The sequence below is a fragment of the Phyllostomus hastatus genome, unplaced genomic scaffold, assembly GCF_019186645.2.
Source record: "Phyllostomus hastatus isolate PE091 unplaced genomic scaffold, TTU_PhHast_1.1 phas_contig_209, whole genome shotgun sequence".
In the NCBI taxonomy this organism is placed as follows: domain Eukaryota; kingdom Metazoa; phylum Chordata; class Mammalia; order Chiroptera; family Phyllostomidae; genus Phyllostomus; species Phyllostomus hastatus.
Genome location: NW_025333735.1, coordinates 14105707 through 15253568, shown reverse-complemented (window position 1 = coordinate 15253568; position 1147862 = coordinate 14105707). Strand labels below are relative to the sequence as shown.

General features: G+C 35.1%; 1 protein-coding gene, 2 non-coding genes and 1 pseudogene across 3 annotated transcripts; 1 reads left to right on the top strand and 3 right to left on the bottom strand.

Annotated features, from left to right (window-relative positions):
* Nucleotides 1–40534: 40534 nt before the first annotated feature.
* On the bottom strand, nt 40535–40675 carry LOC123816609. The gene has a single exon (XR_006785313.1). It is a non-coding gene; the product is annotated as a small nucleolar RNA SNORA42/SNORA80 family (small nucleolar RNA).
* A 48053-nt stretch (nt 40676–88728) lies between these two features.
* LOC123816581 lies at nt 88729–88873 on the bottom strand (annotated as a pseudogene).
* A 133467-nt stretch (nt 88874–222340) lies between these two features.
* Nucleotides 222341–1054375, bottom strand: NEGR1 (neuronal growth regulator 1). Its single transcript, XM_045835545.1, has 7 exons — nt 1054009–1054375; nt 732057–732289; nt 598646–598771; nt 530154–530285; nt 435136–435256; nt 418065–418216; nt 222341–226863 (listed from the first exon to the last, which is right to left on the bottom strand). The coding sequence occupies exons 1-7, from the start codon at nt 1054182–1054184 to the stop codon at nt 226739–226741; spliced, it is 1065 nt and encodes a 354-aa protein (XP_045691501.1). The 5' UTR covers nt 1054185–1054375; the 3' UTR covers nt 222341–226738.
* LOC123816595 lies at nt 927338–927444 on the top strand. The gene has a single exon (XR_006785301.1). It is a non-coding gene; the product is annotated as a U6 spliceosomal RNA (small nuclear RNA).
* Nucleotides 1054376–1147862: the final 93487 nt, after the last annotated feature.

The following is a 1147862-nucleotide window of genomic DNA, read 5'->3' as shown; positions in this document are numbered from 1 at the left end:
AACTAGGCAGGTCTTGGTGGGTAGTTATGCCCCAGGCATTTAACTTTTAGTAAAATGTTTATCTTTGCCTTAAACAAGCCCTGTCCATTGTTTCTGTGCACCTATGTTAACACACCTTTGAAATAAACTACCCTTAAGACAGCACATGATCTTGTTACCTATCCTGTAATCCAATCCCCTCCTTGCTTTTTCCCACTTCCACATAATATTCCTTCCATTCCCTCTTTAATTTCAAATGTAAAAAGAAGCTGCAAAATCATTATTCTCTGGAGCATTTGAGATTTAAAAAATTATTTATTTATTTTTATAGATAGGAGAAGGGAGGTTAAAAAAAGAGGAATACATTGATTGGTTACCTCTTGCATGTCCCCATCTGAGGACCTGGCCCACGATCCAGGCACATGTCCTGACTAGGAATCAAACTGGTGATCTTTAAGGGACGATGCCCACCCCACTGAGTTACTCCAGTCAGGGCAGCACTTGAGGTCTTGCTCCCTGACATATGTTTTCAGTCTGGCTCAAACAAACTTATAAAAACTCTCTACAGTTTTGGACATTTCTTTAAATACCTCTTTTATTCTTTTCCTTATTTTTGGTTTTTATGCCAATGAGGAACAGTTGAGAAATTCATTCATACCAGTGTAAATAACTAAAAACAACTTAAAGTATTCATTCTTTTAGAGAAATTTTCAGTTTATCAGAAATCAAGTAATGGCTTAAACAATGGTTAAACACTGAAATGTTTACGGGGACCACCAGGCAGCAGCATGCATGAAGGAAGAAGGCCTGTTGAAGCACCAGGCAATGAGGGAGATTGTGATCAGCTGTTCAAAGACCTTCACAGTCAACCTAAAAATAAATACTGCTTTGGCCAAACAAAAGGTGCCTGCTGGATTACACAGTCAATAGGATAGCTGTTTGTGCCCTTTCTTAGGGCTAAAGAATTCAGTAGCTATGTTAGAATTTCTGTATGCAAATAGATGTGAGGACATGAGAATAGGATAGAAAACACCTACTTGGGATATTATCCTCCACTTTAAAGTTTCTTTGTGGCCTTGTTAAGCATTCCTTTGGATTTGTTTATATAAACCCCAAGATCTGGTCAAGTTATTCCCATTCTTTGATGTCATTACTTCTTTTGCCTGTATTCCTAGAAATGAGCCATAAGACATAAACTGGAGAGTCTTTTACAGCTTGAAATTAGAGGGAAGTAGACAAAGTTTAGGAACAGGAAAGTTATAACAATTGTTAAAACTCTCTTGTCTAGACATAGAGTGATAGGCAAGAGCAGTCAAAGTTCATACTTACTTTCCTGTTGGCAGGAAACTCCAGGTGCTTCCCAGAGGATGGTCAGTCCTGGTGTTCCCTTTCACCCCAAGCAGTCTGGGACTCTTAGGCTTTCCAGTCAGAATTTCCAGTCCCCTGAAGGGTAGGAGGGAGGAAGCAGCTGGCCTAAGATCTACTCACTTCCTTTACTTGAGGGACACATCTAAGGCGGGCAAAAATGAACAGAGGAGGAGGAGATCTAGCTAATTTCCTTGTCAGCTGGGCTTCCAAGTAAATGGAATGATTGACTTTAGGCAGGAGGAGGAGGCCTTATCTCTCAGTCCTTAGCAGCATCTCACCTGGTAGGGATTACTTGCAGTAAATAAACCTGGAATCTATTGATTTATGGAACATGCATCCCAGAAAAATGTCATGTAAGCCACACAATTCTCTGGGGTATAAAATGGAGATGTTTCATAAATTACATGCTTTACTCAATGAGGTAAAAGTCTGCAAAACCTGAAATTGAAACCAGTATGTAGGAACAATCTGGCAAGAATGTCCCAGACCTTTCTCTGCTTTACTTTTCAATTTCCTGTGCTCTTGAAACTTTATTAAAGCTTGATACTAGGTAAAGTCTCTGATTTGTGTGAGTCTGATTTGATAATGTAATCCTGTGTGTTAGCTTGCCTAGGCATGGATTGTTTGAAGAATTAATACCTAAAACAGTAAAACTCAATGAGAATATTCCATAGGATTCATGTAGGAATGTTGGGAGAAAGAAGTTCTCTCTCCATTAGGCTCCCTAAGCCGGTTAAATGCAAATGCGAGACCCAATATGTAGAGGGAGCCCACCCACAAAAAGAAGTTAAGTAGAGACAATGAATGCTGATCGATGAAGAGAATTAGAGAGAGACATTGAGAGAGGCGGGATAAGGGGTTGGAAGAGAAAGTCAGTTCTGAAGATAGCATTTAAATTCCTGAATTTTACTCTGCCTGAAGCCATGTCTATTCCCTGGACTTCCCTATTACATCTGCCAAGTCAACACATTCTCTTTGTAAGTTATGTTGAATTTGACTCATTGCTGGAATTTGGTATGGGCCAGACTGGGAGGAGGGCCTGAGCGCACAGGAACAACAAGCCCGCTAAAAGAGTTCTCAGAGATAAAAATTAGATGAGAAACAAAGAAAATACTTATGAAGCTTTTTGATTTGTTTGTGATGAATGCTATTATAGTTAAGGCATGTGGCTAACATTTGCTGCAATAAACAAAGAATAGCTACTTTAAAGTGTTCCATGGTTTAGAGTAGTGGTTAACATCATGGGCTTTGGAACTAGAATTCCTGCTCTGTGCCTGCTAGCTGTGTAACACTGGTTAGAGTGCTACCTCTCAGTTTTCTCATCTGTATCACATGAATAATAATACATTGTATTGGTTTTGTCAGTATTAAATGAATACCACATTTAAAACTCTTTGTAAGTAGAACATCTAGCAAGAGAAAGCGCTATGTGTTTGCTGTGGTTATTGCTATTATTCTCCAAGCTTTAGCTTTATCACAGTAAAATGGGAGTATCATTATACACATGTATGAATTTCAAATGAGATAATATATGTAAATGCTTGATGATAAATGCACAATAAAAAGCAAGTGTTAATAGCTATTAGTGGGGAGTTAGAGCAAGTGGAAGTTATGTGTACCAAATATATATTTTCAATTTTCAAAAACAAAGTTATGTAACTAATTTAACAATAAAGTACACAGACACACTCCTAAGAAGTATAGTGCTAGAGTTAAGAGTATAGGCATTGGAACCAATTTGCCTGGGTCCGGTCTTGGCCACCCCCAGTAAGACGAGAATAATGATAGTATCTACTCCATAACGTGGTTTTTAGGATTAATTGAAGCAATTCCTCTAAAGTAATGTACAACATGCCAGGAAAATAGTAAGCAGTCAATAAATGTCAGTTTGTATTATGTAAGTCTGGGTCTCAATCACTTTCAATGGTGAAAATGAGGATAACATCACCCACCTGAGTAGGCTGTTATGTGGATAAAAGGTGATAGTGCCAGTGAAAACATGTAGTAAATAGTAAGTATTTGATAAAGGCCAGTTTTCTTACTCATTTTTATGATTCAGGAGACAACTTTGAATTGTATAATGCCTTCAGGTTATCAGTATAAATATCAATTGGATTTCTATGTGTGCGGATAAAAGACAGAGAGGATTAGGTAGAATTTGATCAGTGACACATATTAAATGTTGTTTATTGAATAAATATCATTCAGTTGGCTTATTAGCTGTTCTTTTCTTATAAAAGTAGATTGTGCCAGAAATATCCCTTTTTTTTAATGTCCTTTTGATTTGGGTCTCAGATAAATGGCAATTTGCTCAATTGAGGGAAGGATAGAAAAGTAGGCTGGTATTTTAGGTTTGTTGCAGTGAATATTGGTGTGCAATCTGCTAGAACTGAAGGAGGATGTTATTAATCAAAAAGTGCACAAGGAGGCAAAGAACTTCATTATGCTGTTTTGCTCCCACAAATTGCACCTGGAGCTTTTTAATGAATGTGCCCTTTGGAGACAGGTGGCACTCTGCAAAGTGTAAACCTCTCTAAACCTCTTCTTATTTCAAACTGACACGTCTTCATGGCACTGTGAATAATCAATCTAAGTCTTAAATGATGTGAAAGGCTTTGATAGGACTATAATTAGTTGAAACATTTTTTTCCCTAGTCTTTAGGAGTACATGTGGCTAGAACAAGGGAGAGAAAGAATGTCAAGAAACAGCTGGGGGGGGGGGGGGTGGCGGCAGGAATTCACTTATTCATTGAAAAAGGCAAGCAAGCCTGTAAGAGATGATATTGTGTACTGGGTGAATGAATACAGTAGATGGCAGTTTAGTAACATACAATAATCATTTTGTCATATTCAGAAGTTATTTTTAAAAGAATATATAGGAAAATATGTGTCTTTATTGTCACCTCTTTTGAGGAAGAGTTGTGTGCATGATCTCTTGGCTTAGAGAAATAAAATTGTTACAAATTTGTCAAATAGCACACATTATGAAAGGGACATTGGGGCACTTGAGATTTTTTCCACCCTATTTTATTAATATCTAAATCGTTTTCAGCACATATAGAACTTTTTTGATATTTGAAGAGATAAAGCACTTGGGAATGACTTTCAAGTAAAATAACACTGCAAGGAACAGTTGATTCCTCTGAAAAAGCTAGGTGTAATTTTAGCATTTCACACATGTTTTCTTTAATTGTAAGTTAAAACATTTAGCAACCTAAGAGAGTTATGGAAAGGTGCAGAGATAGAGAAGAGAAAGAAAAATTTCCACAAATTTTTTAGTGTTAAGAGAAGAAAAAAAATAAGAGCTCAGCCTTCCCTGAAACACAAACTCAAGATTGCATCTCTCGTTACATGAGATTCACCCAAAAGTCTAGGCGTTAGGAGAATTTTGATCCCAGAAAAGAAATCTGACAGTTCTTCCTGAGATGGAATTAGACCATTACACATGCTGTATCGGTTTAATTGAGCATACCTTATATCCCTCAGCAAGAAATCTGCTGCTGCGGTACCCTATTTTCTTGGACACCAGGGCTTGACAGATTTCTCACACAAGTAGGCATTCGAGAGTGATACAATTTTGACATAAAATGTGCTTATACTTTGAAAGCCGTTAAACAAGACTTGTTTGCTTATAATTTTCTAATAAAATAAAAGGCCTTCTGTGGAAAGCAGTTTTAAAAACACATCATAACATTTTAAGTGTGTAGGTCTTGCAACGTTTGTTCCAATTTTCTAGTGACAGACACAGAGTAATAAGATTTCCCTAACAGATGCTTAGTGCTGGGTACTCACACGTCACTCAGGCTGACAAGGATTTAGAAAAAACACTTTCTTCACCATGTTACCATTTTAAAGATCAACTATTACACATAATTCAGTTTTGCCTGATTGAAATGTATAAACTTTATAAAATATAATTTGTTAAAGTTCATAGGATAGAATTAATTGAATATGTACCCTAAACAACCCACTAGATCCCACTCTGTGAATTTGCCTGTCCCATGTGGGATTCTAATCCTACATGCCTGGAGAAAAGCTTGAGCTCAGTTTACAGTATAATCCTAGAATTTTGGAGCTGGGAAAGACACTTAGAAATCATGTATTTTATTTTTCCTTTTTTACTGAATTTATTGGGGTGATATTGGTTAATAAAATTATATAGGTTTCAGGTGTACAATTCTATAATACATCATCTGTGATACAATATACATTGCATTGTGTGTTCACCAGCCCAAGTCAAGTATCTTTCTATCATTATTTATACCCATTATACCCTCTTCTACCCCCTACCTCAGAGGTCATATATTTTAAATTTATGCCTACTTTTAAGGATTTTCTTTTTTTTTTGTACCTGGAGGATTTGGATTTAATGAATATTTACAAAATATATAGCAAGCACCATCCAATTTACATAATTCAATCACTCATTCACTCATTCACTTGTTCTCTCAACAGATGTTTATTGAGCATTTCACATGTACTGGCATATTCCAGGAAATACGGTAGGGACTATTGCTGCAAGAATAAATATTTCACCATCCTTGCCTCTGTGCAGGGGCTCAGAGTATAGCTGGGAAGATGGACAAGTAACTTAATAACTATACTGTAATGTGATAAAGGCTGTGACAAGTTTGTGTACAGTCCTGTGGGAAAACAGATGAGGGAGCAATCTATGTCACTTGGGGGTCCTGCGAAGACAACAGAGAGGAAATCACATTTGAGCTGGAGCAGGAATTCTCAGAGAAGTGGGGGCTGAGGATGAAGGAAAAGAGATAGATAAGGAAGCAGAGGAGTATGTTTGGACAATGACAGTGTAACATATAGGGATGGGTGGGAAAAGATGGAGAGTCAGATTGGAAAAGTAATTTAGAGACAGACTGCAAATATCAGATTGTAAAGAGTTTGACATTACTTTCTGTAAGAAATAGAAGACAGCTTAGAAAACATGAACTCGAAGACAGGGATGTGATCTGATTTATTGACTTATTTATGTATTTAAAATTTATTAAGGTGACATTAACGACCTGATTTATTTTTGAAAAGCTATCTCTGGCAATGGTGTGAAAGATGGTTTAGACTAGTTCATAATAGGCATGCTGAAGTGTGCTCTGGTGTTATATTAGGGCAGTGGAAGTGACATGGACAAAGGCATACATTAAGATACATTTTAGAAACTGAATTGACAGACCCTGGTGGTCAGTTGCGTGGAAGGAGCAGGTGTTAAGGGAAAGGGATAAGTTAAGGATGTCTTTGAGAGGTCAACTTTGCATGATTCATTTTAAGGGTTTTTTAAAAAAATTTTTTTATTTGTCTTCCCAGAATCAACAGCTTTAAATAGAGTAACAACTTGAGTGTACAGGAACGGGCTGAAAATTGGCAGCCATTTTTTTCCAGACAAATTACAGAAGATTTTAGAAAGGAAGAGATGCTTGAGATGAATCTTGAGGGCTGAAAAGTTCATCAGGTGAGTGGGGATTGAGGAAAAGAGGAAGAGCTCTTCAGGAAGAAGAGCAGTGACATGAAGGCACAGTCATTTGTGTTGTGGACTCTGACCAGCAGTGTCCGTGGTGTTGTGGATGCAACAAACAAATTCACATGGACTGCAGAAGTCCTGTAGAGAAAAAGGGATGGCACGGCCACTCTCTGAGTGAGAGAGCACCCCAACCCTTGCCTGGACAAGCTTTTATTGCTTTTCTGGGAGCATTACCTGAAGGAAGGTCTTCATTCATCCTTGCCAGGCACTAATGATCAAACAATAGATAACATTCAAAGAACTATGAGGGCTTATTCTGAGTCAGGGTCAGTTAGCTAAAGGGCCATAAAACTTTGGGAAACAAACTCATTTCATGCTTGGACCCTTATCAGAAAATTGAGGACATTCTCAGCAAAGCAGATTTCCTAGGATTTTATGCATTCTTTCTTAGGCCTGATGGCCCATTCCTGTCCAGGGCTGCACCACCCTCTGACATTGTTTCAGGTTTAAGTCAGGCAGGGGAAGTAAGGCAGTCAAGAGATTAGCAGACTTTTTGAAGACAGAATGAGAACTCAGGTTATGCCAAAGCTGAGGGAAAAGGGTCCATCTCTCCCCTTTTCTATAGCCCCCCAAGTCCTTTTCTGAGGGCCCCTTTGAGACCCTGCCTGTCTTAGGTCATCCCTCTCTTGAGGAATCTTACCCATCATTGGCTAACCAGTCATCTGCCTGGGGCCAAGGAGGGGGAAGTAAATTCGGCAGAGGAGGCACTCCTGCCGGGAAGATAAGCTTTGTCTCCTTAGTGGCTTATGGTCCCAAGGTCTCTTTACTCAGCCTTAGCCATGGGGGTTTAAAGCTTCTGAAACCATGCAGGGAGGTTCCCAACAATTCTGTGTTCCAGGACATGCTGTAGGCCTGGGGACATTTGAGGGAAGGAGTGAGAAGTGAACTTATGGAAAACCCTGTTATAAGCAGTCAATTAAACTTTATTTTCCAGGCTGCAGAATGCCCTGAAAGAGTTTTATTCAGGGGAGTGGCTGCTCTTCACTTTCATTGATTCTTCTACTTTGCTGGCTTTATATGTTCTCAGTTAATAAGGCTTTGACTTCATTTCCTCATTCAATCAAACTGATAACCCATGATCATTCAGTTAAATCTCTCACCAGCACCCTTAATTTCCAACACTCTTATGAACTTCTTTCCATTCCATTATCCTAATAAATTCTAGAATAACCTAGCTAACTTTGATCTGATTCTGGAGCCAGGCATGGAATAATACTGAAGAAAATCACATACCATATTGTTTGCTTTATACATTTATGATTTCCAACTGCTATTGGACTTTCAATATGATCTAGCAAACATTTACATGTCTTTGTCCATTTCCTATACTAGTAAGTTTTTACCACTAGTTTCAAGCTTTGTACTTAATGCTACACTACTTTTGTTTAGCTGAATACCTTGACTGCTTTGCAGAGAAAACAGCTGTTACATCTGTGAAAAGCTTTCTTCACATTCCCTTCTTAAAGTTCATTTATTCTTTCTTATTTTGGGTCATTCCTTTCTTTTACTCCCAAATTCCTATCATCATCCTAAGACTAATTTTACTTTTATGCCTCTGCATTGATTTACAGTTCTCATCCATACTTGTCTTCTCCCATCTTTCCACAGAAAAAACGAGTCATCCTTCTTTCTTTCACGTGTGATCATGGCCCCATACCTTCTACCTCTTGCAAGTTCTTGCTAAATAATTATGCCTATTCTTACTTGTTTTTTTCAATCTATATTTTCTCACAACTTTCTCTCCAGCCTAAAACATGCAAAAATATTCTCTATCCTATATACATTGTCCTCAGTCTGGTTTTTACCACAACCAATATTCTAACACTGTACCTTTGGCTTATTCTTCCTTATTTCATATTTACTCATTAGCGTTCTACAACTTGTCTTGAGCAAATTCCAAGCACAGTTTCTGACACATGCTATATGAGGTCTGTCTGGAAAAAGTCCAGCCATTGTTAATATAACGAGAACAGTTTGTGCAACATCAATGTAACCTGGCAAACAAGGAGAGTGGACTGCAATGAACAAGTGTGAACAATGACTACTTCACTGTACTAGTCAGTGGTGTTGGCAGACACTGTTGATTGAGTGAGCATGTGTACTGTGTGGCCATCCCATTCAAAATGACTGAACAAGTAAAGCAATGAATCTGCATCCAAATTTGCATTAAGCTTGAGTGTTCCTCTATGGAAATGTTTTGGATGATTCAGAAGGCTTTCAAGGGGGATACAATGAGTATAGTACAAATAAAAGTGTGGCACAAATGCTTCAAAGATGGTTGAGAATCAGTTGAAAGCGATCCATGTTCTGGAAAACCTGCAACAAGCAGAACACCTGAGAATGTGGAATGCGTACAGGCTGAAATCAACAAAGATCAATGACCGACAGTGTGGGAACTAGAAGCTGATCCAGGGATTCCAAAACTACTGTGTCTGAGACTTTGGTGCAGAATCTTGGCATGAAACATATCATGGCAAAATTTGTTCCATGGCTTCTGCTACCAGAGTAGAAGGAATATTATGCTGCAGTTACTAAAGACTTGATTCAAACTGCTACCAATGAACCAGATTGCCTCAAGAAGGTTATAACTTTGAAGGAGACTGAGGCACCACTGCCTTATTGGCAATGTTTATTGTATCTGGTATCTTCTTCACTAAATGTCTCTATTTTTCATAGTACGTTGATGGGTACTTTCTAGACAGACCTAGTGCCTATAATAAATATGTGTTAATGATTGATTTCTAATTGCCAATATTATGATCTCTTCTTAAGCCTCATTTTATATACTTATGGTGGGGGTGACAGATAGGTTCCGTTTTTAGATTCTGCCCCTGGCTCAGTGGAAATTTGAAAACCAAACAAATACGTGAATATAAGTGCTGAGATTCTATACTGCATTGATTTCTTCCAAAATAAATCTTATTCTATTTCTATTTGCATTTTGGTTTATTGGGGCCTGTACTCTACCAATTGGTAAATATATTGAATATTGAATACTGCCATTGATTATATATGAATGCTTTTTGGTAATTATATCACTATGTAAAGTGATGTTTATTTTTATTATGTATCTTTAGAAGTGTGGTACCCGTTTAACACATGATAATGATAGACGTTTGGAGCAATAAAACTTTCTCACATGCTAGACAGATTCATGAAGGCAGGAACCATAGTGTCCTGGTATGTGATAGATAATAAATTTTTGTGACATGAATGGATTAATGTTCCTTATATGCAATATAGCCAAAATTTTCTAAATGAACATCTAATATGTTTCTGATATTTCAAATAAAAAATACCATCAATTGTTAAGGCTTAGAGTTTTCACACACTCTAAGGTGAAAGTTGTACTGTTGTTGTTGAAAAGAAAAAAAAATTTCACCAATCAGCACAGCAATTCACAGGTAAATTTTGTTTTCTCTGGTAAATTTTATCCGTTAGAATGTTGTTTCAGATGTAGTCTTTTCATAGACGCACACATAAACTCATGTGTTTATGAGTTTGAACTTAAACTACTGCTATAAAACCAGGTACTTATTGGCCTCCAATTTATCTAACTTTTATCTTACAGACTGTGAGTTCATTTAATAACATCAAGTGAAGAAAGCTGGAATAGCATTCTGTGCTGCATACCTTTGGGACCTTCCTGTATAATGTTGACATACAGTCTCCACCAACCTGACAATAAAATGACCCATTTATCCAGCACAACCAGGCAGAGGAGGAGGTACTGCCTCTTCGCACTGTGCCTCCCACTCCCAGAGCCAGCCCGATGTTTCCTTTGGGCCGAACGCATGCACACACAAAACACTTCATCAACAATTTTCAGGGTTTTTTTGTTAAATTGGGTTTACTTCTCTTATGTGAATTTTCCCCTAGATATTTTTCCAAATAGCAGAGAAAGTATGTGAGGTGAACTAAAACTTTTTAACAATAAATTTTGCGGTTATAAAACCCTGGGACTAAAAAACACTTATAAACAAATGACAGTGACCAGCTTTACTGTTATCTAGACAAGACTACTGAGGAGTTTAGAAGAAATCACTGACAGTTAAAAAAAAGTATATTAGTTTTAATCTTAAACTTTTCAACTGGGCAATGTTATTTAAGGACTTTCATAAATTCCTTGGAGTCTACAACACAAAGTAATTAATTTGATCACCAAGAGCATTGACTAAAATTTTTCTCTTTTTTAAACAAAGCACAAAAAACTATGGTCTTTTTACTCAAATAGTCTATGACTGTTATGGTTTTTATTTAAATTTCTTTTTTTTACTGAAAATAAATTGTTTGTTATTGGGCCATGCTTTGTTGCCACTGTAGAATTAAAGAAAGACCAGTCAGATTTGAGAACCTGGACAGTCCTGACTGTATTATATTATTATAGACATAATGTAATTATTTGAGGGAAACCCAAAGTGCCAGTGTCCCTTAAATATCTGTCTATCAATGTTCCAGGGTACCTTAAAAATCTATCATCCTTTTCTTTTAAAGTCTTCATTATATGAAGGACCCACAGACAAAGACAGCAACTGGGGATTGAAAGTGGAAGGTTGGGGGTGGGTAGGGCAGAGGAGAGTAACAGAGGGAAATTTGGACAGCTGTAATTGAACAATAAAATAATAAATAAAAAAGCCTTCATTCTTGAACACTATTATTAAAATAAAAACATGGTAATGATAGGCTGTGAACATAAATATCAATGACAATTAGTGGGATTCTAACTAAATAAAAGACCCAGGCAGAAAGATTTTAGATGGAAACTGGCAGCAGAAGGTCTGGCAGATAACTACACAATGCTCAATGAAAAACCCTGCTGGTATGAGGGCAGGGTCCTATCAATCTTTCAATTGTAATATTCAGAAAATCCAGCAGAAAATGTCTAAAACCAGAAGGGAGTTTATTGGCTTTCATGGCTGATACTCACAGACTGTATGCCACTTGTCAATTTATTGCCTTTCAGCTCCAAATTCACCCTTCAACTTATGCTCTATGATAACAGATTATCTCTTTTAGTGTTCCTCCTTGAAAGTGAGACCTATGCTAAGCATTTTCAGTGGAGGTCTCTGGAGGGACTTTGCTAGAGGAAGGAGGTCTCCTGCCTTGTCTGGTGCTGCTTGCTGAGCCAATAGAGTAGGTATACGGACATCTGGTGAAGCCCTGTCCTATCCTGTGTCTGAAATGTGGTCCTTCAGCAACTTTGCAGCCTGGCAATTACCTTCTTGCTACACAATTGACATGGAAATTAGCACTCCCAAATCTTCGCCTTTTCATCAGTGCCTTACTTCCCTTTGCAGGTCTGTGTGCAACCTGCCTGTATCTCAGAGGTTCCCATCAAGCTAGCTTTCTAGTCCTTCTGAAAGCCCTGCATGTTTTGCCTGCTGCCCTGGTTTCTACCTGCTACCAGCTGGTGGTTGTCTGCTCACCACCTGCACTCCCACAGAATTGCTTCCTGATTGCCCAGCAACTACAGAACAGTTTCAGTATTAGAAAGCCAGTTAAATTCTGGGCTATCCAGTGGTGGGGCCAAACTAACCTTCCCCTATAATATCTTTTTCTGACTTTGAAATTGCACATATTGGGACTTGTTAGCCTATATAATTACATGAGCCAATTCCTTATAGTAAATTCTGACTCTATCACACACACACACACACACACACACACACACACACACACACACACCCTATTGGTATTGTGTCAGCACTGACCCCTAAAAGGGAAAGAAAGAGAGGAAGGAGAGAGGGTGGGTTTGGGAGAATGGATAAAATTGAGGATTAGAGGAAAGTTGGGAAAGAAACAACTTCCCTTTCTGCAATTTTGTCTTGGGCTGGTAGTATTACCAATATCAGGCTTTTAGTCTGTTCATCTCTCATATTTGGGGCTCAGTAAGATACAAAACACTGTAACATTAATCTACTGGATTGTTTCTGAGAAACAAGAGGACACTGGTAGACTTACCTGTATTCTTAGGCTGGGATAAAACTTGATCCATAGGGTCCTCTTGGAGGCTTACAAATGTTTTATAGGGAACTGATTCAATGGTTTATTTGCTTGTTCATTTAATCATACGCTTGACAACACATATTGGCAGTATGTGAAGTAATGCAAAGGATTCCAAGACACAAAAGGCAAAGTTCCTGGCTCTCCAGTAATTTATACACTTGTTAAAGAATAAAAGAAATTTTAAAATGCCTGATATACGGGGATTTATAGGATCAATTTCATAAGAGAGGTTCAAATCATAGAAGTTCATGACGGAGGTTATTGTTGCAACTCAGAGAGAGAGAGAGAAAATCTACTGAAATCAGGAAAGACTTCATAAAATGGTATATTTGATCTTTGAAAAACACATAGGATTTTGAGATGAAAGTATGTACAAGATAATTCCTAGTGAGAAACAGGATGAGCAAAAGAAGAGGATTAAAAAAAAATAGAACCAGTTCTGGGATGAGTGAATAAACCCATAGAGTTTGTTATAGACTACATGTTTGTATCTACCCAAAATTTATATGTTGAAACCCTAACTGCCAATGGAATTATATTTGGAGGTGTAGACTTTGGGAGTTAATTAGGTCATGTGGATGGAGGCCTCATGATGGGATTAGTGCCCTTTTAAGAAAATAACATGAATGGCAGTAAAGGACAGAAAACTGTACTTGAACAATGATTAAAGTAAAAAAAAAGAAATCTAAAAAAAAAATAACATGAGAGAGCTTGCTCTGTCCTCTACCACATGAGAAGACAACAAAGAGGTGACTGTCTGCAAACCAAGAAGGGAGACTTCCCCAAACACTGAATCTGTTGGCACTTTAATATTGGAGTTCCCAGCCTCCATAACTGAAAAGTAAATGTTGTTTTTTTTTAAGTCTCCCAGTCTATGGTTATTTGTATAGCAGCCGAAATGGACTAAGACATAGCTGAAGCATAGCTTTCAGTGAGAAGCAGCTTGAGAGAGAGTGAGGTTGAAGAAACTGGTAGGGAAATGATTCTGGCCGAACTTAAGAGCCAAGCTAAGAACTTACATTAAAGAAAAGTTGTAAAGAAATGTGCACAAAACATGAGTGTGCAGATCAGCAGATTATTACAAAGTTAACATACTTATGAAACCAGCACAAGGTAGTAAAATAGAACATTATTAACACATCTGAAGCCCTACTCATGCCCTTTCTCAAATACGACACTTTTCTTTCTCCCTGAAGGAAACTACATTGATTTTTAACACTGTGGCTTGGTGCTGCCTATTTTTGAATTCTACATAAATGTTATTAGATAGTATATATTATTTTGTGTCAAACATTTTTCAGTCAATATTGTTGATGAGATTTATACATTCTGTTCAACATATCTATAGTTCATTTATTTTCAGTTTCATAAGTATTCCAGGATTTGCATATATCACAGTTTATCAAAGTCACTGTTGTTTCTGTGGAATTTGGACATTATAGGATATCACTTGTTCAGCTTTAGTAGTTTCTGAAAATCTACTTTCCAAAACAGTCCTACCCATACACTTCTACCAGCAGAACATAAAATTTCTTGTGGCTCCATAATCTCTATGACATTTGGTATTTTCAGATTTTTAAATTTTAGCCCATGAAACATGAACTTAATTTTGTTTGCACTGGTGAGCCACTGAGGGATTTTGAGTTGGAAAGTGGTGTGCACCTGGCAGGACTGCACAGATTAGGGTGCGAGAAAGATCTGAGGAAGGTGGCCAGTCAAGATGCCATTTTAATGATTTCAAAAAATATGAGAAAACAAACTAGATTATTGACAGAGGAGCTAAAAGGAAGAGACAAGAAATATTACTCCTGTAGTGAGTGCCTATAACTAACAATTGTCAATTAATAAATTGTGGGGATAACAGTAGCAGGGGTGATTAAAAATGAGCACATGTTTGAGCTTAAGTGACTGGCAATGGTAGAATCTTAACCAATTTAAGAAGGTGTGGGAAAAATTTCTGGTTTTGGGGAAATGCTTTTTTTACCCAAATTATATAATTTAATTTTAGTTCTTTCACCAGACCCTTAGTTTGAATTTGTGACAATCTTTTTCTCCAACTGTCTAGTCATTGCTATGGAAGATCATTCTCAATAGAAGTAAGATTTGTCAGGCAAGAAGGAACCAGGGCTATGGTAGGATAAATTGCCTCTGTCTCGTTTAACTCAGTGCCCAGAGAAAGCAGCAGAAGATTTTCTATTATTCAAAGCTGACAGCTTTGGTGTAAGGAGTGATAGTAGCTAGGAGAATGACAGGCCTGGGACTTCTGTGAAGCATAAGTCCACACAGGATTGTGAGAACTGAGACAACAGTTTTCTCCTGCCCTTGAACTGGGACTCACACACACGGGACCTATTCTGTGTACGCTCACTTCTATTACTAATTCTTTTTCTCTTGATATTTTGTTCTGTCATTGGTGTAAGCAATGGCTTCTTTCATTTTTGAAATAAATCCTTTATTTAATTGGGTATTCCCAAGAGTATAGAAAACATGTAGACATTCCTAGACCTTCACCTATACTGGTGTTGAGAGAGTAACTCCAATTGATTACTATTATTTTTAAGACAATTTTCTTGGACACACAGTTAAGACATTGGGACTCTTAAGGCATACATGAGTTCCTATTGAATAGATCTCTTGGGCTCTGTCTGTTTTAGCATAGCTTTTTTTTGTGGAGGCTTTTGTTTAAAATCTTTGGTAATATTTTACCTTTTGTGTCCAAAAACATAAGTCCACTTATTTAGCTTATTTATTCCAAAGAAATATGATGTGGACTCCAACCAGCAGTGTCTGTGGTGTTGTGGATGCAATGAACAAATTCACACGAACTGCAGAAGTCCTGTGGAGAAAAAGAGATGGCACGGCCACTCTCTGAGTGAGAGAGCACCCCAACCCTTGCCTGGACAAGCTTTTATTGCTTTTCTGGGAGCATTACCTGAAGGAAGGTCTTCATTCATCCTTGCCAGGCACTAATGATCAAACAATAGATAACATTCAAAGAACTGTGAGGGCTTATTCTGAGTCAGGGTCAGTTAGCTAAAGGGCCATAAAACTTTGGGCCTTTAGGAAACAAACTCATTTCATGCTTAGACCCTTATCAGAAAATTGAGGACATTCTCAGCAAAGCAGATTTCCTAGGATTTTATGCATTCTTTCTTAGGCCTGATGGCCCATTCCTGTCCAGGGCTGCACCACCCTCTGACATTGTTTCAGGTTTAAGTCAGGCAGGGGAAGTAAGGCAGCCAAAAGATTAGGAGACTTCTTACAGACAGAATGAGGACTCAGGCTATGCCAAAGCCGAGGAGCAAGGGTCCATCACCCCTTTTTCTATAGCCCCTCAAATCCTTCCCTGCCTGTCTTAGGTGGTCCTTCCCTTGAGGAATCTTACCCATCATTGGCTAACCAGTCATCTGCCTGGGGCCAAGGAGGGGGTAGTAAATTCGGCAGAGGAGGCACCCCTGCCGGGAAGATAAGCTTTGTCTCCTTAGTGGCTTATGGTCCCAAGGTCGTTTTACTCAGCCTTAGCCATGGGGGTTAAAGCTTCTGAAATCTGGCAGGGTGGTTCTCAACAGAAATCACTTTAACAAAAGTTTTTTGTAAATTTGCACTTCCAGGCCTGTTACTCTGTTGTGATAAAGTACAGAGTGTCACTAACAGGAAATAGAAGAAATAGTACCTTATATTTCTAGGCCAGTTAAAATTTACAAGGCACACTTACATTTATTTTTAATCCCTTTACTCTCCCCTTCACCCTGTAAGGCTTAATTATTTTCATTGTTTTAGATGAGGAAACATAGGTCAAAGACATAGGTAGTGTAGTTAGCCAGGACTTCAAATCAGATCTTCTAATGCTGGTATCACTGCCTGTGATGTTAATTTTATGTATCAACCTAACTGGGCCACAGTATGCTCAGATTAAACATTAGTTCTGGGTGTGTCTGGGAGGGTGTTTCCAGAAGAGATTAACATTTGAATTGGTGAACTGAGCAAAACAGATGGTCCTCTTCCAATTTGGGTGAGCATCATCCAACCGTTGGGGGCCTAAATGGAACAAAATGCTGGAGGAAGAGAGAATTCTCTCTGCCTGACTGTGAGAGCTGAGACAGTAGTCTTTACCTGCCCTTGGACTGAGGCTTACACCATTAGTGCTCTTGGTTCTTAGGCCTTTAGACTCAGACTGGAATTTGTACCACCAACTTTCCTGAGTCTCCAGTTGCAGACTACAGATGGTGGGACTTCTCAGCTTCCATAATCATAAGCCTATTCCTTATAATAATACATCTCATTCTGCTATTGGTTCAGTTTCTCCTGAGAATGCTGACTAATACAGTGACCTTTTGCAATGCTTCTGCCCTGATTACATTTTGCATCTAGCTATAGATTTTCCTGTTTTCCCTCAACTGTTAATCAAGAACTATAGATTTGCCAGGTGAGGATTATCTATATATTGAGTTCATATACTTTAGCATTAGACAAAAATCAACAGTTCTCAAAATTATCAGGTTTATTTAGTATCTGAAGCCAGCCTGTAGTCAGGAGTTAATAGTATGACATAAGGTCTACCTTTCATCTTTTTTTCATTTGCTTTAACCAGTATCACCTTTTCTGTGAGGAAGGTTGAAGTGAATAGCCAGTAAATGTTTATTACAGGCCTGTTTTACATTTGATCCTTTTCTGGCACTAGTAAAAGCTGTCAACTACAGCATGATTATATTGTCAAAAAGTTGCTTTTCATAGTCTAAGAACTAAGTCATTGTATATGAAATGTTTCTCTTGAGAAAAATAAAATTATTTTCCTGAATATGTTATATAGGTCATCAGAATATATGAATTTTTGAAGAGACTGGTCACTGGTAAATATTTTAAAGGAAATAACTCAAAACAAACCAAAGAGAGAGAAGGCAACACTTGTATTAGCTTAGCATTAAATCACTCAGCACACAGATGAAAGACTAAAATTCAGGTGAGAAGAGATGTAATGTTTGTTGATTTACTAGTACATACAGCCCAATCACTGGAGTGTACTGACTAAGATCAATGTCATGGAAAAGACAACTCTTTCTTGAGTACTGTTCTTCTAAGCTCTTCTAGTGAAGTGATAGTGTTAGGCAACACTATGAAATTCAAAGAACTGTGAATGAAAGGCAATGAGGTGTTCTTTATAGAGCAGCGTACCATGTCCATTCTATCACTGAAAGAATAATGACATGAGTCAGAAAACTCGAACACATATACATTTTTATTCCCTAAAATGATATGGGTGTGCAGGCATTTTATTATTCACATGTTTTGTCAGTGTTTACTTCCTGGCTAAACAGTGAGCATCTCCATGCTCAACCATGCCACACATTTATGAACATAGTTCAACTTCTCTGCTTCAACAGAGATTAGAGAATGATCCAGCCAATGTGAACCAAGTTGGAGAAAATGAGTTATGAATTAGATTCCAGGATGAGGAGGAGTAGAAGTTCTTACTCCAAACTTTGAGGATCCTTTGAGCCAAAGGGATTGGCAAATATGAAAGTCAGATTGTAGAGGTCAGAAAAAAAGACATTATATTTGCAGAGCCACACGTTAGACCAAAATTTTTTTAAGAAAAAAAAAAAGATTGGAAAAGAGCAAAAGCCATTTGGGAGTGAATGCGCTGTTGTTTAACAATTTCCTCATTTGACAAAGCTAGTGGATAAGATGACAGGTTTTCCTTTGTGGAACTGTGGGCACATGATAAGTGGATGAAGTCATGCTGGATAAAAAGGTGGAGAGCTGAGCAGATGATTATTGATTATTCTGCCCTACAATAGACATTTCCTAGTGTTCTGTCATTAGACAGAACTTAAAATTTTTTTACCAGCACCAAAGTTACAAATGTAGTTAGTTATTTAGTTTTTCTAAAGGATTCTAAACAATGTTAGACTAATTTTTAAAAACTGAATTGGATGACTTTGGAATTTAATTAGTTTTATAGAGCCGCAGACTCAAAATGAGATAAAGTTTTCAAGGTTATCCAATTGCTCTTGATATGGGAATTCTTTCTATAGTGTTCAGGTTGAGTGATAGTGTTTGGTTCTCTATTGACAAGGTCATACCTCTTTATGAGGCACCCCATTCCATTGTGCATAGCCTTGTATCTGTAATTATTTTGGCTGCCTAGAGAACTTTACTGATTTCTAGTGCATGTTAATATATATATATTTATGAAAAACACTCTTCTCTATTGGATACTGTACCGCAGGGCTACTAATCATGGTTACCAACATGACCAAGGTACATCAGCCGTCACTCTCTTTTTCAAATCTGAATCTTGCGCACAGCGACAGATGTTTGCTGTTGTGTCGTTACCGGCAGTGGTGCCTTGACCAGATGTTTGTTTTCCCCTGAGACTCTGTAGTTCCTGCATTTTCATTCTCTGAATGAATCTGCCTAGCTTTTCCTGTTTCCCAAATTGATTCTCCAGCTTCCTGTCAATTCTGTGTATAACAATCACCAGGGGAGCCTATTAAAAATGAAGATTCCCAGACCTTGCACCCCTGAAGTATGTAATTGAGTAATATGGGGTGGGAGTACAGGAAATTAAATTTATAACACCCACTTTGGGTGACACTGATACCATCAGAATAACGAGCTGACTTTTAGGAACCACTGTTTAGATGATATAACTCCAATGTAAATTTGAGCTTCAGTAGAAAGTTTCTGAAAGTGTAACAGGCTTACTGACTAATTCACTAAGTGAAGAATTCCGGTTCTTTTATTCAGTCAATAATTCAACAAACAGATATGGAGCATCTATAGAGCACCAGGCACTATGGTGTGTGTGCCCTGGGACACATAATGTCATTAAGGTTAGTTGAGACTGGGTGTACCAGCTTGTTATTGGTGGGCACTGAGGCGCTGAGAGAGCAAGGAGTACATATCTGGATTTGCAGGTCTTACATTCAGTAAATATAATTAATAATAGGCATAACAAATAAAAAAGTATTTATTTTTGTATTTATTTTTATCCCATACTCCTCACAAATGTACCAATGCAGATTTTTAATTCTAGGTCTATTGCTTCATGTAAAAAACAAAATCTAGGTAAAACCTGAAATCTCAGCTCTAATTAGTTAGTATTAGATACAATAATAAAATTCAACCATATCAATTTTCTGCCTTAATAAAATTTAATAAAAATGTTGTTTTGTTAAATTTAAGTTTTAATAAAACAAGATTTTTTTTTATTGTGCAACTAAATTGACTCACAGTTACATATATAATATATAATAAAAACAACTATATAGTTGAACAGGATGTGGAAATGTTTAGAAGCTCTTTTGGCTAACAAAAAATAACTCTTATGTAAAATACTAGCTCTTAACTAATATTTTATGTTATTTTGGAGGGCATTAGAAGATTTCAAATCAATAGTCCTAAGTAAATTTTTGAAGCTTATACCCCTTCTCAAAAATTTTAAGCTGAAATTTTAGAGATTAAAAATCTCTAAATTTTCTCATCATAAGTTTAAATACAGTTAACCCTTGAGTAACTTGGGGGTTAGCAACACTGCTCCTCTTCACAGTAAAAAATCTGGACATAACTTTTGACTCTCCCCAAACTAAACTTATAGCCTGCTATTGACCAGAGGCCTTATTAACATAACAGTCAATTAACACTATTTTGTATATTATATGTATTGTATAATGTTGATGTGTGGGTCACCAGCCAGCAGTGATCACAGAACGCTGCGGATGGCTCATTGAATCGCGAGAAAAACATACACAGAGACAACCAGGTCCTGCGGGGGAATAGGAACAGCAGGGCCACTCCTCACGTGGGGAGTGCCTTGGACACCCTCTCTCCTGGAGGGCGCCGCTTGGCCACCCTCCCTGGTGGGGAGAGAGCTCCGTTCCCCCTCCTGAGAGGCTTTTTATTGGTTTCATTTTGCATAAGAATTCAGTATAGGCTCATTACTCATTGCTAGGAAGTAAGGATCAAATAATAGATAACAAGGAAGTCTGAGGGCCTATTCTGAGTCAGGGTCAAACTAAGGAACAAACTAACTTCCTCCCTGGACCCTTCTCATTCAACTGAGAGCATTCTAAACAAAGCAGGTGTCACAGGATTTTACACATTCTTTCTTAGGCCTGATCACCCGGGGAACCTGCCCTTCTCGGCACAGAGTTGCACCACCCTGTCATTGTTTCAGGCTTAGGTGGAGCAAGGGAACTAAGGCAACCAAGAAATAAGGAGATTTTCTCCCAGATGATGAGGACTCAGGCTATGTCAAAGCTGAGGAGTGAGGGTCCATCACCTCCTTTTGCTGTAGCCCCCAAAGTCCTTCTTTTGGGGGCCTCCCACGTGATCATGCCTGTCTTAGATCGTTCCCCCCTTGGGAAATCTTCCCTGTCTTTGGCTAACCGACCAAGCTTTGGGGTTCAGTTATGAATAAAGCAGCAGAAGCAGCGCTCCTGCCAGGGAGATAAGCTTTTGTCTCCTTGCTGGCTTACAGTCCCAAGGGCGTTCCCTTAGCCTTAGCCTAGGCGGGGGTTACAGCTTCTGATACCAGGCAGGGCAGTTCCCAACATAATGTATTCTTCCAATAAGGTAAATTTTAAAAAATGTTATTAAGAAAATCGTAAGGAAGAGAAAATACATTTACAGTATTTATTGAACAAAAATCCACAAGTGAGTGAACTCACATAGTTTAAATACATGTTGATCAAAGGTCACAAAGTGAGTGAACTCACATAGTTTAAATACATGTTGATCAACTGTAGTTGTAAAATATATTCTTCACAGAAAACTGTCAACATTGACATAGAGTTTCATCAGTCTTTAAAAAGTGTCCATTTGATTCCTTCCATAATCCATATTACATTGCACAAACTCATTTTAACAACCAGAAATTATTCATTTTTTTTCTGTTCTGAACCTCTGTTTCCAAACCACTTTTCCAATAGAACTTTATTCTGGTTAAATATATTCCTTATGCCTCAAAGTCTTTTAGTGATCACCTTTTTTTCTGCCATAAAAATATGCATGTACATTGAAAAAATAATTTGTGACCCTGAGACTCCAGCTGTTAAAATATCTTCTGAGTTAAATTTTTATTACATTTATTAGTACAAAATTAAGCTAAACTACATAAATAATTGTATATTTAGATAATATACATAAAGATAACATTTATTAGAAATGTATCCATTATTGCAAAGTTTGGGCTATTTTTGTTTAATAGGTGTATGTATATGTGGATGCATATTATTTATTGCTAGAATGAGACAAAGCTCAGCATAACCTATTCTATTTTTTGCTTTCATGGATGTGAGATCTGAGAAAACATATTCTAATACATAAGTACATGAGAATGAAAAGAGTTTTGTTTTAGCAATGTCACTCAAATATTTGAATTCCTTCCAAGTTCTATTCTTTCCAATTTTTGATGATAGTTATCTATCATAAAAAATTATTTTTAATGATCTACCAGCTGTCATCTTAATTAGTTTTTTTTTCAATTTTGTTAAAGGCAAAGTATCAAAACCAATTCCAGATTTTATGACTTAGTTATTAGTCATTTACTTTCTCAATACCAACACCAATGTTTTGAATTGTCCTGTTCTTTGGAGATCTGAAGATTTTTACACTCAGGGTCAATGTATCATAGTAAGATGATAAAATGGATGGAAGGCATGTTTCTTTTTAAAAATGACTGACTGGTGTGAATATTCTTAGGAAGGCAAATTTTGGAAAAAGTATATGTGAAACTTAGAATCCTGGAAATTATTTGTTTAAAATTATTCATGCCTCCAGAGTACATACATCCCAGTTGAAACCTGCTGGTCTAAGCATGTCTCCTTTGGAAGAGAGTTACTGGTTATTCAAATCTATGTGAATATAGATTTTTCAACATTGTGACAAAGAGAACTATGGCAGATTGTATATTCCACAATAGCCTCAAAAAAGATCCCCTGTCCTACATGCTCTTCTCACAATGTGTCATTGACAGTCCTCCCAATGAGAAGTGGGAATCTATTTTCTTTCCCTTTGGTTTTTGTGGAGACTATGACTATGGAGGAAGTAATCCTGTGTGATTTTGGAGGCTAGGTTATAAAAGGTGATAAAGCTTCCTCCTGTCCACTTGGGATGCTCACTTTTAAAAACCAGCTGCTGTCCTGTGAGGAAGCCAGACTACATGGATAGGTGACGAGTAGCTACTTCATGCCACAGCCTCATTTGAGGTCCGAGACAATAGCCAGCCTCAGCTGCTACATGTGTGTGAGGAAGTTTATGACATTAACTTCAGCTTCCCTATTCATCTGGATAGACTACAAGAGGGATTCCAAGCAAGAACCCCAGAACTAAGAAAGATAATAAAATTATTACTATTGCTTTAAGTCATCATGTTTTAAGAATATTCAGTATGAGTGTCGCAGGTTCGATTCCCAGCGAGGGTACATGTCTGGGTTGCAGGCCATAACCCCCAGCAACCGCACATTGATGTTTCTCTCTCTCTCTCTCTCTCTCCCTCCCTTCCCTCTCTAAAAATAAATAAATAAAATATTTTTAAAAAAGAATATTCAGTATGTAGTAATAGTAATCAGAACAGGACCTAACAGATGTCTCAGTAATCAAAATAATTTGACATCTATTCAATTCAAAATTTATAGAAGTTTCACTTGATCTGGGCTTAAGTGCATCTTTGTATATTATTAAAATTGCTAAGTGCATTAGTAGTGCATAAAGATTTCAGGGAATATATTAAACACTTAATGTTTAATATCATTAAAGAAAATATAGCTTGACTTTCATGTTCCAATTTATTATTAATTAGAAATTACCCAAACTCCCTATCTTTCATTTAATTTATGTTAAACATTTTAATTATTATTCTCAGAGTAATACTTATACTTAAATTTAAAAGCCAAACAGTACTGCAAGTCTAAAACAAACAAAAAATATATGTGTGTGTGGAGACAAACTCCTGTCCTCATTCTGTTCACACATTAATATTCAATTTCTTTTTAACTCTTTAATCTGGTATTTGCCTCCTGATTTCTAATACCATACTTTATTGCTAGTTCTGTGCATTTTTGTTTTTAATTATCTATTAGCTTCCTTCTATGGAAAATTAGAATGATCTCTTTTACTCTCCTCTCCTCAACCCTAATTTCAATGGACACACCTATTTTTCCTCCTGTTCTTCCACTATAGTGCTTTTCTGATATATCAATATGTATAGTTTAAATTTGTACTATACTTTGATTACATTTCTCCTTTCCTCCTCTTCACAAGTTTTTATTATGTTATAGGTCCCTGTGATTATCTTAGTCCCAAACTTTCTCACAAAACTGTAAAACAGCTTCTGTAAAGTTCATGCCTTTGAACGTATGATTTCTTTCTTCTTTCCTCCCTTCCTCTTTTGCTCCCTCTCTCTCTTCTTCCTTTCTTCCCTTCCTCCCTCCATAAGAGAGAGGGAATTTTCTTTATTTTTTCTCTTTTCTCCTGCATTAAATTCCTTATTTCTTGCATTTTATGTTTTCCTCTTAGTTGGTCTGTTTCTTTGTCTTGATGGAGCACATCTTCTAGAATTTGTTTTACAAAGGCTACAAGATAAAATGTCTGGAGATATTTCATGCTGAAAATATTCTCATTCTAACTCTGCATTAGATTAAAGTATAGGTGAGGATAGGATTTTAGGTTAGAAATAACTTGCCATTAGAATGTAAAAAGCATTGCTTTATTAATCTCTGCTGATTAGTTGTTATAATTTGTAAGTATGAAGCAACTTAAATGTCTGATTTTTAAAAATATTCCTGAGCCTTTTTGATGATTTTCTACCTGAATCATCACTTTAACTTTCTGAGCTCTGCTAGCCAGATTCCACTAGTCCAAGGGTGTCAGACTCATTTTCACCGGGGGCCACGTCACACTCATGGTTGCCTTCAAAGGGCCTAATGCAATTTCAATTCCTTAGCAGTTAAGGAGTAGTTACATTTATACAGTCCTACAATTATTTCAGCCCTTTGAAGGCTGATGTGGCCCCTGGTGAAAATGAGTTTGACACCCCTGCATTAGTCCATGTCCTTTCTGTCTTTCAAAATTGTGGTTTCATTTCTTGTCTACTGTCTCTGTTCTCCCATTCCCTCTTCCATTTTCTTTGTTCTTGTGCTTTTATACATTTTTTTCTTTCTTTTGCTCTTATTTTAGTTTGAATTGTATGTGTTTAATTCATCATGTTTAACATGAATTCTGTAAATTTTTCATGTTTTTCACTTCAGAGTGAGTAATACTGCCCTCTGTACGTTACTTTGAAATCGTAAGATTTTTGCAGCATTTATCAAATATGTATACCAATATAGAAATCAACAAAATATATATTTTTATTGTTTTTTCTTGACCCATTAGTATTAAGAGAGATCGAGTAGGTATATTATTAAGTGTTAATTCAGGAAAACTAGGAAAAATATAAGGGATTGGTCATAAAATTGTTGGAAAGACTAAGGAAGTGAAGAGGGGAAGGTGAAGTTACCCACCTGCCACCTGTCTGGTTGGAGGAACAGCAGGGAAAATAGTGTTATCGAGAACTAGGATTGCTGTGCTGAGTATCCTGTTGAGGTTCTATTGCTGCTCTTCTGCTGTAGCAACTATCACTAACCTTTGTAGGCAGGTAGGAGCCTACACCCACACTTATGGCTTCAGGAACCCAGTAGCCCACAGTCTCCTGCTACCAAGGCTTCAACTGCTGCGGCTGGTTTTAGCCAGAGCCCATTAGCACTGTGTTGCTGAGCACCACCTCTGCCATTGCTGTGGAAGAGCACGGCCTGCGCAGGACCCCACAGCCCACACTTCCCTGGCCCTCTGGCTGATGCTTCTATGTACCACCAGAAGCAGGAAAAAAAAAAAAAATCCACACAGCTTTTTTTCCTCCCTCCTGCCTTTCAATTCCCTAATAGTGCTTCCCATTGGCAGAACCTCACTAGAAAGCAGCTGGCAAGGAAGTCTGCGGGATGTAGTTTGCAGGCTCCCAGCCATCCTGTGATACAGAGGAGATTCCAGAAGGCTGGGAACAGCGTTGAGAGCCAAATGACAAATAGCCAGCCCAGAAGGTTTAAAGGGAAAACCAGTAACTGACTTGTGAATATTTTTGTTTTTCTGGGTAGGAGTATCTATCTGGCATATACTCTGAGTTTGATATACACCTCTAAATATATACATTTAATGGTCGAGGCTTTGAGAATAAAATGAGAACTACTTGTGGCAAAGAGGTTTGATCATTTTCCAATTGTGAAGAAAACCATAATAATTATGATATTTCTTGATTATTTTGGCATTTCCAGAGTTTATCTTATAAATTGCTGGTTTTATTTTGCTGACATTTTAGAGAATTTGGAGCAAGTAAACACATTTAATAGGTTGTTCAGTGACACTTTTTCCCATTGTCTCAGATTTTTGATTAAGGCCAAAAAGCTGAGCACAAAAGATGTTAACTTTCTCTAAAGGCTGCTGTGAAGACAGCCAAACGTAGGCTGAGAAACTACCCTGAAGTCCAGCTCAGAAAGCAGGACCAGACCTACTGCCACCAATTGGCACCTTTCCTCCTTTCTTTACCCCTGCCCCATATGTACCTGACTAGAATGAACGATGGGATAATATTTTTTTGCATGTATATTAAAGTGAGTATGATCTTTCAAGTGAATCTGGCTATTCTGGCTGCTAAAATTGAACATGTAGAAAGTCCTGTTTATCTGGTCACTGTGTAATTGTAGAAAATAAAATGGTGTCTGTCTTTCATGTTCCTGTGCTCCTCTCATCAGACAGACTAGAAGTTCAGCTCTGCTCCCAAACTATTTGCTCATGTTTTGAAAAAGTCAAAGAGAGAACACATTCACTATAGAATATAACAGTCTCATTTACTTTTCTTATGTTTTTTTTTGGCAGAACTTCTCCAAATAAAGGAATGGGTGCTATTAAGAGTAGATGGCAATGTGATAGTTGGATGGCATGTGTCTAGAAGACTCACAAATGTCCAAATCCTTTGCTGCCTTGGCCATTCTTCCCTAAGTGTCTGAGCAGGTCATAATGACCTACAGAGCACAGTGACATACTGTAACAGCTATTGGGACTTCTCTCCCAAACTCCAAAGCAGAACAAGAGGGAACTAACCAGGACTTCATGGAAAATCCCTGACCTATATATAATAGAACTCCTGACATGTATATAAATGGCCTGGAAGAAAATGGTCAAGAGACTTGGCCATTTATGAAAATGGCATTCAGGCCAATTGAAAGTTTTGGACTGACACCTTTACTGAGAAGTTCAGAAGTAACTGAGAGACACTTTAGGTTGGACTTTAAGATTGACATGTTTTGCTTACTGTTTTGCATGATAAGCAGTCATTCTTTTCTGAAATAAATGATTCACTTGTATAGAAGAATGACTTGTGATTGGCTTATTGTCAGAAACAAATAAAAAAGTTATAGTAAACCAAAGCAGGTTATTTTGAAGATGGTAAAACCTGGCATCAGTTGCAGTATTAGCTTTTATATTCATGTATACAATTTCATTTACTTTGTCTAGAGCAAGTATATGTGTGTGTTTTATAATGAATGGAGTTATTTTAACTGAGTGCTAATGTGGTGAATGCCAGGTGAAAAATTCAATTGAAATGCTGTCACAAGATTCTTTTGTTTTACTGACAAGATGTGTCATGTTCTCTTGATTCCCAATATATGGAGAGTGAACTGATAAATAGTTTGGAGATGAAATTGTCAGTCACCATTATCACACTCAAGCAATTATCTCTTCAGGTGGCTTGCACTGCCATTAAAATTCGTATTCTGGAGTTTAGAAGCAAAGAAAGGGAAAAAAATAATATGGATGTGACTGTATAGTGGAAAAGTGCTTAAGTTAGAAAAGTAAGATTCCAAAGGGGCTTGAATATAGGGGGACCATTTGTTACTACTTCTGAGACTGAGAGAGGAAAGGAAGCCAGGAAGAGGTGGAAGATCAGAGGTGGATATACCCTCAAGCTAATGAAGCTTAAGTTTTAGGTTCCCTTCCATGATGGAGATTATTCCAAGGCCTTAATAGGGACCCTCACAGTGTGTTCACACAACCAAGTACTTTTGTAAAGTTTATGCAAGATATTTATTTAACTGCATCAATTAAGTATTCTGCCTTTTCCCGCTCTGTCTTCTCTTCCATTATATTTCTCCTTCTTTGGGATGGTTTTGGAGTGACCCCAGACATTATTTGAGTTCTAGCCAAGACAATTTGAGTGCAGAATATATTTTTAATTGAGTGAATATGTTTATGTGACTCACATCATTACTTCCTACATATTTAAGTTACTACTTTCTCATTCTGACAAAGGAATAGCTTCCAGGAATACTTCTGTTGCCCATTCTGCCAAACTGATTGATGTTATGACTCACAGGTATGTGACCCAAGTGCTATGAATATGTCTTAAGGTGTTGAGCACCTAAAGTATGTGTGTAGTGAAACAAAAACAAGATTTGAAATATATGGAGCCAGAAGCTGGTCTAGGGAAAACGTTTCCATTCATTAGGTGTTTAAAACTGTAATTGGAGGATTTGGTTCCTATCAATAGTCTCACCTGTCAGGAATATACTAAATGAATCATGTTTGGGTTTGTTTGTGGTGGTGGTGGGAACTGTGCGAAAGAAAATTTGTCAAAACTCCTGTGTTTGTAGGGCAAATCCATCATATTTCTACAAATAGTGATCATATCTATAATAGCCAGATAGAAAACAAAATTTAGAAATGTTCTATCAGTTTTTTATTGTTGCATAAGTAACCTCACCAAAACTTGTTGACTTAAACCAAAAACAATTATTTTGTAGTTGGGGATTTGGCCTGGACTTTTCTAAGATGGCTCATCTCTCTCCACATGGTGTTTTTCTGGGCATGCACATCATTGTAGGATCTCAACAGGGTGGCTGTGCTTTTCCTTCTCCCCTGAAGACACTGTATCCTTTACAAAGCAGCCATGGTTTGTTTACCTTCACAGGGTAATAGCAAAGGCAAGGTCTCTTAAGGCCTAGGCTCATGATTCATACAATGTCACCTTGCTGCATTATTTTAAACAAAGAAAGTCAAAAGGCCATGTTGGAGGAGGTCATCAGGAGGATGTGACCATACTGGACAATAAGAGGCTTCTGACTCCCTCTTCTGTCTTCTTCTGTCCTTGGAATGTACATTCCACCCACTGTTCCCACACTAAGAGCTCTTTTTAGCCTTGAGAGAGTAATGTGTTGCGGAGACCTTCTGGACTGAACATATGACTGAACCCAGGTAAGTTCTCTATACGAAGTTTGAAGATTCTGGTGATAAGGTGATCTACTGGTCTTGTGGTGGATCAAGATAATCCTGGTATATAAGTTCTCTTGCTTTTTAAATCTGCCAACTCCCAATCTGGCATGGTCTGCTTCTTTCTTTGGTCTCTCCTTGTCTGCTATATGGGGGCTAGCTTCAAATTCCACCTGAGAGCTCCTGACGTTGTGAACTGATGGTTGGTGACCCAGCCAGGAGACTGAAGAAATGTGCTGGAGAAAGCAGCATCTGCCAGGAATATTTCCAGATGGCCGTCAACCTCTTTGTGGGGAGGGGTAGCCCATATGTTAGATGCTTGTGGACCACTGTTTGAGTCTTGGAGTGCTTGGAAAATGCCAGCAGCTTTAATGCATTTATTTGAAGAACTGCACAGTATGCATTGCACAGCAAAGATGGGAAACAAAAGGCTGCTGAAATGTGTGGACCTCTACTCTGAGCAGTTCAGCACTGATGTACAACTGGAGACTGAAACTCAAGTTAGAAAGTTAGAAGAAGAGCTGAGGTTAGAGAATGACATGAAGTTGTCTATTACTTTGTTAGCTTCAGGGCTGGGGACATAGCAGGAGAGTAGATAAATTGGAGACCTTACCATGTCTTTTGCAAAACTGGAAGGCACCAGCTGCTATGGATTAAGGTTGAAGTCCTTGTGACAAAACCTGATTGGTATACTAAGAGGTGGAATCCCTGAGAAAGTGAGGAGAGTGAACAGGACACTGTGGTGATTGACAAAGAAATGGACAAATGTTCTGTGCTATCTGATCGCTAATGCAAAAGAAAGCAAAAGCAGAGCAAGAACAACCTCAGCCAGTGGGGCAGCCCTCAATTCGGAGAATACTCCATGATAAGGGAATATATTCATTCTGTGTTATTGATACATCTGCTAAATTCCAAAGAAAGGCTGGGGAAGGTATCCAGGCATGATTAGTGTGGCTATGGAATAATAGGGGTGATGGCATTTTTCTGACTGGGTAAGAGGCAGAGGAAATGAACAACATCACCACACACTCTGTCCTCCCTTGGCACCTGCATGACACTTAGTGGGAGGGAAGGCATTCAAGGCATGCACTTACTTGTATATTGGATCCTTCTAGCCTGCAGGGAGGCTTAGGCCAATGAAATATTTGTCCTTGGGCATGTGGGTGCCTGGGAATTTATAGAGGCGTACAACAAATTCTTAGGGAGCTGGGAATGAGACAGACAATCTATGCCCCTGTATTTGGAAGCCCTGATAGGGCCACATTCTCTTCAGGAATGAAAGTGAAGCTACTCTAGTCCTCCCCAAGTGCCTGCTATGGGACATGATGTCCAAGCTGAGCCTGGTCATGGGATAAGACATTTATGGTATTGGGCAAGCTGTTGCTGATCTGGGAGAAATGAACAAATTCTGGGAATGGGTATGTGCTGTAGAAAAGACCTCAGATTAAAAACTTGGAAAGCCAACAGTTTATCTTACTCTGCTGTAAAGGGTCTAATAAAAGTAACCTGGAAGCAAAAGTGATTTGATCACATTGTTGCTGAGACCACCCCCTGCAAAGAGAGACCAGCAACCCAACACGGTGTTGGTCAGCCTGTGGGAAACCTTAAAACCTGAACAGTAATTCAGACCTGCCCCAGCTGCCCCTACCATTAGTCCTTCATTGGATGCCTCACCTGACCCAATGAAGGCCTCAGGGATACAGCTGTGTTTTGGGTGGGTGCTTCCATGTATCAGGGCCAATGTCAGATTTCACTCAGGAAGCTCCTGAGGTCTTGACCAACCCAGTTTCAAGGAGTGGAGAGATGAGTTGCTGCAAAGAATTTGTGGTCACTCTTTGCACTCTACCCAGAAGGATCCTTCAGTTTGACAAAAATCTTGAATATGACCAATATCAAGTTTTGTGTCTGGAAGAAATCACTACACTATCAATAATAAAAATATTAAGTCAATTATGCTAGAGGCAAAGCTGAATTATCATTATATTCTCTCTATAAAATGATATTAGAAAATTGTTGTTTTATGGAGAGGAGGTCAAAGAGTCTGAAACCAAAAATAAAGTGGCATGGAGAGAAGGATCAATGAAACGTGTCTTTGAGATCCAGCTGAACCTATATTTGGTTTACATAACCCAAATGTGAGCCCCATGCTTGGGAGCTCAAAGGCCTGGGTTTGATTAAATTAACATTACCTAATAGTTGAAAGGTGTTTGGAAAATTATGTGTTTATTTGAGAGTCAATTTTTCATCTGAGAAAAGGAGTGCTACCTATTTTTTAATGTTTTTGTGTGTGTGTGTGTGGATATTAGTATATTAAGTGATATATTAAAGAGCTTAACATTATTTTGGTATATAGTAGGCAGAAAGAGATGCATTTTTGTTTAACGTGCCTACTGTGTCCCAGGTTCTGTGCTAGGAACTGGGATACAGTGGTGAGCAAGACAAAATTCACAAAATTCTCATAATCATGCAGGTTCCACTCTAGTTGGAGGCTTATATCTAGTTAGAAACTTATTCTTGAGGAGCTTATATTTCCGCCTTCAGCACATTTTAGTTCCCTTTCTTAGTTAGCATAAAGACATGAGTAAAATTAAAAAACACTTGAAGTAATAGTCTATGGAGATTTTGTACATTTTCTGCTTAAAAGTGTACATTAATTGATCAAAAAGAGTTTAAGGAGAGGAGATGCTGGGAGCTCACATATAATGAACTTGCTCAAACCATAAATGGAGGCTAAATTATTTAGGATTACTCTAATACAGTTAGCTACAAAAATTGGATCTCTTTCTGTCACATTTGAAAGAAAAATTCTTATCAAAGGCAAGCTGTTCCCTTGTTTCCCTAGTATCCTGAAGAATTTAAAGAGAATCTAATTTAGGAAAGATTTTCTGTCTTTAAAAAATCTCAATATGTTGAAAAGACAGCATTAAAAATGCATTCCCTAACTGAATCACAATTATATTGAAAAATATCAAACACTGAGTTTGTACACATTTTCTTTTACCATCTACTCTTTTTATACAAATAACATTACAATATGCATTAAGCCTATTAATTTAGTTTTCTCCTAGAGAAGAAGAAATTATCCTTATGTAGTTGCCTTGTTGGGAGGGGGAAAGAGCCCTAATTTTTTTTTAAATTAAAATTACAATTTCAAGGGAGGGCTCTTTTTAATTCTTGTCTATCTTTAAACTTTGACAAATAGTTTTGTGCTTGTAATTATATACAGTGTTTCTGAAAATACCGGGAATACTAGGAAAACAGATCAAATTCTTATTTTATTTTTAATTAGATATGAAGTTTATTAATGTTCTAAGGTTTTAAAAATATTTCCTTGGGTTTTACAACATGAATTAAACGTGATGAAGGGAGTCCTGCCCAGACAGGTCAGGTGGATAGAACATTGTTCTGACACACCAAAGTTGTAGGTTTGATTCCCTGGTCAGGGCATGTAAAAGAATGAACCAATAAATGCATAAATAAGTGTAACAACAAATTGATCTCTCTTCCTCTTTCCCTTTTCCTTCTCTCTCTAAAACCCATCAATAAAAAATGTTTAATAAATATGGTGAAGGGCACAGTTATTGTCTACACATGCTAGTGAGGACATGGAATGTTGGCTTATTGACTGATATGAAGTACTAAAAAAATACAAGTTGTAGTTAGAAAAACTCATTTTCAAAAGGTGTCCCCTCTAATAGTAGTTAGGTATTTTGCTTATTTCACATGTAGTCCAAACTTAATTGTGTACTGGAATTAAATTTGTGTTTTCATTTAAAAAACAGACACCCTCTGTCTTTTCCATCTGGAATATGGTTTAATATTTCAGCTAAGACATACTCCAAACTCCCCTTTCCATTAGTTTCCCTGAGTTTTTCTTTACAAAAGAGAGTTTTTCTCCCTTTACTATTCTTAATTTAATGAGAGATGATTCCTTCTTTTTTTGGACTTTATTCTGAAGAAGGATTTAAACAGTGATAAGTATGCTTAGCTTCACTTCTCTAAACTAAGACTAAACTGTCTTAGAATAGTAACCTCTTTTATAGAATTGATCTTTTTCTTTTCTTTTACCCCAAATCAAATACCTTCTCAGTCATTATGAGCAAGGTTGTGAAACATTCTTTGCATTCACACTACCCTTTTTGCAAACAGTCCATTTCAGCCAAGCAAATAGATGGTTTAAATCTCTGAATTACAATTGCCCAAGTTAGACTGATCAATCTATCTACTTAATCTTTTAGTCATTGTTGGATGCTTTCTTTATAACATGCTTTTCTATAAAGGGAAATTTCACAAACAGCACAGACAATTAAAAATAAATAAATTGGACTTCCAGTCAAGATGGAGGTGTGGGTAAACACGTTTTGCCTCCTTGTGCAACCACAGACAGAATTACAACTAGACCTCGAAATATAACACCCAGAAGAGTCAGAAAATCGAGCTGTGTGGAAGTCCAACAACTAAAGATTTTTTTTTAAGATTTTTCATTTATTCACTTTTAGAGAGGGAAGGGAGGGAGAGAGAGAGAGAGAGAGAGAGAGAGAGAGAGAGAGAGAGAGAGAGAGAGAGGGAGAAAGAAACATCAATGTGTGGTTGCTGGGGGTTATGGCCTGCAACCCAAACCCAAGCATGTACCCTGGCTGGGAATCGAACCTGCAAAACAGCCCGTGCTCAATCCACTGAGCTATGCCAGCCAGGGGCAACAACTAAAGATTTAAAGAAGCAATGTTCATCCAGATGGGTAGGAGAAGTCAGAGACGCAGAGATGGGTAGAGAAGTGTGAGATGTGGTGTGGCATGGAGAAGCAGTGACAATAGAGTGGCGGTCCCACATACAAGTGTGGAGGATAAAAATCAGGAGGGATACCTTGGGAGTGAGTGATCCAGCCCCAGGCCAAACCGCATACCCCAGGGTTCCAGCATCAGGAAGATAAATACCCATAATTTCTGGCTGTAAACAACCAATGGGGGTTGACGTAGTGAAAAAAACTGCTGAATTTTCAGGAAACTCTGCTTAAAGAGCCACGCAAACTTAAAGCATATGCAGACCCACCCACTCTGGGATTCAGCACCAGGGCCAAAGCTGGAAGGACAGCAGTTGCATAGGGCAAATGCTGGGCAAACATCCAGAAGCCAGGCAGTGGCATTGTCTCATTTCCAAGTCTTCCCCCAACAAAGGGCCACAAAGTGTGAAGTGGGTTGCCCCACCCTGGCAAGTACCTAAGGCTCAACCCTACACAATATACAGGTGCTTCTTCTACAATAAGCCACATTATTAAGACAGGAAGGCAAAGCAGCTCTATCTACTACACAGAAACAAACACAGGGAGGCTGCCGAATTGGGGAGACAAAGAAATATGGCCCAAATGAAAGTATAGAACAAAATCCCAGAAAGAGAACTAAACAAAATGGAGATAACCAACCTTATCAGATGCAGAGTTCGAAACACTGGTGATTGGGATGCTCAAAGAACTCATTGAATATGGCAACAACCTAAAAAAGACCCAGAAAGAAATGAAGTTTACACTAAGTGAAATAAAGAAAAATCTACAGGGAACCAACAGTGGAGGGGATGAAGCCAGGATTCAAATTAGTGATTTGGAACATAAGGAAGAAATAAGCATTAAACAAGAACAGCGAAAAGAAAAAAAGAGTTTTTTCTTTTTTTTTTTTTAAACAAGGAGGTATAAGGTGCTTCTGGGATATTTCCAGACAAACCAACATCTGAATCACAGGGATACCAAAAGGAGAAGAGGAAGAGCAAGAAATTGAAAACTTATTTGAAAAAAAATAATGAAAGAAACTTCCCTAATTTGGTAAAGGAAATATCTATACAAGTTAAGGGACTCACAGAGAGTCCCAAACAAGTTGGACCTAAAGAAGACCACACCAAGACACATAATTAAATGCCAATGGTTAAAGATAAAGAAAGAATCTTAAAAGCAACAAGAGAGTTGCCTACAAAGGAGTTCCCATAAGACTGTCAGCTGATTTATCAAAAGAAAGTTTGTAGGCAAGAAGAGACTGGCAATAAGTATTCAAAGTGATAAAAAGTGGACTTACAACCTGGATTACTCTTTCCAGCAAAGCTATCATTTAGAGTGGAAGGGCAGATAAAGGGCTTCCCACACAAGGTAAAGCAAAAGGAATTCATCATCACCAAGCCATTATTACATGAAATGTTAAAAGGACTTATTTGAGAAAAAAAGAAGATAAAAAATATGAAAATTAAAATGGAAACATAGAACTATCAACAACTGACTCTAAAAATAACAGACAAAAACAAAGTAAACAAACAATCAGAACAGGAACAGAATCATAGATATGGATATCATTTGGAGGGTTATCATCTGGGAAGGAGGAGGGAGAGAATGGGGGGAAACATGCAGGGATTAAGAAGAGCAATTGGTAGGTACAAAATAGACAGGGAATGTTAAGAATAGTATAGGAAATGGAGAAGCCAAAGAACTTATATGCACGAAACATAGATATGAACTAAGGGGAGGGATTGCTAGAGGGAACCAGTGTACTGGTCAGAGGGTGGGGAAAAAAGGAAATTTTGGCCAACTGTAATAGCATAATCAATAAAATATATTTAAAAATAAAAATAAATAGGGACTTCCGGCAAGATGGAGGCATAGGTGGATGCACCATACCTCCATGCACAACCAATAGTAGAACAACAACAATTTAGAGGCAGAATAACACCCAGAACTGATAGAGAATTTATCTGAATGGAAGTCAGACAGCCAAGAATTTGAAGTAGACCCGTTCATCCAGACGAGTAGGAGGGGCAGAGAGGAGGAGCCAGGCGAGGGTCAAGGCGCGCAGAGATGGGGACAACTGGGTGCACAAGGCAACCGGGAGCGCGTAAGCCTTCCGGTATGGGCAAGATTGCAGCGGTGGACCCTGAGTACACAAGCGGCAGCTGGCGGACCCAGTGAGGTGGCATTGTGGGCCAGGACAGAGCGCGTAACCCAGGATCCCGGGGGGGGGGGAGGGTACTGAGGTCCCAGGAGAGTGGACCTACTGCCATTGTTCCCTCCCGCCCCCGCCCCCACATACAACGTCACAATCTAGCCACTGGGGTGCCCAGCCCCAGTGAACATCTAAGGCTCCGCCCCTTACGGTAACAAGAGTGACCAGACCCCCCCCCTCAAAAAAAATGGAGAGAGAGAGAGAGACATGTCTCCAACAGAAGAACAGATCAATGTCCCAGGACTCATCCTTTTGAGCGACCGAGAGATAGCCAATCTATCAGATGCACAGTTCAAAACACTGGTGATCAGGAAGCTCACGGAATTGGTTGATTTTGGGCGCAAATTAGATGAAAAAATGCAGGTTACCATAAAAGAGATGAAGGAAGATGCACGGAGAACCAATAGTGAAGGGAAGGAAACTGGGACTCAAAACAATAGAGTGGACCAGAAGGAAGAAAAAAAACAACCAAACAGGAAAGAATGAAGAAATAAGAATTCAAAAAAAAATGAGGAGAAGCTTAGGAACCTCCAGGACATCTTTAAACATTCCAACATCCGAATTATAGGGGTACCAGAAGGGGAAGAGGAAAAGCAACAGATTGAGCACGTATTTGAACAAATAATAAAGGAGAACTTCCTCATTCTGGCAAAGGAAATAGACTTCCAGGAAATCCAGGAAGCTCAGAGAGCCCCAAAGAAGTTGGACCCAAGAAGAAACACACCAAGGCACATCATAATTACATTAGCCAAGGTAAAAATGAAGGAGAGAATCCTAGAAGCAGAAAGAGATAAGGGGACAGTCACCTACAAAGGAGTTCCCATCAGACTGTCAGCTGATTCCTCAAAAGAGACCTTACAGGCAAGAAGGGGCTGGAAAGAAATATTCCAAGTCATGAAAGACAAGGACCTACATCCCAGATTGCTCTATCCAGCAAAGCTCTCATTTAGAATGGAAGGGCAGATAAAGTGCTTCTCAGATAAGGTCAAGTTAAAGGAGTTCATCACCACCAAGCCCTTATTTTATGAAATGTTAAAGGGACTTATCTAAGAAAAGAAGATAAAGAAAAAATATGTACAGTAAAAGGACAGCAAACTCACAATTATTAACAACCACACCTAAAACAAAACCAAAAGAAACTAAGTAAACAACTAGAACAGGAACAGAACCACACAAATGGAGATCACATGGAGGGTTAGCAACAGGGGAGTGGGAGGAGGAGAGCGGGGCAAAAGGTACAGAGAATAAGTAGCATAGAATGTAGGTTGAAAATAGATAGGGGGAGGGTAAGAATAGTATGGGAAATGTAGAAGCTAAAGAACTTATAAGTATGACACATGGACATGACTAAAGGGGGGGATATGGGTGGGAGAGGGTGTACAGGGTGGAGGGGAGTGAAGGGGGAAAATGGGACAACTGTAATAGCATAATCAATAAAATATATTAAAAAATAAATTAAACTTCATCAAAATTAAAACTTTTGCCCTTTGAAAGACATTATTAAAAAAATAAAAAGACAATTCATATATATCTGACAAAGGACTTGTATCGAGAATATATAAGTAGTTTTAAAATCTCAATAATAAAAAGACAAATAAAAATGGACAAAATTTTTGATCAGATACTTCACAGAAAAGATATACAAATGATATCACTAGTCATTAGGTTGAATATAATCAACAACTCTAGGTATTGGTGAGGAGGTGGAGTACCTACTGCTGGCAACACAAAATGGCACATTTAGGGGACATATCTGTGAAGATGTTGCTGCGTAGAATGTCTGAGATTTTCCTGCCAATGTTTTCCTCTAGGACTTTTATGGTGTTATAACTTATATTTAAATCTTTTATCTACCTTGAATTTATTTTTGTGTACAGTGTAAATTGGTGATCAAGTTTCATTTTTTTGCATGTAGCTGTCCAGATCTCCCAACACCATTTTTTGAAGAGGCTATTTTTCTCCATTTTATGCTTCTCCTCCAATTAATATTTGTTAAATATTAATTCACCATAGAGACTTAGGTTTATTTCTGGGCTTTCTGTTCTGTTCCATTGGTCTATGTGCCTGTTTTTATGCTAGTACCAGGCTGTTTTGATTATAGTAGCTTTGTAATACAGTTTGATATCAGGTATTGTGATCCCTCCTGCTTTGTTCTTCTTTCTCAAAATTGCTGCAGCTATTTGGCATCATTTATGGTTCCATATAAATTTCCAAAATGTTTGTTCTGTATCTGTGAAATATGTCATGGGTACTTTAATATAGATTGCATTGAATCTTTAAATTGCTCTGGACAGAAAAAAGCAAACAATATATAACCAGAATCATTGAAATTAAGAACAATCTAACAATAAGCAGAGGGGAAGAGGGAGGGGACAGTGGGGAGAAGGATTTTCAGGAATCCTATAATGGACATGTGGACAAAACCAAAGCGGAGGGGTGGAAGCAAGGAAGGGAGGTGGGTTTGGAGGGGTGGGGGGAGGGGTGGAGAGAAAATACAGACAACTGTAATTGAATAACAATAAAATAAATTTAAAAAATGGCACATTTATTTTGGAAAACAGTTTGACAATTTTTGATAAAATTAAATATATACTGACCATAAAGCTGAGAAATTCCATTCCTAGTTCTTTACTCAAGATAAAGAGAAATTTATTTAAATGTTCATAGCCACTTTATTCATAATATGAAGAAAGAAAACTCAAATGTCTATTAGGTGTTGAACAGATAAACAAGTTGTACTGTGTTCATACGAGGGAATCCTACCCAGCAATAGAAAAGAAAGAACCACTGGTACACACAATAACATAGATCCATCTTAAAAATATCACCAGCTGAGAGAAGCCAATCACAAAAAACTTCATACCATATGGTCTCATTTATATGCAATTTTTAGAAAAGTCAAAACTAAAGCAACAGAAAGCAGGCTAGAGATCACATCCGGTGGACAAGGGAATTTATTTCAAAATGGTATTAGGGAACTCTCAGGGATATGGAAATATTTTGTATCTTCACTATGGTGGTGGTTACCCAGCTTTATACATTTGCCAAATTTCACTGAACTGTACTCTTAAAATGAGCTAATTTTATCTATATAAATTATGTTTCAATAAAGCTTTTAAAAAGGAATACATATTTATCATAATTTATCAAATAGAAAATACAAAAAGCTATATAGACAGCCATAAAAACAAATGAAAAATTTCTCATCATATAATATAACTACTATTAACATTTTTAGTAATCTTTTAATTGAAGAATTAAATACTACATTAGTTGTACAACTCAACAAATTTTCAAAAAGTGAATATTCCCATATAATTGACTGAGCTAAACAAATAGAACATTATTTAGCTCTCCATAGTTTAGTTTTGTCTGTTTTTGAAATATATACATATGTATATGTGAAATTATTTACTTTATGTCTAATTCCTTTAGCTCAAAAATACCTTTGCAAGATTTATCCATGTTGTGTGCAGTTATAGTTCATTTACTGTCATTATTTTATAGTTTTCTATTACATAAATATGCCAGAATTTATTTCTACATTCTACTGCATATGATTATTGAGCTATTCCCATCACTGGATTATTAAAAATAGGATAAGAATATGAATTTTCTTGCATATAATTTTGATGAACAGAAGATATATCTGTTAGTTACAGAGCTAGGAATGGAATTTCTTGACTTTAAAATATGCATTTTACAAATTTAGTAAATGCTTTCAAGTTGTTTACCAATGTCGCTATACCAATTGTACTCTCACCAGCAGTGTATGAGCATTCCAGCTGATCCATGTATTAATGTTTTGATGTATTTTTCAGAGAATTATAGAGCAATGTCTTCAAGTTTATTTTTAAGTTTTTATAACTTTTAATAAAATTGGTCTCATATGGTATACAGAGATTTGAATACTGCTCTTTGAACTTCTTTTTAATTAACTTCATAACATGACCGTGTTATTAAATATTTTCCAAAAGGATGTTTGTTAATGGCTGCATAATATTTTATCATAAGATTTTTACCATCCCTTGCAGCTATTATCTAAGCTTCAGTTTCCTCAACTGCACAACAATATTCATATTTGTCATTATACAACAATAATATTCACATTTGTATCTTATTCATAGGGTATTTTATAATTATGAAGGAAATACTCTAAGTACTGCTTTACATAGTAACGGGCATATAATAGATGTTCAACTAATTCGTTTCTTCCTCTTCCAGCACTGTATTTATTTTCTATAGTGGAGAAAAATTATTCAAATATAGTAAGTGATCTTCTTTAATTTCTTTCATGAGAGCTTTATATTTATCTGCATATAGATCCTGTATATATTTTGTTAGATTTATGATAAAATATATCATTCTTCCCCACTGTGCAACCTGTTTCAGTGCCTGCAACCCACAGATAGAGGCTAAGCAATGGTTCAAGGCCACAGTTTGCTCTGGCTTTGGAAACTATGCCTCATGAAAGACACAGGGGGGTGGGCCTGCCTTAAATCCAAACACATGCATAATAAAATATATCATTTTAGGGGATATTATTGTAAATGCATTGTGTTTTTAGTTTTAAATTCCAATTGTTCTTTGCCTGTATGTAGGAAAACAGTTGATTTTTGTATATTAACCTTGTATCCTGCAGCCTTGCTATAATCATCACTTATTAGTTTCAAGAGACTTTTTTCATTGTTGTTGATTCTTTGTCCTTTTCTTACATAAGTAATTACCTCAGCTGTGAACAAAGTCAATTATATTCCTTCATTTACAATATGTATATCTTTTATTTCTTTTTCTTGTCTTATTGCACTAGCTGTGTATTCAAGTATGATAGTGATGGGAATAGTGGGAAGGAATATAAAGTGCCTCCAAGACTCCTCCAAGTCACCAACAATGCAGTTCATGTAGGGGAAGGCAAAAATCAAGAAACTACTGAAACTAGGTGGTATAGTGTGAAGGAGTAATTTTGTTTTGCAAATTGTTATCATCAGCTCCCTGAAGACCTTTTAATAAAATGAATTGTGACAGTAACTAATTTAGTGGCTTTGTCTTTGGTTTTGGATGCTGCAGGGCAGAAGAACATGTTTGGGTTGGTAGAGTTCCCTACCAAACAATCACAGATGGCTACACATAATGCAGACACACAGGAGGTTATTCCTGGAGAAACAGCCTGGTGACCTGGATAAAAGCCACCTTCAGATCTATTTACACTGGTAAGGAGGACTGCCCAATTCCTTCTATAAATGCTAATGGAATGTCTTAGATGAAGTGACTGGTATGCCTCATAAACAAGCCATGTAGGACAGGCTTACAATGACCTGGAAATTCACCTGCTGAATATGCCCTTTGCTGGATTATGGTTAATGGTTAACACTGTGATTAAAGGCAGCCCTTTATCATGGATACACCATATATTTTTACTGCTGCAAAATCAAGCAATAGTATGAGAATCCTTTTAGAATTTGGTATCTCAGGTTCTCCTTATGGGTCTTAGAGTAATAAAAAAACTTTCAGTTAACTAATAAGAATGCAGGGGGGAGCAGCGGGAAGGAGCCTGCAGTGCTACTGGTCATGGGCATGAACGGCTCAGGAAACTAGGATGGAAATTCTATGATGCGGATGACTATCACCCAGAAGAAAATTGACTAAAGATGGGAAAAGGGATTCCACTGAATGGCCAGGACAGGATTTCATGGCTGTGCAACTTGCATGAAATGTTACTGAGAGATGTAGCCTCAGGACAGCATGTGATTTTAGCCTGTTCAGCTCTGAAGAAAGTATATAGAGACATCTTACTCCAGAGAAAAGATGGTGCACTTGTGAAGCATGATGAGCCGAGGAAGGAAGGGAAGCTGGCTGAGGTGAAGTTCCTTGTGGTCCATCTGAGCAGGTTATTTGAGGTCATCTCTGAACGCTTATTCAAAAGAAAAGGACATTTTATGCCCCTTGAGTTATTGCAATTCCAGTTTGATACTCTGGAGCCTCCATCAGCTCCAGAAAAATTCATTCAAATCAGTGTGGACAAAACTCTTAAAAAAAAAAAGAAGAAGAATGCAGGGAGGCAGAGGAGAAAGTCAATGTATTCTTTCTAGAAAGGTGGAAAAATTTTAACCAATATTAAGAAGAAGGAAACAAAGCAAATATTGATAGGAGTGAAATTAAGATTAAAAAGGGGAAACAGTCACAGGACTCATTCCAGCAAGGTGGAAATCTTTAGATGGTTTTTAAGAATGGGTTAAATAAAGTGGATATTGATGGTGCTAAAAGATAAACTGAGGCATATTAAAATTTTTTAAAGAGTTTATGTGAGCAAGAATCTACTTGAATTGGGCAGCACCAAACCAGAAATTGTTACGAACACTCTGCCAACAGGAGCTAGGGGAAATAGTTTTATAGATAAGATGCAGAAACAAAGCAAGGAAACTATTTGATTGGCTATAGCTTAAGTGGTTGCCTTTTTTTGCAGGGAGCTCCATTATTTGCATGTGGTTAGTGGGCAGGTTTTGATTTCTTAACCTTATGGTATTACAGACTTAAGTTTTGGTTTACTTAGACTAATAAGGCAATAAAGCCACCTCAACATAAAGGCCTCCTTACTTAATTAATTTAAAAATGTCATTAAAATGAAGCTCTCCTTCACCTGAATGTTTTATGACAATGATATTACATTTGAAGAACATGGCCTGTACCTAGTATTGTAAAACCAGAATCTGTTGATGCAGTCCTATTGGAAGCTAGGAATGTAAGGGTTGATGGAACAAAGGTAAAGGTTTGAAGAATTGGTATGTTGAACAGTCTCTATGTGAAGTGGTTGCATCATTTTTACCTGATGGTATTATGGAGATAGACATTGTTTGTTACTGAGGAATGTTTCCCCTACTTAGCCTTATAAAATAGAAGGCATGTAAATCTGATCTTCAAGCAATATCAGTTGGACATGCTAAATGGAAACCAGTAAGATTGCATGAGCCCACTTAGTGTGGAATAAAAGCTGGTGGGCTGACAGGGACAACTTCTCAGTGATAGCCCCATGTGGATCGTAGATGGGGGCTTATGGAAAAGACCTGAGAGTAGCTTCTCACAATGACTACTGGGACTTTGGACTAGAGAATTTTCATCTGAGGAGCCATTACTAGTTTACTATTGGACATTAATTAAAACTGTCCCTATGACTAAAGGACATAAAATAATCTTGAAACTGGAAATACCGTGATGTCACAGGCAATGTTGGAGAAACTCTCTAATGTGGATTGCAGCTGCAAGAAGAATTCCATAATAAAGGGGAAACAATTTACACAAGACTGTGGCACATAAGGAGAACACGGTGAGCCTCTTTTCCCCTAAGACTGACTCTGTGAAGAGCATTGGAGTCTACCGTCTTTTGGTCAGTATCTTATAAACAGCTCCTGACAGTCCAACAAAGAGTTGCTTGCTTTGTGGATGGCAGTTCCAAGGTGGACAGAAAACACCTGCTTGGGAGGCTGCCACACTGGTCAAAGAAGATAAAAACAGATCAGCTTGGTGACCTAAACTGCATACTGTTTTCCTAGCAGTGGTGGAATGATTGAGTATTGGCAAAAGTCCCTATGTTTGGGTTTTTACTGACTTATAGGCAGTGACCAATGGACTGGCCATCCAATGGAAACCTGGCCTATTGTAAGGATGCCTATACAGATCACATCCCTGTGGATATCACTATGGGAATTTGAGAAGTGCATTAAAGTAGGATGTGTTGATGCCCATCAGAATTTCCACCCAGGTTCAGAAGGTGATTAAATGAACAAGCAGACATTCCCATGCATTTGCTTAAGGTAGCCACCGAGGTCCATGAAATGAGTGGATATGGAGGTGCTACAACAATGAAGAGATGGGTTAAATTTTGATATATTTCTCTTGCACTCTTTGAGGCACAAAATGCCAATAAAAACTTCTGTCTGCCAGCAAAAGAGACAGAGACTGCAGATGGCGATGTGGAAAATTCTCTGGGGGTAAAGCCATGAACATAGCTGGTAATTCAGACTGATACGTGTAGCCTTAGGGAGCTATAAATGGGTTCTGACAGGAATAGACACTAACTCTGGATTGGGCTTTGTTTATCAGGTGGTAGATGCAAATGCTAAGAATGCCATAAAAGAGTTGGAAGGTATTATACCACTTTGGACCTCTGAGTCCTATGTCTTCAGGTAATGAACATACTTGACAGTTTATAATGTCTAACAGTGGGCAGAGAGATATCCTCTTCAGAGTAATAGTTTGATAGGAAATGGGAATGAACAGCTAAAACATTGGTTGTCTAAAATGGGGAAGAGATATAAACATGGAGTGTTGGCTTACACACCTTCATGAGTGTGTGCTCATACTCAGGAGGAGTGGAGCTCAAGAGGTGTCCAAACTGGATGGATCCCTCTATTTTTTTCTGATGAATCTGGGGAAGAGTAAGTCGAGGAGGATACCTGTATGACTATGCAATTCTTTTTGAGCAGGGAGGACACTGATATAACAACTAGACTTATTTTTTCCCCTCATATCATCTCAATTTTGTTGTTTTCCCTACTCAGTGCAGTGGTTGCAGGACCAGGGCTGAAATGACAAATGTTGGAAGCAGGGATAATTACCAAGCAAAAACTATATATATTTAAATCTTTATGTCAGAATTCCTAAGGGCCTGATGGAGTGAGTTGTGCCTTCATACTATCTGTTAAAATTGGCGTTAACAGTGAATGTGGCTATATTTCCTGGTGATGAAAATAGACATCTGGTTTCATACCTGTGTACCCTTATCTATATGATGGGAGTAGAGTGGGGTGGGGAGGTGGGGGCTTGCTAGACTATAATTAGTATTGCTGCCTATAATTAAACCAGCACAGTGACCAAATCTAATGTTCTTCTCAAAGGTAGAAAAGTTTCAGTATAAATGAAAAGAGGGATAAAAAGGTGAATAAGTGGGTTATTTAACTAGGCAAATCCAATATTATATTAACAATTTAAAAGAGATCTTGTGAAAGAGATGATATTGTCAATTACATCAGTTGTCTGAAAGGGTGAAGTCTTACATTGCCAGATTGCTCCAGCTTTTGGAACCGGACAGGATTTCATAGAAACTTGAAAGCCTGAGTAGCCTTGCCCTGGGAGATATTTTCATAAAATGTGATGATTTATGAGACTAATTATCAATGACTGAGTAGAATTTTAGTGATGTGCCATTATCTTTGGACTTTTATGATTGATCATTTTGCCATACAAAGTTCATAACCAGAGATTGGGATGACTGTGACATAAAAAGAAATCTATATTTGGTCTCTGCCCCTGTTCTTGACACAGAGCTTCTAAGACCCCTGGAATCTGTAGTGTGCTGAGAGTATCTTTTTGTATATTAATAAGGTGACTGGTAGCTAGGGGCCACTAGACAGCCTCAGGAAAGGGGTTGGTTGCCAGAAACACCAAGATATGGTTAGAGGGTTGGAGCTTTCAGCCCACTCCCATCCTTCAGAGAGGAAGGAGGGGCCAGAGGTTGAGTTAATAATCAGCCATGCCTATGTGATGGAGTCTCCATAAAAAAACTCTTAACTGAAGGGATTCAGAGAGCTTCTGGGTTGGTGAATGCATCATATTTTGGGAGCCTGGCATAGTTCAACCAATGAGGACAGAAGCTCCTGCATTCAGGACTCTTCCAGATGTCACCCTAGGTACGTCTTCATCTAGCTGTTTGTTTCCTTTATCAACCCTTTGTTATATAATAGACTGGTAAATGTGTTTTTCTGAGTTGTATGAGCCATTTTTTCTAGCAAATTATTGAACCTGAGGAGGAGGTCATGGGAACCCTCAATTTATGAGCCAACTGGTCAGAAATGTGGGAGGCCCAGATTTGTGATTGGCCTCTGAAGTGTGGGGCAGTCTTGTAGAATTGAACTTTTAAGAGATCTGATGCTAACTCCTGGTATATGTTGTCAGAATTCAATGGAATTGTTGGATACCCAGCTGGTGCTGGAGAACTGGGTGTTGTGGGAAAAACCCCCACACAACTGTGATTCCTTTTATTCTACTGTCTTTCCAGATTTTACAGTGGTGGTTGGCCCATAGCTATCAATTCTATGAAAAGGAAATCCCAGAAAAGTTGTTGATTTTTAATTTGTTCAGCTTTTTTTTTCTTTTAAGAATGGGAGTGACTTTTAAGCTCTTTATGTGTCAGAGATGAAACTGAAGTCTACAGATAGTAATTACATTTATTGTTTCTTCTAAATTTTATACTAGAGCTTGCTTATTTAGGCTGTAATGTGGATGGCCAAAGATTTGCCTGGGATTCTGGTTATAACAACCGTAAATAAGTTAAAGCCTGTAGCTTATTTTAGCATCCCTTTTCAGTCTTAAATGTTGTTTGGTGTGGATGTAAATCATACAGTAACCCTTGTTATAATGCCCCTGGGAATAAGCAAATACTTCTTTGACAAAGGCAATTGTGCTTGGCTTTGACACCCATAAAGTTTGTTACTGGAAAACCATATACTACTTTTTCCTTTCTTTCTTTCCTTGGTATCTCTCTTTTTTCAGCATTTGTGTTTATTTTTGTTGTTTTCATAGAGGCTCCTGTTGAAGAAACTAGACTACTTTGTACTGTGACAATTAAGATCTGTGTGACCACAGAGCTTAACTATCAGGACCAAGATTTGAGAATGTCCATCTTAACATGACCATCTTAGTCTGTTCAGGCTGCTCTAACAATACCATACAGTGGGTGCTTTATAAACAACAGAAATTTATTTCTCACATTTCTGGAGGCTGGGAATCTAAGATCAAGCTGCCAGTAGATTCAGTGCCTGGTGTGGACCTGGTTCCTGCTTCACAGATGACTGTCTTTTCTATGCGTCCTTTCATGGTAAAAAGGCCATGGGAACTCTCTGGAGTCTCATTGATAAGGGCACTAATCCTATCCATGAAACCTCTGCTATCCAGAGCTAATCACCTGCAAAGGCCTGCCTTCAAATAACACCACAGTGGGGATTAGGTTTTCACACATGAATTTTGAGAAGAATACAAATATTTAGTATATAGCATTTTGCCCCCCAGCCCCCTCCCCAAATCTATGCCCTTCTTACATGAAAATTCATTTATTACATCCCAATGGCCCCCAAAGTCTTAACTTATTCCAGCACAATTTTAATGTCTAAAATTTAAAGTGTCTCCTAAATATCTAAGTCAGATACAGATAGTACCAGTACAATTCATCCTGGGGGAAATTCCTGTGTAACTGTGAATCTGAAAAATCAAACAGGTGGTATGTGTCTAAAATATAATAATGCAACAAGCATAAGATAGACCTTCCATTTAAAAAGATAGAAATATAAAAGAAGAAAGGAGTAACAAGTCCCAAGTAGTCCAAACTAAAAGGCAAACTCCACGAGATTTTAGGGCTCATGAATAATCCTTTTTGGTTTAATGTTCTGCATCTTAAGATTATTTTCTCAGTCTACAAGTTATTCTAATGGTCTTGAACTCCTTGTAGTATTAGAACTTCTAATGCAAACACATGGATTAGACTCACTATAATCCTTAAAACACTGAATTCTCCTGAAGAATTAAAGCAGACAGAAAAGACGGGCAATTTTTTCCTTTGGGTTTCATTGCATGTCTCTTATTCTACCAATTCCTGTAATAATAAACCATTAATTCTGACACAGTTCTGTGAATTAAGAATATTTTTAAGAATACTCTTACCTCAGCTCTACAAGTAGGGAACTGGGGGCAGAGGCTAATCGACTTGCTGCAGGTCACTATGTGAACCAGTAGCCTGGCTGAGATACAGCCCAAGTCTCCTGACTGTCAGGCCCATGCTCTGTGCACCAGATGTGCTCTGCCATCAGCCTGATCTGCCATCAATAAGCTACTGACCTTGGATCCTTCTTTGTTGGCAGAAGTCTACCATATGTGCGAATATTTCTCCAGTTCACACCTGAATTACTTTTCTGCCTGGCCAATTTTGCAGTGTTCCAGCATTTTCAGAGTATGTCAAACATACTGTAAAATAATATAAAAAATTATATTAGATATAGAAGTTGGAGAATACATAAAATATACTGAGTCTTACAATATATAGCTTCATACTAATAGAAAAAACTCAAATAGGTTTTAAAATTGAGCTTTTCTTGTAGGTAAGATCTATGTAGCCAACTATACACTGTATCCTTCAAAAGGAAAATGGGTGAACAAATGTTTCTTTGTAGCACCTATGATAGCTAACAAATCATAAGCTATACTGTAAATACAGTGCCCCTTATGAAAACTCCTTTGATTTAGGCAGGACGTCCTTGAGTTATAGCCTTCTATCCATCTCCATCTTCACAATGTGGCTCCCAAAATGTCATAAATTGAAATGGTTTGTCTTTCAATGAATTTCACTTTCTTTTGTTTTATATCTCCTTTCTTCATTCATTAGAATTGTATTTACTATAAAGCTGCCTCCTTGATTTGTTTCTTTGGAGGCCAAGCCTGATCAAATTGACTGTTATAGTAAGGTCTGCTGAGGGCTTGATCATTCCTACTCACCTCAGAAGGCATAAAGAGGTAATAAATCTCATTTTAAAGAAGTTTCTGAAGCTTTGTGAGGGATGATTAGAAAGAACTTTCAGGGAGCAAGAAGTGAGTTTACTTGCCAAAAAAGAGAAGCTCCTAAGAATCCTGAGTAACTGCTCCCGGCTAAAACAAGTCCGTGGTGGCCTCTTTGCCCAGAACTTAAGTAGGACACATGACTTATTGCAGAATTCCTGGAATCTCAAAAGCTTGACCTCTACTATTTTAAAAGGGAAGGTCAATTTTTCTGCAGTCTCTTTCCTCACCATTGCATAGAAAACTTTCATTTTGAAAACTTGTTACTGCTTATTTTGAGAGGATAGATAAAATTCTTGGACTGTATACCTGTGAATCAGAGATAATCTCTGGATGAAAGCATTTTAAGTGTCAGCTGTAGGAGTAGGGGATTGAAAAGAATTGGTCTTGAAAATAAATCCACAGTAAAGATGGTAATATTAGTCACCAAGTAAGAAAAAGTGAACACAGAGTCTATGTTGATCCAGGCACCTATGTGCCTTGTAGGGACGGAAAGATGGTAAACAGTTCCCGCCTGGACCTAGCTCGATAGGGAACACGTTTCTATAAAGAGGCCACCATAAGAAGTGCTAGGGTAAAAACAGGATTCAGCTAAGCTAAGGAGGATTTCCTAGATGAAATAATGTCTGAGAATGTTTTTTAATAACTCACCTCTGGTATTTAAAATGTGTGTTAGCTTGCTAGGGCTGCCATAACAAAATACTTTAGGCTGAGCGGATTCAACAACAAAAATTAATTTTTATAGACTTCTGGAGCCTAGACTCCAAGATCAAGGTGTCTGAGAGGTTTGGTTTTCTTCAGAGGCTGTTTCCTTGATGTGCAGACGGCTGCCTTTTTGCTCCGTCCCTGTGTGGCTTCTCCTCAGTATGCTCACTCCCATCCCTGGTATCTCTGTGTGTCTAAATTTCCTCTTCTTATAAGGACACTTGTCATATATGGTTAGGGTCCACCCATATGACCTCATTTAAAACCGTAATTACCTTTTTAAAGGCTTCATCTCCAATACGGTCACATTCTGAGGTACTGGGGGTTAAATGGGCATCAACATATGAACTTGGAGGGAACACAATTCAATCTATAACAAAATGTTACAGGTCTTGGAAAGAAAGGGTAGGCTTTTCCTTTCCATCTTCTTTATTTTTATTGCCTCCTTCTTCATCGAAAAATAATGTAGCATAACAGCTAAGAGCTTTTGTTCTGGAGCCAGTCTACTTGAATTCAGCCTTTGCTGTGCCATTTACTAGACTGATGTAGACTCTGGCCAGTGATGTCTGCGGTGTCCGCAGTGTTGTGGAAGCAATGAACAAATTCATACGAACTGCAGAAGTCCTGTGGAGAAAAAGGGATGGCACGGCCACTCTCTGAGTGAGAGAGCACCCCAACCCTTGCCTGGACAAGCTTTTATTGCTTTTCTGGGAGCATTACCTGAAGGAAGGTCTTCATTCATCCTTGCCAGGCACTAATGATCAAACAATAGATAACATTCAAAGAACTATGAGGGCTTATTCTGAGTCAGGGTCAGTTAGCTAAAGGGCCATAAAACTTTGGGAAACAAACTCATTTCATGCTTGGACCCTTATCAGAAAATTGAGGACATTCTCAGCAAAGCAGATTTCCTAGGATTTTATGCATTCTTTCTTAGGCCTGATGGCCCATTCCTGTCCAGGGCTGCACCACCCTCTGACATTGTTTCAGGTTTAAGTCAGGCAGGGGAAGTAAGGCAGCCATAAGATTAGGAGACTTCTTACAGACAGAACGAGGACTCAGGCTATGTCAAAGCTGAGGGGTGAGGGTCCCTCACCCCCTTTTTCTATAGCACCCCAAGCCCTTTCCCGAGGACCCCTTTGAGACCCTGCCTGTCTTAGGCGGTCCTTCCCTTGAGGAATCTTACCCATCATTGGCTAACCAGGCATCTGCCTGGGGCCAAGCAGAGTGAAGTAAAGGGGGCAGAGGGTGCCCCTGCTAGGAAGATAAGCTTTGTCTCCTTAGTGGCTTATGGTCCCAAGGTCTCTCACTCAGCCTTAGCCCTGGGAAGTTACAGATTCTGAAACCAGGCAGGACAGTTCCCAACACTAGAGGAAAAAGAAAAGGTAAGTTGCTTGACTTCTCTGTATATCAGTTTCCTTGCATGTGAAATGAAGATGTTAATAACTGCCTATTAGGTTGCTGTGAAATTTAATTGAGTGAATACATAACATAATATATAATATACCATAACATATAACATAATAGTGTCTGGCATATAATAAACACTGTATAAGTATAAAGTATAAAGGATAGTAATGATCTCTGAGCATAAAATTGTACAATATGGTACACATCCTAGTGCTCATAAAGCAAGATTTGTGTTCTTTGAAGCTGTATCTTCTTTTTCAGCAAATATCATAATCAGAAAGAAAGATACATAAGTTTAAGGTGAGTAGACTATCCCAGCTACGATTTGCATCATCTACTCTCCTCGTATTCACACTCATATATCCACAGAGTATGCATCTGTCTGTTCATCTGTGTTTCTAAAGTAATTCCAGTGAAATTTCAGACATCTAATATTGCTGATAACAAAAACTCCATGTGTCTTTTTCATTTGTGTGGGTGATAATTTTATACTTTGGTGTGCTGTGCTAAATTTACCTCTAATCTTCAGTAGATTTCTCTTTTATCTGGTCTTTATAAAGACATTATCATTCTTTCCTCTCTTGTGTTCATAAACTCTAAATAATAAGCAAGTTGGAACATTTTTTAAAATAATAACTATGTGTGCTTTCCCAGACAGTACCTATACAGGACCAATGACAATGACTTTCTAATAATCAAATCCAATTATCATGTTTTTAGGCATCAACCACCTTAATAAAAGTGATGTCTCTGCAGTACTTCTTTTTTTTTTTTTTAGTCCTTGTATAGCATCTGCTGTCTGCCTGGCCTGCTCTGAGCTCTTTCCAATCATTGGTCCGCACAACTCTATCAAGTGGATGCTATTATCCTCATTTTACAGATGAGGAAGCTGAGGTACAAAGAGTTTAAGTTATTTGCCCTTCACACAGTGAGAACTAGTGGATCTGTCAATTAGGCCCAGGCAGACATACTTGGATTTTCATTCTGGGCTCTCTTTCCGCTTTTAGAGAATACTACTTAGTTTCATTCTTTCTGGGCCATTCTTTTAAAACATCTTTTATTAGATCTTCTTTAGATGCGACAGATCTCGAATACTGGAATTTCCCAGGGCTGTACACTTGGAATGCCTGTTTTCTCCCTCTAAAGACTTTTCCACTAATATCCAGGGCTCATCTGCAGTCTAAATAGAAATGTATCTTACATCTGTATCTCCAGAGCCATCTTTTCCCTGAATTGAATATATAGTTATAGCCACCCACCAGGTACCTCCAACTTGGGTGCTGAGCACACACACTATTGAATTCTCCGTTTGCCTCACTATCCCAGATTGCTCCTTTTCCTTCAGTCCCAAACCCTCAGCCTAATAGTAGACTGTACAGTCTGCCTCATTTAAAACGCACAATTTGGTACCAAGTTGTACTGAATCTAGCCCCACATGCTCTCTTCTTTTGTACCTGATGTCTAATCTTACTAACATTGCTTTAGTTTGGCATCTGTACGTAGGTGTGAATTTTCTATTGTCTTGCCATCTGTTAATAATTTTCGCTTGCTAAAAGTTAGTTTCAATGTTATACAGTTAGCTTATACCAGCATTCTCCATAGTTTGAGATGTTTCAATCACTTTCATTAGTGTTATTTTTCTAAGATCCCTGCCCTGAGCCAGGATTTTATGTCATGAGTTGGTCTTCTATTTGTTAGGGAAGAGTCCAGTTCCTGTTTCACCTCAGTAATGCTGTTCTGCAGGAGCAAGATACTTTCAAGATCAAGATACTTTGAGGATCGAGCCTTTTTTAGAATTTAAAAAAATAGATGAATTTTTTTTTCTTTCCTTCCTTCGCAGTTACCAATGTGCAAACAGAATGCAAAGATTTAAAGATCTTTTAAGAACAATCTGTTATTTTTTTCTTTTGGCTAGTTCCCTGATCCACAAAAATCTCTTTGGGGAGGCTATTAATTACATTGTACATTATCTCTTAACCGGAGTTTGCAGCCCTCAAACTTCTCTCTTTCTCCCTAATTTATCCTCCATATGATCTTCTTATAAATGGGGAAAAAAGATATATTGGCCACTGGGCTAAGTAAACACTTTTTCAGAATGGCTTGCAGGGCTTTTGACAAGGTGGCTAAAAATTACTTCTCCAGCCTTGTCTTTCTCTCCTAACCATGCCCTTTAAATTCAAGTTACAGCAACTTCTGGCCTCCACGCCTCTGCACAACTTTTCTCTCTTTCTCTAATGCCATTTGTTCCTGTTGTATCTAAAACCCCACACTTCCATCGGGACCTGAGCCTGGTGTCACTCTGGCACTTTTATTCAGCATCTCTAACCACTGCGATACCCAGGACGACGCTGCCCTGTCCTGCCCTGCACATGCTTAAAAGCCAGGGTCCTTGTGCCTAATTTTCATCTGGCTCCTGGATGCTGACACTCTTTTTGTACTTGTTCAACTCACAGTCTTTCATTTCTAAAAATTGTCTTAGGGTCTATGACTTGTTCCTTATCACTAATTTGTAGATAGGGCTTTACTTCTGACTTTGTCCCCAGGCTTGCAAGGCAAGCACACACAGGATCAAGTCTCAACTCAGTCTGCTTTCAGGAAACTCCAAAAAACTTGATGGCCCCTCAAAGGAGGGATCATACAGTCTGTTAAAAATATTCCCATTTTTTCTCAGATAGAATTGGTCACTGCTTCCTTGGGGTTTTCATGGTCATCCTCTATTATAATACCTCTGTATTGCAGTTACAGTTACGATAGTACACATTCTCAGCTATGAAATGTGTAACCTGGCACTTCTGTAACTCATCTTCTATTGGACACTGTCAGTATTGCTCCCAGAGCCTTGTATGTCCCTTTAACTATGTCTGTGTACTCTGCCCCTGATGTCAGTGTCCCTTCGCTTTCCCCACCTGCACCTGCAATTCTTCAGAGGACCGATTTTGGACTGCTGCGGCTGTTTCTCAAAGACGCATGTGCAGAGAGCTGGAGGTGCCTGGGAGTTACATCCCTCCAAGGGGACTGGGAGCCAATGATACAACAATGGCAAGGGAATCCCATTCAAGGGACAGGGGCACTATCCACCCTGAGACATAGACTAAAGCCATTTCTAAGGGACTTTGCCTGAACCCTTACTTGACTTCTTTGTCCTCCACATTCTGCTTCCCCCTTTCTCTTACTTGTTTCTCTCAGGAATACTTCCCTGATAATTTACTCATGTAGGACTCTTTGCCTCAGGGTCTACTTCTGAGGATCTTGACCAAAAATGCCATTTAATCTCCCTTTCAATCCCATTGTGTTTGCTTACAGAAAAATTTATCTAAATAAATTCTGAGTAAATTTAGTCACTTCAAATTTAATTTTAACCATTTCGGAGTTTTTACCATCAAATCTCCTCTCTCTTTTCTACAAGTTTTGGTTGAGTAGTCATGGTGGTGTTGATGAGGTGTCATGAGGGATTGTATCCATCTGGTCCCTGTTGTCAGATCTGTCAGAGTGACAGATTATCTTGCTACCCAATTATCTGTTTCCATGTTTGTTCTCATTACTGTGGTTAAAGCAGTTAAAACAGTGCCTAGTTCCCTTTCATTTTAAAAAAATTCCCAGCACTTAGAGACACTAACTGATGATAGAAAAAAATAACAAATAAACCTTTGTAAGCTAGACATTATCATCCTAGCTTTATAGAGATTTAAATGAGGCTTATCTATATTAAATAGTTAAGGCAAAATAAAAAGAAGATAATTGATTATAGCAGAAGTCATATGCAGCTCTTCTGAGTCAGTATAAATTTTTCCACACCACTCATCCTTGCCTTCCTTGGATCTCATGGCTGTGCCATGGTGCCTGGTGCTCAAGGGAAGGTCCAGAAAACCAGTCACAAACATCTTTCTGTAGCCCTGTTAGATAAAAGAAGGGTCATTTTAAAGCCATTGTCACGACTAGAGATGACACTCAGAATGTTTCAGAGTGGGCTTCCTCCCTGAATATGAATATTAATTAGCACCTTTTTTTTTTCTCATTGAAAACACACTTGTAAATAATCAGATCAAACATCAGTTTTGATATTGTTTTTACCTGTTTGGTAAGGCTTCTGTAGGGGAGGGGGAGAGGTTGTCCTTCTGCTGAAGGGGAGGTATTGGGTCTTTTGGGGAGGTATGTGTTTTGTGTCTGAAGACACAAATCAGAAAGAAGACCAAGTAACAATGGAAATATTCCATGATGGCAATGGAAAAAAAGTGCACCCTAGGAATCTTTGAGGCAAGGACAATGGTCTTTTCTGGGGGTGGTGGTGGCTGGAACGATGGTCTTAAATGACTGATGTTACATTCAGCAAGGAGTCTCAGCACTGCACCCTTTTTTAATCCCATCAGTTCTCAAGGCCTTAGACCAAGCTGTATTGTGTAAGGTTTAAAAAGTGTCTCTGATGTCTTCACAGGAGCAGAGGCGGCATGACCTGTTGTTTTTGTGTACCTGTGCAGGCTTCTGGACCCTCCTATTGTAGCACTGTACCTGTGCTGAGCCGCGTGAGGTCAGGAACTGCGTGGAGCTATGTTGTTAACATATGCTGCCAGTAGGAGGGAGGTGCAGTGCAGTTTGAAAGACGTGACTTAGTTAATATGCTACGCTCTGCCTCTCAGGCACTTGGGGGCACATCTTTTGTTATTCTGTTTATTTCTTCTGACAAGGGCATGATTTGGTAGTTTGTTAGGGAACAACATTACCATTTAGTGGAAGAGCACTTTTCATTTTAAAACTTTTAACTTGAATTAATGTCATGTAGAGTATATTTGTTTTAACCTATTGATTTGTAGCACTTAAACACCTTAGGCGAGATCCATCTATATGTACAGAACCTGATATCATTTGCAATTTGGTAATGTTTCTGATTGTATCATTTTTGAATGCTTTTATGGATTAAATACAGTAGTATCATCTTATATTCCATTTTAAGATCTTGAAGTTGACATTTACTTTTTGCAAATAAATTCCAAGCAAAAATTGGCATAGTATTCTCTCCAGCTTGCACATTTATGATATTTTAATCTTTTCATTTAAAACCCTGAATAATAATTTGAGAACTATTTTTTATTCCTGGAGATATATTAGGAATGAAACGCTGCCTATATTAAGAGGTATATTAAAAAGCTAAATAATGATCAATACATTCAGGATAGTCTCCAAATAAAATATCAAGCTTAATGATATTTGACCTCAGCTAATGCTTCCTACTGTGTGTCTCTTCCCTTTGGTGTCCACTGTCTTCAGGATGGCTTTTACCTGAACTGTCTTCTATATGCTTTTTGGGCCTGCAGGAGTATGGGTCTCTTTTGTAACATCAAAAGCCTTGACAACTCCTTCTTCTGAAAAGGTTAAGCACTCCTTCTTGATGGAGTCCAGCAGGGGCTGAGAGCAAAGATACTTCAGGCTCATGGCAGATCCTCCCAAAACCATTACTTTTACATTGACACAATGCAATTTAAACTTATATTGAAGGAAAAAGTGTTTCTTTATTAGTATGTCTCTGGCCTTGCCTTTTTAGAAACACTGGATACCCATAATTAGCCTGAAGATGAATAAGATATGTTTATGTTTGAAAACTTGATAGTAAACTCCACTTTAGGTTTTTTTTTTTAGATTTTATTTATTTTTATAGACAGAGGGGAAGGGAGGGAGAAAGAGAGGGAGAGAAACATCAATGTGCAGTTGCCTCTCATCTGCCCCCTTACAGGGGACCTGGCCTGCAACCTAGGAATGTGCCCTGATTGGGAATTGAACCGGCAACCCTTTGGTTTGCAGGCCCATGTTCAATCCACTGGGCTACACCATCCAAGGCTCCACTTTACAGGCTATTTTCTTTGTTGTTTGGGAAATGACTCTGGGAACCAGCTTCAGCCTCCTATATACAGAGACCAGTTTTGATTCATTCATCTAAGTGCCAGCTATGTGATAGGAATTGTTGATACACCCAGCAACTGGGGAGACAATGATGAATAAGACAGGCAAAATCCAAACTCTCTTGAAGCATATGTTCTCATGCGGGTGGTGAGACAAACAGAAACTTTGTAAGCAAAGAACAAAAACATGAGGCTAAGTGTTATTATTCACAGTGTTAACGTGGAGTGGTGTGATAGGGAGTGATGGGAGCTCTTTTAGATGATCAGGGAAGGCTTCTTGGAGGAGGCAATGTTTAGGTGCTAGCTGAATAACAAACAGCAGTGAGCAATCTGTGATTTAAGATTTTTGCCAGGGCAAAGGACATAAGGCTAGGATGAATATGTGTTGTTAGATTACCAGCAATTTTCAACCTATTTCATCTCATGGCACACAAAGACTAATTACTAAAATTCTGCAGCACACCAAAATATATGGTTTGCCAATCAGACAAAAAGTAAGTATAATTTTGATTGATTTCCAAAAAATAGTAATGACCAACCCTTTTTGCTGCAAAGTTACTTTTTAAAAAATCAGGTGCCTATACTTCTATATAAGAATTTTTGGTACCAAGAACTAACTAATCAGATGCAATCTTATTATGCTACATGACCAATAAGTTGCAACTCTATTAAATGACATATATTCATGGTTCAAGACAGGGCATTCACACTGGACAGCTATTATTGTGTTGGCTGTTGTGATTATTTAATTTGACAGTCTAAGGGAAAAGAGGTCAGTGGCCCTGACTAAACAGTCAGATACTGCATATCTTAAAAAATTTCTTGTGGCACATACGTTGAAATTTCTGGATATGTTATTCTGAAATAACGTGGATTAGAGGATTTCCACAATGGCTGAAGAGAAAGAATGGTAGGAAATGATACAAGAGAAGTAGGCAGAGGTCACATGTAGGGCATATTAAGAAGTTTGGATTTTATTGTAAATCCATGGAAAGTCACTGGAGATTTTTTGTAGGGTAGTGCTATTTTAAAATGATCATATTGGCTGCTTATGGCAGGTCAAAAGATGCTAAAAACTCACAAGAAGACAAAGGAAGAGAGCTGGCTAATAAGCAAATTCTTTCCCTTGGACTCCCCTTTTTCCTTCTTCTTGAGAGTTCAGGATCTTTTAACTTTTTATACCCTTTTATGATTGTTGAGGCTTTACTTGAAATCTTGCCTCAAAGATATTGCTTGTTTACCAGCATTAGTACCCACATTTTATATCCTTTATATCAGCTAAGGGAACTATGAAGAAAGCACATTTTAAGATAGCCAAGTGACTACATTTATTTAATACACATACAAATTTGAGATGATAGAGAGTTATGACATTGCTTAGTTTTGGATGAAAATAAGTAATTGGAAGTTCAACTGGAGTGAGTTGGCTGTCAAAACCCTGTGTCTTAAGTAAGAAGTTCTAAATAACTCCCCCACTGACCAATTCTGATTAAAGTTTCTCATAAGGATGTTGATGAGGACCATTAAACTTTTGTTTGTGATGTTTTCATTTCACATTTTAATTTCCTTCCTTCCTTCCTTCCTTCCTTCCTTCCTTCCTTCCTTCCTTCCCTCCTTCCCTCCTTCCCTCCTTCCTTTCCTTTTTTAGTAGCTACTTACTATGTGTCAGTTACAATGCTAGACTGAGATATTGCTGAGAACAAGATTCAGGGTCCCAGGTCTCATGGAACTTGAAGTCTAGAAAGAACGAGAGCAATTAAGCACTTCATTGACTGTGAATATAAGTGCTTATCATGCCCAACATGAGTTGTTCTACATGTTTCTCTGCATTTGAAAAATTACTGATGTCTAGGCCTTAAAGCCAAGTGGAATCTCTGGGTAAGGCCACAGGCATAGTATTTCTAAAACTCTCCAGATGATTCTATTGTGCATGCAGGATTGATGATCATTGTCCTATATCAGGGATTCTCAGTCTCAGCACCATTAACATTTTAAGTAGGATAATTTGTCATGGGGGGCTGTCCTGTGCAACGTCGGATGTTTAGCAGCATTCTGGGCCTCTATTCACTAGATGCCACCAGCAGTCCCTGCAAGTTTTAACAAGCAAAAATGTCTCCACACACTGCCCAAGGTCCTGGGAGTTTAGGGAGGGGCCAATCTCTTTTTCCTCCTTGTTCAGAACCACTGCTCATGAGAAGTAGTTCCCTGACTATCTCTTTGGCCTACTCTTTGGCCACTTTCTCCCTAGATGATCTGCTCCAGCAATGACAGCTCCTAAGTACTTCTCAAACCCCAGCTCCCAGTTCAGGCTTTTGATTACCTCTGGCAAAGTTAGAATCTGGCTAACCTCTGAATTAATCATTTACTCCTGCCATTGTCATGAACAGAGAATTTCCAAGGGAATCAAATGTAGTAAATTGCTTTGGAGAGGAGAAGCATTCAGTCAGAAGTAGGAGTATGGACTTGTCTGGAGACAAGGTACCACATCTGTGGGTACTGGGCAGTCAGGAGCACTATATGCTTGGATGTGGGGGCAGAGTGTAAAGTAGGAGGGAAGTTACCAGTGTGTACTTCTTGCCTTTTATTTTTCAAGGACTTTACACTCATTATCCTTTTTAAACTTTACAATGACCCTACTAGGCAGATGTTATCAATCTTATTTTTACAGAAAAGAAAATCAAAGTTCAGAGAGATAAAGTAACTTGCTAATATTTTATAGTTAATAACTCATAAAAGTAGGATTTGAATCATGTTCTAGAAGACTCAAAATAAGTGCCATTTTATCTCCTTTGCAGTGTTCCCATACCTTCTAAGACTCATGTTTTTATTGGTATATCATGTTGCCAAGAAAAAGAAAAAGGTGATACAGACAAACTTTGGCACAATTTTTTGTCATTAATACTGGCCAACACTATATCCTTTTATTAGGTGGAATGTGATGTAATAGAGTAAAATGACATAACATTAGATATATTTTGGATTCGACAAGGAAAGCCCCACTATCATAACCCTGGAAGTCCCTGGAGTAGGGTTGTACAAATTTTCATAGAAGCCTCAAGTGCTTTTTGGGAAAGAAAACATTACAAATCCTCAAACTAGCTTTAAGCACCAGACTCAAGTAGATGCACAAGTGTATTTATTACACTGGTAAAATTAGAAGAACCAAACCTTACATACAAACCCTGAACAAGTGTGCCAGGGAGTGTTTTAGGACATCTCTGCATTGGGGAGTTGGAGGTTCAGAATTACAGTCACCTGAATGTTAAAAGAAATATGATCTGAAATGTACTCACAAGGTGCAAACACGTCATCACTTGGAATGGCCTGTGGATTTGGCTTTCCCCTCTAGCATGTTATAGTTTCTCTTGAGAAATTTTTTCCTCTTTAGTTTACTTCTGAGGGAATTTCAAAGCCCTTTAATCCTAAATTTAATATGTTGTAGCTAATGCCAACCCTCACACTGAGATGCCTCCCTTGAAACTTTTAATTCCCTCCCACGTGTTTGGGATTGGCCAGGGAGGAGAACCCCAAGACTGGATCAGTACCCATCGGACCTGGTGCTATTTTATCTCCTTTGCAGTGTTCCCATACCTTCTTCGGTGATGCCCTTCACATGGTCAACCAGATGCCTTGAGGAGTTCTAATGAAATCATCCAGCCAGATGCCTTGAGGAATGTTACAAGATCATCCAGCATTCTGGATGGGGGCAGAGCCAGGAGAGTGGCTTGCTGAGAAGATTGTTTTAGCTGGCCTGCATGGTATATTTTTACACGACCACATGAGATTTTGGATGATCCTCACTTACATAGAATGCAGGATGAGTTAGGATGAGTTTAGGGTTCTGGTTATGGACAGTTCAACTCCAGCCCTTGGCCTTGTGCTGCATATATAGGTCCAAGTGTCAGCTCTTGCCTGTGCCCAGCTGTGGTGTCACATTCAGTGCACAGCAGCGAAGGGCTGGGGAGGTGGCAGCAGATATCTTTAACTCTGTCTGTGCCTCACCACTGATGACCAGCGTAGTCTTCTGATCCCTCTGCAGTCTCTATACCAGGTAGCAGGCAGTCTTTCTGGGTCACTTCTACTACCTCCTCTGAGGGCTTTTGAGGCCATTGTTCTACAACAACAATTGGCCATTCTAATCAATGTCTTCTCCTGCCTCTGATAGATATGATAATGCTATGCTATCCCTGGAGAACCTTAGTTGTGCCTGGCAAAGTATGACAATTCTTTCAACAAATGAAACCACTTTTCCCATTCTGCCTATGGGTCCTTCTTGTATTCTCCTAGCTGGTGGTTGTACATGGAGTTGGGATGCTCAAGATCACAAGAGGTCACATTTTAGAAATGCAATTAAAATTGTTTACAGAGTGTTCTATAGACTGAATATGCCCCTGTCCCATTTATATGTTGAAACTGAATCCCCTCTATAATGGTATTTTAAAGTGGGGGTTTTGGGAAGTAATTGGGGTGGAGCCCTCATGAACTAAATTAGTTTCTTATAAAAGAGACCACAGAGAGCTCCTTGGGCCCTTCACCAAGTGAGGACAGAGTAATGAGGCAGGAGGTCATCCCTCACCAGATACCAAATCTCTTAGCATTCTGACCTTGGACTTGCCAGCCTCCATAAATGTGAGAAATAAGCTTTTCTTATTTATGAACCACCCACTCTGTGTGTTCTGTAATGGCAGCCTAAATGTACTAAGACAGAGTTCCAAGAGAAGATATGATTGGAAGAAGTATTTCCCTATGCTTATTTTATAAAATCCTAAATGCCAGATTTAACAATCAGAAAATTAACTGTCATTCAGTTTCCTCAATACTCTGGATAAGACCTGCATTTAGGATCATCAATGAAACCAAGCAACAACCTTAGAAACTGTTATCAGAAACCAGTATTCATGACAGCACAATGAATGATTACATTATTATGTAAATAATGATGTAACCAGCATTAAATAAATAGTATTTGGGATCTACAAAAGTGAGAAAATCTATCATGCTTCAATATGAAAGTTTTCAAAGAACCATAGCATTGTGAGTAATAACAGCATTGCTACATTTGTCTTTTAGCAAGATATATGAAATTACCTAGGAATAGAGCTTTTTACAGTAAAGAACAAAAAGACAGTTGCTGAACCTGAACAGAAAAAGATGGTAGCTAGACACTGTAGAGAATCTTCACTTGCATTGATTGGATGATAAAATATATAAGGTTTTTTTCTCTACTCGCTATTCTAAATCTTTATTCAGACAACCTACTACACCTCACATGGGCTTGTGAATTTTCAAATAAATTGTAAGCTCAAATTGTTTATAGTGTATACAAAAGGTATTTTCCCAGGGTCCTGGAAAACCTAGACATTTTGTGGTGTTAACGGAGGAAACTAAAAGCATCATAGGATGTCTCCATGTAAAGAACCTGAATGTATCCATTAAGTTATGAAACACATCCTTTCAGAGAAAACCAATGTGCATCTAAATGCAGGCTGAGGAAGCAGTCTTGAAAAGGGTAAACGCCCCAAAACATTAATCAGGGAAAAACGAATAGACTCCACTTTGTGCCATAAGAAAAGTGTGGCATCAACATGAACATTAGATACACCAAGTGCTGAGCTTTAATAACAGGGCCACAGTATAATAACAGGTCCAGCTCTTGATTACTTCTCCTAATGAGATTGAAGCACAGCATAGAAAAGTGACAACTTGAGATAACTCAAAATGTCACATTAGCTTTGAGTTTCAATCTTTCCTATAATCAGTCTTCATAAAAACTGCTAATGAGTAGTAAATTGGGCTCATTTGAGTTTTTCTTCAATTTGCTTCTGTGCTAATCTTTACAGAAGGGGTGTTAAGGCAGTGGGATGTCATGGATAGCACATCAGAGCAGAAGTCAAGCGACCTGGGATAGAGTCTGCACTCTGCAATCAACAGTCTGTGTGGCCCTGGGCAGGGAAGTGGGGGAGATTCACTGTTCATGAGCATCTGTCAGGTGCCATGCACTGCGTGAGGTTTAGAGGAGACAGGTGAATAAGGCTGGGGCCTGGTCCTGGAGCCTCTCACAGTCATGGTGGAAACTGACATAGAAAAATAAAATTGGAGGATCTTGTTACAAGTCTCGTATAGAATTATGAGCAATGGACTGTGGGAGCCCAGAATATAGTGCAATTAACAAAGAGTGGGAAATCAAGAGTGTTACGTGCTAGTCGGTGCTGCCCAATGGTAAATAATGCAAGTAATAATTAAAATGTATAATTTTATTATTTCTAGAAAGTACATTGAAAAGAGTAGATACCTGGCTGAGTAGCTCAGTTGGTTAGAGCATCATCCTGATATACCAAGGTTGCAGGTTTGATCCCCAGTCAGAAGGACCCCTCAAAAACCAGGAAGTTAGGTTTCAGGAAGTTAGGTCCCTTATAGTACAGGCTTCCCCTGCTATGTGAGCATTCTAGGAACCCATCTGTATCAGTGTACCAGCTGGTGGTGTTGTGAGAGACTGCATTTGGCTTCAGTGACTTTTTTTGAAGATTCTTTCAACACATTGGCCCATTTCATGATGGGTGATTTATGAGCACAGCCGCCCACACAGTGCTGAGTGTTCAGCAGTTTTTCACCAAAAACAGCATGACTCCTGTACCCCACCCTCCTTATTCACCTGATCTCTCGATTTCTTTGTTTGTTTCCTGGATGAATAAAGTCCTCAAAGGGAAATGTTTTTCCAATGTGGAAGAGGTGAAACAAAAAATGGCAGGAGAACTAGAAGGTGTCAAAATTGACGAGTTTGAATAGTATTTTGATCAGTGGAAAAAAATGTCCCAATAGGTGTACTACATCAAATGGAAAGTACTTTTAAGGTGACTGAAGTTTAAACATGTAAGAATAAATACACAATTTTTTGTAAATGAATTCTGTTTTGGGGGGGCATCCCTCCTTGAAAAGAGTAAACCTATATATACATAAATAAATGGGACAAGTTGATGTTTCTCTCTTCCTATCTCTCTTGCTACCCCCGCCTTCCTCTCTCAAAACAAAAGTAAAAAATTTAAAATATAAAAAATGTAGAAACAGGTAAAATTAATATATCATATTTAACTCAAATATCTAAAATATTATTTCAACATACAATAAAGTTGTTAATAAAATAGTTTACTTTCTTTTTTAAAACTAAGTCTTTAAAATTCTGTGTGGGGGGGTGGGAGAAGGTAGAAGAGGGCAAAGGGGAGATAAATGGTGATGGAAGGAGACGACTTGGGGTGGTGAACACATAATACAGTGTATAGATGATGTATTATTATATTGTATACCTGAAACCTATATAATTTTATTAAACAATGTCATCCAATAAATTCAATAAAAAGAAAAATTCTGTGTGTATTTCACACTTACAGCACATATCAATTTGAAATAGTCACATTTTAAGTGCTTCGTGGCTATATATGACCACTGGCTGCCATCTTGGCTGGTATAGTAAATCTGCATTTATGTTCAAAATAGCTTAAAGTATGCACACACCATTTAGTGAGGGATTCCTAGCTTAACAAGAGGACATGTGAAAAAGACCTAGGGTCTTTAATTCTCCACAAAAATGATTTGAATATGGGTTCACAGATTGATAGATACTGAACTGGGTGTATAAGTATCCCCTGGGGAGCTTGTTAAAAGACACACTCCCAGATCTCTGAGGTTCTGAATCATCAGGTCTAGGTTGAACTTACATTTTACAAAAGAATTCTGATTGTTCCTGGGTGCAACTCAGGTTGGGGTCAACTACTGGCCAATAGTCTCAACTGGTGGCTCCTGTGGCAATGAAAAGGCAATTTACTTTTAGGGAGCATTAGTTGAAGGATCTTCCTCTGTGTGAATGAGCCACAAGCAAGTGTTTTCTGAGAACCTACGTCCCTTCCCTTGTTGGACTGGTACAGTGTCTAGAGCTAGTCCTGCCTTCCCATCCTCTGTGTCTACTTGCTCAGCCTAGAGCTGATGGTGTCTCAACACTAAGCTTCAGGAAAGTGTGCAGGTTTTATTTTACTCTTTGGTTTACACTTTCAGTCTGATGTCTTTCAGATGAGTTGCCCCAATTCTAGCTATGAAATCATTTTATGTAACACACACACACACACACACACACACACACACACACTCATAGACACCTCCACAGATATACCAAATCAGAAGCCTAGGGAAAGAGGCCTCAAACTCATTTTTATTCATTCTCCAGGGAATGCTTGGTGTGTGGAAGGCATTTGGGATGCAGTGACCTAGAAAATCACTTGGGAATGTTTTGCTAGGGTTGGTACTTTCATTGCCAGACTTCAAATCTGTTTGCCATCATACACAGTGTGGTATAATAATCCTTGCTCAATATTCGACTCTGCATCTTACTAATTGTATGATCTTGTTAGATTATTTACCATTTCTGAACCTCTGTTTCCTCATCAGCAAAATGGGGCTAATAATCAATGTATAGGCTGTTGTTATTGCTCCAGAGCTCACTTCTTGGTCCTTTTCTTCATGTTCCATCGCTGTGTGATCTCATCTGGTCTTTTGTTTTTAAATAGCCTCAAGCTGATGACTTTCTAGTTAATATCTCTATCCTGCTCTTTTCTGCTAAATGGTGTCTAACTGCCTACACAATATCTTTACTTGAATAAGTTTATTACAGGGAACCTATTCGAGTGGCATGGTGAATGTAGCCCAGCCCCTGATTTGGAAAACTGGTGGGGAGTGAGTTGACCACAGGAACTGAGCCCATGGATTGGTTTTCCCATGAGGAATCAGACCTGCATTGTACCTAGGCTGCTATAAGGCTTGCTTTTTGCTAAAACACCCTCACCCTGAATTTAGGCAGCAAATGTTTACTGCATATCTTCAAAGTAACTTCCTAAAATCTGTGCTAAACCTCCCAAGGATGGAGAGTAACCAGTTCAACACCTTTCCCCTTGATCTGCAAAAACATCCTTCTCTTTGAAGTAATTAGCAACATTCTTTCCTTTGTTATCTGTAAAAGGTAATCACCTAAAGCAAACCTTTGCATAGTAAATTGTTGGGAACTGCCCTGCCTGGTATCAGAAGCTGTAACTCCTACCAAGGCTAAGGCTGAGGGAGTGGCCTTGGACCATAAGCCAGCAAGGAGACAAAAGCTTATCTCCCTGGCAGGAGTGCTGCTTCTGCTGCTTCATTCATAACTGAACCCCAAAGCTTGGTTGGTTAGCCAATGATGGGTAAGATTCCCCAAGGGGGGAATGACCTAAGACAGGCACGATCACGTGGAAGGCCCCCCAAAAGAAGGACTTTGGGGGCTACAGCAAAAGGGGGTGATGGACCCTTGCTCCTCGGCTTTGACATAGCCTGAGTCCTCATCATCTGGGAGAAAATCTCCTTATCTCTTGGTTGCTCCACCTAAGCCTGAAACAATGACAGGGTGGTGCAGCTCTGTGCTGAAAGGGCGGGTTCCCTGGGTGATTACACCTAAGAAAGAATATGTAAAATCCTGTGAAACCTGCTTTGTTTAGAATGCTCTCAGTTGAATGAGAAGGGTCCAAGGAAGAAGTAAGTTTGTTCCTCAAAGTTTTATAGCTGTTTGACCCTAACTCAAAATAGGCCCTCAGACTTCCTTGTTATCTATTGTTTGATCCTTACTTTCTAGCAATGAGTAATGAGCTTTTACCTGAATTCTTATGCAAACGAAACCAATAAAAAGCCTCTCCAGAGGGGGAATGGAGTGCGCCCCCCACCAGGGAGGGTGGCCAAGTGGTGAGCTTCCCACCTGAGGAGTGGCCCTGATGTTCCTATTCCCCCACAGGACCTGGTTGTCTCTGTGTATGTTTTTCTCGAGTTTTGATGAGCCATTCGCAGCGTTCCATGATCACTGCTGGCCGGTGACCCATGCATTAGTAAATGAGGACCATCCTCCATATAATGTGCCCAGAAAAGCAATAAAAGCTTGCCCAGGCAGGGGTCGGGGCCCTTTCTTACTTAGAGAGTGGTTATGCTGTCCCTTTTTCTCCACAGGACTTCTGTAGTCCGTGTGCATTTGTTTGTCGCAGCCACAACATGTGGACCCTGCTGGCCAGAGTCCGCATCCAATAGTAGATGTCTTAAATCTAACATCCCTAAAACATCACTGCTTAATCGGTTACTAAAATCGGTTTTAGCTATAATGTAACTCATTTCAGTAAATGGTAATTCCAAACATCTAGTTACATAGGTAAAAAACCTTGGATTCATCTTTTATTCTTCTTTGTTTCATACATCAAACGAGCAAAACTTGTAAGCTCTGCCTTTAAAATATATCCAGAATTTAGTCACTTTCTACTAACTCCACCACTATTACTCCAATTATTTTTTGCCTAGGTTACTTCAATAGCTTTTATACTTTTTGCTTCTGCTTCTTTTCTTCTGTTATTTGTTCTCAACAGAGTGGCCAGAGTGACCCTTTAAAAACATAAGTCAAAATCACATTATTGATGCACTCTAAATTAGATGATTTTCCTCCTTAAAGTCTTTAAAATTGCCTACAAAACCACTTTTGGATCTGTAACTCTGCATCCTTTACAATTTCAACTTCTTCCTATTTTTTCCTTATATCTTCTGTTCCATGTGCTTACAATTTCTCAAATACAACAAAGATCATCTTGTTTCTGGGAGACAAAGGGAAAGCCCTTTGTACAAATCACTCCATTCAGAGATTCTGAGTGGCCCATCTCATGCTGTCCACAGGCAGACTTGCTGCTGAAGTCCTGAGGCAGGCCGGCTGGTACCTGCATTGGCAGGTGAGCAGGCCTGGTGCTTGGGTCTGCAGTGGTGGGCTTGTGACCTGGGTCTGTGTGGGTAGGCCCTGATCCTGGGTCCTTTGGGGCTGATTGTCAGGAACTTCTGAGCTGGGCCCGAACACTGGGGCTGTGGGGGCTTGCCTGGAGCTGGGTGGGCTTGCTACAGGGGTCCACGGTAAAGTGGGGTACTCACTTCACTCTGCTTCACTTATAGGAAGAGCATCTTTCATGGAACTGGATTGCCTGGGCTTGAGGAAGGGGTGACAGGGGTAATGTGAAACTGTCTTTCCTACCCTCTTCAATGGGTCTTTGCTTATTTCTGTATCCTCCCAACTGCTGTAATCCCTCACTGGAAATCCTTAGCTTTTGTGAAGGTATTTTCTTTCATGGTTAGTTGTTCAAATTGATGTTTTTGTAAGGGGATGAGTGTTGGAAACTCTTATACTGCCATCTTACTAACATCACTCTATCCTCATGCTCTTTTAACAATGCCATTTAAACTTTTGCAAAACATTTCACAGTCTTGGAAAAATGAAACTCTAATGGTAGAATAGGAGTTGGATGTGGTTGATATTCTGAGAAAATGTTCCTTACTTTAGTTTATATCTCACCCCATAGATGCCTGTTTAAAAGCTGGTGGAGTAAAGACATTACCTTCTGTTCACATTTCTGGTCCCTCCAACTAGTCCTCCCTTAGAATCTTGCTTATTTCTCAGTCTTAGTTGTTTCCTACCAGCAGACAGCCCTGGCTCTTCAAACTACAAGTTATCCAATTAATTAAAAAAAAAAAAAGAAAGAGAAGGAAAAAACCCCAAGGTTATTAATTAGACATGGTTTTAGTGTCATGAATTTAAATGAGTTAGATGATTTCAAAAAAGTTTGACAATAAAACACATTTCTTATTAAAAAAATTATCTCTTTGTCAGCTGTAAAAGTTTTCTCAAGTCTCTTAAAAGGGGTTGGGGTGAATGTTAACATTTAGTGCATCATATGCAGTTAAACCAGACAAAAATTTCATGGCTTGATAATACTTACTATCTGAGAGTCTCTCTTGCTAAATAATGGATTAATGTTACTTTAACTTGACCCATTCTTTGACTATGAAATGCAGAAGTTTCCCTTCATCTTTTGACTCAGTGTGGACTATGCTGTCCCCACATGACAGTTGTGTTCTGAGCTAGAGAATGAAGAGCAAATGAGGAAAGGCCAAGAGTCATGAAAGAGGCCTCTTCTTTTTCCTTTGGCTCATCCATTGCAGAGGTTTCATAGGAATGTAATCTCCTGCCTTTTCTGCCTACTGTCATTTATCTGTATGGCCTTCGCTTGCAGGTCAGCCCCACTGAATTTCCAATCTCATTCTGACTGGAAAATAAATATTAACACCCATAGTCTTACTGACAGGTAGGATCCAGAATTAATCATTGTGTTGGTCCCTTTGCGTAGGTACAGGTGATTGACCTCTAGAGCCTCTGACAAATCCAATTTAGAGGAGTGGGAAGGAGAAGTCTGAATTTGAGTGTGGTCAACTTAAGCTCTTCAAAGAAGGAATCTTATTAAGGGATTTCTTTCCTAAAAAATTATTAGATTGACTCCTTGGCTCTTTCTATATAGGAGTACAAGCTGGGTGGGGCTTTCAAGGAATTAAGTTTTACTCCTATCCCCTATTTAAATTGCACCATTCCTTCCAGGATTATGTAGACAAAAGTTTCATTTAATGACTAAAATCAAAACCATCTCAATCTCTTGGGAGAGCAAAGGTTTTCCTCCGGTAATGGGCATATCATTTGAAAACTCTTCCCTATGTGTTCTTTGTCTTTGGTACAATGGCTTCTTTGTCTACAAACTTTCAGTTTTAAGACCCTTAGGAAAGGGAACAGAAAGGGACACTATGATTTAGAGGAAGTCTCTGCCAGAAAGGAATTGTAAGAAAAATAAAAACCTTTCAGTTGTCAGAGGGGGAGAAGGATGGATGGGAGATGAGAGGAGATAGATCAGATATTAATAAATTTTATCCATGTGCTCTGCCTGCCTTCCCCAAGTCATCCTCGAAAGGAGGAAACAGAATATATGAACATAAAATGCAGAACCTGTGGAGGAAGTTGAAATAAGAAGAGTTTGTGCTCCACTCATTTGGGTTTGAGGGAGGACACTACCTACCAGAATAACACACGTCTACATTGTATGGGTGCTGTAGGGTGATGGTGTGATGTGTTTAAGCCCAGAGAAGGCTGGATATCCTAGAAGGGATACAGAACGTTCTTGTTCAATCAAAAGAGGTGATAACTAAGAGCAGAGAACCAGAAAGGCAGGGGCCACATGGCAAACGTAGCCGACGTTTCAGATAATCTATAACATGAGTGGAGACCAGGATGGACCAAGACTTCAGAGTGGGCATGGACATTACCAATTATGTTAAGAAAATATCAAAGTTTTACCAGCCATGAATTTCAGTAGTACATATAGAGGGATAAAAAGAATCATGAGGGTCAAGGGACATTTTTAAGGTGGCCAACAGGGTTCTAGAAGAAAGAACAAGGAATAACACTGATTTAGTGATCCTTCTTCCCTGTAGATTAGGATAATTAAGATATTACTGAGATCCAGAGTCTATGCTGGCTTGGAGAAGGACAGATGGGAGAAACTTTGAGTTTCTTCAGGTTATGTTAATCTGATCCTTTCAGGTAAACACCTGTGTTACTTGACTTGTTAAGCTTGAATTTTCTCACTGCCCAGTAAAACAGGGGACTTGAGAACAAGATAAGATCAGTCATAGAAAATAACCCATATTTTTCATGCAGCTGAGTTTGTAATGTTAAATTATTAGCCCTTACAATGCAATTAAACAGAAAGCCTGTAATGCATGACATGTGACTGGGTGCCTCTCCTTGGAGATCCTTCCTCCACTGAATTCCACCCAGTATCTCTGGGTTGTGATATATGTGCTTTGTGTATCTCACCTGGGAAAATTGCCCCAATTTTGGGGCTCTCAGCTTTATTTGTAGGGCTCAGTTTTACAATTAAATTTATAAGTTTTATTGGCTAGAATATTGATCAGGGCTCAAATAGGAGACAGTTTGTGATTAGTGGCAGGGAGAACCTTGAATAGAAAACCATGCAGGGCAAAGATCATAGAACTGTAAATGTGCTTTGTGAAGAGGCAGTTCTGTATCTGGGTCAGTCTCTTTGTTTCTGAACAGTAGAATCTTCTTTTCCTGCACCAACCTTCCTGCCATGAAATCGACTAGGTTAATAACACATCAAAATACCATGAGTGCAAGCCCTCCTTTGATACGATGAAGACAGTGGGTTATTATGGTATTAACTCTATGAACTGACAGTAGTGAGCTAGTCATCCTGTTTTCTCCATTTAGTACTGTTTCTTGTTTGTGATATTTCTTAACCAGGAGAATAGCCATATGTTTCAGCCCTGTGCAATCTCTGTAGAATGTAAGGTAGATTCCTGATATCACCCATGTCAGAAAGAGAGCTCAGATTAGCAGGCATTTATTGAACATCTACTTGTGTCAGGTATTATATTAAGTGCAAGAGATAAAAACATAAATAAGCCATGGCCCCTGCCTTTGAAGACTGCACAGCAGTAAAATTTGAGTTTGGGGTATTCTACAGATTTAGCTGAAAATAATGATGATGATGACAACGATGATAATAATAATAACCACTATTTAGTTAGCACCTACTTTTTAGACAATGTTGCGTGTTTTACATTTATTGCCATAAATTCTTTTGATGATAGTGTAATAACATGTAATTTATTTGCATTGTAATTAAATAACTTCTCTACTTCACTCAGATACTTACATAAAAGGCTGAGTTAGAAATTGAACCCAATGCTGTGTGACTTTCCATTGTAACAGCTTATCTGGCAATTAAATATACTGTGGCAAAAGAAATATATAATTCATAATAGGTTCATAGAAGCCAAGGAAAAATCTGTCAAAGAAACCATGTTGGTGTGGAAAAGAACAGTTAGAACAGGACTCACACAATTTCTCAAGACCAAGGCAGGATGGAGTGAGAGCTCTGCTTTCTGTTTACACACAGGGAGGGAAGCGGCTTTCACCAAAAAGAATGGGGTGGTGGCTGAAGGGCATTATTTCCGAGTTCACCTCCATTCAGAATACCAGTTTCTTGTTTTCTGGGTCCAATTGTGTCTAAATTCCCCAAATTAGCCATTTGAAATATCACTATATTTCATATATAGCCTTTGTTTAGTTATGAATAGGGATTTATACAGAACCAGTAGATGTGTTTATTAAGTAAGCCAAGTAAGTTTGCGTTATGTTTCTTACACCTTTACTTTATGAAGTGGGCTATGGGGATTCTTTCCATAGTCAAATGCATCCATTTATGTATCCAGTAGATGTCAGCATTGGGCTATTTCTGATAATTTAGTTTCGCCATATTAATTTGAAAGAAACATAAATATTCAGTATGAAATATACTGAGATGTAAAATAGCAGGTGCAGCAAATCTGTGGTGAGCATACATTTAATGGGTGAAAGATTCAATATTCCATCTACTGAGCAAACAACTGTATATAAAAACCCCATCTGTAGCTTTTTTATCCATGTCCATTTAAAAAAATCAATTTATTTCAAAATACCAGTCTACTATTTTTGTAGAAGATAGCTTTATACAATTAAGTGACAAAATGGATTAGAGTCATTGACATAAATGTAAATATTTGAGTAATTTCAGGTTGCATCTGCTTAAAATCAGAAAGGGATACTGAAGGGCTTAAAAAAATCTCATTAGGATATAATTTCAGCCACAAGTTTTTGGCAAAGAGGATTTTGAGTTACTCTCTTTTCTCTTCAGTATTAAGATTTTGGCTCCTTTGGAGCACATCAAAGCTCCTTCTGCTAATCTGCACTCCAATGGAATCAAATGGATGGTTGATCAACATTAAGTGAATGATATGTATAATTCATGCCTCCACTAGATTCTAAAGATGGCACATATTTTAGATTCTTGGCATAAAAAGCACAATTTTCCTAGGAAATTCCTCAGTTCTATGGCTGAGCTAAGTAGATCAAGGCTGTGTCAAACAAAAATTGATTAAGAAGAAGTCAATACCTTTTTATATCCTGGAGAGTAGAGTCTTATTCTCCCAGTCTTTGTCAATTCATTATATGTAAATATACAGTAGCAGAGAGATGAAAGATGAAAAAAAAAAACAGGTGGAAACATTTAGTACAGTATCTTCATGAGGAACTGAAGATGAAGAGATTTTGCTTGAGATATAAAATCTAATGTGTGAGCATGGGTCTTCTTTCAGTGTTCTAGTTTATTTAGCAACAAAAAAGTATATATTTTGAGAACACATGCAAAATTCTCCAGTAGACACCAAGAGGAATTAAAATTTTTCTTGCTCTCAAGAACTTTGGGATAAGGAATTGGACACATTACTAGAATATCAAAATACATTTTAGCAACTTTGAAGATGGGGTACCAATAAGGGCCACTTAGCTTAGTTAGGCGGGGTCTTCATGATTTCTAGACAATAATCTATTTCTTGCCTAAAAACTCTTCCACGAGTTATGTTACCCAACTAGGAATAGATGGCATCATTATTTGATTGGGTAGCGTGTGGGGCCTGGAGACAGCTTGATTGACCCACTGCATTTTTGGTGTTAAGGTTTTTTCTCCCTTAGATGAGGATTAGTCTAGTGCACTATTTCGCAAGTGATCGTAAGTGCCTGTACAATAATCATCTCAAAGATTAGGATTCAGAAGATCAGGTGGCCTAAAGAACAACAACAACAACAACAACAACAACAACAACAACAACAACAACAACAAAAACAAAATAAAAATAAAAATAATATTAATTATGAGACACAGCCAAATAAAGGAACCACTGCTCAGCTCATGTACTGAGCTGCCCATAATGTTTCATACTGAGACCAGCAAAGAAATTGGTCACTATAAGAAATAGTCTTTGTTCCTATAAGAGAATCAAATTAGATGGTTCATATAGAAATCAAACTCTAAGTGTACCCTCATTTATAATCTGTTCTTATCCACGAAACTCCTAGGTGACCAGTGTGATGGATGACTACATCCAAAGCAAGTGAGTAGCTTGAGGCTTTGATAACATGTGTAGCTGATCATTTCAATAAGTTATAATTCAAAGTATGATGTATTTCAAAATAATTTAGGTGTATTTCAATGGTCACACAATAGACTGTTCTCTGGAAATGAGTTTAGCAAATCTTTTCCATTTTTTTTTCCTGAACGATGGGAAAGAACACCTCTTTTATGAACACTATATAATATTTCAAGCGTTCTTTTCTCATCTCTTTGGGACAGTGCAGGGAAACACATTAGGTCGTAACTCAGTACTGGAGAAAAATTCTGATGATGAAACTAGCTTGTTCAAAGCCTCCTTGACATTAATCTGCCATATGCAATAACTGTGTGTGAGACTGAAGATCGTATTTCAGTTCTGTGTACCAGAACACAAAACCTTACCATACAGTTCATCCAAATTGTTGGAGGGATATTCCTCTGTAGGTAACAAGTGTAGCACTAGAAATCTGGACAGATTCCAGGGAATACACTTACCTAGTTTCTCAACTCATAGATTACTTGATTAGTGACAAATGTTATTGTGCATTTCCTTGGGTTTCTGTGAACTGGAATTATTTATACCAGTGGGAAGGAAATGTGCTTTAATATTCAAGTAACTTTCCCTTTGGATTGAGTACCAAACATTCTAAATAATACCTTTGGTATACATTGAACACTCACTGTCTCTCTGCATAGGAGAAAGGGGGGTTAGGGGTAGGGGAGATGGTTATGAGAGGGTGCAGTTCTTCAGAGATTGTGCATAGCAGTTGTTATGCTTTGTTCATGCAATTGTTTTTAAAATAAAAGTCAACTTTGCATTTCATTTTGCTCTTAAGTATATTTAATTTTTTTCAAATTTAATTCATAGGTTTAAACATTTTATTATAAGATTTTATTTCTTTATTTTTAGAGAGGGAAGGGAGGGAGAAGAGAGAGAGAAACATCAATGTGCGGTTGCTGGGGGTCATGGCCTGCAACCCAGGCATGTACCCTGACTGGGAATCAAACCTGTGACAATTTGGTTCACAGCCCACACTCAATCCACTGAGCTACGCCAGCCAGGATGCAGGTTTGAACATTTAAAGCCTAGGTTTTCTCCCTCAAGATTTTCACTTACCTCTTTCCAAGATTAAATTATTTTAGCATGCTTATCAATCTTGTTTCATTACTCTTGATACTTTAACTTGTTTTATCAATCGCCATTGGTCCGCACTCCTTTCTGCCAGGTAAGTAAGGCACTTTCTTTGGGGTTGGTGACCCAAGAAATGGGGTGAGGTATTTGGAGGAGTATTTGTTTTTTCTCCATGAGTATCCTGGAAATTTAATCTTTCTTATTTAAGGCCATGTATTTTGATTTCAGTGGCTAACCTTTGACCAGTGTTTAATGTACTATCTCACTTATAGACATTGATTATGAGGTTGATTAAAATGATTGTCTCTAATGAACCACAACCTCATGAGGAAATGCAGATTTAGGGTTTAGCTCACTCTTTGCCATTCAGAGAAATAAGTACCTTGGTGCTGTGCTGCTGTTGTATAATCTCCAGGGCCAGTCTACCAATTTTTGCCAGCGTACCAATCTAGTCTCAGAGGATTTTAGTGTACTTTTGTTGGTATTAACTGAGAAGTGTGTGTGTATGTGTGTGTTATTTGAATTTTACTCACCATAAAAATAAGGATAATCTGCATAGCTTTTAATTCAGGGTTAGCTTTTCTACTTAATTTCCCCTGCAGAATGCCTGTCAATGCTTCAGAAACACCAACAGCAGATAGATTTCTATACATCTGCCCAGGCAGCTGTGGTAATGAAATGTGAATGTGTTTTCACAATATCTGAAGAAGTCTGCTTGGGATTATAAGCAGAAAAAAAGAACAGTATTTTAAGAAGACGTTGGCATATTCTTCCAGTGTTGTTCTGAATATGATGAAACAAAATAATTTATCATTCTAGGGCTGCTTTAGCTTCATTGGTTCTAATAAGATTACCCTTCCATTAAAATCTTATGTGTCTCTCTCTTTGTTTCTCTCTTTAGGGCTCATTATAACAGAATTCTGGAGATCTGGCTTTCAAAGATGGCATAGAAACAAGTACCAAAGGGTTGGTCTCAAAGAAATAAGTTGTAGTCCTGCTTGGGTGAAACAGCAGAGAAAAGAAAAAGGCTTTTTCAGTGTGCATGCATATCTTTTTATGATAGTTGGTGATTTAGAAATTATTTTCTATAATTTGAATGGGACAGGTCATGTTTCCACTGAATACGAGTATTATAATTTTTTGCATTATATTAATATAAGATGAAATAATTTTTCCTAGAAAAAGACTTCAGAGTCAACATAAAATCAGTATGTTCAGATGGTGTTTTTATTGTTTTCCTTAAATACATAGAACAGATGATTTTACTTTATAATTTCTAAAATTTAAATGAACAATTCCTGGTCATCCAAAGGGAATCAGTGATAAATAATGCTTAGAAGTACAAACTCAACATGCAGACTCTGTCTCAGGCCCAAGGCAACCCTGTGTGTGTCTTGCTCTCACATCCCAGCCAGGGAACAAACTAGAGGCCCAAATGTCACTGCTGGAAAAATACAGTGTATTCCAGAGTCATTTATTTCAAGTCCTGAGGCTGCTAAGAACACTCCACATAAGTTGGCACGTAGAACTTTTCAGCAAGGGGGAGGGGTAAAACAAGAGCCCTTCCACCCCACCAGGAACAAAAGGAGATAGCTTGTATTAAAATATATTGTGTAGATTTCAGAGACTATAACTGGGATGTTTAGTTAATGAGATATCTGTTAAAAACCATAATGAGAAGCAACTAATAATACTTCATCTCAAGTCACTATAACTCATTGAAGTGAACATCTATGCAACATCTTAAAATCTTAAACTTCCAGAAGATTACAACTTAGGGGGAAATGTGGTGAAAACATTACTGAGACATACACTTTTTGAATCTTTTTCCTTTATCCACAATCTCTCAAAGAACATTTAAGATGATAAGAGAGTATCATATTTTTGTTTTCCCTAGAATGTAATACATTTCTTGTGTGTTTTTGCCTCAACATTTTAGCTACAAGCTTTATTCCTGGAAGGTAGGTATGAATATACCTATGTTTTGGAAAGTAAAATTTGATGGAATGCTGGATTTTTTCTTATCCAGGAATAACGTAAATAACTTTCCTCATTAAATGTGGAGTTTTAATCATTTATCTATTTATCCCAATGGAAATTATGACACAGAGCTCCAAGCCTTACATGAAATGGTTCAGCAGAAAGTTGTCACTTTGCTAAGTGACCCTGAAAATATTGTGAAACAAACCCTAATGGAAAATGGAATTTTGGTTTATGTGAGTATGTGAGGTCTATCCAGAAAAAGTCCAGTCATTGCTAATATAAGAACAGTTTGTGCAATGTTGATGTAACCTGGCAGCCAAGGAGAGTGGACTGGCGTGCACACATGTAAATAACGACAACTTCACTGGACTAGTCAGTGGGGGCAGTAGATGTCACTGAGTGAGTATGTATACTGTGTGGCCATTGCATTCAAAATGACTGAACGAGTAAGAGCAATGAATCTACATCCCATTTTGCATTAAGCTTGAACATTCCTCTGCAGAAACTATTTGGATGATTCAGAAGGCTTTCAGGGATGATGCAATGAGTGCAGCACAAATAAAAATGTGGCACAATTGCTTCAAATACGGTCGAGAATCAGTTGAAAGTGATCCATGTTCTGGAAGACCTACAATAAGCAGAACACCTGAGAATGTTGAAGGTGTACAGGCTGCAATCAACAAAAATCAGTGACTGACAGTGCGAGAACTAGAAGCTGATCCCAGGACTCCAAAAACTACTGTGTCCAAGATTTTGATGCAGGATCTTGGTGTGAAATGTGTCGTGACAAAATTCGTTCTGTGGCTTCTGCTACCAGGGCAGAAGCAACATTGCACTGCAGTTGCTAATGACTGGATTCAAACCACTACCAATGAGCCAGATTTCCTCAAGAAGGTCATAACCAGGGATGAATCATGGGTCTATGGCTAATCTGGAAATGAAGGCCCAGTCATCCCAATGGAATTCATGTGGTTCTCCATGTCTAAAGAAGGCACAGCAAAATTTCAGCAAGATCAAGACCATGTTCACTGTGTTTTTGGATTGGAAATGTGTTGTCCGTCATGAGTATGCCCCTCCAGGCCAAAACAATTAATAAAGAGCACTACCTCTATGTTCTTGTGGGTCGAGATGCAATACAACAAAAAGGGCTGCAGCTAAGGGCAACTGGTGATGGGCAGCTTCATCACAGCAACATGCCAGCTCATGCATCACATCTCATGCACAGGTTTTTGGTGAAACATCAAATCACCCAGGCGACTCAGCCCCTTACAGCCCAGATTTGGTGCCCTGTGATTTCTGGCTTTTCCCAAAACTAAAGTTACCTTTGAAAAGGAAGAGATTTCAGATTTGATGAGATTCAGGAAAATACAGTGGGGTAGCTGATGGCAATTCCAATAAAGGATTTTGCAGAGTGTTTTGAACAGTGGAAGAAACACTGGGGGAACTGTGTGAAGTCCCAAGGTGCCTACTTGGAAGGAGACTGAGGCGTGACTGTGCTATGTACAATGCTTCTTGTATCTTGTATCTTCTTCAATAAATGCCTCTATTTTTCATATTACATGGCTGGATACTCAAGTTTAAAGGTTCCTAGCCCCAAGGAAAGTCCTTAGTATATAACTTAAGTAATTTAGTTCATGCAAATGAACTTCATCAGCAGTTATTCAAAATCAATACCAGTGGATCAACATACTTCAAATGTAAATTTTTTAACTTTTGGATACAGGTCAGAATAGATCATAATAGTCTTGCTGAAAAGTCTAATTATCTTCTAAGCACAGAAAATATAGTTGTGTAAACTCCAGGATTTTATCTTTGTATGGGTAAATGATATCAGGTATTAAATTAGAATTGGTTTCATTTAGTTCAGCTCAAATTTTGTATCACTACCATATGATCGGTGTTTTTCTAGGCATAGGGGTTGGGAAATGTCACAAAGATTATATAAAACCAGGAACTTGTTTTCAAAGAGCTGATGATGGTTGGGGATGTTTAGGAATAAGATCCACACACAACCAACATGTTTTAGGCTGCGTTCACTGGACCAGAGCCTAGCTCAAGCTGCATGTGTGAGATGGCATGAAATATGTCTTCAAGGACTGGACACACTTCTCCCATTGTTAAGTTTGATGATTTTGGGGTCTGATACTGAAGGCAAGGATTCTGGGTGTCACCAACCCAGAGACAAGAATTTAAGGTCAACTGGTTTCTCAGGATGGGGTGTCACGAAATACCTGTAGGAGAGTGGGGAAGAAAGACAGGGAATGAAAGAAAGCCATTAGAGGCTTAAATGTTTGCCTGTTATACTCATATCTCCCCAGTCTTTAGAACAATGCCTGGCACACAGCTAGTGGTTAATAAATAACTATTGAAAGGATGAATGGTGGGTGGTTTAAGGTGATTTCCTTCCTGGTATTGAGCCAAGTTGTCTGATTTCCAAGTTCTGGGAATCCCATGGGAAGGCCCTTGAAACTCTTCCATAGGAAATGGGTTTCAGAGATATTTAACCCAGTGGGGTGACAGGTGCAAGGGAAGCTTATAGGAAGCTAGATACAGGGTCGTGAAGAGAAGAATTTCTATGAATCAAAAGTGACATAATTTTCCATGATACATATCTTTTGTCCTCTTCTATCTCATCAGTGGGGATAAGCAGTAGATAGACAATGGCCTGTGGGCACCTGGAATCCCACGGTGCTGCCATAATTAGTTTGTTCTCAGAGATACATAGTGGCTTTCACGGTCTCCAACTCCTTTGCTATAAGTCCCCAAGGACAGGCACTGGAGAGTTTCACTTTTATAACCCTGGTTCCCAGGGATTTATTAGCTGAGTGAGTGGAGGAGACTATGAAGTTGGTTGAAGATTTCCTTACTACGCTTCTAAAATTTGAACTTCTAAAATTTGAATGTGAACTACCTCACACTGAAGGATGATTAAATCTTCGCATCCATGTTCAGTTTCTGACCCAGCTAACATCTAGAAGATAGGAAACATTAATTCTATCCTTTCTCAGCCAGTATTTGGATTTATGGCCAGGGAAAAAAGTACTTTAGTTCCTTGAAGCATTTACCTCATCTAAAATAAGAACTATGGCTTCCTATCACTTGAAACTGGAGGGATTTACTGACCTTAACCAAATGGTTATCTAGAATTAGTCTTGTATGATACTTTGCATTCCTAGGATGTCCTATTCTTTTGGAAACATGATCAGTCACCATTTGTTATTTGATCTTTTTAGCAAGTTAATGAAGAAAGTGAGGCAGCTATTATAAACTCAAGTGGTAGGCTAAACAAAAAAGGCACAGGAAAGCCCTTTGAATTAATTTACTCTTATAGCTGGTTAATGACAAAGGTAAATTATTTTAATATATAGACAGAACATTCAGAATATTTATTCAGCTCTTAACGTGTGCCAGGCTCTGTTCTGTGTATGACACATTGAACTTACTACAGTCTCACAATAGCCCTTAGAGCTAGGGTGGTATGCTGAATTGTGGCCTGATTATTAATTCCTCCTTGTCTGATTCTTCACATCTTTAACATGGTCTTATTGTGGGACAATTATATTTCTCTACCCCTTGATTTGGCCTTGTGAACTGCTTTGCTCAATTACATGTGAGCCCACATGCTGGCCAGAGCATAGGCTGTAAGAGGTCTTGTGTGTTTTCACTCTTCCTCCTGCAAATCACCACAAGAGAAACCTGCTGGGTGAGGAGGAAGGATGCTCCATGCAGAGCCACCGCAGTTGACCCACAGACTGGTAATAAGAAGCAGAGCTTCCTCAGTTGCTGTAAACAAAATCTGAAAAGCACTCCTACCCTCAACCCAAATCCTGTCTAGATCAGCCAGATGTTAGTCTATCTGCAGATTGGTGAGAATGATTTTTGTTTAAGCCTCTACACTTAAAAGTGGCCTTTTAGACAGCATTATTGTATCAATGAGTTACTGATAATGCATAGGTGATATTATATGTCACTTCTATTTTGTGGAGAAGGAAACTGAGGCACAGAGAGGCCAGGTAATTGCTTAAACTTGCTTAGTATGCAGAGGATCTAGGATTCAAACTCTGCCAGTCTGTCCCCACCGCCTAAGTTCTTTAACGCTATACCCTACCTCTCTGCTGTTCTAATGGAAATAATTCTCAAAGTAAATTTAATTGTTCAGGAATTCTTTTTTGAAAAGGGAAGTAGAAAGCAGTGCAGGATAGAAAAATCTGCAAGGATTTTGATGCTAGATGTTCCCAGGTTCAAATCTCATCTCTACCAGTTACTAGCTGTAGGGGGAAGTCAGAGTTGTAATACGGCTCCAGCAGTAAATGCATCTGGGAAAGGCTGGACTCTCTGTTGAACCTTCTGTGGTCTTAATGCTTTGCAGCCTGAGGCTTGGCTGACTACCCAGAAAGCTGGAATGCTGCCTGAAGATAACCATCATGCCCCCAGAAAGGATGCGTTAATGAATATATAGAGTGGGATAACTGCCCAATGTTCTGTGTTCACGTAGAAATGCACTGTTCTCTCTGGTGATCTGCATGATTACCCACCTTATGGTTTCACTATCAACCTCTTGTAAAAAAGGAACCCTATCCTGGGAGGCAGTGGACACCATTGGGTAAATGCTGTGATGACTGTATTTTAGTTTCTTCAGAAAAATAATAATAGTATTGACTGTAATATGAATATTCATTACTTAACTGGTTCCATTCGTTGAGCACCAATTATGGGCTAGATACTGCTCTAGGCACTTGCAATACTGAAATGAACGAGACTCACCCAAATAGCTACAGTGTAGAAGTAAAAGTAGGCCATACCCAGCAAGATAAGAAAGAACGGTAACTATGTGGCACAGGGCCAATAAAGAATGCAGATAATGAGGTCCTAACCCTGTGCATTAGTTAGGGTTCTTCATAGCACCGCTAGGATATATCTTGTCTATTTAAGGAATTGGCTCACATGATTATGGAGGCTGAGATATCTAAGACCATGCAGTCACTGAGCTGGAGACCCAACAGAGTCAGTGGTATAGTTCTGTTACCAAGCAGCAAGTGGGGTCCTGCTGCCTGCCTCCATTCTCTAGACAAAACTACAGGGGCAGAGGTTTGGTGAAAAGGAAAGGAGTCTTTATTCAAAAGCTACACAATTTTGGAATAACAGCTTTCCACGTGTATTAGTCACTTAAGCCATATTAGCTAAGACTGAAATCTTTTTAATTCTTGAGTTCAGCTTTCATCATTTAAGCCTATTCACTAAGGCTAAACTCTTTTAACTCTTGAGTTTCCCTATCATTCCCCGTTAGTTTTTAATTATCTTATTTCTATAAGGTTAGTTTATAAACTAAAACAACATAAGATACAAAAGCTAACAGTTTTGGAAGAATGTCAGGCTTCTGCCTCAGAGCCTGTCCCCTCCAGAAGAATAACCCTGCCACCCTCTGCCAGGCCAGCCTGATCCTAGGCTGCACCTGGATGGAGTTCCTTCTACCATTAAAATACTGTCCTTTGGGAAACACAGGGGGCACGATCATTTAAGGATTCAGGGAGAGAAAGAGTGAGCCAGTCTCTGCCTCCTTTCTGTTTAAATCTTCTGGCCCAGAATTCCAAGCACACCAGACGTGATCAGCTTCTCAGACAATCCCCTGTCCTAGACTATGTACCATTGTCTTGGGCAACCTCCTTCTACGGTCCCTCCCTACTCCTCCCTAGTGCTCTGATCAAATCTCTCTGTATCAGTTCCAGTCTGAGTCTGTAGGCCTGGGAATCGGGAGAGTCAAGATAAGTTTCATTCTGAGTCTAATTCTGAAGGCAGGAGAAGACCAATGTCCCAACTCGAAAACAGGCAGAGAGAGTGATTCTCCCTTACTGAGCTTTTTTTAAAAACTAATTAATTTTTTTATTGTTCAAGTACAGTTGTTTCCATTTTCCCACCACCACTTTCCCCTCCCCACTCACCCTCACCTCCCATCCTCAATCCTTTCCCCATTTTGGCTTTGTCCATGGGTGCTTTATATGTGTTCCTTGATGAACATGTATATCTATGCATTAGCTAGGGTTGTCTCCCCTGTTACCCACTCCGCTCTCCTCTCTGGTCACTGTCAATTTCTTCTTTACTTCAATGTCTCTGGTTATATTTTGCTTGTTTTGTTGATTAAGTTCCACTTATAGGTGAGATCATATGGTATTTGTCTTTCACTGCCTGGCTTTCCCTTAGTACAGTGTTCTCAAGTTCCACCCATGGTGTCACAAACTGAGCTTTTTTGTTTTATTCATGCCCTTAGCAGATTGGATGAGGCCCACCCATGCTGGGGAGGGTAACCTGCTTTACTCAGTCTACTAATGCAAAATGAATCTCATCCAGAAACACCCTCAATAATGTATATAGAATAATGTTTAACTAAGTATCTGGGTACCCCTTAGCCCAAATTGACACATAAATTTAACATACTTGGATTGGGGAGGTGATCAAGAAGACCTCCTGGAGGAGGTGGTGCTTATACTGAGTCTTATATAAGAGAGTATGTATGTGTACAGCATTAGTCTAGCATGTATTAGATGCTCATTAAATGCTAAGGTTTTTTTCTTAATCTCCTTCAAAGGTCATAAGAACAAATATCTCTTTCTTGGGCCAGTGGAACTTGAGGCCATACAGCATGGAAGATTTTTTCTTATGTGCTGAAATAAAGAAATTCTGACTCTTTTGCTGATGAGGAGGGTCACTGGCATGGTTCACTTGTAATTGCGCAACATTATTCTACCCCCAAATAGAATGCTTTCTGATGGTGTTTTAAAATCTCCAGCTGTTTTGTACTTATGAGGTGAATTTGCCATGAGTTATGTTACAAGGTAATTTAACCTGACAAGACACACCATACTGAACATTCACAGACACAGTTTTGTTTCTCCCTCGAGAAGAAGCTGTTAGGATGAAGTGGTAATCGCTGTAACATGATCAGCATGGGGGAGATTGATCACACCTACGCAAGTGACCTCTTGAAGTTTCTTTGCAAAAGGCACACCTTTCCTGTTGATTGATTACACATCAGGGTGACCATTCCTGGGTGGGAAAACCCAGTGTGGTCCGTACCTTCTGCTGGCACACACACTTTTTTTGTTAAGAGTTCATGCAAGATTGATGTGCAGCAGCTGTAACTGTAAGGTCCCAAATATTCATGCCATGGAAATCCAGCTAGTTTTGGAAAGAGAGAAAAGTCTTCACTATTCACAAATATAAATAAAATAAGCCCCATTCAAGATGGTGATTAAATTTGAATAAACCCACAGAGGGTGGTCTTCTTCAGAATTGCTGAGGAGGGGATTGAGATGGATTCAAGGATGAAAAGGCCACAGCTCTCCACTCTTTGTCTCCCACATGCCTCCGGGTTGGGGGCATGTCAGCGGTTTCCACTTTCATTCCAGCTCATTGCTCTTTCTCTTTCATACAAAAATCTCTCTTCACGAAGGCTCACTCCACCCTCCACACAAAGTTGTTGGTGTCATCACTTGACTAACTGGTTATTGCCCCCTCATTCCTCGAAGAAATTGGCACTGGCTTTAGAGTCCTTTTCATCCCATTTCCCTCCACCTTATTGACTACTTCAGAGATAGTACATCGTTCCAGTCTCTGTGCTTTTACTTCCTCATTTTTTAGTGGCCCTGACCTTTATTTACTCACTCCCTAGAGCATGTCAGCACCAGCTGTCATCGTCTGAAACTGCTTCAGTTCTGTAATATTAATTTAAAACATTGTATTCTCTGACCACATCTATCTTCCCTTTTCCTATCTTAGCCTCTTCCTCTGTTATTGTTACTAGATTTTTTCCTCAGGCTCTTAGGATTTCTAATGCCTTGATTCTTTTACTTATCCTGTGTGTGTCCCACCTCCCCATTGTCACTTTCTTACCCAGCCTAAACTCTATTATCTGTTACTTCAAACAATTTTTACTTTTGCTGTTACCCTCAAGTCCCTAGTCTTTTTTTTTTTTTAAATGTCTCAGCCATCTGGAAAAATCCTAAACTTTAGATCAATCTGATTTTTTACTTTTGCCTCTTCTTTTTATCTAGGATGATGGATGTTACTTTTAAAAAAATCGCTTAACTCTGAAAAGTAATGCCATTTAAGTGGTATTAATTCCAATTAATGTAATGATCTCCAACCTCAAATGGATCAATACTACTTAAAATTCCTCCTATAGGTCTTTCATCACTTTTTCTCCCATTCTGAATATTAGCTTTCTAAAATTTCTCCACTCTCTTCAAACATTCATGCTTCCTGTCTCCCTTCATCTCAGCAGATGGCTTTGCCTCTCACTTCATAAACAAAAAAGAAATCACTAGATTGAAACTCTTTCAACTTCTGCCACTTCACCTACAAACTTACTATGTTCCACCAGTTCTTCTATTTCCCAGTGAATGTGGAAATGGACATTTTATTTTAAAGCTAATCCTCTATGACCTCATAACTTTTCTTTCACTTGTTTGCTTATCCAATCATCCAATTTCTCTTGCTAGAAACTCGCTTCTGATTTTTAACTCTGTTCTTCCTCATTTTCATAATAGACAATCACTAAGAAACTGCCAAAAGTATCTCTTAAGTATTTCTCAGCTCCATCTCCTTTTCTTCATCCTACAGCCACTGGGTTGCTGCAATAGCCTTTTTACGACCTGCCATTTGGCCTCCTGTTGTACTTCAGTCCAGTCTGTTCTTTGTATCTGAGCCAGAGTGGTTTTTCCAGAAGCCAACAGAACCCTGTGACTTCCCAGCTTAAAATCTTTTTGTGCTCCGCATTGCCTTTAAAATAAAGTTCAAAGTCTGTAAGGCAGTTTTCAAGCCTTCATTTCCTTGTAAACTCACCTTTCCTACTTTATTTCTCACCAATGCTTCCCACCTCACTGTGGGGCTGGGGGCTCTGTCTGCAGGGCCCTCACCCCCACCCCCAGCTGCCATGGATGTGAATAAGTCTACCAAGACATGATCTGCTTGGGGAGGAAAGGTGGCCGATCTCTCAAAGGAGAAGGGCCAAGAGCCTTTTCCTCAGTGGGCTTTTATTAAGTTCATTTTGCACAGGAATACAGGTAAAGCTCATTAATCATGGTTAGGCAGTAAGAATCAAACAATAGATAACAAAGAACTCTGAGGGCCCATTCAGATTGCTAAAGAGCCATAAAACTTTGAGGAATGAACTCACTTCTCGCTTGGACATTATTCATTTAATTGAGAACATTCTAAACAAAACAGGTTTCACAGGATTTTACATATTCTTTCTTAGGCCTGATTGCCCCAAGGAACCCACCCTTTCCAGCACAGGGCTGTACCACCCTCCATCATTGTTTCAGGCTTAAGTCAGGCAGGGGAAGTAAGGCAGCCAAGAGATTAGGATACTTCTCGTAGACAGAATGAGGCCTCAGGCTCTGTCAAAGCCGAGGGGCATGGGTCCGTCACCCCCTTTCCCCACAGCCTACCAAGTCCTTTCCTGGGGGCCTCCCACGTGATCGTGTCTGTCTTAAGTTGTTTTCCCCTTGGGGAATCTTACCCATCATTGGTTAAGTGATCAAGCTTGGGGGCCAGGCAGGGTGAAGAAGAAGGAGCAGAAGCGGAGCCACTGTGAGGAAGATATGCCTTGTCTCCTTAGTGGCTTACGCGGTCTGAAAGTGGCTCTCTCAGCCTTAGCCATGGGGGATGGGTTACAGCTTCTGAAACTGGGAAGGGCGGTTTCCAACGCCTCACCTAAATTAAAGTAAGCTGTAAATCAATGGAATTTTCACAAATTTGAAACACTTGTTCTTATGGTTATCACCTTTTTTGTAGCTTTTACCTTTTCTAAATCCTGTTTTTTATTCCACTTCAAGTTTCAACTTAGAACCTTCTCTATGATCTTTTAATTTGACCCTCTTTTCAAGACTAAGTTAGACATCCCTCTTATGTCTTTCCATTGTTCTTTGTATTTTCACCATTTTAGTTCTTATCACACTGCATTGCAATTGTGTGTTTTTCTGTGCTCTCCCACATTAGCCAATGAGTTCCTGAAGGGGAGGGGTTGTCTTTTTTACTGGGCTTTCCCCAGGTGACCTGACACAAAACAGAAACTCAATAAATGTCTGTTGGCAGAAAGAATTCCAGTAGCAGAGTGAAAGGTGCTATGGTATTTCTCCTTCCTGAGTATAGAGAGGTATAGATGGTTGAAACCATTGGTATTTGCCTTGCAGAAATAATGAGAAAATGTGGGCAGTTCATTCAGCAAAGCATGGAAGAGAATCTACAAATGTAATCATGGAAAAGTCTGAATTCATGTTCATTTGAGTATTATTTTATTTTGGGGAGTTTCAAGGGCTTTTGATATTCTATGACATTCATTTTTGTACATCGGTCTTTGATATGAATGAGATGATCCTTCACAGAGTTGTTTCTTTTTTTTTTTTCTTTTTGAGGGGGGAGGCAGGTGGGTAGGGAAAGACAATTTCTTGGCTTTGTAACCATTTTATTCTAGAAAAACCTTCAATCATTATGTTAAGATGTAGTATCTTGTTTTCATGCCAGGTGGTAGGCTTCATTTAAGTGGCAATTTATTAGAAATGTACTCTCACAGATAATTTCCAGGAGGACATGTGAAATGGACTACTATATGGAAAAGGAATTTTCAAATACCCAGCTTAAAAGTTAAAACTCTTGGATAAAATAGCTAAAGTGTGTTTGGTCTAATGGAACCAGTTGAAATTCTTTGCTGCAAATAGTATTGCTTAAGACAACTTTTAGGTCTCTCATAATTGTGAGTTGCACCCACTTACTGCTAGTTTTAGTCATGTTTCAGGGAGGGTATTTGACAATTGACTACTAATGAGGTTTGGTGTACATTTTATTTAACCTTCTATCAGGTAGGCCAATTAAAATGTTACATCTGAAAAAGCACATAACCGATTTCTGCCTAGGGATGTACTACATTAACTTACACTCGGACATGCTTTTGCTTTATCCACTTCAATTAATGACATCTCCCAATGTACTCTCTTGGGTTGGTTAGCGCTCCTGCTCAAGGCCCAATGATAATAAAGCCCAGACCATGGATTCGATCCCATAAAAGATGGTTGGTATTCCCTGAGAGGGACATAAAAGACATGCCTTGTTCGTGTCCACACTTCAGCTAGCCCTTTTTCAATTGTGGTTAAAAAAAAGCAAAAGTGAGATTGGATGGAATTTTTTCAAGGGCATCATTTTCCTTCTGAAAAAATAAATCAAAGCAGCCTGTCAAGAGGAAAATATTACTGTTACTGGAACCCTTTCTTGATAACTATAGTTTCTTAGAATCCCAGGGTAAGAAAAGAAAAATGGACCAGTCTAGCCATAAACCGTAAGGAACTTGATTGTCTTCATGGTAACTCCAGGATCATAAAAACAAGCAAAGTAACAAATTCAGCCCAATTCTAAGGCACAAACTTTTTTCCATCATGTATTTCAATGATTTATTTAAACGTTAAAAATTTAAAATTAAACAGTGATAATTAAATACAAAAGTAGGGACAGAACAACCATGGGAGTATTTAGGGACACAGAGAAAGTGAGAGGAAGCTGAACGGGATATGTCTTCTCTACATCACAGATTCTTATTATTAGAATTCAATTATGCCATGCATGAAATTATGTCAGTGTAAGAACTGTAAATTACATAGTCTCATTATTTGGCAGGTTTTGGATCTGACCTTCAATTTTGATCCTGTCTTAGTCTGCTTGGGCTGCCATAAAAATATACTACAGACTACATGGCTTAAACAACAAAAATTTATTTTTCTACAGTTCTAAAGGCTGGAAAATTCAAGATCGAGGTTCCAGTAGGATTGGGTTTCTGGTGAAAGCTGTTTTTTCTGACTTGCAGACTGCTGCTTTTATGCTCACGTGGTCTTTATTTGAAAGCACCCAGAGTGAGGGAGATTTCTCTCTTTTCTTCTTATAAGGCCCACTAGCCCTATAGGATTAAGAGTCCAATCTTTTTTTTTTTTTTTTGTCCCAGGGGAGGGTGTAAATGCAATCCTCTGCTACCACAATTTATGTAGTTGAGTTTCCCTCATTTGGGGAAACCACAGTGGGCAGCAGTCCTCAGGTGAGCCTCATCCTGGGAAAACCACCTTCAGGACCCTGGTATCTCCCCTAAGGCTCCACTCATATGACCTCATTTAACCTTACCTATCTCCTAAAGACACAATCTCCAGATACAGTCATACTAAGAATTAGGGCCTCAAAGTGTAGATTGGGGGACGGGGTGGGGCACAAATCAGTCCATAGCAAGCCCTGAGAAAGACTAAGAGAGATTATTAGGATTTAAGAACAAATGCACAGCTCATATGCAGTGACAGGGTTATGAATGAAGAGGATAGAGCTTATATAAATCCACTGATTTTTGTTACTGAGCAGTTGAAATTAGAATCCCCAATTCAACTAAACCAAATTTTTAAAAAGCAATACATAACTGCTAAAGTAAAAGGAGATAAATTATGTGATAGAAATGAGATGCACCATCTGTTCCCCTTTCAAGGAAGGACTTATTACCAAGCTACTGGGAATGCTGTTTGCAGACAGATTTCAGTGGTCAGCTCCTGCAATTTAGAGAGCCCCTGCCCAAGGTTATGACTTTGACAGCACAACCAATATCCAAAGACTGATCAAGGTAAGGCTATCAGGAGGCTGCTATTTTGACACAGCAAGTGACAGCTTTTATGGGCTATTTTCACTCCAGAGCTTCCCATAAGGTTGACTGAAGCTATCATCCATCTACAGCCTACTTCTGTTCTCTTGGTTCTATGGGCGTTAATCCCACTGGGCATTAATCCCATGGCACATCCTAAGGAGTACCCCCCACACCATAGCTCATCCCATAATTTGCTTCCCGAAGACCCTAAACTGAAACAGATTGTGATTCAGTTCCATGCTCATCTGTTTAGAACCATCATAAATTATGATCAGAAAGCAAAAGAATAAGATACCTTTACGTATAAAGACAATAAACTTTCTAGCCTGATGCATTTAACCCTGTACCCAGGGTTTCTGTTGTTTGTTTGTGTTCAGTGCACAAATGTGTGTATATACAACTCCTATGAAATTGGATCACTATACATATTTGTTTATATTGTTTTTACTAAATTGTGGTCTTTCTGCCATGTCAGTACCTAGACACTTTCACAATACATAGACAGTTTTAATTTTCCCCAAAACCTTTTTAATTTGAAATATTTCAATCCTTTAGAAAAGTTGTGAGAATATTCTTTATCTAAATAACCAATTGCAAATAGATTGCCATATTTTCTCTTCTCTCTGTGTGTATATAGACATATATATATTTAACTATATCATTTGAGAGTGAGTTGTAAACCTTGAGACAGTTCACCCTTAAACACTTTAGTATGTATTTCTTAAGCACAAGAATTTTTACTTAATAAAACCAAGGCACAAATAATTACCATACTTCAAATATTTATCATTGTTATAGTATTTCTAATGTATAATTCATCTTCAAATTTAGCCAATATCTCAAAGTGTCCCTTTTTTTTGATTTGAGGTCTAATCAAAAGTGATACACTAAATTTAGTTGCATGTCTTGTATTCAATTTTTCTTTTGCCCCCCCCCCTTTTTTTTTTGTCTTATATAGCATTGCCATTTTTGAATTCAGGCTGGATATTCTGTAGAATGATCTTCAATTTAGATTTGCTTGAATGTTTCCTCATAATTAATTAATATTACACAGATAATGTACCCTTCAAGGTATTTATATAAAAGCTGTATTATGTCAATTTGTCCCATTGGTAATATTAGCATCCATCAGATTCCTTCATGGTAAAGGTCTTTTTTGAAGATGCAAATTTTAATAAAGATTTATATAGACTGAAACTTCTTTCCCATCTAAATAATTTTTTTAACTTCTATACTTTATTTCCCCAAAACATACTAATTCCCTATCTAATGACAAATGATGGGGACATTATTAAAATATCTTGGGCAGAGGGATATCAGAGGAATGGCAGTGTGAGAGATCCCCTTGGTCTCTCCCCTTGAAATTTCAACAATTTGAACAGTTATAATTGGACAAAAGATTTCCTGCTCAATGCAGAAACATGTCTGAGTAATCCACGCATTACAACCTCTACAAGTGGGCAAATGGAAGGAAACCAGGGAGGTAAAAAATGGAGAAAGCCGAGATGAGCCGTGGACACAGCCCTGCAGCCTGGAACTCACTGTGGGGCTTGGCCCAGTGGGGGCTGGAATCAGGCTGTGGCTAGCACTCTCTTCGGCAGGACGAGCAAAGAGATTCAGTGAGCACACCTTCAAGAGTGAGCATTACTGGCTGCAGCTGAACCCAGGGACTCAGGCAGGCATGAAGCACAGAGGTGCGGCCACAGTTGTCTAGGAAATGGCATTTCAGACAGAGAAACGAAGCCACAGAGCTTGGCCGCCTTTCCTGAATGTCCCAGAGCTCATCTCCTCTCACCCATTCTTGGGTTGAGGAGCAGATTATTCATGAACCTCAGAACTGGTACTACAGGAACACTTTTTCCCTGAGTCCATGGCATACTCTATGACTAATCCAAGGGTTAAGTTGAGGCACAGGGGGAACTCTGCTGAGGCCCAAGGTTGCCAACACTGGGAGGGCAAAGCAATGAAGGCGGGAGCTGAGTTCCCCTAGCTTACCCCACCACGACACATCATTTTACACCACCAGTGGTGTCTGGCTGCGGGGTATAGCACTGGCATTTTACGGTTTGGAGCCCTATTGCCCATTGCATTCCCCTGCTGGGTTGGATCCCTGGGACTGGGGCAGCCAGATCACTGGGGAGACACTGCCCTTGCCAGGAAACACAGGCCATTTTCCACCATCCCACAGAGACCTGAAAAGCCAGAGAAGTGCAAAAGAACTAAGAAAGTTGTCATCCAGTGTCACCTACTGGGAAAGAATAGAAAGACTTCTTATCAATTTGCTAGAGAAGTGCCACTCATACAATTATGCCTAGATAAAGAGAAAGAACAAAGTAACTCAGAAAAAAATGAAAAAATCCAGAAAATAAACTTAAAGACATGAAAATATGTGATTTAAATCACAGAGAATTCAAGATTTCACTTTTGAAAACGCTCAACGAGATGCAAACAAACTCAAGGCAATTTTGAACTCAGAAACAAAATCAATGAACAAAACAAGTACTTGACCAAAGAGTGAAATTTTTAAAAAGAAGCAAATAGAAATTATGGATACAAAGAACTCAATAAAAGGATAAAGAATGAACTAGCAGCCCTGGCTGGCGTAGCTCAGTGGATTGAGCGCAGGCTGCGAACCAAAGTGTCGCAGGTTCGAATCCCAGTCAGGGTACCTGTCTGGGTTGCAGGCCATGACGCCCAGCAACCGCACATTGATGTTTCTCTCTCTCTCTCTTTGTCCCTCCCTTCCCTCTCTAAAAATAAATAAATAAAATCTTAAAAAAAAAAGAATGAACTAGCAAGCACAGAAAATAGAGCTGACTAGATGAAGGAAAGAATTAGTGATAGTGAAGATAGAAATCTAGAAATGATGCAGAAGGAAAAAGAGATCTCTGAGAGAACTAACTGACTGTGTCAGAAAGAGCAATACAGGAATAATAGGCATATCAGAAGGAGAAGAGAGGGAGGAGGGGATGGAGAGCCTATTCAAACAAATAGCTGATGAGAACTTCCCAAATCCATGGAAAGACCTGGATTCTTGAATCAAAAAGCAAACAGAACACTAATTACCTCAATCCAAAAAGCCTTCTCCAGGCACATTTTAGTAAAACAGTAAAAAATTAATGACAAAGAATTCTCCAAGCAGCCAGGAGAAAAGAAGAAGGTAACCTGTAAAGGAAAGGATTAAGTTATAGTTGGATTTCTCAGCAGAAACTTTACAAGCTAGAAGAGAGTAAAAGGAAATATTCAAACTATGGAAAAATAAATTACCAGCCAAAATTATCCTTTAGAAATGTAGAAGAAATAAAAAGCTATTCCAGACCACAGAAGCTGAGAGAGTTTATTACCAGAAAACCTCCATTGCAGGAAATACTCAAAAGGGTTATTCTACCTGAAACAAAGAACAAAAGGTCACAAAACAATGAGTAAAATCACCAACAAACTCACAGGGTAAATAGGAATAATTTGTGACCTTTTGTGAAAAAAAGATATAAGGGCAGGGAGTAAAAGTCTAGTCTGAATTTGCAAAGAGGGCTGGAGATTAGATGCATTCAAAATAAAAAGGGTTGCTCTCTATATGAAACTTTCTTTTTTATAAACCTAATGGTAATCACACACAAAACCCCCAAACTGAGACACATAACTTAAAAAAAAAGAAGAAAAATGTATGGAATACCACCAAACCAAATACAATAGACAGAAAGACACAGGAAAAGAATCAGTAGAGGCACAAAGCTATGAGAAAACAGAAGATAAAATGGCTATAGGAAGTCCACATACATCAATAATTACCTTAAGTGCAAATGAATTGAATTCACCAATTAAAAGTCACAGAGTAACAGTTTAGATAAAAAAAACAAAACCTGACCGTTCACTGCCTTCGGGAGACACATCTAAGCTACGAATACAGACTCACGTGAAAGAGTAGAAATCGACTCTCCAATCAAATAACATCCACAGACTAGCAGGTGTAGACATACTTATATCTGAAAAAATAGATTTCAAGATAACAAAGGTAACAAGAGACAAAGATGGACACTTTATAGTGATAAAGGAGACATTACATCAAGAAGACAAAACACTTCTCTGTATCTCTGTGTGTGTATATGTGTGTATGTGTGTGTGTGTGCGCATGCACACACAAGGAAATGGTGTATATAAGCAAATGGTATCTGTTAAATTATAGCCCTGTTAAATTATAGGCATAGGCATAGTAAGGGGGACTGATTATTTTGAGGAGGCACCAAGTTTTTTGATTCTACTGGGTTGCTTTTCTCACAGAAGAGAGTTAGAGTAGGAGTGAAGATGCACATAGACTTAGGGTTAGGTGCAGAAGCCATCAAGATGTGTTCCGATATTTGGACACAGTGATCCCTTCAGTATGACTTTTTCCCTGACCATTAGATTTGTTAGACAGTCAGAATCATAGGAGTCCAATATCACAGTTCTTTAAGGTTTACAAAAGATCTTCATGGGTCCCCTCATTGTGCAAGAACCCCACGAAATAACATAGGCAGTGTTTTATCCTCCTCTGTCAGATCGGAAAGTGAGAGGCAGCAAGTTTATTTAGTTTGTTCGACATCACATAAAGAATGAAAGTCGAGGTGAATGTAAAACTCAGTTATTCAGGCTCCAAAATCTTTGCTCTTTTTACTCCATCACACCCACTTCATGTTGTGTGAACATTATGGTGCCTAAACATTATGGTGCCTTATACTTTGCTCTCCTTTTCTTCTCCTCTCCTTTTGTTCCCTTTATCTCGTCTCTTCATGGCCCTTCTTCTTCCTTGCTCCATTCTCCACTTTTCATTCTTTGCCTTCCCTTCTCCTTTCCTTCACTTCTCCTCTTCTCTCTTTTGTATTCTGTGGTATTTTATAACTAACTAGACTGACATTGGCTAGCTGAGGGAAGACCTCCTTTATCAAACTTTAACTACCTGCTTTAGTGGTTTGAATCAACAGGGTTATCAATTTCAAAGGAGTATTTAGGAAGGAATATACTTATGAATTATAAATAAGCCAGGATATGTAGAATATCTGGGTTGGAATGGATTTCCAGTTATCTCTGGTTCTTCCACTGAGCAGGTGATTTCCCTTTGTCTTAATATTTGAACCTATGAGTGGCAGAGGTCTGGCAGCCAAGGCAGCAAAGAGCACTTCGCACGCGAAAAGAGCAAGAGAGAAGTAATATGGGATTTTGTAAATGGACAGCTCTTGCAAATGGTCCTGATGTTGTTTTCTGTCTGCTTCTGCCCATTTGTGTGAGAGTCAGAGCAAAACAAGACCCATTAGGAACATCTGCATATGAAGCATAACACAAAGTATATATATAAATATGTGACACAGAAGAGGCAAGAATGACTTTATTGCTGGTGCTCTGCAATTACAGGGATAGTTAGGAAGTGGGAGATTGAACAGAAAAGTACAGTATTTCCATTCTTCTTTTCTAAAAATGAAATAATGAACCTCCCATTTCCTTTGCCTATTTTGTTAATGCCTCTTTAAAATAAAGCACTGGTTGAGATTTGTATTTGAAACTATTTTTGGAAATAATTGGAACTTGCAAGCATTTGCGTAACATACTGAACACTTAGGTCTCATCTCTCCAGAGCTCTGAAAGTGTCCGTTTTGGAATTTGTAACATTATCTACCCATCTATGCGTTTGTTCCCAAAGACCAATGCAAAGTCAAAAAAGGTAAAAGTCCTCGGGAGTTTTTAGGCTTTTGAACATTAAGACTACTAGATCTGGGGTCAGGACAATTCTAGAGTGTGGGTCCAAGATTTGCCTTTAGTACTCTGTGGCCTTTGGAGGTGGGTACTTGATTTTTCTGCAGTTTTCTTACCTGCAAAGTAAAAAGAGTGAACTAGGAAAAAATCCTATGATTTTATGGTACTGTAGGAGTAGTCTGTCTTTCCAAAGCCCTGAAGTGCCGAAAAAAATGTGGAAGCCACTTGGGTAGATGGAAATCACTTTCTGGTTTATCTTTCATTGACTTCATTGACTTTTACAATAACACTCTAATTGAACAGATGTTTTTGATGTTTAATGAATGATTGATATAAATTGCCATAATAATATTGCTTTACTGTTTTCATCCTGGTTCATTAACTGTCATTAAAGATACCATGTGACTTGTATTTTGCATGTCATCATCCAGAAGCTGTATTCTTTCCTCGGCCAAAGGATCCCCAAGTCTACCATTTGAATCTATGAAGGTGTGAAATTCATTTCCAGATTGTCTCTTTAGGAGACCACAAGGTCATTGGTTCTCATCAAGAACATGGATGAGGAAAATAAGATACTGGAATAGAGCAAGAAAGAGAGAAGCCAATTCCCATTGCTCTTTGAAGTTTAAATAGTTCCCCTGTGGTTTTAAGTTCACTTCTGTTCTGCTTTTAATTTAAAACCATTCTCTACCAGGCAACTGATTTTTGCTAGTCTCTTGGGTGATTTTCTAAGACAGATTTCACTGTATTCTACCCTTGTGTGAGCACTTAGCTCCCATTAGCAGTAATGGGTGTTATGCATGTATAGCTCCCATTAACAATAATGGAAATTATGCGTGTGCATCCAGAGGAAAGTATGCTCCCCAATGTTGGAATTTTTTTTTTTTCAGGAGAAAAGTACTCCTTGTGCAGCATTTGGCTTTTGTTTTAGGCTCTCTATTGTGGTGACAATTTGCGCTGCAGAGAACGAGCACCATCTGAAAGACTGCCAGCCTCCCCACGTGCAATCTGTACAATATTTTTAAAAAATCTTGAGTTATAATTTTTTGCATGACTGAAACAAGAGTCAGGTAAAACATGATAAATAAGTAAAACAGATCCAGATCATAAAATAAAGGGTCAGAGTGGGGGTTCGATAAGTTTTTTAAATCCAAGAATTCTGGTAGGTAATGTTACCTGTTTCAGGGTAACACATGTAGAGTACACTTGAACAGACGGAGAAATAACTCTTCAAAAATAACTGAGTGCTACTTATGTGGATCATAATAAAATTCCTCCAGAAGAACATTCTTTAACCAAAAGACACAATTTTTATTATAATACAGTGATGAAAGATGGTAAGCTGAAGGTGATATTACAAGAGGATGTGAATCATCAGCACATTAATTTTAGAACAAATCATGGTAAGCAGGATATTTAACTTCAATACAGTATCAGGACTATGATTCACCTTCATTGTTATGATTGGCAGAAAGCATTTGGCACTAAAAATGTGTTTGGTTTTTCAAAGTGATGGTCTAAGCATTTATCTCTTCTAAGAGTGCCTGTTGTTGAATGGTCAATATTATTGTTCATTTGTAGCAGAAACTGCTCTGTGTTTGTTCTTGAATACTCCCTGGTGCTGCTTGGAGGTGTATAAAGTTAGATCCTGTGTAATACTTGGGCTTTGGTTATGAGAGTGAGGCACATAAAACGCCCTGGAGTGTTTAAGAGCACAAACCTTGGGGAGAGATCCATGAAGTCCAAATGATGACTTTGTCACTTGGGAATTTATTTTACTTCTCTGAGCTCAAGTAAAATGAGGATCATAATTCTCATCTTGTAGTTGTTGTAAGGATTAAATGAGGTCTAAAATTGCATTAGCTGGAGTATTATTAAACTGCTTAGGGAGATTTCTAGACAATACTGGAAATCAAAACATTTCTGTAGCCAGATCATGCTGACTAGCTTCTAATCATCTCTTACCTGTTGTGTATTTTAAATACAAACTTTTTTTTTCATTATTTAAGGAAAAACATGCCTGTACTTCTATGTTTAGGGAAATGATAAATATAACTATACTCTCAAAAAAAGAATCCCAAATGACACCTCCTTTTTTCTTCATACTAACTAAAGTTAAAAAGTTATAAGCTTTAAAATTTTAAAGTCTATATAAAGGACACATGGACAAAACCAAAGGGGGTAGGATCAAGAGTGGTTGGGAGAAAATGGAGACAACTGTACTTGAACAACAATAAAAAATGTGAAAAAATTAAAATAAATAAAATAAGCCCCACCAATAAAATTTCAAAGACTATACACAGGAAACTAAATTTCTTTTTGAGGATGGTGAGGGTTCCTATTTCCTGTACCTTGTTGGTTCATCACTGTGATATTGAATGTGCGAGAAATTTGTAAACAATGAAATTCTTTGCAATGCTTATAATAAATACATTCGAGCTATTGCTGTCTTAAAGGTACTGAAACATTATGTAAAAATCTAGATCTTACCATTCACTTTGTACTTTAGCCAGTCACATAGTATACTACATTGGAAGGAGAAGGAGACTACATGAGTGGCCACAGGCGTGATATGTGATCTTCATAAACATCAGTTTCTTCACCTGCAAAATGAAACTACCTGTGCTTACTTCATCAGGTTACATTGAAGAGTAAACAACATAACATACTACATGTATAAAGCCCTTAATGTGGTGCTCAGTAAGTGTTGTTTCATTGAGCAAGCTTTTGAGAACGGAGTGAGCAGCCTTAGAAGATGTCACAGGCTATGGGCAGCAAGCACAGCATGAGGTACTTTGGCCCCTGGAGAAATATGCAATGGAAAGAGTAAATGCTCATGTGAATGAGGAAGGCTCTAGAAGGTGGTAAATGGTATACATATTTTGCTGAATATTCAGATATATCCCAGGCCAGCATGGCCAGCTATAATAAGGACACACCTAGGTTTCTTTCAGAGCAATCTGCCCTGAGGCCGAAAGGGCACAGCTTATCTCCTAGAAATACCAGGGCAGAGATCCCCTCTTTGCCTTAGGATGCATGGTGAATTCTGACCATACCAGGGCCAAGGGCTAGTTTGTATAATCCCTAATTTTTGGAAGGGTTCCTTTTTTTCCTCCCAGACAAATGTCATGTATTAAATAGTGACTCAGATCCTCATGTATGACATGTTTATCTGAGTTAGGATTCAAAATTGTCTAAGTAGTGTGTGCTTCCACAGAGTTGATGTAATCTATAAGTGAAAAAAGTTCCCACAGTTTTCTCTTAGTAAATATTCATCTTATGCTTTTATTGTTTATTTAGACCCCTAGGGATCTAGGAACTTGAGGTTGTTAGTATTGCTTACAGGTCATGGTAGATGCGACCTGTGTATGCTGATTTGCTGAGGTTGGGACAGAGACACTGGTGACTATTAATTGCTATCTCTAATACCCTCTCTCTCTGTATATATACTCTTACCTTACTTTATATTTTCTCTTATACTTTATTTTTCCACCTGCATGTGCATGTTATGTTTTTGTTTATTGTTTATCTCCATGAAAGTGGTGACTTTGTCTATTGGTTTTACTGCTATATCTTTGTGACCTAGATAATTGCCTAATATGCAGTAGGTACTCAAAACCTATGTGCTGAATGAAGTGATTAATGAACAATTGCCTCCTTTTAATAGATACATTCTTCTGTAAAGCTGCAATGGGGAAATGGAGGGGATGTTTCTGTGGCCTTTTAGCTGCAACGCAGGCAGCACAGAACTAGGAACTGACTCAGCCTCTTGGGCAGAAGATATGAGTGTGAGCCCTACCTTTTCCATGAGCTCTTCAGAGATGTCAGTTGATTTTTTTTGAGTCTCAAGTTTTGAATCTGTGAAAAGGGATGATAATACTACCCTCACAGAGTTGCAGTGAAGATCAAGCGTATATGTCCTGTCATTTTGTGGACTGCAAATCTTTGCTGTGAGACATTTGGGACATTGTCCAAATAGTTGTGCTCTGCCTCTAAAAGCTACATGAGTGTGGGTCAAATCTCTTAACCTTGCTAGCTCTCAGTTTCTTCACCTGGAAAGGGAATTGTTATTACAATGATCCCGAACATCCCAGTCAGCTATGTTAGTCCACACCACTAAGGACTATATTTTTCTTTTTACGTTCCTTTCTGAGGTTAGAGATTATGTAGGTGTCCTCCAATTTCTATGAAAATACCATAAAAGAGATTTAATGTCAGGTGTTTGCTTCATTTTCTTTATCAGTATTAGGAATTGTCCTACTTAGAGTGACAAATTCACCAACTAACAGTGCTCAAGTTTCCAGTATCTTTTGCTATGACAACCCACAGTGGCTACAAGGAGCACCTTTTCCCACATAATTACTACTGTTGACGTGAGACTCTGCACATTTGACAGAGGTGGCTTGCTGTGATAGCAGAAAGGGTACCAAGTTATACCGGCATCCAGCTTTCACGTTCACATCATTATGTCTTTGGGAAACATGCCCTCTACTCCCTACTAAATGGGAGAGAGAAAACTGCTCTGCCTGTATAAGACACTCCATTTATGCAGACTCTGAGAAGATCAGGACAGCCATAGGCTGGATTTGTGGGTGAACTGTACTTACCAGGTCATACCTCATAATCTAGGCTGATGAAACCCAGGGTTCAAGTTATGGAGTCTGGGCTTTCTCCAAGCAGAGCACATGTGTTCTCCTAGGGCACAGGCATGGAGGCCAGGGAAGCTGCTTCAGGGCATGGAAGGGCAAGTCAGCATGCAGAGGGATGCTGCTATTAGGAAAAGAAACCTCTTTTAGGACATTGACTTTTTTTGTCCACCTAAGGGATACGGTAACTGCTCGGCACTCGTCCCACATCCTAGTCAGGTTTGGTAAACAGCTACAGTGCATGAAGCTATTGGGAACTGGGAGTGAATGGAGGTAGAAAGCTACTGAATCAGTGTCAGGATAGGCGGTTACACACTTGGGTTTGGTGCGATAGGAGAAGTGGCAGGGCAACCCCGTAGATTAACTGGTATTCAAGTACCTTATATTTTAATTAATTAAAATATTTAAGGCTTGCCATAATTTTATTCCAATTCACAGGTATAACCCTTTCCCATTTATCTCCAGAACCTGTCCCTAATCCCAAGCAGGCAAATCTTATGGCTTGAATAACTTACATTGGACTTCATCTGTGTTGCTTTGCTCACGTGATACCTTTGGTGTAGAGGTCTCTCTCCTTTGCCAGTATTCATCTAATGCCTGTGCTATCCTTAAGGTATAAATTAGGTCCTGCCTGCCTCATTTGACCCTAAGAGCCATATAAATTTATTCTTTTTCTGAACTATTAGTATATTGTATGTTCATTTGTCAGATTTAACTCCTTCATAGATTATGTGGCCCTCTGTTGTCAGAGCATATTTTATTTAAACTTCTCCTGATCTTGAGTGAGGTATTGGAGATATAATAAGTCCACACCAATTTCTTATTTATTGGTTGCAAAGGTCTAAGTAATTTTTAACAATTTTTTTTTAATTCAAATGAAAACATCTTTGATCCCCTAAAGTCTTTTATTTCTTTTTCAAGTACCTTCTTTTTAAATCTGTAGAGCCATGTAAGGAGTCTAACGTGGATCCTGGCATATACTAAATGCTCAGTAAATGTTAGCTTTATCAATGTCACCTTCACTGGTTTTGTTTCTCATGGCTTAGGTTGTTATGTCAATATAGAGTGTGTTTCATGCTTTGCCCTTTCCAAATACGCATACCCTTATGTTCTTCTCCAAGTTCTCAAGGAGGAAGAGATATCCTAATTCATTTTTGCGGGGAGATAGTCACATCTTTTCCGTCTCCACTCCACTGTCAAAATACTTCTTTCTGCCTGTCAGTACTAATTTCAACAGCTTCTAAATTTATTTTCCACTTTAACCAATATGCTTAACTCCCTATAGAATCTCTCATAATTCATGAATGGTTTGTGCTTAACCATGGCAGTAAAAATTCTTTAATGAAACTATAATGAATAATAATAATTTGGGCAATTTTTGTGTATTTCTTTCTAAAATACTCGCAAGATCCTTCAGTGATTCCATTTCATATACTTAATAGAAAGTATTTGAAATCTTTGCTTAGATTTTTTTCTGAATGCTTCCAAATCATTTTGAACTAATTTTAGGTGTAAACATAAAGAGATATCTTTTTTGTTTAAAGACATATTATTTACTACAGCATGCAATAGCTGTTTGAAAATATTCCAAAATGAAGAATTCTAACATCATAAACAGAAAGATTAATTTTTTCTTATTAACTTGTTTTGGTTTTTGATCTAGCTTCATGTCTTCTAACAGTTGACTGCAGGGGGTGCCGGAGTGGGACAACATAAGCTATATGTCTGTGTACTGGAATCAGATAGATTCAACCAGCAAGAATTCTGGCTACCTACCTGGATGACCTTGGACAATTTATTTATATTCTCTGGACTTCAGTCTTCTCATATGCACACACAAATAATGCCCCTATTTATTACAAAATCAAAAATGTGTAATTGTGTAACATAACAATATCACACTCAAGCATAGCATATGATATTTTAGGTGAAATGTTCAAATTAAAGCTATAAATTATTATACTCATATTATTACCCTACCAACCACACTCAGGCAACCCTCACTTTTGCCAGACCCTATAGAATGGGTATAGTATAGTTGCACCTACTTTGTAAGGCTTTCATGTTTTTTAAATTAAATAATGTTTATGAAAAGTAATGCAATGTCTTGGCATATAGTATGTGAGGCAACTTGAGTGACTGAGTCAGCCAAGAGAAAACTTTATTTCCTAGTCCATCAATAATTGCCCAGGTAACTACCTTGGCCTGACAGTCTCTATGGCTTTGAATTCACTGGAGCCACCCTAGCTATAGTCCATTGGGGGTTGCCAAGCTGGGGCTTCATTAATTCCACCACATGCAAAGAACTGGAGGTTTCCCTATAAAACTGGGAGAAATGTGAGAAGGTTGTTAGAAACAAAATTATGTAGGAGACAGTTCTGGCTGTTCAGTGTGTCAACATTTACTTTTCCTATATCCATTGTTTAAAGCTGTCATGTGCCTGGGTATGTGCGGCAGAAGCTGTAGTTAATTCTAGGTGTCATTCATTCAGTTCATGGACAAAGCTTCACATAGAATATGGTAACTGGAGGCCATGGTGGTAAATGACAGGGGCATTTCAGGCAAGGAATCCGGGGGTTCTAACATGGAGTACTCCTTTACTCATGGATTTATTAATTTATATGTTCATTTATTCATTGTTTATTGGGGCTCTCGATGTTGTAGGCACTGGTCTAGGTGCTTGGGATATACAAGTTAACAAAACAAAGTCAGTGTGTCTTGTCTCACAGGCTTAAGGTCTAGAAGAACAGATACTTAAAATAGAATGGATATACAATAAAATGTTAAGAGAAGTAAGGGAAGATAGAAGAGTGTAAAGAGGGCCCTTCCTTAGACTATGGGCCAGGCAAAGCCTCCTTAAAGGAGTGTTATTTAAGCTGAGTAGACAACAGCTTGGAGGCATGAAGTTTATTTCAGGGAGAGGAGATACCATAAGAAAAAGCACAGGCCCTTGCAGGAATATGCTGAAAATCAGGGCCTGTCAGGCAGGCTGACATTTTGTGAAATCTTACAATGGATGTTTAAAAAACTCTTTGTTCAGTATTTATTTCTTGGGGCCAAGGAGAAATTGATTTTTTATTACAAAAATTATATGCAAAACACACTCACTTAGTAATTCACTTCGGCTGGGCCAAGGCAGGGTCAATATCATGAAATTATTCAGTGGAATGTTCCCTATTTTTCCTTTTTCTTCAGTTTGTGTATTTTGAACCAGAGAACTTCTTGGGAGCTATATTAAAAGTGAAAAAATTAGATAACAAAATAAAGTATACATCCCTAATAAATAGCATGCCACATATTATTTGGTTTTATAAATTCAACTTGCTGCCAACTTTCAGCTGTTACTCTAAATACGTTTTGCAGAAATACTTATCAAGTATTTGCTTATTTATGTCTGGAGGACAAGGAGATATTTTTATTTGCCAGAAGCAACACCAGGATAAATTTTGTAAGCTAAACAAAGAGGCAGAGACCTAAGGTAGCAAGCACAATATTTCTAATGTGCTCCAGTGAGGTGAGCACCCCAGCTGGTCCAACCCCTAATAAAACTATTAAATCGTCTGGGTGACTAGTGCATAAAGTACAAAGGAGAGGGTGTGTGAGGCAAGGCTCAAAAGGTAAGTGGGGAGTTGGCAGTTTGTCTATAAGAAATGTGAAACACTTGGAGGGCTTTAAGCAGGAAATGGCCCAGCAAATTTTTTTGGTTCACAAAGCTCTTTCTTGTTGCAATGTGATCCAAGGCATTGGAGGGAAGCATGGGTTGATAACAGATAATGTCAGTAGAATGTTTAAAATATTGAGGTAAAAAAATCATAATAGCTTGAAGTAGGAGGGTGGTAGTAAGAATGGTGAGAAGTAGAGTTAGGCTGTGTCTTGCAAGAGGGTAATTGGAAATATTACAGAAGGCATTATTGGCAGCAAAGCCGCATCCCCTAGACTGGAGTTCAGTCTGAAGGGCTGTAATAGTCTCACTCTTGTAGCAACGGTTCCTTGGAAAGAATTTGAGAGGCTAGAATGCTAACTGCTGATAATGGCATAATGTTTTACATATTCTGTCCTTGCCTCCCTCCAATTCATTTTCTGAACAGCAGCTAGAATTCTTAAATAGAAATCTGATCATTCATTGCTTTGCTTAAAACACTTCAGGGTATTTTTGATAAAGATCAAGATCTTTGTTATTCCTTACACAGCTCTGCAGACTTAGCCCCTCCTCACCTTCTAGTGGTCTCACTTTGAGGCACTCTCTCCCACACCTTCAGTTCATCCACCATAGTCTTATTTTACATTCTAAATAATATTCTTCCTACTTTAAGGCCTGCAGACATGCTGTGTCCAATGCTTTGCATTAGAACCCTTTTCTCCTCTTCACTTACTTTTTAAGTTTTGGCCTAAATGCTGGTTCATCAGGAACGTTCTTTGTTTACATACTCTCACAGATACTACATTTCCTTTTGTAGCCCATTTGTTGAATGGATAGTTGATCAATGGGTTATTTTTAGGTACCCTACAGCTCTGCCTTAATCCAAAGCATTGATTTCTTTAGAGGTAGCATCTAAGTGATGGGTAAAAGAGAAACAAGCATCTTTGAGTAGGGTTTTACCTTCCTAGTATCCTTTAAACTACCTTGCTTAGATGTTTATACTTTACTTAAATAGAATGTTTGTTCGGCGAAGAGCAAGTAGATAGAACAGAAATGTCCCTAAGCTAGCATTTTGAGGAAAGAGAGTGAATGGTAGGAGTGAATAAATGAAATCCTAAAATATAGATATTCCTAAGCAGAAGGAAGATGTTTGATAGGTATTTTGCTAGCATGAATTTTTTGGAGATATTAATTGAAATTTTGAAATGTTTGTTTTTCTCCTGGAATTTCTCCCCTTTTCCGTCCTCCATTTGAGCAGATAACAAGTTCTGTACTTCCTTGCCACATGAAAGGTTTTTGGCAGGGTTTCCTGGCTTCTGTTTGCTCTCTGAGGATAATAGAATTTGAAGAGAGGAAATTGGTATCCCTGTGTGAAACCAAGAAAGACAAAAGGTTCCCTAAGCAGGGGGGAAAAAGAAGCTTTCTCTAGATATGAAGGAGGAGAGAGGTCTGCTGGTTCTTGAAGAGAGGGGGCATTCATTTCCTACCTGAAAGCAGGACTTCAGGGGAAATCGCCAGGTGATGAACTAGGTAGGCAAGTTACCAAACTCAGGGTCCTAACCTTGTTAAGGACTCCCTCTTCTACACATGGCACTGAAATGGCACACTGGCAGATTTGATGGGGTCATGTGGTTGTAGCAAAATCCAGCTGTTACCATGTGGACAGAAGCCTAGTGATCCATGTTCTAAAGTTTGGACCTGGAGTAAGATGTTAGATCCTCAACACAAAGTGGGGGTGGAAAGTCTGGAAATAACTGAGGTTGAATTTCTCACTAACACTATGGGACTTGGTTCTCAGAATAGAAATTAAATGACTTACAGATAATAATATAATGTGATTTTTCTCACTCTCCTTGTTAAGGTTTATATCTACTACATTAAGCAAGTGAACAATGAAAATTTAAAAAGAAACTATACTATTCTTTTTCTATTTTGAGGGGATAGTTCATTTTTACTTAACAAATTTTAAGTTTCTGATTTTAATGCACAGAGTATTTCAAAGAGCTAAGCACTGAGCTATCTGCACTGAACTAACTGATGCTATCATCAGTAGACAGCGTTTAATGGTACTTTGATGATAAGAGTACAGCAATCCCTCTTATCCACAATTTTACTTCCTATGGTTTCAATTACCTGCAATCAATCATGGTCCAAAAATATTAAATAGAAAATTTCAGAAATAGACAATTGGTAAGTTATAAGTTGCATGCCATTTTGAGTGACATGATGAAATCTCTCAACATTGAGCTTGTCCCATCCTGGATATGAATCATCCCTTTGTCTGACATTATATCTGTGTTGTATGTTAGTCACTTAGCGGCCTTGTTTATCAGATCAGTTGTCTCAGTATTGTGGTGCTTGTGTTCATGTAACCTTTATGATACTTAATAATGGCTCCAAGTGCAAGAATAGTGATGATGGCAATTCAGATATGCCAAAGAGAAATTACAAAGTGCTTCTTTTAAGTAAAAAGGTGAGTATAGTACACTAAAGTTATTTTGAGAGATAGAGACCACATTCACATGACTTTTATTACAGTAAATTATTATAATCATTCTATTTTATTATTAGTTATTATGTTAATCTCTCACTGTCCCAAATTTATAAATTAAACTTTATCATAAGTATGTATAGGAAAAAACATAGGATATATGGGTTTTGGCATTAACTACATTTTCGAGCATCCTCTGGGGGTCTTAAAATGTATCCCCTGAGGATAAGAGGAAACTACAGCAATATATGAAATCTAATTTTGTAATCCATTCTGATAGTGATATCATGCTGAACAAGTCTGTGGGGCTGCCCTCTTCATTTGGAAGAAAAGAGTAACACTGAATACCATTCTTCCCTTCAGAGCTGATCTGTAATAAAGATTGATTATCTCAGTGAAGCACAAAAAAATGATCTTAAATAGAAGGTTAGGTGTTCCCCATGATGGGAAGAAGATGCACAGACAATAGGCAGGCCCACTGTAGGATCATGTTGGTGGCGAGCTGGCAATACCAACTTGACGGTGGTGAATTGATGGCAAACAAAAGGAAATTCTGAAACCAGAATGGTGACTACTTCTTTATGTGGCTTGATATCAAAACAAGCTTTTCCTAGTTAATAATTTTCTTGTTAATTGTTTTACTCATTTATTCCACTGTTTGTCTCAACAAATATTTATTGAAGGCTCATTGTGAGCTAGGCATTGAGCTGGATGTTATGGGAGACACTGGAATAAAAGGTGAAGTATTTAAGGTGCTTTAAACTTGGGAAAATAATAGTACAAGTGCAAGAATGACTATAATACAAGGCAAACAATAGGTTTGTAAGACAGGGGAGAATAATACTTCCTTTTTTCTCTTCTGTCCTTTTCCTTTGTCTTCTTTGATGCATGGGTTACCAGCCAGCAGTGACCATGGAATGCTGCGGATGGCTCGACAATAAACACGCGAGAAAAAACATGCACAGAGACAAACTAGTTTCTGTGGAGAAGTAGGGACGAAATGGCCACCCCCCCAGTGGGGAGCGCGCCGATTTACCGTCCATACCTGCTTTTATTGGACTTGTTTTGCATAGTAATTCAGGTAAAGTACCGTACTCATTAAGGGGAAGTAAGGAACTATAGAAAACAAGGAACTCTGCTGGTCTATTTTGAGTCGGGGTCAAAGAGCTGTAAGACTTTGAGGAACAAACTAACTTCCTCCTTGGACCCCTCTCATTCAACTGAGAGCATTCTAAACAAAGCAGGTTTCACAGTAATTTACATGTTCTTTCTTAGGCCTGATCACCCAGGGAATCCTCCCTTTTCAGCACAGAGCTGCACCACCCTGTCATTGTTTCAGGCTTAGGTGGAGCAAGGGAACTAAGGCAACCAAGAGATAAGGAGATTTCCTCCCAGGCGATGAGAACTCAGGCTATGTCAAAGCCGAGGAGCGAGGGTCCATCACCCCCTTTTGCTGCAGCCCCCCAAGTCCTTCTTCTGGGGGGCCTCCCAAAGTGATCGTGCCTGTCTTAAGTTATTCTCCCCTTGGGGAATCTCACCCGTCTTTGGCTAACCGACCAAGCTTTTTGGGGTTCAGTCATGAATAAAGCAGCAGAAGCAGCATTCCTGCCAGGGAGATAAGCTTTTGTCTCCTTGCTGGCTTACGGTTCCAAGGGCGTTCCCTTAGCCTTAGCCTAGGCGGGGGTTTCAGCTTCTGATACCAGTCAGGGTGGTTCCCAACACTTCTTTTCTATTCTTTTCACTTCCTTTCTATCAATACTTGCATACATAATGTGTAAAGATTTTATAAGCAAGTAGGATATACCAGGTTGATGATTTCAGTCTTTGTTACCAATACCAGGTGTGGGCACAAACAATAGAATTTAGGGAGTGGCAAAGAGAGTGGGACCTGTCAATTTACAGTGATTGTTTCCCAAGGCAACCATACGTGACTTTCATTTTTTGATGGTAAACATCCATACAGAAAGGCTGGAATAAGGCAAAATGAAGAAAGCAGGGCCAGTGCAGTGTTGAAGTTAGCTCACATTCATGAGAGACGCTTGTCGATTGTTTACAAATTTTGTGAGCCAGATGTTAAGCTGTTGGTAGCTTGAAATTAGTCATGGTGGAAACATTTACATCACATAATGCTACAAATGCTGGCAAACCCACCCTGGTAAGTGTGGCTCAGGATGAGCTGTTGGATGGACTGTTGTCTCATGGACTAAGAGTTGGGGGTTCAATTTCCGGTCTAGGCATGTATGATCCCTGGTCTGGGCACATATAGGAGACAACCAATCAATGTTTTTCTCTCTCCTTTCTTCCCTCTTTAAAAGCAATAAAAAAAATGTCCTCAGGTGAGAATTAAAAATAATAATACGAATTAAAGAAAATAATGAAACTCCCTTAAAAAAAGACAACCCAGAAAGCTGCTTTATCAGCCCACCATGGAAATAATAACTTCAAGAGTTTTTCACTTTTCTAGTGCGTGGATATATGGGTAAGTTGTGTGAGCTTAAGGGCATCTAAGGGAGGTAATACCATTCCTGAGGACAAACCAGAGACCAAAAAATTGTGCATGGGTCCCAGAAAAGCAGAAAATGTGTGGAGCTCAAAAGAATAGAGAAGAAGGGTATGCTGATGATGTCCAGAGAGCACACCCTCTGCTTCTTTGATTATTAGTAATAAGCCAAAGGACAATTAGACAAGTAGATATTAGTCACTGGGGGAAAGAGAATTTTCAGTCCATATGCCAACCACTAATGATACTTGCCATGGTGTTTTCTGTTAAATAAGATCCTTACTGGAGGTCTCTGAGAAGGCATGGTACCTGACAATACCCATGCTTCCCCCATTATCATATAAGGTGGACTTGACTTATATAATGAATAATAGTTATGTTTTGTTTTATTTATTTATTTGTAATTATACACTTGTATATGCAAATCAGTAATAGACATCTAAATAGCACAGGATGATACAAAAGCAAACAAAAAAAGTCCTTGCTTTCTAATTTCAGTAAGATGTTTCAGTCTCATCCCAGATGATACTATTTTTAATATGCCACACTACCCAAAGGGTTCTAGTTCCTTTCATTAAAAATAGTAATAAAGATAAAATCTAGGGGCTAAAAGTAGAGATTTTAGTGTTTTATATGAGAATCGGGGATGCAGCATGCCAGTGAAGCCACTTGAGTTACATAGAAGAAAATATAATTTCTTTTTGTTTTAAAGAAAAGATAATTTTATGATGTTATAATTAAATTTCTATTTTAGCTTAAGATGAGACTTTTTAATCTAATTTCTTCTTTTCCCAGTAGTTTTGATATAACCTATTTATTGTTATGCCAAGTAACATTTTGTCATCTATATTTAGAAGTCTTATTTTATTTTTGTCCCTTTCCTCAAGTACCACAGAATTGACTACTCAAATAAGTCCTTTTATTAACATCTTAGAGGACAAACTGAGAGGTAAAGGAATTTCCACCCTCTTTCCTAAGAATTGATAACATACAAGCAGAAAACATCTAATATTTCAAGTGGAATACACAATTAGAAGAAACTAGCAATAGAAGGATGCCTTTGAAGTTTTTGCCTAAAAATAACCTTTAACTTTTTATTTCCATGGGCATTTCAGTCAGTACATAACTTACATTTACATACTTTCATTATTGAAATACAGTAGATATATACAAACAGTTATTAGCTCACTTGTATCAGTTTAATTATTCAGTTAGAGAGTATCAGATACTATATATAAATAAAAGCCAAGAATTAGAATATTTTCAAACCTCAAGAGTTCAGTGTCAATTTCTGCAGGTACATTGCCTGGTTCCATAACACTCAACTCAAAATAGACAAGAACACTTTGCATTATAACCTATTTCATATTATATTTAAATTTATTTAAATATCTGTAATTGCTTTACTAATAATTCCATAAATTTTTGGACCACTTCTAATATTTTTCATTTTCACATAAGATAACAACAGAATTTATCAACTTTTAGCAACAGGAAGTTTCGGTTCATATATATGAACTATGAATATATGGAATATATATATACTTTAAATATAGATCAATGCACAGTATGGCTGCATTCCCAAATTGGTAATTTGCATTTATCAAATGATCCTCTCAAGATAAATACCCATACCTTATTTTTACAATTTGGTAAATTTAGCCTTATCCACAAATGTAGAAAACAGTTTGCCAAAATCTTGACAGGCTGACAAGGCACTGAGCTTCCTGTTTTTGGCTATGATCAGAAATTTGTTCTTAAAATTCTGTGGCTTATTTTAGATTCTTCACCACAAAAAAATTCTTAGGAAATTAAATGCTTCCAGTTGACTATCATCCCCCAGAGACCCTGGAAAACTAGAATCTCTCGTTTTGTGTGCTCAGTTAGCGTTAGAACTCCCTTTAGGACATCCTGCTTCTTGAGGGCCCTGTGAGGTTCTACACTCAGTTCACTCAAATGCCATTTCCATAGAAGACTCCTGGCCTTACTTCCAGTCCTCAGGGGCGACTTGTGCTGTTCTGCTGTACCAGTTCTCAGCATGTGGTTGTGCCCTCTGCTCCCTCTTCTCCCACATTCCTAATGCTAGAATTCCTGATATTTTATTGCCTTTGGTCCATTTTTAAATTCCTTTGTATAGTTTCCTCTGCTCAATATTATCCATTTGATAAGCCTACCAGTCAGTCTAAGTAGGACAATACTTAGATAGATATCTCTGAAAAAGTGGCATCTATAAGTTCATTCCTGGGATGATACATGGTTTCTAACAATACTGAATTGTAACATTAACATAATTTATCAAAGGGGATACATAATTTATTCTCACAGACTTAATTTTGTTAAAAAGAGATGACTTAGGCTGGGTCCTACTTGCGTAAGGAGGGGAGGACACTGACATTGCACTTGCATTCTCTAAGTTTACAAATTTGGAGGAAATAATTTTTCTTTAGCTTTTCATCCATTTTTAAATAGGTGATTTAGAATCTTAAGGTTGCTATTTCTTAAGAGAAAAGAGGTGGGTATTCATTCCTATAAGAGAAGGTAAAAGAATGTTTTAAAAAAGAAATTAGTGTTTTGAAACCTGGATGGTGTGGCTCGGTGGACTGAGTCCTGGCCTGCTAGCCAAAGGGTCACTGGTTCAATTCCCAGTCAGGGCACATGCCTGGGTTGTGGGCCAGGTCCCCAGTAGGGGGTGCATGGGAGGCAACCACATATTGATCTTTCTTTCTCTCTCTTTCTCCCTCCCTTCCCCTCTCTCTAAAAATAAATAAACAAAATCTTAAAAAACAAACAAAAAGCAGAGGTTAGCAAATTACAGATAGTGAGCCAAATTTGGCATGCAACCTAGTTTTGTATGGCCTGTGAGCTAAACATGGTTTTCACATTTTTAGAGATATAAACACCCATACTCACAGAAAACTATACAACAGGGATCATATTTGGCTTCAAATATGTAATATCTAGCCTTTTACAGAAAAAGTTCACAGGTCTTGTTTTAAAATAGCTTTAATAAAATGATAATTTAAAATATTTTTATGACAGGTATATGTAGTTTTATATGTATTAACTCATCAAAATTTCCTAAGGACCTTAAATGGATTTAGAATTAAATATTGTCACTATTTTGGAGATGAGAAAACTGAGGTGTGAAAGGTTAATACCACATATCTTGTAAATGTAAGAGATAAGATTTTTTTTTAAGAGATAAGATTTGTACTAAGGCATTTGGAGACTGGAGCTTGTTCTTATAATCACTGTACATACTGTCTCTGAATATGATCTCATATAGATATATTTATATGATCTCATATATATATATATTATTTATTTTAGGGGCATGTATGTGTGTGTGTATGTGTGACTCCCACTCTTGATACCAATCTACATTAGCCAAAAGAAGGTAGTGATGTGATTGACAAAACAATGTTCACACACAAGTCAAAATATAAAATTCCTTTAAGCATGTAAAGGCCACAGCTCCTGCCCACAAACTGGCTGTACAGTGCCACAAACACAGCAACACTGGGATGGAGAAGAAGGTCTTCTTCAAGACCCTCTTAATCTTAAAGCCCCAAGAAGTTGCCGGACTAGTAACACTACTACTTGGCTTGGGCGATGACTCTTCAGGGCACTATTCTTGACATCCTCAGTGGTTTTATACCTTGTGGGTCCCGTATGACCCTCTCTTCAGAGATTTGTGCTGTATGCCTTCTGCCCAACATTTGAAATTACTGTAGTTAGTACATTCCCAAAGCATCCCTAAGCGCCATTGCAAGACTGGAGAGATTAAAAGTAAAATTTAGGCTTGCCACCCTGTTGGCAGGTTATGGCTTCAGGCCTTCCTGAAGCATATCTCTTGCATTAGCCAGTTCGTCGCTTTTTTTCTGATAGCTTTTTTTTCCCTTATTGTTGGAATCTCTACATATAAATTCAGAGGTTTTAGTTTGTGGTGAGAAGAGTTCTTAGCTCTGCTGTAGTTTCCTCCTGTGCACATCCTGAGTTCTGGATCCTTCAATTATGGTTTCTTTAATGATTTAATTTTACTTCCCTTTTTTTGCAGGTATCTGTTAAATTGTTTAGCTTACCATCATATTTTCAGTGCCTATAAATATTTGTTCCTTTTATAATTTTATGGCATTATTTCCAGAGGATTTGGGGGAGGAAAGAAGTAAACATATGTACTGGCTTCGCCAATCTGAAATAGAACCTTTAACATCTATGTGACAAGAAAATGAATTCAGGGATGTACTGATAGGTTTCCTTTAATTTTTATGTATTATTACATTTCTTCTTCTATATTTTGGGATCCTACCCATCAGTCCTGGATGATGAAAATAAGAGGATCTAAGAAGCAATTCTTATTTTAAGATAAAAATATCCTTTGCATAAACAGAAAACATTTGGACAGATATATTACTTTCCTGTCCCTAAACTACATAGGATTCCATGCAATGGGGAAAGATGAGGAGAAACTATGTGGATTGGTGTGATGGCAGCTAGAAGAAATGACCAAGCTCTTTGCAAATCACTCTTTGTTACTATTTCCTGGGAGATGCCAAGAATTGAGGCTATTTCTGGACATTATCCAGTCTCATCCCAATGCAGAGTGTAACACTGCTTGGATTGAGAAGCTGTTAGGAGTTCTTTTCTTCCCATTGACAAAGATCAGTTATTAACAGCAGTCATCAGCTTGCTTGTTTATCTTCCAGAAGGGCTGAAGCCTTGAGATTTTATTTAACCTTTAAATTATCCAGTGTATTAGCCTCACTTTCTTTGTCTAGGGTAGTTTTTAGCCAAAAAGTAAAGAGTGTGGCTCCATGTACCTTGTGAGGAAATGGTGAAGTTGTGTCCATCAATCAGGGGCCTTGCAGAAAAAAGTTGATACACTTAACTGGGTCACTTTAGAAGAGTTTAATTACCTTTATGAAGGTTGTGACAGCTTTAGGAGCATCGATAAAGGTAGTACAATACCACATGGCTAGCTACGACTGGGTTTTTTCTTCCTGAGACCTAGAGGATCAAGGGGAAAGAGTGGCTCCCCTCCAAAAATACAGCCTTTTTGACTAATCCTTTTTTCATGTAATATTTATTTCCATCTCGTGGAACTCTGGGAAATGCTAGTATAGATGTATTCCTGCCTAATGAGGTAAACTAAATGATTCCTCCTGACAGTATTCCTAATTTTATGGTTCTATGAAACTTTCAGAATTGGACCTGTCATCCAATGAGGCCAATTTAAAAAACAACCTTAGCTAAAATTACAGTTTCAGACTTGTTATTTTATGCTTTGTAGCTACTCTTTATTGGAGAATAAGGAACTGTGTCAAAGAATTACTCTTAATGAAGCAATTTTCTAATTTTATATTATCTTTTGCTTTTGATATTTACCTGTGGTTTACCGGGAACTTGTGATTTATAAGAAAACAAATATATTACTAAATACTTGGCTGTTGCAATATTTCATATATATCAAGCCCTTAAAATTTATAATAATTTCATAAATATCTTTAAACAACAATACTGTGTAGCATTAGTAGGAAAAGATAACTCATTTTTATTTCATGAGGCACATATTAGCGTGACTTAATGATGCAAAGTAAATTCTGTTAAGTTCAAATGGGAATTGAGAATAAAGATTTTGGCTCTTCAGACTTTTATGACTAGATTTAAAATTCTACTAGTTACTTCTTAACTTAAAATCTAAATTTTCTGCAGGCAGAGAATTGATTTAAAATTCTTTTATGTCTCTTTTGCTGTCTGTAGTCTAAACAAGAAGTTCTATCTTTTGTATTTTTCATTTTCTTTTCCAAATATTAGATTTCTTCCTTGCTCAGAAAGGTCATTTAAGAGGGACAACAATCTATCATTTCACTGATATTTGTTAAATTAGTGATACATTTAATGTATTGGGCATCTAGAAGTCTGAGGATATTGGATTTTCCCTTTTTCCATTATTGTGGGATGTAGAATGTTTATTTATCTACCCAGGTCCACAATGTGTGGAATATTTAAGGATATGTGACATCTTTAGGCAAAAGGGATACAGAATTACATGGCAGTGAAAAGACCAGTTCTCTGACACATAGATTGTATTGAAACATTTTCTTAGAGAAAAATAATCACTGTTTAAGAGTGGAATAATGTAACAATTAAGATAATAGTGGAATGGTTAATACTAACAACCAGCCCTGGTGGGGTTGGGGTGTGGAGGGAAGCCCTGATTTGAATTGTGCTACTTTCCATGGTGTAAATACTTCCAGGGGTGTACATACTTCCATCATGGCCACTTTCAAATTAGGAGCATGACTTGATTGAATGCAGAGTTGGAAAAAGATGTGCAGCAGTCCACCATTGTACAGTGTTTCTAGCATGTAGATACAACGAGACACACATAAACTCAACAGCATTGATAATAAAGTAGGTGTTCTGACTACTTTTACCTTTGCTTTTAGATAATTTATTTAAGTGTACATTTATATAATTTGTTTTTACTAATGGGTATATTTAACGACCAACTCAAAAAAGTTCTAATAATTTAACATGAGTTAGTACAAAGTATCCCTCATAGGTAACTGGATAAAAATATAAAGTTAAAGTTAGATAGTTATGAATTTTATTCCTAGCTCTACTACTTATAAGCTGTATGGTCATGAAAAGTTCATATTTGTTCTTTAAGACTTAGTTTTTTCAAGTAAAAGGTAAAGATAAAAATTATACATGCTTTGAATAGCTGTGATGATTAAATAAGATGATAGCTCCCTTTCTTCTGAAGAGTAGGAATCCCATAGCTAAAAATCTCACAAGGTTCTTATTAGAAATTGTGACCCCAAAGCATTTCTTTTAACTAAGAGAGCCTTTAAGAGGAATGTGCTCAGCTCCACATATTTGCGTAATTTGCATAATTCAAGGGAAGATAAGTGGTCTTCTTTAAGGGTTTACACTGTACTATCACTGAGAATGAATTCTTTTTCTTGTAATAGGTATAGTTGGTTCTAACAAGTATTCTTCCTGCCTTTACTTCATGGAGTTTTCACATGCTCTGGAATGTTTTTTGAGACCTGTAGGCCAAAGCATCCTCCTTGGTTCATCCTTTACAGGGGCAGTGGAAGATGGTGAAAATGACTGGAGACTTACATGTGTTACCTTAGAAGAGGAAGAGAGTGATTTAGGAGACTGGCATAAATCTCAGGGTAGAAAATGAGACTAAGAACTAAGCGTTTTATGATCACAAAGGCCAGCAGTAATTTATCTTGATAAAGCCATTGAGTTCAATAAATATTGTGATCTTTCATTATGGACTGCTTCACTGAAAAATAATTTTATTCAACATTTTAATAAGAATTATTTGTTTTGAAATTGTTTCAAGTAATTTTACAAATAATTAAACAGAACATAAAATAGAAAATAATGTGAGTCGAGCAGATATTCAGAAAATACAATAAAGTGATTAAACTATTTTAGATCCTGGCATGTCTATTCCAAGATTAAAAGGTTGTATCTACTGTTTTGTTAAGCTGTTTTTAACAAGACAGTCATTACTTACAACAGATGAGCTTCCAGACCAGATATGTATAATGAGAACCCTTGAAAGCCATAAAGACTCTCAGAGAACAAGAAATCTGTATTTACTTGGATTGTAAGTAAATTAGTTACAAATGTCTCTACACTAATATCTTGAATAAGAGATGAGGAAGAAAGAACATTTGGTATTATTTTAAAGAGCATAACAGAGGTAATTAGGAGTATTAAATTTTTAAGTGAAAGGCATTTGCCCTTCAGAGATTATAGTAAAGACTGTGATTCATATATTTGATCCATTTTTACATGAAGAGTTAGGAAAAACGTCAAAACAAAAAAAGTAAATGTAACATATCTGAAACATTTTAAGAACTAACTGTAATAATAGGAAAACATGTACAAAATGAAGTGGCAAGCAAAACAAACAAAAAAAGAGACACCAAATAATAATTGTTCTAACTTCTAAACTGGAAAAACACCAATTAATTAGTGATTGTTTTGCCTTACTGTTTTAACAATAACAAAAAAGCCCTATGAGTAATTTTTATTTATTTATTTTTTTGCCCACTGGAAATCTTCTAGATATTGTGCCTTTAAATTAAAAAAAAATGAAACAAGTTTGGAAAATGGGAACTAACAACTGAAAAAACATTAACAGCAAATTATATGATGATGCAGCTACTATGAAAGGTGAAGACAAAAGGTGCAGACACTCTTTAAAAACTTTAATAAGTAAGCAGAACATTTGCCATGCTAGCTCTTTTCTTGATCTTGTTAGAGGAAAAGCTGCTGTCACAGTGACTGAAGTTGTTGACCACTTTAGTATCTTCTAACAGCGATGTTTTCTTTCTAAATTTCTCATAGATAATTTTCAATGATGTTTTAAAAGCACATGCAACTTAGATTTTCATTAAAACATATCAATCCTACCTAGACCACCAATCCAAGTATTCCTTATAATGATTTGCAGCAACCTTCTGTGCTAAGGGCTTGGCTTCCGGAATCAAACCGCCTGAATCTGTGGCTCTTCCACTTAGGAATTATGCCATCTTGAGCAACTCTAAGCCTCTCCGTTACTTCTGCGAATAAGGATGGTAATATATTTACCTCTTTTAGTTGTGAGGATTAAATACAGTGACGACCAACACACACACACACACACACACACACACACACACACACACACATATATGACTGAAAGACAAATAAATACAAACATCAGGGTGTAGAATGTAGCAAAAATTCAGGCAGGCAGAACTGTAGGAGTAATGTGAACCAAAGGAGATGTCATGATAAGAGAGCAATAAAAAATGCAGGAATAATTGTTCTTAAACTGAAACCCCATATTTATGGAATTCCTCATTGAAATTCAGTCTTGAGAACATTGATCACTCCTGGTCTGACAAAGACCCTAAGACTCAGATGGTGGTGAGTACTGTAATTTATGTATCTCAGTCTTTTGATTTTTGAATTTTTTATAACATAGCTGCCCTTTTCATGTGAATTCTCCCCTTTGGGAGAATTTGGGTGCCAGAATGACTATGCAGTGATAAACCTTCTTCATTATTCTCAGAAGAGAGCCAGACCTTCCTCCACACTCCATCAGATGTGGGAGGGGGCATTGGTAGTCAGTCATCAGTCTGGAGGGTACCCAGTGACCTTTTGGAAATAGGATACTGCACTGGGAGCACATTAAGGAGGCCACAGGACTAGCCCTGTTATGAACTGAATGTTTGTGTGTCCCCCCTCAATTCATGTGTTGAAATCTTAATCTTCAATATGATATTATTTGGGGATGGAGCCCTTAGGAGTTACGGTAATTAAATCATTAGGCTAAAGCCCTCCTGATGGCATTAGTGTCTCTAGAAGAGACAGGAAGGAGCTTTCTTCCTCGGCCACCATGTGAGGATACAAGGAGAAAGTAGCCATCTGTAAACCAGGAAGTGGCTCTCACCAGACACTTGATCTGCTAGCACGTTGGCCTTGGGCTTCTCAGCCTTCAGAATTGTGAGAAACAAACTCTGGTTTAAGCCATACAGTCTGTGGTATCTTGTTATAACCTCTGGAATGGATGTGCCCCTTTCTTGGCCTTTTAGCTGCCCTTTGGCTAGGAGAGTATCTCCTCACCAGGAATGACTTGTCCTCAAGCTACTCCCACTAATAAAATGAAAATGATAACCAGTATCATTGAGCCTTGATTATGGGCCAATGGGTCCATAATCCCATTGGGTCAACTGTCTTGGATGCATCATCTGATTCCATGCATGTGGTACCCTCCTGTTCTCTGGGAAGCCTCCTCTGGCACGGAATGGGAAAGTGGAAACTTGTGATACCTCTCTGAGTTGTTCGCTTGGGAGATCTTCCTCAGCAGCATATGCTCCTTCCCAAAACTCTCACTTCTTATGAGCTGCCAGCACCATGTTTTTGTTAAACGTTTGAACATTTATTATGTGCCAGACATAGTTCTAGGTGACTGAGGCATAGTCCTAGGTGACAAAATTTACACTTATTTTGAAGCAAAACAAAATAGCGTAAATGTAGTTTTTATTTGGTACATATTTGGTTAATGTAAGTACTTTTATTCTTAAATGAAAATATATTTATTAATTTTCAGAGAGAGAGAGAGAAAGAGAAGAAAAAGTTGAAGGAGAAGGAGAAGGAGAAGGAGAAGAAGGAGAAATAACCCCAAAGTGGTAGAGAAACATTGATTGGTTGCCTCCTATATGCACCCCAACTGGGGAATCAAACCTGCAACTTAGGTGTGTGCCCTGACCAGGAATTGGACATGCAACCTTTTGGTGTAGGGGACTACACTCCAATGAACTAAGCCACCAAGCCAGGGCTGTTTTAAGTACTTTTAAAAATCTTTGCCACATTTGTAATTCCTTGCATTTACATTCTTACTACCTTGGTATTAAATACCTTAATACCTTGGTATTAAAACATGCATTGATGTTAATTCTCATATTCACTTTTAAAACATTTCTAGTGTGAGTAGATACAGGGTAGTCAGCAGTAACTTCTATGTTTGAGGCCAGTTTTCAGGAATGGATATACTTTAAATTTTTCTAGATTTCATAAACATTTTTGTCTAATGCTCTCTTTTTTATCAGTGACCATTACTTTCAGGCTAGTCGATTATCGCCCTCCAGGCAAAACTTCTAAAAAAACTGTTGGTTCACACATTGCTTCAGGCTGCTAACAGAGCAGTCTGTAAAATGGCAATTTTCCAAATCAGGTTAAAAAATATATAAGCAGAAGTAACATGGCTATGGCCAATTATAAAATTTATATTGACGTTAAGAAAACCGTTTTCTTCAGATTTTTAGAAACCAGGGCATGCATCTGAGAGAAGGAAAAATACAGGGACTACTGTGAAATTAACAAAATAGACAATTTTGCAACTGAGATAATTCTGCTAATTTCTTTGTATTGTGGGTGTACTCAGGTATGAGAAGTAATGAGGATTTTATATGTGAAACTTCTGCAGACTCTTAGAATCCACATGGGAGAGCCTGGCTACAGAACTATAGATCAGGGGAAATATGTACACATATTTTGTCTTGAATTCAGCAAAAGATTTGATAAAGTGCTTCCATATTGTTGTCACTAAGCTGGAAAAATGTGAGTGGAATGAGTCGTAGTTAAGTGAATCTGCACAACTGTACTCAGCTAGTCTATTTGACTTATAGATGTTCCGTGAATGTTTGTGGAGCTAAATTGAAATGAATTGATCTATGTTAGTCTGTACAGAGTGTCACAGCAGTGCGCATTGCATCGTTCTGAAGCCTGCTCAGCATGCTGATCAAAGATGTGTGAAGATTTCCAGGACCAACTTGTCGACTTACACGCCTTCAGTCAAATTTCTTTAGCAAGTGCTTCCTAATAGTTAAATCTAACATGGTGTTTTCAACTCTATCCTATCTACTGCCTCTGTGGCGTGTAATGCTGACTTCCACCTGTTTCTTCCTTTGACTTCCAGCATATCATTATTCTAGTTTCCCTCTCAATTATGTGAACAGTCCTTCTTCTTTGATTTCACTCCTGTTGACCCCTTAAATATTCATTCTACATCTTCTTCACAGTTTTACTCTTCTGAGTGATTTAATTCATGCTCTTGGCTTAATATAACCATTCAAAACAGAAACTCCCAAATCTGTATCTTCTGTATCCGGACAATCATATGTGCGTCCATATCACTCACGGCATGTTGACTCCCCTTTCAATTTAATTAGTGCCTTTAAACCAGTCAGCATGAGCTAGCTTAACCTCCCTTCTCTCAAAGTTAAAGTTTCTGACAATTGAAAAAGTACTGGCATTGGAAACAGAACTGTGTTTGATTTTTTACATCCATCACTTAGTACTTGTACAAATTAGAGAAATTACTTAACCTATCTGTGTTAGTGTTCTCTTGCTGCATAACAAATTGCTACAAACTTAGTGGCTTCAAAACACACTCATTTATTATTGCTTGCTTTTGTGGGTCCAGGATCTTGGCATGGCATTGTTGGATCTTCTGGTTAGGATGTCTCATAAGGCTATAAATTAAGGTTTCAGCCAGGCCTGAGTCAGCAGATATGTGACTGGGGAAGAATCCTTCTAAGATCCCTTAGATTATACTAAAACTGTGTACAACTTACTTGTGTTTGTTTGTAAAATGAAGTTTGGCATAAAACTCATAATTATATGTGATGTGTCATGCAGAAATCCTGTGGGATGTGGATCAGCTCTATATTACACAAGATGATCCTATGCATTTTTAGTCTCTGTACATTAAATACCATTAGTGTCTCTTATTTGTTATGGTTACCAAAAACACTTCCACAATTTTTAAAACACTCCTTGTGAGTGATACTGACCTCTTGAGAATCACACTTGGTGAGGGGGTAAAAATGTCATTTCTAACAACCAAACAAACATAAATTTTATGGCAGAAATAAATTCTTATTGAGTACCTCCATGTGGAAGGCACTGTTCCAAGTGCTATATTATTCACATGGTAAATAAGATATTATCTCTCCTTCTTTCTTGGAGCTAATGTAAAACAGAAGGAAATCTTGAACACTTAATACTCTTCTTTGCTTCAAAAATAAACCTCTTAAAAATGTAGAACTTACGAGATACTTGAACTCTCTTATTATTTAATTCTTTGCTCAAAGTTCAACTGAAGTTTATCAGGCAACGGTCTACAAAGAACAGATATGCTTACTACACAACATATTTTTTCAAAATGTAGTTGCAAAACTTTTCCCCAGGATTTTTGTCTTTTCTTCCCACATGAATTTTCTTTTTTTAAAAAATCAAATGGACTATTTTGATTTATTTTGACAATTTTGTGAACCATGCTTACACTCTCCCACTTCTGTGCCTCCTTTACACTATTATTGTCTAGATTGTTCCTTCTCAATGTCAAAATTCCAGTACAATGTCTAGATGATGAGGGAGATGGGGAGCAGAGGGCAACTTTAGATAAGGTTTTCGGTAAAGACTCAAATATTTTCAAAAAAGGCTCTCAAAATTTTTATCTGTCAAAATTCTTTTCTGTTTTCATGGCCCTTCCATGAAGCCTTTTTGAGTTACCAAAGCAGATGTGATATGTGATATTTTAAAAAATATTCAATTCCTTTAGGTTTGCTATAGGGACAGAAATATCAGGAGAAAAATACATATGTGCTAAAAATAAAATTCTGCTTTTTAGTGTGGCTACCTGTGCATTTGACTAATCTGTAATCCCTAATTACTTTATATTAATTTTTAAACACTTTAAAGATAAAGTCTTCTGTCTTACTAATTTTTTAGTTTCCTTTTATAACCAAATACAGTATTATATGCTTATTGGTTTATTTATGTATCAGAAAATAGTATAGGTTTTGGAGTCAAACACCTTGGTGTTAGAATTAGAGAACCTGGGTTCAAACACTACCTCTTCCTTTTATTGGCTGTGACATTAGCAAGTTCCTTAGAATCTGCATGTTCCTTGGCCGCCGTTTCTCTTCTTTCCCCCATTATCTCCCTCCCCCCATCCCTCTGGTCACTGTCAGTCTGTTCCTCATTTCCATGTTTCTGGTTATATTTTGCTTGCTTATTTGTTTTGTCACTTAGGTTCCACCTATAGGTGAGATTATATGGTATTTGTCTTTCACCACCTGTCTTACTTCACTTGGCACAATGCTCTCCAGTTCCATCCATGCTGTTGCAAAGGTGAGGAGCTCCTTCTTTGTTTCTACTGGGAAGTATTCCATTATGTCAACGTATCATCGTTTTCTGATCCACTCATTTACTGATGGGAACTTAAGTTCCTTCCAGCACTTGGATATTGTAAATTGCGCTGCTATGAACATTGGGATGCATAGGTTCTTTTGAATTAGTGTTTCAGGATTCTTAGGGTATAATCCCATCAATGAAATTGCTGAGTCAAAAGGCAGTTCCATTTTTACTCTTTTGAGGAAATTACATATCTTTAAAATAATGATGACAGAGGTAATTATCATGGTGGTGATAGTGATGATGATGATGATGGATAATGTACAATGTAATGGACACTCTATTAAGAATTAGGGTCAAGAACTAATGTCTCTGGAATCAGACTGATGGGGGTTCACACCCCAGCTTCATTGTCTACTAGTTGGGTAGTAGTTGGCTACTAGTTAGTAGACTAAACATCTTAATTAGCATCACTGAGCCTCAGTTTTTTTCCAATTATTAATTGGTTAAATGAAGATATACATGTCACTGCCTTTTATTGTCCATAGAATAAAAGTCAAGCTACTTACAATGGTCTAAAGCCAATACCTAAATTACCTGACTCCTCTTTTTCCATCTAGTCATTTGTTTACTTCAGGGTGGTTCATTTTTCTGATTTTCAAACAAGCCAAGCATTTTTCCACGCTAGTCCTTCATACTGTCACATGACAGCCTTGTATTCATATTTAGTCAAACATCACCTCTTCATAGAGTCCTTTACTGACCATCTTATCTTAAGTAGCACTCTGTTCCCATCTCCCTTATCAGCCATATATTCTCTCTGAACTTACTTACCCTGACAAATACATTATTTGTTCTAATTATTTTATTTATTTATTTTGTTTTTTCAAGGTATGATTGGTTGTGTGTAACCTTTACTAGAAGGCAAGATTTGTTGAGGCCAGATCAGTGTGTGTGTTGTTTGCTGACCTAGCTCCAATGTTTGGCACACTGCTCAATCCAACTGAATGCTCAAAATATAAAATTGTATGTATCTCTGAAAGAATAAACATTTTATATGTTCTTGAGAAGATTAAATGCATGTAGTACCTGTCAAAAAATAAGTGAGGAATTAATGTTAGTTATTACTATTATTACTAATTATATGAAGATAGGAAAACAGCCCATGCTTTTGTAAAGTTTGTTATCTCTACAGGAAGATATAGGTATATAAGAGGCCAATTATAATTATACTAAGTGCTGCATGAATGGGGCTTTTGTGATAATGGGAACTTGTAGATTTGTTCAGGAAATATTTATGAACTACTATTTTTACTTGAATGTTCTGAAAGAACACTGGCTAAGTGTACATACACCTTGAGAATGAAAGGTGGATCCTTCCTTCCAACCCTTCTAAGTAGATTTAATGTTCAGTTATCTTTATAGGTAATGGCCTGATATCCATTCTGGGCAGTGGCCTTGTTTTATATTTGTTGACTATCATCTATTCCATCACAGCTACTGAACTTATAACATGTCTTGGTGTAGATCCTATTTATGCTTTCATGCCCTTTCCCCTTCATCCCAAGTGCTGACATCAAAAAGGATTTTATGAGGTTTAGCTTTTCCATAATCTCCTGAAAGCCTCTCCAGTATTGCCCCAAATTAAATTCGTTTTAAGTGAAGACATGTCCCTGCTATATAATTGTAGCTTCAAGACCAGTCCTCTAACATTTCCTTTTCCAGCTGGTTTGCTGCTCCTAATTCTCTCCAATGTAGCCATGTTGGGGCTTCCACCGCCCTCTTTACTTCTTCCTCTGCCCATGCCCTGTAATTGCTCTTCTCAACTCTATAGGTTTTTCATTTATCTTCACAGAATGTTCTATATCAGCATCTTCTCTCCCCTCACCAACTTTCAGTAATTGCAGTTTTATTCTTAGGAAACATATTCCCTCCTATTAGAAAATTTGCAGAGCACAGTTGTGGAGATAAGACTGGCCTCTCAAAGTTTATGATTAGAACCATAATGTTTCCATGTTGATAAATTATAGATACAGCAAGGCAGTTACTTTTCCCACCAGAATATCTGCTTGGGCAGACTACAACTGCCAAAGAGTAAGAAAGAGACATGATCATTTTTTCTTGTTGGTTCATTTCCCACAACAGGGATATGCACTAGCAGAGGTTGAAATAAGGACATTAATTTTATTTAAAAATAAAGAAATACATAAAGCAAGATCTTAGTGTTATATAGAAATAGGTACTTCTAGGAATGTTTCTGGTATAGCATCTCTAAGTATTTTTAGCTTGTTGATTTTGTAGACACACAGTTCAAAGATCAAATAATGCCCATGGAGTTTGATAAGATGCTAATGACAGTTAGCCTTCTGGCAATACTATCACTAAACTTGTTGAAAGTAGCAAAGAATTCACCACTGAACCTCTCTGAGAACATAACAGGCCCCTTGTAGGAAAGTAGAGAGGAAGGACTGTGTCTGGGCGGACAGGTATTGGTTACAATGGACAAACTTTCAAAAAGAACAAGATTAATTTAACACTACTTTGCCTCTTTATGTTATCAGGCAATAGACTTCCTATGAGAAACATTTTTAGAGAATCTCCCTGCCTTAGAACTTTAACAAGAAGCTTTAAATAAAATCATACAAAAGTAAATGTGTGCTGTTAGAAAAAGACATATTAGGGTGGTAGTAGTAGTTGTTATAATAAAAAGTAATAATAATTATTATTACAATAATATACAGGCCAGACAACATACATGTGTAGCAGTATAAAAACAGATAATATCAGAGAAAATGAAGAGCAGAGAAAATGAAGAGCTGAGAAAATGGTAGCTATGAATTATGCAGCACATAATGAATGCTTTTATGTTCATTATTTTATTTATTCACACAACCAACTGAAAAGATAAACAAATACATAGTGGAGTTGAGGTTTAAACAAAGGCAATCTGATTCTGGCTTCTAGGCTCTTAACTTTACTATACTGTACTGTACTGTACTCTACTATTCTGTACTATATAATATAATATTGTCTCTCCTGCACATGGCATTATAGTTTTCTGTGAGTCTATTTTTGCATGTGTTCATCCTTCAGCCATTTGCAAGCTCCATGAGAATAGTGACTGCATCTGTCTAGTTTACCATGGAGTTCCCAGAATCTAGCCCGGTGCTTTTCACATAGGTGTTCAAGAAATATTTACTGAATGACTAATGGAAACTAGCAAAACTGAAGCAAATTAAACATTATTGGACTTAAATACTGAAGGAGGAAAGGAATATAATATTGTGCATTATTGCTTTGAAAAACTCAAAATCTCATTCATTTTTTACTATTGTATGCCACACCTAAGTAGATCAACAAGGGCATTGCCAAATAGCAGGCAGAAGACAATGGGCTCAGAAAAGAAAAAAGAGAGGAATTTTCTCAAAGGCTTTACTTGCATGTGCCTGTCAGTTTCTTAAAAGGCTCAGCAGACAGCTATGCGTGTGGCAAAAGTGAAATCTGAGGAAAGGCTCCCTGAATCCTGAACATGTGTTCTTTTTTAATTACAGTTTTATCTATGAGAGTATAGTCAGCTAGACAAAGACATGAAGTAGAATTCCTCTTGGATCTTAGTCCCTCATACTCCTATCTTAAAGGTGGTAACAAAAACCTATGTTACCTATAGGCTTTGTGTCTAGGTCACCACTTTGAGAAGTCTAAGAGTAGCAAACATTGCCCAAACATTCTAAAATCTCACCAGCCTATGGATTTGAATGAGGTCAATTATATCAATACTCAAGCTTTTCATTTCTAGGCTAATGCAGGAGTTTTAGTACTGTTTAAAGTCCCACCTATCCACAGGTATTTTGGGAAATCCTGAAGTTTCTTTCAGAAGTTTATAAATTCACATAAGCTTCTATCATGTTATCTCATTTGCATTTTGGCTATAATCACTCAGGCATCTGCTGATTCACCCCAGTTTTGATGCTTTTAATTTTCATAGTTCTATAAAATTTGGCAGTCATCAATGAGGGTAAAATATGAATCTATAATGCTCAGTTGTATGGTGTGGTTGTTGTTTGGGCCCTTAAATATTAAGCTCTTGGCGGTATCACTTTCTGTTCACACTGGTGATCCTTTTTGTCCTTGGAGTATATACAGCCACTAGGAAGCCAAGCGAGGATGAGATTTCAGTATCTGCCATCTCACTATATCTTTGCTGTCATCTAATCCTCAAACCCTGTTGTAAAATCGTCATTTCAAATTCCTTCTTCTTTTGGTATAAATTCTGTCTTAGGAGCTTTGCCATCTTTCTGTGCCATCTGGCAACCTTACTCTCTCTCTCCCAATTCAGTCCAAAAACATATGTATATGGAACTGAATTCCTCTCACCATGTTGTGAATTGACTCCTACATAAATTAGTACATACAAATAATGTGTAAGATGCCATTGAACGCCATATGATAGTCTTGCCTGACTCTGAGCCTTGGCCCAGCTGTGATCTCATCATGTAACATACTGTGATCTATTTGGTTCCCAAATCCCAAGATATGTCTGTTAATAGCCAAGACTTCCCTGAAGGTTATACATACTCGTTCATTGGAATCTTTCTTCTCTTTGGAAGTGGGAAAAAATATTTGTGGATTGTATTAGACAGGGTTCTCCAGAGAAAGAGAACTAATAAGGTGTGTGTGTGTGTGTGTGTGTATACACACATGATATAATAAATATATATGAATATACAATTTCTTATAAGAAATTGGTTCATGCAATTATGGAGGCCAAGATATCCCAAGATTGACAGTACAGTCAGTAAGCTGGAGACCCAGGAGAGGTAATGGTGTTGTTCCAGTTCAAATCTCAGCAGACTCAAGATGCAAGAAGAGTCAATGTTTCAGTTCAAGTCTGAAGACAGAAAAAAAACTGATTTCCCAGCTTGAAGGCAGTCAGGCAGGAGGAATTATCCCCTACTCAAAAGAAATTTAGACTTTTTATTCTATTCAGTACTTCAACTGATTGGATCAGGCCTACCCACATTAGAGTGGGCTATCTTCTTTACTCAGTCTACAGATTCAAATGTTAATGTCACCCCAAAATACCCTCACCAAAAACCAAACCAAAACAAAACACAACAAAAAAACAAGAACAAAAAATCCCTTACTGTCACACCAAAATAATAGATGTAATAATAACCAAATATCTGGGTACCCCATGGTTGCACCAAGTTGATACTTAAAATGAACCATTACAGCAATCATATGTCCTGATTCCCAGCCTCAAAGTTACTCCTCTTCAGGTCTAGAGCTATTTAGTAGGTAAATAAGGAGACATATACAAGTCCCACCAATATTAGAAAAATCAAATCTTGTTCTTTGCATTAAAAATGCAAAATAAGCTCACGTTGTAGAATCTCTAATACAATAAATCAAAAAAGGAAAAGAAACATAAACAAAGACTCAGATGAAAAATATAGCCACCAACAAAAACTAATAAGAAGAGAACAAAACACTATCAAACACTTCAGAACAGGCAGCACCTATGGAAAGAAAGTGAAGTTTCTGGAGTGGATCAATACTGTTCTCATTACTGAAAAGCTACTTGAGAATGTTTTAACAAAGCCCTGAGAATTCTCATTAATTCTTTCCAATCTAGAGAGAATCAAATGAGGAACACACACTTATGTTTTTCTTACTCAAACTGGTTGGTTGGCAATATGAAACAATAGAAATGAACAAGTGCTAATTTTCTCTGAAAGAAGTTGTATTATTTAGGTCAAAATTAGGTTGTAAATGACAGAAAACTGAAAATAGTAGCTAATTAAGACATGCATTACTTCTTTCTCCCATAAATGTCCCAGAAGGTAGCTCTGGGCTGGGTTGTGATGCTGTGTATTATGCGTGACCTGAGGCATCGTCTCCCTTGGTGCTGCAACTCTTCGTTGTTTTGATCTCATGTGAAAGATGATGACATTTGCATTCCAAGCAGTGGGGGATAGGAAAGGACAAGCATGCTTTCTTTTAAGGAAGGATCCTCAAAGCTTTCATACATTTTCCTTGCATCACATTAGTCTGAAATTAATGACTTCACTCAATTCCAAGGGAGTTTTTATTTTGATTAGCAGTAAGCATAGCTTAATATCAGGAGTTCTATCACATGAAAAAGAAAATTGATATTGGAGACTGGCAATCCTAACCCTGATTTTAAGGAACAACTTGAGGTCTTAGACTGTTACTTAGGTGCAATGGTATACTTTCACAATTAGAGGAATTTAGCTTCAGTATAAAGCATTTAACAAATTCTAGAAGAGCAGGACTCGGGGATTATATAAGACTGAAGTTAGTTCATTATGCCAACTTTGATCTCTTCACCTCACCCTTTCTTCCATACCCTGAAGTTACAGAAAATGTGCACAGAACATGAAAAACTATAACATCTCAAACTTTAGGTAGCTCGGAAGAGAACATAAAGTTGCTTCTGATATTAAATGAAGGAATCAGGAAGTCTGATAAGGATGAAAATAATATCATTTGGAACTACCAAAGTTTCTGAACTAAACCTTAGAAAGTATCAGTTGTTATGATGTATTTGCATTACTATAAATAGATGCAAATAATTCAGGGTTGAACCTCTAATTTTATTTCCATTTCAAACATGGCAAAATAGTTTTGGGGCTTAAACATCGTATATATCATTTGATTGAGGAGATTATTACAGTTATCCAAAACAAATTTTTTTCAGTAGGTTAAATTCCTTTTTTTAAACCACCTAAGAATGAAGAAACAATTGTGGATTGTGAAAATGACACGTAACATTTGATGTTTTGAAATTTGTTTTGTTCTATACAAAGAACAGCCTACTACAATGCTGGTCTGAGATTTGGACCACAAGCAAAAGATAGCATAATGAGGTTAATACCCAGTACAGACTAGACAGGTAGCAATTTATTCTCTCTTCTTGGTATCATTTGTTCCACTCACTTTCATCTTTGTTGGTTTTCTTGGGATTGCTACAAAAGTCAGGGAATACACACATGTATAGCTTTGAGAAATGGCTTGTTCAATTTTTTCTACTTGCATGAACTAGATTTATCTAGAGCAAGACTTGGCTTGAAAAGTTATTTGTATTATGGTTAGGTCTGTACATTTACATACCTATAATTTATTCAGGGTATGTTAATTACCTTTTTAATGTGAAAATAGTTTGACATTGCCTTTTCTCATTTCTTTGACTTCTTGGAGAATTTTATTATGAGACTGGCTCTAAATTACAAGTGCTCTCTGGGCTTCTAGCCTTTTATATACTCTTCAGTACTGGTGCTCATATGTTTTTTTTTTTGTTTGTTCATTTTTTGTTCCTGGAATCTTAGAAGATTTTTAGCAAAGTGTAATATCTTTATGGAGGTGACTTTAGTCAGTCTAATTTTTGATGGCTACCTTTGGATAATCACCCCACCTAGATATTCAAAAAAGTAAAGATACACATTAAGACTAATTAAATTTAGGCTTATTCATGTTCCAAGAGCAAAACAAGATACTTGCTTTTGAGCTGAGTCAGGTTATTTAAGAAAATTGGAACTACGTGACTCTCTCAGAGCTATATAATGCTTTATCTGTTACTAAAAGATTATCAAAGATATAATTTTTCTTTATATGAAGAGAAGCATCATGTGAATTCAGAGATAATATTTCTTACTTGCTCATCACTCTTAAAAGCTACCTAAAAAATGCACACAAGGAAGAAGACATGTATTTGTGAACTCGAGAAATGGATTTTGGAAAGTTTTATCTCAATTTAATACATTTATAAGTTCTGTAAAATCAAATGCCAAAACTATCAGTAAGGAGTGCCCACCTTAGAGATGAGTCCCTTTTCTTGTCAAAGGACATCATGTTCTTTATCACCTTCCTTTTCTGACAAAGCATAATTCTAATAGGCCATTTAAATGATTGACATGTAGTCAGAAAGGCTCTTGTTGACTAATCACTTTTGCACACAGTTGATAAGTATTCATGGTTTTTGAGTTGGTATTCCGGAAGCATCTTATTAACAGTTATCATAAGGAAATATTCACAGGTACAGTGGGAATATGTGTTATACTTCTTGCTGTTACAAGCTTCATATCTGGCATATTAGAAATTTAGGAAAAAAGTGGAACTGCAGTGCAGATTTTTCTCAGGGTATGTTGAAGCAGCCTTTGCTATAGCTGTGAGATTTTTAAAAGTATTTTCCAAGACATCTATCTTATACAGACAACACCATTTTAAATTGGACTCATTAAATCATTTGTTGTCACAGCCAACAGCCTTGTGGAGGCTAGTTAACAAATGAAAAATGAGTCTTTCTAACTTGTTTACTTTATATGGATGCTTTCTTTATTTAAGTTTTCTCCCCCTCTGGTCGCACATTGACTTAGGGGATCTTGTTATAGTGCTGCCTGACAAAAATTAAAAATGTGAAGGCTGAAAATACTACAGATGTAATGCCCAAGTTTACATAAAATACTGGTAAAGATGTTCCCACTAAGTGATACTTGGGCATATCGTTTAGTTTAAGAAAGGGAACTAATTGAAACCACATTCACTTTGTTGAAAAGGTTACAAAGAATCACTGGAGAACTTGAGAAACACAAAATTTTTGGCACAGAAAGCAGAAAACTGATGATACTAAATTCATCTCTGAATTTTCCCTCTCAGCCCCTAGTCCACCAGTTGAAGATTGTTCCAACAATATAGGCTAAAATATCTGTGCTCATTTACTCATTCATTTACTCACTCATTCATTCAACTGTTCTTTGATCTGCTACTAAAAATCACAATGGATGGAAGCCACCCTTTACAAGTTTATGGGCAAGTGGTGTATTTCTTTCCCATTTGGTATCAATTAATCATTAACCTCAGATGATAAGTATTCTCTTCAGCTGTAGGCCAATATTTTTGGATTTTTGACATACTATTGCCTTCTTAGCTATGGTCTAGAAAAACACTTTTTTTTAAATGCAGATTTTTTTAAGTTTTTTTTTTTTTACTTTACTTCCTAATAGCTTTCACTGAATGTGTTGGCAAATCTTAAGTGAACTGAAATGGTTGGTGTTTTTTGATCAGCTACATGCAATGCAGAGTATCTCAGAGATTGCAATAGGAAAGTGTTAATGATGAAAAAGAACTTTAGAAATAGATATAGCAAGGTTTGAATCTCTTACCAATTTTCTTATATAGGAGTGGGCAAAAGTAGGTCTTCAGTACAAATAAATAATATAAAAATCAATAAACAATAATACAAGAATAAATTGGTTTGCATACTCACAACTGTAAATGTACTTTTGCCCACCCTGTATATAAAATAGAGATGATAAACTCTTTAGGAATTAGGCTGAAGATAAATAAAATATAGATAAAGTCCCTTGCACATAGTGGAAAATAGATTTCTCATCTATCCACAAGACTAAAAAAACAAACAAAAACTATTCTTTTGAATTGTCAAGTGGTATCTAATTTTCTACCTGGTATCTAACACTGGTTCTTTTTAGTTCCTCAGTTTTCTCCTATCTGGTGACTGATAAGAATTAGATTCAGGTGAATTTTACACAAATATTTGTATTTTTAAAAGTGTTCAATTCTCAACTTAGTTTTTTGAGGTAATTGGTAGAGTAATTCTCTACTTGAGAATTGGGTCCTTACTAGTATTTGCGACAAAACTCGATTTAGGATTAGCTACAGTTCCATTAACACAATGCATAGTTTTTTCTCCAACTCATTAATAACGATGTTAAATAAGCACAAACATCACAACAAACCTAGAAATAGTACTTAGGACATTCTTACAATTAACATATTCCTATTCATCATTGCTCTACTCTGTGGTCTGCTAGTCAGTGTGCTTTGTAGACTAATATAGCATAAAGTGCATTTGAAATAATTCCTCAAGTTATTGTACTTTCTTTAAATTTCCCATTAACTCATATATTCCATATTGTATTGATTCAGTAGTTCCCCATTTATCTAAAATTTTATCTTCCCTAACTTTCTCTTTTGTTTCCCTGGTTTTCCAGTTTGAGTTAGATGTATCTCATATGTATTGTTGTATTTACTTAGTCAGTAAAGGTGTACTGAATGCCTAATATATGCCAGGCATTCTTGGCACAGAGGAGAAAGCAATGAATAAAACATAGTCCCCTGACTTCTTGGAAGTTACATTTTAGTGGAGGGTGGAGAAAGGCCAATGATTATCGCGTAAGCAAATAGACAATATGATTTAAAATAGTGATGCATGCTGTGGAGAAAACAAAATATGACAGTGGGATAAGGACTTGGTGGAGTGGTGATACAGTGCAATTATTTCAGCCAAGATAGTCGAGGAAGGCTTGCCAGAAGAGGTGAGACCTAAATGAGGAGAAAGAATATTATAGGAGGAAGAGCAGTGAGTTGAAAGGCCCTGAGATGGGAATGGGTTTGGCATCTCAGGCATGAAATGAAGCTGGTGTAGCTGGGGTGAGGTGGACAAGGTTGGACATGGTGGGACCTGATGTTGAAGAAGTAGATAGGAGTCAGTACATGTAAGGACTGGTTGGTGTGGAAAGACATTTAGACTTATTTTCTAAATGTGGTGAAAAGTCATGGAAGTTTTTGAACAGCAGAGTGAATTGATCTGATTGGTACTTTCAGAAGATCATTTTAGCTGTTGAATAGAGAACAGACTGGACGTGGTGAAGCTGAAGAGTTGAGTCAAGGAGATTCGTTGGAGACTCGTTGCAGTAGCTGAAGTGAGAAATAATGGTGACTTGGATGAGGGTTTTAAGTAATGGAGCTATGAGAAATGGCTGGATTTGGGGGGCAGTATCAATACAACTTACTGAGAGGTTGGATGTGGGAAGCAAAAAAAATGGCACCTTGTTAGATTTAGTACTTGAGAGATTGAAATGTACATAGCAATTGTCATGCACTATTTAGTCATTTCTTTAAATCACTTTATGCTCTCTTAAAGAGCCTGGAAACTCCTTGACCCTTATTTCCCTTTGGGTCACCTATACCATTACATAGTTATTGCTCAGTAAGTATTTGTGGAATGAATAGGAGACATGGAGATAACCCTAAAATTATTCAACTTGATAGAATAATAGCTGCTGAGTTAAAAAAAGACTTACAGGACATATAATATGCTATACAAATAAAGGATACAATTTCCTAGAACACTCTTTATACAATGATATGATTCACCAGATCCACACAAGCAAATTTGTGGTCTAGAAAAAAACCAGGCCCTGTCCAGTGTGGTTCAGTTGGTTAGAACATCATCTTGTAGACTAAAAGGTTGCAGGTTCAATTCCTGGTCAAGGCACATACCCAGGTTATGGGTTAGATCCCCAGTATGTAATGGGGTATTGAGCTGAAGGCCCCCCAAAAGAAGAAAATCCTCATAGTTATCACTGGGGAGATGAGGGCAGTGGAGCAGGGTCATTGAGAGCTACTTTTCATAGCTGAAGAACTTGGCCAGTGTTTTAATAACGTTAAACACTGTGCCTTTCTGTGCTCAAAGTCAGGGAGATGGGCATGACTGTAACTTGTGATGTGATATAGATGGAGGGGCTTCCTGTGCCTGTGAGAGCAGCTTGGAGGTGGCTTCTGCTTCACGGCCCTGCTTGCCGGGACTAACAATGGGAGCTGAGAAAGGCAGAAGAAACCAGACTACTGGTAGGTGTAACCAAGGCTGGGAGGAGTCAAAAGTAAGGTTACAGAGGAATATCCGTGCCAGGATTTAAATGTAGGTGTGACAGCCTTGCTGGGGCTTAACCACATGGGTTTGGGAGTGGAGAGGGGGTTCTCTTGACTGCGAAGCTTAGGAAGCAGAAAAGCAAGATGTAGCAGCTGTGTGGAGCTCTCTCTCTGTCACACAGTTTGAAAGAATGCAGAAGGATCCCCACCGGCTCACTTTGAGAATGAAGTTTTGGATTAAGAATGGGAGTCTAGCAGAGCTATGGACTTCTGTTTTCTTTTCCTGAGATATGGTACCACTAACTGGCCTGGTTTGACAAGAGGAGGCAGGACTGTGTGTATGTGTTTGTAGGTGTTTTAAAGGGACTTTGCAATTACAGCAATACCCTGCCATTACCCTAAATATATACAACTTAATTAAAAAATTCCTTTCCTTTCTACCAAACTCTTGCAGTGAGAGCCACAATTCCTACTGGCAGGGGGCAAAGAAAAGCCTTAAAACAAAAAGACTGCTGGGTGTGGGGGGGGGGGTTCTGTAACAGGTAGGGGCACATATGAGAGGCAACCAATCACTGTTTATCTCACACTGATGTTGCTCTCTCTGTCTCTTTCCTTCTCTTCTCTCTCTCTCCCTCCCTTTCTTTCTCCCTTCCTCTCTAAAAGCAATGGGAAAATGTTCTCAATTAAGGAGAAAAAAGAGAAACTTGAATGTTTACAGGTGAAAAGCAAGTGTAAAACATACATATGGGTAGATCATAGATATCTTCTTAAATGAATGCTTTAAGTTCAAAAACAGATAACATGCAGGTCTTTCAACTTCTGGTAAGGTGTCAGCATAGATAAACACGGCTCATCTCCTTGCACAGCCACATCAAAATTACAACTAAATATTATTTGTAGAACAGCCATCACTCAGAACACTCGGAAATTGAGTTGAATGGAAGTCTGCCAACTACGGAAGTAAAGAAACACACTCATCCAGTGTGGTAGGAGGGGCACAGACACAGAACAGTATGGTTCCACACTCATGTGTGGCAGATAAAATTTGGGACTGATATTTCAGGAGCAAGGAGTCCCAGCCCCAGGTCCCCAAGACCAGGGTTCCAGTGACAGGAAGATTAAGTCCCCATAACTTCTGGCTGCAAAAACAGTGGGGGCTCAGTCAGTGGAAGAAAATTCTAGAGCCGCAATCAGATCCTTGTAAAGAACCCACACATGGACTCATCTACTCAGAATCACTCCATCTGAGCTCCATCACAAAGGTAGAAGCTTGAAGGGTATAGAGGCATACAGGGAGGAAGTGAAGGGTCTAGCATCAAGGCAAAAGCTGGCAGACAGCTTTCTCCGACATAAAAAGGCCATTGTCCGTTTTCTGTATTCTCTTCCCACAGATCCACAGAGCTGACAGGCCGGTGCCATCTCTGAGATTCCATCAACCTGGCTAACACTGTTGCCCCACCCTGGAGATCCCCTGAGACTCTGCCACAGCCAACATACAGGCCCATCCAAGCTGTTAACAGAGACCTTTTCATATCAATGGCTAATCTTGGCTCATGCTTCACAACTTCCTAAATCCTCTCAAACAGGCAACAGCTAACCTCAGTGAGCCCATAGCACCCTATACCTCTTGCTAAGTGGCACCAGGCATGACACTCACAGCAAACAGCCGTTTGGCTGTCACAGTTTGGCTCTTCCTGGGAATCTCCAAACCCAGCATAAGTAGGAGCCATTGCAGATCACTTTATAGCCCAGGCAGAGTGGTGCCAGGCAAAACACAGGTGGGGGCTGACCTTGGCCTAAACCACAGAGGAAACCAAAGAGCCTGAGAACCCATACACAACTACAGATGGTGTCAGAGCACCGCCACCCTGTCCCTGCAAAGCTGATCCTCCAAGAGAGTGAAGGATGCTGGTCAGTGGTCACAGCCAGTCCTTTCAACTGACTGGCCTGGTAAATCCCTCCCCTTGACCTGCCAACAGCAACCAAGGCTCAACCACAAGAGGAGGGTGTACACATCTCACATGAAGGGCACACCTCAAGTACTCAGCTTGGGTGAGAGAGTAGGATGTGCCACTGGACCCTACAGTATACCTACTACATTAGGCCACACTACCAAGACAGGCAGTCATAACACCTCTACCTAATATATAGAAACAAACACAGGGAGGTAGAGAAAATGAGGAGTCAAAGAAACATTACCTAAATGAAAGAACAGATCAAAACTCCAGCAAAGAGCTAAAACATACAGTGATAAGGAACCTTTAGATAAGAGTTCAAAACGCTGTTTATAAGTATACTCAAGGAACTTAGTGAGGCCCTCAAAAGCATAAAAGAGATTCAGTCAGAAACAAAGGATTCATTAGTTTAGATAAAGAACATTTATAGGGAAATAACAGTAGAATGGATAAAGATGACAATCAAATCAATGATTTGAAACATAAGGAAGCAAAAAACAACTAATCAGAACAACAAGAAGAAAGAACCCTCCCCCCACCCCCAAAATGAGGGTAGTGTAAGCAGCCTCTGAAACAACATCAAAAGATTAAAAATTCTCATCATAGGGTTTCCAGAAGAAGGAGAGAAAGAGCAAACTGGAAATCTATCTGAAAACATAATGAAAGAAAACTTCTCTAATTTGGTTAAAGAAATAGACATGCAAATCCAGGAGGCACAGGGAGTCCCAAACAAGATGGATATGAAGGGGCCCACTCCGAGATACAGCATTATTAAAATGCCAAAGGTTAAAGATAAACAGAGAATCTTAAAAGCAACAAGAGAAAAGAAGTTACTTATCTACAGGGGAGTTCCCTTTTAAGACTGTCAGCTGATTTATCAGAAGAAACTTTCCAGAGCAGGAGAAATTGGCAAGTCAAGAAATATTCAAAGTCATGAAAAGCAGGGAACTACAGCCAAGATTGCTCTACCCAGCAAACCTATTGTTCAGAATTAGAGGGCAGGTAAAGAGCTTCCCAGATAAGTAAAAAATAAAGGAGTTCATCATCACCAAACCATTATTATATGAAATGTTAAAGGGGCTTATTTAAGAAAAAGAAGATCCAAACTGTGAACAATAAAATGGCAGAAACTCATATCTGTCCACAATTGAATCTAATAAACAAATGAAGCAAACAAGAAGAACAGAGACAGAATCATGGTTATGGAGAGAGTTTTGATGGTTGCCAGATGGGAGGGTGATGAGGGGATTAAGAAGTACAAATATGTAGTTACAGAATAGCTAGGGGATATAAAGTACAGTATAGGACATGGAGTAGCTGAAGAACTCATATGCATAATCCATGGACATGAGCAATGGTGGGGAGATTGCCTGAGGGAGTGGGGGGGTGTTAGGTGGAGGGGACAAAGGGTTTTCAGGATAACTGTAAGAGCATAATCAATAACATATAATTTTAAAAAATGATGTCGGTCTTTCTTTAATTGCCTATAAGAAAATATAACTATCTTAAATCTTAAGCTCTTATTTGTAATATTACAGAGACATCTCTATTAATTAGGACACTTTTGGGTATAGTTGACTTCCCAAACCCAAACTGTTTAGATAAAAAGAATATTGACTCATGTAACAAAATTCCAGAATAAGGACTAGCTTAGGAATGGTTTAAACAGGGTTTAAATGATGTTACCAGGGGTTAATTTCCCTTATTTGTCCTTTACTTCTTGCTTTAACTTTATTCTCAAATGATTAGAAAATGGCAGCATCAACTCAAGAAAGCAAATCCTGTGATTTCCAGTGCGACAGGGAGCGCTTCAACAGTGAAACAAACGTCCTGAACAGGGCTCCTGTTCAAGGATCATGTGTCTATCCCTAAACAGTTTGTGTGGCATAAGAGAGTGGCTCCTCAAAGCAACTTGGGGTGTTACTGGGAAGAAGGAATAGAAAATGTTAAGCTAAAATACAACAAACATCCAGTATATAAAGAAACATTTTCTTCCATATTTTAAAGCATATGTGTGTGGGTTCAATACATTTAAAAAATAGATTATATATTTGAGGTACATTCTACTTTCCACTTCAAGAATACAAGAACTTTTGATTATTCCTGTGTCCTTAGGGCTTAACAAGTACATGATATGAAATAGGGACTCCATAATACTTGTTGAATGATGAGTAAACATGAGATATCACTTAACCTTATACAAATCTTTGCTGAATTTTTCTATTGACTTGTATGACAAAGCAACATAAGAATTCCTGTGCATGTGTCTAAATAGTTTGAAAAGATTAGTGTCCTGAAAAGAGTTTACGAATGGAGATATTGGACTGCATTTTAAAATTTGATTTCTTTCTTTATCTCTCTCACCTTTTGGATATAAAATAAACACCAAGTTCAGAGAACTGAACTTCATAATTCTGGCAGTGCTATTTTGCTCTTTCCAGACATTCAACAACAAGGACATGTGTGTCTGACTTAATGTCACTGTGCTTAAGAATCCTGTAATTTGGATTTGGAAGCTGACAAAGGGAGAAGGAAGACAAAACTTTTTAGTTTCTTATCAACCTGTCCCACAATGTTTCTTTGTTCATTTGATTCTGATGATTCCAGCAGGAGTTGAAACAAAAGCTGGAGGATTGGCCTACCACGGGTTAATTACTTAGTGCAAGGACTATGGTAGGGAATGGGTCAGAAAAGACCAATTAGACAAGCTTCAAGTTCCAGGGAAATAGTAGTGGAACAGGTGAAAATAAATGGTGATAATTGAGGGGCTAATTATCCTCCACCTAGCAATTGGCCACCAGGTGTTCTGGAGCACATAAAAGAAGGGACTGACAGATCAACAGAGGCTGTTTTGTTCAGAGACAGAAGGAGAGTTGCTGGGGGCGGGGCAGCAAGAAAACACCAGAAGGTTTAAAATCCATAAAATGGTGTTTCTTATATTTTTCACTTGTTTTTTCCTATTGCATTGGGTAGAAACTGCACCAAGCATATATGCTGGTGTTTTGTTTTTTTTTCTCTCTTTTGAAAGAATCTGTATTCCTTTTTAGTCTGTATAATCATGATTTTTTTTTTGTAATTGAACTTATCAATTACAGGCTTCTAATTTAACATTCTGTATGGTTTCATTTGTTAGATAGAGAGTGTATTGGCATTTAGAAGGGCCAGGATTAATAACAGAATGGAAACCAACCAGTCTGAATTGTTAAGAGCAATGGTTTCATAATGACCAAACTTTCTCTTATTCATGCTATATCAGAATATAATGAGTTATTGGAATATCCTTAGTGGTATCAAGATATCTCATAAAGGATTCTACCTTTCTATACTACTGAACTCCTTGGAATTTATCTCTTTTTCTCCATTTTTCTGAGAGAAAATAATTTGTTTTTCAGATGACTATATGGAGTAAGAACTTTTTAAAAGACCACTCACCTCTTTCCCCTCAAAGGAACCTTCTAGATTCACAATTTGTCATCCTAAATCCAGGAAACTTGATTTACTTTACAAACACACATACAAATCATTTAATCATATTAGGTGCTAGAAAACCCTACATAATTGACTTTGATGAATGTTACTCTTCAGGACAGTGCTCATGCCTGATTAAGGGAAGACCAATTTTTAAATAGCTGCTTAAAAAATTAAGGGGCTTGGCTACATTTATTATAGAATTTTTAACAAGCTGGTGTATCTGACTTTCCTACCCTTAGGAGGTCATCATAACTGAGAGCATTGTAGGGGAATGAAGGGGATGGGAACTATACAAAAATATGCACAACCTTACAGATAAGCCTGGATTTGGGGGGGAAATATCAAGGAAGAGAGAGATCCAAAATGAACCAAGCTATATTCCCCTGCTGGCCTTGATGTGTATTATTATCTTGAATAAAGGAATATTGAGTTGTTTTCAACATCTTCTGGATAAGGAGGCTGGATACTTCCTAAAAGATTTTGAACAAAAAGAACTGTTAAAAACTTGACTTAGTAAGAGGTAAGCCTCAGCTGTGTGAATAATTATCTACTCTGGGTCACTTTGGCCTTCTTTTATACCATTCAAAGGAGGTATTACTATATAGAAAAGCCTGCCTTTTCTTTTAAATAAGTTGCCCCACATAGAATCATCAAAGGTTTATCACTTTCTAAAAGCTGAATGAAGAGCCAGATAACATTTTTATTGTAAAATAGATTACTTTTTCATTTTTCTGTGTTTAATATGTATGTAGAAATTAGACATTAAAGATCAGAGACAGACCACAATCTTCTTTTTCTTTTATGGTTGTGCAAGTACTCATCTAATAAGTCCCCATACTTAGAACTAGGCATTAGGAGAGGCATCTGTGGAGCAGGGAGTCACGGGGATAAAAGGTTAAAGATAAGAGAACTCTGGGTGTGGATTTTAATCCACTGGGGAAGCCGTCAGCAGCATAATTAGAAGAATAAGCTGTGTAGGGACCATTCAGAATACTGCTGCTAAACCACAGCCTATGACAATTTAGGGAGTTCATCTCTTTTAGTCTTAAAATAAAAGCTTTTCCCACATCAAGGACTGTCTGGAGAATATGTCTTCTGTAAACTCTGCATGAAGACCTATTTATGATTATTGAAAGAAGAATGCAACATATTTCATGGGGGAAGCATTTCCAAATTTGAATAGTTTTCAGTTTTCTTTTGCATTGTTCTAGCCTGTTAACTCTTCAGTGGTTTGAAGTTCTTGATTTTGTACAGCTCATGTGTTCTACTTTTTGAAAAGGTAGTTGGCAAAACTCTAAAATATTTGGGAAGAGTCAGCAATGGTTTGATTTAGTCAGCTCCAATAGCTTCCAATTCCCAAGGGAAAGGCTAGGTGAATAAATCAGCTGAGTACTATACTAAAACATCTAGACAGGCCAAAAGATGTATTACCAGGAAAACCAGCACATGCCAGAGCAGAGGAATGGTGAGAAAGAAGTGATTATAGATGTTAAGCCAAAGTAGTAAATTTTATAAACACTATAAGCTTTCGGGAGAATGCTTTATGTTTCCATTTGTTAAGTATTATTATTGTTGTTTGCAAGTAATAAAAATTTATGGAAGTTAGCAAAACAAAATAATTTATTGTGATATTAATTTTTGGGTGTTCTTCTCTGACTCCTTTCTTTCCTCATTTCAAATAGGTAGCCAGGTTCTTTTTATTTCACATCTTCAGGGTCATTTGCAGGACCTAAATTAGAAGCTGCTTGAAAGCAACATTTCTTTCTGTCTTTTCTGAAAGCCTAACCTCTTTGAAGAGAGTATGCAAGGAGAAGGGGGAAGGGAGATGGTGAGGGTGAGTGCTAGAGCAAGAGCTCTTTTCCTCCCTCAATATGGTGAGAGGTGTGGGTACTATTTGTAGTAGGGACTTCTTCAATGCCCATGACAGTGACATCAGAAGAGGCAAAACTTCAGAAAGGATGTAATTGTGGTCATTGCTGGAGCCTACGAGCTCCTTTAGCTTCACTAATGTTTCATATACTCGAAGCTCAGCATAAAAATAGCCAAGCCTCCAAATCCTAAGAAACCCTAAGGACTGAGCTAATGTGTCTCAGGAGTGACCCCTCATGACAATGACCAATCACTGAAAGAGAATTACTGAGCCATTGATGTTGCCCAAGACACTAGAACTTTTACATAATACCTGTGGTGGATGTGAGAGTGGGAACAAAAACAAACAAGATAAAATTCTGGTCAGCGTGGTAGTATTAGAGCTGGGAAGTGGATTTAAGTGTACTTAGAGATAGAAATAAAATTTGATGTTTCTCATAGCTTACTGGCTAAGAAGATTTATACTCATATTGAGTATAAATCTAAGTATAAATCTAAGTATATTACTTAGGCAGATGAAAAATTTATCATAAGGATAAAATGATAGTTTTTCTCTTATTTACATCTCTAAATCTACCTTATTCTACCACCTTGCTTCCTTCCTCAGTGTACTTTAGCCATGCTGATTAGTCCCCAACCTGCCATTCTTTGTACAATACCTTAGTATCTTCCTGCTTAAACTTCCTTTTGTCTGAAAAATACTCCTCCAAATATTTGCCTGACTGGTTTCTGTGGAGGATACCGGCCAGCAGTATCCATCTCGGCTGCGGATGTTCGTTAACACGCGAGAAAAACATACACAGAGACAACCAGGTCCTGTGGGGGAATGGGAACAGCGGGACACTCCTCACGTGGGGAGCATGCCACTTGGCCACCCTCCCTGGTGGGGGGCGCACTCCATTCCCGCTCTGGAGAGGCTTTTTATTGGGTTTGTTTGAATAAGAGTTCAGGTAAAAGCTCATTACTCATTGCTAGGAAGTAAGGATCAAACAATAGATAACAAGGAAGTCTGAGGGCCTATTTTGAGTCAGGGTCAAAGAGCTGTAAAACTTTAAAGAACAACTTACTTCTTCCTTGGACCCTTATCATTCAACTGAGAGCATTCTAAACAAAGCAGTTTTCACAGGATTTTACATATTCTTTCTTAGGCCTGATCACCCAGGGGACCCGCCCTTTCCAGCACAGAGCTGCACTACTCTGTCATTGTTTCAGGCTTAGGTGGAGCAAGGGAACTAAGGCAGCCAAGAGATAAGGAGATTTTCTCCCCGATGATGAGGACTCAGGCTATGTCAAAGCCGAGGAGCAAGGGTCCATCACCCCCTTTTGCTGTAGCCCCCAAAGTCCTTCTTTTGGGGGGCCTTCCATGTGATCATGCCTGTCTTAGATCATTCCCCCCTTGGGGAATCTTACCCATCATTGGCTAACCCACCAAGGTTTGGGGTTCAGTTATGAATGAAGCAGCAGAAGCAGCACTCCTGCCAGGGAAATAAGCTTTTGTCTCCTTGCTGGCTTATGGTCCAAGGCCACTCCCTCAGCCTTAGCCTTGGTAGGGGTTACAGCTTCTGATACCAGGCAGGGAAGTTCCCAATAGGTTTCTTCTCACTTTCGGATCCTACTTTAAGTGTCATTTCCTAGATGAGGTTATCCCTGATCACCCTAACAAAAGGAATCTTCTCTCATACCCACTTCTATGATAAAGCAATTATTCTTGATTACATGTTTTATAGTACTTCTTGGGAGTCAGAATAAACCAGATAGACAGCCAGATAGAAAGATAATGTATTAGTCTTCTAGGGCTGTTACAGAAAATACCAAAGACTGAGTGGCTTAAACAACATAAATTTATTTTCTCATTGTTCTAGAGGCTAGAAGTTCAAAATCAAGGTGTTGGCAGGTTTAGTTTCTTTGGAGGCTTCTCTTTTTGACTTGCAGACAGCTGCCTTCTCACTACATCCTCAGATGGTCTTTCCTCAGTTTGTGTCTATGTCCTAAGTTCTTCACATGAGTCATATTGGGTTAGCCATATTGGCCCACCAATAGGACCTCACTTTACCTTAATTACTTCTTTAAAGACGTTCAAATACAGACACATTATGAGGGATTGAGAGTTAGGACTTCAACATATAGACTTTTAAGGAGATGCAATGTAGCCCATAACAATTGGTTAGATGGATGGATGGATGATGAATAGACAGATAGATAAGATAGAAGATGAATGGATGCATGGATGGATGGATGGATGGATGGATTCTCCCTAATTTATTCTGCTGGGTAGAAACCCTGGTCTGGCTGTGGGTCTAAGGAAAAAGTTCTGGGTCCTATACTTGACCTAACCCTTGCTCTTCCACCTTCAGAGATGCCTAGCATCTCTAATTCCTAAGCCTTATGGTGCTAGTGGCATGAAATAGCTTTCTGGTTCTGATTTCTTGTACCCACCTTTATTGCTCTCCTCTATCAGTCACTCAACAAACCATAGAAAACTCAAATCATATTCAGTGACTAGCCATCTAGCTGTGTCCTTTCTTCTGAAATATTTTTGACATTTCTTACTGGTTATTGTCTTTTCTCTTATATACTTTATCATGTTGATTTTATGCTTTTTTCTTCTTTTACAATAATTTTATTAGTGTTCCTGGATCTGTACTAAATGTACAGATTCAATGTTTCATGTTTAATTTAAAGCCTGCTATGTTACCTTAAGCTTTTATAAATATGACTTCAAGGTCCTAAACCCTGGAGAATTTCTTATTATTAATTGTGCAAAACTTCATCCTTAATGTATCAGTACATATATTTTTAGAATTAATTATATAAGAAGGAGTATTATCCAGAAAATTATAAATAGTATATCTAACATTGGCTCATGTTACTATGGACCTGGTAAAATTTTTAAGAATAAACCTGTGTCAATATATAACAAAATAATATTACATAACATAATAACATTTACATCATTAAGAAAGGATATTTGTCTCAATGTAACTTATAGTTTTAGTTCCCATTACTTTTCTAGACAAACACTGTGTGTAGTCCAACCAAATTATCAGCTTGTTGTTCTCCAAACGTGCTTTACACATTTTAGCCTTTGTGCTTCTGTTTTGTGTATTTCCTCCTCTTAGAACGATTCATTCTCACTTGTTATAATCCCTTTCATGTTTCAAAGCCAACCTTAAAAGCCAGATTTCCTGAGGCTCTTAACTTCCTGAGACTCTTTCCTGAAGTTCTGTCTCTCCTTTGAACTTAGTATTTGTACTTATGGTCCTTTCTTGACTCTAGTCAAGTTGTGCATGAACTTGGTTTGTTTTTCCCACTAGACTATAGGAGTCTAGAAAACAGAGAAAGTTCTAGTCAATTCTTCAGGAGAACCTTTACATTTATTAAGAGCTCAATAAATCTGTTGATTTTAATTCAATTCCCAAGTCACAGAAACAGTAACTTCTAGTTTGTAAGTATTGAGAAATATAAACTTAGCTAAATACTAGTCTCTACAAAATAGAAAGCTATCTGTTGTTAATGCTATCATGCACACCCTTGCCAAATTAAAACCCAAACCAAAATGCTATAAATCCAAAATTATACTTAATTTTCTCACTACATAGGTAACCTGGGTATTTGTTTTCATTTTTTACATTTTTTAAAATTAGGGCAGTATCTTAAAGACTGATTCTATAGCCTCATAAGGAAAGGTTTTAGAACAAATTTAATGTAGGCTTAAAGACTTGCCAGTCTGTTAAGTGCAAAACACGTAGGGAGTGTCTTTGGTTATTATTAGAATAACAGAAAATGAAGAAGACATCTGTTTAAAAGATATTCCTGCTGATGCAAAATTGGGAGCAGAGATCAGTAGTTTTAGAAGGGAAGAGAGCAGAACTAAGCAGATGATACACGTAGCAGTTTTTCCCCAAGAGGTTTAGAGTACAGAAAAGTGACATTACCAATGCACAAAAACCCTTCAGGGAATCACGAAGCTTCAGTGCATCAATCTGTGTCACCCGATTGGTTATTCAGAGGAGTGAAGGTAGGCCGGCCTCAATAATTTCAAAAGAGTTTGACTTCTTGGAAAACCACTCACATTTCAATATAACAAATACTATAATTTTTCAACATTGTACAGCATTACGGGTTGATGACCAATGATTTCTTCATTTTATTTTTTCAATGGCTACGTCATCAGGGCCAAAAACAAAGCACATTTTCTTTTTCTGCATACTGTACATGTGACCAAGCAGTGTTATGGCGTAAGAAAATGAAAACATAGGACGACACAGGGCTAGACATGTTTACACATTAAGCCAAAGAGGTAGCTAACAGGCCAGTACTTTGTCACATTATAGGTAGTAATAAATATCTGCTAAATAAATAATAGGTTAATGCCTCAAATCTGGTCAATGATGACTAAGTATTAATTGATTGTTTTAAGCTGATGTGAAAGGAGTAACAAGAACTAATCAAATATCTTTTTCTATATTGTGACAATTAGTAAATCACGCTCCCTACATAAACCTGTGGCATGATAGAAGAGATTATAATATCAAATAACTCATAGTTCCTCATTATGCATAGGGGAGCCTAGTACATAGATTGCTGAATTCTTTTGTCCAATGCCCAAAGCTAACAGTGGAAAAGCTAGGACTTGAATTCCAGCCTCCTCCTGCTTTGGTTACTTACCATGGTTTTTCTACTCACTACACTGCCAAAAACATGCCAGGCTGATTGAACAATAAATGTAACAGCTATTCTGATAATTTACCAAAATAGCACTTTAAAGCCTTAAATTTTTTATTGTGACAATTTATATAGTTCTTCACTTATCTTTGTGTGTAGTGGTATATATATATATTTGTCTCCAGCTAGAAGGAATGTCACAACTTTATGCTTCTTTCATTCACTTGACCAACATTTAGTATATTCTTACTAGTAAGACTCAAAGTAAAGACTGCATTAGTCTCAAAAAAATTATTGTTTCAGTTCACTGATGATGTCCTCAGCAATGATGAGTTTTGGATATAAAAAGGTGTGTCTATATGTTTTAAGGGGAAACAGGCGTTATAAACCATGTGCCATTGTTTTGCTGAAGATCCTTGCATTTGGTACCCAATCTGTTTTATTTTTGTCTATAAACAGTTCCTTTAACCTCTGGCAGTCCTTTGTATCCCAAGGCCCTTAATCCCAGAACTATATAGAATATGGATGAACCATTGCACATTCAGTCTTTTACGTGGTAAGCATCTAGCAGGATCATATTATTGTGGACAGGGCTACAGGGAGACAGAACTGGTCTATTATTATAGATGAAATTTTCTTTTTTTAAGGATATAGTACTGAATATAATGTTATATAAAAAGAAAGTAATCTTAATAGCTATTTAACCCTCTGCCTAGAAATTGGTTGTTGGGTGGTTGTAAGGAGCTTTTTGAGAGCATTTGAAGAGGATTTCCTTTTATATCTTTTATGATTATTAGGCAAAAGCATGTCATGAGAATAGTGAAGCCATGTCTTTTGCTTTCTGAGCAGGTCTCTGTAAGCGATTTAATATGGTTCACCGAGAGAGGGTATGGTAGCTAGTCCATGTTAAGCCTAAACAAACTGCAGTAGAAATTGAAACGGTTGTTGCTGGCTCAATTCATGCCACTGGATTAAACTGAAATATTACCCATGTCATGTAGGGATATTGAAGAGAGTTGTAATTCTGTTGGTTTCAACTAGGTACTGCCAGCAGTAACTGCTATATGAAAAACAGTGAAAATACATTTCCTGAAGAATTATTAGTAACAGGTGAAACTCCAACAAGGAATGCAATTCAAAATAGTAATAAAATAAAGAATAAAAAATTATTTGCTATCTAGAAGAGTAAAATTATGGAAAGCTGTCATCAGTGAAATTACCCTCCTCATAGAATTACAGAATTGTTGGATTTCTTTTACTGCTTCTGTTGAATAAGCCGAGTTTACATTGTTTCACGAGATACACACGTTATATTATTTATTTCCATAAGTGGTAAAATTCCAGCATCATAAATAAGTTTTCCTACAGCATGTATGGTTTTATTTAGTGTGTACATATTAATGCCTTAAATTACATTTCTATAGTACATCCAATGAGCAGACTAATAAAATCCCAGCTGCTTCAATGACCTTGAGACTGAACCCCAGTTTTTCACCTACAGAATTTTAAAAATACAGACATAGAAGAGGCACAGGGAAGACACACAACTAATTGTGGATTCAAAGCATATGTTTATCTCTGGGAGTATTTTCTCCCCAAGTGTTATTAATATTTAAATATACTTTTCTGAAAGCAGCCATTCCCTAATAATGAGAACTCTTGCCACCAACCTAAAATTATGTAGGTGCCAATCTTTCAATTAGATGCCTTAACTGTTTGGTCTCTATGCTACTAATTGTCAGTTTGACAGTTTCTTTAATCACAAAAGTACTTTACACATATTAACCAGGAAATCTCACATAACTCCTCTGAGATGTAGTTATCTTCTTTCTTCTAGAAGGGACAGCTAAGCATAAGAGACCTGTCCTACAACTGCAAAGGAGAGTAAGGGACAAGACTGGAATAAAATTCTGGGGCCAGCAGCTACTAAAACTAACAATCTCGTATTAGCAAAGCCATTTTGGATTTTGATTCCCTAATGAGGAGTGGAATATAGAGACATGAAGATTTTAAAGACTATTTAGTTAAGTGTATTCATACTTTGCTTCTGCCATGTAGGTTTATGTTTCCCTAATTCCTAAGAGGAAGGTTACAATAAAAAGTAATGAGTCTAACAAAAAATCTGAAGTAATGATAAGCCTTTTAAATATTATTATAATCCAGAGTGATCCCAAAGCTCACTACTACTCAACCCTCAGAAAACACTTGAAAAGAAGCTCCTCCCTGAGAATATTACTACTGAGGACATTCCAGGGAAGGGAAATACAGATTTTGTTGTTATCAAATGAGCTAAGTATTATCTGTGTTACTCCTTGTACGTTTTTAGCTCTAACATTACCATAGTATTTAAAAAAGTAGTTAAAAAAGCACTTCTTGGATGGTTGGTTTTGTACCAGATGCTGTTTTGAGAAAAAAGTTAGAACATGAAAAGTATTTTTCAAATTATTTACATTCCACAGAATATATCTGTTTTACATTATAATTGCTATTAAAATTAGATCAATATATTTTTACTATGATTATAGTATATATTCATAAAACATTTAGGTGGAAATATAGCCCTGGCTAATGTGGCTCAGTTGGTTGGAACATCATCCCTTAGACCAACGGTCACAGGATTGATTCCTGGTCTGGGCACATACAGAGGTTGTAGGTTTGATCCCAGTCAGCGTGTATATGAGAAGGCAACCAATCAATGTTTCTCTCTTACATCTCTCTCTCTCTCTGTCTCTGTTTCTCTCTTTTTCTACCTTTCTCTCTCTCTAAAAGCAATAAAAACCTGTCTTTGGGTGAGAATTTTTTTAAAAAGAGTAAAAAGAGATAGAAATATAAGGACACAAAATCTATCAGTTAGGATAACAATGTAGGAAGAAGGCAGAAGAAAAGCAAGAGACATGACTAGTTTATATTCTGGGCAATTATTAATGTGTTCTACTTTTTATAAAATTCTAAACCATAAGCTCACTGAATATTTTAGGCCTAGAAGGATAGGAAAAGATATTATCTTTTAATATGATGTCTTTATTTAATACTCTAATATCAATTTTTCCACATGTTAATATCACTACAATTGATATATATCTTATAATCAAATTATTTTATTATTGCTTTTGGCTAATGTTTCCAAAATTTAATAAATATTCATCTTTGGAATTCATGATTTAAAAAATCAGAATTTCTTGGAAATTTTAGGAATTGCCTTAATTATGTTATTCTGCATTTTTATAACATATTATGTGTTTTAAATAATTATCAGTGACCATATTAATAAACAGTGAACCCTCTGTGATAAGATTATATTGAGCATTTCAGAGATTTCTTACTTGAAGGCAAATAGTAAAGTGCATGGTTTATTGACATTATGAATCAACATATTGTAATAATCAATAAATCTCTACCTGATATAGACATTTTATAACAGGACACTTATGAAGCTAAATAAATATTGTTTAAGATATAAAAATATTATACTAAATATTTAATATTGAAGTTACTATTCTTAAAGTAAAATTTTAAAACACAAAGCATTAATTGCCCAATATGATAATCTTGTCTTTGTTTCTTTTAACAAATATTCTAGAGATAAAATAATTTCATTTTGCATTGATAATGATTTAAGAGATAATGAATTAAGAGTATGCTTAAAGCAACTTCAACTTTGTCAAATTTGTATTAAGGTATATGCTGTTTCTCATAAGCTCTTTTAAAAAAGGTAAAGCTAATTTTTTAGTTGGCCTTGAATTTGGTGTTGAAATTAATACTGCTTTTGCATTTATAATTTTATATCACTTTTAATTTCATATTGTAGTGTTCCACAACAATGTCTCAATCTTTATTTGTTGCATTTCTTTTGTTAAACTATTTACAGGATAGTGTACTTACAGCAAACATCCAAACGCTACAGAATGTCAGTGAGTATTACAGAGTAGTAGTTTGACATTTGGATCTCCTAATGAGGTTAGCAGTACTACATAGATTTGCATGTCAAAATCACTGATTTAAGGATTCAAAATTTGTTAATTCTTGGAACAGCACTTACAGGATTTGTATGAACATACTATGCTTATACACTTCCTAATAATTATTTTATTTGCAAGAATAGCTCACTGTTAGCTGCAGAAAGGACAACAAACTCACATATGGATGATTGATTAGTAATGGCTCGCCATCAATTGTTAAGCTTTAATTTTCACTGCAGAATTATAATACTTTTCCTGTTTTCTCTATTGATTTTCCACAAGATTTGGATATAAATAATTTCCTAAAGAATTTCCACATGGAAATACTACTGTCTGTCAGCAGCTGTGACATAGCTATTGCCTGTGCAGTTGTAAATATCAGAAGAACCAGCATCAAAATGTACAGAATGAGTGTCATCAGCTTAGCAGATAATTCCAGAGATACCAGTAGAGCACTCTTTTAATCCTTACTCTAAATAAGATGGTTGTGAGGAAAGGTAGAGGAAGGGATGTATCAGAAATGGTAACAAACATTCCTGAACAGAGTTTCCCAGGTAAGATATAAGTATAAAGTCTGCTTAAGGGCCCAACACTGAAAGCTTTAGTTCTCAGCATTTTCTTCCTCTGAGTGCTGCACCAGTAATGCTTTGATGGCACACGACATGCAACAGTGTGGGAAAAAATGGACATCAAATGACTTTGAGTCAAAAGATGAATCAGAAAAGTTACAGTATGAAGGTAAAGATAATTTAGAGGGACTTTAACCAATTTTTGATTGCTTAAAATTTCCTTTTTATGTAGACATATGATAAATGATAAAAAGTTATGCATAATTAAGTCTGACAACACTTTCCATCATATTAAAATTTTTTTAAGGTGATGGCAATATTTTCTCATAGTTTAATTGGTAGTGTTTTTATTTTCTTACTGGTACATAAAATAACAATACATTTTATAATCAATGATATCTCAGATTTGATAAAATACTATAGATGCTGAAACTGAGATAGAATATTAGGTGACTTCCCCCAAATATTTGATGTTTTGATATATGTGCATACATAATATAAAACTACATTTTAAATTAATGCTAACATTAAGGTCTATCTATTTTGATATGCATGGATAAGTACATTAATTTAACTCTCAAATAGTATTACATCCCACATGATAATGTGAATATCTCACAATTTACCAGATCTCAACTGATGAGCTTTTCCAAAATTTCTTATTAACAGTGGTATAGGATATACATTATACTGTATATATACTGTAATATATGTTATGTATTACTTAATAGCATCTATATTAGTTAAGAAACATGAGCAATTCTGATTATAAATCCCCACATGTATCATGGCTTAAACATGAAAGAACATTGTTCCTAGGTCACATAAAGAACAAAATGCATATTGGGTATTGGTGGAGGCTTTCCTCCAAGTTAAAAGGGCTCAGGTGTTCCCACTAGTTTCATCATAAAGCTCTCAGAATCTCTGCTTGTTTGCTTCAAGGAAGTGGGCAGGAAAGAGTATGGGGATTATGTATAGCTGGCTGGTGCTTTATGAGGCATGTCTGGACATGCTGCACATTAATGCCACTCACTTATTATTTATTAGAGGTTAGTTGTAGGGCCACATCTAATGATAAGGAGGTAAGGGAATTTAGTCTACCTGTCTGCCAAGAAAAAGGAGGAAATAGGGTTAGTGGAGCACTAATCAGTCTCTGACCTAATATTCTTACACGTCTCCTTGTGCCCACTTATGAGCATCTATGTAGAGTATGTACCTACATGTGGAACTATTGAGTCTTCGAGAACAGATCTGCAACTTGTTTTGCATCAGTCATAGTGGAAGTGCTCTGCTATTCTTACATCCTTGTCAGCTCTTGACTTTATCAGTTTTTTTTTACATTTATGTCAATTTTATAACTAAAACAATAATAACTATGGCTTTAACTTGCCTTCCTTTAATTAACAGGAATGTTGAGGACTTTCTTGATTATTGGTCACTCAAATGACTTCTATAAATTCCCTGTTTTTATTATTTTCTCACTATTCTTTTGTGTTTTCTTTTATTTTTGATTATTATTTGTTCTTTATGTATTCCACACAATCCTCTGATGGTAATTTCCATTGCAAACTATTCTCCGATTGTGGCATATATATTTATTTTGCTTATGTCTCTTGATATATGGATTTATCTTTGTCTCTGTTGTGCTTTTTTTGTGCCTTGATTAGAAAATTCTTCTCTGATATCATGAACATATTTGCCTACATGTTCTTTTAAATGTTTAAAGCTTTGATTTTTTACATTTAGCTTTTAAATCAACATAAAATTTATTTTTAGGTAAGCATAAGATGGTAATCTAATTTTCTTCCATATGTATAGCCAGTTGTCTCAGCATCACTTATTGAATTATCTTTTCTTTCCCAAGTCATCAGTAATTATACTCTATAATATGACTTCCCATATGTACCAATCTGTTTCTAAGTTCTGTTCCATTGAACCTACCATGTAGCCTTCAATATTTTTCACAAAATTATATACTGATGTACATGCATCCTTACAATGGAGTTTATGTTATTTTTTAATAATTGTAAAATATGACATAGATCTTTTTATTTGTATTGCTCTTTTCTTCCATAATTCTTTTCTGGGCATTTGTTTGAATCACAGTAATTCATTCTCTTGGATTGCTACCTAATAGTTTCTGGTATTAATATAGGGTACTACACTATTAATATGTTAATTAGAATTTATTTATGTCAAAATGTAACCTCTAAAAATAATGCTGAGCTAAACAGTCTTGTATATATAGGTTAAGATGTGCTCTCCTTACCACCCAGTTGAAGTAGCACGTCTGGTTTATATGGGACCTAAATGGAATATTTTAGTATATTTTTATAAATTGTTCTCCAGAAAAACTCTTACAGCTCCCATTTCTATCAACTACACCTGCCAGCACTCTTCCCTCCCCTTCTCTTTGTCATGCCCAGCAATAGGCATCATTGCTCTTTTGAATGTTTGGCAGCCAGGTGTATGTAACTTGTTATTATGCTTTGCATTCCTCTGAATAATAATGAATTAGAATATCTTGTCATAGTTTTGAGTATTTTTAATTATACATTCATATTAATTATTGAATTGCTTTTTGGATTATTGTCATTTCTTGTCATTTTGAAGTGGTTCCTTTTATAGTATAGATATTAGCCTTTGTTGTCATCATCCCACATTATGAATTTTTCTTAAGTTAACATAATTTTTTTTACTTTGTTTGCAGTATCTTGTCAACAATATTTTTATTTTTAAATTAAATTTATTGGGTGACATTGGTCAATAGGCTCATATTGGATTTCTATAATACACGATCTATATCCTGCATTGTGTTCCCACCACCCAAAGTCAAATCAAGTCACCATAAATTTGGCCCCCTCCACCCTGTACCACCCCCAAATCCTTTCCTTCTGGTAACCAAATTTTTACCACAATAATTTAAATGTGAATATAGTCATATTTTTTCTTATTAAGATAGCCATCCCATTCTAAATTATATGTGTTACCACATACCTAGGATGTCTATAGTTGAAAACAAGCAAACAAACAAGTGTTGCTGAGGGTGTGGAGAAGTTGGAACCACATACATTGCTGGTGAAAATATAAAATGCTGCAGCTACTATGGAAAATAGTTTGGTGGTTCCTGGAAGCATTGAATGTAAAACAAAAGGTCAGTGGGCTCTGCAGCATTATTCACAATAACCAAAAGGGTGGTCCTGGGCCAAAAGTGCTTTGCTGACCCCTGCTTTAAGGTTCTGAGTTTTATGGTCTTGCCTAAAATTTTCTTCACACCCAATGGTGAATAATCTATAGCCCATCACAGCAAATATTCCTAAAAATCCTTTATAAACAGCTCCCATTTGCCAAAGCCACACTTGTAGTAGCTGTTCAAGCTTCATCCTCCCTTTCTACTCCTTCTCTCTGTACCAGACCCTAGGTTCTTTTATTCCCATCAAAGTACCTTCAAGTTATTTGTTTTGTGAAACTATTTAATCCCTTATTATGTTTTCTTCCACTTTTTATTTTATTCTTCATCTCTTAGTGATAAAGGGACCCGCCCTTTTAGAAGGTCAGATCCATGGGAAATGTATATATTTATCATCTACTCAGAGTACATCAGTTACTCGTGCCAATAACGTGACCACTTGATGCTCTAAGAAAATTCTTAAAAGCAATATTGTGTATTAAAACTAAATTGTTTAAAAAAGTAATGTTTCCTACAGATAGGAATAAACAGAAACCTGAACTGAGTCCCCACCATCATGGAGACAAGAAGAAACGACCCACTAATGGATGTATTACAGTTAAATGCAACCACAAACCCAGAAATTTTTTAAGTGTGATTCAGCACTGCAAATATTTTCAACTCCATTTCAGTAGTTACTGACATTTAAACTGGAAGTTCAGTGTGACAACTTCAGCAAAACACTGTTAGGTTACACACATCTGCACTTGTTCAGATAAACATACTCACCAAACTCTGTAGTTCCCTTTAGAGGGATAAGGAAGCCTATTAACTGAATCTCATCACTGACCAGGATGGAATTGGTTATCATTTGTCAGGGACAGTTTATAACATATCCCTTGGTACCTAGAGCTACTTTATGTGCTTGTGGTGTTTCAGACTGTGGAATAAATTTTCCAGTCTAAAATCAGAATAAAATGAACAAGGATAAAATCAGGTTCTCCTTTCACTGTTTTCGTTTACTCCTAATTTCCCCCATAAAATATTAATCTGAAATTATTTTTTCAGAGTATTTTCTAGGACAAAGATATGGATCAAGATGTCAACCCCACAATGGGCAAGTTTGATAAATTTTGACCAAAACTACAAATGGAGAGAGAAAAAAGGAAAGGAGAACAAATGAGAGGGAGAGGGGAGAAAGAGGTGATGAGGTCTGGGAGAGGGCAAGATACACAAGGGGAGGGAAGAAGGAGGGGGAAGGGAAACGGTGAGGAGGGAGAGGTCAGGAGCAAGAAAAGAGAGAGTAGAACTTGCATTAGAGAACAAGAGTTAATTTCTCCTAAAATCTCTTGGATACAGAGGAAAGAGGAGCTGTTTTAGATCCTACCTGGTAAAAAAGAATTAAAAAATTTAAAACTGCTGAAACTGCTGCTTTGTTGGCAGAGGAGCTGTTTGAAAGTTAACAGCACTTTAGAATTTTAAATACAGTCATTTTGTCCAGAGTTCAAAAACTTTGGAAAAGGGATACATTTTTTAAAGTTCATGTGGGAAAATACCCCAGAGATTGGTGTCTACAATTCTGAGGGAGGGATGTAGCATAATGATTTTATTTTCCTGCCAACTCTCATTACTTGCTCTAGTCAGAGTGCCGCGCAGAGAAAAAGCCCAATGCCACTTCTGGGTGTGATCTTGGCAAGATGCACCATCCAGATAATTCTTTAAGGAAGGACTTTTTTTTTGCCCCAGATTCTGGAGAACAGTCAGCTGACAGCCTCCAGCATTTAGCTGCTTCAGACTCTGTCTCAGCTGCAGAGAGAATCATTTCAAACAAGGTCATGCCCTTCCCAAGGCAGCCTACATTCAATGATTAATTCTGGTGAGGATAGGAGGGCCAGGCATTTTTGTCCTACAGCAGAACAACTCTGATGGGCTTTTGCTCAGAGTTTGCCAGGGTGCTGTCTGAGGCTTTGTCAGGCCTGCATCACATTCCATTTCTCCCTCTGCCTAATCCTGTTTGCTCCGCCTACCTTCCACAGTGTTACTCCCTTTTGGATGAAGTGTGGGAATACCCTGTACCCACACTTCATCTGTCTCAGTGTCTGCTTCCAGAGAGCCCAGCCCACACACAACACTTGGTTCAGGAAATGAACGTTGTAACTGATTTGTGATGTTTGCCATGGGCCAGGGTAAGAACACTTTTTGCCAGGCTTTTACCATTCCTATTCTTTAAGCCTCAAACCATCAGGACAGAATAACCAGCAACTTTCTGGGTTATAGAGTTAACATCAAAGGAAATATTGGAATCTTGTGGAGAAGACACGAGAAAGATTCAATCATTCACAAAACACTTAGTGATGTCAGCTCCATACCAGGTAGAATTTAGTAATACATACTAACAATTAAAACTTATTTTAATAGATACTACCTGGGACTCCTTAAAGGGGTGTGGAAGCTGAGAAAACTTTGTCAAGAAAAGTTCAAGAAATGTCACTTATTTTCCCATCGTAGGAAGAATTTTCCCATCGCAGGGCTCCTCAAGTAACACAGGTGGCATGAACACAGGTGGCAAGTCAGAAAGCCTGTGTGCTTGGTGTTCAGCAGGATGCAGGATGCAGGATGTAAAGTGGGGAAACCTGGAGAGAGTATCAGGTGGGGAGGTGAGTATGAGACCAGGACATCTGGTTATTGTCAATAGGAAAAGGCCTTCTCTTGTCTTACTTGGGAATTTGGACTTTATCCAGTAGCCAGTGGGCTCTTTTGGAGGAAAACTGTGATTATGTTATATGTTAATGTCTTAAAGAGATGTTAGGCTTTTCTTGAGTTGTTCTGTATTTGAATATGGTTGTCCTTGGGGTTAGTTTATGCCTCTGTGGGTCCTTTATCCCCTAAAGAGGGCAGGGATTTCAGGGACCACCAACTAAAGATGAGTCAAATGTGACCTGTGAATCAGATTTCTAAATTAACATTCTTTTTGTTATCCCAGAGCTTTGGGGAATTTGTGTTTGACGAGGTGTATCTGGGCAGGACCAGAGGTACCTTCGTGGTGTGCCAGCAAGTGCAATTAGGAAACACCCCTCTGGAAAGCCTCTAACCACCCTGAGCAGACTGTCTCCTTCCTTAACTGTGGTAGGATGCTTAGGGACACAAACAGATGTCCAGCCACATCCTTGATTTGTCTGGATCTCAGGAGCTGCATGAGAAAGTCCATAGACTCATTCACAATTAGAATTCATAACATAGATAGCTGATAGACCCAGAGATGGCATGGAAATTCAGCGTGGTGGGAGGGAGAGGGGATGACTCATGCCTGGGGGAGCAGTAGATCACCAGGATCCTTGGCAGAAACAACTCATAATTGTAAGCTGAAGGGCAGGTTCAGCAGCAGGCCTAAAGGTGAAGTCATTCTGGTGGAACAAGAAGCTGTACTTGAAACTGTTCTCACAACACTGCCTCCTACAGAAACATACACTTCCTAGGAAGGAGGGAGCAAGGTAATCCTAGGAAGGATGGATAGGATTATTGCACAAATAATTCTGCCATAAAACCTCATCAAAAAGAGCTGATTAGAGAAGGCATAGATATCAACATTAGTCAGAGAGACAAGTGTAGCCCACAGATTGAGAGACAGGGGGTAAAGGAACTCACTGGTGTTACTAGAGAGAGGATAAAATTCTAATCTATGAATGGAACTTGACAGTGAAGAGTGAGGAAAATTAGGTAACATTCATAGAACACTGTGGCATTAAATGTGAGGACTGAGTGAGGCAGAGGATCTGACACTGTGTCTGTGACTCTAGGTAGACACTGATATGAAAATTTAGTGAGAAATGCAGGTAAAAGAACAAGAATAAGAAAATTGAGAAAAAGAAGGAGTGATTTGGGGGAAGTTTTCATATATTAGAACATGTTGTCTTATTGTCTGGTATAGTATTTGGGTTACTAATATGCTAGGCAATTGGGTAACTTGAATTAAGACCTCTTAAGAGAGTGTCAGATGAAGAATTAATATTTGAGATGACTAAGAATTTAAGGAACAATCAGAGACAGTGGGATGAAAAGGATGCAGAGAACACATAACAAAAATATAGGGGAAAACGGGAGATCCAGGGATGAGTATTGTGTGGATGTTTTAGGGATTACTGCTATCCTAGAGATATGCCACATTGGAAAGAAGAAATAGTAAGGGTAAGGTCACTACTGTGAGACCAGGTGGCTATTCAGTAAGAACGAAAGAGGATGTGGCCTGTGAAACTGTTGATCTGTGCTTAGAGAGTTAGGGAAAGTCCCTCTGATCACTAAGACTACAGCATGTGAGGGTACTGACTCTGTAGCATGTGACCTACTGTATTATACCATAAAGAAAAGATGCTGAGGATTTGCTCTTAGGAACCAAAGGCAAAGTCCAACCATAAGAAGTAAATGCAATTATTAAGAAATAGCCAACTAGCTGGATAGCTCAGTTAGTTAGTGTCCTCCCAATATGCCAAGGTTGAGGATTCAATCCCCAGTCAAGGCACATACAATAACCAACCAGTGAATGCATCAATAAGTGGAATAACAAATCTCTTTCTCTCCCCGCTCCCTGTCTTTTCTTTCTAAAAATTTATAAACAAAAATTTTTTTAAAAAGGGAGGAATATAATTACCAGTGCCACTAGGTTACCTACTTCCCCCTTGTCTATTCTCTGCATGAGACTCACAACCACTCCCAATGGAGCTGCCTCAGAATCTTGAGGTGGTATACATAGCATCGGGCAAGTATGTGCAATTTGACAAAATGCTTCTCAGGAAATTTTACATGTTCCCACTGTTGAGAAACTCCTGCTATAGGCCTGCAGTTCAACAGTTTCGAAAGTACCAGGGTTAAGAAATGTTCCAACAGTGAGGGAACCCAGGTGGCCACTAAGTAAAGATTGTAGTACCTAGGGAAGAACTACCTTCAAGTGGTCATCAGTGCTTCAACTACCCAGCACTATTTCGGAAGGGCTGACAACTTGGACAAGCTGGTTTTCCAAGATTAGTCTCGAATTCACAAGTATTTCTAGTAGAAGAGAAAAATCAGTTACCTCTCCTTTGTCACCCTTTCCAAACCCTACCTTGGATATGCTGTGCTTCAGGGGAATACTTGGAAGACTCACCTCCTGCTGTGTTCTCTCTACACCCCCTATCCCACCCTATTCCTCCTTTCTGGGTTTGCTACAGGATCTAGTTACTCCACAAAAAATACCACAACTGGGTGTAACATTGAAGAATCACATTCGGCCTCTCTCCAAAGAAGGATAGATTTTTCACTTTTCTTCAGACAGAAGAAAATAAACCAATGCCGTATTTTTCTTGTTTTATCATGCACAGGATAAGGAAGACCACAGCAGGTTTTACTGAAGAAAAACACACAAATATTTGTTGTTTGAAATGAAGAAAACTAAGTTAAACCCATAGAAGCAATTTTGGCTCTGAATAATGTTCACTTTTCTTACAAATGATGTTTAACCGAAATCTTGTTTTCAAACTGCACAAAAGCAGAATTAATTAATATTTCCTCTCTTTAAAAATTATGGCTTTGTTTTCAAACATGAATGAGACATGAATCTATTAATAACTAAAATTTACATGTTATTATTAGCATAAACTAAGCAAAACTGAAACCCCATTATAACATGATCCTTAAAGATGCAAGAGAGCTGCGTGATAAAAATCAATCAAAATATGTCCAGAAGTGTTTCTTCTTCTTGAGGAAAAAAAATGAAGTTGGTAATTACAAAGCCAGAAATGAAGAGAATAGTTACTCTAAATAATTGATTAAGGTTCAATGAGTTTCTTTATAGAGTTTTGAAAAAAGTGACTGTTCAGGAGGTAAAGAAGACCTTCTGAGATAAATAAGTGGAATTAGTTAAAGATATTTTCTTATTTATGTTATGGGGAGAGAATCTCATATTCCCAGACACTCACATATAAATCAGTTGTATTAAAAAAAGCTGAAGTAAATTTACTGTCTGTGAAGATTTCATGTTACAGATAAGTATTTTCTTTACCAAAGATCATATATTTTTAATTCAAATGAAGCATAATGAAATGAATTCTGAGAAATTCTGTTATAATTTCTTATGATATTTTAAGGCCCAAGTCAATATGTTTTCCTGACTTTTCAAATTTATTTATTTGTTTTAAAAATGTATACTGAGCACCCACAATGCTCTAGGCACTATGCTCAGAACTCTTAGCAAAACCCCCACAATTTAATTTTGCTTTAGGCATAGTTAAGAGTGAAAACAGTTTTCCTTTTATGATCATGCCAGGATGCAACTTCCTTTTATCTCCTTTTATGCTGAAATTTTTTTTGGCATAAACATTACTTTCACTTTTGACAAAAGAAAATAAGTTTAATTCTCACCACTGACAACAAATCTGAACACAGCTTTTTAAGTTCTTAACTTTGATTATCATTTGCTTTGTCTTTCAGGGTGCTCAGCACTACAAGGGAATGTACTTACTTCCTTTCTTTTCACTGGCCTTACATTATTCCTACTACTCTCCCTAGAACCTTTGCTAAGAATTCTTATCTGGCTAAATACAAGGAAGCAACCTTACTGGAAAACATAAATAGCGTGTAGTTAAATATGTTAATATCTCAGTCTTTTTTTTTTTTTTTTTTTGTAGAAACTGAAACTGACAGCAGCTATGGCAGAGTTCACCTTAACCATGTCCTTCTTAGGCCACTGGAGGCCACCAAATGCCTATTTCAGTTTTAGTTAATGGAGACAAAAGTTAAATTAACCAATCACATTTAGAAAGCAAATCAACAAACAAATTAATTTAAAAGAGTCTAGAGACCAAACTGGAGATGACAACATGGTTAATGCGTGGAAGGGGCCTGAGGAGAGAGTGGGTTGGAGAAGATAGATAGCAAAGCCCTTCTTATAATCAGATTTTGCAGATTAGTAATGAGAAATTTGATAATTCCTTAATATATTGACAAATGAATGAGGCTGAAATTTCATATGAACGGAAGTACATGGGGATGTGAACTTCTAGTGGTCTTTGCAGAGAACCTCTGACCTTCACTTCCTTATATCCTTTTCCTCCCTCCATCTCTCCCTTCCTTCCTTCCTTCTTCCTTCCTTCCTTCCTTCCTTCCTTCCTTCCTTCCTTCCTTCCTCTAATTTACTAATAAAACAATATTATTCCTACTTTATGAAGATGAAGTATGAAACATGAGTTTTGAAGTCAGATGAGCCTAGGTTCAAGACTATATTCTATCCCTTGCTGTCTGTGTGACCTTTACCAATGTACTTATCATCTATAAATCTCAGTTCCCTTCTTCGTAACATACAGATAAAAATAATAATTACCTTATATGATTGTTATAAGAAATAATACAAAGCAGCACTGAACAAGTTTTAAGACAGATAAATATGTTTTAAAATATTTTTGAATGAAGAGCTATGACACATGGCACGTGAGTATTTAAAAAAAAGTGTCCTTGAAATAGAGACCAGGCAAGTGTGAAGAAGTTCTTCTGCCACTTACTGTGTTCAGGGTACATGACTTATTCATTATTGTATTTCCAATATCAAGCACTATTGTCAAAATGATAGTGGATATTTAGTGTTTGCTCAATAAATGAGCACATGAATGAATGAATGATCTAGAAGGCCAAGTAAATGTCACCTTCTGTACCAAGTCTCATTAGTAGGGTTCAGGAAGAAGTATTAGGATACATATGTGCTTGCTGCACCGATCTACCTGCCATGTCTGTGGCCAGGGCATAGGCACAGGGAGTAGCAGCCTGAGTGTTACTGATGCATTGACCCAGGACTTGGCCCTTAATCTAGCCAATGGAAGGAATCAGAAGTTGAACTTAAGGCGATAGTATTTCCTTGTGCACCACTTGCTCTGAATTAGAGAACACAAGTACCACATTCATCTCGGAAGGACTGGAATCGGAGAAAGTTGTATTGGTCACAATCTAAAGCCCAATTATGCAAACCACGAGGAGTACTTCTCTCATTATTTCTTTTGGACTCAGAAAAACAAATGTTTCTTCCACTTGACCTCTTGCCATTATTTTTTAGCTTCCATTTCAATTCAGATACTGGAGCACCTTGAATTTAATTTGCTTTTTGACAGGCTTTACTCCACTAAGCTAGGTCAGATTTACCAGTAGAGATTTTAAAATATAGCAATGGAGACTCCATCACAGAAACTCTGGTTCACAGTTCTCAGCATGGCACTGGGTATTTGTACTTTTGGAAAGTCCACAGTTGATTCTGAAGCATAGCTTGAATTGAGAGTTATGAATATACAAAATGCTTCTCATTAACTTTATTTGAATTATGGTTTTAGATATCTTTACTTATGAATCATCAGTTTCCTTATCTTTAAATTGCAAATAATATTCTTTACTATGATAATGATAGAAAATACCAAATATTCATTATTAATATTTGTTCCCCTAAAGAGATGTCATAAGAAAGATATTCTAAACCTGAAAGGATCTGAGGGATTTGGAAAAATATAGTATTATTACCAATATTAAAAATCTTTTAAATTTATAAAATGCTACTGGTTTACCCAGAATGATCATAAAATTATGTATTCTAATTAACACACTTCCCTGGACTAGCCAGAAAATAAATTTCTATTTAATTCTCATCACTGAAAATATTATTAGAATCTGACAGTCTTTTCTGCCTTAAAAAATCCAGTATGGTGCATATAAGTCTATTTTGATCATTTCAGTACCACAGTATTATCATTCAGAACCAAAACTTTTCATTGTATTGCAATATAAGCATTACTTATTGAAAACCAAAGTAGTCAGACCCTCAGGATTTATCTGGGAGTTTGTTTTCCTGCTTTCTGTTAGTTCTTGCTTTTAATGGAAACCACTGTTAAATCTATTCCTGGTTTACTCAATCATCTTGAGTATATAGTGTTGTGGAATAGTCCTATGCAATAACATCTGATATCAGCCCTAGAGAACTCCCTCCTTGACTGCGAGCTTTTAAATTCTATCCCCAGCCAAAAAGTTGAAATGAATAGGGCTGGTCCTTTGATATATGTTAGCGCTTTGGGCTACATTCTAGGGAGGGTGGGAGTAGGGAGACTGAATTTCCTGCTATTCTAAGCCCTGGGCTTTCAATACTTCTGGGGGGGGCCATTATTTATACTCCAAACATTAAAACAGCCATCCCTTTTAAATAATACTTGCCTTACCAAGTTCTCATGAATATAAAGTCTGTGAACATTTGTAAAAACACAGAAGGGCTTGGTCCTTGTTTATATTATTTACTAATCTATCCCCAATGTGTAGAAGAATCCTGGAAAACATTTGTTGAATTAATGAACAAACATTTAGCATTTGTTGAGTTAATAAATAAATCCTTTCCTCATTATCTTTTATTATATCTTTCTAATGACATTTGTCATATTTTATATTGTAGTCTTGTTAGTCATATAATCTCTTGTATTATACAATCAGCTACCTTAATACAGGGCTCATGACTTTCACAACTTCATTCCTCTACAGAACATAGCATAGTATCTGATGTAGGAATTCAATGTATGTACATTGAATGAGTGTTTGTTGTAAGTAAACCCAACTACATAAATAGTATATATAATGAGTGCTTATCATGTTATTTTCACAAATAGTGATGACAAGTAATAGAAATACTCCATTCCAAATCTTCCAAGTGAATTTAGCAGAAAGAGAATTATTTACAATATATTTTTTTCTTTCAACATTGTTGGCTAACATTGTATAGTTTTTAAAGTCTAAATACATATAATGACTATTTCAATGATATTTAAAGTCACACAGACATTTATGACCTATTATAGTAGAATTTTTTGTGAACTGAAAGATATTCTAAGAAGTGCAGTTCTTTTCTTTTTTTTCAGAATGCTGTCAGCTTTAGGATCAATGGGAAAGAAGAGGAAACTGGGTTGATTCTTTATTTTTACCCTTCATTAGATGATTGTAATTCATTATTTGCTAGGTTACCCAAGGTGGACTCCATCAGTTTTGATGCATTTAGCATGCTGCTTTGTGTCTCCTGATATCTAGGCTTTCTCAGCATACCACTCCTCCTGATATCTCCTCACTGGCTTCCAAAGAAGTGGTATGTCAATATTATGCTTTTATTGATAGCAACACAATTCACATTCCACTTCTTTCCCTAAACTTTTTTCATTATGTGATTGTATCTGCTGGCTTAGCCTTTTCATGCTAGCTATTTGTTTTGCCCCCAAGCATCTGGCCTTTAAAACTATAATGCATCTTCCCTGGCTTATTGAATAAGAGATGTATGACTCTGTAGTCAGGCATGACTGTGCTCACACACTTAGTCTTACTGAAGTACTCAGCTTCTTCAACACTGTGTTAATTCTCATAATGGTCTGCCAAATTTCCTAGTTGTTACGTGATTATTAATGTTATACTGCATAAAAAGAAGTTAGGCTTGATGTTGGTTCTAAGAATAAAGACTTTCATCCCCCTACTACAATATACTACTCAAACCATCAAATGCATATGCAAAGTTATTTTGTATAGTGATGAAGTGATAATCCTTATAAACAAAGAGGAAACAATAGATGTAAAATATATGGTTTTCAGGAACATTGAATTCTGCTTCATATCATATTTTCATTCGAAAACTAAAGATTAACGGCTTAGGAAACAGTATTCTAAAATGTGAGTTCACTGTTTACAAGATAATTATAGATAAAGAGAAGGCAATTATTTTTAGCTAATCTAGAGGACTTATTTAAATGCAATCAATGAGTAGAAAATAGATAATGTTTGATAATTATCAATGATAATGATAATTTAAAATATTTTATTTATTTATTTTTAGAGAGAGGGGAAATAAGGGAGAAAGAAAGAGAGAGAAACATTGATGTGAGAGAGAAACAGATTGGTTGCTTCTCACATGTGCCCTGACTTGGCACCAAACCCACAACCCAAGCATGTGTCCTAACCAGGAATCGAACCAGAGACTTTTTGCTTTGTGGAACAATTCCCAACCAACTGAGTCACACTGGTCAGCACTCAATGTATATTTTTAAATGTTATTTTACCTAGATATTAGAGACAAGCTTTCACATGATTAAAAATCTAAGGAAAAGTAGAAATAGAATTTATAACTTTGATATTTTAAAAACATTAGAAATTATTCATCAAAAAATGGTAGCATATATAGAGATCAGTACCAGCCTATATATAGTTATGGGGGAAATAGATAGGCATGAATTTAAGAAATTTTTAAAAAGTCCTGAAAGTCAGAATGAAAGAAAGCACTGGAAGTTCATAAGCTATTAACAGACTGTGATTCCTCACTCAGTACTTTAATACCTTAATAATAGCATATAATAACAATGTATGCTAAAGGTTTATGTGCCCATCTTCCCCCATTAAACTGTGAGCTTATTCTGTAGAATTGGACTATAGTATTCATCATTGTATCTGCAGCAACTTACCCAGTGCCTAGCTCAGGGAAAATTTGCATAAATATTTAAAATTAACTAATTATAATTAATGATTTAATGATTTAAATAAATATCATAACTAAAATATAATAATAAAAATAAATTTGTAGCTGTATTACAAAGAAGGTAAAATTAAGAACTAAAAACTAATCTGTGTACCATAGTTCACATTTGATAGGCTCCTTTAAATTATGGAATTAGTTTTAGAATAGAATTTATAAAAATAGAGTTGAGAAACTTGATAGGTTAGAAGGAAGATAACATACTTGTATGGAGAAGTGGAGCTTGTATTTTGATCAACTCCTCCAAAAGATTAGGCAAATTCCCATGAAATTTCACTATTGGGCTTTTAAAAATTAATTAATTCATTTTTATTGTTGTTCAGGTACAGTTGTTTTCATTTTCCCACCACCTCCTTCCCCTGCCCCACCCACCCCCACCTCCCTCTCTCAATTCTTCCCCCTTTTGGCTTTGTCTGTGGGTCCTTCGTATATGTTCCTTGATGACCCTTCCCCTCCATTATCTCCCTATCACCACCCCTCTGGTTACTGTCAGTTTGTTCTTTATTTTCAATGTCTCTGTTTATATTTTGCTTGCTTGTTGATTAGGTTCCACTTATAGTTGAGATCATATGGTATTTATCTTTCATTGCCTGTATTATTTCACTATGGGGCTTAATAAAAGGGCAAGACCCTTAATCCCAAGATTTCAAATATCTGTTCAGTTATCCTCAAGGTTAAATTTTAAGTAGATATTAAAATACTACTACTACTATGTATCATATTAGTTAAGACCAGTTTAGGCTGCCAGCAACAAATAATGAACCACTTACCACAACCTCAAAAGTGGCTTAAATAAGATAGATATTTATTTTTCTCTCATTCAAACACGTTTACGGTGCATTAGTCCAAAGTTGAGCTGTGCTTTCAAAAGAAATTTATATTCTTTCTCTCTCGTGTTTTACCATCTTTACCACATTGACTATGATTTAAAGTGGCTGATCAAATCAGTCATCATATTCCCAGTAAATGGGAACAAGAAATGAAAGACCAATTCTTTTCCTTTAAGGTGACCTCTTGGAATTTGCACACAGAAGTTCTGCATATAATTTTCATTGGCTAGGTTCTCTTTGTGTTACAAAGGATGCTCAGTACATATTGAAAGGCCATCAGCAGTTCCTGTGATGTGATAAGCAAATATGCCTATGGTGAAAAATAACCCCAGAAATAAAAAACAAAAAACATACAAAACAATAGTCTAGAAAGATACAGGTGCAAAGTTGATATTTCCCTGTTGCTGACTAATGGAATCTGTTATTGTAGTTTGTTTAAACTTTTTTGAACACCCTCTCATTACAGGTGTTCCTCAATATTATCATTATTTTCAAAAGAAGAGAAAAACAGACCTATATTTTGTAGTTTTTCTTCCAGCCAGGATACAGACATAGGATTTTGGTTGCACCGACTGAAAGCCTCTGTATGAAGCTTTGATTTAGAAATATGTTATGTGGGGGAAAGAAGTGGAGTGCAGGGCACCCATTTGCTGGAGCAGATTGTGGCAGAGGCTTCATGGTTGTGGAGTCAGTGGCTGTGGTGATAGCTTCCCGATCCAGTGCTCCATGACTGGGGCACTGTGTTTCTGGCAGGGAGATTCTGGAGCTGGCTGCCAGGGAGGCAGCTTTCTGAGGGGGCAGCTCCTTGATTGTGGCAGATGCCGCAGCTCCATTAGTTGGTCATTCCAGCAGTGTGGCATGTCTGGGAGCCTCTTATCAGTCTTTAGCCTCGGGGCTCTATCTTTGGCTTCTGCACAGATTCTCTCAGCCTAAGAAATGAAACATTCCTATGGAGTCGAAGCTCCCTGTGCAGACCCTTCCTGATCAGAAATTTCCTTTATCTTCTTTAACATCCATTTCCTCCTCTGATCAAGATAATCACCGACCTGAATTTGGTGTTTATCATACCATGCACTTACATTTTTTAACGTACATATATCTTCTTATATCTGTAGCGCATATATAATATTGGTTTATATGGACTTACTTACAGAGTAACATGATTTTTCAAGTATTCTGTAGCTTTGTCCACCACACATTATATTCATGAGATCCATACATTATTGATTCATGTAATTTTGGTTCATTCATTTTCACTGTAGCATCACATTATATAAAGCACATATCTATCACAACTCATCACATATCTATCACAAGTCATCACATATCTATCTCCTGCTAATGGAAAATTAGTTTTTGCTATTATAAATAAACCTGCTGAAAATTCACTTTCAAGCAAGAGTTTATTTAGGGTATATACCTAAATTATTCTTTTAATAAAAATAAGTTACAATAAATATATTTATGTTATATAATATGTTAGATAGATAAATATAAATAAAATAAACATTATTCTCATCTTTATACATATCCTGAACCTCCAGGGTAATGTTAAATAGAAGTTTTGATATTTACATCAAAGTTTGACAAAACTGGCTTTGTATATACACTGAATACACCTGTAGTTCTGATTGAAAAATTGTACTTGTAATTTATTTACGTAATTGCTTAATGTTTTTAAAAATGTGATATTTTAAACAAATACAGCTATCATTTTTTGTGAAAGATAAATTTTTAGAAACCACAGGTATTTGTACTTTGAATACTTGTCATTTTTTACACTTATATAACTTTAAATTTACAAAATGTATTTTCTATCATAATAAATATAATTTAATAGATTTTAAATCAAATATGTCTGTGAGATAAGAAACATTTTATAATATAGTCCATTTCTACTATGCCTATCACAAATATTACATTGATGGGAAAACCAGTAATATTTTGCTAGTTTGCAAAAGTTATATTATTTGCTTCTAAAGATACTATATGATTTATAATAAAGTATATGTTGTTTGAAGTTTGGGCTTGTTAAATTGTTTATGGTTTACACAGTGTTTCCTTTTAAGTTCTAAGCTTCACTTTGAAAATGTGGCATGCTGACCCTCTTTGTATCTAGAGATGCAATTAAAAATAATGGCCTAAATATTCAAGTAGTAGAGAACGTTGGCAATATGACACTGAGACTATTCATTTGACCTTCTTTTGTGGCTTGCAGGCGTGAAGTTTGTTTTTAAATGGATGGCACATTAAAGATCTGCAGTCACGTCATTTTTTCCCTTCACAATTAGTAAGATATAGAAGGAGAAAACTTTTATAGAGATTCCAACTTGGCTACTACCCACAGATCAATAACATCGAGTTTTTCCATAATGTAAATATACTCTAAACCCATCTCTAGGGATAAGAGAGATAAGCTTTGTATAAACAAATTTTTTTTTTTATTTGATGAGTAGACAATAGATAAAGAAAAGAACATGTTGTTCTTCACGAAGTGTTTCTGGGATTTGAAAGTGATTCACAGATATAATACACTGAAAGATAAGTTATGTGAGTTAAGTATCCCATAATCTGTAACTATAGAAAAAATTATGATTTTAAACATTCACGGGTTTCAACATAAAAGTCAGAGAAATGCCCTATTTTTATTCTTATAATTTTTTGTCTTTTATAGAGTTCACCATGTGTTTAATTGAAAAGAAGTATAATGTTTGTTTAATTTCTGATCATCTTGGTAATTGTTAGTTCTATGAGAGCAAAGATACATCTATCTTTTTAACCAATATAATCCCAGAAACGAATACAGTGGTTACTTGATAAATATAACAAATTAATGAACATATGATGAAATAACCACTGTTATTTCTTAAGAAATAAATATTATCTAATTGCTTTTAGTTACAACAACACAAATTATTGGGCTAACAAGCATAAAAGGAATTTCTTGGATAGATATTGGGCAGCTCACAGAATCCAAGGAAATTCTGAAGCAACAAACATCATGGTTTTAGGAAGGAGTCTGGGATATGCAAATGCCCATTCTCCAAAAGGCACTGCTGTAAAAATAAATGAAACATTTTTAGTTTTCACATCACTTTGAACAAGACTGAAATTCTAGGAAAAGAATAGGAAAAATCATTGTCTTTGAGAAATTCAAAGGATAAAAGAGGAATTCAAATTTCTTTGTCTTTGTTTCTCTCTCTCTACCTCTCTCCTTCTATTCTTCCTTCATGTCTTTTATAGTTGCCAACATACTTATGATTTCCCTTGATTTTTATTCCTTCTTTTCAATTCAAGCTGTTGTCTGCTGAACTTTTCTTTCAGTCTGAAGTACTTCCTTTAATTTTTCTTTTAGATGAAGCTTGCCAGTAACAAAATGTTTTGTTTTTATGGGAATGGTCATTGTTTTAGTTTTATTTTGTAACACTAGTTTTGCTAGCTCTAGAATTCTTGATTGAACATTTTTCCCCAAGTACTTAAAATATACCATTCCACTGCCTTCAGACTCCATTGTTTCTGAGGAAGAATGAGTCTTTAATTATGTTGTTGTCGTCCTGAACATGAGTTGTTTTTCTCTTCTTGCTTCCAAGATTTTTTCTTTGTCTTTGTTTTTAAGCAGTTTGACTATGATGTGTCCAGTGTGTATCTTTGTATTTATTAAACTTGGGATTCTCAGTATTTCTAGAACCAGTTAGTGATTATAGCAAGATTGAAAGATACAAAGTTAATGTACAAAATTTAATCACTTTCTTATATGTCAGCAATGAGCAAGTGGGATTTTGAATTAAAAACACAATATCTTTTACATTAGCACCCCCCTAAAATGAAACAAGTATAAATCTCACAAAATAGGTATGAGGTCTAAATGTAGAAAACTATAAAACTCTGATAAAAGAAATCAAAGAACTAAATAAATGGAAAAATAATCCATATTTATGGATAGGATTACTCAACATTGTTAATGTCAGATCTTTCTGACTTGATCTAGCTATTCAATGCAATATCAGTCAAAATCCAATCAGGTTATTTTGTGGATATCTATAAACTGATTTTAAAGTTTATATGGAGAAGCAAAAGTCCCAGGATAACCAACACCTTGTTGAAGATGATCAAAATTGGAGAGTGACACTACCTAATTTTGAGACTAAAAAAAGAATATCTCTTTCTGTACTTTCTTTTTAACTTCAGTTGCCAATTATAAGTCCATGTTATCACTTTTTCTTCTTGCTGAGTGGCTATCAATCAGAGGCTCCCATTGTGGCAGGCAGTTAGGTGTGAGCAGAGCAAGGACAATGGGCATGTCCTTCATTACATAGTCATGATTGATTACAGGTCACCAGGGCAGAAAGCCCCAGGTGCCTAGCAATGGGCAAAACTGGGAAAACAAGAACCTCACACCTGGGATGATCTTTTCTTCCCTAGCATATTTTTGGTCATGCTGTTTAGACACACTGACTTTTCATAATGCTTGTCATGTGGCTTGGAGCCTCCCCTGACCTTTCTTCCCCTGACGCGTCATTAGTCATGCATTAGATCCCTCAGGGTGAAAACATGGGGGCTGGAGAACAGCCCTTAAGCCCCCAGGACAGTGAGGCTCTAACAAACATCAAATACATCTAGGCCTCAGTTGTGTTCTAACTCCAGGCCCAGAAAAGCAACAAAACCAGACAAGTGATGTCATGACTGACATCAGGACTGCAATGACCAATGACCCCCTGTTTTGGTACCAACCAATCAGTAGAAACCATGACCCTGAAAGGGCAGACCTGGAAAACTGATGAATATTCTATTGATTCTTCCCTGGGACCTCCTCTAAAAATCTCCACCCTTAAAAGTCCTTAAAACAGAGGACCCAATGTGATTCTTCCTCCTAGCTCTCCCTCCCAGGAGCATGCCCGTGCTTTCCCCCTCCCCTTCATCCCCTTCATCTTCCCCCCAGGCACATTACCATTACCTTTTTCTCCCCTAAGCTCCTAGGGCCCTTCTTTAACTTGTTTCCTGAGCCTATTTCTTCTACCACTCACTTCTTCTACCTCTGTGACTTACTCAGTAAAATTTCTCTTATAGATTGAGGCTTGACTCTAAATTCTTTCTTAGCAAGAACTCCAGTACTGTGGCTGTTGAACCAAGGTCCAGTCTGACTCTACCACCAGCTATTTCACCACCAACATCATAATTTGCTAAATGGCTTATAGAACACAGGAAAACAGTTGACATATTAGATTACTGGTTTGTTACAAAAGATACAACTCAGGAACAGCCAGACGGAAGCGAGACACAGGACAAGGTGTGTGGAAAGGAGCCCAGAGTTCCCATGCCCTCTCCAAGCATACTGCCCTTTCAGCACCTCCCCATGTTCAAAACCTGAAATCTCTCTGAACCCTCTACTTCGGAGATTTTTATGGAGGCTTCATTACATAGGCATGATTGATTAAATCATTGGCCTTTGGTGGTAAGTTCAACCTCCACCCTCTCTCCCTTTCTTGAAGGTTGGGAGTTGGGGTTAAAAGTTCCAATTTTCAAATCACATGGTTTGTTTCCCTGAAAACTAGCCCTTTTCTCCATCCTCAGGGTCTTTCCAAAAGTTACCTCATTAACATACACCCAGGTATGGTTGAAAGGGACTTCTTTTGAAGAAAGAAACAGTTTTTTTCACTTTTATTGCTCTTATCACTTAGGAAATTCCAATAATTTTATGAGCTTTGGTCATTAATGGGAAAAAAGACCAAATATGCACTTGCTATTATAAATCATGATATCACAAAGATTTACTGTAAAACTACAGTTACCATGACAGTGTGGTATTGGTGAAAACATAGACAAATTAGTGAACAGAATAGGGAACCAAGAAATGGACCTATGTAAGCATAGCCAACTGAATTTTGACACAGATGATGCATTGGAGAAAGGATAGTCTTTTTAACAAATGGTGCGGGAGCAACTGGACATCACATACAAAAAATGAATTGAGACACCTTTCACAAAAATTCATTAAAAAATTGACCATAGACTTAAATGTAAAACAGAAAACTATAAAACTCCTAGAAGACAATATAGAAAAAAATCTAGGTGATCTTGGAATGGTGATGTAACACTTTTAGACACAACACCAAAGTCATAATCAATGAGAGAAATAATTGATAATCTGGACTTCATTAAAATTAAAAATGTGTGCTTTGCAAAAGACACTGTTAAAAGAATGAGAAGACAAGTGATGGACCAGTAGAAAATATTTGCAGAAATGTATTTGATAAAGGGCCTTCATTCAAAATATAAACAGTAAAAAATGAGCAATCTGATTCAAAATGAGCAAAAGACCTAAACAGATAGCTTACTAAAGAAGATGTACAAATGGCAAATAAACATATGAAAAAATACTCCACATCATATGCCATTAGGAAAGTGCAAAATACAACAAAACTGAGATATCACTACATACATGTTAGAATGATCCAAATCTGGGACACCAATGACATCAAAGGCTGGTGAGGATTAGTATTTATCCAAAGGAATTAAAAACTTACATCCATACAACACCCTGCACACAGATGTTTATAGCAGTTTTGCTTATTAATTGCCAAAACAGTAAGGTCCTCTGCTTATTCTTTTTTGGGGGGTTGGTTAAATATAACAATCTGTTTCAATTACAGTTGACATTCAATATTGTTGGGAACCGCCCTGACTGGTATTAGAAGCTGAGACCCCCGCCTAGGCTAGGCTAAGGGAACGCCCTTGGAACCGTGAGCCGGCAAGGAGAAAAAAGCTTATCTCCCTGGCAGTAATGCTGTTTCTGCTGCTGAACCCCAAAAAAGCTTGGTCGGTTAGCCAAAGACGGGTAAGATTCCCCACGGGGGAACAACCCAAGCCAGGCACGATCACTTTTGGGAGGCCCCCCAAAAGAAGGACTTGGGGGGGGGGCTGCAGCAAAAGGGGGGTGATGGACCCTCACTCCTCGGCTTTGACAAAGTCTGAGTTCTCAGCGTCCGGAAGAAAATCTCCTTATCTCTCGGTGGCTTTAGTTCCCGCGCTCCACCTAAGCCTGAAACAATGACGGGGAAGTACAGCTCGGTACTGGGAAGTGCGGATTTCCCGGGGTGATCGGGCCTAAGAAAGAACATGTAAATTACTGTGAAACCTTCTTTGTCCAAGAATGCTCTTAGTTGAATGAGGAGGGTCTTAGGAGGAAGCTAGTTTGTTCCTCAGCCTTACAGCTCTTTGACCCCCAACTCAATAGACCGGCAGAGTTCTTTGTTTTATATGTTCCTTACTTCCCCTAATGAGTATTGTACGTTACCTGAGTTATTATGCAAAATGAGCCTAATAAAAGCAGGTATGGACGGTAAATCAGCGCGCTCCCCACTAGGGGGGGTGGCCATTCTGTCCCTACTTCCCCACAGAAACTGGTTTGTCTCTGTGCATGTGTGTTTTTTCTCGCGTATTGTCGAGCCATCCACAGTGTGCCGTGGTCACTGCTGGCCGGAGACCCACGCGCAACACAATATTACTTTATATTAGTTCCAGGTGTACCATATAATGGTTAGACATTTATGTAATTTATGAAGTGATCCCTCAGATAATTCTAGTATCTGCCTGGTACCGTACGTAGTTATTACAACATTATTGACTATATTCCCTGTGCTGTACTTTACATCCCTTTGACTATTTTGTAACTGCCAATTTGTACTTCTTAGTCCCTTTACCTTTTCCACTCAGCCCCCTTCCATCTGGCAACCATCGGCTTCTTCTCTCTACCTATGAGACAGTTTCCGCTTTGTTTGTTTGTTTATATTTTAGATTCCACATATAAGTGAAATCATATAGTTTTTTTCTCTCTCTCTGTTTGATTTATTTCACTTCTTTAAATTGTTCTTTCCCAAGAAATTAGGAGCCATTCTCTCTCTCTTTAAAAAATAAATAAAAATTATTGTTGTTCAATTACAGTTGTCTGCATTTACCCCCTCTCCACCCTAGCCATCCCTACCTCCTGCCCTTGCTTCCACCCCCTCCATTGGTTTTGTCCATGTGTCCTTTATAGATGTTCCTGAAAACCCTTCCCCCGCATTATCCCCTCCCACCTCCCCTCTGGTTACTGTCAGATTGTTCTTAATCTCTTAATTTTAGTATTCTTTGCCATCTGAAGATACTAAAATTTCAAAACTAGTAAGTCTTGGATATTATTTTTAAACAATTCTGATACCTTTTTCTTTCATGTTTTACTATAAGAAACTTGAAACCAGGTAGTATCTTCTGCATTCTACCTCGAATCTTTTTCTAGCCAAATTACCTGGCAAATCAGATACATTTTCTTTTCTACATTAGCATAGACAACAGCATGGCTAACTTTCTACCACTGCATACAGAAACCCCTTTCCTCTGATGTCCAATAAGAGTTTTCTTACTATCCTCTAAGCTCTCACTACCACCTCCTCATAGACACCATCCTTGCACAAATAATGTCTTTAAGGGATTTGCATTTGTATTAAAACTTTCCTCAAAGTCCCCCAGCTTCTACTCTGCCCAAGTGCCCAAACCAGTATTTGCTATCTAGTGCTGTGTTACACGTTGCTCCATAATTTAGCTTTAAAAACTAAAGGAAATACATTAACATTGTAACATTTTTTTCAGCCAACACCTACATAGAGATACACTACATTGGACTCTTGAGATAGTGTTGCCCTACAGCTAAAAGATAATATTTAAATAGCTCTGCGGCAGCTAGATCAACTTTTAGTCATAGAAATATATGTATAATGAATTACTTCTAGATCTATTTTGTCCATCTCTATTTATAGGATGCAAGTCAGAAAAAATGTGCAAAATATAATGTGTATCTGAAAAATACAGAAGCCATAGAGAAATGAGGGATTATTCATTATTGAAATTCATAACTGCAAATGGACTTTTTAAAAACTGGTGAGCTGTCTTTTCTGTTAACATGGACATTAAGTGATTTGTTGATTGAGTCTTATTTATATTTGCTGGACAGCTGAAAAAAGAGAAAGACAATTTTATGAGAAATATTCTGTTGTTCCCTAAAAGAAATAACTCCTTTCAACATAGCTTTTGTAATTTTGAACAGGGCATGATGGATGAGGGTAAGGATGGAACAGGAAGAGGGGGAATCTCTTAGAAACTGCTGGAGGTTTTTAGTAATATAAATGATGTACAACTAATCTAATTTAATTAAATTTAGAATCATAACAGACCCCTTTGAAGAGTAGTGAAGTGCTTTTCTTTTGTATGTCTCCTGACTGCTGAAATGCAGTACATCAGAATGAATAAGAACAATAGATAGTTTCTACTAATCTCATCTGCAGCTCCATCTGATCAAATAGGAAGATTTTAATTAAAGTTGGACTTTGTGTAAGAGGAACTATTGTAACAAACCATAATTAAGTTGATTTTTTTCATAGTATATAGGTCATACATTCACTTTTTATTATATTTGGTTCTCCTAGTGCCTTTAATTTTTCTTTGTATATTAATAACAAATTATGATTTTTTAATAGCAGGCATTATTTTTAAAAATATTTTATTTATTTATTTTTAGAGAAAGGTGAGAGGAGGGAGAAAGAGAGGGAAACATCCCTGTGTAGTTGCCTCTCACGCACCACCTCCTGGGAACCTGATCTGTAACCCAGATGTGCTCTGACTGGGAATCGAACTGGGGACTTTTTGGTTCACAGGCCAGTGCTAAACCCACACTAGCCAGGGCTATAACAGGCATTATTTATTCACCTCAGTGATAATATTTCTAGTGATAATCTATCTTTAGAAACTTTTAGGGAACTTTTCTTCCCTTGTCATTCTAATTTTTAGTCATGCAAAGGTCCTCTGTTATACAATTTCACACGTGGATATAAAACAAATATTAATTCATTATGTTTCTGTGTTCTATGAAAGTTAAAGATAATGAATTATGACTATAGCTTATTAACCTAATTCACTAGAAAATGCACAGTCCACACACATACACAAACGCATAAAACACAATATATACTGTAATTAGAGCTGCTTGAAGGTCTGTAGTATAAATATGGAGGAAAATATCTGATATCTATGCATTAATTGCATATATTTATGCCTAGATGTCCTAGAAAATCCACATAGACTAACGATACAATTGATTCAGACAATGAGGAATGCAGATTAAAACAGCTGTCCAAAGACATGTCTATGACATAAAAATATCTATGACATAACAATAGCGCCTAGTGATTGAAGTGACTGTGCTCTCCATAGTTACTTGGCTAGGTAGAAAGTCAGTACTTCATGGCCTCAGAAAGGCAAATTTCCAGTTCTTTACCCTTTTCTTTTTTCTCTTCTCATGCTTGTATTAATAGCCTCAAACTCCAAGACATTTTAATAATGTTTTTTTATTTCCAGAACTAAAATTTTTAATTATTTAAATTAAATTTTGTCTATAAAATAATATTCATTAAAATATGTATAAAAGACCATCTATAGGTACCTATCACATAGTTTTCAGAAAAATAAAATATTGCCCTTTACTTGGCAATCTCTTGTATAATCTCTTAAATCCTAATCTTTCGCCCCTACCCTCTTTCAGATTTTTGAATTTGCAATTCTTTTCCTTTCCTTTAGTGTTACCAAATAGTTGTATTCATATATCATACACAATATGTTTACTTTTGCCTTTTATAGCTTTTTATTATGACTCAGTCATACTTTGTAAATTTGTCTACAACTGGCTTTTTTCTGCTCCACTGTGTGTTGGGGAAGCTTTTATTTGTGTTTGGGGTTGGGGTAAGGATTTCTGTGTTCTGGCCAGGTGTTTGTGATTTGAACTTCCTGCCAGTGATAAGGGCAGTAGGAGAAAGGAGAGTGTGGGCATTGTAAGCCGTCAGCAGTCAGCATCAAAAAATGGAGCAATAGTCTTTGTTACAATTTATTCCTGATATTTGAATGATAACCAAAATGTGCCATGTTTCATTTAATTGAATTTGATCTTGTTTAAATAAGATGTTGCGATTTATGAGGCCTACGGCCTGCAACTGGTAAGGGTGTTAAAAGTTCTATGGAATATTTTGTTCAAGAACCCAATATTGTATATTTTAAGAAATAAAATGAGGGGCTTGGCCACTATCAATAATGTCTGGAACTCCGTGGCTTTGCACTATTTGTGGCTTCAGCATGTGCAGGAACATTTGGGGTACACCTGGAATTCTTCATTCAAAGGGAAAATTTTGGAGGAGGAATTGTTGCTTCCATTAGACTAGACCATACTCAAGAGTCAGTAAAAACACACAGATGAGGCTGATCATCGGCCAGTGTACTCTGTGCTAAGATGGCTGAATGACATTCAGCCAATTCTGCTGACTCTTGGGTTCCATTATTGATCTGGAACATGCAGTTAAAGGATGAAAGGCAGAAAAATCTCCAGTGAGCTTCATCTTATGTAATGGTGGCTTTGCTATCCTTCCTTCAAACTCCCTTTGATGCTCACTCATTTGTTATCAAGAGGTTCCTCAGGAATCTAAGGGATACAGCACAGGATTACCCCCATTGTCACTGTGGCATTCGGCAAGGGAATGAAGGTAGGACACTATCTCCCTACACTTCGCCCCTCCCTATTCTTGCAGGGTAGAGGTCCCAATTCTGGTTCCATGTTGCAGCAAGGAGACTTCAGTGACCAAGCTGAGCTCATGGGGTGCTGATTTCATTACCCAAGGCATAATGGACAACTTGGTAGGAAGGGCCATAAGCTCATGACCCGTAATGCTGCCTTTTCAGAAAAGCTCAATAGCAACAATTGCTACCTTAATGAATAATATAGTGTGGGGCCAAGGAGGGAAATTTCTTGTACCAGAAGCCCACAGGCAACTTATGGCCATTATGGGTGGACAATGGTCTCCAGGAGGAATGAGAAAGGGTTGCGAAATCCTCTAGAGTAAGGAAGTCTTTAGACTACATGAACAGAAGTGTGCCTTGTATTGCAATATGGACAGATTCTAGAGCTTTGTGTTATAGAAGGTTCCATTGGTAGCAGATTGATATGCATGTAACAGCATAAGTGGACTTAAGTAAGATTTCTAAAGGAGGAGTATGTTGCCTACAGATCCCAAATCCTAAAAGATCTTGAGTTCATGTTGGATGTCCTAACTGGAAGCTCTCTTTTCTCTACTCCCACACCCAAGCCATGTGCCATGCACAGCTGCAAGAACCTGTACTGGCTTCTCATGCTCCCTGTGAGCCTGGGTTCCTTGCACAGCAAGGGTCTGCTCACTGATAACATGGCCTCGCACTGAGGAATAAGGGTCTGGGACTACACGCAGGTGAAGGAGCTTCAGTAGTTCCTAGGCTGGCCTGGATGACTTCCTGTGCAGGCAGTTCTGGCATTAGGAGAACACCAAAAAGAAAGAGATCCTGAATTTTAAACCAGTGACATGGAGCTCTATATGGAAGCTCTACTGTCCCAAAGGCCCAGCTGTGCCAAGGCCACCCCCCATACCCCTGTTGTTTGGCCATTGCTTTCTGGAGGTGGGAGGTATTTCCTCTATGATGGTGTTCCTTCTAAATCTGCATGGAGGAATACCTGATGACCAGGAAAATCTACGCAGATGGGTCCTGGTGCTATACGGCCTGGCCTTCCTTTCCCAAGCCAAAGCTTCTCAGTAATAGAGTGCCTAGTGTCAATAAAAGAAAATAAAATGTTGTGCTTCTTTTAACATTGTGGGTGCTGAGAAAGATCAATAGCTGTTGACAGTGTCAGTGATGTAGCAGCTCTCAGCTTCTCAATAATTTTCAGGATTTTAACTGAAGTGGTGGGGCCTTGTACTATGTGTGGGCCAATGGCCCATTCATTGCCTTTTTATGAACCCTTTTGTGAGTATTGGTAGGTCCTGAATAAGTGTACCAAATGGATCTCATTGGAGGATGTCACCAGTGTGATGTCATGCTTGTGCTCCTGGAGGAAGATGGATGCAGTTCAGATTGTTCCTGCAAAGATTATGTATGATCACAGGGGTGTTGAGGTAGCCTAAGGGTAGCCAGGTGAGCATGTATTATTGTGTCCCTTAGCAGATGAAGGCAAACTGCCTCTGAAAGGCTACTGAAATAGACACTGAATGTATTAGCCAAATCCATAAATGCAGAGCATTTACCAGTTGCTGGTGGAATGGAGTCAGTAATTTTTGTAAGATTGGAATGGGGGTCTTAACAGGTATGACTGTAGTCCACAACATGACAGTAATCCACTATGAGGTACCGTTCACTCTTTTCAGGTTAAAACCAGGTCTGTTACTTAGAGAAGCAGTGGGGATGATCTCCTCTTCTTTAAAAAGGTCTTTTTTAAAAAAAAATTTTTATTTATTTATTTTTAGACCGAGGGGAAGGGAGGGAGAAAGAGAGGGAGAGAAACATCATTGTGTGGTTGCCTCCCACATGCCCCTACTGGGGACCTGGCCCACAACCCAGGCATGTGCCCTGACTGAGAACCAAACCATTGACCCTTTGCTTCACAGTCCAGCACTCAATCCACTGAACCACACCAGCCAGGGCTAAATAGATCTTATATAATGGATTTCAATCCTTGAAGGCCCTGTTTGAATTTATAGCCATACCTCATTTTATTGCACTTCACTTTCTTGTGTATCACAGATAATGCCTTTTTTACAAATTGGAAATTAGATGCCCCCTACCAGCAAAAAGATTATGACCCGCTAAAGGCTGAATTTATGGTTATCATTTTTTAGAAATGAAGTATTTTTTAGTTAAAGTATATGCATTGTTCTTTCAGACATAATGCTATCGCACAATTAATACACAGTATAGTGTGAACAAAATTTTATGTGAACTGGGGACCCCGAAAATTCCATGTGACTCACTTTATTGCCATAGTTGCCTTATTTAGCAGTCCATACCAAACCTGTGCTACCTTTGAGGTATGCCTGTATATTGGGTGGTATGAACTTTTTTATCTAGGGGAAGGTCTACAAGGTCTTTTTCATCAAGCCAATTATTAAGTGCCAAAGACAGAATTTAATTTTAATTTATTGCTCATTAATTCAGACCAGCCATGACCACTATGGGATATTTTAGAAAATTGGGCACTATGACCAGAGAAATCAGGCAAGGTGGTAATAGTTCCAAAGGCTAACATAAGGCATACCTGTTTATCTCCTATTTTATGTTTAGTAACTCCCCTGATGTTAGAAAGGTACTGTTTGAATTGAGTGGGATCTCCAGGAATAAGTAAAATTGCAGCCCCTATCGTGATAAAGGCCATGAAGCTTTGCTAATTGGTACATTGCAGCAGCTGTTAAAGTTAATTCAGAACGTATTGTGTAGAGGTAAAATGCCAGTCTGTACCTTTTATTTTTTGTTGTGTAAATCATTTTAGTGAATTTTGGGTTTTCAGCTGGGTCAAATTTTAGACCCCTGTTTTGTTCCCCTATGTTGAGGGTTTTTTGTTTGTTTGTTTGTTTGTCTTTTTGTGTAGTTAGTAGATATATTTCAGCAGGGGAGGATATCCTCTCTACTCTGCTCATATTTATAAGTTTCTCCTTCTAGAAAGCCTCAGATCAGTATTGTTAGTGGTAGGGGCCTACCTCAGTGTTAAGTCAGCGACTGTCCCACTGGGATGGTTTAGGTGTGTCGCCTGTAACCCCAGAGATCAGGATCCTTGCTTTGATGGTGGAGCTAATAGCAACAATGATATTTTGGAGAGCCCTAGGAAACCATTTGTTTTTAGTAGTATCACCTCAGCATGCCACATTGTAATTTTTCTTCCCTCACATGTCATCTCCCAATGGGCCCACATATTGTGCAGAGTATCAGTCTTTCACCTGAAAGACACACTATAGAATGGGATGCTTTCTTGAGACACATACTCGGTGGCCACAGGGAAGTGTTATTTCCCTGGTCCTAGTATCAGTCATGGCTTGTGGTGGAATCAAGACAAATACATTGACCTTAAAAGACAAAGAGCCAGTTATTTTACCAGCAAAATAGATTTATTTGGGAATAGCAGAGAAACTGCAGTTCAGGACAGATAAGCTATGGCAAACCAGATATAAATTCAAACAACGGAGGAAAGGGGCTTGCTTTTATAGGAAAAAAAGAGGAAATTCGGAGGGATTGTTTCAGAGTTCAGGGTGCTAATAGTTTCTCATTGGCTGAATGTGACAGTTTCTCATTGGCTGGGCTGTGACCAGGAGACTGGACCTGAAGGCAACCAATTAAAAAAGGTTCAGGTGACAAAACTGGCAAAGGTGGAGGTGTTTTGCTGGGGAAGTAGAAGTTCTTTCTTCTTCCTGCTGTGGTTTGTCCTCCTGTTTGGGGCCTGAGTAGCAGTGTGAGAAAGCTCCTCTCTCAGGGCTTCCCAACTCTATTTTAAACGAAGTTTATTTTATTCTATCACACGATTCAGTCTGAGACTCAGACCCAGGCTGAGATGTATCACACATGTCATACATGTCTGTTTAGGAAGGCCCCAGTCCCATAGTCCTTTTCCTAAACACTAATTCCCAAAACTTCCAACTTAGGTTGATATTATAAAGTAAATATTTGTGTTTCCCTCATATCTGTATGTTAAACTGGGTTGGGGGTTCTTCTGTATAACATATCTGTGTATTAAACTGGGCTACGACTTGCATAGTCTGAGCTTCTTGCTGATACCAAAGGAGAGAGCAGCTGTCCTTTCTTATCAGTTTATGCAGAAGTGGACGAGTCTATTCAGTACACCTGAAACTAATAAAATACTGAACGTCAACTGAAATTGAAAAATAAAAAACAAAACAAAAAAAGACAAAAAAAGCCCCAATCAAAAAATGGAGTTAGTACAGGTTCTTTAACAATCTAATTATCAATCACTTTGTTAGAATAACGTGTATTTTATATCTAGCCTTTTTCTCTTTGGGTTTGAGTCTGTTTTTATTTCTCTTGCTCAGGATTCATAGTTTCTTGGATCTGTATATTTGATATTTCATCAGGTCAGGAATATTTTCAGTCATTATCTCTTCAAAAATTGTTGCTACCCTTCTCTTTCCCCTCATTTTGAAAAGCAAGTTTGCCATGTATTAGACTCTTGTCTTCTAACCTCTCCTTCATATTTTTAATTATGTTACCTATGCGTTATTCAAGTTCACCTCTACGACCTCTATTCAAGTTCAGTAATCTATTCTCCAGTTATACATCCTTTCCTGTATGCACATTGATAGGTTTTTAAAATTTTAATAAATACAGTTTCTATTTGTAATGTTTAAGTTATTACTTTTAATATAATTGTTCATATTTTATTTTATTTTTATTTTATTGAATGATTAGAGAGAGAGGGAGAGAGACATCAATTTGTTGTTCCACTTATCTATGCATTCATTGGTTGATGCTTGTATGTGCCCTGCCTGACAGGGCCTGAACCCACAATTGTGGTGTAACAGGCCAGCACTCTAACCCATTATCAGCCAGGGCCCGTGATTAGTCATATTTTGAAGTTTGATTGTCAATCTTTGCATTTCAATTCATTTTATTTCTTCAGCATTTGATAATTATAGTATCAAAACTCTGAATATTCTGCTGTGTGACTTTGCCATCTGCCTCTCATAGTACTTTGTTTTCCTTTCATGTTTGACTGTGAAATTATATTTTTTAGATTAACTGTAAAAAATTCTTTACATTCAGAAGGAAGACGGATTACTCTAGAGTATATTTGATTTGCTTCTTCCAGGATCCCCAGGCATCAGTCTAGGGTTACTACATTTTTAATTCTTTACATAAAGTTTTTTGGACCACCCATGTAATATTTATTTCCATCCTAAAGCTGCTTTGAGGAAATGTTCTGGGTTAGAAAGGAAGATATTTCCTCCTCACTATTTAGCCTCAAAATTCAAGAAATGCAATTTTTCTTGTAGTATTCTTGAGGAGGGGTTGGTTTATTTTTAATTCACCCCTGTAATGAGGTTGTAGACCCACAGACTTTGTATGCAGTCCTCAATGCCCCTGTAGACTTAAATGTCAAAGTTCAAGTTCACCTTGTTCATCAAGAGAAAAGCCAAATAAAGTGCTGGGCAACTTATCTTAGATTCTTTCTTCACTTAATTTTTCATCTAATTATACCTAATGTTACTGGAAGTTTATCAGTACATTGGAGCAAATGATGGCTTTGCAGATGTTTGGTTGTTTTCAGGGGGAGCATCAGTCTATGATTAGTTCACTTTTTATTTTTATATACATTATCATTATTATTTGCTGTTCTCATAACTGAACAACAAGAAATGTTTTTGAATAAATGAGGTTTTTAAGAACCTGGCTATGTAAATTTGGGCTTTCCTTTTGTTTAAGAACTATTTCTTTGAAAAGGAAAGCTATAACTCCATCTGGAAAAATGATTTTTACAAAATGCACATATGGTAAATGGTTTGGTTATTTTTTAAAAATTTACTTTACTAGTTAACGTTAGATACTTTCTCCTGAATTTATTATAAAGTTAAAATTGTTTCTTTAAAAATGAAGTACTATGAACATAGAATACCTTATTAAACCATATACAAGAATAAACTCAAAATGGATTAAAGACTTAAATGTAAGACTCAAAACCATAAAACTCCTAGAAGAAACAGATAATAAAATCTTAGTAATATTTTTCTGATATATCTCCTTAGGCAAGGTAAATAAAATTAAAAAATAAGCAAATAGGACTATATCACACTAAGAAGTTTTTGCACAGCAAAGAAAATCAACAAGATAAAAAGACAACCCACTAGGTGAGAGAACATTTTTTGCAATGATACATTTGATAAAGAGTAACATCCGAAATTTAAAAAGAAGTCAAAAACTCAACACAAAAAAATTAATTAAAAAATGGTCAAAGGATCTGAATAGACACTTCTCTAAAGAGGACATATACAAATGGCTGATAAACATATAAAAAGATGCTCAATGCTACTAATCATCAGAGAAGTACAAGTTAAAACCACTATGAAATATCACCTCACACCTGCCAGAGTGGTCAACATCAATAAATCCATGAACAATTGGTGACAGTGTAGATGGACCTAGACGGTATCATGCAAAGTGAAATAAGTCAGTCAGAGAAAGACAGATACCACATGATTTCATTTACATGTGGAATCTAAAGAACAGTATACATAAAGAAACAAAACAAGCAGGCTCACAGACACAGAGAACAGGGGCAGGGGGCACTGGGTGAAAATGATGTGAGTGTTGAGAAGTGCAGACTGGTAGTTATGAAACAGTTGTGAAGATGTGCAGTACAGCATAGGAAATATAATCGATACTGTTGTAATAATTGTGTATGGTGCCCAGTGGGTATTAAAAGTATCAGGGGGGACACTTTGTAAAGCGTATGACTGTCTAACCACTATGTTGTACCACTGAAACTAATACAAAATCATATTGAATACAAACTATAATTAAAAAAAATAAAGTACTTCTTATTTGTAATATTTCTTACTCATAACATTGTTTTTGTTGGAGATATAAATGGATAACATTTTTTTCTTAACACAGAGTGAAGCAGAAAAATGAAAATTTGATCTGATAGATTCTATGTGAATTTAGGAAACTATCTCACTGGTGGTAATCCATCATACTGAGAAAGAGCAATGGATATGCTCCTCCCACTTTATTTCTATCTTCTCTGGTCCTCGTACACAATTTTGTGGGTTTGGTCATACAAAAGTTTCGATCAATGAGACATTAGCAAATCGATGCAAGCAGAGATTTGACATATACTTTCACCCTGAAGTTTACCTTTTCAGAATTCTCCCCCAGGGAGCTCAGGAACCATGCTGTAAGTCTGTCCTAGCTCTCTTCCTGGAGAGAGGTCCTGCGGAGAGGCCCTGGAGGACTACATTGCTCGAGAGCAAGTAGCAAAGAAGACAGTGAGGCCCCTCCGATGACAGTCAGTTCCAAGGCCTTCTTGAACCTTCCAGCTCGGCCTTTTCTTTCAAGCTGGTTAATTATTTTAATTGATATAAAATTGCATAACTAGCTCAGCCTATCTGGATATGCGCAGTCTCAGACAGAACTGTGGACCCAATAAGAAGCAGAAAGAAGAGCCCAGTCGACTACAGAAACGTGAAAAGTAGTAACACATCCCTATTGTTTTAAGGCACTGAGTTTTGGAATGATTTATTGTTCGGCAATAGAGAAGAAACGTCATGTAACATTTGGTAAACTTTACTTCTTTTACATAAAACCATTACACTAAAAGCCAAAATAAGTACACATTCCCTTTATTTCATATTGTGCTGTTAATTTCCATAGTACTTTGAAATCTTTATTAAAGTACACATTTGAGAACTTTTTCACACCCTCCTTGTTTTGCAAGATCTTATAGATATCTTATTTTTAATGAAGTCATTTGGTAGAACTCAAACAACTTTTTGTTACTATTTTGATTTATTTTGAGTAAAATGTTATGCAAATGTTCGCTTTAACTTCGAAGAGCTGTCACTAAAAGATTTATATTCTATAATGATTAATAATTCCAGGCTGTGTTTCATGCCCTTTAATGAAATTTTGACCTTAGTTGCTCTTTAAAAAAAATCTCTGCTCTCGAAAGCTGTAATTTTGTTGAATGATTTCTCAAATGCTTGAGGAGTCGTACTGTGTAATATTGGCTACTCTTCACAGTGTGCAACATTATATTGCATGTGTGTTTTATTGCTGAGTGATTTTATTTTGTAGTCTTGCTAGTACCATCATATAATTACCTTGTAAACTCATGTGGTGTAAAGGTCGAACACTTTAAGTATACAAAAGCAAATGCTAGGTGTATTTAGGATTCTACTCTTTGCACACTGCACTGCATTTCATAAGGAATGAAAAATTATGTTTGTTTCAATTGAGTTTTCTAATCTCTGGGACAAGGTTTTGCAACAATCTGTTACTATACAAGAATTTTACAGAAATTCTCTTAAAAATATGCCTCCATTTTTTAAAAGAATACTCATGGAAGAAACATATTCCTGGTAGATATTTTTATTCTTCTGGAAAATCAGAGAGACTTTAAGATGGATTTTATATATGTATGTATGTATATATGTTTGTAAGTATGTATTTAGAGATAGTGAAGGCCTGTTGTAACTGCCAGAAAATATCTGAAGTAACCGTCAGGAAATACCTGAATAATCACTAATATATGCACAAGAGTTATTTACAAATAATTAAAATTTTAAAAATACTAGAACTGTTGGAATTGTAAGGACATATTCTGCAAAAAAATTGATTTATATGTTGTGACATATATCTTTCTCATTAGGTGCTTTTGTTCTTGTTACTGATTTTTGTTGTCTTTTTATGTGCAGATAGTCAAAATGTCTCTTGTATCTGTTCATACAGAGAACACAAGAATGTCTTCATTCTGGGTCATTGTTCTAACTACATATCATAAAAAGGAAGAAAAAGATGAATATATCAATTTAAGGGCATCAGGATGTATGTGAAGAGCTGACAGAAAATCTGCTCTTATGAAGATTATGTTTCCTATAAAATTGAAGTCAAGACCATTACATAGACATAATTCTTTCTAAATTTTAATTTTTAATAAAAATTATTAAAATTTATTAAAATTTTAATAAAAAATTTTAATTCTTTCTAATTTTAAATTTTTGTGTAAATTCTTTACACAAAATTTTAACTTCAGCATTTAATTAGAAGAAAGTTGTATCTATTTTTGGCACTGAAATATATGAAGTATTTCTGAGGAACAGACAACATGTTTCCTCATGTTGTTGATCATTTCATCCTGTATCTGGCTAAGTGTAAACAGCTTTGTTATATTATGGACACTAATTTTTGTAGAAAGAAAAAAATTACTTTGAGAATTTGCCATGATAATGTATAATAATTAGACATACCTAACTTGATTTTGGGGAGAGTATATTTAGAGAAGTATAAAATAGTAAGTATGATAAAGTCCATTTTCTGATAATAATTTAGGTTGCAACCATTTAATATCAACAGAAGAGTGCTCCAGAACTACAATATTTTATACATGAGAAGAAGATATCTTTCACAATTACATAAAATGGTTTTCCATGCCTTATAGACTTTCCATGCTTATAGACTTCATTTTTAAATCATTTTTAATTTTTGTTTGAATACAGTTGTCTCCATTTTCTCACCTCCACTTTCCCCTGCCCCACCCACCCCTACCTCCCATCCTCAGTCCTTCCCCCCTTTAGCTTTGTCTATGGGTCCTTTATACATGTTCTTTGATGATCCTTTCCCTTCTTTCCCCATTATCTTCCTCCCCCTTCTCCTCTGTTTACTGTCAGTTTGTTCTTTATTTCAGTGTCTCTGGGTATATTCTGCTTGCTTGTTTGTATCATTCATTAGGTTCCACTTAGGGTTGATATCATATGATATTTGTCTTTCACCACCTGGCTTATTTCACTTAGCATAATGCTCTCCAGTTCTATCCATGCTGTTGCAAAAGCTCCTTCTTTCTTTCTGCTGTGTCGTACTCCATTGCGTAAATCTACCACAGTTTTTTTATCCACTCATTTACTAATGGGCACTTAGGTTGCTTCCAATACTTGGCTATTGTAAATTGTGCTGCTATGAACATTGGAGTGTATAGGTTTTTTTGAATTAGTGTTTAAGGATTCTTAGGATATAATCTCAGCAGTGCAACTGCTGGGTCAAAAGGCAGTTCCATTTTTTAGTTTTTTTGAGGAAATTCCATACTGTTTCCCACAGTGGTTACACCAGTCTGCATTCCCACCAACAGTGTCCTAGGGTTCCCTTTTCTCCACAACCTGGCCAGCACTTATTGTTTGTTGATTTGTTTATGATGGCTATTCTAACTGGTGTAAAGTGGTATCTAATTGTCCTTTTAATTTGCATTTCTGATGGCCAGTGATGTTGAGCATCCTTTCATATGTCTCTAGGCCTTCTGCATGTCCTTCTTGGAGAAGTGTCTCTTCAGGTCCTTTGCTCATTTTTAATTGGATTATTTGTGTTCCTGGAGTGGAGTTGTGTGAGTTCTTTATATATTTTGGAGATCAAACCCTTGTCCGAGATATCATTGGAAAATATAATTTCACACACAGTTGGTTCATTTTAATTTTTCTGATGTTTTCTTTAGCCATGCAGAAACTTTTTATTTTGATGAAGTTCCATTTGTTTTTTTTTTTCTTTATGTTCCTTACTCTAGGGGGCATATTGGTGAAAATATTGCTGCATGGAATATCTGAGATTTTCCTGCCTATGTTCTCTGCTAGGAATTTTTATTTAAGTCTTTTATCCATCTTGAATTTATTTTTGCGCATGGTGTAAGTTGGTGGTCAAGTTTCATTTTTTTTTTTTTTTTGCATGTAGCTGTCCAGATCTCCCAACACTACTTGTTGAAGAGGCTATTTTTACTCCATTTTATGCTTCTGCCCTCTTTGTTGAATATTAATTGACCATAGAGACTTGGGTTTATTTCTGGGCTCTCTATTTTGTTCAATTGATGTATGTGTCTGTTCTTATGCCAGTACCAGACTATTTTGATTATTGTAGCCTTGTAATATAGTTTGATGTCAGGTATGGTGATCCCTCCTACTTTGTTCTTCTTTTTCAAAATTGTTGTGACCTTCAGGGTCATTTATGGTTCCATATAAATTTTTGAAATGTTTTTTCTATATCTGTGAAATATGTCATTGGTATTTTAATAGGGATTGTGTTGAATCCTTATAAATTGCTTTGGGTAATATGGACAGTTTGATTATGTTAATTCTTCCAATCCATGAACATGATATATGCTTCCATTTATTTGTGTCTTCCTTAATTTCTTTCTTCAGTGTTGGCTAGTTTTCTTAGTAGAGGACTTCTGACATCTTTTAAAAAATCTTTTCATTATTCTTGTTTATCACAGTTGTCCCAATTTTTCTACCTTTTCCTTTCTCTGCTGAGCCCACCCCCAGCTGCCGAGCTCATTCTCCACACTGTTATCCATGTCCATGGGTCATTCATACATGTTCTTTGACTAATCCCTTCCCCTTCTTTTTACCATTCTTCCCTCTCCCCTCTCTTCTGGCAGCTATCAGTCTGCTCCATGTTTTCATATCTCTGGTTCTGTTTTGCTCATTATTTTATTTTGTTCATAGATTATTCTTATAAGTGAGATCATATGGTATTTGTCTTTTACTGACTGGTTTATTTTGCTTAGCATAATATTCTCAAGTTCCATTCCTGCTGTCACGAAAAGTTGGAATTCTTTCTTTCAGCTGTGTAGTATTTCATTGTGTAATGAAATTACACATAGTTTTTTAATCCATTCATCTACTGATGGGGACTTAAGCTCTTTCTAACACTCGGCTGTTGTAGATAGTGCTGCTATGAACATAGGAGTGCCTAAGTTCTTTTGAATTGGTGCTTTGGGATTCTTAGTACATACTCCTAGCAATGGAATTTCTGTACACAAACTATGAACTATATCAGAAAGGGAAACTAAGAAAAAAATCCCATTTACTATAGCAACAAGAAAAATAAGTACATAGGAATAAATTTAACCAAGGAAGTAAAAGATCAGTGCTCAGAAAACTAGAAAACACTGAATTAAAAAAAATTGAGGAAGATACAAATAAATAGAAGCACACACCATGTTCATGGATAGGAAGAATTAACATTATTAAAATGTCCATAATACCCAAAGTGATCTATAGATTCAACACTTCTTTTATTTTTCTTGTGAATCTGGAAAGCAGACAGAAGTTTCTTGATCTGAATAGTGCCAGAAAATGTGTTAATTTATGTACTTGCCAATATTTGGCTCAAAGTTTTTGTTGTCATGTAAAAAATTTTATCCAAACAGCTAACAGCTTTAAAGGTTATAGTTAAAAATAAAACTAAAAAGATCACTAAGATATTATTTTTATGAGCCATTTCTAATAGCTTTCTAAATAGATTTAGCCTCGCATATTCATCACTGAGCTTCGGCAATTTTGCCAATTTTTTTCTATTTATTCTCTCACTTTTTTTCTAAAGAAAAAAGAAGTATTTTAAAGAAAAATATCAGAAGATGTTATGCTATTTTATTTTAAACAATTCAGTGTGCATCTTAAGTTAATAAGAACATTTATTTTTAACTATCATTCAATTTTTATAGTTTACACATTAAAATAATTATTTTTCAATGTTTAGCTGTTGAAACATTGAAAATCCAAAATTTGAAAATTCAAATTTTCTAAAAAATTTTTAGAAAAGTGAAATGATACCTACATACCCTTCTTCACTTAGATTTAGCAATTGTTAAAATTTGGCCATGTTGGTTCTTTCTTTTTTTTTTAAAAGATTTTATTTATTTATTTTTAGAGAGGGAAGGGAGGGAGATAGAGAGAGAGAGAGAGAGAGAGAGGGGGGAACATCAATGTGCGGTTGCTGGGGGTTATGGCCTGTAACCCAGGCATGTACCCTGGCTGGGAATCGAACCTGAGACACTTTGGTTCCCAGCCCGCGCTCAATCCACTGAGCTACAGCCAGGGCTGTATCCAACAGCCAGGGCTGTTTGTTCTTTCTTTTTCTCTTGCTCAGGCATCCTTGCACACATACTCTCTCTCTTGCTTTATCTTTAGAAAGGATCTAAAGCACGAATTATTCAAGAATTAGCTGCAGATATCACAAATATTTCATCCCAGAATACTTCAGCATGTATCTCCTAAGAAACTGCCATCAGACACTCTCCCACGTAACCACAATACAATGACCACCACACAGGAAATTTAATATTAATATGATACAATTGGGTAGTATGCAATTTATATTCAGTGTCTTTCAATTGTCCAAAGACTACCTATTATAGCTGTTTATTTTATTCTAAATGTAGGGGTCAATCAGAGTTCATGTTTTGAACCTAACCTCTCTTAATCTACAATGTTCCAAGCTTTTTTGTTTGTTTTTTATGATATTGAAGTTTTAAAATAGTCCACGGCAATTGTTTTGCAAAATGGCCTTCAATTTGCATTTGTCTGATTGTTGCCTTATGATTAGATTTCAGTTAATATTTTATTATTTTCTCAGGAATATTGCATGGTATAATATTCAAGAGATACATGGTATATGTTTGTTCTATTATTGATGACATTATATTGTTCATTTAACTTAGCTTATAAGGTTATATTAGGTTATATCTACCAGACTCCTCCACTGTAATTTTTCTCATTATAATTAATAAGTAATGTGAGGAATAAAGTTTCATACATATGTAAATATCTTGTCCCCCAAAAATTTTAGCTCAAAAGTTTGTCTTTTATTGTGTTATCTTATATACAATCTTCATGTAAAACTTCCTCTTTGCCTATAAGTATTTTGAGTTTAATTTGAATCATTATCCAAAGGTTATATATTTTACTTCATTTGGGTTTAAAAAAATTATTCTCTAACAATACCCTTTCCCACTGTCCTTACTTTCTCCTTTCAAGTTCTTCATTATTTTTTTTTAGTTAAATTGGACCAATTATCTCGTAGAATAATCCTTTCCCTGTGTTGCATTCAACTTGAACTTTTATTTCCTTATTTTGTATAGACTGGTATTGATGTGTAGAGACCCGGTTAAATTTAATTTCAGATTTTTAAAGGCACATACTCTTTGTGTTGCTGAGATCTTTCTCTTTGTGTCTTGAAGATACAATCTTGATTGCTTTTATTTTGTAATGGTCTAACTACAAACAGCACAATCCTATCCAGTGAAGATGGGTTCACTGTTTGTGTAGCAAGTGTCATCACTATCAGGCTTCATTCACCATCTGAGTAGGGACCAATTTTCAAATCATAAGCATCTTACTGTAGCTATAACCATAAGATAAAGAGGAGACTAACAGAAAATGTACCTATGTATGCAAGTTTAAGACTAAACATGGGACAAATTGATTAACTAGTCCTGTAAAAGTCATATTTCTCTTCTCTAGATGGCACCTGAAAGATGGAGAGGATTTTAAAGGAGAGCAAGAAGAATCTTCCAGTTGAGTGGCTATGTAACAACTGATGTGTACTATTTTTATATACACAGATACAATGCAATGGCTTTTTAACAGAATCATTAATTTTCAAAACTTAGGAGTACAATGCTATTAGTCACCCAACTTTTACCTGAATATCTCCAATGAAAGGAGGCACTCTTCTTTCTGAAAAAGTCAACACTATTGTTTAATTATATTTCAAACAATACAACTTTTCTTACATTCTCTTAAAAGCTGTCTCCCTATAAACTCCACATTTAAGTACTACTTACGCTTTCTGTGAAAACTTCGAGTAAATTCATCTTCACATCTATGTGACAACCTGTAAATGATTGGAAAGCATAGCTATTGCTCCTTTTCTCTTTTTAGTCCACATATAACCAAAGCTGCACCCAGGGACCTGAATGGTCACAAACTGACACCTATAGTGGCTGGCCTGGTGACATTAATGTGCAAAGATGGCTGGGCTAGGATAGAGAATTCATACTTACCTAAGGAAGGTAAGCAGCAGCTTCCCAGCTTAAGTCAATCATCACCCATAGGAAATGTAGGGTTTATGCTGACAGATCTTTTAATTTCCAAGAAAACCTAGATACCTGGCTTGTATGAGGAATGTCCTGATTTCTAAATATTTCTGTACATTCTAAACTTCAAAGTACTTTGTAGGTCAGCACTGACCTACAGTGCTTTGGCTTATAGGTCCAAGCCAAACAGAACTCATTTGAATATTTGGATTCTACTTGTTAACTTCCAGTTGTGAATTCTGTTTCAATCATTCTAACAGTGACAAATATCTAGACTCCTGGTCTTCTTCCTTTGGAGGTCTTCTAATTTATCCATCACTTCCTTTAAATATAGTTCATGGAGTTGAAACCAATTCCCTTATGGTACTAAGATTATAAGACTGTCACTTCTATTAATTCAGTGTAGGTATTACTCTCTCTTGACACATTGTCTTTATTACCTTATTTCAGTGTGGTCTACTAGAATATACACATTTTTTACATGGCTTGCAGTTAAGCCATGCAGTACCTCTGCAACAGATTTTCTTTCCATTTATCTAACACTGCACCTGTTTTTTAAAATTTATCTGTTCTATGTCATTTTAAAACTTTTACATGACAGTTGTGTGTTTTTCTTTAAATAAATATGTTTAACTTTGATGGAATAAGAGTTTGTGATGGGTAAAATCTAAATAATTTTTTGTGTGTAACTTAAAAAGTTGTGTGGATGATAGAAATATGACAAAGATATTTGTTACATAAATGTATAATTGGTAGGAAGCAATGCTTTCTTTTTCAGCTATTTAAAGAAGTTGAATAAATATTTTCATAGGATAGAAACGTGTTTAATTTTGTATTTGGCAAGACAGACTGAATCTCAGTCTGATTATCTGATATAAACTATTTCAATATCCATTAAAAAGTCATTCTGTTAATGGCAACAAATGTGCAAATGTTGCTTCCTTTACAAATGATAATATACTACTATAATATTTATTATCTCATTACCCAAGATAGCAAACAGTTTTTGTTTTGTATTTAAAAAAATTGTTCCTAATTTAAGATTGTTTTCCCCTGGATGCCAGTGGAAATGTTAAAAAATAAGTGCTTTTATTCTTTTACATGGTTACAATTGATGAAAAATTTTTAAAGATTTTATGTATTTATTTATTTTTAGAGAGGGAAGGGAGGGAGAAAGAGAGAGAGAGAAACATCAATGTGTGTTTGCTGGGGGCCATGGCCTGGTATGTGCCCTGACTGGGAATTGAACCTGCAACAACAATTGATGAATTTGTTTAAAGTCTTCAATACAAATAGGATTTTTAAGATGGAATTAATGAAAAAAGTTATCATACATTTAAATATAAATACTTGATTGATGCACTGCCACTTTCTAGATTTGTTAGTAATGCTTACTCTGTAATAAGTCCATTAAAAAAAAAGAGAAATAGGCAGAAGACATGAAAAGACATTTCTTCAAAGAAGACATATAGATGGCCAACCGACATATGAAATGATGCTCAACATCACTAATCATCAGGGACATACAAATAAAAACCATAATGAGAAACCACCTTACAACAGTCAGAATGGCTATTGTCAAAAACTCAGCAAATAACGTGTTGGTGAGGACGAGGAGAAAAGGGAATTCTTCTGCACTGCTAGTGGGACTGCAAACTGGTGCAGCCCTTATGAATAACAATATGGTGATTCCTTCAAAAACTAAAAATAGATACACTATTGGACCCAACAATTTCACTTCTGGGTATTTATCCTAAGAAGCTGAAAACATTAACTCAAAAAGATACATGCACCTCTATGTACATTGCAGCATTATCTACAATAGCAAAGATATGAAAATAACCTGGTGTGCATCAATAGATGAATGTATGAAGAAGATGTAATATATATTTATACACAAAGGAATATTATACAACAATTAAAAAATAAAATCTTACCATTTGTGACAGCATGGATAGAGAAACCAGGCAGAGAAAGATAAATGCTGTATTATTTCACTTATATATGGAATCTAAAACCAAACCAAACCAAACCAAACAAACAAAACAAAAACAGTCATAGAAACAAAAAGACTCATAGAAATAGACAACAAAGGGGTGGTTACCAGAAATGTGGGGGTGAGGAAATGGCTGGAAAGGGGAAGGTGACTGTAGTCAATAATATTATGACAAGTTTACATGGTGACAGATGATTACTAGAATTGGTGTGATCACATCACAAAGTATAAAAAATTGAATCACTATACTATACACCTGAAACTAATATAACCAATATAAGATTGTATTCCAACTATATTGAAATAAAAATAAATTAAAATTTAAAAAAAGAAAAGAAAAGAAAGTATGAAGCTTGAGTTCTACACTCTAATTCCATGTTTCAAAGTTCAAATTTATTTTTAATTATTATTATGGCATATATGGTCACATATGTTATTGCAAAGTAAAATCATAACATTATTTCACATATTTTCCTTTCCTTTCTTAAGTTCACTGCTATTTGATATTGGGACTTTGGAGGATGAAAATATGATTATCTGGAGTAACGAAAGAGTGATAATAAAATTGGGCCATTGAAATTCTAATTAAGTTCTGAAATTTAAATTTTACTGCCATTTGTAACACAACTACAAACACAACAAAAGGAGAAAGGACAGCACTCTGAAAGGAGCATCGTCAGCCCTAAAATATTCACTTGAGGAAGGAGGTCACATGAACGTTGACTACACTTTTACCTTATAGTTCTTTGTTTATGAAGTCATTTTGTTGTAAATCTAAATTTTAAGTCAAGTAGCAGTCACGTTTGTACAAGAAGACTATGGATTTTAAAAGGATGTATATAATGTTAAAATTGATGTGGGTTTATTCCTATTACCTATTCATTATGTTAGTTTTTAAAATTATATTTTATTGATTATGCTATTACAGTTGTTCCAATTTTTCTCCCTTTGTTCCCCTCCATCCAGCACCACCTACTTTCTCAGGCCATCCCCATACCATTCTTCATGTCCATGGGTCACCAGTATAAGTTCTTTGGCTATTCCATTTCCTATACTGTACTCTACATCCCCATGGCTATTCTGTAACTACCTGTTTGTACTTCTTAATCCCCTCACCTCTTCACCTATTTTTCCACTACTCCTTCCCATCTGGCAGCCATTTGGTAACTAACTTCCTTTCTCTTGCTGCTTTTAAAAGTCTCTCTTTAGATTTAACCTTTGGTATTTTAATTATGATGTGTCTTAGAGTGGGCCTCTTTGCATCCATCTTGTTTGGGACTCTCTGTGCTTCCTGGACTTGCATGTCTATTTCCTTCTCCAAATTAGGGAAGTTTTCTTTCTTTATTTTTACAAATAGATTTCCAATTTCTTGCTCTTTCTTTTCTCCTCCTGGCACCCCTGTAATGCAAATGTTGGACCTCTTGAAGTTGTCCCAGAGGCTGCTTATACTATCCTCAATTTTTAGTATTCTTTGTTCTTATTGTTCTGATTTGTTGTTTTTTGCTTCCTTATGTTTCAAATCATTGATTTTATCGTCATCTTCATCGTTCTACTGTTGTTTCTTCGTAAGTTGTTCTTTTTTTCAGTTGGTGTATCCTTATTTCTGACTAAACCTTTTTTTATGCTGCTGAGGTCCTCACTGAGTTCTTTGAGTATCCTTATAAATTGTTTTGAACTCTGTGTCTGATAAGCTGCTTACCTCCATTTCAGTTAGCTCTTTTTCTGGAGTTTTGATCTGTTCTTTCATTTTGGCCATGTTTCTTTGTCTCCTCATTTTGGCAGCATCCCCGGGTTTGTTTTTATGTATTAGGTGCCTTGACCCTATGTCTTTGTAGTGTGGCCTAGTGTAGTAGGTGTCCTGTAGAGTCCAATGGCACATCCTCCCCTATCATCCAAGCTGGGTACTCGAGGTATATATACCCTTTGTGTGGGCTGAGTATACCCTCCTCTTGTATTTGAGCCTTGGTTTCTATTGGCAGGTCAATGGGATTCACCCATGCCAGTCAGCTGCAAGGACTAACTGTAACCACTGACCACAAACTTCCATGGAGGATCAGCTGGCAGGGGCAGGGTGGGGGTGTTCTAACATGGTCTGTAGCTGTCCACTGGGTGCCTGGCCCTGGGGTTTTTCTGGTGGTGCAGGCCAAGATCAGCACCCACCTTTTTGCCCAGGGTAACCTACCTGAGCAATCTGAGATGGCTGCTACTCATGCTGAGCGTAGAGACTTCCAGGCAAAGCAGAGCTGTGAATCTAGGCTGGCTGCTGCTATGCCAGGTCTGTGGCTCACTGAGGCCAGATGTTCCTTATGAGAGGATTTAGGAAGTTGTTCAGCATGAGCCAAGACCAGCCATTTATATGGAAAAGCAGCTTGGGTGGACCCATAAATTGGGTGTGATGGAGTCTCTAGTGAACTCCAAGGTGGGTCAGTGTTAGCCAGGTTGATGGAGTCTCAGATATGGCACCAGCTTGCTGGCTTTGTGGCTCTGTGGGGAGAGTGTTTAGAAAAGGTACAATGGCCTCTGCTAGCCTTGATGCCAGATACTTCAGTTTCTCCCTCTATGTCACTGGTGCCTTTCAAGCTGCTAACTTGGTGCTGGAGCTCAGATGGAGGGAGTCTGAGTAGGTGAGTCCTTGTGTGGGTTCATTAAGAGGATCTGCTTGTAGCTCTAGAAGTTTCTTTCACTGACTCAATCCCTGCTGGTTTTTGTAGCCAGAAGTTGTGGGGACTTATCTTCCTGGTAGTGTAACCCTGGCCTGGGAGCCTGGTGTGGGGCTGGAATTCCTTGCTCCCAAGATCCCTCCCAGTTTTTTATTCACCATACGTGGGTGTTGGAGCAGCCTGTTCCATGTCTGCACCCTTCCTACCAGTCTGGATGGATGTGCTTTCTTTAAGTCCGAAGTTGTCAGGCTTGTATTCAACTCGATTTCTGATGGTTGTGAGTGATGGTCGTTCTATATTTTAGTTGTAATTTTGATGTAGTTGCGAGAGGAGACAAGTCCTGTCTGCCTAAGCTTCCATCGTGACTGGCAGTCAGGTTTTTTAAAAATTGCTAATAGGAAAGTGCTAACTGAATAGACTTTGTTAGTGTGTGACCAGAACAAGGTCTGCATATGTGCATTGCTAGTATATCTTTCTACACATAATTCATTGTCAGTCTTTTTACCCCACTATATTGAACTACTTTGTTGGTGATTAGAATTGAAAACTGTTAATGGCATAATGAATTCAAATGCCAACTCCAAGTAACAAGATCATAGGACACATTTAAAAATCTTGATTTCTAAGCATTAATTTTAAGACAAAGAATCATTCATTGGTTTCATTTAAACTTAAAAAACATAGGGAGTAGATTGTCTACTACTCAAATCAAAGAAATTTTTTTTCTGAAGAATTGTTTAATGGCATATTGGTGGAGGAGGTACACAAACTAGAGTATGTCAGCAATTCCATCATCCCAATGGCTGTATTATAAAATGACTAAAAAGTTCCGAATGTTTCCATTTACTTTCAATCAGCAATGCTTGTTCAGATTGGTAAATTTCCATAAGTCTCCAAGTATAATGATCCAGATCTCTGAAATATGAGCTACTGGCTGAGTATGCATTCAGATAGAGGAGAAAAAAATGGCAGAACCTCTACCAAGTTCTTTAGTTCAGTGCTACTCACTGTGCGGGCTGTGGAGCCATCCACACTAAGAAAATATCGTAAGTGTGTGAGCGATTGGAAACTTTTAGAGTACTTTGACATTGCTGCTATTTTTAAGCATATGATCAGTGGGGTCATCTGTTAAATCTAATCATAAGTAATTGAGCTTAGTTTCTGTATATCTCCCTTCATATTTTCACTTCATTTTTGAAATTTATTTTATTGCACTTCACAAATTAATGTGGTGCAATGGACAGGAAATTAAAACAAAACAAAACAAAACAAAAAGATTTTTCACCATAGTCTGAATAGGACTGATCTAAATGTTAACCTCCTGGATCCCTGAGTGGTCTGTTAACCTCTTACAGAATCCACCGTGGAAGTGTCAGGGGATGACACTGAACTACTAGATGTCTGGCTTCATAGATGTCAGCACTATGTAAAAATACTAGTTAGGAATTTTTAAATTCACCCTTCCTTCCCATATTCATTAAGGTATATTACTTTAGGAAAGATGATGCAAAGTGAAATCTGGAACCATATTGAGTTAGGTTCAATTCTTCATTGTTCATGGTCAATTCTTCATGGTCATTCTTCAATTCTAGGTCTCCATTCTTCATTGCTGGGGCTCACTATATTATCTCTGTAATGTCAGTGGTCTCCCTGGCACAGTTGCTGTGAAGACCAAAAAGGGTAGGTTATGCAGAGTACCTAAAATATAGTAGGTGCTCAACAAACACAAAAAGGTTGTCCTTTTACCTTTCTTTCTCCTCTGAACACAACATATAAAGCTCAAAGTGTTAAATGCAGGCTAAATCTGACTCAGGTAATCCTGATCAACAGTTTTGACAAATACATATTGATCTCTTAATGACATCTTTTGGGGGAGACCTATATATTTTTTGCTTTTGTAAAACTTTTTATGAGTACAGATTGCTATGAATACATGCTTTGTAAAGCATTTTATAACCAAGGAAAGATATAAATCAGTTAGGTATTTTTCTCTACCTGCTGATCCATACAAGAGAGTTGTGACAATGGACAATGGGATAATATCATAAGCCATTATTATTATCTCTATCAATGAAATGATTTATAATAATCATGGGGCAAACTGTGTGCTAATAATGCAGTCATCCTGTGTAATTTGTAAAAGTGGCATATGGTGATACACTACTTCCTACTGTTTTACATTTATTTATAGCTCAATTTTCTGTTGTTATTGTTAAAGGAGTTGTTTTGAGATCAAACAGTAACTGAACTAAGCTGATGGTAAAAAAAAATACCTGTAAAAATGCTTTGAGCTTATTTTGTTATGTATCTCATTGAAAACCAAATCTCTGATTTGCACAAGTAGTTTGTGTTTGGTTTATAGATTAAATACAGCATTTACTTCCATTTTCTATTTGCATATAGAAAAGTTTTATATCTGGTGCCATTAGCAACATGATTGCATTGTTAGATCTAGTCAAGGAATAAATTAGGCTTGTTTGAGAACATTTCTTGTCTGCCGCTAAAATACTGTTTCTGAAATTATTATGGTGGGTAATGACTACAAAAGTGTTAATGCCCTCACAATGTACCTCACTCGCTTCCTCAATGACTCATTGGAAATCTAAATAGTCATATTTTCAATTTTTCCCTTGAATTCCCTTTAGTTTGAACACTATAATAAATACTAGTTTTTCTTTAGTTTTTGGAGTATGTGTTTTCATGTGTATGATGCAATTAGGTTTCATACTTTTTAATAGTAGTTTAATGATAGTTACTTTGAGAATTAGAGAATTGATTTTGTTTTTCCTAATTTGCCTTTGTTTGTAGTTATTTGATAGTCTATCAACTTATTTGCTTTTAAAGCGAAAACAACTAATAGCATAGGGTTTGAATGATGTGGAAAGGCACTGGATAAATTCTCCTTTGAAGAACAATTTGGCAGACTGAGAATGATCCACACTAAATACTGGTGTCCTACATTCATATAACTGTTAGAAAATTACTCTTCATAGTAATATGTTTCGCTGTTTTAGCTTCCATACAAGTTGACTTCAGGAGATGCAACCAAGTTTGCTATAAAAGGACACATCGTTGAATATACTACTGTCTGAGCAGAAAAGAAAAATGCCTTAGCGGGGCGTTGCAGTTTTAACAAAACTAGCTAATGAATGACAAAATTACCATTCTTTACATTAAAATGCATTTAATAATTTTGTGTTGTGGAAGTATTTAATATATTAGGTAAGTGATCTATAAAAACCTCAAAGTTTATATAGCACCCTCCAAAGCATAAGGGGGTTTTGTTAAATAAGCAACAGAATCAGTGATCCATACACATTATTAAAATAAATACATAAGCAAATTAGTTAAATTTTGTAAGGCATTTAATAAAAATATATGTTATTTATTTAAGCCATATGCTGTCAGAAACAAAGCAGTGGTCATCATTTGATGTAAATAAAGAACATTTAAAGTCCCACACACTTTTTTGGTTCGTGTGCAGACTAGTGGCCCGAACCACAGCTACAGCCTATAGCGCCTTGGTAGTAGTCCAGCTTCTCTTTAGTCATCTTCATAGGCAGCTGGAAGCCAATTCACCTGAAGTTTATAGAGTATAGTATGTGTGGTTACCTTCTCCCTGGGGAAAGGGCTTGGGCCTGATGTGGATATAGGAGTAGGCAATAAACTTGGGTCTCACGCTCTTCTCTCTGTGACCTCAGGAAGGTGTTTAGCATACTTCCACCAGGGGAAACGTGACTGAGTAGGTGAGAACCTTCTACCTGTGAGCTGAACTCTCCTCACTCTGGATGCCAATCATCATAAGTCAAACCAGCTGTGGCTAGGACCAAGCTAGCAGCCTAGAAATCTAAGTTGGCTGCTGCCACTTTTGACTGAGGCAGCCACAGTGTTGCTTAAGGTATTTTAAAAAAACTAATAAATAACATTTAATTTTTAGAGCAGTTTTAGATTCACAAGAAAATTGAGCTGAAAGTACACAGTTCTATAAACCCCATCTACCCCACTGAATACCCACAACCTATTCCATTATAAATATCCTATTCCACAGTGGTACATTTATTATAATAAATGAACTACATTGACCAGCATTCAGTGTTCACAGTTTACATTAAGGTGTTGTACATTCTATAGATTTGGACAAATGTACAATAACATGTATTCACCACTATAGTATCATATAGAATAGTTTTTTGTGTCCTAAAAATCCTCTGTGTTCTGCCTACTCACTCCTCCCTCCCCCTCAACCCTTGACAACAACCAATTCTTTAATCATTGTAAACATTTTAATATCGGTTCCTTTCATTAAGTAAGATGCATTTAGGTTTCCGTATTTTTTCATGGCTTGGTAGCTTATTTCTTTTTAGTGCTGCATAATATTCCATTGTCTGGATGTACCACCATTTATTTATCCACCCACCAACTGAAGGGCACCTTGGTTGCTTCCAAGTTTTAGCAAAAATGAATACAGCTGCTACAAACATTGGTGAAAAGGGCTTTGTGTGGATATAAGTTTCGAATTCTTTTGGCTGAATACCAAGGAGTACAACTGGTAGATTGTTATGTTAAAAGTATGTTTAATTTTGTATGAAACTGCCAAACTGTCTTCCAAAGTGGCTGTACCATTTTGTACTTCTATATTATTAAATTAGAATTCCTGTTGTTCCACATTATCACTAACATTTGATATTGTTAGTGTTTTTGCTTTTGGCCCTAATAGGCATGTGGTGGTATTATTTTAATGCTTAAGACATTTTCAAAGGTTATTTCAAAGGCAATTTCAAAGGTTTCAATAATATTCTAAAAAGTTAAGACTTCCATAAAAGAATGAACATCTGCTAAAAGATTCCTAAGTCTAGAAAAGAAAGTCTTTCTTACAATAAGATTTAATCATTGTAAGGGAAATTGCCCTAACTATAGAGTGGTTGAAAAATTAGTAGGAGAAAAGGAGACTGAAAAGTCTCACAACTTATTATTATCAACCTAACTTCTTTTCCAATGCTCAGTCCTAGAAAGAGACATTTATTTTTATTTTTTGAAATTAATTATTTTATTGTTGTTCAATTATATTTGTCTGCATTTTCCCCCCACCCCTCCCTGCCACCCCAGCCAAACCCACCTCCCTCCCTTGCTTCCACCCCCAGCCCTTGACCTTGGTTTTGTTCATGAATCCTTTATAGTTGTTTGTGAAAACCCTTTCCCCCATTATCCCCTCCCACCTCGCCTCTAGTTACTGTTAGATTGTTCTTGATTTCAATGTCTCTGGTTATATTTTGCTTGCTTTTTTCTTTTGTCAATTAGGTTCCAGTTAAAGGTGAGATCATGTGGTATTCGTCCCTCACCGCCTGGTTTATTTCACTTAGCATAATGCTCTCTTGGCTTTCATTTTTCTGGTTGTGGACATTAGTTACCTAAATGTATTTGTCAAAAAATCCACCATAGGCAATGACTATGTAGAGAATAAACTCATAGAGGGTAAAAGGTTAAACCTTATGGAAATACTTTCTAGTCTATATGGAGCTATATTTTATCTTTTTCTTAAGATGCTTGCAACCCCATTGAAATGATAATTTAGCAATGGAATTTTACAAATGCTAATTAGCTAACTGGACTATTTATGAATATGACATACATGATAACTACTATTTAATTGCTATAGGTTTGACTTCAAAAGTACTACACATAAAGACTAAATATGCAAATTATAGTAACACTATAGGACATTTTATACCTCATAGTCTTATTAAACAAACTTGCCATGGGTAATCAAAGTATTAATACAGGAATTAAAAAACATGTAAGATAGATTTTTAATCAAGCAATACATACTTATTAATTATTTAGTCCTTTGGCTAGGAGCAAAACAAGGAAACTGACATCCTGGACTTTTCATTTGAGAAGAAGGTACATACTGGGTTAACAAAATGCAATTACATTTTGTAGCTATAAAATTATTTCAATAGGGCCATTAATTGCCCTCATAATATAACAGGTGAAGTTTAGTGCTAGCAAAAGCTTATTTTGTGATAATCACATGGGAGCATTTTGCCTAAATTCTAATTTCAATAGATATTGGTTCAATTTATCAGAATTTCCCATTATTGTGTTTTTAAGTAAGGCATTAAGTTATTACTCAAACACAATGGTGTCTGAATCATATGTATTACAAACTGAGAAAGCAAACAGAAAGCAAATTATATCTCATTCTAGTGAAAATGACAGCAACATTTTTTTCAATGATGGCATCCTACAGGAGGTCTGAGCTGATTTGCACTCTGCTCTCTATTTGTATAGTTAATTAATCCAAAAGGAGCATTTATTAGTTTGATTTTTAAAAGTTTGCTTAACTTTAAATTTTTAAGTCCCCTCTTAACATTGCATTATTTACCAGACAAAAGCAAAGGATTTTGATGTAGGACTCAAAATATATTAATAAGAACATGTGCTTCCAGTCGTGGGAAAAAACCCTATAGTTTTTTTCTCTCTCTCTCCTATTCTTTTTATCTCCCTTTCTCTTTATAGATATGTAAGGGATAGTGTAGTGTAGTAGAAAGGAAATTAAATTGGATGTTGTATTAGTTTTTTGTTGTGTCTGTATTACCATAAATGTAATTATTTAAAACAACACAAATTTATTTTCTTACATTTCTGTAGGTCAGAAGTCCAAAATGGGCCTCACTGGGCTAAACTTAGGGTGTTGTCAGGGTTGCTTTTCTTTCTGGAGTCTCTAGGGAAAAATCTGTTTTGTTTTTTTTAATTATTATTATTTTTAGAGTTTTATTTATTTATTTTTAGAGAGGAAGGGAGGGAGAAAGAGAGGAGAGAAACATCAAGGTGTGGTTGCCTCTTGTATGCCACCTACTGGGGACCTGGCCTGCAACCCAAGCATGTGCCCTGACTGGGAATTGAACCGGCGACTTTCTGGTTCACAGGCTGGCACTCAATTCACTGAGCCACACCAGCCAGGGTTATTTTCTTGACTTTTTAAATACTATTAAGATGAGAATATAAAAATAGAGGAAATATTTGAATAATAGTTTAATACAATATCATATCTTAAAATTATATTTCCAAAAGTCATAATTAGGTAAGAGTTAATGTGATTCAGAGGGTAGCCATTTGTATTATGGCTTCAAATTGAAAATCTTTTAAGATTAAATCCCTTAATAAAGGTTAAAATACAAGTTCTTCTATCTCACATAATTGGTATGAGATAGAGACTCAATGTCTCTACTGAACAATGTTCTTCCTGCAATCTGAAATCTGGTAATAAAAGTTCCTTGTTGTTTGCATTCTCTATAGATGTTGACCTGAAAAGTCACATGTAATGATAGCATTGCTGAAGTAGTAACCCTGCGATTTTTATAAAGTTTCAGGCAACAGTTTCCTGATATCAGCAATAGATTCAGTAGATTCAATAGATAGAAGAGCAAGTGATTCTCCTGAAGTCCTTTGACCTCAATAGAATGTGAAAGTAATGAATGCATTCCATGAAGGAGATGGTATGGTTGAAACAGGTGATATTTACAACTTGTCTGACAGTTCTCAATAATAGGAAATTACACAGATGCAATACCTAAGTGAAATTAATTCTATGTTTGTCAAATATAGTAAATGTAATGAGTTATATGTAAGTGACAATTCGTACATAGATTTGATACAGATGCTTCATGGTCTGTTATATTTTGGTGAATCATATCAATCACTCTAAAGCCCTAGAATTTTTAAGATTTGCAAATGTGTCATTTTAAATATGACAGAAAGGTAGTATAGAATGATGGTTAAAAAACTAACCCTAGAATTATATCATCTTGTTTGAAACGTAATTCAATCCAGCACTTATTGATAGGTTATTTCACCTGTCTGCACTATGGGCAAAATAATAGTTTAGCGAATAGCCTGAGATTGTTAAATATTCAAAACTTTTAACTGCTGTGACTCTATATAAGTTGACTTTATTGTAGATGTTTTTAGAGTTATATGACACTCAGATTCATGCTCAAGAAAAAAATTCATAGACTTTACTTGCGATAAAAGAAGTCCAAAAAAGTAGATTTTATGTCCTTGTTTTAAACCAACATCAACTTTTAGTTTTAAAGCTTACAGAAAAAAATAGTCATATTTTGTTAATTGAAAATTTTATGTAAAAATATTCAAAGATGCCAGCAAAGAGACTTAAGGTATTTTAAATTTTTGTTAACTAAATATGTACATTATAGACTTTGAAAATTTTGTTTTGTTAAGCTTTTACTTTTATGTTGCATTTAGCTTTTATTTTTATGGAATGAAAATTTAAAGAAATATTTGCTTCTGTAAATGGACTTCAAGTAGTGCTGTGTGTATATTTCTTCTGATGCCAGGCATAAATATATTTAACATCCAACAATGTATCCAAGTAGGAGGTAAGATTCACAGTTTCTAGTGTGAAAACTTTTCCAAGTGTATGTCCATTGCCAATTCATCACATCAGGCTGTCAGTGAAAGGAGCCATATGATAGTAGGGATTAGACATCAATATCTAGGGACTTCATCAGAATATTAAGATTTGAAGTGGAGAAAAGGGTTATTTTAGTGTGACTTATTCTCAGTTATCAAATTAGGTACCTGGATATTATCTCCCCTACACATCCTTTGCATGTCTTTTTGATCAGGCTATAAATCTCACTCTCTTATCTATTACTAATATTGATTTTCTTTTATCGTTTTGTCAGTTTATGCTTTATCCATCTTCTTAATATGATAATTCTATAAAGACACATATGATTAATTCCATTGTTGTTAAAGAGTTATTTTCTTTAAACATAGGGTAAATTTGCATTTAGGAGAGGATAAAATTGCAGAGCTAATGGAATGAAGTTTGTAGAGGGAGCTCTGTTTTGTTTTTGTTTTTGTTTTTAGCTCTTTTAGTATGTGATAACCTTGAATTAGGCTGGGCTTCTCAGATTCTGCTCCCCATATGATATATAGCAGTGGGGCTTAATGTTCAGTTGGAGAAAAATGAATGAAATAAAGAACATGGGAGAGAAACTATGACAGAAATTCTTCTTCCTTATTATTAGTAAGCCACTTCACAGAGTTGCACCCATCTAAACACCAAAGAGAAAGGGTGCATTATGGAATTATCATGATACCTCATGGGGTTACCCATGAGTTTTTACTGTAGGTTGCAAGAGCATATAAGCATGCTTTTTCTTAGAGCATAGCTATTATTTCTTGTCTTTGTAGGGTACAAAATGTTGCTTTTATCTGTCAAGGTACATCTTAAACTTTGAGCTGGAAGAAGAAAATATGTTTTCTGAACTGTGCATCCTCCTGATGAAATTGTGGCTATAAACTTAAAGTTTATGTTGTCATTATTGGTCATTTTTAGTGACAAATGAAACCTTTCTATGGAAAATCAATAGTGCTTTGGGTCTAACCAGAGAATGTAATTGCAGAATGCTGAGATTGGAACAGGTGTCTTATACATTATGTTGATTATTGTAAAATCAAAGTTGGATTAATTATGCACTTTGGGATGAAAATATTCTTGATGTATGAGACTTCTAAAAAGGCTTGCTTTCTGATATTTATTTTTATGAATATAGTCCACTTTTATACTCATTTAACTCATGCAATGAAATTCAGCCCAAATTTTTGTTGTGCTTAGCTTACCATGTCAGGTTTCACCTTATCTGAAGTGGTGTTTTCAGATATTAATCAGGACTACTTGACCTGTGCCAAAACATGGTATTTCACAAATAATATTCTGTCCACATAAAAACTGAAGGCTGGCTCAGTTTATGGTTCATTTCTCCTGATTCTTCTGAGTAACCCCTAGATCATTTCAGACAAACCTAATTATTATCTGTTGTATGTACTTTCACAAGCTGTGGGTTCTTTCTTTAGCTCATGAACACTTTTCTTAATTTATTCAATTATGCCTTCAAATGTACACTATGTAAGTCAGATAACATACAGCACTTACATTCAATAATGCTAATATATTATAAAATTTATAATATAAATTTATATACATTTATAAATTTTTTAATAAAGAATTTCTGGTGTAAAGCTGGATTTATCACATGTTTTCTGTTTTTTTTTATTTGTTTTGATGCATTTTCATCATAGCTAGGCTGACTGCATATTTTTTGTCCACAACAAAATACTTTGGATTGAAAGGGGAAGCTATGAATAATTAAGTCAGGTCAATAGACACAAGTTGGACCTGTCTTGGGAAAACCATACCCCACAGACCAAATCCGGGCCAACACCTGCTTTTGAATAGCAGACTAAGAATAATTTTTACATTTTTCAATGGTTGGAATAAATCAAGAGAATAGTTTCTCGTGATGTGATAATTATATAAGGTAATTTGAGTGTTCATAAACAAAGTTTTACTGGCACACAGTTACATCGAATCAGTTACAAATGGTTCTATGGCTGTTTTTATACTGCAATGGCAGTTGAATGGCTGCAACTCACCATAATGCCTAGAATATTGACAGTTTGAGTCTCTAGAAAAAAGATATGCTGATCCCTAAACTTAGCTCAATTTAGATAATTCATTTCAATAGGACAGTATCCTTGTTTTCTCATAGTGCCCATTAAATGGCATATCTACAAATAATACTTATGTGTGTTACTATATATAATAATGCTGATGTTGATGATGATGTTTCTGGAGATATGAGGGGGGACCAAACCCCCCGCAGAATTTATTTATGAAAAAAATTATATTTATTCTTACATGTTTTAGCTTCAGTCACCTTCAAAATACTCTTCATTTGATGCAGTACACCTATTGAGACTTTTTTCACACTGCTCAAAAGGGTTTTTGAACTCATTGATTTTGATGCCTTTTAGTGCTTCTGCCATTTTTTGTTTCTCCTCTTCTATTTTGGCAAAGTACTTCCTTTTGAGGACTTTCATCATCAGGGAAACCAAAAAAAAGTAACTTGGATGTGAGACTAGGTGAATAGGGAGGGTGGGGCACCGGGGGCCATGATGTTTTTGGTCAAAAACTGCTGAACACTCAGTATGGTGGGCAGGTGCACTTGTAAATCACCCATCATGAAATGGGAAAAAACAATGAAGGAGTCTTCAAAAAATTCGCTGAAGCTGAATGCAGCCTCTCACAACAATGTCAGCTGATACACTGATAGAGATGGGGTCCTAGAACACTCACCTAGTGGGGGAAGCCTGTACAACAAGGGTCCTGGCCTCCGGAAGATGATTCCTGTTTTTTGGACAGTCTTCCCTCATATATTTACCCACTCTGTAGTTTCCTACTGACTAAACTCTTCAGGTCACATTTTTAGCTCCATCATAAAGTCTGCTGGAAGTTCTTTACTCCTTCAATGATATATTTTAACATGTAATTATTTAGGTTGTTAATTTTGATATGAATTAAAAATAAGTTTTTCTTCAAGAACCAAACTGCTTCCATTTTCTCTGACAAAAATTAGTAGGCAACCTTGAAAGCAGTTTTGGGTTTTTGTCTAAATGCTTTTAAAAGGTGGGAGAGGGTAATATTTTAAAGTAACCCCATATTGTCTCTTTGGTAGTGAATCAAAGGAGTTATAGGAATTCAACCTCATTGTCCAATAGGCCAGAAAGCTTCTTTTTAAAAGTGAGTCATTTCTTTGTTGGATGATTAAAATACCATGGGCCCTCATAAAAGTGGGCACAATTGGAGTATGCCCAACACCCTTGTCTGCAAAGCTAAGCTGAGCTGTGTCTTATTGAGACTCTTCACCATTTTTAGGGTTAGGTTGGCTTTGCCAGTAAGCACATATCGAATACTTTAAAGAGCTACACAAAATACAAAAATCATGTAGATCTAGAAATTAAGTTAATTGGAATTTAAATTACCAGTAGGATAACAACAGATATATTGTCCTTGTACCTTTTATTTACCAATTAGATGTCCAAATGTTGACTTTTGTGAAATGTGTCACAGTTAGCAAACAGCAGCCAGGATAATAAGCTGGATACCTTAACGAATGAGGTCTGAATTAGTATTCTCTTGGCACCAAATATGTGCCATTCATATCATCTCTTTTGTAACACTAATTATATATAATAGTGCTGGATTTTAGTTTTAAAAAGAGCCCTTCATGTATGGAGTACTGTAAAACTATTCAGTTCATATGTCAATGCTAATTAAAACCTATCTAGAATTCATTAAAATCTGGATCAACTGTTTCACATCCCGTACAGTAGTGAACCTTACATGAAAAACACTGCATTCTCCATTTTTTCCCTTTTCCATTTTTGTTGTCTAATTAACAGAAACCATCAATTTGGAGGGACAGATTAAAAATGGAATGAATGCTATAGTCTTTGTGTAATTCTCTAAAGCTTTTCTATGCCATAATCAAGGTGAGAAAAAAAATGCTTATTGCAAATGTCCTGAGCTAACAGAGCTATTGGAATCATTAAGTGTGTGGTAACTGGTGAAAATAAAATGTATAATGAGGATAAAATAAAATGGATGATAGAATCTAAGCTTTAATGACTTAAAAGGAAAAAAAAAACAAACCTAACTCCAGTTCATAAGTCCATGCTAGTCAAAGGGAAATACAAGTCATTACTTTAAAAAATTAGCAAGGGAAATTACTAAATAAGATGCTTTAAGATTTTATCCAATTTGTAGTGTGGTGATAGAAATTTGTCAAAGAAATTCTAGTAGACGTTATAGATATGTATGTTAAAGAATATTAAGTCTTTTGCTATTCAGAGAAAATCAAACAAAAAATGTGATAACCTGAGTAATTAAGAACATATATGCTTTCCGGGAGGGCAGAAGTGTGACAAGTAGTGTGTCTTTACATCAATGCAAAAGTAGAAGTTGTCCTTGAGTTTCAAAAGAAAACTTTGAGAAGATGTCTGTAGACAAAAGCCTGACTCCTATGGATATGTCTTGGTTCATGCAGGCAAATTACCATAGACTGGATCTTAAACAAAAAAAAAATCTATATTTTTACAGTTCCAGAGGCTGGGAAGTCTGACAACCATCAAGTTGTTGACATAATCACTGTCTGATGAGAACTGCTTCTTGGTTCACAGATGGCAGTCTTCTTGTTGTGTCCTCATGTGTTGACAAGGGAGAGAGCTAGCTCTCTGTGGTCTCTTTTATAAGGCACTCATCTCATTCATGAGGCTTCTGCCTAAGAACCTTCACCTCCTAATACCATCACATAGGGAGTTAAGATTTTAACATTTGAATTCGGGAAAGACAAACTTTCGTTACATACTAGAGTGATAACTCTGAAAGTGATTCGCAATGAAACCATAGCCTTAGCTTTGCACGAGTTATTTATTAGAAATTGTCTACAGGGGAGAGTAGAAGGAATTTCAGGGGACATTGGGAAGGGTTCACGGGAACAAACTTAAAGGACACATGGTCAAAAACTAAGGGGAGGGGGGTAATGGGAGAGAAGTGGGGAGTGTTGGGAGGGGAGGCTGGATTGAGAGTAAAAAGGAGGAAACTGTATTTGAACAATGATTAAAATAAAAAAAGAAATTAAACCTAATACTAAAGAGGTTAAAATAATAATTAGAGGCTAAAACTAGAGGTAATGGTCTGATTATTCCTTTAAGGGATTTGTCCTGAGAAGCCTCCATCAAAATTTTTTATGATATTTAAGCTAGTGATATTTTAGTTTCTACTCCTGGTTCTGTCTTTAGCCCTAAGGAATAAATTATTTGTATGTATAATCTCCTAGTAAGCTCACATTTTTCCTGGTCTTGAATCCTCTTCACAGTTGAAATATTACTGGGAACTTGAATTTGTTTTGCTTTAATGGGAAAAACCATTTCGGAACTTGATGCAATGAACAACACCCTGAAATTTCTGTTTGCATCCTAGGATCGCTCCTGGGACTTCTGCATGAAAAGAATACACATGCTCATCATTCATATACAAATTAAAAACATACCTTAACTCAATCATTTTGTACTTTCACCAAAGCAAAACTCAAATTGTCTTAGGAAACATGTTTCTTCTGATGCTTAAATATTTCATTAGGACACATAGTTGATCTCAGTGATATTGTGGATTGTTAGTTAATTTCTTTAAAGTTTGTAAGAATGCATTCATATCTTCATCTACTTCCCTGAGTCTTGACATCCCCCTGGTATGTAACAGTGCAAACTGCTGTTCAAGAGCTAAAATGAGAAGCATGCTCAAAGGACATGGTTCTAAACCCATGCCAAAAAAGACCTGAATGAATTTTGTATTTCTTCAAATGATACTATTTGTTGCTTATTTTTCACTTTTGGAAACCAAGCTTCTAATATTAGAGCAAGAGTTCTCAGAAAAAGGAATTCTCATAGCCATTATATATTTCATAAAAGTTCTACAACTTTTTTGTCATGATCATCATCTCTATCACATAACCTGAAAACAAGACAAAGTGAAAGTCCGCTCTCCAGATAGTAACAATTCTTCAAACTTAATAGTTATGGCATCAATTGGCTGCTAACCAAACTGGTTTTCCTTTCTGCTGAATCCACGCTAGACATCATTTCTAAGTCTTTCTTCAAGTTGGGCATGGTCACATGACTGATGTCTGGCTCACTAAGCCCATAGATTATGACTAGAAGTGGTGTATCCTACATCCAGCCTGGCTCAAAAATCAAAGTAAACAAAGTACAGGAATTTTGAAGTTGAAAGGGATGGAAAATGGCTGTCACTACACTTCTAAAACTGGGAATAAAATTTAAATAGCTTTGGAGAATCCAGTGGCCTATGACAAATATCAGATCAAGGGTGCAGCATTCTTACTGAAACAGGAATCAGACTTCCAAAGCCTCTACAGCCCCAAAGGAGGTCCTGGTCTCCCACATCAACTATAGGTGTGGTGATAGAGATCACAGGTCTCTACAGAGTAAAGCAAATGTCCAGGGAATAAATGGATAAGGAATATGTTCTCAGAAATTAAACTCAGAGGCTAGTGAAGAAGTATCTCCCTCCTCATGTAAAAGGATCCTATAAAATGTCTGCCTTGCAGGATTTCATAAATTCTTACCATAATCACTTTATACGTTTTTTTCTGAATGAAGCTTTTATTATAGTTATTTTTTATGATTTTTGTAAATTGCGTATGTGTATGTTTTGAGAGTAAAGAATGAAAATATGTTGATTTCTACTCATAGGGTTATCAATTCAAAAGGACCCACATTTAGATTTAGTGGACAATTTTTCCACCACCAGAAGATAACTGAACTTCTAGCTAGATACAGTGACTGGACAGGACTCTAGGGAAGTGGAAGAATGGGTTCTGCATGTGAGAACAAAATTAAGGTGAACATTTAGTGACTACAATAAAAGACTGTAGCAGAAACTGACTAAATTTAACACAAATCATTTCCTCTTTCTCTTTGGTACTTGTTTTCTAACTTTTCTTGACATAGTTTGGGGCTGGAAGTCTGACTGCCAGCTGATGAGTGTGTATATGGTATATGCCATGTCTAGGCCTAGCTCATCAAATTTTCCCAGATGTTTTCCTATTCTTTCTCTTCTTTTGCCCTGCAGGGGGTATTGAATGCCTATAGACTGTAGAAGCCTTGTTTTGAAGATGACAGAAGCTTTGTCAGCTTTCGTCCTTGAATACCTGTATGGAGGAAAGTACCCCTCTCCTCAACCATGCTGGTATTTGGCTTTTGCATGTGAGAAATAAAGTTTAATTGAGATAAGCACCGAGATTTCAGTATCTATCTGTTACATAAGTTTGGATAGCTAACAAAATACTAGTGAAATTATATAGCCTTTAAAAGTCTCACTGAAAATAGTTTTTTTTTTTAAGTTAAGAAACACAACATGGCATATTGGTGATTTTAATTGAGACTGTTTGAAATTGTAAAAGTTTGCATTATGTTATCATCTCAGCAAATAATTAACTGTTCTGTTTTCAATAGCATCACTTTTATAGACATGCAAGTCCAAGACAGTCATTTTTAAATATTCCAATGAAAATATTTTGTATCACTTTTTGGAAGAAAATAGGACATGAAGTCACAAAAATCACAATATTACATACAACATCAACCATTTGTGTATTAGCAAGTTCTTCAGTAGAGTGAATAATCTCAATTAGAAACATCAAGACAAATAAAATAAGTCTGTGACCAAGATTAAAATTGGCTTTGTTTTTAGGGAAAATAGAAGAAAAATTGGGAAACACATTCTTTTGTGGCAACATGCTGGCATCCATTAAGGTCAGCTTCAAAACTGCCACCACCTCAAAAATGCAGCTGGAATTCTAATCTGGGAAGAAATCAGTGGAGATTTTGGGACAGGGATCCATGCATTGATTTATTGCTCCTTTCCTCCTCTCGGTTGAAAGGGCCTCTGATTTGGCAAGATTCACACTGCCTTATTAGTAATTTCCTCAGAACACAGGAGTAAATACTCAGTATTGATATTGATCTCTATAATCCTGAATCCCTACATTGTATATTATTCATTTATTTAACAACTATTATGTGTCAGGTACAGCTTCTAAATACTAAAGATATAGCAGTGAACAAAATATTTTAAAAAATCTCTACTATTGCCCTGGCCAGTGTGGCTCAGTGGGTTGAGCACTGGCCTTTGAACTCAAGAATCACAGGTTTGATTGCCAGTCAGGCCACATGCCTGGATTTTGGGCCAGGTCCCCAGTAGAGGGCATTCAAGAGGCAACCACACATTGATGTTTCTCTCCCTCTCTTTCTCTCTCCCTTCCCCCTGTCTAAAAATAAAAAAAATAATAAAAATAAATAAAAACTCTACTATCATGGAACACATTCTGATGGGAAAGACAGAAATTATAAGAGAAATGGTTAAATAACAATGTTAGTGAAAAATGCTAATGAGAAAAGAAAGAGAAAGAGAGAGATGAAATACAAATGATTGGGATAGAAATTAAAATTTTAAAAAGAGGAAGATTTTAATGAAAAGGTAAAATCTCAGGAAAGACCTAAAGGAAGATATAGACCTTTCCACATTGATATGCAGGCAATTTCATTTCAAGCAGAAGGAAGAGCAAGCATGAATGCCTGAGTTGGGAACATACTTGACATATGTGAAGAGTAGTAAGGAGGCTCATGAGACTGGAGTCAAATGAATGTAGAGGATGAATTGTAGGGGGATATTTATTGCAATTTACAATCAGCCTGAAATTCATATTGCAAGAACAAGCTGTAGTGTCACCTTTTCTGTGAAGCCTTTTTTGCCTTCATACAATTAATTGCTGTGTTCTGTGCACCACAAACACTTCATAAATATACTTGCGATATTTGCTTTGTAATATTATATTGCAATATTTGCGTAATTTGTGTTATAACCACTTATGTTTCCAATTCTTTCCTTACATTGTGAGTCCCTCATTCTTATGTAACAACTTGGAGTTTTAGTAAAAGTGTGCACTCAATAAATGTATGGTGAGTGAATGAATATCAAATTATAAGTCAGTCTAAATGATATAGGGCAATGCAAAAAGGATTAAGGATTACCAACAAATATAGGATTCTCATTAGTTTTTTTAAAGATCTAAAGCCTGGTAGGTTAAGGAAATAATGACATCTATTTCTCTGATTGTAGTCATACATTGCCATTTTTATTATGAAATAACGGACCTACAGAATAATTGATAGTGAATGTGCCATGGAACTAATTATAATGCTTTTATATTTTTACATTTTTAGATTACCAAATTTAACATTTTTCTTATTTTTTAAAAAGGTTTTATTTATTTATTTTTATGGAGAGGGGGAGGGAGAGAGAAAGAGAGGGAAGGAAACATTCATGTGAGAGAGAAACATTATCAGTTGCCTCTCAAATGCGTCCTGACGTGGGACCAACCTGCAACTTGGGCATGTGCCCTGAGCTGGAATCGAACCAGTGGCCTTTTGCTTCATGGGATGATGCCCAACCAACTGAGCCACACAGGTCAGGGCTCTTTTTCTCATTATTAATATTATTCAAATTATTGAATTAGTACCTTCAAAGGTAACATAAGTAAAATTTTCATCTGAGACAGAAACCTGGAATTTGGTTCAAAGACTTTTTTAAAATGTCCCTGTCATGAGAGCTTTATCAGTGTTCAAACTTATATTACTATAATTTCAATTTAAAAGAGAGACAGTTGATTTAATTTGGAATTCTAGGCTGTTCTGTGAAGCTGCTTTCCTAAGGGTGATTAGTTTTGATATACATTTTTAATACAACTCTTTTACAGCTTGCTCTCTCACACAATCCTGGTTGAAGCTTTGAATTAGAATACAAGAAAAAATACCTATTAAAACTAAAATATTAAATGTGTGTAATAAGTCTTCTGTGCTTCTTTACACTTTGAACATATAATTTTCATAAAAGGCAAACAACTCCTAAGAAACCTGCCACTTGAACTGTGCACTGAAACTGTACTTATTTAAAATAATATTGTAATTCTTTTCTAAATACATTAGTCAAATATTTTGAGTGAGGAAGACTTTATGTCTGTTTGTTTTGATTGTTGTTTTTTTTTGAAGATTTTACTTATTTATTTTTAGAGAGGGAAGGGAGGGAGAAAGAGAGAGAGAGAGAAACATCAATGTGTGGTTGCTGGGGGCTCCGGCCTGCAACCCTGGCATGTGCCCTGACTGGGAATCGAACCTGCGACACTTTGGTTCACAGCCCGTGCTCAATCTCAGCTCAGTGGATTGGATTGAGTGCAGGCTGTGAACCAAAGTGTCGCAGGTTTGATTCCCAGTCAGGGCACATGCCAGGGTTGCAGGCCACAGCCCCAGCAACCGCACATTGATGTTTCTCTCTCTCTCTCTATCTCCCCTCCCTTCCTTCTCTTAAATAAATAAATAAATAAATAAATAAATAAATAAATAAATAAATAAAATCTTAAAAAAATACTTGAACTGCATTAAAAAAAAAGAATGGCAAAAAGTAAAATTAAGCAAAGAAATTGCTTGCTCATTTTTTCCCTGTTAGGAAATCTCCATCTTGAGGAAATGAAAGTTACACTTTTGATCTATCTATCATCTATCTATCTATCTATCTATCTATCTATCTATCTATTATCTATCTATCTATCTGTTTATCTATCATCTATCTATCCATTTATACATCTAAATCTATTTCCCCAAACTGAACTTTTAGTTTTTATGAAATATTAACTTTAGAATTTATATCAACTCCCTTGTACTTTTCAAGACTACATCAAATAAAATATAAAATTCTGATGAATTTTTAAATACATTCATTTTAATGAGCAGCTGAAGAACTTTGGTGTAGAAGACCCTAAATATGCAGGCATAATTGAATCTTTCTCTCAAATTATAGTTAAATAGAGAATCTTTGATAAACTAATATGACAGCAAATGAGTAATGGCTTTCCAGGTATGATTTTTTTTATCGTCACCTGTTTTCAGGCATGTGTAATAGATAATTTTCATATTTTAACTGACTTACATCTAAACACCACACCTCCTTGGAAATGTCTCCTGTGAATGGATTTTAGTGGAATCTCTAAGATCTCCTATCTCTTGAGTGTAAAACTAAGGTGGGGTAGATGTTTCATGCATCTGGCAGCTAAGATTTTGAGTATATAAGCTTAGGTATGGCCAACTGCTTGGGGCTTTGGATCGTGGGCAAGTGAAGCAGACATGGGAACAGTTAGATAGTAGCAAGGGTAGCAGCAGTAGAGCTGAGATTCTAACGGAGGTGACAGAGGTCCTGAAGGTAGGGTCTTTACCTGTGGCATGACCTTATCTGTGCATCTGGCTGCTTATTGGCTGAATTTCCTGTTTTGGTGTCCCCTGTTCTCCAGGTTTTCTATCATTCTGAGAGCTACCCAGAATTCTTCCAATGAATTCCTTTTCTCCTCAAGATGGAAAAGTTAGCCAGTTTGTATCTGTTGTCTACAATCAAAACTGAGAGTATAACATGTGAATAGACTGATATCATAGATTTATGAAACACTGAATCCCCTTATAATAAAGTTGTATTTTAATTTGCTTTTGAAAAGAACTTTTCAAGTTTTCTGGTAGCCTGGCATTAAGAGTTAAATTATCAAAGCTTTGAGGATTTCTTTTATACAGACATCACCAAAAGTTTATACCTGACAGTTACAGATCTGAATTTATTTCACTGTGCATATGTATAAAGTGATGACCTATTCAAATTCAGATGTTATTTTCTTACTAAACAGTTTTAGCAATTGCCTAAGAGAATTCATTATTAACAAAGTCACAGAGAAATGGAAGTTTTATCTCTTTTATTATGTTATGTGATGAAATGGAATATTGTCATGTTTGCTTGAGAAAGGTGTTTGATACATTGCTGTCAAAATGTAGTTTTAGATGAATAACAAACTAAGCAAGAGGAATGACAACTTGGAAAATATAGAATACTAACTTTTATTCACATCACTGTATTTACTAATTATAAATGTGGAAACTGAAGTCACATTGCAAAAAGAGGACTATATTTCATAATAGAGCTAGGCAGCAGGGAGTCATACACATACACACATGAAGGAAGTCTTTCTTTGGTAACATTAATTTATTTTTTAAATTAAATTCATTGTGGTGACATTGGTTAATAGGATTAAGTAGGTTTCAAGTGTACATTTCCATGATACATAGTCTGTATATTGCATTATATGACCACCATCCAAAGTGAAATCAACTTCTGTCACCATATATTGGACCCCCTTTACCCTTTACTACCCTCACCCCGTTCCCTCTGGTACCACCATACTGTTGTCTTTGTCTGAATTTCAGTTTTATATCCTACATATGAGTGAACTCATATAGTTCTTAGCTTTTTCTGATTGACTTATTTTGTTTAGCATAATATTTTCAAGGTCCATCCATAATGTCATAAATGGCAGTATTTCATCTTTTCTTCTAGCTGAGCAGTATTCCATAAGTATCACATGTTCTTTATCTAGTCATCTACTGAAGGATGCTTTGGTGGTTTCCATGTCTTGGCCACTGTGAATAGTGCTGTAATGCACATAGGGGTGCATATATCTTTGTGAATAAATGTTTTCACGTTTTTCAGGTGGATACCCAGAAGATAGATTGCTGGGTCATATGGTAACCTTATTCTTAATTTTTTGAGGAACCTCCATACTGTTTTCCATAGTGGTTGTATCAGTTTACATTCCTACTATTTTTCCAGGAGAAAATATACACACAGTATTAATATCTCTCTCATTTTCTCTCTCTCTTCCTCTCAATCTCTGTCCTCTACCCCCTCCCTCCCTCTCTCTCTTCTTCTCCATCTTTTTTCCTTTTCCCTTTCTCTCTTTTTTAGATTTAAGGTGAAGCTGGCTTTGTATAGAAAAGATTAGGGAAACAGATGCCTTTTTATTCCAGTTTGATGATAGTCTTTTAAACTTCAGGTTAATGTCACCAGGCAATTCCTTTCAGATGGCTCTTTGAAAGTTGCCTAATTATACCTAACTGTTTGAGTGACTAAATGAATGAATAAACATCACATAAACTTTTCAAGTTACCTAACAATGGATAAAGTAAATGTCTTTGTAGTTTAAACTAAATTTAATTTTTAAAATATCCCAAATCAGCAGATGACAGTTTTTTTGAAAGGATACTAGCCTGAGAATGTGCTTCAACATAAGAATAGATGATGATGTAAGTTCCTGTGTTACTTGATAAACAAAGACATATATTTGTCATATGTTAAACCATAAAGACATTGTTAATATATTGTTAAAATTGTATTATGAGAGAAGTTTCTAAATATACACACTAGTTTATCAATAAATTAAAAATGTACATTTCCAGAAATAAAATTCTAAATTAAAAATACCAGTCTTTCTCTTTGTCAACATTTAAAGTTATTAAACAATGAGATTTGCAGAAGCATAAATTAGTTATTTCTCAATAGGAAAAATATATTTCCAGAAATAAATTTTATTCTAATTTTTAAATAAAATCTGCTTCTCTCCATGTCAGCATTTATTATAGTTTCTGTCCTCTGATTAATTAAACACAAGGTGTTACTTATGCTAAAATCTTAGTAAATAAATCTTAAAAAGAAACTTTTGGCTGCACTGTTGTTGCTGTTGTTATTCTTCTTCTTCCTCTTTCTCCTCCTCCTTCTTCTTCATTTTTTTTTTGAATTATCCAGAACACCACATGGCTGGTTTGCAAGCTTATTTTCCAGTTCACAAATAAAAATGCGATTTTGTGTTTGTGTGAGTTTGGGTTTTGTTTTAAAAGATATCAGCTTGAAGAGTTTCAAATTTCTAGCAATAATTTCTTAAGGAGTATGTCATAAATGAGTTATTGACCACATTGTTGTTTCATCACTTGTCAAAACTTTGGTGGCAGAGGTCAGGTTTTGGGGCAACCACAGTCAACATTTATAAAACTATTTAGAAAAATATATAAGAGTTCTGTGCATCCTATCAGGTGCTTTGGAACGATCAAGAAATGTTTGTTCTCTATTATCAGCATATTATAGTCTCCAAAGACTATTTTATAAGTCCATTAAAAAATTAGGTCCTCAAATTTTCTCAGAATATCCCACGTGCTTGTAGTACTTGTTTAAACACAATTCAAAACTTCAGGAGGTATAAGTCTTCTGTGGTTAAGTGTAAAGTTAACTTTTTTTTAATGTGAAAAGGTCAAAATTAATGAAGAAACTAGCAAATTTAAAGTTCCACTGAGGAATATAACAATGCTTTTAGCAATTCATTTGAAATGAATGAGGAAAACCACCCCTTTAACATTTTAAAGCTTTGAAAGCCTGATGAACCATGGTACCTCCTGCAGTTTGTACCAAACCAAAATTTGTGCAAGGACTGGACTCATCAGCATTAAGTGGAAACAGACCATTCGGCTCTTGTAAAAGCCTCTTGCAGTGTTTTTACCATTACCCTTATATTCGGTCGATGAAATATTGCTCTTTCAACTGTTACTTTATGTTTCTTATTGTTGTTAATGTAAATGTTAACTTAAAATCCCATAAGTAAAATGCCCATCTCGCCAAATGACAAAAACATTTTTTCTAACATATCTAAATATATTAATTTTTCAGTGAAGTAGATTCTTGAAGCAAGTTGGTTCTTGTGTGTTTTAATTGTTTACTTTCCCTTTGACATGTCCCAAACTAAATAAGGAAGAAAATTACTAATTAGAATATACAGAATGTAGACTATTAGGTATATAGATAACTTGGGTTTGTTTTTCTGAGTCATTACAATAGAGGTTACTATATTATTAAAATATCAGTAATTCATTTAATTCAACCGCTTTTAAGAATGTTATGCCTCATAATTTAAGGGGAACATTTGTGTTACAGTAAAAAATCCATGAATTATTTAGATCACAATATTTCAGGTTACCTGATTCTAATTCTATGAGGGTTTTACCTTTCACTGCATTTGAGCTATTTTATAAGTTGTAGATAAGTGATACTAAGGCAAAATGTACTGGAAAGAGGGGCACAAAAGTAGATTTACAGTTGTTTATATGGAAAATAATACAAGAATTAATAAATAATAATACCAGAATAAATTCCATTTTCTCCACTCACAACTGTAAACCTACTTTACTCCACCCTGCATTTTGTCTAGAGGCATGTAAATAAATTCTGTTGGTTACAGATTCAGTTGACCTCTTCCTTCTTTAGAAAAAAGCCTGTTTTCCCCATTAGCATACTAATGTCAATATTCTAAATCTATAAATATGTCTGTAATTTGGATTGCGCTTTTATCTAGTTGTAACATCTACTCTTCACTGGGGAATTGTGTTTCTTTTATATGTATATGAAAGTCACACTTCCATTTTTTTCAAACTAAAGAATTATGTCCATAAGATTTGTATTATATTTGTATTTTGACAACAAAAAATGAATGTATTTTCTTAGTTTGTATATAATTTAATTCCTAAAGTTAGAATCTCCTCTTGTTCTACTGCCCAACACAAGCAGATGTGCATTTCATTAGTATTTTGACATAAATTATATCAAACATCACTCAAGATTTAAAATCAGTATTCTATTGTGAATTTAAAAAAAAAATGTGTGCATGTATTCTGATCTCCATTTCCCTAAGAATTCTGTTGATTGCAGATGCCTGGCAAATAATCTTAGTGGAGTATCCGAAAGCTGGTAGGTCTTTTGCAAAATGCTCTGTTAGAAAGATAGATATGATTATGACAAGACCCTCCATTTGGTGTAATGGGTCTAACGTTACAAGGGCTGTATGTCCAAAGGCAATTGCATTATATGTTTCATGCCCCAAAAGTTTTAGATGAGATGTATAACATGATTTGCCTTTAAACCACACACCTTCTGGAGACACTGGAAAATGAAGGGATGGCATTAAAGAAAAAATATATATGTATAAATGAAGTTACTTATATCTAAGTATAAATATGCTCATTGTTGTCTGTGAAGCTACAGGTGTAATTGCATCCTTTTTTCTGTTCCTCAGGAGGCTAATGGAAATAGAAACACATTGGTAGTATTTTGCATTGCACGGTTGTCTCAGATGTGCCACTCAATAAAGTATAATCTTCAGCAAGTGACTTCAAATTTCTGAATCTCATTCCCATCATCAAGATGTGGCAATAGTAATGTTTTAACAGACTGTGAAAGTCAAAGTAGCAATGTCTGCTAAAGTGCTTTGCCACTGTAAAATGTGAGGCAGAGATAGATGTGATCCATCAGGAGTATTTCCAGCTGCCACATGTGCCTCTGAGGTAAAGCATGTTTCTTGGATTGAAGATGGGAGAGCTGTGCTAGCCTTGATAGGATTGTGGGCAGAGTTTTTAGGGAGAAGACGGAAAAGTGTTCCTCCTTTCTTTCTCTCCAGGAAGACTGAAAATTATTTATTTGACTCATTTGCCAATTGTTTTACTTTCCACTAGAGATGTGAATTCCAAAATATTTTCAGTAAACTTGGAATTATTAGAAAAAAGCGTGTGTGAATGTGAAAGCACGTGCATCTTGGAGAGTTTGTGGGGGGGATACATTCACTGGTGTTTGGATCAAATTCCACTAACTTAAATGAATTATTTTTGGAAAACTTTCCCTTAAAATTCTTAAATTTTTGCCTGACAGGAGAAAGCAAATAACTATTTTCCAAATACCTGATTGTCATTTTGAAGTATCTGTGTTCTGACCTTCTGTGTTCAGAGAAAAAACAGCTCTGCCCCCACATACTAATCTGCAGGGACTGAGACTCGATGCTTCTGCTTCCATGCCGATGAATGAATGCAGGGGAAAGGTTACAAAGAGAGAAATAAAGAGTCAGTGGGAAAGGCAGTTTATTAGTGTGTTTTCATTTTTGTGGGAGTGGAGGGGTTTGGTAGATATGGTTTTCCGAGAAAAGCAAGGATGCCCGTATTTCAAAATAGCTTATTTCACCAAGTATGGACTTTTTCATGGTTTGCTAATTTGTTTACAAGCCACATCATTCATTTTACTTGGTTGACCAATCGAAGATGGACAGATTTGGAGAAGAGAGCTTAAATCACTCATTTGTGGTGGCTCTGCAAATGTGAGCCATCGCAAATGAATGATTTAAAATCACAATCTAACAGCTCTCAGACAAAGTAAATTTTGCTTAGAAAGCAAAGATTTTAGGAAAACTGTATGAATGCTTTGAGGTGGAGTATATGCTCCCTGTTTTATACCCAGGTGTCTTATAAAATTATGCTATCTGTGTGAATCCTATAGGCATTTGAGTTTCCAGACACTTTGCCCATAAAACCAAGAGGATTTTATTATCACTTTCTGTCACTAACTTTGCTGCATTCAGCAGGTAAAAGTTCTAAATAGTTAATAACAAAATCTTGCCAGAAAACTTCTTCTTTAGGCTAGATGCAGTTCAGTTTGTCAACCTTTGGGAAATCAACAACAGAAAGGCTACCATATGGCGCCCTTTCGTTCTTTGATGCCCCATGTTTTCACCTTGTATTGCTGCAGAGTACCTGAACGGTGTAAGTGTGGTACAGTGGGGAAACACAAAATAAAAAAGGGAATAGCAGAAATATCTTTAAACTATTACTTCTTCATTTTTCTCTTCGACTGATAGAGTTTCAAAATAAATCAAATACATGTTTTAATTGATAAACTGACTTTATATTCACCTATTGGAAACAGTACAACATATTTTACATCAGATTATGAAATATGGATGTTTTACTAAAAGACAGGAAGAGCTTTTTCCAGTCTTTAAAGTAAATACATATTCAAAGGATCTTAAGGCATACCATTTATTCATATTCATATCTATTGAAATACTGTACATCCACATACTTCAATAAATAGTTAAAAACCTGACCTCTTTTTAAATCATTTCTGAATTCCAAAAAACAATTTTTATTGAAAAGATTAAATAGATAACTTTTGGCTGTGTCACAAAGCTAAGCACAATGGATAAATTAACAATTCAATAAATTTGATCAATATAGATGATTGGCTTTGATAAATTTCTCAGAGTTTTCTGAGTAGACACATTGGGGTAGTTATATATATATATATTTATCTTTTTTTCTCCTGAATTATCTGGGTGATTTTCTCAGTTCTCCAGTCTACTTTCTAGATATAGTTTAAATGTTATGATGAAGCATTAAAATTTCAGTTGTTTTAAACCCCCCAAAATAGCTTTAAGTTTGAGATTCACTCTCTCAAATCTTTTAAAGTCCTCCCAAATACAGAATACTATAATTTGGGTAGTACTTATCTTTATATAATTGCTGCATAATAGGAACTTCATGGTGTAACAGGACTTATGTTTTGAATGGGATCACTGTAAAACATACACCACTTGCAGTTAAACCAAGAATGCAAATTAATTAACTACCCTAATATTCTAGTTCTTCCTCCCTCCCTCCCCCATTTTTCTTTATTTCCTTCCTTCCTCCTTCCTTCCTTTCTTCCTCCCTCCCTCTTTCTAATTCTTCATCTCTCCCTCCCTCCCTTCTTTATCTTTCCTTCTCCCCCATCTTTACCTCTTCCCTGTTCTGCTTTTTTCTTTTCTTTCTCCTCTCCTTTTTGAATTGCTTATTTTTCTTTCTTCTTTCTTTGAAAAACAATTTAGGGGCAACAAAAGGAATTCCACAATTGTAACTTGTGGAAATATAATGCTGAAATGAATAGCTAGAAAAAATTATTATACATTAAAAGATAAATCAATTTCATAAAACTACTATTCTGAAATTGCAACAACCTTGTACAGTCAGGACTGATAAAATGAAGTAATCAGACGTTTCATATGTCCATAAATGTAAAATCATCTACTTGAACATTATATGCAATACATTCACACAAAAAAGCAAATACTGTAGCCTTATTTGAACAATATTGAACTCATAAATACTCATGATTTCACTCTGTCCAGGGGCCTAAGGACTAGGAATGCTGCTGTGGTACAGAAAAACACAGTGAATACCTCCTCTATTTAAAAATGTCACTCAAGAACGTCTCTTCTAACATAAAGGCAAATACATATAGCTACTGAGCTATGACTGTACTTCTGTCACATTCTATGGTAATAACACCAGACTCCACAAATTCGGAATCATGACAACACTTTGAACTAATTATTTGGTTCATCCATAGTTTATATCTCAATTTACCTCACATTTACCCTACAAACCTTACAAAGAGGAGGTATTTTTAACTCTAGGAAAGCGGTCACTGTATAATATGCATTCTTGATCTGTTTCTCCCAGTCAATGGTACTGATGGTTAACACTTTTGTGGTAGCACCACTATTTCTAGTAAGTAGAGTATTATGGAGTGTGCCACTTTAAAGCTGCAATACAAAATAATATTTTCTAATTTACTCACAAATTCCACAAAGAATATTTTTAAAAAGCAATCGATACTAAAGTTAAAATGCCATATGTATTAAAAACATTTTAATATATCAGTCAAAATAATGTAATAAATTATTACAGTGAGTGAATTTAATAGCATCATGCCATATTATTGCCATTTTTTGAAAACATTTCTATATTTATGCCTCCTCATTTTAGGATTCCTTTTTTTAATTAAAATACATTTATAGTATGCTTTGGGATTAAGTTTTACTTGAAAGAAATTGCAATTTTCAAGTTACAGTATCTCTTTCCAAGCAAAATTTTAGGTATCTTAAATATGTATAATTTCTGTGAAATTTCTTGTATCTAACTTGATTAGTAAGTTTTTGCAGAAGGGCTCGATTATTTGTGGAAATCTCTGGAAGTATAGTGAAATCATGAACTTTGTCTAAATTGTATAATGACCTTCAAGGCTATGGTCTTTCTTTAGTAAATAGTAAAACCATCAAACTATTCCTGTAATATAATAGTTCCTAAAGTAACAGAACTTTTCTTTAAAAATGTAGTTTTCACTCTTTATATAGAAATTTAATATTCATGAGCATTTAATAGTCAATATATCTTAACATATTCTCATCACTGGTCTTGTCTTCATTTTATCATATCTTATACATACCATGCAAGAAGAAATAAGGCATGGTAATTTTCTTTTGGCCTTACTTGTTTGAATGGACATGGCCCTAAGAGAAAGATTTTATTATAGAATTAGTTATTTCAGGGATTTATCTACTGCACACCAGCATGAAATATTTGTTACAATATATTTTTGAAAAAAAAAAGTCATATAACATGTATTCCAAATTAACAACTGAGTGATGTTTTCAGATGGAAAATGTGCAAACTGCCCCTGTCCTCAGGAGCACCTTATCATACCAACTTACCTGCCACAGAACCAAATTAATTTGGAGTGCTCAACAACTCATGTAACATCAGTTGATTAGACTTTTTTCTTTTTTGAAAAACTGTCTTAAAATTTTTGGCCTGGAAATAGCAAAAGGAAAAGATCCTGGATTGCTAGGCAATCTCTTTGCTGGACTTGTCATTTTAAAAGGAATTATTTCCCAAAGTGGATCTCACATTCAGCTACAAGTAAAGAAATCACATGGTAAATTTACCTGTACTGTGTTAAATTGTTTTTCTTCACAAAATTGAGTTATTGTGGGGGAAGAGTCTCAAACCCCACTCATAATGCAGAGGATTTTCAATCCTATAGGTACTTTGCTCTTTAGAGATAGGATACAGTGCACTTTATCATTGTAGTTTACTTTTGATCTCAATTGTAGGGTTTGGCAAGATGTCTTTATTAGTTGAAGACGAAGAGGGAAATATTATGTCATGAAGGCACACCCATGCTGAACTTACAGGAAAGAGAAGCAGAGCTGCACAGCCAGTTATATTACAAGGCTCATTCCTGAAACCTGAATATCATGCGAGCAGAAAAATCTAGATATGTGTTTACCTTGAAGAAATGATCTGAAGGCAATATTATTTGCTTTTTTATCAAAAGAGAAAAATGCATCTTTGTAAATATGGGTTGATTCGTGTTGAAACAGGGAAATGAGTGCTTGTATTGCAGCCTTAAAGAATCACATATTCACTGCAATATTCGTTTTGTAAACTACAGCCTGCAACCTAGCAGACCATGACTGAATGCTTTTGAAAAGTTGTAGATTACAAACATGAAATCACAATTAATATCCTCTAAAAGTAATTTCAGAGCCTTCACATCTTAAAAAAGGACAATGTGTACTGCTTCACAAGGTAATGTAGCTAATCAGAAAAAGAGTAGAATTAAAGTATTTACATAATGAGCAATTCTACAGAAGGCGATCATCCCCATGTAAGCACTGCTGATTATATCCCACGCTGCTTTTAACAAACTGTACCAGATTGGATCCAGCCATCAGCACTTTCAGAGAATTCTTAAAAGCCTTTTATGGGTCTTTAGATTCATTGCAGAATGGCATTCTTCAGGTAGAATATGCTGGTGAAAGAGGACAGTGTCAACACAAGGGACCAGCAGGAGAAAAGAATGTCGGCGCTCCCGGTAATTCCATATTGGGCTGTACTTGGAGCTGAAAAGAAAAGGAAAAGACTAAATCAAAATCTAATTTGTGTCTTTCAGGATGTTAAGGATAATCAAAAGGCAGCTGGGTATATTGGGGAGAGCCCTGGCATTGGAGTCGGGCAGGTTTAGGTTCACATCTGGTTCTGCTCTATGACAATGTGGGCCTATTTGATTAACATTGCTGAGCTTCATTTCTCTTAAGGGAAAAACAGAGATAACATAATCCCCTTGGCAGGGCTGCAGTGAGAATTAGAGATGAAGCACATACAACACGTTGCACTGGGCTGAGCACAGACTAAGTACTTAAATATATTGCAGCTAACATTGTTTCTCTTATATGCATTGTACATATTTGTATTAGTGAACAGTATTCATCCATGCATATTTTTTAAAAAATTATTTTTATTTACATAAAATTGATGTATGACACTGTGTAAGTTTAAGATGTACAATGATGTTGATTCACACATTTATATATTGCAATATTATTACCACCATAGTGTTAACTAGCACCTCTATTACATCATGTAATTATCATTTCTTTCCTGTGATGGGAATACTTAAGATCTAGCCTCTTAGCAATTTTGAAGTCTATAATACAGTATTATTGACTACTATGCCTTCATTAAATATCCAGGACTTATTTATCTACTAGTTCCAAGTTTGTATCCTTAAACAATAATTCCCAATTCCCCCACCCTCCAGGATCTAGTAAACATTCCACTCCCTCTTTTTCCAAGTTCAGCTTTTTTGGATTGAACATATAAATGACATTATACATATACACATGCATATATTTGTGAATCTTTTTTATTGGAAAAACACTGTGCTAAATGCTGTAAAAGAAAACAAAAATCCTCTTTTCCAACAGTATTTTTTGGAAGTGAGGAAAGATATTCAAAAAAAGTAATACAATCCTAGAAACACCAGAGGTGCATGCACAAATTGCAGTGACACAGAAAACTGAGTATTTAAATCTGCCCCACCAAGGGAGGAATGATTTAACAGAGAGCTTTACTAAAGTAGACTGTCATTTGGTTGGAGGAAAGAATGTATTCAAAGGCATGAGGAGAGGAGAGAGCACAACATATATTCTAGGATCTAATAGTAAATTAGTCTTGCTGGACCATGAAGATTGAGACCTGAAGTAGTGGAAATTTTAAATGGGATTCTTGGCAGATAGAATTATCTTGCTTATTATAAAAAAGAGCTTAGTTTTTATGATAAAAGAGACTTTAAAGGATTTGGAGCTGGTGAGTTGTATGATTGCACTTACACATTAGAAAGATCACAGTTTTATACATGAGAAGCTCATGTGTAAACAGACAAGTATGTTAGCCAAACATACTTGGCTAACAGACATGTTGAATTTTCACTGAGAGATTTCACCTAGAAACTCACAAAGCTTGGAGTATTGTGGGAGTTTACTCAATGAATTCCACTTAATTTCACAAGAGGATGGTTGCCTCTTTGAATGTGAATTATATGCTCTTTTCCAGAAATTGAATGTCACAGACATGCTCAGCCTTGCCTCAGACTGATTCTCTTTTACCATAATAATTATAACAGTAACAATAAAAAACCCCACCAACATACTTTTAACTACTTTTTCTTAATGAAACCTTGATTGCAAGCATGGTTTTCTAATATAAAATAAATAATGTAGTATAAAAATGTGTTATTTCACCCTCAAACCCATAACTCAAATCCAGAAGCAGTTTTAGTCACTGAATTTGAATTACCAGCAGGTAGTTTTTAATGGAACTTTCACCAATAACTATATATCCATGTTACAAGAAGAATAAATTGCCTCGTTTATACTTCTAAGAAATTAGAGGGGGATGAAAGGTGCATTGGCCACTTCCAGTGGGAAATTTTCTTAACAGTACAATCATTGGTTCCAGGTGAGTGAGATTCAAGGGCTGAGACTGCTACTCTTTAGTAAACACAGAGAAAAATCAACTATGTACTGCTTCTATTTGTATCAAAATGAGTCCTAAAGAATGAAAAGATTAGGAAGAAAACAAGTGTATATCGTTGAACAGCTTTTCAAGTTTTGATATATAAAAAGTCTAATATAAAACCACAAACCTCAAATTATTTTCTCTCGTCCAAGACCTAGGAAGAGGCATTTTTAAAAATATAAATAAATATTTAATTGGTCCATTGACTTCTCAGTTTCAGCTATTTCAGAATTATTTCTGCTATCATTTTAAAAGAATCTTGAGTTCAATAAAACCAGTATAATAAAGAACTAATAATAAACAGAGCATATACAATGATTTCATAAGTAAGAAATATATCTTAAAAGCCAAGCACACAAAGCAAAGATAAAATTTTATTGTCTTGACTAATTAAATAGTACAGTAAGTGAGTAGAGTATAAAGGACCCTCAAAACTCCATATCCATAATTTAAAATGCATTTTGGGGACAATCTTTCCTAAATTTCCTTCAACAAGCTAAGCAGATTACTCTAGTGTGTCATTAGGCTACCATTATATATTACTTTTTATACAACTATAATACTGCATTGCAAATATTTATATACATATCTGTTTACCAGATTGTTAACTCTCCTAGTTCATGTTTTATTTATCTTGGTGTTTCTAAGCATGAAGTCTGGTGAAGTCTGGCAAAATCTGGCAAAAAGTAGATGCTTAGGAAATGTCTGTTGAATGAACAATTCAAGTAAGTAAATAAGTAGGTCAGAATTAAAAGGGGCACTCCTCTCTTATGAAAAAAATTTCTTTTGAAGCAAGCCACTTGCTTATTGGCTAGAGAATCAATATACCCTTTTCATTCATTCAGCAAATGTGTACTGAACTAGGTACCAGACACTATACTAAGTACTAGGAAATAATAGTACAATAGTTACTATGATAAATATGGTCCTTTTGTTACTTAATTCCATATATGGCCATATATACGCTTTTTTGTTGTATGTCACATACCTCAATACCTTCTTTTTTCCCTGAGTGCTTTTATCTTCTACTCAGCCCCCTATTGTCTTAGATATAACAAAGACATATCAATAATATGTTTAAAACTACTACTTTACAATTAACATTACATATATTTGTCCATTGATGTCTCAAACTGATGTACATTTAGTTTTGTGAATGCAGTATTTCCATTAGTCCTAAAATAAAGTAGGAGCTGTTTCTGCATTGTTAGGATGTAATTACTATAAGAAATGGATTGTAGAACAGGTATTGACAACTAATAGGCCAAAAAAAAAACAAACCAAAGAATAAATATAGTCAAGGAAATGTGAGGCCAATATCTAATACTAAGTCATATATGATGATTTACACTTTTTAAGTATATACTGAAGGTCTTTTATGTGCTGGGGATTGAACACAGGTAAAGGTGAATAAAACTTCTCTCTTAGGAAAGTTTCATTCTAGTTGGATATATAAATAAAAAGGCAAATGTAGAACATTAGAACATACTCTAATGTATGTTAGACTGAACATGAGAGGGCACTCTAAAGAGTCATGGTAGGTAAGTAGCCCAGGCAGTAGATACAAATACAATTATTATTATTATGGTCATTATCATTATTTTACAAAATGCAATGATAGATACATTTTAGTACATATACATCTCACTTTTTAAAATGGTGGCATTGTGGTCCATTGGCTTGGAGTATCCTATTACTCCAATGAGACCTTAGTCTCATTGACTGATATGTATTTATTTATTTTGCTGTGACTTGTTAACTCAGTGACTTACAGCACAAGCCTAATTGTACTAAATTTAAGAATCTCAGTACTATTTGGACTAATTAGATTTGCTTGGCAAGTTAAATGCTAATCAGCTATATAAGAAATTATAGAAACTCTTATGAAATTACAGAAAATAACTGTTAGCTATTAGTAATTAGCTATTGGAAATTACCTTCAAGACTCAGTTCAAGTATCATCTCCTTTAAAAGAGAAAACTCTTTATAAAATTCCACTTGCCAAATCAATTTGGCATCACATTTGATATCTAATTTATATATCTATCACATCATATTTGCATACTAATTTTGCTCATTAGACCAAGAATGTCTACAAGTGAAGATTTATTATATGTATCTTTATTATTGGTATAGGAAAATGTCTGTTACTTAGTAAATGTTCAATAATATTTGTTGAATGATGATAAATTTTATATCCATTTCCTATACTGTCACCATAAACCCATAAGGGGACACAATGCCTTGAGTACTTTTTCTCAGAAGAATCATGTCTTTTACCATTTATATTTTACCTTTTAAGACCTATACAGAGTTAGAATACTTCCCTTCAGCATTTGAGCAAGAAGCTATATCATGGAGCAGCCTATATAAGGGAAGAGCATGCACCAACCTTTGTAGCATCATCCTCTTGCAGCAAAACACAGGGAGTGTAGATGAACCCATGGCCCGAGATATACTTCTGAGTTTTATAAGAGATATTCAGCTGTGCCTTTTGGATGGTCACATCTTTTGTATGTTCTCTGCCATGTGTTTAGTTGCCTGTAAATATCATACTGCTTCTCATCTGAAGTTAAATTAGGAGGGATAGGATATGTGAGTGTTTCAGATTCATTCTGAGTGATATTGGAAGACAGAAGAATTTTGGGCAGAGGAGTTTAGCTGACATTTAAAAGTGATTGAGTATTTTGTGATCAATAGATTGTACTAGCAGCAAGAGTAGAAGCCTATGTTAGCCTGAAATGTCAGGATCTCCACTGACTATTGAGAGAAGCTAAGGATCTCTAGCTCAGCATTCAGGACCTCTACTATGTGACTCTACTCAACTTATCCACACTTATACACACTCTTAGCTCCAGTCACAGGAATCATTTTCTGAATGGATAGAGAGTTTTTATTACTCCTTGTCATGTGCACATTCTATATCCTTAAGCCGAAATGATTTTTCTTCCTATTTTCCTTCCCCACATACCAAAGTCTTAGTCATCCTTAAAGAAACACCACTTCAAAAGAACCTATGCATCCCAAAGTTCATAGCAGCACAATTCACAATAGATAAGTGTTGGAAGCAACCTAAGTGCCCATCAGTAAATGAATGGATCAAAAAACTATGGTACATTTACACAATGGGATACTACACAGCAGAAAGAAAGAAGGAGCTCCTGCCCTTCGAGACAGCATGGATAGATCTGGATGGCATTATGCTAAGAGAAATAAGCCAGGCAGTGAAAGACAAACACCATATGATCTCACCTATTAGTGGAACCTAATCAACAAAACAAACAAGCAAGCAAAATATAACCAGGGTCATTGAAATAAAGAACAAACTGACAGGAACCAGAGGGGATTGGGAAGAGGGATAATAGGGGAAAATAGGGGAAGGATCATCAAGGAACATGTATAAAGGACACATAGACAAAGCCAAAGGTGGTAGGATGAAAAAGTGGGAAGTGGGGATGGATGGGGTGGAGGGGAGTGGTGGGGGAAAATGGAGACAACTGTACTTGAACAATATAAAAAATAACAAAATACATTTTTTTTTAAAAAAAGATGTAACACACTACCTCCATGAGCCCCCTTGCCCAATCTCCCTAATAAGAAGTATTATTTTCCTGCTTATTCCTGATTTCATAAATAGTTTCTTTTGAATTTATAATAAATTATATATATATATAATTATATATGTATATCTTTCTTCTTGACTGGTTTATAAGCATATGGAAGTTATGGAACATTTCTCCTTATAATGTGTGCATTTGTAGCTTACATAATTCTGTTCAACAGGTGAGTGTGGAATTGATTATGAAAAATATTCTTAAGTATGCATTTGTCTAACTGAAGACAACTTTGATCAAATATCGTATTTCAGTAGTTGTTCCTATGATTTTTGCTCTGAAGGCAAAACAAGTGTGTGCAAGGGAAACTGTTCCACTTCTTTTCTACTACCTATTTAATTGTGTTTGGTTTTGAGAAGAATGAAGAAAGGAGAGGAAGTTTAAATTATGTGGGAAAGGAGAAAGAAAAAGAAAGAGAAAGACAAAGGAGCCAGAATGCAAAAGGCTGATTTTAAATGGAGAGAGAGAGAAAGAGAGAGAATATCCTGCTCTTAAGCAATGTGCTAGATACTTTCATGTTTATCATTTTAAGAAAAAGAAAGAGAAAGAAGGAATGAAATAGAGTATGTCAGGGAAGCTACTTTCAAACAACAGAAAAGGCTGGTTTTTATTCTTCCCACTTTCTTACTAAAGCTTAAGGCTTTAGTGAGATTTTAAATATAATCTGCATAATATATGGGCTATATATGGAGATGACATTGGTTCAAAGTCCAACTACACCTCTTTCTAACTGCACTAACTTAAGCACATTTCCTAACTGTGCTTACTTCAGTATCTTCATCTGCATATGAAGACTGGTAGTATCTCAGAGGTTATCATGACAATTAAACGTGTTGATTCATTTAAAGTACTGAATACAGCATCTAGCACAGAATAAACCATCCTCACTTGCTCATTCATTTAGCAAACTCAGTGTGTGCTATGTGCTAGGCATTCTCTGAACAAGATAGAAATGACCCCATCCTACTTTCTCTTCAGCTTAAGGTTTTTCATGGAACAAGCATATTTTACCTCATTCATAATCTACACTTGGTTAAGAAATCAATGTTTCTAGGGTAGTACAAAGCTGTCCTCCATGCTATCTTTCAGAAAGATCTATTCTCTTTGTTATCTGGGCTTCTTTTATTTAATGCTATTTACTGATAGATAATTGGCCAGTCTCCTGTTTTACAGGCTCCTTGAAGGCAGGGTGTATGACTTCTTCCTTTTTTCCTTTCCTCCCTCTTTTCCTTTGGGGAACAGTGCAGAGCGTGGCCTTTAGACAGTGGTTTTATGGCAGGTCTAGTGCCGAGTTTGGTTTTGGCAGGGCTCCCAGGCCTGGAGCAGAAGCACCTGGGCTAGGTGTGAAGTCCAGTCCTTTGGGATTTCTCCCAGTTGTCAACAGGAAGATCCAATCTGGGCTTTAACACATATCTTACATCTTGTCTAATTATGATTATCACTCCCAATTACTTACAGCTGCTGCATATTATTTTCAGTGTTGGCAGTTTGCCCTTGTATTGCTCCAGTTTTTATTTTTAGGCAAAAGCAAATGTAACTGTGAAATATTTAGTTTGGGTATAATACCAATTACTTGCCTAGGCAATTTCCTTAAATTACTCAAGCTTTAACTAAACTAGCCTTGAGTCATAGTTTGAAGATTCTTGTTGCAATCTTAGGTAGAGCTTTTGAAGCTACATAAACTCTACTTCCATAAGAAAAAAAAACTGGCCTCGACTTACATTTTACTGAGGAAGCTTATGCCTTAATGGAAAGTGAGTGATTTACACCTAAATTAGATTAGATCATATAAAAGAGAGTGATTAATGTGGATCCAAAATAGAATGCACATTAGTTTACTCAGAAATTTTGCACCATTGATTCAATTAAAAAACAGTGTAACTCTGTTTAATTACACACTGTGGAAAAAGTTGGTTTAATAGATATTTTAGTTTTCTCTTTAGCAATATCTACACCTTAAAACCGTCAGTATGTGGAGCAGCTATTCAGAAGCTCAGATCATGCCCAGAATTTTTGTATCACTTAATTCTGCCTAAATGCCAGGTGGAGATTAGGGGACTTGAAGAGTACTAGAATGATATATGCTTTATTACTGGATGTACAATACTTAATCATGGTGCCTGGAAGAATCAGGCAAGTCTCAGCACAGATGACATCATCTCATTATTCCATTTTGTACTATTTCTTGGGCAATCAGATGGCCCAGGCCCTAAGATGGGATGTGTTGTGCTAAAAACACAGCACAGACAAACCATGTCTTCTCATGTACATTTCACACCTAGGGCACCATGACTTCCAAGGGAAGGGCTTTGTTTGTGTGGACATTGCATACTCCTGTACTTAGACCCTCAAGATCATCTTCTTTCCTTTGACATTGGGGCTGAGGAATGCCCGAGTAGCACAGTTATCATGTGGTTGGGGCACCAATGTATATGTTTGCAGTCTATTTTACACAAGACACCTTTATTGTACTATAATACTGTTTCCTCAGATACAGAGGTAACCATAGCATGATCCGCTTTGCAAGCAGTTCTCAGTCTGGTAGAAGAAGGTTTATGAACCCCTATCATAGCTTGCTCTACTCATATATAGGGAGAGAAAGTAAGAATTGTATAAAGGGCTTTGACTTCCTGCCAGTCAGCCTTCATTTTTATGATCTTTAGGAGAAATCAGGCTAACCAGTGCATATTGGTGCACTTCTCTCAAGTTAGAAGCCTAAGGTTATAGAAAATCTGTATTTAGTACTTATTCTAATATTTTAATTTTTTTATTTTACTTAGTCAAAAATGAATGCTTATTTTTTGTTGCAACATCTTCTACAGATTAAACTTTCACCAACATAAAAACATAATGTGGTCATTTTCACAGACAGTATCTCCATTTTGTGTTACGAACAATGAGGAGAATGGCTAGAGATACCACCCTATTCCTTTCCCTTTATGACTTGTGGAATTTCCCTGTCAGCTTGTTCTTAGCCACTACCAAGTTACTTCTCTGGAAGACCATCATCCTTGAATCCTTTTCTGTTTGCTGAATAGCCATTTCACCCACGTTCATGCTACACAATCCTATTTACTCAGTATCAACTATATTAGGAATATTAAACATATGTTGCCTCTGTTTTTACCCATATTCATATTCATATTCATACTCATATAGGCAGATTCCAAATCTGCCTATTTGTGGATACTTTTATCTGCAAATAGCCAGATAAAACTCTCCAAGACTATTACATCTAATTTGAACTAAAGTGAGTAAGTATGCAATCACACAAATAAGAACAAATTTGCTGCCCCTTTCTATCCTTCATAGTCATTGGAAAAGTTTCAAAGCCGGAATTGTTCATTGATATCTTCTAAGTGTGTTGGATTTTTTGTTTACTTATTTAGCAAATCAGAAGTTATTTACATGAATCAATAGCAGGTCTTCAAAAGAAGTATATTGCCAAAAGGAGTAATTTTATGTAACCCTGACTGGTTCTATGAACTTGGGCAAAGTACAGTTATTCAGTCTAGGTGGTTTGCAAATAGGCTTCTATATATTTGTTGTTATAATATATGTCTATGTGTGTGCAAGTGTGTGTGTATATCTTTAAAGTTGGCTTTGTTGTGTGAAATATATATATACAAACATACAACACAAACTGCCTTGACTGCATAGATTTTAGTTTGGGCCTTTAAGGCATCATCTAGCTGAAGAAAAGAGGTTTTCACGGAAATAAAAATAGAAACCCAGCTGTGTTCTTAAGGTCACTAATAGTCACTGCCATCAGCTGTATCATCAATGTGACATTGCTAGTGTGGTAAAAACTAGGAGAAGTTGCAAACCGGTAAACATTTTTGCAAGTTGAAGGCATTTTTAACATTGTATGTGTGTGGCTATATGAGTGTGAAATTATTTTCTTCCTAGTGTTTAGAGTTGTAATGATCAAATCGTCTTATTTATTAAGTTTCATTCTTTATCTCTATTGTTAGGAAAGTTATCATAAATGAGCTTTTTTCCCTGTCATTTTACAACATTTTTCTTTTAGTATTAAACACCAAGAACTTCAGAAGTTTTATCTCTTCCATTTTTCTTTGAATTTCCATTTACCTTCAAATTTTTTTTCTTAGCTTTTCAAATGCAATAATGGCCAGTGATTATCTGGCCTTGCAGTTCTGATTCACTTAAATTGTTGCACTTATTATACTCCAGGCTGATTTTCAGTTACTCTCAATGCTTTAATCATTTCCATTATATTTTAGCTATTTAAAAAATCCCTAATAAAATCTCAATGACCTTGAATGGAATTCAAGACTCTCTGTTAACTTCTCCAAGGCTCTCTTTCCAGCCCTCTTGCTGACTGCCCTCTCGGAGGGTCTGCTCTAGCCCCGGGAGGCAGGAAGACTCTCCATTCTCAGGAATGCCCAGGCATTGGTGTGTTCACTCACATTCTGTCTTCATCTGGGGTGGATTTCTTCACACTATATGTTTCAGTGCCCATCTCAAATGCAAACTGCTCACAAAAGTACAATCTATCAGATTGTACTTCAAGGATTATCAAAGAGAGTTTAGTGCAACCCTTCCATTTTATAGATGAGGAGATAAGACTGGTGGAGATTGAATGATGTGCTTAAGATAGAGGCTAAAATAAGACTGGAACTCAAGTATGCTGATTTTCTGTGTAGCCCCCCTACCTCTACCTGTCTCTAGCAGGAATTAATCTACCATTTCCTCTTTTCTCTTATAGCCATTTGCTTTTACTTATACTTTATTATTCCTACATTTACCTCTTTTATTAGAGTCTAAGTTTCTTGAAAATAAAAATCACAATTAATTTAATTTCCTTTCTCTTACTCATAGATTTGACCAAGTGACTGCCACTGCAAAATATTTATTTCACAGAACTATAGATAAATTGTTTTAATTTCTACAGTTTAATGAGATTTTAATATAAAGTTCAAGAAAAAGAAAGGCATGCTATAAGGAAGGTAATATCATCAATCAAGAACTCAGGATTTGCAAACATTGACAAGCATTGTAGAGGTAGATTGGTTTTGTTTTACAGAAAAGAAGAATCTTGTATTATTAAATGTCTGTGCAGACATCATACCAAAAACATAGTTACACACACACACACTGAGAGAACTGTTGAAGAATTGCTCTTGTCTGTGACTTTTATTTGAACACATTAGTTATAGATGCAGACTATGTTTGTATCAAGCACATCATGTACTGGCTTAGCACCTCTAAGCCTCAGCTTTCTGAGCTGAAGAAAAGGGATAAAAGTATCTCCCTGACAGTGTTGCTTAGTGAGTGCTTAGCTAGTGTTCATTTAAGTGCTTATTAGATAGCAGCTAAGATGCATTAGTATTTATAGAAGACCCATGTAGGCCCCTACTTTGGCCCAAGAAAAAAATATTTGGTTGCTGGAATGAAGTCCATGTACCTCAAAATCCTATATTTGAAACAATAACAATCACACCAACAATACATTCTTTCTAAGGCACAGCTCTAAAGATGAAGATCACAAACCTCATTCATTAAAAAAATAATGCTTGAGTACCTAAAAATATTTTTGAGTACTTATTGTGCTGCAAATACTGTTCCGTGTACTGGGATACCGTGTTCACATAGAATTCTTCTTAGTAGACACAATGCTCTGAGAAAACCATGCCCATTAACCCTGTGGGTTGCAATCCATGTTTATTCTCCTTGGAATCACCTGTTGCTTCCTCCCAAAGTTACAGCCTCCACATGGCATACTTTTACTTCGCCTTAAGGGCTTAATTCAAGGGTTATCATGTGATTACTTACTTTCCCCTTTAACCATTGTTTGTTCCCTCCCTTGAGGCCTCACTGCAATTCAAACTCCTCTCTTATGGTCTTGCTCACCGACTTGCTTCCTCATCTAGACACTGAGTTCTTAAAGGGTAGGGACCTTGACTTTTTCATCTCTCTTTTCTTTTTCTTCTTCCCTAGTGGCTATATAGTGATGCACATGATAATAGTTTAATAAATAGCTGCTTATTTTACTTCCCTGAGATAAATTTATAAAATATGTTTGTTTCATAGACCTCTGTTGTCTTGCCTTACATCCTCTTACCACCATTTTACTTTAACAACTGCTATGACAATTTGCTGTTTTCAAGGCAATCAATTCTGAGATATCTTCAGCATGGCTCCTCAGAGGGTCCCCAAGAGGATGGGGCCAAGTGACCCACAGCAGAAACCCGCTCAATAATATGTTCTTGGACTGGCTTTTCCTCCTTCTCTGTGCTACTTGTTCCAGTCTCCCAACAGTGTCCCTTGAAATTCCTTTCCAAAATAATCACCTAGAAGTGATCCACTCCTTTTGGGAGGACCCAGACAAAGATGACAGTCTGAATAAAGCAGATAAGAACAACACATTATAAGTACCGTGTCTGGTGCAACCTCATGTTCCCACACAGTGCACTGTACTTTGCATGTAGTAGATGCACATAGTAGATGTCCAATAAATTAATTCTGGATAAATTGATTGAGAGTAAACAGTTATCCTTTCTCTTCATCCCAGTTCTTTTTGGCTTATGGTAATTCATTTGATTTGATTTTATGAGGTCTGTAATAATTATAGTGTTAGCAGGCACATAACCTTAATAATGTAATAGGGGTCTTAAAATCTTAATTAAATCCATTATTTTTTTCCTTGTAGATTTTATCCTGGAAATATTACCCACTGTTTTACACCATCATCATTTTGGTTTCTGCTATACCAGCAACATTTCCTAATGAAATTTCTGTCTCCTTTTGTATTTCTTAAATATTTAAAAGCACTCATGGCTCTTATATTTCTATTATGATTTCAACTATAAAATACTCAATTCCCTACAACCTTGAAATTCTCCTTTTTAAAGCTTCAGCCTGCCTTACAGTTTCTGCCTAAGATGGTCCCATTTATAAAATGGAAAGTACAACTACTATGAAAGAAACAGGACTGTGTACACAAAAATTAGACGTTAGGGAAGTCTTCCCCAGAGATGGTCTATATCACCAGTCAAAATATTTTTTAAAAGAAGTGGAAAGTTTTCAAACCATTACATTAGAAAAACCTTACTACTGCTTCATTTTTTATACAGATTGCAAATTTGGTCACTTACATTATTGTTTGGAAGAGTCTTTGAGTATAACTGAAGAAGGCTTCCTGGAACTGTACTAGTAAGTTTTTCAGTCTATCAGCTGATATATCCACAGTTCCTCTGATCACAAATCATGAGGAGAAGTCTTGCCATTTTATAAGACAAAGCCCTTAATTTACTAATAGATGCTATTATTTTAGCGGTATTCCCAATTATCCTTAAGCAAAGCACGGCTGACCCTTGAACAACACAGGTTTGAACTGCATAGGTCCACTTACACTTTTATACAGGTTTTTTTTTTCAGTAAATACTGTAAGTGTATTTTTAAAAATTATTTTCTTAACATTTTTCTTTTGTCTAGCTTACTTTATTATAAGGATACAGTATATCATATAACATATAAAATGTGCTTTAACTGACTGATCATGTTATTGGTAAGAATTAGGAAAGCAGTAGAATATTAGTAGTTGGGTTTTGGCAGAGTTGAAAGTTATGCGTGGACTTTTGACTGCATGGGGTATTGGTGCCCCTAACCCCACTGTTGTTCAAGGGTCAATTCTATGTTCACTCAAACTAAAACATTAATCTTAGACTTAGATAAGTCAGAAAGTCAGTGACTTAGGAATGACTGATTTTTATAATAGTAATCACATGATTTATTAAACAAATGCTTACTGAGCACCTGCTTTGGGTTAGACATTGTGCTCAGTGCTGAATATACAAAGATGAACAAAGCCTAATCCCTGGCTTTGAGGATCTTTTATAGTCAAGTAGAAACAAAATATACTACTCTAGAAGAAAAGTGATATTTTTTTTATCAAATCATGTATTGTTAAAATTCTAGGGTTTAAGAATATATTGACAAACTCTATTCCCCTTTGTCAAGGATAATCAAATCAGGAATCTAGTTAGAAGAAGGTATTTTAGGGTTAGGCCATTATAAAGCCAGTGGACTGAAGCCTTGAGAGGGAAGAGCTACACAGAGAATTAACCCATTTCTCCAGACTTTGAGATTTGTGTCCTTTCCAAAGCACTGCACTGCCCACATTAATTTATTTAGTATCTTGTTTCAGGTTTTTATAACTCTTATAGCTTATTAATATTGAATGAGGCAAATACAATTTTAAAATGTTTTTAAATAAAATATGATCAAAATAATTTTCTAATCTAATAAATTATTACACATTGATTTAATTATTTATTTCAAACAAAAAACACAAAATGAATTTGTTCTATATACATGGTAGAAGTGATAGGTATTTTTTGAAATATCAAATGTTTGAAATAATTTCTAAGATCTATAGTCAATGTGTGTTTTTACATCTCTCATAATGTGTTCAACTTGAAGCTCATGATACTTCTTGATGAAATAAATATTAGTGGTATCTGAACAACTGTTATATTAGAAATATAGAATATTTAGAAATACAGAATATATATAGAAATATAGAATAACTGGTATATTAGAAATCTAATGTGAATGGTTAATTTACTTATATAAAGAAAAAGAACATTGCCTAGATTCAAAAGAATAGATACCTATAAAATTGTGCATATATGTCTAGATTATGAGTTGATTCTTCAGTTTCTGAACGGTACACATGAAATCAGAAAATTATCATTCAGAATATCTCTGCATAAAATGGAATTTTGTTCTCAAAGTGAAGAACCAGCTTTCGTTTATTATTCATGCTTGAGGTCAAGACTTGAAAACTTGAAACATGGAAAAAGAATTAAGGGAACCATAGATCCCTAGACAGCAAAGTCTACTTTAAGAACAATAAATTTGTCAACTTGGTTTTATTGCATTATCAGTTCTTACCTTTCTGGTACACCAATTTCTAAGTAAGTCATTGGTAATAAAATAAAAAAGTGACATTTATATATGTGTACTCTAATATACATTTCTTGTTTTATACTAAATTTAATTATAATCACAATTAATAAGAAAATTTAATATCATTCTAATGGCTAAAAAGACTTTCTAAAGTTCTGTGTAATTTTATGTGCAAGATTTGAGGAAAGTAACTATGAAACCATTTCCTTTCTTGTTTATTCTTAGAGATATGTCTTAATTATAAAAAGGTTTGGGCTTTGTAACTGAATTTGGTTGTACTTTTTTAAAATATTAAAATTAGGAAAAGAAGATGATTATTTTCTCCCTTCACCAAAAATGGAAAAGATATTAAATGTTAATATCACATTGTTATACTTCTTTTTTCCCTGAAGAAATGAGATATGAAAAGGTTACTATAGTACTTCTGGTTAAGATGGAGGCATAGGTAAACACACCTGGGCCTCTATGCACAACTATAGCACAAAATACAACTACACTACAAAACAAACATCACCCAGAATTGTCAGAAAACTGAGCTGTGTGGAAGTCCAGCAGCCAGGGATTTAAAGAAGCCATATTCATCCAGATAGGTAGTAGGGGCAGAGGTGCAGACAGGTATGGAGTGGTGTGGAGAGTTGTGGACACAGGAACAAGCAGTCTCACATCTATGTGTGGTGAGTAAAAAAAATGGGAGGGATACCTTGGGAGTGAGGGATCCCAGCTCCAGTCCAGACTACCCAACTCAAAGTTCCAATGCCAGGAAGATAAGTCCCCATAACTTCTGGCTGTAAAATCCAGTGGGGGTTGAGTCTGTGGAAGAAACTGCAGGATTCTCAACAGACTCCTCTTAAAGGGCCTGCAGTGGACTTAGGACTGGTGCAGATCCAACCACTCTGGGATTCAGTACCAGGGCAACAGCTGGAAGGACATCAGTGATGTTTGGGAAGAAAGTGCCTGGAGATAGTTTCCTCCCAGGCAGAACTTTGGAAACCAGGCAGCAGCACTGTCCTCTCCGAATTCCTCCCTCACACACAGCAACAGAGTGGTGACATAGATTGCCCTACTCTGGCAGTTACCTAAGTCTTTGCCACATACAACTTAACAGGTACACTTTTCTATAACAGGCCACACTACTAAGACAGGGAGTCAAAGCAGCTCTGCCTAATACACAGAAGTACACAAGGAGGCTGCCAAAATAAGGAAACACAGAAATGTGGTCCAAATTAAAGAACAGAACAAAACTCCAGAAAAAAAAAAAAACTAAACAAAAGGGAGATATGCAACATATTAGATGCACAGTTCAAAACACTGTTTATCAGTATGCTCCAGGAACTCATTAGGTACTTCAACAGCATAAAAAAGACCCATGTAGCAAAGAAGGATGCATTAAGCAAAATAAAGAAAAATCTACAGGAACCAATAGTGGAGGGGATGAAGCTGAGAATCAAATCAATGATTTGGAACACAAAGAAGGAGAAAGCATTCAATCAGAACAGCAAGGAATAAAAAAGAATTCAAAAAAATGAAGGCAGGCTTAGGAACCTCCAGACATTTTTAAACATACCGACATGCAAATCATTGGAATGCCAGAAGGAGAAGAGGAAGAACAAGAAATTGAAAACTTATTTGAAAAAATAATGAAAGGAAACTTCCTTAATTTGGTGAAGGAAATAGACATACAAGTCCAGGAAGCACAGAGAGTCCCAAACAAGATGGACCCAAAGAGGACCACACCAAGACACATCATAATTAAAATGCCAAAGGTTAAAGATAAAGAGGAAATCTTAAAAGCAGCAAGAGAAAAGCAGACAGTTACTTACAAAGGAGTAAGGCTATCAGCTGGTTTCTCAAAAGAAAATTTACAGGCCAGAAGGGACTGGCAAGAATGATTCAAAGTGATGAAAAGCAAAGACCTACAGCCTAGGTTACTCTATCTAGCAAAGTTATCATTTAGAATGGAAGGACAGATGAAGTACTTCCCAGACAAGGTAAAACTAAAGGAGTTCATCATCACCAAGCCATTATTATATAAAATGCTAAAGGGGATTACATAAGAAAAAGAAGATCAAAATTATGAACATTAAAATGGCAATACATTCACAACTATCAATAATGAACCCGAATAACAAGCTAAGCAAACAAGCAGAACAGGAACAGCATCATAGATATGGAGATTATTTGGAGTGTTATCACTTGGGAGTGGTAAGGAGGAAAATTGGGGGAAAGGTGCAGGGATTAAGAAGCACAAATTGGTAGGTACAAAACAGACAGGGGCATGTTAAGAATAGTGTAGGAAGTGGAGAAGCCAAAGAACTAATATGCATGATCCATGGACATGAACTGGTACGGGGGGAACTGCTGGAGGGAATGGAGTTACAGGGTGGAGGGAGCCAAAGGGAAAAATTGAGACAACTGTAATAGCACAGATAATAAAATATATTTCAAAGGGAAAAGGTTATAATAAGCACTGTGCATGTTTCTACTAATCTTACCAGAATTCCCTTCTATGTTAAACTAATTCTTGTCTACCCTATTTAAAATATTCTGATATTCTTCTCATATGAACAAGATGATTCATTGTTTAAACATTATGGCAGACACCACATTATAAAAAATAATAGAGTAGCTTTATCTATGTGCTTGAATTAGGAACAAGAAACTCACCATAGTATATGTAGAATTTTTCATTAAGCAGCATTCCTGTTTATTACAGAGCAACAATAACATTTTTTTAAAGATCTCAATTTAACATTGAAAACAAATCCCAATTCCCCAACTCTTTGATGCAGCTGGCTGCACTGTGCATAATGTCTACTATACAATGGCAATGTCTATTGTTACAGAACTGGCTTATTTGTGTATTGAAAGCTTCATTCAAATCTGTATTGTTCAGAATGTTCAATAAAATGCACAAAATGACTAGTTCAGTATTCCCCAATTTGTCATAATGCTTATTGGGTGAGGTTTTTTCTTTAAGATAGCCATATTGTCATTTTTGTTCCATAAGGAACATGGTGACGATTCCTGTGAAATCTCACAGTCCAATGCAAGAGGTAGGGTCCTAGGGTAAGCTCAAAGTCACTTACAGGACTATAAAAACTACCTCAGACTAGATCTGGACTTACTAGCTACAGAAAAATAATGCATGGGGAGCCTTAGTTCGTTATTTGCTGACAATGAAATAAAACAAAATATAATGTGGATATTTTATGAAAAGGATTTTTAAGTGAAAGGGAGTGGCTGAGAAGAAGCAAAGTGAGTGTTAAAGAAATCTTAAGTCAGTAAATATAATTTGATCTCCACATCACTGAATTATGAAAACAGATTAAAAAAGCTATTTTATAAAAAGAGAAAACCACAAAATCCTGGATACAAAATGCAATACTAATATTTCTTAGGTGTCAATTAAAGGCATATTTAATTGCCTGCTGTTCATTTGAAGAGATTAACTTTTCATCACTTCATCAGTAGATAAAGATCAGAGGTCCTTTTTCACCTAGTAAGACCTAGTGCAGGAAAAAAAAAACTAGACTCTTCTACTTGACATAGGTAACTTATTCTTTTAATTCCAGAGGAGGTACATTTCCAGAGTTAAATACAAAGTGGAGCCTTGGCTGGTGTAGCTCAGTGGATTGAGTGCGGGCTGTGAACCAAAGCATCACAGGTTCGATTCCCAGTCAGGGCACATCCCTGAATTGTAGGCTAGTGGGGGTCATGCGAGAGGCAACCACATGTTGATGTTTCTCTCTCTCTCTTTCTCCCTCCCTTCCCCTCTCTAAAAAAATAAATAAAACCTTTAAAAAAATACAAAGTGGAATAACAATGTTATTATATTTATTAAACATTTGGGAGAGGATGAAAAGGACTGCCTAGAGTGGTTTTTAAGTCTTCATTTAGTTCTTTGATCACATCGTATGATTCTCCCCTCTATTTTTTTAAATAGTTAACTGTTTTTAGAATTTTTTTTAGTATGAAGAATTAAGACTTTAAGCAAAATACTGTAGTACTGCAAACCTTGATTTTTCTGCCTGTAGGATGGCGTAGCTCAGTGCATTGAGTGCGGTCTGTGAACCAAAGAATCACAGGTTCGATTCCCAGTCAGGGCATTATTAATAACTGTAGGTTACTGTGAGCATTGAAGGAGGTAATATATATGACTATGCTTTGTAGTATATAAATCAGTTTATAAAACCACTCTGGTTCCAGGTCATAATTTTCAGGATCAATTTACAAGGCCATAAGGTGAACTATAATAACCATCAATTTTTTTTTTTTTTACCTAAAGGTTCATTTTAATCGGTTAGTAATTGGTGTGAAGAGGTATCTGACTTCCGAAAGTGTCTTTTTTATTGTTTACTTGTTCATGCATTTGTGGATTCATTTAGGAAATATCTATTTAGTATCTGCTCTGTATAGAATTGTTTGGGTGTGACAGGTAAACCCTATCTCCCAACATTCCCATTCCCTGGTTGATGAAACAAACACTACTCAAGGTACTGCTGTGAAAAGATTTTACAAATGTAATTAAAGTCCAAAGTCAGCTGATTTTAAATATAGAATGATCCAGGGCCTATTTTAATATCGTGATCCCCTTTAAAAGTAGGCATTTTTCTCCACTGGTGGCAGAAGAGGAAGTCAGAGACTAAAACCCAGAGGGAGATTCACTGTGCTGTTGCTGGCTTGAGGACAGAGAGGCCCTGATGTTCAGGAATGCAGAGGACTTTCAGAAACAGTGGGTAGCCTCAGTCTCACAGCTACAAAGGAAATGAGGATGTGGACCCCATAACCTAAAGGAACTGGAGCCTGACAATAATCTGAATGAACTTGCAAATGGATTCTCTCCTAAAGGCTGTGGATACCTTGCAAAATTATGCATAGAGAACCCAGTTGAGTCATATTGTACTTTAGGCCTACAGAACTGAGAGCCTATAAATTTGTATTGTTTTAAACAACTACATCCATGGTAATTATTTCCTAGCCATAGAAAACCAATGCAACCAATGAATGATCTTCCATACCGGGACACTTCACATAAACTGTTGAAAGCAATGCAAGGGTTAAGGAAACAAAAGTTAGAAATAGAAAACCAAAAGACATGTCATGGTGAAATGATTGAGCATAAAAGCATATGAGCAACACATATAATATAATAAGTGTTCTCAGTTCCAAGAAAGCTGTTTCAGAGTGGGCTGGACTGTTTTGAGTTCTTTCTAACCAGGGTGGGGGTATAAACCATGGGAATGTTAAACAGGGAAGGATTTCTCTTATTACTTCAAATAAATCTCCCTTTGAAACTATTGGTCTATCTTTAATTCAAGTTTTTGTTTAGATGACATATAATCCTGTGCTATACCTATTGTCTGTGTTTTCTACACAACTTTCCTCAGTTTTGTGAACAATAAAAACAAAGGTTCCAATCCGAGACTCCAGAGGTCAGCACTATTGTTCCACTGAGTTGAAAGGAAATTGTTATAAATAATCATGAGCCACTTATAAATTCAAGATGACTCCACTTCCACATTAAGCTCTGAAAGAGATAGTATTTATGTTCATGTAATCTATACCCAGAGTATTTCCAGAAAGCTTGACCAGAACCTGTGTATGCATTTCACTCACACCTTTTAAATGTAAAATGCCTGCAACTGAACAGTTATCAATGAATAACTAATCCTAGTAAGCACATAACCATGCTCATTTTCTAACTCCTTTATGGTCAAATAATAAATAGAGATTCTACAGAAATAAGCATCATGGCAAATTTGGACAAATAGAATTTAGACGCAGTGACAGAAAGCTTAGTCAAGCATAATGCTAACAAAACATACAGCAAAAATCAGTACAAAAAACATCAAACAGTCCCCAGAGGCTCATGATTGCATGAGTGAGTCTGCCTCTGGAGTCCTTTGGTTTAGAGTGGCACCCTCTTTTCTCTAGAAATCACAGTCTTACAGCTAAACGATGTTTGGAGTATGACACTCATTATTTACAGTAGCTACTGAAGCTGCAAGAATAAATGAATGAATGAATGAGTGAGTGAATGAATAAAACACAAAGAGTAAAACTCTGGGCTCATCTTATTTTCCCAAGGTGACGATCTAATTTCGTTTCCACTGGGAAAAAGGCACATACACACTCCTCTGAAAAAAACACTTTGTAATATACAAAAAGCAAAGCTGAGATTTTTCACTTGTGCAATTTTTCCATTTAAGCTGCTTTTTGTTACTTATCATGCATGAATAGAAGAATGGATGGAATGAACAAAGCATGGATTTTTGTTCCTACCATGTAAAGTTACAACAAATAAATTGCACAGAGAAAAGAATACATGTAGAAACAGCCTAAATCTTTTTATGTAGATGAGGTGAAAAGCAGTCTCCTTTTGAATTACTTCTTTAGGTTATAATAGCAATTTATGTTAAAAGTCACTATGACAAATCAGCCCATAATTTATTTTAAGAAGTCAAACTAGCAAGATCAAGTGTACTGTAGGTGGTATTTTATCTTATCATATTAAAACAGTCTTCCCAAATGTAAAAGATAATCTCAACTGCAGTGTTCTGTAAGCAAGCAGAAAATTATGTAAATCTGATTTCCTTACTGTGCATTTGCTATCTCTTTAAAGCTTACTAAATCATATCCAGATTTGTAAACACAAAAGCACTGGATCCAAGATACATTTGCTTTTCAAACACTCAGAATGAAAAAAAAAGCTATTTTTGCAGGGTGTAATTGAAATTTTCCTATCTGTTTTCAAAAGCTAACAAATCAATGGTTGTGTGAAATTAAAACAAAAACTACCAAACATCACCTCTTTACTTATTATGAGCTTAATTGCTTCCTCATAATGGAGTGTGACAATGTGATTGCAATAAAATAGCACCTGCTTTGAAAATCACATATCAAAGAAATGCCAGTGAAGAGCAGGGAGACTACCTGGGAGCCATGTTGCAGTTATTCTGTTTCGTAGTTTGCACTAATTCTTACCCCATCTCCTCTTGGCCTATTTACGTTGATTGTCTGAATAACTAGTGTCTACTTGGTAAACTGACCTAAAAATATCTATACCTGTATGCCCAAGCTTTTAAACTTCAAGCGCATGGAGGCACATGCAAGTAGTTGGGTATTTATCTGAGCCCAAACTCCGAATGTCTTCTTCATAGACACACAAGCCCCTGCATGGCCTAGACTACAGTATGCTTTGTCTACATGAGGGAAGATAAACCCTTGTGAGCAAGATTGCACAAAGATCTCAAGTCAATAATCATGCCAATAGGATGAACTGTCATTTTTCCTTTGTTCTGAAAAAGAAAATCTTTTGATATTAAGGTTAATTAGTTAAGTTCATTCCTAATATGGATTTACATTTATTTGTGTTAACATAGCTTAACCTTTTTGTAAGTATTTATCTACTCTACAATATTTGTCTACTCTTATACGTTCTTTCACCAATAATTTCTTATTTTGCACTTAGAGTAAGAGAGGAAATGCTGTCCTGGCTGATGTGGCTCCATGAATTAAGTGCGGGGCTATGAATCAAAGAGTCGCCAGTTCGATTCCCAGTCAGAGCAAATGCCTGGGTTGCAGGTCAGGCCCCCAGTGGGGGCACGTAAGAGGCAACAACACACTGATGTTTCTCCCCCTCTCTTTCTCCCTCCCTTCCCCTCTCTCTAAAAATAAATAAATAAAATCTTTAAAAAAGAGAGAGAAATGCTTTACTTATTCTATGAAGAGTTGACCAAGGGAAATAAATGAATAGGTTAGAAAATATTTAAATTACTAGCTATGTTTTAGTTAATAGAAATGTATATATTTCATGTACCTTTTAAAAATGAGAATTTTAAAAACAAACTTTATTTCTAGATCCTGGCATATAATAGTGTGACTGTTTGTTGAATAAATGAGTTGTATTCAATAAATTCAGTAAGCAATAAAATATATATTTTAGTTCTATATTAAGGAATTGTGTTAATTGTAAAATAGATCAATAATCCACTCTAACTGCCTAGAATTTTAAATGGCAGACCAATACGACATGAAGAGAGTAATGCTGCACTCGAGAATGGTATGAGCCACACAAAAAGAATACTCAACAAAAAGTGTAGGAAAAGCAATAATGAGAGATGTGCTCAAAAGGGACTATGTAGACGTCTATGTAGTCGTCAAGAATACACAGATTGACAACACACACACACACCCTCCTCATACATATGACTATTTCAGAGACTCACATAGACACAACAAAAGGGCAAAGGAAGACTGAGAATTATAATTATGTAGTGGTGGGGGGCTGCAGCATATGTGTTTTTGGATAATGCTCTAAAAGACTTCTAGTGTCCTCTTGCATTTTCACAGCAGAAAATACAAATGGCAACGCCAGCTCTTGGTGCTTGCCCTTCTGGTGAGATGACATTAAGCTGAGGTTCATGTTTAGCCTTTCGGCTAAATGTTTTCACACCTGCTGTAAAGGCAGTGTGTGTTAAGTAGCATCCTAAATAGCACAAATATAGTAAGCAAACCAGAGCTGCACAAAAATAAAAATGACTTGTCTTTGTGTTTATAAGACAGCTATAGAGTTAAGGCACTGAATATAAGCCCTACTAATTTAAAATGCTGGGGACATAATGTCAGTGAAATACGGAGCTAAGAAAAAAAAAAACAATTTGCATGTTTGGGAACCTCTGGGACCTAAAACAAAGTAAGGATAGCTGATTCTTACATTGACCTACTATGTTTAATTATTGTTCCCCCAAATTTGCATTTACAATTTATTTATCTCTCACAACAGTCTATTATTTTCCCCATTTAAAAGATGAGGTACACTGATATCTGTAATACTGGAGAGTTTTAACCCAGTGTATGTGGTTTTGAGATTTTTGCTTTAACCATTTTATTACGCTACCCTGCAGAGATAAACAAAAAATGTAAAGGTTAAAAAAATAGAATAAGATCTATCACTAAAAGAAAACAAACAAACAAGCAAAACTACTTTTGGAGATTTCCAAATAAAGAAAAAGTAAAGGGCCCTTTAAAAATTTTTAGCACCTACAGCCTAGGTGATAAAGCCTTTTTAAGACTTCTCTTTTATAACAAACCAGTATGACTGAAGTAAGGAGAAACCTTGGCATAATCAACATATAATTTTTTGGTCTTATGATTAAGAAGTAACATCTGGGTAATTTCAGGATATTTTTTATAAACCGCATTGACTAGAACTGCTGATACTGGCAAGCATAGCCATGTTATTTTCAATGAACTTCCATTCAGTGAACAATCTATTTCTAAAGAAGGAACTAACTACCACCCAGTATTTAAATGAATTGTTCTACAAGTCAGGAATATACATCGCTCTGTACCACAACAGTGTTTATTTTTAAGGTAAAATGAATACAAAAAAACCTGAAAGACTAAGCAAGTCTAAACTGCATTTCATTTTTAATTCAACTGCTCAGTGGATTGCATAATAAAATCCTTACTGATGAAAAACTGGCTGAGTAAAACTTCCTTTTGTTAATAAGCCCGAGCCAAATCACCCAGAGCCAGTGGCCTCTGAGGCAGTCTGAACAGAAAGCCGTCCATCAGAGGCTTTCTCCATCTGTTAGATCCACTGTATAGTACATGCCATTTTGTTCTCACCCTGGGAGCTCTCTAGCCTGTCCCAGATCTGTCCATACCTCATCATTCTGCACCCAGACAAATGGCAGCAATTATAACGTTGCGGTAGGGATGACATACTATGGTATGGTTGAGAAGGACCTTCCATTAAAAACATACAAACAAACAAACAAACACATTTCTTTGTGATACTTAAAACTTTCCCCAAGTAGTCTTCAGATGGAAATTTTGTGTTTGCTTTCAGTTTAGCGATTCTGCAAGAGAGATATTTAAGAGATATATTTTGTTTTAATGTAAAAAATACATTTTGTGGGCTACCTGTGCTGATTTATGAAGGATTCACTGGTGTGTTTGTGTGTGTTTGTGTGTGTGTGTTTGTGTGTATGTGTGTGTGTGTGTGTGTGTGTGTGTGTGTGTGTGTGTGGTGTCTTTCTTCTCAAAATGCCAACTGTCTGGTAAGGCAGGTAAAGCAAATGCCCAAGAAAATGTTACAAGACTGCCAAGTCCCACTACCTACCATTGGTGGGCCACTATTCATGGTCTTGTGCTATAGCATCAAAAGAGGAAAATGTCCCTTTAAACTACTTTGGCAACTCAGCTCTGATTTTAGGGGTTTTTTTGGCACCTTTTGGCAAACTTTGGCCTTTAGTTGGAAGATACCTTTTCTCTCTGTTAGATAATAGAAAGATACCTATTAGTCCTTTGGTTTCCTTTGGACCTCAGTTGCTTTCTTGATCTGACCTTGTCTCCTGGGCTTTGCTCTAATACACCCTTTATCTGCAACTCTTTACTGTTTTATCTTGAGGCTCAATTAGGTAACTGGGAGTTATAATGTGCCCTTTTTCCTCTTTTTACTAAAAGTTTTATGTTTTAGATTTTTAAAAATGAAATTAAATATTTCATAGTTAAAGCAATCTTACTGTATTTTCTTTCACTCTAAAACTCTTAGAATATCCAGATGTGCCAAAGCCCTTATAGCACAGAATTGCTTATAAAACACTTAAATTTTAGGTTGGTAACACCGAAAGTGTATAATTCATACATATTACTAAATTTTCAGAATTTGTATGTCTTATAGCTTTTTTATAGCTGTGACTCTCCACGTAAGAATAAAGCTGGAGCAATTATTTTTGTTTTCAAGCAATAAACACATATTCCCTGGCATTGTTTAGATTTATTCAAAACTGACAAATACCGACTTAAAGCAAAAATATCTAGAAATATGATGCAGCTATAAATCATGCATTCAGTATTTACTATTAAAATACACAAAAAGTACAGTTTAGATGAAGTAAAAATGGTTATAAGCTTCCAATTTTTCTAGTAACACATGCAATAATAAGAGGAGAAGTGATGAGTGATGTCTATGCAGCACCTTACTGAAGAATGTGAATGATCAAGCCTCCTCATTGCTTCTAATATTTCATCCACTGACCATAAAATGTCAGCTCTAAAAAGAGGTTTACAGTCAGCTTGTGTGATTAGAAAATTCTCTTATCTTTTGACTCTTTCAATGTCTTCTTCAGGTTAAAATCAGATCAAGAATCCCTTTTACTTAACTGAATTCATCTAGGATTTCACATATATTATACAATATCAGAAGTAATTTTAGGACAAAAAGCTAACTTGTAGCCCTAAAAGCAGAGCTAATCATTATGATTTATATTCAGAAAAAAATGTTCTATAGAAATTCCACACTTCTATATTGGAGATTTTATATCTGAGGGTAAAAGGATCATTATTTTTTTTCTTTCATTTCTTCACCCATTGGTCCAATTATTCATCTATACATTCACTAAACAGAAATTTATTAAACACCTACTATTATCCAGGTACTACATATGCACTAGAGATACAGCAGGAAACAAACAATTTTTTGTAATCAGGGAAATTCTGTTTAGGCAGGGAAAGGAACAAAAATCAATTAATCAATCATTAGGTGGTGATGTGTTAAGGAAATACAGCATAAGGGAATAGAAACTGAATGGAAGGGTCAGGTGCTGTTTTATGTGTGGTCAGAAACTTGGAGACTTGACTGGAGATTTGAATAAAGTAAAAACATGAGCCATAAAAATATTTGAAACAAAATTGTATTAAGCAGAGGGATGGGTTAGCATTAAGTCCACAAGACAGGAGCAGGCTAGGTGTGTTTAAAAACAAAAATAAGTGTAAAACCCAGTCATCTGCAAATAAAGACAGTTTTACTTCTTCCTTTCCAATTAGGATGCTTTTTATTTCTTTTTCTTGTCTGATTGCTATGGCTAGAACTTGCAGTACTATGTTGAACAGGAGAGGTGAAAGTGGATATCCCTGACTCGTTATCTATCTTAAGGGGAACACTTGTAGGTTTTGACTGTTGAATATGATGCTGGCAGTGAGTTTGTTGGATATTGTCTTTATTATGTTTAGGTATGTTCCCTCTAGTCCCACATTGCTGAGAATTTTTATCATAAATGGTTGCTGAATTTTATCAAATGCTTTTTCTGCATCAATTGATAGGATCATGTGGTTTTTATTCTTTATTTTTATGTGGTATATCACATTTATTGATTTGTGAATGTTGTACCAACCTTGTATTTCTGGAATAAATCCCACTTGATAATGGTGTATGATCTTTTTGATGCATTGATATATTTCATTTGTTAATATTTTGTTGAGTATTTTAGCATCTATATTCATCAGGGATATTGGTCTATAATTTTCTTTTTGGTAGAATTTTATTCTAATTTTGAAATTAGGATAATACTAGAGTAGTAAAATGAGCTTAGGAGTCTTCTCTTCTCTTGAATTTCTTGAAATAGTTTGAGAATGAACCCTAAAGATTCTACCAAGAAACTAGTAGAACTGATGAATAAATTTAGCAAAGTAGCAGGATACAAAATTAATATTCAGAATCAGTTGCATTTTTATATGCCAATAATGAATATAGAAAGGGAAATTGAGAAAAGAATCCCATTTACAATTACTTCAAAAAGAATAAAATACCTAGGAAACATCTAACCAAGGATTTAAAAAACTTGTACTTGGAAACTGATAAGACACAGAAGAAAAATTTTAAGAAGGCACAAATAAGTGGAAGCACATACCGTATTCATGGATAGGAAGAATTAACATCATTAAAATGTCCATTCTCCCCAAAGCAGTCTATAGATTCAATGCAATTCCTATCAAAATTTCAATGGCTTATGTCACAGCAATGGAAAAAATATTTCAGAATTTTATATGGAACCATAAAAGATCCTGAATAACAATAGCAACCTTGAGAAAGAAGAACAAAGTTGGAGGAATCATAGTTCCTAATATCAAACTATACCATAAGGCCATAGTAACCAAAACAGCATAGTATTGGCATAAAACTATGATCCACATAAATCAATGGAATGGAATAGAGAGCCCAGAAATAAACCTATACCTTATAGTTAACTAATATTTGACAGATAAAGCAAGCACATACAATGGGCTAAAAATAATTTATTTAATAAATGATGTTGGGAATAGTGAGCTGATACATGCAGAAAAGTGAAACTAGACCACTTTCTCATGCCACACAAAAAATATATTCAAAATGGATTAAAGACTTAAATGTTAGACCCAAAACCATAAAAAACAAAGAAGAAAACAGGGGCAGTAAAGTCTTGGACATTAAATCATAAAGTACTTCTCTTCAGGATGGTGGCATAGGTAAACATCACTTGCCATCTTGCATAACCACATCAAAATTACAACTAAATTATAGAACAATCATCAGTCAGAACCATCAGAAATTGTACTGAATAGGGAAGCCTGACAACTATAGTATTAAAGAAACAACATCCATCCAGACTGCTAGGAAGGGAGGAGACATAGAATGGGTTGGTCCCACATCCACATGTGGTGGATAAAAATTCAGGAGTGATACCTTGGGAGTAAGGAGTCCCAGCCTAACACCAGGTCCCCCAGCCCAGGGTTCCAGTACCAGAAAGATAAGTCCTCCTAATTGCTGGCTGCAAAACTTGTGGGTATTGAGTCAGTAGAAGAATCTTCTGGTATCCCAAACAGTTCCCCTTAAAGACCCACACACAGACTTACTCAGATTTTCTCCCTCTGAGTACCAGCACTAAAATAACAGCTTGAAATGTACTAGTGGCATATAGGGAGGAAGTGAAGTGTCTGGCATTGTAGTGTCACACCTTGAGTACCCAGTTTGGGTGATAGGGGAGGCTGTGCCACTAGACTCCACAGGATACGTACTACATTAGGCCATACTACCAAGACAGGGAGTGACAAGACAAGGAGGACATACAGATGGCCAATAGACATATAAAAAAGGTGCTCAATGTCACTAACCATCAAAGAAATGCAAAATAAAACTACCATGAGATATCACCTCACACCTGTCAGAATGGCTATCATCAATAAATCCACAAACAACAAGCTCTGGCGAGGATGTGGAGAAATTCACCCTTCTGTACTGTTGGTGTGAATGCAGATTGGTGCAGCCACTGTGGAAATCAATATGGAGATACCTCAAAAAATTAAAAAGGAAACTGCCTTTTGACCCAGTGATTCCACTTCTGGGAATTTATGTGAAGAAACTCAAAACACTAATTCGAAAAAAACATACGCACCACTAAGTTTATTGCAGCATTATTTACAATCACCAAGATATGGAAGCAGTTCAAGTGTCCATAAGTAGATGAATAGATAAAACAATTATGGGACATTTACACAATGGAATACTACTTGGCCATTAAAAAGAAGAAAATTTTATCATTTGCAACAGCATGGGTGGACCTGGAGAACATTATGCTAAGTGAAATACGCCAGTCAGAGAAAGACAAATCCCATATAGTCTCACTCATATGTGGAATGTAATGAACAAACTGAACTAAAAGGCAAAATAGAGACAGATTCATAGATAGAGATCGGTCTGACAGCTATGCAGGGGGAGCTTAAAGGGTGAAGGGATTGAGCAAAAAGGAAAAAAGAGCTTGTGGACATGACTACAGTGTGGTGATTGGGGGAAGGGAGGTATAGTGGGGATAAATGGTAATGGAAAAAATACAATAAAAATAATAAAACAGGATTGGGTAAAAACTTCAATAAAGTAAAATAAAACAAAACCAGAAATGAAATGAAAATTGTTGGAACACAGTAGGAGAGACCAATGAGAGTGTGATTTGTGAGAGATGAGGTGATAGAATCATACAGGCTACAGTGAAGACTTTGGATTTTACTTTCAGTGAGACAGGAAGCTATTGAATGGTTTTAGGCAGAAGAGTGACAAATTTTAAATATGTCACTTGGGCTATTTTTGTTAAAGAGTAAATTAAGCTGAAGCAATGTGGGAAGCTGGGGAGAAATTTTAGGAGTCCAGAAGCATAGTCCAAGTAATACATATGTTTTAGCAATTCCTTTTAAGGAGTCTTCCAAGTAGATGCCAATCACTCTGCTCCACACTGACCATAACTTCCCTGGAGCTGTGAGACAGAGAGCCTGTCCTTCTCTGCAAGCTTAAAGTTTCCTTGTTACTGAAAATAAACATGGTTGTTTTCTAGATTTCAAAATAACTTCATAAGCAAATAGAAATGACTAAAAATGTATTTTTAAATATGAAATATAAAAATATATTTTTAAATGTAAAAATGTAAACTGTATTTTTAGTCAAATATATTTTTAAAAGTTTAAACTATATTGAGGTTGTTGAATCACTAGTGAGCTAATAAGTTGGAAATAAGTCTTGTTTCAAAGTATATTTTTATACATTCTCAACTATATGTTCATTTTTAGAGCTTTAAATATAAGCTATAATAGTAATCCTACAAACAATGTAAGTATATGACATTATAAATATATGGCTCAAAAAACATAATATTTTTAACAATATGAAATACATTTATCTACATAAAGATAATTAGTAAACCCTCATTAGTAATGATTTAGTCATTACTAAATCATTTATGATTTAATCATTAACTAATGATTAACTAAATCATTACTAATCCCTATGATTCCATTTATATGAAATGTTTAGAATATGCAAATATATAGAGACAGAAAGATTAGTCCTTACTTAGGGTTGAGAGGGATGGGAAGTTTGGTGGGGGTAATCACTAGAGGGTACAAGGTTCCTTTTATAGGTGATAAAAATGTTCTGAAATTGATTGTGACTATGGTTTCACAACTCTGAAGAGACTACAAACCATTGAATTGTAGGGCTTATATGGTTGAATTGTGTGGTATGTAAATTATATCTCAATAAAGCTGTTACCCCCCCAGATGATGACAAAACTGATGGATGAAGCCTTACACATAGAAAACTTACACAAAGTTTTTAGAGATCTAATGTATCAGTGAGTCAATTAAATTGCGTCTTTGTTAAAGTGCGTCTATGTTAAATTTTTTATGAGAGTGTTTACAAACTTTTTGTCCACTTTGCATTTATGAATGGTTATATTTGTGTATGTATTTTATATTTTCTATTTGGGAAAATTGGGGAGAGGGGAAGTCAGGTTGAGCAAGAACTCAAAGAGAAAAAGTACATTAATCATCAATTGACTATCATTTATCATTAATTAACAGCTCCATAGAAATTAAGTGCCTGAATTTGTGTTTGTCTAATAAATGTCTAGAAGATTTGTTTGAAGTATCCTTCATGCTTACGGTAAACTTCAGGCCAGGAGAGTTCATTGCGTCAGGCATGAACAAAAAGAAGTATACCTTTCTTTAAGTCAAAAGAAGGGGATTTATAGTGAAGATGTTCTTCCTAAAGCAACACTGCTTCCAGAGGCTTCTTAAGAATTTTCTTTTTTTTAAAGATCTTATTTATTTATTTTTAGAGAGGGAAGGGAGGGAGAAAGAGAGAGAGAGAGAAACATCAATGGGCAATTGCTGGGGGCCGTGGCCTGTAACCCAGGCATGTGCTCTGACTGGGAATCGAACCTGTGATGCTTTGGTTCACAGCCTACACTCAATCCACTGAGCTACGCCAGCCAGGGCTTAGAATTTTCATCATTAGCAATATTTTCTGTCTGGAGACACTTTCTCACAGGGTCTGCAAGCCCTAATGAACATGAGTCTTACATCTATTTCTATTAGCAATAGCTGCCAATGGTGGTTCAAACCAGCTACCTCTCAAATTACAATGCTCGTTGAGAGTTTCTATTGTGATGAGATCAATCCATGTAAACTGTTTGAGTAGATTTGAGGATGCATAATTATAACTTATGAGCCCTTAGTCAAAGATTGCTGAGGCTGGTGGTGTGCAAATGACAAAATAACACGTGATCTTATATCTGGGTTGTGCTTGAATTTTGTACTCAGAATTAAAGAATCTTATGAAGAGCTATTTAGAACAGCTTTTTATAAAGATATATAGCTGTACTTTTATCCAGCTATTTCACTATTATAAAGCATTTCTTTTGTTTAATCTTTATTTTTTAAAAAAGATTTTATGTATTTATTTTTAGAGAGAGGGGAAGGGAAGGAGAAAGAGAGGTAGAGAAACATCAGTGTGTGGTTGCTCTCATGTGCCCCCAACCTGGGACCAGGCCCGCAACCCTGGCATGTGCCCTGACTGGGAATCGAACCAGCAACCCTTTGGTTTGTAGGCCCACGCTCAATCCACAGAGCCACACCAGCCAGGGTATTGTAAAGCATTTCTATCAGATTATACTGATACTGCTAATGTGATGAATCTGAGCACTTTATTTTCTGTCATGCTGAAAAATTACTTTGCATAATAATAAACTATTCAAACAAACATAATTACCTTCTTGTCCCACTAAAAAGAGTGATGAAGAACCACTTCCAGAGCAATTAGAAAAGATTTTTTTTCTCTTAGTATTATTTTTCTTAGGTTGAAAAAGTACCTAGGAACAATAGAATTTTGTACTAGTTTGCAGCACCACACAAAGGGTGGTGTGCTGTGATGAACTGGTTTCATTCCAAGCTCATAATTCTGGCTGTCAAAGGAACATAAACATCTCACACAGAATATCACAAGTAAAGTGAGGCCAGACACTCTTAAGAGAGCACCTGGCCCTATTTGGTGTTATTATGGACAGAACTTGAATGTGCTGTTCTGAAAGATTGGCAAGTGTCCCTGGCCAGTGACAGATCAGTGGAAACCTGCCCAGTCTTGGTAGCTCACGGAAAGAGCAGGTTGCGTGGGTCAGGAAGAGAAGGGGTGCTTGCTTATATATCTAGCTGTATTATATTTCTTTTTGTCTTGCCTTGACCAGCAAGCAGATAGCTGTTCCCCTACAGATTTTTCCAAAGGAACAAATCCCCAAATCCCATTTTCTTTCATCTTAACTCTTGATTTCATTTTCTATCACTGTTCTTATTCTTCTCCAAACTACCCTAATTAATCATGCCTTTCAAGCACTATACAGCAAGTCTTTACTTAATTTGTTGAGGTTCTTAGAACTGCAACTTTAATCAACACCATGCATAAGGAAGCCAATTTTATAATAAGCTAACTGATATAAACAAGAGTCAAGTTCCTATTGCATATTTCTGGTCACAAATACATCACCAAACTCTTAATAAAGACTCAAAACACTTCTAATATAAAACATTGAAATAAATGTGAGCTATTTAAACATTTAAGATCACTAAAAACAAGTAAGAGAATTCTTTCTCAACCTGCCTATTCCAGTTCATGGGCATGGTTGGCTAGAGCCTGTCCCAGCAGCTCAGGATACGTGGAGGGAAAATGTCCTGGACAGGATGCCTTTCCATCACAGGGCACACTCATACTCACACCCAAACTCACTCAGACTAGGATAATGTACACACACTAAGTCACCTCATGTGCACATCTTTGGGGTGTGGGAGGAAACCAGAGCACCTGGAAAAATTGCATACAAACATGGGGAGAATGTGCAAACTCCGCATAGACAGTGACCTCTGCCAGGAACTGATTTATTTTTTTCTCACCAATGTTATAATGAAATGACTGAACTAAATGACAGTTATTTGAGAAACCACTCACTGTACAGCTCTGTAATCAATTTTGAGTAGAGCTCTGTGGATTAGAAGATCAACTCATTTTACAAAAGCAAAAACTGAGAAAGGTGGGCGAGAAATGCAAATGTTCGGATAGGAGCAAAAGTGTAAAGTCTGACTATAATTTATTGGTTGGGTTTCTAGGTTTGAATAGAATTTTACCATATTACCTTTCCTTCAGTATATTTTAAAATATACTGGATACTTCTACGGATGCCATATGTTCTTACCTCACTATGGTTCTTTAAAGATCCCAAACAGGACTCTGGCTGAGAGATTCGTATTTTTCCCTTTGTAGACTTCCTTATGACTTCTCTTTGATTGTTACTCAACTATCCATTTGTGTTCCCTGTTTTGTAAGCCCACTGAGAATAGGTGTCATGTGTCATCTATCATGGTTTCACAACAGTACCTCTGTCATGTTCTAGTCGGTACTAAATATTTCTTAGTAAATAAAATGTTTCTTCATCCAAAGTATATTGCACCCTATCTTACAAGCAGATCAATACATTTGTTAGCTGATGAACACGACAACTGATGGTTTACTCTGAAGTGAGAAATACTGAATTATCAGTAAATTCTCATGAGCATTGATCTAATTTACTCGTCCAGGTGTAATTCTGCATTCATTGCCAACAATCAGAGTCAGCAGTAGAGCATAAAGTAGTTGTTATTTCTATTCATTTTCAGCATACAAAAGTACAGCCGATCTCTGATACATGAAAAAAATCCTACAATAGTTTACATGTTGAGTTATTTTAAATGCAGTTGTTACAAGACTCATGGGTAAGAATTTTATTCAGAAACAGACACCACTGAATCCTTTCCAGGGCGTCCAACCTGTGGCCCAGGATGGCTATGAATGTGGCCCAGCAAAAAAATGATAAATTTACTTAAAACATTATGAGATCTTTTTGTGATTATGTATCACAATGTATTTAATGTGTGGCCCAAAATGACCCTTCTTTTTCCAGTGTGGGTGAGAGATGCCAAAAGATAGGACACCCCTGTTGTAGACCCTTTACTGTTCCAGTGCGGTGTGAGCACCAACAGCATCGACATCAGCTGGAGCTTGTTAGAAATAAGAATATTGGACATCAGTACAGACTACTGAATTATGCTGTGCATTTTAACAAGATCCCCAGGTGATTCAAATGCACATTAAAGTTTGAGAGGCATGACATTAGGTCTTCATGTCTATCAAGGAAATTAGAAATATCATATTTATAGAATTGAGAGAATAAGGTCTTGTTGTGTCTGTTTTTGATTGGTCCTACAACCTCAATCAGCTTGGTTGACACAGGTGAAAAACTTAGTAAGGTTTTGAGTATTTATGTTTCCATATGATCAGAATCACAGAAACACAGTGGTCACCTATATTTTGAAATGGGATAATCAGTCAGTTAAAATGTTGCATTTATAGGGTGCTCACTGTGTGCAGGAATTTAGGTGAGCCTCTCCAGGTCATTACAAGTTAATATATGCATTTCTTGGATGACATGTTTGTTTCAAGATCTGTACAGTCCCATCTAGGAGACATATGTCCAAAATCATTCTTATATAAATTAGTCCAAAATACATTTCTCCAAACAAAATCCATGTTTAAGACTGTGGTCAACCATGTGACCAATGTGCCATGCGATCAACAATCACTCAGAAGTAAAGTGAGGATATCAACTACTTTAAAGTCAGTGTGATTGGGTACAAAAAAAGAGTAAGAAGTCAGAAAAACACAAATCATGTACATTTTCAGATAACTAGGTGTGGTAGGTTGTATAATTGACCCTAATCCATTAGCCTTCCCTGCCCTTTGCCAAGCACTTTTCAGAGCCTCCCATTGTAGGTAATATGTTCTTCAGCCATGAGACTTGCTGTAGAAGATGAAATGAGATAGAAATGACACTGTGCCAGGTCTGACCCTAGGCATCAAAAGAACTTGGTGAACTATGAAGAGCAAGAGTGCAATACGTGAAGCTGGTGGGGAGGAGCAGAAGTCAGAGCACTCAGAGTCCTGTAGAAAATAGTAATCAAATTTGATTTTATTTTTAGTGATGGTGAGTTTTCAAGAAATCCTGTCCTGCTCTGTAGCATAGCTATCTGCATACCTTTACTAGATTTTCAACCCCTTGGTGATGGACATCTATATTATCTATCCTTGAGTTCTTTCATATAATCACAAGGTGGGTGTTTTGTAAGTGTGTCAAGTGGTAATTAAAATGGTTAGGTGTATTAAAATGGTTAGTTGTATTAATATGTTACCAAGAACACCATTAGACAAGCATTTACAAAAAAACAATGGGGAGAAATCCTGAAAAATTATAAAAATATTGTTTTATATTGCCCTCCTTGTTAGTATATTTTGGTCCTTGACGATGGAAATCTAAATGATCTAGCACTGAATACTCTCTATGCTCAGCACAAGGTTGATATGTGGTAAATATGTCAAGTGGTAATTTAAATAGGTCCCTAACATTTGTAAGGCAACACACACACATATATATATATATGTATATATGTATATATATATGTATGTATGTATGTATATATATATATAAATGTATATATATAAATGTATATATTTATATATATATAAATATATATATATATTTTTAAGATTTTATTCATTTATTTTTAGAGAGGGAAGGGAGGGAGATAGGGAGAGAGAGAGAAACATCAACGTGCAGTTGCTGGGGATCATGACCTGCAACCCAGGCATGTACCCTGACTGGGAATCGAACCTGCGACACTTTGGTTCACAGCCCTCGCTCAATCCACTGAGCTATGCCAGCCAGGGCTAATATATATATTTTTTAAATTGCTGATGCTGATGCTCTATAAAAGAAACTGAAACACAGAAAGTATAGGTGTTCAGTTACCATGTTCACATTTATATGAGTGTTTACCAAATAGTAACTCCACATGTTACATAAGCATTCAAATATGGAGCACTGGAAAATACTTTAAGATAATTTTAAATTACTTTTAAAAACACATAAATAGTTTGCTGTTATTAAATAAACATTTTACACTTTTATTTTATTACTTTTTAATATATTTTATTGATTGTGCTATTACAGTTGACCCATTTCCCCCCCTTTACTCCCCTCTACCCTGCACACCCTCTCCCACCCACCTTCCCCTCCTTTAGTTCATGTCCATGTGTCATACTTATAAGTGCTTGGCTGCTACATTTCCCATACTATTCTTACCCTCCCCCTGTCTGTTTTCTACCTACCATCTATGCTACTTATTCTCTGTACCTTTTCCCCCTCTCCCCTCCTCCCACTCCCCTGTTGCTAACCCTCCATGTGCTCTCCATTTGTGTGGTACCGTCCCTGTCCTAGTTGTTTGCTTAGTTTCTTTTTGTTTTTGTTTTGGGTGTGGTTGTTAATAATTGTGAGTTTGCTGTCCTTTTACTATACATGTTTTTTATCTTCTTTTTCTCAGATAAGTCCCTTTAACATTTCATAAAATAAGGGCTTGGTGATGATGAATTCCTTTAACTTGACCTTATCTGGGAAACACTTTATCTGTCCTTCCATTCTAAATGAAAGCTTTGCTGAATAGAACAATCTTGGATGTAGTCCTTGCCTTTCATGACTTGGAATACTTCTTTCCAGCCCCTTCTTGCCTGTAAGGTCTCTTTTGAGAAATCAGCTGACTATCTGATGGGAACTCCTTTGTAGGTAACTCTGATTTGTCTTGCTACTTCTAGGATTCTCTCCTTCATTTTTACCTTGGCTAATGTAATTCTGATGTGCCTTGGTGTGTTGCTCCTCGGGCCCAACTTCTCTGGGACTCTCTGAGCTTCCTGGACTTCCTGGAAGTCTATTTCTTTTGCCAGATTGGGGAAGTTCTTCTTTATTATTTGTTAAAATAACTCTCTACTTGTTACTTTTCCTCCTCTCTTTCTGATACCCCTATAATACAGATGCTGAAATGTTTAAAGATGTCCTGGAGGTTCCTAAGCCTCTCCTAATTTTTTTGAATTCTTGTCTCTTCATTCTTTTCTGATTGGATATTTCTTTCTTCTTCCTGGTCCACTCTATTGATTTGAGTCCCAGTTTCCTTCCCATCACTATTGGTTCCCTGTTCATTTTCCTTCATTTCACTTAGCGTAGCCTTCATTTTTTTATCTAATTTGCGACCAAACTCAACCAATTCTGTGAGCATCTTGATTACCAGTGTTTTGAACTGTGCATGTATCTGATAGGTTGGCTATCTCTTCTTCGCTTAGCTGTATTTGTTCTGGAGTTTTGATATGTTCTTTCATTTGGGCCATTTTTTTTTTGTCTTGACACACCTGTTACATATGAGGGGCAGAGCCTTAGGTGTTCACCAGGGTGGGGCAACCCAGTAGCTGGGTTGTGACACTGTATGGAGGGGTGGAGTCTGAGAGGGAACAATGGTGCTTGCTCTGCTCTCTGCTGGATTTCAGTCACTTCCCCCACTACTCACAAGCAAACTGGGCCCTTCTGGTGCTGATTCCCATGGGGGTGGGTTTGTGTACATCCTAGGAACCTGTGGGTCTCTTCAATGAACTCTCCTGTGATGCTGAGAGTCTCTCCCGGCACTTCAACCCTCACAGGTGTTTTCAATTGGTGTTTCTAGGCTTGATTTCCCGGGGCTGGGACCGTGGGTTGTGAGGTCTGTCTCGCTCCCCAGTTTCACCTGGTTTATCCGTGCACAAATGTGGGACTGTCCGGTTCCACAAGCCTCCTTGTGCACTGTGCCCCTGCACAATCCGCCACCTTGCTGGGTCTGCCCGCTGCCGCTTTACGCTTCCCAGGTCCACCTGCCACCCTGCCCTGAGCCCTCTCAATCCCAGCTCCCCGACTCCGCCCCTCCTACCAGTCTGGATGAATGTGTTTACTTTAACTCCTTGGTTGTCAGAGTTGCATACAGTTCAATTTTCTGTCAGTACTCGTTTTTTTTTTGTTTGTTTTTAAATTGTTGTTGTCCTTATTTTGGTTGTGTGAGGAGGCATGGTGTGTCTACCTACACCTCCATCTTGGCTGGAAGTCTCCTCCATTTTAAACTTTTAAAACTGCAGTGACAGTAGGCTGGGGTAATGGGAATTAGTCATGGTTGGAAAAGCTTAAGACAAATATTTGGGACAGTTCTGAGACAACACTAGGAATCCATCTGCTGGGCCTTTTTTTTTTTTTAAGATTTTATTTATTTTATTTTTAGAGAGGGGAGGGCGGGAGAGGGGGGAGAGAGAGAGAGAGAGAGAGAGAAACATCAGTGTGCGGTTGCTGGGGGTTATGGCCTGCAACCCAGGAATGTACCCTGGCTGGGAATTGAACCTGGGACACTTTGGTTCCCAGCCCGCGCTCAATCCACTGAGCTACGCCAGCCAGGGCAGAAAGATTTATTTATTTATATTTATTTTTAGAGAGGGAAGGGAGGGAGAAAGAGAGAGAAAGAGAAACATCAATGTGTGGTTGCTGGGGGCCGTGGTCTGCAACCCAGGCATGTGCCCTGGCTGGGAATTGAACCTGAGATACTTTGGTTTGCACGTGCACTCAATCCACAGAGCTATGCCAGCCAGGGCTTAGGCCTTGTTTTGATAGAAGGTTACGGCTGACTCTGACCTTTTGTCAGAAAGGGTTGAAGGTTATTGTAGATAATCATGTTCCTTGATGTTAAAGGGTCTTTAACAGAAACAATTCTCTGTTCCTTCCCACCCCTCCCCCCATGCATGATCGTACAGCATATAAATTAACCTGTTATCTGTATACTGAAATGCTCAGACAGCAGGTGGGAAAAGGGCAGAATCAAGGATTTCCACCACTGGGTGGATATTTGTTTACCTTGAATCCCCTGATGAATTTAGGATCAGGGTCTAGAGCTGAAAATTTTACCTACTGGTCCTTCTTTCTCTTTAGCTATGTAAACCTTAGATATTTATTTATACATCAAATATTTGCTGAGTGTTTATTCACCCTTGAAATTCCTTTGTAAGTCTCTCCTCTACCAGGGAGCTTTTGCTGGTCATTCTAGATATTAATGATTCATTCCTCCTCACAACTGTTCTAGCCTGCATTTCTTGCATTAATTATTTGGTACTTAAAAAGACATTGCCTTCAACTGACTTTTATCTTAAAATTATATTAAAACCTTTCATTAGGTCCATTTTTATTAGTTGTTTGTTATCTCCTCAAGTAAAGCATTGTTGAGGGGCAGAGGGAGTGCCTCATACATCTTTGTGTCCCTACAGCACTTAGAACAGACATAGATATACAGTTGTTGATCAAATGTATGAATGGATAAGTGGCTTTGTGAGCATCATTCATTAATTTTTAATACAATTATATAGTGCCTATTCTTACGGAGCTTATATTTTAATTGGAAAAAGATCACATGCTTGTATTTTTATCAATTAGATATATTTCATCTAATGCTGATGGTTTTTTATAATTTGTGAGAAATATACATTAGGTTATTTTTTCTAATAGATATAAATAATGTTCATTTGATGTTTGTTTAGTTTATAGAATCTGGTAATCTATACCAACTCTTGATTATCTGATGTACAGATTTTCTAAATTTTTCATTAGCACATTCAACTGTGTTAGGGGTTAAAATGACAAGTTAGTGTCAGTTTTTATTAGAAAAAATTGTAAATTTGTAGAGAGATGAGAGGCTTAGCACTATTGATTTCTGTGACTCTTTAACATCAGCTGTGGACATCATTTATGCATTTGATTCTTGAATCAATAGTTATCAGTAACTGAGAATTGTGTTCTGTATTTACAGATTCTCACCAGCAGGTGTGGAGATACATTTCACTCTTTTTCCTTGTGTCATTACTAAGTTGTAGTAATCCCAGCCCTCCAAACCTAAAGTTTTTAACTTTTCTACATGTCTTGAAGATATGGAAATTATAATCAGAGAATAAAGACAACTGCTCTACCATTTTAGTCCCCCTCTTTAAAGGTTCTGCTGTATAGTCTATTTAATAGCTACAACTCCTCAGCTCTACCATTAGAACACAAATGCCTTCATAAATAGCATGAAATCAGTGGGTTTGGCTGTGATCAATAAAACTTTATTTCTGAACACTGAAGTTTTAATCTTATATAATTTTAAAATGTCACAACTTTTGATTTTTAAAATTTTTTAAAAAATCTAAAAACCATTTTAGGCTGAAGGGCCATACAAAAACAGGAGGTGAGTAGATTGGCTGACTATTTATTCATTTACATGTTGCCTGTAACTACTTTTACATTGCTACTTTAACTCTGCTACTGCAGAGTTAAATCCTTCTAGCAGAGTTGAGTACTTGTGAAAAAGAACATAAACCCACAAGGATAAACCTATTCATCATCTGGCCCTTCAAAAAAAAGTTGTCAATACTTGGTTTAGGTAGTAATATATTTCTGTCAAAAAGCAGTAAGTATTCAAGTGACATGCTATACAAAGCACAATATAAGATATGGTATTTGTCCCCAAAGCAACACATATGTTAGCACAATAATACTGATGAACTCATATAATGTATTTTGAATAACTACTATGTGCTGAGCAGTGTTCTAGGTACCAGTTATCACAGCCCAAAGATATAAATGGGCATAATGTCTGCCCTCATGGAGTCCACATTTCTGGATGAGAGCCACATAATAACAAACAACCATATACAAGCACAATGCATAAAAGTAATGCACCGTCCAAAATGATTTCCACAAATACTGGCTTCTGAGCAAAACTGGAAATGACAGAAGCAGTCCCAACAATCTTCTTTTGGGATTGTCCAACCTTGATGCTAACAGCTTCCCATTTAAATTGTAGTTGGGGTTAATGACTTATCATGAGGAAAAGCTTAAACTTTGTCTTCTCAGAAACTGCAATAAATTAAGGAGAAAATACAAGCTCAAGGTTAAGACAGAGTCTCAGTGTATTTTTTTTAATGAGCTTAGGCTATCAAAACTGTCTTAAAGCAAAGATTTTTAGATAATAAAACAAAATTATTAGAGAAATTTGAAATTCTCTATGGAGCCCTAAAAACAAATATCTCTAAATATTGTTGCACTTGAAGTTAGTTGAGGATGTATGGTTATAGAGGAGCAGGTTGATGGACTATAAAAATTAATTAGAAATTATGACTGGACAGGGTAAGTGATCTGCTTGGAGTCTGACACACTGACTCCTGAGTGTTCTGACTTGGTAAAGTTCTCAAAGCAAGAAACTTCTATCTGAACTGTGAACACCTGAGAAGAATTTGATTTATGATACTAGAAGAATAAGACAGGAAGTATACATGGCTTCAAATAAAAATAGAGTGCTTCCTGTTTGTTCTTTAAGAACATGTTTGTTCTTATGTCTCAGCAAGTATCTGGCTTCCTAATGGAAGCCTGCATGTGAGAAGTCCAATGATCAAGTACAATGTGTCAGTCATACTTATATGACCTACTGGATATCCCCAAGGACTTTTAGTAAATACTCTATGCCATGTGATTCTATGGGGCAAAACCTCTGTCACTGAATTTCCTAGCTTTCTGTTATAAGAATTAAAAAGGAAAAAAAAGGAAGAGACTATATTGTATATTCATTTTCAAATCCTCACTCATATTTTTCATTACTTATTACATTATCTTTTTGTTAGGAATTGTCAAAATAGCACTAACATTAACACTACTATTGCTTGTAAAATAGTCAAGACAGCTCAGATTATAAAATTCAAATAATATTGCTGTAAAGAATTGTAAATACGGAGGACCTTCTGTGGCCCAGAGCATCCACGACTATATTAGAAGACACTTTCCTTCTGCTAGAAGCCATGCTGTCTCACTTAAGATGAACTCATTGGAAATCATTCCACAGAAAACTGTGAGGAAGAGGAAATAGAAAGCATTTCAAATCAGTTGTGTTCCAAATAGATTTCTATTTAGTTTGTCCAGAGACAACCATCTCAGAAAACAAAGCTGGGGAGGTTTCTTAAATGCCATCAAATAGTGATTGTTTCATAAAATCAGGAAGCAAGCCTCTGCAATGTGCTCATTATTTTGAGAAGGTAAAATAAATTATTTTTGACAAGATTGACTTTTAAGAATTGTACACAACACTATTGAGAAGGGGAAATAATTCAAAACTGACATGTTTTACAGGATTGTGTCTTTATGATCCATTTCAGCAATTATAAATTTAGTTGGCATGTATTGATTTTAATTAAAGATGACAATATTAGGTTGTTGTTTGTTCATAATAGAAGCTGGTTATTCATATTAATTTTATTTTCTTTTTAATATGAGTTTTTAATTGAAATACAACAGAAATGTGCCTAAATTGTAATTGTATAGCTTGATAATTTTTTACAAAGGAAATACATCCATGCAACCAGCATCCAGATCAAGAAGCACCCCCAAAGTCACTGTGTCTGTCTGCCTTCTGGTAACCATACTGATTTCTAGGAGTAATTATTATATTTACTTCTAATTGTGGCAATATTTTAACTTTACATAAGCAGAATCAAGCAATATCTATGCTTTTATGTTTGGATTATTTTCATTCACTATTATGTTTGCAAAATTTACACAATATCTTATGTGTAATTTAGTTCATTCATATTCATTTGAGTATAAGATTCCATTGAATAAAGATAATACAGAATTTGTTTATCTAGTCTGTTGATGGACTTTTATGTTCTTTCAAGATTTCTTGTGACAGGAGAGCTATAATGAATAACACTATTCTGCACATTCTTGTATATAACTTTTGGTGAATGTATGTCTTTTATTTCTATAGATATATCTGCAAGCAGAATTACTAGGTTAAAGGGTAGGAATATGCTCAGTTTAAGCTGATATTTTCTAACAGTTTTCCTAAATGGCTGTGCCAGTTTACACTCTTGCTTAGTGTTTAAGAGTCCTGTTTGTTTGATCTAGCCAACCACTTACTTTTTCTCTTTTTCATTTTAGTAATTCTGTTGGATCTGGAGAGGTTTCAAATTGTGGTTTTAATTTTTATTGCCTAATGACTAATGACATTAAGTGCCTTTTGATACATTTATTGATTATTTAGATGTACCCTTTCTCAAGTACTTATTCACATTTTTTTAACCATTTTCTTCTTATATGGTCATCTATAATCTTATTATTTATAGGGATTTTAAAAAAATATATTTGAAATATAAGTCCTTTGTTGGATATATGTATTACAAATATCTTCTTCAAAGTGTGGTTTGCCTTTTCCCTTTTCATTATATTACATCACATTATTAAATAGAAACATTTTCACTTTTTAATATTATATTTATTTATTTACCTACCTATCATAGTAAAATATGTTATGTGTCTGAGTCTTACAAAGTCCCAAATACAAGAATCTATTTAATTGGCATATTCAAGCTTGGCCCATATTGCAGAATTCCATTTAGAAATTATGTTCTAAAAATATGGCTATATAATGTGTTTTACATTTTTTAATTATCAAATTAATTAGGTCCTAGAGTTTCTGTTTGTAATTAATTATTTAAATTCATGTATTTCAAATATGTTTTCCAATTTTGAATATAAATCAGTGCTCAAAGATCTGAACTGAAGATCATTGAAAATAAAAATGATCTCACTGATCTTACATTTTACTGACTTTATGAGTTTGAGTGTTTCATATCCAGTATTTCTATGCCACAACTTCTTCTTCCACTGCATGTGACTCCTTGGAGTCTGTTTTATATTGCATTATCCTCTTGACTAATACCTCTGCTTCACGACCATGAAATATGCCCTCTTCCCTGTTACCAGCAGTATCTTTACAAATGTACATTGACATTTCCCAGGCAGAAACATTCCAAGGTCTTAGGATAAAATTCAAACCCCTTGGTTCAACGTAAACCGCCATGAATAAATATGGTTGCTGTTTTCTCCAATCACTGGCATTACTTGCAGTTCCTTGAACAGCCAGGGTGTAGCACCCTTCTGTACTTAGAATGACTTACCTCCATTTTTTTCTTCCAGTCTAACTCCGATTTCTATAAATTTCTGTTCATACACCTTTGAAAAGCTTTCCCTGACTTTCCTAAACACAGTCCATTCCACCATTTGGGCTCCCCAGATATCTGAACAGAAGTCATACTTATCTATATTTTTCTCCTTAATTGACTGAAATTTCAGGCAGAGACTAATGTCTTACTCATTTTTCTGTTCACAATGCCTAGAATGGGCCCAACAAAGTGTCTGGTATGAGTTTATCAAATGAGTGAGTGAATGAACCATTCTTTTCTGTAAGGTTTTTTCCTTTTGAAAATACTACCAAAAAAAAAATCAGTAAAATTTGATCACAGAACTGATGTCTCCTATCACAAGAAAATTATTACAAATAAAGGTAAAGGCATATATGTACATGAGGGCTAACAGAGGAAATTCTTTAATAAACCTCCAATTTGATACTTTCATAGTGCTGAACAAGAACCCTATGGGAAAGAAAAATAAGACCCTAGTGAAGGACGCTATAAATGTTTTATTTTTGTCTACCTGGACCTGTTTACTGGTCATTGAAAGGTTATTTAGAAATGTTAGTATTTGGTGCCTTTAGTCAATGCTGAAAGATAGAAGTGTTGAAAAGATAGAAGTGAGGCTTAACGGAGCATGGGAAGAAGAAAGAGACGCCTGCAGTGCTCGCTGAGAAAAAAAAAGCCATTGTTCCTTATACCCTGTCAGATAAGAGAATTCCTTGGTAAGAAGAGGCTGAGAGAGATTAAAGAAGATGATGCAACATTCCAGAAACAGAAAACTTTGAAAGCAAGTGGTAGGGCAGGAGCTCACAATGAATGCGGGGCAGGCTCATGACAAAAACAGTCTGACAAAAACACAAAGAAGGTTGAGGTGCTCCCCAACTTGGATGTGATTTATACACTTGGCTCCAACTGTATCATAGTAAACTTTGTAAGCTACATCATGAAGAGCTTTAAAAAATCTTTGATTACAGTGACAACTGCACAATAAAAGAGCATATGATAAAAATCGCATTACTGTTTTTTCCTTTTCAAGAGGCTTATGTTTTGATGCTATGTCTTTGTCAGATTTATTTGAGTTGTCAAAGAGTAATGTGAGATTGTCACAGAGTTAGCCCCAAAGCATAATGCTCTCAGACCTAGTCCATGTACTATTTAGGGAGACATTGTGCCATGATGCACACTATCCATGAGATGTAGGTGTTAGATACTTCATACAGTCAGTAATGCCCTCGACTCTAACCCGAGCATAACAGAATTCATTTTGACTATTGCAATCTCAAGGCTGGGAGAGGTATGACAAGGAGTAAGTGCAAAAATTCAATCATCCATAAGGAAATTTTATTATTTTGCAATATAAGCTAGACTGGTTAGAATTTGCTAGCATTTATTACTTTGCCACTATTTACATTGACTAAAATTATATTCAATGGAAAGTACATTTAAAGTTTTGTAAATTTTGAACAATCACTTTGTGGAAAAAATAAAAAAAACTGCATTTAAAGCAGTTATTTGGATAAAAGAATCACGCTACTGATGTTCAAATCCAAGCATCAAAATCACCTCTGAATTTTTTAACTTGGAAGATAGACCCTGTCAATAGTATGAATTTTAAGTTAGATTCTGTGAACCATTATGAAATGATAGATATAAAGAACTATGATTCAATTTTAGGAATTGAATTTAAGAGCTAAATTTTATGTTTACATAACTAAATGGTATGCCAGCATTATTTGAGTAGCAACTTTAAGTTTATAACACAATTCCATGTACATTATATCACATAATGCTCATAAGTTTTAGGCAAGTTTTATTTTCCCCCTCTTTGTAGATGGTAGAACTGAGAGGTTCAAGGGGTTTCATTGATGTGCTCAGGATTAGATAGTCATTAAATAGACTCAGGACTCAAAACTATGTCTCAGAGCTCTGAATCCTAAAAATACATTGTTGATTTGTTGATTCGGTTCCAGTTAAATGTGAGATCATATGATATTTGTCCCTCATTGCCTGGTTTATTTCACTTAGCATAATACTCTCCAGTTCCATCCATGCTGTCGCAAAGAGTAGGAGCTCCTTCTTTCTTTCTGCTGCACAGTATTCCATTGTGTAAATGTATTATAGTGTTTTGATCCATTCATTTACTGATGGGCACTTAGGTTGCTTCCAGCACTTGGCTGTTGTAAATTGCGCTGCTATGAACTAAACAAATAAGTAAGCAAAATATAAACAGGGACACTGAAATTAAGAACAATCTAACAGTAACCAGAGGGGAGTTGGGAGGGGATAATTGGAGGAAGGGAGGAAGGGTTTTCAGGAACACTATAAAGGACACATGGACAAAACCAATGGGGGGGATGGAAGCAGCGGAGGGAGATATGGATGGCTGGGGTTGGGGGAACAGTGGTAGGAGGTAAGACAACTGTAACTGAGCAACAATAAAATAATTTAAAAAATACATTGTTGAATACAGTCATCTCAGCCAGGACTGTCTTTTTTTTTCTTTGTATTTCTATTGAGTAATATATGCCTGGAATATAATGTGTTTTTTAATGAATAAACTTATTTTTATATTTGGTGTTTATTTTTAAAAATTTTAAGAACTTAGAATTTTATATACATTATTATTTTTTTAACAACAAGACATCTTTCTGTCATTAGTTCAGTGCATATCAAGGAAGGATGTGATGTAGCATTTAAATTATAAATACTGTACTAAATTAAAATATGAGAATCCTTTTCTCAAGAGGGACAGTTATATTATGTTAAAAAGTGTGTATAATGGTCATCTTCTCGTGTGGAAAATATGGGTGACTTTTTTCTTTTATGTCTCTATACTTTCCAGATAATCTTTACTGACTCTGTAACAGTGTAGCACTGAAAAAACATGTTTTAAAAGAACATGTATGGTTTCTTTGTGGTCTTCAATGTTTTATAAATTTGATCTAGTCTGACTTCTAGTGTATTTGAATTCAGAGAGCAGTCTAGTTCTTACTTCTCCTCCATACCAGGAATTACCTTTCACATCTAATCAATTACACCAGTTGGGCATTTGGAAGATGCTCCTTTCAACCCCAGAGTCCCTCAGAGCTCCCTCAGGTAGGTCAGACCTGCTCCTTCAAGATAAGTTTTAAATAGAAGTTCTTAAATTGTTTCAGGACTGTTCTAACAAAAGTCTGAATTTCTTTTCTTTATCCTATTCTACAGTGAAAAAACAATTTTAGGAAAGAACCAGTGGAACCAACAGGTGTTCAGTATGGGTGCTACAGATTTCGTAGGAAATAGAATCACTGCTCACTCACTTTGCAGCTTGACTATTCGTGTCGGGGCCAATATTGTGCTCTGTCTTTGTCTTTAGGAGGCTGTGTGAAAACCATGTTACTAGGTTTATAAAAGCAAGTACCTAAAGTTTCATCAAAATGGATACTTTAAAATTTGATTATGCCCATAATATTCAACAATCCTATTCTATATTCTAGTATATCATCCTTAAACTGTAAATTCTTTCAGGGCAGGGTCCATATCTTATATACATGTTTATACCCACACCCTATTCCTCAGCATCAGTAGTGGCTGAAAAATATCAGCTGAATGTGATGAATAAATTTCATTCAAACACTATGAGGCATCTTTCACAATAAACTGAAAATAATTGTAATTTTATTGTGGGGGAAAAAAGTAGTTCCTGATAACTGATAAATTGTGCCAATTTATAAACCACTCCCAATACAAATACACACACTCACACACATACAGTCATGATTACCACGCGCCTTCTTTTATTTTATTTTATTCTTTTAAGTATGTATTTGGGAGGCTAATTCTCATTCCATTAGATTTTTCTAGTGCAGAGATCTGAAGATAATTCACAATGATTTCACTACATATAAAATGCCACAAATGTTTTAATCTTTAAATTTTCATAAGATTTCCTGTTAAAGAAGTAATCTACATTACTACAAGTTTTGAAAATAATTTCCGTCTTTTATAAATGAGGTGTTGAAATTTCTCATTTCATGTTTCAGATCCATCAAAGCTTTCCACCAAAGCTTTTTTCCTTGCCCAAAGGGCAAGGTAAAAAGATTGCTTTTAGACATGCTCAGTGTAGGAGAAGTGCTTTGTAATGACACAGTTTGTTGGTGGAACTATGGACTTGAGTAGTCATTAAATCCATGTGCCCTGTCTCATAATAGGGTTCATGCAATCTCTTCAGTTAGAGACTTTAAAGCCCATCTTGACTGACATCCTCCCATGCCTCTTTCCAGGCTACCAGATCTCGTTAACACTCCCTACCATCTATTGAGTTACAAAGTTTCAGATAAATGAAAGTAGTTATTAATGAGGAAAAGTTGAAGCCTATTTTTTAAAAACAGCTAAGAAAGGTAAGTAAAAAAATAATTGCAAGAAATATACAACAGATAATAGCTCTGGCTCCAGCAATGCCACTTGTATTAACAACCTTTATGAAAGTGCCTAGAGCAGATTTATCTCAGTAGCATAAACACTGGAAGAGTCCTTTGACTTCCAAGAAGATGAAATAATTCGGAGGTCATGAATACATGTTTTATTTCTGTAACTGAAAGTATTTCACCACTTTGAGAAGTATTTATGAGGCAAATTACTGGAATAGTACAGGATTAAATTTGGTTTTATATAGCATCTTTCATACCCCAAGTATCTCAATAGCTGTTTTAAAGTACAGAAATACAGTCACAATTGGAAACTGAAGAAGCTATTATGCATTTAAGGACAGATGAGACAGGCTTAGATTCAGAGATTCACTTTATGGATTTAGGGAACAGGATGTTCTCCCACTCATCCTTTACAAGTTTGCTGTCATCTTTATGTTCCACCTGAACTGCAACCAAGGACATTCAGTGGGGCCTTAGTGCAGTGGCTCTTTTAATCAGAGTGACCTGTTGCTGGGTTGCAGGGCTGAGGTTGCAATATTAGATAAACTTCAGTTGTAGGATTTGAAATCCTGAAATCTTTGGCCCTGTGATGAGTGAATTATCATATGTGGTATATCATATTTAGTGCAAAATGCCAGTCAATGCTCAAAATACAAATACACTTGCATTTAGTTTCATGGGAAGACAGTAGTGACGGACCAAGATTTATCAAGAAATGCTAAAAATGAGGAGATATATCAGCTTATTTTGTGGTGGTATTGTAATTGTTGCCAGGCTGGAGAAAGATCTGAAATAACTCCAGCAGCTGTTTCAATAAGATGTGGGGAAAGAAGTGCAAACAAGTGCTATTGCCCTTCATGGTATTTTATATGGCAGAACTGTTTGTAACTGGAAAGCATTGTTCATGTCAGAGAGGAACTCCCAGGGAAATGAAAAACTAATAAGGATCAACATGAAATCTGAACTGGTTCTGAGCAGATTGTTCACTGACAGGGAGCAGGATTAAGTGGAAAAACTCAGTGGTTGATGGGTCAGAACTCAGAATTGTACACAAAAGAAATAACCTTTGCTCTTTAAACTAGACCACAATTATGCTGCAAATGTGAGTCTCACAATTACCCACAAAAACTGATGGCTAACTGCCCCACTTTTTTTCACTTCTTTTTATTTTTTTTAATTTATTTTAATTGCAGTTGCAGTACAATTTTCTATCTTTTACTCCCATCCCAACCCACCCACCCAGCCCTCCCCTCCCCCCTCCCATTTCCACCTGCCCCTAGTTTTTATCCATGTGTCCTTTATACTTGTTCCTGTAAACCTTTCCCCTTTTCCCCTGAAATTCCCTCTGCTCTCCCCTCTGAACTCTGTCAGTCTGTTTATTTCAGTGTCTTTGGTGATATTTTGCTTGTTTCTTTGTTTTGTTGTTTAGTTAACTGTTAATGGTGAGATCATATGGTATTTGTCTTTCACTGCCTGGCTTATTTCGCTTAGCATAATACTTTCCAGTTGCATCCATTCTGTTGCAAAGGGTAGGAGCTCCTTCTTTCTTTCTGCTGCATAGAATTCCATTGTGTAAATGTACCATAGTTTTTTGATCCATTCATTTACTGATGGGCATCTAGGTTGCTTCCAACACTTGGCTATTGTAAATTGTGCTGCTATGAACATTGGGGTGCACAGGTATTTTTTTCAGCCTTAATTCAATAGCTCACTTTCTTATTTTTGAACTTACATCACATTCTCTAGACTTGATATGTGCATTCTGGCGAATATCCATAGTCTTAATTTATTCTCCACCCACCCCCTAGCAGCAACTCTGCCAATTTGTCTCAAATGACAATTTAGATTATTCATTTTTCACCAAATTTAAGCACTTCCTGTACATTTTATGTTTAAGAAATTCTCACTAAAATGATTGCCTTCTTTTCTTTTTTGTTTTATTTAATTTCTTCTCTTATAATACTATCTATTGTCATTAATTCTAAAGCCAACTGTTTTTTTTGTTTGTTTGATACAGTTTGTTACCCCATAACTTGATAGGAAAAGTCTTAGACATTTATAATACCTTCCACACAGATACTTTTCACAACTATTACCTCTACTCTGACATAGTCTCATCTTTTAGCATCTTAATCACATTATTTCTTTGAATAAGTTTTTAGTTTGTTTGGGGGGCATGGACTTTTACAGTTTGTTAAAATATCTGGCTTTCCTTGGGAAATTTATTTTATTTATCTTTAATTCTTACCATGTGGATCCTAAAGCCCTGAGTTGGGTAGAAACTTCTCAAGAGGAGCATGGGAAAACAGAATAGCATTTGTGACCAGAAGAGCCACCTTCAAATTTCACCTGTCGCCTACTATGTAAGCTTGAAAAAATCCTTTCTAGCACCTTGTCTCAAAAATTAAGATACTTATAATATCTTCCTATCTATATCACAGAGTGAATTAGGTTTTTGTGAGCTACTATGGAGGGTATAGGATGTTTTATCTTACTCAGAAGCTTTTCTTAGGACACATTCCTTCCCTCTCACAATTTGTGGTTGGATGGGGGTGGCTCTAGCCTCCTTCACCTTTACCTTACGAGTAAGCAAACTATCTAAGCTTGGCCAGTGAGGTCCCATGTCAATCATTTAGAACACAAGTGAGCCAATAAAACTGTCTACCAGGGGCATAAATATTGAATAACATTTGGGCAATTTATTGAGCCCAATGATGGTATTCTAAAGAAGCTATCCATTATTTTCTATGATGTAAATTCCAAGAACTAATTTTTGTCATTTTTCAGTATTTCCTACAATATAAATTCATTCAATGCATTAACCATGCTGAGGTTAAGAAATATGGCCTTAGAACTTAAAATAGTTCTGGGTACATAATACATTTATTTTGTCATTATTTTGTCAATCCTAACTCTCTCAATAAGTATTGAATGACTAGATGACTGTGGATGTAGGTAATCAGAAGTCTATTATCATTAAACAGCTTGGTCAAGTTCATCCAGTTAGTTTTTATTTATTTTAAAAAACATTTTATTTATTTATTTTTAGACAGAGGGGAAGGGAGGGAGAAAGAGATGGAAGGAACCATCAATGTGAGAGAGAAACACTGATCAGTACATGCCCCTACCAAAAACCAAACCTGCCATCCAGGCAGGTGCCCTGACTAGAAATTGAACCGGTGACTTTTCACTTTGTGGGTCAACACCCAACCAACCGAGTTACACTATTCAGGGTTATACAGTTAGCTTTTAGCCAAAGTGGGACTTCAGTTAAGATTTTTTGACTAAGAGGCTGGTACATTTAATTGCAATTTGTTTGTTATCTTTTCATGTTTCAAAGTTAAAGTTTTAGTTCTTATTATTGTCAAATCATAAATTTATTTTCCTATTTTTTTCAATTTCCTGTGACTCATAAGCTCAAAGACATGAAACTTGAGGGTATGGTATGTGCATGTATCATCACCACTGGATGGTAAAGTATCATGTATTGTTCCTCAAAAACCATGGTTGACTCAGAATTTCAAAATATGGGAAAGCTCCCTTAATCATAACAGGAACTTTTTCAACAAAGGCATATAGTTTTCAATAATGGAAATAAAAAATCACAAAGCAATATAAAAGAAATTAAAAACTGTATTCAACTTAGAATATTTCTATTTTTTTAAAGGTTTAAAGACATATTTAAAAACTTGTTTAAGTACAATATCTTGAGGAACTCTAAGCGGAGCACTTGTGAAAAACCTGACCCACAGAAAGGAGTCATTGCTAGGTTTCAGTAAGGGCATTTTTAGTAGAGTGGAAGATCTCACTGCTCTGGCCCTTTTTGTTCATAAGCAGGTAGAGAATATGTTGTCCAGTGTAATGAGGCATGCACAGATCTGCTCATACTATAAGGGCTTTAATTGTTTTGGAAGGTAGTAAATGTGCCTTAATCATTTTTTTTCATCCTCATGATGGCTGGCTCAAGGCAAGATATCTGTAAGAATTATGTAGACTGTTATTACATAAAACTCTGTAGAAAGTTGAGAGACAAAGGGAATTTGAAAGATTTCTTAGAAGATGTACAAATACCTACAACAAGCACCAGTGAACATGTCATGATGATTTTGCTTTATATCTGTGTACAGATGAATTTCATTCCTTTCTTCTTTTCTCATAGTTCTCCCTCATTCTATGCCTACTTTTACCAAATTTAAAATGTTTCAGTTTAGCATTCCAGCAATTTGTACCTCTATGAAATGGAATAGATGACCAACTCATCCCAATTTAGCTGGGACTGTATTTCTTTTAACGCTGAACTTGCCTCCCCTCAGAAGCTCCTTGACTTAGACAAAGTAGGTGGTTGGTTACCACATCTTCTTCCCTGATTGGTTCCTATTGAAATCACTACCATCTTCTTCTCATTCCTGAGAGTCCTCATATCTCTTCCTTCCTTCTCTCTCTCTTCATTTGGTCACTAGGTCCTAGTATTCTTTCACAAGGCCTCACATCTACCTGTTTCCCTCCTCCACTCTCATGGTCTAAGCCCTCCTTATTTCTCCCCACTACCAGACACCAGGACAATATTTGTATTGTACCATCTCATCACATCACTCCTCTTCTCAAGGCCTTTTAACAATGCTTCACTGCCTGAAGGATAAAGCTACGATCCAAAGATCAGGATCAGCTTCCTACTTCAAATTCTAATATTTTCTTTTCTTTCTTTTTTTCTGGGGGGGGGGGCAAAGCAGACTTTTTTTTTAAGATTTTATTTGTTTATTTATTTTTTAGAGAGGGAAGGGAGGGAGGGAGGGAGAGAGAGAGAGAGGGAGAGAGAGAGAGAGAGAGAGAGAGAGAGAGAGAGAGAGAGAAACATCAATGTGCGGGGCCGTGGCCTGCAACCCAGGTATGTGGCCTGACTGGGAATCAAACCTGCGACACTTTGGTTTGCAGCCCACACTCAATCCACTGAGCTACACCAGCCAGGGCTAATATTTTGTTTCAGTTCTTCCCAGCATGGACTCTGCAACACAGATATGCCCGTGACATCAAAATCCACTTTTACTTTTTTTCAGTCATTCGCCACATGTTTATAGTCCCTGAACAACCCAGAAATTGTGCTATGTCCTAGGACATGGATTTTCAACCCTTTTCATCTTGTGGCACCCATAAACTAATTACTAAAATTTTGTGACACACCAAAAAATATGTATATTTTGCTGATCTGACAAAAATAGGTGCAGTTTTGATTCATTCACACCTGACGGTCATTATTGTATTGGTTGTTGTCACTTTTTTATTTGGCAATCTAAGGTAAAAAAGGTCAGTGCCCCTGACTAAATAATCAGGTATTGCATGTTTTAAACATTCTTGCAGAACACTGATTGAAAATTTCTGTCCTAGATGAAAAGAATGAGAAGATCTCTGTCATTATACAGATTGTTGTCTAGCAAGGTTTTCTTATTGTAGATTTAGTGAGAAACTAACATTGGAGACATATATACTTAAAAACCTGAATTTACATATATTATTCCCTTTAGTTATATGTGAGATAAGACCTCTTATTATTTTTCATATTTTTTAAGAACAGTAAATAAGAGAACTATATTACTTTGGAAAATCACATATTACCAGATAAAAAATGTTTCATCCTAGATCTAGTTAATTGCAATGCTTGTGCTCTTTCCTTGGGTCACATTGCTATTCTGAGGAACTCATTTATTCATTCCTAGATTATGTGAAACTCTTGACTAGGCTGCATGAAAATCCACCTGATCCATCAACACTGAGCTTAAGACCTAACTGCTCTATCAAGTCCTCTCTTACTGTCATCACAGTCTCTAAACCCACAAACTCTTATCTGTGCTAATCCTTTGCCATTAGATTAAACATTGTCTTGTGTTAATGCATTGTGTATTTGTGTCTGCAAACCCAGATATATTGTGAGCTCTTTGATGACAGGGATTGAGTTATACATTTTAAAATAACCACTGGTATGCCCACCAAAGTAGTGCTTTACACATGGTAGGTTCTCATTACACATTTATTTTTGATTGTCAGATTGCATTGCCATGTTTTTGATAATTCATTCAGATAGTTTCTTTACTGCTTAATATTTATATGGCTTTAATTGCACCAGTAGGCCATAAGTATCTTGAAAGTTGGAACTCTGCCTTACTTTTGAGAACCCAATTCTTATCACGGGGTCCAGTGCATGTGACACAACACATGCTCCCTAATAAATGAATGGCTGAATTAGGATTCTGATTTCCTCATGGTAACAAGGGACACATTTTCTAGGTCCTTCTATAAATGTTAATCAAATATGTTTTTGACACAGAATTATATTGGGTGCAGAACTTGGTTATTTGTTACCTAAATGACTTTAACTTTCTCTTTAGCAGCTCTCATGCTTCAGTATCTCCCAGTTTCCATCAGTCTCATATGTCTCTGACAGAGTTATCTCCCCGCTGCCTCTTGGATCATGTTATCCCATTCCTCAAAACCCTCCCCTGACACACAAACCAAACCAACGTACAGACTGCGAGCTTCAAGTTCCTTGTCAGTCTTGGGTATTTTTTTTTCTTGTCTCGTTTATCTCTTTTCATTGCTTTAAGAATCTTCTTTCTTTAAGTAAAAATTAAATTCTCCCCCTTCTATCTTTTAGTCAATATTTTGAAAAATACTATTCCAACTTGGGGATGGGATACCTCTTCTTCCAATTACAGCCATTCTTAACTTTAGAAATATCAGCTCTGAGATTTTCTTTTTCAGAAAGTTTTCTCTGACCCTCTTCTAAGGAAAAAAAAAACAGAAACAAAATTAAAAAGCAAAAAAAAACCCCCAAAAATCTCCCTGTAGGGACCAAACTTATCTCCCAAATGGCTTACAAATCTGAGATTAGAGCATCTATATCTCCATTTTCATTTTTTCTGTAATATGAGGCTGTATGATTAAACTTATACATTTAAATATGTAACTGTCTTAATAACCTTCAAAGACTTTCTGTTACCCATTAAATTTGGCTTGCATTTAAAGTCCCTGATGGTTGATTTAAAATCCTGATTTGCTCTCTACCATACCTACCATTCTACTATTCTAGCAGACTTTTCTTTGAACCCCTTCTAAGTTTCCCTACCTTGGTTCCTTTGTTGTTAATAAATCCCTTAGCCTAGCATTCTCCCCTTACCCCATGTTGCATGTCCAAATCCTTCCAATCCACTAACAAGCAGGCTAAGTGCCAATTCTTCCATGGGGCTTCTCTACTAATTACCTTAGCTAGAACCCCCACCTGAGCACTCATTATGATTTCTTCACATAATCGATTATGTTCTGCATTGTATCTGAATTATGCATGCATGTATAATTCCCTACATGCTACCATGCTCAAATTGCCTTACCCTCCTCTTCATGTAGTAATTTCTTAAACTTTTGGATATCAGCTCAATTATCATTTTCTTAAAATTTGTCTAAGAATTACTTGAAGAGGTCAAATATCAGTGTTATTGTCAGTCATAGCATTATGTACTTGTTCATGATACTTGTCAGAGTTGCAATTTACTTCCCCTGAATGGTTATTTTATTAATGTCTGTGTCTCCCTCTAGACCTCTTAGTGCCATTAAAGCAAGCCACCATGTCTCTTTTTCCCTGTCAATGTGCATATTCCTAACTAGACACAGGATTTGGATTATAACAGGTACTTAACATTAGTTGAATAAATGAATAAGTGAAACACAGTTTTAGTCTGGGGATAATGTTTCCTAGAAAAGATCACATATTAAAGTGATTCATCAATTTTGTTAATACCAGCAGTGTTTCTGAATTAGGGAGTGTTGTTGAAGGCACAGGCTGTGAGTTAGATTGCTTCAGTTCTTCTGAGTATTTGTATGATCATGGGCAACAAGGCCTGGGCTACAGTGGGACAAGCAAGGCACCCAGAGCTAGGGCATAAAATTTAAGTTGGTTCTTACATTTCAGAGAGTGGATACCACACTAAATTTTGCATCCTGAGTACCTCACTTCCTTCACCCCAGCCTCTAAGTCCTGATAGACATATTCCTTAACTCCTGTCAACCGTGATTTCCTCAGTTATAAAATGAGGCTTTAAAAAAACTGCATCTACCATATAAAGATGTTTTTAATATATTATGAGATAAAATTATAGTGTACCTGGTGTACAGGACTTGTCAATAGATATTAGCTTCATTACCTATTGTCACCAAGACTAAAGTCAGGCCTTGAGGCAATGGGCCCAAAGTAGGTTTAGATGACATGAAAAAGTAGAGAAAAATGTGAAGCTCTCTGGGAAAACAAGTCAGAAAGTACTCCAGATAGTTAGAAGAAATATATAAACAGCAAGTATAAAAGAAAGAGTAGTAGAAAAGTGCTAAAAACAACTTCATTCCTTACCTCACAAATCTCCTAAGCCTAAACAATTTTATACTAACAGTAAAAACAAGTATTGAGGGTTTTGTTTTTGGTTTAATTTCAGTTGTAAAATTAAAAAAATTATTCCACATTATTGCCAAATAAAATATTTATTGAGGCTGACTGGTTTCTGAAGCTGACATTGTCTTCTCTTGTCTTTGTCATGGATGATGAACTTTCTACTCAGTGCTTACTTGTCTTTTTTTTTTAATTTTTATTGTTTTATCATCACTCGAGGACATGCTCACTGATTTTAAAGAAAGGGGAAGAGAGAGACAAAGTAACATCAGAGTAAGAAACATCAATGTGAGAAGCATTGATTGGTTGCCTCTTGTACTCATCCCGACTGGGGACTGAACCCGTGACCTGCACATGGGCCCTGACCAGGAGTCAAAACTGCGATTCTTTGGTTTAGGGGATGACACTCCAACCAACTGAACCACACCCACCAGGGCCTTCCTTGTTTTCTTTAGGATAGAAAAATTGCTTCTTTATTTTCAATCGATAGATGTCCATCCAATGTTACCTATTTATATCAACCATAAAATTTCTTAATGTATAAAAACATTATGGTCCTTTGTTATTCTCAAAAAAGGTAGCTGTTTCATGTCTGTGGCTAAATTAGAAAAAAATATAATAAACTTTTTTCTTGACAATCAATCATGTTACAAAGTTTCCCCCCCAAAATTGTACATTATACTAATACATGCTTTTTAAAATAAGACAGATCACTTCGAAATGATTGTCTTAAAAATTTGCATAATTAGCTAAACTAAATTAATGTCCTGAACTTGGCCATGATTGCCAAATTTGAAGGTCTTACACCACTTTTGATGAAGAATTTTGAGTTAATTTATTCTCTCATAAAGTTTAAAGGCATAATCACTTTCCAATTTGAAAAAGCAAACTGGTCCAGGAAATTTTGCAAACTACTCTAATAAGTTCTCTTGGTATTTCCCACAGAAGGCTGAACAAATGTTGATAGAGGGACACACTGTTTACTTATGTCTAATCTTCTCATCTGACTTATATAAATGTCACAAATGAATCTCAGATACATGCCCAGTGCCAAATATCCATAAGATGTCCCTGAGAAATGACAATTTACATTTAAAGACTGATTAGAGAAGAGGCATTTTTAGCTGGAAAGAAACTGATAATTGAGGTGTGGAGGTCCTGGAGGGGGTGGGGCAGGCAGAAAAGTATGGAGAGAGCTTTAAGGGAGGGAGCGCATTCGGGAATATATTGAGTAAAGATATTGTTGAGAAAGTAGTCAATGGCATTTTCTCTCTGAATGCCACGTGCTAGCCATTGTTTTAAAAGCTTTATAACTCTTCTTATATATCTTTATAGTCTTTTTAGCTTGGGAAATGGGATCTTAAATAGGTCAAATAACAGCCCAAGTTGCTAGTGTCAGAACGAATGGCAAAAGAAGATTCAAATCCTGGTCTATCTCATTCCCGAGTTTATGATTTTAATCACCAAATCATACATGGTTTTGGCTACATTAACCTATTAACCTTCATTCTTTAAAACCAGGTCTTATAGAACAGGTTAGCATTATTGGACTAATAGACAATTATAAATGAAATTCACTTGTCATTAAAATCAATTATGTAATGTAATGCACTGAAGGGAAGAATACTCAGCAGCTTTAGCCTGGAACCCATAGTTGTTCCTTAAGTAGGAATGGCCTAATTTTGCTAGGATGTCTTTTATCCTTCTTTCAAGATAGGAAAAGTCTTTTAAGATCAAGTAAAGATTTAATAGCTGGTATTTGGGAAATTCAACAGACTCTTTTACAAAAAAAGCCCTTCCGTGCTAATGTGCCAGTTAGAGAGAAATGCAAAGAGGAAAATCAAGCACTAATAGGCCCTCTCAAGCTGGTTTCTTTTTGTAGTGCAAAACAGACCTTAGAGAGCAAGGCTGTGCCCAGCAGGATGACCCCCTAACTGTCTCTGACTGTGAGCATCAGGCCAATCATAGAAGACACTTCAAATTATTTTTACCGTGGGAGTGTAGTGAGGGAGGTTTTTGTGTTAAAAGCCAGAGATTGGTGAAATCTGATGAACAAAGTAAACTAATAAAATAGAAATGGACTCATAGATACAAAGAACAGACTGAGGGCTGTTGGAAGGGACAGGGGTTGGGGGACTGGGTGAGAAAAGTGAAGGAATTAAGCAACAACAACAACTCATAGACACAGACAATAGTATGTAATTACCAGAAAGAAAGGGGGTGGAGGGAGGTAGAAGAGAACAGAAAGGGCAGATAAGTAGTGAAGGAAGGAGAGTTGACTTGGAGTGTTGAACACACAACACAATATACATTTGGTATAGTACAGAATTGTACACTTGAAGCCTATATAATTGTATTAGCCAATGCCACCCCAATGCATTTTTTATGTGCGAGATTGCAGTAGAGAAGTAGTTAGAGGAGACATTCAACTATGATGAAAACCAACCCCCCAACAATTCTTTTATAAGAAAATATAAGGACCATATTTATTTTCATTTTTTCAGTACAACTTATTTTCAAAAGTCAGTCAATGGATTAATTGATAAGTTTTGGTAGCAAATTTTATTTATCATTGTGATTTTCAAAAGAAGTAATTCATTCACAGTGCCCAACTTGAGAAGACTTACAAAGATGTGTGTTTGTGTGTGTGTTTATAGTCACACGAGATAATATACACGATGAAATATGGGAAAACATTGGTGAGAAAATAAGATGAAGCTAGGTGTAGGCATGCTGTAAGGACTTATGTAGCTCTTTCTCTTTATTGGATTGTTCATTTACTTAACAAATATTTATTGAGTGCCCCTTGTGTGCCTGACCTTCTCCAGACACAGGGTATTTGCAGTGAACAAAGAAGGTAAACATTTCTGCCCTCATGTAAATTACAGTGCAGACAGGATGGGAGTGAGGAAATGGATAAGCATAATACCTCCATCAGTAAAAAAGTTACAAAAGCTATGAAACAAAAGCTATGTTTGTTCATAAAAAGTTACATGTCTTGTTCATAAAAAAGTTACAAAAGCTATGAAACAAAATTAAGCAGTGGAAGGAGACAGTTGGGGACCATTGGGAGAGGGGCATAAAATTTTAAGCAGAGTGGTGTTTTAGTCATTAGGGAGATGCACTGTGTTCTTGTTCATCTGCTTCCAGAAATATGACGGGACTGCACTTCTTTGCCCCATTGAATTTTGGTATGGTCATGTGACTACTTTGTCCAACAGAATAGGAACAGAAATTATGTGTGTCACATTTGAACAGAAATCTTTAAGAGAATTTCATGATTCTCTAAGTTTTCTTTCTCCTCCTGTGGCAATCAATCACTAACGGGATGGTAGCCGTTTCTGAGGCCCCAGGTAAGGACGACAGAACACTGCTCCCTGCTGGACCTGATGGCCATGCAATGTGAGCAAGAAACAAGCAAACTTGACGGTTGTCTGTTATTTCACCATGACACCCATCCTGAGCAGTGCAGATGGTCTGAGTTCATTTTAAATAGTTGCTGCCAGTTTGTGTCTTAGGCTACCAGCAGACAGAGTGCTAAACAATGGGATGCCTTTTATAGCAGGTGGTTGGTAACCTTCAAGTCAAGTCTGACCCTCCTCTTGTCTTGTATGGTCTGCAAATTAAAACTAATTTTCACATTTTTAAGTGATTAAAAAATAAAAGATAAATTTTATTTGCAATACATAAAAATTACATAGACTTCTAATTTTATGCCAATGAATAAAATTTTATTGGAACACAGCCATCATTCATGATCATTCAACTCATGGCTGCTTTCCTGCTACAACAGCAGAATTCGTAGTTGAATTGAGATTGCAAACCCTCAAAGGCAATTAGCCCCACCGGAGAAAAACCTGGCTGAATCTTCCATTACAGCAGTCACATGGCTCATATCATTGCTTAGAAAATGTGGAGTAACTCTTCCTGGGTGTGAGAAGTCTAGTGTGTAAACGTTTTCCATAGCTCCTCTAACAGAAGAACTGGGAAATGTAGTGAACGAATTCACTAGCAGAGTTTCTTATTTGCATTTCTTATTGTGGGCATGTTGAAAGTAAATTTATAGTTCATTAAAAGCAGTTCTACACTGGGACAAAATGTTGCAGCTATGTGTTTTGTACAAGGCTCTTGGTAGACTTCTGCCTTAACTCTCAAGGAATTTATGTTCTAATTAGAGAGAAAAGGCCCCCAAGAATACTAAAATTAAATAGATGGAGCTTATGCTAGATGAATTGTATAGCCAGGAACCCAAGGGAGAACTCATCACTCAGAGAAGGGCATGTCCTCTTGGAGAAGGTCAAAGTTTAGACTCATCTCTTTTCTGGGCTGCTGTTGTTGCTTTTAACCCCAGTTGGATTTTGAAACATCTGCAAAGGCTCCATGTAGTTAATAAAAGTAGATTAAAGTCAAGTTTTCATCCTCTGTCAACAGCTTGCTTATGTAGCCTTTTCATTAAAAACAAACAAAACAGTTCACAACAAAACAGATTAGCAGGTTAAAGTTGGCCCAGTATTTTATCATCAAGTCAGGGTTGCAAAACTACTACATATTCCTATTACTAAGCTACATATTACTGTACCCAGTAAACATACTATACCATACACTACACTGATTTTGTATGAGTTTGCCCGAGAATGATTAAGGAATATAGCAAATCTGTTGGATTGGGGAAGATTCGATGGCTTTTTCTTATCACTAGCACATGGTTAAGTTTAAAAGGATGAGCAAAACGAACTAAAAAGCAATATAACTAAAGAGCATGAACCAAAAGAAAGGGTTGAGGAAAAGATAAAGAAAAGGCAATGAATGATATCTAATCAAATTAGGGTCCAGGACCCCCAACAATGCAAATACGAAAATCAGTGGATGCTCAAGTCCCTTATATAAAATGGTGTAATATTTGTATGCAACCTACCACATCCTGCTGTATACTTTAAATCACTTTTAGATTACTTATAATACCTAACACAATGTAAAAGTTATGTAAACAGTTGTGAAAGTCTATTGTTTAGGGAATAATGACAAGAAAAATAGTCTGCACATATCCATTGTAGGCTTAACTATATAGTACATGTCCACAATAATGAAACAATTTTTTTTCTGAATGTGTTTGATCCTCAGTTGGTTAAATACACAGATGTGAGCCCGTGGATACCCAAGGCTGACTTTGGTTTATCCATGTTAACACCACTTCCATGTTAACTTTGCCAAATTAACTAAGCTAGTATTTTTTTAAATTGTCCAAAATGGAAGACTAAAGACAGAGTTTTTATTATGGAGTTCCAAATCTTCCCAAGAATACAGTTGTATTGCAGATTTAAGTCCGTATAAAACCTAAATGTAATATAAATTAAAGAGCTTTTACCACAGAATACAGAAAATGAAGCACATTCATTTTCTGAATTGCAAGCCAATTTGTCTGGGAAAATATGCTTTCTATAATTAAATAAAATCATGCTGCCTCCAATGGTTTGTATGTTGTTGACTAGACAGAGCACTTTGCTCTGGGAACTTGTTGAGGGCCTGCACTGTGGAATCTAAGGTAATAATAAACTGAAACTTTATCTCTAATGTTTGAAACACCACCTAAGGCAGTGTGGTGGTGTACAGTTCAGCAGGAGTGAAGGGAGCTTGCTTGTTCATTCCCTTGAGGCTATCCAAATCAATTATCTTCAGGAGAGGATTAAGGTTTCAAGGCAGAGAAAGACACTTCTTGTCTTTCCTTCATTGGGGAAAGATCAGTCTGGGAATGCTTTGATGCTGTTTCAGACTTTAGATTGAATTTGTGCCATTTATTTCATTCAAGATTACCAATTCCTGCACCTCCTGCAAGGTTACTGCATTATAGTACAAATAATAAAAAAAATTTACAAATTAGAGCTTTGATGAGAACAACAGGAACAAAAGCAATGAACTCAAGTTCTTTATTGTTTTATATTGTGCCAGCCAGTGCAATAGATGCTGAGACAGCAATGAATAGGACAGTTTTGCACTCCTGGGGCTTGCAGTTCTTCACCCGTGGCAGCCAACACAATCCTTAAACGATTTATTTAATTATTTCAGGAGCTGAGTGGTGCTGCAACCTTCTGACAGCTGGGCCCCTGTCTTTGTGATCACTATTAAGGTGGTTATAGTTTGGGTGCTGGACCTACCACTAGTCCTCTTCAACTTGTTGGAATAACATGTACACGTGCTGACTTGGAGGAAAGGAGCAAAGATCTTTTCTAGGACAATGATCATACCAGGGTTGCAATTATTTAAATGTGTGTATTTATGAACTATTAAGATATATATAGAACTCAATTTTGTAGAGCTTTCTGATTCATGTTATCACTACTTTCTTTCAGTCTACCCTTCTTACTGGAGTGAGTATTGGAGAGAAACAGCTGCATCAGTGGGTAACTAAGCTGGAGTCATGTAATAAAGAAAAATGCACTTAATGGGGATGTATTGGAAGCCTCTGATCAGATTAATGGCATTATTATAGTTATACTTTAAGCAGAGTAAACTAGCACTAGGTTGTAGAATGGGTAGGAATAGAAAAGAATATTAGTTGGGAAATTATCTTAGTTTATGTGACAAATAATATGTCCTTGAAATAGTATGTATGAGGGGGAACCACAGAAAGTCCAGAATTTATTTATAAAAATGTGTGTATTTATTCTTACATGTTTCAACTTCAGTTGTCTTCAAAGTACTCTCTATTTGATGCAATACACCTATTGAGACCTTTTCCACTGCTCAAAACAGTTTTTAAATTCATCAATTTTGATGGTTTTTAGTGTTTCTGCTGTTTTTTTGGTTCACCTCTTCCCTATAGGCAAAACATTTCCCTTTGCGGATTTTTTTTTTCACCCAGGTAAACAAACAAACAAAAGGTCACTTGGGATGAGATCAGGTGAACAAGGAAGGTGGGGCCCCCAGTGTCATTGCTGTTTTCGGTCAAAAACTGCTGAACACTCAGCACAATGTAGGGAGGTGCGCTCATAAATCCCCCATCATGAAATGGGCTAGCACATTGAACGAGTGTTCAAAAAAAATTTCACTGAAGCCAACACAGTTTTTTACAACAATGTCAGCTGGGACACTGATACAGATGGGTTCCTAGAACACTCACTCAGTGGGGGAAGCCTGTACTAAAAGGGCCCACCTTCCAGAATATAATTAATTTGGGGGGTCACCTTCATGTATATAAAGGACATTGAGGAAAAATGATTATGACTACCTTTTGCCAAGTTGATGTCAGAGATGAGCATTTTCTGTGTTGTCTAATGGTTAATAGTAAAATTTTTGGAGATCAACAGACCTATGTTTTATGCCCAATTCTTCCATTTTCTAGCTGTGCAATAACTTAAACTTTTTGAATCTCAACCTTCTTATCTGTACAGTGGTGATAATAATATGCAAGTAAAAGGGCATTGAAAAAAAATGTGATGATTTGTGTATAACAGTTAATGGTGCTTCACATACTTTGTATGGACACCAAATGAGAGCCTTTAATGAAATAAGTGATAGCAGTAGTTGTAGTAATAGTACTACTAAAGTGCTAGATACCTACATATAATCAATCAATGTCCAGGGTTTCAAGTATGTGTTCACTATTTTCAATCCATTGATTCAAAAGATATTTATTGATCAATTACTTTCTGATAGGTTTTTCCTGCTCTGGGACCTGGGGACACATTTACCTAACAAAATGCTCCCAAATTTCTGCCTTCTTGGAGTTAACATTCTAGTAGGGGCAGGTAGATTATAAAATATAAACATCATAGTTAAATTATAAATAGAATGTGACATGTACTATAAACGAAATAGAGCATGGGAAAAGAGATGGAACGTTCTAGGAAGTCCAGCCAATATACATGTATGGTCAGAATTGACCCCATTGAGAAGGTGATATTTGCAGAAAGATTTGAAAGGAATTGAGGAGGCAGTCACATGATATCTGGGGGAAGAATGTTGCAAACAGAGGGAATATGAAGTCCTGGGGTGGGGCATGTCTGGTGCACAGTAAGGACAGCAGGGAGGTCAGTGCACATGGAATAAAGTGAGCAAGGGTATAGGGGTAAGAGGTAAATTACCGAGATAACAGCATGGATGGGAAACCACGAGAATCTGAGGACCACACTTCATCTACTGGTGATGTAGCTTACTAAGTGGAGGAGAGGAAAATCTGAATCCATTTCTGAGGAGTGATATAGTTTCAGATAGCCTTTCACACAAGATGGTGAACAGACACCTTTCCAAGGAGGATGTACAGATGGCTCAAAGACATATGAAAGGATGCTCAGCATCACTAGTCATCAGAGAGATGCAAATTAAAACCATAATTGCCCTGGCTGGCATAGCTCAGTGGATTGAGCGCGGGCTGGGAACCAAAGTGTCTCAGGTTCGATTCCCAGCTAGGGTACATTACTGGGTTGCTGGCCATAACCCCCAGCAACCGCACATTGATGTCTCTCTCTCTCTCTTTCCCCCTACTCCCTTCCTTCCCTAAAAATAAATAAATAAAAATCTTAAAAAAAAAAAAAGAGAGCATGTTTCTAAAAAAAAAAAAACAAACCATAATGAGATACCACTTCACACCAGTCAAAATGGCCATCATCAAAAAATCAACAATAAGTGCTGGTGAGGTTGCAGAGAAAAGGGAACCCTAGTGCGTTGTTGGTGGGAATGCAGGCTGGTTCAGGCACTGTGGAAAACAGTATGGAATTTCATTAAAAAACTGAAAATGGAACTGCTTTTTGACCCGGCAATTCCACTGCTGGGATTATACCTTATGAATCCCAAAACACCAATTTAAAAGAACCTATGCACCCCAATGTTCATAGCAGCATTATAAACAATAGCCTAGTGCTGGAAACAGCCTAAGTGCCAATTAGTAAATGAGTGGATGAAAAAACTGGTACATTTACACAATGGAATACTACACAGTAGAAAGAAAGAGGGAACCCCTACCCTTTGTGACAGCTTAGATGGAACTGGAGAATATTATGCTAAATAAAATAAGCCAGTCAGTGAAAGGCAAATACCATGTGATCTCACCTATAACAGGAACCAAATGAACAAAACAAACAAACAAGCAAAACAGAACAAGAGGCATGGAAACAAGGAACAGACTGACAGTGACTGGGGTTGGGGGGAGGATAAGGGGGCTAAGGGGGGAAAGAAGGGGTAGGGTCTAGTCAAGGAACATGTATAAAGGACCCATGGACGTGGACAACAGCGTGGGGAATGACTATGGGAGTGGATGTGGGAGAGGCAGTGGAGAACAATAGGAGGAAAATTGGGACAACTGTAACAGAAGAATGGTAAAAAAAAACAAAAGATGGTCCACTCTGCATAACAATTTATGAGTTGCCCTTGAGCCAGCTCTTAAACAACTCTGGAAAAGTCTTTTTCACAGCTTTAGTAATTTTTGTTTTAGAAGTCGTAGCCAGAAAATTTAGTCCCTGTCCACAGTCAATGTTTATGCAATAATACTAAGAACCTGTCTTGATAAAATATAACTTATGAAATTAATGAATAAAAGGAAAATAAGATAAAATTGGCCCATGTCTTCTCAGAAGTCATGCATTTTGGCACAAAACTTGAAGTTGAAAAATTGCCTTAGGTTAGTCAGTGGGTTAAATTTAGAACTGGAATTATATGAATGGATCCTGAGTGTGTGTTGGTGTTTAAGGCAGTTTGTTAGAGTAGGCGTCATAGTGTAAAAATAGAGAATGACAGTAAATGAATGCCCAGAGGATTATATGATCTGCACTGCTCTTGTTACCTGTCACTTGGGCTTGTAGAGCTGAGTCAAATTTCAATAATCTCAGTACCAGTATGCTAAAGGAGTCCTTCATTTTTTATTGCCATATTTTAAAAAGTAAAAGGTTTTTAATAGGAGAGAAAATTTTAACTAGTGGACTAATTATTTTGATTTGATAAAATTTTTCTCATGTTCACTTTGACAATTATTTGTGACTACAATAGATAATTAGGGGTTGTGTATTTTTTTAGAATACTGTAAACAGCATGGAAAACATTAGCTGAACCATTAATTTAAATGAAGTATGAAACATTTTATACTTTTGACCTTTAACATTCCCTATTTGAAAAATTGTTTGTCAAATTATAGCTATCTTTCCAATTGATATCTGGCATTGTAAACATGCTCCTGATTTACATATAACACATTTAAATCTAAATATTTGGTGGTAACCATTGACAATTGTCCTCATAAACCAAACTTCATTGCATTTGAATATTTCAAATGGAGTCAAATATTGCAAATAATAAATTTGCATCATCTAATAAAAATTTTGTTCTTTTCAACATGCTTAATTATTACTCCTCAATATATCTAAGGGTGAAAAACTTTCACCTTAAGATAATGCTCTTTGGTAGGAAAAACTTGTCCTATAGACAAGAAAACAAAATAGATTACACATATACAAATATAATAGTAACAACTGAAAATGACCCAGCAGTATCATTTGTCTTTTTCTTATAATCAAATTGATGACTTGGCAGTAAGAAATGGTGTATGTATTTTAGATGGACACTTTCATGTTTCATTGATTATTTCTATTTATTATATTAGTTTAGACAGTATATGGACTATGTCTAACCCTGACTATTAATGAATTTTCTTATTCACAAATGAATCTTTCACAAAAGATGAATCCATCAATGTTAAAAGTTTTACTTCCAAAACTGAGCAAACACATTTCCTAAGACCTTATCAACCTTGCCATGGAACAGGCAAGCAAAACCCTGAGTTGAACTGATGAAAAGTATCCCAAGTCATTAACTACTAATGGTGGAACTTGTAAAGTACAACATCTCTGGAGAAAGGAACTGGCTTGCCTTTTATGCATCATATTTTTATCTGCATTTCAATACTGCTTAAATATGTACTTCATTAAAGGGCACAACTAAAATAGAAGGGTACCTGCTAAGTCAGAGCCATAAAACAGATCTACAGCCTGCTGGCATGTGAAATTTCTCTAATTTATATTTTTTATGAAACTATCCTCACATTATGTGGTTGGCAGCATAAATAATAAAGCATGTTACTTAAGCAATTTTACATTTACTGTACTAGTAAGTAAATGCAATGGCCACCCTTATTCTCAAACAATAAAAACTACCCAGCCTTTTCATGAAAGATGATTGCAATTTCCATTGGCCTATATGTGCAATGAAAAACCATAACTCATCAAAATTTTAGCTATTTTCTCTTAAGAAAGAAGAGCATTTTGCTTAAACATTGAACGTGATATTAAATATTCATGAAACCGAATAGAGTTTAAGTACTAAGTAAAACTCAGATTCTCTTCAACTAGATTGAAATCCTTTTTGAACTAGGTAAAAACTGCCACCAACTTGGAGAGGTGTTCAAAAACACCATAAAGTGATTGTACAATATGTTCAAAGTGCTATAGTTATTTGGAATTGATTTTTCTGAAAAGTGTGTTCCTCCTCTGAAATTGATTCATGATAACAGCCTCCACTTGGGTCAAACAGTATTTAACCGCTTGTAAATTTTAATTAAATGATTTGTCACTTTGAACACATAGTTTGTCATCTTGCAACTAAACGATGTGTCTTTATCAGAAAATGACTCAGGGGGAAGACATTCATCTAATTTGTCACTTGGACACCCATTAAGATAATTTGGCTGTTGCACAGGAATAAAGTTGAAAATTTGTAAAGTAGAGTGCACTGCTTTTAGTAAGCAGGATCACACTGTAAACTTACACAACATAATTTGCTCTATAATTAATTTCTAATAAGTACTTTACTTCTGGTCATTTTTCATTAGCAGATGTTTAACTTTCTGAGAAGAGAAAATTCTCCAGCGGAATTTAGTATCTACATGAAAATATGGGGCTGCAAATGAAAAACTGTAAGCTGAATTAAAATTATCTGAGGAGAAAAAACGCATTCGTCAGCAGCACTGATATCACTGCAGACCCAGCTGAGACCTGGTTAATATGATCTGAGGCAGCCTGGGACAGAGTGAAAGGGGCAAATGACTAGTTATTGAGGTAGCGGAGGTCATAAAACCTTTCCCTTAAAACAGAGTATACATGGCAGAAAGGAAGTTATCCAATATATTAATTTAGTGTCCCAAGAGTTATTAAACGGTTTGTGTATGCATGTTTAAGTCATCAAGTCGAATAAGCTTAAAGCCCATAATCGCTGTAGTCATTTCTTTTCCACACTGATGCAGTGGTGACATACCCAACAGGAAACAGATATGTCAGCTGAAATTACAAAACATGTTCACAGGTACATTTATCTTGAAAATGAAGAGTAAAGTCTCTTCAGTCATATTACACTCAGAAAGTCCTGAAATGTTTGGCGGTGACACAAGCTACAAGCTTGTGGGAACTGAACTGGACCTTACTTGTAATATCTTTTTCCAGCTAAAGTCCAGAGAGTCCCTTGAAGTTAAGGACCAAGCATTAGATGTAAATATTTCCCTTCAGGGTCTATAGATTCACAGTGCATCAGAATCTTCTAGGGTTTTTTTTTTTTTAATTCCAGTGCCTAGACTCTATTTCCATATATGCAGGTTCAATTGTACTGGACAGGGGACTGAGCACTGGTACTCTTACATTCCAATGTGCAGCCAGGGTTAAGGAGCCCTGAGCTGACATAGCTGGTGCTCAAATAATGTGCAACGAATGGGGCAATCTCCATCATGATGTGAGAGAGGCCTATTTCCATTAGCAGGATAAGAGATCCCATAGTAATTTACATTTAAAATTTAGCACTGTCTTGAATTTCTATTTCTTCCTAACATCTTTTAATTTTCCCTCATCCAACAACCGCCAGGCTATCAACTGTTGATTCTTCTTTGATTTCCATTTTTTTCTCACTCCTCATGTTGTTTCATATATTCAGACACATTTACTCTTTGGTTCTGCAAAACTCTTTCCCAGCTAATACTGTTTTCTGTCTATCACATATCTTATAACATGATATAATGTGACCATTATAAATGCTCAAAAAATCTTTGTAAAATACAATGCTCATTAAGTTATACCTCCACTTGGAAACTTCTGAAAGCTTTGAGAACTGAAACCATCTATCTCTACTTAGTTTACTAGTGACATTAATGTGGCATTACTATTCCATTGTCTTTATTATCAAAGGAGATTCTTGCTTACTAAATAAATAAAATTGTTCATTATAGAGGCTTTCTGAGAGACACATCAATCCTTTGATAAAAAGCATCAATACTTTATACAGTAAGAATTTTTGGAGCCCTTGAATTCAAAAATTCAAACATTTTTGAATTTTTTAAGCTTATTTTACCTCAAAATTCTCAAAATATTCTCCTTACTGTGTCTAGCAATTCTGTTGTGATCCTTACCTAGTCCTAACCAAGTCTCTATGCTGAAAGACCTGCCTTAAACTAACATTAAGTTCTCAATAACGTCTAACTTTGGCTTCTGCCTCTGGGGCACTACCAAATTTTTCAAGGTCATCTTCTCAGTTACGAATATGAACAACACACTCATCACTGTCTTATCAGCATGTTGTGTTAATGACATTTTGAAAGCGGTGTTTTCTACACTTCCCCAATCTTAACAGAAGGGTGTCCCAGTATTCCTTCTCAGCTTGGCATTCCAGTCCTTCTTGAAAATCCAGTCCTTCAGTGATTTTTCTTACCTTATTGCATACATTTCTCCTTTACCTAGTCTGTGTTCCAGACCTTCTGGGTGAGCTTCCACTCTCCACAAACATCTCAACCCTTTTAATTACATGCTGTCCCTTCACTAAAATCTCTCTTCAGTTTAGTTTTCACCTGAGCTAACATTTGTGGGAAATTTATAATACAATTAAACAATTGAGATTAGGTGATCTTTAAGTTCCTTTAAGTTCCCTTAATTCAAAAAAGATCTTTGAATATTTTTGCATTAAGATCTGCCCTTGAGTCTGTACCAGCAATGTTATTAGGAGTGAGAGACAGGGAGGTATTGGCAAAAATGATGGAAAGATGTTGATTAATGGCATATCTACCACAAAATCCAGGCTGGCTACTATCTTTTTCTAATTTAGAGATATTTATAAACTTGGCTTTCACTTTACCTTCTTCCACCCTTTGTTGGTGTCACCCTAATATAGCATTAGTGAAATCTCAATAGATGAAGTTTTTGATTCTTGATCCTCCGGGATCATGGTTGTGGTGTAAAAAAAAAAAAAAGATTCAATTGGTTTAGTGAGATGTTTGATTTTTAGTACTCTAATATTTTTTAGGGACTTGAAAATTGGGTGTACCTTGATTTATCTATAGTTCCATTATCATCCCAGTTAGTAGATCCAAGCTGACTGATATGAAGTTCTTTTGGTTTCTATTTGTTTAGAAAGAGTGGTACATTGGAAAACTTCCCTTAGATTAGAAGTTGGTGATGGAGAAAAGATATTTTTGTTTCACTCTGAGTCATGAAAGGCAGACAGTACATTTATATTCGCTAAGTGAGAATTCAGAAGACATTTGGGAAATATCACTTAGACACTTAGACATCCACTCAAAAATTATAAAACAAAAAGAGGTAGAAATGAAATAAAAGTATAAATATGGAAAACTATATTAGATCTTCTAAAAATAATCATAATGAAATATTAAAGATATAGTAGGCTTTACTTTGAGATAGTGGAATAGAGAAAACCATAAAAGAAATTCACAGGAAGAGTGATAAAAATTATTTAAAAATGTGTGTACCTAAATATATGTTTAGATTAAAAAACCAGAAGGTAGATTTAAAGACTTCATGTGTCTGAAATGAATTTTTGAAGAAGAAAACAGGGAATAATAAGAACGCAATACTTGATAGGAAAATAGATGAGAATTTTCCAGAATTAAATACACATATGATTCCTAAGATTAAAGTTGCTGATTGAACAAGGTAAATGAAATTAAATATATACTTAAAGACCTGCAAAAGACAATAATAGGAAGAGTATCACAAAAGTTAGCAGATAGAGGGGATAGATTATCTACAAAGGAGCAACAATTAAACTGATAGAAAATTTCTCATTACAGTAAGACATCAAAAGATAAGGAATGATAGCTTCAAAGAGTACTGAGGGCTAAAACGACATTAAAAAGCCTGTCATCCTAGAATTAGACATCCTATAAAACAACTGGGAGGAAACATGTTAACAATGGGCCTGCGATTCCCTTATTCTCTACTGGGGACCTGGTTGGCACGATTAGGGAGAATGAATGACCTTCAGCTTACTCCCTCGTAAAATGCCAGTGACCTTGAATAGACCTCTTTGCAGTATGATAATGGTATTTACTACAGAAAGGGAGTTTGTATCTAGAAAAATCTTTTAAAAATCCTCTCCTGAGGATATGTTTATTGACTTTTTTTTTGAGAGAGAGAGAGATGTGAGAGAGAAACATTGATCAGTTGCCTCCCACATGTGCCCAAACTGGGGGGATCTTACCTTAACCCAGGTGTGTGCCCTGATTAGAGAGCAAACCCACAACCTTTTTGGTGTATGAGATGATGCTCCAAACAACTGAGCCACCCAGTCAGTGCTATCTAGAAAATATTTTTCATAGGATATATTTGGTGTAACTATGTTGTTTCTTGTAAATCACAGGTGGCAAACACAAGGCTCGCAGGCTGAATCCGGCCCTCTACCTCATTTTATATGGCCCAGCACCTTGTCTCTACCTTGCAGCAGTGCTGAGCTCTTTGTCTCTAGCTAAGGAGTAGTTACATTTATATAGTCCTAAAATTACATTTGGCCCTTTGAAGGCAACTGCGAGGCTGATGTGACCCCTGGTGAATGAGTTTGACACCCCTGTTGTAAATGAACCTGGACTTTATGGGTGTATGGGAAATGGCTTGCTGGAGAATGAGGGGTAGTCGTCTAAGCACTCTCTTACTTATCATGGGTAATTATCAGAATATAAAATGAAAGATCTCAAAATCCCTAATGGCTTATTTTATGAAAATTTAGCATACGGGTGAGGGCAAAAATAGGTTTACAGTTGTGTGTGAAACATGTAATTCATTCTTGTATCATTATTTGTTAATTATTACATTATTTATTTGTGTTACCACTGTAAACCTACTTTTGCACACCCTTGTATATTGCTCAACATTATTCTGTTTATATGAAATAGAAACATATCCTAATATAAGAAAGAAACATTTTTAGAAGCTGCATATGTTCATTTTGAGTTCTTGCAGGAAATGAATATTTTGCCTGAACTTATTTCTTGCCTGTTTCCATTGAATAATTAATCAAATTTGGTACTGGGTAAAATTTATAATGTGTGTGAATGTTCTTTGGTGATTTAACCCTTTGGGTTAACACTCCTATTATTCAAAAATCTTGAACAAATTCTCAAGCATATCAACAGTAAGAAAGCTTGCCACCCACAGACTCACTCAGGAAGAACTAAAAAAATGTACTTGAACAAAAAGAAGAGTTAACCCAGAGGAAAAGAAAATATAAAAGAAACAATGGTGAATATAGAAAGCGGTATATTTTGGTAAAGTTAATCAACTGTTGAAAAAAGGAAACAACAAAATTAGTGAATGTATACAGACATGCATCACTTTTCAGTGAGGATGCATTCTGAGAAATGCATCATTAATCAACTTGCCATTATGCAAACATCAGAGAGTTCACTTACACAAATGTAGGTGGTATAGGCTACCACACTATAAGGCATACCACTGTCATATATGAAGTCCCTCATTGATTAAACACTGAGCATGACTGTGTATGTCATATTTTGTATAATCTCTCATGGATTTTTCTTTATATTAACCTGATTTGTCTAAAGATAATGTGAGCTACTTGATTGGTTTATAATTGAATGGCAGGAAAGAAAAAAAAGACAGGAAGATCATGCAGGTCTTTAAGAGCTTTAACTGATTGTAGAGTCCGTTCTTGACTCAAATCCCTTTTCTACCATTTAATTGTCATTTTTAACAATATAAATCAAAATAAAATAAATTTGAAAAACAATAAATGGCTACTCATATTTTATCAGGTGTGTCTGGGAGTTTAACCTTGCCTGAAGAGAAGTCGGTCTTTCGGTCCTGGCTTCTGAGAAGTAGCATTTAAGACCTTGGAATATTATACTTGATAAGAAGGTCTTTGTTTGCTTGGGGGTCATGGGTAATGTATCAATGTGACCTGGAGCCTTTGTGCCATATCAGAAATCTGATTGAGGGTCGGGGCTTTGGGTTACATGGTATCAGCTGTATTTTCTGAAGGGCTGGAAACTGACATCTGTCCTGAGAGCAGTCAACAGAGTTCATGTGATAGAACAGCAGCAAAAGCTTTGGACACCCAGGTTCAGATGAGCTCCCCTGCTGTCAATGCTCTGTGCCTGTCTCACATATCAATGCCAGGAAAGTTAAGTCCTGAGTCTGTGGGGAAAGAACAATGGAGACTCCATGTATGGAACTTTTCCTGGACTCTGCCCCATACTCCTCCCTTGGCTGATTTTAATGTGCATTCTTCAGCTGTAATGTAGAGTAATCACAAGTACAACAGCTTTCAGTGAATTTTGTGAGTCCTTCGTTTGGGGAACCCACCAAAATAATACTAGGTAAAATAGAAATACTCAGTGCATGAGAAGTTTATTTCCTTCACCATGGCTTGTCAATAATAAGCATACAGTATTGTCGACTATCAGCTTGATGGGCACAGGAAGAATACTGTCTATGAATCCATTCTAACCAAGGCTATTTGGTAGCATCCTTACATTAAAAATTTCTTAATACCTGCAGTTATAAGGTGTTAAAAACAACAATCAGGCAGCTTTGCTTTGAATATTGATTATATGAGGCAGATATTTCAAAGACTGTGTGTTTTAGCAGTAAATTTTGTTGACTTTCACTGCAAGCCCATCTTTAGGGCAGAAAATTTGGCAGATGTTTTTGTTCAGCAAGTTTCTTGACAACTGTGTATGAAAAGCTATTTTTGCCTTTCATAGGGACTGGTCAAAGGCTGAGGTTTGCTTTTGGTGACACTGTGTTAATTGTCTCCCTTGGGGCTGCCAGAGTGCTGAAGGCAAGTTAGCCTTTCCTGACTTTTGCCTCTTTGGAGTCCATGCTTCTTGCCTCTAATAGCACTGTTTATGCCTGCAGCGTAGTGGCTGCCACCCTCCCTGCTTTGCTGGGGACTCCTCTTTTACCTTTTACTTATGCCTGTCTACTGAATTTATGGGAGAAAGTGTCTAGCTACTTTACTTAGCTGGAGCTGATGCTAGATGGGCAGAGGGGTGGTTTTAAAAAGAAGCAGGGTTAGTGGAAGGTGAAGCCCTTGCTTGAAACGCCATGGCCCTTCTAATGGAGGCATCTTGTCCATTTTAGATTACAGGGCTTCGTTACACTTATTTTCGGTATACATTTTGGGTTTTGATTTCAGATGTCTCACAGAGAGAATGAGGAGATAGCCCAATAAACAGATGATATTTCACTCTGGAATTTTTAAAAAATCACAATGATCTTGTACTTGTATCACTTTACCAGTGCTTTCAAATAAGCCAAAGACTGTTTCTGTTGATTTGGGGTGCTTTTTCACAGGTTCCTCATAAGATGAATATAAGCCTTTATCCTTTTTTTACTCTATTTGTTTCTCTAGGAACTGACCCTCTCTTACACTGCTGATTTATTTTGCTACTAAAAGACACAATGATAGTGGCAAATCAAGATGTGTGTGTGTGTGTGTGTGTGTGTGTGTGTGTGTGCACATGTGTGTCTATGGCATACCCTGGCCACCCTAAAAAGGTACAGGCTGAATATGTTAATTCCCTTATTAAAATCCTTCAAAGTCTTTGATAGCAAGGGAAAAAAATCTCACATTCCTTAGCATGGCATTTAAAGCATTTCATGATCTGGCCCATAGATACTTTTTCCAGCTTTATGAAAAATAATTCACAGTGACAATGATTATGTGTGAACATGACACCCCTCACTTTCATAAACATTTTTCATAGTAAATAGGCTGAACCTCTGAAAGGATTTTTTATTGCCTTCCCAGTGTCTGTATCCCTCTCCTTTGCCCATAGTAAGTTGACATTCATTCGGAAATGCACTCCTTCTAGTCTCAATTTGAGTAGGATTAATCCTCTAAGTGACTCAACACCTTAGCATATCCTATTCCTCTGGATATAGTAAATAGTTAGTAAGTCAAATTGGGCCACAGAGTGAAAGCAAGTCACAGAATATATGTGGGAGCAACTAGAAGAAATAACTTTTTCACTATATGTCTCCCACCATCCACTCCCCACCCACCCCTACCGGACAATGGTATTGTGTGAGAATCGGAGGACTGAAACTTGTCTATCATTTTGCTACTGCAGAGAGAGAATTTGATTTGTTGGGTGTTAGTGGAGGCTGTGAGGATAAACCTGATATCATGGATGATTAATAGACAAAGGAGAGAGATAATTTCTCAGTGACACTCTGAGCAGCTAGGTCAAACTGTACCCGAGTCTGCACTTATTTTTTCCTTAGTTTTATTGAGATATCTTGACCTACAACATTGTGTAAAGTTTAAGGTGTATAATCTGTTGATGTGATGAAGTTACATGTTGAAAAATGTTTACACTATAGATTGAACTTTATCTGAAGCCAGCACCTCTTATATTTTTAGTAATATGAAGCCATTTTAAGTTTTTGTCTGACACTTTAAAACATAGCCAATAGTCATATAAATGACTGCTTAAAACATACAAAAAGTATAATCTAAGTATATAAGTTTCTTTGTTGATAAAATATTCTCCATATGAACTAGGCAGAACTAATCATTTTACTTTACTAATATAAAAATAATATAGATCAAGAAACCCGACTGGGCTTTATAAGTTTTCAAATCTTAATGTTCCTTAACATAGGTTCTGATTAGCTGTACCCGTCAATTGAATCTGCTGTAATGGTATTCACTGTGCTTACTCGGCTTGGATTTGCTTCCTACTGTCTTGTTTTTGCTTGCTTCCCAATTTACCTGCTTCATCTCTCTGATGCACTTATACAATACAGCAATGCCCTGACATAGAGTGAAAAACCAATCAGAAAACCAGCCTCCCATTTTAGCTGGTTGGATGTAATCCAAATAAATTCACTATTTAGTAGAATCAATCAGTAGAAAAAAAATCATTATAAAAGTATGTCTTACTTGCTTGTTTTCTCTTCTAGACAGGCTAAATATTTAATAGGAATCCAGGTGTTATTTATTCATTTTTATTAGGTTCTTCTGACACCCAATCCTACATTGTGATGGGCAATTAAGGTAAATATATGTTTATGGAGAGAATTTTGCTTCTGGGAAACTATTTTTACACCAATCCCAATCCAATTGAGTTATGGTTTAAATATCTCTTGCTTAAAATCTTTATTTATAGGTAGTAGACATATTTTAAACTATTTGTATTCTTTTATTCATGAGAAAAATCAGAGACTCTGATTGGTAGCAAATAGTTTTTCTCTGCCAATATGTAATTAATATTGTCATTGATTTTGTCATCTGCAATGGTGTTGTTGCTTATTAAAGATTCTTTGTAGCTATGTGATTACCTGCATGTAAATAAATTACAACTGCAATTATTCAGTATGCTTTGAGTATTTATACGTTTTAACATAGTTTATCTAAATTTTACTTGGTTATGAAGTTTTGAAGGATGGCTCACTGAATATTTTCAGGTTTTTAAAACATTGAAAATAGGATAATTAGAATAGCTTGAAACAATAAAATTAATAGACTAAATTTCAGTTAACCCACATAATTACAGTGGCCGTATATTTCTAATCCTATTAATAATAATAAATAATACTAAGAATAATAATCGCCAATACCTATAGAAACTTTATTATGTACCAGTCATTCTTCTAAGTTCTTTATAGGGAATGATTCATTTAAGCATCATGACAATCCTATTAATGGCAATATTATTTTCCTCAATTTATAGATAAAGAAACTAAGGCCAGAAAGATTAGGTAACTTGTTTAAAGCTTTAAGATGATAATTAACTAGTGACTAAAACTGCCAATCTCTGTCCTCCCTTCCTCTCTCTTTCTCTCTTTCTTTCTTCTCACCCTTCTTCCCTTGCTCCCCTCTCTTTCTTAGCTAACATTTATCTAGTATACTGTACAGTTCACTGATTTATTCTGTTCATTGTTTGTCTCCCCCAGTTAGAAGGACAGCTCCATGAAGGCATGGATCTTTGTTTACTGCGGTGCCCCAGGTGTGGAACGGTGAGGGCACACAGAGGGTGGGTGATGCCTGTTTGAGGAATGCATGAAGTGTAGCACCTTCATTAAACACAGGGTGTCTGGCATCAGAGGCCTTGCTTCTAGCCACAGCACAATCCTGCCTCAGAACCAAGTGGCAACAAGTAGAACTGCGCCCTATGGAAAAATAAGAAATATTTGAAGTAGTAACTTATGGATTGGGGCCACACCAGAAACTGGGCCTCTTACATCCCTCACCTCTAATTCTTTCGAAGAACACGAAAGGTAGGAATACTTATTTCCAGTTTAGAATTGGACTCAGAGAGGTCAAATGACTTATTTAAAAATTACATGAGTAAAGATTGAAGTCTGAGCTTCATTTGCTCTTTTTACACCAAATATTAGGTTCCTTCTATTAAACTCTAATTCCTTTATTTTAAAAAATAAATGTAGCTAATCCTTATTAACAGATAAACATCATTATAACTGTTTTGCATGCTTATTTCATGTAATAAATGTTTTTCCAAAGCTTCATAATTCAGGCACTATTATTAAGCTTTCAGCAGGCAAGGAAGAGGATGCAGCATTTGATTGAGGTCATGCAGCTGGTCAGTGAGAAAAGCACTTCAGAAAGCCCAAACCCAGGCCTTCTTCCCACAGGCCTTCTTCCCTGTCCTGTGCTTCCTTCCTCTGAAAGTCCCTGTGAGAGCCCAGTGTGATGGGTGCTCAGCCCACACTCACGCACTTGAGGGAATTGAAAAAATATATGTAATCGAAAGGAATAAAAAAAGACAGAATTGAAAAATTGGAGCATGTTTTTTTTTATGAGTGATCCTTAGCTATTTCTATCAATGAAGACTTTAGACACTATTGCAATTATTCACTGTATGTTCCTTTAAAATAAAACCACTTTGTAAACTGTATTGATAGAATAATGTATAATCTTAGACACTGATTTTCTTGACCCTCGTTTCCCTGACCTTTTCCCATTTAACTGTTTATTTGAGAGACTGCTTTTATAAGTATAAAATTTTACTTAAATTGTTTGCCTCTTTTATTTATTTGTTTGCCTGGTGAAGAAATGTTTTTCAGTCATGCTGTAAAAGTTATATTCATGCCTTTGGTTTAACATTTATTAATTTGCCTTTCATATCTTTCTTTTTCTTCCTCCGAACTTCATTTTCCCTGTACCCTTTTTGTTTTCCTGGACACTGGCCCAATTCTGAAGACCAGAAGCCCAATTTCTGGAGCGAATTATAAGCAATTGAGCTTTGGGACTAATGTACCATCTCATTTCAAGCACTAGGTATTTTGATATTGATGAAACACTGAATCAGGAGCAATGAAGATTAAATCCCTGCTTATTTTTTTAAAGTGCCATTAGCTCTTTTTAATGATACCTCTACACAAAGACAAAAACAAATCCACCCCACAAATAGGTGTTCATTTTCACTGTTGCCAAAGCATAAACACATTAATATTAAATAACTAGTTTTTGAAACAGTAGCAAAAAAAGGTATTTTGGCCAGAGTTGCTGAGAAACATCTTGCATTTACAGAATTTTCTTTTAACATGGGAGAAAAAAATACTTGCCACAGCTTATCTTTCTAAACAAAATAGAACAAACTGTTAGGTGGTAGGAAACAGTGAGAAATATAGTTGCCTGATTCACAAAATCATTTCTGATTTAGAAATCTTTATAGCTATACTTATCAAGAAAGCAATCACTACTTTAAACAAACTCTGGTATCAAAGGACATAACTAAGACATTTTTATTCTGCCCTTCCATTTTCAATTCTTATATCTTAAGTTTCTCATAAGAATTCATGCCAGTAGAGGATTTGAGATTGTTTATTATGAAATAAAATTGCTTTGATATCTAACATTTTTAAGCCACAAGTAACAAGTCTCTAAACTGGACATGGCAAATAGAAGTAGTGTTTGGAGAATTATCTCAATGCTTACTTAGTTCTTATGGGTGGGCTAACTTATTAATTCATTGAGTCATGCGGGCACTAATTCAACAAATAACTGGCAGATGACTCCATGCCATCGGCAAATAGGGTGCTGGGGTAAAGTCACCAGTAAAGCACAGCCCTGATGAAATTTACATTCCAGCGGAGTAGGGGAAACACAAATTTGAAGTGTAGAAATTGTAATGTAGATAAAGAAATAAATGAATCAGGGAAGACAAATTGAGAATGGTTGTGTGGGGTGCATTTAGAAAGGGCCTGGCCAGGGTAGGGCACACCCAGGGGTGACAACTGAGTAAAGATGTGAAGAAGTCATTGAAAGGGCATGTGGATACCTGCAAGAAGTGTATTCCAGGTAGAGCACCAGTGTAATGACCACAAAACAGAGTCCATTTGGTATGGCATATTCTAGGAATAGCACAGAGGTTAGTTTGATTCCCCTAGATGGGCTGAAGGAGAGAGATTCAGGAAATAAAATCGAGTAATGGCAGAGTGCCAGATGTTGTAGGTTTATGCAAACTGTTACATGGTCCTGGGCTTTTACTCTAAGTGGAAGGGGAAACTGTGGAGAGTTTTGAGGACAGAAATGAGATGATATGACCTTTTTTAAAAGTTGGAAATAGATTAGAAGTGAGAAACAGCAGTAGCATGGGGACCATTTAGAAAGTTTTGCAATAATCCATGATAGAGGTGATGATATCAGCATTTTATAGCTTCACCTCCAGAGATGATTAGACTCCAATGAGGCATTTGTGTGCGTGTGTGTATGTGTGTAGAATTATACATACAAATGTATGAAACCTTTAAGGTGGCATGGCCCATAGGTTTCATCTTGAATGCTAACTCCTATCCCCTGGTAGTGACTGCCAGGTGTGCTTTGATGAGAAAGAGTTTAAGGCCAGGTTTAGGTTCAGGGGGAAAGAGTCTCATAATTGTGGGAGATGGCATGGCAGTAATGTCAAGTGTGTTCAGTCTCTGCTCAAAATAAATTGTCACAAGTAGATTTTAAATAGCGAAGACTTTCTTTCTTTTGGTTTAAAACATAAAAGAAATGAAAGTGGCTAGCATTTAACTATAATTTCTACAATAGCAATATCTAAAATGGCTTTGAAAATGGCACTTTCACTAAGAAATTTCTTCATCAAGATATCTGTTCCTTAGCATTAAAAGGCAAACATGTATCTCATTTTCTATACTCTCTGGAAAATAACTGATGTGTTCTTACAGTATAAACTTGAAATGTGTTCTTACAAGTATAAACTTGAAAGCCATATAGGTTATTTTTTAAGGTAAACTGATTATTATCATATTCTCCTTGATATGACTATGGACTTTGAGCCTTGACTGATAACTAGCTTTGCTAATATGAGCTTTCCATTCTATTTCAGTTTTTGAAATAGGCTTCATGTATACCAATTTTCATGGCAATTTGAGAATTCTTAAAGTGACTCCATTAGGGCACATGCATAAAACACAAGGTAGATGTTACCCTTTAGTACTATTGGGATAATATTCCCCTTCACATAATGTTATATTTTTCATCCCCAGGGCCAACTAATTTTATTTATTGCTACTGCCTGTAACCCTTAAAGAATACACATGAATCTCCATATACATGTGTATAAAATAAAGCCTTGAAATGATTTCTTCAAAATAGCAATCATTTGCATTTAGCAGGCAGTACAAATTTATCTTTCCGTATAATGCTGCTACATCTTAAAAAGGCAATATCATAAATGAGATTATCCTTTCAGAAAGCAATCCCAGACTAAAATAAATCAAGATATGGAGACTTTACAAATGGCCTTTAATATATTGAATATTACCAGAAAGTGTGTGCAACTCAAATGTTCTAAGACAACAATTTATTGTGGAATTCTCAGTGAAGTTTTTCCTCTAGAAATATATTATCAGCCTCAGTCTAATAGTATTAGTAATCTCCTTTCTTTTCAGAGCTGAGAAAATGGACATAGGGTTGTACAAATTGAAGTCTTCCAGTCCAACACCCTCTTTTTAGGGACAGAGGAACTGAGGTCCAGAAAGCAAACAAGAGTGAGCACCAAAGACAAGAAACTGCTTATCTTAACTCACGAAGACCTCTTTATGACACTACATGAACTTGACCCAGATTTTTCGTATATAAAACTCTATCTCCAATTTCCTTGTTATCAAATAGAACACAATAAACCTCTAATATTTGGAGATGATAAGTTCATTATAATATTTTTTGGTTAATGGAAATATTTACAGACTGTTTTCTAGTATCAGCCAAAAATTACTAATTAAATAACCATCACCAGATTGAAGTTATTTTAGTGAAATGAGGAAAAGGATTCTGTGCTTGGTCATTTCAGTCTTTGTTTAATTAGTAGAAAAAATGTGGGGGTCGATGGAGAAAGGAGAGAAGGCAAAGCAGGAGGTGTGGGTAGGGGGAGAGGGAGAAAGAAAGGCAAATTTACACCATCTCTCACCCCCTCCCCTTTGGCCATATGTTATACCCTAAAATTTCCATGGGAAATAAAAGACGACAAAATTCAACTTATCTGTCTAGGCTTGAGAAAAATATAAAAGGATTGGGAGGAACCTTCCTAATAACTCAGCTGGTGCTTCAACTCTCATTAGCACATCCCCAAACAAAAGGATATTCAGACTGAAATATAACATCATTGGCACAAAGCGGGTCTTGCCCTTTTAGTCTCTGGAAGCTTTCTATTGCTAGTTTAGCTTTTCCACTGTTAGAAAGTTGTTTTTTTTTAGAATATTTTCTTAAGGGTATGTTATATGAGTCTTACACTGACATTTCAGTATCTTTTTTCTCCCCTGAATTCAAACCAAGTTTAAGAGCTGGAGATAAAAACATATATGCTGAATTAGCACAGTTCCTGACAACACTAACAAGTCAATAAATACTATTAGTAATATTATTAGCAATACTTTATAAACGAAAACAATCCTATTGTTTCTCTTTGCATTATGTAAAATCATACAGTCTCTAACATCACTAGTTATTTGTTCCCCGCACTGTTCCATGCAATAGTCTTGAGACATCGGTCAGGGGAAGGAAAGTATATACTTGACTGTGCAAAACAGCAAGGTTATAGAGCAGCTGGAAGGGGCTTGACCCCTTCTACACCATATAGACATAGAAAAACACTAAGAGAAAGAGACAGAATACATAGATTTCAACACTTCTAAGTTATTTATAAACAAAAGAAAATCTATTCTAAACTCAGATAGTTTTTCTTTCATAAGACTATGCCACATTTTTAGGAAGCAATCCTAGCAATTATTGTGAGAGTCCAGCAGACAAGAATCAAAAATGTTCTTGATAGTACAGTCCTACCTACTAATGCTTTGTCTAATGTCACAATAGCATCTGAAGATTCATTCTCCTCTCCAGCTATTGAGGGCTGCTTTCTTTCCTCTTTTCCTCACTGCTGCCTCCCAGGCGGATGGATGATTTTAGTGTAATATCTGTAACTACTCAAGAGCTCTCTCCTCAGATGTGCTTTGTTCTCCAAATCTTTTTTACCTGCAGCCTCTCTGATTATTTTGGTCCCAGTTTCATGGCTTTTGCACTTTGTTATTCTAAATTCCACAAGTCACTTATCTGCTCATAATACAGGCATTTCAAACCCTTCTGAGTTTGCACACTTTGTTCCACACCATTTGCCCCTATTTTCGTAACATTAGACAAATTTACTAATAGGAAAGCTGCCAAGATGGTTCAAAATGAAAATAATAAGCCAGCTGAGAAGTAAATAGTACTGATTTATAAAATGACAAAGTTTTGCTCAAAAACTTTGCTTATAGTATAAGTGGTGTGTGTTGCCTAGATACCCTCACATCCAGTAGCACAAAAACAAAAATATCATGTTAAAAAATAAGCAAGTTTCTTTTTATAAGAAAATGTACTTTTCCTTGAAATTTCAAAATTTTTATTTTTTCATTAATTTTCTCTATAGTGTAGTAAATCCTATGTTCTTTGTATTTGATATACACACTCTGTAAAACATGTTAATGATGTGGTAAACAGAACAGTTTAGCTTACTTGGCATTTTTTCCAGCATCCCTCAGTTGGGTCTTCTTGTACCACAGAGGCTGAAAAGCTAAAAGTGGCATTCACTGACTCCCTTGGAGTTAGGATTCCAGATGTGATTTATAATTCACAAATCAGATGTATATAAGACTTAAATTCAGAACTTAGTTTAACAGACAGGGAGGCAGTAGTATGTGGGTCCCCTTTGCTCCCAATTAAGGCAGGGTTTTTCCAGAGGCAATAGTTTTTGTGATGGATTTCCTGAATTCTTCAGCTTTCTGACATTGGCTAATATAGTAGTTTCCTTGTTGGGAAGGTATGAAATGTTGTTCTAAAGCCAATCCTGGAAGCCAGCCTAGAGCCTGCTACTGCAATTTTGTCAGCATAATTCCCCATAAAAAGTCACTTTCTGCTTATGATTCTACAGAGGTTTTTGCAACTGAACTCTCACTGACTCAAGTTTGAGGTCCTGAAAATAGAAATTGGGGAGCTGAATGGTTTTGAATCTTCTCCAAAGTTACTATTCCACTCCCCAGAGTCCACTCTTTTCCCAATGCATGCCATAATTTTCTGCCCATGTTGTTATTCAGTAATCACAGAAGCAGACACTTCATCCAATTTTTGGCTAAATTAACCATATATATTTGCCACTTTTGCCACCATGTACCATGAACTACTTATAATCTTTTTTGTATTATATACAAAATTTTCTGTGACTTCAGACAGAAACCATTTAGATAAGCTATCCCAAATTCCTCTATCTTTGAGTGTCTATTGCCTGCAGCCACCAATGTACCAGAAAGATGATATCATTCAAGATTCAATAAAATTAGACATATTTTCCCCCAGAAAAATGGTGTTGTATAATGAAATGACTGTGAAATTTGGAAACAAAAAAATCTGGACTTGAAACCTGGCTTTACCATTTTACTTACTATTGGTATGACTTTGGAATAATTATTTAACCTTTCTGAATCTGTTTCTGAAGATTTAAATACCTTATAGAGCTCTTATAAAGATTGAACGAGATAATATATTCACACGAATATAGCCCGTGTTTTCCCTATTGGAGAATTACATTTTCTCCATTGTATGAAGATGTGGTAATGGTAAACAGGCTCTACAATGGAAACCGAAGGAGGTAAGCACTTCCTTGTCTGTGTCAGGCCACAGAGATGACAGGAACAATGACCTGAATATAGTGGATTGGGAGGTCTTTCCTGAGATGTGAAATCTTCCAGCTAAAATTGATTGGAGTTCATTCATTACAGGTAGCAAGAGAGTAGCACTGGAGTCCTGCCCAGGCAATTTCATGCTGAGTGTCCAGTTTTCTAATTCTTGTCCTTTGAGTATTCCCTTGCTCCTTGTCCATTCTCAGGACTGGTTCCCCTGACTCTTGCTGATGTTGTTAGCTCCTAACCTATCTTTCCAATAAATTATTTTTTATTTAAGTTCATCATAGTTGGTTTCTGTTGTTTCCTATAAAGAACACTGATTGATATTCATTTTTCTACTCCATGAAAGAGGAAATTAAGCCACAGAAAGGTTTTGTTAGTAATCCAAGGTCACATAGCTACTGAGTAGGAAAGCCAGGATTTAAAGTTGGGTCTTCCTGATGGCAAAATCCCAGAAAAAGCTGTTTTTCTGCTTAAAGGGAGCTATCTCACTAAGCCCAAATTTGTCTAACCAGCCTCATTTCCCTGGAGTATGCTCAGGAAGCTTCTGTTCAAGCCAGTCTGAGTTACTGTGGAATAAGTAGGACAGAAAACAAAAGCCCATGCACTTGTGAAGGAGGAGGATTTGCTACATTGCTTTCAATTCATCACACCTGGGCTCGAAAATGGGCTAAAAATATAAATGACTGAACTTACTGGAGAGAAAAAAAGAGCCCTTCACCCCCAAATGAAGCAATGACCTCATGTTAATCACTTTGGTACTAATCTAACTCACTTGATATTCAAATGTCTGACTTATAATTTGAATAGATTCATTCTATGTATTGTTCTTTACCTTATAAAATAATCTTTAAACTGTCCTTGTGATGTTTATAGCAGACACACATTTTTTGTTCTTAAATAAAAAAGTGTTATTTTCTAAATTATTCTTTTGTAAGACTGTGTTTTTGTTTGTTTGTTTACCAAGATTGTATGAAATTCAGCCAAAGGTGACAATAACTATTATATATGTTTCAATTTTGAAATACAAATTTAGAACTAATATACATTTTTACCCTCTTAAATAATATGAAACTTCAAGTAGTGCTTATGACAATAGGATACAATGTTCATGGCTAAGGACGTTATTTTAAAAAGCAACATGTGAGACACAGTGTGACCTAAGTGAGTATTGTTTCTCCAACTTTTCATTGTTTTTTTATTTCATATTTCATATTTCATTTATCTTCTAACACAATATTTATAGATACATAACATAGCAGGTATATTCTTGCTAGTTGCCGTGTTGGCAGAGTCTAGAGGCTCTGGGGTAAAACCCCATTAGTCTAAACGAGTCTAGGTCATTCTTCCCTCCCTCCACTCTCTCATTGCTTGAAGAAAGAAAATGTGACTCAGTCTCCACAATGAGTCACATCTTAGTAATACCATGTGAAGGGAATATTGCTGAGGGATTTGGGGGAATGTTTCTTAAAGGATAAAAACAAATACAGAAGAAGAAATGGCTCCTTTCCTTTCTTTGGACATTGATGTGTCTGCAGGGAAAGCCTATAACTGTAGCTATAGGGAACTGGTCCACATGGCAGCGGTGAACGTAGCTGGGCCCTGGCTTGGAAAACCAAAAGGTGCTAGGTGGCACATAGGAGCCAGGCCCACAGATCGGCTTTCTAATGGAGAGCTAGGTTGCATTGTACCTAGGCTGCTTTATGGCTTGCTTTTGCTAAAACTCCAACACCCTGAATTGAGGCAGAAAATGTTTATTGCATATCTTTAAAGTAACTTCTTCAACTCTGTGCTAATCCTTCCAAGGATAGGGAGTAACCAGTTCCATGCTTACATGTAAGGGAGATATAATTCCCTTACATTTGCAACATCTTTTTCTTTGTTATCCCTAAGAAGTAAACAGCAACATCCTTTCCTGTGCATAATAAGTGAGCACTTTCCTTGATTTAAGGCTCCCAGAAAAGCAATAAAGGCCTGTGTAGGCAAGGGTTGGGGCACTCTCACTCAGAGAGTGTCCCTTTCATTAACGCAGTACTTCAGTCCGTGTGAATTGGTTCATTGCATCCACAACACCACAGACACCGCTGTTTGGAGTCTGCATCATGTAGCAGTCAATTTGCGATTTTAAAGGCCAGTAGCAGGACACAGAGCTAAATGAAAGAGCTGACTTCTTGAGTTACTTCCTGGTTATGTGAAATAATGTTTCCTTATTGTTTAAGAAATGTTTTTTTTTTTCAGATTGTCTATTATGTGCAGCCCAAAGTATCTCAATACATAGCACAAGTATTCACAGAAGATCTTAGTACAATGCCTGGTCCATAGTGAATGTTCAAGTAGTATTTCTTAAATAAATAATGAATGCCAGGAAGTTAACATTATTTGGGTCTTACAGACCCAGGAAACACATTTATTTGGGCTAAGGATGACAATAAATGAAGGTGACTACAAGGAAATAATGGATATAATTCAAAGAATACAATGAGGGAAAATGTAGGAAAATGCACATTTTAGAACCTCTAGTGACCACCTCTGGGCTTGATCCCCGCCCCCCACTTTTTTCTTCAAGTGAAAACATGAACTCACAGCAGAATGTTTTCTTTTTCTCACCAGTCAAGCTAGTGTGAATGTCATTCAACCCTGTCATGGGGAAGCCTGGCCCCTCCATGTTTTCAGCCTATAGGCACTACACTAGCAAACACTCTCCCATTCCCAAAAGACCACGTTTTCAAAATGGAAAATAAGACAGCCACCAAATGTGTAAAATATAAAACAAAACAGAAGAGTGTGCTTATTGGCTTTCCTATCAGCATTCTAGGAGACAGAAACTCATCTTTTGAAGGCTCATTTAATTAGGCAAGGGGAAATTAGAAACTAAAATGAAAGAAAGAGTCTCATTTGAGGGAGAAAAGTAGAAACAACACTGGAGATAATACCTGACTCACAGGGAGAGAGGCTGCCGACATCTGTAAGTGTCCCTGAAGCATAGATATCTTCCTTCTAATGAGAAGTTCTAAACCATTTACAATAGTGTCAGTACCTCTTAAAAACTATCAATTGAACCTTAATTGGGTAAACATTAAGGCTTTTTCTCCATCCTCATTATCAAAATCGCACAGCTAGCCAAGCCTTTGATCTTGCAGCTCTAGCCTTCAAGTATCCATGCATTGTATCATTCTGATCTTTCTTCCAACTACAGGGCTCGCACTTCAGCAACTTCCCCTCCCTCTCCACACAGTCAGTACCCCTTTTCTATTTTTCTTTATGCTCATTTATAGTTTTTATATTTATGGATTTCTCTCAGCATTGTATCCAAGTAATTTAATACAGAAATATTTACTGGAAATATGCAAGACAGAAAACTGGTTTGGTAAAATAAAAAAAATGCATAAAACTTTGACCTTGCTTGCAAGAAGTGCAGAATCAAGTTTAGGAGAAAGATACTTATATAGTGCTAATAAAAAATACTGTGATAAATGTCATAACCAAAAAATCTTTAAGCAGTGAAAATTGAAGTGACTGGCCTCCCACTGGAGTCTAAATGTAAACTGTTTCCTGCTTACTGCTTATTGAACCTCTTTCTTCATTTCAAATTCATGTGTAAGGAAAAAATTTACCATCTTTCCTCCAAAAATTGTTCTCCATTGTGATGACTGTTTCTACTAGCGGTTTCACACTTAGCCTAGTCACTCAGGCTTGAAAGATGGGCATTCTTTGCATTTTCCTCAGATTCATGCACTCCATCTAGCCATTCACCAAGTTGTGCTCATTTTTCTTTGAAATGTCTCTTTTATCCTCTGTTCTATAGTCATTACCACCTCCCTACTCCAAAATTGAATCACTTTATACCTATTTTCCTGCAATTTCCTAGCAGATGTCTATGGATCCACACCTTCCCTCACCTAAATCATCTTGTATACTTCAAAAAACCAAAGAATTCTAAAATAGGAAGAGACATTGCCCTCCAAAGCAAAAATCTCTACAAATTAATTTGGAAATGTGGGTAAATAGTCATTTACTACCTGAATATTTATTGATAGAAACCCAATTCCTCCAATGTTTTAAATTTATAGATTATTTTAATGAATAAAAAGTTTCTTATATTGCTAAGTTTATACCTTCCTTGCTCTATTTTTCTTCATTGAATCTTATTTTTGCTCATTTGACATATGAAATTCCATCAAAAGCATGTAAAGAAAAATATTTTGTCTGTTTGAAGACCTATTAAAAAAAAACTGTCTAAATGTACACTGTAATTGTAATTACAATTAATTGTAATTATACAGTAATTGGGCCTGATATAAATGTTAGGCCACCTCATTTTGATTGTCCACGTGTTAGTACTTTACAATGACCAGCATTATTTAAAATGTGGTGTCCAGAAATAAAATATTGTGAAATTCTTCTACATAGGTTTGTTCATCATTGCATTCCCACAAACTCAAGAATCTTAAATATTCTCAATTTTTATAGGTCCAAAGCACAACTCCTGAATTAACATCCTCTATTCTAGCCCAAGTTATTTATTTTGGCTTCCTAAAGTGCCTTCTGCCTTAGCTGGATGAGCTTCTCACTTTAGCATTCCCTTTCATTCACTCACTTACAATTCTAAGCCTTTCTTTCTGTTTACCTTTCTACCTGAAATGACTTATTTCCTATCTATCTATCTTGATCTTCTCTTTCCTTTAACATTCAGTTCTAGATTCTGTTGCAAGGAACCCAATTTTGCCAAAAGAGAAGTTTGTTTTTCACCCTGGACTTTTGGAGACCTCTAAGCTTTAGGAATATCCTGCCTGATAGGTGTGTGTTTGCTGGCCTGGGGGTTTTGGCCACTACCAGACAATCTAGTAATGTCATGTCTGACCAGGGCTTTGAGGCCATGCTATTTCAGTTCTGACCTCTGGAAGAACTGATGAATAAAGGTAGCCTGACTTCTGTGAAGGGCTTGGGACTAAAGGGCAGCCACACAAACAGTCTGTGATTGAGCCCTAGAAAACACTGGACACCAAAGACTCCAGTGAACTTCCCTGGTTGGCAGTATACTGTGTGCATTGTCACACAGTGTGTTCAGGAGAAGGTAATGTCATTCAAGTCTCCACAGGGAGAGGATGGCCAGAAGCTCTGATTTGGACCCCTCCCAGACTCTGCTGTATGCATTTCTTCCTTTGGCTAACTTTTTGTATTCCTTTCCTTATTGATTGACTTTAGAGAGAATGAGGGAACGAGACAGAGAGGAAGAGAGAGAGGGAAATATCGATTTTGTTATACACCTATTTATGCATTCATTGGTTAATTCTTAAGCGTGCCCTGATTGGAGGTGGAACCCACAACCTTGGTGTACTGGGACAGAGTTCTAACCAAGTGAGCTACCCTGGCCATGGCTCTGCATTCTTTTTCTTATTGACAATAAGTACAACAGCTTTCAATGAGTTCTTGAGGCCTCTAGTGAATTTCAAACCTGAGGATGATTGTGGGGATCCCTGAATTTGTAGCTGTCTCGTCCAAAGTGTGGAGGGTCCTAGGAACCCACAAACTTACATCTTATGCCTAAAGTGAGGGCAGTTTTTCAGGGACTGTTCCTTCAAACCATACAGCTGGTTAAATACATTGCAAAAATCCACTTACTTCTTGAAGAATCCTGCAATTATTATCTTCCTCACTGATATCCTCTTCCTCTAAAGAGCTATAGCATTTAAATTGAGTATTAAAAAATCTTTCATGAATATATATCATTGCAGGTAAATTATTAAACAGATACTATGATAAGTACCAGCAAACATTTGGATTTTGTTAACCACAAAATTTAGTAGCTTGGTAACTTCTAAGATCAGGAGGAAATGAAGAAGGAAGAAAGGAAAGAAAAGGACTACATATACTGCTATGAAAAAGTGGAAAAAAAAGAGAAGATGGTACTAATACTGGCAAGAAAGTGTTTCCTAAGGAACCATTGCATTAAAGAAATAGTTTAACAATTCTATCAACATTTATTGAGCACATAGTAGGCACTGAAAATGTGCCACCAATATTTGATGAAGGTATCTGATAATTATTATAAATTTTTGACACAAAATTATTTTTGAGGCTTCAGGCTTTGGGAATCAATCTAGATCTGCTTTTCCTACATCTTAAATTTCAGCTGAGTAAGACTGTCTTCATGCTCACTCCCAGTGACTGGTGGTTTACCTCTTAATTATAACTTTTTTCTACTTCCTTTTCACATAAAAATACCAATGGTCAGTGTGGGGCTCTTGTCCCACTTAACAGAAAGGGAAAATTTTAAGTGATACTCCAAAATTGAAAGAGTAGCAATGAGCAGTACGTAAGTAGAGCTCATAAGTAAATACACAGATGGAAATAGGGCATAAGAAACCAGGAGGAATAAAGGAATTGAAGGGTCAGGAGTGGGCTCACATTGGCATCTGCATCTGATTTGGGCAAGATATCCATGGAAACTTTGAAAAGTTCTGAAAGTAGAAGTGGTGATCGATTGATTCTCAGTTTGGGTACAGGCAGCAGGTGGTGGAAGAGGGGATGGGAAGAATGAAAGTACTCATTGACCAGAAGTTTGATATGCATTTTTTGTATAATACACCTTGTTTTCATGGTATTATTTTTTACTTTTCTTAGAAATATAAGGGGACCAGGATTTACATTTCCTTGGGCTAAGATTATGACAGAATACATTCTTTTTTTTTATTCCAAGATAATGCTTTTCAGAAAAAAAGTCATTCCAAATAGGTATCCTGGTGGATCCTAAAGCACCCTAAATTGGAACAATTTTGTAAAAACAGAATGTTTAATTATCTGTGTGTTCTATTCAAATAGCATTACAGACCCTGGCTGAGCTAAGGGGATGTGCAGGAGATTGGTAACAAGGCAAGTTAAGGTAAATTCATTATTTACCTACTAAAGTCCTATGATAAACTGTCAATGGAATAAACGTGTAAATCCCTTCTCTTAGGCAGTCTCCACATTTCTAGACCTCTTCATAGGCAGGGAAACCACCTGCAGCTCTGCTTACACCCATCCTCAGCACTGGAAGATTGATCAATCAAAATAATGCATTAGATTTTGACATGCTTCATCTGGTTTTTGTACGAAATGCTAGCTTTATGAATTGGATAAGCAAGGCATACTGTGTCTAGTTTCTATAATGCCATCTGATTCCAATATAGTAGAAACAGTTGGGAGACAAACTTATTAATATTGAAATTTTCAATAAGAAATGCATATTCAACTAAGTGATACTAGCTGGTACTTTACATGTTGGGCCAGTAAGTACTGATCAATTAACACAGAATGCTGTTTCTTATGTAAAAAGAAATTTCTTTCTGATTGAAAGATATGAGAGATGCCTTTATCCAGCAAACAATAAATATTTTTATGATTGTGTTCAAACAGTCTTCTGAAATACTATATGTGTATGTATATTATAAACACATATGGAAGTATTGGTCTACCCTGAAAATTGTTTAAAGTGTGTATATTTCTTTAAACAGAAACATTTACTTTTATCTATAGTTTAAAAATAATTCTCAATATGTTTTTCTCAAGACAATTTGAGAACCTTTGTAAAACTGAGGGTTTTCAATCTCTTTTATGAAATCAGATGAATAAATTACTTTCAAGGTAGCTGATTCCCCAGGGTAGAGTGAGTTTGTTGTTTCTCTAAATTGCGGTGGTTTAAGAACTCATTTTTTTTCAATATATAATCTCTACTTCTTTAAGAAGCTAAATAAAAAGGATGAAGAAAAATGTAATTGCAAAATATAGATATAAATATGTGCGACATAGTAAAAGATGAAGATAGAGAGATTGAATAAAAATCCCAGGTAAATAAAACCTAACTCTAATGTTTTCTATGATTAGGAGTTCATTTTGCATTTGTTAATATCTGTTTCAATCAGGAAAGATGTTAAATTACATAATTTCTATGTTTCAGTCAGGACAGGATACTAAATGAAATAAGTCATCTGTATCGTTTTCCATCAGAAACAAATGTATGCTGAATTAAAACTTATGAGCTAATAACCCCCATGATCCCTAGCAGAACACTAAAAACTCAACATGAGCTCATTAATAATTATTGAAATAGATATGGTTTCTAATAAATCTGGGCCTCGGGCTGTCTAAAAAATATATAAAAACAGAAAACATGAGCTGTTCTCACAGTTGAGAGGTAGTGGGGTCATCTGGGATCCCGTTTTCTTGGAATGTCTTAGCATTTCTCTTTATATATTAAGATGAAGTTTGCTGCAATCAAAATCATAGCACCGTAAAACATGCCTTTATCTCTCTCAAACACTTCCTTCTGGGTTAGGAAGTATACCGCAATAAGATAGTGTGATGGACTAGTTGACTTCCCAAGGTCTCTTAATCTATGAAGTGAAAATTAATATCCTTTCATCAGACAAGGCTGGTATCCAATTATCAGTAGAGCAGATGTTGTGCTTTTCTGCTGGGTATAAAGAAAAGGGATGTGCTTATCGTGCTCCAAGAGCTGTACCAATATAAGTAGGACATTCTCACTCTGCCTTACTACCAACCTGAAGATAAATTGCTTGAGTGTACAGCAACCTCCCTGCAATCCCTCCAAAAAGCAGAAATGAAAAGCAGAGCTTTGAAAGGTCCGGCTTGGCTCCTTCATCAGTAAATTATGGGAATGTAATTCATACAGCTGCTATGAGCACCTCCTGTCTGCCAGATCCCCTTGCTTCCATTTCTTCTGCCCACTGGGTATAGCCAGTCACTTCCAGAAGCTAATTTGCAGTTGATTATGCAATCTGCCAGACTCAATCAATGTGCATACTCAGGACCACTCATAAGATTATTTGCCTTAATCATAGGAGGCTCTAGATCATTACTCCACCATAGGGAATATATTCAGTGGAGATAGTTGTGAGGGTGCCCATTACACAGCTGCCTGCCAGATCTCCTGACTTACGTTATTTTTATCTCTAGGATGCAGCCAATTCTATCCAAAGTTGCTTTAAAGGCAAATAGTCCCTATCAGTGAGAAACCATATGCTGTCAACTGACTTCTGAGGCAGCAGGGTAAATACAAAGACTTCAAGGACACTTGAGAATTCTGGCTTCTTTTGTCTTACTTTTAAATAATAGTAATGTTAGTTTTGAGCAAGAGTTTTATTTTCTCCAATGTAGCAAAATAAATTAACAGAATAACTGCAAACAGGTGTCTTCACAGAATGGTCTTCTCAAAATCAGACTTTTGTTGGGATTTATTGGGCCATGCTACTTCTCAAATCACTATTAGACATTTTTACATTTAAATATTTATTTTAAAAATGGGTTAGATTATCATATTTTGACAATATATTAATGTATATATTGTAATACATACGTTACATGTGTGTCCTTTTTATGTTGGCTACTGTTAAGGGCACTCGGGATGCAAAAAAGAACAAAAAATGAAAATGTTCCCACCCTCATGGTGCTTACATTCTAGTGGATGGAAACATTATTACATTTGTTACAGCATCATTTCTTCCTGAGCCCTGACAGAGCCATGGCACCCTTCTCAACCTTTGCTCTGGGTACTCACTATTCAGCAATAAGAGCAAGCATGTAATAGAATGCGACTATTGGGCATCTCTGATATAGTGCAATCTATCAGTGACACAGAAATAGCTCAGTCACAAAACAAAGTCCACTCCACATTATACTGAAATACCTGAATCAAAATATTTACACCATAATAAATACTAGATCAATGTATGGGCCCTTTACTATTTAAGCTACACCTTTTCTTAACACTGAGTCTTACTGAATAGCCAAAAAATGTCATTCTGTCTATTGAGTGAAATTTTAATTTTAGAAACACATCCTAAAAAGCTTATTTGTTAACAAATTGTTAACAGAGGAATTTTTATCAACCCCAAAACCAAACATAATACAAAAAATATAATTGTATTTCTTCACAGTTCTTCTGTAAATATAAACATATTTCAAGAAAATAATCTGTAGTCAAATTTTGCTCAACTCACTACATCATAGGTTAATATGGCTGAAATTGTGTTGAATATATTATTTTCAATGACATTTTGGTTTGAGCAAGTTCTAGTCTCAGTTATTAGGGTCAGGTCAGACTGAGAATAAACAAAACCACAAATGGACAAATTAATGACTTGTAGAATTGAATGACAATAACCACCTTTTTCATTTTATCCTACTCTGAACTTTCCACTAGGCCCAATTTTACTTTTAAATCTGATTTTTAAAGTGAAAACTTAATATTTGAGAAGGGTAATGTCTTGCTTTTGGAATTGATCAATTGTGTCTCATCTGGTACATGAAGCAGTCTTATTTTCTTTGCCTGTGTAAATCTTTTTTAACTTCCAAAGAACAGATAAAGTGCCATCTTATTCTCAAAGTTTACCTTTATCATTTCAGCCTACTACAATAAACTCTTCTCTAATATCTCTCAGCATTTAATATTTGTAAGAATAATAGCATATTTAATTATGCTAATTTGAAATATTATGTTGTAGCTTTCTTCTGTGGTCTTTGAAAATTGTCACAGATTTTGTTTTGCACAATAGAAAGGATTTTAGTATGGAAATGGTACCAAAGAATGAATATTAGATTTTCTAGGTTTTTATTATTGGCTTACATATTTATTATGTATTTACTCTATACACACATGCAAGCAGGTACATACACACTCCTATTTGGGACCTAATGAGTTGATATCTGATAAAGATGCAATATTTAATCACTTGACATATATACACAATTGATTTATATTCCTAAGAAAACAATGGTACATTTTCTTTAAAATTAGTATAACATTTGTGATACACTAATGACGATTCAATGAATAAAATGAACATTAATCTTAGGATGAAGAAAAGATTTTCATCATAATTTTTAATGTAATTTTGAATCTAAAGGGTCCCACAGTTTGTAATGTTGCCAAATGCCTCAACTATCAGTTTTCTGTGCTGTAAAATGAATGTACCCTGAATTTAAGAAATATTGAAATAAGATTTATCATCTGACTTTGATTAAAAAAGTTGTATGACTCTAGAAAAGACTTCTAGGGACCTTTTACAAATAAAAAACTAATGTTCTATGTCAATCCAAATATGTGCACTCCCTGGTAACATGACAAAGAATGCCCAAATATACCACATGAGAGTAAAGAGACAATGATTATAAAAATACAAATAGTAAGACATTTCATAAATATAGATGAAAAGAAAAATATATTAGGGATATTTATATGTCTGCCATCCAAAGTGTTTATTATAGCTCCTGAAAATTATATAAAAATGTTTTGTTAATATAAAACATATTTGTTCTTTATTTGTATATTCAAAAATTAAACATTGGTCAGATTCTTGCTGTGTGTGTGGAATTCTATTGACTGTTTCCTTGAATTTCAGAAGGCAAAATGCATCAACATATTCAAGGTTGAAATTAAAGTAATTCTATCTAAACTTCAGATTTTTAAAAATTTAAATATGTGATTAGGTATTACCTGTGGCTATTTGCTCAAAGACAAATCTTATGGAAAAGGAAGATACACTCATACCTGAAGGTTGGTACATTGAGTGTCTCAAAATTCTTTCAGGCTGTGAAATGCTTCCTAAGGCATAATTTAGTCTGTAAAACTCTTTGTGATCTGAAGCATTGTTAAAATGCTTCCCAGATCTAGGGCTGAATTCTGGGATTGGCTTGATGATTTCGCAGGTGCAGTCTATATAGAAGTTTTGGAGTGTGACTTGCGAAGATGGAGTGAAATGAGAACAAAGCATTTTGTCTGTTCTCCAGGTACCTGAACTGCAATTGACACCAAGCCTTGCAAAGCTAGGTGCTGGTTAACAAAAAAGGAGTAGTATTCCAGTAGTTTCCCAGGTTTCTTTATTGCAAGATTTCTCAGAATCTCTAGTGTGTTTAAAGTATAAGTTGATTCTTCAAGATAATGGTATGATATGCGGAGTCTCCCATTCAACTTGACCAACATAATTTTGTCTTAAAACATGCTGCAAGACTAGTACTTGTGGTCAAGTATATAAATCCCCTTCTGTTTTCAAAAGCCTTTGTTTCACTATTAAACATCACATGTACTACATTTAATTGTTCATCAGAGACTTAACTAAAGTGGAAAGTGTTCAGTTCCTGACAGCCCCAAGACTTCCACAGGAGTTCCACAGAGGTGCAGTATGATTTTTCACTGATTGAGTCTGTGCAGATCAACATTAGGATGTTGTAAAATAAATCATCTGATAAAAAATGCTCTTTTGGTTCTGTTGAGATAAGCTGAATTAAAAAAAGATGTGTTCTTTTATTAACATTCTTAAGGCCACAACTATCAGCATTTGTATTTGCATTACAATGATTGGCCAAAAAAACACAGAATCAATATTAAATATAACTAAAGTGAATAGCCTTGTAGGTTAAACACTAATAAGGTACATCTTGTTTAACACCTAAACTTAAAACAGACAAATTTTACATCAGGGTTTTAGAAAAATTAACCTTCAAGTGATGCATCTAATTTAAGGTTGATATTATAACATCAGTGATTATATTCTGTCACACAACTGGACTCATTGAAATGTTTAAAAGTTAGAATTACTGGTGTTTTAGATGCAAGTAAATGATAAAATATGATGCATGAGGAAAGTGATAATAGTTTGCTTAATTTGAATACCATCATTGTTCCTTACTCTAAAGTCAAAACTGATATTTTGTTCTTGAAATAGAAATACTAATCCTGCCCTGGCCGGTGTGGCTCAATGGATTGAGCTCCAGACTGCAAACCAAAGGGTCACTGGTTTGATTCCCAGTCAGAGCACATGCCTGGGTTGTGGGTCATGTCCCCAGTAGGGGGTGCATGAGAGGCAGCCACACATTGATGTTTCGCTCCCTCTCTTTCTCCTTCCCTTCCTCTCTATCTAAAAACAAACAAATAAATAAATAAATACTTTAAAAAAAAAGACTCTTCCTTTTTTGTAGATCAAGTATTACATTTTGAATATTACATGTCAATCTAAAATTTTCTAATATTAAAATGTTTTCTGTTGTAATTATTAAATGTAAAAATAGTTCTCCCCCTCCTTATATTTATAAAGCACAGGTGGCAATCACAAGGCACATGGGCTGAATCCAGCCCTCTATCTTGTTTTATTCAGCCCAGCACCTTGTCTCTACCCAGTGGCAGTGCTGAGTTCTCCCTTAATTCTTAAGGAGTAGTTACATTTATACAGTCCTAAAATTGCTTTTGGCGGAAGGCAACCGCAAGGCTGATGTGGCCCCCGGTTAAAATGAGTTTGACACCTCTGTAATAGAAAGTGTATTACATGCAAGGACTGTCAGTGAGACACAACACTTGTGGAATATCTGTTCACAGGAAAACTGTGTGTGAGTTTCTTAAGTTATACATGGAAGGAAACAAATACTAACAAAATTTTAGGAATCATGTAAGTAAAATAAATTATAGGCATTAGATGCAATAAAATCTATGATTATCAAGAAACTAACAGTTTTGCTATATGTTACATAGACCAGAAATAAAATATACACATAGTAAACTAACAAATATGACAGATTAAATAATTTCCTGATAGAAGAGTTATAGATACAATTACATATTTGTGATTGAAAAAGGCTGAATTCAGGCAAATCTTGTTGAAATCCATTTTATTACTTTGTAAGTTGACTATATAAAACTCACAAAGTTAAGTCTGGGGCATTTAAAATGGTAATTCAGCATATTTAGTTTACTACATTGTTGAATATATTTCCCTTCCTATTTTCTTCCTGATACAGTAATCTCTCCTTACCTCTACCTCTCGACAAAGTGAGCTGTGAGGAAAAGTACGGATTTTATCTTTGCAAATCTACCATTATTTAGGGTCTGGCTTTCAGTTCTGTGAGAACAGAAACCTGTTTCTTCTATGTTCTTTAGTTAATAACACAGGTCAAGGGCTCTTGCAGCATAAATTTAGAAAAATCTGAAGAAGAATTTCTAAATATAATAAAAACTTTGGTTGATCAGCATCTTTCTTCTGAAGGCAAAGCTAACATTACACTGATATCTACCTTTATTAAATACATTAGAGTTTATGGATATTTTCTTAAAATAGCCCTAATAGGTACATGTTTTCACCTTCTGAAACTGAAGCTCAGGGAAGTTAAGTAGCCTTTTTAGTATCATACAGCTAATAATTCAACAAATCAAATCCAAACCAAGGTCTCAAGCAGTTTATTTTGATGCAGTGTTTCCAACTGAGATGCATATGAAATCCTTTTAAAGAGATAGTATGTTCTTGTGGACCTGAGACTATATGTGTGGACCTGAGATTTGTAAACGTTGATTATTATTCACTTTTTAGGGGAACGCCTTTTTTTTATATCTGGCAAAATGATTCTCTAAGGGCTGTTGTTAAAATGAAAATAAACAAATTATCAAATCTATGAACAGTAAAATGACAACAAACTCATAACTATCAACAACTGAACTTAAAAAAAAACTAAGCAAACAACTAGAACAGGAACAGAATCACAGAAATGGAGATCACATGTAGAGTTAGCAGTGGGAAAGAGGAAGGGGAGAATAGGGGAAAAGGTACAGGGAATAAGAAGAGTAATTGGTAGGCACAAAATAGGCAGGGGTAGGTTAAGAATAGTATAGGAAATGCAGAAGCCAAAGAACTTATATGCACAGCCCATGGACATGAACTAAGGTGGGGGGAATGCTGGAGGGTGGGGGGTGCAGGGCAGAGGGGGTAAAGGAGAGAAAAATTGGGACAACTGTAATAGCATAATTAACAAAATAGACAAAAAAGAAAATAAAAATTTAAAGTTCTCATAAAATTTGTGGGCCTTTAAGGGTATGGATGGGAATCTCAGCTGAGAAACAGGATGATTTTTTTAAGAGTGCAGAATTTGGAGTCAGATAAACCCTAACTACAATGACTCACTTATTAGCTCTTCTGGCTTCAGTTTCTTCTATAAATTGGGATAAACATATCTATTCTTAGGGTTGTCATAAAGGGCAACTGAGTTGATGTACTTAACATTATTTAACAGTGTTGGCTACAAAGTAACTGCTTAATCAATGGTAATGCCTGTGATTTGGATTTCCCCTCCAGTGCTGTCTACTAACACCTACTGACATCCCTCCCAGTTATTAGAATGTCGTTCATTAAGCCTGGAATCAGATTCAGCCCCAAGCATCCATGGGTCCCTGCTAGACAGATCCAGTTGCATTTGTCTGCCAGAGAAATCTTTTCTGCACAGGGCTTAGAGAGACAATGTTTAGTCTCAATAATTCCCTTGGCAGGTTACAAACACACCCCCTACATTCTGTTAAGATCTGTAAACTCTGTACAAGGCAGTCAAAGACCTGAACCCTTTTTTTGTTTGTTTGCTTATTCATGGTAATGTTTAAGCTTCAGTTCTTTACTTTTGGTAAGCAGACTTATTTCCAAGTTCTTGAAGTAGCATTTCATTTTGGTTCTTGTGCACTACCTACTTTGAACAACATCTTACATGTAAACTACGTAAAATCAGCTAACTCACAGCTCTTCTCTAGTGTCACAGGCATGGCTGGGACAGGGAAAGGCAAGAGGGGAGAGCAGGTGGAGAAAATGGGCAGGTAATTTCAAATGTGTCCTAAGAAGGTACAGGGTACCCTGCCTTTATTTGCCACTATGAGCCTTCTGTCACTCTATTGCAGTGAAGCAGCTTTTGACAGATTCATTGATGACAGATTCACCTGTGGTTAGAGGTGCCCACTGGTAATTTTTGCATTTGCACAAGATCCACAGCTTTTACATCTTGCCAGGGTAAAGGACAAGTTAGCTGTCCTTTGCCATTCTTGGGAATTTTAATCAGTAATCTAATAATTCAAGAATTTGTAAAGTTTTTTTTTTATCTCACTTGAGGTTAGTTCCATGGGCTCTAACCTAGGGCAGAGATTTATGTCTGATTTGCATCTTACTCATTCTAAATTCCCAGATTTAATTCAGATATTTCAGAATAAACTATATTCTCAAAAGTGCTATGACCCTCTGACTGGGAAACAATCAATTTAATGAAGCTCATAAGAAACACCTTAGCAATTTCACAGCTGATTTAGACCTTTTAGACCCTTTTTGTAGGAAAGCCATAGAACTTAAAAGTTGGAAGGATACTTTAAGATCACCTCGCTGAATCACTCCGTTTGTACAGCATCTGTATCCCAGGGGAATGAGAGTTCTGTGAGGACAAGTGCCACACCTTAATCATCAATGTCTGTGAATAAATTGACATATGCCTGAAACCCTAAACTAGCCATTGACTTGATTTTATGTGCCTTAGATAACCGTGTTCTAATCATTGTAATGTATTGCCTCAATAGATTTTCCTGTAATATTCAGTCCCAAACAAAGGAAATATTAAATGCAGATGGACAGTGTGGTCTAGTACACTTTAACAACCAGGAAGCAGGATTGAATTTTTAATGTTTCAATTGGCAGTGGGTATGAACAATTACAATATGTTACTATTATGTCTATAGGATCAATCCTTGCTCAAGGGATTAGCGCAAATCATGCTCTGAGGAATATTGCTGTGAGAAGAAAGATGTTACAAAATTCCAACAGAAGTCAGCATATGGAAAGGACACTTGTGAGTCTTCAGTAGAGAATGCAGCAAAGAGGTGCCACCTAGTGACTGCACTTTTCTGGCCGTGAAAAGCCCAGGCTTGTTAGCATGCAGAATAAGGCTTGAATATATTTCAGACCATCTTTAAATACATTATAATATGAAATGTCTATTCATAATTTGTTCTGCTCTGTCAAATGCAGTAGATAAGCTGAGTAATGTTCTGTGAGCCTTTAAAAGTCACAAGGACAAGCCAGTGTAAGATATCCGAGTGTTTTACTCCTTATGGGTATACATAGTCCCATTCATAAATAAATCCAATAAACAGAATTTAAGGGCCAAAAAATACTATGAATGAAATGTGATTTGAGAATTGCTGAGATATGAAAGCAGAAATCACTTCTAATAGAATGTACTCATTTATGTTGTGGGCAACTTAGTCAAGTTGTCACTATCAATTGTAAGATGTGTATATAAGATGTGTCTCCCTCTTCCCCCTCCTCTTCTTCCTCCTCCTCCTCTTCCTCCTCTTTCTCCCCGCCTTCTTCTTCTCCCACCTCTCTCTCTCACACGCACTGCTTTTTAAAAATCAATTTTAAAAGTAAAGGTGCAGGTTTATATGCTTACATGTATGGTTTCCTAACAATTATACAAACTGTTCACTTTGCTGAATTGATTAGTACTGCTCTGATACAATAAAAAGCAATAAATAAATGTAATGGATATAATGGGAAGTTCATAAATGGATAATATTTTGATTGCCAAGCTGCACCATCAGAAGCAGAAAATCCATGTGCCCATGAGCCAATCAATGGTTTTTTATAAAAATCACTAACATCATCTCTCTTCAAAACCTCTAAGACAGGATGTGATGTTAAAGGGTGGCATTTTTTTGTTAGTTCAGATGAGCCCAAGATATCTGATTCACTTTAAGAATAAAACTAGTTGGCATATTATTAGGAAAAACTGTCCAAACAGTGAGCTCCCGGTCTGTAATGGCTCAGATCTGTGATCATCATCAAGGAGCCAATCAGCAGTTGAGTTTGGGTTACTAGACTTGCGACATGGGGATGAGAATAAATAGAACCCTGAAAACAATGCAGGAAACCCCCCTCAGAGAAAGTATTTGCTGAGTCTGTGGGCCCTTCCTTGGGTAAGTACTTTAACTTCTCTGAACTTTAAATTCCTTAATCTGTAACATGCTGATATAAATAATTCACACATCACAAGACTAGCTTGAAAAGTAGGTGTTTGTTGAAAATCATTTTTAAAACTGTAATTCACATTGGAATTTGAGTTATGTATATCTCCATCTTCAAACAAAGCACAGAGCAGCCTTGTCCATTTGTACTTGTGAAGTCTCTATTTAGTCTGATTAAAAGTAAGCAATTGGAGAAAGGTGCAAAGTTGGCTACTACAGCTGACTGGATGATCAGGTGGAGACCTACGACCTGTGCTCCTGGTGGTTCATATGGCAACAGAAAGGCTCTTCTGCCTAAAGCAGTGCTTCAGCGGGCATGGTTAACTTTGAAATTTGCAACATCAAAAATAAATTATTTAGAGTTAAATAGGTAGCTTCTTTGAAAACACAAATACCCCTAGCAAGGCGAATAATTGAGATTGTCATTATTCTAATCACAACAGCATACACTAGTTTATTAACTTATATACTAATAATAACTGGCTGAAATTTGTTCATTTTGGACTGTAGGCATTTTCCTGGATTTCTAGTAAAGCGGGAAGTTCTGCCTGTGAAGACCAACTGAGGATATAGATGTTATACGGAGGCAAGGGACCTCCCATTCTCCAGAGGTGGTTGAGAACTGCAGAAATCAGAGAGCTTACTTCTCAGCAATTTTACTGTATGCTCCTAAGCACAAAATCTTCATCAAAACACATCTTTTCCTTTTCAGTTTGATTTTTAGTATTTCAGGATGAAAGCTAAATTAAAATATATATACTCCCACTTAGAATAACTACAAACAAGCATTTGCTTTTTGGCTTTCACAGAATGCTGCATCTCAGAACAAGAGAACTGTTTCCTGTATTCTTGAAAGACTAATCACTTAATTACACCAAAAGTCATTAGCTCCAATTGTTTCAAGATTTACTAGCATTTCTGATTCTTTCCTGTATAGATTCTTTCTCTAATTGACCAGTGGGCCAGTTGGGATTTATCTTTAACATTAAAATCTTTTAGTCTTCTTTGAGCATGTGTGATATATAACATCAGCTCATTTGTTTTATAAAGTATTGTAATATTGTTGGCAATAATGTGGCCTGGCAAATATGATCTCTTTAATAAGATATTTTTACCTTTTCTACAATGAAATAGATGATTATAAATTTTAAGATTAAAAACCAATGTTCAAATAGATTGTATTTGCAAAAACTCATTACCTGCATATTGGAAAAATCCAAATAGGTTTGGATTCTGAGGGAAAATATTAGATCTAGAGAAAAGGAGTTATTTAATCAACTGATGTGTAAGCAGAATAATGGTCTCCCAAATATGTCCATTTACTAATTACTACAAATTACTGGAAGCTGTGAATTTATTATATTACATGGCAAAAGGAAATTAAGGTAGCAGATTGAATTATGGCTACTAATCAACTGATCTTGAAATAGGGAGATTTTTGTTTTATTATCAGGGTGGGTCAAATGTAATTGCAAGGGTCTCTAAATGTGGCAGTGGGAGACAGAAGACTCAGTGTCATAGTGATGTAACATGAGAAAGACTTGCCCAATCCAAGACAATGTTGGAGTAGGTGGAAGTTTCATTCATCTCCTTCCAAGACCTAACTGGAATTACAACTAATTTACAGAGCAATCATCCTGAATAACCAACTGAAGACTAGCTGAAGGGAAATCTTATAACCAAGAATTTACAGAAGAAACCACATCGAGGCTGGTAGTAAGGGCAGAGACGTGTAAGAAGCTAACACCACCCCTGCTGACAGAGGCTGACATTCTGGAAAGATATCTGAACCCTGAGGGATTCTCCCTGAGAAGTTTTGGGTCTAAACCTCAAGCTAGGCTCTTTAGCCCAGAGTACTAGAGGTGGGAAGAGGTGCCCACATAACATTTGGCTGTGAAAAGAAGCATTCTATCTGTCAGCAAGAAGCAGCAGTTTGCTAGAGACACAGGTTCCCTCTTAAAGGGCCAACATTCAGAATTTCATTTGTAGCCACTCACCCTGGGCTCTGGCAGAAGAAAGGCAGAACAGGCTAGAGTTGTATGAGGAAAGTCTTGGGTTTGTGGCTCTGGAAGACAGCTGAAAAGTCAGTCATTAGGATCTCTGCACTGACTCATTCTCCCAAATTACAGATGCATTCTTGCTTGGGTGGAGCACTTTCCTCTATGTAGCATCAGCCAGGTGGAAAGCAATAGCCCCACCCTATGGACTCCCTCTCACTATACCTTGTGGAGTTTATGCACTGCTGAGGAGTACAACCAGATGGTCTTTCAGTGACAGCCCACCAGGTAGCTGGCAGCCAAAGGCAGATCTCATTGGGGCACCTTGAGACTTTTGTTGACCTGCCCCTGGGTCCAGTGTTGATTCAGAGCTTGGTCCTTCCAGCAGACACCCAGGCTCAGCAGAAGCAGTTACAAAATGTGTGTTACTTATAGCACCAAACAGGTTGCCTGAGGCCAATCACAGGCAGAACCTTACATGGGACTGCAGAAAAGTCCCTCCCAAGAGGCCCAGAACCAACAAAACTAGTGGCTGGGCTCAGACAACATCAGAGCAAGATTCATTAAGCTTCACAAGAAGCAAATCCAAAAGGAGATCATGGTGGGCACAAAATCCTGCTGAAGCAAATTCTTCTTGTGGTTAGCACCGAAACAGCAGCTCACATGCCATGGTTGGAGTTGAGCCTCATGTGCAGCCAGTCTGAGGGTCAATCCCACGCTCAAGTAAGTCAACAGCAATGAAGACTCAATTACAAAAGGAGGACCTACATAACATAAACAAGGAATATTCCTGGAGCACCTGGCTCAGGGAATCAGGAAGACTGCATCACTGGACCCCAGAGGACACTTCTCACATAAAGCCACCCCCACAAAGACTAGGATTCATAGAATATCTTTCTAATACACAGAAAAAAAAAAACAGAAAGAGGCAGCCACAGTGGGTAGACAAAGAAACAGGCTACAAATGAAAGAAAAGGAGAAATCTCCAGAAAAAGAGCTAAATGAAATGGAGACAAGAAACTTATCAGATACAGAGTTAAAAGTAATGGTTATAAGAATGCTCAATAGCATGAAAAAGAACATAGAAACCATAAGAAAAGGTCAATCAAAAGTGAAGAATACACTGGAAGGAATGAATAGTAGGTTGGATGGAGCAGAGGAGTCAATCAGCAATTTGAAAGACAGGATTAAAAACATGCAATTTAAGCAGCAAAAGGAAAAATAAAATAAAAATGAAGATGATTTATGGATAGTTGGGACACTATGAAGTATAAAACATCTGCATCTTAAGGGTACCAGAAAAAGAAAAGAGAAAGCAAGGTACAGAGAACCTATTTGAAATAATAATGACTGAATTGGTGAAGGAAAAAGACACACAAGTACAGAAAATGAAGAAAGTCCCAAATGAGATGGGCCCAAAGGGTCTTATGATGTATAAGATACATCATAATTAAAATGGCAAAGATTAATGACAAAAAGAGAATGTTAAAAGCCTTAAGAGAAAGACAGTTAACAAAAAGGAAGCTCCCATAAGACTGTCAGCTGATTTCCTAACAGAAGCATTGCAGGCCGGAAGGGATTGGTATAAAATAACCAATGAGGTGAAAAGGACATACAATCAAGACTACTTTATCCAGCTGGGTTATTATTTAAAATTGAAGGAGAAATAAAGAGCTTTCCAGACAATGAAAAACTAAAGGAGTCTGTTACCACCAAACCAGTATTACAAGAAATATTGAATGTCTGCCAGAGAAGTAGAAGAGGAAGGAAGGAAGGAAGGAAGGAAGGAAGGAAGGAGGGAGGGAGGGAGGGAGGGAAGGAAGGAGGGGGAGGGAGGGAAGGAAGGAAGGAAGAAGAAGAAGAAGAAGAAGAACATGACAACAACAGCGAGGAACATATTTAATGAATAAAGTGGAAATGAATATGTACCTATCAATAATTATTTCAAATACAAATAGCTTAAATGCTCTAATCAAAAGACATAGGGTAGCTGAAGAGATAAAAAAACAAAACCCATATATACTCTCTCTACAAGGGACCCACCTCAGAATGAAAGATATATAGAGACTAAAAGGAAATTAATGGAAAAAGATATTACATGAAAATGAAAAAAAAAGCTGGAGTAGCAATACTTGTATCTGACAAAACAGACTTTCAAACAAAGGCTGTAGTGAAAGACAAGGAAGGACACTGCATAATGTTAAAGGGAGCAATCAGAAAAAAAAAAGAATATAACCCTTGTAAACATATATACATTCAAAAGAGGAACGTGTATATGTAAAGCTAATCTTGATTGTCATAAAAAGAGAGATTGATACTAATACAGTAATAGGAGGGGATTTAAACACCCCATTGACATCAATGGCTAGATATTCCAGACAAAAAATCAACAAGTAAATAGTGGCCTTAAATGATACACTAGTTCAGATAGATTTATTTGGTATCTTCTGAAGATTTCACCCTAACCAGTAGAACATACATTCTTTTCAAGTGCACATGGAACACTTTCTCTGATAGATGATATGTTAGGACAAAGATAAATCTAAGTATTTTAGGAAGATTGAAATCATATCAAGCATCTTCTCATACCACAGTGTCGTGGAACTAGATATCAATCACAAAAAGCCTGAAAAACACACATGTGGAGGCTAAATAACATGTTAATAAACAACGAATGGTTTAACAATGAGGTCAAAGAAGACAGAAAAATAGCTTAAAGCAAATAAAAATCAAAACACAATAACCCCAAATTTATGTGACACAGCAAAAGCAGCCCCAAGAGGTAAATTCATAGCACTGCATGCCTACTTCAAGCAACAAAAAGTCTCAAATAAACAACCTAACATTACACTTAAAGCAACTTGAAAAAGAAAAACAACCAAAGCCAAAAGGGATTAGATGCAAGTAAATAATAAAGATTTGAGTGTAAATAAGTGATATAGAGACTAAAAAGATACAAAAGATCAATGAAATCAAGATCTGGTTCTTTGAAATGACAAGATTGACAAATCTTTGAACAGACTCATCAAGATAAAATGAGATTGGACCCAAATAAATAAAATTAGAAATGAAGAGGAGAAGTAACAGACACCAAAGAAATAGAAAGGACTGTAAAAAAATTATGAACAACTATATGCCAACAAATTGGACAATCTGGGGAAATAGATAATTCCTACATACAATCTTCCAAAACTGAATCAGGAAAAATAAGAATCTGAATAGATAGTTTATAACTAGTGAAAGTGAAGCAGTAATAAAACAAAAATTCCAAACATTCAAAAGTCCTGGACCAGACAGCTTCACAGGTGAATTTTACCAAATATTCAAAGAACTAGCATCTCTTCTCAAATTATTCCAAAAGTTTCAAAAGGATGGAGGACTCCTAAGCTCATTTTATGAGGCTAGCATTATCCTAATTCTAAAACCAGATAAAGACACTACAAAGAAAGACAATTATGGGCCAATATCCTTGATGAATATAGATGCTAAAATCCTCAACAAAATATTAGTACACTAGATCCAGCAATACATTAAAAATGTCACACACTGTGATCAAGTGAGATTTATAGTTAGGATGAAAGGTTGGTACAGCATTCACAAATTAATTAATGTGGTACAACACATAAACAAAATAAAGGATAAAAGTTACATCATCATATCAACAGATGCAGAAAAAGCATTTAAAAATTCAGCACCCATTTATGATAAAACTCTCAGCAAAGTAATAATAGAGAGAACATGCCTCAACATAATAAAGACCATCAATGACAAACCTAAGGCCAGCATCATACTCAATGAACCAAAACTATAGCATTTGCCTTATGATCTACAACAACAAAGTGACATCCACTTTCACCATTCTTATTCACCAAAGTATTGAATGTCTGAGCCACACCTATCAGACAAGAAGAAACAAATGCCATCAAAATTGGAAGGGAAGAAGTAAAACTGTCATTATTTGCAGATGATATTATACTATATATAGAGAACCCTGAAGACTGATGCACTAGAAACTACTAGAAACGATAAATGAATTCAGTAAAGTAGCAGGATACAAAATGCATATTCTGATATTAGTTGAATTTTTATACACCAGTAATTAAATATCTTAAAAGGAAACTAAGAGAACAATACCATTCACAGTTCCTTCAAAAAGAATAAAATACCTAGGAATAAATTTAACCAAGGATCTGAAAGATTTGTACTCAGAAAATTATAAAACACTGGAGAAAAAAACTGAAGAAGATACAAATGAGTGGAAGCATATATCACATTCACGGAGAGAGAATTGACATTATTAAAATATCCATTCTACAGATTTAATGCAATTCCTATCAAAATACCAGAAGCATATTTCACAGAACCAGAACAAATATTCCAAAAGTTTATGTGAAACAACAAAAGACTCTAAATAACAACAGCAATATTGGGAAAGAAGAGCAATGTTGGAGAAAACATGTATCCTGATATTAAACTATACTACAAAGCCATAGTAATTAAAACAGCATGGTATTGGGGGAAAAAAACATGAGTGGACTATAGATCAATGGATAGAAAGTGCAGAAATAAATCCATGTCTTTATAATTAATTAATATTTGTTGGGAACCACCCTGCCTGGTATCAGAAGCTGTAACCCCCTCTAAGGCTAAGGCTGAGGGAATGACCTTGGACCGTAAGCCAGCAAGGAGACAAAAGCTTATATCTCTGGCAGGAGCACCGCTTCTGCTCCTTTTACTTCACCATGCCTGGCCCCCAATGCTTGGTCGGTTAGCCAATGACGGGTAAGATTCCCCAAGGGGGAAACGACATAAGACAGGCATGATCACGTGGGAGGCCCCCAAGGAAGGACTTTGGGGGCTACAGCAAAAGGGGGTGATGGACCCTCATCCCTCGGTTTTGACAAAGCCTGAGTCCTCATTGTCTGTGAGAAAATCTCCTTATCTCTTGGTTGCCTTAGTTCCCGTGCTCCATCTAAGCCTGAAACAATGACAGAGGGTGGTGCAGCCCTGTGCTGAAAAGGGTGGGTTCCCCAGGTGATCGGGCCTAAGAAAGAATGTATAAAATCCTGTGAAACCTGCTTTGTTTAGAATGCTCTCAGTTGAATGATAAGGGTCCAGGGAAGAAGTAAGTTTGTTCCTTAAAGTTTTACAGCTCTTTGACCCTGACTCAAAATAGGCCCTCAGAGTTCCTTGTTATCTATTGTTTGATCCTTACCTCCTGGCAATGAGTAATGAGCTTTACCTGAATTCTTATGCAAATGAACCCAATAAAAAGTCTGGTAGGAGAACGGGCGCTCTCCCTTAGGGGCTCTCTCCCTTAGGGGTGCTCTCCCCTAGGGAGGGTGGCCATGGCACTTGCCACCAGAGAGAGTGGCCATTCTGTTCCTACTTCCCCACAGGACCTGGTTGTCTCTGTGTATGTTTTTCTCATGTGTTGACAAGCCACCCGCAGCGATCTGCGGTCCCTGCCGGTCGGAGATTGCGTCAAATATTTGACAATGATAGCAAAAACATACAACGTGGTAAAGATATTCTATTTAATAAATGATGTTGGGAATATTGGACAGATATGTATAAAAATTAAACTAGACCACATCCTTATATGGTATACAAGGATGAACTCAAAATAGATTAAAGACTTATTATATGTTAGACTCAAAACCATATAATTCTTTGGGGGGGGGATTTTATTTATTTATTTTTAGAGAGAGGGGAAGGGAAGGAGAAAGAGAGGGAGAGAAACATTAATGTGTGGTTGCTTCTCATGCACCCCCTACTGGGGACCTGGCCTGCAACTCAGGCATGTGCCCTAACTGGGAATCAAATCAGCGACTCTTTGGTTCACAGGCCAGCACTCAATCTACAGAGGTACACCAGCTAGAGCTCAAAACCATATAATTCTTGAAGAAAACACAGGCCATAAATTCTCAAACATTTCTAGTAGCAATATTTTTTTGATATATCTTCTCGGGCAAGGAAAATAAATGGAAAAATAAACAAATGGGACTACATCAAGTTAAAAAGTTTTTGCATAGCAAAGAAAACCATCTAAAAATGAAAAAAATAACCCACTGAATGGAAGAACATATTTGCTGATACACTTAATAAGGAGTTAATATTCAAAATTTATAAAGAACATATAAAACTCAACACCAAACCCCCCGCCCCTCCCAAAAAATCCAACTTAAAAATGGGCAAAGGATCAGAATAGAAACTTCTCCAAAGAGGACATAAAGATGCCCACTAGACATATGAAAAGATATTTAGCATCACTACTCATCAGAAACATGCAAATTAAAATCACAGTGAGATATCACCTCACAACTGTCAGAATGGCTATCACCAATAAATCAACAAAGAACAAGTACTGGTGAGGATGTGGAGAAAAGGGAACCCTTGTGCACTGTTGGTGGGAATGAGGACTAGTGCAGCCACTGTGGAAAACAGTATGAAGATTCCTCAAAAAATTAAAAATTGAACTGCCTTATCATCCAGTGATTCCACTTCTGGGATTTATCTGAAGAAACCTGAAACAGTAATTCAAAAGAATATATTCATTCCTAGGTTCATTGCAGTGTTATTTACAATAGTCAAAATTTGGAAGGAGCCGAGTGTCCATCAGCAGATAAGTAGATAAAGATGCTACGGTATATTTACACAATAGAGTACTACTTGGCTATAAAAAGCAAAAAATCTTACCCTTTGCAACAGCACCGACGGACCTTGAGAGAGCATTATGCTAAGTGAAATAAGCCAATCAGAGACAAGTACTATATGATTTCACTTATATGTGGAATCTGATGAACAAAATGAACTAATAGGCACAATAGTGACAGACTCATAGATATAGAGCAGGCTAACAGCTATCGGTGGGGGTGGGGTAGTTGGGTGGGGTGGGGCAGAGGGATTGATCCAAAGACGAAAAAAAGAGAGAGGAAAACTCATGGACACATGCAACAGTTTGGTGATTGCTGGGGTAAGATATGTTGAGGGGAGGTGTAGGGGGTGAAGGGGGATACATTGTGATGGATGGAGACTAGACTTGGGGTGGTGAACACATAGTACACTGCACAGATGATATGCTGTAGAATTGTGCACTGGAAACCTGTATAATATTGTTCATCAGTGTCACCCCAATAAATTTTTTGAAAAAGGAAAAAATTAACTTTCATCAAAATCATTTTTAACTATGCAGTGGTGCTATTTTGCCAGAGAGACAAATATGTGAAAACATGCCTTCACTCTTCTTCTTTATCATGATGAACACTTGTATCAGGCCTAGCCAGTGTCCTTAACCACAGCACCATGGCAGACAATGCGGTAATGAAACCTATTTATCCCCTGTAGCCTAAGTAGGGGCTCAGTAGTGTCTGAATTAATAAATGAATATGTGGTTTTCAAAAATAAAATAATTAAAAAATTTAAAAAATTAAATGAAAATTGTTAAGTTGCTTTTATAGGAAGCTGTTCTTAGTGGCCTAAAGATAGGCATTTTAAGACCATTACCCAGAATAGTGTATACAGGATGGCAATTATCATAAAAGTAGTCTAAATTTTCAAATTCACTGCATACCTTATTCACTGTAAAAAATGACCTGTACATTTCAAACTTTGAGACTCTGAGACCGATCAAAAAAGAGTTTTCTTTTGTTCTTGTTACTTAATATATTTCATGGTCTTTTCTTGAATAATGATTTTAATAATTTAATTTTCATTCCCATCAATTGGAACAGATTCTGACTTGTCAAGAATATACAAAAATATAAGTTATGACTTCAGGACTCTCATTTCTTTAGAACTTATGGAGATAAATGATATAAATCTACTTTCTTTAATATATTTTCAATGTGTTCCATATTTTTATAACTATATCTCCTTTATCTCTGCTTTAACTCTTGGGCAGTAATATTACAAAATATGATCTGTCTTGAGTCATTTTACATTCTTTTTTCCCACTTATGTAAAAGTAGTAAATGAACTAGTTTAAGAATCAGATATTTCTTATCCCCTGAATACTTCTGTGAGAATTTTCATTTACCATTTCTATTTTGATAAAATGTTTTTAAAGCTTTGTTCTAAATGACTGGACCTTTTAACAGGTTGGTTTTATTCACAGAATAAATTATTTTCCTATCTACCTGTAATGATCTTTTGCTTAGAGTTATATACTGCCAAATTCTTCTTTTTTGTATCTTGCACAGCAGACTGCACATATTTTAAAAAGCTTTTGCTTATCATTTATACCACTTTGTAAATCTTGCTCTAACCACATGCTCTTCAAATCCCTGATGAAGCCAACCAAACTCTGGAGACCTTTCCAAATTTGCAATTAATGAAGGATGAGTTTCACTGAAAGCTGTGTTTGTTTTTCCATCCTTCAATTCATTTCAGCTCAACATATATTTATTAATCTTTCTACAATAATCTTTTTTAAAGCTTACATTGTCTTCTTCAAAGATTGCAGTGCTAAGGAGTTCAGTTTTACACTATTTTCATGTGTTCATAGTTTTGAAACATTGACTCTTAGCAATGAATTGGCCAATTTGAGGTCAATGGCTACCTGACGATTTGAATGCCTGTTGCTTTAGGCACTCTATATGCAGTGGCAATAGTTTTAAAGTCTTAGAGTGCCTGAGAGACTATATAGTCCTGTTTATACTTAATCCAGTATATCTATATGTATATATTATGTAAACAAATATATATATATTATATATGCATATTTTATATGCTAATGTTATATATATTTTATATATCTATTCTATATTTTTTCTGAAATTTAATTTATACTTTTATCATACTTCTTATGTACTAGGCACTTTTATAGACATTTTACCAATATTGACACACTCAATTTTCATTATAGCTCTATATGGCAGGTTATTACCTACCATCCTCTCCCATTTTACAAATGAAGAATCTGAGGCATAAGAGGTTAAATAACTTGATTAAGTTTGTACCACTGAATGGCTGCAAACCTAGAAGTCAAACCCAGACAGCTGACTCCAAAGTCCATGTTCTTAACTCTCATGCTGTGGATTGTTTGAGGAAATATGAATCTTTGCAGAGGCAAGAACAATTTTTTGTTTGCTTTATGATGTGATTTTTGTAAGAGTCCCTACTATTGCAAGAACATTTGGTATAGATGGCCTACTGAAAAAGTCCTTTTAAACTTATCTTCAATAAAACTTTCACAAAAATCACCAACTCAGCACATACTATATTACTAAATGACTCCAAACACCACCCCTTAAAATATTTTGCATTTCACTTTTTTTACTTGAATAAATAAAGAAGATAATCTATCCTTTTAATTTATCAGGACTCCCTTAATAATTAGGGCAATGGCTTAAGAAGGAAACTATCTAATCTTTACTTCAATGTACAAGATGACATGGTGATATGGAATTTACTCAATATCCCCTTTAAAATTGATGGAGAAAAAGACATCAAATGTTTACTAGCAAGAGTAACAACTCTATGATCTTACATGAATCTAAAATTATATAATTCTGTGGGAGCCATAGGTATTAATAGTGATCAGACTTAGTGAATCTTTTTATAAATTAAAAGAAAAATCAGATTCAAATAATTAATAGTTCTAATTATATTAATAGGCACTCAAACTCAGGAAGCTATTAACCCTACCTGTAAAACAGAAAAACTTTATTAATTATATAATGTAAACCTTGTATGTGTCAACTATAAAGTCATTTAAAATAAGCTATTCAAATATGCTTCAGTTTGAGGGATTATGAAATGTATTCTATAATTTGACCAGAAAGTGTTATATTATGAGATTCTTTAAATACATAATCATAGACTTACTCAAACTTGTTTCACTTGGTGGGGGGGTAATTCATAATCATCTAAAGTAATTTTAAGCATTTTTGATTGATTACAATTTGAGAACTTATTTTTTCATGTCTAAAACACTCAGTTTCTCAGATCAGCAAATCTTGTTTTAGACTAAAATTTGGAGCCATTTCTGGAATGAGAGTAGAAACAACTATTTAACCAACTTTTACCTCTTTGTGGATTGGCAGCATCAACAAATTCTTTTACTCAGCAGTTACAAGAAATTCCTATGAACTTTCCAAAGTTAAATAACTTCAGCAGTTCCACTTCCTTTTTTAAAGAGCCAGCAGCCAACATTCAAAATGAGCTGCTAAATTCCTATATAACAAGATAAAGGTTGTTTCTAATATCAATAGCTTTTATCTTGATTTCATGTCACCCAGAAATGTTCACTATCAAAACAACGCTTAAAAACACACTTACACCGATGGCCTATCTTTTCAGACTGAGTATTTCTGTTGAGTTAAGAACAATCTGAAAATAAAACACAACTGAAATAAGTCCTTTGACTTGTCAGTTGCAAGAGACCAAAATCTCCCACTATACTCCAAGAGTAGAAGCATAGGTTTTCCCCAGCTATTGTTCCCTTTAGAAGCCCTAAATGCTGCTCTGTTTTGTAATGATTTTATAATAATGAAATACTAAACCAAAGTAAATAGTTTTTTAATAGCTACTCAGGAAACATTGTAAACTCTCTACAGATCTGTTTGCAAAGATATTGCAGAAGCTAATCACCTTACAACTCTTACACAATGTGACACAGATTTACTGCAAAAACCCTAAAGAATAAAGTAAAAGGTATTAGTCTCAAATTAGAGTCTGATGACAAAATCCAAAGGGAGGACAAATCACAGATAGACAAGGACAAGTAACAGACACGAGAGCAGCACCGCAAGCATGCGGCCCATATTCAACTGAATTCCTCTCTATAACAATGAAGAGGTCTTGTTTAATGGAGAAAGTACCCAGACATACTTTGTAAATGTATGTGGATACTGACCTGGACTTGTGACAGGACTAGAGGTAGTAGGCTCAATAATTTCTACAAAAAGGGAAAAGGAAAGAAAAGAAAAACATTTTGTGTATTAATCATACATAAAAGACAAACACTCAGACAATCAACAATCATGCAACATATACACAGGTGGTCTTTCATTTGAAGAAGGCTTGCCTGACCTTGGAAACCACTGAGCACAATTCAGTTTCTGAGGTTACACAAAACCCCAATCAGCGTGTTTGATATAAATCATCTCTCACACTGAGCCAACATTTAGGAGTCCTTCCCACATTCCAATCCACAGCATCATGTTATGCTGTGCTAAGGTTAAGGGCTGACCCTTAGAGTTCTCAAGCAACAGTTTTCAAAACTTCCTTGTAGAAAACCACTAAAACCTTTACGTACGATGCCTTATCTGAGAGAGCCGATGCCAGTTTCTATAAAGTCATTCGATCAGTTGTTGCTTCTTAATATGTACTAAAAATAAAAAAGGGTAAAATTCAAATGAACTTAAAATGTCTTTTTGAAGGTAAATTTCATATTTTGTAAGCACAGTGACAGAATTTGGCCATTTAGAAGACTAATTATGTCTGCAAGACTAGTTGTGTCTTCAAGTTCCTGTGTAAAAAGCAAACACTATCCCCACCACACGTGTACAGAAACATGCACACATTTTGAGTTACCTGAAACACATTTATGACTACAAGGTACTATTGGCTGTAGTCTAGACATAACTAAAAGGTAAGTATGCCACTGGTGTATCAATTTAATTTTCCAGCAAATATCTAACAAATAATAAACCTTACGGCATTTTAAATCAAGTATGTACTTCTATTTAAGATTTACCATTTAACTTTTTAATAGGATGGTTTCTTTTCAAGTGTTAAATGCTGATTATCATGAAAATAACAACAATACAAAGACTAAACATCATTGTTGGCAGTCTTAAAGGGTACGCACAATTTTTATTGAGAGAGAATACAAATATCAGGAAAATGTGGCATTTTTCGATACACTCTAATAATGCATTGTCCAGAAAGACTTACTTCAGTACAAATTACACACAGGTAACCCACTCCTTTTTTAACCCAGTCAGTCAGCATGTCCTATAATAGCAAAGAACCAGTCTAGATGCTTAGAAAAAACAGAGTGAGTATGGCTATGAGAGGTACAAGCAGAGATGTGCAGGAAAATTTTACTTGTGAACAAGGTTTGCCTCCTTGCTCAGCTATGTTCCTTGTAGAGCAAAAAAAAAAAAATAAAAATAAAAAAATAAAAAAAGAAAAGAAAAGAAAAAGAAAAAAACAACTAAAAAACAAAACCCTTTCTTTAAAGTTTGCTAACTTCTTTGGGGCTTTCACTGATTCTTCCACTGACAAGGCCATAATATTCCATAATGAACTCAAACCCCTTCTCTAATAGGCTAGTTTAACTACTGGTTTGAATGATAAAAGCCTAGTTTAAGCAAGACTTATAAAATGGAGCTTCCAAAAACTTTTCTGGGGGTAAGCTTTAGGGGGAACTTAATCTGTGTGTGCCTGTCTATAGGACCACTTCTGTGGGTCATTTCCTGACTGCTTGGGATCAACAGATCCAGTCAGATGTTTGTGGACAGCTGACTAGGATCAGGCTTAAGTTTCCATAAATTTGGGAAGGGGGGATGTAACTCTTGAAGAGAGATATCACTGCATAATTAGATAACAAACTACAATTAAAAATTCAAAAGTCTTGTCATCCATCTGGTGGTGTGATTTGATGTCTTTAGGAAGTGACAACTTACTAAGACAACTCTGCATTAGATACTTAAAAAAGTGAAAATGTGTCTAATTTCTTTTTCCAGGGACAGCTATATGTATTAATATATCACAATTAATATTTCAATTCTTTCTAGGTATTAAGCAATATTCTAAGTGCTAGGATTATAGCAGCTAAAATTATCTGCTCTTGTGGGGTTTATGGATTGTATAATGTAGGGTTTTAATACATTAGGACATTTAATTCTTATGTCAAAATTCCATTCTTTATAAAAAATCAAAATTAAAAATAAAATACCATAGAGAAATGTTGTTCTAATTTAAAAAATATCCTTTTGTTAGGTTGACATAAACCCTCACATATTTTTATGCATTTATGGTTTTAATTTTTCTTTAAAAAGCTCCTTCAAGCCCTGGCTGGCGTAGCTCAGTGGATAGAGCGCGGGCTGGGAACCATAGTGTCCCAGGTTCGATTCCCAGCCAGGGTACATGCCTCGGTTGCAGGCCATAACCCCCAGCAACCGCACATTGATGTTTCTCTCTCTCTCTCTAGCTTTCTCCCTTCCCTCTCTAAAAAAAAAAAAAAACTAAATAAATAAAATCTTAAAAAAAAAAAAGCTCCTTCAAAAATTAAAATTTATGTTAAACTTTGTTTAATGCTACATAGTGAATCTCATTAATATACATTAAGAGTGTGTATACTCAAATGAAAAGATTTTAGAATTCCAAAGAGAAATGAAATCATGTAATGTCTTAAACAGTAGAAACTTATTCAGAAAATTTATTCAGGGTAAAATAAAATTCAGTGATAGTGAACAGTTTTCTATGTTCTGTAATTTGGACATTTGCACTTTAATTTCTCCAACTGTTTTGTTTCCATTGTTTTGAATCTCTAATGCTTATAGAGTGTTCATTGAAAAAGACAGTGTGCATACAACTACACCTTCATCTCAATGTAAGGATGGTAGAAACAAACAGCTCTCTCTTTGAACCAAGCTCTTCATTGTTCTTGCTTATGTAGAGCTAAATTGCTTATGTAAAACCACATCATTTCACAGAAAGGCCTTTCAAAAGAATACAAAAAGTTAGGGCATAAAAATTATGTTGTGTATACCATCCATTTCATAATTTAGTTTCATACTCAACAAGTAATTTAGTTTCATAGTCAATCCAAGATATTTTCTTCCCGTGTAGGCCAAGATACAGTAGAATCTCTAGTAAGGTAATTGTATATAAAAGTAGGATTGTGACCAGATAAGCTGGTTGAGTTGAAGATTCATACAGTAAAAAACTAGAGGTCACACATAGGGCTGGATAGGCAATGAGCGGAAGAGAAACCAGAGAAAGTGAGGTCAGAGCACCAAGATTAGGAATAGCTGGTGCTGAGGTTTGGTGAGTTAGAAAGGACCCAGGTAACACTGGGATTAACTCTCCAACCTGCCATTCCTCAGGTATGAGTGAGCAACCTAACAAACCTTTCCAAACCTCTGGTGTCCTCCTTTATGGAATTTAGATAATAACCCCTACTTTGAAGGGTTGTTGATAGGATTACAGATACTTTATGTAAAAAGTCAAGTGTGAGTGAGTAGCAGAAGTACTCTTGGTTATTAGTTATAGAAGTGAATGGGAAAATTAATATCTGAATCAATGACAAGGAATGTAAAGTGTTAGGATTTGAGGGAGGCTTAGCTTTACTAAGTAGAGGAAGACAGACAACATCATGACTGGGTGAAATTATGTAAATAACACAATTCCACCTAGAATGTGAACATTGATTTTTCCCAATTAAAAAACTTAATATATTATGCTTTCAGTTAATTATTTAGGAGTTATATTGGCTCTTGGAAAATAAGTATAGAATTCAGGGTATTTAACAGTTCTGATTTAAGTATGAGTAGGAAATTATAGATCAAGTTCTTACAAGTTTTGTGAGAGAGAAATGCACTTTAATTTTAGAACGAGGCTTTTGTACCAAATTGTAGGCATGCATTATTAAGATATACAGAGGTATTTTAACATAATTTCCCCCTTATATCTTCAAACAAAGTATAATGATCCTACTAAGTCAATATGGCCAGTCCTTTTTAATAAAATCTTTTATTACTCTGAAAATACAGTTTGGGTGATAGTCAAAGGTGACTAGGTCCAATAAATCTGCTATAAGTTTCCTTATACTTTTCAGGTATTGATTCAATTTTTCAGGAACTACTTTTTGAACAGCTGTTATAACAACAGCAATTATTATTATATTAATTAAAGTTATTGACATTTATTAAACTCTTAATATTTGCCAGGTAGAGTTATACATGTTAACTCTACATTAACTCATTTCTTTACCCCAAAGATTCTATGAGATACACACCAATATTAATTACCTCTTCATAGGTGATATAATGGAGCACAGAGATATTAACTTTCTTACTCCTAGTCACACAGCTAGATAAGGTTTAGAAATGGGGGAGATCTGTAATAGAATGTCTTAGCATTCCACTTTCTCACCTCCCAGAAGAAATACCCTGATGACTTTTGTCATCCCTATAATTACTTAAATGGGACATTTCTATACAAGGGCTCTTACAATGCTTCACTACTAGCTTTCCCAATAATAGGATCAGTAATTCTTTTAGAGGCAGCTAATATATGAGTGGTTTCTGTCACCAAAATTGGAAAAGAGACAAATACAAAGTTAATTTGGAGGCTTCTATATGAGAGGAATTTGCATGGAGAAAACAGTTTGTAACATGATTTTCAAATCTTATTTTCATATTCCAAGTCAACACTAAATATAGTTGTTTGCTTCTGTATAAACCTGAATGCTAATGAAGGACAATTCTCCAAATACCTCAGAGGACATTATCATAACAGGATTACACAATCAAATAAGAATCTTGAACTTGTAAACTCCCACTGTGTTAGTAGGGTAGTTTGACCAGATATTGCTTAGCTTTCAAGAACATTGGTTGTTTTTATAGGGATCAGATCTGAGATGTTGTTTCATCTAGTAATCAACTTGTAAGCACTGAAATATTCTTCAGGAGGTGCTGAGTGGGCTCTCCTGACAAACAACAGTAACTGTTCTCAGTGAGACTTTCTCGTGTGCCTCATTATGTGGAGGAACAGAGTGAATGCTCCAGGGTTAACGGCAGAATTATATCACTGTGGGCAATTGTATTACTGTAGGGAATGGCCTCAGCAAAGAGATGGCTTTAATTGTACATAAGGGGTGAAGTGAAGTTCACCAAGACAGACATTTTCTACAGTTGTGTGGAAAGTGAGGTTATGTGAAAATCAAGGTTTTACTTTGTTAGTAAACGTGGTTTTGACCAGGACAGGAGGAGATGCTATTAAAACAAGATGTCGAGGACACAGAGTGCATTGTAAGAAGAAGCCATGTCTAGTGAGCCTTTCTATGGGCTTCAATAAATATTGCTTAAACAATTTTTAATCTTTAACACCCAATAGAGTGTTACAATTGCCCATTGTCAAATCCCTTTATTTCTATGTATTTTGGAAAATCATATTGGGTTTCTATGTTGTTATTTTATTTTACGTTATTACACAGCTGTGATGTGTGTGACTTATCTTTTAGACTGTTGAGAGATAGCATGATTGTGTATTGAGACATTGCAGAAATTAATCCTTTTGGTTGCCATGGTTTCAACTGAAAGCTCTGACTCCCAATATTTGTGGAGTGAAAGCAATGTCATTTCACAGCAAATAAAGAGGACGTTGCCCTGGGAATGACCAAGGTCAATGCTGATGGAAGCCACAGAAGACAGACTGAGCTAGGTTGGACACAGATGGCAGAAAAGGCGACCCTGCCTTTTACCTTTATGGGGAGGCCAATACAGTGTGCCAGGCCTCACAGGGCACTGGAGTAGCAGAAACTTTATGCAGAGAGGGCAACTTAAACATCACACTTTTGATCAGGGGGTTGTAGCTGACATCAGTGGCCAAACAGTATTAGTCTCAGACAGACAGCACTGTCCTGGCAATCAGGAGACTTAGGTGCCACTCCATCTACTAACCTTAAGTGTGTAATTCTAACCCAAGCTCCCCTTTCTGCTGTATAATTAAGAAGTTATAAGAGTCAGCCCATGTACTTCACTGAGTTATTTTTGTTTCCATCACAAGGTTGTTGGTTAAGAGATGGTTTCGTACAGTGCTTAATAACACTGCGTCTAAAGGAGATTTACCTAAGTTAGGACCAAGCCCTCGATGCAAAACTTACAAGCTACTCACCCTTCCTAAGTTTGTGCATTTAATAAAATGAAGATAATGATAATATCTACCATTCAACACTACAGTGAGGGTAGATGAGATAATGCATATAAATCACTTCTCACAGTGACTGCCTGGCAAATAATTAACCATAGCTCTATAAAAGAACTTATTTTTAAATTGAAATGATGATAAGTGACCTTTAAAACCATTACAGCACTATCAACACTTATTATAAGTAACTATCATATAACTCAACCTTCAAAGTAAATAATTTTTCTCAAGAAAATTTCTATTAATAAAAATTTGCAAAAGTGCTTCCACATTTTTATGGAGGAGAGCCTATGTGTCAACATTAGCTGCACTTACCCACCCAAAATTCACTGTAACTGTAAAAATGCACGAGATTTTTCTGCATTTATTTTGAAGACGTTTCCATGCCTAGTGGAAGGAATGTGCTACATGTAGCTATTATTTGCAGATGTTTGAGTGTGTATGTGATAGGGTAAAGAAGAATTCACAGAGGCATAAGAATTGGAGTGTTCCATTAAATATCTCTACATGTGTGTATATCTCCAGCATCCATTTGAAGAAAAAGCCCTGTGTCAAAACTAAAATAACATGTCTATTATCATCCTGATAAATATCCTGAGGCATTATAAATGTTGCTATACTTAATCTTGGTCAAAACTTATGTGAATATAAAATATCTTCTCAGTCCATCCAAAATTAATCCTGAGTGAGGAAAACAGTTTCTATAGTGACAAAGGAACATTAATAACAAATGGTATGCTCATATGTATAACCATATTAATAAAATAACTTTATTGACATATTATAGTTGTTTCAATATATTTCTTTACTGGGTCAGATTTTGAGAGAAAAATTTTGGCTGAATTTTGGTCTATGCCATGGATTACTATGGATTGAATGTTTATTTCAATGTTTATTTATCCCAGACTTCTAAATAAACTACAGGTTTCAATAAACATAATATTGACTGAAAAGGCCACTGAAGACCTTTAGATTTTAGTGGATATTTCAATAGCACTCTGATGCCATTCTATAAATAATCTCTAGAAAGGATCTGACCATGGTGTTATTTCTGAAAAATATCTTTCAATGTTGCAAAACAAAAAATGTCTCAGCCTTTAGCAAACACACTTATCTTTCTCTCTAATACCAATTAGAATAAACAATGAAGTCAAAAGAATGTAGTTAAGGATACAACATGATTTCAAAGGAGGACTATTAACCACTGATATATTTTGAATGTCCATTGTATTGATGTCATGCAGGGAAATGCAGAGCCTAGACAGCTTGTAATTAATACTTGGACTATTTATTGTCTTACACCTACAAAATCCTAATTACTTTCAAGGACTGTATTGCAACATGCGGGTCCTTTCCAATGTTTCCCCACGTGTGACTGTGCGGAGTAATGGCTTTTTGTGATTGCCTCTGGGTTTTTGTTGGCACAGAGATCCCCAAGGAGCTGGCAAATGGCCAGATGCTTTTTGATACCCATTTCACTGCATTAGCATATTACTTATCCATTTGACACATTGTATCTAAAAGGTAGTTTGGAGAATTTAAATCAACACTATTACTAAGACTTAGCCATGTGGGGTATGCTTTCAATATGGTTGGAGTCAGACAGAAGCGGGTTTAAATCTCTGCTACATAGCAGCTGTGAGATTTTTGTAAGTAAATGATGATAGGTAAGATGGGTCTTTCAAGATAGATAACGAAGATGAGACACATAACATAGTGACTGGCATGTAGTATGTCTCTCTCCTTTCTGATTAAGAACCAACATTTCTAATATCATGGAAGAAGGCTTTTAATCTGTGGCTTTTCCAGGCCCTATTTGGGCAAAATATTTGTAAACACTGGGCAATAAAGAAAAATGGAAAATTAGTAATAAAATGGTGGTTTGAGAATGGTGACAAATGTCCCTGGAATATTGGCTTCCCCAAAGATGGGTTAAATGAGCCCACCTATTGGCCAGTGTGAACTGGACTACAAGGCAAACTATTTGACAAAGGAGGCGGCTGTGGAATATCTGTAACAGGCACTGAAGTGAGTCACACTCACGTGCAGCTTCTGTGAACCATGTAAGGACAGGCTCAACAAGTGTGAGCAGGAACAGGAAAGGCTGGCAGAACATGTGTTCCTAGAGGCATCCCATTGCTCTGTTTAAAGTCATGTGTCTCTGATACAACTTTTTGGGTACCAATGCCTGCAGAAAATGATGCCTGTTAAGGGACAGCTATGATATTGGCTCAGCTAAGAAAAAAAAAATACCAAAGGCCAAGGGCAAAGCCTTGAGAGATGATTGGAGGGTTCCCTAGAGAAGAAGTGCCTAATCACTGTTACACTGACAAATCAGATTATCTTGATGTTATTAATTCTTGTTATAACAAACCTTTTGTATATATTCTACTTTCCTAACATTATGTTAGGCATGTGAATGCAATAGTGATAAGACAAATTCCTTCCTATTTAAGATATATGAGAGATTCGCAATAAATAAAGTAACAAAATAATTACATGATTTTCACTGTGGTGAGAACTATGGGAAATAAGCACAGGGTACTTTAGGAGCTTGTAACAAGGGAATCTATCATATAACCATGATGCATGATTTGGGAAAGCTCTCTAAGAGCCAATACACTAAACTTTAGCTTCCATATTTGAATTATGTGCTTGTCCAGGCTGGTGACAAACAACTACAGAAAGGGTTGTGGGATGGATTCATTGCTGGTGTGAGCCCACTAAGATGAGCTACCATGTAGTCTCTCCTGGATACTGCTCTTGAGACTATGGGGTGCTGAGAGGGCATGACATAGGACATGTGCTCTCTGAATAACAAGGGACTGAGTAAATAATCCCAGTTAGCAGCAGATGTTGCAGCCTGAAGAAGTCTCTGAGGCCATCCTGATCCCACCAGTTCATTTAACAGATGAGAAAAATGAGCCCCAGGCAGAGATGTGCCCAAATTGTACAACCAGTAAATTACAGCAATGACATTAGAAGCTCTTTTCACTCCAGAACCAGTGATGATGAAGGAGACAGAAACGTTTGCAATGCTCTACCCAACAGCAGCAGTCTAAAAATGTCAATCAAAGACAGACAAGTTTCCTTAGTAAAGTGCCAGGGTAGGTGGTATCATCATTTTACTCCTGTCATACATATGTTCCTCATAACTCCATGAGGCAAATGGAGCAAGTGAATGAAGATCAAGAACTCTACATGCAATTTTACTTGGCATCAAAGTCTGACCCAACCAATTCTGGGGCACATTCAAATCGGAAAGTTTTCTGCTTTGTCTCAAATTGACTTGAAATAGTGCAAATGTGCATATGTGTATATAATAGGTAAGGTAAGTGTAATGGAGAGTAATGTGACAGTGCATGTGATGTTACACACACATTCATACATATATGTGTATGTATATGCATGTATATCTGTTACATTATATGAATATACATACCGTGATAAACCTTTTTGTTTATTTTCCATCTTTGTAATTATAACCATCATAAAGTCAGGGACTCTGTATTGTTATTGCATTCTCAATGCCTGAAGCACTGCCTGGCCTGTAGTGGGTACTCAGTAAAATATATTCTAGATGAGTGAAAGGACATATGTGTAATTGCAAGTACACATGTGGGTGCACCTGCTCATGTGTGAATATTATGATGTGGACATTTATTCATGCATGCATGCTATGCATATGTGACAACTCTACAAAATCTACTGAAACAGGAGGGTTCATGACTCACAGAATCCAACCAAACATCTTAAGAACACTGTTTAAATAGAGTGCCAAGAGGAGAAGAATTCTATTACTGAGTCCAAGTGGAAGTTTTAGCATTACCTTCATATAGAGCTTTTTTTTTTTAACAAAAGGATTTTTCTCCTTAATTAGGCAGGACTGAAGCAGTTACTACTATGCAAAATGAAATAATAAAGTCTGACCAAGATACTTGCTACACTGACCATATAATTTCTTTTCTATATTTTAGTCTCCTTCCATTTAAGTCAAAGTGTTTCATTATCACAAAGGAAGAAAAGATAGGAAATGCAGGAGGGCGTAATGTATTAGACTTAATTGTGTCTTAACTGCACAATATACTGTACATACAGAAGAGAGACATATGATTTCAGTCAAGTTAGGTTTTAGGGAGCAAGCTTTTTTCAAGCTTAATACATCTAGTTATAACTTGCTCTGCATCTTCTAGAAGGTATTGTTAATACCAAGACCTTGAACAAACTCAGAAACAATTTGTTTAAAATTTGAGCAGAATATCCATTATGACTGATTTTTACTCTAAATTACGTATTTCAGTGAAGCAAGTTATTTTTAGGTACACAGAATTAGACTCTTAGGAAATGAATCCGGGGTATAACATCAGTTGGTTAAGGTGGTTAAAATGTTTATCTATTAAAATCATATTAGGTTTTAGGCCTTATATGAATTCAAAACAGTTGTTTTAAGCATTGTTTGTTTGACTTCCTTTCTTTGCCAAAGCTATTTGAAGAAGATGCACTCATTGACACAATTGTCAGGAAACAACCTTGTCGTCCTGGTTGGTGTGGCTTAGTTGGTTGGGGAGTCATCCTGCACACCAAAATGCTGGGGGTTTGATTCCCTGTCAGGGCACAGGCCTAGCTTGCAGGTTCAATCCCTAGTTGGGGGATGTATGGGAGTAAACCAATAGATGTTTTTATCTTTCTCTGTCTCCCTCCCTCTCTCTCTAAAATCAATAAAATTTTAAAAAATGAAATCTTATCTATATAGTAGTCCCCTATCTGCATAGGATACATTTCAAGCCCAGCTCTGGATGCCCAGAACCACAGACAAAACCAAACTGTTTGTGTGTGTGTGTGTGTGTGTGTGTGTGTGTGTGTGTGTGTGTATACAAGGTCTGTCCAGAAAAAGTCCAGCCATTGTTAATATAAGGAGAATGGTTTGCATGACATTGATATAGCCTGGCATCCAAGGAGAGTAGACTGGAATTCACATGAAAGAACAATGATGACTTCCCTGTACTAGTCAGTGTGGAGATATACACCATTGAGTGAGCATGTGTACTGTGTGGTCATTGAATATAAAATGAGTAAGTGAGTAGAGCAATGAATCTGAATCAAATTTTGTGTTAAGCTTGAGCACTCCTCCGTGGAAACTATTCAGATGACTCAGAGGGCTACAGTTATGAGCAATGGATGATTGGCAGCTTCATTACCACAACACACTCACTCATGCATCACATCTCATGCAAAGTTTTTTTTTTTTTTTTGTGAAACATCAAATCACCCAGGTGACTCAGCCCCGCTACAGCCCAGATTTGGCACTCTGTGACTTCTGGCTTTTTCCAAAACTAAAATCACCTTTGAATGTGATGAGATTCAGGAAAATATGATGGGGCTGCTGATGATTGGGAAAACTGTGTGAGGTCCCAAGCCTACTTTGAGACTGAGGCATCATAGTCCTAGGTACAATGTTTTTTGTATCTTGTATTTTCTCCAGTAAATGTCTTTATTTTTCATTTTATATGGCTTGAAACTTTCTGGACATACCTCAGTATATACCTGTATTTATATACCTGTATTTTGTTGTATATAATGCACAATTTTTGCCCAAATTTTTGAGGGAAAAATAAGGATGCACATTATACATGGACAGTACTAATTTTGTATCTATACAAATGTTTTAAATTCTTTTATTTATGATTATGCATTAAAAGTGTAACTCTAGAGATCCATAATAATATCTATAAGCAAAATAATACCCTGGAAAATGATAATCAGTTTTGTTTTTAAATGTAAAAAAATAAAATATTGAATTAAAAATTAAAACAAATTATTTTTTCCCTTAAAGTTTGGGTAAAAAATGTGGGTGCACATTACACACTGCAAAATACAGTATGTATATGTACCAAAAAACTCTGCACAAGATGTGATGCATGAACAGGCTTCTTGTCCTGGTGAAGCTGCCAATCACCAGTTTCCCATAGCTGTGGCCTTCTGAATCATCCCAATAGTTTCTGTGGAGGAATGTTCAGGCTTAACACAAAACATGATGCAGATTTGTTGCTCTACTTGCTCAATTGTTTTGAATTCAATGGCCACACAACATACATCCTCACTCAACACCATCTATTGCCTTCACTGACTAATACAGTAAAATCATAATTATTCACACATGAGCATTTTAGTCCACTCTCCCTGGCTGCCAGGTTACATTGATGCTACACAAACCATCCTCATTATGTTAACAATGGCTGGACTTTTTCCAGACAGAACTCCTATAATTACACATACATATATATAATATATAATTATACATCTATATATTATATTTTCTCTCTACATCTACACACACATACCTGATGGTAGCACTTTATGGCTTCTCTTTGACATACTCAAATTGCCAGCATTACTACTTTTGTGCTTTGGGATCATTACTGAGTAAAATAAGGGTTACTTCAACACAGCACTGAGACACCCCAACAGTCATTTTGATACCCAAGACAGCTATTAAGGGACTCAAAGGTGGGCAGGGAGCATATACAGTCTGGAGGCACTGGACAAAGGGATATTTCACATCCTGGGTGGCACGGAGCCAGAAGGTGTGAGATTTCACAACACTACTCAGAATGGTGTGTAATCGAAAACAGATCACTTGTTTATTGCTGGAAATTTCCATTTAATATTTTCAGACCCCAGTTGACAGTGAGTAACTGAAACCACAGAAAGTGCAATTGTGACTAAGGAAGGACTGCAGCATGTTGCCTTGCCACATTGAGAAACCCCTCAACCTTCCTCCAATGTGTAGGCCCTCCTTTCCCTTCTTGCTTACTAAATACGGACTTCAGGTAGTGCCGTTTACTAGTTTAGTAGTTTTGGAGTAAGTTATAAATGCTTTGAACCCCACTTTGTTACCTGGAAAAATAACTTTCTCTAGGCTTCAGTCTACCCAGCTGTAGAATAGGGAAAATAATAACTTGCCTCATAAGGTAATTGTAAAATTAAATAATTTCTGTAAAGACTTTAGCATAGTGTCTGGTACATAAAAGTTAGTAATTATTATTAAGATAATGTAAACATGCATAATCTATGTAAACATAGATTACATGCATGCTATGTATTAATTATTACAATTATTTTTATTTTCCATCTAGTGATAGCCCAGGATGGAGGATTGCTGGGGTAGTGGATAGAAGGCAGTCTGAGTTGCTGTGTTTGGCATCAGTGAATTAGTTTACAATACTACTGAGACTCAATTCTTTATAGGAACACAGTAGCTACAGCAGAAAGAAGGTAGACTTGAGACTCTCTCTTGGCTCTGTGATTAACTCTGAAGCCCTGGGCAACTTATCATACTCTCTAGGGCTATCTCCTTAATCAAAAAGTAGAGCAGAGAGTAAAGAGAGAAAATAACTTATCAGTTGCTACAACACTAGTTGCACTCAGAATTGAGATGAGAATTCTGGTTTTCTGACTGTAGGTCAAGTCTCCTGCGTTAACACCTAATTGACTGCTGGCTCCATCTGAAGCACTTCATTTATTAGTTCATGCTACAAAGATTATCAATTATCATATGCCAAAAATTATGTTAGATGTCAGAGATATAACAGAGTGCAGGAAGTGGCAGTATCTCTGCCCCATGAAGCCTAGCCTAATAGCGGGAAATGGTTTGGGGTATGTGGGTCCCATGTTGGATTTAGAGAACTTCAGCTGAGCTCAAAACCACAGATCAGAACCTATCTGCCTTTCATCTGTCTCCAGAAGGAACAAGGAAGGGGTGCTTTATACTCATCAGGCAGAGGAATACTACACATGTGCCTTACCTTTTAGAGTTTCACTTTGAGTTTTGCTGACTTCCATGGCAACTCCCAAACAAATTTTGTGGAAAAGAAAATCTTTCCTGAACCATCCCAGCTTGCAGGTGATTAGACTCCTTTGGAAGCCAGTGCCTTGTGTTGATTTCATGTTTCATATAGTCCTTTTAATACTGATTTTGTGGAGAGTCACCTGTCTTCCATATCTTCTTTCCTCTTCTTTCTTTCTTTCTCTTGACATATTCTTGACTTAACTTTTTCCCTTCCTATTTTAATGCAGCAGTCTCCAACCTTTTTGGCACCAGGGACAGGTTTCATGGAAGACATTTTTTCCACAGAGCAGTGGGGTGGAGGGTGTGGATGGTTTCAAGTGCGTTACATTTAAGCTCACCTCCAATTGTGTGGCCCAGTTCATAACAGGCCCAGACTGGTACCAATACATAGCCCAAAGGTTGGAGACCCCTATTTTAATGACATGTGGGCTGTGGCAATTTTGTGCATGATTCATTTTGTGATACATCTCCCAATACTTTCATTTCCTGTGGATTTGATGAGCAACACAGAGCAGGCAGCCCTGGTATCTGCCTTCACAGGAAGAATCAGACTTGTTGGGAGACACTCAGGCTATGTGTGCAGCGGCCTGTAAGACATAGCTTTAATGTGAATAAGGATAGACTCTAGTGATAAGCACATGAGAGGGGCCCTAGCAAAAGAAAACAGTAATCTTTTATGTGAGATTTAAGATAAGTTAACACAACAGCTCTTCAGTCACTGGTGTCTCTACCAAGTTACTTAACCAGGGTTTGTCATAGTTAGAATAATGATGAATTGACCAAACTTTTTTTTTTAATCCAAGTCAGTAAAGAATGCCCATGGCATACACAATTTTTTTAAATGCTCATTTATTCAATAGATGGCAAAATCAATATTTAACAGTGAAAAATAAAATCACTTGATTTATCTATTAACTAATTAATCTATTCAGAAGTTCACTGAGTACCTCCTGTGTGTCAAGTACTGTGCTATGTGTTGACGGTACAAGGACAAACAAGACAACACTAATTTTCAAGTGGGGGCAAAATAATAAAAAAATATATAACAAAACATATCGCTATGAAATAATAGAGAAGGCAAATATATTTTTAAAGGTGGTGATTTTAGTAGTATATATATATATACTGAGTATATTCTGGGCAATGTTCTAAATGTTTTAAACACATTACCATTTTAATCATCACAATAATTCAGGGAAGTAGACATTATTATTATCCAATTATTAAATAGAAAAAAAACTATGCATAAATAAATTGAGTCACCTGTCCACGGTGACAAACAAAGTAAGTGGCCTAGATAGAATTCAAGTTCAGAAGGTCTGGATTCAGCATAGCCTGTGTGTTTAACATTTAAGCTTTAGAAGGTATCATGGTTCTTTGAAGGTATTGGGGAAAGGGGACCCCTCAGTATATCTGGGTGGAAAAGATAGCCTACAGGACTTACAGAAGAAGAGTCAAAGTCTGCATTACCAGTTATTAGTTTTATATATAAAGAAATGATTTATTGGTTGATGCCTCTGTAAATCAGTTCTAACTACTAGCTGACCAAGCCACAAATTCAGATGGTAAATAATAAAGTAAAAAAAAAACAACCCAAAAACCAAAAAGTAGACGGAAGCTTGCAAGTTGGTTTAACACCCTAATCACTGTAAAAGTTGCTTTTATTTTCCTTTTAAAATATCTTTTCTGACTATTACAGCTAATGACTATGCCTACTAACTTCCTTTTCTTCCATAATGTTTTGATGTATTTGATGTTTTCATATAGTTAAAGTAAGAGGTGGAAAAATCCTTTATGAATAGCTCTTCTGTTTTTCTTCTTGAAGTTTCTTTGTTTGAATCCCCATTTTGCTGCCAGCGCAAAGCAACGGTCCCTTCCCTTTTTGTCTGCAACTGCCCATCTAAATTGTTCATTTGTTAAGAGACAGAGACAATAGACTGAAGAGTATTGGTTTAGAGATAATTAATCAGAAGTGTGAGAATGTGTATTTTGCCATTTTGCATTCACTGGAGTAGAAAGAGGATAGGCTGTTTCTGCCACTCATAGTCTATCAATTCTTGTCTTTCCTATTTGGGGAGAGGTCTTCTAAAACCTGGACTCATAGCTCTGCAATTTAATATCTCTTTGAGATAAATCAAACAAGAATGGTCCACCATAGAAAGAAAATGCAAAGTGAAAGATACTTAGAGCTGTATAGAAATTTAAAAATAAACACGAAACATTAAAAAAAGAACATTCTTCCATATTTGTGTGGTCCCCAACAGAAATGAGAATTGCATTCTTGTCTTAGAAAACTGATCCAGCAAAGAAAAAGAGAATAAGAACATTGCTTTCCTGGTTCTGTTACAACCAGCCTTCGAGATCACTTGTGATGACCCTGGCCTTGTGCTGTTCACATCTTTGTACCAAAGTTGGTGTGTTTGACCGATAGCACGTGTCAGAAGTGATGGTAAGTCACTTTGGTCTAGATTAAAAGAGCTAATGCAGATTCTGTCTTGAGTTTTCCACCTACTGCCCACCCCTTTTGATCAGTAGCTTGGGAAAAGGCAGCTGTGAGCAGCTCTATGGAAAAGTTCACATAGAAGTGATTGAGATCTCCTGCCAGCAACCACTCTGAGTGATCTTGGAATCAAATCCATTAGACTCATCAAACTTTTGATGACTACAGCTTCAGCTGTCACTTCTTAAACATATTTTATTTATTTATTTTTAGAGAGAGGGGAAGGGAGGGAGAAAGAGGAGAGAAACACTGATATGAGAGAGAAACATCAATTGGTTCACTCCCCAATCCAGGACTGAACCCACAACCCAAGCATGTGCCCTGACTGAGAATGGAACCAGCAACCTTTTGCTTTGCAGGATAATGCCCAACCAACTAAGCCACACCAGTCAGGGCTCAGCTGTCACTTTGACTGCAGTCTTACGAGAGACCCTGAGCTAGGACCACCTAGCTAAACCAGAGCTGAAATCCCGGTCCACAGACAATGAGATAACAAATGTTTGTTGTTTCAAGCTAATAAGTTTGGGGTAATTTATTATGTAACAAAACATAACCAGAACAGTCCCACTACCTCTCTTTGTGAGATGAGACTGGTTCTGCGTTCACAGTGAGCCTTTCCATAGCTGGTGGCTTTTCTCAGCAGCAGTCTTCCTGCTGATTTGGGAATAACACTTTTCTGAGATACCCTCACAATAAGTGAGGTACACTCCATGCAGTCACCCAATGCAAGGCTTTGTAATAATGGATTTCACAGGGCTTCAGTTCTCAAGGCCAAAACAGTGCCCTCCAAATTTCTCAGCTTCCAGAAAAGGGGAAACAAGACACTATTAGGCATTGGGTGCCAGTCTAGACTTGACTTCAGCTTCTCATTGCTGTTTCAAAGACATCTTAGTGTCTTAGATATTCTTGACGTTTGAATCATGTGTCAAGATGTTGTTGATTCTAGCGATGGCAACATTTCATCTCATATGCAGAGCAGATTGTTAAAACATGCCGAGGCTGTGGTGCTCCTTTCCATTCTGCCGTTCCCAATTTTATTGTCACTTCAGAAATAAACTACAACACAGAAAGGAGCATGCAGGAGGCGGCTGTGAGAGCCCTGGGGTAGAGCTAAAAGCAGCTCCCTTGATTTTATGTTTGAGCCATCTGGTGCTTACATCAGCTACCACTTGTTTTCAAATATATATTATTTGTGACTTTGTAAAGCTGAATAACATGAGCCCCTTTGGTACAGCAAATATTGTCAACGTATAGTGATGTAAATAAAAGAAGGAGTTAGTCATTTCACAGAAGTCTGTGTGTGAAGAGAGGTTGATAGCTTCTGTCTACTGAGGAAAAGGAAGTTTTAATACTAAAAAATAACTAAAACTTCAAATTCCTGGACACCAGGAAAATAAACATTTTCAGGGAAAACATCTGTGTCTTGAATAAGGCTAGCATTTATGAAGTTCTTACTAAATCCCAGGCATTGTACTAAACTACATCAAATGCTTTATTTGGTCCAGAATAAATTAGAAAATTCAGTAGTAGTAAGCAACTTTAAAATATCAAGGAATTAGTTTTAAAAATATTTACTTGTTGTCTTGTCACATGCATATCTATGTATCCCACAGAGGTCATGTTAATTGTCTTAATATTGTACATTTTGGGAAGAATAGAAATTCTCCTGGATTGGTTTGAGAGGGAGAGACAGTGTTATGCACTGGCTCTGCTACACATTGGTATGGAAGCCCCACCTGTCATGAGTGCTCAAAACCTCATTGATTGGAACAAGTCACATGATCGTGCCTAAAGTCTTCCTAACTGCCTGGAAGGAGAGGGGAGCCAGATCTAGGTTCTCCTACTAGACATCTCTAAAATACTTTCTTTAAACAGACATATTTTATATGTGGAGAAATCATAATACAAAGAGACAAAGTAATTTTTAAAAGCCATTTATCTAATAAGTGATGGATCTGAGTACACTTAGACCTGGGTCTATAAAAACCGAAAGCTCATGGTCTTCAGCAGTACATACTGTAATGGTGATTGAAGTAAACATCATATACTGATCAGGTGGTAATTATAGAATAGGCTATGTTAACAAACTCATAGAAGATTCATGTATTAAAATTTTCTTACAAGAGTTTTGTAGACATCAGCAGTTGCAGCTCCTGCTTGACTAAGAAATGACCTTGACCACAAGAAAATGGGCAAGTGTCAGTGACCCAGGTCAAAACCAGCAGAAACACTACCTGCATGTCCTGTTCCCAGATATCAGCAGTGTAAGTGCAGATAGAAGGATGAAAACACATGGTGATGCATGCAGGAGATAGCATTGAAACTGCCTAAGAGCTGAACTGAGATACTGCATATCACCAGAAATTCTTTAGTTCCCCTCTTCTCACAGTTCCCCTGTATAAAGTAGCCATGATGCCTGAGATGCTAAGATGGACTTTGAGACAAGAGTCCCCCATCGTTCAGGTTGCTGGCACCTGAATAAAACTGCTTTCCTTTATATCAGCACCTGCATCTTACATATTGACTTTCAAGGCAGCAGGCAGCCAGAACTGTGTTCTGCTACAATATGGAGGAAAGAATTCCTGGCCTATTGCAGCACTAACTGCAGGGAGAGGGAGGGCCATAATGTATCTATTCTGCCTGCACAACATTCTTTCTTGGATTTTTTTCAGGTGTTTATTTCATATCCCCTAAGTAAGGGCAGGGACCACATCAACATTTGACCACCACTGGAAGCTCAAGTTTCTGGTACAGTGCCAGGCACTATACTGAATAGTGATTGAGTTCAGTGATTTTTGGTTGAAATTTATTGAATGGATACCTAATTTGTGACAATACAGTATATAGTACTATATATACCAGCACCTGAAGAGCACACTCAGTGCTGCTTTAGGAAGAATAAGAACGTTTCCAATGATCTATACTTCCTTCCTCATTTATATAGTAAAGCAGCAAAATTAAATTACATTATAAATTTCTCATTCCTCCATGAATACAAAAGTACTATGGACAAACATTTCTACTCTCTTACGCCAAGTGGTGAAACAGTCGGTTTGTCTTCGAGTTCTTTTGGCTGCTTCTTTCTTTGCCTCACATGTCTTGCTTGGAGCTCCAAAGTTCAGCACATATTAACTTCTCCATCTCTGATCATTTTCATTCTCCTTTTTATGGTCATATTGCCTTCCAAGCCCCTCACAGGTTATTTTTTTTCATTATTGTTAATCTATAAATGGCATTTTAAAGTTAAAACTGCCTGGACTTTGCTACACTATTTCTACAGAGCTCCTTCCTTAGGTCCTGGAGTTGCCATTTCTTAAAAGCATAATTGTTTAAAAAAGACCATTCAGGCTCAACCTCACTTGCTCCTGTCAGAATCCTGAAGCTGAATCTTTTGTTACTTACCCAATTTCCCTGTCTATTGCAGTGAACATGACTCTTCTTGAATCCAGCCCTTCAGTCCAGAACACTGTGACCATAGATGTAGGGCATGCATACTCTTGCCAACCCTAAGACACCTGGCTAACAAATTCTTATTCCCTTCTCTGTAATGCCCTGCATCCATGGTCAGCCTCTGCTTTCGCTCCTGAGACCATAGCCTGAGCTAATGTCTGAGTGCTGCCCTCTACCATTCACTTCTGCTCCTTATCAAAATCACTTGGCAGGAGAACTTGGACCATACCTTTTGATGGCACAGGAAAAATCTACTTTTACTCAGGGCGGGCAACAATCAGTTTGTGGGAAGGGATTTAGAAAATTTTATTCCCTCTCCTCTTCCATGAAATATACCACCTAGGCAAACTATGAAATCAGTCCTACCTATATACTCACTGTTTTAAGTATATAATACATCTCTCTGAGTATAACTTAGAACTCCTACATCATGGACATTATGTTGTCAAAGAGACCAGCATTATAAAAGGAATTTACTAGGCCACAGTGTGGTACTCTACATTTTATGCCTTTATGAAGAATTTTTATGGATATTGTTTATAAGTCCTTAATTAAATGATACTGCATACTCCATCAGGATTTCCAAGTAATGTCTTCTACTTTAATAGCAAATATTACTATTTGTTTATAATATATAAACATTACTCTTTCATGGTGATTTTTACTTCTTCAAAAATATAAATACTGAAAGTTTTTGGTAATAGATCACATTCCATTATAGACAATCATGATGAAAAATAAATCATAATTTAATTTGAGGAAATTAAAATTTTTGAATAAATAATGAGAAAGAGGAGTTGAAAAATATATTGCCTGATGGACCACTCATATAATTAAGTGCATCAGAGGCATTTCAGGTAGCCATGCCTATATGTATACACACATGCATGTTTACAGCATGTATGTACACAGAGAATATATTTGGCTATATTTAGAGCAATATATTAAAAAAACCCCTCAAAAACTAGAAACCAGGACCTAAGGTCTTGTTCTTCTCTGCACTTATTTATGTTTTGGATCTTAGGTAAATTACTTAACTTTGTTTAGCCAGCTATAGAAAGAAAAACTTACATCAGAGTAAAGAACACGTTTGCTGGTTTCCCCTCTCTCATATGTTGTAGACATTGCTACTCCATCAGGGCACTCACTTCTGCTGGCCAGGATGGCAGTCTCAACCCCTTTTTAGTGCCAGACTGCATGCAGCTCTTCCAACTGATTCACTTTTACTCCGATGGATATAAAGTACATTGGTCAACCTGAGCAGATGACTTTAAATGTTTCGTTAAAAAAATACATACCTTCTTTCAATAGGGGAAAAATGGGGACAACTGTAGTTGAACAACAATAAAAAAATGCCTACCTTTTTTCATATTGAAAGAATTTGGATCCTGGAAATAACTCACTCATAGTCATGTGGATAATAATAGTAAATAAAACAAGTGTTAAGAGTATAAAAGTTTCCATATCTTTAATTACAGGTACTATTTTCTTTTTCTCATTCTTGAAATACATTGTGTATAAATAAGCAAAAATACATTTTACTGTACTACATATTCTCAGAAGAATTCAACAATTGAGACACCCCAATTCTTTGACAATACAAAAAGTTGGCATTCAGAAAAAGATGTTTCTTTGCATTTGACCTACATATAGGGACACACACCACTATGTTTATTCTTACCTTTTTGCAACACAGGATTAATTTATTTACATCCTGAACTCCTCCACAAAAGAATTGAGTCAGCTTGTAAAAATTACATATACTTATAGTTCAATTTCCTGCTTCTTTCTTTTTTTCTCCTAATATTAAAAATTCTACCGCATACATACTTAGTAGAAATAAGGTTACATTTTGAACTATATTGTTTCCATAGATATGTTTCTTAACAGCATATATTATAGTACTTTATATTTTATATTTACCTTCATTTTGAGTGACAAACCTTATATCTAAATTTTCTTGTATCTTTAAATAACAAGGCTATTTTAAGCATTTTAGAATAAGTAATTAATCCCTTAGCTTGGAATCTGTCTGCTATCAAAATATTAATGCCTGAATTAATTTTCAGCCTATAACTGTTTTCATTTATGCCTACTTCCTTGGTAGTTATTTAAGGCAATTTCATCTTCCTTGTCTGTGGCTTATATGTTAATGTATTTTACTTTAATGAACATTCATTGAACTGTAGAAGTAGGCCAGACACTATCAGAATGTGTCATAAGCAGAGAAATCTGACCCAAAGATAAACCTTTCAGATGAAAATGTTTAAAAGTGGTACAATGGAGATATTTTTAAGTCAGAATTGAGGCGTAAGTCATCTGAAATATATTTCTATAACAGGTTCCATCTTTTTGTGGGAACTAAACACAGATGAGGATTCACATCAGTTTGTGTGCAGTTTTTTAAAATTTGACCGAAGACTATGATTGTATACACAAGGCAATCTGAAAAAAATTTATGCTGATAGCTTTCAAAATAACCTGTTATTTGACAACTCAAATTTGAGTGTGTAGATATAGCTCAAGTGTCTTTACACTAGTAACATACTCCTAATAATTACATATAATTAAGGTACAAAGTTCCTTTCCTTTTTAACATATTTCCTTTTGTTACTATTGAGCATTCTTGTCATAGAACATTTTAAAAGTAAAATTTAATAGTAAATTGGGCTTTCAGAGAAGAACTTTTTACTGTAATAACTGTCAGCATTCTGAAGATTTATTGTTTTAATTAATATATCTGAGAATTAATAAAATTAATTTTGGCATTTGGCTTTCATCTTTATGCATTTCAGATATAGTAGATACTAGAATAGGCAAATAAAAATGATTTATCATTATGTAAATATATTTACTTAATTTTTTCTGTCCTAAAATACTTTTTAGAAGATTGGCATTTTTCTATTATTGAAAAATGGGGCATTGGAGAAGGAAGATGGTGGCTTTGTTGGAGGGAGCGTGGTCCCCTTCGTCTATGCAGGGGAGAGAAACTCATGGATCCATGGAGGAACAGAACAAGGGGCCTAGGTTATCGCAACATTTATGAAAACAGGACATCAAAAATTATAGTGGACATTGAAAAACCAGATGGTAAGGAGACTGCTTCAGGATAATAAGGACCCAGGGATCAGTGTGGGGACCAGGGAGATTGCAGCCCCCAGGCCTGGTGCTCCCGAGTCTGCCTCAGGGCACCCAGGAGAGCGGAGTCACCGCTCCCTCCCTGGACAACAAGGATTGAGCAGCACCAGGAGAGACCTTTTTGTTTGAAGGCACAGAGAGGGGAGATGGACTGGGAGACAGTCACACAGGGGCTTTGAGCACTCACACATAGCCCTGGGAGAGGTGAGTGCCTCAGCCTGCACGACCAAGGGCGGCCTGGCCATGTGCCCACGCCCCCAACCCGGTGAGAATGTGGTTCTGTGGAAGACCCAGACCCCACAGCCCTGAACAAGGAAAGGACACGGGGGTTCTTGGGTTTCTGGAGCCTGCAGTGGTGAACTAGGGGGGAGCACACGCCCCTTTGGGATTCCTGACTTTCGTGCTGTGAACCCGGAAAGAACACAGTGCTTCAGGGGTTCCTGGAGCCCACAGTGGAGAAATTGGGGGAAGGGCACAACCCCTCTTGATCCCCAGAGCTTACACCATGAATCTGGAAAAGACTCGGGTGCTTCCTGAGAACTTAGAGCTCACCATGGTGAAATTTGAGGGACAGGTGTGACCCCTTGTGATCCTTGGAACTTGCACCATGTACCCAGAAAAGATGTGGGTGCTCTGCAGGGCCTCGGAGACTGGGAGACCTCGGCAGTGAGATCTGGAGAGTGTGCTTGGGAGCACCCATACCCACACCCAGGGTCCTGCGGGAAGGCATCGTATGGGCTCTAGGGAGAGCACGCTGCTAGCCTTGGGGACAGTACTCGAGTGACTGACTGAGTTCTGACTGGGAAGAGTGAAAAGCATTGCAAACACCCTTCAGCCTGCTGAAGCCAGCAAGACCAGAAAAACTGGTTTGGCCAGTTAGAAACCAACAAGAGGTTTTTTTGTTTGTTTGTTTTGTTTTGTTTTTGTTTTTTGGCTGTTGTTGTTTGTTTCATTTTATCTTGTTTTTTAAGTGACTTTTTATGTTTTAATTCTTATTATTTTTATATCTCTCAATTCCTTATGTTTCTCTTCTTTTCATCCTGTTATTATTCCTTCCACTCCAAATTTATCTCTCCTGCATTCCATCTTCTGCTTTTTTCCCCCTTTTTTTTGAGCCTGCAACTTACTGCAAATTTGTATTATCTTTTTCTCACTTTTCTGACATTTTTTATTTTAATAATATTTTGGTATTCTTTTTCTTTCTGTATAATCTTCTTTGCTTGGCTGGTTATACTTTCATTTGATAGGTTCCTCCTGTTATCTCATTCACAGGATGTTGATAATTTACTGTCCTTCATTTGTGTTCATTAGTACACAACTCAAGGTTCTATACTCCTTATTCTTGTTATTTAGATCCTATAGATTCTGCCACATGATTGTTGCTTTAATATTACTGTAAATAAGACCTAGTTCATACAATTGTAAATACTACACAACACCCCTCCAAGATCTCAGCCCACTTTGCAATTTCCTGAACTCTACTATTGTGGAGGTTGTCTCTATTCTTTTATACACTACTCCAATTTACTATTCTTTATTCCCACCCTACCTCAGAATCTGACCTCCCACAGCCTCACAGCTTTCTAGATCCAACTAATAATCCTTTCCTCCCCAATAAGAGTCTTATCTTCTTTCCATCCTTTTTAAAACATTGCTAGTGGGGTGGAAGGTCCCCTACACTATACACTATACATAGCCAAAGGATCTCCCATCTCTTCTCTACTGGCTGCTACTATGAATATCATAGAATACTGTCTTGCTGTCTTAAACCATTTTGCCTTACTCCTCCAACTGATCACAAAAAAGAGTAGGGGGAAGCTGTGAACACCAGGATACCTGAAGGAGACTGCACCACTGAATCTCACAGGTATTCTACCACAGAAGTTCACACTATAATCACAGGGAACCAGAACAGATCAATTTAAGAAACAGAGGCTAACAAGAAGAGTCTCATGAACAATGAGAAGATAAAGAACAATCCCCAAATGAAGGGAAAGGAGAAAGCCTCAGAAAGAATGCTAAATGAAATAGAGGCAACTCAACTATCAGATACTGAGTTCAAAACAATGATTATCAGGAAGCTCAATGAACTCACAATGAGCTACCAGAAACTACAGAGAAGCTACAATGATCTCACTGCAAACTATATAAAAGAAAAAGGAAATACAAACTATCAACAAGGACCAAGAGGAAATGAAGAATACAATTTCTGAACTGAAGAACATAGTAGAAGGAATGAAAAGCAGGATCAATGAAGCAGAAGGCCGGATTAGTGGATTGGAGGACAAAGTAGAAAAAAATAACCCAGAAAGAGAAAGAAAAAGAAAAGAGGCTCAGAAAGAATGAAGAGGGATTAAGAGAAATGCAAGACAATATGAAATGTAATAATATCCATATAATAGGGATACCAGAAAGAGAAGAAGAAGAGAAAGGGATAGAAAGCCTATTTGAAAAAAGTAATGATGGAAAACTTCCCTAATTTGATGAGAGAAAAAGTCACACAAATCCAGGAAACACAGAGAGTCCCAATCAAGAGGAACCCAAAGAGGCCCATCTCAAGACACATCGTAATTAAAATGGCAAAATTTCAAGACAAAGGGAGAATCTTAAAGGCAGCAAGGGAGAAACAGGAAGTAACATACAAGGGAGCCCCAATAAGGCTAACAGCTGACTTCTCAATGGAAACACTCCAAGCTAGAAGAGAATGGCGAGAAATATTCCAACTAATGAGAACCAGAGGTCTGCAACCAAGGCTACTTTATCCAGCAAGGCTCTCAATCAAGATAGAAGGCCAAATAAGAAGCTTCCCAGAACAAATAAGTCTAAAAGATTACACCTCCACCAAACAAGCTCTGCAAGACATGCTAAAGGGACTGCTTTAAGGAAAGAAAGGAAAAGAGAGAGAGAGGGGAACACACGTACATAAATGGCAATGAATAAATACCTATCAATAATAACCTTAAATGTAAATGGATTAAATGCTCCAATCAAAAGACATAGAATAGCTGAATGGATAAAAAAACATGACCCACATATATGCTGCCTACAAGAGACCCACCTCAGGATAAAAGACCTGCACAGGCTGAAAGTGAGGGGCTGGAAACAAATTTTCCAAGAAAATGGACAGGAAAAAAAAAAGCCGGGATAGCAATACTCATATCAGACAAAATAGACTCCAAAAAAGGGCCATAAAGAGAGACCTAGAAGGTCACTTCATAATATAAAGGAAGAATCCACCAAGAAGACATAAATAATGCAAATATATATGCACCCAACATATGAGCACCCAAATACATAAAGAAAATCTTAGAGGACTCCAAGAAAGATATTGACAGCAACACAATTATAGTGGGGGATTTTAACACCCCACTGTCAAAAATGGACAGATCTTCCAAACAAAATATCAACAAAGATATCATGGCATTGAATAATACCCTAGATAAAATGGACTTAACTGATATATATAGAGCCCTCCATCCCAAAGAAGCTAAATATACATTCTTTTCAAATGTACATGGAACATTTTCAAAGATAGACCACATGATAAGACACAAAACAAGCCTCAACACAGAACATTTTCAAAGATAGACCACATGATAGGACACAAAACAAGCTTCAACAATTTCAAGAAAATTGAAATCATACCAAGCATTTTCTCAGATCACAAGGGACTGAAGCTAGAAACCAACCCCAAGGAAAAAAAACCCAAACACTCAACAGCATGGAGATTAAATAGCATGCTATTAAACAATGAATGAGTCAAGAATGAAATTAGGGAAGAAATCAAAAGGTTTCTGGAAACAAATGAAAATGAACTCACAACAACCCAAAACTTATGGGACACAGCCAAGGCAGTCCTGAGAGGGAAGTTCATAGCGATACAGGCCCACCTAAAAAGGTTAGAAACATTCCAAACAAACAACCTAACCCTATGTCTACAAGAACTCGAGGAACAACAACAAAGACAGCCCAGAGCAAGCAGAAGGAAGGAAATAACCAAGATCAGAGCAGAATTAAATGACATAGAGACTAAAAGCACAATTCTAAGGATCAACGAATCCAAGAGCTGGTTCTTTGAAAAGATAAACAAAATCGACAAGCCTTTAAGCAGATTCATCAAGAAAAAAAGAGAGAAAACCCAAATAAACACAATCAGAAATGAAAGAGGAGAGATTACAACAGATACCACAGAAATACAAAGGATTGTAAGAAATTACTACAAAGAACTGTATGCCAAGAAATTTGAAAACCTAGATGAAATGGACAAATTTCTAGAAAAATATAATCTTCCAAAACTCAATGTAAAAGAAGCACAAAGCCTGAACAAACCAATAACAGCAAAAGAAATTGAAGCAGTAATCAAAAAACTCCCAACACACAAAAGCCCTGGACCAGATGGTTTCACGGGAGAATTCTACAAAGCATTTAAGGAAGAGCTAAACCCTATTTTTCACAGACTATTTCAAAAAATCCAAAAAGATGGAAGACTCCCAAACTCTTTTTATGAGGCCAACATCATCCTAATTCCAAAACCAGATAAAGACACAACAAAGAAAGAAAACTTCAGGCCAATACCGCTGATGAACATTGACACTAAAATCCTCAACAAAATACTGGCAAACTGCATCCACAGTACATTAAAAAGATCATACACCATGACCAAGTGGGATTCATTCCAGGGATGCAAGGATGGTACAATATTCGCAAATCAGTAAATGTAATACATCACATAAACAAAAGCAAAGACAAAAACCACATGATCATATCAACAGACACAGAAAAAGCATTTGATAAGGTACCTATTTATGATAAAAACACTCAGCAAAGTGGGAATAGAGGGAGCATTCCTCAACATAATAAAGGCCATATATGAGAGACCTACAGCCAACATCATACTCAATGGCCAAAAATTAAAATCTTTTCCACTAAGATCAAGAACAAGACAAGGCTGTCCACTTTCACCACTTCTATTCAATATAGTATTGGAAGTTTTAGCCACAGTGATCGGACAAGAAAAAGAAATAAAAAGAATCCAAATCAGAAAGGAGGAAGCAAAACTGTCACTGTTTGCAGATGACATGATAGTGTATATAGAAAATCCTATAGACTCCACCAAAAAACTGCTTGACCTAATAAATGAATTTGGCAAAACAGTGGGATACAAAGTCAATATCCAGAAATCAAAGGCCTTTCTGTACACCAACAATGAAACAGCAGAAGCAGAAATTAAGAAAAAAATCCCGTTTGAAATAGCAAAAAAGAAAAATAAAATACCTAGGAATAAACATAACCAAAGAGGTAAAAGACCTGTATTCAGAAAACTACATAACACTGAGGAGAGAAATCAAGGAAGATACAAACAAATGAATACATATACCATATTCATGGATTGGAAGAATTAATATCATCAAAATGTCCATACTACCCAAAGCAATTTACACATTCAGTGCAATACCTATTAAAGTACCAATGGCTTCTTTCACAGACATAGAACAAACACTTCAAAAATTTATATGGAACCATAAACGACCCCAAATAGCTGCTGCAATTTTGAGAAAGAAGAGTAAAGTAGGGGGGATCACAACACCTGACACTAAACTATACTACAAGTCCACTGTAATCAAAACAGCCTGGTACTGGCATAAAAACAGGCACATGGACCAATGGAACAGAACAGAGAGCCCAAAAATAAACCCAAGTCTCTATGGTCAATTAATATTTGACAAAGGAGGCAGCAACATAAAATGGAGTAAAAATAGCCTCTTCAACAAATGGTGTTGGGAGAACTGGACAGCTATGTGCAAAAAAAAAAAAAAATGAAATTAGAGCACCAACTTACACCTTACATAAAAAGAAATTCAAGGTGGATAAAAGACTTAAATATAAAACGTGACACCATTAAAGTCCTAGAGGAGAACGTAGGTAGGAAAATCTCAGATATTTCACACAGAAACTTTTTTACTGACATGTCCCCTAGAGCAAGGGACATAAAGGAAAGAATAAACAAATGGGGCCTTGTCAAAATAAAAAGCTTCTGCACAGCTAAAGAAAACAGTATCAAAATAAAAAGAGAACCAACTGTATGGGAAAACATATTTGCCAATGATACCTCAGACAGGGTTTAATCTCCAAAATATATAAAGAACTTACACGACTGCACTCTAAGATGACAAGCAACCCAATTAAAAAATGGGCAAAGGACTTGAACAGACACTTCTCCAAGGAGGACATACAGAGGATCCAAAGACACATGAAACAATGTTCAATATCACTAGCTGTCAGAGAGATGCAAATTAAAACCACAATGAGATACCACTTCACACCAGTCAGAATGGCTATCATAAACAAAGCAACAAACAACAAGTGTTGGAGAGGTTGTGGAGAAAAGGGGACCCTAGTGCACTGTTGGTGGGACTGCAGACTGGTACAACCACTATGGAAAACAGTGTCGAACTTCCTCAGAAAACTAAAAATGGATCTGCCTTTTGACCCAGCAATTCCACTGCTGGGACTATATCCTAAGATCCCTAAAACACCAATATAAAAGAACCTTTTCACCCCGATGTTCATAGCAGCACAATTTACAATAGCTAAGTGCTGGATGCAACCTAGGTGCCCATCAGTAAATGAATGGATCAAAAAACTATGGTACATTTACACAATGGAATACTATGCAGCAGAAAGAAAGAAGGAGCTCCTACCCTTTGCAACAACATGGATGGAGCTGGAAAGCATTATGCTAAGCAAAATAAGCCAGGCAGTGAAAGATAAATACCATATGATCTCACCTTTAACAAGAGCCTAAACAACAAAACAAAAAGAAACAAGCAAAATATAACCAAAGACACTGAAATAGAGGACAGGCTGACAGTGACCAGAGGGGAGAGAAGAGGGAATTTCAGGAGAGAATGGGAAGTGTTTACAGGAACAAATTTAAAGGACACATGGACAAAAACTAGGGGGAGGGTGGTAATGGGAGGGTAGTAGGGAGGATGGGCTGGAATGGGAGTAAAAGGGAGAAAACTGTACTTGAATAATGATTAAAATAATTTAAAAAAGAAAAAAGAAAAATGGTGCATTAATCAATTATAAATGAAACAGTTGTCAATAGAGTGCTAATTATAGATCATATTAGTTTGCTAATTCATCAACATTGTATTGCTAAGTAGGAACAATATTTTAAAGAATTTAATACTAAGTAAAAATCAAACAATTGTATTATTCTCTTAATAGTTCAGTTAGAAGAGATATTGGGGTTTCTCATCCTTCTGATTCTTATTATTGTCCTCAAGGTCCAAAATGTACAACATAGGGTATTAAATCTCTATTTTTGGATAGGAATTCTTTACAGAACTCTACTTTCCTCCTTTACCTGATAAAAAAGATTTGGATAATCTTGAAGAAAAACTTGAGGTTCATTTTATCATTTCTCTTAATTAGAGAATAAATTTTGAGCATGAACTCCTGGAACTTTTCTTCTCTAGATTTCACCAATTAGGTTGCCAGAATCAAAGATGTCTGCTTGTAGAGTTGGCTTGAAGGTTGAAATTAAAGCATTGAAGTATTTAAAATGGAAGGTTCAGACAGAGCACCAAAGTCCCAGGAAATCTAAAACATTGAACTCAAGGTCTTTCCAGTATCTCAGGTTAAAGACACCAATATGTACCCTAAGTACTCAATAGTTTTGTGTTTTACATCCCTCCTGAAAGTACATTCTTTCAAAGAATCATTTTTTTCTCCAAAACCTGGATGGCAGCCACTTGGAATTCAATGTGAGACAAGGTATGCTAGCCTCTCGAGTACTAAATTGAGAAGCCCTAGTTGGGTATTGCTGCCCTGCGCCTTCCTCACTCCCAGATTACACATATTATATATTTTACATCATACCCAGTTTAAACAGCTAGTCATTTTATTTGACACAGTTTATGATTTTATTATTGTTGTTTTGTTTTGCACATGTCTTAAGCCAGACTTCCAAGGAGAATTAGAATTTTTTACTTATTTTTATTGTTTAAATGGTTACAGATGTCCTCATTTCCCTCTCCCTTTGCCCACCTTCCTTCTGCCCTCGTCTCCCACTTCCCTTTGGCCTTAATCACACTGTTGCCTGTGTCTAGGAGTTATGTACACATGTTTTTACACAGCTAGTCATTTGCAAATATCTTTTAGCCAATGAGTATTTCTTGCATGCTGACTCTGATTACTGATAGTGCATGTTTGGAAGCTGCACATGGATAAGGCTGATTAGCAATGTCTGCAGGAGAAGAAGATAAGAAGAATTCTGCATGCCATGTTACCCTCCCCACATTAGAGAGAGATTATTTCCTTTCTGAATCTTGGTTTATAAAATCTTGCCATATAAAAATAGAATGTTTACTACTTGGAAATGATATGTAGGTAAAGGTAACCTATATGTGTTCTCCACACACAAGGAAGGAGAAAATGAACCTGTTATTCTAAAAAGTTATTTAATAAGAATACTTCTGAGTGTGCACAGAGCAGAAGACTAAGCAGTCTCAACCTTCAAAGTTTAATATTTTGCCACATTTTTCCATTTGTAGGTAACTTTAAAAAACAAGGCAAACAAAAATTCATTAAAATAAAATAAATATTCTCCAGCATGATGACATACACTCTACCTTTGAATGGATAACAGTCACTTTCTGGTACTCCTTTGTTGCTTCTATAGCCCTAGGAGCTGAGAATATTTTCAAATGTCCTTCACTCTCACTGGGGTATTAGTAATATACAGGTTTGGGCAAAGGATCCTTGGGGAATTCTTTCAGATTTTTGTTGAGTTTCTATTCAATAACATTCTAACATACCAGGCTATAAACTTACTAAAAGGTATTTTTTATAATGTTATATAATCAAAGAAAATATGATTATAGATCTCCTCATACTTGATAGTACTAGATCATAAAAGATGATACAACATTTTGAACTTGACATACCTACTTAGAGAATATTATTTAATGTACTATAAAGTATCATTTACCAGACTTCTCTTGAAATGAAAATCAAACAATCTTTAGATGAATTCTGATAGCCCAGATTCATCAAAATGTAGTGCACAATAGTAGTCTCTATATTGCATTGAAACCTAGGGTTTTCCTGCTGGATTTTAGCATTTGAAGCACGGGACTCACATTTCCATGTAATATGTATGAAAAATCTCTTTGTCTTATATGCTGAAGCAGTCTTCTCATTACCTAGTCAAGAGATTGGCTAAACAGAAAGTGGGAAGTGTTTGCTGAAGAGAGGTGCATGTAGCTCTATTAGTTAATGGGGAAGAACTTCTCGACTGTCTGAGGAATTAATGCAATATGGCCACTATGTAAAATTTAATGTTATGGTTTACTCAGCAATTCCAGAAGCATTTACTATGATAATGTATAAATCCTTGTGCACACATTATCTTAGATACACATAAAATTCTAAGAAAAATCATCAATGTGCTACATTTTATCATTTTACCTTTTTAGTGTTTTAAAATGCATTTTCCTATTTCATAATTATACACACAGGTGAATACCCACACCCATAAATTCACATATACAACCATGCTCAGGGAAAATAAAACACAAAGAGAGGGAGAGGTATAGTTCCAAAGTGCAAACGAGAAGGGTGGAGGAATATATATTCTGTTTTGAAAGTAGACATAAAGGTTTAATTAACCAATTTCTCATGTCTTTTTTATGACTACATATGGTGACAAACATTCCTAATAAGAAGAGTCACAGAACAATAGGTGTGTAAAATAGCAACATGAAAACACTTCAACAGATGTATAATTTTTATTTTGCATGAAAAAAATAGAAATGTGGGGAACACACTTTGCAAAGTGTGAAAAGTCCTTAAATTAGGAAGGCTCTGAGTTGGAATGGCTTTAGAAGCATTCTATGGATATATTTAAAGACCTTTTTCACTGCATACACCCAAATATTGTGAAACTTGATGGTCTGTAGTTAAAGAATTAGTCTTTTGAGGTATAGGTAGCTCATCTCCCACATTTCTTTCTGGAAAACACAAATACCTTTGGGGGGCACATTGGAGAAACAACCATCTTGTGTGCTGCACAAAATAATGGGAAAAGATAGTGGAGAGGTAGGAAGGAGTAGAGTCTTAAATACTGAGTCAGCATGTGAAGTCTTGGAATTGCTGACTTTACGTATAGTGAAGTCTGAAAAATCTGGCTGTGTTCCGGACAAGTGTTAGCTGGAAGTGATATGGGATCAGGGGAATGTCATGTTCAAAATGCTTTACCAGTTACATCAAATATTTGGAGGAAATACATCAAAATGAGGGAACAGGCAAATATTGATAAAATATTTCTAGTTTTTCTAATTGTTTGATTCCATTAGACTAACTTAAGTAGCTCATCATTTTAATTAAGCAAAGTCTTTATTTTGATATAATTTTTCTTTAACTTTTTATTTTGAAGAAATTTTAAGCTTATAAAAGAGTTTCAATAGACAGAACAGAGTCCACCTATACCCTTTGCCCAGCTTCCCCTAAGGTAAAATCTTATGTAGCCATGAGACAGTTACCAAATATCAGCCATCAATAATCAATATAATTATCAATACCAAGAAATTAACATTGGTACCATATCAGTAGCTAAACTATATAGTTTATTCACATTCCCCTTGATTTTCCACTGAGCTTCTATTCCAGGATCCAATCCAGGAAACCATGTTGCATTCAGCAATCATGTCTCTTCAGTCTCTTTCTAAAGACCATTGATGATATCTCTTTGGTGTTTTTCATTACCTTGACACTTTGAAGAGTGCTGGTTGGCATTTTATAGACTGTTACTCACTTTGAATTTCTCTGATGTTTTCTCATAATTAAACTAAAATTATATTTTGAGGAAAGATGCCACAGAGCTGATGTGTAGCACTTGCCTGTACTTTTCTGCCATGTCAGGATATATTATTTTAGTGTGTCTATTATTGGTGATGTTACCCTTAATTGTTTGGTTACAATAGTAATTTTTGTTAAGTTTTTCCACTGTAAATTTACTTTTTTCTTTTTTAATACTCTATTTATTAGCTATGAGTCACTTAGTCCACTCCATACCAAAGGAGAGAAGAATTAAACCCCACCTCTAAACATAGAATATTGGAGAATTTGTGGACATATGTTAATTCACTGCAAATTAATACATATTTTGGGGGTGATACTTTGAGGATATGCAAATATCCTGTTTCTATTTAAAGTTTTCCACTTATTTTAATAGACATCAGGTCTTACCTGCAGCATTTATTACTACTGTTTTTTGTATTTCCCGCATTCCTACATTTATTAATTAGAATTTTTCAGTAAGGAGGAATTGCTCCTCCCCCTTTGTATAGGTATTACATATTTATTTACATCAGTATGGACTCAAAGATGTTTATTTTATTCTTTGAGTTATAATCCAATACTACCAATATTTATTTTGTAGCTTAAATTGTTCCAGTTCTGGTCATTTTGAGCTCTTTTGGGTAGTTTCTGTGTCCTTTTTACTGCTCCTCAAGTATTTTTTTTAGCACTTTCTTATCTGTTGTGACTACAAAATGTTCTAGGTTCACCTTGTATTTTCCTTGCCCAGTCTTAGAATCAGCCATTTCCCCAAGAAAATGTCATTTCTATGATTAGAGAATGGTATTAAAACAAAGATCTGGGGTGAGATGTGCTCACCATTACTTCGGTATATGGCTGTCTGTATCTGTATTAAAGTCGACGACATGAGTACAGATTGATATTTCCAACCCTAATAGTTAATTCTAGCATTTCATCTTTGCTCATGTGTACTTTCTTTCTTAGACAGTGGGAGAGCAGACTCATTATCTTTAAAATATTTACTTATTTGTTCAACCCAGTACGCATATAATATTGATTTCAGAACTGCTAACCATAGTTCTATGAGAATTAAATGCACTAACTAGAGTACAGTTTACTTTTATCTTTAGCCTTACATTATCAAATCAAAAGACAATTTTACAAATTTCCTTAAATCAGCTCTATTTTTCCAAACTAATTTCAGTGTACTTATATGATTTATTTGTTAGACAGTTAGATTCATTTGTCATAGTATGCATTCCACCTTGGGTTTCCATGATATCCTGTTTAATTTTTTTTAATTTTCATAAAATAAAGTGCATTTTATATGATGTACATTTCTATGGGTTTTGACAAAGGTGTAGTGTCATTTATTTACTATCATAGTACCAAGCAGAATACATTCATCATCCCAAAAGTTCCTACCAAAGTATTTTGAAATAAACAAACAACGACAATAACAGTACTTTGAGCTTTAAATAAAATTCTTCAAATTGGTTTGTGATATGCCTCCCAAGTTGGACTCTGGGCTCTGGCCAGATCCTACTATTTGCAGGGACCTTAATACTCAGCCAGACACCATTAAGTGTAGCTCTTAAATCACAAAATAGATCAGGTTATCATTCTGGCAAACAATCTCCAGGAATTGCAAATGGTGTGCACATTTCATGGTCATTAAAAGACCAACAGGCCCGGGCTGGCGTAACTCAGTGGATTGAGCACGGGCTGCGAACCAAAGCATCGCAGGCTCGATTCTCAGCCAGGGCACATGCCTAGGTTGCAGGCCATGGCCCCCAGCAACCACACATTGATGTTTCTCTCTTCTCTCTCTCTCTCTCCCTTTCTCTCTCCCCCCTCCCTTCCCTCTCTAAAAATAAATAAATTAAAAAAAAAAAAAGACTAACAGGATCTCAGCTTGGGCCTGCTTTTTCAACCTTCTATTCTACCATTCCACATTTGCTGACTTTCTTTTACCCAATGTTCTCCAGGCATTGTCTGAAGATCAGCTGCCTTACCTTAACTTGAAGTCTAGCATCCATGGTTATCTCATAGATGTTGCCCTAGTTACAAAAAGGCTGTACTGATGATAATGATGAATGTGATGATGATGATGATGATAACTATATATGTCATTTATACATAATGTTTATATGAACTTTTATAAAGACTTTTTAATACAACTTACAGTTGTCCAGAAAGATATCAAGGGCACCTATTATTACAATATCTATTTTGAGATGAGGAAATTGAGCCTCAGAGATGATCTCCAGGTTAAGAAACTAATAAATAGCCGATCTAGGAATTAAACCCCAATCTTCTTTTTCAAATCCCTTCAGTGCTATGAGGGGTGGGGTGAGGGGGAGGGAAGAAGTAATAAAGTCAACTTTCATTACATATGATCTTAATATGTACCAGACATTGTATAGTTTTCCATCATATATTTTATTCAATTTACGGTCACTCTTCAGTTCTGTAAGGTAAATATCACCAGATGAGGTCATTAGGACTATAAGAGGCAGAACAACTTCCCAAGTTGCCCACTGGATAGCAAACTGAGCACAAATTTCATTTTCTCTACACTGGATCACACTAGAGTTTTGTTAAGGTCATTTGAGTTACCCTTACTCCGAAACCCAGCATTCTGTGTCTCATGAAGGTGAACATTGTGGATCTCATGAAGGACCAGACAAGGCTCTGAGAGTCATGGAACAACACAGGATTTGATGCTATAAAAAAGAGTGAGCTTTATATCCATTCTCTTCTCTGAGCTAAAAAAGATTCTCTTGACTTTTGTCTTCTAGTCCTCTGAAGGCTGCACCTCAGGGAAAAGTTCTCAAGGGCTTTAAAAAATAATGTAACTTTTGCTAGCTAGCTAGAACTGATTTTGAATCAGGTTTCACTATTCACTAGCTATATGGAGTAGCTCCAGTTATTTAATGTCTTTGAGACTCAGTTTTATGTTCTGTAAAATTGGGAAACTATGTCATAGTGTTGCAGTGACAACTAAGTAATATGCTGTATATAAAGCTCTCAGCACATCCTGTCAGTGATCATGAGAGTAGGTCTCTGGGCAGACTGCTCTTCATCTCACTGTGTCATTTCCACAGCCCCACCTTCCTTTCAGCCAACAAAGTGACTGAGCAAATTTAAAGAGTTTACCAGGAATATAATTAAAGCTAGACTCTAACAAAGATCAATGGTCCTATTAATTTTGATTTAGCATTTAGATTCCAAATGTTCCCACAGCCAGTGTGATTATATGTCATAGGTTGCCTGAGATGATCCTTAGATAGTTTTTAATAGGTCCCTCCTTTACTCTCAAAAGTTTTCCATTTTGGATAATAAACTGGAATATCACACTACTTAAGAGACTTTTTATTCTGCATTCACTAGTTCCATTGTCTTTTACTCCTTAAAGATAAACAAAAGAGGTTTACTGAACTGGATAAAATTATGTACTCATTTGAATTTATAAAATACCAATCTCAAACCAAATCTGAATTGATAGCCCCAAACATTTTGGAGAATGAAAATAAAGCACCTACTAAATCAAACAGTCATATGACATAGAAGTGTTTAGGGTCCCAAGTTTTCAATATCATTGTTCTCCACACACTTTGGTGTCCAAATAGCTGAAGGTAAGCATTAACCATGAACACACAGACACTCAAAACCCTGTGTGGCCAAGCATGTTGAGTTCTAAAGTTTTAAGAGTTGAACAGATGGCTTAGATGTCATTTTAGTGTCTTCTCTCCCTACATCAAAAAGGGAAAAAAGTGACAAAGTATTCTTTTTAGGTCTTTCTTTCATGAATATGCATAAAGATAGCATTCATGAATCATTGAGATGTAAGACTGTTAAATTGCACTTTTGCTAGAGTTGAAAAAAAAACATATGATTAACCATACTTTTGACTCTGAGTAATTACATTTCCTTATTTAGAGGTCATTTTTTTAAAAAAATCTGTTCCAGTGCTGGGCTTTGGGCTGAAATGAAATGGAGACACAAAATATGGTGATGATGAATTATTAAAGTTCTTATTATTCTCTTATGGCTAAAAGCTTTTTTAGTTTCAATGTAGGTACCAAATATTTGATTCAGATTATTATGAATAAATCATATAGCTTATTTAGCAAATAAAATTTTATTTTATTTTTTATTATTTAATCATTTTTATTGTTATTCTATTATATTGTCCCAGTTTACCTTCCTTTGCCCTTCTCTACTCATTCCTGTTCCAACAGTAGATCCCCACCCTGTTGTCCGTGTCCATGGGTCATTCATACATGTTCTTTGACTAGTCCCTTCTTCTTTCCACCATTATCTACCTCCTCCCTCCCCTCTGGTCACTTTCAGTCTGTTCCATGTTTCCTTGCCTGTGGTTCTATTTTGTTCATTAGTTTACTTTGTTCATTAGACTCCTCTTATAGGTGAGATCATATTGTATTTGTCTTTCACCAAGTGGCCTATTTCATTTAGCATAATGCTCTCCAGTTTTAAAATGATGATGTTGAGAGTGAAGAGAGTAAACTTTCTTAATAGAACTTACTCTACATTGTTATCTTTTCTGTCACTATCTTACACTTATTTAAAAGCATAAAATTTCCCTAGAACCTAGAAAAGTATTATTTCCTTTTTAAAAATACTGCATATAAATCTGCAGGTTTATCTTGGTATTTTTCCTGGTTTTAGAAGAAGGTTAGCAAATAGATTGCTGTGCTTACCATAACTCCCATCACATGCCTGCAAATATTAATGGTCTGATTTTTTTCACGCATACCTCAAAGTCATCTTTATCCCAGCATTTAAGGCAGGCACTTCCAAGTAAGCAGCACTAGAATCCACAGGAAATCTATATACCTTTCCTAGTAAAGATTTACTAAGGCATAAGGCATAATGTGACCTTTTAATTCTCACTTACCTTTTAAAACTTTTGTAGAAAACTACTGGGCTATTTAGGTTCTAGCTTACTCAGTAGTTGAGGGGCTTCATTCTCCTTTTCTTTAAATCATTGGCATAGGTCATCTTTTGCTGGGTTATGTTGTGGTAACAGTCCTAAATGCTCAGTGACTGCAATACAAAAATGGATTTCTTGCCCAAGTAAGTTGTTGGCAGTAGGTGAAACATAGTTCCACTGCTTCTCCATGTGTCTTCTTCCTGCTAGGGTCAGTTTCAAGGCATATGTCTTACCCAGCTAATACCCTTCTCATGACGGGAAAAGTTGGAGACGGACTACTAATAGTTCTCAGGACTTCTTTTCAGATGTGGTGAACACTGATATCGAGGGGAGGGAGGACTTAAACATTATTTAGAGGTCGGTAAAGATGAATAATCCTCTTATAGGGAGGGAAGTATTTATGAAAAACAATAGAATCTCCCAGAGGCATATACTTCCCTGTTTGTTGTTTTTTTAGAACGGTATTGCTCCATGCAACATATTGGAACAGAAAGAAATTGAACTACATTTTATTTAAATGCAGCAAGAGAAGATTCCAGGTTTTTTGCTGACTCTGGGAAATACTTAATCTCCTGGAAATACGTATCTATAGCTTTTGCCTGGGAAGTGGTAGATAAATGGACAGTGTATGAACCCAAGATATGGCTGATTTTTCCCTCACAGAGTTTATGCTGCTTTGCACCTGGACTTTAAGAGCTAGTTCAGAGAAAGTCACAGAGCATTTTTGGAGAATAAGTCCTAAATGTCCACATAATTTTAATTACAGACCATGCTTAAGTGGATACTTTAAAATATGCTACAATCATACAAAAGGAGAGTAAATTACCTTTTATTATTTATAGAAAACTAGTAGAAAGACAACTAAATGGTTTCTAGGTCTTTTGCTATCATTGAAGAAGTAGAAGACTATCAAAAATGGTAAAACCATGAGAATGGAGGAATGTAGGTACAAGATTTATTTATTTTTGTGTTACATTTGCTTAATGCAGGTAAGTCTAAAACAAGCAAAAGAATAAAATTTTACTGGGAACACTGCCTTGTCAATGTAAAGGAGGGTGACAATTTTAATCAATATTTTTTAGTATTTGAGAACTGACAGTGGTGGCTTCAAAAGAAAAGGAATCACAGTGGTGAAAGTTTGAGGACTTGTCCCAGCAGGTTGACATAAGATGACTTGAAAATAATGCACTGTTGGTGTGCTTTGTCCTCACTGTAGGTGATAGATGACTTTGATACAGAACAGGCATACTGATCAGAATAAAACAAAACAAAACAAAAAAACAACTTTCCAATCTATCATTTCAGAGTAAACATACTTATGCTTGTATGGGGATGGAAGAAGGGCAAAGGCACTACATTTATTAAATACCTGTTCCCTTGCTACTCAACGCTTCGGTATTAATCACCTAGGAGCTTGTTCAAAATGCAGAATCTTAAGCCCCAACTCAGATCTACAGAATCCAAATCTGCATTTTAACAAGATCCCCAGGTGTTTTGCATGAACTCTACAGTTAGAGAAACACTTATTTAGGATGACCAGCTCCTTGCTAGGGAATGTATGGTCATCATCTTACATAATAATCACCACAGAGTCCTAACTTTGGCAAGATCATATACATGGTAACCAGTGAATCCACTAGTTTTCATTTCTCTCACTTTTATTTTTTTGCTCTGAATACAGAGAGATAAAAGCTCTGTTTCTTTAACACCTCCATTTGTATTCAATTCAAAACCCAGTGCCCCTTCTATTCATATTTTCTCTCTTATCTCTCTCCCCTTCCTTTAGTGCTCACAAGTACAAAGATGTACAGTAGGCACTAAAAAATGCCCTCAAAAAACATAATTTCCTTTTGTAGTTCAGAGAAATAATTTTTTGTCAATATTGGTGTTTTCTCATTTCTGGATACCAATAGTTTTCATAAAATTGGCAAGGCAACAAGAACTATGTGGCTGTGATTGACTAGTTATGACTCACCAATCATATTGGTGAGTCAAAGATCATATAATCATGGAGATCATGGAACTCAAAGATCATATAATTATTGACTCAGAGCTAGAAAGACATTTGGAGAGAATCTTATCTCATGTCCTGAGACCTTAGGTGACTTTCAAAGCTCACCTTTTGCAGAGCTGTGTTTTAAATCCAGGTGTTCTGATCCCCCGCTTGGGGTTCATCTATTTCTACTACACATCATTCTACCTCCAAAAGGACCCTAAGAGTAACTGTCGATTAGAAATTATTTAAAAAGCAAACAAATTTTGCATGGTATTTTCAGGTAAATAACCAGTGCTGAGATCCCCTCCTCACACCAGCTGATGACCCATGTACTGAGAAGTAACCACATAGAATAAACTGGTACTAAAGAAAACACTCTCTGATGGTTCCTGGGAGGAAGCCATCCTTTCAATGCTTTGAGCCTTTCAATGAATTCTACGCAGAAACAGCGCTGGATCTGATTCCCCCTGAGATCTTACTTGACTTAATCTTTGGCTTGGGGTTACTAGAGAATTAAGGCATATTCAAAAGAAAAGAAAAGGAAAAAAATAAACAGCTGGAGTTTGTGTGCTTATGCATGCTTCTATGTATACATTCACAATGGTTTAAGCCTGACTAAGACTTTTATGATTCATGTCATTTCTTGTACACAGACTTCATCTCAGTTCTTGTGGTTTTCAGTAATAAGCTATTTGCTTAGCAGGGAAAATAAGTGCCTCTCCATATGATTGCCCACATTGTACTGGTCTCTGTGTAGAGCATATTTTCTCATCAAGAACTCAGGCCTGTTAAATAGGGCAGAGCAACAAGTATTGGCATGCAGACAGGAACACACAGAGCACCAGCTGACTATTCCGTTTCTTCACCAGGTACATAGAGACATAGAAAAAAGAAACAGCAAATAAACTGAGGGAAGAAAAAGGATGTGGACTAAATATAATGGATAAAGTGAAAGTTGTAGATGCTTAAAAAGAGAAAATACTGTTGGTGGCAGTAAGGGAGAAGATAATATTCTTAGAAACACTTCAGGTAGGAATGTCTTCTTTAATAGACTTATGTAATAATTTAAAATTTTATAAATTTATGTTTTTATTGTGCATATTTGATAATAATTTCCTACTGATCTATGTCTACAGTTAAGTCAAATCATAAAAATATATGTCATGATTTAACACACTATCTGGCACACAGGTAAGAGGCCATTAAGGTCAGGGAGAGATGGAATTATATGCTGCCACTAGCCAGAGGACATCAAAGATGGCTAGCAATAACCAGAAGCTAGTAGTGAGGCATGGAGCACATTATCCCCCAGAGCCTCCAGAAATAACCAACCCTGCTAACATTTTGATTTTGGACCTATGGCCTCCAGAATTGTGAGAGAATACATTTTTGTTGGTTCAAGTCAACCAATTTGTGGGAATTTGTGACGACAGCCCTAGAAACTAATAGAGACTTAGGAAAATAAATTTTAGATAACACCTTTAACTTTCAAAGTGACTGAATTTTTAATGTTATATTGTCATTAGAAAACTATGTCAACAGGTAGGACAAAATGTACTCTTTTCTGTATTTTATTTTATTTTAAGATTTTATTTATTGATTTTTAGAGAGGGGAAAGGAGGGAGAGAGAGGGAGAGAAACAACAATGTGTGGTTGCCTCTAAAGCACCCCCTACTGGGGACCTGGCCCACAACCCAGGCATGTGCCCTAACTGGGAATTGAACCAGTGGCCCTTTGTTTTGCAGGCCAGCACTCAATCCACTGAGTCACACTAGCCAGGGCAGCATTTTCTGTATTTTACACATAGGAAACTGAGGCACAGAGAAAGCAACAAGTAATAATAAAAATTTTAGGCAACTTTTTAAAAAAGAACTATTTAACATTATTCTTCATCAGATAAATTGCTGTGGTGGTCTTTGTGCATCTTCTCATTTATTCCTAGAAACCATACTCTCTGTGAAATGGTTCCAGATAAAGTAACATGTTAGTAAATAACAGAGTTGGATTTAAACTTGGGTCTCTTTACTCTAAGTTCATGTTTTTAAACAGGGGTCAGCAAACTTTGTAAAGAATGGATAGCAAACATTCTTGGCTACACAGGCTAAATGACCCTCTTAGCAACTTCTCAACTCTGGTCTTAGTAGCTACAGACAATACATAAGGAAATGGACAAGGCTGTGTGCCAAAACAAAAAAAAATCTATTTTATTTATTGACTTTGAAATTTGAATTTCATGTAATTTTTCACTTGCCATGATTTATTACTCTGTTGACTTCTCCAATGATTAATAAATGCAAAAATCATTTTTAATTCATGGGCCATACAAAAATAGGTAGTGGATGAATTTGTTCTGTGGTAGTAGTTTGCAGACCTCTCCTTAAGCTACAACAGGACAGAAAGTCGAGGTGTGAAAAAGTCCTGAGAAGTAAAAGTACAATTATACTCTAATAGGACACAAAGATTTTACTTCATTGAATTTAAAAACAAATATTTTATTTGAATGTTTTTCTTTGCTGCATTTCAAGAATTCAAAAAAAAAGTTTTTTAAAAAACCCCAAAAAGTGGTTGATTGCAGTTGTGTGGTGGTTAAAGACCATTTTGGCAGAGTCTCAGGCAAAGGGTCTTACAGAGGAAATGAAAAAATAAACTTGGCTCTTGTTTCTCAAAAAAAACCCCACAAAATTTAAGTAGGGCACCTCTTTTATAGCACAGAATGCAAAGGTTTCCCCTGTTGTCCATACTAATGTTAGAGTCAGGTTTAATTGGCCAGTGAGGTCTTCTGTGAAAGAAAAGTTAATAAAAGTTTTGCATAGAAACATAAGCAGGTGTGGCAGAAGCCAGAATGAAGGAGGATTTGCTCATATTGAGGAGAAACAAGGGAGAATGTTACACTAAGTCCTGTGTTACCTGGGCCCTAATCTGAAGGGAGTTGTTAAAGGATGGCCATGGAGAATGAAGAGGAAGTGGCTTAAAAAATGAATGAGCCCTGGAAAAAACTGTAAAGGACAATTTTAGAAGGACAAGAAACCATCCTGCCTCTTGCCTTTTTGTCTTCAAAATACTTTCAGTCCACGTACAACCTAGTTTTTCCTGCAGGAGGAAACTCCACAATTTTCTTTTCAGAGACTCATCAGTGCAGTTGACTGCACTGACAACTGATGCTAGATGAGTAAGAGTTGTCCAAGTCCCTTCTCGACTCCTTTCACCCATGTGGATACCACATCACCATGCTGACAGGCCATCTGGTAGGATCACCGGAGACCATGGCCTCAGCCTCCCACATCTGATGTTATGGGAGGCAGAATGCACAAACCTGACACCCCGAGCTGAGAAAATAAGTGATGCATCTTATTAATATTCTAAGTCGGTGGTTTTGCCTTCATTGCTCTCTCTCTTGTTGATCATATTTAAAATTTTAAATGTAAGATAACCTACTACCACTGAAAAGCTCTATAATTGATACTGGTTCAGAAATACAGAATACAGTGATGTATGGAATCAAAAGATTAAGCATTAAAAGTCAAAAAGCAGTGTTCTGAGTCCCTCAGGACAATTAGAGAGTGAACAGAGAAAAGAGAGAGTTCTCAATATATTTTACAGAAGTGCAAACATACCAAAATGATTTTCTCTGTTTTTGGTTGTGCTTTCCTTCTTTTATCCTTATTTATATCATATTTCCAAACTATCTACTTGAGATAAAATTTATTAAATATTGCAGATTTTGGTGAAGTTTCAAAAAAGCATTTTTAATATAGATTCTGCTATGAATATAGCAGCTGAGTATTAGAAAAATGACTTGAGGGAAGAGTGTTCTAAAAATAACATTTCTGGCAAAAGGCAGATATGATACAGAATTGATAAGCATTTGCTATTGTCTATACTTTAATCATCTATGCTTTTTAAAATAGTTACTTATACTTTCTAGTAATGATTATTTACACATAGCTGCTTTTCTACTTTCCTGATACTTAGAATAAAACTCAGGCAAACTGCGCAACTGCTCTACTATTGCTTGATTTCCACATAATACAGACATGTAGAATTTCACAGTTCTCTGTGTTATTCATTCTGGATTTCACATTGTAATTGATTTGTCATTGTTCATCTCACAATAAAGTATATCAGCATATGCGATGTGTAAGTTCAAAGATTCATAAAATGATAGCATTTCCATTCTACCCACTCAATCACACTGTGTGTCAACGGAAAAGGGACTTTTATTTGTTGTCAGATGGATTGTTACTTTCCTTCACTATTCTAGGGAAGTGATTTCATTAACCCGATTATGAAGTGGGCAGATTAGAGGCATTTTCTAACATCCTTCAAGGGAATACATACTCTACACCTGAGAGTTATAGGATCTCAGAGTATGATGAGCTTTAGAAAAGAATAATTTCTGCCAAATGTTTAGTCCTTGTGTCACTAATTCTATTTTTTTATCCCTGAGACATAATCTAGAGACCTAGGGAGAAAACTTGGAAGCCCAAGAACAAGTCCAGGTTTCCAGGATTCCCCAAGGAACTTAGAGGTTATATGCTGATGAACAAACTAAAAAATAAGTAATTTGTTAATTATTAGCCACTCAAATATTTATTGAAATTACTATGTTATGAGTTCTATATTGGAAATTGGTTTTAAATAAAAAACATATTTGTGGAGCCCTTGCCAGAAGGCTCAGTTAGTTGGAGCATCTCCCCATACACCAAAATTTTGTGGGTTTGATTTCTGGTCAGGGCACATATCTAGGTTGTGGGTTCAATCCCCTGTCAGGGCACATATGGGAGGCAATTGATCTATGTTTCTCTCTCATGTAGATGTTCCTCTCTCTCTCTCTCTCTCACTCCCCCTTCCTCTCTCTCTAGAATCAATAAAAAACATCCTCAGGTAAGGATAAAAATATTTATGTTAGTGAGGATGTTAATAAATACACCAAAATAAAATTATAAGACTTTGCTTATATATATTTATATGTAGTTTGTATATACACTGTATATGCTATACACCTATATGTGAACATATGTATATACATAGTAATTATAAAATAAAAGAATTACATATTTCATGTATGTATGCATAGCATATATGTATATATGTGTTGTGTGTGTGCGTATATGCATATACACACATAATGCTTCTTGTGGGTAAGGATCTTTTGTTATTTGTTGTTAGGGGTATGTAATGTATGAATTCTAGAATCTTAGATAAATAGTAAGTCACTTCACATAAGAAATAAACTGAGGAAAAATTAATAATTAGGGTGTGGGAGGAGAGGTTGAGAGGAAGGAAAGGAGAAAGAGAAAGTGAGCCGACACACAGTCTGCTATACCAGCTTCAGTCCAGATGGCAGCTACTTAAATGCAGTATTTAGAACCTCCCACAAAGACATCAAAATTACAACTAAACTACAGAATAATCAGCATTTAGAACCACCTGAATCTAGCTGAACAAAAGTCCTACAACTATGGGCATAAAGAAGGCACATTGAGACTGGGGCCAAGATGCTAAATTGACTGGTCCCACACTCACATGTGGAGGGTGAAAGTCAGGAGGGATATCTTGACTGCAGATGTTCCCCCAGAAGAGTGAGGGGACCCAGCCCCATACCAGGCCCCAGAGCCCAGGGTTCCAGTGCCAAGAGGAGGTGTCCCCATAACTTCTGGCTGCAAAACCAGAAGGGCTTGTGGCTGAGTGAGACAGTTTCCTGGAGTCCCAGGCAGCTCTTAAAGGCCCATGTGCAGATTTACTCAGACTCACTCTGAGCTCCAGCTCTGTGGCAGCAGCTCCAAAGTCACCAGGAACATACATGGATGAGCTGAATTGTTTGGCATCAGGGTAAGAGCTGTAGGTGCATCTTTCTCCCATACAGAAGTGCTGGTAGAGGACATTGTTCCTTTTCTGGGCACTCCCTCACAGAGCCAGCTGTTGGGAAGCATATCTGAGTCTCCATCAAGCTGGATAACATTGTTTGCCCCACCCAGGTGATTCCCTGAGAAACCACCCCACTCAACTTGCAAGTCCAATCAAATCTTTTCAACTCTTTAATTTTTAAAAAATTTTATACAAATTCTCTATCTTGGCTCATGCTGCAGACTTTCCTAAAAATCTCTCAAACAAGCAGCATCTGGCCTCTGTATCCCTCATACCTCTTGTTAAGTGGCCCAAGACTTGGCACTAGCAGCAGCTGTCCTTGTTTTGTAGCTTGGACTCTCTGGGGCACCTCCAAGCCTAACACTAGTGGCAGCCATCTGAAGATCACTTGTAGCTCATGCTGGGTGGCCCCAGGCAGAACACAGGTTGACCTGGTTGACCTTGGCCTGCACCTCCCAGGAAGCCCCAGAGTCAGTGCACCTAACAGACATCTTCAGACCTTGCTGAAGCACCACCTCGCCACATCCATAAGCAACACACTCAAGGGATGCACTCAGCAGGTACCTGAACATCATTGATGAGAATTCTCTTCTGGGTGGTGGGCCCCTGCACAGCAAATCCTTCATGGTGGTTGCAGCCAATACTCAAAGCCATTTGGCCTAGGGATCAATCCCTCACAATGATGTGCCAAAAGCAATTAAGGCTCAACTGCAATAGCAAAGTGCACACAGCCTACTTGGTTGAGGTGGTGTACCTGGAGCACCCAGCTCAAGTGACTGGGGAAACTGCACTCTTGGGCCCTATGGGACACCTACTACATCAGATCACTTTACCAAGACCAGGAGACATAGCAGCTGTGCTCAAAACATGGAAACAAAATGAGGATACAAAGAAACAGGCCTCAAATGAAGAACAGAACAAAACTCCAGAAAAAGAACTAAATAAAATGGAGGAGACAAGCAATCTACCAGATGCAGAGTCAAAACACTGATTATAAGGATATTTCATAACATAGAAGAGTAGAGGAACATAATGAGAACTTCAGCAAAGAGATAGGAAATGTAAAAATAGAGATAGAAAACAAAAAAAGAAACAGAAATGAAGAATACATTATAGGGAATCAACTGTAGAGTAGATGAAACAGAGGATTAAATGAGCAATTTGGAAGATAAGAAAGCAAAAAGCACCCAATCAGAATAATCCAAAAAAATAAGAATAGTGTACGGAATCTCTGGGACAACTTCAAGCATATCGACATTTGCATCATGGGAGTGCTGGAAGGATAGGAGAAAAAGCAAGAAATTGCTAGCCTATTTGAAAAAAATAAAAATAAAAAACTATCCTAACCTAGGTAAAGGCAATAGACATACAAGTCCAGGAAGCTATACAAGTCCAGGAAGAGCCCTAAACAAGATGAACCCAAAGAGGCCCACACCAAGACACATTATAGTTAAACAGCCAAAAGTTAAAGACAAAGAGAGAAACTTAAAAGCAGCAAGAGACGAGTAGTTACTTACCTACAAGGGAGCTCCCGTTTAAGACTGTCAGCTGATTTCTCAACAGAAACACTTCAGGTCAGAAGGGATTGGCAAGAAATATTGAAAGTATAAAAAGCAAGGACCTACAACCGAGATTACTCATTCTACCCAGGTAAGCTATCATTTAGAATCAAAGGACAGATAAGGATCTTCCCATACAAGAAAAACCTAAAGGAATTTATCACCCCCAAACCTGTATTATAAGAAATGTTAAAGGATATCCTTTAAGAAAAAAAAAGTAGAAAATATGAATAATAAAATGGCAATAAATACATATATTAACAATTACTTTAAATGCTCCAATCAAGACATAATGTGACTGAATAACAAAACAAGACCCTTACATATGCTGTCTACAAGAGACCCAATGCAGATGGAAAAACACATACAGACAGAAAATAAAGGGATGGAAAAAGGTATTTCATGAAAATGGAAACAAACAAAAAAAGCTTAGATAGCAACACTTATATCTGAAAAATAGATTTTAAAACAAATTTTTAACAACAGACAAAGAAAGACCCAGTAAGTACACTTCTGGGTATTTATCTGAAGAAATCCAAAACACTACATTGAAAAGACTTATACATCCATTGTTTATTGCAGCATTATTTACAATGGCCGAGATATGAAAGCAACTATCAACTATGAGTGGATAAAGAAGTGGTGTATACATACAATGGAATGCACCTCAGACAAAAAAGAATGAAATGTTATCATCTACAAAAACATGGATGAACCTAGTGGGTATTGTGCTGAGAGAAATAAGTCAGAGAGAGAAAGATAAATACCAGATGATTTCACTTTTACCTGGAATCTAGAAGACAAAATAAATGAACAAGCAGAACAGAAACAGGCTCATAGATACAGAGAACACTTTGACAGTTGCCAGATGGAAGGGGGACTAGGGTGATGGGTGAAAAAGGTTGAAGGGATTAAAAAGTACAAACCGGTAGAGTCAAGTGCATGTAATGTACAGCATAGGAAATACAGTCAACAATATTGTAATAACTATATATGATGTCAGATGGGTACTAGATTTATGAGGGCAATCACTTTGTAAGTTATATAACTGTCTCATCATGGGGTTGTACACCTGAAACTAACATAACTATTGTATGTCAACAGTAATTTAAAAATTAAAAAAAATTTAAAGAAGACCCTTAGTCTTCTCAAACTTGAAAGAAAGAAAGAAAGAAAGAAAGAAAGAAAGAAAGAAAGAAAGAAAGAGGAAAAGAGAAAAGGAAAGGAAAGAAAGCACAGCTTGAATTTGGAAGAGAGACAAAAAAACTGTATCTAGGCAGTTAAGGTAAAGTTTAGTGTATTTTAGAGAGAAATAAAGAAATTTATTATTATTTCTCTTGCCATACTTGGTAACTCAGAGGCAAAATTTTCAATAATGTTCTAGATTGCTATTTTGAGGTTGTTGAAGTCTTATTTATTTATTTATTATTGTTGACACTATTGCAGATGTTCTTCATTTTTCCCAACAAGATAACATGGCTTTGTTGAAGTTACCCATGGTTCTTGTCCTTACTAAGCACACAGTGGAGATACTAAATATCTGGTGCTTGGATTTTATTTGGGGTACTCTGGGAGAGAGCTGTGATGTGTCTCCTGGGTGAAAGGAAAACGGAAAACATCATTATACATGAAGTCATTGAGGGATTTTCTTCCCCATTGAACTATAAATTGATGACTTGAACTGTGTTTCAGGTGACCCTCAAAATAGTTGGGACAGGTATGACTCACCAGTGGGGTCATTCCTTGTCCTCCATTCTTGCTTAAGCACGATTTTTTTTTTTTTCCGATGGTGCAGGTTACAGTGTGACAAGTACTAGATTTTACAAAACAGGGTTCTAGCTTCATTATGTCCCCTGAACTGTTTCTGTGACTTTGGACTACTTAAATCTCTTGAGGACTCAGTTTCTTGAAAAACAGGAAAAAAAGTTTTTATGCAAGATAATTTTGAGGACCAGATAAAATGTTTTTAAGTTGTTAGTGTAATCTGGGCAGTGTTATCTACTGTTGTTTTTCACAATCTGTTGACACACAGAGGAGTTTTCCAGGGGGAGCCCATGTGTTAAGATTCTGGGAGGGAATAGCTTAGTAATGTTTATGTCTTTTATAGCAAGAAGCTGTTTTAATTTGTTATTATGGGCTGAAAGTTTTTATGCATGGTCTTTTCTTTGGCAAGTGGGACATAGTTACATTTGTATCCCAATGGCACAGACACTCACACAAAACTTTTTATTTGCCTACCCTGCCTACAACTAAGTTGCTCATTGGGGGCTTGAGTATATACTATTTTTACCCCACTAGCTCTGATACATTAATTTGAGAAATATGCTGGGACTGTATGGCTTTACAAGTACTAAAATTACCTACACTTACAAATTGGAAAGTGATGTATAACTACTACCCAGTATTTTTTTTGGTAAAAGATATAATATGCAATCTGTGTATTATAAAAACATTTCTTAGTTGTAAATGCATACCTCCAGTGGTCAAATTATCTTATGCTGTGTGATTAAATTGTTCCGTAATAATACTGATAAGCTTTGTTTATACTGGGCACATTATTATTATTATTACTTTTAAAGAAAAATGTGCTGAAATATTATTGTTTGACTCTAGATGCCTGTTTTTATTTAATACATGAAGGGATAATGAACAAATTTTATAGAACAAATCATCACAGTCCTCAGAGGAAAACTAGCTGAAGTGTTTATAAGCTTTAACCAAATTGGAAAGTTAGAGAGTTAATAAAAGATTTTATTTGTAGCTGATACCTTAGTCCAAAGCCTTTGCAATTGTTTGTTGGCATTATTTTGTTTGTGTTTTTTTGTTTGGTTTGTTTTACATTCATGAAAAAAGACAGTTTATTGATGTCTCTTTTTGATTCTAAAATTACCTACACTTAAAAATTGGACAGTGATGTACAACATATAAGATATATTAGCTAATTATGAAATTAACTGATGATGTGTGAAGAAGTAAAATGTGTTCAGAAAACTAATACATTAATGAGTGAAGAGCTCATATACCATGTGAGAAAATCCTTATTAGTAAGTGGTACACATTTTAGTCAAAGATAGCATTTTATAATGACTTCCTTCTTAGTGATGAATATATTCAGGGACAGATTTATCTAAAGTTTTCTGAAAGTTAAGGTGGCAGAGTCACAGATGTTTAGTTGCCTCACAAAGCATATTTAAGAGAGATGTCATCACATTATTTAATCAATACAGGATTATTCCCTTAATTACCTGGAGCACAGAAGCATCTACTATAATCATAGTCTGAGTCAGCATCACAGATTTACCATTTTAACAAATAAGTAGTAGTTTTCTGTGTGATTGACCAAATTGATTTTGCCATGATCCAGGTCAAACAAAAAAATTATTGGCCAAAAATTTGCAAAACTAGGAGTAACAAAAACAATAAAAAGCTTAGAATCTGAAATGTGAGATGATTATACAGACAGCTGATGTCTTCAAAGTACACTTTCATAACACACATTTTTCAAGAGTCAATAGTGTAAAACCAGCACAAACAAATACACCTTGCTTGCATCCTAGCTAATTTTCATACAATATCCAGTATAAGCCTGGAATGGGGCAAACTTTTATACTGTAAAATTATAACTTGTTCAAGCCATATTTTTGAGCTTTAATTTTTCAAATTAACTTCAAGAATTAGCCTTTCTCTCTTATATTAAAACATGGATGATTTCTGGGTTTAAATTGGCTTTATTTGGTTTCGTTGCAAGTTCTTCATTAGAGTTTAAAATTCTGACAAGCCATTTAAACATTTGTGACTTTTCAGATCTCTTCCATTCCTTATTCTTACTCACAGCTACTGAAAGTGCCCATTAGGCTTGCAGATGTGTAGTGTATTAACCTCCTCAAAGTTAGAGTCACTGCCATGGAAACAACATTAGGTATTAAATGCCTGACTGCACATGTCATTGTGCTGGACACCAATAAATAAATAGACACGTACCTTGGCTTTTAGTTTGTCACACCCTCAAAGGGACCCCTGGAGGAATAATCAATGAACAGTTGGAAAGGATGGTTATTTTAGATTGGTTTGCTAATATCATCTTTAAAGCAATGTTCCTTTCCTGAGAGGACTGGCAAAGGAAGTGTCCCTAGAGGAGCCCAGGGCTAAACAAAACTTCCAGAGGCTGAGATCTTGTAGCAAATAAGTGTTTTGAGGAGAATCCTCATTGCTGGAGGCCTTCCTCTCCCACATATGAAATCACGTGGTATCACTACCTTTGGTTTAAGAACAGCTGTGAGTTTGTTTAATATACAAATGAGTTGCTGTGTGCTAGGAATATAAGTAGTTTGAAACTGAACAAGGAAGTTTGTTTTACTAAGGCATGTATAAGAAGTAAAATATGAGTTTAATCTTCACATGCCACCTAAGAAGACTGTAAAGACAGCTTTATCTAGAAATAAACAATGGTCCTTATTAAAATGAGACCCAAATAGATTACAATGAAGTGAAGAGATAGAAGCACTGCCTGAAGGGAAAAGAGCTTGGACATTGTAATATTCATGCTCCTTATTTTCCTGATAGCGATTTGAAAGCTTAAAAGATTTCTTTAAGGCCTTTATAGCTATCTGTTCACCAGCCAATGACATCCAGAGCTGTGAGATGCACTGTGTAAACCGGCAAGCTTGCCAGACCAATCTGTTTTTATCTGACTCTGTGTCGGGGAACTCTGTCTCACAGTCTCTCCTGGGTGAAGGCGTACGCATTACAGGAAAGCATACGTAGAGCCAACTATCTACGTAGGGGCCTGAGCCTACTTTTTGTTTTTGTTTCTTCCTCGCAAACCTATGGGAAAAATGGTTAGCCACAATAAAGACCGAGGAACCTATTTAGTTTATTGAAATTTTCAAAACTAAATATATTTATTTAATCCCACTCCAGTTGAAAAATGAGGGAAACAAATTAATGGACATGGCACGACCTGCTCACATATTAAGAAAATGGTTAAACTAGGGGAAAAATGCAACATTTGAGTCCCTGGCCAGATGTCCAATTTAGATCTTATCAGTTAATTCTGTCAGGGCAACAATGCACCCAGTTGAATAAACACTGTATTTTCTAGCTTTTCTTACAAAAAAAGTGGTATATGACACAGTTCAGGTAGAGAAGTGTAAGTAAAGGTCGCTAGGGTAGAGAAGTATAAGTAAAGGTCACTAGGTGGAGCTTCTGGGAAAGTTCTTAAAAAGAGAGCAGATTTACCCAGCCTGTGCCCTTTCCTTCTTCTTACTCGGGACACTGTTGTGATGTTGGAGTACAGTCTGCCATCTTTGCAAATGAGACAACCAACACATGCTAAGGTTGGAAGGATAGATGTTTTGGTCTTTGTTAAAACTGTGATGCCAACATGACAATTTTTTTTAATTTCTAGATTTTAGTTGCACAAGGAAAACAAAACCACGAATATTTTAAGACACCACATATGAGACATCTTTTACTAGCAATGAAACTTAACCCCTAACTGATAGCTCTCTCTCTCTATATATATATATATATCTATATCTATATATATATATATATAGATATAGATATAGATATAAACATACATGTTCATCTAAGAACATGTTAATTAAAGTCTCTGAGTCTAATGTGTAACAGTCAGAATGTATATTATCTTAACTTGGAACTCTGAATACAGTTGAACAGTTGTAGGCATATTCCATTGTACAAATATGTCTATCACTGAGGCCAGGTTTGCCAGGAGAATCTGGTGACTTGGCTTCTAGTCTGCGCTCTGATGTGAACTCTCATGATATATTGGACTTGTCATCGTGCTTCAGTCTCCCCATCCTGAATATTAAGGGCTAGATAAGATGGCCTCTTTAGGACTCTTACAGACTTTAGACCTAAGATCTAACAACTAGACACTTTTTCTTTCCTTATCTTAATCAATTTGTGATTTCATTTTTTCTGTATTTTGGATTAAACAGAGTTTTATGAACCTGTCTGAGAAGCAGTCTCTTTTTATCTTGGGGATTTAAACATGCTTCATCTCCCTGAAGTTCTCTAGCCAGCCTCTCCTTTTGCCTAACACTCATTCATTCTTAAGGTCTCAGACTAGATATCAATTTCTTTGGAAAGTCATACCTGACCCTTGAGTATTGTATTCTTTGAGAGCATGTTAATACCTTCCACAGATTATATATTTCTTGAGGATTAGGGCTATGGCTGCCTTATTGACATTGAATTTCCAACAACTGACATGGATCCTAGGACAGAGTCCATATTTGGTAATGAAACTATGAATAAATGCATGTTTCTGTGAAGAAAAGATATTCCATTTTTTCAGATGGTGGGCTAATAAGCCGATAGTTTCCAATAGAATATGGTTTATTTATGTGTAGAGAAGTTTGGTTATAGCATGTATGTATTTATTTACATATGTACCAATATCTGTCCAGAAAAAAGTCCAGCCATTGTTAATATAACTACAACAGTTTGTGCAACATCGATGTAACCTGGCAGCTCAGGAGAGTAAACTAGAATGGGTATGTGTGAACAATGATGACTTCATTGTACTAGCCAGTGGGGAGGTATACATGGCTGAATAAGCATGTGTACTGTGTGGCTTTCACATTCAAAATGACCGGGCGAGTAGAGCAACAAATCTGCATCAAATTTTGCATTAAGCTTGAACATTACTCTGAAGAAACTATTCAGATTATTCAAAAGGTCACAGCTATGGGCAACTGGTGACTGACAGCTTCATCATGACAATGTGCCCCCTCATGCATCACTTCTTGTGCAGAATGTTTTTTGCAAAACATCAAATCACCCAGATGACTCAGCTGCCCTACAGCCAGATTTGGTACCTTGTGACTTCTGGTTTTTCTCTAAACTAAAATCACCTTTGAAATGGGGAGAGATTCCACACCATCTATGAGATTCAGGAAAATATGATGGGGTAGCTGGTGGCGATTGGGAGAACTGTGTGAGGTCCCAAGGTGCCTACTTTGAAGGGATCTGAGCTGTCACTGTCCTATGTACAATGTTTCTTTTATCTTCTTCAATAAATGTCTCTATTTTTGATATTACATAGCTGGATACCTTCTGGACAGAACTCGTATGTTTATATACACACACACATATAAATATATATAAATATATTTATATAAAATCAATATATACTATATATAATTAATATATAAGATTATATATAAATATATTTTATATGTTTATATGCATATAAACATATAATTATTATATAATACATAAACATATACATTTAATACATTAATCTATATTAACATATTAGTTATATACATAATTAATGCCTTTTCATAATATTTAGAGACATTTTCTAAATACATACAGGTTCTGACCACATTAGTCATGGAGATTAATGGAAACACTGCAGATACTTGATGTGGTTTGAACAGCACTAGTGTAATTCATAAACATAGCCCTCAATGGCAACTTTCCTAAAATGATTTCAAGGAAAATAAAAGCTCATTTTAAAATTTTTACTTGAGAGTATTTTTTAATTTTATTTTTACAGAGAACCCAAATGGTCAGTTGGAGAAATGAGCAATGAAATAACTAGTGGGCATTTGACTGAATGCCCTTTGGATAGGTTATGTCCCACCTAACCTGCAGAATTGAAAATGAGCTTGCCCTTTGAAAGTAAATTATGAAAGCAACTGATCAGAACAAATATATGCAAAATTACCTTTTAAGGACAAAAAAGATTATATAGCAAACAGAACTTGACAGAAATCAGTTTGACTATATGAACACATTTAAACAAAGAGTATGTTACCTCTAAGGGTAAAGAAACAGAGATCTAGGATCTGGTTGGCTGCATACATAGATAAAGAAATGTCACAGAGGTAAATCTGGGAAGAGGAGAGAATTAGAGATGGATGTCAGGTATATACCACTCAGAGAAAAGAGAGCCGGGGTTACTGAAGTTTGTGCATATTTTGTCCTACTGGTAAAACTGCCATTTTTTGAGAAGAATGAAACAATGTTGATTTTACACTGATGCCATTAAATATTTGATTTACTTATATCTCCTTGTTCTGATTCCATGCTCATCAAGCAACCTGCTGATTATGACTTGGTGTCCTATGCAGGGCTGTCTCCAGAGAGTGAGTGGCTAATCCTACAGATTTCAAGTGTTTTCTCTCCTCACACAGTGATATCTCATGATGAATTAATAAAATGACTTCTGATTATAGAATAGCTTCTCCTGTAGCTTCATTTTAGGAGCAGAAGGAGCTGATTATGATAATATGAACGTTATAATCCAAGTCACTCTCTTACTGTAAATCAATGAAGCAGTATTCTGAGGTCTACTCAGATATATGTTTTGGACTCCTATATTTTTATTCAGTATCAGTTTCTCATAGTCTGCTAAATCCTAGCCAGTGAACTAGAGAGACTCTCTTGGCTTTCAAGATAGAGGTCCAGAATCTAGAATACAGTGCCCGAAATAACCCATTTTCAAATCTAATCAAACTCCCCTTAGAGTCTTATTAGTTAATGAAGGGTGTTCCTTGGACTCACGACATTACCACCCTTGGGAAGTTGAGGAAATTTAGAATCTCAGCGTATGCTTCGGAAGTATTGAATCTGTGCATTTACCCAGGTCCTCAGTATATTATTGTGCCTAGTGCAGTTTGGGAGTTGCTACTTCAGAACATAATCCACTGTGTTTATCTCCCCATCTCTCAGGTTGTGGGAAAACACTCCCTTACCAGTCTTTCACACTGCTGCATGTTTTGTTGGGAATGCCAAGGCCTCAGTAAAGAATAAAGAGTAAATGCTCTTTGTTCAAGCTCTTGTAGGATGAGGTAATGTCTCCCTCTGAGCAGGCTTGCTTACTAGCTGCTATAAAACCCTGAGTTACCAAAGCTCAGTGATCTTCTCCTTTAACAGAACCCGAGGCATCTATGCATCCATGCAGCCCATTCATGTTGCTTCTGTAGGAATCTTGGGCTCAGGGGACAGATGCAAACTTGGTGACTCTCTGGCTACTGTGAATAATAAAGTCTTACATCTCTGACCCAGAAGTTTTGCATTTCCTACCAACATCCATGAAACTGTGCTAACATTAGCCTATAAGTAGAGTAAAATCTCAGATACTTCGTAGACATTGACATAAGATTTTCTTAACCCCCCCCCTTTTTTTAGCATAGTTGCCAAAAGCAAAGTGTTGGGAGATCTGATTTCTTACCTAGGTTCTACCATTAACTAGTTATGCCAGAAAATACTTTTTATCTCTTCTCTGTGGAAGGATTTCTGCATGTATAAAATGAGGAGTGGCAGAGAAGCATGAAAGAGTTGATGAGAATTTATAGATGCTTAGTTCCTTAAGAACAGGGTCAATGTCTTAAGAACTCTTTGTTATTGTGCTCCCCCCTAAGGCTCAGCACATTTTTTCAATGTTGGAAATATCAATAAATACATGCCCTATTTTGGCCCGAGGGGTTTGTGACTCTTTCAGAAAACAAAAACCTTATTATTTTCCTTACTCATACTTGGGAAAGCAACAGGAAGATATTGGTCAAGGTTGAAGTTATGTAAAGCAATTAAGTCTAGGGATCTAATGTACATCATGATAACTATAGGTAATAACACTGTATTAAATGCTGGAAATTTGCTAGAAGGGAGTTCAGATGCTCTCACCCCACACACACAAACTATAACTATGTGGGCGATATAATTGGCTTGACTATAGTAATCATCTCACTATGTGTGTACATACGAAAATCATCATGCTGTGCCTTTTAATAATTTTTATTAAAAATGATTTAAAACACAATTTTACTTGAAAAAAGAAGGGTAAGTGTTGTACAGATTTTGGGAAGTGTTTATTAAAAAAAAATGGTGAGATCTTCTCCTTTTCTCTGTTCTTCTTCCTGCAGCCTGAAGTATAAATATGATGCTTTGAACTGGCATACCTTTGACCACAAAGGAACTTGGGAACAGATGCTACAAAATAAAACAAACTCATTCAAGGAGACTGTGTCCTTGATATTATGTGGCTATTTCAGCTCCAGATGTTGTTTCAGGCTTACACGTGGGAGAAAAATAGTTGTATTTTGTTTAAGTCATTATTTTGGGTTTTGTCACTCACCACTATTCCTGATCCCAAAATTGATGCTTTAGAAACATTATCTAGAAAGTTATCCACAGGATTTCAATACTAATGAATAAAATTGATAAATTGGTACATAGAGTACTTCTTCCTGTCTGGTGGCGGGTCTCTAAGCACTTCAGTTTCATAGATAGTTAATGGTGAAGTGGAATGTAGATAAAATTACTTGCTTTTGTTTCTAGACATTTGTTTTAGACATTTAGTTTCAAAGGTCATTTTACATAAGACAAATGTTAGAATTTTACAGCTTTAAAGGATCAGCTGTGATCCTCTGAAGCCTGTGACAAGGCCGGAACCATCAACAAGCCATTGACAGTTTGGAGGGAACAACCAAGCTCCTATAAGTGACAAACATAAATATGTACTTAAATGACCACGTATCTGATCGTGTTTTAGAAGGGATTGCAACAATTATAAACTGTACACTTAATGATGGTCATGAAGAACTGAAATCGATATTAGCTGATTTTTAATCTAGCTTTATAGACTCACACACACATTGTTGAATTAATCATCTCCAAACATCATAATAAAAGGTTCCAGTTTATTGTTTTCCATCTACGTAGTAATAAACCCAATTTTTAGTCTGAAATTGTTCTGCATAAAGTTGTCGGTTTGCTGCATTTTCCTCTATAAACAACAACAATAATAACAACATAGCATAGTATGTTTCAAAATTGTTAAAATTTAGGCCTACCTGACATTGAACTCAACTATTATAAATCACAAAGGATAATAATAATGTCCTTTGTATTTGAAGAGAATGATTCTGAATCACTATCAGCAGAATACTGGCTAGGAGCTAATATCTTTCTTTTTTGTTTCCTTTCTTCCTTTTATTTTTTTTTCAGTACCAATACTCTCTCTAAACTCCTGAAGTGGTGATTATCTTATCTAGATAGAACACTGTGTTACATTTTGCCTTTCTTCATTCTCTAATTGAGCCTAGATACTAAGTCTGATCTCACAACCTGCCATACTGATCAGAGGCTGCTATATGTTTCTCCTAATACTTCCCTTTCCCCACATTACCGCACAGACATTAACAGAATGTGCTATGCACAGCAGTTTATATTACTTGCAGATTAATAGAGGGGCTGAGTTTGTGCTCAACCATTTTATTTTTCTCACCTGAAGAAAATACATACTAAGCCAGATATTTCACTGGAAAGAAGATGCCATAACTAAGTTGGTAGAACTATTTCTATGGCCTGTTTTCCAAGAAATAAAAATAATTTTTAAGGTTAGCTATTAGCTGTTACTGTGACATTACTAATCACAAGTTTCTCTAATTAGAAAACAATGTGTTATAAATGTATTTGGGCAAGTTTTCTATGGGTTCATTCAATGGCTAGAGTATTTAACTTTATTATGGTATGCAGATATTAAATATTTTGCTCTCAAGTGTCTTTAGAGAGCTTCTTTTAGCATCCTGTGTAATTTGAAGGAAAAGAGACTAGACGTAACAATGATAGTGTGCGTTAGTGGATAGATTAACAGATTAACAGTGTACTAGAAAAAAAAATAGGGGGGTGGTTTTAAAAATTTCATTAAATAGTTCAGTAGTAATTGTTTTACTACTTGATCAGCACAATAGATCAACAGAGTGAACTAAGTGCTCTTCCTTTAAGTAAAATTGGCACAAGCATTTGTGGTTTTCTGGAAACATATAAGGAGGGAAGTTATAGGTGTATGTATCTGAGTAGTGCCAAAGTGGCAGAGGGATTAAGGCTCAGACCAAAAGCAGTCTTTATCCTAGCAACTGGGGTTGCTTTTGAGACAATTTACCTGAGACAACTTAAGAACCGGAGTATATTGCAATATTCCAAATATACTTATTGGAAATACATACTTATATACTTATACTTTGTCTTTTCTGTCACTAACATTTTAAAGCTTATTAGTAGTACATAAAAATAGCTTTTTAGCTGAAAACACTTCTAGAACATGCTAAAATGGAGACAGTTGTACTTGAACAACAATAAAAAAAGTTCTTTTTTAAAAAGAAGGTAACATTTGCTTATAAGGCTTTTCATGAACCATCATCTGCTTTTCTCCCCATCCACATCTTTTCATGATCCTTTAGTTGTCTTCAGTGCTTTGTCCATATGGATGTTCTTTTATTCATTAACAATTTCTCCCTCTCTCTCTCCCCTCTACAAATTCTCCACACTTTGCGGTAACTATTTGTGTCCCAACCCTCCCCTTCAAACACAGCAGTCTTCAAAGGTTAGGAATCAAGTCTTCTTAGCTCACCTTTATATTTCAAACATAGCACAGGACTAGGCATTTAAATGGTCAATAAACTAAGTGAACAAATACTAAAGTTTAAAAATTATGACATTAATTCTCAAAGTATGCAGCCTATAAAATGTAGTTTTCTTATTGTAAACATGTAAGAAGAATGTGAAAATGATTTAATTTGGGGGGCAGCTGATATAAAAAAATTGATTCCATCTATGTTGAAAAGCAACTTCAAATGTGTTCCTCCTCCCCTGACTCCGGGCAGATTAGGGGGAGATAACACTGGATCTGAAATACATTGTGCTGTTAATGTGAGACTTTGAGCACATTTAATGACCAGGTATTATATTTTTTTCTCTCTGGTTCCATAGGATTAAAACATTATAAGGTAAACATCCCTCCAGGTTTCAGTTTTAATGTAAAATGTTGCTTAAAAGTGAATGTGGAGTAGGAATGAGGCATAGTGGTAGATTCTATTTTAAGGGAACAGTATTTTAAGTTGTAGCAAATGTAAACAAGAAATTCTGTGCGCTTGTGTGGACACTTGGGTATGCATGAGTTTATCATGAAGACAGAACAAAATCCCAAGTGTATCAGGAGCCATTATATGGGTTTGAAGGGACTAATCGAAATCATCCCTACTGTACAATAAAGTTCAAGAAAGTATAGATATAACATGGGGGATTGAAGTTATGTAAGAAAGGAAAGACAACTAATTAATCTCTACTAGGCACCAGGTGCTTCACATATTCTGTTTAGTATATGCTACTAATTACACTAATATACTAATTAATACACTGTTTAATATAATCACTCAAAACTTTCTTATAATTATATAATCTTATAGTTAATCTTAATTATGAGAATGTAAAATAAGGACATAAAGAAAGTAAGTTCTGTGTGAAAAGTAGTTTTGTGAGGAGGGTAGATGCTTTAGAATTCACATGTAGAACAGAGAGGTAAACATGAAAAATAGAAATGCAGAACGAAAGCCTATTAGGACCTGGAAGAGCATTTGTAATGTTTCTTCGTGCCAGTCTTACAAAATGTTTTGGAAGGACAGGGAGGGAGGTGTGTCATAGAATGCAATGACATGAAGACCTATAGAAAGTTCAGTAAACATATTGTTTTTTAAAATAGTGCTTTCAGAACTATAAAATTCAATGTGCCTCTGAGCTTTTTATCTATCTAATAGCATGATATTACATTGCCTTATTTTTCCCTCATCAGTTTTAATTTTCCCTAAATTTTAGTATATATATCAAAGGATTAGAATCAGATAAGATTCTGTGAGAGAAGCTACATTTTCTCAAATCTAAATAAACAACAATAAACCAAATACCCTTAAGCAGCCAGTTCTGTGACTAAGAGAATATTTTTTAAAAGTAAGCCTGATTTTTCCCCAGGAATGTATGAGAAAATCTTCCTGCAAATTTCAAGCACAACCAAGTTGCTTCCCAAATTGGCCATTTGCACTCCAGGGCTGAAGCTGAAAGTGCACAGAATTGTCTGAGTAATTCAATTGCAGGCAGAATCAATGCTAGTGTGAACGCTGCCCTGGTCAAAGGTTGGCCCTTGGGCTGCAGCTTCAATCAATTTTGGGTAAGCTAAGTTTGATTACATTTTCAGTGATGAAGCTTTCAAAAGCAATTTTGAACTTGCCTATTCAGGAACTGTTTAGTTCCATCTCAAATCTATACTCCTGGTTAGAGAAGCATCTACCTATGTCATTTGGTAGTAATTAAGTTCTGGAGTTGAGGAAAAATGAGAGAAAGAAGGGGAAAAAAAGGGGATAATTCAGAAAGTAGAATATAAATAGCAGATGAGAGTGCCCATCTCTAATAGTATGTGAGTCAGTAATGGTTTTTGTCTTTTTGAAATATGTATAATGATGACAAGAATGAGAGGGAAAAAAGAGTCAGGGAGTATGGTAACAAGGAAAAGTAAACAATGGAAGATTATTATGATAGTGGTGTGCGGCGGTCTAAGACTATTTTGACATATAAGGCCCATGCTTTCAGGTGTTACTGGCAGGAGGGATGTTGGGGAAATACAGGGGGTTCTGAAGTGGGAAGCAAAATGGGTGTAACAAAGAATGTCAAATACAAACTCCAACAGGCGGTACACTAGCTTGAGAGCAATAAACCCTTTCAATTAATCTTCTTCCAGCAGAGTCAGGCCTGCAGAGTTGTTGTGCCACCACAGCTCATGCAAGTCTCCTCAAAAATGACTTTACTCAGTGAAATGGTTTGATTATAGATATTATCTACATTTGGGTAAGTATATTATTATATCATAAACTACAGTGCTCCCAAGATGTTATGATTTTTTTGGAGAAAATATAAAGTTCCCTATAGGTACAGCCACTAGCTCTTAAAATACAAGCTATTATTCTTCCAGTTTTAGGAAAATATATTGTTATAACTTGTCTTAGGAAGTACTTTGGAAAACCTGTGATTCCTTGTAAATGGACCGAATGGTACTCTAATGGTTGTTTGACAAGAAATCTTGTCTGCCTCACTAATCAGGCTGCCCCACAGATACACTAATTTGATTGATTAAAAAATTAAAGGAAACTGAAGAGTACGTGACTGTCTAATAACACAGTTTAGAGCTGAGTAACCAAGGTTACCTCTTTTCCTTAAAACTGTTGGAAGAGAAAACTTGTAAAAAAAGTATAGAATTGGAAAAACTCGACTTACTAAAAATGTCTGGTCATGCCATAGGTGAAATAACATTTTTATGCAAGCAAATCTTACTTGATTTGTTCAAATCTTACTTAAGTATAAATTGGGCCAGATCTAGTTTGTGTCTCTGGAGAGAGATCCTAATGGATTGTATGTATAAGTAAGGAAATCCATCTCGTGCTGCATGGACACACTCGGTAAGGGCCTGGACTCTTCAGTCTTTTCCCCTCAGTGTAATGGCCACTGAAACAGAATTGACAGCGCTTCAGAGAAAACATGGCCTATTGAAATATCATTCCTTTCGCAATTAATTCCTTCTCTTTTCTTAAATCTGGAACACCAAACCAGTCCTGTTTTTGTTTTTTAGAAAAAGAATCACAGCACGGAAGTGGAGGTGGGAGAGTAGCTCAGACATTATCATATGATCAAACCATTAGATCATACTTCACATCTAGTCACAGCTGCAGAGAAAACAGTGCATGCTGGGTAAATATTCTTTAAGAGACTTCTTAGAAATAATGGGAGGGGGCTCTCTCAACAATGTCTAATATGGTTCTGTCAGAGTAAAGACTAGGAAAGCCAGTATTGAAATAGAAGGTGGTAATATGCTTTTTTTTAAGGCTGGACACATTGGCATATTTTATTTTTTCAAAGTCTTAACAGCCACAACTCCCATATGTATAGGGTCACGTTTTGGTCTAATTTGTTATAGGGTTAGCGTTTTGTGAAATAAAACAGCAAGCAAAAAGCTCTATTCTAGTGCCTTTTCATAGGTTATTGGCCAATGGAATTGAAACTGTGAACATAAAGGAAATTTCCCTGAAGAGTAAAATTCTTTGCAGAGATGACAACATGATTAGGCTAGCAGTGCTATTGAGCTAAACTTTATGGAAACTCACCACAGAGCAAAACACATTAAAATGCAATTTTTTCTGTCAATAAAAAATAATTTTGAGTTGAACAACAAAAATGTACAGAAGGGAAAATATTGGCAGCATTTCTACTTTGTTAAGGAGTAAATGTAACTTATTTAATAACAATTAATCAATAAATGCTATTTTAAAAGATACAGATTTCTTAGAACCTTAAAGCATTATAGTGAAAGAGAACTTGGAGATTCATTATTCTACTCTCCTGTTTTATGGATGAGAAAACCGAGGCCAGAGAGTGTTTTACCTAAGTATCCTCAAGCAAAGGCTAGAATTTAAAACTGACTCTTAAGCTAGGGCTCCCAATAAAATTTGAAACTCTTTTTAATTTTTTAATATCTTTTTTGACACTTAATTTCCACAAAGCTGATACATTGCAAGGCTGATCAATGACAGGGGCAAATACCAAAGCTCCCTTCTCTCTTTGGCATTTACTGAGTCTTTGTCAGCTATAGGGACATATGTACAGTCTCAGTAGCTTGAGGATGCAGCTGTCAAATTGCCTCTTAACCTGAGAGAAATACATTAGTAGAGTAATTAATCTTGTACAACCCTCTCTATCAACCTGACTGCTTTTTTCCATCAGTGCAAGTGAATGCTTGTGTGCATGGATGATTTAATTAATAATTCTAACAAATAAGACAATATCATAGTGATATACATAAGTGCATTAATAAATGAATCAAAGAACCAGTGCTGTTCTGGGATATTCAGTTAAATAAAGTTACACAGTTATTAAGGGGATGTAGATCTAAGTCTCTTTTGGTTTACCCTTCAATGTTTGATTATACGTAACAGAAAGGAAAGAAAAAGAAACGTGCTAACAACTAAATAGCACTTGCTTTGGATTAGGCACTATGTATTAGTCATCTTATATACCCTATCTTATTTAATGTTCACAAACAAATTCTATAAAATAAGTGTTTTTCCCTACTTTATAGATGAGATAGCTGAGGCTTGAAAGTTGGGGTCGAGAGAACTGTTAACATCCTGCAGTGTGGGGGATTGTTGTTTCAATCAGGTCGGTGTGAGTCCGAAGCTCTTGTGGGGGAGGGTGGAGAAAGCACCGGAAGTGGGCAGAACTGAGCTCTAGCCCCAACGCAGCTTTGAGTTCTGATTCACCTTCTTCAGGCTTCAGATACCTCAGCTACAAAGTAAACAGATTGGTCTAGACCAAAAATGTTAAAACCAAATTTTCTGGAACTTGATGACTTCTCGACAGGCCTTAGGGTCACTGTGTCAATTGATATAAAAGGAAACAGAGGGAATTTTCCAGGTTTGTCTTTAAATCACCCAAAGTAACTTCAATTTTATATTTGGTATATAGAAAGGTTTGCATAAGGTTTTATTTAAGGAAAGAAAGAAATCCACTGCTTTAAAAAGTTTGAAAAACATTGAGTAGGTGATATCTGAGACCACTCTAGCTCTAACGTCCTGACAGTTGACATGGGCAACTAAAGCTCTGTTAGTGTTTGTATTTGGTTCTCACTGGTGGCAATTTGGAGAGCTGGGCCACCACAGGTCCCAGCAGCTCCTCTGTATCAGTCTGTTGGATTACTCAGAAATGGCACTTAATGACCATCTTGTATCTGGCTTCTCAAGAATACACACAGGTTTTAGGTAAGGTTGGGGAAAAAATGAAATCCTCTTGTTTTACCCATACTCCAGCAAATGTGTCTGCATTGGCTGGCTATTGTTTGGTCTTACAATTATGTCAGTGCCTGTGTATTGCTGGTGAGTAGAGAGTAATTCGACAAGCCAATTTAATTAACTATACCAAAATCTACCTGCAACTGTAAACCTAATTTTTGACAAATATTTTCGCTAAAACTCCAACAGAAGTCTTCCCATTAATATAAACCTGTAAGGATAAAGAAAGTTACCTCACACAGCATGCTGTCTTCAACAATCACCAAGTCCAAATTTATTACTGCTATCTCTTTTAAGTTGCAGGAGGGGAGATCAAGTTCATTCTAAAACATGAATCATTCAGATTTGTGATATCAACTTTCACATGAAATCAAGGTTCATCATAATAGTCAAAAATAACAGAGCCCATGCAATTGCTAACTGGCATGTGGGACATTTGAAGCAAACAGAGAGATGAAATATTACTTGCAAGGGCGCAGCTGGTTCTATATTCAACAAATCAGTGAAAAAATAATGTTTTCCTGCATCAGTCAGATCTAGAGGGAAACATTGTTATGCTACCCACATTCTTACTTTCTCTAATAGTCTCTTCCATTTCTTTTTGGATACTAGCTACTGACTATATATATATACATATATATATATATATATACACATATATATATACACACACACATATATATATCAAAGAGGAAGTATCCATCAAATTAAGCACACTGGGAAGAAATATTCTCTAACATGAGAGATTTTCCAGAAAGTTAAATAGCACAAATTGTATAAAGAATTTAAAATTTGAACTTCATTATTGTCTCCACAGGTTGCTAAGGCAGGGAAAAGACAGTTTTGATGGGTCCTTTGAATATTTTATGTGTAATATATCTGAGACAAATGGTTTCTTATTGGGATAAAAATGTGTGTGCATGTGCACACATAGTCACTCAAGAGAAGAAGTCCCTATATCATCACTAAGACTTATCTTCAGTCCTGGATGGTGTGGCTCTGTTGATTGAGTGTGGGCCTGTGAACCAAAGGCTTGCCATTCAATTCCCAGTCAGGGCACATGCCTAGGTTGTGGGCTAGGTCCCCAGTAGGGGGCGTGTGAGAGGCAACCACACACTGATGTTTCTCTCCTTCTCTTTCTCCTTCTCTTCCTCTCTCTCTAAAAATAAATGAATACAATCTTTAAAAAAAAGACTTATCTTCTAGGAAAATATTTGACACCACACTTTTGAGAATATATTAAAGAGGGGTTTGGCATCCACACATTGTAATAATATTATTGTTATCTATTTGGGACTGTAAACAAAGACTCTGTTAATATTAAAGCTTGAATTGTCCCAAATATTTTCATATATTGGGTCTCAGGAGAAGGCTGTATTAAAACTAAAGCTATGCAAGCTTTAAGCACTTGGTTTATGTAGCTTTCTTCCTTCTAATTGTTTTTCCTTATTTCCCTTTAGCTTATGAGTCTTTTAATACATGTTCTATAATAAGTATCTGTTCTTTTGTGAAAGTGGGAAATGAAACATATATAAAATGTCTTACTTACATATGTGACTTTTATTGGTTATTATATTACTGATCAAAAGGTGCTGTACATTTGATGGATTGGACCCATAGATGGCAGAATGGGACCATTCAGTTCACATTCTTTAAGGAGAACACTTAGACGAATCACTTCTTTTAGTTGCTTAGCTTCAGGAAGCAAAAAACACAGTTGAAAATTATAAGAAAATACCAAATAATTATGAATCCCAATTTTTTACTTAATAAACTTTTTCTATGAATAGCTGGCACATCATATCCATTACTAATTTTGTTAAAACACTTGCTCCCTGAGGCTGATCTACAGTTACTGCAAAATATTCTTATTCTCTCTCTCTTTCACACACACACACACACACACACACACACACACACACACAAAGAGACTTTTTAAATGCAGACATATTTTAGAAATTTCTGGACAGACAATCTAGAGGATAAGGGGTTCATTGTATACTAACTTTGCTGTGGTTTTTTCACTATACAGTTTGTTTTCCCCTAACTTGACGAAGTATATTCTCTACCTGAAGTAATTATATAGATGAAATTACTAGCTTCTGTACTTGTAACTGCAGTCCCTCTTATAGTTACAGTCTGAGGCTTATAGGCCATGGAAGGCAAAGGCCTTGAAGGTAACTTCATATTAAATCAAACCCTTCCTTGTTTCTCTAGGACCCAAGAAAGATGTGAGAAAAGAGGCAAACTGGAATGAGGGAGACTTGAAAAAAAAAAAAGCAAGTATGGTGAGTTTTGTTCACCAAAGACTGGAATTTCTGCATCTTTGTAGGCTGGGATTGATAGACCCACAGTGGTTGGGCCTTAACAAGCCCGATTCTTACCAGCTGCTGGGGCATCAAGGCAAATCTTCAGCCTGTGTTCTTCCTTTCCTGGCCTATCCTGTGGAAAGAGGAGTTTACTGTCTGTGTCTCTGCTTCCTTGTCTACTTATTTAACCTTAGTCCATAGCAATGTGGTATCAAGTCTACAGAAACTGGTCTGGTGAAGATCACCAATAAGTGCCAATTATCAGAGACAGTGGTTGATGTTCAGACTTTCTCTGATTTGATGTAGCATTGACATTGCTGACCTTCCCTCTTCTCCCCCTGGTCTCCTTCCATGGGTTCCCACGGGTACTGATCTTGTGCCTCTCCATCAACACGTGCTTCTACAGGATGTTTCTCTTCCTCTGCTCTCTCCTCCTCAATGTTCTTGATGTTGATTTTGCTTGGATTTTGGTCCTTGCCCACCTCTTCACTCTACATGGCCTTTATGAGAAATATTATTTATTCTCATAACTGAAACTGTTATTCTCATAACTCAATTGTAATAACTTCCAAATCACATCTCCATTCTGGACTTCATATCCAGCTATCTTACTGAACATCACTTCCAACTGAATATGTCTAAAATTAAACTTATATCTCTTTCAATCTCTACCTTCTTCCCAAATCTAAAAATGCAAATCTTCCTATGTTCTATCCTGGTAAATGTCATCCAAACCAAATGTTGGGAGTTATCTAAATTCCTACAATTGTGTTTTATTCTCTCTAGATGTGGGGAGATGTGATTCTAGAGTCCTACAATTCCTTTCCTAGTCTCTATTCATTAACTCCTCTCTCCTAATTATCTTTCAACTTTCTCATCCCTGCTGTTCTTTTTGTGAAATTATCTTCTTTTGCCTTTATTATTGCAAATCTAATAAGCTGGGTCTAGCCCTCTACATTACTTAAGAACACCTTTCAGAAACTAAATCTGTTTATATCCTTTTCTTTTTGCTTTCCAAAACCAGAAGAATAAAGCCCAAATTCATTTGTACCCCTTCCTGTCCTAATCCCACCCATGTGTCCAACCTCAGCCTTTAACACTCTCTTCTTTTACCTTTCACTCTAATCACATCTTCAAATGTGTCAGATAGTTTCATACTGCCATGTCAGAGCTGTTCCTTACTAGAGAATTTCTCTTATTCTCTCTCTCTTTTTCTCCCTCTCTCATTATCATTCTCACATCCAGGCTCAACTCAATCACATTCTTAGTTCAAGGGTCACCTCCTCTATACCTTGCCCTGAGTCTCTGAGACTGACTTGATCATTCTCTAATTGTGCTCATGATAGTTGTTGAATAAATTCTGCAAAGCTCTGCCTCTAAAAATGAGAAAATGTTGGCTAAAATGGTATTTGAGTTGTCTTGGTTATAAATGCATATAGTCATGTTACCCACTTTAGAGGACAGTTCTTTCATAACACCTGAGACTGAATTATCAGTCTCCTCTCTGCCTCATACGGCACCATTGACTATACTGCATTATATTACCTGTGTTCTTGTCCCCATTAACTCATTTGTCTAACCATTGTTTGAGGATGGAGTTCCAGTTCTATTAATCTAACACAGTGCTTTGCACATTGTAGGCAACCAATATGTATATTTAAAAAAATGAACGCTACTATGGAATGAATTGTCTAAGCCTCAGAATAGAACAATTGTTTCAGTTCTATCTTTACTCTTTGCATCCCCTAGATGTCTAAAATTATAGGCTGAAAACAGCACATTTAATCTGGAATTAGTGCCACAAAATCTGGTTCATGTGCTGAGCAAAGGATGAGGTTATAAGCTAGAGTTGGGATATTATTTCAAATGTGCATGCCTTCTTGCTGGCTTGCCAGTAAGTGTGTACCATGTAAACAATAAAGTACTGGCAACCAGTCATAACATAAAATCAGCCATCTATATGCAACTTTTTGAAAAAAGTGAGTGATGCTGGGGGATATGATATAATGACAATGGTTAACATTTATTGAATGTTTACTTTGACACAAGATGAGTGATAAATGCTTTATGTGTATCATTTCATTTAACTTTTATCCTGGTGGGAGCTATCATTGCCTTCATTTTACAAATGAATTAACTGAGGCTTTGGCATTTAGGTAACTTACTCAAAGTCACACATAACAGATCCAGTTCAAAACTATGGTTCAAACAAAGACTTTCTTGACTCCCTTTATGTGAAGTGTACACACTAATATATTTACACAACAAAAATTTCTACATTCCATTTTGGATGGTGTTAGCTAAGGCAAAAGCTAAAAATTACAGTTTATTATCATTTATCTTCTTGCTGATCTGGAAAATGTAGGTTATTAAAAACTAGGAGTAGATTGTGAACAGCCTCAGGATTTACCCTAAATAACGATGGATGGGGAGCTGATCCCCAGTGGCTAAGGCACTGTTGAAATGCTATTATCAACTAGTTTGAGGGTTTGCTACACATAAGCACTATGCTAGGTGACTCCCATTTTTTATTACCCTGTCTTTGAGCTTATTAACTACTCAGAAATACAAACCTCGAAAGCATGAAGATTTACTTGTTCATAGTATGTTCCAAGTATTACCACATATACTGGTGCAGACTCTGGAGCCTCCTTTCTTTCTCCTGGGTAAGATGGGAAAATTTGCTCCACACACTATAGAAAGGGTTGATCTTCAGTAACAGTTTAAAAAATATATATAATATTACACACACACACACACACACACACATATATATATATACAGGTCATGGGCCAATATTAGATCATCTTAGACTGGCTTCTAGTCTTGATCCATTCAAAGTTGAAGGCCCTCCCATTCATAGATCTTGTGAAGATGTGATGGACACACTGCTTTCGGTCCAGCTAGCACTGCAAGCATTTCAGGAAAGCTGCCTTTCCCCACATATGGTTTTCAGATTTGCTATGCCTGTATTCGGTGCCTGTACCACTCCAAGGAGATTTAGAATACCATAAAAATGTGTTTAATGGCCCAAAGTCTCATTTTTGCATATGTTTTCAGTTAAACATTGATCCCCTTCACCTTTTATGTACTTAAATTTGATATCTCATACATATTGTTTGTATGTCTTCTTAGCAAACATAATTTGGTGAATGGATGAAAAATATATAAAAACAATTATTGTACACAGAAAGGTTTAGTTCAATAAAATCTTCAGATGAGGTCATACAAGAGCTCTTACATATGGATATTTCTTCAAATTTCCAGGGATATATTAATACTTATAGACAATATTTACACATTATGTCTTTATTAACAAGTAAATCAAATTGCACTGGCATTTCACAGCACCTCTACAAACAGGAAACCAGTGGCAAAAACAGAGAAACCATCGAAGTCCATTCTGAAGATACCATGTTTAGAAGCCTTCTGAGCAGTGCTTCACTTCCGGACGATGGTGTAAAGGTTGCTAGAGTATTACACACACTTAGATAAGTGACATTTGTTCCCCATTTGTTACATTCATTAATGCTTCAGTTTTGAATATTAGAATGTTACTTAGAAGTTTAAAAAGAAAAAACTTAATGTGTTATTAACTCTTAAATTTCTCTTTACCTTTTTAATTCAGTTATCCTTCTAGATTCTTGAATATTTAAACCATTTAAGATATTAATAACATACTAAAGAAGTATCAATATTTACATTAAATTAGAATTCATACTGCTCTATAATATTTTCAATGGTTTATAATTATACTAAATAAATCATCCTCATGGCAGAAACTGAAATAAGTATATATGCCTATTGTGTGGTAAGTAATGTTTTTCTTTCAATGTGGAGATACTAAAAAAAATAAGTACACAAATAGGGGACTCATGGGCACAGACAATGGGGTGGATTGACTATGAGTTGCAGGGATGGGGCAGGGGAGAATATGGGGAAGAAAGTGGGACAACTATAACTGAACAATAATACATAAAAAAGAAAAAAATTAAGTAACATTAAGCTGAAAAAACAAATTAGGTGATGTTTGAAGAGCTTATATAGAACAAATAATCTTCAAATGTATTTTTATTAACAACAAATTGTTAGCTTTTATTTAACATCAGAGGTTTTTAAATCATGATGATTCAAAGTGTACAAATCACAAACCTTCTTATTATAGTATACTTTAAGTAGTAGGACTATTATATATCCCATCCTCATTTCTGCAAAATGGAAATGATCATGTCTGTGATTAACTCCACAATATTTGTGTTCTTCAGAGACAGCTTATGATCTTAGGATGATAGCATAAATATATATATATATATATATACCAGGTTTCTATAAAAATATATGAGATAAGGATGATTCAGTTAACTTTGTAAAACTGAGAAGACAGTGTATTCTGTCATGAACATGTTGAGAAACACTCCATTTCTAAATCAGGACTTTTTAATGGTTATAACACTTTACTGGTGATTCAGCTTCTAAAAAGCACTAAAATAATTGATGGAAGAAACATTACAATAGGTTGTTTTCCCCTCAACTCATCCTTATTTTGGATCTCCTTTTTTTATTTCTAGTCCTTAGGAAATAATGTACATTGTAAATATATTCTTTATTTTAGTAAAAAGTTGTATTCTAAAATATAGTTTTGAGCAAAAACTTTCTCTATATAGATAAAATACTTTTGTACATGACCATTTACTTACTAACTTACTATTTCCTTTTATTTATGGCATGTGAAATTCTGGCTATTCCAAGATGCATGTCTAAAGAAAATAAATCAAGAATAAATTCAACCCAAATTAATTCATGTTTCAGGATAATATAACACACTTTTAGAACTTGTGACCAAGATGAAGGTATAGGTAGATAAACTCTGCCTTCTCACACAACCAAAAGAAAGATACCTACAAATTCAAAACCAAAAAATAACCAGAACTGCCAGAAAATCGAACTGTATGGAGGTCCAACAACCAAGGAGTTTAAGAAGAAACATTCATTCAGATTGGTAGGAGGGGCAGAGATGGGCAGCTGGGGAGGAGAGGACACCCTGCAAGGCAGTGGCTGGTGGACCAGGTGGTTCCACATTTGCATGAAGATAAACCAGGAGGAATAATTAGGGAGCAAGATAGACCACATAACCTAGGGTTCTAGCCTGGGGAAATAAAGCCTCAAAACCTCTGGCTGTATAAACTTGTGGGGGTTGTGGTGGTGGGAGAAACTCCTAGCCTCACAGGAGAGTTCATTGGAGAGACCCACAGGGTCCTAGAATATACACAAACCCACCCACCTGGGAATCAGCACAAGGGCCCACTTTGTGACTAAAAAGCCAGCCAAGAGCCAAGCAAGTGGGATTGTTTCCTCTCTAACCCCTCCCCCACATACAGTGCCACAATGCAGTGATGTATGTTCTCCGCCCTGGTGAATATGTAAGGCTCTGCCACTTACTATGTAACAGGTGCACTGAGACAAAAAAAAAATGTGACCCAAATGAAAGAACAGATCAAAGCTCCAAAAATGGAACTAAGCAATGAGGAGATAGCCAACCTATCAAATGCAGAGTTCAAAATACTGGTAAGCAGGATGCTCACAGAAATGGTCGAGTATGGTTGCAAAACAGAAGAAAAAGTAAAGTCTATGAAAAGTGAAGTAAATAAAAATATACATGGAACCAACAGTGAAGGGAAGGAAACTGGGACTCAAATCAATGATTTGGATCAGAAGGAAGAAATAAACATTCAACCAGAACAGAATGAAGAAATAAGAATTCAAAAACATGAGAAGAGGCTTAGGAAGATCTGTGCAACTTTAAACATTTCAACATCTGAATCATAGGGATGCCAAAAAGGGAAGAGGAAGAGCAAGAAATTGAAAACTTATTTGAAGACATGATGAAGGAGAAATTTCCTAATTTGATAAAGGAAATGGACTTCCAGGAAGTCCAGGAAGCTCAGAGAGTCCCAAAGAAATGGGACACAAGGAAGCACACACCAAGACACATCATAATTATATTACCCAAGATTAAAGATAAGGAGATAATTTTAAAAAAGCAGCAAGAGAAAAGGAGAGAGTTACCTACAAGGGACTTCCCATAGGACTCTCAGCTGATTTCCCAAAAGAAATCTTACAGGCAAGAAGGGGCTGGAATGAAGTATTCAAAGTTATGAAAGGCAAGGACCTACACCCAAGATTACTCTATCCAGCAAAGCTATCATTTAGGATGGAAAGGCAGATAAAATTCTTCCCAGGTAAGGTAAAGTTAAAGGAGTTCATGATCTCCAAGCCCTTAGTATATGAAATGTTAAAGAGACTTATCTAAGAAAAAAAATCAAAACTATGAACAGTAAAATGACAATAAACTCACAACTATCAACAACTAAACACACACACACACACACACACACACACACACAAACAACTAAGCAAACAACTACAACAAGAACAGAATCACAGAAATCACAGAAATAGAGATCACATGGGGGTTTGGAAGATTATCAGCAGGGAGGGGAAGTGGGGAGAATGGGAGAAAAAGTACAGGGAATAAGAAACATAAATGGTAGGTACAAAATAGATAGGGGGAGGTTAATAATAGTATAGGAAATAGAGAAGCCAAAGAACTTTTATGCACAACCCATGGACATGAACTAAGGGAGGGGGGATGCTGGTGGGAGGGGGGTGCAGGGCAGAAAGGAATAAAGGTGAGAAAAAATTGGATAACTATAATCACATAATCAGCAAAATGTATTAAAAAATAAACTTACCAAATATTTGCTTGACAAAAAAAGATAATATAGTACATTTTAAAAAATAAATCAAAACAAAACAAACCCTCACCAAATCAATGGTCTTTATCCAGAAGATGTTTTTCAGTGGGGTGTATTATATGTACATTTTTTTCTTTTCTCAGCTTTAAGACTTTTTTCTAATATCATGTATACTTCTATACAGATTGTAAAATTCTAAACACCCATATCATTTGTGGCCAAGTTCCTCTGTGTAAGGAACATGTCTCATCAGGCTGAATACTGAAATGAATACATATTCTGTTATGTTTTATCTCTACTGATGGAGAGGAGCCAAGGGGCCCATGAGGGCATTTTGGCAACACGGTGTTACTTACGGTTGAGAGGCAGGCTCGCATTGGTTGTGCCTAACTTGTTGGCAGCCACACAGGTATAGTTGCCGAAGTGCTCCTGTGTCACATTGGTAACCGTGAGAATGGATCTTGTGCTAAAATTTTGAATAATAATTCCTTGTTGGCCATTGAAGAGCCTAGAAAATAAAATAAATTCTAGGTAAATATGTATTATAAATATGATTTCCATTTTTATCTTAGATGGGATTGTAATGGCAACTTATAGACAGTTTTGACCACTGGTGTTAGTATATAAGTATGATAATGTTGCAGTTATATTTTGCTTTTATTAGTAGATATTGGCAGGAGAGGGTATATGACAGCTGTAGACTGTTCTTATGGGATTATTTGCACTATTTAAGAAACTGAACTTATATATACTTGCCCTATTTACACATTGTTTTGCATGCTAGAAAATTAAACACACCACAACAATGGCATCTCATCTGTTAGAGTCAAAAGAGAGCAAAATAAATAAAGTATAAAGAGCTTATTAAAAGCACCGACTGATGGTTTCTAGATAAACTGCCTGGGATATGTCTAGGCCATTGCAGATGATATTACTGAGTAACTTCTGTTAAAGTTACCCCTACAACTGGGAGAAGGTGGTTCTGAGTTCAGGGTCAACACTGCTCTACTGCTGCCCTGTATAACCCAGCCAGCATACGGTATTGAGGATAGTATTTGAAGTTGTGTCTTAGCTCTGCCATATTTTAAGCATGTGCCTGGGAAAGTCTTTTTAACTTTTCTGGGCCTTAATATAGGGTTGAATTTTGCCAGATTCTGCCCAGACTACCCAATAATCTCCCTCCAGCCCTCCAGCAGAGGCCCTCACTCTCAGGTCAGCTGGTAGGGCTTTGCTGTGCCCAGGGTTCACCACGCCCACGCCTGCTTCACTCTTCTCCTGAACTGACACTCAGTTGTCAACATCCGCTTTTATTTCTGCCACCCAGGGCCTTTCCTCCTCATTTAAGTCTTACCCAGTTCTACCTCTCTCTCTCTCTGATGCTCCTACATGACTCTCCTCTCTTTCTCTCTGTATGTTTCTTTCCAAATTGCTGTGGGATTATAAAGCCAAAAAACATTCTTGAATGGTTCTCTCTAGTAGTTTTGATGCACACAAGTCTTTTCAATCCAAATAAATTAAATTGCCTTAAATTCCTCAAAAAGCACACCTATATAGACATACTTTATTTTATATTTGAATCCTATATTACACTTCATAGTGGTATCCTAAGTAAATAAATAGTTCACAGGTCAATGGATCTGGGTCAGTGGATCTGCGGCCCCCAGTGGTGGGGATCACAGAAGGGTTAGTAAACTCCTTTGAGTGGCCCCTTCAAGAAAATTTCTCTGTCATTATGAATTCTGCTATAATGAGGATATTAAACAGGTAATAACTTCTCCTTAAATAACTCCTATGTTTATTGTAAAAAAGATGTGCCGATCACACTTTCAACATGCCAAAAGGCATGTTAGTTTTACCTCTTTAATGTGTTCAAGTTGTCATATTATATATTTCTTTAATTTCAAAGATGCTGATAAATGGTATTCCCCTGAGAGTTTAGGCTGAAATCCTTTGCATTATGTTATGTGCCTTGCATCTGAATTTAGGTAACATATACTGCAGTTAAATGCAGACTAAAATAAGTAGCCATGCTTGATTACTCTGGGAATAACTTATATTTCATGTACTAGCTGGATTTGGCTTATCTAAAACTAAATCTTTAATCAGATTAATAAAACTTTGGGTTGAAAAGTGTTGAGAAACTTAAATGTGAGCAATAAACCTAATGATCTCAAACTGTTTCATTAGAAACAGAAATTAGGGCATAAAATATTAGGACTATGGCCGCTTCTACCCGTCTATCTCAAATTGCAAATCTATCAAAATTTATGGTGAATTCCCACAGTGATTATTGAATATTTTTGTGTATTATATCAATAACTTGATTTAAAACCAATTAGTTTGTTATATATTTTAAAATCACAGTCTTAGTGTCCTGACAGCATAAGCATTATGGCTCAAATCAATGTGTTCACATACATACTAGGCACACATGCTCCAGAGGACTTAGCAACTGCCCAGACCATTGCTTTCCTATTGTGCCTCGTCTTCCACACCAAGACTCCTTTTGCTGCTAGAGACTTGAGAGAAAAGTCAACGTCTTCCATTTGGCTAGACTCTGGGGACAAAATCTCAAGGGAGGATATTCAGTTACTTCATGGCACCGTGTGCTTGTGTTCCTTATGGCTGTCTTTCTAAGCTGGCTTCCAATTCTCTCCCCTTTATTGTATCTGATGTCTAAACCACAGATGTTGCTAAATCATGCATTGTATTCCTGTTCTGCATGTCTAGGCCCATTTTTGGCTTCTGGCCAGCAGTGCACATTAGTGCTCTAACCCCTGCTGCTCTGATCAGCCTAGCAGGTGATTATGGCCAATAAAAAAGAAAAGTATCTTCCCCAGGGTTATTTTCTTCCCTCTAGGGAAAGCTAGCTCTCTGTGATTACTGGAGAAACCAAAGCTCCCATTCGGATATCTTTGGGAGTTTCAGAAATGTTGGCTCCTCAGACACTACTTCAGAATCTATCTTTGCCTGGTAGATGGCTGCGACAGCCTTTGCAAAGCTGACCTTGAGGGAGAGTGACTTCTGAGGTGGAATGCAGCTCTTAAGAGTGTATTTCTGTGTTTTTCCTACAGGTATCCTGGGAGAATGAAGGACTTTCTCAGCTATATCAATTCTGAAAATAGTTATTTAAATTGCTACAAAGATGAGTTCTGTGCTATGTGATTAGGGTCTAGGCTGGGCAATGCATGATCTTTGGAGTTCTGAAGGCCCTTGAGAAGGTCAAAGTTAAAGATAAGAATCAGACGTATAAACACATGCTTAAAACAAAGGGTATTTTAGTTACAATGAAGACCCTGTTAAGATGAACATGTCTACACTTTGTTACTTGATACAGAAATTTGAGCCACACCAAGAAGTCCTATCAGTATGGCCCTAATGTAATTTTACTCCTTGACTAAAAACAAATAATAAAAGAGCTCTTTAATTGATGGCATGTTATTCCTTAGGTAACGGATTTATTCCAATATGGTTAGATATAATTATATTTTCTGTAAATATAATCATTTCTGTAATCATTCTTTGTATTAATAAAAACATATAGTTGGCAAATTGAATTGTTATTCTGGGTAAAAAAAATCCTTGATCGGTTCCAGGCTTGCACACACAAGCCGGTTCACAGATGATCCTAGCCCCACAGATTTTCATCTCTATTTCAGACCTCTTTGAAACCAGACTTCCTTGCATCAGTGATGTGACATCTAAAGTGACAACTCGAGCAGTAGTTCTAATGCATCCTTCAATAAAGCCAGAGAACTAAGTTCAGAATATTGCCTTTTTTGGAGTTCTGTGTCTTTATTTCCTAAACACTTAATTCTTTTGAGTTCTAAGGGAGTCATTCTTGTATTGACTTAGATTATAAAATGAGAGTTTTTTTCTTATATTCTTCCTCCCCCACAAAAGAGACAGGAACTAATTTTGTTGAGCTAAGGGTTAAATATGGCATTTCATCCCTCTGCAATAGATCGGCAGCCTATGGAACTTGCTAAGAAATGTGTGGCCATTTTTGTTTTTTCACTGGTTTACCATTCAGGGGACCTCATAGCTATAAGATTCTCCTATTGTTCTGGTCTCCTATCCTCTGCCACCTATAGGAGTTTGTTCTATATCTCTATAATATGACTGTTTGTGTCCTCCAAGAACCATATGTCAAAATCCTAACCCCCAGAGATGATAGTATTAGAAGGTGGGGTCTTTGAGGGGTGCTTAAAAGTGGGGGAGGTAAAGCGCTCATGAATAGGACTAATGCCTTATAAAAGAGGCTCCAGAGGGATCTCTAGACATTTTTGCTCTGTAAGGATATAGCCAGAAGTTTGTGACCCAGAAGAGGACCCTCACCAGGTATGCTGACACCTCGATCTCAGACTTCCAGTCTCCAGAACTGTGAAATAATTTTCTGCTGTTTCTAAGCTACCCAATCTGTGGTATTATGTTATAGCAGCCCAGATGGACTAAGACACATACTGAAGACCATTGCCCTTGATCTTCTTCCTCTGCCTTTTGCTAATGTCTCAACAGGACATTTGTTTTGCCAGCTCATAAGTGACACAGACTGACCAACTTACTAGTTCTGAGTTAGAGTAGCTGCTTAGGTTTTCAAGTATCATGGAAAGTATGCTAATAACTAGTAATATATTTCTGACTGATGCAATGTTTGCTAACTTTACAGTCATAACCTCTCTCAGTCAGTAGCTGCTGAGGATGGCCAGGAGAGCACACAGCAACATCACAACAGCAAAATTGACCACACAGCCATCGGCACTGATTGCTAAGACTGTGGAAATAAATGGAACAGTTACACCAAATCTCATCCTTTTTATTTTTATAAATTCAGCCTCCCTGCACATTTTGGGACTTTTATTTATTACTTGCTTTTCCATGTCAGCAGTAATAATTTCTAGAGATCAAAATTTCAAGTGCAAATAGCTACAGAAAAACTTCATTGCTAATATAAGAAACATATATGAGAATATCAGACAACAACATTCACGATATTAAAATAACTTGGAATAGAAGTGGTAGAAGTATCCTTAAAAAATAGACCTTTCATAAGCCTAGAATTTCAAGGGAATATGATAATAGCATATCATGTTATATAACTGGATAAAATTAATATGGTCTTATTAATTAATCTTTGGATGTTAGTATAGCATAGAAGAAAGATAGTACAAGAAGGGAGGTAGTTCGTGAATCATATGAGTCATTTTTTACAGAAAGGAATGTACTTCCAGCAAAGGAGTATAGTCTGTGGAGTTCTAAGAGTTAATATGAACTAAAGATATAACCAAAAGAGGTTTAGAAAAATCATGGGTGATGGTGAGGTAGGTTAGTAAAAAAGTAGGAAAATTTCCTAGAAAGTACAGTGAGGAAACAGATAAATTGCTGAATAAACAGCTGGAACAGCTAAGCAATAGCCACCTGATAAATCACAAGACTCTATCCTCCCTAACCAAAGATACCTAAGAACAGGTGGCATAAATCACCTTAGACAAGGAGATAGAAAACAACAACAAAAATTATAGACAGACTAATCCAAGAAAGAGGTGAAACTAACCAGAGATTGACTCTAAACTCCCTTATACCCTTATTTTAATACATCAGCATACTAAATGACACACCAAGACATCTAGTGAATGTTCTGGTGAGATTCTCCCTGGGACCTCACCTAAAATTCCCGTCTACAGAAAATAGACAAAACCCTCAAGACAAGGGATGCCAGTGCACACTCTTCTTTGAGCATGCCCTTGCTCCTCCTCAGGCCTGTGCTTTGCTCCTCTCCTCCTTCTCCTCAGGCCTGTACTTTGCTTCTTCTATCTCAAGCTCTAAGAATCTCAACAAGACCTGCGCCCAGGGGAAGGGCAGTGGTAGTTGGTCCTGGACTTACCCCTGATCCTGTCTCCAGGGGCTCTTCCTTTGCCTCACTGTCCCAAGCTTTAATAAACTCACTCTTACTTTCACCTGGGCTTGTGTCTTAAAATTTTCTGGCACGATTCAAGAACCTGGAGGTCACCTGGCGTGGGAAAGGGTCAGACTATGCAGGAGCAGGGCTGGCCCACAGTGTCGAAGCAGTCTGGTAACAATGGTAGAACTCTGGCAAGGTCTTAATGGAAATGATGTTTAATTTGGTCATCAAATGATGATTAATTGCCTTCTATGCTTGAGACACTGATTCAGAAACCAGAGGAGAAAAAGACACATGACAGATTAACTATCTAAATGACCTTAGCTCCATCCGTAGATCTGAAGATGAGATTGAGATGGCATGTGGGTCCTTGCATGACACATCTCATAATGCCTCTCTCAATGACAGAGTTTTCACTTACATATATTCTAGTTCTAGATCATGGCTGTACTTTCACTCTTTTTATTATGAGTATGAATGCTTTTTAAGTGTGGAAAACATTAGCTATTCTTAACACATTTATGACTACAGTAATCTAACAGAAAAATCTTAACATCGTATAAAACAGGTTAATGTTAAGAGTTATAGGATACTGAAATTCAGAAAACATTTCAGCATTTTCAAATGTGTATCAACTACTCTTTATAACAAGCCTGGTTGGTAAGCATTTTTAGACCATTTCAGAGATGAGGGAAAAGAGGTTTTAAAAGATTAAGTTAATTCATCTTGTACCATATGATAAGTGGCATAACTAAAATTCAAATCTACAACTTCTTACTATTAGTATTCTCCCAAAATACCTATTGGTATTCAAATTACTAAGTACAAAAGAAAATATTGTATTTGCCTTTGGAGAGTCAGAAATCATCTTTGTTCAAGGAAATCAAGTAAAACCAGTGAAAAATACAAATAGAGCTAAATAGTGTTATGTGGCATCCATTCCAGGAAAAGCCAAGTTCAATCAATGAGGTGAATCTAATGGGGTAGAAAGTCAAAGAAAAATGTAAGGTTCAGTTCAGGGAGCTATCTGGAGATTCCCCTGAACTCTTAACTATCTATTTGGGACTCATTATGCCCGTCAGTGTAGCTTCTTACAGAAGCTGTCTTCAGCCTCCCGTGTAGTCAACTGTTCAGGCTCCTCGCCATCAGTCCCCAAACGAGAAGCAAGAAATGAGCTGTCACCTTCTTCCCTCCCCATACTACCTCTCCAACACACAACACTTAAGCAGCAATTATTGTTTGCTTTCTTCCCCTGGGTTCACTAAATATTTGGGTGGTAATAAATCTCTCCCTATAATATACATACAATATGCAACAAGAATGGCAGAAAATTACAACCTAGACAAGTGGCAAGAATGCAATATTTTTAGGTAATTCCAAAAGTATTTGTAAAGTTCAAGTGCTAATCATGCTACAAAATTATTGTGGTCTCAATGATTTGGCCAAATCATCATCATAATATAAAATGCTTCCCTCGGTGACAGCACTTCATTTGTAAGTTTTCATATTGACTGCTGTCCATATTCCCCATTGGAATGCAACCCTACTAGGGCAAGGTTTCTGGTTGGTATTGTTATTCATTGTATTCCAAGTATGTAGCTAGTGCTGGGTACTTAGTAGGTGCACAGTAAGTAATTGTTATATGCTTGACTGAATAAATTATGTTTTCACATATTAATAATTTTTAGTTATTTAATCTGGGAAGTGGGAAAAATAAAGCCAGTCTCAAAGTATTGATGTAATAGTGTTTTAAAATATATAAAATGTAATATCTATGCACATATATATCAAATGAAATAGGCACTAGATATATGATAGGTGTTATTATTGTTTAATGATAGAGTCTGTTTCTTAGACAGAACAGATACATTTTCTCTCAGATGGCAGCAAAGTATTAAATATTGAGCACACAGGAAATTATTTTTAAAGAGAAGATGTAGGAGAGTGACTGAAAAGATCACGGCATCATGATTTTAAGATGTGCCAAACTCAGTATCAATTACTTGTGCATTATCAGCTTCATCTAGGCTTTTCACAGATGTGCAGGGAAGATAAAAAAAAGTTAAAGGAAGAGTAAGAAACTACAGAGAAATGAAAATTTATGTGAACATGCTGCTATAGCAACCTATTGGTTTTTCGTGTTGCTTGGTACTCGAAGGCTCAAAAACAATATATCAGTTATTGCTACAAACAGACTGAAGGAGATCATGCATCACTGTCTTAGCCCCAAGGGGTATCTATCTTTAGTTGCACATTTGAATAAATTAATGTTATTACAATATATTAGGACACTTTAATGATTTAGACTTTATGAGGCTATTTAAAATGCATGTGTTATTTACTTTATCAATTCTAATGAAATCAATAATTTTAGATTAGAGATCTTTGGGCTGCGTTTCCTGTGACAGTTTGAATCAGAACAGGAAAGATACTGCCTTTTCACCCTACATCAAATACACAAAGTCTATAGCGCAGGTGTCAGTCCTCTCCTGTCTGCAGTGAATCTTGTATCCCTGACAACCTGGCCTCTGACAGGATTTCTCCCCTCTGCTTGAACTGCTTTTCTAACATCAAGTTGTCTGTGATTTTAATGTCAGATTTCACCCTGAAATATACTAACACAGCCATTTTCACAGAGACCACATTCACAAAAAAGAAATGCTGAGAGTCCAACTTGAGCCATAGAAACCAGCTTCCAACATCTCTCAACTTAGGGTAGTAGGATGCATTTGTGCTTATATCCTCTAATGGATTTGAAAGTGTATTAAAATAAGAATGGCTCTACTTTATTATTATTACAAGGCTACACAATGCCTTCTTACAACAGAATGCATTCACACAATGGTGAACAGGGCAGAATCCTCACTCTCAGGTAGATTCTAGTTTACAAGGAGTGATGGAAGGGTAAAAAAGGTGAGTATAGTTTAATAAGTGCTTTGATAGAGTTAAGTTCATGGGGGTATTTTTGGAGAAGTTCCTCCAATAGCAAAAAAACAAAACAAAACAGTTTTCCTGGAGAAGGTGGCATCTCAGTTGAGACTTACGACTAGTGGACTAAAGCCAGCCAAAGGCAACCAGGCATAAGTGTGTGTGTGGAAGGGGCTTATTAGAAAATGGATCAACATATGAAAAGGCCTGAAAGACAAAGATCATGTCACAATTTTGGAATTAAAATATTTTAGGTGTCTATTGTCCCTCTTGTGAGAGGGTAGAATGTCAAGATTCAGAGCCAGAGAGGTAAACAGGGGCCAGAACATGAAGGCAGGCCTACCATGCCATAATGTGGTGTTAGGGACTTTATTTAGGGACAGTGAAGAAACACTGAAGGGATTTAACTATAGAGAGATAAGATCAGATATTTATTTAAAACTGTATCAATTTAAGGACACAACCATATTCCATCTGTACCAGAGGGGCTATGTATACAGTATTGTATAGAGCAGCAAGAGCAGAATGGGCGTTTTGGAAGCCATTGACAATCCAATTTGGAGCCCTGTCAGCCATGACAGTTATGTCAGGACTGAGCTTAATGGGGTGTAATAAGAATGCCCTTGGGAAGGGTCTGGAATGTCCTGAACCACAAGTCGGGATAAGGACTCCATCTGGACACTGACATGAGGGGGACTTTCACCTCTGGTGGACCATAAGAACTCAGAGCACCGGCCACTCAATGCTCCAGGTAGGCTGTACCAAGGATATCACTCATACCCCTGCCAGATTCCACTCTACCACTTGTGTGCTGCCTCTGTAGCCACCTAGTTTGAGACTGAGGCCTGCCTCTGCACCTGCAGATATGGCCAGTGACTGGGACTTGGCCCTATGCTCACTCTGCTCATTTCTTTTTTCTTTTTTTACTTTTTTAAAAAAGATTTTATTTATTTATTTTAAGAGAGAAGAAGGGAGGGGGAAAAGAAGGGAAGAAACATCAATGTGTGGTTGCCTCTCCTGTGCCCTCTACTGGGGACCTGGCCTGTAACCTAGGCATATACCCTGACTGTGAATTGAACCAATGACCCTTTGGTTCCCAGGTTGTCACTCAATCCACTGAGCCACCAGCCAGGGCTCATTCTGCTCATTTCTATTATATAAGCTCCCCCTCCCTGTGTGTAACTAATGTGTAACACTACTGGCTTATTGGAAAGTCTCCCCTAATAAACCTGCCACTGTGGAAAGACACAAACGTGTGTGCATATGACTCCTTTTGAAGATGCTCCCTTGCTCACGATAAATGTTAACATCTCTGTTTCATTGTGTCACACAACAAACTCAGCCTGTTCCCTCCTAAATCTCTTTTTCTGTGTTCCCAGTCTCAGCTAATGGCTTGGTCATTCACCTTGTTATTGAGATAGAAAACTTGGAATCACTTTCAAACTCTCATTTTTTGGTATCACTGAAATATACAAATACCACCTTTTCTCTCCTTGTTTTTTTTCCTCTTAAACTGCATGACCAATACCCTAGTTTCAGCCAATTACATATCTTTCCCTTCTATTTTTCCCAACTGCTCCAAGAAACATTTTGTAAGACAGGAAGGGGATCATTTTATTACTTGTGAAAAGGTCTTCAATGCCTTCCCAATGCCTTTGGAATCAAGTCCAAATGTCTTTCCATGACATTTAAGACCTTCCAATTCTTGCCCTAAGTGCCTTTCTAACCTGACTTCTTTTCATATCCTGTACCACAAGGCATTAAAAACACTCCAAATAATGTTTACATGATAGTGCCCACATTCTTTCCTTTCCTGTGATTATTTCTGACCCCTCACAATGTTTGGAAGGCTGTTCACCATTTGGTGTCCGGCACAAAATCTCCCTTTCCCTGAAGCATTTGTTAATGCTCTGATCTGAGTTGAACAGACCCTTGCTGCACACTTTTACCAGACTCGATTTAGAGTTCCCTTAGGATTTTCTGACTTACTACTTAGTTTGCTTACTACTTACTACTACTTAGTGGTGATTTTTATGACAAATCATAAACTCTAAGTCAGAGGATGCATAGTAGAGATGGCCCGCTTTCAGCATTGTCTGACTAGCTCCAAGTTTTAGATATAACAGCATGAATTTGTCTTACAGAGACAAGTGCTCTCCAGTTCTTGTAGTTGAAATGCTCCCACTTGTTTCACGTATTTCCCTTTACCTTCCTGACCACAGAGGACAAAGTCATCACAGGAGTGATAGAATTATACTGACAAGACTCTGGTTATTTAAAAAAATCTTTTATTATTATTGACACTATTACAGATGCCCCATTAAAGAAATAAAAATCAACAGAAAGGAATTAATAAAATAAAAATAAATAAATAAACAATAAATAATAATGAGATAACATTAGAAATTCAAATTTCGTCAATGGAGGAATTTACTGCCTTTCAAAATTTTCAAATTATTTCACATATGGTGCCCAATGTATATTGTTGAATGAAGAATAAAATCTGAGCTCAGCAAGGAAAACCATCTTTAACATAGGGTGGTAATAACTTATTTCTAGTTCTATTCTTTATAAAAACATGTATCTACTCACTCTTGTGAGAATGGCTTTGCAAATGAGAGTATGAGAGAGAGAGAGAAGAGAGGAGATTCATATCTAGTCTTTCCTGCTCTACTGAGTAATCAACATTGTGGTGTAAAATCCAGATGAGGGATGTTCTGATATGAGTCAGAAAATTAAGAGTTTTTCTTGTTTCTTATTGTTTTAAAAAGAATTGCTTTATTGAGGTATGACTGACATATGCAAAGCTATACATGTTTATGCAGGGTTTGGCAAATGTAGGTTTATAATTGTATGAAAAATAATATAACCTTTAGTAAATAAGAATATGAGAATGAACTCTGTTTCATGTAATCACAACTGTAAACATACTGTTACCCAAACCTGTATTGTTCATATGATATATACAAAGCTATGTGTGTGTGTGTGTGTGTGTGTGTATACATACATATATATGGCATACACATACATCTGTGAAACCATTACCACCAAGGCCAGAAACATAGTCATCACCTCCCAAGGTTTCCTAGAAATTAGATTTTACTCCTCATCATGTACTTTCCTTCAACAAGTTGTTTAATCTTATGAGATACAGGTTTTCTCCTCCCTCAGGTGTAATCCAGTTGAAATGATGCAAGGAATAGGTATGATTGCATAGAGTGAGTTATGCAACATGTGAAGTAAGATTGCAAAGTCAGCATATGGGGTAAAAGCTTCATGTTGCATGTCATGAAGATTGGCCTTGAAAATTCCTTAAACTTCCTTGCTTTAAACTGCCATACCTTACAAAGTCTCCCAAATGGAAGGCAAATACCTCAAGGTGGGTACAAAGTAACCTGTTAGAGTGTGGGGAGAAAATGATAGGAAGTTCCTCTAATAATGTCCATTTATGTCCATTAGTATTTCATATTTTAAATGTTATCTATTGTACCTCATTTATTGTATGCAATATACTAATTCCAGTATTAATTTATATAATTTGTAAGTAAGTATGCATATATTGGTAGTTTTGCTAAGGCTTACATTTTGCTCATAAGAATATATGTTCCATAAGTGTTGTAGAGTATTGTTTTTATATCACTACCCATGGCTGAGCACCACATAGAGTAGTAGTTTTAGAACCATGTTATGTTAAATACTCATCTTTAACATGAGACTATCACTTAGAATGGAGAGGGACACTGTCAGAAGTATATGGGAATGAAAAGCAATTGAAAGAACAAAGTATACCATATTATGTCTTTCTGAAATTTGTAGGTTGAGTAATATACAGATCTACACCATTTGAATCATTATTATTATATGTTTATATCTTTCTTTTTTCTCTCTCTCTCATGTACCACTCCAAATTTGAAGAGCTGACTATGAAATGTAAAAATGTGCAAATTTTGTGAAACTCCCATATATGAAAATGCTTTGAATATCACAATGTGTTATACAAATGTAATGTATGCCTACCTTTGACATAAATAAATTACACAAAATACAGGAAGGAAAGAGGAACACTGTAGATATAGAGAAATATTTTAACTTATCTTCTGGTTTCCTTGAAAATAAAAGAAAGGAAAAAGCTCTCTCTCTCATATTCCTTTATTACAGTGAATACTCAGATGAAATTTATGGCCTGTCTAGGTGCTGGGGTACGATATATTTAGAATAAGAAAAAGCAGAGGAAAGGTCACTTCACTTCATTATGATTTCTCAAGTTCATCTCACTTCTGTAAAAGCAAGAATGAAAAATTGTCATTCCCAGAAGCGCAAACCTAACCTGACTGAGAAACGTCATCCTACCTCCGTGTACTCTGCAATCCACATGGTCGATTTTGACATTTTCCTATCTATTCAATGGTACCTGAATACATTTTGTAAATATCTGGGCATGCATGTTTTAGGCACATAGATAACTAATCCAAAGCAAAATGGTAATGCTTATCACATTTCCTCCAAAGCCACAGCATAAGCTAAACAATTAACAGGATTCTAAAAGGAGATATATACTGACATGATATTGTTTGTAAAGATGATTTAAAAATGCATAGATTTAATTTAAAATTTAGTGCTTAAAATGTCAAAATATTATAGGTACTCATCATCAAATACAAAATATTCAATCTTTTAGGTACATCAAGAAAACATGCATCTGCTCATATTTTTAACTGATATGTTGATAATTTTTCATGTTTTACTATATACTACTTGCTTTTCATTCATGGAGGTAATTTGTATTTACCTAATTTGTAACTTTTGTATCCCTATCTTAAATTATGATAGAAGGTTAAGAAAGAAATATCATTGTTATTAAAGAATTTAAAAAAGAACTGTTACTATTGGTCATTTGCCTGAAAATAAGCAAAGCAAATAAAATACTATTTAAAAAGCCTGGGACAGTCAAATGTCATTAGAAATCAGTAGGCATATCTTTCTAGGCCTCAGGCTGGGATTGAAGATATTTTTAAAAGAAGAAGGGAATTCAAACAAGGAGCAAATTGCAAAATTCTGATCTAAGATAGAGGATAATGACATCTTCACAGAGTGATACAGATCCCATGTTTTTCCAATACCTATTTAAACATTAGTCCATTAAAATTTAATTTATGTTTATAGTCTTAATCATAAGTGAATGTACAATTCTTAAACCAGGGATTAACTTAATTTCATGTCATCAAAAATATGATTTGCTTAATAGTACTTTGACTGTTCCAAAAGTGTCTTTTCACAGCAGGAATGCATATTTTTCTCTTATCAGTCTTCTCTATTTTAGGTAAAAAAATAATAAAATTGTGCTTCTCTCTATGTAATTGAACATACATCTCTAATTTCCCCAATACTTAAATGTATATGAAGTAAAATTAAGTCTAATCGAACTGTCCCTGCCAGGTATGCTGAAAGAGACCATAGAATTAAAAAAATGACCATTTTATAGCAAGAGATAATATTCTGACTATTAAAACAAGTCATTCTCATGATGCTTATTTAAACAATGCAATAAATTAAGGTCAAATGGCTAATATTTCTAATAAAAATAATTATACATGAGGGAGCCCGGGGGAGCCATCTTTGAAGATGGCATCTGATGATTCTAACCTCCTGACACTTATGCCCCTGTGTTGCTCCTAAACACACACACACACACACACTCTCTCTCTCTCTCACACACACACACACACACACACACACACACACACACACTGATTAGGATCACCCTGTGTCATCAATCAAATATTGCAGAAATGACAGAGCATGACATCTGAGACTTGGTCATAAAAGATATGGCAGCTTCCAACTTGCTTTCTCTTGGATCACTAGTTCTGGGTCAACTGCCACACCATGTTGAGTCAATCCGTCCTCTAGTGATTGTGGAAGAAGTCCACATGGTGATTAACGGAGCCTTCGGTCCATTACCAGCACTGACATGCTGGCACATGAGTGAGCTATTGTGGAAGCAGATCCTCCAGCCCTCCTCGAGCCTTCAGAAGACCAGGCCCAGGAGACATCTTGACTGCAACCTGATGAGATATCCTGCACCACCAACATAAAGCTAAGCTGCCCCTGATTGCCTGACTCAAGAAACTGTTTCAGATAAGGAATGCTTACTATTTTAAGTTGCTAAATTTTGGGTTAACTTGTTACTTGGACTCCGCTTGAAGATTTGCAAGACTTCTTGGGTTCAAAGCCCAGCTCTGCCACTAACTGTATCAACTTGTACAAATTATTTAAAAATACTATTTTTGCTTTTCCTAAGCAAGATGAAGAAAATGATAGTGTCTCTCTTATCAGTTCATTATACAAATAAACTGGTTAATATTTATTAACAATTTAGAACACTGCTTGTCACATAGCAGGTGCTTGTTAGTTTTTCATTTCAATGAGGTAAAGAGTTGAAAGGCCTGGCTCTGGAGCCAGCATGCTAGACCCACTTAGTGAGTCTACCAACAACTACTCAGCAACCTGAATCCTTCTTTCTACTAATTCCTACAAATGTTCAAATATGCTTTACTATAATATTGAGAAGAATTTATATAGTCTAGTGGTGCTTGAGAACTTTAAGATATACTCAACCATAACCCTAACAAATGATAAATGTATACTTTTCTCTGAAATGAAAATATATTTGCCTTTTATAAGTGCATTTGATTTTCACAGCTCCTAGATTCTCTCTAGGCGTGTAAGTGTATTGCCGAGGGACATTGGGGAAAATCAATCTACCTTTTATAGAAGTGATTTTGAACTTCTTTGAAAATCTAATAAAAACTATAGTCCATCTCAGTTGGAAGAAAATCACTGAAGTTATGACTTGAGCATCAATTGGCATTTTGCTATATTTTTTATGGGCCAAAAAGTGAAGTAAGGATTGTTGTAGACTTTTTTTTTTTAATGATTGCTGTATTTAGGAAAGGAAGAGCAAGAGAGAGAGAGCACATGGGCAAAGAAGAAAAACCCAAAAACCGACCAAACAAAAAAAATCAGGACATTATCTCATAAAATTTTGGAAGCAAAATGGACTTTAACAAATGAGCTCTCACTTGCATCACTGGGAATAACCATGTGTTAGCTTTTAAGAAAGGAATGATACAAACTTAAAAGTTACTTGGAAAGATCATAAAATAGTTTCTCACTGTTTAAACTTTTTAACACATTTTCTTGTGGAGAACCAGGGACGGTCAAGGAGGGGGTGTGGAGCTGCAAGGATGTCCTATAGAAAGGGAGACTTCTAAACAGGCGGAAATGAGGTTCCACTCACCCACCCCATATCCACCATAACATTTTCACTACTGAAAGTGTTCGGTACTGAAAGTAACACTATGAAAGTGTTACTTGCATAGATATTACTTTTGAGGACTCCATGTAACATTACATTTGAATAAAGGATGTCATAACTTTCAAAGGATTGCAAACCACTTTTCTAGATGCTGTCCATAAAGATAATCACAAACTAAAAATATCTCAACCTGGATAAGCAGAATTTGAGAAAGTTTGTCTTAGCAGATACGTAATCTTCTATGGTGTGACAAGGCGACCCAAGAGAGTTGTACCATTTATCTTATTCCAAATACATAAAAATATCGGGGTTTCCATGAAGCCACAAATAGTTAGATTTAGAATTAGTAACAGCATTAATGAATTAGTAAAAAGAATGAAAAATCTGCATATCCTAAATTGTAGAAGAGGTTTCATACAAAATAGATGCAAAAAATTAAGGTAAAACCACAGTCATAGTTCAGCCTAACATTTTCTTAAATACATCCCTCCCTAGTTTTAAAGAAAATATATATAGTATAGATAATACCTTTCTGCATTCTGTCCCCCAGTTGTCCACAGGGATACCACTCTTACTTGATGGCTGATAAGACCAGCTAAAGAGGTTTGAATGAGCTTACTGGTTGAAAATAAAGGGAAAGTAGTTGAGTCCTGACTTCTCTTGTTCAACAACCCTTGCCAAAGCCTTCTGAGGTTTCTCAAGGGGGCAATCACAGAAAGCTGAAGTTAGAGTAGCCTTAAAATTATGGTGGATAGTCCTTTAACCATGTATTTTATTTCCTCTACAGCCCCTTTAGTGACAAAATATCTAAAACACAGTGAGCTATAAAACAACATGTTAGAAAGTCTTGAGGGAGAGTGAGACAGGTAAAAGGGCTGAAGCTTATCGAGGAAGCCAGGCAGAGACAGCAGCTCCAATTGTTTTTGGAGTGCTCTCAAGGAATCTGTGCCCAAGTCCTTCAAGAGCTGGTTTACTTCCCAATTAACCATGGTTGCCAGCAAGAGCAATGGTGTGCCGGTTCAGAAGGGAGGAGAAGAAATAAAACAATGAGTGATGAGGGATTTGCAGGCATTTCTGAGATCATATAAACCAAAGTGGACATTTCTTGTAGATGCTATTAGAAACTCTTACTTCCCATGTGGGCCCCTTCAGCTTGCTTGCCCGCGAGGAGGCTGTTGAGAATCATTCAAGCCAGTTAAAGAAATTGCTTAAGGTAAGTATCTGAAACAAACACTCGCTCCAAGTGCTTGGAACACAATAACCATCACAAAGTCCTTACTTCTTTTCTCCTTTGTACCATTCAAAGGCCGGAGGCGGCACACCTGCACCTTCACATCTTATCAGCCCACTGCGTCCGGTGGTCACGGTGCCGGATTTAATTTCCTGAATCGTAGGAGCAACTGAAAAAGAAAAAAAAAACAAATAAACTGTGGGTAAATTAAAATAATCTTCAGCAGAAATATAACACATGTATATTTCCATTCCTTTTATATTCAAAGTAATCTTATGCCTGGTGGGCCAATGCATCACATTTTCAGTGTTTCATCCTTCTAATAAAAGACTAGTCAGTCACTTTCAGCCTCATTTTTCAAGTTGGACAATAGATGAATGTTCCCAGGAAGTGTAGAGTAAATGCAATACATTTTGGCCTTGCTTCCTATTGGAAAATGGCATTGATGAGAGAAACACTTCATCTGTTCTCTAGTGAAATTACACTCCAATAATAGCTCTCATTTACAGAGTGATCACTGGGAGCCAGTCACTGGGCTAGGTGATTCTTGTTCATGATTTCCTCACAGTAATAGTCTAAACTACATGGCGCTATCCCAATTTTACAAATATTAAAAACTGAAACTCAGAGAGGTTAATTAATCTTCCTCAGGTCACACAGCTGCTTGGTTGTGGAATTTGGGTTTGAAATCAGGCAGGTTGACTCAAAGCCTGAGCTCTTTCAGTATTTTGTGGGTTTTTTTTTTCTGTGTACTCCCCATGTGTTAGCTCTTTAGAGATTTTTTTTTTAATGTGGTTTCTTCTACTTGGAATATTATTCTTCCTCATTCCACAGCTCAAGTGCTAACTTAGGTGTCACCATCTCCAACCTCTTCCCTGTTGCTCTGGCTGGAAAGAGTTATCCCTTCTCTGAGTAGTTTTTACAAATCTCTCATAACAAACTACTTATATCTTGTAATTATTTATGAGTAGCTCAGGCTTCCTTGTTAACTTCCTGAAGGCAGGTACATAGCTGATTCAATTTCTATATTCAGAGATCAGAGCTCAAAGCATGGCACAAACTGATGCTTGAAAAGTTTTTTATAGTATAGCCATTCCATTATTTATCAAATAATTATTGAGCCATCAATAACTGTCAGGTTTTTCTCATGGTCCAAAGCAGTTAAACTTTCTGATGTGATAAAGTTTATAGTCTAGACAGGGTGGCAGATGGGAAGGCAGTATAAGCAGTACATAGTCTAAATAAGTAATTTATTTTTTAAAAGATTTTATTTATTTATTTTTAGAGAGAGGGGAAGGGAGAGAGGAGAGGGAGAGAACATCAATGTATGGTTGCCTCTCATGTGGCCCTCACTGAGGACTTTACCTGAAACCCAGGCATGTGCCCTGACTGGGAATCAAACTGGTGACTCTTCGGTTCGCAGCCTGCACTCAATCCACTGAGCTACACCAGCCAAGGCTAAATAAGTAATTTACTCATGGTAAAAATACAGCAAGGTAAGAGAAAATAGAGCAAAGAATGGATTACAACCTTATGTAGGGTAATTTTATTAGGACTCATTGAGAAGGTAAGATTTAAGAAAAAGAGATATAAATGAGTGACTTCACAATGTGGGTGTCTAAAGTTTTCCAGGAAGAAGGAAACAGTTTGCAGTAAGGCCCTGAGACTGAAGCAAGCCTGATTTTTTTGAGAAATACCAAGGGGATCAGTGTGGCCAAAGCAAAGAGAAACAGAGTAGCAGGAGATGACATAGGGTGGGTAATTCTGTGTCAAGTGGACTGGGTCACAGAGTGTCCACTTATTTGTTAAACAAGATTTCTTGGTGTTCCCATAAAATATTAGCATTTGAATCAGTGCACTTAGTAATGCATATTGCCCTCTCCAATGTGGATTCACATCATGTGATTCTTTAGTCAACTGAAGAGAACAAAAGGCAGAGGAAGGGAGAAATCACCCTTTATCCACCTGACTGCTTAGCTAAGACCTCCTCCGGAAAGCTAGTACCCCATTGACTCCCCCAGTTCTCAGACTTTCAGACTGGGACTGAACCATACCACTGACTTTCCTGGGTCTCCAGTTTATACACATCAGATTGTGGGACTTCTCAGCCTGTATAATCACATGAGTCAATTCCTCATAACATAATCTCTTTACCTATATCTAGATATACATACATATGTGTATGTGTATATTTGACCTTTGGACAATACAGGTATGAACTGTATGGGTCCACTTACACATAGATTTTGTTCAATAAATATATTGGAAAATTTTTGGAGGTTTCCTTAGTACTGTGAAATAAACATATCTTACACTAGGCTACCATCAGGCAATCATACTCCTGCTTCTTTATTGTGAATGCATGAATCACTATACCTGTAAATATGAATTTCTTTTTCACATTATTTGTTCATTTTTGATGAAAGTAAGTAATATGTACACCATCTATAGTGTTTTCTATCATATAAGACAGTATTGATATCAGTCCTGACAGCAGATTCATCTTATAAACAAATGATATAAACTTATGATATCAATAGAGTATGGTAGTATAAATGTATTTGCTTTCTTAAGATTTTTTACATCCATACATTTTTTCTCTTTTTTAATTGAGTATATTGGGGTGACATTATTTAATAAAAATGTAGAGATTTCAGGTGTACAATTCTATAATCCATTATTCGTATACTGCATTGTATGCTCACCACCCAAAGTCAAGTTTCTTTCTGCCACCATTTATCCCACTTTTGTCCTCTTCGACCTCCCCCCACTCACCCCACTTTCCCTCTGGCAATCACAATACTGGTTTTTATTTTTGCTTACTCCCTTCACCTTTCTCACCCAGCCCCCCCAACTTGCATCCCCTCTGACAGCTGTCAGTCTGTTCTCTGTATCTACAAGTCTGTTTCTATTTCGTTTGTTAGTTTTTGTCTATTAGATTCCATTTTGTCCATTAGATTCCATATATGGGTAAAAACATATTGTGCTTGTCTTTCTCTGAATGGCTTATTTCACTTAGCATAATACAGTACAGGTCCATCCATACTGTCACCAAGGGTAAGATTTCCTTCTGTTTACAGCCAAGTAGTATTCCATTGTGTAAATGTATCACAGATTTTTTTATACACTCATCTACTGATGGGCACTTGGGCAAATCTGAGATCTTGGCTTTTGAAAATAATGCTGCAATGAGAAGTATATATATGAATCATATTTTCTTATATATGAGTCATATGTTCAGCTACCCTATGTCTTTTGATTGGAGAATTTATGGTATTTACATTTAAAGTGATTTTTTATAGGTGTGCATTCATTGCCATTTTATTTTTTTAACTATGCCTATTCTTCCTTCCTTCCTTCCTTCTTCCTTCCTTCCTTCCTTCCCTCCTTTCCCTCCTTTCCTTCCTTTCCTTCCTTTCCTTCCTTTATTTCTTTTCTTTCTTTTCTTCTTCTTACAAAAGGCCCTTTAACATTTCTTGCAATACTGGTTTGGTGGTAATGAACTCATTTACTTTTTGTTTTTGTTTTCATTTTCCTGGAAAGTTCTTTATTTTGCCTTCAATTTTAAAGGATATCCTTGCTGGTAGAGTAGTCTTGGTCATAGATCCTTGATTTTTATCACTTGGGATGTTTCATGCCAATCCCTTCTGGCCTGAAGTGTTTCTGTTGAGAAATCATCTGACAGCCTTGTAGGAACTCCCTTAAAGGTAACTGTCTCTTGCTGCTTTTAAGATTCTCTATTTTTCTTTCACCTTTGGCATTTTAATTATTATGTATCTTGGAGTGGGCCTCATGGTATTCATCTTGTTTGGGACTCTCTGTGCTTCCTGAACTTCTGTGTCTTTTTCCTTTGTCAGGTTAAGGAAGTTTTCAGCCATTATTTTTTCAAAGAGATTCTTGACCCCTTGCTCTCTCCTTCTTCCAGTACCCTTAGGATGCAAATATTTTTATGCTTGATGTTGTTCCAGAGATCCCTTAGATTTTCCTCATTTTAATTTTTTTCTTTTTGCTGTTCTGCTTGGGTGTTTTCTATTATTTTGTCCTTAAATTGCTGATTCACTCCTCTGCTTCTTATAACTTGATGTTTATTACTTATAGCATATTCTTCATTTCAGGTATTGTGTTCTTCCTTTATGACTGGTTCTTATGGTGTCTATATCCTTTTTCATTTTTACTATCTCTTTAAGTTCTCACTTGGATCATCCACTCTTCCCCTAAGGTCCTTGAATATCTTTATAACCATTGTTTTGAACTCTGCATCTGGTATCTTTGTTACTTCCATTGCATTTATTTATATTTCTTGGGATTTCTCTTATTTTTCTTTTCATTTGGGGCATGTTTTTTCATCTCCCTATTTGTCCACATTCTTGTGTTTATCACTGTGCATTTGGTAAATCTGCTATGACTCCTTGTTATGATGGCTTTACTATGTAGGTGTCTTAAGGGGGTCAGTGATGAAGTCTCCCAGATCACCTGAACTATGTACTCCAGGAATGTCTTTTGTGTGAGTTATGTCTACTCTCCTGTTGTAGAGTCTTGAATGCTGCTGGCCCATATCTGGGTGGGGTTAACCTTCAAGCTGGCTGACTATAAGGATAGACCTTCATCACACTGTATGAGTTGTAGTGTGGGGACCATTCTATGAGATAGAGCTGTTTCCAGCAGATTCTAGTGCCTGCCAAGATCTCTCTTCGGGTGTTCCATGTAGGTGGTTAGTTGAGGTCAGCTCTGTTGTGTTCTAAATCCCTCTACTAGTTGTTTTGTTTCTGGGTCCACTTGGGGGTGGGCTTCCAGTACAGGTTGATGTCAGACACTACCTGTGTCTAGACTTGGGCTACCTGTCTGGGCTACCACACAATTCAGTTTCTGGCTGTCTCTACTACTGCTACTGAGTATGCATGGAAAGGAACCAGTTGTGTACAAGGTTTAGTTTCTTCCACCTCTAAGCCTGGGACAAATCAGTAAAAATTCCAAGTATCCTGAGCTCCCTCTTCTTTTATTGGCCACAGAAGCACCCCTTGAGGTTGCCTGATCTTCCTCAAGAACCTTTTGTAGAAAGACTGTAGAGTGGACCCAGGCTGTCCACAACCCACAGACCTTTCCACAAGGTGCTGCTTAATAGGGCAGAGTGACCAGGGTTGGGAGGACAAGGCTATTGGGTTTCTTGCTTGTGGGCAGCATGTTCAGGAACTCAAGGGGGGGAAAGTGGCTCCTACTCCATAGCCATGCTGCTCAGTCTCTGCCATAATCTCCAATCTTAGCTCTTCCAGTAGTGCACTGTATGTTCAGGTTGGGTGAAGCCAACCAGCCCCTCTATAAGGAGCAAGCTTAGCAGGACAGGGTCACTAGGACTTGGGAGATCAAATCAAAAGAGTCTTCTATCAAGAAACTGGTGCCAGTCAAGCCTACAGTGAATACAAAAAATGTCTCCTCTCTCCAAAGCTCAACTGTATAACCAAGAACCCATTTGAATACCAGACAAGAGCCTTCCATGGAGACACACTCCAAGGTCCCAGGTCTGTGCAGCACTCTGATTCACCTGCAGGACTGAGCTCAGCAGGATGGGACCACAGAGAGTAGAAGGACAGGTAAAGTGATTTAACAGGTATGGGGCGGGTAGTGTATACAAGGTTGGGAAGAATGACCCCTGTTCTAAAGCTAAACAGTTCAATCATTGTCTGGGTCTCCACCAAGAGCTTCTCCAGAAAAAGAGCACCCAAAGTTGCAGCCAGCAGACCTTTCTGCAGGACTCGAGCTCAGCAGGGTGCTGTCACTGGTAGTTGGAGGATGTGCACTCACCAAGCTTCTCCTGAAACAATAGGAGTGCTCAACCCTGGGAAGATGGTTTCTGGGTCTCTAGCAGACTCTCTTCTTTCCCAGGTGAACTCAGTCCCCACTGATTTTCATCTCCAGATGCTTTGCAGACTCCTCTTACATCCCTGGTACTCTAGGCTGGGGATGCTGACATGACCTTGAGACTCCACAATCTGTGGATTTTTGCAGATGAACTATCCTTTTGGCTTCTTAACCACCACACATGTGTGTGGGGCCAACCATTTCCATGTATCTACCCTTCTTTCTAGTCTTTATGTAGCTTCTTCTGTAAATCCTTGGTGATAATACTTTCATTTAGCTAGCCTTCAGTTGGTTATTCAGGTTGATTGCTCTATAATTTAGCTGTAAATCCAGTTTGGTGTCTGAATGTGAGTGTATCCATAACTACTCCATAGTTATCTTAGAATCTCTGTTATGATTTTTCAATAACATTTTCTTTTCTCTAGCTTACTTGATCATAAGAATACAGTATATAATACATATAACTTGTGAAACATATGTTAAAGACAATGTTATCAGTAAGAAAATTCTGGTCAACAGTATGCTATTAGTAGTTAAGTTTTTGGGAAGTCAAAAGTTATACGTGGATTTTCAACTGCATGGCTGGGTCAGTGCCCCTAAACCTGACATAGTTCAAGGGTTAACTGTATATATTTTATTGGTTTTGTTTCTCTTGAAAACCCTTACTAATACATGTGGCCAAAGGATGGAAGATCAGACAGGAGCATGAGGGGCAATTTAATGACTTAGCTTTTACTCTTAGCAAAATGGTGAACCACTACAGAAGAGGGATAATGTGATGTTTGTTTTAAAGGTATCACTCTGGCCCATGTGTTAAGAAAAGATCACATTGAGGCCAGGTTGAAAGCTGAGGAGTAGTACAGTAAACAAGGCAAAGTTAGGTTGGCAGCTTTGACTAGGGTGGTAGCACTGGAGGTCATGGAAAGTGATTGGCTTTGGACTCTGTTGTAAAGTTGGAGCCAACAGGATTTCTTGACAGATGTGAAACAAAGAGAGGAATTCAAGTGACTTCATTTGGCTTATGTGGAAACTAAGAATACTGACATAGAGAAGACTATATAAGAGTTTAAATGGAATTATTTAGAGTTTAAAACGTGTCATTTTTAATAGAATTTTTAGGAGCAGTTTTAAGTTCACAGAAAATTGAGCAGAAGGTACAGAAATTTTCCATCTATTCTTTGCACAAACACATGTATATCCTCTCCAATATCCACATACCCTACCAGAGGAGTACATTTACTATAATTGAGGAACCTACATTGATGCATCATTATAACCAAAACCCACAGTTTACATTGGGGGTCACTCTTGGTGTGGTACCTTCTAAAAGTTTGGAAAAAAGCATAATGACATATATCCATCATTAAAATACCATACAAAGTATTTTCACAGCCTTAAAATTTCTTTGTTTACTGCTTATTTATCTCTACAACTCCTCCATAGATCTTTTTACCGTCTTCATAGTTTTGCCTATTCCAGAATGTTATACAGTTTAAATCATATAATATGTAACCCTTTTAGACTGGCTTCTTCACTTAGTAACATGCATTTAAATCTCCTCCATGTCTTTTCATGGCTTGATAGCTCCTTTCTTCTTAGCACTGGGTAATATTGCATTGTCTAGATGTGCCACAGTTTATCCATTCTCCTACTGAATAACTTCTTGATTGCTTCCAAGTATTTGTAATTATAACTAAAGTTTCTATAAACATCTGTGTGAAGGTTTTGGTGTAGACATAGTTTTAAGATCCTTTGGGTAAATACCAAGCAGGGCAATTGCTGGATCATGCAGTAAGTGTACGTTTCCTTTTGTAAGAAACTACGTATCTGTCTTTGTAAGTGGTTGTACAATTACGAATTACCACCAACAATGTATGAGAGTTCTTATTGCCCCACATCTTTGCCATCAATTGGAGTTATCCATGTTTCAGATTTTAGTCATTCTAATAGGTGTTTAGTGGTATCTCATTTTTAAAATTTGCCTTTCACTAATGACATATAATATGAAGTCATTTTTAAATATGTTTATTTGTCATATGTTTATATATCTTCTTTGGTGAGGTGTCTGTGAAGGTCTTTGGCTCATTTTTTAAATTGAGTTGTTTATATTCTTATTGTTGAGTTTTAAGAGTTCTTTCTATATTTTAGATAACAGCCCTTTATCAGATGTGCCTTTTAAAAATGTCTCCTATCAGTTTTTGGTTTGTCTTTTCATTTTATTGATAGTGTGTTCTACAAAGTCTGATTTCTAATTTTAATAAAGTCCAGCTTATCAATGATTTATTCCAGGGATCATGCCTTTGGGTGGTATATCTAAAAAGTCATCACCAATCCCAAGGTCATCTATATTTTCTTCTATATTATCCTCTAGAAATTTTGTATGGATATCTCTTTTCATAAACATTTTTTTTCTGTCAAACTTTTTGACATAGTACGTATTTTAAATAACACTATGAGAAAAGTTCAATACAATAGGAACCTTGAAGAAGCAAGTGCTAATTCATTCAGACAAATGACCTGAGTAAATGTGCACTTTGCATATATTTCAGGTTTCCCTAGAAAGCAATAAAAAGTACAGAGTTTAATGATTTTTCAGTTTGTGGTGAACATAAAAACTATAAATAATCTTACAACAGAATATTGTTTTTCCTCTTAAAAATACCCTTACAAATTCATTATTTTCTGTTCAGGGTGATGTTTCACTTTGTAATTATAGCATCTCTATATGTCTGTAGTATTGTTATTGTTAATAGTAAAGGTTTAACTTATATTTCTGGAGAAATATTTCCAAAGAAATATTTTAATTAAAGTGTTTGGTAATAATAGTAAAAAAATGAAAAAGTTTACACAAAAAGTTTGAATAGAAAATGTTGTGAAGTAATATACCTACATACAATTTTGTGTATCAATATATATATAAATATTTGCCATACATACATATGCATACATAAATACACACACACTCAACCATACTATGAGGCATTTAATAATGAATTCTGTGTTAAACAAAGGTTCATATTCCCCTTTAAAAGGCAATAAAATATACAGAAGACATGTATAAATAAGACCCCACCTATGGAAAACAGTATGGAATTTTGTCAGAAAACTAAAAATGGATCTGCCTTTTGACCCAGCAATTCCACTGCTAGGATTATGTCCTAAGAATCCTGAAACACCAATCAAAAAAACCCTATGCACCCCAATGTTCATAGCAGCACAATTTACAATAGCCAAGTGCTGGATGCAACCTAGGTGCCCATCAGTAAATGAATGAATCAAAAAACTATGGTACATTTACACAATGGAATTCTATGCAGCAGAAAGAAAGAAGGAACTCCTACCCTTTGCAACAGCATGGATGGAAATAGAAAGCATTATGCTAAGTGAAATAAGCCAGGCAGTGAAAGACAAATACCATATGATCTCACCTTTAACAAGAACCTAATCAACAAAACAAAGAAACAAGCAAAATATAGCCAAAGACACTGAAATAGAGAACAGACTGATAGTGACCAGAGGGGAAAGGGGAGGGGATTTAGAGGAAAGGGGAAGTGTTTGCAGTTACAAGTATAAAGGACACATGGACAAAAACTGGGGGGTAGAAATGGAAGGAGGTGGGGAGGGTTGGGGGGGTGGGCTGGGATGAGAGTAAAAGACAGAAAACTGTATTTGAATAACAATTAAAATAAAATATTTTTTTTAAAAAAAGACCCCACCTATTTGTCTATTATTATAACAGTGTTCTGCCTGTGAGAGGTATAGATAAGATTGTATGTTCACTCTTGTTCTCATAAGTTTTCACCTCTCTTTCTCCCTGTCACACTAACAGACCATACTCTTTTATGATATCCAACTGTTATAGAAGATGAAATAACCATATGCAGTAAGAGACCCATCACAGGCTTCTATTGATAAACTGGTTAGTTTAATTAGTCTCTTGTTTGTCAAGGGGGCCATGACTCATTACAAACAAAACCATGAAATCTGGAACATTGCCTGAAAACCCAGGTGTAATAAACTGAAATGAAAATCTAATTTGTCATTAAAAGGCCTTCATGCAGTACAGTGTGCATATGGCTGAGCACTGGGTACTTAAACACACAAGTTAAAGGAACATGATTCTGTTGTCTAAAGCTCATGAGCTGCTGTGATGAACACCATAAATGGAAAGATACCCAAAGTGTCATTTGGAAGCACATACAAATGAATGAAAAATTAAAATTGAGCATAGTAAAAAGTCCCAAGAGTAATTTTTGTGTTACAGAGTTAAAGGATTAAGAGCTATAAGTAATCAATATGGAGGGGAGAGTCTCAGGTGGATTTCATTTTGAGGCTAAATTTCTAAACTCAAACTTGAAGGTTCTATTGATTTTTCTTGGGAGCATGAATAAGCCCTTATTCATATCATTCTGCCTCTTTTGAAAATGACTGTTTAAGAGGAAGAGGATTAACCCAATTATTTGTTTTTAATACCTAAATCAATTCCACAAACACATTTATTAGGAATGACATTAATGACAAAATAATATCCCTGGACTCATAGGGCTAATATTTTTTATTTTTTTTTTTTTGTTATTTTGGGGGGAGTGTACGTGCATGAGAAAACAGCAAATAAAAAATAAATTGAAATAAATAGTCAGGGATTGATATGAACTAAAATAAAAATTGAGCAGAAAGAAAAGCCTCTCAATGATAAAGCAATAATTGAGTAGAGAATTGAATGACATGAGAAAAAAGAATCATATGGTTATCTGTAGGAAATTATTTTTTTATTTTTTATTTTTTGTAGGAAATTATTAAAATAAGATGTATCAGAGAAGTCAAGGCCTGACTTGGGAGGGAGCATGCTGGAGGTGGAAATATGCATAAGAGATTAAAGGAGGAACAAGGTGGTCTTTGAATTTTACTCTAAGGAGATGGAGTTTTAGAGGTTTGTAGTAGAGCAGTGATATTGTTTGATAAACATTTTATAAAGATTCTTTAGCTATTGTATTAAACATGATCTGCAGAGAGACAGGTGAGGAGGCAGGCAGAGCAGCCAGGAGACTATTATAGTAATCTTTAGGATGATGAGGAAGTCATTGGCCAACCCCAAGGAAAGGCAAGAATTGAGATAAATTTTAATTAATTAGATCATTAGTCAATGATCTAATGCCCAATATGAATTGGGCTTGAGTCAACTTACTTTAGTTAACTGGCAGTGATATGCATTTATAGTGAAACTTCCAAGTCTACTCCATTCTGAATCCTCTTACTTTGTATAAATAAAAGTTCTGTGATCACAGAAATGTCAGATTATATCCTGTAAGTTTCTTCTCTAGAGCACATCTCAGAAACTATGATGTCCATGTATGCCTTATGAATTTCTTATCATAGGGAACTTTTTCCAAGCTTATGGGATCACAAAATTGCAGAAGTTTTATATTGGAGTTATTGTGGGGCTATATTTCTTGGGATATATTCTTGGCATACTGGACAATGGGACTAGTAGATGTCTAAGGTTTATTCCATGTGCTATGCTGTGTAATCCATGACTTTTCAGGTCAAAAGTCATCACTGATTCAAAAGTATAATATATATAATATTATATTATATATAATATAATACAATATAAAAGTATAATATAAAAGTATTATATAAAAGTATTATAATGTATATTATATATATATATATATATATATATATATATATATATATATATATATATATATAACCTATGATATATTCATTAGCTTTATGTGCGGAAAAAGCCTCAATTATTTGCATCATAAGGATATGGTCATTTACTTGCCAGAAATATATAGCTCACAACACTTGCAACTAATTGATTCTACAAGTGGAGCTATAATAGTGAATTATAAGCATCTTTGTCTAAATTGTGCAAAATACTCATTTTCCACTGAGATGTCCCATGTCTTCAGAAATCACATCAGGCCCTTCCTAGAAAAGACCATTAAGTAGTACAACCTGAGTGGTTCCTCCTGGAGCTGGTTTCTTTTACCATCACACTCCATCACTCTGGGGTGTTGGCCCTGGCCCAGCAATGTAAGCTGTGTTTACAGGGACTGGGGGTGCAAATGTGTGTCTCTACATGGGTCTGGGTTTCTTGAACTGTGTCTCTTTCATGGAGATAGTTTTTCATTCTGGTCAGATGTAATATCTTTCAATAACACCAAAGTTGCAAAGAAGGCCCCTCCAATTCAGGAGTACAAATGGCATCCTTTGGAACAAACTGATTTCATGTGCATTGCTGAAATGTACACATATTGCTCTTATGTCAAATTGTGTATGACTGTGAGCTGAAGAAATTGAACAGTGAAAAAATAATGTTTAAAAGAATGTTATTAGACAGATGTGGGGACCAGCAAAGAACAGATATTAGGAAAAGCCAGCAGTGAAAGGGTAAGGAAGGAATGTTTAACACCTATGTGATTAGTTGCTCATGAAAAAGCATTCTTCCTTTTTTCTTTACTTAGTGGGATAATTTCCTTTCATTGTTTAGCCAATCATTTCAGGATGAAAATAATTGAAGGTTCTTCATCCAAAACTCCAGGCTTTGCAGGTGCAAGCAACAGAACCTCAGCACTTGGCACCCAACAAGCCTTATTGAGGTTCAAATTTTCTTAGTTACATGACAATAGCCACAAAGACCTTCTTCTTTTCTTGCTATCCTCAATGGAAGCTTTATCATTAAAAAAAGTGAGTCCAAATATTACTTTAATAGCCTTAGTGAACTGAGGTTGTTGAAATGAAACTTTAGAGTTTCAATTGCAAAATAATTTGAACACCATCATGCCCTCTCAAAATAATGAACAATGATTAAAGTGCCATGTTAAGTAATTACAATAAAGAAGAATGAGAAACAATAAAGAAAAATAAGTCATGAAGAAATTCATCAAATAGAAGCTACATAAGGAAACACTGTAGTAAATAAGCATGTTGACCTTGGTCTAGGTCTTAGAACTTGTGAGCCACACCAAAGCAGCCTGGATCAAATGGACAGTCTTAGAAAAAAAATTAAGATTTCCAGTACCTACCAGAAAACACACAATATAGGACATGTTCAATAAACTACTGTTACAGATGAGATTAATGATAGAAAATTTGACAATCTTTCAAAGGTTATCATAGATCCCACAGAAATGATTACAAGGTCAATAAACATTTCCTATGAAGGAAATATATCTTTGCATTATGGAACAATTTGCCCTTACAAATAACTCCATGTTATTGCTAAGAGAAAATTAAAATAAAAATTTAGTGAGATATTTTTAAAATCACACTACTGAAACACATTAGAATTATAATCTTCATGACATAAAAGACATTCACATTGAATTACACCCCTGGTCTGCTTTCACAGGGTTTGAAAACAATCCAGTTGGTAATGTAGCTCCAGCTTCCCCCAAACCTTACACATTTACACAGTAACAAAATAGTGGAGTAACAAGGCTCTGCTTTGCAGTCAAACAAAAGTGGTTCTATCATTCACTAAGTTTACTTCACCCTTCTAAGCCTTAGTTTTTTTTCACCTGTAAAATAAATAATGTCTACTTCACAGGATTGCTGTATAGACAATATAAAACACTTCATGAAAAGTGCTTATCCAACAGCACTATTCACTCAGAAGCAAACATTAGCTATTATTAAATAAGAATTATTATAAGTGAATAGGATATCACAGCTATTCCTCCTTTAAAATCATGGAATCATAAAAAAATATAGATAGAAAAGGAAACCAATTTTTTTTAATTCATTGTCTTCTTGGCTGGGTAGCTCGGTTGGTTAGAGCATCATCCCAATTTGCCAAGGTTGTGGGTTAGAACCCCAGCCACTGTACATACAAGAATCAACTAATGAGTGCATAAACAAGAGGAACAACAAATCGACATTTTTCCTATCTCCTTTTCTCTCTAAAAAAAAAAAATTTAAAAAACCATTAAAAATTCATTGTCTAGGTACATCAAGCATGTGATTAATTTAATTAAAACCTAGACTAGTATATATATCACTTTTACTCTCCCCAAATTCTATTTATATTTTGCTTTATTTAGTGTAGTTAACCAAGAAAAATTCTAAGAGGGTCGGGTTCATAAATGTGATACAAAATAAAAATTGTATAGGACACAAAGGTGTTTATTCATGAAAAACATGCAATTGTGGAGGTTCATTATGTGTCAGTACATATAAAAAGATCAGTGTATTGATTCAGTTAAGCATGTGATAAGATCATTTTCTCTTTCAGGAGAAAGACAATAATCAGTGGAATTTCACATATAAACTTGACTTCAATGGTTTTATTAAACATTGGTATCCAATATGACAGTGTATTAAGCTGTGATCTCTGATTCCTTTATGTTTGCTCAGGTATATAGAAAGCAAAATGTTTTATAAAACACTTCAGAGCTAAGATATGTAACTGCATATTAAGTCTGATTTTAGGGGTATTGTTGAAGGCCCTTGCACTGGTCCCCTAAATATGCAAATAAAAAATTGGTGCATTTTTAAAACTATAACATAAGTGACTCTTTCCCTAAATTCATGATTTAATGCTCTTAGAATAATTAACCCTTTCAAATATACTTAAGCTCTCATTAGTCATTTGTATTATGGTGTGAATGGATCTGATAGTGTGGTGATTATTAACGTGTATCTGCTAGCGTTGAATGATGAAATGGTTAGGTTATCTGTGATGCATGAAGAAGCTGATAAAAGAACAGTAAGGTGAGAAATAAAAGAACAGTAAGGTGAGAAAGGACTATATAATGATGATTTTGTTGGTGTTTAGGCAGAATTCATTCCTATGCTTTTGGCAAGGGTCAGCACTACTGAAATTACATACAGCTTGAAGTAGCTGTCCTCTTATCGTCAGCAATGCTCGTACCAGTGATGCATCCACTGTAAAATGTCTCAAATTTATTGGGCCACCAGTTTTATCAATAGGAATTAAATGGTTCACTGTTTTCCTAGCTGGTGAACCCAAACTTTCTTTCTTTAGACTTGACTTATGATTTGATCTCTTCTCTGTTATCAGTCATGCTGAAATTATAGCTGTATATGATTGAGTTGGATACACTGGACATATTTTCAGGAATTGTGAAGTTGGAATTCTCTAAGGGCATCTATTCTCTCAGCATGTGCTACCTTGACTTGTAACAAAAGTTGTCTGAATCCTAAAACATTTGAATGTATTTTTTTCATATTAAAGCTATTATACATTTCCTGATATAAATTATTTTTTCACGAATCCCAAAAATAAAGATTAAAAGAGTTCAAATGCTTTCTCTAAATTATCTATAAAACATAAAATATTTAGGGGGATTTTTTTCTCATGGAGAAAATTTTCTAGTTGTATTAATCAGCTCAGATATGTTATTTAAGTTTCATTTCTTAAAGAATACTTAAATTTTTTTATTATTGTTCAAGTACAGTCATGTCCATTTTCTTACCACCTCTTCCCCCCTCCCCATCCAACCCCTCCTCTCAGCCTCAATCCTTTCCCGCTTTGGCTTTGTCCATGGGTCCTTTATACATGTTCTTTGATAACTCTTCCCCTTTTTATTTAAGCTTCTATTCTGTTTACTATTATGTTTTAAGTCATGATATATTTTCAAATGTCAAAATGAATTTGTCTTATGTAGAAATTTAGGACTTTCACAGTCAATCCATATAAAAATGATAGCTGTAAAGATGCACCTAGTAATAGAAGGGGATAACACTAGTGGGATCTTTCCTTAGGCTAATTTCTCACCAGATCATGTTTCTCTCTTGCCTCAGAGTCAGCTTCTCCAAGGACCTAATGGTAAATCTGAAGGCACAGGGAGCCTTGAGCTGGTATGACTTCTGCCCTATTCAGAATATTCAGTGGATCAGATTTTTTAGTTGACTGAATGGCTTATCATTTCTTTTTGCAGCTGTGGTGTTCAATAGTCTTAAAATAGGACATTTAAAAAATGATTAAAATTTAGTTACTAAAATTGTTTAATTCTTAAAAAATGAATAATTCACATTGCTAATATATTCTGAAGAGTTACTTTGCAAACAGTCTTGAACAAAATAACGCCTTTGAATAGATAGAAAAATAAACAGAAAAAGAAAAAAAGAAGATTTATATTGTAGAAATACTGTTGTAAACTACTCTTTTCTCCCTGTTCTCCAACCTGAAATACATGAAGGAGAATGTTAGAAGTCTAGCAAGAATATAGGAATGTGTTAAATGAATGACATTTTTCAAAACGATAGGCACAGACTTCCTAGTAAGAAATGAACACTGAACTAAATCACTTCTACCTCTTCATTTATTTTGATATGGCAATCAGCTGTGACCTTAGACCTGCATCATGGAAGTTGCTTTGTCATAATATTTCTATATAATTTAAAGAGTAAAGCAACTGAGATCATGACTGTGAAACTTGCCATGAACTTATGAACAAGGAGAAAAATAACAGAAAGTGGTACCAGATGTAGAACTGAGAGGTAATTTTTATTTGCATTTATAAAACACAGTTTTGGACACTTCTATTTATGGAGAGAGCTCAATCACAGCAAACATAGTAAGTAGTAACTAAGAGCAAATGAGTAAGAAGACAAATTAGAAGAGGCATTTTACCTACAAATAGTGTATCTTTTTTAAAAGATTTTATTTATTTATTTTTAGCGAGGGAAGGGAGGGAGAAAGAGAGAGAGAGAGAAACATCAATGTGCGGTTGTTGGGGGTTATGGCCTGCAGCTCAGGCAATGTACCCCGTCTGGGAATTGAACCTGCAATACTTTGGTTCACAGCCTGCGCTCAATCCACTGAGCTACGCCAGCCAGGGCCAAATAGTGTATCTTAAAGAAATCACAAGATGTGGAAGGAAGCGTGGTAGAAAGACTGTAATTTTGATAAACAGTATGGATTTATTTGGGACTAAGTGTGATTTACAAGGGAAAAATGCTACTTTCCTAAAAAGATTAAGTGAAATACAGTATGAGAAAACTCTGCTTAATAACCAAGGTAATTTGACAACTAAAGGGTGTGTCAAGAAAGGAAAAGTCTGACTGGCAAATAAGAAATTCCATGTCAGCAACAACAGCAGATAAATAAATTATTAAAGAAAATATTTGGGCTTTTCCCTCTTCTGCTCAGAAAGTGTGTGTGTGTGTGTGTGTGTGTGTGTGTGTGTGTATCTCCCCCTCAAAAAAATTGGAATTATCTTCTGAAGGAAGTAGTACAGGCTTTCCCTGCTAGGCGAGTGTTCTAGGAACCCATCTGTATCAGTGTACCAACTGGTATTGTAGTGACAGACTGAATTTGGCTTCAGTGATTTTTTTTTTTAAGACTCTTTCAACACATTTGCCTATTTCATGATGGGTGATTTCTGAGCACACCTGCCCACAGAACGCTGAGTGTTCAGCAGCTTTTCACCAAAAATGGCATGACCCCCATGCTCTATCTACCGTCTCTATTCACCCAATCTCATCCTGAGCAACAATTGTTTTTTATTTCCCTGGATGAAAAAATTCCTCAAAGGGAAATGTTTTGCTGATATGGAAGAAGTGAAACAAAAAATGGCAGAAACACAAAAAGGCATCAAAATTGGTGAGTTCTACTGTTTTGAGCAGTAGGGAAAAAATCTTGATAGATGTATTGTATCAAATGGAGAGTACTTGGAAAGTGATTGAAGTTTAAATATGTAAGAATAAATACACAATTTTTATAAATAAATTCCATTTTTTATATATATACCTAAACTTTATATATATATATACCTAAATTTTAGCTGATACCCTCCTTATAATGTCAGTGTTGTTTGGTGCCCCTTAAGTCAAAATCATGAGATTCCTCTTTATTTGCTGCACTCAGCCTGCAAAGCTCATCTGTGAATTTGATGAATGGTTGCTATTACTAGTTCATAAATGTCCTTACAAAATATTTCCAAGCCTTGAGAAACTCTATATTTTGTAGGTTTTGCCTTTAAAATACATCTTCTCACCCCTGAACACCCCATAACTATTATGCTGTTGCAAGCCAACATTATCTCTTGCTTGCCAGTCTCCTAACTGGTAACCCCTGGTTTTTGCCTTTGCTTACTCTGTAGGCCATTTTCAATATAGCAGTCATAGTGTTTCTGTTAAATCAAATCCTCCATCCATACTACTACACACAGCCACGCTCTGGCTTCCTCTGTCACTCAGAATACAAGTCAAATTCATGACAGTGATCCCAAGTCCCCTAAGTAATCTGACTTCCCTGCTCTCTGACCACACTTCTGTTCATGTTCTCTTTTGCCCAGTCAGCTCTGGTCACACTGGACTACTAGATATTCATGGAACATATAACAAGAATATTTCTACTTGAGGTCTTTTATACTTGGTAATTCCTCAGTCTGTAATATTCACCCGTCAGATATACTTATGTCTTGCTTGCATCCTGATTTCCTTTCAGGCTCTACCCCAATTCCACCTTCCTGAAGAGGACTACACAAGTCCTTTATGTAAAATAATAATCCTACCCTTTTACACACAACCCCCTCTTTCTTAACCTTCCTTGTTCTTCATAATAATAATCTCCACTTGACACAGTATAAATTTACTTCTTTTAATGATTGTATCTTTCCCCTCATTGCAACATACAATCCATACAGGAATTGTGTGCCTATAAAATGACTAATGCAATGTCAGCAAATATGTGCCCTTCATGTTCTTGATATTTTGCCACATAATAGCTTGTTTTTCATCCCTTTATACTTAGATGAATATATAAAATATATATTATCAATATATAATACATAATTTTGTTTTCTTTAATTGTTAACACTATTACAAATATCCCTCTTTTTCTCCCCTTTGCCCACCTCCATCCATCCCCCACCCTCCGTTCCCTCTGGCCATCACCACACTATTGTCTGTGTCCATGGGCTATTTGCATATATGTTCTTCACCTCCTTTCATCTAGTGCCCCCACTTCTGACAGCTGTCAGTCTATTCCATGTGTCCATACCTCTGTTTCTATTTTGTTCATTTAGATGCCACATATAAGTGGCATCTTGTTCTCTGCCTGGCTTGTTTCACTTAGCATAATTATCTCCAGGTCTGTCCACGATGTTACAAAAGGTAAGATTTCCTTCTTTTTTTGGGGTCATGTACTATTCCATTGTTTAAATGTACCACAGTTTTTAATCTACTCACCAACTGATGATGTTTTATATATTAACTGCCAGTACATATTATATATAAATATATTATACCTATTTATATTTATACATATAGTTAAATTTAATATATTCTTTTGAGTAGTTAAATATTATTTGGAACAAGTTATCTAAAAGTAAGTTCACATCAGCATTTTATTTTTATATATAATACAATATCAAATGTAACACTTTATGACTTGGCATTAAAATACTATATATGTGGACAGCAGAATTCTAGAAAAATTCAAGCAGTGTTTGTCTATGGCTTCCTCTAATGTATTGTGACTCAGAAAGCAATCACAGATAACCTTTGGGCTTATGACCTGTTTTAGTCAACTATTGCTATAATAGTACTGGGTAACACACAACCACTGTTTCTTAGGGACATATGACTGTCAGCATCTATTTCTCACTCAAGTATCTGCTCTCTGTCATATCTGTAATGCCGATACATTATTACTGAAGTAAATCTTTTGAGATGACCTAGTAATAACATCAAAATAAATCATTCCAATGTGGTTGTGTGTGTATGTGGTATGTGTGTGTGTGTGTTTTGGCTCTGTTACTTCTAAACTGAAAATACACCTGTAGTTGGTAACTAAACCAAATGCTTTCAGAGCCTTTTAAATACATAATTCATAAAACCAAAAAATGGTAAAACAGTAGACAGACTTTGTTGGCATTCATTTAGCTATAGAAAATATGCACAGACACTAGGTAGAACAGGTTTTGTCTTTTAACATTTTAATGAGCTTTGGGAATTTCATGCCTATTAGTTATGTTGCCCTGATTACTCATTATAATTCTAATATGCATTTTATATTTAATTACAATGCTTATAAAGATTTGGTATGGACACTAAATTATTATAACTAGCATGTGCATAATGATTATGAACTGAATTTATTAACTTTTATACCAGCATTCAGTTTTGGTAACTTTCAGTTTCACCTTGGTGATTAACCACATTGTCTAATTAAACAAATATTTGCAAGGAATTAATTGCAAATCTCAAAAGCAGTGTCCTCTTTTCATTGTTGTTGTTATTTTGCCAATTTTCATCATATTTTATTTTTCATTTCCTTAACTTGTTCGTTAAGAGACAAGCTCATTTTAAAATGATTAAAGTATTATTAATTTTTATTAATTGTTTAAAGATTGCAAGCTTATTAAGACATTTTAACAGGGAGTCTAATGTCAGGTTATTGGAAGCTTTCTGCTGGGGGAGGTAATGCTCTGCTGAGATGTCAGCTTATTTCCACACCAAACACAGGGGTATGCAATTAATAATGATAATTCTCACATTTTACAACTAATAAGAATACTTGACTTTTATTAACAGAATTTCTCTTCTCATTTCCCACAATGCATTTCCACAAGCCTTTAACAACTTGTTCATATTAAAAAAAAAAAAACCAGTAATAGCTCCAGATTCATCTGCTTTCTTGAAATTTATTTCAGAGTCTGCATCAAGTGGGTAATCAATACATGTTAATTATTTGATTATTAGGATGGTAATAAGATTTTCTTGTAAAAGTTCACATTCACATAGAAATAAAAATAACCAGAACTTGAATGCTAATGAAACCATAACTTTGTCAGATAAGATCTATATTTTTGGACTCCAGACAATCTTATTCCTGATCTGGGTAATATTTACCTTCAGTGAACAGGGGAGGGTATGAAAGAGAAAGGTCATACAAGAATTAGCAAGGAGTTTTTTATCTGAAAAATTCTTAGATATAAATACCTATATACTCTAGCATTTAAGAGCTCTGCATTAAGAACTCAATCAGTTACTAGCTGTGGACTATCACACCAATATATTAACATTTAAAAAATTTTAATGTTTTTAAGGTTTTTAGATAAAGAATGAGTACATAAAGTATATACAAAATGAGTACAAGGAAGGCATGTAATGAACATGTGAAACTGAGGTGCTATCATGCAACTACTACTGCCACCCTGAATGGGTGTGATTGTTTGTTTATTTGGCAAAGCAATGTAGGTAGTTAACATTCATCTTCCTTAAATCCTCTAGTATCATTTATCCATTGATGAATTTGATATGTATGTATGTATGCATGTATGTATTTATATGTTTGTGTGTATACATACATAAATATATAGGTATATATGTATGTGCATATTTTTCAAATCACTAGCTTGCCATTAGTTGACCATTTAGGATATAGATATAATAATCTCAAATATCATTCCATTTGTTTGCTATTTACTTAAATTTTGAGTTTACCTTTTGCATTACTTTTATGAAAACAATCATCTATAGACATGTGATATTTATATATGTAAACTGATATTGTTTAATTTCTATAAAACAGTATATTAACAATAAAACCACTGTATATAACCATTGTATTATTTTATGCAAATTATAATATTTAATTATACACAGAAAATGCATATAGCTGTATACTAATATAGCATATTACTATTAGAGCTCAGTATTAATAATAATGTTATTATCTCCTTTAGTATATCATAGTCTTTAAGGTAGGGTTTATTTCTTAGTTATCATTTTTTTCCTGTAAATAACAAACATTTATTGAGCATTTACTACTTCTAGGTTACTATGGTGTTAGCACTAGAATAATGCTTTGCACATAATAAATTTTATAATTTGAGTGAATAAATGAATGAAGTTTTTCTATTGTATAGTCTGTTGACTTTTGTGAAAGCTTTGTCAAGGTTATTTTTCTGTGTGTGTAATAGCCTGAGTCTATGAGTGAAGGGGAAATAACCAAGTGACAGACAAAACTTCTCCCCAATCCAGTAAGTGTCTTCATGGCAAGAGTCTCTGAATATTTTTTTTAATTTGATGAATTAATGAGTGTCTTGTTAAGAAATATACATAACTGAATATGTTTTTTAAAGTATTTCTAAAGAGATTTAAATCTAAAAGCTTAACTTACTTTGAAACTGAGTTTGTGCCAAATTGTATACCTTTTGTGGTAATTTAATATAGAATAATACTAGAACAAATAAAAATGTTTTCTGTTTTTCTACCTATTTTTCTGTCATCTATGCATTTGATTGAAAATGCCCAATCTATGGCCCTGGCTGGTGTAGCTCAGTGGATTGAGCGTGGGCTGCGAACCAAAGCATCGCAGGTTCAATTCCTAGTCAGGGTACATGCCTGGGTTGCAGGCCATGATCCCCAGCAACTGCACATTGATGTTTCTCTCTCTCTCTCTCTCTCTCTATCTCCCTCCCTTCCCTCTCTAAAAATAAATAAATAAATCTTTAAAAAAAAAAGAAAAAAAAAGAAAATTCCCAATCTCACTACTTTCATAACTAAACAGTCCATACCTTTTCTATGCCTGGAGATCTTGTCAGCAGGAATTCTTTGTCCTCTCTTCTGTGATTACATATTATAGTCCCTTGGCAGTGATTCTAATGTTTACACTACTGAAATTTCCCTTAGTGATTTCAAAGACTCATTACTTGTACTGTTGGTATTTTCCTGTGTTGCAAAGTTGAATCTTTTATAATTGTTGGTGAGATGGACTGGAGTAGTTTGAGTCTCAAAGGGTGAAAATTGGCTCAGTTGAGTTCATCAAGAGCTGAACTAGGGAAGTTTCAACAGGATTGGAAAGTCTTGGGGGAAAGGATTAACTGAATGTGGGAGCTGGGCAGAAACGTCTGTTCTCATGGAAAGTCAAGGATAGAGGAGGGATTTTAATTTAATGTATTTGACTTCTCTCTACTCACTTGTTCACTTCCATCCAAAGAAGGGAGAAAGACTAATATTTCCAAGTGGAGAGGCATGGTCATTCACAAATTGACCACATCTATCTTTTTCTCTTACATCGCTAGCTTTCATCAATAGATGGAGGAATTTTACAAAATGGGCCAGCTCATGAGAGGAGGAGGCCTGTGATTTCCCAGTATGTCTCTGAATGGAAGATCAGTTACACTCTGGTGCTCTGGGGCAGAAACCTTGAGTAATAGACAGAGGGATTTTAGAAGCAAAATAAGCATTAAAGATAGAGGTTTTGGGAAAGGCTAGTTTCTCTTGGGGTTATAAAGTCCTCTAAGAGTAAGTTTTACAATTGTATAACTGTCTTGAACTGTTGTGACCAGGATTGCAGCTTTAGGTCTTAGGTATGCACACCATATGGGTTTTTCACACTAGCTTATGGGTTTTTGTCCTAAGAGAATGACTTTTATGATACAGATAAGCAGACACATTATATACAAAAAGTCCATTTAATGGGTGTGGCCTTAGCAAGCCGGTAGGCCATGTCTGACTTTAAGCAAATAGCAGTTGGGCCCAGTGGGTGACCTCAGCAAAATGCTGGAATAATAAACCAGCATAACCATAGAAAACAGGCAGTGGTAGGGGACTTGGCAGGCAACAGCAACACCAACTTTAAAGTGCAGATGGCTGAAGAGTAATGCTACATGCTACAGTCGCATGTAGCTGGGTCAGGTAGATGAGGTAGGAATCTTTCATACTTTCACAGTGTTTTTCAGAGATGTATGGAGGATAGAAAGCCAGACCCGGTAAACTGCCGAGATCCTGAGTCCCCAAATAGGTGGTAGGAACTGCTATTTTAGTGACTAAAATGCTATTTCTCTGTTATGTTTTGAATTTATATCAGGACTGAAAAAGGAGACTCTGAAAGAGCTAACCTTAGAAACATGAGGCTCCTAAGAATCATTCCCCACTATTGTGATGTCAAGTTGGGCCTGAATTGACTAGTTCCACAGACTCAAGAAATGGCTTTTGATTGCTGAGATCCAAAGCTTTATTCATAGAAGGAGTCTTAGACTTTATTAATAAGTAAAAAGGAGCCAGGACCTTTATTATAAAATGAATGTTCCATCTTCTTTGATGAAATTAGAAAAATAATTTAATAATATTGCTGCAGATTCAAACCATAAAAAGTATATGAAAAGCTTGGTCAAAAATAAGAAATCATATTTTCTCAGGAAGTTAGGGAAGAAATGGAGGGATATAAGCACTTGTTTTAGTGATAATTGAGGGGCAAGAAATTAATGGAAATAGAAAAAATGAATCCAGACTAATTAAATGGTAAAAGAAGGATTCTCAGCAAAATAGTTGAACTTGTAGCAGCCAGTCCAGATAGATATTAAGGGGAACATGGCATAATAATAACCTAAAGATATAGGAGAAAAAATTTGGTTTTGACTGGTCCTTTAGAGTATCAAAAAAGGAAGGTATGCATTATTACTGGCTCAAAACAAACATCCCCCCAACAAATAAACAAGAAAAAACAAACTATTACTGTGGCTGTGGGGTGAATCTAATTTGGGGGAGAGTCAGACAGGATAAATCAGTCAGGAACATATTGCAGCCATCAAGGCTGACGTACAGATGTAGAGTGGTAGAGATGCAAGATGAGAAAGGATTTGAGATAATTATTTAAGAGGCAAAATAGATAGAATTGCTTACAGATTGGATATGAGTGAGGAGGAAGAATGGGATGTTAAAAATACCCCTGAGATTTTGGTTAGCACAGTAAGAGGTATGATCACAACAGTGGAGAACAATGTAAATGGCTGACCACAGAAAGGTGTTGAGAATCCTAAATTCGATTTGGGAATTTAGAGAGTTTAAAATATCTGTGAGGTAACCAAGAGTCAGTATTAGATGAAGACATGGGTAGAAAGGTCTAGTGGCCAGAGTCTGGTGTGGGTTAGGAAGGTTTGAATAATTTGTGTGAAGATGTTAGTTGATGCTATGGATAGGCATGAGATTGAAGGATTGAGAGAAAGCTTTTCAAAAACTAGGGTCTTCTATTTTATTACCATGCACTTTAAGAATCCTTCATATTGTCTATACCATGCTATATATATAGGGTCTTTATATATAAACTTCTTGTTCTGGGAGAAAGGACATTTTATACAAGTAGAGAATATTAAACACAAAACAAACATTCAAAGAGAAAGTAAATCAAAGATAGAATTGGTTATTTTTAAAGTGCTTTTAATCTTATGCACATATAATGGTCTGTACAATACAAATATAGATTAATTTTTCATATCTTTTAAATATTTTCTGAATAGAACTTCTCAGAATGGTAATGTTATGGTAGACACAGAAATAGCTAAATATTTTGTTTGAAAATGTATTACAGTAAGTTCTGAGAAAAAAATATTGTTTGCCTTGTTAAAGAGAAAGTAAATAAAAAAAGAAATACAAAAATTCAAGAGACATAAAAAATGATTTCTATTTATACTTAGTTTCAGGGAAATTAATAATCTAGAAGTTCTATGTGTATTTCATACCTTCCTAGTTTTTGTTAAACCATTTCATTTTTATATCTTTTTGTTTGTATTTTTATTATCAAAATAGTGGAAATATTTTTCTGAAAGGCAAAGGTAAATAGACTTTCATGTGACAAGTAAAACTGTGAAAGATTAGAATTACTATCGGGGCAAGGTTTATCATGGAATGATGGCATTACAGGAAAGAGCACTGAATCACTGCCATAAAAGGCAAGCTTCTCCATTTTCAAGAGAATATTCCATAAGATTTTATCAGATTCTAATATTTTCTAAGAGAATTTTCAAGTAATATTTTCCAGACATTCATGGGATATTAAACTTTGGTTTTATAGGATGTCTGTACTATTTTGGGTTGGTTATCATATTGTCATTTTCAAAAATTTGCTAAAACAACTATTTTCATAATTGAATGTTATTCAATGGAAACTTTAGTTATAACCATAAAACATATGTGTTCCATTAAGCTATAACCTAGATAGTATTTATAAACCTACTTGGAGTTCTTTAGAGGAATCTTTTGCTATAAATCTCAGGTCCTGTTCCTGTAATAGTAGCCCAGGCCTTCAAAGTCAGGGAGATGACTAAAAGAAATGTTATGCACATGCTTACAAGTATTTATGTGGGGACCAGGGTAAGTAAGGAGAAATTTATTGTATGCAATGTATGGTATGAGACTACCAACAGAGATTAGTTCTATGTTTCCTGTTTTATGACAGAGAGGAAAAAAATGGTTTTAACAACATCTCCCAGAGTTATGGGGTTTTAATAATATAGTGTATGTATCTCAATACATACCATCAATCTGAACTGCTTTGATATCCCCTCCCTTCATATACATAGGTCTAAAGAAACCAAATAAGCCAGAACACTGTTACATATTGCCAAGCTCCAAGATTTTTAGAAACAAATATTTAAGCAAGTAACTTATATGTCCTAGAAATTTAGGGTGTTTACAGATGAATAAAACAAATTCCTCTCAGTTCAAAGAGTTTTGCTTTTCCCACATCACTATTTTATTATATGTTCAATTGTACAGGAGAAAAGACTAAAGGAGTGCTTGGATTAACTGAGATGGAGTTGACAGTGATGATTATTCTTAGGTGTATATTTTGGTATTGGGCAATCTAATTTCTATAGCTAGCAAGGTAGTAATGATAGAGAAATGTCTAAATGCTCTCTACTTACAGAAATTATATAAATATATATAATATAATAAAACTTTCATATGCTATGTAATTATAATTATAATGAAGGTAGAATAGGAAAGCAGCCACATTGATGTTATGTTGGTTAATCAATATTTACTGAGTTTATCTCTAGGAGGAAAAGGAGAAGAAAATAAGGAAAGGAGGAAAAGAAGAAGATGAAGGGGAAGAAACAGAAGAGGAAGAATCATCTGGATAACAGGGCTAGTAAACACTTACATAAATCACTTAACCATGTTGCCTTCTCCAGGCTTCATAAACCCAATCTATCTTCACTCATTGAGTCCCTAGCTATGCAGTTATAATGAGGATTAATCTAAATTAGTAATGGACTAGGTGTTGGAAACAGCAAAACTCTTTAAATGCATTACCTTAACAACACATGTGTCTGAAGTTATTTTATTTTTATCTTAAGGATGAAAAAATTGAAATTAAAGAGGTCAAATTACCTCTCAAGTTTACTTAGCTGACACATCAGATTCAAGTCCAGATCTTGCTCACTTGGAAATTTTCATTATACAGGTAAACATAGGATATTCAACAAGCAGTTTGGATATGGCTAACTGTTCAATTAATTTTGCCATGAGAGAATATTCTTCTCATCTGAATTAAGATACTGCCTCTTCTTTGAAGCCAAGGTAAATCCTTGCAGACAGGCATTATCTCTCCCTCCAATTGGTTCTCATGTTGTAGAACATTTGCACCTGTTTGCATGGCAGCACAGTACAGCTTCAGAATGGATTTCAATTCTGTATGAGTCTTTGAGCAAGCTCTCTAACCTCATAATCCTGTTTACTCCTTGGTAAAATTGGAAAACTCTACACATCTTCATTGTGGAGTTTTGTAAAAATTAGATTATAAAAATAAAGCACTTAACAGGCATCTGGCTCAAGAAAGGAACTCAAAAACAATTAATTTTTGTTTCATATTTGGTTTTCCAAGTAGGATGTGATAAGGACATAGTCATTCTGCACATCATTAAAATTAACCAGAGGACTCTGCAGATGAGTACAGAAAATTAAACTGTAGCCCATTATATCCCATCCCACTCTAGAACAAGGTACATGACAAAAGGTAGCATCGATTGAGCACTGATTTTATGCCAGGAACTACTCTAAGCACACACAGTTCATGTGCCAACTCATTTAACTTTCACAACATTTCTATAAGTATATTATGATTTCCATTTCACAGCTGAGACGAAGAGAAGCAAAGTGTCTGAGATCACACTCTTAACTACTACTGTCTTATGGGTAGTAAACCTTTGCATTTAAAAACTCTTTATATTCTCAGAGAGGACCATTATTAATAGACTATGACATTTCCCATAACCTTTCCACATGTGGCCATAATGCTGTTAGTATTTTCTGAATCCTATAAAACCCTATGTTCCACACATTCAGAGTCTGTCCATGGATAATACCACAGTGTTTGAATACTGAGGGAAACATGGCTGGTAGATTTTAATAGCTATACTCATATTCATTTCACCTGTTACCAGGGGAAGGAATGAAATAGAGATATAATGGTGAGAATAAGTTTACACCTCAAATCCATACCCTCACATAAAAGCTGAAGCTTCTCATGTGCAGGTACCACTGTGTCAAAGGGAACACACATTAGTTTTCTCTGCCACATGCACCAGTGCTCAGAGTACTGTGAGTAAATGGAAAAATAGATGCTCTTTGCATGGAATGTTTCCTCATATTTGAGGATAAATACAGGTGTGGGGGAAGAAAATGGGGGACAAATCAAGTGGCTTTGTCAATGAGGTGAGTTTGTGCTTTATAATTTTCATGGGCAGAAAAAGAGGAATTGCAATTACTGAGCATTTTCTCAACTCAATATGTGGCTACAAAGAGCTAGTTCAACAAAGTCCCTTTCCATCACAAAGGCTTATGCTCCTATTTCTTTTCTTGCTCCTGCTGAAGACATTTTGTCAATATTTCCTCAGTCTCTATGATTCAGGTGGTATGAAGGTTAAAGTGTATGATGATCTGGCAGTATGGTAGAAGAATGTGTGTTTGTGTAGGAAGATGGAAGGTGAGTGCAGTCCTTTGACACTGTTATTTTAAAGACTGTTCTCAGAGCAAATACTGCATTGCTGGGGAAGAGGGAAATCATAGTCATGAACCATCACTCACTTGTGTTTGGGTTCCAGGCATTTGTGACCTGCCAAGTAATGCAGGGTGGGCCCAACAAGCATGTGTCATTCATGCACTTGGGTACCAGAGGCAGCATGAATAGAGGTGTGCATTTCATCTCCAGTGTCTCCATGATGTATTAGCAGAGGGGATGAGGGAGAGGAGGTTAGAACATGAAACCAATCAGGACTCTCCAAGGGGAATAATTAGGTCACTCAGCACACACGTCCTACTTCAGTTCTAAGGATGATTTCTACTTTTGTTGTTTTTGTTTTCAAACATCCATGGATCAAAACAGAATTGCTCTACTTCTTTTCTGAAATGCTCGATTCCAGTCTTATGTGTTGCCTGCCCTTACAAGTCATAGTTTCATTTACACAATTATGGGGCAACAATGTGGCCTCTATTACTTTTCTCTAAGAGCAAATAATGCTTGTAATGTGAATGAACTGCTGTCTAGTCAACAGTTTCCATTTTGGGTTACCTCATGCAGTAACAGACTATGTGCTAAATGCAAGTCAACATGGCATTCTCTCTTGGTTGATTTTCGGCCACAGCTATCACAAAGGGAGCAGAAACCTTGGTGGTGGAGAGAGCTGTGTGTATGCAAAGTTGGTTCTGGAAAGACTCATGAAGTTCAGGCCTCTGATATTCCTGGAATATAGAGCTTCCCTGAAACTAAAATATTCTTGGCTTCAAAAGATAGATTGCAGAGGAAAAGATGTCTCAGAGTGTCGGAGTGAATTATTCCCCTTCACACTGTTCCCTAGTCACCCCTAGTGATTCAAACCAGGAAACAACATAAATGGAAGATCCTGGCTCCTTCTAATGGTAGGAAGTTCCTGTTTTAACAAAAGTGATAGAGCATGAGAAATGGTTGGTAAATTTAATTCTTTGGAATTTAATATTCCCACCAATCTAAATCTCTCCCAAGGAGACAATTACTTGAAAAATAAAGTTCTTCATTAATAATTCAGTATCAACTAGAGGAAATTATTTCAAGAGCTGAATAAATAAGAGCTTAAATATTCAAACTCAGTTTGGAAAATTAAGAAGTCATTTATTATTTACTAAATTTGAGAGCTTCTGACTACAACACAAAGTCTAACCACTTTAACTTGTAGTGAAAAGACATCTGCTTTATTAATAGATTGAAATGAATTGGTAAAATACAGACATTATTCTTGTTTTTGTGTGTACCACCATTACTTAAGAGTGTTGGACACATAGTAAAAACTCAATAGGTACTTACAGAATGGATGGTGGATGACTCCTCACCATTGGGAAATTAACCAAAACTTCTGAAATAAAAAAGCTCCTTCAAAATCTTTGTAGAAAACCAGATGCTAATTCTGCTGGTATTGATTTTGCAGAACCCACACAACAAAGTATGTAAATCCACTAACTCAGATGGTGTTTCTGAGGACACTGCTCATTATGACTGTATAATAAATGGGAGTGCACAAGTCACCATTAGCACAGAACAGATTGTTTGGGTAGCAAAGACAGCAGCTGTCACAGCTTGACAGCTTTCTTGTTAGTGAATCAGCTTTACTGACAGCCTATTTGATTGAAAATCACTGTTCACTGACAGTGTGTTATAGCTGATACACATATGTATCTCACGAAAATGGGACAGTCGCTGAATACTCATAAAAGGTTGAGAGGCTACAGCTCTATGAACTACATTAAAAAAGAATAAAGTTCTTACAAAGCAAGTCTATTAGTGTATAAACTGTGATTGAAAAACCATAAAAATTAAAAAAAAAAATAAAAACATTTTGCTTACTAAAAAATGGATACTAGCAAAAATGCACATGAAAGCAATGATGGGTGACCTGGTGGTATCTTTGCTGTGCATTGTCTAAATTGCCTGTTATAAGAATTTTATTTGCAACCAAATGAGGCCAAAGTGAAAACAGGACCTTGGGGAGAAGCCCATTCTGTCTACTTGTTAAATCTTGGGACTGTCACAGGATAAATATTGGGGGCAGAGATCCCTTTTCAGGTTTGAACTTGGTATGGAAGAATTATCATGAGCAGAGTGGGGATGACTTCAGTAAGCAGAACCAGTCATGAATAAAGCAGGTAGGTGTGGTGTACTCTACCAAGCACAGACTTGACAGTGTACTTCAGTGCTGAAAGGCTTCTGTTTCAACAGCACAGGATGTCTGCCAGAGTAGAGATGTAGGGATAAAAATAGTTCATATATTCTGGGATTACTTGAAAAGTGACAAGGATGACATCTCGCTGAAACAGGAAGTACCAGATTCATTCATTTGAACTCTGTAAGGTTCACTAATTTATGTCCCTAAGCTCTTCCTTAGAATGATCCATATGCTTGGGGCCTTAGGAAGTATGGTGAGTTAATGCATTTACCTGATCACTTTGTCCCAGTTCCCATTTGTCATCATCACATAATTTGGCAGAGTTTCTGGCCTCTATACAAATGAGAGACAGGATCAGAATAACCAACATGCCTGCAGGTCAGGGGAGCACAGCAGCTACACTCAGACATTGATTAGGGTAGGCTGCCAGGGCTGTAACTCTCACTACTGGCAAATCCAACTGCTCCTGGTGCAGGTGCTGTTAATAATGAGTGGAAACATGGCTAGAAAATAAGTGTTTGAACCAATTATAAATGTTTAAACTGTAGAATACAAATAAATTATAAAGCAGATCATGTTTAAAAATAAAAGAGAGGGACACATAATTGTAATTTGGTGACTGCTGAAAGAAAGAGAGAGAGAGAAGGAATGAAGGAGGGGAAGGAAGGAAGGAGGGGAAAAAGGGAGGGAGGGGAAGAGGGAGGGAGAAAGGAAGAAAGGGAAAGAAGGAAGGGGAAAAGGGAGAGAGAAGAGAGAGAGAATGAGAAAAAAGAGGGGAGAAAGAATAAGAAAGAGATCATGAGTATATTGATAAAACATTTTTAAATGATTAAGGAGAATGCAAATAAATTAAGGCAGCAGTGTTTTTGTTTTGTTTAATTTGTTCATTCATTCATTTGCTAGATTCACTAGCATTAATAAAGTGGACTGTTTTTGCTTTAGTATTTAGTATGCAGTAGGAAATCTATAAATATTTATTCTATCTTACAGTAGGCGATATATAAATATCTCTTCTATAAAAGTTGAAGATATTTCTTCTTCATTTCTTTTGATGTTTCTTTTTCCTGTAGTGGCATGAGTTCCAGGCAGATAAATAGTTGCTGTTATATCTAGGATTGGGCTTGTGAGTATTACTGGGACTTTTAGGCAGAGATAAATATACTCAGAAGTGAATAAGGAAAATTAAAAATTAAAAAAAGAGAGAAGTAAAAGAGACCAGATAAAGTAGTAAAATCATAAACTTGGTGTCGTCAATTCCTTTAAATGAAGATGATTGCTATTTTATTTTGGGCAACCAGGTCAGCCTGATGAAGTAGGCAGCCTATTCTTTAGTGTGATATGAGGTGATATGAAACCACATATACCCCCAAATATTTTCCTTTGGTCTCCTTTGACCTGACTTGATGTTTCCCCAATTCTTCCCATGATGTTAGGCTTGCCAACAAGTCTGTAGAATACAATTTCCAATGTAAATTAGTGCAACCTTTTGGATAGAAGAGACTTTATGTTTCAAGCAACATGTATTTTGAGTGGTCATGGTGGTGGTGGTGGTACAGTGATTGTAGGAGTACTTACACCAGAGAAAAATGGACCACTGGAAAAGTGGTGGTTAAATTTTAGAATCCATTTCAGTCAAGTAGCAAAGGTTGTATTTGTGGAGAACAAGACCAATAAAATGGCATTGGTCAGATCAAGTTAGCATAAAACATATAAAACAAAGGGGAGTCACTTATGTCAACCAAAATGACTGTCATGACACTTTGGTTCAAGAGGGAAACTACCTAAGTTGGAGCAGACACATCTGGCAAGGAGACACACCTAAGACATCTTCACATGTGATCAGAATAGCCACATATGCAGAGCAGGACCATCCATAGATAGGCTCCTGGGGCAATTCCACACTTGCCAACAGCAGTGCCAGACATTTATTGAAAAGACCCAGATGGATGGTAGATGGAATGCACCATTTTCAAGGTATAACTGATGCAGGTTCCAGGCCATTGCTGACAGAGTTAAACTCCACACACCAGAATGCTGCTCCATGCCATGCTGTTATCCCTTGGTATCAGCCGCTGGACTGAGGACTTTGCCTGCCCTGCTGACTACCTGGCTCCGGAGATCCTCCCTTGCAAGACGCTGACAACTCCCTTGCCCACTTTGCTATTTCCGGGACCTGACACTCTGGGACTCGGGTTCATTATATCCCATTGATTGCTCTGTGTGTGTGTTATATTTCTTTTAGATTGTTAGAGTGTGAGTAGCATGTTAATGTATGTAGATGTCCTACTTTGAGCAAACCTGTATTCAATGAAAGCTGAATGAATGGCATAGTTATTGTGTGTGACTTGTCTATTTGATGGTGCTGGGCTGCTCAGCAGGCAGCTAGCCAAGCAGTTGCCTGGCTGACTTATAGGAAAAACTATAATACAAACATACACTTGTGACAGCATTGAAAACATATTTCATTGACTTTTCAATTGTACTGGGCTAAACTTACTACAAAGAAATACATTAGCCTATTCTGTTGCCTCTGTAATGTCCTAAGACCCACTCTTAGGAAACTAGATAGATGAGGAAAGAATCAGTGTTTAGGAAAGAGAGTGGAGGATATTGCTATTCCTTAAACTGACATGACTCCAAGCATAATTCAAACACAAATGTATATGTTTGTGGGTGGTTGCTACAATTTGCAAACTTCAAGCTTCTTTGGATTCTGGCTCAGAAATATTGTAATTTTCCTAAATCCAATAGGACCTCAGAAACAATCCAGACTTATTTAGTGGAAAATAGAATGCCTTCAGAACGGGTATTTGATATGATTTGAAATAATAAACACTCAATAGAAATTATTAATTAGCATTTCTCATGGATTTTGTAAAAACTGAGTCATTTAAACGAACAATAAAAAATCTATGGCAGTTTTTATTACTTATAGCAAGTGTTGGCTGTGGAAAAACATTAAACTGCCAAAGGGAAATGAACACAAAGGAACAGAGCATTCTTTTCCTGTCCAGTCAGAGCTTCTTCCATAGAGCTAACAGTGACAGAGACCTCAGCAGCCCAAGGGAGCTACTTAGTCTTCTGGGAGCAAAAGCCAAAACCACGACCATGGACTTCATTCTCCCCTATTTCGACCCTTGTGACTCTGACTGCTTCTTCTTTTCTTCATCTGATTTCATTTCTCTCCAACTGCATTAGTCTCACCTTCAGGCCTCAGCACTAGTTTTCCCTGGAGCTGAAAGCATTCTTCCCTAGATAGCCACCTAGCCAGCTCCCTCATTTCCTTTAAGTCCCTACTCAAACGTCATCTTCCCAAAGAGGCCTACAGGAAGAACTCCATTAAAAATATATTTCCCAACCCTTGTACTTTCTTAATCTTCTCTACTTTTTTTTTGCATAGTACTATTGCATTCAAATATTTAATTTACTTTTTCTGTTGTTTTGTTTTTGATGCCAGTTGTATATTGTCTGCCTTTTTTTTTTTGCTAAAGTGAAAGTTCCATGAAGCCAGCTTCTATTTTATTTACCCATATATCCCAAGACTCTTAAGAGAGTGTCTGGCATGTGATAAATACTTAATAAATAGTTGTTGAATAAATATAATAGGTGTGAGATCTTGGGAAAGGTACTTAAAACACATACATCAATTTTAGCTTTTAAATAGAAATGATATTGATGTAGTGAGGATTAAGTAGGACAGATATCAAGATGTTCAACATCAAGCCTGGCACGACATCCATAACATTCTTATTATTAACATTGATAGGGTTGCTGGTTTAATTCCCAGTCAGAGCACATGCTTGGGTTGTGGGCCAGGTCCCCAGGAGGGGGCACATGAGAGGCAACCACACAGTGATGTTTCTCTCCCTCACTTTCTTCCTTCCTTCCCCTCTCTATAAAAATAAATAAATAAAATCTTGAAAGAAAAAAACATTGACAGGATCTGCTAATATCCTCTTGTGTTAACTTCCAGTACCAGAGTGATCCTTATCCAGAGGCTTAGTCTGATAATTTTCACAGACTAGTCTCTGTTCATATATTGTTGAAACATTTTGAAGTTTGCTAGAAAGAACTAATTTTCTACCATAACACAATTAATTTATCTCTTCAGTTGTTTTTCTACTGGCTTTTCCTACAGGCTGTTCTCATACCATTTATAGAAGTCTGTACCTTATTGCTACCTTGACAAACTATACTAAGACGGTCTCTTATGCACTCCACCCCTCAAACCCAAATCAGGAACCAACTCATGTAATAAGTCAGGTTTACATCGTGCCCTTTCAGTTTTACATTTTTGAAATTTGAGCAGATCCTAGATTATGTTTTTAGAGTTATTTTTAGAACAGCCTCACATTTTCTGACTTTTGAAAAATGCAAGCACTTTTAAAGTGCTTTGCACCTAGCATGCATGGAATACACATTTGTTTAACAGTAGGTAAATCAAGCACTGTGATACATTTTGAGCATAACAGCTCAGTATACTAAATATTCAGGACAGCAGTGTCTCCACAAACAGTTTTATCCTTGAATGCAGAAAGTAGTATGAGAGCTTAATAAAAGTGCTATTTATCACATATTAAGTGTTATTTACATAACATAGTTTTAGGAACACAACATATTCCTGAATTAGGTATTTTCAAATTCCCACAGCAGGAAACAATAGTAGTCTCTCAATAATTTTTTTTTGATAAAGTAACAAATGAGTGAAATAGATCATTGCCTTAGGACTTTTTATGCTTATTAAATATTCAGTAGAACCATTTTTTGAAGCCTATGGTAAGATTTAATTTCTTTTACAGAAAATGACTAAACCTGAAGTTTCTAGACATTTGAAAAATATACCAGAAGTAAGGTGTTAACATTTATCTCCACATTGTCTGTAGTTATTTGACAGATTAGGTAGAATAGGAAAAATGGGTATTAAATTTCAATCAGGGTTCATCAGTGGATACATAGTGGGCTGGTGAGATGTTGAGTAATGATGGGGAGTTCCATATTTAATCACTGGTTGCCTGACTTGTCCGGCATAGGTCATGAACTCCAGACAGGTATTTTTGGATCCTAACATTCTCAGCAAAGAAAAATCACTTCTCGGAATGCCATCCTGTTCTTTTAATGTTCCCATTATCTCACAGAAGTAGAAATAGTATTGGCACTTAGCCCAAATTGTGAAAGTTTAGCATTGTAATATTTTTGTCTTTTCAGACATGGATTGTTTGCCCTTTCCAATGATGTGTACATGTTCACATTTGTATATATACATTTTATGTATATATATGTGCACATATACACATTAATATGTATATGTAAGTGTGTATATATACATATATTCTATATATGACTCATATACATTAATATTTTCAGCAGCATTTCAGTTTTTTCTCTGTGGTTTCCTAAGAGATAATGAACCTACATTGGTAGATCACCCTGTGGTGGCACAGTATCTCTTGTAGAAAAACAGCATAGCCTTGGAATTTAACTATAATATAACTGACCTGAACCCTCATTACAAAGGAAAATATGCCAACAATATACAGAAATTAACTGACTTTTTCCCTTGAGAGCTATACAGTACATGACAATTAAGAGAAAGCTTGATCTCGGGGCAGACCTAACACAGTGGCTCGTCCTGGCGCTCAGACGCAGAATGTGCAGAAGAGAGTGAGGCAATCTGTTCATGTACGAGAGAATTATTAATGAGCACTATGCATTTGAAAAACGGCTTCTCTCTTCATGTTTAAAAATACATATATTATTTCAAAGTACAGCATAAAGGAGTCTGTTTGTCCTTGAGCAGAAATAATATCTAAGTCTCAGAGAGAAAACTAATCTGCTATGCTTCTGCATTACTAAGAGAGATCTTCAAGACTTTCCAACAGAAATACTGAAATGTTGTGAATGAGACTGAAACAGAGCAATTTGCATTTAATTGAATTAATATTTATAACTTAAAATATTGTCCCTCTATATTTATATTTACTAATTATCATTACAGATACTATGAGTAAATATGTTAAGGAACAAGTTAGCTATGGATATGGTATTTCACTATAAGGAAATAAGGAAAAATAATCTTTATGTTTACAATATGTTGACTGTAGCCATGTCACATTTATTTAAAAGTTATGCCAACAGAGTAACTTCTTTATTCAATAAGAGAAAAGCTGACAGAATTCTTTACATTGTGCCAATGTGTTCAGGACTCCGGTCATTCTTCATATGCTCTTTCCAGTCCCAAGTCTAAGCTGTAGGAACTTTCCCCCTCCCATTTCATCTTTGGAAACCACCTGGGAATGTCAACTCACTTGGTAGGGTTTCTAAATGCTTGCATGCAGTAATTTCTTCTTTAATCTAGGGGTCCACTAACCTAGACCTAAGAACAACTTTCAGAAATTTGAGCAGCTAAAATTCCACTGAATGTACAGAATTTACATTGGCTTCATCCCTGGTATGGAAGGAGAGTCATATATTTTTTTCAAAATCTTATTTACATCCTTATTGGTGAAGAAATGGTCATTTGCTTATAACAAACATTTGAGGCCACACATAAGTATTACTTTGGTTTTGTGCTAATAGATGAACTACCCATAAGCTATTTTTCTTTTCTCTTCCCCCTCCCTCCTGACAGGCTCCAATGAACCCTCAGTTATGCAGGAGCGAGCTTTAGTTTATTTGTTACTTTCCCTCTGATAGTGATATATTTATAGTGATTCTTGTACACCTTTTCCTTTGTTTAGTGTTACAAATAATGCTTCTTCTTGTAGCTAGAAGGGAAGGACAACCAAAGAACAGGAATTCAATGTAGGACCCCAGCCTTATGAGCACCATACACTGATACCTACAAATGTCAAACAATCTGCCTTGTGACAGTGTCAACACTTAGTACACTATGCATATGACTGTGACACTAATGCATTTATAAAATCAAATCATGTCATGACTACTTCAAATATTATTCATAAAAGCATATGCAGTAAGAAAAGAAGGTAAATATATATTTTAGTATATATTTAATATACATATATATTTAGTATATGTATGTAATATTAGTGTAATATTTAGTGTAATTCTCCTTGCATATATATATATATATGCATTGCATATATATATATGCAATGGAGGATTCCTTCATTTCCAATAGAAAAGAATGTTTAATGTATTCTACTAGTTTTTCTTGAGCCAGAAAAAATATGTAGTCAACTGGCACTGTCCCCCATTCACAGTTGTTTATAACTTTTTTAAAATAATGCTTTGGGGCTCAAATACCTTATAAATCATCTTGGGCAAGAAACAATTTTGTTCAGAAAATTCAATTTAAAACAAAAACCAGAACAGTTCCTGAATGACCTGACCACAGGGAAGAAAGCAGTTCAGCTATCTAAAGGTGTATATGCAGAGAAACACAATTTTGTGTGTGTATAAGATTAGCATGGCCCAGAAAAGGAAGAATTTGAGTGTCAGCTATAAGCAGATGAAATACAATAATTTTGCTAAAAGTAAATAAATATTCACGTCTATTTGTTTCTGTCTTCTCATTTTAAAGATGAGGAAACTAAGTTTCAGGGAACTTAATTAATTCAAGGCCTAAACATAACATTACAGCTATTTGCTTGAAGAGGTTTTGGTGCTATAAAACTGTGCAGAGATCATTCAACTGGGAATTAGAAGGCCTGGATTCTATTTCTGGCTCTTCTAACAAGAAGAGGCCCTAAGCAAATCACACAACAGCTCCGTTTCCTCATGTGGAAATGGAACAGTTGAGCTAGAACATCTCCAGAGGACTCTTCCAACTCTGAAGAGCCAGGATTCAGTCACAGAACTTGTTAGATTGTTTCTCTTTGAGTTTGTTTTCCTATGAGCAACTGTGCTCTGACCACAAACCCTTCCTGTTAATATCTCACAGTACTGGAAATGGAAACTCTCACTTGCCTCTCTCTGACTTCTTCATTATGTATCTTCACCACGTTTTGTTTCATTGTCACCATTCCCAAATGTGACCCAAATCTTCCATTTACTTCTTCACTTTATTTTTTTCTGTTCAGTTCCACAACTCAGATGATTTTCCAATGACTCTTTTTAGACTATAGCTAAAGGCTTCCTCTGATTCTCTCAGCTGAAATTCGACTATTCCTTGTCCACAGTTTCTTAATTTCACCACTTTCTAGTTACTTAGATATGTGTAGTAATGCCCAAGAATCATGTGGAAAATGTCCTATTTTACTCTTAATTAATGTAAATTGAAACGGGATGTTATATTTTACATATCAAACATGAAATGTTATGCAATGATAACATTCAGTGTTAGTTGTATGTACAGAAAAACAAAAGTTTCATAATCCAAGATTATAATTTTAAACTGCCACAGTCTTTTCAGAAGGATAACTTGACAACATATAGCAGAAGGCTTAAAAAGCATTCCTTATGACCTAAGAATTCCAATGCAAAGAATCTATCTTAATAAAATAAGAAAAGATGTTCACAAGGGAAAGTATAGGGGTTATCATCATACTATCATCATATAACCAAGTTGAAAACAACCTATCAAACAACAAGAATGCTGTTTTAAATTGTGATATACCAGTATAAGATACCCTTTAGCCATTAGAAAGCATTTTCATGAACAAAAGCTAATTACCCGAGGACAGGAGAAAATATATTAAAATGGGAAGACAAAAAACTATACACACAGAATGTATGGAAGCATAAAATTCAAAATTTTAACAGTAATTGTTTTGGGATGAATATTCCTTTTCTCTTCATTCTCTGATTTATAAAACCTATGATGCACTATTATTACATAAGAAGAAACCAAATTATAAATTTTCCTGGCAGGGTGTTCTAGTCTGGTCAGTGTGAACACTGAGATGAATGCTAGGAGGGCAGTCAGAAGTCTGTGGCTTTACTCTTATGTCTGGTTAAGTGTGAAGACAAATTGGACAACTATTTTTGACCTTCAGTATCCACCTTTTCTGATATGATCAGAAAAATATGGTCTTTTTCATATTCCTAATATTTGTTTATTCTATAAGCCCATTATATAGTCAATTTATAAACCAAGGAGAGAGAAAATGTTGTGTTATATTCTTGTATACATAACATACAACAAAAATGAATGCATATGAAAGTATATGATAAGGAGTTGTTGCTGATACTAGAGAATATTTTGTTACTAAGTCTGACACTTCAGATTTTTAAGTACCCCCATATAGAAATAAATGAATAAATGTATGACAGAAAAACTCTTCTCTTTTATCCACTTATTGGTGGGAAAGTTCTAAATGATCGAGTCAGCCTATATGGAAATGCTGTGATGTTCAATAGACATTTCAGTGACCCTTGCACAATAATAGCAGTGATTGCCAGTTTCTTTCTGGCTTGAACTGGAAGTTACAGTTGACACTATTTATGGTGCACTGATTCCATACAGATGGGGAAATCAGATCAAGTGGAATCAGAACTTTGGGTTCTAATTAGATCCAGCTGTTCCCTGGAAGTTGACTCTTTAAGCCTTAAAACCAGAAAGTACAAGTTTCACATTTTCAAGAGCATTTGGAACCTGTGAAGATATAAATGCAGAAAGAGCACATTTTGAAATGTAGACCTGTGTCTTTCTTATTATAAATAAATCCTGTGTTTTTATACTGTTATTGAGAAAAGATCATACAAGCTTTCTACCTGCAGCTTCCTTATGAGAACTTTCTATTCCTTTTGGTCTTGTATATTTTCCCAAAAAGAAAATATTCTTCCAATGAAGCTACATTTTCAGTTGTGTTTTTAATAGTTTTGATGAAGATAAGTATAATTTCATCATCATATTAATTAAAAGTGATTTTTAGCATAAAAAATTAAAAGTAAATATCAGCTACTATCAACTATATGGAAACATCATTTTGCTTTCCAATGACTTTGAGGCATCAGCTTCTTTAATTCCTGTATTTAGGAGAGTAGAATGATAGATAAAAAATAGCTTTGTGCTCTTCCCTGGGGGAAATATTAACAGTATTTTGATAATACCTTCTTACCTCAGTCTTAAAATAATTTTCAAAAACTAAAAAAATAAAACAATCCCCCCCCCAAAAAAAAACCATTACTACGTGGGAAATACCTTTGTCCGTTTTCTTTCCTGATGTACGTCATTTGCTAGAATAGTGCCTGGCACATGGGAAGCATTCAAAAATATTTTTTGAATAAGTAAGAAAATGAAATTCAAGGATATAGATATTTTTGATTAGTGACTAAAGTGTGTAATGTAAAACTATTTACATCAAAGAATAAGAATTGACCTACATATGTGGGATTAAGTTTCCACTAAGCTCCATTTGCTTTAGAGAGTTTGCACAGCAGAGTGGTAATAACACTGACTTGGTTGGGGGGCATGACATGAGTTCAATTCCAGGATGAGCCTGTACAACCTCAGGAAAGTCATTAAATCTTTTGAATCCAGATTCCTGTTCTACAAAGTAGGTATAATAATGTCCAGCACATAGGGTTGCTTTGAGGTTTGAATAAGAAAATGTGTAGGTTCTATAAATAGTATCATATTAAGTTACTGCTCACTGAACATGCCTGTCAAATCCCTGCTTCTTGTTTTTGCTCTCATCCTTTGTTTTATTTTTAATAACTTTCAGCTCCACTAATTGAAATATAATTCACTCTACCCAGACATTTCACATGTAATTTCTCTATGTATCCTTCTCTGATTCCTTAATCAAATTTAATTTTTATATCTTTGTCATAGCACTTATCACATTCTATCCTGCACATTTGAACTCACTTTTAAAAGCATATATATTGTACATTACTGTATTTAGTAGTAAGAGTAACAACAACAGCAGCAACTCATATCCACTGAACATTTACTAGGTGCCAATCACTGTACTGTTTACATATTTTCATAAATTTTTATTTAATACTCAAACTTTACATAAGGTGCTTTCATTACTTTTCTTCTGTGTTCTGTGTTGAAGTTACTTTACATGTAAATAATTACCTGTAAATTCCTCAAGTGTACCCACTCCATTCTAAGAATTACAGTATGTGCTTTATAAAAGCTCATTTGCTTATCATATAAAACAATTATTTGATGTAGGATACATCCTTATTTTACAGGTAGGGAAATTAAAGCACAAAAAGTTAAGTAACATAAAAGTTAAGTTAAAATTATATAAACACAAATGACAGTGGAGATTAAAAATTAAGTATGTCCAACTCAAAATCCAAAAGCTTCATCTTTCACTGTTCAACAAACAAGAGTGTATTATCTCTACCAAGTGCTCAAGAAATACTTCTTTATTTTTTAAGGGCATTAATGGTTGTTTTTGTAAAGATTTTACTTATTTATTCTTAGACAGAGAGGAAGGGAGGGAGAAAAAGAAGGAGAGAAATATTAATGTGTGGTTGCCTCTCACATGTCCCACACTGGGGACCTGGTCCACAACCCAGGCATGTGCCCTGACTAGGAATCAAACCAGCGACCCTTTGGTTCTCAGGCTGGAGCTCAATCCACTGAGCCACACCAGCCAGGTCTCAAGAAATACTTCTTTAGAAAAAAAAAACTATGTATTTTCTGACACATATAATTATTCATTATTTACAATGTGTCATAATATGAATCTATATCATTCCTTACACAGTTTGTCAGTCTTTGTTGTTTTTATTTAAGATTTTTATTTATGTATGTTTAGAGAGGGAAGGGAGGGAGAAAGAGAGAGAGAGAGAAATATAAATGTGCGGTTGCTGGGGGTCATGGCCTGCAACCCAGGCATGTACCCTGACTGGGAATTGAACCTGCGATGTTTTGGTTCACAGCCCGTGCTCAATCCACTGAGCTACGCCAGCCAGGGCTTTTCTTTTTTTTAAAAGATTTTTAACAATTTGTCAGTCTTTAGTAAAAAAATAGTTTCATTAGTCATGTTAGTTTGTAATATGAATAAAATGTTTTCAGGTTGTTTTCACTCTTTTTCTCATTTTTTAACCCTGAAGTGAGCAAACTGTGGTCAAACCCAGCCATCTGACTATGTTTATAAATAAAGTTTTATTAGGCCATAAGATAACTGTTTATTCACATATTGTCTGTGGCTACTTATGCATTACAATAGCAGAGTTGAATAGTTGCCAAACATACCATAGTACCCACAAAACCTAAAATGTTTACTATTTAGCCTTTGCAGAAACAATTTGCCAGGCCCTGTTCTAAATCATTATGTGTTCTATATTATAGACTTATCTCATTTTCTTTAACTCAGTCTTTTAAACCACCTTGGCGCATGCAAGAATTCACTGAGTCCTTGACCCTCACTCCCCCCAACACGAAGTAAATTTATTGATGCCAGATCAAGGCTCTGTATTCAGTACTTCAAATACAAAGTTTAACCAATATCAATGCTAAAAACAATCTGCTTTCCTCAACTTTTCTGTTTTAAAGTCTCAAATATTTCCAGGGTCATAAATTTTTATAATCTCAATAATAGGCTGAAAGTATAAAAAGTGGCTATGGTGACTGTAAACACAATCTATGAATCTGCAACTCTGACTCTCCTTTTATTCCACTGTCTTTGATCTCACTAAAACATTCCTTAGAGTATACTTAGTAAATATGAAGTAGATTTACGTATTCCAGAAATGCCTAATATCCACGTGCTGCTCCAACTCTTCTTTCCTGAAACTTAAAATACATTAAGAACTGAAAAAGCTTTCTATTCAGAAATTTTCACCCAATTAGGTGTATTAAAAAGGAATTCTTTTCCCACATCATTCACCTTCCATTTTGCTTTCAACTTTATTTGTATTAATTAGCTTAACGCTTTTTATTTTTTAATTTATTTTACTTTTGGTCAGTGGACTGCAGAGCATTATCTGCTTGCTAATAATTAACTATACTCATCTATTTGTGTTTACAAGGTAAGTGATATTTATTAAAAGCACATATTACTCCCAAAGAGACCATGTACTGTATGCCAGGCATGTTACTACTACCTCCGTGGCCATCACAGCTGCTGCCACTGTTGTGGTCGATGTGATCAGGCCCCAGGCCAAGGCTTTACGTGGGATTTGCTAAACATGAACTGTTCAAGGTGGACAATGTTTTCATTTGAGTGATGACAAAACTGCAACTCTAAGGTCTTCAGCAAATTGCCAAAGCTCACAGCTGAGACATGGCAAAGCTATTTTTAAAACCCGTGGTTGTAAGATTCCAAAGTCCTATTCTTTACACCACATGACACCTCAGATAACCTAACCCCCTTTGTTACTGAAAAACAATCATTATACAGATGTCTGTGAATTACTTAGCATTTAAAAGAGATAAGATGTCAAGACATGACATGGAGGAAACAAACATATATGGCTAAGTGAAAAAAGCCATTTCGAAAAGACTACATACTGTATGATTTTAACTATATGACATTTTTCAGAAAGCAGAACTACCAAGACAGTAAAGAGATCAGTAGTTGGCAGGGTTTCTGGAGAAAGGGCAAGGGATGGACAGATAGATCACGGTACATTTTTAGGTCAGGGAAAACTATTCTCTGATGGTAGATAAATGACATTATGCATTTCTGAAAACCCCAAATATGTATAATATCAAGTAAACCCCACTCTAAACTGTAGACCTAGTTAATAATATGTCAAGATTGGTTAATCAATTGTAACAAATATGCCACACGAATGCAAGACAATAATAGGGGAAACTGGTGGTAGTATTAGGATAGGCAGCTCTTTAGGTACTAACAAAAGAGAAGGAAGAAAGCTGGTTCAGCTTAATTAAGTCGGGCAAAGACAATTTCCCAGACACTCCAGGGGATAGCTGCATTGCCTGGCCAAGGGGATTAACATCTTTCCATCCCTCTGAGCAGGGAAGAAGGACTAGCTTTCCAATCACCCCAGGGAATAACTGGTACATTCACCCATATTACAGAGGGGGTCATAAATAGTAAGGGGGAAATTCCTCTCCTGAGACATGCACAGTAGAAGCCAGATGACAAGCAGAACTAGGAGGCATGCACAGGTAGGAGTCAAAATGGTGACCACAAAGGCAAGGAGACCAACCTGGGAAGGAGGGATTGGATAAGGGGAGGGCCCAGCACAGCCCTGGGAAGAGCCAGGAAAGAGGATGGGTAGTTTGAAAGAAAGCCTGCTCTCTCCCAAGCCCAAGGAAATATCATCAAAGCAAAGAAAGGGCTAAGGTGCTCTCTCTCTTTAGCAGCTGCAAGGGCCCAAACACAGCGTGGATCATGGGCCAAATGAGATCAGAGACTGTGCAGGACTACTAAAGCCTTGGTTACCCGGCTAAAGGCACAGCAGCTCTGGGTCCTGGCCATCCTCCAGCGCTTGGTGGGGACAAGTGTGGGTCTGTGGCTCCCAAGGTTGGACTTCTGTAGTGAGACAAAGCTGAGCTACCTGGTCGTGGATGAGACATTGCTAAAGCCCTTCCTTGTTTTTTACTCCAATAAACCTTGCCACTATACTGCAAAGTCTCCTATGCATGTATCCCTGAAAAGCATTTTGTACATAGCATAGAAAAATTCTATTTGCCCAGCTAGCAAGGGCAAAGGAACCATTTTGAAATGCACCAGGACACTCATTTTTAACACAGTCTATCTTCCCTCAGGTGAAACTAGTTAAGCAAAGCCTAGACCTCCTGGGTATTTTCAGAGTCTAACTGACTTGGAGGGAAAAAAATACTCAACTCCAGACCACTCTAGCCATCCTGTCCCTGCAAAGGTAAGAAACACTTGGGAAGTTCATGGTGTAGAGGCATAGGCACCCTAAAAGAGGCCTAATCTTAGGACTATAGGCCATTGCCCCTCCTCCACACCTCACCACCATATTACTAAAGGCCTATTAAAAGCAGTTCATTTTATCCAGTATGTTATAGTCAGCTAGCAAGAAAAAATTACAAGTCATAACAGAAAATAAAACGAAACAAAACAAACAATTTAAAGAAATGGAGCAAGCATCAGAACCAGGTGTGGCGAGGATGTCGGAATCATCAGAGCAGTATAAAACAACTATGATTAATATGCTAAGAACTCTAATGGATAAAGAAGACAGTATGCGAGAACAGAAGGGCAATGTAATCAGAGAGATAAAAATTCTAACAAAGTACCAAAAGAAGTGCTAAAGGTAAAAAAAATTGTAATAGAAGTAAAGAATGCTTTTGATGGACTTATTAGTAGACTGGATACAGCTAAAGAAAGAAGCTTTCACCTAGAGGATATATCAATAGCATTTTTGAAAATTTAAAAGCAAAAAGAATGACTGAAAATGACAGAAAAGAATATCGAAGGATACAGTACTACAAAAGGTATTATATATACATAGCAGAAACATCAGAAGTAGAAGAGAAAAAAGAGAAGAAATATTTAAAACAATGATAACAAAGAATTCCTTATATTAATGTCAGATATCAAATGACAGATCCAGAAAGTTCAGTTCAAAAAACATCAAACATTAGAAATGTAAAAAGAAAAAAAGAAAGAAAAAATACATCTCATTATATCATTTTCAAATTACAAAAAATTAAATATAGAAAAAATGTTGGAAAATGCAGATGGGTACAGCTGCTGTGGAAAACAGTATGGAGATCCCACCCCCCCCCCCCCAATTAAAAATGGATCTGCCTTTCAACCTAGCTCTCTCACTTCTGGGATTATATCCAAAGGAACCCAAAACACTAATTGGAAAGAACATAAGCACCCTATGTTCACTGCAGCATTATTTACAATCATCAAGGTACGGAAGCAGCCTAAGTGTCCATTGGTAGATGGGTGAATAAAACAACTATGGGACATTTATACAATGGAACACTACTTGGCCATAAAAAAGACAATTTTACTCTTTGTGACAGCATGGATAGACCTGAAGATATGTCAAATGAAATAAGCCAATAAGAGAAAGACAAATACCATATAATTTCACTCATATGTGGAATCTAATGAACAAACTGAACTAACAAGGGGAATGGGGGCAAACTCAAAAATGGAGAGCAGGATGACGACTGTGGGGGGATGTTAGGGGTGAAGGCATTAAAAAAAAGGGAAAAGGACTCATTGTCATGGACAACAGTGTGGTGATATTGCTTGGGGGGAATATAAGAGGACTAAATGGTAATAGAAAAAATACAATAAAGATTAAGTACAAAAAATACCATAAGGAGAAAAAACATGACTTATAGAAAAACAAAGATAAAAATTATTTCTGACTTCTCCTAATAAACCATGCAAGCAAGAGAGCAGAGTAAAATATTAAAGTGTTATGAAAAAAAAGGCAACCTAGAATGGTGAGCTCTCTGAACTTATTCTTACAAAACTGAAAGAGAAAATAAAAGACTTTTTCAAACAAATAAAAATTGAGAGAATTTGATGTCAGTAGATATGCTTTTCAATAAGTGTTAAAATAAATAATTAGGGAGAAGGAAAATAGTACAGGTTAGAAACTTAGGTCTACATTAAAAAATAAGTGAAAGTATAATGGTGACTTTTACTTAGTTTTTAATTGATATAACGGTTTGTTCAAAAATAACATCAACAATGTATTTGATTAATTAAGCTTTGTATGATGTATGTATATAAATGTTTGTATATACATTTATGCTTATATATAAGTAAAATGGATGGCAGCAATAATACAAGAAATAAAAAAGAGGAATTATAATTATTCTGTTGTTATACTACTACCCTTGAAATGAAGTGACAATGTTATTTAAATGTTGATTTGGATTAGATGAAAATGTATATTGCAACTCTAGGGCAGCCACATAAAGTAGTAAAAAAGAAAAAAGAAGTATAACTGATATACTAGAAAGAAAGAAAATGCAATCATATGAAATGCTCAACTGAAATCTAAAAGAGAAAAAAGTGGAAGATAATAATAGAAAAAAATTGGCCCTGGCTGGCTTTGCTCAGTGGATTGAGCGCGGGCTGCAAACCAAAGTGTTGCAGGTTCGATTCCCAGTCAGGGTACATGCCTGGGTTTCAGGCCATGACCCCCAGCAACTGCACATTAATGTTTCTCTCTCTCTCTCTTTCTCCCTCCTTTCCCTCTCTAAAAATAAATAAATAAAATCTTTAAAAAATAATAGAAAAAATAAGCAATAAATTGAAAATAATTATAAACATGATAGACATTAATTTAACTATATAAAATCACTCTGGAAATCAATGATCTAAAAGCAGCAATTAAAACACATAGATTGTCAGAATAGATCACAAAACAATTCTCTTTGTAATATAAAAGAAACCACTTTTAAATATAAAGAACAGAGATTAAAAGTAAATAGATATAGAAAACTATATCATGCTAACACTAATAAAAAGAAAGCAGAAAAAGGTCTGTTAATTTCAGACAAAATAAACTTCAAAATAAGAGTTATTAGGAATAAATGAAGATATTGAATGATAAAGGAATCAATTCTCCAAGAATACATGTAATCCTTAAAGCTTATGCACCTAACAACAGACCATGAAACTACATGAGGCAAAAACTGGTAAAACTGCAAGGAGCAACAGACAAATCCAGTATCATAGTGGAAGATTTCAACACAACCCTCACAGAAATGGACAAATCCAGCAGTCAGAAAACCAGTAAGGATATAGTTGAACTCAACAGCACTATCAATCCATCTCATATAACTGAATTTAAGACTACTCTATTTAACAATAGCAAAAATTACATTTTTTCTCAAGATCACATTGAAACTTCACCAAGATGTGCCATATTTGGGACCATAAAATACACCTTAATGAACTTAAAAACACAGAAATTATACAATGTTTGCTCTCATACAACAATTAAGTTAAATTAGAAATCAATAACAGAAAGATAAATGAACAGTCCCTAAATACATATAAATTAAACAACACACTTCTAAATAACACATGGATCAAAAGAAAATCTTGAGAAATTTTAAAATATTTTGAATTGAATGAAAATGAAAACACAATTTATTAAGATTTGTGAGAAGCAGATTTTAGAGGGAAATTTACAGTATTGAATATATATATATATATATATATATATGTATATATATATATTAGAAAAGAAGAAAGATCTAAATTCAATAATCAAAGTTTCCACTTTAGGAAACTAGAAAAAGAAGAGTAAATCAAAGTAAAAGTCAGTAAAAAAAAAGAAAAGGTAAAGAAAAAAAATAATTGCAACATAAACCAATGAAATTGAAAGCAGAGCATAAATAGAGAAAATCAATAAAATCAAAAGTTGGTTCTTTAAAAAAATCCACAAAATCAGTAGGTCTCCAGCCAGAATACCAGAAAAAAGAGATAAGACACAGATTATTAACATCAGAAATGAGAAAAGGAATATCACTACACCAATTTTTAATTTCTACCCATGGAAATTAAAAGTATTATAAAGCAATACTATGAACAATTCAATGCCTACAAATTTGATAACCGAGATAAAATAGACCAATTTCTTGTAAAAACAAAACCTGACAAAACACACACAAAAAATAAAAAAACAATCTGAATAGATTTATATCTATTAAAGCAGTTGAATCAATAAATAAGCACCTTCCAAAAAATAGTGCTTCAGGTCCAGATGAGTTCACTGGCGAATCTACCAAACATTTAAGGAAAAAAATGTATCAATTTCTGCAATCACTTTTAGAGGATAGAAGCATAAGTAATACTTAATTCATTCCAAAACCAGACAAGGACATTATAAGAAAAAACATTACACACTAATATCTCTCAAGAACACTGATGCAAAAATTCTCAACAAAATATTGGTGAATTAAGCCTAAAATGTATAAAAAGAAGTGTACATCATGACCAAGTGGGCTTTATGCCAGGTATTCCAGGCTGGTGCAACATGAGAAAGTCAATCAGTGCAATGCACGACATCAATGGACTCAAAAAGAAAAATCACATGATTATATCAGTAGATAGAGAAAAAAATCCTTTGACAAAATCTAATACCAAGTCATATAAAAGCCCTTAGTAAACTAGAAAGAGGGAAAAATCCTTAACTTGGTGAAGACTATCCACAAATATTCTACAGCTAGCATCATAATAAATGGTGAGAGACTCAAAGCTTTCCCAGTAAGATCAGGTACAAGGTAAAGATATTCTTTCACAGAACCCCTTCCAATATCACACTGGAGGCCCTTGCTAATGCAATAAGGCCAGTGCACTGATCAAGAAGAAAGACACAAAACTGCCTTCATTCACAAGAGACAGTTATCTATGTAGAAAAAGCAAAAGAATTGATTTAAAAAACTACTGGAACTAATAAGCAATTATAGCAAGATTGTAGGAAAGTCAATATAGAAAAGTCAATTGTTTTTCTACATACCAACAATGAGCAGTTGGAATTTAAAATTAAAAACACAGTACTATTTATAAAAATTAAAGTTATTAATCTAATAAAAATATATAATGTCTATATGAATAAAACTACCAAAAATCTCTGATGAATAAAATCAAAGAACTAAATATGTGGAAAGATATTTCATATTTATGAATACAAAGACACCATGTTTTCAAGATGTCAGTTCTCAAATTTATCTTGATGTTTAATTCAATCCCAATCAACATCCAAGCTGGTTATTTTATTGAAATCAATAAAAAAACTCAGTATAGACAACACAATATTGCAGAAGAAGAGTAAAGCTGGAAGACTAACACTACCTCACTTCAAGACTTGCTGTAAGATGGCAGTAATCAAGACAGTGTAATGCTGGTGAAAGAATAAACAAATAGATTAATGTAATAGATAGAGAACCCAGAAACAGATCCCATAAATATAGTCAACTGATCTTTGACAAAGAAGCAGAGGCAATGAAATGGAACAGATATAGTCTTTTCAACAAATGGTATAGGAACAACTGGACATTCTCATGTAATAAAGACACAGACCTCACACCTGTCACAAAAATTAACTCAAAACAGATCACAGACCTAAATGTAAATTGTAGAACTACAAATCTCTTAGAAGATAACACAGGAATAAACCTAAGCTATCTTACCTATGGTGATGTCTTTTTAGACGCAACACCAAAGACACAACCTATGCAAGAAAGAACTGGTAAACTGGATTTACTAAAATTTAAAAAAAATTAAGTTCTGAAAGACAGTGTCAAGAGAAAAAGCAAACAAGCAACAGACTGGGAGAAAATATTTGCAAAAGGCATATCTGATAAAGAATTATTATTCAAACACAAAGAACTCTTACATTAAACAATAAGAAAACAACCTAATAAAAATGGACAAAAAAGCCTTAGGGGAGACCTCACTAAAGAAGATATACAGTTAGGAAATAAGCATATGAAAAAGATTTTCTACATCATATGTGTCAGGGAAATACAAATTTAAACAGGAGATACCATTACATATCTATTAGAATGGCCAATATCCAGTGCACTGACAACTTCAAATGCTGGTGAGGATGTAGAGCAAAGGGAACTCTCATTCATCATTGGTGGGAATGTATAATCATACAGCCACTTTGGAAGGCAGTCTGACAGTTTCTTACAAAACTAAGCATACTCTTACTGTAAGATCCAGCACTCATGTTCCTTGGTACTTACCTAAAGTAACTGAAAACTTATGTCCTCACAAAAACCTACACATAGACATTTGTAGCAGCTTTATTCATAATTGCTAATAATTGGAAGCAACCAAGTTCTTTAATAGGTAAATGAATAAAAAATGGGTGCACCCAGACAATGGAATATTATTCAATGCTGAAAAGAAATGAACTATCAAGCCATAAAAGACGTGGAGAAACCTTAAATACATATTTCACTAAGTGATAGAAGCTAATCTAAAAAGGCTGTATGATTTCAACTACAGTTGACCTTTGAACAACCTGAGGATATGGTTAGGGGCACCAATCCACCAACACCCATGTTTGGTTGAATCTGAATATTCAAAACTAGGGATACAGAGAGCTCACTATATATTTATTGGGGGTGGAGGAGAAACTCATGCAGTTCAAACTGTGTTGTTCAAGAGTGAACTCTATACATCATTTAGAAAGAGGCAAAACCAAACAGGTAGCAGCTAGGAATTAGCAGCCAGAACGGAAATAAACCAGGGCTTCCATCATTACAATCTAATAAAGAACTTAAAACAGGAGCTAGAAACCAAAGAAACGCATGTGTCATCTGTTGACCCAGCAGTCCTGAGCCTGGTCCAATAAGATTGCCAGGCACTCTGAACATCATTAACAAAACTATAATAGCAGGAGGAGGGGAGCCCTTGAGAGTCTGTGTGTGTTGTCTCCATCAGCTGGGAAAGAAAACCTCTGGAACTGTGCATTAATTCCAAGGTCCAGAGGAGGTGCAGAGGAGGGGGAATCTAGGAGCTGACTGTAGTATACCTCTGAACCCCCAAAATCAGGGCACTCAGATTACCTGAGTGCCCACTTGAAGCCTTGGCTCAAGTGTACAGACCAAACTTACTAACAAACTCACTATCTTATTTCCTCTAAATATTTCATAAGTAAACTTGCTATCTCATACCACTGTATGTGTTTGTTCTCTCGACTGAATTATTCTCTTGTCAGCAAGACAAGAATTGAGGAGAGGCAGCCTCCTGACTCCTGTCTCCCTGGTAACAAAGCCGTGGAGACAATAGAAAGATCAGTGGTTTCCCTGGGGCGGTGAGGGCAGGGAAGTGTAAAGATGAATAGGCAGAGCACAGAGCATTTTTAGAGCAGTGAAAGTACTTCGTATGATATTATAACAATGGATATATGTCCTTATACTTTTGTCCAGACCCATAAAATACATAACACCAAAAGTAAATCTTAAGGTAAACTATGAGGTTTTGCTGATTTTGATGTGTCATTGTAAAAAATCTGCCATTCTGGTGAGTGATATTGGTAATATACAGTGAGATACATGTGTTGAGACAAGTGTAAGAGAAATCTCTGTACCTTTCTCTGTTATTTTGTAAACCTAAAACTGTTCTCAAAAGTCTTTAAAATTAAACTCCACTAAGAAATGAAATAAAAAACTCATGAATACAGTTGTGACTTCTCTCATAATTAACTCCTTTTCTTCCTCCATGACCTGTTTTTTGAAAGTGCATATTCTGTACTCAGAGCACATTCAGTAGGGTGTGGAAAGGCAGTGCCAGCCGAGAAATAGGATGTAAGATTTATTATCGGTTAATATCAAATAGGTCAAGTGATAGATAATTTCCGAACTCATTCTGACAGAAATGACAAGTGATACTACTAATGTAAGTGAATACATTCTAAACATAAATAAAGTTTTGACATTATGGGGTTCTGGTTTTCAATGAATACATAAATTTGGGAGAAGTTTTTTAACACATGAGTTCAGTAATGGAATACTAAGTACTTTCTCAGTGACAAAAAAATTCCCAAGATAAATGGTGGTGACAAAAATATAACATATTTTATATGGTGAGATTTACTGTTGAAGTTGTACCTAGTCTATATACATTTGAAGTTGCATGTTTGTCGATGGAATTTTCAGTTTTGCATTTGGCTTCATCCAATTGAAACTCTTCCTATGGAGTCAAAACTATACAGTTTTAATGCCATTCAGAAGAGAAATTATCATGTGTACTTGTATTCATTTATTCAATAAGTTTTTATTAAGCGTCTTCATTTTGACTGAGTCCAGGAGTAATTACTGAGGTAGGAGGTTTAAAAAATTATAGTGATTTTCTGCACACTAGTGATCTTACAAAATGTTGAAGAATAGCTTAAACAAAGGAATTAATAGCATGCAATAGGTCCAGCTGCCTGCTGCTACAGAAGCCAATACTCAAGAGGCAGGTGTTGATGTAAAAGGAGGAGTTATGTCACCAAGCCCATCTCCTGGGAAGATGGGGGATTCATGTCTCAAAACTCATCTCTACTTCTCAGTGGAAGCAGAGGTTTTTACAAGGAGGGAGAGGGGAATAGAACAATTTGATCAAGGGAGGGGGTTGCAAAGTTCTCTATGTGCATCAGCACAGTCCATTCCAATAAAGCAAATAGTGGTCTGGTGTGCCTCATCCTGGCTTCACATCATCCCTGCTTTATGTCATTCTGGCTCCATGGGTGAAGGTCAGCATACCTCTGGGAGCTGGGATGCTTAAAGGCCAGAGTCCAGATCTTTTGAAGTCAATTCCTAGGATTCTTATATGAACATGCTGTTCATTGACAAGCTACATATTAGAGTCAGCACTTACAGAAATAATGTCAAAAGAATGATGAGGTGGATTGCAATTTCCTGCCATTACAATGTTGCACTGTTACAATACTGGAAAGATGAATTTTGAGACCCTGTGTATTGACATGTATGAAGAACAGAGTGATCAAACCAAATGTAATAAACAGGCAAGAATAAAAATGAAAATGATGCCATTTGTAACCTAAAGCCTTATGATAGTCTCAAAAAATAGGGTTCTTGAATAAAAATTGCATTGAAACATTCACAAAAATACATTTGCATCCAAATTCAGGAAATCTGCAAACTCCCATTCTTTCTGCAATGAATGATTCTTTAGTATTTGGAATCTCCTGACATTAATGTATACCGACACAGAATATACATTTTGCAGAAATAGCAAGCAGAATATTTGTATCACAAAGCAATCTTGCAACCCTAAAGGATAAGGGTATCTGCTGAAGTACCAATTACTGCTTTTTCAGGGGCTTGGGAAGGTCTCACAAAATCTGATTCAAATCCCTCTCCTCTACTTACCTTGGGAATAATCCATGGCTTTTCACTGGTCCAGAGTATGGATTTCTGAACACCCATTTCCCTCCATTATCCTTCCCCACTCCACACTTCCTCCGCAATTTCAAAGTTAGAAAACAGGATAGTAATGCTACATGTATTGCTTGTCTGTCTGGCACTGTGCTACTTGAGGAGTAGGCTAGTAAGCAAAACAGACAAGTCCTTGTCCATCTATAGGTGTAGAAAGCACTGAGGAAATCATTACACAAATGATAGTTTAATTAGAGTTGTAAAAGGCACCACAAAAGAAAAGGATAAAATGCCATAATAGTCTGTTACAAAGCATTGTCACAATTCTTATCCCAAGATTTCCTGAGCAGTTAGTTACCCAGCAAGCTTCAGTTTATCAACATTAAGTATCATTATTATTACACATACTGGCATTATTATCTTTTTGAATTGCATATTTTATGCAGAATCCTAAGCTAGAAGTATACACTTCTAGCTTATTCTTAAATAGGAGTACACACTTCTGTTTAATTTTTTACCATTTTAAAAGTGAACAAAGTGAATAAAGCATGCACAACTTTCGAGTATTTAAGAATCAGAATTGAGTTCTCACTGAGCATGATTGACTCAAAAATCAATCTCAGTGCTCCCTCCATACCCCCAATCAAGTGGGTATAGCCCCAGTCAAGTGCTCCCTCCATACCCCCAGGCATTGCCTGTCTCAAAAATCCAGTACATTGATTTGAAAATTAAGTAATTATCATTAACCCTTCATGCTCTAGTGAAAAGGCAGGATTTCCTATTAGAAGGCAAATTGGTTCTTCAGGTCCCTCTGCCCTTTCTGCCATTGGAGAGAATCTGTTAACATCTCTGAGCCTTTGTTTACCTATAAAATGAGACATTGGACTAGATATCTCTTAGGCAGTTTCTGTCATTGAAATTATGAAAGCTTTTGTTAATTAGCATCGACAGCCCTGGGAGAGAATTTGGTAATTTATCTCTATTGACAATTTAAGTAAAACCTGATTCTCAGTTATTTGGATATATCTTGTTCGGTTCTTGGACAAGCTTTTGATTTTCCAAACAGTTGCAGCATGTCTCTAATTCACTTATTAACACATGAAATGGTTGTCCCCAAAACTGGCTCCAAGGCCATAATATTGAAACATAGATGTCTAATAGCATTGTTCACTTCAAACATAATAACTAGGAATTGTCACACGAAGTATAGAAAGATGCAAGAGTATTGAGCAAGGAACCCCGTGGGCCACTGTAGTTTGATAAGAAGTTGTGACACAGTAGTCCACAAAGACATGTCTTGAAATAGCTTTACACTCAGGCAGTGAAGCACAATAGTATAAAGACCTAGCAAATTCTTTAAAAGGCAAACAAAACATTGTGCTTCTTCACAGGAACCATCCCCAGGAATGGGCTCTAACAATGGTTCAAAGGGATTCTAGCTCGACCTTTATAAAAACTGCAGTAAATATTGGGAAGTGTCTGAAGATCAGGAATAAAATGGAATACTCTGCCAAACATCAGTTCTTAGCGAATTAAATACTCATATTAGCTGTAAACATCACACCAGTAAACATCACATGTACCATGATTTATTTATTGCTTTATATTACTATCAAACCAAATCATGAGTTACAAAAGATGTCCCAACATTTTGTTATTGTATTCAGAAAGAGATGTTCAGTTTCATTCAGTTTCTTTCTAAATGTCCAACATGAAGAAACTACTTCATTTAAACAAGATCTTTCTAGAATGAGGATTTTAATAGAGGCAAGGATAAAAAAGGAAAGCAAACTTGAGGTCTGGCAGGAGAGGGGAGCAGATGCCAACAACTGAGAAAACAAGCTTACAAAGAGCAGTCTGGGGAGCAAGGGTGTGAACTTTACATATGCCAACTTCTACAGTTTTTCCCTGGTGGCTTGCCTCCTTTGGTAATAGATAATAAGGAGAAAGCTTGTAACAATGAACTGTTGGGAATACTTAATAAGTGCTTTTGCAATAGACAAAAGAAATGTTTTCAAAATCTGTAGTTAGATTTATAACTATGTAAATTAATAACTACAACAACATGGCTGAAAACCAACATTTTTGTATTCTTGCTAAGTAACATTAACCCAAACAGGTGCAGTGACTTGTCCAAAGTCCCTTGACTAGACATTCTTTCTTTCCTACCAAATGACTAATCTTTTTGGTCACATTTCAAACTGCATGTCTACCCCATCCAAAGCATAATTTATTACTCAGTGCATCCATAGTATCAATGCATACTCCTATGTGTGTTTTATGTTCAAAACTGAGCTCCTTAGGAGCAAAAATTGTTCATTTATCATTAGATAGATCCACAATATTTAGCGTAGCGTTTGATGCATAGAGATCACCATGCTAAGTTTTTTTTGTTTTTATTATTTTTAGGGGTAAACAGTTATATAACTAAATCCTTAATTAAATGAACATTTTTGTTGCCTACATGCTTTATGATTTATTCATTAATTTGGCAATAATTGCAATTTTATGTGGGCAGGGATTGCTGTATTTTTTTATTTGTAACAAGATTCAGAAGGCTGATTTTCAAGTCTGTGCCAAATGGCTTGTAAATGTGCCAAACTTCTCAGTCATTCATTATGAACCACGTGTTAAAGAGCTGCAGAATTGTTTATTATGGCAAATGGTAGGTATGACACCTCTGTCTCACACATGTAATCTTTTTTTCTTCTGGGCAAAGCCTTTTTAAGACAAGAACTCTGATTATATCTGGTTTATACAATACATAAAATAATAATAAACAGAAAAGAGTAAAATGAACTTAACCAGGGTTTCTAAAAACATATACATTTTAGCCACTTAAAAAAACTCTGGAAGGCCAAAAACTTTAAAGAATTACAGCTTTCTGGATATATTCTACTTTGATAAGTTTTATAATTGACAGTTAACGTGAAAATACTATTGTAGGCCAAAAAATTATTACTCAAAATCTTTGGTAAAACCAAAATGTAAGGTAGGAAGTCTCACTTAATGAGAGATTTAAAAGTTTAGATGATTATTTTTATATCACAACTGTACAAACTATTAAATCTTCAAATTTCTGTAACAGGTTTGACCCAATCTCATGAATTGGAGATAGTGACTTCATGGAAAGAACATTGAACTTGAAGGTAAAGAGCCTATACTGACATTTGACTTTTTACTGGCTAGTCATTTGATCCTATTCAAATACTTCTCTGAGTTCAGTTTCTAAACAGCCACAGAAGATTTCTAATCCTCAGTTATTTGAGCAGGGCAACCAGAAACCATTGAGTAGTTTGCATGGTGCACAAAGGCACCCACAAGGGAGAACAAGTGGGCTTAATATCCAGTCTGTTCTTCAACAACCAAACTGTGAGTCCTGGAGTTGGGCTCTATCAAGAGGAGAGAGGTTATTATCTTTTCCAAAGTTCCTTCTGCTTACAGAAGCTTAAATGCTTCAGGGCTCCATCTGCCCAGAGAAGTTGTTTTTTTCTAGTTCACTCAAGGTTGCTGTATAGGCTCCCAAGGTCCTGATTATGAAAAAACAAGTTGGAAACAGAATTTATAGAATTCTACACATATTAAAATTATTATTAATTTAAACATCTTTGGTTTGTTTATGTGGTCTTTTATAATGCATTATAGGAGCTGGATTAACAAACGATGAGCCAATTAATTATGCTTTAAATTTATATCATTTAATGCAAATGATGAGTATTCTATGACTAGTATAAATTTTATATTTCATTATGTAAATCACTGAATAAATTCTAGTGGAGATATTTATCCAAAGGATGGATCAGTGAAAACATAATAGAAATTGTTATCATTTATTGCCCATATATAACATGTCATATATATTACAAATAGAATCTCTAATCCTCATGACACTTCTGCATATACCCATTATTATGCCCATTTCAGAAGAGAACTGAACTTGGAAGAAAGAAATGTACAAAGTCAGACAGCCAATTTGTGAAAAAATAAGAATTAGAACACAAATCTACCTAATGTTAAGTTCTATGTCCTTTCTTTCCATTCTACCATCTTGCCCAAATTAATAGAGTTAAAATATTTCTTTTTTTATTCAATAAATCTTATTAGTTCTCTGGCTTCAGGTTAATGGCTTAAAAGAAATTTTTCATAGAAATTAATATTTTTAGGTTCAGGCATCAGAGACCTGGACTTACAACCCAACTCAGTCACTAACCAACTGTGTTACATTGGAAGAACTATTTAACATTCCTTGTAGAATATGGATAACAATAGTACTTCTTAGAGTTAAGGATTAAATGAAGTAATATAAGTAGAGTTGTTAACATCATGCCTGACATAATAGTTGATAATGTTTTTTACAAGAAGCAGGATAGTATAGTGGTTAAGCGGATTTTGGATTCTGAAAGAATTTTTGGTTTAAATCTAAGCTCTACCAGTAACTGGGTACAAGGCACTGAACATGTTGTTTAACCACTCTCAGTCTCAGTTTCCTTCATCAATAAAATTGAACCAATTGCCATTATTTACCTCATAATGATGAGGGAAGAATTAAATAGTCAAATATAATTAACACGGTGTCAGCATCATTCTAGTCCATTGATAAAGGCTAGAATTTTTGCTATTATCATTCCCAAATCCAATGGTTTTTAAAGGATTTAGAGACAATTATGTGTGGATCATGGAACTGAAAGGCAGCTGTTGAATACTGATAGATCCCTTCTTTTATTTCAAAGCAGCATATATTGAGAGATATTAGGTACTTCCATACTCTGTAGATTTACAGACTGAATCTTGGTTATGTCATTCACTGACAAAACATTTAAGATTTTATCTCAGTTTTTTCAACTGCAAAATTAGGAAATAATGGATATATCACATAGTTACTATGGGTATCAATACCTTACATACAGTAAATTATAACATAAATGTGATTAGCTTTATAACCTCAAAAATAGGAATTCATAATAAATAGCTATTATAAAGTGGCAGTGAAAATACAAGGTCAGTCTGGAGAAAACCCAACCATTGTTAATATAATGAAAGTGTTAGCATGACATGGATGTAACCTGGCAGCCAAGGAGAATGGATTGGAGTGCACATGAATGAACAATGATGACTTCACTGTACTAGTCAGTGGGGGCGGTAGACACCACTGAGTAAGCAGCTGTACTGTGTGGCCATTGCATTCAAAGTGACTGAGTGAGTAAGCAATGAATCTACATCAAATTTTTGGTGAAGCATGAATATTCCTCAGCAGAAACTATTCAGATGATTCAGAAGGCTGCAGCTATGGGCTACTGGTGACTAGAAGCTTCATCATGACAATGTACATACTCATGAATTACCTCTCATGCAGAGTTTTGGCAAAACATCAAATCACCCATGTGACTTGTCCCTTTATTTCCCAGATTTTGTGTCTTATGATTTCTGGCTTTCCCCAAAACTAAAATTACCTTTGAAAGAGAAGATATTTCAGACCATTAATGAGATTCAGAAAAAGATGATGAGGCAACTGATAGCAATTGGGAGAACTGTGTGAGGTCCCTAGGTGCCTACTTTGAAGGGGACCAAGGTATCATTGACTTATGTACAATGTTTCTTTTATCTTGTATCTTCTTCAATAAATGTCTATATTTTTCATATTACATGGCTGCATATATTTTGGAAAGACCGTGTATACATCTAAATAATTTCTATAAGAATTGTATTCATCTGAAATTCCTCAGTATCTATAAATTAATTAAAAATATAATTAAAATTAGTTCAGGTTTATTAAAATAATATCTGTACATGAAAACATAAAAACACCTCCAAAATATCAGTTTTGTTATTTACCAACTTTCTGGAAATAATTACTTTTAGTTGTTTTGAGTTTTAGTATTTATAATTGTTACTTATATCACTTAAAATGGGACATTATTTCCACTGATCATATTTAAATTATATATATTCACTCCTGGGGAAGAAAGATGAGTAGATTAAGAATTAACACTTCTTCTCACTTTCCTACATCTTAATTTGTGTCACGTTATTTTATATCAGCAATATTTGCAACATACTTATTCTATTATTATCTATAATTGTCTTCTTTGCCTATATCTTGAACCTAGTAATTTAAACTCAACAAAATCCATCTTTGCAATTTATGAATAGATAAATATTCTTAATTACAAAAGGTACCCATATTTTGCTTTGTAGATTGGGCACTTTTTGCTCAAATTTTGGGGGAAAAAATAAGGATGCACATTATACACAGGTAGTACTAATGATGTGTAAATATAGTAAATTTGGTACTGGTACATAAAATTTCTTATACCTCGTATTTGTTATTGTGTTTTATAATTATTTGTTACACAAAATTTCTTGTACCAAAATATGTTAAAAATAAATGCTAAAATTCCTTTATAATACAAAAAGGAAGTGCCTAAATATAAATAAATAAAACATTAAATTAAAAATTAAAATGGTTTTCTTCCTGAAAGTTTGGGCCAAAAATGTGGGTGTACATTATACACAGCAAAATATGGTAATTGTGATTTGTTTTGTCATTAAACTCTTATTCCTAAAAGAAGAAATTCTAAAATGCCAATCTTCTGGAATCCTATTTAATTACTCTTGCATTTTCTTTGCTTCTGCCACTTCAATCAACTGTCACTTTTTAATTTGTCCTATGCCATCTTATTTCTTGTAGCATTTTAAAATTTTACTGGCATTCCTTATTGAGAAATTGAGCTACACTCTGTCTTTCCCTACTTGAGAATGTCTTTATTTTGCCTTCCCACATGATTGATAGTGTGGCTTGTGAGGAATTCTAGGGCCGAAGTACTGCTTTCATTTCTATATACATATTATTAAAGTACTAGGTTCGTTTACCTGGGTAGCAGTCCTAGGTTTTCTCTGAAGTTAAGTCATCTGTTTCCCTATCAGACTTCTATGTTAAAAAGGTAAGTAACTCTCTTGAGAGATAATTATGTTGTCTATAAAGTGAGTATACTGACTTTATACTGACTGACCACTTCCTTTTTAGAATGCATGAGGGGGAAGCTTTTATACATGCTGAGACCTTTAGTTGTTAAAATAAAAGTCCATTTTAGTTCAGCAATGAACTCTGGTTCGTTTCCCTCTGAAGTACAATTGACTTCTTTTTTTTCTTTTTAAACTTGTGCTTTTCATGTCTTTGGCTACTATCTAGCATTTTCAAAAACTATTCCTGTTTTCTTAGATCTCCACATCCATATCACATATTCAAAATATGCAAACAATTCTCTTCCTAGGATACAATACTTGGATTTTATTTATATGCCAAGTGAAAACAGGTGGGATGAAAGAAGAGTCCTACTATCCCAGCTCTTCTAGAGGTAGTCTTTTCATTAATTACCTTGATGAAATTGGCACATGATGTTTCTGAACTTGAGAAGATGGCTCCTATCCTTGTATTTGTTATTTCATTGTTTTCTACTTCAATTTTCTTTTGTTTAATATTTTATCTTATAAGATTTCCTCAGAATTTCCAGTTTGCAATTTTCTTAACTTCTTACAGACACACACACACACACACACACACTGCTTTATATATTTTTTGTAATTTCAGTGGAAATTTGGAAGATAAGGAAGATAGATGTGTATATAAAGTCTGTTATTTTAATAGCACTAAAATAAGTAATATCAAATCTATTAATTTTCTTTTTGAACATAATTTAAAAAGAAAACTTGTGGGATTTCAACAACTTTCTTTTTTCACTCTCAATCAAAACCCTGCCTTGTGTTATTTGGCCTCTTAGAGGGAAGAAAGATCATATCTCTCTGGCAAGGTTAGGGTACATTGTACAAAATATTTCTTTGTGTTCCTGACACTCCTTTTCCCTTGATCTGTTTAAGTTGATCCTATTATTGCAGTAGAATAGCAGCAGAATAGTAGCCTGCCATTTGGACTTTATCTAGAAAAATGTAAGTTTCTAGGATAGATAACCTTTAATAAGAAGGTATAAACATACATTTTCTATCAAATCTTTCTTTGGAATGACTATCCAAATGTGGAAATGACTTAAATCCGACAAGATCAGGCCACAGTAAAATAACTGTCAAAAGGTTAGGTCAGCAAAAGAAAATTTAATAACAGCATATCAAATATTTACCAAAGCTATTTGCAAAGTTAAATCATTCATGAAAATATATTAAGCACTTTGAAATCAGCTAACTTTCATGTGACAAATGAGAAATACTTAGGAAGCAAAAGTACAGTATTCTGTAATGATGAAACTAATTTTTCTAAAACTATAGTTTCCTTTACACTCAATTTTCATTCATCCTGGGGTTCTGGGGACAAAATACATATTACTTTAGTTCAATTTTTAAGTTCAATGTACTTTTTATTGACTTTAAATTGTCAAGAGCTAGAGGGGCTTTTACAAATAAAACGGACATGTAGGTTAAACAGGGGGACATGAGCAGGACTCCTATAAACATGTATTGAATCTTACCACGTGGTGGGTAAGATTATAGAAGCAAGGGATAAACACGGTCCCTACCTTTCAGGAATTCACATTCAACTTTGCTTGAGTGCTTGCCATGCTGTAGCACACAGGGATGGTGTGCAGTTCGTTTCCATGTCAATTATTTGTTTCCCTTAAATTGAGTCCCGTTGTCCTTCATTGAACTCTCAACCATCAGTTCTGATTCTGTTTTTTGGAACTATGCACATATTTATTCTACTTTTCATTGAATAGAACATTATATATTTTGAGAGTAATTATAGCTTCCTAATCTTTGTTTTCTGGGTGACATAGTACCAGCTATTTCAGTTGTCTATAAAACATATGTTCCAGAGCTTTAAACAACCTAGTTACCCTCCTTTCAGATATGTATTTTATTTTTATTTTTTGAAACTTGATGGTCTCTCTGGTACCTATATGGTAGAGTCCAAGTTCTAATACAGGCTGCACACATCCATAAAATATTAAATATGTTTGTTTGACAGATTCTTTGCCAGGCATTTGGGACACAATGGTAAACTACAGATAGCCCCTGCCTTCAAGAAGTTAACAGTTTAGTTATCAGTCTCATTTCATCTTATTCTCTGCTCATATTCAACACAGACTGACACTGCTCTGCAATGTGAATGCACTAATGAACCCAAATGCTTCAGGGAACTTGGTTAGCTAAACCTCTTAGTCACTCAAGTACATTATTTATGATCTACTTCTAAAATGGTCTTATCTGTTACACCATTTCACTGTTCTGAAAATCGTTAAAAAACTTTAGGATATTCAAGACCACTCCTGACAATACTCATTTGCATTAAAAAGCATGGGTCTCAAAGCAGGAATAATTTCTTTATGGAAGCCACATGCTAAGAAAGCCCTTGAGGGGGTTTCATTTGTCTACCTTTGATCACAAAGTGTGGAAAAAAGACCCACCATGGAACAGAACACTCAGTTCTTTTAGAAGCCAAAGCATGGGCACTCAGTCAGCATTAAAAATGAAACATACTAACATCCATTCTGGATCTGTTACTGCAGAATTTTTATTTCACTTGGGGCACAGAATAGGCAGTGTTTATCTTTGGAAATGCCATTCAAGCCTTTCACAGGAAAAAGAACCACATTCATGGTGAAATATTTCAAGCCCAAACTGCAATTATGTTGGGATTTACTACAAATTCTCCATCTAGCAGTATACCTACTCAGTAGTAAAAGCCTGCTCTCCTTTTGTTCAGTAAATTTATGTCAAAGTATAGATCTTGTTATTATTTTAAAGGTTTTACATACCAGAGAAAGTTCTGCAGACAGGGCTGAATAACTTCTGCATTTCATCATTCCTTAAAATGTAATTTTGAACAATGATTTTTAAGTTGCATTGTAAACCTCATTCCAAGCCAAGATTTATTTTGCTACCAAGGCCATTCTATTATTTCCCAACTACAGGAGTCTGTAGAAAAAAATATCTCATGACCTCATATTTAACAAACCAATTACCAGTATTCTGAAAGCATCTGTCTCTAGGCATTAACAAATATTTGGTTAGGTATTAACATATCTAATATTATTATAGTGTACCTTCCTATAGAAAAATATTCATTATTATGTCTGGTTGTAAGCGGAAGTCCATAAAGCAAAAGAAAACACAGCAGGCTATACAGAGAAGGCAGTGCATTTGACCAACGCTGGACTCCTTAGGTAGGTGGGAACCATATGTCCAATAAATAAAATCTCACCTAATGCCAAAATAGAATAATTTATTCCTTGGCAAGTTTAAAGCTAAAATTACACAGGTTTAGCTTTCAATGTGAGTGCTGTCAGTTGAAAAGTAAATTCAGAATGTTTTGAGCAATCAATGCAAATTGCCACAGTGACAGTAAAAGCTGGTTTCTAAGACATTGTAATGAATTAAGCTTTTCTGTGTAACTATGTAATAAAACCAAAGTCTGTGAAATACACACATGTGAGAATATGAATAATAATTCCAGAAATATGGTGCCAGATGGAAAAATTAGTGTTGCAATCTGGTGACATGGTGGACAGAGGTCCAGATGGGGTCAGGAGATGTGGGTTCTAGCTGTAATTTTATGCCTGGGCGTCTGATGAAGAGAGCAATCTAAATGTGAAGAAATACAGCACAGAAGAATTATGGGAAGGTTTTAAAGAAAATTTTTACCTCATAATTTTGTTGAGAGAAGCTTGTTTGATGAAGGTTTTACTAAAACTCAGCTTTATCTTTAAATTCATTATAACAAAATGATGAAGGGCACAGCCTGTTAAACCAGACTGGGTTCAAATTCCTCTTGATACCCTACTTGTAATTTACTACCAGACATCTACTTCAGATGCAATAAAATAGTTTCTGTGGCCAGCTGGGAACCAAACCTTCACGTGGCACATAGTACAAAGAACACAGGTTCCTGTGCAAAACAGCATTTTGGTCTTTATACTGGTAATGTGCTGGTTTGATTTCCAGCACATTACTAAACATTTATAAAAGTCAGCTATTCTATCTATAATATAGGAAAATTCTATTTGTAATATAGTATAGTTGTGAGTGTTAAAAAGAGATAGTTTATTTGAAAATGGCTTCTAAGGTCTAAATTGTAATTACTCTTATTTTTTACTTGGGAAAAGTGTTTCATGTGACTAAAGGTATTTGGGGAAAACACATTGTAAATTGTGGCCCATCATCCTTCTGTGAGTTACTGTTAAGAATAATTTTCTTTCCCTATGCCTTAAAGGTATTGTGGCTTAATAATGAAAATAAGGGTGGTCAATGTCTTCTAAATTTTATCTCTCAACTAAAAGATTATTAGCAGCTGGTAAGAAAAATATGATCTTTTAGCCCTCTACCATATTTTCTCTGAGCCCCAAGTTTTAATGAGCTGCAATCAATGCAAATAAAAGTGACCTTACAATGAAAAGATTGTTGGAAGACAAGGAAAAACAATAACAACAAACTGTGAGTGACCTCACATGAAGTAGGATATTTCTTCTCCAACAGCACTTTCTTCAACCCTTGTTGGTGCCTTGCTCAATACAAATATTCCAGCCAGAGGTCTCCAGTGCCTTGCTAACCACTATCTCTTTTAACTGTAACCCAAAGGGTGCATCACAGGACTTTTCTTTTCTTTTTTTCTTGTGAGATAGAGCCATCTGACAAAATAGATGAAAAATAAAACAGTTTACTCACTAAGTTCCCCCTAAAATCATGAAATAAAGAAGGGGGGAAGAGAGACTTAAAAGAATGTGGAAGGAAAAAGAACATGCCAAGTGAACAGCCCTGAGAATGTAAATTATAAATAACATGACTGGCAAACACCAAGCACATTGAGAGCACAGGTAGCTCACTTTGCAGATTTTCACTGGGCAGAGTGTAAGTAGCAGTTCAAAGCGTGAGCTTTCCAATCAGATAGATCATTGTGCAGTGTATGGCTGTGTGTGGGTTACTTTGACTCTCAGAATTTCATTTCCTTCATTTGTAAAACGGAGATGGCATTATCTATCCCCTTGGATTGTTGTAAAGATTAAATGAGATAATGTGTGCAGAGTGCTTAGTTAGCTACAGGCTGGCACATTGTTAGCGCTCTGATGATGGTGGTCATTATTCTGCCCCGCATGCTCACAGACAGCCCTCTGCTTCAATCTCCGTCCTCCGTGATTCATTGATGGTGACAGGAGCCATTTGTTCCCGCAATCTGGTCCCTGAATAGGATAAACTCTTAACTTGCCTCCACCCAGGCAGCATTATCATTACTGCATGCTTTCTAATGATTAACAATCAATTACAATAGCATCATTTAAATCCAATCCGTAGCACTGTCAAATAATCATGTAGTATAATTAAATTAACGATATTGAACTTTAATTTTCATTGCATGGCTGCTTTTATTTGAAGTCCGCTGTACTGTCATAGAGTGAGCACTGGGTTTTGGTGTGAAATTATTACATTTATTTTACCGCCACAAAAGAGCAAACCCTTAATATACTTTAAAAAGATAGCCACAAACAGAAATATTTCCACGTGAGCCCTTTTAGAGGTTCATATTTGCTACTCATTAATTTAGGATTTGGAAACTTAACATAAATTAAAATAAAAGCCTGCTTCATAGATCATGTGTCTCATTCTTCACTGTCCCAGAATGACTGCACTGTTTCTGGTGTTTAGAAATGTCCTTAAACATAATTTACAAACGAGAAAGTTAGTGGGGCTCGAGTAGCGCACGGATAACTTACAGTCTAGCTTCCCAGTACATTAAAATCTTGTAAATGTGAGATTCAAGTTGTAAAGAAAGAATCAAGATTATCAAGCATAAATCAGAATTTGCCTTATAAAATGTAATGGAAAATGCTAATAAGATTTATTGGTAACAGGAAATTGGATTATAACTTATCTATTTTAAGTCAATTTGAAAATTAGCCTCAAAACTTATGTCCTGATATGGATTGAGCCTCAGAATCTATTAACTTTTCTTTTCTTTTCTCTCTGCAGAGTATATGCAGACACAGAGTGATAAATTTATAAAGTACAGTAATAAAAGGAAAAGAATGTACACACCTCCAAAACAAGTTATGTGAACAAGAAATGAAAAAAGTGTATGTGTTCTTATATTTATACTATGAGGTAAGATAGGGACCTAGCTATATATGTCTAGTTGGAAGTAATCAAAAGGAGATAAAGGTAATTTAAGTTAGATAGTTTTCTGATGTGTATTTGAAACACTGAACAGCTATGATATATGGTAAAATGAATATTCATATTAAAAGCTTTCCCTTTACTCTGTTACATTAAAGCTTAACATCTATTTCATCAGTCAATTACATGGCATAGTTAGAATGTAATTTATTTTATAACAAAATTGATATAATGTAGGAACTAATGAAGTATTTATTCAAAATTTATCTTAAATGGACACATTCTGAGTGATTGACCATCAACAAATATAGTAACATCCCCTTACAAACTGCTTTTCAGATTGGTTCAGAGCAAGTCTAATGTAATAGCCACATTAAAGAATTCAATCATACGTGCATATGACATCTGTGTGTGGAAATTTCCTTCCACTGAGAACAGGCTTCCAGGAATGCGCTATTCTTTGTCTTATTTTTTGAACATTTCATTCAGTAGATATTGGGTGCCAGGCACAGAATTTAGGGCAGTGTAAAATTAACCCATCATTAGGATGACAGGAAAAGAAGTCTTCAGGATGGTGTGTTCAAACACTCAGAATTAAGAAACCATGATGAATTCAGGAAACTGTGGGTGCCACTGAATGGATGGGACACAATACTAAACATAACTAAAAGGGGAGTCTGGAAAAACACCCAGCAAACCGGCAGAGGCCAGAAGAAGCTAGCATGCCATGCAAAAGATTGATATAATCCTGAAAGATGGAAAGCCACAGTTTTTTTTTAAGATTTTATTTATTTATTTATTTATTTATTTATTTATTTATTTATTTATTTATTTATGTATTTATGTACGTATTTATTTATTTATGAGAGAGGGGAAGGGAGGGAGAGAGGGAGAAAAACATCCATCAATGGTTGTCTCTCTCATGACCACAACCAGGAGCCAGCCTGTAGTCCAGGCATGTGCCTCAATCGGGGATTTAACCAGCAAACTCTGGTTCACAGGCTGGCACTCAATCCACTGAGCCATGCCAGCCAGAGCAGAAAGCCACAGATTTTTAAGCAGGATAGTAACAGTAATAGATTTGTATTTTGTAAATATTACTCTGGAAGTAACATGGAGGAACTTGGAAATCGGATAAACCTGGATTTGAATTTCAGCTGTAGTTTTTGTCCATTACTTTGTTTTAGGTCTCTCTAATCTATTTAGTGTTCTATTTATGGTTCCTTACAACAACACCACACTATCAAACTTATGCTGTATGTATCCTCTCAATGTTTCCTTTTTCTTTAGGACTGTCTTCAGTTGTCTTAGCTTCTTTCTTCAGCTCAGTTTTAGAATTAGTTTATCAAGTTTGACAATAGCATTTGTTGGAATCTCAATTGAAATTGCATTTGATTTATAGATCAATTTGGAAGATCGGATAGATCTGATTTATAGATCAGATTTATATGGCAATCACCATATTGTTGTCTGTGTCTAGCAATTTTTTTCCTAATCCTTTCAACTTTTTCACTAAGCCCTGAATGCCTTTGTCTCCTGAGAGCTGTTGTCTGAGGGGAGCGCCCCATCCAAAAAGAAAATTTATTTATAAAAAATTGTGCATTTATTCTTACATATTTAAACTTCACGGACCTTCAAAAAATTCTCCATTTGATACAATACACCTATCAAGACTTTTTTCTGTTTCTCAAAACAGTTTTTGAACTAATTGATTTTAATGCCTTTTAGTACTTCTGACTTTTTTTTGTTTTACCTCTTTCACATTGGCAAAATGTTTCCCTTTGAAGACTTTTTTTTTTTCATCTGGAAACAAAAAGAGTCTCTTGGGGAAATATTGGGTGAATAAAGAGGGTGGGACATGGGGGCCATGTCATTTTTTATCCAAAACTGCTGAACATTCAGTACGGGGTGGTCAGGTACACTTGTGAATCACTTATCATGAAAAACTCTTCAAAAAAAGTTCACTGAAGCCAAACTCAGCCTCTCACAATGCTGCCAGATGGTATGCTGATACAGATGTGTTCCTAGAACATTCACCTCGTGGGCGAATCCTGTACTGCAAGAGCACCACCCGCCAGAATATAATTCCATTTTTGGGGGGGTCTCCCCTCATATGTTCTCTGTATCTATGAATCTCTTTCTATTTTGTTCATTAGTTTATTTTGTCCATTAGATTCCACATAAAAGTGAAATCATATGATACTTGTCTTTCTCTGACAGGCTTATTTCACTTACAACAATACTCTCCAAGTCCATCCATACTGTTGTAACAAGTGGCATTTTCTTCTTAGGGCTGTGTACTATTCCATTGTGTAAATATGCCCCAGCTTTATTGTTCACTCACCTAACAATGAGCATTTGGGCTGCTTCAAAATCTTTCCTATTATAAATAATGCTTCTTGCCCTGGCTGGTGTGGCTCAGGGGATTGAGTGCCAGCTGGTGAACCAAAAAGTTGCTGGTTTGATTCCCAGTCCAGACACATGCCTCAGTTGTGGGCCAGGTCACTAGTAGAGGGTGCATGAGAAGCAACCACACATTGATGGTTCTGTCTCTGTCTTTGATTTTCCCTTCTCCTCTCTCAATAATAAATAAATAATAAATAATGAAACAAATAAATAATGCTCCAATAAACAAAGGTGCATATATTCCTTTGTTTATTTTGTTATTAATGTTCAAATACAGTTGCCTCCATTTTCTTACTACCATTTTCTTACTACCATTAATCCTATGTGTATTAGGCTTTGGCTTTGTGTATGAGTCCTTTATACATGTTCATTGATGACCCTTTTCCTTCTTTCCCCATTTATTTCCCTCTACCTTCCCCTCTGGTTACTGTCAATTTGTTCTTAATTTCAATGTCTCTGGTTATATTTTGCTATGCAGCAGAAAGAAAGAAGGAGCTTCTACCCTTTGCAACAGCATGGATGGAACCGGAAAGCATTATGCTAAGGGAAATAAGCCAGGCTGTGAAAGACAAATACCATATGATCTCACCTATAATTGGAATCTAATTAACAAAACAAACAAGCAAGCAAAATATAACTAGAGGTGCATATATTCTTTTGAACTGATGTCTTGGATTTCATTAAATATATTCCCAGAAATGAAATTGCTGGATCATAAGGCAGTCCATTGTTAATTTTTTGAGGTAACAACATACTGCTTTCCTCAACAGCTACACCAGTCTGCATTTTCACTCACAGTGCATGAGAGTGCTCCTTTCTCCATATCCTTGCCTGCACTTGTTTGCTCCTTTGTTGATGATAGTCATTCTGACAGGTGTGAGGGGATATCTCACTGTGGTTTTAATTTACATTTCTCTGATGATTAGTCATGTTGAACATCTTTTCATACGTATAGGCCATTTCTCTTTGGAGAAATATCTATTCAGGTCCTTTATCCATTTTTTAATTGGATTTTTTTAGGGTGTTGACTTTAATAATTTCTTTATAAATTTTGGTTGCTAACCTTTATCAGATGTATATATGTCATATCAGAGGCAAATGTGTTCTTCTATTTATTGGGTTGTCTTTTCATATTGCCAATGGTTTCCTTTTCTGTGAAAAATCATCTCAGTTTCACACAATCCCATTTGTTTTTTTCTTTTGTTTCCCTTGCCTGAGATGTATCAGAAAAAAAAATATATTGCTACTAGAAATGTCCAAGATTTTAATTATTATGTTTTCTTTTAGGATAGTTATGATCTTGGGTCTAATACTTAAGTCTTTCAATCATTTTGCATTTATCTTGTATGTGGTGTAAGAAGGTGGTCTAGTTTATTTGTTTTGCATGTATCTGTCCAATTTCCCCAACACCATTTATTGAATATACTATCTTTACTCCACTGAATGCTTTTTCCCTTCTTTATCAAGTATTAATTGATTGTAAAGGTACAGGTTTATTTCTGGGTTCTCTATTCTCTCCCTCTATCTCTGTCTATCTATTATCTATCTATCTATCTATCTATCTATCTGTCTATCTATCTATCTATCTATCTAATCTGTTTCACTAACCTATATGTCTGTTTTTATGCCAGTAACATTCTTTTTTGATTACTGTGGTCTTGTAGTATAGTTTAGTATCAGGTACATGATTCCTCCAACTTTGTTCTTCTTTCTCAAGACTGCTGTTGATATTCTTCTGTGGTTTTATATATATTTTTGGAATAATTGTTCTAGTTCTGTGAAATATGTCATTGGTTTCTTGATAGGAATTGCATTGAATCTATAGATTGTTTTGATAGTATAGCTCTTGTAATGATGTTAATTTCTTCATTTCCATATACAGGGTATATGGTTGCACTTATTTGTATCTCCTTCATTTTCTTTCTTCAGTGTCTTATAATGTTCTGAGTACAGGTTCTTTACATGCTTGGTTAAATTTATTGCTAGGTATTTAAGTTTTTAATGCAATTATAAATGGGATTGTTGCCTTAGTTTCCCTCTTTGAGAGTGATGATTAGTGTATAAAAATGCAACTTATTTGTGGATATTTATTTTGTGTTCTGTTACTTTAATTAATTCACTTACCAGGTTTAGTGTATTTTGGTGGAATTTTTAGGGTTCTTTATATACAGTATCATGTCATTCTTCTTTTTGCCTGATAGTTGTGGTTAGAATTTTAGTACTATGTTGAAAAGAGTGGTGGAAGTGGACATCCTGTCTTGTTCCTGATCTTTAAAGAAATGCTTTTAGTTTTTGCCCATTGAGTATGATGCTCATTGTGGTTTTGTAATATAAGGCCTTTATTATGTTGACCTATGTTCCCTTGATTCCCAGTTTGCTGAGTTTTTATTATAAATGAGCCCTGAATTTTATCAGATGCTTTTTCTGCATCTATTGATATAATCATGTGATTCTTATCTTTCACTTTATGTGGTGTATCACATTATTAATTTATGAATATGGTACCAACCTTGCATCCCCAGAATGAATCCCACTCGATCATGGTGTATGATCCCTTCAATGTACTGCTGGATCTGCTTTGCTAATATTTTGTTGAGACTTTTAGCAGCTATTTTCTTAAAAAATATTAGCCTATAATTATCTTACTTTGCAGTGTCTTTATTTTGTTTTAGAGCTAGGATAATGCATGTAAAATGATCTTGGGAGTCTTCTATCAAATTTTTGGAATAGTTTGAGTAGGATAAGTATTAGTTCCTTTTTGAATATTTGTTAAAATTCATCTGTGAAGCCATGTGGTCTAGGACTTTTGTTTGTTGGGAGTTTTTTGGTTAGTACTTCAATTTCACTAACTGTAACCTGTCTGTTCAGATTCTCTGATTCTTCCTGATTCAGTTTAGCATATTGTATATTTCTAGAAATGTATCCATTTCACCTTGATTGTCCAATTTGTTGGCATATAGTTGTTTATAATATATTCCTACAATACTTTGTACTTTGTAGTGTTAGTAGTTATTATTTCTTTGCTCTCATTTCTGATTTTATTTATTTCGGTCTTCTTTTTCTTTTCTTTTTTTTCTGATGAGTGTGGTTAAAGGTTTGTCAATCTTGTTTATCTTCAAAGTACCAGCTGTTTGTTTTAATGACCTTAGCTGTTTTTTATTAAGACTCTATTTTGTTTATTTCTGTTCTGATCTTTATTTTTTTTTCTTCTACTCACTTTGTGGTTTGTTTTCTCTTAATTTTCTAGTTACTTTCAGTGTAAAGTTAAATAGTTTATTTGAGGTTTTTTTGTTTGTTTCTTGAGGTAGGCTATAGTGCTATGAATTTCCCTCTTCTGACTGCTTTTACTGGGTACTATAGATTTTGGGTTGTTGTATTTATATTTTCATTTGTTTCAAGACATCTTTTGATTTTTTCCTTGAGCTGATTATTAAACCCATTCATTGTTTAAAAACATGTTATTTAACTTCCATGTCTTCATGTGTTTTAAAGATTTTTTCCTGTGATTGATTTCCTGGTTCATGCCATTATTATCAGAGAAGATGCTTGATATGAATTTAATTTTCTTAAATTTATTGAGAATGGCTTTTTGATCTAATATATAATTTATCTTAGATACTGTTTTATTTGCAGTCAAAAATAATGTATATTCTACTACTTTGGGATGAAATGCTTTGATGATATCAATTAAATCTATCTAATGCATCACTTAAGGCCACCATTTTCTTTTTGATTTTCTGTCTGGAAGATCTATCCATTGATGTCAATAGGGTGTTAAAATTTCCCTTCTTTGTCTGTACTACTGTTGATCTCTTTTTTAATGTCCACCAAAATTTTCCTTATATATTTAGGTACTCTTATGTTAGGCATATAAAGGTTTACAAGATTTATAGCCTCTTATTAGATTGATCTTGTTATCATTATGTAGTGCCTTTTTTGTCTATTAGTATAGCCTTTGTTTTAAAATCTATTTTTTCAGATTTATGTGTTACTACCCCAGATATTTTTTCTTTCCATTTGTCTTAAATATTGTTTTTTCCATTCTTTTTCTTTCTTTTTTTTCCGTGTATATTTTATTCTGAGGTAGGTCTCTTGTAGACAGCATGAATACGAGTCTTGTTATCTTATCCATTCAGCTACTTACGTCTTTTGATTCAAACTTTGAAGCCATTGACATTTAAAGTGATTATTGATAGGTACATATTTATTTATCTTTTATTCTTTTAACTATGCTTTTCTGTTTCTTTTCTTTTTAAAAAAGATTCTTTAACATTTTTTGCAATACTAGTTTGGTGGTAACAAACCTCTTTATTGTTATTTTTAATCTGGGAAACTCTTTATTTCTTTTTCAATTTTAAATGAGAGCCTTGTTGGGTAAAGTAATCTTGGTTATAGGCCCTTGCCCTTCATCACTTTGAATTTTTCATGCCAATTATTTTTGACCTGAAACATTTCTGTTGAAAAATCAGCTTATGTTCTTATAGGAGACCCCTTGTAGGTAACCAACTGTTTTTCTCTTGCTGATTTTAAGATTCTCTCCTTTTCTTTAACCTTTATCATTTTAATTATGATGTGTCTTGATGTGGGCCTCTTGGGATTCATCTTGGTTGGGACTCTCTGTGCTTCCTGGACTTGTATATTTTTTTCCTTCACCAGTTTGTAGAAGCTTTCTCCTCTCTTTCTGGTACATGTATGATGTGAATGTTGTTATCCTGTGTGTTGTTCCAAAGGTCCCTTAAACTGTCCTCATTTTTTAATATTCCTTTTTCTTTTTGCTTCCCTCATTTGTAGTTTTCTGCTATCTTGTCCTCCAAATTGCTGATTCAGGTCCTCTGCTTCCTCCAACCTACTGTTTATTCTTTCGAGTGTATTCTTCATTTCAGATATTGTATTTCTCATTTCTAATGGTTCATTTTTTTATGGTTTCTATGTCCCTTTCCATGCTGTTGCAGTTCTCACTAAGTTTCTTGAGCATCCTTATAAAAACTTTTTTGAATTCTATATGTGATAAATTGATTGCCTTCATTTCATTTAGCTCTTTTTCTGGATATTTTTCTTGTTATTTCATTTGGGGCTTGTTTCATTCTCTCCCTATTTTGGATGCCTTTTTGGATTTGTTTTATGTATTAGATAGATCTGCTATGACTTCCAGTCTTGGTAAGGTATCCTTTTGGTAAGCTGCTGAATGCTTGCACACCTTTATGGTGGGGCAGAAACTCAGGGAGGCATCAGGTGAGGCAGCAGATTTTATCAGGCCAAAACAGACTGAGATTTCACCATAAGGGAGGACTCTGCACTGGTAGGATGTATGAGGGGAAAATTGGCCTCCATCCTAGATCTATACAATTCAGTCCATCCCAGATTCTACCAGGAGTTTGATCTCAGCAGGGCAGGGCCACTGGGAGTTGAGAGAGTGGGGCTAGTGGGTCTTTCATGACAGGGAGGTGCTGGTCAGGCTTGGGTGAAGGTGAGAGGAATGTACCCTGCCCCAGAGCCACACAATTCAGTCTGTCCTGGTATTTTCCCAGGTCTGGCAGGGCAGAGTCTCCAAGAGTTGGGAGAATGAGGCTTATGGGAGCCCTGAGAGTGGGGCTAGCAGATCTCCCATGAGGGGGAGGCAGCAGTCATATTCCCAGAAAAGCGGGAGGAATGACCACCTCCATGAAACCACATGTCAGCCACTGGCACTCCCTGAATCTTCCAGACTTCGACATCCCCAGCTGAGGTGCCTGATTCTTCAGCAGAGTGCAGGCTCCACAATGTGGGGTTATGAGAAACCCAGAGGGTGGGGCTATTGCATTCCCCCAGTTTGGTGCCATACTGAGGGGAAAGATCCACCCAAGAAAGATGGTGTTTGTGGTTTAGCAGAGTGACTCAGAACAAGGATCTTGGCAGCCATCCTTTCAATTCTCTCTTCAGAGTTACAAAATCCAGTCTATCTTCACACAACTCTAGTCCACTCTGCCCTCCCTTTGCCAGAGCTTATGGTGATTGACTGCAAACAAGACTGTTTGTTGGCCTTTAAAAAGGCACTTGGGTCTCTCAAAGACTCTTGTCTCTCCCTGGCAGACAGAATTTCTACTGGTTTTCATAGTCATTTGTTATATGGGTACTTTTCTAGGCTTTGGTGTTCTCAGCTGGGGAATCTTGGCTTAGAGTCGAGACCCCACTCTTCTCAGGGGGAAATTTTGCAACTGATATATTCCTCCAGGATCTTGCCTGCTGCCCGTAGGAGCAGGGCCAGCCCTTTTCAAGTTTCTGCACTTCCTAACAGTCTCAATATGGCATCTTCTGTGAATCCTCTGCAGCCAGTCTTCAGTTGGTTATTCAGGATGATTGTTCTATAATTCAGTTGTAATTTCAGTTTGGCCCTGTGAGGAAGTTAACGTAGCTTCCACCTACCCACTTGCCATCTTGGATTTCCTACAGTGATGCATTTTAAAATATACCTTTCTAATTTTATCCAGCACTATAAGTTGTTGTGCTCTAGAGGGATGCTCCTGGCTAACCCGATATGCTTCTAACAGGAAAAATCTCCCTCAGGTTTTGTTTTTTACTTCTCATGGTGATTACTTACTTAATTTCTAGTATTCTTTTCCTTTTCTTAATAAAACACAATTAAACTTAAAAAGTTACTCTTGAGCATAGTTTTCCCTAGATCTGGTCTGTTTTGTTATATAGTGTACTTGCTCCTGCTATTTCTCCCTCATGGGAGATCTGCTAGCCCCACTCTGGGGCTCCCAGATGCCTCACCCTCCCAACTCCTGAAGGCTCTTCCCTGCCAGGTCTGCACCCAATAAGATACATACGATTTTTTTTCAGAGGTTTGTAATCTTGTCATTGTGCTTTGGGGAATTAAACATCTGTTATTAAAGTTGGATCAGAAAATACGACTCATACAATTTCTGCTTTGAGGAATGTTTTAAGATATTTTTGTGGTCTTCTAGATAAACACCATTTATAAAAATTTTGTGGCTGTACTGAAACTTATTTTGTTCTTTAAGGGTGAAAAATCATATATATGAATATATATTTTCACATCATTAATATTATAAAAAAAATCTTTATTTTCTTATTCACCTCTACTTGCTATGGTAAAGGATGAGGGCTTTTTCTTTTTTTTAATAAGGCTAATATTTTTAGGTCAAGTTTTTTTTTAAGATTTTATTTATTTATTTTTAGAGAGGGATGGGAGGGAGAAAGAGAGAGAGAGAGAAACATCAATGTGCAGTTGCTGGGGGCTGTGGCCTGCAACCCATACATGTGCCCTGACTGGGAGTCGAACCTGCAACACTTTGGTTCACAGCCCATGTTCAATCCACTGAGCTACACCAGCCAGGGCTGGATCAGGGCTTTAAATAAAACTTTCTCCAAGCATTTGTAAATTTGTAAGTAATTCCTATGTCTTCTTTTCTAAGAAGACTTTATTCAGATGATTCCCAACTTAATGGTAGTTTGACTTTTAATGTTTCAACTTTATGATGGTGCAAAGGAATATTCAGTCATACTTTGAATTTTAAATTTTGATATTTTCCTGGACTAGCAATATGCAGTACAATACTCTCTCAAATTCTGGGTGGCAGCAGTGAGATCATTTTCCCCAACTGTAGGGTTTCAAGCCCATTTAAGGTAGCACATTTCAAGTTCTTCTTCCTTCCTACAAACACATATGTATTAGACAGGAGTTTAGTGCCCTCCAAATAACTCATCATCTCTTTCATAGTTTGCATTTCTTTGACATTTTCATCTATATTCTGGAGGCATTCCTTCTTAGTTTTACCACCTCTGCAGTCATTCCTAAACAGTATATTGTTTTGCTTATTTTTGAACTTTATATAAACAACATCATGTTATATGTATTTTTTCTATTTTCTCTTTAGTTTAATATTATAGTTTTGAGATTCACCCACACTGATTCATGTAAGATATTATATATGTGCTTTCATTTCTTATAGAAGTCTATTATACCCAGATGAGTGTTGATGAAAAATTGGGTTGTTTTTAATTTTGTTACACTATAAAAAATCTCTCTAGAAACATTCTTGTATATGCCCTCTGGTTGATACATATACCTTGGAAAGAAATTGCCAGGTTGTAGGTATGCACATGTTCAACTTTACTAGGTGAAATAAAATTCTCCCCTAAGTTATTGTTTCAATTGACATTCTCCTCAAATTTATATGAGGGTTCTTTTTGTACTACATTCTCACAAAAATGTGATATTTTAAGATTTACAGTGTTTTTATGCTGTTCATGTGAAATTATATGTGTTATAGTTTTAATTTGTATTTTCATATCAAAAATGAGATTGGTCATGTTCATATATGATCCACCAGACTTTCCTCTGCAATACATTATGGGTTTCCATGACTCTTAAAAAAATAGATGTTCTTTATATTTTCTGTATATTTAATCTTTGTTGGTTTTTATATATTTCAATATCTTTCCCTATTTGTGTTTTTTCTTTTTGCTTTCTTTCATAAAAGAAGTTGTGAATTTTATTGTGGTGTAATATATGTCATTGTTTTAATAGTTTTCATTTTCCTGTTAGTTTAAAGAAATTTTCCCTATCAAGTATTGGAAAGATAATCTCTTATATTGCTTTTTAGAGGTTTTTAGTAATTTGCCTTCCACAATTACATCCTCAATTTATCTGGAACTGATTTTGTTTATGTTGTGAAGTAGAGTTTTATTTCTTTTTCTTTTTTATTTATGAAAACTAATTGTTTCCAAACCATTTATTTAATGGCTTCTTTTTATTCCCCACTGATCTATAATATCTTTTCTTTCATGTGTTAGAATTCAGTGTGTGCATGGCTTTGTTTAGGTGCTCTCTGTTCTGTCTGGTTGTATATTTATCTGTTGTGCTGAGATCATGCTTTTAAATCACCATAGAATTATAATGAATTTTGATATTGTTTGGGCAACTTGCTCATCTGAGTTTTCTTTAGACACTTCTTATATTATTAATACAAATTTTAGAAGTAACTTGTCAAGTTTCATGAAAAACTGAGTTTGACTTGTTAATTTGAATTCTAGTGAATCTGTATTTTGTTTTGAGGTTAATGGCATCTCCAAAACATCTCTGAGTATGTTATACTTCTCCATTTAATTAGGTCTGGCTTAAGGTATTTAAATAATTATATATATGTGTGTATATATACACAGTTATACATATATAGAGTTATATATAATATATAGTTATATATGTATATATACATGCATACATGTATATTTGTTAAGTTTACCATAAATACATTTATATTTTGTTGATATTCTAAGTATTATTATTTTTCTCAATTGGACTTGTTCTTTTTCTTGGCTTATAACAATATAATTTAATTTGGTATATTGTTTTTATATTTATTAATTATCATACTAAACTCATTTACTTCTTAATTCAGCAGTACATCCTTCTGGGTTTTATATAAAGAAAATCGCTTTATCTTGGAACAATGTCAGTTTTAATTTTATTTTCAAATACTTTTCCTTCCATTTTTTCCTTATTGGTCTAGCCTGACTAGAAAAAGTATTGAAAGGGGTCATTTTTGTTTTAGTTAATTTTAAAGGAAATATATTTATATTTCATCCATGTGTGTGATACTTGTTATTTACTTGTTATAGCTTTTTACTTTGCACAGAGATTGTGTAAAACACTGATCAATTTACATAGCATCATATTCTTGCATAATACTTTAATTCCCTTTTTATATCCTTAAGCACATTAACATCTTATTAATATTCTATGTGGAATATTTCCAATAATTATCTTATTTTGATGTTTGTTTATATTTCTGTTTGTGTACTCGATTTTTGTTTGAGAATTCATTTTTCTTAAACATCACATGGAAAATTGAGGCTTGTGTTTAAATATTTTCCACAGAAACTACTGTTTTTTCTTCTGTAGGTTTCTAAAGGGCCAGAAACCATAACATCACTTAAACTAAATTTTCTTCTTGGTGTTTTTCAGGCTCTAGAGTGTGAATCCAGCCCCAAAGTTATATTAGTGAACCTTGTGACCTGAAATTCTCAGAGCATAATTTTCTTCCTTACAATCTTCTTCTCTTGCCCCTTCATCCTGTGTCAAGATGGGGATAAACAAGTTGAGCATTTTTTGTCCTTATCTATTTCTTTTTCTTATTTATGGTTTTGTGATACCATTTTTTTTGTAGCAGAAATGTCTTCTGGTTTCATATTAAGTAAATTTAAAATATTTTCTCTCTTTTGCTATAGCCAATCATTTAAATACTACATTTTCAAGTTTTAAAAATATGCTCTTTTTCTCTTGTTCCAGTGAATATTTGCATATTTTCTTAGGGTTCCCCCACCCCTACCTCTTACTGTGCAGAGTTCTAATTTAAACTGATGCTTCACAGCACACAAGTATTTAGTTGTGAACACCCCATGCACTGTCTTCTTGATTTCTGGATGCATTTCCCAGGCCAAAGTGCAGAGTGTACTGATGGTCACACCTCTTCTCTCCTTTCCAGTGTCACCCAGGATGATTCAAATACAATTTTCAGGATCAACTTGAGTTCCTTTTCTTTTCTTTTTTCTTTTAATCATTGTTCAAGTACAGTTTTCTCCCTTTTACTCCCATTCCAGCCCACCCACCTAACCCTCCCCACTTCCCTCCCCTTACTACCCTCCCCCTAGTTTTTGTCCATGTGTCCTTTAAATTTGTTCCTGTAAACCCTACCCATTCTCTCGATATTCCCTCTTCTCTCCCCTCTGGTCACTGTCAGTCTGTCCTCTATTTCAGTGTCTTTGGTTATATTTTGCTTGTTTCTTTGTTTTGTTGTTTAGGTTCCTGTTAAAGGTGAGATCATATGGTATTTGTCTTTCACTGCCTGGCTTATTTTGCTTAGCATAATGCTTTCCAGCTCCATCCAAGCTGTTGCAAAGGGTAGGAGCTCCTTCTTTCTTTCTGCTGCATAGAATTCCATTGTGTAAATGTACCATAGTTTTTGGATCCATTCATTTACTGATGGGCATCTAGGTTGATTCCAGCACCTAGCTATTGTAAATTGGGCTGCTATGAACATCGGGGTGCAAAGGTTCTTTTGTATTGGTGTTTTAGTGTTCTCAGGATATAGTCCCAGCAGTGGAATTGCTGGGTCAAAAGGCAGATCCATTTTTAATTTCTTGGGAGCCACCATACTGTTTTCCATAGTGGCTGCACCAACGTGCATTCCCACCAACAGTGTTGAGGGTTCCCTTTCTCCACAACCCCGTCAGCACCTGGTTGTTGATTTATTGATGATAGCCATTCCGACCAATGTGAGGAAATGTCTTATTGTGGGTTTTATTTGTTTGCCATAACAAATGGGGTTCATTAACACTGAAGCATGTTCCTCATGGCTGATGCCTGATCTAGGACTTGGCTTTTCAAATTATTGTTGATCAAACTGTGGTGTGCTTCTGTTAAATCTGTTCTCTGGTGCTTTTCATATTTTTAATTGAATTTATCAGGGTAAAATTGATTAATAAAATTATATAGGTTTCAGTTACACAATTATATAATATGTCATCTGTATATTGTATTGTGTTTACCACCCCAAAACAAGTGTCCTTCCATCATCATTAATCCCTACTCGTTGTAGTTTTATTTGCATTTCTCTGATGATAAGTGACATTGGGCCTTTTTTCATATGCCTACTGGCCATTTACATGTAATCTTTGGAGAAGTGTCTGTTCACATCCTCTGCTTACTGTTCAATTGGATTATTTTTTTGTTTGTTTGTTTTAGTGTTGAGCCCATACTAACTCTTAAGGAGGCAAAAAGGAGATAAAAATAGATTTTAATAAATAACTTAAAATTTCTACCACACAGAATAATCTAAAAAAGTCTATCAGGACACTTAAGTCTTAGTCAAAGTTATGTAGCTTAACTCTTAAAGAATTCAAAAATCATCAGACTCAGCTATTTCTTGTTGGGTTGTGCAGAGCAGCTCATGACAGGCTTTACCAAAGACTGCATATGCATGTCAGTTGCACTGCATTCAAAGTCCTTCTGACATCCACAGAGGAAAATAGAAGGGTTTGCAAAACCAACATGCTCACAAATATGAAACAGCATTAACAAATGTAGCATTTGTGAACTCATTACTGATACACCTCATCCATCGAATAATGTAAATGTATTCTAGCTAGTTGCACTAAATGCAGAAACATCCTCATTTGTTCTAGGCTACAGAATGCTAATTTATTTAGAATAGAAAAAAAGTTTAATTTACTGCAGAAAATATTTATGTACATTAAGCTTATATGTCCCATTATTTTATTTAAACATTTGAAATTTTATCAAATTCCAAACTCTAACTCTGAAACAACTGTGGTTGGATGTAAGATATAAATTGCTACCAAAATGATTTCAGTTTTTGATAAACTGAATAGACCATGAACTCATGAAAATATGAGCAGAGTAGTGAATCTTTTTGTTCTGTTTTGTTTGTTTTATTCTGGTTAAAATTAAGTTTTATTAGATATTGTTTTTAGGATATATTTTTAATTATATATGGTTAGTCTTATCAATATTATTATCAACATCAATATTAGTGTTATATAGTATTATTTAGTGTATAGTATTATTGCCAACATTTCAGAGATAATTTTACACTTATTTTTCCTCAGTTGAACTTTCAAGCTTACACACACAAGATTTTCAATTTTGGGGTGTTGACAAAAGGCTTTATCAAAGATAAAATACCACAAAAGTATTAATTTAAATAAACTTTCCAAGAAATTCTTCTTATATGTAAGTTACCATTAATTAGATAGAACTAAGGATGTCATTTGCAGATGCCAGTTATTTATTAATTTTTCTGTTGCTACTGTTATTGAGCACATATATAAAAACAAGAGAGAGCATGTATGGATGGAACTGGAGAGCATTATGCTAAGTGAAATAAAACCAGATGGCAAAAGACAAATACCATATGATCTCACCTTTAACAGGAACCTAATCAACAAAACAAACTAACAAGCAAAGTATAACCAAAGACACTGAAATTGAGAACAGGCTGACAGTGACCAGAGAGGGAAGGGGAGGGAATTTCAGGGGAGAATTTCAGGGAAAGGTTCCCAGGAGCAAGTATAAAGGACACATGGACAATGACAAGGGGGGGGGGTGGAAATGGGAGGGAGGTGGGGAGGGCTGGGAGGTGGGCTGGGATGGGGTTAAAAGACAGAAAACTGTACTTGAACAACAATTAAAATAAAACATATTTAATAAAAAACAAGAGAGAGTATATGAAAAATACTTTAGAGATCCTACAGTAGCAACATTATTTTTAATATAATTGTCATTATTATCTCTAGATAAATACCACTTGAATGAATGTTATTTGGTATAATACTTATGTACACAGAAGATGGATTCTGAATGCAGATTAATCTGGGTTTGAACTCTTTTTTTCCTTATAACTAAACTTACCACAGACAAATGACTTTTAACTCATTAAATCTCAACTGTCTATGTGTTATATGAACATAATTCTTGAAAGTCTAATATATACAATATATGTGTACATTATAGCATTTTCTGGCATATAGCAGGTGTTCAATAAATATCGTTAATTTAGTGAATACGATAGCAGTTCTCAAAGGGTCATGTGAGGATGCCTCATGGTTCTTGACATCCTTTAAGAAAACTATTTTTCACTTATTTAGAGAACTATTTTCATTCCAAGTTGCCATTTGAATTTTCATTCTCTCTCACACATGTACAGAGAAGTTTCTCAGACATTAGCTACATGATGTGTGAAGACCTCCTGACTGAAAAACATAATCTGATTTTGCATTTTTTTACATATATATGCTTAAATATCTTATTTATTTATTTATTTTTAGAAAGAGGGGAAGGGAGGGAGAGGAGAGAAACATCAATGTGTGGTTTCCTCTCATGTGTCCCCCCTACTGGAAGCTTGGCCCACAACACAGGCATGTTCCCTGACTGGAAATTGAACCAGGAACCCCTTGGTTCACAGGCCGGCTCTCAAACCACTCCACCAGCTGGGGCTTATTTTATATTTTTCTTTTTTTTTTTTTTTAAGATTTTATTTATTTATTTTTAGAGAGGGAAGGGGGGAGGAAGGGGGGAGAGAGAGAGAGAGAGAGAGAGAGAAACATCAATGTGCGGTTGCTGGGGTTATGGCCTGCAACCCAGGAATGTACTCTGGCTGGGAATCGAACCTGGGACACTTTGGTTCCCAGCCCATGCTCAATCCACTGAGCTACACCAGCCAGGGCTTTTATTTTATATTTTTCAAGTTTTAATTTCACATATGGGAAATATGATGTAATAGATTTTGTATTTTTTTATATTTTAATTTTTAATTTTAAACATAAGAAATATCAATAGATATAATCTATACAATCCAAAGGTCTTTAGGACTCTCAATCAGTTTTAGAAATGTACAGGGTAGTAAGATTAACAGTGTGAGAAAACCGTGCTGCAGTCTGGAACACAGGGTCTTGCAAGTATAGTGATGTAGCTCCAAGTGGTGGACACTAAGTGTGAGTGCATGTTTCATTAGAGTGTCTATGACCTCATAACAGTGAGAACAGAGTAGTGAATCCTAAACAGGAAGCAAACACAGAGTGTTCTAAACAAAACTTTATCATTTTTCATTTTACCTATAAAAAGTTGACTGTTGAATGTCCACAGCAGAATGGGCTCTTTGTTTGTTTCAATTTGCTTTTTTTTTCTTTCTTTTTTTGCACTGCTGTAAACTTCACTGTGTAGTAGTGAGCAGGCAGGCTGCCTAACTTTTAGGTTCACTATTAAACAAAAGCTCTTATTTCACACAATATGTGAACAAACTAATTTTCAGTAGAGCATTATTGCCAAGGAATACGTATTGTGATTGTTTTACCTATTCACTTAGAATCTTAATTTCCCTGGTTCTTCACTTTATTTCAGTGTCAGCATACTGACAGCTAGCACTTATATGTATTCTGGTTACTCAATTTTTTCTTCATCACACAAAATGATCCTGTCCTGTTACTCTTCAGACCAAGTACTCTCTTTTATAAAGAGAGTACAGAGTTTACTGAATATAATTACATTCCATTTTTGACTTACATGGAGGCAGGCTGGTGTAATGAAATAGATTTCACCCAAGAATCAGGATTTCAGGATTCCATTCTGAGTACATCTGTGAATTCTATGAATTCTGTGATCTAATTTTCAAAACTATTTGAAGAACCCAAATGCCTATGTTCATAAGATGATGAAATTTTGGTGATTTTACAATCATTAACTATAGAATTCTGTGTCTTATTTTATATTCATTCATTCATTCATTCATTCATCATTCATTCAACCCATAGACATTCATTACCAGGCACAGTGCTAGGTATTGGGGGTAATAATAATCTGCACCAAAGCTTTTCATGTAATAACTTAGTGAATCCTCATACTCTCCAACTAATCATTGAAGGAATTGACACACAAAAAGCTTGATAATTTGGCCAAGCTCTCGCAGTAGCAAGTAGCAGGGCTAGGATTCAAAGCCAGAGTGACCAGTTCCAGACCCTGGCCTTTGTAACCACTGTGCACACTGCCTGAAGCAAAAAGGCAAGTAAGAAGAGTCACCTTCTTGAAAAACCATATGGGCCCCAAAGAAGGCAGATATGTAACCAAATAGGGCAAAATGACAAATGCTACACACTAATACATTATACAAAGTCATTTGCCTTTCTTGTGCCAATCACTCAGTTGTTTTACATATATTATAACACTTAATCCTCAGAACAAATTTTCAAAGTGAGTATAATTATCTCCAGGTTTTTTTTTATGTAAGGAAATCAAGCCCTTAAGAAGTTAACTAGTGTTCCCAACACTCTGTAGTTAATAAAGGACTGAGCTGGGATTAGAAATCATGTTTGTCTGATTCCAGTCTGTTCTGTTACCCGCTGTCACACTCCATTACGCACGCAGCATTCCTACTCTGAAATTCTCTGAAATATATTTCTCCATTGTTGTGCTTATTCTATGATATTAAAATTTTAAAGTAAAAAAAATTGCCAGTTTTTCAACAATGCATGAGAGAACAAAATTATCATTCTTAAGAATGTCTGAACGAATTCACAAAGCAAGAATTAGATTACCTAGAACCAGTAGACACTGAAGCCAAACAGTTGTTTTGAACTTTTGTTTCTTGTCTTCTGGGAGTTGAATTCATGCAATCCCTAAAAAAACTTGAAACTTTGGATCAGGGAAACACATCAGATCTCAGAATTAGGGGATAACTTAAAGATGCTTTTCTCATTTTACAAATAAAGGAATTCACACCTAGAAGTTTAAATTCTTTGCCCCAAATTTTATAATTAAGTTAAAAATAGAATTCAGCTCTTCTTTCTCATACTTATTATCCAGTAATCTACAAACATAAATGTTTATTATTATTACCTAGAACATATTAAAAATGTTTTATCCATTTGTTTATAAGTAAATATAATACAGACTGATTCAGCACAATGAGAATTATTCTACAATCTGTATATTTAAAATGATTCCAAGATGACAATAAAAATCATTGTTAATTCTCATTATATGCATACCTTTAAAAATTGGATTAGTATTATTATACATGTGTGTAGAAATAAGGGGAAGAGAAGGGGGAAAATATAATGAAGAATACTAATGGGTAAGAGCATAAACACATAAAGGAAAGAGGGAATAAATGGGGAGAGTCAAAGCGAGCTTGAATGTGCAAATGGAATCACCCAAAATCGGGCCTTTTGTTCCAAATTTATCTACCACAACTCTTTTACATACTACCTTTATTTATACCATTTCTACCATACTTTTTCCTGAATCACTTCACCTTCATCGGCTCCCTTCACACACACACGCCTGGACACAACACACACAAATACATGCAGTGGTAGAGCTAAAAACACTTGACAGTTCCTGTGAAGTCTAATCTTCACTATATGGAAAACACCCCAGATTAATTCAGTGTTGCTTCCCTTCTGTGAATAGTTCTTAAATGTTCAGTTAAAATGAATTCAGTTCTATAAATTATCTTGCTTAATATACATGCTCACTGAGGAAATATGCTGATAAAGTTGGATTTAAGTAAATAGAAGTTTATGAACTGTATGTTTGTGCGAGGTTTGAACTTTCAATCAGCTTGAAGAATATATTCGTAAGAAGACACCCTGAAGTTTTCAGCCTGAAAACTTTGACATCTTACTGGAGTGTGAATCTAGACACGTACACCATCAGAGAAGCTATATAAATGGGTGACTATATACTTGTTCTTTCTTTCCTAACTTTACCCTTTTTCTTTAGCTTGGCATGAAGTAATTTTTAGCCCAGAGCATTTCACCCTGTTAGAAATTGCTTTCTTAGTGCCAGCTAGTGGTCAGACTCTATTATATTATTAATTTTTATATATTACATATACTTTATATAAATATATGTATATTTTCTAAGTGATAAATGCCAACCTAAAAAGAATTATAAACAAAACAAAATAAAAAGACTTACCTAGCAAACTGATTTTTGTTCTCACCCAAGGACATTTTTTCATTGCTTTGAGAGAGAGAGATGGCTTGTCTGCCTTCTCCCATGTGCCCTAACGAAGGATAGAGCACACAGTCTTTTGGTGCACAGGATGATGCTCCAACCAACTGAGCCACACCTGTCAGGGCTCTAGCAAAGAGTTTTGATCATATATTAAAGCATGAATACTGTTTCATGTTCTAATTTTAAAAAAGAGGAATAATAAAATTATGCACATAAAGTAACTACAGATGCATTTTAATTTTCCATGAACAAAAGGGTGAAAAATTATTCAAAGACCTTTAACTCTGAAACTCTTCTCAAAACCCAGATCAAAGTATGGGAGAATACATTTAAGTTAAATTGGGTAGCAGACTCAAGTAAAAATAGCCTTGGCACATTAGTCATTAATTGAAGTATGTGTCTAAGATTTAAAACAGCAGACCAATTATGTCTCCCTCAATGGAAGAAATCACGTATTCTTTCACTGTGTGTTTAGTAACACAGGTTTACTTCAGCTGAGGGATTGTGTGAACCATAGAATTAAATCTGAACTTTTTATACCATGAAGTATCAAGGTGAAAAAGGTTTAACTCTTAGATTTTTATGTTGTTCTCTTGAAAAAAAAAAGTTTTATTAAAAACTATATTTTCTGATTAATTACCCATATGTTTGTAATACTTAATGTTCAATACCTATAGGGATTTCCCTTCAAATTTCTTAGCTCCTTATATTTCTTTTAGCTGGATTAATTGTTCTTAATATTGTCACTTTTTTCCTTTCCTGTGTCCTTGTCATGACAAAACAGAAATCTTTTAGTATGCTCTGTGAGGAGAGAAAGTAAAAATATTTAAATACCTTTCTTAATATGCAGATATATCTTGAATAGTTCTATCATCTCAGTCTTAGGCTGAGAAGCACTGGATCTATGTCTGCCTAAGAAAACACATGAACCCCCATCTAGTCTGGCCCCACCTTCCTCTATAGAACCCATCTTTCTTTTTGTTTCCCTTTTCGGTCTCCTCCAGCTGAGTGCAGTCCCACAGACCAAGCAGTGCTTTGTTCCCTGATTTCTATGGTGCTAAGTAAATGCTGCTGCTTCTTTCTGGAATTCTGCTCTTTCTTTCCCCACCCCAACACTTTTAAAAATAAAAATATATGTCAAATTAAATTTTGTCCTTCAGAAACCATCAGGTTCAAGGCCTGAAGCTTTCCTCAATACCCCAGGGCTGTGTTTGGTGCCTTTCTGTTAGTCTGAGCAGCACCTCATTATTGGTGTATCAAAGAACATGCGTGCCACATTATAACTATGCGTTTCTTTTGCCTTTTCCTTTTTATGATGGTGCACTTGAAGACCAGGGTCCCAGGCCCTAAGACCTTGATGGTATCATGATAAACAATATGTAAATAGGTAAATAAATGCATATACAAAATATAGATTTACGGAAGTGCTTCATTATTACTCTACAAATGGCGTATAAGTAGTTTTTTATTTAGAAGACAGTAATATGCATTATTTGTGGCCCGAGTTGTTTTAAAGAAGTGTCAATTAGCTTGTAAATAAATATAAAATACAGGAGAAGAGGCTAAATTTTAAGCAGATAGGAAAGATGAGGTAAATGGAAAGAGGCAGTGGAGGCATAAAATGAAACCAGGAATACAAACTAAGGTGATAATTGGAATTCACATAAAACCATTTTTTTCTGGTCCCATGATAGTATCTTTGCCCCATTCAAACTCTGACTGCAGAGATTTTCTCTTTATTTAAAGGATCTCTATTTGTCATCTGCAATTTCTTATAGCCTTAAGTCTGATAGGTCTCCCTAACTTGCTCAGGGTTTTGGAGAAAACTTTACGAAAAATCCTAAAATAACTGGTCATTTCCCTAGAAGCCTCGTCCTCCTCCTTCTTCTCCCTGGTGGCCCTTATTTTTGGGCTTTCATACAATTGTATAAGTTATACTAATTTGTACATTCTATTCTACATGTTTGGATCCAATCATATTGAGGGATGAAGTGGATGCTTGCATAAACAAATACATGTGAGATGTAAAATAATGCACACATATACACCTGTGATTTATTGTATAGAATCTTAGTTCACATTGCACCCAGATGTATCTTCACTGCGTAATGAGAGGAAGAATTACTCAATTCTATTTTACTGGGAATTGTGTGTACAAAAAATTTCTCATACTAAATAAAATTATCAATACATAAATCTGTCATGAGCGTAAACTGAAATAATGTCTAGACCTATTTTTCTCAATCTGGTTGGCTCTCTATGTTTTTCTTCTTAATTAATTTTTTCATTTTTCATGTCTATTTTGTTCTAAAAAATCAAGGAGGTTATTAAATGTTTTAATCTCCCTGAACCTCAATTTCTTATCTATAAAAACCATGGAATTAGTGCTTCCTGTCTTTGGGTAAAAACACTATATAAACGTTATGTTATCTTTGTTGAATCCACCTGAACAATTTGGTTAAAAAAATGATATCAGAAGAACATTAGTCAACATACCATTTGCATATTATTTTGGGAGAAAAACAAGAAATTGTGGAGCAAATGTAATATTCTCTTCATGTTCAGTCTAGTGGAATGATTTACTTAAAGAATGCTAATCTTTTTAATAATTAATTCATTCAGTGAGTATTTGTGGGGTGACTTCTCTGGACCAGGTGCTTTTCTATGTGACAAGAAAATGTCATTGTACAAAAGAAAGTAAAGTCCCTTACTGCATAGAGCTCACATTCTAGAGTAAATATATATAGGGTCAGTGGAGGGGGGAGAGAGAGAAAGAGAGAGAGAGAGAGAGAGAGATTGATTTTACTCAGTTGCCTCCAGAGAGTCAAGTGCTACAGGTGTTGTATGTACATCATCTCATTTAATCATACGCAAAACCTGAAATTTATGTAAGATTGCCCTCAGTGTACAGAATGGGAAAATTGAGGCTCAGAAAGGTGAAGTGCTGTCCCAAGGTCTCAAAGCCCAATAAATTACAGAACAGGGGTTCAAATAAGTTATTTCTGACTGTAAGGCCCACATTTCTAAAACAGCTACCCTTAACTGGAAGAAGACACACAAATAAGGTGGAAAGCATCCTCTGTCCCAAGATCAAAGCACCCTGCGCCTTTCACTAGTGGACTTCACTTTGAAGGCCTAGGTCTTCCAGGACCTTCCTGATGTCTACTGTATGGGATTCTGCTTCCTGTAGAGATCTGTATCACTTGATTAATTTATTGTGCTTTCTAAAATTTCCAGATTCTAGATTTAGCTTCAAATGAGTTGACTTTGCTGCTTTTGTAGACTCTGGTCTCTCCTTCCTTAACCAGTCTTAAATGGTTCCTATTTTTCCCATTTCAATTGAACTTACAGGTTTTCTGGAAATCATTCATTCTTCTGTTTTTTAAAAAATTAACAGTAAAATATATGAAACTAGTGTTCTCTAGGCTGCTTCTAGGGATGAAATACAAATGCAAATAAAACAGAGAATTTGTCCAACTCTAATCTACCAGCTCTCTCCGGCTTAGCTGATCAGCTGGTCCTGTTATTTTCCCTCTCCTGTCATGTGCATGAATCTCTGAAGGTCTGATTATAATAACTGTCATCATTCCTTTTTATTCTTTCAGTTTTTTCAATTTGACATGAAATATATACACATGTATTTCCACATTTAGTTTAAGTGTGTGTATGTACATATATGAAGAAATTTATATATTTACAATTTTGTATGTAAATTAATGAAAGAAAATACAGATAAAGACAAAGAGAATAGTCACATATAAAATCTGTAAACAACTCAAAATAAACTGATTTATTAAATCAACCAACCAGTCTAATCTATGTAAAATAAGTTAATAATACCAATCATTTCATTACAAAGCTATTTGATTAAATTGAATAGAAATTCACATAATAGTGTTATGAATATAAAGTATATGGTGAATATGATGTTATTTTAATTGCATGTGTGTGTTTTATACATATACTTTATATATATATAGTAAATGTGACAGGTGTATTATATAAATAGTAAATGTTAAATATTTCTAACTTGCAGGAAACCCAAATTTCTTTCTCATATCAACTTGCAACATGACTAAATCTATTAGAGCTTATAAAATTTATTACATTTTTTCCTTGAACACCATTTGCAAAAAAGGATAGAGTTTCACTTTAAGTTATAAGTCACAAAGCTACTGCAGTTCTATAAGCACAATTAATAATGATTAATAACAATGAAATGGAGGGCTGCCTTGAACTGGCATGATTCTGTCATCAGAGAACCTTCAGGTTGCCAAGGGACGTGCAGTTCTCTGCTGGTATCATAGACCACTGTGCTCAATTTTGAGGTTTGACAAAATAAAGTATGCTCAGAAGGGTTTGGGTAATTTCCTTTGGGAAATCAGCTCAGTAAAATCCAAGGTAATGCTCATATTTTAACTTATAAATTCACAAAATTAATGCTCCTCAAAACTCCTCATAACTAGGAACAGTATCCACATATGTGCACACACCCACATGACTTAGACCTCATTGGTATATGTGTGACATGAGTATTTTAAGCAAACACAAAACTTAGATCTTGACCAGAATTCTAAATAGAACTCATCTCTTACATGAAATACTAATTCAAGAGATGTGAATGCAATGGAGTAATTAGTATTAAATACAATTCTTCATGGCACATTTAAGAAAAGTTAAGTTATCTTAGTGTAATTTGGGAAGGAGGAGAAGACAAACTGTTCGGAATCATTAAAACTTCTATTGTGCCCATATTTTAGTGAGAGCTGTGTTAATATTATATGTGTGTCACAGCTTGTACCTATGACTGTACTTTAATTGAAATTAGTTGTTAAAAAAAGGTTTTCTGTGCTCCGATTAAAAAACAGCAACCTCCTTAGCCCTAAAAAACCTTTTCCCTTTATTTCTTTTGTTTCCCTTTTTAAGTCAAAGTTGATTAATAAAATCTTTTGCCCTACCCTACAAAAGCCACTGAAGCACACTTTTCAGCGGATGAAATGCTTGCAGGCCGTTTCAAACTTCCCTGCTCCCATCCTGTGCTGGAGAACAATTCCCCACGGGTCTCCTGTGTTTCTGCACATCTGTGAGCAGAGACACTGACAGCTTGCGTTCCCGACTATCTTTTTAAGAATGTGTGTATGGTGAGCAGTCTTGAAAGATAGAAGTAGTGTTCCCTGTGGAGCAAAGGGCAGGTTTGTTTACAGTCCAGTATAATAAAGATAATTTCTCCCTCTGTGGTAAAGGGCAGGTCTGCTTGCTGCCATTATTTTTTTTTAAATTGAATTTTCTAAGCTCAGGGAGCCTCAGCTATGACATAAACACACTGGGCATGTAGGTGTCACCCAGCTCACACCCTCTCACCCTGCAGTAATTGGGGGTTGGGGGACTGCTGCCGGAACATGACTATGCTCTGGCTAGTTCTATTGCTGTGAGTACTGCATGGTCCTTTGCCTCTGTCTCCCACCAGCACATGTGAAACTAGCAGATCTTTCAAAGTTCTTGCTATGATGTTTCTCCAGATTCTGTCCTGTTTTATATGTCTAAGGATTCTCTTCTCCACCCTCACCCAAAAATGGTGACTCATTGGCTGGTCATCTAAATCTTTTGGTTCAATTTCTCTCCACATTTCTGTCTTCTTAGTGTAAAGTCTCCACTTGTCCAGGAAAAAAAAAATTCAGGTTAAGTAATGTGACAATCAACTACAGTCAGAGGGATAAAAAAGGATAAGGAAGAAAGTGTGGATACAAAGGGAGTCTGGATTATACATGGAGTAGGGGCCTGTGAGAATCCTTACAGCAGCTGGATTTTCCATTTCATCCCACTGGAGATGGCAGTCCTGGGTGTGGGGTTCATTGTGGGCTGCATTGCTGGGCTGGGTGCCTTGCTGATTTGACAGTGAGACGTCACCTTTTCACTTCTTTGTGCTCACTGCTAAAATATGACTTCCTTAGTAGTTCTATTTTTTATCTCCCTTGCCACAGCTTCACCAATAAAATCAGTGAACTCATACATGGTTAGTGATAAAATAATCACATTTTCTACTTTCTTTTTTTTATCTCTAATTTCAGACAGTTCTAGGAGGATGAGTAATAGCCCTCTGCAACAGGAGTCCTGAGACTCAACAGCTACTTATTATAAATGCAGACTATTACTAGTCCACAAACTCCAAAGATTTTGATTCAGTAGGGTTCATGTGGGATGCATAATTTCTTTTTATTTTTAATGAGCTTCTTGGGTGAACCTAAAGTTTGTCTGCAGACTTTATGAGGTATCCTGCCTCTTGATCTTGTAGTAGGTGCATTTGCTCATTCTCACAGAGATAGTTCAATACTAAATGTATAGATTAGTCACAGACAAATCTCAGTTGATGGCAGAGATTTGCCCTGGAAGACTCAACTTCCAAGGATATTTAGATAGTTATCTTTGGCCCATGAAACTGAAAGATTCATATCAATATTTTTTTTAAAACTGCTTTGTTTTAGAATTTTGGCATATGTGTGGGACAATTTCTTCTGATCTATAGAGTGATACTATGTATGAATTATTATAAATGGAATAAAAAATCAAAAGCTATAGCTTGTAAATACTTGGTAAAACACTATTACCCCAAGAGTACTTTATTTGAATAAATTAAAGAATATAAAAACTTTGAGAGAAAGACTATGGGGATATTTTTGAAAAGTAAATACTATTGCAGTCGTGGCTATTGACATCATAAGAGACAAAACAGGATGTTAATGAAAAAAGGTCTTGAATCAGTGTTTTGGACACATTGAAACAAAGGGTGTAACAGGATGATATTGACAGTTCTGCAGATCTCTTATTGTTTTGACTTCCTAATAATTACATTTATGAGAAAATTTATTTTTATCAATATTTTTCAAACTAAATATAGTTAAATAACCTAAGTAATAAGAACAGTACAGTATTATTTTTTTGAGTACAAATAATACAGCTCATTTCTACCAGGTTTGATTAGGAGATTCATACTTATATTGAGACAAAATACACTACAAGTGAAACCTATGAGAATGAAGGAAACACCACATGTCTGTGATGCTTTAGAGATGAGGATACCACAGTTTAGAATGCCTGAGACTAGGATGATATTGGAAACATTTCCATCTGCACATGAAACTGAAGTATGATGGGATATTTGGAATAATTGATGTTACATAAAAGAACCTGACCAATATTTTAACATACCATATTTTTCAGACTATAAGATGCACCCCTCCAAATTTGGGAGGAATAATGGTTGTTAATGCTGCTGTTGAGTTCTGTTTACATTTACATTGGTGAAATATTATGTTATTTATGTTATTAAATATTTTGCCACATTTTTTGCTTCACAATTTTTTTCCTATTTTCCTTCTCTAAAACCTAGGTGTGTCTTATGGTCTGGAAAATACTGTATATACATCTTCATAGTAAATAGGTGATCTTTATCAATAAACGACCTATTAAAAACAGCAACATAAACTTCAGACAGCATTTTTAAGTGGTTTATTTTTTCTCTGAGATTATTCTGATAAAAGGTGATGGGACTTACAGTTTACGACAACTTTTACTTTCTTCACATCTGGGAATGACACATCATTTTCTGCACTGCATTCATATTCTCCAGCCTGGTCCCTGGTAATTCCATAAATGTCCAAATACTGTCCATTTTCAAAAGGTTTTGCTACAAGAAAAAAAATACAGCATGTAATTGCCTGAAGCTTCATACAAGTAAAACAACAATTTTATGTCTTCCTAGTAGATATTGCTGACAAAACAATTCCAAATGAAACTGGGGAATTATTAGAATCTTTGTTCTCCTATGTTGAGAGGGAAAGTCAGAGAAAAAAGCAGAAACTGAACAAGAGATACTATAAAACTGTCTCCCCAAAATAGGATATACATGTGTACTTTTTAATTGATTGTGGTCTCCTAACCTTGTCACACATCAAATAGAGCTCTGCGCATTTCTGTAATTGAGTTCAACAACCTCCTAGCAGTGTAGAAGAAATTCACTAATATCACCTGGTACATATTGACTTTTACACACTGTATGCTAGCAACTTGACACTTAACCTAACTAAATGTTGCTTTTCTTTTGGGGAAATCTCATACTCATTCTGAAGATTTCAAGCCAGATGGTTTGGTAAGAGGATAGAAGTATAATAAACTGTTGTGATGTTTCAGTTTCCAAAATTATTAACTTTTCCAAGAGAGGTACACTTTATGTATTATATATAACCCACACAATAAACCTAAAAAAATCTTTACAGCTCTCAAACTAAAAATTAAGTTATCATAAAAACACACAAAATTATCATTATTTTTAATATTTCAGGGAAAACATACTGTTTGACTAAAAATGGCAGTAGGTTAAAAATATAAAGATATAATCACAATGAAAGAATATCTTCAAATGAGTTTGATTTGGGGAAAAAGTGTACTTTTGCAATAATGGAATTTTTATTTACTTGAAAGCAGAGAATCATGGCAAAGGAAGAATGGACCTATGTGAATTTCAAGAGGCGGGACTCATCTCCCTGCCTTGCACAAATTTTTAAAACTCACATTTCAGAGCATACAAGAGAGAACTGAAAAATGAAACAATGATGCCATTAAATGTTCTGTTTTCTAAGTCAATCTTATTTTTGTTTTCATCTTACACTGCCACCAAAACTATTATACTAGAGCATAGCTTATAAAGTAGTAAGAAAGCTTAAATTCATATGAGTAAAAATTTTAGTTATGGTAATTCAAATCTCAATTTAATTTTTTTGTCAATTAAATTTAAAAAAATTTCTGTGGGCTCTGTTACCTGGATCAGAATAAATTGCTGCTCTGTCTGCCTTCCACATAATTATGACTTTGCTAGTTACAACCTGGAGTGTTAAAATGTATATGATTAATTCATTTCTCACTTTCTTTTCTGGCTAATCACAACTTGTGGATAGGGGAGAGTTACACTTCTCAAATGGTGGTTGGTGGATTAAGCTATTTCAGGTATAAGAAATAAACTTTAAAAAGCTGCAGTTGTCTTCAACGCCCATCTTCTTAAAATCTGACTTTATAATCATTTTCTTAGTTCAACTCAGTGGCCTTATCTGACTCCAATATACAAAGAAAACTTTGGTTTTCTCTTGTTCCCTTCTATTTCTCTTATTTTCATCCTTATAATAAAGATAATCTTGTCTTAAATGTGTCTATAAAAACTACTAAAATGTAGGGAGGAGAGAATCCCTATTCACATTCTAGAATTTTTAAAGATAACTGGAATTGTAAAATAAGGGCACTATTAAGTGGAAATATGCTGTATCAGTATATCAATTAACTAACCTAGCTGAGTAGTTCAAAATGAAGCCAATCACAAGTTAAAGTGTATACTATTGTGAAACTTCGTAAAATCAAAGTTATTATGGCTTAACTTACTTTTAATATTAAAATTTTACTTGGATTTTCCTACTTTTGTGTACTGAAATAATTTTTAAAATTGTGTCCCCCCAAATGCATTTAAATAAAAAGCATGCATTATACCTGTTTGAATAATCAACTATTATCTAATTCTTAATGAATCATTAAATATGGTGTGTGTGACTTTATGTGTTAGTGTTTTTGTTGTTTAAACATTGAAGACATATGAGCAATTGTTCTTAAAGTATGGAAGGATGGGAAGAAGCACATTAGATATGAATGTCCACTGGGAACCACAGTATAATGACAAGAGAGAAACTGCTTCCCTTTTTCTTAAAGGGCTAAATGGCAGACTTTGATGAATTGGGAGCAACCTCAATAAGCCGTATGACAAAAACATCACCAACATCAGAACCACTTCATGAGTTAACTGCGGAGAACACCATTTATAGCTACTGAATATGCTTATTCCTGGGGTTCACTATACAATCTACCTAACAATATTTCAGGATCCTTCTCAACTCCACCATAGAACAATGTTCCTCTTTCCAACTACCAGAATTAGTTGTAAGTGTTAATGCATTTCATAACTCAATTGCTGTACAACCAGTGAATGAATGGTCTTGCCAACACTATCATTGATGTAATACTAATACAAAAACACTTATGAAAAATGCCTTGGCTGGTGTGGCTCAGTGGATTGAGCACCAGTTTGTGAAACAAAGGGTCACTGGTTCAATTCCCAGTCAGGACATATGCCTGGGTTGTGGGCCAGGTCCCCAGTGGGGGGCATACAAGAGGCAATCACACATTGATGTTTCTCTCTGTCTCTCTCCCTCTCTGTCTAAAAAACAAATAAATAAAAATCTTTAAAAACCACTTAGGAAAAGAAAGCATAAATTCATAGCTAACTTCATTTTCCCCACTGGGTCCCGGCTGCTTTAAGCCACCCTGTTGCTTACATTCACCATGCATCAGATATCCCAAAACACATGCTCTGAGTATTCTCTTGTTTTTACACACATAGCTCTGTAGCCATCCTGAACTCATCCTCGTTCTCTTTTCAGGCTGATCTCACCAGGCTTTTAAACTCTGAAATTCACTAATTGTCCACAGTTGGCTTGGCTGCCTCTTTTTTTGTTGTCCTCTGTTTCCCTAATAGTAATTCTTCACCTGGGTTTTGGAACCAAGGAAACCAATCCTCTTTAATACTTGGATGGGTTGCCCTAGTTTCCTATCGCTCCCTCACCAGGGGAGAGGATTTGAGCATAGCACATCAAAATGCAAAGGACATGTCAGTTTATGCAATATAACCCAGCTAATCTCCCCAGCTGGAGGGGAAAGGCCAAGGTGGAATGGATATTGGAAGCAAAAGACATGAGGACCATCACCAAAGCTGAGCCTTTATGTTTAGGAGGATATATACTACTGTAGGCTGCTCCTTACAAATCTGGATGAAAAAGAAAAACATTGTGAACATTGTGCAACATGTCTATCTTTCAGGGTACCAATATAAGTATATGTTGATGAAATAGAAATGCATCGTGATACGGCCATCCTCTTCCGGTCTCAATGTTATCATTCTCTATGAGTGCAACAATAGCTCCTGTGTCCTCAGCTCTAGTGTATGTCTAAAATGCCATACTCTTGGTAAATATTTATTAAATAAATATATAAAAGTACATTTATAAATGAATTAATAAGACCCTGTAAAGACAGAGCACAGAGAATCCAAACACTTAGATTCAAAGAAGTTACTACTTCTCTTTAGGAGTTGTGAAGAGGGAAAAGAAATTATAAAAGAATTGTCATCTTTGCTGACATCCTAAAGTAATAGGTGATGGCAGTGGTGAGAGCAGACTACAGTTTTCATAGATCCTTTCTCAGATCACAAAGACTAAGAAACTTTCAATATGATTTGAAGAAAAAAAAGATAAGTACTCCCTATATTCTAAACAATGGCTTCCTTATGTGTTTAGTCTCTTCTAGACACAGGTATACTTTTCTTAAAAAACGAAGAACTGAAGAGATACCATAGGCTTTCAATAATGCCACTATTATCACCATCTTCAAAAAGAAAGATGAAAAAAAAATAAGATGTAGCCATGCTTTCTACGCTTTCATAAGAACCCTGGCCAGAAAGATTTATGTGGTGGCCACTAAAATGATATCTAGATTTGGCTTCATGATTGATCAGGCATATGAACCATACTTTCTGCAAAGTAAAAATACATTTCAGAAAAAATATTTGGCAAAATAAATCTTGCTTTTATTATTTCCTCAACTAGTTTTTCTCTCGCCTTCCTGGCCATTTCCTTTCATGTTTTCATATCCATCAAATATTGTTTCTGTCTTATGACCTCTATTTTTCTCACTGAGGACACTATTTCAGGGCATCCTGTTCATTCATTAGCATTTTATTCCTATTTGTATATTGATACCTCCATGATTGATGTACTTAGTCCATATCTATATCTTGAAACTTAAACACATATTGAACTGGACATCTCCATATGGAAGACTCCCAGACATCTCAAAGTCAACACACCAAAAACAAAAGTACCTTCCTTGCCTCAGCTGCAGCTCCTTCTGTGTTCCAAGACTCCAAGGGCTTTCATTATCACCCAAGTTCTCAAGCCAGAAACCTTATTACTAACTTTGACAATACATTTTATCTCAGTGCATTCAACCATCAGTCACTGCATCCTGTCAATTTTGTCTCCTCAGTCATTCTCAAACCTCTTCTAGGAGCCCCTGTGTCTCACTTACTGATCTCTGAATGCATGTATTCAGATGACATACCAATGATTGCATACTGATTTGCAGAGTCATTTCATCCATTTTCTAAAACCCTTGCTCAAAAGAGTCACCCACTTCTCAAGGTTTCACTGCAGTGTATTTCATTAGGGTCTCATAGCTGTCTATTACTAGATAGTGCTTTGCAAGTTACCTTTCAAAATATCCTTGGAATGGTGTATTTACATTCATGATTGTAATTATTTCCTGTCAGCTTACTGTCCACCAGCATATTTAGTTTCCTGCAAGTATCTCCTCTATGGACTGTATCATAATAAGTAGTTAAGGATGTGGGTTCTAGAATTAGTCTATCTGGCTTCAAATCCCATCTCTGCTGTATATATATATATGACTTTATACCAGGAATTTAACACTTGCTTTACTCATCTATTATGTGTGAGAATAACAGAACCTGCCTCATATAGATGTTGTGACGCTTAAGTGGGTTAACACAAGTAAAGAATTACTATGATATGACTTAGAACACATCACAAGAATTAAAAAATACATTAGCTGTTATTACAATGCACAGGTTTAGCTATGCCAGGAAGGTCAATTTAGATAAATAGGTTAATATATTTGAGAATTAGTTCTTCTATCTTAACATGATATTCAAATGGAACCAGAAGTGAACACAGGTGAGTTGCTCAAGAAGCATAAATAGAAGTTACAAGTTCTGTTCTCATACCACTGTAGGAGATCAGTACACACATCTGGCATGGAGACCTGTCAATGGAATAGACACTTGGTCTCATGTTGGGTCACTTTGTCTCCAATAAATTCCCAAGGGCAATTTAACCTTCCTGATTCACTTCTCTTCTTTTGTAAAGTGTTTATATGTGTGTATATATGTATATACATGTGTACATGTATATGTATATATGCACACACATATATTTTACATATATATATGTAAAACCATTCCCAAATAGTCTCTGACCTAAAAACAGCATTCAAAGATGGTTGTCAACTTTGATTTTCTCATAGGAATTGTCAGCTGAGTGACATATTATTCTTTTGGCCTTCTTTGCCTTTATGTAGACGATTCCTGCTGCCTGGAACACCTTGTCTTCCCATTCACCCTCATATCTACTTCTCATCCTCAGGTCCCTGCTTAAGCAATACCTCCTCAAAGAAAACTTTCCTGACTTAATCACTGTTCAGTCTAGTGGCTCCATGTTACATATTTCAAAAAATAATCTTGCACTTAAATATCATGTTTCTTATTAATAATTTAATTATTAACAACTTTTAAAATATTTATCTCTCTTGTTGCACTGTAAGTTCTGTGATATAGAAAGCTACCTCATTTCATATTTAATATGGGCTCTATACATATTTGTTGACTATATGATTAAAGAAAGATACATAGTAGAAAGTTCAGAAAATGTAATATTTCATTAGAGGAAGTAGATTAATCTTCTTATTTAAATAATGTTAACTACATCACCATAAATAAACATATTTACCTTTTATTAATTCTTTATTGTGTGTAAGATACCATGCTAAATGCTTTTATTATGAATACTTCAGTTAAATTTAAGTAAACAAATGAGGTAGATTTCATTATATATAAGACTTCTAGCATTTAAAGAAGTTACATTTCTTGCCAATGAACCATTGACAGATATGGTACTCAGAACTAATTCCGAAATTTATATACCTCACCTGTATACCACTGATGTGTTGCATTAGAACTCTCTTTGTAAATGGTGCTATTAAACACATTTGCTTCCTATAAGAATTACAGTAGGTTTTGTGTAACCCTTGCTCTTAGAACTATAAAGCACTATGTAGACATTAAGTTAATCTCTGAAAGATGTTATTGATTCTTATATTATAGTTTTGCATGGCTGTTATAACAAATTGCCACACACTGACTGGTTTAAAGTTATATACATTTATTATCTATGTCAGAAGTCCAGCACAGGTCTATAGTAACAAGAATAATGGATCTCCCATAGATACCCATATCCTAATCAGTGGGGTCTCCAACTCTACTAGCTTATATGGCAAAGAAGACTGTATATGTGATTAGTGGTAAGTGCCTTGAGATAGGCAGTTGAATATATTGAAGATTCCAATCTATCATACGGATCCTTAAGGGTAGAATAGGAAGGAAAAAGAGTGGGTCAGAGAGATATGACATGATAAGTCACTGCGGCTGACTTTGAACATGAAGAAAGGGAGGCTCAAGCCAAGGGAAACTGTGGCTTCTAAACAATGGAAATGACCCTCAGCTGACAGGAAGTAATTGGTTGTCTTCTAGAACTTACAAAGGAACACAGCCTGTCAACACTTTGCTTTTAATCTAGTGAGACCAGCACTGGACCTTTGACCTACAGAAATGTAAAATAATAAATTTGTGCTGTTTTAGTCAATGACTTTGTGGTAATTGTTACAGCAACAACATGAAACTAATACAGGGTCTCATGAACTAAAATAAAAGTGTTAGTAGTACCAGGTTCCTTTCAGGAGGTATGTTTTCTCCTTTAGGTTGTTGGGAGAATTCAGATTCTTGCTGTCATAGTACCGGGATCCCCATTTCCTTGGTGGAGGGTTGTTCCCAACTTCTAGAGGCCACCCTCATTCCTTCGGTCATTGCCTTCTTCCTCCATCTTCCAAGCCAGATGGTGGGCCAAATCTCTCTCCTACTTTGAATCTCTGTGGCCTCTTCTCCATTCTCACCTCTCTGAACCACTCTTCTGCTTTCCTCTTCTACTTTTAAGGACTCATGTGTTAAATTGAGTCCACCTGTCTGATCCAAGATATCTACGTAATTATACCTGCAAATTCCCCTTACCATATCAAGTAACATAGTAATGGGTTCAATGGACTGGGGCATGGACATCTTTGGGTGTCATTATTCTGCCTATGACAGTTCTTCACCAGACTTGGCAGTTTTACTTGCATATACAAAGTGTCACTTGTCTATAATTTTAGAAGACAGTAGAAAGAAGCAAGTGGTCTAAATAATAAAGTTGCTGAGTTCATTAATTCCTCTGAAAATATGAGTGAAGTTAGGTAATATAAATCTAATAAGACATTCCTTTGGAAGCAAATGATTTTCATGAGAATGTACCACAAATTGAACAGGTAATAAAATCGTGGGAAGTTCTGCTAGCACACAGAAATAGTAGGGTTTGAAGGAGCAATAAGAGGAGGGTGTATGGTCAGATGAAATTATGAAAATTACCTACTAAATGACTGAAACAGAGGTCTCAGAAGTAAACAAAAGCAATCAGTGATTAAAAAGCTTGAAGTTTTTATTTGTTTTGTTATAATTTATCACAGTACATAAGATAGCACTGAAGGAAAGTTCTCAAATCAGCTCACAAAGAATGCCTGTATTCTATCTTTCTATTAAACAGATGTTGATTATGTGAGGATCTCTGACCAGTGAACAAGTTTGTTTCCATTTCAAAAAGCTTAGTCCTTATGGGGAAACAAAAGTATAAGAAGTCAATGTTCGATAAACTGTAATAGTTTTTATATTTGAGGTAAATATAGAATGCTATGCCATCATAATTTGAAGAAAATTTCTAAACGCTTGGTTAGGTCAGAGCATTGATTTAGCAAGAATGGGTAGAGGTAAAGCTGAAGTTTTAAGCAGAGATCAATGCCTAGAAGGCCTTGTATGCTCTCGGTGAGTTTTGTTTGAATTTTAACTTGAAGAATAACAACAGTACCATAAGTAAAAGAGTATGACAAATTTTAGTATTTTAAAATAATATGTTTTTAAAAGATAACTATGGAATTCTGCTTCCAGTTACATTTAGGAACAAAGACCAGACTTACCTTTTTTGCTATAAACCACTAAAGAAGTGGATAAATTATATGAAAGAAGTCTTTGCAGACATTGGATAAGAGGTGACATGTGGTTGCGACCCATTTATACAAAATCTATAAGCAAATGTTTATATTCACTTTATTGAGAAGAACTAAAACTGGAAACATTCAAATATCCTTTAATCATTGGATGGTTAGACAAATTGTGGTACATCAATACAATGAAATAACACTGGCCAATAAAATTATACATATAGGCATAACACAAGTGAATCTCAAATACATTTTACTAAATGAAAGAAAGTAGCCCAAAGGGTTACTTATATGACATTCTGGAAAGAGCAAAACTACACAGGTAAAGAAGGGATTCATTTTTGGTCCAAGGCTGGTGAGGGAAGGTGGGCTGACTGTGAAAGGGCAGAGTGAGGGAACTTCTTCGCGTGATGGAATTGTTCTGTACATCAAATGTGGTGGTGGCCACATGAGGGTGTGCTTGTCAAAATCCATAGACCATTACACTACAAATAGGGATTATTTACTTCACAGAAATGTAAAGACAAAACATATATGTATACTAAAACACAGCCACCAAAATGGCCAAGATTTAAAAGATTTATAATAACTAATGTAAGATAGAAGATGGAGCACTCAACACAGCTTTCCCCTAAGAAAGCACAATCCTTTCCCAATCCTTTCAGCTCTATCGGGAAGAAGTTTAGGAGTATTCTAATTGGTTCTTAGTCAATCACATTTTAACAGTTCCATGGAGGTGATGTGAATTACAATGCAGTTTTATGTATGTTGCCTTAGGATTTCAGCTGAAAGCTCCACTTTAGCGTCCTATTACATACATCAGCTTTGTGAGCCAGGGTTCTCTGTGAATCATGCACGCTGTGCTCCGGGGCCTAGCCAGATGGTAGAACTTTGACTTCCCTGGTTTTAAAGTATTATCATAAGTTCATGTAAAGAAATGGAATTTATATAGAATTTCATGAAGAAAATTCATTTATTTCTTTAGCTATTTAAATTTTTAAATTTCAGAATAATCCAGACAACTGTACCCTTTCATGATCATATTTTGATTCGTATTAAAATTTTCTGTACTGAGCTTTCATTGAGGAGCATAATAAGAAAGACCATATGGAATTTTTCATTATATTTGTATCACAAAAGTTATTCATGTCCCATTGCTGTAATTAGTGTGTCTACTTACAATGGACCCAAGGGAGAAATTCTTCGTGCATCTTAGGACCAGGACAGCTTCTACTTCTGACATGTTAATTTGCTTTGCTAGTATGAACCATGATCTTGTAAATTGTATCTCTTTTTTCTAGGCCAGTAGAAAATTTAAAACCAAGATAAAGAAAAATATACTTTTGATGTTTCTATATCTAGTGGTGTTTTGAACATCACTAAGGAATATGTGGATAGATGAGGACATCACGAATAAGAATATAAGGCAAAGAAATTTGGAAAACAGCTGTATTACATGTAGTGGTAATGGAGCAGAAATGTGTTAAAATCAAATAGATCAGATAAATTCCTATTGGTTATTACAATGGAGACTTTGGATCATATTTTGTTTATCAGCAGAAATATTTGCTGAGCAGACAAAAAGGAAGCGTGGTGTCTAATATAAGGGGGATGCCCAAAGTGGAATTTATTTATTTAAAAGTTTGTATTTATTCTTACATTTTTAAACTTCAGTCACCTGCAAAGCACTCTCCTTTTGATGCAATACACCTATCGAGACTTTTCCCCCACTGCTTCAAACAGTTTTTTAACTCATCGATTTTTGATGGCTTCTAGTGTTTTTGCTGTTTTTTGTTTCAACTCTTCCACATGGGCAAAATGATTCCCTTTGAGGATGTTTTTCATCTGGTGAAACAAAAATAGTCTCCGGGTGAGAGATCTGGTGAACAGGGAGGGTGGAACAGTGGAGTCTTGCCATTTTGGGCCAAAAACTGCTGAACACACAAGCACAGTGTGGGCAGGTGCGCTGGTAGATCACCCGTCATGAATGTGTGAATGCACTGAGAGAGTGTGCAAAAAAACTTCACAGCAGCTGAACACAGCCTCTCGCAATGCCAGCTGCTACAGTGATGCGGATGGCTTCCTAGAACACTCACCTAGTGGAAGAACCCTGTACGACAAGAAGCCTGTCCTCCAGATGGTAATTCAGGGTTTTGGGGGGTTCCTCTTTGTAGAAATGCTATATAATGCTGACACCACCTTGAGATTATCAAATAACGTTCATGTAACTAACCATAATAAGGCTTCCAAAAGTCATTTAGCATGCTGAGGGAGTAGAAAAATACAAACAGTTAACTTAAAATGTGTGCATATGAATGCCTATATAAAAAGAAGAAAAGAGATAGATTATTTTAGAACAATAATAGAGAAAGTGAAATTAGAAATATGGGTTTCAGCTTTGATTCTTGGGTTTCATGTGATTTGTGGTAACATTTTAAATTTCTCTTGGGATCAGTCTTCTCATATGAACAGAGAAAACAACAGCGCTGTTGTAGGACTATTATGAGTGTTAACTGTGAAAATATATAGAGAGCCATATATAAAACCCCAATAAAATTAAAATAAAAAATGTATTGATAAAAATTCATTAATAAAAATATAATTGAAACTATGACATGTTGTTTACTGCTTATGTTATTTATAATTAACAGGTAAGAATTGTGTTGTAGGATCTCATAATATAATTTGATTTTGTTAACTAAAGCCTACAGAGCTAGGGGAGCAGATTAATAGTTTAACGTGGAAGAAACAACACATATGCCTATTCCTATCAGGTAGGGATCATGTTCACTCAATATTGCACTAACAGACTCTTCGGGGATTTTCGTGGCTGATTTTCTGGTCTCTCTACATTTGGCAGCCTGAGACTCATTTTCTCTAGAAAATTAGTGACTTAATCTGTAATGGCAAGTTTAGTTATTTAAATAACACATTGTACATTATACTGGGGAAGAACTCCCCCCTCCTCCTCCCTTCCTACTCTGCCCCTAACACACACACATCTTGTTCAAGAGGGATAAATTATGAAAAGAAAGTCCCTGCAGAGAGAGAAACCGGCTGTTACTGTTTATCTGCTTGTTTGCAGCTAAGTTCTGTTCAGACCAGGTTGAATCCATTACTAGCAATATAATATTTACTGTCTCTCTGAATGAAGCCATATGTTATTGGTCTGCACTATGTGAAACTTCTATTATGCTCTATTTGAAAGTATTATAACTTATCTGAATGCACTAGTCTGCATTTGCTCCAGTCTAATAAAGCTATCTCTCCAAGTAACAGTAGTTTCAGTTATAGAAGGTTCAACTGGGTATCAGAAAATATTATTTATACTTCCACTATGCCTATAACTCACTTGATGGCTTTATATGTCTCTTGGCATATTTGTTTCTTATTTTTGCATATGCAAAATGGAAATTATTTTGTTCTCAGTGTTATTTTTGCTGATTGAACCCCAGTCACAGACGCCCATCTTCATCGTCATGGGACATAGCCCAGTGCTGATGTAGATCTGTAGAACTCATCTTAATCATGTGCCATAACTCTCTTATGTGTTTATACAATTTCTATAAGTTTCATCGAGGTCAAAGCTTTATATACAAATATTTTAAAGCTATACTTAATATCTAATAGTGCTTTGGTTCAAGAAACAGATACAATTCTTCAATAAGTGCTTTTTGACTAACATTGCTGAATGTTATGTGCTGAATTAGGCAATTCCTAAAATTCGTATGTGGAAGTTGTAACATCTGGTATTATAGAACATGATCATATTTTCAGATAAGGTCTTTAAAGTAGGTCATTAATTAAGTTAAACTGAGGTCATCAGAGTGGGCCTTAACCAGTTTGACTGGTATCCTTACAAAAAGAGACACAAACTTGCAGAAAGGAAAGACTATGTGAAGACACAGGGAAAGGATGACAATCTACAAGTCAAGGACAGAGGCTTGGAATGTATCCATTTCTTGTGGCCTACAGAGGGATCCAACTCATCAACATCTTGATCTTGGATTTTTAGCCTCTAGAGCTGTTAGAATATACATTTCTATTATTTAAGCCACCCAGTCAGAGGTACATTGTTATGGTAGTCCTAGTAAACTACCGTATTTTTCGGACTATAAGACGCATCATTCCCCCCCAAATTTGGGAGGAATAATGGTTGTTAATGCTGCTGTTGAGTTCTGTTTACATTTATATTGGTGAAATAGTATGTTATTTATGTTATTAAATATTTTGCCACATTTTTTGCTTCAAAATTTTTTTTCCTATTTTCCTCTAAAACCTAGGTGTGTCTTATGGTCCAAAAATATGGGTAATACAGATGTCATATGAAGGCAGTAAAGGTAAATCCTGTCTTTTAGGACACATTCTTTCCATTTAAAACACCTGAAATTTGATATATTGCCTCATTATCAGTTGACTTTGTATTCTATGTTATTGAAAGAACAACAGAATAAAGCAAGAATGAATTTACAAAGTAATGAGTTGCCTAGTCTTTCCAAAGTTTCACTATTAATGCACCTGATCCACCCCATCCCCATATATTCAATATATTATTACCTCTTTTTGGTGGGACTGGAAGTGATATAAAAAATGGAGCCAACACAACTGTTATAATCATCTTCTGGTGACCTCATGTTAACAGTAATAAAAAATCTTCCATTATCGCTACATTCTCAGATCTTTCAAACATTTCTGGACAGACTAGATAGATCCCATTATTTTTGAAATGTCAAGAGTAAAGTGAGAGAGAAACTTTAGCATACTTTGAATAAAAAACAATCACATTTACAAAATATAATTTCATGAAGTAACTCAGAAGCATGCATCCCTAATGGCAGCTATTTCTCATATAGTGCCCATTCACTAAGAAAAAGAAAGCTAACATGGTAAAAGTACACATTGAATACAATCATTCTTTTTTGGCCATTTTTAATATTACTTTATTATTATGAGAGGAAATAAAATGACAATGATATTGAAAAACCATTAATACAGAGATGATAGATATTCAACAGCAATTAAAATTTTAAATAAATAAAGCAAGTATTTCAATTTACAGTATTGTGACAATAAATGAAGAAATATACTATGATATAAAATAGATGATAGGAATATGCTGGTTCAATAAAATGATACAATCTATTGACTCTGTCAATGCCAACTCTGTGCAACAGCAGGAAAAAACAAAATCGTTTGAAGCCATAATTGTCATTCTCGTATAGCTGAATCAGAAGCAGTGTACAAACAATCCGCACATATGCATGGCTGATGTGACATAATGTGCATCAGAAGCTTTGCCAACTATCAACTATCTCCAATGGTGGCTTTTCTTGTGTCTAAAATTCCTGTCATCATTAATTATTCTTTTAGATAAAGGCACTTTCCTCAAGAAACTCTCACTGAACATGTAAATGCATCATCTAAAACATAAGATATATAAACCTACTGGTACCTACTGAAAGCCTAGTCCCACCACTCTGTGAGCTACAGTGACTTACTAGGTCTTATTTCAACAACCACAACTTCTTTCTTTCATAAATTTGTCATACCAAAGTGGCTACTAAGGAGAAAAAAATATTGGACAAAAGAGTAGACCTAAATTTTTACTATGGTGTTTTAGAGAAGTACTTTGATGACCTCTGAACTTCCAGTTTCATCATAATCTACCCAAATGTGAGCACCATTATTCACATTTATTCATATCCACCATTATTCATATTATCTTAGGCCATATTTCTTAACCACTCTGGATCTGGGATGATCCTTTTGAAACAGGCTTTGTCTACCTCCCTCACAGGGGTTGTTATGCACATTACAAAGATAATATATGCAAAGTGCCTGGAATGAACAGGTTCTTGGTAAATATTAACTACTGCTTCCTCTGTATTATTTCCCTGCAGGAAATCAACAGTTAAAACTATTACTTTTACTTGGAACAAGGAGGGCAATGGTTATTTCTCCAGGGAAAACATCAGCTAGCACTGCAATATCCTTTCAAATATAACAGGTGGAAGCAAGTCAGATTAGATAAGTGTTAATTTATTTATAGCAAGGCAGAGAGAAAATCAGAGATGCAACGAGTTTGCACATTTAAACACAAATCATTGACCCTGCCAGAGATTTAGGCAAGTCAATTTATTTCAAAAGCTATGAAAAGAACTTCACTCAAAAATGGTGTGAGTTTGGCAATTTTCCTTCCCAGAAGATTTCTGTATTCACACCACTTTCTTCAAACTTGTTGAGAGTTGATTCCCCTGTCCTTTCATTGCAAATCACACTGTGGGAAAACATTTCTTTAGCTGATGATGTTGGTCAGTTACAGACATGTTCAACAAATAGTTATATAATAAATATATCTTGCTTTTAAGGAAAATGTGTGTGGTATTCAGTCATTCGGTAAATATTATTGACAAAACATTCTGTGCCAGTGATTACTTTAAGAGCTGGGAATATAAGGGGATACAACACACATAATGTCTTTATTCCCATTGGACTTTCAGTCTGTCAAGGAATAAAAAAAATGAATGGGAAAAAGTAAACACAAAAGGGAATATCAGATAATTTTACACAGTGGGCAGGCGATTAAAATAGAGCAAGTTTTCTGAAATTTGGCAGTACTGATACTTTAGCCATATGATTTGTGTGTGGGTGCTGTTCTGCACACTAGACAATGTTGAGCATCTCCCTAGCCTCTACCCACTAGGTGCTGATATAGTCATCCCCCTCTCAAAGCTTTTCCCACACATTTTCACATGTCCCTTGAGGAGCCATAATAGTGTCTCCAGTTGAGAACCACTTAAGCAATGTGATATGAAGAAGAGTGACTGCCCAGTCACTGTATGAGTAGGATCTGATGATCACAAAAGGCTGCTTTAGCTGAGCCCCTAGTGCCATGGAAGAGCCATCATGTAAAGACTTGGGAGAGAATGATCCAGTCACAGGAAACAGCACAAGGACTCCAAGGCAGGGGCAAGAGAGGCAGGTTTGAGGGACAGAAAGAAGACCCCTAAGAGGAATAGAAGTGTGACAGGAGAGTGAAGAATATAAGTAAGGTCCTATGTCATTTTCCACCAGGTAAGGGATTTTTGTTTTATTCTAAGTGTAATGAGATGTTATTGAGAGTTCTCATCAATGAAGTGATATCACCTAGCTTATGTTTTGAAATAATCCTTCTGGGTTCTGTCTGGAGAATGAACTGAGGAGGCATAAATAGAACATGGAAGACTAATTTGGGGGCAGTAAGTATAGAAAGATGGTGGTGGTCTCAATGATCTGCAACTATATGTTCACTCTCAGGAAGCATAATTGGCATTTACACATTACACATGTTTCTTTTTTCTCAAACCCTGCTCTGTGCATAGGCCGCTTCCTCTCTTTCCTGTCCACAGAAATACCATACACATACCTATCTCACCAAAACAATAGACCATGATTGTTTCATTAACTCATCTATACATTTACTTAATAAATCAATTTATTTATTGAATAAAATTAAGCTGCATTAATTGATATAAGAAATAAAATATGATCCCTGTCATTAGAAGTGAACTTTTCACTGAGCATTTTCTTTCATATGATAATACAACATGGTCACAATTTTTGTTTTTTACAGTCAGAATGAGCAATTAGATTTTTATCATTTTTGTCTGTATGACATCAAGGAAAAATGGTAATAAATAAATAGTCATTAAAGTTAGACATGTTTTGTTTTGTTTTAACCCAGAGTCAAGCCCTTTTAACATTCCTTCAATCATTTAATTATCTATAAAACACAAAACCTATATATTTTGCAATGTTTTATATAGGTTAGAAGAAAATATTTTTTTTGCCATTTAATGCATATTTTGATTTTCTTTTTAATAGTTTCATTCAGATAATACTGTTATACAATAACATGTACCTATTTAAATACAATGTTATATTTTATCATATGAATACAACCACTAAACCACAGGTAGCAAACACAAGGCCTGTGGGCTGAATCTGGTCTTCCACCTTGTTTTATTCAGCCTGGCACCTTGTTTCTACCCAGTGGAGGCATCAGCTCCTGGCCCTAGTTAAGGAGTTGTTACATTTATACAGTCCTAAAATTACATTAGGCCCTTTGAAGTCAACCACTAGGCTGATGTGGCCTCCAGTGAAAATGAGTTTGACACCCCTGCACTAAACTATAACCACAACCAATATAATGAGCACATCCATTGCCCTCCAGAGTTGCCTCATCCTTCCTTCCTGCTCTGCCCTGTATGGTCACATCCAGGCAGCACTGCTGCTCCTCTCATCATACATTAGTTTGTATTTCCTAGCGTTTTTATATAATACGCTAGAATAATACTTAGAATAATACTTGTGCTTGCATAGTTTCTGGCGTAAAATCTGTTGTCATTCCTACATTTGTTCCTCTATACTGTGTCCACTTTCTCTGGCTGCTCTTAAGATTGTTCCCAATTTTCACTGTTTTTTTTTTTTGCCAATTAGATTATGATGTGCCTTGTTGTAGTGGTTTTTTTTTTAACCTTTTCATCTATCTTGGGCTTGGATTTCACTGAACATCTTTCATCTCCGTGTGGCATGTAGAAAGATATTTGGTCTTTGTCTTTAGTTCCTGGCCCAGAGTTTCTAAAATGCTTGGTATTGTTTGAGTGATAAGAAAGATAGAAAAGCTTTTGTTCAAGTGCCTTTGATGGGCTCTTGAATCTCTTCAGGACACAAGTTGGTCACCAGAATGTCTAAACACGGATAAGAGTTTGGAACCTTCAGACTCTCCTCACCCAACCTCAAAAGAGGAAATAGAGGCCAAAGAATGAGTTAATCACTAGTGGCCAATGATTTAATCAACCATGCCTGTATAATGAAACTTTCATTAAAACAACCCAAACGATGGGGTTCAGAGAGCTTCTGGGTCAGTGAATGCATCCACATGCTGGGAGGGTTGCGCTTTGCAACTCTTCGGGGACAGAAGCTCTTGTGTTCAGGACCTTCTGGACTTTACCACATATCTCTCTTCATCTGGCTATTTATTTGTACCTTATATAGTAAACCAATAAACAGAAGTAAAGTTCCTTTCAGAATTTTATTAACTGTTCAAGAAAATTATTGAACCTGAGGGAATCACAGGAATCCTCCATTTATAGCATGTCATTCAGAAGCACTGGTGGCCTCAAATTTGTAATTGGCATCTGCAGTGAGGGGTAGTCTTATGAGCCTGAGCCCTTATATTGTGGGTATGATGCTAATTTCAGGCAAATAAAACTTCAGGTAGATAACGTCAGAATTGATTTGAATATTTGGGCACCAGTCACAGCACTGGAGAAGTTGTGTTGGAAAAGATGCCACTTATTTGGTATCAGGAGGGAAAAAATTCTCATTAGGTTTATAGTTTTCACTAAATTTGGAAAATATTTCATTATAAGGTCCTCAATCTCTTAAAAATTATCCCTCTCTCCTATTATTTGGAGACCCCTGTTACATAAAGATTAAGCTGTTTGAAGCTGTTTCACTGTTTACTGATCTTATGTTCACTTAAAATTATTTTATTTGTTTGATCTTGGATAGTTTCTATGGCTATATATGAAAGTTTATTAGTATTTCCTTGTGAAGTCTAATTCATCTTGAATTGCATCCAGTGGATTTTTCACATCCCACATTGTAGTTTTCATCTTTAAAATTTCATTTAGGGTCTTTCAGAGAGAAATAAAGAAAGAAAGATAGAAATATAGATAGATAAGTACATACAGACAAATAGATATTTCATGTCTCTACTTTTCATATATACATAGATATATATGAAAACTGTTCTATATAGAGGTATGAAACTGTTTTATTTTTTATTTTATTTTATTTTATTTATTTTATTGTTGTTCAAGTACAGTTTTCTGTCTTTTTTCCCCATCCCAGCCCACCCCCCAGTCCTCCCCACCTCCCTCCCATTTCCACCCCACTTTGTTATTGTCCATGTGTCCTTTATACTTGTTCCTGCAAACCCTTACTCTTTTCCCCTGAAATTCCCTCCCCTCTCCCCTCTGGTCACTGTCAGCCTGTTCTCAATTTCAGTGTCTTTGGTTATATTTTTAGTACCTCATCTATTAATTCTAATACCTGTGTCAGTTTGGAATAAGTTTTTATAATTTCATGAAATTAATAATTTTATTATGGGTCATATTTTTCTGCTTAATTTTCATTGGATAGCATACATTGCCAATTTTATTTGATCATTGGATACTTTTGTATTCCTATATATGTTCTTGAGCCTAGCTCTTGGGTGCATTTAAGTTACTTGAAAACAATTGAATCTTTCCCAGTTTTGCTTTCAATATTTTCAAGGTAGGACCAGCATAGTACTCAATCTAGGACTAGTTATTTCCCACTATTCCAGACACTCAACTGCTTCCTCACTCTGCAGTTTCTTCACACATATGTGCTCAAATGTGCCAATATTCAAGCCAAGACACTGCAGGTCTCCAGGATGTTTGTCCTCTTTCTTCTCCCTCTCCCTGTCTCTTTCCCTCTTCTCTTCTCCCTCCCTCCCTTTCTTTCCATGTTTTTACATTGTGGGTCTCTGTTGTGTGGGGTCTCAGCACATGTTGCCTTCCCTGGACTCAAGCCTCCCACTGATTGGGCTAGGCTCTGCTTGGGTTTCACCTCCCTGGAACATAGCCTGGTTACCCTCTGAAAGCAGTAGGCTGGGGCAACTTTACATCTTTCCTTCTTTATTTTCTGTCTCTGAGAATTCATCATTCTCTATTACTCCATGTCCATTATCTTCTCAGCAATTTTTTCATATATTTTGTCAATTTTTTAGTGTGCAATCAGGGAGAGTAAATCTGGTCTCTATTACTTCTTGGTTGAAAAAATGAAAGTCAAGATGTTTACAAAATATATCACAAAAAGATCTCAACAATAATAGCTAAAATTCAATATACTTGGTATTGTAGGTGTGTAAGAACTTATATAGGTCCTTTATGTACATGATATTTTCTTTCCATGAACCTCTTCCTAGCACTTATTCATTGGGAAGTTTTATGGTTATACTCCACTCACTTTGATACTTGTTTGAGTATAGCCTTGGGATTTAAATCTCATGCATGCTGATGAAGGTTAAGAAAATGGGTTAACTACATTATCATCAGTTAATTATGTGGTCCTTTTTAGTTTTCTATGTGATCTTTTGTTAGGAGCATGTAGTTGCATCATAAGTGAGGGGAACTTTAAGATGAGTCATTTTCTATTTTAAATAGCTATATCTTCAAACTGAAAAATAAAAACTGTTCAAGATACAATGTTAGCTTTTTGCTCTAGCAAATTTATTTCCAGCATATACTCAGAAAAAAATTTCTGCAGACGGGGTTTTTGTTGTTATTGTTATTATTCTCTTTGAGAACACTCTGAGAGTTCTAAATCTGCCTTCCTTTTCTCCTTTTTTTCTTCTTTGATACACTTCTTTATACACCTTGGATTATGGCACAATTCATAGTATTTATTCTGAAGCCTGATTAGGATAATATCCTGTGTCAAATAAGGTCACTATCACTGCTGCTCCTCAGTGATGGAAGAATTGACTTTATCTGCTCACATCTCTCTCCTTCCATATTTGTCTTTGCATCTGTCACAAGTTGGCTGGGGAAAAAACATTAATGAATATGCTATCATCAGGAAACTAGCATGTGCCGAAGAACTGATCAAAGATAGCTTCTTACTACTGATGCCTGTAAAAGACATTGAATGACAAATTACTGCTCTTGTGCGTTATTGGAGTTAGTGTTTAGAAAACTTTAAAAGAATTTACATGATCGTTAGCTGAGGTACAACTGTTACTGTCAAGTATTAGCTGGAATCTTTTTTGTTTATGAAATCAAAACTGGATGTTGCCTTCATACTTTTGCAAGTACAATAAAGTTCGAATGTTTACCATATCAAGTAATGGAGTAGAAAAAAAAAGAGAAATTGTGAGAAATTTTTCTGATTTTGCTATTTAGAGTAGTGCAGGAGCACTGCATTAGTCGTGATTCTTTTCTTTTGAAATGACAGAAATTCAGTTTAAGCTAGTTAAACAGAGCAAAGAATGAACTGTCTCAGGTAATTGAAGAGTCCAAAGTTAAGGTTAGTTGATCACACTCAAACATTCCTCTTCAGAATTGACAAGATCTACTGTTCTTGGTAGTGCTTCCTTTTCTGTTATTTTTATTCTCAGGTAGGTTTCTCTGTATGACAGGACAGATAGATCCTCATATTCCCAGGTTTATATTGTCCTTAATCTCAGAAGTATTGAGTCCCTTTCTTTCCAGTATCCAATCACGTCAACCCTAAAATCTCTGATAAGCCCCGGTGTGGTCATGTGCTCATTTCCAGAGCAATTGTTATGGCGAAGGGAATGACGGAATAGGACTGTTGAGACTTCCACTCCACCATCATTCTGGAGGTGATATAGTGAACCAATATATCATACCACCTAGAGCAGATTCTACCCCAAAATATTGTCTTCCATCACTAGAGGAGATATGAGAAATGCTGGGCACACAAATGTCACATATACCTACTATTAACACCTTGGGTATTCTGTGATCCATCTCACTGTTTACCATCTGTGATTCTAGTGCATAGCTGAGTCACTCCTCTTAGGTTCAGAAAACCTGACTCCTTTACTATGGTCAGCCTTAGACATCTTGTTATTGAAGCCTTTGACATCTGCAAGATGCTGGACTTTCTGCCATCCTATTTATTTCTGTTCCTTATTAATCACCAGTGATCTAATTCAGCACCATTTCTTAGATGAACTTTAATTTTAGTTTCTGTAACACTATGGTAAACCTTTGTTATTTGTTCCTATATATTTCTATCCTCTTCCTTTCAGTTTCTTATCTAAATGCTCTCTATCTCTTATAACTTATTTTTGTTTTGCTGGTAAAATTTTAAGGAAATTTCTAAGGCAACCTCACCTTTCTTCAAACATGAGATTATCCTGCATCAGGGGCTTAGCGGTGGCTGCTGCCAGGCTGGGATGCTTTTCCTCCAGTGGCTGTGAGGATAACTTCCCTTCTGCCCCAAATGTCACCTTCTCAGCAGGCTGCACTTGGAACCAAATTCAAATTGCAGCATCTTCCTGCCTGCTCCAGCATTCCTGATCCACCTTATCAGGCTTATTCCCCACAACCCCATCTAACTAATCACCATCTAACATACTACATTGATTCAATATTTATTATTTATTGTCCAAATTCCTTACTGAAATGAAGGCTCTACAAAGAAAGAAGCTTTTGTCTATTCAGTGCACTACTCTCTCCCAAGTTCTGGCACATGGTGAAATCTTAATAAATACTTGTTGAATTAATAAATGTTGTATTTTACAAGATAAATCTGAGTGATTTACATTAGTAGCTTAACAAAACTCATTAAGAGATATGGCTGAATAGTTTTAATGAGAAAATAATTAATTAAGATTTTTTTCTTTGATCAGGAGACAATACTCATGAGAGAGAGAGTCCAAAAGTAACTATGAAATAAAATCGGATAAAAGTCAACCAAAGTAATTTGAAAACAGGAAAATTTCCATTCAGTCTGGTAATTGGAATGGGGATCAGGAAGATGAATTCTGGGACCAACACAAATTCTAATGCCAAGGGGTATGGGAGGCTTCCTAAAGGAAGTTTTTTTTTTTCTTTAACAATAACAAGATACAGGCAGCCCAGAACGGAGAAATAACAAGCAATTGTACAGATTTCTTTGGAATAAATAGTCCAGTAAGTAGGTGGTGACAATCAGAGAGTTAGAGGCTGCATCTAAAGTCCTTATTTTTCATTCTGATAAAGAAGAATATTGATAACAGCAATAGTGAAGAACCAGGAAATAATTTAGAGAAACTGATAAAATTCAGAAAGTTTAGAAATAGGTCTAATGTCTAACTACAATTCATGCTGAGTTGATAATAATGATGCCCATGATTTTTTACAAAAGTATTGTTTTGGTAAAACTTATATATCTTGCTTAACCAAGGTTTGTAAAAGATAGTTTTCAAAAGGAAGTCATGTTATGAGTTACACTATCATATAATTTCCTTATATATATAATTTCCTTGCACCACACTGTTATATAATTTCCTTGCATATATATAAATTTTATCTGGAGACTTTATATGACTTTCCAAACTCTGAAAATACATTCCTAAAAAGTGGTTTCATTCATTGCTTAGTTTTCAAAAATATTATCAAATAGCTTATGAAGATGAATAATTATAATGAAAAGTTACAAAATGTAAATAAAAAGATGTTTTCATTATTTACAAACATTTTCTTTCACTTAGCTTTAATAGCCAAAATGCTTGGCATTTGAATCTTCCTGATCCATCCACACCAACAGATTTCATATGTACAAATCTGCTGGTGCAGAGAAGCACTGGTCTGTCTCTTTCTGTCTTTGTGTGTGAATGCATCTCTGTTCACATGTGTATGTGTATATATTTGCTTTTATAGAGAAATAACCACAGGAGAGAAAGTGATCCAACAACCAAACAAAAAGGCAACCAATGGGAGATGATATTTGTAAACAACAGCTCTGACAAAGGGTTAAGGTCTCAACTATATAAAGAACACATCCAACTTAACACAAACCAAACAATCCAATTATAAACTGTGCAGAAGACCTGAACAGACACTACTCCCAAGAAGATTTGAAATGGCACACAGATACATGAAAAGATGCTCAATTTAGGAAAATGCAAATGAAAACTACAATGAGATACCATCACATACCTAATAGAATGGTTATCATCAACAAGACATGTAATACAGGTGTTGGAGAAGTTGTGGGAAAAAAAAGTAACCTTCATTCACTGCTAGTGGGAATGTAAACTGGTATAGCCACTATGGAAAATACTATGACATCTCAAACTATTAAAATAGAATTACTATATAACTCAACAATCCTTCTTATGAGTATCTACCCAAAAATCTCAAAAACATTGATTTACAAAAATATATGCATCCCTATTTTACTGCAACATTATTCATGGAAACCAAGACATGGAGACAATGAAGTGTCCTTTGATAGAGAACTGGATAAAGAAGATGTGCTACAGCCCTGCTGCTGTGGCTCAGTGGATTGAGCACCGGCCTCTGAACCAAAGGGTTGCCAGTTCAATTCCCAGTCAAGACACATTCCTGGGTTGTGGGCCAGGTCCCCAGTGGGGGGCATGCCAGAAGCAACCACATACTGATGTTTCTCTTCCTCTCTTTCCCCTTTCCTTCCCCTCTGTCTACAAATAAATAAAACCTTTAAAAAAACATGTGGTACATATATATAATATGGAATACTGCTCAGCCATAGGAAAGGATGAAATACTTCCATTCATGACAACAGGAATGGACCTTGGGAATAATGTGCTAAGTGAAATAAGTCAGAAAAAGTTAAGAACCATATTTCATTCATATGTGGGATATAAAACTGAAACTTATAGACACAGACAGCAGCATGGTGGTTACAGAGGGAAGGGGGTGAGGGTAGTAAAGGGTAAAGGGGGACAAATATATGGTTTTGGAAGATGGTTTGACTCTGAGTGGTGGGCACAGAATGCAACACACAGACCATGCATCACAGAAATGTACACTTAAGACCTCTATGATCTCACTAACCTATGCCACCCCAATAAATTTAATTTAAAAAGTGAAAGCATACTGACAAGTAAAATGATTTGATTTTGTCATTATTAGGCTTTTTACTTTTTTATTCTAGTAAGCATTGAAGCTCAGACAGCAAGAAATGAAAGTTGTTGGATTTTGTTCTTACATGGATTAGTGATTTCAACAATTTAATGAAGATAAGACCAAGGAGATGATTCTTATTAACAAGACAATAGAAGTCAGGAGGGTAGATATTATATGATAAATTTTATGCAGTATGTATTCTACAGCCTCTGTGCTCTTTTTATTAAACCAACATATTACATTTTGTAGAATAAAATCCACAGAACTCAACTCTCAGCATTGCCCTTGGAGAAGCTCCCTCCACTCTGGATGGCACTGTTGTCAAATGGCCATCACTGTGTGATTACATGATGGTGTTCAGCTTTTGTGATTAGCCCTTTGGGTGAGGGCCACTCACTCCGATATCTCAATCATACGTGGGATTATTATTTTTTAAAATGTTAACAGAATTGTTGCTAGCAGGAATTTTTTGATAGAAGCAATAATACAAGTGGAAAAAAATTTCTTCATTATAGACTACAGAGACAGAGTTCCCTTTTTGTTGTGCAAATATCATTTAAAATGCACATTGCTTCTTTCTTGACTCCCCACCAGTGGAGCAGGCAAAATTGGGTTTGCATAAAATGATGGTTACTATTATATTCCACTGCAGGAGAAGATACAAAAGTGACATATTGTTTTCATATATAGCATCTTCTGAAGACTAGTGCTTTACTAGCACATAACCATTACATGCAACTGGTACAAAACGGTTGAAATTTAATTTTAAGATAACTTGAAGTTTTGGAGTAGTGCTTCTATGAAAACCTGGTATCTACTCCCATTCACAAGTGAACAAAGGGAAGTAAATGAAGAGAATAAGCACAGTTACTCATTAGGCTTCTATTTATATTTTTATTGTAACATTAATTGATTTGGAATTGATGCTTCTAGTTTTTATAAGATGTAGGTGCTTATCTACAATGAACAATAGAATATTACATTTCACGAGTACATATGAGTTGCAGATATCTTGATTTTTTTATCAGGAACCAAGGCTCAGCCAATGTGTTCAATTTTATACTCATCAGTTATTATCTTTAAATCATTAGTGGCACACCTAACATATTATTGAGGGCCTCCCCCTTTTTTTGCCAGCTTCTATGTTTTATTCTGGAAACATAAAGCATGGTTAAACGGCTTAATTAACATAGTTGTTCTTCCATAGTGCAGATATTGTTTTGTTGTTAGCCTAATATTTGGTAATTTTAGAGATATCTGGGGGTAATATGTAATGCAACATTCTTCCATCAAAATATGAAAATTTAGGACCAATTGCCTAACATTGCATTTCACAGTTCTTCTTAAAGGCATTTACATTTGTGATGGTAAAATCTAATATCTTCTGCTGGTTAGCTTCAAAGCTTTATGAACAATGGATATTACATTTCACAAGTATATATGACTCTGTGCCTTTAGAAGAAATCCCATTTACTTTTCTTACATTTTCCAATATTTGCCAATTTTATATTGCTAAAAATATAAATGTATGTGACTACTACACAAATACTCAATAATCCTGAACCCTCTCTATATTTTTATTGTCTGAGACAGCATGAGACAAAGCAGAGACCACATTGTGGCACAAAATATGTTTGGGGGGCTGGGGAAAGACCACAAAAATCACCTTCATTTAAAAAAAACATTTTATAGGATATTCTTTTGATAGGATTATGGAGAAAAAACTTTTCCATTTTTAAATAAGCTTGGGAAATATTTCATTAAACAGAAGAAACACATTTCCATAATCTTGGTTTCTTAGGGTCTTTAATATGCTAATGTGCACTGTAACTCTTCAAGACAGGTGTGCTCAGCTTTCCTTAAGTCCATTTGGTCATAAGACAGTTTTTTTTAATTTTTCTTTTCTGTATATTATCTTCTAGAATTATTATTTCAAAGAAAAATCTTTGGGAAAGCTTTACTGTTTGCTGATTAGTTTCAGAGATTAGACTGAGATTTAAAAGAGCAATGTATCTATATTTTAATACTGAAATGTCTGATACATCTATTGCTGTTTGGAAGAAAGTACATTGTCTTTGTAGAAAATGATGAGAATAAGTGAGGATTCTGAGCATGAGAATCACTCAGATGTTTTGTGGGGACAGTTTGCATGTGTGCATTTTAGCATTTGAGTTCACTGGCAACATTCCTCCAGTGAACTTGAATTCTATATGAGGGGGAACCCCCCCAAAAGAAATTATCTTCTGGAGGGTGGGCGCACTGCAGTATAGCCTTCCCCTACTAAGCGAGTGTTCTAGGAACACATCTGTACCGGTGTGCCAGCTGGAGTTGTTGTGAGAGGCTGCACTCAGCTTCAGCGAATTTTTTTTTTTTGATGACTCTTTCAACGTGTTTGTCCATTTCATGGTGGGTGATTTATGAGCACATCTCCCCACACTGTGCTGGTGTTCAGCAGTTTTTGACCAAAAAATGGCATGACTCCTACACGCCACCCTCTTTATTCACTTGATCTTACCCAAGCAACTTTTTTGGTTGTTTGTTTCCTTGGGAGAAAAAAAAATTCCTCAAAGGGAAATGTGTTGCTGATGTGGAAGACATGAAACAAAAAACAATGGAAGCACTAAAAGGCAATGAAATTGATTAGTTTAAAAGCTGTTTTGAGCAGTGGAAAGAATATTTCAATAGGAGTATTGCATCAAATGGAGAATATTCTGAGAAGGACTAAAGTGTAAATACACATATGTAAGAATAAATACACATTTTTTTTATAAATAAATTCCATTTTGGGGGGTCCTCTCAAATTAGTTGAAAAACCTTCTTAGGAATTTTGGTCTATTTTCTAACTGCAGGTTAACCTGTTCCAAATATTCTTTTATTCACCACCATGCCTTCAGTTTGTTAAAATTGTAAATGTCACTTGCCCGCCCAGACTGAGTGGAAGTTAATAAAGTAGATTTGATGCATTATTTATATTTCAGCTTCATATCATGCTTTGGCTGAAGAGCCCAAGGCTATAAGAACTTTTCAATAAAGCAAAAATAATAGAAGTTAGTAGGAAAATGGAGAAGCTAGGATAAGGGGAGTGAGAATGAGGGACCTAGGAAAAGTGAGTAAATCCTGGCAAATAATTCAAAGTTCATTTATTAAAATGGCAGAGTATAAACCAATAGCAATATAATATTCAAAAATTAAGTGTCACAGGGTTAGATGTATCTTTTAATTGTGTGTATAGTATCAATTCCTAAAGGATAGAATGCGCCAATGACAGACTCTTACAAACAAGAAACAATGAGTCATATGTTGTGTGCGTCCACCATGGACAATTTATTCATTCATTTTCAACTGTTATGTTGAAACTTTCTAAATTGGAAAGTATTAAGTCTTCAAAACCATTGACAACCAGAAAATCTAGTTCATTTTCATATTTTTTATACTTTTATGAAATTCTCATAAAAGATCCTAGGGTTTCTCACAGTACTGTGAGCCATGGAGTTCCTTATTGTAGTGTTGGATCGACACATTCCAAACCTGACCTGGGACCCTAAAGGAGGGGCCCAGTGCAGAAGGAATAAACATAGGCTTCATTCGCAGAGCTAGGGATCTGAATCCTGATGGCCTCGGTTCATGTTATATCTCTCTATTCCTTCCTATCAGAGTGACTTCAACAAGTTTGTTGACCAATCTTAGTCAAGCATCCATGTCTTCACATGTAAAAATGGGTATAATAATAGTAAATATACCTCGTAAAATTTTTGAAGGATATACTAATTTATTTTACACATAGTGCTTTGAAAACTGTCTAGAATTAGTAATAGCTCAATAAATAATTATTTGCATCATTATTTTGATTATAAGTAATGTTTCTCCATTAATTATCCCTTTTCTTTTATGTCAATCTCTCTTCACTGCCTTCCCCCTTTTTAGTCTGGTTTCCCCAAAATAAAAATAAATGTTGCTTGAGCTATGCTTCTAACTTAATCTACCATCCCATCTTTCTCCATGTCTTATGGCCACACTTCATTAAAGTTTTATTCCCCCCAAACATAATCTGTCCTTGAACCTCAGTCATCTTATCACTTGTACACCACTGAAACAGTCTTCACCACATTCACCAGTGGCCTCTTAGTTTTAAATGCACTGAGCCCATGCATAGTGTTGCCATCATTGTCTTCATTAGGTTTAAATGCCTTCTTATCCTCTTTGTGGGTGTCTGTTCCTCTTCAGTCACTTAAGTGGTTCTTCCCTTTCCTTGCCACCAAATTGTAGTCATCCTACTAAGCCCATTTCCTCAGCATCTTTAAGTTCAATCTACACATTTTCTACCTGGGAATCCCTTTACTCTCTCAGTCATATGTTGCTAACTTACAAATTTGCTTCACTAGATGTGGCCTATTTCTTGATTTTCAGTTATTAGTTACATTGACATTTTCACATGGTTGTCCCATCTGTACCCCTAACTCAGTGAGTTTTGACATTTTTTGATCCTCTGATTCATCCATTGTAATGCTGCCAAATTTAGTAGCCATTTTTCAATGCATACTTCAAATAGAACTTCCTATACAGAGCCTTCTAAGAGCTTCAAGTTAAATTTTTTCAGAACTCTGTTGGAATCTCTTTCCTAGTTATGGTTATTTGTTATATATCTATCAATTTTTTAACCCATTACTGACTATAAGCTGCTGCGAGACCAAAATATCACTACAATTTTCAAAACTTCAAAAAGTGACAGAATGAACAAAGATCTTGTCTGTAATGAATGGTTGCTGAATTCAACTGCTGAATGTAAAGGGAGGTGTCTGTTAAAGTGGTAAATGGGACAGAGCAATTACATGGGTTGTATAAAACATACCGGAGCATAACACAGTCACAGACATTGGGGTAAGGAAGTAAACAAGATTTGAATGACTATGATAAGAACAGCCAAAATGAACTTTTAGCTATACATTTTTATATATGATGTGTATGCATATAATTAATATATAAAATTTTGAAAGCATAAAATTAATTATACACATACATTCATGCAGCGTATAAAATACTTCTACATGGTACCTCAGATATGCCATTACTTGTGCTATTTTTGTGATGATAGGTATGAAAGGGCAATAACTGAAGAGGATTCCTCCTAGAATAATATTAGGTGCTCAAGGGCATCTGAGAAAAATTGTATTTAAATTGTTACATATGAATCAAAAGGCTAGAAAGGACTGAGAAAGTCATCTATTTTATAGTCCTGCCTCAGGAGTATAAAGGGTTTAAAGTTTTTACATTCTATTGAAATGATCAATTAATATTCAGTGAAGGAAAATATTCGTAGAGTTCCTAACAATGTGATTCATGATCTCCCTCGATTGTTATTGTTTCAGTATCTTCATCATTCTCTGTAAGAAAAAGCTCGAAATTATTTGGGATGTTGACCACAGTCAGATTAGCTAATGATAAAATATCTCATTGTTACAAAAGGCAATACTACCTTCTGAAATTAAGCTAAAATTTGCTTATTAATTATTTTATGTTATTATACATAATACTTTGTATTACAGCATTAAACTTCTACACTTTAAATATTTTCAAAAAATATGTTGATGGATTTTATGTCCAAAACAGAATCTGGGTTTTGACATTTAAGAATTTGTCAAATAATATATACACATATATGTATCTTTATAAAAACTGTATTTCCCTTCTTTTGTATGTATACAACCAGAGATTATGAAAATATAAGCAATACATTTGGTTTTAAATATTCAGTTTTACAGTTCACTATTAAATTACCATTTAAAATGAACACTGCCTTTCTAAGATTGGGCAGCAACATTGCAGAAAATCACACTGCCTTTAAATAATCAGTAATTGGTATGTGGTTTTATAGTTGACATGGAGAACAGTTTCTAGGAAAGGTAGTTTTTATTTAAGCCTCTCAGAGTTGCTAGATGGTTGCCTCTTGGACAGTTTGAATGGAATTGTCCAGACTTTCCCCAACCAGGAACCTCTAATGTAATCATGTCTTCTACTATCTGTACTAAAGGAACTAAATATTTGCTAAAGAATTGAATGCATTTTTAGAAATGAAGGAGAAAAAATGTGGATAGCTATCTGCCTCTCTCAAAAGTCAGAAAAGCAAAACTCTGCAATTCTATTCCAAGCAAACTGAAAATGCCAAGTGGTATTTAACATTGTGAAGGCACATTATGGACGGGTGCTGTAAGAGGAGACAGGAAGGAATGCTTGAGAATGCAGTGCAATAAAGTTGGGTGCTTCCTAAAATTGTTCTCCAGTATTGGCATGAGAAGAAATCAGAAGCCATTCATGCATGTCTTAAGCAAATACACACACACACACACACACACACACACACACACACGGAAAAACCCACCAATATTCCAACTATAATAAACTCCAAGCAAAAGTAGAGATGAAACCTGAATTTTAAAATAAATCCTTCTGATTTTTCAACTTATGAAAAAGGAAATGAAACAGGCTCGATCATATTATATCTCAAATGTCTGTTAAAATGAGTCAACTGATTTTTCAATAGTTGTGAAGTTACAAATTCTGGCCCTGATTTTTCTATATATTTCCCATCCAATCACTTCTAGGGTGGAGGTAAGAAAATAACCTTTTCTCTTGTAGAGGAATGCTAATGCTAGCTGAAAGCTGAGGCCTTAGTTTCTTCCATTTCTCAAAATGAAGACAAAGGTGGAGAAATGTTATCGTTACAGTAACATAGATAAGGAGAAAGTAATAAGTTGGATGAGAAAACGCTCTCACAATGTAAGTTGGTCATTTATCTTACCATTAGTTTTAAGATTTTTTGAGTATAAACATGACAATCAAAGTGGAGAGTAAAATACATTTTATACTTTTTCATTCTTTCTTCAGACAAAAAAAGCCCCCCCCAATGTATGATAGCTAATTTTCCTACAGTGCCATTTACTAAAATTAAAAGTTGGATCTAATAGCTGACTTCTTAAAAAGATTTATTTATTTATTTTTAGAGAAAGGGGAAGGGAGAAGGGAAGAGAGGAGGGACACATTGATGTGGGAGAGAATCCTTGATCATTTGCCCCTCACATACCCAGTGGGGACCTGGTCTGCAACCCAGGCATGTGCCGTGATCAGTAATTGAACTCGCAACCTTTTGATTTGCAGGACAATATCCAACCTACTGAGTCATACCAGTCAGGACTCTGATATCTGATTTTTAATCAACAGGTAATAACAGCAGGTAATAAATAGCCCCACCTCCTTCCTGACCCATTTTTGTGACTGCTCAGATCAGACAGCCTCCATGGCTGGCACAGGCAATAATCCTTTTAGGCAACTGTGCCTCTGCCAGAGTCGGCGCTGGCTGCTTACATCAGATGGCTTCCATCCACCAACTAGGGGAAGGGGGCAGGCTGCACTGGAGTTATAAAGTTTATTATCCTTCTTTTCTCTCCCTTCCAGGTTACTATTATCTCATCTATTTCCCCTGAAGTAGAACTCTAAAAAATCTGCAGATTTTATTTGTCCTCTGTGAAAAACCTTTTATGAACCTCAGGGTCTTTTTTTCAGTTATGGAGGATACCTAGAATTGCATGATATGAGCTCCCTGCTTTCCTTATTTAATTCATATTATGACCTCTGTGTTATTACAGACTAAACAGAGGTCAAGGACAACATAATAAAAGCAAACAGATCAAGACAAAATTAAACCAAATAAAATAAAATCAAACAAAATTAAAAACCAAAACCAAAAACCCTCTTAAATTGTTCTTACTCTTTAAAAGAAAACTAGGTTTTTCCCTCGTATTCTACCTCTTGCAATTGCAGTTTTGTTCCAATGAATTCTGGGAGTATTTAAGATAAAATTTGGTTTTCTTTCATGACCTTCGGAAAACCAGGAAATTGATTCACTCATTCAATACAAATTTTATTGAACACATATTAAGATCTAGGTGATGGGAATATAGTAGCAAACCAAAAGAATAAAAATCATTACCTTCATGGAGTCAACAGATTTCTGTTTTCCTACTTCTACATCCCTATTGATTACATCTTTATAAGGCGTGATTCAACTTATTTGATTTCACTTCTCAAAAATACTTAATGACCCTCAATTTTTACCAAATAAAAAATAAAGTCTAAGATCCCCACCATTTGTCCACAGTGTCCTTATGCCATTCCCAGACACTCCTGGTATATGACCATTTCATGAGTCCCTACTCCTGACATGCTCCCTATCCTATGATTTCTACTATTGGGAGGTTATTATTAAATTCAAATTCCTTGTAATGTCAAAATTATATGTGTCCTATCTGGATATGGTGTATTCCACTCTGTCTTCCCTAGAATTTTATTAATTATCCCTCTTAGGAAATTTATATCACTCATTCCTATAATATAGCTATGTATACCTGTGTCTTCTTAATATACCATAAAATTTAAAGGCAATCCACCTGATTTGTTCAAAATTTTAGCCATTTTTCATAATTTGGGCCTCTAATAAAGCATAACATATGGGTAGTTCTCATCAAATTGTGAATGAATTATTCCATTATTGCTATATAATATTAGTGTTAATCTTTAGGCTGGCTACTCTGTACCATATGTGGATTCTAGATATAGTGATTTAAAAAAGTATGATTTAAGAGAGAAACATATAAAGCAATAGAATTAAATATCTAGTTCACCTAAAAGACATGAAGCCTAATTCTCCTCGTGGATAACCCACAGCTGAGGAACAATCTTGGGACTCTGAGGAAATAAAATTATTCATGCCATAAAGATGCTTCTTGGGTCAATAATGGAAGGGTTTCTCTGCTACATGCAGGAAAATAATGTAAAATAAAATAAGAAAATAAATGTTTGACCAACTGAGATTTAGATTTAGTGAAAATAAAATTTACAAGCTATATCACTAAAATATCACCCTTGGAAAATTTTAAGGGCTTATATCTTTGGTGTTTTTTGGAACTAGAAGGCAGATATATTTTATTATTATCCTTTCATTACCTTCATAAACAAATGATGAGGATGTTTTAAAAAATAATTCAATAGTCAAGTTAGGCCATTGGATGTTTCAGAGTTGACAAGTGAAAATTTATTTTCAAGAATTATTTTGTGAGCCTACTGCTTTCCTCCAGTGTGACTCAGTGTATTGAAAACCCCACAGAAGTTTCCTCAAATGCCCCAATAACCATCAGAAAGTGGGAACTAAATTACTCACAAAAAGAACCTGACCTAATGATTTCTCCCATTTACTGTGTCCCAGTTAGGCAGTCGACCACTTGATTTCATTGTATACTAGATTTCAACACATTCATTATTCCTCTAAAGAGGAGACACCCAGAGAAATCCGTTAATTATTTCTGTGAATCCCTTTTGGGCTGGAGGTTCCACAACTATAGCTGTGGAACACAATGCAAAGTTGCACTAAAATTGGGACACAGAAAGTATCTTCAAACCTCTCCAATCATATGGTTCTCTGCACATCTATGAACATTGTAAATATAGCAATGTATATACAATCACCATGAATATCACATTTGTTTACCACCTTTTGCCACTACTGATAAATTTATTTTTAAGTCATGTGATAGTTGCTTTCACATATAATCCTACCTCTCCCATTCCTTTCTATTTTAAAAGTAACCAGAGGGGAGGCGGGTGGGGATAATCAGAGTAAAGGGGAAGGGTTTTCAGGAACATGTATAAAGGACACATGGACAAAACCAAAGGCGGGTAGGATCAAGGGTGGGAAATGGGGATGGCTGGGGTAGAGGGAAGTGGTGATGGGAAGATGGAGACAGCTGTACTTGAACAACAATAACAAATGTGAAAAAAATTACAAAAAATAAAAATAAAAAAATAAAAGTAGACAAATATGCTTTAGTTCCTCCAGACTCATCTTCCTGGGAAAACTCATTCATCTTCCCAAATACCCATCATTCTTCCCATAAGTATTTGCCAAGTACCTACCATATGCATTGCTTCTTAAGTGAGGAACTATGGAGGATCAAACATATGTAATACAGAATTATCTTTCTAAAGGAAAGTAAGATGCCATTGTATATACAAACAAAATAACTTTTACAGATGTTCAGATAGTACAGAATTGCAGTTCTCTGGTTTTGTCAGTAAGATTTTGATTTGAAAAATTTATAATTCAGCTACTGATTTCTTCAGTCTGAGAACAATCTCATAACTGGATCAGTCTCTCTGTTAACAATGAATTTTAATTTTAATTAATGTTTAATATATTGAATCTGAAAATGTCTTTTAGTGTGATATTATTAAAAATAATCTCATTCATGTTCAAAATGAAACCTCACTTATAGACTCCATTTAAATGTAATTGTTTTCTTAGGCTCCTTACTCAGGCCCTAATAACTTGCAAAATGATCTTCAATGAGGTGTTTGTGTGGTTAAAGATCAGACTGCACTGCAGAGCTCTGTTGCCTTCCTGAGCATCTTTCTACCCTAAAGCTGGTATCATGCCTGAGTTTCTCATTTATTTAACTGGCACTTAGGGCTTATGAATTGAATTGTCCTTTCTCAGATGATTGAAGCAGTAGACTCTGCTTTTAGCTTCTCTTCATTCAAGCATCATCTCAACACTGACAACTGCATATGAAATAACTATCTCCTCTGTCAAGAATTGGAAATAGGATCTGTCTTGTAATTACATATCCTTCCTTTCTGGTTAATCCTGAAATCCTCTTCCACTTGTGGTTTAGATGACCCTGAAATTAACTATCAAAAAAGTGATGCTGATGTAGTTCTATATCTGGGGAGCAAAAGTTGTCAACTAAGCCTGGGAAGATGACATTTGGATGTTATTATTATTATTTGTTAGTTCAAGCCTCAAAATATTACATAAAGAATAAGAGCATGGGTTTTATAGTTATATATCTAACTGCCCTTCAGCCTTAACTTTTCCTCAGTAAAGGAAGGATGATAATAGAATGTTTATGATAATTAAATAAAAGTAAGATATAAGTGCTTGTCAAGTATAATGCAATAAGTGTTCCATAAATAGTACCAATCATAATAATAGGCTATGTAAGGTTAAAAACATATGAATAAACATGAACCACATACCACTATCCATGACCTGCAGTTTTAATTATTGCATGGATGTTCATCTATCGTCTCCTTTTTTCATAATGCAAGTCAGGAAAACTTTACTACATAGATAGGGATAATAATTATGTTGTTTCCTGGGACATACTGTCTCTCTTGCTACCACTCAACTGTGTTGCTGTATCACGAAAGTAGCTAAAAACAATATGTAGACAATAGTCGTGACTGTGTTTCAATGATGCATTATATACAAAAAGAGTTAGCAGGTTGGATTTGGTCACAAAGCTGAAGCTGAGTTGGTTCAATGCTGTGGACTGAATGGTTGTGTCCTCCACAAATTCCAATGTAAAACCTAATTACCAGTTTGATTATATCTGAAAGTGGGGCCTTTGTAAGGTCATTAGGTTATAAAGGTGAAGTTCCAATAAGTTGAATTTGTGCCCTTATAAGAGAGACCCTCATATAACACCAAAAACATGATTCTTGAAAAAGTAGACTTAATTAAATTAAAAGCCTCTCTCTTGTGAAAAACAATGTCAAAAAAATGGGAAGACAAGCCATAGACAGGGAGAAAATATTTTCAAAAGACCTCGGATAAAGGATTGTTATCTGAAATATATAAAGAATGCTAAAAGCTCAACAGTAAAAGACCGAACAACTCATGGGCCAAACATCTGAACATACACTTCACCAAAGAACATATAAGAATGGCAAATAAACATATGAAATGATTCTCCCATCATATATCATCAGGAGAATGTAACTTAAAAATAATGAAACCATTACATATCCAGTAAAATGGCCAAAACAGGAACATTGACATTACTAAATGCAGGAGAGGAGAGGCAGAATAGAGGAGCTCTCATACACTGCTGGTGGAAGGCAAAATTGTATACATCCACTTTTGATGTGCACTTGTCTGTTTTCTTTTAAAAAACAAAGTAGACTCTTACCTTATGATCTAGCTATCATGCTCCTTGGCATTTACCCCAAAGAACTGAAAACTCATGTCCATACAAAACCTACACACAAATATTTATTATAGTTTTATTCATAATTGTCAAAACTTGGAAGCAGCTCAGATATTCGTTAGTAAATAAATGGGTGAATTAACTGTGGTACCTCCAGATGATGAAATACTATTTAGTGCTAAAAAAGAATGAGTTATCAAGTTATGAAAATAAGTGAAGGAACATTAAATGAATATTACTAAGTGAAAAAAGGAAATCTGAAAGGCTAATACATGTCATTATGTATTTGTCCAGACCCATAAAATGTGGACAACACCAAGAATGAACTCTAAGGTACACTATGGAGTTTGGGTGATTATGATGGATCAGTGTAGGTTTGGTTTCGGTAGCAAATGTACCACTCTGGTGAGTGATATTAATAGTGCATGAGGTTATGCATGTGGGGAGCCAGGAGGTATATGGGAAATCTCTGTATCTTGCTCTTTATTTTGTTGTAAAACTAATACTGCTATAGAACAATACATTATTTAAATAAAGTGAAAGAAAAGAAACATCAGAGAGCTCTTTCATTCTCTTTCCACCATGTTAGGAGATAGTGAAGAGACAGTTGTTTACAGATCTAAAAGTTTGCTCTCACCCAACACTGAATCTGTCAGTGCCTTGGTCTTGGACTTTGTACCCTTCCAAACTGTGCAAAATAAGTGTTTGTTGTTTAAGCAGTGCAGTCTATGGTATTTTTGTTGTAGCAGCCTGGGCAGACTAAGACACTGTCTATTCCAAATCACAAGATTTTTTTCACAAAAAATCTTCAGTCCACATTTCTTTAACATAATGTTCTTAAATCCAAATGGCACGATGACCAATGCATGTCCATGATGAAGTGTTAGTAGAGAAATGACGGTACATAATGAGTATTTCAAAAGACAAGTAAAGATTGAGTGAAAGCAATTTCCTTTATTTTTTACTATCTCCCTTCTCTTTATTAAAACATGTAATTGAGGACTTGAGTGTGACAGATGATATCCAAGTTATTTTTTAATGATTTTATTTGATTACATAAAATGCTGGCTTTATCTACAATATCACCACTGTTGATGAAACAATAGAAATTGCATGCCTCAAAGGTAATACAAAATTGTTTTAATTTATGAAAAATATACTTCATTATTAGTTTGTAAAATTATATTTCTAAGTTGAGCAGGAATTTTAAGGATTTTTTATTTTTAATCCAATCCTTAGCCTGCACAAAAATCCTGCGACTCTGGCATATCCTGCGTATTCCAAGCAAGTGAAATGCCCCTTTTGAACACTTCTAATCTCACTATCTAAATGGCAACTTGCTTTATTTTTACAGCTCTACTGAAGAATATTCTCTTTTACATAAAAGTGAAAATCTCTCTTCCTATAACTTTCAGAGTATAGATGGACTTTTGTCCACCTTCCAAAATCTCACATAAACAATTGAAAGTTGTATTATATAGTACCTTTTGATATTTGCAAACAACTCTCATCCACAAAATAAAATATAACAAAACAAAACAAAATCAAAAACCCTTTCCTCTACTTACAAAGATAAAATTTTTTCCAGTTCTTTTAATTTTTTTAAATCTCCAGTATTAATTTCTTATTCTCATTCTTAGTTGATGGTTTTGCTTTGCAATTTCACTGACAAAATACAAGGAATCATAGAAGAAACACCAGCTCCGATCCTCAAGTACACATCCTTATCAACATTTGTATCTCAATAATCATCATATTGAAAGTTTTAACATTTCATTAAAAATGACAAATTGTTATAAAAGAAGATACATATCATATTCATAGATAAATGACTTAATATTGAAAACATGCCAATTCTCCTTACTGGATACTTAAATTCCTCTGGATTATTTGTTACTGTTTTTGCTATATTCAAAGATCTTGGTGGGTTAAACACCTAAATATTATATATAAAATATGATGTTAATAGGAAAATATATAGCAGATAATATTTATTATGTAAGAATAAGAAAACTGTAAGATAAGGAATCTTATGGTTTCTGGTTTAGTCAAATCAGAATTAAGAGTTTTTGTTCAATATAAGAAAATTTAAACAAAATTAAGATACAGGTAACAGACTGGGAAGATTATTTCAAATGCCTCAGACAGCCCTGACCGGTGAGGCAGGTGTGGCTCAGTTGGTTGGGCATGATCCCACAAAGCAAAAGGCTGACAGTTTGATTCCTGGTTAGGGCACATGCCTGGGTTGGTGGTCAGTGTCCTGTTGGGGTGCATATGAGAGTCAACCAATCAATTTTTCTTTCTTAATTGATGTTCTTCTCCCTCTCTTTTCCCTCCCTTCCTCCACTCTCTAAAAATAAATACATAAAATCTTTACAAATAAGATAAAAGAAATAAAATAAAATGCCCAACACAAAGGATTTTTAAATGAAGAAATGTTCAAGCAAAATTAACAAAAACTGGGAGAAAGTTTTTAAAGTGTCTAAGACACACAAGGAATTAATATCAATAGTCTACAAAGAATATCATTAAATCATTAATTAAAAATACTAAAATTAAAAATAGAAAAATCATTAAATATTTTAAAAGAAAATCTTCAAAATATCAAATATGAATAATCAATTCTATATATGAATAGATGCTCAAAATCACTGGTAATCAGAAAATTTAAATTTAAAATTGAGGTATCACTTTATATTCATAAGTTGGCAAGAATCACAAACTTGTATAACACTAAGTTTGGCAAGGATTTGGGGAAATAGAAACATTTAAAGCAGTGGTATTTATATAAATTTAAAACATCCAAATAGTTCTATATGCATTATAAAAATACATTCACATTCATATAGTTTTAGTAAACTAGAGTGAGTGGGGTGGGGCAGAAGAGGAAAAGACTGAGAATAAAGAATGAAAAGTAAAAGTAAAATAAAAGGGGCTATGTGTGGACAGACCAATGTCAGCGTGTTGTGAACTGAAGAATACTATTTTTATGTTGTACACTGGGATTTTAAAATTAAATAATAATACCAAATGGAATTAGAGTATATTTGATTAAAAATTTTTAACTATTTTTATTGATTATGCTATTACAGTTTTCCCAATTTCTTCCCTTTATCCCCCTCTGCCCTGCACCCTCCAACCCTTCAGCATTCCCCCTCCCCTTAGTTCATGTCCATGGGTTGTATATATAAGTTCTGTGAGTTCTCTGTTTCCTATACCATTTTCATCTCTTCCCATCTATTCTATGCCTACTAATTATGCTTCTTCTTCCCTGTATATTTTCCCCTCATCCCTCCCTTCCCCCATCCACACTGAGATCCCTCCATGTGATGTCCATTTCTCTGATTCTGTTCCTGTTCTAGTTGTTTGCTTAATAATCCAAGAATATTTAATTATGAGATGCATGTAAAATTAAGTTTTTTGAAAGAAGCATGTGCCAAAAATTTTCAGTACAAAAAGTCTCACTGACTTCCTAATCAGTAAAAAATGGATTTACTTAGAATTCTGGAGGACATTTTTGTAGAACCAATGTATCCTATTAAAAACTTAATATCAAGAGAAGCTTGAGGAAGAAAGAAAACTACTTGTAATATATTTTTGTTTTCCTAGTTGACTTAGTCATTTGTGAGCCCAACTGAAGGCATTAGAATGTAATGTTGCTGGCAGAATACTTTCAAGAGATGCTGTGATACATTCAAACCCAGATTATAGAAAAGATGTGGTCTTTGATTTCAAGGAGTGAATAATTTTAGAGACAAGGTAGGAAGTGAATCAGAGAATTCATAAAGAATCCGGGGTTTACAATATATGAGCAGCTTTGGATTGACTAAAAGGGGCAAAAAATGAGTAAGTAGGCTAGCCCGTAGGATTCAAAATCTGTAATGATTCATAGAAAATGATGTTGATGAGTAAAGAAAAGAGTACACTAGACATAATGTTACCTTGGTTTATAGAAGTTGGAATTAGAACCAAGGGAACAAGAAACACAAGGAAACTGCGACATGTGATTTGACATCTATGATGTTTCTGTCAGTAATTTAGCATAGTCCTTTGTATCAGTCATTATATAATTATGTATTTAGTGAACACATAAGCTTATCCAAAGTTATTAAGTTTATTGCTTGGGCTGCAACATTATACTGTTAAAGGTTAACTGGAGGAAGTAGCAGGATTTCGAACAGAAAATACAAAAGCAGGATAGGCAGTTCCAGCAAATCCGAAATACTTTTTTGTCTAAATTATCTCATTATATCTGAAAGCTATTAAACAGCTTAAATTCATATTTTTTTAAGCAAGGAAGAGTCAGATATCTTCGACTTCTCATTATCCAAATCCTTAATTGACTACCATTTAAGAACTTCCTTTTCCTATTAGGTCTCCCTGGAAGTTTACTTCCAAATTCACAGATAAATTAATTTTCCTCAAAGCATGTTCTCTATTCTGCCACTTCTGTGACAACATTTACACAGTATCACCTTACCTAAAAATTTATTCTTATATGCTTGCATATTTCTAAATTTCCCCAAAGAAAATTCGTGGAAGTGCTTTCAGTCCTCCTTTGATCACACAGCACACTCCCTCTCTAAAATGCCTTTCAGACCACCAGGGTATTAGCCATCTAAAATGGAATATTGCTTGTCTCAATTATGTAAGGAGCTCATCTGATTGGAAGGGTCACTGAAGTTTTCAACCCTCTTCCGAAAATAAAGGATATAGCTAGTGTAAATGATTCCGCTGCATTACTGGCTTTCAAATGACAATTAAATTGAGTGTAGGAGGGAGGCTATCTTCTTTAAGACTATTTCCTCTAGTGAGTAGTAAAATACATCAGCTTTTTATCATATAAAGTGGCAATTGACTTAGTGACAAATAGACATACTTGTAGAGAGCAATTCTGAAGTCAGGCATATAAATCTCATTAAAAAAAAAAGTGAAGCATTTCCTGTATAGATATTTACCAGAAGGGATCTTAGATAGGCAAATAAGTCAGTCAACCTCCTTCCATTACATCCAGCTCAGTATAGCACATAGAATCAATACTAAAACATATAAATATAAATGTTGGAAACACTTAGTATCACTTCTGAGTTAAAACAGAGGCCTGAGAAAATTTTCCTCCCTCATCTTTATGTAATAAAAGAAAACTTAACAGAAGAGTTGGGATTAGTTGATTCCTTATTTTTATAATATTGTTTTTAATCCTATCCCACTCATACTCCAGTCTTCGCTCTGCAGTTCTACTTTTAAGTTTTATTAGAAAAATATAGATTACAAAGTCTTAGGAAAAAAGGCAGAATGATGTGGGAAAATTGATACTACTTCCTAACTTTCAGGTCCTTTCAAATCCAGTTTTGTAGAACACAGTGAGTCTGCTAATATCTTATTTCCAGTTATTTAAGACTGATTTTGGAAATGCTTTCATGTTGATTATTTCATCTTGTCTTCAAAAAAAGCCAGGTGGGCAAATGTATCTTTCTCCGTTCTGCTACAAAAAGATTAAATTGAAACAGGTTAAACATCTTGTTTATTGGCAAAAGGCAGAGTTAGCAGAGCTTTTGGAGAAAATGATTCTTTTGACTCCCAGTCCAGTGTTTTTCTCCACTTTCCTTACTTCACTGTACAGAATGCATCAAAGTGTATATTAGCCTTTTAAGGAAAGTCCTTCTCATCAATGTAAGGGTTAAAATTCCTTGATTACAGATTATGTTGGTTTACAATGTAGTTTCCTGTGGGTAAATATGAAGCTCATTCTTGCTGAAAAATACAAGTAGGTCTGCATTCACTCATTGAGTGAATATAAGTATCTTCATTATTGTTCTTTGAATTAAAAGAAAGACTGCTATCTTTTGGTATGTTTTAAACAAATGTCAGTCTCCAGATAAAGGGAGAAATATGATGATATATTGAGATCTTATCAATGACTTTTGATGTTTGCATTCTGGGAAAATAGATGAAAAGTTTAAAGGCTGTGCCCTTTAATTTTGTATATTTATGTGTTTGAATGTGTTTATTATTTTTTAGTTGGCTAATCCCAACCGAATGCATTTTTTCTGCTTTTACAATTTTTATTTTGGTTTACAGAAAAAAAAGTACTGAGGGACCATTGATTCTTACATAATGGCATAATTTAAGACAAATACAACATTACCTTGATATAAAAATGGGCAGCTGTCTCTAATATTTGGACGGACTGAGTTCTATGACTATCATACCAATATGAGATCTGTCCAGAAAAAGTCCAGCCATTGTTACTATACTCAGGATGGTTTGTGTGACATCAATGTAACCCAGCAGCCAAAGAAACTGCACTGGAATGCACATGCATGAACAATGATGATTTCACCGTTCTAGTCAGTGGGGGTAGTAGACACCACTAAGTGAGTTTGTGCATTGTGTGGCCATCAAATTCAAAGTGACTGAGCCAGTAGAACATTGAATCTGCATCAAATTTTGCATGAAGCTTGAACATTCCTCTGGGGATGATTCAGAAGGCTGAGGCTATGGGCAACTGGGGATTGGCAGCTTCATCACAACAACATGCCCATTCATGTATCACGCCTCATGCAGAGTTTTTTGGCAAAACATCAAATTACCCAGGTGACTCGGGCCCCACACAGCTCAGATTTGGTGCCCCATGACTTCTGATCTCTCCCAAAACTAAAATCAGCTTTGAAAAGGAAGAGATTTCAGACCATAGATGACATTCAGGTAAATATGATGGTGCAGTTGCTGGTGATTGGGAGAACTGTGTGAGGTCCCAAGGTGCTTACTTAGAAGCAGACTGAGGTTTCATTGTCCTGTATACAATGTGTTTCTTGTATCTTGTATCTTCTTCAATAAATGTTTATTTTTCATAGCACTTGGCTGCATACTTTCTGGACAGACCTCATTGTTGGGAACCGCCCTGTTTGGTATCAGAAGCTGAAACCCCCGCCTAGGCTAAGGCTAAGGGAACGCCCTTGGAACTGTAAGCCAGCAAGGAGACAAAAGCTTATCTCCCTGGCAGGAATGCTGCTTCTGCTGCTTTATTCATAACTGAACCCCAAAAAGCTTGGTCGGTTAGCCAAAGACGGGTAAGATTCCCCCAGGGGGGAATGACCTAAGACAGGCACGATCACTTTGGGAGGCCCCCAAAAAGAAGGACTTTGGGGGCTGCAGCGAAAGGGGGTGATGGACCCTCGCTCCTCGGCTTTGACATAGCCTGAGTCCTCAATGTCTGGGAGAAAATCTCCTTATCTCTTGGTTGCCTTAGTTCCCTTGCTCCACCTAAGCCTGAAACAATGACAGGGTGGTGCAGCTCTGTGCTGAAAAGGGCAGATTCCCCTGGTGATCAGGCCTAAGAAAGAATATGTAAAATCCTGTGAAACCTTCTTTGTTTAGAATGCTCTCAGTTGAATGAGAAGGGTCCTAGGAGGAAGTCTTACAGCTCTTTGACCCTGACTCAAAATAGACCGGCAGACTTCCTTGTTTTCTCTGGTTCCTTACATCTCCCTAATGAGTACTGTACTTTACCTGAATTATTATGCAAAATGAGCCCAATAAAAGCAGGTATGGATGGTAAATCGGGGCCCTCCTCACTAGAAGGGGTGGCCATTTCGTCCCTACTTCTCCACAGAAACTAGTTTGTCTCTGTGCATGTTTTTTCTCACGTGTTTTTCGGCGAGCCATCCGCAGCATTCTGTGGTCACTGCTGGCCGGTGACCCACGCATCACCTCATATGTTTCTTATGCTTCACATAAGATGAGGGGGACAAACCATTTAGAGCCTGATCAAAGAAAACTATCTGAAGAAAATGGAAGCAGGAGATTGTACAATGAGATGGAGATAAACTAGAAAAGAGGCTCACCATAAAAATTATTACATGGTTATAAAATTATTCTTCTTCTGGAAAGCAATGAGAACTTATTAATTTAAAATAGAAGGACATTTTTACTATGCACTACCAAAATAGACTTATGTGACCCAAAAGTAACAAAAAGTTATTTATAATAACAACATCTGGAATAAAATATTTTGATGTAATATGGAGGGGGGTATTTAATTAAGGAAACAGTTATCCTTCTTATTACTGTCATCGAGAAATCTGATGCTTTTATGTACTTACACATAACACTTATGCAGTGAACCACCATTTGGCAAATTTCACTTTGAACAAAACACTGAATGCAATATTACCTGAATGTAAAAATACTCGTATTTTATGCAGGCCAACTACCTAGCAACTGTGTCTCTTAAGTTAGTATTTTCATTTAATTATCTAAATCTCAGTTTCTTTGTGAATAAAATAGACATGATAATAACTGCACCTCTTCTTTGCATTGTTACAAAATGTATAATATGGCACACTTATAGTATCTGGCATGATAAAAGTACTAAAAGAAGGATAGCTATTTATACTTTCAAGGTCCTGTTTCTGATACCCTATCTTTTATTGCTTGCTCTTGGAGCTTCAAATTTGAATTCAAATTTCCTGTCTCTGGACTATGTTGGACTCTCCATCCTGTTGCAGCTCTCTCTCTCTCTCTCTCATTGGAAAGAAATGTTCTGTTCCTGCTGTAGCTCTGTGTCCCAGAATCTGATAAGAGAGTTCCATTCTCACTTTTAAATTTCTAGGGAGCTGGTCCTGTCCCAAATTTAAGAGACAAGTGGTTGTGTTGAACTATTTCCTTCTCCAGCATTTCAATATTGGACCTCTTTATTACGTCAGACCATGGTAAAGTAACACACTTGGACCACATCACTCCACCCTCCCAGATAGCTGCTCACCTTCAACACTCACCACGGATTAAGACAGAAAGAGTCGTTAGAGAGCCCTGTTGACTCCTTAGTGGCCCATAGTTATAGACACTGCAATCACATGTAAAAATTTTTCTCAAAACTCACAAGCATTCAGTCTTACCTGATGAAATGCTTCGTTCCCTTCTTTTGAACAGCAAACTTTATATATGCTATTATATTTGTTTCTTTGCCCCATGTCCGTTAATAAGCTCAGAGTTAATTTTTTACTGAGATTTTTGTTTTTTCCTAGAAAGCATGTCTATTACTGAGTTTTATGTGTTTTTTTTTCAGTCCTCACCTGAGGACATGCTTACTGATTTTAGAAGCAGGAGAAGGGGGGGGAGGGAAGGAGAGACACAGGGAAAGGAAGAGAGAGAGAGAGAGGGAGAGAGAGAGAAAGAGAGAGAGAGAGAGAGATATGAGACAGATACATCACTCCTTTGTCTCTCGTAGGGACTTGACTGGGTGTCAAACCTGAACCTAGCTAGGTATGTACACTGACCATGAATTGAAACCATGACCTTTTGGTTTACCAGACAATAATCCAACCAACTGAAAAAAATTTTTAAGGAGTTTTTATTTATTTATTTTTATAGAGAGCGGGAAGGAGGGAGAAAGAGAGGGAGAGAAGCATCAATGTGTGGTTGTGTCTTGTGTGCCCCTCACTGGGGATCTGTCCCACCACCCCGGTTTGTGCCTTGACTGGGAATCAAACTGGTGACTTTTTGGTTCACAGGCCAGCACTCAATCCACTGAGCCACATCAGCCAGGGCCAGCCAGGGAAATTTTCATCTTTCATATTTTGATAAGAAGCTTTGGTGTGATCATACTCTAAGGTGTTTTTATTTCATAGTCAGATTATATCTCCGTGTATGTTTGCACATGGCTTTAAATTCCATGTGTCTGCATTTTAGGACAATGTTGCCCCATCTGTGGAACTTAGCTTATAATTAGATTCACAGAATTACAGGACTTTGGGGCAGGAAATACCTTAGTGATCCTCATATACCTTCATTGTAGGGGTAAGAAAGTTGTATTCTTAAGAAGAGGCTTGTCCAAGATCCCACAGTAGGGTGGCTGGGCTTACATTTATGGCTCTTCTCCTTTCATTGACCAGCTGTCTTACTCTAAAAAGAGATAATCCAATGCAGTGACAAAACTGTGAAATATTTGGTATAAATCTGTCATATCTGTTGTGTGGTTTTCATTTTCTCTTTTAGCCTGCATCCCTTAACACAGAATAATATCCAATGTGATTAAGAAATTTAGCAGTTTCAGGTTTTATCTCCTCTTCAATAAATGATGAACTCTTAGTAAAGGTCAGCAAGGGGCATCCCAGGCTTGTTATTTTAATTTGCCATTTCAAATTTATTTACACAGTTTATTTATTTTACTTCTAAAGTGTGAATATAGTGTTTATTATAGTTCAGATTACAGTATAATTTGAACACATTAAGATATGTATTTGACTGTTGGAACAGTGAGTGATCAACATTTAACACAATGAATCCTCATTAAGGGCCTAAGAGGCTCCAGTGGGGATGTCTCCGAGGATCAGTGTTATTAAATCGCACGTCTTTCCCTTGTTTGGTTTCCCAAGTCTCAGACAGGAGCCTTACTGATTTTACCTGACAGCTTTTCCCCCTCATGTTTGTTTCCTCTGCTCTCTCTGCCCACTGGATGTTGATCAAATAGTGACTTTTATCTCACTACCGTAGAGCTTTTTAGCCTAGAGCTGCTTCTACCGCTGTCACTCAATAAATGTCCACAGGCTTCCTGGTATAAAGTGCCAGAAAATTTTCCAAGAAAAAAATTCTGCCTCACTCAAAATGTCCACAAAAGTTGGCTCAAAACAACATTCTTTCTGGAGAGAATTCTAGAGACACATTTTTCTCTGCTGAAAGAACAATGTAATTCCAGATTCACTGCTTCTGAATTCTATAATAAAAATCAATCTTGGCATAGATATGGAGGAAATTATATGAAAGTAGTATCTATAAAAACTTGAAAATATGTCATTTTAAGCTTTAATAATTTGAATAAAATTTAGTGATCATCTGGTTCACTGGATGATTGAAACTTGGCAAAATAAAGGGAAAAATGGATGCATTTAAAGAATTAGTTGAAAAAATGGAGGGATATTCTTCTACTGGAATATATAACACCTAGGAAGTATTAACCATAAAATCAAATATTGGCCCTCTAAAGATTCAGCAGCTGTCCATATTCAGTGTAATACTGAGGAGGAAATATGCGCTAAAATAGGAAATTGAATCTTTTTATGCTCTACGGCAAGGGCCAGAAATTTTTTTTCTGGGGAGAACCAGACAGTGAATATTCTCAGATTTGCAGACCAAAGGGTTTCTGTTTCAAAAACTCAACTTTGCTATTGCCGCATAGAAGAAGCCATAGATACTACAAAAATAAATAGGTATGGGTATGCTCCAATAAAACCTTACCTATAGGAACAGACATCAGAAGGAATGTGTTCTAGAGGCTGTAGTTTGTGGAACCCTGATCTAGAGGGAATACATAATTTTGGTTTTACTGACTAGATAGACAGACAGACAAGGTGGGTATTTAAGATTATCAACTATTTCAATTTTTTAAAGATTTTATTCATTTTTAAAGAGAGGGGAAAGGAGGTAAAAAAAGAGGGAGAGAAACATGTACAAGGGAAAATGGAGACAACTGTACTTGAACAACAAAAAAAAGCTAAACAAATAAAAAATAAATAAAGAGAATAACTAGGAAATGCTGACACCTGACAGATTAAAAAATATTACAAACCAGTGATAGATAAAACACTATGGTCCTGGAAAATGAGTTGACAGATAATTCAATGAAACAGAATAGAAATTCCAAAAATAAACCTAAAAAAAAAAAGAAATTGGTTGTCTCTCAGATGCCCCAAACTGGAGTCTTGGTCCACAACCCAGACATGTGCCCTGACCAGGAACCAGCAATCCTTTGATCTGTGGAATGACGTTCAATCCACTGGGCCACACCAGTAAGGGATGGCAACTATTTTTACACAGCCTTGTGTTGTATTTTGAATGTATGTATTTTCTTCCTTTTCTGCATCAATGTATCATTTTTTATGAAAAATGATTCTCAAAAGCAAAATTTTGTTTAGTATAATAAACATTAATTATACACTAAACAAATGTTTACAATTTTATAAATTCATAAAATTTTATAATTTTAATATATAATACATATTATAATATCATATATACATTAAGTGAAATTTTGCCATTTGGTGGCACTACTATTTTATTTAAATATTTATAAAAGTATATATAAAATATATAAATATATATTAAATATACATAGACTGTCCAGAAAAAATCCTGCCATTATTAATATAAAGAGAATGGTTTACATGACATTGATGTAAGGAGAATGGACTGGAATGCACATGTGTGAACAAAGACAACTTCACTGTACTGTCATTGTAGGTAGAAGACACCACTGAGTGAGCACCTGTACTGTGAGGCCATCACATTGAAAATGACTATGTGAGTAAAGCAACAAATCTGCATCAAATTTTGCATGAAACTTGAACATTCCTCTGTGGAAACTATTTGGATGAATCAGAAGTCCAAAGCTATAGGCAACTGGTGATTGGCAGCTTTGTCATGACAACATGCTCTCTCATGCATAATGTCTCATGCAGATTTTTTTGACAAGACATCAAATAACCCAGGTGACTCAGGTCCTCTACAACCCAGATTTGGTACCCTGTGAGTTCTGGCTTTTCCCAAAACCAAAATCATCTTTGAAAGGGAAGAGATTTCAGACCATCAGTGAGATTCAGGAAAATGATGATTGGGAGAAAGGTGCCTACTTTGAAGGGGGCTGAGGTGTCATTGTCCTATGTATAATGTTTCTTGTATTTTTTATCTTCAATAAGTGCCTCTATTTTTCATATTACATTGCTGGACATCTTCTGGACAGACCTCATATATTCATATACATTAAACAAAAATATATAATTTTAATGTATCTATGATATATTATATATACATTAAATGAAATTTTGACACTTGGCCTTACTTTTATGAAAAATATGTTAATAAAAAAGAAAACATGACATACATTTAGAATAAAAAACAATGCTAATTATACACATATATACAAATGTGTATATATACATTATATATATATATATATATATATATAAATTATATCTATTTCTCTGGACAACCTGGGCTAATACACTGGTCTATAAATAAAATATCATGGTATCAATCATGAGTGCATGCTCTCACTTTCATGAGAGCTAGAGTTCACTTAGGCAGTATTCCTCATAAGAAATTATGCAGTCTTTATTACTATTCCAGTAATAGGGAGTTTACTACATAATTGGTTCTCAATTCTATTTTACAATAGTTCTCATTATTAGAAGTTGTTCCAGAAAATCTTGGACATTTTGAGATTAACACCATTCTATAACAGTAAGCCCATAACCAGAAATTATAATATTACTATTAGCAATTTCATGTAGCCAATACTTCACACCCTTTATGTCCTTTTTAGTGATGGTTAATAGCTTGGAATTTGGGGTCTATTGAAATTGATTGTGAATTCTAAATCTAAAATATATTAGTTGTCACTCTTGGGAAAATTACTAAAAGCTGACCCCCAATTTTTTGTAGCTTGTAAATGCAAATATCACCACCTACAATAAAAGCGTATTTTTGAGGGTTTTTTTTTTAAAGAAAATGAATATAAATTACATGGCAGACGATAAGAGCTCACTTAAAATAATATTGCTGATATCATTATTATTGCCAATGGAAACAGAAGAGATAAAATTATTATCCAAAGTCACCAGAAGCATATTCCAGGTTTTGTCATTCATCCAAAGGTATTTTTAGGCACCTACAATATTGAAAGCACAATGAAGATAAGTATAGAAGTGGATTCAGCTTTTATGGATCTTATACCCTAACAGGGAGAAAAAATGGTGTTGTGTACATCTACGTGGATCCTCAAATGGGGGTCATGGTCAGTGGGTTTGTTAAATCTTGGGATTTTTTTGCTCATATCTGAATACTTCCAGAATAATAATATGCATCCCTATTAGCAATCATAGAGATACAGATGGCCCTTTCATCATTCAGTGTATGGAATCACTGATGCCAATACCATCTTTGCCTGTGAACTCATAATAAGATTCCTCCTCTGATTTCCCGGTGATCACATTTAACTTTCTTTGTATTCTGAGGATGGGCTGCTATGATAGTAGGTTCATATCACCTTTCATAGATAGGTTTCAAAACTGTGAATGTTTTAGAGATACAAAGTTATAAAGAATAATTTTAAAATAATAAAAGTTAAAGGCATTGCATAATACAACTGATGCTGAAAGACAATCTGAATTGCACATCTCAATCCAGGCGTGTTTGGTATTCAGTCTAGACATCATGATTAAAGATGATTATGTCAGGGCCGTAACAAGCTCAACTGTATCCTTCTTTGCTTTAGTGGGGTTTGGAGAAATCATATTCCAGTCACCCCCCTTACATCTGATTACCACACCATCTGTAGAAAGAAATCCTAGAGAGGATAAATATGCATACTGAAGTCTAATAAAGGTGGAGATCCAATTCCATTACCAAACTACCTAACTCAGAACTTTAATTCCACCTTAACCCTTTCACACAGCAGCCTTGGACTGTACATAGATTCATTGTAACACAAGGAACATTTGAGAGATTCAACATAAATTTCAGAATTTAACAAATTCATCAAGCATACCATATTTTAAAAGTTTATTTTTTCGTCTGCAGGCTCAAATTTTATTTGACTGATTATTTTCCTCACTCAGCTTGAACCTATACACCTGTTATTGTACAAATCATATTCAACAGGTGTGTAGATGGCAACATTTTTTTCTAACTATCTGGAAACTATACCAAATCACTTTCTTCCTTCTTCCTGATTTAATTCTGTGGATCCGACATACACTCTGTAGCATTTCAGAATGATGATAGGAGCAATTGGCGGTATGTGATGGCTGCAGAGCAAGAGAACACCTGGGAAGAGCAAGACTGACTTTTTAAAAGACTGCACCTCATCTTACAGAAAACAAGGAAAGGAAGGGATAGGGATTCTTTTCAGCAATAAACTGTCAGGTGACATTTTCAGGCTGGTGCCAGGAAGAGCAGCAGATGCCTGGGGTGATGAATTGGGCTTAAAGCACACAGAGTGTCCAGACAAAGCAATGGAGCAGAGTTAAGAGACAGGGGATTCTGTGAAAAAGGGGAGAATGGAAGCTTTCCTGATAGTCTCGAACTGAGAAACTTGGTGTTCCACAAAAGTGACAGGAATGTTGCAATGACAGAGCTGAGAGAACGGAGCTTGTGAGCAGCGCACGCTACACACCTGGGAGTTTTTAGCTCTTTATGCGCTCTGTATAGATGGGACAGATGCCTGTACATCTTGGGTTGAGGAACAAAACATGAGAGAGAAGGGGATATCACCTTTACAATGGTTACTACATCTGTTTTGTTTTATGATCTACTGGAGTTTAAATGTTCTGCAATTACTGTTGCTAATGATCCCTTTAACACAAACATTTTTGTGGTTAAAACAAATCATCCTTGAAGTTGGAGGAGGCAGTGTAGAAGAACAAAACTAGCCATGTATTGATAATTGTTGAAGCGAGCTGATAAGTACATTGGGTTTGTTACATTATTTTCTTTCACTTAAAAAAAAAAGCACCCCTCTCTAGCACCTTACATAACAGGCAAGCAAAGATTCCATTTCTCTTCTCTTCATCACCACAAAGTTTCTTGAAAGAGACAAGATTTCTCCACTGGTTCTCCACCCCACACCCTACAATCTTTACCACTCAGTCTGGCTCTGTTTCCCACAGTGTCGGAGTTTTATTAATGTCAAAAATGATCCCTATATTTCCAAACACAATAGACATTTTCTGTATGTATCTTTTTATGTTTCTCACTACATTTCAATTCATAAGATCATTTTCTAATTATTAAAACAATTTCCTCTCTGTGCTTTATTCTTCCAGGTTGTCTTCTCTCACAGTAACACCTCTTCCTAAGTCTGATGGCTCTCTTATTTCCAAATCCTTAAACACTGATCATAGATCTTCTTGTGTCTCTCTACTTGCCTCCACAGTACAGACTTATAATCATGACAAGTCTCATTTCTTATCTTGCCTCTTCCTTGAGATCAAGACTTGTATACGGAATTATTCATCAAAATTTCCATCTGTTTGTCTAATATGCCTTACAACTTAATATGGTCAAAATAAAAATTTTTATTTTTCTCCAAAATTTATTTTTTTCTCCTGGTTTGCTTCACCTCAGTTGATAATACATCCATACTCCAAGTTAATGAAGCCGGAAACTAGAAGTTATTCCCTGTCTCTGGTCTCTCAGACTCTTCTGGTTTTACCTGAATAATATGGGGTTCACCCACTTTATCTCTACTGCAATCACCCTTGTTGAAGTCAGCATCATCTCCCACTTCATCTGCTGCAGAAGTTTTTTAAATGGTTCCCCTGTTTCTGATTCAGGCTCCCAGCAACTTGTTCTCTACACAGCAACACAAACTTCTGCATGTTAACATCAAGTCATGTCACTCCTGTGCTCAAAAATTCCCCATGGCTTCCTTTTGCATTTAGGAAAAAAAATCTGATCTCCTCACCATGGCCTACAATCAATCCCTGGCTGATCTGACCACTCTCAGCTAATCTCCCACCTCACCTTAAGTCACTCTTTTCCTTTCATCAGCTGGTTCCAGACTTTCTGTTTCAGAGCATGTACAAATGCAGTGTTCACCACAGCACTGCTACACTCGGCAGCCTCCCTTCATTCAACTTCAAGGCTGTATTTGGAAGATAATCTCTGAAAGATCTCCCCTTGTTGTGCTCAGTCTTTAGTTAATGTGCAGTTGTTTCCCTCTTCACCTGTCTCTTCCAACAAGGTTGTAAACCCCTGGAAAGCAGTGGCCGTATGTGTTTCTCTTACGTCTGTATGCTTAGTGTTCAGCAAACTGTCTGATACATACATGTTTAATAGATGACATTGGAAGAACAAACATATGAAATAAATAGTCATAATATAACCATTATATAATAAGTTATGGATGTTTTGCTTAAGCAATCTATTTTTGCAAAACACATAAGCCAGGCTGAACACTTCAAACCCCGTAGGTACTTGCACTATGATGAAATTAAGAGTTTCTCTACTTGGTTAACACAGGAGGGATATCTAGAAAAATTTACCCCAGCAATAAAATTTATTGATCACTCCTGACAGCTCAATCTAGTGGAAATAGTTGGGAGCTGGCTTAGAAGAGTTATTTTTTCATTTGTTGCCTGCTGATCACTTTTCAGTCAGCTATTGTATATCTTTACTTGTGTCTGAAAATTTAAAAACTGCCAACTAAAGCTTTATTTGAAAGGTAAATATTCTTTTATAACTATCACATTTTAATAAACCAACTTACAGGTTAATTGTACACTGTGGGTTTCAATGTTAAATGAATAGCAATGCTTATACAATATTCCCCCAAATCAATTCAATGCCTCCCAAAGAGGTACTGGGTATCCACTGAGTCAAACACAGGGCTGAGAAGCCATTTTATCTTTACAGATGTGTGTTCAAAATCCATAGTTATTCCTTAGCATGCCACAAATGGAAAAATGGAATACATTTTCATGAAATACCTGGTTGTAATCAACTCCACCGAGAGTCTTGCTCTGAGAGTTCTCTCCTTCTCTTCAGCTGGTTCTTTTGTCCTACATTTGAATTGAATTTGCTCCTCGCCCCATTCCTTCTAGACAGCTTCTCATTTGAGGGCTCTGAAGATGTATTACACTAATATATCGTCAGAGTGACAACGCTGTGATGATGCATGGGTATAATACATCTTCAGAGCTTCAGCGCTGTCCAGGAACAATGCAGCTGGCACCTGATTAAATTTAAGCCTAATGCAGACGCAAACATAAAAGAAAAAAAGGAACTTGCTAACAAGGAAGGTTAAAAGAAAAAACCTTAAATAAAAAGTTATTTGATTGAACTTCACAATCCTGTATACTTTAAAGACAAGTTTTCAAGACTTTAGCATGGCTTAGTATTAACATAAATATATGCAAGACTGTTCTCTATAACTTTCTAAAGGTTATAATGAAATATAGCCCGAATTAGACAAAACTATATAATAAATCTACTTTTTTAAGTCTCAATCTCACTGGCAAAGTATAGATACAAAGTATACATTCAATAAGTGTTTCATTTTGCATCTTTTGTCAGCTTGGCTAAATTAGTCTCAACATTGAGGAGATATTTTCACTATGCATTATACTAGAAGACATTTTATGAATGTTGAACCTCTTCCCTTAGGACAAAGTTCCCTTTGTAACATTTTCATCAAGGGTGAAAATAATGTCTTCCAAAAGAAAATATTCCATAAATTCTTAGGAAAGTTTGACAGGCTGAAATTTGCTTGCATAGTACTAGGACTGGAGAATTTATAGATAATAATAGTAATAATAATAATAAACAATAGAGTAATAGGGCACTGTTATTCATGTTATCCTGGTCACAGTAGCCTTTATATACTTTACTTTGGATTAGTTTGGGTTAGTAATCAGGCCAAAGTCTCCAGAGACCGCTCACTTACTATGAGAGCAATCCCTTGGTAATATATAGCTGTTCAAAAGACTTTTTTTCATTCTTTTTATTTATAATTATTTTCTACAGCAAAAACTAAAAATACCCAAATGTATCCTTCTAATGCATTGTGTTTCTTGTCCTCCCCTCTTATCAACAGCCTTTTATTAGAATACAAATAAATAATTCAAACTTTTGTTTCTAGAAGTTATTCCCGTAGTTGTTCAGTAAATAATCCCTCTTCTACTTTACACATAGAAGCTACTAAATACAAAATAACATCTCGCTAGTTTAGAACTGTAATCATTACACTGCATTTATCTGATTTTAATCACGTAAGAAGACAATACATATTGTTGCCATCTTTTGTTGTCTGCTCTCAAGCAACTTCTATATAAACAATGAAACAAATTTTAATGATAACTAAGAATTTGGAGGTTTTCATTTTTGTTTTAGATTCTTTATATGTCTTTTATATAACATCCCTGTGATAATATTATTATTATTATTATCACCTCCATTTTGCAGATGGACAAAATGAGCCACAGAGAACCGAGAGATTTGCCCAGGTTAACACACAGTGAATGGCAGAGCAGGGGTCTGCAACCATGGAGTCCAAGTACTAACCATGTCCTTCTAAGTACTATGTCATATTGTCTTGTTTAATAAGAGTTTGGTAATTATAAAATGTTATCAGCTTTTTCTATAACTTCTTTGGGAAATAATCAATTCACAGCTATTATAAATGAAAATAATTAATGATTACATTGACTTTTAAAACATTAATCAGTTAATATAAGTTTATTGATCATAAAAAGAATTTAGAGTATTCTAAAATAGTTATTTAACAGTTATTTACTGAGCATTTACTATGTAGTTATATTTGCCTGAATTATTGATCTTAAAGAGATAGCACACAAATATCAAGAGGACTAAGGTCTATCATAGTTTTATTGATCTATAATCCAATTTTTCACCAGTGAGAATTATTGCTAATTATAGTTAAGATAATCAAGAAAAATATAATTTTATTTTATTTTATTTTTTTAAAGATTTTATTTATTTATTTTTAGAGAGGGAAGGGAGGGAGATTAAGAGAGAGAGGTTGCTGGGGGTTATGGCCTGCAACCCAGGCATGTACCCTGACTGGGAATCGAACCTGCAACACTTTGGTTTGCAGTCCATGAGAAAAATATAATTTTAAAACAAGCTTAAGTATAATTAAAATTTAATAGTATATCTATTTTAAGTGAAGAAAAATTGATACAGTACTTCACACTAGAGGTCATAACTCTTCTATAAGTAATTTATTGCAAACAAATATATGCTCATATCTATAACTTCAAGAGCATTTTGAATCTTCATTTAAAAACATCATTAATATATTTGTAATACTTATATATATTTCAGTAATAATCCAGTAATAGCACTTAAATTCTAGTAGGTGTTGTCTGTATAAATATATAGTCCTGATAAAATAAACATGATCTTACATTTAAGGGGAAATAAAACCAAGTTGTATCTTCACTGACTGTCCTGGATTCAAATGAACATCATGTTCTTTTCCTCATGAATATGATACATGAAGTTAAAATACTTTACATGTTAACTTATGATATATTAGAACAGCAGCTGGAACATACTAAGATTAATGAATAATACTTAATATATTATTTGGGTTCATTTTATACATCCTGAGTACCTACTCGTAGTCTCTCTGGATACTTCTAGGACCTATTTCAATATTATGAGTAGAATTTCTACCCATATAATCCCACCTCCGCATGAATCAGCATGAAATTTACAATCAAATCAAAGTTGCATTTTCTAAGTCCACACCTATAAACAGGCCCCTAACTTATGTAGACACACCAATTTATATAAAACCTTCCCCTAATACATGTAACATGCCATTGAAATCACTTAGGGAAGAGACTCTACAAAAATCTAATTCCTAAAATATAAACACCCAAATGCCAATCTTTAACCCCAGAGTTAGTCTATTAAGGGGAGACAAAAATCCAGATCTATTATGAAATGCTTTGAGATGCTTGATGGGTTCTTGTTTTCTGTTTTATATGGATAAATACTTTCCTCTGAGAATAGTGGATTATCTTCTGTATTGATGCAACATATCATCAGGCCCATTATTTAGCTTTAGTTGTGTCTTAAAATACTGAATACTTTCCTGCTTTCTACAGTCAAATAGTAGGCATTAACAGTTCTGAATACACATAGACCACCACTAACTGAATAAAAGTAGAGAAGACTTTAGAAACAGACAAATAAAAGTTAAAAATGCTATTAGAAAACTCAGAACAGAGACGATTTTAACTGCGTATATAAATTATTGGTGTACAATCTTATGGTAAAAGTTTAACTTACCATCATTATGTAGTTTCATTCATTATATAATTATCCATTATGTAAAGTCATTATGGAAATTCACCAAAGCTCTATGTAGAGTGCAACTTACAATGGAAATAGAAGCATAACTTATAATCTGAAGATCTGGTATTGTTGAAATGTCATGAGAATAAATTGCTGCTTTTACTGAATTTTTTTTTCTTCCTAACATTAAATAGCAAAGTCAGGACTGCAAACCTGAAAAAAAACTCAAAGAATGCAGCGCTAGGGTGACAGGCTGCCAGCTTGCAAGGCACACACATGCAGCCTCTTCATCATCTGAGTGTCGGTGTTGGCCCAGCACTCAGGTATTTCGAACACTTTCTTTCACAAAAGGAAATGATCATAGACTCAAATCGATAATAGAAAGTAATGCTTTCCACTTTGTACCTGTGATGATTTGAACTATTATCAAAATTATTTTTAACAGTGGATTTCAGGAATGTACATGGTTTTTAGTTAATTTTTATTTTTGATAGTCTTATTTTTTGGTAATTAACATTTTTGGTCTTAAAATTATATTTCATTTTCTTTAAAGGTTATAGAAGGTTTAATGTGCTAACATTAAATATGTATGTCTTACAGTCATAAAACAAAATTTAAAACCCAAACTTGTTTTTAAAAAGCTAATGTAGGGTTCAGCAAACTTATTCTTAAAGGAATAGATAGTAAATAGCTTCAGTTTTGTAGGCCACTTGGTTTCTACTGTAATTACTCAATCTTTTGTTATAATATGAAAGTGGCCATAGGCAGCATGTGCAGGAATCAGTGTGACTGTGTTACAACAACCACTAAAACCCCATTCATGAAAACAGATGGTACGCCATTTTGGCTCATAGGTCTTAGCCTGCTGACCCATGATCTAATAAATATTTGACCTTGTTTACCCTGTTATTCTGAAATAGCTATCATTTAACATTCTTAAAGTCCATAAAATCTCTTAATTTGGAATAATTTGTTGTATTCTTGGTTGAAAATTTATCTTATAGTTGAGGCAAATCCGTAGCAATACTTACAGAAAACTAAGAAATACTGCTTCTTACTTTTCAAAGTTTCTATACTTTAATTCACATGATTTGCAAATATTGTCCATGGCCATTTTATGGTTACTTCAATTTTAGATAATGACTGGCATGTTTTATTAAACTCAGTATTGTATCCCAAGCAAAAATATACTTCGGGAATTAAGGTAAAACAAGACATGAACAGGTGAAGACTGTTGAGAGAATTTATTGTCAGTGGACCTACCATAAAATAATGGTTAAAGGATGTTTCTAATGGTTAAAGGATGTTTCTAATGGTTAAAGGAAATAAAATAGCAGATGAAGGAATCGCAGAACATCAGGAAGGAAGAAAGAGCAATGGTAAAAGTAGAAGGGTAGATAAATACAAAATACTTTTTTCTCTTGAGTTTTCTGAAATACATTTGACAGTTGAACCAAAAAGTATAATGTCATTTGATGTAGTTGTCCTATACATAGAGAAAATATTTACGATGATTATATAACAAAAGTTGGAAAGCAAGGGGAGAAAAGGTTTCTATACTTCATTGGAACTATTAAAATATGAATACCCTTAGATTAAAAGTCTTAAATATATGCATGATATACTACATAAAGAAACTACTAAAAAACCTATGCAAAGAGACACACTCTAAAACACATAAAACCCAGTGGAATTCCAAAAAGTGCTCAAGTATACTGAAGAAAGACAGGAAAAAGAAAACAGAGAACAAAAACAAAGAAGGAATGAGCAGAGAACAAAAAAAGTAAGATGCCAGACATGAACCACAAAAAAATCAGTAGTTAAAATAAATATAAGTGATCTAACTACACCAAATAAAATACAGAGATTGTCAGTGGATAAAGAAATTAAAAAAATTAAAAAAAAAAAACCATGATGACTACATGTTGTCTATGTAAGACTCACTTAAAATATAATAACATATGTAGGTTGAAAATAAAAGGATGGAAAAAGAAACAAGTTTATTCATAGCAGCTTTACTTGTTATAGCCAAAACCAAAAAACAGCCAAAATATTCTATAATATATTGTGGTTAAACAAATTGTGGTACACTCATATTGCAAAATACTACTCAGCATCAAAAAAAATAAACTATCGAAACATGCTACCAATTAGCTAAATCTCAAGAGAACTATACTGAGTGAAAGAGCCAGTTTCAAAAGGTCATACACTGTATAATTTCATTTACATAACATGCTAAAAATAAGAAAATTATATAGAAATGGATTAACGGCCATCAGGGATTAGGGATGGTGTGAGGGGAAGGAGTTGATGATAAAAGGATGGTATAAGGTGGATCTATGTGTGGCAAGAATAGTTTTTTATCTTGATTTTTCTGGTGGCTCCATGAATCAGCTCATGTGACAAAACGTAGAATGGTATGCTAGCATTTCACTAATGTCCATTTTCTAGTTTTGGTGTCAAACTACAATGACATGCGATGTAACCAACAGGAGAATTGAGCAATTTGAGCAATGTGTTCATCTGCACATTGAGGATAATGATACCACCACTAAATTTAATTTTGAAGCTTAAATGAGCAATTGTGTGCAAGTACCTCACATTCTGCCTGGAGTATAGAAGAAAATGGATAAATCATAGCTGAACCATATTAGCTAAAATTTCATTAGCATAAGCTGCTCTTTATGTTAATGGGGTTAAGGTTCTGAACCCAATTCCAATGTGGAGGGGGTAGGTTCTCAAACCACAAATCAATTGTCTGATTCCAGCTGAGTATCCTATATTTCATTTCTGACACTATCTACCTAGAGATGGCATCAGAGTCCGCAGGTTAAGGGCTCAGTCCCACAAGACTGCCTTTCCCCCACTTAAGATGACAGTCAAGCCCAAGTTTACCTGTGCTTCTAACCCACTGGCTATAATTGGGAGTTTCCAATGACCTCCTTCCTTGCATTTGATTAATTTCCTAGAGTGGATCATAGAACTCAAAGAAACATTTTATTTACCAGATTACCAGTTTATTAAAAGAGGATGTAACTTAGAAACAACCATATAGAAGAGACATATAGGGTGATATACCAGGTCTGTCCAGAAAGTATCCATCCATGTACTATGAAAAATAGAAACATTTATTGAAGAAAATGAAAAATACAAGAAACACTGTATATAGGACAATGACACTTCGGTCCCTTTTAAAATGAGCACCTTGGAACCTCACATAGTTCTTCCAGAGTCTCTTCCACTGTTCAAAACATTCTGCAGAGTCCTTTGTTGGAATTGCCATCAGCTGCCCAATCATGTTTTCCTGAATCTCACTAATGGTCTGAAATCTCTTCCCTTTCAAAGGTGATTTTAGTTTTGGGAAATGCCAGAAATTGCAGGGTGCCAAATCTGGGCTGTAGTGGGGTTGAGTCACCTGGGTGATTTGAAGTATTGCCAAAAAATCTCTACATGAGACATGATGCATGAGTGGGTGCATTGTTGTGATGAAGTTACCAATCATCAGTTGCCCATAGCTGGGGCCCTTTTTATAGTATTGTATCTCTTAACCAATGAAGAACATTGAAGTAGTTCTCCTTATTAATTGTTTGGCCCAGAGAGATGTACTCAAGAAGGACAATACCTTCCCAATCAAAAAACACAGCTAGAGGGAATTTCAGGGGAGAATGGGGAGGGTTTACAGGAACAAATTTAAAGGACACATGGACAAAAACTAGGGGGCAGGTGGTAATGGGAGGGAAGTGGGGAGGGTTGGGTGGGTGAGCTGGATTGGGAGTAAAAGGGAGAAAACTATACTTGAACAATGATTAAAATAAAAAAAAATAGAAAAAAAACCCTCACAGCTAACATGGTCTTGATCTTGCTTTGCCCTGACTTTTTTGGGCGTGGAGAACCAGTTGACTTCATTGGGATGACTGGGCCTTCATTTCCAGATCACAGCTGTAGACCCATGATTTATCTCCAGTTATAACCTTCTTTAGGAAATATGATTCATTGGTAGAGGGTGAATGAAGTCATTAGCAATCGCAGCATGATATTCCTTCTGATCAGGTGGCAGAAGCCATGGAACAAATTTTGCCATGACATGTTTCATGCCAAGATTCTACATCAAAGTCTCAGACACAGTAGTTTTGGAATCCCCAGATCAGCTTCTAGTTCTTGCACTGTCAGTCACTGATCTTTGTTGATTGCAGCTCATACAAGTTCAACATTCTCAGGTGTTCTGCTTGTTGCAGGCCTTCCAGAACATGGATCACTTTCAGCTGATTTCTTGACCATTATTGAAGCATTTGTGCCACACTTTCAATGCACTGCACCCATTTCATCATCCCTGAAAGTCTTCTGAATCATCTGAATAGTCTCCATGGATAATGCAAAATTTAATGCAGATTTGTTGTTCTACTCAGTCATTTTGAATGCAATGGCCACACAATACCCATGGTCACTCAACGGTGTCTACTGCCCTCACAGACTAGTACAGAGAACTCATCATTGTTTATTCATGAGCATCAGAGTCCACTCTCTTTGGCTGCCAGGTTACATCGACGTTGCACAAACCATTTTCATTATACTAACAATGGTCAGACTTTTTCCAGTCAGATCTCATATGAGGGCAGCATATGAAAAAAGGGCATTGAGTTTCCATGCTCTCTCCAGGCTTGTCATTCCTTACAAATACATATGTTTACCAACCAAGGAGCTCTCTGAACCCCACTTTTAATGGAGGCTTTATTACATAGGCATGATTACTTAAATCAATGGCCAATGGCAACTGATCCAACCTCTAGCTCTTCTTCTCTCCTCAGAGGTCAGGGAAATGGGAGTAAAAATTTCAGCCCCCCCAATTATATGGTTGACAGTCCTGACAACCAGCTCCAGTCCACAGGTGTTCAAAATTCACCTCATAACAAAAAAAAGAGACATTTTTAATGCTTTAATCATTGAGGAAATTCCAAGGGTTGTAGGAACTCTGTGCAAGTGTAACAACCAAATACATATTTCTTAAAGCAAATCACAATCTCACAGGGGTGCAGCCATATTGAAACTAAATGGAAAGCAAAAGGCTGCTTCATATTTAGGGATATGTTTGTGTTTATATTAGAGGGTGAGGTAATGGGTAAATAACAGAAAGAAAACACTTGTTTGTATTAGTACCATGTTATCTCTTATCAAAATTTAATTCTTAATTCTAAAAAGTCATGTAGAATGCAAGAACAGAGAACAGAATTTTTTAACTTAGCAATACTTGTGGAGCTCAATTTGTGCCAGGCCCTGTGCTAAGCAATGGGATACCACTCACCATAAACAGACACTGTTTCCTAACATAAGGAGCCCCTTGTCCCATAAGCCTTAGACAAACAAAGCCAATGACTATAATTCTGAGAACAGTTTCACTCAACTGGTAACATAAAGTACTATGCAACTATGGAAGACAAAAAGCACGACTTTTCCTGGGATGCTTTAGAATGATTTCATAAAACATGGAAGGATAACTAGGAGATTGTTGACTGGATACAGGGACAAAGGATATTGCTAATAGCAGAAACAGCATGTGTAAAAGTAGAGAAGTCAGACTTCCATCCAGACTAGCTGGATGCATAGTTTTGCCTCCACATCTAGTTCTTCGCTGCTCATTTTCTTTTAGTCCTCAGCAGTTGGGTTTCTCACTCATTGTTACTGAATCGTCACATGATCACCAAACAATCTAACACAAAGGTAACAGTCTGGCTCTTATTTGACTTGATTGACACTGCTCACTGCCCTAGGAAACTCTTTCCTCCTTTACTTTCTCAAAATCCTGGCTTTCTGTATTCTTACATTTCTGACCACTTGTTAGTATTCTCCTTTATAAATGCCCAATAATTGTTTATCAAACAATAGTGATAAGTATCAAAGGGCTGGTATCAGAAAAGAGGAGCAAACTTGTTTAAATCTGGACAACAGGAGTGAATAGAAAGGAAGAGATTAAAGAGGGTATTAAATGAAATAAGAATCTAAAACAATGAGAAGGGATAGAATCCAGGACAGAACAGGAGAAAGGTGACCTAACTGAACAGACGTTATATTGAGTTAGGTAACAGTTTTAACTCCTATGGATAATTAGGATAGGATATCCTGCCAAAAGGCACTAGGCATATGGAAATTAGACAACAAAGAGTTTGAGACATACAGTAATTGTTTATCACATTTTCGTAGCTTCAGAGCCAAAGTAATATCTTTGTCAGAAAATAAACACCAGCAGTGTAGAGTCAGAGCATTTCTGGAGATTCCAGATACTAAAGAATAGGTATAAACTAGGAAACAGAGATTAAGATAAGCAGCAATTAATAATAAGTAAAAATTTGACAGAGGTTTTCAAAATGTCCCATATTTTTATCAGTAATCTATCATTTTAACATTTATCTTTTAACTTTTCCTATTTTTTTCTGATTGAAGCTAGACTTATTGGTAAAATACGTGATTAAATTTTTATTTTGTCTTTCTATTCTAAATCAAGTGGCTTATATAAGCTTGTAAATGTTCTCCATAAATTGGAAGTGATTTTTAGCTTCATAACACTCTCATCTGAGAACAGCTACGTGAATTGCATTTAAGACCTGTAAATAGGCCCCTCAATTTCAGAAACAGAGTTGGGGATTCTATCTGGTCAAAAATTAAACACATTTGAGTAGTACATTACTAGTTAATATTATGGGATATTTGTCATAAATCATGAACTTTTTTCAATATTTTATACTATTCTATTTAATCTTCATAACACTTCTGTGAATTGGGTATAATTATTATCATCACTTTATATTTGAAATTAAAGAGGTTAACAATTTTGTCTAAGATCTTACACTTCTTAAGAGGAAGATCTGGGTCTTAGATCTAATTCTGATTGACATCAAAGTTAATGATCTTAATCACTGATATTCCGGTACCATCTGATGCAAAATAAATCACTTGTAGGAATAAAAATAAATCATGTACTGTATATTAGGAATATTTTTTAAACTTTGAAAATTTTCTGAGTAGATAAGGAACCCATCAGAGATTAGTCAAAATGATTTGATCTCTTATAAACAAATATGTATGAACTATCTAAATTTCTGGCAATAGAACAAATTCATCCTTATTTATTTCTTAATATAAATATTTTTTACTATTAGTTCATATTGGCATATACAACATTGCTGGCCCTATTCAATGATTGTTTTAGATAAAATATGATTTGTCCTTTGCACTGAGGTTATTTAAATTTTATGGTTATTAGAATATCACAGGAAGCTGCCTAGGTCTCTGAGTCTCTGAGTCTCCAATAATTTTGCTATAAGGCAGATCAACTGTTATTTATTTTAAACCAATATGTAATGATATTAATCCCAAGTGTATGGTGTGTAAGTATAGTAAATGTAATGGCTGATTTTAGAGCTGGAGCAGGAAAGACACAAGATGAGCCTGGCATATATTGTCACACAGGAAAGTATGCAAATGCTAAGAAAAAAATGATGTGGCCTATCACCGTAACACAAGCAAAAGTCAGAATGAAATTACCCTCACTGGCCAAATCAGGGACAGTCTGAGCATCAAAATAATTAAAATAGTAATGAATCATAACAATTTTTAAAAGTTAGGAATCCATAAATTGATGGCATAAGATGCAGATAAATAATCAAATGAATCACAAATAAGGGGAAATGAGGCTCTTGTTTACAGCAGAAAACCAAGTGCTAATGAGTGAAAGTTACAGGATTGCTTCAGTGAGAAAAAAGCAATAATCTTTTGGAATCAGTAGGGTAAAGACTGGTTCACAGAAGAATCACTGATAATGCTAAATCTAAGAGTGAGTTTGACAAATAGCAGATATTTGTATTTATGGCCTTAAAATCCTCCCCTATTGCTTATTGGTAGATTGGGGAAAGAAAAAAGTAACTGCACAGGGCAGAAATCAGACAACATCTTGATTGGGTAATAGAAATTAACATCACAAATGAGGAACAGATGGATATCCTGTGCCTCTGGCTATCATTCCTTGAGAAGGTTACAACTTCATTTATTTATTTCCAGATGGGCATAACTAGAATCTAATGAAGAAACACGAGTCAAACTCAAAATGAGAGATACTCTATTTTAAACAAGGGGTACATGCATTGTTGAAAATGTCAGTATTCCGTAATGACAAAAAACGACTAAAGAATTATTACCCCGACTAAATAAGACTAAAGTGATATGACAACTAAATAAAATATTGGACTCTTTACTAGAGGAAAAATAATTTTATAAAGGACATTATTCAATCAGTTGACAGAATTGGAAGATGAATAGTAGTTCAATAAAAGTATAATAACAATGCTAGATGTATGAAAGTTGAAAACTGCATTATGGTTTTGTTAGAGAATGTCCTAATTCTTCAGAAATGCATACTGAAATAACTAGGGAGAAAAGAGCATGAAATATAGAGGTTGCTCTCAAATGACTCAATGAATATATATGTATATGTACATATATACACATATATGTATTTTTCAACATACTCTATGCACAGAAAATGATGAAGCAAAAGGGAAAAATGATCATGAATGGAACTGAGTAACAAATATAGTGTGTTCTTTAAATGATTATTGCAATAACTTTTAAATATAAATTTGAAATTAATTCTGACATACAGAAGAAAAAAAGAAATCATTGGAGTAAGTAAACTCCAAGAAAGCTCATATATCTTGAAACTTCTTAGGAGAGATGCTTTTAGCAAAAATACACTGAGATGTTTGAACTAAAAAGTGAAATAGCAACTCCAGCTGGCTCAGGTGATATCTTCAATGTGGCTAAACCACAACCTAAGCTTTCTGTATTTTAGAGAGAAGCTCTGTGAAGCTATTATTCTGTGACCACACATTTTCTTATTGATTTTTAAATGGAGAATAGATCATGAGTTAAGTTGGCAAAAATTCCTAAAGATGTTGGTAAAAAAACACAAACAAATCACACATGTACAAAACCTAGCCATTGTTTCTCTGGTTGACAGAGAGTACAGTTGATCCTAGAACAGCAAGGGATTGAAATGTACAAGTCCACTTACATGCATATTTTTTCAATAAGTACCTGTATTAATTTTGATTTGCAGATTAGGGTCCACCGATTCCACAGAGCCCACTGTATGTACTGATCTAGGCCATTTTAAATAGGGAAGTTGAGTATTTGCATATTTTGGTGTCTGGGAGGGTTCCTGGAACCAACAGCCCTTAGATACCAAGCAACAAGTCAGGTTTTGAGGGAGTCAAAATTTATAAGTGGGTTTTAGAATGTGCTGGGTCAACCCCTCTAACCACTGCATTATTCAAGAATTAATTATATATCTGTATCTATTTTTAACACTAAACATTGTTCATATGGTGGCTGCTGTTTTGAGTCACATTTCTGTTGTGATATAGCAAAAGAAAAGAGGAGAACATACAAAATATTGACATTTCTTAGGTAAAATACAAACATACCGGTGAATTTTACAATTTTGAATTCTAGTATAAACATATAAGTTGACAAGAGATAACAGAATTATCAACAGAATTATCAGATGTTATTTAAAGCAGAAACGCGACAGTGCTGTTCACTTGAATACAGATCATTAACACATTATGATTTGACATTATTGGACACTTTTATAAAAATATAAGCATGCTTAGCTATTCACTGGATAATAACTAATATTTATGCTAATTTTACTAATTTTCTTTGTATGGAAGGATGAGGAAAACAAATCTATGCACAGTTTAACTCATAAACCCAATCTGTCTACTTGCAGCTTCATGATGTTATCCATTGTCATTATTCTAATAACTTCCTAACCAACATTCATGCTATTTAATTAAACTAAAAATGTATCCAAGCACTTTAAAAATATGCATAACAACAAGCACTGGAAAGCAGGAGAGTTCAATCCAACATATTAATCTTAAATTATATAAAGATGTAAATTATGTGCTTTGTTCTTACAGAAAATATATTATCATATCAGATTTAAATCCCTGGAAAGATGATTAAGAATCAGTCATATATTTGCATAGCACCTTATACTTTTTAAAGCACATTTATGCCTATTATTTATTTTGTGTCTCACAATAGCCAGGGATTATTATCATTTGATTTTTGGAAAGTAGGAAGCTAACTGAGAGGAACCAAGGCTAAGAGATTTGCATCAGGACTGGCTGAACAGATGAATAGGGACATCGAGGTAGGAGCACATGTATCCTAATTCTTAGTCCTGGGTCTGTCTCCAACCCCACAGAGCCTGCCACTAATTTAGTGCTCACATACCAGCTTTTATGATTCTGTAGTCACTCTAGAGAGTGAAGTGTTGGCAGTCAGGAGTGCACTTGTGTTTCAGAAATATTATAGAGGCCATAATGCATATTATATAAGTGTATACTGGTGTTACATTGATTTTTTTCTCACATTAATAGCAATACTAAGCACATGATGTGAGTAAGTCTCATTAGACCTACTGCATAACTGAGGAAACTGAAAGACACTTAAGGATAAGTGATATTAAAGAAAGTATTAGCAGAACAAATAGATGTTCCAGTTGTACTCTGGCTATGGCTACATAAAATGTGACTTTCTGATTTCTTTAAAAGCATTTTCATCACAACAGCCTTGTTGAGGTGATTTCCACTAAAAATATAAAACAAATAGAACCAATTTTTATTACCTGAAGCATTGTGGAAACCTGTTCATTAAAAGCACCACCTTCACTTTCATGGTACATTCAAAGTTATATAGTTGAAATATTAAAATTTTACACAAGTTGATTCTGTTCAAGTTCTTGCTGTGAAAACAAGTGTTTTGATGATGATTATCCTCAGCTTCCCAAAGCAGACAACCTCTTCAAGGTAGGAGGGTGTGCACTGAAATCTGAACACATGTTATGTCCCCTAATTCCACGTAGTTATGTGATCTTGTACAAGTCACTTACGCTCTTGGGTTTTTAGACCCCTCATCAGTTAGAATTTAATTTTAACTACTAGATCCTTGATTCTGAACTGCACTTTCAAATTAGACACTGCAACCTCATAATTTGTATAATGTGATTCTCTGCTGATTACCTCAGCAGCTCATTCTGGCCTATTAACATGTGAATGCCAACAGAATAAAAGCCTTACACCATTTAAATGAAAATATTTCTCTTGTAATATTTCCATTTGGGCTTTTTGTCTATTGATTTGTGATTGTCCAGTATACTAAAATGAAAATAACTTGATTAAGAATCAGGAGACATGGGTTCTATTCTGGGCTCTGACAGATAATATTCGCTTAACTTTTGTGAACTACAAGTCTTTAGGTATGAAGAAGAGATTAAAAATATGCATCCTGATGTTCTCATGAATAAGATGTAAAGGGAATAAGTTGACTCTTAAGTTTGGAACAAGCGAAGTTACAGGAGAATACTGAACAGCACAAACAGCACTGACATATTTCTGCTTTACCTGATGGGGAGATGTGCCGCCAAGAAATGGAAGGCTCTGGTTTCCCAGTGGCCAAACAAATAAGGGTGACATTGGTTCCTTCATTGATGGTCATATCACTTGAGATGTCATATATCTTCGGAGGAACTGAAATGGTAAAACATGCAGTGGTCAGAAAGAATATATAATAAGCTGTTGATCTATCTATGGTAACTCCATGATAACATGCAGTAAAGCTGTGGTAGTGAAATGCACATATGGCCTATGACCATTACTTTCAGAATAGATTCTCTGCATCCTCAGGACTCTGCTAGAGGTTTTCTGTTGTTATTGTTGTTGCTGGTTGGTTAGTCTTATTTTCTTTAATTTTTAGATATATAATATTTTAAAATAAATGGAATATTTAATGACAAAAATGTTTAAACATTGCCTAAATTAAAATCTGATTACAGATACTTTGTATTAAGTAAATTAGAATATAGTTATTCTGTCTATTCCACCCATGTATCTTCACTATATGATGGCTTTCTTGCTGAAAATATTAAATGAAATGGAAATCTGGAAGAAACTTAAAAGAGCAGAACGGTTATGCCTACAGGCTGATTTTAGAGCTGAGAGGGAAATATGTACAAGATTGGAAGGTAAGATTGCAGGGTCCTGAAGGCATTTGGGGCCTCAGTTTCCATCTGTCAAATAGTAGGGCTGGATATTCTCAGCATTTACATTCTAAGAAACACTATTCCCAAGGGCTGGGAGACGTGTGTTCAACAAGAGTGGTCTTGTCAGTAACAGCTAGAAATCACTGGTTGAAACAAGTTCACATGGAGAGGTTCTTTTTCTTAGAACCTCTGTTATGCCCAATGAACATCTCAAGGAGTAAAGGGGATTTTCCCTTGAATTATTAGACTATGGAAGTTTTACCCCAGAATATTTGGTGGAACTACTGATCATGGAATACACTTTAGGCATGTTGAAAAAGAAAATCTCTAAATTAATGTCTCAGATTAAAATGTTCATTATTTTCTCAAATACCAAAAAGTCTCACTTAAATGTCAAACACCATGGATATGAATCCTGGGTCCTCTTCTGGCCAGTGTGTTATCTAGGCCAAGTTACTTAATGTATCTCAGTTTCAGTGTGTCCATCTGTCTCCATCTGGAAGCTGGAGATAATAGTACAAACTTCATATAGCTGCTTGAGAATCGAGCAAGTCAGGACACGTTACAGGACTCAGAAAATAGCCTGGCATCAGTGTTAGCTCTTATTATTAGATACCTCAGAAGACATATATCACATTGTGTTACTTTCAGTACTTTCTCTCTCCCATGCCTAAAAATGGCTCTCAGTAAGTAGTACTTCATCACTTTGGGAGTGTATAACTGCCGTAAATTTTGGTTTACTATATAAAAATTGTAGTATGCTAAAGTTCCCCATTAAAGCTAAACAAATGGCAATTGGATACCTTGATAATTATAAGAAAAATAGGATATGTTAATTGTTAGGTTCTTAGAGTTTCTTTATGCAAGAGATGTTTTCACAGTTATTTAAAAAAAAAACAGTAACCAAAATCTATCATAAGGATAAATTAAATCACCTATACTTTGAATATCATCTTTGATTGTTTTCAATGAAACTATAACCCTGCTAAAAGAAAATCTAGGATAATGATTTCAAATATAAAGCATTTCACTATATGTAACTGTTGCTATGATCGAATAAAAGGCTTCTTCCAAAGTGATATACAATTGTAATGTTTCTAAATGACATTTTAATTGGCATTTAAAACATATTATCATTAAACTCTTCAGTGAGCTCTTCTTGGAAAAATAATAAAAAACAAAAATCATTCCAAAAGATACTCTTTTTAGCTTAACTGAAACAGAACAGAAATACAGACATTAAAATGCCATACTAAGAAAATAAGGAAATATGTGAATGACCTACTACTGAGAACATGAGAGTTAATAAAAATAAGCTTATAACAGTAAACAGGAATATCATTGGCTATGTGGATGCAGGTATAGGTTTGACATAGTAAACTCTGAAATATATGTATCACACATACGCAAACACATATACATAAAAACAGCGTGCATATATACCAATGCACCCTGTTAAGAAAATAAAATTAAAAAGTTAGAAAGCACTTTTTCCTTTATATAGAGTATGGTACACAGAGATCAGCAGAGCTTAGCTAGTTTCTTTGTATACTTTAAAAATACAAGTGATTATTTAAGAATAGTGATGGAGTATCATAAGACAATGCATTCTATCCTCTCAATTACATTATTTTCTCAATTCTATCTGACCTCAGATAGTTTAGTTTCATCTTATATTTATGTGTAAGTTAAATATGTTTCATTTTATGTTATATATCTACTTATATTTTAAGCAGTAAACATAGTTGTAAACTAACATTAAGCACAGTATTTGCCTTAAAAAAAAACAACGAAGTTCCTTAGCTATAAACTTAGATTTGACATTCAACTATAGGAAATTGTGTGGTGGGGAAGCATTGAATTCCACGTGTGACATGTCATCTCAGTGACTGCAATCACTGCTCAGGGCATCATAATTGAGGATATGCTACAGGGAAGGAACATATGGAAAGAGGAGGCTAGTAAGGGAAAATCCCTTTGGCAAGCCTGTTCTCCCCAGAATGCATCACCTGTTGATAGCAGATCCTGTAGGTAAGGGGGTGGGGGGGCAGGCAATGAAAGCCTTTACATGCACTGTAGTTTGTGAAGGCAAAAACAGATGTCACTTCACTGAATATTCAAAGCCATTGCATCCTCAGTTTAAGACTTCTATAGAGTATTATGAAAGGTTAATTCTGGACACACAAGAAATGTAAAAATATCAAAGTATAATCCTTGTCTTCAAAGAACTTAAAATTAAAAGGAGACAGAAGGGTATGTAACAAAGATAAAATAAATATTTTCGACCTTTTAGTTTACCATTTTACATGAGTAACATATATCTAATAGGTATGCCTTCTGGATTCAAATTGACAGAGATTGGTTTCATATTGCTTTTTTTTTAATGTGAAGTACGTAGGACATTTTATGCACAAAGCTATTCGATGTGGCACCGTTTATAATGGAGAAAACTAATGATAACTTCAATGTAGAACAACATAATGGAGGTATTTGTCAGCTCTACCTCCAGAATAAGGTATGGTAGTGGGAAAGGGTTTGGGATGACTCCAGGGAGCATCAGGCTAAGGGAAAATAGAGATGCTTCTCCACTGGCAGCAGAAGCAAGGGAGAGTAGTAATATCTCAGACATCTTAAGACCATCCAGTTCTGGTAGCTCTCCCTGGGTTACCGTTTGTGTGTAAATGAGGCGCACACACAGGTGGGAAGGACTCTATTGGGCTTTATGAATGACAAAGCAGTGTGTCTTATGGTATGTCCAATATGCTGTGCTCTAGCATAGAAAAAAGAAAAATGAGGAGAGTTAAAATAACTTACTGTTCTAGATGCATGTTCCTTTTCTATATACTTCAATCCAAACTTTCTCAAAGCCCTTTTTAAAGAAATTTACCTTAAATGATGTCTTTAAAAATGAGCAAATGTGTTCAATCAATTCAAATATTTTAAATCACTAAATATCTATGAATTTTAACAAGTGTTTTGGATTTCTGTGTACATTATTTATTTGTGACCAGAGCAGAGTAATAAAGAAATATGTTACTCATCTAAATGTAAAATTATTTAATTTGCAGAAACTAATTATTACAACATTATCATGACACCAAAAATAAAAATAGCAAAAGACAGAAGTTCTAGATTTCATACTAAATCACAGAATAATCTCTTTCCTAACTGGGAGTCTAATTAAGGATATCCAAGACTTTATAACTGAGTTTAAAATTATTTGTTGTATATCACCAGTTAAAGAGATTGTAAAATATTGAAAGTTCTCCGAGATAGAGATTAAAAGTAGACTTAAAGGTTGTGTTAGGATTAAATGTTCTATAAAATTCCCAGATACATTTAAAGAAATCACTCTTGATCCCTCAAATTAATAACCTGCTTGACTTTAATTATTCAAGGGTTTCAAATTCAACTGCTACTTAGTATGGCCTAGCCTCCACTCTTATTCAGTTGATTTAATGATGAGAGAATGATATGTATTTAAATGCATCTATATATTTAAATTCTCTAAAGGTAATTTAAATCTTTTATTTGTCTCAGTTTCTCCAAAAATTATGTGGTCTGAATTGTCCCAACTGCTTCCCCCAATCTGAGTCATCTATCACAGTGTCCTCTCGTAGGTGTAAGGTGTTATAGGCAAGGAATATCTTAGAATACACGTGAAAACCAAATCCTAATGATTTCCACTCAGCCAAACATTTTGTATTAGTCCCTACTATTTGCAGTATAATGGAAATTGAGTTTGTGAGAGGCAGCCTGGTTGGCTTATTATTATTATTATTATTATTACTTATTTTCTATGCTACATAAGTATGTTTTTGTTTGTTCAATGAGCAGCCTTCACTGATTTAAATAAAATTTCTTCCAAAAATTCATCTTGTAGTCTGGGATATAACCATTAAAAAGTCAAGACAAGGGTGAATAATCTATACATAACAGGAATCATATAAGAATAGTTTTATTTCACTAAAAGTCTGCTCAGATGATTTTCAGAAATAATAAATAAAATAAAGTTTACACCTATACTAAGTGTCAGTAGATGCAAGCCTGGGTCACACATGATATTGAGAACCATTAGAGGATGTATTTGATGGTTATTTTAACTGTAAATTCAAGACATGGACTATTTGGATCTGTAAATTTACACTGGCTCACTGGAATCAATTAAATGCCCCATCGAGTTCTTAAGTTGTAATAGTCCATGAAACACCACAGATACCAATTCATTTGGAGGTATTCTTTAGGCTGCCAGGGCTAAAAGCTGGATGGAGTATTTATTCCAAAATATATACTATTTATTTAGTTATACACTCACATATTATAAAAGAAACCAGTAAATCAGTTCAGCATTTATTGTAACCATAGTATTCCTTAGACAGGCTGTAAAATTAGTGTTTTAGAGTGCACCAGGTGTACTCCCACTCATTCTCTGAAGTTATAGGTGCATTACCAAAATTTTTTAAAGGTTTTAATATATCTATTTGAATTATGCACTCAATCACTAAATCTGTTCTTCAAATATGTTTCCCCAGCCAAGCAAGAAATAAAAAATAAAAGTGATTCTGTCTTTTTGGTGCTCTGTTTGACTAACCTCTTCACAGTGAATCCCTCCACCCTAAAAACTTACCAGAATGAAGAAACACTGAAACGTAAATTTTGGAGTGAGTGTTAATAGGTTAAAATTTCATTTTAAAACATTTTGTTTCTGATGACATTGATCATCTTAAAGTATGATCAATTTTCTGGGTGCATATCTTATTAAAATAACCATTTGTTCCCACAGCCCTTTGTCCCTTCTCACTCCTCTTTTTCTTATCATTTCTTTGTTATAGTATTCTCTACAATCTGTCATTGTCATTGGTTTTTATTTCTTTACAAGTTTATGTCCTGTCTTCTCCTCACAGCATGTAAGTGAAGTCCTTGTCGTAGAAACATCGCATACTTTATTCAACAGCATATATGTCGCCAGCACCTACAAAAGGGCCTGAAACATATAGGATATTCAACAAGTATCTGCTTTATTTTTCTTTCATGTGCTGAGCTAATATTTCTTCAACTGATTAAAGATTTCCTGTAAAACCCCGTACCCTGGCAAAATGATACAATAAAACTTCTGAGAATACAGTGAATATTTAATTATAGTGCCATGGGTCTTGTGTGACTTTTTTTTCAAGGATCCTCTGAGTTTGGAAATTCAGTTTTTCTTTTAACTCATTTAAAATAATGGTATGCTTTCATTCCATTATTTACTATAGTTTTTGTCATGCAAACTCAGAGAAATAATTGGAGAATAATCATATAAATGTATTTCAAACAGAGTGGGCTGTGACATTTTAGGCAGCACTATGTGCATTGTTTATTTATTTTTACTTGATAAGTTATGCAAACTCAAGGTCTAAAGGATTTGAGTTTAAAAGTATGAATGTATGTTTTAATTTATTGATTTTTAGAGAGAGGAAGGAAAGTGAGAGAGTGAGAGAGAGAGAGATTGATTTGTTGTTCCACTTATTTATGTGTCCATTGGTTGATTCTTGTATGTGCCCTGACTGGGAATCAAACACTCAACCTTGATGTATCAGGATGATGCTCTGCTAACCAACTGAGCTACCTGGCCAGGGCTATATGTTATTATTTCTGTTTTATTTTTTTTTCTCTCCACAGACTTGGAATCTGGTTTAGTTCAAATAAACCATATCTCTGAAGATTTTTCAAAGTGCTCGAGTGAACAAGCCAGACATAGCTATAAATCTTAGGAGAATTGGCTTTTTTTGCACTTCCATATCTGGAAATGGCTGGCAATAGTAAAAGAACAGTCCTCCTTTCCCTAGGCTGGCACTTCCCTTTTCAGTCTTGGCAAGTACCCAGGAAGTGAGAGCAGATCTATCTACGTTACATAAGAAACCTCCTGCAAAAGGTGCCGTTCTCAAACAGAGAAGAAATTGTTTCATGATGTTTTTTAAAATTGGTTAGCACAATTGTGGGTGCTCGATGATTTCCTGGCCCGAATCTAACTAGCAACATTGTTTTGTCCAGCTCATAGACTCTGACATTTTATAGATTATGACATTTCAGAGACTTCTATGGCTTCTCCCTCATTCCATCACTCAGCTAGTGGTAGGAGGAAAACATATCCAAGCATGACTTGTAAATGCAAACTTGCCAGTTTTGTGAATTACCTACTGATAAAATATGGCAGAATGACTTTTGGGGACAAAGAATGTGTTTGAGAAAAATGTATCTTTCAGACTTCAGTTCAAACTTTGAATCATGTTGCTTAGTGGTTTTCCATTATTAGAAAACCTGTGTGCACATTTTTCTCAATCTACTGTGTCTTTCAGCTATATAAAATAGCGAAATAGCCAATGACCTATTTTAATCCATCCATCCCTCCATCCATCCAAGTATTTATTGAGCACCAACTCGATTAGGCAGACTAATCTTAAATCAATGTCTAAAGAGTTAGAAAGACATAATAATATTAATTATAATATGGAGTCATACATCCTACAGAGTGGATTTGGTGACCACAAGGTATTTTGGGAACACAGAACAGTAAATCTAACTCTGCCAGTGGAGTCAGAATTGGAGGGAATACTGATGCTAAATGGGGCTTTATGAAACAGATGGCACTTAAGTGGAACTTGATGGTTAAAAATTATAGTTTTCTGCATCCAGACAATCATCAGGCTAATCTGATGAGGTTTTTTTTCAGTCCTAGGAATGGGAGGTGGACTAACTCAGGCAGGAGATCATATACCAACAGATATAGAGTAAATTGCAATATTCACAGGCTTCGAAACTAATTGCAAGATACCAGAAAGATCTCTGCTTACATATCCCTCTCCTATTTATTTAAAATCTCCACTCTAATTAGAGAGGCCCTCTTTTACATCCTTATAGCAGTTATTTGCCTTTAAGGGCCTAATATTAAAATGTAACTACCTGGATGAGAGATGATACTTTAATAGCTTGCATTAATTTTCATACTTGCTGAGAGCAACATAGTCTATGTAAAGAGGGCTTCATACTGGAGGTAGAAAGGTGTCATGGGCAACTTTCCCCACTGTGCTATTTTCCCTTGGGAAAATCCAGCATTAGTTTTGGTTGGAGCAAGCAAGACAATCAGCAATGCAGAGAAGAAAATAAGCAAGCATCTAAGAAAAATACACTCCACGGGATGTGTAGTTATGGAAAAATCAAAGTAGAAATAGCATCCCTCTCTCCTTCCCTTTTCTCCATCTTAGCGTGGCTGCCTAATACATAAATTATTCATCAAGTCAGTACTTCCTAAATTTTAAGACAGATTTTCTCATTGAAGGAAAGCGCATGTTGTTGGTAGACAGATTTTCAATGGCAAATGCACAGGCACACACACAATTTAATGAGGCTTCTGGTTTAGAAAGGATAGGTTTTGGTAGCTTAATATTTATTTAATGATTTTAACATTTTTGATTGAAGGCATCTTTTCTACTTTCGATATAAACATTTTGAAGTGAAAAATACAACATAGCTCTTTAAGAGTTTCAACATTTTAGACTGTAAAGGGTTTTTGTTTGCTTCATTTTGGCTAGAGGATCAATAGCTGGCCTCTACACATGAGTGTTTATACACCAGAGTTCAAATCCCTGCTGTACCTCCAGCTAGCTTAAACTTCACTTATTGGATGGTTCAAAGATACAAAACACTGCTTAAAATCAGGACCATAACAGCAGCTACTCCCTCAGGCAGCAGCAGCAGCAGGAAGAGGAGGAGGAAGGCTAGGCACACTTATAGCCTGTTGTATATCACAGGGAATCTACAATACCTGCTTAATTCACTCTTTTCCCTAGTTGAAAACCTATCTCCCTAGTATGCAGTTACAAAACACAGAGGAAGAATGCCAGAACTGAAACACGTTAGAACACACAAATGCAGGTGCCCATACCTGGGTATGCTAGTGAGGCAGAATTCTTAAGGAACCAACTCCATATCTTTAAAACCTGAAGTGATGATAACATTTTATTAAGAATTAATAATGAGCTTTTTCCTGGAAACAATTTGGCAGTATACACTGAGAAGTTTAAAAAAATTCCAACCCAGTGAGCCAGTGATTTCTCCTTCCAGGAATTTATCTTGAGGAAAGCAGGTGCCTTTTTTCAGTCACTATTCCCATAAACCTGGTGGCCAGCTCCACTGTTCTGTTTGGAAACATGCCAGTAAACAGCCTATGGGGTGGTCTGGGTGAACTCTTCTTGCCTCATCCTTGGCAATGAACTATTCTCCACATAAACCAGAGGAAATAGCCCAGCTGTGTCATACTACAACCCAGCTGCCTTCTTTGCAAACATTTCCCATCTCTAAAAGCTTGCTTTAGTGTTTTTTGAAACATGAGTCCAATGTCTATTCTTGGACTCATAGAGTTATAACGTAACACCTGGTTTCTCCTTTCAGGAGGTAAGCCTGTTTCAGTTAAATATGAGTTCTCATTGATAGGCTCAGGTTTCTGTAAATGTATTTTAGCAGACTTTTATCTAAAGGCTGCTATATTTTTTGTACTTGCAGAGATGGTCTCATTGCAGCACAATCAGAAAAATCATGCCTTCTTTGAAGTACTCTGGTTTCTTTAAACATAATATTTATTTTCCTAATTATGAAGGTACTATAGACCTATTGAATTGAATGTGGAAATACATATAAAGAATGAGGAAGAGAAAACCCAAAAGCACCTATCAGGTTGAAACATCTAAAATGACCTTTACACAGATTAAAAACAAAAGGCTCCAGGTAATTTCATATGTTTTCATTTGCTATAATCCTAGTATTCAGAGAAAATCACTATTGTTTTATATATTTCCTTTTGTATTTTATGCATGCATTTTTACATAGATCCAAGAGATTTCCATGTGGCCCAAAATCCTACCAAGAAAATTGTGCTTAAGCCATGGCTGAAAATATAGTGACCCTTTCTTTAAGACATACATCCTCTAGAAACTGAGCTAGAAGGTAGTAGGATTCAAAATACATCATTTTCATTCTCTCCCTTTTCTCATTAGACCCATGTCTAATAAAAGGATACCTACAGCAAAGTTTAATATTTGCTGGACATTACTATGTATAATGTAGTGAAAGCTTAACAATTTTTATTTTGTCGGCAGAGGCGAAGTCTATCTAGGGGGCAAAATTCTATGTATCTCATCCCCAATTTCTCCTTCCACCCACTCACTTGCTTCTTTGCTACTTGGCTTATGGAGAGGTTTTCTAAATATGGCACCAAATACTTTACCCATCATAAACGGCATCTTTGTACTCTTCCTGCCTCATCCTCAGTTGAATTTGAGTAGGCTTCTTGATGTTTCAAATAATAGAGTTGAAAAGAAAAGCTATGTGACTTCCAAGACTCAGTCATAAAATATCATTTGTCATCTGCCTTGTTTCCTGAGGACACTGGCCTTTGGAGGTCTGGGCTGCTATATGATTTGCCTAACCCCCATGGACCCACCATGCTGGAGAAAACACGTGGAGACACCACGTGTAGACCTCACATGATAAAGTTCTGAAACAACAGGAATAAAAAGCAAACTTAGGAAGCCCCTCAGCCCTTCCAGGACCTAAATGTTGAAGTTATCCCATGAGACTGCAAATACCGTGTCCATATTCCAGTGTTGTGAGTATAACACATAATTGTAGTTTTTTGAAATGACTAAGTTTGGGCATAATTTGAACAAGAATAATGAAAGTTGGAGGACTTATACTGACTTCAAGACATTATTATCAAGGCACAAAAGAGAAAGTGAAATAGGCATCATAGAGACTCCAAAATATATGAGAACATTTCCCAGGAGGCTCAAAGCCCCAGTTACTTACATTAAAGCTATGACACCTAAGCAAAACATAAGTAACTGATGCAGGTGAAGACAAACTGTTCACAGGTACATTGTGAGTGATAGGGCCTGGTGGGAAAAGCACCAGTCCAGAGAGGGCAGCTACCAGTGACAATTTTCATTTAGGAAATGGATTTCCAGGTTTTCTAGTCTTCAAAACATAAACTTTTCCATTTGTTGGTACCATACAAACTCATCCAAATACCTGTGACTTACCCTGGCTCCAACCCAAATGGTACCATTATGGGAATTAGAAAAATTTGCCACTTACTGAAGACATTTGCTCATCACATACTGGGAAACTGTCATAATATAGAAATCTACATGATCTATGAAGGTAAACAGTGCCCATAGATTTATGTGTGTACAAAATCCTCACCATATGCTCCAAACCCTGTGTGGTCTGGATTCAGTTGAAGTCTTAATTTTACTATCCTGGAAAGCCCTCAGACTGTTGCTTTGCCTTGTAAGACCCAAGTAATCTACTTTCACATTACATTGCTTGGTTTCTCATTGAAACCGTACTCTTTCACACTAATGTATGGTGGCTGACCTGTCATAGAATAACCATGGATAGACCTCCCACATGACCAGGAAATATTCTAAGAATAGAATTTATTCAGAAATTCAAATAATAAAACCATTATTCCCATTAATGTTCTGCACCCCAAATAATTATCTATGTTTTTTAAGTCATGTTCCTTTATTTGCTTTCTCAAACAGAATGCTTCATATATCTTTTCTGAGTGCAATAACCAAATGTTACCATGCAGCTATATGGCAGAGTCCTATGTTTACATGCACAATTCTCTCTAAAATTGGGTTAAAAGATAATTTGCCATGTTGCTGGCCCCTAGATCATTAGTCACAGTGGCCTAAGTGCATTCTCTTATAATTTAATATCAAAGAAATTGCTTTTATGACATTAACTATATTATATTCAAAATTGTATAAATTATTGAAATACTACTATGACTACTGCCAAGATATAAGATGGTTCCCATGGAAAAAAGTTGCATTTTAATTATTCATGCATTGGAAAAATGTCAGTCTCTTGCCAGATATTGTTTTGTACTGGGGTTAGCTTCTGGGACTTATATTTAAATGTGAATCACAAAAACTCTGAAAATTTCATATACTCATAATTATCTCGCTTTAAATAATAAGTTTATCTTTTTAACTCATTGATTTCCATCAAGTAGGTTCAATGTCATAAATTGTCTTGTATCTAGGTTTTAATATAATGAGCATTTCATTAGTAGAGAAAGCACTCATAGGTAATTTAAGACATGATAAAATGATATAGAGGGCTTTTATAAAAATACTGAAATATGGTGACTTAACATCTATTCAGTATTTTAAGTACAATACAGAAACTCTATAACCAGTTAACTATATATATGAACACACATAAACTCTACATGTACATATATATGAATATATACATTTATGCATATTTGTTATATAGTTGATACATACTATGTTGGATATATATGTGTGTATCTTTTAACATCATTGCTTTCCTTGCTAATGCGGGAATATGGTAATAAAGGGGCAAATGTAGTTAAAGAAAGGCAAACCTTGAAAGAACTCTCTATACAAATTTATCTATGATTTATTTGGTCAGAAGGTATTTATTTATCACTTCCTATGCACCAGGAAATAAAATAGGTGCTAGTTTTTAAAAAACTAATAAAATAGAATCACTTCTTTCTGGTAACTTGTATTTTATGGGAGGAAGCAAAGATTGAAGTGAATTAAAATATAATTATATAAAGTTATAAAAGAGACAAACACATAAACTATTAAATGTGAAGGGAAATCACCCAACCCAGATAGAGATGAAAAGATGGTGGTGGAGATACAAAGATGAATTCTGGAACAATATGCTGTACATATCTAAACAGAGAAGGGCACCCCGAGAAGAGTGACTCGTGTGAAGGCATGCAGCTGGGAAACATTAGGACGCATGTGCAGACTGTGCACTCATCAGTGCGGCTGCAGCAGGCGACTGACCTGCTGTAGCTAGTCCCAGCCGAAATTATTCCTTCTATTCGCTTTCAAGCTATAAACAAGTTAATTTTCCTACATTTCTCTGGAGAACTCATATCAATGCAGGAACTATTATGTGTTAATCCCTGAGTATTTTACACAATCACACTTAGTACACAGTAAGTGCTCAGAAAGTGCTGAATAAGAATAGTTTCATCAGTTCTAGATTTTCCTTATTTGAAGAGTTAGTCTTTAACACATTCATTGAAAAGTCATTCTCATATTAATTACTACATTCTGAGTAACAAATATTTTACTATTTCTCCCTTTTGAATTTTAAAAAAGAAACCATCATGAGTAAATTACTCCCTGGGTTACTATTAAGAGACGTTTGTTTATTTTAACTTCTCCAAGGTACTACATGTGTAGCATATTTTCATATCCCAGCTGAAAAATATCATGTACTTTTAGATTGGCTTTCCAGATAATATATTACATTTTAAGACTTAAAAATGCAGTTAAAACTGAAAAGTATATTGCCTTGGGCACGTGCTCTGTAACGACCTCTCCCACCTGTTGAACTTGCTTGTTTTGAACACATGAATCCTTTGGCACCCCCCCACCCCCAAACGAGCCAAATCCTCTCTTCTTTCTGAAAGTTGGAACACACACACACAATCTACCCTAAAAGCATTAGCTCTTTGCTGTTCTATATTTTTGTCTATACCTATCACAATTATTCTTTCATCATAGCTACTACTGTAATGGAAGGGTAGAAAATACCTTTATATTTTTGGCTTGAGGATTAAGAGAATAAAATGGCAAGGTTTAGCCCTGTCAAAATAATTAAATTTACCTTTTGGATAGGTTACATAGCTTAGTAGATACAAGGATTTCTATGAACATATTGAGCGTATAAAAATCTCAGAAGTCATTGAGAGTCGTTAATGATAGTTTAAACAACAGAATGGAGACATGTGGACAAAGAATTTGCACAGCCAGGAAGAACCCTGTCTGGTTAAGCAACTACAAGCAGTGCTGGTGGGTGGTTTCATGTTAGCATGAAGTGAGAGTGTTAGAAATGTGCCACAGGAATCTGTGTTTTTTTCCCTCCTTTCCTCACTGTTAAATAACTTGGAAATCTCTAAGAGTCATGTTTAGAGACATGTTTATCAATGAAACCATACCAGGGGTCATGTGTTCAGTTGTAATCACTACAATTTAAGAGTGAAACACTGATAAGTTATTTCACAATTAGCAGTCAATCAGAACAGTCAAGTGACCAGATACAATACCATGTACAGACACAGCCGAGGAAGCCAGACATGTTTACATAAAGTTAAGAAATATAAGGAAGGAAAAATTTTGAATTGGTTTGTGGGTTTATTTGAAGTTGTTCTAGTGGATGGAATAATGGTAGATTTCTAGTCCTTATAATAAAGTACCATAACAAGAAGTATCCTCACAATGAAAGTATTTTATAAGAATGTAAGCTCCCTGTTATCAAAATTCCCAGAGAATGTGGAAGACCAGGAGGATTAGGGAAGAGATTACCACTTTGAGTGGGTGCTTGGGTTAAAAATGCTTGTAGGATTTTTCAGCTGTAGGGTTCTTTACTCTTTGCTGCATGGTGTATGGGTACCCATGGTATATGGGTATAAGCACACAGAGTAAGAGAAATGAGAAATGAGCATGATAAAGGATCTGATTAAAGGGTTATTTACTGTTTCTTATGAGTGTTTAAAACATTATAGGTCCAAATTATTTCTATTGAACTTGTGGAATGAAAAGAAAGTTTGATTGCTATCTTTGGGGAAAAACTGACAATTCTCTGTTATCTGAAATCTGCATTGGCCAATTTTATATTTGCCTCTCCAAACGTAATATGAATATTACATCAAGTGTTTATACCTAAGCAGATTTTTGTGAGTTTATGTGCATTACAGCAGTCGCAGTGTATGCGTCCAGATCAATGCACTAGTATAAGCAGATGGAAATATATTTTTCAGTTGATGAGTAACATAAGAGCTCTTTTTATGCTGTTTCACCAAACACCTAAAACTACATAGTTTCTGCCCTGGTTTATCTTTTGTTCTACATTTATCTTTGAATTGCTTTTAATCTTCAGAGATGGGATGACCACCTGTGTTTCAAACATATTATAAGAGCAGCAGTGACTGTAGTTCATTTCTGCCAGCCAGTTATTTTATTGAAGAAAACATGTACCAAATGACAGCAGAGTCACCAGCTGATAACAAAAACCATTATGTATATAACACGCTGCCTTGGATAGGGAGTCAGCACAATCGTGCTGTGATTATAACATCAAACTGTTTCTATCAGGCCGGGAGACGTAACACTCAAATGGTCCCCTAAGAAACTGCATTGTGTGCTTGACACTGAGTGGCACTTTTTAAAAAAGTTGTATTAAACAAAATTCTCAGGAGAAAAAAAATACACTTTTGCAGTACAGAAATGTAATCTGTTTCTTTCTGGGCACAGCAAGGGTACTAATTGATCACCAAATTCCTTTCCTGTTCTTGACGGAGGACTAGATTCTGTTTCCCAGGATATCTTGGACTTACTTATGACTCTTTTAAACAATGAAATCTGAGCAGGGATGAGGTGCGCCACTTCTAGTCTGGGCCCACGAAAACTTTCTTTTCATGGTCTTCCATGTTATTTCCCCTACACATAACCTTACAAATTGAAAATCACATATTGAAGATGACAGAAATACAAAATAGACAACTGGTTTCTAGGGAATGTAGCCTGCCTATAAGGAACAATTAATTTGGATGTTTTTTAGCAAAAAGTAAATAACACACCAAACAGTCTATAGAAGGGATCTACCAATATTTAAGGGAGTCATTTCTATGTTTTATAACCCACTCAAAAGAACAGTTGAAAAGCAGAATGCAAAGAAATAATTGTTATAAGCCAATTCCTCAAAATAAAAAGAAAAAAACCTCACCAATTTGTTTTAGGAAACCAATATCAGATGACATTAAATATGAGCAAAGACAGTCCAAAAAAAGTAATTTCACTGATGCACAAAGAAAAAGTTATAACTAAAATAACTAAAAGTTATTTTAGTTATAATACTGAATCCATCAAATGAACCTAGCAGTGTATATGAAAATCATGCCTTATTCCAGGACTGAGGATATTTACAATTTATCAACTTAATACTCCACAGAAGCAGATTAAAGGAGAAATATTTACTTATAAATGATCATGCCAATAAATTTAAATACAGCATTGCATAAGAAAACACTATATAGTTTACATTAAAAATGTTGCAAACAGGAGAGTTTTATAATGTGACCAAAATGATCTACAATAACATACAGTTATCATTATCTTTAATACTTCATAAAAACTGAAACAGGCTTAGGAAGCCCGTTTTTGCTTCTTCTAGTTTACATGATATTGGAGTTCCTGACTAGTTCAAGAAGATTAGGAACTAAGGTAGAAGTAAAAGTATTGGTAAAAAATAAGGTCTGAGGAGATCATATATAATATAATTTTCTTTGTAGAAACCAAGATAAATTAAATATTACTGAAAGTGATAAATCTTGTGAGAATTTAGTTAAACTTCAGTAAAAATATGTTAACGTTTCCACAATAAATCCACATGCTTTTTAAAATTATGTTAAAACTTCCATTTCCATTCACAGAATTCAGCAAGATTAACCTAGTATTAATACTGAAGAGTAAAGGACAAAGATTAGCCAAAACAACTTTGATTAAGGAAGAAAAAGATAAACTTATTCTATCCTACTCTTAAAAATTATAGAACTCTGGGGCAAAAATACTGACCAGAATAAAATGAATACATACAAAACACATAACATACTCAGAACACACACAGAAGTTTGGATGTTTGATGTCACAAATCAGGAGAAAAGAATGTGCAATTTGGTCATTGGTATCAGGAAAATCAACGACCTTAGGGAAAATATCAAAGTAGTTTCTGACTTCACATCATACATAGAAATAATATGGACAAATATGAAAAGCCTTGCAAAATATTTAAATGTTTAAAAATGTAAACTAACTTTATTATTTTGAATTTGGGAAGTAGTAAGATATAAAGCACAGACAATAATGAAAAAATTATTAAAAGAAACCATGTTAAATTTAAAAACAGGTATACATGTATATACTCATATATTCAGGTGTTTGGCCCTTTTTCAAAATCATGTTGTCTGTTTTCTTATTGTTGAGTTTTATGAGTTCTTTGTGTATTTTGGATAACATTCCTTTATCAAATGTGTCTGTTGCAAACACTTTCTCCCAGTCTGTGGCTTGTGTTCTGATTCATGTGGCATTGTCTTTCACAGAGCAGAAGTTTCTAATTTTAATTCAGACCAGTATATCAATTATTTATTTTATGGATTGTGCCTTTGGTATTGTATTTAAAAAGTCATCTTAATAGCCAAGGTCATTTAGATTTTCTGGTGTGTTATCATCTAGGAATTTTATAGTTCTGCATTTCATATCTAGGTCTATGACCTATTTTGGGTTATTTTTTTGTGAAGGGTATATAGCATGTATCTAGATTTATTTTGTGCTTGTGGCTGTTCAGTTGCTTCAGCATCATTTATTGCAAGATTTTCTTTGCTCCATTCTATTCCCTTTGCTCCTTTGTCAGAGATCAGTTGAGTATATCTATGTAAATCTATTTCTGGGCTCTTTATTCTGTTTCATTGGTGTACTTGCCACCAATTGTTTTTCTGCACTCAACTTTTTATTTTTTAGAGTAGTTGATTTTGGTTCACATAGACCCAGTTAAAGCATTTTGTCTGCAGTTCAGGACACTGTTGCATGACTTAACAGTTTATAAGTCCACGGATAATTAGGATTTTGGATTTTTGTTTTTTCAAACGGCATAATCTTTGATAAACTGTTTTGTGCATATGTGAAATTTTATCTAGCACAGAGGTTATCAAGCAGAGGAAATTTTTTCTAGCACAGAAATTTTATCTAGCACAGAGGATGCACAATGAAATCATCTGGGAAGCTTTTGAATATAATATATAGTTGGCAATTCAGTTTGTCTGGATTAGGGTTCATGCATTGGAATATTTTATGAACATCTCAGGTTTTCCTAATGTGCATCCAATTTTAAGAACCACTACTCTTGTCTAGGGAAGTGCTTTTCAAATTTTAATATACATATAAATTACCTAGAGATCTCGTTAAATTGCAACTTTTGATTTAGTAGATCTGGGTGCACCTGAGATCTACATTTGTAACAAGCTCCCAGGTGAGAGAGGGCCATGCTCTAAAGTAAAGTAAGGCTCTGGAGCATGAGAATACTTAGACATGAGATTGTAGAGATGTATGTGTATCTTCATTTTTACTAGCTATTTTCAAATTGTTTGCAGATGTATACTTTCTTCATCAGAGTGTGACATTTCATTTTCTGACATTCTAATTGTCACAATATTATCTAACTTTTAAAATTTTCCTAATATTATGGATTTGAAATTGAGTTGTTTTAATTTAAATTTTCTAAACTATTAATGAAGTTCTACTTCTTGTTAAATAATCAGTCATTAAATTTTCATCTTTTGTGCATTTCTCCTTAAATTCTTTACCAATTTAATTAACCTGTTTTTTTCTTTTCTTTTTTTAACTTACTGACTTGTTGAAATTCTTTATGTATTCACTACACTAGCTTTTTGTTTATTTAAATTTATCATAAATACCTCCTATAACTGCAGATTCACTTAAATTTATTTATGGTGTCTCATACATGAAGGTCTGTCCAGAAAATATTTAGCGATGTGCTATGAAAAATGGAGGCATTTATTGAAGAAGATACAAGATATAAGAAACATTGTACATACAATCACATCTCCGTCCCCTTCAAAGTAGGCATGTTAGGACTTCACACAGTTCTCCCAACTACAGCACGATGTTACTTCTGCTCTGGTAGCAGAAGCCACAGATCAAATTTTTCCATGACACATTTCATGCCAAGACCCTGTGAAAATATTGGGCATAATAATTTCTGAAATCCCCCAGATCAGCTTCTAGTTCTCGCAGTGTCAGTCATCAATCTTTGTTGATCACAGCCCATACACATTCAGCATTCTCAGATGTTCTGCCTGTTGCAGGCCTCCCAGAATGTGGATCACTTTCAACAGATTCTCAACCATGTTTGAATCAATTGCACTGTTCTTTTGTTTGTGCTGCACTCAATGCATCATCCCTGAACATCTTCTGAGTCATCCGAATAGTTTCCATAGGGGAATGTTTGAGCTTAGCACAAAATTTGATGTAGATTCATTGTTCTACTCACTCAATCATTATGCATGCAATGGCCACACAGTACACATGGTCACTACCCCCATTAACAAGCACAGTGAAGTCATCATTGTTCATGCATGTGTGTTCTAGTCCACTCTCCTTGGCAGCCAGGTTACCTCCATATCACTCAAACCATTCTCATTACACTAACAATGGCTAAACTTTTTCCAGATAGACCTTGTATATTGTTTTCGGATTATTTTCAATCATTTTAATTTTGATAATGAGAGCCTAAGAGGTTTGCAAAAGAAGATTTTCTAGTCATTAGTTTTTCACTAACCACTTAATTTCTCTTTGCCTTGCCAGTGCCTATTACTGAGAACATGAATAAAAATTTGTCATTTAAATAAACCAGGTGCAGATGGATTTCAATGTTCTTCCTATTATACATTACAGTAAGCAAGTAGTTAAGCATTTTACAAATAGAAGCATGAGAAATTATAAATATTGTTTATAAACTGTAATGAGCTTGCAATGAAATCTCAAGCTAAACACAACATTCCAATTATCTCTAAAATTGTGCTAGTGTACTATTATCATTGAAAGTGGGATCAAAAAGAGAATAAAGCCATCTCTATGACTTCACATGTGAACACAAATTAGATGGTGTCTACATATGAATATGTACTTTAATTACACTGTACTGGGAGGCCAGCTACTGGACCATGGCTAGCCGATCTCTTAGAAATGCATTACATCTGTTCTTACTAATTAATTCACCTCGCAACATTCACAGTGGTTGGGAAGTCTGGCAACAAGGCATTTGATTGCTGTTTATTATCAAGTTTATAACACATGAGTAAACAAACATAGTCTGAAATGAGTGTTATATTTTAGTAATAATTTTCAAATAATACATAAAATGTTCATGTAAGTATCAGAAATGACAGAAATGGTAGGACTGTGATTTTAGTTTCCTGATTCTTTTTAATATCATCAAGTATTTCTCTTTCACTTAAGACTGCTGTTTGGTTTATTGCTTTATTCTGATTCTATTTTATATTTAAGAATATGTAAATTATTTTAACATGAAATTGATCATTTTTTATTTACCATTTAGGAACTCAAAATTCAAAGATGAATGTGATTATTCTTTGATAGTCAGAGAAGGAAGCTGAAAGCATTTCAATTAATTTAATAAATGTTTATTGAGCATCTACAATGCAACAGAATCTTTTGTAGGTAATAAAAATTTAATAGAGACAAATGTTGATAGAAATCTGTTATCATGGTACTTTTAGTTGGAGTAGACAAAGAACAAAATGTATAAATAATTCAGATAGTATGTTAGAAGGTATAAGTTCCCTGGAGCAATTTTTATTGGGGAACGTGGAAACACAAAACTCGCAAATGCAATGATCAGGGAAAATATTTTCGATAAGGTGACATTTGACCTTAGACCCTGAAGATGTACCAGAGGAAACTATGCACATATGTGAAGGAGGAGTCCAGATTTGGGGACCTGCAAGTTACAGTTCTTGAGGGAAAGGAGGGCCAGAAAGTGGATCTAGAACAGAGTAGAAAGAAATATATGATACTAGAAAAGTAATAATAAGAAGGAGAAGACCCTTTTAGTACTGGAAAGACTTCATCTTTTTTTCTGGTGTGATGGTGTTCTAGGGCTACCATAATGATATATCACAGATTGGACGACCTAACCAACAGATGTTTGTTTTTCTCATAGTTCTGGAGGCTGGAAATCCAAGATCAAGGTGTAATCTGGGCTGGTTTCTCATGAGGCCTCTCTTCCTGATTTGCAGACAGCCACCTCTTCCTTTGTCCTCACATGGTCTTTCCTCTGTGCACACACAGAAGAATAGAGAGCTCTCGCATCCCTTTCTTTTGTTATAAGGACACCAGTTCTATTAGATTAGGACCCTGACCTTAAGACCTCATGTAACCTTAGTTATCTTGTTAAAGGCTTTGTTTCAAGATACAGTCATTACAGGGGGGTTGGGCTTTAACATACGAATTTCACAGGGACACAAGTCAGTCCATAATAGCCTACCTCCTGTTTCTCCCCCAAATTCATGTTCTTCTCACATACAATATATATTCACCCCACCCTGCCTGGTGTAGGTCAGTGGATGGAGCATGGGCTTGTAAGCCAAATGGGTAGCTGGTTCGATTCCCAGTCAGGGCACATGCCTGGGTTGCAGGCAGGTCCCCATTGGGGGCATGTGAGAGGCAACCACACATTGATGTTTCTCTCCCTCTCTTTTTCTCTTCTTTCCCCTCTCTCTAAAAATACATTTTTAAAAAATGTTTTCTTTTTAAAAAATACATTGACCCAAAAGACTTAACCCATTTCAACATTAATTCTAAGTCCAAAGTCTCATCTAAATATCTTCTAAATCAGGTATGGGTCAGACTCCAGGTATGGTTCACCCTGAGACAAAATTTCTCTTCAGCTGTGAATTTGTGAAATCAGACAGGTAAGGTGTTTACAGAATACAGTGGTGAGATGTGTTAAGTACTCTCATTTCAAAAGGAAGAACTCAATAGGAGGGCTAACTGGTCCCAAATGACCTTAAAACCTAGCAATACAAATTCTACCAGATATTAATGCTTAAGAAATATGTCTCTCTGACTGGATGCTCTGCCCTCTGGGCCCACTAGGGTTGCAGCACTTCCTCCATAGCCCTAGGCTTCTGCACCAACTTCTTGGCTCTGTGCGAGGGACCTGCCCCATGGTTCTTTGCAGGGTTATTCTAGCACATTAAAACCCAGGAGCCAGCCTTACCCTCTAGAATAGGAGGAAACAGCCATGCCCTCTGCACCTGGGCTACAAGTGTCAGCCTTATTGATCTCTGATTCCATAGGTTCCCTTTTCTTGAAGGGTGAGACAAATTGGTACCTGAATAGCTCTATTGTCCCATCCTGGCTTCTGCCAAGATGGCTGATTAAATCCATGGGAAATAAATTTATGGGGTGATTATCTGCCCCCATCCTTGGTGTTCTTTCCAGAACACACTTTCTCATTTTGACAGTATAGATAGGCTGAGAATTTTTCAGATCTTTAAATTCTGGTTCCTTTTTGCTTAACAATTCCTTCTTCATTTCCTCTCTGTCCTCTTATATTTTACTATAAGTAGCAAGAAGAACCTAGATGCACCTTCAACTCTCTGCTTAGAAACATTCCTTGCTAAATATTCAATTTCATAGCTTACAAGTTCTACCTTCCACAAAACAATAGATCACAATTCAGACATGCTCTTTGCCACTTCATAACAAGGATAGCCTTTCCTCCAGTTTCCAATAGTATATTCCTCAATTCTATCTGATACCTCATCAGAGGCACTCTTTTTTTTACATAGACTTTTTAAATTTTTAAATTTTATTTTTCATTGTATTTTTTCACTTATCCCCCTTTTCCCTCTCCTACCTCCACCCACTCCCCGCCCCCGTCACCACACTGTTGTTTGTGTCCATGAATCCTTATTCTTTTTTGCTCTATACCTCCACCCATCCCCCCCCCCAGAACTGTTGTCTGCTCTCCTTTTATGAGTCTGTCTCTATTTTGCTTGTTAGTTCAGTTCATTCGTTATATTCCACATATGAGTGAAATCTTATGGGATTTGTCTTCCTCTGACTGGCTTATTTCACTGAGCATAATGTTCTCCAGGTCCATCCATGCTGTTGCAAAGGGTAAAAGTTTCTTCATTCTTACAGCTGAGTAGTATTCCATTGTTTAGATGTACCATAATTATTTTACCCACTCATCTACTGATGGACATTTGGGCTGCTTCTGTTCATATTTCTAATAGCCTTCATTCATGATGACATATGTATTTTCTGAGATGATAGAAGCTTTCTGTATAGCTCTCTTCTACAAAGCAATGCAGTCTACAGAAGATGGAAAACTATTTGAATGTTTTCAGCAAAATAGCAATCTGGTTTATTTTATTAAAATTACTGTGGCATCTCCATTGAGAATTGATAGAAGAGGACACAAATGACAACAGGAAAAACAGTTAGGGAGCCCTAAAGACAACATGAAAAAGTTTTGCTGACATAGAATGTAAAGTGTGAGAAAAAGGGGGAATCTAAGCATGACTTCAAGGAATTTGGTAGAGTGCATTAGAAGCACCAGCTGTCATTAACTGAGATAACGAAGGCTGATGACACAGAATATTTGAGTGAGAATAACAAGAATTCTTGTTAAACACATTATGGTTGAAGTGTATGTTAGATACCCAAGTAGACATGCTGAGCAGGCTGTTGTATATTTGTTTCTATAATTCAGCAAAAAGACCTATGTCTACAATTCCAGGAAGAGCCGTCTGCTATTGATATGGTATTTAAAACCATGAAATTTTATGGGATCACTACAGGAGTAATGTACATAAAGAAGAGGTCCAAAGATTCATTCCTGAGGTTCTCTAACATCAGGAGGCCAGTGAGGTTGGAAGGATTAGGGAAGCTGACTGGGAGGCTAGGCCACTGAAAAAGAAGACCAAAAAAGTGTGATATCTGGGAAGCAAAATGAAGAAAGTGGTTGGAGGAGAAAAGAAATGCTCAGCTATATCAAATGGTGGGTAATAGATCAAGTGGAATGAGGACTGAGGACTGGCCACAGGGTGAAATGACTATATCATGGTGGAGTGATAAGAGACAAGGTAATATAAAGGACTGGTGGTGCTAGAAGTTTAATTAAAATGAACTCAAGAAACAAAGAAGAATATTAGGACAACTGGGACTATGAGTACAGACACTATTTTAAAGAGTTTCACTGTAAAAATGATGCAATATTTGGAAGGGGAAGAGTGCCCAAGAGGTTTTATGTTTTTTTTCTGTCTTTTTCTTTGTTTTTGACATTGCAGAAATTACAACAAGTGTTATGTGAATGGCCAAATAAAAGTGAAACACTGGTGATGTAGGAGACAGCAGGAGAGTTAATGTAATGAATTCCTTGAGTGGGTGAAAGGAGTGAGCTCTGTGTACAATGGAGGGCTAAGGCATGTGTGAGAACAGAGGGACATCTCTGTTAACAAGGAAGAAGGTGGGGCAGTGAACAAGGGCACAGAGAACTACAGGTAGAATGAAGGAAATTATTTTGAAAGTGGAATATGGGTGTATAAATAGTGAGCTGTGGAATAAGGAGCAGGGATGAGGAGGGGGCAAACTAAAAGTTTTGCACATACACAATACATAAGACATCCTCCCAATGATTAAGAACACAAATCAATACAAGGTCTTTTTCCTTACCCTCAAGAGGCCCACAGTCTGGCAAGGCAGACAAGTAAATATATAGGTTTAATAATGCAGAGTAGTAAATGTCTTACTATAGTAGATTAAACTACTTACATAAAGTATACCTACATTCTTGTCATGAATGCATTTATGGGTACACTCACAGAACAGGTCAAAGATTATAAAGGCAGGGCACTAAGACTCTTCCCTAGCCCTGTGAGCTTTCAAGGTTTTTCTATGCAATATACTTCTCTCCAGAGTTTGCTTTATAAATCTCTAATATGTGGGTTTTTTCTACTGTATTGTCTTGGAGTCAAAATCAGGATTGAGTCAGAATTGCTCAAATTGCATTTTGGATTCCCAGTTAATAGCTAAGTGATAAGAGCAAGGTAATGAACTTGCCCCAGTGCCCACATAATCGTAATGGAAATAACAATGTCTCATGTAAGTATTGTGAAGATGGAATTATTTAGTATGTAGAAGTGCCTAGAAGAGTGTCTGGCACACAGTGAATATGCTATCAAGTTAGATTATATATGTTACCATTTTATTGCACTTTATTTTATTATCTATGATCTACCTAGTGTCTTACCTTTGTCACCTTTCCTTTGTATAACACTTATCTTGTTCTTTAATAGGAGTTACTTTCTTTTATATTCATCCTTTGTATCTTTTCTCATTTAAGATGGTTTGTCTTCATGAAACTGTCTTTATGACTATTTCTGTATTTTTCCAGTTGTTGTTTACCTTTGGCCTGACTGTGGACTCTCTCTGCTTCACTGAGCTTGATTCTGCCCTCTAAAAGGGTCGGAGTCAGTGACAATATAAAAAAGCCAGTCATAGCTTCAGGGGCCTGGCTTCTCTGTGGCTCTTGCTCCTACTCAGCTGTGCTCTGTTTGCTCTATATGAAGAGAAGCACCTGTATCTGAAAGGGGGCAGTTCCAGCTGTTTGTGTGATTTAACTTCAGTCCTTGATCGGCCAATGTTAAAAATAGACATATAGGGTCCGGCTGAAGTAATGCCATTGAGTGTGGTTGGTAGGGTACGTGAACGTCTTGCATGAGATGCATAGCAATTTGAATATTTCACCTAAAATGTCACATGGTGTGCTTGAGTGTGATATTGCTATGTTACCAAATTACATGCATATGATTTTGTAATAAAAAACAGGGTGTTATTTGTGTCAGACTCTGTGTGTATATAATGACAAGAGATGGTACCTAATGAGAAAAAGCATAGAGATTTTATACTTGAGCAAATTCTATATTGATATTATAGCAATTCAGATTAAACAAAAAAGGCTGTTTATTTTTTTCTGAAAAGATTCCATAAGGGTGATGAGTATAAATAGAAAATTTATGACAAAGTTTATGTAGCAGGACCAATCATGGAAGAGGAGTCTGCACACAGAGCATGCAATTAAGGTAAATAAAGACAACTAAATAAATGATCTAAGATTTTCTTTTCTCTTTCGATATTCCCATCTGTCTTTCCACAAATAATGCTGGCTTGTTTGAAGTCTCCTTTCCTCTTTAGTGATACAAATAATGTCTTCTACCATCTGACAAATATTTAATAAGCTTCCATGATATAAGTGTCTTTGTAAAAATTACTAACCCATGGCCCCGACCTCTCAACCTTAATACTATATGTCAGGACCCTATGAAAACATACAGCCTTTAAAAAGTCTTCCCTAGCACTCCAGGCACAAGTGCTTCTCAGCTCTTCCAGAACACAACTGTTACCCTATTATTTGGTACTGAGAAATTTACTTCCTCCCTTGTGTTGTCTCTATACTTGCTTGGCTCCTATCTCGCTAGGAGATTGTTGGGAAAGATGACATCTTCCTTGTTTAAGGAAATACAGTGCCTGGTGCATAATAGGTATTTACAAACTGTTAATGGATACAATTAACAAAACGTTGTTTACCCTGGGATTTATTGTAAAAAATTCTTTCAACTAATTATGTGCCATTCTTCATTTTATTAAAACAAGCAACTTAGTCACCGCAGGTTTTGCTACAACTATATTGTTTGAACCTCTCGTCTGGCTCTTAATCTCACTCCATTTTCTAGATTATTCAAACATGATGAAAAAGCATACAATCAACATTGTTTTTGAATGGGTTGAAAAGGAAAATAACTTTATCATTGCTTCCAAAATTAAGGGGAAAATGTGTTTGATGATAATGCTATACACTGGCAGAACATCTTTCTCAAAAGCACCTGCAAGCAAGGAAATGTGTACATAATAGGACTCACTCAGCACCATCTGAAACGGCCCAGGTGCTGCAATGCCTCTTGAGATGGGGTGAGAGAGCACACAGAGATGGCATCCACGTACTTGGAAGGAAAATTGTGATACTGTCTGTGGTGGCCAGTGGCAGGATATTGGATGGAAACTCAGGCTAACCAAATGTTTAGCAATCAGAATTTAGAACTGTGTTGCTATGCAGTCAGGAGAGCAAGTTTAGCATCAGCATCACTGCAAAAGCTAGATTTTCATGACCAAAAGTTGGCTTATCCTAGACCTATGTGTGCACACAGAAATGCATTGTTTCTTTGGGACTGACTGAGACTTTTGAAGTGATCCCAAAAGGCTGGTCTGGTCCAAATTATAGCTGTTCTTTCTTTCATAGCATACCATTAAACAAAACATCACTCCCTTCCTGAAGGATATGAACTTTCAGTTTCCAAACAGTTCTGGGAAAGTGTATCTTTTTAATGTTTCCTTTGCCTCAATCCACTGGCTTTATATTTGGTGACATGCATCAAACATCATTTCCTTCCTGAAAATGAAGCTAACAGAAAAGTAATGTTTTTCACTGATGTTGTAGTGTTTCTGCTTATATTATTTTTGTTTGTTTGTTTTAAATAATTTGGTTTTATCACTATATCAATTATCCAGTTGAGTCAAGTACATTTAATGTTTGATGTATAGAAATTCTGTATTAAAACTATGGGGTAGTTTACTTGTGTAATTGCTGTAGATCACACACATAATGGGAAAAGGAAGAGGAAACATGCAAAAGAAAGTGGAGGAAGAAAGGAATGAATAAATCATATGCAGAAGCAATAAGCATGTAGTTATAAAACAAAGAAAACAGGAAGAAGAGCCAGGAAAAGTGATGGATGGTTTCAGTTCCTTTGATATGGATTTCATGTTATTAGCAATAATAGTTAATCTTTGTGATTCTGTTTTTATTAGTAATGATAACTAATACCTGTATAGCATTTACTTTACCAAGCTATTTCTTTATTCAGGCATCGCATCCCATTTCCAGGTTTACAACAACATGAAATGATGACCCTTTTAATCTACTTTTTCTTTAAAATTTTTTTGAAATTTGTTTTAATATTTTTATTATATATGTAACCATAATACTTTACAAACTATTTTTATGTATTTTAAGTAATTTCATAAGTAGTATCACTTTTATACTGTATAATTCTTTCTGATTTGGTGCTCTTCCTATTGAACATTTACTACACTTAAAATTGTTTAAGATCAACTATGGTTTTTATTAAGACTTTATTTTTAGAGCAGTTTTAGGGTCACAGCAACAGTGAAGGGACAGTACAAAGATTACCCCCATACTCCCTGCCCCGACATGTGCACAGCCTCCCTTATTATCAATAGTTTCCCCTCGAGTGACATATCTGTAAAAATTGATGAATCTAACACTCACACATCATAATCACCCAAAGTCCATAGCTTATTTATGGTTCACTCTTAATCTTATGCATTCTATGGGTTTGGAAAAATGTATAAAACCATGTATTCACCATGACAATATCATGCAAAGTATTTTCTCCGTCCTAAAAGTCCTCTTTGCTCTGCCTATTCATCCCACTTTTCTATACCTATCCCTTGGCAAACACTTATGATGGTATCTTCATACTCTCTTCATATTTTTGCCTCTTTCAAAATGTCACATAGGTAGGATCATGGAGTGTGCAGCCTTTATAGGTTTGCTTCTTTCACTTAGTAACATTTATTTGAGGTTACTCTATTTATTTTCATGGCTTGATAACTCATTTATTTTTAACACTGAATAGTATTCTATAATGTGGAAGTCCTGCAGTTAATTCACCCATTTGCCTACTAAAGATGATCTTGGTTGCTTCAATGTTTGGGCAATTATGAATAAGGCTATGATAAACATTTGAATGCAAGATTTTTGTTTGTGTATGTGTAGACATAAGTTTTCAACTTTGTGTGTGTGAGGAGAGGATAAATACCAAGGATTACAATTGCTGGATCATATCGTAAGAGTAAATTTACTTTTGAAAACAAGTCTGCCTTCCAAAGTGGATGTGCCATTCTGCATTCCCACTGGCAATGTATGAGAGTTCTGATATGCTCCATATTCTCTCCAGCATTTGGTGTTGTCAGTGTTCCAGCTTTTGACTATTTTAAAAGAGTGCAGTAGTATTTCACTGTTGTTTCCATTTGTATGTCCCTGATGACATGATTTGGAGGATCTTTTTACATGCTTATTTCTCATCTGTATATCTTCTTTGGTGAGGTATACAAGGTCTGTACAGAAAATGCCCAACCATTGTTAATATAACAAGAATGGTTTGCATGATATCAGGATAACCTGCCAGCCAAAGAGAGTGGACTGGAATGTGCATAAATGAACCAATGACAACTTCACTGTACTAGCTGGGGTGGGTAGACCATATTAAGTGTGTATGTGTATTGTGTGGCTATTGCATTAAAAATGACTGAGCCCATAGAGCAATGAATTTGCATCCAATGTTGCATTTAGTGTGAACGTTCCTTTCCTGAAACTATTCAGATGATTCAGAAGGCTGCAGCTATGGGCAACTGGTGACGGGCAGCTTCATCATAATGATGTGCCTACTCATGCATCATGTCTTGTGCAGTTTCTTGGCAAAACAGCAAATCACTCAGGTGACTCAGCACCCCTACAGCCCAAATTTGGTTCCCTGTGACTTCTGGTTTTCCCCAAAACTCAAATCATCCTTGAAAAGGAAGAGATTTCAGACTGTCAGTGTGATTCAGGAAAATATGATAGGGCAGCTGATGGTGATTGGAACTGTATAAGGTCCCAAGGTACCTACTTGGAAGGGGACTGAGGTGTCATTGTCCTATGCAGTGTTTCTTGTATCTTGTATCTTCTTCAATTAATGTCTCTATTTTTTCATATTACAGGGCTGGATACCAATAAATGGTGCTGGGAAAATTGGAAAGCCACATGAAACTAGACTACTGTTTTCCCCCATGCACAAAAATTAACTCAAAATTGATCAAAGACCTAACTATGACACCTGAAACAATTAATTACATAGAATCAAACATAGGAAATAAATTCATAGAATTTATGAATTCTAGTTTGGTCATAGAGAGGATTTTATGAATTTGACTCCAAAGGCAAGGGAAGCAAAGGCAAAAATAAATGAATGGGACTAGATCAAACTGAAAGCTGCATAGCAAAAGATACCATCAATAAAACAAAAAGGCAATGAACTGAATGGGAGAAGATATTTGCAAACAACAGTTCTGACAAAGAGTTAATAACCAAAAAACCTGTATCATGTATGCATAGCCATGGACACAATAGCAATGTGGTGAAGGCAGGGTGATTAGGGATGGGTAGGGGCTGAGTGGAAGGCAGCAAAGGGCAGGGAAAATGGGAGACATCTGTAATAGTGTCAACAATAAAACAATTAAAAAAGAAGAACTCATACAACTCAACACTAAACAAACAATCCAATTAAAAAACTGGACAGAAGACCTAAGCAAACATTTCTCTCTAGAAGACATACAAATCTCCTACAGACATATGAAAAAATGCTCAACTTCACTAGCTATTAGAGAAATGTAAATCAAAACCACAATAACAAGACTTTGGTATAAACAAGAGAATGTACTTCATCTGCTCTGAATCCAAGGCCAAACTAGTTCATAAAGCATTAAAGTAAAAATGAACAGGATGTTTTGCATACATAATTACATTCCCTAACTCCCAGTTACATAAAGCTATTTTAGAAAAAAGAGAGAACAATAGGAAGAAGTGAGAGATATTTCACAGAGTGGTAAACATCCAAAAAGGAGATGTGATTTTTCCCCCGGAGAGTAAATTATGTAAAGCTTTTAAATCAATGCACACCAAATTGGCTCAAAGCAAATACGAATGACAATAACAATATATATCTGTGTGTAGTTTGTCTTCCATATATGGCAATTGGTCACTGGTTAGCAAAACCTAATGAGAATGTGTATATGTCTTTGTTTTTTGTTTGTTGTTTGTTTTTTGCCATTTCCATGATTAGATCCTTAACAGCATTGTGATTGAAAAGCATCCCTTTAAAGATCTCCAGTTATTGCTTATTGCATCTATCTCCATGTGCTCAAAAGCAGCAGCAGCAAAGGGACTGACAGGATAAGTGATGGCTGCATGGGAAAGAAAAGTGGCAATGCCTCCATTCAGTGTTTGTGTCCAATTTATTGGTGTTGTAGAAGTGTATGGGCCCTTTTGGAAAGTTGTCCTTTTCTGAAATTTTAATTAACCTGTATCATCACACCTCTCCCATCACAATTACACAAGGCAGTTAAATAAATAGATATAATAGGTGTTGGTTTTGTCTCTAGGAATTTATTGCCATGGATATTCATTCAGCTAGCTATCTCATTTACCTTACTTTTCAAAGAGTTATTTAAATGTCATCCACATGGCACAGCAATAGTAACCTAAATTTCCATAGTCATTCATTCATTTACAAACTATTTCTTGTGCATCATTTATTTCTCAGGCTCTGTTGTAGGCCTTGAGACTATGAAGATAAATGAAGTATGCTTTCCAAGTCCTTTGCAATGTAATGGATCCAGATAATTAAAAAATACTAATTAAACATTCAAAATCTAAAAAATATTATCTTTATCAAAGGTATCCATAGCAATAATGGATAAACATAAATAATTGTTCTATTAACTATTCTCTGAGTTTATAGTAGTATTATTGTTATAAACCACATATAGCGTTCTACCAACAGGAAGCTGATATATCTAATTTGGCCCTGAGAAGTGTGTATGTAGATACTCAATACTCTGAAAGTCTCGAGTGTAGCTTGTGTTACAGATACAAAAATGTAACATGACTACTTAAAGTTTTTTTTTCTTGTGATCCTAAAACATTTGTACTTTAGAAAGAATTTCTTTGAGCAAGTCAAGGGAAAACATGAAATAAAGAAGAAAATACATGTTCATATGAAGGAGCATTAAAACCACCTCAGACAAACAGTAGTAATTCTCCGTAGAAAGATTTTATAGAAGGTTTTATTGGCAGTGAACTGTGATGGTTGATTCAAATGAAGTTGATTATGAGCCATGAGCTGCTTTATGTTAGAGGAAATAATACATTTTCATTTACTCAGACTAGCAATCTGTACTTTTAACAGTTATTACAACTCTGACTCTACTGGCCATGGCCAAGAGAAGAGCAGTTTGAGGGAAGGAAGAAGGCTCCTACACTGAGGTTCAGCTTTCCTTTGTGTTCTAGAACCTAATGGTGGCTTCTCTTTTCATTTTAAATTTAAACAAAGTCACTTCAAATAATATTATAATGATAATTTTTAAATCATAGTGTTTCTTCTACAGAGAGAATGGAATTAACAGCATGGTGTGCTTTCCGTCCAGAATGTCTAGCATACATTTGTACCACACACCTTATAGTTAATTTTGCAATTTTCCAGTCAGGTAATCTAATCACCCTCATGGATAGAATTGGAACAGTATTAAGACTGAATTGAAAATGCAATATTGAAATGCATTGGAAGTTTTTTAATGAGTTTACCAAAATAGCAATATAGTATAAGACATAAAATTTGTTAACCCTTGTTCATGAAGGTATGTATTTCTCAAATGTGCTTTTCCATAAAAGGCATTGCTAGGCCTAAATATTGAGAAAAACTTCCATTAACATTCTAGTGGCTTTTAGCAAGAGATACAATAGCAAAATATTCTGCTGTAGGCTCTGTGAAACACCTTTATGGGAACTCCATTTGTGAACAAGGAATCAGAACAAAAATTAGGCTATAGCTACCCTTCAGTCTTTCAGGAAACTGTACTATCATTGTGAAGGAATACTGAAGGCAAATCCCATTTTAATAATTACTATCTCCTAGGCACTGTGCAATATATTATTTATTTTTATAGCAACCTCTAAGAGAATATTATTGCCATTTATTAATGTAGGAGTTAAAGCTCAGAAAATTTAAGTTCCTTATCTCAGATTACAGAGCTAGCTAATTTCCCCTCTGACTGGAATATTCTTTTGTGTAGGTGGTCCTTCCTGTCATTCAGATCTGAGCACCATTGTCAACTCCTTGGAGAGGCCATGCCAGACCACCTCATCAAATAGCAGCTGTATCTCTCAGCCCAAGAGAGTAACTGTGCATTACTTCATTTTATTTTTTTACAGTACTTAAAATCTGAAATGATTTTACTTATGTATGTATCTGTCTGTAATATCTACCTATTATCTATCTATCTATCTATCATCTATCTATCTATCATCTATCTATTAGTCTGTCTATCTATGTATCATCTATCTATGTCTTTCTCCCTCTCTACCTTGCTACCAGAGTGTAAGTCTTTGGAAGCTGAACTTTTCAATTTGTTTATTGTTGTTTCTCAGCCTTTTGAAAAGTGTCTGACACCTAGTATTTGTTAAATTAATATTTGTTGAATGAATGAGTGAATGAATAAAATAATAGAGCCAAGATTTAAATCCAAGTCATTTGAGTCGATATCTAATGTTCTTTTACTATATTACATTGCCTGCAGATACTCTAAATATGAAGATTCTAGTCAGTGTTTCTGCTCATTGCATGTAGAAAGGAAACAATTCTTCAGCCCATTGTGCTACTGATAAAATCTGTTATAACACCCACCTCCTCTTTTTTTTCTATCAGTTTCTCTTTCCATTTAGCTGGACCAATGATCCCTGATAAACTAGATCATACTTAGAGGTTGTAAAGGGTCAGCCTATTTCTTTTACTTAGAATTTGGCTTATATTCCATGATCAGTCAACACCACCCTTATGTCCTTAATTTTCTTTTTACTAAAATTGGATTTCAAAGTGCATCAACAAGATCAGTTCTTTCCAAACACCCTAATTTTCTCATCCAAATTTTCCCTTAAAACACTCATCTAGAAAACTCAGAAAAACCAGTTAAATCAAAGTGTTTGCCTAGATACTTGCTGTCTATTCTGAATTCAAATTTATGACCACAAAACTCAAATGAGAACTAAATACGTACAATCCAAATCACTTCCGTAGCATGCTGACTTTCCAGTGCTCAACAAATTCATAGCATCTCTTGCTTCAAATCTCCTACAATTCCCCTTCCTTTTCAACCCTCCTGCACAATTACATGCCTATAGTGGAAAACTTGTAGAAAACGTCTCGTCTTCTTACCCCCAACTCTATCACATAATCTGTATATGTATTCATACTCTCCCTTCTTGACTATTACCGTGAATACAATATTCCAGACTCAATCAAAGGCCAGACCTTCAAATTGTACCTGTTTTACATCCATTATGGCTCCTTTTAAAAGCTTTCCTTTTCAAGTTACCCCTTTTTAAATCAACAGTATCATTTCTTATTTTTTTAGAGTCATCTTTTGTTATATTTTATTTAGAAAACAATGAAAATCATCTTGACATCCTCTATGTAGCATCCGTTCTTTTACTTGCCTTCACTTTCAACCAACTTTTCAAGTATCTATAGTTGCATTCTCTCCTTAAATCTCTCCAATTACATGTTGCTTCTACCACTCTAGCAGAGACTCTGCAACAGAAGGCTACCAATGGCCTCTGTGCAGACATGGAGTGTGCGGCTTCATTCCTCTCTGAGAAAGGACCTGCTGGGCAGCAGTCAGGGATTGTGGTGAGCAGGCTGCCTCAGCTGTCAACTTTTTCATGGCTGTCATTTGCTGCGGAGACATGCCTGTTCTAAAAGGCTGAAAAAAAAATGGCTGGGCGAGGCAGGACTACAAGTTCTCAGCCCTTTCACTGATGGGGGATAATTCTGGTGGCCATTTTAGCTCTAAACTCCTCACCCCAAGTTGGCTTAATACTGGGTTGGCCAAAATGTTCATTTGTTTTTTCTGTAAGGTGGCTCTAGTAGCACTTAGTTGTCTTTAACTTCATATTAAACTCTTGTGTTAAATTATATTGTAAACAGTTGGCTTATAAGCATGCATTGAAAAATTATCTATATTGGTAAATTTTTGTGTAGCCATTTTAATATTGAAGATGAAAGAAAACATGCAATATATTTGGCATATTATGTTTTACTATTCCAAGAAAGGTAAACACACAACTGAAATGCAAAAAGGATTTGTGCAGTGTATGGAGAAGGTGCTGCAGCTGATCAAATGTGTCAATAGTGATTTGAAAAGTTTCATGCTGGAGATTTCTTATTGGATGATTCTCTATGGTGGGATAGACCAGTTGAAGTTAATAACAATCAGATGGAGACATTAATTAAAAACAATCAACATTATACCACACAGGGGATAGCTGAAATAGTGAAAATATCCAAATCAGTAAAGTTATTGTTGAAAATGAAACGTGTGTTTTATTTTATGGAAGAAACTAAGAGGACCTTTTAGCCATCCCAATATATTCTAGATATTTATTGCAGTTTGACATTGTCCTCTACCAAGTCCTGCTTCTTTCCTCCTTCATTCACTGGTGTTGTTTCCTAGTAACCATCTTAGAGTGCTAAATCAGTATCTGGTTTCAGATGATACAACCTGTGACAATTCGTACCAAGAGAGGTATGAGAAGGCTGGCTGTAAGGTTGGTTTTGGTGGTAGGAACTGGACCACAAGCCCTTAGGCAGCAATGGCAACCCATCACTAGAAGGAGAAACACAGATGGCACTCTGGATAAAGTGGCCATCCAACTAAAACTTTCAACTTTGGTGATTTGGGGATCATGAGGATATTTTGATAGATGGGCATATACTAGCAGGTGATGACACTGCTGTTGTTGAAATCAATGGAGACAATACTCTATATACAAATAACAGGATTACTTGGCTGTTGCTAAGCAACACAGGTGCTTTATTAACACACAGCCTAACCCAGTAGTCACTAGCATTTGTGGCTAGTATGTACTTGAAATCTGGCTGGTCCAAAATGAGAATGCACTATATGTGTAAAAAACACATCAGATTATGAGACCCACCTTATCAATTTTTCATGCTGATTACATGTTGAAATACTATTTTAGTTATACAAGGGTTGGTAAAAGTAGGTTTACAGTTGTAAGTACATGAGTTTACTATTTTGAGTTAAAACGTTATTGTAATAATCATAACCTACATGGCTTTCCATACAAACAACTGTAAACCCACTTTGCCCAACTCTCATTGAATTAAAATATATTATAATTTCATGTTTTATTTTATTTTCTTTTAGATGGGAGGGAATTGGTAAGGTTGGTGAAAAAGGTGAAAGGGTTAAGAAGTACAGATTGGTTGTTACAGAATAGTCATGGGGATGTAAAGTATAGCATAGAAAAAAATAGTCAATAATATTGTAATAACTATGTATGGTATCAGATGAATACAAGATTAATTGCAGTGACCATTTAAGAAGTTGTATATATCATGTCTAATCACTGAGGTGCACACCTTAAATTAAAATAATATTGTATGTCAACTGTATTTGAAAAACAAAAGATGATTTAAATTAAAAATAATAAAATAAAAGGTTTAGAAAAAATGTGGCTACTAGAAATAGTTTAAAGTATATATGTGAATTGCATTATATTCTATTAACAATACTGTTCTATAGGAAAAAAGAAGCAGTTGAGATTGAGTAACATGCAGTTAAAAGCTAGATTTAGAAGCCAGCGGACTTCTTGATTTTATACAAAGAAGCTAGAATTGTCCCTAGTGAGAGGTTGAAGAAAGCTGAGGGCCCAATTCTGGACTTAATAGTCAGATTGCACAAACATAAAAGAACTTTATACACCAACTAAGGCCAAGGTGAGGATGAAGAAAACTGGGTATATGTCTCTAAAAATTATCACTCCTTATGTTCTCTGAGTTTTGTGAACTTGTGATAAGGTCTACCCACTGTATTAAGAGCTTATACCTGCTGCTGACCCTGTTGAAAGGTAGTTTAAAGTCCTGTCTCATCCAAGGCAGTATGTACCTACCTCAGGGCCTGTCCTTCTTTTCCGTGGCACTGGGCCTAGAACTATGACCAAGTTAGAGAATAACCCAGGTAGCGTGAAGTGATCTGTACCCAAAGGAGCCACCAGACCCAGACAACATGTTCTGACTGGGGTTGGGCGAACACATGTGGGATTGGATTCCAAGGGTGGTTATTCAAGGATCTGCAATATAAAATTGGACAGTGAAAGGTTTATTGACTTGGGTGTGTCTTCCTAAGGTTCAGGATTTAACTTGCAAGGCTCCTCCTCAGAAAATGTTGTGAACCCCTACTAAGATGACTCCTAGAAACCACTTAGTAAGGTTGAAATGCCAGAATTGTCATAGCAGGCTCTGGAAGAAGGATGTATAAGGCTAGGCAAATGCTGAAATAAATATTCTCTGTATATTCACTGTACAGCTAGAAGGCTCAGTAAGTGATTGCACTCCACATCAAGGCCAGAGGGCATACATTTGCAAAGGCAGTGAGGAGTGAGCTATAGGGATGGCACCAGCATTAGTAAAAGTTCATTGGTAGCTGTATGGACAGGACTAGAGGAGAAAAATATTACAAATCTTCACTCAATAATATCAGTGAAGATAACAGGGCCAAAAAATAATAGATACTAAGTGACAGTGCTTAACTACCATTATTGAAGGGGGTTATATCTTTCTAGTGAATGAAATAGGGTAAGAGCCAAGGAATCCTGACTCATAGATGGTCATGGAGATGTTACTAGAACAAGGCATCTTTAGGGGCAAAATAGGTAAACTGCCAATAGGAGAACTACTCAGCTTGTACCAGCAAAGGAACTCAAAATTAGATGACCAGAAGGATGAGGGCAGCCATCCTGCTAAAAATTCATTATCTTCTGCCCAGTTTTCAAAACTGAGGTACTTTTCAGACAGAAGAGCCATTCACTGAGGAAATGACAGGGTCTCTGGTGAAAGGTCCTCACTATTGTATGATAAGTATACATGCTAATGATGACTCCCATCCTTCTCCCAAAATACTGTGGCCACTTGCTTGGGGAAAGCAAACACTCAGATATTAGTATTTTTACAACTGTTGCACACAGGGCCTGGGTTGACGATGATAGCAAAAACCATCACATTGCTGTTTCTGTTACAGTGAGTACACATATGGGTCAGATGATTAGTGAATAAATAGAGTCATGAGCAATGCCTATGTATATCCAGTAGCAGCATATCCATTACTGATCATTTCTCTGGTCCTTGAATGTATAATCAAGAATAGCACTTAGAAGTCTTTAGCCACTTGGGTAATAGCTATAATAATGGGTAAGGTCAAGTGAAAGTCTCTGTAACTGTTCTTTCACTCAGTAGTCAATAGGACATAAAAAAAATGTGAACCCTGATCATGGGGGCAGAAGATGGAGGTTATTGCTGCTTTCATGAATCTAAAGTATGCAAGGGTATTTGCTCTTAAAACATCATTATTGAATTCACTATTCTGAACACAAGAGAAGCAAGATGGATCCTAAAAGATAACTGCAAGCTTAACCCAGTAATAATCCCTTTGCAGCTGCCATGCCAGATGTGGAATATTTGCTAGACCATATTAATATGGCCTCAGGCACTGGGTATGAAGCCAATATTCTGGAACATGTATTCTTTTCTATCTCAATCAGAACAGACATTTAGAAACAGTTCACACTCACCTGGATTGAACAACAATATTAATTTACAATTTTGCTCCCAGCTATGTTAATTTGTCCACCTTCTGTCATAATATAGTCTGAAAAGATCTGGACCATCTGGACAACTTATAATACTTCACATTAATCCATTACATCAATGATACTATATTGATTATGCCAGATGATCAAGAGGTAGCTGGCATTCTGGATGCCTTGGTAGAACAAATGTACTTCAGAGGGTGAGAGATCAATCCAGTGTAAATGAAGGGGCCTGCCAAGTCCAAAACAATTTAAAGGGCTCTAAGAAATTGACAAATAGTTGAATCTTGCCCCAAGTAACAAAAAATAGGAAGCATAATGTCATAGTAGGTCTTTTCTGGTTTTAAAATGAAACACATTTATCTCATACCTAGAAATGTACTGGTTGACACATAAATAATAAGACAAAATCTGAGTAAAGGCCAGAACAGAAAAGGGCTCTACACCAGGTCAAGGCTAAGGTGCACTAGCCCCATTCCTTGGTTCACACAATATGGTGGATCCTATGGGGTTGGAGCTATCAGTGGTGAGGAAGAACATCACATGGAAATTGTGGGAAGCTCTAGTAGGACAATCATAACATATTTTCCTGGAACATAAAAGAGTCCCTGCTTTTAGTAAAGGAGGTACATGAGTAGATCCATGACCATGAGATCCACTGGTTGTACCACATACTTCAGCCAGACTGCTAACCTTGGGATGTTCTGGAAGAGCATGCTGAAGCCATAGCTGAAGTGCCAAGGGCCAGTCCTATTCTGAAAGGAGGGGGTGCCATCCTTAAGGACCCAGAATATGTATTGAACCAAAGACCTCTATTTTTGCTGTGGCACCAACTGGAAGAATACACAGGTCCAGGAATGAAGGAGTGGAATCTCTAGATCTTAACCTAAGTCTGTGTAGACATGACAACTCCCCTTAACTATTGGAACAGGTGCCTCAGATTCAGGCTCAGTAACCCAGGAATGAAGATGCTTCCCTCCAAGGTCCAGATTCCACATCATTTTCTTATCCCAGGTTAAACACTACTTTACAAGATGATTGATAGTGGGTGCATCCATTCTCTTCTCAAAAAACAAATACAAATTACCACTCAATAAGATATAATCTTATCCCCAAATCTGAATAAAATGATCACAAAGTATTCCTAAATTTGGTATGGTTTATTCCATCATGTCCATGGAAACCTTGTTATCTCCTTTCTATCATTTGGGGTGAAAACAGTTGTGATAGGGAATAAAAATTGGGAGGTAAATAAAATTTAATTGTTTGAAGAATATGGCCTTTTCTGTGCAGAGGAGTTAACGAACTTTGCATTTTCAGAGTAATTCTTATTGTCAAAAGTTATAGAAAATAAACTTGAGGCTTTCTGTATATTTTCTCTTTCATCCTCTGCACACTTTTTTTCCCTACTTTTAAGTGTCTCAGATTCAAGCCTATAAATCTAAGAATCTGTTCCCTAAATTTCAAGAAATGTACAGTCTGACACCAGAGTTTTCAGTCAGTATTTTGTTTCTTCTTCCATATTTCCAGAATTTTTATTTCCTTAGGAAAAGTCTGTGCAGATAAAGTGTTGGGGAAACACAAGCAATGATAGCAGATTTACCACCTGCCCATTTACTGCATGCAGACTTATGGCCAATGCAGCCTATTTTGCCATCTGGGTCAAAGTCATATTTTCACTGGAAATATTTTGGTAAGTTATCGCTGGCATTTTTTTTACATGCAGGTGGTGATTATACAGGTTTTATGGCACTTTCATAGCTGCGTGTCTGACTGAAGTGCACAGAAGCTGATCTTTTATGAATATCTACAGATTTGATGAAACAGAATGCACTCTATTCATTAAATTTACCAGTGTGGGAAAAACTCCTTTAACATAAAATGTAACCCCCCAAAAAGAGCCAGTTATCTTCCCTGGTTGTTTCCAGAAATACAGACTGTGGTACCAAAAAAAGAAAAAAAATGACTATTCTTGGACATTCAGGTTAGTGTCATCTGTACAAAGAGATTTTTACAGTTGGTCTAGGCATCTTTTTGAAAATGGACCAAAACTAGTTAATTTTAATATTTTAGTCTTTGCAATTTTCCCATCTTAACATTTTTATTATTGAAAAAGATATTTCAGTCTGGTGTATTTTTTACAGATATGCTGATACACTGTAAAGTAGAACATTATGATTATACAGGGGCATTTGGAGAAAGTAAAAAGCATAGGACTTGAAATGAGAACTGAGGTGAAAAAAGTAAAGGGATTAAGCAAAACAAACAAACAAACAAAAATTCATAGACACAGACAACAGTGTGGTGATTAGCAGAGGGAAAGGGAGGTACAGGAGGTAGAAGAGGGTATGAGTGGCAAAAGGTAATGGAAAGAGACTTGACTTTGGGCAGTGAACATGCAATGCAATATACAGATGATATATCACAGAATTATATGCCTGAAACCCATATGATTGTGTTAACCACTGCCACTTAAATAAATTCAATATAAATTTTTAAAAATAGAAGGAATTAAGGAGACCTAAATTCTGATGTAAATCCTATAACTTGAGAGCCAAAAATCTTACCTTATCCCCCCTGAGCCTCATTTGAGCCTTATTTGTAAGTGGAGGAAGAGCATGATAATAGAAATTGCATAATTAAAAAATTGAAGTATAACTTACATGTACACATCTCAAGTTTAAAAAAAATGAAATTTGCCATTTGTATACTTGTGTGCAACCCTCATCTAAAACAAGGCATACAATATTTTCATCATCCCAGAAAACTTTATCATGCTCCTTTTCAGTCTATCTACTTCTGGCTCCCTCTGCACACAGAAGAAATCAATGACTTCTGTTACCATGGACTAGTTCTGATGAGTCTTGTACTTCATATAAATAGAATTATCTAATTTCTTTTGGTCTCTAAAATGTATGTAAAATTTTTCCTTGTTGCATGTATTATTTATTTGTTCTTTACTATTGCTGAGTAGTATTCCAATATATAAATACACTATCATATGTTTATCCATTCTTCTGTTTATGGCTATTTGGGTTATTTTTAACTTTTGATTGGTATGAGTCTGTTTCCTATGGATATTAATGTACAAGTCTTTTGTGGATATATGTTTTTATTTCTTGTGTACATGTCTAGGTGTGGAATTTCTGTCATATGGGATATATGTGTTTAATTGTATAAGAAACTGCCAAAACAGTTCTCCAAAATGGTGGTAACTTTTTATTCTCCCACCAGAAATTCTAGTTGTTCCACATCTTTGGCAACACTTGGTATTATCAGTCTTCTTATTTTAGCAATTTTAGTGGATATAAAATAGTATCTCATTGTTTTAGCTTGTATTTCCTAGAAGAATAGTAAGGCTGACGTAAACCACATATAACTTACGTAAACCACATACAACTTACACATGTTTTAATTACCTTCAGAAAATAGCCTAAGTTATATTCTTCCTTATTTTCCTTTGGTATTTTATAACTCATCTATGAAAATTTTAAAAACCGCACACACCCTAATCCCACTTGCAAACATTTTAATCAGAAGATATGGCATAAGATCTAGAAATATGATCTTGATTCAAAAATCAACCCCTAGATTATGTTGTAGGTATGTGACTAATACTACTAATCTGTTTATTATTTCTTCATAAAAAAAGGAATATAAAGAAAAAATTAAAATCATAGCTTTTTAAAATAAAGAAGACTATCTATCAGATCCTAGTTCCCACTTACTGAGTATGTGATTTTGGGCAAGTTACACAATTGCTCTAAATTTCAAGTTCTTTATCTATAATTTGAGGGTAATTATAATACTTCTAAGGGATCCAATGTGGTGATGCACGTAAGACGATTACCATTGTGTTAAACTCATAATAAATGCTCCATATGCATTAGGAGAAAAGAGAAAAAAAGTGAAAATATTTTGAAGAAGCTAAACAAAGCAGAAAATCTAATGTCAGTATCTTGATATAAGCCTTTTACCACTATTGTTTAACTTAATCATAAACTTTAGATATTTAAGAAAATGTTTCTTCCTTTCATCTTTCTTTTACTTATAGCATTTTTGTACATTGAAACGTTATCCCAGGTCTTAGCATTCTCAATTTTCATAAACTTCTTCTGTGCTGAGTGGTAGAAGGTGTGCTTTTGTCAAGCTGTTTACTGTACCAGTGTGAGCGCAAGGTCTCATGGATGACCTCTGGTTTCCACTGCACCTGTTTCCATCTGATATTCCAGTCCAAAATTGTTTGGTCCTTGTTTCTGGATTCTCAGATCTCTTTTCCCTTCGTGCATTCAATGAAAACATAAAATCAAGCATGCTCTTTCTTCCCGTATTGTTTCCCTTTATGTATCTGTATATCTCCACTCCATTAACACTCCCGTGATATTTCTGATTACTAACACAAAGTTTCCCTTTCTGATCACAACAACCACGATTCTACTTACAATTCATTTCATTCACTAAATCTACTCTCTCCTTTTTAATGAAAACATCTGTCTTACACATTTGAGATTCTTTTTGCTCCTGGCTTTTTGTTTGTTTTGCTTTGTTTTGTTTTACAAATCAGCTGCAGTTTTTGTGAAAAGTTAATGGAGACCTCATCAAAATGGAGGCAGGAAACCCCAGAGAGAGATCTCGCACACCACCACTCATTGAATCTTATATCACCAGCAAGAAGGAAGATTCCTTCCCTGCCCCCTCAGCAGCAGTGACTGCCCTTTGTACATGACCAATAAGCAACTGCCACAAACCCAAACTTTTGTTCCCCACCAACAGGCTCCTGTGCAATACAACCCTCCTCGATTTCCTCCGGGAGCCCAACAAAAGCTGAGTTTCTTTTTCTCTCTTCAGATTTGCCTGTGGTTTAACATGGTTTGCAAGTCCCAAATTCTGATCCCTCTTCTAGTCCCAAATAAACTCACCTGTTGTTCAAGTAACTGCAGTTTAATTTTTAAGGTTGACACTTCCTATTTAAATGGGCTTCCCTCTCTTCATCTGAATAATTTGTAATCAGCATGACATACATTTTCTAAAAGGAGATATAAGTAGATAATCATTTCCTTAAGATTATATGTGAGACTATGGAAGTAAAAAAAAAAAAAGCAAGATTTTTCCTTCCCATTTTCTCTCTGAAAAGGAAGAGGGTGTAATGTCTTGCTTTCAACCATATGAGAGAGCTATCTGTTACTCATTTGTATTAAAAGTATAGAGTCCCAAAGGAAATGATTTTTGAGTTATTAAAATTTTCTGCTTATTGATGAAAGCAGGCTTATGTAGTATCCAACATAACTGTATTTCTACAATGTAAAAAGAAAATGACTCTTTTCATGGAGTACTTTTTAATACAGTAGTGAAACCTAGGGATAATGACAAAGGTAAAAAGAACACCCATTAAACTAAATGGAGGTTTGTCTATAAATAACATTTTATTAATAATGACAGCCAAGATCCCTTTAGGAAGAAAGGTGAAAACAACTCAGTTTTATTAAGGCCGTTAGCACGTTACTACTTTGAGGCTTACACTTTTGCTCTGAGCAGTTTTCACTTTTGGCTCTTCTCCTGTGACAGCGGTTTCCAAAAACCACTAACGATACTAAAGGTGAAATTCAGATTGGTATGACTGATTGCTCAGTATATATCCAATACTTACATAGAAAAATAATGAAGTTTTTATTTTTGTTTTCTATTTTACCTATTCAAAAAATGGAGCAGAGAGGAAAAAGGAAGTGTTCTGCTTGAGAAACACATAAAGTGCTTTACTGCCGAGCAATAGAAATAATCACAGCTTTATCTTTGATGGGTGAAGTTTGTTAGGCTGCTGAAAACTCTCACAAGAATGCCTAGCTTTCCATTTTCCAAGTAAATTGAAGGGTCTACATCTCTTACCAACAATTATTTTATTATGCAACTCTGTTTGACCAATAGAGAGGCTGAAAGGCTGACTGTAGATAACCATTCTCCAGTTTGTTATGCCATAGATTTTTCTGCTAGAGTCTGAGACTCAGTGTTTTTGGTTTCATGGTAAATGCCAACAGAGGCAGACAGAAACAGAGAGACAGACATAGGGAGAGAGAAATGACTAGTGCCAGGATTTGCTGAAGCCCCTTATTTATATAGTTTCAGAAAACACAGATCAAATGGCAACACAAAATTCTTCTCCAAAACATTGTTTTTCAGAGTGAACTATCTGAAGATAAAAACAAGCAACACATAATTCTTAGTTTTGTTTTCCAAAACTATCTTTCTTCTTAGAATTGTTATGTAACAATACCAAGAGATAAACATGCATTTATAAAAATACAAGCATAACATCCTCGAGATTTTTCTCTTTATTAAAATAGACTCAGATAAAAATACAAATTCCATATCAAGGATAAATAAGTAAAAAAATAAAAAGTGAAACCAAATGTAAGGTCATATCAAAAGTTCAGTAAATAAATGTTACATTTCTGATAATTTCTATAAGAATTCAACAGTTCTGTTATAATAAATCTAAAGTCTCAGAATCAGATAAGGAAAAGAAATTGCTCCAAGGCCATAGGGGTATTTAAATTTTGGATTATGCCATTACAATACTGTGTGTAAGTGCTATTGTAAATATGTATACTAAATACTTTCTGGTAATTGAAATGGAGTAGGTAATTGATTGTTATTACTCTGTATCATATATAATTCTTCACCTCTCTTAGTCTCCAATAAAACTGAATTTTGGACCAAGATCGTGTGTGTGTGTGCCCAATGTGTTCAAAACATTTCTATGCTTATTGTTAGTATTCAACGTTTCAAATTTTTCTTTAGTTCTGAATTAGTTCTGCTTTCCCCCTTCACATGGAAAGCAGGGGTAGGAATAGAAAACAAAGCAAAGGGACATGATAAAGAGAAAGGGAAGTTGCACTGTGGGTCCCCCAGGACACACTTCAGAAACACACCCTGTTGTTACATGGGCTTCTGACCTTTTCTGTTTTTCCAGCTACAAGATAGGTTTCTTTTCCTTTCCTTTCTTTTCTATTTTATTCTATTTTTTTTTCTAACGTTCACCTATACAATCCACACAGTTGCCCACAATTACACTCTGTCTCTTTACTCTTCTAATGAGCATGTCGGTCGGTCATGTCTGTGGGATACAAGTCCACACTGCTTCCTATTTCCCAATAACCTCGGCCTATTGCTATCAGAGACCAAATTCTTGAGTTTCCAACTTTCTAGCAATGTACACCTGCTGTCCTGCACTCCACAGGAGCTGCTGTTTGCTCTGATTCTGTGTCATTATTTATTGCCTGCAGTGTGAGCTGTGCTCCCTCAAGGAAAAAAAAAGAGGTTTGGCTTATGTTTTCCTCCCAATCAATGCACAATAAATACTGCTGACAGCTGAGTGATGAGAGGAGGCTGAAGCCTGAGGGTCAAGGGCCTGCATCTGGGTTTCAGGGCAGGTTCCATTCATGGACAAGGAGGGGAGGGAAACGCAATCATATTTGGAAATTATGCAACATCAGTATAGTTTAACCCTTCTATGCCATGTCACAGTCTATTGCTATTATCTGAAATCTGAATCCAAATTAAGTTGGAAACAAGTCTTCAATGCACTTTGTGATTAAAAAAATAAAGATTTTTGATTTTGGAGGATACCAAAGTTTGTTTGGATTTGGCTATTAAGTAAAATCAAACTGAAATCAATTAGAAATAAATTCCCCAAAGTTCTTTTTTGTCATAGTGTAAGTTCCTTTTCTATGAAAAATTAAATTAAAATCATCATGTCTTCTGAGGTTGAGTAGATATTGAACCCAGCATATCTCTGGCATCACCAGCCAGTAAGAAAGACTCTGCTACATTACCAGCAATACTCCAAATCTCAGTTCAACAAGCTCCTATCAACTTGATGAGTCAGACAGCTCACCTTTTTCAGAGATACCACACTCCAATTATTTCTGGCAGGGGGTTCTTATCTATAATCAGAGCTGCTGCTAATGAAATACCTCAGCTTTGGATTCTAAGGTTAAAAACACTTTTTTGGTCTCTTGACCATTATGGTCTGACTCATAGTTATATCCTTATTTCTTACAAAAGATTAATAACTAATGTGTTATGATTCAAATATTTGTGCTCTCCCAAAATCCATATATTAAAATCCTACTTTCCAAATATGATGGTATTAGGGGGTGGGCCTTTGGGAGATAATTAAGTCATAAGAATGGAGTCTTCATCAATGAGATTAGTATCCCTATTAGAAAAGGCAAGAAAAAGCATTCTCCCTCTCTCTCTCTCTCTCTCTCTCTCTCTCTCCTTTTCCCACATGAGACTAAAATAAGAAAGATGGCCACCTGCAAGTTAGAGGGTTCTCATCAGAATCTGATCATGCTGGCACCTTGATTTTGAACTTCAAGCTTCCAAAACTATAAGAAATATTTTTAAGTTGTTTATAAGCTAAGTAGCTTATGCTCATCTGTTATAGCAGCCCAAACTGACTAAGACATGAGGATTTCCCTCCTTTCTAGCCAGCAGCTCTCTTTAACATGCTCTTTTCAAAAGGAGGGATCTCATGGTCTCCAGAGATTGCACAGTGGGGTCCAGAGTGAAATGTATAGTTCTATTATTGATATTGTACCACAATCCTTCTCAAGGTGGTAGGGCCAGGAAAATGTCAGGCACAACCTTTTATTACCCAGAATAACTACTTTGCCCAAGTCATTCCCAGTATAGCCTACCCAACATTATCAGATTTATTTTCTCAGTGGTGATTTTCTTTCAGGAACCTTGTCTTTCTCTCTAGTCTAATCTTCTTTAAAGACACAGGCCATCAAAAAGTGTTTATATAAATCACTGCTAATTGGGGCTAAATTCAAATTCTCTTCCATAGCACTATGGGTTTCATATAGATTAAGGAAATAGCTGGACATCTATTTCAGGGTCTCTAAACATTTCAAGATACACAAAATATCTCTGAAGGCATGGTGAAGTATTGTCTAACAGAGTTTTATCTCTGACATATGTGTTTATTATTTAATTAATTCATATAGCAGACATTTATTGAATACCTCATGGGTGTTAGGCATTGCTCTAGGCAGGGGTGTCCAACCTGTAGCCCATAGGCTGCATGCGGCTCAGGATGGCTATAAATGTGGCCCAACACAAAATTGTAAATTTGCTTAAAACCTTTTCTTTGCTCATCAGTTTTTGTTAGTGCCTGTGTATTTAGTGTGTTGCCCAAGACAATTCTTCTTCTTCCAGTATGGCCCAGTGACGCCAAAAGTTTGGACACTCATGCTAGACCAATAGTTAAAAACATTTTGGGGGATTTTGTTTGTTTTAACACTTGTTTAAACCTTCTTTCCAAAATGTGTTTTCATTAGAAATTTTGAATTGGCTTCAGTACCTCCTTGATTATCCAGATCTTATATTGCTTAAGAGTCATATTTATGAACACAAAATGTGGCTTAACCACATGAAAGGGCAGAATGAATTTCCTATGCCTGCTTTCAAGGTCTCCTTCTTGCTGGTGGTAGGTATGAAGCATCACCTGTGGTCCATGGAGAAAACGATTACACAGGCACAAGTGGGGTGGTGCGGAGGCATTCCCTTTGGCTGAATAGTGAGTAGCACTGAGGGCAGAAACTGCCTCTCCTTTGGACTTCTGTTGCCCCCACCCCAGGGATGGTGCAGGGGTCAGGGTTGAGACTCAGCTATAGTTTGGGGGCAGTGGTATGTTAGTAATGTTTTTGGCATTCTGGTACAGCTCCTATGTGAATGTTAGTCAATATTTTCACTGATATTAAGAAGTAAGACAAACACAAACAGTGAAGTTGTATGCTGGAGTGTTTTTCATCTGTCTAGGATGTAAGTGATGTCTTTGCTGAATTTGATAATAGTTTTGGACACAAAAAGCATTTTAGTTTTTTTGTGCTATTTGCAGTGTAATGGCCATAGACAAGACAGACTTTTAAGTTTAATCTATGTTTTTAACATTTTCTTAAATCTATAAATCAATAAAATAATATAACCTGCCCTAAAAAATAAAAGAAAAGCTTTTCTGTAAAGGGCCTGAGAGTTAATATTTTTGGCTTTGCAGGACATAAAGTCTCTGTTCCAACTATTGCATTCTGTTTATTGTAGCACACACACACAAAACAGCCATAAACAATATATAAGCTAATGGGAGTGGCTGTGTTCAATAAAACACTAAGAGGGATAGGGAATGTTTGTCAGGGAAGATTCAAAATACCATTCCACTAGGATAGTTCTCCGGTTTGTTCCATATTGATATTTCCTTTTCTGAGCCACTACCAAGTTCAGCTCTTAGTTATAATCCACTCATTCACACAGCAAGTATTCACTTAGTATTTACTGTGTGCAGGAGACCATGTGTCATGGAAAAACATAATTATATAAGTAAAATTTCTGTTACTAAGAAGATCCCAATCATATTTTCCAGAACAATTGTGTGCCATTAACATCCTCTGGATCCAGGAGTTCCAGAGATATTTTAACCTGTTAAATTAGGAAGTATTTCCAAAGACTGATTCTACATTTCTGAAGGTAGCCTTTAGCATGAGCACATTACATGAACTAAGGAAAATAAAACATTCAGCCCTGGCTGATGTGGCTCAGTGCATGGAGTGCCAGCCTGCAAACTAAATGAGTCACCGGTTCCATACCCAGTCAGGGCACATGCCTGGGTTGTGAACCAGGTTCCCAGTTGGGGGCACACAAGTGGCAACTGCACACTGATGTTTCTCTCTCTCTCTCTTTCTCCTTCCCTTCCCCTCTCTCTAAAAATAAATAAATAATTTTTAAAAGAAATTGTGTTTTTTAAAATAAAATAAAGCATACAATAGCTTTCTTTGATTTGATAGGTCCATACAGAAATATGTAAACAGAAAATAAGTTGTCTGTCTTTCAGGACAGTGTGTTAGCTCAGCCAGTAGTTGCTGTGATAGACATTGAGAATCTTGTACTCTAGAAGCCTGAATATTCAAATCACCAGATTCTCAGTAACCATAACTGTGTTAGATTCTATCAAAGGATCAAAGGTCTAATAATTAAGGAGCTCTTGAGAAGAAAACAGTTACAAATAAAAAATGATTGCTTGAGTTCATGAAAGCTCCTTCATCCTGGGGTATATGTTATAATCAGTACATTCATCTTTAGATACATGGCATGCTGGTAAACTTCTTTTCTGGTTTAGAGGTAAGCATTTAAAAAAGGAGAGTTTTAAATACTTGAGCAAGTTTTCAATGAGAAACTATTCTGAGTCAAACATTTCTGTGTACAGGGGGTTACAAAATTAAACAAGAAGACTCTTTTCTGTCATCAGAGGGCTCATTACTGAGTGGGAGATGCAGTCATGAGAATGGACAATTATAGCACATAGTGATAGGTGCTGTTACAGAGCATTCATGAGGGCTATGGAAGCGCAGAGAGGCTGAGTGTGGGCCGAAGCTGTTAGAGCAGATGTTGAGAGAAATGAAACTTGTGTTGGTTCCTGAGAATATTACTAGGATTTTGATAAGAGAAGGGATACTGAGAAAATTTTTGAGTTGGAAGAAAAACATTAAAAAAGCAATGAGGCAGGAATAAGCTTATGCCTCTTTGTATAGTACCCAGGTATATCAGGACAAGTGGGTGTGTGCTGCTTTGAGTGGAATAGGATGAACCAGTTAGAATATATTTATAAAATGGTAAGAGGGAATGGCTCCAGGCTATTTAGTGGGGGATAATGGAAGAGAAGTAGAGCTTTATGAACATTGGACTGGTATATAATTATGAATGATGTTTTAGAGATGGTAAAGACTGGAGAGAGAAAACTCAGCTGAGTATCCTTGCGATAATCATAAGCCTAGACTGTAGTAGTGGTGATGGGAAAGGAAAGGAGGACAGAAGCTGAAAGGCAGTTCAAAAGAGAAAATGACAGGATGCAATGACAGTGTGAATACAAGGTTTGAACGAGACGGAAGAGTGAGAGATAGTCGGGGAGAATAGTGATACCAGTGACAGAATCAACATAGCTCTACAAACTGACAGCCAGATGATCAAAGTGACATACCACAGTACAGCCATATGTCTGAAAGCTCTTTACCAGAGAAACAAAGCTGAAAGGAAACTTTTCCCTAGGTTTTTCTTGCTCTGGTATATATGGGTAAATGATGAATTTTACCAAAAAAAAAAAAAGTTTTCTAAGGCACTATCTGATGAGACCTCATGTGTCAAACCAAATTAAAGGCTCACACAGTGAGAATCAGCTCTTATGTCTACACAATTCAAAATAGATATCACATTTTCCTTGTGAAGTTTCATCCAGGTCATCTATAAACTATAATAAAACAGCAAATAACAATACTTGGTAGACCTTCAATAAAGATTTGTTGGACTGGACTGAGGATAAGGAGGTTAACAAAAAGTCAGTTGGGAGTAGGTCTAACTCTTTAACACAGTACACCATGTAAGCAGAGTGGAGAAAGAACAGCTTTAATAAACCACACCATCCAGTCAGGCAAAATGGGATGGCCTCTCCTGAAACTCAAGTGCTAACTGCACTGCAGTGAGTACATGGAGAATTCCCACTGGGAAGACCATAATTTCTGGACTGTGTTTCCTTCTCCACTAAAATGTTTGGCTTTGACTGCAAACATGCTAAGAACTTATAGTGTTCTTAAATAACTGGGTATTTATATATTTTTGAACTCAGCATGGAAAGAACCAGCCTTTCCTTGGGCTCTAAGGCCACACTTGATATGTAGAGATAAAAACATCCTGAAAAACACAGTCAGAGACATGATACAGAAGGGATGCATTTTCATTATTTCAAGCAATAAAGAGAAAGTATCTGTTTTTCTGGATGTAAGCTATTATTTTTGAGATTATCAGAGAGCAGATCTTACTGCTTATTATGTATTTATTCACAATAATGTAAGTCAAATACAGTAGAAACTGTTTTTTTAACCTGAGAAAAGTACTCCTCGCACCTGGCAGTGACAAGGTGTTGGAACTTTTCCCTGCAATAGGGAAATAAAACAGATCTTGTACAGTTCTGAGTTAGACCTTATTGTTTTCTAAAGGCAAATACCATTAACTTCTATCAACAGTTCCTTCTCAAGAGTTAGAAAGAGAAAATTATACACTGTGAGAGAAAAGAAAATTTATTTCTCAATAGTTGATCAAGCCTAGAATTCATTACAGAGAGAATCTTTCTGAAAGAAACCAATGTTTTTATGAGCTGGAAGTAATGGAGAAAAAGCAGAGCTGCATAAAAAATAAATGGCAAATGTCATTTTGAATTGGTGGCTCTAGCATGATGGTACTTACTGTGATTCCCTGTTCTGTCTCTGGCAATATATAAAGCTGGGTCAGTATTTCAGTATTTGACTTGGGTTTATGGCTGTAGTAGAATTGGTGTTATAAACCAGTTGTACCAAATTAATACTGTGTTCTCTTCAGAGTGGGTTGAAAAAATCTGGTTTTGAGTCCCATTCTTAATACACTTAATTATCCTGACAAATTGTTCTAAAATGTATGTGCATTTCCCTTTAGATCCCTAGCATTCTCGCTGCAGTACAAGCATAGCATTTAAACTAGGAAACTTCCAATTAGTCTGCATCCTCACAAATAACTCATCATGTTCTGCCTAAATTATTTAGCTTAGAGTTCTTTCTGAAATCATAGATTCTTAATAATGCCAAGCACAGGGCCTAGCATATGGCAGGCACTTAATAAATGTTTGTTGAATAAATAAATGAGTTTGCTTCCATCTTGGATTTTGGCCTATCTTTTTTTAATGTTAACTAAATAAACTCACTTCTGTTGCAGTAAAGCCAAATCCATGGATACTGGAATTTGCTTCATAAAACTCGTCTTGATTTATAGCTTAAAAATTTGGATTGGAAGTAAGGAGAAATTTATATCTAGATTTTCATTAACTGTCAATTACTTAACTTGTTTCCTTCTGAGCAGCACAAGACCTTGGCAAAAGGCCATACAACCGGAGAGTAAATACTGGATCTCACCATTACTATGTTACTATAACAGAGTTTTGTTATTTCTGAAATGTTAATAATACCTACCAAACAGTTTGTAATGAAATTTTAGGAAATAATATTTATCACTTGCTGTTGCATAAAAAAATACTCAAAATGTAGGGGCTTATTTATTTTTACTCATAAGTGCATAGAACATCTGGGCATTTCTGCTGATCTAGGACAGGCTTGGATGCCTCTAGTGAGGCTGCGCCACGCTGTTTGTCCGGTTAGCTAGCTGCCAGCTATGGCAATGAGGGTGAGTGGGCCGTGCATTCCCATCAACATGTTCTCATGGAAGGTCAGGAGTTCAAGACAGAGGAAAACTAAATGCCCTCAGTCTTTTGAAACCAACACTCAGAAGTAGTGTAATGTCACCTCTGCCACATTCTATTGGTCAAAGCAAGTCGCAAGAGCAGCCAAAATTCAAGTGTTAGGATAATAGATTCTATGCTTTAATGTGAATAACTGTAAAGTCATATTGCAAAAAGTTAAGGATGGAGGGGACAGTAGGGAACTGTGACCATTTTTGCGATCAATCACAATATAAAAAATTGTTACCATAGTACCTGCATATATGCATTTAATAGATAGTATTTATTGTTATCGACTTCCAATGTATGCTTCCTGTTTGCCTTTCTCTTTCACTGTCCCCTCATTCCTTTTATTGTGAAATTCCACGGTTCTAATAAAAAAGGATTATTGGTTTTCTCCTCTGTCCGTTCTCCAATCTAACCAAGAAGTAATTACAGGACCACCTATAGCCAAAGAGGTGGTTTCTGAATCTCAATCATCTAATTCACTGCTGAGTCACATGAGGCATTGGTGGCATAAGGGTCAAGCAAAGTCTCAGAGTTAGACTTTTTCATTTTGAATCACAACTGCCAGTTTACACCTATGTGATGTTGTACTAGCTAATCTCTTTGTACTTCAGTTTTCTTACTTTAAAAATGAAGTTATTGAGTTAATGAGTGTTGGGAACCGCCCTGCCTGCTTTCAGAAGCTGTAACCCCCGCCAAGGCTAAGGCTGAGGGAGTGACCTTGGACTGTAAGCCACCAGAGAGACAAAAGCTTATCTCCCTGGCAGGAGCGCAGCTTCTGCTCCTTTTACTTCATCCATAACTGGCCCCCAGTGCTTGGTTGGTTAGCCAATGACGGGTAAGATTCCCCAAAAGGGGAACGACCTAAGACAAGCAGGGTCATGTGGGAGGCCCCCAAGGAAGGACTTTGGGGACTACAGCAAAAGGAGAAGATGGACCCTTGCCCTTTGGCTTTGACAAAGCCTTAGTCCTCATTCCATCTCTGAGAAGTCTCCTAATCTCTTGGCTGCCTTACTTCCCCTGCTTGTCTTAAGCCTAAAACAATGACAGAGGGTGGTGGAGCCCTGTGCTGGAAAGGGCGGATTCCCCGTGCAATCAGGCCTAAGGAAGAATATGCAAAATCCTGTGAAACCTGCTTTGTTTAGAATGCTCTCAATTAAATGATAAAGGTCCAAGCAAGAAGTAAGTTTTTTCCTCAAAGTTTTACAGCTTTTTAGCTATCTGACCATGACTCTAAATAGGCCCTCAGAGTTTTTTATTATCTATTGTTTGATCCTTACTGCCTGACAATGATTAAGGAGCTTTATCCGTATTCCTGTGCAAATTAATCCAATAAAAGCCCATTGAGGAACAGGCTCCTGGCCCTTCTCCCTTGAGAGATCAGCCACCTTTCCTCCCCAAGCAGATCATGTCTTGGTAGGCTTATTCTCATCCGTGGTGACTGGTGGGGGGGCCCACAAGTGAGTTTCAATATATTTATATATCTAAACTTTATATATATATTTGTGTGTGGTATATAGTGACCCTGGTGTGTCTATGTATTCATATGTGTCTATATATTACACTCAATTAATTAATTAATTTTAGTGAGGTATACAATCATAAGAGGAGCCTCCAGCAGACAAGGCAAAACTAGTGTTACATGGTTGGCTGACTAGACTCACTTTTTTCCTCCACTGTCCCCTAATCTCTGACTATGTGGGACATGTTATTGATATTTGAGCTAAAGCCAAATAGACAAAAGCCATGAATGTTAAACCTACATATGCTATTTTGAAGGAAATTCTAGGTATGCGACTAGAGTTTATCTTCTTCATTTGTATTATAAGATATTTGCTTTGGTGTTTGGTGTTGCTGTTCACAAAGTTCTACTTTCTATTTTAATTGTCTTATAAAAATCTACTCTGAGAAGCCATAGAAAATAATTAACTGCATACAATAATATAGTAGTCTCATATATATATATATATGTATGAAAGACATAAGAAAATTTGAGAAATTAATCTTCCAGTAGTAATATACATTTGCCAACTTATCTTAATTCAGTACTCTTAGCACAGGCAGAAGTTGGGAAAACAATGCAAGTTCATGAAGCATTATTGCTTCCAGTGTGTAGCAAGACTATCTAAAAAAAATGAGACTACAGAGACCCAAATTTAAAAGAAGAAAAGAAAATCCCTATCTGAAAACATTCTTACCTAAACAATATTATACCTATATTTTTGTTAATATTTTAATATACATTAATATAGAACATGAATATATAATACTCCTTTCTATTTTTAAACAGAATAAGAAACAATCTAATCGATGATAGGTTTCTTTTCTGTCAGACATTATTACCTTCCACCACACTTCTGACAAAAGGAAGATGGCAAAATCAAACCTGATGATTAATCCCCTGCAGAGGCACATAATTGTATTTAGTCACAGTTCTAAGAAAGAAAGGAAAAAGGGCAGAGAGGGAGAAAAAAAAAAAGATTGTACCTCATACTATTCAACAAAATTTGACTTATGTTAAACTCATCCATGTATTAGTAAGTTAAATAAAGAACTGACTGATCCAGGGTCCTCCATGGTCTAGCAGACTCCTCCTCTGTTTTCCAACCTCCACCAGTACTAACCTACCCTCAAGCAACTCAGTGATTAGCAATTCAAAAAGGTCTCTGTGTGCAGCATTGGGGCTGCTTATGAGGAGTACCTGATAAAAATACTGGAAATAATACCAACTATGGGAGGAGGCTAGGAGGTGGAGGGTTTGAGTAAAAGGGAAAAAGAACTCATGGACATGAACACCAGTGTGGTGAATGGGGGGGGGGGGGGAGGAGGATAAGGGGGATTAAATGATAATGGAAAAATACAATTAAAAAAGTAAAATAAATAAATAAAATTAAAAAACACCAACTATCATTTATAGAAGGGCTTTTATACATGCCTAATACTCACTATTCTAAGCATGTTACTTATAATTATCCTTCTTCCTAACAAGAGTCTCCAAAGTTGGTATTATTCTATATTTTACATAAAGGAGAAAATCAAGGCTGGCCAGCTGATAGGAGTGGGACTTGGATTCATATATAGCTTTCTCTCACACCAGACTTTATGCACCCTGTAAAAATATATTGGAACACAAACATTATATTTTTCTTCATCCTCTTTACTAGAAATACATTCATTTTTTTCTCTCCCAGAGCATTCAGTTGTGTTTGCTGTCCCTTTGTTAGCACTCTCCTCAGTCTGCACCTCTCCATTAATCGTGGAGGACCCTAGAACTCTCCTCTCCCCATAGTAAAGTGTTATAACCTTATGTTTTTCACATGAAATGTTCTTTCAACACCCTTGAATATGCCACTGTAATTTTCCCCACATTGGCATAGGCTTAATTAACACCAATTTTAAAGAGTAAAGAAGGTCCATGAAGGGTCCACTATTGGTTAGTGTTAATAATTCACATTTGGGCACTCATCTAATGGGGAAAATACTGAACGATATAATCTAGTTCTCTCATTTCTTTTTTGGATAAATCAATAGGAATAGCATTTTATAAGCAAGATAAGTTTGGAATCTCCTTGATATTCTAAATATATTAATGTCAGGGGAAGAATATTAAATAAGACTGACAGGATTTGTTTTTCTAAAAGCTTTATAATCCCTGGATAATATCATATTTGTTTATACTACAATAAGTATTTATTTAAAAGTGATTTTATTTTTTCAGTATCTACAGTTTAGCTTTTTTTTATCCAAAATAACATATATTCAAAATATGTATTTTGAAAAGTTATATGGAATATCATAAGTATGTGCACTTAGGAGAATGCTTACTTTACAAGAAAATGAATATGGACAATACAAATAACTCAGAGGTTAGACACCAAGCAGAAAAGAGTAATGTTCTGTCTACCACACAGGTAAATTGCACCATAAATTGTTTTTAAATAAAACCCCAAAAGAAGGCACAGAATTTTATATACTTTGGGAGCTATGTACTCTTTTGAGAATTAATTATAAGACTATGAGTGAATGCTTTCTACAGAAAAATGCATTTATACATACAAGCATAACTATTAGGGGAAATTGTTATTCATACCAACTAAAGAACTCCTAATATTGATGATGGTAAAATCATTGATGTGTTAGGAAACTCAGAATCCTATTGGGAAGTATTTTGGTAATAATAAAAGGTTGTATTTAGCTTACTGATAAGCTAGTGAAAAATATAAAGGCATATCATGAGTCTTTAAAAGTGAGTATGAAGTGTTTTGTTTCATTCAGAGTAGTCTTGAACTCTAGTCTGTTAAACATCTTCATAAATGATCTGCAGTTGGTTTTTAATGACATTAATTAAATCCTCAGATGAGAGAGGATATCAAGTGATGAGATATCATATAATAGTACAAAAAGCCTAAAAAAATGGCCTGAAATTAATCAAATGAGATTTAATCTTGAATTGCAAAGGCCAGTATTTGATTAAAAAATAGATCCAACAAAAGTTGAGATAAAATTAAAAATTGGTTTCAATAAAGAGATATTTCCAATAGTTAATATAAAGTTGATTTGATATTCTGTAATGGGCTTTGAGAAAATGCAAGACAGTTTTTAAAATAGAAATGAATATTAAATCTTCATAGTAATCATAACCTAAAAATTCAAGTGGCTGGCTGACCATGTTGGGAAAGTAGAAAAGTTAAAGCTAATTTGTGCTGTGACAGAACCTTTATGACTATCAGACACCTAACCAGCAGAAGGAACACAGGGGCCCACAAAGAACCTTTGGAGAAGATTGAAAAGGAAGTACCGCTGGATGAAAAGACTTCAGATTTGTTATGATGATGTTCTACAAACTCTTCAAAGGGACCAGCCTTTTCTAAAGAAGTAGTAAAAATTTAAATCATGAGCCCTGTCTGGTGTGGCTCAGTGGATTCAGTGCCAGCCTGTGAACCAAAGGGTCGCAGGTTTGATTCCCAGTTGGGGCATATGCCTGGGTTGCAGGCCAGGTCCCCAATAGGGGGCGTAAGAGAAGCAGACACACATTGATGTTTCTCTCCCCCTTCCTCTCTGTCTAAAAATAAATAAATAAAATCTAAAAAAAATAAAATCATGAAAAAAATTAAGATAGACAAACAGATATATCTTTGTTAGAAATACAATTTTGATTGTGATAAAATAGGCTGCTTCTTCATTAGCAGAACTGGACACATCATTTGCAAATATTCCAGAGCATTTTATTTTAACAAAGGTGTTTAAACTCCTCTATAACAGAGCCTTCACCCTTATTTATACAAATATTCAAATATGTTTTGAGAGAAAACATATTCACAAAGTTTTTCAAAGTGCTTCCTTTGCAATAGTTTCAGAGCCTTCATATTTTTATTCTTTGGAGATGTTATTCACCAGAGGCTGAAACCTGAGTTACATTAATTATAAAATAAGTCCTCTGTTCTGAGGTTCTTAGTGGAAATTTCTTCTTACTAGTATTGGAATAATGGCAACAGAACATAGCTGCAGGTGATGATGTAAAATAGATACTAAACAAGAATATAATAAGGCTTTTCTATTTTTAGCAAATGTGATTATATGTATTATCTCCAGTGCAAATTACTCCTTCTCTGTAAACATAATTCCTGAAAGAGCTTGCTCTATGGAAGGACAGCAAAAGTGGGCTCTTTTGAGTTCCTCTTTCATACCTGACTTAAGTGAATCAGGAAACATTGTACATCAATATCTGTAGGATTGTGCCCATTGAGTAAAATATCATTCCACTATTGCAAACATACTTTGAATTTTGCTACCATAAATACTCTAAAATGTTCAAAATTACCATGTCATTAAATTGTTATGCATAAGTATTTTCATATGTTCTAAAGTAATTTTTATTAGATCTCCAGAATTAAAAAAAATAACAGAATTTCAATTAAGTAGATTAACTCTTTTATTGGGGTGCATTCAAAAGACTGAGTCCTCGTTCAATGACATTAATACTTTTCTGTGACTTTTTAGATATGAAAACAAAGGCTTTAACTAATTTCTTTCTCCACTGTTCTAATGAAAAATGAATGGTTTGGCATGCCTAATTTAACTTTTATTTTCAACATGTAGACCTCACTCTCCTAAAAATAGCTTATGATACTGACAGGAATCATAACCTAAAACATCCCAGTGTCTGAATGACCACATTGGGGCATTTGGGATGCTATAGGTAGGTTTGTGCCACAACAAAACCCCTGGTGATTTGTTTGTGTCAACTGGGCTTGGTCATAGTACCCAGATATTCGGTCAAATATTGTTCAGCATGTTTCAATTAGGTTGTTTTGGAATGAGGATAACATTTAAATTGGTGGACTTTGAGTAAAGCAAATTGCTCTCCACCATGTGGATGAACCTCCTCTAATCAGGTGAAGGCTGACCTCCCTCAGCAAGATGGCATTCTGACAACAGGGAGCCATTACACTTGAACTGCAACATAAACTTTTCCCTGGGTCTTCAGTCTGCTGGCCTCCTCTGCAGATTTGGGACTTGCCAGTTCCTTAAATAAATCTCTCTTTCTATAGTAGAGATGACCCTTGAACAACGCAAGGCAGGCCAGGGAGAGTTAGGGGTGTTGACCATCCGTGCAGTGGGAAATCCATGAATAACTTAAGTCAGCCCTTTACTCGTACTACTCAGAAAATTTCCATATGAGTGGAGCCATGCAGTCTGAACTCGCATGTTTAAGGGCCAGTGGTGCATACATCATTTTAATTGTTTCTCTGAGGACCTTTGATAAACAGAAAGCATGACCATCAGGTACCCACACAATAGAAGGAACAGTGTTATATAAGAAAACCTTGTCAAAGAGGATTATATAAAAATAAATATCTTTTCAGTTTTTGTATACAAATATAAACTCCAAATGTGAATTTAAATTAAACTCCTATTTTCAGGGAACAATGAGGCTCTTTTGAGAAAAATGATCTGGCCACTTTCTATAATTCCAATATTCAAGAATTAGCTTTTTAAAAGGTATGACAAATCCCAAATTTGAAAGACTGAGACAGACAAGCACTCATCTGTATCTGGCAACAATGATCCCCGCCTTTTACTCTCATTCACAGACACATTTGTACATATCTTTGCCCCCTTGGACAATACACTATGCTGTGACTCAGTTTAATGTGGTGGTTATGAGCACCCATCCTGGGTCACAATGAGGGCGGGCTGGGCAACCTGTCGAACCCTCAGGTTCCTCATGCATAGAACGGAAATGACAATACCTACTCCACAGAGCCAATATGAGGATAACATTGCAATGCTCTTGCTTTAGAAGACTGTAGGGTCTGATTCTTGCTTTTAGCCTCCTTAAGGAGCAAGAATGGTAGCTTATATACACTCCAACCCACCCATCACATCACCTGGCTCAGTGTTTCCTATGCGGTCAACTGACTAAAGAGAATAGCTACCAATTATTTTGTGTTTATGGTATATTAAAATACTTTTTAAGAATTCTCAGACAATTCCTTCAAAGCAGCAGTATTTCCCCCATTTTTGGATGAAGAAGCCAGGGCTCTGTGAATAGTAGCTCTAGAGATTATATACAGCTACTTACCAGTAGAGTCAGCATTTAATTTAGGTCTAAATCAAACCTGCGTTCACTGTGCTTTGCAACTTGCTGTCACTGCCTATTAGATGATTAGTAATAGGCGTTTGTTAGTTTTCAAATCGCATGGGAAGTTGCCATTGATCACAATATTCTGTCCTTTTATTTCCTTTTTATGCTGCTTGATGATCTGGCTCTGTCACACTTTGGGAGCTAGAAGTCTGGCTGTTATGGCTTGTTAGACAGTGGAACAGAGTGAAAAATCAAGTTATGAAAGCATCTTCCCTAGTGATTCCTTTGAAGGAAAAATACACTGTCTATTGGTTTTCTATTGAGCTTAATTTTTAGACGCATCATGCTTGGACATAATACAAACTCATCACGGACAGCATCTATCTTTCAATGACTCTTTCCAAGAGGCTGAAGATTAATACTTTGTATGTTTTGAAGATTCTTCCAGACCCCCAGCTCTGTGATCTTAACAAAATAAAATATTTCGCTAAAATTAAAAAAAAAAAAAGAAAAGTTTGCCATTGTGGATAATAAATACTATATTAATATATACTGGAGAGGTGTTCACATCTACATTGTTAAACATGTGTTTCCACTTTTCCTGGAGCACTTTCCTGCGTGCATTTTATAATAATATTAGAAATTTTATGTAAAAAGAAACCTTGAAAATATTAATTTAAATATAAGTTCTAGGATAGAGTGATTTCCTCCATTAACAAATACTTTTCAAATTCAAGAGAGTAAAGCATTCAATTTCTAAGATCTGTGTAACAATGTTACCATTACATTATGATGGTTATTCCTTACCTGGGCAAACTCTGTCAGGGAATCTATAGACTGACTGCTGTAACCAACAGATCTGTTTTTCTCAAGTACAGAATTTTGTTACCAAGTTAAATATAAAATTGTCCTGTTTATGAGAAAGATTATAGCACTTTCCCAAATCCACAATGATATTGCTATTTTTAAACTGAATTTTTAAGCAATGTTTTTGCTTTTTTGATTTTGTAAAATTATTTTACTTTTTTTTTTAAGGTAAAGTAATCAAGGCATTGCCTCAAGTGTCACATCAGGGACATCCAAGTGGCAAACAAATGTCAAACCAGTACCCACTAGAGAACACACATTGATGGGAGAGGACATCCATGTCCAAGGACAGATGCTGTCATCAGTTTCTAGGCACCATCCTGATGTGACATTGGGTGGGGGGGCCAGGGGGACTTTGCAATGGTTTAGAAACACAGGTTCTGGAATCTTTAAGGAGAAATAGACATGGATAAAGAAATAGAGCACTAAATGGAAAAGCAAAGCAATAAAAACAAAAAAGAATCTTTCAATTTGTTTGGACAAATTTAAATAAACCCATTTCCCATTAGGCCATAAGGAAACAGAAATCGTAGGTATTGACTCCTTTGCACTGAAAGGGAAGTCAGCAGAGTGATTTTCATGGTTACACACTGACAGACACAAGCCTACTAGGCAAGGTTGTCAAAGGCCAGTGTAGTATCCTCTATATGTGTTTGTGATGTTAAAAATGCTTTCTCTTAGAACAAAATTAAAGTCAAATCCTGTTATTACAAGGGATAGTCAGTAACGATCAGGACTAGAGAAACAATTGTAATAATTCTAAAGACCGAAATGGAAGGAAGTCATATCAGTAGTGAGACTCAAAGCCAACTCCAGAGCAAAGACTTTTGAATATTAATTTTAGTTCAGCATTTGAAAAATTTGAAATTGGCCTATGTTTATACCTCATTGTTTTTCTAATTGAAAAGGCAAGTGAGGCACATGAGATTCATTGTCTATGAGGAACAGAATCACTCCATTAATTCAATATTCTAGTGAAACCTTAATGTGTATAGTTGACATGCAATGTAAAGTTTAAAATTTGTGGATGTGATATGCCACACTTACTATGCCGAGGATATTTAACAGCTCACTCCCTGCATTTGCTTTAGCTTCTCCAGAAAGGCAGGCTATCTTTCTTTTCACTGAACTGGAGAGGGAAGGAGGAGAGGATGTCAGACCTCTTCCACTGATGAGTGCCACATCCAATTGCCACCCTTACCAGAGGGAATGAAACTAGGTTAAGGGGACAGGTTCGGTATTTTTAAAAATTACCTGCCATGTATTTTTTTCCCAAATGTCAGGTGGCAGCCTCTATTAGAGGTATACCATTAATCAAACTAATGAGAACTATAGATGTAACCATCCCTTAACAAAGTCATAATGCCTCAGTGGGGAAAGGAGTGGAGCGGAAGAATTTTATGAAGTATGCCTTTCCTCATAAACACTTGGGTTTGAGCCGCACCACAAAGCAGGGCAAAGCAGGGCCTCCTGATCCCTACACCAGTTTCATGTGCCCTAAAAGGGAACACTGAATGATGGAATCAAAATCAGTTTTACTTATGATTAAGAAAAAAATCTCATTTGCTTTGCAACAATAAGGCATTTCAAAATCTTTCTTAATGATCTCAGCCTTATTGGTGATCCTTCAGGTTTTGAAGAAGCTGCTAAAGAGAGAAGTATTTTAGGGAAATCTGATCCTGTAATCAGTGGTAAATAGGGGCTGTTCTTGATTTTTTGTACATCTCTGAACTACTCTGAGTTTTCTGCCTTACTTTTAAATGTAGACTAGCAAGAATGGCATGCAAATCAGAATTTATGTCTGCAGGCCTGAAAAAAAAGTAAAAAAGTTCTCATCAGAACTTTCCAACAGTTCAGCCTCATAGAAGAAGGTAGCAAAGAGTAGGGAGATGAAAGCAGTGAGCAAAGTCAGAACTCAAGTACGAAGGAACTGGCCTTGGCCAGGCCATGGACAGAGACTGTCTTGACTCGCTAGACACCATGACGGATTTCTTTAAACAGAAAGGACTGCCAGAGGTAAAAATCCATGATATACTCAAGAAATCACATTTCTACAAGAGTTTACATTTTGCAGACAGAGATGGTTTTCCAGTTTTGAAGGTTTTGGAGATGTTTATTAAAGAGTTTACTTAAACTTTTACTAGACTTAAAATAAAGTTGATATGTCAATCTGAAGGCAAGGTAAATAGAAGTTTTTACTAAAGTTAGGAATAACGTAAATAACTCTTTCCTTTTTAAACCAATCAGTGATATCACTACATTTTTGTGGAAACTATTCATGATAAACAGTGACTTACAAAATATTAATTGCAGGCTATCAACTAGCAGAAATAATATCAGTTTAGTAAATATTTAATATAAAAATTATTATGCTTAGAAAATCAGAATGAAGAGTAGGAGGCAGTCAGAGAAAAGACAGTCTCATCCAATAAACTCCATAAAGACTATTCTTTAACCCCTGGTAGCAAGGCTGCCCACTTTCTTCACAAGCACTGCTAAAGCTAAGTAACAAAACAAAGTGATGTTGAACAATCATATCTACTGAATACTTACTCTCTGTTATCCCTTATTTTAAACACTTACACAGTCAACTGGACTTTCACAATAATCTTATATATAGGTGATATTAGTATCCCCATTTTTAAACAAGTATAAAAGCTGAAGCGCAAAGAGATTCAGTTGACCCAGTTTATGTAGCAAAAGACAGCAGAGCCAGATTCACACCAGGTAGTTTGACACCTGGGCCTGTGTCCCACTCTCTGCTACAGATCTGGGTGCTAGAAATGTTCCTGTCTTCTCTACTCGCGGCTTGGCCTTATAATTTGGGAGAGTGAAAGGCAAGTTGTCCCCTCTCAGCTAAACAGAATTTCTCTTATATTGAAGTGTATAAATTTAATTGCTTTTCTAACATCAAGTACCAAGAACTACTATTAGTCACATCTACCTAAAATAACAAGAGGGCTTAACTGCTTGTAGGTGATTTTCTCCATTGGTCTTCAGAGCTTCACACACACACACACACACACACACACACACACACACACACACGTAGGTTATAGCATTTAAAAGCCAATATGTTTTCTGAAGTATGTTTTTTGAGACAAGAAAAGTGAGCAAAGTGTAAAGTTAGTTATTGGCTATGTTCTACTTTCTTTTCTGCCTCATTATACCCTACAACCCAAAGGAACTCACTAGTTCTATACATATCACTCCTTTTTTTTAACACCACATACTTTAAACATTTCATGTAACATTATCTTATTAGACTATATCCTAATTTCATAAATGAATTATTTTTTCTTCTTCTCATAGTACTACTTCTCTTCCCAAGTATTACCAAGCAAAACCTCTCATCCCTCAGTATAAACTATTTGACCCAAGTCTACTACAAATTCTAAATCATAACACCAAGGTGAAGAGTATTTTACTACAGTGCACAGTAAGGCCTCATCATATCTCCTTTAGTCTGGTGATATTGACTGTTTGGACTGTTACTGAGAATTTCTTAACTGCAGAGCAAAATAAACTCATACACAGCCCTATTGGGAATATCTTCTGCCACACAAACCAGAATTCCTGCCAAGTGAATCTATATACATTAGTGTCTACATGTTATTTTTTAGTCTTATTAATTTTGGGGTAGAATGATGAGAAATGATTTCTAACTACTTAGGTGTTTTATTTTATAATGCTTTTTCATGTCAACATACAGAGAGCAGTGAGGTATGAAAAAATCGGCATCAAGTCATACATTCCAATGCTCTAATTAAATTATAGGGCTTCTAGAAAATGTGATCTACATTACTCTCTCCAGGTGCCATAATTACCTACAAAGATCCCAACACTGTTTTAGTAAATTTCCTTTTTAAAGTATACCTAAATGCTTACTCCTGAAGCACTCTAGACTGAGATTTCCCTGAGAGCTAAGGATATAGTTCAAAATCACCTTCGAATCAGAGTTTAGGAGAGCAGTAGTCTCATGGATTATGTGATTTCAGGCTACCTGTATTTATCTAATGGTTTCAAGATTAGCGTGTTTCCTGTGAGCCTTTGAAAGTGCTGAGCTGGGCTGTTTGAGTAGAGAAGGGAGTTTTCCTAACAAATAGCTTTGGCTATCTACATGACAGCAAAGGAATATTTTGGCAGGAAACTACACTACACAGCAGGACACCACGGTTTGAACAAAATGTTTTTATGCACTATGTTACCAGGGGAATTGGTTTACATGTTGACACTACCGCCCACACAGAAGCCCCAGTTTTTTTCCTGACCAAATGAATTTTCCTTCTAATATTTAGAAAATACCTCCTAGATCAATTGTTAAATAATTTAATAAACAGTTTTGATGGTTTATACTGAACTAAGATTTTTTAAAAAGCACTTCCAGCAAGAGGTAAATTTTCTTTTACACAGTACTTTCTTTTTAATTATTATTTTTCCTTTACAGTTAGACACAACTCATTCTTTATAGCAGAAAATGAATTAAAAAAAAACCCTGCAATTCACACATTTCTAATTTTAATCAACACAATTTTATAAAACTCCTACTCGGAAGAGGGGGCTTTGCATGATCACGATATGCAGATCTTGTTTAGTGAAAGAGGTAAGAGCTGTCTGCACATTTTAACACAAGGTAGATGAGGAAAGTACAGGTGCAGTGATGTGAGAACACAGTGGAGGTGAGCTCTTCTGGTGAAAACAATCGGGTTCTTCCTGTCTCTCAACTGTCTCTTGTTCCTGAGTCTCTACCACTCCCTGTTGCTTATTCTACCCACTCCACTCAGTTTGTTACCTACCTGGCCCTGTAGGCACTTGAGTTTGTGACTTCTATGGATAATGGGTCACTATTGGTTGTACTTTAATGGGGTTGAGGGTTTGCACATGTACTTTTAGGACTATTATATATCTGCAGTTTGCAGATTTAATCAGAGGAAGGACAAGATTGGGAATGCATAAAAATGTTTTCAGTAGTATAGGTGAGAAGCAAAAAGGTGTCCAGTTAATGCAGAAATGGCCAGACAGGGGTTGGAATGAAAGTTATTCCAGAGATGTAACAAAGAGGACTTTGATAACTGATCAGGGGAAAAAAGGAAGAAGAAGGGATAAAAAAGGTTGGTGTTACTAAAGAATGGCTGGTGTACTTAAGAGATGTGGGATAAATCAGATTATGCCTAGACAGCACAGAGATTTCAATTTGGAACATCGTGCTGAATTTGGATTTTTAAATTTAAGGAAATTTCCAGTTCTTATGATTCACAGTAATAATCAATACTGAGCTTTCAGAAATATTTGCAGATCCTAATCAGTGACAATAATCTGTGAACCTTTAGAGCAAGGATGAGATTAATCTCAGCACTTGGCAAAGAGTATGAATGCCCTCAATGTTTATTGAATTAAATTATAGAGATTTGTGTAAAATTTTTATCAATCTTTAGAATGCTGGCATATTATTACAGGCTCTATTCATAAATTTTGAACAATTAAAAGACAATTTGCCATTTTCAAATCTACAGCATAATGAATTCTCAGATACAACTGTGCTCTTGTTAATTATTCCATGTGAAGTATAGCAATTTAATGTGACATATAGGAATTTAATGTGACTTTGCTGAATGATAATTATAAGAATTCCAAGCTATGTTTAGAAGTCCATTAAAAGATATATGTTAAAATTTTCAGAGACAATTGTGTCATATATAATGGAGTAGAATTCTACCAAATTGTGTCTTTGTCTTGAGGATTCTATGAGCACATAGGATTTGATTTATTCAGAGTAGCAAAAAAAGGCAGAAATGAGAAGATCCTGCTAGACAAAATTGAGGGCTAACTGAACAGACATAGGTTGATTCTCTTTGGTTTTTTCTCCCATGCCTCTGAATTTATAGGCCTTCTGTTCACAACAGCCAGGTACAAAAAAGTTTCAAGAAATGGAGGAAGAAAGTAGACAGAGGAATAAAGAAGCTTTTTGTTAACACAAATCAACATTTATTTACGAAAAAAAATCAAAGCTTGTCTGTGCTTTCGCTGGGAGGGGATTACATTTATGAACCAATACTCATTTGGTTGTTAGCATTGCTGGATATCTGTTTTAAATATAAATATGCTTAGTTAATTGCAAAATGGAATAGTCTTGAAATGTGCAAAATCAATTGCTTTACTTGAGATTAGATTGGTGATTTTCAGACCTCAGTTCAAAAGGCAGAATAATTTCCAGCTGATGTTGTAATTCTGCAATCTGGACTATTGAGAATTTTATTTTTTTAAAGATTTTATTTACTTATTTTTAGAGAGGGAAGGGAGGGAGAAAGAGAGAGAGAGAGAAACATCAATGTGCAGTTGCTGGGGGCCATGGCCTGCAACACAGACATGTGCCCTGACTGGGAATTGAACCTGCGATGCTTTAGTTCGCAGCCCACACTCAATCCACTGAGCTACACCAGCCAGGGCCAAGAATTTGTTTTTTTACTGAGAATACTTTCTCTGAAAAATTAATCTAAATAATCTAATATTATATCTCTTCACATTTAGACATTTGTTCGTTCTGCTTTGCCCTATTACTTGTCAACGAAAACAACTATTCACTCATTAAAAACCATCATAGGCCCTACATCCTCTACACTTTTCTTAATCCCTTTCTTTAACATTTAGTGGGTAGCTCTCATATACCTCTATTTCTACATTTAGCATGCTGACTAGAAAATACTTTCCCTGTTAGCTGTAGAATTATTTCCCCAGTGAGTCCTCATATTTCAAGCCCAAGTTATATTCATTGCTATATTCTTAGTATACACTAGAATACAGTAGGTTCTCAATAAATGCATGTTGAATAAATGGATGACTAAATAAAATGTATTTTCTATACAATCAATATCTAATACGTCCTCTGATACTTAGAAGAGATTTAATACAAGTAGATTTATCTCAATACCACAAATCAGTTGGTCAGTCAGGAGGTAATGAGAATTACAATCTTAGGCATCAAACCAAGAGTTGTAACAGCGACTGTCCCTTGAAATGAGGACCCAAACAGCTGTGGGATATTACAACAGAACAAGGTCAGTTACCTAAGTCTTTGAGTTCACTCTTTTCTGGACCTATGAGTTTTGATGCTTGAATTTAAGTTCTTTCACACTTAGCATTAAATACTCCCCAGTGAATATCACATTTAGGCATGTAAAGGTTCTATAAATCACTTTCATTGCCCAGAGTCTCTTTCTAAAAATTCATCTCTGTTGTATATTTCCCCATATGCAGTCTGTCAGGCCAAACAGCAACCCGTTTCATTTTCCTTCAATAAACTCAAATCCCTGACCTGCCAAGTTTCTTGTAAGGCAACATGGCAATTAGAAGGCAAAACAGCTTTTATTCAATCGATATGTATTTGCTGACAAGTAACATTTGTATAATCTCTGGTTTTCTCTGATGGACCTTGAAGTACTTCATCCCCACCCCCCACCATTAGTGAGGTTATTTAGAAAACCCTTAATGATAATGATGATAATAATAATAATAATAATAACAACAACAAAGTATTTAAGTGGAATAAATAAATTTGGGGGCTCCTTCAGTCCTATTCTGCTTGAGAAAAACAGTTGATTCATGAAACAGAAATAGGCAACCCAATTCTGGGAGAACCTGGCATAGCCATTTAACTCTTGAAGAAGTATAGTAAGTTTTTTATAAGGTATTAACATTTGGAAAATATTGAAAAATAATTGAAAAATGTTTAATGTTGAAGCTTAGAATGCATTAAGGAAAATAAGTTTATTTTGATTACGCTTAACCATTCTTATGGTACAGTGACTATAGTTTTGAATTATGTACTTTTAACAAAATAGTAAAGTTAATAATTCTCTCTTAAATTTGCAGTATACTTTTCTTCAAGGTACTCAAAGTATTTTGAAGTACAGAAATATTATTTATGTTATCATGAACAAATCATTTTTAGTAGATGATTTGGGTGGCAATAAGATAAAATTAATTCTATTGAAAAAATGTATGGATTTACAAAAATACACTTAAAGTAGCTCATGTTAGTTTCACTTTAAAGATATAATAATGGATCATGACTCCAGTAAGAAGACATCAGTGCATTCTCCTCTTGTCTCCAGCTATACCACACAAACCCCCCACCCAACCCCAAATATGCCTTCTTACAATCTGTCTTCACATGCATTCACTACCCTTGCTATACTTCTTATGCCCACCCTGACAAGCCCTTCTAGCTGTAAGGATAGGAAAGAAAAAGGCAGATATTTACAGTGTCCATGTCCACAATAGTGAGGTCAAACTAATGAGTAAGAAATGGTTCCTCCTATTTTCAAGGAGGAAATGGTCTGGTAAAAAGACAGTTAACTACCCAGTTAAGTACCCTACCATGTAATATATGCATGAAGAGACACAGGTTCACAAAGAGCCACTTGCAGAGTATTGAGAAATCACAAGGAAAAAGCTCGGCTTGGGAAAGTGATGATCAGGGAAAACTTTATGAAAGAGGGGATTCTTCTATGAGGAAGCATATGATCCCAGAAAGAACTGTTGTGTCATTAATAACTGTGTATTATCTGTTGTGTGCCAGATACAGTAACTAGCAAGATTTAGTTTCTTATTTAAAGGAGCTCACAATCTAATATACCTCATGTTATGGATGCATATAGGTTATGCACCTAACATTTTTGGGCTTAGGCAGGGCAATGCAAAGAAAGGTTTTAGAGTGGAAGTGAAGCAATAGTGAGATAAATATAATTCCATACTTACAACATCTATCATGCATCTATCCATTCATTTACTCTTTTGTACCATATATTTACTTATTACATATCAACTACATATTTATTGTATATCACACTGCTTTGTAGTGAAAAGAGTTGGGTTTCCATTATTACTCCCATATTGACCTTAGCCATGTATCTAAGACTTAGTTTCCTCACCTGAAAATTGAAAAGAGCAAATGAGAGGGTGCAGGTGGGGCTTGTAAACAGGAACATGTAGTGCAAGTAGTGGTGGTTCATGATTCTTCAATCCAGCTTCTGGGTGATTATGAAACTCTAATTTTCTTTTTTCAAAACAATATCAAATCCATTGATGTGAAAAAGAACATGTTAAAAATGTCCTATGTTAGAATGTTTTAAATACTTCATTGAAATCCTGGTTCTAAAACTTTGTCATTTAATTTTTCTGAGCTACAATTTCTTTACCTGGAAAATATTCTGACCCCTAAACTTCCTGGTTTTGTGAGAGGATGTGTATGAAAATGCTCTATGACAGGGGTGTCAAACTCATTTTCACCGAGGGCTACATCAGCCTCATGGTTGCCTTCAAAGGGGCAAATGTAACTTTAGGACTATATAAATGTAACTACTCCTTAACTAGGGGTAAGGAGCTCAGTGCTGGTGCCAGGTAGAAACAAGGTGCCAGGCTAGATAAAACAAGGCAGAGGACTGGATTCAGACCAAGGGCCTTGTATTTGCCACCTGTGCTCTATGAATTGTTAAACTCTATGGAAATATATGATGTTGTTGTTTATCTCGTGGCTATGATAAATTAGTTTTATCCAGCTTTAACAATATATGTATTTTCTATCTCAAATATTGTATAAATTTATGTTGCCCTATAATCTCTAGAGAATCTAATTAATGGGATGATTTTTTTTTTCTTAAAGTCTTGCTGTAGTCTTTTTCTTCCTTGAAAAACTAAAGGTTCTTATAGGACTTCCTTTCATTCAAAATATTCTCTAGAGCATTGAAATTGGCAGGCATCGTTTTTCCCTTCAACTCACTAACTCTAATTCGGCTTTCACTTTCTTTTATCCTGATTTCCATTTTTCTAAACATATTTTCCCCAGTGTCCTGCTGAAGTGCAGATCATCAATGGTCACTCTGCAGCAGCACAAACATTTTCAACTAGATGATCCTTCGGGTCAACACCCTAGAGAGCGACTATTCAGATTCCTTCTCACACACTGATCCAAAGCTCACAATGAAGCATGCTCTCCTTATTTTTATTCTTTTCTAAAATTCAGTATTCCATTGTTGACACTGAAGTTTCCAGCTATTCTTGCAGGTAAGGTTTAAAAGCCATGGGGGCTTTTACATTAGATTAAACAGACTGCCTGTAGAGCAATGCATTTGTGTAACCATCTCTGAACTCATCCTGTAGAACCTGAGCTTCATGGATTTTAAAGGGAAATTATCACAGTGGAACATTGCTGGTTCATGTTAGTGATGAAGAGTACTATTTTAAATTGCTGAATTTCTCAATGATAATTGAAGAAAAGTAAAGGAAAGAGAATCTCAAGGAACTTAGCTGGTATTTTCCTCCTGGTTTAGACTACCTGCATATTCACATGGGACATTCAAATCAGATCCTTCTTATGGAAAACAAATGAACAAACAAAAACACTTTAAAATCCTAATTAGTAAATACCTTATGGCTAGCCCAACAGATGTATATGGAAGAAAACTTAAATGCCACAAATATACTTGCATGAAAGTAAGAAATACTGTTTTATTCCAACTCAAAATGACATTATTTATTTCCCTAATCTAAACAAATGTGGCATTAAATCAGAAATTAGGTCTCCATTATTATCATTGTTATTTTTTTATCATTTCTTCTTGTACTTTCCAAGCCATCCTATTCTCATGCTTAGTTCTTACAATGTTTTCAAGTTCTCTCTGCTCTGGCCTTGTTTTCTATCCGTGTACTTTCAACTCAGCAGCCAGAGAAAATCCTGTTAAAATGTTGTCAGATGTCACTTGGTCAGAACCCTCCAAAGGCTTTCCAACTCACTCAGAATACAACCAAAGGATTTATGATGGCCTAAAGGACCCTACATGGTTTACCTGACACCTTTTTGCTCTGTTACTTGATCTCCTACCATTCGCTCCCTTACTCACTCTGTTCCAACTACATTGGCCTTTCTGCTGTTTCAAGAATATTCAAAGTGCTTTCCTATTCAGAGCCTATGCACCTGCTATTGTTTCAGCATACTGTCTTTTCCTTAAAATCTGCATGGCTTCCTGTCACCTCCTTAGTGCTTTCCATAGATGTTACCGTCTCAGTTACCTGTCCTCTGATGACTCCATCTAAAGGATACTCTGTTCTTCTCCTTTCTGGATTCACTTTTATCCATACTATTTACTAGAATCTAATTAATGGATCAGTAGATGTTTTTTTGTGAAAGGACAGATGCAGGTCATATTGTCCTTATTGCAACTACTCTATGCTGGTACAAAAGCAGGTAAATGAAAGCATGACTGTGCTGCAATAAAATTTTATTTGCAAAAGCAGAAAGCACAGCAGATTTGGTTCATAGGTCCTAATTAGCTAATCCTTGATATGATACATCTTACTTATTTTATCTATCATCTGTTTCTGGTCACATTTGGGATGTAGACTCCATGAAGACAAGAGTTTAGTTCTTTGCTCTACTGCCATTGCCTCAATAGTGCGAACATAGGTGACACTCAATAAATTAACTGTTCAGTAGAAGTTTTTCACTTATGCATCTAAATATTAAGGTGATGACTCATATTTTAAGTGAGGACAGTAAAATAGGAGGACCTCTCTCTTTATGCCCATGTTCCTATTTCTTATGGAAAATAACACAAGGACCATCTGCCATCCCCACAATGATTAATAAAGGAAGGAGAGTTGCCAAGAGTCTGTTTCCAGATCCCTACTGCTCTGCAAATTCCTGCAATATGCCTGAGCATTCCCTTCCAAATTCTGCCAATCCAGGTCAAACACAGCATGTTATCCTTAGTATGGGTACACCAAGAAGCTTGTAGCCCCAGGATATATGTACTCCTGTGTTGGGAACCACCCTGCCTGGTATCAGAAGCTGTAACCCCCACCTAGGCTAAGGCCAAGGGAACACCCTTGGAATCGTAAGCCAGCAAGGAGACAAAAGCTTATCTCCCTGGCAGGAACGCTGCTTCTGCTGCTTCATTCATAACTGAACCCCAAAGCTTGGTCGGTTAGCCAAAGACAGGTAAGATTCCCCAAGGGGGGAACGATCTAAGACAGGCACAATCACGTGGGGGCCCCCCAAAAGAAGGACTTTGGGGGCTGCAGCAAAAGGGGGTGATGGACCCTCACTCCTCGGCTTTGACAAAGCCTGAGTCCTCATCGTCTGGGGGAAAATCTCCTTATCTCTTGGTTGCCTTAGTTCCCTTGCTCCACCTAAGCCTGAAACAGTGACAGGGTGGTGCAGCTCTGTGCTGAAAAGGGCGGACTCCCCGGGTGATCAGGCCTAAGAAAGAACATGTAAATTACTGTGAAACCTCCTTTATTTAGAATGCTCTCAGTTGAATGAGAAGGGTCCAAGGAGGAAGTTAGTTTGTTCCTCAAAGTCTCACAGCTCTTTGACCCTGACTCAAAATAGACCGGCAGAGTTCCTTGTTTTCTATGGTTCCTTACTTCCTCGTAATGAGTACTGTACTTGAATTATTATGCAAAACGAGCCCAATAAAAGCAGGTTTGGACAGTAAATTGGTGCGCTCCCCACTAGTAGGGCCATTTCATCCCTACTTCTCCACAGAAACTAGTTTGTCTCTGTGCATGTTTTTTCTCGCGTGTTTTCGTCGAGCCATCTGCAGCGTTCCATGATCACTGCTGGCCAGTGACCCATGCATCACTCCTGTGTGACTGGGGGAGAAATTCAATGCACTCATGAACTATCCAGAAAGAGGGAGTTTGTGAGAAACAATAGACTTTTGCTTTCTTTCCTTTTAATGCTCACTTCTGAAAACAAGACTTTATAAGTCTCTTAGAAAGTAGATTATTGTACTACACTACTATTCTTTTTATTGCTATCTCTTTATAGTGCTCTCTTCAGCAGCCTACTCACCACCTTTGCCCAGTGTATCACCTTGTGGACCATCTGATATTGTCTAAACATGATGGCAGGTTGTTTTAGAATACTTCAGGTTTAAGGGGTCATGATTCAAATTTACTGTGTGGCTACATTAGAGTAACTCCTTATCACTGCTATTTAATTAAAATACTTTTTAAAATTACATATTAGAATTTAGATGATCACCAAATACAATGTGGGACTGTAAGATTTATTAGAATTACTATGTGCAAAACAATGGGTGTGTTTGGTTGGGACGGTTAAGTACCCAAAGCAAAGCAATATGCAGCTTTGATCCCATTTTCATATAGTAACTACAGAAGGATAACATTTTAGAGTTGCAAAGTCTCTAGAGGTTTATTGAGCCTTTGTCTTTGTGCAGTTGAAGAAAATGAGCTCCAGATAGGATACATGATCTCCCAAGTCATAGAGAATTTCTGTGGTTGGGAATGGGGAACATAGGGCTTGAAAAAATTGGAGATTATTTTACAGAATAGCATATTGGCATAACCAATTTAAAGTAGAATAACTAAACATGCAATGAAACCAAAAACGAAGAAGAGGCCATAGAGAAAACAATGACTAGTTTGCTAACCACCAGAAGCTAAAAAGTTCCTCTATTTTTTAAAGATTTTATTTATTTATTTATTTCTAGAGAGAGGGGAAGGGTGGGAGAAAGACAGGGAAAGAAATATCAATGTGTGGTTGCCTCTTGCACGCCCCACACTGGGGAACCTGGCTGCAAGCCAGGGATGTACCCTGACTGGGAATTGAACCAGTGAGCCTTTGGTTCGTAGGCCAAAGCACAATCCACTGAGCCACACCAGCCAGGGTAGAAATTCCTTTCTTTTTAATGATAGTTTATTTTCACCTTACAATAGGGAAACAGATTCTTGGAGAAGCCACATAACATAGTGCTTCGGATCACAGACTCTAGAGTCAGCAACTTGGCTTTGAATCACAGTTTCACTACCCAACATCTGTATGATCTTGGGCAGGTCAGTTTCTCCACCTATAAGATGAGGATGATAACAGCCCTACTTCCTAGAGTCATTGTGAGAATTAAAGGTAAAGCACTTAGCAGAGTGCCTGGCATACTATAATGCCCCAGCATGCACTCTTATTACAGTCTAAGGGGGTGGACTACACAGCTGCTTGGGAGTGTTCACAATGCTTATGTACTTTTTCCCTAGAGGCCATTTGGTCCCCTCTGTTGGTGATTCTAGGAGAAACTGAAGTGCCCACCAGCATTGGAAACAGCTGAGACTGGAATCAGATTTCCAGGCCCCAAATTCGGTTATCTGCAGACATATTTCCTTCCCCAGTTGCCCTTCAAGAGCAGGGGAAATAGATCGTCCTGAATCTCTAATTAAGCCTTGGCTTCATCTGCACCATCTAGTCAGTAATAAGAAAGGGATAACTTTACTAAGAAAGATGGCTGGCCTTTATAAATAAATAAATAAACTTTATAATATAAATTATTTGCAAGCATAAAATGAAATTAATTTTGGATTATTACAGGGGAGACATGAGTAAACTACAGTTATTAGGGCATAATGTAGTCACATTAATTCAAGTTGGTGATTAATTATCACTGTTTCCATTTCTCTTTTTAACCATTTAAGAGGTCTGACTCAGCAAAGTTGAACTGAATGAAATAGGGTTCATTCCATAAAAAGTGAAACCATGCATGCCTCTGCCAGGACATCATTTATAAAAGTCCTACCAACTTTTCTTAGGTTTTACACACACAGGGGTGACAACCTGAAGAAATAATTTAGTGACTTAAGACAAAAGACAGAACAAATTTTAATAGTTAATGTTTCTTATTTTACATTTTTATGCATTTTCCCCTGCATTATGTGCAATTCATAAAATTGCTTAATAATTTGTTTCAATGTGAACAACAGCTTTTTGGAATCCTTATTATATGTAAGTCCTTTCCTAATAACTAAAAAATCGCTTTCTTTAATTTTCATTATACCCCTGTGAAATTTATTAGATAAGGAACAAAAAGAGATTAAGGACACAGCTAGAAAAAGGCAGAAGAGGGAATCAAATCTAGAAGTGCTAACTTCATACCTCACACTTTTAACTCTCTATATTAGAAAGATATGCTTAAGTTCCCATTTCACTCTCCTTTCTAATGTGCCATAATTCCCATTTTTAAAAAACGAGCATGAGATAACTTATCCTTCCCTCACTTTCTCTTTTCCTAGATATATCTAGGAGATATAAACTGCCTGAAACTCTTCTGGCCTAGTGATTTTACAAAAACGTCTCAACCTGCATTCTAAGGGAAATCTTGGCACTGCCCATGGGTTCTGCTCTGAACTTCTGTGAAAAGATCAGTGGCTTTCTTTTCTATTCTATGTACTTTCCTATGCATTTTAGATTCTACTGCACGAAAATCAACCTCTAACATATCTGTGTGCTGCTCAAAAGAGGGCGTGACTTTTTTCATCTTTAGGGACTCAACAGCTCGTTCAATGCTAAGCACATTATATCCTCAATAGATGTATTTAAATACAGAGGTGATTGAGAGAAAAATTATTATACTTATTCTTTTTGTTTGTTTTTCTATTAGGGTTCCTACCATGTTTATTAAGTTCCCAAAGCAGATACAAACTTCCACAATGAAGAATAGAAAGCATGAGTCTTTTACAGTCCCTTCAGGGACTATAACTTTGGTATGGCATCTAGCCAAAGTGACTATTTTATATAATGAACAGGAAGACTGTTCATCAATAGGATATTAAAATATAATTTCTCATCAATTACTATGTGCTAACCACTTTATAAATGTTATTCAATCCCCCCACACAACACTTTAAAATGGTATTTTTTTCCATGCTTTTTTTATAGATGAGGAAACTGAAACTTGGCAAAGTGAATAAATCACCAAAGTCACAGAGTAGAGCTCAGATATGACCTCATAGCTCTCTGACAAGAAAGTTTGTTCCCATGATGCTAAACTATATTCCCTTTCTGTTTTTTCCCTCAGTTGTGGTGAGCAGCATTCACCAATGGATTGCCCTTGTGGTTGCCAGGGAGCTACAGTAGCAAAAGGCCTCCTGGCCCATAGACTCCATAGTGTCACCTTTTTGCATTAGTCCTTCTAAATGATTTCCTACAATTGAGGCTGTGCAGCTTATCCCTTTTGGAGGACACAGATGTACAGTTTTTGGTCAGAGATGCACTGTGAAAGGGAAGTTTTGTCTCATCCCCTAGTTTATCCCTACTGTGACATGGCCTGAATGTGCAGTGGTTAGAATTTAAATGTAGGAATAACGTGTAAAATTTACTGGTTTTCACCACAATTTGATTACACCTAAAAATTAGAAGGTCATCAGAGAAAAGCAAGAAAATAAATTTCTCTGTAAGGGAATTGTGACTAAAGCAATTTTTCTTGATACATTGATAAAAGTTGTATAGTAGGTGAAAAAGTGGCAGATGGCATTTTTTATTTCCTTAATTTATTGACAGACGTGCCCTCCAGCCGCCAAAGAACCTTCATCTGACAGAAATTAAACAAAATTTCAAAGAAAAGGGCAACACAAGACAGGAGCTATTTCCAATGCTGAAATAGAACAGGAACCATAAACAGAAAATCCCTCCTACAAAGCATGTGATAAATAAAACATCAAATGCACAAATAGAAGAACTCAATTAGAGCAGAAAAGTTTCAGTCTTCCCCTGAAGGACATAAATATTATTATTTATTATTTATATGGTGCTCTAGGTGCACATGACTTTATTTCATAGGTTGAATAACATGAAAAAAAAAAGTATCCTGTAGAACTTATTTAGGGACATACTGAGAACAGGAGAAATGCATGGGCTCCTTCATATGAAGAAAAGCAATGTATTATATGAAAACAGTTCAGTGGGCCCATTCTTAGAGTAGTTTCTAGTAGGTTTTGCAAAGAAGTTCAAGGTCAGATCTGATTTGGATGTTTGCATAACTTTAACAACCAGTAACATAGTGAATTAAAACATGGAAAGTAGTAGCCTGGATAAAATGACCCATTTCCAGTGGCCACTTGCTGATTCCCCAACATCCTTATTTTCAGCATTGGTTGCCTGGTAAATCAGATCTGAAATGTTTTTCTAGCCACTTCTGGAAGCTCAATATAGCACTTCTCCAACAATTTTATAAGTATCTAATCACCTGAATAAAAATGTCCTTGGGTTTCAAATAGTTTGAGTGTTTTCTGTACTGAACAAAAGACATATACATGTTAAAGATGTCTTATGAATAATAGTATTGTATTCTTTTGTTCTTCTTTTATATTGAAAGTGTTATTTGAAAAATGCCAACATTTGACACATACCACAATTTTCCTAAACTGGGTTTGAAATACCTTCCTTTTCTATCATTTGAGCATACACAACTAAGACTGCAGAAGTCTCTCCCTCAGTCAAAGGAAAAGATGAGGAGAAAAAAGAGGCAAGTTTAATGCCAATGGTAATTTCTCATGTGTAAAAAAAAAATCTATTTGAATAATGTAAGAAATCTCTAATTGAATGATCTAAAAATGAGAATAGTAAAATATCTACTAACTATACCATTAGCAGTTATTACAAAAATAAATTTTTGCTTCAGAAGCAGAGTTAGAATTGTTTTTGACATGATGTTCTACAACATATCATATCCATCCATTATAATGTCAGTAAGAATAGGCTAATCAAATAATAATGAAGAGCAGATACTTTCCCAACCATTTAATTCTTTTAATATTTCAATATTCAAAAAATGACGGAAGGCCATATCTATTCTGAATAATGTAAGCTGTACTTTAAATAATGACACAAATAGCTGACCTTACCAAGTTTTGCACATTTTAATTAAAATGACTAAGACATTAAATTGTTTCATCAAAATTTTCTTCCAATATTTTGACCCTTTAAATATTCTGCACTGTTTAGTAATCCTCACCAATGTTAGTGATAATTTGTAGATTCATCTCAGGAGGAGAGGGTTACTTTCATGTTTACCTTGAGCCTCACTTTATGGTCAGTAAATAATATTCATGAAAGAAAATTATAGTATATTTTAAAGGTAAATTTGGTGAGAAGAGAGAATGTAAAGGGATGCTTTCTGGGTGCAGGGTCAGAGGATTCTGCAAGACCCCATACCTAGAATTATGAGTTTGCTAAATCATTTAACCTTTATGAATGAAGTTTCTATCTCTGAAAAAATGAGAATCTACCTAATTCCTTCTTATTATTATGACAAAATATGACAGTGTGAAAGTTGTTTGTGAGGCATAAAGGCCATATAAATGATAAGTATCAGTTTTATTGCACTTTGGAAAGTGGGAATAGTAAAATGAGAGGTACATTATCCCTCTCCCTTTAGGAGAGGGATTTAAATTTAGAAGTGTAGAGAATTAACCAAAATTGTTTGACTATTTTGTCATATGAATAATGATGAAGAAATTGGGGTTATTTAAATTAGAGGAAATATAGTAAAGAGGGATTTAATCACTATTTTAAAATATTTGAAAGTTGGTAAAAGAGAGTAAGGGGTAGACTTTCCTTTTGGTGTTTCAGAAGACTGAGATATTAATTGAGAACCTCCTGGTCCGAACAGACATATTATTTCTTTAATTAATTATTTTTTTGGAATTTTTTATTGTTGTTCAAGTACAGTTGTCTCATTTCCCCTCAATTCTCTGCCCCCCAGATGCTATAACTTTCCATCCATGAAGACACATTAGCAGTGAATGAGAAAACTTCCACACATGCTGAAAAAGAAATAATTGTTTTATTGAGTCTGGACATTTAAGTCTCCTTCCAACTTTAAAAGTGTATGATCTCTTCAAATATGTACACAAAGTAATATCAAAACAGAAATATTTGTATAATTTTTTTCACAAGCCTCCATATCTTAGTGTCAATTAATTATTTTACATACAAACAAATAAAGGAAAGCATGGAGATTGATTTAAAGAAACATAATTAGGGCAGACTTGTTCTCTCTTAACAAATTGAAAAACAAAAATAACTAAACAAAATGAAACAAAATGAACCTCTTGACTTAGAAGATATGGTTTCCAAAATCCAACTAAATGTCATATTTAAGAAGTAAAATTCTACATCAGTCAAGAGTGGTCTATTGGAAGCATGGTACAGGGATGAGAAGAGAATTTGAAATTAATTAAATCACTTAGATTCCCTTAGAAAAGAAATGATGGTGTAGTTCAATCTGAAATAGAATTTTAATCAGAGAAATGTCAGAGAGCAGAAGTGAGGAAAGGAAATTTGAGTTATAAAATTTTTGCTTTATTCAGAGTCTCCAGATTTGTGTTTATAAATTTATCATTGTCAATAAACAATTTAATAAGTGCAAGGCGCATACAGGCCACAAAAGTCCTACAATGAGAAATCGGAAGAGGTACATGCCAAAACTAGTGACACCAAAGACAAATAGCATAGAGATTCAGTAAGGAGAGAACACTGTAGCTGAGACACTGAGGAAATAATTAATGGATTTGGAAAACTGTCCTGGTCTCCAGTTTGTAAAAGCTACCACTATTTGGGTACAACTTTTTGGCAGGTAGGAAAAAGTCCTGAATTTTGAAGGGCTTTTTACAATTTTGTATTAAAAAATAATGAAAAATTAGAAGAATAAAATTCAGACAGAAATGAATTAAAAAATTTAAAAAATGTGACAAATATTAGAAACACTCAAACTCAGAAAAAATATTTTTATTATTTCATTGTTTGACTCACCTCCATAAAACTAGATATGTTTACCTGTTACATAACAACTACTTTGTAATATCATTTTCCACAAAGAGAAGAGAAATATAATTTCTAATTTCTCCTTAGCAACACTGTTAAAATTTTATTTTATTATTAATTAAGGAAAATATATTTCAGCATACAAATTAATTAATGGTTTTGTACTGAAAATATTTTAGGACTGCTATCAAATTTGGAAAAATCTCTATTGATATGGTTTTTGATATCAAATCTTTGGTCTTTGAATTAGGGGTTCATGTCTTCTTTTTAATAAGACATATAAGTTTTATATCATCTTTGTCAATGCCATTATTTCAATTTTAATCAGCAAGAAACTAAAATCTTTCCCAATGTATATTTTATTCCATTCTTCCTCATTACTTAGTAGGAATATTCCTGGAAGGTATTCTCCTGGGAATAACTAAAAATAACTACTAAATAGAAGTAATTATGAATCATATAAACATATCTCACTATACCTTAATCAAATAAATCACCAAATTGATTTTCTTTTAGGTGGCATTCCAAGGTCTCTTGACACAGGGAAAAAGGCAGAAATACACAGTGGTCTTAGACAATTGAGTTAAAATAGTTTAACTTCACCAGTTAAGTTTTGTGTTTATAACCACATGACTACAGACCACCCCAGGACCTTATAATACACTCCTATAAACCAAGGCCCCTGAAACTTAGCTTCCACTGCCTTCCTGGTCCAGGAGCCACCCAGTCCAGGTTTATTTCCTGTTTCTAAAACACTTCTACTCTTTCCTTCTATAGCCACCTTCACTTTGTACTCCTCTGTACTCTCCTGTACTCTAACCTACATACACAGGTACTCTCTTTCACACACACACAGGTGCACACACAGAGGAAGGCAGCCTTCTGTCTGGTTTATTCCTCCTCTGCCTTTATGTTTTAGCATAGACATTAACTTTCCTCATAACTGTATCCTTCACCAGGTTTTATGTTTATGAAGGCAGAATCTATATCTTCTTTAAAGATTAATATTTAGCATCAAGTAAGGTTCCTAGACTGAAGTAGTAGTTAGATACGTATTTCATGACTGACTAAACAGATGAGAAGAAAGAATTCTAGATGAAATTAGACAAACTAATTATTTAAGTCCATTGATACAAGCTGTCCAAATCTTGAACTTATAGAGAAAGTGATATAGATGCTTTTTTGAGGATAAGAAATTAATATTTGTGAAATAGAGAAAAAAAGTCCTAGAATATGGTGCCATAATTTAAAATAAATCCTACTGGAAAATGTATCAGACAAAAGTGATTACCTTACTGAAATTCTGGAAGACAGACAGTCCATAAGGGAAATGCAATTAGTCTCACATTTATTTAATGTGATAGATACTGATTGTTAGATACCATTGACAGTGCTATATGAGGCTTGCTATTTTCAGGTAACAGAGAGGTAAGGTGGCTAAAAAGGTATCTAAGTAAAGTATATGTTGGGAATTTTCCCAGACAATATCTGTATAGATAAATATTAAAACATGATTTGAAAAATAAGGAATATATATTCAGTTTATAAGAATATAATAGTTCTAAAAATATTTAATTTCCTTTTTCCTCCCTTTCATTTAATAGGCAGGAAATAACATTTTTCCAAAAATCTGTGATTTGTAGCAGTGATCTTAATATATGTTAATGGAGTCCCAAAGCATGTTTATATAATTTTATGAAGTATTTGTCATAAATTGAGTATTTTCAATGTATCAGATTGAAAAACACAACATTTTCAGACATAGAAATGTAATATTAACAAAGACCTACTACAAAAGGCTACAATTTTAAAAGTTTAATTTAAATATAAGGAACTAAAATAGTTCATGCATAATTACATGTAGGTGTTTTATAATTAATAAAGGAATGTTCAGTGGGTTCCTTTCCTGCACTTTGGTAAAAGAGCAGATATTGGTTTGAATAAATCACCAGAGGTCAAAAGAAAAACATCTTAAAATTCAGAAATGGGATGAAGATATATACATGTATACATGTATATTAAAATGGCCTAAATTAAATGCACACTTTTTAAAAAGATTTTATTTATTTTATTTTTAGTCAGAGAGGAAGGAAGGGAGAAAGAGAAGGAGAGAAACATCAAAGTGTGTTTGCCTCTCACATACTCTCTACTGGGGACCTGGCCTGCAACCCAGGAATGTGCCTTGACTGGGAATTGAACCAGTGAACATGTAGTTCTCAGGTCAGGGCTCAGTGCACTGAGCCACATCAGCCAGGGCTAAATTCCTACTTTTTTTTTTGCACTATGATTAAAGATTTGTTAGGGGGAGGGAGCAATTAAGTATAGCTGCTTGATATTTATAATTCCAGAATTTGGTATTGTACTCTCTTGAAGATTAGGTAATAATTTTACTACTCATTCTGCTACACTTGTGAATTTATGTTGGCCTAGAGCTAGGCTGAAAAATCACAGGCCTATGAATGTGAGTATTATGTGGCTCTCTAAGTACCTTTTTATTCATTCAAATCTGTGTGCTCAAATTTGAGTTCATATCATACTCATGTGATGTTTTTTTAATGAATGCACTAACCTGGAGGGGTGAATGTTCAAAACACTGCAGAGCTAACATTCACCAAAATGAAATAAACTGATAGATTTTGTATTTGCCTCGCCTAAGCAGAGTCTTGAAAATTCACCCTGAAGCCTGGAATATTTTGTTTGTAAGAATCTCCGCTTTCATATGAACACCTGGGGATAAGGGAGCTGTGAGAAACAAGTCTAATAGAAGTTAAACTCTGTTGCAGAACTGCATTAAGTAGAAGAGTCATACAGAAGGTCTCCTCTGTCTTGGAGCTTTTTCTCCAACATGTGTCAAGAATATCAAGTGCTTTTCTATTTAGCATCAGTGCTTCAGTGACTTGGGAGTGCAGAGTCTATCTTGTAAAGTGCCACTTATACAGGCTTATGGAAGTAGTGGCATAGTATGCTGGGGCATAAAAAGACATATAGCCCTTGGAATGGACTCAGAAGTGAGTGACCTAGTCATTTTTAGAGGTCTTATATAAATCTTAGATCTCTAACATTCCAATAGTTCTTAAGACTTTAAATTGATAGAACAGTAGTTCTGGTAGACTGTCTATGTGGAATACAATGTTTGGAGATAATTTTGCTTTATCAGGGCACCTCTATTGGCACCATTTTAAGTATCATGAGAAAATTCAAAATAAAAGTGACTGACTTAGGGCTGGCTACACTTTTTCATGCGGTGTCTCATGTTTCCTGGTTGCTTATGTTCATTCCAAGCCCAAAGTGCCTATTAAGCAGCCCTGCCAGTCACACACACTTAACACATCTTGTACATTTGTTGTCAGCCATGAAACAGTATGCTTTATATTGGCATGCCGATGTATGACAAGTTAAACTGATTTGTACTCAACCAATAAGAACCTAACAGACTTTGAAACCCATAATGAAAGCTTTAAATCATATTACTTTCTTTGCTGTTAATGAAATAGTTTTTATTCAAATTTAGATGTATTTTTTTATTTGTTTTAAAAGAAAATTATTTTCTATATTGCCCAAAGAGAGTTCTTGTTTTCATTAGATTTCATTCATGAATTGGATTTTCCATTAACTTGATCTCTAATGATCAACTTAGGTTTGAGAATTAGACATCCATTTATCCTTTCTGAAAAGAATTGTGTGAAATATTAGTCACAGCAGATTCTCTTAATATTGCTTGCACAGAATTAAACACTTTTCATAAAGCCAATCTTGGACTTTTTGTTTATGAAATCTATAGAGTTTAGTATTCTGGCCAATTAAATAATATGTGGAAATAATAAATGGTGGCAATCATAGGAAATGTCACAAAACTTGTGAAAAACTACAGTTTATCCAACTGTTGGAGTTTCTGAATTAACATTATGATAACTATGTATTATTGCCTAAAACTTGTTTTGAAAATGTGTGACATGTAGAAAAACATTGCTGTTTCTTTCTACTGTGCTTAACTGGTAGACTGTGATTTTCTGAGACTCAGCTAAATTAACTACTTGTGATTTTAAGCTCTATGGTTCTCTAAGACAGGGTTCTATGGACTATTTGAATAACAGAACTTGTGTTACAAACATTAGAGCTGTTCACCAAATACTTCTGCAGCAAGCCAGTTACAGGGGCCCAGGACGCATAATGAACAGAAGAAGGAAGTGTCCTCCCCAGAGGTGATATGTGTCACTTCCTGGTCAGCTGGAGATGCTCTAAAGTATCCTCCCTTTTCCCTCCAGCATAGTATGATGTTCAAGATGATAGCTCCTCTGTTTTCTTGGATTTCTCAGCATCTGTGATGAACAAAACTCCTCTATCTTACACAATATACGTAGAACATGAGTGAAAAATAGAACTTAGTTATTTTAAGCCACGGGAAATTAAAGGTGTTCAAATATTGCAGCAGCGTAAATTGTTTAGCCTTTTCTGACAGATATAGGCTGTACCCAGCTCAAATTTCAGTGACATACTCCTGCCCATACTGCTGAGAAAGCAATTTGTGTGGAACTCGGAACAAACACAGGCAAATAATTTATGGTAGGTAAGATTTTCAAAGTGTGATAAACCAACACTACCACTAGCCCTGTATTCTGCTTGTTCCTATGTGGACATGGTTGCCTTTCTTTTTCTCCTTTATTTCTTCTTTATTCTTCTTCCTGAAAATGCTTTACAAGTTCGGTGGAAGCTGGGCTACTCTTAGGCTTCATCAAGCTTTCATACTCAAAGACAAAATGACCAGCATTTTATGACTCATACCTTTTCTTTCTCTGTCCTTCGATTCTAATGCATTTCTAAACAGGTATAAAAGACAAATAGGGTATTTCAAGGTTTTTGTTTTTATATGTTTTGATTTTAAAGTAAGTATTCATTTACTTCTACAGAATAACATTTATGTTTGTAAAGTAATTTGAGCTTCAGGTTAGAAAAAATAACAAATATTTAAATATAGAAATAAATATAGAAAATACATGAAACCCAGAGCAAAACATTTTTAAGTTTGTTTTATAGTGTGGAAAACCTAAAATATCTGCTAATAAGAAAAAATAAATATATAATTTCAAAAAGGAGAAATTTTATTGAAGCATGGATTGATTGGTGGGAAAGTTTTAGAATAAAAAGTCTAAGTCCCTGATATATAACTGTCTCACTATATGAACACACATCAGTTAATTAATATATATTAATTGTTTCCCTCTCTTTAAAATATGGAAAAATGATATCTATCTTATTAATTCATATGGTAGTTACATAAAATTAAGATAAAGTATATAAAGACAGAGTGTATATTCTACATAATCTGCATATACATATGCAAATATCATACTTTATTATTGTTTTGATAATAACTTTTTGTAGTTATTCCCTCAATCTTCTCATGCTTCTACCCCCAATTAATGGAAAAATATACATTGAATATGAAGACTAATGCTACTAGTGAGTAGATGCTGTAGTGGTAGTACTGTAATATTTCACATTCATCGTTGCTGTGGCTGAAAATGTGCATTCAGTTGTGGTTGAATAGTTCACATCAAGACAAAATCTCATCTGTATTATAGAAGCTGTTGTGTTGAGCTTTGAACATAATCCAAGATACTCAAGACAGTAGCAAAATTAGGCAATTGGAAAAATCAGAGTAAAAAAGGCATTTTTCATGCTTATTTGCTTCAAAGGATGCTCTGATTTTGTTAATTGCCTCAAAGAGTGCTTCGATTTGCTATTTTCTGCAAACAGTATTCTAATCTAGTTTATCCTCCAAGTTGCAGCTGTGTTCATGTATCCTAATAGATTTGGTGCATGCTGAACTATTCTGCAATTAATTCACTTGGTTGTTCATGTGAAATGATTTACACCTATTTAGAACTAAATTGGAAGCTATTCTACTATTGCTTATGAAGTCATTAAGATAGCTTTTAGATTCCATTAATTTGCACTTAATACTTCTCATACAAGGATCTCAAAGCACTCTATGAAAATACATTTTTAATGGAGTAAAATAGAAGACTTGAGCACTGTCTTCAGGAATGATGTTCAAGCAGGAAATAAAATAAGTTTATCTTTATGTTTTAGTGTAAAATAGTTATTATCTTCTTATCCCCCTATTATGTTTGTGGGTCTGATTTCTTTAACCACAACCTTATTGCTCAATCTCACGCTTATAAGCCAACATAGTCCAAGTCTCCTGTCTTGCAGTGTGTCTCATCCATGATCATTTCCTGCCTTTTTTAAAAAGATTTTAGTTATTTATTTCTAGAGAGGGAAGGGAGAGGGGGAGAGAGAGAGAGAGAGAGAGAGAAAGGGAAACATCAATGTGAGGTTGCTGGGGGCCATGCCTGCAACCTAGGCATGTGCCCTGACTGGGAATCGAACCTGCGATGCCTGGTTCACAGCCCACGCTCAATCCACTGAGCTACACCAGCCAGGGCCATTCCTTGCCTTTTAAATACATCAATATAATATTATAATTTACATGCTCTGCAAAAGATTGAATGAATGCATATTACTTTTACTGAAATGGGTTAAAGCTGCCATGCCTGTTTCTGAAGTGTGGTAGCTTCCTAGAGGGTCAGTCAAGTGCCTTCAATTAAGAGATGGTAAACCCTAGAACCTAGGGTTTTCATTCATTACCATAACATCACAGGAAAATGTTCTGCAGATATTGATTGCTGAGGAAAGTTTTTGGTTTCCATAGCATTTATTTCATTTTTTTCTTCCATTTAAAAAATTTTTATTTTTGTTCAAGTACAGTTGTCTGCATTTATCCTCCACCACTGCCCCCAGCCATCCCAACTTCCCTCCCCTGCTTCCAACCCCCACTCTTGGTTTTGTCCATGTGTCCATTGTAGTAGTTCCTGGAGATCCTTTCCCCTTTCCCCCTCCATTATCCCCTCTCACCTCTCCTCTGGATACTGTCAGATTTTCTTAATTTCAATGTCTCTGGCCATATTTTGCTTGCTTGTTTGTTTTATTGATTAGGTTACACTCATATGGTATTTGTCCCTCATAGCCTGGCTTATTTCACTTATTTTCTATATAAAATAAGCTTTTAGTAAAGCACAAAGATAAATATGAACAAATCATTAAGCCTTTAAAATGACAATCTAGTAGATATTATTTCATAATGAGTCTTGAGAAAACTAAATCCTAGCCCCAATTTGTCATCTCCTCTCTACTGTGTTTATTTGCTTTCATTGTGCTGGAAAGCAGGTCTCTGCTTTAGACCTTTAATTAGACCATTCCCTATTATCTTCCCTATGAACAGGTCCTTATCCAGAAGTGTTGTTCACTAAGTAAATGCAGTTACACTGCCAAATTCGATCTTTCTATTTAGTCTCAATATCTCCTCAATTTGGCTGCCACATCTTCTCCCCAGAGGTTGGTACTCTCTATGGTTCTCAATTTTCTAAATTAATAAAGGTAACAAGAAGCTTTTGTTTGGAGAACATCCTTAACCATTATTTTAACATAGTAAACCTAAAAAATAAGCAGTTCTTACATATAATATAGGTTTTTTCTTTGAACAAGTCCAGCACCATTCTATACTATCAATATTCTATGATTCTAAGCTAGCAATATCAGAAACAAATAAACTCACTTTCCACTGCTAAGTTAATAATACATGTTGAAGGAATTTCAGAAGCTGGAGAATAGGCAACAGTGGGTAAGAAAAGTCTTAGGAGAAAGTGGAAATTGAATTAGACCATAAAGGACATTTTTCTACAGTTTTATTTACATATTTTGTAGAGATAGCTATTTATTCATCCATAGCTCTCAATCTGAGGATCCTAGATATGTCTGAAAGTTATATGGACTGACAACAAGGATGAGGAGTATATTCCAGTTGGAGTGGAAAGCTCTGAGATTTGAATTGCCTGACATGCATAGCATGTGAAGGAGTAAAAAATAAATGAAATTTCTATGGGTCAGAGTTCCACTTTAGGGCATTTGAGACTTATCTTGTAATAAATGGGAAATAAAGCATTGCTTTTAAACAAAACAAACTCAAAAATAGGGAGAATGAAGAACTGAATGGGATAAATCAGATATATGCTTTAAAACACACATGCTGCCTGTGTTTTGGAGGTCAAATAGATTGGGAAGAGACAGAGAAAGTGTACCATATAGGAAAAATTTGCAATAGTTCAGAAAAGAGATAATGAACTGTAGCAATAATAGTGAGGATAGAAATATATAAAAGTAGAAACAAGGATTGTGCAGGTTAAGGGGTAGCCTATGAGGATGATGGAGTGATAAAAGAATCAGAACACTCTCAAAACAATGCTACATGACAGAAAAGATAAACTATCAAATAAAGTGTCTGTGAGTAAGGAAGAGGGGCAGACCACATGGACAAAAATCCAGCAGGGAAGCAGAAATAGCTACCTGTAATCTTAGAAGAAGGAGTAAGGACAGTACCACTGACTGAGTTTGATAGGCTGCCTAACCAAGTATCACAAACTGCATGGTTAAAATAACAGAAATTAATATTCTTATAGTTCTGGAAGGTAGAATTTGGAGATCAAGGTGTCAGCAGGTTTGCAAGAGGTCTTTGGAAGCCTCTCTTCTTGGCTTGTAGACAGTTGCCTACTATCTCTTTTCATTACATGGTCTCAACCTCTGTACTTCTGCTAGTTCTACTCATTTCTTTCTTCTAAGGACACCAGTCATATGAGTTTCGAGTCTACCCTAGGGTGCCATTTAAACTTAATTATCACCTGAAAGACCCCAATTGCAGGCATATCTTGTTTTATTGGCTATTCTTTAATTGCACTTCACAGGTGTTGCAGGTTTGACAAATGAAAAGCAAGACTCTCCACCAGAGAAAAGATTGACTCCCTTTATTGCAATGCCATTTTTTTTACAGTGGTCTGGAATCACACCTGCCATGTCTCTGAGCACAGTCACATTTTGAGGTACAGAGGGTTAGGACTTTAACACATACTTGCCCAGGTAGGGAGCACAATTCACTGTTAACCACCAGTAAAGAAAAAAGTAAGCCCTGGCTGGTGTAGCTCAGTGGATTGAGTGTGGGCTGCGAACCAAAGTGTCGCAAGTTCGATTCCCAGTCAGGGTACATGCCTGGGTTGCTGGCCATGACCCCAGCAACCGCACATTGATGTTTCTTTCTCTCTTTCTCTTTCTCCCTCCCTTCCCTCTCTAGAAATAAAATAAATAAAATCTAAAACAAAAACAAATTAAAAAAAGAAAAAATAGACAAAAGAGTGGAATTGTCTGTGGTGTTAGTTTAACATCTATATATTTTACAATATTATGCATTACATTTTATAAGAAGAAAACAATTAAAAAATGGGGAATTATTTGCCTATAGTCCATACATCATGTGAATGTCCTGTTGAGCTTCCCAATGGATAAGGGCCAACTCCTTAGTCCTTGATGAGGATATTCTTACAAGTTTCATGTTATAACTTAAGAAAAACAATAAAGTGTATCATGCCTCGACCTTTATTGAAACTTCATGTGGTTATGTCAGGGTAATAACTTACTGTTTTGGTCTCCCTAACCCATATTAGAAGAGACTCTAAAATCATCCTCTCAATAATAATTTCAAATAATAGAAATTGTCTACTCTTACTATTATATTTTTATTTGGCAGGTAGAGAATAAAGAAATAATTGAGTGACTTTTAAAATTAATAAATAATCTAAAATGTATTCTGGCCAATTTCAGTAGTTAATGTATTCTTTAACTTTTTAAAAAAAATATTAGAACATATGCATTTATATTTGCTTCCCCTACAAAGTTATCTAGCAAGGATTATCCATTTCAGATAAAGTGCTCTCATTTTGCTTCCCAGCAGCTGTTCTCACTTTGTCAAGGATTGGAACCACCTGGGGGCTTGTTAAACCTGATTGCTGGGCTCCACCCTGAGTTTCTTGTAGGCTGCAGTAGAGTCTCAGAATTTTTGTTTTTAGAAAGTTTTCAATAATGTTGATACTGCTGGTACAGGAGGCGCTCTGTGAAACCTCTGCTCTACAGTACTGTTTGTATCCAGAAAATCAAACGATGCCATTTTACTTTTAAAAAGTATTTTCTATTATGAAAATATATAGTTTTAATTAAACAAAGTAATTTAAATCTCTTTGATATGAATGATGAGAAATTGATGGAAATAATCATGCAATGCATGGTATCCTAGATGATATGAAATCAATTGTTGCTATCACCACCAAGAACCAATTAAGAGATGAATAACTCTAAGAAGTAGGTGCATATTTAAAATATTTGTTGCTGGACCACATGTCACCTTGGTCTTAGCCACATTAGTGTGAGGACAATAAAAGAGGATAAAGATCAATATCAAAACTATTAATGTACTTCTATATTAAGAGATATAGCCAGGCCAATGAAATAAATGTCTCCATTACCAGAGACCAATGTATGAGATTTAGAACACAGTGTTGAAATCTTAAAAACTACCACAGGGGTAATATATGCACATCGTGTCTATTAGCCATCAAATAAGTTATAAAATGTATAAAGCATGAACACCAGTGCATGTTATACCATCTTAAAGTGATTATTGTGAATTGTTAATACAATAATCACCTTAATCCAGTTAAAAGTATATTTCTAGAGATAAAAATGGTGGTGTTCCTAATTACCCAAATGAATCCTTTAAAAATATGTGCAAACTAGTGTTTGCATAGCAAAGATTCTTTGTTGATATTGTTTGTTGTTCTCTGTTCAAAGTTAAGACAACCTTTGGTTCTAGATCAATATTCTTTTTGCAGACATAATTTATTTTTTACTCTTAGAAATTAGCTGCAAGTGCTTAGATACAGATAGAAAATCTTAAAGTCTCAATAAAGTTGTTCTAAGTACTCTTCTACCCTCTGGTAAAATATTATTGTGCAGCTTCCTACTGAGATAAGCTACTGCCTTCAATTCTGGCTGTATGCATAAATATTTTTCTACTTACCCAGAAAAGCATAACCTCAAAAAAAGGTTAAGAGCATAGGCCAAAGGCTCTTTGCTTCTGGCTGCTGGAGTTTTCCTTAAGACCTCAGATCTTCTTGCCACAATAAAAAATAAATAGTGAAGGGGGACTAATGTTTAGTTATTAATATTGATGAAAATTTAGATTAGATTTCCAGCTGAAATTAAACTTCTTGGAGTTCTGTCGGAATGATAGGTGACCTTTCCAGTAAATATAATAACAATGGCAAATACTCAGAACAGTGAAAGATAGAAGTTGTTCTCATACATAAGATGTTTATTATATGGACTCATCTTCCCTTTGTATCTCACTCACACTTTTTACCTATAATGGATTCTCAAGTGAGTTCTGTTCAGTTAGAATCCTCCCTACATTGCAGCATGTTTCAAACTTCAAGGATATTTCTCCTATAAAAATTATATAATAACAGGATACCCAAATATGCACATATTTTAAGAAAAGCTTTTGTTTGGGACAATAAGAGTCAGATGTAGAAAGGAATGCAAAATAAAAGAAGTATGATAAGAAGGATGATTATAAGAGGAAATTATCTGCTTTATGGCAAATTCACCTTTTCATAAGAATACTGAAAGTTTCTTCCTTACATTCTGGTGACATCACCAAACCTTCTGGTGCTTACATGTAAGCTCCCTAAGGAGTTTTAAATCTTAATCTAAAATAAATCACAACTTTTTAGTTTTGGCAAGGTTCACTTCAATTAGGCCTTTGCACAGATTTCTACATTTCCATTTTTCTGACTTGTTATAATACATGTACATTTTAAAATGCACAGACTATTTAAGTATAAATCTATAAATAAATGATTTTAAAGATTCTGCAATGTGCATTTGTTTTCTCAATTTATTTTCACTTGACTATTGATTATTAAATCTGAAGAAGTGCATTTTTACTATCAAATGCATGTGGGAAAGAAGATCTGTGCAAATATTTCCTGACTATGATGAGTATAATGTGACTTTCATCTACTGACAACTATGGCAGACCACAAGTGAGTCGCAACCGAATTATTTTAGTTCTAATATTTTCTTTTTGAAAGTCTTTTCTCTTCATCCAACTGCTTTTCTCTTGCAGTTTTAAAGGCATGCACTTAATCTTGCTATTTCAGCTCTATCTGTGTAGCGTAGAAAGCCGCCAGTTCTTAGAATGGCTGATAAACTAGTTGACCTCTGTAATCTACATTTTTAGAAAAATACATTTCAGCTGCAGATGTTTCCAAAGGTAGAAAATCTGTGAAGAAAATTAATCTGCAACCGACAGCTGTTTTCATATTAATACAACTTGGAAATACTCTCTTACAGACATGTTGCCTTCCTGTGGAATTTAAGAACAGTGTTATCTCATTTTCCTAGGTTCTTGAATCCTAAAGCCTGACACCAAGATGGACTGTCATCTAAATAAACAGATGCAAAACTTGCTTTATAGTTAAAGGGTGCAATTTAAATCTGTTGACTTCCACATTTGCTCCTTTCCATTTAATTCAGTTAGTTGTATGACTGGTGATAAAATTTTCCTAAGTCCTGTAGAAGGTACAATGAGTTGCTCATATCAAAATTCAGAGTCCATATAAATGTTAGTAGAAGATTTCATCCTATTTGAGCATTTTATAGCATCTTAGGGAATTATTTTCCCCCAAGGGCTTTATTATTAATGGGAGCTGCCCATGTGCTATGAGGGAAGAATGGACTTCCTCAATTAGAAAACCTTTCAAGAGAGTTAACAGAGAATTTATTTTTTTCATTTAGGAAGAGACTGTTTCCCATAAGAACACTGAATCTTTCATGGCTGACATCCTTGCAAATACAATGTGTAAAATTTTTAGTTCCTTAAAAATTAAACAGACACTGTGAAATTTAATAAGGCTAAAAAGGGACCTATGTTTAGTATTCCTGTTTTCTCACCCTCTAGTACTTGTCATAACAGGGTATCAGTACCACATACTTAAAAAAAAAATGAGTACTTCCCAAGAATTCAATGTCATTGGTTCCCAATCCAGATATGGATTCAACTAGAAGTTTTGTTACAGGGAGATAATTCAACACAGAACCCTGACCATGCGATAAACTCCCCAGAAACAAAGTTTGTCTAGCATAGTGATAATTAGAGGTTATTACACTGAAATATAGTTTTCAGTGAAACAAAGGAGATATTTTCCCTAAAGTTAAAATTGACTCAATTGATAACCACACAATGACACAAATTGTGTGCTATTGTTAGAAACAACAAAGATTTAAATGAGATAAATTTTCTGTAAAGAGTAAACAGAAGAGTTAGCAACAACCTAATTAAAATAATTTTCTTTACTCTCTAGTATGATGACTCTCATGCCCTTAACCATAATGCCATTCTGTCTTCTGTCTAATGTTTGCAATGTCTTTATGCTTTACTCAAATCAGTGCAATCAAATGGTTCAATTTCTCCATGGGGCCCCTTAAAGTCTACTTAAAATAATTCCATTCATTCCCTCCTAACATATTATATTTCTTAACATTGTCTTTAATTGGCTATTGTTTCCCTCCTTGGGTGGTGAGAAGCTTTTATCTTGCATTTCATTGTTGGTTCTTTCTATTGTTTCAAGAGTGACAGTTAGCCTCATGTCTTGGGAGGGTAGAGTATGAAAACTGTTCAAAGAATTTCAATTGTTTTGCAAGTCATCTATTATTCATTGTAACTAGATCAACCCCATACACAGACTCACCTACAGTCTAAATTTATACCATAATTGACCAGTGCACATGTGAATCATTCAAATATTAGTATATTTAATCAATTAATTTATAAACACTTATATATGGTAAGTTAATCAACCAAACAAAATCAACATATGATTGAAATCACAGAGTTTGAAAACTGAAATATGCCTAAAAACTCTAGATCCAACTCAAATTTCATGTCTGTCTCTCCAAGAAGAGGACTGAATTTCTTATTCTACATCCATGGTACACAAAAACCTATACTTGGCATGTGGAAAACTGAGAACTAGATGATACACTCAACACCTTCTTGAAGCAGGTACAGCAAATCAAAGTTATATTTTAAAAAATAATGATTATGCGAAATGAAACTGGAAGATACGGCAATAGGTAATCACATACAATGATTCAAAGCAATTGCCTCATTGTTGGTTTAAATTCATAAGTAGAAAGGCTGGGCTTGTTCTTAATCTTATTTCTTTTCGTAAACCTTTTCCTCTACATATTTGAACTGGGAATGTGAAAGGATCTGAAACAATTTACTGAGCCTCCCACTTTGACAAGCTAAGACCAGTGTCAAGTGCTTTCTTAATCTGATTCATAAATCTCAATTGCTCTTGAATCCCTCAGCCTCGGTCAAAATGGAGTTAAACTGTGGAAGGGCGAGTTTATATTAGCACAGATACTGGTAATTTTGGTCCAACATCTCCTCACCTGGGTGATTCTAAGGATGTCACAGGATAATGAGCACAGTAAACAATTAGTATCATCCAAGAAACAGCCCACGAATAGTCTGTGGCATCTGTTTGGCCCTAGCTCTAAAGCTAATAAGAGCCAGCACTCTCCAAGGTACCTTCCTTTTCAGCTTCAAGTCTAATTACACTTCCAGCATTTCAAACCAGTGAGGTACTTACGGCTAGGGAGAACACTCACATTATTTTACAGTAGAACAAATTAAGAATCCCTGTATAAGTGGGCAGAATGCCAGCTTGTAATTCTCCCAGAAGACCTGACTCACATCGTAATGTTACTTGAAGAAATTCTACTTGTTTAGAAATTTTTAATGATTTTTTTATTACAAGGAAAAATTTTCACATTAGCCCTTTTTTAAACTTCTGTAGTAAAGAAAAACATTAGCAATACAACTACAAGGAAGAGGATTTGGAGGAATAAAAACACATGGAGTTTACATATAAAAGCTGAAATATGCAATAAAATCTCCAAACTTCCTAGGAAATGGTTCACAAGCCGTTAATTAATCATACTGAACATGATTTTCAATATCCACAGAAACACTAGAGAATATGGAAGTATTCAATATTGTAGGGAATTATTTTTACTTGGTTATACCCATTAGCATTATTATGATTTATCCAACTATCTGGTAACATACTGTATGTTTCTTTTTAAACTTTTACCTGTTCTAGGTTCACCTGATATTTTTCATAATAAAGCAAATGGGTCTTTACACACAGCATGGAAATTTATGTTTTTTACAGAAATATTTTTATGTTATAAAATGAGTTAGATATAGACCTGCTTTTAATAAGCAGGTAGAAGACTTAGTTAAAAAGATTTATATGTAAAATACTAATTAAATCTTGAGATGAAATTTCTATATCAAAAGAGGATAGCTTTTTCACTTACACGCTTCTGGGAAAAGACTATCAACTATTAGTAGTCCTCATGACAAGCTTGAATTCTAATGTTTGCAAGCTTTCAAAGGAGTTGCTAATAATCCACAAAGGAACAAAAGGTGTTGTAATTGTAACAAAAGGATCTAGACCAGTCCAGAGAAGGTTCCTGAAGTCAAAACCTGCTAAACGTATTCTCCCTTGAGAATCATAATTATTAGTTGTGCCCTAATAGGAATAGTAAATTAAAATGTTCGTGTTTACTTTAGCAATAATAATCTAAGGATAATAAGACTTAAAGTTTATATTGTATTTTTATTCCATGGTATTAAACCATGGTCACTGTGTGTTATTTTATGTGTCATTGCAGCCTTAGGTTATACTACAATGGGCCGGTGTAGAGTATGTACCTAGTTCAGGCTTATGGAAGAAGTTAAGAAAAGAAAGGACAGATGGAGGCAGGAACTGCAGGTGGTAGAGGTAAATTAGCCCTTAGTTTTTCACATTTGATCAGTTTTGTTTTAGGTGGTAGATTCACCCTCATTTTTCAACATCAGTCATCCTTTGAAATGGTTATATAGGCAGTACCAGACACACTAAAGTTTCTTATCATCCACCCACTCCTTAATTTGCCTTAAAAAGAGAGAAATATCTTCAGTGAGCATAAATCAGATATAGTGGTATTTGACAGGCTTCTATTACACATATGTTTTTCTAATTTTTATTTTATTTTTTCTGCCACCACATATCTCCACTATACCTTTTTCCATGTATATATTTTTAAATTTTTGTTGTATTTTTCTATTACCATTTATTCCCCTTGCCCTCTTCCACCTCTACCCACCCTGTTACCCTGCAATCACCACACTGTTGTCCATGTCCATGAGTCCTTTTTTCTCTTTTGCTTGATCCCACCATGCCCTAAATTTCCTCTCCACCCCATAGATGTCAGCCTGTTCTCTATTTATGAGTCTGTCTCTATTTTACTTGTCAGTTCAGTTTGTTCATTAGATTTCACATATTAGTGAAATCACATGGTATTTATCTTTATTTGACTGGCTCATTTCACTTATCATAATATCCTGCAGGTCCATCTATGCTGTCTCAAAGGGTAAACACATTTTTACATTTATTACATTTAATAGTTTTCTGAAACAGAGAAGAGAGAGATGCCAACAAGTGAAGACAGGAGCAGAGAGGAGGAGTTGTATTTGCTACTATTTTCACTTATTTACTTTGTACTGACCAATGCTAGCAACAAAATTCCTTTCCAGGTGCAAAATATCAACTTATTTATCTAAAAAACCTAGCAGCTTTTAAAAATTCAAGCCTGTCTTCTTCTGTTTTTCTTTTCTTCCTTACTCTCATCCCACTCATGAGGGCAGGAATACAAAGCAAGTCCTATCATTTGCATTAACATTTTTTTTGATTACCATCCTTTTTTTACTGCTATGACTCTTGTTCCCCAATCTTCTTTGTTACCTGAGGATAAGTCAGGTGGAAACTGACCTTTTTCACATGAAATTCCTAGAGTCTAAGTGACTCCAACCCTACCCAATTCACTTGTTATTTGTTGCTGGAATCTTGCTACATTGGGTAGTACCAGAGAATGCCAGGGAAGCTGCAACTTTTGAAAAGCCACCCATTTGCATTCCTCAAGAATGACAAGCACATCCTTGGCTGGGTAGTTCAGTTGGTTAGAGCATGGTTCCAATACACCAAGGTGTGGATTTAATGCCCAGTCAGGGCACACACAAGAATCAAACAATGAATGCATAAGTAAGTGGAACCCCAAATCAAAATTTCTCTCTCTCTCTCTCTCTGTCTTCCCCCTCTAAAATCAATAATGATGATGATGATGATGATGATGATGATGATGATAATAATAATAATAATAATAATAAAATGACAGGTATATGTCTGAATAGACTGACAGTCTCATAGTATATTCATTTTGCCACTGGCCCAGAGTAGAGGTTAGCCCAAGTACTCAATTGTTTTAAATTTGAGTTATCTCTGATTAGAAAAAGGAAGAAGAAGTCTAGAACATAATATCTTTTGCTATTTTCTTGAATACTACAATAGTTCAAAACCAAAGCATCCTTAGTAGTTCCAGAATAAAAGGAGGTACATCCAAACAGAAACAGGAGCTCTTTGAAGCATCCTTCTAGAATGAGTAACAATGATGAAAATATTTTCCATTTCTTGAGCAGTTACCATGAAATAAACACTATAATAAATTCACTGAATGCAAGGTACTACTGTTCCTCAAAACAACACTGAGATATATGAATTACTGTACCCAGTTTACAGATAAGGAAAAAAAAATCTAGCAAGTGAAGTAACTATTGACATGCTGTTTGACATTAAACCAGTACTAGAGGATCCTGATTAATAAAGTTAGCTAATTCGTTATAGGCAAATGTTTTTTCTTAACAAAAACCTGAAGTTGTTTACTGAGTTTTATTTTTTTAAAAGCCTACACTAGAAGAAAGATCATACACAATTTACTAAAATATATTAAGAAATGTCCCTACGTTCTTTCCAGGTACTCCTATGGCATAATTCTTGAGTTAACTGCCACTGTGGGCTCAATAGGACATTTTGTAAGTGAATGAATAGGAGAGACTTGGGTAATAGCAAAGTTAGGTTACTCTTGTGCTTCCTACCTATATGTCTTAATTGGACCAAGTTTTTGTCATTATTGTCATCATCATTATCATCTAACCTTAATAAGTACTTATTGTTTAAGAGGTACATTGCAGCCCTGGCTGGCGTAGCTCAGTGGATTGAGCGCAGGCTGTGAACCAAAGTGTCGCAGGTTTGATTCCCAGTCAGGGTACATGCCTGGGTTGCAGGCCATGACTCCCAGCAACCGCACATTGATGTTCCTCTCTCTCTCTCTTTCTCCCTCCCTTCCCTGTCTACAAAAATAAATAAATAAAATCTTAAAAAAAAGAGGTACATTGTTTCCCTTTTCATATATTATCTCATTTATTCTCAAAATAGCCCCTTTGAGTAGATTTTTTAAAAATTTTTACTGAAATATAACTATGTACCACAAATGTCACCCTTTTGTATATATAGTTTACTTGTTTTTAATATATTCATAAAATTATGTAATCAGCATATTTCCATCACCCCCCTATAGAAATGCCATGACCATTTGTATTCACTGTCCATTTCCCCTTCCTTCTAGCCCATGACAACCTTTATTTTCCACTTTTATAGATTTGCCTATTCTAAACCTTTTATGTATAAGGTCTTTGGTGTCTGGCTTCTTTCACTTAGTATTATATAATGTTTCAAGATTTAACTGTATTATATCATATCAGTACATCATGTATTCCTTTCTGTGGCCAAAAAAAGATTCCATTCTATGTATGTACCACATTTGTTTATCTCTTTTTCAATTAATGAATATTTGGGTTGTTTTGGCTTTCTGGTTATTATCAATAAGGCTGTTTAGAACATTCATATATAAGTTTTTACTTGGATATATGTTTTTGTTCTATTGCAAATATGCCTAAGAATAGAATTTCTGGTCTATGTAGTAATTCTGTAATTAAAAACAAAATAATTCTAGACAGAAAGTCATAAAAACTTCATGAAAACTTTAGGGTTAAAAAATTATCCCAAATTTGGTCAATCTCTCTACTCCTACTAAATACCTATAAAAAATTTAGATGGTCTAATCTATTATTATAGACCTCACTGTACAATATATTTACCTAATAATTTTTATCAATACTGAATTTTAAAGAAGAAAAAAACATATGTTTATGAACCCAGAAAAAAAGAAAAACATTTCTAATTTATAGATTTTAAAATAATAGCTTTGGCTCTTTTAGAAAGTCAGTAGAGTGTTTGGGTTTAGTACTTGTTTTTCTTTTTTTGGAACTGATAAATTTTTAGTTCTCAAATGCCACAGTTACTAGTGTGCCATGGCTAATAATGGAAGAAGACTCATTAACTAGGAATGACCTAAAGTCTGTAAATAGTACATAATTTATCTTCAAAATTTGGCTAAAGGCACTCGGTGACATTTTGAAGTCAATTTGATTGGTATTTATAATAGGGGTCATTAGGGAGACTAATATGTTCTTTCTCAGTGGAATGGCTGTGTCTCTTTATTTTCTCTTTTTAATATGTTTTATCTTCTGTTTAAGAAGAATTTACCTCATAAAATGTTTAAAGACATTAAAATCAACAGTATATTAAAATTTAAAAAACTATGTAGTTTGCTTGTTTCATATAATGTTTAAATAAACTTTAGAAGTTTAAAATGTACTTTGAAGTAATTGAGATCCAACAGTTCTGCCTGGGTGAAAAAGACCAATCGTTTACATACATGCCTGGGACTGCCTTGTAAAAGATGTCTACGATGGCAAAATTTCATGGTGAAGAAGTCAAATTTAAAATTCTCTTTCAGAAAACTAAGAAATGAAATCACTGTCTCCTGCATTGATATCTGCTAAGCAATTGAATCAAGGTCTTTGTCACTGTTTTCTGAACTGTCTACATAGATGTGTAGTAGTTCAGAATGTAGATTTTACACTGAGACCCCTAGGAAAGGGGAGAGTTCAGTGCTGGTTTAGGCTGACCTTCGAGTTTCAGGGCATGGAGGATGGTCTGAGAAAGAGTGAATAAGAAGACAGTGAGAGCAAGACAATCTATGGGGGCTGGTCTGACCAACAAATACTGGACAGAGATTCTTAGATACTAGAGCAGGGAATGAAAGTTAAGAAAAGAAGGTAGGAATTAAAGCCTGAGATTCCTTGAGCTGGAAGAAATACTGAGGAAGAAGCTGTTGAGAGCACAAATACACTAAGACCTCCAATTCCATGAATTGGTTAAAGAGTTATACAATTTCAATTCAGTTATAAAGTGTCTACCTATAGTCTCATTTACCCAAATTAAAACCAACATTTATGTTTTGATTAAATTTTATCTAATTTAACATGTAGAAACATTTTTGATTAGTGTTGGAATGTCTTTGATGCAAGGTCATGTTAGTCACAGTTAGAACTACTCTGTGCTGAGGAGCAGAAACAATTGTATTTCTTCTCACAGTAGGTTTGTCTGAAATTTGCCATACTTTTCCCTTTCAGTTTCCTTCATATGTCATCAAACATGTACTATCCTTTGTTTTCACCCATGTCCACATGTCATTGATCAAGGATCTTGACCATTGGTCAAGGATCTTCTCTCATTGGTGTGAATTCTTCTCTGGATAGTTATTAGAGTAGCCTTCCAAATGACTACAGGGCAGTGAAGGAAAACATTTGAGTTACATGCAACCAAAAACCCTTGCCATTGCACTGTTGGCTTAGGTAGTTTTCCATTTCTCTATTTCCAACCAAATAATGCATTATGCTATTGATTGTGAAATCCTGCTTAAGAAAAGTCCTATGCAGTTTCTCTGACCTGATATATGGGGATTTCTTCACATGATAAATTGGAGGGGATTAAGAACTCTTACATGAGATTCCACAGTGGTGTTAGACCAAATTTAATCACAGTAATGTGTCATAAATTCTGAACTAGAGGTTTAGCAGTATAATAACCTATGCTTTCCCTTATTAGTCTCTGTTTAGTATTTGTACAATACATTCTTTATCCCAGTCATGCAAATAAGCACGTTACTTATTGTTATGAATTAAAATTATTTATTGCACTCACTTTATTATATTGAATTGTACAATTATTTTTGAGGCAATTTAACAATGTAAAAATCCCTAAGCATATTTATTTAGTTTCTTGAATCAGAAATAGTTCATTTTCATTTAATAATATTCAAATCATCTTAATTGCCTTCACTGATACATGTAATGTTTTGAATCTTAATAATTAGAATTATTTAACTTCCAGGGTAGCCAACTATGTACTGGAAAATGAGGGCAGGACTGCAATTAATATGAGGAAAGAATGTTTGCATGTTTTAATAACTTTTAAGAGGAAACATAAGATTTAAGCTGTAACCACAATATAGAAGCTAAAGATAGAAAGCACATTTATTTGCTTAAATTTTCTCTAAATATGTACAGAATTATTTGACACAAAATGTGTGTCTTTTCTTGAATTAATATTAATTTGTACTGTGAAAGATACAGTGAAGTGAAGAGACTTTGAAACAGAGATAAAATTTGTTACTAGGTTATAGTTGTGTTTAGGTATAAAATAAAGAACAATGAAAGAAAATATATCATCATCATCATAATAGCTAAGCAGTATAAAAGCACAAAGACATTTCCTAATTAATGTTCATATAATATATAAGCAAATTATTTCAACACAGACCCATCTGACTTAAAGTTCAATTTTTCTACCCTAAAATCATCTATGATGGCATTAATGTTAGTTTTTTAAATCTGTATTTGTTGAGGTAACAGTGAAGCAGCCATATTTTGGTGTTGGGATTTTTCCAAAGCATTTTATCAATACATAACTGCAGTTTGAAAATTAGGTTTGAATTTGAGATATAGTAAGAAGAATTAAAATTATCTAAAAATAAGGAATGATCTTAGTATTTATTTCCTTAAGAGCCTAGCATTACTACTGCTAGGACTGCTGCTACTGATAATTGCAGGTACTGTTTATTAACTACTTATTGATAGTACTATTACTGTCTCATACAGCTCTTACTTATTATGCATCTTCCTTCACTAGAATATAAGCTCCATGAGAGCAGCCTCCTGAGGCTACCTTGTATACTGCCAAATCTTAGCTCCTGCACCTCAAGAGCTGTAAACACTGTTATTGAATGAACAATCATTTTCACTGATTTATAGTGTGGGCAATTGGTTTATAGAAGATGAAAGCACCCCCATAATGGGACCACATGGTTACAGTTGTCTCCTAATCACAAGTGAACATTGTAATACTGGATGAGTGTCTTTTGAAAGGTGCTTTTCCTACAAATGAAATACACACTTCTCCAATTTGATTTTCAACCATAATATCACAAAAACTGAAAAGGATATGTGATGAAAATGGTGTTTATTTTTCCTCAAAATTCATAAATATTTATATTGCAAATTATATGCCCAGGGAATTTAAGGAAGAAGAGGTCTTCCTAGTTCTATTTCACAGAGGTAGAAATTGAAAGGTGAGTGTAGGGGCACAGGACCCAATGGCATTGACAAGGCATGCTCTCATAGCCTCAGAACCCATTGTTTCCTTGCTTACTTACTAGATGGTAAAACATGTGCCTTTATGTCATCAGTGTGCTTTTGGATTTAATAAATTCTGAGGACTCCAAAGACATGAATTCATTAAGACTTATTTACTACAAAGGCGTTTACCAGTTTATGCATTTTTACTGCTGTCCCTGCACCACAAAGCTAGAAATTAACCATGCTTGACTACATATTTCCAATATATTTTATTTTAATTTCCAAGATATTACCTATTCAGAACTGTTTATTCTTATGAGAAATTACAACATTAGTTACTATATTTGTAGCAGCTGTAGTCTATGTAATGATTTGCTTGGTCAAATACTGTCAGTATTTTTCTGCTCAGAAGTTCAGTGCTGTTTAAGATCTACCCACTTTTTGCTGTTCCCACTTGAAATAAATACCTTTAACCTGTTACTTTACCTCAAAATCTGTCACTTCAGAAATTAATTTTTCTTTTTAATGTTCTAATGCAATATTTGTAAGGTCATCACCACAATGGTAATAATTTTTAAAATATTCATTGCTAACTGCTCTTTCAGAAAATATACAATTTGCACATTGTTTTAACAAATAAATGTATTTGGTACATATGAATGATATGGGCAGAAGATGTTATTGCTTATTCTAAAATATATTTCCAAATTTTTATTGAATTATAAAATGTTATTTTTCTGGGTGATCTTAATTAATAGATTATCTTTTCCTGCGTTTTTGTGATAAAACTTATTAGCTATGTTATTGGAACACAGAAAAAATCTATTGAGGCTAGGACATCCTAATGAATTATTGAAATGCTATGATTAATTCTCTTTTATTAATTTTCCATTTTTATTTTTATCTATCTATGAAATTGACTGCACTTAAGCATAGGGATTTTTAGACCAAATAAAAAGGAAGACACAATACAAACCATGTAGGACTCCAGAGACAAGGGGAGAAAAACAAGTACACCAAGTTGTCTTCACATCGCTATCACATAAGCCCACATTCACCTTCGGATGGCGGCACAAACATTTTTGACTTTTGATACTATTGTGGTGACATCTAACCATTTTTATGTCTGCTCATATCTTCGCTATGTTTACTAAATAAGAAATACATTTTATTTAGCTTAACATTCTTTTGCTCTCCTAAAAAATTAAAGCAGAAATTTTATTTTCAATGCCATTTTTATGCACTTCATTTTATAAAACATTAACCAAATTTGACAAAAAAATTATATGATGATAGCATTTCAACTAAGATATTTAATATGTCAGAATTTGTTAGTTTTAAAGCATTCAAAGAGCACCACAGTGACCTCAATCTTTCATCTAGAGATGTCCTCAAAGCACCATGACGAAGTTGGTGCATTTAATCCTATGACAAAAGTGATCATCTATGGACTTTGTTATGTATCCAAATACATATCCATTACATACTTTATCTCTTTTTGAGGGATGGTATGTATTTTTTAATTTAAATATTTATTTATTTTATTTTCCTGTAGCCAGGCAGATATATGATAGGCAAGCTATTATTTATTAAGTTTAATGTTAGTGTGCAGAAACAGGTTTCTGGCCTTATAATTTGTATCAGTCTTTTTGTTCATTTAATAACAGTTGATTTATTACTTTGCTTCTCTATTTATATGATACAAGAGCTTATAGTAATGACTCCATGTCATCGTTCTGTTATGTATTATATTAAAATCTTTTAGTCTATCTTTTATCTACCCAAAATGAAACCCAATAAGAAGCAGTGCCTCCTGAAGTGAAAGCAATCGTGATGCCAATGCTAAGGATAGCAACTGTATATATCAGCCTTACACAAAGAGAGAAAGAGGGGACTTGGGCATATTTATTAATGATGTGATTTCAAATAGATACTACTTACTAAAATTAATTTATAATATTGATGAAGAAAATACAAGTTTTAAAACAGCATGGTTATTAACTTTTATATGCCAATCCTAGGTAACTAGACAGAAATGTTTGATAACTGTGGTATGATCTCCATATTTGCTTTATAGGACTACACAATTCTATCAATCTTAAATGAAAAAATAAAGTATTTGCCATGGTCAAGACAAAAAGTCTAATAAAAATAATACAAAATTAATGTAGTAGCAATGTTCCTTAAGCTTTTGAACACTGTCATTCAAGACCTATCTCTATGTCTCTTCCAATATAGGGCTTGGCAAGAACAGTCGTCTCTTCATAAAAAGAGAAGTAATGTCTGTCTACGTAAAGGTGGCTGGGAACAAATTTACTAGTGTTTGTGTAAGGCAGTCCTTGTACAATTGCCTGATTCTGCAAGCAAACTCATTTAAAAAATGGTCATGTTTAGTGGTATTTCTGCTTATTTGGTATCTACCCACTCAATCGGGTGTCCAGAAAGAACTCAAAATGTAGGCAACAGTGGCATCTGCTGATTTTACCACGAATACTCAAATTTGCAAAAAAGAACAAGATTGTGTGATCCTACAATCAGCAGTGTAGATTCTAGCATGTCATACCCAAAATGGTAGCTTGCATGTGAGCTTTTGCTACCAATACAGAGAGAGTAATTCAATTCGTTTCTAATACAGTTTTTGAATGAATGCTACAGCAGCCACCTTAATTTCAGAATAATTAGAATGCTTTCAAAGGATTGTGAAATATTTTTCTTCATTGATCAGGGTATCTTTGTGTACTCTAATTGTTTTTTTTTAAGATTTTTAAAATTTATTTTTAGAGAGGGAAGGGAGGGAGAAAGAGAGAGAGAGAGAAACATCAATGTGTGGTTGCTGGGGGCTGTGGCCTTGCAACCCAGGAATGTGCCTTGACTGGGAATCAAACCTGCAACACTTTGATTTGCTAATTGTTTCTTCTCATTGTGTAACTCTGTCATAAGAGTAAAGTACTTGATCCAATGTTCTGGTTGAGATATTTGAAAAAATAATGTCAATTATAATTTTATTTGATTTAGTTTTTCAATTCAGTTTTTAATGCTTACTTATCTGCAGATACAAAAAAATGTTAACTTTTTTCTTTAAAAGCAATGTTTAGATATAGTTCATTTATTTTAAAATCATATTTTGATGAACGCAATGTATCTTATATTTTTAGATAAACACTTTTATTTACATTTATATAGTATTCATACAAAGGAAATCCATTATGTAATTGTAATTTTCCTCTTATCCAGAATCTAATTCTGAAAACAATGTAAATATAATCAATAAGAATCAAAATCATGAAGAGTAGTTATTAAGTTTCACAATATGAAATTCACTGGTCATTAGTTTGCGATAGTTTCTCTAATATAAGAAAAATTAGAAAGCTAACAAAAAGAGAATGCGTTTAAAGCAGAATCCACTCATAATTGCTTTCCAAAGAAATGAAGCCACATATGATAAGAGGATTAGCACATTATTCTCCTGAGCAAATAGAACAGGAACATTAAAATACACTTATGATTTATTGAAGTGACATTATAAAGGATCACTAGAAATATATGGCCTATTAACTCTTTCTCTCTATCAAAATAAAAATGAACTAAACAATATAATACAGTATAAAGTATACTTTGATTCTAAAACTTGGATTTCAGAAGAGATTTCTAGAGCTAAACCTGCCCTCTATCTCTTAGCTATACTTAACCCTTACCTAGCCCTAAGAAACAATTAGTAAAGACAGTCCTTAGGATGTCAGTTGGAAGTCAGAAGGCTCCCCTTTTATTTTCACCTCTACAATTTTCTTGCTTTAATTGTTACTGCCACCAGTCTATTGGTTAACCCTGGTTAGATCCAGGGAAAAGAATTATGGACTAATCATTTTGCTTTGATTGTGGACTGTCATAGGCAGTCCTCCTACTCTCTATCTGCACTTGACTTTATGAAAAACTTTAAACTAAAAGTGATGATCAATATTTATAGAAGTAAATATCATTCTAATTTAATGCAGATTTAAAACATGGCCCAAAGAGAGCACTTTCATTAAGACTTAAAAGTAATTTATAGGTCTAGTCTGTTTTCACTACTATATCTCCACAGTAGCTGACTAGAATCTACACAGCGCTTATTGGTTCCAATGTGTGATAATTGGTTAAAATATTGAATTTACCACTGTTATAAATATCACATAAATGATTTGGAATAGATGCAAAATTATCAGAGGGAGCATTTGAAGAAAAGGTACCACTTAAGTCCATTTGAAACAGTCACTGGATATTTTATGTACAACATGTCTTAGAATCTTTTGTAGTGCAGCTTTTATTATAATTTAATGCAAACATTTCCAAAAGTTTAACCACAGTTATAAATCTGAATTATGACAAGGTTTAATCCAAACATAGATCAATTCTAGCAAATGTGCTGTAGTTGAAAGAAGCCCAGACAAAGAGAAGAGAGGAAAGGGAAAGGAATTAAAATGAGTTGAACACCTCACGTGTGACAGGAACCCAGTCAGCAACGTAAGTGTCTTAAAGTTTTCAGAACCCATATAACATCCTCAGAAGGAAGACAGTGCACCTCAAAAAGCTGAAGAAAGGAGGCTCCAAGAGGTCCTCCAACTATGGAGGAAAAGAAACAGATTTGAAATTTAAGTCTACTCGACTTCTTGCTACCCTGTGAGCTATGAAAATCATTCAACTCCAGTGACTCTTAGTGGCTGTATCTGTGAATTGAGATAGATATATATATATAAAATCTGTTTTTTAAGTCTGTGTAATTAATTGTCTCAGTTATTAATCACTAAGAGCAACATATATATGTATATATCATTACTTTTCTCTATCCTGAACTAATTCGTGTTATTTTTTTGCCATCATTACCAATGTACACACTAAATAATTTTTGGACTATTTCTATTTCCTTTCTTTTCTCAAATCTAAGAAAATAAGCCAATCTATGTTCCCTTATTTATTAAATACATATATATTTTTTAAATAGTGCAAAGTTTAACACTGTTGACAAAGGGCAAATTATTTGGAAGTACTCAGGTTTTTAAATCTGAAACTCCCAATAGAATTATTTGAATTTTAAAGACTCTTGTGGCTAGGATACCTATAGAATTCCCCATGGATTGCTTGTGAGGTTTTCAAAACAATTAAGTCTATGCTACAGAGCCCTGTGAGCACAATCCTAAAGATGAAAGAGTCAATGATCAATATACAGAGAGAAGGCTTTAGAGAAGGCATTGCCTCATGCTGCCTTCTACAGGCCACAGAGGCAGAAGTCCATTTGAAATGGTTTGTGATTTTTCTTTCATAAAAATATTTCACAGATCAGGCAAAACAGAACTGGAAATGGAAGAGTGTGAAGAAACTGGGCATGATTTTGAAAATACATTTTATATTTCTTCAAATATCCAGGAATAAAACATAGCTTTTTAATGTTTTTTTCTTGTTTTTGGAACTTGATTGCTTTGGTATTGTTTGGCTAATCTCACCAAACCACTTCTAAATTTAAAGAAATTTTTTTCTTCTATCTTGCTCTTTTTGTTCTGAGTTAGGACAAGATGATAACTGGCTGACATTAACAAATTAATTTCATAACCAAACTGACATTGTACTCAAGTACCCAAAAGAGTAGTAAATTGTCAGTTTTAATTGGAAAGGGTTTTTATGTGATTTTAGAAATCTTTTGAATATTTATTTTTTCCACTTTACACAAATCTGTATAAGATTTATCTTGTTAGTTCCAAATGTATGTCTCTCTTGACCAGATCTGGAAAATAAATTAGACTTTACAAACATAATAAATATTGAATCAATGTATTTATATTGAGGAAGTGTTTGAAAGACACATCAGCCACAAAAGGACAGCACATATTACATCAAAAATATATTTAATCAAATACATTCATCAATTGTAGTTATGCACAGGCTCCATAAATATTGTAGAGATTTACTTAAATATGTTATAGATTCAATAGTGTCTTCATATGATTAGGTACTTATAGAAAAGAAGAGAAAAAATTAAAACCACAGTTGGCAGATGGAATAGGACAGTGCATCTCAGTTTTATTTTTAAAGGTTCTTTCCTTCCTCACTGATGTTAAAAGTAACCCCACAAAATCCAACATTATAATTTAGCTGAGGGACTTTTCTTGATGATTTGCATTCATTCAGAAAATTATTAACAATTGTCTATTGGAGGCCAGACCCCATGCTAAATGCTGGTGATAAACTTCAAATAACACATCATCTCAACCTTTAAGACATCGAGGACCAAGGGGGTATATAAGCAAACAAACAACTAAAATCAAAGTATGAGACATTTAAATACTGGAGTGCTTTAGAAAGGCTCTTAGTCCAAACCAGTTTTTAAAGGTGTATGAGTAGTGAAGTTAAATAGTTGGATACCCAGAACCCTCCAAGACAGGCTTGATTATCCTCATTTTACAGGTGATTAAACTGATCCTTACTGATTATATAACTTGAAATTGTTTGCTAAAGGTAACAATGTTAATTGTGGTAGAGTAGGAATTGAAGTTCACATAATTTGACTCAAAATTCCACTCTATTTCTGTTTCACAGCTCTAACATTCTAATCAATTAATAACTGAAATTACATTCAAAGTTACATTCAGGTTATTTGACAAACTCCTAAGCTCTGGAATAGGTTAAGTGACTGGGTCTAAGGCCATTCTAGAGCCTTGTCTTCCAACCAGAATTCCATGCAGAGCTTTAAAAAATATATCCAAGTATTAGCACCACCCTAGTAAGGAAAATATCATTCTACTGTTTTTCTTCTATTGAAACCCCTCTCCATATATAAATATATAAAACATTTACAAAAAAAAAAACTAAGGCAGTATGTTACTCAATGACACTTCACTGTTTTTTACTAAAGTGTACATTGACTGGCACTATATTAATTTTATCAATTCTTATGTTTGAAAAAAACAAAGCATTTTGTAAGATTGTTTGTATTGTACTGTTTCCTCAGAAGGTAGATGGCATCCTTTAAAGACCTAGCTCTACTATTTACTATCTCTTTGATTTACAGAAACTAAACTTCTCTGCACTTCAATTTTCATATGCATAAAGCAGTACTAATGATACCTATTCATTGGTACTTATGGGATTATTGTAAATAACACAAATAAAATAATAAATGCAAAACACTTATAACTGTAGGCATGAATAAACCTAAGAAATGGACTTAAGCTCCATGAGACCAGGGACTATTCTGGGCACACAAGTACCTGAAGGAACTAAAGGTAAGAAACACAAGATTGCTTAGCCAGATTAGACAGGTATTTAGTACCAAATTTGGAGTTAGAATCTTAAGCATAATCTCTTTCCACTATACTACTGATTCCAAAAATAAACAGGTATATTTGTAGAGAAACGAAAAAAAAGATAATAGTACCAAATAAGCTTGGTAAAAACTAAACTGAAAAATAAGAAATTTAAAGCATACATTTTACAGTCGTAATTTGGGTCTTGGCTCTGATATTTCTTATTTGCGCTCTTTGCCTAAATTGCCAAATGTGTGTGAGTTCCCCTTTCTAAATGTCCTTGTTTATGAAATAGCAACAATTACAATGTTTATATTTTATTGCAATTTGTGTTGATTAAATATAATATAATGGATACTAAGCACTTTGCATGGTATCTGGCATATAGTAATCACTTAAAAGAGACACAATTGACATAGTAGTTATCTGAAGCTGCTGCAATAAATTACCAGAAGCTCTGTGGCTTCAGACAACAAAAAAATGTATTATCTTACATTTTTTAGAAGTCCAAAACTGATCTTAAGGGGATAAAAGCAAGGTATAGGCAGACCTGCATTCCTTTTTGGAAGCTCTAAGAGTAAATGCATTCCCTTGTCCTTTCCAACTTCCAGAGGCTGCCCACAGTTATTGGCTCCTGGTCCCTTCCTTCTGGTCCAAAGCTGGTTCAGCCTTTACAGCTCACCATGTTGCCCTCATTTTCTTTATCTGTCTTCCATTTATATGGATCTTTGTCACTTTACTGAATGTACCCAGATATTATAGGATAATCTTTCTATTTTCAGTTCAGGTAATAAGCAACCTCAACTCCCTTTACATGTAAAGTAACATATTCACAGGCTCTATGGGTCGGGAGATGGACTTCTTTGGAGACCATTATTCTGACTAACACAGATGCTGTGATTTAAAATAACTACTTTTACAGATTCCTATTGCTTAAACTATATGTATATTTTAGAGAGTAGTATAATATAATATTCATTCATGGTTTTTAAGATTATTTGAGACTCATTTATTACAGATTAATTTTTGAAATTATTGCTCCAATTGATACACTTTAGGAAATGATGTATTCTACCATATTTTGTCTAATGAATTTGTTAATAATGAACTATAATTTTAATATGAATGCACATATACATTTCATCTATATATGTAAATTTATTACCAGATTATTTCCATATGCCTTATAATAATTCCCAACTTTACTCTTTAAAATAATTTTTTGGCATATCTTTAGCAGTCATTATAATTAGTTGATACATGTGATTCAGTGCAATTCTCTGGAGAAAATCCTTATCAGCTTGAATAGTTTTGAAAGTACACACTAAATGCTAAATGTATATATTTTTAGTCACACATATTTACTACACTATGAAAGCAGTCCATTCCTTCATTACATTGTCCACTCTTAATTAGAATGGACAAGAAAAGCAAATAAGTCTGCATGATGTCACTTCAAAATCCATGCTTTTGTGTGCTATTCCCATGTTGTTCTTATTTTTGGATTTCTCAGTCTCCTAGATGAGGTTCTGAAGGATGAGACAATATGTTAACACTGAAAAAAGAACCAATGCCAAATGACATTCCTTCATCAACTGATTAGAATTTTTTCTATTCATTTTACCCTGATTTCATTTCCAATTATTTTCTTTCTAGCGGTTCAGCATTTTTTAATCTTTTATAACAAAGGAATAGATGGCACACACACATAGAAGAAAAAAAAAGAGCTGCCATTCCTGAATTTCATTATTTTCCAGTCAGTAACACATGGATATAAACTCTAGTAACACAAAGTGTTTCTTCTGAAGAAAAGGGAAAAAGAATAAAAAACCTGATAACTAAGTACACCCTTGGTGTTTGCAAGGCAAACCGAATTTTTACAGCGGGTCTCTAATCCCTCAGTGGCAGGAGCTCTGTGAAGAGCTGATCACAACCACAACATCCTCTCTCATTAACATAACAAATGCTAAATTTGAAACAAAGACCTTTCAGTTTCAACAATGTGAGAAGATTGTGAGATATTTCTGAACCTTGAGACCAGAAGTTATGGTCAATCTAGAATAAAATACTGAAACACCAAATCTGAGTGAGAATTAACTCTGTCTTAATCAACCTATGACATTATCTATATATTATAATAGAAGAAGACACTGGCAGGGAACCCAGGAGCATAGGATCCTGGGGCAAATCTCTCCACAGACAGACTTCATCCTCTTTTACTTCAACAACCAAAATGTAGGTAACTGTTACTTTAATGCATGATCAACCTTATTTTTTTTTCTACCACTCATATTTTACAGAAGAGGTAAATGAGGCACAACATTATTGCTGTGAATGAATAAATTAACTGGAAATACCACTTGTTCCTGGATTTCCAAAGCATACCAGCAAAGTCATAATGTTTCTGTAGGCATAATGTTTCTCAAGAGACCTAAGAACATCAAATTAATACAAGGAAATCTTACAATTAAAAAAAATATCCAAGAAAAAAGAAACAGGCACATATATTTCCCCATTAATCAAAATTTTTGGAAATTCAGGCAAAATGAATCTGTAGAGGGTCAGAATCTCTTTAAAAATTAAGCAAACATCTATTTGTAAAATACTATCCTGTGGTTTTATGCTCCATTGTCCCCTATTAACTTCCCAAGAGTGTGGGACATCTGCTGATGATATGGAAGAGGCTCAGGCAATGAAGACCAGATGCTTTAAATCATTACCATTCATCTGGTTATGCCAACATTCATATGATTTTAAATTTGGTGCTGTCTCTTAAGTCCCCTCTGCCTTTCTTATAGAAATACACAGTGTTAGTTTATTTCTCCAATATTTTTCCACAAGCATTAAATACTACAGCACTGCAGTATTTGATCTTATTTCAGAACATGGTTCTTTCTTGAAAATAGCCTTCTGATGGGAGATAGGTGCTGGGAACTACCACAAGTAGTTGTCTCTGTCGCCCACTACTATTTCTCCTTATTTCTTATATGTGTCATAATATCAAAAATTAAGAAAATAGTTTGGTACTTTTTTGAGTAGTTCCACAGAGACCTATGCAGCCATCATTTTAGTATAAAATCTGTGCCTATTATTACCTATTTTAACTGGTGAATTTATTTGCTCTTGTGTTCTTATTTTGGCTATTGTTAATGACTACTCTTTTGTACATAAAAGTCTTCTGGCTGCTATTGAGCATTTTCTCTTCATTTAGTTGGCATCAAAAGTACAGGCAGGGCCCAGCAGAAGTAGTGCCTGCTTGAGTGTGGTTGGTAGGGTAGTGATATAGGTATAATAATTTATAGTTTTAACTTGAACATTTCACTTAAAACATCATGTGGTGTACTTGAGTGTGATATTGTTATATTACAGAATTACATGCTTATGATTTTATAATAAAAGATGTTGTAATAAAAAAGGGGTGTTATTTGTGCCAGACCCTGTATTTTTTACAATATGGTCTGTAATTACTACGTTATTAGGAAACTTAGACACCACACAATTAAACCTATTTTTTAAATTATTTTGTCAGGCTGGGAAATGACTGGTTTAAAATAAAAAAGTTTGGCAAAAATCTCATCACTTCCAATAAAGTGACTGGCTGGCATTTTTACAAATTTAGATTGGACGAAAATCTTTTTGTCATTACAAAGTTAAAAACTGGCTTGGCATATGTATTTTTCTATGTTATGCTGGCATCCCCACTACAAAAAATAAAAAATAAAATAAAAACCCAAAAGTTAAAGAAGTAGGCATCTAATATTTGTACAGATGCTCTCAGTACTACATCTGTTAAATAAGAAGTTTGACAAAGGAGAGGAGAAGCTGAGGTGTTGAAATTAATTGCTGATTTTTTCAATGACTATGAACATACATACAAATGTATTAAAATACTTTCATTACAAATAATAATAATAACACTTACTGAGTACCGACTCTGTGTCCACTATTTAAAACATTTCATCTCTTAATTTTAAAAAGAATTTCACAGCATGGGTTTCATTATCCACAAGACCCCAGAGAAGTTAAGTGTCTCAAACCTGAATTCACATAGCTACTAAGTGGGAGAGCCAAACCCAGGTTCAGATGAGTCTCAGCATAACACTGTGGCCCTTTCCACTGTGTAAGCTGTGTAGTGGCATCATTGTTTTGGATAAGCCATTTTCTCTACAAACATGATTCTATTAGCTGACTCACAGTAACTATATGCCAGGATAAATTCATTATGGAAATGCTTATTAAGTATAAGTAAAGCATGTGCCCTATTCTCATATGGTTTACATTTTAGCCTGAAATAGATATATATTACCAATAATGGACTATGATAAAAGGGTGGGAAAGGTCAAAGAGGACAGAGAGAAGACACGATTAATTCTAATCAGAAGAAAGTAAGAGGGTCCAAGAAAAAACAAAAATGCAGAGATGCAAAACACCAGGACTCTAAGGAAACGATGTATTCAGGACATCCATAGGGAAAGGTTGGGCAAAGGAGAAGAGGGAGGAGGAGTTGTGCATGGGGTAGGGGGCAGGTGGTGGAGGGTTTGCTTGCCATTCTGTCTAAGCTGCTTTTTAGAGAGAGCTTCAAATCCTAATCATTTATTTAAAAGTCTATTATATGTTATTTGATGTTCTATAGTTCTTTATTATAATTTTAAAAATCAGATACATTACAAAGTGAAAAGTTAAATGAATCTTACTACAATGCCTTTTAATTTCCTTACTAACCACCAGGATGTTAAGTAAGAGCCAAACTGGTGGCCAAGTTCCAGGTGGTATGGTGAGCCTTTAAAAATTTCCCATTCATCATGAAACACTAAAAATGAAAAGATACATGCAGAGCCATCAGGTCAAAATACCAGATCTCAGAGATTTTTCGATTTCATATGCAATAGTCTTTTCATTAGACTATCCCATGCCAACTCTCAGAAAGAAAGTGGAGCAGTGTCTCCTTTGGAGATGAGAAAAATCACTTCAAGGTATACAAAGCTGACGACTCTCCATGAGAGATGGGTGAGCCATGGAATGTTTTCTGTCTTCAAATAATTGTTTAAATGCTCTGCAAGGAGTTTTCATTAGCTAAATAAATATCTAGTGTTTTATTCGGCCACCTACAAAGTTTTCAGCTGGGGCTCAAACAAAGGACCTCCATGGGATTGTATATGACGGGCAGTTTTTGAATATTTGATTGATGGCAGCAGTCTGGGAAGGAGAGAAAGGTAGAGGTTGGTATAACATTTTTGTCTTGGCATTTCACATTTATGCACATGCCCTCTACATCTCTAGCTGTGTCAGTGTTCTTGGTTTTATGTAGAGAGGTCAAGAGAGGACAGAGGCCACACTTGGCAGAGTGCATTGTGTAGCACTCGATGTCTGTGGCTACTCATAAATATCATGGCGGTGATGATTTGGAATGTTAACTACTACAGTGGGATGAGGAAAGGACTGAAAACTTATGGAGCATGTTAAATCAAACTGGTATATTTACTTATCTTTGAACGGTAATATAACATTTTAATAATAAGTAGAAAAAATAACTCCTAATCTTTCAGAATGTGATGAACCAGATGGCTGACCCCTTCACTTATCTTAAAGGAACAAAACAGGAGATAATTTTGCTCCTGAAATATATAGCTGTTCTTATTTGATTAACTCCATATTTTAAGCCTTATATATGAACTAAAGGGTCCAGAAACTCATACATTCCCTTCCTTTGATCTTCATAAGTCCATGCTGAATTTTTAAACTACATACAAATGCAAAAAGTATGTCACACCATATTTTGGCAACAGCCAAAGTGGATAACAAACCACACTTCACAAAGCACAGATTGGGAGTTAGGCTGGCCTTTAAGGGAGACCTAACTGCTGTGTACTGAGAAGTTAAAAGAGGAACATATCATACTGTCAAAGACAAGTGGGCTGTGTGAACTGTGAGCTCAAAAGCCTCACAGTGATCCCAACCACATGCCAAGCCTCAGAAAGTGGGGCAGTGTCTCCTTTGGAGATGGGAAAAAACACTTCAAGGTATGCAAAGCTGACAACTCTCCATGAGAGATGGATGAGCCATGGAATGTTTTCTGCCTTCAAATAATTGTTCAAATGCTCTGCAAGACGTTTTCATTAGCTAAATAAATACCTTTGAGAGCAATTTTTATTTGTCTACAGCAGACTTAAAGTAAATCTTTCCAGGAGGCTTTAGAAGGTCAGGAGCTTCAAGGGTAAAAGCTTTATGTTACTTTGAAAAATACACATAGTAATTTATGTTTAAAGTGGTCTTTTTAAATGAGTATGATATGGCAAACCTAAAAAAAAATGAGCATGCCAATCCTAAAAATTTGAGTCTTCTCCTTTGTGCTGCTATTCTGACATTTCATTCTTGGTCACTCAAACCCCAATTCACTAATATACTCTAAACCTGACTCACTTCACTTCATTTCATTGTTTGCTCCACACAGATTGTATAACAGGCAAAGACTGAAGGTCAAGTTTATCGATTAAAACTCACGGAAATGAAGTATCTGTTAAGCCAGGGTAAGTGACTCCCATGTGGCTTAATCCACATGGAATTTCTGTACATGGAGTGATTTTGACAGAAAACAGCAACATTATAAGATTTCGGCAAAACAAAAGTATTACTAGATATATTGTAATTTAAAATTTGAAATTCTCTCATTCACAGCATTTCTACCTCCACACCATTTCTGCCATTTTCACAGTATCTACAACTAGTCCTCAGACTCTTTCAGGTGTGAACTATCATAATATTTTTCCAACTGGATTTTTTGCAAATTCTTGTATCATAATTTTGTACCAACCAAATAAAAAAATTTAAAAATCATTTGTTATTTTGCTTCTATTCCCTCCACCCTCTTTTAACAGAACCTATGCTGGTCCAAAAAGTTGCAAATTAAATTACTAATGCATAAAAGTATATTTTTACATGATATTTCAAGAAGACAGTTTCATTGTAATAGTAGATAATATTCAATGTGTTTTTTATACAAATACATCAGTTCAACAACAGTGCCTTTTGTAGATAAATTGATAGATGTTACCAAGTTTTCTTTTCTGGCTTCTTAATGAAAATATCATGTGTTTCTGTGTCAGGAACTTTGATAACAGAATAAAATTGTAGTCATTCTTCTGAGGAGAAAATATCAAAATATACTAAATTTTATATATGCTCTCATGAATATTATGATTAAATAACCCATCAACTTAAAGTCATGTCACCTTGTTTTGGCTAGTGTAACAGCTATTCTTTAGGGTAAAAATGTTCCTCAGTAAAAAACAAAACAAAACAAAACAAAAATCATACTTTTTATCAACCAAGGAAGTCTGTGTCAGAGCTTGAGAAAATTTGTTATTTAAAAATCTCAAACAAGATTTTTGTCAATCTTGTTAACTGTTCATCATTTCTGTATATATGTAAGACTGTGACTCCAACATTGCCACCTGCCAAGAAGATGGAACTGGATGAATAACTCTGAAGTTTCCTGCTTCCCATGGCAGCTTCTTAATCTGAGGAAGCTCCCAGCTGTGGCTCCTCAGGGCTCCCTGCTTCAACTCTCCTCAGCTGCTCCTCTCAGCAGTGAATGACTCCAGTCAGCAGTTGAGCCCAGCAATTATAAGCTCCCACTGCTGCTCCCCAAGAGTCTCGTTGCTTCTCACATGCTCAAACAACCCCCAACAGCAACTTGATCTCTCAGGAACTGCACATTTGAGCATTTCTTTATCAGCACCACTTCTAAAGGATGTCCTATGGCAATGTTCTAATGGAGCTGTTCCCCCAATCTGAAGAGCTGGTCCTGTTTCCAAACCACCCAACCCCCAACCCTTGTTCGGCTTTATAGAACAAGACAATATGATGTCATACTTCCAACTGCTCCTTCAGTGCTCGCTGGGTATTGAAGCAGCTTCACATTCAGCTCTAAATGATTTACTATGCATATTAAGAGTAACTTCCAAGCAGTTTCCTATAGCTAACCACCAGTCTCTGCCTTGTATTCAAACCTCAACCTCCTCTCCCATTCAACTACTTCACTGCAAAAGTTGGGCAAGCTCCTCCATAAAATGAGGACTACTTCCTCTGTATGCATCCTGCACAGACATCTGTCCTAGCTCCTATCTCATTTGAGTGCATTTATTTGCCTCATGCCAATATTGCTCCACTGGTTTATAAATTCCTTAAAGGGAAAAGCTAAGTCTTACTAGTGGATTTTTTGTTTCCCTAACACTTGGAGCAATGCTTAGCACAAGACAAATGTGTCCAGGTTGCATTAGAGTTAGTTTCCAAAGTCAGGTACCTGGTTTATTGGAGAACAGTCCCAAATTGCTTTTTATTTGTTTCACCACAAGGCACAGGTGCAGCGATAAAAATCAAGGCCCAGAATATTGCTGGACAGCTCCTAGCTCCCTGGGTAAATATACAACAGCAATCCACAGCCTCTTTGTATGTTATTTTTCTTAAAGTTTCAGTCTGTGTGGATAATGAAAGACTGCTGTTTCCACTCCTGCCATTGTGTATGTGTAGTTCTAATATTCATTAAAGATGCGACTAAAATGCTAATGATAATTGCACCCAAAAAGCTAATAAAGAGAAGCCCAAGGCTCACATAAATGCCAGCATTTAATGATTATGCATACTTTTATTTTTTCTCCCTAATTTATTTTACTTTGTGATAATTAGTTTAGTAAATCTGAGATCCCAATGTATGTGTAATTAATTTTAAAATTTGTTTTAAATTTGCTTTTTATATTCAGGACATGTACTCAGGAATGAGATTTTTTTCCCCCAGAATGTAAAGAGAGGGCTTAAAATGGTTACCTATATGGGAGAGAGAGCTTAAAACATACTTCTTGTAAATATCTACAACTATGAAACACTTGAAATTTTAGGGAAAATATCTGCATCAGTCACAATCCAGTTGAGGAAACAGAAACCAATTTAAATATTTCAAATAAAGGGGTTTTAATACGGAGCTATTTGCAAAAATGATGAAGGGCTCAGAAGGCAAAGCATGGTGAAAGAGAAGACCCTTATAATGGTAAGGAGCCACTAACTCCTGCAAGGAGGTATCACTGTCAGAGCCCAGAGGTTGGGACTGCTGATCAGAAACTAGATCCACAGCCTGACACTACTCAGGATGAGCTGGTCATTGAGAGGATCAGCCGTCCAGGGGAAGCTAGAGCCAAGGAAAGAACATCCTTGAGAGAGACATCATCTATGGCAATAAAGAAGGGGAAATAGCCCAGTTTCTCCTTTCCTCCTATCCCTGATCTTTTCCCCGTGTCTTCACTGGGTGAATCCTGCCAGAAACCAGACAGCATGGCAGGCAGGAAGCACATCCATGGGGGCCAGCCCATTCCATGATGTGAAGCACAGCTGGAGGTGTACAAAGAATGATTCTGAGATTCAATAGGCAAAACAGACTGCCCCCATATCTTTTCATTAATTTTAGATAGTAATTGGTGTTCAAAAATGTAGAAATGTAGAAGTCTTTTCAATTATTGTAGCTTAAACCCTCAACACTGATATAAACTTATTATATCTTTTCACATGGAACTTTTCTACAGGAAGAATAATTACTTTATTAATATTTTACTATTGACTATATTATCTGTATTCTAAAATAAAAATCACTTAGAATCAATAAAAGCAATCTCCATTACATCCTAATTCAAACAGAGAAAGAGGAAAGGATCTATCTGTATATTATTAACTCATTGGAAAAAGACAGAGAGTAACATCTATTGAATACCTACCCTGAATCAGACACTTGGAGAAACTTCTCATGTACTTGTTCTTGTTTTTTTTTTTTTTTAACTTTCACAGCAATCCAGAGAACTGGGTATTACTTTTTACTTTTCAGAGAATTATAATGAGCATTAAGGAGATAGAGATTCTTAACCAAATTTATATCCTCTATAAATATCAGAGATGGAAGTCACCTGAGGTCAATCAAACACATATGTTATACTAAGCTGCTAAAGAGAACACTGGTATTAACTAGTTTCAGAAGGAAAATTGCCCAAATCATTATTAAATGAGAAGAAATTAATAAAAATTTTATCTGGTCATTGGCTAGCTTGTACTCCCAAGATACTTCCCTCATTCATTGTATCATTTATTAAATATTTATTTTATCCTCTATCACATGCCAGTCCTTGTTCTAATCACTAAGGGTAGGGCAATAAGTTAGATATGATCCAGACTTACATGGGGCTTGCCACAGTCTGCTATGCCCTGGAGCACTGAAGCATGTATCTATCTTTTCTACTCATTCAGTGTTTCTCAGCCTGTGGTGATTTTTACCCTAGCAGACATTTGACAATGTCTAGAGATATTTTGTGATGTCATGACCAAGAACTGCTACTCGTATCTACGATGTTGGGCCCATTTGCACTGCTATCACAAAATATCATGAATTGGGTGGCTTATAAACAACAAACATTAATTTCTCACAGTTTTGGAACCTGGGAAGACCAAGATCACAGCACTCACAAATTCTATGTCTGGTAGGAGCCCACTCTTAGTCATTTTTTCACTGTTACAACCTCACATGATAGGAAGATGGAGGAATCTTTGTGGGGTCTCTTTTATAAGAGCACTGGTCCCATTCAGGAGAGCTCCACCCTCACAACCTAAGCACCTCCCAAAGGCCCTAAGCCCTAACAGCATCACACGGGGCATTATGTTTCAACATGTGTATTATGGGAGGGGGGCACAAACATTTAACCTATAGCAGTCAAAGATGCTCCTAACTATCCCATATAGGACATTTCCTCCCCTCCTATAACACATGCACACATACACAATGATTATATGGTCCAAAATGTCAATAGTGCCAAGGCTGAAGATGCTTGTCCTAGGTGTGTATGAAAACATCCTTATTTTGAGTGCATGTATTTCTATTTGTTGCCCTAAATTGCTCTAAACTTAGCAGCTTAATCCAACACAAATTTATACTTCTGTAGGTTAGATGTCCACTGTAAGCTCTCTCAGTGAAAATTGAAGTGTTTCCAGGGTTGCATTCCCTTCTGATATCTAGGGTAGAGAATCCATTTTCTTACTATTTACATCCTCTTGAGGCCACTCATATTGCTTGGCTCTCGATTCCCTTCCTCTGTGTTTCATGGAGGATTGAGTCCTTTTTACATCACATCACTCTGACCTACTTCCATAGTCATATCTCCCTTTGATTATCTCTTCAGGCTCTCTTTTCCACTGTTATCTCCCTTGTGATTTCATTGGGCCCACCTGAATAATCCAAGATGATACCCCCATGAAAGATTAGGTGATTTGCAATCTTTAATTCCTTTTTGTCATGTTACTTAATATACACATATGTTTCACAGTCATCTTTGGGTACCATTATTCTGCTTACTACAAGAAAGAATGTATCTGACACATTTAGCAAAGCTATGTGCACAGAGTAGGTATTGAATTAAAGTAGAACTACTTAATATTTCTTGAATTAAACTGAATTCAGCTTAGGTGTCCTTTTAAAATGGACTCCTTCAAATGGAAGGCTCATAAGCACAGCAAAAATGATACATATGTCTTGCCTAACTCTGCACTTATAAAGAGCTTGGAAATATGTCCCTACTTTAATCTTTAATATGCCATTTTAAAATGTGTCCATCCACTAACTTTCTCAAATCAAAATCTTAAAGAATGAGTAAAATACATGGGAAGAATTTCTAATTGCATTATACCTGGCCTTTTTACAGTATTAACCATTAGGAAGTATTGGTCATGATCTTTGTAGCTAAGACTGTCCCATATAAATATTTTTCTCAAAATAACATGGCTAGGAGAAAATTTTCTTTGCAAAATTTTGGTATCTCATTTATAACTTCCTCACTACAATGTGCAGTCTCTTCTCCACATCTGTGAAAACATGGGGATTAGCAGAGGATAAGGATGCTATGACCTGAAGTGAAAATAAGCAACCTAAGTCATGAATGCCAAACTAATCCTTTTAATTAAAATTTTTTCCTGTTATGTCAGCATTTCTGGTGTTATGCCCTAAAGATAACATAAATGCATTAAGTCACAGCTTAAGCAAAAGTGATTGGCGTGAAGCCAGAAAAAAAATCATGCACATATATACAACCAATAAACTTCTATTGACTCCCTAACATTTGTCAGGCACTTTCCTGGAAGTTTGGGAGTCAAAAAAGTATGATGACCCAGTTCTTACTCTAAAGGAGTTCAGTGGGGTTCTTATTGGGAGTTCACATGTAGATTTAGGAAGTTCATGATCATTTTGCTCACATAAAAATGGAAAATGTTAAGGGTATATACAGGGTATGGCACAAAATAACTCCCCCTTTTTATTACAAACTTTTATTACAAAATTATAAGCATGTAATTCTGTAAAATAATATCACACTCAAACACATCGTTTGACATTTTAGGTGAAATGTTCAAATTAAAACTAAATTATTGCACTGATATTATCACCCTACAAACCACACTCAAGTAGGGCATACTTCTGCCAGAACTTGTATGATTTTTCTAGAAAACAAGTCTATCAGTTTCATCAAATTTTCAAATGGGTTCAAAATGTTTAAGAACCTTTGGTCTAGATGCAAAACTACTACTATAGTTTAGAAGGCTCTGACAGCTAAATGCAGGTGCATGGTCCACCTTTCCTGAGTCTCTCTACCGTTCTCCCTAGATCACTAAGTAGAAGATGCTGAAGGTATGGGAAGTGACGTGGTATGGGACAGAGAGATGTTGGGACATACAGTCACTCTGATTCTGAAAATTGAACTTTGCCACCAACCTTAATTAAGCCAGTTTTCCTCTTGGCACAACACATAGTTAATTATTATTGTTCTACTATAAATCATAATTTTTCCTTTACTAAATTTTATCTTTGTCTTACATAAAATTTACAAAAGGCATGCCATTTAGAATTTAGTTAAATGAAAATACAAAATCTTAATTATGTTGGTGTAATTTCTTAACTACACATATAATTGGGGGAAGAAAACAGTAAAACCATTTTATAGTTCAAATCTTATTGCAGTGATTTCCAAGGAGAAGACAAATTATTTCACCAGACTTAGATTTTATCTGTAGGGTTTCTCAAAATAAGTGTACCAGCTAAAGCTTGGTAATCTTTTATTTATAGAGAGATTTTTTCATACTGATAGTGTACATTGCATTGGGATTTGACATGTATTACTCACACAGTTATTTTCTTTGTTCCTTTTTAGGAAAAATAAAGATACTGTAAGATAGGCAACAAATACAACTATTTTGAAATGCATCATACAAAACAAAACTTCAAATTACTACCATGAAAATCAAAATGTGATCAGTCTAAAGTTTGAGATGCTTATCAAACTAAATGCTTCAAAAACTAGAAGAAATATTCATTGATCATAGAAAGTATGTGAAAAGGACAGCAAATTTTGTTTGAAGGGTTTAATTACTTCAATATCTATCAATATTATTTTTCTTGCTCTTTCCCACCTTTCTTTTACTTGCAAATAACAGTACATTGAAAGTTGATAAAAAAAAATACCATCAACTTATTGATTCTCTCTGTGTATAGTAGGCAGTACATTATGGATTTTTATATTAAAACTTTATGTACTAATTTTTGGTTAGGAAAACTTGATTACCACAATTACAAAAATCTTTCTCAATATAAAATACTATTTATTGAAATCTAACTTGTCTTTCTGCTCTTGCTTTTATTTTAATCACAGAAAAATAATGGCCTACAGCCTTTTCGAAAGGAGATATATATATATATATATATATATATATATATATAAAGAATATTGAGAAAAGAAGGAAAATGTCTATCCTGAAAAAAAGTGCCAATATTCAAATGAGAATTTTGCTGAAAATAAGTTCAAATCACCTCACTCCTCATGGTCCCTAGTAGCTAACCCAATAACCTTATCAATGTCAACAAGCCCACAGACAAAAGTGAGGTAATGGTTTGCTAGAAGCTGTCCTGACAGCTTATTGTAGCAACTGTAGCCAATCTGAGATGTCTGAAAAAAATTAAAACCTGAAATAATCCACCTGAAAATGCATTAATTTAAAAAACTTTTATGTAGTATTTCACTGCTGAAGAAAGCCTATCTCACATAAATCCAGGTTTGTGGACCTGAATTTAGCTAACCCAATAACCTTATCAATGTCAACAAGCCCACAGACAAAAATGAGGTAATGGTTTGCTAGAAGCTGTCCTGACAGCTTATTGTAGCAACTGTAGCCAATCTGAGATGTCTGAAAAAAATTAAAACCTGAAATAATCCACCTGAAAATGCATTAATTTAAAAAACTTTTATGTAGTATTTCACTGCTGAAGAAATCCTATCTCACATAAATCCAGGTTTGTGGGCCTGAATTTGTCTGTGAGTGTGTATGTTTAAGCAAATAATTTTGCTGAAGTCTAGATTACAAAAAAAAAGGTCTGAAAGACTTATTTTGTGCCAGGATTCACAAATTAGGCAAAATTGTTCTAAACTGTTTAGATACCAGACCATTATTTGTCTGAATGTCAATAATACTACGGCATCTATTTCAATAGGTCAAATATTTCTCATTGGATAAAGCACTTAGAAAATACAATGAGAGTCCTATTAGATAATGAGTCATATGCTCCAAAGTGCTTGCACATTCTATTTTTCCTAACTTGCAAATGTGGACATTCCAGATCAAAAGAAATAGAAAAATGGGAGGTTTTAGATATGGTTCCAGTATTAGCACTATATCATTGTGGAAAAAATCTGTAGGACTCATAAAACCATGTTTGCATCATTTGATATATTCAGCTGGACTTTGACCTACTCAATATTCAGGTATTGATTAGTCTGTATGAGGTCAGTATACTTTGGCCCCCATTGAATTGGGGTAAGCAAAGAGTTATTTATAGAAAAAATAAGTAGGGAATCCCTGCAGAAGGAATGAGAATGAGTATGTAAACCCCTTATTCATGTAACTTTTAACTCAATTATTTGATGTCCTTCATAACCTAATTTTAGAAAATAAATGATGTTAATATGTATATCATCCCATATATGGTGAAATGATTTCCGTTATCTAGTTAATGCAATACAGGTATAGATTGTACAGAAAACTAAGACACTTTTAGGAGAGATTCTTCTCAATGTTTTCTAAAACAAAACAAAGCTGAGTTTATGAATAGAAGCATGAAATAATGTTTATATTCATAAACAGATATGTGGTTGCCAGAGATGAAGTGGGTAGAAAAGAGCGAAACAGATTAAAAACACAAACTTCCAGCTATGAAATAAATAAGTCACAAGCATGTAATGTATAACACAGTGACTGCTGGAGGAGGTCATCCAAGGAATGTGATGGCAGATTGACCATCAAGCTGGACCTGGGTAATCTGAGGGTCATTACCTCTCTGCAATCCTTGGAATGAAGGTTCTGCCCACTGCTTCTACTCAAGGAGTGGTTACAAGGTGTCATTGATAGTAAGGTGTTATTGAGACTATCTTCACCTTATATATGACTGAAACTTATTAACATTATTACCTGAACCTCCATATAAACTTTTAATATTGTGGCAAATGGATGTGGAGATCTAGTTTTTTTGCTACCCCAGGTGAAGCCTTGTGTGTGAATCCCTTTGCTTATGAAAACTGTCACCTACCAATCTGGAGTGGTCTGCCTCTTTTTTTTTGTTTTGGTCTTTTATTTCCCTCCATGTGCTGAGGTCAGTTTCAAATTTTACCAGGGGAACTCCTGAGGTTTCAAACTAACAGTGACAGCACTTAATAACACTGTACTGTACATTTGAGAGTGGCTAAGAGAGTAAATCTTAAAAGTTCTAATCACAAAAAAACAAACTTGTAATGATATATGGTGATGGGTGTCTGTTAACTATAGTTATTCTCCATTTCACAATACAGGGAGGGCAAAAGTAGTCTTACAGTTGGGAATATTCAAAATACAGAGTTTATTCTTGTATTACTACTTTTTAATTATTGTATAATACATGGTTATTATAACTCTAAACCTACTTTTGCCTACCCCATATATATAAATATCAAACCATTATGTTTTACACATGAAATTAATATAATGTTATATGTCAATTATATTTCAATAATACTATTTTTAAAAGTATATAATTTATAACTATTTTATTCTGTAGGTATACTCTAAAGTTCCATTCCTTACTGCTAAAGGCTATTTGGTGGTGTTAATGAAATAGCATTATGATAAGACGCCATTTTCACTTTAGGTGAACTGTCATTTTTTCCATGCTAAAAATATTTAAAGATATATGTTTTGGGTCTTTACTATTTCTTTGTGTTTTAAACCATGGCCGAAATTGCATTTCTACATATAATATTAATTTCCCCACAGCTATAAATAGAAATTGAATAAAGCAGAGCAGGGGGCAGTGCAAGGGCCTGGTCCTGAGCCATCATTGCATTCTGGCATTGACTATTTTGATATCTATGAATTCTGTAAAACTTTTCTTAGTGCTGATCAATTTTCTTTGATTTCATCTTGTAGCTTGTTGAAAGTCTGAAATATTTACTGTTGCAGAACAGTGACTTGAATTCTCTGAGGTATGTGGCATTTTGACACGCTTTTTTGAGCACAATAGCTTTGTCTTTCTTTAGGTCTTTTGAGGAAGGCAGGCCTATGACTTGTGATGCTATGTTATTGCCCATCAGCTCAAGTGTGAAATTGTCCTCTTCCACCATGTACCTTGTCAAGGCCTTAGTATTCATGCAAAGGATGTTAACATCAGATTAAGATGAGCTCCTCTTTAGAGAATAGGGGTTTATACTATAGCCATATGGAATAATGGCTCCCCAGATATTCATCGGTAAGTATAACTTTCAAATATCTGTACCTAAATTCCTATTCAAAGACCCGCTTTGGGAAATAATATTTGTGGAGGTTTGAGTCAGAAAAAACAGGTCCTAAAATTTACTCATAGATTAAGCAATAATCAAAAAGCTATTATGCTGTTATTGAACTACTATCTTATTGAATTCATTTGTAGATTTTAAATAATTTTTAACCTCCCTGACCATCAGGTTATACTGAAACATGTTTTAAGGAACAATCTTATGAATGAGGGCTATGAGAACTATACACTTAATATTCCTTAGAGGTCCCCTTGATATTCTGAGATGGCTCTCTATATAAATGTTCCTCCATTTTGAGTAACAGGATCAGGGTAGTAAGAACTACAAGTTTTAACCTTATGGACCATAAAATGAATAACTGATCCTGTTTTTTTGTTTTTTTTTTTTGCTGTGTCGGCTGCTAGAAATCTTAGAACCATTTTTTTTATTAAGCTTCAAAAGCATATATGGGCCCAGGCAGGAAACAGGTGGGAGCTGACTTTGGCCTGCACCAACCAGGAAACCCCAGCACCTGCACAGCCAGTAAACAGCTACAATCCACACTGGAGCACCACCACCCTGCCCCTGCACTGCTGAACTCCACAGAGGGCGGAGGTTGGTTGTCAGTGGCCACAGCTGGTCCTTACAGCTGACTGGCCTGGGAAAATCCCTCCCATTGACCTGTCAACAGCAATCAAGGCTCAACTACAAGAAGAGGGTGTACTCAGCTCACCTTAAGGATGCACCTCTAATACCCAGCTTGGGTGATAGGGGAGACTGTGCCACTGTATCCTACAGGACACCTACTACATTAGGCCACACTACCACAAAGACACAGAGTCATAGCAACTCTACCTAATACATAAAAACAAACACAGGGAGACTGCCAAAATGAGAAGACAAAGAAACATGGCCCAAATGAAAGAACAGATCAAAACTCCAGAAAGGGAACTAAATGAAATGGAGATAAGCAATTTATCAGATGCAGAGTTCAAAGCACTGGTTATAAGGATGCTCAAGAAACTTAGTAAGGACCTCAACAGCATAAAAAAGATATAGTCAGTAATGGAAGATACAGTAATTGAAATAAAGAGCAATTTACCAGGAAACAACAGTAGAGTAGATAAAGCTGAGAATCAAATCAATGATCTGGAATGTAAGGAAGAAAAAAAAAGACCAATTAGAACAACAAAAATAATAAAAAAAATTTTTAAAAATGAGGATAGTGCAAGCAGCCTCTGGGGCAACTTTAGATATTCCAGCATTCTCATCATAGGGGTGCCAGAAGAAGAAGAGAAAGAGAAAGAAATTGGAAATCTATTTGAAAATGTAATGAAAGAAAACTTCCCTACTTTGATGAGCAAAATAGATATGAAAGTCCAGGAAGCACGGAGTCCCAAACAAAATGGATGCAAAGAGGCCCACTCCAAGACACATCATAATTAAAATGCCAAAGGTTAAAGATAAAAAAAAATCTTAAATGCAGCAAGAGAAAAGAAGTTAGTTACTTACAGGGGAGTTTCCATAAGACTGTCAGCTGATTTCTCAGAAGAGACTTTTCAGGTTATAGGGGATTGGCAAGAAATATTCAGTCATGAAAAATGAGGACTTACAGCAATGATTGCTCTACTTAACAAAACTATCATTTAGAATTGAAGGGCAGATAAAGCAGCTTCCCACAAAAGAAAAAAAAAAAAAACTAAAGGAGTCCATAATCACTGAAGCATTACTATATGAATTGGTAAAGGGACTTATTTAAGAAAAAGATGATCAAAACTATGAACAATAAAATGGCAATAAGTATATAGCTATCAATAATTAAATTAAAAAAACAAAATAAGCAAACAAGAACAGAGACAGAATCATGGATATAGAGATCTATTTGATGATTGCCAGATGGGAAGGGGAGAAGGAGAATGGATGAAGAGGTAAAGGGATTAGGAAGTACAAATAGGTAGTTACAGAATAGCCAGGGGGGATACAAAGCACAGTACAGGAAATGGAGGAGCCAAAGAACTTATAAGCATCTCCCAGGGACATGAATAATGGTGTGGGAATTGCCTGTGGAAGTGGGGGGTGCTGGGTAGAAGAGGGCAAAGGGGGGAAATCAGGACAGCTGTATAGCATAAGCAATAAAATATAATTTTTTAAAAAACATATAGAAATCATGTCACAAATTTTATCTAACCTCACCTCTGACACCATCCTACTCTTACCTTATGGTTTGCTTCAGATTTCTCCTATTTATCTTGGTGTACTAAACACTTTAGAAGCCACTTTAAATCCCTTCCAATATAAAACAGACTGTTAATAATAAATGGTGGTTGAATGCATTGTCTTTTCACTTTATAAAGGCTTTCTCAAAACAATGAGTTAGCCAGAGGCAAGGATCTAACATTGTCATAGTTTAGCATTTTTGGGAAGCAAACACTGGAATAAGATGGAGTTTACAGTGCAGGGTATTTATTAGGAAATATCTTTATGACAAATCCCTGGAGGAAGAAGAAAATAAGTTTGAATAAAGGAAGGAGATAAGCTAACAGCTTCAGTTATCTGGAGCCCATGGCCCATCTGATTTACCTTCTTAGGCTGAAACAGAGGGGTCTCTTTACTCCCTGGTTCATCCAGTCATCAGCTGTTGGTTGCCCTAGGCAAAGGTTAGCTAGTGCTGAGGCTGTCTTTGAGAGTTGACCACTAAATAAAGTCTGCTGATGACATTTCACAAGCCCATCTTTGGAAAAGGAAACATAGCATCCCATCTACAACAAATATTTTAGGTAATCACATACCCTGATGTAATTAGTGATCACTGGGAAAGTTAAATACACGAGAAGTTATCTTGGCCAGAGAGTTATATGCTAGTTAGATCTTTCATTCTACCTAGAGAAAACTATAATGCATCTCCCTGAAAGGGTACAAGTGGAGTGATAAACAGTCTATATATTGTGTGTGGTGGGGTGGGTGGGTCTTAAGACAACATATATTTATTATCTCAGTTTCTGTCCAGGCACATTGTTGAGTCTGCATTCATAGTCTTATAGGGCTGCAACCAAGGTGTTGTCTAGGACTGTTGTGTATATATTTAGCTGTTATACATCACCTGCCAGAGTCCACTATGTGCTGCAAACAACCTAGACTTCCAACCTGAACTCAAAGTAAGAACCATCCTTTTTTGTGTGGACAGTATTTGCACTTCATGCTTCTGACCATTCCAGTATTATAAAAGGAATCTCTGACTTCATAACTAGTGCTACAGCCTTGTACATTTTCATACTCAAGACCAAGAAAGATTACTTTTAGTAAATTTTGCACAAAATAGTTGAAACAGTGAGCAATTAGGTAATTCAATTTATCAGTATTATAAATATTTTTTTCATGGAGTAATTTTTTCAGTAATTAAGCCAATTTTCATCCTCTTGAAGCAAAACTCCAATTCACCACATTCTTCAAATTCCATGAGTACACACATTATTTTGCTCAGATGGTGAAAGAAAAACATGGAGACAAACAAAGCATATTTTTGGAGTAAATGCTAGGTGCTACTATGTAAAAATTAGTTTGCACAGTGCATAATACAAGTGTTGTGGAATTTTTTTTCATTTTTAACTTAAACCACTTTTTTCACTTCAAATCAAAAGCAGAAAATCAAAGTGAACTTTTTTTTTGTCATCAGTCTTTTTGATTTTCACTGCTGTGGACCTTAAAATTTACTGAGTTCTCATCTTTCAAATGAGAAAATTAGAGTTTAGAGAGGCAGGATAATTACCCATTTCATGAGAAAAATTTCAGAATTGGAATCCAGGTTTTCCAACTTGTATTCCAGTGTTTTTCTTTCTCATTGGTTTATTCATTGACATTAATAGCTCTAAGAAACCAATAGCACCAACAAATTTCCCATTACAATGTCTGCCTTGACAAGATATCCTTCTTATTATCCCATTTCTAAAATGATTTTATTTTTAAGTAGCTCCCTTGAGTACATGGCTGCAACAATTAAAGATGAGCTTTATTTTTATCAGCCAATATTTGTTCAGCATCAGTGATTTGTATTCTTCTTTTGCTTGCTAAGTTTCTTTATTATGGTAAGTAAAGGCTTAACAAATTGTTAGGCAAAGAACATGCCCTTCAAAACTATCCAGATACATCTGCATGGCAGACGACCAATCTAGAGGCTGAAGAGGTGAACATATCAGTTTATTTTTGTTCTTTGAGATGGAAATGTAGCTTAAGTAGGGGTGACTTTTTATGACATTTACTTAGTTCTTGAACTGACTGACAAGCCTATTAGTGTATGTATTCCCTGAACTTTATTAATGTAATTGGAAAACTGTTCACATGCCAATCAACTCCCAATATGTAATTATGTTCATGAATACTGTAAAATTATTAGCTTTTAATTTGACCCAAGTACATACTTTCAAAACAGTAACAGAAATTTTCTTTTTCTAGAGGAACAAAATATTATAGTGATAAAACATTCACTAAGTGCATTCCTAACATGTATTCCATGAAATAGTGCCCAAAATATCACCATCATCAAATGGCCAGCAAAAAAGAGTGACAGAGTGAGGCATGGAACAGCTTTAAGAATATGTACTATATTAAGCCCTGGCTGGCGTAGCTCAGTGGATTGAACGCGGGCTGCGAACCAAAGTGTCGCAGGTTTGATTCCCAGTCAGGGCACATGCCTGGGTTGCAGGCCATGAATCCCAGCAACCGCATATTGATGCCTCTCTCTCTCTTTCTCTCTCTCTCTCCCTTCCCTCTCTAAAAATAAATAAATACAATCTAAAAAATAAAAAAAAGAAAAAAGAAAAACCCACCATCCAAATGTTAAAAAAACAAACAAGAATGTGTACTATATTAAAACAATCTATGCAATATGAAGTTAAAAAGAAATCCTATGGAAATTAAACAAGTGCCTGGGCAGGGTTTGTATATCCATAGTCTGGTTTAAAGATCTGGGCCTAACATGAAACAAGAAAGAATGGAAAAAACAAAAGAGGACTTAATGTATCTAGAAACATATCATTTAAATCTATAGGAAGTAAAAAGTCTGTATCTCAAGTGACTCCAATATATTACTGTACAAATTTACTTTTTCTTATGTAATAAGAATCCTTTGTAGTCTCTGAGCAAGAAACTCAAGTCAAAGGGACCTGAACTGAAGACGTGGTTAGGGTTAGGCCTGGATAACAGGAGAAATGTGTTTCTGACTTGTAATCTCTTGTCAGTTTTTAAAACTAGACAAACTCCTGCCCTTGGGAATCGCTGGATAATCTCTGAACAAAGACAGACTTTAGTGGAAACTATGATATTCTCCTATGCTATTAAATGAGGGACATTTTACCGTCTGCAGTGATCTGCAATAAGAAAAGCCATTGTGGAAATTCACTGATGTAATTGTCAATTTATATTTACTTCCATAAAGTTAATTGTTTAATAAATAAGTTTAATTTTTATCACAAAGTTAAAATATTTACTAATAATTGAAGCTGTATTTCAATTTAGGTTTACATTTATGTAAGGAAATAAAGCTCAGTTAATAAAATTGTAGATTAACAATATTTTCTAGATGTAAGCCATGCACATAAATTAACAGTTAGTGTTAATTATTTAAAGGGTAAACTCAGAGGTAATGCAAATAACTTGCTTACTCAGCTTTCCAGTTAGGAATAAAACATGTATTCACTTGCACCACATTATATAATTTGTTATTAATTTTTCTTAGAGATGTTGCAATATCATTTTGAGTTCCACAGCACAATATTTCTATGCAATGAACACATGATTAATCTAAAATGCATGAGGAAATAATGTAAAGGGCTGAAAATATACATTTTCTATTCTATTAGCAACATAATTTCATTTTCTTAAAAAGTATTTGTGTTCAAGATAAATATGCTCTTAAATTTTAGTGTGCAAGAAAAATAATATAATTTAATGATTCTGTTTGTATTTGGAGATTGCAAGTTAGCTGAAATGATAAATGAGCCACTGAAAGTACATCAAAGTATAAAGCATTGTGTACCATATTTTTTCAATTACTCTATATTTAAATTAAGTATTTATAGAAGGCTGTTTCTTTTCATTGTGACTTTAATCAAAGTGTACAGAAGTTGGATTGGGACAGAGTGTTAGAAAGCTGGAGAATCACTTCTAAGGAGTTACTATCCATATTTCAAAAAGTTCTCATGTTTTAATGTATCCATAACAGGTTATCAAATATTTATTTTAATGTATCAATCATGGGTTCTCAACGATGTATTGAAAGAGTAACTCAAGGAAAGATACAAAGTGAATCATACACAAAAAATTGTAATGTGGTGTTAATGGATAGATTTTGATATTGGAGAGTGAGGAGTTGTATGACTGTAATAGCCATTACACTTAATGGAATCTAGGAACATAAGTCCCTGAAGACAGTGACAACATATCTTTCAACATTGTCAGTTACTTCTGAGTCACATTTATATCTAAATATTGAACATTTATAACTGTAGTCCTTCACAATACAATGGTTATGGAAATGCATACCTTGCACAGTTAGATGCACCTGCATTGTTCTCGGCGTATGTTGAGTCTGAACAGAACACGTGTATGGGCCATCATCCGTCACATCTACGTTCTGTATCTGCAGACTGTAGTCCCTTTTATTCAGTGTTGAAATTGAAACTCGAGGGTCCACTGACCACTTATCACCTCCAGCAAAAATAATACTTGACCGGTTCAGCCAGGCACCCTTTGAACCTCCATCTTCCAAATAACACCTACAAATGATCCGAAACAGAACACTATTAATCAAAATGAAAATGAAAGACATTATCTTTGTTCTGACTGTATTTTCATATGCTGGATTATAGCACTTCATCAAATGCAAATGTCAGACATAAACACAGGAGACATGAATACACTGGTATGTCTTCCATTCCCAATACAAATATGAAACAATACCTGCACACAGTTTTGTTTTGTTTTGTTTTGTATGTCTGTGCATTTTAATGCAAGTCTTGTCAAAATCAGTTTTCATTTCTTGTGGATGACAGGTAAATTAAAATAAGGTTAAATTAGTTCACATAAAATTTTTGACATTAACACGTTTTGTTCTTTGAAATTATAAGTAGTAGGAAAAGCCTATGAGTCAGCCTCATTCAATCCAGTCCAACCCTAAGTATAATGAACCAGATGCAGAAAGCACAGAATGGTTGTTATTTTTAAAATCACCTGCATTAGCAGAGTGGTGAGTTTGCATGCTAACACTATACACCACATTTCACTGATAATATTGCTGTTGTGATTAAATATAGCAATTTCAATATAATAACTTTAGTAGCAAATTACTGTCGTCTTTTCAGTAAACTGACCAACAGTTTTTCCAGGTAGCATTCATTTATCCAATAAACATTTATGAAGCATCTACTATTTATGGACTCAAAAAAGTATTGGCCTCATTCTTTTAGTCTAGTAAGAAACACAACCAAGCAATGCATTTAATACTATAAGAAAAATAATTTTATTAACTCAAACAAAATGATCATGAGAGACAAAAGAGGGTTACTTGACTCAGAATAGGTGTTTGGGTATAGAAAAAGGCTTTCTGGGATAGGACAAGAAATGCCTGAGATAAAGTGGGTGAGAAGTGGAAGACATGGCTTTCTAGACACAGGTGCTGTATGCTGGCAAGACCAAGGAAAGCTGAGAGAGAGAATCAGGCATTACAATGAGGTACCAATAAGCCTGGGAAAAGGGGAGGGATGAGCGATGAAATTGGAAAGGTAAACTGGAACCAGATGATGATGGTAAGCATGACGACATATAGCACATTTTAAGGCCAAGTTTGAAGCCATTTATTCAAAGTTGTATTTTATAACGAGGTTCAAAAATATAGCTTTGTATCTAATAGAAGTCAGGCAACTCGACATTTAAAACAGGAGGCTGTGGTCACATGTCAGTGATTTTGCTGAGACCTGAAATTCTGTGTTTCATCTTGAAAATGTTCTGATACAAATTAAAGACTGATTCTCTTAAATGAGTACAAAGAACAGCTACAAAATGAAAATACACATACATCAAAATAGTTTGACAGCATTTCTACAGAACACCTTCGGGGATTGAACACAGTATGAGATTGCTACAAATTGCAAGCTGAATACAACAGGGCAGGGTGCTTCGGATTGTATGAAACTAATCAGTGGGCGAAAAAAAAATAAGGAACTGGGTACATTGCAGAATCTAATTTGTAGTCAGCTTCACCATCTACAGAATCCAAACTAGTAGAAGTCATAAAGGTCACTGTTAATTGGAAAGCTTTTACTTATGTTTTTAATGAAGAAAATAAAACCCACTTTAATGATATAATTAAACTATTATAGTACATCACCATTCTTAATAATATGCAGAAAGAAGATAGAGGAGACATTGTTCCCATTTCACAAGATCACATTTGGGTAGAACACTAAGATATCACTACCAGGGTGGTGATAATTCCAATGTTTGTATTTACTATCTGGATTCATGAAGTGTTTGTTGTGTGACTTCTGCATTCATGGCCTTCACATGTTCTATCTGGTGCTTATAACAACCTTGTAGGGTATGGGTTGCTATGTCCAATTCACCACCAGAAAATAACTGTAATGTGTAGGCTATATGACTTTTCCTAGCCATGCTAAACAGTGAGTGGCAAAGTCGAATTTATAATCAAGTTTAATATTTCTACATCCAATGTCCTTTCCACCATAATGCAGATCAAAGACTTTTAAAATAGGTTTCAGAAATGGCAAGATGATTAGAATGTTGCAGAAATTACTGCAAGTAATTTCTTATTTACTGAATGTGACCAACTGCTTAACCTGTCCTATTCTAAAGGAAGCAGAAAATTAATTATTAACGGATATTTTACCATGAAGGTCTGATTTTGAACACTTTGACTGGTATTTCCCTTTCCCTAGAGGCAGCGGCAGCTTTACCTTCATGTGTGTGTGGGGTTGTGGGGTTAGAGAACCACGGGGATTAGCGAGCCTTTGCACACTAGAACTCTCATAAGCCTGATCTGGGTTATAACTTCTAGTCCTAACATAAGCATTCTCCCTCTGTTCTGGCACGTTGGCCATCAGGGGAGAAGAGAAGTTAACTTCTGTGTGGTAAAAAAAAGAGAGACACCCCTTTATGTCTTCTGGGCTTACATAACTATCTTTCCTAATTGGTATTGGTCCCAACCCAAAGCTTTTTAAGACATACATTAGAAAATCCCTAGAATGAGACTTAGGAGAAAAAAAAACACATTTTTATATTATTTTCTTGTATTGCTATAGAACTATTCTTAAAACTACTTAGTTAGAACTGAGATAATTTAGATCATCATGTATGAAATTTTATAAATTAGGGGTAGCAAGGTTTTATATTTTATAAAGAAGCATAAGATACTAATATAGAGTAAAAGTGTTGTAAGGTCCACTATAAGATAATCATATAAAACATAAAATAGGCAAACACACAAATCTGATTCTTTGTGAATAAGACCTATGTCTTCTACATATCTACTCCCACATTTAACCCTTTTTTCCCCCTTTACCATGCAAAGGGATACTGCCTGACATGAGTATGCTGTATTAACAAGGGATTCTGGAATGCAAGGAAAGTAACCATGGTATGGAAGAGGAGGTAGAAGAAGGATGGGAAGTGGTGGTAATTTAGCTTTGCACTCTTTGGGCACCAAAAGTCTTTTTTCTTGCTATAAGAACTATAATGTCTAAATATATAAATCTTTTGTAATCCTACCTCAAACAGAAATTATAATTTAGCAAAGATGATAGAGTAGATGAATGAATAGCCATAATACAGAAAGGAAGTTAGTAAATATAATTAAATTGTTGTTATAATTGTACTTGACAGAGCTTCTTTAACTTCTCCCCATGACCCTTGTAGCCAGGACCATTCTCCCCACAATTACACAATAATTTTTTAGAGTTACAATCAGATCATCAACTCCAGATCATCTTCCTATTTCACACATAACACTCAATTCTCGATAACGACCAATGAGCGTATATTATCTTGTCCTTTGATACTTTTCTGACTTTATCCACTACAACTCTTTCCCAGTGTGCTCTGCTCTCAACAGTAGCCCTCTGGATGTGTTTCCAACAAGTCATGCATTTTTTTTTGCCCAAGGAAGTTTGCTTTTGCTCTTTCTTCCATGTGGACCTCTCTTCCCCAAGAGTTCTGTGTGAATTATTCCTATCATTTTTAAGTCTTCACTGAATTACCTAATAATGTATTAAATAGCAAAAACTGTTCTCACTCCTACCAGACATATTTTATCTATCTATCTATTTAATTTATTTATTTATATTAAGGTATAATTAGCATTTACCTGATTGACTACTTAGTGTTTCTTCCTGTTAAAAGTGAGATCTACAGACTGTGTTTATTTGTTCACTTCTGTATATTCCAAGGTCTTACACATAATGGAAAATAAATGTAAATATTTGTTGAGTGGATAAATGAAGACAAAAAATTAAGACATTTTTAGAAGGAGTAAAAATATGATAAAGTGTATCAGAATTCCAAAGTGCAATGTCATTGGGAAAGCAAAGAATGTGTGCATTATGATAAGACATAATTAAATGCAAAAACCTGTGGCACATACAAAACCTTCTGTGTGAGACATAGAATGAACTAAGTAAGCAATTTGAGTCAACAGACCACACTCAACTAGTGAAGTAAACTGGTAGGTATGGGGAGAGGTGAGTTGGGCTCAGAACTACTTGAAATAAGAAAAAAAACTATAACCTTTGATTCTATACTTCAGGAACCACCTTAAACCATTAAACATTCTGTTTAGTATGTGTTACACACTTTGTTAGGCACTTTACGTTGACCTTCCTGTTACCCTATGACTTGAGACCTATATCTTCATCTTACTGATGAAGAAATGAAGGCACTGAAATCGTATCTTGAACAAAGGCAGTCAGCCTGAACTCTTTTTATTTAGTGCTATAAGCTATGGTGCTAGACCATGCTGTGTACTCTTAGAGTCAGCCACAAGGATGAGGTGTTCTCTCTGTTTAGGATGGAGGACTTTGTGTGTGAGGGAGAGGCTGGTGAAGCAAAGACAGTCAGGTAATTAAAGGCAGCAAGATGAAGCCAAAATTCTATGCTAACAAACTAGGACCTTTATTTCCCCTAGATTTAAAAATGGACATTTTAGGAGCTAGTGAGCTTAGGATCCCTTTGCAGTATAGATGGTCAAGTGATCAGTGCCAGCCTGTCCTGATTACAATGGACTTGTAGTATCGTTTGACATTAGGTACTATGATCCCTCTAACTTTGTTCTTCTTTCTCAAGATTGCTGTGGCTATTCAGGGTCTTTTTGGGTTCCATATAAATTTTCAAAATATTTGTTCTAGATCTGTGAAATATGCCATTAACATTTTAATAGGCATTAAATTGAATCTATAAATTTCTTTGGGCAGTATGGCCATTTTAATGATGTTAATTCTTCTAATCCATGGACAGAGTATATGCTTCCACGTATTTGTATCTTCTTCAATTTCTTTCTTTAGCATTCTGTAGTCTCTGACTACAGGTCTTTTACCTTCTCAGTTAAGTTTATTTCTAGTACTTTGATTTTTTGTTGTTGCTACAGTAAATGGTATTTTTTTCTTAGTTGGTGGACAAAAATGCCATTGATTTCTGAATATTGACTTTGTATCTCACTACTTTGCCAAGTTCACTTTTAGGGCAAGTAGATTTTGGGTGGAGCTTATAGGGTTTTCCATGTACACTAACTTGTCATCTGCAAATAATGCAGTTTTACTTCCTTTTTTTCCAATTTGGATGCCTTTTATTTCTTCTTGTCTGATAGCTGTGGCTAGGACTTCCAACAGACACATAGATCAATAGAACAGAATAGAGAACCCAGAAATAAACCCATGTCTCTATGGTAATTTAATATTTGACAAAGGGGTCATGAACATACAATGGAGTAAAAATAGCCTCTTCAATAAATGGTGTTGGGAGAACTGGACTGGAACACGCAAAAAAAAATTGAAATAGGTCCATCAACTTGTACCATACCTCAGAATAAACTCAAAATGGATAAAAGACAAACATAAGTTGTGATACCATAAAATTCCCAGAGGAAAGCATAGGCAGAAAAATTTCAGATATCCCATGTAGCAATATATTTGATGATATATCTTCTAGGGCAAAGAAAAGAAAGGAAAAGTAAACAAATGGGACTACATCAAATTAAAAATCTTCTGCACAGCTAAAGAAACCATTATTAAAATGAAAAGGGAGCCAACTGTATGGGAAAATATATTTGCCAATGATATATCAAACAAGGTTTAATTTCCAAAATATAGAAAGAACTCACACAACTCCACAAAAGGAAGACAAATAGTCCAATCAAAAAATGGGATGAGAACTTGAATAGACAATTCTCCAGGGAGGACATACAGAAGGCCCAGAGACATATGAAAGTATGCTCAGCATCACTAGCCATCAGAGAGACACAAATTAAAAACACAATGAAATCTCACCTCACACCAGTCAGAATGGCCATCATTAATAAATCAACAAACAAGTGCTAGAGAGGCTGTGGAGAAAAGGGAACCTAGTACACTGTTGGTGGAATGCAGACTGGTACAGCTACTGTGGAAAACAGTATGGAATTTCCTCAAAAATTAAAAATGGAACTACCTTTTGATGAGATTTCACTGCTGGGAATATACCTTAAGAGTCCTGAAACACCAATTCAAAAGAATTTATGCACCCTGATGTTTATAGCAGCATTATTTACAACAGTGAAGTGTTGGGAACAGCTTAAGTGTCCATCAGTAGAGGAATGAATGAAAAAAAAAAACCTGTGGTACATTTACACAGTGGAATACTATGCAGCAGAAAGAAAGAAGAAGGAACTCCTACGCTTTGCAACAGCATGATGGAACTGGAGACTATTATGCTAAGTGAAATAAGCTAGTCAGTAAAAGACAAATGCCATATGAACTCACTTATAAGAGGAGTCAAATCAACAAAATAAACTAATGAGCCAAACTGAACTGGAGGCATAGAAACAGGGAACAGACTGATAGCTGTCATAGGAAAGAGAGTGGGGGGGATGGTGGAAAGAAGAGGAAGGAACTAGTTAAAGAACGTGCATGAATGACCCATGGACATGGACAATGGGGTGGGCATGAACTGTGGGAGCAGGGGTGGGGCAGGATCGAGGAGGGCAAAGGGGGAAAATCGGGACAACTCTAACAGAATAAACAAGAATAAAATAAAATTTGTAAAAAAGGGATTGGGAGTAAAAAGGAGAAAACTGTAATTGAACAATGATTAAAATAAAATAAAAAAAAAGAGATAAGTGGTAACAGTGGCACCTGAAGTAGTTTTTTTTTTAAATAAAATAAGATAAAATAAAAGAAGCAGAATAAAAATGTTCAATAATGAATGAATCATTTAATTGAGTATGGCATGCATTATCTTGAAAGTGTTTTCTTTATTTCTTTTTAAAAAATCTGCTAGATTACCTACTTTATAGGGAAATGAATAAAGCAATTCAAAAATGCACTCCTCAGCATAAGCTGTATTAATATTATAATAAATATATGGCAAATACTTCAATTTTCATTCAATCACCTGGGGTTTTGCATACATAATTTCAAACATCTGGCTGTTGGAGATATATAGAAAATAGCCTGAATATTTCATTTTGTTTCACAGTTGTTAATTATATCTACCCCAGCTTAATATAGTTAATGCTTTTCTATTAAAAATTGCATTTACTTCTGAACTCTCTTAAGAAGGTCCTTTATAAATGATGTTACAACATGTTAGGCAGGTCCCTATTGAGGGGTAATATGTCCTATTTGGTGAAATGAGAGTTGGTCAAACTAATGTTGGAATAACTCTAACTGACACTGTCTGCAATATTATCTTTTGTGGTAATTAAATGTGAAAGTTGAACATCAGAGAGTTTAGTAGAAATTAGCATACTTAGGTTATTTATTGTTTTTTAAAGCTCTACTAGGGAAAAATGCCTATGGCCAGTGAGAAATGATTTGTTTCACTTTCATATCTCTAATGCCCTATAACACTTTCCAAAAACATAAGCCTTAGCACCATTACTGATACTCCACACAGCAGGATTTATTCAGCTTTATGGAAAGAGACCAGCTTTTCTCCAGACAAGTTGATTAATGAAAGTACCTATTAAAGGTACTAACTAATAAAAGAAGAAAAATGCAATTTCCCTGGATTCAAAACTAAACCATGTGAAAACAATATTCCTATGGAGGAATTGGCTAGCTACCTTCACAGCTGTCTTTTCATTGTATCACAAAATTCTAAATTTGACAGAATTTTCAAAAGAATACAGAAATTTTTTTTAAAAAATTCAGAACCCCATACAACCTTCAGGCTAATTCTGCATACAAAGAGAGCTTTGATATCCTGGCTTCCAGGATGCAGTGAGGTAAGGGAAGTAAAGCAGAGATTAAATGAAACACAAAATTCTGTCTTCTCTCCCATTTGTCTTTGTTTTTAAGGTACTTTCTTCTTAATGTCTTTCATGCAAGTTTTTACTAGATAACATCACAGGTAGATAGAGAGATAGGTATATAGATACAGATATAGCTTGATATGTCTACACATCTAACTATATGATGTTCATCTAACTATATCATGTTAAATATAAACTAATAAAAGTTATGCATATGCCTGATCATGTATATAATATTGTATATAATATTATGATTTATTTAATATTTTAAGTTCTCTTTTACTACTATTATGACAAAAGCTTATTCATGGCAGAAACAATTAGAGAATAAAATTTATTCCCTGTGTATTTTCTTCTAGCACTTCTTTATAATAATAACGCTATATTAAAAATATCTTGGATAAAAGATTGAAAGTTATCATCTGCTATCTAATTATAAGAACAAACCCTCAAACAACTTAATTATTTAATATTGTAAATCAGAGGGAAAAAACCTGAAATCAATAAAGATTTTCTTGCCTTTTTAATGAAAACTATGCCTAATTCCTAAAAGGTGGAAAATTTAATGCAATGAAGTGACGGTGTAAATTTATACTTTTAGCCTTACTGTACTGCAAAATATAAATTCTTTAACACTTTATTAAAAATTGCATTTATAACCCAACATTTTCAAAGCCCAGAAAATCATTAACATTTGATTTTGGATTAATCACTACATTTATTTCAACTTGTAATTAAACCATACTTTCTATAATACTACAAATTGCTTTATCTTACTCTTTTCATGGGCTCATTTAAGTCAAGCTTCTAAGCAAAATATCTGTGTTAAGAAAGGGCAAAACCAAGGAATTTTTACATTCCTGGTGCTTAATATTTATAAATTATTCAACATATAAATTAGCATTTATTAAGTTAAACATATTAGAAAGAGTGAAAGAGAGCTGATACATTATAACCAAAGAAAAGAGTAAAGTCTGAATAGTAAAACAACTTTGTTATTGGCCTGTTCCTTAAATCTAATTATCATCCTCTTGTCTTGATAATAATAGTAAATTTTATTTGCTGAATGATGACTGTGAGTTAAGAGCAATAGGAAATACTTTAATACATGATCACATTGAACCCTCACAAAAGCCTTTTAAGAAGTAGGTAGGTCTTCACATTAAGTGTGGTGCATGCATGAATGCAGGCTTGATGAACGAGGCAGAGATTGTAAAAAGGACAAGGTGTTACATATTTAAGAAGTCAGTTTAGAACTAGTTTCGTTCAAATGACATTACTCAAGAATCAAACTGGAATGTTTTTGTCATTTCTACTTTTTAGTTTTTGAATTAAACTAAACCAGCTTGCTTCTCCCACATGGACTTGAATGTGAGATATGTGGATCTGGAAGGGCTTCAAGATTTCTGTAAACTAGCAGGTGCTCTGAACCGCTGTGGGGAGAATTCTGTCTGCAGTGCTGTGTCCCTGGCAGATGCTTCCTGAAGAAGTTGGACTTTCACCTCAGGAGGTATAAAGGGAATGAGCAGTACATTCAAAATGCATGCAGGAGATGTTGAAAATAAGGACATCAGGGAGGGAAAACACAATCAGGCTGGAGAAGTGTCTGAGATAAAGCTCTAAGCTCCAGGCAAACCTCTCTGTTCTGTCCTCGTCCTCTTTGGGATGAAGCCAGGTACAACAGACACCTTGTTCTCAAAACAAGGGGAAAAACAACCTGGAATTCTGTGCTTAAGACAGTATCAGCTACTCTACTTCATTACATCAACCACCATTGTTTTCAAGTCATTAGAAAGTGTTCCATTTGCATATAGATGCAGATGATGAAATAATAAAAATGGATATACAAAAAATATGTACTTCTTTACTGCATTAGTGAATATAGATATTTTTAAAATAAAACAAATTATAAGAATTATTATCTCTACTTATTTTGATCTTTAAAACTTTCTGCTGATCATTGCTGAATTTTTCTTTCATTTTTCCTAATATATTCTGAGCACAAATTTATTTTATGAATAAAAATGGCTACATAGTATAATTAATTAAAATCAGATTTGCAATCATTAACTAAAGTAGCCATTAATACACACTTATCTGTTCTCTCTTGAAAAGAATGACTAAACAATATTTCAGCATGAGCATTGCCTTAAAGTATACTAGAGCATGTATCGGAGAGGGGGAAAAAATAATGTAGTTTTGTTTTTGTTTCTCAAGTGCTTCCTGCAAACAAATTTTAAACTGATACCATTTTCTCAAAACGTGTAAAAAGTTAAAAATATTCTCAAATTTAACTCTTAGCAGATAACATGGATGACTAAGGTGTCTTCAAGAGGCAACATAGTGTAGTAATTAATTATAGATAATATTGGAACACAAATGTCAGCTTTCTTTTGTACTATGCCTGGAACATGGAACAACTTCACTCACCTTAGTTTTCTCACCTCTATAATGTCATTAGTAAAATTATTGACCTAATACTATTATTATGAGAATGAAAATAATTTATTTAATATGTTCAGGATGGTACTATGTACCAGGTAATTGTGTAATTAAAATTAACTGATATTAACCTACCTTGTTATGGTTGACTTTGTTTAAAAACAAAACAAAACAAACTACCAACACCACCAATAACAACAAAAAAGCCTGTACTATAAAATATAATTGGAAGAAGGTAATTGAAGCATGCATAGACTTTTTGTTTATCTGCATTGTGATAGCATAGGGTTGGTTCACAAGAAATGATTTTGCAGATAAATGAGACATCACTTCCAGAAAGGCTTTGTTTCCCTTTATACTTCCCTACCTTATAAGCAAAACATATAGAAAAAAGAGAGCTTAGGTATAATGTTTTTTTAAAAGTATACTTTGCCAATTTATATAAATATATAATCACTGTGTTGTTCATCTGAAACTAATCAAGTGTTGTATGTCAACTCTAATTGAAAAATTAAAAATTACTCCTAACTTAGTAAAAAATTATATCAAGACTAAAACCTTAAGTTTAGGAATGAACACCCTGGTTTAATAGAAAATTTGGGGGTTAAGTAACAATTTCTACTGAAGTTTTAGCTTTTTATTTGCAAAATAAAGATAGCATCACCTGTCCTAAATAACTTCTTTTTTGGTATAAGATCAAATGAGACTGTTTGTGGGAGATAAATTTGTAAACTTATAAAACAAAATATAAATGTAAATATTTTATAATTATCGTAAGGTTTTATGACTTTATCATAACTCTAGGACATGGCTCTGAATCTTCCTTTGAAGGTTCCATGAGTGCTGTGACCTTCCCAAGCTCAGGGAGATGACATAGAAGGTTGCCAATTTGTTTCTTTTTGCTTTCAGAGCCAATGAAATGATTTTCTACACTATATAAACCCTTAAACATTTTTAGTTTTCCACCTAACAGTTTTATAATAAGTAGAGTTATTTGAAAAAAATATAATTTCTGATTACTATTAATATGGCTACTAAAAATCAAACCAGTTAATTCTCCCTTTTAAATGTGCCCAAGGATGCCTAATAGTGATTTGATATTCACTATCATTCACTTAAAAAGACAAACACATTTTACTTTAAAAGAAATGCTACATGGTTTCTTTTTCTCCTTAAACTCACATTTTCATTTCATGACTGCCATACATTTTGATCCCAATACATTTTTTTTATTTTAAAGTCTTTTCTTGATACTTTATTATCTTTCCAAATAAAATTAAGTATATAAATTATCTACAAAAGTTGTTGTGACTGTGAGTATTTAAGTATAAAAATATTTCAGATGAAGTTATTTTTACAATTATTAATGGTATATAATTGATGAAATTATATATATTGCACATTTTGATAAATATTTTTTAGCCCTGGCTGGCGTAGCTCAGTGGATTGAGCGCGGGCTGCAAACCAAAGTGTCGCAGGTTCGATTCCCAGCCAGGGTACATGCCTGGGTTGCAGGCCATAATCCCCTGCAACTGCACATTGATGTTTCTCTCTCTCTCTCTATCTCCCTCCCTTCCCTCTCTAAAAATAAATAAATAAAATCTTTAAAAAATATTTTTAAATATATATTATATTTTACATAGTTAATGCTGGATGAGTTAATGAAGTGGTTTTATCTAGATACATGGACAAAATTTCTTGTTCACTTAAGCGTACTATTTCCTTACATGAAACATGATCCAGAATTAATTCTGAGAAATTTACTTTTCTTACACTGGATTATAGAAATGGAAGAAGTCCTGTTACAGGGACATCACTAAAATCTTTAACTCCTTCAGAATGATGTAAGTACAGTAATTCATCACCAAAAAATCATTCCTAATGCCCTGTCATTGTATAATCCTATTAAAACTTCCTATAGATATGTTGAAAGAAGTCAGAAATTGTCTATTCATTGTCTCAACATCAACAACATTTTAAATAGTCTCTTTGTTCTGTTATGTGAACATCTTATATTTTGGGCTATGCTCTGTGACATGATTCTGCAAGTTCCAAAGATTTTGTGACAGACGGTTGTAAAAGCAGGAGCTAGGAACTGAAACCAATTCAACTACAGACTTACTTTCAGGTGGGTCACTTTTAGGAAAGAACATATATGAAAATTTAAGATCAAGAAATTTTTAAAAACTGTCTTTTTCTGAACAGGCTTTGGAAACTCATCATGCCCCTTAGGGTATTTATACCATCATTTAAAACTTTCTGATACCTGGAATACTTTTTCTCTTGTTCAGCTAGTGAACTCCTTATTTAAAGCTATTAGCATATTTGTCTCCAACTTTTCTCCTTTTTAACCTTCACCTTCTGCCTGCCTAGTGGTAAGGAAAACAGAAGACTGAATTTGTATAAGAATTATTGGGATATTAATTTACAGATTAATTTAGTGCCCTAAAGACATTCTACATAAAAAAAAATGTATACTTTTTAAAATATAGCTGTCTCAAAAAGTTTTTTAAATTCTTTCTGTGTTTTAAGATTATGTTTAAAGTTGTTGGAAATCTGTTGAAAACAAAACAAAACTTGGGTGAGATTGTCTATGTATCTATAAATTAAAAATAATTATATCTTAAAACTACTACTAACAATATTTTATTTTGCTAAATCCTATAAGCTTAGTTATTCATTTGTTTTTACTCAATATTTAAACAAAAAAAATTTAAGCCAGTACCCATGGACTTTAAATATTTATTTTTAAATATATTTATTGGCAATCTCTTGGTTTTCTTTGCTCTTTCAGAAATCTAAAATATACTTATCTTTTCTACATGATCAACTCTTTTATTATTGTCAAATCTCTGCTGTCTCCAGATTTATGTGTGTTTCACAAGCTGTTTGTGTGTAAAAGAGAAGACATTTGATGCAAAGATTGACAAGAAGTAAAAATGAGTATTTAAAATTACTAGGATAGAAAATTTGCATATGAAACCAACATTTAATTTATATTAATTACATCTGAGTTCTCTCCTACAGAAAGTACCAGAACCTCCACAAATGCCAATGCATCTCTTGCTGGAGGATCTAGCAGTAGTCTCTAGCGGACAGCTGGACCTGTCATATCCCAGTGCCTGGCTGGCTGGGGAAAGAATGTGCCTCCAAGGGATGTAAAACTCTGCTGTGATTTATGAAATGCTGAAATTTCAGCCATGAATTTCTGGCTGGACCTCTGCTCACTAGATTGCTGCTTATTTTCCTATCTCCATGGCTGACTTCTCAAGGTCAGATTTCTATGATATCAGTCATTATTTCCTTGAGTCATTCAAAAAGTCAGCCTGAAGAATAAAGAAGAAAATCATCACTATAATATTCTCTAAAATTAGGTGAACTGGGATCTGGGAAAAGGTTGATATAGTTCCCAAAGATAATTGTACCAAGAATTCAAAAATAGGGGGTTGAGTCACAACTCTTCCTGACTCTTACTAGCCTTAGAAATTTATGTACTATTTAATTTTCCTAAGTCTTCACATTTGGTTCTTCAAAAATGAGAAAAGTAATATGTCCTTGAAAGGGCTATTTTAAGGATCAACTGAAATGTTCATGCGACAAGACCTAAGCATACAACCTCAGATATCCTTGCTTTGGGCAGCAGTCCCTGACCTCTCTATTCCATGCCCCTAGAAAAGTTCAGTGGACCTTTCCTAAAGCCTGCACTGCCCCAGCACATTAGCAATCTTGCTTCATTACCCCACACTGCAAAATCCTTTGTTTCATTGCTTATCATCTATGCTAAACTGTAAAGGACCCTAGTTGTTGACTTATTCATTGTGATGCCCAGTAAAGAGTGCATTGTCTGTCCCATAATTAGTGCTTAAAATATTTTTAATACTATGGGAACTCTAAAAGTGTTGTGAAAGTGGCACATAAAAGAAATCACAAACTGTTAGAAACAAGAATGGGGTGGGAATAGGTCAGGGCAGGTTTAACTCAGAGTTAATGTTGACATTCAACCTTACTCCCATTGTACTTGGTTCCCAATTATCCTTGATTGAAGAACACACAAATCTCTGGATTTTCGTCGTGGTTCAAAAACTGGAATATATCACTTGGAACAAATTGGTAATGCCCACTGTCTCCAGAGTTTACTTGCACCCACTTTTTCACTTTACTATAAAAATAATTCAATGATGTAAATATGTAAATATGTAAATATGTAAATAAAGAGTGGGTGAGAAAGTGTCATAAAAACTTATTGATAAATGAATAAATTTATTGTGTAAATATTGAAAACCTTTCTCATTTGGTTTTAATTTGATGGAATGATATGATTTTTAGGTTATTAATTTTTGGTGATCTACAAACGTGTTCATGGTTAAATATTATCAATAGTTATGTCATTTAGTTCAGAGTTCTTACTTTGCAACAGTCTTTCATTTCTCAGCAAAAGATAGATTTGTCATTCACTGCCTTTAAAATTATTTGCATTTTCTTGCTGAATGCACTAGTAATTAATTTTAGCATACTTTGTAGTTAACATAATACATATTTGGGTAACATAATTAAACATAATAAATGTATGGTAGTAGTAGATTAGAGAAGAAAAGAGTTAAGAATGGAAATTGGATGCTTTTTGAAACTAGAAATATAAAATGTTGTGCCCCTGTAATTTTAAAGGTTATTACATTTGAAATTTTTTACATGAAATATTTTCCTCCTAAAAGACTCTTATTCCTGAGCTGATTTCCTATGTGAGAAACTCTTTACCATTTACTCTACAATTCTCTACCTCAGTCATTAATCTCTCACGTGAAGCTGTCAAAATCTTTTATGAAAATCGAAGTGCACTATATCCACTTTTCTTATCTTTCACAGTGCATTATTTTCAAGCAGCCCAGCAAGTTAGTTAAGCACAAACTGCCTTGTAAAATTCATGTTAGAAATAGAACCACGCTTTCCTCAGCTTTTATTCTGTTACCAATATTTCACAATTGTCTTTGCAATCAATACTGAACACACAGGACTATTGTTTCCTGGCTTGCTTGTCTCCTGAGCTCCTTAATTCACAATTCACTTCTGATTCAAAAGGACTTCGTGGATATCATACTATATATATATATATACATCTTTTCCTGTCTTTAATTGGCCTTTCCAATTATGAACTGTTGAAAAATCTATCATATTTCTCTTTGTTTCCTCTAAAGCATTTGTTTATCATATGCATATTTCAGGACTTCAAATCAACATAGTGCAATTTGTTGACAGTCTAGCTTTGTTTTCATGCACTTACTACACAAGGGAAAAGATGAGTTTAAAAATAAATACAGGACTTTATGAAAAACTAATAGACTTTAAGGTTAGATTTTATTGAGTCACAAGTAAATGAATGGATTAAATTTCTTTGAAATACACCCTGGTGCAATAATTAAAGAAAACCATTTTGGCAATGTATACTTTTGATCTTGCTCAACCTTATATTGTGTTACAAATAATAAGAAACATTTATCTCTCATCTTTAGTAATGGCTGAAAGTCATCATTATCTAATAGATGCTCAGTGACCCTTGTGAAATGAGTTGGTAATTTCAATAAGCTATTAATGGGCAGGCAACTATGGCAGGAAAATCACCAATAGTATTACTAATTGAACTCTGTACTTAAATACAGAAAACAAGGTGAAACTGAGCTATACTTGCCTAATCTCATTAAGAAATAATCATACCTCAAGATAAATTCAAGATTGTTATTTTGAGATAAAATTTGAGTTAATTCCCACTTTGGTTCCCTAAACAAATTTTCTTTTGAGTTCTGACTATTCAAGTATACTAGAAAATTAAGACAAAATAATTCCCTTGCTTCCAATAATCTTATAATCAAGAATGGAGAATGCACAAAATATTTACCTGAGATAGAGTGTGATAAGAGGCAGAATGGTTTATAGACATTTGTGAAGGTGAGAACATATTTCATTGCATTAGAAAAATTATAAAATTATAGGAAACTATAGAAAATGGGGTGTATATAGGTAAAAAAGCCCAACAAGAAGATAAAAGAGGAAAAGCACAAATCCTTTTTGTGTAGTTTGATTTGAAATGAGGATTTATTCTTTTTTAATTTTTAATTGATTGATTTTAGGAAGAGAGAGGAAGACACTGATTTGTTGTTCCACCCACTTATACATTCATTGGCTGCTTCTTGTATGTGCCCTGACTGGGGATCAAACCCACAACCTTGGCATATCAGGATGATGCTCTAACCAACTAACCTACCCAGCCGACATAGTGAGGTTGCTTAAAACAGACAAAATGTTTAGTTAGAAGCTATTACCTTCACCAAAGGTTATGAAACACTAGCTTGTCAACAGAAAATTCAAAGAAGATAGATGGGAGAGTCATGATCAAGGGGGAATTGTTAGTTTGAAAGAGATGAGGGGTCTAGCACAAAACAAGAGTGAGCAAATAGCACTCTTCAATCATTTGAACTTGGATATCTAGAAATATACATGTACTCCCTAAATTTGGACAAATTAGAAAGAGGATTTCATTTGAGGATAGAGATAATAATTACTTTTTAAACATACTGCATTTGAAGCAGAGGTTCCCTCACTGGGAAGAAATGGTTAACAAGTAATTATAAATGCAATCATTAGTAAACAAGCATATATGGAAATTATTCATAATAGATGTGAGTATGGTTATCCTGTTGGACTTTATAAATAAAAAGGAGTTTCAAGAACAGAAACATAAAGATCCCACTAATTTTAGTATTGAGAATAATAAGGACAAATTTTTTAAATGAAAACCAAGAGCAATTTTAACAAGAATGGGTATCCTTAAGTGTCTGGTACTATAGAGAAGTCAAAGGACTGAAAACATGTCCTTAAATAGACAGTTGTTTTTCAGTGACACTATTGAAAGTAGTTTCAGTAGATTGATCATTTAAGGATGTAAGCATTATCAGAGGTTTTAGTGGAGTGGAGAATCAACAGAGAACTAAAGAAGCTATAATCTTTAGTTCTTTCATAAGAATTAGATTCATGTAAAATTGAAACTTTTCATAGTACTCTCAAGCTTCCTCCCTTTCAACCTCATTGCATTTTAATGTCACTAAGTGTTCTTCCTTAAGGTTACTACTTATATACAGCAAGCTTTAATTAGAGAAAAAAAATGACCAACTAGATGATCTTGTGCACTAACCTGTAGCCTTTGAAATTGTAAAACACAAACCCATATTTTGGTCTTTTTGAGTTGGAAAGCGCCATTTAAGTACCAATGATACTATTTTAAACACTTTATTCAAATTCTGTGTTCAGCCGACTAATATTTTTGTATAAGGTTTTTAGAGCCTAGCCAATATTTCTATCCTCAAAATAATATACTTATTGAATATTCTATTTTCATCTAACTTATTTGAATAATTTTAAATGTATGGATGCAGGACAGCATCTGATACCATTTATTACTCACTTAGGGCCTTAGGAAAGTGCAGTGCTTCAATTGTTCATTTCTTTCTCATCATTACATTTTCAATTAGTGTGTGTAGAGGAGTATTTTTATTCCTTGAAACTGTATGTCTCTGTTTCTTGTTGATATCAAAAATGGTTATTTAACAGCCAACTATCCTGAGTATTTTTGTCAAGCCAAGGAAGGGTGAAATTTCTTTAAGGAAAAGGGTTTTAACATAAATTGATTTACTGTATAATGATTATGATGAATCCAAGATATCTGAGAGATTATGCACTGCAGTTCATAAATTCGGGCTTTGAACAACTGAAAGAGGTATTTTAAAGTTGGCTGGATATAAGCCTAAATAAAATGAAAAAAAAAAAACACAAAAAATCTTGCTGACCTAAGTAATTACCAGGATAATTCACACAGATAATGAACCTAGAATTAAGGAACATTAAATTGAGAATGAGGGAGGTGTTGGAAAAATCATCATCACTTTCAATGATTCACGCTTTTCTGTGTTCCAAAAAGGTAATTGGAGGGATCAAGGTATTAAAAACAAAAATCCATACAAGCACATTGCAGAAAACACAAAGTCCAAACATAAAATCAATCCTAATAAAAAGTATTGCAGTCTTGTAGCTGTCAACCACACAGTAAATGATCATATAATGATTACCATGATTTCATCATTAGTAATATACTAAACACTAACCAACTACACAAAAGTACTTTATAAAGGCAGAGATTTGGATGGGCAGCAATGGAAACATTAGGAAAGAAAACTAAGGGCAGAGATGTGTCATCACAGACCAAGGTGAAGATCATCCACACCCTCACACTTCCAACGACTATAAGTAGATGCTAACATTGGAAAGTGAAGAGGGCTGAAAAGGGGCAACACGATTCATTTGAAATATTGTATTGGAGGAGAGCTCTATGAATACCCTGGACCAGCAGAAAGATGAACAAGGGAGTGCTGGAACAAATGAAGCCAGAAGCATTGCTGGAGACAAAATGACAAAAGTGAAGCTGTGCTACTTTTGGCATATCACGAGACAGGAGGGTTCTCTGGAAATGACAACAATGCCAGGAAAAATGCAGGCAGCAGAAAGAGGCCTGGGCATGAGTAGACAGGAGCAGTGTAGAGCTGTTGAAGACAGAATGAGTGTGGACATCACTCATTCATAGGGACCCCAGGAGTCAGAGCTGACTCAATGGTGCATAACACCCTTTATAAAGCTTTTGCTGTTCCTATATTTTACATAAAAATATAGAAAATCTCGAGGAAATTAATACTACAAAGCTACAAACTAGAAATTTGAACTCAAGGCCTACTGAATCCAAATACTTGACCCATTCTACCATATTTTCCAAACTTACAAAACTATGATTTTCACAGGCACCATTCAACTTACTTGGGCAGCAAATGTCAGGCAGGCCCCCTCAAAGAAAAATAGAAGAAAGAGTAGAATGCCTGTCTTCTCTTACACTCTTCTGCCTTACTAACTTTTAGACTGTTTGCTTACTTTGGTACTCCCAGGACCAGGAACAGAGTCCAGCTCCTTCTTCTTCCCAAGGTACCAGTATCAGTCAGATGTGATTTGCTCTAGATAGGTCTTCTGCATTAGTGTTAAATGAAGATATTTTATTAGTTTTGTTGTTTGTACTTTTGTATTCACTTTTTTCCAAAAAGGTTTGGCATTAAAAAGTATTGGTGTAAGGTTAGCTAAAATCTCCAAACCTCAGCTGTAGGTTAGCAGTGGCCCAGATCATGATACACATCTTTGATGTCAGTCTCTTTCCTGCTTTTATAGTTGAGTCCTTGCAATTTAATTTCCACAGTTCAGCTGGGTTCAGTTCACTATGCTATTGCCAAGGAAAGAACAGGCTTATCAACAAATCACACTTCTGTGTGGAGGCATATGTTCACATGCTGTCTATACAGAATATTTACTCTGTTTTAAAGATGAAGATGTGCTGAAGACAACATTAAAATGGATAAATTCAATTTATTTTCATTTGATTTTACTTGTAAACCATGTATATCTCAAGATATAAGTAAATATTTTAAGAAGGCAGAGCAAATATTGAGTAGTTGGGGCAACCAAAGGATACTCCAACAAATATATGTATTTGCTCTGATTTATTTTAAGACTAAACAGAGCTTCAATATGTAAACTTGATTACCAACTCCTTAAGTTCAAGGATTTTCTTGCTGCTGATAGATTCAGAGCCTAGCACAGTGTCTGACATCTACCAACTGCTCCTGGTTATTGCTTGAATAAGGTATTAATTAAATCATCTTTCAGCATGATTATTAACATAAATTACAAATATATCTATGTTTATTAAAGGAGATTAAAAATGCATAACAAAAAGAGATAATGATGAAGTAGTATATTCTTAAAAAGCTAAATTCTCAACTTAAAATTTTCTCTTTTAAATATATTTATTGCTTATTCTGCAGGAATAGTGGGGGATGGAGAATTCTTTCCGTACATGATAAAAGTAATGAGAAATAAGAAACCTAACCTTTGATTAATAAAAAACTTATTAAAGTCAAAATGACAAATGAAAATCAATGTTTTGAACACTGATATGTTAAAAGCTATACACTGTTTGTGAAACTTTCTGACAATGCATGCTAGTTATATCAGAAGGAATATTCCTATTTTACTTTCTGTGAATTTTAATGGTCATGTAAATACACTTGGTTTAAATTTTAACTGCAGAGTATGTGGGTTTTTGGTAACACAACTTAGCATAAAGGAATCAAAAACAGAATCTGAACACTCAGACTGTAGGGCTTGTTGTCCTACCAACTGTCTGTTATTCAGGAATTAGTCCCTGTGCTGTATCTGTGAAGTGAGATCGGTGTTTCTCCAAGTGGATTCCATGGAACTACCTTATTGAGATGTTAACAGGCATCTCTTTGATATGTTGTTCTGGGTGCACATAAATGAATTAAAATACAGTTCCTTATCACAGGAAATCTCGGAACATTTAGTACACTAATGTCCATGAGGACTCTCCAAAAAAGAGAGAAACTACATAGGTATTCCCAAAGTGATTTGTTTCTTAGCACCCTGCCCAAAATTAATCTCTCAGAATAGTGTTTCACAGAGGGTGAAAAATGACATACTTCAGCCAGTTTCATTTTGTCCATTCTGCTCATTTAGAAACTTAGTCTACAGAGCAGAAGACTAAATGCCAATAGCTAGAATACTAGGATTAAATTCAAGGGTAAGCATGATGTCATCAGTTATTTTCTCTACCTGGGTAATCTGAAGCTCTATAATCCAGGTTTATAAGTATCAAAGTTTCATCAAATCAATTCTAGACAAATAATTAGTCTACTCTTTATAAAAATGAATGAAAGGAAATGGGAATATAACTGATATTTTTTAGATAAATACAAATCAATGTAATGATCATAAGCTATAAATATAACATTTTTGAAGATTTGTATCAAGAGAATGCTTATGTTTATGCAGTTGAGAGGAATAAAGCATGTACTAATTTCTTCCATAAAATACTGTCTTTCTATGAGATCAAAATGTTTCTCACTAATCACCCTTAAATTATAATCACATGAATTTGTCAATTGAGTTTTGGAACTAATTCAACATATCTATCCATCTCATTGGTACTGTGAAATTATTTAACATAGGCTAAATATCCATACAAACAAAAAAACTATTGTTGACAAATCAGTAAATGTAAAAACATTGTAATTGATACTACTAAGTACACGAGGAAACTCAGTGAATTTAACAGAATAACCTTACCACCTTCCATTCGATTCACTATTATTAATTAATTGTCTTAAGTTCTACTATGCAATTTTGATACTATCAAATAATTCTTCATTGCCTACAGAATCAAGACCAAAGGCATTATCCTGGAATCAAAGATATTTTATAATATAATATTATATTAATTAATTAATTAATATAACTTTAATATTTACTTTTCAGCCATTCTCCCACCACCTTCCAGTATAACCGTTGTGTTATAGACAACATAGTTCCTTTTCTTTTCCACAAATGATTTTATTGCATTGAGCCATTAATAATAAATTTGTCTGAAATGTCATCTACCACATGTCAGAACCTCTTTCATCCTTTAATATTCATTACAAATTTTCTCTTTGAAATTCTCTTTTTTTTAATCATGCCACATGAGAGAGTTTTCACTAAAATGTGTGCAATTAGTGTAAGTCATGGAGGACTTTTTAAAAGTTTTTCTCTTTGCCTGTATGTCCTGAGTATAAGGGTAGTATTTTCATGACGACAAACTGTGGATGAAATTTAATATTTCTAGCCTTGTCTTTCTATTGCATTTTTCCCTTCAGGACAACCTGTTGCTTAGCATCCACACCTTCCAATTTTCTAATCCTGTTCCTTAAAGTAGGAGAAAACAGATTTCATTATATATATAGATATAGATATATGTATACATATATATATATACACCCACACACACATATATAGACATCAGTATATTAACTTAACCAGACATTTGCATATTTAAGCCTAATTTTAACTGGTCATTGAAGCCTTTGTCTCTTCATAAGGGTATAGAAATAAAAACACTGAAATGAAGGAGATAAACTAAGAGAAGACTTCCTCATAGTCCAGGGAATCATAACAACTGCCAAGACCAACTTAATATATTATATTAATGTAACACAATACCAATTCATTATTTTAAAAATTATTTTAAATGTTTATTCATTTATTTATTTATTTATTATAGAGACAGAGGAGGGGAGGGAGAAAGAGAGGGAGAGAAACATCAATGTGTGGTTGCCTCTCATGAGCTCCCTACTAGGGACCTGACCCATAACCCAGCCATGTGCCCTGACTGGGAACTGAACCACTGACCTTTTGGTTCATAGGCCAACACTCAATCCACTGAGCCACACCAGCCAGGGCCATTATTTTAAATTTTTGATGAGTAGAGTATTAGTCTCAAAAATTTCAGGAGCACCAAACCAGCTCAAGTCTATCTTTCTTCTTTTAGTACCATCAGATAATTTTGATAAATTAGATACAAGATCTAATTAATCTTTCAGGACAAATTTTACTTGAAAAATAGATTTCAGAATATTTTTCAAAAGACAGGTTACTTATATTAATTCTTTATTAATATTATCTTAGCATGGTTTACATTATTATAATCTCATTTATTATATTAATGCAAAAACAAATAACTCTTTTCCTCCCCCTGGGTGACCTAACTTACGTTCACTCTTTCATTATCACATTTATAACATGATGGTTCCCAAATCTGTATATATAGCCAAGATCTCTCCATTAAATTCCAGAACTTTGGAGTCAAACATCCACATCTCATACTGAATTTGTTCTAAATTGAAGTAACCATTGTTTCATTTTCTATATCTCTTCCTATTTTCACTATTTTTCAAAGTGGTACCACTATCTACCTTGTTAAACAATATTTTCTATTATTTTTTCCTTTATTTCTTCCTTAATTTTGTGACTGAGGTCAGTCATGTCTGTGAGCATCCTGATTACCAGTGTTTTAAACTCTTCATCTGATAGGTTGTCTATGTCCTTGTCCCTTAGTTCTTTTTCTGGAGCTTTGATTTGTTCTTTCATTTGGGTCATATTTCTTTGTCTTGGTGCACCCGCTATGTCATAAGGGGCAGGTATTTGCTGGGCGGGGCGGGGGGGCAACCCTCTTTGCTGCATTCTTGCTGTCTGTAGGGGAGCAGTCAGAGGGGGAACAATATTGCTTGCTAGGCTCTCATCCCACTTTCTGTCACTCCCCTCGCTTCCCACAAGTGGATTGTGCCCTTTAGGATAATGATTTGCAGGTGGGTGGGTTTGGATGCATTCTAGGACCCTGTGGGCCTCTCCAACAGACTCTCTTGTGATACTGGGAGTTTTTCCGACCCCTTTGACCCCCAGTTTTTTACAGCCACTGAAACCCTGGGTTTTACGATCTGTCTTGCCCCCCAGTTGCTCCTCCCAACTTATCTGTGTGTGAACGTGGGAAGGCCTAGTCAATAAATCCCTGCCTTGTCTGCAGTGCACTGCCCTGCCACCCATCCTCTCTGTCCTGCTGCCCTTCCTACTGGTCTGGATGAATGTTTCTTTAACTCCTTGGTTGTCAGACTTACATGCAGTTTGATTTTCTGGCACTTCTGGTTGATTTTTATTTTTAAATGGGTTGTTATCCTTCTTTTGGTTGTGCAAGGAAGCTAAACATTTCTACCTATGCCTCCATCTTGGCTGGAGTCACATTTCCTAATAATTTAATTGTCAAAAATTTACTTTTTAGGTTACTTACTTCTATGCATTTAAATCTCATAATTATTTCTTTATATCTAATTTCATTTTAATTATTTTCATGATAAAACTCCTTAAAGTCATCTAATACTTATTATTTTTGACTGACACTCTATGAATTGAAAATCTTTAGTATATGAAAACATTTTTCCAATATCATCCACAGATAATTTTGATAAATAAGAACCCCAAACAGAGCATCATTAAGAGATAAAATTTAGCCCTGGCTGGCGTAGCTCAGTGGATTGAGCGCGGGCTAGGAACCAAAGTGTCCCAGGTTCAATTCCCAGCCAGGGTACATTCCTGGGTTGTAGGCCAGAACTCCCAGCAACCGTACATTGATGTTTCTCTCTCTCTCTCTCCCCCTCCCTTCCTTCTCTAAAATAAATAAATAAATAAATAAATCTTAAAAAAAACCCAGAATCATTAATTTCAAAAAAAGAGATAAAATTTTAGCCCACATTATATTACATTACATATTTTCTATAGCAACTTTCCAAAAATTGCACATCATAAAAATGATAATGATGTTAACTTATGTAGACTTTCCTCTATTTCTCAAATCTCAAATAAATAATGTTCATAGGAAGGGACAAAGGCAAGTGTGTATTCACTCTGAAAGGTGTCAAAAGATACAGGGGCCTTCACGGATGGTATGATTTCAGATTAACATGATGGACTTTAAAACATTTTTTAAACATACTCTATAGTGTTTTCTTTATGTTTATATCAATGTTGAAAAAAACTCAAACATCTCTTTCAAATTAACTCAGAGGCATTAACTGACCATCTCCTATGTAGAAGACATTATGTTTGCCCTAAGAAATTTCTTTTGAACCTTGTTGTTGAATAACAATAGGACAAAAATCTTCAAATTGTCCTATTAAAAGTAATGTTACTAGTTTCTTGGTAGTTTTTCTTATCTCCATGTTCAAAGGTACAAGATGGCATTTGTTCATAAAGTACGTCCTTTAAAGAAATGCTTATTGCCATTCAAATTTAAATCTGATAAAAAATAAACTAGATATAATTGTACAAGGGCTTTATACTTGTCTAAAAGATTATCATTGCATAAAATATGAATGTTTCTTCCATTTCCTATTAAAGTTGAATTTTTAATGGCCAGAGCATATTCTCAAATTAATTATTTTACTGTTACTAGGCTTCTATTTCTTGTATCTGCCTAAACTCTGTCCAGCATTTCCATGAACATTAGTGGCTCATTAGGAGGCTCAAAATTAATCCACAGGGCTAAACATTTGTTCTATCATTAAGGTCTCTTTTCCCAGACTTATAAATAAGCAAAAATCTAATTCTGGTGAGTTTCATTGCCTAAGTCATAGTAGTAAATTCAACTCATTCTGGAAACAACTCTTATAAAATTACCTTTTATTAAAATAAACTATTTTATAGAAATGAAAAGATGTTCCCATGGAGACATAATTCCTTAAATGCCAGAAACAAAATAAAATTATGCTTATTTTTTAGTTATCATTTGGTATATTAACTCCATGGTCTGTATAATTTGATGACTCCCAAATCTTTCACAAACAAATTATAACATTACCCATATATCAGACTTTTCTCAAACACACACAAGGGAGGGTTTGATCATATTTTTATTTTGCCTATGCAATTCCATGATAATATTTTAGGCTCATGAGAAGCATCACTCACTTATTGCAATAGACACCCTCCTCAAAATTTATATGTTAAAACCTAATTCCCAATGTGGTGGTATTGGGAGGTGAAGGCTTTGGAAGATGTGGTTATTGATTTCCCTTATAATAGAACCCCTAGAGAGCTTACCCCTTCCATCACATGAGGACACAACAAAAAGATGTTGATCTGTGAACTAGGAAACAGACATTCATCAGACACCAAATATTCCAATGCCTTGATCTGGGATTTTCCAGCCTCCAGCATTGTGAGAAATTTCTGGGTTTTCTTTATTAGCAAGTCAGTCTATGTTATTTTTGTTATAGCATCCCAAAGGAACTAAACTCTTATGAAGTCCACAAATTTGAGCTGAACTTTAGTTATGGGTGATCAGAAGGGTATGTTCAAATCCAGTAAGTTCTCATTATTTACTACTTTCATCCCCCAAGTTTGTGTCTGATACCAAGTCCAGCATTTCCTATTCCTATCTCTTGAAGTAGAATGTTGGAATCAAGTCTGATACATATTCTGTTGAATATTATTTGTCCCTCATTGAAAGCAAAGGTTCAAAGAAACATTATCTACATTTATAGATAATGCTATTTTTTTTTCACTGTGTAAAAGGCCAAAAGAACAAGGCTAAAATAAGGGGCATTCTTGTGAGAAATGAATTTGGGGTCCGTGGATGTGAGATCCAGCCGTTGGCACTGCCACTTGCTTGTTCTAGTCACTTAACCTCCCAGAACTTCAGGTTTCTCAGTTGTAAAATCAAGATTAAAAATGTACTGACCACACAGGTGATGGTGAGGATTAAATTAGGTGATATAGTGGGGGTAAAATCATTAAGCCACATGAGTCACAATGGAAAGAGTCATGGGAATCAAAAGGCCAGGGTTCAAATTCCAGGTGTGTCACTTAATTTTTGTTATCTTCGGCACTCATTTCATTTCTCAGTCCTTCATTTGAAACTTATGCAACATTTGAATATTAACAGCAAGCTTTAGAGTCGTTGTATGACCAAATGAGTTGACTTCTATATTATCTTTATAAGTCTAATGTGGATAACAGCAGGGATTTGGAGTCAGACAGACCTAGGTTAGAATGCCATTTTTTTCCACTTAATAGTTCTGTGAGCTGGCAATGTCATATAACTTCTCCGCACTGCAATTATTTGAACTTGTAAAAGAACTCTGAATCAGTTAATTTAAAATAATCAATAAAATAATCTTAAATTGGGGTAATATCTAAATAGGCTATTTTAGTAATATTAATTTTTTTAAGAAATTAAAATCTCACCTATAAGTGGAAACCAATCAACAAAACAAACAAGCAAGCAAAATGCAACCAGAGACATTGAAATAAGGAGCAAACTGACAGGAACCAGAGGGGAGAGGGATAATGGGGGTTTGAAAATAGGGGAAGGGTCACCAAGGAACATGTATAAAGGATTCATGGATGAAGCCAAAGGGGGAAAGGATTGAGGGTGGGAGGCCAGGAGGGGTGGGACGGGGGAAGATTAGTAGGGAGAAAATGGACACAACTGTACTTAAACAAAAATAGATGATAGATAGATAGATAGATAGATAGATAGATAGATAGAACGAACACTGGGAAAAATAAAGAAATTCTGAGGAATGGAGAAAACTGTCAGACAAACTCAGCTGTTGGCAAGCATAAAGCAAGGCTTCTATGAAAAAAAATCTAATGCATTCTTTAAAAGTAATGAATGCCAAAATGTCAGATAAGGCAACAGGAAAGGAATATGTTATTATAACCTATTTCTGAAGACAACAGTTAAATATGCTCTTGTCAACACCAAAGGTCAATGCATTTGTGAACATCATTTAAAAAGTATTTGAAACAATTCAGAACACATGGGTTTTTTTTTTTTGGTTTTACACAGATATGTCAGAAATGATAATAAAGGAAGTGTATAATTATTGTTGACAACAATCTACAGCATTTGCTTTCATATTTTCTCTTTTTAAAAATGATTTCTTTCCTTATTAAACTACCATTTTACTTGCTCCCAAGTAAAATGAGCAGGAATAAATGTGCACAAAGGAAATTAAACCCTCTTGAACTAGCACGGTCAGTGGTTAAATTGTGTAAGTGGAGAATTAGCCTGCAATCATTGGTATAATGATATCACTTTATAATGAAAATCTGTCCTATTGCCTCTATGCCACAATATGTACTTAAAGACCCTTTAGAAATGAAGATGCACCTATCTCTTAGATAACGACATGTTAAAGCATATTTCATTATTACATTTACAAATGCTGATCTAGAAGAACAAAAATGTCTCCTACTGATTTTCCTCAAAGGACACACTGTTAAAAAATCTTGGACTTTTACTCTATTTCTTCTAAATTTCCAAGTATTTTTCTGTAATTATATATTTTTTTCTCCTTGCTCCCATCTGAAAGGTGGGTCACATTAATGACAGTTGTTCTTAACTCCAGATGGACATCAAAATCAACTTTGTAGCACTTTAAATAAAAACATACTAGAAATTTGTTTTAGAAACAAAGAATGCCCATGATTTTTTTAATTTAAATCTTATTGAAATAGCCACTCCTTATTCTAAAACTTTCAGTATCACTCCCCCAAGGAATTGTTAATTATTTATTGCATGTCTTTTCGGAAATCATATAAATGAGAATATGTTTCTATGCCTATATCTGTTTAAAAATTTTAACATAAACCAGTTTATCCTGTATGTAATATAGTATAAATACCTTGTTTACCTTTACAGTATATCTAAAACATCTTTGTACAATGCCTACATGCAGATGCATTCTCTTTCTAAGTGCTTGAAAATTTATCCATGAACTATTTCCAGGAGAAACCCTAGAAGATTTATTTATCAGAGGGAGGAGTGTGCTAAGGAGAAAGCAGCCTACTAGCTTTGAGAGGTCATGAGTAGCCATTTTGCTTTCCAGTGAAAATGCACAGCACTGTTAACTTTCAGGTTTTTCAGGTGAAGTTTTGTTAAGTATCTCCCAATAGATATTTTGCTAAGCTAATGCTGCAATAAATAAACTTTTAACATTAACAATGTAATTATAGCCAAAGCACAAACTTACAGAAGTGAAATGGCTGCATCAAGGGTACATGAATCTTTATTTTTGCCAAGTTGTCTTCTCAAACATCATGTTAGTTAATACTTCTACCATCCTTGTCTTGGTGGGTATATTTTATATATTTTATGACATATATTTTTAAAATTATAAAATATATGTCATAAAATATGTTTTATATATTTTAATATAATGCATGTTGTATTGTATATTATAATATTCATATTATAATATAATGTATGTTTTATAATGAAACATACATTTTATATATTATATATTTTATAAAATATATTTATATATTTTAAATGTATATTATAAATGTATATACAGAGATGGGGTGAGGGGGAGAGAGAGAGACTACACTGCCCACAAACATAATTAGAATTTCTGCATCTGGGTCTGAAGATTTATACAAGTCACCCCCTAGCATTCCTGGGTGATTGCTTCTAGGACCTTTGTGGATTGCAATATCCATGAATGCTCAAGTCCTTTATATAAAAGGACCTAATATTTGCATATAACCTGCATACATCCTTCCATACACTTTAAATAACCTATAACTTACTCGCAATACCTAATACAATGTAAATGTTATGTAAATAGCTGCTATACTATATTGTTTAGAGAATAATGGCAAGAAAAATGTCCGTACGTGTTCAGTACAGACACCATCATTGTTGGCCTAATGACATAATACTTGTCAGTGTAACATTTTTTCCCAAATATTTTCTCTCTTGGCTAGTTGAATCTGTGATTTCAAAAATCTAAGATATTTTTTCTTAAAAGCTGCCAAAGATAATACTACTGATTAATCATATTTAGTAATCATTTCCTCTTTTTTAAATCATACTATATTTTTTACACAAACATTACTTGTGGAAATTTGTCACCAGAATTTGTGATGCAGTTAAGCAGAAACTTAGATCCGTGGAATAAGATTACATATATATCTCTGGTGATTTATGTAGTCACATTGTTCAGGTATTATGGTTGTACATTTCATTCTGTTCCATTCGACAGTCCTATTCATTAAATGTCAACATGATGAGGGGTGGTTTCCCTTCTTCTCTACTCAAATTATATCTTGACTTGAAAGTTCAAATTGTACAAAGCTTGTACCTGAAAAGTTTAAAATAAGATCAATCATAAGGCCTTTACCAATTCCACCTGATTTCTCTACACTTTCCTTAAACTACTTGCAGCAGATTGCATTGTCCTAACACGGAAATTGTATCTTGCACCTCACTTACTCTTTTGAATGAAGGCCTTACCAATCCCTGATAAACTTTTGGAGTCTAATTCCCCTTCTCTGAAATTTTATGTAAACTTAGTGATTACTGTAACTTCTAATCAATAGAATGTGGTGGAAACGATGAGTCAAGAAATTTGAGGATACATCAAAGAAAGCCATATTGTTTCTACTCTCTTCTTTTATAATTCTGACTTCTCAGATTGTTCTGCTCAGGATGTTTTTTTTTTTCCCATTTTCCAGGAAAAAGTCATGTATAGATGACCTAGCCATGAGTCCTAGATGCACCCATCTCTTGATTACTATGAACAGTGATGCCAGAGACATGGATGAAGAGGCCTCCAGATAATTCTAGCCTCCAATCACTGGGGTCATTCCCAGCTATTCAGTTCTTCCCAGCTAAGGACACAAACATTTCTGAGCAGATATAAACCAACCCCACTGCACCCTGACTGAATTAATGATTCTCAGAATCTGTTGGCAAATTAAAGTGGTTGCTATTTTATGTTACTATTTGGGATGGTATTGTTATGTAGTAATAGCTAGCTACATTACCAAAAACTTTTATATTTGTAAATGTTAGATAAAGTATTCACCCTATTGCATTTACATATAATCACATAAAAACAAAGTAAGATACTCTCCAAAGCATGTGTAATGATTGGGAATTTGTAGACGAACTATTCCTTCAGCTTGAGAAAATACTCAGTACAGTGGACATTATTAGGAGACTATTGTCTATCCAACAGTCTTGGATGGTTATAAACAATTAGTCTAAATCAAACATGGTAATTGCACCCTCTTTTCTAGTTACTGGTTTAGCAGTGGGCCTCTATTCAAATTCTGGCCAATGAGACCATCAGACCCAACGGAGGGGTTCCGGGAAATATTTTCCTTCCCTGATAAAATAATCAAGGAGATATATGTAAAATCATTTGTTCATGTTCTGCCCATTGTGTCACTGTGATGACTGTGTAACCACTAACTTAGTGCTTTTTATATTGTTATATGAAGACTTGAGCCTTGATGTTGGAAGCAGTGGTGCCTATTTTCTAAACATAAGGCTAAGGCAAGGGGAATTATAAAAGTTCTGAACCAAAGCATAGGTATGGCATCACTGATCCACCAAACAAAACCTAGAATCACGTGTTTCCCATTTCAAGCAAGACAATGCATGCCTCATGATTTAATCAACTTAAATAAGGCTTTTCTATGCCTGCAGCTGAGTGAATTGTGAATGTTACCTTGGGTTTAGATGAAGTTACTGCCACATATGGACACTTAAACAGTTCTTCATAATCTATGATGTGGATGATATTGCTGGATTTGTGTAGTGTGGTCGCCCTGTCAACTTGCATTCTAAATCTTCCATAGGGTATTAAGTATTTCAGGGTTTCCAAAACTAATTTAATTGCCAATCCTCAACATTCCTTTTTCAGAGATACACTGTGGTCTGGAAAAAATCTTTTAGGAAAGTGATCTGGAGTCTCTTTCTTAACATCTAAAGGAGTGTCTGATTTCCCTTAAGCTCTTCCCAACCAATTATACATCCTTAGACGTAGGATTTCTGAAATGAATGAAATTTTGTTGAGGATCAAGGTTATATGCTTTATTTATTCATGAAAAAGTGCTAAAGGAAACCTACATTGTCTACCTACTCATTCTCTCTTGTATTTTGAAGTTTTACATATCATTTCTTATGTTTGAATGCAATGGTTCATTTTTTATTAAAAAAATAACCCTTCTAATATAGCCCAATATAATAAGTTAGAATTTAGAAATTTACATTAGGAAATGAATATTGAACTCAATCTAGATCACTTAGAAAATATTTTGGGAAGTTAATCTTCTCTCCCTTTTAGACATCAGCTTCATTTAATTCTGGTAATAAAAAGGAAAAGGACAAAAACTCTAATTTTCATTTTGCACATTTAGAGATTAAGAGGTTATAAATGTGTCAATTTTTTCTGGGTTTGTATAGTATGCCATGTCATAAAGTGGCCAATCTAGAAACAATTACATTATTGCATCTGTTAATTCATTCATTGATTTAATAACCATGCGCAAAATACTGATGTTGAATGCTAATAGCTATGCCACAAAAAGTTCAATAATTCCCCTCATTCACTCATCTAACATTTGCTATTAGTAACGATGTCACAGACTCAAAATTTAAAAGCATAACTGTGTTTTTTAGTTGAAAAATAACTACTTCTCATTATTCTCAGCAGTTCATTAAATGTAGATTATCTCTCATTTCATTATAGTACAACTAACTCTTCAAATGACACCTAGTTAATCTGACAAACTTATTCATGTTAAGGCTTTAATATTAACTAATTAACATGTCTTTTGTACAAAGCAACAATTTTCTGTGAATATGTGCATGGATCAAAAATGTCCTAGGTATTAATATTTCACATACCATGCAAAAAAGTGGATTAAGTCCTAGTGTTCCTTCAACCAAACTTTGTAGACAGCTGCTTGTGGGACCCATACATATTTCAGCTATATTCTTTTCTATGCTCATTGGAAAAGATGGTTGATGGTTGCCCTCTGCAAAATTTCTCAAAAGCAGGTTTTAAAATAGGTCTTATACTTGGTTTTCCAAGTGTTCTTGAAAATGGCGAATGATAAGCTTTTAATTGTTACTAACTCACATAAAGGAATAAAAATGGCTTTTGAAAGAGCTAAAGTGCATACAGTATCTCACATACTGAGTTTTCAGTAAAATAAAAAAAAGCATCATTTGTAGTAGGCTGATAATCAACCATGCCTCAGCCATATCAGCAGGCAAGTCAAAAATTCCTGCAGGTGATGACAACCAATGCAGATGGGAACGTCTCTCCTCTGATTTTATGCTCTGTGGCAAAGGAACAGATCTGAAAGGAGTTAAAAAAGCAACATATGGTTTGAGACCATAGAAAAGTGGTTGATCATGCCTAAAGGACAAGAAAATAAGCAGCTTTTCGAATGCTTCATAATATTTCACATGCTCACAAGTTGGAAGAAGGGTGCAAGTCAATTTTACTATGATTTTATATTCAGTAGGCTAAATCTGGGTTCCACCAGCTGGATTGTTAATACAGGTCAAGGAATAATTAGCTGCATTTGTTTCAGTTCTAGAAAACCTAAATGAGCTCTTAATACGTTTAAGGCTAAGAAAAAAACAGATTTCTTCACTGATGTAATAGGTTCTGACAATAACATGAGAGCAGGGAGCAGAGGATTATTACACTAAAATGCACTTATGAAAAACTAATGAATGGAGAACTGATATTATACTTGCAAAATTCAAATAAATGCCATGACTCTGTAATAAATGGATTACGACAGTGAGGAAAGTCCATGCTGCGTGTTATACTCACAGTAAGCAGGCAGAAAAAGAAAATAGAGCAATTCAATCCAAAGGGACTAATAATTTTTCTTCTGTGGTACTCCCAGACAATGGTGCATTTAAATTGTATATCACCACAGGCCTTTGTAGAGGAGAAATTGTAAGCTTGAATTTTAAAGAAATATGATCTTATCTTACTTGGAAATCTTTTAACAACATGAACAAGTTGAATAGCTGAATATTATACATTATTATGGTTTTTAAATATAGAGTTTTATGTTAATAAAAATTCATCTGCCATCATAAATATACATATAATAAATGAAGAGTATTTCCATGTAATCAACAAATCTGGGTTGGCAAATTCTAAAAGAGACTAAAATAAAATAAAATAAAATATCCAGTACTAGCCATTATTTCTTCTCCATTTTCACATTTTGCTTCAAAATAATCCATAGGTACTATATTTGTTTATAATGTGGGTTAAACAAATATTTGATGGTATAGTATATTTTTTAATGTATGTGTGGAGAAATAGTTACATAGGCTTATGTCCAATGCTTATATGCAACATTCTTCATATTCCATAGTAACTTTGTTTTTTTACTCACGGTTTCATGTGCCGAAGTAGGAAACCATTTTGTAGTAGCGTATGGTGATCAGTCACAAAGAAGACCTGACAAATAGCCAGCCTGCACCTTGCTGTAACTATTGAGAACAGCATCCGGGAAGCCAAGCAAATTTCTCAGATTGTCATGTTTTAAACGAATATGCTTTAAAGAACATCACACTTTCTACTCAGCCTGCTAACAAATTGCTCTAACTCTATTCTCTCTAACAATTCTGAAACAATATCAACTTTCCATTTAAAAATTAAATTTGTTTAATTATAAGAAAATGTACAAGTTGAATTGGAAAGAGGAATCATGGAAATGTAGCTTAAATATTCCACTTGATGCTTCACTGCAGGAAATACTCCTGAAGGAATTCACTCCTCAATCAATTTGAGACACACTACCCCAATGATATACATAATGATAAACAATTGATTCTGAATTTGACATGAAAATTAAGAATAAAAGGATCTTGGGGTATCAGATTTGTGTGGTAAGTGAATGAGTGGAGGCCATAATGCATTTCTTCTAACTGTGTGTTTCAGGGGTGTCCAGCCTGCAGCCCGTGGGCCACATGAAGCCCAGGGTGGTTATGAATGCAGCCCAACACAAAATTGTAAATTTACTTAAAAACTTCCTTTTTTGCGCTTCAGTTTTCATTAGTGTTTGTGTATGCCATAGTGTGTGGAATAGTATTTAAAGTGGGGCCCAAGACAGCTCTTCTGCTTCCAGTGTGGCCCAGAGATGTCAACATGTTGGACACCCTTAAATATTTATTATGTTCCTAATTTAAACACTGTTTTAGACACTGGGGATAAATTATGCCTATGTAAAGAGAATAGACAAACATCTTAGGCAACTGACATTCAGTTCATAAATTATCAATTTTGATTAGAGGAAGAATAATCTCTACTGAGCTTAACAATGCTATTAGGCAGATAGATTTACCAAATTTTGCATAGAAAAATTTTTACAAAAGTAAACTGGTAAATGAAGACTGAATATTCTAAAAGTTTGTATGTTTTTTTTAAAGATCTTATTTATTTATTTTTAGAGAGGGAAGGGAGAGAGAAGGGGTGGGGGGAGAGAGAGAGAGAAAGAAAGAGACATGAATGTGTGGTTGCTGGGGGCCATGGCCTGCAACCCAGGCATGTGCCCTGACTGGGAATGGAACCTACGATGCCTGGTTCGCAGCCCGTGCTCAATCCACTGAGCTACACCAGCCAGGGCATGTTTATATGTTTTTTAAGAAAAGTAGGTTCCCCTTCAATAAATCTTATCTTTTATTTTTTCTTTGGAAATATCTATGTTGCATTATACATAAAATTTCATACTAGATGTAGAGACACTTCACATGATGGCAAACTATTTTCTTTTTGGCAAGAAATAAATTGACCTAAACAACAAAACAAACAAACAAGCAAAATATAACCAAAGACACTGAAATAGAGAACAGGCTGACAGTGAACAGAGGGGAGGGAATTTCAGGGCCGAATGGGAAGGGTTTACAGGAACAAATATAAAGGACACATGGACAAAAACTAGGGGTGGGGGTAGAAATGGGAGGGAGGTGAGGGGGGAGGGGTGGGTGGGCTGGGATGGGAGTAAAAGACAAAAAAATGTACTTGAACAACAATTAAAATTAAAAAATAATAAATCTATCTTTTTTCTAAGATAATAAATAAGTAGATCAGAGGCCATGTTTGGGGGGTAATGTTTTTCTCATAGAAAACCACTTTTGAACTGCATATATCATGAGATTTCAAAATAGTGCACTCTGCCCCAGAGGAAAGTGGCTTCCTGGTAAAATATTTTGCATGAATTCTATATGAGAGCCATGCTAGTTGACCATAGGTCAGATGTCACACATTTAATATTATAGGTCATATATATACACCATTTCATTCTAATAACTGAGATTCCTCAGGTGAAATCCTATCACATAGGATTTCACTGCCTCTGTCATTGTGTGGCTGGTGAACTTTGGAGGACGCATATCATTTAGGTTAGTCTTTGTACAATGCCAAGACACAGATGAGACCAAGAGCAAGCAACTAACACAATCACCTTTTCTGTCATAACTGTCCTATTAGGAAAATCATCACTTGCTTTATTCCTTCCTCAGTATATTTTAACATTTACCATTGAAGTGGGGACAAGTGAAATAACACACATAAATATTCTGTTTGAATTCTTAGAGGATGATTAGAAAGTTCTAGAATTATGATGAAAGAGCAGGATTAATGACACTACAGACATTGTTGATAGTCATCTGCTCACTGGAAGCCCAGATGTGTTTCCTTCTAGAGGAGCAGTTCACCAAAAAGTCAGAATAAGCCTTTTTGGAACAAGATGAAGACACTGAGTCATAATTTGCTAGGCCAGTTTTCTGCCTCTGCTTTATCCCATGCATAAAGATATTCTGCCTTCAATTTCTCATAAATTGCATCCATTTATTCTTTCAACATACATTTAAGTGTCAGTCAGTATTCAAGATGCAGCTGAAAATATACAGTTGTGTAGCTTGCCCTAAAAACACTTATAGACCACTAAAAAAGTAATCATAGCAGGCTAGTGGACATGTGGCTTATGCAGCTATGGGATCCTGAAACAGAATTTCAAGCTTACTTTAGGGTGTCAGAAGGGACAGCCCATCAGAAGCAGCAAAGTGATACCAGAAGGAAATGGGTGGCAGGAAGCGATGGAGATGGACGGAACAACATGGGGAAAATCCGGAAGGCTAGGGTGGGCTGCTAGGAGGGGAGATGTAAACACGAGCTGGAAAAGAAGTCAAGGGCCAGATCCTGGTGGACTCTAAATATTACTTTTCAAGAATGTGGTTTTCGTGCTAACATAAATAACACAGGGTAATGGCATAATCTGTGTTTTAGAACTGTCACTCTGAATTTTAATGATGCTGCTCTGTGACTCATGGCCTTGGCATTCTTACATGTAAAAGGAATACAAGATCTACTCAGAGTATTATCATAGTAATTTAAAAAAATATGCACCACAGTCCCTGGCACAACCATATGCATTAAAAGAAACAGGCTTCGGAGTATATTTGTGTTTAAATAGAGCCTCCAGCTCCACCACCAGAGTGAGGTGAATAGTTTCTTTCCCAGCTCCCCCACCCTCACTAGTACCTAGTTCAATTCCACTCAAACTTCAGAGTGTAACTTTATTTGGAAATAGAGACTTTGCAGATGTAATTAGTTAAAGACCTAGAGATAACATCATCTGGGACTGCTGTGCGTGGGGAAGATGGGGGAGAGGGGTTGCTAAATCTAACAACTGGTGTCCTTACTGAGGAGGGAAGAACAAAGACGCCACCTATGTCTACACAGGCGGCACCTGTTGGAAGGGAGCAGAGGTTGTGCCACCAGAAGCCCCGGAATGCTTGGGGACATTAAAATCTATAAGAGACAAGAAAGTATTCTTTCTTAGAGACTTCAGAGGTAGCTTGGTCCTGTTGGTAATTAGATTTTGGACTTCTAACCTCCCGCACTCTGTAAGAATAATAAAGTTCTGTTTGCTCATTTTTTAAGAAACCCAGTTTATAATGTTTTGTTATGGCATCCCTAGGAAAAAATATAACCATGAATCCTTGATGTGCTTAAGGGTGAACTACACAACTGTCTCACTTCCTAATTTACAGGGTGGCTGTGTGAATTGTATGAGATTGAATATGTGGAATTCTTAGATCAGACCTTTTCTTTATGCAGACTAAATAATGAATGTGAGTTCTGAAAACTATTACCAAAACAAAAATGTTTAAAATATTTTGACTTGTAAAGTATCATACCCAAATTGATAATTATATTATCAATTTTTGTTCAGATATCCTTGCCATACTCCACAGTATTTAATATTAAAATAGTTACTATTACTGTCAAAGTACTAAATAAAGCTTTCAGTTTTTAATCACAATACAATTGTACATTTTACAAAAATTTTAAACCCTGTCCTTAAAGTTGCATATTTCATTTCTATTGAAATGTTTTCCAATGCATTTGTTAACACTAAGTCTGCTTCCTTCCCTGAATGCAGTTTTTCCTCTTTGTGTCAAAAGAGTGTTGACCCAATATTCTTACTTTAAGAAGGTACTCACATTTCAATATAATTCTTTCAAGATTGTTTTAAAGAATATAATAGATTAAATGACAGAAATGAACTATCCACTGCAGTACCATTTATCACGGAGTGTTGCATACCATACTTGAAAAAGATGCAGTGTAGTAATCACTTGGAGTAGTGATAACACATAATTGTGTGCTAGTCATAAATTATAGGTGAATGGCAGTTTTAGCTAATGAGTGCCAAATAGCAGTGTAAGGACTGTAGTGATTAGAGGAGATGTGGTTATGAATGCATTTATTATTGGTATATTACAAAGCTTTTCAAATTAGGGATGCCAGTTATATAAATAGACACCATGCTGAAGCACTTATATCTACAGCTTAATATGTCTAAGATGTAGATATTTACTATACCTGTCTCCCATGTAAGAGGGGAGATATAAATGAAAAGCAGAAACTTTGAAAAAAAATAAATCCCTCTGCTTATATGCCTTATTTTTCCAAAAGTACTTCTATCGGATTAAATCCATTTTATATTAATTTAGGGAAAAAATAAGGGCATTCCTAACTTCAGCTATATTTTTTTTCTCATTTTACATCTTGACTTTTATTTGCGTTAATTACCTAATATGTTAAAAATGGTCACTGTCCAATGGCTGGTAGCATTAGTCTCTCTGGAGGATATTTCATTTCTACAGAACAGATACAATTTTCTTCCCTGCTTCATTGATACTAATATACAGAGTGAGGCAAAAGTAGGCCTACAGTTGTGAGCATACAAAAAAGTTTATTTTTTGTCTTGTTATTTATTAATTATTTTATTATTTTCCATAGGAACAACTGTAGACCTACTTTTGCCCACTCTCTATATTTACTAGTCCCTATTTACGCTAGAGACGCTATGAGCTTTCTAACTGATACAACAAGTTAATTTATGAGATAGAACTGAATATAGATGATTACAGTAATATTTATTCACTGAAATATATTGTATACTTTATTGGTGACTTTCGGTTGGGAATAGAAACTGATTTTTAAAATTGTTAGACTAAATTATGATATTTCCCCTAAAGCCTCACCTTAAGAGTCACTTCAAGATTCACTTGCAGAGGTGAGTGAACAGATACATTAAAAAATAGAGGTAACCTAGCCCTGACCAGGTAGCTCAGTTGGTTAGAGTGTCATCCCCATATGCCATGGTTATGGGTTTAGTCCCCAGTCAGGGTAGATATAAGAAGCAACCAATGAGTGCATAAATAAGTGGAACAACAAGTCAATTCTCTCTCTCTCTCTCCCTCTCTCTCTCCCCACACACACACAGACACCTTTTAAAATCAGTAAGCAAAAAATTTAAAAATAAAATAAAAGGGGAACACCTTGATTTAAGTATACAAAAAATAGATAAAAGTAGAAATTTTTAAAATATAAATTATAAATTTTCTCTCAAATTATAATACAATGAGAAAATACACAGTTAACATTTTAATTATTCTTATTTGTCTACCTTTGCCCTATAGTCCTTACATTGTTTCTTATAAACTGCCTTTCTATTTTATTTCTCTGATTGGGTTTTTATTTGGAAAAAAAATAAGTAAGTATGTGCCAAAGTAAAATGGCTTCTTCTGGAAGAATATCCTGAAAATTAACTTCAAAAAAATTTTTTCAATAAGTGTTGGCACAAAAGAAATCACAATTTTAAGATTTTTTTTTTGGAAAGTACTTTTTAAAATTCTTACCATTAAAAAACAAAATTTAAGTATATTCTATTTTGGTGAATTTAATATGTCTTTGCCTAAAAATATTAAAAGTGTTATAGTAGAACTTCCAGTCTTCAGTTCTGCATACAAGGAGTTTGGAAGTCACCATGCCATTATAACAATGAATACAAAGCTGAACAGACAGAAAATCAACAATTCTTTGATCTGGAAGAGAAATGAGGACACAGGGAAAAGTGTTTCCCAAAAGATTAGAGACAAAAACAAACAGATACCAAAGAGTAACAATTTGCCAAAGCAAAACCACCACTGAGGTAGGAAAACCTGACCTAGATTTGATGATTCCCTAAACGCAGTGTGGATGAGTCTGACAGTTAGAAATTTCAGGAATATCCTGTCAGAGGGTGTTCCCTGCACCTTTATGAGCATTTTCTCCAGAATCCCAAATGGATTCTTGTAATAAATTTGGAGGAAAAAGAAAACTGTGCTTCTGGTAATGGGGAGCAAAAAGAACCATTTTGCAGTATACCTGAGTATTCTGTCCTTCTTAACAAAGTCTGCCCTCTAGAGAAATTGCTCAACCAGAACAAAACCTGCTGGGGTTTGTGAGAGTCTAAATGACCTGGAAGAAGGGAAACACCAAACTCCACCAGTTCTAGTCTTCCACAAAGGAGAAGGGAAGTACCTAATTCTCTCACACTCCGGCCTTCTATATGGCAGAAAGTAAATACTCAACTCCTTGTCACTCTAGATATTTTGTCCCACTTATCTGAGATGAGGGTGACACTGGGAGATACTGAGGAGCACCTGTGAAATTCAAGGTCCAGAAACACAGGCTCACTAAGGAGAAACTGAGGCCTAATTCTAAGACTAGAGAACAATTTCTCACCTTCTCCAACTTGCCACCACCACATTACTGAAAACCTACTTAGAGCAATTCTTTAACTCAATACATCATGGTGAATTCCGTATGAGCATATGTGGAATAATAATAATAATAAAAAAACCCTGAAGAGTAGAGCAAACTTCAGATCCAGATATGGCAGCAATGTAGAAATGATCAAAAAGAGAATTTAAAACAACAATGTTTAATATGCTCATGGATCTAACAGACAAAGTTGATGGCATGCAAGAACAAAAGGGCAGTGTAAGCAGAGAGATGAAAGTCCTAAGGAAGAAGCAGAAACAAATGTTAAGTTTTAAAATGTATATAATTGTGACAGAAATGAATGAATGCCTTTGATGGGCTCATTAGTTGAGTAAACAGGGTTGAGGAAAGAATCCCTGAGCTCAAAGATCTATCAGTAAAAACTTGCAAAACAAAACAAAACAAAAAAGAGAACAAAAGTTGATAAAACAGAACAGAACAGAATTTCTAAGTCTCTGGGACAACCACAAAGGTACAACATCTTCATAATGGGAATACCAAAATAAAAAGAAAGACTGAAAGGATCAGAGAAAATATTTGAAACAGTAATGACTGAGAATTTCCAATACCAAACCACAGTTCAGAGAACACCAAATAGGATAATGCCAAAAATAAATAAATAAATAAATAAAAATGAAAATTTTAAAGGATAAAGAGTAACATTACACATGATAAATGAGGTTAATTCCTCAAGAAGGCATAACAGTTCTTAGTCGGTATATGCTTAACAACACAGTGACAGAATACATGCAGCAAAAACTAATAAAACTGCAAGGAGAAATAGGTAAATTCACTATCATTGTTGGAAATGTTAATACCCCTTTTTCAGAAATGGACAGATACAGCAGGCAGAAAATCAGTAAGAACATAGTTAAATTCAACAGCGCCATCAATCTTCTGGATATAATTAACATGTATAGACTACTTCATCCTACAAAAACCAGAATATACATTCTTCTCAAGCTCACACAGAACATTCACCAAGAGAGACTGCATTCTGAAACACAAACTATACCTTAAGAAATTTTTTAAAAAATTGTACAATGTCTGTTTTTAGATGACCATAGTATTAAAATAAATATCAGTAACAAAAAGATGACTGGAAAATCCCCAAATACATGGTGATTAAATAATACACTTCTAAATAACATATGAATCAAAGAAAAAAATCTAAACATAAATTTTAAATATTTTCTATTAAACAAAAACAACATGCTTATCAAAATCTGTGAGATGCAGCAAAAGCAATGTTTAGAGGGAAATATATAGCATTAAAATCATATATGAGGAAAAGAAAAAGTAAAAGTAATAAAATGCTCCCACATTAGGCACTTTAAAAGGAAGAGAAAATTAAATCCAAAATAAGTAGAAGAATCAAAATAATAACATTTAAAGTAGAAATCAATGTAATTGAAAAACAGTAAATCAATACATAGCAAAAATCAATAAAACTAGTAGTTGGTTCTTTAAAAAGATTGGTAAAGTTTATAAGCCAGGGTAACTGAGAAACACAGAGAAAGAAAATAAATTATTAATATCAGAAATGAAAGAGGGTCCATCACTATGGATCTCAAGAACATTGAAAGAATAATAATGGATTTTTCTAAACGATTCTGTGTCCACAATTTATTAACCTGGATGAAATGGACCGATTGTTTGAAAGGCACATATGCCAAAACACATGAAGAAATTAATGATCTGAATAGGCTATATCTATTAATGTAAGTGAATAAATAATTAATAATCTTATAGAGCATAAAACATTGGGCTCAGATGCATTCACTGGTTAATTTTACCAAACATTTAAGAAAGAAGTTATAGCAATTATCTACACTGTCTTCAGAAGAAAGAACTAGAGATTACTTCTGAACTCAGTCTATGAGGCCAGCATTATCCTAATACCAAAAACAAAGACATTACAGAAAAATAAATTAATTGCACAATAGTACCTATCATGAAGATAGATGCCTAAATCCTCAACAAAGTATTAGTATATTGAATCCAACAATGTTTAAAAAAGAATTAATACACCATAACCAAACTCAATGAATGACAACACAAAGAATGAACTGTAATACAAGCAAAAGACTTTAGGTGATAATACGATATGTCGATTCAGGTCCACCTGTTGTAACACATGTGTCACTCTAGTGGTGGCTATGTATGCCTGCAGCAAGAAGTATATGGGAAATCTATGTACCTGCCTCTCAGGGTTTAGGAATCTATAATCTAGTTAAAAAATTTATTTGTAATTTGATGTCTGTAGTACTTCTTTGTCACTAATCATACTTCATTTTACTCAACATTAATGCATCTTATCTTTCATAAGTTCTTTGAGAGAAGGGACTATCTCATTTACCTTTGTATCTTTCACAGTTTTAATATAGTATCTTAGTAGGTGCTCTACAAATATCTATGAAATAAATTAATTAATATAGAACATGTAAAAATTCCAACAGTTGGCAAAATCCAATATTTCCAGAGGTAGAAATTTCTATCATAACTATACTGCCCAGTTGGTTGGGTTTATAAACTCAAAGTTTTAAATACCTGATTAACAAACTGATTAATTTTATAATTACAAAAATAAATGTGAAATAATATAGACTGTTTGTCATACTAGTGGAATACACTCAAAATTAGAAACCAAGCTATTTTGAATGGGTCACTATAAATTCAGATATTAATAACATGTCTTAAGTGCTATACAATTGCTATAAGTTTACTTTACTGACCACTTTTAGTGTCTAGATATGGTAACAAGAATTTTTTACATTGCATTAATTATATTACAAGAATTTACATTATCTTTTTAAATTTTAAACACAGTTTCATGAGATAGGACCTGGAATCAGCCCAACCATAGGTCTGTTCACATTCTAGGAATCACTGTTTTTGTTTTTAAATCTACCATGCAGAAAAGAAAGGACAAAGTTAACTTATTTACAGCATTTATCTTTAAGCAATGTTTGAAAATTTCTTGGGGAAAAAAGAGAATGATTATCTTTTTTTCCTATTGCTTAGCAAAATGAACATCACAGACAATACAAGGCCAAATTTGTGCTAAAAAATGAATTAACCTTTTTTCATCTTTATTTAGTAGGATATGCACAGAGCATAAGGACAGGGTATTGGAAACTACAAGGATGCCCTGAAGAGACTACCTGTATCCAGGGCTGATTCATTGCCTCTTGCTTCCTGTGTCTGCACTAATTGGATGATCTCTTTTTTTCTCCCTTATTCATTTCCTTTTCTTTTCCCTTTTTTTCCTCTTCCTTTCTTTCTTCCTCCCTCCTTCCTTCTCTTACTTTATTCCTTTCCTTCTTCACTCTTCCTTGCTTCCTTCCCTTCTTTCTTTCCTTCTTTTTGAGTGCCCTGGGAGCCCATTCCCATGTTCATTCATGCTGTATTTTAATGCATTCATTCATCTTGCGAAAACAATTTTAACAGAGGAATTTAATTTTTTGCAGAAGGCAGTCAAGGAAGTAGACTACTTAACAAAACCGTCATCTCCACTCACCTGGAGTTCTTTATCTTCTCACTGCAGATACTCACACCACTGCCTCAGTAATCCATGAACATTAACCATGTTGCCTCAGGATATTCAGCACTATTGATTCTGACATGCTGATTTTCTCTATAAAATTGTTCAGTATCTGTTTTGGCATTACTAATAGTTCAGCCAAAATATATTAAGCCCTGATTAATAAATTTATTCTTATCTGAGTAAATATAAAGAAATCAAATAATAATCATGGTTCTATACTTTGAGGATATTAAATGAATTTCTTTACAGTTTTTAGAGTATATTATTAAATCTGAAGTTTCTTTCTTTGAGCTTTTCATAGATTATTAAATTAAGCTATTTTAATAGAAGAATTATTTAGTAAAAATATTTGATAAATTGTGATGCATAAAATTATAACTAAATATACCACTTACTAGTTTTGAATTGAGTGCTAATTGAAATAATCATTAAAAATTAATGCTAGTGATAGCCATACCTCTTGATTTGCTAGTAATATTTAAAAATTATTTAAGGGCAAGATGTTTATGAATCTTATATAATTAATACTTTATTTCATAATTAGTGTGTTTTAAAATGATATATTAATTATTTTGCAAATGTCTACATCTGAATTTACTGAACATCAGAGATTAGCATCTCTTGCTTATTCTATAAATATGACAGAATAAATAATACAGGTATATCTTAATCATGATTATCTACCATCTTTTATTCATGTTCCCACTGATATTAATGGAAGCTTTAATTAGCTCAAGAATAACACAAGACCGATACTCAATGTTTTCCCCTTGTGTCAATGTTTCCTTCACTAATATTCCTAAATGTTCAGTTTGTCACTCACAGAAAAGACTTAATACTAATAGAAGTCTAGTGGACATATCCACTCTCTTGTTCAGTCATTGTTCTGAATTCCAAAACTTATATTCTATGATATATATGTTTAATCACTTATTGAACAAATGTTACACATTTCAAAGTGGAATTCATATTTGCCTAAGAATCATATAAAGAAGGATCCTAAATGTACTTATATGGCAAGGCAGAATACAGTCAACATAATTTTAGAAGTAGAAAAAGCAATGTAAGTTTATTTTTCAATGTAAGCAATGTAAGGCTATGTGTGGTAGTTGAAACTGGCTATGTTCTTTCTGGTACATTTCTTCTCACTAGTTTTGCCTTTTTATATTTATTTCCCCTTACATATTTAATGAAAATAAATTCTAGGTATATTCTTCATGGAGTGTCTAATATATTGAGGCTATGTCTTAGAACCTTGAAATAGTGCAATTTAATGAAATACAGATAATTAGAATAGAAGAATGTGGAATAAAAGCAATATTATGGAATTAACCAAAACACCACTACTCTCAACTGCTCTTCTGTCCTATTCTTCATGCAAAATTTGGAAATCAGTAGTATTATTAAAGTGAGGTCTGACAGTACTTTTGTAAGAGCACCTTGATCTGTACAATGAAAGCAACATAGGCAGGCTATAATATTAGGTAAGTAACATATTTTATGCAGAAGAAAATATGCCTGACCCTGAACCTGGTCATTTTCAGTGTACTGGGCTGCATCCTAATTGAAGATCCCTATGAGGTAGGTGACTAGAGGCAAGTCCCTTAAGTTTTCTGTGGCTCAATTTCTTCTCTATAAAACTAAGACTTTAGTTGGAAAAATTCATCTCTAAAATCCTTTCCAGTTCAAAACTTTTAATTATTAGCTTTACTTTATCATACAGCCAAATTCACCTATCATTTAAGGGAAGAGAATATCAATACATTTATTCACCTGATATTTGCATAACTTTTGACTATCTTGTGTGGTTACCACCCTGCACAAAGTCTGGCATACAATAGGTGCTCAGGAATTATGTTCTTAACTAATTGAGTCCCTATTATTGTCTCAGCATTGGGCTCCATAACCACACTTACTCAAATAAAAATAGAGTAGCTTACATAAGACTCATGCATAAGCATAAAAACTAGAATAAATCAACCTGAAACTACCCAAGAAAAGTTGATATTTTCATGTGTTTTGCTTTTGTTTTTTCTTTACTTCAAGAACTCCCACTACCACATCCTAATTTTTAAGCACAGTTTTGAGATTCCACCCAAATGTAAATCATTGATGCAATGGGGTCCCTTGGCATAGGTGTGTGAACCAAGAAGTAAAAGAGTAATGAGAAAGGTGACTTTGACACTACTCAGAAATTTCAGTGCTATTGTTTTATTTTATGATCTACTGAAAAATTTCCTGTGAACTTGCATACTTGGAATACATTGGATTCAGCCAGAGAGTTTCTATTCCATTTGATTTTCACACCTGATAAGTGAATCTAATGGGGGGGGAGGGACGTGGCTGGTGGCTATAAGAGCTGGCAGAATTTTATCTGAGTGATCTAAACTATCAACAATTATCTCTAAGTTTCTGGGAGTTAGTACATTTTAAAAAGTTATTTTTAACTCAAAATGATTTCTGAGTTTGTAAGAAAAACAAAAAAAATTTATTGTGCAGATTTATTTTTAAAACTCGTTTTTTGTCTTTGCACTAGAGCTTTTTAAGCAGAAATGTTTTTTTCTAAACACTTTAATCTCACTGCCTTTAAAAATCAACAGATATGAGTAAACTGTCAGCTGGAAAAAAAACAAATAAACATTTTCATTATATTCTTCAGTGGATTTAATTGCAGAGCTCACATAAATCATTTAAAAAAGTGAGAAAACATTTAATTCAGTTTTTTTTCTTATTGTCAATTTATTTAAACTAGAGATTTTAAAAGGTAAATTAAACATGGAAAGTTGATATAATTGTTATAGAATGCTGAGTACTATGCAGTATAAAGGATAAAACTAGAAAATACTAATTTAATTCCTGGATTTCAAAAATTTTAAATATTAAAGCTATTATTTGTGATTGTTGAGATGCTTTCACCACTTGAAGGGAATCTAGGCACCTTCAAAATAATCAAAGTGTCTACTCAAATTAATTTCCTGACTGCTTAAAAGAATCCATAGGACCTGAATCTAGGCAATCTTCATTTTTATTTAGCTACCTCTACTTAATGTTATATATATACACACACCTATATATACACATATATAACATATACATGCATATCTGTGTATATGACATTATATATAATTTTCATGTATACATATGCTATAAATATGTACACACAGAGACATCTATACATATATGTGCTGTGCATGTGTATATATAATTTTGTATACATTGTGTATATATACACACAAAAAACACAAGGGTGGGTAAAAGTAGGTTTATAGTTGTGCATATGGAAAATAATACAATAATTAATAAATAATGATACAAGGAAAACTCAGTTGCATACTTTTATTGTCGTGTTATTATTAAAAAATTTACAAGGATTTTTTTACCAAAAATCACAATGCACAAAATACTAGGGTAAATAGTGACCAGGCACAAGTAAAAAAAAGAAACAGAACTAAGAGAAAAAGAAATAGTAAAACAAAAGAACAAAGTAGCACCATCCTTAAAAGGTACATTTCAGTCTCTAACTTGACTATGTACCAGAAGAATCCTCCTGCTAGCAGTGCCTCCTCACTTGCTACTGCTCTTTTTTTCAAGTAAGAGACGACAGGTTTGAGGAATGAGTACCAACAGCTTAGCCCAAGTGAGATACCTAAACTAAATTTACTGGTGATGAACATTTTCCAAGTTGCTAACTGTCGATTTTCAAAGGTGTGCTTAAAAGATAATGAAGTCTCTTTTATGTGAGTTATACCATTTAATAAATTATGAGTTTTTTCTTCCATAGTGAAGGACTTCTTTATAATTTTGAGAGAGATGTAGGTCAAACTAAGTGATGCCTGAACAATATATGAAAGTTAGCAACAACTACCTCTTAGTTTAAATACAGAGAGTATTTTGTCCTCTTTGAGTAAGCAGAGCTACATGTAAAAGTAAAATAGTGTGGATTGTTGTTCTGATACGTACAAGACCTTTTCTTGTGCCATGATACTAAAGTTTACTTCTCCATTTCCTGTGTTTATTTCTGAGGTTCCAATAATGTGTCTATGTTTCTACTCTGGACTTTGTGACAGTAATAGAGCACATCCAAGTATGGTCCAAAATTTGCTATGTAGCAAGTACCAAACTCAAGTCAAGAAGCTATTTCTACAACTCATAAAACATCGTTAATACTTATTCCACCTGAAAAACATTCTAGATATGATAAGAATCAAATTAGATGTTCAAGGTAAAAGCATTTTGAAATTTCAATTGTTTCAAATTGAATGAGCATACATCTTCAATTACTCCCACAGCCATACTAAAATGTCAATAAAGAATTATCCACAAGAACAATGAGAAATAAAAATATATATGACAATACATGAGAAGAAAATTTTCAGTGATGGAAAGCTGGTGAATTATTCAGTATGGACTTAGTAGTGATGGCTGAAAACTAAGTTTATTTCTGAGATTGTGACCACAAATTGCTATCCAATTTGAGCCACAAAACCTTAGAAGCATTAGAAAATCAGAAGCACCAGCTCATTTAGAAAGTATGAGTGTGAAGTGTAACCAAATAAAGATATATTTGGTTCATATTTTTTATAACTTAGTCCTCTAACAGTAGGTAAAACAACACAGTAAAAGCAGTGATAAAAACTAGAGTTTTTCATTAAATAATGAAATTCACAACTCCTTCCCCCCTATATCTAGACAGGTTCACATTCTACTCCACAAAATGACAGAAAATCTTTTTTTTTCTTTTTGGAAAAAACTTTGGGTCATATCCCAAAGACACAAATTGAGATTCTGACATCTGAGGGTTCCCTAAAGGGACTGGATTACAAGTACTTAAGCCTGCCACAGTGAGCCCCACTCATGGTACACACAGCTCTCCCAATCACTCAGTTGCCTTGAAGGACTTGGGAATGAGAGAGGTTTTTTCTTTTTCATTTTTCTTTGTGTGTGTGTGTGTATGTGTGTGTGTGTGTACAGGAGAAGGGTGGTTTATGTTGAATGTTTCATTTTTCTTCTGCATAAATGTTGGGGGATCTTTAGAAAATGTTATACTATATGGATAAGAAAATAAAATGTTTAACTTGAAAGAAAAGAATTTGGTTCTGTCTAAAGTGTCCACAGAGACATTTGGTCAATGTCCAAGGTCCTTGAAATTTAGTAGCATCCAAAACAACCATGGAGACATTGGGTCCATACTTAATATAAACCCTTCTCTTCTGCAAGATTTGAACCCCAACCCACCTGCTTAGCTCTATGTGCTGTTACCAGACAGGTTATCAAGACATGAGAGGTTATTATTGACAATGCAGTTACAATATAATATTGGACCCATAAATCATGATAGCATTTTTTACATATTGATCTTATAAATCCCAAAGTAGTAACAGATATTATGGGCTATCTGAAGCCAGGGAAGCCTTCTGAGGAAGCATGGCTGTTTCAGACATGATACCAAGGACCTTGGACAAATACCAAGCACCATAGGGCATTGACCAAATGTGCTCATGGACATTTTTACAAACCAAATATCAAGGATCTTTTGGATTTGACTAAATGTCTCTGTGGATATTTTGGAGAGGACCAAATGTTCTAATATCCTCAGTTTTCTAGAGTCTCCTTCTTAATAGGTTTAAGCAGAAAGGGTCATCAAGCACTTGAGAAAATCAAATGAATATGACAAAACCAAGAAACACTAAGGAAACATTGTGACATAAGAAACAGAAGAACATTTAGGGGAAAAAAACAGTTCATTAACGACTTCAGACAAGTGTAAGATGATTTAAAGAATAACAAAGAGTTGCTGAATAAGACCAGAATACACTCATAAGAAAAATTCATAGAATGTCTGAAATGTTAAGTTACAAGGTTTTTAGACAACTTAAACATAAATATATAATACATGCATATAGAAAAATGCATTTATTAAATATGTTTTTAAAAGTTGTAAATGAAAAAGGAGTGCTCATGTTACACTATATAGTTCAGGCATAAATGATCTTTATATTCATGCTATTGTTTCCAATGATTATTCATTGAACTTCAATATCAATATGTGGTACAACTGTAAGAGAGTGAAAGGGAGAAAAAAATAGGAGAATACTTATAAGTGAGAGGGAGTTAAGAAAGCTAAAATTTTACCTTGCATATTTATAACCCTAACCTTCAAATAACAGAATACATGTATTATTTAGAAAATAGAAATTGGTGCTGGAAGACAGCTATTTCTGACTTATAGGAAGACTTATAGGAAGTTGCTTCTGAAGAGCCAAAAGTAGATGTTGGAAGCTCTGTATTACTTTTTGATTTTGTACTATGAATATGAATAATTAAATAAAAATAAATATTTACTCTAAAACCACAACTAAGAAAAATTCTAATGGAAGCCATTAATAGTTAGCAACACAGTGTCAACATAAGACCCTTTCCCTTATGCACAGCGTTATGGATCATGCAGCAAAGATTACTGTTAATTTTCCATGTGCTGGGATTTATTCTAGGCAGTAGGAGAAAGGTATCTAAGTAGTATTCCTTAGGATGTCATACCTACAATATTTCATTTAACTCATTCAACAATACGTTAAATATTGTTCTATACATTTTACAGATAAGGGGCACCCCCACCCCACCCTAACTGGCACATAGTATGTGGCAAAGGTGGAATAGATATGCATCTGTTTTAATTGCCTTTTTATTATAACCAATCTCCACCTTAAACTTTTCAGTAGCTTCTTTTTATCTGTAAAATGAAGTCTAAGCTCCTTAGCATATCATAGAATATCACCTAAGGCTCAATCTCATATCACAAATATGTAATCTGATGACCACATATTATCAACCCAAGGCTCAAACTCTTTAGCTTGTTGTTTGCCACTTCCTATATATTTAGTTCTGTTAATACCAAATAGTCCTTGCTTGAAAATCATGTCTCAACGCCTGGTGTTCCCATGTTATTCCCTTTGCCTAAAACATTTTCTCCATCATTCTTTATTTGGTTTTATCTTTTTCATTCTTTATAATCCAGTCTACTATCTGAAATCCTTTCCTAAAAGCTTTCCAAAACTCTGAGGTTGAGTTGTCTGAGTTGTATACCCTTCTGTGTTTCTGTAAGAAGGGCATCCTTATCTAACTTACCATTTACATAGCAGACACCTAACCTTTTGTCTATGAGAAAGATGTTTTCATATTCATCACTGTACCCCCAAAGCTAAGAGGGGGTATAACAATGCTCCCTACCAAAATAACCTAGAATCTAATAGTACAAATGGAAAAATTACATGAAAAGACATAATTCTAGACAGACATTGAAAGTTACTATGAGAAATGAGTAATACTTTTTGAAAGTTTGGATACAGAAGATAGTACAGAGGTATTTTTTGTTTGTTTTTGTTCCATAAGGAAAGCTTTGGTTAGACTCATTACATAATTAAAGTCAAGGATGAGATCCAGGGGAGGATACCAGAAGGGTTTAAGCAATGACAGCAGAAAATCATAAGTATCCTTCCAAGAAATATTAGTTCAGTTTTGTGATTGTGCAGCGGGGAAGATTTAGTTTCAGAGCTTGGAATAACTTGAATATCATGAGCAGACCTCAGTATTTGAAATATTTGATATCTGTAGGGTTGATGGGAATGGAGTTGGTGGTGGAAATGAGACTGTTAGAAAGATATTTATAGCCCTGGCTTGTGTGACTCAGTGGATTGAGTATAGACCTGCAAACCAATGGGTAGACAGTAAGATCCCAGTCAGAGCACATGCCTGGGTTGCAGGCCAGGTCCCCAGGAGGAGGCGCGTGAGAGGCAACCACACATTGATGTTTCTTTCCCTCTCTCTCTCCTTCTCTTCTCCTCTCGCTAAGGATAGATAAAATCTTTAAAAAGAGATATTTATAAGCATCAAAATAGACCAGTGGAGTGAAATAATGAAAGATTATGGAAGACCTATTACATAATTGACTCTACAACGTAAGAGGGAGATGTCACTGTGGATCCAAGTTTTGGATCTCAGTGTCTGAAGAATAATAAGAACATGGTTTGCTTTGATATCTCCAGCATTCCCAGTCAGTAGAAAGTGAGATAGATTATTGAGAGATTATCTACTGGTATGGGAGAGGTAGAGAAGATAGAGCCTTCATGGATCACAGTGAAGTGAATGAAACTTGCTTTGCAGTTTATATGCATAATGCGGACTGTGTAAGGATTTTAAATACACACCTAGATTAAAACCATTCAGCTCTCATTAGAAGTAATAAATCCTGTGTGTTAGGATTATATATATAGTGAAGGTAACAATAATGTTTAATGACTTTTTTTTTTCATGTAGTGAGCAATGTCCCATTAATAAGTACTTTGACACATTGTTACTATCTGGTTCTTTTCATTTATAGAAGAAATGAAAACTTCAACATACTTGAGTAGAAAGATACAATAGTGCATAATAATCTAATTTTCAAAAATGAACTGTCTCTATCTTTAGGCTTTACAGATTCAAATTAATACCTATGTATAAATATGTGCTTATTTTTAACCCTTAAATATCTAAGTTCAATATTAAATATCTATGTATAAATATGTGCTTATTTTTAACCCTTAAATATCTAAGTTCAATATTAATTGAACAGGAAGGTAAATTTACACAACTCTTTTCTTTTAAGCACTTTCAGCATGTCATAAAAAAATCTCTCATTAGTCCTTGCCAACTCCTTGCTCAAAAGGGTAAGATTCATTTATTCTGATAGTTGGCCTATCATAAAAAACAGAGAATCTTGATGGCTTGGTACAGTCAGTCTAGAATCAGTTCCTTTAATTTTAGTTCAAATCGGTCCTTCACAAAGAAACAAGTGATTTCAAAACATGGGAGTCCTATTTTCCAGGTCCTTTCCCAGTTTCATGAAGTTAACAACATAGTCTATTATTTCCTTGAAACAATTCCACAATGCCTTCTTCACTGCAGTACATACAGCGGGGATTCAGTAAATGTTGGCTGATGAACTTGAGGCAAGCTGCAGTGTTTGGGTACATTTAAAACTTCAAGAGGATTCCAATATTCAGGTAGAGGAACAAACAAAGCAAAATTATTTCATTAAACTGAGTTCAATTAGATAGTACCTGCCACAAAGATTAACTAAGGAAAATATCAAAAGTACAAATGAAGTATAATTCACAAAAGTCTGGTTCTAAGGAGAAAAATCTATGAAGGGTTAAGCACCCAAGATCGAGAGAGTGGTGATCTTCCTTGTATCAGCTCAGACTGAAAGCCAAATGCATTCTCTATCACATATGCACACTTCACTGGGAACACTTCTCCTCCAAGAGCACTCTTTTGGTGTTCATGTGACTTTGTATCCCTGCAGTTCTTATGAATCCTGTGCTTACATGAAATAAAGCCCTGCACATATTAGCTGGATTTAGGGTTAAAATAAGAACTGTTTTTAATTATATTTAGCAGTGTAGTCATAGAGAAAACAGCATGAATCATAATTATTTGCAAATGATTAAAATCATTTTGCAGTTTAAGGTATCTTGCCTGTTAAAGGCAGTATCTGCAAAGGCTAAGAAAAATGCTCATTCAAAATTAAACTCAAATTATTAAAACTATTAATAGTTATAAAACTTATTAAATTTATTAAAATTGTTATTAAACATAGTAATTTTAGTTATATACATTGATGATGATATAAATAATTCTACATAATCATATCTGAAAAATGAAATAATAGAAAACACATTTCTTTTCCCAAGGCAAAAATCAGGTTAAGTAATTGTTTTTTAATCTAGTGGTAAAAACAAATAAAATAGGATTTTTTAAAACTACCATAATTTATTCCTTTGGACCATGTGAGGGGGGTTGCTTCCTACACTCACAGAACAGCATAATTCACCACCTTCCAAAAATTTCTGCACCCTTCACAGGAGCCAGACTTCCATCAGTCTTACTTGAAGTTAGTAGAATCAAATTAAATGTATGTTATGCCTCCCCAAATGCCCTTTGCAAGGCTTCAGACAGTTTTGTGGACAACCAGAGTCACAGAAAGAAAATACGTGTGAAGAATAAATGGCTGAGTTTCATAAATGGAGGTCAGAAAAGGGATATGCATGTACATGTGCAAGTGGAAGACAAATATGAAGCCAGCTGATTCTTAGTAAGCATGCTTACAGACATGAAATTGGTAAACTCTACTTCTATTATAATTAGTTTCATTTTCTATCAATAACTTTAAAAGCCACTCAACATATTTTTTCACCCAAAACAATCAACTGTTCTTTAAATGATAGTGATTTAAAACATTCATGAAATTCTATGAGTCATAAAATCACGACGTCAAGGGAGTGTCAATGCTTCCATTAACCCAACGATGATAAAATGTGTCTCTTTGAAATGTGTGGGGGTTTTTTGTTTGTTTTTTGTTTTTGTTATTTTACCACTGCATTCTACTGATGCAAATCTAGCCCTGAATAACAGCTTCAGGAATTTAATATTGCCCTCTTAGTTATCTCCATGGCACTTTTTGGATCTCTTCTCTCTCTCCATTTCTTCCTTTCTGTTGCCTCCTGCCCACCCACCACCGTGTGATCTGAACTTCCACTGGTTCTACAACTTAGTCATCACCTATTGGGCATAATTCCTTCAGGGTTCTACTGCTTAACAAAATAGTTGTTCTGTTGAATTAACTTTAAATATTCATTTTTTCCTCTTGTAAAATTAACATGTCTATTATGGAAATTTGGATGCCATAGAGAAAAGTAATAAAATTAAAATTTGCATAACATTATTCAGGCTCTAGAGTTAAGACTACTTTTTTTTGAAATTCCAGTGGCCTTTGGCAAATAGTTTAACTTCTCTTATTCTCAGCTGGATCAACTGCTAAGTCAAGATAATGTCTTATTTCATGTAGTCAGGGTGAGAAATGATGGAAAGAATCATGTAAAGTGAATATAAGAATGCCTGACATATAGTAAGAGCCCAGTAAATGTTCTATTTTTATTTTTTAGAGAAATTCTTCATACTCTAATAGCAACATAAATATTTTCAATTGTAAAACCAGGATTCTTGGTCAGTCATTACTGCTTTCTAGCTGTGTAAACTTAAGTATACTTTTTAATAACAATAATAATGATATAAAATAATGGATAAATCATATAGAGAGAACTTACTGTGAGCAAAGTATTTTATAAGTTTTTATATATAACTAAATCAGTTCTCATAATAACCATAGGCAATAAGTACTGTTAGTAGCCCCCTTTTACAGATGAGGAACCTGAGGCATGGAGACTTTAATCACCTGAGACCACTTAGCTAGAACATGGCACCATATGACAGAATTTGAACCAGGCAGTTTATCTTCAGGATCTGGGTTCTGAACCTCTGCATTGCCCTGCATTAATCTCTGTGAGTTTCAGACTCCATGTTTTTATTTTATGAAAAATAATCTCTCTCTCACAGTCAAAATCATAATCTTAAATACAAAGCAACATAAATCATGATACTTTGTGAAGTATTAGATATATTAAAGTCTTTGGAATGTTTTAAACATATGAAGATGGGCTGGATTTCTCTTAAACCTTCTCCTTTCATTGTACCTTTCAAGTCATGAAAACATTCCTCTACAATAATATATAATAAAAATATTCAGAGCATTGTGGTAAGCACTTATGTGTTATAGTTCATTTAATCTTCATAAGGTTGTTGTATGTGATGAAACTGGATTACAGAGTGAGATTAAATTACTTGCCCAAGGTCGTGCCACAGATAAATCTCTGAATTAAGATTTAAAATGGGAAGACTAATACAAGAGTTCACATAACCATATGTTATTTTTTACAGTTTCTATAGGAAATGAAAAGAACATATTCATGCCCTAGGTTTTTTATGTAATAGCCTTGAAAATGTATGTACAAATATATAAAATTGCACATATCTACAGTTTTATGGTTTCTATATGTGATAACCATAGAGTAATGCATAAAAAAGAAGCAAAAGTATTTTATTTATTTGCATCCATTATGCATTCCATTTATTTTTCATCAGTGGCTCCCCAGACTATCTATAAGATTAGGGTATTTGATAGACTTGTTTATTCACTCTCTAATTGGCAGACAACTTGCACTGCTCCACCATACCTGGAAGTGCATTATACTTGATGAAATCATTTTCTTCAACCACCAGGGTTTCTCATGTTTGAAATGAGGATAACTTTGCTCAGGAGAAGAAAATTGGAAAAGTGAGCACTTGAAATACGTTAGCTGAGAAAATGTATAAGAAAATATTGTGAAAGGGAAAAGGGAGGCAAAAATCTTTAGTACACATAAAACTGAAAAAGCTCATCTATATTTCTTATTTTTCTCCAATCCTATATGAAAAGACATAGCTAATTAAATTTGTTTTTAGTGTGTGAGAATTCTGTATATGGCAGGGTAATTGTTTTTATCATTTCATAAAATAATTCTTAGCTACTAAAAACATTTAAACCTCCAAATCCAGGATATTTATCACTAGCTTAAAACTGGGCTCCAGGCCTTAACCACAGCTGGTAATTCATCTACCAGATATATTCCATGTGATAGTGCATTATGAGATTTTAAAAGAAACATTTGTCTTGGCTGAGTGAATGTTTAAAAGTTTGATTGTAAACAGCTTTTTGAGATCCTACAGCTCGGTAATACTAAGACGGCCTGCTACGTCTGGACTGGCTCAGATGTGGACTGGCCTTCAGCCTACGCTGCTTCCCTATCCCCTTTTGCAACTTTCCTGCCTTTACCGCTTGGTCCTGCTCACAGCCCCCATATCCCTTTTATTCTCTCCTCCATGAACATATATCCTGAATGGATTCCAAATTCTAGAAATGTGCAGAGGCTCACAACATTGATCAATGGAATAAAAGTAATGTAGGAGGAAGACAAAGAAATTTCTAAGTGCCTGGTCTCCCTGGGTTGCCTACTGTGTGACAGACCCTCCCTTGACACCGTGACCTTCCACAGGTGGTTTTGTGGCACTGTGTCAGATCTGCAGGTCTTCAGACCCCACTCTCACCAGTATCTTTAAAGTGCTGCTTTCTAGTAATTCCCCTCTCAGAGATTATTCAGAGTTCTTCTATCCTTTGACATTTTCCCACTGAAGTGTTCTTGAGACCAGACAAAAAGGATAATTCTGCAGGGGGGAATGACGGAAACTAAAGATCATTACAATGATCTATGTATGTCAAAAATTGCAGTGTCTACCTTGATATTAATACTTTAAGGCAGAAACATTGAACTCAAGGGTTCAGTGCTTTAAAAGCATGATTTTTAGTGTTTGGTGAGCAAAAAGGGTTCCTGGAAGGGACATTTCTTTATTGTCTCAAGAATGAAGCCCCTTAGAAAGTAACTACCTTCCCTTCTTAACAGGATGGCCTCATCAGACACTAGAATTCCTATGGAGTTAATGTCCAGTTCTGTCCCAGATCTACTTCATCCTGTAAGTTCTATAACCTTCATTTGCTGCATCCAGATCTAAATGAATAAATAAAAATAAATAAATAAACCCAAGATGTAGGAATAGTAAGTGGTGAAAGAGATACTCAAATGTTTAAATCAAGGCCTAATATCAGCATCAGGTCTGGCACACACACACACAAAAAGAGACAAAGAGACAGACAGGAGAAAAAGTGGAGAGCAACAGCTACCAGGGAGAAATACAAACCACTGACACAGCAGTGATCTGTGGAAAGGGCAGGCAAAGGGAGACGGTGAAGAAATAAGACTGAGTGCCAACCAAATAGCACACTGCTGAGTAAAGAAAGAGAGGGGCAGAAACAGAATGCAAGGCACTGACCCTCACACTTACCTACGGCTGGAACATGAGTACACCTTGTGGTGTTCGATGATCCAATTTATTCAACTGTACGGGATACATCCCATTGGAGAAGATACCACAGAAGCACATCCCCCACAGCATTTCAGCTACCATTGAGCAGTAGGGAAATAAACACCCCCATTATGGCACAAAAGGGAAAATTACATCTATTCATGGCCAGAGGACAATCTCCAGAATATTATTATCAATTGAAGAAATCAGGTTTTTATAAAATCCACTTTATTAAAGCCATTTATTTCCTAGTTTCTTTTTAATTCTTTTTGTATAGGATGAACTCAGTGACAGGATGTGGGTAGGTGTAAAACAACACCACCACGTGGAACTTGAAAGAGTAGTCCTTCAAAAAGGATGCTTTGGGGACTAATATCAACCTCATTTGGAAATTCTTCTCCAGCTTTGAGCTCTAATAAAGAAAAATACTGTTTCTTGTTCCCTAAGAGCACTGTGGGGCCACAGATGGGTGTGTAGAGAAGGGGCCTTGGAACCTTTGTCCACTGCCCTTTTCACACTAAGGGGAGTTCATGATACTGCAGACACACCGCGGCAGCTATGCAGTGCACCAGGCTCTTCCTGGTCTCTAAATTCCCTAAGAAAGATGAGTTTGCCCTCCAAACATACATACACATTAAGAATAAAGTCAGTGAGAGAGAATAAATGAAGGAAAAAATGTAAGGTGTCATGGGATGATATGAAGAGTCAGAAAAGAGAAAAATAGAGGGAAGAGAGAATTATAAATTTTCAGGTGAGGAAAATATAAGCTGGAATAAAAGTTAAAAAGGATAAAATAAAAGAGGAAGAATTCTGACATTACACACACACACACACACACACACACACACACACACATATATATATATATATATATATATATATATATATATATAGAGAGAGAGAGAGAGAGAGAGAGAGAGAGAGAGAGAGAGAGAGAGGGAGATTTTACAATAGTGTACAGACCCAAAAAGAAAGATAGTATATTATAAAGAACTACATGGCTTGCCCTGGCTAAGTAGCTCAAATGGCTAGAGGTTCATCTTGATATGCCAAGGCTGTGAGTTTGATCCCCGGTCAGGGCACATACAAGAACCAACCAGTACAGAGTAACAGGAACAGAAGACCAGAGATTAATTAAGTTTTTTGATGAAAATTGAGATATTAGAGATGACATTAGAAAACACATATTATGCATTTTTCAAAATTAATAATATAATCAGTGGATTTTGAAGGCCAGGACTATTCTAAATCAACAATTTTTTAAAAAATCAATAAATCACTATGTTTAAAATTTTTTTTAAAGAACCACATCACTTAAAGAAATCACAAAGAATAAAAACCTGCTTGGTTTTATATGGCTTAATAAAAATAAAATGGTTATGATAACATAGATGGACACAGATGATTTAGAATGCAAGGACAATCCACATGTTCATGTCTCACTCCCAATTCTCAGCGATACTGGAGATCACATCTGTCATCACTCTGTGCTAAGCACTGCCCTTTTTGGAGGTCCGCTTTTGACTCTTTAAGAGCCTTTGTTGCCTACATTAAGGAACTAATAGCTCCGTGTGAATTACTTTGGGAAAAAGAAACAGAATATTGTGGTTGGGAAGGAAATAGTATAAAAGTGGCTGGCATATCAGGAAAAACCTGCTCCATAAGGGAGTTGAAGCCCCTAATATACACAGAACTGTCATTCCTTGTCCTCTTCAAGGAGGAGGGACTGAACATGTGGGATGGAGATCATGCGAGGCACTGAGCTCTATCACACTGGGTGGAAAAAAGCCTTCTGTGCACTAGGGGAGCTTTGGGGAGATGCACAAGATGAAGAAGGCAAAAGAATGTTATTACAAAGTTTTTTTATCTCAAGCATGCAAATTACTTTGTTTCCCTGGGACTCCCAAATGTCAGAAAGAGTAAACTCTAAATGCCTGAGGTGGATGCTGAAGAGAAAGGAGAATGGAATGAAAAGATGTAAAATGGTGAAGACCTGTTTGTAGCTAAACAAATTTGCCTAGCTGATCCTGCAGGAGTGTACACAGAGGTGATATGAGTCCCAAAGTACATGTAAACCTAAACACATGTTTACCAGATGCCCTCTCCCACAGATGTTCAATGAGAACAAAATAAATTAGATCAACATTTTAAAAATGCATCCAGTAGCTATTTGCCCAGGGAAAGAAGATGATAAGTGGCTATTTCAAAAGTTGATGTACCAGGTCAGAATACTCAATATATGATAAAAATTAATGAGCCAGTAAGTGATCCAGCTGCAGATCTGATCAATCCAGCAACTGCATTTTGTGTTGCTTAAGTAGAACAAATGGATAATGGTGTTTTATGGCATGAGCTTATGTAACTGCAAATATTATTAATGATTTTAATCCATCTTTAAAAATGACCCAAGCCCATTTTTTAAAAAGAAAATCCTTCTGGTATGCTTGCTCTGTAAATTTGGGGAAAATACAGCCTCATCCTAAGTGGCACCAGTGAGTATATTACTGAAATCAGTGTTAAATATTTCTATTAAATTTTATTGGTCAGTATATTTCTCCCAAACTTAATAACTAAAGTCCTTTATTTTTCTTTTATAAAACATAAAGTAGAATAAAAAAGACACTGGAATAATTTTCTATCATAGCTTTTGCATTTGTAACTCTCTCAACCAAAACTTGTCTAGATTTTCTCATTTATATCCCATTTCAATTGTTGTTTTCCAATCAGTCACATATGTAAATCTTAATGACTTCTAAATATCTTGGCTGTATTCACTGAAACTTTTTGATCTCTAATATGTCTTAAAATGAAATAATAGAACTTGGACCATGTATAATGAGAATGTATCATTTGATATGGAGGCATTATGTCATTTTGCTATTAATGGTTCTCATTTGTGCATAAAGAACTTTTGATATTAACTATTGAAGAGCACTAGAAAGTTGTGTTAATATCTGCTATACCATTTTTCTCAAATAATGCAAGCAGTTGCTATATAATAGTTTTAATAATTTAATCTACAAAGATAAAGTCAGATTTATAAATGTTAATCTTAAGTAGACAAGTTGAATTCCATCTGTCACAGCCTCCTGATTCCTCAGAATGCTTCATTTGCTGGAACATCTTGTTATTATTTAATATTGGTAAAGAAAAACACTGCTCTTTTCTGTGGTATATATACTATTTTTATTCATACTTGTATAAGGGATAATTAAAATGGAGGGTTATATATTTTGAGACCCGTTCCATGATCCCATTTTCCCCTCACAATCAGCTTTAAGGGGCATCTTAATATGTGATGTTAATATCAATTACAGTATGCTGGAAAAATTGTGGGTCTCAGCTATAAAATGCATGCCAAGAAATATATTTTTATGTTTTATTTACGTAATTTGGAATAATAGTATGGGTACCCATCATTTATCACTGGTAAAATGATGATAATTTAGTAAAATTATAAAACATCTGTCTTTTAGAACAGCCCTGGCCTACAAAATGCATTGATTAAATTTGTAATTTTGAGAAATGCATGATATGTGTTCTCCAATATCATTTCTAACATCTCTTGATTGTCATCAAAAGACTTAATCCCTGGGCCTCTGTTCTTGTCATTTTATATTTTGTTTCTGAGAAAGCTCAATCCATGATCACATTAACAGAACTATTTCTTAAATAATGGCTCTCATAATCTATATCTCCAGGCCCCTATGTATAAACAATTAGTAGATGTTCCCAGACACCTCAAATTCAATGTGTTCGAAATTGAATGATTTTTTCTCTGTACCAATGTTGCATGTTTCCTTATAATCCCTATCTTTGAAAATGATATTTTATAACCTAAGACAGGAATCTGAGTGCTCTCCTAGATGTCTGTATCTTATTTCCCTGCCCTACCTCTTACAGAATACAAATTCTTTGTCTGAAGTCATCATAAATTCTTGCCTGGCTATTTGCAATAACCTCCTAGTTGACTTTCATTTATGATTTTTATGATAAATGATCATTTATGATAATTAATAATTTATCATTTTATTTAGTTTAGTATATCAAAAATTACTTCATATTATAATTAATATAAGATCACTGATGAGTTAGTATATGATTATTTTTATCCTTTTTTCTCAAAATATGTTGTGAATTTTATAGTTATAGTACATTTCAATTCAAAATAATCACAACTTAAGTGGCTGATAGCCACACATGGCTAGTGGCTAGTGTATTGGTAAGTTTACTGAGACTGTGAAGTTAAAATTCACTCTACGACAAATCAAACTACAGCTCTGAATAAAATCTGAACTAGTCTAGGAAGCACAGGGTTTTTGTTTGGTTGGTTTTTGAGTAATAACTATGACTGGACTAAAGCTTACATTACTTTCAAAGAATTAACTTGGAGAGATGTTTTCCTTATAAAATAAGGCTAACTCAGGAAATGTAGCTGGGGTTTCCCTGTCACTACCTTAAGAAACAGCAGAAGAACAAAACATACTGATAGTAGATTCAAAAGCAATGTATGGAGGGGCAGCCTCCTCTGCCACAGATTTCCTGAGGCAGTTTTTAATCTAGCACTACATGGTTTGTTCTACAAAGAAAATCGTGCAGCAGGTTGCTTTACAGCCAGATTTGGTGTGGCTAACTTTGGCAGTTCACACTCTTCTCACTGAGAAGATGATCCTTCTGAGGATGAAGATTCATAGTTCCCATTCCTTAGTTATAGACCTAAAGCAGCTCCTAAATTATTAGAATATTATGTATTCACCTAATAACACCTTAGAGTGTCTAAAAGAATTTTATAAGCAGAAAAGTAATTCTTTTAAGCAAGGGGGAATCATGTAATGGTCAGAAAACCAGTGAGAGTAACCAGAGTCCATTTCCAGCTACAGTTGTCTACTGGCTGGCAATGCAGGTGAACGCTGTGCCCTCTCTGCACTTCACGCTCCATGTGGCTAACCTTGGGAAAGTAATACCTCATCTATTTACCTGACAGAACTTGTAAAAATAATGTAAACTGTAAGGCTCAAATCTCTAGAGACCCGATGTCATATTAAAATTGATTGTTTTATGAAGATAAGCATGGCCATCATCTCTGCTAGCAAGATATGGAAGTTGGAGAACATTTAAGAAGTAATAACAATAACAATAATACAATAATAATATTAGCCACATGTTAAGAGCTTTCTATGTGCTACAAAATGTACTAAATGCATTATATGACTTATTCTTCATAAGCTACACTGAAAGCAGGTGCTATTATTATACCTGTCATATGGGTATGTAAACTGAGATAAAAGAATAAGGGGTGTCCTCCATGTCATGCAGTTATTAAGTGTAGATTTGGAGTTTAAGCTCTCTAATGTCAATGTCACAATGTTACCCACACTCACTATCTGAGAGCTACCAGTAGTCACTTAGATCATTTTCCAGATCCAACTACTTCCTAGGAGTCCTTTTCTATCTGGGCATCTTCAGTTTGGCCCTGAGGACTTCCATTACAATTCCTCCATTCTTTCTACCACCTACAATGTGAAAAAGTCTATAAGTAGTAGAAAGCCTGCCTTCATATTCCTGATAACTGATAGAACATCCAGCATGATTCTGTCATTAAAGGAGTATGTGAACACATGAATGAGGCCTTCCATTTAAAGTATTAGCATTAGTACTTCCAAAAATGGCAGGCTCCAGTTTGCTAATGTGGAAAGATTAAATGTGTGAGACAGTAACTATTTCCTTTATAATCATGAGCCTAAAGGTCATGAGACATAAATATATTGTAAAAATTCATAATAAACATCCAAATACCTACAACTTATTCATTAAAATTAATCAGTTTCTCACTTGTTCAGAGCCAAGAAGTTGAGCCATAAAAGATTATTAGTACTTTTATAGAAGTTTGGGGGCCACTGTTTATTTCCCAGGTGGCTTCTACCTAGAAACCTCAGAGAGAAGAAAATGTACTTAGTCAATTAAGTCCCTACATCACACAAACTTAGACTGGGTGCTTATTTCAATGCTTATACCTAGAGTCGCAGTATTCCCCTGAGAATTTCCTGTTATGAGAGTGTCAAAGTCTTCCAGAGGCAGAAGGCATCACTACTCATTTCCTTCACCCTTACCTTGAATTCCATAATAGCATTGGCAACTGACCTTTTCTTAACCTAATCTTTCCTGTCAGGCATCAGCGTGACAGGAGTTATGGCAGAATCATATAGGCATTGAGGGGTCCTATGTCACCAAATGATAAGAAGAAACAGCTGCCTGCTTAAGGAATCCTCCAAAAATATCTATCATTTTATTGTTTTAAATATGTCTACCTAAGGTGATACTTAATTCATGAGCTCAATGTATAAGCAACAAATTTCAGGTCATTAATTTTACCTGCATTTAATGTCTCATAAAATTAAGCATCTGACCCTCATTTCTATTCTCAGCTTTAGTTTTATAATTCAAACTACCTTTAGATAAACTGTCATTATCTAAAATTTGACATGGCTACAAATGATGTTTTCATTTTATCCCTAAAATTTGTTGATTCTTAAGGAGAACAAAATTCCCCCCTCCGAAATATACTTCTTTGGTACAAATAGAAATATATGTGGGAGAAGCTCTGAAAATTGATGTTACCGTTTTGTAAGAGACATTTTACATTTATAAGGAAAATACCATTAGTGTGGTTTCTCCCTCTCTGTAGCTGGAGGAGGACTACTAAATCTTCACAAACTCATATGTAAAGAAGGCAAGAATCCAAATCTGCACAGCCACCTTGCCCTAGTTTACCGCGCTCACCCCAAGCTCTCCCCAGCCTCCCACAACTTGCTCCCCAGCCCTCAACATTTTCTTTTGTCTCTAATGAGATAGTATTTAAGGTGGTGGTTTGGACCACTTTGGGGAGGTAATATTCCTCAGTATCTGACATGGGTGCAGGAGGTATATATGTTAGTGAACTTCTGGGTTTTTTCCTCTTAATTTGCTGAAAAGCTAGAATAGTAGAAAAAAATTATTTTTCCTCTTCCACAGTTCTAGGTCTCTAAATATCAACAAAATTATCCTAGTCACCTAGCATCAACATTTTGAAGTTTTCTTGATTTATCTTCCACAAACCAGTTAGATAACAAATCTTGTTTTATTTCCCCATTATATCTGTATTTTAGAATCTCATCACTTTGTTCCTAGATTAATGTAAAATTCTTCCAACTCCTATGTTTTCTCCCATATTAAGAATTTTCTGTCTATTGACAGATTAATCTTCAAAGCCATTGATCTGGTGACTCTGAATTTAATGATCATCTATGAATCCATGCAGTCAAACTATTTAATGGAATAAAATCCAAACTCCTTAGCATGTTATTTCAATCTCTACATGATCTAACTTCAATTTTCCTACCCAACTCTAACTTCCACTAATACCATCTCATTATTTTTTTCTAAAGTACAGACACAATTGACCATGTTCTGCATTGCAAACTGTAAACATTTTAAGGTCCTATATTTCTAAGTACAGTACAAATCTTATTTATCATTTAAATTCAAATGTTCTTGCCACACACAATATTGTCTAATACATCTAATAATACTGTTTTTAATTCCTAAATTGTGTCCATCACTTTATGTCCTCTGTTACAAGTCTGATGTTCTTCTCTCCTGTGAACTCCCTGAGGACAGAAGCCACATGGTTTTTGTTTCTCCTTGAAAATCCATTATAGTGCCTTGTATACATTAAGAACCCAAATATATATTCAAATTTACTCTGCTGAATTTTGTTCATTAATACAGCTATAATTGTTAGGTTAGCATTATGTTTCTTAACTTTAATATATTTCTTTTGTTTATAAAAATTAATAATTTTGAATTATTTCTTAAATTTTCCTTAATAAAAAAAAATCCCCTCAGTTATAATTTTAAATGGTAGGGCAAAAAGGTTCTATCTACATAAGGGATGAATGACTAGGACTTTTTACTCAACAACTTGTGCTTGCATTTTACTTAAGTTCTTTAAATTTCTGAGAACTCATCTGTTAAATGGGTCCAATTGTAATACATATCACAATGGTTTTTTAAAGATAAAACAGAAGGATGCACATATAGTGTTTTCAATGATTCTTGGCATACAATTCAATAATTGATTCATATTTTATCCATTAATTTTATTTTACTCCTTACCTTCTAGGCAGGAGGCTGTTTCATTAGAAATAATGTTATGATATACCTATAAAATAGACCGGTTCATAAAAATCCAATTTCGAAGAACACCTTGATATTATTTTTTTGGCAATTTCTTCTGACTTTGTCATTTAAGTAAAGCCCCCATTTGTACTGTGTCATTATAGTATTAATGAATGAAATAAGCTAAAGCCATCTGAGGAACTACATAGTTTCCTTCAAAACTTTGTGATTTCTTGTGATTAACAAAGGCCAGTCTTTAAAAGGGAAGAGCTCTCTGTGAAAATTAATGAAAGCTTCTTTGGCTGAGTTCTCAGTTTCCATCCCTGTTGTTAATGACTCAGAAAAGGCTCCTATCATCTCTAACCTAGACTACTAAAATAACTTTCTACATACTTCAATCTCACCTCTTCTCATTGTTGTCATGTTTATCTTTTAATATATAGTTCTGATTACAACTCTCTACTTCAAACATAGCTTCCTACTGTTCAGAAAATAAAATCCAAATTCACTGGAAGAAAATTCGGTACCTTCTTTTATAGAGTTCTAATCTATCATTCCAGCCATATAATGCCAGTGTTTATCTCACACACAGTACACTAAGGCCAAACGAAAGGCATTTTATATACTCTCAAGTCTTATGTATTTTATACTCCTTATAATGCCCTCCCTGGACTCGCTCTTTCTTTTTCTGTACAGATTCTTACTATACCCAAATACACTGCTTAAAAAAATCATACCCCCCACAACACTTTTAGGTGCTATACTCCCATAGACTTGCATATGTATATGTATATATATGCATATATATGCAAATAAATACATACATATTAAAATATATAATGTCTTTTGGAAAATTATAAATATATAAAAATGTATAAATATACATATAAGGTTATATATATTATAATTTAAGTATGCATACATGTTATATATAAACAACTTTATATAACACATATTTAGGATTATAATAATTTAGATACATAATTTTCTTTTCTATTAGATCATAAGCTCTGTGAAACATACACCTTAGCACAGTGTCTGGTACACATTAAATGATCAATATAGTTTTCTTAAATGTGTGAATATGTAAATGAATGAGTTATCTTTTGTTGTATTATCTATGAAACACACAAACTCCAGGCTTTACAATGGTTTTCAGTAATGCCTCACTGACATATCAATTTCTAAAATGTACTTCCTGAGTCTCAATTATTTGACATCACAAAATTATAGTACTGAAAATGAATATAACAATGTCCACTCCAGGTATTGATGAAGCTCTCATTATTTAGGAAAATGTCTTCCATTTTAAAAAACTTCAGCACTGAATAGGATTTCATAGCCTGCCCCTTTCACTAAACACTTTCATGTTTAATATTGTCCACTATTTTAAAAAATATATTTTATTTATTTATGTTTAGAGAGAGGGAGAAGGAGGGAGAAAGAGAGGGAGAGAAATATTGAAATGACTGGGAAACTGACCCACAACCCAGGCATGTGCCCTAACTGGGAGTCAAACCAGTGACCTTTTGGTTCACAGGATGACACCCAACCCACTGAGCCACACCAGGACAATAATGTCCACTATTAATTCCTACAAACAGTTCTGAGATTACTTTTCAAGGTAACTGAAGTATTACTGTTTTTTCTCCATTTTTTCCTCTCCAAGACAATGGCACAACATCAGGAGTTTTTGAGAAAAGTTAAATATAACATCATAAGTAAGGACTATGACAGATGGGTCATAGACTCTAAATAAAGTCCCTCATTTATTTACAAGTATCTATTTTTACTTGGGTTTGTTGATTCTGTTTTCAAAAATTTTCTAAGATACACTCTCTCCAACCCAAGATTTGGTGTATTGCTATTTCAGCCAAGGCAACTTTTTTGTTTTCCCTTTGATGTCAGGGTCTTGGTTTTCTAAGCAATCACGTTTAATCACTGAAAATATGTAGCTTTCACTTTTTTTATAGACTATTGATGACTGTTTCTGAGTTTTGAAGGAATCAGCCTTAAACCTAGTCCTTGTCAGATGTAGTAGTTTGCTTACTTTTCCACCAATTAATCTTCCCTCACTTTCTCTTTGTTTTAGTGGTCCTGGTTTCTCTGAAAATAGTGTACAAATGTAGTGTCCATAATCAAGCCTTTATTTTGTGGTGGTCACTGCATTATGAGCTAAACATACATTATTTTGTTTAGTTCCTATAACATCTTGGGGGGAATCATCAGAAGACATAACCACCAGGTGATCTGAGAGCTGAACCCAGGTGATTAGAAACTGCGCATTCCTTCTCCTGTCTTTGGAAGATGCATTTCACTTGCCTTTCCCAGAAGCCACTCTATAGACACAGCTTTGAGATAGTCATGTGGTGATGAGACTCTCTGGACTGGGTATGTGACTGAATCCAGGTAAGGCCTCTGTGTACGGAAATGAACCCAGTTAAATCCTCTATATAAACTTTTAAGATTCTTGCAGGTGAATGTGGAAAATAACTCATCTTGTGATCACCTAAGACAACTCTCTTAAATTCCCTTGCTTATTAAACTTGCCACTTAGTAAGCTAGAGTGGTCTGACTTTTTTGCTGGTCTCCCTGCCCTCCTTGTAAGGAGCCAGTTTCAGATTACACTTGACAAGCTCCCTGCCAGATTTGCAAAGCAACCCAACACAATGAGATTGATGTGAAAACAAGGTTCATGAAAGCAAAAGCAACATAAGGTTGTAGGTATACACTCAAATCTGACTTCAAAGCCTATATTTTTAAATCTCCAAGTTGTTCTGAAAACTGGAATATCATAGGGATAAATATTCTCAAAACACTGTCATGTACAACTTTTCTTATAAGCTTCCTTTAATTTCATCTTAATTTTGGACTTTGGACAAAGGTAATGATTATAGGTATAATTAAACTTAATACAACTTATTGAACACATTACTTGTTAAACATATTACTCATATAATTATTTTTTTACTCACAATAATAATGTCTCTGTTTTACAGATGAGGAAATAGAGTTGGAGGAAAATGTGCAAAAAGTCCTGGTGCAGTTTAAGCTTTAATAACTTTAAAAGTGTAAATACTATGCTCTAAAAGTACATTTAAACTTATTTTAAATATATTTAGTTTTTGTGAATTCAATAATATATTTTTATTTTGTGTTTTTTTTTTAGTGAGGAAATGAATGCATTTATTTTCATCACATGTCATGTTCTTAAAAGTAGCTTGTTAAATATTTTCTATATTCTTATGTCACAAAAATCCCCATCCTTTTGAATACTACATATTGATGAAGCAATGAGGGATTTACCAAGCTATCCCAAGGTGAGGGTTCTCTGCAGTACCTGTTGTTTATTTTATTGTATCATCAACACTATTAATTTCCTATTTTAAGGTCTAGCCACTTATAGTTTGCATCATCTGAGATTTACTGGAAACACAGAATCTCAAGCTTTTAAAACCATGGAATCAGAACCTTCATTTTAGCAAGCTCACTGGGAAATGCATGTTAATATTGACAACCATTTTCTTGTGACCACCTAAGACAAATTTAGGCACCCAATTTGATCTACAATCACAAGATCATGGCAAGTGAATGCTCTGGACTTGCTTGAAAGGAAAAGGGGCTGAATATTAAAATATAAGCAGTGGCCCTGGCTAGTGCTAAGTGGATTGAGTGCTGTCCTGTAATCCAAAGGGACACTGGTTCGATACCAGTCTAGGACACATACCTGGGTTGCAGTCCAGGTCCCCAGTAGGAGGCACACGAGAGGCAACTACACATTGATGTTTCTTTCCCTGTCTTTTTTCCTCCATTCTCCTCTTGAAAAATAAATTAATAAAATCTTTAAACAATAAAATGAAATATAAGCATCAACATCAGACATCAATCAGAAAGGCAGAAAGAAATGAAATGAGTGATAGACAACTAGACATTAGCCAAGTCTCTTATGTTAAGAAGAGCATTATAAATATTGCCTGTAATTCCATGGATAGTAGCTAGAAAAACTAGTCCAGAACTTCAGAGGTTTGGAGAGAATGAAAATATAATTACCAATACAACGTAACAGGATTTCAACTCCATAGTGGCTACCCTAAAAGGAATGTACTCCTGATGCATTTAAAGTCTCATTCTAAGGAAACGGTCCCCTTGTACTACATAAACTGTGAACATATTTTTTTTTTCCTGGTGCCTCCCCCCAAATTAACTTGATAATTGAGTGTAGAATCTTCCTGGGGTTTAAAATAAATTTGTAGTTTTTATAAATCAATGTTTTTCTTTGAAACTGAGGTGGTAATAAAATTCTAGACTTCTGTTTTTCTTTCCACACTGCTTCTCAAAGTTTAATATAAGCAGTTCTTTGATCATATGTAAAAATTGTGAAAATGCTTTAGAAAAAAAATTTGGGCCTGGACTTAAATTCACTTCTGTCATTAAATTGTGCTATGATGCACTAGGGGGTAAAAAGAAAAATATTAAGAGTCAGTAATGGAGTCGCTTTTAATTTGTATTATTATTTTTATTTTAGATAAAGTTTCATACAAAACTGTGGAATATTTTTATAAAATAAAAAAATACAAAATAGAACTTTTGATGTACAGCAATGTTATACTATTACTTTTTGCCCATTACATATTTTTCTGTAGTTTGCTCCACTGAATTCCTTAAACCACCCCATCCCTGCTATGCATGCACACATACACAACACACTCTAGAGAGAATGCGTAAATGAAAACTCAACAGTGCTACTTGGGCAGATAAAATGATGACTCTAATGTCAACTAATTAATAAGAACTGCTCAAAACCTAGTGTACGGTAGCAGTGTGATAGAATCTACAGCCTCAAGGATGCTATGGTCCAATGAAGTAGTAGATATAATCATTACATAGCAATAAAAGAGAGCATGTAATTGTTTTTAAAATTTTATCATATAGCCTATATGGTAAATGTTCAATAGGAGTTTAAAAAATTGGGTGGAAGAATGTTGGAATAATGAAATCATATAACATGAGGAAATGATCTAAAAAACTTAGCATTCCTATTGGTAATCAATATTGTCATACGGATTGTCTGACTCTTAAATGTAAATCAATACTAACTTTCAAAAATGCAATTCAGCAATTCATTAATTATTCTTTACAAATTGCACCAAAGAGTTGACCAGAGATCTTTCATGGTTTCCTTAAATCAATGCAAAGGACCCATCAAATGTAAAATGCTCCATGTTTCTAAGCTTACTAAAAATAATTTCTGCTAATGGGCTACAATTTAAATAGCCTATGAATAAAAGTGTTTTGAGAGGTTACACCTGTTATTAACCTGTAAAATGTCTTGAAAGTAGCACTTAAACCTAGGCAACATTCAGATGGACACTTTCAAGGTTAGCAAATTGCAATGGAAAAACAGAGATTCAGAAAAAAGTTAGAAAGAAATTCAATTCTATGTGCAGTTAATGGCTTCTTAGACACTTATGTTTATTCAAATGCATAAGGTATCTTTTTAGCTCTGATGCTTTTAAACCTTACCTAAAATGTGGGGTCTACAGACTAGGCTTCACAACCCAGCTGCTGTTCTACTCTGCCTGGTAAAATATTGACTTGAACATGATGCTTTGTAAATATCAACAATTTTGTGCCTAAACTCAAGCTGAAACAGCACAGCAGAAAAGCAGCCTGCCAGCAAATATTCCATGTCACTCTAAAGGTATCTTGGCAGAATTCAATTAGAAAGTTAAATAAGCAAGGAGGAAATATTGGTGGAAAAGGAAAAACAAGAAGGAGAAAAAGAAAGATGTTACAAAAGTAAAGACATGAAAAAACTAAAAGGCTAATATTTGAATATTTCAAGCAGGTAGAAAATGGGAAACTTGGCGAGGTGGGGGAAAGACCAAGAAAAAAGCCATAAAGGTATTAAACTACTACTGATAGACTACTACTGATAGACTACTACACTGATAGACTTTTTATATTGTTTTGGGCTTATATAAACAAGTATGGTACAAAAAATGATATAAAACTTCACTAGAAACATTAAGTTAAAGGAATATACAGTGCATTTTTTTGTAGAACCAATTCAATACAACTAAACCTGGATATCAGAATGAGCAAAACTAAAATATTTTATTCCAATTCAGACTCCTTACAAAGTATATAATTTATTTATTTGTGTTACAGTGTTGGAGTAGGTGGTTAGCACTAACAAGGGAAGGGAACAAATGGAACCAGACATTAAGCCTAATAAACTAGGGAGCTAAGTAGGATATTAAGCCTGACTTACTAGCAAGCCCTAATATCCACAGGATCCCCAGGCAACCCCCACATCCTCTGCTGTGGAGACTTAATACTGGAAGTGGGCTTTCCTGAGGATAACAAGCCATTATTTAGCCTTACTGAAAGAGAGACAAAATGGTAAAGAGGATACTAGTCTGCTGGGTGCATGTACAACGGAAGCCAAGATAATGACCATAAAGGAGGATGTGGTGGGTATCTAACCTGAGTAAAAGACTGGATTGGATAAGGGAGGACTCAGCACAAGCCCGTGAGAAGGATCAGCAAAGAGACTGGTTAGGTTAAAAGAAAGCTTACTCATTCCCAAATCTGAGGTCATATAATCAAAGCTTAACAAAGGTCATTCTCAGTAGCACACATTCACCCAGTCGTTCACGTGTTCTCCCTCCATAGCAGTCATGCGGCCTGGCAGCAACTTGGGCCCAAGTGCAGCACCAAACATGGGCCTGAGTGCAGCAGGGCAGTGCCAGCCAGAGCACAGCCAGGAACAGAGAACCAGCTAACCAGATTGGGACAGAGACTAAGTCGGACTAAGTTTTGACATGGACTACACTGAACTGTGGCAGCTTCAGATGCCCTGCTAATGCTGGATAATGGCACGATATCTTCGGACCTTGGCCCCTCTTCTGGGTTTGGTCAAGACAAGGCTAGGCTTCTTCCACAGCGTGACTGAGCGAAGCACTTGGTTGTGGATGAAACAGTGGGCACTTGTGCATAGTCAGCTACCTCTGCTCCAGCTCCAATGTATCTTACCACTGCACCTCATTCTCCCATGCATGGGTCCCTGAAATGCTTTTCTTGTGATTCTGTGGAAAAACCACATTTCCACTGGCAACAATAGCTTTGTAGAGTCAACCTAATATCAGAGATTTACATTTTATATACATGAGGCATTTTCACATAGTAAAGGAGAGATTAATGGATAAAGGATTGAGAGATTAACGGGTAGAAAAATAAAAGTATGCTTTCCTGCAATTTCTTTTATTTGTGTGATCATCATGCCTCATTAGTTGAAGAGGAAAGAAGTTTAGAGAAAACAGGTATCTTAGTTGCATTTGCTATAACAAATATCATAGATGGGGTGGCTTAAACAACAGAAATTAATTCCTCAGAGTCAGGTTAGAAAGTCTGAGATCAGGGTGCCCACACAGTCAGCTCTCTTCCTGGTTTGCAGAAAGCTATCTTACTGTGATCTCACATGGAGAGAAAGAAAGCTCATTCCTGTCTGTTCTTATAAAAGGACCACAATCCCATTGTAAGGGCTACATATTCATGACGTAACTATCTCCCAAATGTCCCATTTACAAATACCATCACATTAGGGATTAGGGCTTCAGTATGGATTTACGTAAAACACAAGCATTTGATCCGTAGCAACAGGGGTAAAAAAACTTCCCATGAGCAACATCTGCTTTAAGCCACAATTTCATTCTTCCTTTCCTTTTCCCAAATTACACATATTATAATATACATATATTATATGTATAATTTATATATTTATATACACACGTACACACAGAGTGAGAAAAAGTAGGTTTATAGTTGTGAGTGCATGAAACATAGCTTTCCTTATATTATTACTTATTGATTATTGTGTTATTTTCCATATGAACGACTGTAAACTTACTTTTGCCAACCCTGTGTGAATATGTATATACATATATGTCATTATAAATTGTAATTATTAAAAATATGGTTAACTATCAGAACTGTTGATTTCTTTTAAAATTAAGCATTCACATTTTGTATTTAAGCATATCTTGATGTGTATTTATTTAACATTTATAAAAAATAATTTTAAAAACTTGGGTCCAGATAGCTTTAAAGAGTTACATTGAGTTATAACAAATATATGATCATAGTAGTTCTTTTTAAATAAATCCAGCTTCCATATTTCTTTTATTCAAGTAGTAAGGTGATCACCCATAAATGTTTCCAGTGACTTCGATAATTTGAAATATTCAGCAGCATACAATCATGCAATGGTTTAGGAAAGAATATTTAGAAAAAGGAACCATTTAGGACAAACAACTATATGATCACCTATATTTTGATTTAATTCATCCTTTAATTCTCCTTACATATCAGTAATACAAATGATAATTATAAAATACACCTTTTAGTGCTTAAACTTTTTAAATAAAATTTTACTCATTTTTACAACAAAGATATCTTTTTTACCAAAAAGTTACACAGGCTTAAAATCCTAAAGAAAAATTTGTGATTGGCTACTAGGTTTGTCATTGCTATGTCTGTCATTTAATCATGGCATTTATTTAATTCAAATCTTCTTCAGTGTAACTCACACATATTTGAAATAAAATATGCAAATAAATTCAGTCTCTAGAGAAGGGTAAATTCAACCATGAGGCAAAATGGATTTTCATTTTCCTAATGCACTTTGGCACTTCTGTGTGTCCACTTACATTAGCCTATGAAAGTATCTCCAGTTCTGTCAGCCCCCAAGAATGTGTTAAAATGACACGGTAAATTTAGAGTTCTAAGAGTAAATAAGCCTTGAGTAAAAAAGGCCTTCCAGACCACATAAGTATAGCAGAAACATCCCATGCATTTTAAATGCCTATAATCATAATTCTCCACCACAAAATGTAATATATGTTCTATCAGAATAATTATTTTCCTCTAGAAGTATCAGTGCCACCAAACCTTCTGTCCTACCTACATTCTCTCCTGGTCAGTACACAGTGTAGTGCTGATGAGAGCCTTAGGAGGGGAAGAGAGGAATCCATTCAGGTATATTATGTGTTTTGATATTAAGCACCTGATAATTAGCCAAGTACCTAACTGCATAATATGATGAGAGAGAACATAACAATTAAATCAGAAGAAAAGTGTTTTTTGAAAAGTGTTTTTTGAAAAGTGTTTTTGAAAAGTGTTTTTTGAAAACACTTTTAGTGGGACAAAAAAGTCCCACTAAAAGTAATAATACTAGCAACACAAATAAAGTGGAGGTGAATCTCCATTTCTAAAATACTATCATGATTTATTGCAGTAAAAGTTATATAAAAATAAAATGGCTCACAAAGGCAAGGTTAGACAGCCTTTAACAAATCCCTTTGACCTAGTATCAATAGTCTCTGCAGCATCCTTACCTCCCTCACAGAGCAGAGAGGGAATAAGTATATTGTTAACCACTTTTTGATGAGAGATCAAGGTCAAAGTTAATGGTGCAAAACTTTTTGTTTGTTTTTGTATGTCTTAATATACCTGCGTCAGTCCACATATCTCTTGACTGTTAATGACGTGTAAGTCTTTCTCTTTCAAAGGTCAAAATTCTCTACCTAAAAATAAGTAATTGTTTCTGTTCATGAGAAAGGAGAGTTCATGTTAATATTAGGGCAATTAAAAAAATAAGGGTGTCACTTAACTATTTGGGTTTTCCCCAGAAGCAAACATAATGATAAGAATTCACTTGCAATCATAAATGTCTTTGGGCTCATTTACAAGGCTAACCTTTTCTTTCATAGCTGCTCATACAATTCTCTGTTTTTTTAATTAGCATCCCAGTGAATTCATGCATTAAATTCTTTTAAAACTTTTTTCCTTTGAACTCAAAGGGAGAAAAATCAAATTGATAAGGAAAGAGAAGAAAAGACATTTTCTCCTTTCTGTCTAACCTGACCAGTTTTCTGGGTCAAGCTCACTGTGAGCCCAGTTGATTGACAGAAGGGGAGTATTGGTGCTCCTGAAGAAGGTCATTTCTCTCCACTAGCTCAGACTTTTTTTCTGGCACTACTATGCTACTATGCTAAGTTACCAATTGTCCTATGCCTACCAGCTGAAAAAGTGCATATAAAAGTCAAGCCAAAAAGAAAAAAAAGAGAAATAACTCATGGACACAGGCAACATCATGGTAATTTCACGGGCTTGGGGGTACGGGATGGGTGGGGGTAGAAGAAGTCGTGGGAGGAAAGATGGTTATGGAAAAATACAACAAAACACATTGAAAGGGACAAAAAATATTGATGCCATTATAAAAAAAAAGAGTATAGAACCAAAACTACAATTTTCTACATAAACGTTAACTAGTTAAAAGGCATATTCAAAGCTACACATTTTAAGTTTGGAAGATTAAAGAAAACCCAAATTAAGTCTACAAAATATACTCAGGATAAATGTCATTTTCTCTCCTATGTTAACATTTTTACCTATTTATTCATTAAGTACATTAGTACTTTGCCCAAGGCCTGACTCATATCTTCTTTGATTCTTAAAGAAAAATGTCAAGTGAGTCATCTTGTGGTTGGGTAATAATTGAGCATATGATAAGAGAGAGACTGGTTCTGGACTAGGAAGAAGAATTAGAAGAGATATGATAACATTTTGAATTTTGTCTCAATAATACATTTTGCTTGGATAAACATTAAAAACATAAATATTACTTTGCAGAGATGATGAAATAATGATGGAGTGGATATACAAATTGTTTGGAGGTTTTATTGGTGTCAAAGGTTATTATGCACATTTTTATAAATTAGGGAATTGAGTTTAGAAGACGTGAAATACCCAAAGCTACATAGTTAATAAGTAGATAAATCAAAATAGTGTTAGCAATTCCCTTCTAAGGGTCCCAATCCAGACATCTACTTCTATGAAGCCTTTGATTTTGTTTCTACAAAGGGATTTATGTTTACTCTAATAATTCATGCATTTCATCTGAGATCTACCAGTATGCATCATTACATTTCTCTAGTCATATTTGGATTTTCCCATACATAAGTCTAGGTAGGATACAGTGTAAGTTGTCTTACTATACCAAGCTCAAATTTCTCACCTGCAAATTGGAATAGAAATAGTACCTACCTCACTGGGCGGTTTTAAAAATTAAGAAATAAGTCCTGGCTGGTGTGACTCAGTGGATTGAGTGCCAGCCTGTGAACCAAAGGGTCTCTAATTAAATTCCCAGCCAGGGCACATGCCTGGAATGCAGGTCAAGTCCCCAGTAGGGGGCGCGTAAGAGGGCAACCACACATTGATGTTTCTCTCCCTCTCTTTTTCCTTTCCTTATCCTCTCTAATAATAAACAAATGAAATCTATAAAAAATTCTTAAAAATTAAGAAAGTCTATGTAAAACACTTACTATAGGTCCTGACACACAGTAAATGCTTAGAAATTTTAAACATTATTATTCTGAATCTCCATAATCACATCTGATAATAAACTCACTGAAAGTTGAGACAATCTATATAATTCTTTGGGTATAGTCCCATGATTGAGGCAATGGTTAATATATCTTGTCCAGATAAGTGATGGTAATACAAAACAAGTCAAAACTTGTAAGAGCAGTATTTCAACTTTATACCATCCTCATTAGAATTGCCATAGTCTGTGTTAAATGCACACTCCTGAGTTATACCACTGATGTCTCAGAAAACCTTTTCAGAAGTCATGTTAGTGAAAACAGTGAAGTCAAATATGTGTGCATTAAAACCTGGTCCACAACACAGACCCGTGCTAAGGATCATTAAATCTATCTGAATAACTTCTCCTCTACAAGAAAAAGGGAATGGGGGGTGGGGGGAAGGAGAAAAAGGGGTGGTGGTGTTAATAATATAAACCTCACAGATTTAAATATGGACTAATGATGCTTTTGTCAAAATATTTTATGTAGCAGATGGCCAACAAATCTAACATTTCCTCCCTGCATCCTTCTCTTTATCCTTCATAACAGAAGTTATCAGAGCTCAGTATAAGGAGGTTCTTTCTTGTCAACTACAGAAAGTGGCTTGGAGATTTCCTAAAACATCCTACTTTCCTGTACATTTCAGGGACCATTCCTAGTGGATAGTTATATAATATTCTAATTTTTATTTCATTTAAATCCAAACTTAGCATAGTTTTCCCAACTTATGCTTTCTTTCCCCTGCCTTTCTTTAAAATTCATTCTACTTTTAAAAGCAAGGTTTTTGTTTGTTTATAAAAGGCAAAATTTCGAGATAAAAATATTCTTTGGACTAAGTAGTCCTCAAAGACCCTACTATCACCTACAAACCTGCAAGTAACAACCTAACGATTAAGGAAGCAACTTTTATGTGACAGTTTGCATGTAACCGAAGGGTTTACCCACTCAGAAATTCCAGGTTTGTCTCCCTAGAGCGTGCAGTGTATTTACCTGTTTTGTATCAAACTGGCCACAACATGCTGAGCTATTCAGTAGCATGAACCATGTGTTGTTCATTCGTATCTCTGGCCCCAATAACTGGCAGCACTGGCATATCATAAACATTTATGTTCTCAAAAAATGAGTGAAATCCAAGGTAGGTATTTGTAACTTTGGGGACATAACTCAATACAGGGGTCAGACAGTCATTCTAAGCTAGTTAAATCTGGGAAGTGAAAAAAATCCTAGCTGTTAAATGCAGAGACTGGAATGTACTATAAAAAATAATTTCAGCTGTCAAAAACACACATGGAGGAAATGACAGGAAGAGAATATAGTGGCAAAAAAGAGAAAAATAATTTGACTCAAAACGAAGTCCTCTCTGCCACTGTCCAGTCAGCTTGTCAGTTTAATTTGTAATTGGAGAAAAGAAGGGGAATGAGTCAAAAGGGGTGTTGTTTTTTCTCTTTTTAATGGGGGAAAATCAAGTGCCAGCATGGCTCTGCCAGCTGTGAAGAGCTGCTGACACCTGTGGGTGACATGTTCTACGTGTGATAGGTCAGAAGCAGTAACAGACAGGCGATAAAATGAGGTGAGGATACAAGCAGGGGAAGAAGGTGGAAGAAAAACAGGGCTGGATACAAACAGAAGAAAAAGGAAGAACAAATGGTGTTCATAAAATGTCTAATTTCAAAATGTCCATTTTTATCTTTGCTTTTCTAATTAGTACAAAGTCATACTCTTTCTTTCTCCTCCTTATGTTCACAAAAGAAATGTGATGACAATGGTTAAAAATGAAATTTTTGCCTTATGTGCAGTACACAACTCTATATAACTGCCAGGTTCAACTAAAACTTTGCAGTATTTTTCCCCGGATATTTATATTGCTTCCCCCTACAATTTCCTTGCCCTCCCACTCACACCAGGACAATGAAAAGCAAGGATTTATTCTCTGTGAGCAGAAATGTATGGAACTCAAAGGAAACTTGCCTTTGGTTCCAACTCTGAGTGGTCACGTTAGCACAAGTGTAGGAATTTACGTGCTGATGGAAATCCAGGAGAGAAGGTGGAGGGATGGGAGTGGTTTCTTTGAACATAGGAGGTCATCATGACCACAGTTAGATTTTTAAAATAGATACACATGGCAACTCTGACAGTGTGTGCTCCAGCCTTTATTGGTATCTTTGTCCTGAGATTTCTTGTTCTCAGAGGCCCAAGATATAGTGCTTTGGCATCATGGACAGTAGAGAATAGAAAGATGTGCCCTAAGAATGATCGACTCAGGCTAAAGAATAAAGTCACAGGAAAAAAATAAGTATGTACTTACAAGTAATATTCCTTTCAAGATCTTGTTTTTTTTTTTAATTATCTAATATGGTACCCGCTGCATGATTTTGGTCATGTCAATGAAGGTCAATTTGGCTCCATGGGAGCTGACGAGCACTCTGAGACTCTGCCTTGAGAGGGGCTGAGAGAGAAGATAAAGAACTCAAAGGATATTACTGGGCTCAGCATGTCTGAGAAGTTCATTACCAGCAAGTGACTGAATCAGATGCAGTTGGTATTAGAATAATGCAGAAAATCAGTGGGTGAGCTGATAACCTTGGGAAAGGGAAGTTTAAGGTTTGCAAGGACAGCCTCTCAATGTTATACAGTAAATGGCATTCACATAGGAATACTGACTTCACAAATCACACACTCTCAGATACTACATGGAAAACTTGCAGGGGTTCACAAATTTTTAAGATTATTTTGCCTAATAGAAATATATTCTAATACTAAGATCGATCACACATGACAACTACACACAGAGAAAAATATGCTAGAAATTAATTAATAAGCCACAATACCTGCCCTGGTAAAGGTGACATGTTTAGGAATAAAGATACATTCAAATAGTTTTTTTAAAAAAATACAGCACAGTCACTGTAAATATTAAAAGTAATAGTGTGAAATGAGAATATACCTAATTGGCATTAAATTTAGTTTTTGATTCAGGGCTTAGAGTGCCCTGAATCAAAAGCTTCCATAACTGGTAATGTTTAAGCAGAATCTTAAACAAGGAGTCGGAGTTATCTGCCAGTAAGGAAAATGTACACAAAGGCAGCAAAGCAAACAAAACATGGTACAGTGTGCAGGGACCTGTAAGCACCTAAATAGTGACAGAGCATAAACTGATGTGCATGACAGGAGTTCTGGTGGGGATGGAGAGCAGGGAGTGTGCAAGGCTGGACAGTCTTGTGCTGTGTCCAAGTACTAGGAGTTATCCTGAAAACAAAGGAAAGTCAGTTTTTGTTAAAGTGTATCCCTCTGGTACAATGTAGAAGCTATCTTTTCCAAACTGTAGAGAGGCAGACTAATTAGGGGTATTTCAGGTTCTAAGGCTTAAATTTCCAGTTTATATATTACTATGGACCCTTTTAACTGTCTTGTTTTTTTAATCAACTATATATATGAAATCTATGAAGTTTTTTGGAACAAAAATAATACTCATTTTACTTGGTTTATGATTTGTTTCTTTAAAAATGAAAAGCATTGAAATCTAAATAGAATTGTGACAGTAAATAATCTCAAACCCTGAATGTAATATCCCTGCTAACATAAAGTAATTCTAAATAATCTCATAATTAATAAATAATTATTAGTGATGGAGAGTGTTAGTTGAATATTATGCTTTGGCGATTATGGGCACTTGTGAAATGGAAAGGTTGATTTAGGAATAAAGTTGAAAACTTTATTCTTAAAATCCTGGTTATCGGGCTGTCATGTTCACAAAGGGAGTTTTTTAAACATTCTCTATTCTGACATTTGACATTTAGTATTTAAATTTTGTAATGCAGGCAGTTGAAGACCTAAAAATATGAATTTTACATGAATTGTGATTAATAGGTAGGTGTTTATCTAAGATATCATTTAGGAAAATGTGTGGGAAGAACACTAGTCTCAGGAGATGCTGTGTGGGGGGAAAAATCTGTGGCTTCATCATTAATTAAACTTGGGAATTGTAGAATTTTAAGAGATTTGCAATGCATATTAGCATCTTAAAAGCCCTAAGAAATGCTGGGGGGAAAAAAGCCTTGATCTTTTTGTATGCAACATTTCCAAAATTTCTTTAACCATATAACTTCTTTTATTTTAAGTGATATGTATTACATATCACTTAACATTATCATTATAGTACTATTATTTATTGAATGCTCACTCTTTGTCAAGATTTTGCACTACAGATGTCATTTAGGGGACATAGTACCTTATCTAATATGAGGAGCCCAAGCATGAGGAACCGTGAAGCCCCAGGAGTGGCGACAGACCAGAGCTTAAATTTAGGAGTTGAGTCCCATAAGCCATATACTTAGACAATTACATAATACCACATTATTATAAAAAGACTGTTTTTAACTTATTTGAAAAATTCTTTCTGGGATACTTGATGTAACATTTCCCAATAACATTAGTTGTACTGTTACTACTAACCTCACTTTAAAATTCAGGTTATTTAATGAATCTTTAAGTTATATTAGTCAACATATTTTCACATATGTAGCATAATATGTAAAAGTTCAACATTTTTGAAACCTTTAAAATAATGAACCTCCAGAAGGTATATTAGCCATATAATATCCATACACCAAGATTTAGTTAAATAACATGTTAGAATAATTATTTCTGGCTGTTAAAAGCAACAAACCATATTATATTCTAATTAAACCAGTGTAGGTATTGAACATTTAAAGGTCTTTATTTAACTACGATGTCCCAGTCAAGCCAGATATACTTATTTATCCACTATGACAAAGACAGTCTTTTTCATAACAATTATTCACAGACCTTAGTGTGAGCAGAAATGCAACATTAAGAGGTCTCTGATATATGTCAAATGAAGGTATTCCTTCATGAAGTAATATGCCAAAAGTTCAGGCATTTGGTTGTCATTAAAATTATATTGCATGTTATTACTTTTCATAGTGTTGTGTTCTAACTATCTAATTTAAGAACTTCAAGTAAATAAGGCTGTGTTCCATTTAATGCTACAGCTAGCATCTCATTTGTTCCAGTTATTGCTAACATCAAAGAAACGTATTTTAGAGAGCACACTGATATAAGTTAAACTGTGAAACAAAACTTAGAAAAAATAACTCCTTGAATTTGTCATAAAAATATAGAATAAACATACTGAATAAAAGGTCTTTTCACTTTGTGTTTTTATGAGTATAAATGAAATTGGTTACTCTATGCTGCCTTATATCTTATTTTTAATTAAATGTATATAGTGTGTTATTTTATCTTCTTCTAAAGCAATTATATTGATGTATTAGAATTTTGCAGTCACAGAAAGGCACATATCATTGAATTGTAGGCTTGAGCGCCCATTTATGCTCTTCTACTAAAGTTGTTACGAAGACAAAGAGTTAACCTATAAGTAATCTGCAACCATTTCCTTTTAGATTTTTACCATGGATAAAATGACTATGAATGTTATTTTAGGTAAATTGCTACTAAGTCCAGTGCCCATGGCCAAAATCATATCAAAGGATATCAGAATAAAAACAGGCTTCCGAAGTTATCCAGTCCATTCTAAACATGAATACAACTCTAGGCTGACATTTTGTTTGTTCCACAGATAAATGAGAAGAATGAGAATACCACAGTGACTTTGATATAAAGCTAATTTTTTTCAATTTAAAAATTGTCTTTCATTCTGAAATCATGTCATCTTACATTTTTGTATTTCAATGACCTTTATTTATTAAGTAAATTTCTTGTATCACTGATGGATGTGCATCCAGTCTCAGAGGAGCAGTAATGACAACTGGCCCAAGTGAGAACAAAACATTAAACTCAAATTGATGTAATGTGCAACAAAGACAGATGAAGGAAGAAATTGACATTTGTTACCTACAAAGAATTTCTAATGTAATCATTCAAAAAGACCTGCAAGATATAAACTGTTACTATTTTACAGACAGAAAACCTGAGGATTAGAGAGTTAATTCTTACAAGGGGGTGCAATTGTGACCCGGCTTGGAAACCCAGGCCTGCGTGCCTCTGGAGCCCACACTCTGTCTCCTGGACTCATCTGCCTCCCAAAATGAAAAGGACCAGAGAACCAGCCAAGAATGAAAAAGTAGGCAATAAATTTAAAAACTTCTAAAATTCCTGGAATTTCCTCCAAACATTACTATGGAGAAAGTAACAGAATTGAACCCAAGATGTTTTCCTCTTGAGTGTTGAGATCTGTCTCCCAGGTACAGGGACTATACCAACCTGTAAGCCTGGAAGAATTTATCAAAGCCCACACTCCTGGAGCTCAGGTGCTTGTGTTCCCTCTAAGAACCACTGCTCTGCCCTCATCTCTGAGGGACAGCTCATGGCAAGCAAGTTGTGTCTCATGTGCGGTCATTACAGTGCTGTAAACATTTTGATCTTTCTGGAGATTCTAGTTTTGTATCCAGCTAACTATAACCTCTGGTTCTTTTGTCTTATGCCTCAGCACAGTTATTTATTTAGCTTTTTTGGAAGCCTTGAGTATGATGTGCATTAGGATTTACTGGACTTTTTTCTAGACTTTTATGACTTAACTCTTACAATTATTTTAATGTGTTCTATATAATTTGAAAAAATATGTATTGAGTGAATGCAATGCAGTGTGAATATGCACACATGTAAGTATAATACACATGTAGCATGCATGTATAGGTCAAAAGGAGGGAGTTAAAAGAATGGGTAACATGAGTAGATAAAGAAGTACAGTAAAAGAAACCTTTGTCAGTTGGCATCAGACAAGCTGAGGGCAGGGTCTAAGCTCAGTTCTGTGTTCTCCCTTGCAATGTACACTTCTTGTTTTATATCACCTTTGACATAATATCTGCCCTTATTTATTTACAAAAGTAATATGATAAAATGAGCTTCTTAAGAGCAGAGGACATGTATTATAACGTTATGACTTGGCAAACCACTTAGTAATATTTAGCACCTGAAGATGTGTTTTGAATAGATGGATGAAAAATTAAGTGAGTGATCAATGTGTATAAAACTCAAAAGAACTTTTAAGTGATTCCAGTATTTATGCCATCCAGGACACCCCTGAGCTATCCCTCCAGCTGCCTTTGTTCTGAAAACTAAGAGCTTTTCTTACAACAGATGTAGCAGGTTTTGTAAATCTGTTACAATCCAATTATTTTCTTTAGCAGAAAACTGGTTTTCTTTTAATTAGTCATAGTTTAAGAAAGAAAGAATCTTCTAAAATTACTTTGGAAAGATGTTTTAAACAGCAGCACAAAAATAACAGTTTCAATTACATTGATTTAAAGGGAAGAATTCCTTAAATCATGTTATGACTAGTCCCCAAAAAAGTTAAGAGGGTTTTTCAAGAAAACCCATTGAATAATGAAAAATTCTTTAGAAGAACATAGATTTTCTTATTTCTAAAACTACAATTATCTACAGAATGTGACTCCTTGATGAGAATGTAAGCTCCACAAGGACAGAGATGTATATTTATTTAACTCTTGATCTGAGAGCCTAGAATATTATCTGGTTCATTAAATGCACTGAATAAGTATTTCTTAAATGAGTGACTGAACTAATAAAGAAATGGGAGGTATAGAGGTTACTGAATTATATAGAGCCAATGGTGCATGTTTGTTTGCTTATATATTCTAGATGAGGGCTGCTAAGGAATTCGTTTAATTATGAACAACTAATTATTGAAAACTTACTACATGCCAGGTATTATTCTGAGAGCTATGAATAGAGGAGTGAAAAAATAGATAACACCTTGCCTTTATTGAGTTTATAGTCTACAGAGAGAGAAAAAAACAAAAGAAATATACAGTGGTTGTCATTTGGCTGCAGAATTTTTAAAAGTTGCCAATGCCTAGGGTGTCTCTCTATCCTACTCCATCAAGAGATTCATCTATATAATGCTTCCAGGTAATTCTGGTATTTCTGTATGTAATTTAAAATTTTGATAACTTTTCAGAAAAATGTTGATATGCAGCTAAGGTAAAGAACATCCAAAATGAACAAATAGGCATTAAAACGTAAAGCCAGGTAATGATAAGTGTTGCGAAGCAAGGTAACACAGGCCAAAGGAGAACCCTGCAGGGACTGCTCTCCAGCAGTCCATGTGTGTCTGGGGAATAACATTTCAGGAACTGAAGGAAGGCCATTCTGGCTAGACTGAAGCAAAGAGAAGCATGGTACATTTTTTTCAAGGGAAAAGTCAGGGCAACTATGAGGATTATCTGCTTTCCCTTGTGTGTGATAGAAGGACAGTGGAGGAATCTTAGTTAAATGTAAGGATATCTGGCATAGGTTTCACAGACATCCTTCAGGCTGCTCTGCAGATGTGCTGGGGAAGAGCGAGAGTAGATGCAGGAAGACAAGTCTGTAAATGCGAGAAATGATGGTGGCTTTGGGGTTGGTAGTAGGACAGGGAATCAGAATATATGATTTCATATGTATTTTGACGTTAAAAATGAGAATATCCTTCATGGACAGAACATGATGTGAGGAAGTCAAGGATGATTCCAGGGTTTTTAACTCAAGTAAGAAGTGAACAACAGCCCTGGCTGGTGTGGCTCAGGGGATTGAGTGTCAGCCTGCAAACCAAAGGGTTGCCGGGTCGATTCCCAGTTAGAGCACATGCTTGGGGTGCAGGCCAGGTCCCCAGTAGGGGGCGTGTGAGAGGCAACCACATATTGATGTTTCTCTCCCTCTCTTTCTCTTCCCTTCTCTCTAAATAAATAAAATCTAAAAAATAAGTGAATAGCAGTGCTGAGCTCACAAATCTTGGAGTCTCATGTTTAGGTATTACCATCTAACTGAGAAAATAAAGGGGATGGATGTTGGTGTCTTAAAATAGGATTGTAAAATAATATATCCAGAGATACCTTTCTCTTCCACAGGTATATACAGTCCTAACCACGTAGACTTAGCACGTGTACAGTTTTGCATAAGCACACGACAGCTATAAAATGTTCTTAAGTCTAAAGACCCTTTTCTTGTTCCACATTAGAAAACAGTGATAGAATAAAAGCAAACAAGAGACAATGTGGTATTATAATGCAACTGTACCATACCCTGGTGCCATCAATATGAACCTGAAAATTCTTCAAGAGTTCCTGAAAGCTAGGGAGAACTAATACAATAAAAGGATCATCAATGGCATACATAAAACCTTGATCAGATCAGTAAATACATTTCAAACAAGTAGAAGACTTGATACAATAAAGGCATTTTAAAATTGCTTTTGTCTTAATTTTAAAGTTGCCACTTCTATTTGATAAAAGCTGAATAATGGTTAAGCTTCATTACTGTGCTTAATTTGCCATACCATATCATATTTCCTCATGCCCCATGCACTGTAAATTTGAAGCTGTGCATTTTAACCTCAAATCATTCATAGTGTCATTAGCAGTTCATGTTTTATTACCTCCAGTTCCTCTTAAAAGGCATTCCTCATTTAAATACTCTTTTTAACATAAATCTTTGACTATTAATATTAATTACCATTTACCAAGTATATGGCTATCAATGAGCCAAGGGTTTCACATATTTTAGTTTTAATAAAAGAACTAATGCTGCCCTGACCAGTGTGACTCAGTTGGTTGGGCATCATCTCACAAAGCGAAAGGCTGCTGGTTTGATTCCCAGTCAGGGCATATGCTTAGGTTGCAGGTTTGGTCCCCAGTATGGGCACGTGCAAGAGGCAACCATCAATGTTTCTCTCTTACATTGATGTTTCACCTCTCATGTTGATGTTTCTCTACCCCTTCCCCTCTATCTAAACATAAATAAATAAAATCTCAGAAAAGAGATAAATAAAAGAACTAATGCTATAAAGCAGGTATTATAGTTCCTGTTTTTCAGATGACAAAACTGAGGAACTAAATAAATAGAAAGTTGGCTAGGTTACTTCTAAAGTTTTCTTTGCGAAGATTTTTTTTTAAGAAAGTGGATCTCATTGCATATTAATGCTTTTTCTTTAGGTGAGATACATTTTAAAACATTTAAAAATTTATTTGTAGAGAGAGGGGAAGGGAGGGAGCAAGAGAGGGAAAGAAACAACAATGTGAGAGAGAAACATCAATGGGTTACCTCTTATATTCACCCTCACCGCCCTGACTGGGAACCTCACCAGTGGCCCTTCTCTTTGCCCGGCGATGCCAAACCAACTGATCCACACTGGTCAGGGCTGCTGTCTAGGATTTTAAACCTACATATTTTATTTCTTTTAATTCCCATTGTTTTTGGCAATGAAGCATACAAGATTTTGAGGAAACTATTCCCAATATAGATCACCTAAAAAATAAAAGACAGATAATTCAGGGGAAGAAAATCCTCAGAGGCAAAAATTATAAGAATGCCAGAAGAAAGAGAAATAAGTAATAAAAACTCTCTTATCCTGAGTGTCCTAGCTGAGATACTTCAAGCCACTCTTGAAGGCAATAGACTGAACACTGGGCCCAGAAAAGGTGGAAAATTGAAATAATTAGTTCCCCTAATCTGAGACAAGCAACACTCTTAGTAAGTAAAACAGGAAAAATGCTTCTCCCACAAAAAAAAACATATATAAAACATAAATACACTGGAAATTAAAAGTCAAAAATAAAAAATCAGGCAAATTCTAAACAAAGGAGAGCTGATATAATTGTATTAATATCAAAGTAAATCATAAGGTAAAGTAGTGAAACAAACCAGCAAAAAAAGTAGTTACACAAATTGATATGTTTTAATTTAGCAGAAATATATAAATGTTTAATTTTAGATGGCCATCTAGTATAGCTACAAAGTAATTAAACAAAAAATTGACATAGTTACTGGAAGAAAATGTTAAGTATGTTTTTATAGCGTATCAGGTGTTAACAACATTCTTTTAGCAACTGTTAGATCACTAATTAAAGAAAAACAATATTAGGGACATATACAGATGGTGTGAAGAAGCTATTGTTGACACTGGCATAATGGTCATAAATGCATTGTGTTGTAATGCCAAAAATACATTCAATAAAGTTGGTATCTATGTTTACAAGAAGCTTTAAAAACTGAAAAAAGATATCCACAAAGAAATCTTAAATTTATTAAGAGCACATGGTATAGACAACAACAGGTGTTATCCATGGTGAAAGCTAAATGCATTTCTTTTAGTACCGGACACATATTTTCTATCATCATTTTAAAATCCAATAAATGTTTTAGACAGTACAATATAAGTTGAAAAAATAGGTGGTATAACTTGTTAATAAAGAATCCAAATGGTCATTATTGAAAACTGATACAATTATCTACATGGAAACAACAAGAGAATTTACAAATTTATAATTAAGTTTAATAATTGTTTGGCAAAGTTGCTGCATATAAAATCAATATAATAGAAAACAATTGCATTATTGTATAGTAACAGCAACTGTTTAGAATATTTAATTAAAAAATAGCTTATACAACAAAAATACAAAGTATCTAAAGAAAAGATTTGATAAGCTAACATTTAAAAGTTAATGTTTTAAAATAGAATAAAACAAATATAATAAATCCACTGGGTTTTGAAAAGTTCTTAAAAAGCAATGCCAATTTTTAGGGTCTTTTTATTTCATTGTATTTTTTTAGGTGCCAAAGGCTCATAATATAAAACAATGGAATGACTCAAATCAGTAAGAATAAAATCTTTACTGCCTCACTCCTTTTATTAAATGACATTTTATTTCCACAAATAATTGCATTTCAGTGCAACAAACTACCCTGAGGTAATAAAAATGCCTAAAGAAGAATACAATTTGTGTGTATACAACTTCTTTTATTAAAGAGTATTTCATTTCCTCAATCTATTGCATTTCAGTGTCCTCAGCATTATCATTTTTGTGGCAGAAGTTTTTGAAAAGAAAGCTCACATAACTCCTGAGTCGTTCGTGTCAGCCCAGGCAAAGGTCTCTGTTGCTTTTGTGGTGGTGGTGGCAGTGGTGGTATTGGATCCCAGGCAGAGTCCTTGACACTTGTCTGATTCAAATTAAGCCCAAACCCTTACATGAATAAAATTACCTCATTGTAATTGCTTATGTATTTGTAACCACTTAGCTAAGTGTTTACAGTTTCTCAACGCCTACTTGCTAGATGAATCTTAAAAGCTGATTTATCAGGGGGATATTAAAAAGGCTTAGTGCTTTAAAATTTGGATACAAATCCCCCCACCTAGAGAGGCCAATTGGCCTGTTCTTATGTAAATGATTAGAGTTATGCTGCAGAATCCCTCATAATGAGATCAGAAAATACCTTGTAAATTAAAGCAAGGGATTTTTAAAGTTAATACAATGCTTCCCTCATAGATTACGTTCCATGTTTAAAACATTTTAATAAAAAAATCTTAACAAAAAACACAAGAACAGTAATTACTCAAATAACAAATTAAAGATCTGAGCTATATAAAGGCTTTCATATTCACTGGAGATCAATAAACATTAAAGTGAAAGAAAAAACCGTTTAATGAACCAACAAAATAACATAGTAGAAGAATTAGGGACTGGTAAATGTCATTATATTTTATTATATTCTCTTATGAAATTATGTCATGCTCTCTTAGTACACTGTATTGTTTAAACAAAAGAATACTCACAGTCATAGACAAAGACAGTGAACTCAGTGGGTTGCTTACAACTTGTACCTTCATTATACTAGTAATAACCTTTAAAAGCACTATCATATTTCAAAGAAAATAAGCTTTTATTACCCAGCTCCAATATAAAAGTTTCTAATTCTCTTTAATTCATAGAATCACCCTTGTTAAAATTTAGAATACAATATTTGACTTACACAGATCATTCCTCATGTAAAGCCATCTGGCTACATGACTTTTTACTGAAGAACATACCAGAAATTATTTGAGAAAAAAATTCTACATACTAAAAGTTTTAACCACCTGATTGTATATTTTTTATCTCCATCTAAAATACAGATTAAAATATCTGTATGTATTATGTATCATCTCATGTTTCTTAGTTGAAGCAACTCATTTTTATAGGAAATCCACCCTGTTAAAACTTCTGATGAGCTATAAAATAAAATAAATAAAAATTGATGGTAAACAGTGTCTACCGAAAAACATCACTACATTTTCAACCATAAACTACGTGCCCCAGGAAAAATTATGTATCCATTGGTCCATTTTATTAGGCAATGCAAACAAAATGCTTTTCTACCAAGCTCTTAATGAGCAAATTTCCAAATAATTTTCCTCGGGTTGTTATGAACTCCACATAAAGATGTAGAATGCCTTTTACAGAATGTTTGCACAGCCATGTTATATTTAATCAAGGTTATCACTATATTCAGCTATTTATTTACTGTCAAAGGAAAGATTCAATCATTACCATGAAATGTACAAATGCTTCAAGTTCCCTGAACCTGACAATTGCTTTACAAGCTTTCTTTTCACAAAACTTGACAGCTATGAGCTTACCTATTTAAAAAGACAATATATATTGATGTATTAGAATGGTAAATTCAGATTTCTGAGCATAATATGCACATTAGCATAATATAATTGCTTCTGCCTTTAGGGTAGCCAATCAGATTGTGCAAATGCACCTATTCATAGAGCTCTTGAAATGATTTGCCACTTGGGAGTTATAGTGAAACAATCCAATTTCACTTTCTACAAATGAATTATGATTCAAAAATCAAGAAAGTCTATTAAACTTTTAAGAAACATTTTGCAGTCTAGTGTAGACACCAAAACATAGCTCTTAAAACATATTGATAATTTTTTATATCTCATATAGTATAACCTTCACATTGACCCCACCAGAAAAAACAAAGCCAGAAGCTGCTCAAATTCTATGTATTTACTACATTTTAAACATAAGAAGGATTTGATAGTAAACTTTATACTGGACCAAAATTATCTCACAACATTCTTAACACTTTGGAGATAAAGTGTTTCCAAAATGCCTTTGGCTATACCACACTTAAAGTTAAAATGGGTATTTTAACTAGCTTATCACTATCCTATTATGGTTTTTAAAGCCCTTATTAAGTAATAAAATATACTGATTGATTCAGTAAACATCTAGAGATCAGCTTTCAACTTTTCAGCCACTATGCTAATCCCTGGGAATCAAAAGTTAAAATACCATCCAAACTGTTTCATCTCATGATCAATTTCAAACCAGTCAGTGAGTAGCCCCAAGATACAAAAGGTAACTGAAGAAGCCCATGGTTAAATTGAGGAAATAAAACAAAGTTTTAATTTCTAGATCTGCCCGGAATCTGATTTTCATTTAGCAGCATTTAAGTGCATCACTGATGATAACTTTTGTCTTTCTTTGGACTTTCTGCCAAAACCTAAGTTTCAGTTCTGGAAAAAAGAGCCCCACTTTCCAGAAGTTACATAATTAAAGCAGATGGTTCAATGGATCAAACAAAGTATTATCCGTATTCTACTCTGAAGTGGTTCTCCAGTGTGACTGATTTACTAGTAAGAATTGAAAGATGGGGGAAGAGATGGGAATATGGAATTTGGACTGGTTGATTTAAGCTGTCATTTTTCAGTTCTATTAAGTGGATTGTTAATGACAGACTACAACTAATACCCTTGTCTCTACTTCCAATCTATTCATTTTCCTAAGGTTTTAGAGTTCTCTAAAAAATAAAAAAGGAGTAAAACCAGCCAAGTTGAATATTGAAATTAAAATATCATATATAAGAATTTTTTATCAACTATTCCTTCTTTTATACTGTTTCCAATTAAATTCTTTAAGCAAACAAAGAAAAAACAATTTATGTTTATTCCTTCTGATCCCCTACCTCTCAATTCAGTCTTCAAACCACAGTTATCTGGCTTCTGCTGACTTCTGCCTCCACTGAAATTGCCCAGAAATGGCCACCAACTGCATAACTGAAAATACCCTAAATAATATGAATATTGTCTGTAACCCATCTTAATTTCATTGATTGGGGCTTTTGACATCACTGACTCATTCCTCCCCAAAACCCTCTTTTCTTTTCACTGTAGGAACTTGAAGAATTCCCGACCTTATTTCTTCTCCAGCAATCCTCCATTTGCTTAGCTGCTTTCTATTTCTCTATTCACTCCTCAAATGGTCTTACTCAACAGACATCAGTCATAGTCTTTATTTTTCTTCTCATTTTATGGGCACTTCTTAGATTCAAGTACCTAAAAGTTGGTCGAAAAGTTGAGATTCCTCACTTGCTGACTATTTTTTTATCATATTTTAATAAGGGTTTTATCAGGTTTCAGCTGCCACAGATATGCTCAGGCCTTGTGAGTCTACATCTCTAGTTCATAGCTCTCAGTTGAGTATTAAATCCAACTATCTGTTAGACCCTTGGTATGCAAAGTGTGGTCCAAGGGCAGACATCATGGCATCTCCCAGGTACTTGTCAGAACTGTAGAATCTCAGGCACCATCCCAGTTCCACTGAACCAGAATCTGCATGTGAGGAGGATTCCCCAGTAATGTGCATGGACGTTAAACTTTAAGAAGCCTTGTACTCAAATTTTCTATCAACACAACATACTCATAAAACTTTCCTTCCAAAATATTCAGCATTTCTTTCCCTGCCCTGATTCCAACACTGTCTCCTCAAGTTTCTGTTCTAATAACTGGCTCCACAAATCCATTGAGGTAATCAAACCAGTTACCTCAGAGACTTCTTCACCTTACACATCCAATCTTTCAAATCCGGTTTAATCCAAAGCTTAGACAGTCCTCACTTTCTCCCTCTTTTTACCACAGCGTGGCAGTGGTCTAAGCCTTCATCCTCTGTTACCTCAGCTATCCCCAGCTTTGAAATTGACTCTGTCATCCCTGTTCTAATCTGTCTCTCACACTATTTTGGAACTGTATGTCAAAAGCATGAATTTTATTTACACTCCTCTGATTGAAGGCTTTCACACAAATATATCTATTTTCACATAGGCATAAATGGAATCCACATGAAAGTAGGTTATCAATTAGGAGATCTGATAAATGACTGTATAATAAATAAATGTGTGTAATAAAGACAAACAACCCCCCATCTCCTGGCATCTATCCACCTCTGACCACTTTACCCACAAAGTGCAGTTTCCTGAGCACATCAACCTGCGTTTGAAGCATTAAGTCATTTATGTCACTGTCTTTGCAAACATCAATACCTTTATGTAGAATGCTTTCTTCCCACCCTTTTAAATCATTAGTATACCTATTCACAATCTGCTCAAATACTTTTGTCTTTGTCAATTATTCTGACTTTCTCCAAATAAACTTTATCACTTTCTGCGATCTGTATCCCCTTGTATCATACATATATCTTTATTATAGCCATTTGAAAATTACAAGAGTTTCAATGTTTATTTCCCTTATTAAATCATGAGCTTTTTGAAGGCAAGAACCATGCTTTACACACCAAATTTGGGGTCCGATGATCAGTAAAATATTTAATAAATGAATGACATAAAATAAAAGGTATAAAAATTGAACATTTATAAAAATGAAAATTTAAGAACATTAAACAGCATGAATATTTCTAAATTGTTCAAGCACAAAGAAAACTGAGTCAAGTGAGTGGTTAAAGAAGATAGTAGTCCAGCCAATTGTTTAGACTGATATGCAAAGATTGATTCCATAACAACAATTTAAAAGTATAGAAAATAAACTAGTGTAAAATAAAAATGGAACAAAATGAGAAAGATATTTATTTAGAGAGAAGGAAGAAAAAGGAAGCAACTTCAGTATTCCTTTGTATGATGATGAAGATACCCTAAGAATCCTGAAACACCAGTTCAAAAGAACCTATGCACCTCGATGTTCATAGCAGCACAATTTACAATAGCCAAGTTCTGGACGCAATCTAAGTGTCCATCAGTAAATGAGTGGATCAAACCATAGGACATTTACACAGTAGAATATTTTGCAGCAGAAAGAAAGAAAGAAGGAGCTCCTACCCTTCCCAACAGCATGGATGGAACTGGAGAGCATTATGCTAAGCTAAGTAAGTCAGGTGGTAAAAGACAAATACCATATGATCTCACCTGTAAGTGGAACCTAATCAACAAAACAAACAACAAGCAAAATATAACCAGAGACACTAAAATAAAGAACACAAAGTAACCAGAGGGGAGCGGGGAGAGGGATAATAGGGGATAACGGGGGAGGGCCATCAAGGAACATGTATAAAGGACCCATGGACAAAGTGAAAGGTGTTAGGTTTGAGGGAGGGAGGCGGAGAATGGTAGGGTGGGGTGAAAATGAAGACAACTGTATTTGAACAACAATAAAAAATAAGTAAATGAAAATTGTCACTTATTTTCTAACAAATTTTTTTAAAGATATAAGAAAAAGTGAGTAAGGGGCACGGCTAGTTAGCCACTGGAATGGCTGTACAAACTGGCGCTTCGGATCATTAAGTCTGTGTCACTCACAGAATGGATCATTACCAGTCTATCAAGCATTGAGTGCCTATAACAGAGTCATTTTGCTGTGTTTATTGACAAGTAATGCTATGTCCTAGGGAATGTTAAGCATATATCATTGAAAAATATGAGCTTTTAAATAGAAAACATGTGCCAAGTTTTAAAAAATCAAATTTTATATTCTGTGCTTCAAAAGTTATATGCAACAAAATGGAAGAGAAAGCATTTGAATAGCATGGAATAATTTTAAGGATGACAGCATATTTCAAGAGCTCCTCAATAACATGCAGAAAATTATGTTTATGCATGATTAATTAAGGGAATAATACCATCTAAAAGATACATAAGTCAGACAGTAAAAATATAGTAACAATATTCAGTTTTATGCCTTCTCTAATTTGGTAATTGAAGTAGATTTATATATAAAAAGTATGTGAATATAGTGGAATTATACTCATACTGAAAAAATTTAAACCTGTTATAAAAATTGTTACTGATTTTTCTCCTTCCTACAAATTCTGTTTTAAAAAATGTTAAAAAGGGGCTGCAATGTGGAGAAACACTTATAGCTTTGCACAGATAGTGAAAAATATAAAGCCAGTCCTCATATAACTGCAGAAATGTCAAATCCACATTTTTAAAGCTCATTGGCATTAGTGAAAATCTACACTGAAAAGTTCTCACATGTAAGGTCACAACTAGGGATATTACAGGCAGTAGTCTATGGGGAGGCATATTTAAGACAGAATACCATACACTGTACTTAGTGTACAAGAGCCTCATTAAAAGAAATGTGATTTTGTCATTTAAAAGATAAAATAGTATATGATCTATGGTTCTTTATTTAAGGCATAATAAAGCTATCCTATTAATGATAAAAGATAAAGCAACTTGGGCTCTTCTCAAATGTGATCACTACATGATAAATACAAAAAAGATTTCTTTTTAAAAAGATAAAATTATATATATATATATATATGTATGTATGTATGTATGTATATGCACACACACACACATACACACAATTGAAACCACATGGGAACATTAACTAAAACAAATGAAGTTAGAGTAATTGACATTTTCAAGTGTTGGGGGTTAATACCCCATACCATTGGAAAGGATGACAGAAATATTTGAACACTCACAAGACTCATAGACACAATGGCTGAAGACCCTACATACTTTCCTGGGAAAGAAGACAATGAACTTAGACACAGGATGAAAAACAAATGAAGGAAAGAAACTTTTCACATAGCACCTCTGAATCAATCATGTTTTGTGCCCCGGTTTTTAATATTGATCCTAAATTTTTCTATTATATATGGTATTTTCTTTGTTGTTTTAAAGGAGCAATTGGAGTTGGACCATTTATCCTAAAAGGCTTTCCTATTACCTATTAAGATAACCATTCCTTTGAGAAGTAGAAGGCGGGGTGGAGGGGTGGGGGGGAATGGGGAACAGCAGCCTGAAGTCCTTGGAAAGTACCTTTCCTGGGTCGTAAGCCCCAGCAGCACAGGTAGCTTGCATCAGATTGCCACAGTGATCGCAAGACCCACCATAAGAACCACCACTTGACTGAAAAGAGTAGTTTTAAAATCATGTTTAATAAAATTCAGTCTCACCTCAGTGAAGTTACTTAAACAGCCACTGGCGATGGGGAAAAGGCGGTCGTGAGAGAAATCTCACTCCAAAAGGCAGGGAGGCTGAGCAGGGAGGTCTCGCTATGCTCAGCCCTGCTCTATTCAGAACTACTCCATTTGTAATTGTATCGAATATTAAAACTCAGTTTAAGCTTTTACTTGAAAATAAATTTCCTGCCTTAAATGTTATCATCAGAATTATCTCCTTAAAATTAATCCCCTAAAATGGCAAGTTAGAGGGAAGGAAAATATATTTCCATTGTCACTAGTGTTATAGTTACTGAGTAGCAAAGTGGGAAAAACTTAAATATAAGCGTATAACAAAGTAGTGCCAAATTTTATAGATGGGAAGAGGCTGAGAATGTCTTATATAAAATGCTCCCATCTTCAGGAGAGAACACTGAGGTCCAGGGAGATTTGGGGATTGCACTGGGTCCCAGGAGTCAGAAGCCCTGCAGGCCCCAGAAGTGAACCAGGAAAGGGCAGGCGTGGTCTGAAGGGAGGGGGCTGAAGTCCAACATGAGGATACTTTTAGAATGAATTGTGTCATTAACATCTCATGTTCTCTTCCACTGGGAGTATTCAAGAAGAGGAAGGGGAACATGGTTTATAGAGCCTCTGTCATGTGATAAACGCTTTGTGTGGGTTTAAAAAAAGTCAATCCCTAAACCCAGTGAGATAAATGTTATTTCCTCTGATTACATAGATAAGAAAACAGATTTGGACTGATGAAGTAACTTAGCCAAACTCACAGAGCACGAAAGTAACAGAGCTGGAAAATAAACTGATTGTCTGACTTCAAAACACTTGTTCATCTACATTAAGCAGTATCCTGCATACAGAAGACTACTTGTTTCTCAAATATGTTTTTTATAACTGATTCAAGTATTTTAAGAGAGCTGAGTTTGATAACATTAAAATCCTAACATCTAGATTCTGTGGGTATGGGTAAATTTGGGACAAGCCATCATAAAAATGTTAAGTAATTGAGATCCAACTGCAGAAGTACAGAAGCTGGGGAACAGAGAGAGTGGGAACAAAGAACGTAATGAACAGAACAAGGACCCAAGAGGAAAACTGAGAGGGACATTTTCCAGCTTCAAAATTATACTTGATCTGTCCTTGCTTACAGTTTCTCTCGTCTTGCAATGGCAGAGAGAAAGCCTACAATAAAGGACTTTGGGTAGATTCCTCAGCCTTCATGTACTCTGCCCAGCATTAATGAGTCATGTCTAGACTGTAACGTACAAGTTCTAAAACTGGACACTGAGACTCACGATCATAGCTGACTTTCATCAGTTTCTTTCACTTCATGCACATTCACAATGGAAAGGCCATTTCACACATACACAAAGTGTTTTCCACAATGTTATTATTCACATAGTCATATTTCACATTTGCATATTTTATTTTTTTAAATCATCTTGCTCATTTACTGTTCAACTTCATTAAATAAATTTTAGTAAATAAAGGCACCAACTATGAAATCTAACCACATTAACTGGAATCATTTCCTACCTATGTGGCCTTGGGCAATTTATTTAAACACTCTCAGCCTTAATTTTGTCATTCAAAGAATAAATAAATAAATAAATAAATAAATAAATAAATGCCTTATAGGTTTGTTACAAGGATTAAAAACCTTAATAACTCATGTATTTAGGACAGAACCTGACATATAATAATTGTTACATGTGTTAGATAGTATTATCATTATTATTTAAAAAGATATTCTTAAAAATATATTAGTTTCCTAAAATAAAAAATATAGTACAAAAATTCAACTGTTATCACACACAGCATCAAAATTGTACTGCAGTGTACTAGATAAATTTAAATATAAAGGGAAGAGCATTATGAAGGCAAAGGGTTAAACTTCAGGTTTTGCCACTATTATAAATTAACATATTTACTTAAGCAAATGTGACATCTATTAATATATGTATGGAATATGCCTTGCATGATAAAAGGGACTGTACTATTTCAGTAATCACATATTTTATTGAAGAGCCTTTGGGCTATTTTAATATTCAAATCAGTTGAATATTTAGCAGTAATAATGTAAGATTAATATTTGTACAGGCACTTGCTCTTTAATGGCAAACATCACAGTCAAGCTATTAGACTGCAACAAAGAAAGACTTTTTTAAAGCACTGTCAGAGGGAGGCTTTTACAGGTTAGAATTTTATTCTGATACTAGGTATATATTTCCATAAATGTTGTCATTTCCTAAAGCATGTAACATTTATCATCAAAGTTTATAGTATTTCATTTTCAAGTAAATTCATACACCTAAAATTTTAACCACATTAACATGGGTAATCATCTTACGATCAATTATCTAATTTTAATCATTTAACTAATTTTTAAGAAATTCACCAAGTTTTTGAGATATCAACAGTATGAGACATCTAATTGGATTTATGAAAAAAACAGCTTTTTAGAACCTGAATTTTTGTATTCTGTTAATATTTGCCCTGTGTACATTGCCTAGTAAAAGTACAGATCTACATGATTTCCCTTTTATACATAAATTCTATTTCATAATATCAATACAACATTCCAGACAGTGCTTTTCTGGGGGATTATTACATGTCCCCAAAGAGGACAAAGTCACTAGGACTTACACTTTAAAATATCCCCTAATGTATGCAATAATGACCGCAAAACAGTGGCCTGTCATGATTTATTACCTAATTTTTACACTTTTACTTTGAATAAAAAAACAACAAAATGCTGTCCTTTTGTAAAAGAATGCAAACATCAACTCCTGCATGTGTTTCAGGATGGTGGAACAACCCTGAGCAACATTATTTTCTTGTTTCCATTTTTAGAATAAAAATAACACCACAGCCAAGTAGCAGAGGCACCCTTGAACACGTGCAGAAAGATATAATGATTTTGTTGTTTTTTCACATAAAATTAGCTACTATGTACACTTATTTGACACCATTTGGCCAGTTAGCAACAGGTAATGGTACTAGCCAAAAGCACACGGGTGTGTTACTTCCTTGTAGTACTGTTTCATTTCTTTAACCCTTGCAAGACACCAGAAGGCATTTAATTGTGCATGCAGGTGTGATCACCTACTGTGCAGAACATATTGTATCTCTTTCTAGATGAGCAGGAGAGGAAAGGGAAAGGTGTTCTTGGTAGGGGACTCAAGAGTTGGAAATTTTTAGATTAAGGAAAATAGTTACAAGCCTAGTAAGTAATGCATATGTTAAACCTTTTTGCTTTAGAAACTACAGATAAGGTTGGTCCATCCTGGCTCCTGGGAGAAACTGCCAGCCTCCTGGGGCACTGCTAAAGATTACTGCTTGTGGACAAGTGGAGGCATCTGGTCCTTTGTGTTCCAGGGAGATACAGAAGACCACTCATCCCTGGGAACACCTAACTGCCCAGGACAAGAATGCTACAGTTTCTTTCACTTAATTCTCCCTGAATTTCAAAAACCCCTTACTGCACCTTGTTTATTCCCTATTATAAAAATGTTGGCCTGGCAAGAAAATGTAAGATGGTTTATTTTAGGGTACAAACCCACTATCTTATCAGGTCACCAGCCATCTGAAAAAGTGCCCATAAAGATTCAACCTCTGTCTCTGCTTATTGGGTTTTGGCAAGTGACAGGAAGCACGAGCTCTGGTGTCTTTTCCAGTTTTATTCTGAGTATTTACTTCCTGGCTCACCACTAATTAACTTTGTTGGTCCATTTTGAAAAAATCACAACCTCTACATATCACAGTTTCTCTCTTCTGTGAAATCTATTTCTCTCCCTTCTCATCCACAAAACCTTATTTTGTGATGTTCTATTCAACAGAATCTCAACTACATAGAGCAGGTATGAAATGTTTCTTGTTTATAAGGAACTGGAATATTGGTGGACAATTGCCATTACCTTCCTGAATCAAAAGGCCTCTTAATAAGTAGGGAAAAGTAGTTACCTCTTCTAGTTCTTATGTAGAATGGCAGTAAGATATCATAGAGATGATGATAGTTTGTAAATGATCTTCACAACATTACCAGGACTGAAAATTGCATATCCCTCAGTCTTGCTGGACTAAGTATCATTTCACTTTGTTTACAGATAAAGATAGGGCTCAGGAAGTTTGAATATTTTTCCTTAAATTAATGCAACTGATAAATTATGAAGTTCAGATTCCAAAGCCTACTGTTTAGAATTTATGCCTACAGTTATTTTTGTATAGATGTGGGTGAGAGAGGCAGGGTGTTATGGCACCGTGGGGCAAGAGTACTCAGAAAGAAAACGGGTAAAGATTTTAAGCATTCTATAAAAATGAAAATCATTGCCACAAATTGACAAGGTCACTGAGTCAGATCCTGTGCTTGGCACTTTATTATTTCATTAAATTGCCAGTAAAACCCTATATAAGCTTAGTTCCTTTTATGACCCCAATTTTACATGTAAGAAAACAGAAATGAGAAAGTTCACATAATATGAGAGCTCATATGCCCCTTGAGTAGAACTGGAATAATTTCATATTTCTCCCATCTCTCAGGAGAGTTCTTCCCATGGCCCTACTCACTGTTCTAATAGTGTTTAATGGCTTCACCCATTACAGTTGGGAAAATTTGGGAATAACTTTAAATGTGAGGAATTACATCATAGTTGAAATTTACTAAGGTGCATTATTTGAAAGTAGTTCTCTGAAATGCTATAAATGTTTGATTCTTTCAGATTCCATGTCAACAATTCACTAATTCTAAAATGGCACTCTGATTTAGTATGAGTACATTTTATAGAGTCATGATGTAATGCTGTTAGAACTGTTCACAGCAATCTATCTTCCTAGCCTATTACTTATACAATATAGTCTATGCAAATTAATTATTTATATAAAAATGAATTCAGTTTTGAAATCTACAGAAAATGTAAAGCATTACCAAATAAGAATTTAATATTTCTGAGTGTCACAAATGTTTGTTTGGTTCTGTGTCCTCCCAGGCTATTGTAGATAAAAATATGCACATCTACAGATTCACAATTAAAACTGTATTAAAGTACACAGGGGAGGTTCAAGGGTAGGAGGTGGGGATGCATGGGGCGGGGGGGCAAGATGGGGTGGAGGAGGGGTGGAAGTGGATACAAATGTACTTGACAACAATATAAATACATAAATAAAGTACACAGATGGAAAATTAAATACTTATATTCATTTAAAATTGTGCTCTATTATTCTATTACATTAGGATGTTCAAAAGGAAAAATATATTTATAAAATGTATCTCTTGGCCCTATAGTGTGGTATAAGAACATGAAAATTAAGAATAATGTATCTGATAAAATATTGCTACGAGTAATGTCTGATATTTTGCTGCCTATGTTTTCTTCTACAATTTTTATGGTTTCAAGTCTAACATTTAAGTTTTTAATCCATTTTGAATTTATTCTTGTGTGTAGCATAAGAAGGTGGTATAGTTTCATTTTAATGAATGTATCTTTCCAATTTTCCCAAAACCATTTATTGAAGAATAACAATATTTTATCAGATATAGCTCCCCAGGCAAAAGGAACAAAAAAAAGCATAAACAAATGGGACTACATCAAACTAAAATGTTTTTTGCAAAGCAAAAGAAAACATCAATGAAGTAGAAAGACAGTACACAGAATGGGAGAATATATTCACTGATATATCAGATAAGGGATTAATAGCCAAAATTTATAAAGAAACTATAAAACTTAACACCCAAAAACAAACAACCCAATTAAAACATGGGCAAAAGACCTGAAAAGACAATGTTCCAAAGAAGACATACAGATAGCCAATAGACATATGAAAAGATGCTCAATGTAACTAATCATCAGAGAAGTGCAAACTGAAACTGCAGTGAGTTACAATGTTATACTTTTCAGAATGGCTGTCATCAGAAAATCAACAAACAAGTGCTGGGAAGAATGTAGAGAAAGGGGAACCCTTTTGCACTGTTGGTGGGAATGCAGACTGGGGCAGCCACTGGAAAAGCAGTATGGAGATACTTCAAAAAATTAAGAACAGATCTGCCATTTGACCCAAAGAACCCACTTCTGCGAATATATCCTAAGGAACATAAAACACTAATTCAAAAGAACATAAGCACCTCTATGTTCATTGCATCATTATTTACAATTGCTGTGGTATGAAAGCAGCCCAAGTGTCCATCATTAGATGAGTGGATAACACAACTATGGAGCATTTACACAATTTACATCTGTAAAAAAGAAGAAATTTTACCCTTTGTGACAGCATGGATGGACCTGGAGAACATTAAGCTAAGTGAAATAAGTCAGTGAAAGATAAATACCATATGATCTCACTAATCTGTGGAATCTAAAGAACAAAATAGACTAACAAGCAAAATAGAGGCAGATTCATAGATAGAGAGCTGGATGACAGCTAAGGGGTAAGGGTAAGAGTGGAGGGATTGAGCAAAAAGGAAAAAGGACTCATGGACATGGACAACAGTATGGTGATGATGGTGGGGAGGGGGTATAAGCAGACTAAAAAGTTATGGAAAATACATTTTTTTTAAAAAGGGGTATAAGCGGGCTGATTAACTTCAAATAACTAACAACAGTTAATTTTCTTTGTTTTTTATAAAGGAGGGTACAATTACATGTATATTAATTTACAGTGTATAGCAATATACTAGAGGAAAACAATAGACAAGAGCTTTTAAAATGGATGATGTAAATCTTGTATTTTTTTTTACCTACTAGGAAAATTGCCACTTTTTCAGACACACATTAGATCTATTTGATAGAACATGGGGGTGCTTGGACTTTGTGTCCTTGCCCCTGACAACAGCCTGGCACTTCAATATTTATTTCTGTTGCAAATGAATTTGTACTTGATTTTATATATGTGTGTGTGTGTGTGTATAATCCAGTACAAAAAGTTTTTATATACATGTAAACTTCTGATATGTTAAACATAAAATAATCCAGGAAACATTGAGACTGGCTTTAGAACAGCAGATCTTACCAAGATATAAAGCTAGATATCTAATTTAAAAAACTCTTTACAACCATATTTGGAAAAGATAACTGCTATGTTTTGCTGAGCATTTACTATATTCCTGGTACTACTAATGATTTACTTTACAATGATCTCATTGAATCCTTACAACATGATGAAGTCAATATTATTGTTATTCCTACTTCACAATGAAAAAGCATGCATTTACTCAAGTCACATGTCTAAGTGATTGATAGAGCCAAAAAATAAACCTCAATAATTGGATGTCAGAGTCAGGGTTCTTTTGACCCTTTGTTAAACAACCAAGTTATAGAAGTTCTTTGAAAAGCATTCTGCTTCTCAAACTTCAACTACAATTGCCATGGTTATAATTTGTAATTCTCAACTACCTTTATTAACATACAGATAAGAATAGTTTTATATTTAAAATCAAGCTATAAATCTGTTGAAAGGCTGATTCAATCTGGGCAATGGCATGGATCTGAAGGTATTTTCATCATGTGCAAGAAAGATATGAATTAATTTTTATATAATACTATAGAATATACAAATATAAAACACAACTCTATGAATAAGTCTACTTCCAGGATGTCATTTTTAGGTCATTTATTTTTAATAGTTCCCTGAACCACCTATAATTAATAAAACCCCATTTTTTGGTGTTTATGATTACCAGTCAAAGTTGCTGCCACCTGCTGGTAGTATCCCCTTATTAAGAAAGAGCTAAAGTTCCTTTGGCTAAGCATATTTCTAGCATTAGTAATTCTCAGCCATTTTCTAAGTAACATCCTCACAGGTTGGAAATTAGCAAAGGTGTCACATAACTAGTAAGAAGTATAGTAAGGTTTGAAAGGTTTAATGTATGAATTGAATCTAATCAAAGCTGTTAACCACTATACTACAGTGACTTCCTCCTTAAAATATCTTTCAATAAATCTGTTACATCCATAGTATTGAACGTTCTACAGTGATAAATAAGAATGAGCTAGACTGGCAAGTCTAGATACTGGCAAGAATAAATACCTATGAAATAGTGTTTAGAAAATAAAAATAAGTTGCAAAACATTATATACATCAATGATTACATTTCTTTAAATAATAAATTATAGATTAATAGTTTTAAGCTGAGATTGGAGCTGGACATTTTCCATGGGACCTTCATATTCCTTCCAATATAACTTGATGGTTCAATAAAAAGTAGTTTTTAAAGTCAAGAAAACTATTCAATAAGTCAGGAGTCTTTGCTAAGATATTGTGCTCTGAGTATACAAACTCAGTATATTTTTTAAAAATCTCTTTTGCAAAATATCTCCATCTGCAAATAATTTCTGCTAAAAATAACATTAGGGTACAAATATGAAAAATATTATCTCTGTTTTCAAAAAGTTTGTAATCTTTTTTTAAAATCACTTTATTGGTGAGTGCAGATGATAACTGAAGTAAAGCATGCAAAGATCTTTGTGTTCCAAGAAACAACATTAGAAAAATATGGATGCTCCATGAGCCAACATATTATAATAAAATAAAGACACCCTGATGTAACACTGAATAAAGACCACTGAATATATGAGGCACTGGTAGGTTTGGAGGGAACCAGCACTCAGGTCATTGAGGATTCCATTATTGAGTAGAAGAGAAGATGATTTAACCAGCATATGAGTTAAACTAAGATCAATTCTGTGATACGAATAAAACAAAATAAAGTGTGAATATGTGAAAGGGAGGTTTTCCAAAAGAATGAAGGCAGTAGAATTTGATGTAGGCTTTGTAAAACTAAGCCATTATTAGATAACAATGTAGCAAATGACCATTCCTGGAAAACAGAACAGAATGAATTAAGGTATGGAGGTAGAATAGGCTGTGAAAAGTTAAAAAAACATCAAAGTGTGCAATGGAATTATAGTTCAGTATATGCTAATATGACAGTAGGTGATAACAGTGATTGTCTGATGTAGAAGATATGTAAATATTATGCTAGGGAGGATAACTTCTTTCTTATAAGTATGAATAAGCCTTGAGGTTTCTGATCAGGGAAGTGACATGGACATTTCTTCATTTGAAAGAGAACACCATACAAGCAAGATAAAGGTGGATTAAGGGATGTGGAGTAGCTATTGCAAATGCCCAGATAGGAGATAATTTAGCAACAACAGGAAACTGAGCAAGAGAAAATATGACATGCTTTAAACGTAGGCCCTTTTTAAAATGGTATAGTAAAAAATCACATCACTTAACAGCTTCTAATTTTCCAACATTAATGCATTTTGCACTTAAGAGTAATAACCCTCTAAGTGTTAAAGAGTCAACAACAACAACAAAATCCTTTGTGTGCCTGCATACCAGCTTAATACTGGAATCAAGAGGAAAAAGAGGATTTTAGATTTTCTACTATGAAGAATCCCCAAAGGATATAAAACATAATGGAAACTCACAGCAACTTGAGAAGAGGAATCAATATGATATCAAACAATAAATACTCAAGGACTACCTTCTCACATTAAGTGTGAACACCAATAACATGTCAAGAATGCAGAGAGATCTTCAGATTCACAGAAATATGGAATTCTTTTGATCAGAGGGGTATAAAGACTTAATTCAGTTTTTACTTACACAGATAACTGTTGGTAATTCTGACAATATATTTAAGAATTGTTTCCAGTGAGATAAAATGCAGGTTGCAAGCATGTAACTGAGAAATGCATTTCCTATGTATCATGAGGTAAAGAAAGAAGTATTCAGTATACACAGCTGTGAAATATAATTGTTAGACACATATGCAACAGCAAAGAAATAAACATTAAGACATATAAAAACCCTCAATAATTTCATTTCCTCAAAAATAACAACTTACATCACATATTTTACAGTTAACTCTTAGTTATCTGCAGATTCACTTTTTACATATTATAATTTACATATTAAGAGCAAAATATATTTGGAATTTTTTACTGGTAAAGGCTTTGTCTAAGTCTTCCCCTGAAACCCACACAGAGGCTCACAAAGTGCTAGAGGATAATACAAACCAGCCTGACACTTGTTACATGAGAGGGAAGAAAATTCTCATATGAATCTGAAATAGCCCAGAACATCAGAGTCGCCTGGTATCACACAGAATGAACCATTCTACAGAATCATTCCCTATAAGTACTGCATTCGCAGTGCACAGAAGCCAGCACTTAAGCACCACTTAAATAAAAACACCTTCTTGAATGAATTGGCAACAATAGACCTTGAGTATAAAATGGAAATGGAATAGATGCTGATTATGATGAACTTGTCAGCCTGCTAACCCTCAGCAGTTAAATTGGCAAGTGCAGTAAGAGCACTGACAAAAAAAATCAAGGAACAAGTCCATCAGCTTCAAACCTTATTGAAAAGAAAGAAATTGTGCGTGTGTGCATATGCATGCAAGAGAGAAGAAAGACCTAATGACTGTTTTGTAATGAATAAAATATGTGACTTAGTACATGCAGATTATGATAAAAATAAAATAAAACACTGATTGAAGTTGTCAAGAACAGCAGTTTGATTTTGGTTAAATATTAAATCCAACTCAAATACCACCTAGCAACTATTTCCAAAACATAGTTTTCATAATCGTCAACATTCATTTCCCCACTAACGACCCAATCAAAGCAGTCTATCCACTCTCTGGCCATCAACCTAATAATGTGGTTTGTGTTTAGGTTCATTCATATGGCAGCAAGTTTCAAGTAGTCAATGCCCCTTTATTGGAATTTGCTACAGAAGAAGTATTTGCCATAGAATTTCAATTTCCCTACTACAAAGTAGCACATATTTAACTTAAAAGTTAAACTAAGAATAAAATAATTTAAAATATACTCTAGGTATATAAGTTATCTTTAGCCATCAATTTTTTAAACTTTTTTATAATAGTTTGAATCTCAACCCTATTGTCCCCATAAGTTATCCTTTATTTTCTTCTTCTGTCCCATTAGTACTCTTTCAGCACATTTTGCAGAGATTTAGATTTCTTCTTTATATGTTTAATGTACAATTAATACGTACCTGTAGTATTTTATTGTCTTAATTATAAGTATTTACATTATTTCTTATCCATATTTTTTATTTCTTCTACAGTTTTCCTTTCATCTCCTGAAATCACACAATCCATTAAACTGGGATGGTTTCCTTCTTGAATTGGGTGCATATTCAAAGATGGAGAACTAAGACTTTGAATAGCAAAACTCCCCAGTGTTCCAAAATGAGATACCAAGTTACCTCTATGCTATGGCTTCCAAGAGAGAAATTAAATACTTGTTCTGTGATTCCAGACCAATCCCCCCTTGAGGGTATAATATGACTGATATTGAAGAGACTAGTAGAAGAAATTTTCTTCAGAAATGTATTCAGGTCTGTAGGTATATTTGTTCACCTCACATTAGGTGAAGGGGCCCTCAGCATTCATAGTGTGTAGAGTCTTTGAACCACAGACACAATGGCAAGATATTATGTCTACCATGTTCCTCAAACAGCAGGGGAAGGGGAAGTGGCCATGAGGGGCATTTCCATGCTTCCTGAGTTTGTCAGAACAGGAGGCATGTTTATTTTGTCAGTCTGTGGACCATAATAGAAAGCAAGCAAGCCTGGGATGACTTAGAGGCACTCTACATAAGAAAATTGCTTCTTGGGGCATTGTGAACCTACAAAACTATAGAATGAGGTGGAAAGTCTAAAGAAGCTAGCCAGAGAATGCATATCTTCATAAAAGGAAGTGCAGTTGAGTATTTCTAGCACAGATATAACCAAATATATGAACTTATTAATATACATATAAATGCTAAAGGAGAAAGTTGAAGTAAATGTACAGAGATTCCTTGTCTACTATTCACTACTTTTTAAATAACTACATAATGAATATCAAAGATCAATTTACCTCAAGTAAAAAAAAGGAGGTTAAACTAAACACAGAATCCTCTCAAATGAACTGTATATTATAAAACAAAAAGCTAGCACAATTGTGTTAGCAGTGTTATGAACCATACAGTTATATGGTTGCAATCTCATGCTATTTGAATTTTTTTTTACCCTAACCTCATTCTGATCTTTTTCCTCATAAAACAACTGCATTAGAATTCTGCAAAGTTGAAATCTCCCATTCTTTCCATAACTGGCACATGAAAGTTTTTCAACCATTGGTTTAATAACAAAACATATTAATGACCACTTGACAGTGCATCCTGGTAGCATAAAGATAAACACTTATGGAAAACTGTTTAATAGTACATAAGTAATCTGTTTAAAACTAGAAACATGCATGCTTGACCAAATATTACACAGTTAATAAGTTTCTCTATTATCAGCAACAGATTAATTCAATATCCCAAATGATTCAGAGGAGAACAGTGTAGAAATGATTGGAAGGAAATTTATATACTTTTGTATGGCACTTCTCCAAAGGATGTGAAGAAATATCTCAAAGGACAACATAAGTCCAAGTGTATTTTTGAAACTATGAGGAAATATGATTTCATTAGATGTGAACTCTTTTGGTAAATAATAAATCCTGTTCAATCCTGAAACAAGACACTTGAAAAGAAAGAGAAGCATGATTGGAAAATCTAATGATCTAATATGGCAAATGGAGACAAAGATTCAAAGTGTCTTAAAAAAGGAAAATTAATGGGGGAAAAACTGTATCTCTGAATGTCAAAGAAGTCATTCAACCATAAAGTCCATTGCTACATATGGAACTAATAGTTTTAGTTAAGGAATATAAATGTCCTATAATTGAACAAAATAAAGTTTGAGAGCAAAGTAGGTAATGAAACTCTAGGAAAATAAATTTGACAAAGGATGAAATGATGAAAATTAAATATTTTGGAGGTACAACAAGGGAAATAAATCCTAGAGAACAAGCAAATTATTACAGAAAATAAGTATATGTGTTTATAAATTTAAAGATATTTTTTGAGGAAAAATATAAAGGAAATAATAAATTGACTTCAGAAAGAGATGATTCTTTGGTTTAATTAAATTACATTGAGTTTGGGTCATTACAACTCTTAAAAATAATAAATAAATTGTATGTTCTATATTATAGCCAGAAAAATGACCTGAAGCAATAGGCATCTATTTTAGGACAGATTAAAGCAGGTAAATGATGCAATTTAGTCAGCAGTAAAGAAAATAATCCTTAGTTGTTTAAAACTTTTGATGATTTGATAAATTTTTTCCCAGTGGGGGAAAAAAAAGTACTTTTATAGAACTTTTACAATTCTATATGTAGTATGGTTTATTTTACCAGAATGAAAACAGTTGAAATATGCCTGTCATAAGAGAAGGAAAGCATTAATTCAATTTTTTTAAATTGCCAGAAATAAACTCAATGTTCAACAAACTAATCTAATAAAATTGTCAGAATGGCTAATAAGAATCAAAGAAAAATGTGGCAAAAATATAAGAATGTTGTAAGACAGACTAGCTAGATGCAGTCTGTGACCTACAAACACCCACCCCTTTATCGTGTTTAAATAGGCAGAATGGTAGACAGATTGCAGGGAAAGATTTACCACCCTCCCGCACTTCCTATCAAAAAAGCTCTGAATACTTTAAAGTGAGCATTCTCATATTTCTGGACTGGGCCCAAGTTCATTTTAAAGACTAGTTTTTGCTGTTTTCTCTCCCCACCCCATACCAGCAATCTGTTCTTAGCCTTTTCAATATCTACTGAACTATTTCAGCAAGCATTTCAAACATACAGAGGAAAGTTGAGATTTAATAATAATAAGATATTCAAAGTTAAATCCCTAGAAAACAATTTCATTAGTTTTCTCTGAGGACCTCCTATATACTGAGTGCCCCAGTATGTACATAAATAAAAAATTGAAGCAGAAGTAAAATTAAAAATCTAAAAAAAGGTCATCTGACTTTAATGAGTACTTATGGTAGGAAATCCCATTTCCTAAAATAAATCTAACCCATGATTTTTAAATAACATATAGTGATCAATAAATAAATACATACATTTTAATACAAAACAATTAATATAATAGCTTGATATCACATGTCATCAGTAAATATGAATGTCATAAATTATCAGTGATTCACCATAACACAAAAAAGCTTCCCAGACATTCATAATAACATATGATGCGAAAAATAGATTTCAGAATTATTTTGATAAGTTGGGTTTGATCAGTACTTATTTTACATATACAGAGAGTATTTCTATTACAAATAATAATTCAATCCTTACCTATTAAAGACAAGGAAAAGTAGAAATCAAAATTTTCAACTTGGGAAATTTAATAACAAGGATTACTATAAATGCCCTAATAAGCACTTAATTTATCAATTGACACTCAATACTTCTAACTTTTATTTTTCACTGATAACCATTAAGTTTTGCTCCCCTTGGGCAGATGAAATATGCTGTATAGAAGAATATAGCATACCAATGAAGTGTATGCAAGTGCATAAGCACTTTTCATTTGCAAGGAAACAAAATAAAATATGTACAGCCAGGTGCTCAAGGCCCTCCAGAATCTATCCTTATATGGAACCTATGAGGCAGGAAAAAGAACAATTGTTTATTATTCTTATGACTCACTTCTGCTTCTCCTGGTTGGGTGTTTCCCTCCGCTTCAATGCCCTTCCCTATCTGTCACCTTCCACTTCTTTGTGTTCAAAATCTAGACATGCTATGCATCCCTGAGAACTTCACTCAAACACAAAAATTTTTTAAAGCTTTATTTTAATTATCCTCTGCCAGAAGTGGTATGAATAACACTGAATTCCCTTAGGACTTATTCTTTGTTATAATTCATATTATTATACACTTACATTAAAGTTGAAGCAACTCTAGGTGTCATTTCACCCATGACTTTTTTTTTCACATCAGAAAATTGAAATCTGTGTTTACTGAATTGCTTAAGAGCACATCCTTAGAGGCAAAAAAGGAAAGAATTCCTTCTACTTGCTTGCCTCCCTTTCTACCTTGTATTTTGAATAGATTTGCATGTAGTTCATCTTCCCTTTAAATGTAAAAGCTCCTTCAAGTTTCATATTTTATTAATATATATTTACATTGCAACTTTTCTATACAGGGCAACCATTAAATAATTAATGACTGGGGTGAATGGGGAGGGCAGGCATTAATAAGTCTTGATTCTACTAGGAAGTAACAAATTCTCTAGAGACCTGATAAGGAATAATATTATTTCAAAAATGCTTTTCTAGTCTTTTCTTCAAACTTCAGTGCTTAATCCTGTGACATCTCCAAAGTGAAAGCATATTCAGGTTAGTTCTTTTATGCCTTTACCATATTCTTGAAACATTTTGAAAAATGAAATCAAACATTGATCAACCTTAAATAAGCAAAACAGAACTTCTCAAAGTAGGGATTCTACCAGTACACTCTCTATACCACCTGCTCCAAATCACATATGTTGGTGTTCTGTGCCAATGATGGAGCCAGCAAAGTAATCAGAAGGAAGAGAGAAAATCAAGAAAGCACCATTGTATTAAGGAAACATATAAGAAAATAAAATAGAAAATAATTTGGAAGCCAACTTTAGATAGATTGGTTGTTAAGATTTACCTGAGAGAGTGACATTTAAATTGAGAATGGGAGAAGAAAGTGAACCAAGCTCAGGAAGAATCTGAGGAAGGTCATTTAAGGCTGAGGAAATTCTAAGTGCAAAGATATATTTACATAACCTTAGGTGATAGCAAGGTGTATCAGAAACTGAATTTTTCCATGGTTTCAAATAAAACAAAATAACCATTTAAAGTTGTAGAACAGAAAGCTGTTTGCACACAATTTCGATTTGGATGCAGAGCATTACAGCAGGGTCTCTAGCTCACTGCTCTGTGCTCTCACCATCATTGCACTCACAGATTATGCACACAGCCTTACCCAGGGGGTGAGTTAGACATGGAGACATCCGTTTCCTCTACTAACAGGTGAGCTTTTTGTGGGTAAAGCCATCTCTTAGTCATCTTTGTATTCCAATTCTTCACATATTGAAGGGAATTAAAAAATTGAAATGTTGGTACATTATACTTAAACTATAATCCAAAATAGTAGAATGGCTGAACTTTTCTAACAGTAAGTTTGAATGTCTAATGCTGATGATTATATATACATATGTATATATGTGTATATATATATACACACATGCATATATGTGTACATATACACACACACATTAGTATTATATATAACACATTAGTGAGAGGCTGATATACTAGTGATATACTGTATATATTGGTGATATGCTAATATATATTAGTGATATGCTAATATATATTAGTATATGTGTGTGTGTGTGTGTGTGTGTGTGTGTGTGTGTGTGTATTCAGCCTCTCATTAATGTGAAGGAAAGTAGTACTTACACATTTTGGTACTACTTCTAATAAAAAGACATCTTGTTGATTTATAGATAATTGAGTATTTTTGCATCTTTGTGGAGAAAAAAGGTATACTAATATAAGGTAAAAATAAATTTCAATTACACTATAATATTTTATTCTATTGAAGTCTTCTGCTTTTCTTGATAAAGTATTTTTTTCCTATATATTTTAAAAAGGGAAAGGTAAAAAGTTAAAGACAACCATGAATATTTAAAAGTAACTAATATATAAAATTAATATAATTATTACTATTGAAATTATATTGGGAAAATTAAAATATTTAATAAAAATTCTTTATAAATAAGTTAGTTGGTACACAGGTATTGAAAGGCATTTATTACCTTTTAAAAGATTTTATTTATTCATTTTTAGATAGAGGGGAAGGGAGGGAGAAGGAGAGGGAAAGAAACATCGAAGTGTGAGAGAAACATGAGTCGGTTGACTCTCGAAAGCCCCCCACCAGGGACCTGGCTGGCAACCCAAGCATGTGCCCTGACCAGGAATGGAACCAGCAACCTTCTGGTTTGTGGGATGAGGCCCAATCCACTGAGCCACATGAGTCAGGGCAGTATTTATTTCTTTATAAAAATAACTTTTCACTTAAATTGATTTTAAAACTCAGGTTGGAAACAAAAATTGTCATAAAAATTGTGTGATCCATAAATTTCAAATAAATAGATGAATAATTATTTTTGTTCTGACTGTACACATTTCACTGAAAGTTAACTTGCTGGGTCTATTCATTGACTTACTCTAATCCCTTAAAGAACTGGATTATTCTCTAAAATGTTTTTGTTCAGTTCTGACATAGAGAAAGAAATGGTGTTTTTAGTCTTATTTCTTAGTGGCTATGCCAGATGTTTCACTTGTGTGATGACAGTGATTGTCTATTATTCGATACAGTAGTCAGCTTCCAAAATAGCTCCCAATAATCTGCCTCCCGGTAGTCATGGCTTCCTGGTAGTCATGTCCTGTTCCTTCCCTCACCCTACAAAGCTGACTGTTACCAACAGACTATTAGGAAAACGACAACAAGTGGCTTCTGAGACTGGGTCATAAAAGACATTCTGGCTTCTATCTTGTGCTTCTTTGAATTACCTACTCTGGAGTAAGTTAGTGTGTGTGTAGACACTCCAGTGGCAGTATGAGGAGGTTCACATAGAGAAGAACTAAAGTCTCCAAAAGCCAGTAACAATGTGCTGCCCATCTGTGTGAGCCATTTTGGAATCTCAGCCTTCATTTCCAGTCAAGCCTTCAGATCTGTCCTTAAATAATAACAATTTATGTTATTCTAAATTTGTTTAGAGTGAACAAAAGCTTGTCTTCATTTGATATAGGAACTAGTTTTCCCAGTTAAATAAGGAAATATAAAAAAAAATCTACTCTTTTTGTACTTGGTTCAGGGAATGTGGGAGCTTGTTCACTGACCCTTAAGTCTCATAATCTGAATTCTCTCTCCATTGCCTGAATAAGCTAAGTTTCCATCTGACTAAATTACCCATTATCCTTAAAATCTACAGGCACTTTCTAATTTTGCCTTTGCATGTGACATTCACGATGCATTTTAAACCCAATCCTTTTCTGAATAGCTAATGCCTGCACATTCATCATTAAATTTCATAGAAAATATAATGAGTGTTTAATGTGCAACCAAATTATAGTGAAACTATGAGCCAAACATTTTGATGAGCATCTTACATTTGTCTGTCATGAAAATACACAGTACAATCAAAATTACTGTCATGAGAAGACAATTTGATGTGAAGGGATGCATTTGTGCTTAATCTGGATTTTCCTAAATAAAAGCCTTTGCTTGAAGCATTGCATTGCCAAGCATAATAAGAAATACTTCTTTTGTACTGACCATAGGGATACTGTGAACCCTGGAAAAAATCTAGCTCATTTGTTGTTGGGAACAAAATAAAATATTTCACTATACCTACAAATGCTGGCATTTATATTATCATGTACATTTTTAATAGTATTAAAGAAGATTGCCTGTTTTATAGACCCCCTTTGAAAATTATAAGGGCCACTGACATCCTAGAAAGTGTGAAAAGTTTCTTTGCCAAGATAAACTTAGCTTGGGGAAAAAAAAAGGGCTGGTGACTTGTAGCACAGACGGAGCACCTGTGAGGCTTGGCACCAGCCACGGCTGCACAGCCTTGGTGAGGGAAGGAGCTCCACACATGGCTGTGACTCACTGCTTTCTACGTTGGTGCACGCTGGCAATAAAACACTGCCAGCAATCTTGAGAGAAATTTTGTCTACTGTCCTAAAAGTTGTCATCTTTACCAGAGCCAGGGGCTTGAATTACTGCCTTTTTAAGAAATATGTCAAGAAGATGGAAAGAGAATACAAAGTTCATCTCTGGTACATAAAGTTTGCCAACTTTTCAAAGCACATGTTCCAAAGCCCTTGAATGAACTTTTAGTAAAATGCTCAAGAGAATGATAGTGCATCCTTAGAACAATTTTACAGAGCTTCTTAGTGGCTTGAATTGCTTAGGGTTTATTTACTGCCATAAGAATGAATAAATATTTTCTTGTAGGGCCTTGTGGCATAGGTTTTGATGGTGATGATAAAGTGTGTTATTTTGTTCAACTCCCTAACTGGGGAAAGAAGAGAAGTTTGAGGTTCCAAATGTCATAAAAACACTTAATTCAGGATTAAATTGGCAGTGACAAACCTTGTCAAATTCCTCAAGAAATAGATGTTTCTGGAATCACAACAGAACTCTTGCTTACTGGTTCTGCTGAATGCCTTTTAAATTTAGCACAGATTGGATAATTCTGTTAAGTGACTTTAAAAAAAGAATTAAAGAGGCAGACCTGGTCAAATCTGACCCCAGCTACTTTTTCATAGGAAATCCAATGAAAACTCCTGGCCAACTCCAGCGTTATAAAAAATAGCTTACCCCTAAGGGCAGCTCTCCCTACAGGAGCCCTGCCTCCTCTTGTGCCACTGGCAGGGTTTGTGACATTTCCAACAAAAAGGACAATCTCAGCTGATGTCAAAGATGATGTGTACGCAGCCATGTTTCACAAAATATTTTTTAAGTACACATTCAAATTGTTATTCAAGCAGCTTCTTGTCAAGGAAATTAATTTTGAACTGAGTTAAAGTTTAGGTTATTTTTAATTTGCACAATTTTTCTTTATTTGTAGAATTGTGCCATTAACATTTATATAAAACTAATGAGGTGTTTTGTAAATAGTTTAGCTTGATAAAAAAATTAAGTACATGAGAATGAATTACATAAATGTTATAAACAGTCTTGCAGTTTGGTTATATCTGCATTTTGCAGTGTTGGGCCTCCATTAAGTTCATCACACTCTCATTGGATTTGGTGACCACAGTGATCAATAGCCATGGATCTCTCACCTAGTAGGCAGAGCTTGCTGACTTTCCTAGGTCGAGTTAGCATTTCCACTATCTTTATTCCCACTGCACTCTGGTTCCTGCTTGGTGTCTACCATGTTTCACTGTATTTTTGTTTTCAGTCACTAGATTGTGATATTATCAGGACAAGAAGTATATATTCATTTTTGCATTCACTATACATTGATTAGTATGGCCTTACAAATGGTAAGTGCTCATAAAATATTTCATGAGTAAATAAATGTAAATAAACACACCCTTTCCTTTTGTTTGATTTTTGTGTCTTCAGATAAATAATTTTATGTGGGAAGATATTTTCATCTTCTCTACTGTTTTTTAAAGAAAATTTACCGGGTAAGTGGGTCAGATTAAACACATAAACAAATTATGTGATGTTTAGATATTTTTTTACCTAATACCAAGTCAACTGTCATCTTTAAATACAAAAAAATACACAAAATTTAAATCAGAATCAGTACTCTATAAATGAAAAAAATAGTAATTAAATTTTTGCCAATTAAATAAAAAATTTCTATAGCATGAAGATTTTTTAAAATCACCTTTTAATTTTTCCCATGACAAGTTGTTCTTGGTTCTAAATACATTTCACTTGATCCATGCTTTAAAATTAATTGACAGAAACCACAGTAAAGTAATTAACATTAAACTTAAAGGCCACATATCTCCAGCCAAATTCTATTTGTAATTAGCTAAATTACTCACATAATTTAGGGGCAAATGAGAAATGTTGAATTATTTAGATACTGTGCTTGTTTTCAATCCCTTTGTGCCCATACTAGTTTTCATATTTTCTATGCATACTGAATTTCATATCAAAAGTTTTCAATATGATATTAATTTAAAAGACTGAATATTTCTACCTCTAAAATCAGTATAATAATCTTTTCTATTTTAATTTTATTTAAGATTTTTGTAACTTACACATATTAGAACTTCAACTAAATATTTGTTGAATCTAATTTAATACTTTAAGCATTCTGATTGAAACCATCTCTTCTGACAGAAAGCTTTATTCAAGCAATTAGAAGAGTATAACGCCATAAGGTAAGGTGATAAGAATTAAACCTGCTGAAGTTAATTAGCTCTGGGGAATAATTTTAAAATAATAGATACATTAGCTAGAGAAAATTACAGCAAAGAATCTCCTGTATAAAAGATAGAGCATGTGGCAAAAATGAAATTGTAAAGCAAATGTCTTCAAACTTATTGCAAAATAAATCATCAAAGATTTTCACATTAAGCCAGCAACTCTCCAGTGTTCAGGGAAACCCCTTAGGAAATGCTCCATCCATGAGCAAATGACTGACGCATTTGAGTCTCTGGATATTTACATCCATAGCGATATCACAGCACTTTCCATCTGCCTGAGTTCTTTCTCTGTTGTTTGATGTTGGAATGCTTTTCTGAACCTTCAGTCTTAGACTAAAGATTTTTTGAAATGGTTTATTATTCAACTTGCCTGGCTCAATTCTATAAGCTAAGGTACATGATTTCAAATTTATTTTTTCAAATAAATTTTATTTTTAAAATAAAATCGTGCCCTCACAATTATATTTAGCAATAAGTATCTATTTAATTACTTTGATGATAGACTTACTTTGTAATATTAGTTTACCAGTCTCTTCCAGGTCAGGTAGGTATTTACCATATTTCATTAGTAATTTGCTGTGAGAGTTCACCCGATATTTGACTGTCCATATATGTTATCTATATAATTAAAATACTGCCTTTGAATACACCATCATTTCCTTATCTGTACATTAAAAAAACTTTCTCTTCAATATACATATTTTAAAACTTTCTATTATTAGCAATTGGAATTTTAATATAAATTTGAGAAGTTATAATTTACAAAATTAGAAGAAGGGAGAAACCACTTATTATTACTAGAGATCAAAGAAATGGTTTTTCATTTGCAAATACATTTAATTATGGAGGCTATACTACTCAAATAATAATATTAACACAGGGCGCTTCTCATCTTCAAAGCCTTTTTCCAAATATTAAGTAATTAGCAAGATTACACATTCAGTAAGTGACATGTGGACCACATGTGTTTTTTTTAATATGACTTGTTATGGCAAACTGCGTACATATTTTTCTCACTGATACCAAATACTATACATTTTTAATCTGCCCTACTCATTGTTAACAGAAGAATATTTAACAAAGGCTCACATTAAAGATGAAGCTTACATGACCTTTGTCTTTAATGCTAGAGACCAGGTCGTGTGAACAAAGCACTTACATTGAGTTTCATTTAATGTAATGGGGCGGAATTCTTTTACCCTTTGCTGAGCTAACAATTACCTTCTCTTATTGTTGTCTCTATCGCCACTGATGTAATTCTCAATGCTGATTGACTAGGCCCATTCTAGAATGCTCTGCTGTTTTAATATGTACTTTCCTTTGATTCTTTGAAGATTTTTTTTAACTTCATTGACAAAATGGCAGAAAGTAAAATATGCCTGAATATGCAGGTACACAGATTATGCATTGATTTCAACAAGTAGTAACACCAAACAGTATTGACAAATTTATTTGAAAAGAAGTTACTACCCTATTCCCAAATGTATTAAATGCTTATAGCAAAGGTGTAACAATTTGGAAAAATAAATACAAATTCATATGTATTCTGAAAAATATGAAATATAGTGTGGTAAAAATCATTTTGTAAAATAAAATTCATGTTATACATGTCATCTGTATAACCATTTATAAAATTCTTTTGAAATATAAAGTACAAGAAGGCAAAGAAGAATGCATACCTACAAATATAGCTTCTCAGACTAGTTCAGAAAATAACAGGGTGTGTGACCTTGAGTCAGCTGCTCAAACTTCCTTGCTTCCAGTTTTATTATTATTAACATCCTGGAGTTAATTCTATGATTTTATGATTTGAATGTATATTTTTTCTCAATTTACTTCTTATTTATTATTATTAACACACTGACTTTGAAATATCTGAGTATGTATTATGAGGGATTTGAATACCTCACATTTCCAAAAGAGTCATTATATATAATGAATCAATAATACTGCTTGATGTTCTTATGTTAGCTAATAACCTACTACTCTTAAGGAGTTAATCAAATCTTTTTTTTTTTCTCTCTTTTTGTGGGTCTTGTTTGGGTCTTCCTCTTTGGGAGGAGGCTCAGTAAAGAGAGAGACCTTAATTTTGTGCATGCCCAAAATAGAAGGAGTAATTAACTTACTATTCATTTATTATTTTTTTTCTGGCAATTCAAGGAGGGTTACTTTGTTAATAACGACACAGAGGATCAAAGGCAGAGTGCTGGCTGGGTCCGGATAAGTACGTGAGAACAGCTTTTTCTTCAAAACCTCTCAGAATTAGTATTGTCAGAGCCTTTCCAGATTCTATGGTGGAAATTGAAATTAGAATAATCTATCTGGTAAGTGAAGCTCTTGCTGGAATTATAGTGATTTACTTTAGAAGCTCATCAAAGTGATAAGAATATCATTATATTCTCACTAAGTTTCTATTTTAAGAAACAAATGTCCCATATTACTCATTAATAATGCTATTTTCTCTGATCTATGTCCTTTGATTACATTTAAAATGTAGAACAGTAGCCAGTAATTCATTTTTATTGAATTAGTTCTTTTTCATCACACATAGCAGTGTTTTAAGTAAGAACTAATAGGGTGTAACAGTTAACTTTTGTTTTGAAGCCTATTTGAACCATATTTTCTGTACGTGCACACTAATACGTCCAGTTAGCCACGCATTTCTATTTCCTCTGCCTCTGAACAAGTTTTCTGATTCTGCACAGGTACACTACACATGTGTCCTTCCATGTCCATTAACAATTGATCATATAGTTACATTCTTTGTCACACCACCCTGTACCGAGGCAAAGCCAGGCCTCTCTGCGTTGTGCTCCCATAGCCCTTGGTACTTAGTTCCTATCTCAGCAGTTTTCACTCTTCCTTAAAGATGCTGCCTTCTCCCCCTACTCCATGTCCCACTACTCTCTGCTGAGAGTTCCTGAAATTAGTGGCCATGCCTTAATAGTTCTCTAAGTGCCTGGTATTACTCCTGATCCATATATTATTTATTAAATGGAAGGAAAAGTAGATGGATAAAATAATGAATTACAAAAGTTGCTTGTCACAGTCTAAACTTTAGAAAAAAGAAATTCCTCGTTAAATTCTTGGCTACAAAACTCAGGTTGTGTGTTATAGGAACACTCATACAATTAAATTCAACTTCAATTTTTAAACCTTTATTTAATTTGCTACACCCCAGATGGTCATGGTTACCACTCTGTATTAGTCCAGGTAGCTGAGTTCTACAGAAATGCTCAAGTGATGTATCTATTGTAGTTTCACAGTTTTCCTAAGTCATGGGTACAACAAAGGAACATTTTCAAAATTCACTTTGCTTTAGATTTGGCAAGCAAATAACAGAAAGACTTCACTCTTCACTTCCTAGCTCCTACATAGGGCTGAAAGCCTGCTGAACTGAACAAGCATGAGGTGTACTCCTCAGTTCTGCAAAAGTATGAACTAGGAATTCTTTGCCCCCTAATACACACTGTGTTAGTCAGCTTGGTCTGCCATAGTAAAATACCATAGACTGGGTGGCTAAACAACAGAAATTTATTTTTTCATGATCTGTAGACTGAAAGTCCAAGATCACAATGCCAACAGGGTCAGTGTCTAGTAAAGGTGCTCTCTTTGGCTCATGGACAGCTGCCTTCTTACTATCTTCTCACACAGCAGAGAGAGTACTCGGATCTCTCTGCCACCCCTTGTAAGGGCACTAGCTCTATCTGATGAGAGCCCTGCCCGTATCACCTTATTTAGCCTCAATTACCTCCTAAAGGTCCTATCACCAAATACAATCACACTGGGGATCTATGGTTTGAGGTTTGGGCTTCAATATATGAACTGAGGGGGCACAATTCAGTCCATAACACATGTACACTCTCTGGCTTTATTGTACATTTCTTTCTCTGGTATTTCTCAACTTAATTGGACACAGCCAAACACAACTGAAATGACGGGACACCCATACAATTTTACAAAATACATTTGCCTTTGGGGTTCAGGATCTGGGCCTTCCTTTCATATGCAACTTCAATATGCCCAATACAAGATGATGGATCCTTGCATGTCATGAGACTCAGTTTGGAAATTTGGGAAGAAATAAAGGAATCACCACCAATGGAGCTCACAAACTTTTTGCATTTGAAAGTGCCAAAATTAGAGGAATTTGGCAATGGATACCAAGAGAAAGGCTTCCTTTATAATCCAACATTAGAACTTTGAGTTCTAATGAGCATGGTCCAATTAGATTCTATGATACCTGGAATGCTATTCAATTAACAATAAGTTGAAAGGTTCGGTTCAGGTCTGTTGATGCTTTCAGAGGTGTCTTGGAATTCAAATAGTCTCTAAATTAAGCGAAACATTTTGTATAATACTAGGGGTTAGAATGAAATTTTAAATGGTAGTTTTCTCATCTGTACCTGGTTTGTTCCATGCATTAGTTATAATAGCAATGACTAAGATTAGTTTTATTTTATAAATATTATCTTGGTACACTAGGCATCTGCTATAACTATCATTTTAGTTTTGAGTTATTAGGTAGGGAAATGTTTTATTTATGAAAGTTAAGCTTTATATTTAGTGGCAGTGCCTATCTATTGTTCAGAAAAAATCAATATGTGTTTTAAATTAAACATATAATTGTTTTGTGTTTTGGTGCCTAATTCCTCTCCTTGAAATGAACAAAAAGAATTAAAACATTCAAATTGTTTCCTTTAATTCCTTCCATGCACTTTTGCAGGGAGAATTAACCTCCACACTCTAAAATGATTGTATGTGTAATATTAAAAATGGAACATCTCATTTCCTTTTTATTTCTATTGTGGGGATTGTAAACACCAGAGGTAACTAATGAAGATCTTACTTTTACAACATCACAAAATGAAAATGGCACATTGCAAATACAACTGAAGCTTGTCTTTTAGATTGGTCCCCAGACCTGCTGCAATGCATTGATTTTTTCCCCATTTTCCTTGTTGTCTTACTCTTCCTTCAAGTTTCTGGTAAATTTAATGTGACAAGATGTCAACAAAGCAGCCACATGGAGGCCAGCATCTAGTTTCAGCTTAAGCCTTCTCTATTAGGGTCTTTGATTTTCTAATTTTAAGCCCAGGGGTAAGGATTATATGCATCTGTACCACTAGGTTCTGCTAACCTGCAGTTCCACAGTAAATGGTCTCATCACCACTAACGCTGCAGACCTAGACTCTTTTCAGACCCCTTCTTCTCTAGACTCACAGACAATTCATTCTTTGAGGAGGGCAAGGGGGTCCAAGTTTCTTTACCTTTAACAGGTCGTGTCCTTGGGTATCAGATACAGCAATTCTTTCAAACAAAATGTGCTTTATTCATTTCACCTTATAAGTAATATTGCTGAAAGTTTAAAATTGTTTCTTTCTCAGCATTGTTGACTTTATCTATTCAACACCCAATTACAAGCACGTGGCAGCCTTGCCAACGTTATTTTTTGATAAGACAGAGTTTAACAGCTTGAATCACATTGTATACAGACAACAGAGAAACAGAGGGCGAGAGTAATATTGTCTTAGCTGGTGTTGCTTATAGAAGAGGTGGAATTCTCAGCAGGTTGAACTACTATGAATATTCATCCAGCAAACATGTTTTTAAAATGATAAAATTAAGTACTTCTTATAAATTTCTATAGCATGCATGTTAAATCTTAAATCACATTTTACTAGTGGCTATTTTTAAAAACATAAAACAAACAGGAAAAATCACACTTGGAAAACCCAACATTCCTCCTTGACTCACAATTTTTGTTTCACACATAAGACCTGTGTCCCTTCTGTGACAGTGCCTGAAGCATTTCAGATTTCAACATTATTTAGATGGAACTCAGGCTTTAAAGAATCCATCTTGTAGTGTTCTGACAAAGTAATTGGCTGGAAAAATTATAATAAAATTTTCATAAAGTTCATATTTATGAAGTGACAAAACTTGCTTTCAGGAAATTATGATATTAATAATTTACACTCATGTCAATAGCATTCCCAAATACCTCAAGCTCTCTACCTTGAATATTATAAACCCACTTTGATTCTTCTCCCCCACACACAGTTAAATACGCTGAGACACATTGAGATCTAGATACAGATTATTCACTTAAGAAGATAGTTCCTTGTTTAATTAGAGATTTATCATCTTAACTAGCCATACTATTGCTCTGAATTAGTTTTCCAGGGTTTGCAGAATTAAAGATGGTAATAATTGATGAACCTTAGCTGTATTTGCCCCCGAAGGGTACAAACTTTTATTACATTTCAGATGCAAAACACAATTAGCCTCTAACCTAACCATGTTAATCTCCTTGAGTTAAGCTTATATGTTTCTGCTTGTCTAGAAACTTTTAATGAAAGATCTATGTCTTTTACAGCAGATTTTAATAACCTCTTTATTTGCATCTCTGCCCTTGTTTGGAGGAGGAGTTAATACGATAAGCTCCTAGATTACAGAACACGCTTTTAAAATTGAGCATAAATAAAATTCTGTGACATTCAATTGAAGCAGAACTCAGCAGGAGATGGACATGAACAATAAACATTATTCAAGTTCCAAAAGTTACCATGTAATTAACTAAGATGGATACATTAGTGCCATCCATTATGTTCCATTCTGTAAACTCCAGATTCCTGACCATTAAGCAGAGCCACTTGGACCAAACTAGAAGGAAAAAAAATTGATTTATTTTATGGATAAATAGTTATTTAAAGGTAGTTTTTTCCCCCAGTAACAGAACTGTTGTAACTTATATTAACTGTACCTTATGTGTTTTCCATAGCCCAACCTCCAATGCTCACTTGCTCCCAAACTGTATTTCTGCTGAGCAAAGGCTTTGGTGTGGTAAATATGCTGTCTCAAATGGAAATGAATGATCACTGCAGATTCCCTCACTCTGGGCTAGAATCAATGTCATAGCTGCTTCCTTACCCAAAATGCAATGTTTGATAACTACTATGACCACTCTAATTTTATCCTAGAGGAAGAATTTATGTTTAAAAAATAAAGAAAGGAAAGAAAAAAATATCAACACCCTCCATCTCCATACTGAACAACAGGTAAAAAAGAAAAAAGTTTTCTATGGTTCAGAACTGTCTACGATATAGGAACACAGTAAACTGATTAACCTCTGACGGTATGAATGGTTTGGCACAATGTCATCTTTTTCCCTACTAGCAGTGTATAATTATTTTCTCAAAATGTAATGAAGAAATCATGTTCCAAAATAGATTTATTTTGAGGATTTTTCCAGAGACACCACATCACACATACAGTTTCAAATCATAGAATCACTATGATATTTTCTAACAAATAATACCATTTTTGTCCCAAACTATATTTTCTGCTGAGCAAAGGCTTCAGTGTGATAAATACATCCTGGTGTGGTACATATAGTTTTGGAGCAAGTGTCTTAACAGTGAGATGCCCATACAAAAAGGTTGTGTCTCATTCAATACCCTGCACCTACCATAATATCTAACAGATGAAGACAAGTCATAATGATTTAGGGAATGAAGACTGAATACATGATTGAATGAAAAGACTTTTCCTCACTCACCAAAATATACATAGCACAAGGAGGAAGGGAGAATAACATTTAAATACATAATTTTCATAAAAACTTTCAACAGAAATTTTAGTTTCATCCAAGTAACTTATCTAAAATTATTTCTATTATTGATGTAAATTTTCTTGCCTCCTGGAAATTTTTAAATTAATGTTCTACAGTCAATACAATCACATTTTATGAAGCAGGAGCTGCACCACTCTGACAGTGAATTGTGAGCTATGCCTGGCTTTTTGTTCCTTTGTCAGACTGCTTCATGATTCTTATAATGGACTCCTTGCCTGTCTCCTTCTCCTAGCCCAATCTCTAACCCCAGGCTCTTTCCCACATTGCTCCTGGGGATGATTTTCTGTGACATGGTTGTATTCATGCCTTTCCCTAATGACATTTTTTAAATAGCCGGCATATAACTGTCTCAGGAATGAAGTCTGAGCAATGCAGCATACCATTCACGACCCCTTCCAAATGAGTCCAACTTTATCTTCCTGAATTACAACTCTAAACACAATACACTTTCTGTCTGAACAGGAGGGTATTGCAAAGAATTATGAATTTACCTTTCTCTCAGCCTTTGTTTGCTTCCTCTGTCTGCAAAATGTTTCCAAGTTTCCAGTCCTCTGTATTCAATTGGCAAGCCCAGCTCCATCCAATATTACCCATTCTCTAAGCATTCCTTAATCCTCCAGGCAGAATTAATCACTCTTTATTCTGTGATGCCACAATATTTGCTATGCATTTCTATGACAGCACCAAGCACATTCAATATTAGCAATATTTATTAGGTGTTATATCTTGTACTACATGCATTTCTGTCTCTCCTTCTTCTGAAAGGAAAAAGACTCTACTTATTCATCTTTAAGTGCCTAGCTTCTAGAACAGTGTGAAGATGCAGAATGAGTTCAATAAATATAAATAGAGCATGAAATAAAGTGGTTACAAAGGACATTGGGGACACACATATTTTGCTTAGTGACTAGACTGATTAACTCCCAACAGACTTGTGTGGCTTCTTGTAATCTTTCATTCCAAGTGTCACAGGAGGGAGGCTCTGCACATGTCTCAGTAGCTTTTGCCATCAAATTGCTTTTTTGATCTAAAGTAAATGCAGACTAACTTCTTCTCCAACACCTGGAGCAGGCGCAAACTTGTTAACTTAGATGAACGTGCTTTCTGCCTGTCAAGCTTCAAGTGGTATGTTTTCCTAAAATAGCTTGCACTGTCTTGGGAAGAGAAGCCAGGGCCTGTCCACAGAGTCTTATTAACAGATTAAAAATGGATAGCCACTTTCAAAGAGAATTTATCTCCAACACCATTCTTCTTTCTCTATTCATAAATACACACATTAGTATACAAATTGAGTGAAACACCATTAATAGGTGGTTTTAAGTAGTGTGAGGAAAGGCAAAGAATTATTTCTATATGCTCTACTTTTTTTTTAAAGATTTTATTTATTTATTTTTAGAGAGGGAAGGGAGGGAGATAGAGAGAGAGAGAGAGAAACATCAATGTGTGGTTGCTGGGGGTTATGGCCTGCAACCCAGGCATGTACCCTGGCTGGGAATCGAACCTGGGACACTTTGGTTCCCAGCCCATGCTCAATCCACTGAGCTACGCCAGCCAGGGCTATATGCTCTACTTTTAAAGATGCACTTAGCTTGTAAATCTATAATAAATCAGTATACAATATTTATTTTTAAACAAATAAGATCTGTTACATTCCAAACCTGGATCAGTAAAAATAATTTTATATGATAAATTTGTAAGTGTTGAATCTAAATATTCTCTCTGAATAACTGAGTATTCTAATCAGCTAATAGGCACTGCATTTTGCATGTATATTCTCCTCTGGAGATTCCCTAGAAGATAACACAAGGACTCTGGAACTCACATAATTTAACTGACTTGTCCTGGTTTCTATTTGGTAAATGACAGAGCCAGAATCTGAACCTGGGTCACCCATTGTAAAACCACTTTTTTATTTCTAGCACACAATGAATGTCAGCTGTGTTTTCTAAGTGTTACTATGTAGAGTTAAACATGTAGATTAAACACGCAGTAGCTCATAAAACTATCCCTCATGATGTCCTAAAAGCAGCACCCAGGGAGTAACCCACTGTGTACCTAGGTGCACAGTCTGAATCGTGCATGTCAGTCTTCTGTGTAGTAACCAGCTACAAAGCCAAGATTTCAGCATTGATTACTCTGGCTCTGTGCTCCTCCTAAGACTTATTTTCACAGAATCGCCTTCTGAGATGCAGTCTGCTATGTGTTAAGTTTAATGTAGTTTTTTGACAGCCACCATCCTGTGAAATAATGCCCAGTGATGAAATGGCTTCACAGACTCAATTTCAGCTTAAAGAACAATTCAAGAGGTGCATTTTATAATTTTTTCTATATTGGAGCAAAAAGAAATACATAAAAGTGTTTAAAACAAAAATATTTTCCTTTCTTCTTGCATTTGTTTTACTCAAAGTTGTGCTAGCCAAGAGAATAGGGGTTTAAGTGGGATGCGGAGAAGTGCTAAGTAATTAAGTCTGTGTCATTTATTTTATAGAAAGAAGCTTTTATCATGGATCGTATTGCCTTTCCAGTCTCTCAGAAAGAATATATTCACTTCACCTTTTTCTCTTCAGTTATTAAAAATAAGCCCTTCAAATACAGAAACCATACACAGGTACCTAAAGAAAAGAAACCCTCTAATCCTCTCTCTGGGCAGGTAGGGGAGCTGAGGCTCTTTTACCTCCGCGGCTTTGTTAGTGCCCCAGCAACTGCAGCAAGATAAACTCTCACTGAACAAGCAATATGTTGATAGTGTCTGTGCTAAAGCTCCCAGGGTTCAGCCAGCTGCGATCAAACCAGCTCACAGTGCCCTGAGCACTGCGGCTTCCTCTATGCTGGCCCCATTCTTTCATCAGCAGTGTCCAAATACAGTCATTCTTGTGAAGTTATGATGCATTCAGTTTAAATTTCTGTCCAGAATGGATTTTTAATGGGATCTGTATTTCCAAGGAATATTTTCTACAGAAAAGGTAAATGTATACTGTGACCCTTAATCCCCTGGGAAGAGAATCATCAAACTCATTATCACCGCTCACACTAACACCTAATGTTTACATTGTTCTTTCAATATTACAAAGCACTTTTATATTTTCTACCTTGTATTATTCCTACAGCAGCCTCGTGAGTTGGAGAAGGCCCATTTTCTTGTGTTCTTTAAATAAACAAGGAAACTAAGGAACAGAGAGAGTGTGTCACGTCATCTAGGCTTGCAGCATTTACTTGCAGCATGTGCATTATAAATTTCTACTAACTCCAGCACTTGTTTGGCATTGTTATTATAAGATTGCACATATAACTGATTATCAAATCAGTTATAACAAATGTCAAACGTCCTGAGGAAAACAAATCTTGAGCATACCAAGATAACCACTGTTATTTCGGTTAAGTATAGATGTAAGTGCATACATATGTGTGTGTTTCATACCCGGCCATGTGAAAGCAAGCATACAAGCCACTATCATCATACAAGGTTATAAACAAATTTTTTCACTTTTTATGGGACATCTTCACACTTACATCTTTAAGCCTTGTTCTATTATTTTCAATGGATAAATTACAAGATGTATAACTTCTGGGTCAAAGAAGGGGCACAATTTGAAAGTTTCTCATCAGCCTGTTGACCTGCCATTAAATCACCTGTTTCTCCTTAAAATTTTATATTTTCTTGGAGATCCTTCTTCTATTGCATCCATCATTTAGAAAATAGTCCTAAATGGGGTGACTTAACTACTTCTTACCCAACAAGGCAGACATGGAATGCTGGCATTGCTAATTATCTACCCAGACATCAAACAGACATATGAACAAACAAAATTAGTCTGCAGAACTGCTTTAGAAACTGAGCACCTTCTCCATGTGCCTACTCAGAAATGTCCCCAAAAGTAGAAGGAAAAACCTGCATTGCAGCAGTGACCGCTGGGGGAAATGGCTATTGTTCAAGTATGGGTGAATCAAAAAAACAATACAAAGTTTGGAGTACACATTTAGTAAACAGTTAAAGCATGTTCACCTTTATATTAATATTTATGTAAGTGAAAATCACAAGAATAATTAATTCTTATTTTGTACCAAGCAATGCTCTAAACACTTTATCTACATTACTGCATTTAATGCTCGCAAGAATCTCATAAATTGCCCTTTTTAATTGTCATTTCACCTACAAGCAAAATTACATATAGAGAGGTCAAGTGACCTCTCAGAGGACATCATGCTAGGAAATGACACAGATAGGGTGCAACCAAGGCAGCCTGACACCAGAGTCCATGTACATCGTCAACTTGCAATTAAAGTGTTTTAAAAAATCTTCTTCATTTTAAAAAATGATCAAAGTATTTCTTTAAAGATCAGAATTATAGAAAAGTATTCTCAATAATAAAATTAGGTAATATATATAAGGCATTTACTATTTGTCAGAAGTTTTTCTAATACTTTGTGAATCACTTGTAAAGTGTTATTTATTATGCTTGTTTTACACATAAGAAAACTTAGGTTATGATATTTTCTCAAGGTTTCTCAGCCAGTACATGGTGAGACTAGAATCCAAACCCAGACAGCCTGGCCTAGATCTGGAAGCTTAGCCACCAAACTATACTGCTTCTCATCATCATTTATTTCCATTTAATCATTTTCTATGAGCAAAATCATTGTATAAAAGAAGACCTAAATATGCAGAATTAGTCTAATGCACACAGAAGCCCATACCTGAGACCAAATCTTAACTTTTAGAGTAAGAAAAGAAAGAAAAACAGTGATGAGATGTCATTGTCTGAATTGTGTTTCTTCACAATTCACATGTTGAAGGCCTAGCCCTCAGTGTGATCATAATCAGAGATGGGGCCTTTAAGAATGTAACTAAGGTGAAATGAGCCCATCAAGGTGGAGCTCCAATCCAAAAGGATGGGTTGCCTTACAAGAAGAGAGAGAAACACGAGGGAGGTGCATGTACCAAAGAAAGACCTTATGAGGCTACAGTGAGAATGCTTCTGTCTGAAAGCTGAGAGGCTTTGGGAGAAACCACCTTGATCTTGGCACCTTGATCTTGGACTTCCAGCCTCCTAAACTGTGAGAAAATGAATTCCAGTTACTTAACCATCCAGCCTGTGGTATTTTGTTATGGCAGCCATAGCTAAGACATTGACCAGCCCTTAGCATAAGTTTGGTAACTAAAGAACAGTTAGGTGTTCGAGAGAAGGTATGAAAAAGAATTTTAAAAACTAGATATTATGATAGTATTGCATTTCCAGAGCAGGGAAAAATACATTTTAAACTCTCCCCATACTCATTCTAATTCTTGCCACAGTCCCAATATGATTGCACATGCATTCATTTACTTCATATCTGTTTCATAATAGGTGTGTTGCACCTGGTTAAAGAAGTGAAAAACTACCTTTCTAGTTGTAGCAACATTGGTGACAAAATACAAGTTCTGCAAACATGGGGAAGATTGATTTGATTTGTAAACCAAATTATATACCTTTTAATTTTAAGATCCCAACTCATGAATCTTTCATGCTTGGTAATATCCTGTACATTAGAGATTTAAATTTTGTTGTGGTGTAACAGTGTCTGTATATGTTCAATCTCCATTACTCTTAATGAGTGTTCTGCTCAAACTGGTTTGTAAAAAGTTCACAGTGTGAAATGCATTTTGATTTTATGTAAAGATGAAATTCATCTTGACATACATCATGCACCAAATAGAAAATAAAATGCATATTTTAACACCATAACCATTTCTTACTACAGAAAAAATTGACTAGATGTCTATTCCAATTTTAGGAAGTACAAGTTATTCAATTTATAAAACTTTAAAGATAAGGTACTGTAATTCACAGACAATTTACTTGCTCAAAATCCTGTTTGATCTGTAGTTTTACACTGACTGATTTTCCTAATCTATGTTCTAGCTTGTCAGTTTTGTTGTCCATTCTAACAGGAAACATAGTCCGAGATGCATAATAATGTCAGGTTTGTGGATTTGAACAGACATGACAATCAGGGAAACAACTTGTATATAAATAATATATTTACCTATCTATTTCTCTCTATATATGGAATTAAATATATAAATATAGATAGATAAATATAGACATATCATTGGAATTAAGGTGTTTAACAGATTTATTATCCTACTTAAGATATGGAAGGAAATAGCTGGTATCTATTGTTAAAGTAGGTTGAACTGGGTATAATACTTCTTATTATCAAAAACTATATTCATCATAAAATATTGTTCCTTTGTATCATAAGTATAGGCTTTGGCATTAAGCCTAGACATATGATATGTATATGTATGTATGTGAAAAGCTTACTGACAAGGTCTTCTTTAGCACCATACCACACAGGAAAATCAGCACTACAAGAGAAGATCACCTCTTTCAAGTTAATTCAGAAAATACAGTTAGAGGTTTACTGATTATTGTTCACTGCACTATATTATTTGAATGGGTAGATGAATGGGTAAGAGAATGAAGGAATGGAGAGTTCGTGAATTTAACATGTGTACTTCTACCTCAGTGCTTTGAAAAGTTTGCATAAGGCAACATAACTTCCTGAAGTAAATACAACTTATAAAATCAGACTTTAATAGAATAGAGTACCAGTATAAGCAGACTAAAAATATTTTGCCTGAAATAATAACATTTATAGTTATTGTTAGTAATTATACAATAATTTTGTTAAATGACTCTTGTTGCCAAACACCAGCTTGGAGTAAATTTTGAGAATTTGTTATACATGAGTATATAGTAGTGTCTGAATATTTCATTCCTCAAATTTTAAAAGCTTATTGTCAATAACACATGTATATTTAATAAGAAAAAATATATTAAATCAGTTACATGTTGTTCAATTAACACTTGGAAACATTATTGTTTTCCTTAGCAAAATCATCGTATTTTCTGATTAATATATTGGCTAATAGAGAAACCTTCAGATTTTAATTAAAAATAATTAACCAGCCCTGGCTGGAGTAGCTCAGTGGATTGAGCGCGGGCTGCGAACCTAAGTGTTGCAGGTTCGATTCCCAGTAAGGGTACATGCCTGGGTTGCAGGCCATGACCCCCAGTAACCGCACATTGATGCCTCTCTCTCTCTCTCTCTCTCCCTCCTCCCTCCCTCCCTCCCTTCCCTCTCTAAAAATAAGTAAATAAAATCTTTAAAATAAAAAAAAAGAATGCCTGCAGGCCGAATCCAGCCCTCCACCTTGTTAAAAAAAATAATAATAATAATTGACCAAACCAATTTCCTTATATATATTTTTTAGTCAATTAAAGTGTCTAAGCTACTTTTATTTTTTATAAGAAGTAATCTTAAGATTATATTATACTTATTTATGCATGTTATAAATCTGCTGCTGTTACCTAGCAAATAAATATGCTCCTCTCTGAGTGTCCCCCTCATAGGGTCTCACACACACATTCACCATTTTTATCATCTTTATTTTCTTTCTCTCTCCATCCAGTACCCCTTCCAAATATTTCCCACTGAAATAACAGTCTGTCAGGCAAGGAAAATGATATCCTATTAAAATGAATTCATTTTGTATTTGTAATCAAGTCCCGTGATGTGAACACTGCAACTGCTTAGGAAAGAACTTTCTGAATACTCCCTGACGGTACGTGTGAGAATACTCATGGGGGCACACTGACGAGGGGGTCCTGTCAGAGTTCCAGGGTCTGTAACTTGGCAGTTTGACAATGTAATTTGTTCTTTACGGGATTCCAAAACCCAGAAGATAATTTCAAGTATCTTGGCCTTTACTTTTTTTTTGGTTCTATTAAAATGAGATGCATTAATTTTTCACATAGTTATATATAACTGCTGTTGTGATGATATATTTACATCATAATCTGTAACTCAGGAGTTTTAACAGTGGACTTCACATTAGAGGTGTATTTTTGGATTATTTTAATTTCAAAATTATATAAATAAAAATGTATTTTGCTTTTAAAATAGAATTGCAAAATTCCATAAACTTTGAAAAACTAACCCTCAGATTACTGATTTTTTTATAGCATGTAAAGAGAAGTAGGTTGGGTGCATTTATTAAATTGGTTTCAAGCTTTCTGGAGAGCTCTGTGACTTTTTTTTTTAATTATAGCTTAATGCTTTTTTCTTGTACTTGTAAAACTGAAATTTCTCTCCTAATGGCTGCTTTGTATATTTTTCTTCTTTTTTCCCCAAATATTCATAGGATTCTCATTTGAAGTTGTGTCAGTATTAGACATCAGTGGTGACTTGGTTAAGAGAGTTTTCATGTTTCCTATTCTGCAATTTCCTATGCTTCAGCTCAAATGTTGTTACTTCATGTAGCAGAAGTTTTAGATGTCATAAAAAAGTGAAAGTTACATTTATTATAAAATGTATGGATTCTGAAATTAACATTTACACATTTAGGAAAAGTACTAAAATATGAGGCATATTAAGTTCTATTGCAATAGAGCACTACAGCCCAGACTGATGCCATGGACGTGGACACTGGCATCAGTAATCCCTGGCTCCATCATAAAATTAAGGACATACAAAACACATCATACAAACACATCCAGCTAAACTTTGATGCCATAACTATATTATTTGCTACCTTCTAAAAATCTTTTTAAAGTCTAATTTTATAGTATATATGACAGCATATATAAAATTAAGGTCTCTCACAAAGCACCTAATATTTGTTTATAATAAAGGTACTCAATGCAAAAGTTTATGCCACCTCTACCTTGTAAAACAGCTCTTTTCACTTGATTTAAAATGTGTCCATTTCAACGGTTTTTAAGAAACATAACCTCAAAACTCAATCAATCACTCTTTACAGTTTATTCATTAAGCATCACAAAATTAAGTAGAGCATTGTTTTTGTTAAAAACTACAAAGCAGAACCCAAACTTTAAAGTTGTTTTAATAAGAGAGAAATGGTACTCTTTTGTGACATTACAACTTTTCTTCCAAAATTTCTTAGTCAGAAATAAACATGTCATTATATATATATGTAAAATGAAACGTGTGTGTGTGTATTTAAGCCCCCAAACAGGTTCATTTTTAATAGCAATATTATTGAAAACAACTAGTCCTAACATTCTCTCTCTCTGATCCCCCCACTATATAAGTATATAGATTTCAATGATCATATTTTACTTTTTTAAATATTTTATTTATTTATTTTTAGAGAGAAGGGAAAGGAGGGAGAAAGAAAGGGAGGGAAACACCAATCTGTGGTTGCTTCTCACACACCATACTGGGAACCTGGTCCACATCCCAGGTATGTGCCCTGACTGGGAATCAAATCAGGACCCTCTGGTTTGTTGGCCAGCACTTAGTCCACTGAGCCACACCAGCCAGAGCTCAATAATCATAATCTTAGATTATCTGTCTTGATAATCTAAGACAGAAAATCAATGTAGTCCAGGCAAAACAAAAACCAAAAACCCTGAATTAGCTATTCTTTTGACCTGTGTCTTTGCATCTGCACCAGACTCTGTGTGTGCACGTGTTGCCTATGATGACCCCTATTAAAGTACTCCGCATCAACTCAAGGCAAAACTTTAGTGCCCCTGGTTTGCTTCTTTCTCTTTATTTGAATTCTGTGCAATTTCAATTAATCTTTTATTCCTTTTGAATATTCCACTGAAATATTTTTTGAAAAGGGTCTGTTCCTATTTCCACAATCGCTTCCTTACTTAGAAACGTTAATCCTCTCTCTACAATCAATATTATAACCAGTCCATGAGTAGATGAGTGGATAAAACAGCTATGGCACATTTGCACATACTACTTGGCCTACTACTTGGCTGTAAAAAAAGAAGAAAATTTTACCCTTTGCTACAACATGGAAGGATCTGGAGAACATTATGCTAAGTGAAATAAGCCAGTCAGAGAATGACAAATACCATACGATCTCACTCATATGTGGAATCTAATGAACAAACTAGACTAACAAGCAAAATAGAGATTCATAGATGGAGAGCTGGCTGACAGCCCTGGTGGGGGGTGGGGCGGAGTTGGGGGGTAGAGAGAGGTAAAAAGAAAAACTCATGGATACTGGCAACAGTGTAGTGATTCTGGGGGAAGGAAAGTGAGAGAAGGTGGAAGAGGGTATAAGGGGATAAATGGTAATAAATATACAATAAAAATTATTTTTTAAAAAAACCTCTTTTATGGTTCCTATGGATTTTAGAGCAAATTCCAAACTCCTCAGCCTATTTTGTTATTCTTCTTAGTCCCATCTAGGAATATTTACAGTAAACTCTTTCATATGCATATATTTTTTACTAACCTCAGTTACATAGCATTAAAGTTGACTTCTGTTATTAATTTTTCATGTTTCATTATGTCCTTTTTAATGATCCTTTTTTATGCTTTTTATTATTTTATCTTACAGCCAATTAGTTTCTCTTCTTTTTCCAGTTCTATGGAGATAAAATTGATGATTCTAGGTATTTTCAACATAAACATCTTTGCCATAAACTTGTTTGCTGGAAGCATTTTCACAACAAACATTGTCTATGCACATAATCCTTCCCTTGAAATAAAAACTAAAAAAAAAATAATGAATTTGATCTAGCCTCTGAAGGTACTGGATTTGAGTCACTGGGTTAAAACAAAGACTAGTGTCTTTACTTAGTGTTTTTACTTGAGTCCTTTATCCATCTGGTTCTCAAGTGCATGAATCTGAGCTCACTCCTCAGCACTCCTTGTTCCCTAGTTTATAAAGAGAATTCCCTCTACGTTACAAATGGCATGACCTACCAGGGCAGTGTTATTCAAATATTGTTAAATAGTTTGTGGAAATTATGTCTGGATTCTTCTTTCATATGCATTCAACAATAACAAAATATGCTCACCTTGTGTTTTGTACCCCTGGATGAAGAGAAATGTTTATGTATTTCTTTGGTAAATTTTAGATCTGCTTGCTGTTCAGGCTAGGCTTCCCAAGGAGCAGACTGCTAGATAAAGGTTTGGAAACAGGACATTTATTAGAAAATGCTCCTGGGATTAAACACCTAAGGGTGGGGGGAAGTTTTGAGCAGTGGCAAGTTCAAATGAAGATCTCAGAAAACCCCACTGGGAGCTCTGGACATGTGTTAGGACTTCACAGTCATTCCCACTTGTGGCATCAGGCCTTGACAGGCCCTGCGATGATCAATCATTGGTTTCAGACTTTAACAGAATGAAGTCTAATTGAACAATGGAGTCATCTTCCTGGGTCATCTTTCAGGGCATTTCCAAGTGTTGGGAAAGTAATTTTCATTCCTAAAAATGATCTAGGTAGTACATCAACCAGTTATTCAATTTTAACTCACTTTCATGCTAAGCCTATTTCTCCCATTACCTATGGATCTATGTCTCCATCTAGGTATCAATCTATTTTAAAGTATTAACACAAGATAAGAAGACACATATAGCTAAAAATCTTAGCAATATTATTAGGACTTTGTAAAAGAAGTATACACATCAACTTAAATGATATTTAAGTCTTTAACCAAACAGCACACATTCCATGTTCAATTTGACATGCATACATTCTTAAATGTAAATCCTTTGCAAAATAAAGTAGTTGATGGTCAAAGTTTCCATAACATAAGCTAATACAACTAAAGCTTCCCTAAGTCACACCTCAGAAAGAGATGTCCTTGAGTCAGTAAATGGCTTCTGTTATAAATTTATATATATATAAATATATATATATATAAATTTATATATATATATATAAATAACAAAATAAGAAGTTGTATGAAAAAGCAAAATGGAAAATCATGGTATATCTGTAAAATTTTATATGATACTGAACTATGAAACATATAAACTAATATCACAAAATGACAATATTTGATGTTGAAATACATATTTTTAAAAGATTTGAGGCTCACATATTGATGATGAAACAAAAAGCATATTAAAACAATATTATATATGCTCAGTTCTAAGATGTGCTCTTTCACATTTTGTCACCCCTTAAATTAGGATTGAATTTAGAATTAATAGAGGGGCATTTAATTGTATTTCATTTTTCCATAGGGATAGAGGATATCATAGATTTGATAAGATATGGTATTAGTTCCAAGAGTGATAAAAGTAAAAATAATAGATAGAATGGGTATGATAAATTTATAAATGACTGAACTTATACCCCTAAAGTTTATTTTTTGATCAGTTGATTGTAACTTAAGGTAGTTTTCTTTATTAAATTAGTATAAAATAACTATGTGTCCATGTACCCCATATAAATTTATATTGTTTAACTATACTTCTATTAATATATTATTTATCATCATTTTTATATGGAAATGTACCACATATATCGTGGGGAAAAGAAAAAGTCATGTTTCCATCTACTGCTGTTCCAGGTCTGGAGGACGTGTTCTCTCCCCCTTCCCTCTGGGCTGTGACAGTGAAAAGGGACTTCCATGTCCCTAGCCTTATGACACTGAAAGACCACCAGCTTTCTGATAAAAGGGAAGGTCTAAATTTGACTTCTTTGAGGTTGGTATGATAAACTCTTATAATATCCATTCAAAATTGTGAATAAAGAAAAATTTTTATTCTTACTTCATTCTATCATTTCAAATGTCTTTGCTACAGTGTAGCATTTACAAAAGAGAGATTATCATTCTCATATTATAAAACTAAAAAAATAATGATCTTTTCATTTTTGGCTTTGTTACATGTTGTGCTGAATTTATGATTTAGTTATTTTAAACAAATCTTTTTCTTCTTCTTCTTAATGTTTCTAATTTAAATAGGTGGTAAATCTTTTCAGAGTAAGCTATATATACTGCATACTTTACCTGCTATTTTAAAATACAACTTTAAAGATATAAATATGGACAATCTCAAACTTGAAATACTGTAGCTTTAATTAATTTTATCCCCAACAGATATGACACAAACCATGGGATAAAGTGAATTAACATTACTTTTCTGTAAATTACGTTTAAAAAACTTTAGATATTTTTGGAAACATTACAATATTTTCAGCTACCAAACAGTTATACAGAAGCTTAGCAACTACTTTAGTTTTACAAATAAGAAACTTATGATGCTGTAATTAAAGTGGAAAATTATCTAGGTAGCAAATAAGTGGTAGGAGTTTGATGGATTCTGCAAGGAACTGTGCTTTCTGTTATGTTCTTTGTAGTGCTACAGAAAATAAGCAATTCAGTCTGATAAAGACAGACCAGTCTTAGTCTAAATTCTGAGTTACAAAAATAGCTTAAAATAATCATCCTTTAAACATTACACATGATTGTTAAGATATAGTGGGATTAAAACAATTGATATGTAAAAGTGGATTTTCTCCTTTTTTTTTTCTTCAAAAAAAGAAAAAGCTCTGAGCTTCCAGGCAAATCAAAAAAATTTCAGGAGTGTCAAGCTGTGAAGCATCTACAGCTCATCTGCATATACTAATTTTCATCCAAATTTTTATGGAGCTGACCATCTGGATGAATGAATGCTACAGATGACTACCCAGGTCCTTTCAACAGAAGCTAAAGTTATGCCTGCTGCTATGGAAAAATATATTTTGGTTGATCCTTAGGAAGTCATTTGTCAACATGCTGGAAAGTGAAAATGTGCTTCGGTTTGTTCTGTATAAAATTTCTTTTCTACATATTAACTTATGTTTCTGTAAATTCTGTGAAAAAGAGTGTCAGTTTCTGATTACTAGTAAAAAGTTTAAAGACCTAAGATTGGAATCAGAGTATTTGGGTTTGAGTTAGGGTTTAACACCATTTTGTTGTTGTTGTTTATTTGTTATTGTATAAGGAAAATCACAAACTCTCTGAACTCTAGGGTCTTCATCTTTTAATAGGATAATAATACATAGCTAACAAAGTGGACAAATTGTTATAAAATTGAATCAAACAAAATAAGTAAAATAAAAACAGAAGCTGTTTATTTATAAAGACTAGTAATATTGAAATACTTTTGTAAGAGTGATTAAAAAACACAAAAACTGCAAGCAACAGAAGAAAAAATCAACAAGTGGGACTACATCAGAGAAAAGGCTAATAAAAATAAATGATCAACAAAATGAAGTGGCAACCTACAAAAAAGAAAGAAAATATTTACAAACCATCTATCAGATAATGGGTTAATATCTAAATATATAAATAACTTATACAACTCAATAGAGAAAACAAATAATCCAATTAAAATGGTCAGAGGGCCTGAATAGATACATTTTTTTTCTGAAGATGGCATACACATGGCCAACAAGTACATAAAATCAGTGCTCAACAACTGTAATCATCACAGAAATATAAATCCACACCACAATGAGATAGCACCTCACACCTGTCAGAAGGGCTAATATCAAAAAAGCAAAGAAAATAAACGTTGTTGAGAATATGGAGAAAAAAAGAGTCCTTGTACAGTGCTGGTGGTAATGTAAGTTGCTGCAAACACTGTGGAAAACAGATGTAGGTTTCTCAAGAAGTCAAAACTTGAACAACCGTATGACCCAGCAATCTCACTTCTGGGCATTTATCTGAAGGAAATGAAGTCACTGTCTCAAAGAGATACATGTACCCAAGCTCACTCAAGCATTGATTACAATAGCCAAGACATGAAAACAAGTGTCCATTGATGGACGAATGAATAAAGAATACGTGAATGGGTAAAGAAAAAAGCCAAACTCATAAAAAAACAGTAAATGGTGGTTGCCAGGGACTGGAGAGTGAGTGATGGAGTGAGATGTTGGTCAAGGGTAGGAACTTCCAGTTAGAAAGTAAATAGTTTTGGGGATTTAATAGCATTGTGACGATAGTTAACAATACTGCATTATGTACTTGAAAGTTGCTAAGAGAGCAGATTCTAAGTGTTTCCACAAAACAAACACAAAATAAAAAATATTATGAGAGGTGATCGTGTGTTAACTAACCTCATTGTGGTAATCATTTTGTAATGTATGTGTGTGTCAAATCATCATGTTGTACACCTTAAACTTACACACTGTGTCAGTCAGTTATCGTGTCTCTTATCTTTGCCATAGCATCTTTGTGGCAAAAATTTTTGCAGCAAACATTTTCGCTGAACAGCTAATTGGTTGTAAGGCTATTTTGTCATAAAAGATAAAATAACTGGCTGACAGTTTTGTTTTTATTGGACAGACTTAATATATTTAAAGCTAGTTATCAGTTTGGTTTCATTTCTCCATTGACAAAGTTCTGGAAGTACTCCCATTTTTGTATTATATAAATCTTAGCCCTCATGATGGTCTATTGGTGATGAGTTAATGAGGTGGTCTTAAAATAGTGGGTGATAACAACTCTGTATTATGCCAGATTGCAAAGCTTCATATAGAGCCAGATTGCATACTGTAGTAGAAAATGCTAGTATACCAGTTCACAAATGCTTGAGTGAGCAGTCGTCCCTCCCACCCATCAAAACCAAGTTTACCAAGCTATGACAAATATAAAGGAGGTGGTTACTAATTTACAGCAGTCTTGGAGAGATTTAATTATCAATGCTTTAGTTAGAAACTGATATCTCTCCTTAAAACAAGAAATTGTAGCAAGAAGAAAAACTGCAATGCTATACAAGGAGATGAATCTACAAGGAAAAACGTGTAATACTTTGAATGAATAGCTTTGAAGACAATGTCTTTCATTTTTTGCAATAGTCTTTAATTTTGTTATAGATTTTTTATGATTCATTATATCCCTTTTAGTGTCTTCTTTTTAGTTTTCATTATTTTATTTTTTACAAAGAGTTTATCTTATAGTTGATTAGTTGTGCTCTGAAAATGTTTGCAGCATAAATGCTTGCAGCAAACATATGCAGCAAATATGCTTGTGGTGAAAATACCTAGAACCATCAATTATATCTCAATAAAGCTGTGAAAAAAGAAATAGAGAAATCCAAAAAGGCGGAACAAAAGTACATAAAATACTGTCTATGTTCAAAAGTCATGAACAACATATAGAAGCAATTTATGCAAAAGGTTCTAAACATTTAGACAAATTAGGCAATACTCTAGAAAAAATAAGTTACAAAAATTGACTTATGATGAAAAAGAAAACTTGACTAGACCTGTAGCTACAATATATATAATATAATATAAATTATATTGAAGAAACCTAAACAGATTTCTGAAAAACTGCAAAATTTTACTGGTATTCAGGAAAATATAAGTAAACATTATTACTCCATAAACATTAATGTTTCATCATTCCAAATATTAATAACTAGAACTAGAGGTAATGGAAACACTTATACTGGTAAATTATAAGTTTGTGCAACCAATTTGGAGAGGAAATTCGTTAACACTTAGTAACACTGGATATATAGATATCTCCCAGAGCAGCAAGTGCTCTTGTAGATACCTTGCTTAGAGAAAGTCTTGTACTTGAGCACAAAGAGATATGAATGTTTTGTTACAGTATTGTAAATAGTTACCCTATTGTTTATTCATTTAATGTGATACTATAAAGCAATAAAACTACATCTTCATATTAACATGGAAAAATTTCAAAAATAACATATTGACTAAAAAACAAGTTGAGAAAATATGATATCATCATGCCATTTCTCTCATTTTAAATATAAAGCACACTCACATATTTATTATATATAATTCATACCAACTTTCAAATAGTTAATTTTTTACATGTTACTCTAGAAGATGTAAAGCAGATAAGACAAATATTAACATTTATTTAATCTTGAGTTATATGCCTGCTATACTATAGTTACTCATTTGTGTATATAAATGATTTCATAATTTAAAGCAAAATTATATGTGTCAGAAAAGTGTAAGAATAGCTCAAAGAATCATTCATCCATGAATACTAAAACTAACTAATAAAATTTATCATAAGAAGAAACCCACCCCTTGTATCCTGTTATAATTTCTAAATTTAATTTCTTACTAAGGGAAATTAGTGTTCCTTGGTCATAATGGCTTGTTCTAAGGTCAGGGTCAAAACACTGTGCAGGGCCGCCTACCACGCTACATTGCATGAGGACACGAGGTAACTAACTATGAGGTGACTGGGGCCATGCGATAAAAAGACAGGACCCAGCCCCTTCTGATTATGGAGATAGAGTAAGTGGGTGGCCAGCAGCCACTGATACACATTCTCACACACTTTTTGATTACATGTACCTTATTTATTAAAACTTCTAACAGAGGAGGATTTCATCTATCTTCTTTCCTTTTCATTTATATTCCTGAATAATGTTGTAAGGAGATGCGGAGTTAGCAAGCCTATTTTGGCTCACGTGAAACTATGGCCTGCAACCCAGGTCATGTCAGTAATTTTGAACTCCATTTACTTTAGTTTTTGTTTCATTTTTCAATTGGTTAAAACATATTTTGGGGGCTCCCTCATATATTTGATCAGTATGTTTAGGCTAAGCACTATGAATAAAATATACTCCAGAAAAGCAGCTACCTCATCACCCATAACCCACCACATCAACAATGACAAATCAGAGGTATCTTTCAGTGGGGAAAAGCAGCTTGACATCATGGCTCGAGTTCTTTCCAAACTACTAAAATGGTCACCATGGGAGCATCTTTATTATAGCAGTGACAGGTTAAACATGATAAATTGGTTTGTGCATTTAAAAAGCTTTACCATACTTGGAAGTAACAAAAAGGAATACACAGAGAAAGCAATTGCCACTGTATAATTTAGTTTCAAAATAAGTTCATTGGAGCACGCTTGGCTTAACCTTCTTCCTGCATTTATAGTGTGAGACCATCTCTAAATTTTATGGAAGGTTAAAATTTAAACTGAATGTCCAAACACAAAAGAGTGATAAAAATGAGAAAAAATAGTTCCCACTCATGCCCAAGTTCTGCCTTTAAAGATATAGTTCCCACCCTGGCTGGCATAGCTCAGTGGATTGAGTGCAGGCTGGGAACCAAAGCATCATAGGTTCGATTCCCAGTCAGGGCACATGCCTGGGTTGCAGGCCATGGCCCCCAGCAACTGCACATTGAGGTTTCTCTCTCCCTCTCTTTCTCCCTCTCCCTCGGAAAATAAATAAATAGATAAATCTTAAAAAAAAAAGAATCTCAAGATTTTTAAAAAAGGAGTAAATATATAAAAAGAAACAAAAGAAAAGAGGATCTTAAAAAAAAAGATGTAGTTCCCTTATCTGAGAATCAGCCTCTCAACTTCATGAGTCACAACTCTTCCCCCTTTAGAGGACAATCCATACCAGTGCACCTCAGAAGAACTGAGTGGTTTTCAGGAGAATAGGTTTATTGAATGTCCTTGGGCTACATCCTCACTGTGATAATGTTTCCTTTTCTAAGTCAGCAAATTTACAAATTAGAGCTACCTTTGTTCTCATTCCCATAACAACATTGCCTTTTACTCGAATTTCTTGATCCCCAGTCATCTGGGAAGGTTAAAGAAGTCCACCCTACCCCTACACTCTGCTTCTGTGATCCAGAAAAAGGCTTACTGCAAAGAAACATCTTTCTCCATGTGATTTAGATAAGGCTCACAGATGCTCACCTTGTTTACCTATGACAAGGCCAGACAGTCTCTGAAGAATTTTCATTCTCTTCCTCAAAATGATTACATGAACTACACACATTTTGTTCCCAATAATCTACAATTAAGAACAGAATCCTTGTTAACCAAACTTTCTTTCAGAGTGTTGGACTCTGGCCTACCCTCAACCCAAGCCAGCATAAAACTCCAGAGCACAGGGTGATCTAAGGGTAAAAGATTCTCTCCTCTACTGTTTTATCACACCATCCTTCCTCCACTCAGTGTTCCCAGCTTAGCTGACTCCTTCCTACTGGAAAAAAAAAAAAGCCCTTTTCTACCTAACTTTTGAGATGCTTGCAGATCTCATGGTTGAACCATATTGCAGGAGTCCCCATTCTCCTTTTGCAGTAATCCCCTTTGCCCTCCTTGAAATAATCCTTTTGAATAAAGTTTCTCTTTACCCGAGTCCCAATTTGTTTTCTTTTTGACACGAGTGGAAGAAACTGCTTTTGGGCCTATGGAAGAAACTGCTAGTTTCCTCCCACTCCTTTTCTATAGTAAAAAACAAACAAACAAACAAACAAAAAGCCCCACTTCCCAGTTAAATCTTTGAAATATAATCTATGCTTCCCAGGGTCCCTTGCAATTACATGTAGTCATCTAACAAAATCTGGTGAATGAGGCATAAACAAAACTGATATTCAACTTCCAGAAATGCTAAATGAAAGGAAATGTGTGATTTTTTTCATACCCTATATTCCTGCTGATAGCACATGAATGCGGTGTCTGCAGCGGGAGCAGTCCCTTTGGACAGTGAAGTGGCTGGCGTGCTGAAGATGGTGGAACAAGACAGAATGAGTCACTGTTTTGAGAGGAGTTTTGTCTCATGTTAGTTGAACCACATCACTTAAATCTCCATTCTCCACATGAATCCTCTACCAAAAAGTTAAAAAACAACATTCATACCCTTGCCACCTCAGTATAAATCTCACTTGTTGAATAATTATTCTTAGAAATGCTCTTTTCTAAATCAAGTACAAAGACTTGAAAGAGAAAATGCTGGAAATGAACAATGGACAGTCCCTAGAAATTAGCATAAATGATCTAATAATTTGTCATTTTCTGCAGACTTTCTTCATTACATTGTAGTAAGTAATTATAAATAATCAGAACACAGTGGAAATTTGGAACAACTAATGCCTACCCTGATGAAAAGATACGTACTTCTTGTTTATTAGTGTGGAACTAACAATGTCTTGGCTCAAAGAGTATAATTCTAACATCTCGTCCATTAGACAGCCTGTCTTTTCATCCATGGTCAACTATGAGAACTCATTTATTACTCCCTAATTTAACCCTGTTACCCCTGTCACAGCAGTTATCCCTGTCACAGCAAAAATGAAACACAGTAAAGATATCAACACTATGTATTTCAACACTACACTGAGCTGTGTGGTTATTGGTAAGACCCTCTAACACTTATCTATCTTTAAAATGAATGGTCAGGATATATAAATTCTGAAGGTCTCAGAATTCTATGACTCTACAAATACTTGGAATTTTTTACTTAACCTCAATAAGAGAAAAGCCATATGCATGCATGGAAATGTCTTATCAAAACATTTAATAAAAAAGTGGCATTTAATGATCAAAACAATATTTGCAGGAGCAGATACAACCCTATAAAAACATTTTTACTTAATATGGGAAGAGATGGCCTCTGTAGCAGAGTAAACAAAATGACTGACTAACAGAGAAACAGTAAATATCTATGTCCAAAATAGTAGATATTCCTCAAGTTTCTAAAAAGTTTTCACTAGGTGGGTTATGAAACCACCCAATTTGGAATAACCATTTCATTGACTCATTTCTAGACTCAGAGCTGTTTTTTGTAAAATGGGATTACTATGGCCTATAGCCTTCTTAATGGCTAATTAAATTAACTTGGGAAACTGTTGGTAATCACTGTAGATAAAATCATAGAGGAGGAAAAGGGACTTGTCTGGTCCCTCACCCAATTGTAAGAGCATCCCCTCTGAATTTATTAGAAATGCAGAATCTCAGATCTCATCCAAATCTCCCGAAATCCAAAATCTGGGGAGAGTGGAGCAACACTTTAGAGTTCAACAAGTAACAAAGTGATTTTAATAAACACTAAACTGTAAAAATTACAGGCTGAGGCTATTATAGTGGACTGCGCTTATGTAGCTGAAGAAGGCAGCTGCTTGGATGGGGTATTTCAGATATCTTTGGCCTTATTCATGTCTCATTGTATAGATTAGAAAACAAAGACTGGGTGTCTGTTCTCCATCAGCAAGAAAGAACTGAAGCAGCCGAATCCCAGAAATGCCTTCAATGGTCTAAATGTATAACCACCATGCCTTCCATTAAAAAAGCAACATCAAGAATATTAAATAATAATTCCTGGTTCAATACATGAAAAGTTAGCTTTGAAATTATATATGGTTTTAAGGATACTGATCCCAAGAAACTTTGGAATTTCTGTAAAAAACTGAAGCATAAGTTATTAGTTAAGAATATAAAACAATATATAATGTCATTCTAAAAGAAGTACTTTACTTCTTTTAGAGGAAGTAGTTAGCAACCTGAATGAATCACCTAGGAAATCTTTGAAAACGAAGATGTTGAGTCATTAGGCTGGGGCGAGACCTAGATTCTACATTACTTCCAAGCTCCCAGCAGCAATTTTCAACCTTTTTCATCTCATGGCACACATAAACTAATTATTAAAATTCTGTGGCACAACACAAAAAGTATTTTTTATCACTTTGACAAAAAATAGTATAGTTATGATTTACTCATACCAAATGGCTACTGTTGTGTTAACTTGTCATTTTTTTAAAAAATTTGACAATCTAAGGGAAAAGAGATCAGTGCCCCTGACCACATAGTCAGGTAAAACAAGTTTTAAAAATACTTGCAGGATGCAGGTTGGAAATTGTTGTCTTAGAGGATGGTGTGCTGTTGTTTCACTGACCTTACTCTGTAACAAATGTACGGAAGTGGGAACTGAACCAACAGCCACCACTTATAACTATGTATATTTGAGCAATTTAGTAAATTTTTCTGGGCCCCATCTCTAGAATGAGGATAGAAATAGTGCCTATATTTTAATGATTGGCAGATTAAATTTGTTAATATATACAAAATGCATAGAACATTGACACATGGTAAGTACATAATAATTTTTAGCTTTTGATATGTAGACCAAGAAGTTACCTATATGTTATTTCTAAGCATGACATCAAGTAATAAATGCATATGAATAATATATATTAAAGCAGCGAATCTTATAAAAATGACTAATTTTTAAATTAGTAGAATAATAATGTTTTATTTCTTATGAATCACTGTTTGACTCCTAGATCAAATTACATATTCTTAGTGCTTACATTTATGTCCCCATCAAAGACAGTATCAATAACTTCTACCTAAACTTTTCTTTTTTCTCATAGTCTTTTTTTCTGTTATTTAATTCCATCTTATTAGTTATAGCCTATGTACACCTGGGGTACTTTAATAAATTTATTGCCTCAAGACAGAAGATTAAATTATGGGCTATTAAATATATATTTACTAATTAGTTCAGTGATTAACATCAAATTTATTTGTGATAAGAATTCCTGAATCATACCTAACTTCAGAGATTTGTAGTTGGAGATTTTCCTAATTTCTTAAATAGAAGAATGATTACTATTATATTTTATGAGCCTTTTAATATTTAAATGGTCAAATTGGAAATTAAAAGCAGAAGTCAGTTATTTGCCAGGTGACCAATAGCTTACCATTAGATTTTAACTTCTATAAAAAAAATTGGATGGAAATGTAAAATCATCCCTGAGTGCTCTGAATAACTAACTTACATTTTTATATTAAGAGAGTAGTGTACATTTTTTCTTCTTTAAGATTCTTCTTTAAATATAACATAGCAGTAGGAGTCCCTAGAGACTTAACCACTCCCCCAGGATGTTACCACTTAGAGTCCTTTATATATATAATCATTATATTAATAAAATACCTCAAGCAATAAGTTCATCAAAGAGTAATTATATATCTGCATATCGGGAGCCAGACAAGATCAAAAGAGAAATATATGCCAACTTCAGTTCATAGAAAAATTCTTTTCTTTCTTTTTTCTTAAAAAGTAAGAGCTTCTGCCATGGGAAAAAAAGGATAGTTTAGTGAGTTTATTTTGTAATTAATATGCATGAGAATTTACACAGTTAATTTACATTCACACTTACAGGAATTAACTCTAACCTACATATTGACAGAAAAGGCTCTTTAATTTTATGAGTCTAAGAAACTTATCTAAGTGCCTAATTTTTTTCTCCATTGCCTTTAATTAAAATAACTCCAGGATCATCTACCTGATAATTTGGATAATTTTTTCAACAGGAAGCAAGTTTGCTCACTGAACACATTTGCTAAGCTTGCCTAACAAAAACTTTAGATTCATGAAAATTAAAATGAACACATTCGCAGCGGGCAGCAGGCCCACTCACAGGAAGTCAGATCACCTGCCTGTTTGCTTGCTCCATGGTGAATCAGAGAGCCGTAGGGCTGCAGGTAAGTCCCCTAACACCCAAGCTCTAAAACAGCTGAAAAACAAGGAACTGAGTAATCTCCAAGAGGCCATCAAAATAATATATCATCAGAGGTCATAGTATCCCTAAAAAAATTAGGAATTCTCTTGAAGATAATTTTAATGGGTTCAATGTCCACAATGATGTAATACCTAACTATGGAGGTTTTTGGAAAAAAAAAAACACATATTATTTTTTGCCCCTAAATATTAGAATATTTAAAATTAATTGGACGATCCTTAACCACCAAAATTGTAAAAGATGGTTTCAAATGTTTTTTCCCCCATCCTTCTAGAAACCTAGAGACATTTCACTATAAACGAGCACAAAGCTACAGCCTGCCCAAGTGAAAGAGTGTGCCATACTTACATGTTTAAAATTGTATTCTCTCAGGTATACTAAAGTATCCATTGTCATGTTTATTCTATATCTTTGAGGACAGTGATGATGATGATATTATAGGCTTCTATTTATAAGATTCTGCATCTCATCTTTCTTCCTCTCTCTCTTTTCTTTCCAGTGTCTCTTCTCTCTTTCCTTCCCTTCTTGCTTCCTTCTTTTTTCCTTTCATTTACTTCCCTTTTTCCTTCCTTTTTTCCTTTCCTTTCATCCTACTCTCCTTCCTTCATCCATGCAAAATTGAGCTGGACATCTTCAAGGCCACCACAGCCCCATGAGAAACGCAAAAGTAAATAAATAATTGCAATGACAGGTAATGCAGATTCATATTACAGCTTTGTGAAGTCTCATGAGAGTACAGAGCAGGGGAGGAACTAGGGTGTTCAATGACTTAACCCAAAGCCCCAGAGCTCTCTGGTTTACCCAGGGAGAAGGCAAGCAGGCAGAATGGTAGGGAAGTCAGGGAAGACTCTAGAAGCTTTATCGAGAAAATTTAACTATCTTAGTCCTAAAGAAATAACCAGACCAATTATATTAGTTTACTGGGTCTGTCATTGAAAAATACCATAGACTGGGTGGCACAAGCAACAGGAATTTATTTTCTCAGAGTTCTAGAGGCTGAGAAGTCCAAGATCATGGTGCTGGCAAGGTCAGTTTCACTCTGAGATTTTTTTCCCTTGGCCTACAGGTGGCTGCCATCTTGCTGTGTGCTCCCAGGGCCTCTCCTTGGTGTGCCAGCAGGGAGCTCTCAGGTCTCTTTCTCTTCAACAGAGACCAATCCTATTATGTCAGGGCCCCCATGCTTATGAGCTCATTTAACTTTAGCTACTTCCTCATAGCCCTCACCTCCAAATACAGTGGAATTGGAGATTAGGATTTAGCATACAGATTTTGGGAGGACACATTTCATCTGTATCAATGATGAAGAAGGTGAACTTTGCATCAGTTCAATTGAGTGGTGGAGTGAGAAGGGGTTCTATATTCTGCGTAATATAAAAAGTTCAGTACAACTAGGGCAGAGGTTGCATGTATGGAATTTTCAGGAAAAGATAGGAAAGGTAAGAGACTAGCCCGAAATACTTTCCTCAACAAGCTGGAGGGAATCTTTAATTACTGAGGCATAAAACAGGACTATCTTAAGATCCTCAGCAAAGTTTTCCAACTAATTTCAGCCTGGTCCATGTTTTCTCTCTCTAACCCATGAAAATGCTTTCTGACTCAATGTACCCCACTTCTCGTTGGCAGCACCCTGAGAGGTGGGAATGGATTTGGAATAGACGTCTTCCTAAACCAGATGTATCTATTTTTTATAATATGTTTTTTTCTGAGATAAAAATATTTTGAAAAGTGTGTTCCTCTATCATTTTAACTACTCAAGCACTATTTTATTTAATACAGAGGACATAATTGACAAGTAAAATTCAGTTATGCTTTTTTCTCAATGCCAATCCACAATGAACACATTAGAGCAGAGCTCTTCTTCTTTTTAGACTGCAATGTACAATTTCTTTGAAGTTTTATTATTACTGGTGAGTCTTTAATTTTATTTTGGATATTCTGAAATCCTAGTACTTACGAAAAAGTTCCTTAAAAAGGAGAGACTCCAATGGTAACACAAAAAGTAAAATATTTTAGGGATATGAGTGTAACAATTTCACATAATATATGTTCCCTTAAAAAACTTTCTAAATTGGCTCTTCATAGATGAAGAAGAAAATATTTGCAAGTAATATTCACACTTATCAGTAGTTTACAAATGTGTATGGCCAAGATTATTCTGTGGCCATTATGTTTTTCTGGTGCCAGGGATTTATTATTCTAAAGACAAGCTATATTTACATTTCTAAACCTGATGAGATATGAGAACATTGCAACATTGCATTGTATCAGTAATGTGCTTCTCTACCTAGAAAGGTATTTGTAAAATAGCGAGGCTGGTTTTGACCACTGCCTTACTAAAATCACTGCTTGGTTAGATCAAATTTATAAATCTTGTCATTAAATATTCTCAACTTAATATTCTGATTTCTTAATGAGCTTCTTATAATGGAGAAAAGGTTAGATAATTACCATGCTGTTGTTCAACAAGCATATGTTCTAGCATTTCTGGGAAGATGAACATCTAGCTTTAAAAGAGAAAAGGAACCACAAATGGAATTAGTTAATCTTTTTAAAAATATTGAACCATATAATAAATTTTGCAGAATTCTGTTGCTTAAAAGTCAGTAACTATAGGGTACCCAGATATAAAAAAATGAATTTTTTCCTTCCTTTCTCTTACTATTTAATAATTAATAGTGTCACTTCTCACTTAAAAATCAGACATGGCCTTGTATAATTTAAAATAGTATCCATCGGTCTGATATTCTGTTAGTGCAAAAAATAGGAGAAATTGACTTAAAATATAAGTTCACAAACAAATTCATTATTAAAAATTATGGAAAGCTTAGAGGGAAAATATCAGAGGGTTGTGTTAAGAGAGAAAATAGTAAGAGAGAACTAATCCATATTTGGTAGGGGATTGTGCAAAAAAGTATGATTCCAAGGAATAGTAGATATATACAGGGAAGGAATGGGAAACAGTATGCAAGCCAGAGGGAATAACTTGTACGAAGGTCCTGGGCTGAATCAGAAATGAGGTTCTTGCTCTTTCTATCTCAATGAGTACAGCAGCTTTACATACACTATGTGTTGTCATAATGTGAATCGGCAGTAACTGGACTGATTAATTATCTAGCTCGATTTTTATTATGAAAGTATGTCGTAACCCTCATCTACAACAACTGAAAGCCCCAGACAAAATTTATTAGGCTGGCATCACAATTACTTTGCCTGGGTGGTTTTTGTTTGTTTATCGGTGATATGAATTTTAAGAAAAGAGGACCTGATAGAATGCCGCAGCAGTGGTGAGAAGCAAAAAAAGGCCATTACACTTGAGCAACAGCTAAAGCTAATCAAAGGCTGGATTTTCTCAATAATTAAATTGCCTAGTTCATTTTAGCTACAGAATACTTTTATTTCTAAAATTCCTCCCAGAAAAATATTTTGCCATTGAAACTTTGAAAGTCACTGGCTGTTTTCCAATCCCATTTTCCCCATTAAAACAATCAGTTCTGCAAGTGATTATTAATAACCTAAGGCTTCTTAGAAAGACAGGTCTATTTATTGACTACTGGGACTCAATCTTGGAGGAATGCTGTCTGACACAGATAACTCAGCAGTCTAGTACAGGAAACAATACATCTTCCTAACAAACTCTGTGCTCCCTCCTAGCTGGATCCTCAACCTTCTTCCAAAATATCTGTGCTGTGAGCATTTAATCATCAGGTTGTAGTTAAGTGCCTAGCACTCACTCCATGTACACAATCATCTGATTATTTTAGCATCTGTTTGTTGGATGGCTATCTGTGCTTCCCCTTCCTGCATTTACTTCTTGTCCTATCAAAACCAAGGAGGGCTCTCCCTCAGAGTTGACACATACCCACTAGTTGATTTCTAGCTACTACACTGAGTAACTCTAGGTGCTACTTTTTCCTAGTACTCACAGAATGTTATGTATCCCACCCAAGTTCATCACCCCCACACTTTGCACCACAAATCTCTTTCCATAAATAGCTTAATAATCATTCAGATTCACTTTATTCAAGTTAATGTTCTCTGTGCTTTTACATTTTTAAAAACCCCAATGGGCTTCTCCTAAAAAGGACTTGAGGTTATTTTTTTTTCTCCTTAGTATGCCTACAGATTAAAAATCAGGGGAACTGAACAAAGCATAGAGCCTAATTTTTAACAGCAATGTCTCCATAGGAATTACTACCTGATCAATCAGACCTTCTGTTAAAATCAAAAACAGAGGCAAGCCTTGAAGATTCCCTGAATGGACAAAGCCAGTCTAGTCATACAAAGCTTTAGTTAGCTTAGTTTTCAAGACTAGCTCTCTCTGTGTCATTTCTTGCTATATCTCTGGGAGTCATAGACAAAAATTGAACTGTTTTCCAAGGTTGACATGAGGTAACCACTGAAAATTATGATATTGTAATCAATTACTGTAAAGAACACTTTCTCATGATATAAGGGCTTTATAATAATATACCTCTAAACTCTGTACCATGATTTGGTTTGATTGCTCCTGGTTTGCAAACCGTCTTTCTGGTGTATGAACAACAGACACTTGCTAATTACTACCTCTGTGATTCCTAGATCTTACTTGTATTATTTTGGAGCTTTTACTACTTTGAAAAGTACCAATGTTTAAAGAAAACTAATGTTTGGAAATTTACTAGCAAGAAATATAAATAAATTTTATAATCACATGTAGAGGGCCAAAAGTAATATGAGTAAACTGATAAAATAAGCAAAACATTGGACTTACATGCCTTAAAATATTATAATTCACAAAGGCAAATAGGTAGTGCATCACAACTCCCCAAATAAGCTGAATAAATTAATAAAAGGTTCAGATTGAGTGTCAAATATAACTTCACCTCATGAGTTTCCTCTTTAAATGTAGCGGATTTCAGTGTTCTCCCAACAGCCACAACACATGGGGACATTATTCTGTCCATGGAGGTTCCTGAAAACTAAACTGTACACTTTAAAACTAATGAAATTGTATTACCTAAACATGAAGGTTAAATGCAATAACACTTCTACTTTCCAAGCTTGCTTTTTTATATTATCTATATAAATCTTTATTAAAACTTCCGTATTAGCATATGTACACAAATTAATGATGACTTTGGGTTAAAATACTATGTTTCAAATAGCTCAGTAATAATTCATATATTTATTTTCCACTCAAACATGATTACTTTGAAATTTTTAAAAAATCTATTATATGATACCTAAAAGAATATAGTCATATTCTGCTTACTTTATCAAGGAATTATTGTTTGAACTTTTTTTTTGAGCAAAATTATACTACCTGTAACAGTGTAAATCATTTACCATAGGAATCAAATGAAGATTTAGGAACACTTCTGCTAATTGATTGATATAGTAAATTTTCCTTGAATGCCCTTGTTACTCCTTGTAATAAAAATTCTTATTTTGATTAAGTTTTTTTCTTTTGTGAATGCCAAGTTCAGCACACTGTTCTCAAAGTCAGGGTATCTCCTTCCCAATGTCTTACATTATTATTTTTTTTAATTTAAAACTTAAAAAAAAGAAATGATTTGATCTTTTATCTAGATGTTATTTAAACCTTTCTAATATATTTAGTAGACTGCAAAATTTAGACCCTACAAACTTCAAAACAACTGCTGCCATTTTATAGCAAGCCTTTACCCAAACCAGTCTCAGGTCATGAATGCCTATAGGGTTTATTTGTAATAAAAATAAAACTGTTCTTTCTTCTAAGTTAACCATGAAAGTATTTATTTTCAATTCTGCCTTCCAAATCATATCTCTGTTTCTCCCACTCTCACATTTACTTTTAATAACAAATATGTTTTAGAAATTTATTTTCCCTTAGGCTTTGATCCCAATTGTAGGATTGTTAAAATATGACTAAGCATCTTGCTGAGACTTTCACAAGGCCTGAAGCCCAGCTGTAGTACTGTTCTTTCCTCTGTGGACCACGTTTCTTTACACTTCAAATACAAGTCTTACATGATCAATTTTCCAATTAAGGATGAAAAAACACTAAATAATTAGAAATGATGTTTGATGTTTCAAGGTGAACCTGAACTGCATTTTAAATGTTCTTAAAATGGCAAATGATTCATTTATTTCATTCTTTGGTTTATGGAGTCCCCAGACCTTGAGTGAATAAAAACTTGAACAGATAAGATAATGAAGCAAAGGATTGTTTTGAATTATTTCCCTACATAATAAAACCTCCATATAGAATCTTGCTATGTGAATAACTTATTGAATTAATTGGATAATTCAATCAAATTTAGTTTGATTCATTTAAAAGTTAGCTGTCAAGTTTTTTTCCAGCTTTGTTTTATTTTCACATTAAACAAGTTAAAAGTAACCTAATATAAAATTCCATATTAAATATAGTTTTTATATAGATCAGAAACTCATAAACACACACAGTAAATAACCTATTAGTAACACTTTCTGATACTTTTAGACTTTACTTCATTTAGAAAAATAACATTCATGCATAAAAATGAAGTTCATGTTTTCTTTTAATATATCTCCAAAAATTCCATAAAACTAGGTAAATATTTTAAGACACATTATATTGAATCTTCTGATAAAACAAAATTTTATAAGGTCTTGAATAGTTTTGTTTTTCTTAAAGTCTTACTGACAAAAGGTGGTACTTTATTTCATTTTCTTTTATTTTTTAACTTCATTGGTCTATAATTGACAAATAAAATGGTAATAAAGTTGAAGTGTAAAACGTAATGATTTGTTACACACATGCAATGTAAAGGGATTCCCAAAATGAGTTAATTCACATGTCCATTATGTGATAGGTGGTATTACACAATGGATGAAAGTAAAGACTCTTCAGGATAGGTCTGAAACCTACCACCACTATTATCATCTACTAGCTAACAGATTTTGGGAGTTACTTAACCTCACACTGTCTCAGTAAGGTAGGAATTATAGCAGTAACTTTATCTTAGTGATGTTGGGGGGATTGAGTAATACATGAAAAACAGCTATTCTGCCAGGCACCCATGCTAAGTGTGTTCCCTATTATTATCAAATTATCCAAATTATTTGGTAATGTGGATGGTGATGAGACCACCAAACTTACTCTTCCCTACTTCATTATTTTCCTCTATTACATGGGGCTCTGATTCTTCCAGGGCCCAGTTCAGTCCACCAGTTTCCCTTTAAAAAACAAACAAATCTTAAATGGTTTAATAAAAATAAAGGTAAACTGAGCTTTTATTTGAGTTCAGAAATTTTAAACACTGCAGGAAAATTTTGGACTGTTGTTTTCTGTCCCCAAACATTCCCATTAAATGCTGTAGAAAAGGCCCAGCAAGTGGGAAGATTCTTACAAGCTTTGGTTCATAAGATAGCTGAAGAGTCAGTTTCACTAAGACCAAAGAATGCCTTGCCTGAGAGATCCATGAAATTAAAAAAGTTACTTTACATATATGAAGCTTGTCTGTAAAGTATCCAGCCATGTAATATGAAAAATATTGAAGACACATTGAAGAAGATACAAGATACAAGAAACGTCATAAGTAGGGCAATGACACCTCAGCTCCCTTCAAAGTAGGCACCTTGGGACCTTACACAGATCTCCAGCATCTCTTCCACTATTCAAAACACTCTGCAAAATCCTTTGTTGGAATAGTCATCAGCTGCCCTGTTATGTTTTCCTGAGTTTCACTGAGGGCCTAAAACCTCTTCCCTTTCAAAAGTGGTTTCAGTTTTGGGAAAAGCCAGAAGTCACAGGGTGCCAAATCTGGGCTTTAAGGGGGCTGAGTCACCTAGGTGATCTGATGTTTCACCAAGAAACTCTGCACAAGATGTGGTTGGTGCATGAACAGGCACATTGTTGTTATGAGTCTGCCAGTCACTAGTTGCCCATAGCTGTGACTGTTTTTGTTGTACTGCATCTCTCAACCAATGAAGAACATTGAGGTAGTGCTCTTTATTAATTATTTGGCCTTGTGATGGGACATACTCATGATGGACAACACCTTCCCAATCAAAAAAAACACAGTGAACATGGTCTTGATCTTGCTGCAACTTTGCTGTGCCTTCTTCAGGTGTGGAGAATCAGGTGACTTCCACTGGGATGACCTCACCTTTTTTTCTTTTCTGGATCATAGCCATAGACCCATGATTCATCTCTGGTTATGGCCTTCTTGAGGAAGTCTGGTTCATTGGTAGCAATCTGAATCAAATCATTAGCAACTGTAGCACAGTGTTCCTTCTGCTCTGGTAGCAGAAGACATGGAATAAATTGTGCCACGACATGTTTCATGCCAAGATCCTGCATCAAAGTCTCAGACACAGTAGTTTTTGGAGTCCCGGGATCAGCTTCTAGTTCTCCCAATGTCAGTCACCAATCTTTGTTGGCTGCACCTTCAACATTCTTCAACATTTATACCTTCAACATTCTCAGGTGTTCTGCTTGTTGCAGGCCTTCCAGAATGTGGATCACTTTCAACAGATTCTTGACCATCTTTGAAGCATTTGTGCAACACTTTTATTGGCACTGCACTCATTGCACCATCCCCAAAAGCCTTCTGAATCATCTGAATAGTTTCCATGGAGGAATGTTCAAACTTAACACAAAATTTGATGCAGGTTCATTTGCATCTACATGCTCAGTCATTTTGAAAATGACAGCCACACTGTACATATGTTCATTCATCAGCTTCTACCACCCCCACTGACTGGCACAGTGGAGTCATCATTGTTTATGCATGTGCACTCCAGTCTACTCTCCTTACATCGATGCCATGCTCACTATTCTCCCTATATTAACAATAGTTGGACATTTTCTGGACAGATTTCTTAATACTGGCCTCATGAGTTCACTCATTTTTAGGTGTGGACTGTCCTACTCACATGCTGCAGAGAGATGTCTGAGATCATCAGGATCAGACTGAAAATGATCAAAGGATTTAAGAATATAGGTAATTTGTCTAATACTCCCATGTCTCTGTGTGTTCTTTGCATTAAAAATGTGATTTGTCATCTTAGTTTAATTTGGGGCAAATTTTGGCTCTTGGTTTAGAAACTTTAATTATAATCTTTTGAGTATCTGTCTGTGCTGTAGGGTCAAATGTGACCTGCAGACTTTTAAATGCTTCTAAAAAATGTTTGAACAATCAACCTTTTATCAAAAAGAATGAGAATATAGAACATTTTCCTTCAAAACTCTATCTATGACCATAAAAAGTCAAACATCTGGGTAGGCCTTGATTGATCATACCTGGACAATAATGGTTTATTGTGCAATTTAGGCTTAAAAAAGTTTTTTTCCAACCTAGCAAATATTCATTGTATATTTTAGTGTATTTCATTTCTTATTCATGGTGAGATGCTGAAAAGAACATAGCCTGTTCACTATGTAGGAATTATAAAATTTTTCAGATTGTGATTTCTTTTCTTCTTAAATGGAAATTACAAAGGATAAATTGTTTCAAAGAAGTAAATTAACATATCTATAAACAGATGGTTGATATTAAAATATTATAAAATGAATAAAACTTTTTCCATTTATGAATTTTCTTTTTTAACAGCATATATAAAATGATACTGGGTCTGGTAAGTAAATTTGGTGAAAAATCTTTCTCCTTACAAGTCTAATATTTTTCTTATTTTGCACAATGATTTGACAATTCATACAACTTTGAGTTTTCCCACCAAATTAATTCTTGCTGATGTAATTAACATCTAAACTGTTTTACATATGAAAAACTAAAACTTCAATGTTACTTTTAAATAGTCTACATGCAAATTCATTTTGTCTTCTGCCAACAGATATTACATACTTTTAACTGATATAATTTTAAATAAAAATCAAATATTTTATATAGCTATAACAGTATTTATAGAATTGAGTCTTCAATGGTAAATGTTCTTATGTTCAATCCTGTGTGACCACTGAAAAACAAAGCATCAATAGTGATTAAATTTAAATACTATGATAAAAAATAAAATATTTTTATTGTCTTCTAAGGGCTAAAATATATTTATACATTCTTCCTGATTGATTCTCTATGTTTGAGGAAGAAAGAGGCAAACATGGAACCACAGTAATCACCAGGGGCCCAAAAGCGTAACTTGAAACCAAATCAATACTTAATTTTAAAACATCCACGAGGAAAGTTTTAGGAATACAGCAAAACTTTCTACACTGGTCCCTGGAGAAAACCACATACATGGATGTCCTTGTTTTAACTTAAAATCGATTTTATCTGATTTCAGTACTTCTTCCACTTTTCATTATTACAATCACCCAAAACCATTAACTCATTATATTTCTGCTCATGGAGAACACCAGTACAAGATCTTATTACTTCTCATTGGTCTACTATGCATTTATTCAGTGCACTGCAGAATTGAAAGTTGTTTCCCTTTCTAGAACTTAGTCACTTTAGCATATAATTAAATTTGATTTATTGAAACCACATTAGTATTAAGTGCAAATTATTGATGTTCCCATTTTGGATGTAGTAAGGCCTGGTTTCCATCATATATGTACATAGACATTTCTAAATTCTCTGTTTTGTTGTTTTGTTTTGTTTTTAATTTAGAATTGCTTGTGTGTGTTTTATATGACATGGAGTCTCATCTACCAAGGACAAAATAAGCTAAGACTTAACCATCAAATTTTTACAGTTATAATCCTACTGGAATATATTAGACTGCCTGTGCTGCCGTAACAAAATAGTACAGAGTGGGTGACTCAAACAACGGAATTAATTTTTCTCAGTTAGAAAGGCTAGAAGTCCATGATCAAGGTGCGGGCAAATTCGGTTTCTGATAACAACTCACTTCCTGACTTGCAGCTGGCCACCTGCTCTCCATGCCATCATACAGCCGTTCCTCTGCGCACCTACAGAGAAAGCTCCGGTATGTCTCTCTTTATAAGGACACGAATGCCATTACACCAGAGACCCACTCTCCTGACCCAATTCAGCCCATTGCCTCTCAAAGTCCTATTTTTGTATGAATTGATTCATTGAAGTTAACCTAAATTAATATACAGTGCTATTTTAAATATAGGTGAGGTGTTTACATATGTTTCAATAGCCATCTGATCATCTGTCCATCCATTTCTTCATTTCTTATCTAGTCCTAAGGCTCACATCCAAAAATGTTGTGTTCACATCCAAATGTTTTAGTGCTAAGCAGCATTTGATCCCTAGGGGCCAATAGTCAGCAGAAATGAGTTGCTCAGTGAAAAATAAAGACACACTTAGGTTACTCAACAACTCTCAATAAAGAGTGTCTTACAAAGAACAATATAGATAATTCAAGAAAGAAGCATACTTACAAAAAGTCCTATTAGTGTGATAAAAAAATTTTGTGTAATATGATGAGTTAGATGACCTAGATGGTATTTCAACCCCCTAGGTTGACCCCCACCCCACCATTCATACAATTCAATTTACACTCTAAAAACCCCCACCCCACCATTCAGACAATTCAATTTACACTCTAAAAATTCAGAAGCCTTATGGAAAGAAGCCTCCATAGTCTTTATGAGTGTGACCTTTGAAAATTATAATGGTAAATTTTTAAAAGTGCCAATTTGCATAAAAGTTGCATTCTTGTTATTTTATAAGGAACTCAGCTATAGGAAATATTTTATGCTGTAACTGTAACCTTGCACCTATAAAATGGAAGAAAATAGTATTTAAGTGCAATGAACTACTTGCATTTGGAAGATACTAAAAACAGACCAGGTGTATAAACACGATAGCTATATAACTTTCTTCTAATGAAGCTGTAACTGAAAAGCTTTTAAAGTAAGGTTTTTGCTAGTTGACTCCTTCCCAAAACAAACTGATGTGTCACATCTCATTATTCAACAAAGCAATAAAATGTTATGTACCAATATGTATCCACACATATATTTTACATTAATATTTAAAATTATGGATATATTTATATTTACTTACATAGTAATTTTCCCTAGTTATTGCTCATTTTATTGGTGAAGCAATAATACAGAAATCAAATAAATCCACACCTGAATAAATACTAGAAATATTAAAAGATGAGCCATTTTAGCATCAGACCCACTGTATGAAATAATTTTTCAAAAAACAAATTTTGCTATGTTTGCTGAATGCCCGTTGCTTTTAATTGAAATAAAGTGAACAGATAAGGGTGAAAAGATAAGAGTCATCATCTTTAATTGTTAAGAATGTCAAGTCCCAAATATTATTCAATATTCGGGATTTGATTTACTGTTAAGCAACCTCCTCCCTTGACTTGGACCTGCTTCAAGCTGGAATTTCTGTAGTGGGACATGAGAGAATGGTTAGTTTCTCACTATTTTGCAGGTTAATATTCTTCCTCTTACATTTACACTCCATGCCACTCCTTGAAACCTTTATGCAGCCCTCTGGTAAGGAGGTGGGGTATGTAGAGGACTGAGAATGAACACTCCCTGTGTGCTTCAGCCTCACTGAATCTCTGGGGCTTTCAAGAATATCTTGGCTTACCATTTCCTTTTGTTTTATATATTTCTATGGCTAATGTCTTACCATATTAGACATCACTTTTTCAGGGAACATTTCTGATTATTCTTAGAATCATTAGCAAGTATTGGCTTTATAATCATTTCTATCACTGTCTATTATTAACTTCACAGTATTCCTGAACTTCCTCTCATGTTCAAAGAAAGAATGAGTTCTTAAGGTTGGAAACTGTGTTTTGTTTACATTTTCCCATTTTCCCTCAATGGCTATCCAAGTGTTTACCACTTAATATTTTTTAAGAACTATTATATTAATATGAATATGTTTAGATTGATTTAACTTAAATATTTGACAAATTACATTAAAATGTGTTAACCTAAATTAATATACACATGTTAGCCAGGCTTATCGATGAAAATCAATATTAGCTGTGATATTTTAAAATTATATAGCTTCTTAACACAAGTGTATTTGATTTTTATCATCTCATATTTTGTTTCCAGATAAGAAAAAGAGATATTTTGAACTGACAATTTGACTTTTCCTTGAATTAGTGTTTAATTAATATACTTGTATTACCTGTAAAAATACATGCTCATTATATATCTATGGCTACACAAGACTTAATATATACTAGTGGATAAATTTTAATATTGGGTGTACTAGTTTCTTTGCCTAAAAATGTTTACTTGTCAAAATATGTTATGCACTCAAGAGAGTTAAGCACCAACACCAAGGTATCCCAATCCTGAGAACAAAGCAAAATCTGTTTGCCCATATATTGAATTGTTAAAACAAACAAAAACATAAAACACTTACCTGTTACAGAGAACTCATATGTGTACATTCCCTGCCTCAGAGGTAGATATATCGACTATGTGAGTAGTCCTTCCATGGTGTAATTTTAACTTTTGAACCCCAAAATATTGTTTTTTTTTAAAGATTTTATTTATTTATATTTATTTTTAGAGAGGGAAGGGAGGGAGATAGAGAGAGAGAGAGAGAGAAACATCAATGTGCGGTTGCTGGGGGTTATGGCCTGCAACCCAGGAATGTACCCTGGCTGGGAATCGAACCTGGGACACTTTGGTTCCCAGCCCGCACTCAATCCACTGAGCTACACCAGCCAGGGCTTGAACCCAAAACATTGTATCAATTTGAATTTATATTACAGTATTTTGAATTAGTATTGTTAACTGTTCCCTTCTTAGTTTTGTCTTGTTCCTTCTTTTTAATTTATTGGTTCTTGGTTTGATTTATGACTGTTACATAATAGATGTTGGAACTGCACCAAGGGTTGATGAGATTGATACCATAAAATCCTTCATTTTCAATCAAGCCATTAACTTAGAAACATATACCCTAGATGTAGAATGAGCAAGATATTCATTCATGTCTCTTTCTAACAACAGTAAAATAATTTTTAATACTTTAAAATTGGACTTTTTCAATTTAAAATGAAGCAACATAAAATTTTAATATACATACACATATATGTATATGCTTATATATACATACTTACATATATCTTGATTTTAGATGATTAAGCCAGCATTATTTTTATTGGACAAAAAGATGTTGAGAGAGTTTTAAGAAATGAAAGCATGGTTTGGGTTATTTAGTAGTTCAACCAAGTGGTAATAAGTTTTTGAATTATGTTGTGGGAAGCAGAAATCAAAGAGGGAGAAAAGTGGACAATTACTGTATACAATATAGAAATAAGACAAGAAAGTGAAATTCAAGAAATTATTTGGTAATTATATAGTGGTGTGTCTAGGATAAGAATCAATCCATTAATCACAATGTACTGAAGGGGTGGGGGAGTTATATACATCCAGCAGGTAAATATTGGAGAGATAAAGTTGGATAAAATGAGGTGAAGTCCACTCCATAGAGGTAATAGTCAAATGATTTAGATTATGCATAAGAGTCAAGGGGAAAGCCTTAGAGAAGGCATGCATTCAAAAAGTAGCTAAAAAAAGAGCAATCACACTGAAAGATATTGAGCAGGACTCTTGTGGCAGAAAAAGGGAAGCTCACCAAACATTCTTCTGCCTTTCCAAACTTTTCCTTGAAGATAGGCAGGAGCACAGGACTTCTGGGCAATGTGCTATGGAAGAAGTGACAGATAATTTTCCTGGTGTGCGGCATTAAAATGGTAGCAGTCAACCTCTAGTATCTCTTCCCCTGAACAACTATGATTATTTCTGTGTACTCCCTGTGGTGTAGCCATATGGGTATGAGGTCTCCATCACCTGGATGGCTTAATAACTATGAATAACAGAGTCCTGCAAACTTAATATAGAATGAAAAAAATAAGCCTTTGTTTTGTTCCAACCAATGAAATTTGGTGGTATCTGTTACTGTACCTAACTTTTCCTAAAGAGTGGTATATTACAAAGGAGTCACAGAATTAAATGATGAAGAGTTTTAAACAGAAGAAAATCACAATCAATGTTGAATGTTTTGAAAATGACGATTGAGTGTATGTGGTGATTAAGGAATCACCACTGATATTTATGAGGACAGTTTCAAAGCAAGGCAGGAGTCTGACTGCAAGGATTGAGTATAAGAACACTTTGGCAGAAGACAGATGATTTTATCAAGGATGTTTTAAAGTGAAGAAAAATTGGTAGAAAATAACAACTATAAGGATCAGCTGGGTTTGATGATGTCTTCCACAGGATGTAAAAATCTTGAGATTATTTCTAAGTATAAAGAGAGAGAGATAGTTACACAAGTAATAATAGCTAAAAAGAACTAGGGCATAGATGAAAGTATGGATTGGAAAAAGGAGGGAGGATGAAGGTAAAGTGTACCCAAGAAAAGGGAAAGTTGATCAAGCTCATTTAAAGGTCTTTACCTTGGTAGAAAAAGTTGTTTTAATAACTAAGAAAAAGTGGTTAAGTTGACTGAGAGTAGAAGATTTTTGGAAATGATTAATGGAAAACAAATGGGAGATGCATAAGAGATTCCAGAAGACAGTGAAAATACAGAAATAACTAAATAAATATGTATCTACCCTTGAAAAAGTAGGATCTAAAGAAAGCTTTTGAGCAGAAACAAAATTAGATCACAGCTTTTCTAAAATTATATTGCATTCTATTTTAGAAAATGTAAAGAACTATAAAGATAAGTACTAGCTAATACTTTGAGTCTAAGCTATAAGAAACAATAATGGCAAAGTTAAAGAACATTTAAGAAAGGTAACAATAGCATAGAGTCCAAAAGACTCCTTACTTATAAACAGTATAGAAAAGTCACTAGGCAAAAGGAATAGGACTTTGGTCTCAGTGATAGATTTGAAATTTCTCAGTTAACTTTTCTGGAGCATGAAAAACTGAGAGTTCTTAGAGCACCCAAATTCAATCTGAAGAAGCAGTGACCCCAGGACATGCAATGTGAAAATTTCATTGTCTTCTTCCCCAAAGTTCTTTGTTCCAGGCATGTCTCATTATGTAGGAAAATTCAGTAGATATTACTAACTGTGTTAGTTTAAGTTACTCATATTAAATTTCAGATATGAGTTCTCTGTCTCAATTATGAAAAGAGAGTCAAGAAGAGAAAAAAATGGACTTGAATAATAAGGTTCTGATTTTTACAATAATTGGATTTTCCTTCTAAAATAGCAGGTTATAAATTCATTCCCATTGCCTTGCAAGGAAAAGTAAAATAAAAATATGACTAGGGGAGACAGTAATGCATTTAGAATAAGAAACTCATCAAACTTTTAGACAAAGAAGAATCAAATGACTACGAGCAATGGTAGTCTAGAGATTAATTTTACTGCTTTGAGATTCCAAATTTTGGATAAATCTTTAGACACAGTTGTAAATGAAGTGTAATTAGGAGTCAGTATTTTCAGTGTTGCTTCTCTATCAAAATCAAAAGTGTCATTAAAATAGAGATATAAACATGGAGTTAGATATATGAACTGTTCCCATTTCCTTTCATGATCTCAGTAAGAGACCATTCAACTGCTTTGTATAACAACCCAAGAAAATTCACATTATAAAAGATGCAAGCTTGATTTATACAGCTTCTTCAAGAAATATTTTTCAGATAATAACAATGTCCCTTAAGTCAATGATTTGAGTGAAATATCATTATGGTGGAAATAATCACACAACTTCAAAGTAGGTTACAATGAATCAACTGATTGCAGAACTGCTTTGCAATGACAACATAGGAAGGTAATTATATTAAGAACATTATAAATTTCATTCCATAAAATTACCACACTAAAGATTTGTGCAACCATACCTATAAACTGAATGATCTATTTCAGAACTTTGTAAGTCCTACATATATTTCAGCATATCTGCCTGCTAGAGAACAAGCCTTACACTTTGTAAAAAATAATTGTGTTGAAAAATATGAAAAAAAATTGGCCTAGGAAAAGTATGATACATATATAAATGTAATTTTCAGAACTTTTTACATTAAAATTTAAAATATGCTAAGTACTCTTACCTACTTAAACCCAAGAATAATATGGGTTTTTTTTTGGCTGGGTTTCTAGTTTCATTTCAGAGAAGGGCTAAATTTAACATTTTCTAGGCAAAAGATGTCATATTCATTGGGCTTTGGACTTAAAACATGTTTACTTACAGCATTCTCTAAAACTAGTCTTTCTACTCTAAAGCTATTTTACTTAGTTTATTTAAATATATAATTATTTTACTTAGTTTATTTAAACTAAATATTTTAGTTAAATAGATAATTAGAACACACATGCATCTAATAATGGGCCCCTTTCCTCAATGGTAGCATTAGGCTGAGCCCTTATGCTATTTCATTATTTTCCTGAAATCTGGGGTCAAGTCTGCTATGTCTAATATTGTGTCTCATAATATTTAAAAGTACAGTAGGGATTTCTAGGAAAAAAAAATAATATCAGTAAAACCCAAGGTTTTAGAGAAAAAAAAAACATTAATTTTATAGCCACATAATTGCTAGGACATCTTAATGGGTAAGTAAAATCACCGAATAGGTAATTACAAATAATATTTCTCTCTCATGCACTCATTCACTCAAAAGGTCAGATATTATAACAAAGAGTCAAAGATATTCCTCAATTTCACAACTAATCATTGTGTCCTTTCTTTATTGAGTACTATTCTAATACCATGAACTGTTGACATTCTTCCCTAAGGCCATCAGAGGCATTCTCAGTGAGATCTTCCTTCTCATTGTAATTCACCACATTTTGTGGCAGTCATCTGAATGCTTCTAAAAGTACACCATTATACTGGTGAATATGACCTACATGCAGTACAATTGATCATTCTCAAACTAGATAAATAACATGCTGTTTACAGCTTATAAATTAGGACTAGAGTCTGAGGATATATCAAAATAATTCATTATCTTACATATAAAATATTTATATTTTTACATATAAAATGTTAGCTATAGGGGTCTTTAATATAATTGCAAAGATATAAAGGTTGTTTATAAGAAGAAAGAGATGATAATTTAGAGAAAATGTTTTATGAAGTCAAGAATATGAAAAGAGTCATTTGCCAAGGAAAGCATAATTATGAGAGATGAGAGCTAGAGTAGAGCTTAGAAGATAAATATCACAACATCCTTAGAAACTCAGAGAGATGTCCGAAGCCCCAGAGGTAGGTAGTGGCAAAGCAGAGATGGTGAACCAAACCTCTGAATTCTTAGTAAATTGCCCTTTTCTATACCCCCTTCTGACCTACTATGCTGGGTATTAATTTTAATTCAATGTATGCCATAGTTAAGCAGCCACTTCTAGCTTTTTAAAATAACATTTAAAACTCAACTACAATTATCAGATTTTAATATTAGAGTCTTCTTCTCCTGGTTGCAATGAATGAATAACTTCCCAGGCAAGTGATTGACATTATCAGACAAGATTATCATGGTGTAGAAAACAGCTGGCATTCTATTACTTTGATAACATTTTCACATAAACACATTTTTAACTAAAAGTATGAATTAATTTAATAACCTGACTGTCTGGACAAATTCCTTAATATCACAACAGCAAGTCTAGAATAGCATGCTTATAAAAAAGTAGTAATAATATTAAATACATATTTAAGATTGTATTAAATATTAAAACAAATTCCAAGGGGATAAAAATCATAATCTATGCTATTATTTCACTTTGTTTTATCTGAATGTTATCTTTTATTTCAAAAGAGGTTAAAGTTAATGATTCAGAAGAAAAAAGGAAGTCATAAATACAAATACTTCATCTAATTTTCAACATGTGATAAGTACAATGCACTCATACCCAATTACTTTTTTTTAACACCCACAGAGATGACTATTGTTAATGAAAAAATTTCTTGATATGTGACTACAGAAACTTATTAACCTTCAGCTGATTCTATGGAGTCATTTAGAGACAAATATTATAATCACTGTTTGTCCTGCAGATTCTTTATCTTCCAAAAATATAAATGCATATTATTCTTCATCTCTCCACTTGCTTTGGAAATTTAATTGTTCCGAGTATGAAGGTAGCAAATGGAGAAGTGTCTTTAATTCCTTCCTAAGACCAAATCCACAAAAAGAAAACGAAAGCTCACTGAATTAAGTGGTCAGCTCCTGACTAGCTTAAACAATTCAACTAAAATTTGCATAAAAAATAATGGTCTTCAAGTTTTTTAAACAAGAAAATGTGATAATTAGAACAAAGGGAAAATGTTGGACTAGGTTATGTCTATATGTAAAAGCCTGCATATATTATTAGAAATTCTGAAAAATGTAATTAGAAAACCATTGCCTTTCAATTGTTTCCCTAGCAAGCTAATATATAAAAGAAAGAAAAGACTGATATTATTGCTTGGAAATCCACCATATGGAATTTCTATTATATCAACTGATAGGGATGGAAAGGTTTAGAAATGAATACTACTAGAACTTGTCCATTCTCTTGACTGAGAAAATAAGTTAGATAATGAAACCTTTAAACACTAGAAGATTAATTTTCAGTTTGGTGAGAAGATAAAAATGGTATTTTATACACATAATTCCATTAGCACTTTTAAGATCAGTGTATATAAAAATTATACACAAATCACAAGAACTTTGTTTCCTGTGGTAAGAAAGATTCCACATGTCTCCCTTGTGACAGTTGGAATAATTACAGATGTGTAGTCAGTAAATTAAATGCACTTGATAAACTGATATGTCTAAAGTGAAAACAAGATATTAAAGAAATGAAAAATTAAGAAAATATTTATGAGACTTGTTTAACTTTTTTTTTATTATGGTAGTCGTGCTTCCTCTAGGAAAATATTTTTCATCATTATCCACCTTTTGATGTTTAATATTTTTTAAAAATTTAGTTTATGCAGAATTTAAAAAATGGTAAACCAGAAACAGCTTTTTTCTTCAATCAAAAGCTACATAATCAGCCCTGGCTGGTATAGCTTAGTGGATTGAATGGCAGCCTGTAAACTAAAGGGTCGCCAGTTCAATTCCCAGTCAAGGCACATGCCTGGGTTGTGGGCCAGGTCCCCAATAAGGTGTGCACAAGAGGCAACCACACATTGATGTTCCTTTCTCTCTCTTTCTCCCTTCCTTCCCCTCTCTCTATAATACATAAAATCTTTTTTAAAAAAGAAAAAGGTACACAATCAACTCTTATTTACTTCAAAGACTATTTCTATGAATTTGGAAACTTAAGGGTACTGTTTAATCTACATATAAATGTGTTAAGAAATAGGACATTGCATACTTGGTTTTCACAACTTTTAACCCTGTTCTCATTTTAAATCATAAATATTGATCCATGATTTTTTATTACATATGTTAACTCCTAGAATTTATTATTTGTGATTTCCATAATCAAGAAATAGTCAGTAAAAATATAGGTATTATCCTTGAAAATCGGAAAATAAATAGAAACATAATACAAAAATAAGTTATTCTATCATGTTGCATACATTACCTGGTTTTCTGGATTAGTTTTGACTTACTGAGGAGAAGCCAAAGTTAGTTTCACAAATTTAATAATTGTATAGAGCAATATGCAGACTTCTCAGGCTCCAGTGTATACTGAACATGGGTTGCATGGACTTGGACTGGTTACTCAACTTTTCTAAGTTCCAGTTTTCTCACCTGTATTATAAGGGTAACAATAGTTTCTATCTCATTGACTTGTGAGGATTAAGTCAAGTAACCCATGAAAAGCAGGTAGCATAGTGTCTGGCAGATAGCTGGAGCTAAAAAGTATTAGCTATTATAATTATCATTATTAGATTTATTTTGGCTTCTCATGCTAGGTTTTATAGAAATTAACCATTTGGCTCCATTTCTTTTCTCACTTCTCAAAGCATAGCAGAATATGAACCTAATATTATGAGAAAAATGATTCATTAATATAATTATACCAACATGCAGAAAGTACTGTTATTAAGTTAATTTATTTTAATAAGTATTAGGCACAGCATTAGACATAGTACGGTCTGAAAAGATGAGTAAGATAAAACATGGGTGTGCAAAGATACCAGAGATTAATGGAGACTAAAAGATAAAGAATAGTCATGAGAAATGAGTAACGATAAATACAAAAACTCATTTTCTTTTATAATCCAAATAATGGAAGTTCTCACCGTTTGCAGTCATGAAGACCTTTATTACATAAACTCCCCAATTGATATGACTAAAATAATAACTGATTTTGCAATGGAGCTTCTGAGAGTCAAGAAAAGATTTGCAGAGAATGGTAAAAATGATTGTTCAAGTTCCTGAAATATTTGTGGCAGGAATTCGCACATACTTATGTCCCTGAGCTTCCTCCCAGAGATAAGTACAAGAAGGTAATAGGCATTTCCTGAGCACTTACCACATGCTTTGTTGTTTTCATTTTGGTAATGATCATTAAATTTTCATAGTAATTCAGTGAACAGGCACTATTTACAGACAAGGTAATGAGATTCAGAGTTGTTAATATGAAAAATGCCACAGAGTGGCTAAGTAGCAAAGTGAAATTTAAAATTAATTTGTTTTATTCCACATTCCATGGTCTATCCATAACACAAGGCAGTCTATTTCATTTCTCCATTTTCATTCTCCAACTTGAACACTAACAAAATAGACCTAATTCTTCACAGTTTTTATTTATGTTAAAAATATTAATGGCTCTGAATCTTATTACTTTTTTCTTTTTTATCTACCTCTTTTTTGTGTATAATTATCTGAAAATATAAAGTGACAATGAGTGCTCTATCTCAGTAATCTTCATTATAGTTTATGTAGTCATTATTTTTCCACAATTCATCACTTTTTCATTATATAACCACTGTTTTCATTTTTTATTTTCCATTATCCTAGTTTTTTTCTTCTAAAGTCCCACTAAGTTATCTGATAATTAATTGATTTGAATCAACACATTATTTGTATGTGTGGTTATAAACTATTTAAAGCAGACAGCCATTGATTTAAAGGGACATGGGTCTTGGTTACAAACATTAAGGGAGACGATTTTTCCTGACCAGAAAATAACTTTCTCCGAATTTTAAGCTATAAAATTAATCGGTCCTTGGGATCTACTGCATAGCATGGTGGCTATAATTAACAATGCCGTATTAGATACTGGGAAGTTGTTGGTAGAGACCTTAAATGACACCAGCATACACTCACACCAAGCTACATACATTCGTTAAATAATCATGTTGTATACAATTAAACTTACATGTATGTCAATAATATCTCAATATAAGCTGGAAAAAAGAAGATACATTGTAATCTATCTAAAAAGACACTATTGCATTAAATAATTAAAAACCTGAACTATGGTGGTGGCAAAGGAAATGAAAAAATAGTGTGGATATGGAAAACAGTAACAACACTTTTATGTATAAATATGAAGTAACAGGGACTCTACCACCTCAACTGTATTGTTTGGAATTCAATTTGGTCCTTCTTCTGAGCAATGTCTCATTCTGTCATTTATGTAGAATCAAAGGGTAGCTGTAGACAGAGTAACATCCAAAAATGTTGTTTTTGTAAGGTTTAATTTATATCAGGACAGAAATAATTAGTAACAATTTTGAGGTCTGCTTAGTGAGTAATTCAATAGGAATGACCACATACATAAATGAAGTGACATACAAAGATGAAGAGACATTTTCAGGGGAAGAGAATATGAAAAGAAAGTAGTCTGTAGATTACCAAAAAGAAAGGGTATTCCCAGAATCAGAAATAGCAGTGTGCAATGTCCCAACCATGAGAAAATGAATCTAATTCTCAATGTGTTGTCAAATTATTCTTCCTGGGACCTGTGCCTGTTCCTCTCCACCCCTCTATTTCTTCTTTCACCTGGAAAAAAGCCCTCCAACTAGGAATGGTTCACTGGAAAAGATGTAATGGTTTTGGATCCCAGCTTGTGAGAGTACTTCTAGTACATTTGGGTGATTTATTTGTTAGTGATCTCCTCATTGAAAATCAACATCATCTCCCAACCCACCCTCTACCATCCTTGGCAACTGCATAGTTTGTAGTCCTCTCAGCTCTCCTCTTAAATATGTTTGTGTTGAACAATCTGGGGTTTCTCCAAAATGTCAGTGGTGTTTCTCCCTACTTTTTCTAGTGTTGCTTTCCTATTTTCCTTCTCAAGTTCTTTGTTTAGCATCACCTGCATGTCACACACCAATATTTTCTTCAATTCTTCCTTCTTTTTGGCAAGAAGCTAAGTTAATGTTTGAGATTATCTGACCTACTTCATTAAGTGATGTGAATTTTAATGTCTTTATTCTTCAGCAAACTGGGAAGTCAGAATTGCATATTTCTGACCCATGAAGCATCTAGTAAGATTGGACCCCAGGGAGACATGTAGTGAGGTTGCCAGCCTGGCATATGAGAGGCACAGAAAGCCACTAGAGCCAAGGATTTCATGATAAACAGGGTTATGGACTTACCATTACCAGCAAACTGTGTGAACCCATGGCTTCAGTCAGAGTGCTATACAAGATAGAAACTGTGACTCAGCTTCAGAGTCTGGAGAGCCAGAAGCAAAACTGAGTTGACAGCCAACCCAAATGAATGGTGACTCAAAATCAGAAATTCATATATACAGTGGAGAAACTAAATGAGACTTATTTGATGCAAATCTGATTTGATTAAGTAAGGTTTATAGCTACTATCTGTAGCGGGTGGAGTTGGAAGTGGAAGTAGGCTGTTACAGGAAAAAATGTGTGTGTGTGCGTGTGGGTGTGGGTGTTCAGAAAAGAAAGAATGTGGGAAGCAATGTCAGAGCAAAAGAAAATAGGAAGTAAGTAGAAAAATAAGCAAGAGCTTGGGGAAAGTGTGATGAAGAATGAGTAAAGCAGAAGAATTATATCTACTTTAGTGACGTGTTTCAAATTACATTTTCTAAGAAGATTCAGACTGTGATCTTTCCTTAATCCTGGATTTTCTACCCTCTCAAAGGTAGATGGCTTTCATTTTCCTCCAATACCATCAAACTGTCAGTGAGCTTCTCAGTCAGTACACCATCTCACAATACTCAAGAGTGAATATAACTCTTGTGTATGACAGCACCACACAGATTGCGTTATCAGTCAGGGCACTATTGCTGTTGTACTAGGCTTATACCTTTACCAGTTAGCCCATTTAGTGATATTCTCTATTTTTTCTTTGTTAAAACATTTATATAATTTCATGTTATCATGTAATAATCATAAAGCAATATAAGTTATAATTTTATACTTGAAAGTTTCAGAATTGATCAACTCATTGAGTGCAATGGTTAATTTTATGTGTTAAATTTGGTTGGGCCCTAGAACTCAGATATTTAGTTAAATATTATTTTAGACATTTCTGTGAAGGCATTTTTCAAATGAGATTAACATTTAAATTAGTAGACTTTGAATAAAGCATATTATCCTCCACAATATGGATGGGCACCATCCAATCAGTTGAATACCTTAAGAGAACAAAGAATAAGATGGAATTCTCTAGCAAACTGACTTTGGACTCAAACGTCAACTTCTTCCTGGGCCTACCCTGCAGATTTGAAACCTGCCAAGCATTCACAATCATGTGAGCCAATTCCTTAAAATCTCTCAGTCTCTCTCTCTCTCTCTCTCTCTCTCTCTCACACACACACACACACACACACACACACCCCAAAATTACTTGGCCCAGTCTGCCATTCTCTATTACTACAATACAGCATACAGATAGAAAAGAGTCATTTAGGCCAGAGCAGGGCTCCATGCCTCCCAAAGTCAGTAGGTCCATTCCCCTCCGGGACTTATGCCCAGAGCCAAAATGAACACACAAACAGGCAGGCACAGATGAAGTCCACTGCAGGCCTCAGCACAACTTACACTTCACCTACAGCTGTCTGAGCTTCTTAACTGCAGTTTCTACCTTCAACACCCCAAGTCAGGCCATACATATTTATGATACATTTATATCATATGTTTATATGATATATAGATAGAGATGTAGAAATAGATCTACATCTCTGCTCTTGATTTTGTTTCTCTTGATAGCCTTAATACACTGAACACTAAGAACATAAAATAAGAATTACATAAACAAAAATTGATTCTTCTTTGGAAGAAAGCTTTTCAGTTCCTTATAATATTTAAAATTGTGAGAAAACATTCTAGGATATCTTGCTCCTTTTTGTATTTAAAGAGAGAAAACAGAAAGTTTTGGAAACATCATTTATCTTACTTCCCACCATCCTCAGGTACAGAAACACATATTCTTTTGGACAAAACTGATCTCCTATGAGAGCTGCATTTTAATTCACTGAACTTGTATTAGTAAAGAGAATTTAGAGTACTCATGAAAAGTTTGAGTTTTTGACCAAGTTAATTCTTGTAGGAAGATCATATGTGTCACTATTGTTTTTGATGCCAAAATGGGGATCAGTAGCATCTTGAAAAAGCTGCCTTTCCAAACCTAAAAGCTGGTTTTTGTTTTATGAAAGATCGAGAGTGATCATCCTTTGGTTCAGAGTTTTGCTCTGTTAACCAAAGAACTTCCTTGGGAATAGAAGTCCTTGAGAAGCTCTGAACAATGCAATGCTTTTTGCCTTTATATTTTTATGTGATTTTTTTTCACTGAGCATGTAAAATAATGCCACACTGCTCTGGGTTGAAAAGAATGGGAATTCCCATCATAAATCATAGATGAAAAATTAGGCAGCTGACTGATAGGGGGGATGGGATGAAAGATAGTGAAGGGATTAACCAAAGAGCATTTATGCACAACCCATGGACACAGACAACAATGTGAGGATTGGCTTGGGGAGGGGAGAGGGTGAGGCTAGATAAGGTGGAGAAAGGGAAAAAAGCGGGAACACTTATAACAGCATAAATAATAAAAATTTTTAAAAATTAGTCAAGGAGACAGATATCCTGAATAGACCCAAGAAAATGTGGCTGGTAGTAAGTTTCATAATAGTATCTAATAGCAAGTTTTAAATTTATTCATATTAGAACTATCTTTTCTTCCTTCAGTTGTATGAAAAGTTTTGTTCAAAGTTTCAGCCTGGCCTCAACAGCGTGGTCTTCAATCTTATTAAGGCCTATGGGACATTACCACCAGTGACTCAAGAAATTATTACTATGCTAGAAAATCTGATACCTTCAAAGGCTTCTGGACACAGCCACCATGAGCAGATTGCTGCCTGACAAAGTAGGCTAAGTACATTGTTCTCAAATGAGAACACCACCTGGAAGTGCATTTGTGGGAGTTAAGGAAGGGTGATGTTTTTGACTGACTTGGCTGGAGAAGTCTCCAGGCATTCAGTGGGTGTGCCAGGGATAGAATTACTCCTGCCATATACAGAAAGTGCCACTAACTGACCTAAAATCAATTATGGGCCACTCACTAAAGGAAAGGAAACTAAGTTTTTATTATGAAAGTTGAAGGTATAGGTCTTATTTCTTCTGCCATGCCATCCCAAAGATGGGATGGGTGGCAAAGGAACTCTGAAAATAAAATGTAGGCCAGTGAAACCAAGACAGAAGTAAACATTCAACCAGAAATAGGATATTACTTAAGAAGATCTGGGTTAAAGTTTAGGTGGTCTTTTATATGTAGCCTAAATTTGAAATTAAGCAAAAGTTGATCAGACTCTTTAAAACATAAGAAACTTAAGAATCAAAGAAACAATCCTGGATGATATTATGTTATGATTCTCAACTAAGTTTGGAGGGTTAGTAGTAGGATAGTAGAGATTTCCATTTTCAAAATGTACAGTAAATACAAGTTCCACTTGGGAATGCAATGGGGGTGGTGTGTTGCTGAAAGACATTTATTTATTTATTTATTTTGTATAATACCATTCTGTACATTTTTATTTTTTTAACTGTGCATATTAAAATATATTCTAAAAGAAGGTAAAGCCATAACCTTTAAGTTTAAATGTATCTATCTATCCATCAAATTCTTTCAAAAGTAACTATGATCTGTAAAGCAGCAAATGCATTAGTGATAGCATTTTAAAATAACTGCTTTGCAAAGCATAGATCTTTTTGAATTGTGAATAATAACATCCCATTTACAACCTCAGATTTAGCATTTTGGCTTTCTTTAAAGGCATGTGCAAACTTAATGATTTAGATAGAGAATCACTAACATATTGTTGTGCTAGAAGATAATACACAATAAATATTTGTAAAGTAAAATTAGTCAAAAGTGGTTTTAATTATAGTTAATTTAATCCCCACCTCATAAAAATAAAATATCCCAAGATGATTTCCATCCTCCTGACACACCTGTGTGTACATGAGCTTGCATGCACACACACATTTATTTGGTAACAATGTATATTAACAATAAAAGCATATTTAAATTACTTTTCTTTAAGTAGAATACTTATACTACACTGAGTTTCCAATGCAGATTGACACTTAAAACATTTAAATTACATACTTAAAGATTAATATAAATCTCCAATTGATTAAGCCTGTAAAATGTTTATGTTAGTTATTTCCACTCATTTCTTTAGAAACAATTTGGTAACACTAACATATCTTCCAATGTACATCCATTTGAAGTTTTCATAAAACTTTTTCCCTGATCTTGATAATAAGAATATTAATTGAAATGTTTTAATAAAGGGAATATTAAAATGGTTCATTCATCACTTAGTTCCATATGCCTCTGAGAATGCATTTTATCTCAGCTTATTATTGCTGGTGTGAAAGAAAGCTCAAGTGAAAGCTTAATAGTTTTCTGTGAACTCTGACTCGAAAACCAATCGATGGCATTGCAAACCGCATTGAGATTAATCCATTCCACCTTCTTACCTTCTTGTCTACTTAATGAGTTTTACTAACAGACATTAAAATACATAGAATAATGAAGTTCCATTCTTTTCACATGCTATAAGGCACATTTCTGGAATACTTTATGTAGTTTTTAAAGATGTGTCTCATTATTTTTGTTACTTTTATTAGACCTAGAGGTGTTCTGAACAGCTTCCTTTTGTCCTCAGTGATCCCTAAAAAAAAAGACTTAGTCACTACTTTAGTCACTCCATTACTCATATTAGCTGCACTCTGAAAACAGTAGGGAATTACCTGTTTGAGAATATAGATTTAATGTTACTCCAAATTTAGCAAGAATGGCATATTTCTGTGCTTTAATCTGCACAAAGGAAACATCTACCAAGACATTTCTGACTTTGTTCTCTGGGGGAATAAAAAGAAATTCCCATGGAGCCTAAACCAATACTGTCTCTAGTAGGAGAGTGGAAATTGGAACAGCCTGTCTGCTTGCACACACTATGTCCCTAACACTACTAGTCTTCCAGGAATATTCCTCCGTTCCCCAATCCGTAAAGCCTGAAATATATTCCCCAATGGTTTGTGAACAGAATGCTTCCTCGGGGTGGACACCTGCTAGTTTAACATTCTTTATATAAGCCAGACTGTAAGCAGAGGGATGCTCACTTGCCTCAGGGTATTTTTGATTCTCAAGTGCCACCTGCTTTAGAAACTGCAGCCAAATGTTATCTAAGAGAAGTGGCATGAAGTATGGCAAAGAAATCCTGTGACTACAGAGGGCTGTATAAACACTGCAGCTACTACCTCTAAAAAATCACCTGCACCACTTTGCTGGAGATGAGATGGACAGAAGCCCAGGGCACTGCTAAGAATTCTCTCAGTCACAAACCACTTTCTTCCTCCTACTTCTCAGAGCTAGGTACCATGCGTGAGGGCATGGAATTTTACCTATGTGTGCCACAAGACCTGTGTGTCCTTACAGCTCTCAGTATTTCTGATACTCCTTTACAACAAGACTCCAGCAGTGACTTAGGCTCTGTCAGCCAGAATTAAAAAGTGAAAAGAAAGGTGGCAGACCATACTGTACTCATTTTGGTAGTGAGGACTGAGCAAGAATTCTGTGACTTATGACAATAATCTTGGCAGTGGCTAGGGTGGTATGTCCTTGAAGTAGGTATGAGAAAAGCTGTACCCTAATTTTCCTACTTTCTAATTGTGGTGAACTAAGCATTCTGCAATGTTGCTCTATGAGTCATTAAGGGAGAACCCAGGTAAGACTATTTGTTTCTCCATTTCTCCAGTTCTTTTGGCAATTTTAAGTACCTGATTTCCTAAACTAAATCCCTTTCTGTTTAAAATGACTACAATGGCTTCTGTAACCTTAGCTAAACTCTGAGAGAAATATATACTTATAAATATAAATTTATTTAAATCACAATATATAAAATAAATTATAATGTATATATTATATATCATTATACATATGTGCACATATCTCTATATTTTCATTTTGATGTTGGAAACTATTTCCATGTAAATTTTAAATAAATATAGTTATGATAATTAACAATTTTTAAGATACTCATAAAATTGGAGGCTACATATTCAGCACAACTGTATTTTTATGAATCTTGGTAAAAGTCTCAATTCAGACATTATATTTTGGGATTATTGATTTTTGTTATAGCTAATCTACTCAAAGTTTCAACTAATCCTTAGGTTTAAAAAAAGTAAAGGTTATTTAATTTTTGTCTGCTAATCCTGTCCACCAGGTTTCACACTTCAGCTATGACAATGACAATGATATTTCTCACACAATTAACTGATATGTAGGGTATTAAGATGGATATTTCCCACTTGACGATATTTAATCTCCAGTTGAAAAGCGAATATTGTAAATGAATTATTTTATTAAATGGATAAATAATTTGATTAGGATTTACTTTATTCTAGAAGGTGATATTTACAGTCACCTAATAAAGCAACAAATCACAATGAGATATGATCAATGCAATTGTAAGTGTTTGAACAAAGTTCAGGAGGAGAATATCCTTATCTCCAAAATGGGTTGTGAAAGGCTCCATCAGAATGAAAGGCAATGGGGTTTGGAAGGATGAATAGGAGTTTCACACATAAATAAAAAAGCTACAAATGTAAATGTCCCTTTAAACAAAGACAGTGCAATCAATGCAGAATAAATGGAAATAGATATATATTAAGTAAATGTACTGTTCTTACTAAGTACTATTATTCTTGTTTTTGGTAAGAATAAAAGTAGAATAAATCTGTTAAATAGGCAAAAAAGACTAAAGGTATTTAAATTAAAAAAATAATTGCTCAGGCTTCCATATTGGGATAAACATTTCAAAAGGTAAAATTTGTATTGCAAATATCAAAATATCATAGTGGTTCTCAGTGAGGGATGATTGTATCCTCTAACGCCCCTCCTCCTCCCCCCCCCCCAGTGGACTTTTGGCAATAGCTGGAGATATGTTGGGTTGTCACACCACCATGCAATGGGTATAGGATGTGAATGCTGTTAAATATATAGTTCCCAGAGAAATCCCAGAATATTTTCAAAGAGGGCTTTTCATAGTGAATAAGCAGAAAAATGTCTCAATTGGTCATCTTCTAAAATGGTTAAATATGCTGGAGAAGAATATCTTAGCTTAACTGGGTCTTACAGTGAGTTTAAAATAAATATGTACAAATGATTAATAAGAATTACTCAAATGAATATAAAATCCAGAGTCATAACCTGACAAGGTGAGAACCTTTGGGTTATACATAATTTAAATCAAATAGACCCATAGTTCATCTCGTAGCTAACCTACTGCCAGAGGAATATTGATGACAAACACACAGAGTCTACATTGGTGACCCTTAGAGAAATGAGCCTTTGAAAATATTGTGACTGAATTGTATATTGGAGAGTTGCTGAGAGAGTAGATCTTAAAAGTTCTCCTCTGGTGATGAGTGTTAAGTAAATTGAATGTAGTAATGACTTTGCAATCTATGCATATGTCAAATCATTATGTTGTATACATCAAAGCAATACAATGCTATATGTCAACTACATCTCAATAAAAATGGGGGTAAAGATATCTACAGAGCCAAAAAAAACCTACAGCTGACTTATTTAATAGTAAAATATTGAATATTCTCCCTCTGACGTGACAATGCAATCTGTGGAAGAGAGTTTGCTTTTTTTTAATGTATGAGTCTGGAAACATATATATATATAATAAAATTTGGGATTTTGTATATGTGAAAAGTCCCATGAATTTTACTTTTATACTATATACAAAAATTAAAGATGACATATATAAATGTAAAATTGAAATAGTCAAACTTCAAAAAATGTAGAATATCTTCATGACCTTGGAGTAGGAAAAGATTTTTCAAACAGGGCACAAAGATAATAACCATAAAAGAATAATAACATAATGGAGCTCCACTGAAAAACTCTTGTTTATTAACAATATCAATAATAGAGGAAAAAAGAAGGTCATGGACTAGGACATTTTCACTTATCTAACTATCATCTGTCTATCAAGGTTTATACTCAGAATACATTAACAACTCATACAAATCAAAGACAACTTCATTAGCTGTTCATTTCAAGGGACAGACCAATCTGCGTAAGAGGCTGCGCTCTTTCCTGTTTGGTGTTGATAGCAGCTTTGTGTGTAAGCCCAGGCTGGGAGAGCCCTGATTCCCGCTTTATGAACTGACCTCTTATCTCGCTGCTTTGCTGGCCTCAGTGAAATAGGGCCCTAGGGACCAGTGTATTTTGTCTCCCTGAGAAAAGTTCAAAATGGGCCCTTTAGGGGTCCCTCCTTCTGTCTTTGTCTTGTGGAAATGCACTCTGCAGAGGATTCTTGAGCCTGATCTGCCTGTTTTGTAGATCTTCCCTGTTGGCGGTGGTTTCGATTCTGCAGGACATAAGGGCTGGGTGCAACCTTCCTTTCTGGAAGGTTCAACTTCCACCAGGGAAGATCTGTCTGGCTATGAATAATCTCAGGTGCTCATCTCCCACTTTTCCAATTCCCAGCCCACCATCCTAGCATCAAAGAGAATTCAGAGCTCTTCACTCTGTGCAGCCTCTGCTTGTCAGCTATTTCTTGGCTGGGGCCAAGAAATCCCCTCGCTGTGCACCTTTCTGATCTTTCTGCCCAGCTGCAGTCAGTGGAAGCAAACCACACCCTCAATCTTTTCTCCTTGCTGGCAGGGCAGCTGTGTACTGGGTCCCTGCCCAGCAACACCTCAGCTTCCCTTCTAAAAAGTCTCTTCCGGCACTCCCACTGCAGCACTGAGTCACTGTCCAGCTTTCCGCACACACCACTTCTCCCAAAAGACAAGAGCCCCTCACCATCTTGGCTGGCTGCACTCAGTCTCCTCCACCCAACTTGGGTGCAGATAGAATCCCTCTCTCTCTTGCACCCTTTCTAAACTCCAAATTTGGGGGTGTTCAAGGAAGTAATTTTTCTGACAGTTATTTTCAAACATTTCTTTATATACTTTATATATGAACAACTTTCATTACATGTTGCTATTATTTACGATAAATCAAATCTTTGTCCCATTTAAAACTGAGTAAGTTCAGGTTTATGGTGACATAACCAAAATTTCATTATTTTGTTGCAATACATTTCTTACATTGACATTTGCAACTGCACACGCACACACACAGGCATACACACACATCACTTTCACACTTGCACTTCCACACACAATAAAGCGAAGGTTAATTTTATAAAATATCAAGTATGAAAAGTTATGTGCTATTTTTTAAATTGATAAAAATAAAAAAACAATAATTGCATAAAAAACCGAGCCCAAATTTTTTAAGACAATACTACAAGTATTCTATAGCATATTCATGCTTTATTTAAGATATGTACTAAAACTATAATAAATATCACATCTAAGCACCTAGATTATCATTATCTACCTATGAGAAAATGGAGAATAAAGCATAATTCAAGTTTTCCTTAAATATATTAGTAAATATGTATTAAGCAGTGAAAGTGTAGGTCCGGATTGTAAAATAAGTGAAAGCAAAATATGTTGGCAGGCAATTTGGGTGGACTTTATTTTATCCTTCCCCCTTTCCAATTTATTTTTCAATGATAGTTGACATGTATCCTTCCCCTTTTTTCAGATAAATGATTATTACCTAGACATTTACTAAGATAGCTAAATAGTAATAAGAAGAGTTTACCAATTGATTTGTGATTATTAAAAGATTATTAGTATTTTATTTTCTTTTTGTGGGGCAATGCACAGAATTTATAAGGTACATATTCAAATAACTTTCTAGTATTTGATGTAAATATTGTTTATCTCAATACTAAACTGAATGCTAATTATTTGCCAAAAAGGAAGTTTCCTATAAAGCATGAATAATTACTTTCTTTAGGAAGATTTTGTAATTATCAATAATACCACCACAAGAACATAATTTCTATGCTTGTTCAAAAAAATAAAGCATCCCTATACTTACTAAGCTTCTAACTGAATTTATGCTACAAATATATCAGAACATGCTGTCTTCATCTATTTCCAGAAAACATTAAACTACTACCCTCAACAAGCTGTTCTCATTTATAATACAATGCATTTGTAGTGTTGGCAAATGGGAAATCCCAGAGCTGGTGAATAAACAGGAAGCTTCATCTTGAGTTAATAATCCCCCAGGACCCTATTTGTAAAGAAATGACCTTTGCAATAATATGCACAAACATGTAGTTTGATATTTAGCAGAAATATTGTGAATTTTATTCCCAATACATTTAGTAACTTTATGTTTTTTCACATACACAGATTTGTGACCTTCGGCATGTTTATGAAAAATTATATGCATGCACACATAAATGTACATGACTATACATATATGCATATAACCACACACATATGTACATACATGCATCATATATTATACACATGATAGCAGCAGTTCTTAGGGCTTGCACAATGAGCTCTTTAATTATAGAAAATATTAGCATGGCATAAAGTGGAGTGAAATTATTTGGATAGAATGTTCTATTGTCATTAAAGTAATATTCAAAGGACATTATAATTTAAATACTGCTATAAATATCAGAAACTATTTACAAAAGTAAATGTCATTAACCCTTAACCTGTTGGAGTGTAGTTTTTCCTCTGTAATTTCATAACCACCTTAACAGAGAGCAATGAATTCCAGTAACAGTATTAAACTGTGATTACACTGAAATACATTCTTTTAAAACAATCTGGCACCTTGTTCAATTCTATATATCTTCTGAGTATGTCTAAATAATGTGAGACATAATTTGCAAACAGATGACACATCTTAGAATGCCTTCTTTAAAGATCTGTTAATTGTACATGATATGAAATAAGCTTCATGTCAGAAGATTGTTCTGAAGCATTATTCAATCTTATGCAAAGGTCCTCAAATGAATAAGAATCTCTCTATGGAGCTATGCAGGTAATCAGAGTTTGGGTCCAGAAACGTCTGGGAGCAGTTATTAGCAAAAGTGTATTTTCCATGAAACTAATGAACCTTAATTGTCGAGGTTCCTAACTGCAAGGCCTTGGGAGGAGTCTTACAATTCTGTATAGATGGGCACATCTTTTTTTTTTTTAAGATTTTATTTATTTACTTTTAGAGAAAGGGGAAAGGAGGGAGAAAGGCAGGGAAAGAAATATTGATGTGTGAGAAATACATTGATGGGTTGACTCTCCCACGTCTCCAACTAGAGACCTAGCCCGCAACCCAGGCATGTGCCCTAATAGGGTATTAAAGCTGCAACCTTTAGATTTGCAGGTGAGCATTCAATCCACTGAACGACACTGTGCCACATGTCATTGGTCACATATTTTTTAAAGTGAAGAAGTAAAATAATTTTGTATTTGTTTTCTTACAAATATTCTTGAAATTATATAAATCCCATTCCCTGAAGAATCTGGTCTATCTTGATTTTAAGATTATCTATGGAAAACTGTGTTATCCCAAAGTCTCAATAAAGTTCCATTCAGTATTGCCAAAAAACAAACAAACATAAAGAAGAATCTCTTTAACTGGTATCATAGACGCTACTACCTGTTTTAATTGCATCTATATTCGCCTATTTATTTCCATGAACCTTCAGCTATAGTGAAAGAATATTTTATTTTACAAGCTGATTTTGGCCTTATAAGCAAAGAATTTATCATGAATAAAATCATTCATAGAATATTTTAAATTTATTTTATATAATCCTGAAATTATGTTATAGAATTCATACAAGTGTATATAACAAACAGTAAGACCAAATTCCCCTGGAAGCACGTAAGCAGGCCCAACAACACTTTTTTGCTTCATACCACATAATATTAAAAGCTTTAAAAAATGCTGTAGGATCATGATAATGATAAAGTTTAACTACAGGTGGCCACTCGTGGAAATAAAGGCAAGGGTTTTGGGCAAAGATGAAGACTTCAACACTGGACAACAGATTAAGTCTCTCAAAGTTCATGAAAAAAAGGTAAAATTTAGAATATATAGAAAGCTTCTTACAGCTTTCAAGCAATATAGAAAGTCCTATAGAGGAACATGATGAAGGCAAAGAAGTCATCTTTGTTTGTATTCTCAGCCTAATAAAATAGTTTTAAATAGGATCAAATCATTATTTAATGGGAGGAGGTAACATTTTTTGTATAATTGATTTAAAAGTTTGAATTCAAAAGATTATTTTAGTGACTGTATTTAAAGCTGTGAGTAATTGAACACCCATAGAAGCATAAGGGGAATGTGGGTTTATTTTGTATTATCTGCACATGCAAAATTACAGAAGTGGAAGACCAACAGCCTGGGGAATGTTTTGGCCTGGATTACTACTGCTTCAGCCAATTTAAGAAATACATGCTCTTTTACTATTACATATTAATGATCTTTGCTTGAAACTAGGGATCTATCATTTATATAATTATATAATCTGAGATGGAACATTTGAGGAATTGGAAAAGGAATGAAACATATTTCTCCATTCAAACAAAGAAGCTGCTGGCTTGCAAATCCCTTGCCTTTAGGTTTATTAATGATTAACAGTTAGAAAGAAAGAAAATATGAGTATTTCTGAGCCATCACCAGGGAGGCTTTAGCTCCCCCACCAGCTCCATGAACCCTCCCCAGTCCTAAGTAAGCATGCATTTGGTGAAAACAGTGTGCCTTCTATTCCAACTATAGTTTCAAGGCAAATTCTTTATGTTACTTCCTCTTGTTATTATGGTCATCCTAATTTCCATCCTTGCTTCACCAATATTCTGAGGGAACCCCTGGAGTACAGTTTAAAAAAACTGAAAAAAGAGGAGTAGCCAGAGGAAAACCTAAGCCTTACAATCAGGATAGAAAAACAAAACAAAACATATAAACACAATAAAATAGCAATCAAACCTTGAGAGACAGGGAAGACAAATACATTTACCTGGAAACCCAGTAGTAAATAGGTCTATGTAGGTGGTAGGAACCAAATGGCTCACGGATTTGGAGTTAATTTTACAGAAATGAATCTGGTTCCCTGGACAGACTTAAAAGATTACCAGAAACTCATTTCGATTGTCCCTAATACATCATATTACTAATTGCCTTTGTGAAACTAGTGTTAAAAATTATAGGTGTTAGCTCACTGTTGGCATTGGATGCTTTTTATTTTTAGAATTACATTGGATTTTACAAAAGAATTACTAACGAAAATATGTGGTTTAATGTGGAATTAATCTCAGACAAGCAATTTTCACTGATAAAATTATTGGTATAAATAATTTCATTTGAAAATACAAAGTCACCTAAATGATTAAGGGACTATAATTTCCTCATTGGTTAACATAAGTTATTTTTAAAATGGGTATTAATTTTTTAACTAAAAGATTTTTATTTATTTATTAAATTTTTTAAACTTTATTGTTTGTTGTTCAATTACAGTTGTCTTCATTTTACCCCCCATAAAAGATTTATTAATGATGGTAAATATATAAGGTTCATATTAAAGTTTGAAGTTGCTCTAATTTCTTACATGTCACTCAATAAAATGTCAGTAACAACCTCCAGGAACTGTTAGGTTATAGTGAGTGTCAACTGTACAAAAGAAGGTGCTGCTAAATGAAGTCCTGTGATTACATCTCACTCAAATTTCCGAAACAGAGGATCACAAGAGCATGTAAGCAGCTGTATATACACTTCAATTACCTTCATTCTAAGATTAAAACATTTTATTTTAATATTTATTCATGGCCTTTAAAGTAGCAATACTAATAAGAATAACACAATTTTTATAGTACTATCATTAATATTATGCCAAAAAGCTACTAAGTTATAAAAGCTGGTACAAAGTGTAGCCAAATAAAAATTTAAATTTAGTCCATAAACTATATGTTCAATTGCATGCATTGAATATCTATTAAGTTATTTATAAATCAATTATAAAATTTTAGTATTAAAATACAATGGTATTTTATTATACATCATGAAAATAGAAATGAAATATTGTTGCTATTATGGATATATACACATCACAGATAGTATATTCAAAAGACCACATATAGCCCTGGCTGGTGTGATTCACTACATTGGGTGCCAGTCTGTGAACTGAAAGGCCTCAGGTTTGATTCCCAGTCAGGGCACATGCCTGGGTTGAGGACCAGGTCCCCAGATGGGGGTGTGTGAGAGGCAATTGATCGATGTTATCTCTCACACATTGATGTTTCTCTCTCTTTGTTTCTCCCTCCCTTCCCCTCTCTCTAAAAATAAATAGATAGAATTATTAATAAAAATATCCTCAATATTAAATGAGACCAAATATAGCAGTGCATGCTTATTTTATTCAAAATATGTATAAAGTAATGTAATAGGATAACACACCTATGTCACTTTTGAAAGATTTAATATTTTTCACCTAGAATCAAGAAAGTTTATCTGTTAAAAGTAAATAGTCTTATTGAATTTATAGAACATGATCTACATTTTATCTACAGCACAACAAAGTAAGTAGTATCAAAGTTAAGAACCTGACAACGATCATACAGGTGGTGACTATGTGAGAATAGAAGTCAATGTCCCGACTTTGGATCCAAAACTTTTATTATATCTGTTGCTCCTCAAAGACAATTTTCTCAACTATGAAATAATTTTAATGTATGATAGTAAGATTAGTAAATCCTTAAGAAAAACTACTAGGATAATGCAGGATAGTCTACTATGTGATGTGATTCCCTCAGGTAAGCCGTTTGAAAATGCAATTATGCGTGTGTGTGTGTGTGTGTGTGTGTGTGTGTGTGTGAGAGAGAGGGGGGGGAAGGGAGATCATTTGTGAGAAAAAGTCTGTGGTAGAAATTAGAATGTTTGATTTTTATCTCCACAGTTCTTGATCTTTGCAAATTCCAGAAACATCTATTTATAAATGAAGCTAGAAAAAAACAGAGCCCTGGCTAGTGTAGCTCAATGGATTGAGCACGGGCTGTGAACCAAAGTGTCACCAATTTGATTCCTAGTCAGGGCACATGCCTGAGTTGCAGGCCAGGTCCCCAGTGGGGGGCCATGTGAGAGGCAACAACACATTAATGTTTCTCTCTCTCTTTTTCCCTCCCTTCCCCTCTCTCTAAAAATAAATAAATAAAATCTTAAAAAATATTAAAAAATAAAAACAAAGCTAGAATTTTAAAACCAAAGCTACAACAAATCTGTAACAACAATTATTATATTTTTAAGTATGGTTTTTATGTTAGTTTTATTGTAAGGTGTAACTGAATCTTAATGAATCCATATTATTTTATTTATGCTACATTAAGTTTTCACTATTATAATGAGCTGCCAAAATGAGTGCTGACTGTATTTAGGTTTGGTTATTTGCCAGGAGACCATAAATTTAAATAACTAGAGGGAAAGGAGTTGGGGGAGGTAGGAGAGGGTATAGGGGAAATAAGTGGTGATGGAAGGAGACTTGGGGTGATGAACACACAATACAATGTACAGATGATGTATTATAGAATTGTACACCTGAAACCTATATAATTTTATTAACCAATGTCCCCCAGTAAATTCAATTAAAATAAGCAAATGAATGTATGGTTCAACCATAAAAATAAAATAAAATACAAAGAAAATGTAAAAAATATAAAAGATAGATGGATAGATAGATAGATAGATAGATAGATAGATAGATGGATAAACTATTGGCAGAAAGTCCATTCCCTAGAAACAGCATCATGTTATGACATAAGTCTGGAACCAGAGTTCAAGTTCTACCTCTGCCTCTAATGGCTTCTAAGGCCTCAAGCTAGCTTTTCACACTCCCTGAGCCCATTATTTCATCTGTAAAATGATAGTAGTGTTAACAACTGTCAAAAATCAGAGATTTTATCCTACTTGTAAGCTAATATGTCAGCCTGCAACACTTTTATAAAGGCTGGAAGTAAACATGAGACTCTTGGTTCAAAGAAAAAGAACTTTATCATAATTTTATGAGCTTTAGATTTCACCAGTTCCTTTTCCATCCAAAGAAACATGGAGCAGTGTTACACGGCACAGGAGGATGCTGCAAAGTGGGCTTATGTCATAGTGGAAGTTCCCTGAATTTAGGAAAGCCCCAATCTTATAAAAGGGCTTCCAGCAAGCACACCCCATATTTTCCCCAGGGGAGATCTTATCTTGATTTTACTGGACACAGAGAAATCTGCTTTTTGCACTGGAGGGAGATACCACTTTTCTCCTCTGAGTGCGTTTGCTTCAGAAATATCGTTGCAAATATAGTCCAGGACAAAAGTGGTCACAAAATGTATAGAAACACCATAGAGAATTAGCTCTCAACAGATAAGAGCATCATTGTGACTATGGGCAGTCATAATGTATGAATAATGTTACTTAAAATTGTAGAAATTGTAATTTGTTATGTAACGTTAATTTTCACCACTAGAAATTTTCTTTAAAAAATAGCTTTTGTGTAATGAAGCTAAAAATTAAAAGCTTCTGAAGGTAGTAAATTAGTCAGATGTTTAAAGTAGTCCTCAATAAAGCTTGATATCTTGAACATATGTATTTCATATATAAAATAAATAGAGCAACAATTAGCAGCTGACTATTTTTAGTGCACCCATGTCTTTGATAAAACAGTACCTGGAAGACACACAATTCATCACAACCAAGGAGTAACTGACTATGTTTTTATTTCTAAAAGGGAAAGGAAATATCTTTTTATACAATTATATATTTACAATTTTATATCATCTTTTTCAAAGTCCAGAAGATAAAGGGGAAGCAAACATTGTTACCTCCAACTGGTTGAAAGACAAAAACAAAACAAACTAGCTAACACACATGCATTAGAAAGGTATTTTAGGAAGAAAGCAAATGGCATGAGAACACACACTTTCATCAGTCGAATGAATATAAATAACTCCCAGGAATAGTGATCTTACATGTGCTCAGTAGAATCTTACAGAACATTTAATATGACCTAAAAATCATCTGGATGAAGATCTTATCTCTCTTTGATGACCACACTAAATAAGCATGAACTATGTCTTATTTGCTATAGGAAATAGGTTGTTAAAAGCTCAAGAAGTATAAAAACATAACAAGCTAAGATTGCATTAAACAATATAATCATACTGGATCATGATAGAGCATTACATTAAGGGTTTGCAATGGTGTTAAATCCCTTTAAGAGAAGCATATTTACAAAGAACAGGTGTGGAACATTTGAGCAATTGAGACAGAAGGTATTATTAAAGTGCAGCAATAAATAATAAAAAGAATATATCTGAAAAACCAACAGCTGCCCCCTGAGTGTGAAGTTTAATAAAGATAGGTACCACAAAGTAGACATAACTATCAGTAATAATTTAAAACTGCAACAATAATAGCATTCATATTTTCAGAGATATGAATACATATGGCAGTCATGTACATGACCATTCATGCTAAAATAGTTTAAAAAATTCTATATAGTCTTAAGTGAAATAATCCTTATTTTACAAAAAGGTGGTAAGCATTTTATATGAATTTGCTATGATTTTGGTATGTTCAATTATTTCAAATATTATTGTTATACTTCTTGACTAGGGCTAAGAATTTCTAAAGTTGCATTTATGTTGGTTGTTTAAGACATCAGAGAATCATTTGACCAGGATGTATTTATTTTTCTATATTTAATTATGCTAATGACAATGACAGAATGAAATAAAATATAATAGAACAAATGAGTGAACCATATGACTGTATCAGTCTGCTTCCTTACACAGTTTCCAGGCTGTGGCACAGGGAGAGTAAACCAAGGCAGAGCTCAGCAAAGTTGAGGAGACAGAGCTGGAGACTAGGGGTTTTAGGGCAACGTTTTCAAGGTAGTACCGGAGAAAGAAACCTGAATATATGCAGAGTCTCCCTTAACTTTTTAGCGAAATGCTGATCTGTGCAGATATGTACTTTTATTATTTAACAGTCTTCAAAAATAATTATTCAAACAAAATAATAAAAATGTATGCATAGCATTTATAAATAAATGGCATTTATAATATAAGTAAAATGTAAGATGAAAATGGCATAAAGGCTAGGCAAGAGAAATGAAAGTATACTATATGAGGTTCTTATAGTATACATTAAGAAGTATAATATCACATTAATGTTTTAACAGATTAAACTTATATACTATAAATCCCTAAACAACTACTAAAATAATAAATAAAATGATGAGCTGTAACCTGTAAGCCAAAAACAAAAAGGATCAATAAAAATACTTCTTTAATTCAAAAGAAGACAAAACATGAGGAAAAGGGGAATAAGAATAAATAGGACAAATGAAAACATACAGTAAGATCATGGACTTAAATAAGATTATATCAAAAATCATCACATTAAATAGCTAGTGTTCCAAACACCCAATTAAAAGGGAGATATGTCACACTGGATGAAAAAGGAAGACTCAGTTCTATGTTGTGAGGAAGAAATATACAAATATACTTTAAATATAAAGATAAAATAAGTTAAAAGTAATAGGATAGGCAAACATAATCTATACAACACATAAAAAATGGAGTGGTTATATTAATAAAAGAAAAAGCTTACTTCAGAGCAAAGAGTGTACCCAAAATAAAGAAGATAATTTCATAATTGTAAAGGGTTCAGTTAATCAAGAGGATACAATCTTAAAACTATTCTCACATAATAACAGAGGTTAAAAATACATAAAGCTAACACTGCTAAACCTGCAGTTATATAGATAAGCCCACAATTGTAGTTGATTTGAACACCTATTTCTCAATAATAATAGGATAAGCAGACAAAACATAATCTATGGTATAAAACATTGACAACAGTATCAACTTGACATAAGTGTACATTTGTAGGATATTCTATCAAACAACAGAATACACATTCTTTTCAAATGTGCATGAAATATTTATCATGATACGCCATACTCTGTATCGTAAAAAAAGTCTCAATAGATTTTTAAAAATTCAAGTCATAGGAAGTATGTTCTCATTCCACTATAAAATTAAATTATAATTCAATAAAAATGTTATCTGGAGACTTTCCAAATGTTGTAAACTAGATAGCACATTTCTAAATACCTCGTGAGTCAAAAAGTAAATAAAAGGGAAATTAGAAATTTGTTAGATGTTATTAAGCAGTACTGAGAGTGGTGTTATAGCACAACAAGCCTGTATTAGAAATTTAAAAAGTCTCAATCCAATGACTTCACCCTTCAGGAATTTAAGAAAGAGGAAATAATTGAACCCAAACTAATAGGAAGAAAGGAAATAGATCAGAGAGAAAAATCAATCATCTAGAGAACAGAAACAACAGATAAACCAAAAGTTAGTTATATAAGAAAAAATAATGAGATTGATATACCTCTAGCCACATTGATTAGACAAAAATGAGAATAAATAATTTTTCATTATCAGGGATGAACATGGTAACATATTACTAGAGATTCTATATATATTACATATATAAAAATAGAAATATTAAGAAGAGTTTTATGCCAATACATTCAAAAAGTTGGATAACAAGTTTTTTGAAAGATACAAACTACCATAGTTCACTCAGAGAAAGACAACATGAATAGCCCTATATATATTAAAACATATACTATATCATTTACACATTGTATAAAATGCGAACTGTTCTATAAACAGAATGCTGATCAGTGTTTGGCTGGGGACAAGGTAGGTGTAGTAAAGAGGATGAGAAGGAGAATTTAAAAGAGGAATGAGAAATAATTGGGGGGCATGATGGGTATGTTTACTATCTTAATTCTGGTGATGGTTTCATTTGTATATATTCACCAAAATATGCTGAAGTGTCCATATTCAAAATGAGTGGTTTATTGCTCATCATATTAAAAAGTTCTTAAAAAAGAATAAATGACTGTTAAGCTTGATTAATAGCTAATAGGAAAGCCAAGGCATTTATTTATTCTTTAAATCTTTTATTATACAAAACAATTATGTATTATACAAAACAATTCATATCATTCCCAATATGTAATAAAATATAGCATTAAAAAAGGGAAAATGAAAGTGTGATTCACTCTTTCATCTAATTCCCAAGTCATTAGTTCCATATAATAGAGTATTTGGAAAATATTTCTATGAATTTATTTCTGGTCATAAAGTTTTAATATTTATAATTAGTTTAACAAGTTGCCTAAATTTAAATTTGTTTAAATATAATATTTGAAAAAAGAATACTCAAAGCTTAACCATCCTAAACGTACACACAAACACACACTCAGGCACACATAAAGTGTGACATAAATTTAAGGGTCAGGATGGCACATGCACAATGACCCTCGTCCAAGTAACAAGAATTTTAGTCCATTACAATGCACATGATTTTAATGTTAGCATAGGTAGTTAGCTAGTTATTAATAGGAAGGAAGTAAAGGGGATAGGACATTGTTGAGCCTAATGGGCTGAGGCATGAACCTGTTTGCTGCACCAGGAAGCTAAAACATTTACAGACTCTTTCACATACTGCAGGGAATGCCACTGAAGAGATTTAATGTTCAGATCATACAGGAAATCTTCCCAGTAGCACTGCCCTTCCTCCAGTACTGGATTTTAACGGGGAGAAGAGGTAAACACATGTGTGATATAAGTCAAAATAGTGTACAGGCAGTTGCTTGACCACAGAGGCCTGTCAGCCTAATGTGGGAAAGAGATCAGTTGCTGGGGTAGGGGGTAGGGGGTCAACCCATCAAAGGCTCTGGAAAGGTTGGGGAGTTGATTAATTTTTAAAATGTGCTTGGGCTCTGGCTGGTGTGGCTCAGTGGACTGAGTGCCAACTTGAGAACCAAAGGGTCACTGGTTTGATTTCCAGTCAGGACACATGCCTGGGTTGCAGGCCAGGGCCCCTAGTAGGGGGCATGCAAGAGGCAACCACACACCGAGGTTTCTCTCCCCCTCTTTCTCCATCCCTTTCCCTCTGTCAAAAAATTAATAAATAAAATATTTTTAAAAACATGTGCTTGGTCCCTCCCAAGGTAATATAACCCAGTCTAACAACAAGACTCTCTCCTGCTTGCTCAGGATCACACACTCACCTCACTTGTTCATGCATCCTCTCCATAGCGACCAGGTTGGTCTAGCAGCCAAGCAGACTACAAAGACTACTTGGGTTTAGCAGAACAGCCAGGAATGGCACTAAGCTACCTGGATGGGGACTGAGACCACTCAGCAGTTGTCTGGGCTCCTAAGTACTAAGCTTTAATATGAAACAGAAACTCTGGACACTGGCCTATGTTTTGGTCTTGCTCAAGACACAGAAAGACTTTTTCCATGTTGGGACAGACAGAGGTGGGGCACAGAGGAAGCCTTCTATTTCCACCAGAATAAATCTTGCTGCACCACAGTCTCCCATGTGTGGGTCCATGTAAATGCTTTTGTCGCAATCCTGTGAAAGAACCCCACTTCCAATGTCAATGCTAAAACTTAAGTATGTAATCAAGCACATCTGACAACAAAGTGTGTTTTGTTGATATCAAGCCCTTTCATATTATAAAAAAATATAGAATAGTCAAAATAAATATTTTATAAAATAATTTAGTAATAAACTTCCAGAAATTAGACATAAAAAATGATAATTACCTGAAGCCAGAAATGCAATTTAGACACAATTTTTTAAAATTGTGCTTAACTTGCAGAGGCTGAAGGAGTAGTGGAACTGCATCTGGATACTAAGGATCAACCACTAAATTGTAATTCCCATTGAAGACTGGAAGACAAGGACCACAGGTGGCAGAATTAGAATGAAGACACCTCTCTTAAGCTGGCAGGGTTAGAGTACTATTCCATTTGAAAAGGAAAGCAACAAGAAAAGCAACTTCTATCTATCTAGAGAAGGATTTATGAAATTTCCTCCTATTTAGGCTCTGTGTGAGAAAAATTACATTCTAAACTTCTCTGAAATATACTTCCAAAGTCCACAGTGCATGGTACTCACAAATGTGGACCTTGAGAAGATGTGAATGCTGAGATGGAACTTATCTGCTTACCTGGATTCCTTATGATCAACCAAAGGCCCAAACTTTATGAATAATAAGAGTCCAGCCAAATTTTGCTTGTAGGGGTTCCTCTTGCACTCCATATACCTAAAGAACGTCAGACTGAACTTTCAGCTTCTTGAATTATGCTTTCCTTGTTTATACCATCTCAGTCTGACTCAACCACTGCAGTGAAATCCTGGTTTCAGCATTTTACCAATGGACCGAGACCTGCCCTGTCCAATCAGAACTGCACAATTGGTATACTTCATAAGTGGACCTAATTGAAAACTTGGGTGGGAATTTTTGCTGTAAGTGATGGTCTCCTCTTTGTCTCAGTGAAGAACAATCTAGGTTTCCACCTGAATCTGTGTCTCTTAGGCTGCAACTCCATTTTGCTCAAACAATGCTTTTTATCTTTTAATACAGCCTAAAATTAATTTTGTTTTTACATAAAGAAACAAATAAGCAAATGGAAACAAAACAAAACAAAATACTGGTCAAGATGCAGTTACATTCTACAGTTATAAGTTCGACCATTCAATAAATTTCCATGAGGAAGAGACAGTGAACAGTAATTAGAAGAACATACACCTTGAGTCTAAAACAATAAATACAACTGATAAGAGTCATGTTGAAAATGATTAAGAAGATAAAGAGACATCAATATGATAATAAAACAAAACAAAAACTATCAAAAACAGGAAGCATCAGAAAACAAGCTAGAAATAAAAATATCTAGTCATGAACTGTATAAGGGCACTTCAGTCAAAAGGTCAAGGACAGATTGACCACACATATGATGGTGGTCCTATATGATTATCATGAATCTAATTTTCCTAACCCCTAGTGACATCCTAGTCTAATCCATTACTCTTCTGTGAGGATCTCAATCTATGGGCTAGAAATGTCTAGGGCACTCACCCAGGCCACTGTGTACTTCCCAAACACTACTTTTGAAAAATCAGTGTTTTATCTGAATCAGTGCTCAGGTTCGTATTATGATTGCGAGACATCCTTCAATAATAACCATTATAAAACTTTGAGGAAAAAATAGTTTATTACTTACAGGAAGGCCCTGGTGCAAACAAGACAAGCCAGGGGGCAAACAGCAAGGAGGGTGAGTGGGGGACCTTCATATCACACAGAGAGCAGTGGGGTTCTGCTTCATCTGAGGTCCAGTAAGAGGGCCTAGGTTTTCAATGGATCACTTTTCTTATTGGTGAACTTAAGTCAAAACAGCAGGAATTTAAGTTCCAAAACAGAAAGAAAAAACAGGTCAAATGATAAGTTATAGAAATCAACCAAGATCTTTAAAACAATGAAGCCTGAACATGGAGGAGGTGTCCTGGCTCTATATCTAGTCACATGGCTGGCAATGTGCTTAAATGTCATAGCCCTCTTTGAAGTGGAAGCCTGGGAACTCAAAGCTTAAATCAGGCACTTGGGTTATTAAAAAGAAAAAAGCCAAGTGTTGGGATTTATTTTACAATTATTCAAGTGTTTGGAATGATGCTGTTGTAAATAAACCTACTGCATCTCCATAGCTGCTATTGCCTCTGATTTGTGTAAGTACACATAATGATGTTAGCACAATGACAAATTTCTCAGAATATTTATTTCACCATCCTTAAGTTGCACATGACTCTATTCACTACATTAAAACTAAATGAAAGACTAAACAGAAGTGCTCACTTTGGCAGCACATATACTAAAATCGGAATAATACACAGAAGATTAGCATGGTCCCTGAGCAAAGAAGACACTCAAGTTTATGAAGTGTTCCATATTGTTAGTATGGTACTGTCAGAAGGACAGATGCATAAATCACTGGAACAGAATAAGCAGCCCAGAAATAAACCCATGTCTATATGGCAAATCAGTATTTGACAAAGGGGGCAGGAGAATGGAATTAGAGTAAAAATACCCTGTTCAATAAATGGTGTTGGGAGATCTGGGCAGGAACATACAAAATAATGAAACTAGACTACCTACTTACACCATACATGAGAATAAACTCAAGGTGAATGAAAAACCTAAAGATAAGTCGTGACACCATAGAAGTTCTAGAGGAGAACACAGGCAGGTAAATTTCAGATATCCCACGCTGTAATATTTTTGCCAATATATCTCCTAGGGCAAGGAAAATAAGAGAAAAAATAAACAAATGAGACTACGGCAAATTAAAAAGCTTTTGCACAGCTAAAGAAACTGTCATCAAATGTAAAGGGAACCAATCCTATGAGGGAACATACTGCCAAATGACACCTCTGACAGGGGTTTGATCAACAAAATATGTAAAGAGCTCATACAACTCCACTCCAGGAAGACAAACAATCCAATTAAAAAATTGCCAAAGTACCTGAATAGACACTTCTCCAAATAGGACTTACAGGGGGCCCAGAAATATGAGGGTCTCATGAAAGGACCCTCAACATCAGTAAATGAGTGGATCAAAAAACTGTGGTACATTTACACAATGGAATACTATGCAATAGAAAGAAAAAAAGGAATTTCTACCCTTCACAACAGCATGGATGGAACTGGAGAAAATTATGCAAAGTGAAATAAGTTAGGGAGTGAAAGACAAATACCGTATGATCTCACCTATAAGAGGAGCCTAATGAACAAAACAAACAAATGGGCAAAACAGAACCAGAGTCATAGAAACAAAGATCAGACTGAGAGTGACCAGAGAGGAGTGAGGAGGGGGATAAGGCTGGAGATACAGGGAAGGGACTAGTCAATGAACATGTATGAATGGTCCATGGACATGGACATCAGTGTGGAGATTCAATGTGGGAACAGGGGGTGGGATGGGCAGAGGAGAGCAAAGGGGGACAAATTGGGACAACTGTAATAGAACAACAATAAAATATTTAATAAAAAAAGACTACACAGCAGATCAACATTAGTAATCTGGAAGATTAGCCATCTGGAAATTTTCTGAGATCACCCATGTTACAGCAAATAGATATAAAGAAAGAGCAAAAAATAAAGGGACAGCTAAGAAACAAAAGAGATAGGAGGAAATGTCCCTATTTATGTATATTAATGTGAGGGTAGAATGGGGGAAGGCAATACTGAAATATTAGTGGGTGAGAATCTTCCACAATTAAAATTTAAATCTTCAGATTGAATAAGCACAGTCAATCAAAATCTAGACTTAAATAAGCCTAGACAGTATCTAGTGGGAAAATAGCAGAACACCAAAGGCAGAGAGAGATAAAATTTAGAATACCTACAGAGGAACAACAATTAGATTAATAGGTGACTTTTAAACAGTGTTAATAAACAATGTAATAAGATGTGCTGGATGACTAAGGCAAATATGTGTGACCCTTTAATTTTAGACCCAGCTGAACTATCATTCAAGAGTCAGGGCAAAGTGAAAATATTTTCTGATGAAATAGAATGTTCTTTATATATTATTGCTGAATGTACCATAAAGGATGCAAAAGCAAAGGAATAAATTCAATTAGGAAGGAGGGAGTGAGATGGGAAAAACAAAGCATTATCTGTAAAAACTACCACAACAATCATCTCCAATGGTGGGTTAAAACCAAGTGGAATCAAAACAATGTAGAACAATAACAGGGACTTCATGTGGGGCTAATTGCTATTCAAGCATTCTGATATCTTGGAATGTTTGGTGGGAGATAGAGCTATCGACACCTTTTGTGGATTGTCAAGTTGAGAAGACTTGTTAGAAAATCCATGAATAACTATTATATGACCAGAAATATGCATCTTTAAATACTGTTGTGGGAAAAGGAAGAGGATAATAATCAATTTATTATATTGAAGGTACAATGACAACAAAACATTAAAAATTTCATTAAAAAAGAGCTTGGAAAATATACTCATATGATACTTTAAAGCAGATAATATAAATGAAATAAAGACATATTTTAAAAATGCATAAGTGACCAAAATGGCATAGTAGTGAAAAAAAAGAAAATGGCCAAAATTTAGATACCTTATGGTACAATTTATTTTTAAATGTACATTAAACAGTTCCTGTTATAAACTATATAAAAGTTTAGAAGGCACAGATGCACTCTAACTTCAGGTTGCTCATAAAACAACTGAAGCTTAGGAGAAAAGGAAATTAGCTGAAGTGAAATGTGCCAAGATTTCTTTATAATATTTTATTCTTTATAACTTTTTTGCTGTATTATATTTTATTTCTTTATAAACAAAGAATGTAAAGTAAATATTGCAAAGTGTCAGCAGCTGTTAAATCTACTTGGTGGGTGGAATGTTTATGCTATTTTTATATTTTTCTTAATTTTTCTTTTGTCATAAACATTTCAATCTGAGGCAGTAGATCTTAAACATTATAAAAGTTGCAAAATTGGTATTAGCAGAAATTACAAAACAGGATTATTTATAGTACCTAGCTTTGTTATATATTACAGGTGATCTCAATTATATTATTACTTTTCCTGTTTTTATGCCTCTTTTGACAACAGCTAGGTTTGAACCTATAATGTTCACTAACCTGTTTTAGGTGTTTGGTGTTGGTAGCAGGAGTTGACCTTACACTTTTCCTGGTACTTGAAGAAGTCCAGCCAACAACTAAGTTTACTGCCTCACTTTCCCTACAGAGTCTCTTGGAGAATCACATGCTCAAATTGTTCAGTTATCAAAGATTATCTAGTTAGATTATTTTGGGAGAGGCGTTCAGAAGAAGAGATACACAGAGAAACTGGCTGTGGAGGCAGGGTTTACTATCCGAATTCATGTGCAACCCTGTCACCTTCCCAGTCTCAACTTATTTTTGTGGCTGTACCTTGGGCTTCAAATAACTTAAGGTGGCATTGTGTTTAAAAAGTAGAAGAGGGAGTTATTGGGGAACCCCTTTATTGTATCAAGAAACTGGAACTTTGCAAATTGCTGAAAGCTTGGCTATATTCTAATTATAAAAAACCATATTTTTGCTTAAAAATAATAATGTTTCATTTGTTTAAGTGATAAATGATTGGATTGTTATTTTTGTTTTCAGGAAATTCACATACGATCTATGGTAAAATAAATGAGTTCAATATGAAGTTTGGTAGACAATGTTAAGGCAGAGACCTAATTTTAATTCCAAAAAAGGCACTATATTTTTAATAATAAGCTTTACAGACATTCTAAAATATAAGTAAATTTAATATAGGTATGTTGGTTTTATACCAAGTAATATGGTGATATAAAAATAGCTTTTCCTTAGATGATTGTTTCTAATCAAAATTACTTTTCTTTCATGCAAACTAAATTCTGTTAAATTTTAGTATAAAAATAATAAAGTCAAAATTCTATGTATGCAGTGCAACAGATACAAAAGTGGTAACCAATTACAGCTGACCCTTGAACGACGGGGAGGTTAGTGCACCAACACTCCGCACACAGTCAGCAGTCCACATGCAAATTCCAACTCCCCCAAACTTAACTAGGAAGAGCCCACTCTTGCTGGAAGCCTTGTGGATGACATAAAAAGTCTATGAACACAAATTTTATATGTTATATGGACCCATGCAGTTCAAACCCATGTCATTCAAGGGTACACTGTAATTTTGGGGCACCATCAATTAGACGTGACATTATTAATAACTAATATGATGTGGTTAGATAAGGAAAACATTTTTCACCTATTCATCTTTTCAGTATAATTTTTAAAGGGGGCTTATACTTACATTTGAGAGGAAGTTAAACTTGTTAATATTTTTAACAAAGAAACATTGCATGCTTAATTTGTGCCAGATAATCTGCTGCATGATATGGATATAAAAATTAAACACATAGACAATACCATTATATATACCATCATATGTACACCATGTAATGTTATATATCCTAACAGAGAAGAATTCACAAAGTGCTTGAAAGCACATTAAATTAATAATGGTATATTGGGAAAGGGTAAGAAGAGGGGCATTCCAGGGAAAGGAGATCAAGTACATAGTCTATATGTAATCCATGTAGCCAAAAAGTAGTTCAGTATCACAAAGCATAGGCCGTTAACACCAAAGATGCAATTGGAAACACATGGACCTCTCCTTTGAAGCTGTAAGAACACTTCGTGAAATAAGCAAATTTATACATATATATATATTTTTTCCAAAAGATTTGGAAATACATTATCATACATTTTTATCCATATTTTCTAGTATTGACCTATAAATTCATGCCAGGGAATTCTATTAAACGATTTTTAAAAAGTAACACATTCAATAAATACAATTACCCATTCACCCTTATGGTATATACTGAATTTATTTGGAAATTGTTTATTAAAATTTGAATAAGTCATTATTTGTTAAAATATTCTGTAATCAATGGAATCACCACTACATTTATTGGGAAATTTTATTAAACTTTATTTTAACAAATCAATGATAATAATATTGGTCAAAGGGTAACATTAGTTATAGCAAGATATTTCTCTACAATTTGACTAGTGGAACTCTGTTTAAATGATGGGAACTACACTGCTTTGACAAAATCTATTGGTCCTCATTAAATAGTTTCTTTATAAACCTGGAAACATACACAGGCCCTTAGGCTGAAGCCCACAACAGGAGAAGAGCTTTTCTCTAATGCACTGCATCCCATGGTTTATGGCTGTCTAGTATGGCAGGTGTTTAACAAAAGTAAATCTCCATAACTGCTAGTCAAACAATGACAGTTAATAGAAGTTTTACCCAGTGGTATGATGGTAATAATTAACAATTATTATAGCAAAAAGGAAAAGCATGATAATAAAAAAGTCAGAAGCTAATAAAGAAAAGGAATGAAGTAACTGCATGAACACTCTACCCATGCAATCATCGTAAATAAATCCCCTTAACAAAGTAACTCTATATCAGAGAATCAAACAGCAGAAACTGGAGAAGCCCCATAGTTCATTACTCATTCTACTTCACATGACTCCAGCTTCATGCCCTTCCAACCCAGGAGGTAATTGGTACTTAGATTTTATAATTTAATGCTTTGTTAGGAAGGTTCCACACTGTCAGAGTGTGAATTTTTAATTTTCTACTAAGCAAAAGGTAATGCTGAATGATTATCAGAGACACAAGGAAACAGACACATAGATACAAAAAATGTAAGACTGAACTTCAACATAAGTGACCCAATTTTCATTTATTGAATATAATTTTAGAACACAATGAAATTCATGCTACCAAATCATTTGGTCTACAACCTGCTATGATGTTGATGATTCATCACAAAAGACAAATTTTCCCACTACCAGAGTCATTTTAATTATCCAACATGATAGGCCAATTACTAACAATAATCTGATGGAAAAAAGAAGGAAGGAAGGGAGGGAAGGAGGAAGGGAGGGAAGGAGGGAGGGAGGGAAGGAGGGAGGGAGGGAGAGAAATAGAGACAGTACATATCAGTTTAAGGTTTAAAAACTACTTTCATATATTTCATCTGATTTAAACAAAAGAACCAGGAACCTTACATAGACAATCTCATTTTATCCTAACATCATACCCTTCAAAACTGCAGTACTCAATCAATCTTAAGTTTGGTGTTTTGGGTGCAAGCATCTTTATATGAAACCATATTCTGTTAAAATGCATGATACCTACAAAACGGAGGATCCAATATCAAAGAATATTTCTTTGGGGTAATGGGGTGCAGAGCATGGGTCCCCTGAAAGTACGGGGACCAACCCACAATCCTGTCTTCAGGCAGGATTGGGGTCAGGGTGACAACAGAGCAGGAAGTACAGTGTTTAAGACACATCAAATAACAAAGGCAAATTAATAGCTTTGCCTTCCTGAAGGGAAGAAGGCTGCTGCTTGGGACAAATTGTGTACATGACTGTGAGGATGTGCAGTGACTCATGACATAGCCTGGAGGCAGGTGATGGGCAGAGGGGGTCAGATGCCCTCCCCAGATGACTGTGTATCGCTGACAGCTCTCACCCTAACTAACAATGGCAGCCAAAAGAGGGTCAAAACAGTAGAAAGCTGACAAACATGGTAGACACTAATGCACCATAGGAAGAGCCAGATATGACGTCACACAGGATGTTCCAAGCTGAATATTTAAATTAGAGAGGGGTGAAGGTCATAAGGGGAGCCACAAGGAGAGGAGGAGTTTTGCCTGGAGAGCTGACAGAGCTGCAGGTCCTGCCAGGCCAAGCAGACAAGCATGTAACAGATGCTTGGAGCTGAACTGTGACCAGGAATGCTGAGTTGCAGACTTCCACTTCTCTAAAGGACACAGAGAAAAGTCACTCTCTTGATTTGGGGACTCATGGTGCAAGACTTCTGAGCTTGGTGTAAGCTCTCTCCCTCTGGGTTTTTGGCATTTGGATGTTCTGAGCTTCTGGCCCTGCTGCTTGCACAAACAGGAGCACTTGTAGGACCAGGAGATGCAGGGCCCACCAGATCCTTAGACACTCCAGAGAATGGGAGCTCACTCTTAGAGGCAGGGTCCCATGCAGGGATTGTGCCTCTCTGGGCTCCACTTTCTGAGACAGTGTAACACAGTACATGGTTTCCAAAGTGCTACATGGAGGCTGAAAACAATGTACCCCAGATCCTGGAGGAGAGAGCTGTGGGAGAGGATGGCCACTTTGAAACCGAAAAGTGCACATTCCAGGGAGGATGAAGATCTTATTAGCACAACTGGCTGATGGACAGATAAGGAAATGGAGAACTTGTGGGTGTGGTTTTGGCCTGTAAGCTTTTGGGGAGCAAGGGAGGCTCTGGATCTTGTGGGAGAGGAGGGCTCTGAGCAGGAGTCCTCTCAGGACCCCCAAGATTGGAACCCTGTTAATGAAAACCTGTTTCCCTTGACACTAACTGTTGAGTCACATAGATTGAAGGTGCCATGTGGCCCGGTCTGGGTTTCCATGATTACATTAGCACATTCAAATTAATTGCATTATTTTATCATTTTATATTTTTCTCATGGAAGGTAGATTTTGCCCCATTGTGAAAGGATATATAAAATGTTTCATAAACTCTTGAGTGTGTGTGTATATGTGTGTGGAAAGCTGAGGAAACTCAGAAGGAGCATGGGCGGGGGGAAAGAAAGGGTGATAGGCAATGGAGATGGCTGGTGGGGATATGTCTGTCTTTTTTGTGTTTTATTTCCACACCTGGTAAGGTGACTGGAGAGTAGTGTTCCATAAATATTTGTGTAATGATTTATGGGAAATCAGAATGATTTATAATAGACAAATATCACAAATTTTGCTATTTCTGTATCATATCAAATGAGACTTCATATATGACATTATTTTGATTTTGTTAGCTTTTAGTAATAAATGAGTAACTAATTTTCTACATAAAAAGCTTTTCCTCAGTCCTCAGGTAATCAAACTCAGGCAACCTCTGGTTCTGCTCAGTGCTTAGCACAGACACCAATATGCAGGGGGCACTTGGTGAGTTAGTAAGAAGTACATGAACAAATACAATCTAAGGAACATGAGTGATAAAACATTAAAATACTGCTCAGTAATTGGAAACAAATGCTTTCACATTATCTATTAGGAAATGGCAGAAAGAACCATAGATAGACTAGGAAGTAAAATGATGAGAATCATTATCACCCATGATCAGGAGTATTTGCAAAAGCCTTTACTGAGAGGCAGTATTACATTTGGTAAGATTACAGACTCCATAGCCACACTGCCTGGATTCATTACCCAGCACTGAAACTTGTGTAATATATGGCAATTAATTAACATCTTTGGTGTCTCCATTTCTCTTGTGAACAATGAGGATTATAATAGGGTCTGTTTTAGGACTCTAGTGAGGGTTACCTTATTATGCAGACTTATGTTCAGCCAAATAAATAAATATCTTAATCACACTGCATACAAAATAAGGTAATGTATGTCCAAAAAAAGTAAAATCATAGACTTCCACTTGCAAGGTATTACAGATGAAATGAATAAACAGAAAAATATAAAGCTAATTATGGATCAGCTGTGAAACTTAACTACAATCTTTTGGTGTTTTTAAAAACTTTGTAGTGGCATGTTGATTTTAGCCTAACTAACCTTCTCTCACACTTAAATGTAGTAATAAACAAACACTGAGATAGGTTTTTCAAATTGTTATTGAAAATGCATTGATTTTCCCCTCACATTTAAGTGCCCATAGAAACCTCATAGTTCAGTTTGTTTTGTTAAAGCACTCATTAGTTCAGTAGATTAGTACAGAAAGCTTAACATTTGTCCAGAACATACAAGATATTCTGTCAGAATTTGTTGAATATGATTTGCAAGACTTTTTATCAGTCCTGCCAGACAATAACACAATGAGAATATACCCTGTTAGTCATCTACATCTATGCTAAAGGGATAGTGACTTGGTAAGGTATAAAACCAGATGGTTGTACAAAAGCAAACATTTTTTTGTAATAAGCATTCAGACAGCTAGCTGGGATATCCTCCCTCCCAACAAGGAAGCCCAGCACCATATGGTTTCACTGGTGAACTCTACTAAACATTTAAAGAATTAATGCTAATCCTCAAATTCTTTGAAAAAAAGTTAAAATGAGGGAACACTTCCTGACTTATTTTATAAGGCTAGTATTACCTTGATACAAATTTCATAATTAAATATTCACTTTTTCTGATTCACAAAAGGAAGTCATTTTAAAGCTTCCATTTTTCTACCCAACAGTGAATGCATAAATAATCATGAAAAGCAATAGAAAATTCTTGTCTTGGGTACATATTTTACTCAATATTGACAATGTTTTAGTATCTCATTATGTTGTAAATTGAGGTCACTCATGTTTTTTCCTAGAAAATTCACTGACAACAAAGGAAATGGTTTTATGTATACACATTCATCAATTTAGAGCTTTTCTATTAGGGAAGGACTTATCAGAATGACTTGGGATTTTCTCTGTGCCTTTCCCCTTTTGTGTCAATTCCATTTTTAATGGAGAATTGGTGTATCCCTCAGGTATGGGAGTAGAATTTTTTTAAAAAGAAAAATCATTGCTTAAGTACATGGATTCTGAAAAATAAGCACAAAACTAATTCTGAGTCCAATGTTCCAAGCATATATGATCTTTCTGCTTACTCTAAATTAAGTAAACTTCATGTGACTTGCATTCACTGTAAATTATATCTAATTATTTATTTATTTTCAACATATAATATTGAACAACTAGGCAAATGCTAAGATATGAGGATACCTATGGAAGTACCATGGTGAGTGAAAAGACATAATCTCATATTTTTCAATACTATTTGCACTTGAGATATGTCTCACTAATGTAAAGAGAATATAATGAAAAAACTATAAGAAACAGTGTTAGAAATGGATTAAACAATGAATCATATATATGCCCATGAAGTATGATTGCCAGAAGATATAAACTAGAAATTCAGGACATAGGGTGCATGGGGCATACTCTTTCATATCATATATCCACGTATTTCCATGTAAAAGAAGCAAAGTAATAATATTTTAGAGTTTACCATAGTTGGTACTCCTTAATACTCCACTATTGGTAGTCAAAATGCATAAATTTGAATGCTTTTCTCAGACAGCTTCTTACCCCTTTGATAAGAATATAAATATTTCAGAGATAAGATCATTGAACAGGGCCTGTTGGTTCGTACACTGTAGGAGAAAGGACTTTGTCTTCTTTTGAAATACATTCTTGCTTCTCTGACTTCCACAATGTTCCTCTAATGTTGCTTCCCCCACAACCATTAGAACCAATGTCATTTTTTAATTTGTTTATATCTTTTACCTTAGAAAATCACAAGAGAAACTTGATCTTGGTCCTTCCTTCAAATCTGCACATACATTGTAAACCCCAAGGTGCATATGCAGATTGGCAACTAGCCAGGGTTTGAATTGTCCTTATATGATCTGTATATATTATCCATGTATTTTCAAAATTATTTTTTATAAAAGCATGTCAGAGTCATGCTGCTGTCATTTTTAACAAAAATCCATATGGTAAACTTTGTAATTCACAATAGTGAATCTAGGGTTTTATAAAGTATGAGTAAAATAACGTCTACATGGTCTTTGAAAGAAGAAAACAAAAATTCCTGAGACCTTATCCTAACAACCTCTTTAAATATCTGAAGTAAGATAAAACTAATGCATCTCAAGTACTCTGAATAGTAAGTAGAAAGGCAGGCTCAGTAAAAGGCATCTCCAGGGTCAGCTACTTAATTTATATTGAGTGTGTTCTTCTGACTTTCATTAAGGTATGCCCAAGTAGTTTTATTTTCATTCCAGGTACATTCATCCTTGGAAGTTCATTTCAAGTGAATCAAGTTGTTGAACAACATTTTTGTCAGCTATGAACACTAAATGTGATAGCAGAAAATAGAGTTGGCAAGGAAGTGTGAAACAGAGTTTTGAATGGGGCACTGAAGCAACCATGTGCAAACTTTAAGTTGACAGGAGAGCATGTATGAATCATGCTTTTCTAAAATATATGTTGTTTTTGCCTGCCCTGTGAAGTAGGATGTTTTAGTGGTCCGTTTTTAAGGGCTAGATTGATTAAAAAAATGCTTTTCTGTCTCTCCATAGGTAAGTGGGTATTTGGTGGTATGAGGTGCTTTTCACAAGGCATAATCATGGGAATATTTTATTTTGAAGTTTTGTTTTTCTCTTTGATTCTATTCAAATCTTTATTCTTTCCTTCATCATTTTTTCTTTATTTCTTTACCCAGTATTATTAAAAGACAACGCTGCTAAAATAGCACTCTTTTTTTCTTTTAAAGGATTTTTCTCCTTAGTAATTGTTGACCGATTAGGGCTTGTTTTTACTAATTCCACCCATTTTTCATATCTAATTTTTATTTTCTACTCAAATACAAAGAATTTCATCTGCTATGACTTACATTATAGCTCTGAAATTGAATTACTTTTGTCTTTATTTGAAATTTTAAAGAACATTATGGTTCAGAATTCTCAGGGTTTTTTCATTTGTTTGTTTTTTAGATACTATATAATTCCAATTTTTTTCTTTTACCTGTTGGGTGGTGTTGGGGAGTGGGATAAAATGTCTTCACAAACCTATTTTAATTCAAGGCACAGCAAGGTCCTTCATTGTGTCAAGCAATACTGTATTTGTAAAGCTGTTTAATTTGCCATTTTAACACTAGTGGGTGGGTGGCATAACTGCACATAGCACATGTGATTTGTGTGCATTCCCACAATTCAGAGACTACATTTATAAGTAGAATCTATAGTAAAATATTGGAAAAAGTAGAATTTCCTACTACATGATGGTATGCAATTTCTTTCAAATCCACAGGGACTTATTACACTCTCTTCATTGACCCTTACTTCTAATTAATGCATTTTGGATATGGCTGACTTAGCTAATCTCTCTTGCCATTAGAAATAATACAGTGTGTGTGTGTCTGTGCATGTGTGGTGGGTGTATGTTTATGCTTGAATTCACAATGCCTGTCATATTTAGGCAATAAGAACATTCTTTTTAATTGATTTTAAAAGCGAGAGAGAGCGAGAGAGAGGAACATCAATTTGTTGTTCCACTTATTTATGCATTCATTGATTTCTTCTTCTATGTGCCCTGACCAGAGATTGAACCCACAACCATGGCATATTGGGAAGATGCTCTAACCAAATGAACTACCTAACCAGGGCTTAAAAACATTCTTTTAGAAGTCCACATTTAGATATGCATATATGAATTCAATAAAAGAATCTTCATTGACATAATATTTACTAAAAGGATTTATAAAAAGTTACAAAGCAAACAAATATTTGTTGATATCTTCAGGATTTTAAACCATATGCTATTTATATATTAAATTTAAAGTAAATATTGAGAAGTAATATATTTTAACATATAATGTTGTTCAGAAAAGTAAAACACAATTAACTCTACCTCCAAAGTTGTTATTTTAAAATCTACCAAGTACTAATATCCTTATATAATAACTATAAGACCAATTTATAACTTGATTATCAGGTTTATATTCATAAAGCCTGTCATACATATCTTTGTGTTGTTCTCTTCACATGTAATTACTCTGAATTCCCTAATAATATGCTTAGTGGCAATTCATTTTTATAGACATTGAAGTCTGAAAGCTGTGTCTTAAACAGAGAAGATTTTGTAGCTACCCTTTACCATCCATTGATTGTACCTTAACATTAATTTGAATCACCAGCAGCTCTGACACTTGTGAAGCACAAGATTTTCGAACTACAGTGGTACTAGGGATGGACAACTAACATGTGTTGACTTGAGAGGAAAAGCCATTCACTGTTTCTTTAACAAAAAAAAAGAATGTATCATAAAGGAGGAAACCTGGTTGAGATTTCTTCTTAAGTTTAAGAGACTGTGATAGAAATTTTTGCTTCTACAATTAAATAAAACTATTGCAAAATAAGCTGAAATAGATTTTAAAAGGAAAATGCTGCCAATAACTACTTGATGATGGTAAATAAAACAAAGTCGAATAAGTTTACCTGGAACCTTGCTAATGTCAAAGACAATATGTCAAATTTCACTATGTCTATTTCGAATCTTAAATTTTAGAGTAGAGATATTTTTAGTGATATTGGTCTAATGGTCACTTTGTGAAATTAATCATTCTATAATATGGTTGATTAGACTTTGAGGAAAAGCCTTGACTTTTGCATCCACAACTGGCTAAAAAATGGTAACAAGTTTAGATTTTATGATCCCCTTGATATTTTAAAAATAGGCACATTCACTTTTAATTTTTTGAGTTAACTCCATACTGCTTTCCACAGTGGCTGCAACAGTCTGCATTCCCACCAACCGTGCAAAAAGGTTCCCTTTCTCAACATGCTCGCCAGCACTTGTTTGCTGATTTATTGATGACAGCCATTCTGACAGGTGTGAGGTGATATCTCATTGTGGCTTTAGTTAACATTTCTCTGATGATCAGTGATATTGAGCATCTTTTCATATGTCTACTGGCCATCTGTATGTCCTATTTGGAGAAGTGTCTGTTCAGGTTATTTGCCCATTTTTTAAAATAGAGTTTTTTTTCGTGTTGAGTTTTGTAAGTTCTTTATACATTTCGGATATTAACTCTTTATATGACACAGTGGCAAATATGTTCTCTCATTCAGTGGGTCCTCTTTTTATTTTGTTGGTGATTTCCTTTGCTGTGTAAAATCCTTTCAGTGTGATGTAGTCCCATTTGTTTATTTTTTCTCGTTTCCCTTGCCTGAGGAGATATATCAGAGAAAATATTGCTATGAGCAATTTCTGAGTTTTCACTGCTTATGTTTTCTTTTAGGATTTTTTATTGTTTCAAGTCTAACATTTACATCTTTAATCCATGTTAAATTTATTGCTGTGTGTGTTATAAGATGGTCTAGTTCACTTTTCTGCATGCATCTGTCCAATTTTCCCAACACCACTTATTGAATAAACTATCTTTAGCCCACTGTATGTGCTTGCTTCCTTTGTCAAACATTAATTGACTATAAAAGCATGCATCTATTTATGGGCTCTCATCTGTTCCATTTGTCTGTGTTTGTTTTTATGCCAGTGCCACACTGTTTTGATTGCTATGGCCTTGTGACTCAGTGATTCAACTTCAGAGAATTTATCTGAGGAAACCTGAAACACTAATTTGAAATAACATAAGCACCCCTATGTTCATTGCAGCATTATATACAATTGCCAAGATATGGAAGCAGCCGAAGTGTCCATCAAGCAATGAGTGGATACAACAGCTATGGTACATTTACACAAAGAAAAATAGTCCGCCATAAAAAAGAAGAAAATTTTGCCCTTTGTGACAGCATGGATGGACCTACAGAACATTATGTTAAGTGAAACAAGTCAATAAGAGAAAGACACACATCATATGATTTCACTCATAGGTGAAATCTAAAGAACAAACTGAACTAATATGCAAAATACAGAAAGACTCACAGAGAGCAGCCTGACAGCTCAGGGTGCAGAGGTGTGTAGGTAGAAGGAGCCAAAAAAGATAAAAGACTCATGGACACCGACAACATCATGGTGATTGTGGGTGGGAGGGTGGTGGATGAAGGTAGAAAATGGTATAAGGGGGATAAATGATAGTGGAAAAATACAATAAAAATACATCATTAGAAAATGTAAATAAATAAATAAATGCAGACTGGTTCTGAAAAAATAAATAAAAATAAAATAGGCACATTCACTTTAAAGTGTAAACCATAAAATAAAATTCTAGAAGTTGTAAAAGGCCAAAATGATAATTTTAATTATTCACATAATTTTTGCAGTGCCGCTCTACAACCTGAACAACAAAAATATAGTAGCAACACAAAGTTTACATAATCAATTTCTTCCTGATTCACCTGTTTTTTGTTGCTTGATTTATTTCTTATTCTATCAAAAGTCCTCTTATTCTTTGGCAAGTGTTATTGAAAACAACAAAAACAAAGCCTACTGAATAGGTAAATACCTCCTTTGTAAAAGATGTATTTTAAAAAATTCAGAAAAAAATACATCTGGTAGACTTCTCCTCAACATGGAGGCATAGGAAAACACAGCTTGCCTATTCACACAACCACACCAAAATTACAACTAAAATATAAAACAACCATCAGAGCCATGAAATCAAGTTGAATGGAAGTCCAACAACTACAGAATAAAAGAAACCACATCCATCAATACTGGTAAGAGGCACAGAGACACAGAACGGGCTGATCACACACCCACATGTGATACATAAAAATTTGGAGGGATTTCATGGGAATGAGGAGTCCCAGTTCTACACCAGGCCTCCCAGCCCAGGGTTCCAGTATCAGGAAGATGAGTTCCCATACTTCTGGCTATAAAAATCCTCTTAAGGGATTGAGTCAGTGTAATAAATTGCTGGATTACCAAGCAGTTCCTCTTTAAAGACCCTCATACTTAATTACCAAGCAGTTCTTCTTTAAAGACCCTCATACTTATTTACTCATACTCACTCTCTCTCAGCTCCAGCACCAGGGAAGTGGCTTAAAGTGCACTGGTGGCATTATGGGGAGGAACTGAGGAGCGAGAATTAAGGGGCACCTTTCTCCTTCCTTTTCTGAAGTAGAACCCTCCTCTCACCACCACCAGAGAGCCATGGAGCCAGCAGGCAGGAGCCATATCTGAGATTCCTTTAACCTCCTCCCACTGTTTGCTTCATGTTGGTGTTTCTCTGAGGCTGCACCCCAAACAATTTATGTACTCACCCAAGCTGTTAACAGTGGCTCTTCCTTATGAATGGCTAGTCTTGGCTCATCCTTCACATCTTCCTAAATCATCTCAAACAGACAATAACTGGCCTCAGCAAGCCCCCAGCCCCATACATCCTGCTAAGTGGCCCCAGTCTCAGCACTAGCAGCAGCCAGCCTAGGTTCACAGCTTGGCTTCACCTGGGAACCTCCAAGCCCAGTACAAGTAGCAGCTGTATCAGATTGCTCTATAACTCAGGCAGGTTGGCCCCAGGCAAAACACAGGTGGTGGCTGACCTTAGCCTGTGCCACCTGGGAAACCCCAGAGCTTGTGCACCTAGTAGACAGCTATGGATCATGTCGGACCACCACCACCCAGCCCCTGTGCAGCAAATTCTCCACGGAGGAAGCAGGTTGGTAGTCAGTGGCCACAACCACTCCCTATAGCTGACTGCTCTGAGTAAATCTCTTCTATTGACCTGCTAACTGCAATAAAAAAGGCTCAACTACAAGAGGAGGGTATACTCGGCCCACATAGAGGGCACACCTCAAGTTCCAACTTTGAGTGATAAGGGGAGTTCTGTACCACTGGATCCTACAGGACACCGACTCTATTAGATAACACTACAAACACAAGGAGTCATGGCAGCTCTGCCTAATATATAGAAGCACACACAGGGAGGCTGTCCAAATGAGGAGATAAAGAAACACAGCACAAATTAAAGAGCTAGATCAAAACTCCAGAAAAGGAAATACATGAGCAAGAGGTAAGCAATCTGTCAGATGCAGAATTCAAAACACTGGTTATAAGGATGCTCAAAGAACTGAGTGAGGACCTCAACAACATAAAAAAATCCAATCCAATTAATGATTTGGAACATGAGGAAGAAAAAAAATAACCAATCAGAACAATCATAAGAAGAAAGAATCCAAAAAAATGAGGATAATGTAAGCAGCCTCTGGGACAACTTCAAGCATTCCAACATTCTCATCATAGGGGTGCCAGAAGGAGAAGAGAAAGAAAAAGAAATTGGAAATGTATTTGAAAAAATAATGAAAGAAAACTTCTTTAATTTGGTGAAGGAAGTAGACGTGTAAATCCAGAAAGCACAGACAGTCCCAAACAAGATGGATGCAAAGAGGCCCACTCTAAGACATGTCAGAATTAAAATGCCAAAGGTTAAAGATAGGGAATCTTAAAGGCAGAAAGATAAAAGCATTTATAGGGGAGTTCCCATAAGACTGTCAGCTGATTTCTCAAGAGAAATTTTGAAGGCCAGTAGTGATTGGCAAGAAATATTCAAAGTCATGAAAAGCAGGGACCTATAGACGATTGGTCTACCCAGCAAAGCTATCATTTAGAATTGAAGGGCAGATAAATAGCTTCCCATACAAGAAAAAACTAAAGGAGCTCATCATCACCAAACCATTATTGTATGAAATGTGAAAGGGACTTATTTAAGAAAAAGAAGATCAAAACTATAAACAATAAAATGGAAATAAACACTTGTCTATCAACAATTGAATCTAAGAAGCAAACTAAGCAAACAAGAACAGAGACAGAATCATGCATACAGAGTGTTTCATGGTTGCCAGATGGGAGGAGTGTTTGGAGGAATTCAGGAAGAGGTGATGGATTTAAGAAGTACAAATAAGCTGCTACAGAATAACCATGAGGATGTGAAGTACAGTATAGGAACTGAAGTAGCCAAGGAACTTATATGCATGACCCACAGACATGAACAAAGGTGTGGGGATTTCCTGAGGGAGTGGGTGGTGATGGTGGAGAGGGGAAAGGGGGGAAAATTGGGACAACTGTAATAGTACAATCAATAAAACATAATTTAAAAACATTTACAAAATCAGAAAAATATTTTTTTAAATAAAAGCAAACTAAAAATACCCCCCAAAAATAGTAATCAAAGGTTTGTACAGTGGTTCTCTTATTATTCATTCTTTAGTAAATGAATACTTGATCTAACTACATATATATTTACTCATTTAATTGTTAATATATACCATTTGTTACACATTATGTTGGACAATGAAGTTATAATGGTTAGAATAACAATGGAGATACCCTTGACGGAATTTACAGTTCAATGGGTTGTCGGATAAATAAATAGGGATGATAATACCACAGAATATAAAGCTATATGTAAACACACACACTATATATGCATATATACTCAGATATGTATGATACTTCATGTTAAAATATGGAAAACACTTTGTAGTTAACATTTAATACTTTAAAATGTTCATTACTATCATTACCACAATACAAAGTATATTTGAAGTCTCAGTCAATACAGTAAGACTAAAGAAACAAATGGAAGGTATAATAATTATCAGAGAAAAATAAAAAAATGGCACATCTCAGATAATATTGAAATATATGTCTGTGATCTCAAATAGAGTTGATTTCTTAAAAAAGAAACAATTCAGTCAAATCATAATAATTTTATGAATGTTATCATATTACAAAATGTCATTATATAACAAAAAGTGAAACCATTTGTAAGAATAATCCCAAAGATGCATACACTTAATAAAATAATTTTATACATAAACATTCATAGAACCAGAATAAAATATATATAGTAATTACCAAAATAGGAGACATCGATGTGCTTCTTCCAATATTTCTGTGATGTTAAAAATAGTACAGATACAAGCTATTTAAAGAACATAATAATAGTGGGTTAATAGATACATGTTTCAGATAGAGCACCCCTATCCTTTTCAAGGTTACATAAGAAAGCTTCAAAAATATCCACATATGAGGAAGTAAGCATAGAACTGAACTAAAGGAATGACAAAGAACTATGTTCTATAATCATAATTTAATTAAATTTTAAAAAGAAATAAAATAATATTACAATTGTACACTTGGAAATCAAAATGCATGTGAGCAATGTAAAATCACAAAATAAATCATGAGTATTCTAAGTATTCTAGGTATTTTAAAATACTTAGAATTGTGTAAGAACAAAATACTACATATTAAATGTTGAAGAAAAGAGTGAAAGCATTACTTACAGGGACATTCGTAACTTTAAATAAATATCTCAGTAAAGAAGACAGACAGACATAAATACACTAGTATCCAATTTAAGAAGTGAGAATACAGAGAAGCATTTACTTAAGAAATATAAACAGATCAGAAGAATGAAGGTATGAAGAAATAATTAATGAAATCGCTACCGATGACATAGCAAAGCAGATCAATGATGTCAACAGATGATCCAGAAATGTGTAAACAGCTTTCCAGATGTGTGAACAGAGGTGCTGTAGTAGCTGGAATAGATTTAGGCTAAGAGAAGATGGTGGGTAAATTTACTTGTTTTCAATTTTTGTCAAGAGGTGAGCATGTAGATAAGCTAACAAATATGAAGCAATGAAGTAGAGGTTTAAAAACACAGAAGCAAACATTTTAAGGGATGAAGTAAAGTCACTGTGAAGTGAGGAATTTGTTTCAATCAAATTCACTGACACCCAAAATCGGGACCCAAATAATTTTTTCTTATCTTTAGTCCATGATCAACTCATTGCTGTTGAAGCCTTTCCTAGAGCCTCTTACAGAATTCATTTCTGTCATCAGCTTAGTTCAGAAATCTGTTTTCTTCAAGTCTCAATGGGGCTATTTAAATTTCTGCAGCAGGAACATGACAAATATCCTCCTACTGGAAAAGATTACAGAAATGTCCAACTCAAGTAGAAACTCACCAAATCTGAAATATTTTGAGCTGATTCAAACATTAACAGAAGGTTGGAGATTGGAAACCTCATGAAAATTTTTCTTCACTCAGAACATAAATGTGTATATAGAACTTCATATTGATATCTCAGAGTCATATCCTAAGATCATACAGAATTTGAGGGTGGTGTTTTTGCACATGATTCACCGGGAAAATCTGAGCCCTGCTGTTTTGAAAGTTATTCAATGTCCACAGGTCACTGGGTACATTAATACATTAATAAATTATCCTTCAGAATGAATGTCAGCATGCCATATTTCAACAGAATAGATGAAAGATGAGACTATTATTAGAGAAGTGGCTATGAATAACTTTATTGCTTGGATATAATAATATGTATAAAACATAATATAAATAATGATACATATTAGAGGAGAATTCTGAAAATGTGTCCCTTAAGAGGAAAAAACACATGGTAGAATACAAGAATGTTTATATGAACTTTGTAGTTTGTTCTTTTATTTTATTACTTTAACTCTACTTTTTCTTCAATCATTTAAAATAGTTTCATAATGTACTAGAAATTCATACATCTCAATTATTCCATGAGTACTTTCTAATTGTTCTAACCTTTTCATCATGGATGAAACAACCACTATGACTCTTATTCCTGAAGTGGTTCCCAGGGCATCTCTTGTTAGTAATAAAAATGCTTACTTCAAATGTTAGCAGTTAAAGGACAATGAAAAATTAACTATCAAGTTCAGGGAAAAAAGACCATCCTTCATAATGTTCCAAATCACAATTTAAGGAAAGAAATGTCCTGAGCAGCCAAATCACACACCTAGTGGCCTAGACAATTATCCTAAGAACAATCAGATTTCCATTTTGAAATAATTAGCATTTTAGCAAGGATGGTATTTTTTATAGGTAGTCATTCTATCATAACTCAAATTCTTCAAAAATGATAACTGTATTGTGATTCATAAGATATTTGAATATTTTCATCTAATGAGATTATTAATTAAAAATAAAATATTTATGTTCATTCTTCTATAATTTTAATATATTTGCTGATCAAGGAATAACTTATTCCAATACTTATAAAGCCAGTTTAGGCTTTCAAGTTCTTTATAGGCAGAATAATGTGTTGAATTAAAAGCATAGAACTTGGATATATTATTCAAATTATTTATCAAATATGAACCTCAGATTCTGTACCTGCAAAAGGAAGATAATAATAAGTATTTTACAGACACTATTAAGATAATGAAGGTAATGTAACATTGGTGCTTAATACCTAGAAAATATTCAATAGTGGGTAACTGTTAACATGAAACATCAAACATTAAATGGCCTTGATACTTCTCCATTTCCTTTTTTCTCTTCTTCAAGTTATTCCTGGCCATTGTGATATCCCTTGGGCACTTAACTATAAAGTTCTCATGCCCCTCCTCCAAAAATATAAAGGCAACACAGGGACTAAAACACATTTATAAATATATTTCAAATACCTACTTTATGCCAAGCCTACAGTGCTAATTGTGATCAACACATACAGAGTCTATCTATGGTTCTTACAACTTTAAGAGATAATTATTTTGTTGGTGCTAAGGAATGTTCATATCCTTCTCAAAACAAACCAAGATGATCAAATCAAGCCAAGTCAAAGTAAAAAAGTGGAAGCAAAGCAAACAAGGGAAAAGCCTGCACAGGATGGTTACTAGGTCTAGGTGTAAGGGTGGTGCCGTTTATAAAGAAATTTCACATATAAGAAAATTATTAGAACAACACTGGGAAAAGAGCTGCTACCCCCATAGGAAGATAACATAAACCTTCTGGGAGAAAGGTATGATACTGTAGTTTTATGTATTAACATAGGAGTAAAAGATTGTTTTTGGTTGGCCAAAATGTTCACTTGGTATTTTTCTGTAAGAAGAGCCTAGTAGCACTTAGTTGTCTTAACTTCATTCTAAAAATGATTTTGTTAAATTGTATTGTAATAGCTGTCATATCAGTGTGCATTTGAAATAAACATCAAAATTGGTGAATTTTCATGTAGCCATTTTAATATTAAAGATGGGAGAAAATAAGCAACATTTTTGGAATAGTATTATTTCAAGAAGGATAAAAATACAACTGAACCCCCTAAAAAGATCTGTGCAGTGTATGGAGAAGGTGCTGAGACTGATCAAACATGTCAAAAGTGGCTTGTGAAGTTACATGCTGGAGACTTCTCACTGGACAATGCTCCATGGTCCGGTAGACCAGTTGAGGTTGATAGTGATCAAATTGAGACATTAACTGAGAACATCCAACGATAGCCAACCCACTCAAAATAGCCAAATCAATAAAGTTATAGGTGAAAATGAAAAATGTGTCTTTCATTTTATGGAAAAAAATATACAGACTTTTTGGTCAACCCAATAGAAACTTTCACATATTATAGATACTGACTTTACCTGTTTCAGTCATCTTTTTTGTATTTTATGTTATATTATGAACAATATTTCAGATCCTGTAGTAATTACCCAAGTGATATAAAAATCAGTTTTCAGCATTTAGTACAATATTGGGGTTTGGGAATCAAAAAGGCTATCTAGTACCTTTTCTTGAGGTTTCAAATGAATTATTCAACATAGGTCTTAAATTAGAACAAAAACCATATTATCACAAGCAATGGAAAAAATCATCTCATTCCTTTTGTATAAATTGTTTTACCTTTCAAATGAACTTGCTATAGCAAAATAATCTTCCTTTTCCACAGTGAAATACTGACTTCTCTTGCTAGAACTGTGCCACGTTCATAGCAGATTTCACACATACAGACTCTCTCTTTAATAAATACAAAAGTTAACAGTTTTTGCTGTTTTTTTGTCATTTCTGTTATTATTTCACTCTTTTTTTTTACCAAGGCACTATAGCATTTCTGAGATGCCCTGCTTCCATTTCATAAATTCCCTCAAATATAAACGGTTAGCAGCAGTAATATACTAGAAAAATGAAAGGATAAAATATCACAAAAGTGAATAAACACAATGACAAATGCTTTCCTTTTTAATTCTGAGAGCAAAAAATATTTTGTTTGGTATTGTCTGCTTTTTAAAAAGTTGATGATAACAAATACATTATATATACTTTATTTGATATAAGATTTTTTTACCTGTTTAGATGACTTATTTTACTCCAAATAAAGTGTTTCACAGTTCCAAACTATAAATATATCTTCATTCATAAAACAAAGATACATTGTGCAAGAAAGTTAAATGTAAATACTAATTCAATCCCTAATTTTTAGCATTTTGGTCACTTTTATGACAGTGAGGTCCAGATTCTGCATGTTGTGACTCTCATTATACACCGGTATCCTTGTGAGGCTGTGCTCTGTGCACTTAGACCTGGTGCATGATCATAGAAGAACTCTTCTTAGTATGAAGAGAGTATTTGTTAAATTTTGGCAAAGCTAGGTTAAGCATTCTATCGGATGTGAGCATGTCAGCTGGGCTGCCATGATAAGAATATTGCCAAAGGAACTTAGTGGTGCCCTAATCACAGCCACTGCTTGCTATTACTCCAAGGTGGCACCCCCTCATCTCATGTAAGATGAACTGCAAGGACTGGAATTCATCAACACTGACATACAGGCTATCTGATTCCCTTTGAAGACTTTTCCATTCCCTTTTATAGGTCAAAAACAGAAGCCAACCTGACAAAACTATCGTTACCACATACTTGCTTAAGGACAAAGCCACACATGTGATGTCCTATCTAAGAGGGCAGAAAGTAGGCTTTTTCAAAGCAAATAGTTGATATTATTTGTTTGAGAAAATCTCCCATATTTTTACTATATGATCCTAGGAAGTAATAGAAGACAGAACTAGGGTTCCCCACAGCCAGAGTGTGGGCCCGTACATGAAACAGCATGCAAAGATTACAGAAGGGAACAGGAATTCTGTAGTGTTCCTCCAGGAGCACTTTTGAACAGCTCTATGCTAGTGCCAGGCATTCTTTGCCACCAGGGAAAATAAATGTCTATGTTGTCATTGATGAAAAATGGGCACTGAAAGTCTTCTAGGTGTTGGCCCAGGATCGAAAGACATCCCGAGGAAATATTCTATTAATAAAATACTTTGTACTGTTTATGGTATGTAAAGTATCTTAGATAATGTAGTACAGAAAATGGGATATTCTGTGAAATCTCTTCCCAGTTCTAGTGTAGTTCTTGCCCAGCTGCCAGGCCCAAGCAGCAGGACCCACTGGGCCACTGATGTAGTTGAAGGAGCTAGTGTGGAGAATAGTTTTATATTTCTTATTTGGCACAGTGGCCCAGCTAGTATCACTAGCTTGTAGATATCACACTCAATGATTCCTTGCCATTTTCTCTTCCCCATTTCCCTATTCTTTGTCCCTGCCTGATGCATTAACATTTTTATTGTAATTTTAAATCATATAGAACTGAAATAGAGCTGTCTCTGCAGAAATAAAAAGGGAGCCCTTTTTCTAGGTCACCACATTCCAGATTGTAGACCATTTGTGCAATAAACTGAGCTATCATATAAAATGAATAATAAAAACTTATCTACATTATACATTACTTCATCAAGCTTTCCAAGGTCATTACTGTGGTTCAGTTTTAAAAAAATATAATGAGCAGAATTGAAATGAAGACAAAAATTTTCCTTTCTTTTTTAAAAATCTTTTATTTATTTATTTTTAGAGAGAGGAAGGGAGGGAGAAAGAAAGGAAGAGAAACACCAATGGGTGGTTGCCTATCGCATGCCCCCTACTGGGTATCTGGCCTGCAACCCAGACATGTGCTCTGACTGTGAATTGAACCCGTGACTCTTTGGTTCGCAGGCCAGCACTCAATCCACTGAGCCACACCAGCCAGGGTGGCAAAGCTTTTCCCTTTACTCATAAATACTCTGTGGCATGAATTGTTTAAGAATTCAGTTGATAAAGATGAGACTTAAAAGGATCTAATTCAGCATGTTAAACTGAACCTAAAATGAAATCAAAGACAGGTGGAAGGTCCTTGTGAGGCTGAATAATACATCTGCTGAAGCTGCAGGTGGTAAGTACTTTGCCTAGATAATGTGAAATTAGTATAATAGGTCCTAAATTTCTCCTAAAGGTTAGACACGAGCATTTTCTTCTGTGCTTATGGATGTCTACTGCCTTGCCAGTTTTGATACTTTGGCTTAAAAATGTACTTAGATTATATTCTGAACTGTAAACTTTTATTTCTGGCAGAGAATCAGAGTATTTAAGGTTAAGATGAGTCTTTCCAATAGTCTCTTCACTTTTCTGTAACTTCTATCCTTCATAAGTGAGAAGAAACATTTATATCTATGGAAACGATAGGCCAAACCATATAGGTCTTGGTTGATTAAGCACAACACCTTGGATATCACTCAGAGGTAAAACAGGCACACCAGAGCACAGTGCAATACTGGGTTCATGTTTTTAAAGTAAATGAGTCACTGGATTCTGCACAACACAAAACCTCCCCATGGTCTTCAAGGACAACTCCAAGTATAAAGTATTACCAGACTGCAGTAAGACAAACAATTGTGGGCTAACTTCAAACATTAAATAACTGCAAGCAGTGTCACATAAGCATCCTCCACAAATTAAATAGTTTGGACTCAATGATTTTAAAGAACAAATGAACACAGATCTTTGCTTAGGTATTATGCACTTGATCATACCCAAAAGGCTGAGAAACAATTTTGCTTTGGTAGTAAATATTTTAACTTTCTTTGTGCATGATGCTACACATTTTATTTGATTATAGTTTGATACTAGATGCTGAGGTTATTTTCTAAGAAGTTTTAAATATTTGGGTGTGGCAAAGATTATTCATAATTTAAATGAGATACTATGAGAAAGACACAGATAGGCAAATGCACAAATATTATAGATGGAAGTACATTTTAAGCTTTACATTTTGTATATTTGAATTAATTTAGCTTTTGAATAAAAACAAAATTACAAACTGTACATATTATCAGCTAACCTAATTAAGGTGTACTGTAACTTGCAAAAGATTTTCCTGCCTCTTTGACACTAAAATAATGTATAATCTTAGTTAAGTTAAATAGGCTTTACCTTCTCTTGCATCTCGGCCACCAACATGCCAAACAGACTGAGGAAGACCTGGAGACTTCAGGGCCAGGGGAGCCAGCCATAGCCACGTTGGCAAGCACAGGAAGCACCCAGGGGGCCGAGGTGATGCTGGTGACTTGCATCATCCCAGGATCAACTTCAACAAGTATCCCCCAGGTTACTTTGGGAAGGTTGGTATGAGGCACGACCACTTATAGAGGGACCAGAGCTTCCGCCCCACTGTCAACCTTGATGAACTGTGAGCCTTGGTCGGTGAGCAGACACAGGTAAATGCTGCCAAAAACAAGACTGGAGCTGCCCCCATCATTGATGTGGTGTGATCGGGCTTCAGAGTTCTGGGGAAGGGAAAGCTCCCAAAGCAGCTGGTCATTGTGAAGGCCAAATTCTTCAGCAGAGGGGCTGAGGAGAAGATTGAGTGTTGGTGGGGCCTGTGTGTTGGTAGCTTGAAGCTACACCAAGGGGAGTTCATTAAATGTTCACGAGTGCTTTTGTCTTCTGGTCTGAGTCTAGGTGCCTTGGTGCCTCTGCCTGTATGTCAGAAACCTGCCTAACAGGCTCCAGGAGTTAAGGGTTTAAGGACCTGGGCTCCTCTGGCAACTCCCCTGAGAAAGGAAGTGTGCAAGAGGCAGCTCTGACGCTTAGAGACCTTGGTCTGCTATGCAACTTGAACTTCTCATTTATAAAGTGAAAATGATAAAAAATAATGAATAAATAAATAAATAGTCTTTATGTAATTTGTTTATTAAACATATATTTTAGAAACTTGCCTCATATTTTTTATCACTATTCATTTTCAAGTGAGTAAACAATGTTTCTGCAAGCAATGTCTCACTTTTCTGCAAAAGATCAGTTTGATTTTCAAAAGCTGGCTTAGCTCATTATACAGCAGTCCTGAGTGTGAAACTATCAAGGTTTCATTCCTTTTTCCAACTCAAACAGCTGCTACCATCTCCTAAGAAGCAGGTGTTGATGCGTGAACAATATTAACTCTAAAAAGAACAGACCATTTGGTGATGACTTTTCTCACTGGAATATTATATCAAAATACTTTTACATTTTTTAAAGTGCCCTGGTGGAAAGGCAAATTAAACTCTTAAAAGTCTAAAAATATCTCAATAGTTTCATTAGGTCTCCTTCCCCTTAACAATCCAATATGCAATTATAAGAATTATAATTTTAAAAAGAATACTACATTTCAAGGATTTAATTTCTCCTATCACTCTACATGAAAATATTTTTAAATAAAAGGTCTATTTCAAGAGTAAAAATGCCCCCAAAACAGCAAATACATTAGACAAAGAGTCCAAGCATTAAAATTTAAATTTGGAGCTTCAAAAATATACCCAATTTACAATAATATCTACATTGATTCTATCATGACAGTCATAACACTGAAATGTACTTGTGTTGTCTTTCTGCAAAAGGTCATGAGAAAGCCTTGTAAACAAATGGAGTTTTCTCAAAATGTTAAAAAGTGTCATTTATGTATCAAAGCCTTCCTCCGAGGCTAGAATTTGAGACTACAGGAAGGTAGAAGAATGACATATAAAAATGTGCAAGCAGCTACTGCCTCCTAAGGCTAAGACTTGAATTTTTATTTTTCTTGTCACTCTTTCAATTCTTAGGGAAAAACAAACAAAAACACCCAGTTGAAACTATTATTTAAGGAACTCCATAGTAAGACTCTATCCATGTTTCATGGCAGATTGAATTCTCTGAAAGAAACAGAGAATTGCTGCGTTTAGTAATGTCAATTAGGTGAATAATTTTATTATATGTTTACTGAGTTATAATTGTTACTTTCAGCAGTTGTTTTAGGAACTCCAGAGTTTGGATGGAAAGCATTGCTGCCAATGGGTCCTGCAGCCTTGAGAGCTCCTTTACCATAATCTGGAACAGATTTTGAAAAGGAATTGACTTGGAGAGCACAAGGTTCTGTGTTTTGGGAAAAGGCCATTCCTGGGGCGGCAAAGAAGTTACCAGGTGGCCGCTATTAGTGTTATTTGAGGAAGAACCTCTATAAAATCCTTGGTGGAAGTTTGAGTCTGGATTCTTAGGTATGTGATGACTTGGTGTATGTCTAGGTTTGGTAGCAAGCTGGTCCACATTCCCTAGATTAGGGGACCTCAACCGAGGGTCTTGCCCCAAGGGGGCATTTGGCAATTTCTGGAGACATTTTTTATTGCCCTGACTTGGAAGAATAGTAATGGCTTCTAGGCCATCGATGCTGCTAAATGTCCTACCATACACAGAACAGCCACCTAGTAAAAGAATATCCAATCCAAAATGTCAATACTCCAGCTTTTTTGAAACAGCCTGAGACGCAGGTCAAGTGTTATGCTGTTCTGTGTTCCATCCTTTCCCTTAACTGTTTTTTCAAGCTGAGTCAAAAGTTACAATTTAGTCTTAGCTGTGCTGTCAGGAATTACGGAAAAGTTAATAACCACAACTAGCTTTAAACAATTTGATTCAGTTAAACTAACATATATTGACTGCACGAGGACATGATAGAGAAACAAAGGAAGGCCATTGCTCCACTCACTGCCCCTTCTAGAGTGATAGTCATCAAAGAAAACTGCTGTGTCCAGCACAGCAGTGACATCTTGTGTGACAGCAAACAGCAGCATAGCCAAGAAAATGGGAGTCCATAGCAGAACAACATGAAAAATGTGTTCTTAGAAACACATGAAACAAGCCCTGGGACGCTCCACAAATCACCAGGAGATCATTTGATGCAGTTAGACCAGCTGAGCCTTGAATACTAATAATTTAGGCACTAAGGACCATTATGATCTCATCCCATGACCTCACATAATCTGCAAAGAGTAGAAGCATTTAAGTGATTTTTCGTTCAATAACAAATACTTATGAACCTATATCTATAATAAGCAATTCCTAAGCCCTAAAAATACAGCAGTTTCAAACAGAAATGTCCCTAAAGGTAACATTAAAAAGTCCTTGAAAGTAACATTAGAAAACAATTATAATAATGTGGACCTTATTTATCAGAATATCATTAGTGAAAATTTCATATTTTTGAGGAGAGATACAGTTTTCTGATAAGACAAGAATGCCGTGTCTTAGACAATTTTTCAGGAATGTTACAGATTGTTGATGTTTAGAAAGTATAGATTTATATAATCTTTCATTTATTTTGAATACATGAAATAACATCCTATAATAAAATTTTATAAACACCACTTTTTCTTGGGAGTAGAATTAGAACAATATTATGAGATTCACCAAAAATATTGCAATGCACTTACTTATCATATTCTATCATGGCATCAACCTAAATTTAACCATGCTGTTCAGTTTACTGGATATTTGTTTTACAGTAAGTATATGAACATAATTACATATATTTACACATATTGAGCAATCATTACATCATCACTTAATCCTTGTAACAGATACTATTATTATTTCTGCTTTACATATCAGAAAAAACTCAGCATATATAACTTACCCTAGGTCATCTTTTTGGTAATTTTTGAGGTCCAGATCCTACCCTAGCCTCCAGAGCCTCTACGGCTGACCTGTGACATAACGTGAGACATTAGCATCAAAGCCTTTGTTTAATAACTATATACTTTAAAAGTATTCTTGCTATTATTTTATGCTAATTTTTCTTTTATTTGCTTTCTTTCTACTATTCCCACACCATGAAACACAAACATGATTAGAAAGAATAAGCTATGAAAAATAGTCAAGTTAGATGGCCGAAGACCACATAAACCAAATTGGAGGCATGAGGATATCATTTTAGAACAATTTTGTTTCTAAGCTAGGCTTTGAATAGTTACACCACTTTATCTGATTTATAAAATATCTGGAAGTGCTGCTTTACAAAAGCCAAGTCAAAACTTCTCAAAATGAATTTTTGTCCTCTTAAAAATATCAAGGCAAATACTATACCACACTACTTGGGTTACATGTGCACTTTTTTTTAGTTCTTAACATAAAAAAGTATAAATACAGCGTGCTATTTGATTATTGTTCTGTGGGGCATATTTCCTACTAGGAAACAAAGAATAAACAATTACAAAGTCAAAGTAACAGCACCACAGACCCTGGACATTTCCTTGTAAGCAGAAGTTTATGCTTGACATTCAGATATACCACTGGAGTAAATAGTCCTAAGACACAAAGAGTATAAAACAATTGTAACATATAAATCTTCAAGCAAGTGCTTTAAAAATAAATAAATAAAAATAAAGCCTTTAAAAACCAGAAACCAAAAGGGTAGATGTGAGGGTTGGCTTCCACCGGGTTCAGCAAGTTTGTGGGCCACTGAACCATGTGTCCTTTGAGCCTTGCATGGAACCTGTGATTTCCTTCAAGCTATAGCTTCCCTTTTATTGAACTGCTGCCCTGAGATCCTAAATGACCATTGAAAAGACCTAATGAATTTCTATTCATTAGCTTACATTCAGAATGCAACTCACTGACTTGAAGTGTGTATGTGTGTGTGAGGTAAAAATAGGAATACCCTTGAGTGATCTATGGCCAGGAACTGCTACCTGTTCTCCTCCCTATTTATCACCTGCAGCTGCTGTCTTCACTCTTGAGATCCACATGTCGAAACAGTCTCACAAGCATCTCAGACCATTTCTGACGTTTTCCCCACATCCCACTTTGTGCTTTGTGAACGTATTTCTAACAATATCTACCTTTTCCAGCCTCCAAATGTCTGTCATTTTATTCATACAAATATTTTCAGATTCAACTGAAACCTCATGAAATTTCTTTTATTTAAATATGTCCTCATTTTTAGAATTTACACCTTTTCTATAGAGGACCCAATGCTTATTATCTTTTAGACCTTCAGTGTCTTGAGTATTCATATTCACAGATCTCTGTTTTCATTTCACTGCTCCCGATTTTTTCCTTACTTCCTTTACCCATACAGAAAGAAAATCAGGGTAGAGGGCAAACAAAATGCATCTATTTGGGATTTGTTTTAAAGATTTTATTTATTTATTTTTTAGAGAGGGAAGGGAGGGAGAAAGAGAGAGAGAGAGAAACATCAATGTGTGGTTGTTGGGGGCTGTGGCCTGCAACCCAGGCATGTGCCCTGACTGGGAATCCAACCAGAGACCCTTTGGTTCACATGCCTGTGCTCAGTCCACTGAGCTACACCAGCAAGGATAATTTAGGATTTTTACCCTAATGCAGTGGTTAGGCTAATAATGGGTATAACACTGAAAATTCTGATAGGGAAGAGGAAGATTTTTAAATGGTATTTGCTTATGCTAAGTATCATTCTGAAAAACTTCCTAAAAAGAAAGCAATTTTTTCTCTTTGTTTTCACAAACACCCTTTAAAATCAGACTCTTGGTAATTTATTTTAAGTTAAATAGTATGACCATTTCCTCATCTGTAGAATTGTTGAAGCAGAAGGTATGAGCCTTGATATAGTCTGTGATATTAGATCTATCATCATTGGTATTACAGCAGACAATCATGATTTATCAGAACAGTATCTTATGGAAACTACTATTAACAAATAAAAATACTGAAAAGGGGAAGAGCAAACATCAACAGTTGTCTCCATCTTTTATATAAAATATAGCATTAGAAATTTTAATTAGAAAGATTATGCATATGGAGAAAATAATTTTGTGATGAAACTCATTTTGATTTACAGACGATATATTGCTTAGTTAGAGGCAAAGAGTGGATCAAAGCAACATTAAATAAATATGTTAATGCTAATTAATAAAATATGAGTTCACATGGACAAGTAAAAAAGCAAGGATATGCACAGATTACCATCAGCAGTTTTACAGTCTGTGAATCCAGTGAATCTATGCCATCAGGTTAACTAGGTCGTTAATTCAATAGCATATGCTTGAATCAGTACAAGAAGCATTTTCTACTTTGTTTTTTTTTCATTGCCATATTCTTCTCAGGTCAAGTCTCCTTTCTTCTACCAATTTCATTCTGTTTAAGCCAACTTTCTTTTCCTTATCAAGTCTAGCTTCTTGAAAGGTTGAAATAGATTTTGTAGCAAGGCATGATGTCTGTCCTCGGTATCTAAACGCAGTCATACCTAGATACTCATCACCTTCAGAACTCGTCAAACCCTGTACTTGTTGCATTTTGACAAGAAAAAAATATATTTCAGTACTTGGTGCTTGTTCGTGACTCACTGAACTTCCTGGAAGTTGTATGAATCACAACACTGTGCCACAAGAGAAACTGTTTCATCATTCGGAACTCTTTGGTTTTGACACTCGTCACCAGTTCTGGAATGAATTAACAATGAACACTGAGGTACCACTATATTTATCAAACTGATAATAGTACAATGGTTGTTAAATATCTTCCTTGATTTGGGAGTATCCTCCTTACTATTCTCAAGTTTTAGGTGTTGTTGGTTTGGGAGATAGGTTAGGAAGAAGGAAAGGAAGGCTATGGATAATTTCTAAATATCTGTCTTCCTTTTTCCAACCATTACACTGACTTTTGATTAGAGATGAGTGAATAAGTAGTATTTTTGTTTGGTTAACTGTCTTTAGAACTCTCACAATTTCCAGTGTCAGAAATTCAACTTCAACAACCTTAGACAAAAAAAATTATGTAATTAGGAAGGATAATGGCACAGGTAGAGTTTACTGAATTAGAGACTGGCACTTTTTCCTCTCTTTTCTCTCCTTTTCTCTCTGTGCCTTATTTTCTTAAAATTAAATTTTAAAATAGAGATTTCTTCTTAAATTGAGAGTCAGGAAACCTTTGGGCTCACATCTTTCCTTAGTTGTGTCACTAAAAAGGAAAGGGATTTTTACTATCCAGTGTGAAGTTAACAGATTAAATCCCAAATAAGAATTGAATAACTTGATTCAAATCACTGTCCTCTGAACTTATCATTTTGGCCAGAAATGGCCAAGTGCTATGACTGACCTCCCCTGTGTCAGAAGCTAACAGCTTGGCCAGTCCCTGGACCAGAGAGATGAGACACTAATGTGAGCTTGAAGTGGGAAGGAATTCCTCAATCCTGGTAGCAAAGCAAGAAGATGCTATTCAAACAATAAGAAAGGAGTTCTGTCCTGCCCAACTGCAGCATGTCATGATAAGGCAGCATCACAAGCAAAGCCCCCTTCTAGTCTGCACTTGGACTGTGATTTCTTCAGGCCGCAGTCTCGATGGCAGAAAGGGTGACTAAGATCTCACAGAATAAAGAAAGCCTTTTTTAATTATACTTATTTATACTACAAGATTTTAAAGAAAAAATCAGAAAATATAATTTAAAATTATTAAATTGTGAATAAATGAGCAATTGAAAATTAAATAATTTCACACAATATTACTGCATTTTCTAAGTTAGCAAATTTTAGTCAACCTAATAAAATTGTTAAAAGCTACATATATAGTGATATACAATATATGAAAATTAGTATAAGTTAAATGATTAAATTAATATCTAGAGTGAAAAGAGGAAGGTCATTTTTTTTCCTACTGTTTCTTATTGTCACTGTAAAAATGGCCTCTAACTCAAGGTTCCTTGCATCCTTTCAACAAAATTTCTATTTGCCAAAGATGTACTTTGTTTTACTTGGCGTCTATAAAATAAAATATAAATAAACCTTGAGAAAATGTTGCTTAATATACTTATATAAAATTTAAGCATTACATGTTACTCTCACTTTTGAATGAATTTCTTTCCTTTAATGTATCACTCTATGCTGATTTGTTTATATAAATTCATCTCTAATGTATTATTTCAAATTTATAAATGAAGCTTTTTAAGAACTTTCACTGACTTCTGTTCAAGAAATAGAAAAACAAGGCACTATTTAGAAGATATTTACATAAGATATTGGAGAGAAACTGATGAAGGAAAAAGGAAAAGTTGGTCTCTTTTCTCTCTTGCCCTCCTCTATTCCTCTTCTCTCTGCCCAAACACACACAGAAATATATATAGAAACAATTTTCAAGGGAGGAATATTAAGGTAATTGTTTCCTTTAATTTTTTTTTAATCTGAACATTGTGGCTGCCAGAAAGAGTTAACACCGGTTTAGGAAGAATTATTGAGATTATCTTTTTAGGTCAAGGGAGAAAAGCACTCTGCTCTACCAGGCAGTAGCTATGAAGGAACCTCAGTCTGAAGAAATGATGATGCTCAGAAAGTGTTATAAATTTGGTGAAGATTTGGAAATTTTATCAAATGCATAGTACCCAAAATATGTAAGGTGACATTAAGAATACTGGGAGAAGCAAAACAGGGAATGAAACAGGACTATGGTTTTCAATTTTTAAAAAGAAAGCATAAGAAAAATAGTCTACGGTTAATTCCCTTCAACAACAACAAAAATCAATATAATTAGTATGAAGTTGCAAAGAGTCAGATATTCATGCGTATTCAATACTTATTATAAAAAAATATTAAGTGCTGTTGAACAAAACTTTTATAATATTTATATTAGGAAAGTGTTAAATGTAAATTAGACCTTTAAAATCATATTCACATTTTTTAATTACCTTTAAAAACTGTTTCCCTGAAAATTAGCAAAGTGCAACTTTCAGGATATTATATTAAATATCACCCTTGTGGACCTTAAAAGGGTGTCAAATGTCCTTAATAAGCAACTTATTTTATGCATTAATTTAATAATTGATAAAATTACTGTATAGACTTTTAATGCTGATTTTTAATTAATTATGTATTCTAAGATAGTTTTTCTTCAGGCTTGGACTTTGTGGTTTTATATTTTAGGTATTAAGTATATTTTCTCTACTGAATTCTTCTTTATGATTTTTAATATTATTTCTGCTTTTGACCTTTTACAAGATTCAACAGGTTAATGAAGTATAAATTCTGCAATGCTTATTCTTATGCAAATATGCTTTTTTTTCTGCAAGGGTTTTTATGTAATCTAGAATTTATGCCAAATTCTCCATTAAATGGATCTATACTAATGAGGCTTTTCTCCTGACCCACTATTTTTAACATAGAATTATATCTGACACTTTCTAATCCTTGAGAATCTCTTCCAAATTTAGTGAACTTTAACAAATGTCAGCTAAAAGTTCACTGACAAATTGGAGGTGAATAGAAAAACAAATGAAAGACTCAACACACAAATGTTCAACAGAAGAGGAGTAAGAGATATCTCTTGAGATCACCATATTGAAAAAATAATGAAACTGTGAGATCATTAATACCGGTTTTAGGAATTTATAGCTAATCAGATTTCAAATCTACATTTTTTTATAATCCACATAAGTTATTTTATTTAGACATGCACAAAATCCATTCATCTGTACCCATTTTAAAACCTCTATTGCAATATTCTAAGTACATGTCCTGACAGGTTTAAGCTCTCCAGGGTTTAGAAATATTTTTCTTGTCTTTGGTAGTTCTCTGCTCCTCCAAAGTACTCAGGGTCTCACTCAAAAATTTTTTTTTAATTAAAAAGTGAAAATTTCATCTGTATCTCTGTAACTTTTTAATTGGCATGAATCTATATATTTCAAACCTATCCTTAAGTAACACTTTTTCAATACCATGTCTTGGACATCTTATTTGGAATTGCAAACTCACTGATTTTTCCCCCAATTTATTTTGTAGAACTTATTTCCATCTAACTCATCTATCTGCCGATAATCTGTCTGCCCAGCTAGAGTGGAAGCTTCCTGAGGAGAGGGGGTTGGGCTGTTGGGATCTCTACAGCAGTGCCAGTATTTATTTAGCCCATGGTGAGTATCCAAAACAAAATGTGGAATGAGCCAATAAATACAAATGTTATCATTTTTGGAACATAAACTTTTAAAAGGGTTAGAAAACCAGGAAAGTACTTAATCTTTTAAAAGTGAGTCTTTGCAGCCCTATGTTTATTTTCCAGGTCAACAGAAAAGATTGGTTTGTTTACAATTTTATACTTAATTACCCAAGTTTGCTAATTTGTGATATTTACTGTGCTATAGTTGAAGGTATGGGAGGCCAACATTTCCTCTGGTGTCTTCCTTTATGCATTTCTGTTATCTTTGAGTTTTTATAGAGAATTCTTGAGTAAGGTTCGAGATATGCAGTTCTTTCTGTTCTATTCAGTTGCTTTATACAGGAGCCCTGTAGATGTGGTGGTGAGATGTGGCTGGGAAAGAAAGCACTCGATATTCTTGTGTTTACATCTAAATCTTTTAGTGAGTCTGGGCCCTGGGTGGTGGCCTTAATGAGTGCTTTTTATTCCTCTGCTCCTCTTACTCACCCTTAGATGAGAAAGAGAATACAGGGTACAGATTGAGTATTTCCATTCCCACAGGTCTGTTAGGCTCTGGTAAAAACCCATTCAGTTAGCTATGGTAAAATAGTTTCCATTGAGCAAAGGCATTGTTAAGAGCAGAGTTCTCTGGATGTTTTTCAGAATGGCTACTTTTCCCCTCCCCCTGCCAGAGAATGAGGGCATTTTTTTTCAAAGCTAATTTGATGTGGAGATTTTATATATATATATATATATATATATTCCCATTCAAGAAGCAGACTCTAATAGTTGCTACAAATATACTTCAGTTACAAGAATTTCAGTATAAAGATATTAAACTGCTATATCTCTCTAAATCTGGGAGTATATACTAAGTGTCAAAAATCTACAATGGTTCATGGGTATAAAAGCACACAAAAGTATCCTTTGCCTTTTCTAGCATCCAGTGAGAATTATTCTATCAAAGAAACATTTAGTACAGTCAAGTTCAAAAGCTGATGGCAAGTAGAAATTACATTAGTAGTTAAATATTTATCTGTGAGAAATGTAGGTTGAGACTTTAGGAGTTTCTGAAAATTAATAAAGTTAATATTTTTGCCAATTATTTATCTGTTACTATTTTAAATTAACTTTCTAAGCATTTTTTAACCATACATAGAATATTGTTGTAATTTACTCTTGAAAAACAGTAGAAATATTCTACTTATATAAAGGATAAAAGAAGGTATTCATAAAAACATCAACACTTGAATTTTGCTGAACTTTTATCTAGAATCAACTTTGGCACTCCTAACTAAAAAAGAGAAGAAAATAATAGATTTCCAAGAATTGTTCTATGAATATTAGTACTCTTGTGAAGTTTTATAAAAATATAGTAAAACATGAGCAATGCATATTAAAATACCAACCTTTTTTATCAACAGCTGAACATGTTTTATCAACTTACTAAATACTTGATCTGCTTATGAATCCAGTATTTCCTATAAACTTTTGTAATGCCAATGGACTCTTCTAGAAATAAAATGCTGACCATATTGGAAAGTAGTTATCTTAGCAAACTAAAGGGAAAAGCTGGTGTATCAAAACAAAACACTTTGATATTATAAAATAATCATCGACAGTGGGTGGCGGGGTAGTCACCAGGATGATAAGATGCTAATGATTATTATTGGTATTGACCCAATATGATTTTTTTTCAATAAAATAATTCTAAGTAGGATTTCTCCACATTAAATTCATATCACAAAGGTGTATGACATAGTTATATTAGTTCTTTTTCTTTCAAGGATTTAAATAACTTTGTCAACATAATCAAATACCATCATTGTATTTACTTCCATTTGCCAACATGTACTATTTTTTCAAGGAAACAAAAGACAGCACTAACTAGCACATCAAAATAAAACTTGTAAAGACACTAAACAGGGTCATATACAATTATCTATAACTAAAACTTCATATCCAAACATAAATAATATACTAATTATAGTGAGGGTACAAATGTCCTCTCCAAAATAAAAGCTGGAGCATCAAACAAAGCAGCCTGATTTAATGGGTTTCTGTTCTGCACACTGGGCTTGAAATTCTGTTTTACTTCATAAAAATCACAATAAAAATAAAATCATAATTAAAAAGTTGAGTTTCAAAAAGATGATATATTGTTTTCTTGTTATGCTAAGCATATTGTATTAGTATCCTATTGCTGCTTAACAGTTTACAACAAGTTTACTGGTTTAAAACAACTCAAAGTCATATTACAGTTCTGGAGGTCAGAAGTTTGAAATGGTGTCACAGGGCTAAAATCAAGATATCAGCAGAGCTGCATTCTTTCTCATGGCTCTAAGGGGGAACCTACTGACTTACATCCTTTCTACTGTCTATCTGTTATCCTTTATTCATTGTCCCTACTTCCATCTTCAAAGCCAACATCTTTGGTTAAGTCCTTCCATGTTGCCCTCTTTCTGTTTTTTTTTTTTTTTTCTCTTCTGCCTCCTTCTTCCACTTTTAAGAACCCTTATGCCATCTAGATAATCCAAGATATTCTCCCCATTGTAAATGTTAACTGCTTAGCTGTTTTAGTTCCATCTGACATTTAAACTCCTTTTTTGTCATATAAACTAACCTAGTCACATACTCTGGATATTAAATTCACTTAAATACAATGCAATTTAATGTTGTATTACCAGCTTTCAGGGGAATATTGTAAACATGTTCCTTAGTGTATGATATTTAAAGATTAATTTAAAAATATTTCTACAGCCTTGGCTGGTGTGGCTCTGTGGACTGAGTGATGGCCTGCGAACCAAAGGATTATTGATTTGATTCCCAATCAGGGCACATGCCTGGGTTGCAGGCCAGGTCTCCAGTAAGGGGTGTGTGAGAGGCAACTATACATTTATATTTCCCTCCCTTTCTTTCATCCTCTATTCCCTCTCTAAAAATAAAATAAATGTTTTTTTAAATATATATATTTCTACTGTAATTATGTCACCTTTTTATTTCTTCTTCCTCAGCTTTTAGGCTACCTAATTCCTAATGGTTTTATCTTCACTTTAACTCTTGGTTACATATCACATTACATCTTTTTGGTTGTTATCTCTGGTCTACTGAATAATAAAAGATAAATGAAAATAATATGGATAGAGAAGTTGTAACTTTCTGGAGTTTTTTATCAAAGTCTTTTCTCATTTTCTCATTTAACTTCACAGCCATCCTCTGACATAGGCACATTAAGCATTATCTTTTAGAGAAAAATTTCAGTTGTATTTTTGGTTTTACATTCATTGGTATAAAGTTGTACAATTTATTATCCTAATTTTTTAACATGGAAATTATTTTTAGAACAGTTTTAAGTTCACCACAAAACTGAGCTGAAAGTACAGAGATTTCCTATGTATTTCCTGACTTTTAATACATAGAGTCTTCCTACTATGATATTCCTGCACCAGAGTGGTGCATTTGTTATAATCAATGATCATATATAGAGCCATCATTATCATCTGAAGTGCATTGTTCACATTACAATTAATTCTTAGTGCTGTACATTCTATGAGCTTTAGCAACCATACACTGACATGTACCCACCATTATAATATCATTCGGAATAGTTCTGCTTCTCTAAATATTCTCTCTGCTCTGCTTATTCATCCCTCTACTCCTCTTTACCTCATGGCAACCACTGGTCTTTTTACTGGCTTCATCATTTTGCTCCACTGAACATTTTTTAAGTCTTATACTAAAGGTGAGTTAACTGAGAATGTAAAGATTCCCTGCCATGCCTCAAGCCACCTAGCCAGTCAAATGTATACAATTAAATTAGAATAAAGATCTTTTGAACCTACTATGTTAAGTGAATTTATTTTAAACCACATTATTCCTTCCAAATGATGTAGTAAGTTCATACCCTAATGTCAATGAATCAAAAAGTCCTGGAAATTATTTTAGTTAAAATTTGAAGAAAATAGAAAAGGAAGTCTTTTTACACCTTTAAGCGTGTGTTTTATTGCATTACCATGATGTGGGGGAGGCAGTGTGGGATACTGAGTAAAAAAAAGCACAGGGTGAGAAGGCAAGAGTTCACTCAGCTTTGGCAAGATTTGAAAACTTTCTGAGAACATCATCTGCAATGTGTGGATGTTTTCAAATAACTAAGAACTATGTAGACTAGGTCCAAATTTGATGCATTTAAAATCACTTTGTAAATTATAAAGTTCTTTTAAGTATATTGAACCATTGTAATTATTAGATGGAAACAGTCTATAAGTTGACTCAGGCAAGGTACATAATTTGGTCAGAAACTAGTTATTACCCAAAATTAACCTACAGATTGAAATTATGTCTAGAAGTTGCCCCTGCCCTCCCAATTCTAATCAATGCTTTGTCCACCCTGTCCTTCCCTCTGTTTGTGTTAGTAACTAGTCCAACTGGGCTTTCAGATGTAGTTTCTTAAAGTTGCCTAAGTGGCAAAATGTTCACATTTGCTCTTGGTAAATGTGTAAAATTGTTACTAATGTGATAGCATCATGATTCGTTGGAATTCTCTCGGAAATAGTCCCATTACCCAAAAGTGCTGAGGTAAAATATGTTGAAGAATAAAACTAGGGTTTTGTTTCAACTAAGTGTTTGGACTGGGGATAAATATTTCATTATGGCTAGGACATTAAGTAGGAGGCCAGTGGCAATCAGTGAGTTTGCAGGTGTAAACAGGGGCATCATGGGAGGCCTACACTCTTGACCAGGGAGCCATTGAGAAGTTTTAAGCAGGGTAATAAAATAGCCAAACTTAGATCATATAGTGGCTACAGACAGGAGCTGGACTTCAGTGGGGAAAGAATCAAAGTTTGGGAATAGTGAAAAGTGAGTTCAAGATGGATTTAATGAGTATTCTGAATACAAAATAGAATGACTAAAGAAAAGATTATATCATCTCCACAATAGTGAAAAAATATTTACTGAAGAGCTTTTTTCTGTTACACACTGATTGAAGTGCTACAGTTATATAAGCTTGGTTAACGTAATGGGTTAGATACTCCTTTTATTTCACAAAAGAAGAAACTGAGGAATAGAGAGGACATAAATTTATTGTTATGGCGCACAATGTGCAACAGGAGAGTCTGGATTCAAACCCAGGCACAAATGGTGAGATATGACTAGGAAAATATGAGTAGTCAATGATAACTCCTAGTTTCTAGCTAAATTTACCAGGATGAGTGCCTCCAAATGAAGTTGAGAAGCAATGAGAGAAGCTCATTTTAGCCTTTTAGTGTATACCACAGTTCAAACATTTTCTATTGCTGGACATTTACCTCATTTATTTTCTATATTTTATTACTATAAATAATACTACATTGAATATCACTGTGCACACATGGTTATAGATTTGAATTATTTTCTCTTTATAGAAATTAATTACAACTTTAATCTTAATACCAATAATACAATGTATGAAAGTAATAATTTCTTCATAAAGCTCACTTACTAATATTGTCTGCTTCATTTCCTTCTTAACTACTAATATTCTGACTTTCTGGCTAAAAAATACAAACCTCTCCAACTGTTTCCCCCAAACAAAAACACTCATTTAATGTAACTGTAGCATATCTTGTTTTTCACCCAAGCCTTTTAAAAATGTTGGTACATTCCCAGGTCACTTTTCAATCACTAGAGAACACTCGCTCACACACAGTGCAAGGAGGGACAGGAGATCTCTGTGGAGAAGCGCACAACAACAGAGGGGAAGCATAGCTCACTGCTCTTCAGGTCCTGACAGTGGGCTTTGAGGGCCTCAGACCTTTATAGAAACTTGGCATCTTAAAAATTAAGAGGACAATATTAACCTAGGTCTCAGATGTCTTCCAAAGAGGAGATTTTTTTTAAATGACATACAAAGAACTTACTTAATAGAATAAAATTGGCAGCCAAGGACATTGTACACATATTTTCTATTTCCTACTATGTTTTTGTTCATATTTTAGGGAGGTGTTTAAAGGGAACAATTTATCAAGTTTAATTAAAACAGTGACCAGTCATTTCTCCATTATTTTATCCTCAACAGTTAATTTTATTTTAAAAAAATTAAAGACATTGAATTTGTGATCAATAGCCAATTGTATTTTCTGGTTTTTATGGTCAGTCCCTAAAGATTGAGCATTCCATTAGCTAGTCCACTTCTCTGATCCTCACACATCATTAGCTTATGGAATCCCAATTAGTCCTCTCAGTGACACCTTGTCACAGCACTCCCCTTGCCCTCTGCCCATCCCACCTGACAGCTCGCATGAACAAGTAGGCTAAATCAGGACACAATGACTCACAGAGGCTGAGGCCCTTACAGCTCTTCCTGCTTAGACTGTGTCTACAAGCAACCTCATAACTCTGCTTTTTCTGCTGTGTGGTAGGAGAGTTCCTAGCACTAAAAATGATCAGCTTAGAGATGTGTTGGTTACATTTTTTATTATCATGCCAGATGCAAGATATACTGAGATTGTGCTTGGGGTTTACTCAGCCACCTCATGAAGTAGAACAAAGAATGTTGTCAAAATGAATCAGAAATAGAATTTTCAGAAAGTTTCTAGCATTGTATTTTACAATCATCATCATCTCAACTGTATTAGCTCAAAAATTAAAAAACAGAAAGGCTATACACTAATAATGCATGAGCTGAATTAAAAGCATTTAGTAGTTGAAATGGCTGCTGCTTCATTATTTAAAACACATCAAGAATTAAATGAAAAAAGTGCACATAAAAATTGAAGGTACAACTTCAAGAACTAATCCACTTCAGAAATATTTATTCTGGATGTATTCAATGACATAGTGAGCAGATAATTCAGACTTAAGTTACGAGCGTCATTTGTGTATCTAGTCATACCGGTGTTTGTGAATATGAAACACATTTCACATACGTAATGATTAACGGGACCAGACAGTTCATGCACAGTTTTCTTTCCAGCACCTACAACAGGATTTGACAGTATTAACCAATTAATTATGTAAATAATAATTGAAAGGCAAACTAATAAACACTGCAACGTGTTTACATAAATATTTTTCTGCTTATTTTAGGTACAGTTTAAGTAAACTTGAATTATTACATTTTTATAGTATTTACATTGTGATCTACAATCTGTAGTATATTTGAAGTTTTTGGTAGGGTAACCAATACATGATATAAAGTATAATCTAATTAAATTTAAAATCCATTCTCTGTTATCACCATACCGATATGTATTATAATACTTTAAGGTAACTTCATTTTGCACAAGACTATAATGAACAAAACTGGGTATTTTTGACATACATTCACCACAAAAGTAATGTCAAGGAGATGTAAAAGCAAAACAAAGGCTCGAATACTTTCTCCTCTTGGAACAAACCATGGACCCCAGCCTTCATGGTGGTAACCACTGGGTAACTGTATTCATTTCTAGACTTTTGAATACTCTATTTTACTTATATTTATATCCTCCCCAGGCACTGTTTTTTCATTCTTTCAAAACAGACATTTAGAATTTATTGGAAACAGTGCAATTTTAGGTTAACAACACCCTCAAAATATCAATCAAAATATTTATTTTCTCAGAAGCATTAGCAGTATCAGAGGCAATTACATATTAAATATTTTATTTGCTCTTAGTTTCTGTTTCCCATACCATCCTGCTCCTAGTTTCCTGAGAACCATACTTCTGCTCTTTTCAGAGTTATTCTCTTTTATCTTTCTTATTCTCCCAAATGCAGATTTTCCTCAAGCCTTAGTTCCTTACCCGCAGGTCTCTATACTACATATTTATATCAGAGTTTTAATTCTCACCTCATGGCAAATGATGTCTGAATCTCCTACCCTTCTCTCTTTATGAATTCTAGATCTTAATTTCTAATTCTCTGCTGGACAATTCTATCTTTATATTACCCATTATTATAAAAACTCAACACATCGAAAACCAAAATCAGCTTCTCTTTCCCCACCAACCCAGGCCCTCTTCCAAAAATTCCTGTTGGTGTGTACAGTTTTGTCATGCTTGGGATCAATACCTTGTGGTTGAATTTCACTGTTTCCAGGAATTCTCCCCAGTCTGGGATAAATTAGAAAAGTCTACTTACTCTCCATTCCCAATGTGTCCTACAACAGTTTTCCATATTTTTAAAATAAAACCTAAATTTGGGCTTCCTAGCATTATGGTTATGCAATATAATAGCCATCAAGTTGGTTCTCAAAATTAGAGCCACAAAAATCAATGTTTTCCAAGAAGCCAGATTAATGACTGACTCTGGTTTCTACAATCAAATATTCTGTTTCTCTCTTTTTTAAAAAAGATTTTACTTATTCATTTTTAGAGAGAGGGGAAGGGAGGGAGAAAGTGATGGAGAGAAACATCAGTGTGTGGTTGCTCTCTCGTGCCCCCTATTAGGGACCAGGCTCACAATTCAGGCATGTGCTCTGACAGGGAATCAAACACAGAGACTCTTTGTTTTACAGGCCGTCATTCAACCCACTGAGCCATACCAGCCATGACAATTCTGTCTCTTTTTAAAAACATTATTGGCTCTGTTACACTCATTGTCTCACAAGCATATGGGCACAAGGCATGTCTATGTGCCATTATCTCGTCTCAAATTCCATCTTTTACTTTCCCGATTATGCAAATTCCAGCCATGTTTCACAGTGTGTATGCTTCAAGCTCTACATCCCACAAGAATGGCTATTTTTGTCCATTGCAATGGCAAAATTTTAATAGCAAATTGAAAATTCTGTATGTTCTTAAATTATATAGTACTTGCATACTCTGATTATATGAAGTTATACCTCTGTCATATCTTCAACTAGATATATGCTCCTGAAATTTGAGGAAGTCTTTTAAGATTTTTGTGCCTCAGTTTTCTCATCTGTAAAATGGTAACAAGAAAATTATTTGTCCCTTAGCATATGTATTATATTGCATTATTGGTCTCAATAATTCATTCCCCCCTACAGTCACACACTCCACAATGAAACTGCAGTATACTCCCACTGTGGACATGGCTGACTTCCCTGTCTCATGACTACTTCGGGCCTACACTGACCAATGAAATGAGGTTTACAGTGGGCTAGTTCTGAGTCTAGACGTCACAATGCCTTACATCATCTCATTTATCTACTTGCAACCAAGAGGTCTTGCCCAGGCCAGCCCACCAATCCCAGAAGTAAGATGAAAGGTACCTGAATCAGAGGCAGCCTCTAAACCACCACTGCTCTGTGAATAAGCCAAAGGGAAATCAGAACAATGGTTCATTTACCAAGGGATTCAGCAGTCACAAATTTAAAACTGTTCTAGAAATTTGTAGCCTAAACATATACTTATTCTTGAATGTTGCTGAGATTCTGCAGTTAATTTCTACACTGAACTTTTTTGGCAATCACTAACCATAACAGGACAGTTAAGAGTAAAATGCTTGGTGAAATGTTCGGAACAGTGCCTAGCACATAGTATGTGCTTAATAAATATGAAAGTGTTATTTAACCATTTGCACTTTTACTTCCAGAATATAAAATGTGATGTTTATACAAAAAGTTTAATTAATTTTAACAAAAATTCTGGAAATTTACAAAAGGCTAGCTAATGCACATAGTTCATTCTATTTTTCAATCAGAAGGTAAAATTGTAAGATTTCTATTTTTAAATTGAATGTTCTAGTGAAGAACACACTTCTAATGAAGCAACTTCCCAAGAGGAATCTATATCCAAATTTCTAAATGTGCCACACACTCTTTAAGACTAGCATGTTATTGTGTACAGTCTGAATATATATTTAAACATATGTGGTTAAAAAAAAAGAAAAAGACCAATAGGGAACTTGCTTGTGGCCAAAAAGAATAGTCTTATTTGTGGCACTTTATTTTTACCTTAAAATGGAAACAACACATTTTCATATAAATGAGACATTTATATGAAACATTTTCATATAACAAAGCATTTTCATTCTTCATACAAAAGAAATTTCTGGCTTGCAAGGGTATAGTGGTCATACAACTAAGTACTAAAAGCAAGACTGAGATCTAGGTCTCCTGCCTTATCATTTAGTATTAATGGCATAATGATTTTAAAGTTAAATGCTTCCTCCTCTAACACATTAAATTGTTAATGAAATTGAAAGATAAATGTTCTTATCAAGGCATTGCACAGAGGTGGAAAGGTAGGCACCTCAAACCTCCCTTTAAGAGATTCTGCTTCAGGGAGTATAGTTAATTGACAATTCCCAGCTGTGCACTTTCAGATGCAACACCGTATTTATTTGAGGCTGAGTTTCCCCAAGCTTCTTCCAGCCAATGACCAAGCATTGGGGTACCAGAGCTATGCCACTTCTTACTCTTGAAGGGCTATTTTGACCTTGACTCAGGGACCTCACATTAGCAAGACCATGTGGCTCTTGAGGGACCTCACATTAGCATGACCTCTGAGGCTCTTCTACTTCAATCTTTCTTCCTTCCATGTCCCCTTCCACAGATGTCAGGACTGGGTGAGTATCTGAAGGTTCTCTCTGTCTACTTCCACTCCATCCCCTTTACCTGTCTCAAGTGTTGCCTGTACAAGCATCATGCATCCTGTCCTGGCCTGATGACTACTTAGAGGATCTAAATGGAGCTGTAATGAAAAACCACATATATGATGATTCCAAGGCAAATTTTAATTGATTTACTTTCTTTAAACTTTTTCTTAATTGTCTTAGATTAATGCACCTTCCTTCTGCCTGGCCGGTTAAGGAAAGAACCTCAGGCTTTATAGAGAGGACATTTTTCTGCTGATGTTGGAAGGAGCTCTTAGGGAAAGTCAGTTTCCCTACATAATAGTTCAACAAAATATGGTATATTCCAAGAGCTGAACTCTCCAAAGCAATCAATCAAATATGAACATACCTCTTGTGACTGACTTCATAAACTTAGCAATTACTTGCTCAGGGTCTGAGAGCTGCGTTTTCCCGTGAGAGCTATAGAATGCCTGAGAGATAAGTAGGAGAAAAACTGTAGATGGTAATGGAATTCATTGAGATGTTTCCATGCATTAAAACAGAGTCTTCTACCATTAACATTATATTTCTAGCTTAATGTCACCAACGTGGTTGCGGTAAGGCTATATGAAAAGAATATCCAACCTAATATTTTATTAGGTTAAAATCTGAGATGAAAAGCATATCTGGTGGGAATTGTTCTTAAAATACTATTTATATGTTTCCTAATATATTGCTCAGTAGTACAATAAACGTAGAATGTTGAAGACTCACATTTAGAGTGAGTCTATATCCAAACCAACTGACATGATTCATAAAAACTTTGTATCATTTTAATAGCTACACACATACTATATTCACCCAAATGGAAAAATAAATGCTCTATTTTGGCATTTTATGTTTTCATTCTTAGATCTGAATTCACATGGAATACAAAAATTAATTTATACTGGAATTATAGATGTAAAAATTTACTAAATGCTAATCACAACATTCCAGATAATCAGCTGTAGTTTGTTATCACTCATTCTGTAACTTGTCAACCCTATTTGTCTTAGTAAAAAGAATAGCAGATTTATATCCACCCAGCAATGAAAAATATCTCTCTAGAAGCAGTTGCTCTTCTCCACAGCTAACTTGGAACATCTCATCTAACAAAGTTTAGATCACTCTGCCATATGTTGATCTGTCCCAGGCTAGTTAAACTTCAGCAGCCCATTTTGCCAAAGTCCTATATGACTTGGGTAAAGTTAACTAGAATCAAATTCTACTACAAGTTTTTCTCTAGTCATAGAAAAAATATTTATAAATGCTTCTCAAGAGAATTCTTGAATATCCAGTCTGCTTTCCACTCATTCTGTTCTTTTTTCTACTGAATTCAAGTGGCTTTTATTGAAGAGTTTCTATCCTTAAGAATGGCCCATCTTAGATATTGCATTAATTTCTGACTACAGTAATATATATCTTAAGCCATTCAAGAGGAGCAGCAGCACCGGGCGAAAGGGACTGGGCAGAATGATGTGTTACCAATACTAAAGTCTCAATTTAGCTGTTTACTAGAAATAGAATTGAGACAAACTGAGGCAACTGTATCATTGCAATGGGCTGTATGATAGTACTAATACTGTTCCACTTTATTTGCATAAACTCAAGACACTAAAAAGCTAATTAGTGGTAAAAATTTGATCTTAATCTAAGGCTTCCCAGTTCTCAATGTTTTACTCTTAGAATTGCCTCTTGTTCTGTCTTATCTTCCTCACCTTTAAAGTAGGAATGATAAAACCACACAGGGTCTTTGAAAATTAATGAGGTTTTAACACTGAGAACTTGGAAAACTAGACAATGTTTTGCAAAAGAATGTCATGCATCCTCTGGTAGTGCACTCTTTGGGGTGTGCTTTATGGCTTTATGGGGTCTTCACTCCCCACTAGAGCGAAGTGATAACCATATTGTTTCATTTTTGTTTTTGTTTTTTGCTCTTGTTCATCTTGCAGGTCAGTCAAGTGCTTTCAATTTTCCTCAATAGGAAAAATAAAAATCTAGGCCAATTTTATTTTCTTTTTCTACTTCAAAGGCAACCACTACTGTGGCTTAGTACTCTGGGTTTAGGATGCTGCCATTTTAAGTAGCCATTCTCAATGCACTGAAAATATATTTTCCTCTTATACCCGGGAAGTGGTGTCCTGGTTCCCAGTGCTTTTCCTTTCAACTGGAGGAAAACTCTTTATTTGAGGTTTATCCCCACCTTTAACAATTTACCAGCTGAGATTTCTCTCCTCTACTGAGCTCATTCTTTAATAGTAAAGTCTCTTACCCTTCAGAAACTTATCAGCAAGCTCTACAGTTTTTTTATCTAAAAACAGAAAGTAAGTTTTGTTTAATTTGTATTAGATTTTTTCTAGAAAATACTTGTTAAAATAATACAGATGAGATCTTAGTACAGTATTCAAAACATCTCAAGTATTCAAAATTTATTTATTTTATTATCAGTTCATTTAATTTGACCAATTAAACCAAAACTTGGTCTATAACTTTCTTGAATGTCATATGCATAGCTTACAACTAATGATACAAACTAGTCTAGGCTTACTATATTTTCCTGGACTTAGATTGTAAAGTTTTCAGCTGCTTCTTTTACTTTTTATTCTTTATTTAATGTCCTAGACAAAAAATACCCAAATATGATTTTTTAAAACATGCCTTGTAACACACAATTGAAGGGACAAAAATCCTATTGTTACTGTTGGTACTTAGCTAATTAGTGATGGGAAATGGGAGCAAAAGGGAGCTGGACATTGGGCTTAATAAAGTGGGGGCCTGAGCCTGTTTGTTTCCCTGAGAAGCTACAGCTTTATGCCCCAGGGTATTCCAGCATTTCTCCACCAAATAGAGCACTTCTCCATTTCCCTACTCTGGTACCATATTTTGGGGGGACACAGGGAGAGGTGCCAAAGATGCCTGCCAATCTAACTAAGATGTGGGCCAATCAAAAGCCCACAAAAACTTGGGAAGTTCATTGGCCAACTTGAAAAAGCTTCTGGTCTTTTCCAAATACAAACTAATATAACCCCAGGGGAACAAATAATTTCTCTTTCTCTCTCTCTCTCTCAATCTGCACTCACCTCGTGCATTTGCACATCCTCCCTCCATAGCCATGTGACCTTAGCAGCCATGTGTGGCCCATGGCCAAGTGAACTCCAACACAGGCTCCAGGAGGAAGCCTGAACAGTGAACACAGCGGTGGACTTCAGCTGGAAACACATGCTCAGCTAGCCAGATGCTGGACTGAACTGTACTTTATTATGGAGCAGAAACTCTAGACAATGGCCTTTATTTTGGCCCTATGGATAACAAGATTGGACTTTTTCTATGATGAGACAGACAAAAGTGGGACATTGGTAATTCAGGAGGGAAACCCCCTTAATTTTACATCATCAACAGAGTTTACCACAGAAACTCATCCTCTCTTGTGGGTCCCAGGAAATTCTTTTTCTTGTGAGACTGCAAGAACTCCACTTGCAATGATAACATTGCCACCCTGAAGATGCTTGTAGGGATATACAATTTAATCAATTAACAAACAGAGGATTCCCTGGCCAGGTGGCACAGTTGGTTGAAGCAACTCTCGTACACCAAAAGTTTGTGGGTTCAATTCTCAGTCATGGCACATACCTAGGTAGTGGATTTGATTTTTGGTTGGGGTGTGTACAGGAAGCAACTGATTGATGTTTCTCTTTCACATCCCTCTCTCTCTCTCTGTTTTTCTTTCTCTCAATCTCTCATCCCCCTTCCTCTCTCCCTAAAAACAATGAAAATGTCCTCAATGAGGATTCAAATAAAGAACTAAGAAATTTTGACACTCCTTTGTCCTGCCCAAGATATTCGGATGGAGAAACCTGCTTCCAGAAAGATATTTTAGAATGCTGCATTAGCCTAATTTGAGTTAAGTATGGTAAATAGAATGCTTCAGGCAGGTGCCTGTTAGCTAGAGACTCCCTGTGTCTCGCGGTTTCTGAGTCACCAAAGAAGGATTTTCCTGCCCTGTGTATTCAGCTCTTCCCCCAACTACCTATAAATCTTTTACTCTTACTCCTGAAATCAAATACCTCATTATCCTCTCTTCTCCTTTGTCCAAAATGTCTTATATGCCCAATATTGCCTCACTGTCTTTGTAAAGTTTCATGCACGCACATGTATTAAACTTTGATTTTTCTCCTGTTATCTGTCTCTGTTAATTTGGTGATTAGCCCAGCCAGAAAAACTTAGAAGATGGGAGGAAAAGTATTAATATTTTTCAGCCCCCACACAATGAAAAGCTAATGTATTTTAAAAGAATGACAACAATAACAACAACTAACACTTAGTGAACCACAGGCCAGGTAGAACACCAGAGCCTTCTATGCATGATTGTATTTAAACTTCACCACAATCCTAGAAAAGGGATCCCTAGTGCACTGCTGGTGGGACGGCAGACTGGTACAACCACTATGGAAAGCAGTATGGAACTTCCTCAGAACACTAAAAATGGATCTGCCTTTTGACCCTGAGATTCCACTGCTGGGACTCTATCCTAAGAATACTAAAACACCAATTCAAAAGAACCTATGCATCCCAATATTCATAGCAGCACAATTTACAATAGCTAGATGCTGGAAGCAACCAAGATGCCTATCAGTAAATGAATGGATCAAAAAACTATGGTACATTTACACAATGGAATTCTATGCAGCAGAAAGAAAGGAGGAGCTCCTACCCTTTGCAACAGCGTGGATGGAGCTGGAAAACATTATGCTAAGCGAAACAAGCCAGGCAGTGAAAGACAAATACCATATGATCTCACTTTTAACAGGAACCTAAATAACAAAACAAAGAAACAAGCAAAATATAACCAAAGACACTGAAATAGAGGTCAGGCTGACAGTGCCCACAGAAGAGAGTAGAGGGAATTTAAGGGGACAGTGGGAAGGGTTCACGGGAACAAACTTAAAGGACACAAGGTCATAAACTAAGGGGAGGGTGGTAATGGGAGGGAAGTGGGGAGGGGTGGGAGGGGGGCTGGATTGGGAGTAAAAAGGAGAAAACTGTATTTGAACAATGATTAAAATAAAATTTAAAAAAAATTTAAAATAAAAAATAAACTTCACCACAATCCTTTAGGTTAAGTAGTATTTTTTAATAATACATACAGAAGAGTTTAATACTACCAAACATTTAAAAAATCATTCTAAAGTTTAGAACAGTTTTAGTTCCTTGAGCCAAAGGAAAGTTAAATTGATGCTGAATGCTGATATCTTTACTCTTAGGAATGATTATGAAGAGACTCACACTAGCTATTTATGCCATTTTCTAGCTGTATCTTTAACTGTGCTTAAAATAGCATAAATTTATAAGCCAAACTATTTCATAAAGATGAATTTTTCAAAATGTAAGTTTAGTTAGTAAATTATGAACTTACAGAGATCAAAAAGTTTGGGATTTTCTTCCAAAACTATGGACATAAATTTCTTTTCCAGTGTGATCACCAATGACACATCTCCTTTTAAAATTCACACTCTTTAATATTTAGCTGCCTGCACATTACTTCCCCTGTGGACTTGGCTCTGCTTAATTCTTGGCAATAGTTCATTAACTGGAGTAAAAGGAGTCATATTCTTCTTTTTAGAGCCTGTACTTTTGAAGAATGAGTTTTTCAGTGACTTTGATTTAAAATCAATGGAATTGAATTCTATTGAGTATCTGAGATAATGTTTGTTGCTTTCTGTCTAAACAGAAGAGTCCTATGCAATTATTATTACTCATCATCCTAGGAAATGTTTGCAAATTGTACACTGTTTGCACATGAGACATAGAAGTCACAGAGAACAACCTTCAATTCATCCAACTTAGCTGTCACCCTTCTGCTTCATTGTGATACTGAATTTTGTTTCACTAATCATTTTCTGAGCTCTATGTTCCTGCTATTATAACAAGAATTAAATGATTATTTTTATTTTATTTAAACAACAATAGTCAGGCCATCAAGTCAGGATAGGCACTTCAATGGTGAAGGGGCTTAGTCCAGCCCCAGAGGGCAGTTAGAAACAAAACTAGGAAGGAACTAATTCATAACATGTACTCTTTCTTCCATATCTGCTCTTAGATCCATAAATATATGGTCATCAGGCAAAGAGTATTCTCTGCAGAATTTCTAATGTGAAAATATGTTTCATAAATGTAACACATTTGCAAATTCACTTTTAATAGTTTGCCAACTGCCAACATGATCCCACTATCACATATTTTTAGCTCCAGAAAACAGTATCTGTGTTCAAATGATAAACTGTACTTTCGGTCACATTACAGAATTCTATTTGTGCATCTTTCCTTTAACTACATATTTGTGTTTTTGAGCTATATACTCATTCTTGGAATGCTCTTTCCCAAAAGCTGTTTCATGTTCGATGTACCAATCATTCCCTCACTTCTCCCTTGCAGTTCATTCACTATAAATTGTAACTGATGTGCTTGAAATATCAGATTATTTCTCACCACTTTATATTTTCTCCTACTAATCTCATGCTCTTCCCCTTAGCATCTGGTGAGTTCCAATTTATCTTTTATTCATAATTTTAATCAGTGATTGTAATTTTAAAGTCTTCTTGGCTTCCCTATGCTGTAGTGTGTACCTCTGTTCTAGACTCCCAAAACAGTGCCACACGTGCTCCTTTCACTGCATATGAGTCTTTCAGTCTCGGCAACCAGCTTGTAAATGTTTAGATGCATTTTATTTATCCCTACATCTTGAGTGATTAGTATTATTGAGGTCAAAACGGGCCATAGAGAAATGGTGTTTGTTCAATAATTGGATTAGTGAAACCATAAATTATAATTAGCATAAGAAGGTATATGTTACATTGTTTGACAGATATTTATTAGGTTGGCAAAAAATTCATTTATATTTTTCTGTAAAATAAAAGACACATTTTTCATTTTCACCTATAACTTTATTGATTTGGTTTGAGTATGTTGGCTCTCCTCCCTATGGTATAATGTTGATTGTTCTCAATTAATGTCTGGATTTGATTGCTATCAACTCCAACTGGTCTACCCGACTGTGGAGCATCATCCAGCAAGAAATCTCCAGCATGAAACTTCGCAAATCACTTTTGACACTTTCAATAGTCACAGCACCTCCATACACTGCACAAATCTTTTTTTTTTTTTGCATTTCAGTTGTGTTTTTTACCTTTCTTAAAATAATACAGCATAATATGCTGAAAATGTTGTGTATTTTCTTCCACCTTCAATATTAAAATGACTACACAATAATTCAGTAATTTTTGTAAGTTTTTTTAAATGCACACTGTTATGACAGCTGTAGCAATACAACCTAACAAAATTGTTTTGGATGAAGTTAAAGACAACTAAGCACTACTGGAGACATCTCATGGAAAAAAATGGACATTTTGGCCAACCAAATATTTTTATATTTTATAAATTCTCTTTCTATAATGTAGATAAGTGAAATAAGAAAAGTCACATAATAAGAACTGTCATTATGATGTTCATGACACAAGATTATATTCCTCGAGCCACTTGCTGAAAAGCATGTAGTTATTAAGATGTACAGAAAGGATTCAGAGTCAGATCTGTCTGATTTACAAACCTCATCTTGGTCTTTTCTGTCAGGTGGTAATATGCAATGTCTGTGTTTTCATAACTTTTCTCCTTTTTCTTTCCTTTACTCCACCCTCATTTAGTTATTTAACTCACAGCATTAATAAGTCATTGCCTTAGAATTTTTGTCTCAATATAATAAAAAGTTTATTTTTTATAATAATGAAAAAAATTGGCACATTAGACAATACAAGTTACACAGGATTGGGACATTTTAATTCCATTGGTCAAATATGGCGATATTAAGTGTAAGTTGAGAAGTAGAGTCAGAATACATGAATTCATGATGCAGCTGTGCTGAGTGCCATGCACATTTCAGAACGTTAATTTAACCTTTTAATTTCAGCAATGCATGTGTGTGGGTATGCATATGTGTTTGTGTGTGTACCTCTATAGCATGTAACATCATAACTGTGTGCAGGCTTTCGTGAGACTTTGTGTATCATTTACATGAAATGACTTGATAAATGCTAAGTATAAGAAAAATGCTTGCATAATTATTAATGAATTACATTTACCTGAGCAACTTAAATAGAAATATGGCTTTACATTTCTGAATACTTATTCAGACATTTATTTTTATTGCACTGAGTTTTGAAAAATAGTTTTGGTAATTTGTATGCAGTATAATCACGCACTTTGACTTCTTGCCAATGGAAAAAAATTGTGTTCCTAAACATTCATTTCTATTTATTTTTGCTTTTCATTATGTTAATACAACATATTAATCAAATGTTGTGTCATAAAATGAAAATTTTGGTTAAGGTTTTAAACAAGAAAGAAAGTATATGTCTGCTAATGTAACTGAATAACCAATAATGATTAATAATGAAACTAGCTAGAGCACAAAACTGCTGTTTGGATCTAAATTACCTGCCACTCTCTTCACGTGCAATAGAACTCCTTAATCATTGTTGATATTTTTATAAAAATTCATTTAAAACATTGATATATGATATCATATTATCATATGATATGTGATATATTATCATATGATATATAGGATAGGCAAGGATTAAAACACTTCAACCTATCAAATTATTCTGCATTTACTCATTAGCTTTTATGTCATATACATTCTGCTACCTATTGTTTTTGTCAATTTGCTGGTTTTTGATATTCTCAATATGTGTAAAGAGTGAATCAGTTAATTTTATAGTTTTTTTCTATGTTAGTAAAAGGTTTACTTAAATGTTTACATGATAATTCAGTAACTATGAGTTTCTATTCATACAGATAATTTGATGTGATTTATTAAAACTGCCACTACACATACAAGTAACTATGTGTAATATTATACCGATATTTTTAAATTTAATCTTTATTGTAATTGTTTCCATATCCATTTACTCCCCTTATGCCCTTCTCCCTTCAGCAATCACCACACTGGTGCTCATGTCCATGAGTTCATTTTCTTTTTTGCTCAATCCCTCCACCCTCCAATCTCCCGCCACCCCACCGCTAACTGTCATCTGTTCTCCATCTATGAGTCTGTCTCTGTTTTGCTTGTTAGTTCAGTTTGTTCATTAGATTTCACATATGAGTGAAATCCTATGGGATTTGTCTTTCTCTGACAGGTTTATTTCACTTAGCATAATGTTCTGCAGGTCCATCCATACCGTTGCAAAGGGTAAATTTTCTTCTTTTTTTTTATGGCCTAGTAGAATTCCAATGTGTAAATATACCATAGTTGTTTTATCCACTCATTTACTAATAGACATTTGGGCTGCTTCCATATCTTGGCAACTGCAAATAATGCCCCAATGAACATGGAATGCTTATGTTCTTTTGAATTAGTGTTTGAGGTTCCTTCAAATATATTCTTAGAAGTAGTATTGCTGGGTCAAAAGGGAGATTCATTTTTAAATTTTTGAGGTATCTCCATACTGCTGTCCACAGTGGCTGCACCAATCTTCATTCCCAATAATAGTGCAAAAGTGTTCCCCTTTCTCCACATCCTCGTCAGCACTTGTTTGTTGACTTATTGATGACAGCCATTCTAACAGGTGTGAGGTGATATCTCATTGTGGTTTTAATTTGCATTTCTCTGATGATTACTAACATCAAGGATCTTTTCATATGTCTATTGGCCATCTGTATGTCCTCTCGGAGAAGTGTCTATTCAGGTCCTTTTCAACCTCATGGCACACATAAAGTAATTACTAAAATTCTGCAGCACACCAAAAAATACATTTTTTGATCTGATAAAAACATAGGTATACTTTTGATTCATTCACACCAGACAGCTATTACTGTGTTTGCTCTTGTATTTTTTTTTATTTGACAACCTAAGGGAAAAGAGGTTAGTGCACCTGACTAAATAGTCAGGTAATTGGATGTTTTAAAAATTTTTGTGGCATGCCAATTGAAAATTGTTGTACTAACATTCTCCCAATAATTTTAAATCACAATATCCCTCCAACTGAGCTACAGAATATTAATAAATGTGCACACATATCATCAGAATGTAGACTGATTCTCTCTAAAAGTTTAGGTTTCTTTGACTTCCTCATTGTTTCCATGTTGTCAGAAGTCTCATGGGTAGTTCTTAAAGTTAATTTTTACTATTTTGAGGCATCCTTTGATGGATTAAGTTGAAAACAACAAATCCAAACATGTGCACACATATGGAAGAGAAACTTGTAGCATCAGATGCTTATTTCCATTGTTTTTTGTTTTCATAAGCACATAAAAGTTTAAAATGTTTCCTTAGACTTCAGGATGTTTCTCACAATAAAAACCACCCATATGGTATGTGTATACATCACAACATATAACTTCTTAATGACAACTGTTTTATATATTCTCAAAACACTTTATCTCTTATTTATCATTACCAAACTCATATATATATGTATATATATATACTCATTTTATAAATAAATTGTATCAAAATTCATATCAAAGACCATCTTTAAACTGTGATAAAAAATGGAGTAGCATACAGCTTTAGTAGAACACTGAAGGAAAGGGTAACATTTTGCTAGACCATTCACGTCAGCTCTATCTCTGTTGCTTTGGCCATGGGCATACGGAAGCAGGGTGGGTGGATCCAGCACTTACAGCACCTTAAAGCACTGCACCAGCTTGCAGTGCAAACTTCCTCTTTCACAAATCAATATTAGAAACAAGTGTCCAGTCCCCAAGGTAACTCAGGTAATCTTCCCTGAAGATCTTTCTGCTTACCACTGAATATAGATATTTTATCTCATTTGAAATGATAGTGTTTGCTTGTTCTATTTTTTGAAAGGTACATTTATAAAATAGTTTTGGAACATTACAAACATTTTATTTAAATGGGTGACTCAAGCATGTTGGTTTAAATTAAACCACATGCTTGGGAAATTCATAGAGCTCTGTAAGGACTATATTTTATGAAAATGCAGGATGCTGAGCAGGAAAATTTAATCTGGAGGGCACTTGTCCTCAGCCATGCGAGACAAGATGTATTAGCCATAAACGAATTGCAGCAGTGCTACTTGAGTTTCTTTAATTTTCTAAACCAAGATTGTGAAAAGAATCAGTGGTACTGAATCCCACTGGCTATGGTGAAAAGGCAGTGCTTAGAGATAAAGAACAATTTATCTTATGCTGTAAAAAGGAGCAGTTTTGGCAGATAGTAAAGTACATTACAGTGTAATATACTCTAGAAAGAATATTACAAAATATGGATTTTTTCTTAACATTTTAAGAGTACTAATTCAGGATATGTTCCCAAATAAAAAGAAAATGAGAGTGTTAATTGCAAATTACAAATATTAAAAATGTAAATTACAGTCTAGTAGGGCATGTGCATATGTGTTTAAGAGACATATTCTTAGCAATGAATTAGTAAGAAGAATATATTTTACTTATGTAACTAAAATGGTAGCTAAGCTTCAAACACTCCATGCATTTCCACTATTAAATCAAATTGAGTATCGACAAGTTAGAATTATGAGTTTTTGGATTTTACTTTGACTTACCAGGTTATAGTTTATGCGTTATAGGGTTTAGTGTGTCCAGATTTTTAATAAATGCCTAGTGACTCTAGTATTTGGATGATAGTGTAGTTTCTTCTCCACTTGAGATACAGATCTTTATACTGTTTTTCTTTATAATGTTATTGATGATGATCTGATTATGTATCTCTTGTTTACTATTCCTACTCAGTATACCAACAAATATTTAACACATTCCTTAAGGAAAAGTACATTCATTTCTAGGCTATGGCTTTTGAATTCTATACAGAAGGTGAGAAATATCTTTTTTCTAAAGTCATGGAGCTAATGAACAATAGAACTACTCACTAACTTTGGGCTTTAAGTAGATACCTAACCTTTCTGTGCCTCAGATAAAAGAAGGAAGAACTTTTGTAAGAAAACAGATATATTAATTTTTGTCTGATTTTTCAGATCACTGAACATAAATAGTTTTTAATTTGTCTGTGTCACCACAGTAACACTGATATTAGATGCCTTATAATTGAAAAGCAAAACAAAACGTTTTCCTTGTCTATATTTGCAATAATTTCACACAAGTTAGTAATGAAAGTTCCAGTACATCAAAGTTCTAAAAATCAGTACAAACATAATGCAACATAAAGTATCACTAAAACATACATCATTCTGTAATATCTCTTCAGTGTTAGCATCTCTGTGACTCAAAAAAGAAATTTTGGGAACTATATTATTCTGTCACTTCCTAAATACCCATATTGTTGAGATTATTGGCAGCAAAGAATTATATACACAAAATGGTTAAAACTAAAAAATGTTTTAAGGCTAGACATATCATTTAATTCTCTGTCTAATTCAGTATCTGGGTTATGATATTTTTCATGTTATACATCCGTTTATTCTTAGATTATATATTTTTATTATGGAAAACTATATGTATATTTTGTAAAAACAGTTCATTTTGTATCACATACATGTACATATGTTCCAGGTTAAATAATAAGCCTGAAGGCATAGCTACCATACACCACTTCATTTTTTGGAGACTAGCCCTATAAATCAACTATGAAGGATTTACCATCATAATATAATGTCATACCTAGGGAATAAAATATATATAAAGAGGATGGTATCAAATTTATTAATGATATTGGCCTAGGGTATTATTACATTAATTCAATGAGCATCATCCCTATACAACATAAATAAAATAATACATAAATTATGCATTTTAATGTTATAAAAAATTAAAGTGCAGACCTGGAAAATCCATTAAAATCACCAGGATTTCAATCCACAATTAAAAATTACAGAAAGAAGTATTTGAGCACAATAAACAGCATTAATATTTTTCCAAAAGTTTATTTCTCTTACAATGTTTCTGTAAGTATTCAAACAGGGACCTATTTCTGTATTAGATGAGGATAAATTTTACAGAAGTACAAAGCTTTGCTCTTTCTACATGTATACATAGATCAGAACAGAGCTAAAAGGTAAAATGATAAAGAACAGAGCTAAATATTTTTGTAGGCTTATTTTGTATAAAGTATTAACCAACAGGAAGAAATAAATGAGAAATTTTTATTTTTAGTGGTAACATGCTGTTCTAAGTAAATATTTTACTTGCCGTATTTAACTTTGAGTATCAAAAGTACAGAAAGCAATTATCAAGAAGTAATCCTTGTTAGAATGAAAGTCCAGAGCAAACATGTTGAGGGAAGTTTGCAAGATTACCTAGTTGTTTCTCTGAAAAATACAAAAATCAATTATATGGCTCAGAACTAGACTACAAGTAGGCTTGTACACTGGCCTTCCAGGGTCATAGTAAATAAAGAAATTGACCATGAACCTCCCCATGCCTTTCACACAGGGTTTGTTTGGCTTTGTTTTGCTTTGTTGTTTTTATTTTTCTTACTCCCTCTTGTAAAAAAATCTGGCTTCATGATTACATGTCATGAGAATGGTAAAAAGAGCCACTCATAGTTCATAATTGGATCTTCATGTTCTTTCACATGTTTTCATAGGCGCCAGCTCTTTCCCATGTTCTGAAAGGCAGTGAAGATGGGTCTCAAATGGGGAAAATGCCTGTATGTCATCTGTATGGAGCGATCTACATAGGCATACAACGTAAGTGCAGTGACGCACCTACACTGAGTACCTTTGACACAGAGTGACACACTGTACCTTCAGAGGTACAGTGTTGTAGAGATACATAAAAGGAACATAAAAGGGACCTTTTGCTCATGCATGTAATTTGATGGCAACTTTCCGTTAAATACATCACTGTTCCATCATGACAATGAGACACAGGGATTTATCAATAATAGGTATACACATAGCACTGCATTCACTATCCAAGCTTAACCACTGTAGTAAACTAGTGGCCTAGTTGAAGGGAGCTCATTATTATGACATTGTAAACACCCACCACAAAAGTCCTTCAGAAAAGTGAATATATATGCTTTGGGGGTGAAGAGTTACAGCTCTCACTGTTGTTTACTCATTCTTTCCTAATAATTTCAAATTTTATTATTTGTGACTTTAACAACCTATTCCAAATTTCCAGTACACAGTTCAGAAAAATTTATTTTTCTAGGGGATGCTAGGCCTAATAAACTATTTCTACATTTTAGTAGAAGTTTCCAAGCATAAAATTATTTATAAATATATGTTAAGTTTAATTAACATTATTCTTCTAACATGTAATAACTCAATTTTTTCTTGTTATGTAATATAATATGTTAGTTTAAAAACTTGCAACCAAAGAGACACCAATATTTAAGTTTTAGAGAAAAATAATGTAATTATAGAGAAAAATGAACAAAACACCACAAACTACTTGATTGTATATTTCTGAGAAGCCCTGCAAGTTACAAAGGAAAACATTTATTTGGTGGGAGAAGGGAGGCCTAACACCCACACAATTTTATAACTGTATAATAATAATGTGAAATTCTAAGAAATACAAATACAATTTATAATGGCTAATACCTTTCATCTATAAATTGTAAAATATTGCATATCTAATGTGGGCATTAAATGATAAAGTGTTATGTACTATGTCCTAAAAACAAGCTGCAATTTTTTTATTGTTCTTTTGATGGAGGTGATTTAGGCTTGAGAAAAATTGAGGGCAGTTATGTAGGCATGACCCAACGGTATTTCCTTCACTAGCTTTCAGTAAATTAGTACTGTTTCCCCTATTTAGGTTCACCTCCTCCCTCCTTTTTCCTTCTTCCAATGATTTAAGATGGGTGGTTACTGGGAGCAATATATAATCTAAACATTTTTGTTATGCCAGTGAAAGAAGCACTTGGGGGACAGTTAAGAGTACCACAGAAAATTCTTAATAATGCTATATCTTTTGTGTGTCAATACATGCTGAAATACTGGCTAAACTATGCACCTATATGAAAATTACAGGAAAAAGTAAAATTTTGTACTTAGACAAATAATCTCTGAAGGGGGGAAATGACATACATGTAACTAATATAATAAATGGCTTTCTAGCAAATTGATATAATGAGACAGTCACTGTAATGACTGAGATTAAAATTAAAAATTTAATAACCTTTTTTATTAACTCACTGTGTTCTATATAGCAGTGGAAAGTAGATTTTAAAAAAACAACTTAATATAGAACTTGGGACAATTAATCATAGAACTTATCTGTCATCAAATTTATTTCTCAGTAGAATATTACAAGATACTGCTTACCTTATGTAATTAAAATTGCCTGAAAATTTTAGTGATGTTACCTGGGTCATAGAAAATTGAAGAACATACAAAGATCTACATAATATGGGTCATTCATGTTCCACCAATCATCAGTATTTTATTGTTCCTCTCAAAATGATAATATGGCAAGATATAAAATAAGTTCTCAAATTAATTTCAATTATTGTAATAATGAAAACACCAAAGATTAGAAAATCTTAAAAACAATACCAGAAAATTGCACATATCACCTTAATTTATTCAATCTTATTTTGCAAATTTGTATGGTTAAAAATAAAACCTTAATCAATAGAAATACTACTTTAACTATTTTGCTTTTTAACTTCAAAATAGTATATTTTACATATTGGACTTTAAATTAATGTTTTAATCAATCATTTAACTCAACTGCCTTTCTGAGAATAGATTATTGTATACTAAAGATTAAATATTTTTAAATGAGCTTCTTGAAAACAATTATCCACACACTGATTAACAATATGTAGTGATCCCACTTCACTCACCGGCACAGAGTCAAGTGCTCAAACATGTGGTGACTGGGGTGGGGGGGTGTCAGGGGGTTAAATGGTAATGGAAAAATACAATATTTTTTAAAGTGATGTGAGACACTTCTACATTTGCTAAAACTCTAAGACCTGAAGCCAAAATAAAAATTTTCTATAGCTCCAAATTAAAAAAGAATAAATTTAGGTTATTCATATCAAAAGAAAATTTAGATGAATCTAGTTAAAATTCAGTTCAGTATTTAAATTCGCCTTCTTTGTTTTAAAGTGGCAAAGTTACTGTGTCACACATCATATGAATGATCCTCATATAATATGAGGATCATTCATATTATATTCAACTTGATTGGTAACTCTGGAACTGTTTAAAAAGTGGTACCTTAAGTATCAAGCACAAAATCACAACTAGTAAATATTAAATTAAACAAAGAGAAAAAGGTGTAAGGAATAATTCAGCCCTGGTGGTAAATTAATATTTTATTTGTCTCAAGCATTTGCAGGAGTAGAACAAAGGTCACCTGTCTTTGGACAGTACAATGTGCCACTGCTGTCCTGGGTCCCAAAAGATCTGCTGTCACTGGTGAGAGGATGAGGCAGAGGCTGCTGTCACTTCCCCAGCAGTTCTGTCTTTCTTTAGATGAAAAGTACCTACACTTTTTAGATGGCTACCCAAAATAAGGACCACAATTCTCAGCCTCCTTTTAGAACTAGGGGCTATTTCTGTCTACATTCTAGCCTAAGAACTGAAGGCAGGGGAAAAGAAAATGATAATTTGTCTGGCGAATGGGGAAAGTGAATGACTTTCTCCATTCCTGTCCTTTTTTTCTGCTGACTGGAATGAGATATAATATGGAGCAAGAGAGACCTTAAGCCTCTCTGGGGATAGAGAAGATGCGAATCCTACCAATAGGTAGAAGAAACCTGGTTCCCTGATTATTCGGAATACAATGCTAGCTCTCAATTACCTGCCTCTGGAAATTAATGTGTGACAAAGATCAGCATCCATATTCTTTAACGACTGTTATTTAGTGTTTTCTACCACTTGTAGTCAAGCCTACTCCTGATACAGATGTGAATACTCAATTTGATTGTTTTCTGGCTTACAATTTTCTTCTATCTTTTTCTAACTTATCTTGTCTTTGACTAGAAGAACAACTAAAATATTAAAAAGATAATACCAGTTGAGAAAATAATATTTTAAAATTTAGAGAAACTGCTAGCCAGCAAATGTGATAGATAAGATGAATGAATGACATTGTTGACTTAATCAAGAATGTAATAGAGTACAAAATACATCGCCCCAACTATATGGAAGTACAAAGCAGCTGAGGATTTTGATACCACTGTAAAACTGAAAGAGCATGGCTTTGAGTAGCAATAGTCTTCCAACCTAATTTTTCAATAAAGAATTAGTTCAGGTAGAGTGTGTTTTATTTTAACACAACATAGTCACCAATTCTAAATTCCCTTTAATCTTGGATGGAACCTTCCTTTATACATTACCAATGACAAAAGTTATTCCTATGTACTATTATAAAATGATTTGGTAATAGTTATAATTAATATTATGTTTTAGTAGTAGCTCTACAAAGGATCTGCCAATTTTCATTGCCTTCATTTACATTGTGGGGAATGACAGACAAGTATATTACAGATATTTCAGTAACGAACAACACATTATTCATTAATTGTATCTTCCTTTGTTAGGTCTTATAAAATATTTGATTATAGCTTTAAAAGACATCATTTTACTTCTCCAATATTGGATATTGGAGAAATATGATATCAATAATATCAAATTTATACCTTTTGTTCTTTGTCCACATCTTCTGAGAAAATAATACACATAATTTCACTTTAAATTACACAGCGCAGTAGTTGAAGACATTTTAAGTTCCAAATAAACTCCACCCCTGTACTCTTAACAAGGCACATAACTCACATGAAGTCATAAAAATATGAACATCTTGGATGAAGTGCATACATTCACATACCAGAACAACTATATCATACAAGAATAACTACTTCCTGACTGACCACAAGTGTAAGATTCTGAGAATTTTTAGATGTAACATGAGTTCAATGATCTTGAGATATGGGAGAGGTAGAAGAAGGGCCTTAGAATTAGTGAACTGCAGGGTATGAGTATTTAGTAAATAGTTATTTTATGCTTAAGCATGGATTAAATTCCTCATAATGAAACATTTACATTTTAAATAAAAGTATGGTAAACAAAATCAATGGTTATATCAACCAAATCCTCCCATTTTATTGTGATTCTGGCCTAATTCTACCAAAGATGCATCAGGATACCAACTAAAAATCCTAGAAAGCTGAACATCATTAAAAATTAGTTACATAGTGATAGCATGTGACAGCTAAATTATGTAAGTGATGACATAATGTTTTCCTTGACTGTAATCACAAAGATCATTCAATGGGTTCCTTGTAAAAGATATTTAAATCATCTAAACTCACCATTTAATGAGAAAAAAATCTTTCCTCCTTCTTCACCATTTTTTTCTCCCCAGCATGCAAGCTCCAAAAAAGATCAAAATTGATTTTAAGAATAAAAGAATCTTTAGAGAAGTAAGCCACAAGCCAATAAATGCTAACCAATCCAGCCATTTTAGTCAATAGTCAGAATATCAGTAGACCCTCTGTGTGTTTCAGTTCCCCAAGCAGTGATGTGTAAAAAGTCAAGAATGTTGAGATTTCAGGGGAGAGGAACAGTTGTTGGTGTTTGCTATCTTTTACAGCTTGGTGGGTCACTCACAACTCACAGCATGTGAAACAATGCAATCTGTTTTTCATATATCCAAACTAATTACATGCTGACTTCTTTCCACTATTGTTCTAGTTATGTTTCCAGCACACACACAAACATTCAAATCTTGATAAAAATAATTCAGCCAGAATCAATGGTGATACATACATGCGCACACACACACACACACACACACACACACACACATATACACATATATAGTGATATTTATTTCTACTTTAAAGGTATTATACAGAATAACTAACTCATAGTTCCATAATGAAAATAAAACATTATGTAATTAAATGTTAGGTTATAACCACTAATTGTGATTTTTGAAAAACATTAGAAGTATTTCTAGTGTCCCTTCTATACCTTGTCATGTAAAGTAGTAAAATAAAAATTAATATCTACATATTGGTCATGTTTTTATACAATAATAACAATCAGAAGAAGAAATAAGTGAAATAATTCCATTTACAATTGCATGATAAAGAATCAACAATTTAGGAGTTAATGTATGCAAAGAGGTAAAAACGTACTACCAAAATCATAAGATAAGTGAAAAAAGTTATGATATTGAAAAAAATTATTGACAAGAAAAAATAAAAGAATACATTGTGTAAAGTAATTGATAAGTTTAAAAATGACTGTACTTCCCAAGGCAATTTACAAGTTCAGTGAAATCCCTCCCAACATGCAATGCTATTTTTCTCAGAACTGGAATGAATAATTTTCAAACTTATATGGAACCAAAAAATACCCCAAATGTTCAAAGCAATGTTGAGAAAAAGAATAAAGTGGAAGGTATTGCTTTTAAAAAAAACAAACTTGTGTTGGCAAATTAAAATCAAGTTGTCAGATCTGTAGGGACATATGACAATGATTAAGATAAAGATATATGCCCTTATGGAATACAATATAAAATACGCAAACATGAGACTATTCATTATAGGTAAAGCAAAGATTTGTATTGTGGAGAAATTCTATCATACTGAGAATGTAGGATTTTCCTCTCATAGGATCATAAATGGAAAGAAAACAAAAACATGATTTTCTTGAGGAGAAGAAAATTATCAAATTAAAGTGTGATTATATAATCTGAAAGTGATTTTGAATTAAAATACTACAGTTCAACTTCTGGTGACCAGGTTTTTTGATTCTGTATTATCTTGCCATTCTAATGCAACCCACATATTGATATGTGAAGTTCTCTCACACTAAAATAACTACCTATTTGAATTTCCAGGTATGGGAAAACCATATTGAGTTTACATTCTCAGCAAAACTCTTAAAAATGAGAAGAATGAGGGACTCCCTCCCTAGCCTTCATCTGCTTAGAGACTGCTTTGAAGATGCCACTGGACCAAGCTAATGCTGAAACTGCATGTCCAATCCTAGTTATCTTTCTATTAAACTGGAATCAGAACATGAATATTCTTGATCTTCTAATATTCTTTACATTCGCAATTCTTTGCTACAGTTTAACAATTTGAGCTTATACTCAGGAGTGCTTTTTGTTAATAAAAAAGTACTTTCATTCGTAGCTTTTCAAAACAATGCAAATACTTCCTGCTGAATATCTGGTATGTATGAGACATGATGCCAGAAGCAGAGATGAATGAGATAACTCCACTCTCATGGGCACAGGGTTTGGTAGAAAAGACAAAGAGAAAACATGTAACTCTCACATAATACGATGCGTAAAATGTTACATTAGAAGAATGATTAAATACAGTGTGAGCACAGATGGTTTGATAATTCTGTGGAGAAGGAAGGTCAGGTACCTTTTGAATGCATATGAAAAATGCTATTTTTAAAAGCATCTACTACACATTATTATAGAATGTTTATACTTGAGCCTTGGCATGATTCTATTTTTTAAAAATGTAGCATAGTGTAAGAAGAAAACACAAATAACTTCAACATTTATTAAACTATCTGAACCAATAGTATCACTGAATATTCAAGAAATACCAGTGCCCTAAAGTTCATTGCACACAAGTACACAGTGATACTAAATTAGTATGGGGTGTTAAAGTGCCTCATAATTTGATGCTATTTACATAACTTGCTATCTTTCTGCATTTACAGTCTTGACCTTACTTAAGAGCCACATCTTCCACTGAACTAAACTTGACATTTTACTTTGTTCTCACTCTACAAGTCGATGTATTTCCAGACATGGGGATGAATAATGAGTAAGAGACCAAAAACCCTGGGTCTCATGGCTGAAACAACCATTAAAAGAGAAGAGAGGAAACAAGTCCCGTAACATTCATGACATAAAATCTCATTTTCATATCCACTTATGAGGGCATAATACTACAGCTAATATTTTAAAGTGACCTATTTTTATCTTGTTATCAGTATGAAGAACTTAAAAAATTGTTTCTGAATTTGTGTCTCTTTTCAGTGTATGAAGATCTTAGGATAAATCTTATTAAGCCTTCTTATTATGTACAGTATCCTCATCCATTTTAAAATATTTTAATATATTGGATCAGGTGTAAAAATGGGCATATACATTATAATGTAAAGCAAGCTTTATACAAGCTGAAAATCAATAGCTAAAAAAAGTAAAACCATGGAATATACATTATATTTACATTCTATTTATGTTAATTTATGTTAAAAATGGTAACTATAAGGAAACAGTGAAATGTTTTTAAGACACTAATGCTTTAACAACAACATATAATACCAATAATTTTAACAAACAAAAATTATACAAATAGGTCCCTTTCATATTAAACAAAAGTTGTGAAGCCAAGTTAAGTAATTCAAAAGTATATATTTATAAATGAATGTATCTATCAGATCTATTAAAAATGTTTCAATGTAATGCCAGTGTTAGGTTGTACATATAGTATGTAGGTACAAGTACATACATACTAGGATTATGGAGGAGTTGCACTTGCATTCATTCTCTTACATGAAACATTAAGAAATGTTTTAAGTTATCTTTAACATAAATCTGTAACTCACTATAAGCAATTAAATAGTTTCATAGATAAGTCAAGACATCTTCCTGACTAATAGCAAATATCCAGCTTATCATTCTCAATCACCTGTGGACATCCTACCTGATTGCATTGTCAATACAATTAAAGCCCAAAATATTATCATTCTTTGTACATATAATGCTTCCTATGACTTTATCCATTTCTTTAAATAACTTGTATACTGTGTGTGTGAATCAGAAAAGGAAAATTTTATATGCAACATTTAGCACAAAATAATTTGAGATTGAGCAAGGATGTAATGGTGCCTGATTTGGGCATTTGCTTTTAAATTGATAGGATAACATGCACTTGAAATTAAGCATTAGAATCACAAAAAGATTATGGCTGGAGATGAAGATTGGTTAAACTTTTATACAAAAGAGAACTTTAAAGTACTAAGATTGCTGAGAGCAAAAGAAGGCTAAGGAGGGAAATCTGGAGATGTACCAAGTTTTATAACAAGGAAGGAAGAGAAAAACAACCACCAGTATAAATGAAAAAAAAATGGCATTGAAAAATATATTAGAACCAGAAAAGTAAATCATAAATACTAACAAAGGACATATAGAAACACACACACACACACACACACACACACACATACATATCTGTCCAGTAAATACATTTATTGAAGAAGATACAACATACAAGAAACACTGCACATAGGACAATGATGCCTCAGTCCCCTATAAAGTAGGCACCTCGGGACCTCACACAGTTCCTCTAATTGCCATTAGCTGCCCTGTCATAATTTCCTAAATCTCATCAATGGTCTGAAATCTCTTCCCTTTCAAAGGTGATTTTAGTTTTGGGAAAAGCCATAAGTCACAGTGTGCCAAATCTGTATTGTAGGGTAGCTGAATCACCTGGGTGATCTGATGTTTTGCAAAAGAACTCTGCATGAGATGTGATACATAAGCTGGCATGTTGTCATGATGAAGTTGTCAATCATCACTTGCACATAGCTGTAGCCTTCTGGATCACTCAAATAGTTTCCACGGAGGAATGTTCAAGCATAACACAAAATTTGATGCAGATTCATTGCTCTACTCACTCAGTCATTTTGAATGCAGTGGCCACATAGTACACATGCTCACTCAATGGTATCTACCGCCCCCACTGACTAGTGCAGTGAAGTCGTCATTGTTCATTCACACACATTGCAGTCCACTCTCCTTGGCTGCCAGGTTACATCAGTGTCACACAAACTATTCTTGTTATATTAACAATGACTGGACTTTTTCTAGACAGACTACACACACATACATATACATACACGTGTGTGTGTACATATCACATATGTACATATGCATATATGTGTATACATGTACATAATACATACATGCATATGCATGTTAGGGTAAGAAGAACCAGTTATTCTTAGTAAGTGTCAGGTCTTTGAAGGAGTAAAGCACATGCTATTAAAAGGTGTTTAGAACCAAAAGATGAAGAGCAAAGTCAACGGATGAAAAACATGACATAACTGGCTGTAAAAAACAAAAGAAAATGCTGTAAGTTTGAGAAGAGCAAAAGACAAAACAACTAAATTCAAGCCATTATATAGACTCCTTGAGCATGCTTATAATAAAGTAGACAAAAAAACTAAAGTTTATGAAGAAGCAAATATTAGATAACAAAGGCATACAGAATGAAGTATACCAGAGTATCACAGAATATACCAGAAATAGAAGAAAAAGACTGGGAGAGAGATGGAACATATCGTAAACAGGTTGGGAGCATTCATCTTCCAATTAAAATTACAATTGAAGTCATTTTTTGAGAGAGAAGTAATGGGAAAAATTTAGGAAAGCTAGAGAATTAAGGTTTAGAAGTGCTTTTATGAATAGAACAATCAGAAATAGTAAACACATTTTCATAAAGCTAGTAATTTATAAACTATACTAATCTAGAATTCATTTATATTAAATTGATTTACTATTTATAGTACTTGTACAAATATTTTATAATCATTTTACAATTCTGGAAAAGAAGTGAATTCCAAGTTCAACATAATATTAAAATTTGTTGGGGAAAAGAGGTGTTGGGACACGTTGCCCTATAATGAACTGCACATGCCGGCCTGCTCATATCTGGCTATGGCTGTTTCTTGAAAAATATTTATTGAATAATTGTCAATTAGAATCCTTTGGATTAAGAAAGCCCCTAATTTCTTGTAAAATATTGCTAATTACTTTCTAATCAATCATTGACATGTGCATATATTTTAGACAAATGTTTATTCTATTGGTTTAATGTACATGCTTAAAAGAGCAAACTGAATATTCCCCCTTAAAAATAGTTTTCAGTAATTTGAGTGATTATGCTGTTGAATCAAGTGAAATTAAATAATACAGTCAGAAGAGAAAAAAAACTAACTTCAGATAATTCTATTTAATTGCAAGGATAAATTGCTTGATCTGGGGAAAAACTGATATCTCTGTATCTCTTTGTCTGTAAAATATAGATTCTGGGCAAGTTTTTCAACAGAAAAAGACTATAGTATATGGCAGTAAAATGATCCAGTAAAATATATGTATGCATAAAAGGATGTATATATCATATATATAATATATATAAATAGCTTGGCAACTATGATATGCTAATATGAATTTCAATTATTAACTTATGTAATTTTAAATGTCAAAGTACAAACAAACCAGAAAAAGTATACCTTTACTTTTCTTTCAACATATTTTTGTTACATTGTGATAAGATTTTATTATTAACTCTCTGAATAGTAATTGGGTTTTATTTTACATTGAATTTATTCACTCAAATAATGAACTAGAGTTACATATTTTCAGCTCTCTGCAGAAATCTGCAGATCTTTTTCCTTTCCATATAATGTTTATATAGAAAGACTAGAAAATCTAGAATAACATCTTCAATAAGGCTTCTTTACAAAGCCAAAGAGGCGTAGGATTGAGGGTAGGAGGTGCGGTGGGTGGGGTTGGGGAAAATGGTGGTGGGAAAATGGAGACAACTGTACTCGAACAAGAATAAAAAATAATAAACTTCTTCATTCTTTCTTCAAAAGAAAGCCTTCTTTAGAAAGATAAGAATCATTATGTCAACTATAATTGAAAAAAATGATTAAAATAAAATTAAATGAAATCCACCTCCTTCCCTTGCTTCCATCCTCCCCCTTGTTTGTTCCCATGTGTCCTTTATAGTAGTTCCTGAAAACCCTTCTGTCCCCTTGGGGTCAGAGAAAGGGGTGGGCAGAAAATACAAACAACTATAATTGAACAATAAAATAATTTAAATTAAAAATAAAATAAAATTAGTCATATTACAATAAAGTATATTAATAATTGAAGAGCACTACCTATAAAATATAACAATTCAGCAACGATAAAACATTTTTTCTTTATAGTGTATACCAGCTTCCTATGTCAACCTTATTTCAAATAGAAATGCATTGCCATTTTCTTTTGACAGTTAAGAAAGGGTTTACATTTTTTTAATTTAGGCTATTTCAATTGTTTATACATTCTAAAAAAGTACAAGCAACTTTATATGCAATGCCACTAGAAAATAATTTACTATGGTCACAGGACACAAAACCAAGCAGTCAACTTCTATTACTTTGGTAAAGCATATTGCCAGAATTTTAAAAGCCAGTGAGTGATTCATCAGTTAAAAATATCCATTAGCAACACCAGAAAAAAAGGTGTAAGTTGTTTGTCTCTTCTCCCCGACAACACAATTGTTTATATAGCCATTTCTAACAAATTTGAAAATTTTACTTTTGCATTTATCTTGTAAAGATATAAAATCAAATGAAAAATAGACACACTTATTTTGAAGTAATTGGACACTCTTATTTCCAGGCAAGGTTGTGAAGATACACCTGTTCAAATCAAAGGGAGATTGAGAAATCTTTGTCTCTTATTTAGTAGCTTTTCTTTATTTTTATTAGTTTTCTAAGTAAATATTGAAAGCACTGGAGTTAAAGGCAAATTTTTAATCCCTCTGCCTCAGTTTCCTTACCTATAAAAAATAATAGTAATACTAACTTAGTAGATTATTGTAAGAAATTAATGTACTTTATAGCACCTAAGTCTACGTGTCAGACGTATACTAAGTGTTCAGTAAATGGTAGTCATAATTAAAAGAATAACACTTGTTATTTTATGACATTTCTTTGTACCAATCAAACCACAGAAATTTAATATTTACTGAAATACATTTGATCTTTTAGGCCCATGATTCAATATAATGAAGTGTGGATGACAGGGGAGTGAACTAGACTTTGGAAGGCATTCCTAAATTCACATAACAGGAAGAGTGTACTCTCTTGTTCTCCAGTGTAACAGCTCTCAGACTATGGACCACAGACAGCTAGAAATCCCTGAGTCTCATCTACTCTACAAGTAAAAACTATTTTCATAATACTTATAAGACATTGTGTGTCTTTTTCATCAGATTGACATTTGCAATTAAGATGCAAGAGCAATTGTTGATAAAACACCGGAACTTTAGCAATAATTAACTCAATGAAATGGTGTGTGGTACTAAGTTGAAAAAATCCTAAAACCTTGAGTCCACATATTTTTAATATGCTAGGTAATAAAACATAATGTACACACACAGGACTTCTGTTGCATTTTGAATTTAAAAGGTTGTCCTGAAAAAAGTACTTGGGCAAAAGATGTTCAGAGTCAAGTTTTGACAGAGTGTTCTGTAAATAAAGCACCATTCTTCATGATAGTTTTTGTTACAAGCTGTAAACCAGAAAAAATTAAAATTTCTGACATTGTGATTCTGCTGCCATAAGCTTAAGAGGCTTCCAGTTCTCATACTATTTTTTAGGTGATGATGCTGGTGATATTAACAAAATGATTATTTTTCTGATATTGTTTAATATAATTAGGGGATGTTTGATTAACTCAGTAAAGCAATATATTCTAATTTACCAATGAATGGCCTTCCAGATTCAAACAAGGGTAAAGATGTATTGAAGTGCAGGAAAAAACAATGGCTTTTAATGTACCAGTGCACAAAGTTTCATTGATGTGGTTTGAAATTCCACATTGCAATTCATCATTTTGAAAATACCGCTTGTCAAGTTTTGGTGTAGTATAAAGAAGAATATTACAATTTTCTAAAAAGGCTATTAAGTACTCATGGTCTTTCAACCCTATTTTTGATGAGGCTGATTTTCTTTCAATATTCAATCAAATACTGTATTGTTACAGACCAAATGCAGAATCAGAATGCCAATCTGTCTGTCTTCCAATAAGGCAAATATTAATGATATGTGAAAAATGTAAGACAATGCCACTCACCTCATTTTATTTATATTTAATTTTATAATAATGTTATTTATGTTACCATGTAATGATTTTGGTTATTATAAATGAACTGATGATAAATATTTTAAAATGTCTCAATTTTAATATTTATATGATAAAGTGATAGACATAACCCACACAAACAGAATGTCTTTGGTATACTAATTACTTTTTATAGAAGTAGTTCTATTTTATATTAGATTATAATAAAAATTCCAAAATAATTTTTGGAATAAGCAATTAATTTTCTGCAAATAAATGTATACCACAAACAATAACTTCATATTTGACTTTTGTAGCAGGACCATAAAGAAAGTTTTTTCCAAGAATAATTTTAACTTTATTAAATGATCATTTTTACACAAATAGTACTCCAAAAGCTATTGTTGCCTTTCTTTCATGTTGTGCTTTGAAATAATTTTTCTCAGTAATTTTTATAACCAGTGTGGCAGATGGCTCCTAGGTTAGGCGCCTGAAATGGACAGGACCAAATTATAACATTTGGCTGGAACTTATATCAGGAAGCCAAGCTTTGTGGTAGGCAGCTGGACACCAAATTTATCAAAAACCCAACAACAATCAAAGCTAAATTAATCTCAAAAGACACACATGTTCCATATCTGAAGAGATTCTTATAATCTAGATCACTATATAGTATGCACCTTTATATATCACATATATTCTGAGCATTTGTCTATAATCCTTTCTATCTACACAAGTAGAACAAAAATGAGATAATTAAAACCATCAATGTCCATATGGAAATTGTGCGCAAGGTAATAAACACAGGGTGGCACAAAAGTAGGTTTACAGTCGTTCATATGGAAATTAATTCAGTAATTAACAAATAATAATACAAGAATAAACTCTGTGTACTCACAACTGTAAACCTACTTTTGCCACATTCTGTATAAAATTTAAAAAGTTCAAATGAGAATTTGTAAATGCTCCAGTCATACAAAACAAAATGAATATAAGATAAACAGAACTGGCTATGAGCTAGATTAAAAAGAAATATAAAATACTTTCACTACCTGAAACTTACATTTTAATGTGAAAAAGACTTGCAGGTTTGTCATAAAAAGTACAAAAGAAAGTTTTTTAAAAAAGAGATCATGCTCTGTGCCAGGTATATGGCAGGGACTGAGCACCAACACAAAACAGTGGTAGACACTGGGTAAGGCAAGACAATGGAGATAGGCAATCAGGAGCGCAGTGGGGTGGTGGCTGTACGGAAGGCTGCAAGGGCATTAGCAGTGAGTAGACAAGGCCAAAGGCATAGAAATAAGAATAGTTCTGATGAAGAAGTATAAATTTTGCATCTTTCTGACCACACTGTTTAAGTAAATGATGTATAAAAATTCCAAATCCACTAAAGTGAGGCAAATATTCATATTCTTTTCAGGTAATTTAATGGGGGAGCAAAGGCAGGGTCAGCATTTGATAGAAGCAAAGTTTAATTCACAATATTTAATAAAGCCCAATTCAACATTTATGGAACCAGAAACATTTTTCCAATTGATTTTTGTAAAACATTTGCAAAATTGACTCAGTCTTCCCATATGCTTTGTAGATCATTTTGTTGTTCTTCCCCACTGCCCTACCCCCCAAAAAACCATGGATCTGACATGGTGATAAATTTTGAAGTTTATAAAAATCTTTAATAATATTTTTATAGGAGGTATTATGAAGAAATTCATGCACATAAATTCACAAAAGAAATACTATTTATAATCATATCAATAGTACCACATATTAAATTACTTTTCTATCAGAAAGTATTCAGCTATATTATATAATACAGGGTGGAAAAATACTGAAAAAGAAACAGTCCAAATATCAATAAAGATTGCCAATCCAGAAACTTTCAAATATTGTTTGCATAATGTTATACTTTGTTTAGTAAAAATAAAAATATATATGTTTTCACCTTGTACTATAAATGTTAATTTTCAAAGAGACAAATAGTTCCTAATAAAACGTAATTATGAAGTAATTTGGAATTTCACAATCTTCCACAATTCTACACATAAAAATATGTTCCTGTCATCACAGAGAGGAAATCCAATTGTAATGACCACCTAAATTCACAAATGCATGTATGTAACTGCAAATGCCCGGACTGGAGATAATCTCTTGAGTGAAGCCTTATTTTAACAAACCATGTCTTCCTTCCTCACAGTCACTAGCACACTGGCTTCCCTCTACTGCAGGGTTTATCATACTGGATTGTAGTGGCACAAGTACGTTTTCTTACACTGTGATGTCCTTGAGCGTGACATTCAGATCGGTGTCTGGTAGTAGGTATCCAACAACTTTTTGTGAGTGAATGACTACTGACTGTTGCCAGTGGGGTAAAAGCATTACCAAAATAATCATATCCAAACAAAGAAAATATGGACAGCTTGTATTTCTTGTCAGAGATAATAAATACTTATGGCCTATAACATTTAACATTTTTTAATGTTTTAGGCTGTTAATTTATTAGATATTTATTATAATTGTCATATTGCACAATGTATTATATCTAATTCCTTATATATAACAATATATATGCTGATTTATTTACTTTATGGTGTGAAAGCAATCTTGTTATTTCCCACTTTCTTTTTAAGTTAAAATTAATGTAAGCAATTATATTCTAGATTTTATATGTGGATTTCATGGGAATGAAATATTGGCTGATCATTTATATTTAAGTAAATTAAACTATTTCTAGACTTACCTGCTTATAGTTAATACATTATATTTTTATATGTCTTACCCCTGAACAACATAGATATATAATCAATAAGCATGTTTATAATTACAAGAAAAGGATCTTACATATGGCTCCAATACAATCAACCCTAAACTTGACTTCCATTATAATTACATTAATATTGACAAGTAGTGCAGGAGAATAACAAATGATCTTCGGTTTTAAAGTTGAAAAACCATATGAACAATCACTTTTGAGATAGTGAAGAGTTAACTATTAGTTTATCACATATATAATTTTGAACAAATTGTTTCTTTTGGTTGGCAACAAATAAAACTGATATTGATAGTAGTTATCTACATTTCCTTAGCTAGAATAAAAACAAACAGCTTCTATGATTTTTTCATGCAATTTTGATCCATTTCTTTAGGTCCCAAACTCTATGGACTACATTCTTCTAAAGCCCATCTGGGTCCACAGTGTGTGCTGAGCAGGATTTCCATGTTAATACTGAGAGTAATTTTAACTGCCTGCCATTTCAATTTACTAACAAGCTCACACTGCCTTAAAACATGTAATGACCCTCTATTAATTACCTGCAATTCACTATTAAATCTCAGAAAAAAAATAAAATGACTGTGTTGCATTTGGCAGAAGTAATTTTCTTAAGAGAAGAAATTTACTATTTTACTCAATTTAATAAAGTAGAATTCAAATAATAGAAAAGTTTATATACAGATAGGCTCTTTCAGGTAACAATGCCAATATAATAGAATCACAGGATTTTAACAATAGTCGAAAACTCAGTCCACCATTTTTCCAAATTTTCTCCCTGTGAAACTTTAATGTCACCTGATGTGAATAATTGATAACTGAATAAAATATGCCTTGGTAAAGCACAGTTATTAAACATGACATGCTATGCCATCTTAAAATTAACCTTGAATGTTAGCATACTAAAAGCTATAAAAATCTCTGTTAGATTTTAGTTAAACAAAGTGTTCTTTTACCATTAAGCTCATCCCCATAATGCTTATAAATATCTAGTTTTCTGAAGCACCACACGTGACACAAAGATTTAGTCTCTGGCGACTCTAAATCATGATCTCAGAATCTGACATTCCTCCCATTTACAGGTAGGGTCTATATCCCTACACCTTGAGTCTGAGTCTGGGTGGGCTTGTTAGCAGTGGGATTGATATTTGTTCAGTAGAGTAAGGTGTGATGACCTACGTGAATCCTGAGGCCAAGTCCTAATCAAACATGCAGTTTAAACCTGTTTCAAATGCACAGGCTTGAGCAGCTCTCTCAAAATTCAGCTGCCATGCTATTAGGAATTCCAAAAGGAAATGTCACATCTATGTACTTTAGTCAATAATCTCAGCCATCCTTGATTTTTAAGTCATCCTATACCATGTTAGATAAATAAATGAATACTCCTCTAGATTAGTACTGTCCAAGGTAACATTGTGTGATGATGAACATGTTCTATATATTGGTACTGTCTCAAAGTGTAGCCACTAGCCACGTGTAGCTATGGAGCATTTAGATATGGCTAGTGTACTGAAGAACTAAAAAAATAATTATATTTAATTTTCATTAGTGTAAATAGAAACATGAACAGTGGCTATTCTATCGGACAGTGGGCATATAATTACAGCAGCCCCCAGAGATTTGCATCGCCCCCTCCTGACCCCTGAGAGATCACAGAGCAAAGATAAATCATCCTATCATTTTTCCTACAGATCCCATGAGCATTTCCGCGTTACTCAACAGTTTGTCTTACAGCAATAAATAACTGAAACAGAATTCCAGCTTCTTAAGAATGACACATAAACAAACTGAAGTCCAAAAATTGTGTTTTGCACCAAAATCTGTGTCATGTTTGCTGAAAAACTTAGAATATAATGCAGAAAAGGGAATTTTGAAAATCTTGTCAGGAATGGACTCTTTTCAATAGTTATTAAACTTGGTATCCAAAACCCTGTCATGAGTGACAGTTCTTTTTTACATAACCCATTCCTGAAACATGCTGTATAAATAGCCATAAGAATAACTGTAATTCCACTAGTCAAATAAAGGTCCCCAGCCCACTGTATACTGTCCTCCCTTAGAAATACAAAAATTTGAAATAATGTTACTTGCATACAAGTTATTATACTAAATAGAAAGTAATGCATGCATATGTGCTAAACACTGACAAAAAATAACATAACAATAATTCTGATACTTCTCCCATCCCTCAAACAATGTCGTGATTAGTTTACTAATTAAGACTTCAATATAATTTAGTAAGTAAAATATCTTTTTCATTTCTGGTATATTCGGTATATAAGTTAAAGTACCAGAATAGATTAGAAACACAAATCAGCAACATACCCATTTCCCTGCAGCTTGACAGCTTAGTTATGGTTCTGACTCCCCAAGGACTGTCTCAAGACTGAATTATTGATTTGCACCACTGCACTTTCCTGACTAATTATCACCAGTGTAGACCCTCCACTCTATCAGTTCATTCTCCCAGTAAGAGTGGCCTTCAGTTGAAATTCATTAGGCTGATAAATGACAACATCGGAGCTGTATAACAATTGCTTTAATTAAAAATATGTTGACAAAGGTTGGAAGACTATTGTATGCTGAAATCTACTGAATTGACTACCAAAGTTTCTGTCCCTCAAAAACTCTGGTTTTCAGTGTTGTACGCATTCAACATTTTCTAAGTTTTGAAAAGGAGTTTCCTCTTTACTAACATTTATCTTGACAACTATGTCAGAAGGATGGCCCTGTAAAGAAAATTGGTTAGGAAAGCTCTCAAACTCATTGACCACTTTTTCTAATTTATGGCCAGGTTATTTAAGACATAATAAAGGGAGATGGGAAAATAGAGGATGCTATTTAAAATGGGTTTAGGAAAATTTTCTGTTGAAGTACCTTGAGTCCCTTCAAACAGTTCCATGCAAGGAATACAGAAGTGAAGTAAAGCTCACATGCAATTATGTGAGCTTTACATGTAATATTTTATATAATTCTTATTACTTCCCTATGAAGTAGGTCTTTATTTTATTATTATTGTTATTATTATTTAATGTATGAATAAATGCAAACTTACACAATTAAGTAACTTGCAACTTGCCCAAGATTATATAGGTAGTCTACTTCAATCTGAATTAAAGGGGTTTCTTTTCAGAGTGTTCATGCTATTAACCACAAAGCAATGTTTCCTCTAATAGACAGAGACAAAACAACTAGAGTACATTTGAAATATACTTGATACTTTATTTTCATCTGGCATGGTCTAAAGACAGTTTGTTTTTAGGTTTAAGATAATATATCCAAGATTAGTTAACAGCATACAAAGACATAAATTATTATTATAATTGTTAATTTAATTAACATCATAATTCACCATGTTTTGCCATGTGTAATGTGCACTTTTTGCTCAAATACTTGTGGGGAAAATGGGTAAAATTGGCCCTTTTTTCTCCACTAGGCAGTAGAAAGCTAACATATTCCAAGAGTAAGTAGATCTCCATGCTCTTAACAAATGTTAGTAGTATTAGCTGAGGCCTTTAGACCAGAATCTGTATCTTATAGTCAAGGAAACTACTATTTATAATTTAAACAAAAGAATATCATTTACTCTTTTTTAAGAATTATGTTTTCTGTTCTTGTTCATGAGAAAAAGACAATAATATTCTTGCTGATAATTCTATGTCTAGAATATTTTTGTATACTTTAATACATTTTGTTTATTAAGCAATTGGCAGTATATTTTAGAAAGTATTCATTAAAAGAATTTAAAAATAAAATATATGGGCTTTCATTAAGATAATCCTAAAATATTTAGAAAAATTAGCTGTGTTAGAATAACTGATTCAGTATTACTATAATGGCCCAGAGCAGTATATACTTTATATCATTCTCACAACAAACTTGCAGAAGTGTGTGCTATTATTTATAGATGAATGAACTGAAGACCACAGAAGTAACTCAATAAAGATCCCTTCAGGAGTAAGTGACAAAACTTTATTTGAACCCAGGACTATCTGACTCAAGGGACTATGAAATACACGCATCACATTGTTTCTCATTTCTTTTCAGAGCTGGATTAAATTATGTAAATTTGTGGTATGTTTTTTATTAAAAATGTTAATGATTGTCACATCTAAACTGTAAAGCACATAATTTTATTTAAATGAGTTTTGTACTAGTGCTATATTTGACAAGTATCTCGTTAGTTTTTATATTTCTTAACAATAAAAATTGATTTTAATATCTTATGGAATATGGAATTTATAAAAGAAATTCTTCACCAAGGTTCTAGCACTAAAATTCTATGCTATGCAGATTATTTCTTTAAATAGAAATAGTTGAGAGGCTAAAACTAAAAAGAGTATATAATTAAAAAACTAAGACTAATCCTAAATATTTGTCATTTATAAATGTATTAATGGGCATCTAGATTAGTTTTTTATCAAAAGGTTCTAGTCAAATTTTAATAAATAGTCTATTGTGATTAGTAATTTGTATTTATTTTTTAGAATTAATCACTTTTTGAAAGTTTCATGTAGTTAGTAAGACAGAAGAAAATCAAATTAAACTTTTAAATTGAACAATAATTCTTTATAATAATTGGTATCAAATTTAATCCAGAATACTCCCAGTTTTGATTACATATGATTATTGATTATGATAAAAGGTAATATATTAGATTTTTTATGTTATATTAAGATATAAATATATATTTTGAAGAACTAAATTAGCAAGAAAAATTATATTGTTGAATAAAAGACCTAGTAAGGGGAAGTTTAGAAAACATTTATGGATTAAATGTATTGCAATCTAAATAGCCATAAATATTGCTTTCATGACAGTGAAAGAATAACAAATCTTCAAAATGTCTACTAAATAAATCAAATATAGACTTTTATAGAAATTGTTATTTGTGTTAGGTATCACTGCAATATAATTACAAATTATGAAGTTTTTATTTGAAAAGGAACTTTATTGTTAAAAACAGAAAGTTGTAGACATATTACAAAATGTTGTTTTATTATCAGATTTTGAAAGAAAAGAATAGCAGAAACAAAGGCTATAAAATGTGAGATCAATCAGAAACATAAGCATCAAAAAGTTACATTTTACAAATGATACATATGGTCTCTCCTTGGGTTCCAAGACTAAACATCATAAATGGCATACACCTGCTTTCTGAATCATCAGTATCATATATCACAGACTTTACTGAACATCTACAAAATTATCTTCTCAATTGCAAATGTTATGACTCTCAATTCCTAATTTTTCTAGGGAGAGTTTACATTTGACTCCAGACATAAGTTTATATATCCAGAAATGCTCAAGTTACAGTAGAAGATCGATTTAGCCCTTGGTCATAAACAACTGCATTTATCACTTATACATAACTATGATAAACAAATATTTACCAGTATGCTCATAATACATTCTTCAAATGTTATTTATTTCTTTGTAAAAGGATGATGTTTATATTCATAATGCCTTTTGAAATTCAGGTAAAAGTGTGACTCAGAAATTAAGTTATCTTTTTATGTATATTTAGTTTTGTATGATATTTATGGGCTCTATAGAAAGAAAACAAAACAAAGCATTACTTCTGTCACTCCTATTCTGTAATTTTAAAAACAATACTAAGAGCTGTGAGGGCACAATTATTGCTACATTAGAGTAGGCAAATGGGCCATCCATTCCATTTTTACTGAACAGCCACCAAATTGATCTGCTTCAGCAGAAAATATAACCTGTATGCATGCAAAGTATTTAATCATAGTATACTATGGTCGAATAATGTATTTAAGAATATTCATGACCTGAGAAAACAAAGTATTAAAAAGAGTTTGAACTTTGAAATGAATTGGGACGTGCACTGTTGCACTTACTGGTTTTAAAACTTTGGGAAAGCGAATTAATTTTCTTGGAACTTAGTTTCTTCCTCTCTAAAATGAGAATTATTAAAGCCTACCTCAAGTGAATGTCAAAAGAATGAGAAGCAATGTTATAAAACAGTGCCTCATAAATAATGAGCACCTAATAAGTGATAAAGTTTTTAAAATTGTATCATTCTGACTGCTATTACCATCCTCTAAGGATGTGAAGTACCTGTATGGGAGAATATCTTACAGTTAGACGGATGAGGCCAATGTGCAGTCTGAAGGTAAGGCAACAACAGAGAGCATGAATGAAAAGGTTGGGAAGAAACTGGCTTGCCGAAAACAAGAATTGTTTTACTTCCAAGGGGGGAGGACAGAGAAGACCAGGGTATTACAAATCCAGAGACTGTCAGGAAACAGGTGCTGAACATGTCTTGTAGTGAAAGAGCATTTTTAAAAAAAAGATTCTGAGAATGGGAATATTTGTGTTACATTTGAAAAGTTTAGCAGTGCTAAACTAAGTTTAGACCCTTCTTTTACCAAAACAAATCCTTTGTTATAAATAGGTGTCTTTCCCTAGTGGAAGTCAAGGAAGAGGCATTGATTAATATGGCATAAAAAAGTGTTTGCATATTTTCAAATAAGGAGACGTGGGCATTTAAAAATAAGAGTATTATTGTGAATTCGCAGAGGATTGGAGAAAGTTTTGAATTTTATAGGACATGAACTTGTAATTTCAGCCATATTATCCAGAACACAGGTGAGTAAGATTCCAGACAATGCAGACAGACAGGTCAGAACACTGGGTTCTCTTACTATTTTGTGTGCATGGGCAAATTAACCTCTCTGTGTCTCACTTTCCCTTGTGGTAATGACAGCAGTTACAGCAGTGCCTGATTGATTATATTGTAATCAGTTAACCCATGGGTTAACACATGCATGCTCTTAAAAAAATGCTTGACTTTAAATATATGCTACTGTTATGAAGAAAGGGCCAACTGACTTTCCATAACTAGGTATTACAATGCTATTATCATGATGTAAAATGTACTAAATGGTATAGAGATATTTCAGGTCCCTATGGACCAAAGTCTCGAAACAGCTATGGACCAAAGGGTGATCAAAGTCTTTTAAATAGTAAAGCTCTCGTGTCTTCATTTAGCTGTATTTCTTTGAGGAAAACGAAGCAGTCTATTCTGTGGCATAATAGTTTTGTTCCTCACAATTTAGCTTCTTAAAGTGAAGGTCGTAATTAGGGTGACAGAAAAAAAAGTTGCCACTATATTATTTTTATTTATTGTTATTCTGATACAGTTGTCCCAATTTATTGTTAATGTCTCTACTACCAGAAGTTTTTTAAAGTTTTTCAAAAAAGGGTCTGATTAGCATTCAGCTTTAACGTATCTCTCCCTCTTCCAGGCACAATGCAGGCATTCAGTAAAATTGAATTTCTAACTGAACGTACATCATTAAATTATCCACTATATTTTTAAAATTATTACCAAAACAACTTTTCCAGCTCTACCTATAGAAAATTCACAGTCTTGACACAAATGATATCATCCCATGCTACTGCAATTCTTAAGCAAGTTGATGCTGGAATCTACAGTACCAGCTCTTATTGGTAGTTTTAGTTTACAGTCAGATAATTACACACACATATCTACATATATAAAACATTATTCTGATGGTAAATGGTATTTTAGTTATCAAGAGTGGACTCTACAATTTGATATTTTTAAGTAGACCAGAATTCTATAATGAATTTCATATTTTCCAAAGTAAATGATCTATATTTTCACAAAGATAACATTTATATATTGAGAGTTTTAAATATTCATTGCAAAAGCAGTGGTCAAGTTGGAGAAAAGGAAAAGTACAATCTAGAAGATAAATTTAAACTAATTGTTAAATTTTTAGTGTTACATCATGTCAATCAATATATTTCTATTCTTTTTTTAAGTTGATTTTTAAAGAGAACTAATGATGACAGTATCTGATGTATTCTAAAATGCCTATAAATTAAAATTTGTTTGGAGAATTAGATTCACCCTCTGATTTCAAAGATGTTTTCCCAAATAAGAAAACATGTTCCAACATGTAGTGGAAATTACATTTCTAAATTCCACATTCTTCTAAAACATTCTGCTTTTATCAAAAGCAGGTTTTTGTACAAATCACTGTGTAATTTTTTCCACTCAATCCTTTTAAGAAGTTAGTAGAATCAATCCACGTGATCTTTACACAGTTGCTCAGTATATTAGAATAGCTCATACAGATAATCACTAGTTCAGTGGGAGTTTGCTGATTGCAGAGAATTTAACTGTTTAAGCAGCCACATTGGGTAGAATACTTCACAGATTTCATTGCTGGAAATCTCACATTAATTATTTGTCAAACTAATTCTAGCAAAGCAAGCAGTGAAGTTTACACTAAAATTTAAAATCTGTTCTGTAAGAACCGAGTTACCTGTCTTCCTCACAAGTTATTTTTGGCATAGTGATATGATCATTGATTTGAAAAATATTTGTATATAATGCCTAACTTTAAAAAAAATAAGGTAGTGGTGATTGGTACAAATGTCATGTGAAGCTATTTATATAGCTTTATTGCTGGAAACTGATTTGGTAATTTAAGGTAATCTCAGGTAAGTTTCAAATGCATTTTATATGCATCAAATAGGTGAATAACCTGGCTGGCATAGCTCAGTGGACTGAGCTCGGGCTGCGAACCAAAGTGTTGCAGGTTCATTTCCCGTCAGGGTACATGCCTGGGTTGCAGACCATAACCCCCAGCAACCGCACAGTGATGTTTCTCTCTCTCTCTCTCACACTCTAAATAAAATTTTTAAAAAATAGGTGAATAAAATTATGGTGTTCTTTATTACAAACAAAAATCTAGACTTCTGCTGAATTATTATAAACAAAGCAATAACAATCTTTGGCTAGTCCTTGAATCTCAGATTTCTTTTTAAAATATTATTCTTAGATAGTCATTTCCACCTTTTTATTTATCTTATATCCAATCTGAATTAATCCTATTCATCTACTATAGAGCTGAATATTTCTCTAATTTGTCAAAGTTAACTCAAATTCTAACCTTACAGTATCCTAGATTCTGTCAACTGTCCAACATCCTGTCATCCAAAACTTAATAAGCATGCTCTTGTGTAGCCTACAAATAGTAAATTATATAAAATAATACTGATCTTGGAACTATGTCTGGCCACCTAAGACTTAATATAGACTTTTAGGTCAACACTGAGTCATTCACAAATATACATTGTTAAACTATTTCAAAACATGTGCACTTTGCTGTGATCTCCAAAGACCACCGGTCCTCATTCCTGAGACATGCCTTCACCAGAATAAGAACAGCAAGCTGACGATGAATGAATGCATGAAAATGTTGGTTAGAGGAGCAACCAAGGAGAGCGGGGTGATAAAAGTGATTGATGGTCACAATATTTATACCCATTTCACATCCTGTATTTCAGACTAACTATGGGAGACTGCCCTACCAAAAACTTTCATAGCTTCTTTTCATATTTACCCTTTTGTCTTTCTTTTCTCTCTTTTTGTAAAATGATTTTCCTTTCCCTTTACTATATGCTGAAATGTTGCCTCTTCTATAAATCATTTTGATTAAAAGCACAAGTTCTGAATCAAGATTGCTTGGATATGATCTTTACTCCACCATTCAAGACTGAGATCTGGGACAAGTACATTAAATCATTTTGCATTAATTTTCTCAAGTTTACAACGGGGATAAATCTCTGAACTGTTCTAAAAATTAAATGAGCTAATGTATAAAAAGGATTTACCCATCCATATATTTCCATTAATTTCCTTCTGTTACTATACAAGTATGAAGTTATCTAACTTCCTTAGACATTCTTGTTCTACCCTCTAAATAAAACCACAGAAGGACATGATAAATCTAAAAGGCAGGGAGATGAAACTGAATTAAAAGGTGTACACAATTGTCTTGAAAAATAGCCAGCTGGTTAGGTAGCTAGGCTTTCATTTCTCAATCCAAATAATTATGGGTTAAAGACATCTCCATTTGTTTTCACCAAATTTTCACATGTATTTAGTATAAAACTATATATAGAAGAATATAGATAATAAAATAGAAGGAAATGTAATGAAGCTTCTCTCCTCAAGGAATTGAAAATTTATGAAGAGATGTTGACACATACATAAATACATACCAAGGTGCAGTTCCTGTTAAAAGCTAAGTATAAAAGCAAAGAGTCTTGAGGAGGGAGTAGTGATATGTTACTGTTGTCCTTATGAGGAAAACTTTTACACAGGAAGGAGGCCATATTTCTTCCTGGCTAAAAAGAATGTATTGAATATAAACAGCATGGCTAGAGGAAGGAGGGAGAAAGGTAGCTTGTTCAGTTCAGCAGAAAATTGTGAGCTAAGGTGCAGACTGGGAAAATGTAAAATGTACTTGGTATATGTCAACATTCAGGGTGGCTGAAATATCAAGGGAAGGTTGGTATGTGAAGAATGAATTGAAAGGTGGCAAGGAGACATGAAACAATCATAGTTTAAAACAGTTAGTAAAATGTGAAATAAAAAGCACATGAAAAAATTGTACTATTATTTTCAAGAAGGAGGAGCAAAAAGTGAGTGATATATGGAGGCAGAAAATAAAGTGTTTTCAATAGTAAGGAGAATTTTTTATTGAGAGTAGACTATCATTCTTCATAAGAAAAAATGGGAAAGATGAGTAAATAAGGAGTCCACTACTAATTTCACTGATAATAGGAAGCCACTCCCTGTGCATGAAATTACTCGATTATGCATTGAGTCACAACAGTACAAACAGTGAGGACCTGGGAAAAATCCTAATGCAAAACATATTTATGAAGGTCAATATTTTAAAGTAAAATTATGAAGAATAAAAAAAATTTGAAGACTTCGAATTAAATACAATTTTGAAATACCTGTACTAGCACCCAGTCCGTCATTGGAAATAGTCAATACCTGAATCTCTTTTGTGTGTTCAATCATACACATGGATTATGATTTTATAATTTTGGTACTATTATGGTTATTCCTCTCTGAAAATGTGCAGTAAAGGAGAAATACAGCATGAAGGGTGTCAACAAGTTTCTCTTTGGATTCTCTTTCTGCTGAATATCTGAACAAGTCACTTTCAGTTTGCTCAGGCCTTTTTTGATATGATGTTTCACTCTTCTAATATTTCAAAGTACTATTTTAGTTTATATTTACAACATAACCTAGAGAGATTTCTGTTATGAAGAAATAACTATTAAGATTCAAGTGATACTGTGCACTATGCAGCTGGGGATTCTAACCGTGGATTAAAATATTTTATTTTAATTCCAGTTTTTGTTTGCTCAGGATAGTTAAAGAATATTTCCATGCCATGCTGATTTTTCTAATAAAACACACATTCCTGACTTTAATTAAAAAGTGAAATATTCTAACCTTTATTATTTATACTTTATCACACTTAATGTATCATCTTTCTTCTGTTTTCAAATTTATGAACTTTAAAATTAGGAAAAGTAATATCAGCATACAGATTTATCAGAGTCCTATGCTAAACCCGGAAAGAAGGTATGCTAGAATATAAATAAGAGACATACATGAATGTTTAAAGAAAGTTATAACATATATATATATATATCATCATAGTTAACTGACAAGATCTACATATGCAAAACCAATCTAAATTACAGAATTATATGTTATTTAAAGCAAGTGTGATTTTATAGTTTACTATGGGATCCAAGCTTCCACTAAGTAGTGAACTACATTACATATGAAGATTTGTGTATAAATTAGCTGTGAACTGGTGGGGATTCTAAACCAAGAGAATCAAAGGATATTTGAATTTTTGTGGTAAGTTCAAAATATAATATACAGATGATGTATTATAGAATAGTATACTTGAAACCTATATAATTTTTCAACCATTGTCCCCAATTTAATAAAATTTTTAAAAATTTATAAAACTTTTCTAATATCATGTTTATTATTATTACTTTATTCTCAAATGAAATAATTAAAGACATCATTTCCAAGAAAAATTATAAAGAAAATCAATACCAATTAAATATCACTCAGACTAAGGAAATTTAATTTTCACACCTTGCAAAATATTATACAATTGGATACATTGCTACTCAGTTTGCAATTATTAAAAGCGTGAAAGTGAAATGTATTTAATGTCCTTATGTTAGACCCTTTCTTTCTGGAGTATTTTATTTGGGAGGCTGGATGCTACAGAGAAATTTGGAAGGCCTAGGTGCCTATGTTCTCATTCTGACTTGATATACACTAGTCATAGAGCCTTAGGTAAGTTACATACAAATCATATGCATGTGCAATGAAGTTAATAACTTCCTTATGTGGGGTTGCTATAAGCATTAATTGGTAATTTAGTAAAGTTCCAGTATAGTACCTGGCACATAGGTGGTGCACAATAATTGCTATTTTCCTCACTACTTTCTTTCTCTCAGCTTGAAGACCGTATTTAATTTCTTGCCTTACTACTTAAAATTAGTTTTTACTAATGATTTAAATGCCTGATAATCTGTAATTGGTTAATTTCTATGACAAACACAGAGTCTCTACCTTTACTGTGCAACCCATTCATTAAGGACTCAACAAGGAAGTCCTCACATCCTCTTCTCTCCTTCATCAAACAACAGTCATTTCCTTGGCACTGTAACAGTTGTGAACTCTATAAAGATGTGCAACATATGGTCCCTTCCCTTAAGAACCTCAGCTTCTAGTAGGAGATACAGACATTAAAACAAATGATTAAAATATAATTGAATAAACAATTATTTAAATACATGCACAATTTAACCCCACTCCTTAATTGTAATGTGTATTCTTTAAACCATGCTAAATATCCATATCAAATTGATTTGCTTATTACCTACTATTTGTTAGGCTAATAAAATTAAGGAAACAAACAAAAACACAGTCTCTACAAGAAAAAAAAGTTGCAGGAACCGTAATGGAAGTCAAGCAGTTCCCTACACAGAGCTATCAGTATAGTACTTCTGATGTAACAAAGTGACTTACAATAGAGACCCTTGTTTCCTACAGTCCTCATTGATTTGATGATGGTATCCTGTGCATTTCTTCTGAAATAATCACTCATAGTCTTCAGTATGACCTCCTTCCACTCTTCATGAAGAGCCTGACCTGGTACAGTTCAGCAAGGTACTTGTCTTTGAAAATGTACACAAAATGCATGAAATAAAGCCCATAGGCAGAAGAAAATAATTTAGTGTACTTCATATCATGGACCTTGGTGATTGAGAAAAAAAACAAACAAAAATAAAAAGACCCACTTCTCAGTAAACTTACTTTTCCTAAAAGGGCTACATTGCATTCTCCTCCCTTACACTGTTCATGGCCCTAATGCACTTCATTATAAAGTTTTCTGAGTAGTTCTGAGAAATCTTACTTCACCTGGACTTCCAAGTCTAGGAAATTACCTTTCTAAGAATAATTACTCTAATTCTCAACTAAGAACAAAGGGTAAATAACAAATGGAAATATGGCAATGTCAACCAATCACCCTTTGTTATGGAAACTTAATTTTGATATGAGGAGAATATATTCTTAATTTTCAATCCTTTTCCATAATAAATGATGTTTTATCCCTAAGTATATCAAATTGCAAATGAAAACAGTCAACACTGCACTCAGGACAATGATATAATATTCAAAATTAATCATTGAATAATTTATTTTCAGTCAAAATTATTACCTAAAATTCAGCCTGGGATCAATGAGCTGTTATGCTTATTTCATTGGTATTTTAGTTGATTTGTTTTGTTCAAATTTTGAAAAACTGAAGACATAAGTCACCTGTAAGTATTTCAACAAAGTGATTTTTCATTTTTATGCTACTTAATTTTGTTGTTTGCATAAATTTCTATTATTTAGAGTAGCTAAGTACTATTCTGAAATTAAAATCTGAAAAGAAAATCTAAATGAAGCTAAATACTGTTCATTCAATAATAATTGCAAAGTTTCTCAAATTCAATGAGAAAAAATAAGGGGGAAAGTTTCCCAATATGCTTCCATCATACAGACTTAAAAGGACACCAGAATAAAGAGTAAAGGACACCAAAAGAATAAAATTGACTCCTATTCAGCAAAGCAAAACAAAAAGAAAGTTTAATGAAAAAATTTTGAGTCTTTTTCTCTATAATCCACAAAAATACTGCAACAGAAGAATTGAGATGAAAATTATGTTAATTTTATAAAAGTGCTATGATGGCAGAGATTGGATAGCTCCTGTTTTTAACACTGTCTCCAGAGCTAAGTCACACATAGTGTTCACTAAAGATCTCTTGAGTGATTTTACATCCATTTGATAAGAGCTTTCATTCATCCATTCAATATCTCTTTTTTTAAGTATATGTTATTGATTATGCTATTATAGTCTTTTTATGAAACCAGTGATGGATTTATTAATCTGTTATTATGAGCTAATTTTCTCATTATTATATAAAACATACTTATTATATAAGTATTCCTCACATTTTTTAGGCATTTATATGCAAGACTGTTTTAGTAGAGTAAATGTATTCTGTAATTTAATCTCCACCACAAAGCTATAAAATACTTTATTTCCATTTGTCTGATGAGAAAAATCAAAGAACAGATAGGTTAATTGTATTGTCCAAGGTTTCTAAATTAGTAAATGATAAAGCTGAGATTCCAACTCAATCTCATGCATGCATCTGTCCTACACAATTGCTGAGTTATAACTACAAAGACAGGAAGCTCTAACTCTGCCTGTTTGTGAAATTTTTTAAAGTTACATGTAAATATTCTTGTAACTTGTTATTAAGTTCACAGGATATCATGTTATACTTACATAAAGTAAGATAAAATATTTATACAAAGACAAAAGATTGCATCACATTAATATTATATTTGAAGATCATATAAAATTACTAGAAATAATATTAATTATACTCATATTTATCATGCCATTATAACAGATAAATATGTTGATCTACAAATTAAAAATGGAATGAAAAGTAAACAAATTTTTTGTTATCTATATATCTTAAAATAATTTTCAATAATGTATTCTAGATCTCTTTAAGTATACCTGTAATAATATTAAGAATGATGGATAATGATTCAGTTGTATTACTCAAGATAAGTCATGCAAATCATATTATTTCTACACTAAAAAAGGTATACCTCTAGTGAATAAAATGTCCCTACAGATGCTGAACATGTCCTTACAGATGATAAAATGAAAAAGGTTACTTTGGTTCCTTAGAGGAATAAGTCTTTTAGATAGGAGGATGGATAGCTTTAATTTAATGGGAGAAAAACAGTATCTTATACGGTTGCTTGAGGATTAAATAGTAAATAATCTGGAGTTTTAAGAATGGTTTATGTGTCTATTTACACCATTGGAATTGGAGGTATTCTGTCAAAGTCATCTCTTTGCACTGCTGTTCAAGCACACATGATACTAGGTATTTTTCTTAAGTAAATAATATAACTTATTTTTCATATAAGTAATACGAAAACCAACCCCCAAAGATTGTCTACAATTATAACAATGTAGGAGAAGATGTGTTTAGTGTATATATTGACTGGATTATATCCACTATTAACTCTCATTACATACTTGCATACAATAAGTATCTTCAATATGACATTATTTATTTTGCTTTTTTTTTGTGCCACTTCATATTATTTCTAAAAATAAGTAGCCCTGGCTGGTCTAGCTCACTGGGTTGAGTACTGGCCTATGAACCAAGGGGTTGCAGGTTTGACTCCTAGTCAGGGCACATGCCTAGGTTGCTGACCAGGACCCCAGTAGAGGGTGTGTGAGAGGCAACCACATACTGATGTTTCTCTCCCTCTCTTTCTCCCTCCCTCTCTAAAAGTAAATAAATAAAATCTTAAAAAAAAGAAAAAAGAAGTATATTAACTTCTGTGTGACAAAGTCTGGATAAATACTATTGTTGGATTAGTATATACTTGATGAAAATTCTTAATTTAAATTTGAATTGGAAATTAAATTCTCTTTGTTTTAGGTTAATAGGAGATTTATAGAGAAAGCTAGATTTATCCTTTCAGATTATCTAAGTATAGCATCTTAATCTGATTTTCCAGTACAGCATATTTAGTCCCCAATCCCAAGTTAATTCTCCATCTTGTTAATGATTTATTTTATTTAGCGTTCTTTTGTTTTGATAACAATATGTGGTAGAGAACTTTCCACATACATGTGAGTGAATTCCTTATTTATTCATAATCAAAGTATATCTTCTAGGATGCAAGAAAGGATTACTGCATCCAGGCTATTACAAATGCCTTAGCATTTTGGTACTGATTGCAAGATGTATACCTTTTAAGAACTTTCTATTTCTGACATAACTTTTTTAAATATCCAAGAGATTAAGAAACTTTAGATGTTATATTTTATGAATCTTTTTTACATACTTTGCAAAGCATGATATGCAATTCAAGAATTTTTTACCCAAAGTTACAAATTCATACACATTTTCAACTTTGTCTTATATGTGCGTGTGTGTGTGCAAAACACTATGTATCTTTTATCCTACATTGCCAAGTTACCAAGTGGAATTACAAAGACAATCAATTCTCATTAATTGAGGAAGTTATATACTATTAAGTTGCTGCAACCACTGAATCAGTGAATACTAAACCATTGCTCCTAGGGAAAATAAAGGATTTGGTTCCTGGGAGCCTCTGGTTACAATATTTTTGTCACCTGATCAATACATATCTTTGTTTTATGTGTGTTTCTGTTTAAAAATGCCTTAACATTTAAGGCATTAAAAATTGTGATGTCAACATGAGTTAAGGACTCATTAACTCATTGAACTCAAAGCCAATGGCACTATATCTCATGCCATGATAAAATTTTCCTAATCTATGTATTTCTCCCTAAGACACATCACGGCCTTTGTACTGAGGAAAACTGTGTAGCACTTCAGCACTATGCATGGGTGCTATTTTAAACAGTAAAATCACAAACAACAGAAAGCAAAAGGAATGAAAAATGTGGTCCTAAATAGACTGCAAAAATGACACTTGTTTACATTTAGAGTGTGAGCTGAAATATGTGACAGAGCATCTCCTGTCTGACACCACTCAAAATTTTTGCTGCTCCATGCAAGTGCACAAATGACTGTAAAGTGCCCTAGTATTAATTTGGGTTGGCAAATAAATTATAACAAATTTGCAAATATGGAATCCACAAATAATGAGCATCAACTGCATGTTGTTAGAATTTGCATGCTGGGTCATCTAGCCAAAAAACATCTTCTAATTAAGAAGTGATTAGAACAGATTTTTAAATAATGTATTCAGTAAGTCAACCAAAATTATGAAAGTAATACATATAACTAAAAGTGTTCATAATGCTATTTTAATTGAGACAATCAGAGTCCCATCAGGAAAGGAGGTTTTTCCATGTCACAAGTACTACTCGACTTCTGAGTCAATGGTATAGTCACGGCACCATTAATAATTCATGAAAGATTGCAGCATGTTTCGATGTAATGTGGCATAAGTTTATACTTTAATAATTTAGATAGATTTTACAAAAAGTCAAATAGGCCTCATTTTTTAATGTTTAAAATTAATATAGAAGAATAATATGATGGTTCTCAGAAAAATTTTTTGCTACTCCTTTAGAAGACTCAAACATTAATTTTAAATATAGAGGAAATAATATAGATGAATGAAATATTTTAACTTGGCATAAAGTTCTCTGCATATACAGTGATGGAATATTTTATTGATATTTCATTTAAACAAAATTGCTAAGTATGTATTCCATTAATCTAAAAGCAACTCTTAAATTCTGTACTTCTAATATATGTTTTGAAAACTGTTCTAAAAACATAACACTGTCAACCTAAGTTTTAAAATATTACTGACACATAACTATGTTTAAAAACTATATCCTAAATAGAGGTAAATTTATAGGTTATGCAAATTAAATACAAGATTTAAAATAAGAAATCAAAATATTAATTATTTAATATCCTAATATTGTTACCAGAATTTTTCATAAAGTGCTTCCCTGAATTATTTAAATTCCATTTTTACAGTGAAATGAATTACAGTTAATCATCTTATCATAAAAAGTGTTTAATCATATTCAACAAAATCAAATTGATTTTATCTGTCCATTGCCTCTTTGCAGTAACCTAAACTAATGATCCTATTTCCAGTCTTTTCCTCTCTTCTATCAAGTACTTTTCTAAAGTATAATCCTGTCTAGATCATTCTGATGCTTGAAAAAATTCATAGGCAATCAAATAAAATCCAAACTATTGCCAGCTTAAAAAAATCCCTTTATGATCATTCCCTTGTCTAGATTTTTAAAGGATTTTATTTATTTATTTTTAGAGAGAAGGAAAGGGAGGGAGAAAGAGAAGGAAGAAAACATTGACATGTGAGAGAAACATCAATCGGTTGCCTCTCATACACTGGCCCGAAATCCAGGCATGTGCCCTGACTGGGAACCAAACTGGTGACCTTTCACTTTGTAGGACAATGCCCAACCAACTGAGCCACAACAGTCAGGACTCTCTCTCTAGTTTTTAAGCATCACTTCTTGCTATTGCTCCTCTAAATATTATACCCTAACACTAATGCAGTAACCTTAATTCACCCAAACTATACTGTTTTATGTCTCCATGACTTTCATCCTTATCATAGAATTTATTTTCCTTTAGGCCACCTAAAGAACTCTTTAAAAAAAATCAGTTCAAGCATTGCCTTCTCTCTGAATCTTTACCTGACTGCCTTGAAAAATTTGTTGACTATTTTTCACTTTAGAACTCTTCACATGTATTTGTTGTTGCCTTTAGCATAGAGAAGTGGGTTTCCAAAAGACTTAGAGTGCTATTATTTATTAATATTCTTTGTTTGTATTACTTATTTTATAAGTCAAATACTAGTACAGTGCTTATCACAAAGTACATAATCAATAAATGTATGCAGAATGACAAAGTGAAATTTAAAAGACCCTCGTCCACTCCACATTCACTGTCAATCTGATTTAATACAGAATACACCAGTGGTGTGATAATTTCACTCATTAAATATTAGTAATAAGAGAAATAGGGAAACATTTTCATTAAACATTACCGCAACTCATATTAAAAGTATTAAGTATTTAATGAAAAGTTCATCAAATAGCACTAACTAAATTATTTCAAGCCTTTAATTTTATATTTACATATCATTTTCTTTGAAAAGACTTGAAACATTATGTAAAAGTAGAAATTAAATGCATTCAAATATAGAGCAGATAACAGCTAACAAAGGAAGCTTTTATTAGCTGGGCACTCTTCCATATGCTTTCTGTATTGATTCATTTAAACCTAATGGAATGAAATGATATAGGTGTTATTTTCTCCATCCCCACTATAAACAAATAAAATGAAGACACAGAAGTTAAACAAATAAATAAAACAAAATAGTTGCCCAAAATGACTTAGCCAGTAGATCTTCAAGAGCCAGAATCAAATTGAGTGGTTCTACTCCAGAACTCATGCTTTTTTATTTCCTATTTTATTTTATTAAATTTAGTGGGGTTGACAGTTAATAAAATTATATAGGTTACAAGTACAGATTTCTATGATACCTAATCTGCATATTGCACTGTGTACCCACCACACAGTCAAAATATCCACCATCATCATATTTGGCCCCTTTTACCCTTTACTAATCGCCCCATCTTTTTTCCCTCTTGTAACCACCACACTGTTGTCTATATCTGTGAGTTGTGATTTTATATCCTATATATGAGTGAAATCATATGATTCTTAGCTTTTTGTATCTGATTTAATTTTCTTAGCATAATATTCTCAAGGCCCATCTATGTTGTTGCAAATGGCAGGATTTCATCCTATCTTATGGCCAAGTAATATTCTATAGTATATATGTACCATGTCTTCTTTATCCAATCATCTATTGAAAGACATTGATTATTTCCATGAGTTCGTGACAGTGAGTAGTGCTGCAATGAACATAGATGTGCATACATCTTTGCAAAAAAAATGTTTGCAAATGTCTTAATCACTATTTGACAAACCCTGTGTCTCAGGTGAGAAAAAGATGAGGTCTATATCACTAGACCTTTGCTATGAATTAACAGCTAGACTTAAGAATTAAATTATAGCCTACATTTTCTTTGACTCATTGAAAATACAAATAATTGTTGATTATTGATATCTTTTCTTGGACCAAGTACTTTACATATCATTCTATAAAACAATATGGTACAAGAGCATTTTAATGCATGGCCATGTAGTAGTATCTCAATGAATACTATTTGTCAATTAACTAGATGAGAGAGGTTTTGAGAATAATTTTATTATCATTTTACTTTTCAGTAAAAAAAGAGAGCAAATTTATAACTTGTTCATTGTGAAACATTAAGAAACTGCATCAGGATAGAAATTTAGATGTTTCCAAGATATGATGATTTATTTGGTATAAAAGTTATACATTAAGCTGAGATTCAGTGTTTATATTTCTGCAGGTAAACTCAAATGCCACAAATGTTTTGCATTCTGATATTGTAATTTACTGTGAGGAATATAGTTTAAAGTATCTAGAGGAACGAATAAAGAACACATGAATCATGAAACCCTCCCTCTGATATTCATTCATTCGTTCAACAACATTTACTGCACCTTTTGTACCAGATGCTTTTTTTAAGTAGCAGGGATACCACAGCAAACAAATCAAACAAAATTGCCCCCCTAATGAGCCTGTATTCTACATCCAACAGTAAACAAATAAATACATAAAAATATAATATGTCAAGTGGTTGTAAGCACTAAACAAAACAATACCAAAAAAAAAAAAAACCTTATTTGGTAAAATGATACTCGGTTAGAAACCAGAAAGAAGTAAGGAAGTAATCCATGGAGATGACTAAGGGTACAATGTTTCAAGATTAAGGAACATGTACAAAGGTCTTGAGGCAAACACGTGATTAGCTATAAAATACATTTCATTTATTATTTTATTCTAAATTTTGTCACCATATTTTCTAGAAAGTTTGCTTGATTGCTACCCCATAATTTATTTTTCCAGGTTCAAATTCAATGTAAATGAGAGAACATATTTGCCAATGATACATCTGATAAGGGGTTAATATCCAAAATTTATAAAGAACTTAAACAACAAAACAAACAAACAAACAATCCAATTAAAAATGAACAAAGGACCTAAATAGATACTTCTCCAAAGAGGACATACAGATGGCCAATAGACATACAAAAATATGCTCAGGATCACTAATCATCAGAAAAATGCAAATGTAAATCACAATGAGATATCACCTCACACTTGTCAAAATGGCTATCATCAATAAATCAATAAACAACAAGTGCTGGTGAGAATGTGGAGAAAAGGAACCCTTGTGCAGTGTTGGTGGGAATGCAGATTGGTACAACCACTTTAGAAAAAAGTAAGGAGTTACCTTAAAAAATTAAAATTAGAACTGTGTTATAACCCAGTGATTCTACTTCTATGAACATATTCAAAGACGCCTAAATCACTAATTCAAAAGAATATGCACCTCTATGTTCATTGCAGCATTATTTACAATAGCCAAGATTTGAAAGAAGTCCAAATGTTCATCAGTAGATAAGTAGATTAAAAAATAATAATAAAAGCTGTGATACATTTGTACAATGGAATAGTATGAAAACATGATTGGACCTGGAGAATATTATGCTAAGTGAAATAAGCCAGTCAGAGAAAGTCAGAAACCATACAATTTCACTTATATGTAGAATCCAATGAACAAAATAATCTAACAAACAAAATAGAAGCAGACCCATAGATACAGAGAACAGACTGTCAGCTGTAGAAGGTAGGAAGTTAGGGATAGAGTGAAAAAAAGTAATAGGATTACGTGGGAAAAAAAAAAGAAAAGAAAAACTGCAGAGACAGACAACAATATGGTGATTATCAAAGGGAAAGGAGGATAGGAGAGGTAGGAAAGGGGAAAGGGTGGGGGTAAGTGGTAATGGAAGGAAATTTGACTTAAAGTGGTGAACACACGATGCAATATGCAAGGATGTACTGTGGAACTGCTATAAGAACAGATGTTAGGAAGACAGTAGTATGAGTGGGAGCATAAAGTAGAAGTTTTTTGAAAGAGAGTGAAGTCTGATATAGATTCTAAGACATACGTAGAGAAAATGCAAAGATAAGAGTTAGAAAATATGTATGGAGTTATCCCAGAGACAATGGTTTGTTTTGGTAATATTAGTACATAATGTTGGAAAATTAGAATAGAACCAACATGGTTCATTATTTAAATTTGGAATAGTATCAAAATCACATTTTCTATCTGCAAGGACATTAGATTCACTTGGTTATTTCTTTAAAAAAAGTGAAAGAACAGATTCAATTTGATGAATATTCTTATGATATGCCCTACCATCCTTAATAAGTAAAAATTTGGCATGGACTCAGTAACTTCACACATAGTTACTGACAGCTAATTAAAAGCTTAATATCAATAAGGCATTCTGAAGTCTAAAAAAGAAATATAAAATAGAGCTCCTCAGCCAAAGAAGTTTACACATAATCATGTAAAATACAAGATAAATGTATTTTTTAAGGTTGGACAACAGTAAAGGACCAAAATGTTTAAAGTGGATTCAGTTTAAATAGGGAGAAAGAGAGAAGAGAGGAGAAACATGGTTGCAGGCAAAGAATAACTGGTTTAAAAAAAGGGAATAATATACCACACTGCCTAAAAAAGAGTCAGTTATATTCTGATATCTGATACCATTTTGTTGCAAATGCCCCAAGTTTTCTATCCAATATTTGGGGGTTATGCACTGATATCAGAAATGAAAAAAAACTTGACTTTAATTAATACTACCTGCATTGATTAATTTTATGTGTCAACTTCGCTGTTATTGTTCCCAGTTGTTCAAATACCAGTCTAGATTTTCTGTGAAGGTACTTTTCAGATGTGATTAACATTTAAATCAATAGACTCTAATTATAGCAGATCACCCTCCATAACATGAATGGGCTTCATCCAATCAGTTGAAGTCAGGAAGAGCAAAGATTAAGGTTTCACAGAGAAAGAATTATCCACAAAATGGCCACATAGCAACCCTACCTGAGCATGTAGCCTCCCGGCTTGCATTACAAATTTCTGACTTACCAGCCCTCACAATCCCACAGAACAATTCTTTAAAATAAATTGAACTTGTCCCTCACTTTCTTTCTTTCTTCTGATGGATAAATGGATGGATGGATGGATGGATACATAGATGATAAGTAGATAGACATATAGATGATAGATACACAAAGTATACACATATAAAAAGAATATACACATATAACTGTATCCTACTGATTCTCTTATTCTGAAGAACTCTAACAAACTACCCTTAATTTGAAAGCATTTACTTTTTTCTCAAATTAGTAAGAAGAAAACTATTTTAAGCCTTAATATATGCATGCATATTATGTATTGTGACATTCAAACAACCTAGACATGATAACTTGCTAGAAACAAATGCTTGTTTAGAAATGTAGCTTCTACTTTGTTTAATTAGGGACAATAAAAGAAACTCATACCTTCAAATAACAAATAATCAAATTTAAAAGAAATATGAAAGACAAGCCAATGAAGGCTATCTACTTTCATATTTGCTGTTGCATCTAAAGATACAGCATACCTAGGATAATTTATTCTTCAATAATCTCAAAAACCTGGAATACCTTTACACATTAGATAACTTAAATAATAGAACAATAAATTTACCTGTGAAATTCCTTTATTTTGCCCATCTTTATCTGAACTTCTACAGTGATTGCATGTGGTTTTTGACATAATTAATTAAAGTCTCAGGCACTGAAATATATTCAAAACTATATGGAAACCAAGAACATAATTTTCCCTACCAGCAGCAATCTGCATAGGGCCATATCTTTACAGCCTAAACAACTCACCCCCACTGGGAAATAGCAACCTCCCTGTTATGGAGACGGCATTATTTCTCAAGATGATCTGCTTCATGACTGCTACTCAGCATGCTATCCATAACTCTCCAAATAAATTGAAGGGACTGAAAGATTTATGAACTCATGAATTCTTTTCCTGTAGTGAACGACAGTCAAATTCACCAGAGGATTTCTTATGTCTATGTGAGAATCCTTTGACAAAATAGAAAATACATAGAAAGAGTAATGGGACATTAAAATTGACTCCTATTTACTAGAAATTCTCTTATGAATGTGTACAAGAATGAGTAGCCTAGGACCATATTATATCTTGCTGGGTTGTACTATATATTAAAAAGTGGCATATTAGGTATTGCTGAACGCTGTACCTTTTCTGTATCAGTTTTACATTGATTTTTTTGAAGCAAGGAGTTATTTTAAGTACAGGAGTCTTTATACATTATGTAGATCTTATTCTTCCTATGAATTATTTTTATCATAAAGTTCAGATTAGCAACATATTAATAGAAAATAACTAAAATATTTATTTCACAAAATATGTATTCAAAAAGAACTCAAAAATAAAAGACTAAAATACAGACTATTTTGTTTGAATGATATAATTATATCCTTATAATGAAACATTTTCTTAAAACACTTATTCATAACAATTTTCCTTTGCACTAGAGAATATAGTCCAGACAAACTTATTAAATTACTTCCTCAACAAATTGATTACAGAAGAGAGTTTTATTTAGAAAAATTTCAGTACATTATTTTGTATTTTGTAAATATCATGGTTTTTGGCTACATATAATTGACTAAGTTATAAAATCACATTTGCTCATTAACCACATCTTATTTGAGTCTTCCCAGAGCATCCATTTGTGAATTTTTACATAAAAATATATGCAATCTAAAGTTTTAGCTATTTGTCTAAGAAAGCCAGTGAGTTTATTCAAGAATTCTTTTAACGCTGCAGTCTTTTAAGTCCCTCTCAGGGCTTGAAAGCTATTTTGAACATTAATGTATCGAACTCTAGAGCCATGACTTGGGTTTTATAACTCAAGTCTCAGTTAGCAATTTTAGCACATGCCTGTATCACATTTGTTGCTTTCTCTTCTTCCATAATTAAGTTCTGTTACTTTAAAATTCCCATGTAAAGTTAATCTATAATTTTATAATTTGTTTTAAGATTTTATTTATTTATTTTTAGACAGAGGGGAAGGGAAAGAGAAAGGGAAATATAAATGTGTGGCTGTCTCTCGCACATCCCCTACTGGAGACCTGCCCCACAACCCAGTCATGTGCCTTGACAGGGAACCGGGGACCCTTTGGTTTGCAAGCTGGCACTCAGTCCACTGAGCCACATCAGCCAGGGCTTAATTCTGTAATTTAAATACTATTAATTTACCTTTAAAAAATTGTGAGGAGCATATGTCTGTGTGTTTGCATGCATGTGTGTGTGTCTGTGTGAGGGGAGAGAACATGTTTTTAATACAGTGTTTCTTTAGGTACTCCAAATTAATTGGAATGAGTGTTTATTTGGGGGTCTACAGGTAGAACTCCCTAAAAGTAGTATAAGATGTATAGTATATAGCAATGATTTTTCAAACTTTTTCATCTCACGGCACACATAAACTAATAACTAAAATTGTGTGGCACACAAAAGATACACTATATTTTTTGTCAGTCTGACAAAAAGATAGTTATAATTTTTATTCATTCACACCAGACAGCTATACAGTTATTGTTGTATTGGCTGTTGTCATTTTTTTTTTTTTAATTTTACAATCTAAGGGAAAAGAGTGCCCCTGACTAAACAATCAGGTATTGCATGTTCTAAAAATTCTTGTACACCGGTTGAAGATCTCTGGTGTATAGTATATAACCCCACACAATCAAGTGCAGACCTCTGATTATAAATGGTCTTATTTAGGGCAAAGTAAAATTTTCTAAGTTCTGAATTCAATTAATTTGCTAAGTAACAGTAAGTTGGTAGTGCCTAAGATGGGTATACATTTGCATTTGTGTTTTTGTTGTTACGCTTGTTTTTGTTTTAAGAACGTTTTCTTAAATTTTTTTTACCTCAATCAATAGTTAGGCAAGCATAAATACTGGGAAGGTTTTATGTAATTGGATGCATTGGCACTGATAGGCTCACATATGCAGAGATTTTTCAAATTATGTGAAAATGTACTTTAAGAATTTATACTGAATTTGTTGAACAGTGCTTTTTTGTTGCTATTGTTTAAGATATTGAGCTACAATTCTCCAATGCCTCATCCATCATCCTTTTCTCATTGTCAACACATAACCTCTAATAGTTCCATTTTCATCCTCTCTCTTTGGAAATTCTTGAAGAATTGAAAAGTACATGTTAGGATGCTTGGAGGACTCCCTAGGAAATCCTTCCATCTCATTAGGCTTGATGCCCAGAAGTTTAGAAATGAAAGTCATACAATACATTTCAGATCAAGTCATAAAATCAGAATACTTTTATGCAGTGACAATAAGACTGAATAGGGATTAAATAATAAAGCAACACCCATCTTCACTTCCATACATTATTCTTTCTGCCAAATCTTGTTACATAGCCAAGTACAGGTCTTTTCCACTCAACTACAGAAGAGCATGGAGATACAGAAACACAACCTAGGAAGAAATGGTAAGTGTTTATGTAGGAATAAACAAGTGTTCATACAAGAAGAAATGAAGATTAGGATATTGTGTTACCAGTACAAATAAAAATGAGATATCTATAACCGATTTCAAAATCAATCCAAATTGAATAGATATAAAAAAATAAGTACAGGGAAATCAACTCAATATATTCATATACATCTTTAGTTGGAACCATTAGAAATATTATTTGGATATCAGAATATTAGCAGTAGACATAATACCAAGCATAATGAATGTGTATTGAATCCATGATGTTGATATAGATTTGTTTCAGATGTTAGAAGAACAACTGTCAAAGAGATACTAACTGAAGCTGAAATGCAAGATTAATTCAATATGAAAGTTTTGAATTATAGAATTTTTAAATCCATCATTTTAAGTATAAATGAAAACCTAAATTTCCCTAAGCCAAATAACTTCCCTAATAAAGAATTAGATTATATTTTCTAACAGAACAAAGACTAACCTAAGTTCTCTCATAACCCAAACTGTATACCACTTACTTCTAGGTCTCTATACCACACATCCTCCCTTTCCTCTGGATTTAAGTATCATGTATTATCTTTATATTTCTTATGTAGCCTTTCATGGATGTCTTTCTTAGTGCTACAATCAAAGATTCTCCTAAGGATCCTTGCCAGGTAGCTCAGTTGGTGAGAGCATTGCCCCTACATGCCAAGATTGCAGTTCAATCCCTGGTCAGAGCACATACAAGAACCAACCAATAAATGCATAAATAAGTGGAACAACAATTAAATGTTTCTCTCTCCCTCCCTCCCTCTCTCTCTCTCCCTTCCTCTCTCCCCACCTTACCTTCTGTTCTCTCTCTCACATCAATAAATAGCAATTTTTTAAAAAGATTCTTCCAATGAGCAACATCTTTGTAATATTCCCTTAATACTTGGTAGAACTGTGTGTATTTAAGAGAAACTTCAAGAATGCTTTGCAGCTTGGATAAAATGAATGCAGACAGAACACTGCTGTCTTTCAAGCCATATGGTGATTGATGTGGAGAGGGGTATACTGGGACTAAATGGTAATGGAAAGAAAATACAGTAAAGATTAAATTTAAAAAAGGAAAGTTCTGAAAGCATTTGTGTTTTCAAAACTGATACCTTGGCTTCCACTTCATGCATACATTAAAAAATTTATTCAGCATATGACTCATCATGTTTTAATAGCCAGTAAAATGTTGATACATTTCATATAAAGTGCTGCTTTATTTTTCTATTAAACTATACCTGTTCTTTCTTTAAAAAACTTATCTCTTTCCTTTTTTTTCTAGTGAATTTTCTCAGAAATATGGCCATTCCTATTTCTTCAGACATCTCCTTAGAAGACATATATCTGACTCCATACATGCAGCAAAATGCTTATATTCCTTTCAACATTTTATATATTTTTGGTTTTTTCTCATTATCCATATCAGGTTTTCTATCTTCTCAAATGGTCAATCTTTCACTATGTCTGTTCATTCTATTTATGATTCATCACAATTATATGAAAAATAAACCTGTAATCACGTTCACTTTGCCTAGAAAGTACAGTTAAATTGAATGTTCCAGTTGGTCACAAATCTAACATGCACATCATTATGAACAGAATTTTATTCAAGGTTGAAGTAATTCATTTCACTTACAAATGATTTGAATAAAATAACAGCACAAATGGCAATTTGATCAATTTAATGAAAACCAATTATTTTATTTTCAGCAAAATGAAATGACAGTTAAACAGCTGGTACATAGTAGGTGCTAAACACATATTTACTGAATGAATAAATGATTTTCCAGAATACAATACAAACACCAGGACATTGTCTTAACTTGTTGTGGATACTAACATACTATCTGATTCATGTATGTTACTTAAAATTTGCTCATTTAAGAATATCTAGTATGATTTATCAAAAAAGATATATTAATTTTAAAACATTAAAGTTGTATGCTAAGGTGGTGAATACTTATAATTTTTTTTGTCCAAATTAAATAATAGCTTAAAACTATACTGGAGAACAATCTAGAAGTTTATATGTTGTGCTTTATATGGTAATTAACTCATTAAAAAATAATTGAAAACAAATCACTGAGAAACATATATTTTATAAAATAAGGAACAGCATCTGTTTTGTTTACACCTATACTATCACCAAAACATTAAGTCTTAGTAATTTGCAGTTTCGGTTAGTAATTGAGCGTGCATTGCACATACTGAATAGATTTTCACCTTTTCATCTGAAGAGTGTTCACCAGATGATAATTAGTATCTGCTAAATGCTCTTCAGATTAACATGATATCATCAAGAAATATCACAAAAGTGTTGACACAATATTCATCCAGCTGGAGATTCTAAACAAGTCTGTTTTCACTGCCATTTACTGTAAATTTCAGCTCTGCACCAGCTGGCCAGATCCTTTTCTTTACCACTCTCAACAGAAGAAAACAAGAATGTGCATTTTGCTTGTTTGTTTGTTTATCTAATTTACCTAGTTTAAATTGATGAGGAGGTAGAAAATATTCATTGAAAAATTAAAATTGAATTATGAATTATAATTACTCTAACCATGCAACTTCATTACTTTATACATGTCAAATACATTTGTTTCCTAGTATCTACTTCATTATTGCAGTTCACAGAAGAAGAAAAAACTAATGAGCTAAACTTTGTGTAAAAACTAGAATATATATTCTGTTCATGAACAAAATTTTTAGTTTTATTTACTAGTTTTACTCAAATTTAGTTTACTTAATTAAATTAATAATACAGCTTAAGTATAAGATTTGAATTTATATTAAAAATAAACATAATGACCCTGGCTGGCATAGCTCAGTGGATTGAGCGCGGGCTGGGAACCAAAGTATTGCAGGTTTGATTCCCAGTCAGGGCACATGCCTGGGTTGCAGGCCATGGCCCCCAGCAACCGCACATTGATGTTTCTCTCTCTCTCTCTTTCTCCCTCCCTTCTCTCTCTAAAAATAAATAAAAAATAAATAAATAAACATAATGAAAATAGAATGAATATAAAATGTATGTATTGAAGTAGTTATATAATACATTCTGGAGTAAACCAAACCCTGATTTAAGCCCAAACTAAAACCTGTGGTTTAATTTCTTTTACTGCATTTTCGTCAGATGAATGGACAAGAATAGATCATAATAACATTTTTTAACTTACAAGGTTGGGTGAATAATAAGTGAAAAAATAAATATATGCAAAAGTTGATTTACACAGTTCATGACAAACAGTAAACATTTAATAAAGGGCAACATTATCACCATTGTTTTTATAGAAATATAAGTGTTCATCATGTAATCTGAACCATGCAAGACCAAATAAACTGTTTCATGACTAGGCCTAATCAAGCTCAAGTTTGCAATAGAAGGAGAGTTTTACCTCATCGGTAATAAGAGGAGAAAGGTTTACTATTTTATTATATTCCATAGCCACATAGTACCAATTTTCAACATATTGAACCTCTTATAGAAAAGGAACTTATACGTAAAATACATCTCAATATCCCAATATATCCTTCCAAAGGGTAAGTATTATACCTACTTAATGGACCCCTGCAAAAGCACAAACACGAGTAAGCCTAATAAATGTTCTTTGACCATAATGAGGTACAAATAAAACTGTTATTTTTTGTAGTTCTGTCAAGCAAAATTTCAATGGAGGCAAAGTTTATCTTTTGTTACCACTCATCTCTTTTATTGTTCTCCTTCCTCATTTCTCAGTAGCAATTTTTCCCACACGTTTCTTGTGTATGTGGATCCGTTTCTTTTTCTTTTACTTAAAATGATTTTCTGAAACCATTAGCTATAATACGAACAATAATAATTGGAGTATATCAAAATAATAATAATAATAATAACTAATATAATAAAATAAAATAATAATAACAGCAATATAAAAAACCTATCAATTGTTTACACTGTATCCTGCACTAAACTGTTTCATGTACGTTTCCTCTTTTTATCCTCTCACAGCAACTCTGAGTACAGGTTCATTTCCATTTTATAGATAACATAGCCATATTGTTGAGAGGTCAAATGAACTGCCTGAACATCCAATAGCTAGGAAGTAAATGAATGTACATTTATCTGGCTTTGAAATATATTGTCTTAAAAACTGTACTTGTCCAAAGGGTGTTTGTGTAAAGATACCCTTCATCCTTGGTTTCACTGAAAACCAAGATTTGATTATTTATTGGTAAGTCCTTTTGGTATGACGAATATTTTTGAACAGGAACTTTCTTCTCATCCATTAAATTATATGAACTACATTAGCAAACAACATGTAATAATTCACTAATATTTACTATGCATTCTCTATGCACCAGGCACAGTTTTAAATAATTCACAAGTTTTATATAAGTAAATCCTCATAACAATGTTCAACAAAATGTGCACTATTACTGATACCACATTATAGATCAGGGAATATGCACAGAAAGTAAACAATCTCTCCAAAGCCTTAGACGATAGCAAAGTCGTGATTCAAAACTAAGCAGTGTTATTCTAGAGATGATACTATAACCCTATTGTCCTGTCACCTTGTCAAGTACTCCTCAAACTACTCACCCAGTGAAATGCACTGTGAATGAAATATACATTACTTAAAAGGTTACTAAAACAGGAAAATATTTTAGATGAATTCCAGTTGGAATTCAATGTAAATTTGTGCTTCTTTCAGTATTTTTTCATACAGTACAGGAGCCAAGATTCTTAAAAGCTGATATTTGTATGCATTTTGGTTAATTACATTCCTTTCTGATAAGTGAAAGAATTATAAAAACTAGTCTAAAAGCAAACTGTATAAAAGCAATTATTGTGGGTTTAAAAATTATCAATTTTAAGCACAAGTTTAAAAATTAAATATTTGACCATAGTAAAGTCATATTTCTGAATGATTCAGAAAAAATTGTAAGTTATAACTTATAGTATAACTGATATAGTTATAAGATTATGGTTTTGGTTAGTTTCATGCAGTGCAATGTATTTTAGAAGAATTACAAATAAATATCTCATAAAAATATTTGAATATTTCTATCCAACAAGAACTCATGTTTTACATTGCTGACACAAGTAAACATGGAATATTCACAATTAACATGAGCCTAAATAAATAACTGTGGAAATATACAGCTTTTTGCACTACCCTTTTAAATATTTATTTTTTTAAATCTGGGTTTATTTTTTATGATTTTATTTATTTATTTTTAGACAGAGGGGAAGGGAGGGAGAAAGGAAAGGAGAGAAACATCAATGTGTGATTGCCTCTCCTGTGCATCCTACTGGGGACCTGGCCCTCAACCCAGGCATGTGCCCTAACTGAGAATCGAACCCATGACCTTTTGGTTCATAAACTGGTACTCAGTGCACTGAGCCACACTAGCCAGGGTCCATTTTGCATATTTATATTTGTGGTCACTTAAGTCTATAGCCAATCTGGAGACCAAAATTGTGATTTTGGCACTTAGCATGATGTGTTAAAATATTCTCAATTTGCCCTGGCCAGTGGCTCAGTGGATTGAGCACTGGCCTATGAACCAAAGGATCACTGGTTCAATTCCCAGTTAGGACACATGCCTGGGTTGCAGGCCAGGTCCTCAGTAGTGAACACACATTGATGTTTCTCTCCCTCTATCTCTCCCTCCCTTTGCCTCTTACCTAAAAAACTTTTTTTTAATCTTTTGAAAAAAGGAACTATTTTCATTTAAAAATATTCTCAATTTGATCACCTTTAAAAATAAAATCAGGCAAACATAATGTATGTACAGTTCTCCAACTATGTTATTCAGAACAGTGAGGTAAAAGACACTTTTCAGAAAAAAATACAAGATAAAACAGTTTTTGTAAATCTACATATATGGTGAAATGAATATTTAATATTTTCATGTTTAATAATGAGGCCTGTAATTAAAAAAAGAACTCTTATTTTTAAAACTCATTTTTTTTTCTTTCAGTAAAATCTTACTAAGCACCAGCTGGGGGTCAGGCTCTACTTTGGCCCGGGAATCAAAGCTGGGGGGAAAACACACAAGGTTCCCACTTTTACATAACAGATCTGAAAGAACGACAGCAACATGGCTACATGAAAGAACCTATCAGAGCCGGGGAATCAGCATGTCATGTCCAAACCCAGCAATGTTAGCTGCAGGGCCGACCCCAGATCAGTGGCAGGGCAGGTTCCTGAGGAGGCAGGTACCTTTCAAGCTTGAACCTGCATAACAAGAACAATGTTAGAATACTATTTCACTTACCTACAAGAAAGTTGGTGAAGTAGGCTGGGAAATGGGGCCACGGATGGCTTAGTCCTGGGAGCACTGAAACCTCTCTTGAAGCAAAAGCAAGCTCAGATAACATTTACATTTTTGTAGCCTGAGGAAAGGTCCAGGTGGAACATTCTGGAAGAAGAATAGTTTGTCCATACCTTCTTCCATAGTAGGAACCTTGGTTTCTTCTGTAGTCATTTTGTTTTCCTACCTGGATAGATTTACCTGTCAGATTATAAACTCCTTGAGAACTGGGAATTTTTATTTTTGTCCTATTGGATCCCAAGAACCTAGAATAATGCCCTTATATATTCAGTACTCAAGAAACATCAGTTATATCAATAAATGACTATCATCTGCCTTAAAGAGCAAGATGTAGTTTCTTTTATCCTTTATAAATAATAATTTTAAAATGTAATTTTAAGTACTCTCCACGAATGTGGAATAAAGGTGCTCATTAAATAGGGGTACATTATTTGAAGGCATTGGCTTTCTAAAAATTTCCCCATAGCATATTCTTTAAGGAACATCTTATAAGATAAAGATTATATTGGTCAGTTAATAAAAAAGTAATTTATAATGTGCATACTCCAAATATATTGCTTTCATGAACTTGAACATGTATATTTATATGTTAGTCTTAAAAACAGGCAACTTCTGTTGTTGGCAAATATGATTACTGACTAAAGTTCCACACCGTCTTTCCAGTATCATCTAATGCTCCAACCAGTATTACCAGATTTTTAGTTTCTGGTTCTTCGACGTGGAATGAGAATTTAAAGACATTTGTGAAGCATTCTGAGTATAGAATGCATCTAGATTTAATTTTCCTACAAATATTTTACAATTACATCATCTATATCTAGTTAAATGCAATTACTTTTAGTGATTACCTTTATCAAAGTTTCTAAGCATTCAACATTGTTTTTTGTAGAAACAAATTTTTATAGCGCTCATATTTTAACTGATTCTGCTAATCTTAAATTCAACTGACAAGAATAAACGTCATGCACATATATTAAAGAGAAATATACTGTATGCTGTGGGCAGCAGTTAGAATTTTTTAAAGGAAGTAAAGAGTGCTTTTCAAACACAGGTCAGCTAAAAGAGCTTCTTTTGTATTAACATCATATAGATTAACACCATAACACTGTTGGGGAAATGCTGATCAAGAGAGACCCAAGTGCTCTATTACTTTTACTAGTGAAATTACCTGCAGAAATATAAAGCTTTATTTCCTCAAAGGGGATGTTTGGTGGGGTTTTTTTTATATTTAATAGTATTTTTTGATAGAAAAGGGAAGAAAAGTCTGTTGCCAAAGTTAAATATTATATGCTAATAAAAAATCCTTAAATATTAAAAAAAGTTAAAACTTTGGATGATTGTAGCTAGTTAAAACGGACCAAAAAAGACCCTTTAGAATGTACAGTTATCTTTATTTCAATATCCTTTTATATTTCCTGATGACTGCTATGTAAGCATTACTTTCTATAAAGAATTGTCTCCCTCTGACTTCCTAAATAAGGTAGTAACATAATTTCTCCATTGTGTTATTGGCTAAAAACCAGCATTAATAGGTATTTGTCCTGCCCAGTAATTCCTTGTTTTAAGATAGAGCATGAAATAAAAGCACCAAGGCAAAAAAAGAAAAAAAATGACAAAAAAGAAAATGGTAATAGTGAAATAGTGAGAAAAGATTAAGTAATTTTCACTTCATTATTCCTTCCCTAATGTAAGTTTTCTTTAGTGCTCTCATTTCTTCTTAGATTTTTCCATTATTTACTCTATGCACATTTCCTCAGGGGAAATGGGTGAAGTGCTATGGGGAATGAAGCACAAAATATGACACAGTGGCCCCTGGAAATCAGTGGTGTCACTAGCTATGAGCAGTATACTCAATATGGAGACAAAAATGAAATCAAATGTTCTAGAACCTTGTAAAATAAAATAAAATATAAAATAAAATAAAATATAAAAGAAAAGAAAATGTCACTCTGAGTAGTTTATGCTTTATAATCAGAAAATCAGAAGAAAAGTGTACTGAACAAGGATTCAGACTAAGTTCCAGTCTGTTTGATATTTATAAGACATAATTCTATTTCATAACCAAGGACTCTTTAAATATTTAAGCCTGTGTTTATTCATTTGAAAAATTGGAACTTCAACACTTGTTCTGCTTTCCTTATAAGAATGGTATGATGTTTAAGTAAGATGACATAAACATTATATTTCAAGATAAAATTATAATTTTATAATATAAAAGAAATATAAGTTTAAGTTTTAATTCAATATTTATAAGATTCACAATCATACCTTCATTACTACTTTAGAGGGATTATTTACAGTCTATTATTAAATAATAATATACTAAAGTTTTTTAAGTATAGAAAAATTAATAATTAAAATGATTAAGTATATTTTATCAACTGTCACTTTTTAAATTTCCATTTTCCACTATAGGAAATACATTTATTTCCTTTATTGTTTATGTCCTTTATTGTTTATTTTCCAAATTAAAATAATATATGGAGGCCAAACTGTTTTATGTTGTTGTTTGAATTTTTCAAGCTATTTAATTTTTTGTAATATTATGACAATATTTTAATAACTTAAATTTTAGCCATCAATTATATATTTCATAATATAGACATATTTGAGGATGACATAACCATCATTCAAAATGTCAATATTTTATTTCTTATTATAAAATGTATTCCTGAACATAAAGAAAATATACCAAAGTCTAATTTTTCTATAGATGGAAAATCATTAACAAAAACTTATGTTATATATTTGTCTGTTTTAATATTATTTATGTTAATGCAATAGATTTATAATTTATACTACTATACCAAATAAATGTTAAACACATAGTCAATTGTCATTTATTTATTAAATAGCTTAGTAACTGTACATACTATAACATTTTTCTTAATCAAAAGTTGTATAACTATATTACTACCAATTTGTGTATTATCTATGTATCACATTTTTTGCCATGCTATATTAACTCTAAATACTTGGATAATCATTTTGTTTTAATTATGTATGACTAATGATAATTGTTTGCCTGTTTGAACACCAACACTCCTTCTACTACCAAATGAAAATGATATAAAATAGATAATAAATTGACTATCTTTAAAAAAGATAGTTTTTGTTAGCTTTTAATTTTAATTTTGTGGCACTAATGTCCACCAGTTTTCATATTGCCACGTATTGTTAGAGTATAGCAAACTTCTTTTGAATTTTCTCTAAGGAAATAACTGAGATACAAACACTATAATTTAATGTAACAATTAGTAATTAATTTTGATCCTGAAGTATGAGTCTAATTTACTAGGAAATAAAAAGTCAATGCTTAAATTATTTTAAAGAAATGCCAATCAGTTGATAAAATATTTATTGAATGTCTTATTAAATGTTTGTTAATATACACAGGAGGCATTGGAAACCAGAAGTTCTTTACCTTTAAAACCAAACTAAGGGCTCTGATTTTAAATTCTTAAGGCATGTAACAGTAATTATACCCATTGGAGACTTATATGATATTTGGGAAACTTCCAATGAGCTGCCTTCTTAATTTTATAAATTTAAAAATTATTTTCTTATTAGGCTATAAAAATCATAGGCATTGTCCTGATTCAATATTCATAACAATTCTGACTGTGAAATTCATTTGATTGGTTCTATCATATTGGCCCTGAATTATCCCTCCCAACTTATGAGATACTGTTTTATGATCCTCTATCTGAATAAAAAAGAGGAAAACAAGACAGCACCATTCACTTGAATTTGAGTGCTTTTATTTCATCAACTCATCCTCCCCCAACAACAACAAAAAATCTTATTTTCAAGCAGTGTTACACTTACAAAAAAACTAACACATTGCTTAATTCCTGATATGATGTTTGGTGAGAATATTTCCCATATATTTTATTGTACCATCATAATTTTATTGATACTAACATTTCTGGCAATATGGCAGCGATATTTACAGGGCAAATATGTCCCTCTGCCTCAAAAAGTTCTGATCAGTGACTTATATAATAATAAAATTAACACTAAGAAATAGAGATATTGATATATATTTACCTTAATTTGTACTCCAAATGAAATCCATGTTAAAATGTGTCAATAATAGCAAACAACACTGGATTAGCAAATTAAATATATATGTATGTCATAAGTAGAAAAACACTAGTGCTTTGCATATTTATTTACTCATTTCAACAAAGCCTGTCCAAAACCTCAAGGGATGCAAAAACAATTAAGGTAACAGTTCTGCCTCAAAAGACCTAAGTGAACTATACAGATATATTATAAAACACGTATATAAATAACTAAAATACAAGGAAGGAACTGAGTGCACCAAATATATTTTGGTAAATCCAGCATTAACACAAGGTAATTGTTTGGGCTTATAAGTCGTGAAGTAAATAAATTTTAAAATACATACATATATGTATACATTTGGGTATATGTATTTGGGGATATATATTTCCATGTGTTTAATTTTTTGCTCTTAATTTTTGCTTTAAATTGTGAATTCTGAGTAATTATAAAAGGTCCCTGAAAAAAATAGCATTGCGCTAAATTTAGAAAATAAATAGAAGGAAATTATTTAAAAGCTATTTTGGAAAATCAACTGATGAGAAGAAAGTCCCCACGAAAGAGGGGAAAATAGCAACAAGTCCTCTTTCAAATAAAGAATAATTAATGAAATAAGCCCCTGCAGCATGGTGGATAGATTTTGACTGTAGTCAGCTAACCACCTAAAATATTACTGAAGGTCTATTGTTAACAATATTTATAAAAATCATAATAGCTAACATTTATATATTGCCTATTTTGTACCAAGCATGGTGCTATGGAGTTTATAAACTTTACCTCATTTAATTCTCACAACCTATAGTTTAGGTACTTCTATATAGATTACCTAACTCTTTCTATATAGAGGTAGCTAAACTTAATCAATTTTTGATGCATTTTTAATAATTCAAAGAAATATGACTATTTTTAAGGGCCCAACAGAAATACATATGTGTAAGTAGCTGAAAATAGGAAAATATGAGGATATTGAAGGGTTAAGAAAGAATTTGAAAAACCACAATATTCTTATGTGGAAAAGAAATATGAATAGGGAGTTTAATGTAAATAAATTTAACAATAATTTACATTTAGTGCTTTCTCCACATAAACAATATACATGTAAATTGCATGGTACTTGAAGCTGGGTGTTATACAAAAGTCTAGATATTGTCTACGAGAAACCAAGTGATTATACACATATGCCAAATACAAAGAGGATTTTTAGAGTGCCCCAGGAAAAATCAGAAAATCAGCTTAGCAATTACAGAGATCAAAGAAAAGTGTCATCCCTTCTATTGGGGGTAGGAGGCTTAGGATAGTTTACGAAATGAAGTGGGAAAAGCATAGCATTGTTATTTCAAGAATTATTTGCAGAAGAATTTCATATATTATTTGCTTTGTTGATCAAATAGAGGATCAGTTGGTAATTATGAAGGATCCCATATGTACATAGCCATCCTAACCAAGAAAAATGATAATAGAAGTATACTGAGAAAAGTGTTCAATTTTAGAAGAAACACATAATATTTACAAGGTTTTGAGGCCAAGAGAAGAAACTGTGAGGAAGAACATATACTCTTCACAGACATTCACAATATGTCAAAAACTGACAAATTTAGTGGGAAATCCATGTACAAAAGTATTTAAGACAGGAGAGTATGAAGGCAAATCATTTAAGATGAAATAAAAATGAGTCCAAGAAGAAGAAACAAGTGAATAAGATACATAGTCATGCATTGCAATGACTTCTGCTCTTCAAAGTATCAGAAAGCTGTCTGGAATTAAAAATAGATGAGCCTCAGAAGTAACTAGAAAACAAATAGAACACAGAAAAGCACAATATAACATGTAACCATTTCTTTAACCAAGCAGTTCTGTCCACAAGTTATAGCTATATATAAGGAAGAATGAGGAAGGTAGGGAGAAAAGACATTGACATGAGAGCCAACTGTGCATTGAATATTGCTTAGGACACGTTCATATATGTTATTACCAGGATTCCTGGTAAGTACAGTATAGGAGTAGCTATCATGATTTCCCTTTACCAATAATAAAACTGAGTCTCAGAAAAACCAAATAACTTGCTTGTGACCAGGGGCTAAGAGATGGTCAAATAAAATGTCAAACATAAGTTCCTTACACCATACAATACTGTTTAAGAACACAGATTGAACTGCGGTGTAAATTCAATAGAAAGGACCTTAACTCTTTATTATCACTGTAACTCAAACTTATTAAAAGTGTCTAGTATATGGCAAGGACTCAATAAATATATGCTGAAAAATTGTGATGTTCTTCTAGATCATGTTCTTGTTGCAGGGGGTACTACAGAATGAGAAAAAATATATAAAATAAATTCCTGAAATACAAAAAGAAAATGAAAATCAATTTAAATATTCTAGAATTTAATAAGCATATCTTACAGAAATAGCATTATGAAAAATTCTGCAAAAATTTGTGATAAATGAAAGATATATATATATATATATATATATATATATATATGATAATAGCTGGTATATTCCTTCATAGAATAAAAATAGATAACAATATACTGTAATGTAAAATTGATGGGATAAACATTATAAAATGGCAAGGTACAGAAATTCAAAATTCAGGGAATAAGGAGTTAGAATTGGACTAGAGAGAGTTGAAAAATTCTTGAATGATATAAGACAAAAATAGGACTTCATATTAGGAAAGCTTTAGATAACCAAAGAATAAAATATCAGGACACTTACCTCCTCTTAGGGACACATGTAAAATCTGTAGAACATGACTATGAAAATACATTTAAAAAGATTCTTCAATTACATAAAAACAAGTTTTTGTTCAATTACATTATCATATATATATATGATATACACACATATATATATGTACACATATATATATATACACATATAATCTCCATCCTCTTCTACCAGCTAGTAGGAAAAGCCAACCCATCTCATTTCAATGTTCCATTTCCTTTTCAAAGGAGAGTTCTAAATCAGTTTGATTCATTCTTTCGAGTTACACCAGAATTAGCATTCAAATGATTAAACTGAGGACTTGGAAAACTACAGCAAGCAAACTTTTGGAAACTTTTTATTAAGGATCAGAGTATACAAAAAGCCCCAGGAAATACTGTGCCTTAAAAAACAAATAAGCATGGGCTTTGGAGGCACACAGGCTTAGGACCAAATCCAGGATATGCTGTTTACTACCTGTATCAAAGTTGAGAAAGTTATTCATCTTCTATGAATTTGTTTCTACACTTATAAAATAGAAAAAAAAAGTAGGTTGCTGTGAGGATTCAATGAAGTAACCAACGTATAATGCTTAACTATAAATGATGTTCAAAAGTTGTTTATTTTTCTCTTGTATTATCAGTAACTTATAATCATTAGGAATAAAATAATTTTGAATGAGATTTTTTCTGTAAATGCTTATTATAATGCATGCTAAGTACCTTTTCTTACTGAAAATAATTTAATGTTTTCTCAAATATATAATGTGCCTTCTTGATTTTTATCATTATCAATTTAGCAGTAGTTGAAATTCAGAGGGTGCTTAATAAATGTTAGTAACTAAATAAGCAAGAAATTTATCATTTGTTTTGATCTCCTCTTAGTGAGAGACAAACTGTAGAAGTCAGGAGGCTTGGGATAGAAGAACTGAGATTTGAATTCTGGCTCAGCCGCTCCCTGTTTGACCAAGGGTAGATTACCTTACCTTTCCAAACTCGTGTTTACTTGACTATAAAACCAGGAAAGCAACGCCTTATTGCACACTGTTGTGATGGTATATCATATATAGTAGATACTCGGTGAGATTTGAAACTTAATCATGACGTTGATGGCTCTATCATGGTTATGAACTTAAATCATTCTGCTGCACATTTAGCAAATATGCCAAATTAGAGTTAAGCATTCATATTTTCTGAGCTTCTACTGAGTCTATTGTTGATGGATAAAATGGCAATATAGACAGAAAATTCTTGACCAGCTTGAAAAGTCACAACTAAATTTAAGTTCCTGACATCACTTCCCCAGCTGTCCTTGTGAATAACCTCCCTGCCTCTTTTTGTTAATTATCCAAGGGATGATTATCCAGTGATTATCCCGTGGATAATCATCCTCCAAATACATTGTTTATGGTTTGAAATGACCAATTCAGCCTTGGCTAAATCCAGCCTAAAGCACTCTACCCAGGGACCTCAGTAAAAGCACATGTTCCAGGTTCTGTTGCTTTCTCTGCCTACATCTTGCCTTGAACTCCTCCTGTGGTCCCTGGAGGTATGATATGTATCTCTTCCAGGACCTGTGAAGAGTAAACTTCTCTATTTCAGTTTCTTTTGTTGTCCTCTATTGAACCAGAGCTCACCATCTGACACCCCAGGGTGTGAGATACTATTTTAACAAAATCACTATATATATATATATATATATAGTGTATACACACACATATATTCAACAAATACTGTATAATTGAGTATCACATATAATGGGCACAGTGATTTAATTGAGGGGAAATATATCAATGTCAGTAATTAAATAGTGTCAACAGATTTCAGATTGATATCAGGAAAAGAAAAGAAACACAAATTATTAGCTAATATAAATTTAGTGCTTACTACGTAGTAGATACTGTGTTGGCATTTTACAAGCATTATCTCATTTCATCAATGTCATTTTGCTAGGGAGGTAGTAAGTGAGGGTAAGGCATTTTGTTCAAGTCACATATCCAGTAAGTGGAGAAACAGAAACTCAAACTCTCATAACTCCTATTCCAGATACCTCAAACCATGATGGGTTGTGCAATGCAACTGAACAATTCCAATAGAAGAGAAGCTCTGTGCATAAGCAAAAGTAACTCTTTATATCAATTTCATATTAATGATGTATGAGCAAAAAATCGATCAATAACATGTTCTCAAGAAGACAAGTAAGCAGTTATTCAAAGATTTACATATAATTTTCTTTTATGAACATATTACAAAACATTGGTCCCTGGCCCCATTGCAGGCCAAACTACAGTTACTATCTTTTAAAATAAACATAAATGCACTAGTTATCTGGAAGACAGACTTACACCTGAGTGTAAAGTATGATTTTAAAACTTCCATTTGTAAAATGGACATCACTTCATCATCGGCGGACGTAGGTTTAACATTATTTTAATTATTTAATGAATTATTTAAACTGAAATTCATTATTTTATTGTAATTCTTCCGTATAGTAAAATTCATGGGCTTAATTTTATATCATCCCAGTAATTTTATCAGAAATTACTCGCATAGCATAACATACTTCCATCTCTTTCTTCCTCCCTTTTTCCTGTCCTCCTTTTTGCCTTCATTTCCTACACTCAACATTCAGGGTTTGAGCTCTGATAATGCGTCAAGAAATATGTCAAGCAGTATGGACGTTATTTTCTATTCAGCTGATCAATTACCAAGACATTAGTTTGAAAATAGGTTTCTCACAAATCAAATATATCAAAGTATGTTCTCCTCTAAGAAATATTATATCTATAAGATTACAAAAACTTTATGATCCCTTTGATTTATTCACTTAATATCCCAATGCTATAGTATGTAATGTTACTGGAGAGAAAATACAAGCATTACTCTCTTGCCTTCTGATTACAGCTCTTATGTTCACAATATCTCCTAAATCCTTTTAATATCTCTAAATTTAATTTAGTTCCATGAGAGGAAAGGAGTTTCTGAAGACAACAGAACACATTTTTCCCATAGCCCTTTAAATCAGCAAAAACCTTTCAATACTTTATGGCAGGAGCTATAGCTTTAAAGAAACCCTATTCTGTAGCATGATCATGGACACTGGACCTGTGTCCAAAGGACTCAGTGAAATACAGTAAAGAATAATTTAGTTCTGGACTGAAAAGGGTTATAAACATCTCTCTTAAATTGAACAAATTACCAGCTATCTGGAAAGTATAATATATTGGCTTCTGTTCAAAAGAACAACACTTAATGTTGGCAATACTGCCAAATTCCTGCTTTCTTATATTCCCCTTTTCCTAGAAAAAGTGATTAAAAGACCAGTTCCCATGCCAGCTGGATGCTTAAGAGCATCAAAGGTCCTCTCTCAGGATTCAGAACTTGATATGGCTTAGAAACCACTATGCTAATAGATAACCTCCCCAGCATTATAAATCAAAGCCAGATGACCACATTAAAATTCTATCAGCTGTATCAATACCCTGTGGTTTATAAAGTACTGTTGACCTAACTCTGGAAGACGTTTAGAATGACACAAAAGTTCTGCCCTAGTTTGGGGTGTGTAGCTACAATACTTTTCACAATTGAGAGTTATTCATCCATAGCAAATAGTCAATTCTCTCTATCACTTTACTTTTATTGATTTTATTTAATGGAAATCAGGAGAAAGGAAGAGGAGACTCCAGGAGCTGAGGTAGAAACAGAAAAAACTTTTACTATTTTGAACTTTTCCTGTTATCTGCTGATTATAATTACAAATAGCAAAAAGCCTTCCGATATAATTGAAAATCCTGAGTCTTCTTAAAATTATAACTACATCTCAAAGTCTTCCAATAAGCATGCCACTGCATTTCAAAGTTTTTCTTCTGACACACACAGTAAGAAATACATCTAAAATCTTAACACAACATACACATACAAACACATACACAATAAAAGTTTAATCAGACAATACTTACCTTTAATATGTATAAAGTCTTCTACCCTATTTTAATACATTTTATTTAAAAAATACCTTAAGTATCCAATACTTTTTCTTAAGTTATAAGTTGTATCCTCCAATTTAATGACACTGAATGATTCCAATGTGTCTTAAAGGCTTAGGACTTTGCAGGAATTACTTAAGGCAAAGGCTATTCATATATAGATTCAACACAAAGTACTTAATCACTGTAAGCATGCAGATCCACCATGGTATAAAAGATATTACAATTTTTAAAATCTGAAACAATAAACTAAAGAACAAATAAATGTATTCTTTCATTTATCCTTCTGTGGATTCATTAATTACAAAATAGTGGATGCTAGCTTGATATATGTAAAGCTATTGTTTAAGCCATAGGGATAGGAGAACGATAGTTTTAGAGCTTACAAACCCAGGTGTTTTGTCAATCAAAATCAATATATTTTAACAAAGGATCAAAAATAATACTACTATTAATGTTCTTTAATATGTATTAAATTAACCACATTCTTAGGTGTGGTAAACTAATAAAATCCAGTCTGATAATGATCAGAGCCATATGGATGAATCTTAGATTTTACTCTCTAGGAGTATGGGAAGTTCCTGTTTCCACAGATGAACTAGAAACACATAAAGCACCTGATAAAAGAGCATATAACCCAATTTAAAATTTCCTTTACAGAAGCTAAAAGGCAAATTATATTATGCCCCTAGGAGAAAATACAACAGTAAACGTTACATTCTCTCATATATAACACATCAGTGGTAATTTGTAATGGATCAGCAAGACTTTGAGAAACACTGAATGGTAAAGACTAACAAGCACTGTCTTCCCAATTCAGAAATCCTCTCTTGAGCATCTTTGAGAGAGCGTCAATTTATTAATGGCTTTTAAATTAATACCTTTCCTGTGAAAGTGTGGAGAAATGTACCAAAAGCAGGACTTTATGATGACTGCTTGTTTACATTGGAACCAGACACCTAAACAAGTATCTTTCAGAAAGCATTTTGAAGAAGTTAGGGGGAAGGTCACCACATGATCTAATAGTCAGTTAAGAGAAAGAGTACATTGAAAACAAATGAATAACACTCACTAATGAAGATTCCCACCCCTGGCTGGCGTAGCTCAGTGGATTGAGCGCGGGCTGGGAACCAAAGTGCCCCAGGTTCGATTCCCAGCCAGGGTACATTGCTGGGTTGCAGGCCATAACCCCCAGCAACCGCACATTGATGTTTCTCTCTCTCTCTCTCTCTCTCTCTCCCCCCCTTCCCTCTCTAAAAATAAATAAATAAAATCTAAAAAAAAAAAGATTCCCTTCACTAGTCTTTGTAACTTATGTGATGTTCATAATATCTTAATTTATGCTAATTGAACAGAATATGGTAGAAAAGTGACTTGTTTTCTACTTATTCAATTTTTATTATATTCTCCATTACCGTTTATTCTCCTTCTACTACTCTCCCCCTGCAGTCACCACACTGTTGCCCATGTCCATGAATTCTTTTTCCTTTTTTGCTTAATCCCTCCATCCCCTAACTGTCTCCCCCATAGTTGTCACCCTGCTCTCCATCTTTGAGTCTGTCTCTATTTTGCTTGTTAGTTCAGTTTGTTCATTACATTCCAAATATAAGTGAAATCATATGGTATTTGTCTTTCTCTGACTGGCTTATTTCATACTGTTCTCTAGGTCCATCCATGCTGTTGCATAAAGTAAAAGTTTCTTCTTTTTTATGGTTGAGTAGTATTCCAGTTATTTGATTTCTGATCAAGATTCAAATGGCTTGAGATACTAATTTCTACAGTGGTTAAATACTTCAATACTTGAAACATGTGCATTGTTTTAATCATATACTTCATAAGAAATTGAAAACTCCTTGAATATTAAGCTACATTAAACACCTTCGATTCCTATTAATTTAAATAGGCAACACGGCAAGAATTATCTTATCATTTTGATCACATATTCACAAGCAGAGTTTAGCCCTAGTTTTCTTTTGTTCAGTCAAAAAAAAAGATAGAGTATTATTGAATGTTGCCAATATATGCCCATCAACTTCTTTATTTTCTCTCATATAGCAACACTGTACATAATGAGATATAGATAGATATAGATATTACTAAAATCATGTACTCAATTGTCATTTTAATTAAATATTTATAAACTTGTTTTATTCTCATCATAATCTGGGCGTGAAAACAACCCAAATATCCATTTTTCTTATTTGCAATATGCCCCAATGTTGCTATCTAATCTAGCAAGCAACATTATGGTGCCATGGGCAAAGTAGTAATTTAATCAAATATAATTAAAATCACTGAAACTATTACTTTTCACTTTGTATTAATCAGGATTCTACCAGGAAAACTTAAGGCATTCTGGATATTTAAAACAGAGGGAATTTAACAGAGGGAACTGATTACAAAGGGATGGAAAAGCAGAGAGCCAAACACAGTAATGAAAGCAGCAGGAAAGCACTACTGCTCTTAGGATGAAAGATCAAATGGATGAGGCACAAACAGAGCCAAGAGCCAGTTATGGGATGGAAACCAGAACAAAGAGGTTCCTTGGGAGATGGAGACATTGCTGGATACTACCCAAAACAATGAAGGAGAGGAGAAACAAACACCTTGGTCTCTAACCCCTTATGTCCTCCATTCTCCTGAAACTACCTGTCATTGGCCAACCACAGCTGAAGACTTGTCTGACTTGTAAATGCGGCTGAGGGATTAGCTCCACCATCTATCTCCAACAGCATCAGGCCCAGAACTGGTGTATATAGGATGTGCACATTTCTCTAAACTCTTCAGAAGTCTAGTATTACAGAATTAACTTATTCCGTGGAGCTGTTTAATTACAAAACCAATTTATTTAAACTAAGCACATCTTTAATGTTTGTGTTCAAAGATTTAACCACACAGCTTATAAATTCTTCTGAATTAAAAAGACTGAGCAAGGGTACACTTATCTATACATTTACAAAATACTATTGTTCTTCAATATAATAAATTATTGCATATTAATATGCTAAGTAATAAGTCATGCTAAAAGAACAGCTTGGGAAAATCACTACAGGTAATATTGTAGCATTTTATTCAATATTTTGAAACACATTTTTCCAAATTGACTCAGTATGACAATCTATTACCCCCTCTATTTTAAAGGAAGAAACCAGAATTATAAATATGTTTGTTCAATGGTACTATATAATAAACATATAGGTTTTTAAATAATGTCTTAATGTTCAAAATTGAAGATACCTATACACCTGAAGTTTACCTGGGATATGTAATGCATCAATGTACGGGAATCACTCAGCAGACAATCTGAGACTCTTCAATGATATTCTTGAAGTATAGTATAATTGATTTTTACTGTTATTAGTAATTCTTCATTCTCATAAATAAATCATTTACTCTCTTGTATCCAAACTAAACTAATTGATGTAGTCTAATCAAAAGGCAAATGTATTGGGTGAATGGGATAAGAAGTAATAAATATATGCCATATCCATTTATAAATCCACTTTAAAACATTTTGTGTCTTCCAGTGGAAAGATTTTCTGTGGAAATGTGCTCATGCTTTATGCTTTAAGCAAAAGTCTTCCTTCTTATTACAGTATCATATAAGTTCCATTCAAATCTACTGTGTTAAAATAACAGAGTTGTGTTCAACTTTGTTAAGGTAAAATATATCACATTTAAGAAAATAATCTCCCTTCATTTGATTAAAGCATGGCAAGTAGGGAATAGAATATTTTGAATTCATATCAGAAAGGTGGCTTAAAATGTACAAAATTCATACAAAAGAGTTAAAGTAGAAACAGATTGAAATAATTAGTTTAATAATGGCATGTGTTTTTAAAAATGTTCAGATACTGGGTGTAAATGAAGATGTTCCTTGCATCGTTTTCAAAGAATATTAGACATTTTGGACATGTTAACATAACTATATTCATTAATAAAGTAAGAATAAAACAATGGATTCACCTTGAATTAATTATAAAACTATATTTTAAAAAATCATCTGAAATTTATATATTGATCCAGACCTGAGTTATGTTCCCCTAGATTTTCCACATCTAGAAACACCAGGTACTGAAGTGTGATCCAGTTGGTTCTAGCATCTCCTGTTCTTTGTTATGTCTCCCATGAAACATTTACTCAGGTCTTCCACACAATGCAAAATGCAATTTAAAGACTGGAGGAAAAGTTAAATTCTCCATATACAGTTAACAAGTTTTATTATGTATAAAATACTAATACATATTAAATGTAGTTGCAATCAAAGTCACTTTTTAATAAATTCATGAATATATTAGTTTGAGTTTGTAGCAAACTACAAATGTACTCTAGACATCCATGCATTTATTTGAATCCAAAGTTTAAACAAGGGAAATGCCAAACATTATGTTATTGAGTAGATGTATCATTAAATACTTTATCAGGAAGGTCCAAATAGCTACAGTGAATCCTCTAGACATTAATCAGTGAATAACATTATTAGAAGAAAGGGAAATTTTGACATTTAATACATTGCTTCACTAACATTAAAAGACAAAGTTAAAATGATAAGAATGTTGAAATTATTAAAGGAAATTTCATAAGTCCTCTCAGTTAAATGGAGAAGATGGCCTACTAATGACAGATGTAGTTAGTAGATCATAGAATGCATTTCTCTTTTGCATTATAAACCAGTTAAGGAGAGTTTTGTTTTTCTTGATTCTTTTCTCTAAAACAGACATTGTGGCATTTAGGAGATAAAAATGTATCATTTGACCTTTAAACTTCTGTTTCATTAATGTAGCCACAAGCAACAGAGTCACTGAGTGACACGTTTGTACTTTCAGGCCTTTAGTACTTGAGTTATTTGACAACTGTTATGCTACTATTTGCTTTTTATTAGAGACACCTTGAGGAATGTGTTAGATTAAAAAGAGTATATAGTGTAAAGCTTAATAAATAATATAATGTAGTCAGTAAAGTATTCGCACCAGAGTTAGGTACTTTAATTGGGGATGGGGATGGAGGGGAGTGTTGTTGAGGGTAAATTTTGTGTAATTTGATTTGTTTTCTAATGAGTTATAGAATAACTCATATATTATTATATGAGTTATATATATTATAACTATAGAACTATATTCTATAACTATATATATATTATTATATATAGTTATAGAATATCATATATAATTCTAAATACCCAAAGCAAAAGAATAAAATGGAACTCTGACATTACTTTTGATGAAAAATATGTCACCTGACTTATACGCAATTTGTTTTTAAGTTCTGTCTCTACTGGTCTATGTATACAGAGTCAACACCAGTTGCTGGGGAGGAGTTAAGAAAAACAACTGAGAATTTCTTGTAAATATATATATATTTACAAGAAATATATATATATATATATATATCCACACACACACACATATATATGTGCATGTATGTTAAAATAGTTAAAAATCCATGGACAATGTAAAAAGGTGAGAAAGTGGGATACTCCCTATGGAGTTCTAGAATTACTATCAGCAAATTACTTTGGGTAAAAAGTAATGCAGATCAGATTTCTCTCACATATGGCAAAAATATTTCTTTTATTTAAAAAAACACTGTAAATGGTTAAGAAAAATCATTTAGAAGAGATATTCTATTCTGCTTAAACATTTTGAAAGTCAAAAGTCCCCTAAAATAAGATACTACAAAACTCAGGATATAGAAAAAAAATGGATGAGGTACAACACATACAAGTATACAAGGACTGCACCAAACCAACACTGGAAAGATACAGTCCCCACTAGCATTAGAAGAATGAGTGAACTAACTAACCATAAGTCTCTTAGAAGCAACACATGGGTTCAGCTATTTCAGTTAGTCATTGTATTTATTATATTGTCCATTAGAAATAAAATGTCAAGATATATCATCAAAATATAAGCAGACTATCAAATCCTTTAGGCTCAAAATATTAATGCTAATTACAAACACGCAATGTGCTGCTACAAAAACATATAAAAGATTGTACCTCCCATGATATTTGTTTACAGCCTCTGAAAATAATGTTTCATCCTTACCACTATTGTTCAAACTTTTAAAACAAACTTAATATAAAGAACATAAACATGGTCTTAATTTCTATCCTCTATGTGACAAAGAGTTCATCGCTTTTACCACCAATGAAAAGGTATTTTGCTAAGTTATAAAAATCATTCATTATTTTTTGTACACACCCAGTACCATTTGTGATTACAGCAAAGATAACAAAGTATATTATAAAAGCATGTTGTTAGTGTATATTAGATATTATAAGTATATTCCATACACATTTGAACTCATAAACATGTTTCAGAAGATATGTCATATACCACACCCAGATATCATATCATTAAATTTAAAATATGTTATGTGATCTAAACAGAAACATATCTCACTCTCCCACCTTAGACATGCCATGGATACTGATTTTGTGCAATCCACACGTAAAAGCCAACTACCACCCAGTGGAGGGAAAGAAGATCTTTCAGGGAGATCTGAGGTATACATCAGGTGGAGGTGTCAGGAGGAGAAGGGAGGGCAATGGAAAATGAAGGAGTAAGAGCCTTGTTCAGATCTAAGTGCTGCTGATCATCAATTTATATTTTCACAGGAGAGAAAATGTTTCCAGAAGCTCACTCTGCAGTGTTGCTTAGGGATAACATCAGGCTATGGATACTCGTTAATAACAAAACATTTCAGTGCTCGAGCTTGGGAGAGAGACGGAAAGAAAGGAGAGTGATAAAAAGAAGTAAAACTGAAGATGGAAGGAAGGAGGGAGGGAGGGAGATGGGAAGAAATATAGAGAACAGAGAAAATGGGGGGTGGGCAGAGAGAGAGACCTCGATCCTGTGCACATGTGTGAGTGACAGTGTGTGGAACAGTGAAGAAGTGTGTACCTTTTAAACAGGGAAAGAGAATCTGACTGTGAAAGTGGTTGTGAGAGCATAGAAGGACCCAACGTCTGTGAGGATGTGAGACAGAGAATATGTGCAGGAGTGTGTTTAAAGAAAAGAGATTTGTGAGTGTGGAAAAAATGGCACAGGAGGGTGTTGGAGGGAACATGCATGTGTATGTGACGGGGACAGGGAGAGAGATGGGAAATGTGATGGCAAAAAAAGGGATGATAAGATCACAGAATGGGGACTCTAATGAAGAACAAAAGTGAGCAATGGGCTAGGATGAAGGGTGGAGGAATGGGGTTTAAATAAGAGAATCAAAAATTAGAGAGGTGGCGATTTTTTAAAAAAGAAAATTGAGGATAAAATAGAAAAGGGAAGAATAGAAAATAGATAAGGATGGGAAAGAGGCAATGGACAGAGAAGAGAGTAAGAAGAGGGTGGGGAAATGGGACAAAAAAGACTAGGAGAAGGAAGAAAAGGGTAAGGGGGAAGAGGAAAGAAAGATAGCTGAAGAGGGAAAAATTGAGCCTAAGTGTCCAACTGAGAAGGAAAATAAATGGGAGTGGGGAGCGAGCAGTTTGAAAAAGTCACTTAGACTAGAGTAAAACAGAAACAAACCTGATAAACTTGCCAGACTCTCCAAGAGTACCCAATGACAGTAAAACAGAGACCTTGTGAATTGAGTTTCAAAGTGCCACCTGTCCCTCCTAAACCGCACACTTCACTCATCCCGGGGCTACTTGGCATTCGGGCAAAGTGCTTTAGCATCACGAGTCCAGCTTGCTACCTGCCCCAGCATAAAGGGACCACAGCTGGGGCAGAATCAGCACCTGGATGTCTTGAGATGTGATCTTTTGATAGTGATCACCACCAGCATCATTATTCGGTTTAAAGAGAAGACCAAAATTAAAAAAAAAAAAAGTGGAAAGATAGACGGAAAGATAGACTGAGACAAGTACGAAAGGCACGCCGTTCTTCCTACCTAAGCACCGCCGTGTCCCCTTTTCTGACCATCATGTTGTCCACGGCCGCCCAGGGGAAGTCCACACTCTGTCCAGCCGGGAGGCAGGAGGGCAGCAGGCAGCAAAGGCTGAGCAGCACCGCCGCCAGCCACTGGTTCGAGCAACATGCACCCTGCACCAACAGCATCATGTCCATCCCTGCTCGGGCTGCTCACTCTCCAGAAGCTTTCAGCTCGCACTCCCCCACCCCCTGGTGCTGGCGAGTCTTCCCGGGAACCAGGCGGTGCGCCACAGGATTTTTTTTTTCTTTTCTTTTTCTTTTTTTTTGATGGGTGGGTGGGTTTCTTTTCTTTCTTTCTTTTCCCCCCTCTAGTTGTTGGATGTTGTTTCTCTCTCTTTTTTGGCCTCCCCTCCTCCTCCTCTTTGCTGTCCCTCCCTCCCTCCCCTCCCACCCCCTGGCACCACACTACACCTCCTCTCGGTTGATTCTGGCCGAGTCCGGAGTGAGTCTAATTCTCGGGCGGCTCGCACACCATCTAGAGAGGAGGCGAGCGCGCCGGCAAGTGAGGGAGGAGGCGCGGTGGCGGAGGCTGGGCTAGCGGCAGCGGCGGCGGCAGCAATCACAGCAGCAACAGCGGCAGCAGCAGCAGAAGCAGAAGCAGCAGCAGCAGCGCTGGGCGCAGCAGCGGCCCGAGGCTTGCGCGCGTTGCCAAGCGGCCGTTTCCTTAGCAACCCCGCCCGGGGATTGGGGATGCAGCAGGGAGGGGGGGAAATGAAGGGGGAAATAAAAGAAAAGAAAGAAAACGAAAAAAAAAAATATCAAGAGGAGGTATATCACAATTATGCAAACTGCGGGCGAAAGAGAACTGCATCGTAAACAGAACGCTTCCCTTCCTGTCATATGCTCTGGAGTGATGCTTTGCTAGAAAAGTCTCCGAGTCGGGCTGAGGTAGTGAGCAGAGGGGCGCTTTGCTTTCTCACTCCCTTGCCTTTTACCTCTTGAGGCAGAGTAACTTTAAAGTCCTCCAAGTTGTGGTCGGCGCCATCATGATGCCGGGGACTGTGAGGTTTTGTTGTTTATTTTTTATGTTTACATTCTCTCCCTGGTGGCCGTGCTACAGTTAACGAGCGGTCAACTATTTCACTATATATATATATATTTTTTTTTTAATACGTATGGACAGGGGCTGAGGCTGCTTTTTGAAGGGACAGAAGTGGGGCTTCATGCGAGGCCTTGCGGTAGAGCAGCTGGAGTGTCTATAGGGTCAGTCGGTGTGATTTAGAGGGTGCCTCCCTTCCCCGTGAGTGTTGACACGAAATTGTTTGTGGGAGGGAGTGTACGTGTGTGAGGTATGGTCAAAGTGCACTGTGCGAATGTATGCAAGTATATAGTATGCGCGCGCTCGCGGATGCGCGAGACTAGGGCGCGCTCAGCCTGTGGGCGCGCTTCTTTGCGCAGGCGTACTGGGAGGCTCGGGGCGGGTTGGGCCGGGATGCGGAGTCGGAGAGAGGCTACAATCAAGTGTTTTAATTGTGTAGAGCCAGGCCGTCCTGTTATGTAAGAGGCACTTTAACCCGTTTGAGCCTATCAGGCGGGATGATCAGCGCATCCGTAGCTAGGCGAGGCAGGGTTATCGGGCTTCAGGAGTCACAGGGTTATATTTTTAACTTCCTCCAAACCGGGTTGGACAGGCTTCCTACTTGGTGGTGCAAACCGCTTCCCTGCCTCGGAGCCGCAGCCCCTGGGCCGCTCACGCCGCCTCTGCGAGCCGTTCTCCCGGCCCACCGCAGAGTCGGGTGCTCGGCAGGGGCCGCCCCCTTCGTCTTCTGATTCTTGAACTCGTTTTCAGATTTAAAAACATTTAGGTATTCCGGGCCGTTTGCAGATCAATGCAAGAGCCAAGACTGGAGTCAGTAGCAGTTATGCCAGTCAGTCTTGTTCAGTGAGGAGTTTGGAAAGCAAAGCCCGGAAGGGAAGGAGAGAAGCAAGTACAGTAATTTAAAAAATATGCTCACCACCTCCATTCATTCTTCCCTTCCTCCACCCCAATCCTCCTCAAGCAGTCTTTAAAGATTCTTCGCCTGACCCCAGTCCCTCTTCCCTTGGAGGAAATAAATACAACAGAGCCTCACACATCCCAAACTCGTTTTCCGTAATGCTAGGAGGCTCCTTTGGCAAAGCGCGCAGAAGCAATAGTCTCTGCAGGGGTCAGCATCCGGCTGCCTCCCCAGGCTGAGCTCTTCACGAGGCAGGCAGGGAGTCGTTTTGCTTGCCGGTAGCAGTGCTCAGAGTAATTTTTATCGCGGTTCATGAGGATATGTGGAGAAACAGAAGGGTTCCCATCACCTGTGACCACCACAATGACTGATCGAAGAGCCCCTGACCTGCATCACCTCGCTGCTGAGCTGACATTCCGAGGCTTGGCGATTAACCGAGACGTTTGTAGCAGGAGTTACTGGTGTTATTAGTATTCAAGCCTAACTCCCAAACTCAACTCGGAAATTGAGAGCGCAACAGTATTCAACCGCATTTTGAAACATCAATAAAATGTTAGTCATTTGTGGATGAATGAAAACATTTTTTTTTTTACCGTCTAGTAGGCTAAGAAAATAATCGTCAAATGACAGGCTCCTGGTAATATTGATGCCAAATACCTAGATAACACTGTTGTCTTGTGAACTGTGTTTTTCTTTCTCACATGGTACACTGATGGATAAAGCTTAAAATTATCTAGGGCAAACCGGGGATTAGAAAAAAATCAACATGTCATATACATGGACAAAACTATGCAGCATTATCGAGAATTTTCTCTAAAAATGGTCTAGATCCATTTGAGGAGAGGCAGAAGGCACAGCTTCCAGCATTGTGGCTCAGTTTAACGCTATTTTATGCAGGGATGGGGTGCCAGCATTATCTAGTACAAGCTAGGAAAAGCTTCCTTTTGTAACTGCTGTTACCCAGAGGTCTGACATGTTCAGTGATGAGGGGAGAAGGGAGGTGGGATTTCTGTGACCAGGGATGGAGCTATGCAGCAGTTTTAATATGTACAACAACCTTTCAGGCTGGTAAAAGGAAACTGGAACCAATTCTATTTAAGGGCAAAGAGTTTATTTTATTTATTTCTAGTTTTTTTATCTCAACTTCCATTCACCAATCACAAAGCATTTAACTCTCACAAAACCCATCCAAAGGGAAGCAATAAGGAAACCTAGTTTATAGATTTGTGGACTATTGGAGAGATTATTTACATATGCATGGAGCAGCCCCTATAACTACAGTACTCTTGTTCTTTTTTTGACTAGGGAGGAAACAGTTTTAAAAACTTTTATGATTTCCTTTCCCCTCAACCTTTCTAAGGATATATATTTGAGAGGATTTTACAGGGTTTCCAGTATTTGCTTTTGAGTTGCTAGATTTCTTCCCAGCAGAGACTTAAATCCTGGCAATCCTGGCTCCTCCTGAGGGAAAACCAGAATAAAAACAAACAATAAAAAATAATGAAAGAAAAGGATTCTTCCCAACTCAGCACATAGTTCTTTAGCAGAGTTTGTGTTTAAGTAAAAAGAATAGGTTACAACATTGAAAATTTTAGTGGGTGTAATAGGATATAGTACCTTGTCATAGTTTTTAGGCACTAGCATTGGAATGAATCACTACTTCCTTTTGAATCATGTGCTTTATTTTGTTTTCAAGGCTTGACTTCTAATATTTAAAGAAATGTGATCATCAGTGTGGAGTTAGTTTGGAAGAAGAAAGATGGAGCTTGATTATGGTAACTGATTATGATACTATATAGATTGGTTTGCACCCTTGTTTTTCATGCCCTATCACCTCAACATTGTTGGAAAGATAATGCTACAAGGAAGCTTCTTAAATTTTCTGAGTTTAATAAGCTTGATTTTTCTTTGGCAGTGTAAATAAGATTATTGTTAGGGAAAAATGAGAATTTAAATTCACATTTGTTTTCTGATACTGAATGAATAAACTCAGATACATTTTTCATGATATTACTGTCTAGGGAGGAGTAATTTTAGGCAAAACAGAACCCAGGATCTAATGGAAAGAGCTAACGAGATAACATTGTATTTCCTATGTCAGTCAGGAAACTTTATAAACAGGACATGTGAATACTAATAGCTCCCTAACTTGGGCCATAATTGATTCTCTATTTGAATTAAGCTAGTTTAAGCTTGGAGCACCTTATCAAATTTAACTGACCTATAGTGATGATTTGCAGGTCACTATGAGAACTAAGAAGTTCAGGGAATTTGTTGGCTGTGGAAAATCTTCCTTTATAGAAAGTCTTGTCACCCAAGGCACTTTAGACATTTTGGGATAGATAAATGTTTGTCAGTACTTCCTTGTGTGTTGGAAAATATTTAGCAACATCCCAGCCTTTACTCACTAGATGGCAATAGCACTAGTACATGCTAATAGTTGTGATAACCAACATTTCACCAGATGTTGGCTAAATGTCTGTGGATTAGGGGAGAGAGGTAAAAAATTGCCTAAGGTTGAGAACCATGCTATTATAGATACATTTCTAAAAATATACCATTTTGTTCTTTTCAAATAAAGCAGATTTGTAGTAAAATAAAATTTTTTATTTGAATCCTATAGCTACAAAAGTAGCTCCTCCTCATGATCAATAAATCTCTAAGTTTACCTGCCATGTGATTACTGACCCAGTTTAGCAAGGATGTTATGAATTTAATGGCTGATCATAAATGTCTTTCTATGATTTCTCTGTGGGAGCTCTTTTATTTAGGCCAGAATTGAAGTAATAGTGCTCATTTTAAATGAAATGGCCATTTTGTGGTTGTTTGAGTAAAAGTGTAAGTCGATGGTGAGCTTCTTTCTGGCAAGAACTAAGATAAACCTTTGTATCTTTATATAGTGACAGGTATGAGGCACACAGTCAGGAAATGACTGTTAAATAACAGAGTGAAAACAAAGTCATTTAGCTGTTAAATCACTATGTAAAAAATCATATATTCATTCATTTAACATTTAAAAAAATATCCATTAAATGTAGATGGTATGCAAAGAAGAAGTTCATGTTTGTTTTGTTTTGTTTCAGAGGCAGGCAGGGTGCAGGGATATATATGCTATTTTCAAAGCTATTATTACCATTTTCATAGAATGTCCCTGAAAAATTCATGTAAGTATTTAAACCAGAAAGAGAAGTCTTACAATAAATGTTAGTGGTTGTTTTCAAGCTTTGGCAATTATGAATAAAGCTCCCTCAAACATCCATATGCAGGTTTTTGTGTGCATGTAAGTTTTAAACTCCTTCTGTTAAATACCAAGGAACCTGATGCTGGATAACATGGCAAGAGTACACTAAGTTTTGTAAGAAATTGCCAAACTGTCTTCCAAAGTGGCTGTATTATTTTTGCATTTGCCCCAGCAACGTATGAGAGAGTTCTTTTTGCTCCACATCTTCACCAGCATTTGGTATCATCAATGTTCTGAATTGGGGGCATTTTAATAGATATGTAGTATCTTGTTTTTCTTCACATTTCTCTGATGACATATGACACGGAGAATGTCTTCTTATGATTACTTGCCATCTGTACATCTTCTTTCATGAGTGGTCTATAAAGGTCTGTCAACCAAAGGTTGTTGGTTCCAATTTACCACCAACAAGAATTCATGATTTGGGGTGTGGTGAAGAAGGGAACTATTCAGTGCACACAGCTTAATTACGGTGCAGCATAGCTGCAGAGCAGCATAACTGAGGAAGAGCTCAACAGTGTTACCACTTACTTGGGAGACTGCACAGCTATAGAACAGCAGGGCTCTGGGACACTATGGCTGTGGGTCCACTCTGTGGAAAAGTGGCCCTGGAGATAGGTGGACCTCAGGGAAGGTCTCCCTTGGGCGAGTTGCCTATCTGGTTGGATAACTGTGATTTGCTCCAGTGTGGTCTGCTCTGCTCCAGTTTGATCTGCCTACACGTTCTGCTCTGCTCTTTTCTACTCCTTTCTCTTCTGTACTCCCCTCTGGCCCTGCTAGACTTATTCAGTGTCTCTGTTTCAACTCTAGACTGGGAGATAGTCTTCAGGCTTTGGTAGAAGTTCACTCTCTGAGCCAGGGGGGAATTGACTTACATAGAGAGATGTCCCCACCCCTGGTCCCTAATTGGTCTGTCCTCATGCAAAGGAGACTCCAAATATTCACAGTTCCATAGGCCCAGAAAGCACTCTTCTGATTGGCCAGAATTGAGCCACTCTGATTGGTTGGTGAAGATCCTGATAGGGACATAGCTGCATAGCTCTTGATTGGACCGGGAAAGTCTTAGTCCTATTGTTAAAATACATTTTCAGGAAATTCTTTACCAGCACTGGCTCAGACTGCAGGAACAAGTGAAGGCTAGCAGTTTACTGCAGGTGGCTGGCAGCTTAGTTCAGGCTCCTCCCTGAAGCATGGCTTGGGTGAGAGCTCAGCAAACATATCTGGGACATCATTGGTCATTATTTTCAAATAGTTTTTCAGCCCCAACCTATCTTTCTTTTTTTCTGAGACTCTAATGGCATAAATGTTAGGTCTTTTGTTATAGTCTCACAGGTCCCTGAAGATCTGTTTTTTTTGTTTTACAGTTTATTTTCTCTGTTTTTTGACTAGGTGATTTCTAGTCTATCTTTGAGTTTACTGAGTTTGTACTCTGTCATCTCCATTCTGTTGTTGATCCCAATCTTTTGAGTTTTTGTTTTTGATTATTCTATGTTTCTATTATAAAAATTTATATCAGTTCTTTACATCTTCTATTTACTTTTTATCGAGGCTCTTTCTCTTTGATGAGACTTTGTTTCTTTGTTGAGAACTTTTTTCATTTGTCTCCAGCATGTTATTCATTGTTCAATGAAACATTTCTATGATAGCTACTTAAAAATCCTTTTTAGAAAATTCTAACATCTGTGTCATTTTGGTGTTGACATCTGTTGATATCATTTTCTAATTCAAGTTGAAATTTTACTCATTCATAGTATGATGAATGATTTTTTTATTAAAAATTGCTTATTTGGGTATTATGAGACTCTGGAAATTATTTAAATCATCCTTTTTATTAGTATGCTCCTCACAGCTTTCTGCTAGGGAAAGTGGATAACATCTCCCTGGTGCCAAATCAGGATAGAAGTCTATATTCTCACCCATGGAGCAGTGGCTCCATGTCATTGATAGGCTGGTGTAAAAATTCAGGTTCTTGCCCTGGCTGGTGTGGCTCAGTGAATTGAGTGCCAGCCTATGAAACAAAGAGTTGCCAGTTTGATTCCCAGTCTAGGGCACATGCTTGGTTTGTGGGCCAGGTCCCCAGTTGGGGGCACCCAAGAGACAACTATGCATTGATGTTTCTCTTCCTCTCTTGCTCCTTCCCTTCCCCTCTCTAAAAAATTAAATAAATAAAATCTTTAAAAAAAATTCAGATTCCTACTAGGTCTCTATTGATACTGCCCTGGCTGGGAGTAGCAATATTTTATTGTTCCCCACATGGCCTCTTCTGAAACCATAGGTTGAGGAGTGTTCTTACATATGAGCAGTAGTGAAACTTCTGACTCTCCACTAAACCTCCTTTGACATAGTGGGATATCATTACTGCCTGGTGGCATGAAAATCCTGTCAACTCACCCCAACCTTTTTTAATATGACCACACTGTCCCTCACCTCCACCTAGGACACTGGCAGGGAAGGAAGTTTGGGAAGCTTTGTGCAGCCTAGTGAGAGTAGAAGTTCAGTTTCCAAATGGGGCTTTGCTTGTGAAGGTGAGGTGGGGCTGCAGTTGTTTTGGTGGTATTTGGCTGGACAAGAGCAATTATTTTCAAAATGCTCTCTTCTTACTAGGATGCCCCTTTTCTGCTACCTCTGCTAGAAAGAACAAGCTTTTGTTTGGGATTTCTTGTCTATGCCTGTTGGCATTTCTGAGTTGCCAGCTTCTCTAGCACTCAGTCTGGCATAATACATGAAGCAAAAGGAAAACCCAGGGAACACACAGCCATGTCGCTCCTCAGGTTCTCGGGTTCTTAGCCAGTCTGAGTTATCTTGTGTTTATTTTACATATAATATAATGTCAGAGTTTCTAGTACACTAGGTGGGAAGAATGGGGAAAAGTGCTTCTAATCCATCTTTCCCAATACATAATGCCATTGAGTTTTTTTTATTATAAATTTATTTTTTTCTAGTAAGCTCAACCTAGGTTTTCATCTCTTCTTTAGAACATTGCTTGAGCACTACTGTTTATTACTACTGTAGAATATAATGTAAGTAATGTCTGCTAGGGAAACATTAAAATTTAAAGAAGAAAGCTTTAGTGCATAATAAACTTTCTTAATCACAGGACTTCAGTGACCCAGCAAATATTTCAAGACACACAGGCTGTGTTTATATAATACCACTGAAATGGCTGTTTCTATCAATCTATATTTTGTGGTTCTTTCACTATTGTTGATTGCTTATGTAAAATCATGACAATATAAGGAAATGTGAAGATGTTTGCATATAGTAAAAAGACCTTATGGCTTAAAGTGAAAGAAAAGTCAAATTTGTTAGGGATGTAGCTAATTTTAATCAGTATTTTTAAGTTATATAATGATTACAACTGGAGTGAAAACTGAAATAGAGACCTTAATTTTTGTCAAGTTTTAGCCACTAGGTGGTGAAGGATGAAAGACAAATCTTTTCTTGGACTCCATTCCAGCTCTTGAAAGGCAGAGGGATTGGAAGAACATGTAATTTCTAAGGCTCTTCCCAGAATAAGCTGACGGACCATGCACGTTTACTGACTGAACAGTGTGGATCAGTGAGCACTCCCTGATCACAGACCATCTCAGTCCCCTGTGCACTCAGGGCTGATGTCCCACCTTTCAGTTCCTCTGGGTGTGATGACTGGACATGCACTGTCCAGGCAATTCATTTCTGCTGTATTGTTATTTTAAGAATATATCATTTTAAGAATGCATCACTAAATATGAATGATGTGTAAGCTCAATTAAGGCTTTTCTTGGAGTTCAAGGGAGAAATTTATTTGGACTGTGAGGTGGGGACTTGGGCACAAATAGAGTAATGAATAGTGGACACAGAGTCAAAGCTGGATTTACAGGACTAAAGGAATTAGAATTTCTCTAGGCAGATAATTTTGGTAGGGGAGAAAATGCTGTCCTTCTATCATATGCACATATATATATATATCGTATGCATATATATCATATGCATATATGTGTATATATATATATATATATGCGCACACACACACACTTTCCTGGTATGTACTTTCAAGAGCAGGTACATGAACATACCTTATTAATAATACAATATATTTAAGAGATTGACATTGATTTTAAGAACATTTTAATAGAACTCATGGAAGTAGTTCTATAATTGGGACAATTATTCAGTTTAAAGAATGTTTACCTACCTCCCCACAATTTCTACATGAGGCATGTAAATGATCATGTCTTAGACAAATAAAATTATGCTCTAATTCTGTAATTATAATTCTGTAATTATAATCTACACTTACATTTATTCGTCATTTTTAATGAGATTTATAAGGTAAGACTAATCTGAGATCATTTCTAATCTAATATTCCATAACCCAAAAAGCAAATCCAGATGCTGTCAGGAACTCTTAATAACATTTAGTCCTGACTCCTTTAAGAGAGAAGAGAGGACTATGGCCAGACAGTAGCAAAATTCCTTATAATCTAATTACCTCATTTTTTCCAAATGCTTTTTCTGTTAGCCATATCTCCATTCAAAACGTAATTTTAGCATTCCCAAATGACTAATTTATCTGGATTATTCATATATAATGAGTGTGTTATATTTCAGTGCAGGATCACATGGCTTTGGAGACTGAAACCAACTTGATTTCATTAGGACTGATTTTCTAATTTCCACCCCATTTTCACTGCAAAATGGAGGCAGTGGTATGGACTCATGGTGTATTAATATTTCTCATATGCTCAAATAATTGTTATTTATATTTATCATGATTCCACCTCACCAATGTATTTATTTCAAAACTATTTTTGTTCCAGATGATTAGTGAATTTTCTAAATTATCCCCTGACCTGGGACACCATTATTACTACCAACTTTAAGAAGCAATGCAGCTGCCAAGACAAGAAATTTAAGACAAAACAGATAAAATGTATGAAAAAGCATAATATAATATCCACCACAAACATTCACTCAGAAATTATTTGCCAAACCCAGGTTTTTTATTATCTTATTTTATTTATTATTTGGTATATTTGTTTATTTTATGTATATTAGTTTAGAAAAAACCTGAATATTAAAAACAGATGTACTTACATTTATTTTTAAATGTTTGTTAATCAGAGCTGTAATTTAAAGCATAAAATTATAAATCAAACAACAGAAATTTTTTCTTTCAACATCTTCCTGAAACATATGACTCTTTTCTCTTTATTTTAGGTAAGTATAATATATTTGTTATTATTGTATTCTTCATCATTAAGACCCTTACCGTATCATCAAATTAATATTTAAAAATCAAAATATTATTCAAAATAATATTGAGCCTTTATTTTTCATTAGTGGAATAAATAAAAATGTTTTATCTGTTGTTTGCCACTTATCAGCAAAAAGTAATTGAAAATTGTCCATCTCTGCTCACCATAAAATGATGACTCTCTTGACTAAATAACTGGTCTCCAACATTCATTTTGCTCACCTACAACCTCATATTTCAGAGTAATTTTTCTAAAACACAAAAATTATTATGCCACCTCTCTTACACTATTTTATGGCTTCACATTATCCTGGGGAAAATAAGCAAATCTTTAATACAACCTGTAGGGTATGTGAACGGGGTTCTCTCCTGTGAAGTCATGCACCATAATGCTGTCCTACAGAAATCATGGTGCAGCCTCTCTGCAGTTCAGTGTGTGAGGGAACTCTGTGAATATCAGGAGCCAAGATCATTCCGAGAGCCATCCTAGAGCCTGACAACTCCATAAATTTATTTGATGTATAATATTAAGGTCATATTATAAATGTTTTTAGCATTTAAAAACTCTTTAATTTAGCCAACTTTTTAGGTCATTAATATACTTCTAAGCATTATGTATTTCAAAATAATAGTTCATGGTGTAGCTACGTGCAGTTGTGTAGCTTTAATTTTTTAAACATATCTCCTATTGGAAACTTTAGATCATTTTATTTTTTGCCATGATAAAATAACCACTGAGCAAATTTAATTTTAGTTTAAAATTTAGTGCTAAATCTTTACACAGAAATTGATATGGATCATTAAAATACATTACTGGAATTAGACTATCTGGGTCCAATAGCACAACCCTAAAATGATAAACTTGAATATATTGGAAAATTTGGTCTCAAAATAAATGTTTCAATTTATTTGTCCATTAGCAGAGAATTGTGGGTTGTGTATGTTTTTTCATTCAATAATCAATGAATAGTCTTGGTTTGGTTTTAATTAATACTTCTTTGATTACTAATTCTGCTGAAGTTCATTTATCACTTCATTGGTGATGCGTATTTTGGAAATTGCATGCATACACACACACACACACACACACACACACACCCCCCTGCATATGACTACACAGTGGGGGAAAGTAGGTTTATAATTGTGAGTTCACAAAACAGAGTTTATTCTTGTATTATTATTTACTAGTTATTGTATTATTTTCCATACAAACAACTGTAGACTCAACATTTGCCCCACCCTGTATAGATAGATAAATTTATACCTAGATTTAATTTATTTTTCTCTTTTTCAATGAATTTTAGAGGACATTACATGTTAAAACTATAAATATTGTTTTGTAATAAACTTTATTGTTGGAGCAGTTAGGTTTACAGAAAGTTGAGAAGATAATGTTTCCCCTATATTAAAACATGATGTTAGGATGATACATTTGTTACAATTAATGAATCATTGTTGATGTGCTATCATTAAAGTTCATACTTTATTCAGATTTCTGTAGTATTTACCTCGTGTCCTTTTTCTGTTGCAAGAGCCCAGCTAGGATCCATATTACCATTAGTTGTTACATCTAAGGATCCTCTTGGCTGTGATAGTTTCTCAGATTTTCATTGTTTTTGATGACCTATTCAGTTTAAGGAGTACTGATCAGGTATTTTGTAGGAAGCTCTTTCATTGGAATTTTTCTGATGTTTCTTTTTGTGGTTAGAGTACAGTTATAGGCTTTTAAGAAAAAGACTTCATAGACAAAGTGCTGTGTTCATCACATCATGTCAAGGATACATGCTATAAAAATGATGTATTACTGTTGACGTTGACCTTGATGACCTGGCAAAGTGGTGTGTTTTTAGGATTTTCCACTATAAAGTTTTCCCCCACCTACTTTCTTTTTTTACTTTGTATAGCCCATATGTTAACAATGAAGTGTTATACCTCCTTCTCTTGAAAGTGAACTAGCTACATAAAATATTTATAATTCCTTTTCATGGGAGATTTGATTTAGCTCTTTTGTATTTTTTTATTTATTTGGTCATTTTAATTTATTTATATTATCGTGGACACATTGATATTTACTGTATTTTGCCATGCATAATGTGCTCCCATGTATAATGAATGTGCAGCAACAATTTTGGCCCAAACTTTCAGAAAAAAAATCTTTCATTTTAATTTTTTAATTTAAGTATTCATTTATTTATATTTAGAAACAAAACCAGTTATTGCATTCCAGGGTATTATTTTGCATATAGATGTCATTATTGCTTCCCACAGTTACACATTTAACCCATAATCATAAATAAAAGAAGTAAAAACATTTATATAGATATAGAATTACTAATACCCATGGATAATGCCCATCCTTATTTTTCCCTTAAAAATTTAGGAAAAAAGGTGTACATTATACTTGGCAAAATACAGTATTTTCTCATTTGGATTACTATCCAATTTTACTATTTTATTGCTTTATTTGAGCTTTGAACATTGGGAGGCTTTTCCAGTGGATCCTTTGACGTATCCCTGTCAATCTCAGTTTCATTAGCTTTTGTTTTCTGATAATTCCTGTACATTTGGGCACTGCTCAATGCTCCAGACCTCCATCTTTGTCTTTTCTATTTCCTTCATCTGTTCTAGGAACAGGAATTCTCCATGGAAACTTTTCAATTTTTTTAAATGGAATTGGAGAATGGTATGAGAAACCAAAATATGAATACTAGGTATGCTTATTTTTTCCTACCAGGATGTCATTGTTTCTGGGCCCTGACAGCTGATGGAGCAAAGAAGTATATGCCTAGCTAGTGTATTATATGTTTGTACAAATACTCCTATATTTAACTGTCTGTATCTATATTAAGCTAAACATGAATTAATACTGACATCTCCAACTGTAATATAGTAAAATGTGAATCATTCTAAGCCATTCCTTTTAATTATTTGGTAATTCCCACTCCTAATAGTGAGAAATCTATTTCCAACGATGTGCCATCCAGTTACTTACTTTTTCAATTTCAGTATATATACACAAATGTATAGTAGTATCAGAATTGTTAGCCCATTTTTTCCATGGAAAACTACTTTATTAACTGGAATACAGGGCTTAGGTGCAGTTTTTTTTTTCATTTCAGTCATAATTTTACTCATTTCCAGAGTTACTTGAGTTATTTCCTCTCACTCACTTCAGTGATTTTGTTTGATACATTTGAAATAGCAAAGTCTTTTGTCACTATCTGCTTTTGATTCTGAGATACTTTGATATCTTAAATGAGATTTTTTTAAAAAATTTCATATGTTAACTTTTACTTTTTGTGCTATAAAGCTCAATATGTCTTGACCAAAGCATAATGTCATATATCCACAATTATAGTATAATACAGAATCATTTATTGCTCTAAAAATTACCCCATTTTTCACCTATTTAACCCATTCCCAAACCCCTAGCCACCATTGATTTGTTCAGTGTCTCTGTAGTTTTCCTATCTCCAGAATATTGTGTAATTGGAGGCTTGTAGTATGTAGCTTTTCAGACTGCTTCTTTCATGTAGCAATGGGTTTTGAAGGTTGATGTATATCTTATTGTGGCTGAATAATTCATTTCTTATTATAATATGTCATTATATAGATATACCAAAGTTTATCCATTCACCTATTGAAGGACATTTTTTATTCATTCTAAGTGATTTTGAATAAACCTTTACAAATTGTGTGCAGGTTTTTATGTGGACATAAAGCTCCAATTCAATTGGGTAAATATCTAGGAGCAGGATTGCTGGTTGATATTTAAGACTGTTTAGCTTGGTAAGAAACTGCCATGCTGTCTTCTGAAGCTGGTGTACCATTTTGTATTTCCACCAACAATGAATTCAAGTTCCCATGGCTCTGCATCCTTGCCAGGATATGGCATTGTTAATGTCTTTGGATTTTAGCCTTTCTAATAGGTGTAAAGTGGTATCTCATCATTTACATTTCTAATTCCCTAGTTATAGGTGATGTTGAACATTTTTCATATGATTATTTTTCATCTCTTTATCTTCTTTTGTGGGGTGTCTAGTCACACTTTTGTGCCCATTTTCAATTAGGTTATTTTCTTATTTTTGAATGTTAGTGATTTTCATTTAATTTGGGTTTAACCACTCTACTACATAAATGTTTCACAAATATTTTCTCACATATTGAGGCCTGTGTTTTCATTCTGCATATAGTATATTTTGCAGAGCAGAAAATTTTAATTTAATAAAATCTAACTTTCATTTTTTCTTTCGTGGATCATGTTTTTGGGTCATATTTGAAAACCCATCACCAAACACATGGTCACCTGGATTTTTTATGTTATCCTCTAAACTTGTATAATCTTCCATTTTGTATTTAGGTGTATGATCCATTTTTACTTCATTTTTTGATAGAAACAGGGTTTGTGTCTAATTTCTTTCATTCTTTCTTTTTACTATATATAATGTCTGATTGTTCCAGCACCATTTATTGAAAAGAGCTTTTTTCTTCATTGAATTGCTTCTGCCCATTTGTCAAAGATCAGTTGACTGTATTTGTGTGGGTCTATTTCTGGAATCTCTATTTTTGTTTCATGTATATATACACACACACTTTAACAATACCACCTTGTCTTGTTAACTGTAGATTTATAGTAAGTCATGAAGTCAGGTAGTATGAATCCTCCAATTTTGTTCCATTTCTTCAGTATTGTACTAACCATTGTATGTCTTCACTTTTCATCTAAACTTGAGAATCAGTTTGGCAATATCTATAAAATAATTTGCTGGGATTTTTATTGCAATTTTATTGAAACTATAAATTAATTTTGAGAGACCTATCATCTTAACAATAATGCATCTTCCATTCCATTAACACTAAATATAAAAATAATTTTTTTGTTTGTCTTTAGCTCATTCAATAACATATGAATAGAAATTTATATTATAGTTTATATTAATATAGTTTGATTTTAGATCTCTTCACATATGAATCCATGAAGCTTTTTGGTGATTTTCAATGACAAATGAAGGAATTATCTTTTTTATTTTACTCCATTCTCTGACATATAAATTCCTTTTTATCAAGTATTGAAGTACAATACTAGTTTTTATACATCTAGATTTTTTTTTCACTTTCTAACATTGTACCAGTGTACCAAGATTTTTTAACTGATTTATTGGTGTGAAACTAGTTAACACAATTATCCCCCTCCCACAGCTCCCTCCACCTCTCCTTCCCATGGCAATTACCCCACTTTTGTTCATGTCCATGAGTTTTGTTTTTTTTCTCCCTAATCCCTCCACATCCCCCACCTAGCCCTCAATAGTTATGGCTTTGAATACTCTCTGAAGTTTACATGACTGATACCCCATTGTTACGAGTATATCTAAAATATTATTAGTATTTTAAAATATATTTTTAGTTATTTTTATAGAGAAGGGGAGGGAGGGAGAAAAAAAGGGCAAAAAACATAGGTATGAGAAAGAAACATTGATCAGTTGCCTCTCCCATGTCCCCAACCAGAGACTTGGCCCACAACCCAGGCATGTGCCCTACTGTGAATCAAATCAGCAACATTTCAGTGTGTGAAACTGCACACAACCCACTGATCACAGCACTCAGGGCTAAAATATCATTGCCTAATTTTATGAAGTCCAATTAAATGTTAGAATCTAACAGTATTACTTTTTATGGGAGTCAGAAAAACGCTCTCTGTCTCCTCAGAATCCCTTGTCTTCCCCAATCAATCATGTATTTACACCCATTCTAATGTACTAATTTCTGGACTTAGGGGAGTATGGTGATGGGAGGGAGGATTGGAAAAGGCTGAGTAGAAATTTACAAATCAATATATTCTGATTGCAGCCTACTAGATTAGAGCTTTGATGTTTGAAATGATATTCACAGAAGGAATAATATCATATAAGTGCTTTCTGGAAAAATGAAATTTTATGTACTCTGGGAGCCCAAAAAAGTAAGTATTGAGATCCTTCAGTACATAATAGTAGTTGGCATCAGGTGAATGTCAGGTAGAAAAGTGGAATTGAGTTGGTAATTGTCCTTACATATCAATGCTTGTTTGTAAATTTAAGGAGACTAGATAGCAGTGATAAACTGTCCTGAAAGCTTACTGAAAAAAAACAAACATCCATTTGAACAAACAGTAACAACAAAACTGCTGCTGGATCCAGAAGCAAAATTTTGAATACTGTAGGCTTTCCTCAATTAAATAGAAGTGGAAGAAATCAATACTCATATGAATAGAATAGGTTGCAATAAACAAAGAACAGGGTCAAACAAAAGAATAGGTTGCAATAAAAAGTAAACAAAACAAAGCAGGATTATATAAATGGAAAATAAAGCAGGGTCATAAAAGGCAGCTAAAAATAGTTATTCTAAAGAATTGCAAGGAAATAACAAATATTAAAATTAAAATATACATTTAAGAAGTTATATGTTAAAACTGATAAAGCCTAAAAGTGGTTCGGTAACATTGAGGACCAACTGGAAACAGTCTTCTAAAGCACAAAATAAAATGATATAGTTATTTTATTTATTGTAAGTTCAGATAATTAAGAAATCATTATTAATCAATGTATTTAAATATATATTTCATATATGTACATAAATACATAAATATTCAAACCTTTTTATTTCCTCTACTGAATATCAAGCATTACAAAGGCTTAAGGCAAATGTTGTCCAAATATGCTTTCTTCAATGACAAAAGTATTTTAAAAATCTGTGTTGCAAAAATTGCTAGTCACATGTGTTTACTGAATGCTTAAAATATGCATAGAGTAACTGAGGAAATAATTTTACTCTTATGTAATTTAAATTTAAATAGCTACAGATGTCTAGTAGCTACCTATCAACACAGAATATAAAGTAATTAAGCATATTATAATTTTATTGATTACAGTACTTCATTTTCAAAAGGTCACCTATTCAGGTTTTCTCTATCTGCCTCTTATCAATTCTTTAATTTTGAGGTATATGTTACATACAGCATGTGCACAGATCTCATGTGTATAGGTAAATAAATTTGTACATACATCAAAACAAATGAAATATATAACACCAAGAGTAAACTCTAAGGTAAACTGTGGAATTCAAGTGATTATGCTGTGCCAATGTAGGTCCATTCTTAGTAACAGATTTCCATTTTGGTGATGAGATTGATAATTGGTGGATTCAGTGCCTGTGTGGAGACAGAGGATATAATGGGAATCTCTATACCTTCTTCTCAATTTTGTTTCATCCAAGAACTTCTCTAGGAAAAAGTCTTAAGGCCCCTGGCTGGTATAGTTCAGTGGATTGAGCACGTGCCTGTGAAACAAAGGGTCACCTGTTCAATCCCCAGTCAGGGTACATGCCTGAGTTGTGGGCCAGGTCCCCAGCAGGGGGTGTGTGAGAGGCAACCACACACTGATGTTTCTCTCCCTCTGTTTCTCCTCACCTTCCCCTCTTTCCAAAAATAAATAAATAAAATCTTTAAAAAATAAATAATAATAAAAGTCTTAAAAGTTAAGTGTAAAACAGTGAAATTGATATGATGTTATTTTATATGTAATAAATAACTTTTAAAACAAAGTGTTGTTAAAATTATTTTAAAAAAGAGATAATAGTTAAGGTAGTGTGGTAATGCTGTGGGGTAGGTAAATAAAACAACAGAACAAAATTGATCCATAAAGATATGCAAAATAGATAGATGCTTGATATATAGCCTTCATATACTTGCAGGAAATTAAAGAAAGCCCTGACTTTTCACCAATGGTGCTGGCTATTGGGTGGCAAGTATCCACAGGTCTTTCAAGCAGAAGCACTGTCTAACTTTGGTTTAGACCACCTTTTCAAGAAATTTTGTGTAACAAAAAGACTTGAAATTTAGAGACAATTTTTTCCTAATCCCTGACACTCTACAAAGACAGGTTTCTTTATTGTCCCATATATTAAACATAATGTTTTCTGAGGTTAAATCTAAGCATACTTACTGCTCATTATAACAAATATAGGATCTTTAAGCTTACGGTCCCCCTCCTTTGCATCATGGGTGTCACCTGGCCCTTTTAAATTCCCCTTTGGGAAAGAGCATTTGGGAAACATAGACGTGCCAATTCTGTGGCTACTGCTATTACTAAACTGTGATTAGTAAACTACTTGTCTCTCACACAGAAGTCATGTTCATTTGCCACCATCCATGAAATTATGACATTCTAACTTAACTTGCAAGCAAGGAAAAATTTAAGATCATTCTCCATTCCTGGCACTGTTCTTACTGCATACATGTAAGGAAATAAAAATGTAAGGAAAATCAAGACAGTGTCTAGCACAAAATTCAAGATGAAGTTATCTCTGGGAGAGGAAAGCAAGAAGGATTTGGTGAGGGAGAAGTACTCAGTAAAGTTTCTGGTGCATGGCGAATATTCTGCTCTTTTACCTGAGCAACTGTTAAATTATAGTTTTTATTTAAGCTACATATATATGTTTGTGTACTTTTCTCTATGTTTCCATAATAAGTATTGTTTAAAAATAGATTAGGTTTTGAGTGTGCATGATATATGTTGAAGCACTTAGGACTTTACTATAGTAAATGCTACAAAACCACTTTAAAAGTAAGCAGGATGCACGTATTTTATACTTATTATAATACCTAATTGTATGAAATGTAAAGCAATTACCTTAGAAGAAAATAAAGTTTAATGCTAATAATATTTATCACTGAGTGGTATAAATACAAGCTCCTTCTTTTGCCTTCCACCTTTACATTTAATTTTGCAATTTTTTAATAATAAATATATAAATAGAATGGAAAAGTTTCCTTAAATTAACAAGAACAAAACAAAAAGAATCTTTGCAAACTTCTCTGTTACATGTACTATTAAACTATATACCAACTGTAAAATATGCTAATAATGAAAAAATTACCAATTTATGAGAGATTAAGATAAAAGAAACCGTATATAATTCTTCACACTAGAAATATAAGGCAAGCTTCAAGAATCACAAGAGATAATTCAGTCTAGAAGCCTGAATTAGAAGCCAAACCACTCCCAATCAGAAAGGGCTAGATGGGCTAGAGGGGTTTATAACAAAGTGTATGTCTACCATAAAATGTTCAAGTGGCCACTAAAACATTCTTTCACTCACTTTAGTAATAAAAATGATGGATTAATAAAATAATAATGGCTTTAATATTCAGCAAAATATCAATAGGTGGTATTTGTTATTTATTTGGGGAGAAAGGCTCTGCCAGCAATTCATGTTCATTGCCTTATTTAATTCTCAGCACAGCTCAGTGAAGACAGACAACTCCTAGTCCCATTTTACAAATCTGGAATGACCGTGATTAGAGTGTTATAATTAGTCTTCGGTCACCTAGCTGGCATGTGAGGAGCCATGACAAAAACCGAGGCTGTCCAAATATGAATGAAATATGCAAACCACCAGGTATACCGACATATTTTTTTAAATTACTTAAATGGAAAATATCCAGAATGTTTGAAATCATACCCTTCTCTGTCTTATCCATTCTTTATCACTGGGCCATGGCTTCACTTTTTCTACTGTTTGTTAGTTTAGTAAGAAAGAATGCAAAATGAAATTCTCCTTGGGAAACATTGCCTGATAATATATTGTAATAAAAATATTTCCCAATGTTTGACTATCATTATATCATGCTTTCTAAAGTCAGGCAGAGTATAGAATTCTCTATCTGCCTTAAAATCCTTGGTCAAGTTATAATAGCTCATGATAGGTAATATTCTTCATTTGTAAAAGTTTATAATAAAATTCATAAGATTGTTATGAGTACTAAAATTGGATAATTTATATTAAGATGCCTAGTTTCATAAATCATGGGTGATATTATTTTTCTGTTTGGTAGAGAAAAGTGAAAGTGTAATGAAAAAGTGAAGGGAAAAATCCTTAGCTTGTTGGAGCCCCTCTTATTAACCTTTCCCACACTCTTATAAACACTTCATATGCTCGTAAACACTTTCTACACTCTTAAACCTATGTAATTTTAACAACATACAATTCTATATGGGCACTCACCAGTGAAGTATACTACAACTTGAATGATGAAGATTATGAATTATGTAGCTGTGCAGTACTGATAGCGATGAAGGTGATGATGATAAGATGAATATATTGAACAGCCAAGAAGAGCATTACAGCTCTTCTGAAGGCACCACTTCATCAGGTGCTTCATCAGGTGGTGCAGTATCTTCCCCCTGGGCCATAACTTCTATTTTTGCTAAAGGGATAGGCGTAACTGATCTCTTCCTCTGAGTGATGAACATAGTTATGGGGAGTTGCTGGCAGTGCTTTTTATCTACAGAGGCAGCTTCACCATGTAGAGAAATGCTCTTGAAAAAGCATCTCTGAAATTTGTCAAACCAGCCTTTGCCAGCACTGAATGGGGTTGGTCTGGTGGGAGAAGCACTCGATGGTCCTGCTTCTTCATCATCATCTTTGTCTTCATTCTCATCACCATCGTGAACATCAGTGCTTTTTGCGAAACTATCATAAAGTTTCTTGGCCTTTGGATGGATGGTGTTGGTATCCAGTGAGATATTCTTCCTGCAGTCATTTATCCACAGGGCCAATGCAGACTCCGTCCTCACAATGGCTTTATTGTGGGAAGTGACCACCCTCTTTGCAGCCTTGTTAAAAGTCATTGTTGCCGTAGACCTAATATTCTTCTCATCTTTCTTTATGTAGTGAATTGTAGATTTGTTGGTCCCATAATGGTGTCCTACAGCTGTGTAGCTTTTGCTTTCCTTTAATGTGTCAAGAAGTTCCCCCTTTTCTTTAATGGTAAGCATATTCCTCTGGCACTTGGCTTCACTGCCGGAAGTCTTAGAAGGCACAGAATGTTTGGGTAACATTGTAGGGCTTGAAATAAATTCAAACTTTTACAAAAAATTCATAAAAACACAACACTGCAGAGCAACACTGCATGCAGTGATCAGATGTCAATGTGAAGTGGACAAGGAGAGATGCTGAACACATCAGCACAGTGTGGGAGAGCAAACAGACCGATGCTATGGTTATTGAGCCAATCAGCACCCAGGATACAGAACACAGTGCTGCGGTTGGTTGCCTTCCATTACATTAGCCAATAATGTGCCATGTACAATCTCACTTTGGCAAACTTGTGCAAGTGGTAGTGGTGTACTGCATTTCATTGTGTACAGTATGGTATTCATCCTCTGATGAAGTACATACTGTATTTTATTTTGACATAATATTCTTTTAATATGTTTGAATTAACATCTTTTATATTTTTATATTATTTTACATTTTTAGGCAAAAAATAATTAAAATCATAAATGTTATATAAATACGTATATACTGCAAAAATCCCATGATATATTGAAAACTCCACAATACAGTATTAGATATATTTTTTAAAAAACCTGAAATACAGTGAAGCCACAATAAGTGAACTGCAATATAGCAAGAGACGACTGTATATAACTCAGCAGCCTTTGAAAGGGAACCTGAATCACTTTTAGTTAGGTTCCCAAAATAGTTAAGATGGCAGAGAAAGACATCAGGGGTCCTCCCAGGACATCGTGGTAATTTTGATGGAGTAGGCCAGATGGATTAAAAGAACCTGAATTTAAGAGGACCAAACAGATATTGCACTAGTCAGATCATCCCTTGGCTCCAGCCCCTACAGAGAAGCAGCATGATTTACTTTTTAAGTAACACCAATCATTCCTTAATATGATTGGAGACTTGTTTATTGTTTACTTTACCCTTAGACCAGGGACTTTGTTTCTTACTGCATTTCCAGTATCTAACAAAGCTTGCCATAAGGTAGACATTCAATAAATATTTGCTAAATAAATGAATGATTCTGTAAATTTTCAATATTCAAACATTTGAATCAATTTTTAAACACATAATTCCAATTTATTCTCTACTTTTTTATGTTAATGCAAAAATTAAAATTGCAAAGCAATAACAAGTAATACTAGGCCACTTGTAAATATTTTCTTTACTCAAATGGATTGGAATTGCTAAATGAAGGAAGGAAGGAAAGAAGGGAGGGAGAAAGGAAGGAAGGAGAAAGGAAGAAAGGGAGGGAGGGAGGGAGGGAGGGATGGAGGAAGGAAGGAAGGAAGGAAATAATATAAAACAAAAAGAATAAGTTAGCAACTACAACTTTTTTTTTCAAATACTGGTTGGTAGAATCATCAGCTTTTTTTTTTAATGCCCCCCTCCCCTACTGTCAAATTCTGGAGTCAGCAACAATTACTTTAATGGGCTAGATATGAAAGAATCTGGTTATAATATTTACTTTGGTACCAAACAAGGTTGGTTTTGAATTCTTGTTTAAGAAATGTACTTAACCTCTCTAAACCTCAGATTTCATGGTATCAAAATAGGAATAGCAATAGAGTGTTGGTATAAATACTTAAGTGGTAAATCATATAATGCATAGTTGATTACTACCTAATTATACCAATAATTAGCATTTATTATCATTACCTGGAATGTTCTAGATAGATACATATTGAAAATTGATTCTAGAATGAATAAATCCTGCTTCGTTGGTGTTAATAGTACTGAAAGAACTTTGGAGTTTATGGAAACAGGATACTAGGGTACATTAACATGTGGGATCTCTGTTATCACTGTCAGGCCTTATTAAGTTGAGCATGTATTAGTATCATATCCTGAATTAAAACTAAGGGTTGTCAAACGTGGGAGGAAGGGAACTAAATTAAGATGCTCTGTGCACTTAGTATGTATTGTATTAGGCACCATTCAAGCTGCATGACAAGTGCTATCTCATTTAATTAATTTTTCAGACTGACCCATTTGTCCTCTTTTTCAGAAGAGAAATATAATTCAGAGTGATAAATTAACTTGTCCAAGATCGTGTACATAATTAATGAAGGATTTGGAATTTGAATCTAGAGCCATCTAACTAAAAAAAATGTGTTCTTTTTTACACTCTGACAGGTGGATTTTATGCCTTGAATTAACAGGATTTTCCTCTAATTCTGAAACATCTGTCTCAGGGATGAGAAATCAAGGCAATCTGATTGTTTCCCGCCTAGTAAGCAGAAAAAAAAAAAAACATGTGGTAAAAGGCAGATGTGGTCCAAATTCCCAAAGTATGTTTTTACTTGAGTAAATTTGTTTATTTTTAATATATTATATTGAGCATACATTTATTTTCATAGTGCAGCATTATCTTATTTTCTCTATAGAGGAACACAAGAGAATCATCGTATTCTGCAAGTCTAAGGAAGTTGACTACCAGGCATTGCCTAGTTGTCTGGGAGTGGTGTAATACCCCAAAGCCAGACTTTTATCCATTTAGCACTTAAAACAATGGCCTGTCACAAACATTTTTTTTTAATGATGAACATTTCATGACTTGCTGTGCATAAATGAAACAATCTGAGGCAGCTTGAGGATATGATGAATTTGTACATTATATATTGAGGTAGCTCACCGAAATCAAGCACTGAAATGAAGCCAGAAATCAACCAGAAAGAATCCATTAAAATACAGAAAGTGTTCAGAAATCCACACTTAGTTCAACCTTTATGATATGGTAGAATAGTTTTCTCTGTTAACTTTGTAAGATAAGGGTATATCAAATACATAAGCATATATGTTACATTTTGGAACATAGAAATCTCTAGGCACTTACTTGCTCTCACTGAATCCTAACTCCAAATCCCTGGGAAAGCAAATCTGATAAATTCCAGTTTAGATAAAGAATTCAGTCATAATACAATCAACTCTAGCCATAACTGGAGTTATACAAACAAAGCATGTAGGACTCATTCTTGTAGGATGGGGAACGCTTTATTGGAAGGGGAGAAGACTTCTATGGAAACAGCAATCTAACTTCTCTGCAACATATGTGCATATCAAATACTTCACACATAATTTCAGATAACTCACTAAACACTCAGAGCCTAAGATTTAAAAAATATTTAAGAAAACTCACCCTAAATCCAAAAATCTGCTTGCATCCTTAGCTATTTTTTTCCAAAGTGTGTATGTGTGTACATTTTAATGATATAGAAATTGTTTTGCCTAATTTTGCAAAAGTGGAGTATATCGCTTTAAACAGCAGCTGGATCATTTTCTGTATGTAAACATAGAATCAATTCACAGAAGTAAAACGAATTTGGGTTAGACAAGGGAAAGGAGAGCAAAGAGCATGTCCAGGAAGATAACTTGTGTGTAATCACTTGAGCTTTCTTGACAGATGGGAGCTCAATAAACAATAATGTTTTAATAATATTTGCACCCTGTGCAATTTCATGCTGGTTCCATCTTGTGTTTGCCTTTGCTGAGGTCAGCACATATCTGCAGTTGCAAAGTGAAGTCAGAGGTGCCAGCTGTAGTGAAAGTGAGACCGTGGTGTAGATGCCTCTTTATTAAGAAGAGAGCAACGACATCTACACTTTTATGTATGCTTGCTGACAGGCATTTACGATAATGACTTGCAAGGTTTGCTGACCCCAGTTGACTCAATCTGTTCATTTTTGATTTATCCAATCCCATTAGAGTGCTTGTTTATGGATGCAAATATTATTGCTAAAGAGAACACTAAAATGTTTTTTAGGAAAAATAAAGTCCCAACAAATGGCAGATACTTTTTAAGTCTATAAGCTTTTCTTTTCCTATGTAATGATTCTGTGAGCCTTAAAATCTCTATACAAAGTTACACAAAAGAAAACAAGTTTTATATTAAAAAATAAGTCATACTGTTTCATAGTATGCCTATCATGATAGCAAAACTAATTTTATGGGAGGGGCTCTCTTTATTCAAGTGGTTAATTTTACTTATGCATAGAATCAAATTTGTAAGGTCTGTGTACATATATGAATATATACACACATATATATGTATCTTTTCTAAACAAAAATTAGATTTCTTAATTATTTTTCTTAATACATAAATATATTCAGTAAAAATTGTAATGGAGATTTTTAGTAGGAATTCATAACAATATAATGGTTAGGGCTTAGGTTTCCACTCTTAGCTCTACTTCTTATAAAATGAATAATTTCTTTGTATTGTTTTTTTATCTGTAAAATGAAAAACAGAGTTTTGTGGGAATTTAAAGTATTTAGCATATAGCTGACAAAAATTAAAGATCCTATATACTATATATTTTGTATTGTTAATAACTTCAGTAAAGATTATAGTGATAATATAATAATTGAGATAGTATTAACTAATAATTAGTAATGAGTTGATAATACTACCAGTAATAACCTAAACCAGAAAGAAATTATCATTTTTTAAAGAGGATAATACTATTTCAATAAATATATCCATTTTTAAAATATCTCATATCTTGTATGCCTCCATCCCAAATTAAACTGATTATTTTACTGATGCATTGAATTTGACTAGAATTTTAACTAAGCACATTTATATTATGTTAATAATAATGCTTGTAGGTTGATTAAACAAGGAAACAACAAAAAGTCACCTTTAACACACAGTATACTTATCCTGAAGTCTTTTCATGAAATGCCACAGGGTGAGAATAGCAATATATAAATTTGAATCTGTATAAGCTTTTAGATTTCTGGGGGAGTGGGGGAAATCAAACAATATTTTAACCTACACATAAAAATACCATATTAACATGGATTTTCACACCTAGAAGAAATGTAAGGTTTACCTAAAGAATTCTGTTTTATAAAGAGTTTAAAGAAGAAAGTACAGAAAAAAGAAAATGCCATAGAAAGGATGAAAATGAACTCTAATTTTTTTCCTCAAAGAGCATGAGGAACAACATGAACTCTAAGTGACTAAGGTCTTAACTAAAGGAAGTAGCTGATATATCTAATAAACAGTTAAAAATTATGTCATAAAGATGCTCATAGAGGTCAGGAGAACCATGTATGAACAAAGTGATAATTTCAACAGAGATAGAAAATATAAGAAAATAACCAACAAAAATATACAACTGAGGAAATAACTGAACTGAAAAATTCAATAAAGAAATTAAATAAGACTAGATGAAAGGGAAGAAAAGATCAACAAACTTGAACACAGTACAGTGGCATTCATCCAATTAGAGGAGCAAAAACAAATGAAAAAGAATGAATTGCTTAAGAGAGAATATTAACAGATCTGAAGAGAGAAGTAAAGAGCAATAAATAATAGCTTGGAAATTCAGTAGCCCACTTTCAACAATGGATGGTTTATCCAGAAAAAAAAAATCAATAAGGAAGCATTGGACTTAAAGTGCATACCAGGTCAAATGAACATAACAGAGTTTTGCATAACATCCTATACAACAGCATCAGAATGCACATTCTTTTCCAACTCACATGAATCATTCTGCAATATAGAACATATATTAGGCCACAAACAAGTCTTCCCAAATTTAAGGATATTAAAATCATATCAAATATTTTTATCACAATGATATTGAACTATATTAATTAGATGAAGAGACCTGGAAATTTCACAAATATGTGGAGATTAAACAACATGCTACTGAACAACTGTGTTAAGAAGAAATCAAAAGAGAAATAAGTAATCTTAAGAAAAATAAAAGTACAAATAGAACATACCAAAAATTATGGAATGCAGATAAGGTAGTTCTCAGAGGGAAATTCATAGTAATGAAAGACTACATTAAGAAAAATAAAATGTTAAATAACCTTACTGGAGATCTCAAGAAATTGGAAAAAGAAGAATAAATAAAGTCCACATATAGTAGAAGTAAGGAACTATTGAAAATAAGAGTGGAAATAAATGACACAGAAGTCAAAAGACAATAGAAAAAAAACAATGAAACTAAGAGCTATTTTTAAAAAGTGAAACAAAATTCACAAATAATTTAGTTATACTCTGTAAAAAGAGAGGACTCAAATAAATTCAGAAATAAAAGAGGAGACATTTCAACTGATCTCACAGAAATACAATGAATTATTGAATACTACACAGTTGACCCTTGAACCATACAGTGAACTATGTGGGTCCACTTATATGCAGATTTTTTCAATAAACACCTGCATTGTTTTTTATTTATAGTTGGCAGTCCACAGATGTACAGGGCTGACTCTATGCACTGATCTTTATCATTTTATATAGAAGAATTGAGCATCCACAGATTTGGGTATCCATGGGGAATCCTGGAATCAATGGTCCATGGATATTGTGGGACAACCTAAGTTTTAGGGGACTCCAAAGTTATATATAGATTTTTGACTGTGAGGTGCTTAGTCCCTCTAACCCCCACACTTTTAAAGGTAAACTGTACTATAAACAACTATACATCAACACATTGGATAATCTAGAAGCATACAACCTACCAAGAAATAGTATACTGAAACAGAATACTGAATCCTAAAGAAATAGAAAATTTGAACAGACCAATTACTAGTAAGGAGATTGAATCAGTAATCAAAAACTTCCCAATAGACAAAATTATAGGACCAAATGCCTTCATTGGTAAATTCCATCAAATATTTGAATAATTATTACCAATTCTTCTTAAACTCTTTCAAATTATAGAGAGAAAGGAGCACTTCCAGATTCATTTTATGTAGCTAGCATTACCCTGACACCAACATCAAACAAGGACACTAAAAAAATATTTAAAAACTGCAGAATATTCCTTATGAATATAGATACAAAAATCCTCAACAATATTAGCAAACTGAATTAAAGAATTAAAAGGATCAGTTATAACACTAAAAGAATCATAGCCATGACAAAGGGTAATTTATTCCATGGATGTATGGATGGTTCATCATTCACATATCAATCAATGAGGTATACCACATTAAAATATGAAGGATAAAAATCATCTGATCATCTCAATACATGCGGAGAAGAATTTCACAAAATTTAACATCCATTCCCGGTAAAAACTCTTAACAAACTAATCACGAAGGAAATTACCTTGACATAATAAAGGACATATATAATGAGCTCAGAGCTGATACATGCAATGGTGAAAGGTTGATCTTGTTCCTGATCATTAGTGCTAAGGTCAGGAAAAAGACAACATGCCCATGCTTGCCACTTTTATTCAACAGAGCACTAGAAATCCTAGACAGAGCAATTAGGTAAGAAAAAGAAATGAAATGCATCTAAATCAGAAAGGAAGAAGTAAAACTGTCCCTTTTTGCAGCTGGTATGGTATTATATATAGGAAACCCTAAAGTCCAAGAAACAGTTAAAACTAATAAAATTTCAATAAATTATAGGATATGATATCAGTATACAAAAGTCAGTTATGTTTCTCTACATTAACAACAAACAATCAGAAAGAGAAATTTACAAAACAATTCCATTTACATTAAAAAGAATCAAGTAGCTGGGAATAAATTTAACCATACAGGTGAAAGCCCTGTATACTAAAAACTATAAGAAATTAATAAAAAAATTGGGAAAATAAAAATAAATGGAATGATATTCCATGCCCATAGCTTGGAAGAATTAATGTTGTTAAAATGCCCATGCTACTGAAAGTTATCTACAGATTTGATGCAATCTCTTTCAATATTCTAATGGCATTTTTTACAGAAATAGAACAGCAATACTAAAATTTGTATGGAACCACAAAAGACATCAAATAGCCAAAGCAGTCTTGAGAAAGAAGAGCAAAGATGAGTCATAACATTTTCTGATTTGAAACTATATTATAAATCTGTAGTAATCAAAACAATATGATATTGGCATAAACACTGTTCCAGAGATCAATGAAACAGAATAGAGAGCCCAGGAATAAACCCACAATGTATGGTCAATTAATTTATGACAAAGAATCCAATAATATATATGAGGAAAGCATAACTCCTTCAATAAATGGTGTTGGAAAAACTGGAGGGTCTCATGGCAAAGAATGAAATTGGACCCCCTACTTTGTACTATACACAATAAATCAACTCAAAATGGATAGAAGACTTGAGTGTAAGACTTTTTAATAAAACTTCTAAAAGAAAGCATACAGGGTATGCTCCTTGACATCAGTCCTAGCAATGGTTTTTTTTTTTTTTTAAATTTGACACCAAAAGCAAAGACAGAAAATGCAGAAATGCACAAGTAAGACTATATCAAACTAAAAGTAGGTTTTTGGAGTCTCTCCTTCTACAGTTGTACTGTGAAAACCTGGAACTCTCAAGGCTGTGTTTGTCCACAGGGGAAGATCTTTTGAGATGGTACTTAACATAGAGAACTCAGAGCAGAATGATACACAGACAAATCCTGAGGACATTGCTTGAAAATTCCTTTAGCCAACTCTACCCTTTTGATGTGTACATTAAGGAGACAATAAATGTTCCTCATTTTTGCTTATGGTAGATTGAATTGGGTTTGTGCTACTTCCAACTAAGAATGCTAACTAATATAACTATTTACTAGCTATCTCCTCCTTAATTTTCCTATGATTTTGTTCTTTCTTTTTTTTTTGAAATTGATATGATTTAACAGGAAATTGAGACACTACTTAGGGAAATAATCAAAAAGTGTTCAGCATAAAGGCTGATATCATCACAAGAACAACTGCATTGACTGAGTATGTATTATGCACAGGGCATGCTTTTAGACATGGCACCTCACCATGAGTTCATTTAAGCATCATGATATACTCTGCAGGTTTTGAATTAGTGGAATAGTTACTGGCATTCTGTAAAAAAAAAACCTTGAAACTCACAAAGATTAAATAACATTGGTAACTTTGTATAACTATTACTAGTTCACAAGATTAAGATTCAGTTCTAGTCTCTGCTTTCAAAAGTTGTGTTATTCTCATTAGGCTTTGCTATCAATGGGGAAGGCCATAATAGCCTAGAAATAGTGGCATTTTATGAAGAATATTTTTGAGTGTGAGCTGTGAACCAAAGTGTCGCAGATTCGATTCCCAGTCACGGTACATGCCTGGGTTGAAGGCCATGACCCCCAGCAACCGTACAGTGATGTTTCTCTCTCTTTTTCTCCCTCCCTTCCCTCTCTAAAAATAAATACTGCAGATATTGAAAGTAAGTTTTTTTTAACAGACTGCATATCTTTGCAGATAATATTGTGAGATTTGGCCATGATGGAGAGAAGAGCAGTAACTCTCCCCCACTGCTCACATTTAGTATAAAATAAGGACATAACTATGAATATGTTGTTAAGGATTTCTCATTAAAACAGTTTGTCCTATCTACATCCACATAGCATTTTGGTGAACTACATACCATAGTGGGACTAACCATACAATGCAGACCAGGATAATTGAACACTTGCTGAATAGGATTTTGCCCATTCTAGGATTTTTCCAGTCAACATTCTTGATTTCAACAAAACTAAGCTGTTTCAATTCTATATTTGTGTTATATTGAATACGATAAATACAAATAAGAATTAAGATAGGTATTTATATTCCAGCATTAACTGCTGCAAAAAAAATTAATCACACATAATTAAGCTGTCAGTTCCTAATTTAGAAAGAACTATTCTACCCTAAAAGAACAAATGCAAATATGAAAATAAATAAAGTTTTGGAAAAGAAAACCCAATGAAAATGTCCTCTATTTTTGTTGTCATCTGAAATTAGGGTTGCTGTTCTCTTTATATTGATTTTTTGTATGTAGTAAATAGATAATGTTATTAGGCACAAAAGCTAACATGTTTCAAGCAAACCATTTTACACTGAATCTGGTTAGAATTGTGTACTTACCTGAAAAGTTTTGTGAATTCTTCCCTGGTTCAAATACGAAAATTGATCCTTGAAGGAAAATTTATAGTTAATCTTGCTTATGTCCTTGAGCTGTTTTCTAGTTCACAGGAGTCCAAGCAAACAACAGTACATGTACATGTATAAAATTTGACATGGTACTTATTGGGCTACTCAGATTTATGAGGTAACTTTCATTGGCTCAAACATGTTCACTCTGGAGTCTGAGATAAAGCACGTACTTCATGCAAGGTTAACAGTTAGCTTACGCACCACTGTTTCTATCACCCCCATCAAAACAACAACTACAACTGAATCCTCTCAATAATACCTGATATAAAGTTGGAGAATGTTGAAATGTTTTTTTTCAAAGATTGCTTTTTTAGTTATTTACTTTTGGGTGAGTTACTGATAAAGGAAGGCAGGCAAGCCAAATGTTCATGTTTCTACATATAGGGAATAATATAATCTTTTCTAGTATGTTTCAGTCTATTATCTAGGAAGAAAGAGGATAAGAGATATGTAGACATTACTGAAGTATTATAAACATTTCTCTACTAAATGAGTATGTATTCATGGGCACTTTAAAAATGTCAGTGTAAATTATTGAATCATTGCATTTCATTTAGCTGGTTGGAAACATAAAAGAATTAAAGGCAAGTGTCAGGCAATTTATGAAGGGCTCAAGGGTGGCCATTTGTTGAGAGCAAGGGAGCTAAAACCCTGAATGATCTTGACAGAGCAATGAAGTTTAAGTAGCTACAAGGACAAAATGGAGAACTGTGTGAGAGGCATAGTCAACCATGATGACCCATTCCTTCTCTCATTTTCCTTTCCTATTTAAAAATATGAAAATGGCCTGGAGATCCTATAAGGGTGACAGGTGAAGATTAGGCCACACTGAATCATATACACGACTTTTCAATATTGGAGAAACAGAAGCTGACTATGCCTGGGGGCTGCATACAATTTCCTCTGTAATCAATGGCACCAAGAAGAGGTAAACCCTGAGGTGCTTGTCTAGGTCATATAAAAATACACTGACAATGCAGGGGACCATGAATGGAGAGGGGTCATGCATCCAGTTCTTTCCCATTGGTTTCACCCTGTGATTTTTAATTTTTTCTCTAAATTTTTAAGCCTTGGACACCAAAACAAAGTCTTTTCCAGTCTTTTTAAGTTTCATTTTCAATTGACTAATCATAGTTAAGATGGGAAAAACAAACAAACAAACAAAAACCATGATTTTTCTCCTTCAATACATCTATCTTGATGTTTTGATATATTAGGTAAAAAAGTATCCCATAGCTACTGTATGCCATTTTTTCTAGGACATCATTTTTTATGTTAAAAATTCAATTGGGATGCATATAAAAAATAATGATGTGAGAAATCCATGCATGGCATAAAGATGTAAGTGTATTCAGAAAGCTATGAGAAGTAGAAGTATCTTTGAATAGTAATCAAGGAAGCAATGTACTCTCAAATGTTTGTAAAAATAAGATCTTGTACTAAAATTACTAAATCCGAGTTTGATAATCTTTAGAATGAAGCTGTCTGAGTCTTGACATTTTTTATTATATCGTCATGAGTATAAACACTCATTTTTACATTTTATTCAGGAGATACTTGTTGAGCACCAACTATATATAAGAAATCATTAAAAAGTTGTCTTACCCTACTATCAGAAAATTTTAGTAATACTGAAGAAGAAATAAGGTGTGTGCTCAAGTCATTACAGAAAAAGGTATTGAGCCCTGGCTGGTGTGGCTCAGTGGATTGAGTTCTGGCCTGCAAACCAAAGGGTCGTTGGTTTGATTCCCAGTTACCGCACATGCCTGGGTTACGGGCCAGGTTCCCCAGTGCAGGGAGTACGAGAGGCAACCACACATTGATGTTTCTCTCCTTCTCGTTCTCTCTTCCTTCCCTTCTGTCTAAAAATAAATAAAATATTTAAAAAGGAAAAAGGAAAAGGCATTGCATCTTATATGTCATCAGGTACTAAAATGTTATGAGTTTAGTTTTGTGATTCTTAAAAAATCAATGTGTGTTGGGATTCAGAAGGTCATGAATACAGCCTAGGCACATAAGTATTTAAAACAATTTTTCCTGCCTGGCCTGAAAATAAAAGCACTTTTCTGAATTCTTAGCTAGGCCTCCTTTTCTTCTCACCAACAAGTAACATTACACATTCAAAGGTTTGAGTTGTGAGAAGGGACATATAAATGTGTGAAGAGGCAGTATAAAGATAATATGGAGTGATGAGGCTTATGGCAAATTAAAAAGGTCACTTAAATTCAATTTCAGATGATCACATTTATGTTTATAAAAGACATTCTTTTCTCAACAAACCATATCTGGTGACTACATTTGGCCCAAAGCTCAGCAGTTGTGATTTATATTCTCTTTAGACACTGCATTTCCCCTCTACTGTTTTGATTGGCATCTATATATTATCATTCTAATTTAATGTTAATTATTCAACACAGTTATTGGTACATACTATGTATTAGGTTTCATACAAGACATTGAACATAAGAGAGGTCAAGACTGACATGCTCCTTGTACTTCTGAAGCTTGAAATGTAGCAGTGACAATAAACCAGCAAATAAAATAAATGATTACAAATCAAACAGCATGTTATGAAGGGAATGAATATAATGAGATAATGGAGCAGAAGACAAAACCTAGTGAAGAAATGTGGTCAGGAAAAGCTCCTAGACTGAGATAAAATCTATACAAAGTTGCCATGGGAATGCTTGGGGTTCAGGTTGAAAACTAACTTTCTAGTCATAAGCATTGACATGGAGGAAGTCTGTGAGAAGTAAAAGAGCTAAGCCCTTCTAAGAATTATGTGGGAGGCTGAGGTTTTATGACTATTTGTTTGTTTGTTTTTTAAATGTAGTGAATGACAGGAAAAGTGGAGTGGAAGTAACTTGGAGTGTCAGAAGTTATATTGTTCAAGGTACAATGGAAAACCATTGGATGTATAACGAATAATCCATGTTCTGTGGAAGCTCCTTCCTTGCTTACTAATAATAGTTTGGTTCCCGTGAGTTACACAGTCTTATGTTCAGCTCTCAACAATATGAGATAATAAAAACTTGATTATTATACTCAGTTGACTTCTCTTTCCACCTCATTCCCAGGGAGACCTTAGGCTGTCTGAGGCTATTTGGGGCCCTACAGTAAAATCAGTGAGGTAAGGAGAACTCTAAGATGGCCCCTGGAGATTCCCAGCCCCTGATTGTTCACTAACATTAATGTAGTTCTTGCTATCAAGGGATTTTTCAGATGTAATTTAAAACTTTGAGATAGGAAGATTATTTGTATCAGTCTGAGCTTATCACATAAGCCTTTTAAAAATATTTTTCTTTGGCTGGTTACATAAAATAAAATCAGATGTTTGAAGCATGAAGGAGAATTCAGTGCACCATTGCTGGCTTGAATATGGAAGGGGGCATATGAAAGGACTTCAGAGTGACACCGGGTGTTAGGAGAAATCCACACTCAACAGCCATGAAGTAAATAGGGGCCTCAGTCCTACAACCACAAGACAATGAATTCTTGCAACAAGAATGAACTAAGCATGAGAATAGTTTTTTTCAGAGCCTCTAGATGACAACTGAGTCCCATTGACACATGTATTTCAGCCTTGTGATTCCTTAACCAGACAACAATGCATTTCATGTCAGTTTTTTGACCCACAATATCTTAAACTAATAAATAGGCATTGCTTTAAGCTGTTACATTTGTGGTAATTTGCCATTTGGGAATAGAAAACAGAAAGCATGGTCTTGCTTCACCTTGACCTTTCTATCCTCATTCTCTTCTGAGTAAGCAGCTTCTAGGTCCTCTTGGTATTAGGCTGGGGATAAAGGCAGGAAGGAGATTTGAGAGGGAAGATGAAGTGTTTTAAAATGGCCCAAATTTAGCTGCCTTTCCAGACTCATGGGAAAAAAATCATTCTTTTTCTGCCAAATGGTGATATTGCAGTTTGAAAGGTGAAATAATCTATCTGCTGATTTCTCCAGATGAGAAGCAAGCATCATTTTTTTGTGATCATGAATGCTACACACTCCGGTGGACACATGCCAGCTTTTTAAGGAATTTTCTCACTGTTCTATACTCTCAGTGCTCTATCATAAATAAGAATGTGAAGGTTGTGTTTTCTGCTCAGAGGCTGAAAGGGTTCCCTGACCCAATTTCAATGTGTGTGTGGAGGCTTTCCCAGGCAGCAAACAATTTTCAGACACCAGCAGGAGATCCCACAATTCAACTCAATTCCAGCACTACCTCCCTCTTGATAGAATCAGATTTTACAGTTAAAGGGCTTAGTCCACAAGACTGCCATCCATTTTGACACCAGTTGAATGCCCAGGTTGTTACCTGTGCCTCTGACCAAGTGGCTATCAATCAGAGGTCCCCATGATTCACTCCTTGGATGTTATTATTTGGTAGAAATATTCACAGAACTGAAGAAAACCTGTTTACTCCCTGGATTATCAATTTACTATAATGGGATATTAAAAGATAAATACCCATATCCAGATGAAAAGTTATATAGGACAAGGTTCTGAAAAAGGAACCTGCTGTTTTCTTAGAGCTTGGGGCACAGCTAGGTGGCATGTGGAAGTGTTCTGATTCCCCAGCATGGGAGCTCATCAGAAGGTCTTTTAGGTTTTTGTGGAGGCTCCATTACATAGTCATGATTGATTAAGTTATTGGCTACCAGTGATTAATTCAACTTCAAGCCCCTCTCCCTCCTTGGAAATCAAGGGGCAAGACTGAAAGTTCCAATCCTTTAAGCCAGCAATTTTCAACCAGTAAGTAGCAAGAACTTTTAGAACATGCCATACTTGACTATTTAGTCATACTTGACTATTTACTTTTAGTCAAAAGTAAAATGACAAGAGCCAACACAAAAATAGCCATTTGGTGTGAATGCCCTGTCTTGAACCATAAACTTATAGGTCATGTAATAGAGTTGCATCTTATTGGTCATGACACATAATAAGGCTGTGTCTGATTGGTTAATCCTTGGTTCCAGAAATCTTTATGTATATATACTTTACTTATATAATATAATATAATATTATATATATATATATATATATATATATATATACATATACTTGATTTTTTTGTCACTTTGGAGCAAAAAGGGTAGTTAATTTCTATCATCATTTTTATTGTTTTTGTAAATCCATCAATTTATACCTATTTTTGTCACATCAGCAAAAAATATAGTTTTTGGTGCGCTGCAGGATTTTAGGAATTAGCTTATGTGTGCTATGAGATAAACAAGGTTGAAAATTGCTGCTTTAACCACATTGTTGGCTCCTATTGGCAACTAGCCCATACCTGTGGATGGGGTCCCAAAGTCAGTTCATTGACAACAAGAAATACCATTGTTGTTCTCACTTGGGAATTCCAAGGAGTTTGGGAGCTGTGAGCCAGGAACTGTTACTGAAAACCAAATATATCTGAGAAATTTTGGCCATTTATATATATGAAATATTATTTATATATAATAATAACACATATGTATAACATTTATATATAAAACAATTATAATATAAATAACATTATGTAAATAACAACATATATTTATATAATATTTAATAATATTTATTATAATATTTATAATATATTTATTTATAAATATTATTTATAAATAATATTTATTTATTTATATCTCCCTCACATTACCAAGAAATGCAGAATTTCCTTGTCTTCCCCATGCAAAAGAAGGAGAAAGCCAGGAGGATTTCTTCTTAACCTCTAGTTTTTTCTTACATAAACTAGAGTTAGGTAATGAGTAAGGATATTGGAAAAATGAAGTAAATAATTTCTAGACATTGTTGGGATAATTGCCACCTATTTTCTTAGATTGTGAGATTCTATTGCAAGTTAAGGGTAAATTTATCATTTAAAATCCTATTACAAATTATTTTTGATTTGAGAAGGAACATAATCTGATACATATTTTCTAATGATCACTCTACTTGGTGAAGAATAGACTGCAATAAAATGAGATTAAACCTGCAAGACAAGTTAGGTGGCCCTGTGGGTAATCTAGGCCTTGCTATTTAACTGATCGTCCATGGAATAGCAGAATTAACTCTCCTGGGAGCTTGTAAGGTATGACAAATCTTAGGCCTTACAGTGAACTATTAAAGCAGATTATATAATATGTGATATATTTTAACAAGATCTTCATGTAATTTGTATGCCCACTAGAATTTGTGAAAGACTTGTCTAGTTGAGTTGAAGATTATTTCAGCTAAGGTGATGGGTGCAGAACTGATAAGGACACAGATAAAGATATACTTTTGAGACAGTGTTTTCTGATGAGTTTCTGTGAAGAGTGAGGAAAAGGAAGAAACCCAGAATGATGACTTTAGTTTGTAGCTTGAGAAGCATCATAGTAGCTTGTGGTATTTGGGAAAGAAATATGCTTGGTAGAAAGGAAGGACAAAGGTTTACATCTGGTACTACCAGTTAAAATTGTCAAGAAAAGTACCTTGTTATACCCCAGCTCATCCCTACCTTCTATTGCTATTACACCCTTTATCTTTCTGCTGCACTGTAACTCCCTAGTTGGAAAAGCATGATTAGTCTGGTCAAAAACAGTCCAGAGTACATCATTCTCATGATTTTCTTATTTAAAAAAACAAAAAACAAATATAAGGTCACTTTTCTTTTATCTCATTATTTTTATTATTTGCCAGTTTTATTCTCATAGTCATTATTTAATTAATGGTAACTCTTTCTTTTGTGGTTTCCATCTTGTAAGCCAAAATTATTAATTACATATATTTAATGAGTTTTCCTCATGGGGCTTTCTTTCTTGTTTTGAGTTACTTTAAGAATAGGATAAAAAAGCTAGTTCAGACAACATGGCCATAATCACTTTTTTAAAACATTTAAAAATAATCAAAATTAAAAATACATTTTTGTGTTTATCACTAAATATTAAAATATCTAACATTTATAAGGTCACTATTCATATTTAATTTAAAAATGAGGAAACAAAAGTACAGAATATGTAAATAATGTGTGCAAACTCATTCCACTAATAAGTAGCAGAGCTGGATAGGAAACCCAGGCATTCTGCTTCTGAAACTGTATTCTTAACTTCTTCCGAACTGTCTCAGCCAGATAATGCAAGAAACACATACACATACTGTACACAAAGTATGTATAGAATTATTTCACTGATGTCACAAAATTTGTTCTCTCTTTTTGAAATGTTCACAGAGATTTTCATGTCATATCAGATATATGTTCGTGACTATGTCTATAAATCTCCCACCTGAGCAAGAACATGCAGTTTATATGCTTTCTAATTATATAAATGAGCATTTTTGTCATAATTTAATAACTATAAATAATACTTATATAGCCATTCCTTGGAAATTTATCTCCTGATTAGATGCAAACTAAAAAAAATTCTTTGCAAATAGTTTTGCTGAATAAATTCTGCCCATACGAGTCAGAGCAGAGTTTAGTGCAATTTTTTAAAATTTTGCATTATGCTTACTAGCACTTCCAAGGTAGAAATATAGGCTGGCTTAAGGTTATATGTATTATAGATATTAAGCAAATCTACTTCCCAAAATATCTATTAAACTCAAACCAGTGGTTTCCCCTTTCAAATTCCTTCTAAGTATAGAGTAGGGTTTCTTTGAACACTTCGGTGGGAAAATTCTTCATTCTGCAAAGCTCCCACAAATATTATAGGACACTTAGCATCTATATCTCCTGATCACTGCAAGCCAGTGATAAGTAAAATTGCCCTCCTATTTTCAAATGACCCAGCCTGATAACAAACAAAAGTATTAGAGCAAAATGAGAGATAACCTTTCTACCTACTGACTTACCTACCCATTCTCCTCTTCTTCCCCATGCACAACAGACCAATCTGAGCACTCTGTAGGAGACACTGAAAAAATGGGAACAAGGTCTATTAGGTATAATTGAGGAAAAAAATGAAAAGAAGCAAATGAAAATATCTCTCAAGAAAGGTATGTATGATCCAGACATTCTCCCTCATGATGGATGCCACAGATAGAGATAGCATATTAATGGCCACTTTGGACCATGACTATAGTGCCCTCTCTTTCAGTAGTTTGTGAATATCATAGACAGGATATATTGTCATGGAGTACCATCCAAATAAGCAAGTTATGCAACCCAGTATCCCCACTTTTTGTCAAGGCTTCAGTCTTATCTTAGTCCTCTTTATGTGTCTCACTGAATTACTTTGCTTTTGTTCATCACAGGTAGGTCTGGTGGTCACAGGTAACTCTCTATTAAGGTTTGTTTGGAACCTTAACTCTCATTTTAACTGATTTGCTCCATCATAATTAGAAATTTAAATGTTTTATGTGTATTCTGAGTATAAAATTATCACTAAGTCAATGTCTATTTAAAACCCAAATTTTAAAACATAGTTTATGTCTCAACTTAGTCTAAACTTAAGCATATTCAGTGTGATTTTCAATTTAACTTTACTAGTGTGAAATCATCATGTACAGAGCACTTAATGCAATCATTCTCTAGATAGGTTATATTAATCGTGAGCCACTATGTCAATTTTTTTGTTATCTTGAACTGTTATTGGAAGTTACTTAACTTTTCATACATTTTAAGCTGTCAGTAATCAGGAACTGTACTTTATTCTTTGTGTATTCTTTCTGTTACCCACAGTCCCTGGCACAAGGCCAGGAGAGAGAATGCTAACTATATATTTTTATTTGAAATATTTGTATTTCCCTTCAGCTTTCAGACATGATATGCAAGAATTATCTTCTGTGAAATCATTTCACTCTTCTGTACTCATCCAAAGCCAATTATTGAGACATCCATGCTCCGTGTCAAGATGTACAGCATTATGATTCACCCGCCAACTCCATTATTAGCTTTGACATTGTCAGTTTTTTTTTAAACAAACTGCTAACAGATAAAGGAGTAAGAGTATTAGAAAAATATATGTGCTGCAGGAGCTTTTGTTATTAAGGGACAAATGAAAGGAAGTTTATATAGTTCTCAGAAATATTAATAATTAAAGTTTCCCTTAAATCAGAGTTGCCTTGTAGCTGAAGCCATGACTTAAATTTTTTTTAAAAAAAATCTGTAGCTTTCTTTTGATGCTTTATTTGGCAATCTAATCATAGGTTCTATGCCCATTCAAGGTGTCTAAAAGTTATTCATTGTGATGAGTTGGCACATTGTCATTTTCAATTATATCATTTAAACTACTGATAATGATAATGTAAATAAGATTTCTTTTGTTTTTCATATATAAATCATATATAAATCTGTAATTACTTTAAAATCTGCCTATTTAAAAACCAGTATCATTAATTTGCATGAGGAGTATTTTTTGGAAACATTGTCTCATTATTTTAGTTTTAAAACAGGAAAGTGATGTCCTGAATATTGAATAAATAAAGAGGAATTAATATTTTTGACTGTGAGGGCTTGCCTTAAGCAAAATTGTGAACATGCTAGAAAGGCTAAAAGGTACCAGTTGCCAATGTGAAAACATATGCATTTGTTCTCAGGTACAAGCACTGATAGTTTCTTTGCTTGGGCCAGTGTCTGGTTCAGGTGTCATATTTACATCTAATTTACATATCACTATCAAGGCTACCCTGTTTTGTGTCTTACTTGTTCAGAGTTTTTCTCTCTTAAGAAACTAACTTAATAAACATTAGCTGATGGTTTCACACATAAATCTATTAACCCATCCCTAAAACCATTAGTTACTCTTTGAGCGTTCAGTGGAAACCTAACCATTTGTTCACCCTTTCCTGGTAGATTTCAAGAAAAACTAAGTACCTAGAAAACCCAGTTCCCCTTTTGAGGAAAGTGACCAGAAACACAGAAACAGGGTCCTTTCTGCGAGTGGTCAGGTTTTTCGTCACCTGACTGGGCTCCATGACATGAGGTATTGGCCTGGGAATCTGCACACTAGCGAAGACAATTCCTGAGCTGCTCCATAGTGTTGCCTCAAACTAGAGAATGGCCAATTAATGAAGAGAGAAGGAGGGAATCATAGTAGAAGGCAACAGAAGGAAATAGTAGCCATAGAGGCATACATATAGAAAGAAGGGAGGACTTACTATATGGCAGAGTCCCGAGAGTAGGGCTATTAGACATTCTCTGTTGGGGGAAATACAAGCTGACCAAGCCACTAAGGCTTGTATTGGTGCTCCAGATGTACTGCTGCCTCCCGAATGGCACAGTCTACTGATTAAATTTTCCTGCTGAGATGCTTTCTTGGGTTCTTTTTTTCATTGTAGCTTTATAATAAATCCCTTTATATGAATTAACTCCTGTATCACTATTTCATTAAAATTTTAAGAACTCAGCTAATAAAATTCCTCCATTTGCTCCTTCACCATTGCATAGGTCTTATAGCATCTTTCCTGCAAACCCATATAATCCATACCAGAGCTCAGGAGAGCCAAGCTGACTAATTCTGTTTGCTTCTCCTCATGTCATTTAAATTCTAACTTACAGTTCCAAAGTCCCGGTGCTTTAGATTGGGACTTGTGCTTATGTTAACTTAACATCAACTATTCCAGTGCAGGACAGAATTATAGTTGCCTTGGTTAAATGCTGCTTTTATCTTTATTCTTATTTCTGAATCTCCATTTGTATGACTAGTTAGTAAACTCTGAGCAATGTAGAATGTGGTTTTTACTTCCTTCAGAAGCAGATGCTGTCAACGTTTCACCCATATCTCCTCGGCACACCATAAGTGGGTGCCATACCACCTTTTCTTACAGCAGGGATGTGCTCAGCCCCTCAGAGGGAGCACGTGAAAGTGCACGAGATAGAACACACCCAGGAGCAGCTCTCAAACCATGCTGAATGAGAGTTGGCAAGTAGATACACCAACTTCCTGGCCACTAAAGTGGAATAATTTCTACCTCACATGGGGTACGTTATATACAGTCTCCCAGATGTTCCCAGTTGAACTGAGCCTTTGCTGAAAGTAATACCTTGCTTATTAAGACCTTATATTAGTTTTATTTATTTATTTTTGGGTCTTTTATCACCACTACCTACTGATAGCTTTCTAGGATTGCTTCTAATACTTGTCTCAAGGTCTGTTTCTGGGGAACCAAACTTAAGAGACTTTGTTCTCTTTCAGTGTCATTTTATAACTGGGGCTTAGACAAAGCTTCCATATACAAAATTTGTCCTTTCCTTATTTTAAGAGTAATAACTATATCTCCATCAGATAGTCTAAAATAAAGAGATATAGTAGGCAGATCATATGTTCTCTCTTACATTTAAGCAAGGACTTTTATTACTAATTTTATTAAAGTATAAATACATACAAACATACATGTTAATACTTGCTTTTCTATACTATACTTTCTTACAGTTAAACTAGAACACATAATTTCTAATTTAGGTTATCATTTTGAGAAGCATCATCCTATCTCAGGAGGCAATATCTATCTCGGTAGGCAAATCTCATTCACATTTAACAATACTGTTTATAGAACATTTCTGTTTCAAACACCATTTTAATGTCATTGATTTTTAAGAGTTTTAAATTAGGTTACATTTTTAGTGTAGTTAAGACATTATTGGTTTAAGTCAGATGTCATTGTAAACAAGTTTCTTTGTTATATTTTTCTTTCTTTCTTTTTTAGACTGGAGTTTCACAAGCATAATTGATGATTAAGGAAATATGGGAAATAAAAGCTCTTGGAATTGTACATAATTTTCTATTAACATCAGTATAATCTATAATAGAAATAATATTAAGTACATGTTATGAAGGTATTAAAACATTCATCAACTGACAAAAAAGGAGATTGAAATTCACATTTAATAGGTTTGACAACTCATTTGCATTTAGCCAAAATCTTTGTTAAACTTGGTTTTAGAAGAATAAGGACTGTTTTTTGTGATTATTAGTTTTTTTAATACCTGCAGAAGAATGTAACTTGTAAGGACTTTCTTTTCAACTTCTTGTGCTGGAGGTACAGTATAAATATTTTATTAGTTGTCGACAGATTGCCCTGTGTTTCCTATTTAAATCATTATGTCTCCCAGCAATAAATTTGCTAGACAGAGGCAGTTTGACATGCACACATCTCTTACCGCCTGCAGTAATAGGCAGTGCCAAATGTACACAGGTAAAATGTGACATCACAAGAGCAAAATATGAGAATGAGCATTCTAAGGCAAGTATCATATTTATACCTCTCATTCCTAGTAACAAATTATGTCAAAAAGAAGCTTAATTATTTTGCTCAAAATGGAAAATACAAACTATTACTTTAAAAAATAGCCTTATTTGGGGAAACAGTATTGCCTAAACTGAAAAACTGAAGGTGTCAGATTTTGACAGCATAGTTTCCAATATACCTTTTCAAACATAAACTCTATTCATGTTCACCCTTTCTTTTCCATCCCATTTATTCCCTTTCCTTGATATATCCTGCTTTCCCAAATACTATAATGAAAACCGGAGTTCATGGCAAAACTCAAGCCTCTCTGAGCTCCCTTACCTCTCATTAGTTGAACTCAGCTTTGTCAAACTTTATTCCTTCAGCCCTCTCCTGTGGCTCCAGTGAAATTCAGACATCTATTGATATAAAAAATATAAAGGAAATAGCAGGGTAATTTCTTCCCAAAGGAAATACAGTGCACTTTAATAATATATTGGGAACATGTGGCCGGGTCAGTCTGTTATTTATCCTTTTGGCTGAGCTATTTTATTTAAAAGTCAGCAGAAATAAAACAATAACATGTTATATAGAATAATTCACTTCCCACTCATAGTTTCTGTGTGAAAAAAAAATCTAAAGAAAATTCTTTTGCATTTTCCCCATTTGATTTGCTTTATTTGAAATTCACCTGATAGAGATTAGAAATAAAATGAAAAATATTTTGATATGTACTGAAGTAAATTTCCATATGGAATAATAGAATATAATTTCTAATAATTAAATATTTCTAAAAATAGAATGGCTGCCTAGTGAGCCAGTAAAAAAAACTGTCAAAAGAAAATTTAAAGTTTTTGTCATACATACTATAGAAATGAGGTTTTCTGTCTTTGGATATCTCTGCCACCTTACAGAACATTTTCTTCTGGAACCTAACATTATATTCCTTTGTAAATATTATATGTGTATATTTCCTAATTTCCCTACAAGATGTAACTGCAGAGTTGGTTACATGCTTTATTCATTGTATTTCATCACAATGTCTTGCTCATACCAGACTCTCATAAATATATTTGATTAATTTATTTTTACTGTAAATTGTAATTTCATTTTAATTTTTATTGTTGTTCAACTACTGTTGTCCCCATTTCCCTCCCATTACTCTCTCCTGCCCTACCCATCCCCCCAGTCAATCCTTCCCCCTCACAGTTGTGTTTGTCCATGGGTCCTTTATATATGTTCCTTTACTTAACCTCTCCCCGTTTTCCCCCATTACCCCCCGCCCCCATCCTTCTGGTCACTGTAAATTTGTTCTTTATTTTCATGTTTCTGATTCTATTTTGTTCACTTGTTTGTTTTGTTGATTAGATTCCACTTACACATGAAATCATATGGTGTTTGTCTTTCACCGCCTAGTTTATTTCACTTAGCATAGTGCTCTCCAGTTCCATCCATGCTGTCAGGAAGGCTATGAGCTCCTTCTTTCTTTTTGCTGCATGGTATTCTATTGTATAAATGTACCAGTTTTTTTTTAAAGATTTTATTTGTTTATTTTTAGAGAGGGAAGGGAGAGAGAGAGAGAGAAACATCAATGTACGGTTGCTGGAGGTCATGGCCTGCAACCCAGGCATGTACCCTGACTGGAAATCGAACCTATGACACTTTGGTTTGCAGCCCACACTCAATCCACTGAGCTATGCCAGCCAGGGCTAATGTACCAGTTTTTTGATCCACTCATTTACTGATGGACGCTTAGGTTGCTTCCAGCACTTGGCTATTGTAAATAGTGCTGCTATGAACATTGGGGTGCATAGGGTCTTTTGAATTGGTGTTTCAGAATTCTTAGGGTATATTCCCAGCAATGGAATTATTTGGTCAAAAGGCAGTTCCATTTTTAGTTTTTTGGGGGAAATTCCATACTGTTTTCTATAGTGGTTGCATTAATCTGCATTCCCAATAGTGTACTAGGGATCCCCTTCCTCCAAAAACTCTCTAGCACTTGTTGTTTGTTTCATAACTATATTTAATTTAATTATAATAATGTTAGTGTACACCATTTGTATCAGACAATATGCTGTACCCTTAGCACTGATTATTTCATTCAGTATTTATGAAAACTCTATAAAGAAAGTACTATGTTTAGCTACTTTCATCAAAGAAAATAAGCATTAGGGTTTTTAAATGAATGCATGTATAAATAAATATATAAATTAGTAAATAAACATGGATAAATGAAAGTATAAATGGGAAGTTGGACTAGATAATATATATGATATTCTGTGTATGAACATAAGAGCTTTATATCCAATGCCTGTGAGTATAAGAGCTATATATCAATGTTTAATGAAACAATTATATATATTTATCACCACCTCTTGAATTTCTCTTTTTATCATGCTTTTCATTGCTTCTTACAGGTGCTATATATCAATCACTTTATCTTCGTTGCTGTAAAAGCAAAGGAGAGTAGAGAGTGCAGAAATAAATTATGTAGAAATTAACACAACATCTACATTTGCACATTTACTAACAGACTTTTGGCATTACTACCAATTAAATTCTTTTCAGTAAACATTTAATGGGCCTCTGCAAGATACTGAAAAATACAATGAAACATTCTTATTTCTTAGAGTGTAGGTTGTAGATTCACTGAAATGGCCTCTCTTGGTGTTGTGTTGACATCAAATAGCCCTGCTGATTTGTTTTTTTATTGGATTACTAGTTGCTTGGTATTATTAAGCAGCAAAACAATGATTCTCTTTTGAAGACCTGTGTTATACTCTTTGACATAATGAAAAATAATGTAACTTTATAGTAATGGTAATTTGTCCCTAAGAATGCTTTAGATATTTTTATGTTTCCCATGCTTTTAAGTGTATAATATTATAATTTTAGACTTGGAAGATAAGTTACATATGATTTTTAAAGGTTGTATCTTTTTTGTATTCAAATATTATTTTTTTCCTATCTCAGAAGGAACCAGGAAATTATTTGAATGAAGAAAATGTTTAGAGTTATCAGTTTCAATTCAATGGAAGCATGAGTGGGGGGGGGGGGTTGAAATTTGTCACCAAAATGGACTATTTAGAAATACCTTTATGTAATATCAATAAAATTAGTGAGTGTTATTTCTGTCTGTTAAAATTAACTATTACAATCTGAAATAAAGCTGAAAATTGAGACCTCTGCCACCTAAAACAAACATTTGTTTTTACTGCAAAGGGTATTTAGGAAAAATCACAGCTTTATATTCTGAATTCACAGTACTGTCCCTTATTTGTTCTATGAACTAGGTTTTATTCCTTAAACTCATTGAGTTTCTGGTTTTTCATCTCTAAATTGGAAAATATTTTGCACTTAATGAGGCTAGCATAAGAATCAGATAATGAGTATAAAATGCTAAACACAGTGCTAGATATACAGCTCATGCTGCTAAGTAATACACATTTTTACTGTTATTTTTTCATTATCCAAACCTTTTACCACTTTCTAATCCAACCCTCCACAAATTTTATTTTTAGTAGACCAATCCACAATGATGACAATATCTTACGATCACTTTTATAATTTAAAATCTTTCTCACATGTACCTCAGTTTTCTCATGAATTATTTTTAACTTTTTCATGTGCACTGAACTGTAGGTATAGCAGACCATGATGATTTGGGGACATAGAAATACTTGGCCAAGATTTACTGTGTATAATCTCTGATAAATTATTTAACCTTGGTTTACTTATCAGTGAAGTAGGGGTTGTAACGTTGCTCTACTGAATCTTTGTGGTAAAATTAAAGGTGATAACATTTATGAACTCCTCAAGTAAAGTACGTAACCTATTCTAAGTACTCAGTATTTGTTAGTCCTCTCTCCCCCATCATATTCAACCAGCATTTTGCTCTTTGGAGACAATAACCAGGTCTTGTCTACCATGGTACCATTTAAGAAATTAATCTGTTTTTGTGCAGTGCTCAGAGTTAACCTTCTCTGTCTCAGGCAGAATTCTCCAAACTTCAGTGTGCATGTGAATCACCTGCGAGTCTTAACAAACTGCAGAGCAGATTCAGCAGGTTTGCAGAGGGGCCTGAGATTCACTGCTTCCCAGGGAAAGCCAAAACTGCTGCTCCCAGACCACACTTGTACAGCAAGCATTTAGCTATGTTTGAGGAGGTAATCAGAGATAGTGACCATGGGTTAACCCGTGACCTTACCTGGGCAACTGGAGGTTTTTTACCCCTCCCCAGTCCTTAGTATAGGAGTTTAGAGCACAGTTCCACTGTTGGAGCCATTTTCAAGGCTGAAGTCTCAGGAGAGTCAGGTGTTTTTGAGACCATCTGAACCGAATACAAGGCTGAACCCTGTAAAAGCCTCCATGTAAACGTTCCATTCTGGTGGGCTGGTGCAGAGATCTACTTGTCTTATGGCTACCCTAGCCAAGCCTCCTACGTAAGTTCCCATGCTCATTAAACCTACCACCTACCAATCTAGTGTTGTCTACCTCTTTTTTTAGTTTCTTGCTGCTCTCTGTGGTTGGGCATCAGTTTGCAAAACAACAAACGATTACAGATTTGGCCAGAAGTCTGTTGTAGTTCTAAAAGCCATTCTAATGATGGAATAAGTAGGAATAAAACCAAGATGGGGCTGTACTAAGAATTGTGACATTTTTTGTATGTAGTCATTTTTTATTTTGATAGTTTTAAAGATTTTGTTCCTTTATTTTTTGGTGTTGTTATTCCTAAGACTGAAATCCTCCGTCACAACAGGGTCCACACTTCTGTATATGATAGTCCTTTGGCTCCAAGTACCTGTTAAACCCCTTTTGTACTGCATTCCCTTTTAGCTTGGGGCTCTTCTCCTGGGTGAACCTGTTTTAGCTTGAAGCTCCTAGAAGACTCAATTTAGTGACAGCCTATGCACAAACACCTTATTTGCAAACACACCCCAGAAATAAAGAATAAGGAAAATCTAAGAATGAAACAGGGAAAAAGGGAGGATGAATAAAGAGAAGCTGTCCACAGCTCTGTAACAAGCATAACTCATCTTCTAGTGTTCTGGGGTGTGTTTTAAGGGACTGTGTAAATTTGTTTCTTTGAACAGGCCATCTTGGGAGAGCAAGGAATCGTGGCTTTGGAAGCCAGATTTCAGAAGCAAGTAAGGACCTGCATTCTTGGTTGGACTGATGTGACTTCTGGTTTCTTCACTAGTATGTTGCCTACTTTAATTGCATAATCACTCCTACTCCACTCTCTAAAGTGTAAAATACAGCAATATACTTAGTGTAACTGGATTTTCTCCTCAGGTAATATATAAGTGCTTACATACATGAATTGTCTGATTCCAAAGGAGAAGCTATTTGTCATATATTTTTTGAGGTGGGAGACATAAAAATGGTTTTACCATTTTTAGAAAATGTTAGAAAAATTTGAGAGTATTTTATGAAACCACATGGTAAATAGAAGATGTATTTACATTAATGTTTTCATAGAACTGTAGTCTCAGGCATGAGAGCAATACTTTCCTAGGAAATAATTAATATATTCTATTTTTATGCCGTGATTGCAGAGCAAATTGATGGAATGTGAACATTTCTTTTATAAGATGATATGGTATTTAGGTAGATTATTATATTAGTTTTTGATCATGATAATTTTGATGGCTCTCATTAGTGATAACTATTGGTTTTAAGCAGGGTATAAAACAGTTCTAAGGAACTTTATATTTTATACAGCCACTTATTTGATGACTGAGTCATGCCTGCCATGGAACATGACACAGATTATTAGAAAACTGAAATCTTTATTTTATTCTCTGTGCAGCAGTGGTCTAGAAATGGTTATTTATGCATTATTAATATTATTTAGGAACAATCTCTTTTTATTCCCTTAAATTAGTGCATACATCTGAGCTGCTCTCTAATTGCTCATTTATAGAGGGGGATGTACCTTTTTCTACAGTTTAACAGATAGATATTATATGGAATCCAAGAGAGGAATTACTTCTCTACCCTTTATAAGAGTTTTGGTGATAATAATTATACCATAAAATAAATAAGTGATGAGGGAGAAAAAAGAATTAGTCCACAAGTAAACTGACAATAATTATTCTCTACTTCCATTTCTGAGTATTCTGAGTATTTATATGTGCCAGTCCTGAAGTCAGTTAGAAATGTAATTCAAACTATATATTTAGAATATTTGTTCTATTTTATCTATTTCCTCATGACATTTGAAAATATATTATGTGGTACCAAAAAACTTTCTTATAAATGCACATTTTAATGGAAAAATAATAAAGGCCTGGAAAGAAAAGAATCACAAAAAACCACAAATGACCTCTAAGCAGATAGAAATATGTTCAATATTACAAGTAATTGAATGAGAAATGAACAAAAAATTCAGTCTGAAACAGACAAAAAATCCTTCTATTTTCCATATTTAAAGTATTTCTGATGATTGGGCATGGAGTAACGAAAGCTATAAACAATGCTAATGGTAGTGTAAATACTTTTAGCATTTTAGAAAAACAACCACAGCACATGTTTTTAAAAAATCTTAAAACTGTGTCACTTTTTTATTTTAATTGAAACTTATCATAATGGTATAGTTTTAACTACTAGGATGTTAGTTTCTTTATTTTTAAAAAAGATAATAGGAACATTTCAGAGACCACTGAAATTTTGAGTAGCAATAGGACATTAATAATTAGGGCTACTCCATATAATATAATTCAGTTTCCCCTCACTATTTGAAAGTAGAGCATTTTTTAAATTTTCACCCCAGGGCCATTTTTTCATTACTTTTAGAGAGGGGGGGGGGAGAGAGGAAGGAAGAGAGGAAAACATCGAAGTGAGAGAGAAGCTCTATTGGTTGCCTCCCTGTATGCCCCTGATCCAGGGATCAAACCGGCAATGTAGATATGTGTCCTGATAGGAATCAAACATATAACCTTTCGGTTATGGGATGATGCTCCAACCAACTGAAGTGTACTGGCCAGAGATAAAAGTAGAGCATTTCTATATATGAAACATTTTGTAAGCCAAAATGGCATGACGTGAAGAAACAAGTAACTGAATGTTATTTTTGCTTTTCACCATTTTTTATGTAGAAGGACAAATCTTCAAGTTTCTTTTGGTTAGTGAAAACAGGTACTAATTAATGTAGGTCTTTCATAAAAGCAAAGTGGTGTAATACAAACCTTCAAAAAGCAGGGGATACATGTACTAGAATATTAAAATGGATTGTGTAGTAGAATATCTAATGAAAGAAAAATATATGTATGGTATAATTTTAGCAAAAAGACAAGATTAAAATTCTAAACATTATCATCCTTGAGTTCAAAGGTACACACAAATTCTAGTGCTAATTAATTTGTGAATTTATTAATGAATATTTTGGCTACCTATTATGTGTGAATTATTCTTACATAATAAACTTATAGATTCTTTGCTCTTGTCAACATTTTCTAAATTTTCTAAGGACACGGGTTTTGTAAAAAGTTACAATATTTATGAAACAAAAGGATACATTTAAAATGAGTTTAATTGTCCCTGTATGGTTTCTTATACTTGAATGTGGGTTTATTCTGTGATTTACTTGTGACCAATACAATGTTGTGGAAGTGAGGATTTGTGACTTTAGAGTCAATTTCATAAAAAGCTTGCAGCTTCTACCTGAGCCTTTTGGGACCCTTGTTTGGACTTTCCCTTGTGAAATGTTCTTTTTGGGAACACAGTATCCTTGTTGTGAGAATTCCAAACCACATGGAGGGACCAAGTGTGGGCATTCTGATTGATAGTCCCAGTTCTACTTTGAGGCCAAAAGCTGAAATCAACTGTCAACTATGTGAGTGAACAGAGTTAAGTGGCCAGTCCAGCTGAGACTTCAGGTAACTTCAGGAACCCCTGACATCTGAGTAAAACAGCAGGTTGGACCCCAACAATAATGACCTGGTGGAGGTCAGCCAACCCCCAAAACCATGAGAGATAGTAATACATTCTGCATTAAGCTGCTAAGATTTGGGGTATTTTTTTACTCACTAACCACAACTGAAAACTTCTTGAGATGAAATACTTAAGAAGATTTTTTGTGGCCTAATGTGATCTATTTTCTGATTGCCTCATAAAAATAGATCTAGCATTGCTTCTCCCTTACAGAGCTCTAGTTCTGCCTGACCCACATTGATAAGTGCTTTCCGTGTATATGAAATGCGTTTTTCATGTCTCTCTCCTCCCTCATCTGTGCACAGTATATCTATATCTACTAACAAATATTCTGTAGGACTTAGACATGTTTAGGACTACTGAAGGTCAGTTTATAAAGTGGGGGGAGGCAAGCTTTTTTAATTCCTTCTGTTCTGAGTATCCCTTTGGCTTTCACTTAGAGAACTCTGTGAGAAAAGCCTCCCCTCTGTTCTGCTTCCCACAAGATGTCTTATCTAGTTTTACAGAAGCAAAAATCAAACAGGACAATTATGCCTCTATAAGAAGAGTCTTTGTTTCTTATTTTTTCATGTTAAAATTTTTTTCTACTTCCATGTGAGTCAGGGATATAAATTGATCCTCAAAGTAAAAATGGGAGAGCTGAGGGGAAAAGTAGTGCACAGATAACACTCAGGTAAATATTTATGATACAACACTAACACCTTATATATTTTCTTCCTTAAACTAAAGGGTAAACCCTATAGTCACCCTGACTCATTTTCTCTTGTTGCCTTTCCTTTTAACATATCAGAGTGCTTCAAGGCTCAGTTCACATACCCTTTCTTCTTCATTCTCATGGCTTTAAATACCTTATATGCATGGTAATGAGGAGTCTGAAATAAATACAACCAACTTAGAATTTTCATCTGGATTTCAGATTTATATTAAACTATCTTTCACACCTACATTTGAATGTGTAAAGAAAATATCATCCATAATTGAATTTCTGAATTCCTGACTCCCCCCACTCATCAACCCACTAGTACAACCAAAGTTTCTCCTCATGCACAATTAACAACTTTAATAAATAGCAATTTTGTTCTTCCAGTGTCAGGCCAAAACCTTAGGAAACACTCTTGATTGAACTTTTATTTTCTTCACATGTAGTCATCCTAATTGATTTCCACCATTCCATGTTTGCTTCAACCCCACAACTCTCTCCACAAAATGCAAGAAACATCCTAACAAAAATCAGATCATCTCACTCTTCTGCTTAAAATTCTGAGTTTTTTTCCCTTTTCACTTAATAAATACTAAATTCTTTATAATAGCTTTAAGAATCTATTTAATTGAGATTGCCACTACTTGTTAACATTTGTCCTTTATGCTTACCCCTTATTCAACCCTTCGGTGGAATGAAGGGTATATTGTACAAAGTCACCTGCTCTGTTGACTTATTTTATATGTCAGCAAGAATCAGTCAATCTTTTTAATCAGTAAAACTACACTGGACATACATTATTTCAACTTTATATAGGTTGTGTTTATCATATTATTCTTGCTTTTTCTCTATGTTAGTGCTATTTAGGCTTTATTTGTTATTTGGGTCTGGGAATGCTCAAAAGTTCTTCCATATAAATTAATCATAACTCCTTATTTGTTTTATGCCATTCCAGCTTGCAAAACATTTCATAAGAGAACTCTCCTTTTGGATAGTGGTGAAAACCTGCATGTGTGTATACCTACATGTATATGTACTTGTAGGTGTATTTACCTATATGTGTATAACACATATGTATATACACAGCAATAGAGAAATCAATAGCAACTCTATAAAATATATATCTGTTAAGTGTTTTTCTAATTCTAGAGAGAAAGATTGTGGGCAGAGGGAGGTTGCAAAACATGCATCTAATTGGAATAACGATGTGCTGAGTAGTTAGAAGGTTTTAGATTATATGGAAAGATGTTTCATGTAAGTAAGGTCATAGAATGAAAGATTAATTTTTGAGGTCTGCAAAGGGACTTATTTTAAAATATATTTAGGCTAAACTACTTTTGAATATAAGTGACTATCTTTAATATTTGCAGTTGATACATATTCAGAAAATAGTAATTTAGAAATCCAGCTTAATATTTGATTCATAAGCTACATTAGCTAATGTTTGTTTATCAGCTACTTGGTGTTCAGTGAACAGCTGTACAGGACTTATTAAAATTCAGAACCCAGACAGTTCCCACTATGCATGATATCACGGATGCAAATAATATGGAATAATCCAAATGAGCCAGTTAGTGTGAAACAGAAATAACTCATTAGAAAAAATGTTTTAATAAAGTGCCACTTTATTATAATTAGGTTGTGAATAATTTAATAAATAAATAACCATGAACTTAGTTATTTTTTATCAATACATCAAACCATCAAACAAATTTATAATATAAGTAAAGATTTGCTTAGAAATTTCCACATGGTCATAATTTCAAAATCATGATTTCCTAATGTTTCATATTTCATTTTTTATTTTAAAATAGTTTCATATATATACAAGCCACATATCAGGGAATATACTTAAATAAATATACTGTATAAAATATTGTATATGTATTTATTTGTTATTTAAGGTGATAGTGCTATATTGCAAAGCTTTTCTTCCTAATAAACTTTTTTAAAATGTAAGTACAAAAAGTGCTTTTATGATCAAGATAGTTTTTAAAAATTTTTCTCAGTAATGCTTTGCAAATAAATTCACAAAGCTATGGAAATGTTTTAGATGTATAAGTATCAGTGGGCTTAAAGTAAAGACAACTGCTGAGCTCTATGGGAAATTTGAGGTTTTGTGAAACATATGCCAACCAATTTAGTACTCTGATTTTTTCAACTAAAGCTCATATTTCTGATATTCATGAGATGAATTGTTAATGGAGACAAATAAGCATGTACCATAAATAGTATAAAGTCAGAGAAAGAGTAAGTGTATTTCCAAAAATGGATTTAGAAGAAAAAGGATACAATTTTGAGTGCAGAATACAATCTGAGTTTGGGAAAATTATGAGAAATAGAAAGTGATCTCTGTTATAAATATTATTCCTTATACTGCTTAAAATATATTGCTATAAATAACACTAGGACACAAATCTGATTAAAAACAAATTTTTAAATCCAGCCAGTGGCCTAATTCAAGTAAAGAAGGGAATACTGGTATTTTGTATAACTTTAAAATTTACATTTGTTTTTCATTCCTGTTACATTCAGGATCTCTTTTTATATACACCTTTTGCCTTCCTCTTGCTGTGGCCATTATTCATCCAAATTAATTAGAGGAGGAAACAACTTCCTAAATATATAATTACAGTGGCCATACCTTAGGTGCTGTGCTGTAACTGAAGATGAATTACTAATAAATCGAGGTGGAAAGTGAAGGGAGTCTAAAGCAAAAGCTTTTAGAATCCATGGTAACCCCTTCCTGTCTCCCTTCTTGCTGCTTTCTTTTCCCCTCCCTCTCTCTTTCACTTCTTTCTTTTCTTTCTTCCTTCCTTCTCTTCAGCATATCACTTTCTCACATACCCTTTCTGCCTCCCTTTTCCACTTTTAAGGAGTCCTGTCAAATCAGCCTACTCAAATAATCAATGACAATATCTCTGTTTTATGGCCAGCTAAATTCATCTTTGCCATATAACCTAATGCAATGCACTCACAGTTCTAGACATCTTTGGGGTGGGGGTGGGACTTTCTGCCTACCACAGTGAACCCTACATTATAATACTGATTTTCCATGTACTTCTTCTCTACCAATCCTTAAATGATATGAGTTGAAAGAAGAACTTTGTAAACCAAGAAGGTGGAATTTTTATTCTTTATTTTAAAACACTGATTTATGAATTATTTAAAATAGAGATACTATCCCTTTGGTTTATAAAATAAAATGAATTATTTGAGATATATAAATCCTCCATGGATGTAACCTGTGCCTAGAAGAGCTAAGTCACCCCTAAAAATGATAGGACCCCATGTCTGGAGGAAACCAACTATTCAACTATTGAATCTGAAGCCTCACTTTCATGAGTTAACTGTTTTCTTTTTTTTAAATTCCAGGTGGATTATATACTTTGCTTGGCAGAGACATATATCCCAGTTTTAAATATATTCATTTAATAAATAACATTTTATTGGAGTTTTATATTAGAAATATATTTCTACAAAATTTACTGCTTTCTTCTTCCAATAATAAACATCACATTATTGTCCACATTATTGTTTCTACTAGAAAGTTTTAAGGAAAGGTATAGTATTTTATTCCCTTTTGGATCCTCAATACTCAGAACAAAGGTAGACATTTTTAGGCACTCAATATGTTGAGATTGACTAGATTAACATCCAAATGATAGTCAGATTTTTACCTTATGATTTTTGCTGTCTTCCCTCCAAGAAAGGTTTTTTTGTTGCCATATTTACTAAGGATAGGTCAAAATAGTTTAAATTAAAGATTAATTGAGAGATATAAAATGTTAAAAATAGTTTTTTTCAAAGAGTATGTAGAGATAATTCTGAATCAGGGCTATCTTTGCATCAGGAAAAGGAAAAACTGTGCCTCTTACTCACAATGACTTCAGAAATGAAGTTCCCAAATATGGAAGATAAGTAAATTTTAATTAGCCTTGTCTATCAGCCAACTGTTTTTATGTATTTAAACCCATCAGATTACCTTGACAGTCTCATTGTGTTTAAATGTATCTTCCTAAAATCATAAATTGGTTTAAAATGAGTTAATATGAATTCTATTTTTGCAAAATATGCCTACATATTAATATGAAATATTAAAAAATGCTAAAACTTATCTCATGGAACTAAGATGAGAAATATGAAAGAAGTGAAAAAAGTTCTGAGTGAATCAAAGTTAAATTACTTCCTAAGCTCTGCTTGGTAGGCCAAGCTCAGTTATTAGGAAGCTGCTCATTGTTATTCTGCAGAGAACCAGGCATGCACCTTCCTTTTGCATTTGTTACAAGCAGATCATGAGCTAAACTTGCTATGAAGCAAAAGTGTTGCCTAGTGTCTCATCCAATGATTTTGAGCCTAAATTTAGCCCGTTTTAAAATTGTTTCCTAAGACTTGATTATATTAAAAAGTGATGAACATATAATTTTAATATATTTGTGACCTCTGTGTTCATTTGTTAAAAATGCCTAGAATTCATGATGTTTTGTTTGTTTTTCAAAGTGAAAAGTGTTTTTTTTTTCTCATTGGAAAAGTAAAAGTAATATTAACACTGGAAACTAATTCAAAGCTTAAATGGAATTTAAAAATAACAAGATAAAATCACTGAAAATTCTATCACTTAAATCCTTTTAGGTATTTTCTATATGGACATAGGAATTATTAAATGATTGTATTTTACATGTTCTATGCCAAATATTCCATTGTATTGCTATGATATCACTGCTTTAACCAGTTCCCAAACTATCGATATTCAGATTGTTGCCAATATTTTTAATGATGAAGAATTCTGGAGATGCATATAATTGCTAAAATTATTTAGCTATGCAGTTTTCATCAGTGCCTTGGAAAAAAATTAATTGGTCAAAAATATACCCTTCTAAAATATGGGTGGGTATTTGGGCTTCTAATGGTCTATCTACTTCATCACTCTTGCCTAAAAAACCCAGCTTTGTTGTACTAAGCTTTCCTGTGTCCCTGTCTCATTTATGAATTTCAGTTTTGAAAGTAATTATGTACCTCTTACCAGAATCTTTTTTTTCTCTAGATAGTCCTACCCCAATTTCTCAAGATTAGTATTTACTATAACATAATATTTATGACTATGGACCTGAAGCCAGATCACCTAAGTTTGAATGCTTGTTTTGCAATTTGCTTACTTTGTGATGCTGTATGGGTTTTTTAATTTCTCTGTGTCTCAATATCCTCATCTGTACAATGGGAATAATCAAAGTATTTACCTCTGAGGTTTCTGATAAAAGTTAATAGTACTTGCAAGTTCTGACAACAGTACCTGACACATAATAAATAAGAGATTATGTTAGCTACTATTATTAGTCTTCTATTTCAATAAAGACAATATGCAAGCCCATGTTTTGAGTACTGCTCTAAATCACCCAGGTTTTGCTTTAAATTGTACTTTTCCTTATAACTTTTTAATTAATTTATAATTTCCCTCCATATTTACACAAGGATTATTTGGACAGTATTTTTCTAGAAGTTGAACTTTTTAGAGTCATATTTTAAGAATTCTATGTTTCAGAAATAAATCATCTTTGAAAAGCTTGCTTTATTCATCCATCTGTTGATGGGTATTTGGGTTGTTTCCCATATCTTGGATATTTGAATAATGATGCTATGCATGTGGCATAAGCATGAAATGGGATATTATTTGTACTTTAAAAAGCAGGGAATATTAACATTTGTGACAACATGAATGAATCTGGGAACATTATGCTAAGTAAAGTAAACCAGTCATAGAAGGATAAATATTACATGATTCCATTTATATATGGTATCTAAAATAGTCAAATTTATAGAAACAGAGATTAGAATGGTGGTTGCCAGGGGCTAGCAGAAGGGGAAAAGGGGGAGCTGCCATTCAATGGGGATGAATGTTCAGTTATGTGAGATGAATAATTCTAAAGATCTGTTGTACAGCATTGTGCCTATAGTTAATGCTGTACTGCACTTAAAAATTTAAGAAGGTATATCTCATATTCTTACCTTAGTATAAAAATTCTATTTAATGTTTATTTCTAAACATTTTACATTATAATAAGTAAATAATAAATATAATTGCAAAGATAAAATACAGGTTTGCACTATGTGTGTGTGTATATATATATACATACTTGTTATCTTATTCAGTATATGAAGGTTTAGGTCAATTGTATTTTTTAGAAAATTTAAACTTAAAAAGTTGTAATATATTGTGTCTTTTCCCTTGTGAATTCTTTTTTCATAGATTTCACTGTGCTGGAAACATTGCTAGGACTTTTTTTCTGTTGTTTATAGTTGCCTGGGAATCTTTTGTTCATCTCTTATTCTGAACTTGTTTTTATCACTTTATTTTATTTTATTTTTAGTTTTTGCTAAACAGCATATGTATAGATTTTGGGTTTTACCCATTCTAACAATGATCCATCTCTAGTCAAGAAATTCAGTATGTTCACATTTACTGTTATAAATGCTATAGTTGTTTTTATTACTTGCATTTTATTTTATGTTGGCTATTTATTTTATTTTGCTGTTTTCTTTTTTATTATTTTTGCTGGCTTTATTATACTTGTATTATTTCCTTTTCTGCCTTGCTAATTATATTCTACCATGCTTTTCAATATGATGATACTTATTTTTCCATTTCTAAAGATCAGAATTTAATATACTTTTTTCTTTATTATATTAATCATAGCAAGTGGCAATCTAAGTTAGAAACTTCAGAGCACATTAAATCCCCCACTTCCTTTTTTTTTCACCTATTGCATTATTCAGTATAAATAAAGTTATGCTATGTGGGGCAGAATCCCCAAATGTTTGTTGCTTAACATATTCAAGTTTTTCACTTTTGCAGAGTTTGTGGAAGCTTTAGCGTCTCTGAACGGAAGCTCCCTCTGAGTGGGGAATCCAGTGATCTAAGGTGTTTTCATATTTTGATGCAACCATCTCAACATATGTTTCCTCAGTGGTTGTGGTAGAAAAAGAGAAAGGTGAAGCTTCAAACAATGTGTTTATGTGCTTCACTGCCTCTCACATGCCATCATTCTGATGTAGTCACATGGCCCTACCATCGCTGTAAGGAAGTCAGGAAAATGATGTCTTTACTTGTTGTGCTCAAAGGAAATGATGGGAACACATAGCACTGTTTTGCTTTACTTTTCCTTCTGTCTGAACTCTTCAATTCTTGAAATAATCTAAAACTTTTAGTTTCAGCATATATTGTTTTCCATATGTCTCCTGTCTATATACTTGTATAACATATTTGTAAGAAAATAGGAATCAGAGGGAAAAGTTATTTTTCTTAAGGAGAAAAGAAATAGGTTTATACACTGTAAATAGGGAGGCATTAGGAAAATCAGAATTTAATGGGGAGGATACCACATTGGTTTACAATCTCTCACCCATAAAAGTGTGTGGGTCAAGAACATAGAGTTCATCCAAATGGAACAAGAAGTCCAAGTGCAGGTTCCACTCCCAGTGGTCTTGTTTGCAAGTTCTTCCTTATGTTAATAATAGTTTGTTAATAAAAGTTTCACTAAAAACCACAACAGGCTGTAATTGTGGTAAATGGGTCATTTCACTAACTCCACCCAAAGCTAATTCTTTTTATTATTTTAAAAACATTTATTGTTGTTCAAATACAGTTCTCTTCATTTTTCCCAAACCACTTCCAAGCTAATTCAAATGAAAAGTGTAGAAATGCTTCGGACAATGGAAGTTACCAGGAAGTGATTGGGGATTGTAAATAATAGGATATTTTTTAAGCCTGGGAACTTCAGAAATTCTTTGTTATTGAGGAATTATTGAATCTTACATAGTATGTTTCAAGTAGTATAAATGAACAACTGTTAGTGGATTACATGTATTAAACAAACAAAGAAGCAGACAAACAAAAAATCTGGAACTAGGAGTAATTGATTTGGTGACTGGACTTGCTTTATTAGCCATGTGACTGTTTTCTATTTTGAATTCTTCCTCTGCTCCTTACTGTCACTAAGGTGACTGAGCTCATCCTAAGGTGATGGGGTAGTTAAAAGAGAGTCAAAAATTATTTTTTAATACTTGGCTCATGTATTCATACACACACATACACACACACTCATGCAGCCATATATATGCAGGTATAGGTGTTTGTGTTTATTATCTTCCATTTTTGAGATCTATGTTCTTATTCAATTTTTTACTCTACTAAAAGCATGTATCAAGTATGCTCTGACAGTCTCTAAAATTTGCATAGTGCTACAGTTCTTTTTATTTTCATGGGTGAATGGTGTCTTGTCTGTCTATAGAAATCTTGAAAGGCAAATCATTTTCTCTCGGTAGACTAGATATTATTTGATTATCCTTCTGTGTACTCTATCAAATATAAAAAATATGATCATAAGTCCATTATAAAAAACTTGTTCTTTCTATTGGGAAGTTTGTAAGAGTCTCTCTTATATTTGTTTTTCAGGAATGTCAAAAACTTGTATCTAGGGCTTTTATTCTTAAATTAATTGTGCTTAAGTTTCAGTGATACCTTTCAATATAAATAATCTAGTTTTATTTTCTAAAATAAATAATCCTTTATTATTTGGTTATTTGGTCCATTTTATTCTATTCATTTTGTTCATTCTGGAATGTCCACATTGAAATATTATATCTTCTGAAGTTATTATCCAGGTTTCTCATCTTTCTCTTCTTTTTTTTTAGATTTTATTTATTTTATTTTTAGAGAGGAGAAAATAGTGGAGAAAAAAAGGGAGAGAAACATCAATGTGTGGTTGCTTTTTGAGTGTCCCTTACTGGGGACCTGGCCTGCAACCCAGACATGTGCCCTGACTGGAAATCAAACCAGCAACCCTTTGGTTTGCAGGCCAACACTCCATCCACTGAGCCACACCAGCCAGGGCTCACCTTTCCATTAGTTTTTTTTTTTTTTGTCATATATTTTGGCCTTGTACTGGACATTCATATCCACTAATTCTCAATATTTATCATTTTTTTTAGTTTTTGGTTAAATTTTAAATTATAAAATAATTTTAAAAGCACATCATAATCATCTGCCCTGGCTGGATGGCTTGGTTGGTGGGAGTGTTGTCTCATACACCAAAGGCTTACCAGTTTGATCCCGTCAGTGTGAGTATGGGAGGCAGCTCATCCATGTTTCTCTCTCATCTCTTTCTCTCTTTCTCATAAATAAATGTATTCTTAGGTGAGGATTAAAAAAATCATAAGCATCTTATTCTTTTCTTGAAAATGTTGAGATCCTTTTCTGCTTTTTAATCTCACCTAAGTCCTTGATTAGTTTTACTTACTTCTACTAAGTGTTGAACTTGCCCTTCCTTTCTTGATTCTCTGTTGTCTTAAGCAGTTAATGTGTTTCTCTTTGCTTGCTCACTGTTTTTGATGGTCTCATCTGGCAAGCAAGGTTGTGTTAGTGGCTAGCACAGCAAGTTCTAAACTTATGGGCTAGTGGCTGGTGATGAACCATGCAGACTGAACTCGGACTACCAGTGATCCCTCTCCAGGTCATTAACTTGGAGAGCAAGACTTAAATTGGCATCAGTCCTGTCAGACAAGATGGCTTCCAGGTCAGCCATATTTAAAGCATGTGCAGTAGAGTCTGGTTCAAGAGCGAAACTACCTAAAGTCATGCAAGACACATCTGGTAGGGCAGATTGTTCAAGATATCTGTACATGTGACCTGAACAGACACACCTGTGGAGGTGGAGTGTCCCAGGATAAGCCTATCGTGAATTCCCCAAGGACTCATCAACAGTCTCAAGACATTTATGAAGAGACTAAGAAGGGTAGAGCTACACCACTATTAAGGGTATAAGAAGTGAAGACCTTAGTCACTGCTGTTGAGACAGCTGAGCTCCATACACCAAGGTGCTTCTCCATTCTGTGCTGATCTCCTGACTTCCCTGCTGCCAGAGGTTCTGCCCTGTTGGACCAAGGACTTTGCTCTGCTGCTGACCAGGTTCCAAGAGACTCTCCCTTGAAAGATGCTGATGGTTCCCCTGCTTACACTTCTGTCTCCTGAGTCCTTTGGCTAAGACTCTGGGACTTGGGTTCATTTTCCCCAATGATGGCTGTGTGTATTCCTCCTAGATTGCTAGACTGTGGGTAGGATATTAATGTATGTCAATGTCCTACCTTGAGTGTACCTGCATTTAATAATTGCTGAGTGAATAGCATAGTTACCTCATGTGACTCTTGTTTATTCCTTGGTGCCACGTTGCTCCATACATGGTTGCTTATCAAGTGGTTGCCCAGCTGACTTACAGGAAAGGCTGTAACACAACCCCTTCTTAAGGACTGGTTTGGGGCAGCCTCCAAGGGTGCTCACATCAGGAACAGGTTGTTCCAGAATCATATGTGAGCATGTTAGGGAAACAAGGCAAGTATGGCCTCCTCAATGTGTTTGATGGTATTCTGTTGTCTCCTGAGTTTTTTTTTCCCCCAATAAATCCATATCCAGAAGCACCAACTATGGTTATACTGGAGTCACACTGAATAAAAATGACCTCTCTGGGGATAAGTAGGGGCTGAAAATCAGGTTGTGCTCCTTTGACTGAGCCACATACCCAAGAAGGAAGCACTGTAGCTGGCTTTTTACCAATTTACAAGATCCCGCATGGAATAACAGCGACCCTGTTTAAAGCTTTGTTCATGGTCTCAAAGTTAGATAAGCATCCTCTCTGTTTCAAGACCCTTACATCCCACCAGGACTAGAGGGGAGCAATGAATCTTTTGATTTATTTGTCTCCCTGAGGTTGTAGTATACCTGTTTAGTTAAATATCCAGATTTCTGCTATTGTGTCTGTCCAGGTGATAGTTTGAGTCCAGAAAAAATTAAAAAGGCAGGTAGCTAGGAGGAAGAAAAATTCAGAGATATCTAAAATATGTTGTCATCTTTATAGGATCCATACATTTTATTGTTTGTAAATAGCACTGGGCTAAACACAAAATATTTTGTTATATTTTCTGCATATTTATCACCACTAGTTCATACTTTATTATTATGTTTTTATTTTTTTCTTTTGGAGAAAGAATTTGGTATATATATATATATATATATATATATATATATATATATATATATATATATATATTTGAGTACACATGTGTCTTCATTGTCATGTGTCATTTTAAACAGTACTGAAGGGATCCAAGATGACTGCACAGTAGCTAGAAGCTCCATTCACTTGCTCCCAGACCAGGACTGACTCTTATTCTCTCTCTGCCTTTATCAGTCTTCAGTCATTTGTTGTGGATATGATGGTGGTTGTTGCATTTCTTTAATTTTATTCCTAGATCTTCATTATTTTTGTATTTCAAATCTCAAATTTTACCATTTCCCTGTCCTACTCCAATTTACCTTCCTCCTACCCTTTCTTTCTTTGTTTACTTTAAATTCTACTTTTTACCTTAGTTTTGTTTTTTATTCCTCACTCTTAGTATTTCTTCTCCCTCTATCCCCCCCAAATCGCTTTTCTTTCCTCTGAAAGAAGTCTCATAACCTTTCTTTTTCTTTTTTTTCCTTCTTATTCCCATTCCACCAGTATTAATCTTTGCTCATTTGCTGTTGATATTGCAGTGGTGGATCTTTTTTTCCAATTTGGTTCCTATCATTTCATTATTGCTAAAAACAATTTTTTAACCTCATACTATACTCTTCCTTTCTCTCACTCTATTTTGTCTTCTTATACCCTTTTATTAATTATGATGTAAATTCTATTTTTTCTTTCTTCACTTTGTTCTATTCCCTACTTTTATTATTTCTCCTCCCTCTACCTTCTCAAAATCATTTTTCTTTCAGTTTCTTGTCATCTCATATTCATTTTTTCTTGTAATACTCTTAATCTCTCTACATCTTTATTAATATTTACTCATTTGCTGTTGATAGTGTGGTTTTGTTTTGTTTTGGCAACACCTGTAAACAGCATACAAGACATGGTGGGCTGTGTGACTCTTAGATAGTCAGCCAGAAGAGAGAATCCACCAAAGATGATCCAACAACAACCAAAACCGAATTACAACAAGAAAGCCCACCTAAATGGCACAAAGTACAACCTAAGAGCATCCAGCTTAGGAGATCAATGAGGCCTCAGCACTTTTTCCACAGGTCTCCTACCACAGAAGTTCACACCATGAAGACAGGGAATCAAAGCAGATCAATTTAATATGCAGATACAAACAAAAAGACACCTAAAATGGGGAAACAAAAAACAATCCCCAATCAAAAGGAAAGGAGGAATCCCCAGAAAATGCTAAATGAAATTGAGGCAAGCAATCTTATTGAGTTCACAATTATGGTTATGAGAATCCTCAAGGAGCTCAGTGAGAAATACAAGGCACTCTATGGAAGCTACAAGGAACCCACTGGGAACTACATCAGCATGAAAAAGGCCATAGAAACTACCAATGAAAGAGGAAATGAAGGATACAATATCTGAAATAAAGAACACACTAAAAGGAATTAAAATCAGGCTAGATGAAGCAGGGGATTGAATCAGCAAGCTGGAGGACAAGGTAGAAAAAGACTCCCAGACAGAGCAACAAAATAAAAAGAGACTCAACAAATAATAAAGAGGGCTCAAGGGAGCTGCAGGACAATATGAAACATGATAATATTCATATCATAGGAATACCCTATGAATCCTGAAACACCAATTTGAAAGAATCTATGCACCCCAAAGTTTATAGTAGCATAATTTACAATAGCCAAATACTGGAAACAGCCTAAATGCCCATCAGTAAATGAGTGGATTAAAAAAATGTGGTGCATTTACACAGTGGAATACTATGCTGCAGAAAGAAAGAAGGAACTCCTAATCTTTATAACAGCATGGCTGGAACTGGAGAGTATTATACTAAGTGAAACAAGAGAAGTGGTGAAAGACAAATACCATATATTCTCACCTATAAGTAGAACCTAATGAACAAAACACACAAATGAGAAAAATATAACCAGAGGCATGGAAACATGGAACAGATTGACAGTGATCAGAGGAAGGGACAAGGGGGATAACAGTGGAAAGAAAAGGAAGGGATTACTCAAGGAATGTGTATGAATGACCCATAGACATGGGCAACAGGGTGGGGATTGACTGTGGGAGCAGAAGGTGGGCCGGGTGGGGGAGAGCAAAGGAGGAAAAATTGAGACAACTGTAGTAGAACAATAAAATATTTAATAAAAAAATAAAGTTTAAGCTATACCAATCATTTCCTTAATAACTTTTGAATTAGACGATAGATGAACATTTATTATACCAACTGGTTTCTATCAAGTGTGCATACACACATATAGACCTACTTGATTGATTTTAATGATTGTATAGCATTATATATTATATGCTATGTTATATGCTATATTATAAAGTATATGTATAATTTAACTGGTCCTCTGTTAGTTTACATTTGGGTTGCTTCTAATATTTTATTATTTTTTAATATTGCTATAATGAGTTTTTTAAAAAATTATCTTTCCACAAACAACATGAACAAGTATTTATGGAATATATACCAAAGGATGTATAGTTTTCAAGGATCTAGGGGATCAGAGAATGAAGCAGTTCTTATATTTTTGAAAAGAAATTTCTGGATCAAATTGCATATTACTTGATAATTTCCAAAATATTACTAAATGCTTTAATGTAGGTGTCCACTTACATAGTTACCCATAGTATAAAATATTGCTTGTTTCTTTAAACCTTTGTTCATAGAGGATTTTTTTAAAAAATTGCTCTTTTTAAAGTTGTCAGTATAAAAGGTGGAAATGATAATGCATTGTTGTTTTAATTTTCATTTTTTATTTGAGTGTATGATTGAGCATCTTCTCATATGCTTGATCATTATAAATACATGTTTTTAAGTAAATTGCTTTTTTTAACTGGGGCATTTATCTCACGCCTATTGATTTATAAATGCTCTTTATACAGTAAATATAGTAATGTTGTCATGTAAATTAAACATTATTTTTCCCCCATGTATAAGTCAGACTCAGTGACAGAGAAGAGTCAACACTAACTGGATAAATGAGAATGGGATCTCTGTGGCTTACAGAACCTTTGTCAGAGCTGAGGATCAGCTGAGGCCTGAGCTGTGTGAATGACTCCCAAAGGAACTGCCACGGGTGATACTTTGTTTGGATAACCTGATTTAACAGATTAGAAAAGAGCCACTCCATGCTCCATCCAGAGCCATACAGTCTCCACTACTCCAGGTTACCCCAAGCTCTACATTTAACCAGGACCTGAATTCAGTTTTTCTCTGTGATTAATTATATAGCAAAATCCAAGTTTTATCCTAGTTGCCCAGGAGCAACTAGGTAAATATACAGACCCTGTGAACAACAAGACAGATGAAAAACAGGTTGTAATGAATACTGTGATTGTACTTTGCTTAATTTTATTTTTAGTCTCATAAGCTATGCAGGAATTTAAATATTTAAATCACCAATATTTTCCTAGTAGAAAAAATATTTCTGTTTCCCAGAAATTAAATGTTTCAAAACACATATTCTCCTTCAGTATTATTTTTAAAATATTTTGAAATATTTTTTAAAATGTTAATTTTGCCATGTTTCACAAATGTTATAAGGAATGTAAGGAATTTTTATGGACTATACTGTTGCTTCATCAATTTACTAATATTTCCTGTGGACTTATTTAAAAATTAATGAGCTTTATTGAGGCATGAACATATAATATAAAATCCACTTTTTCAGTGGACACAATACAATATTTTAGTACATTTACAGATTTATGCAATCATAATCACAATTCCATTTTAGAACATTTGAAGTTATTCCCTGTTCCCACTCTAGCCCCAAGTAACCATTAATCTAGTTTCTGCTTCTAGTTTCACCTTTTCTGGAACTTGATTTAAATGAACTACAGTCTGAGTTATATTGATTCTAGCTTCTCACTTACCTCAATGTTTTTGAAGTATATCTATGTCCCAGTACCTATCATTATTTTGTTCCTTTTATTCATTTGCCAGTTGACAGGCATTGATTACTTTCTAATATCTGACTATTATCAAAGAATAACTATGAACACTCATTTACAAGGTTTGTATGACAAATGCTTTCATTGGTCTTGGGTGGGTATTAGGAGTAGAGTTGTTGGGTGTAGTACACAGAGTAATGACCCACCACAGATATCCCTACCTAGTCCAGAAACTATAAATAGTAATATTTCAAGGCAGAGGGTACCTTGCAATGTGATTAACCTCCTTAATTTGGGAGACTGTCTTGGGTTGTCCAGGTGAGCTCAATGTAAACACAAGGGTCCTTATAAGAGAGATACAGGAAGCAGAGTCAGAAAAGGAGATGTGATGATACAAGCAGAGGTCAAAGGAAAGGGAGAGGTTCAAAGGTGCTACACTGCTGATTTTGAAGATGGAAGAAGGAATGATGAGTTATGGAATGGTGGTGTCTTTTAAAAGCTGGAAAAGGAAAGAAAATGGGTTCTTCCACAGAACCTTCAGAAAGAATGCAGCATTGCAGACATCTTGTTTGATTTGCACTTTATGAGACCATTTTGGATTTCTGAATAAATTAGTGTTTCAGGACACTAAATTTGTGGTAATTGGTTATGCCAATAATAAGAAACAAATATACTGGATTATACAGTATAATAAAATTATATTTAGCTATGTAGGAAATTGCCAACTTGTTTTGTCAAGTGACTGCACCATGTTTAATCCCTACAATAATGTATTAAGGATCTAATTTCTTCACATTCTTACCAACGCTCTATGTTTTGTCTTTTTCATTATAGCCTTTCTAGTGGACATGAAGTAGTATCTCACTGTTTTTTATATTCATTTCCATAATTGCTAATGCGATTAATCATATTTTAAGTGCTCATTGGACATTTGTACACTCTTTGTTGAAATGTTTATTTAATTTTTGTCCTTTTTCAAAATTTTGTACTTATTGAGTTGTAAAAGTAACATATTTTGAAAATATAATTCACAAATATTTTCTCCCAGTCTAGGATTTATATTTTCATTTTTAGTGGTCTCCTTTAAAGCATGATAATTTTACATTTTTATGTCTAATTTATTCTATTTTTTAATAGTTATACCTAAAAAACCATTTAATAAACACATGGTCATAATTATTTACTTCTAGGTTTTCTTCAAGAATTTTAAGTTTGTTCTTATTTTGAAGTCTGTGATCCTCAATTATTTCTTTTTTTGTATTTTGTCCATTATCATTTAATCTCCTCATACCCTCCTCCCCACCACAATCATCACATTGTCGTCCATGTCCATGAGTCCTATGTATGGTGCGAGATACAGGTAAGCTGATATTTGCATACAAATTTTTGTTTTCAGGTCTATTAGTTGCGTCTATGGTAACACTTGTCAGTACTTCTCTTTCTTCATTATTACAGGTCTTTAGTAAGTTTTGAAATTGAGAACTGTATGTCCTCCAAATTTATTCTTCTATTCAAGAATGTTTGGGCATTCTTGGATACTTTAAATTTTCATAGACATTTAAAAATCAGCTTCTCAATACCTTCAAAAAAATTTCTTCAAAATGTCAGCTGAGATTTTGACAGGGTTGTGCTAAACCTGTGGATCAACTGGGAATACTATCTTAACAGTATTGTCTCCCAATTCATGAATATGGGTGATCTTTCTATTCATTTGTCTTCTTTAATTTTTTTCCAGGTAATGTTTGGTAGTTTTAAAAGTATAAATTTTGACTTGTTAAATTTATTGCTAAATATTTTATTGGTAGTTTATAGAAATTCAATTAATGTTGTATAATGATCCCTTATCTCATGATCTGGCCACACTTGTTTATTTATTCTAGCAGTTTCTTTGTGGAATTCTTTGGTTAGGTTTTTACAGTACAATGACATGTACGAATAGGACAGTTTTACTTCCATCCTTTCTAGTCTGGATAACTTGTTTCTATTTTTCCTCCTTATTGCCTGAACCCTTAATGTACTCCTTAATGGAAGTTGTTAAATACGTGTATACCCTTCCCAATTATGGGGGAAAGCATTCTATCTCTCAAAATTAAGTAGAACACTAACTTTGAGATTTCACAGATGTTCTTTATCAGTCTGAGGAAGTCCCATTCTATTTCAAGATTTTGAAGCTTTTTCAAAAGCATGAATAAATGATGGATATTATCAAGTGTGTACTTTTTCTGTATGTGTAGAAATGATATCATTCTTACCTGTTAGTCTATTAATGTTATTTTATATTAATTAACCTTCAGTTATTAACCCTATCTTGCACTATCATGATAATTACATTTTATGTTTGCTAGATATAGTTTGTTTATATTTTGTTGAGAATTTTTGCATCTACATTCATGAGACATATTGTTTTATAATTTACTTTTCTTGTGGTTCGTTTGGTTTAGTGTCAAAGTAATACTAATTCATAGAATGAATTGGAGAGTATTCACTCCTCAGTTTTCTGCAAAAACTTGTGAAGATTTGATACTATTTTTATAGGTGATTTATTAGTATTTGTCTAAATAGCCATATGAGCCTCTATGTATCTTATGGGAAGATTTTTAGTTAGTAAATCTATTTCCTTATTGTTTTAGGTATATTCAGATTTGTTTCTCTCTCCTTTAGTCCTATCAATTTATGTGATATTATATATATTGCAACCTTAGTAATGATCACATAATATTTTGAAGGGTTATATCACCCACTTGCATTGACTCTTCCTTCAGTATTAAATATCCCTCTTTAGCTTTTAGAGAACTTTGTCACACTTTTTTGTTTGAACTTTTATGGTGTCTATCTCAGCATTCTTTTGTATTTAACTTTTTGTGCCTTTATATATAAAGCTTGTCTTTTAATGAGATCTGGAGACCCAAGCCAGGGTTATTCTTTTTCTAGGTTATTTTTTTCTGAATGCCTACATTGCTATTGTGAAATATATATGTATATATATTTCACATATATGTAAAAATATTTTTTGTTTTTCATAAAATTTTATTTGCATTCCATAGGTTTTGCAAATAGAGAAAGGGGAAGGGAGAAAGACAAACATTGATGTGAGAGAGAAACATCTATAGGTTGCCTCTAATACATGCCCTGACTGGAGACCAAACCCACATCCCAGGCATGTGCCCTGATGGGAATCAAACCTGCAACCTTTCGCCATGTGGGATGATGCCCAACCAACTGAGCCCCACCTGTCAGAGCAGCTGTGGATTCTTTTACTTTTTTTTTTTGAAGACTTTCAGAGAGAGGAAATGTGAAATTATGGATGTTTTAGAAAAACCACTTATGTAAAGTTTTGGTTGAGTTCTTACTGATATCCTCCATTATCCTTGGAACATGGTAGATGGTCAATATATATTTAGATTGACTAACTTGACTAGCGTTATTATCTTGTGATAGTGTTTTCTAAAATCTCTACATTTTTAGAGGTTACCAATTTTCAATATGGCTTATAATCCCTCAATAGCTATTTAAGACTTTCCATCATAATTTATATTTTTGCTACCATTGTGTCTGCTTTACCAACTACTTAATAATGTCCTCTGTTTCTTCATTTCTCACACACGTGCTAACATTAAAATCTTCAGAAAACTTTTTTCCTTTTAAAAAATATGTATTTATAATATGTGTTTTTAAAATAATTCAACTCTGCTATTTAATAATGGGCTACTAATGGACCTTATGTTTTCCTATGTTAGAAGCAGACAAATATATATTTTTTCATTCACTGATCATACTCTCTTTGCAAAAGCTGGAGGGTTGATATTGCTGAATTATGCAACCTGTGCAAGGACAAATGGTCTTGTGGTTAAATCATAACATACATTAAAAGTAAAAATTTTATTCTATTTCTTTTTCTAGCCTGTGATGACACCTTCCTTCTTATGTAATTGTATTCTATTTAAATGGCAAAGTTAATAATGCTGTCCTCACTTATCTCAAACAAATTTCAAAAAGCCTCTTGTGTTAACCATTGAGGTAACACAAAGATATAAGACATACATATTAAATACAAATTAACATGCCTCTAAGATTATCATCCCCCAAATATGAATACTGAATGCTAAGAACTTTGTATTTCCATAGTCACATTCGGTGCCAGGAGGAAGGAACATGATAAAACAGTATAAGAGAGATGAATGCCAAGTATGATAACAATTAGGAGACTAGAACAAAACTGTGCTATCAAGATAAAGAAACAATTCATATCTTGCTACATTTACACATGTTAATGGAAAAATATGTAGCTGAGTGACTGTCCATACAGATGGATCTATCTATAAATGGATACATTTTGGGAGGATTTTAATGATCTACTCTGCATTCTTTTTAATGAGCTACATCAACTTGTTTACCTCAACAATGTAATGAATTCAAAGAATCTTGAACTTGAATCCTTATTTTAGTCTCTCATTCTTATGTGTAAAAATTACATAAAAATTTATATACCTATAGGAAAAGAACTTATTTTATGAATAAGTAAATGAAGTAAATGAAAACATGGTAAGTGTCATACAAAAAAGTTACTGACTTTATACCCACAGTGCTACTCATGAGCACTTCAACATATTGAGATGTCAAGAGCTTTGCAGTTGGAAAGACCATGGAAGCTACTGGCTGTGGGTTTTCTTAATGCATAGTAGGTATTTATACAACTTTGAGATTTAAAATCCACAACCACATATGAATAATCATTTTAAAATTCAGATCACATTGTGATTAGCTATATAAACTATGTAAAGACTTGGGGCATGTGTGTGTGTGTGTGTGTGTGTGTGTGTGTGTGTGTAATGCTCAGGTCTATTCATATGAAAATTCTACTGATTTATGTTTTAACCATCTGCATTTCTGGTTCAAAATTATCCTTGAACTACTAAACAGCTATAGCAAATAATTTATTACGTTTGTCATTGTACTCATCACAACTCTAACAGGTGGTTTAAACAAAACTTATTAGTGAAAAAGCAAAATTTGATGAAAATGAATTTTAGATTTCCAAAACTCATATGCATATTCTGTGTCTCAGAAGCATGACTTTGGGTGGTTTTCACCATCCAATTGGGTCATACATTTTTATCCGGTATCTTATACCTGCAGGGATATGTGAATGTGTGAGGGTTTCAACAATGCCAAGTCTTTTACTGTAGACGGCAACTATTACTATGGGTAGTGGCTGAAAATTCAAAATTGAAGTTAAAGTAAAGCATTTAAAGGAACTTCCCATTAGAGAGTGAGAAAAAACAAAGCTTATTTTCAGAACTTGTGGACATGGAAGCATCCCTGTTTGGCCCACGTTTATATTATAGCTAGATGCCATCACATGACTCCAGGGAGTATGAAAACTAATTATTTTTATCCTATATCCAACATAGAGAAAATGAGTAAGTTATTTTCAAACTTCTCTTAGCTCAGACTCTTTTACAGTGTCCTGAAGACTAAAAATATATTTCAAATTACCATTTCATCACGCAGAGATAAGGAAGCAAAAGGACTGATGAAAGCATGCTTAGTTGAGGTTTCTGGAAATGGGTGATGACAGTAGTGGAAATATATTCTCTGTGACCCTAATCCTACTGCTACTAATGGTAAGAGAAAATGTAACAGATCAATCAAAAAGGCTTTTGAATCAGACTCGAAACCTCAACTTACAGCCAACATCTGATCAGCCTTAAACATACAGCTCTAAATTATTTACATTTTCCTCTGGTGAAGGGGCAGACTTAATTTGTTTTTTTCTTTTCTCATCTATTGTGTGTGCCTTCATTGCTCAAACTATCAGTTTTATTAGTGGCTTCATCTGATATACTTTCTGCAAGTCAACAATTCATAAACTGAGCAGATCTATCAGTTAAGAAATTTTGCAATGACTCAAATTGATGATCCAGTTTAATTTGCCAAGCATTCTCATTGATCTCACCTGACTATGAATCAATTTGTTGCCAAATATATATGTGTATGTTTCAGTTACAGTACAAGTTAAAAATTGATTTTTTCAAAGAGATTTAGTTTTCAACAAATCATCCTAGTTGACTTGAAGAGACGCTTCCTGAGAAAATAAGTTAATATAGATTTTGTAAATTTGTGTGAAGATCTTATTTGAAATAAAGATGAAGTTTTCAATTGTAAATTGTTTTAAGTATTTGGAGAAGTGGTATTGCAATAAAGACTGATGGCCCAGTCTTTAATAAATAAGTATATATATTTAATGAAATATTATGTTTAAGTTTTAAACAAATTTAATTATAATATGTGGTAGAAGTAACATAGGCAACTGCATCTAACTACACACTTTTCAACATGACAGGGGCATATTTGATTATTAGAATTGCTTTTTTGTGCAAATATATGTTAACATAATAATAAATAACAATTCTTTAGCTTTGTAAGTTGAGGGTTTTATTAAATTTTGGTTTATATTTTGGAATAATAAATCTAAGTTCTGCAGAGATCCCTAGTTCTCAAGGATTCAGTTTTTATATCTGTGGTCCATTTTAATCTACCTTTACAGTTTCTTGGTGTTTTTATACAGAATTGATCTACCCTTTTTTTGACCATTATAAACATGTTTGGTTTCTTTCCTAAAATTTGAGTAAAATCTGAATATTCTCCTTATCTACTTTCTGTCTTATATCACTTTCTTACAACTCTACATATACACATTTCTCTTCATGCCATCTGTTCCTGAAGAACATGGGCCATACCATTGGAGAGTATGTTAGTATCCCCCTAATGCTGTAACAAATTACCATAAACTTGGTGGCTTAAAAATACAAATTTATTCACTTAACAGTTCTGGAGCAAAAAGTCTAACTGGGGTAAAATCAAGTTTTCAGGGGAGCTGTGTTCCTTCTGCAGATTCCAGGAAATGATCCTTTTCCCGCCGCCCATTTTCCAGCTTCTAGAGGGTGCCCACACTCCTTTGCTCATGGCCCCATTTCAGCTGTTGCATTGCTGACATATGGTCCCCCGTGGCATCTTCTTTTCTGAATCTGTTGCTCTTGCTCGCCTCTTATAAGGGCCTTTGTAGTTATATCGGGCTCACCTGGGGTAATTTCTTCATCTCAGAATCCTTAAATCAGTCACATCTGCAAAGGCCCTGTTGTCTTGTAATGTGTCATAGTCACAGGTCCCAGTGGTTAGAATGTGTACATGCTTGTGTCTGGGGGGTGGGGCCTGTTTTTTTTTCCTAACATAGAGAGGTATGCTCATAGAAGGGGTTCCACATTTTTAAAAGAATTGAATCAAGAGTTTTCTATTTTAACCAGATATTTATATTTTCTGTTGCATAAAGTAGGTTTGAATTTTTAGTATTTCCTGGATCACTTTGCTGTTTCTTAATATTTTAGTTTATATTATTTAATTTGTGTTTATTCATTTGTTGAACTTCTGTAGACTGGCACTAATTTGTTTGAAGGGTTAAACAACAAATTTAGTCAAAATTTTAATATAATAATTAAATTATCATAAGTATTCTAGAGATTAATAGTATTTTACTTCATTTGCCCAATTAGCCTTTGGAAAACTGGAATAAAGTATGAGGATTATATGTAGTTTGTATTGTATTTTTAAAGAAATTACTCTGAGCTTTATAACTTATTACAGTATAATAATCATCTTTTTCTTTTATTTAAAGTATAGAGATACTTTTTCTTTAATGATTTTTTACTTTTCAATTATAGTTGACCTACGATATTATGCTAGTTTCAGGAATACAACACATTGATTAAACATTTACATAACTGATGAAGTGATCAGCCTGATGAGTTTTGTACCCATCTGACACCATACATGACTATTACAATATTGTTGACTGTATTTCCCATGCTGTAGCTTACATCTCCATGACTATTTTTATAACTGGCAATTTGCATGTCTTAAAACCTTATCTTTTTGCACCCATCTTCCCAATTCTCCTCCCATCTGGGAACCAAGACTCAGTATTACTTAGCATAATATTCTCTAGGTCAATCCACATTGTGGCAGATTGTAACATTTTGTTCTTTTTATGACTGAGTGATATTCCATTATATATATGTACCTATGTATGTACCACATCTTCTTTATCTATTTGTTTACTTAAGGACACTTCAATTGCTTGCTTCCATATCTTGGCCGTTGTGAATAATACTGCAATGAACTTCAGTGTTTTGGTCTTCTACATATACATATTCAGAAGTGGGATTGCTGTGTCATTCTTTGTCTCCTGTAATAGCCAGTTTTAAAGTCAGTTTTGTCTTTTGCCTTTTCCATATCTGTTTGTATAGAATATTTCTTTCCATCCCTTTATTTTCAATGTTTGTGTCATTCAATCTGAAGTGAGTCTCTTGTAGGTGGCATATGTTTGTGTCTTGTTTACTTATCCAGTCAGCCACCCTACGTCTTTTGATTAGATCATTTAATCTATGTACATTTAATTGTTGATAGGTATATAGTTATTGCCATTTTATTATGTTTGATTATTTCCTGCCATTCTTCTTCTTAAATAAGTCCTTTTAACATCATATATAATACTGGTATGTTGGTGATGGACTCCTTTTGCAGTTTTTTGGGGGATCTGGGAAGCTTGTTATCTCTCTCTTCAATTCTATTTATTATTATTATTATTATTATTATTAATTATTATTGTTATATTATACTTTATTACTATGCTATTACAGTTCCAATTTTAAATGAGTCTCACTTGGTAGAATAATCTTTATTGTAGGTTCATGCTTCTTATAACTTGGAATATTTTATGGCAGTCACTTATAGCTCATAAAGTTTCTGTTGAGAAATTAGCTGATAGTTCTGTGGAAATTTCCTTGTAAGTAAGCAAATGCTTTTCTCTTGCTGCATTTAAGATTTCTCTTTTTCTTTAACCTTTGACATTTCAATTAGGATGGATCTTGGTGTGGGCCTCTTTGGGTTCATCTTGTTTCAGACTCTCTGCACTTCCTGGGCTTGTATATCTATTACTTTCACCAGTTTAGTGTTACCAGACTGAAGGGGTATACTTGCCTGCATGAGTCAAAGCCCAATAAGATGTGAACAAGAGTCTGTAGCCAAGAAAGTAAGAGCTTCTTGATTGAGAAAATGGTGTATCATCTGGAGTCAAAGATAAGCTACTTCACAGACCTGGCTCCCTATGGCTACCAGAAGATAGACTAGATAAGGAAAAAAATCATTAATCATAGAGACTAAAGGAGTTAGGTTCATGTTCTCTCCTGATTGGTTAGTGCTACAGTAGAGAGTAATTATCATTGTATCTGGTCCTGATGTTAGCCATGGCATTTCTTCACCTGGTTCATTTTGCTTCCAGGGTCTGAAGTTAAAACACAATTAAGGCCAAGATGCTCTTTTTAGTTTGATTGAAAACTCTGTGGCTGTGGTCAGTAGACCCAAGACCTTGTTCCTAAGACTACTGGATGCTGGCCAGAACCTCAATGTTTTGAGGGCTTACTAATTAGGCAAGGGGAAGGAGTTAAGTCAGAGTTAAGGTTTCTGCACAGTTACATTAGGGAAGATTTTATTATTATTTCTTGAAATAGCTGTTCAATTCCTTGCTATACTTCCTCTTCTTCTGCTAACTTTATTATGTGATTGTTTATAGACTTTATCTTATCCCCAAAGTTCCTTAAAATAACCTCATTTTCTGTACTCTTTTTCTTTTTGCTATTTTGATTGGGTGTTTTAGCTCTCTTGCCTTCCAAATTATTGCTATGATCCTCTACTTCATCCTACCTACTGGTGATTCCCTCTAATATATTCTTCATTTCATTTATTTTATTTTTCATTTCTGACTGATCATTTTTTATGTTTTCTGTCTCCATTTTTATATTCCCTGTCCTTTTTGTTAAAATTCTCACTGAGTTTATTTACTCTTCCCCTAAGTTCACTGAGCATCCTCATAATCAGTATTTTGAACTCTGCATCTGGTAGATTGTTTGTGTCCATTTTATTTGGTCCATTTTTAGAATTTTATTCTGTTCTTTCATTAGGAACATGCTTTCCTTTTTTTTTTCTCCTTCTGTCCACCTGTTGTATTTGAGCCTTGATTGCTGTTGGCACCTCAGTGGGCAGGAATGACCCACACGCTGTTAGGACTGACCTGGACTACAACAGAGGGTCTGTTATGCAAGAGCTGGCTCTATGGAGCAAGATTCACCTTAGCAAGTCTCTGAGCCTGATGAGTGCTCCCCTAGGGTATGTTGTTTGTGGAGGTGGTTGGGTGGGGTGTGATAGGATCTGAAGCTGTCTACCAGGTGTGTTGATTCTGAGGCCTCTTTTGAGGGGCTCTGGTATAGACCTAGGTCAGCTGCTGGAAAGTGATCTGCAGAAGGTTGCTGCTTGTACTGCGATTGGAGGTGACTAGTAAAGGCTAACCTGAAAACCAAGGTTTGTTGTCACTAGTCCTAGGCTTGGGGCTGTTAAGCAAGAGGTACAGTGTATGCCAAGGCTAGATGCTTCTTGCTAGGGGTTTGTAAACTTTTGAGAAATTTATGAAAGCCTGTAGCACAAATGAAGACAGGATTTTTGCATGAAAAAGCTACTGTGAGAGTATTAGGTGAACCCTCAATTTGAGAGTGTGGGGTCTCAAGGAATTCCCAGGGTGGGGTGAAGGGTGTTAATGAGGTTGATCTTGACTTAGACTTGGAGCGCACCTTCGCTTGCAGGCTGGATGGGGGAAGGGCTCAACGAAGGAAAATGACTTCTGTCAGTACTTCTGTCTGGGAAAAAGCTGCGCTTCCAACTCTAACTCTGAAGTCAGACTGCTCAGTTCTTTCCTATATGTCACTGGAGTTTTTGAACTGCTGCCCCAGCTCTAGAGCTCAGAGCAAATAAGTCTCTCCATGGGCCTTTTAAAAAGAATCCCTGGGTCTTCAGTAGCCCTTTGTCTTACTAAGCCACAGATTCCCTCAGCCAGAAGTTATGGAGACTCCACTTCCAAGTACTAGAATCTTGGCTGGGAAGTCTGGTGTGAGCTAGGATCCCTTGCTCCTCCGGTGAGACCTCTGCAGCTGCGATATGCCTTAGGATTCTCAACTGCCACACACAGGTATGAGATCAGCCAGTTCTGCATCTCTGCCCCTCCCATGAGTCTCAATGTAGCTTTTTCTGTACATTCTTAGTTAAAGAATTTGTGTTCAGCTAGACTTCAGGTGGTCCTCAGTGAGAGTTATTCTGTAGTATAGTGTAATTTTGATGTGGTCATGGGAGGAGGCAAGCACAGTGTTTTCTTACTATGCTGTCTTCATCAAGTCTATCATGACTACCTGTTAAATAGTTATTTTTCCGACACTGAAAGCCAAATCGTGTTGTGAAAGGTTTTATTTTTTCACAGTCCCACTTTTGTGGGGGTATTAACAAAAGTTGGCTTCATTGTTCATATCGTAAAGTGAATGTCTTCATCAATTTTCTCAAAAGATAAAATCTTTTGTTTTTCCATGGGTTTCCATCATGTTTAATATATAGCATAAGCAATGGACATTTTAAATGGTCATAAGAAAAACAAGTGAAAATATTATTCTTTCAAAAACAAGTGAAAAATGAAATATTTTCATTTTATGTGTTTATAACTTATCTTTGCATACAAAGATGGGATGATGTAAGCACACTGACATTTATTTTGTGCCTATTGTAATAACACATGTTTATTAGCTTCTTTCTAGGTGCTAGAGGCTTAGTATTTTATGATATACTAAATAAATATATGTACTTAATCTTCAGAGCAACATCATCAGGTAAATACTTACAGTACTCTGATTTTACAATTGTGGAAACTGGGAGATGCAATTTCAAACAACTTTCTCGAAGTCCTATTAATGGCAAGTAAATGTTGTCATGGTCTGAACCCAGACAATCTATCTTTTAACTCCATTTCCTTCCCTGCTGTGTGAATCTGCCTTTAGAAGTCACATATGGTCTATGTGCTTCACCTCTTTATCACTTAGACATCATGATAATAAATATAAAAGGCCCCCAATTCCCAAAATAAAAAGACAAAAAATGCAGCTTAATAATGTTACAGAGATGTGCCAAATAACTTAAAACCACAGGTTTTGGGGCATTTATTTAAGTTTTCAATCATTCCAAACTAGTCATCAACAAAATTCTGATCTAAGTGCTCTGAGTGATGTAAAGCTGAATTAGAGACTGTTGTTGAGTCAAAGGAGCCCAGATTCTAGTAGGTCTGGTATTACTTGTGGATAAGCTCTATAACATTGTAAAAAATCATTTTGTTAATAGTGTTTTCAATCCTCCTTTCTCCACAGCCAGTTCCAATGACAAATCCTGGTCTGAGGAACAAAGGCTCAAAGAAATTTATTTCAAACCTGTGGAATTCATCACTGAGTAGTCCTTGCTACTTAGACTTCATCCCTATTTAGAAAATGTAATATCTGCCTTATTTTTTACTTTGTACCTGAGTTATTTATTGGTTTGCTTGACATGTAAATTCCAATAAACTAGAAGCTAGTTTAAATTTTTCCAGCATTCCAACTCAGAGGTAGTGGTTCTGATACGCAATTACAGCCTGGTGCCTAGGATCTGACGACATGCTGGCAGAGTTTAATGAAGCTGACTTCCTGCTTACTGTCCTTCCTTTCTGAGTAGCATCCACTCCTTTATTTCTTATTGGCAATGGCTGACTAGCTCAGCTGAATTCAGTTCAACAAAATATGTATTGAGTGAAAAGACTTAATATCAGTCTCTGGAGTCAAGTCTTGGCTCATTGCTAGTTGTGTGGCTCTGTGGCAATTACCTTTTTGGTTCTAGTTCTCTCATCTTAAAATAGTAATAGCAATAATAATTACACTAACAATATCTGGGTTTTTCTATGTGCCAAGGACATAAGGAAAAATGATAAAATCAAAGCATAAATGATAAAATAACATAATTGTATCAAGATACATTTGACTATACAGAAATAAAAAGGCTACAAATTCACGCATATAGAATTTCTGTTTCTCTGTATGGGATTTTGTCTCAGAGGTGTCATATCTGGCATGATATGGGATGTGGTAAGATTGAAATCAGACAAGAGCACAGAGAGGAATTGAGGGAATGGTAAAGTTCAAAAGGCATAGATGCGGGACACACCATGGACATGTGTGGTTTGATTAAGGGACTTGTCAAAAAAGGAGTCAGGAACAGAAGCCAAGTTGAGTTACCTAGGAAAGCAGGTGAGATGACTGGAAACTGCACCTGGGAAGCAAACACTAGAGCCATTTAATTATGGAGATTGACATCTCTTGCCTCAAGCTACTTTTAATGAGCCTGGAGTCTGGGGTGTCTGTGACTCTTCTGGCTGCATTACTGTCAGATGCTGCCCAGTATCTAACAGGAGATTCACCGTAGTGTCATAAAGTCACACAATCACATGGCATTCTCTCATTTTCTTTTCACACAAGAACATTGATTTTTATCTTGCTGGGGTACTTTTCATTATAAAAGTTTAAAATGTTTCAGAGATTCTAATGTATAACATGGATAAAAGGGAAGAATTACCTGTGCACTACTGCTGTATTGAGGTACTGATATTGATGCTCTCACCAAATCAAGCTTATTATCCATATTGATCAGGAGAGAAGAAAGATAAATTTCTACTTTTATTGATAAAATGAAGAAATAAATTGCTGGAATATAAATTGAGGTTATGACTTTCCACATATGTAGTAATGGCTTTAGTTTCACTTAATGGAAACAGAGTCAGAATCTCAGTTAACCCGAGGAAGGTAGAAGTTCTATTGTTCCTCAAATGAAGGGATACCACTTTTAGACTGAAGAAACAGGCTGTCTCTTCTCTCTCTCTCTCTCTCTCTCTCTCTCTCTCCTTATTCTTTATGGAGGAAGATGTAGGAGGTGTGAAACTGGAAGGGTGCGTTTGTTTGTGCACGTGGGGTAAAGCCAGTGGGGATACAAGGGAGAGTTCTTGAGTCCTTCTTAAGTGTAATCAGCAGTAAATTCCAAATGAACCAACTTTTATGTATCACTTTCACTATTCCTGAAGGCTACTGTGGATTATCTAATTCATTGAGCTTCCTTTAAGGCCATAGCTTCATCAACATATCAAGGAAAAATTCAGCGTGGTGGCTGGATTGTTGTACATATTAGAAGTGATTTGCTGCATTCATGAATCTATAATCACATCTGCAAATGAGGAAGGAATCTATAGAAATAGGAAGCATTTCCAAAGCCATGAATATGCATGTAGTATGTGTTGCCAGAAATATCATAATAAATATAGTTTGTAAGTATCCAAGATCCAGCAATACTGCTTTTATTTCCCTGATATCAGAACTCAGCCATTGACTAAAACAGATAAACATGAAATTCAATATTTAGAAGTCACTGTTCATGATGCTAATTTCAGAAAAGCCAGTATTAATGTGTATTGAAGGAATATAACTGATTCTGAGAAGTGATTTATAGGGTACCAGGCAAGTTCAGTGTCCATTTCCCCTCACAAAATAATGTTTATGTGTTGGCCAGTGCCTCAACTTCATTAAAACTTTACATTTAGTTTACTAAGACTTTGTTCATAAATATAATTGAAAAAAATTGAGAGAGACCATACCTACAAATTTAAAACAGAAAAACAAACACACATCATCAGTCTTTTAGCTGTGAAAAATTGAATCATAGATTCCCTCCTAAGTGGTATTTTCAACAGAGAGTATTCAAGATCCCATGAGGTCTTTGAGGGGTTGAGGGCTTGGATTCAAGGAGTGTTGTCAATATTGTGATTCAGTCCAGTTAGATGTATGTTGGACACCAGAAGGAAAAAAGCATTTTCTGATTCTCTAATCCTCGTTTCAGACCACTGATTTGGCATCTTCATTATGTCATGAATAATTGTAACTGAGAATTATGGGTGGGTGAAAATGAGGTTTACTGAGAAACAAACAGAAACATACTTAAAGGCCTCAGACATATTTGGAATTAATTTTTTTCTTGTTTAATTACATTGGTTTTTTCCTTCTGTATATTTAGAGCTTAAATCACTGCTTCTTTGTAAATCATACATTGATATCATCAATATTCATTAGTGTTAAAAACTTCTTGGGGAAAAGCATTGGCACAGCCTTAGATACATGTAGGGTTTTGTTTGTTTGTTTGTTTGTTTTTCTTTAGAACACTGATTGACCTAATAAATATACACCGAACAGGAGAATCCCTTGGAAATGCTGTTTTATTAAAATCCATACTTTGGCCCTGGCTGGCATAGCTCAGTGGATTGAGCGCAGGCTGCGAACCAAAGCATCGCAGGTTCGATTCCCAGTCAGGGCACATGCCTGGGTTGCAGGACATGGCCCCCAGCAACCGCACATAGATGTTTCTCTCTCTCTCTCTCTTTCTCTCTCCCTTCCCTCTCTAAAAATAAATAAGTAAAATCTTTAAAAAATAAAGTTAAAAAAGAAACTACTCTTTAAAAAAAATCCATACTTTGTATTCTAATAGATCACTTTGCTATCTGGGAAGATATACCAATTAAAGCAACAAGATTTTTTTCTTTCCTTTAACAAGTTAGATGTCTTTTGACACACAGATTTTCTGTGTGCAAACTTTCATGTTATTTTATCTAGTTAAATTAGGAGAGAAATTGAATGATAATGAAATGTGATCCTAGTATTCAGATATTAGCTCAGTCTTAGAATCATGATGTCATAGAGTATGAAAATGAGAAGGAATTTTAGTTAAATAAACATTTTAAAACATTGCTCTAGGACTGTTGCTGCACTGGGTGATAACCATTATATGATGAAGATGAAGAGTTTATGCCCTTTCAGGTTCTAGAATCTAAAAGAGCAACCAATAAATAACTATTTAGTACATACTGAAATGTGGTGCCGAATATTATAAGAAAGTGCAAGTTATGTGACGACATATACTGGGGACATTTAGACCAGTCTTGTGAGGAGAGGGCGGTAAAAGACAACTTCCCAGAGGAAATTATTGTAATCTGAGGCCTATGGAATAAACAGAAACAACGACAAGAGGAGAGATAAGACAGAATGTTTTAAGCAAAAAAATGTATCATAGGCAAGGCCTGCCATGCAAGCTATCATATTTAAGGATACTCAGATAAATTCTTTGGTGAATAGTATAGAATCAGAGTAGATTGAGGAAATATAATGCAGATCTTTTTGAGATTTGGACCTCATCTTCAAATCAGTGGACAAGATTGTAGAGTTTCAATTCAAAGCTGGATAAATTGCCTAAGCTATTCTGAGGCCAAAAGATATGACTTCTTTTTGCAATTAGAGTTTATCAGTGAATATTCTATATCAAATATAATTTTTTTCTGTATTTATTTTCCCTCTCTTCTCATACCTTCCTCATTGTCCCTTTCTGTCTTTTGACCTTTATTACATTTTTCTCTCTCTTAAGTGTTATTGACAGTATTCTAATGAATAAATTAAAACGATAGTTATATATGATCAGTCGTTGATCTAGATCATGATACATGTTACTAAAATGACAAATGCAAATATCTCAATGACTATAATGAAACTAATCACACTCAGTAATAAGTAAAAATGATTAAGGTATTAAATTTTTATAACAATTTAATATGCAAAAATTTGACTTGATATAAATAATAGCACAAAATAAAACTTACATTGACAGAAGCTATTATAGCTAATGTGGGGTAGAATAGAATTATTGATAAATCAAATCTTAATTATGATATTCATAGATAATAATGAAATATATTTTGGTAAAAAAGAGAAAAAATGGAAATTGATTAATAGTACTTATTAGGAAATTCATCAAACAGTTAAATTAGTTCCATGAGTTCACTAATAAATGCTTGATAAAATTCATCATGCTGTAAAATTTCAATTAAAATATTTGCATTTTCTGCTTCTGTACAAGATGGGACTAGATTTATATTCCTGTCTTAAACAAGAATAGATAAAATATATGAAACAGCCCTGGCCTACTAGGTCAGTGGGTTAGAGTGTTTTCCTGATGCACCGAGGTTGCAATTTTGATCCCTGGTCAGGGCACATACAAGAATCAACCAATGGATGCATAAACAAGTGGAAAAACAAACTGATGTTTTTCTATCTCAAATCAGTCAATTAAAAGAATGAAACTATGTTTTTTTTAAGAAATCAGATATTAGATAATGAATGACAGTAATCACTAAGAGATGGAAAACAGAAAAACGAACCCCAGATATATACACACAAATATAGTTAACGGAATTTTTTATGTAGGAGCCAAAGTTATTCAATGGAGACATAATACAGTTTATAACAAATGGCACTGAAACAAATGGACATCCACATGACCCCATCCCCAAAAAGAAATTAGAATCAGACTTTACATTCTTTATAAAAATTAACTTGTAATGGATCATAGACCTAAAAAGTAAAGATACAAAATTCCTAAAATATAACATAAGAAACAATCTAGATTATCTTGGTTTCAATCATGACTTTTTAGATACAAGAATGTCTAATCGATACACAGGACAAAAAGAAAGCAACAGAAACTGCCTGTGAGAGGACCCAGATGTTAGACTTAAACAATACAAGTGGAGACTCAAAAAACACATATTTATTCATTAAAAACTGCATTTATTCTTATATGTTTAAACTTCAGTCATTTTCAAGGTACTATCTAGTTGATGCAATGTATTTCTTAATTCTTTTTTCCACTGCTCAAAACAGCTTTTGATCTCATCAATTTTGATGCCTTTTAGTGCAACTAATGTTTTATGTTTCACCTCTTTCACATCAGCAAAACATTTCCCTTTGAGGACTTTTTTCATCTGAGGAAACAAAAAAATTCCCTTGGGGTGAGACTGGGTGAATACAGAGGTTGGGCACAGGAATCTTGCCATTTTTTTTTTTTTGGAAAAAAACTGCTGAACACTCAATGAATTGTGAGCAGGTGTGTTCGTAAATCACTCATATGAAACAGGCAAATCCCTTAAAAGAGTTGAGTTCACTGAAGCTGAACACAGCATCTCACAACAATGTCAGTGGTACACTGATACAGATGGTTTCCTAGAATGCTCATCTAGAGGGGAAAGCCTGTACTGCAAGGGATCTGCCCTCCAGAAGATAATTCCAGGTTTTGGGGGGAAGGTCCCAGTCATATTTCAGAAGAGCCACTATGCATTATCCAAAGAACTAAAGGAAACCATGCTTGAAGAAGGAAAGAAGGGTATGATGACCTTGTCTCATTAAATTAGGAATATCAATAGAGAGAAATAATTTGAAAGATGTGAATGGAAATTCTGGAGTTCAAAAGTACATGAACAGTGAATAAATATTTCACTAGAGTGGTTCAGCTGTAGATTTGGAATGGCTGATAATAAAGTACAAACTTTGAAGATAGAAACTATGCATCCTAAAGATCAGGGAAAGTAAAAGAGTGAAAAATTAATAAAACCCATTAAAATGTGGTGCATAATTAAGTGTACCAATACATGTATAATAGGAGTACCAGACAGACATGATAGAAAAGAGGAGAAAATAGTGGGAAATCTTCTAAATTTGTTTAAAAATATTAATCTATACTTCCAATGTGTCAACAAACTCCAATTAAGATAAATGGAATAGGATCAAAACCCAGACACATTGGAGTAAATGTGCTGAAATTTATTTATTATCAATTATAATTTTTAGTGAATTCCTTAGGCCTTTATATTTTGTGTATAGATTGTACAAGATTATAGGATATAAGATCTATATACAAGATCAATTTACAAAATTCAATAATATTTCTCTACACAAAATATAAATGATCCAAAAATGAAATTAAGAAAGCAATTGCCAGGACTTCTGGCAAGATGGAGGAATAGGTGGACGCACTGTACCTCCACGCACAACTAAGATTAGAACAACAACAATTTACAGCTAGAATAACACTCAGAACTGATAGAGGATTTATCTGAATGGAAGTTGGACAGCCAAGAAGATGAAGTAGACCCGTACATCCAGACTGGTAGGAGAGGATGAACCGGGTGGGCGCGGGTTGGTGGCACTTAGAGGTTGGGGAAAACTTGGTGCAAACTCAGCGCGAAAGCCATCCGGGGCACGCAAGAATGCAGCAGTGGTCCCTGAGTACGCAAGCTGTGGCTGGCGGACCCAGTGAGGTGGTGATTGTGGACCAGGGCATCACTCGCAGCCCAGGATCCCAGAGAAGGGACTGAGATCCCAGGAGAACAGAACTACCGCCATTGTTCCCTCCCATCCCCGCTCCCGCCCCCACATATAAGGTCACAATCTAGCGACTGGGGTGCCCAGCCCCAGTGAACACCTAAGGCTCTGCCCCCCACCGTAACAAGAGCGACCAGACTGGAAAAAAAAGAAAGAAAAAGGAGAGACAGGGAGAGACATGTTTCCAACAGAAGAACAGATCAGTTGCCCAGGACTCATCCTTTTGAGCGACTAAGAAATAGCCAATCTATCAGTTGCACAGTTCAAAACACTGGTGATCAGAAAGCTCACGGAATTGGTTGATTTTGGGTGCAAATTAGATGAAAAGATGCAGGTTACCATAAAAGAGATGAAGGAAGATACACGGAGGAGAGCCAATAGTGAAGGGAAGGAAACTGGGTCTCAAAACAATACAGTGGACCAGAAGGAAGATAGAATCAACCAAGCAGGAAAGCATGAGGAAATAAGAATTCAAAAAAAAAATGAGGAGAAGCTTAAGAGCATCCAGGACATCTTTAAATGTTCCAACATCCAAATTATAGAGGTACCAGAAGGGGAAGGGGAAAAGCAACAGATTCAGCATGTATTTGAACAAATAATAAAGGAGAACTTCCCCAATTTGGCAAAGGAAATAGTCTTCCAAGAAATCCAGGAAGCTCAGAGAGCCCCAAAGAAGTTGGCCCAAGAAGAAACACACCAAGGCACATCATAATTACATTACCCAAGGTAAAAATGAAGGAGAGAATCCTAGAAGCAGCAAGAGATAAGGGGACAGTCACCTACAAAGGACTTCCCATCAGACTGTCAGCTGATTTCTCAAAAGAGACCTTCCAGGCAAGAAGGGGCTGGAAAGAAATATTCCAAGTCATGAAAGACAAGGATCTACATCCCAGATTGCTCTATCCAGCAAAGCTCTCATTTATAATGGAAGGGCAGATAACGTGCTTCTCAGATAAGGTCAAGTTAAAGGAGTTCATCATCACCAAGCCCCTATTTTGTGAAATGCTAAAGGGACTTATCTAAGAAAAGAAGATAAAGAAAAAACATGTACAGTAAAAGGACCGCAAACTCACAATTATTAACAACCACATCTAAAGCAAAACTAAAAGAAACTAAGCAAACAACTAGAACAGGAACAGAACCACAGAAATGGAGATCACATGGAGGGTTAGCCACAGTGGGGTGGGAGGAGGAGAGAGGGGGAAAAGGTACAGAGAATAAGTAGCATAGAATGTAGGTTGAAAATAGATAGGGGGAGGGCAAGAATAGCACGAGAAATGTAGAAGCTAAAAAACTCATAAGTATGACACATGGACATGAACTAAAGGGGGGGAATGTGGGTGGGAGAGAGGGTACAGGGTGGAGGGGAAAGAAGAGGGGAAATGGGACAACTGTAATAGCATAATCAATAAAATATATTTAAAAATTAAAATAAAAATGTTTTAGATGAAAAAAAGGAAAGCAATTGCCTTTATAATGTCCTCAAAACTAGGAAAACACATAAGAATAAATTTAATTAAAGAAATGCAAAATTTATATGTTCAGAAGTACAAAATATTATTAATATAAATTCTAAAATTTACATACAAAGAAGTTAGGTTAATCAAAACAGCTTATAAAATAATAGCACATTGAGAGAACTGAAAGTACATGATTTCAAGACTTATTTTAAATGTATGAGCATAGTAAGTGTTGGTGAGAATGTGGAGAGATTGGAACTCTCATGCACTTCTGGTGAGACTAAAACTGATAATATCACTTTAGAAAAATATTGAGCAGATTTTTATAAGATAAATATATTTCTACTATATGATCCAACCATTTTACTCCTAAGTGTTTATCCAATAGAAATTAAAGCATATGCTTATACCAAGGCTTGTTCATTAATATTCATAGCAACTTTATTTATAATAGTCAAAATTAGTAGCCATTCCAATGCCCAAGTATGGGGAATGGACAACAAACCATAGTGGATTCACCCATTGGACTATCATTTAGCAATAAAAGGGAATACACTATTGATATACATAACAACATGTGTATATATCAAAATGTTTATTTTCTGTGAAAATACAACCACGATAAGAGTACTAGTGTATATTATCATTTATGTAAAACTTGATAAAATTCAAAATAATCAAGAATGACATAAATGATCATTTGTTGCTATGCCATGATGAGAAGGTAAGAATAGAGATGTACTTTTAGTTAAGATTACAAAGAGGCATAAAAATTTTCAGGATGATGAATATATTCAAATGTTTACTATTAAGATGGTACATATGTCAAACTTGTCAAATTGTACACATTAAATATGAATAGCTTATTGTATACCAGCTATATCTCATACAGTTGTTTAAAGAGCATTTGCTTTTAAAACTTTCTCATGGGTAAAATTATGAAAGAGTCACAATATGACCATTGTCAAATTGACAGATTTACATATCTGAGTCATTTCTGAAAGAAAGAAGTGACATAATCAAAGTTATGCTTTAGAGAGGATTTTTTTTTCATTTTTAATGCAAAGCTAGTTAAAGAGAGAACACTTCAAAGAATCTTGCAGTAAAATTCAAGTAAGAAATACTGGTGAATTGAACTAGTGATTTTGGGGGGGGGGGAGAGAGATGGGAATGGTACCTAGAGATATTTAGAAGGGAAATCATAGATAAGACTTGATGATTAATTTGTGGATAATGGATATGAATGAACCAAGTAATTCAGAATTTTATTTGAGAAACAGTGTAGGTGGTGCTATGCATTTCAACTATTGTTGCTTTCATAGAAACTTTGTTTCATTTTAATAAAGAAAATAGAGAAAATGTAGTGATGTTGGGAACCGCCCTGACTGGTATCAGAAGCTGAAACCCCCGCCTAGCTAAGGCTAAGGGAACGCCCTTGGAATTGTAAGCCAGCAAGGAGACAAAAGCTTGTCTTCCTGGCAGGAATGCTGCTTCTGCTGCTTTATTCATAACTGAACCCCAAAAGCTTGGTCGGTTAGCCAAAGACGGGTAAGATTCCCCACGGGGGGAACGACCTAAGCCAGGCACGATCACTTTGGGAGGCCCCTCCAAAAGAAGGACTTGGGGGGGCTGCAGCAAAAGGGGGGTGATGGACCCTCACTCCTCGGCTTTGACAAAGTCTGAGTTCTCAGCGTCTGGGAGAAAATCTCCTTATCTCTTGGTTACCTAGTTCCCTTGCTCCACCTAAGCCTAAAACAATGACAGGGTGGTACAGCTTGGTACTGAGAAGTGCGGATTTCCCGGGGTGATCAGGCCTAAGAAAGAATATGTAAATTATTGTGAAACCTTCTTTGTTTAGAATGCTCTCAATTGAATGAGAAGGGTCTTAGGAGGAAGTTAGTTTGTTCCTCAGTCTTACAGCTCTTTGACCCCAACTCAATAGACCGGCAGAGTTCTTTGTTTTCTATAGTTCCTTACTTCCCCTAATGAGTACTGTACTTTGCCTGGATTATTATGCAAAATGAGCCTAATAAAAGCAGGTATGGATGGTAAATCAGCGCGCTCCCCACTAGGGGGGGTGGCCATTTCGTCCCTACTTCTCCACAGAAACTAGTTTGTCTCTGTGCATGTTGTTATTTCTCGCGTGTTTATCGTCGAGCCATCCACAGCGTTCCGTGGTCACTGCTAGCCGGTGATCCACGCTCAACATAGTGACATATGGAGAATCAATGTAATGTTGTGTGAGGATATGAAACATACACTTCAGTAGAAAGACTGAAACAGACAACTTTGGATGACCATAAATTCTCATAATCTGGATTGTGAAGAAGATAACAAGGATATGAAGCATGTAGGGTTTGTTCATTATAAGATTTCCCCAACAATCATCCCACAAATCTCCAGTAGTTCCAGAGTAATGAGTCAGAGTTGGTTGTCTATTCTCTAGGTGCTTTTACATCACTTAATATACATCTTACCAAGTGTAAACATCTGTTCCATAATACCTCTAATAAGTGATTATTTCCTTGAAAACACACAGTGACAGGAACAACTGTCTGAGAACAGTAGTTTGTTTCAACCAGCTGCTAAAATTATTGAAAAATTTAATTTTATATTAAATTTCAAATATATCCCCTTAATTATGTAATTAGGATATTTTTGCAAGTCTATTATATTGAAGTACTATAAGAAACACTATGATTAGACAGAATAAGTAGTAAGAAAGAAATTGCGCATATCTTTGACTCAGCCTGCTGAATTTCTTCCTGATTCTTTTGTCCAACAAAGCACAAAGTTTAAGGTATTTTATTCTATGTATCAGCCCTTCAAGCGTTTTAAAACAATGCTCAAATCCAACCTGGGCTAAATCTTTTCAGTTTCCCAACTATTCTTGAAATACTATGTTTTGAGTTCAACCTGATATTTATTACATAAAAATGCTTTATTTTATAGATGTGACTCCTCCTGAAGTGTGTTACAAAGACCTGATTACCAATTTAAATGGACCCTGAAAATATTAATGTAATCTAAGATGATTGCAGATCATGTGGCAAGCAAAATCATGGTTATGTCACACTTAGCCCTTAAATAAATGAACATGGAGTGATGGAAAAAGCAGAGGCTTTATTATTTAGTGTTCTTACTTACAGTCAGCAGAATCCACTCAAATTTAAGCTGAAAGGACATTATTTAGGGATATAGATAAGTCACTAAATCATGGGAGGGCTGAGGAATCAAACCCTAGGCTGAGTTTCCTGGGATAACTTTAGCCACACTGCGGCATTCATCCTTCTCAGCGGCTGCTGTCATTTCCATCGTCAGGATGCTTGTCACACTACTAGTGACAGAAGTCCCCTACTTCTGCCACAATTCAGGCAGTACTAAGTTAGGAGCTGATCCACCAGCTGCAAATATGAGAATATGCTTTCACTATCTTAATCAGCAAGAAAAAAAAGCATAGATGACCTTGGTTTGGGTGGTACATTCCAAAGGCACAATCCATGAAATAAAGAATTGATAAGAAAGACATTGCAAAAATTAAAAATTTTGCTACATGAGATACACCATCAAGAGGAAGAAATACACCAAAAACACAAGTGACAGATGGGAAGAAACTATTTGCAAAAAGTATACCTGATAAAGGAATTTTATCCAAAAATATACAAAGATCTCTTAAAATTCAAGAATATGAAAACAGCCTAATAAATAAGCCAAAGACTTTAACAACTCACTTAAATAAGATATACAGGTAATAAGTAATCAGATGAAAAGATGATTCATATCAAATATCATCAAGGAAATGAAAATTAAATCATCAGCATTGAGATATCACTACACACCTATTAGAATGGTCAAAATGTGGCACACTGACCACACCAAATGCAGGTGACAATGTGAAACAATAGGAACTCTCAATTCAAGGCTGGGAGAAATGCACAATGGTACAGCTACTTTGAAAGACAGCTTGACACTTTCTTACAATACTAAACATACTCTTACCATATGATCCAGCTAACACACGTCTTGATATTTACCCCCAAAAGATGAATACTTATTCCACAAAATCCTGCACCTAGGCATTTATAGCAGCTTTATTCAAAATGGCAAAACATGGAACAACAGAGATCTCCTTCAGAAGGTGGATGTATAAACAAATTGTGGTACCTTCTGACAATGGAATTTTGTTCAGTGCTAAAAAAAAAAATGGAATTTTTGTTCATGGCTATGAAGCCATGAAGAGACATAGTGAAAACAAATGCATACCACTAAATTAAAGTGGCCAATCTGAAAAGGCAATGTACTGTATGATTCCAACTATATAACCTTTTGGAAAGGGCAAAACTATGGTCAGTTTGCCTTAGTTGCCCAAAATTATAATCAGGAGTTGGAAGGGGACGATAAATGGGGAGAACACAGAGGATTTTTAGAGCAATAAAACTAATGTACATGATACTTTAATAATGTATATATGTCATTATACATTTGTCCAAATCCATGGAATATATTACAACAATAGTGATTCTAATATAAACCATAGACTCTGGGTGATTATGATATGTCAATTTGGTTTGTCAATTATAACAAATATATCATTCTGGTAGGGAATATTGATAGCAAAGAAGTGGAGGCATGTGTATGGCTAGAAATTTCTGTACCTTCTGTTTTATTTTTCTGTAAACCTGAAACTGTTCTAAAAATTGTCTTTTAAAAAAATAGGTGGCTCATTGTGTGTCTCTTTTCCCAAAAATATTGGCTCTAAATCAAAGTGATAGATATTGGCATATAATTGCCAAATCCCAAGTCACTCAAATGCATCCTAGCTACTGGGAAGCCGATGTAGTTTGATAGATTTCACTTTGGAATGAGATTTTTACCCTATAAACTGTCAGCATGGAAAGATGGTTAACAATATTTGATATAAATGAGGTAAGTTTATGTCCATTATAAACCTTCTCAAAACTGTTCAACCTAGGATCACATGTCTTTACATATAAAATTCAGTCACAACAGAATAGATTCCTGCTTGTCTTGGCCACAAGTAAATCCTGTGAATCTTCTCTCTGGCCTTCTCTAGAAGGACCTACGGTTATTTACTAGTATGACTTCACAATGGGCAATAAATAATACTCAGAATTTCCAGGATAAAAAGTATATTGACTTTAAATTGATGTTAATTGCTAGAGAACTGAAAAACAAACCACTGTGCTTCACCATCCAGCTTGAGGATTATATAGTCAGGAGACAGGTGGAATTGTGATTGAAGTTAACCTTACAGTGGACCCTGTCATACCACAGACAATCCTGTGGTTGTTTCCAGTCCCAGCATGTAAATTGGTATTACTTGGATGAAAATGACAATGAGTTCCCCAGCGATTGTGAGGACTTTGATGTTAAGAAGGGCCTAGTATAAATCTCTGAAATAACCCTGTCACCTATAATCCCTTCTGAGGTGGCAATACAACATGCCTGGGGGGAAATGTAGAGATAAGTGCCAAAGTTCAATAATGAAAGTTTCCTGAAAAAATTAAAAATAGAGTTTCCATATGACCTAGTGATTCCACTTCTGAATATTTATTCTGAGAAAATAAAACACTGGGCTTCCAGTCAAGATGGCATATAGGTAAATGCAGTACTCATATCCTCCCACAACCACATCAACATTAAAAGTAAACTACAGAGAAACCATCATTCAGAATCACCTGAAATTCAGCTGAACAGAAGTCCTATAACTAAGGTTATAAAGAAGAAACAACATCATCAAGACTGGTAGGAGGGTATTTACCAATGCGGGTGTAGAACTAACCCATTCTGAGTCCTATAACTTAGGAATGGACTGGTCCTACACTCACATTGGTGAATAAACATTGGAAAGGATATCTCAGCTGCAGAGGTTCCCCTTGAGGAGTGAGGGGTCCCAGCCCCACAGCAGGACCCCAGCCTAGGGTTCTAGTGCCAAGAAGAAAAGTCTCCATAACTTCTCACCCTAAAAACCAGTGGGGATTATAGTCTAATGTGAGAGATGGCTCCTGGAGTCCAAGGTGTTCCTCTTAAAGGACCTACACAGTGACTTACTCTGACTTACTTGCTCTGAGCTCCAGTGCTGTTGCAGCAGTGGGAAAGGAATTAGTGACATATTATAGGGAACTGTTCTTGCATGGCGTGGGAAATGTAGCCCAGCTCCCACTTGGAAAGGACAGTAGAAAGTGAGGTTCAGCACACAGGACCCATGCCCACAGATAGGTTCTCCTGTGGGGAATAAGGCCTGCATTGTACCTAGACTGCTATGAGGCTTGCTTTTGCTAAAACGCC

Excerpts from the sequence above, each read along its gene's own strand:
- NEGR1 (XM_045835545.1), bottom strand. The coding sequence starts at position 1,054,184 with ATGGACATGATGCTGTTGGTGCAGGGTGCATGTTGCTCGAACCAGTGG. Across the intron at positions 732,290-1,054,008 it reads GGGGACACGGCGGTGCTTAG|GTGTTATTTGGAAGATGGAG; the intron begins GTAGGAAGAACG and ends GATCATTTGTAG. Across the intron at positions 418,217-435,135 it reads TGGTACAAAGGAGAAAAGAA|GCTCTTCAATGGCCAACAAG; the intron begins GTAAGGACTTTG and ends TTTATTTTCTAG.